At 39.6% G+C, this 957,663-nt stretch overlaps 10 protein-coding genes, 3 long non-coding RNA genes, 1 other non-coding gene and 4 pseudogenes across 44 annotated transcripts; 8 read left to right on the top strand and 10 right to left on the bottom strand.

Annotated features, from left to right (window-relative positions):
• Positions 1–80,358: 80,358 nt before the first annotated feature.
• Positions 80,359–84,243, top strand: INSL4 (insulin like 4). The gene is made up of 2 exons (XM_055294566.1): positions 80,359–80,659; positions 82,596–84,243. The coding sequence occupies exons 1-2, from the start codon at positions 80,464–80,466 to the stop codon at positions 82,820–82,822; spliced, it is 423 nt and encodes a 140-aa protein (XP_055150541.1). The 5' UTR covers positions 80,359–80,463; the 3' UTR covers positions 82,823–84,243.
• Positions 84,244–129,737: 45,494 nt separating this feature from the next.
• On the bottom strand, positions 129,738–155,856 carry LOC129490800 (prorelaxin H2). Of its 3 annotated transcripts, none has more exons than XM_063609213.1 (2): positions 155,770–155,856; positions 129,738–130,269 (listed from the first exon to the last, which is right to left on the bottom strand). In XM_063609213.1, exon 2 carries the CDS (start codon positions 130,223–130,225, stop codon positions 129,923–129,925), a length of 303 nt encoding a protein of 100 aa, XP_063465283.1. In that variant the 5' UTR covers positions 130,226–130,269; positions 155,770–155,856; the 3' UTR covers positions 129,738–129,922. The 3 variants fall into 3 exon arrangements, with proteins under 3 accessions (XP_063465283.1, XP_063465282.1, XP_063465284.1); XM_063609212.1 differs by lacking the exon at positions 155,770–155,856 and adding an exon at positions 134,190–134,400; XM_063609214.1 differs by lacking the exon at positions 155,770–155,856 and adding an exon at positions 133,777–133,931.
• LOC129490427 (non-histone chromosomal protein HMG-17-like) lies at positions 141,207–141,660 on the top strand (annotated as a pseudogene).
• On the bottom strand, positions 155,779–175,293 carry LOC129490426 (prorelaxin-like; annotated as a pseudogene).
• An 18,304-nt stretch (positions 175,294–193,597) lies between these two features.
• PLGRKT (plasminogen receptor with a C-terminal lysine) lies at positions 193,598–254,071 on the bottom strand. 4 transcript variants are annotated; one of them, XM_063609215.1, is made up of 6 exons: positions 253,647–254,071; positions 251,990–252,115; positions 250,183–250,269; positions 197,215–197,345; positions 196,535–196,644; positions 193,598–193,988 (listed from the first exon to the last, which is right to left on the bottom strand). In XM_063609215.1, the coding sequence occupies exons 3-6, from the start codon at positions 250,261–250,263 to the stop codon at positions 193,867–193,869; spliced, it is 444 nt and encodes a 147-aa protein (XP_063465285.1). In that variant the 5' UTR covers positions 250,264–250,269; positions 251,990–252,115; positions 253,647–254,071; the 3' UTR covers positions 193,598–193,866. The 4 variants fall into 4 exon arrangements, with proteins under 4 accessions (XP_063465285.1, XP_055150290.1, XP_063465286.1 ...); XM_055294315.2 differs by lacking the exon at positions 253,647–254,071 and adding an exon at positions 253,223–253,414; XM_063609216.1 differs by lacking the exon at positions 253,647–254,071 and adding an exon at positions 253,066–253,358.
• LOC129490422 (E3 ubiquitin-protein ligase RNF152-like) lies at positions 236,397–237,204 on the bottom strand (annotated as a pseudogene).
• LOC134731361 (uncharacterized) lies at positions 252,829–258,478 on the top strand. Its single transcript, XR_010113582.1, has 2 exons — positions 252,829–253,054; positions 253,665–258,478. It is a non-coding gene; the product is annotated as an uncharacterized lncRNA (long non-coding RNA).
• On the bottom strand, positions 254,561–463,736 carry LOC129490424 (uncharacterized). 2 transcript variants are annotated; one of them, XR_010113581.1, is made up of 5 exons: positions 461,610–463,736; positions 340,893–340,988; positions 331,981–332,131; positions 328,046–331,147; positions 326,607–327,034 (listed from the first exon to the last, which is right to left on the bottom strand). It is a non-coding gene; the product is annotated as an uncharacterized lncRNA (long non-coding RNA). The 2 variants fall into 2 exon arrangements; XR_010113580.1 differs by lacking the exons at positions 326,607–327,034; positions 328,046–331,147; positions 331,981–332,131 and adding an exon at positions 254,561–254,679 and having other exon boundaries at positions 461,610–463,728.
• Positions 265,071–286,089, top strand: CD274 (CD274 molecule). Of its 6 annotated transcripts, XM_055294310.2 has the most exons (9): positions 265,344–265,486; positions 265,644–265,879; positions 271,339–271,404; positions 272,347–272,688; positions 278,430–278,564; positions 278,671–278,717; positions 281,093–281,133; positions 282,376–282,435; positions 283,436–286,089. In XM_055294310.2, coding segments are annotated over exons 3-9 (678 nt in total). In that variant the 5' UTR covers positions 265,344–265,486; positions 265,644–265,879; positions 271,339–271,352; the 3' UTR covers positions 283,437–286,089. The 6 variants fall into 6 exon arrangements, 5 of the variants coding, with proteins under 5 accessions (XP_063465276.1, XP_055150285.1, XP_055150284.1 ...); XM_063609206.1 differs by having other exon boundaries at positions 265,071–265,486; positions 278,430–278,717; positions 281,093–281,200; XR_008660252.2 differs by lacking the exon at positions 283,436–286,089 and having other exon boundaries at positions 281,093–281,200; positions 282,376–282,438.
• On the top strand, positions 326,839–391,019 carry PDCD1LG2 (programmed cell death 1 ligand 2). 3 transcript variants are annotated; one of them, XM_055294312.2, is made up of 7 exons: positions 326,839–326,914; positions 338,888–338,956; positions 352,328–352,633; positions 368,784–369,053; positions 377,359–377,493; positions 382,890–382,943; positions 389,719–391,019. In XM_055294312.2, exons 2-7 carry the CDS (start codon positions 338,902–338,904, stop codon positions 389,748–389,750), a joined length of 852 nt encoding a protein of 283 aa, XP_055150287.1. In that variant the 5' UTR covers positions 326,839–326,914; positions 338,888–338,901; the 3' UTR covers positions 389,751–391,019. The 3 variants fall into 3 exon arrangements, with proteins under 3 accessions (XP_055150287.1, XP_063465272.1, XP_063465273.1); XM_063609202.1 differs by lacking the exon at positions 326,839–326,914 and adding an exon at positions 332,867–333,485; XM_063609203.1 differs by lacking the exon at positions 326,839–326,914 and adding an exon at positions 332,871–333,485 and having other exon boundaries at positions 382,890–382,939.
• On the top strand, positions 458,450–613,228 carry RIC1 (RIC1 homolog, RAB6A GEF complex partner 1). Of its 8 annotated transcripts, XR_008660246.2 has the most exons (28): positions 458,450–461,496; positions 492,452–492,559; positions 530,528–530,607; positions 548,842–548,949; positions 553,326–553,468; positions 553,758–553,894; positions 565,798–565,889; positions 571,911–571,999; positions 576,622–576,766; positions 577,444–577,492; positions 579,687–579,839; positions 581,062–581,265; positions 586,988–587,026; positions 587,327–587,437; positions 588,627–588,716; positions 589,967–590,127; positions 591,071–591,209; positions 596,274–596,393; positions 596,872–597,600; positions 599,448–599,606; positions 599,696–599,832; positions 603,285–603,571; positions 604,404–604,595; positions 606,865–607,042; positions 607,193–607,381; positions 608,562–608,964; positions 611,297–611,443; positions 612,900–613,228. XR_008660246.2 is itself a non-coding variant. In XM_063609175.1 (27 exons), exons 5-27 carry the CDS (start codon positions 548,855–548,857, stop codon positions 608,848–608,850), a joined length of 3,927 nt encoding a protein of 1,308 aa, XP_063465245.1. In that variant the 5' UTR covers positions 492,452–492,559; positions 501,830–502,108; positions 530,528–530,607; positions 545,384–545,442; positions 548,842–548,854; the 3' UTR covers positions 608,851–611,167. The 8 variants fall into 8 exon arrangements, 6 of the variants coding, with proteins under 6 accessions (XP_055150277.1, XP_055150276.1, XP_055150279.1 ...); XR_008660244.2 differs by lacking the exon at positions 612,900–613,228 and having other exon boundaries at positions 611,297–611,859; XM_063609175.1 differs by lacking the exons at positions 458,450–461,496; positions 611,297–611,443; positions 612,900–613,228 and adding exons at positions 501,830–502,108; positions 545,384–545,442 and having other exon boundaries at positions 608,562–611,167.
• Positions 613,229–619,145: 5,917 nt separating this feature from the next.
• Positions 619,146–668,062, bottom strand: ERMP1 (endoplasmic reticulum metallopeptidase 1). Of its 7 annotated transcripts, XR_008660250.2 has the most exons (16): positions 667,646–668,062; positions 665,656–665,957; positions 660,025–660,152; positions 658,854–658,959; positions 647,816–647,962; positions 647,066–647,158; positions 646,064–646,276; positions 644,970–645,190; positions 640,447–640,621; positions 639,867–640,057; positions 636,067–636,219; positions 633,711–633,913; positions 632,392–632,507; positions 625,840–625,888; positions 621,967–622,130; positions 621,641–621,845 (listed from the first exon to the last, which is right to left on the bottom strand). XR_008660250.2 is itself a non-coding variant. In XM_055294305.2 (15 exons), exons 1-15 carry the CDS (start codon positions 667,987–667,989, stop codon positions 621,681–621,683), a joined length of 2,721 nt encoding a protein of 906 aa, XP_055150280.1. In that variant the 5' UTR covers positions 667,990–668,062; the 3' UTR covers positions 619,146–621,680. The 7 variants fall into 7 exon arrangements, 6 of the variants coding, with proteins under 6 accessions (XP_055150280.1, XP_063465263.1, XP_055150283.1 ...); XM_055294305.2 differs by lacking the exon at positions 625,840–625,888 and having other exon boundaries at positions 619,146–621,845; XM_063609193.1 differs by lacking the exon at positions 625,840–625,888 and having other exon boundaries at positions 619,146–621,845; positions 644,970–645,103.
• Positions 668,063–690,351: 22,289 nt separating this feature from the next.
• Positions 690,352–692,698, bottom strand: LOC129490785 (adenylate kinase 4, mitochondrial-like; annotated as a pseudogene).
• Positions 692,699–704,662: 11,964 nt separating this feature from the next.
• LOC129490474 (uncharacterized) lies at positions 704,663–711,993 on the bottom strand. Its single transcript, XR_008660263.2, has 3 exons — positions 711,760–711,993; positions 709,075–709,130; positions 704,663–704,764 (listed from the first exon to the last, which is right to left on the bottom strand). It is a non-coding gene; the product is annotated as an uncharacterized lncRNA (long non-coding RNA).
• A 19,488-nt stretch (positions 711,994–731,481) lies between these two features.
• LOC129490920 (small nucleolar RNA U13) lies at positions 731,482–731,588 on the top strand. The gene has a single exon (XR_008660389.1). It is a non-coding gene; the product is annotated as a small nucleolar RNA U13 (small nucleolar RNA).
• Positions 731,589–733,219: 1,631 nt separating this feature from the next.
• Positions 733,220–755,926, top strand: MLANA (melan-A). The gene is made up of 4 exons (XM_055294300.2): positions 733,220–733,668; positions 738,657–738,753; positions 747,995–748,108; positions 749,748–755,926. Exons 1-4 carry the CDS (start codon positions 733,592–733,594, stop codon positions 749,814–749,816), a joined length of 357 nt encoding a protein of 118 aa, XP_055150275.1. The 5' UTR covers positions 733,220–733,591; the 3' UTR covers positions 749,817–755,926.
• Positions 755,927–760,081: 4,155 nt separating this feature from the next.
• Positions 760,082–847,779, bottom strand: BRD10 (bromodomain containing 10). Of its 3 annotated transcripts, XM_055294292.2 has the most exons (9): positions 846,489–847,779; positions 827,513–827,713; positions 808,682–810,099; positions 797,913–797,992; positions 786,517–786,606; positions 778,127–778,183; positions 770,023–770,138; positions 765,703–765,890; positions 760,082–764,352 (listed from the first exon to the last, which is right to left on the bottom strand). In XM_055294292.2, the coding sequence occupies exons 1-9, from the start codon at positions 847,079–847,081 to the stop codon at positions 760,733–760,735; spliced, it is 6,363 nt and encodes a 2,120-aa protein (XP_055150267.1). In that variant the 5' UTR covers positions 847,082–847,779; the 3' UTR covers positions 760,082–760,732. The 3 variants fall into 3 exon arrangements, with proteins under 3 accessions (XP_055150267.1, XP_055150268.1, XP_055150269.1); XM_055294293.2 differs by lacking the exon at positions 778,127–778,183 and having other exon boundaries at positions 846,489–847,778; XM_055294294.2 differs by lacking the exons at positions 778,127–778,183; positions 786,517–786,606 and having other exon boundaries at positions 846,489–847,778.
• A 2,537-nt stretch (positions 847,780–850,316) lies between these two features.
• On the bottom strand, positions 850,317–855,822 carry RANBP6 (RAN binding protein 6). 3 transcript variants are annotated; one of them, XM_055294299.2, is made up of 2 exons: positions 854,763–854,936; positions 850,317–853,647 (listed from the first exon to the last, which is right to left on the bottom strand). In XM_055294299.2, exons 1-2 carry the CDS (start codon positions 854,896–854,898, stop codon positions 853,577–853,579), a joined length of 207 nt encoding a protein of 68 aa, XP_055150274.1. In that variant the 5' UTR covers positions 854,899–854,936; the 3' UTR covers positions 850,317–853,576. The 3 variants fall into 3 exon arrangements, with proteins under 3 accessions (XP_055150274.1, XP_055150273.1, XP_055150272.1); XM_055294298.2 differs by having other exon boundaries at positions 854,704–854,927; XM_055294297.2 differs by having other exon boundaries at positions 850,317–855,822.
• Positions 855,823–957,663: the final 101,841 nt, after the last annotated feature.

Genomic DNA, 957,663 nt, shown 5'->3' with positions numbered 1-957,663 from the left:
CAAAACCTATAGTAGATATATAAAAGATAAAAAAAGAAGAAATCAAAGCATACCACTACAGGATATCATCTAATCACAAAGAGAGCAAGAGAAAAAGAAAAGAACAAAGGATCTACAAAATGACCACTAAACAATTAACAAAATGGCAGTAGTAAATTCTAACCCATCAATATCTACTTTGAATGTAAATGGATTATGTTCTTTCATTAAAACACAGGGCTGAATGGATAAAAAAACAAGACTCAACTATATACTGCCTACAAGAGACTCATCAAGAGACTTGAACTATACTTTAGAACAAGTGGAGATAACAGATATTTATGAGACATTCCATTCAACAGCAACAGAATACACATTCTTCTAAAATGCACAGAGAACATTCACCAGAATAGATCATATGTTATGCAACAAAGCAAGTCCTAATAAATTTAGGAGAATAAAATAATATCAGATATCTTTTCTGACCACAATGGAATGAAAGTAGAAATGAATAAAGGGAGGAACTTCTGAAAACTCGCAAATATGTGGAAATTAAATAACATGTCCCTAACTACCAATGGGTCAAAGAAGAAATGTAAAGGGAATTTTAAAAATATCTTGAGACAGGCTGGGCTCAGTGGCGCATGCCTGTAATCCCAGCGCTTTGGGAGGCTGAGGTGAGTAGATCACTTGAGGCCAAGAGCTCAAGACCAGCCTGGCCAACATGGTGAAACCCTGTCTCTACTAAAAATACAAAAAATTAGTCAGATGTGGTGGCAGGCACCTGTAATCCCTGCTGCTCAGGAGGCTGAGGCAGGAGAATGGCTTGAACCTGGGAAGCGGAGGTTGCAGTGAGCTGAGAGTGCATCACTGCACTCCAGCCCGTGTGACAGAGTGAGACTCCATCTCAAAAACTCCAGAATGGAAACACAACATACCAAAATTTATGGTATGCAGCAAACACAGTGCTGAGAGAGAAGTTTATAGTAATAAGCACCTACGTCAAAAAAGATCTCAAATAAACAATTTAACATTGTATTTCAAGGAACTAGAAGAACAAAATAAGCCCAAACTTAGCAGAAAGAAGGAAATAACAAAAGTCTGACAAAAAAAATTTTAAAAATAGAGGCTAGCAAAACAATAGAAAAGTTTAACAAAACTAAAGTTGGTTCTTTGAAAAGATGACCAGGATTAGGGACCCACTTAAATAAGCAATCTAGCTGCCCCTTGGCAGGGTGGGTGTGCTGCACTGGTGGGAATCCCCCTCGTCTGGGCTGCCCTTACTCTTCAGAACCAGCAGGCAGAAGACTAAGATCGCTGATCCACAATACCACAGCCACTTCTCCTACCAGGGGCTCCTCTCAGGGATATCAGAGCTCTGTCCATGAACCCCTGGCTGGGGATGCTGAGATTCCCATAGCGGGGGCCCCTGCCTGGTGAGGAGGAGTGGATCAGGATCCTGCTTAAAGAAGCAGTCTGGCTACAAACTGACCCAGCTGCTGTGCTGTGCTCTGGGGAATTGCTCCCAATTCAGACTGCTGAGTCTCATTGGCACCAGTGGCATGGGAAAACTGTGGACTGGAGCCATAGTGATGGCAGCACCCCCTCACCCCCAGGAACTCAGTCTTTTTAGGCAGTCTCTAGCCTGCCGTGCTGGCCAGAGAGGATTCTAAGCCAGTAGGTTTTAGCTTGTGGGGTTCCGTGGGAGCAAGACCTCTTGGCTCCCTGGCTTCAGCTCCCTTCCCATGGGAGTGGATGGATCTCCTGCATCGTGGGAGTTTCCAAAGCTGAAGTATGCAAATATTCCTGTGTCTCAGTGCCTGCTCTAGTGGCCACCCACCCCAGCCACCATTATGAGTCTGTACAGCTTTGTGCTTGTGATCCAAGGCCCTCGTGGCATGGACTCACAAGGGGACCTCCTGATCTGCAGGTTGCATTGATCCATGGGAAAAGTGTGGTTTTCAAGGTAGGGTAGCACAATCCATCACTGCCCGAGATGGCTGGGGGAGGGAGTTCCCTTTGCCCCATGCAGCTACCAGGTGGGCCCTCACTCTATGGTGCTTTTTCTCACCCTCCGTGGGTCACACCAACTACCTAGCCAGTCCCAGTGAGAGAATCTTGGTACCTCATTTGACAATGCAGAATTCACTCTCCATTTTCATCCTTCTAGGTAAGAGCTGCAGACTGGAGCTGTTTCTGTTTCGCCATCTTGGCAGCTCCTGGGTTCAAGGAATTTGCCTATCTTCTGTTTTATTTAGCTCCATTGTAGTCTTCATTTTTTTTTCTTCCTTCTTCTGGCTTGTTCTTTTTCTACCTACTTAAGGGGTACCTACTTAATACTGCTGATATGGTTTGGCTCTGTGTCCCCACCCAAATATCATCTTGAATTATAACTTTGCAGAGGAAGGGATGAGGGACATGGGCCAGGGACAGGCTCGATCTGGGAAGCTGCCTTTTACTTCTGGGGCAGCATGTTTGTCTTGTTCTAGCATTAACTTTGCTGGGCATTGTCCTCATCCTTTTGGATTGGAATCAGTATTTCAGACAGCACTCTCGCTGGCTTTACCCCACGTAGCTGATGGTGTCTGAGGTTCTGAAGCTCTTTTTTGAATTCTCTTGCTCATAGCCATCTATCTGTACCATCTTCCAGTCTCCACTTCATCCAGTCAGAGGTTCTTAGAGAAATTCATTTTGATTTAAGATCGTATCTGCCACTCCTTTAATTTCATGACCAATTTTTTACTAACAACTTCATATTTTCTGTGAATTCCTGTTTTGCCTGACTTGACAACAGCAAACAATTTACATCTAATCCCTAACAACTTCTAAAACTGAAGTTTCTGATTTTTAACAAACTAAATTTTAAATTTTGTGATAATTACAGATTCACACATGCCAATGTAATAAATAATTACTAGACCCTTTCCAGTTTCGCCAAAATGTAACAGCTATGAAACTACAGCATATATCAAAATGAGGATATTGACAGTTGAATAGTCATGATATAAATCTATTCCACCACCATAAGGATTCCTTAAAGTCATACCAACTTCCAACCTGCGCCCTAACCCAGTCCTTAAATTTTGAAAAAAAGATTTTCCATTTTTAAATTTTATCATTTTGTGAATGTTTTATAAATGAAATCATAAGCATGTAACTTTCTGGAGTTAGTGAAAAAACTCAGCCTGATCTCTGGATAGTCATGCGGCTTGATGCACTTGTCACTAGTTGGCTGTTTTTATTGTTGAACCTTATTCAATGGCGTGGATATACCACAGTTTGTGTAACTAACATGCATAAAGAACATTTTGTTTAGTTGCAGTGTTTGGCGATTAGAAATCAGTCTATATAAACATTCATGTGCAGAATTTACATAAATATTAATTTTAAATTTCTGGGAAAATATTCAAGAATATAATCTCTGGTTTGTAAGGTGGTTGCATGTTTAGTTTTTCTTAAAAAGTCACCAAAATATCTTCTGGGGTGGCTGTACCATTTTGTAGTCCCAGGAGAAAATTTTGCCTCTATGTCTTCTCAGAAGAATGGTTTATTTTTATTTCTGTGTATCAAGGGAGGGAAGAGAGGTAAATGAGTGTATTCTTCACCGCCCTGACTGTCCTGTCTGGATTTCTCCTCAGGCTCTGTTATGCATTGAATTGTGTCCGTGAAGTGATCCACTGAAACCATAAATACCTGTATTTCAGAATGGGACCTTTACAGACCCTAGCATGGCTACAGATGTAGTTAGTTAGGATGAGGTCCCTCTAGAGCTGGGCCCTATATTCAGTAGGAGGGATATCCTTACACAAAGATAATGTGAAGATAAAGGAACAGAGAGCACCGTGTGTCAAGAGGGACAACATTGAAGAGCTGCAGCTACAACCAAAGAATGCCAAACAGCAGCAGCAATCCATGCGAAGTTAGGAAGAAGAAAAGAAGATGCTCCCCAAAGGTTTCAGAACAACATTGGCACTGCCAACACCTGGATTTTAACTTGCAGCATTCAGAACCATGAGAAAAAAAAAATTCTTTTGTTTTAAACCAGTTTAGGTTCTTGGTTACATCTACCCTGGGAATCTCACAGTAGGGCCTTAGAGCTACTCTAGGAGTCTGTCCTTTTATTTCAGTTGTCACACTGATTTATAAAGAATATTAAAACTAAGAATAAAGCGAAATTTATATCTTCCACATGTCCTCCAGGAAGCAAAGCTTTGAACATTTCTTGGTTAACAGATTTCAAATTATATATACTAGTAAAATTATGAAACTTCATCTAGTATCATTTTCCGTCATATCTGGACTAATGCTGGGGAGAAGGAAAGGCTGAAAAGGTGAGTGATCAGTGTGTGTCTTAGGATAATTTCTTGAGATGTTATCCTGGCTTGGCATGATACTGTACTATTCCGCCTCGCATTTCCATTCCCCAGCCCAGTTCAAGCAGGCTGCCTGGGCCTTGGTTTTTGCCTGTCTAGCTTACTTTTGAAGGGCTATGCTAGAAAGGAGATGCCTAAAGCTGCACTTCCAATTGTTTATAAATGCCCAAAGACATGTAAAAAGTTATACAAGGAACCCTGATAGGACTTGAGCCAGAGAGAGAGAGAAATACAGAGACAGACACAGAAAAAGAGACAGAAGGGAGATAATATGATTATTTCCTTAAACTACCCGGAGGTTGAAACTTTCCTATCCAAGGGAAGAGATATCATCCTTGTCAGCATTCTTTCTGTCCCCAGTGAGGGACACAAGTACAGAGGTGAGAGGACCATGTGGGATTGCACTGAGTGTTGCAGTGGTAGCCATTGAGGATAGTGCAGCCCAAGGGTCTTAGTGGTTTGGTGCTAAGACCCTGGGTTCAGTGCACACCTTCATGGGTGTCCCCATTAGAACAATGTCTGATGTTGAATTCTCTACTAAGTGACAGAACTGGGATTGCTATTGATTTGGTAAAGAAGAAAGGTGGATAGTTTCTGCACATGAGAGACTGTGCCTTAAAATTGATACCTGTTGCACAAAAACAGTCTTTGGGAATAAAAAAGGTAGGGGTCATGACACATCTGGGGAAGTAGAGGGAAAAATGGAGAGAAAGATAGGCTAGTAGTAGGAGTATGCACTGGTGCAGACTGAGGCAACTACTTCAGTAGACAGTAGATAATAGTGACAGCCCTCAGTGTTATCAGTTAAGGACGAACTTGGAGAAAATGTGTTCTGGAATGGACAGCGAGCTGTGTGCTGCAGATAAGTAAGTTTGAATGCAAGAGTTACAAAGGTTCCACCATGAAAGCACAACTCTTAAAACATGTTGGCTTTCTCCCCAAACAGTTACATTCTGTCATTCTCTGCTCTCTCAATGAGAAGAAGCTCTCCAGGAGGGACTAGGAGAGGACATGATAAACCTTAGAGCCTTGGTTATGATTGACCATGTATGGAACTTTGGAATATAGGAACTTCTGTGTTAGTCTCCTATAATTCTGTTTTCAGACATTTGATTGAAGCAATTTACTTTTTCTAAAGTAAATTTTTTCTGAAGTCCATTTTCTCTGTAAAGGCTAGCTAAAATGTATGGATACAGAGGTTGAAGAAACTGACTAAATTTAAAAATGATACCATGATGCTTTACCAACTCTAAGAAATGCTCATATTATTTCATGGTTTGTTTTACTTATGTAAATGTTCTGTAAATTCTAAAATGGTAGACTTGAATCCATTTCCTTACTAGTTCTTTCTAAGCGAAAAAATGAGTTATTTATTCAGTTATCTATATGATGATATGTTTATTTAGAGGCATAAAAAACCTTACTAGAGAAACAGTTGAGTTCATTTGGGCACAAAAATCTGAATATATTTATTGTCAGTTGAGATTGTTTTCAAATAATATTTCACTAAGCCCCAAACCCTCCCATGTCCAATGAAGTAAAATATTGCAATGTTTGTGGTCTTGTGTTGATGTAGTATATGTGACAAAATTGATTAAATAAATGTATAACTGTTATATGTGGTTGGTGTCAGTTGTGTATAAAAAGTTATTATGTTGGTTAAAGTAATAAAGCTTTTATAATCATTATATAGTTAATAAGATTCAAAAGCAATTGATTTACATATACTATTAATAAAAAAGAAAAAGAGACTTTTTCAGCAGAAAAAAGATCAATTTCATAGAAGTACAATAGTGAAAAGACTATATTGTTACAGAGCAAGTAAACATGTAAGCATTAATAATGATTTCTCATATTCTAACAATCAGTGGTCACTGAATTGGACATCAGTGAATGTTTCACGGAGAATACATAGGAGGTTAGGTGAGAAGTTCACAATTACTTTACTTTGTGCATACTTTCAGAAAAGTCCCTTTGTCACAACATTCTTCACAGCATAGTTTACTGGCATCATCAGCTTCACTTCTCTTTTGTCAGGAAAGTAGTACCTTTCTCAGTGACAGCTGCCCCTCAGACAAAATTGCCTTCAGCTCCTGTGACAAATTAGGAATGAATCCCAACATCATATCTAAGGTCCCTGCATCTTTGTTAGTGGTGGATGACATCATCTCTGTGAAGTCAAAAAGGAGGGGTGAAAGGTGAGGAAAAACATTCACGTCAAAGAGGATTAGAAAAATTACAGAATTTTGCCTGGATCGCATTGTAACCATTGCCTCAATGTAATTAAACACCAAAGAGAATCAGCAAGTATCCTAACATCTAAACAACTTAGCTTACTTAGAGTTGGGCACCTTGAAGTACTCCAGTATTATTAAGGATCTGCTAACTTCACTCTCCTGTCTGTGGACTCTTTCCATGACAATCAAAATGCTTGCATCATGGCACTTTTGAGTCTCTCTAAGGCTATTTTGATTGATAACTTCCAATTGCATTATGGACTAGATAACACTAAGGAAATTTCTTTCATAATCACAAATTTTCCAATAGAAAGACTCACATATTTAAGTCTCTATTCACATATAACTGTACGTCTATATCTACATCCACCCCAACGCCAGACATTTAACATTGATTTTCTATGTGTGCTTTCCATTTTTCTTGTTAAATTCATCTACAGTTTTCAAAGGTTTTTAATGAGCATTTTCACTAATTTATTCAGAAAAAGTGAAAATTAAACACAAATTGTACTACAATCTACTCTTCCTTGGTTTGCATTAGTAATTTTCCTAAACTCCTTGTTATTTTTCCCTATTTTATAATAAAATCAACTCTGACCAACAATGTAGGAAAAGTAAATAACTTTGAAATCACGCTGTGAATCCTATAAAAAGGAAGCAAGTGTTTGCTGTACATGATGACTTTAAATGGGGTCATTTAGGGATTTAATATAGGTTATGCATATAGTCTACAAGACGTAATTTTGGAAGGCAGCCATGTGCACCACGATACCACCAATGCACTTACAAGATGTAATTTTGGATTCACACATTGCCCATTCAAAACCTGTTTCCTCTATATTAAATGTAAAACAATAATTAGTAATTTACCTTAGCTTTTCAGAATTTAATACGACCTATTAGACTGACTAGAGTAGCCTCTATAGCTTTAGAAAGCTGCCCTTGCTAATTCTAACTTAACTTGCAATTTATCTTTATGACTACCCTGTGACTTGGTAAAGTTTAAATACCATTCTGGTATTGAACTATGCTCAACTCTGAAATTTCACTTTTAAAATCCATTGCAGCTTCAAATGCTGAAAACATTAATCAGATCTTCAGCTATAATGGTCTGAAGGGGTAGCTTCCCTTGTCTCTGGTCCTCTCCAATTTCTCCTCTAATGATCCAGGCATCTTTCTCTTAACAACTCTTGTCTCTCAACACCCTATAAGACCCAATTAAAAAATATGCCAGGCAAGACTCTCTTGGAGTGCATTTAAAACCATTAAAACAAAGAGAGAGAGATTGGACGCTTTTAATTGCTTAGGCCACCGTCTAGCTTTTGGACAAAAGAAGAGTCATTAAATCTAAGGCCCTTCCTGTCTCCCATTCGAGGACCCTAACCGGTCTCAGAGTCCCTGTGCCTGTCTGGCATGTAAAGCAGCTTGATAATCAGTGCACCACCTCTCTGTTTGCCCACTTTTCTCTCAATTCGAAATTCGCTGTCCAGGTGCCTGTCCTCCTCACCCCCGGCACCTTCCTACACCCCCACCCAGGTCCTACCTCCTCCCAGCTGTCCCACGGAGACTCTTTCAATAAAAGTACATTATAAAGGAAAAGCCCAAAGTTCAGGTATCAACCTCTGTGGAGTAAGGACTGGGCAAGAGCAGCTACAGAGCTGTGGAGCCAGGCCTTGTAGGCCGCTGTTCCAATGGATCGGTTGCCCTAACGTAACCAATAGGAAGTGTAGGATGGCCAGGGATTGGGGGGCCATTTGCTTATGAGTGGTCCAGATACCTGCAGAAGCTCCTCCTGGATGCTGGAGATTCTGTCCTGGGGATCCTTGTACATTGTGGTCTCTTGGAATTCAGTGCCACTTAACTTCACCTTTTCCTCACTCACTCATTTTGTGGGGTTCTCTCTGAAGCTGACTTTGCAGTAGCCAGAATACTGGCAGACAGGACCAGAACAGTTGAGTATGCTGGAGCTGGTCTGTCCTGTTCTGGGCATTTCACTCTTTCTTTAGGGAGCATCAATGCTGTTGCCTAACAGCCTGTGCTTATGTGCCAATCTGGGCTTCAGACTACTTTCTATATGTCTTCCTAGAGCTATTACTCACCTTTTGAGTCAGTGGTCCAAGTTCTACCACTTTTCCACCTACCATAAAGAACTTTCTCCCTCAGCTCTTATTCACCCACCCTACCTCCACTCCTCATATCCCTTGTCATCTCCATGCTCCCAAGTTCTACTCTTTGCTCGATTTTAATTTAAATTTTCTACTTCTTTTTTCTTTCCTCCTCCATGAGTATTGTCATGTTTACTAAAATATTTGTAATTTTAAATGTCATTTGCTCATTTAAAGGCATGTCCTGGTCATTATGGAAAATTCAGATAAAATAAAAATAAAATTGAAATGTAAGCTCATCAGATAGAGACCGTCTCCATTAACACTTGCTGTATAACATTTACTATTCTTCCTAACTTCCCCCACATTTGTTTTCATTTCTTCTTCAAAGCAGTTAGAGATTATAATTAGATTGATTTCTATAGTGCCTTGTTTATTCATCCTCAGTATTCTGATGAGTGGATGGAGCAATTGCTCACAAAAGAAAGCTAACTGATGATATTTAAACCAAGTCCTGTGAACATTATTAAAATTTCAATAACATCACTTTAAGCTTTTATATAATAATATTTAAGATTTACAAGGCAATTTCCCATTCACAATTGTATAAACCTGAAATCTTTTTTTTCCCACTTTTATTTTGGATTCGGAGGGTACATGTGCATGTTTGTTACACAGGCATAGTGTGTGATGCTGAGGTTTGGGGTATGGATGATCCCATCACTCAGGTAGTGAGCATAGTACCCAAAAGGTAGTTTTTCAGCCCATGCCACCCTGCTTCTCTACCTCCTCTTGTAGTCCCCAGAGTCTATTGTTCCCATCTTTATGTCCATGTGTACTTAATGTTTAGCTCCCAATTACAAATGAGAACGTGTGGTATTTGGTTTTCTGTTCCTGTGTTAATTCACTTTGGATAATGGCCTCCAGCTGCATCCAAGTTGCTTCCAAGGACATTTTTGTTCTTTTTTGTGGCTGTATAGCATTCCGTGGTGTATGTTTGCCACGGTTTCTTTATCCAATTTATCACAGAGGGTCATCTAGGTTGATTCCATGTCTTTGCTACTGTAAATAATGCTGCAATGAACATAAAAGTGCATGTGTCTCTTTGGTAGAAGGATTTCTTTTCCTTTGGGTATATACCCAGTAATGGGATTGCTGGGTTGAATGGTAGCTCTGTTTTAATTTTGTTGAGAAATCTCTGAACTGCTTTCACAGTGGCTGAACTAATTAACATTCCCACCAACAATGAATAAGCATTCCCTTTTCTCTGCAGCCTCACCAGCACGTGTTGTATTTTGACTTTTTAATAATCATCATTTTGACTGGTTGAGATGGCATCTCACTGTGGACAAACTTTAAGATTTCAACTTACAGGGAATTTCAAAGATCCATACTTTCATCTGTCCTCTAGAAATCCTGTCAAGGCTGAGAAAACACAGAGATCATAGACACTTGACTGTTAAGTCTTGGGAGAGCACCTATGGAGGTCTTCTTAAAGTGGGGGAAAATTGGACTGTTTCTACCAATTTATTTATTTGAACTCTCTTGGGTGATTGGTGAATTGTTTTGGTTATCTAAATATTTTAATTTGATACTCTAATTATTACTGATACACATTTTCATGCACAAAAACCTATCTCTTTATGATTGATTTACTACATACTGTATGTGTGGTAATTTATGAACAGAAATTTTATTTTTTAAACTTAAAAACATTCAACACAGTTTTGGGACAATGGGCTTATTAGATAACTCTCAAAGTATTAGTAAATCTTAAATGCAAATAGTACCACTTGTTCATATTCATTGTTTGGAAAGAAAACCTAGTCAGACCAGATCTGTTCTATTCAAGTAAACCACAGGGACTGATGGACATTACGGTATTTTGGAAATAAATTAATAAATCCTCTTTCTTCTCAATAAAAAACATGATCTATGTTCCCCATATGGGAGGAAGTCCCAGTCATCACCCATCAAATGCTGATATTGTATAACTCTTCAAACAATAACTGCTAGGACTACACAATGATCAGAATAAGTGATTTTAGCTATGTTTTCACTAAGACAAGGTGCTTGGGAGAGGCTTCTCAAAACTGGTGTTTCACATTTCTTTACACAGATTGATGAACTTTGGAGAATACTCTGTGTGCAATGCTGTTCTACAACATAAGTGATTACATAAAAATGAATTTCTAGGTGTCTCCTCATATTATTCCTTTCTAAAAATTATTTTCTATTTTATATGTTCAGGATATTCAACCTTTCTTCAGGATATAATGTATGATTATTTTCCACCATTTTCTAAATTTTCATTTTACTCTTTGGTAGTATCCTTTGACACAAAAGTTTTAAATTTTGACACTGTCAAATATGTATGTTTTCTTTTATTTCCTGCTCTTTTGGTGTCATATTCATGAAATCATTGACAAATCCAATGTCAAGAAGATTTTCCTTTATGGATTCTTCTAAGAAGTTTATTTTTAGCTCTTACATTTTGTCTTTGATACAGTTTAAGTTAAACGTTATATATGGTGTGAGGTAAGGATCAAGTCCTTCTTTTGTGTGTGTATATCCAGTTTTCCCAGCACCACTTGTTGAAAAACTGTTATTTCCCCATGGAATGGTCTTGACATCCTTCTCTGAAATCATTTTACTAAATAGCAGCGACTAATTTCTATTCTCTCTGCTCTAGTCCATTGGTCTATATAATTGTCCTCATGACAATAGCTCATTCTTTTGACTACTGGATCTTTGTAGACAGTTTTGAAAACAGGAAGGGTGAGTACTCCAACTTTGTTCTTTTTTTATCAACATGGTTTTGATTCTTTAGGAGTCTCTTGAGATTGCATATTAATATTAGGAAGGGTTTTCCTATTTTTACAGAAAAACATCCCTGGGATTTTGATGTGGATAACATTGATTTTGTAAATTGCTTCAGGTAGTATTGACATCTTAACAATATTAAGTCATTTAATTCAGGAAAATCTGTGAACATATGTGTTCTCTGCTATTTATGACTTCTTTAGTATGTTCGAGCAATACCTTGTAGGTTCTCCTTAAGTATATTCCTAAGTATTTTATTGTTTTTAGTGCTATTAAAAATAAAATTGTTTTCTTAATTTTGTTTCTGGATGTTCATTGGCAATCAATTTTTGCATGCTGAGTTTTAATCTTGCTTCTTTACAGAAATTATTTATTAGTTCTAATATTTGTTTTCAAAGCCTTTGTTCTTTTTACATATAAGTTTATATCATCTGAAGGCAGACAATATTTTACTTTTTCTCTCTAATTTTCGTGCATTTTCTCCATGTTTTTCTTATCTGATTAATTGGTTAATTGGTTTGTCTAGCTAAGACTTCCAATACTATGTGAATAGAATTGGTTAAAGTGAACACCTTTGCCCTGTTTCTGATCTGAGAGGATAAGCTTTCAGTTCTTCATCATTGAGAGTTATGGTGACTGTGGGGTTTTATATGTGAAATAAATTAAGCTTATATGTATCAGTTTCTTGTGACAGTCTTAGGCATAGTTTAGTAGCACTTGAATTATATATTCTAAAGAGTGAATATGCTTCTCCTTTTTATGTCACAATTACTATCTCTCCAACTACCTCATATCTCCTATGAATTCCTACTATATTATGTGGCTGCCAACAGCAACTAACCAACACCTAATCCCAATGCCTCTTAGGACTTTGAGGAAGTTTTGAAATTAATTTTTGAATTTTAAGATAAGGTAGAATCACACATGTGAAGATCTGAAATAATGCAAAATAATCGTATGTATGCTTTACCTGGTTTTTGATAATGATAACTTACTACAATATAACAACTGGGATATTGACATTGATACAACCAAGATATAAAACCATCCTAATACCACAAGAATCTTCATAGTCACACTCACTTCATTCCCATGCTCCACCCTCTAGCCTTAACTCATGGAAAAATTGTTCTCTAATTCTAAAATGTTTTATTTGAATACTAGTTTGTAAAGCAATCATAAAATATGTAACCTTTGAGGACTGGCTTTTTTCACTCAGCCAAATTCTGTGTTGGTTCTCCCAAGTTGTGTGTATTAGTTGGTTAATTAATTGGTTACTTTTTTTTTTTTTATCACTGACTACTATTCCATGATACGGATATAACACAGTTTGTTGAATGACTCACCGGATTTTTGATCTACAATTATTTATTAGAAACAAAATAGTAAAGGCCATCCTGTGTATCTGGACACTCTTCCTCAGTGGTCCATTGTCCACCCTCCCACACTAAGCACTAATCCTGCCCAGGGGATTCTCCTGTGTTACAGCACATTAGATTCCCCTGGAAGCTTTTAATGAAATCTCATTGCCTTTGTTGTATGCTGAAATAATCAAATCATTATGTCCTGGTGTCAGAGTCAGATATCATTATTTTGAAAGATCCCCAGTTGTCTCCAGTACGCTGGAAGGCAAAAAGCCAATGCATAGCCACAGCCCAATGACCCTGTTGCAATGTATTAAGAGTACTTCAATTGCTTTTGTTGCCTATACATCTCTCAAGAATTGATAAAGTTACAACCTTTATACATACACCAATCATTAGCACAAACAGGCAAACTAACAGAGAGCAGTCAAAGGGAATCTTCTTAAAGCTACTCTTCCCATCATTTGCAAATACTTGATCAGCCAAAAGGTTATGCAAGTATGTCTAACAAGATATAAGATAAAGAGAGGAAGGGAGAGATCAGATAAAGGGATAGATTTTTCCATCTATATCAAGATTTTTCTATCTATATCATCTATATCTATCTATCTATCTATCTATCTATCTATCTATCTATCTCTAGTTCAGGTCTTGGTTTCTGCTGTATACTGCTCAGTGGTGGTGCCATCGAGAGTTGAAGACTCCAGGGTAGGAGATGTGTAGTACCCTAAGAATAGATGGCAACTTTTGGCAAAATTCCCCTGCAACCAGGAAGAGAGACAAGCCGCAAATGAGAGGACCATGCAGACTAGCCCTCAGTGTGTTGCAGTAGGAACCGTTGAGCACTATGGGCCCTGAGAGCTTTGATGCTTTGGTGCTAAGACCCCAGGATTCAAGATAAAGCTCAAATGGAATAATTGTAATAAAATAATCTCTGTGAATTAATTTCCCATTTAGTAGCAGAGTTTGATATCTGTTCATTTGTTAAAAATGAAGAAGTAGAATTTTTATTTTTTTGCACAGCAGAGACTGCTAATAAATTCATGATTATTACACAAAGAAATACTCTGTTAGGACTTATCAGTTTATCACTTAAAATGCATATTTGGATCTCTTAGAAGCATAAAAGATTTCAATTTTGACAAACAATCATGTTTACTTGGGCACAAAATCCAAAGGAAATAGGTTTTCTGTCCAATCTGATTGTTTGCAAAGACTATGTGAATAATACAATGTATACCCACTCTAACTCAGGTAGAAAATTGCAAGGTTTGTAGTTTTATGTCCATATGGTCTAAATTCAAAAGTTCCATGAAATAATTTTGTTCCGTTTTATGTACCTGGTGTTAGGTGTGTAAAGTTATATTGGTTTATAATTATTTTTAAGTAAATATAATTAAAAATGATTAATGCCACTGTACCATTTAATTAAAAAGATAAAACACTATAGCAAAAAGTGTTGATACAAATTACACTTTGGAGAAAACTGTTTCCTACAGAAAAATGAAAATGCAAACAGTAGGTTTGATTTTTCACATTTCTAATAACCTGCGGTGACTGACTTGGATGTCACGTAAGGTATAATAAAGATTGCAAGGGGAAATTGTACAAGAAATCAATAATTACTATGATCAATTATCATTACATAATTTATTTTTAAATTTTCTGACACAATTTACTGTACAGCAAATTAAACCAAATGGGAGAAGAAAAGGTAGAAATCCCCTTGAATATTACAGGTTCCTCAATAATAACTGATTGTCAGAAAGTATATTAATTACCTGTGGCAAATTAGGAATGAATTCCATCAAAATATTTATGGCTTCTGCATTTTTGTGGATGGAAGATTACAGGAATTCTGTAGGTTAAAAAAGTGAGGGGGAAATAGGTGTGAAAAAGGTATTAATGTCAAGGAGAGTCAGGAAAATTATGTTTTCATATTTAAAAATGACAGCATCCCCTCAATATAATGAAACATCAAAACAGTGCAGGACAGTAGAGTGCCTCCTGCAGGCCTTTGTATAGCATCATGTCTTCTGATGCTTTTCCATGCGCTCCACCCTGTTGTCCTGGCTGCTAAGTGGGAAGGGCCTGTCAAGCGAGGCTGTTTGCTATTTCTGCAGTGTTTTTTCTCTCTCTCTCTGATGACATTCTCAGTGAGACTCTTTCAATAAAAGTAAGCTACAGAGTAGGGAAAAATTGAAGGCCTTTCTTCTAAGATCTTGAATACCACAAGGCCCACTTTTACCACTGTTATTCAATATAGTAGTGGAAGTCCTAGCTAGAGCAATCAGACAAGAGAAAGAAATAAAGGACACCTAAATGGAAAAGAAAGCAGACAAATTATTTTTGTTTGCAATTCATATGATCTTATATTTGGAAGAACTTAAAGTCTCCACAAAGAAATCTATTAGAACTGATAAACGAGTTCAGTAAAGTTGCAGGACACAAAATCAACATACAAAAATCAGTAGCATTCCTTTATGCCAACAGTGAACGATCTGAAGACATTTTTTAATCCCATTTACAATAGCCACAAATAAAATTAAATACCTAGGAATTAACCAAATAAGTGAAAGATCTTCAAAGAAAACTATAAAACACTGATGAAGGAAATTGAAGAAGACAAAAAAAAAAAAGGAAAGATATTCCATGTTCATGGATTGGAAGAATCAACATTGTTAAAATGTACATATTACCCAAAGCAATCTACAGATTCAATGCAATAACATTCTTCACAGAAATAGAAAAAAATCCTAAAATTAATATAGAACCACAAAAGACCCAGAGTAGCCCAAACTGTCCTAAGCCAAAAAATAAAAACAAAAACAAAACAGAAGGAATCACATTACCTGACTTTAAATTATATTACAGAGCTATAGTAACCAAAAGAGCATGGTACTGGCATAAGAAAAGACACATAACCAGTGGAACAGAATAGAGAACCCAGAAAGAAATCCACACACTTACAGTGAACTCATTTTCGACAAAGATGCCAAGAATATATGTTGGGGAAAATACAGTCTCTTCAATAAATGGTGCTGAAAAGCTGGCTATCCATATGCAGAAGAAACTAGATCCCTCTTACCATATATAAAAATCAAATAAAAATGGGTTGAAGACTTAAATATAAGACCTCAAACTATTAAACTACTATAAGAAAACACGGGAGAAAATCTCCAGGACATTGGACTGAGCAAAAATTTCTTGAGTAGTACCCAATATGCACAGGCAACCAAAGCAAAAATGGACAAATGGGATCACATCAAATTAAAAAGCAAATGCACAACAAAGGAAACAATCAACAAAATGAAGAGACAACCCACAGAATGGGAGAAAATATTTGCAAATTAACCATCTGACAAGCGATTAATATATAAGGAGTTCAAATATAGATTTTTTCTATAGGAAAAATCGAATAATCTGATTTTAAAATGAGCAAAATAGTTGAATAGACATTTCTCTAAAGAAGACATACAAATGGCAAATAAGCATATGAAATAATGCTCAACATCATTGACCATCAGAGAAATGCACATCAAAATTACAATGAGATATTATCTCACCTCAGTTAAAATGCTCATATCTGAAAGATTGGCAATAACAAATACTGGCAAGGATGTGCAGAAACGGGAACCTTCATACACTGTTAATGAGAATGTAAATTAGTATAACCACTATGGAGAACAGTTTGGAGGTTCCTCAAAAAACTAAAAGTAGAGCTACCACGTGATCCAGCCATCCCACTGCTGGATATATTCCCAAAACAAAGGAGATCAGTATATCAAAGAGACATGTTTATTATAGCACTGTTCATAACAGCTATAATTTGGTTGGGAGGCCAAGGCAAGTGGATCACGAGGTCAGGAGAGGTCAGGGCAGATCATGAGGTCAGGAGATAGAGACCATCCTGGCCGACATGTTGAAACCGCGTCTCTACTAAAAATACAAAAATTAGCTGGGTGTGGTAGCACACGCCTGTAATCCCAGCTACTGGGGAGGCTGAGGCAGTAAAATCACTTGAACCCAGGAGGCGGAGATTGCAGTGAGCCAGGATCACCCCACTGCACTCCAGCCTAGCGAAAGAGCAAGAAGACTCCGTCTCTAAATAAATAAATAAATATATAAATAGCCAAAATTTGGAAGCAACCTAAGTGTCCATCAACTAATGAAAATATAACAAGAATTTGATGTTTATACACAATGGAGTACTATTTAGCCATAAAAAGGATGAGATACTGTCATTTGCAACAACATGGATGGAACTGGAGGTCATTATATTAAATGATATAAGCCAGATGCAGAAAGACGAGCATCACATGTTCTCACTTATTTGTGGGATCTAAAAATCAAAACAATTAAACTTATGAAGATAGAGAGTGGAAGGATGGTTATGACGGGCTGGGAAGGGTAGTAAGAAGGTGATGGGGGAGGTGGGGTTGGTTAATGGGTACAACAAAATAGTTAGAACGAATAAAACCTAGTATTTGATAGCGAAACAGGGTGACTATAGTCAATAATAGCTTAATGAAGTCACTAAAAGTATAACTGGATTGTTTGTAACACAAAGGATAAATGCTTGAAGGGATGGATACCCCATTTTACATGATGTGATTATTACACACTGTATGACTGTGTCAAAACATCTCAGGTACCCCATAAATATATACACCTACCAGGTACTCACAAAAATTCTTTTTTAAATGTTAAAGGCAAGTTACAAAGGAAAAGTCTTAACTTTTGGGCACCAGCCACAGCAGACTGGGAATTGAATGCTGGCAGCCAATGAGATATCTAGTTGGGCCTGTGAGCAGTGGTTCTGATGACAACCAGTGGGAAGTGCAGCATGACCTGGGAAGTGGGAGCTCTCATGTGAGAGTGGTACAGGTTCCAGCGAGAGTTTCTCCTGGACTTTGGAAATCCTCTTGACTTTCCTGCCGAGGGATTCTAGGCTACTGACAATTGAGTCATTAAATAAGCATTTAGGCTGACATTTTAGAGCTTGCTGAGGTCTCACTGGGTGGTGGCTCAGCAGCAGCGAGACTCCTAGCAGGTTGGACAAGAACAGGAGCTGCATCCTGGGCCTGGTCACTCCTGCTCCTGGCTTTTCAGCCTTTCTCTGGGGACTACTGCTGCTGTTGCCTACCAACCTGAGCCTGTGTGCCTATCCTGGACCTGAGGCTGCTTCCCCTACCCGGCTCAATGAGACTTATATATCCCTTGGGCTAGCGGTCATCTCCTGAGTCAATGGTCCCCTGCTCACCCCTTTCCCACCCACCTCCACAGAATTTTTTCCCTCAGCTCTATTTTCCCGCAGGACCCCAGTTTCACGTCCCATGTCCCTTCATCCTCCCAATGTTCCCCTACTCTTTGCTTGTATTTAAGTTTGAATTGCCTTCTTTTTCCAGGCCTTTCCCCCACTACAAATATTTTTATGATCACTCAAATATTTGCATCTTTTGGGATATTTGTTTTTTAATCTCAAAAGCATGACATTGTTATTATAGAAAATATAGGTGAACAAACAAATATAAATCTGACTTCCAAGCTCACTTCTAGAGTTTATCTTGGTTAATACCTACTGTATACACTTCTGTTTTTTTCCTTTGACTCTTCTTACATTTATTTATATTTCTTCTTCAAAATATTAAGAGATTATCGCCGGGCGCGGTGGCTCACGCCTGTAATTCCAGCACTTTGGGAGGCCGAGGCGGGTGGATCACAAGGTCAGGAGATCGAGACCATCCTGGCTAACACAGTGAGACCCTGTCTCTACTAAAAATACAAAAAACTAGCCAGGCGAGGTGGCGGGCGCCTGTAGTCCCAGCTACTCAGGAGGCTGAGGCAGGAGAATGGCGTGAACCCCGGGGGGCGGAGCCTGCAGTGAGCCGAGAACGCGCCACTGCACTCCAGCCTGGGCGACAGCGAGACTCCATCTTAAAAAAAAAAAAAAAAAAAAAAAAAACAGAGATTATCATTAAACTCCTATAGTGCCTGATGTATTCATTCATAATATTGAGTTGGGTGGACTGATAAATTTTTTACTAATGAAAGAAAACTGATGATGTTTGAATCACGCCCTGCAAAAAATATTAAAGTTCCCAATAACATCACTTTAGGGTCATATAATAATGTTTAAATTTACACCACACTGTCCCATTCACTACTGCAGAACTGGAATCTTAAGCTTAGTGGAAACTGTAAATGTTGGTACTTATATCTGCCCTGCAGAGATCCTGGCAAAGATGAGAAAACTCAGGGTCCTCTACGGTTGCTGCACACATCTTCAGAGAGCACTAACTATAGGTTTCTTACAGTGGTGGGATATCAGATTTTTTTCAGTTTCTACCAATTACTTACATTTCTTTCACTCCTCTGGATGAATGGCTGATTGTTAGCACATGAATATTTTAATTTGAGATTGTATGCTGTATCTCTAGAGACACAACACACACACACACACACACACACACAGTCATTGTAAAGGAAAAAGCAGTAGAATCCCACAATGTGCAGAGACTATATTGGTAACATATGTTCTTGCAAAATAATTAATACGTTTATAATCACTTTCCTGTATTCTTTGTGTGTTTTTTGTGTGCATGTGAGAATAAACTTTTATTGTTTAAACAATTTTAAACAAATTAATACAGGTTTCTAGGCAATGGTCCCTGTAGATAACTATGAAATTATGCACTGAACTTTTAATTGCAAATAAGATCACATGTTTATAACTTGATTTGTGTTCAAAATCTAGTCATATTTTTTCTGTTCCTTCAAGGAAGCCCTAGAAGTTGATGTAACTGAGCACTTTTGAAATAAACTAGTAAATACCTTAAGTTCCAAATGAAAATTATGACGTAGTTTCAGCAACTTGGAAGAGGGCCTTGTCGTCATTTGACAAAACCTGGGCCTCATGTAACTCTTCAAATTCCTGTCTTATCTAGGGGATGGTTGGAGTCAGTGCTTTTGGATGTTTTCCCTATTTGGAAGAGGGTCCTCAGAGTTGAGGTCTGGATGGTATTTATATGGAGTGACTAACTTTAAATAACAAACAATTGCGTATTTAAAAATGAATTTCCAAGTAAATCTCCATTTTATAATATAATTATTTTTTAAGAAATTCTTTTTGGAGATTTCCAGTGTTTGGTTTGGCATGTAAGGAGCTGGGAAGTCATCCTTCCATCCTTATAACAGGTAAAAAAAACAAAGAAATTGAAAAAGCAACTCCTCTTAGATCTGTCAGAGAACTGAGACTACAGAACAAATGGCTATCCCCCCGAACTGGAGAGACTGATAGGCAAATATAGAGATTAACATATTAACTACTTACTAACTAACTTACTAGAGGAGAAACCCATGAGCAGACACCTCCAGGGGAACCAGTGTCAGAGCAGGAAACTGCTTGAAGGGATGGATACCCCATTTTACATGATGTGATTATCACACATTGTATGACTGTGTCAAAACATCTCAGGTACCCTATAAATATATACACCTACCAGATACTCACAAATTTTTTTTTTAAATGTTAAAGGCAAGTTACAAAGGAAAAGTCTTAACTTTTGGGCACCAGCCACAGCAGACTGGGAATTGAATGCTGGCAGCCAATGAGATATCTAGTTGGGCCTGTGAGCAGTGGTTCTGATGACAACCAGTGGGAAGAACAGTATGATCTGGGAAGTGGGAGCTCTCATCTGAGTGTGGTACAGGTTCCAGCGAGAGTTTCTCCTGGACTTAATTGAAGAATTGCTGGAGATTCAGCATGCACAAATGTGAGAATTAAGAGCTCCAAGGGATCTTAGTTTTAGGGAGTACTGCACACTTTATACATCATTACTTCCAAGAGCTCAGCCAGGATTCCACTGTGAACACTGGTGAAAAATCTTGTGCTTTTGGCTGGAGGAGAGGAAATGTAGCCTTTTTTTTTTTTATTTTATTTTTATTTTTTATTTTTTATTATACTTTAGGTTTTAGGGAATGTAGCCTTTTTAAAATATGCCAGAACATTCTGTTCTCTTAACAAAGCCTGCTCTCAAGAGAAATTATAGTACAAGAGCCTAATCTATTGGGTTCCCCCCACCGAGAGTCTAATTGATCAGGGGGAAGGGAAATACCCAACTCCAGCCCATTCTATCCATCTGATCACACCTAAGAGGGAAGGAGGTAATTGAGCAGCACCTGTGAAGTTCACAGTCTAGAGGCACAGGCTTGCTAAGAGACTGAAACCTAATCATGGAACCATACAGTGCTTCCCCTTCCCAGACACCTTGCCACCACAATTCTTACTATTTACCATAGTTTCTTTTACCCAGTCTGACAATCCAGAAGAAATTACAAGACAAAAGGCAAAAACATAGTGGAAGTGACATAGCAACCATTAGAACTTGACCCAGATATGGCAGAAATGTTGGAATTAATAGACTGGAAGTTGAAAGTAACTATATTGTAGCAGGATGAGCTGCAGACAAAACTCCTTAGACACCAAGTTAAAGAAGCGAGGGGTTTATTCGGCCGTGAGCATCGGCAAGAATCCTGTCTCAAGAGCCGAGCTCCCCAAGTGAGCAATTCCTGTCCCTTTTAAGGGCTCACAACTCTAAGGGGGTCCACGTGAGAGGTTCGTGATTGATTGAGCAAGCAGGGGGTACGTGACTGGGAGCTGCACCCACTGGTAATCAGAATGAAACAGAACAGGACAGGGATTTTTACAATGCTTTTCCATACAATGTCTGGAATCTACAGATAATATAACCGGTTAGGTCAGGAGTCGATCTTTAACTACCAGGCCCAGGCCACAGCACCAGGCTGTCTGCCTGTGGATTTCATTTCTGCCTTTTAGTTTTTACTTCTTTCTTTGGAGGCAGAAATTGGGCATAAGACAATATGAGGGGTGGTCTCCTCCCTTAATATAAGCTTAAATTAAGCTGGAAAAAATTAAATAACCATGATTAACATGCCTGGCTCTAATAAATAAAGCACATAGGATTTTTGTTTTTCCAAGATGGCTGACTAGAAGCATTTCCAGCTGGCCTCATCAACTTAGAAGAACCAAAATAACATGCAGATAATCACACTTTAAATGTATTACCCAAGATGGAACACAGGAGTTCACAGAAAAGTGAAAGGAAACTTCAAATTCTGGGAGGGAGAAGGAAAACAAGCAGCACATGTGACCAAGACCAACCAAAAAGAAAACTGGGAGAGAATCCCCAACATAGAAGAGACTGCATGAGTGTCTTTTTGAGGTACACTTTTCCACTGGGGAATCACACAATCCAGGCCACAGGAGAGCACCTTGATTCTCACAAGTCCTGAATCTAACTTAGGGAGCAGCCTCAGAGTGTGAAAAAGAACCCCTCCAGGGAGTGTCCAATGCAGTCTCTCTGGTCTAAGCAGAAACACTAAGATGCCATTCTCAATCCTAGGTCCCAACAAACTGTGGGCAGTCCTGAAAACTAGCAGTGCCATTCTGGCCTTAGGGAGACTTGGGCTGCAGCTTGTGGAACTCGGGCGTGAGCAGGAGTGGGGCTCTGCAACCAGAACTAAGAAGCCAGCATAACATGCACTCCAGCCTCTGGCACTAGAACTGGACTCCCCTACCTGCTACCCCCACCCAGACCTCAGCAGTGTGGGGGATTGGTCAGAGTGGAGGGAAAAGCTATAAGGAAAGAAGCAGGCCTTTTGAAAGGTCAGAAGGCTCTGCAAAGCTTCGGGGGAGAATAAGCTGAAGGCAGCTGTTCACTTACCCTGAGGCAGAGGGCAAGGAGTAGGTACAAGGAAGGGGAATTTAGTGTAAACAGGCTTGTTTACTTATGTTAACCAGGAAAGCACCTTTGATCATCCGAGCAACTGCTCCCAGAAAGGGGGAACAATAATGTTACTTACCCACAGATTATGTTGGCTCCAGGCTTTTGGCATTACGTCTGTACTGAATAAAGGCAAGGAGCTCTAGCTTATGGAGACTGCTGCTCACTCTCCAGCAGTCGCCCTTGGAAGCTTGGGATCCAGGCCAGCAGTGTGAGCTGAGCACAGCCTGCCAGGCTGAGTGGGCACAACGAGCCCAGTGGGCCCGAGCAAAACTCAGGCAAAGACACCACTGGCCACAGGTTTCCGGCCAGAAAAGTGACATGTCAAGGTTCCTGCAACATTTGCACCCGTACATTTATACAAAGAAAAAAATTAAATAAATAGGGTTTTTAAACAGATTGGCAATGTAAGTACAGACATAGAAATTCTGGGAAAAAATTTAACAGAAATTCTATACATTAAATATAAAGAAATGAAAAATGTCTTTCACAGTTCATTAATAGACTAGACAGAGTTGGGAAAATTTTCTCTGAGCTTGAATATATCCCAATACAAACCTCCAAGTCTGAGGAACAAGGAGAAAAAAGATTGAAGAAAACAGAACATTATATGGAAGATCTCTGAGATAACTATAAAAGGTATTGTTTTTCATAATGGCTATATGAGAAGGAGAAGAATGAGAAAACAGAGCAGAAGAAATATTTGAAGCATGAATGACTGAGATTTTTCACAAATTAATGTCAGGTAACAAGCCATGGATCCAAGGAGCTCAGAGAATACCAAGCAGGATAAATGACAAAAAAACAAAACAAAACAAAACAAAAAAACTATACCTAAGCATATCATATTTTAATCATAGAAAATCATAGAAAAAATATGGGAAGTATCTAGTGGAAAAAAAACCAAAACACCTTATCATCTGGAGAAGCAAAGGTAAGAATTACATTAGACTTCTCTACAGATACCACAAAAGTAAGGAGAAGGTGGAAAAAAATACTTAAACGGTTGAGAGAATGAAACAATCCACGTAGAATTCTGTAACCTGTGAAGTTATTTTTCTTTTCTTTTTTTTTTGAGACAGAGTCTCGCTCTGTCGCCCAGGCTAGAGTGCAGTGGCGTGATCTCAGCTCACTGCAAGCTCTGCCTCCCGGGTTCACGCCATTCTCCTGCCTCAGCCTCCTGAGTAGCTGGGACTACAGGCACCTGCCACCACGCCCAGCTAATCTTTTGTATTTTTAGTAGAGACGGGGTTTCATCGTGTTAGCCAGAATGGTCTCAATTTCCTGACCTCATGATCTGCCCACCTCAGCCTCCCAAAGTGCTGTGATTACGGGTGTGAGCCACCACGCCCAGCTGTGAAGTTATTTTCCAAAATGAAGGATAAATAAAGACTTTCTCAAATGAACAATAAGTTGATGGCAATTATTACCAGCAGAACTGCCTTGCAAGAAATGTCAAATGAAACCTTCAGAAAGATGAATAATATAGATTGGAGACTCAGATCTCTATAAAGGAAGAGAAATGGAGAAAAAATAAGTGAAAATAAAATTAGCATTTTATTTTTCTCATTCTTAATCTAAGAGAAATAATAATAGAAAAAAATTTATTAAATTATGGATATATTCATGCTTAGATATGCTTACGTGTAAGTGAAATGAGTGACAATGATGATAAAAGAAATAGGAAGGAATGCTGAGAGTGTCTATATAGAAATCATGTCATCTGTGAACAAAGACAGTTTTAAATATTTCTTTCCAATCAATATATCTTTTATATTCTATTCTTGTCTTATTACATTAGGTATCATTTTCAGTATAATGTAGACAATGAATGATGACAGAGAACATCCTTGGTTTGTTCCTTGTCTTAGCAGGAAAATTTCTACTATCCCTCCATTAAGTATGATAGTATCTGTAGCTTTATGGTAGATATTCTTTATCAATTGAGGAAGTTTTCCTTTATTCTTAATTTGCTGAGTGTTTTTATTATTAATGAGTATTGGATTTGCTCAAAACATTCTTGTGCATCTACTGATATGATTATGTAATGTTTCTTCTCTAGCCTGTTGATATGAAAATTTGCATGAATTGATTTCCAAATGTTGAGTCAGACTCACATATCTTGGATAAATCTCTCTTAGTAGTGGTGTATAATTCTTTTTACATATTATTAAATTCAATCTGCTAATATTCGTTGAGAATTTTTATATCTACATTCATGAGATATTTTGGTCTGCAGCATTTTTCTTGTAATTTACTAATTCGGTTTTGATATTAGGGTATCAAAAGGTGGAGCCTTTAAGTGGTGATTGGATCATGAAGGCTCTTCTCTCCTGACTGGATTAACCGTTTCATGAATTAAAGGACTGGTGGATTATCATAGGGGTAAAATTTGTAACTTTATAATGAGAGGAAAAGGAACCTCAGCAAGCTTGTTAGCATGCTGTAGCCTTTGCCATGTGACATTCTGCACCACCTCAAGACCATGAAGAGAGTCCTCACTGGAAAGAAGTTCCTCAGGAGATGCCAGGACATGCCCTGGCACTTCCTAGCCTCCTAAATTGTAAGACATAAATTTATTTTCTTTATAAATTACCCAGTTTAAGGTGTTCTGTTATAAGCAACAGAAAATGAACTAAGACAATATTCTTTCAGAATATGCTCATTTAGAAAATAGTTGTTTACTCAGATGGACAGATTAGCATGTGAAGACTCACATCATGAACTTTTGCTCCACAGCTACTGCAGGAATATACCAGAAAAGCCAAGACAATCCACAGACCCTCTGAAGGAAATTGATTGCTCCTGTAGGATCCAAGGGACAGCCCAAATACTCCACCTCCATTGGTGCAGGTGCTGAATCCATGGCTGAGAGATCTAAAGATGGTTCACATCAGAGGACTCTGTAAAGACAACTCTTAGTACTAGCCTGGAGCCTACTAGCCTGGAGCCTGGTAGCCTTGCTGGGTGACTAGATCCAGAAGACAAATAATAATCACTACAACTCAGCTCTCAGGAAGCCACATGCCTAGGAAAAGGGGGAGAGTACTACATGAAGGGAACACCCTGTGAGACAAAAGAATCTGAATAGCAGTCTTGAGCCCCAGATCCTCCCTCTGCCATAGCCTACCCAAATGAGAAGGAACCAGAAAGACAATTCTGGTAATATGACAAAATAAGGTTATTTAACACTCACCCCCAAAATCACACTAGCACACCAGCAATAGATCCAAACCTAGAAGAAATCCCTGATTTACCTGAAAAAGAATTCAGAAGGTCGATTATTAAGCTAATCAAGGAGGCACCAGAAAAAGGTGAAGTTCAATTTCAAGAAATCAAAGAAATGAGGGAATAAATCTTCAATGAAATAGATAGCATAAATAAAAAACAATCACAACGTCAGGAATTAAAGGACACACTTAGAGAAATGCAAAATATTCTGGATAGCCTCAGCAATAGAATCAAACAAGAAGAAGAAAGAACCTCAGAGCTCAGAAACAAGGTTCTCGAATTAACTCAATCCAACAAAGACAAAGAAAAAGGAATTTCAAAAAATGAATAAAGTCTCCAAGAAGTTTGGGATTATGGTAAATGACAAAATCTAAGAATAATTGGCATTCCTGAGGAAGAAAAGGAATCTAAAAGTTTCGGAAATATATTTAAGGGAATAATTGAGGAAATCTTCACTGACCTTGCTAGAGATCTGGACATTCAAATACAGGAAGCTCAAATAACACCTGGGAAATTCATCATAAAAAGATCATTGCTTAGGCCCATTGTCTACAGGTTATCTAAAGTCAAGATGAAGGAAAGAATCATAAGAGGTCTGAGGCAAAAGCAACAGGTAACCTATAAAGAAAAACCTATCATATTAACAGAAGATTTCTCAGAAAAACCCTATCAGCTAGAATGGATTGGGGCCCTACCTTCAGCCTACTTAAACAAAACAATTATCAGCCAAGAATTTTGTATTCAGTGAAACTAAGCTTCATAAATGAAGGAAGGGTAGTCATTTTCAGACACACAAATGCTGAGAGAATTCACTGCTACCAAGCCAGCACTACAAAAACTGTGAAAAGGAGCTCTAAATCTTGAAGCAAATCCTGGAAATGCATCAAAACAGAAGCTCTTTAAAGCATAAATCTCACAGGACCTATAAAAAATACAAAAAAACCCAAAACAAAACCAAGTATACTGACAGCAAATAGCACAATGAATAGAATAGTACCTCACATCTTAATACTAACATTGAACGTAAATGGCCTAAATGCTCCACTTAAAAGACACAGAAGTGCAGAATGGATAAGAATTCACCACCAAGCATCTGTTGCCTTCAAGACACTCACCTAACACCTAAGGATTCACATAAACTCACATAAGGACTCACATAAAGGGGTGGAAAAAGACATGCCATTCAAATGGACACAAAAAGTGAGCAGGAGTAGCTATTCTTAGACAAAACAAACTTTAAAGCCAGAGCAGTTAAAAAAGATAAAGGGGCAAAATCGCCGAATATGAACAGCTCCAGTCTGCAGCTCCCAGTGTGATGGACACAGAAGATGGGTGATTTCTGCATTTCCAACTGAGGTAACTGGTTCATCTCACTGGGACTCGTCAGACAGTGGATGCAGCCCACAGAGGGTGAGCTGAAGCAGGGTGGGGCATCGCCTCACCTGGGAAGCACAAGGGGTTGGGAGATTCCCCTTTCCTAGCCAAGGGAAGCTGTGACAGACTGTACTGGGAAAATCAGGACACTGCCACCTAAATACTGCACTTTTCCAACAGTCTTAGCAAACGGCACACCAGGAGATTATAGCCCGTGCCTGTCTCAGTGGGTCCCACGCCCATGGAGCCTTGCTCCGAGATCAAACTGCGAGGCTGCAAGCCTGGATGGGGGAGGGGTGTCCGCCATTGCCCAGGCTTGAGGAGGTAAACAAAGCAGCCAGGAAACTTGAACTGGGTGGAGCCCACCACAGCTCAAGAGGCCCACCTGTCTCTGTAGACTCCACCTCCGGAGGCAGGGCATAGCTGAACAAAAGGCAGCAGAAACTTCTGCAGACTTAAACGTCCATGTCTGACAGCTTTGAAGAGAGCAGTGGTTCTCCCAGCACAGTGTTTGAGCTCTGAGAACACACAGACTGCCTCCTCAAGTGGGTCCCTCACCACCGTGTAGCCTAACTTGGAGACACCTCCCAGTAGGGGCCAACTGACACCTCATACAGCCAGGTGCCCCTCTGAGACAAAGCTTCCAGAGGAAGGATCAGGCAGCAATATTTGCTGTTCTGCAGCCTCCACTGGTGATACTGAGGCAAACAGGGTCTGGATTGGACCTCCAGCAAACTCCAACAGACCTGCAGTTGAGGGACCTGACTGTTAGAAGGAAAACTAACAAACAGAAAGGAATAGTATCAACATCAACAAAAAGGACATACACACCAAAACCCCATCTGTAGGTCACCATCATCAAAGACCAAAGTTAGATAAAACCACAAAGATGGGGAGAGACCAGAGCAGAAAAGCTGAAAATTCTAAAAACCAGAGCGCCCTTTCTCCTCCAAAGGATCGCAGCTCCTTGCCAACAATGGAACAAAGCTGGACAGAGAATGATTTTGATGAGTTGACAGAAGTAGGCTTCAGAAAGTCAGTAATAACAAACTTCCACGAGCTAAAGGAGGATGTTTGAACCCATCACAAGGAAGCTAAAATCCTCAAAAAAAAATTAGATGAATGTCTAACTAGAATAAACAGTATAGAGAAGACCTTAAATGACCTGATGGAGCTGAAAACCATGGCACGAGAACTACGTGATGCATGCACAAGCTTTGTAGCCGATTTGGTCAAGTAAAAGAAAGGATATCAGTGGTTGAAGATCAAATGAATGAAATGAAGCAAGAAGAGAAGTTTAGAGAAAAAAGAGTAAAAAGAAATGAAAAAAGCCTCCAAGAAATATGGGACTATGTGAAAAGACCAAATCTACGTCTGATTGGTATACCTGAAAGTGACAGGGAGAATGGAACCAAGCTGGAAAACACTCTTCAGGATATTATCCAGGAGAACTTCCCCAAACTAGCAAGGCAGGCCAACATTCACATTCAGGAAATACAGAGAATGCCACAAAGATACTCCTCAAGAAGAACAACCCCAAGACACATAATTATCAGATTCACCAAGGTTGAAATGAAGGAAAAAATGTTAAGGGCAGCCAGCAAGGTCAGGTTACCCACAAAGGGAAGCCCATCGGACTAACAGTGGATCTCTTGGCAGAAAGTCTACAAGCCAGAAGAGAGTGGGGGCCAATATTCAACATTCTTAAAGAAAAGAATTTTCAACCCAGAATTTCATATCCAGCCAAACTAAGCTTCATAAGTGAAGGAGAAATAAAATCCTTTACAGACAAGCAAATGCTGAGAGATTTTGTGACTACCAAGCCTGCCTTACAAGATCTCCTGAAGGAAGCACTAAAAATGGAAAGGAACAACCGGCACCAGACACTGCAAAAACATGCCAAATTGTAAAGACCATTGATGCTAGGAAGAAACTGCATCAACTAACGGGCAAAATAACCAGCTAACATCATAATGACAGGATCAAATTCACACATAACAATATTAACCTTAAATGTAAACGGACTAAATGCTCCAATTAAAAGACACAGACTGGCAAATTGGAAAAAGAGTCAAGAAACATCAGTGTGCTGTATTCAGGAGACCCATCTCATGTGCAGAGGCACCCATGGGCTCAAAATAAAAGGATGGAGGAAGAACTACCAAGAAAATGGAAAGCAAAAGAAAGCAGGGGTTGCAATCCTGGTCTCTGATAAAACAGACTGTAAGCCAACAAAGATCAAAAGAGACAAAGAAGGCCATTACATAATGGTAAAGGGATCAATTCAACAAGAAGAGCTAACTGTCCTAAATATATATGCATCCAATACAGGAGCATCCAGTTTCATAAAGCAAGTCCTTATAGACCCACAAAGAGACTTAGACTCCCACACAGTAATAATGGGACATTTTAATGCCCCATCATCAATATTAGACAGATCAATGAGACAGAAGGTTAACAAGGATATCCAGGACTTGAACTCAGCTCTGCATCAAGCAGACCTAATAGACATCTACAGAACCCTCCATCCCAAATCAACAGATTATACATTCTTCTCAGCACCACATCGCACTTATTCCAAGATTGACCACATAGTTGGAAGTAAAGCACTCCTCAGCAAATGTAAAAGAACAGAAATTATCACAAACTGTCTCTCAGACCACAGTGCAATCAAATTAGAACTCAGCATTAAGAAACTCACTCAAAACTGCACAACTATAGGGAAACTGAACAACCTGCTCCTGAATGACTACTGGGTACATAACGAAATGAAGGTAAAAATAAAGGTGTTCTTTGAAATCAATGAGAGCAAAGACACAATGTACCAGAATCTCTGGGGCACATTTAAAGCAGTGTGTAGAGGGAAATTTATAGCACTAAATGCCCACAAGAGAAAGCAGGAAAGATCTAAAATTGACACCCTAACATCACAATTAAAAGAACTAGAGAAGCAAGAGCAAACAAATTCAAAAGTTAGCAAAAGGCAAGAAATAACAAAGATCAGAGCAGAACTGAAGGAGATAGAGACACAAAAAACCCTTCATTAATCAATGAATCCAGAAGCTGGTTTTTTGAAAAGTTCAACAAAATAGATACACTGCTAGGAAGACTAATAAAGAAGAAAAGAGAGAAGAATCGAATAGACGCAATAAAAAATGATAAAGGGACATCACCACCGATCCCAAAGAAATATAAACTACCATCAGAGACATCTATAAACACCTCTATGCAAGTAAACTAGAAAATCTAAAAGAAATGAATAAATTCCTTGTCACATAAACCCTCCAAAGACTAAACCAGGAAGAAGCTGAATTGCTGAATAGACCAATAACAGGCTCTGAAATCGAGGCAATAATTAATAGCACACCAACCAAAAAAAGTCCAGGACCAGACGGATTCACAGCTGAATTCTACCCGAGGTACAAAGAGGAGCTGGTACCATTCCTTCTGAAACTATTCCAATCAATAGAAAAAGAGGGAATCCTCTTTTTCTATTTTGTGAGGCCAGCATCATCCTGATACCAAAGCCAGGCAGAGACACACAAAAAAAGAGAATTTTAGACCAATATCCCTGATGAACATCAATGTGAAAACCCTCAATAAAATACTGGCAAACCGAATCCAACAGCACATCAAAAAGCTTATCCACAAAGATCAAGTTGGCTTCATCCCTGGGATGCGAGGCTGGTTCAACATACACAAATGAATAAAAGTAATTCAACACATAAACAGAACCAAAGACAAAAACCACATGATTATCTCAATAGATGCACAAAAGGCTTTTGACAAAATTCAACAGCCCTTCATGCTAAAAACTCTCAATAAACTAGGTAACGATGGAACTTATCTCAAAATAATAAGAGCTATTTATGACAAATCCACAGACAGTATCACACCGAATGGGCAAACTTGGAAGCATTCCTTTTGAAAACTGGCAAAAGACGGGATGCCCTCTCTCACCACTCCTATTCAACACAGTGTTGGAAGTTCTGGCCAGGGCAATCAGGCAAGAGAAAGAAATAAAGGGTATTCAATTAGGAAAAGAGGATGTCAAATTGTCCATGTTTGCAGATGACATGATTGTATATCTAGAAAACCCATTGTCTCAGCTGAAAATCTCCTTAAGCTGATAAGCAACTTCACAAAGTCTCAGGATACAAAACCAATGTGCAAAAATCACAAGCATTCTTATACACCAATAACAGACAAACAGAGAGCCAAATCATGAGTGAAGTTCCATTCACAATTGCTTCAAAGAGAATAAAATACCTAGGAATCCAACTTACAAGGGATGTGAAGGACCTCTTCAAGGAGAACTGCAAACCACTGCTCAATGAAATAAAGGAGGACACAAACAAATGGAAGAACATTCCATGTTCATGGATAGGAAGAATCAATATCGTGAAAATGGCCATATTGCCCAAGGTAATTTATAGATTCAATGCCAACCCCATCAAGCTACCAATGACTTTCTTCACAGAATTGGAAAAAACTACTTTAAAGTTCATCTGGAACCAAAAAAGAACCCACATCGCCAAGACAATCCTAAGCCAAAAGAACAAAGTTGGAGGCATCATGCTACCTGACTTCAAACTATACTACAAGGCTACAGTAACCAAAACAGCATGATACTGCTATCAAGACAGAGAGATAGGCCAATGGAACAGAATGGAGACCTCAGAAATAACACCACACAACTACAACCATCTGATCTTTGACAAACCTGACAAAAACAAGAAATGGGGAAAGGATTCCCTATTTAATAAATGGTGCTGGGAAAACTGGCTAGTCATATGTAGAAAGGTGAACCTGGATCCTTTCCTTATGCCTTAAACAAAAATTAATTCAAGATGGACTAAAGACTTAAATGTTACAGGTAAAGCCATTAAAACCCTAGAAGAAAACCTAGGCAATACCATTCAGGACATAGGCATGGGCAAGGACTTCGTGACTAAAACACCAAAAGCAATGGCAACAAAAGCCAAAATGGACAGATGGGATCTAATTAAACTAAAGAGCTTCTGCACAGCAAAAGAAACTACCATCAGAGTGAACAGGCAACCTACAGAATGGGAGAAAATTTTTGCAATCTACCCATCTGACAAAGGGCTAATATCCAGAATCTACAATAAACTCAAACAAATTTACAAGAAAAAATCAACTCCATCAAAGGGTGGGCAAAGGATATGAACAGACACTTCTCAAAAGAAGACATTTATGCAATGAACAGACACATGAATAAATGCTCATCATCACTGGTCATCAGAGAAATACAAATCAAAACTACAATGAGATACCATCTCACACCAGTTAGAATGGCAATGATTAAAAAGTCAGGAAACAACAAGTCCTGGAGAGGATGTAGAGAAATAGGAACACTTTTACAGTGTTGGTGGGAGTGTAAACTAGTTCACCTATTGTGGAAGACAGTGTGGCAATTCCTCAAGGATCTAGAACTAGAAATACCATTTGACCCAGCCATCCCATTACTGGGTATATACCCAAAGGATTATAAACCATGCTACTATAGAGACACATGCACACATATGTTTATTGTGGCACTATTCACAATAGCAAAGACTTGGAACTAACCCAAATGTCCATCAGTGATAGACTGGATTAAGAAAATGTGGTACACATACACCATGGAATACTATGCAGCCATAAAAAACGATGAGTTCATGTCTTTTGTAGGGACATGGATGACGCTGGAAACCATTATTCTGAGCAAACTGTCGCAATGACAGAAAACCAAACACCGCATGTTCTCACTTATAGGTGGAAATTGAACAATGAGAACACTTGGATACAGGGAGCGTAACATCACACAAAGGGGCCTGCCATGGGGTGGGTACAGGGGGAGGGATAGCATTAGGAGAAATACCTAATGTAAATGATGAGTTAATGGGTGCAGCAAACCAACATGGCACATGTATACCTATGTAACAAAGCAGCACGTTGTACACACGTACCCTAGAACTTAAAGTATAATAATAATAAAAGACAAAGAGGGACATTATATAGCAATAAAAGACCTTGTCCAACAGAAAAATAGCACAATCCTAAATATATGTGCACCTAACACTGGAACTCCCAAATTTATAAAACAATTACTACTAGACCTAGGTAATGAGATAGCAACACAATAATATTGGGAGATTCACTACTCCACTGATGGCACTAGACAGGTCATCAAGACAGAAAGTCAACACAGAAACAATGGACTTAAACTGTACTCTGGAACAAATGGACTTAACAAATATTTACAGAATGTTCTACCCAACAACCGCAGAATATACATTCTATTCATCAGCACATAGAACTTTCTCCAAGATTTACCATATGATAGGCTACAAAACAAGTCTCAATAAATTTGAGAAAACTGAAGTTATATCAAGTACTCTCTCAAACCACAGTGGAAAAAAACTGGGAATTAACTCCAAAAGGAACCCAGAATACCATACAAATACATGGAAATTAAATAACCTGTCCCTGAATGATCTTTGGGTCAAAAATGAAATCAAGATAGAAATTTAAAAATTCTTTGAACTGAATAATAATAGTGACACAATCTATCAAAACCTCTGGGAAACAGCAAAGGCAGTGCTAAGAGGCAAGTTCATACTCTTAAATGCCTACATCAAAAGGTCTGGAAGAGAACAAATACACAATCTAAGGTCACACCACAAGAAACTAGAGAAAGAAGAACAAACCAAATCCGAACCCAGCAGAAGACAGGAAATAAACAATTCAGAGCAGAACTAAATGAAATTGAAACAAAAAATAAAAAGTTAAATGAAACAAAAAGCTGGTTCTTTGAAAATATAAACAAAATTGATAGACCATTAGCAAGATTAACCAAGAAAAGAAGAGAGAAAATCCAAATAAGCTCAATTAGAAACAAAATGAGAGATATTACAACAGACACCACAGAAACACAAAAGATCAATCAAGGCTACTATGAACACCTTTAAGCACATAAACTAGAAAACCTAGAGGAGATGGATAAATTCCTGGAAAGATAAAACCCTCCTACCTTAAATCAAGAAGAAGTAGAAACATTGAACAGGCCAATAATAAGCAACAAGATTGAAATGGTAATACAAAAATGACCAATTAAAAAAGTCCAGGACCAGATGCATTCATAGCTGAATTCTACCAGACATTCAAAGAATTGGTACCAATCCTACTGACACTATTACGAAAGATAAAGAAACAGGGAATCTTCCCAAAATCATTCTATGAAGGCAGTATCACCCTAATACCAAAACCAGGAAAGGACATAACAAAAAAAGAAAACTACAGACCAATATCCCTAATGCACATAGATGCAAAAATCCTCAACAAAATACTAGCAAACTGAATCCTACAGCATTTCAAAAAGATAATCCACCATGATCAAGTGGGTTTCATATCAGGGATGCAGGGGTGGTTTCACATACGCAAGTCAATAAATGTGATACACCACTTAAACAGAATTAAAAACAAAAATCACACGATCATCTCAATAAATGCAGAAAAATCATTTGACAAATTCCAGCATCGCTTTTTGATTAAAACCCTCCGCAAAATCAGCATACAAGGGACATACCTGAATGTAATAAAACCCATCTGTGATAAACCCACAGCCAACATAATACTGAATAAGGAAAAGTTGAAAGCATCCCCTCTGAGAACTGGAACAAGAAAACGATGCCCACTCTCACCACTTCTATTCAACATAGTACTGGAAGTCCTTGAGAAAGAAATCAAGACCATCCAAATTAGTAAAGAGGAAGTCCTATCACTGTTTGTTAATTATATGATCATATACCTAGAAAACCCTAAAGACTCATCCAAAAAGCTCCTAAAACTGGTACATGAATTCAGCAAAGTTTCAGGATACAAAATTAATGTACACAATTCATTAGCTCTGACAAAAAACAGCGACCATGCTAAGATTCAGATCAAGAACTCAACCCCTTTTGCAATAGCTGCAAAACAAAACAAAAACCACTTAGGAATACACCTAACCAAGGAGGTGAAAGATCTCTACAAGGAAAACTATGAAACACTGCTGAAAGAAATAAAAGACAACACAAACAAATGGAAATACATCCCATGCTCACAGATGGATAGAATCAGTATCGTGAAAATGATGATACTGCCAAAAGCAATCTTCAAATTCAATGCAATCCTCATCAAAATATTACCATCATTCTTCACAGAACTAGAAAACACAATCCTAAAATTCATATAGAACCAAAAAAGAGGTCGGGTGTGGTGGCTTATGCCTGTAATCCCAGCACTTTGGGAGGCTGAGGCGGGCAGATCACGAGGTCGGGAGTTCGAGACCAGCTTGACCAACATAGAGAAACCCACCTCTGCTAAAAATACAAAATTAGCGAGGCTTGGTGGTGCATGCCTGTAATCCCAGCTACTGGGGAGGCTGAGGCAGGAGAATTGCTTGAACCCAGGAGGCAGAGGTTGTGGTGAGCTGAGATCGTGCCATTGCACTCCAGCCTGGGCAACAAGAGCAAAACTTCCATCTCGAGAAAAAAAAAAAAAAAAAGAGCCTGCATAGCCAAAGCAAAACTAAGCACAAAATCTGGAGGCATCACATTACCTGACTTCGAAATATACTATAAGGTCATAGTCACCAAAACAGCATGGTACTGGTATAAAAATAGGTACACAGGGCCGGGCATGGTGGCTCATGCTTATAATCCTAGAACTTTGGGAGGCCAAGGCAGGTGGATCACCTGAGGTTAGGAATTTGAGACTAGCCTGACCAATATGGTGCATTTCTACTGAAAATACAAAAAAAAATTAAGTGGGTGTGGTGGCACACACCTGTGGTCCCAGCTACTCAGGAGGCTGAGACAAGAGAATCGCTTGAACCTGAAAGGTGGAGAATGCAGTAAGCTGAGATCACGCCACTGCATTCCAGCCTGGGCAACAGAATGAGACTCCATCTCAAAAAAAAAAAAAAAAAGAAAGAAAAAAGAAAAGAAAAGAAAAAAAGTGAAAGAAATGTATATACACCAATGGAACAGAATAGAGAACCCAGAAATGAAGGCAAATATTTAACAGCAACTGATCTTCAACAAAGCAAACAAAAACATAAAGTGGGGGAAAGGGCACCCTATTCAACAAATGGTGCTGGGATAATTGGCAAGCCACATGTAGGAGAATGAAACTGGATTCTCATCTCTCACCTTAAACAAAAATCAACTCAAGATAGATCAAGGGGTTAAATCTAAGACCTGAAACTATAAAAATTCTAGTAGATAACATGAAAAAAAAAAAAAAAACCTTCTATTCATTGGCTTAGGCAAAGATTTCCTGACCAAGAACCCAAAAGCAAATAGGTGGGACGTAATTAAACTAAGCAAAAACAAAGATAAATAGGTTTGACTTAATTAAACTAAAGAGCTTTTGCACAGCAAAAGGAACAGTCAACAGAATAAACAGACAACCCACAGAGTGGGAGAAAATCTTCACAATCTATACATCCCACAAAGGACTAAGATTCAGAATCTACAAGGTACTAAAACAAATTAGCAAGAAAAAAAACAAACAATCCCATAAAAATGCGTGCTAAGAACATGAGCAGACAATTCTGAAAAGAAGATATACAAATGGCCGACAAACATACGAAAAAACGCTCAACATCACTGGTGATCAGGGAAATGCAAATCAAAACCACAATGCAATACCACCTTACTCCCACAAAAATGGCCATTATCAAAAAGTAAAAAAAAATAGATGTTGGCATGCATGTGATGAAAAGACTTCAATACTGCTGGTGGGAATGTAAACTAGTACAACCACTATGGAAAACAGTGCGGAGATTCCTTAAATAACTAAATGTAGAACTACCATTTGATCCAGCAATCCCACTACTGGGGATCTACCCAGAGGAAAATAAGTCATTATACAAAAAAGATGGTTGCACACACATATTTATAGTAGCACAATTGGCAATTGCAAAAATATGGAACCAGCCCAAATGCCCACATATATATATATACGCATACACACATACACACACACGCATGTATATGCGTGTGTGTGTATATATATGTATATGTGTATATATATGTATATGTATATATATGGTGGAATACCACTTAGCCATAAAAAGGAATGAATTGATGGCATTTTCAGAAACTTGGATTGGATGGAGACCATTATTCTAAGTGAAGTAACTCAGGAATGGAAAACCAAATATCATATATTCTCACTCATAAGTGGGAGCTAAGCTGTGAGGATGCAAAGGCATAAGAATGATACAATGGAATTTGGGGACTCTGGGGGAAAGTGTGGGAAGGGATTGAGGGATAAAAGACTACACATTGGGTTCAGTGTATACTGTTCAGGTGATGGGTGCATGAAAATTTCACAAATCACCACTAAAGAACTTACTCATGTAACCAAATACCACCTGTTCCCTCAAAGTCTATGCAAATAAAAACTTTAAAAAATAATTATTGTAGAGGTAGTTAAGATGAAGTAATGCTTAGCCTGAGTGGACCCTTAAATCAAAATGACTAGTGTACTCATAAGAAGACAACGTGCACACATGAAGGGAGAACACACTATGTATGGAAAGTGCAGAGGCCTCCCTCCGTCCACCCTTTAGTAGTCTAGAGGGTCCATTGTTCCCACGTTTATGTCTGTGGGTGCTCAATGTTTAGCTCTCTCTCTTGTAAGTGAGAATGTGCAGTATTTTGTTTTATGTTCCTGCATTAATTCGATTAGGATTATGGCTTACAGCTCCATCCATGTTACTGCAAAGGACATGATTCTATTCCTTTTTATGGCTACTTAGTATTCCATGGTGTATATGTACCATATTTTCTTCATCCGATCAAGCATTGATGGGCACCTAGGTTCATTCCATTTCTTTGCTGTTGTGAATAGTGCTGTGACAAACATAAGTAAGTGCATGTGTCTTTTTGGTAGAATGATCTATTTTCCTTTGGGCATATACTCAGTAAAGGGATTGCTGAGTCAAATGGTAGGTCTGTTTTGAGTTCTTTGAGAAATTTCCAAATTGCTCTCCACAGAAGCTGAACTAATTTGCATTCCCTACAGCAATGTATAAGCATTCCCTTTCCTTCACAGCCCTGCCAGCATCTGTTGTTTTTTTGACTTTTTAATAATAGCCATCCTGACTGGTGTAATATGGTATCTTGTGGTTTTTATTTGCATTGCTCTGATGATTAGTGATGATGAGCATTTTTCATGTTTTTTGGCCATTTATAGGTCTTTTCTGAGAGGTGTCCGTTAATGTTCTTTATCCACTTTTTAATGGGGTTATTTGTTTTTTGCTTGTTGATTTGTTTTAGTTCCCTATAGATTCTGGATTTTAGATCTTTTTCAGATTCATAGCTTGCAAATATTTTCTCCCATTCTCTTGGTTGTTTGTTTACTTTATTAATGGTTTCTTTTGCTGTGCAGGAGCTCTTTAGTTTAACTAGGTCCCACTTGTCAATTTTTGTTTTTGTTGCAATTGCATTTGGAGAATTAGCCAAACATACTTTGCCAAGGCCAATGTCAAGAAGGGTATTTTTCAGATTTTCTTCTAGGACTTTTCAATTATAATCTTATAATGCTTTGAAGATATATATATGGAGAGAGAGAGAGAGAGAGAGAGCTGGATGAAAATTTTAAGTTTATACCACAAGACTAAACTGAGATGAACTCTGACAGTGAGCTTACAAGTCATATTTATGTTTGTTTTGCTCACTTCTCTTTTCTATCATGACAATGCCATGTTTTTGAATTAGAAAACAAACGTGAAAAACATTGCAAATATTTGAATAAGCACTGAACTTTAAAGTGAACAAAAAGTAGAACAATGGGAGGATGGACAAACATGGATGTGAGAAGGGGAGGCGGGGAGGGTAAACATGAGCTGAGAAAATTCCAGGGAGGTAGGTGGGGAAAGTGGTGGAGCTGGGACCATTGATTCAATAGCTGAGTCATAGCCCGAGGGACATAAAAGCCTGGTTGAGCCAGGTAGGGAAAGCAGCCTGAAGCCAAGGATAGGCACACAGGCCTGGGTCTGTAGGCCACAGCAGCCCAGTCCCCAGAGAAAGGCTGAGAAGCCCAGACCAGGCCCTGGATGCAAATCCTTTTCTTGTCCCATCCGCTAGGAGTCTGTCTGCTGCTGAGCCAGTTTCCCACTGAAACCACAGCAGGCTCCCGCATATCTCTGCCTAGCTGGTTATGTAAAAACACAGTTGTTGATAAGATTTTAAAGTTCTGCGAGAAATCAGGGAGAAGGAACTCCAATATCCAGGAGGAGCTTGCTATTGCCTATGGATCATTGTCAGGTGAGAGCCCACACACCTCACCCCTGGCCTCTCCCATGCCCATCCCTCCTCCACACCCCTTCTCCTTCCCTATTCCTAGAGCTCCACACTTCCCATTGGTTGTCAACCGGTTGCCGACCAATCGTAACTGTAGTCCACATGCTCTGCTTGAGAGCCCTTTGGCTGCCCACACTAAGGCCCCATTCGACTGTGGTGGTAAAAGATTGGACTTTTCTTTTGTTCATATTGGAAAGATCTCACTGAGAATCTCACCAAGGGAGAGAGGGAAAGCTTCGGGAATAGTAAGCTGCCTCACTGAGAGGATCTTGGTGCCCTTCCCACATGGCAGCTGGGGCAAAATGATGGAAAAGAGGGTGAAGCCTCTGGGAGGTGACACTGCCCAAAGATCCGCAGGAGGCGGGGTGCACTGCAGCACTGTCTTGACGTTATGTCATATTGAGGCAATACTCTCCTTTGTCACGATGAAAACTATTATAATTTTCTTGAATCCCCTTAACATGAATATTTGTTAACAACTACTCCTCTCCTACTTTTTTAACTTAACAGAATTCCTGTGGTTGTCCTTTCACAAAGATGCAGAAGCCTTAAATACTTTGGCGGACTTCATTTCTAATTTGCCACAGGAGATGAAGGCAATACTTTCTGATAGGCAGTAATTATTGGGGACACATCGGCGTTCAAGAAGCATAAAAGGTTTTTTTATTGAATTGGGTAAAAAGTGTTGTCAAACAAATTGTGTCACAAGAGCTCTTGAGAAATTTTGTAAATCATCAGAGTAATTATTGATATGTCATGTAATCTTCATTCCTAATCTCAAATACCCCTTCATGGATGTCCAAGTTAATCATCATTGATTATTACAAACATGAAAAATCATTGTTAGTGCTTGCATTTTTATTTTACTGTAAGAAAGAATCTTCCCAGGACTGTAATTTGTGCCAACACATAAAGCTTTTTGCTAAATAATGGAGTCATCTTTTTATTAATTGCATAATGTCATCAATTATTTTTAATCTTGTTGACCTTAAAATGATTAAGAAGTCTTTATCACATTAACAACATAATAACTTTTACACTGCCTAAATCCAGATACATAAAAGGCAACAAAATTGGTTCATGGAGCTTTTTCATTTAGGCCACATAAACATAAAACCACATTCTACTTGAGTCAAATTGGGCAGATTTTGTCTTATTGACATATTCTTGCAAACAATCAGATTGGACACAAAATCTATTTTATTGCAATTTTTGTGCCCAAATGAACTCAATTGCTTTGCAAATTAGGGTTCTTTCATACTTCTAAGAGATGCAAGTACTATCTTAAAATGACAAAATGGGTAGCTCAAAGAAATTGTTTCCGTGTGTAATAGGTGTGAATTTATAAGCACAGTCTCTGTTATGCAAACAATATCCTACTTCTTCATTTTTAATCATTGAATGGAAATCAAGCTGTCGCTGAGTGAGCAATTTACCCACAGACATTATTTTATTGTAATTTCCCCGTTGAGCTGTGTCTTGAGCCTTAGGGTCTTAGCACCAAAGCATCAAAGCTCTCAAGGCCTACCATGTTCAGTGGCTCCAGCCCCAACACACTCAGTGCTACTCTGAATGGTCCACTTGAAGTAGGAGGTAGAACTCGAAACACGACCAAAGTTACGACTTGCTAAAAGAGGTGAAATCACCTTTCCATAAGACATGCCCACAAGTGTACCATGTGAGTTTACCATTGCCATGGCAACAGCAGGAAGTTACCACCCCTTTCCATGACAATGACCCCAATGACCCAGAAGTTACCACTACTTTCCTAAAAATATCTGCATTATCTGCCCCTTAATTTGCATATAATTAAAAGTGGGTATAAATATGGCTGCAGGACTCCCTGTGAGCTGCTACTCTGGGCTCACTGCCTATGGTAGTACACCCCCACTACCTTTCCTAGCCTCTGGTAACCATCATTCTACTATCTCCATGAGTTCAATTTTGTTAATTTTTAGCTCCCAGAAATAAGTGAGAACATGCAAAGTTTGTCTTTGTGTGCCTGGTTTATTTCATTCAGCGTAATGATCTCCAGTTCCATCCATGACATTGCAAATGACAGGATCTCATTGTTCTTTATGGCTAAATAGTACTCCGTTGTGTATATGTACCATATTATCTTTATGTATTCATCTGTTGGTGGACATTTAGGTTGCTTCCAAGTCTTGGCTATTGTGAATAGTGCTGCAAAAGACGGGCGTGCAATATATCTTCAATATACTGATTTCCTTTCTTTTGGGTATGTATCTATGAGTAGGATTGCTAGAGTGTATGGTAGCTCTATTTCTAGTTTTTGGAGGGACTTCCAAACTGTTCTCCATAGTGGTTGTACTAATTTACATCCCCACCAACAGTTGATGAGGCTTTCCTTTTCTCCACATTCTTGCCAGTATTTGTTATTACCTGACTTTTGGATTAAAAACCATTTTAACTGAAGTGGGATGATGTCTCATTGCAGTTTTGACATGCATTTCTCTGATGATAATGATGTTTGGCACATTTCCATAGACCTGTTTGTCATTGGTATGTCCTCTTTTGAAAAGTATCTAATCAACTTTTACCTATTTTTAAATCAGATTACTAAATTTTTTCCTATAGAGTTGTTTGAACTCCTTATATATTTTGGTTATCAATCCCTTGTCAGAAGGGTAGTTCACAAATATTTTCTCCTTTCTATGGGTTGTCTCTTTACTCTTTTGAGTGTTTCCTTTGCTGTGCAGAGCATGTTAACTTGATGTGATCCCATTTGTCCATTTTTGCTTTGATTGTCTGTTTTTGGTGTATTACTCAAGAAATCTTTGCCCAATCCAATGTCCGTGACAGTTTTCCCAATGTTTTCTTGCAGCAGTTTCATAGTTTGAGGACTTAGATTTAAATTATTTATCCATTTTTATTTTACTTTTGTATATGGCTAGAGATAGGGGTATAGTTTTATTCTTCTGCATATGGATATCCAGTTCTCCAAGCACCATTTATTGAGGAGATTTTCTTTTCCCCAATATATGTTCTTGGCACATTTGTCAAAAATGAGTTCACTGTTGATTTATGGATTTGTTTCTGGGTTTTTCTATTCCATCCCATTGGTCTGTGTCTATTTCCATACCAGTACCATGCTGTTTTGGTTACTATAGCTTTGTGGTATAATTTGAATTCAGGTATTGTGATTCCTCCAGTTTTTTTCACTCAAGGTCTTTTGTAGTTCTACACAAATTTTAGGGTTGTTGTATTCTGTTTCTGCAAAGAATGTCATTGGTATTTTGATAGGGACTGCATTAAATCTGTAGATTGCTTTGGGTAGTATGGACATTTTAATAATGTTGATTCTTTCAGTCCATGACCATGAACTATCTTTCCATTTTTTTGTGTCCTCTTCAGTTTCTTGCATCAGTGTTTCATAGTTGTTATTGTAGAGATCTTTCACCTCTTTGGTTAAGGTAATTCCTAGGTATTTTAGTATATTTGTAGCTATTGTCAAGTGAATTTCTTTCTTGATTTCTTTCTCAGATTGTTTCTTCTTGTCATATAGAAATGCTGCTGATTTGTGTACGTTGATTTTGTATCCTGCACCCTTACTGAATTTGTTTATGAGTTCTCATTGTCTTTTGGTGAAGTCTTAAGGTTTTTCCAAATATAAGATCATATTATCAGCCAACAAGGATAACTTAATTTTTCCTGTGCAATTTGGATGTCCTTTATTTCTTTTTCTTGTCTGATTGCTCTAGCTAGGACTTCCATACTACGTTGAGTAACAGTAGTTAAAGTAGGCATCCTTGTTGTGTTCCAGATCTTAGAGGATAGGCTTTCAGTTTTTCCACATTCACTATGATACTAGCTATGGGTTTGATGTATATGGTTTTATTATGTTGAGATATATTTTTCATACTAAGTGTTTAAAGTGTTTTTGTTATGAAGGGATGCTGACTTTTATTAAATGCTCTTTCAGCATCAATTAAAATGAGTATATAGTATGATCCATGATGTATGACATTACTTGATTTGCATATGTTGAACCATCCTTGCATCCCAGGGATAAATCACACTTGGTCATGATGAATAATCTTTTTATTGAGTAGTTGAATTCAGTTAGCTAGTATTTTGTTGAGGATTTTTGTATCAATGTTCATCAGGGACTTGGCCTGTAGTTTTCTTTTTTGGATGTATTTTGTCTGGTTTTGTCTCATAGAATGAGCTTGGAAGTATTCCCTTCTTCTCTATTTTCCAGAATAGTCTGGGTAGGATTGGTTTTATTTCTTCTTTAAATATCTGGTAGAATTCAGCAGTGAAGGCATTGGGTCTTGGGCTTTTCTTTGCTGTGAGACTTTTATTATTAATTTTATCTTATTACTTGTTATTGTCCTGTTCAGATTTTTTATTTTTTCATGGTTCAATCTTGGTAGATTGTATGTGTCTAGAAATATATTTCTTTTAGATTTTCCAATTTTTTTGGCATGTTGTTGCTCACTGTAGCCTCTAATTATCCTCTGAATTTCTGTGGTATCACTTTTAATGTCTCCTTTTTATGTCTGATTTTATTTATTTGGGTCTTCTCTGTTTGGCTCTTACTCTGAAGAAATGTTTGTGAATTTTATCTCTTCAAAAATCACTTTTTGTTTGCATAATGAAACAAACAAGTAAAAATAAAACTAATAAAAACTCTACAATTTAACTTCATCTCTCCTGTTTTTAAACTTATTGTGTGTGTGTGTGTGTGTGTGTGTATGTGTGTGTATATATATATATATATATATATTTTTTTTTTTTGGAGACAGAGTCTCCCTCTGTTGCACAGGCTGGAGTGCAATGCTCTCAGCTCACTGCAACCTCCACCTCCCAGATTCAAAATATTCTCCTGCCTCAGCCTCCTGAGTAGCTGGGATTACAGACGTACACCACCATGTCCAGCTAATTTTTGTATTTTTAGTAGAGACAGGGTTTTGTCATGTTTGCCAGACTGGTCTCAAAATCATGACCTCATGTGATCCACCTACCTTGGCCTCCCAAAGTGCTGGGATTACAGGTGTGAGCCGCTGGGCCTGGTCTTCTATTTATATCTTCTTATACTGTCTATGTCTTGAAATGTTGTTGTAATTATTTTTAATTGGTTCATTGCTTTGTCTTTCTACTTAACATTAGTTTACACACCTCAGTTGTAGTGTTATAATATTCTGTGTTTTTCTGTGTACTTACTATTACTAATGAGTTTTGTACATTCTGATGATTTCTTATTGCTTATTAACATCCTTTTCTTTCTGATTGAAGTACTCCCTTTAGCATTTCTTGCAGGACAAGTCTGGTGTTGATGAAATTCCTTCATCTTTTGTTTGTCTGGATGTCTTAATTTCTCTTTCATGTTTGAAGAATATTTTCATAGGATATACTACTCTAGGGTAGAAGTTTTTTGTTTTTTCCTTTAGCACTTCAAATATGTCATGCCATTTCCTCCTGGCCTGTAAAGTTTCCACTAAGATGTCTGCTGCCAGACGTACTGGAGCTCCATTGTATGCTATTGGTTTCTTTTCTCTTGCTTCTGTTAAGATCCTTTATTTATCCTTGAACTTTGAGAGTGTGATTATTGAATGCCTTCAGGTAGTATTCTTTGGGTTATATCTTCTGGGTGTTATATGACCTTCCTGTACTTTGATATGTATATCTTTCTCTAGGTTTGGGAAGTTCTCTGTTATTCTCCCTTTGAAAAAACTTTCTAACTCATCTCTTTCTCTACCTTCTCTTTAAGGCCAGTAACTCTTAGATTTGCCTTTCTGTGACTATTTTCTAGATACTGTAGGCATGCTTCATTGTTTTTTAGTCTTTTCTCTTTTGTCTCCTTTGACTGTGTATGTTCAATAGCCTGTCTTTAAGCTCATGAATTCTTTGTTCTGCTTGATCCGTACTGCTATTTTAAAAACTCTGATGCTGCCGGGCATGGTGGCTCACGCCTGTAATCCCAGCAGTTTGGGAGGCCAAGGTGGGTGGATAACCTGAGGTCAGGAATTTGAGACCAGCCTGGACAACGTGGTGAAACCCCATCTCTACTAAAAATAAAAAAATTAGCCTGGCGTGGTGGCAGGCAGCTGTAATCCCAGCTACTCAGGAGGCTGAGGCAGGAGAATCACCTGAACCCCGGAGTTTGAGGTCGCAGTGAGCCAAAATTGCGCTGCTGCACTCCAGCCTTGGTGACAAGAGTGAGACTCTGTCTCAAAACAAACAAACAAACAAAAACAAAAAGAAACAAAACAAAACTCTGATGCATTCTTCAGCGTGTCCATTGCATTTTTCAACTCCAGAATTTTTACTTAATTCTTTTTAATTATTTTAATCTCTTTGTAAATTTATCTGATAGAATTTTGAATTCCTTCTCTGTGTGATCTTAAATTTACTAGAGTTTCCTTAAAGCAGCTCTTTTGAATTATCTGACTGAAAGTTCACACACTTTGTTTCTCCAGGATTGGTCCTTGGTGCTTTATTTAGTTCATTTGGTGAGGTCATGTTTTCCTGGATGCTGTTGGTGCTTGATGCTTATGGATGTTCATCTGTAGCTGGGCATTGAAGAGTTAGGTATTTATTGTAGTCTTTCAATCTGGGTTTGTTTGTACCTGTCTTTCTTGGGGAAGCTTTTCAAGTAGTACAGAGGACTTGTGTGTTGTGATCTAAGCCACACCTGCATTAGAGGGCACCCCAAGCCCAGTAATGCTGTGGTTCCAGCAGACTGGTAGAGGTACTACCTTGATGGTCTTGGATACGATCCAGAAAAATTCTCTGGATTACCAGGCAGAAACACTTGTTCTCTTCCCTTTCTCTCAAACAAGCAGAGTCTCTCTCTATTTTCTGAGCTGCCTGGAGGTAGGGGTGAGGTGACAACTGAAGACAGCCAAGCACTGGGTCTCACCAAAGGCCACCTGAAGGTGGTGTCCACCACCTCCTGGCTACTGCCTATGTTCATTCAAGGCCCTGGGATCTATAATAAGCAGGTGGTGAGGCACCCAGGCTAGTGTACCTCCCTTCAGGATGGGAAGTTCTCCAGGCCCTTGGCAGGTTCAGAGCTGCTGTCCAGGAGCCAGGGACTGGGGTCCAAAATCTTAGAAGTCTGCCAGATGTTCTATTGTACTTTGGCTGAGCTGGTACTCAAACCATGAGACTCAGTCCTTCCCATTCTTCCCTCCATTTTCCCCAGGCAAAGGAGCCTCACCTCATGGCCACCACCACATGCCCACTGGGAGTACTGTCAGGCTACAGCTGATGTTCCATTTTGGCCCAAGGGCTCTTTAGTCAGCTTGTGGTGAATACTGCCTGGCCTGGGGATCACCCTTCAGGGAAGTGGGCTCCCCTCTGGCCCAGGGCAGGTCCAGAAATGCCATCCAAGAGCTAAGGCCTGGAATCGGGCACCCTAAGAGCCCATATGGGGCTCTACCCTCCGTGGCCAAGCTGGTACTGAAGGTGCAAGACAAAGTCCCCTTTACTTTCCCCCTGACTTTTTCTCAAGCAGAAGGAGTCTCTTGCCATAACCCACCACAGCTTGGAATGTACTGAGTCTCATCTGAAGCCATCAAGTCCTTTTTACTCTTCTCTCTCCTGTCCTCAAGTGGAAGGAAGGGGTCTTTTTTGGAGATGCAAGCTGTGCAGCCTGGGGTTCGGGGAAGTGTTGTGCCAGCACTTCCTTAGCTACCCTGGCTGGTGTCTGAGTAGGTGTTTTGCCCACCCATAGTCCACTGGCTCTGAGCCCAGATCGGCACTAGGACTTGCTGACAAGTTGCAGTCCTTCTGGCCTAGACTGGCTTTCAAGTTTATTTATGGCCCCAGAGGCCTTTAGCCTGCCGTGGCAAGGCTTTCCAGATCTCTGGTTCTGACCACTAGGATGGGCAATTCCCCTCTGGCTAGTGCAGTATTAAATGCTCCTCTGTGGGCTAGCATTAGCTGAGTTCAGCTCGGCTTTAGTTTCTGCTATGACAGGACACCACTGAGTTCGATGCACTGTCTCACAATTGCTGTACTGTTCCTCTTTCAAGTGCACAGATTCTCTTTCTGCACACCGCATGGCTGCTGCCAGGGGATGGGGGAGGGGTGGTGTTGGTAATTCAAGCCTGGTCCTACCCTCCTCAGTGCCTCTTTCAGTGATATAAAGTTAAAACCAGGTACTATAGGTGCTCACCTGATTTTTGGTTCCTATGAAGGTAACATCTTTGTGTAGATAGTTGTTAAATTGGTGTACCTATGGGGGAGATAATTGGTGGAGGCTTCTATTTGTCCATCTTGTTCCACTCCTTTTATTATTTTCTTTCTAATATATAATCTTGGACCAAAAATCCAGTGAATCATTCTACAAACTGTGTTATAGCCATATTATGGAATAGTAGTCAGCAATAAAAAGTAGACAAGTATTAATACACACAACAACTTGGGACAATACAGAATTAGGCTGAATGAAAAAAGCCAATCCTAAAACGTTACATATTATGTGACTGCTTTTTAACTAGTATTCAAATAAAATGTTTTGGAACTGCAGAAACATTTTTCCATGGGTTAAGGCCAGTGGGTAGAGGATGGGAAAGATGTGAGTGCAACTATGAAGATTCTTGTGGTATAGAATGGTTTTATACCTTGGTTATATCAACGTTAATATCCTAGTTGTGTTATTGCAGTATAGTCTCCCAAGATGTTACCATTGGTGAAAACCAATTAAGGTGTAAATAGGATCTCTTGGCAATTTTTCAGGCTTTCACATAGGGAATTCTACATTTTCTCAAAATTCAAAAATTAATTTGAAAAATTCCTCAAAGTTCTAAGAGTCATTGGGACTAGGTGTTGGTTCATTGCTGTAAATGCAGTCACATAATAAAGTAGAAATTCATAGAAGATATGAGGTAGTTGGAGAGATACTGATTTTGACATATAAAAGAGGAAGCATATTCACTCTGTAGAATATATAATGCAAGTGCTACTAAACTATGCCTAAGACTATCATAAGAAACTGTTAAATGTAAGCATAATTTATTTCACCTATAAAAACTCACAGTTACCCCAACTCTCAATAATAAAGGACTGAAAGCTTACCCCTTCAGATCAGGAAAAACTGAAGGATGTGTTTTTTAATCACTTCTATTCGGAACAGTGTTGGAAATCCTAGTCAGGTCAAGCAGGAAAAAAGAACCAAAAAAAAAAAAAAGTATGAAATTTGGAAAGCAAGAAGTAAAATATTCTCTGCCTGTGGATGACATAAACTTATATGTCGAAAAACCTAGAATTTGAAAACAACTGTTAGAATTAATCAACAATTTTTGTTAAAGAGGCAAAATACAATGTCAACATGCAAAGATTAATTGCCAACGAACATCTAGAAATAATTTTTTTTCAAATTCAATTTTCAATAGCATCAAAAACACCACCATATTTGGGAATATACATAGGGAGAATCCTACAAAATATCATTTAAAGATTTTAAACAAGACATAAATAAATGGAAACACATATTGTATTCACAGATTTTACTAGAAAAAATATGAATATTGTTAAGATGTCAATGCTGTCAAAAGGGGTACACAGAGTCAATGTTATCCCTACGAAAATCACAATGATAGGTTTTTTGTTGTTGTTTTAGAAAAAGAAAAACCTTTCTTAATATGGAATATCAAGGGACCCAAAACAGCCAAAACCATCTTGATAAAAAAGAAAAAAAGTTGGAGGACTCACCCTTCCTGATTTCAAAAGTTTCTACAAAGCTACAATAGTCAAGAGTGAGCTACTGGCATGAGGACAATCAAATAGTCCAATGGGATTAGAATATAGAGCACATAAATAAACCTGTGATATTTTGGAAAATATTTTTTGAGAAGGGTGCAAGACCATTCCATAGGGAAAGGACAGTTTTTCAACAAGTAGTTCTGGGGAAACTGGATATACACATGCAAAAGAAGGACTTGAACTCTATCTCACACGATATATAAAATTTAACTTAAAATGTATCAAAGATAAAATATAAGAATTAAAAATGAAATTCTTAGAAGAATTCATACAAGAAAATCATTTTGACATTGGGTATGTCAATTATTTTATGGATATGACACAAAATTCATAGGAAACAAAAGAAAACGTAGATACTGGATTTCATAAAAATGTAATAGTTTTGTGAATCAAAATACACTACCAAAAGAGTGAAATAACTCACAAAATGAAAGAAAATGACTGCAAGTCATATACCAGATTAGGGTTTAATATCCAGAACATATAAAATAGAAAACAATTTTAAGAAAGGATTTTGTGCATGATATGAAGAGACAGCTGGGGAAAATTCATTTTAATATAAATTATGTTGTAGAACAGCATCGCACATGTGCTGTTTTCCAAAGTCTGTCACTCTGTATAAATATCTTCAAAACATCAGTTTTGAGAAGCTTCTTAAACACCTTATCTTAGTGAAAACACCTAAAATCACTGGCTCCTCCCATACTATAGTCCTATTTGAAGAGTTACACAATGCACAGCATTTGAAGAATGATAACTATGTCTTCCTCTAGTTATGAGGGGCATGGATCATATTTTTGGGGGGAAATAAGAAGCTTTGTTTATTTCCAAATTACCATAATATCCATCAAGCCCTCAGGCTTACTTGAGAGAAGTAGATTTGGTCTGGCTAGATTTTCTTCCCAAACAATTAAGGCTTATAAACAAGTGGTCCTATTTGCAGTTAAAATTTGTCAATACTTTGAGAGTCATTTGATCAGCCCATTGCCCCTAAAATGTGCTGACATGTTTTAAAATTTAAAAAGTAATAAAACTTCTATACATAAGTTACAACACATGTAGTACATAGTAAATCAATCATAATATAAAAAATTTTGTGCAGGAACATATGTTAACAGCACGTTCTCCCTGTGATTGTTGGATTCTACTGCTTCTTTATAGTCTTTGTTGGTGTTTGTGTGTGTGTGTGTGTGTGTTGAGTGTCTTCTTCAGACTCTAGAGACAGTAATTAAAATTTCAATTTAGAACATTCAGATTACTGCTAATAATTCACCAATCACCAGGGGAGTCCAAAGAAAAAAATTAATAGAAAGATATGGTCTGATTTCCCACCTTCAGTGGGTGCTCTCCAAAACTTAACAGTCAATTGCATAGGGTTCCTGTGTTTTCTTATTCTTGACAGGAACTCTGAAGGCCAATGTTAAGTACAGATCTTTGAAGTTCCCTGTAAGCTTAAGATTCCAGTTTTCTGCAGCTGTGAATGAGAAACTGCCTTGTAAACTTTCAACATTGTTAGGCAATCTTAACATAAGGTTATTGGAATTTTAATAATGTTCAGAGTACTTGGTTTAAATGTCATTTGCTTTCTTCCATCCATCCACTCATCACAATACTGTGGTTGGATACAACAAGGCCCTATAGAAATCAATCTAAATATATTATCCTACTGCTATGAAGAAGAAATACAAATAAATGTGGGGTAAGTTTGGAGGATTAAAAGGTAATATAGCAAGTGCTATCTGAGATAATGTCAAGCTAGTGAGCTTACAGATCAATTTTTTAAAATTTTACCTATATTTTCTAGGTAAATGACATTAAAAATTGCAAATATTTTTGAAAGTATAGAAAGAGTAGGGGAGGAAGAAAGGAAAGAAGTGAAAAATTCAAATTTAAAACAAGAAAAATGAAAAGAACTTGGGAGCAAGGAGGGACATGGAAAATGGGAGGGGAAGTAAGGAGGCTAAGCACTGAGGGAGAAAGTTCCTGGTGAGTGGGTGGGAAAGTGGTGGGCTGGGCAATAATTTAGGCAAATAGCCTAGAACCAGCAGTCCCCAACCTTTTTGGCACCAGGGACAAGTTTAGTGGAAGACAATTTTTTCACAGAGTGGGTGAATGGGATGAGGGGTGGGGGATGGGATGGTTTCAGGATTAAAGTGTTCCATCTCAGATCATCAGGCATTAGATTCTCATAAGGGGGGCACAACCTAGATCCCTCGCATGCCCACTTCACAATAGGGTTCGTGCTCCTATGAGAATCGAACGCAGCCACTGATCTGACAGTAGCAGAGCTCTGGCAGCAATCCTTGCTGGCCCTGTCACATACCAGTACCACCAGTCAGTGGCCAGGGGCTTGGGGACCCCTCGCCTAGGAGACTCAAGAGCTGAATAAATTCCTAGGGAAATAAAAGCCTGGTGGAGACATGCAGAAAGCAGTCTGAAGTCCAGATTGGAACACAGGCAGAGGAGTGTAGGTGAAAGCAGTGACAGTTCCTAGGGAAAGGCTGACATGCCCAGAACAAAAGGGACTTGTGTGCTCATCCTGTACGGGTCCCATTGCCAGTATTCTAGCTACTGCAGAGTCAACTTCCAAAGGAACCCTGCCAAGTAGGTGAGCAATGAAAAGATCAAGTTATGTGGCATCGAATCTAAAGAGACTGTTATGATCACGTGCAAAACCCTCAGGAGACAATCTCCAGCATCCTGGAGAAGCAGCTGCTGGAATCTGAACCGCTCACAGGTAAGAACTCCCGCCCCCGCTGCCTTCCTGCACTTCCCGTTGTTTGGCCCCGGGCTGCTGACCAATTGGAATGCAGCCTGCAAGTCAGGACCCGGATCTCTTTGGCTGCTGGTACTCAGCCCCTACTCCACTGTGGCTAAAGTTTGGGCTTTTCCTTCGCAATATGCTTTAACTGACAGCGCCTCACCAGGAATCTCATCCCCCCTGCAAAAAGAGAGAGAGAGAGAGAGCTGCAGGAATGGCAAACAGCGTCACCTGAGTCCTTGGTGCCCTTCCCACAAGGCAGCCAGAGCTGGAAAGGATGAGGGTGGAAAGGACGAGGAAGCCTCAGAGGAGGTGACGCTGGCCAGGGCACCCCACAGGAAAGCTGGGCGGCCAAGCAGCGGGCGTGCTGGTGGAGCACCCGGACAGGGCATCTCGGATTGTGAAGAAAGGGGGCAAACAGTGAGGCGGTGCGCTGGCTATCAAGACTGTTTGGACGCTTATGGGGACTGGGGAAGCAATCTGAGACTTCTGTTAGGATCCTGGAATGGGAGACAGGAAGGATCTTAGATTTAGTAACTGTCCTTTGTCAAAAAAGGGGCTTTTGGCCTAAGCAGCTAAAAAGTCCTCTTTTTATATTTTTTAATGTACCCCAAAAAGACGTCCTTGCTTCTCATGTCTTTGAACTGACTCTTTTATGTGTTGAGAGAGAGGCGATGGAAGAGGAAGCAAGGTGCCTGGGTGACCTAGAGGGGAAATGAAGGGGACCAAAGACAAGGGAAGGTCGCCCTTCACAGCATAGCTGAAGATCTGATTAATGCTTTAAACATGGAAGCGGCAATGAATTTTCGTTAAAAGCAAGATTTAAGAACTGAGGACAGTTCAATACCAGAACAGTTTTTAACCCTTTCCAAGTCATGGGGTCTTTACAAAGATAAATTGCAAACTAAGTTAAAAGTAGCAAGTAAAGCTTCCAAAAGAGATAGAGGTTATAGAGGTTATTCTTCTCAGTTTAATAGGTCCTATAAAATTCTGAAAAGCCAAGGTGGATTCCCAACTATTGTTTTACATTTGATGTAAATGGTACAAGTTTCATGTAGGAAGTAAGTGAATCCAGAACTGCTTCTTGTAAGCCATATGCACATCCTGCATTAAGTCACTGAACGACCCCATCTACAGTTATTGTGCTCAATAAACAAACTTTCATTTTATATGGTATATAATGATTTCAAAGTTATTTCCTTTTCCTACGTTGTTGGTCAGAGTTTGTTTTACTTTATTATAAAAATAAGTGAGGAATACAACAGAGTCAAAAAACTTTTCTAATGCAAATGAAGGACAAGCAATTGTACTACAATTTGTATTTAAACTTCACTCTTTCTTAGTAAATAAGTAAAGTGCTCATTTAAAGACTGAAAAATACAGATAAACTTAAGAAGAAAAAAAGAAGATACATATGAATAATCAATGCTAATGTTTGGTATACACCTATACATAGAGATGTACAGATTTCTTTAGACATGGATTTAAATATCTGAATATTTCTATGGTTAAAAATCATGATAATAAAAGAAATTTCCCTACTGCTACCCAGCGCATAATGCAACTGGAAGTTATAATATCAATAAACACAGTGTCAGAGAAAAGTTAAACGTGTCACAGTGCAAGCATTTAGAGGGTCATGAGAGGAGTTCACAGAGGGACCACTAGAGATAGCACAAATTCAATGATGTTCAACTCGATCACCACTGATTATTAGAACATGAGAGATTATTATAGTGCTTACATGTTTCACTTGCTCTGTATTAATATAGTCTCTCCACAATGGTATTTTCTTTCAAAAATTAACCATTTTTCCCTGCTAAAAAAAAAGTCTCTTTCTCTTTTTAATTGATGGCATAATTATATGAATTGCTTTGAATCTTATTAACTTTATAATTATTATAAAAGCTTTTCACTTTAACCAATATAATAATAACTTGTTTTATACACAAATGACACCAGGTACATATAACAGTGATAAATTAATTTAATCAACCTTGTCAACATATACTATATGAACACAAAACCACAAACATTGTAATTTTTTACTTCAATGGAAATGAGAGTTTTTTTGGTCTCAGATAAATATAATTTGAACACTGTCTGAATTGATAAATATATTGGGATTTTTGTGCCCAAATAACTGAACCGTTTATCTAGTAAGGCTTTCTTTTAATGGTTCTAAGATATTCAATAAATATTTTTTAAATGACATAAGTATATAATTTTACAGATAATTGAATGGATAACTCAGTTTTTTTTCTCTTAGAAAGAACTAATTGAGTAAGGAAATGTATTCAAGTTTACCATTTTAAAATTTACAGAATATTTATGTAAGCAAAATAAATCATGAAATGATATGAGCATTTCTTAGAGTGGTAAAGCTTCATGAGATCTTCCTTAAATTTAGTCAGTTTCTTTAACCTCTATACACATAGTTTTTAGCCAGCTTTTACAGAGAAAATACAATTACACGTTAATCTCTTTGATTGAATGAATGTCTGTGAAGATAATTATGGAAGATGAGCACAAACGTTCCTATATCTCAAAATTTCCACACATGGTTAATCATAACCAAGCCTCTGAGGTTTATCGTGTCTACCCCTCGGTCCTCCTGCACAGCTTCTTCCCATTGAGAGGGCAGAGATTAACAGAATGTAACTCTTCAGGAAGAAAGCCAATGTGTTTCAAGAGTTATGTTTTCATTGAGGGACCTTTGTTGCTGATGAAACTCTTTCATTTAGACTTAGTTATCTGCCACACATTGCTCACTTGGCAATTCCAGAATTCCATTCACTCCAAGGTCCCCCTCTTCCTTCTAGTCTTCATCTCATACTTAACTGATAATACTGAGGGCTGTCACTACCATCCACTGACTCAGTTACCTCCATCTTCATCAGTCGATACCCCTACTCTTAGCATATCTTTTCCTATTTTTTATATAAGAATTACCACCAGAAGGCCACTCCTCTACCTGCCCAGGTATGTTATGGCCCATGCGTTTCTTATTCCTGAAAGACTGTTTTTCTGTAACAGGTTATGAATTGGCAAGCACAGGTTCTGGTGTGCAGAAAATATCAACTTCTTCCACTTTAACCAATCAATAGAAATCCAATTTCTGTCATTTGCTACGGAATTCAGCATCAGAAATTGCTCTAATGGAGATACCCATGAAAGTGTGCACTAAACCCAAGATCTTATCACCAAAGCACAAATCTCCTCAGGCTGCACTGCTCTCAGCTGCTACCACTGCAACACTCAATGCAATCCTGCATGGTCCTCTCAGCTCTGTGCCTGCTTCTATCTCTGGGGACAGAAAGAATGTCAACAAAGTTGATATCTCTTCCCTTGGGCACAACATTGTCATTTATTCTGAGGTCTTCGCCTCTTTAGGCCATGGGTACTGAACGCTGCACAGCAAAACCAGGCTTTCTACCTCAGCAAAGTATAAAGAAATTATCATATTATCTCCCTTCAGTCTCATTTTCTGTCTCTCCCTGACTCTATTTCTTTCTCTTTGACTCAGGTCCTGTCAGGGACACGTGCATAACCTTTCACTTGTCATCAGGCATTTACAAACAATTCCAAATGCAGCTTTAAGCAACTCTTGTGTACAGCCCTTCAAAGATAGACTAGACAGGCAAAAACCACCAAGACCCAGATAGTCTGCTCAAAATGAGCTAGACAAATGCAGATGTGACAGAATTGTAAGATACAACAAGACCAAGCTAGGATAACTCAAGAAATTATACTAACACACGTGCCAATCACTAACCTTTTCAGCCTTTCCTTTTCTCTGGTTTTCCAATATTATTTTCAAAAACAAACACCAATCATTTTCCTACCACACTTCAAAGTATCTCTCTGAAGTTCTCCACATCTCATTACCTCTGGATCCCACTGTAGGTAAGCTTCCCTCTGACACTCTGGTCCTGTCAGATGCCACAATGGCCCCCAGTGCCCAAATCCAGTGGTGACTCTTGGCTCTTGTTCTCCTTTACTCCTCTTTCACATTTCATCCTGTGTTACTATGATTGGTGTATTAGTCAATTCTCACATTACTATAAGGAAGTATCTGAGACTGGGTAATTTATAAAGAAAAGAGTTTTAGTTGACTCATGGTTCTGCAGGCTGTACCGGAAGCATGATGCTGGTATCTGCTCAACTTCTGGGAAGTCCTCAAGAAACTTCCACTCATGGCAGAAGGTGAAGCAAGAGCAGAACTTCACATGGCTAGAGAAGAAGTAAGAAAGAGAGGGAGGGGGGACTACCCACCTTTAAAACACCAGATCTCATGAAAACTCACTCACTATCACAAAGGCAGTACCAAGAGGGGTTAGTACTAAACCATTCATGAGAAATTCACCCCCATGATCCAGTCACCTCCCACCAGGCCCCACCTCTAACACTGGGGATTACAATTCGACTTGAGATTTGGTGGGGAACATAGATCCAAACCGTAACAATTGGAGTATACAGTATAAAAACTTATAATAATATGTAATATGCAGGGATAAATAAGCAACAGATGCAATTGAATTACTCCTAAAAATCTTCCTGTAGGGTCTTTGGGGAATAGCTAGGTGATGTTTCCTGTATTTTTTTTTTTAGCACACTAGAAGCCATTGGGAATCTTTACAAATGCAGACGGCTGGCTCCACTGCCAGTCATAAGGACTTCATTGCCTCAGGGTGCAGCATAGCAGGTGGAGTTCTTAGAGATCGCCAGGTGATTCCAATGTGCTGCTATGTTGGAGAACCACTGGGCTGGGGTAAGGATGCAGGTTGCAGTGGGGGCCGGAACAACTGGCTGATCTGAGAATGATCAGGTGTCATTTTAAGGAAGAGATTCCAGGGTATAGGTGATTGGACTTTACTATAAAGTTAGTTTTCTCTAAGCAAGAGAAGCACAAGCTGTGTTGTTCCTAAATCATGTGGAAAACATGGCAGTCTTATTGTGAATGCAGGGAAGATATGCAGGGAAGAAGGTTAACAAACTACTGGAAAAGGCATTTGAAGTCCTACATATATTTACATACAGGCAGATCTGAATATTTCCCCCTTTCTCTTGGGTAGAAAACATGCAAGAACCGGAATAGCTACCTTCTTTGGTTTAATACTGCAACTAAAGAGTATGAAAAAGAACTAAAAAAGTGATTTGGTGGTAAGAAAGAACTAGGAATGATTACCTCAGGTTACCCCACAGGCAACTTTAAAGCCCTATTGCCCTGGACTTTTGCCTAATACAGACCCTCCACTTTCCTCTTGATCATCTTTACTCCAACTCACAATTCTCTGTGACTTCCTCTTTTACCCACAGCAACTACTTCAGTTCCTCTCTTCAAAGAGGTGAATCATCCTAGGATGGGTCCTCCTGTGGCATCCCTAACCTCATCTCTATGTATCACAGAATTATTAATCATACAGGCTTTGCCTTTTTTTAGTTCTACTAATTAGAGCACTTAGTACACTTTTCACTCTGCAGCCAGGTTCTATGGTTCCACCATCTTCCTACTCATTAGCCCCAGAAGCTGCAAATATCCCATGATCAAGTGCAATTTCTTTTAATTAACATGTGTTGAGCAGCTATCCCACAGTCAGCTCACAGGAGCTCACTGTCTAGTGTAAGAAGCTGATAAGTAACAGGGGAATAAGTGCTATGAGATCAGAAGAGCATAATTGGGAACATAATGAACCCATAGGGAATGGGGTCCTCTTCATTGCCATCACGGGAAGAAGGAAACCTAGAGGAAGCAACATAAGGGAAGAAAGTTTGCATGTCCGAAGACAACAGGAAATCTTTTAAAATACTGATGCCTGGTTCCCACACTAGGACACACTGATTAATTTTTGCAGCATTCCAGTTGATTCCATAGCAATTGATTCCAATATGCTACAAATTTGTAATACCAGTGGGATGGGTAAGGGCCCAGGTTTGAAATGGGAGCCATGGATGACTGGCTGATCTAAGAGGTCAGTCATATTACTGAGAAAGAGATTCCGGATAATAGGTTATGTGAGTATAATCGAACATTAATTTTATAAAAATGTAAATTGTGACATCAAAAAATAAAAATATTGGAGAAGGGAGTTAATTTATACAGAATTGAGGTTTTAATTTTTTTATTTCTTTCTTTTCTTTTATTGCAATCAAAGCTAACTTGGTATCAGTTTTAAATATTTGGCAATAACTATAGGATGATTTTGAAAGTCATATGGTAACTCAAAGCAAAAACTGATATAGATACTCTAAAAATAAACAGCAACAAATTCAAACATACTGTTAGAGAAAAAATCACTTAATCACAAACAAGTCTCAACAAATTAAAAAATGTCACTGTCATATCAAGTATCTTTTCTGTCCATAAGGGAATAAAACTAGAAATCAAGAAGAGGAAATTTGGAAATTTTTCAAATACATAATAATTAAACAACATTTTCCTGAATGACCAATTGTTAATGAAGAAACTAAAAATAAAACAAAAATTTCTTGAAACTAATGAAAATGGCAACAAAACATACCAAAACCTCTGGGATACAGCAAAAATGGTACTAAAAGAGATGTTTATAGCAACAAATGCCTACATTAAAGAATAAAAAGACTCCAAATAAACAACCTAACAATACACTTCAAGGAACTAGAAAAGTGAGAACAAATCAAATGCAAAATGAGTAGAAGGAAAGAAATAATAAAGATCAGAGTAGAATCAAACAAAAAAGAGACTAAAAAAATACAAAAGATCAACAAAATGGTTGGTTTTTTGAAATTATAAACAAAATTGTCAAACCTTTAGCTAGACAAACTAAGGAAAAAATAGATGACCTAAATAAATAAAATCAGATATAAAAAAAGAAAACATTGGCCGGGCACAGTGGATCACGCCTGTAATCCCAGCACTTTGGGAGGCTGAGGAGAGCAGACTACTTGTGGTCAGGAGTTTGAGACCAGCCTGGCCAACATGGTGAAACCCCGCCTCTACCAAAAAAACACAAAAATTAGCTGGGTGTGGAGGCACACACCTGTAATCCCAGCTATTCAGGAGGTTGAAGCAGGAGAATCACTTGAACCCGGGAGGCAGAGGTTGCAGTGGGCCGAGATGGAGCCACTGCAGTCCAGCCTGGGTGACAGAGTGAGACTCCATCTCAAAAAAAAAAAAAAAAAAAAAAAGGAAACATTATGGCTCACACCACAGAAATACAAAGGATAATTACAGATTATTACAAATAACTATACACCATCAAGTTGGAATACCTAGAAGAAATGAATACTTTTGAGAACACATACAACCTATCAAGAATGAACCAACCATGAAGAAACAGAAAACCTGAACAGACCATTAATGACTAACAAGCAGTAATAAAACCTCTGTTGTTAAAGAAAAGTGCTGGACCTGGTGGATAGTGCTGGACCTGGTGGAGTCACTGCTGAATTCTACCAAACATTTAATGAACAAATCATACCAATTCTACCCAAACTATTTCAAAAAATTGAATAAGGGTAAATACTTCCAAACTCATTCTACAAGGCTGGCATAGCTCTGTGACGAAAACCAGACAAAGACACATAACAGGAGGAAACTAAAGGCCAATATCCCTGATATGTTGCAAAAAATCCTTAACAAAATTCTAGCGAACAGAATTCAACAACACATTAAAAAGATCATTCACCATGGACGAGTGGGGATTCATCCCAGGGATGCAAGGATTTCAACATATGTGTATCAATAAATGTGATACATCACATCAACAGAAACAGGACAAAAACCACATGATCATTTTAATAGATGCTGAAAAAGTATTCAAGAAAATTTAACATTCCTTCATGATTAAAAATACACACATGACAAACTGGGTATAGAAGTTACATACCTCAAGATGATAAAGGCCATATGTAACAAATCCATAGCTAATATCATACTTAATGTGGAAAAATTAAAAGCTTTTCCACTAAGATCTGAAACAACACAAAGAGGGCCACTTTCCCCGCCTTTATACAGCATAATACTGGAAGTCCTGACCAGAGCAATTGGGCAAGAGAAATACATAAAGGGCCTCCATATTGGAAAGGAAAAAGTCAAATTATCCTTCTTTGCAGACAACATTACCTTGAAAAAAACTGAAGACCCCACCAAAAACCTCTTAGAACTGAAAAATAAATTTAGTAAAGTTGCAGAATGCAAAATCAACATAAAAAAATTAGTAGCATTTCTATACACTAACAGTAATCAATCTGAATAAGAAATCAAGGAAGCAATCCCATTTACAATGGCTACAGAAATAAATACATAAAATACCTAGGATTCAATTTAACCAAAGAAATGAAAGGTCTCTCCAAGGAGAATTATAAACCTCTGATGAAAGAAATTGAAGAGGACACAAAGCAATGGAAGGCTATCCCATGCTCATGGATTGAAAAAACTAATATTGTTAGAATGCCTACATTACCCAAAGTAATTTACATGTTCAATGCAAAGCCTATCAAAATACCATGACATTTTTTACAGAAATAGTAAAACAATTCTAAGATTCATATGGACCCACAAAAGGTCCCAAAGCTAAACCAATCCTGATAATGAAGAAAAAAGCTGGAGGCACCAAATTTCAAAATACAATGTAAAGCTATGGTAAACAAAACTGTGTGACATTGGCATAAAAACAAAAACATAGACCAATGGAACAGAATACAGAACCTAGAAATACATTCATGTACTCATTTTAAATGAAGGTGTTAAGAACATATACTAGGGAAAGGACAGTCTCTTTAATGAATGATGCTGGGAAAACTGGATATCTATATGCAGAAGAATGAAATTATTTCCTCATATTTCACTATATACAAATATCAAGTTTTATGTGGTTAAATTGATTCCTAGGTATTTAATTTATTTATCTATTGTAGCCATTGTAAATGGGATTACTTTCTTGATTTCTTTTTCAAATTGATCACTGTTTGTGTATAGAAAGGCTACTGATTAAGGACTTAAATGTAAGACATGAAACTATGAAAATATTAATAGAAAACATTGAGGAAATACTAGAGGACATTGGTCTGGGCAAAGATTTTTTGGTAAGACCTAGAAAGCACAGGCAACCAAAGCAAAAATAGACAAGCAGGATTACATGAAACTAAAAAGGTTTTGCACAGCAAAGGAAACAATTTAAAAAGTGAAGAGATAATTTACAGAGTAGGAGAAAATATGTGCAAACTATCCATTCCACAAGAGATTTATAACTAGAATATATAATGAAATCAAACAACTCAATAGCAAAAAGTCAAATAATTCTATTAAAAAGTGAGCAAAAGATCCAAATAGACATTCTTAAAAGAAGACATACAAATGACCGACAGGTATATGAAAAAATGCTCAGCATCACTAATCACTTAGGAAATGCAAGTCAAAACCACAATGAGACATCATGTCATCTCAATTAGAATGACCATTATAAAAAAGACAAAAAAGTAAAAAATGTGGGCAAGGATCCAGAGAAAGGGAAATGCTTGCACACTGTTGGTGGGAATATAAGTTAGTACAGCAGTTATGGAAAACAGTATGGAGGCTCCTCAAAAACCTAAAAAGAGAACTACCATATGATCCAACAATCCCACTGGTAGGTGTATACCTAAAAATATAGGTATATCAAAGAGATATCTCTACTCCCATATTTATTGCAGCAGTATTCACAATAGCCAAGACATGGGACAAACCTATGTGCCCAGCAACAGAATGGATGGAAAAAAAGTGGCATTATATGCCATGGAATGTCACTCAGCCATAAAAAAGAAAAAAATACTCTCATTCGCAGCAACATGGATAGAATAGGAGGTCATTATGTTCAGTGAAATAAGCCAAGCACAGAAAGAACAATATTGCATGTTCTCACTCATACAAGGGAACTAAAAGAGTAGATCTCATGTGGACAGAGAGTAGAATGGTGATTACTAGCGGATGGGAAGAAAAGGGAGGGAAATTAACAGATGTTGGTTAATGGGTCCAAAAACACAGTTAGACAGAAATAATAAAATATAGTATTTAATAGTATAGTAGGGAAACTATACTTAACAATAATTTATAGTGTATTTCAAAATAGCTAGAAGAGAAGAACTGTAATGACCCCAGTACAAAGAAAAGATGAATATTTGAGGTGATGGATACCTCAGTTACCCTGATTTGATTATTCCACATTGTATACATGTATCAAAATATCACATGTACAACAAAAATGTTACAACTATGATATACCAATAAAAGATTTACTAGAAATAAATTTTAAAACTTTTACACATAGAAGTATATACATTCACACACACACACTCAGGTCTGCATTTTTCCTCTTTTCACACTGGAAAGGATGCAATTGATAAAACATCTAACTGTCTCTACTTTATCATGAGGACATAGCAGGGAGAAAAAGCAGTGAAGGAAATAATTTGTGGGAGAGGCATTAGGCATGTTTGGTCCAGAGTAACCCCAGAAACTTCCCTAAAACTTTACCCAATGCATATCCTCCACCTTCCTCTCAGTGTGCTGTCTTAAGACCTTCAATAATTCTGTAAATTCCTCTTTTATCCCCAGGATTTCTCCATGTTCCCTCATCAAAGTGGTGAATCTGCAAAAATATCGGCCTCCTCCCTGTGTGTCTCTAAATCCTAAATCAAAGAGTAATTTTTTACTCCATCAGTGAGGCCCTACTAGTTGTGTTTGTTTGTTTGCAGGCCAACTGACACTGCTACTATCTCATTATCAGGTCCTATTAACTTACTTCAATTAACATGATTTGAGTAGCCCTCTGTGTCTGCCCACAAAGTGCTCTGAGTCTAGTTTGGGACATGGACAAGTAAAGGATGATAAGCGCAATGATACTTGTAGGTCATTATAGAGACTGTAATGATCCACAGGAATCAGGGTTGTGTTTAATGCCAACGTGGGAAGGAATAAATGTACAGAGAACAGTGTGGGTCAGAGGAAAGAGCAAAATTTCCCTGAGGAAACTGATGGCTGATCTGCATCTTGAAAGACATCTAAGCAGAAGGGAGTGCAAAAAGGGACAGGGAGAAGCCCAGGAAAAAGCACAAAGTCCTGGAAGCATAGCATGTGTGGGAACAGAGTCAGTAGGGCAGGAGGTAGTGTGGAGAAAAGGAATTGTCAAGATCTGATTGGAATAGAGACAGGAGAGAGGGTCTCAAATGATCCTACACAATACAGCTTAGGGGTATAGGCTGCATCCTGGAGTAAGGAAGAACTGCTCATGATCGTGATGCGTCTCTCATAAAGAACTTTTTCCCAGCAGTACTCTGTTGACAATGAAGAGGGATCATGGGAGTCACAGGGCAGAACTCATAGATTATACTGCACAGTCTGAACTGTACCACCTGGTTAGCCTAGGCTCCTCTAGGATATTCTCTGAGAACAAAGGGGAGGAGCACATAGTTGTATTTCTTGACACTAGCGATGATCAATCAATATTTTGGGTCTCTACATTATTCTTAATCAATGATTAAGTTTCTTCTATGTGCCATTCATTGTTCTGGGACCTTAGGATTCATGAGAGATAAAATAATAATAATGCTTACATTGAACTTCTACTTAGGCACCTGACTACATCTAAACTTCCCTTGATACCTGCATTCTATACATAATCCTGTTCTTTTAGTAAAAATAGGGGTGTGAGAAGGGGATAATAGAGAAAGCTCCATAATCTTATCTGGTGTCTATTATTGTCAGTCTCTTAACTAAGAAATATCCAAAGACTGCCTCCACGTGGATTTTTAGAAGATGCAAATGTTCCCTCATTCTTTGTGCTATTGTTTATAAAGCTGTATGACAGTCTAATTAATTTATGAATCCACAAATGTATTAATCCATTTATGAGGGCAGAGCCCTCATGATCCATTCACCTCTTAAAAGCTTCACCTTTCAAAACTGTCACATTGGGGAATCAGTTTCCAGTACATGAAATTTGGGAAAACATTCAAGCCACAACTGTTGACTGGGACTGCAGAATGTCTTTTACAGGAGTTAACTGAACCAATAAGACATCCAAAGGAGAATCTGAGACAGGACAGCAAAGGCGCTAAAAATAAGACACTCATTTACCTCTCCACCCTCCCTCTACAAGTTACTTAGAAATAAAAACAAACCATTCTGCAGAGGACATGGAACATATAAACATTTCTCCCAGGAGTACAAAATGGTACATGGAATCTATTTTCTTAAAAAAAACCCAGAACTAATATAAAATACTTTACAACACAGAAACTGTGGTAGATATTTACCAAATGTTTTAAAGCATATGTTCACACGAAATCCTATGCATCACTGTTCATAATATTTCATTTGCAGTAACAAAACCCTGGAAACACCTCGAATGCCCTTCATATAGGAAGATTAAGTAAAATCTGTACATTCATATCATAGAATACTGCTCATCAATTAAAATGAGCCAAGTATTAATACATATAACAACCTGAACAAATTTCCAAGGAACTAGGCTAAGTGAAAAAAACTAATCCCTAACGATTACATACTGTTGATTCCTTTTTATGAAATGTTCTTGAAGGAACGAAATTACAGAAAGAAAGAATAATTATTTCCAAGAATGAGGACAAGGAGTGGGAATTGAGTGCTGAGTGAGTATAATTATAAAAATTGCCTGTGGTGCTGAAATGGAGTCATATCTTTCTTGCATCAAGATCAATATTTTGGTTGTCATACGGTACTGTTGTTTGGCAAGATATTACCATTGAGAACAACTGAGTAGTGTGTACTCAGGATCTCTTTGAATTATTTCTTACAGGCACATATATGACCCTACAATTATCACAAAATTAAAGCTTTAGAAACAACAAGAAAACAAACAACCTAGATCAAAAATAAGGAAAGTACTTAAATATATATTTATATATATCCCTTATATATAGAAAATGAATGTGCTTAATACCCCTGAACTGTACACTTAACAGTGATTAAGATGATACATTTTATTTATGTGCATTTATTCAGAATTTTAAAATCATCAACATGGATGAAATTGGAGAACACTATTTGAAGGGAAATAATCCAGTCAGTCACAGTAGGACAAACAGTGCTTGAATTCACTTTTATGTGGAATCTAAAAAACTCAAAATTATAGCAGAAGAAAGTGGAATGCTGGTTAGCGTATTATTCAGTGGAGAGACGGATTTGGAAGATGTTGGTCAAAGAACACAAAATTTCAGATAGGAGAAAGATGTTCAAGAGACTTACTATATAATATAGTAACTCCAGTTAATAAGGTGTTGCATACTTGAAATTTGCTAAGAGAGTAGATTTTAAATGTTTTCACCATGAAAGACGGTAACTATGTGAGATAAACCATATGGAAATTAGCTCAACTAGTCATTCTACAAATTTTAAAACATCATGTTGTACACCATGAAATATACAGTTTATATTTGGAGAATGATGTCAGCAAGATAGTGGAATAGGAAGCTCCAACTCTTGATCTCCTACAGAAACCTAAGAAAACACCCAGAAACTACTGAACTAACTTTATAGGAGCTCCAGAAAAGTCAAAGACTTGCAGCAACCACATGAATGGCCAGTCAAGAAAAAACCAGTTTCAAAATGGTAGAACAGCTTTGCAACAATTTCCTGCCCTTCCCACTCCACCTCACTGGTGCAGCAATAACCTTGGTCTGGAAGTGGTGGCAGCCCAGTTGTTAGTTTCTTCTCCCAAAGTGAAGGGAGCAGAGTGAACCTCATTTTCAAATTCCTGTGTACAGCTGAAGGCTAACTGAATGACAGGACTGTGTTTCCCTAGTCTGAATGTTAGGCAGGAAAAGTAGTGAGCACTGTTCATAAAACCTGTGGGTAGAGAACAGGAATACACACACACACAGCTGTCTGGGCAAGAACTACAGATGAATACGTGCAAAAAACTATGGAGAAATGGTACAAAACTCGGTGGGAAATTAGACCATTCAAAAGCAGCTGCTCATACTGGTAAATGGAGAAAATAATACAAACTGCCCAGGCATCACACATGCTCAGACAAGACTCCAAAGACTTTAAATTTTCACTTGGCTTGGCCACTAGGTTCAGTATAAGCTCCATATTGAAGAACTGCATCAGTATAGGGTCAATCTGCAAAGACTAGGATAGGTGGCTGTTGATTCAAATGTCCTTTTTTTTTTTTTTTTTTTTTTTTTGAGACTGGGTCTCACTCTCTCACCCACACTGGAGTATACTGGCATGATCTTGGCTCACTGCAACCTCCACCTCCCAGCCTCAAGTGATTCTCCTGCCTCAGTTTCTCTAGTAGCTGGGATTACAGGTGCATGCCACCATCACCTGGCTAGTTTTTGCATTTTTAGTAGAGACGGGGATTCACCATGTTGGTCAGGCTGGTCTCGAACTCCTGACCTCAAATGATCCACTCACCTGTAGATCCACCACTCTAGAACAGTGCCGCTGAGGCCCCAGGCATTAGGCTTGCCCCATGCTGCAGACCAGCAACTACAGATTCCAGATCCAGGCCAACACCCGTCATCCAAGGCACCAATCTTTCCTCAGGTCCAGGCACACCCCAAGTTCCAGACTGGTCCCCATGGACACAAACTCCAGAGAAACCAGGATTTAGGCCAACTCCAATAGATTCCCATGCTGGGCCAAACACTATAGAGTTACGCTACAGGACCAACCATATAGACCCAACCTTCAGGTAGGTCCCCATGTTCTCATTACTCAGGCATGTCCGCAGACTCAGGTTTTATGCTTGCCCACTCACGGACCCAAGTATCAAGTCAGCCCACATGCAGACTCCTGCTAGAAGCATGCCCGTGGACTTCATCAGGTGGCTTGCCCAGAATCTCTGGATGGACTGACTGGTGAAGGGTTTTTCCTGCCAAATATAATCTGTTAAGACTGGAGAAGGTGCCTACTTCTTCAAATGCACATGTACCAACTCAAGATCAGAAGGATCATGACTGATTAGGAAAACATGACACTACCCTAAAACCATAAAAACTCTAGAAGAAAACCTAGGCAATACCATTTAGGACATAGGTGTGGGCAAAGACTTCATGACTAAAACACCAAAAGCAATGGCAACAAAAGCCAAAATTGACAAATGGGATCTAGTTAAACTAAAGAGTTTCTGCACAGCAAAAGAAACTATCATCAGAGTGAACAGGCAACCTACAGAATGGGAGAAAACTTTTGCAATCTATCCATCTGACAAAGGACTAATACCCAGAACCTACAAGTAAATTTACAAAAAAAAAAAACCGCATCAAAAAGTAGGTGAAGGATATGAACAGACACTTCTCAAAAGAAGACATTTATGCAGCCAACAAACATATGAAAAAATGCTCATCATCACTGGTCATTAGAGAAATGCAAATCAAAACCACAACAAGACACCCTCTCATGTCAGTCAGAATGTTGATCATGAAAAAGTTAGGAAACAACAGACGCTGGAGAGGATGTGGAGAAATAGGAATGCTTTTACACTGTTGGTTGGAATGTAAATTAGTTCAACCATTGTGTAAGACAGTGTGATGACTCCTCAAGGATCTAGAACCAGAAATACCATTTGACCCAGCAATCCCATTACTAGGTATATACCCAAAGGATTATAAATCATTCTACTATAAAGACACATGCACACATATGTTTATTGCAGCACTCTTCATAATAGCAAAGCCTTGGAACCAACCCAAATGCCCATCAGTGATAGACTGGATAAAGAAAATGTGGCACATATACACCATGGAATAGTATGCAGCCATAAAAAGGATGAGTTCATGTCCTTTGCGGGGATATGGATGAAGCTGGAAACCATCATTCTCAACAAACTAACAGAAGAACAGAAAACCAAAAACTGCACGTTCTCACTCATAAGTGGGAACTGATATCCCACTGATAAAAGCATCAGCTCTCATGAGACTTATTCAATATCATGAGAACAGTATGGGGGAAACTGCCCCAATGATTCAAATTATCTCCCACTAAGTCCCTCCCACAATATGTGGGAATTGTGGGAGTACAAGTCAAGATGAGATTTGGGTGGGGACACAGAGCCAAACCATATCAAGCTGGTACTGTGACCTGGAGGACTGTCAGGTTCCTACTCCTGACTATTTCTGTACTTTCTATTGGTTGCCCTCAAGCTACTGACCAATTGGAATCACTGCTCACAGGGCCCTGCTTGATATCTCATTAGCTGCCCACACTTAATCGTCACTCTGCTATTGCTGGTACCCAAAAGTTTGGACTTTTCCCTGTGACTTGCTGTTATTGAAAGGATCTCACCTGGAATCTGATCAGAGGGAGGGAAAATTGCAGAAACAGCAAACAGCCTTACCTAAGAGGCTCTTGGTGCCCTTTTCACCTGGCAGCCAGGGTGATGGGGTAGGGAGAATGGAGAAGCTCAGAGGAGGTGATACTATCCTAAGACCCCACAGGAGGAAAGGTGTTCTGCACTGTTTTGATATTTCATTATATTAAGGAAATGCTGTCCTTTTCAACTATAAAACCAGTTATAATTTTCTGACTCTACTTGGCATTAATATTTTTTTTTCACAAATACCTCTCCCAACTTTTTACTCTTGAGTCAGGGTCTCACTCTCTCACCTAGATTTGCGTGCAGTGGCATGATCATTCCTCACTACAGCCCCAAACTCTGGGCTCGAGCAATCCTCCTGCCTCAGCTTCCCAAGTAGCTGGGACTACAAGCATGTGCCACCACACCCAGCTAGTTTAAAAATTTTTTTTTGTTGAGATGGGGTCTTGCTATGTTGCCCAGGCTGGGCTAGTCTCAAGCTCCTGGCCTCAAATGATCCTTCCACCTAGGACTCCCAAAGTGTTGGGATTACAGGAATGAGCCACTGTGCGTGGCTACCACTTTTTTAACCTTACAGAATTCCTGTGATCCTCCATCCACAAAAATATGGAAGCCTTAAATATTTTGGTTGAATTCATTCCTAATTTGCCACAAGGTATGAATGCAACGTTTTCTGACAGAGAGTCATTACTGAAGGACCTACAACATTCAAGGAACTTGCTATCATTTCTTCTTCCTTTTGGTTTAATTTCCTGTACAGTAAATTGTGTCTGAAAAATTAAGAATAAATTATATGATAGATAATGGCAATTATTTATTTGTTATGTAATCTTTCTTTGCAATCTCTATTATACCTTTGCTGACGTCCAAGTCCGTCACCATGGGTTATTAGAACCATGCAAAATCAGACTTAATGTTTGCATTTTCATTTGTCCATAAGAAACAGTCTTCCCAAAACTTTGTGTCAACAGTTAATCCTTTTTGCTAAAGAAGTTGTTCTATCTTTTTATTAATGATATGAAGATATCAATAGTTTTTAAATCAAATTTACTTTAAATGAATCATAAAGTTTTTTTAAATTACATTAACAAATATAATAACTTTATCCTGCCCAACTCCAGGTGCATAAAGACAACAAAACTGTTCTATGTACTTTGTCAATTTAAATCATGTGAAAATAAAACCTCAAACCTTGCAATTTTCTGCTTGAGTCACAGTGGATGTACTGTGTATTATGGACATTTTATTTGGAAACAACCAGAATATTTCCCAAATCTATTTTATTTGGAGCCTTATACCCAAATAAATTTGATTGTTGTTCAAAATAGTGACCTTTTATGCTTCTAGGAGATCCAAGTCTGTATTGTTATATCAGAAAATCATTAGTCTTAAGAGATTGTTTCTGTGTGTAACAGTCATAAATTAATAAGTGTATTCTCTGATGTGTAAGAAATAGCCTACTTCTTGTTAATAAATGAAAGAAATTGAACTCTTCCACTGGGTGAAAAATTAATCCACAGACTTTCTTTAATGTTTTCTCTATTGAGTTGTGTCATGAACCCTGAGTCTTAGTACCAATGCATCCAATATCTCAGGGCCCACCATGTTCAGTAGCTCCTGCCTCAACACGCTCAGTGCTAATCTGAATGGACCCCTCTGTCAGTGATTTTCTCTCTGCATGGGTGCAAGAAAAGTTTGTCCAAAGTTGCTGTCTCTATCCTGGGGTCCTGCACATCTCCAACTCAAAGGTCTTCAACTCTCCATGGCTCTACCACTGAGCAGTGTACAGCAGAAACCAGGACTTGAACTAGATATAGATAAGAAATATTAATCTCTTTATCTGTATAATCTCTCACCTCCTTTCTTTGTCTTATATCTTGTGAGAGACCATTGCACAACATTCGGCTGAACAAGAATTTACAAATCATGGTAACTGTACCTTTAAGATTCCTTTTGACTTCCCTGTGATAGTTCACACATTTGTCCTACTGGTTGGTGCATATGGCAAGGTTGTAACTTTTCCAATTCTTGATGGATGTATAGGCAACAAAAGCAATTAAAATACTCTCAATATATTGCAACAGGGTCTTTGGGCTGTGGATTGGATTGGTTTCTCAACTTTGCAGCACACTAGATAAAACAGGGGGTCTTTCAAAATATTGATGCGCACCTCTGATACCAAGATATACTGATTTGATTGTTTCAAACAGGCAACATAGGCACTGGGAGTTTTATTAAAAACTTCCCCAGGAAATGAAATGTGCAGTAGGAATGGAAAATGACTGAGCAAGATTAGTGCCTAGTTTGAGTAGGAGAAGATAGACCATTGGCTGAGCTAAAGTCATGCTATTGAGGAAGGAGAGTTCAGATTAAAAAGGATAGTGTTATTATTCTTTCTGTGAACAAATGTGAACCTGAAAGAGCCAATCTTTCAAGATGTATCCTAAGTGGCTAATTGAGCCTAAATTTTAAAAGAGCTAAGCAGACATTTTCTGAATAGAGGTCCCACACATATGGCAACTTCTTTAAAAAACTGCACTTTTTAAACTTCGAAAGACTATCAGACCTCATCTCAACCAACAAATCAGAGTTCAGCTACCTCAACCAATAGGGACTCAGCTGTATCAACCAATCAGAACTCAACTATTTTGACTAATTAGAAGTAAGCACATTTGAATCCTTCATTTGAATAAACACATTTGATTGGAAATCTCAATGGGAACTTTTGCTATAAAACCCCAACCCTCTCTTTGTTCTCTGGAATCACCTTTCATTTTTACACAGGAGGCTGAGTCTTCCCAGTATGCAATTTATTTATTAGAATAAAGTATATTTTCTCCAAATTCCTTCACCAGACAACTTTGGTTTACATTTCTTATAATTCTGAATTCAAAACCCAGTGAGTTATTTAACAAATGGTGTTACATCCATATTATGAATAGTTGTCAGCAACAAGAAGCAACTAAGTATTAATACACCAAACAACTAAGGAGAATCACCACAGTTGTAGGCTGAGTGAAAATAGCCAGTCCTAAAAGGTTACATTCTGTATGATTGCGTTATAAAACATCTTGAAAAGACATAATTATAGAACGGGAGAACCATTTTACTATGGGTTAAGGCCAGTGGGGTAAAAAGTGGGAGGGAGGAGTGTGCGATTATGACAACTTTTGTGGTATTGGAATCATTTTATGTTTTGATAATATCATGTCAATATTCTGGTTCTGATATTGTGGTATAGTTTTTCAAGATGTTACCATTGATGAAAAGTGGATACAGTGTAGACAGAATATCTCTCCACTATTTCAGATCCTCACATGTGTGATGTGACATTATCTCAAAATTTAAAAATTAATTTCCAAAATTTATCAAAGTCCTATGTGTCATAGGTATTGGGTGTGGGATGGTTGATGTTGGCAACACATAAAAAAGTAGCTATTCTAGAAAATATAAGAAAGTAGGAATGAATCTGATTAAAACATGTAAAAGATAAGGAGATTCACTCAAGAATATATAATAGAAGTGCTACTAAAGTATGCCTAAAACTACCATGAGAAACTGATACATAAGCTTAATTTATTTTGTATATATAAATGCACAGTTACTATGACTCTAAACGACGACAAAAAACAAAGAACAAGGCAATAATGTTTGCTTCAACCACTTGTATTTTGCATAGTGGTGGAAGACTTAGCCAGACAAATCAGGTGAGAAAAAAACGCATGAAAACTGCAAAGGAAGAAATACATATTCTCTCTTTGCAGATGATATAATTATATATGTCGAAAAACTGAAAGATCTAAAAACAGCTATTAGAGCTAATGAACAATTTCCATTAAATGACAGGATACAAATTCAACATGCAAACATTGGTTTCAAATGAACATAAAAAATGAAATTATGAAAAAAACTCCATCTTCAATAGCATCAAAAACAATAAAATATTTTGTCATATATTTAGAAAAATATTGCTGAATGATATTAAATAAAACATAAATGTTGGGAACAGGCCTCCCAAAATCTGACCATAAACTGGCCCCAAAACTGGCCATAAACAAAATCTCTGCAGCCCTGTGACATGTTCATGATGGCCATAACGCCCACACTGGAAGGTTGTAGGTTTACTGGAATGAGGGCAAGGAACACCTGGCCCACCCAGGGTGGAAAACCGCTTAAAGGTGTTCTTAAACCACAAACAATAGCATGAGCGATCTGTGCCTTAAGGATATGCTCCTGCTACAGATAGCTAGCCCAACCCATCCCTTTATTTCAGCACATCCCTTTGTTTCCCATAAGGGATACTTTTAGTTAACCTAAAATCTATAGAAACAATGCTAATGACTGGCTTGCGGTAAATCTCTGTTCAGGGCTCTCAGCTCTGAAGGCTGTGAGACCCCTAGTTTCCCACTTCACACTTCTGTATTTCTGTGTGTGTGTCTTTAATTCCTCTAGTGCCACTGGGTTAGCGTCTCCCCGACTGAGCTGGTCTCGGCACATAAACAAATGGAAACACCTATCTTATTCATAGGTTTCCTGGATTAGTAGACTTAACATTGTTAAGATGTCAGTACTACCCAAAAGGGGTCCACAGGTTTGCTATTATCTCTATTTAAATTGCAAAGGTAGTTTCTTTTCTTTTCTTTTTCTTCTTTTCTTTTCCTTTGCAGAAATAGAAAAAAAAACTTCTTAATATTCATATGGAATCTCAAGAATTCCCAAATAACCAAAACTGTCTTTTAAAATGAACAAAATTGGAGACTCACACTTTCTGATTTTAAAACTTTCTAAAAAGCTACAGTCATCAAAAGATTGTGGTGTTGATATAAGAAGACTCATATGGACCAATGGAATTGAACAGAGAGAACAGAAACAAATCTCTGGTATTTTGTTAAGTGACGTTTGACAAAAGTACCAAGGCAATTTCCATGGGGAAAGAACAGTCTTTTCAACAAGTGATGCTGGAAAAACTGTATAGCTACAAGAAAAAGAAGAACTTGTACCATCACCTCACACCACATAGAATATTTAACCCAAAATATATGAAACACAAAATATAAGAAATAAACATAATGTTTCAGAAAAATCCTAGGGGAAATTTTCTTGACATTGGAAATTGTCAAGAAAAAATTTGTCAAGAAAAAATTGGAAATTGTCAAGAAAAAAATTTTCTTGACATTGGATTTTGTAAAGATTTTGCGGATATCACACCAAAATAACCCCATAAATATTCAACTTCACTGAAAACTTTTGTGCATAAAAGAACACTAATGGAGTGAAATAAAAACACAAAATTGGAGGAAATGATAGCAAATCATGTGCTAGAGAAGGATTAAATATCCAGAAAACATAAAATCGAAAACAATTTTTAGAAAGCATTTTTGCATGATATGTAGAGACACCTAGGAATTCATTTTTAAATAATCAATTACATTGTAGAACAGAATTACATATGGACTATTCTCTGAATTTTGTCAACCCATAAAAATACTTTCAAAACATCACTTTTGAGAAGCCTCTTCCAGATACTATGTCTTGGTGAAAACTCATCTAAATCACTGACTCTGACATTCCTGTAGCCCTAGACAGTTATTATTAGAAGAGTTACACATGCTCAATGTTTGACAAACGATGAGTGGGCCATCCTCAAGTTTATGAGGACCATAGATAATTTTTTATTGGGAACAAAAATTATTTATTTATTTATTTCAAGTAAGCCCTCCAGGTTATATGAGTAAAGCAGATCTGGTATGAATAAACTTCCTTCTGAAAGAAAACAGACTTATAAACAAGCAGTCCTATTTAGATATAAAATTTTTCTATACTTCGAGAGTCACCTGATGAGCCCATTGCCCCACAACTTTGCTGACTTGTTTAAAACTTTAAAATGCGATGAGGTAGCCACCATCTCTGTGGTTCCATATCAACTGTTCCAGCCTGCTGGCTGTGAAGAGTGCAGATGGCCCAGAGGAGTAGCTGTCCCCACCCCCACCACCCCATGGTGCAGTGCAACTAACTTTCCAGATCATGGCCAGACTGCTTCTATAACTGGGTCCTGACCCACTCCTCCTCACTGGGCAGGTCTTTGGTTCTGTGGACAGAGATTTGATCTCTCCCTAGAAGGGAGCTCCTGGAGTGAGGGGCAGCCCCCATTTCTATGGTTCCATAAACTCAGTCATTCCAGCCTGAGCTGTTCAACCCTGCCAGCTGTGAAGAATACAGGTGGTCCAGATGAAGAAGCCACCCCAACCCCACAATACACCTGCTCTACCAAGAAACAGCCAGACAGCTTCATTAGAAGGGTTCCTGATTCTGTCCCTCATGTCTGGGTGAGATCTCCCATTGAGGGTCGCCAGCCATCTCCTGCAGGTGCATATATGCCAAGAGCAGGTCAGTGCCCACCTAGAATGGAGGTGCCAGAGGGGAGAGTTGGCTGCCATCTTTGCTGTTTCACTGCCTTCACTGGTGATACCTCCAGATGTGGGAGAGCCAGGAGACTGGGGTCTGAAGTGGACCCCTAGAAAACCAAAGAAGCCCTACAGTAGAATGGCTTGACCGTTAAAAGAAAAACAGAGAACAACAAGAACAACATTAACAGAAATGACCCCACAAAAACCCCTTTCAAAGGTAAGCAACCTTAATGATCTAAGGTAGTTAAGCCCACAAAGATGAGAAAGAATCAATGCAGAAATACTGAAAAGTCAAAAAGGCAGAGTGCCTCTTCTCCTTCAAATGACTGCAACACTTCTGCAGCAAGGGCACAGAACTGGGTTGAGGCTGAGATGGCTGAATTGACAGAAATAGGCTTCAGAAGGTAGGTAATAATGAACTTCACTGAATTAAAGAAGAATGTTGTAACCCAATGCAAAGAAGCTAAGAATCAAGATAAAACAATACAGGAGCTGATAGCCAGAAAAGCAAATTTAGAGAGGAATATAACTGACCTGATGGAGCTGAAAAATACAACATGAGAAACTCACAATTCAATCATAAGTATCAATAGCAGAACAAACCAAGCAGAGGAAAGACTCTCAGAGCTGGAAGACCAACTTTCTGAAATAAAACAGGCAGACAAGAAGAGAGGAAAAAAGAATTTTTTTTAAAATAACAAAATATCCAAGAACTATGGGATTATGTAAAGAGACCAAACCTATGAATGACGGGGGTACCTGAAGGAGACAAGAAGAATGAAACCAAGTTGGAAAACATACTTTAGGATATCATTCAAGAGAACTTCCCCAACCTAGCAAGACAGGCCAACATTCAAATTCAGGAAATGCAGACAACCCAGTAAGATACGCCATGAGAAGATCAACCTTAAGACACATAATCCTCAGATTCTCCAAGGTCAAAATGAAAGAAAAAATGTTAAGGGCAGCTAGACATAAAGGCCTGGTCACCTACAAAGGAAAACCCATCGAGTAACAGCGAACCTTTCAGCAGAAACCCTGCAAATGAGAAGAAATTGGGGGCCAATATTCAACATACTTAAAGAAAAGAAATTCCGGCCGGGCGCGGTGGCTCATGCCAGTAATCCCAGCACTTTGGGAGGCCGAGGCGGGCGGATCACGAGGTCAGGATATCGAGACCATCCTGGCTAACACAGTGAAACCCCGTCTCTACTAAAAAATGAATACAAAAAAATTAGCCGCACGTGGTGGCGGGCGCCTGTAGTCCCAGCTACTCGGAGAGGCTGAGGCAGGAGAATGGCGTGAACCCGGGAGGCGGAGCTTGCAGTGAGCCGAGATCGCGCCACTGCACTCCAGCCTGGGGGACAGAGCGAGACTCCGTCTCAAAAAAAAAGAAAAGAAATTCCAACCCAGAATTTTATATGGAGAAAACAATAATAACAACATTACCAGCCACTACAAAACACATTGAAGTACACAGACCAGTGACACTATGAAGCAACTACACAAATAAGTCTGCAAAATAACCAGCTAGCATCAGGACAAGATCAAATTCACACATAACAATACTAACCTTAAATGTAGGTAGGCTAAATCCCCTAATTAAAAGATACAGAATGGCATACTGGATAAAGAGCAAACACCCATTGCTATGCTGTCTTCAAAAGACTCATCTCCATGGAAAGACACAATAAGCTCAAAATAAAGGGATGGAGGAAAATTTACCAAGTGAATCTATAACAGAAAAAAGCAAGGGTTTCAATCCTAGTTTCTGACCAAACAGACTTTAAACAAACAAAGATCAAAATAGAAGAACAAGGGCATTACATAACGGTAAAGCGTTCAATTCAAAAAGAAGAGCTAACTATCCTGAATACATGTGCACCCAACACAGAGCACCCAGATTCATAAAGCAAGTTCTTAGAGATGTACAATGAGACTTAGACTCCCACACAATAATAGTAGGAGACTTTAACACCCCTCTGTCAGTATTAGACAGATCATCGAGACAAAATTAACGAAGATAGTCAGGACCTGAACTCAGCTCTGGATCAAGTGGACCTGATAGATATGTACAGAACCCTCCACCCCAAAACATTCTCATCAACACACAACACTTACTCTAAAGTTGATCACATAATTGGAAGTAAAATATTCCTCAGCAAATGGAATAGAAATAAAGTCATAATTGTCTCAGACCACAGCACAATCAAATTAAAACTCAAGATTAAGAAACTCACTCAAAAGCACACAACCACATGGAAATTGAACCACCTGCTCCTGAATGACTCTTGAGTAAATAATAAAACTGAGGCAGAAATCAAGTTCTTTGAAACTAATGAGAACAGAGACAACATACAAGAATCTCTGGGATGCAGCTAAAGTAGTCTTAACAGAGAAATTTACAGCAATAAATGCACACATCAAAAAACTAGAAAGATCTCAAGTTAACAACCTTACATCTCAACTAAAAGAACTAGAGAATCAAGAGCAAACAAATCCCAAAGCTAGCAGAGGAACAGAACAACCAAGATCAGAGTCAAACTGAAGGAGATGTAGACATGAAAAACCCTTAAAAAAATCAAAAAATTCGGGAGCTGGTTTCCTGAAAAAAAAAATTAATGAAATAGATATATTGCTAGCTAGACTAATAAAGAAGAAAAGAGAGAAGAATCAAATAAACACAATCAGAAATGATAAGGGATATCACCACTGACCTCAAAGAAATACAAACAACCATCAGAGAATACTATAAACACCTCTATGCACATAAACTAGAACATCTAGAAGAAATGGATAATTTCCTGGACACATACACCCTCCCAAAAGTAAACCAGGAAGACACTGAATCCCTGAATAGACCAAAAATGTGTTCAGTAATAAATACTCTACCAACTGAATAAAGCCCAGAACCAGAAGAATTCAGAGCTGAAGTCTACCAGAGGTACAAAGAAGAGCTGGTACCATTTCTACTGAAACTATTCCAAAAAAATTGAGGAGGAGGGACTCCTCCATAACTCATTCTATGAGGCCAGAATCATCCTGATACCAAAACCTGGCAAAGATACAACAACAACAAAAAGAAAACTTCAGGCCATATCCTTGATGCACATTGATGCAAAAATCCTCAATAAAATACTGGTAAACCAAATCTAGCAGCCCATCAACAAGCTTATCCACCATGAGCAAGTTGGCTTCGTCCCTGGGATGCAAGGTTGGTTCAACATACACAAATCAATAGATGTGATTTATCACATAAACATAACTAAAGACAAAAACCACATGATTATCTCAAGACATGCAGAAAAGGTCTTTGATAAAATTCAACATCCCTTCATGTTAAAAACTCTCAGTAGACTAGGTATTGAAGGAAAATACCTCAAAATAATAAGAGCCATTTATGACAAACCCACAGCCAATATCACACAGAATGGGCAAAAGCTGGAAGCATTCCCCTTGAAAACCAGCACAAGACAAGGATACCCTCTCTCACCACTCCTATTCAACATAGTATTTGAAGTCCTGGCCAGGGCAATTAAGCAAGAGGAAGAAATGAAGGGTATTCAAATAGGAAGAAAGGAAGTCACATTATCTTTGTTTGCAGATGACATGGTTCTATACCTAGAAAACCCCGTAGTCTCAACCCCATAGCTTCTTAAGCTGATAAGCAACTTTAGCAAAGTCTTAGGATATAAAACTAATATTTATATTACAACCCAAAATTCCGTGTTTGTGACCTGGGTGCGAGGACAGGCTTTGTTGGCCTCATGTACCACTAATTACAATATATCTAATTTAAATATTACTAGTGTCATGGTATTAAGGAGACAATCTGAGGCATTCCTACCAGTCAATTTGACACACTATTGGCAAGGTTCCTCTTCCTTTGCCACCTTAGAATGTGCGCTATGCCAGGTCAGACCCAAAAGATTCATAGGCACACTTATAGCCTTTATAGCCTCAGCCACAGTCATCCTAGCAGCTGCTAGTGTGGCTATAGCATCTACTACTGAATCAGTGCGAACAGCTGCTTTTGTAGATAATTTGGCTGGAAATGTGTCTAACGAACTTCTCTTACAGCAGGGTATAGATCAAGAGATTCTTGCACGTCTGCAAGCCCTCAAGGCTGCCTTGGAATATGCAGGGGGAGCGACAAGATGCCCTAGCATTCTGATAGCAATTAAACTGTGACTGGGAGCATAAACATATCTGTGTCACTTTTTTACCTTGGATTCAATCAATATATAGTTGGGATGAGGTGAAACAACACCTCTGGGGAACCTTTCATGACAATTTAACAGCAGACGTAAAGCAACTTAAAACTAAAATTTTAGAATCCCTTCACATGATAGATCTACACACTCAACAGACAGCCATATGGAAGGGTGTGCAAGATCATTTCTCCTGCTTATACCCCTGATCCTGGGGGTCACTCTTTGACTGGAAAGGAATGCTACTAATTATACTCATGATTGTCTTATGTTATTTGCTAATTCTAGGACGCAAAGCCGGAATAAGAGCAATGACCACCTTGCCTGACAAACCTGTTGCTGCACACATCTGTACTCTTCAGTCAACAGAACCCGATGCAAAGAACAGAAAGGGGGGAGATGTGAGAGTTCAGTCAGGCTGACGGGAAAGTTTTTTAAGTTAGTTATAAGAAAAAGACGCAAACCTTTTTGAAACGCCGGAGGGGTTTGTATAAGCTCCAGTAATAGATCAGGCTGAAGGCAGCCTAATCCTTACCTTGAGTTAATAGCTTAAGGCACAGATACAAACGAATGTAGTTTATCTAGTTTGTTTACTCTTGTGGTCCTAAGACTAATCTTTGATCAACCGCGGGTGCATAATTGCTCTCTACTCGGGAGGTTGGCAATGTCAATTACCCTCTAGTGGTATTTACTCAAGACCTTTGTCATTTAATCCATACTGAAAAAATGTGAGCTTTGCTGGCTGATTGGGGCCATGGCTGCAACTCTTTACAGCACCCTCCTTGGTGTCTGTAGGTGGCCCAGACCCTCAGCTGGACTGACAGGCAAACTATCTGTGTCAGTGTATGTTATTCATCTGTCATTGGGTCAGGGTCTGTGGGACAGACCCCCGCAATTAAAAGCTTATATGCCAAATGTTAACTAAGATAATCTCTAGCCAATGAGCTTACAGGTCAGTTCTATTTTTATTTCATCTAAGCAAAGTACATTAAAAATTACCATTATTTTAGTAAGCATAAAAATAGTAATACAGGAGGAAAGTTAAGAAAAAGAAGTAGAAAAACCAAATTCAAAACAAGCAAAGTGCAGCAGCACATTGGGAGCAAAGAGGGTTATGAGAGTGTGGGTAGGGCAAGTAGGGAGACTAAATAAGAACTGAGGGAGAAAGTTCCACGTAGGTGGGTCGGAAAGGGGTGGAACTGACACCATTGACGCAAAAGCTGAGTAATAGCCCTAAGGAAATAAAAGCCTGGTGAAGGCATGCAGAAAGCAGTCTGGAGGCCAGAAGGCACACACTAGCACAGTCTGGTAGGCTACAGCAGCAAGTCTCTAAAGAAAGGCTGAGAACACCCAGAACAGGAGAGTCCAGGTCCAGGATGGCCAGCCTGTTCTGGTCCTATCTGCCAGCAATCTGGCTGCTACTGAGCCAACTCCTTAGAGAAAGCCTAGCAGCAGAGCTGAGGGGATGTGGTCCACGATTTGGAAAACACTTGCTGTCATATTGCCCCGTGCCTGAGAAGACATTCACCACCACCCCAGGAGGATGGCTGCTGGAATCTGGACGACCGACAGGTAAGAGCCCTGGACTACCAAACAATCAGAATGAGGCCTGAAAAAACAGGCTCCAGATCTCATTGACTGCCTGTAATCAACTCAGACTCTACTGTGGCTAGTGCCTAAAAGTTTGTGGTTTTTCATTGTAATGTGCTTTTATTAAAAGGGTCTCACCAGAAATCTCATGGGAAGTTGGGGGTAGAGGGGAAGCTGCAGGAAAAAACAGAAGAACAGCCTCACCTTGGAGGCTCTTGGTGCCTTTCCCACCTGGCGGCCAGAGATACAGGGTGGAGAAAACAGGGAATCCTCAGAGAAGGTGACTATTCTCAAACACCAGCAGGAGGTGAGCTGTACTCCCAGACCCCCAGGAAAGCTGGGCAGGCCAGAAAGCAGGTGTGATTGCAACGGGATGCCTGAGCCAGGCATCTTCAATTAAGAAGAAAGGGGACAAACAGTGAGGTGGTGAGCTGATTATCATTTCTGTTTGTGCACCTATTGGCCTGGGGGCAGCACACTGAGACCTCTGTTAGGTTCCTGGAATGTGAGATAAACGGGGCTTAGATTTAATAACTCTCCTCCTTTGTCATTACGTTGGGCAATGGTCTATGTCACCAAAAACGTCCTCTTACAAAAAAGTTTTTTTAATGCACACCAACAGAGCACCTTGCCTTCTATTTCTTTGAATCTACTTTTGTAGTGTGTTGAGAGAGATGAGATGAAGAGAAAGAAAGTTGCCTGGATGCCTAGAGCGGAAATTGAAGGGGACCAGAGATAAGGGAAGTTTAGTGTTAAGACCATCATAGCTGATTTGATTAGTGCTTTCGACATTTGAGGATGCAAATCATTTTCTTTAAAAGCAAGATTTCAGAATTAAGGAAAGTTCCATACCAGGATAGTTTTCAAACTTTACTAAGTAACAGGGTATTCATAAAGATAAATTGCAAGCTAAGTTAAAACTAGCAGGGGCAGTTTCCAAAAGAGATACAGGCTACTATATTCTGTCTAATAGGTCATATTAAGTTCTGAAAAGCTAAGTTAAAATACTAAACCTTGTTTCACATTTAATACAAATGACGTAGGTTTTGAACCAGCAATGTGTGACTCCAGAACTGCTTCTTGTAAACCATATGCATACACTTCATTAAATCATTAAATGACTCTGTTTAAAGTTATCGTGCACAGTGAATGCACCTGGATTTTGTGTGATTTATATAATGATTTCAAAGCTATTTCCTTTTTTTACATTATTAGTCAGAGCTTGTTTCATTTTACTATAAAATAAGGGAAGAACACCACAAAGTCAAAACAATTTCTAATGCAAACTGAGGAAGAGCATGCTGTACTATAATTTCTATTTAAATTTCACTTTTTTCTCAGTAAATAATTGAAAATCCTCATTTAAATACTTTGACAAATATATATATAAATTTAACAAGAAAAATGGAAAGTATTCATGGATAACAAATGTTAACATTTGGTGTCGATACATATAGATGTATGTTGCTTCTCAGCCTTTTAGCTAAGATCCAGTGTTATAGATGCATAGATTTATGTGGATTAGATTTAAATATCTGAATCTTTCTATTAGAATAACTTGTGATTTTAAAAAAATTCCTTATTGCTATCCAGTACATAATGCATTGAAGTTATCAATCAAAACAGCATCAAGGAGAGTCAAAAGCGGTATGGTATAGGCATTTAGAGGGTCATTAGAAGAGTGCATAGAGGGCACAGGATGAGGTGTTAGCATATCCTTAGTATTGTAGTATCTTAAAGTGCCCTACTCTAAGTAAGCTAAGTTGTTGAAATGTTAGGATACTTGCTGATTCTCTTTGGTGTTTAATTACATTGAGGCAATGGGTACATTGTAGTCTAGGAAAATTGTATAATTTTTCTGACCCTCTTTCACATGAATGTTTTTCCTCACCTTTCATTCCTCTCTTTTACTTCACAGAAATGGTGTCAACCTCCAACAACAAAGATGGACAAACCTTAGGTATGACATCAGAATTCATTCCTAATTTGCCACCAGAGCTGAAGAAACCACTGTCTGAAGGGCAGCCATCATTGAAGAAAATAATACTTTCCCGAAAAAAGAGAAGTGGACGTCACAGATTTGATCCATTCTGTTGTGAAGTAATTTGTGACGATGGAACTTCAGTTAAATTATGTACAAAGTAGAGTAATCATGGACTGGACATCTCATCCATTCTCATATGTATTCTCAATGACAAATTCACTGATGCCCAATTAAATGATTGCTGTTTATTAGAACATGAGAATCATTATTAGTATTCACGTTTCACTTGCTCTGTACTTATATAGTCTCTCCAAATGGAGGAAGTTAGATAGATGGAATAAGTTCTAGTAGTTGATAGTACAATGGGGAAATTATACTTAACAATAATTCACTATATATTCCAAAATAGCTAGAAGAGAATTGTAATGATTCCAACACAAAAAAGATGAATGTTAGTTTGGATGGATATCCCAATTACCCTGATTTGATCATTACACATTATATACATGTATCAAAATATGACATGTACTACAAAAATGTGTACAACTGTAATATGTGAATTACAAACTTACTGGAAATAAATTTTTAAAGTTTTACACACATAGGCACATATGTTCACACACACTCACTCAGGTCTCTTCATTTTTCCTCTTTTCACACTAGAAGAAATGTAACAGATAAAGGATCTAACCATCTCTAACATCAGCACATAGCACGGAGGAAAAGCAGTGAAGGAATGAACTGGTGGGAGAGGTATTAGGCATGTTCACCCTAGGGTAACCCCAGAGACCTCCTTAGAACTTTGCCCAATGCGTATCCCCCACCTGCCTCTCAGCACACTGCCTTTAGACCTTCAATCATTCTATAAATTCCTCTTTTGTCCCTGGCATTACTCCATGTCCCCTCATCAAAGTGGTGAATCGGCACAAATACTGGCCTTATTCTAGCTACACATACCTCCTCCCTGTGTGTCTCTAAATCCTAAATCAAAGAGTACATTTTACACTCTGTCAGTGAGGTCCTACTAGTTGTGTTTGTTTGTTTGCAGGCTAACTGAAGCTGCTACTAGCTCATTATCAGGTCCTATAAACTTAATTCAAGTAGCATGATTTGAGTAGCCCTCTGTGCCTGCCCATAAAGTGCTCTGAATCTAGTGTGGGACATGGAGAAGCAAAGGATAGTAAGTGCAATGATACTTGTAGGTCATCATAGACACTGTAATGATCCACAGGAATCAGGGTTGTGTTTAATGCCAACATGTGAAAGAATAAATATACAGGGAACAGTGTAGGTAAGTGGAGAGAGCAAAATTTCCCTAAGGAAACTGATGGCTGATCTGCATCTTGAAAGACATCTAAGCAGAAGAGAGTGCAAAAAGGGACAAGGAGAAGCCCAGGAAAAAGCACAAAGTCTTGGAAGCATAGCATGTGTGGAAACAGCCAGAGTCAGCAGGGCAGGAGGTGGTGTAGAGAAGAGGAATTGTCAAGATCTGGTTGGAACGGAGACAGGAGAGAGGATCTCAAACGATTCCACACAATGCAGCTATGGGGTTTAGGCTGCATCTGGAGTAAGGAAGAACTGCTCATGATCTTGATACATCTCTCATAAAGAACTTTTTCCTACCAATACTCTGTTGAAGATGAAGAGGGATCATGGCAGTCACAGGGCAGAACTCATAGATTACCCTGTACAGTCTGAACTGTACCACCTGGTTTGCCTAGGCTCCTCTAGATTGTTCTTTGAGAACAAAGGTGGGGGAGCGCATAAGGTGTATTTCTTGACAGTAGTGATGATCAATAAAATATCAGTATTTTGGGTCTCTATTCATAATCAATGATTGAGTTTATTCTATGTGCCTATCATTGTTCTAGGACTTTAGGATTCAGGAGAGAAAAAAATAATAATTATGCTTTCATGGAGCTTCTACCTGGTTACTTGACTGGCTCTGAACCTTCTCTTGGCACGTGCATTCTATACATAATTCTATTCTTTTAGTAAAAATAGAGGTATGAAAAGAGGATAATAGAGAAAGCTCCATAATTTTATCTGGTGTCTATCATTTCAATCTCTTAACCAGGAAATACCCAAAGACTGCTTCCAGGAGGATTTTTAGGAGATGGAAATATCTCTCATTCTTTGTCCTACTGCTTATAAACCTACATGACACCCTAAAGTGACAGCAGGACAGGCACCTAGAGCGGTTCCAAGGATGTATGAAGTCTTTCAGCTGCTTTAAGAAAGTATACAAACTGGTGGCTTAAGGCAATGGAAATACATTTTCTCCCAGTTCTGGAGGTTAGACATAGAAAGATGGTGCACTTTCCATAACCTGTAGAGTATAATCCTCACTGGCTTCTGGTGGTTTGCTGTCAATCTTCGGCATTCCTTGGCTTGCAGGTGCCAATCTTCAGCCTCCACACTGTCCATACATAGTGTGCTCTCCCTTCATGTGTGCACATTGTTTTCTTATGAGTATACTAGACATTTTGATTTAAGGGTCCACTCAGGCTAAGATGACTTCATCTTAACTAATTATATCTGCAACAGCGATTTTTATAAGCATATTCTGAAGGATTATTATCCTAGTCCATTTTCTGTTGCTAATAATAGAACACCTGAAATTGGGTAATTTATAAAGAAAATAAATTTATTTCTTACAATTAAGGAGTATAGGAAGTGCCAGAGCATGTCCTGGCATCTCATGAAGACCTTCTTTCTAATGGGAAATCTCTACTGGATCTTGATGTGTTGCAGAGTATCACACAGGAAGAGTCCAGAGCATGCTAACATACTTGCTTAGGTCCCTCTTCCTATTTTTACATAAGCTGCCATTTCACTCCTCTGATAATCCACCTTTAATTCATGAAAGCGTTAATCCCCTCATGAGAGCAGAGCTTTCATGATCCAATCACCACTTAAAGGCTCCAACTTTAATTTTGCCAAAATGGAGAGTAAGCTTCCAACACATGAAATTGTGGGACACATTCAAACCATGGCAAATATTGGTTATGACTACAGTGTGTCTTTTATGGTCCTTGTTGAACCAAAGATAATGAGGGAATACAGCAATTTACCTCTCCATTCTCCCTCTACAAGTTATTTAGAAATAAACCATTCCTCAGGGGACACAGAACACAAATATTTCTTCTAGTAAATATAAAATGGTACAGTGAAAATGGAAAACCATTTGACAGTTTTTTAAAAAAACAACGAAATACGAAAATACCTTATAATCCAAAACTTTCACTCCTAGACCTTTACCAAATGTTCACACAAGATTATTTATATGAATGTCCATAACAATGTTGGATTTTTTGTTAACACCTGGGCATTATGGAATGTCCATCATTATGTCTATAACATAATTATGAGTGTTGCTTTATAGTAATGAAACACTAGAAACACCCCAATGCCGTTCATATACGAAGATTTAACAAAGTCTGGTATATTCATACCATAGAACACTACTCATCTATTAAAATGAGCCAATTATTAATACACACAACAACCTGGACAAATTTCAAGAGAACTAGGCTGAGTATAAATCATCAGTCACAAAAAGTAACATTTCGTGATTCCTTTTTATAAAATGTTCTTGAATAAAATTATAGAAAGTAGGAATAATTTTTCAAGGTGAAGGCCAGGGAGTGGAGCATGAGTGGGTAGGGGGTGTGAGTATAAGGATTGCTTGAGGTGCTGAAATAGATTTACATCATGCTTCTATCAAGGCCAGTATTCTGGTTTTGACATGGTACTATTGTTTGAAAAGATATTGTCATTCAGGACAACTGGGTAAAATGCATTCAGAATCTCTGTAAATTATTCCTTACAGGCCATATATGACCCTACAATAATCACAAAATTAAAACTCTGGAAACAACAAGAAAACAAACAAGCTAGTTCAAAAATGGGAAAAGAACTTGAATATATATCTTGCATAAGAAGATATACAAATGACTTACAAGCACCTGAAAAGGCGCTCAATATTATTAATCATTAAGGAAATGCACACAAAAACCACAATTAGGTATCATTTCACATCCATTAGGATGGTCACTATAAAAAAAACACAAAAACACAATAGAAAACAACAAGTGTTGGCACATACGTGTAGAAATTGGAAATCTTGTGCACTGCTGTTGGGAATGTAAAATGGCACAGCCATTGTGAAAATAGTATGGTAGTTCTTCAAAACAGAAAATGGAATTATGATATAAGCAGCAATTCCATTTTCAGCTATATATCCAAAAGTATTGAAAGCAGGGCCTCAACTAGATGTTTGTAGACTCATGTTCAGAGCAGCATTATTCATATTACCTAAAAGGTGAAAGAAATACATGTATCCATTAAGGCGTGAATGCATATGCACAATTTGACATGTATGTACAATGAAATGCTTTTGGTCTTAAAAAGGAAAGAAATTCAGATACATGCTACAACATGGATGAACCATGAGGTTTTTATGCATACTTAAATATGCTAGTCACAGAAGAATGAATATTATATTATTTCACATATATAAGATATGTAGAATACTAATATTTATAGAGATAGAGCATGGAATGGTGTTTTCCAAAACAAAGAGGGAAAAGTGAACAGGGATTCATTGTTCAATGGGTATATAGTTTCAGTTTTGCTAAAAGAAAAACAATAAGAATGTAGTTAATATCCCTGAACTGGACATTTAACAGTGGTTTAGATAGTAAATTTTATGTTTTATGTTTCCAATGTATTCACAACTTAAAAACTCATCAACATAGATGAAATTGGAGGACATTATTTGAAGCGAAATAATCCGGTCACAGAAAGAAAAATACCGCATAAACTCACTTATAAGTGAGATCTAAAAAACTCAAACTTGTAGAAGGAGAAAGTAGAATACTGGTTAGCACATTATTCAGTGGAAACAGGAATTTAGAAGATGTTGGTCAAAGAATACAAAATTTCAGATAGGGGAATGATGTTCAAGAGACTTACTGTACAACAAGGTAACTAAAGTTAATAAGGTATTGCATATTTGAAATTTGCTAAGAGAGTAGATTTTAAGTGTTCTCATGACAAAAAAACTACGTGAGATAAACCATGTGGTAATTAGCTCAATTCAGTCATTGCACAATGTATACCTCTTTTAAAATATCAAGTTACAATTTTCATTTTTCAATTTAAAAATTTAGAGAAAGATGTGAGCAAGATGGTAGACCAGGAAGCTCCAACTCTTTTTCTCCTGCAGAAACATAAGAAAACATCCAGAAACTATGGAAATAACCTTATAGGAGCTCCAGAAAACAGTCAAAGACTTACAGCAACCAAATAAATTGTCACTCAAGAAGAAACCAGTTTCAAGGTGGTAGAACAATTTTGCAATAATTTCCTGCCCTTCCCACACCACTGGTGCAGCAATAATCTTGGTCTGGAAGTGATGGCAGCGCAGTTGTCAGTTTCCTCTCCCAAAGTGAAGGGAGCAGAGTAAACCTCATTTTCAAATTCTTGTGTACAGTTGAAGGCTAGCTGAATGACAGGACTGTGTTTCCCCTAGCTTGGATTTTAGGCAGAAAAATCAGTGAGCACTGATCATAAAACCTGTGGGGAGAGTACGGAATATACACACACACACAGCAGTCTGGGCAAGAATTACAGATGGATACAATGCAATAGACCATCTAAAGACCAAGGAGAAGTGGTACAAAACTCTGTGGGTAATTAAGGCATGCAAAAGCAGCTGTGCATACTGGGGAATCAAGAAAATAACACAAATTCCCAGGCATCACACATGCTCAGACAAGATCTCAGAAGGCTTTAAATTTTCACTTGGCATGATCACTAGGGTATGTATAAGTAAGCTCCGTATCAAATCAATGTACAAAGACTGGGATAGGCGGCTGTTTATTCAAATGTCCCATTTTTAATAAAAAAACAAAAGTTATACAAAGACACTGGAAATATGACACATCCAAATGTACAAAGGAATTGGACGAATACCACCCCTGATGAAGCCTAGTCATCAGATTCACTACTAAAAGTCTTTAAAACAACTGTCTTATATATACTAAAAAAGCCTAAGGAAAATGTGGACAAACAACTAAAAGAAATTAGGAAATTGATACATGAACAAAACAAGTACATCAACAAAGATAAAAATCATAGAAAGGAAACAAACAGAAATGCAGGAACTGCACATTATAGTAATGCATATAAAAAATTCACAAGAGTGGTTTCACAAAATATTCATAGAAGAATTAACAGAAACATTCTCAAACTCTTCCACAATTTTGAAGACATGGGATCACTATCTAACCAAATTTTATGAAGTCACCATTAATATCACACCAACCTCAGACAAAAACAGTTAAGAAAAAAAAACTACAGATAAATATCTGTTATGAATACTGATGCAAAAACTAATATTCAAATGAGAGCACATTGAATTCAGTAGCATTTTAAGGCTATTATATAGCAGGTTACATAGAATTTATTCCTGAAAGCATGAAGGTTCAACATGAAAAAAAATCAATATAAGATACCACATCTATAAAATTAAGGGAAATAACTACCTGATTGACTTCATTTACAAAAAAAATGGCAAAACCAACAGCCTTTCATAAAAAAATTCAATAATGTACCAACCAAATAAAATTTCTTCAACATGACAAAAGCATGAAAAACACACAGCCAACATCAAACTCAATAGTAAAATACTGAAATCTTTTCCTGTACATTAAAGGAGATCAGAATATTCATTTTTCCCTTCTACTCAATAGTTTTGGAAGTCTTAGACAGAGTAATAAGTTTGACAAAATTATAAAAACCATAAATCTTAAAAAAGGAAAAGTAAAATATTTTGGTTGCAGAAGACATGATCTTATATGCAGAAAATCTTAAATATTCAATGCAAAAAAAGTGTAATAAGTGAACTCAGCAAAGATGCATAATACAAAAATCAACATGAAAAAATTAATTACAGGTCACAGGCTGCTGGTCAGCCCTTCCAATCTCAAACTACAGGTCTGCTCCAGAACATGGCCAGCCCTACAGCTCCAGCTGGCAGGCCAGTCCACAAAGATTTGGAATCCTGTTACGTCTAGACTCTAGAACAGCCCCAGTGCTGCTAAGGCCCCAGGTGTTAGGCTTGCCCCAAGCTGCAGAACAGCAACTACAGATTTCAGATCTAGGCCAGCACCCATCATCCAAGGCACCAGTCTTTCCTCAGTTCCAGGCCCACTCCGGGTTCCAGATTGGTCCCCATAGACACAAGCTCCAGAGAAACCAAGATCCAGGTCAACCTCAGTGGATTCTAGTGCTGGGTCAACCATCATAGACTCAGGTTACAGAACCAACCCCGCAGACACAATCTCCAGGCAGATACCCATGTTCTCATTATTCAGGCCTGTCCACAGACTCAAGTTCTAGGCCTGCCCATTCACTGACCCAAGCATCAAGTCAGCCCACATGCAGACTCCTGCTACAAGTATGCCATGGACCTCCTCAGGTGGCCTGCCCAGAAACTCTGGATGGGCTGATTGATGAAGGGTTTTTCCTGCCAAGTCCAGCTGTAAAGACGGGAGGAGATGCTTACTTCTTCAAATGTACACACACCAACTAAAGGTCAGAAGGATCATGACTGATTAGGAAAATATGATACTACCAAAGGAACAAAATAAACCACCAGTAACCTGACCTATAGAAAGGGCTACCTATGAACTGCCTGAAAATGTTTTCAAAACAGTCATCTTAAATAAGCTCAATGAGATAAAAGAGAATACAGATAGATGACTGATCAAAACTAGGAAAACAATACATTAAGTAAACGAGAAACTCCACAAAGATATAGGAACCATAGAAGGGTGCCAAACAGAATGCTGCTGCTGAAGAACACAAGACTAATGTGAAAAATTTCATAGAGAACTTTAACAGCAGACTTGATAAAGTAGAAGAAATAATGAGTTAGCTCAAAGATAGGTCGTTTGAAATTACACAATAAGAAGAGCAAAAAGAAAAAAGAAAGGAAAAAGGTGATGAAAATCTATGAGACATATGGAACACCATCAAACACACCAAAATATAAATTATGAGAGTCTTAGAAGGAGCAGAGAAAGAGAAAGGAGCACAAAACCTACTTAGAGATTTGATGACAGAAAACTTCCCTAATCTGGAAAGAAACATTAACATTCAGATCCATTTAGTCCAGAGAACTCAAAGTAGATCAAATATAAATAGATGTCCACTGAGATACACAAAAAAGAAAATTCTCAAAAGTCAAGAAGAAAGAGAGGATTTTCAAAGTGGCAAGAGAAAAACAATTGATCATATACAAGGTAACCCACATTAGTTTAGCAGATTTCTTGGCAGAAAGCTTGCAGGCCAAGAGAGAGTGGGATGATATATTCAAAGTGGTGAAAGAAAGAACAGTCAACCAAGGATACTATATCAGGCAAGCCAGTCCTTGAGAAATAAAGGCAAGATAAAGATTGTGCCAGACAAACAATGCTGTGAGAATTCGTCACCACTAGATATGCTTTACAAAAAAAGCTAAAGGGATTTCTACAGCTTGTAACAAAGGTACTCTAACTACGGATGTGAAAACATATTGTAAAGGAAAGAATGTAGTCAAATTCAGAATACTCTAATACTATAATAGTATTGCATAAGTTTTTAGACTCTAATATAAAAGTTAAAAGTCAAGACTGTTAAAAATTTCAGTAGTTACAATAATAGTTAATGCATACAAGATATATAAAAGATGTAAATTGTGGCATTAATAGCATAAAATAGGTAGCAGGGGAAGAGAAGGTAAAGTGTAGAATTTTTGCATGCAGTTGAAGTTAAGTTGTATTCAGCTTAAAATAGATTACTGTAACTATAAGATAGTGTATATAAGCTATAAGCCTCATGGTGAAAAAAAAAAACACATGTAGTAGGAACACAAGAGACAAACAGAAAGGAATAAAAGCAAACAACCACAAAAATTTCATCAAATCACCCAGGAAGACAGCAGGAGAAGAACAGAACAAACAGAACGGCCAAATTTTCAGAAAGCAATGAACAAATTGGTAATAGTAAGTTCTTACCTATCAATAATTACCTTTAATGTAAACACATTAAATTCTTCAATAAAAAGGTATAGAGTGGCAGAATGAAGTTTTTAAAATTACACTTTAAGTTCTGTGATACATGTGCAGAACGTGTAGGTTTGTTACACAGGTGTACACGTGCCATGGTAGTTGGCTGCACCCATCAACCCATCATCTACATTAGGTATTTCTCCTAATGCTATCCCTCCTCTAGCCCCCAAACCCCCGACAGCCCCCGATGTGTGATGTTCCCCTCCTTGTGTCCAGGTATTCTCATTGTTCAACTCCCACTTATGAGTGAGAACATGCGGTGTTTGGTTTTCTTTTCCTGTGTTAGTTTGCTGAGAATAATGGTTTCCAGCTTCATCCATGTCCCTGCAAAGGACACGAACTCATCCTTTTTCATGGCTGCATAGTATTCCATGGTGTATATGTGCCACAGTTTCTTAATCCAGTCTATCATTGATGGGCATTTGGACTGGTTCCAAGTCTTTGCTGTTGTGAAGAGTATTGCAATAAACATACATGTGCATGTGTCTTTATAGTAGCATGATTTATAATTGGATATATACCTCATAATGGGATTGCTGGGTCAGATGGTATTTCTGGTTCTAGATCCTTGAGGTATTGCCACACTGTCTTTCACAATGGTTGAACTTATTTACATTCCCACCAACAGTGTAAAAACATTCCTATTTCTCCACATCCTCTCCAGCATCTGTTGTTTCCTGTCTTTTTAATGATTGCCATTCTAACTGGCGTGAGATGGTATCTCATTGTGGTTTTGATTTGCATTTCTCTAACAACCAGTGATGATGAGGTTTTTTTCATATGTTTGTTGGCCACATAAATGTCTTCTTTTGAAAACTATCTGTTCATATGCTTCACTCACTTTTTGATGAGGTTGTTTGCTTTTTTCTTGTAAATTTGTTTGAGTTCTTTGTAGATTCTGGATATTAGACCTTTGTCAGATGGATAGATTGCAAAAGTTTTCTCCCATTCTGTAGGTTGCCCATCCACTCTGATGATAGTTTCTTTGGTTGTGCAGAAGCTCTTTAGTTTAATTAGATCCCATAAAAATTAGGACCCAACTCTATGCTGCCTACAAGAGACTCCCTTTATCTTTAGTGACACACATTGGCTGAAAATGAAGAAATAGTAAATGATATTTCATGCAAATGGTAACCAAAAAAGAGCAGGGGTGGCTACACTTACATCAGACAAAACATACCCTAAGTCAACAACGGTCATAATTTAAAAATCATGAAATGTGAGGACAGAAGATGGCATATAGGAGGCAGGACTAGCTTGCTCCTCCTACTTGGATTGACAGAATAGTGTGTGGAGACTCACATTATAAACTTTTGCTTTAAAAACTACTGCAGGAACACACCAGAAAGCCAAGAGAATCCACAGATGCTTTGAAGGAACTGGATCACACCTGCAGGATCACACCAAAAAACTGTGAGTCTGCTTGCTTTCTCAGTGGGTAGGCTGGTGGTCTGGGTCAAGTTCTCAGCCCTAGTCACCAGCTGCCTGGAAACAGACTAGGTGCTGTTGTGCAGGTGGGGTGGGAGGTGGCACAGTGGAAGTGAGACTGGCCTTTAGTACTGTGGGCTGCATGGGAGCAAGGTGAGACCTGTGACTGCCAGCTTTCTCCCACTTCCTTAGTGACACATATGGCTCAGCAGAGGCAGCCATAATTCCAATTCCCCTGGGAATAGAACTCCATTGGACTGAGAACTCCATCTGCTATAGCAGCTGCAGCACGCCCCACCCAAGGAAGACTGAGCTCAGACACACCCATCCTTGCTCCCACCTGGTGGTCTTTCTTTATCCACCCTGGTAGCCAAAGACAAAGGTCATAATCTCTTGGGAGCTCTATGGCCCTGCCCACCACCTGAGAAACCTAAATACTTAACTAGGTGTCCCTAGGGCAAGTTTGCATCCTCCCTGCAGGATTGCAGCAGATGTGCTCTTGAAAGCACCACCTCTCAGCTGGAGGCAACCAACACAAAACCAGCACACTAAACAGAAACACAACCAAGGACCCACACAGATTCCACTTCACTCCCCTGCTACCTCTACCAGAGTACGTGCTGGTACCCACAGCTGCAAAGACCTGAAAATGGATCACAACACAGGACTCTTTGCAGACATTCCCCATACCAGCCCAGAGCCCATTAGCTCCACTGGGTGGCTATGGACTCAGAAGAACAAAAACAATCACCACAGTTCAGCTCTCAAGAAACCCCATTCCTAGGTGAAGGGGGAGAACACCACATCAAAGGAGCAACCCGTGGGATAAAAGAATCTGAAGGGCAGCCTTCGAACCTCTGATCTTCCCTCTGACATAATCTATCCAAATGAGAAGGAACCAGATAAACATTTCTGGTAGTATGGCAAAACAAGTTTCTTTAAAACCCCCAAAGGATTATCCCAGCTAACCAGCAATGGAACCAACACAAGGCAAAATCTCTGACTTGCCAGAAAAAGAATTCAGAAGGTCGATTATTAAGCTAATCAAGGAGGCACCAGAGAAAGGTGAAGCCCAACTTAAAGAAACCAAAAACATAATATAGGATATGAAAGGAAATTTCTTCACCAAAATAGACGGCAGAAATAATAAATAATCACAACTTCAGGAAATCAAAGACACACTTAAAGAAATGCAAAATGCACTGGAAAATCTCAGCAATAGAACCAAATGAACAGAAGAAAGAACCTCAGAGCCTGAAGACAAGGCTTTTGAATGATCCCAATCTGTCAAAGACAAAGAAAACAGAATTTAAAAAATGAATAAAGTCTCTAAGAAGTCTGGGAGCATGTTAAATATCCAAACCAAAGAAGAATTGGTGTTCCTGAGGAAGAAGAGAAATCTTAAAGTTTGGGAAATATATTTGAGGGAATAATCAAGGAAAACTTTCCTGGCCTTGCTAGAGATCTAGACATCCAAATACAAGAAGCTTGAAGAACACCTGAAAAATTCATCCCCAAAAGATCATTGCCTAGGCACATAGTCATCAGGTTATCTAAAGTCCAGATGAAGGAAAGAATCTTAAGAGATGTGAGGCAAAAGTATCAGGTAACCTGTAAAGGAAAACTTATCAGATTAACAGCAGGTTTCTCAGCAGAAACCATACAAGTTAATGGGATTGAGATCCTAAATTTTAGCCTCCTTAAAACAATTATCAGTCAAGAATTTTGTACCTAGCACAACTAAGCTTCAGAAATGAAGGAAAGATACAGTCTTTTCCAGACAAGCATATGCTGAGATAATTGACTGCTATCAAGCCAGCACTACAAGAACTGCTAAAAGGAGATCCAAATCTTGAAACAAATCCTCGAAATACACCAAAATGAACATCCTTAAAGAAAAAGACCTCTACAAGGAAAACTACAACACACTGCTGAAAGAAATCATAGATGACACTACAAATGGAAACACATCCCATGCTCATGAGTGGGTAGAATCAGTATTGTGAAAATGACCATACTGCCAAAAGCAATCTACAAATTTAATTCAATCCCAATTAAAATACCACCATCATTCTTCATAGAACTAGAAAATACAATTCTAAAATTCATATAGAACCAAAAAAGAGCCTGCATAGCCAAAGCAAAACTAAGTAAAAAGAACAAATCTGGAGGCATCACATTACCTGACTTCAAAGTATACTATAAGGCCATAGTCACAAAAACAGGATGGTACTGGTATAAAAATAGGCACATAGACCAATGGAACTGGATAGAGAACCCAGAAATAAAGCCAAATATTTACAGGCAACTGATCTTCAACAAAGCAAACAAAAACATGAAGAGGGGAAAAGACACCTTATTCAATCAATGGTGCTGGGATAATTGGCAAGCCACATGTAGATGAATGAAACTGGATTCTCATCTCTCACCTTATAAAAAATCAATTCAAGATGGATCAAAGACTTAAATCTACGACCTGAAACCATAAAGATTCTAGAAGGTACCATTGGAAAAACTCTTCTATTTGTTGGCTTAGGCAAAGATTTCATAACGAAGAACCTGAAAGCTAATGCAACAAAGGCAATAATAAATAAATAGGACTTAATTAAACTAAAAAGCTTCTGCATAGCAAAAGAAATACTCAGTAGAATTAACAGACAACTCACAGAGTGGGAGAAAATCTTCACAATCTATACAAAGGGCTAATATCCCGAATCTACAAGGAACTCAAACAAATTAACAAGAAAAAACAAAAAACATAAAACAATCCCATCAAAAGTGGGCTAAGGGCATGAATAGACAATTCTCAAAAGAAGATATCCAAATGGCCAACAAGCATATTGAAAAATGCTCATCATCACTAACTATCAGGGAAATGCATATCGAGACCACAATGCAAACCATGTCACTTCTGCAAGAATGGCCATAATAAAAAAATAAAAATAAATAGATGTTGGCACGGATTCAGTGAAAAGGTAATACTTTTACACTGTTGGAGAGAATGTAAACTAGTACAGCGACTATGGAAAACAGCGTGGAGATTCCTTAAAGAACTTAAAGTAGATCTACCGCTTGATCCAGCAATCCCTCTACTAAATATCTACCCAGAGGAAAAGAAGTCATTACATGAAAAAATACTTGCACAAACATGTTTGTAGCAGCACCATGGCACATGTAAAAATATAGAATCAGCCCTAATGCCCCAAGGAAAACGTGATACATACACATACACACACACACGCACCATAGAATACTATTCAGCCATAAAAAGAATAAAATAATGGCATTCAGAGCAACCCGAATAGAATTGGAGAATATTGTTCTAAGTGAAGTAACTCAGGAATGGAAAACCAAGCCATAGCTCTCACTCATATGTGGGAGCTAAACTATGAGGACACAAAGGCATAAGAATGATAGATTGAGCTTTGGAGGCAGGGAAAAAAGTGGGGGTGGCAAGATATAAGAATACACATTGGGTACAGTGTATGCTGCTCGGGTGATGGGTGCACCAAAATCTCAGAAATCACCACTAAAGAACTTATTCATGTAACCAAACACCACCTGTTCCCCAAAACCCTATTGAAATAAAACATTTAAAAATTAAAAAAATTAAAAAATCATTAAATAATGATTAAAGGGTCATTTCATCAAGAGGACATAACAATTGTAAAAATAAATGCACTCAACATCAGAGCAACTAAATATATAAAATAAATACTAACAGACCTTAACAGAGAAATAGACAGGAATACAATAATAATAAGTTACTTTAATAGTCCATTTTAAACAATGGATAGATTACTCAGACACAAAATCCATAAGGAAAGAGTACACTTGAATAATATAGACCAAATGGACCTACAGATATATACAGATCTTACCATCTGACAGCAGCAGAATACGCACTTTTTTCAACACACACAGAACATTCTCCAAGACAGATTGTATGTGAGGCAAAAAACCCAAGTGTTATCTAATTCAATAAGATCAAAATTCATATTAATTATTTTTTTCCAACCACATTGGTATGAAATTAGAAATCATAGGATGAATTTCAGAATATTCACAAATATGTAGAAATTAAACAACATGCTCCTGAAGAAAAATGGACCAAAGGAGAAATTAAAAGAAAAATTTTAAAATATCTTGAAACAAATGATTACGGACATACAACCTAACAAACTTATGGAATGCAGCTAAAGCAATCTTAAGAGGGAAGTTTACAGCAATAAACACCATAAGAAGAATATGGATCACAAATAAACAACCTAGTCTTTACATTTCAAGTAACCAGAACTCAATAATAAGGAAAATTGAAAAATTCACAAATATGTGGAAATTAAACAACATATTCCCAAACAACCATTAGGTCATGCAAGAAATCAAAAGAGAAATAGAAAGTTAACTTGTGACAATTAAAAATAGAAACACAACATACCAAAACTTATGGGATGTAGCAAACACATATCTAAAGAAAAGTTTATGGCATGGGCCTATGTCAAAAAAGAATGATACTAAAAAACAATGAAACTTTACTTCTAAAGAAACTAGAAAAAGAGGAACATAGTGAGTAGAAAGAAAAAGTGTGAAAGATCATAACAGAAATAAATAAAATAAAACTAGGACAATAGACAAGATCAATAAAATAAAGATTTTTTGTGGTATAAATTTAAGGGGTATATATGAAGTTTTGTTACATGGCTATATTGCATACTGGTGAAGTCAGGGCTTTTAGTGTAAACATCACCTGAATAGTATGCATTATACCCACCAAATAATATCTCATCCTTCACCCCGTCCCCCTCCAGCCTCCTACCCTTTCATCTCCAGTGTCTATTATGCCACACTCTATGTCCATGTGTACTCATTGTGTAGCTCCCACTTATAAGTGATAATATGCAGTTTTTGACTTTCAGCTTCTTAGTTGTTTCACTTAAGATAATGGCCTCCAGTTCCATCCATGTTGCTGAAAAAGGCACGATTTCAATCTTTTTATGGCTGAATAGTATTCCATTGTGTATATATGCCACATTTTCTTTATCCAATCATTTGCTGACAGACACCAAGGTAGATTCCATATTTTTGCTATTGTAAGTAATGCTACAACAAACATACAAGTGCAGGTATTTTTTTGATATAATAATTTATTTTCCTTTGAGTAGATACGCAATAGAGGGATTGCTGGATTGAATGGTAGTTCTATTTTCAGTCCTTTGAGAAATCTCCGTACTGTTTTCCACAGAAGTTGTGCTAATTTACAATCCTACCAAAAGTGTATTAGCATTCTCTTTCCTCCACATCCTTGTAAACATGTTATTTAAAAAAAATTTTAATAATAGCCATTCTGACTCATAAGACGATATCTCATTGTAGTTTTAAAATGCATTTCTCAGGTGATTAGTGATGTTGAGCATTGTTTCATATGCTTGTTAGCCATTTATATGCCTTCTTTAGAAAAATATCTATTGATTTCCTTCACTCACTTTTTAATGAGATTATTTGTTTTTGTTGTTGTTGTTGAGTTATTTGAATTTCTTATAAGTTATAGGTATTAGTCTCCTGTTGGTTGCATGGTTTCCAAGTATTTTCTCCCATTATGAAGTAGTATGTTAACTTTGTTGATTATTTATTTTGCTATGCAGATGTTTTTTATTTTAGTTAAGTGTTATTTATTTTCGTTTTTGTTGCCTGTGCTTTTGAAGTTGTAGTCATGAATTCTTTGCCGAGACCAATATCCAGTGGAGTTTTTCCTAGATTTTCATCTAGTATTTTTATAGTTTCAGGCCTTACATTTATGTCTTTAATCCATCTTGAGTTTATTTTTATATACAGTAAGAGATACGGTTCCATTTTCTTTCTTTTGTATGTAGTAATCCAATACTCCCAGCACCATTTATTGAATAGATTGTCCTTTACCCAGTGTGTTTTTGTCACCTGTGTCAAAGCTCAGTTTACTGTAGATATGTGTCTTTGTTTCAGGGTTTTCTGCTCTGTTCCTTTGGTCTATGTGTCTATTTTTATATCAGTACTATGCTGTTTTGGTTACTATAACCTTGTAGTATAATTTGAAATCAGGGAATGTGATACCTCTAGCTTTGTTCTTTTTGCTTAGGACCGCCTTGGCTGTTTGAACTCTTTTTTACTTCCATGTGAATTTTAGCATTGTTTTTTGTAAGTCTGTGAAAAATGTCATGTGGATCTTGATAGAGATTGCATTGAATCTGTAGATTTCTTTGGGCAGTATGATCATTTTAGTGATATTAATTCTTCTGATTTGTGTCCTCTACAATTTCTTTCATCAGTATTTTGTAGTTTTCCTTGCAAGGTTTTTTCAGAAGAATCTTTAGAGGTTTCTAGTATAAAATCATATCAGTGAACTGAGATAATTTGACTTCCTTTTTTTCTTTTTTAAAAATTGTACTTTAAGTTCTACGGTACATGTGCACAATGTGCAGGTTTGTTACATAGGTACACATGTGCCATGTGGGTTTGCTGCACCCATTAACTCGTCATTTACATTAGGTATTTCTCCTAATGCTATCCCTCCCGTTGCCCCCAATCCCACGACAGGCCCTGGGGTGTGATGTTCCCCGCCCTGTGTCCAAGTTCTCATTGTTCAATTCCCACCTATGAGTGAGAACATGCGGTGTTTGGTTTTCTGTCCTTGTGATAGATTGCTCAGAATGATGGTTTCCAGCGGCATCCATGTCCCTACAAAGGAGAAGAACTCATCCTATTTATGGCTGTGTAGAATTCCATGGTGTGTATGTGCCACAGTTTCTTAATCCAGTCTATCGTTGATGGACATTTGGATTGGTTCCAAGTCTTTGCTATTGTGAATAGTGCCACAATAAACATACGTGTGCATGTGTCTTTATAGTAGCATGATTTGTAATCCTTTGGGTATATACCCAGTAATGGGATTGCTGGGTCAAATGGTATTTCTAGTTCTAGATCCTTGAGGAATCACCACACTGTCTTCCACAATGGATGAATTAGTTTACACTCCCACCAACAGTGTAAAAGCATTCCTATTTCTCTACATCCTCTCCAGCATCTGTTGTTTCCTGTCTTTTTAATGATTGCCATTCTAACTGGTGTGAGATGGTATCTCATTGTAGTTTTTATTTGCATTTCTCTGATGACCAGTGATGATGAGCATTTTTTCATGTATCTGTTGGCTGCATAAATGTCTTCTTTTGAGAAGTGTCTGTTCATATCCTTTGCCCACCCTTTGATGGGGTTGTTTGTTTTTTTTCTTGTAAATTTGTTTAAGTTATTTGTAGATTCTGGATATTAGCCCTTTGTCTGGTGGGTAGATTGTGACAATTTTCTCCCATTCTGTAGGTTGCCTGTTCACTCTGATGATAGTTTCTTTTGCTGTGCAGAAGCTCTTTAGTTTAATTAGATCCCATTTGTCAATTTTGGCTTTTGTTGCCATTGCTTTTGGTGTTTGAGACATGAAGTCCTTGCCCATGCCAATGTCCTGAATGGTATTGCCTAGGTTTTCTTCTAGGGTTTTTATGGTTTTAGGTCTAACATGTAAGTCTTTAATCCATCTTGAATTAATTTTTGTATAAGGTGTACGGAAGGGATGCAGTTTCAGCTTTCTACCTATGGCTAGCCAGTTTTCCCAGTACCATTTATTAAATAGGGAATCCTTTCCCCATTTCTTGTTTTTGTCAGGTTTGTCAAAGATCAGATGGTTGTAGATGTGTGGTGTTATTTCTGAGGGCTCTGTTGTGTTCCATTGGTCTATATCTCTGTTTTGGTACCAGTACCATGCTGTTTTGGTTACTGTAGCCTTGTAGTATAGCTTGAGGTCAGGTAGCGTGATGCCTCCAGCTTTGTTCTTTTGGCTTAGGATTGTCTTGGTGATGCAGACTCTTTTTTGGTTCCATATGAACTTTAAAGTAGTTTTTTCCAATTCTGTGAAGAAAGTCATTAGTAGCTTGATGGGGGTGGCATTGAATCTATAAATTACCTTGGGCAGTGTGGCCATTTTCACGATATTGATTCTTCCCATCCATGAGCATGGAATGTTCTTCCATTTGTTTGTATCCTCTTTATTTCATTGAGCAGTGGTTTCTAGTTCTCCTTGAAGAGGTCCTTCACGTCCCTTGTAAGTTGGATTCCTAGGTATTTTATTTTCTTTGTAGCAATTGTGAATGGGAGTTTACTCATGATTTGGCTCTCTATCTGTTATTGGCGTATAGGAATGCTTGTGATTTTTGCACATTAATTTTGTATCCTGAGACTTTGCTGAAGTTGCTTATCAGCCTAAGGAGATTTTGGGCTGAGATGATGGAGTTTTCTAAATATACAATCATGTCATCTGCAAACAGGGACAATTTGACTTTGCCTTTTCCTAATCGAATACACTTTATTTCTTTCTCTTGAATTTGACTTTGCCTTTTCCTAATTGAATACACTTTATTTCTTTCTCTTGACTTCCTTTTTTTCTAATTTACATGCCTTTTATTTCTGTCTCTCGCCTGATTGCTCTGGCTAGGACTTCCACTATTATGCTGAATAGAAGTGGTGAAAGTGGGCATCCTTTTCTTGTTCCAGTTCTTAGGGAGAGTGCTTTCAATTTTTCCCTGTTCAGTATGATGTTGGCTGTGGGTTTGTCATAAATGGCCTTTATTAATTTGAGGTGTGCTCCTTCTGAGCCTGGTTTGTTGAGCTTTTATCATAGCTGTGGAATTTTAGGAAACACTTTTTCTACATCTCTTGATATGATAATTTTTTTGTCTTTAAATACGTTTATGTGATGAATCACATTTATTAATTTGCCTATGTTGAGCCATCCTTTCATGCACGGAATAAAACTCACTTAATTATGGTATATTTATCTTGTTGGTGTGCTATTAGACTTCATTTGCTAATATTTTGCTGAGGAATTCTGCATCTGTGTGAACCACAGATATTGGTCTTTAGTTTTCTTTTTTATTGTTCTTTTGTCTGGCTTTGGTAACAGGGTAACACTGGCTTTATAGAGTGCATTAGGAAGGATACCTTCCTGTCCGATTTTTTAAAAACAGTTTCAGGATGATTGATACCAGTTCTTTTTTGTATGTTTGATAGTTTGGCTGTGAATTCATCTGGTCCTGGGCTTTTTTGTTGCTGAAATATTTTTTTTTTATTGCTGATCCAATCTCACTACTTGTTTTGTTTTTTATTTCAGGATTTCTATTTCTCCTTGGTGCAATCTTGGGGAGGTTGTATATTTTGAGGAATTGATTCATTTCCTCTAGGTTTTCCAGTTTGTGAGTACAAAGATGTTTACGGTAGTCTCCGCTGATCTTTTTTATTTTTCTGGTGTCAGTTTTAATGTCTCCTTTTTCATTTCTGGTTGTGTTTTTAGGGTATTTTCTCTTCTTTTCTTGGTTAACCTAGCCAAGACTAGTTTATCTTTCAAATAACAAACTTTTCATTTTGTTGAACATTTGTCCCAATTATATTTAGTTCTGTTCTGATCTTTGTTATTTCTTTTCTTCTGCTAGCTTTGGTTTTTTTTTTTTTCTTTGCTCTTCTAGTTCCTTGAGGTGTAATGTTTAGGTTGTTAATTTATGATTTTTCTATTTTTTAAATGTAAGCAAGAAATGCTGTAAACTTCCCTCTTAACACCACTTTTGCTGTGGCCCAGAGTTTTTTGTATGCTGTATTTCCATTTTCATTTATTTCAAAAATTTTGTAAAATTTCAATTTTAATTGCACTATTGACTCAAAGATTATTCAAGAGAGTGTTGTTTAATTTCCATGTATTCATGTAATTTTGACAATTCTACTCAGTATTGGTTTCTAGTTTTATTCCATTTCATTCCACTGGGGCCTGAGAAGATACTTGACACTTGATATGATTCAAAATTTTAAATACTTATTGAGTCTTGTTTTGTGACCTAACATATGGTCTGTCTTGGAGAATGTTCTATGTGAATGAGCTAGATAAACTTAACTGCTTAACTAAGCAGTCTCTTCATTAATGCCCTACAGCTGAATTTTTATAATACCCAATATTTTTGCCATAGCCTCTAAGTGCAGCAGCTGCATGTATACTTTTCTGCTTAGCCATTTCTATTATTTAGCATAACTTTCACAAGAGAATTTAAAGTCTGCTGTGTAACTATAGCCTTTACAGTAGAATCCGTTATAGAACCTATTATGAGGGATACATCTCTAATCATTGCCTCTTTTATTCCAAACAATGGAAAAAAGACCTAACAAATGATGCCCTTCTATTATAGAAGAGTGAAGTCCTCCTGGCAATGTTCTCTTTAACTCATGATGTGGGTTAAGAAAAGTGAATCAATGTTCTGTTTCTGACTGATTATGAGGCAACATATATACCATTACAATTTCTCACCTATATTGGGCCTTCATATTTTACATACACATGGTTATCCATGTATAAGGCTGGCTGAAAAATCCTTCACAAATAAAAGTATACCTTGTGAGTGTATACAACAGATCCCCTTTCCATTTCTATTGCTCATAAAGGCATAAAGAAGAAAAATATTCAAAGACATGAGTCTCCTGATAGTAGAAGTCTTGATCTGTGATCTTGGGAAAAGCTGTTCACATCAAGGATGCCATCTTCTTCTGGGGAGAGACTTCCCTGTTTAGCTTTACCTTAAGTGTTCCAATGAGTGTATAGTTCCAAGAGTGTGGAGGAACCCTTCTCAGTTGTGAGATTATGAACCCAAAGTTCAAGTTTCCAAAGTTTTGCTGTAGTGTGGATGGCAAGGACAATCTTTCTCTGATGTTTTCAGAAGATCCAGTCTTTGGGTTCTAGATTGTGAAGGGGTTGATTGTCCTCAGGGAACCATAAAAAGCTTTCTTTACAGGGTGAAAATACACTGTGTCATAATAACTTAGTATTATAACATCAGCCCTCTTGCATGGGAGAGCAATTATACATCCAGAAAACTTGCATTGAAAATAATAATTGAATGAAATCCCTTTAGAAAATGCGTAAGTGGCCCATCAGGTGACCAAATGTACCCAAAGCTTTGACTGTTTTCCCAGGAATATGGAACAAAACATTGGTTATAAACTATTTTAGCAATTTATAAGTCACCACACCAATATATTCAATTTGGGTCACTTTATCTTTTCCATGATGCGTCATGGTGTTGCGGGAAGTCAGGGTCCCTGAACGGAGAGGGACCGGCTGAAGCCATGGCAGAAGAACATAAATTGTGAAGATTTCATGGACATTTATTAGTTCCCCAAATTAATAGTTTTATAATTTCTTACGCCTGCCTTTACTGCAATCTCTGAACATAAATTATGAAGATTTCATGGACATTTATCACTTCCCCAATCAATATTCTTGTGATTTCCTATGCCTGTCTTTACTTTAATCTCTTAATCCTGTCATCTTCATAAGCTGAGGATGTATGTCGACTCAGGACCCTGTGATGATTGTGCTAACTGCACAAATTGTTTAAACAATATGAAATCTGGGCACCCTGCAAAAAGAACAGGATAACAGCGATGTCCAGGGAACAAGGGAGATAACCATTAGGTCTGGCTGCCTGAGATCCGGGTGGAACAGAGCCATATTTCTCTTCTTTCAAAAGCAAATAGGAGAAATGTCACTGAATTCTTTTTCTCAGCAAGGAACAGCCCTGAGAAAGAGAATGCCTTCCTAGGCAGAGGTCTCTGAAATGGCCACTCTGGGGACATCTGTCTTTTACGGTTACAGATAAGGGATGAAATAAGCCCGAGTCTCCCATAGCGCACCCAGGCCTACTAGGATGAAGAAATTCCCACCTAATAAATTTTGATCAGACCAGTTGTCTGCTCTCAAACCCTGTCTCCTGATAAGATGTTATCAATGACAACGCATGCCCGAAACTTCATTAGCAATTTTAATTTCGCCCTGGTCCTGTGATCTCACCCTGCCTCCATTTGCCTTGTCATATTTTATTACCTTGTGAAGCATGTGATCTTGTGACCCACACCTTGTTCATACACTCCCTCCCCTTTTGAAAACCACTAATAAAAACTGGCTGGTTTTGCGGCGTGGGGGGCATCACAGACCTGCTGACATGTGATGTCTCCCCTGGACACCCAGCTTTAAAATTTCTCCCTTTTGTACTCTTTCCTTTTATTTCTCAGACTGGCCGACACTTAGGGAACATAGAAAAGGACCCATGTTGAATTATCAGGGGCGGGTTCCCCTGATATTATGGAATACAGAACTATTAATAACAAAAGCTTTAAGGACTCAAGAAGTACAAGGTGGCTATCCTGGTTCTCCATGAGACCATGCTTAATTAACATTAGACTTATATCCTCTTGAATACCAGTTGTTTCTTTAAATTAGGTGCATAGCATTGATAACAGATGAGTTATCACAGGTAATTTGACTTAGACCATGGAGTTCATTCAAACTGTATATCTAAAGAATTTTAGTATCAGCTGATTTAGCATGAAAATATGGCAACGTATTTTCTAGATATTTAATTAATTTTTGTTCCTACTTGGGTTAGCAGTTTTATAACACAATCAGTCTTTTCATTAAAATTGCAGGAATTCTTACCAAGTTCAAATGATATGATTCCAAAGTTATTAGAAACCTGTATTCAAGAGTGCTTTTTAGGGTACTTTCCATCCTTTCATAAACCTCATAAAAGACACCATATTCTAGGATTTTGCATGCTTGTGAAGTTTTTAGAAACTGCATCAGCAGTAAGCAAATAACAGTGGAAATGACTTTAGTTATAGTTAAAAATACAAGGAAATTTGGTTATTTCTGTGGTCTACAATAACTCAATAACCATAATTATGATTGACAGCATATACTCAGACATATTGGAATTTTACAAATCCCATACAATTTTGGAACATACATTAATATCATTCACTAAAATATAACAGGAAGAAGATTAAAATATTTTTATGAATCTTCCCATGTAACGAAACTGTCAAATAATTCTGCTTACCTCTCTTTTGGATGCTTCAGGGGCCCTCTGTAGCATGACCAAGTTAGAGGTCAGAAAAGATAATTTTGAAGCTGAAATTTGATTTTGGGAAGCCTATCAAATATGTTAAAGGTTTAAAACACTTGACATTATGAAACAGAATTCCAAGTTACCATAGTCATTCATTTAGCAAAAATGATGACTCAAAAATTTTTTAAATGGCAAAATCCTTTACTCATTGATAGAAGGAAGACTTAGATTTCCAAACAATCTGTCTCTTGTCTTTCCCTTCTTTTTTTCAGTAGTTTATTCAAAAGGCAAACAAAAATATTTCATTATCTTTTAATATTATATGAATATCTTGTTCAAGAGAAAAAGCCAAATTTCACCCTTGTATTAGTGTACTATTAATGTCAACCCCAATTTTTAATAAAACCTTATAGACAAATCTTTCTGATCTTAATCCGTTTGACCATAAGGTGAGATTCTCATAAACCTTTTATAACCTTTTACAAATCTTTGTTAAAGAGCAAATCAGTGCTTTAAGAAACTGGTTTGTTCTTTTATTTCAATGTTCACCTTACAGAAAACCCAAAAATACCCCTTTAAATTTAGTCAATATGTTCACACACATAATTACTTTTTTTAAAGATTAGTTTTTCACAAACCTTCCACAACTTACTTAAACCTTCAGCTTTACCCTAGCTTAAAACAATCCTTTAACTTTCTAAACTTAGGAAAGAAATCCACAGTCCCATGCCTTCTTTTACCAAAAACACATTTCACATTCTTTACTTTGCATGTAAAACTGTTTCTATTTCCCAAAGATTACTTTAGTCACACGAACTAAAAGCCATTACACTTTTAACTTTCTGACAAAGTATTTGATTTAAGCTCTTATTATTATTAAACTAATTAATAAAAGCTCTTTTGTATATAAGCATTACACACACAACACATACATAACCACACAGAGAGAAGATCCAGTAGTTATAAGATTTTTCATTTGCCAGTTTTTAAGTTCTTTTAAATTGGATTACTGGGTTTAGTCTAGAGTCCTTGGAAAACAGGGCCAGGAAAGCATGTATTTTCTAGGGCCTAATAGAATAAGCAGGCACAGCTGGAAGGCAAAACAGATTCCCAAAATTAAGGGTCCCATTTTTATACCAGATGTTGGTTCCCCCACCTCCAAAAAAAAAAAAAAAAAAAAAAAAAAAACAGAGGCTTAGATTTTGAGGGGATCTATCCATTTCCAATTCCTGGGGTTCTGTGAGGAAAACAGGATTTTTTCCAAAACGGGGGCTCTGGCACCTCCTCTTTTCAAGGAGTTCCAAGCTGCTAGAGCTTGAATATCCATTTTTAATTAAGCTGACTTTTAACTATAGTGTTCTTTTTAAAAAGTCCTTTTAAATCTTTTGTTATCCAACCTTGGCTAGGCCAAATGGCCAATATTTGCTCAGAGAAAGGAAAATTTAAGATGGCTCACGGAGGGGAGAAGAATCAACAAATGGTGTAAAGGTCACACAGGCATCAAATCAGAAAGTACTCATTCCCTAAGCTGGGACTTGAACCCTGAACCCAGGAAGCCACTGTGAAAAGAGAAAGCATGGCCACATGGTTACAAGGTTGAACTCTCAAGGACATGACTGACCAGTTTGCTGGGCTGTCTTGAAGAGCAGGCTTATGGGGTCCTAGGCATGTATTTTACCCCATGGTACCCCTCTTCATGGCGGAACAATACAGAAAAGACATACAAAGCACACCAGATTCACTACAGCTTAAGACCAGCCTCAGAATTCTTTTTTGTATTAATCAAAATTTAGAGGAGATAAACAGTGACTTTTGCCATTCAATTAACCAGTTTGCACAGAGAGAGACAGAGGCCAGAGTCTGACTTGTAAGAAATTATTACCCTTTTGCTGGAATGCCAGGCTTCTGGGTTCCCTTTCCCTGAGTGGCCCTTGTGACCCTGCTTGCCACACTATAGCCCTGGGGGCCAAGTTGCATCATAAAGAAAATTCTTCTTTTTTGTTTTGTTTTGTTTCATTTGACAGGCAAAGCCCTGTCAGTTTTGCAAGTTGCCACCCAAGGGGTTGCAAGGGGTAACCCAATTAACATTTTTCATTCTGGACAGAGCAAAATACATGTGACAAAACACAGACCTTAGCCACTCTGCTCAGCACTCAGTATTGAACTTGCAAGGCTCAAACTTGCCCCGGGTTGGGCCCTGTCATCTTTAATCCATTTTTAGCGATGAGGGACTTCACTCACGGGAGGGCCTCTAACCCAATCCCATCCTTTACTCTTGTAAAATGTACCTCATTACGTACCCAAAGTCAGCCAGTTGGTGCTGCAGTCTATTTCCTTTGGATTAGGACAGTAATTAAGCTGAAAGATTAGCAGACTTAATTTTGGGGAGCCCTCATTTTCAAATGCACTTCAATGTGTTGTGTTTTATTTAGAACATTCTGCTGTAAGTTACCTTTAGTAAGATTTTGCTATTTCTGTAAGACTTCGCTGCTTCTGTGCCAAACATGTAAGCTGAAGGAACTCAGTTTTTCAGAAATTAAGGATCCCATTTTTACCTAAAATATTGGCTTTGTTCTCAGGTTTCCTTGATTAATTTAGCCAACGATTTTTTTCCCTACCTAAGCATGCAAGAAAAATGAAACAAAGGGGGTAGAACACAAATTTCCTGTGAATTTTTAAAAGCCAAATTTTATACCTCTACTATATTATCATTTGCTACCAGTTTCTTTCTGACCCAGTCAGACGTTAAGAGGCCTCTAACTAGATCCAAGTCAATTAATTACCACATCAAATTCATTCCTGGACCCAGTCCAGTTTCTGTTGTGACTTCCAAACCCAGTTTGGATCAGAAATTTGCTCAAAGAAACTCAGAGGGCTCAAAACACAAATCTGCGAAGCTCTGAAATCCAAGAGAGAACTTACTCATGATCCCCAGCTGCTCTGAGATCAATGGACACAAGTGGGTCCTGAAGGTACCTTGCTTGTTCACTCAGCACTCCTGAAGGTTGTTAGAAGCTCTACTCCGGACCTCACTTCTGACCCCTTCCGGTAAAAGAAAAACTTCAGCTGAATTAAATTTAAAGGAGTTTAACTGAGCAAGGAATAACTCACAAATTGGGCAGCTCTCAGAGTCACAGCTGATTTAGAGAGACTCCAGGGGTGCCTCATGGTGAAAAAAATTTATACACAAAAATAGTAAAGTGACATACAGAAATCAGAAGTGAGGTACAGAAACAGCTAGATGGGTTACAGCTTGGCATTTGCCTTATTTGAACACAGTTTGAACACTCAGCAGTGTATGACTGGTTGAAGTATGGCTGCTGGGACTGGCCAAGACTCAGTGATTGTTACAGGCACACTCCTAAGTTAGGTTTTCAATCTTGCCTACCTATTAAGTTAGGTAATAACTTACTCAAATACAGAAGTACAGAGTCCTTCTCAGACCATCAAACTAAATATAGTTTGCTTTTACAATGCTCTGGTGTTGCGTGCATACATATTTAGGATGGTTATATCCCCTTGTTGAATGGACTCCTCTATCATTATATAATTACTTTCTTTGTCTTCTTTTTTGTTTTTTTTTTTTACTGTTTTGATATAAAATCTGCTTTATCTAATGTAAGTATAACTACTCCTGCTTGGTTTTGGTTTCTGTTTGTGTGAAGCATCTTTTACCACTCCTTCACCTTTCACCTGTAAGTGTCTTTACCACTAAGGTCAGTTTCTTGTAAGGAGAATATAGTTGTTTCATGTTTTTAAATCCATTTAGCCAATCTATATGTTTTAATTTATTTATATTAATTTACTTACAAATACTATTTTCATTTAATTTATTTACATTCAAGGTTAATATTTGTATTTGAGGTTTTATTCCTTCATAATGTTAATTGTTATCTAATTGTTTTGTAGATTTTTTTCCTTTTCCCCTTCCTATCTGTTTGTAGTTTAGTGGAGTTTTTTCATCTTACCGTTTGATTTCTTTCTCTTCCTCCTTTGTGTAATTGTTTTGTGAGACCTATGAGTTTTTACTTTCATGTGTTTTATGATGGTGAATAATGAACTTTCATTTCTATGTTTAGAACTCCTTTGAGCATTTCTGGTCTGGTAGTGAATTCCATCAGTGTTTGCTTATCTGGCAAATACTTTATTTCTTCATTTATGAACCTTATTTAGGCAGGACATAAAATTTGTAATTGACATGTTTTTCTTTAAGCGCTATGAAAATCCCAATCTCTTGAGGCTTGTAAAGTTTCTGCTAAGAAGTCTACTGTTAGTTTGATGGGGTTTTCTTTTTAGGTGACTAGATGCTTTTCTCTCACTGATTTTAGAATTTTTTTCTTCATATTGACTTTAGACAGTCTGATGAATATATATCATAAAGTCTATCTTGCAATGTGTATTTTTCTGGTGTTCTTTTGGCCTCTTGTACCTGGATGTCTAAATCTTTTGCTAAACTAGGCAAGTTTTTGTCAATTATTTTCCTAAACAGGTTTTTTAAACATTTTGCTTTATCTTCTCCCTCGGGCATACCAATGATTGGTAGGTTTGGTCACTTCATTTGGTCTCATTGATTGATTTTCTGATTTCTTTTTATTGGTTTTCAGATTTCTTTTGGATCTCACTGAGATTCTTTAAAAATAAGTTTTGCATTATTTACCTGGCATTTTGAATATTCCATTTTGGTTAGGATTCATTGCTAGATAATTATTCATTGCTAGATAATTCATTGCTAGATAATTTGGTTAGGATTCATTGCTAGATAATTCCTTTGAGGGTGTCAAGATACTCTGCTTTTTCATATTTCCAGTATTATTACACTGATTTCTTCACATCTAGAGAAACAGTTGCTTCTTCTTATATTTGAACTTACTATCATTAAAGTAGGACTTTTTTTTCACTTGGGTATGTGACTATGATATTCGTTAAGTAGTGTCATTTGGCTTTGCTTCTGGGCCTGTCTAGTGGTAAAGACCGTGTGACTTACTTGCTTATAGACAGTTTTGGGTGGTGACCTTCTCAAATGCTGGCTGTAATAGTGATGTACTGAGCAGGTGAGCAGGCTCACAGCCTCCTGGGTAGCCAGGGTAGCATGAGTGATGGTAGCAGCAGAGGTTGCAAGATGCTCATCTCCTTCCCAAGCACTATGCATTTATGTCAGCGATGTTGTAATGAGTCCTTCAGGTCAACCTCTGGGCCAGTAGATGGCACTTGCTGATGAAAGCCAGCTGCTGTGGCAGCAGTAGGGTTTACACTTGACCTTTGTTAACTAGGAGAAGCATGTGGGTGTCCCAGGGGATGGAATGGGCTGTGGAACTCTCAGTGGTCTGTGTTCTGCACTCTGCTTCTGAGGTAGGGAGGGCAAAGCTGGTCAAGGTGGGCCAGGTAAGTCCACACTCAGGCCCCCTAGAGGCAGGCATAAGCACTGGTCCCAAAGGGGTTTGTGGGGCAGTCCTCAGGCCTCCAGAGAAGCGCCCAGCAAGGAATGGAGCACTCACTGCTGTGCCAAAGACATAGGAAGGAGGTGCAGCTCCACCTGAACAGCCTAGAAAGTGGCAGTGTTCTCAAGCTTCAGGCCCAGCAGGTCTCCTTTGCTCATGGCTTGACCTCAGCAGCAAGTCTGGACAGTTAACCAAGTCAGATGTAGTTTGCTTTCAGTCAGCAAAACTACTGTCCCAGGCCATAAAACTCACTGCCTAGGCCAATACTATATCCCCTAGGCAAATCTCCGTCTGCTCTGGTCCCATTAAGGGGTGGAGAGTTTGCCCAATTGGAGTCTGTGCAGCTGGGGCCCATGCCACACCTGTTCTCAGTTCTGGCTATAGGTGACCCTCCCCTGCTCTAGACGAAACTGCCAAATCCCCTCCTGAGCCTCTCCAAACCTGTGACTGTTGCCCCTGCCAGCTGGAAGGCTCTTGTGAATCCCTGTATGAGCTATGTTCAGGAATGGCCTCCTTCTATTGGTGTGCATATCTGTGGCAGAATCTGAAGAGCACACCACAGGGCAATTCCTTCTCACAGTCTCCCAACTGCTCCCAAAGTCATAAACAGGGCCTGATAGGGTCAAGGACCTCTCTCATGGCCTGAATTTCCTGGCTTCTCAGTGAGCATGGGTATCAAGGACATACTGTCTCCCCATAGCATGCACTGGGAATTCACTCATAGTTTTCTACTGCACCCCACCATGTAGGCTTCTGCTTATCTTATTTTTCCCAGTATCTGAAGTTTTCTTTCATTTTCTGTTGAACTGACAAGCTCCTTCTTGTATAAAAGTTCACAGTGTGAACCCCTACAAACTATTTTCCTATTTCCAAGTGGGTATAGCAATCTGGCAAAGCCTGTCTGCTGCCATCTTGGAAAAAAACCTGAAGAATTTATTTTAATATTTAATTCAAGAAAGGTCTAATGGCAACAAATTCTCTCAATTTTTGTTATCTGAGAAAGTCTTTATTTTTCCTTCACTTTTGAAAGATAATTCCACAGGTTCCAGAATTCTAGATGGATGTTTTTTTCCTCTCAACACTTTTTATATTTCATTCCACTCTTCTTGCTAGCATGGCTTCTATGGATAAGTTGGATGTAATTCTTTTCTTTCCTCTTCCAGAAGGTAAAGTTTTATCCCTCCATCGGACATTTTCAAAAGTTGTTCTTTATCATTGTTTCTATAATTTAAATATAATGCCCCCAGGTGTAGCATTTTTTTCATTTATTTTGCATGTTGCTCTCTGAGTTCATTGGATCAATGGTTTGGTGTCTAACATTAATTTGGGGGAATTTTTAGTCTTTCTTGCGTCAAATATTTCTTCTGCTCCTTTTCTTTTATTTTGTCCTCTAATATTCTTATTAAGCAAAAGTTACACCTTTTACAGTTGTCACATAGTTCCTGGATATTCTGTTTCATTTCTTCAACTTTTTTCTCCTTGCTCTTCAGTCTTTAAAGTTTCTGTAAAGACATACTCAAGCTCACTTTTTTCAGCCATCTTCAGTCTACTGTGAGCCCACCCAAAACAATCTTCATTTCTTTTATAGTGTTTTTAATGCCTAGCATTTCATTCTGGTTTTTCTTAGAACTGCTATCTCTCTGCTTTCATTACCTATCTGTTATGCATGCTGTCTACTTTATTTATTAGCACCTGTAGAATATTAGTCAGAGTTACTTCAAATTCCCAGTTGTTCACATTCTGAGAAAATGGAGGTGAAATTTTTTAAAATTCCCCATTGTTAATTCCAATTTCTTGTCACACCGGGTTGAATTCTAATGGGTGCTATGTCTCTTCAACTAAGTATTTGACTTTTAGTGTGTCTTATAATTTTCTCTTGATAAGCATAATAAACTTGGTAAGAAGAACTATGGTAATTATTAAGAATTGTAGGCCGGGCACGGTGGCTCACGCCTGTAATCCCAGCACTTTGGGAGGCTGAGGCAGGTGGATCACGAGGTCGGGAGATCGAGACCACAGTGAAACCCCGTCTCTACTAAAAATACAAAATGTCAGCCGGGCGTGGTGGCGGGTGCCTGTAGTCCCAGCTACTCTGGAGGCTGAGGCAGGAGAATGGCGTGAACCTGGGAGGCGGAGCTTGCAGTGAGCCGAGATTGCGCCACTGCACTCCAGCCTGGGCGACAGAGTGAGACTCCATCTCAAAAAAAAAAAAAATAGAATTGTAATAAGATGTGAGGGGATTTGAGACTAGAGTTGGGAAGGTGAACAAGAGCTGAGTAAAAAATTCTAAGAAGGCAAGTGGGGAAAGAACTGGAGCTGGAACCACTGACTCAAGTTGAGTGACAGACCGAAGGATATAAAAGCCCAGTTGAGCCAGGAAGAGAGAGCAGCATTAGGCCCAGGATAGGCACACACACAGGTTGGTAGGCGACAACAGCAGTTCCCAGAAAAAGGCTGAAGGTTCAGAGCAAAAGAGTCTAGGCCCAGGAAGCTCAGTCTGTTCTTGTCCAACCTGCTAAGAGTCTGGGTGCTACTGAGCCAGTTAACCATTTAGATCAAAGCCAGCTCAATTAAATGTCTGCCTAAATGGTCATGTAACAACACAGTTGTGAGTGGCCTTGAGATCTTCCACAGGAGAACTTGATGGAGGATCTTCAATATCTAGGAGAAGCTGGTACTGGGACCTGGAGGACTGTCAGGCGAGAGTTCCTACTCCTGACTAGTTCTGTGGTTTCCATTGGTTGCCCTCAAGCTGCTGACCAATCACTGCTCCCAAGGCCCTACTTGAAATCTCATTGACTGCCCACAATCAGTCCTCACTCTGCCATTGCTGGTGCCCAAATGTGTAAACTTTTCCTTTGTAACTTGCTGTTATTGAAAGGATTTCACCTGGAATCTCATCAGAGGGAGGGAAAACTATGAAAATAGCAAACAGCCTTATCTGAGAGGCTCTTGGTGCCCTTTCCACCTGGCAGCCAGTGTGACTGGGTAGGGAGAATGGAGAAACTCAGAGGAGGTGATACTGTCCTAAGATTCCACAGGAGGAAGAGTGTTCTCCTGCACTGTTTTGATATTTCATTATATTGAGGGAATGCTGTCCTTTTTAACTATAAAAGCTGTTATAATTTTCTGACTCTGCTTGGCATTAACTTTTTTTTTTTCACAAATACCCCTCCCCAACTTTTTATTTTTGAGTCAGGGTCTCGCTCTCTCACCTACACTGGGGTGCAGTGGCATGATCATACCTCACTACAGCCTCACACTCTGGGCTCAAGCAATCCTCCTGCCTCAGCCTCCCAAGTAGCTGGGACTACAAGCATGTGCCACCACACCCAGCTAGTTTTTAAAATAGTTTTGTAGAGATGGGCTCTTGCTATGTTGCCCAGGCTGGTTTCAAGCTCCTGGCCTCAAATGATCCTCCCACCTAGGACTCCCAAATTGTCGGGATTACAGGAATGAGCCACTGTGCTGGCTACCACTTTTTTAACCTAACGTAATTCCCGTGATCGTCTACACACAAAAATACGGAAGCCTTAAATATTTTGGTTGAATTCATTCCTAATTTGCTACAAGATATAAATGCATAATTTTCTGGCAGAGAGTCATTATTGAAGAACCTACAACATTCCAAGGACTTGCTATCATTTCTCCTTCCATTTGATTTAATTTCCTGCACAGTAAATTGTGTCTGAAAGATTAAGAATAAATTATATGACAGATAATGGTAATTATTTATTTGTTACATAATCTTTCTTTGCAATCTCTATTATAGCTTTGCTGATGTCCAAGTCAGTCACCATGGGTTATTGGAGACATGCAGAATTTGACAGTATTTGAATTTTCATTTGTGCATAAGAAACTGTCTTCCCAAAACTGTAATTTGTGTCAACAGTTAATCCTTTTTCGCTAAAGAAGGTGCACTATCTTTTTTTATTGATGATATGAAGATATAAATTGCTTTTAAATCATATTGACTTTAAAATGATTATAAAGTTTTTATCACATTAACAAATATAATAACTTTATCCTGCCTAGCTCCAGGTACATAGAGACAACAAAATTGTTTTGTGTACCTTGTCAATTTAAATCATGTGAAGATAAAACCACAAACCTTGCAATTTCCTGCTTGAGTCAGAGTGGACATACTGTATATTATGGACATATTATTTGCAAACAACCCAATTATTCCCTAAGTCTATCTCATTTGGATTTTGTACCCAATTAAATTTGATTGTTGTTAAAAACCGTGGTGTTTCATGCTTCTAAGAGACCCAAGTCTGCATTGTTACATCAGAAAATCATTAGTCTGAAAAGATTGTTTCTGTGAGTAACAGTCATGAATTCATAAGCATAGTCTCTGATGTACAAGAAATATTCTACATCTTTTCAATAAATGAAAGAAATTGAACTCTCACTGGGTGAAAAATTTATCCAAAGACATTATTTTATTATGACTTCCCCTTTGAGCTGTGTCATGAGCAGTGAGGTCTTAGTACCAAAGCATCAAATATATCAGGGCCCACCGTGTTTAATGGCTTCTGCCTCAACACACTCAGTGTTAATCTGAATGGACCCCTCTCTCAGTGATTTTCTCTGCATGGGTGCAAGAAAACTTTGCCAAAAGTTGCTGTCTGTATCCTGGGGTCCTACACGTCTCTAGCTCAAAGGTCTTCAACTCTCCATGGCTCTCCCACTGAGCAGTGTACAGCAGAAACCAGGACTTGAACTAGATTTAGGTAAGAAATATTAATCTCTTTATCTGTATAATCTCTAACCTCCTTTCTTTGTCTTATTTCTTGTGAGAGACCATTGCATGACCTTTTGGCTGAACAAGAATTTACAAATCATGGTAACTGTACCTTTAAGATTCCCCTTGACTCCCCTCTGATAATTCACACATTTGTCCTAATGGTTGGTGTATATATTAAGGTTGTAACTTTTCCAATTCTTGATGGATGTATAAGCAACAAAAGCAATTGAAATACTCTCAATATATTGCAACAGGGTCTTTGGGCTGTGGATTGGATTGGTTTCTCAACTTTACAGCACACTAGATAAAACAGGGTGTCTTTCAAAATATTGATGCCCAGATCTGACACCAAGGTATACTGATTTGATTGTTTCAGCCTGCAACACAGGCATTGGGAGTTTTATTAAAATTTCCCCAGGGAATGTAATGTGCAGTAACAATGGAGAATAATTGAGCAACGTTAGTGTCTAGTTTGTGTAGGAGACCATAGACCAGTGGTTGAACTAAAGCACCAATCATTCTATTGAGGAAGAGTCCAGATTAAAGAGGATTGTGTTATTATTCTTTCTGTGAACAAACATGAGCCTGAAAGAGCCAGTCCTTCAGGAAGTATACCAAGTGGCTTAGCCTAAATTTTAAAAGCGCAAAGTAGCTATTTGCTGAATAGAGGTCCCACACATACTGCAAGTTCCCGCAAAACCTGCACTTTTTAAACTTTAGGACTTTCAGAGCTCACCTGAACCAACTAGAGCTCAGCTACTCAACCAATCAGGGCTTAGTTGTATCAACCAATCAGAACTCAATTATTTTGACCAACCAGAATTAAGCATTTGGGAAACATATTGTCAGGACCTCCTGAGGCTGTGTCATGGGGGAATCCTTAACCTTGGCAAAATAAGCTTTCTAAATTGACTGAGATCAGTCTCAGATATTTGGGTTCACAGTTTTGTAACCACAAAGGGATTCTGAGTGGAGGTGTCCTTGACCTTTGACAAATCTCCTATGAGTGCTTAGTACCAGCTTAAGCTATCTTTATGGCTCAAAGCAACAGGACAACTTGCCGAGGCCTGGGAGCCCTCCCGCCAGAGAATCCGTGATCTCCCAAAATTTGGTCGAGATCTAAGGTTATTTTGCTGTACAATTCCCTTTTTGGAGTTTTACTTGCCTCCAACAAGAAAGGCAAGTTTTCCTGCTTCCATGACGATGGAAAGCAGGTAACTCCCTTCTGGAGTTTGAGCACGCTTGCAACAAGGAAGGCAAGTTTGAGATTTCTCCTGTTTCTAGGATGATAGAGAACAGTCTTTAGTCTGAGACCCACTGCTAGGAAACCAAAGTCATGGTATTTGGAAGACCAGAGAGGCAAATTTCCCTCATTTGGCATCTCACTGGGCCTGACTTGTTGATTTCAAATGCCCTGCTGGTAAGACTATGCAAGCACCCTCCCTCTAGGCCTAGGGATTATTGTGGAAGAGGTGGGCATGTGAGATTGTAAGGGCCTGTTTTGAAGGATAGAATTAGGTCAGGTCAGAGCCTCCAAATCAAGGAAGGGTACAAAGATGCCTAAACAACAAATAAAACAAAGGACTTTGTCTTCCAAGCTATAATATGTCACCTTTGCATCCACCCAACCATAAAGAATTTCCTGCTTCCCTGTTGAATTAAAAGAAAATAATTACTGGTGGGATAAAGATACCTAAAGACAAAGCCTTCTGTGTGTAATACTCCCAGTTATAAGTTGTGCAGACAGACATATATTTAAAAAATTTTTTTTCAGAACAATTCTTGCGTTTTGTATAGCTAACTGCTGTAAGTTTGTAACTAAAACCAAGATTATAGTAGCTCAATACATAGAAGTTAAAAACAACTCAGTTCTATAACTTCACTTTTGGCTTTTTGTTTGTTGACTTTCCACTTAAACAAATAATAATAATTTAAGGGGAAATGAATGCCTGACCATGTCCATTCCTATTTGGACTAGAACAATTAATTGAACTCTAAGTCCCTCTGCCATAGGGAGTCCACCGAGGGACAGGATGGACCTGGGGCAGGCAGCCATGCCACCCCAGCAATGCTGTGGGACAACAGTAAAATTTGGTGGCCATTGATGTTGCCTCTGGCAAATCTTGGTCAGAAGGGAGAGAATGTAAACAAGAAACAAAATCTGAAGCCTCCCACACATCACAACCATCTGAATGGACTTCCTCCTTGTCCAGGGTACTCTAAAATTTAATCTGAAAGACTGGTTCTGGCCTTGAAGGCAAGTGAGGTTTGGACATGCTTTCACTATACCCCTCCAGCATTAACATCAATCATCAACACAAACCTTATGTCTGATAAGAAACATTTATAGTCTTCTCTCTAAAGCCTAATACTTGGAGGCTTCATCTGCATGACAAAATCTAGGTCTCCACAACCTCTTATCATAACCCAGACATTCCTTCCTACTGATAATAACTCAACCAATTGCCTATCAGAATATGTTTAAATCTACCTAAGACCTGGAAGCCCCTGTCACCCCCTCACCCCACTTCAAGTTGTCCTACCTTCCAGATGGAGCCAGTGTAAATCTTACATGTATTGATAGACGTATTATGTCTCCCTAAAATGTATGAAAGCAAACTGTACCATGACTACCTTGGGCACACGTCATCAGAACCTCCTGAGTCTGTGTCATGGGTGCATCTTTAACTTTGGCAAAATAAACTTTCTAAATTGGAAAAAAAAAAAAACACAAGCACATTTGAATCATTCATTTGCATCAACAGACTTGATTAGAAATCTCAATGGGAACTTTCGCTATAAAACCCTAAACCTCTCTTTGTTCTTTGGAATGACCTTTCATTTTTTATGGGAGGCTGTCTTCCCAGTCTGCAATCTGTTCACTAGAATAAAGTATCTTTCCTCCAAATTCCTTTGCCAAACAACTTTTGTTTACATTTCTAATAACTCTGAATTAAAAATTGAGTTATTTAACAAATGGTGTTACATCCGTATTATGGAATAGTTGTCAGCAACAAGAAGCCACTAAATATGATACACCAAACAACTAAGGAGAATCACCACAGGATTAGGCTGAGTGAAAATAGCCACTCCTAAAAGGTTACATTCGGTATGATTGCATTATAAAACATCTTGAAAGCACAAAATTTAGAATGGGAGAACCATTTTGCCATGGGTTGAGGCAAGGGGGTGAAAAGTGGAAGGGAAGAGTGTGTGATTGTGAGGAATCTTGTGGTCTCGGAATGGTTTTATGTTTTGATTGTATCAATGTCAATATTCTAGTTCTGATATTGTAACATAGTTTCCCAAGAGGTTACCATTGAAGAAAAGTAGATACAGTGTAAACAGGATCTCTCTCTGTTATTTCAGACCTTCACATGTGTGATTCTACATTTTCTCAAAATTTAAAAATTAATGTGAAAAATTGATCAAAGCCCTAAGAGTCATAGATATTAGGTTAGGTGTGAGTTGATGGATGTTGACAATAAATGAAAACTAGCTATTCTAGAAGATATGAGAAAGTTGGGGAGAATCTGGTTATTACATGTGAAAGAGAAGCAGATTCAGTCTTGAGAATATATAATTGAAGTGCTCTAAAATATGCCTAAGACTGTCACAAGAAACTGATATGTATATATAAGCTTAATTTATTTCCATATATCAAACCACAGTTACCATGACTCTCAATGATGAAGGACGGAAGCCTATTCCCTCAGGTCAGAAACAAGGTGAGAATGTTCACTTCTATTTGGCAGAGTAGTGGAAGATTTTGCCAGACCAGTCAGATAAGAAAAAGAGAAAAAAAAGCCATGAAGATTGAAAGGGAAGAAATACATATTGTCTGTTTGCAGATGATATGATTATATATGTAGAAAAACCTAAAGACCTGAAAACAACTATTAGAACTGATGAACAATTTCCATAAAAACACAGTATAGAAAATCAACATGCGAACATTGGTTGCCAATGAACATCAAAAAATGAAATTATAAAAACAATTCCATTTTCAATAGCATCAAAAACAATAAAATATTTGGTAATATATTGAGAAAAATATTGCTGAAAGATATTAAAAGAAAAGTGGAAACACCTATTTTATTCATAGGTTTCCTGGGTTAGTAGACTTGACATCGTTAAGATGTCAATACTACCCAAAGGGGTACACAGGTTCACTATAACATCTATGAATATCCCAAAGTTAGTTTCTTTTATTTTTTTGTAGAAATAGAAGAACCTTCCTAATATTAATATGGAATCTCAAGGGTTCCTAAATAACCAATACTGTTCTTTAAAAAAAAGAACAAAATTGGAGACTCACACTTCAGATTTTAAAACTTTTTACAAAGCTACAGTCATCAAAAGATTGGGGTACTGACATAAGAAGAGTCACATAGACCAGTGGAATTGAATAGAGAACAGAAACAAATCTCTGGTATTTGGTTAAATGATATTTGACAAAAGCATCAAGACAATTTCTAAGGGTAAAGAACAGTCTTTTCAACAAGTGGTGCTGGAAAAGCTGGATATCCATATGAAAAAGATCTAGAACCCCCATCTCATACCATATACAATATTTAACCCAAAATGTAAGAAACACTAAATATAAGAAATAAAAATAAAATTTTTTAAAAATCCATAGGGGAAAATTCTCTTGACATTGGATTTGGCAAAGACTTCATGGATATGACACCAAAAGAGCCACCATACTCAACTTCATCAAAATTGAGAACTTTTGTGCATCAAAGGACATACCAAGAAATTGAAATAAGAACTCACGATGAAATCTGATGGGCTTACCAGAGGTTTCCACATTCGCTTCTTTCTCATTTTCTCTTGTTGTTACCATGTAAGAAGTGCCTTTCACCCTCTGGCATGATTCTGAGGCCTCCCCAACCATGTGGAACTATGTCCCAGCAAGGTTAAAGAGGAAGAAAAGCAGATGGAAAGCAGCAGAAAAAAGGAATGGAGAATTGTTGCAACATTCTAACTGAAAACACGGACATTTCAGGCTCAGTGGGGGCACCGAGGCATTATGTCTAACTAACCTACCAGGTACAGCAAGCCTATAGACCTCTTAAATCTTAAAAGACTCGGTACACAGGCAGGGGTGGAGCCAAGATGGCCGAATAGGAACAGCTCCCGTCTCCAGCTCCCAGCCCCAGCGACACAGAAGACGGGTGATTTCTGCATTTCTGCTTGAGGTACCGGTTTCATCTCACTAGGGAGTGCCTAACAGTGGGTTCAGGACAGTCGGTGAAGCGCACTGTGCGCGAGCCAAAGCAGGGCGAGGCATTGCCTCACTCGGGAAGCGCAAGGGGTCAGGGAGTTCCCTTTCCTAGTCAAAGAAAGGGGAAACAGACGGCACCTGGAATATCGGGTCAGTCCCGTCCTAATTCTGTGCTTTTCCAACGGGCCTGGAAAACGGCACACTAGGAGATTGTGTCCCGCACCTGGCTCGGAGGGTCCTATGCCCACAGAGTCTTGCTGATTGCTAGCACAGCAGTCTGAGATCACGCTGCAAGGCGGCAACGAGGCTGGGGGAGGGGCGCCCGCCATTGCCCAGGCTTGCTTAGGTAAACAAAGCAGCCAGGAAGCTCGAACTGGGTGGAGCCCACCACAGCTCAAGGAGGCCTGCCTGCCTCTGTAGGCTCCACCTCTGGGGCCAGGGCACAGACAACCAAAAACTCAGCGAGAACCTCCACAGCCTTAAATGTCCCTGTCTGACTGACAGCTTTGAAGAGAGTAGTGGTTCTCCCAGCATGCAGCTGGAGATCTGAGAACGGACAGACTGCCTCCTAAAGTGGGTCCCTCACCCCTGAGCAGCCTAACTGGGAGGCACCCCCCCAGTAGGGACAGACTGACACCTCATTCAACCGGGTACTCCTCTGAGACAAAACTTTCAGAGGAACTATCAGACAGCTGAATTTGTGGTCTCACGAAAATCCGCTGTTCTGCAGCCACCGGTGCTGACACCCAGCCAAACAGGGTCTGGAGTGGACCTCTAGTAAACTCCAACAGACCTGCAGCTGAGGGTCTTGTCTGGTAGAAGGAAAATTAACAAACAGAAAGGACATCCACACCAAAAACCCATCTGTACATCACCATCATCGAAGACAAAAAGTAGACAAAACCACAAAGATGGGGAAAAAACAGACCAAAAAAACTGGAAACTCTAAAAAACAGAGCACCTCTCCTCCTCCAAAGGAACGCAGTTCCTCACCAGCAATGGAACAAAGCTGGATGGAGGATGACTTTGATGAGTTGAGAGAAGAAGGCTTCAGACGATCAAACTACTCTGAGCTACGAGAGGAAATTCAAAACAATAGCAAAGAAGTTAAAAACTTTGAAAAAAAATTAGAAGAATGGATAACTAGAATAACCAATGGAGAGAAGGGCTTAAAGGAGATGATGGAGCTGAAAGCCAAGTTTCGAGAACTACGTGAAGAATGCAGAAGCCTCAGTAGCAGATGCGATCAACTGGAAGAAAGGGTATCGCTGATAGAAGATGAAATGAATGAAATGAAGAGAGAAGGGAAGTTTAGAGAAAAAAGAATAAAAAGAAATGAACAAAGCCTCCAAGAAATTTGGGACTATGTGAAAAGACCAAACCTACGTCTGATTGGTGTACCTGAAAATGACGGGGAGAATGGAACCAAGTTGGAAAACACTCTGCAAGATATTATCCAGGAGAACTTCCCCAATCTAGCAAGGCAGGCCAGCATTCAGATTCAGGAAATACAGAGAACGCCACAAAGATACTCCTCGAGAAGGGCAACTCCAAGACACATAATTGTCAGATTCACCAAAGTTGAAATGAAGGAAAAAATGTTAAGGGCAGCCAGAGAGAAAGGTCAGGTTACCCACAAAGGGAAGCCCATCAGACTAACAGCTGATCTCTCAGCAGAAACTCTACAAGCCAGAAGAGAGTGGGGGCCGATATTCACCATTCTTAAAGAAAAGAATTTTCAACCCAGAATTTCCTATCCCGCCAAACTAAGCTTCATAAGTGAAGGAGAATTAAAATACTTTACAGACAAGCAAACGCTGAGTGATTTTGTCACCACCAGGCCTGCCCTAAAAGAGCTCCTGAAGGAAGCACTAAACATGGAAAGGAACAACCGGTACCAGCCCCTGCAAAAACATGCCAAACTGTAATGACCATCGAGGCTAGGAAGAAACTATAGCAACTAACGAGCAAAATAACCAACTAACATCATAATGACAGGATCAGATTCACACATAACAATATTCACGTTAAATGTAAATGGGCTAAATGCTCCAATCAAAAGACACAGACTGGCAAACTGGATAAGGAGTCAGGACCCATCAGTGTGCTGTATTCAGGAAACCCATCTCACGTGCAGAGACACACATAGACTCAAAATAAAGGGATGGAGGAAGATCTATCAAGCAACTGGAAAACAAAAAAAGGCAGGGGTTGCAATCCTAGTCTCTGATAAAATAGACTTTAAACCAACAAAGATCAAAAGAGACAAAGAAGGCCATTACATAATGGTAAAGGGATTAATTCAACAAGAAGAGCTAACTATCCTAAATATATATGCACCCAACACAGGAGCACCCAGATTCATAAAGCAAGTCCTCAGTGACCTACAAAGGGACTTAAACTCCCACACAATAATAATGGGAGATTTTAACACCCCACTGTCAGCATTAGACAGATCAACGAGACAGAAAGTTAACAAGGATATCCAGGAATTGAACTCAGCTCTACATAAAGTGGACCTAATAGACATCTACAGAACTCTCCACCCCAAATCAACAGAATATACATTTTTTTCAGCACCACACCACACCTATTCCAAAATTGACCACATAGTTGGAAGTAAAGCTCTTCTCAGCAAATGTAAAAGAACAGAGATTATAACAAACTGTCTCTCAGACCACAGTGCAATCAAACTAGAACTCAGGATTAAGAAACTCAGTCAAAACCGCTCAACTACATGGAAACTGAACAACCTGCTCCTGAATGACTATTGGGTACATAATGAAATGAAGGCAGAAATAAAGATGTTCTTTGAAACCAACGAGAACAAAGACACAACATACCAGAATCTCTGGGACACGTTCAAAGCAGTGTGTAGAGGAAAATTTATAGCACTAAATGCCCACAAGAGAAAGCAGGAAAGATCCAAAATTGACACCCTAACATCACAATTAAAAGAACTAGAAAAGCAAGAGCAAACACATTCAAAAGCTGGCAGAAGGCTAGAAATAACTAAAATCAGAGCAGAACTGAAGGAAATAGAGACACAAAAAACCCTTCAAAAAATTAATGAATCCAGGAGCTGGTTTTTTGAAAAGATCAACAAAATTGATGGACCGCTAGCAAGACTAATAAAGAAGAAAAGAGAGAAGAATCAAATAGATGCAATAAAAAACGAAAAAGGGGATATCACCACTGATCCCACAGAAATACAATCTACCATCAGAGAATACTACAAACACCTCTATGCAAATAAACTAGAAAATCTGGAAGAAATGGATAAATTCCTCGACAAATACGCCCTCCCAAGACTAAACCAGGAAGAAGTTGAATCTCTGAATAGACCAATAACAGGTTCTGAAATTGTGGCAATAATCAATAGCTTACCAACCAAAAAGAGTCCAGGACCTGATGGATTCACAGCTGAATTCTACCAGAGGTACAAGGAGGAACTGGTACCATTCCTTCTGAAACTATTCCAATCGATAGAAAAAGAGGGAATCCTCCCTAACACATTTTACGAAGCCAGCATCGTCCTGATACCAAAACCTGGCAGAGACATAACCAAAAAAGAGAATTTCAGACCAATATCCTTGATGAACATTGATGCAAAAATCCTCAATAAAATACTGGCAAACCGAATCCAGCAGCACATCAAAAAGCTTATCCACCATGATCAAGTGGGCTTCATCCCTGGGATGCAAGGCTGGTTCAACATACGCAAATCAATAAATGTAATCCAGCATATAAACAGAACCAAAGACAAAAACCACATGATTATCTCAATAGATGCAGAAAAGGCCTTTGACAAAATTCAACAGCCCTTCATGCTAAAAACTCTCAATAAATTAGGTATTGATGGGACGTATCTCAAAATAATAAGAGCTATCTATGACAAACCCACAGCCAATATCATACTGAATGGGCAAAAACTGGAAGCATTCCCTCTGAAAACTGGCACAAGACAGGGATGCCCTCTCTCACCGCTACTATTCAACATAGTGCTGGAAGTTCTGGCCAGAGCAATCAGGCAGGAGAAGGAAATAAAGGGTATTCAATTAGGAAAAGAGGAAGTCAAATTGTCCCTGTTTGCAGGTGACATGATTGTATATCTAGAAAACCCCATTGTCTCAGCCCAAAATCTCCTTAAGCTGATTAGCAACTTCAGCAAAGTCTCAGGATACAAAATTAATGTACAAAAATCACAAGCATTCTTGTACACCAATAACAGACAAACAGAGAGCCAAATCATGAGTGAACTCCCATTCACAATTGCTTCAAAGAGAATAAAATACCTAGGAATCCAACTTACAAGGGATGTGAAGGACCTCTTCAAGGAGAACTACAAACCACTGCTCAATGAAATAAAAGAGGATACAAACAAATGGAAGAACATTCCATGCTCATGGGTTGGAAGAATCAATATCGTGAAAATGGCCATACTGCCCAAGGTAATTTATAGATTCAATGCCATCCCCATCAAGCTACCAATGACTTTCTTCACAGAATTGGAAAAAACTACTTTAAAGTTCATATGGAACCAAAAAAGAGCCCGCATCGCCAAGTCAATCCTAAGCCAAAAGAACAAAGCTGGAGGCATCACGCTACCTGACTTTAAACTATACTACAAGGCTACAGTAACCAAAACAGCATGGTACTGGTACCACAACAGAGACATAGATCAATGGAACAGAACAGAGCCCTCAGAAATGATGCCGCATAGCTACAACTATCTGATCTTTGACAAACCTGACAAAAACAAGAAATGGGGAAAGGATTCCCTATTTAATAAATGGTGCTGGGAAAACTGGCTAGCCATATGTAGAAAGCTGCAACTGGATCCCTTCCTTACACCTTATACAAAAATTAATTCAAGATGGATTAAGGACTTATATGTTAGACCTAAAACCATTAAAATCCTACAAGAAAACCTAGGCAATACCATTCAGGACATAGGCGTGGGCAAGGACTTCATGTCTAAAACACCAAAAGCAATGGCAACAAAAGCCAAAATCGACAAATGGGATCTCATTAAACTAAAGAGCTTCTGCACAGCAAAAGAAACTATCATCAGAGTGAACAGGCAACCTACACAATGGGAGAAAATTTTTGCAACCTACTCATCTGACAAAGGGCTAATATCCAGAATCTACAATGAACTCAAACAAATTTACAAGAAAAAAACAAACAACCCCATCAAAAAGTGGGCAGAGGACATGAGCAGACACTTCTCAAAAGAAGACATTTATGCAGCCAAAAAACACATGAAGAAATGCTCCTCATCACTGGCCATCAGAGAAATGCAAATCAAAACCACAGTGAGATACCATCTCACACCAGTTAGAATGGCCATCATTAAAAAATCAGGAAACAACAGGTGCTGGAGAGGATGTGGAGAAATAGGAACACTTTTACACTGTTGGTGGGACTGTAAACCAGTTCAACCATTGTGGAAGTCAGTGTGGCGATTCCTCAGGGATCTAGAACTAGAAATACCATTTGACCCAGCCATCCCATTACTGGGTATATACCCAAAGGACTATAAATCATGCTGCTATAAAGACACATGCACACGTATGTTTATTGCGGCACTATTCACAATAGCAAAGAGTTGGAACCAACCCAAATGTCCAACAACGATAGACTGGATTAAGAAAATGTGGCACATATACACCATGGAATACTATGCAGCCATAAAAAATGATGAGTTCGTGTCCTTTGTAGGGACATGGATGAAACTGGAAAACATCATTCTCAGTAAACTATCGCAAGGACAAAAAACCAAACACCGCATGTTCTCACTCATAGGTGGGAATTGAACAATGAGAACTCATGGACACAGGAAGGGGAACATCACGCTCCGGGGACTGTTGTGGGGTGGGGGAAGGGGGGAGGGACAGCATTAGGCGATACACCTAATGCTAAATGACGAATTAATGGGTGCAGGAAATCAACATGGCACATGGATACATATGTAACAAACCTGCACATTGTGCACATGTACCCTAAAACCCTAAAGTATAATAAAAAAAAAAAAAAAAAAACTCACAGAATTAGAGGAAATGATTACAAATAATATAGCAGATAAAGATTTAATATCCAGAGCACATAAAATAGAAAGCAATTTTTAGAAAGGATTTTTGCATGATATGAAGAGGCACCTAGAAATTCACTTTATATAATCAATTACATTGTAGAACAGCACTGCACGTGGACTGTTTCCCAGATTTTGTCACCCATAAAAATACCTTTAAAACATCACTTTTGAGAAGGCTCTGCCAGAAACTGTCTTGTTGAAAACTCCTGTAAGTCACTGACTCTGACCATCCTGAAGCCCTAGACAGTTATTATTAGAAAAGTTACAAATGTTCGACATTTGACAGATGATGACTGGGCCATCCTCAAATATATGAGGGACATAGATCATATTTCTTATTGAGAATTAAAAGAATTTATTAGTTTATTTCAAGTAAGCCCTCAGGCTTATATGAGTGAAAAAGATCTGGTCTGAATAGATTTTTTTCCTGAAGAAATCAGGATTATAAACAAGGGTCCTATTTAAATATAAAATTTATCTATACTGTCAGAGTCATCTAATGAGTCCACTGCCCCAAAACCGTGCTGATTTGTTTAAAACTTTAAAATGTGAACAAACCCATTAAAAAGTAGGCAAAGGATATGAACAGACACTTCTCAAAAGAAGACATCTGTGCAGCCAACAGACACATGAAAAAATGCTCATCATCACTGATCAGAGAAATGGAAATCAAAACCACAATGAGATACCATCTCATGCCAGTTAAAATGGCGCTCATCAAAAAGTCAGGAAACAACAGGTGCTGGAGAGGATGTAGAGAAATAGGAACACTTTTACACTGTTGGTGGGACTGTAAACTAGTTCAACCATTGTGGAAGACAGTGTGGCAATTCCTCAAGGATCTAGAACTAGAAATACCATTTGACCCAGCAATCCCATTACTGGGTGTATACCCAAAGGATTATAAATCATTCTACAATAAAGACACATGCACATGTGTTTATTGCGGCACTATTCACAATAGCAAAGACTTGGAACCAACCCAAATGTCCATCAATGGTAGACTGGATTAACAAACTGTGGCACATATACACCATGGAATACTATGCAGCCATAAAAAAGGATGAGTTCATGTCCTTTGCAGGGTCATGGATGAAGCTGGAAACCATCATTCTCAGCAAACTATCACAAGATCGGAAAACCAAACACCACATGTTCTCACTCGTACGTGGGAGTTGAACAATGAGAACGCATGGACACAGGGAGGGGAACATCACACACCGTGGCCTGTTTGGGGGTGGGGGGCTAGAGGAGTGATAGCATTAGGAGAAATACCTACTGTAGGTGATGGGTTGATGGGTGAAGCAAACCACCACGGAACATGTATATCTATGTAACAAATCTGCACGTTCTGCACATGTAACCAAGAACTTAAAGTATAATTTTTAAAAAAGAAAAAAAGACAGAACCAGTAAAATCGACTCAGTTGATAACTATGTCAATTTACTTTTCTAACAGGTGTTCATACTATTTCAGTAATTTTGCTTACAGAAATAGTAAATTCTAAAGAAGTGAACATAAATTATGTTCCCTCATTATACTATTTCTTCTGTAATATATGATATAGACTTGTTTGTTCTGTTCAAATTATGTCTATTCCTTTTTCTCCTTAAAAAATAATTTACTTTTAAGTTTCTTAGACACTAGAACTGAGAACAGAACCCTAGCTTGAAAAGTACTTGAGTTCCCTTCAGACTATACTAGAAAAAAAAAGAAATTAAAAAGGGAAAAAAAGTGCTTGAGTTTATATGGCCTCAACTAAATTAAATTGGTTTAGTGTCCAATCCGATTATTTGCAATGAGTATTTCAATATGACAGAAGAACGTTTTGTAATCTATTAGGAAAGTTCAAGTTTTATGGCTTTATGTATATCCAATCTAAGAGTTAATATCAATAAACACATTTTGGTCCATTTCATGTATCTGGTGTTAGGTACTGTATTGTTACTATGTATGGTTAAAGTGGTAGAGGTTTTATTGTAATTTTAAGTTAACAGCATTAAAAACAATAACACAACATAATCATACTGTTAATAAAAAGGCAAAAAGAATTTTCAGCATAAAAAGTGTCATTTAATCATACAAAGAACATTTTCTTACACACCAAATAAAAAAATCTAAACATCAACAAAGGTTTCTTAGATATTCTAAGAATTGGTGGGACCTGACAGAAGCATCAGTGAAACTGTCATCAAGACTATGTGTGAATATTAGATGAGATGGGCACAATTAGCTTCATCTCAGCAAAAGGTAGCAAGGGATCTTTTGGTACAACCAACATGGCAACATTTGTTAGACAATGCACTGTAGAGTTGTCTCTTTTTTCGAGAATGAGTATCCAAGCCTAAGTATTTTAGTTCTGAAGGACTGCTGTCTGCGGCTTCACTTTGTCTATTGCGAATAATTTTCTTAAATTCTTCAAAGCTAAGATTGGAATCTTTTAATACAGGTACATGTTGTTGTAGCTGTGGTAATGCTGGCTGCATCTCAGACTGGGTTAACTTCAGCTCCTTTGGCAAATTAGCAACAAATTCTGACATCATATTTATGGTTTCTGTATCTTTGTTGATGAAGGATGGCACAATTTCTGTTAAATTTAAAAAAAAAGGTGTATGTGAGGGTATATTCATGTCAAAGAGCACTCAGAAAAACTGTGAATGTTTGCACAGACAAAAAAGAAAGCATTGCCTCAATCTAAGTTAAACGTTGAAACAAAATAAGTAAGCATCCTAATATCTAAACACTTAGCTTTCTTACAGTTGGACACCTTAAAGTACCATAATTTTACCAAGGCTCTGCTTTACCCCATTGGTGCTCACTCATCTCTCTTCATGATCCCCTCAGTGCTTTTATCATAGTACTTTTGACTCTCCCTGACATTACTCTGTCATCTTTCTGAAGTCATATAAGTTATTGAAAACAGTTTGGCCACAGATAGTGGTCATTTTCTTGGATTCTTTTTACTTAAGTCATTTTCTTCCATTGCTAAGCTGTGATTTATGATATTATCAGTTGTGATAGTAACCCTTGAAAAAGATATTACTTTAAGCTATTGAATGTTTCATGGTGGGAAGTTACTCCTGGAGGATAAAGTTAAAGAGGCAGAATTTCCAACACCTGTGATCTAATCAGCAGGAGAAAGAAGTCTCTGATGTTCCTCAACCATCTATTTAACAATTCGTCTTCACCAGAGTATTTACTCCAAATCAATAGTATTTTATATGAAAGAGAGAAGTGGGTTAAAAGAACACTAACCAAAAATCACTGATTTAAGAAGAGATTCATATCTGCTGTGGAGTATGTGTACTAATATTTTCTGTTTGAGGTTTGTTCCAAAGCTGCAGATCATGCACTATGCAAGATCTGTGTTTCCCCTAGGAAGGGAGCCTGTTCTTACACAACAACCCAGGCTGGCCAAATGTGAAGGCTGGGACTTGGGCTGGGAACCTGCTGGACACCCAGCTGACAATTCCCTCCATCTTTGTACCCATTCAGCTCAGATGAACATTCATTACCTGTTTCCATGTCTCTGGCACTGCCAGTTAAAAGATATAAATTTATTTAAATGTTTCTTGCACTCAAAAAGCTTACAGTGAGTTAAACCCTCTCCTAACCTTAGCTGTCCTAATTATACAACTGAATAGTTTTATTTCACAAAGAAATTAGAAACACTGATGATGTTTAAATTATAGTGTAAACCCAGATCAGGTCTTGCTGCTCTTCTTCCTGGACAGCAAAACTATCCAATACCAAGGCATTACTCTTGAAATAAGGAAAAGAAAGAGAAGAGGGGAGTAAATCTAAGTGCGGAAGGCAGACACCTGGTTAACCACTGATGCCTGCTGATCAGAGGAAACCACGACCCTTCACCTAGACAGCGGTAGTTCTGGGGCTGATCATTTCCTGAGTTTTGTGGCAAGAGACTCAGTTGTTCTCCTTTTAGCCAACAACAAAATTCAACAGTTGGAGTTTGACAGAGGAATAAAAAAAAACAACTGTAGTATTTCATCTTTCCTCCCAACACTCCCCCTCATTCATGTTCTAAACTGGAAATGACAGATGAGAATTTATATCGTTTTTGGTTAAATGAGAGGTTTTGGCACTTCCCCTCAGTAAGACATCCTAAGTTTAATTCGATTTCATCATAAGAACCTCTCTGATCCAACCTAAACTTTCTGTAGTTGGAGCCTTATTAAATGCTGAAAGAAGCTGATGGTAATTTTTTACATACTTAAAGCCAGTTAAATGAGTCAGCCAAAACAGTTATAGTTTGTATTAAGTTTATTCATAGGCTGTGTATTTTGTACTTTTACTAAAATTATATTTTTTAAACCTGTTTTGAAATATTTCATAATCCATAACACCTTTAGCTATGGAACCTAGGCTCAAAGAAAATATTCTGTCTGAATTCATACAAACACCCTTATTCACTGTATTTTGGATGTAAATCTCACTAAAATAGGCCTCTTCTGGTTTAAAGCGTATCTTATTTTTAAAAGGGATGCAGTGAATATTATTTTGGCACATATTGTAGGATGAAATGGATGGCTAACAACGTAATAATGTGAAAGCAAACAGCAACTACCTAACAGTAGAAGTCTGAAAACTCATATTAATCACAAATTACTGACATGTACTTCCAAAATGATTCCTACCTAGTAATGGTAAACATTTGTCTTAATCTCCACCTGCAGGCAATATTTCCTTTGGTTACTTTCAGTTAAATTATACTGCACAGCAATAAAGAAAATTCTTTAAAAATACTTTGTAATCTCATGTCTCTTCAAAGGAAACAAAAATGTAGCCATATCTATATACAAATGTGCTCAATGAACTATTTTCAGCAACAATTTAGAAATAAACTAAATATCCACCAAACAATCCTTAAGTATATGTGGCAGATTTATGACAAAAAATAGTACACAGGAATTTTAAATTGTGTTTTGGGATAATAACAATGTGAGAAACTGCTAAAAGTAAAATGGTGAGTGAAAATGCAAAAGATACACATGTACCTATCCAAATGTTAACATTTCTTTCCACTGACTTGTTTAACATAATTGCATTTTCTCATAAAATTCATATATACTTTTCAAAGTCTCTAATATCTATGAGTGCTTCTCATTTTTCACCCTGCATTAATGTACATTTGTCTTTAATATGAGCATTGCTACTTTTATAGTCAGAAAAAGTGGAATAATAAAGCAATTCTGGTCTTCTCTACTTTGAACCAGTAAATTTCTAGACTTTGCGGTACTTTTGTACTAATGTTACACAAAAGTCATGTAAAAACTGCCATTAAATAAATCAAACTCTAACAAACAATGTAGAAAAGTAAATAACTTTAGAAGCATACTTTAAATCTCATAAAAGAGAAGTAAATGTATTTCTGTTAGAGTCATTTATATATAGTATATGCACATAGCCTATAAAATTTAGTTGTGATTTATCATAAATTACATGTCATATTAATACAAAACACTTAGTATTTGCAAACTGCTGTTACTTTCTCTGAATTTAATATGATCCATTACACTTCTTAGACTAGTCTATACCTCTGTGAGTTTCCACTGCTACTTTATAAATACAAAAACATTTTTAAAGCCATTTCAGATTGAGCTTACTCAACTCTAAGATCTTGCTTTTAAGGCAAACCCACTGCAGCTTCCAAATGCTTGAAAGCATCAGTAGGGTCTTCAGCTATGATGGTCTGAAGGACCTGCTTCCCTTCTCTCTGGTCCTCTTGAGTTTCTCCTATAGGCATTCAAGCCTTTCCTTTCTCTTCCAACCCCTGTCTCACAAATGAACTTCAATACCCAGATCAAAGAAGTGGGGGGCCAGACTCTTTCCTTTGAGATTTTTTTGTTGTTTGTTTTAAAGAATGTTTCCCATGGCAAAGGCCACAGCCCAACTTTTGGACTAGGAGAGTCATTAAGTGTAAGGCCCTTCCTGTCTTCTCATTACGGGACCCTCACAGACACCTCAGAGTGTTGCCCCGTCCTACAGGCGCGCAAACAGGCTTGATAACCAGAGCACCGCCTCAGTGTTTGTCCCCTTTCCTCTCTATCCGAGATGCCCTGTCCAGGTGACCCACCAGCACGCCCGCTGTCTGGCCGCCTGGCTTTCCTGTGGGGTGCAGGAGTGCGCCCGGCCTCCTGCGGGTCTCCGGGCAGCGTCACCTCCTCTGAGGCTTCCCCTTCCTTTCCACCCCGTCGCTCTGGCTGCCTTGCGGAAAGGGCACCGAGGAACTCTCGGGTGAAGCAGCTTCCTATTCTCAGTGCTTTCCCTCCGTCCGGTGAGATTCCCAGTGAGACTTTGAATAAGATCACCTGGCAAAGGAAAAGCCCAAACTTTGGGGACCAGCCACAGCGGAGTAGGAGCTGAGCGCTGGCAGCCAATGAGATCTCGAGTGGGACGTGCAGGCCGCCGTTCCAATTGGACGGCCGCCCCAGAGTAACCAATGGGAAGTGCGGGAAGGCCGGGGGCGGGGCGGGGGCGAGCTCTCACCTGCCACTGGTCTAGGTTTCAGAGAAGCATCTTCCTGGCTCAGAGACCTTTTGCCCAAGGTGCTCATGCCGCAAATGGCAATCTGCGCGCGAACTAATTCACGGCCGCATAATTTAATAACGTCGTCCATCCATGAGTCCGCGACTGCTCTAGAAAATTGGTTCAATAGTAAACAGACTCCTAGCAGGTGGAACAAAAACAGGCGAGGCATCCTGGGCCTGGTCTCTCCTGGAGGTCTCGGTGTTATAGCCTTTCAGGACTGCAGCTGCTGTGGCCTACAGACCTGGGCCTGTGTGCCTGTCCCGGGCTTTAGGCTGCTTTCCCTACCTGGCTCAGCCAGTCTTTTGTATCCCTTGGGCTATCACTCAGCAATTAAGGCAAGGTTGCCAGCTCCACCCCTTTCCCACACTCCTCCACAGAATTTTCCCCCTCAGCTCTTGGTCTCCCTCTCCGCCTTTCCTTCATTTGCCCATCCCTCTGTCCTTGGCCCTTTTACAGTTGTTCTTCTCTTTCATTACCCTCAAACAATTTCGTATACTTAGGTAAAGTTATTTTAGATATGAAGCCTTTCCTTTTACACACACACAAATAAATTTGAGATGGCCCATATTCTTACAACCCAGTTTTCTAGAGTGAACATTTGCCAAAAAACCCTTCTAACCTAAATGAGGTTATAGATTATCTTATAAATTGGGTTAATTAGTATAGTGTTGGGTTTATCAATCCATAAAAATATAAAAATATAATGGATGAATAAATAAACTGTTGATGAGAGGGAAAACTGATGACTTTTAATCTGAATCCAGGTAAAAACATTAAAATCCCCACTAACATCATTTTAGGCTTGAGCAGTAATGTCTTTAATTTACAAAACAATTTCTCCATTGGACTTTCCTTCCACTCTTGGGGATAAATTTGATTGTAACTAGTTATCTGAACATTTTAATTTAAAATTCTAATCTACATCTCTAGAGACAGGAGAACACACCACACACACACACACACACACAGAGAGAGAGAAGAAAAAAAAGTAGTGGAAATCCCACAATCCCACAAAGAATATTTTGGTAACAAATTATGGCACAAAGATATGTTTGCTTGTTTACTGTATTTTGTGTTTGCTGCACCTGGTAAGAGGTGATTTTTTTTTTTTTTACCACCATCTAATTTAACGTTCTAAAGATCCACATAGTTCTAGATAATATGGTTAGTAGACAACCCTTCTACCTGTAAATTTTTAGTACAAGTAGGTTCATTTTTTAAAATAACTTACTTGCTTGTGTTCATAATACACTTGGATTAGTTCAGCTCCACCAGAAAAACTGGAGACATGCAGGAAGTTAGGGTAGCTTTGAAATAAAATAATAACAATCTCTTAGTTACAAACATAACTATGGAATCAAATAATTCTAATTTCTAGATTGCTGGTGATGTCAATAGGCCCACTTAGCATTGCTCAAATGCCAAGCAATGTGTAATTCTTCAAAAAATACCTGACCAAGCCTATGAGGTGGTCAGATGCAATGAATGCTTTTAAATGAGTTTTCATTAAAACACGCAGTTTGAGAGAGGCCTCTCAAAACTGAGGTTTGAAAACATTTTTGTGGGTTGACAGTCCTTGGAAAAATAATCCATGTGCAACGCTGTACTCCAAAGTAATTGGTCGTTAAAAATGTAAATTTCCAGGGATTTCTTTTTTTCATGTTGTTTTTTGTTTGTTTGTTTTTTTTACAGAGTTTGGCTCTTGTTGCCAGGCTGGAGTGCAATGGTGTAATCTCGGCTCACTGCAACCTCCACCTCCCAGGTTCAAGCAATTCTCCTGCCTCAGCCTCCCAAGTAGCTGGGATTACAGGTGTGCACCACCACAACCACACCTGGCTAATTTTTGTATTTTTAGTAGAGACTGGGTTTCACCATGTTGGACAGGCTGGTCTCGAACTCCTGACCTCAGGTGATCCACCCACCTTGGCCTCCCAAAGTGTCCAGGGATATTTTGATTTTTTATGTTGCCTACATGGTTTTATAGAGTCCTTAAAACTGTCCAGTACAATGGCCACTTTCCCATTTTACAGAAAGAAGAAACAGATTGAGAGTTGTCATGCACTTATTCAGGGTAATTTTGGCCAGCACATATGCCAGATGTGGGCTTACCCTACTACTAAGGATCACAGGCAAATGCAAGATTCACAGCCTTTACAGGCACAACTAAAAGGCATTTCATGTCCTTTAAATAAAAAGGAAATATTTTTAAGGAGAAACAATAAATATGTCCATGCATACAGCTGTCAATTGCTGGTGTTTGGGTTCCAACCCATGTCTATTGGATTCCAGCGCCCCCTTTCCTTCATTTCCCTGTATCCTAGACCCAGTTCCAGTTGTAGTTCATCTAAATAGTGAAGGTTAATATGTACAGAGTAATGTCTTTGAATGTAGGACAGCAGGAACACTCGAGGCTGTAAGTGCTAGACATGGTTTCCCAGTGTCTCTTACAAGTAGCAGTGTCTATGTGACACAGTTCTGTCTAATACAACCTAAGCACAAGTGTGGAGGTTTCTGGGAAAGCCTTTACTTCCTGATTCTAGCCCTAAGCCTTATTTCTCCTTTCTTTCCTTCCTAAAGCAGACATAGAAGGGAGGTGAAGTAGCCCTCTTGGGAACATGAGGAATGGAGCATAAAGAGGAAGGTCTATATGCTTAGACACAGCTGCCTGGGAGGTTGGGAGTAGCCTGCTGGCAACATTGAGGGGCTAAATGGAGTTGGATGCTTTTTCTCACAGGCTCTCATAAGTAACTTTTTAAGGTTTTTCTGTTATTTACTCTATCCAGAGATAGATAGATCATAGACAGATAGATAGATAGATAGATAGATAGATAGATAGATAGATAGATACATACATACATACATACATACATACATACATACATAGATAATGTGTGTGTGTGTGTATATATATATATGCAAAATATATTTTTATTAAGAAATAAACTTACAGTCATCAGTTTCCTATGAGAGTTTTAGGCATACTTTAGTAGCACTTGAATTAGATATTCTAAGGATTGAAGTGATTATTTAAGTGTTTATACTAGATGGTTTACCACAAGAAATCTTTGTACCACTGAAAGAGAAGTCATGTATTAAAAAGCAGTGAATACAGATTCTGGGTCCAGAAGCCCTGCCTCCACGGATTTTGTGGAGGACAGGATGAGGGACGTGGGTCAGGATGGGCTCTGCTGAGCTGCTTTCTGCATCTGGGGGTGCATCTTTGTCTTGTCCAAGTTGTAAGATTCCTGGGCATTGCCCTCGTCCTTCTGCATTGGAATCTCCATTTCATAGAGCACTCCTTTCAGCTTTGTCCCAGATGACATGTGGCCTCTGAGCTTCTACAGCCCCATATTGAATTCCTATGCTTGTGGCCTTCTACCTGCACCATCTTCCAGCGCCAACTTTGTCTATAGGGCTTGGCCAACAGTTGTAAGAGCAACTTATTTTTTAAATATATAAAACCCTGCTCTTTTATATTTTACCACCAATCTCTTTTTCTAGCTTTGTATTTTCTACCAAATTCTTATTGTTTTCCATGATCTGTCAGCAACAGGCAACTCATACCTGATCCCAGTGACAGTCGGTGCTACACTGGATCTGTTTTTTTTCTAATTATTATTTCACTGAGATTTGGAGAATAAGAAGAGGTAAACACTTTTATTCAAGCCTCCAGTGCTAACTCTCCCCAGGTGCCTTTGGAACTCCTCCAGATATTTATGCTTTCCTTTCAGGTTATCATGCTGCTTTATCCAGAAAAATCAAACAAGAAATGAAGGGCCATCGTGATCTTCAAAAAGTCTTCTTCTCAGCAAAATGCTGGAAATACCTTGGTTAAGAGATTAGGAAAGATAGATAACTTCATTAGTTTTTTTCCTCACTTCTTACTCCTACTCAAGTAGTAGCATATGTACTGAAAGAAAGTTCAGAAAGAATCATCTCTGGCCAGATCTGGTGGTCCCAGTAATCATCACCCAGGCCTCAGAGAAATTGAAAAACAAAAACAAAACAATAAGATGTCACTGTTTGCCTTTATTGTGGTTTGTGGTTTTACTGTTGTGCTGGGTACTGGCTCTCACGTGTGATCTGCAGCCTCTGACCATACAATCCAGCCATTGCCACGTCACATATGGAACATCACAAGGGACCCCAGAGCCCGGCTCTTCCATCTAAATTTAGGTTAAAATCAATGTCAAGGCATCAAGGGTTGATCTGTGCTGTAAGACCTAAAATTAATCCCAACATTTTGTGCTTCCCTGACATCTGGTAAAACTGGGATGGCCTCACATGGCCTGACCACAAGTTTCCTCCCTCACTCTGCTCCTGCAAACAACCCTCCACATCAAGACAGCCAGCCACAGTTCCTGCTTATTCCTGAATAGCAAGTTTCAGCTCTCTGCCAGCCCTGGAATTATTCAAAGAAGGCAGTCACATCCTTTCGTGGTAACCAGGGGTCACCTCAACCTTTTGATACTGCAAAGCCTGCCTCACATGGCCCCTCTTATTCAGTCTGTTCCCAACTGCAACCCCCACGTGGCCCTGCATGGCATTTAGTGTCCTTATCCTCCATCCTGTAAGTGTATGTAATTAATACATTTCTGTCAGTCTCATTAGGCCAGTATCATTTGTCATATGTTTAGCCATGTGCATAATCCTAAGGCAGGAATCCCTCCCACTCCAACAGGGTGAATAGGAAGTGATTAAAACAACCAACTACTACAACATAGCTCCTCTTCTTCTTTGTTCCTAGAGGGACAGAGGAGTCAGTTCAGACTGTATATAATGTCTTCTATGGTTCTCAGGATCTCTTTGCTACCTCTTCCCACATCCCTTCTCACTCTCTGCTCAGTGTTGATAGAAAATTAGTCTCTCTAATGCAGAAATCGTGATCCCTTTGTAACCCCTTCAGCTATTTCCCATTACCCCAGCATGTAGTCTAAACTTCACAGCTGGCTTCTACAAGGTTCTTTAAGATCCCCTCTTCCTGTCTTCTCTCCAGCAGCATTTTCCTTTCCCTCTTCCACAATCCAGTCCTCAGTCCAGTCACTCCCTGACAGTTCCCTACATTCCATGCTCTGGACCATCGGCCTTTCCCTGTCCCTCCTCCGCCTCTCTTTCTTTGCTTATTTTCTTTTCAAAAGCAGGTCAAGCATCAACTACACGGTGGATCTTTTGCTAACCATCTCTTCCACACTCAGCACCGCCCATCCCAGCTCCTCTACAGTCTGTTCCTTTTGTCACAGCACTCACAACTCCTTACTTGTAGGTCTTTCCTACTAGACTGTGAGCTCTTTGGGGGCAGTGGCAAGCACACAGTGGCTGCTCAACACATCTTGGTTGAAGGAAATTTATAGATCTCATAATGAGGTGTGCGCAGCTTCGCTAGGGGTTGTGGGTGGAGGCATGGGAGCACCTAGTAGGCCCTGGCTACAGCGTACAAAATGAACTGAGTCCCCAGATTACTAGAACTAGGGAAAGGAAGAGCCCCTGTAATTAAAGATCCTGTGACACACAGTGAGGAGATCCAGGCTGCCATAAGAGCACCAATCTTAGGGTGAGTCATATCTTTGAGGAGGGGAGGTGGAGTAGTTGTGATGGGTAAAAGAGGAATCCACAGGATTGTGGATGGGAGAGCAGGGTGCAGGAAGCAGGAGGAACATCTGTATTGGACTAAGGTCTAACGAAGCAGGGTTTTAGAGAGGGCTTGGGGTTATCCCAGGGCAATCATGCCTAATTCCTCCCTCCACCAATTTTTTGCACCCTATTTAGTTCTGGTCTTTAGGTGGAGAAGGTTAGGTGCTTTAGCTCTTGCATTCTTTCCACTCTAGAAAGAGAACAAAACCAGGAGATTCTTGTGTGTGAAGCTGTGTTTGTGTGTAGAACTTTTTGTTTTCAGCAATTTCATACCCTTCCTCCCTGTACCTCTCCCCTACACCCCTGCCCAAACTGCCAAGTTTCAAAGGATTTCGGATCTATACTTATTTCCTAAGAAAAAGCTAACATTCCAATGAATTCCCATTCCTATCATTTAGAGTCTCTTCCTCGCTAGGGTGACAGATCTTTCAGATCCCCCAGTGGTGCATGGCTCCCACTTCCAATAGTGCATAGCTTTAATCGAATCTTTAATATTATTATCTTTTCTCTCCTTTCTTAACGTACGTTATAACTCTTTTTGAACTATTTTTAGAGGTTGCCCAAGAATTTGCAATATACATTTACAATTAATCCAAGCCCACTTTCAAATAACACTATCTTAATTCACTGGAGTACAAGTGTTTTATAATAAAAAGTAATTCTAATTCCTCCCTTCCATCTCTTGTATCATTGCTGTCATTTATTTCACTTAAACAGAAACATACACTAAGATATATATAAGCATACATAATCTAATACATTGTTTCAACTATTATTTTGAACAAAGTATTCTATCAATTAAGAATAAGAAAAATAAAAATTTTTGTTTTACCTTCACTTATTCCTTCTCTGATATGCTTCCTTTCTTGATTTAGATCTGAGTGTTTGCTCTGGAAAGCCCTACTTGCAGAAACAAATATGGTTCTAGCAAGAGCTAGATCTCAGTCCAAGAGTTCACCATGAGCTCATCTGGCTGGAGAAAAAATGCACTCTAGGATGATAGGCCATCACCTGACTCAAATAACTGCTTCTTGACATACCCTAACTTGCAACAAAGTGAAATCTCTAAGGTTAGGAAAAACTGAAGATTGGGCCAACAACAGGAGTAACTGAAGGCCAAAACCAAGATATTTTGAAGAATTTATTTCACATGTACAAGATGAGAGTGGGGGGCGAGATATGTGTATGTGTGCATGTATATGTGTGCATGAGCAGGCATGTGATGGGAGGAAGGATATAAACCTCACTGGAACTAATGTAGCTGATAGGGAAAACAGCCGGCATTCTAACTGGACACATTCTTAATACAAGAATACAATTTTTAAGTGTGTCACCACCGCCAGCATGCCCAAGAAAAAGGCTGAAGGGGATGTTAAAGGAAATAAAGTCGTGATGAAGGATGAATCACAGAGAAGATCATGAGGTTATCTGCTAAACCTGCTCCTCCAAAGCCAGAGCTCAAGCCTAAAAAGGCCCATGCAAAGACAGGAGAGAAGATACCCATAGGGAAAAAGGGAAAAGCTGATGCTGGCAAGGAGGGGAATAACCCTGCAGAAAACGGAGATGCCAAAACAGACCAGGCACAGAAAGCTGAAGGTGCTGGAGATGCCAAGTGAAGTGTGTGCATTTTTGATAACTGTGTACTTCTGGTGACTGTAGAGTTTGAAATACGATTTTTTTTATCAAGTTTTATAAAAATGCAGAATTTTGTTTTACTTTTTTTTTTTAAGTTATGTTGTTAGCACACATAACACTTCATTGTTGTTTTGGGGGGAAGGGGCATATGTCACTAATAGAATGTCTCTGAAGCTGGATTGATGTGGGGAAACACCTTTCCCTTCTAGTTTTGAGGGACTTCCTCTTGGCTCCCAGAAGGAGGGATTCCCTGATTTTGACACAAATGACCACCTTGTCACAAAGCCTTGTGGTATGGAAAAACAAATTCGTTTTATGTCCTCTTCTCCCTTTCCGTCTTTCAGCGTAGACTTAACTTCCTTAAGCCTAGACATCTGTTGGGACCTGACTCCCAATCATTGGTTACAAGTGTGTGAAGCAATCTGGACTTTCCAGTGATGCCACTGAGATGGCACCTGTCAAAAGAGAAGTGGTTCAATTTCCAGATTGTGGATCTTCAGATAAATTCTGCCATTTTCTTTTCACTTCCAGAAAGTCAGGGTCGGCTTGTGAAAAGTTGTTAAACAGTATGCTAAATGTGAAATGTCAACCCTCACTCCAAACTTTCCCTGTTCAGAGCATAAGATGAATACTTCATTGGGTTTTATAGTGGCTTTCTGATTTTTGGTAGTCCATTGAAGAAGGGAGTATAAAAGTTATTGTATACTGTTAATGATTGTCTGCCCATGTCCTGCCTGAAATACCATGATTATTTATGGAAAGTATCTTTAATAAAGCTGGATACAGTTTGCTTGGGAAAAAAAAAAGAATTGCTTGTGCTGCATCCCATAAGTTTTGGTATGTTGCTTCTATTTTCATTTGTCTAAAAACATTTTTAATTTCCTTTTTATTTTCTTCTTTGACCCATTGTTTAGGAAGAGGTTGTCTAATTTCTATATATTTTTGAATGTTCTGCAATTCCTTCTCCAAATTAACAATTTGATTTCTAGTTTCATGACATTGTGGTATCAAAAAATACTTGATATGATTTCAATTTTCTTAAATTTGTTAAGACTTGTTTTCTGACCTAACGCATGATCTAGCGTGAAAAATGCTGTGTGTGTGCATGAAAAGAATGTGTATTCTGCTGCCGTTGAATGGAATGCTCTGTATATGTCTGTTAGGTTCATTTGACCCAAAGTGTAGTTCAAGTCCAAGTTTCCTTATTTTCTATCTAGATGATTTTTGTGTTGCTGAAAGTGAGATTCTGAAATCTTCTGCTATTATTATATTGCAATCTATCTCTTCTGATCTATTAATATTTGTGTTATGAATATATAGATTCTCTGATGTTGAACGCATATGTATTTACATTATATCTTCTTCATGAATTGACCTTTTTATTTCATTATATAATGACCTTCTTTATCTCATTTTAGTTTTTGACAATGTCTATTTTATCTGATTTAAGCATAGCTACCACCGATTTCTTTTGGTTTCCCTTTGCAGGAAGTATCTTTTTACAACCTTTCCCTTTCAATCTATGTGTATCCTTAAAGGAGAAGCAAGTCTCTTGCAGAGAGCATAGAGTTGGGTCTTGTTTTTTAATCCATTCAGCGACTCTATGTCTTTTAAAAACTTTTTATTTTATTTAATCAACAAATAATAATTACATATATATTTATTGGGTACAATGTGACAATTTGATACATGCATACATTGTGAAATGATCAAATCAGGTTCATTAATATATTCATCACCTAATATATTTATCGTTTATTTTTGTTGAGAGCATTTGAAATCCACTATTTTATGACATCAGTAAGATAACCTAACTAGAAGCTCCCAATACTCACCACCACCCTCCCAAAGATAGCCAAAACAATAAGTAAGCAACTACATTTAGATGAAAATAACTAAAGGAGGATGTTAGAATACATTAAAGGTGTACTAGAAACATTGTAGTGTGCAGAAACCCAGGATGGCCACATAGACAACAGAATGAAACACCTCACCTCCACCACCCTATCCCCACATCAGGATCAGTTGGAACAGGAGGAAATTCTCCTTGCAGGGAAAAGGTAAGGAGGGGACCACAGCAGCCCCCATCACCACCTTAGGCAGCTACAGACCTCACCTCTGGTGACCCCCGCAGTTCTCAAAGGCACTAAGCCCAGCTGAGGGAACTCCCTAGAATCCACACAGCTACACTCCCCACAGAGGAGGAGACAATATTCACCACTATGGCCCACGTGGCTACTGCATTTGAAATTAGAAACACTGTTGGAATGTGTCCTGTTCTGGGGGTAGGTAGCCACAGTACACTTCCATCCCTCCAGCTTTGTTGCTGTTGAACTGCCTCCACATTGTTGCGCACCATCCACAAGCTGAGCTGCTGCTACATCCTATTTCTTGGGGCCAAGCTGCAATGGAGATGCTCCACCCACCCCTCCAAGTTGCTTTTGGCCCTGCCCTGTTAAGGCTTGAGCTGAAATGGCACTCAGCCTCCTAAAGAATTCGTTCCTTGGCTGCTCAGAGCAGTCACGCACCCCCATTCCTGAATGGAAGCAGCACCTTGCCTCCAAGAAATCAGTGTCATGGCCAAGTGAAACCAGTTGCACATCTCAGGGATGAGATGACATGGTATTTTACATCTTAGCTAAACAGAGTACTGACTGAGCTGAGTCACCTTACCCTACAGGTTGAATAATTGTAGTACCCTGCTTTCCTGGAACTGGACTAGCCCATTAGAGTATGAGCTGCTGAGATACTCCCATCTCCAAGGAATGGAATCATTGCTGCACTGCTCCCTTCCTTCCAGGGCCCAAGTGACATCTGCCCTCTGCTATTCCAGGGTCCTTGCTGCTGTCACACCTGGCTTCACAGAATCTGGGATACTGCCATGTCCCACTATCCCCAAGTCCAGAATCCCCACTATGCATTCCCTCATGTCCTGGGGCCTAAGTTGCAATGGTGCCCTATTGGCTCTGTTTCCCAAATTGCAGCTGTACCCTCTTTCTGGGTCCTAACCTTTAGCTGGGCCAATGCTATGCCATGCCTTCCAGAGTCAAAGTCTTTCCCTACTAAAGGCACTCTCTAAAGTTTGGAAGAAGTGCTGTTCCACCAGATGCACAGACATCAATTCGAGGACATAAGAAATATTAAAAAGCAAGAAACACGACACCAATAAAATACAAGGTGCCAGTAACTGACCCCAAGGAAAAGGAAGTTTATGAGTTGCCTGAAAAGGAATTAAAAATAATAATCTTAAGGAAACTCAGATAGATCTGAGAGAATACAGATAGACAATTCAGCAAAATCAGGAAAGCAATTAATCATCTTAATGAGAAATTCAATAAAGAAGAAAACAGAAATCTTGGAGCTCAAGAACTGAGTGAAGAAAATAAAAAATATAATAGAAAGCTTCAACAGCAGACTAGATCAAGCACAAGGAAGAAATTCTGCACTTGAAGATAGGTCTTATGAAATTACCCAATGAGAAGGAAAAAAAAAAAAACAAAAAGTGTGAAGACAGCCAATGGGACATATGGGACATCATTAAGCAAACAAACTTTTGCATTATGGGAGCTCTACAGGGAGAAGAGACAAATGTGCAGAAAGCTTATATAATGAAATAATTGCTGAAAACTTCCCAAGTTTTGGAAGGGATATGAACATCCAGATCCAAGAAGCTCCAAAGTTCCTAAACAGATTGATCTCAAATAGGTCCTCTCCAAGTTGCATTACAACTAAACTGTCAAAAGCCGAAGACAAAGAGAATTTCAAAAGCATCAAGAGAACAGCATCAAATCATATATGAGAGGATTCCCATTAGACTATCAGCAAATTTCTCAGCAGAAAACTTGCAGGTCAGGACAGATGAGATGATACATTCAAAGTGCTGAAAGAAAAGAATTTTCAGGTGAGAACACTATACTCAACAAAGCTATCCTTTAGAGATGAAGGAGAAATAAAATCTTCCCCAGACAAACAAAAGAAGTTGAAGAAATTCATTACCACTATAGCTGCCTTACAAGAAATCCTTAAGAGAGTCTTCAAGTGAAAATAAAAGGACACTAGTGACTAATATGAAGATATAAGAAAGTATCAAATTCACTGGTAAAGGTAAATACATAGTCAAATCCAAAATACTCTAATATTATTATGGTTCTCTGTAAGTCATGTATATCTTTAGTATGAAGGTTAAAAGTCAAAAGAGTCAAAAATAATAACTATAATAAGTTGTTAAGAAACATAATTTTTGAGTACATATTTGTACATCTGTATTAATTACTTATCATTGACATATATATGTATATATGTGCAAATAACATCTTTAGTACTTTCTTCTTTTTTATTATTACTTTTTTTATTGTTTTCATTTCAGTGATTTCTTTTTTTTTAATTACACTTTAAGTTCTGGGATACATGTGCAGAACGTACAGGTTTGTTACATAGGTATACACATGCCATGGTGGTTTGCTGCACCATCAACCCGATATCTACATTAGGTATTTCTTCAAATGCTATCCTCCCACTAGCCCCTCACCCCCTGCAAGGCCCTGGTGTGTGATGTTCCCATCCCTGTGTCCATGTGTTCTCATTGTTCAATTCCCACTTATGAGTGAGAACATGTGGTGTTTGGTTTTCTGTTCCTGTGTTAGTTTGCCGAGAACGATGGTTTACAGCTTCATCCATATCCCTGCAAAGGACATGAGCTTATCCTTTTTTATGGCTGCATAGTATTCCATGGTGTATATGTGCCACATTTTCTTTATCCAGTCTATCACGGATGGGCATTTGGGTTGGTTCCAAGTCTTTGCTATTGTGAATAGTGCTGCGGTAAACACACATGTGCATGTGTCCTTATAGCAACATGATTTATAATCCTTTGGGTATATACCCAGTAATAGGATTCCTGGGTCAAATGGTATTTCTGGTTCTAGATCCTTGAGGAGTCACCACACTGTCTTCCACAATGGCTGAACTAATTTAGAAATACATAATTTAAAAATATGTAAATTGTGAAATCAAAAATATAAATGAGGAAGTTTAAAGTCTAGAGTTGTTGTATGGGATTGAAATTAAGTTGCTATCAACATAAAAGAGTCTTATAACTATAAGATGTTTTACGTAAGCCTCACAGTAACCAGAAAACAAAAGATAATAGCAGATACACAACTGATAAAGAGAAAGGAATCAAAACAGCACCACAGGAAATCATAAAATCACAAAGATAAACAACAAACAAAGGATCTATAAAACAACCAGAAAACAATTAACCAAATGGCAATAGTAAGTCCTTACCTATCAATTATTACTTTGAATGTAAATGGATTAAATTCTCCAATCAAAATACGTAAAGTGGCTGAATGGATAAAAAACCAAGATCCAACTATGTGCAGCTTACACAAAACACACTTTATCTTTAAGAACACACATAACCCAGGAGGCTGAAACAGGAGAATTGCTTGAACCCAGGAGGCAAAGGCTGCAATGAGCTGAGATTTCATCATTGCACTCCAGCCTGGGCAACAGAGTGAGACTCTGTCTTAAAAAATAAAAAATAAAAAAAATAGCTGGGCTACACTGAGAAAGAAGAGCTCTGAGGGAGAACTGGCCCTACTACATATTACACCCTATTTTAAAGCCTATATAAGTAAAGCAGTTGGTATTAGTACAAGAAAAAAAGTGCACACACATTGTAATCAGTCAAAAGATGGTATTAAATTGAAAGAAAACATTTGACGCAAATATTACAAATACAAACAATAGTTCTAACATACAAAGACCTTTTTAAAATTGAGAGGGAAAAGACCAAAATTCTAGAGAAAAATGGGTAAAAGACACCAATTAGGCAACTTGCAAAAGACATAAATTGGTCTATGAACATGTCAAAAATGCTCAGTTGTATTTATAATAAGAGAAATGCAAACTAAAACCACACTAAGATACCATTTCTTACTCATTAGAATAGCAAAAATTTTCAACTTAATACACTGTTGACAAAGTGTAGGAGAGACACTCATATATGCCAGTGGGCTGGTGGGAATGCAAAATCATACGACCCTTTTGGAGGAGAATTTCATAGTATTTAACAAAACTATATGTGTGTGTGTGTGTGTGCGTGTGTGTGTGTGTGTGTGTGTGTGTGTGTATACACACAGTTAGAAATAGTAGAGACAGGGTTTCACCATGTTGGCCAGGCTGGTCTCAAACTTCTGACCTCAGGTGATCCGCCTGCCTCGGCCTCCCAAAGTACTGGGATTACAGGCATGAGCCACCGCACCCAGCCAAAATTTCTGGATTTTAAAAACTATTTGCAACATTATAATAAGATGACTTCACCCTGCCATTTTTATTTTCTCCCTCAGTGAGTGAAGTCAGGATGAACAACATCCCTTTTTTGTTCCTCCTGTCATATACAAAATAACAAGAAATAGCTGTTTGGAAAAATGAACATCTCATAATAATATGAAATACATTTAAAAGCCTTCTATTTCCTACACCTCTTGTTGGTTTTTTTCTATGGTTACTGTGAAATATGTGGATTTTTAAAAATAGCTCTAGCAGTTAAATGATGCTGTAAAACCCCAATATGGTAAGTGTAAATAATTCTAACAGTAATTTCTTGTTACTATACCTCTCAAAGAAGTTTATTCTATAATTTAGTAAGGTCTCTCAACATTAGTCATTTTACTCAGCAACAAATATGGACCTTCTCAAAGAGAATCACAGAACAAGAGAGATAACAATCTTAATTTTTTTCTTACCTGTTGGTAAGAAAATGAGCTGTGCTGCTCATTTTCAATCTTTTGGATTCAGAAATTCTCTTACTAGTTTGTAGTTTTTGCTGAGGTTTCTATTTTTTTAAAATAAGCTGGGAACAGGATCAGCTAACTCAAGGAATGAAGTAATTTCTTTCTAACAATACTTAACCATTTGCTGATTTAAAGTCGAGCTACTATTTTTTCTGGGTTGATTCCAAAGAGAATAGATTTCTGTTTTAAAGATTTTTAAGATTGGCAATAAGAAAAAGGCCAACCAAATACAAATCTGTGCCCTCATGGAAATGAACACTGAAAACTATACCCAGATGTTTGACGATCTGGGAAGAAAAGCCTCTTACCTTATAGTAAGATACATTCTCCTTCGATTGGTGAGTCTCTAGAAATGACCATCTCCCTAGCCCAGCGTTCTATCTAGTGTTGCTATTTTATCATTAACACCAAGTTTCATACACATCCCTTTCCTAAGGAACTATAAACACGTTCGCTACAAGTAACCTTTGGGAAGTGAAAGTTTCAAAGGCAAAATGATCTAGATTTTTTGATGTTGTGGCTAAGATTTCTTTAATTCCTGGGAAGCAAAAACAGGAAGCCTACATGACTTCCTGATGAACTGAGGGTGAGCAGGGAAGGCAGAGGAGGCAGACATATTTACTGGTTTCTCACATAGCCATTGAGAAAAGAACAAGACGAATGGCTCGGGTGCAGGGAAATGAAGAACGAGGGAGAAAACATGAACTGAATGGAACTTCCCATGAGAATTTTTTATGAGAAGTTATTTTTTAATGTAACTTTTCGTTTAGGAAAAAGTTCAAATCTCAGATGCTATAAACAAAATTCACCATTCTCTAGTGGTAGTTAAGTTCATGCACAAATACATTAAGCTGACAAACTTTTACTAGGGTTTGGGTAAAGTTACTGATATATGCCATACATATATGAAACTATAAAATGAATCTTCTCTATGGGATCATTAGTCAGAGGCATGATGTTAGTTTATTTACAATAATTGGCAAGCAAGCAACTTACTGAATTACTGGTATTTCAATTCTGGACTTCAATTCAGAAGCCACTGAAATCCTGGACAGTAGTTCTGACCATCTCTCTGTGTAAATAACTTTGCAGAATTACGGAGCAAGACTAAGAATAACATTCTTTATGAAGTCAGAACATATGGATTCATGTAGTAGAAAATAATAGAAGAGCAGCTGAAAGAAGCACCTTTAAAGATGTTCTTAAACTTAATTTTTTTATTTGATCAGATACCATTAAGAAATGCATTAAGGTTCATCCTCTAAGATAACACTTTTTTTTTTTTAAGACACAGTATCACTCTGTCACCCAGACAAGAGTGAAGTGGCACCATCTCGGTTAACTGCAACCTCTGCCTCCCGGATTCAAGCCATTCACCTGCCTCAGCCTCCCAAGTAGTAAGGATTACAGGCGCCTGCCACCACATCCGGCTAATTTTTGTAGTTTTAGTAGAGATGGGGTTTCACTGTGTGGGCCAGTCTGGTCTAAAACTCCTGACATCAGCTGATCCACCCTCCTCGGCCTCCCAGTGAGCTGGGATTACAGGTGTGAGCCACCACACCCGGCAAACCTAACTCTTTTAATTAAATTTTACAGTTCTGAAAGAATCTCTCCAGTGAATTTTGGACACTAACAAGGACAAAACACAATGATTTATTTTTTAAATTTTTGACACAGGGTGTCACTCTGTCACCTAGGCTGGAGTGCAGTGTCACGATCTCGGCTCACTGCAACCTCCACCTCTCAGGTTCAAGTGATTCTCCTGCCTCAGCCTCCCAAGTAGCTGGAATGACAGGTGTGTACCACCATACGCGTCTACTTTTTGTATTTTTAGTAGAGATGGAGTTTCACCATGTGGGCCAGGCTGGTCTCGAACTCCTGACCTCAGGGGATCCGCCCACCTCAGCCTCCCAAAGTGCTAGGATTATAGGCATGAGCCACCATGCTCAGCCACACCAAAATAATTTAAATGAAATATTTTCACATATGAAAAGTTATTTTTAGTATTGCATTTAAAGACTCTTTATATCCAGAGGGCATTTAAAAATACTAAATAGAGACTTTTTGAAGAAGCACACAAACCTTGCAGAAAGATAGTTCTGTCTTCTAGCTAGTCTGTGCTGGAAGACTGGGTAGAAATGATGCATTTTATCATTATCATCTGAATGTGACAGATGGAAGCCAGCTATGGATAAATCTACAACTCCAACAAAGACTGGAATAATTTATCTCATCAAAATTAGGCAGCACTTCATTTTCAGTGAGTTGAAGAATCAACATGATTCTCATCTTAAAATTATAGACCTCAATGTGATTCATACTTCGCAGTAACAATAAAGGCAAACATAAGACTATTCTTCTACTAAAGCAGAATTTTTGAAAATCACAGTTTTAACCAAAAGTTTAAATTCCAATCTTACTTTCTCATATGAGTAAATTTTGATACTGGAAGCAAATATTTTAGTGGTAAGTATGAATGTGAAAGCTACAAAACAAAATTGTGGGCTTCCTACTAGTGGCAACAGATTGAACCAACCTATTAGAAAATGAGCTCATGGACTTTCTTCCAGGTAAGATCAAAGAAGTTAGCGTGCTTACTACCTCATCTTGCACATGGCTTTCCCCTCATTTTATTCACGTTTTTATTCAAATACTTATTTCCCAAAGACAGCTCTTCCCTGACTCTCCATCCATCCTTAGCTTTCATCATAGCACTTAGCTCGATTTACACTTTGTATTTCTTTAGATATTGTCTGTCATTTTTACTAAATGTAGGCTGTATGCGAGCAGTGACTGAGCTCAGTTCTGTGTCCCGATCACCTTAGATAAGTGTTAATCAAATATTTGTTGAAAAGAGGAATGAAATAAGGCAGGAAGGAAGGAGGGATGGAGGGAAGGAGAGAAAGAAGGGATGGAGGGTGGGGGGAAGAAATGGAGAAAAGAAGGAAGAAAAGGGAGGGAAGAGGGGAGAGAGGGAAGAAGGAAGGAAGCAAGTAAGCAAGCAATGGTCAATGGCTTAAGGTATCTGCCTAAACACATGCACTGTGGCTCAGGAAAAAGGAGAAAGCAAGAACACTGCAAGCAGCTGTCCCAGGTGCTGCCCTCAGGTCACTGAACTTACAGATCATAAAGATACAGGGGGCACTGGCTGCCCTTGGTGTCAGCTGTGCTCAGTACACTCGAGTTTGAGAGCTTGTTCCTCTTCTCTATCTCTAGCTTTGAGGCAGCCCTGAGAACACTGTCTCCTCCTTATTTCTTTTTATTTCAAAACTAGAACAAGAAGGTATAGAATTTTAAGGAGTACATAGCTGAGATCTGTGCAAATATGAACGTTGTAGCTTGGTGCCCAAATCCGAATGGTTGGGTACAGCAAAGCCTGAACCACACTGAGGACTAGAGCAGGTAGATTAGGATATCAGCGGATGGACAGCAAAACAGGAGCAGACAATGAATAAGGTCCCTTCCAAGTGGGAGCTTCTCTTTGTGACTCTGGGAAAGCTGATAGGGCAGCAGCTGCACTTACCACTCAGCAACCCCCAAAGGAGAAACATCAGGGGTGGGTTACCCTCCAGCAGTCCTTTGCTGCTCAGATTTAGGAAGGTGAGAAACCTGCTGCCCAGTCATAGGACTGCAGCATGCCAGGGACCCTCCAGAAGCAATATGTTTTTAATCACAGATGAAAAGTATTTAATAGTTACTGAACTACGTAAAAACAATGACAAACGATCCAAGGAGAGAAGTTAATTCTGTTAAGCCAACCAAGTGATACAAGGTTTTGCCTGGAGGAAGGAAAACAGAGAAGCAAGCTGTGATCTTCCCTTTCTGTAGCAAGTGCTTTGAATCTCCTTGGAGAAGGAAGTCCACAGAGAACAATTTGATTTCTAAATGAGTAATAATTAGATGCTCTAAGTTTTCAATTTGATAAAGCTGCAAACATCCTGGCATTTCTTCTCCACCGTACCCCAAACCACAATAGAATATGGGGGTATAAAGCCTTTGGGATCCTCTCACTGGAGAAGTCCATATCTGAGATACCTCATTTTACATCATAAAGCTTTGAGGAAATTATATCATGTTTAAAGACTTTTTGAAAGAAAGCGCCACATGATGTTACAATATTGGGTAGCATTTTACCACCAAGTAGTGATGGGGTCAGAACAAGTCATCCCAAAATATGCCACTTGGATGTATTATTTTGAGCTAAAAGAAACTGAGAACCAGTCAATGCAGAAAAAGCACTTTGCCTCCCCATCTGCTTAAAGTATAATTTCCCATTGGTAAAGGACATTTTTTATTAGTAAATGTATCTATCTTTGCCAAAAAGAGAGTTACTCATAGATAACTTTTTCTCACCGGAGAGACTTTTACCTGCATAGCAAGGTAACCTTTATTCACCACACATTTCCTCCTCCCGCCTTCCCACAATTCATCTCTACCACTCCCCAGTACCCCCAAATCCTTATTCCTATTCCTTACTCTAGCTTAAGATAGTATCTGTCTCAATCATCTGGCTGCTTCCTGGAGTCTTATATTTTGGTGGGACTCCTGTGCATATGTGAGTAATTAAATGTTTTTTCTCCTTTTAATCTGTCTAATGTCAATTTAATTCATAGACCAGCCAAAAAACCTCGAAGAGTACACAGAAGCAATTTTCCCTCTCCTACAGTAGTTTTTCTCCTAATAAAATATATGAAGAAAACAAATTCCTTGTCATCATCATTATTTCACCTTATATCACTTCTGTCTGAAGGTTACTTGTTCTGCCCTTTTATATGCTCAATAGGCAGATTTTTTCCCCTCTTCTTTAGAATTGTGCATTTTTGGGGTTTCCAGTCCTTGCAACTGACAGTTCTTGAATATGAAAGCTCTAATTGCTATACGTATTAAAGGTAAATGAATTAATTTTCAGAGCTTTTAAAATATCTAATCTAATAGAATTTCCCTTACTTGTGAGTATACTAATGTCTTTAAATACGCAAATGTTTAAATACTAAATATATAAGCAAAATATGGAATTAAAATACGCAGGCCAGGCACGGTGGCTCATGCCGGTAGCCCCAGCAGTTTGGGAGGCCGAGGTGGGTGGATTCACTTGAGGTCAGGAGTTCAAGGCCAACCTGGCCAACATGGCTAAACTGCATGTCTACTAAAAATACCAAAAGTTATCCAGGTGTGTTGATAGGTGCCTGTAGTCCCGGCTACTCAGGAGGCTGAGGAAGGAGAATCACTTGAACCCAAAGGCAGAGGTTGCAGTGAGCCAAGATCACACCACTGCACTCCAGTCTGGGCAACAGAGTAAACTCTGTCTCAAAATAAATAAATAAATAAAATATATAATTCCAATCAGCTCTTAAGGAGGTGGTAGTAATTTTTATTGTTATATGTGCCAAAGAAATCACTAATATTTGTGGGTAGATTAGCAGTTACTAATGTTAAGTGCAGGGTCTACAGCTGAAGTTCTCCTTGTGTTTTTTACTTGTTTATGTACATTAAAAAGAAAACATGCAATCACAGATTTTCCAAGAGAGGAAAATTATGCATAATCCCCACTCAATATAACTTCTAATACTCTGAGATCTTCATATTCAAAATTCCCTCAAAACAAATGTGGCTTCAAATTTTGGGGTGCATAACTGAAAATAATTATTTTACATTATAATTTGACATTTAAGTCATGTAAAATGATTTAAAAACCAGACCAAGTGTAAAATAAATTCCAATTCCAATGGCATAATCCTGTTACCATAATGAAATAAATCCCTAACCTGATGGTCCCTGTGTTTCTAATTTGTCTTTGGTAAATATACTTGAACTGAACCTAACCGGGAGTTTAACATCATAATCCTACCAAACAGATTCAAATATAACACAAAATTTGTGTTTACTGAACATCATCCAAATATTTCTTCTTCTAAGAAAAGCACTGAGTAAAATAATTTGAACCACCAGAACATATAAATATTATGAAAGTACTCAACCTTGTCTTTTCACCTTTATATCCTCCTTGAATAGTACAGAGGCTGGCATATTGTTATTGTTTAATAAGCATTGAATAAGTAAACCAGGATTATTCTCTTTGGGGTTCTATCCTTAACGTAAACAAATGTGAAGACACAAATAAAAAACTCAACATATTCAACCACACTGCTATTCAGCCATATGATGTAATTCTAACATATTTTTTCCAGAAACATTCTGAGGCGTTGCTTTGCAAATTCACGTCTAAGTGTAAGGATAAGTGTAGGAGAAGTGGGGTGTTGGGAAACTCTACTCTCAAAAACCCCAGAAACCAAGTTACATAAGATCTTAAGATAGTTGGCTTAAAACTAATAATATAACATTTTTAAAATTTTATTTTTTAAGGAAAAATAACTGCTATTGCTGGCCTTTATTATTACTATTATTATGCAGGGACAGGTGGCTGATAGGTGAATTTAAGGCTGTCATTTTTAAGTATACAAGCTTAGTGTTCCATTACCCAGTCTACACAAGACACGGGACTATAAGCTTAAGTCACAGAAACTATTGGAAGTCCATCAAAGACATAAAGAAATAAGAAAGGCAACAATAATTTTAAAAATAAGACGGGCTAGGAAAAAAACATAGATTATGCTTTTCTGGAAAACTGCGTTAATTTGTTCACATTAAAACTTTGTCTAATACTATTTTGTGTTGCATGGCACTCAGAAACAGGTAAATACACAATAGAACAAACAAGAAAGCTTAATAAAGCAATAGAGAGAATTTGTAATTAAGATTGTTAACCTCTAGCACAGTTCTATGGCCTGTAAAACAGAGAAAGATTAGAAATGACTACAATACACCAAATAAGCTTCACAGATGAACAGGAAGACTTTGTCTCAAAAAAATATTTTTTAAGCAGAGCCTTTCATCTAAAAACAATATATGCTACTTATAAATAAAATAAACCAGCATTATTCACTTTGGTTAGATGTAAATTTGTTAATCGTTATATGAGGAAAATGGGTATTCACAAGCCAATATCATCTTAATTTATGTTCTAGGTGAAAACAAGGGTTGTAGTTCTGTAACTTCTTTAAGGTTGCAATATCTATATCTGAAAGGTGACATCAATTTTTTTTTTAATTTTTCCTTCCCAAAGGCAGTATCAAGTGAACATCAATTCTACTGTGAAAGCAGCTTCTCTATTGTAAAATCCATGTAACACACTGGAAAGTTCTTTTCTCTTTAGTCAACAGACACTTGCCTCATTTCAAGTGTGGATTTTTTTAAATTACCACAGTTATAGTGAAGTCTGACCCAAAAATTTAATTTGTAACTATGGCATGTATTAAAGCAGTTTGGGAGCATCACATTCAATCTAAAATTGCTAGAAACCTTGTTACAGTTTAATAAACAATTATTTTAAAACGTACCTTTTTAGTGTTCCTTATAAATGCAGGTTTCTGTTAAATTTTTTAAAATTGTTTATAACAAAAACACAAACATACCATTATTTTGTTTGAGTAGTGTCAACGGTAACCTCAAGGGATGAAAAGGCACCCAGGGGCTGACAGTAGCAGGAAACCATGAACTCTTTTAGGCTAGAAGGGGAAGAAGGAAACAGTATTAACCAGATCCAGTGACAGGTGGAGCCATTGAAGTGGTAGTGCCTAAAAGGATTTGTGGCTTAGGAACCCACTGCCATAGCCAGACCACATACCTAAACTCACTGTCTCCCTACCCTCAAGACTCCTGCTGGTATCCACACTGGCTGATCTCCATCAGAAGCCAGAGTGAGGGAGCCTGGGAAATGCAGTGTGGAGGGTCAGACTCAGAGCATAGGGCAGTGATGGACAAGGAAGAGCAGGGCGTGATGGACAAGGAAGAGCAGGGTATGGAGGAGCCAGGTGGGGACAGTGGGGGAGGGCATCAAACAGAGAATGCCCAGGTCTCCACCTGATTTATGTCAAATAGTGATCTGAGTCAGCAGGACAGACTATTTTCAGCGTTCTTGTTTAAATCAGTTTCAAAATTTTTATAAAGCCCTTAAAGTTTTATAAAGTGTAAAAGGAGGACAGGAAAGTTAAGTCCTTAATGTTTTCTAAACTTAGGAAGAAATGATGGTTAGCACAAATCAGAATTAGTTGTAAAGTAAATACTAAGTATTGAAATAGAAGGCAAATGACAAGAAAAAATTGAAAACAGAAATGAGGAAGGGGCATTAAAAATATAAAATAAAAAACCGGTTGCTTCCAAATGGCCCAATGGGAACAGCTCTGGTCTGCAGCTCCCAGTGAGACTGATGCAGAAAACAGGTGATTTCTGCATTTCCAACTGAGGTACCTGGTTCATTTCACTGGAACTGGTTGAACAGTGGCTGCAGCCCACAGAGGGCAAGCTGAAGCAGGGTGAGGTGTCACCTCACCCGGAAAGTGCAAGGTTGGGGAGGATTTCCCTTTCGTAGCCAAGGGAAGCCATAACAGACCGTAGCTGGAGAAATGGTACACTCATGACCAAATATTGCACTTTTCCAACAGTCTTAGCAACCGCAGACCAGGAGATACCCTCCCTTGCCTGGCTAGGCGGGTCCCATGCTCATGGAGCCTTGCCCACTACCAGCGCAGCAGTCTGAGATCGACCAGCTACACTGCAGCTTGATGGGGGGAGGGGCATCCACCATTGCTGAGGCTTGAGTAGCTCACAGTGTAAACAAAGAGGCTAGGAAGCACAAACTGGGTGGAGCCCACCGCAGCTCAACAAGCCCCGCCAGCCTCTGTAGACTCCACCTCTAGGGGCAGGGCATAGTAGAAGAAAAGGCAGCAGACAACTTCTGCAGACTTAAACGTCCCTGTCTGACAGCTCTAAAGAGAGCAGTGGTTCTCTCAGCACGGCATTCGAGCTTCGAGAATGGACAGACTGCCTCCTCAAGCAGGTCCCTGACCCCTGTGTAGCCTGACTGGGAAACACCTCCCAGTAGGGGCTGACAGACACTTCAAACAGGAAGGTTCCCCTCTGGGATGAAGCTTCCAGAGGAAAGATCAGGCAGTAATATTTGCTGTTCTGCAGCCTCGGCTGGTGATACCCAGGCAAACAGGTTCTGGAGTGGACCTCCGGCAAACTCCAACAGACCTGCAGCTGAGGGGTCTGACTGTTAGAAGCAAAAATAACAAACAGAAAGGAATAGCATCAACATCAACAAAAAGGACATCCACACCAAAACCCCATCTGTAGGTCACCAACATCGAAGACCAAAGGTAGATAAAACCGCAAAGATAGGCAGAAACCAAAGCAGAAAAGCTGAAAATTCCAAAAAACAGAGCGCCACTTCTCCAAAGGATCACAGCTTCTCGGCAGCAAGGGAACAAAACTGGACAGAGAATGAGTTTGACAAGTTGACAGAAGCAGGGTTCAGAAGGTCGGTAATAACAAACTTCTCCGAGCTAAAGCAGCATGTTCTAACCCATTCCATATAAGTTAAAAACCTTGAAAAAAAGTTAGACGAATGGCTAACTAGAATAAACAGTGTAGAGAAGACCTTAAATGACCTGATGGAGCTGAAAACCAAGCCATGAGAACTTCGTGACGCATATACAAGCTTCAATTGCTGATTTGATCAAGTGGAAGAAAGGATATCAGTGATTGAAGATCAAATTAATGAAATGAAGCGAAAAGACAAGATTAGAGAAAAAAGAGCAAAAAGAAATGAACAAAGCCTCCAAGAAATATGAGACTACGTGAAAAGAACAAATATACGTTTGATTGGTGTACTGGAAGTGACGGGGAGAATGGAACCAAGTTAGAAAACACTCTTCAGGATATTATCCAGGAGAACTTCCCTAACCTAGCAAGGCAGGCCAACATTCAAATTCAGGAAACACAGAGAACACCACAAAGATACTCCTTGAGAAGAGCAACCCCAAGACACATAATTGTCAGATTCACCAAGGTTGAAATGAAGGAAAAAATGTTAACGGCAGCCAGAGAGAAAGGTTGGGTTATCCACAATGGGAAGCGCATCAGACTAACAGCAGCTCTCTCGGCAGAAACCCTACTTTAACCCTCTTAAAGAATAGAATTTTCAACCATCAGATAGAATTTTCAACAATCAGAATCTCATATCCAGCCAAACTAAGCTTCACAAGAGAAGGAGAAATAAAATCCTTTATAGACAAGAAAATGCTGAGAGATTTTGTAACCACCAGGGCTGCCTTACAAGATCTCCTGAAGGAAGCACTAAACATGGAAAGGAACAACCAGTACCAGCCACTGCAAAAACGTGCCAAATGGTAAAGACCATCAATGCTATGAAGAAACTGCATCAATTAACAGGCAAAATAACCAGCTAACATCATAATGATGGGATTAAATTCAAACATAACAATATTAACCTTAAATGTAAATGAGCTAAATACCCCAACTAAAAGAGACAGACTGGCAAATTGGATAAAGAGTCAAGACCCATTGGTGTGCTATATTCAGGAGACCCATCTCACGTGCAAAGACACACATAGGCTCATAACAAAGGGATGGAGGAAGATCTACCAAGGAAATGGAAAGCAAAAAAAAAAAAAAAAAAAAAAAAAAAAAAGCAGGAGTTGCAATCCTAGTCTCTGACAAAACAGACTTTAAACCAACAAAGATCAAAAGAGACAAACAAGGCCACCACATAATGGTAAAGGGATCAATTCACCAAGAAGAGCTCACTATCCTAAATATATATGTACCCAATACAGGAGCACCCAGATTCATAAAATAAGTCCTTAGAGATATACAAAGAGACTTAGACTCCCATACCATAATAACAGGAGACTTTAACACCCCACTGTCAATAATAGACGGATCAACGACACAGAAGGTTAACAAGGATATCCAGGACTTGAACTCAGCTCTGCATCAAGCAGACCTAATAGACATCTACAAAACTCTACACCCCAAATCAACAGAATATACATTCTTCTCAGCACCTCATTGCACTTATTATGAAATTGACCACGTAATTTGTAGTAAAACACTCCTCAGCAAATGCAAAAGAACAGAAATCACAACAAACTGTCTCTGAGACCACAGTGCAATCAAATTAGAACCCAGCATTAAGAAACTCACTCAAAACCGCACAACTACATGGAAACTGAACAACCTGCTCCTGAATGACTACTGGGTAAATAACGAAATGAAGGCAGAAATAAAGAAGTTCTTTGAAACCAATGAGAACAAAGACACAACGTACCAGAATCTCTGGGACATTTAAAGCAGTGTGTAGAAGGAAATTTATAGCACTAAATGCCCATAAGAGAAAGCAGGAGAGATCTAAAATCGACACTCTAACATCACAATTAAAAGAATTAGAGAGGCTGGGCATGGTGGCTCACGCCTGTAATCCCAGCACTTTGGGAGGCCGAGGCGGGCAGATCACGAAGTCAGGAGATCGAGACCATCCTGGCTAACATGGTGAAACCCCATCTCTACTAAAAATACAAAAAATTAGCCGGGCGTAGTGGCAGGGGCCTGTAGTCCCAGCTACTCTGGAGGCTGAGGCAGGAGAATGGCATGAACCGGGGAGGCGGAGCTTGCAGTGAGCCAAGATCGCACCACTGCACTCCAGCCTGGGCGACAAAGCAAGACTCCATATCAAAAAAAAAAGAATTAGAGAGGCAAGAGCAAACAAATTCAAAAGCTAGCTAGCAGAAGGCAAGAAATAACGAAGATCAGAACAGAACTGAAGGAGATAGATAGACAAAAAGAAACCTTCAAAAAATCAATAAATCCAGGAGCTGGTTTTTTGAAAAGATCAACAAAATAGACTGCTAGCAAGACTAATTAAGAAGAAAAGAGAGAAGAATCAAAGAGATGCAATGAAAAAATGATAAAGGGGATATCACCACTGATCCCACAGAAATACAAACTACCATCAGAGAATACTATAAACACCTCTACGCAAATAAACTAGAAAATCTAGAAGAAATGGATAAATTCCCGGACATGTATACCCTCCCAAGACTAAACCAGGAAGAAGTAGAATCTCTGAATAGACCAATAACACGCTCGGAAATTGAGGTAAAAATTAATAACCTACCAACCAAAAAATGTCCAGGACCAGATGGATTCACAGCCAAATTCTACCAGAGGTACAAAAAGGAGCTGGTACCATTCCTTCTGCAACTATTTCAATCAATAGAACAAGAGGGAATCCTCCCTAACTCATTTTATGGGGCTAGCATCATCCTGATACCAAAGTCTGGTAGAGAAACAATAAAAAAAGAGATTTTAGGCCAATATCCTTGATGAACATTGATGAGAAAATCCTCAATAAATCATGCTACTATAAAGACACATGCACACGTATGTTTATTGTGGCACTATTCACAATAGCAAAGACCAACCCAAAAGTCCATCAGTGATAGACTGGATTAAGAAGACGTGGCACATATACACCATGGAATACTATGCAGCCATAAAAAAGGATGAGTTCATGTCCTTTGCAGTGATACGGATGAAGCTGGAAACCATCATTCTAAGCAAACTCTCACAAGAAGAGAAAACCAATCACCGCATCTTCTCACCCATAGGTGGGAGTTGAACAACGAGAAGACATGGACACAGGGTGGGGAACATCACACACCGGGGCCTGTAGTGGGGTGGGGGGTTGTGGGAGGGTTAGCATTAGGAGAAATACCTAATACAAATGATGAGTTGATGGGTGCAGCAAACCAACATGGCACATGTATACCTATGTAACAAACCTGCACGTTGTGCACATGTACCCTAAAACTTAAAGTATAATAAACAAAGAAAGAAAAATAAATAAATAATTCGGTACAACCTTTTTGGAGGGCACAATTCTGCAGTATCTATTAATATGAAAAATGTATTTATCCTTGACTAAGTAATTGCCATTCTAGAAATGTGTATTGTGAAAATACTTGCACAGTATGCAAATGTATACAAGTATAAAGGTGTCCATTGTACTATTGTTTGCATTAATGAAAAAAATGGGATGAAGGCAAATGTCTATTATAAGAGATAGGATAAAAAATTTAGTGTATATTCATATATTGAAATAATATTAAGTCAATTAAAAAAACAAAACTAATCTACATGTGTGGAAATGAAATTATTTCCCAATTTAATTTGTTGAAATTTTAAAAAGTAAGACTCACAATGGTGTGCAGGTGTACTCCCTTTTTTATAAGGAAAGATGCATATATGTACATATGTTTGTATGTGCAGAAGTAGACTGGCTTTCATTTTCATATGCTTTTGTACTCTGAAGCTTTCTGTATGAAGTGCATGTATTACCTTTTCAATACAAAATCTAATCAATAAAAGATAAAAAAAAGAATAAAGAAATTTATAGGATACACCAAACCCTAGCAGAAAAAATAGTATTGTCCCCTAGATAATCGGTGCTGGAAGTCTGGGTAGAAATAAGGTTTATTTTGTTGAATTTGCATCATCATTGGTCTCAATGTAACAGATGGAAGGTGGCATTGGATAATTTTAAACAGACAGCGATTGGAACAATTTATTTCACCAATACTAGGTGCTTTGTTACAGAGCAAGTTGAAGGGTCACTGAATGTGCTTTTTTTTTTTTTTATGTGATACACTGTTTCGCTCTTGTTGCCCAAGCTGCACTGCAATGGTGCAATCTCAGTTTACTGCAACTCCCGGGTTCAAGCGATTCTCCTGCCTCAGCCTCCCGAGTAGCTGGGATTAAAGGTGCACACCACCATGCCTGGCTAATTTTCTGTATTTTTAGTAGAAACGGGGTTTCACCATGTTAGCCGGGCTGGTCTTGAACCCTTGACCTCAGGTGATCCACCTGCCTCGGCCTCCCAAAGTACTGGGATTTCAGTACCGCGCCCGGTCATGATTCTCATTCTTAATGGTGTACATTTTGAAGTGATTCATACATCACAGTAAGGATAAAGGCAATGATAAGATTGTTCTACTAAAACACAAGAAAACAAGATCACAGTATTAACCAGAAGTTTAAAATTTAATCTCATTCTGTGTTCTCTATTGAGTAAACTTCTATCCTGGAAGCAAATATTTTAGTGATGAGTATGAAAGGGAGGACTACAAAACAAAATGCTGGGCTTCTTATTAATGGTTACAGATAAATCAATCCATGAGAAAATGGGCTCATGCACTTTTCTTCACATAAGATGAGAGAAGGAAATACCATTTCTATGGCCTCTGCCTGTTCATAGGTTCCGCCTTAGCTTACAAGACTAATAAAGAAGAAAAAGGAGAAGATTCAAATAAACACAATTGAAATGATAAGGGGGATACCACCACTGAACCCACAGAAATACAAACAACCATCAGAGAATACTATAAACACCTCTATGCAAATAAACTGGAAAATCTAGAAGAAATGGGTACATTCCTGGATACATACAACCTCTCAAGACTGAACCAGGAAGAAGTTGAACCCCTGAATAGACAATGAGTTCTGAAATTGAGGCAGTAATCAACAACCTACTAACGAAAAACAGCCCAGATCCTGATGGATTTACAGCTGAATTCTACCAGAAGTACAAAGAAGAGCTGGTACCATTTCTTCTGAAATGATTCCAAACAACTGAAAAGGAGGGACCTCTCCCTAACTCATTCTACGGGGACAGCATCATCCTGATACCAAAACCTGGCAGAGATGCAACAAAAAAAAGAAAACTTCAGGCCATTATCCCTGATGAACATCGATGCAAAAATCCTCAATAAACACTGGCAAGCAAAATCCAGCAGCACATCAAAAAGCTTATCCACCCCAATCAAGATGGCTTTATCACCAGAATGCAAGGTTGGTACAACATACACATATCAATAAATGTGATTCATCGCATAAACAGAACTAAAAACAAAAACCATATGATTATCTTAATAGATGCACAAAACACCTTTGATAAAATTCAACATCCCTTCATGTTAAAAACTCTCAATAAACTAAGTATTGAAGGAACACACTTCAAAATAATAAGCCATTTATGACAAACCCACAGCCAATAGCATACTGAATGGGCAAAAGCTGGAAGCATTCCCCTTGAAAATCAGCACAAGACAAGGATGCCCTCTCTCACCACTCCTGTTTAACATAGTGTTGGAAGTTCTAGCCAGGGCAACCAGACAAGAGAAAGAAATAAAAGGTATTCAAATAGGAAGAGAGGAGGTCAAATTGTGTTTGTTTGCAGATGACATGGCCCTATTTCCAGAAAACCCAATTGACTTAGCCTGAAAGCTTCTTAAGTTGATATGCAACTTCAGCAAAGTCTCAGAATACAAAATCAAATTTACAGACATTTGATGGAGGAGATTAACTTGTCATTGAACTGTATTTCTTCTATAAATTCTGGGTAAAATGCATGTGTATATACATAGATGGAACCAGTAAAATACAAGTTGATAGCTATGTGAATTTACTTATCTAACAAGTGTTCATACCATTTCAGTAATTTTGCTTACAGAAATAGTAAATTCTAAAGAAGTGAACATAAGGTATGTCCCCTCATTATACTATTTCTTCTGTAATATATGATATGGATGTTTGTTCTCTTCTACATTATGTCTATACATTTTTCTCCTTAAAAAATTACAAGTTTTATGGACACTAGAACTGAGAACAGAACCATAGCCTGAAAAGTACTTGAGTTCCCTTCAGACTCTACTAGAAAAAGAAGAAATTAAAAAGGAAAAAAAAGTACTTGAGTTTATATGACTTCAACTAAATTAAATTGGTTTCGTGTCCAAACTGATTGTTTGCAATGAGTAGTTCAATATGAAACAAAAACCTTTTGAAATCTATTAGGAAAGTTCAAGTTTTATGGCTTTATGTATACCCAATCTAAGAGTTAACATCAATAAAAACATTTTGGTCCATTTCACGTAACTGGTGTTAGGTGCTGTATTGTTATTATGTGTAGTTAAAGTGGTAAAGGTTTTATTGTAATTTTAAGTTAACAGCATTAAAAAGAATAACACAGCATAGTCACATTGTTAATAAAAAGACAAAAAGACTTCAGCATAGAAAGTGTCATTTACAGAAAATACAATCATACAAAGAATATTTTCTTACACACCAAATGAAAAATCTAAAGATTAATAAAGATTTCTTATATTCTAATAATTAGTGGGACCTGACAGAAGCATCAGTGAAATGTCATCAAGACTATGTGTGAATATTAGACGAGATGTGCACAAGTAGCTTCATCTCAGCAATATTTAGCAAGAGATCTTTTGGTACAACCAATTAGGCAACATTTCCCAAACAGTGCCATGTAGGGTCGTCTCTTTTTTTGAGAATGAGTATCCAAGACTAAGTATTTTAATTCTGAAGAATTGCTCTCAGTGGCTTCAGTTTGTCTATTGTGAATAATTTTCTTAAATTCTTCAAAGCTAAGATTGGAATCCTTTAATGCAGGTACATATTGTTGTAGCTCTGGTAACAATGGTTGCCTCTCAGATAGGGCTGCCTTCAGTTCCGGGGGCAAATTAACAATGAATTCCAACATGATAATTATAGTTTCTGTATCTTTGTTGATGAAGGATGGCACAATTTCTGTTGATTTTTTTTTTTTTTTAAAAAAAGGTGTATGTGAAGGCGTATTCATGTCAAAGAGCATTCAGAAAAACTACGAATGTTTGCATAGACAAAAAAAAGAAAGCATTGCCTCAATATAAATTAAACATTGAAACAAAAAAAAGCATCCTAATATCTAAACAACATAGCTTTCTTACAGTTGGACACCTTAAAGTACCATAATTTTACCAAGGCTCTGCTTTACCCCATTGGTCCTCTTTCATCTCTCTTCATGATCGCCTCAGTGCTTTTATCATAGTACTTTTGACTCTCCCTGACATTAATCTGTCATCTTTCTCAAGTTATGAAGGTCATTGAAAACAGTTTGGCCATAGATAGTGGTCATTTTCTTGGATTCTTCTTACTTAAGTCGTTTTCCTCCATTGCTAAGCTATGATTTATGATATTATGAGTTGTAGTAACAACCTTGAATAAGATATTATTTTAAGCTACTGAATGTTTCATGGTGGGAAGTTACTCCTGGAGGATAAAGTTAAAGAGGCAGAATTTCCAACACCTGTGATCTAATCAGCAGGAGAAAGAAGTCTCTGATGTTCCTCAACCATCTATTTAACAATTTGTCTTCCCCAGAGTATTTACTCCAAATCAATAGTATTTTATATGAAAGAGAGAAGGGGGTTCAAAGAACACTAACCAAAAATCACTGATTTAAGAAGAGATTCATATCTGCTGTGGTGTAAGTGTACTGATTAATGTTTTCTGTTTGATGTTTGTTCCAAGGCTGCGGATCATGCCCTGTGCAAGATCTGTGTGATTCCTAGGAAGGGAGCCTGTTCTTCTTACACAGCAACCCAGGATGGCCAAATGTGAAGGCTGAGACTTGGGCTGGGAACCTGCTGGACACCCAGCTGACATCTTCCTCCATCTTTGTACCCATTCAGCTCAGATGAACATTCATTACCTGTTTTTGTGTCTCTGGCACTGCCAGTTAAAAGATATAAATTTTTAAAAATGTTTCTTGCTCTCAAAAAACTTACAATGAGCTAAATTCTCTCCTAACCTTAATTATCCTAATTACACAATTTAAGAGTTTTATTTCACAAAGAAATAAGAAACACTGATAATGTTTAAATTACAGTGTAAACCCAGATCAGGTCTTGCTGCTCTTCTTGGACAGCAAAACTATCCAATACCAAGGCATTACTCTTGAAATAATGAAAAGAAAGAGAAGAGAGGAGTAAATCTAAGTGCGGGAGGCAGACACCTGGTTAACTACTGATGCCTGCTGATCAGAGGAAACCACGACCCTTCACCTAGACAGCGGTAGTTCTGGGGCTGATCATTTCCTGAGTTTTGTGGCAAAAGATTCAGTTGTTCTCCTTTTAGCCAACAACAAAATTCAACAGTTGGAGTTTGACAGAGGAATAAAAAAAAATTTTAAAAAACCTGTAGTATTTTGTCTTTGCTCCTAACACTCTCCCTCATCCACATTCTAAACTGGAAATGACAGATGAGAATTTATATCGTTTTTGGTTAAATGAGAGGTTTTGGCATTTTTCCTCAGTAAGACATCCTAAGTTTAATTCAATTTCCTCATAAAAACGTCTCTGTGCTCCAACCTAAACTGTCTGTAGTTGCAGTCTTGTTAAATGGTGAAAAAAGCTGATGGTAATTTTCTATATACTTAAAGCCAGTTAAATGAATCAGCCAAAACAGTTATAGTTTGTAAGTTTGTATTCAGTTTATTCATAGGCTGTGTGTTTTGAACTTTTATTAAAATTATATTTTTAAACCTGTTTTGAAATATTTCATAATCCATAACACTTTTAGCTATGGAACCTAGGCTCAGAGAAAATATTCTGACTGAATTCATACAAATACCCTTAATTCACTGTATTTTGGATGCAAATCTTACTAAAATAGATCTCTGGTTTAAAGTGTATCTTATTTTTAAAAGGGGTGCAGTGAATACTATTTTGGCACACATAGTAGGATAAAATGGTTATCTAACAATGTAATAATGTGAAAGCAAGTAGCAATTACCTAACAGTAGAAGTCTGAAAACTCATATTAATCACAAATTACTGGCATGTACTTCCAAAGTGATTCCTACCTAGTAACGGTAAACATTTATCTTAATCCCCACGTGCAGGCAATGTTTTCTTAGGTTACTTTCAGTTAAATTATACTACATAGCAATAAAGAAAATTCTTTAAAAATGCTTTGAAATCTCATGTCTCTTCTAAGGAAATAAAAGTGTAGCGAAATATCTATATACAAATGTGCTTAATGAACTATTTTCAGTAACAATTTAGAAATAAACTAAATATCCACCAAAGAATCTTTAAGTTTATGTGGCAGATTTATAACAAAAATACTACACAGGAATTTCAAATTATGTTTTGGGATAATAACAATGTGAGAAACTGCTCAAAGTATAATGGTGAGTGAAAATGCAAAAGATATACATATACCTATCCAAATGTTAACATTTCTCTCCACTTACTTGTTTAATATATTTTCATTTTCTCATAAAATTCACATATACTTTTCAAAGTCTTTAATATCTACGAGTGCTTCTCATTTTCACCCTGCATTAATGTACATTTGTCTTTAATGTGAGCATTACTACTTTTATAGTCAGAAAATGTGGAATAATAGAGCAAATGCAATGCAATCTGGTCTTCTCTACTTTGAATCACGAAATTCCTAGACGTTGTGGTATTTTTGTAATACTGTTATACAAAAGTCATGTAAAAACTGCCATTAAATAAATCAAACTCAAGGTGGAGCCAAGATGGCCGAATAGGAACAGCTCCGGTCTACAGCTCCCAGCGTGAGCGGCACAGAAGCCAAGATGGCCGAATAGGAACAGCTCCGGTCTACAGCTCCCAGCGTGAGCGGCACAGAAGCCAAGATGGCCGAATAGGAACAGCTCCGGTCTACAGCTCCCAGCGTGAGCGGCACAGAAGACGGGTGATTTCTGCATTTCCGTTTGAGGTACCGGGTTCATCTCACTAGGGAGTGCCAAACAGCGGGTGCAGGACAGTTGGTGCAGGGTACTGTGCGCGAGCTGAAGCAGGGCGAGGCATTGCCTCACTCGGGAAGCGCAAGGGGTCAGGGAGTTCCCTTTCCTAGTCAAAGAAACGGGTAACAGACGGCACCTGGAAAATCGGGTCAGTCCCACCCTAATACTGCGCTTTTCCAATGGGCTTGGAAAATGGCACACCAGGAGATTGTGTCCCGCACCTAGCTCAGAGGGTCCTATGCCCACGGAATCTCACTGATTGCTAGCACAGCAGTCTCAGATCAAATTGCAAGGCGGCAGCAAGGCTGGGAGAGGGGCACCCGCCATTGCCCAGGCTTGCTTAGGTAAACAAAGCAGCCGGGAAGCTGGAACTGGGTGGAGCCCACCACAGCTCAAGGAGGCCTGCCTGCCTCTGTAGGCTCCACTTCTGGGGGCAGGGCACAGACAAACAAAAATTCAGCAGGAACCTCTGCAGATTTAAATGTCCCTGTCTGACAGCTTTGAAGAGAGTAGTAGTTCTCCCAGCATGCAGCTGGAGATCTGAGAACCAACAGACTGCCTCCTAAAGTGGGTCCCTGAACCCCAAGCAGCCTAACTGGGAGGCATCCCCCAGTAGGGACAGACTGACACCTCACTCGGCCAGGTACTCCTCTGAGACAAAATTTCCAGAGGAACTATCAGACAGCTGAATTTGTGGTCTCATGAAAATCCACTGTTATGCAGCCACCGCTGCTGACACTCAGCCAAACAGGGTCTGGAGTGGACCTCTAGCAAACTCCAACAGACCTGCAGCTGAGGGTCCTGTCTGGTAGAAGGAAAACTAACAAACAAAAAGGACATCCACACCAAAAACCCATCTGTACATCACCATCATCAAAGACAAAAAGTAGATAAAACCACAAAGATGGGGAAAAAACAGAGCAGAAAAAGTGGAAACTCTAAAAAGCAGAGCACCGCTCCTCCTCCAAAGGAACACAGCTCCTCACCAGCAACGGAACAAAGCTGGATGGAGAATGACTGTGACGAGTTGAGAGAAGAAGGCTTCAGACGATCAAACTACTCCAAGCTACGGGAGGAAATTCAAAACAATAGCAAAGAAGTTAAAAACTTTGAAAAAAAATTAGAAGAATGGATAACTAGAATAACCAATGGAGAGAAGGGCTTAAAGGAGCTGATGGAGCTGAAAGCCAAGTTTCAAGAACTACGCGAAGATTGCAGAAGCCTCGGGAGCCGATGCGATCAACTGGAAGAAAGGGTATCAGTGATGGAAGACGAAATGAATGAAATGAAGTAAGAAGGGAAGTTTAGAGAAAAAAGAATAAAAAGAAACGAACAAAGCCTCCAAGAAATTTGGGACTGTGTGAAAAGACCAAATCTACGTCTGATTGGTGTACCTGAAAATGACGGGGAGAATGGAACCAAGTTGGAAAACACTCTGCAGGATATTATCCAGGAGAACTTCCCCAATCTAGCAAGGCAGGCCAACATTCAGATTCAGGAAATACAGAGAACGCCACAGAGATACTCCCCAAGAAGAGCAACTCCAAGACATATAATTGTCAGATTCACCAAAGTTGAAATGAAGGAAAAAATGTTAAGGGCGGCCAGAGAGAAAGGTCGGGTTACCCACAAAGGGAAGCCCATCAGACTAACAGCTGATCTCTCGGCAGAAACTCTATAAGCCAGAAGAGAGTGGGGGCCAATATTCAACATTCTTAAAGAAAAGAATTTTCAACCCAGAATTTCATATCCAGCCAAACTAAGCTTCATAAGTGAAGGAGAAATAAAATACTTTACAGACAAGCAAACTCTAAGTGATTTTGTCACCACCAGGCCTGCCCTAAAAGAGTTCCTGAAGGAAGCACTAAACATGGAAAGGAACAACCGGTACCAGCCACTGCAAAAACATGCCAAATTGTAAAGACCATCGAGGCTAGGAAGAAACTGCATCAACTAATGAGCAAAATAACCAACTAACATCATAATGACAGGATCAGATTCACACATAACAATATTAACGTTAAATGTAAATGGGCTAAATGCTCCAATTAAAAGACACAGACTGGCAAACTGGATAAGGAGTCAGAACCCATCAGTGTGCTGTATTCAGGAAACCCATCTCACGTGCAGAGACACACATAGACTCAAAATAAAGGGATGGAGGAAGATCAAGCAAATGGAAAACAAAAAAAGGCAGAGGTTGCAATCCTAGTCTCTGATAAAACAGACTTTAAACCAACAAAGATCAAAAGAGACCAAGAAGGCCATTACATAATGGTAAAGGGATCAATTCAACAAGAAGAGCTAAATATCCTAAATATAAATGCACCCAACACAGGAGCACCCAGATTCATAAAGCAAGTCCTCAGTGACCTACAAAGGGACTTAAACCCCCACACGATAATAATGTGAGATTTTAATATCCCACTGTCAACATTAGACAGATCAATGAGACAGAAAGTTAACAAGGATATCCAGGAATTGAACTCAGCTCTGCAGAAAGTGGACCTAATAGACATCTACAGAACTCTCCACCCCAAATCAACAGAATATACATTTTTTTCAGCACCACACCACACCTATTCCAAAATTGACCACATAGTTGGAAGTAAAGCTCTCCTCAGCAAATGTAAAAGAACAGAAATTATAACAAACTGTCTCTCAGACCACAGTGCAATCAAACTAGAACTCAGGATTAAGAAATTCACTCAAAACCGCTCAACTACATGGAAACTGAACAACCTGCCCCTGAGTGATTACTGGGTACATAATGAAATGAAGGCAGAAATAAAGATATTCTTTGAAACCAACGAGAACAAAGACACAACATACCAGAATCTCTGGGACACGTTCAAAGCAGTGTGTAGAGGGAAATTTATAGCACTAAATGCCCACAAGAGAAAGCAGGAAAGATCCAAAATTGACACCCTAACATCACAATTAAAAGAACTAGAAAAGCAAGAGCAAGCACATTCAAAAGCTAGCAGAAGGCTAGAAATAACTAAAGTCAGAGCAGAACTGAAGGAAATAGAGACACAAAAAACCCTTCAAAATATTAATGAATCCAGGAGCTGGTTTCTTGAAAAGATCAACAAAATGATAGACTGCTAGCAAGACTAATAAAGAAGAAAAGAGAGAAGAATCAAATAGACGCAATAAAAAATGAAAAGGGGGTTGTCACCACCGATCCCACAGAAATACAATCTACCATCAAAGAATACTACGAACACCTCTACGCAAATAAACTAGAAAATCTAGAAGAAATGGATAAATTCCTCGACAAATACACCCTCCCAAGACTAAACCAGGAAGAAGTTGAATCTCTGAATAGACCAATAACAGGACCTGAAATTGTGGCAATAATCAATAGCTTACCAACCAAAAAGAGTACAGGACCTGATGGACTCACAGTCGAATTCTACCAGAGGTACAAGGAGGAACTGGTACCATTCCTTCTGAAACTATTCCAATCGATAGTAAAAGAGGGAATCCTCCCTAACATATTTTATGAGGCAGCACCATCCTGATACCAAAGCCTGGCAGACACATAACCAAAAAAGAGAATTTCAGACCAATATCCTTGATGAACATTAATGCAAAAATCCTCAATAAAATACTGGAAAACCGAATCCAGCAGCACATCAAAAAGCTTATACACCATGACCAAGTGGGCTTCATCCCTGGGATGCAAGGCTGGTTCAACATACACAAATCAATAAATGTAATCCAGCATATAAACAGAACCAAAGACAAAAACCACATGATTATTTCAATAGATGCAGAAAAGGCCTTTGACAAAATTCAACAACCCTTTATGTTAAAAACTCTCAATAAATTAGGTATTGATGGGACGTATCTCGAAATAATAAGAGCTATCTATGACAAACCCACAGCCAATATCATACTGAATGGGCAAAAACTGGAAGCATTCCCTTTGAAAGCTGGCACAAGACAGGGATGCCCTCTCTCACCACTCCTATTCAACATAGTGCTGGATGTTCTGGCCAGGGCAATCAGGCAGGAGAAGGAAATAAAGGGTATTCGATTAGGAAAAGAGGAAGTCAAATTGTCCCTGTTTGTAGATGACATGATTGTATATCTAGAAAACCCCACCGTCTCAGCCCAAAATCTCCTTAAGCTGATTAGCAACTTCAGCAAAGTCTCAGGATACAAAATCAATGTACAAAAATCACAAGCATTCTTGTACACCAATCACAGACAAACAGAGAGCCAAATCATGAGTGAACTCCCATTCACAATTGCTTCAAAGAGAATAAAATACCTAGAAATCCAACTTACAAGGGATGTGAAGGACCTCTTCAAGGAGAACTACAAACCACTGCTCAATGAAATAAAAGAGGATACAAACAAATGGAAGAACATTCCATGCTCATGGGTTGGAAGAGTCAATATCATGAAAATGGCCATACTGCCCAAGGTGATTTATAGATTCAATGCCATCCCCATCAAGCTACCAATGACTTTCTTCACAGAATTGGAAAAAACTACTTTAAAGTTCATATGGAACCAAAAAAGAGCCCACGTCGCCAAGTCAATCCTAAGCCAAAAGAACAAAGCTGGAGGCATCACGCTACCTGACTTCAAACTATACTATAAGGCTACAGTAACCAAAACAGCATGGTGCTGGTACCACAACAGAGACATAGATCAATGGAACAGAACAGAGCCCTCAGAAATAATGCGGCATATCTACAACTATCTGATCTTTGACAAACCTGACAAAAACAAGCAATGGGGAAAGGATTCCCTATTTAATAAATGGTGCTGGGAAAACTGGCTAGCCATATAGAGAAAGCTGAAACTGGATCCCTTCCTTACACCTTATACCAAAATTAATTCAAGATGGATTAAAGACTTACATGTTAGACCTAAAACCATAAAAACCCTAGAAGAAACCCTAGGCAATACCATTCAGGACATAGGCATGGGCAAGGACTTCATGTCTAAAACACCAAAAGCAATGGCAACAAAAGCCAAAATTGACAAATGGGATCTAATTAAACTAAAGAGCTTCTGCACAGCAAAAGAAACTACCATCAGAGTGAACAGGCAACCTACAGAATGGGAGAAAATTTTTGCAATCTACTCATCTGACAAAGGGCTAATATCCAGACTCTACAATGAACTCAAACAAATTTACAAGAAAAAAACAAACAACCCCATCAAAAAGTGGGTGAAGGACATGAACAGACATTTCTCAAAAGAAGACATTTATGCAGCCAAAAAACACATGAAAAAATGCTCATCATCACTGGCCATCAGAGAAATGCAAATCAAAACCACAATGAGATACCATCTCACACCAGTTAGAATGGCCATCATTAACAAGTCAGGAAACAACAGGTGCTGGAGAGGATGTGGAGAAATAGAAACACTTTTACACTGTTGGTGGGACTGTAAACTAGTTCAACCATTGTGGAAGTCAGTGTGGCCATTCCTCAGGGATCTAGAACTAGAAATACCATTTGATCCAGCCATCCCATTACTGGGTATATACCCAAAGGACTATAAATCATGCTGCTATAAAGACACATGCACATGTATGTTTATTGCGGCACTATTCACAATAGCAAAGACTTGGAACCAACCCAAATGCCCAGCAACGATAGACTGGATTAAGAAAATGTGGCACATATACACCATGGAATACTATGCAGCCATAAAAAATGATGAGTTCATGTCCTTTGTATGGACATGGATGAAACTGGAAAACATCATTCTCAGTAAACTATCACAAGGACAAAAAACCAAACACCACATGTTCTCACTCATAGGTGGGAATTGAACAATGAGAACTCATGGATACAGGAAGGGGAACATCACACTCCGGGGACTGTTGTGGGTTGGGGGGAGAGAGGAGGGACAGCATTAGGAGATATACCTAATGCTAAATGACGAGTTAATGGGTGCAGCAAACCAACACAGCACACGGATACATATGTAACAAACCTGCACATTGTGCACATGTACCCTAAAACCTAAAGTATAATAATTAAAAAAAAAGAAAGGAAATCAGAATATTTAAAAAAATAAATAAATGAAACAATGTAGAAAAGTAAATAACTTTAGAAGCATACTTTAAATCTCCTAAAAGAGAAGTAAATGTATTTCTGTTAGAGTCATTTATATATAGTATATGCATATAGCCTATAAATTTAGTTGTGGTTTATCATAAATTACATGTCATACTAATATAAAACACTTAGTATTTGCCAACTGAGGTTACCTCCTCTGAATTTAATATGATCCATTACACTTCTTAGACTAGTCTATACCTCCATGAGTTTCCACTGCTACTTTATAAATACAAAAATATTTTTTAAAGCCATTTCAGATTGAGCTTACTCAACTCTAAGATCTTGCTTTTAAGGCAAACCCACTGCAGCTTCCAAATGCTTGAAAGCATCAGTAGGGTCTTCAGCTATGATGGTCTGAAGGACCTGCTTCCCTTGTCTCTGGTCCTCTTGAGTTTCTCCTATAGGCATTCAAGCCTTTCCTTTCTCTTCCATCCCCCGTCTCACAAATGAACTTCAATACCCAGATCAAAGAAGTGGGGGGCCAGACTCTTTCCTTTGGGATTTTTTTGTTTGTTTGTTTATTTTAAAGAAAGTTTCCAATGGCAAAGGCCACAGCCCAACTTTTGGACTAGGAGAGTCATTAAGTGTAAGGCCCTTCCTGTCTTCTCATTACGGGACCCTCACAGACACCTCAGAGTGTTGCCCCGTCCTACAGGCGCGCAAACAGGCTTGATAACCAGAGCACCGCCTCAGTGTTTGTCCCCTTTCCTCTCTATCCGAGATGCCCTGTCCAGGTGACCCACCAGCACGCCCGCTGTCTGGCCGCCTGGCTTTCCTGTGGGGTGCAGGAGTGCGCCCGGCCTCCTGCGGGTCTCCGGGCAGCGTCACCTCCTCTGAGGCTTCCCCTTCCTTTCCACCCCGTCGCTCTGGCTGCCTTGCGGAAAGGGCACCGAGGAACTCTCGGGTGAAGCAGCTTCCTATTCTCAGTGCTTTCCCTCCGTCCGGTGAGATTCCCAGTGAGACTTTGAATAAAATCACCTGGCAAAGGAAAAGCCCAAACTTTAGGGACCAGCCACCGCGGAGTAGGAGCTGAGCGCTGGCAGCCAAAGAGATCTCGAATCGGACGTGCAGGCCGCCGTTCCAATTGGACGTCCGCCCCAGAGTAACCAATGGGAAGTGCGGGAAGGTTGGCGGGGCGGGAGCTCTCACCTGTCACTAGTTTAGGTTTCAGAGAAGCATCTTCCTGGCTCAGAGACCTTTTGCTCCAGGTGCTCGGTGCTCATGCCGCAAATGGCAATCTGCGCGCGAACTAATTCGCGGCCGCACAATTTAATAACGTCGTCCATCCATGAGTCCGCGACTGCTCCAGAAAATTGGTTCAGTAGTAAATAGACTCCTAGCAGGTGGAACAAAAACAGGCGAGGCATCCTGGGCCTGGTCTCTCCTGGAGGTCTGGGCGTTGCAGGCTTTCAGGACTGCAGCTGCTGTGGCCTACAGACCTGGGTCTGTGTGCCTGTCCCGGGCTTTAGGCTGCTTTTCCTACCTGGCTCAACCAGTCTTTAGTATAGGCTATCACTCAGCTCTTAAGGCAAGGGTGCCAGCTCCCCCCCTTTCCCACACCCCTCCACAGAATTTTCTCCTTCAGCTCTTGTTCTACCTCTCTGCCTTTCCTTCATTTGCCCATTCCTTTGTCCTTGGCCCTTTTACAGTTTTGTTTTTCGCTCTTTTGCTACCCTGAAACAACTTTGTATACTTAGGTAAATTTATTTTAGATATGAAGCTTTTCTTTTTACATACACAGAAATAAAATTGAGATCGCCAATATTCTTATAACCCAGTTTTCCAGAGTGAACATTTGCCAAAAACTCTTCTAATCTAAATAGGATTATAGATTATCTTATAAATTGGATTAATTAGTATAATGTTGGGCATATCAATCCATAAAAATAGAATGGATGAATAAATAAATTGTTGATGAGAGGGAAAACTGATGACTTTTAATCTGAATCCAGGTAAAAATATTAAAATCCCCAGTAACGTCATTTTAGACTTGTGCAGTAATATCTTTAATTTAAAACACAATTTTTTTCTCCACTGGACTTTCCTTCCACTCCTGTGGGAGAAGTTTGATTGTAACTAGTTGTCTAAATATTTTAATTTAAAATTCTAGTCTACGTCTCTAGAGACTGGAGAACACACCACACACACAGAGAGAGAGAAAGAGAGAGAGAAAAGAAGAAGAAAAAGAGGAAGAAGAAGGAAAAAAAAGCAGTGGAGATCCCACAATCCCAGACACAATATTTTGATAACAAATTACAGCACAAGGATATGTTCATTTGTTTACTGTATTTTGTGTTTGCTGCACCTGGTAAGAGGTGATTTTTTTTTTTTTACCACCATCTAATTTAACGTTCTAAAGATCCACATAGTTCTAGATAATATGGTTAGTAGACAACCCTTCTACCTGTAAATTTTTAGTACAAATAGGTTCATTTTTTAAAATAACTTACTTGCTTGTGTTCGTAATATACTCAGATTAGTTCAGCTCCATCAGATAAACTGGAGACATGCAGGAAGTTATGGTAGCTTTGAAATAAAATAATAACAATCTCTTAGTTACAAACATAACTATGGAATCAAATAATTCTAATTTCTAGATTGCTGGTGATTTCAGTAGGCCCACTTAGCATTGGTCAAATGCCAAGCAATGTGTAATTCTTCAAAAAATACCTGACCAAAGCTATGAGATGGTTAGAGGCAATTAATGATTTTAAATGGATTTTCACTAAAACACGCAGTTTGAGAGAGGCCTCTCAAAACTGCGGTTTGAAAATATTTTCGTGGGTTGACAGTCCTTGTAAAAACAATCCTTGTGCAAGGCTATACTCCAAATTAATTGTTCATTAAAGATGTACATTTCCAGGGTTTTTTGTTTGTTTTGGGGTGATTTTTTTGCGACAGAATTTGGCTCTTGTCACCCAGGCTGGAGTGCAATGCTGCAATTTTGGCTCACTGCAACCTCCACCTCCCAGGTTCAAGTGATTCTCCTGCCTCAGCTTCCCAAGTAGCTGGGATTACAGGCATGCACCACCACACCTGGCTAATTTTTGTATTTTTAGTAGAGACTGGGTTTCACCATGTTGGATAGGCTGGTCTCAAACTCCTGACCTCAGGTGATCCACCCGCCTCGGCCTCCCAAAGTGTCCAGGGATGTTTTGAAATTTTATGTTGCCTACATGGTTTTATAGAGTCCTTAAAACTGTCCTGTACAGTGGCCACTTTTCCATTTTACAGAAAGAAGAAACAGATTGAGAGTTGTTCAGGGTAATTTTGGTAAGCACATATGCCAGATGTGGGCTTACCCTACTGCTAAGGATCACAGGCAAATGCAAGATTCACAGTCTTTACAGGCACGACTAAAAGGCATTTCACGTCCTTTAAACAAAAAGGAAAACTTTTTAAGGAGAAACAACAATTATGTCCATGTATACAGCTGTCACATGCTGGAGGTGGGGTTCCAACGCATGTCTACTGGATTCCTCTACGATAATGATAGAGGACTTTAATACTCCACTCTCAACAACATACAGATCAAACAAACAGAAAATTAATAAAGAAATATTGAAACTGAATTGCACTGTAGACAAAATGGGCCTAACAGATATATACAGAACATTTTATCCAACAGCAGAATCCGCATTTTTCTCTAGGGCACATTCTCCAGGATAGACCATTTGGTAGGGCACAAAACAAGTCATAATAAATTTTAGATCAAAATCACATCAAATATTGTTCCTGACCAAGATGGTATGAAACTTAAATCAATAACAGGAAAAATAGGCCGGGCGCGGTGGCTCACGCTTGTAATCCCAGCACTTTGGGTGGCCGAGGCGGGCGGATCACGAGGTCAGGAGATCGAGACCACGGTGAAACCCCGTCTCTACTAAAAATACAAAAAAAAAAAAATTAGCCAGGCGTGGTGGCGGGCGCCTGTAGGCGAAAGAGCGAGACTCCGTCTCAAAAAAAAAAAAAAAAAAAAGGAGGAAAAATATATGGAAATTAAACAAAATGCTCTTGAATAACAAATGTGTCAAAACAGAAACAAAAAAAAGGAAATTACAGAATATCTTGAGACAAATAACATTGGAAACACAATATCCCAAGACCTATGGGATGCAGCAAAAGCAGTTTTAAAAGGGAAGTTTATATAATAACAATAAATGCCTACATTAAAAAAGACAAAAAGATCCCAAATATGTAGCCTAATATTACAGCTCAAGGAACTAGAAAAAGAAGATGAAACTAAACCCAACTTTAGAAGAAGGAAAAAAATAATGAAAATCAAAAAAAGAAACAGAGAAATCAATACAACTAAGAGTTTTTTTGTTGTTTTTTGTTTTTATTTTTTGAGACAGAGTCTCACTCCATCATCGAGGCTGGAGTGCAGTGGCACAAGCTTGGCTCACTGCAACCTCCACCTCATGAGTTCAAGCGATTCTTGTGCCTCAGCCTCCCGAGTAGTTGGAATTAGAGGCACGAGACACCATGTCTGGCTAATTTTTGTATTTTTAGTAGAGATGAGGCTTCGCCATGTTGGACAGGCGGGTCTCAAACTCCTGACCTCATGTACTCCACCCTCCTCGGCCTCCCAAAGTGCTGGGATTACAGACGTGAGCCACTGCACCTAGCCTAAGAGTGTTTTAAGTAAGCAAAACTGGCAAACACTTAACAAGGGTAAGAAAACAAAAGAGAGGACTCAACTATACAAAATAAAAAATAAAATTGGAGACAGTAGAACAGACACCTCAGAAATGGAAAAGATCATAACGAACTAGTTATGAATAATTATATGCAAAAAAATTGGTAATCTGAGGAGATGTATAAATTCCTAGAAAAATACAACCTACCAACATTGAATCAGGAAGCTGTAGTAAGCCTGAACAGATAATTAACAAAGAAATTGAAGTGGTGATTTAAAATCTCTCAACAAATAAAAGCTCAGGACCAGGCCGGGCACGGTGGCTCACGCTTGTAATCCCAGCACTTTGGGAGGCCGAGGCGGGCAGATCACGAGGTCAGGAGATCGAGACCACAGTGAAACCCCGTCTCTACTAAAAATACAAAAAATTAGCCAGGCGTGGTGGCGGGCGCCTGTAGTCTCAGCTACTCAGAGAAGCTGAGGCAGGAGAATGGCGTGAACCCGGGAGGCAGAGCTTGCAGTGAGCCGAGATCGCGCCATTGCACTCCAGCCTGGGCGACAGAGCAAGACTCCATCTCCAAAAAAAAAAAAAAAAACGCTCAGGACCAGATGGCCTTACAGCTGAATTATACCAAACTTTCACAGAAGAATTAATGCCAATATTTCTCAAGCCCTTACAAAAAGTAGAGCCAGAGGGAACACATTTTAACACATTTTATAAGGCCAATATTACCTTGATACCTAAGCCAGACAAAGACACAGCAAGAAAAGAGACCTACAGGCCAATATCTCTGAGGAGCATTGATAGAAACATTCCCAATAAAATATTAGCAAACCGAATTCAACAACATATTGAAAGATTATATGTCATTATCAGGTGGAATATATCCCTGGCATGCACAGCTGGTTTAACATACACAAATCAATCAGTGTGGGCTATATCACATGAACAGACTAAAAGATTAACCACATATGGAACTAGCCCCAATGCCCATCAGTCAACAAGTGGATAAAGAAAATGTGATATATATATATATACCATGGAATACAACGCAGCAATAAAAATGAACAAAATAATGGTATTCACAGCAACCTGGTTGGAACTGGAGACCATTACTCTAAGTAAAGTAACTCAGGAGTGAAAAATCAAACATCATATGTTCGTACTCATAAGTGCGAGCTAAGCTATAAGGGTGCAAAGGCATAAGAATAATACAATGAAATTTGAGGACTTGGGGGAAAGGGTGAGAAGGGGGTGAGGGATAAAAGACTACACATTGGGTACAGGTACACCGCTCAGGTGACGGGTGCTCCAAAATCTCACAAATCACCACTAAAGAACTTATTCATGTAACCAAACATCACCTCTTCTCCAAACTGACTGAAATAAAAAAAAAATTAGAGTAGTATCAAATTTTTTAAAAAAGAAAAAGATAAAAATTATCAAGGTCATCAAAAACAAGGAAAACTGCACAGCCAAGAGGAGCCTAAGGAGACATGAGCACCAAATATAGTGTGGTACCCTATGGGATCCTGAACAGAAAAAGGACTTTAGGGAAAAACTAAGGAAATATGAATAAAGTACAGATTTTAGTTAACAGTAATGTATCAACATTGGTTCATAGGTGTAATAAATGTACTATACTAATATAAGTATAGTGTTACTAATTAATGTTAACAGTAGGGAGAACTGTGTGTGAGATATATAAGAATTCTCTGTACTGTCTTCATAATTTTTCTGTAAATCTAAAACTGTCCTAAAATTAAAAGCCTATTAGCATAAAAAACCACATGATTATGTCATTTGACACAGGAATAAAAACACTGGAAAGAGTTCAACGGCTTTGTTTTCTTTTTTTCAAGTAGGTATATGACCTTAGGTAATTTATTTAATCTCTCTGAAACTCAGTTTCTCACCTATAAAATATATATCTTAACTGGATCAAATTCTGTAAAATTGTGTTGAAGGTTAGTTGAAATACTTTATCTAAAGCACTTAGCACAATTCTTAGCACTTAATAAAAGTTGCTACTCAATGAGAGGTACTTATAATCTACAAAATAATTTTATAACAGTTCTTTAAAACAAAGCTTCCAAGTTTTCACTCAGTAAAATATTTTTTACCTTCTAAAGAATAAGAAAAAGACATTAATAGAGATTTCTCAAAAAAGATATTCAAATGACCAACAGGTACATAAAAAAATATTCAACATCACTAGTCGTTGGGGAAATGCGAATCAAAACCACAATGAGATATCACCTCACTCCAGTTAGAATGGCTAAAATAAAAAAGACAAAAGAAAACAAAGGTTGAGGATGTAGAGCAAAGTGAATGCTTACATACTGTTGGTAGGACTGTAAATAAGTACATCCAGCATGAAAAACTCTATGGAAGTCCCTTAAAAAAAAAAAATTACAGTTCAGTAATCTTACTATTGGTTATATATTCAATGGAGGGGAAATCAGTATGTCAAAGAGACATCTTCACTCCCATGTTTATTGATGCACTATTTACAATAGCCAAGATAAAGAATCAATCCAACCCAAAAATGGATAGTTTAAAAAGTGTGATATATATATGAATACAATTTAGCCCTAAAAAAGAATTAAGTCCTATCGTTTGCAACAACATGGACAGACATAGAGGACTTCATGTTAAGTGAAATAAACTATACACAGAAAAACAAATACTACATGATCTCAATAATGTGGAATCAAAAAAAGTTGATATCATAGAATCAGAGAATAGAACAGTGGTTACTGGAGACTGGGGATAGGAAAAGGACAGGAGTATGAGGAGAAGATGGTCAATGAGCACAAAATTATAATTAGATAGAAGGAGTAAGTTCTGGTATTCTGTTGCACATTAAGGTGATGATGGTTAATAGTAAAATATAATATATTTCGAAAGACCTAGGAGAGAGACTTTTGAATGTCTTCACCATAAAGAAATGATAAATACATGAAGTGACAGTCATGCTATTTGATCATTATACATCATATATGTATTAAAACATCAAGTTTTACCCTATAAATATATATAATCACAATGTCAATTTTAAAAATAATAAAAATCTCAACATCCTTTCTTAATAAAAACTCAACAGTTTAGGAATAGAAGGAAATTCAACATAGCAAAAGCCATTTATGAAAAACTCATAGCTAATGTCATGATTATTGGAGTGAAACTGAAAGCTTTTTTCTCTAAGATCTGGTACAAAGCAAGGACGTTCCCTCTCAACACTTCTATTCAACATTGTACTGTAAGTACTATCAAGAGCAATTAGAAAAGACAAAGAAATAAGAGAATCCCGATTGAAAAGGAATAAGTAAAATTATTTCTATTTGCAGATAACATGATCCTACGTGTAGAAAACCCCCAGTTCACCAAAAAACTGTTAGACTTAACAAATGAATTCAGTAAAGTTGTAAGATAAAAAAAACATGTGAAAGTCTGTGGAATTTCTATGCACAAATAACAGCCTAGCTGAAAAAGAAATCATGAAAACAATCCTATTTATGATAGTATTAAAAAATAAAATATTTAGAAAAAATTTAACTAAAAGGAGAAACACCTGTACACTGAAAACTACAATAACATTGATAAGAGAAATTGAAGGAGTCACAAATAAATAGAAAGGTATTCCATGCTCATGGACTGAAATAATTAATATTGTTTAAATGTCTATACTACCTAAAGCAATATATAGACTCAATGCAATCCCTACCAAAATCGCAATAGGCTTCTTATAGAAATAGAGAAAAAGTTTTAAAATTTGCATGAAACCACAAAAGCTTCTAAACAGCCAAGCAATTCTGAGGGAAAAAAGTTGGAAGCATCACACATCCTGATTTAAAATTATATTACAAAGCTAAGATAATTGAAAGAGTATGGTACTGGCATAAAAACAGACTAATACACCAGTGGAACAGACTAAAGAGCCCAGAAATAAATCCAAACACATATGATAAACTAATTTTTGACAAGGGCCACAAAAAGACCCAATGAGAAAAGAATAGTTTCTTCAATAAATAGTGCTGGGAAAACTGGATCTCCACATGCAAAAGAATGAAATTGAGTTCTTATCTTATACCATATGCAAAAATCAGCTCAAGGTGGATAAAAGACCTAAACATAGACCTGAAACCATAAAACGCCTAAAAGGTGAAAACACAGGGGAAAGCTCCTTGATATTGGCCTTGGCAATGATTTATTGGGCATCACACCAAAAGCTCAAGCTACTAAAGCAAAAATAAATAAATGGGACTATATCAGACTAAAAAGCTTCTGCACAGTATAGGAAACATTCAACAAAATAAAGAGGCAAACTACAGATTGTGAAAAAATATTTGCAAACCATATCCAAGGGGTTAATATCCAAGATTTATAAGGAACTCATACAACTCAGATAAGAAGTTAATATCCATGATTTATAAAGAACTCATTCAACTAAATATAGCAATAAAACATATAACCTGATTGAAAAAATGGGCAGAGGACTTGAATAGTCATATTATAAAAGTTGACATAAAAATACCCAACGTACATGAAAAGGTGCTCAGCATTACTAATCATCAAAGAAATGCAAATCAAAACCATTGTGATAACTACCTCACACCTGTTAGGATAGCTATTATCAAAAAGATAAGAGATAAGTGTTGGCAAGGGTGTACAGAAAAGAGAACCTTGTACACTGTTGTTATAAATGTAGATTAGTGCAGCGATTATGGAAAACAGTGTGGTGATTCCTAACAAAATTAAAACAGAACTGCCATATGACCCAGCAACCCATCTTCTGGATATACAACCAAAGAAAATGAAATCACCACCCTGTTAAGATATCTGCCCTTCAACATTTATTGTAGTATTTTTCATAATAACCAAAATATGGAAACCACCTAGGTGTCCACCGATGGGCAAGTGGATAAAGAAACTGTGTGTGTGTGTGTGTGTGTCTGTGTGTGTGTGTGTGTTTGTGACAGAGAGAGAGAGAATATTATTCACTCTTCAAAAAGGAGGAGCTCTTGCCATTTGCTACAACTTGGATGGATCTGGGGAAATTTAATGCTAGGTAAAATAAGCCACACACAGAAAGAAAAACATCGCATGGTCTCATTTACATGTGAAATCTTTTAAAAAGAAGAAGAAGAAAGTCAGATATAAAGAAAAAAAAACAAAACAGTGGCCACCAGCATTGGGGTGAGGGGAGGAAATGAGGAGATGCAGGTCAGAGAATACAAAGTGGCAAATATGTAGGGTGGACAAGCCAAAAATCTAATGTACAATATGAGGACTATCACTAATAATAGTGTATTGTATTCAGGATTTTTGCTAAATGAGTACATTATAGTTGCTCTTGTCATGATGGAAAAATGGGTAACTATGCAAGGTCGTGTATATGTTGATTTTTTCCACTATAGTAACCATTTTACTATATACAGTTGGCCCTCCATGTCCATAAGTTCCGTATCCATGGGTTCTGCATCCATGGGTTCAACCAACAGCAGATCAAGCATATAGTATTTGCTGGTTGTGGGACCAGTAGATACGGAGGGCTGATATTTTTGCATTGATGATTCCACAGGACCTACAGTGAGACTTGAGTATCCATGAATTTTGGTATCCTCAGAGTCCTGGAGCCAAGCCCCAGTGGATACCAAGGGATGACAATATATGTATCTTATAACATGTTATATACCTTAAATGTACAAAGAAAAATTTATCTCTAAAAAATACACTCTTAGCAATTTTGAAATATATAAGATATTATTATGTCTTTTAGTTAGAAAATTTAATCCATTTAAATTTGGGTGTAATTGGGTTATATAAAACATACTTAAACTATTAAACTGATAAAAATTTAACTTCACATACAAAAACTACAATTTTACTCCATCTTCCATCTACCATTTTAATTTTTTGATGTCACATATTACCTCTTTTTATATTGGGTATCCTTTAACAAATTATTGTAGCTATTATTATTTTAATAGGACTGCCTTTTAACCTTTATACTAAAGATGTAAGTGATTTACACATCACCTTTACAGTGTCATAGATTCCAAATTTGCCTATGTATTTACTTTTACCAATGAGTATTATACTTTCATATTTTCATGTTACTATTTAGCACTCTTTCAGCTTGAAAAATTTCCTTTAATATTTCATATAAGACAGGTCTTGGCTGGGTCTGGTGGTTCACACCTGTAATCCCAGCTACTTAGGAGGTTGAGGCACAAGAATCGCTGGAACCCTGTAGGTGGAGGCTACAGTGAGTCAAGATCGTGCCATTGCACTCTAGCCTGGGCAACAGAGAGAAACTCTGTTTCAAAAAGAGAAAAAAAGACAGGTCTGGTAGTGATGAACTTCCTCAGCTTTTGTTTGGCTGGGAAAGTCTTTAATTTTCTTCATTTCAGAAGGACAGCTTTGCCAGGTACAGTGTTCTTGGTAGGCAGATTTTTCTTTAGCATTTGGAAAATATCCCACCCTCTCCTGGCCTGTAAGAGCTCTTCTGAGAAATTCTCTGCTACCCTTTGGGACTCCCTTATAAGTGCTTTATTCTTTCCTTTTACTGCTTTCAGAATTCTTTGTCTTTGATGTTTGATAGTTTGATTATAATATGTCTTGATGTCATTTTATTTGGATTGTATCTGATTAGAGACCTTTCACCTTGTTCCTGGGAATTTATATCTTTACTCAATTGTTAAGTTTTCAGCTTTTTTTTTTTTTTTTTTTTTTGAGACGGTGTCTTGCTCTTTCACCTGGGCTGGACTGCAGTGGCACTACCTCGGCTCACTGCAAGCTCCACCTCCCGGGATCATGCCATTCTCCTGCCTCAGCCTCCCGAGTTCCTGGGGCTACAGTCGCCCGCCACTGCACCCAGCTAATTTTTTGTATTTGGTTTCACGGTGTTAGCCAGGATGGTCTCGATCTCCTGACCTCGTGATCCGCCTGCCTCGGCCTCCCAAAGTGCTGGGATTACAGGCGTGAGCCACCACGCTCAGTTGTTTTCAGCTATTATTTTAAAAATAATCTTTCTGTCCCTTTGTCTCTCTTAAATTCCTATAATTTGAATATTTGCTTTTATGAGGCTGTCCCATAAATCCTGTGTGCTTTCTCTATTCCTTTTCATCTTTCTACTCCTCTGACTGTATATTTTCAAATACCTGTCTTCAAGTTCACAGATTCTTTCTTCTGATTAATCAATTCCCTGTTGATGCTTTCTATTGATTTTTTCATTTTTTATTGTATTTTTCAGGTCCAGATTTCTATTTGTTTTTTTAAATAATTTCAATTGCTCTATTAAAGTTTTCATTTTGTTTATTTTTCTGATTTCATTGAATTGTTTGTATTTTATTGAAGTTCACTGAGCTTTCTTAAAACAAATATTTTGATTTTTTTGTTAGAAAGTTCATATATTCCCATTTCTCTAGGGTCAGAAACTGAAAAACTATTGTGTTCTCTTGGTAGTGACAAGTCTTTTTGTTTTTTCATGTTTCTTCCTGCACTGCATTGAGTCTACACATTTGTTGAAACAGTTATCTCTTTCAGACATTTGGGCTAGTTTCACTGTGAAAAGGCCTTCCTCAACAGGGAGGAGTAAAGGCTCTGGATGGATGGAGTGCGGCTCCTTGGTAGTAGCCATGTAGTTCTGTCAGCTAAGGTCAGTGTTGTTGAAGATTACAGAATCCTCAGCAGCTAATGCTGTGAATGTCCACAGTAGCAGTGAGGTTTGTTAGGGTTTTCATGACAATGGCTGCTACGGTCCTCCCAATCTTTTTCTTCCTGCCAGGGAAGTTGTAGCTTGGGGCAGGTCCCTCTTGGCACTGGGACCAGATTTCAGGCCCTTTTGCAGTAATGGTGGCTCTGGTATCTGATGAGTGGCACCCATGGAGCAGCCACAGAGGTTAGTCCTAAGGCATAGGCACACATGCTGGCACTATAGCTCTGGGTTCTAGGCAGTAGTGGCACTGGTGCCCAGGGGGCAGGTACCCCCACTGCTGTATTGGTAATGGTATGTGTTGCACATATGCTTGTGAAACAGCTGGGGAGCTGAGAATGGCAGCACAGGTGTAAATAGAGTTATAGTACTTGGGAGTTGGGGTAAGATCTAGCTCTCTATGGCAGTTGAGCCTGGGGCATAGGCATGCTCTAAAGCCCAGAATGTGAACTAGCTTGTTATAGCAATGGATCCAGTGTCTAAGATGTGGTCAGGGCAGTTAAGCCACAGAACACAGCTCTAGAGTGTGGGCACTCATAAGGCAGCTGCTGCTTGGGAGTTGGGGCACACAGGGTTAAAAGAGGTGGCAGGGGGAGTGCAGCTATGTCTTCCTGAGTGGTAAGAATGGCTGTTGGGTACCTTAGTAGGAAAAGATGCTGGTGTCCTCTGCAGAGAATGCTGCTGGGGACCACAACATTTAATTTGGCTAATACCAAAAGCATCTGTCTTCCTTCTTTGTTCCTGTCTTCTGGAATCTCAGGTATACAAATCTCACCAGTGATCCTTTCTATGTGGATAGTTTCCATTTTATTTTGCTCTGCTGTGCTGCTGCAGATTCTTTAATGGCCCTTGAGCTGTCTCAGGGCTATAGCGGTTTGTGGAAATAGCTGTCGATGTTCGTGTGTGCGTGTGTGTGTGTGTGTGGAGGGGGGAGGACCGAAGGCTTATATCTCCTACTCCACCATCTCGATGATATCAATCTCTCAACTTCTACCATGATTTTAAACCTACTAAATGTATTCTGCATATTGTATTATTTCAATCAAGATTAAAGTTTTGATATCTATCTTTTTTAAATGCATGTAGTTTCAAAAGTCTAGCAAAATCAAGTTTGCAGACTGAACAATTTAGAAAGTACTTTGGCTTTTAAAAACTCTTTATTATGAAAAACTGTTTATTATGAAAATTTCAAATACGTACAAAGTAAACAAAATAGTATAAAGAATCCTCATGTCCTACGTTATACAACTGCAATGGCTATCATTATTTTTGTCATTCTCTTTTCACCTGTATCTCTCATTTATCACTATATACCTATATCTATCACTACATATATAACGTACCTTGAAATGCCTACATATTAGCTTTACAGTTTTGACAAATGAGTACACCGGAGTAAGCCTCATCTTTATTATGATATAAAACAATTCTCTCTTCCCAGATAACTTCCTCATATCTCTTTCTGATCAACCCTCAACACTTAGAGTAGGCAGTATTCTGATAAAATTAGATTTATTTTGCTTTAAACTTCATATAAATGAAATCATAATGCATTCACTTTTAATTTAAAGGAAAGTTTGCCAGGACTGGTCTTTCCTCATGAAATCAGATTAAAAAGTGACAACTGAGAATAAAAGTTGGACATTGAACAGTATTGAAGCAACTCAAGTTGTGTGTAATGAGTGTGTTTAGAAAAAGCTAGTCTAATTAAAATCATCACTGATGTATACTTGAGAACAGTAGGTAAGAGTGTAAATATGTAATATGCAAAGCTCTGAATTTATAGTTAGATTTCTGGCAGCATATGATGTTTAATTTAACAAAATAATTCAGCAGGAACATTATAATAGAATTTTATGAAGTTCTTCTTTGCTCTTAGATAATATCCACACTGATGGGAGGGATAAGAAACATTCAGATAAAGAAACACAATTCGACCTGCTAAAGTGGGCTTTATGCTTAGAAATGCAACAAAGTCACAGCAGTGAAAAATACATCTACTTCTTGGTCAGAAGACATTGTACTTTTTATTGAATGTATTGCAACTTAGAACTGTTCCTAACAGGTTTCCATGATGCTGTGCAAACGAGCAGCTAGAGTCAGGTTAAAAGAGATCGAGCATTTCCTGTGAGAGGTCCTTAGAAGCAGAGATTAAGGTGGGACCAGAGATGAGCTTGAAGCCAAGTTGTGTTTCCTGTGGGTCCGGCTTCCTGTCCCACCCCACCACACTTTTCCTCCAGCTGTGACCAACGAGCTACTTGAAATGTTTCCTTTTCCTAAAACCCCCCTACTCTAATAGGAAATTGATGCCTCTGTTTGAGAGACCATGTGAAAGTCTGAAACTGAGCAGAACCGCTTTGCTTACCTAGATTTTTAGGATGCTTCAGAGAGGTCAGGCTTTGCAAAAATTCACCTGTGACCTGTCCTAAGCTGTCAGTTCAGAAAAGGAAACTAGCTGCAAGGTCAATCCAGTGCCCTGTGTCTTCCACAGCTACTGAATTTGAGAGAAGCAACTATTCATCAGCACAAACTTTATTCCAACCCCAAGTGTCTTTTTATTATCACTAGTTTGAAATAGATAGCATCAGTTGGTCTGCTTCCAAAATTCTTATTTCTTTGAAGATGAAAAGAAAAACATTCCAGAAACCAAGTTTTCTCTGAAGTATTTTAAGGAAGTGTGAAACTGTTAAGTGCCTCAGAACCCATCTTGGGTTCCTAGCTTATCTTTCTTCAAAATCGCCTTAGTGGATAAAGTTGGTGCTACCTTCAAGTCAAGTCAAATGTTTATCAGCAGTAAATTAATGGTGTGGGAATGGTGGGAAGAGAAGGAAAAACAGTCACTCGTATTTTTCAAAGTCTGATCATATTATTTTAACATTATCCTGACAGCCTTTCACAGGTCTCCCTTATCACGCTTCAATATCTACCACTATCTCTAACCCATTGACTTTCACATACGTTCAATGGCCATTTACTTCCTTACTATTTTTTGAAACCTTCACCAAGCTACAGTCCTAGATTTCTGGTCCTTTCTACAACATGGACTCTGTTCTCCTAACACCAAATGGCATTCCTAAACTAACTCCAGGTCAGGGTCTACCTCCACCTCAAGTGCAGAGAAGAAAACACCCATGGAATGCTGCTGACCACAGATGGAGTCCTTCGAGAAAAAAAATAAACTAACTAAGGCTAACCCTCCATCATTCAATCCTTGACACTTGTGGACAGAGAAATTTTGAGCCAGAAATGTTATCCAAACCTCAGACTTAGTGATGCCACTGAGTTCTTATCAGTGGGATAGTTTCCAGTTGCTTTTATTCAGTGGTAATGATGAATTTGTGCTGCTCCAGCCACACTTCTGTCATTTGAGCAACCAGAGGAACAAGTTAACACAGCAAAATAAACTGGCCTGTGAGGGAATCCCATTGGTGGCTTTGGTCTTTGGATTGGGTTGGTGGGTTCAGCTCCCGCAACCAAGCCAGTAGCTGAACCCTAACAGGCATTCTTGGGCGGTCTACTGTTAGAGGCAGTTGAGTCAGCTCCATCCCATTCTTCCTTGGCTCCTTTCTTATTTTCCAGACTTTTCTCACTTCCCCTCCTTCCATTCTGCCTGTGTGTCTTAGTACATCTGCAGCCCAGATACTGCTCCAGACAGACTCAAGGTTATCATTAGAAAAATCAGTGGAGATGCTAAACAGCCAGTATTTTGAAAAAATACTAGAAACTGCTTTCTGAAAGCAGAAAGCAGACAGTTGATGGTAAGCAGGGTACTTCCTGAAATCTCCTGTGGGCATCCACAAGGCCAAATCTAACGAAGCATTTCCAATCCTCTCACAAAACAGACACACTCCAAGGTCAAGAGACACCACAATGCCTGAGCAATGTGCTTTATTTAATTATATTTTCTCAGTAACAATTTATTCCTTTCCAAGAATGGTGGGGCAGAAAAAGTATCAAGGTTCTGGCTCGTGTTTCTAGAATATCACACTTGAACACTCATATATTAAAACTGTGGAAGTCTATAAAATAAATTATCAATTTCAGATGGTTCATATTTAGGTCATATTGGTCAAAGATTATTTTTGCAATCTGTGTCTATTCCTTCCCAATTCTCTTCTAACCAATGCCCCTCTAACCCCACCCTAGGACAATTCATATGGCTCTGAGACTGAATGTGTGTGATAATCTTTTTAATTATATTTGATTTTGACTTTGACACTATTTTTTCTTGATCAGGCAGCATGTTGTGTTGAAAAGAATCCTGACAGGGATACCAAATACAAAGGTTTTATTGTAACTACCATTACTAGATGTAAAACTTTCGGTCAATCACAAAGGGCCTCAATTTTTTCAAAAAGTGTCTTGCCTTCTTTAAAATCCTTGATCATAACTTCACTATTTGTCATTAAAACAACTTTGGCTTACGGTAACTTTCTCACAGACTTTCCAAAGTGCAATGAGTACCACACCATAAAGGAAACTTCAACGCTACCCATAAACACAAATTCAGATTGGTTGAACACCATATAAGCTTGATTTATTTGTAAATTTTAGACCCTGATATATTATTTTTGTTTTAACTGGGAGAACAGTTCTCTCATGTAAATGTGAATATGAAACATTCAAAACACTTAGGTAATGCAATGTTATAAACTGCATTTTCACTGTTATACAGTGATTGTCAAGAACAGTCTTTCTGTTGCAAAGAATCTCTGGATCCATATTTATATCCCTTAACTATGACAGACTCCACATATACTTCGCAGTCTCTGCATTGCTTTGGCTGAGCCAAGAATGTCTTGGGAAGAACAGAACCACATGGAGTGTAGATAAGTTTTCCTCCAACTTTATTCCTAATAATTGACAAAGAGATCGAGTGAGGTTATCATTATTTTAATCTCTAAATCTTTGTTCATAATGAAACCTGTTTCTTATCCTTCTCCTAATTATACTTTCTCATATTTATTTCCTCATTCTTCTTGCAATATCACAAAAGTTTGTGATGATTATAAGCTAGTTTCTTAGAGAAGACCACGTAAGTTTCAGTATTTGGAAACATCAGATGTCTAGTTGGTAATTAGGGATTAATCATAAGCATAAACAAATATTTAATTAATATAAATGATGAAGAAATAGCTCAGGAGCATCATAGCAGAAATGTTTTTCCTTTCAACAAAAGGACAATGTAATAATGAGAGGAAAAGCTTTGGAAAATCAGCAGTTATAACACTGAAAAATGTTACAACATACTTGTGCTGCATGGTCATTTTTAATAGCTCCACTTTGATTTTTGGCTCACTATACTATTGGGAGCAAACAACAGTGTGAGTGTAAGTGTGTGCGTATGTTTCTCAACAGGACCTCCACTGAGGTAGAATTATTAATAAACTCGTTGTCAGTGCCAGAGGAAGAAGCCAATACAATTGAACAGCCTGGTGTTCTTAAGGGGGCCCAGGGCCTGGCCATGTTGCCAGCAATGAAAATCCCATATAAGGTCTTGAGCCGATCAGCCTTTGCAGAGGCATCAAACCTATTCTTGGTGAGCTCTGGCTAGACTATGTCAGGAACATTTGAATAGCATGATTGAATTGTGGGGAAAGAAATACAATTCCAGATTCTGGTGTGACCTACAACCAGCACTAGGTCTTAGGCATTCATGAGTCCACCAGGGTTCCTCCCAATAATTCTTCTTTCCCATGTTCTCTAGAGGCCTTAGATAATCCACACAGATTAAAAATGCAGGGAAAACAACTTCTCCCACTCTGTGACCTCAAACTGGTTTCCTGGTACTGCTATTCTCTATTTTCGTAATCTTGAGTCCATTCCCAAGGCTGTAGCCTTAATTCAGGCCACTGGTCAGCACTCACGTGGATCATTGCAGCTCCTCATTACTTGGGATCTGGGATCTTTCCCTTCTAATCTATGAATTTGAGTAAAAATCCCATTTTGCATTCTTTCACTGCTATCACCCTCAGGAAAGAGTCCAAATTCCTTGCTGTTACATCCAAGGCCCTTCAGGAATTGAATTGTACCTCCACCAGGATCATTTCTGAAAAAGTCCCCCACGAGGAACCCCTTGCAGCAGCCAAATTGAATGACCTGCAGCAATTCCTTGGATTTGGCTTGCACGGTCCTGCCTTTGTTCAAGCTGCTTCTCCTGCCTGGGGCACCCTTACTCTTCAACGTTTACCTTCATGGAGAACTTCTATGCATCCTTCAAGACTTGGCTCAAGGTTCTCTAAAACTAAAATTGTAACAAAACACATGTTGATATGTCGTCAGCTCCTTGAAGGTACGGACCACATCATATTCATGCTTGTTCCTACCTTAATATTTAATTTCCTATTATTCTTCCTGGGCTTCTATTATTTGGCCATGCCATGTCTCAGTTCAAATGTCACCTCTGCAAAGAGGCAGTGTCTGCAGTCCCGATCTAAAGCAGCACCACCTCATTAACCCAATCATTCTCTGATCACTCTGTTTCATTTCCACTGAAGCATTTGCCAGGATTAGAAATGATCTTGTTTATCTTGATGTTAATTTGTTGCCCGCCCCAATTCTCCCACCCCTCACTAGAACATATTCCTCTGCCCAGGATACAGGACATTGTCTACTTATTCACTGATGTAGCTCTAGTGTCTACAACAGTGCCTGGCACATACTAATATCAATAAATCTCTTTGGAATGAGCATATTATATGTAGGGTTCGCATCTGAAGAAATACTTATATATAGGAGTATATTACGAGGAGTTTTCCCAGTGAGTCTAAATAAAAAGGCAGTCATCCAAATCTACCTTTCTCTTGTTTCCACCTCTCTAGCAACTATGCCCTGAGTCATTATTTGAATGTTGTTACCTTTTCCCCTGTACAGCTTTTCTTTTCAGGTTAAGCATCAGTTAAGGCCTTGTCAAGGCCTTTTAGAGCACACCCACTGGAGCCAAACTTGTTCAAATCCAAGCCCTGGCCAAGTATGGCTTTGGCCCAGCCAAATTGGATGACCTGCAGCAACTTCTTGGATTTGGCTTGCATGCTTCTGCCTTTGTTCAAGCTGCTTATCTGTGCTTCAGTTTCCACATTTATGATTCCTGCTTCATAAAATTATTGGGATGATTACAAGAATTTGTACAAAACACTCAGAACAGTGCCAGTCATAGTAAATGCAGTATATATGTTAGTCAAACAATACTGTTTTCTGTCATGGAGGGGCAGGACACAATTGACAAATCCAAAATACAGAAGCACCTGTGGAAATGGAATGTGGTATGAGAAAGTATGTGTGACAGAGAAGTTAGAGCAGCTGGGCATTTGCTTCCAGGAATTCAAAACAATTTATTAATTTTATACTTACAGATTGGTAATGCACACAGAGAGAGGAAATCTGAAAGTTATTTAGAGCACCTCCATGATTTTGTGTTGAATGTTATAAATTTTGTTTTAAAATAGCTCAAAACTCATCTTGCATTTTAATATTTTAAAATAAAATCTATAATATCAAAATCTGGAGCATTTAAAAAACTGTAAAAACCATGATTCAAGTCAGTAATTCTGTGCTTTGAGATTTGATTGGTAAACACGATTTCATTTGTCTATGAAAAATTTACTCTGTTCCTTTCTGGCTTTTTCAATGCTTTCAAAAGTGATCATTCCTCTTGGCAGCTGCAGTTTACTCTTTTCTGTTTCCAGTATGTCCTCAGCTTCACCTTAAATAAAGTACAGAAATACTCAAGGTGACAAAGGGGTCATCAGCAATTTGTGACAAAGCCTGATTGCTACATTCCTTGACAGGCTCTAACACCGTATGAGCCAAGTCCCCAATCTCATATTTAAATATTTTCCTCAGGAGAAGTAATATACTTCCCAGAGGAAACACAGTGATGAATTCTGAGAACTCATAAATAAATCAGGAGCTACAGGTTGTATTTTTGACATGTACAAGAGAAAGAACATCAAGACAAGTAATTTTTTCCCTTGAACCAAAGTCAGGATTAGTATTAATTCTGTTTGTAGGGATTTGGGTAGAGAAACCACATATAGTCTTTCCCATTGTCCTTTAATATAAGTGACAAGAGAGAAAGTAAAGTTTACTACAAATTCTAATTTTTCAGAAAAGCTAATCTTCAACCTGACATTACTTGTAAACACTTAAAATTGTATTACAGTACATGTTTACATTTCATAAGCCTCCCTTGGGATTAAAAGGTAACACTTTCTGTGAGTACTCCTCTTTTAACACACTATTTTATTTTTTTGAGACAGTGTCTAGCTCTGTCGCCTAGGCTGGAGTGCAGTGGCACAATCTCAGCTCACTGCAGCCTCTGTCTCCTGGGTTCAAGTGATTCTTGTGCCTCAGCCTCCTGAGTAGCTGGGACTACAGGTGGTGTACACCGGCTAATTTTTTGTATTTTTCATAGAGACAGGATTTCACCATGTTGGACAGGCTGGTCTCAAACTCAAGTGATCTGCCTGCCTTGGCCTCCCAAAGTGCTGGGATTACAGGTGTGAGCCACTGCACCTGGCCTTCTTTTAACACACTATTAATTGTACTCCAAACAACAGAACAGACCATAGTTTTCAAATTATAAGAGCATTTCAATCATCTGCAAATATCTTATTTTTTCACATCTGTCTCAAATAGCAAGTAAAATTCATTATAAAATTATATGTAATTAGGTTGGCCATTGATGGCAGACTAGATGTTTGCCACGTGAGAGAGCCTTTCTTCCAGTTGGTAAATTTTCATCATGTGTTAAAAGAATGGCTGATGATAAACTCAGTCGAATAGGGATTGTATATTTTAGGGTCATCACTACTAACATGGAAAAAAAACTATAATCTACATTGTCTAATGTGATAACTTTTCTGATGAATTTGACTTTTTTTTAAACAGGAAATTCCCACAAAAATGTCCTATTAAATTCCTGTGCCAGCTGTGTCAAATTCTACTGCAATAAAAATCAGGATTCTGTGACAGCAGCAGTGTGCTGGTGAATATTTACCAACCAGTTCTCTGAAAATAAAATGTATATAAATGTATAATATGTATGTTTATTATACATGTTATACATGTTCATTATACATAAAAATATGTATCATAATCAAATGTACATGAAATTCCACATAGCAAATTGATTCTCACAGAATGCTTTCACTGATTTTTACGGAATGCTTGAATCTGTAGCCAGCCTACGTTGCAGCTGATGAGAGAGGATAATGGATGATGCTTGGTGTTTCCATTTACACTAATGAGCAGGACAAAAGTGAACCAACGAATCGTTTCCTTCAAGACAAATGTTGGGACTTCATTTATTTGAGAATGATGTAAACAACTTATTTGCTGTACTGGATAATAGTTTTTCAATACTAGAAGAATATTTCACCAACTTTTATGCTACTTACAATGTAATAGTTACAGACAAAGCACACTTTTAAGCTTCATCTGCATTATTAGCGTTTTCTTCATCAATTTTTAAAATCTAGACCATAGGTTGGCAAACTGTCTTAAAGGGCCAGACGGTAAATATTATAGGCTTGTGGACTGATATGTTTCTGTTTCAAGGATGGCTCTGTCATGGTAATGGGAAGGCAGCCACAGACAATACATAAATGAATGAGCATGGATGTGTTCCAATAAAACTTTATTTTTGAAAACAGGTGGCCAGCCTCAGGCCATCATTTTTCAACCCCTGGTCTAGACAATCAACAAAATAAGAAGTCAAGCCTTGATTTGGACCACAGATTTCCATTGTGTAAATATTCCCACCAACACCAACTTCAGGCTACCAATGGGATGTCACTGAAACTGGACTGTAGCTGTATTTTGTTTTGTCTGTGTATTACATCTGCATTTCTATCACATAGATACAATAGCTATAAATAATCAAAGAGTATGGACAATAGTAAATATTTAGAAACAGATGAGTTCTATTTATTACCTTTGTTTTAAACACAATTTAATATTATTTGGTGTACTTTATTTATTGCAAGTTTATATAAGTTTTAGTACATTAAGTGACTATGTTTAACAACCAGCTTACACAATCTCTGAAAATGTAGCGATTGGTTCTTGTGAGCTGGTATGAGCTGGCTCTAGGACACCACTGTGTGAAAGGGAGCAGAAATGTTGGTCATTGGAGGTTCAAAGAGAGAGTCTTGTCAGAATCCTTATAAGTCAAAGCTTCCTAAGGCAGGGATCCTTGAACTGGAAAATAAATCAGCAAATAGAAACTCTAGTTTATCAAAGACTTACCTTTCATTCTTTCTAAAAGGGTTCCATAGCCCAAGTCATACTGGTAGGTGAGGATAAAGCTTAATGGAACAATCGGGACCAGGAAGGCTGGCTTCTTTTTTTTAATGGCTCTGTTTCAAGAATTAAAAAAAGAACCAATATCGAAAAATAACCTGTAAAGACATATCTGTATACTTAAAGAAAAAAAAATACCTGCTTTTTGGAAGAATGCCTTTTCCTTCAGAAGTTACTTAATACATTTGATAATTCTATGGAAATGGGATTTCTTTACCCAATACCCCTAACCAGATTCTGCGGTTCTCAAGGGCAAGGTCTGTGACTTGCTCATCTTTATTTGACTTTGAAGCTCAGGTTCCTTGTTTTTAAAATGAGTAAGGATTGGTATCTACCACTAAGGGATTGTTGAGATAAACATACAGAGGCCTTCTTGGTGTCAAGTCGGTGCTCTCTCTCTCTAACTAATAAAGTAGAGAAAAAGACAGAAGCAACCTAGGAAACTAAATTAACTGTTACTGCCTTGCTTTCATAGAGTTACCCCCAAGGACTAAGGTTAATAGGTTACTCTGCTTACATACACTATTTGGACCAAATTCTTATTCTGGCCAACTTCATAATAAAATGGTAGCGGAAAACACAAAAAGAAGTAAATGATTGAAGAAAATGTTAAATAGCAAACATACCCAGCTGTTAAAGAGATGGCTGCAAGGCCAAAAAAAGTTCCAAAATATTTGAGGAATTCCCGAGACCATGCGATCTGCATGGCCATTTGTCTTTCTCTCATTTCACTCTGCATGATGAGCTGCCTTTCCAGCTGAGGACAAAACAAAAGACAAAGTAAAGTTACGCATCTTTGGAATCTGAACAAATAGTTAATGATCTGTTTTTCCAGTGGATTCATTCTTCAATTGCTTTAATTCATGTTTTTTCAAAAAAATCTCAACAGACTTTGACTAAAGTTCCTTTGGACAGCTCTCACCAACTGTCACCTTGGCAGTGAAATCTTCCTGGAATAAATACAGAATAAATATCAATATTCCATTTTTACACCCTGAGGTCTTGACTGCCTGTCGTCTGGAGCTTTACCCAAGCCTCAAATAAATGTCCAGCTTTTCCTATTGCATGTGTGGAAAGATCTATGGGTCTTTAAATGTAGATACATCTTATTGGCCTTTATATTTCCACTTGCATGGAAATCTGCCTTCCAAATCCACTCCAAATTGAAATTTATTTGGAGTATTTATTTGCTCCATATCACACCACAATATGATAGTAGATGGGTGTTGTTTTGAGACCTCTATAGAGATTTTTCTTTGCCACATTTTTCTCGCCTCAAGTTCTTCACCACTTTGTTCAGTGCCTTTCACTGCTTTGAACAGAAGGCAGATGGCTCAGAACACAGAAGGAAACTGAATTTCTAAATGGATTTTTAGAAAATACTCAGGAGAAGCAACTGTCTGTAAATCCAAGCCCATTATTTGAAGAGAGTTATATTCTTGACAGAGAAAAGTGTTGTTGGCGTTGTTGTTGTTGATGTTTTAATTCTAAAATCTTGGCACTACATGTCATTAGCCAAGCTAGAGGGCAATACACAGGGAGTTCATGATGCAAGGAAGAGGAGAGGAAGGAATAATAATGTGATTTAGTTTTCCCTCCATGCCCTCTTTCTACTGAGGGGAGTAGCTGGGAGGGGCAAATGATAGTTTAGATGTAAAGATGGGGCTTGGCTCCTTGGCCTGTTTGGAAGGTTAAGTCACCAGAAGATATGATAGAAGCCTCAGATGGGTTTGGGAATCCCTAAACAGAGAAGACTTGTGGCCTTGCTTCCTGCGGAGAATTCTGGCAGGGAGCAGCTACAGCAGAGCAGAAGTGGTTTCAGGGCAGACCTTGCACAGAGCACACCTAAGAGAGGCCACTTCCATCTCCCTCAGCAGCCAAGCGGTGTGGACGAAGTCTGCAAGATTCTCACACTGGCTGGAGAGGGGCACAGAAGGTAGCTATGGATTGAGAGCAGGGGGACTACCAACAAGTCCAAAACCCAGAGCCAGGGGACCCCATAACAGACACTTGGGGAGTGAACATAAGTCAGTGGCTGGGTGGGGAAGGCCACTGGATCCCAGAGGATCAGCAGCACCCGAGAATGGTTTTCTGCTTTGTTTTCTGTTCAATCAACCTGGACAGCGCCACATGATGTTCCCTAAGGGCATGTGACCATGTTCCAGGCTGGCGTAACCATCATCGCCATATTCTCAAGTGCTACTGATCCTCTGGGATCCAGTGGCCTTTCCCATTCAGCCACTGGCTTACATTCACTCCCAAGTGTGTGTTATGGGGTTCCCTGGCCCAAGGTTATGGACTCTGGTAGGCCACCTGCTCTCAATCTGCAGCTACCTTCTCCGGCCCTCTCCAGCTGATGTGAGAACCTTGCAGACTTTCTTCACACCCCTTGGCCGCTGAGGGAGATGGAAGTGGCCTCTCTTAGGCGTGCTCTCTGTGAGGTCTGCTCTGAAACCATTTATGCTCTGCAGTACCTGCTCCCTCCCAACATTCTCCATAGGAAGCAGGGCCATAATTCTCTGTCTGGGGATCCCCAAATGCATCTGGCTAGACGTGCCTTCCCTGATGCTGGTGCCACCTGAGATCACCTGGACCCAAGCCTAGGTCATACCAGGGAAAAGATGAACGGAGAAGGGCAGGAGGAAAGCTGAATTCAACTATTTTCTCCCAAAGAACCGAGTTTTAAACTAGAAGTAATTGAGTAACTTTGACTTGTCAAAATTAAATTTGCTGTCACCAAGAGAAATTGAGGTTCATTCTGAGTTCATTTAGAGATAAAAAATAGATGTGTTTTTGCACAAGATTATTTAGTGTGTGAAATTCATCCTTGCTACATTACTTATTTACAAAACTTACATACTGATTCATCATATCCCCCAAAGTGATGTAAATACAGCAATTAATTATTTGTGTTTTTATCAAAACGCAGCAAACAAGAAATAGAGGAGTCCTGAGTGGTTCTAAACCTTTGCTGCACAACTTAAGTATTTGGGGAGCTTTTCAAATGTCTAGTACCCAGATATACATCCCTGACCAACTAAACCAGGTGGGATCAATTAAGTCAGGATCTGGAGGTAAAATCAGGCATCCATATTTTCTAAAGGTTTCCAGATAGTTCTCACGTGCAGCCAGGACTGAGAACCATCGCCTGAAATGAAAGACTCATAGCTTATGTTTTTTTCCCACGAAAGATCAACCTGAGATATCAGTCTGAAAGAGATTACCTGGGAACTCTCAAAAGATTGTGAGCAGAGGGGCTTTCAGGGTGATAGAGTTAATCTGTATCGTACTATCCTGGTGGATACATGACACTCTGCATTTGTCAAAACTCATAAAACTTTACAGCACAGAGTGAACCTTAGTGCATACAAATTTTACAAGTCAGCCAAAAGGGCAAGGGATGCACAAGATGGAATGGGGACCATGACAAAATAATCTGACTGTACTACAAATGTGTGGCACAACGTCAATGAAGGGTTTGGGGAAAAGAACTGATCTATCTTTGGAAAGTGGTATTTTGACTAAAAACTGTAAAACTAAAGACCGAAAGAACTATACACAAACACTGTACTCTAGTGAGTAAAACTGTCTCTCACAAGTTACAGATTAACAATTCTGAAACTACTTTACATGTCTACTGGAGATGAGCAACAATTGACAGAAGATGGTGGAAGCCAGGTTTCTTATTATTAAACAGGGAAATCACAAACAAGTAAGAGGAAAAGACTAGAATGAACCATGTGGTACTGGATTAAAGCCAATGACATAAGTATGAACTCATGCTTGGTGCTTGATATAGAGATAGACAAGGATGAAATTATAGATATGCATATGTATATGCACGCATAGATTAGGCATTCATGGCTTACTGTAAGTACATACATTTTCTCAGCTCTGTCCACGGACAGAGCATAGAGGCAATAGCAACCCCTTGCAAACAAGCATACCTAACACCCAGAAACACCCACACATGATTTCTACTCTCCAAAAAAAAAAATAAATAAACCAGGGCTCCTTAGAGAAATAGCTGGCCTAGGACTGGGGCAAGAAATGTGTAAGAGGAGCCTACAGCATCTTATAGTGCCAGAAAGTCAAGAGATACTAAAATAATAATAATGATGATGGAGTATGTCAAAGAGACACAGGGGTCAGCCACAAAGTCACTGAAACAGAACAGTGACATGATCAGATTTGCATTTTAAATACCCTCTGGCCACCCTGTGAGGAATAGAGGGGAACAGGACTGAACACAGGCAGACCCACTAGGGAAGTGTCCACTTCAGACAGGCAGGTACTGATGTTGCCTTGAAGTAGGATGGCACAGAAAGAAGTAGATGGGCGCCAAAGGACATAGAATCAGTAAGAACTGTGGGAACCTGAATGTGGGTAGAGAAGGAAGGGAAGAGTAGGGGTTGACTTCCTACAGTGGGTTAAATGGTGACCCCTAAAAGGTAAGTCCACATCCTAACTCCAGAAACCTAAGAATGTGACCTTATTTGGAAGTCTTTGGGGATATAATTAAGGATATTAAGATGAGATCACTTTAGATTACCCAAGTAGGCTCTAAATCCAACGACAAATGTCCTTATAAAAGACACACAGAGTAGAGAGGCCAGGTGGAGAAGGCCGTGTAAAGATGTAGGCAGAGATTGGAGCAATGCAGCCACAAGCCAAGGAATGCCTGGAGCCATTGGAAGCTGCAACAGGCAAAGAAGGATTCTCCCCTAGAGCCTTCAGAGAGACAGTGGGCTTGCTGACACACCTCGATTCAGACTTCTGGCCTCTAGAACTGTGAAATAATCATCTTCAGTTGCTTAAAACTAGCACATTTGTTGAGGCAGCTCTAGGAAACAAACACGCTCCTCAGCTGCTAGCTGGATCAGCAAGCGCAGTGGTCCCCAACTTTTTTGGCACCAGGGACCAGTTTCATGGAAAACAATTTTTCCATGGACCAGGTTGGGGGATGGTTTCGGGATGATTCAAGTGCATTACACTTATGGTGTACTTTATTTCTATTATTATTACATGGTAACATATAATGAAATAATTATACAACTCGCCATAATGTAGAATCAGTGAGAGCTCTGAGCTTGTTTTCCTTCAACTAGACGGTCCCATCTGGGGGTGATGGGAGACAGTGACAGGTCATCAGGTATTAGATTCTCATAAGGAGCATGCAACCTAGATCCCTCACATGCACGGTTCACAACAGGGTTCACACTCCTATGAGAATCTAATGCTGCCCTTGATCTGGCAGGAGGTGCAGCTCAGGTGGTAATACTCACTCACTGCTGCTCACCTCCTGCTGGGCAGTCGGGTTCCTAATGGGCCACTGACCAGTACCAGTCCGTGGCCCAGGGGTTGGGGATCTTAGAGTTAGTGGATACAGGTGTGCCATTTATTGAGCCAGGGAATGGAGGAGAAGCAATTGAGCCAGGGAATGGAGGAGAAGCAATCATTTCCTTCTCAGTTTCCTTTCCCAGTGGCTCACATACTTGCCACTCTTCAGTACCTGTGTGTTTTGGAGAAAGTAAGGAAGAACAGGGTCTGCTGTGTGAAGTCTCATGAGTAAGGAGGAACCCCCAAGACAGAGAGGATGGTGGAAAGGAAAGGAAAGCAGCCAAAATTTGTGGTCTATCTCTGAGAGGCAATTCTCCATGGATCTCCCACATCCCTGTATGCCTTTCGAGCAAAGACACTGACAGTGGTTCCTCCAGAATATATTTCCTAGGATGTTTATATAGCAAAACCCTTGGAAGACAGAGATGGTGTCTCTCTCAAGAGAAAAGGAAAGGCATGCTTATTGCCCATTAGCATTATTTTAGTAAAAGCACACAGTTATGGGTCAATAAATGTTGGTTGTTTATATTTGGATTTGGATTCCGTATGTCAGACTTCATCTCATGTAATGCAATCCACTGCCATATCTAGTATCTCCTGGCCCTGATCACATAGCTCCTGTGGGACCTGAAGACAAAGAGAACAGATGCAAGAAAATGCGAATACACTGGATGTTACCATTGACGTCAGTAATAAGTCCTTTTTCTCTGACCCAGGAGTCATGTGTCTTCCACCAGCATCCGTGAAACTATGGCAGGCTGACTTGCTGGCCTGCATGCAGGGTAAAAATCTCAGACCACCAAAGCCCAGCAGTGGTCAAGAACTTAAGCACAGGTAATTCCCTGATACCTTTAGGATATTTTAGTCTCAAAGTAGTGGTTCTCAACCAGGCATGATTTTGCCTCCCAGGGGATATTTGGCAGTGTCTGGGGACACTTATGATTGGCACAATTGAAGTATGCTACTGGCATCTAGTGGGTAGAGGCCAAGGATGCTGCTGAACATCGTATGATATGCAGGCCCCCCCCCCAAACACACACAACAAAATAATTTTCACTTCCAAATGTCAATACTGTTGTGGTTGAGCAATTCTGGCCTCAATTAAAGAGGTCATATAATCAACACAGACACTATAGGGGCCAAAGAGAAATGTGACTCTGCTCCTGCCCCGGGGGAGCTCTCAACCTCACTCTGGCCTTCATCTTTTCCTTCTGACATCTGTTTCTGTTCATCCCACCTGCTCCCTTTCCCCCACCTCCCATCACTGCTACCTGCTGTTAGTCATCCCATGTCCATCACCCATAATTATCCTCTGAGTTCATTCATTATGGGCATAAAAAGTTAGAAACCATACCATAAAATTAAGGTCACACAGGAACCCTATGACTGGGTCAGGAGAGGAAACTGCTCACCAGGTCTTGCCCAGACAACCCCTCAAATATGAAATGCCTGGGGTGTTTAAGAAACAGCAAAGTGACCCATGTGGACAGCATGGAGTGAGCAAGGGAGAAAGTGGCAGAAGACAAGGTTGGAAGGGTGATGGCAAAGGGACAGACTGCCAAGGGCAGAGCTCCTCAAACTTTAACGTGCACGTGAATCACCTGGGGAATTTGCTCAAAGCAGGTTCTGATTATGTAGACCTAGGAGGGACAGGTGATTTGCTACTTCTAAGGAGCTCCAATGTCAATGCTTTTAGAAAGTGGACCATATTAGAATACAAGAGTATAGGGTCTCGTAGGCTTTTGCCAGAACTCTAGCTTTTACTCTGAAAAAGATGGAATGCTGCTGGAGGGTTTGGATCAAGCAATTATGAAATTTGACATTTCAACAGGACCATCTGACCTCTGTTTTAAGAATATTGAGTACCCAAGAGGAATGAACGTGTTTTCATTCATAGCAGCAATTGTCATAATAGACTCAAACTGGAATTAATCCACATGACCATCAACAGTAGAATGGATAATTATGGTGTATTCATATAATGGGATACTATAAAACATGGAAAAAATAATGTATTACTTCTACAAGCAACAGTGTAGATGAATTTCACAGATGTAATGTTGAATTAAGAAAACAGACATAATAAAGTACATACGATATAGTCCCATATATAAGGAGCGTTAAAATAGGCAAAATTAATTTACGGGGATAGAAGTCTAGAGAGTGGTGACATTTAGCACTGAGAGAGGTGGGAGGAAGCCTCCTGGGGGGCTGGGAATGATCTATCTTTTGATCTGGGTGTTAAGTACACAGGAATAAACATCTGTAGAAATCAAGCTGTACTCTTAAGATTTCTGCACATCACTATATCTATGTTAGACTTTAACATAAGAAGAAAGGACGGAGATATTGTAGAGGGGCAAGGGTAACAACAGGGAGAGCAGTTAGGAGGCTATAGCACCAATCCAGGCAACAAACAGGGGTCTGGGGTAGAGTGACACCAGTGAAAATGGTGAGAAGTGGTTGGATTCTAGATATATTTGGAATTGGAAGCTGAAATGATTTTCTGATGGACTGGATATAGGTGACATGATGTGTCAAGCAGGCAGTTTGGTATATCAGTCTGTAGTTATGGCCAAATTCTGGGTTAGAAATATTAATTTGAAGGCATCAGTTATGCAGGTGTTATTTGAAATTATGAGACTGGATGAGATGCCCCAGGAAGCGAGTACAGATGGTGAAAAGAAGACAATGGCAATCTGAGCCACAGCCACTCCAGGAACGTGTAACAGTCAGGGAGAAGAGGAGGCAAAGGAGACTGAGACAGCACAGTCAGGGAGACAGGGAGACAGCCTGCAAGTGTGGTTTCCCAGAAACAACTGAGGAATGTTTTTCAAGGAGGGAGAGATCAACTGTGTCAAAAGTTGCTGAGAAATTGGGTGAGATGAGCACTGAGATATCGCAAGCTTGTCATTCATTAGTAAACATCTAAAATTCTGCCTGTCACTCGATAAATATCATAGGATATATGCAGATGATACACAAAAATCTATATAAACTCACTGTTCTTGCCAAGAGATCATATTTCTGCATTGAAGAAAATAACAAGTCTTCACAAACTGGCCTACTCTTTCACTCTTTCCCCAGCCCTTGAGGTTTTGACTTAAAATGAGCAAGTAGAGAGGATCTTCTCCCCATTTGGAATAGCCCAAGGGCATGAGCCTAGCCCTCAGTCACCATGGTCCTAAAGGTCATGGAGAAATGAAGTGTTCTCTTGGCCTGTTCTGTAATTTCTGCTAGAACTTGTGATGAAATGTCCCTCTTTGGAGAAACAGGACTTCCACTTAATCTCTCTGTGCTTCAGTTTCCTCGTCTACAAAGTGGGAATAATAAGAGTGTCAATGTCATAATTTGTTACAAAGATTAAAGGTGTTAATACATGCAAAGAACTTACAACAGCATCTGGCACATGGCAAGTGCTAAATAAGTATTTGGTATTTTTGATATTGTCATGATACTGACAACGTCCTCCAGCTGAAGGTACCAGTAACATACCTACAGTTGATAAAGTTGGCTTATTGACTTGTGCAATGAAGAAGACATGTACCATGGGGGACTGTGGGGTGTCTCAGTAAGCGGGTATTAGAGAGGACTTAACATAGGACATGGACTTGTGTTAGATATTTGGGGGAAGGCTCAAAGATTATCTGGATTGGATGCTGTCAGGAAGTGGCCATAGTTCTGTGATGGGATATCTTAAGATTTACTTAGAAGCAGGAAGAAAAAAGCAGGCAACAGTGAAAAATAGTAAGGCTGCCACAGCACTGCTATTAATCAGCAGGGGAGATGCTTGGTCATTTGTGTGGTTTTGACAACGTTCATGTGGTTGTCAGTGTCCGGCATGATTACACAATGGTCTTGTTTTATGTCTTTGTTCATCACAGTCACAGCATGGTCTTGTCTGATGGTGCTGATCTATGAAATTGTTTATGTTCTGCAGGAGAACATGACGGTCTAGCTGATAGTGCCAGGTCAGCCCCACCTGTCAGGGTATGTAAAAAATGCCATGTGCTTTGAGGGGATCATTAAAATACTTTGGAAAGACTTTCCATTTCCTCCAGTACCCTCTGGATAATGAGTCATCAGAGAAAACCTGGGGAGGTGGGCAGAGAGGAGTAACTGATCTAGGAAGACCCCAATTGCTTAGTCCTAGACATGCTCATCTTCTCTGCTTTGCAAATCATTCACTGAAAGCTCTCAGAAGGGGTTGGGAATTTTCTAGGCGACCCAAAATAAGTTCAAGAAGAAAACAGGAAGAGACAGGAGTTTGTTGGCCTGCACTCCAGGATAAAATGGCATTCTCCCTAATGACTGAAGGCCATTATAAAGATAAAGTAGCGAAACCAGCTTCATAGTACATGAAACAGACCTTCATTGAAGGACAGCACCTGTGGGAACTCCCAGCCAGAAAGCACATCAGGAAACCTGAACTGCCAGGAGAAATATCAAGGAGGAGTGAGGAACAAGGGTATGATTTCCAGGGGCCTGAAATGAAGAATACCCAGGAAGGTTGGTACATCATGTCCAGAAGCACCAGGAAGATGCCACTGGGGTCAGACAGTCATTGAGGAAATCTAGTGGAGTCAGAGGAACCAATGCAGGCCATCTAGAAGGTTCTAAAATCCAGATACCAAACCTGATCTGCTTCAGGATGGGAGGGTATTTTTGCTTAAAATACCAGCAATTCTCAACTCTGTGACTAATTCAGTTCTTGTGTGTGAGTGTGTGTGTGTGTGTGCGTGTGTGCGTGTGTGTGTGTGTGTGTGTGTCTGTGTGTGTGTGTATTTGCCTTTCTCCATGTAAAATTAGGCCTGAAAAACCACAAAACTGCCAGAGGAAGACCTAGACATGTGACGCTTTTATCAGAATTTATCAAGGTAGCCTCAGGCTGGACCAGTTTCAAAATTTGAAAGATCACAGGAGAGGCCAGAGTGGTCTCAGGCAGAGAGAGTCAAAGAGGCAGGCTGTGGGGGCTGAAGACCCTTCCCGCCTTGGCTGTCCCCACAGGGTCCAAGGGCAGAATGCAAACACTATCACATCATTCTCACCTTTCCTCTACAAATGATGTTTATTCTCCTTGGCATTTGATAATTCAGCAAATCAAGTTGGGGTTAGTGGCTTTGGAGCCAGAGAGACCCAGATATTTAACTCCGGCTCCTTCAGGTAATCATTGCCTGATCTCAACCATGGCATTCCTCCAAACTGTAGCTTCCCCAATGTACCCAGTCACTCCTACCTTGCAAGGCTGTTGTGTGACTTACAGATAATATAGGTAAAAAGGCAAACCCAGGTGTAGCCAACAAAGAAAAACAATACCAAGTCAAGTTTACAGCTATGCTGCTTTTCATATCTCAAGTGGGGATTTTTTAAATGTCTTCAAAACACAAAATGACTAAATCTTCAAAAAGAAAAAAGTTGTATTTACTAACATAATTCTCAACTGTCAGAAAATTATAATAAGGGGGACATTAGTGGTTGGTTTTAGGTTTTCTTGTTTTTTTGTTTTGTTTCTTGTTTGTTTTTGCACTATTCGGTCTCTCCACCCTAAGTATCAAAGCAGCAGGATTTTCTAAGAACAATTAAAAGATACCTAGCACATCCCAATAGCCAGAAAAGTACTTTGCGGAATTGACGTTGGTCACGAGACTTTAAAAACTTGACTTAAATGGTTAAATGCATGTGTGTGCATAAAGCATCATTAACTTTATCTAAAAATCACTGATTTGAGGCAACTTTATATGATGGGATATGGTTTTGATTTGTGCTAAGTCAAAATAAGATTATTTATCTTTGAACCAATTGTAGTTTAAGGCATTTGGTTTCTTGGAGTGGAAAAGAAAACAGCCAACATGTCTTGAAAACATTGCCGGGGAAATAAAAGCTAAGATAAGAAAAGAAAGTCATCCTGCTGCAACACTAATTTCACCTAGATTATCGCAATATTTCTCCTGAGGATAGCATACTTTGATTTCATATCAGAAAATTCCATAAAATTAGTTTGTCATATGTAATGAGCTGTGCTTCTGGGTACAAAGATGACATCACATTGGCCACATCTTTGGCCTTTGGTCAGAAGCAGTGATAAACTGGTGTAGACCGAACTCTGCTTTCTCCATGTCACCCTGTAATCAGTGACACACATTTTGGAGACTGTCCTCCAGAGTAAAAGGCAGAGTTTGTGGCGTTGAGGCAAGAGTAAGGCTAGCTCTTCTCCATGGATGAACCAATAAACAAAGCAGGCAGCCCCACAGGTATCCTGATAGGTTCAGTCGTATTCATGCTTTGTCTAACTTAGCTGTCCTTAAACTTTTAGCAAGCCAAGACACCTCAAAGCTAGTGACTTACTAGGTTCTCTGTAGGAATTAGGGGAAAGAGTGTTGGCTGGGAAAGCCCTGCAGGTAATTTAGATGCACCTCCCCTCCCTCACCCTTCCATGCAGAAGTAGGGATGGGCATGTTCCTCTCAGTTGAACAATTCAAGGCTGATCTCCTTAGCTGCAAGGATGCACAGAGGGGAGAAGTTGGCCTGGCCAACACTAAACTCATCTCTTAGAGCTCTGACATATGTACCATGAGACCTAGAGGGGGAAAGTGTGTGAGGCAGCAACAAGGCTAAGCATGCTGAATACACTGGGACAAACTGAGTTTTCTGTGCCTTTGGGTTTTTTTCCACTTAAATCTCAGACATTGTAATAGCAGTTATATTATCTGGTCTCCTCAGGACTACTCCAGAGAGGTACTTTTAGGATAAATGGGTATTTGTCAAGTTGTTATAGATGTTCACAATAAAGATATGATCATAATTCTGATTAATTGCTTAGGGTTAGTATATTGATATAAATGAACTGCCATTGACAATCAGCCCCAGAGGAATGTATTCTTTATTCCCACAACTTATCTTTAATTGTATCTTAAAACTTCTACTAACACTTCCTATTCACTGTATCATTATTGTGCAATTATAATATGGTTATTCATAAAACAAATTGCTTAAGGCTAACTCACATTCTCACATTAGCATGTCTCAGCTTTTGCATATGTCTCATGAATATCTGAAGCAGGAGGAGATAAGCATTCCAATTCTGTAGTCAGTCTCCCTGGTTTGAATCTGAACTCCCCTATATACTAGCTTGTGACCTCAGGCAAGCTGCTTTTCATCACTGGGCTTCAGTTATCTCATTTATTAAAAAGAAATAAATAATTAGATCTCCTTACTGGGTGATCATAAAATAAGAGAATACATAAAATGTTCAGACTAGTAACTGGCATTTAATAAGCATTCAGTAAAAATTAACTATTATTAGTATTTTTGGCATGCCACTTTATTTAAATTTCTGGATTGACTTTTAATTTATTTCATTTTATTATTATTATTTATTTTTGAGACAGAGTCTCACTCTGTTGCCCAGGCTGGAGTGCAGTGGCGCAGTCTCAGCTCACTGCAACCTCCACCTCCTAGGTTCAAGTGATTCTCCTGCCTCAGCCTCCTGAGTAGCTGCGATTACAGGTGTGTGCCACCACGCCCGGCTACTTTTTTATTTTTATTAGAGACAGGATTTCACCATGTTGGCCAGGCTGGTCTCAAACTTCTGACCTCAGGTGATCCACCCGCCTCAGCCTCCCAAAGTACTGGGATTACAGGTATGAACCACCGCACTCAGCCAAAATTTCTGGATTTTAAAAACTATCTGCAACATTATAATAAGATGACTTCACCCTGCCATTTTTATTTTCTCCCTCAGTGAGTGAAGTCAGGATAAACATCCTTTTTTGTTCCTCCTACCATGTACACAATAACAAGAAATAGCTAGTTGGAAAAATGAACATCTCGTAATAATATGAAATACATTTAAAAGTCTTCTATTTCCTACACGTCTTGTTGGTTTTTTACTGTTTACTGTGAAATATGTGGGTTTCAAAAAATAGCTCTAGCAGTTAAATGATGCTGTAAAACCCCAATATGGTAAGTGCAAATAATTCTAACAGTAATTTCTTGTTACTATACCTTTCAAAGAAGTTTACTCTATAATTTAGTAAGGTCTCTCAACATTAGTCATTTTACTCAGCAACAAATATGGACCTTCTCAAAGAGAATCACAGAACAAGAGAAATAACAATCTTAATTTTTCTCTTACCTATTGGTAAGAAAATGAGCTGTGCTGCTCATTTTCAATCTTTTGGATTCAGAAATTCTCTTACTAGTTTGTAGTTTTTGCTGAGGTTTCTATTTTTTTAAAATAAGCTGGGAACAGGATCAGCTAACTCAAGGAATGAAGTAATTTCTTTCTAACAATATTTAACCATTTGCTGATTTAAAGTCGAGCTACTATTTTTTCTGGGTTGATTCCAAAGAGAATAGATTTCTGTTTTAAAGATTTTTAAGATTGGCAATAAGAAAAAGGCCAACCAAATACAAATCTGTGCCCTCATGGAAATGAACACTGAAAACTATACCCAGATGTTTGACGATCTGGGAAGAAAAGCCTCTTACCTTATAGTGAGATACATTCTCCTTCAGTTGGTGAATCTCTAGAAATGACCATCTCCCTAGCCCAGCGTTCTATCTAGTGTTGCTATTTTTATCATTAACACCAAGTTTCATACACATCCCTTTCCTAAGGAACTATAAACGCGTTCACTACAAGTAACCTTTGGGAAATGAAAGTTTCAAAGGCAAAATGATCTAGACTTTTTGATGTTGTGACTAAGATTTCTTTAATTCCTGGGAAGCAAAAGCAGGAAGCCTACATGACTTCCTGATGAACTGAGGGTGAGCAGGGAAGGCAGAGGAGGCAGACATATTTACTGGTTTCTAACATAGCCATTGAGAAACGAACAAGGCGAATGGCTCAGGTGCAAGGAAATGAAGAACGAGGGAGAAAATATGAACTGAATGGAACTTCCCATGAGGATTTTTTAATGAGAAGTTTTTTATTTGTTTGTTTGTTTGTTTTTCAGAAGGAGTCTCACTGTGTTGCCCAGGCTGGAGTGCAATGGCGCAATGTCAGCTCACTGCAACCTCCGCCTCCCGGGTTCAAGCAATTCTCCTGCCTCAGCCTCCCGAGTAGCTGGGATTACAGGCACCCATCACCATGCCCGGCTACTTTTTGTATTTTCAGTAGAGACAGAGTCTCACCATGTTGGTCAGGCTGGTCTCGACCTCCTGACCTCAGGTGATCCACCCGCCTCAGCCTCCCAAAGTGCTGGGATTACAGGCGTAAGCCACCGCGCGACAGAGAAGGTTTTTTTTTAAATGTAACTTTTCATTTAGGAAAAAGTTCAAATATTGGATGCTATAACAAAATTCACCATAGTTCTCTGTATCAGTGATTTAAACATGTCTGTTTTTTAATGAACTCTCTTCTTGCTGCCAGAGATAGACTATAGTGAATTATTTCCAAACAGCCAGCCACGGTGAAGCTGACTGCAACGGAGCCTCAGGGAAGGCAATGAGGGTGAGGGAAGTGGGCAGACGGGCCCCCATTCTGCAAGGCTTTGCAGCAAGGCTACCCAAGCTATCTTGAAAGATTCCAACTTTTTTGTTTTACATTTTATTAGAAGGCATTATGACAATGAAACATTACACTCAAAATACTACACTTAGATTTTCCTAGTGGTGAAAAGGCTTTGCAAAAAAAAAACAAACTTAAAGGTTATCTTCAAACAGATTATCTTCAAATAGGTGTAATATATAATTGGGGTTTTACAATTTTCAAGAGAAGTATTCAAGAACTAGTGGTAGTTAAGTTCATGCACAAATACATTAAGCTGACAACCTTTTATTTGAATTTGAGTAAAGTTACTGATATATGATGCAGATATATGAAACTATAAAATGAATCTTCTCTATGGAATCATTAGTCTGAGGCATGATATTAGTTTATTTACAATAATTGGCACGCAAGCAACTCAGTGAATTACTGGTACTTCAATTCTGGACTTCAATTCTGAAGTCACTGAAATCCTGGACAGTAGTTCTGACCATTTAGGTAAATAACTTTGCAGAATTATGGAGCAGGACTCATTAAGAAATAAGAGTAACATTCATTAGGAAATAAGAAAGTATTGACTCATGTAGTAGAAAGTAATATAAGAGCAGGTGAAAGAAGCATTAAACTTAACAACATCTTTAAACAGTGCAAATTCCTTTGTAAAATGATCTCTATTCACTACTTGATCTGGCATTTTCTTTTATCCTCTGAGCTTTAAGACAGCATAATAACTTGGAAGCCTATCTCTTGAAACAGGAAAAAGAACCAAATCAAGATGTAGTTTCTTAATCCTAATTTGCATAGTTTTCATTTTTCCAAGGCATTTTCATGGAAACATTGACAAAAAAAAAAAAAGGTGGATTTTTTTTTTTTATTTGATTGGATACCATTAAGAAATGCATTAGGGTTCATCCTCTAACCTAACACTTTTTTTTTTTCTGAGACAGAGTCTCACTCTGTTGCCCAGACTGGCGTGAGGTGGCACAATCTTGGTTCACTGCAACCTCCACCTCCCGGTTTCAAGCGATTCTCCTGCCTTAGCCTCCCAAGTAGCTGGGATTACAGGTGCCTGCCACCATGCCAGGCTAATTTTTGTAGTTTTAGTAGAGACGGGGTTTCACCATGTGGGCCAGGCTGGTCTCGAACTCCTGACCTGAGGTGATCAGCCCGCCTCAGCCTCCCAAAGTGCTGGGATTACAGGCATGAATCACCACACTCAGCAAACCTAACACTTTTAATTATACTTTACAATTCTGAAAGAATCTCTCAAGTGGATTTTGGACACTAACAAGAACACAACAAAATGATTTGTTTTTTATTTTTTTATTTTCTGAGAGAGGGTGTCACTCTGTCGCCCAGGCTGGAGTACAATGGTGTGATCTCGGCTCACTGCAACCTCAACCTCCCAGGTTCAAGTGATTCTCCTGCCTCAGCCTCCCGAGTAGCTGGCACTGCAGAAATGTACCACCACACATGACTAATTTTTGTATTTTTAGTATTTTTAATAGAGACGGGGTTTCACCATGTTAGCCAGCCTGGTCTCGAACTGCTAACCTCAGGTGATCTGCCCACATCAGCCTCGCACAGTGCTGGGATTAAAGGCGTGAGCCACTGTGTCCAGCCACAACAAAATAATTTAAATAAAACATTTTCACATATGGAAAGTTAGTTTTAGAACTGCATTTAATGACTCTTTATATCCAGAAGGCATTTAAAAATAATAAATAAAGACATTTCAAGAAGGGCAAAAACCTAGCAGAAAATAGTTTTGTCTTCTAGCAAGTCTGTGCCGGAAGCCTGGGTAGAAATGATGCATTTTATCATTATCATCTGAATGTAACAGATGGAAGCCAGCTATGGATAAATCTACAACTCCAACAAAGACTGGAACAATTTATCTCATCAAAATCAGGCACTTCATTTTCAGTGAGTTGAAGAATCAACGATTCTCATCTTAAAATTATACATTTCAATGTCATTCATACTTCACAGTAACAATAAAGGCAAACATAAGACTGTTCTTCTACTAAAGCAGAATTTTTGAAAATCACAGTTCTAACCAAAAGTTTAAATTAACTTCCAAACTTATTTTCTCTTATGAGTAAATTTTGATGCTGGGAGGAAATATTTTAGTGGTAAGTATGAATGTGAAGGCTACAAAACAAAATTGTAAGCTTCCTACTAGTGGCAACAGATTGTAGGCTACTCGTGCCTAGTAGTGGCAACCCATTAGGAAATGAGCTCATGGACTTTCTTCCAGGTAAGATCAAAGTCAGTGTGCTTACTACCCTCATCTTGCACATGGCTTTCCCCTCACTTTATTCACACTTCTATTCAAATACTTCTTTCCAAAGGCAGGTCTTCCCTGACCTCTACATCCAGCTTTAGTGTTCATCATAGCACTTAGCTCGATTTATACTTTCTATTTCTTTAAATACTGTATGTCATTTCTACTAAATGTAAGCTGTATATGAGCAGTGACTGAGTTCAATTCTGTATCCCAATCACCTTAGATAGGTGTTCATCAAATATTTGTTGAAAGAAGGAAGAAAAGAGGGCAGGAAGGAAGGAGGGAAGGAGGGAAAGAAAGAAAGAAGGGATGGAGGGTGGAGGAAATAAATGGAGAAAAGGAGGAAGAAAAGGGAGGGAAGATGGGAGAGAGGGAAGAAGGAAGGAAGCAAGTAAGCAAGCAATGGTTTGTGGCTTGAAGGCATCTGCCTAAACACATGCACTGTGGCTCAGGAAAAAGGAGAAAGCAAGAACACTGCAAGCAGCTGTCCCAGGTGCTGCCCTCAGGTCACTGAACTTACAGAGCATAAAGATACAGTGAGCACTGGCTGCCCTTGGTGTCAGCTGTGCTCAGCAGACTTTCGTTTTTGAGCTTGCTCCTCTTCTCTATTTCTAGCTTTGAGGCAGCCCTGAGAACGCTGGTCACTTTCTTCTTCTCCTTATTTCCTTTTATTTCAAAACTAGAACGGGGAGGCATAGAACTTGGAGTACATAGCCGAGATCTGTGCAAATGTGAACTCTGTAGCTTGGTGCCCACATCCAAACGGATGCGTAGAGCAAAGCCTGAACCACACTGAGGACTAGAGCAGGTAGATTAGGATATCAGTGGATGGACAGCAAAACAGGAGCAGACAATGAATAAGGTCCCTTCCAAGTGGGAGCTTCTCTTTGTGACTCTGGGAAAGCTGATAGGGCAGCAGCTGCACTTACCACTCAGCAACCCCCAAAGGAGAAACATCAGGGGTGGGTTACCCTCCAGCAGTGCTTTGCTGCTCAGATTTAGGAAGGTGAGAAACCTGCTGCCCAGTCATACGACTGCAGCATGCCAGGGACCCTCCAGAAGCAATATGTTTTTAATCACAGATGAAAAGTATTTAATAGTTACTGAACTACGTAAAAACAATGACAAGCGATCCAAGGAGAGAAGTTAATTCTGTTAAGCCAACCAAGTGATACAAGGTTTTGCCTGGAGGAAGGAAAACAGAGAAGCAAGCTGTGATCTTCCCTTTTTGTAGCAAGTGCTTTGAATCTCCTTGGAGAAGGAAGTCCACAGAGAACAATTTGATTTCTAAATGAGTAATAATTAGATGCTCTAAGTTTTCAATTTGATAAAGCTACAAACATCCTGGCATTTCTTCTCCACCGTACCCCAACCCACAATAGAATATGGGGGTATAAAGCCTTTGGGATCCTCTCACTGGAGAAGTCCATATCTGAGATACCTCATTTTACATCATAAAGCTTTGAGGAAATTATATCATGTTTAAAGACTTTTTAAAAGAAGGCACTACATGATGTTACAATATTGGGTAGCATTTTACCACCAAGTAGTGATGGGGTCAGAACAAGTCATCCCAAAATATGCCACTTGGATGTATTATTTTGAGCTAAAAGAAACCGAGAACCAGTCAATGCAGAAAAAGCACTTCGCCTCCCCATCTGCTTAAAGTATAATTTCCCATTGGTAAAGGACATTTTTATTAGTAAATGTATCTATCTTTGCCAGAAAGAGAGTTACTCACAGATAACTTTTTCTCACCAGAGAGACTTTTATCTGCATAGCAAGGTAACCTTTATTCACCACACATTTCCTCCTCCCGCCTTCCTACAATTCGTCTCTACCACTCCCCAGTACCCCCAAATCCTTATTCCTATTCCTTACTCTAGCTTAAGATAGTATCTGTATCAATCATCTGGCTGCTTCCTGGAGTCTCATATTTTGGTGGGACTCCTGTGCATATGCGAGTAATTAAATGTTTTTTCTCCTTTTAATCTGTCTAATATCAATTTAATTCATAGACCAGCCAAAAAACCTCGAAGGGTACACAGAAGCAATTTTCCCTCTCCTACAGTAGTTTTTCTCCTAATAAAATACATGAAGAAAACAAATCCTTGCCATCATTATTTCACCTTATATCACTTCTGTCTGAAGGTTACTTGTTCTTCCCTTTTATATGCTCAATACGCAGATTTTTTTCCCTTTTCTTTAGAGTTGTGCATTTTTAGATTGTCCGGTCCTTGCAAGTGACAGTTTGTGAATATGAAAGCTCTAATGTTATATTTATTAAAGGTACATAGCACCAAACTATTACTTAGAAATGAATTTTCAAAGGTTTTAAAATATCTAACCTAATAAAATTTCCCTTACTTGTAAGTATACTAATGTCTTTGAATACGCAAATGTTTAAATACTAAAAATATAAGCAAAATATGGAATTAAAATACGCAGGCCAGGCACTGTGGCTCATGCCTGTAATACCAGCTATTTGGGAGGCCAAGGTGGGTGGATTCACTGGAAGTCAGGAGTTTGAGAACAGCCTGGCCAACATGGCTAAACTGCGTCTCTACTAAAAATACCAAAAATTAGCCAGGCCTGGTGGTGCATGCCTGTCATCCCAGCTACTCAGGAGGCTGAGGAAGGAGAATCACTTGAACCCAAAGGCAGAGGTTGCAGTGAGCCAAGATCACACCACTGCACTCCAGTCTGGGCGACAGAGTGAGACTCTGTCTCAAAAAAATAGATGAAATAAATAAATAAATAAAGTGTTATTCTAATCAGCTCCTAAGGTGGTGGTAGTAATTTTTATTGTTATATGTGCAAAAAAAAATTCACCAAAATTTGTGGGTAGATTAATTACATTAGCAGTTACTAATGTTAAAGTGCAGGTTCTACAGTTGAAGTTCTCCTTGTGTTTTTTACTGGTTTATGTACATTAAAAAGAAAATATATAATCACAGATAGATTTTCCAAGAGAGGAAAACTACGCATAATCCCCACTCAATATAACTTCTAATACTCGGTGGTCTTCATATTCAAAATTCCCTCAAAACATATGTGGCTTCACGTTTTGGGGTGCATAACTGAAAATAATCATTTTACCTTATAATTTCACATTTAAGTCATGTAAAATGATTTAAAAATCAGACCAAGTGTAAAATAAATTCCATTTCCAAATGACATAATCCTATTACCATAATAAAATAAATCCCTAACCTGATGGTCCCTGTATTTCTAATTTGTCTTTGGTAAATATACTTGAACTGAACCTAACCGAGAATTTAACATCATAATCCTACCAAACAGGTTCAAAGATAACACAAAATTTGTGTTTACTGAATATCATCCAAATATTTCTTCTTCTAAGAAAAGCATTGTGTAAAATAATTTGAACCACCAGAACATATAAATATTATGAAAGTACTCCGTCTGGGAAGTGAGGAGCGCCTCTGCCCGGCCACCCACCGTCTGGGAAGTGAGGAGCGCCTCTGCCCGGCCGCCCCGTCTGGGAAGTGAGGAGCGCCTCTGCCCGGCCACCCATCGTCTGGGAAGTGAGGAGCGCCTCTGCCCGGCCACCCATCGTCTGGGAAGTGAGGAGCGCCTCTGCCCGGCCACCCTGTCTGGGAAGTGAGGAGCGCCTCTGCCCGGCCGCCCCGTCTGGGAAGTGAGGAGCGCCTCTGCCCGGCCACCCACCGTCTGGGAAGTGAGGAGCGCCTCTGCCCGGCCTCCCATCATCTGGGAGGTGAGGAGCGCCTCTGCCCGGCCGCCCCGTCCGGGAGGAAGTGAGGAGCGCCTCTGCCCGGCCGCCCCGTCCCGGAAGAAGTGAGGAGCGCCTCTGCCCGGCCACCCCGCCCGGGAAGAAGTGAGGAGCGCCTCTGCCCGGCCACCCATCGTCTGGGAAGTGAGGAGCGCCTCTGCCCGGCCACCCACCGTCTGGGAAGTGAGGAGCGCCTCTGCCCGGCAGCCCCGTCTGGGAAATGAGGAGCGCCTCTGCCCGGCCGCCCCGTCTGGGAAGTGAGCAGCGCCTCTGCCCGGCCGCCCCGTCCGGGAAGAAGTGAGGAGCGCCTCTGCCCGGCCGCCCCGTCCGGGAAGAAGTGAGGAGCGCCTCTGCCCGGCCGCCCCGTCCGGGAAGAAGTGAGGAGCGCCTCTGCCCGGCCGCCCCGTCCGGGAAGAAGTGAGGAGCGCCTCTGCCCGGCCGCCCCGTCCGGGAAGAAGTGAGGAGCGCCTCTGCCCGGCCGCCCCGTCCGGGAAGAAGTGAGGAGCGCCTGTGCCCGGCCGCCCCGGCCGGGAAGAAGTGAGGAGCGCCTCTGCCCGGCCGCCCCGTCCGGGAAGAAGTGAGGAGCGCCTCTGCCCGGCCGCCCCGTCCGGGAAGAAGTGAGGAGCGCCTCTGCCCGGCCACCCATCGTCTGGGAGGTGAGGAGCGCCTCTGCCCGGCCACCCATCGTCTGGAAAGTGAGGAGCGCCTCTGCCCGGCTGCCCCATCTGGGAAGTGAGGAGTGCCTCTGCCCGGCCACCCATCATCTGGGAGGTGAGGAGCGCCTCTGCCCGGCCGCCCATCGTCTGGGAAGTGGGGAGCGCCTCTGCCCGACCACCCATCGTCTGGGAAGTGAGGAGCGCCTCTGCCCGGCCACCTATCGTCTGGGAAGAAGTGAGGAGCGTCTCTGCCTGGCCGCCCCGTCTGGGAAGTGAGGAGCCCCTCTGCCCGGCCGCCCCGTGTCTGGGTAGAAGTGAGGAGCTCCTCTGCCTGGCCGCTCCGTCTGGGAGGTCTACCACGGAGGCCAGAAGCAATGTGGGGGCTGGACGTGGTGGCTCACGCCTGTGGTCCCGGCACTCTGGGGGGCGAGGCGGGTTGATCACTTCGGGCTAGGAGTTCGAGACCAGTCTGGCCAACTTGGCGAAACATGAAGAATACAACAGACAAACCAACCAACCAACTCAATGACAACAAAACAGGTCTACCCTGGAGTCATACTCTAATTTTTTCTATTTTCCTCCCTTTCTGATCCTTTATCCCACTTTCTTTTTCTTCCTCTTCCTTCTCCCTCTTCTTTGTCAAATAGAGGATTGAGTTATTATCACTGATCCATATAAAGTCCCTCTCTCATTTATTTTAACTCCCACCCCCATTTCTATTCCCCGACTTCCCATGTGCAACCTTCCTAATATGTTTGATACGCATCTTTTTGTTTGTATGTATTTTTAGAAAATGTTTATTGTTTTTGTATGCAAAAAAAATTAATAAAAAAAAAAGAAAAAAAAAAAAAAAGAAAGTACTCAACCTTGTCTTTTCATCTTTATATCCTCCTTGAATAGTACAGAGGCTGCCACATTGTTATTGTTTAATAAGCATTGAATAAGTAAACCAGTATTATTCTCTTTGGGGTTCTATCCTTAACATAAACAAATGTGAAGACGCAAATTGGAAAACCAACATATTCAATTACACTGCTATCCAGCCATATGATGTAATTCTAACATATTTTTTCCAGAAACATTCTGAGGCATTGCTTTGTAAATTCATGCCTAAGTGTAAGGATAAGTGTAGGAGAAGTGGGGTGTTGGGAAACTTTACCCTCAAAAACCCCAGAAACCAAGTTACATAAGATCTTAAGACAGTTGGCTTAAAAATAAAAACATAATATTTTTACTTCAAAATTTTAGTTTTTAAGGAAAAATAACTGCCATTGCTGGCCTTTATTATTACTATTATTATGCGGGGACAGGTGGCTGGTAGGAGAATTTAAGGCTGTCGTTTTCAAGTATACAAGCTTAGTGTTCCATTACCCAGTCTACACAAGACACAGGACTATAAGCTCAAGTCACAGAAACTATTGGAAGTCTATCAAAGACATAAAGAAATAAGAAAGGCGACAAAAAGTTTAAATATAGGACAGGCTAGAAGAAAATATGTAGAATAGGTTATGATTTTCTAGAAAATTGCATTAATTTGTTCACATTAAAACTTTGTCTAATACTGTTTTGTTTTGCATGGCATTTAGAATGAGGTAAATATACAATAGAACAAACAAGAAAGCTTAATAAAGCAATAAAGATAATTTGTAATTAAGACTGTTAACCTCTAGCAAACTTCTATGGCCTGTAACCCAGAGAAAGATTAGAAATGACTCCAGTATACCAAATAAGCTTCACAGATGAACAGGAAGACTTTGTCTCAAAAAAATATTTTTTAAGCAGAGCCTTCCATCTAAAAACAATATATACTACTTATAAATAAAATAAACCAGCATTTTTTACTTTGGTTTGATGTAAATTTGTTAATTGTTATATGAGGAAAATGGGTATTCAAAAGCCAGTATCACCTTAATTTATGTTCGAAGTGAAGATAAGAGTTGTAGATCTATAATTTCTCTAAGGTTGCAATATCTGTATCTGAAAGGTGACATCAATTTTTTTTATTTTATTTTTTCCTTCCCAAAGGCAGTGTCAAGGGGACATCAATTCTATTATGGAAGCAGCTTCTCTGCTGTAAAATCCATGTAACACACTGGAAAGTTCTTTTCTCTTTGGTCAACAGACACTTGCCTCATGTTTAGTGTGGATTTTTTTTCTAATTACCACAGTTACAGCAAAGTCTTACCCAAAAATTTAATTTGTAATTATGGCAGGTATCTAAAGCAGTTTGGGAGCAACAAATTCAATCTAAAATTGCTAGAAAACTTGTTACAGTTTAATAAACAATTACTTTAAATGTACATTTTTAGTGTTCCTGAATAATGCAGGTTTCTGTTAAATTTTAGAAAATCGTTTATAACAAAACCACAAACATACTATTATTTTGTTTGATTAGTGTCAACAGAAGGTAGAGATAGTATCCCCTCAAAAGAGTTTAACAGAGAAGAATGTAATGAAAGAACTCTGCACTCTCAGTGGACAGGGTTTAAGGTAGCCTCAAGGGATGAAAAGGCAACCAGGGGCTGACAATAGCAGGAAACCATGAACTCTTTTAGGCTAGAAGGGGAAGGGGAAGGAAACAGTATTAACCAGATCCAGCAACAGGTGAAGCTATTGAAGTGGTACTGCCTAAAAGGATTTGTGGCTTAGGAACCCACCGCCATAGCCAGACCATATACCTAAACTCACTGTCTCCCTACCCTCAAGACTTCTGCTAGGAACCACACTGGCTGATCTCCATCAGAAGCCAGAGGGCAAGGGAACCTGGGAAATGCAGTGTGGAGGGTCAGACTCAGAGCACAGGGCAGTGACGGACGAGGAAGAGCAGAGTATGGAAGAGCCAGGTGGGGATGTTGTGGTAGGGCATCAAACAGAGAATGTTCAGGTCTCCACCCAATTTATGTCAAATGGTGATCTGAATCAGCATGACAGACTATTTTTAGGGTTCTTGTTTAAATCAGTTTCAAAATTTTTATAAAGTGTAAAAGTAGGACAGCAAAATTAAGTCCTTAACATTTTTTAAATTTAGGAAGAAATGATGGTTAGCACAAATCAGAATTAGTTGTAAAGTAAATACTAAGTATTGAAATAGAAGGCAAATGTCTTGACAAGAAAAAATTGAAAACAGACATGAGCAACGGGCATTAAAAATATAAAATAAAGAAACTTATAGAACAGACCAAACTCTATCAGGAATAATAGTATTCTCCCCTGGATAATAGGTAGTGGAAGGCTGGGTAGAAATAAGGTTTATTTTGCTGCATTTAATCATTATTGGTCTCAATGTAACAGATGGAAGGTGGCATTAGATAATTTTAAACAGACAGCAGATTGGAACAATTTATTTCACCAATACTAGGTGCTTTGTTATACAGCGAGTTGAGGGGTTGCTAAATGATTCTTTTTTTTTTTTTTTTGAGACAGAGTTTTGCTCGTTGCCCAAGCTGGAGTACAATGGTGCGATCTCCGCTCACTGCAACCTCTGCCTCCTGGGTTTCAAGCGATTCTCCTACCTTAGCCTCTTGAGTAGCTGGGATTACAGGCGCACGCCACCACTCCTGGCTAATTTTCTGTATCTTTAGCAGAAACAGGGTTTCACCAAGTTAGCCAGACTCGTCTCGAACGCCTGACCTCAGGTGATCCACCTGCCTCGGCCTCTGAAAGTGCTGGGATTACAGGCGTGAGCCACCACGCCCGGCCATGATTCTCATTCTTAATGGTGTACATTTTGAAGTGATTCATACTTCGCAGTAAGGATAAAGGCAATGATAAGATTGTTCTACTAAAGCACAAGAAAACAATATCACAGTATTAACCAGAAGTTTAAAATTTAATCTCATTCTATGTTCTCTATTGAGTAAGCTATCCTGGAATCAAATATTTTAGTGATGAGTATGAAGGGGAGGACTACAAAACAAAATGATGTGCTTATTAATGGTTACAGATAAATCAACCCATGAGAAAATGGGCTCATGCACTTTTCTTCACATAAGATGAGAGAAGGAAATACCATTTCTATGGCCTCTGCCTGTTCATAGGTTCCCCCCAATCCTACAAGACTAATAAAGAAGAAAGCAGAAGATTCAAATAAACACAATCAGAAATGATAAGAATACCACCACTGAACCCACAGAAATACAAACAACCATCAGAGAACACTATAAACACCTCTATGAAAATAAACTGGAAAATCTAGAAGAAATGGGCACATTCCTGGACACATACACCCTTCTCAAGACTGAACCAGGAAGAAGTTGAACCCCTGAATAGACAATGAGTTCTGAAATTGAGGCAGTAATGAACAGCCTACCAACCAAAAACAGCCCAGATCCTGATGGATTTACAGCTGAATTCTACCAGAAGTACAAAGAAGAGCTGGTACCATTTCTTCTGAAATGATTCCAGGCAATTGAAAAGGAGGGACCCTTCCCTAACTCATTCTATGAGGACAGCATCATCCCAATACCAAAACCTGGCAGAGATGCAACAAAAAAAACTTCAGGCCAATATCCCTGATGAACATCAATGCAAAAATCCTCAATAAACACTGGCAAGCCAAAACCAGCAGCACATCAAAAAGCTTATCCACCCCAATCAAGATGGCTTTATCCCCAGGATGCAAGGATGGGTTCAACATACACAAATCAATTAATGTGATTCATTGCATAAACTGAACTAAAGACAAAAACCATATAATTATCTCAATAGATGCAAAAAACACCTTTGATAAAATTCAACATCCCTTCATGTTAAAAACTCTTAATAAACTAAATATTGAAGGAACACACTTCAAAATAATAAGAGCCATTTATGACAAACCCACAGCCAATAGCATACTGAATGGGCAAAAGCTGGAAGCATTCCCCTTGAAAACCAGCAGAAGACAAGGATGCCCTCTCTCACCACTCCTGTTCAACATAGGGTTGGAAGTTCTAGCCAGGTCAATCAGGCAAGAGAAAGAAATAAAGGATATTCAAATAGGAAGAGAGGAGATCAAATTGTCTTTGTTTGCAGATGACATGACCATATACCTAGAAAACCCCATTGACTCAGCCCAAAAGCTTAAGTTGATAAGCAACTTCAGCAAAGTCTGAGGATACAAAATCAATGGGCAGAAATCACAAGCATTCCTATATACCAACAATAGACAAGCAGAGAGCCAAATCATGAATGAACTCCCATTCACAACTGCCACAAAGAGAATAAAATGCCTAGGAATACAGCTAATAAGGAAAGTGAAGGACCTCTTCAATGAGAACTACAAACCTCTGCTCAAGGAAATCAGAGAGGACACAAGCAGATGGTTAGGAAAAATCAATATCGTAAAAATGGCCATACTGCCCAAAACAATTTATAGATTCAATGCTACTCCCATTAAATTACCATTGACATTCTTCACAGAATTAGAAAAAAGTATTTTAAAATTCGTATGAACTAAAAAAGAGCTCGCATAGCCAAGACAATCCTAAGCGAAAAGAACAAAGCTGGAGGCATCATGCTACCCGACTTCAAACTATACTACAAGCCTACAGTAATCAAAACAGCATGGTACTGGTATTTTAAAAATAGACACATAAACCAGTGGAACAGAATAGATAACTCAGAAATGAAACTCATATCTACAACCATCTAATCTTTGACAAACCTGACAAAAACAAGCAATGGGGAAAGGACTCCCTATTTAATAAATGGTGCTGAGAGAAATGGTTAGCTATATGTAGAAAATTGAAACTAGATCGTTTCCTTACACACTATATAAAAGTTAACTCAAGATGGATTAAAGACTTAAATGTAAAACCCAGAATTATAAAAACCCTAGAAGAAAATCTAGGCAATACCATTTAGGACATAGGCATAGGCAAAGATTTTATCATGAAATTGCCAAAGGCAACTGCAACAAAAGCAAAAATTGACAAATGGGATCTAATTAAACTAAAGAGCTTCTGCACAGCAAATGAAACTATCATCAGAGGAAACAGACAATCTACAGAATAGAAGAATATTTTTGCAATCTATCCATCTGACAAAGGTCTAATATCCAGAATCTACAAGGAACTTAAGAAAATTTACAAGAAAAAAACAAACAATCCCATCAAAAAGTGGGCAAAGGATATGAACAGACGCTTCTCAAAAAAAGACATACATGCAGCCAACAAACATATAAAAAAAAGCCCAACATCACTGATCACTAGAGAAATGCAAATCAAAACCACAATGGGATACCATCTCACACCAGTCAGAATGGAAATTATTAAAAAATCAAGAAACAACAGATGCTGGCAGTATTGAGGAGAAATGGGAAAGCTTTTATACTGTTGGTAGGAATTTAAATTAGTTCAACCTTTGTGGAAGACAGTAAGGCAATTTCTCAAAGATTTAGAACTGAAAATACCATTTGACCCAGCAATCCCATTACTGGGTATATACCCAAAGGATTATAAATCATTCTGTTATAAAGACATACACATACATATGTTCACTGCAGCACTATTCACAATAGGAAAGACATGGAATCAACCCAAATGCCCATCAATAACAGACTGGATAAAGAAAGTGTGGTACATATACACCATGGAATACTATGCAGCCATAAAAAGGAATAAGATCATGTCTTTTGCAGGGAAATGGATGAAGCTGGAAGCCATTACCCTTAACAAACTAACGCAGGAACAGAAAACCAAATACCACCATGTTCTCACTTATAAGTGGGAGGTGAACAATGAGAACACATGGAGACAGGGAGGGGAACGACATTCACTGGGGCCTGTTGGGGGAGGGTGGGCCAGGGTGAGAACATTAGGGAAAAGAGCTAATGCATGCTGGGCTTAATACCTAGGTGATGGGTTGACAGGTGCAGCAAACCACCATGGTACACGTTTGCCTATGTAACAAACATGCACATCCTGCACATATACTCTAGAACTAATAAAAACCTACATATTGGCTAAGACACACTAGTCAGGTTATGGGTGCATTAAAATCTCAGAATTCACCACTATAGAATTCATCCATGTAACCAAAAACCACTTGTACCCAAAAGCTATTGAAATTTTTAAAAATATTAAAAATAAAAATGAAGTTAAGGTATAAGGTCTACAGTTGCAGCTCTCACTGTGCGTTTTGTTTGTGTTTTATAGAATAAAATGTAATTTCAGAGTTTTTCAGGATAGAAAAATCACCCATAGTCCCTCACTTCTATATTGCTTTTAAAACTTTGAGGTCTTCATGTATAAAATTTTCTCAAAGTAAATATTTCTTCAAATTAATATTTTTACTTTGGAGTACATAATTTTATTCTATAATTTGGCACTAAAACAGGTACAATGATTGACAAATGAATGTTCCCATATATAACAAAAATTCAGATGCTAAATGACAAAATTATCTTACCATAATAAATAGATCCCTAACCCAATGGCCCCATATTGCTAATTTGTCTTCAGTAAATATACTTGAACTGAACCTACCCATGAACTTAAACTAACATCACTAATTTTCCATACACACAAAGAAAACACCAAATTTTTGTTTATTGAACATAATCTAAATAGTTCTTCTTCCAAGAAAAGCACTATGTGATATAATTTGAAACACTTCAGAACATTTAATTATTATAAAACTTCTCAACCTTGTGTTTTTATCTTTATATCCTTATTGACTAGCAGAGGGCCTGGCATATTGTCAGGCCTTTAAAAAGTGTTGAATAAATAAATTAGTATTACAATGTTCTATTTGGGGTTCTATCTGTAACATAAACATGTCTGATTACACCTCTAGGCAGCATGTTGTTCTTACATATTTTTCAAAAAAAAAAATTCTGAAGCATTGCTTTGCAAATCCACACCTAAAATGTTATCTCAAGAATAGAAGTGGAAAATTTGGAGACTTTACCCTAAAAACCCTAGGAACCAAGTTAGATAGGATCTTGAAATAATTGGCTTAAAAATAGTAACATTTGACCTTAAAACCATAATTTTAAAAGAAAAGCAAAATGCTTTTGCCACCTTAATTGCACCCGTAACTATTGTGTATGTGTGTCTGTGTGTGTATGACTGATACCAGCATTTAATGCTGCCATTTTCAAGTACTACAAAGGTTTAGTGTTTCATTGCCTAATCTGTATATAGACAACTCTATTACAAGCCCAGGACATGGAATTTAACAGAAGCCCACCAAAGACATGTAGAAATTTTCTCTGAGGGAATAACTGATCTAAATTTGGAGGGGCTAGAAAAAAAGTTTTATTTTAGATTATATTTTGCTATAAAACCACATTATCTTGTTCACACTGAAAGTGGCTTTCAAACTGTGTAATGGGCAGAGGTTGGAAGAGTGTGGAGGGCTTAGAGGAAGACAGGAGGATGAGGGAAAGTTGGATCTTCCTAAAGACTTGTTGAATGGTTGTGACCCAAATGCTGATAGTGATATGGACAGAGATGGCTAGGTGGATGAGGTCTCAGATGGAAATGAAAAACCTGTGGGAAGCGGAGCAGTCACTTTTGTTGAGCTTTAGCAAAGAGCCTGGCTGTACTGTGCCCCTGCCAAGGGATATGTGCAACTTCGAGCTTGAGAGTAATGTTTAGGGTATCTGGTGGAAGAAATTTCTAACCAGCAAAACATTCAAGATGTAGACTGGCTGCTTCTAGCAGCCTAGGCTCATATGTACAAGAAAAGAAATGACCTAAAACTGGAACTTATATTTAAAAGGGAGCATAAAAGTTTACAAATTTGTAGCATAGCCATGTGGTAGAAAAGAAAAGCCCATTTCTGGGTGAAGAATTCAAGCAGGCTGTAACAATTTGTGAAAGTAAAGAGGAGCCAAGTCTAATAGTCAAGACAATAAAGAAAAGGCCTTGAAGACATTTCAGAGACCTTTGCAGAAGCCCCTCCTATCACAGGCCCAGAGGCCTAAGAGGACAGAATGGTTTCCTGGGCCAGGCCCAGAGCTCCACTTCCCTGCACAGCCTCAGGACACTGTTTCCCACATCATAGTCACTCCAGCTCCAGCTTCAGGTCAGATACAGCTCAGATACAGATACAGCTCTGGTCACTGCTTCAGAGGGTGCAAGCTGTAAGTCTTGGCAGCTTCATGTGATGCTAAGCCTGTGAGTATGCAGGGGTTAAGAGTTGAGGCTTGGGAGCCTCTTCCTAGATTTTGGAGGATGTATGGAAAAGTCTGGATGTCCAGGCAGAAGCCTGCTGCAGGGGGAGATTCCTCATGGAGAATCTCTATTAGAGCAGTACAGAGGGGAAATATGGGGTTGAAGCCCCCACAAAGAATCCACTGGGGTACTGTGATGGTTAATACTGAGTGTCAACTTGATTAGATTGAAGGATGCAAAGTATTAATCCTGAGTATATCTGTGAGGGTGTTGCCAAAGGAGATTAACATTTCAGTCAGTGGGTTGGGGAAGGCAGATCCACCCTTAAACTGGATGGGCACCATCTAATCAGCTGCCAGTGAATATAAAGGAGGCAGAAAGATGTGAAAAGGTTAGACTGGCCTAGTCTCCTGGCATACATCTTTCTCCTGTGCTGGATGCTTCCTGACTTTGAACATCGGACTCTGAGTTTTTCACTTTTGGAACTCGGACTGGCTATCCTTGCTCCTTAGCCTGCAGACAGCCTATTGTGGGACCTTGTGATCATATGAGTTAATACTTAATAAACTCCCCTTTATATATATACCCAGAGTGGTAGATCCACTGACAGCTTAGACCCTGCTCCTGGAAAAGCCAGACACTCAACACTAGCCCATGAAAGCAGTTATGGGGGCTGAACCTTGCAAAGCCACAGGGATGGAGCTGCCCAAAGCCTTGGGAGCCCATCCCTCACACCAGTGTGCGCTGGATGTGGGACATGAAGTCCAAGAAGATTAGCTTGGAGCTTTAAGGTTTAATGACTGCCCTGCTGGGTTTTAGATGCATAGGGCCTGTAGCCCCTTTATTTTGGCCAAATTCTCCTATTTGGAATGAGAGTGCTTACCCAGTATATCTTGGAATACCTCCACTGTATCTTGGAATAATGAAATTCTAACTTTTTTTTCCAGAAACATTCTAAGGCATGGCTTTTCAAATTCTTATCTAAGAACAAGCATAGGAGAAGTGGGACCTGGAGAAATTTTTACCTTTAAAAACCCTAGAAACCAAGCATATAAGATGATAAAATGATTGCTTTTAAAATAATAACATAATATTTTGGCTTTAAAACTTTATTTTTAAAAGCAAGAAAAATTGCTATTACTGGCCTTAATTGTACCTATTCGTTTTTCTAGTTGTGACTGAAATAAGCATTTAAGGCGATCATTTTCAAGTATAAAAGTTTATGCTACATTACACAATCTGTGCAATCAACCTCACTATAAACTCAAGACATAGAAACTAACAGAAGTGGGTGGGCACAGTGGCTCATGCCTGTAATCCCAGCACTTTGGGAGGCTGAGTCAAGTGGATCACTTGAGGTCAGGAGTTTAAGACCAGCCTAGGCAACATGGTGAAGCCCCATCTCTACTAAAAAAAAAATTCAAAAATTAGCTGACATGCTCACTTGAACCCAGGAGGCAGACACTGCAGTGGGCAGTGGCCAAGATCATGCCACTGCACATCAGCCTGGGTAACAGAGCGAGACTCTGTCTCAAAAACAAAAGAAAAAAGAAAAAGAAATTAACAGAAGTCACCAAAATCATGTTGAAATCATAATTAAGGCAATACACAGTTTAAGCAGGCAGGGTTGGGAAAATTATGTTTTAGATTATGCTTCTCTATAAAAATGAATTAATTTGTTCATACTGAAACTTTGTCTAACACTATTGTCTGTTGCATAGCTCTTGGAATAAGCCAAATCCACAGTAGAAAATTAAAACATTTCATCTATAGTACAGGTTTATGGCCTGTACCACAGAGAAAGATTAGAAATGGCATCAGTATATCAAATAAGCATTTACAAATGAATAATAAAATTTTGTCTCCATTTTTTAAAGCACAGCCTTTTACCTTGAGACCAATACACAACACTCTAGATGAAATAAATCAGCATTATTTACTTCAGCTTGACATAATATTGTTAATTGTTATATGGCTAAATAAAATGGGTATTTGTATGACAATATTTAGCTTAACTTACTCTCTGGTTATGTATATAATGAAACTAGAGATGAAAGAAAAAATGGAGTAGTCATCATGAGCAAATAAGAGAAAAGAAAGCAGATAAGAAAAGACGGAAACAGGCCAGTTGCAGTGGCTTACTCCTGTAATCCCAACACTTTGGGAGGCTGAGGCAGGTGGACCACCTGAGGTCGGGAGTTTGAGATCAGCCTGGCCAATATGGTGAAACCCCGTCTCTACTAAAAACACAAAAACTAGCTGGGCCATGGTGGCACGCGTCTATAATCAATCCCAGCTACTCAGGAGGCTGAGGCAGGAGAATCACTTGAACCCGGGAGGCAGAGGTTGCAGTGAGCCAAGATCATGCCACTGCACTACAGCCTGGGAGACAGAGCAAGACCCTGTTTCAAAAAAAAAAAAAGAAAAAAAGAAAAGGAAAGAGGGAAACACTACTGAGCATCTACTCTGCTACATGAACCAATTCTTGAGTATCCTTCTCCCCATCTTAGAAATGAAGAAGCCAGACTCAGAGAGCCTGTGTCACTTATCCATGGTCACTGAATCAGTAAGTGATACAGTCAGGTTTGGACACAGGTATGTGTGACTCCAAAGCCTGTGAACCTCCAAGTGCACACAAAGAAGAATGAATCCACAGCCCTCAGTAGCCATACCATGACGTTAAGCCACTGCTGACACATCCTCTTGCTGGCTAGGTAAGAAATCCAACTACAAGAATATATTTCTAATTACTGACAAGATATTACAGTTTTAAATTTAACTTAAAATTTCATTTTTTCTTTGGTTTAGCCTACAGTTTATTTATAAGCTTCTGGAAGACATTAAAATAGACTTAAACAAATGGAAAAACATTTCCTATTCTTGAATAAAATGACTCAATAGTTCTTCATAAATAAACTTATAAGTTAATACAATCCCAACGAAAAATATCAACAAACTATTTTAAACTTGGACATGTTGACACTAAAATTTCTGTGGAAAATCAAACATGAAAGATTATCCAAGAAAACAATGAAAAAGAAAAACGACAACGGTATAGTAGCCTCAACAAGCATTAAACCATACTAAAAAGTGTCTATAATTAAAACATTACAATACTAGTATATGACTAGACAAACTGACCAGTGAATTTGAGTGTCCAGAAACAAATGCAAGTACATACAGAGACTTAGTATGTGATACAGGTAGTATCTCAACTCACTGGGGGTAAAGATAGACTTCTTAATAAGTGGTATAGGTACCACAAGGTAGCCATCTGAAAAAGATACAATTAGATCCCTATCTCATATCATATTAAGAATAAATCCCAAATGGATTTGGAACCTAAATGTCAATAAATGAAGCTACACAAGTTGCTATGGTTTGAATGTGTACCCCCAAAGTTCATGTGTTGGAAACTTAATCCTTTATCCTCATGAATAAATTAATGCTGGCTCTGCCCTCATGAATAAATTAATGTCCCTATCATGAGAGTAGGTTTGTTATCATGGCTTTGTTATAAAACCAAGCTTTCTTCGGCTTGCTTGCTCTGTCTCACCATGTGATGCTTCCCGCCATGTCCTGATGCAGAAGGAAACAGACTTCCAAGACTCTAGAACCATGAGCTAAATCAATCTCTATTCTTTATAAATTACCCAGTCTGTATATTGGATTATAGCAACAGAAAATGAGCGAAGACAAAAGTACCACAGGAAACAAGGATAACTGTGGTATAGGGAAAAGCTTTCTAAATCAAGAATCAAAATGCAGAGTAAATAAAATATTGGTAACTTGACCACATAAAATTAAACTTCTTTTCATGGTGTAAAAATTTTTAAACCACCGTAAACAGGTGACAATCTGAAATAAAATATTAGGAAGATATCTCCATAGACGAGAGACCAATACTCCTAATATTCAAAGAACCCTTGAGGGACAGTAGACAAAAGCCCAATAAACAGAAAATTCACAAAAAAACAAGATATATAAATGGCCCTCAAACGTGAGAAAATGTTCAAATTCACTCATAATTAAAGAAAAGCAAATTAAAGCAAGACTGAGATACCACTTCTTGCTTGTCAGGCTGGCAAAAACTAAAAAGCAAGACAACACACTTTGTTGGTGAGACTTTGGGAAAATAGCCACTTTCAAATTGATAAACCCTTCTGAAGAGAAACGTAGCAATATCTAACAAGCACTTGCCTTTAATTCAGCAATCTCAACTCTAAAAATCTACCCTGAAGATACACCTCCAACAATATAAAAATATGAAAGAACGAAGTTATTCATTGAAGCACTGTTTGTAATAGCAAAATATTGGAAATAACCTAAGTACCTGGGGTGGGCAGAATAATGGGCCCTCACAGAAGCCCATGTCTAATCCTCAGAACCTATGAATGCATCTCCTTACATGGCAAAAAAGGACTTTGTAGATGTGACTAAGCTCAGGGTTTTGAGATGGGAAGAGAAGAGTATCCTGTATTATCCAGGCCCAGTGTCCTAAAAGTGAAAGATGGAGGCAAGAGAGTCAGAATTAGAGAAAAATGAAGACATCATGCTGCTAGCTTAAATGTGGAGGAAGGGCCCATGAGCCAAGGAATGCAGGCAGCCTCCAGAAACTAAAAAAGGCAAGGAAAGAGGTTTTCTCCTAGACCCTCTAGAAGAAATGCAGCCCCCCTCACATCTTGATTTTTATCCACTGAGAACCATTTCAAACTTCCAGCCTTCAGAAATATAAGATAAAAAATTTTATGTTGTTTTAAATCACTAAGTTTGTGATAATTTGTTATAGCAATAGAAAACTAATACAGTGTACATACATCATTTGAATAAATTTTGATATAGCTACACAATAAAATTCTATGCAACCATTTTTTTAAATGATAAAGATCTCTATGAATTGATTTGGAGTGGTTTCCAGGATATACTGCTAAATGAAAAATGCAAAGTAAACAATGTATCAATGATATGCTATCCTTCACACATGAGAGAAGGGGGCATAAGAAAATACTCATACAGCTATTCACTGTACCAAATCAATGTAGGAAGGACAAACCAAAGATTTTTCTTAGTTAAGAGATTAAACACTTACAGAGGAAGGGTGGGAACAGAGTATTATAAAGAGGAGGGGGAATGGGAATGGGATAACAGGGAGAAAGACGAAGAACATTTCTTGGAGTGTATCTTTTTTGCTTAAGACGGAGTCTCACTCTGTCACCCAGGCTGGAGTGCAATGGTGCAATCTCGGCTCACTGCAACCTCCACTTCCCGGGTTCAAGCGATTCTGCTGCCTCAGCCTCCCAAGTAGCTGGTATTACAGGCACCCGCCACCACACTCAGCTAATTTTTGTATTTTTAGTAGAGACAGAGGTTTCACCATTTTGGCCAGGCTGGTCTCAAAGTCCTGACTTCAGGTGATCTGCCTACCTCGGCCTCCCAAAGTGCTGGGATTACAGGCATGAGCTACCGTGAATGTATCTTTTTACATAGCTTTGACTATTAGAACCATAGCAATGTTTCATATACTCCTCAGCCCTATAATTAATTAAAACCAACCAGATGTGGAGAGAATATAAAGTATAACAAGTAAATCCAACTGCATTACAAGTCAATAAACTAACACTGAAGGAGCCAGGAAAAACTAACCTTATTAACTTAGGAAAACAGTGTTTTGACTGTATACTGTGAAGACAAAAAGAACATGCAAATAATGTCCTCTAGTTATTGAATCTGTTTCTCACAGGGGTACGTATTGGCAATTCTAAAACTATTTTACATGTCTACTGGGATTGAAGTGAATATAGTGTAAGTCTCTCAGTACCTGAGGAAAAAAAACTTACAAATAAAGGGAAAGAGCTAGAATGAAATGTGTCACACTGGATTGGAATTAGAGGTGTCTGAACTTGTGGTTTAGAAAATATATACAGATAGGTAGATACAGAAATAAATACAGATGTGTATCTATGCATGGGTTCATATACATACATGTCTTTGCTGAGAGGACCTAGGGACAATCATCATAACAGTAAGCATACCCAGAACCCAGGTCTTGATTTCCAAATATCATTCTCTGACAAAAGGATCCAGGACTCCATGAAGAAGTCATTAATTCCAGGCCTGAAGCAGGAACAATATAAGATAAGCCTGGTATATATTGTGATCACAGAAAAGAAGCAAGCACTCAAAAAAGGATAGGTTCTATTAAAAAGATACAGAAAGCAAATGGAATTTGGTCAAAGTCAAGGCTGAAACAATCTGAGCCACAAAACATATAATGATGGTACTAGTTTATAACCCATAGAGTAAAATGTCCACGAAAACATATTGATATAAATATTTGGATAAATAAACACACAAAGAAAGGACAGCTCTTCCAATTAACAAATACAGATGAAATGAAGTAAATAAAAAAATCACTATTAGGCAAACCTAAGAGTAATAATTGTTGCATGTAAGATCCCACCAATGAAAGATGAGATCAGTGGGCAAAAGTTCAAAAAGAAGCAGGATATTAACAAAGTCTCAAAGTATCTCCTCAAAGATATTTATCAATTAGAAAGAAAAAATAGTAACTTTACAGTGTATATAAACTTGATGGATACAACCTTAACCAAGTGATCAAGGTTAACACCACTAGCAATAAGACATATCAACTTCATGTATCCTCTGATACAATGCAACAAGGAAGACACAAAAGCATTTTGCGGTTGAAGAAAAATAAGCAAAAACATTCACAATCTCAATCTAATCATGAGAAAATATTGAACAAACCCAAAGTAAGAAATTCTACTAAATAAATGACCAGTATTTCTCAAAAGTACTTAACATAAAAGCCAAGAAAAGAAAGAATAACTGTCACAGATGGGAGGAGATTAAGAAGACACCAATTAAATGTGATGGGAGATCTTGGGTTTGATCCTGGAACAGAAAAGGGACTTTAGGAAAAAACTGGTGAAATACCAAAAAAATAAAAAAAAAACATCAGTGGTTAATAGTATTATACCAATATTAATCTCTTGGTTTTGATCACTGTACAATGACTTTGTGAATTGTTAATATTAGAGAAAGCTGCATAAAGGATATACTTGAACTCTCCATGTTTTGCACCTTTTCTGCAAATCTAAAATTATTTCAAAATTAAACATTTTTTTAAAAATATGGATTCACTTTTATTCTGAATGTCATGAGTTTATTCAAGTCTAGTAATACTTCAGATTGTTTTCCTTAATACTCAACATTAAAGACACCTATGGAGGCTTTTTTTCTCTCTCTCTAGAAATCCTCCTCCTCTTGCTGCCCTAAATTCTTCATTATCATAAGGAACCAGGTAAAGTAGAAACAAGACACGTAGAAGTCTAAAGATTTTAATAGCAAGGTTACCTGAAATTCTGTTTGAAATATGGTAGGGTGACTAAGTGTCTGTCTGTGTACATATTATCAAAATGTATAAACAAGGCAAAAACAATTATTAAAGCTATAGGATCATTTTCAATCATTTTGCACCTGAAACCTTGCATATAGTAGGCATTCTGTAAATGCCTCACAGAATTAATAAATAATAAAGCAATCCACCCCCTTGTCCAAGCAATGAAGAACAAAAATTAATGAAAATGTGCTCTCTTCAGATTTATGAAAATAAAATTATAGCTTGAAGGAGGAAAACAAACAAACAAAAAGCTTTCTGATGGTTACTGGATTCATTGGTCTCACTTAAGTTTGTGAACAAATCTAAAAACTGTGTGTCTGCCCTGGAGAAGTGTCTGTCCTGGACCCACTGTTTGCATGGAAGGGCTAGGCAGCCAAGGATCAGCTTAGTGGCTTGACCTTTCTTTGCCACTTATCTGCCTCTGTAGAAAAGTGCCTGTGGCACTAATGACCTTTATTAACTGTTCTACTTTTACTTCCTACCATTTCTGGACATCAGAATATAGGAAATAATAAAAGTATTTTCATGAGCTCCCCAAGTGACTAAGGACATATTAATATCTGCCCCACATTTTAAGAGACTTGGTGGACATTTTTAGTAAGATCTTTGAAAGTTAAATAATGCATAATAGTATTTGCATTTAGATACAGTCCTTCATACTATAACTAAGCTAACTTATTTCCATTCATTCCAGCTTTGAAAGAGAAAGACACAGCAGGTTGCCACTCAAACTTTGAAGACCAGTAAAGGTCAAGATGCACTTTTCAAAGGGGCTGTGTGGGCAGAACCTGGTAAGCAGTTTCTTCATCTGAGCCGGTTAAAGACTTAGTATGTGACCCGTAATCTTTACTCTACAGTGTCTAGCTTCTGTATGCTCATAAAGAATGAACCTCATACCAAGACAGCTGGATATCCACATGCAAAAGGGTAAAGTTGGACCCTTACTTCATACCATACATAGAAATTAACTCAAAATGGAACAAAGACCTAAATTTAAGTGCTACAACTAGAAAACTTTTAGAAAAAAAACATAGGAGTAAATCCTTATGAAGCTGGATTTGGCAATGGTTTCTCTGATATGACACTAAGAACAACAAAAGAAAAATAAATTGGACTTCATAAAAATTGAAAATGTGTGTGTCAAGGGATACTGTCAAGAGAAAAAAAAAACACCTGCGAATGGGAGAAAATATTTACAAATCTTATATCCAGTAAAAATCTAGTATCCATAATATGTAAAGTACTCTTTTTTTCTCATGATTTCTCGGTTTATTGCTCCCCTATTGGGCTTTCAGTTTAATAAACACGTAGGAGCTCTAATTACAAGTGAAGAAAATGAAGGTTCATGACAAAACACAACACATTGGAGACACTTGTTAAAATATTTTCTCAAAAAAAAAAACGACTGTCCATTTTGACTTGTTTTGGTGCCATTCAAAATGTACAAAAAGCCTCAGCAACTAAATGAAGACTGAGTTTCAAGGAAAAAAAAAAAGTAAAGAAGCCAGCACTGCATGTCTTAACTGAATTTTTACACGGATTCGCAGGTTTAATTCTATTTGCATACATAGCATCTTTGTTCTCATCTAACGGATTTAGAGAAGATCACATTGTACGCACTTGTAGAGTTTAACTTCTAAGTAGAATATGTCTATCTCGTAACATGATTTTGAAAAATCAGAAATTACAGTCCATTGAATACATGATTATGAGGCTGCATGCAATCATCTTCAAAGCTGTTGCCATCAGTACTCAGAGCAAGTTGCCTGGTATCTTGTTAAGACCTCACCTTCTGCCCTTCATGTCTGTCTTGTGGTAAATCAAGAGGCAAACCAGAGGCCAGCTCTCAGCACCAAATGGTCAGTGTCGCCCCTCACCTTCTCACTGGGATCTCATCACCAGTGTGCTCAACCCCTAAGTTGGCACCCACAAGACACTTCCCTGCAGCCCTCTCTAGCCACAAGATGTCACAGTGAAGCGCTTAGAAATGCAGGACATGTTATGGAGCACGATGCTGAGGAGGAAGACCAAGACGCAAGCCACCAAGATGACAGTGCACACCCTCAACCAGATGGGGCTTTTCACCATGCCCCACCTGTCCTGCTCCTCCTCCGCCACCCCCTGGGGAGCCTTGCCTTGCAGAGGCTGCTGTCCAGCAGGGATGGTCACCACAGTGATGGACTTCTACAGGCTCCTGGGCAGCAGGCAGCAGCTCATATCTCCGGGCAGCAGTGCATGCTCCTTGGAGATGGGCAGAGGCAGCATGTAGCACCCATTGCCGAGAAGTCTGATGAAGACCGGCATGTGCTCCGAAGTGTGTGGAACGGTGATGACGGCCAGGACCTCGGGGTCGTGGAGAAGCTGCGACACCGAGAAGATGGGGGGCAGCCTGGTGACACCGTTGCACCAGGGGCATCGCACGTCCTTCTGGCTGGTTCTCATCTGCTGGAGGCAAACTGAACAGCAGGTGTGCTTGCAATCCAGCAACTTGGCCTTCACTAGCGGCTGTAGTAATTAAAACAGATCTGACATTCTAGCAGAGTCCTGGGACAGTGTCTCCATGGTGGACCCTGAGCAGGAAGGGCAAGGCTAAGAGGAAAGGGAGGGAGCTGGTCTTCAGAGGCCGCCGCTCTGCGTCTTTCCAGGGCAGGTGACGGGGAGCTCACAGACATCCAGCACTCACAGGTATGTTCATTTAGTCAAAGGCCAGGCTGACCTCAGCAACAGGCAGCTCAGAGCCAGCAGCGGGGTACATCTTCTCTCAAAACACTCAGGAATACAAGGCCAGCAGCAATGACAATTTTCAAAGAGCATGTCTTCTGGAAAAAGTGGTTCCCAAGGAAAACATTGCAATATGATTATTTATCCTCCAAACTGAATCTGTCACTGAGTCCCTTTCACACCATTCTGAGCATGATGACACCAAGTGGAAATGGTACGCATTTGGGAGGCAAGAGCCAGAGAGCACAATTGAGACCGAGCTTTCTTCAGCAGACCTTCCTCCGTGGCGACTTCGGGGGCTCGCTACAGAGGCCATGGAGGCTACAGCATCGCAGGGTGGTCCTTGGTGCCCGCCCAGCTGAGCCAGACACACCCTAGGGCCAGCGGCCACCGCGAGCCACAAAAAAGACACACAAAAGACTAGAACTGACATTTCGCCAAAGCAGATACACAAATGGCCATTAAGCCCACGAAAACATATTCAATGTTATTAGCCATTATGGAAATTCAACTCAACACCAGAATGAGATATATTTCAAAACTACCAGATGACTAGAATTTGGGAAAAAAAAAATAAGAGAGAGAGAGAGAGAGAAAATAAGATTTGGTGAGGACATAAAAAATGGTAACCCTTACACTTTACAGTGGGAATGTAAAAAACTGGCCATGGTGGAAAAGAGTTTGGTGGTTCCTCAATAAGCTAAGCATAAAATTACCATATGACTCCGCAACTCCATTACTAGGTATATACCCAAAAGAATGGAAAACAACTGTTCAAACAAAAACTGGTATAAGAATGTTCACAGCAGCACTATACACAATATCCAAAAGGTAGAAACAACCCAAATATCCACCAACAGATGACTAGGTAAACAAAATGTGGTATATCCATACAATGGACGATATTCAGCCATAAAAAGGAATGAGGTACTGATACATGTTACAACACGGATGAATCTTAGAAAGATTATGTTAATTGGAGGAAGCCAGACACAAAAGACTACATATTCTATGATTTCATTTACAGAAAATGCCCAAAATAGGCAAACCCATTGAGACAGAAAGCAGATGAGTGGTTGCAGAAAGCATATTAGTGGTTGCAAAGGGCTGAGGAAGGAGAGGAGGAATTGGAAGTGACTGATTAACAATTACAGGGTTTCCTTTTGGAGCGATGAAGTGTTACAGAATTAAATAGTGGTGACAGTTGCACAACACTGTACATGTACTAAACGTCACTGAATTGTGGTAGACTTTAAAATGGTGACATTTATATGATGTGTATTTTTTTCATAAGTGAAAAAAATTAACTTCAGAAGAAGGACTTCAGGTGAGGAACATGGGGAGACTACGGCAGGTAGTGGGGACAGGAGGTATGGGCAGAAATGAGTCCCAGAAGGATAAGCTAAATACGGTGTGGATCCAGGACTTAAGTCATGCATGTACACCCACTCCCTCAGCGAACTTGTGTTGGCCATGCCGCCCCTTTATGCAAGACACTTCCAGGTTAAGTCCGCTCACACTTCTAGGCTCTGGGCCAACTGCCACTCACTACCTGGTCTTTCTCCCTACAAAGATTGTGCTGCTTTCTTCTCTTCCACCTACTCTACATTCTGGTTCCTTGTCACCAAAAGCCTCTCTACAAAGCACACACTGCACTTTCTTGCTTTCCTCAGAACATAGGACCCTTCCCATTTCAAGATGTTGGTACAGCCTTCTCCTCAAAAAACAAGTAAAGAAAAAAACAGATGGGGGGGCACAAGTACAACAGATACTGGGAGTTATAAGGATTTCAGCAACTTTTAAATGTGCTCATAATAGTTATTTGCTGCTTTATTTTTATGTATTTGAGAAAGCATTTATTGAGCACACACTATATTTTATGTTGCAAAAACCATCAGGTCACATCACTACTCCTCTCAAAACCCTTTAACGGCTTCCCACGTCACTCAGAATACATTTCAAAACAGTTGTCCTAGGTACAAGGCTTGAGCGACCTCTGACCTCATCTCTATCCACTCTCCCCCATCCTTTCAGAGATCTGGCCATACCAGCCTCTTTGCTGTTCTTTCAACTCACCACGAGTTCTCCCAGCTCAGTGTCTCTGCATTCACTTTCCTTTTGCCTGAAACTCTTTCCCCGGCTATCTGCATGGCTCACTTTGTCATTTCCCTCAAGGCTCTGCTCAAAGGTGACCTTCTGAGACTTTCACTAACTACTCTACCAAAAATGGGATTTCCCACTCACCCACCCATGGTCTCCCATCATCATCCCCTACCCTGCTTTTTCCCCTCACAGAACTCATCATCACTAACATGCTGTGGTTGTTGGTTTATTGCATGTGTTCCCACTGGAGTGTAAGTTCCACAAGGGAAGGATTTTGTTCACTATTATGTCTCCCCAACTAAATATTACCCAGTATAGAGCAGGGGCTCCTCCATAAACATTTGGTGAGTGAATAAATGGCACATCTAATTAGAAAACTTTTGCTTTAATTAACTGACTTTGCTGAGTGCTTACATGGGGCAGATGCTGTGTGCTAAATTCTTGTATGTGGGACATCTCACTTAATCCTCAGAGTAACTCTACAAAGTATCATACTCCTTATTATTAAGCTATATACTCACATGTGGGAAATGAGACACAGGCAGGCTAAAGCAACCTCCCTACAATCAAGAATTAACTGGGTCTTATCTAAGGGACATAGGAGTCAACTTGAAAGAGCTTCCATTAACCAAAGACGGGATAACTTGAGCAAAAAGAATAATGACTACAACCGATTAAAGAGTTTATAGTCACAATATACAAATAAACAAAAATTATTTGGTAAATTTTGGAGACTTCTAGGGTATCAATTCACTATTCTGAAATTGCTAAATAAAAGGACAGAATCAAGCATTTGTTTCCTGTACAAACTATATTTCAGGATAACCAGGTAGTAAGAGAAAGTTCTTAATAAATTTCCAGACAACAAATGTCAAAGGAATGAGAGAATATTTTTAAATTGCCATTTTTTTCAAGCCCTAACGAAGTCACAGATGTTGGCAATGATCATGAGTGGATGGTAAGGCCAGTCGATCACAGGTTGATGGGGAAATTTATAATGGGTAGATCAGACTGATATGACTAAAGGTAAGAAAACCAGACCTCATGAGCCTTATGATGTGATGTATTAGGAATTACACAGTGCCACCTAGAAAAGATTCTTGCTAAAAGAACTGAACTGGAGTCTCATCAAACCTCTAGACTTACCACGTCATAGGAAGAATGAAGTACAGCAAAATATGCTCAGAAATACCATGAGGAGGCAATCAGCCAAATACAAGCTGTAGGACATTCCATAGAACAGATGAGCTGGTTTCTTCAACAAATAGTATGACAAGTAGAAAGGAAAGGATACTCTCACAAACTGAGAAAGACTTAGGAGTCATAATAATCAACTATAGTAGGAAAACTTTGCTTGGATCCCTATTTCAAACACAACTGTAAAAGACACTTGTGAAGCAACTGAAATTAGGTTGCATATGATAGGAAGAAATTATTGCTAATTTAGCTAAATATGGTTATATCCATATCTGTTAGAGAATCATATGGAGATAGTACAGGTAAATAGAAATTTGCCTTAAAGTATATTCCAACAAAAAGGGGCAAAAAGGCAAAGGAAGATGGAATAGAAGAAAAAAGATTACCAAAATGTTGGTTTTAAAGTTTTTTTTTAAAGTTTTCCTCTCCTCTACATGCACTTTAGCAAGTTAGATTTGCTGGTGGTCTTAGTATTTCTTTCTAAATTGACAAGATTATATCTTCAGTTAATTGTTTTCAAAACACCTGGCTGACTTATTTTCTTAATATTTGCATGTTTAAATTTTTCTTTTTATCAGCATGCATACAAAGTTTGGGGGTTTTTCTCTCAAAATTCTGAAGATATGGCTCCATAGTCTTCTGGCACTTAGAAGACATTTGAAGCCAGACCAATTTTGGCTCACAAAACACTCTAGAATTCTCAGTTCTTAATACAATATTGAAACTGTTTGTTGTCACGATCACACCACTACCCTGTTCAAGAGCCTGAGTTCCTTGAATGAGGGGATTGTGCTGTTTACCAAAGTAGCTCCTAATTCAACTGGCACATGATAGACACTCTATAAAGTGTACTAAATGTGTAAATGAAAGTTGTAATGCCAAAAGAATACCTCCCAGTATGTGTCTGGAAGTATATTTCTTTTTATAATTATATTTGGAACATACTGTATCTTTTACCTGCATGGTAAGATTTCACAGAAAACTAAGGGAGTCTATATACATTCTTCCTTCATTTTATCCTTATCTACACTCAGGCCTTTACAGACGTGTTTCTTCCCTCATATTCTACTGACATGGTTCCTCCCAGGCACTGACCTTTTTTAAAGGCCTTTGACTTCTCTGTAGCATTTGACACCGTTGAAAACACCTTCTTTCTTCTTGAAACACTCTATGAACAGATTGCCAGGCCCCAGGTACCTCAACTACAGCTCATTAAGAAATTCAGATGGGAAATTTCTTTTTTATTCTCCTTTTTTTTTTGAGACAAGGACTCACTCTGTCACGCAGGTTGTAGTGTAGTGGCATAATCACACCTCACTGCAACCCTGACCCTCCCAGGCTCAAGCAATCCTCCCACCTCAGACTCACGAGTAGCTGGAACTATAGGTACACATCATGTTGCCGAGCTAATATAGGCGTATAATACATAATATATATTATATATAATATACGTAATATATATGTAATATAGTCTATATTATCTTACATATATTACATGTAATATATTTTATATATAGTAACATATGTAATATGTATGTGTAATACATAATACATGTAATATGTTATATATATGTGTTTATGTCATATATTTATATAATATATAACTTATTACATATAATAAATTATATTATATAAATATACTATATACAATATATGTCATATATTATCTATAATATATATTATATATTAGCTGGGCAATCTGATGTGTACCTATACTATTATATATCATATATATTATTTATAATGTATAATATATAATAATATATAATATATATTATATATTATAATATATAATATATATTATATATAATAATATAATATATATTATATATAATAATATATAATATATATTATATATTATATACATTAATATTATATTATGTTTATATATTATATTATAATATAATATAACATATATAATAGTAATATATATTACTATATATATTATACATACAATATATAATATATACTATATATTACTATATATAATATATAATATATAGTAATATATTATATATTATATAGTAATATATAATATACAATATAATTATAATTAATTATAATAATGTATATTTATAATATATTATATATAATATATTATACATAATATATATTTATATATTATATAATAATATATATTATAATTATTATAATGTATATTATTATAATAATTATAATTATAATAATATATATTATAATAATTATAGTTATATATTATAACTATAATTAATTATAATAATATATTATGAATAATATATCATTTATTATATATTATATTATTAATATATTTACATTAATTATATATATTATATAATTATATGTTTTATATATATACACACAGAGAGGGGGAGAGAGGGAGAGGGAGAGAGAGAGAAAGAGACAGAGTTTTGTCATGTTTCCCAGGCTGGTCCCAAACTCCTGGGCTTAAGTGATCCTCTTCCCAAGTAGCAAGCCATCACGCCTGACTAATCTTTCGTCTTGTTTTGTAGAGATGGGGTTTCACCGTATTGACCAGGATTATAGGCGTGAGCTACCCCACCCAGCCTATACATGTTAATATTAAATAACTATATTTTTTGGTTTATAGCTATGCCTCATTTTCTTAACACCAAAATCTAACAACAGATATAAAGGTCAAAGTCTAGATCTCATGTATTTTTAAAAAAATCTTTAGTTTGTTACTTGAACATAATAAACAACAAATAAACATCTATTTACTGCCTAACTAATCTTTACATTGACCATAACTGCTTTGCCTACATAGCACTGTAGCACAGCATAGACCTATAGAATATGTTCTTCCCTCATTCTCAAAATGCTTTTCCAGCCACTCAGGTGATATAAAATTAGTTTAGGTGTGCCACCTAGTGGCATTTTACGGAAGTATTCATTTTTAGAGGAGTGACAGTTTACCACTCATCAACCATCCTAACACAGGCTAGAAAGAAACTGAAGTTTGTTGATAATCTGAAAATATCATTATAACTAGTAGCATGAATCCTCTCCATCACAATTTGAACCAAAGTCGTTAGTTAAAAAAAGAAAACCTTTTGATTTGAGGCCTTTTATAAATTTGGTTAACCAGACTCCAGTGATTGATTTAATTTCATTTCCTGATTGGCTTACTATTAATTGAAAACTTGCTTGGTTTCTATCTCCATTATAGATTATATTAAATCACTGACAATCACCAATTATAATTACGTAGCATCACAGAAAAAGAAGGGAAAAAATGGTTCTCACCCCAGGCCATTACATTGCATTACAGTCCCCTAGAGACATTAAAATAACAACTCTGTGAAGGTGTGAGGCGGGACCCAAACATTCAAAAGGCCCTAGATGAATCAAATATGCAGCCAGGATTGGGAGCCTGACCAGTGGTATAAGAGATGGGGTTGAATCATGAGTGGTCTTTTCCCCCAAAAGAAAAAACAGTAACACAAAATTACTGAGCTGTGATTCATCCTTTTTTAATCAAAAAATAAAGAACTAAAGAAACTCCAGTAGGATAAGATTTTAGTTATTAGGCTTTACTTTAATAAATGTTTTGCTTTATTTCTTCTATTTATCCTTTTCATAGAGATGCCATTAAATTTAAAAATAGCCAAAAGACTAAATCACAGGCTAAACATGTTATTTAGACATGGTATTTCAATCAGAATCTTTTTTAAAACTTCATCTTTGAAGACCCTAAAAAGACATCATCTTCTAGCCCAGTAGACAAGTCCATGCCATTTGCAGGGTCCTTTTCAACCCTAGGGACTTCTGGGATATGAGGTCAATTCCAGCCCAGCCTTAGCTATTTGGGTTCACTCAATACATAGGGAGGAGAACCCCCAGGAACTTCAGGAATATTGTCATAACATAATTCTTAAGTTTAGTGGGAGATTCGCTGGTGTTCATCTTACTATACTCCGTAACTTACATTTGATATAAATATATTCTGCGGTATATATAAAATATTTCATACTCTTAAAAAAGGAAAGAACAGCTCAAAACCCTAGAATGATGCTGGAAGTTTAATTCCTTCAAGGGTGACACATTCAAGGAACAACGTGATCTTCTGAAACTACTGTAGACGAGGATGTTTCTCTCTAGGCTGCCCCAGGTAGGATCAGAACTCAAGCATCTCCAGAGTTAGAATGCTGGTTCAACATGTTGGTCTATATTCCCCTGTTCAACCGTTCTTGAAATTAAGAAATAAATAATAAAGTGTATCTTGATCAACAGGAAAAACCTAGTCACCTTAAGCAACATATGTTGGGAGAATCCATCCACCATGGGCCAAGTCTTCCTGCACGATCTTGCTGGGTAGGATGAGGTCACAGGCCCTGACTGCTCTTTAGCTGGGCCATTTCCCAGAGTTGTGTTTGCAGTAAGCAACCTTGAGGGATGAGGTACCATCTCCTTCCAGTCAAAGAGCAGACTTGCTCATCACTCATGATGAAAGTGATAGAGTCCACAAGCTCAATGTTCCTCAGCTATGTCACAAACCCAAAGCATCCATCCCAGCATCCAATGAGGTTCTCCTTCATCTCCTCTATGGGACTTGGAGTGCGTGCTGCTTTCTGTGCTATGAGTAATAAAGTCTTCTGCCAGCATCCATGAAATAATAACAGGCTAATTTATTATAGCAGTCCCCTCTTATCTACAGTTTCATTTTTCACAGTTTGAGTTACCTATGGTCAACCTCAGTCTGAAAATATTAAATGGAAAATTTCAGAAATAAACAATTCATAATTTTTAAATTGCCCATCATTCTGAGTAATGTGGTAAAATCTCCCACCATTCCAGCTGGGAAATGAATCATCCCCTTGTCTAGTGTAGCCAAGCTGTACACACTACCTGCCTGTTAGTTACCTAATAGCCATCACAGTTATCAGATCAGCTGTCACAATATCACACTGGCTAGTGTTCAGCTAACCCTTGTTTTACTTAACCATAGCCCCAAAGTGCAAGAGTAGCAATGCTGGCAATTTGGATATACCAAAGAGAAGCAATAAAGTGCTTCCCTTAAGTGAAAGAGTGGAAGTCCTCAATAAGAAAAAAAAAAGTCATATGCCAAGGTTATTAAGATCCACAGTACCATAAGATATTTTGAGGAGAGAACATACACAAAACTTTTATTATAGTACGCTGTTATAATTACTCTATTTTTATTATTAATTATTGTTAATCTGTTACTGTGGCTAATTTATAAATTAAACTTTATCATAGGTATGTATGTACTGAGAAAACCATAGTATACATAGGCTTCAGTACAATCCATGCCTTCAGGTATCCACTGGGGATCTTGGACCCATATCCCCCACAGATAAGGAAGACTACTGTTGTTTGCAAGTAGCATAAAATCCCAGACATTTTACATGCCCTGATAGTTTTGGTGGCAAATGTGAGATGCTCATAGAGATATCTGACTTTCTGGAAAAGGAGGGACAAGGGCCCTGGTTGGCTGGGTTACAGGACATGAGAAGATTCCCGGAGATCTGGTAGTAAATGCTCTTGCCTAGATGGTGGTGAGGACGGGAAAGTGGAATAAGGGTTCCTCACTGTCCTATGTGTTAAGTGTGGTTGAACAACAAAAGGTAGGGTTGAAACAAGGTGTCCTAATGGTGCTTTGGCTGTGTCATGCTCCCTTCTGGGGTGGGAGAAGGGAGGATGTTATCATGACAATCGGGCAGCAAGTCCCATGCTCCAGCCAAAAAGCAAGGCGACGTGGCTATGGCTGCTGAATCCAGGGGTCCCCAAAGCTGAAATAAACGGTGTTAACAATGAGGGTAGAGAACTGTGGGTAGACTAAAAGCATCAGAAACTTGTTTGTTGAGCCCAGGGGCAGAGGCCACTTGAAACAAAGTAAATACAAAGCCTTGCTTACTGGCACTGAGCTGCCCTCTCCCTCCATTCCCCAACCCTCCCCTGCCTCTCCTCCAACTTCCTCTGCTGTAGGGAAGTACGCTGGGGAACTTCAGGGAAGGGAAGGACTCAAAATTTTACGGCTCTGTTGGACTGGACACGAGTGCCAAAGTCTACTTGGTCTCAGGGAAGGCAAGTATGCCAAGCACGGGGATGGCCCAGAGCTCCAAAGACTGCAAGGCCATGCAGTGGCACCAGCAAAGGCTGAAATAATGATGGCTGAGTGGCCATTCTCTCCAGAGGCCAGAGAACACAGGAGAGGAAGCAGCACCCATTCTGGGACGAGGAGCCAAAGGACAAAAAGCCCTCCCTGCCCCTCTCCCCTGGCTGGAGACAGCATAATCTCTTGAAACTATTACGACCACCCTTGAAGTACCTACGTTAACTCTTTGGTCTCTGTTCTTTTATTGTTATTGTTTTGGTTTTTTGAGATAGGGTCTCGCTCTGTCACCTCGCATACTGTCACCCAGGCTGGAGTACAGTGGCATGATCACAGCGCACTGCAGCCTTGACCTTCCTGGGCTCAAGCAATCCTCCCACCTCAGCGTCCTGTGTAGCTGGGACTATAGTTGTGTAACACCAAGCCTGGCTAATATTTTTAATTTTTTAAATGGAGATGGAGTCTCACTATATTGCCCGGGTGGTCTTGAATTCTTGGGCTCAAGCAATCCTCCTGCCTTGGTCTCCCGGTGTGCTGGGATTACAGGTGTGAGTCATCATGCTTGACCACATGTATGTTGGGACTAGGTGGGGGAAAGTAACTGAATTCAACTGATAGAGTGTGAGCAAACTTCAAGATGAGTAAAAAAAATTAAGGGGACCTTTATAGCCAATTCCAGATACTGTGATGTGTGTCAACACTATCCCTCCCCACTACATATAAATGTACAATGACATTGATGTACTACATGCTTGTATTATAAAACTCACAGTGACCAAAACAGACTCCCCAGTCAGGGATTCTCAGACCCCTTCCAGGTGGTCTAATAGAAACACAGAAGCCCAGGGAGAAAAAGAAAATCACTGTCAAGCTCCAATGAGGCCACTGCCCAGTGCAGCAACACCACCTGCTGGGCACAGGCACCAAATACATCCTGTATTAGTTTGCTGGGGCTGCCATAACAAAGGACCACAAACTGGACAGCTTAAGCAACAGAAATTTATTGTCTCTGTTCTGAAGGGGAGAAATCTAAACTCAAGGTGTCTGCAAGGTTTGTTCCTTACTAAGGCTGTGAGAGAAGCATCTGTTCCAGGCCCCTTCCTTAGCTTGTAAACAGTTGTCTTCATATTCACATTGTATGGTCCCGGTATGAATAGTCCAGTATGAATCGTATGGTCTTGCGTCCAAATTTCTTCTTCTCATAAAGCCATCAGTCACACTGAATTGGGGCCCATTCTAACGACCTCATTTTAACTTGATTACCTCTGTAAAGACCCTATCTCCAAACAAGATCACATTCTGAAGTACTAGAGGTTAAGGCTTCAACATATGAATTTGGAGAGAGGAGACACATTTCAACCCATAACACACCCCTTTCAAAAAGGGGAAGCAATCATTGGTCTGCTGCTGAGCTCTTGTTAAAAATGAACCCATGGAGGCTTGTAACTCCCAGGTCTGACATCTCCATTTTGGGGTGGGTCAACCAGGACACAACAACTACGAGGAAAGTAGCTCCCACCCTCTCCCCCTGCCACAACCCACCCCTTGCTCATGGCCCACTGTAAAAGCAGTAGGTTCCCTAAACTCAATGCTGCTCAACTGTGACACAAATCCACTGAGTGCATAGCACTCATTTCGCCCATGCCCATCTTTGTCACCTCAGTGAGTTTTGGAGGACATGGGGAATTAACACCACCACGCTCACGCTGTTTGCTGTGCTGTGAGTAACAAAGTCCTCTGACTCTGATGTGGCTGTCTCCAGTCTTCTGTAATAGGCTAACATGTTAGCTTGCAAGTAGGGTAAAATCCCAGACCCTTCACAGACCCTGATTTCATGGGGACCAGCATAAGAGTAAAAACCTTGTAGTTTCCAAAGGTCTTTGAGAAGCACATGCTAAGCATCGGACACCTGGCTGATTTGTAAACCTAATACTTGGTCTCGCCTAGGTCACTGTTCTGTTACAATAATTCAGTTGTCCATTGTTTCGCTCTCCCCAAAGAGACATTTATTCTGCATAAGACACTCTTGTCAGTCATTAAAAACAACAATAGTAACAACAGCAACAAATATTTATGAGGTGAGAAGCATTTTTCTAAAAACTTGAGGCATTGTTCTATATAATATATTTCATCTTTAATCTTTAAAACATCCCTCTGAAGGGGATATTATTACCTCCAGGGTACAGATCAGGAGACTGAGGCACAAGTCACACAGTTAGTCAAGGGTGGGACTGGGATTCAAACTCAGGCAGTCTGGCTTTAGTCTTCATTCTTAACCACTAGCTACGTGCCTTACAGGAGGACGTTCTACTCCCAGAGCCATAATGGGCCACAGAGGCCTAGACATCTTTGTCTGAAATCTTAGGAACATAATTCGGGTCAAACTTTTAAGACTTGATTTTTGCAACATTTGACTTGCAACATTTTAAAATTTTTTTACAACCTGTATTAGGCAATTAGATAATCTTCTGCAGTGCTTTGAACTTTTCTATCCAGCCATGTCTAAATCCAAGGTTAAGGTTTCACACTCCATGTTAGTTTCCTATTGCTGCAGTAACAAATTATTTGAAGTCCGTGGCTTAAAACAACACCAATCTATTATCTTACAGTTCTAAGTTCAGAAGTCCAAAATGGGCTGGCAGGACTGCATCCCTGTGGAGGCTCTAAAGAATAATCTGTTTCCTTGCCTCTTCCAGCCTCTAGGGGCTTCCTGAATTCCTTGACTCATGATCCTTAAACAATCTTCAAAGCCAGCAGTCTAGCATCTTCAAATCTCTCTTATACTGACTCTCATGCTTCCTTCTTTCTCTTATAAAGACCCTTGTGGGCCAGGCACCCATACCTGTAATTCCAGCAATTTGGGAGGCTGAGGCCAGTAGATCATTTGAGGCCAGGAGTTTGAGACCAGCCTGGCCAACATGGTGAAACCTTGTCTCTATCAAAAATACAAAAATTAGCCAGGAGTGGTGGTGCATGCCTGCAATCCCAGGTACTAGGGAGGCTGAGGCACAAGAATCACTTGAACCCAGGAGACAGAGGTTGCAGTGAGCCCAGATCATACCACTGCACTCCAGCCTGGGCAACATAGTGAGACTCTCTCAAAAAAAACACAGACCCTTGTGATGACAATGGGCTCATATGCATAATCCAGGATAATCTCCCCATCTCAAACATTATATTTGGGCGTGGGGGGCATTATTCTATGTACCACATACTCTAAGCAGTTATCTCTTCCTACAGAATGGAAATTTTTACACAAATTTATCTGGATTAGAGATTTAAATTAGCCCATTTACCAGATAATTAGTAATCCACTTTATCTTGGTTTTAGGGATGCAGCCCAAAGAACATTTTATTGTTGGGGGTCAAAGAGAATGTAGGGCTGGAGTACATGTGGTAGAAACTTTAAACACTGTAACAACGTAATAGCTTATTTTAAAACATACCTGAAGTCGAGCATTCATAAGCATGAACTCCTTTTGATTTTTCATGCTTTCATTCATAGATTTTGAAAATATAAACCCCATTTTGACCTAAAATGTAAAAAAAGCAAGGAGACTTAATATACTACATGCATTCTTGTATGCTCCACTTTGAGCTACCTTGGGCTTATGACAAAGTAAAAAAAAAAAAAAGTACAATTTCTGACCTAGGAGCACAGTGAGGATTCTAGTCGTTGCTCCTAACTAGCTGCCTGACCCCAGGCATACTTAACGAGTCTGGCCATCATTTTACTCACCTAACACCAACTGATTGAACTAGATAATTTCCTAAATCTTTCCCTGCTCTATAAGTATATGGCTGTTTCCTGATTTTTCTTCCCACCATAAATCTTGAAGAACTGAATTCTTGAAGAAAAAAACAACTCTCTTTTCTTGTGAGGGGAAGGGTGGATACCATCCATCTTCTTACCTCTGTACAATTAGGCAACAGAACCTTTGCATCTGAGGAGGGGTGATTAAGAAGATGCCTTGTGCGTCTGGAGAACATATTTCTTTGTGCTGTTTGCATTTGCGTTTTAAGAAGATTGAGCTGTCTCAAGGTCAGTAGACCAGTTATTCTTCCTGTCATCCCACCACAATCCCTGTCCCTCTCCTACATGCCCCTTATTTCCATCCACCCACTGCTGACTGCCTTAGCCATCCTCCTCCAGCTTCACTCTCATTCTTTCCAAGATAGCATGTACTAAAGTTCTCAAAAATGGAAAAACATACAGATACTTAAATGTCCTGGAAAATGTACTTTTTAGATGAATGCACAGTAGTGTCTATCTTAAGTAAGTTTTTAAGTGGGCTGTCAACTCTACAAGGGACAGAACTCCAATTTTTATTCTTAATCCAACTGGGTGGGTACAGCAGACCTTGAGCTAGTTGGCTGCATTTCAGAATACTGCAAAACTCAGGGGAAAGTTACAACTGCTCTACCCTTCTCAACAATGTTGCTGATACCTTTTCTCTTTAACAGGCTGTTGAGTAGGGTTGTGAACCTCAGGTAAGACTGACCAGTCTTAATTCATTATAGCCAGGATTCCCAAGTATTCCATGGGAAGCCCAGCTAATGGGGTTCCAGGTGAGTGGGAGCTGCAAGCAAGACTTCAGTGACTTCCTTGTATTCTGACCGAGGATACACCTGGAGTTTCAGGGCTCTGTGCTAGAGTTAGCTTCAAAGCTGAGCACAGGATACCAAACCACTTACCAGGATGAAGAGGCACAATGCTGAACAGGCCTGAGGTGGTGAGATTTCCCTCTCCCTCTGCCACTGTGCCACTCGAGCACCCTGTGACCAGAGTTAGACGCCACTCACTGAGAGCAGGGCGATTTGGCAGTTCTTTCCTTTCTCCAAACCCTAACAGTCCCATGTGACTCATCTCTAACAGCAGACCAGAACCTGCTTGAGGTTAGGAGCGAGATATAATCCATCTTGATAGTCTCCATCGTGTCTACTTCCCCTAGATGTTTGCACAAAGCATGAGAGATATAAGAAAAACTGTGCCTCAGGCCACTCGCCATTACTTATTTTTCTTCTGAACATAGGAGTGGATGACTAAATTTTTACACCTGCTGCAAACATTTATAAAGAAAACAACTGTACTCTAGTACTATTCCTCCATATACCCTGTATATCACAGAGCTGTGTGCTTTAAAGTGCTCCTGTTTGTAAGGGGTGAGGATCTCCCCTGAAAAGAGAGAATCCTCACGTCAATCATCTGGGAAAGAAACACTGTCTAGGAAGTTAGTATTTACACTTACTTACCTCTTTCTGGGCCTTGCTCTCTTGGGTCTGGACTTGTAGTTTGAATGTGTTAGAGGACACTCCCAGGTGGAAGGGTTAAAGGTGGAAGCCAAGCAGGAAGAAGAGCTTCCTTATGGGAAACCACACCTGAGAATAAATAAATGCATCACACCTTGTAAATTTCACCCTGGAGTTTAGTATTTTCAACATTCTCTCCTTTCCCAACTTCCCCATTCCTGACAAAGTCATTTCCCAAAGTCTGGGAATATTCCCTAGGGTGTCCAGAACACTTTCAGCTATCTCCTCTTGCTCATAAAATATGTATCAGAAAATAAGCAAAAGTTGACCTTGCAATAGAGATAACTTTGACTTCACTCACTTGTATAAGGAAGTCTTTTAAAAATTCTAACACTTTTTACCATGGGTAAAAAAAATGTCTTGCTACTTAAACAATTTTAAACATCACTGTGTCTCAGAGTGATGTTTTGCAGAGAATGCTGATTTCAATCCCTCTGTCTTCATTTTCCCTTTGATTCCTTCTGAGATATTGGAAGGGGTCTGTAATGCTTCAGCCCTGCCTCAGGTGAGCTATAGATTACTATGGGAAGGTGTATTTCTGTATTTCTGGGGAGGAGAAGTGGGGGCTGCAAGTTCCAGACAGCCTTTCTTCCGGTCACCCGTGAGTACCTGGATTTGATTTTACAAAAAGGGGGACAAAAAGGATTAACTGCATGAATTCTGTCATCGGGATTACTGCGCTGACTTATTTCCTGATCAGATGACACACTGCCTGAATGTATGACTGATCGTCTCACCACAATCATTTTCAATAAATATTTGCATCCCATTCAAACTAAGCCACATCCCCCTGCAAATTCCAGCCCAGAGCCCACAGCTTCCGGAGGTTTTCTGTAATTAACACCGCCCTTGCTCCCTTGGGGCAATTACTGTAATTTAGGTATTCCCCGCAATGGTGTGCTGATTTCTGTTGAGAACACTCTGCCTGTTTTTCTCAACTCTGTTTTAAAGCTACGGAGAGATCCGGAGTCCACGCCAGGCGACAAGAACGCGCTCTAATAGAACGAGGTTGGCAATACCTATCAGCACCAGGGGCAGTGCGAGAGCCAAGGGCAGGCACTCACGAGGAGCGGGCGCCCAGCGCTGCCTGGCAAGCCCGGAGCCCAGGAGATCGCGCTGACTGACATGGCCGGGCTGACCCTTCTCCCCACCCGCCTGCGGCCGGTGTTCACTCACTGGGCGGCGCTGGTGCCGGGACCAGGCGACCGGTACAGAGGCCTCCAGGCCCGGGCTCTTTTCGCCCGCTGCAGGGACCGGGCCTCGCTCCGCCCAGCCTCGGGATTGGCGCCCAGCCACAGTAGATGACGCACCTCAGCCAATTCGCGCAGCCCTCGGCCTCTTTAAAGAGCCAGCACTTCCGCCAGAAGCCGGGTGTGTCCTTCCGGGCCAGGCTCAGTGTTACCGGAGGTGGGAGGGGAAGGTCAAAAGAGGCAAATTCAAAACCGCGGCGACTCAGCTGCCAGATTTTTGAGATGAGGCAGAGGAAGCTGAGTGGAATTCTCAATTAAAGGCCCCTGTCCCCTCATCTGTTAAATTGGCACTATTAAAAAGTCATAAAGATAAGACAGAAACGAGAAAGAACAGAATTGACTGAAATTACCCATTCTTTTTTGATCAGGGCCGTCTTTCTCCCCTGCTGCTCTGAGAGATGTCAGTCTCGTCTCAACCTCACCAGCAATTTCTATCTTGAATAAGCCAAGTCTCTCTCCCAGCCTGAGAGAATGCTTGAATTGTTGGCACTCTGTTCTTTGCTACCAAATGGCTTGGAAAAATAGCATGAACGTCACCAGTCTCTGGCCTTCAGGAAAGTCCCTGCTAACCACCACAGCGGTGGAGAAGGCGTCTAACTTTCTCCAGGCTCAGCGTGTGAGTGAACACCGCCCTGACCTCCTGGGCGCGTCCTGATGCTCTCAACAGCAGCCCTCAGGATTCTGGACTGTGGGTCCCACATTCTAGATACCATTTGTTGAACGGCTGGATGAGGAAATTGCAACAGCACCCTCATTTCCAGTTGAGGGAATGGGCGGGTTACCAGGAGGTTTGACACTCTTTAAGGGAGGTTAACAACTGACGCAAGAAGTAAGGAATCGTGTTTGAGTGCACAGACTCTAGCATAAACACACCTACCTTCAATTTCTAGCTCTGTCACTGTCACTGTGACTTTATTACCTCTGCAATAGGACTGAAGCCATCTAATTTATTGGATTGTGAGGACTAAAAGATAATATATGTGGGCATGTAGCACAGTGTCTGGCACATAGTTCACCTTCCATAACCAGTAGTAACCAGTAACTAACTCTAGGGCTGAGGGGATGGGGGAAGGAAGCAGTTACTAAAACCAGGCGAGAGCGGTAGCTGTGGCTGTACGAGAGAGTAACCAACTGAAACTGTGTCGTTCAGCAGAGGAAAGCAAGCAATGCCAACTTTTCACCAAGTAAGGTGAGATTCTATAGTTGTAGCCAATGCTGAGACGTCAGCCCAAAGCAGGGACAGAGTGGTGAAGACCCACCTCTCTGTTCTCCCAGCTCTGATATCCAGCTGGGGTCTTCCACTGGCTGGATCCACCAGGAAGCCAGAAGACAATGGAGCTAGGTCTGTGTAGTCTGTAGAGGTCAGCCTCTTAGGCACAATGCCTGGAGGGATAAATAGAAAATATCCAGCACACCGTTTTTTTTTGTTTTGTTTTGTTTTTTATTATACTTTAAGTTCTAGGGTACATGTGCACAACGTGCAGGTTTGTTACATATGTATACATGTGCCATGTTGGTGTGCTGCACCCATTAACTCGTCATTTACACTAAGTATGTCTCCTAATGCTATCCCTCCCCCCTCCCCCCATCCCACAACAGGCCCCAGTGTGTGATGTCCCCCTTCCTGTGTCCAAGTGTTCTCATTGTTCAGTTCCCACCTATGAGTGAGAACATGCGATGTCTGGTTTTTTGTCCTTGCAATAGTTTGCTGAGAATGATGGTTTCTAGCTTCATCCATGTCCCTACAAAGGACATGAACTCATCATTTTTTATGGCTGCATAGTATTCCAGCACACCATTTCTACAACCTTGGGTTTATTGTGTTTGGAAGCCTAGATCCAAAGGAAGGAATGCTTCCACTAGAAGACCCAGTCACTGAATTGAATTGAATTTCAATTCATTGATTCGAAAGCTGAAACTGCCCTCTGGTCCTTTTGATTCGTCACAGTGATAGAATGGTATGATTGATCCCAAATACCAAAAGGAAATTGGGTTACATCTATATATTGAGGGCAAGAAGAACTATGCATGACACCTGGAGATTCACTGGGCACTTCTTAATACTGCCGTGTGCCATAATAATGATTATCAGATAACTGAAATAATGCAGAAATTTCAGATCATGGAGAAATGAAAGTATTGAAGCATACCAGATAAAAAATCCTGATCTACCTAGGTGTTGGCATAGGGCAGGGGAAACGTAAGTAAATGAGTAGGAAGATATGATTATTAATTTTAGCCTTGTAACAAGCTCTAGCTAGAGGCAGGGATTATAGTAGCTCTCCACTTAAAATGTTAATTACTTCTTCCCTGACTCTCTTTTCCTATTACCCTGCATAAAGAGTACTGGTGGAGATAAATATTACAATTTAATTTCTAGGTGAGAATGTACCTGAACTGACATCCCCTCAAGGCAATATGGCAGCTGATTGGGCTTGTTAAAGAAAATCAAACCTGGACAATAGTTGTAGCAGTAAAAATAGATTTTTATTCAGCAACTTTTGAAATAGGGGGAAAGAGACCTTGGTAAAGAACTGGGCTCAATTCTGAATACAGTAAGGATAAGTGGGGATTTATAGCCGAGGAGCAGGTTGTGTGGATGGGGGTGGGGTCTGTGGATGGAAAATTACTAAGAAGAGACATCAAGGGTAGGGGAAATCCTTGCTAAACTGACCTAACAGGATTCTTGCTAAAGGTAGGCCAGGGTAAGCAGACATCACCTGGGGGCTGGTGGGGGTAAGGAATTTGATCAGATATTGAGAGTGGTCAAATATTCAGGGTGGGAAGATCCTCTCTAAACTGACTTAGCAGGATTCTTGCTAACACTGACTCTGTAAGGATGAACACTGCATCCCAAGGTCAAGATCTAATCAAGGAGATGGCTTAGAGGAGCCTGACTAAAGTTTGGTCGAGGAGAAATCTTGTCAGATTCTGTTATTCTCATATGTAAGGGATGAGCTGCTCTTCATCTGAGCAAAGGAAAAGAATAAATTCTGGGTGACAAAACAATTAGACTGTCTAGGTTTTCTGTTTGCCTTCCATCATATTCATTCTCCTCACTTCCCTGCCCTGTTCTATACCCCAAAGCTGACCTCTTTGGACAGCACCACCTGGGCTCTCCTCAACTGGTTTCCATTTGAGTCTGGACAGCGGGAGGCATTCAGGGAGATGGGAAGCAGGAGGAAAAAGACATCAGGGTATATTTTCTCTGTTCTTTCTCTGTTTGGGGCTGAGTATCTGGTGGTGGTTGTGTTTCTCCACAACTGCAGCTCTTGGCAAGTGGTCCCTTCTCCATGGCTCCAGCTCCATGGGCTCTGGAAACACTTTTCTCCTTTGCTGTGTAGTCTAAAGAGAGTTCAGTCTTCCTGCTGTTGCTAGACTCTGGATGCCTCAACCGGATGGTTCTTAGTCATACTCCTTTAGGTAGTGTCTTCACTAATATCTCTTTAATCAAACCAACTGAGTAAAATTCTGATTCCTTATGGATACACCTTAAACTGAAAACACACATTATAAATATTCTTGTATGTATGATGTTGTTCATAATTTTAAAAATAAGTGAAAAAAGTGACCATAGAAAAATATGCCCCGGAAATTGAAAAAAAAGTCTTGGTATAGATATTGGACACATTTTATAAAATGTGGAGTAAGAGGGTTAAAGGAAATTTATTTCAGAATCAAATGGCTTATAACTTTAACTGGTATGTGAATTATTTTCAGTTGTATGAATTTGTGAATATATATGTGTATATTTTTATGCATATATATAAATGTGTTTTATATCATCTTGCATTGTAGCATAAGGATTTTTATCTTGCTACATTGCATTTATATTTACCATTTTTAACAGCTAAAGGATTTTCAATAAGTGTGTATGTAACAACTTCCATTGCTGGATATTTCTCAGTATGTATATATATGTATATATACATATGTGTGTATATGTATATGTACATACGTGTGTGTATATGTATATTTACATATGTGTATATATACATATGTATGTGTATGTATATGTATACATATGTATGTGTATATATACATACCTGTGTGTATATGTATATATACATGCATGTGTGTATACGTATATATACATACATGTGTATATGTATACATATGTGTATATATACGTATGTATATATAAACACATACATATATCTATATATGCACATGCATATGTACACACTGAGTTAAGTAGTACAAATATTTTAGAGAAAATTGATGTAAAATCCTCAACTCATTTGATGCTCCCTATCCCAGGACAGTAAAAATTGCTCCATATTTCCTTAGACCTCCATAAAAAAGCAGTTTTTCAAAAAATAAAGTGTTTGGAAGTTTAAGATGTGCGTAGCAGTATCTCCTTTTAACAGAGATGCTTTCACAAGGGTTTGAATTTCCCCATTGATCTGGGAACCAGGTTTAGCCAAGAACTTCAGTCTGTGAAGGACTGCAAATAGTTGCACAGTGTGGGGCTGCAGCTAGAACCTCCTTAATATTAAACAATTCTGGGATGGTGCTCCCCAAATTCTGGATTTTAACCTTCACTCCAATCCTGGGGCACCTCTGTAGCTTGGGCATGACCTGGACACAAGCTTTGTATAAGCCTTCTTTGGACTTCATCTATTCCTCAACGGTGACACCATGTGGCAGTGTAATATAATGGCATCAGTGGACTCATCCCGTTCTCTCCCTACCTAGAGATTTTTAAAATTGAGATATATAATTCACAACCATAATATGTACCACCTTAAAATGTACAATTTAATGGTTTTTCATACATTCAAAAAGTTGTACAACAATCACCACTATCTAATTCCATAACATTTTCTTCACCCTAGAAAGAAACCTCATACCTATTAGCAGCCACTCCCCATTCTCCCCTTTCCCCCAGTTTCTGGGGACCCCTAACCTACTTTTTGTTTTTATAGATTTGCCTATTCTGGACATTTTATATAAATGGAAGCCTACAATCTATGGCCTTTTGTGTCTGGCTCCTTTTACTTAGTATGATCAAGGTTCATCCAAGTTGTAACATGTACCAGTACTTCATTTCTTTTTATGTCTGATTAATGTTCCAATGTATGGATATACCACATTCTGTTTATCCATTCAAAATTGTGGGGCATTTGGATTGTTCCTATTTGTTTGCTGTTATAAATAATGCTGCTAAGTTTTTGTATGAGCGTATGTTTTCAATTCTCTTGGGTATATATGTAAAAGTGGAATTGCTGGGTCATATGGTAACTCTGCATTTAACTTTTTGGGGTTGAACAAATACACCATGCCAGCAGTGAATAAGGATGCTAATTTCACTACACCCTTGCACGACAGTTAAGAGCATAAACACTGGAGCCAGATGTCTGGGTTCGAATCCCAGCTGTGCTATCTCCTAGCTGTGTCATTTAGACAAGTTACTAAAGCTCTGTGCCTCAGTGTTCACATCTCTAAAATAGAGGCAATAATACTACCTTCCTTAGAGGATTGTTGTAAGATTTAAATGAGCTAATATGTGTAAATCACAAAAATAGGGTCTGACATTTTTTAAATAGTATATGTTTTACTTTTGCTGCTATTTTAATCTTTATTATAATTATTATGTTTTGTTAATTTGATAGTTTTAAAAGGTAATGATACAGTTTATTGATGTTTGTTATGAAAAGGACTAATTGGAGAAGATAAAAATGTAAGGGGTAATAAAGTCAAGAAAGCTTTTTTGAGCTGAAAATGATTATATTTCAGAGTGTAACCTGAATAAAACTGAGGCTTCACATGGCTCAGTCCATGCATGTAATAGCATTCTAAGAAAACATAAACTGAATAAAAATGTAAACTGTGAAGCACGAAGAATAATGAGGGTCTTCACCTTACACTTTCTTAAGGAGTCCCCGCAAATGCTTCCCACAGCATATTGAACAAGAAACTCCTAAAATCTTCTCTAGATATTTCTCTCTTTCCTATTTTTTCCCACTCACAGTAGCCCCTTATATCTATCCTCCTTCTCAACTGCAAGGTCACTACAGCACTATACTAAGCCCCTGTTAACTTCCTTCTCTTGAAACCCATGCAACTCACATGATCCTATTCTCAGCCTGTGAATCTCAGCCTCCTGCAATCCTGTGAAATTCAACTTGGTCTCCTACTCTGAATGTGGATAAAAATAACAGAGAATAGGTCCTGAACTCTGATGAGTAAAATGATCTACCTTATTATATATGGTATTATAATAAATATACATTTAGTTTCTTTCCCCATTTTCCAACACACAGCTCCTAAAAGACTTGCAAATTCCTAAGCGATAGGTATGCTAGGTATATTTTTTGTTCTATGTGATCTTCAACTCCAGTTCTTGACACAGAGCTCCTGATCCCTTGGAATTTCCTTAGTGATAGGAGCATCTTTTGTTCTCCTGAAGTAACTCTTGGTGGGCTTCTGGATGGGAGCTGGTCACAAGAATGACCAAGCCACGATTAGAAGCTTGGAACTTTCAGCTCCTACCCCATCTTGTGAAAAGGGGAGAGGGGCTGAAGATTGAGTTAACAATTGCTGATGTATACACGATGAAGTCCCCATAAAAATCCCTAAATGAAGGGATTTGGAGAGCTTCTGGAGGTGCTGAACATGGAGGTGCTTGGAGGGTGGCCTATCCAGTTCATCTCCAGAGTTCACACACTCACCTAAGTGCTGATGCCCCACCTCATGGCATTTCTCAGCCTCTGAGGCTTTCCTTCTTTGTACTTGGTCAAAAGAATGCTCTAATCCAGTCTATCATTGGTGGACATTTGGGTTGGTTCCAAGTCTTTGCTATTATGAATAGTGCCACAATAAACATGAGTGTGTACGTGTCTTTATAGCAGCATGATTTATAATCCTTTGGGTATATACCCAGTAATGGGATCGCTGGGTCAAATGGTATTTCTAGTTCTAGATCCTTGAGGAATCACCACACTGTCTTCCACAATGGTTGAACTAGTTTACAGTCCCACCAGCAGTGTAAAAGTGTTCCTATTTCTCCACATCCTCTCCAGCACCTGTTGTTTCCTGACTTTTTAATGATCGCCATTCTAACTGGTGTGAGATGGTATCTCACTGTGGTTTTGATTTGCATTTATCTGATGGCCAGTGATGATGAGCATTTTTTCACGTGTCTGTTGGCTACATAAATGTCCTCTTTTGAGAAATGTCTGTTCATATCCTTCGCCCACTTTCTGATAGGGTTGTTTTTCTCTTGTAAATTTGTTTAAGTTCTTTGTAGATTCTGCATATTAGCCTTTTGTCAGATGAATAGATAGATTAAGAAAATAGGGCACATATACACCATGGAATACTATGCAGCCATAAAAAAGGATGAGTTCATGTCTTTGTAAGGACATGGATGAAGCTGGAAACCATCATTCTCAGCAAACTATCTCAAGAACAAAAAACCAAACACCGCATGTTCTCACTCATAGGTGGGAATTGAATAATGAGAACCCTTCAACACATAGTGGGGAATATCACACACCAGGGCCTGTCGTGGAGTTGGGGGAGAGGGGAGGGAACGCATTAGGAGATATACCTAATGTAAATGACGAGTTAATTGGTGCAGCACACCAACATGGCACATGTATGCATATGTAACAAGCCTGTACATTGTGCACATGCACCCTAGAACTTAAAGTATAATTAAAAAAAAGAACTCTCTAATCCATGGAATAAGTGTTGAGTAATGATATTCTGATATTGTGTTTAATGATATACTGCACTATTCAGAATATTTGTACTTACCTTCGAGTCTATCTTCTAAAAGATGCCAAATCCCCTTACATGAAGTAGAAAACAACGTCAAATATCTAAATATTGTATCTTAATAATGTTCAAACATTAAATGTTTCAAATATTCCAATGTTTAGAATCATAAAAAAACATAAGAATTATTTTAAAAATGCTCTAAACTTAACCCACAGCCCTTCTTGTGAATTTCTCCAAAATAACTGGAGCCCAGTTAATAGCAAGCCTCAGGAGCATGGCTTTGAAATACTGTCAACATACTGCCACCAATTTCTCCATTTCCAGAAAAGATTGTAATTTTTTCTTTAGAAATCGTGACTTTCTTGATTGGTTTAGACTGGTTTCCAGTAGTTCATTTACCAGGAAAGTTTCTGTTTTGTTTTTAGACTTCCTTAATTTAGAGAATGCACATAATATTGAAACTGGCTATAGTATCCTACTCTGGAAAAGCATATTAAATAGATACAAATATATATTTAATGTATATAAATACAAATATATGTATTATATATAAATATATACAAATATATGTGTGCGTGAGTATGCATCTTCCTTGATTTCCTTTTATCCATTACTACTAATATCCCTCAATAAGTCCTATTGGTTCTACTTCCAAATTATATATTGAACATGGTCTACAGAAACAACTCCTAAAGATTTTCCAGCCTCCGTGAATGTAAGTCCTCTCCACATTCCATTCTTCATATCACAGCTAGAGTGGTATTTTTAGAACATTCATCAGGCAACTACCCTGCTCTAAACCATCTGGTGGCTTTTCATTGCAAGTAGAATCCAACCTCTCCCCTCGTCCTCAAGGCTCTTCATGATATGATTTGCCCCACCCCCCCCATCCCTCTTCCTTGCTCTCTACCCACAATTCTCTTCTTTTCATCCTTGGAACTTGCCAAGCTTGTTCCACCCTTATAGTCTTTGTACCTGTTTCTTCCCCTGGCCAAATATGCTTTTTTGGCAGATCTTTCCATGGTTGTCTTCATGATTCATTTCTCAGATATCACCTCTTATACGTTTCCTGACCACCATAACTAAAGGAACCTCACACCTGTGCACTATACCATATTGCTCTGACTTGTTCTCTTTTTTCTTTTATAGGACTTTTCAGTACCTGAAATTTTTATTTATTAATTTCTGTTTGGAACATATCTCTCTCAGAACAGAAAGGTCTTGCTGCCCATTCAAGGAAATGGTGGGGAAAAGAAAAAACTACTTCTCATTCTTTTATGATGAGCCTACAAAAATAAATGGATTAATTGGGTTCTTGATCCAGTTCACCTTAAGTGTGGTTACCAAAGGAAATGATTCACAAGGTGGCTATATCATTTGTGTGACACTTACTTATGTTATTAGTTCTAGGATATTAAATCAAGAAATATTTTCTAGGATCCCCTGAAAGAGTATCCCTCAATTGTAAACTTTATCTTTAGTGGCATTTTGTTGATTTATTGAGATTCCCTAGAATTAAAATATTTACCATCCAACTCCCACAGCATTTATCCAGGCCATAACTACTTATGTCTGGGTTTATGAACTTATTGTGGGTAGGGGAAATTGTTGGAGGCCTCATCTTTGTTTTAAAGTACCTGTGGCATGGGATCTGCCCTTTGAAGGCAAGAGCTCTTCACCTGCCCAGCTCTTCCCCAGCTTAGGATAGGAAGGAGAGAGACACAGTGTGAGTGAGAGAAGCATCTGATTTTGAGTGTCAGATGAGGACAGCTGCTACTCTCTGGTCACCCATACATGTTAATTACCCCTGTCATTTAAACCATTGTTTTGTGTAACTAGAACAAAGTATTCTATTCCACGAAGTCTGTTTGACACGAGACACATATAGGATGTGAGTCTATGACAAGGGTAGCGGCAACAAATGTGAGGGGTTGGATGGGAACAGAGGAAGAGAAACGAGCATTGCATAGGGCAGTGGTTTACAACCCTATACAATCAAAAACAGAACCTGGAGACAAATCTTGATGTTGTCTTTATACATAATAAAATGCATTTTAAAATATTCGATGCAAACAAAGCAGTTTGTCACGTCTTTTGTTTTGAGTCTCTTTAGTATACGCTGCTTTTGAAGATCAAGAACATTTACTGGAAATTGCTCCTTCACCAGGAATTTGCTCACATCTCTTCAAGTCCACTTATAAGACCTTGAAATCAGTCCTCCTAAGATCAGTACAAATGAGGATCATCTCTCCTGCTTTAGAAGCAAAAGTGGCAAGTAGGGTAGACAGAGTCAGAAGGAAGGGTGGTATTGATAAATCAGCCAAATTAGATGAAAGAAAGGGAGTTACAGCTGTACTTGCAAAGAACTCTTGGCTCATTTTTTCTCTTAAATATTAAATCACTAGTTTTCAAAAGTTCAATGTGAACATGACTCACCTGAGGACAATGTTAAAATGTTGACCTCCAAGACCCTGTCCCCAGGTTTGCATCCCAGGCAGAACCCTGGAATCTGTATTTTAAACATTAACCCCAAGTCCAGTGTAATGCAAGTAACCGTCAGAGACACTCTGAGAAACAGCACATTGGCAATGATGAATTTATATGTCTAAAAATGAATAGAGTAGGTGTTATATGAATGGGAAGTGGTGGTATTCAAGATGACCAGAGTATCTAGCTCTTCAGCCCTGGCTCCCCACTGCTCTTCTCCCATCTCAGCACTTCTCCATCCATTTCGTCCAAATAAAAAAATTTACACAGAGTTTCAGGACTTATCCCCCCCACTCATTAACCATCTGTTTTCTTTACATATTTTTCTGAGGTAATAAAATTTCTCTTTTTCTAAACACAGCCTGTTTCTCAATCTCCAGATGGTTGATCAATTGTATGGGAAAATGAATGGCTGAAGGGTAGAAACAGGTGGGAAAGTTGAACAAAAACACGAATCCTCACATTACTAATACGCAAATCACTGAGCAGCAAGCTGAGCAAATACTCTCAATTCCCATCAGCAACTTTAGAGAAAGGCAAATTCCATTTGCCTCATTGATCATTTAGGTAGACCCTGGACACTGCTTTCATAAAACAAACAAAAACAAAACACCCATCCCCAGTTTAAAAAATTATTCATAGATCATCCAGTCCGTCTAGTAGGATATGATTTAATCCTGGCTACTTAGTAAATTATTTGCCCAAGTTAGCTTAGCTAGTTAGTGGTAGATGGCTCTAAAGCCAGTTTTGTTTGTTTGTTTTTTGCAGACCTCAAGAGTCGTGATGAACTAGCAGATCATAAAGTTTATGCCCTGGGTCTTGACCATTTTTAGAAAAATAAAACATTAAATGAAAATATCAGAAGGCATTGCAGATAGTAGGTCTAAGTATTTTTTCATGAAACTTGTTTGTACGTGTGTGTGTCATACACAGACTATATATATGCAGTACCTGTAAACTGTATTGCCACATAATGTCTATATTTTCCTAGAGGTCACAGTCGCCAAAGTTGGGAAGTCACCCAAACTCACAGTCACCAAAATTGCTCTATTCTACTATGTGACCTCAAAAGTGATTTGAAAGAAGGAACATCTGAGCTGGGCCCAAACCCTATTGCAATTTTATTGAGGCGAAAGAGAACTCCACACTCCTGCCAAACCAAGGCAGTGTCAGCCTCAATAATTTCCAAGATAAAAATAAAAATCTGTGATATGATCAAAATGTGAAAATTTTTATTTGGGAAGCAAATGTCATAACCAATGCAAGAGCTATCTCAATATTCATTCATTATGCAGTATTTTGAACTGCAGTTGAAATGAATAAGAAGGAAAGGCAAACAATGAAGAGTTCAATTTCTCAATTTAGAAAAAGAGAAAAAAAAGAAAAGGGAGCACACAGGCACGGTGGCTCAAGCCTGTAATATCAGCACTTTGGCGGAGCACTTGGGGTCAGGAGTTCAAGAAAAGGGAGCACCTAGAAGCTCAGCGGGGGATAATACTTAAGTAAATTATGACACCATTGTCTATCATCTTGGGCCCATTCACTAACCCAAAGCTTTCAAAAGGGCTTTCTTAACCCTCACCTAGAATAGGCTTCCCCAGCCTTAATCCTTAGGGTAGCAGAATAGCAGGGACCCTGAGCATTCTTAAAAGATGTAGCTCGGGATGGGAAGTTCTTTTAATGACAAAGCAAATGAAGTTTCATTATGTCGAGGAAGTTTGAGGAAGTCACAGAGTTCATGATTTAAAAATATATTTCCTATTATACACCCATATACACATACACACCTACTTTCTGGAATAAAAACCAAAGCCATACGGGTCTGCTGTTGACTTTCTATATGTTGTAGAGTTATATCAAGTTATGTCAAGATGTTCAGTCACCTTGAAGAGGCTTTTATCAGAAAGGGGGAAACCTTTCTGATAAAGGTTAAGGGGTAACCTTAAGCTGTTACCCCTCTGAAGGTAAAATCAAGGTGCGTTCAGATGTTGGCTTGTTGTAAATTTATTTTTATATTAATAACATACTAAATGTGGATTTGTTTTAATCTTCGAAATTCTTCCCGGTGAAAACCTCATTTACAAGAAAACTGGACTGACATGTTTCACTTTCTGTTTCATTTCAATACATAGCTTTATTCCTAGGACACCAACACCGGTGACTACCCAAGCTGAAAGCTTCCACCGATTTCGACGAAGGTCGGGAAAGTCCAATACCCGGCAAACTGGATTTGCTGCCTTGGGCAGAGGTGGGCGGGTCCCCGCCTCTGGGCCTGGCGCAACGTTGAGCAGCTGGCGCGCCCCGCGCAGCCCCAGTCCTGCGCAGCTTCCCCAGACTCCGCACCAGCCGCGCTTCTCTCCGCCTGCAGGTAGGGAGCGTTGTTCCTCCGCGGGTGCCCGCGGCCCAGCATCTCTGGCTAGCTCGCTGGGCACTTTAGGACGGAGGGTCTCTACACCCTTTCTATGGGATGGAGAGAGGAGAAGGGAAAGGGAACGCGATGGTCTAGGGGCAGAAGAGCCAATCACCTGTTGGGGTTAATAAGAACAGGCAATGCATCTGGCCTTCCTCCAGGCGCGATTCAGTTTTGCTCTAAAAATAATTTATACCTCTAAAAATAAATAAGGTAGGTAGTATAGGATAGGTAGTCATTCTTATGCGACTGTGTGTTCAGAATATAGCTCTGATGCTAGGCTGGAGGTCTGGACACGGGTCCTAGCCCACCGTCAGCTGCTTGCTAGTAATATGACTTGTGTAAGTTATCCCAGCTGCAGCATCTAAGTAAGTCTCTTCCTGCGCTAAGCAGTTCCAGGACCCCTGAACGGAGTTTATTTGCTCTGTCCATTCTGAGAACCCAAAGGAGTCCTAAAAGAGGAATGGAGGAGCCTAAGAATAAAAACAGTATAATAAAACATTTCTAAGACACATTGACCTTGGCCTATGTCAAAGTTCAGTCTGGGTTTGTCTTATAACACAAGGAGTAAAAGTACCATTCTTCTACCTCTTTTTTTAATACTTGAAAAAAATTTACTGTGGATGCTTTTCTATGAATTAAATAACCTTCTAAAAAATGTTTTCATTGCTGCATTCGATTAGGTTGGGTAACTAAATGAAATTAATTCCTCACTGTTGCGTATAAAGGTTATTTACAGAAGTTTCGTCTTAGCTATTCACTGAACATCATTGCATATATATCTCTGGAATATTGCTGATTGTTTCCTTCAAGTCAACTTAGAAGTGTAACTACTTAGTCAAAGAGCCTGAATATTTTAAAGGCCTTTTGAAGAAAACTGAAAATGCTTTCTAGAAAGGATGTATCAGTTGACAGTGATGGTCGTCAACAGTATTTAAGGAGAACTATGATACTCTGAAGAAAAACTTAGCCTTTCTCAGTAGAAGCAGGTAGGCAGAGGCCACATGACAGCAGTTAGAGTGTGGTCTTCAAGGAAGTCACAGAAATACTGTAGGGAATTGAAACCCCACGTGGAAAATGTATAAGAGTGTCTCAGTGTGACTGAGAAGGAGGTTGGGCATGGGGTTTCATTGAGTTTAATAAAGTTTGGTCACTTAGTAGAGGTTTAATAAATCAACTCTCTTAATATTTGATTCTACTTAAGAATTTTTTTTTTTTTTTTTTTGTAGAGATAGCGCTCTTGTTATGTTGCCCAGGCTGTTCTCGAACTCCTTGCCTCAGGCGATCCTCCCTTCTCAGGATCCAGAAGTCCTGGGATTACTGGCGGGAGCCATCATGCAGGCCTCTTGCTCCTACTTTTGAGAAAGGAAGTTTAACCGTTTTTTTTGGTTGTCTTTTTTTTTTTTTTTTTGAGACAGAGTCTCACTCTGTTGCCCAAGCTGGAGTGCAGTGGTGCAATCTCAGATCACTGCAACATCTGCCTCCCGGGTTCAAGTGATTCCCCTGCCTCAGCCTCCCGAGTAGCTAGGACTACAGGCACCTGCCACCATGCTCGGCTAATTTTTGTATTTTTAGTAGAAATGGGGTTTCACCATATTGGCCAGGCTGATCTCAAACTCCTGACCTCAGGTGATCCGCCTGCCTCGGCCTCCCAAAGTGCTGGGATTACAGGCGTGAGCCACTGCTCCTGGCCGCTTAACTTTTTCTCTATCTCTTCCTCCTACCCATCCTACCCTTGGAAGATAGAGAAGTAGTATTAGTTCCATAGTGTTATACTGGGCTTCCCCCAGGGACAAACCCACTTCCCCAACCTGAATGAGCCATCACTTCTTCCCCAGTTTACATTTCATTGCTCTTTAAATGTCTCCATTCGGATATGGGAATTCACATTTGGTCATAATTCTTACCTGAAGAAGATGTCAGTCTTCTTCTCTTAGACCAACTGCCCTGATACGAAGTTTAGAGGTTAAAGAACATGTGTGTATTTACATGATCTTTGTATTCTGCCTTTTCGTCCCTCGCTAATGACAGCTGCACCCTGAGGAAATGCAGCTGTGGAGGAGAGGGTTTGATGAGAAATTAAGTAAATATTGGATCTAATCCATCACTCTCCAGGAAACCTTTATTACTCCTAAAAATTTCAACCAAATTCATTAAAGGACAAGAACTCCACCAGAGTAGGCCATAAACATTGGCAAAATTAATTGTAATTCATGACTGGATTTAATGTCCCTTAGTTTTATTCCCATATGGTTATAATGCTTTGCTTGGAATTAGGGGTATTTTAAGTTTTCTTCTGCCTAGTAAGTGAATTTGTGTTTATAATACAATAATTATAAAATATCACATTAATATTTTATAACTGTACAGTTAACTCTGGCCCAAGGAAAAGATAGTCCGATAGATGCTGCAGCCCCATTTTAGCAAACTTTGTGACCTCACAGGCCTGAATGCCATCGCTATTCCACATCCACAGGATAGACGGAAAGGAGAGAAATAAAAAATATGTACCTAACCCTGGCAAGAAGACGATGACTCATGTTATTTCACTTAACTTTTTTATCTTTTAACATGAAGGGCTCATGTAGGCTGATAAGAAACCAGTGACATAAACAGACCAAAAAATGATCAGATCTTTCAAATTAGCAAAAAAAAATATTTTTTAAACAATGGGTGAAAATACAGTGTAACAGTACCAATTATCAACACGTGTCGAGAACCAGAAAAATGTTCTTTTTCTTTGATCAGCAACACTATTTGGGGAAATCTATCCTCAGGGCCTAGCCTAGGGCCTGGCACACAGTAGGCACTCAACAAATATTTGCTGAACACACAAATACTTATGATATTTTAAAAATTGGCAACAATCTGATACCGAACAATAGAGGAATTAAATATTATGGAACTGTTAAATAAGATGCTTATGAATACCATGCAGTAAGATGGGCAATATTTATGTCATAAGCTTAAATGAAACAAACGGGTATTAAATGTATGATAAGGTTATAAATTGCTTTTTAGAAGATTACAGGGAAAAAGATTGAAATGTTTTTTGCTCACAGTGGTGACAAAGTGTCTCAGCCTTGGCACTGTTGGCATTTTAGGCTGTATGTCTTTGCCGTCGGAGGCTGGCCTGTGCACTGCAGGGTATATGGCAGCACTCTTGGCCTCTGCCCCTAGATAGCAGTAGCAATCCTCCCTCAACCAGCCCAATTTTGACAACCAAAAATGTTTCCAGGCATCACCAGATGCTCTCTGGGTGAGAGTGACGAAACAGTAGGGGATTTTCCCCTTCTTTTCTTATTTTCCGTAATTTCATTCTATTACTTTACTAATAAAGAAAAAAATATAAAAAATAAACTAATGTTATCATTCTACTTCAGTTTGGATGTTTGGACTCCATTTTAGGGTTCTTTCCATTTTATCACTTGGTCTGCTAAACATTCTACGGTTTGGCAAGGTGAAGTGATTCATGAAATTTTGTTTTTATTTTTTCCTGATACTAAAAGTAGAACATTCATTCACTTGAAAATTTGGACACAGAACACCAAAAAAAAATCCATAATCTCATCTCTCTTTTTCTGTCTTTTCCTTCCTTTTTTCCCTTTAAAAACAAGAAAGAGTGAAAACCTACCTGTTCTCCCTCTAATTTAATTCCTAAATATAATCACTGTCAATATCTTGGACACTTCCTGTGTCTAAACACACACACACACTTTTTTTTTCAGCAAAAGTGGATTTCTGCTACATGTAGTGTTCTGCAACTTACTTCCTATGTGTTTACAAAATCAGTACATTTACATATGCTGAATTCAGTCCTTAATGGTATTATATTTTGTGAATACACTAAAATTTATTTAACCACTTAGACAATCTAGGATATTCTCAGTTTGCTGTTATGAGCAATGCTCTTCCTTTACATATACATATATATATATATATATATATATATATATATATATATATATATATGTCTGTGTGTTTTTGTTTTAGTAGGATAGATTTCTAGGAGAGGGTGAAAGCTCATATGACATCCGCATTTGTGATTGTAATAGGAAGTATCAAAGAGCCCCCTAAAAAAAAAATTCCTCCCATTAGTGGGTAAGAAAGCCTATTTGTTCATATCTTCACAGACACTAAATATTAGAAATATTTACAATTGTGGTCAAGCTAATAAGTGAAAATGGTATTTCATATCCTATATTTTTTATTGTGAGATTGAACATCTTTCCTATGTTTACATGTCACCTGTATTTCTTATTCTTTGAACGATATATTATGACCTTTCACTTACTTTCCTCATGGGTTATGTGTAGTTTGTGTAGTTGTCTTATTTATTGTTAGGAGCTATTTATATATTAGGAACATTAATCTCCTGTCTTATATGTATGTGGCATTGATTAGTTGATCATTTGTGAGTTCATGTCTGTATACAAAGATTGGAGAGGCACTAAGAGGGAAAACTTACCTCTTTCTTATCAAAGTTTGTATATATAACAGAAGAGGGAGAAAATATTAATAAATGCACAGATTGGCTGAAATAGAGTATAAATCTTTTACTTCCCTACTTCAACATAAACTGCAAAAGGACAGTGACTTTTCTTTCGTGCTGACTTCCGTATTCCCCATGCTTAACATAGTGCCTAGCACAGAAGAGGTGCTCAATCAGTGTTTGCTAAATGAAATAATTGGTAACATTTCAAGCAGGATGACTAAATGAAGAATATAATCTAGGCAGATACTCTGGAAGAGTGGCTGTGAGTCACTCGTATCTTAGTATGAATTAGTCAAATCCAACTCTCTCCCCTTCCCACTCCCCACTGTTAGTAGAAGAATCTGTTTATTGAGAGAATAGATTTATAATTTAGAATAAGCGAGAGGGGCAGAAGAGGAGATTTTGAAGGGTGGCACCTGAAGGAGGACTAGCATGGCTGAGATAGTGAAGTTGAAGTCTTGAATAGCTAAAGGGTAAGATGAAAGTATTTAGCTGTGGGGGAAAAAGCATTGACAGGTTGGAAAAGTAAAAGTCAGATTCTCCTTGCTTTGGAATTTTGTACAGGGCAGATTCTACTAGGTATGTTACAATGCGGAAAAAACATGAAATAATTGAGAGGAATTTGGTGCAATATTATCTTCTTGGCTTCTTTTGAGTGGGCAGAATTTTTTCAGGGCCTGTAACTATAATAAATTTGAAACTTCTCATCTTTTAGTAACTTTTTTCACTTAAGTTTATGTGGCGTGGGCAATGGAATGATGATATTGAACTTCCAATTCCCTGTTGGGTTTCCACAGTTACAAGCCAATCATGACTGGTTATTAGAAGACTATTTCAGTTAGAGCCACCAAGTCCCATATTGTCATATTGTATGTTTAATTATTAAGTAAAGCAGTCTTCTTTTTGTGTTTTCCATAATTAGGGCATTCCAGAAAGATGAGGATATTTGCTGTCTTTATATTCATGACCTACTGGCATTTGCTGAATGGTAAGACACCAAATCCTTCCATTAGGTTCTATATTTTAAATATTTTAACCATGAGTTTAAAACTAAAATGATAATTTGAAATGCATGCAATTTTCTTATAGAGAGAACATTCTATTCTTTCTTCTACTTTACACAATGACAAAGTCTTCCTTCCACTTTACACAATGACAAAGTCTTCCTTCTACTTTACACAATGATAAAGTTACCTGTGTCATTGTGTAAAAATATAGAGAATATAGACAAATTGAAAGACACAAAATAATCTATTACCCATTTCCCAGGGTTAACTACTGAAAATATCTGGGGAAATGGCCTGTATGTATACATTTATTTGTTTGCTTTCAACAAGGCCAAGATCTTTCGATCTTTCAATCTTGGTTGCTCTGTGACATGCCTTTCTTGATGAGGATACTCTAAGGAAGAATTGTAGGATACATGGGAAATGTCAGGGTAACACAGTACTGGCATCACCGTGCGGTCTTTCCTGAACTCCATACCAATGTACTTCTTGCCAGAAAACTGATCAAAAGTTTAGGGAAGTAAAAAGAGATGACTGTTAGAATCTACCATTCCGTCTATGTAGGAAGCAAATACGTGTCCTGTCAAAGGACATTCTGGGGATGTCTACATGAAACCAAGTCTCCTTGGTTGTAAGGACTCCATCTCCATAAAATATTTATACAGTAATATATGTTTATAAATTGTGGGAGCAACTTGTTTAGCTAATTTTATTATTCTGCTATTGGGACACTGTGTCTCAGCATGAAATATAGTGTCCCAAAACATATTTCAAGCCCATTGGATAAAATATGTATTTAGCAAGTTCTTAAATATAATGATAACATAATCGACCAGATAAAGTGATTTACAAATGCTGTGCCAATTTTGTAAATGTTTCGAGGAATTTTCCCTTTTCTGAAGATTGTCCTTCTTTATTTTTAGCATTTACTGTCACGGTTCCCAAGGACCTATATGTGGTAGAGTATGGCAGCAATATGACAATTGAATGCAAATTCCCAGTAGAAAAACAATTAGACCTGGCTGCACTAATTGTCTATTGGGAAATGGAGGATAAGAACATTATTCAATTTGTGCATGGAGAGGAAGACCTGAAGGTTCAGCATAATAGCTACAGAGAGAGGGCCCGGCTGCTGAAGGACCAGCTCTCCCTGGGAAATGCTGCACTTCAGATCACAGATGTGAAATTGCAGGATGCAGGGGTTTACCGCTGCATGATCAGCTATGGTGGTGCCGACTACAAGCGGATTACTGTGAAAGTCAATGGTAAGAATTATTATAGATGAGAGGCCTGATCTTTATTGAAAACATATTCCAAGTGTTGAAGACTTTTCATTCTTGTAAGTCCATACTCATTTTCAAACAGAACAGCATAGTCTGTTCATTCATTCATTCAATTCATGAATTCATTCACATAATTATCCAATTAGCATTTCCTGAGCACCTATTTGATAGTCACTGGAAATCCAGAGACAAACAACACAGAGCCATGTTCTACAGTATGTACAGTTTTCCAAAAATAATTCCTAGTCTTTACTTTTTTATTATACATGGAATACATATACTTGCAAATAATTCAGATACTATGGAAGAGATCAAATGAATTGCAAAAATGTCCCTCCTCCCTTCACCACTATCTCCCATGGCATGCAGAGAGAGTAACCATTATTTGTGTGTCCTTCCAGAAATTTTTTTATTCAACTACTATTTTTTTATTTTATTAGGTCTGTCAGTTTTCCTTTTTTGAGCCTCTCTATATCAAATGCAAATAAATATATTCAGAACAAACCCCACTGTAAGGTTCACATTAAAAAAGACTTGAAGTCACCCTGTGAAGACAAAAAATAATCATATTAAGTGTAAAAGAACCTATTCTTCCAGTACAGTATAAGCTATACTTACTGGGCATATATTCATCTTGAAAATCGATACTGATGTTGTCTTGGAGAATTGAAGAGGAACTAGGAGTGTCAATTCCTCAGTATTGATCCACGGTTATGTTATCAGGTCACTTGAGTTCAAAGTTTTGTGTTGGCACTAGCTAAGTAAAGGAAAGAAAACACCTCTGCTTTCATTGTTGAGTTTCATAGAATTGAGAGCTGAAAGGATCCCAGGCAGGAGCAGCTAATCCAAACTCCCACAAAGAACAAAAATCCCCCAGAGGATCTTCTGTTCATATATTTCCTGCAATGGCATCCCTGTCATATCCCACAGTGGCATCCCTGCCATTTGGACTCCCTTTCCATATGCTGTTGAAATTACTCCCTAATAGTAAGCTGAAATCTGCCCCTCTAGTTGTAGTTTCAGGATTATTTCATTTACATGATGACCTTTTAATATTTGACTAGAATTAAATAATCTCCCCTTGGTCTTTCCATTCCTGGGCTAACTACCATCAATCTGAGGGCTAACAATACAAGTAGAAAAAGTTTACATTTGTCACTGATCACTGATCAATTATTAATCAGTGATGACTGATAACTATAAACTCAAAAACAAAATCATGTGGAGATTAAGAGAAATATATCAGTTTTATGTTGTATTTCTGGTCCCTGATTCTGGCTCAGGTAATGCCACTATTGTCAAGAAGATATCACTTGTAAAGTAGATTTAATTTTCATTATATTTTACCATATGCTTCTCCATTCACGACATCTCTTGAGATGTTGTGGTTTATACTTTCAGTTTTTCTCCAGTCCATCAGCAAATATCAGGCATCTACTGTGTTCCAAGATATTAAAGAAATCACCATGACTTAGCCTCATCAACAGCATTGCTAGACCTGGGATGGAAAGGAAGAGTATAATCCTGGCAGTCAGGAAGAAGGCAGCATAAAGTATAAGTTTCTGCTTCCAAAGAAGGTCTCTTATCAGCCTGTACGGAGTGTGTAGGGAACGGACAGCTGTCCTTGTAGTAGGGGAGGGTTTTATTCAGGTCATCTGGGCTCCATAATATCCCTTGTGTATCTGCAGTCTCCTTTGCCGTGGATCAACACAATAGGAAATCTTCCGGCACTGATGGTTCTTCATGGAGCAAAGCAAATGACCAGCCACGTTTGAGGACCTGATTTGTTTGACAGTTCCATTTTGTATTGTCAATTACTTAATTTGCATTCTAGTCCCAATCCACCTTGTCATTTGCATACAGTGGTTTTGGGATTGAGTTCAGCTATACCAAGAGTCTGAACCTTCTGCACTTAGAACAAGGCAACCACCAAGCTTCACTTGCACTGAGGCCGTGTCTCCAATGGAAATGAGGTAGCTGGCTTGCAGGAGCTTTGCAACTCAGGGAAGTAGAACTCCTGAGTCACCTCCATATGCAAATGATTTCACAGTAACGTTGTTGAACTTCACTTCCCATCACAGCAAATGTGTGGTAACATAGCTTCCCCACAGGAGTTTACTCACCATGGGATTTTAAAGGTGAAACATTTCAAAACTGAAATTTGAAAGAATTCAGTTTTGGATTCACTCAATTATCATCACTTTGGGTGTTGTTGCACCTATCATGTTTGTGAGTTTAAATGCCAGATTCTCAGGCCTCTAACTTTCAATTAAAAGTGTCTTTTTTTTTTTTTTGAGACAGAGTCTCGCTATGTCGCCCAGGCTGGAGTGCAGTGGCGCAATCTCGGCTCACTGCAAGCTCCGCCTCCCGGGTTCACGCCATTCTCCTGCCTCAGCCTCTCCGAGTAGCTGGGACTACAGGCGCCCGCCACCACGCCTGGCTAATTTTTTTGTATTTTTAGTAGAGACGGGGTTTCACCGTGGTCTCGATCTCCTGACCTCGTGATCCGCCCGCCTCGGCCTCCCAAAGTGCTGGGATTACAAGTGTGAGCCACCGCGCCCGGCCAAAAGTGTTTTTCTTTAATCGCTGAACCTAGCAGCAGGGAAAACAAAATGTTCATTCAGACTTTCAGGACCTTCAATGAGATTAGGCAGCTGAAAGATCAAAGTGTTGCATAGTTGTCCCGATAAAGCTATTTGGATCATATGGACCAGATCAACTGCTGTCATTCCCCACCAACCCCATCTCTCCCCAAAATTCCCAGCCCTGTTTAAGTGTTCTCTGTAGCATTTATCTCTACCTAGTATATTGTGTAGCATATCATATCATACTTTTCTATTTTGTTTATTTTCTCTCTCCTCCTAGAATATAAACTCCGCAAGCACAAAGATTTGGGCCTGTTTTATAATATTGTTGTATCCCCAGGGCTTGATGTACAGCAGAGTGGTGGTACGACAAGAGCACACAAAAAATATTTGTTGAGTCAATGAATGAATGACTTCCTCAAATAAGATCAGCCTAAAATTTTGGAAAGATGAACAGATTTGGATATGTGAAAATTTATTTCCAAGACTGTTCATTAGGAACTGTTAGCACCTTCTGAAGGGTACACTGAAGCAACAGTAGTAAAAGATGGAAGAGGAATAGCTCTGCTGCTACTACTATCGAGTACTACTACAATTAGCACTTGCTTATTCTGTGTGTTAGGCCCTGTACTGAATACTCTGCCTAAATTAGTTCATTTCCTCCTGGAAATGACTCTAGGGGGTAGGTGTTTCATCATGTAAGATGAGTATTTTTCACATTTTACTGTGTCTGAAATCTGAGTGTGTCTTTCAGTGATGGAATCTTTGATTCCATGATAAGTGGTATTATTCCCATTTTAAGGATGAGGAAACTGAGGTCCAACGAAATTAAGTAATTTGCCCAAATTCACCCAGCCTAGTAAATGATAAAGCTAGTTCTAAATCCAAGCAGATTAGCTCTGAAGTCTGGGTCCTTAATAATCACTTTTTATTGCCTATATTTGTGCCTCTGGTGTATATATCAAGTTATATTTTGACTTCAAAACTATCATGAGCTTTTCTTGGTTTTGACTGTCCAACATTAGTATAGTGTTCTAGATCAAGTAAACCAGGGGTCTGCAAAAAAGTTTGATTACTCACCTCATCTGTAAAACATTTTAAACTTGTGTGTTTGTGTATGCATATTTGTGTGTAATTATAAAACATTTACTTTCTATTAATATATAGGTTGTACCATAAGAAATTGCCATTTTTGAAGAGCAAAAAAGGTTGAATATTACCAGTTCCATCTGGTTCAACCTAATAGCCATTTGTACAAAAATAGACATTTTAAGAGGATGAAATAAAAATTTAATAAATAATATTTTCAATTTTTACTAATTGTGATGCTTCACTATTATTAGCTAATATGTCAAGGCATAATATACCTTAGGGTGAAATTTATCATTAACAAAGGTGGATGGTGCCAATAATCTTGAGGTTTGTGTTTTTTTATATAACACTGTGAGGTCTGATTGAGTACTTATTGTTTACCACCTCATACAGTGGCTGATAAAAGTGTCACTTCTGCTGTTTCCTCTGGGTTGTGCTTGAATTGTTAGTATTATCTTCAATCCTCAGTTTCTTTGTGGGAAACTTTTTAATTAGTTGTTAAATTTTGTAAGATGGTTAGTTTAGTCAAAATTAGATAAGAGAATGTGAAAATCCATAACTACCCCAAAGCAACCCACGCATAAGAACGATTATTTTTGTGTTTTGAAGTCATAATTTTATTGATTTCAAGTGTTTCCACTAGTAGTGGTTTCATTGATACAGGAGTACCAAAACATCACTCATTATTTATTTCAGTTTCGTTTGATCCTAGCTGTTCTGTGTTAACTCTCTGTGAAGAAACTACCTCACAAATCTATTGCTGTCCTTGGTAAAGGAATGGATAGTTAAGGCTCTAGATCATTACTGGTTACACTGTAGTATTAGGAGTAAAAAAAAGATTATACCAACAAAATAAGAACATGTTAATGTACTTGTAATGAATAAACATGAATAAAGCTCTTATGCTATATAGATGCACTAAACAATCTACTAGAATTGTCAGCAAACTACGTATCTTAATCCTAAAAGGGTCCCAAACCAATGATCTAAAATTGGATCAAACTTTCTTCCTTGAGCATAATTGCTTAAATGATTTATTAAAATAGCCAGCATTTAAAAGCTTAAAACATAAGTATTATAATGTGGTATCCTAGATAGCATCCCAGAACAGAAAAAGGATATTAGGGAAAAACTGGAGGAATGGAATAAATTATGCAGTTTAGTTATTAATAATGTACTAATGTCTTTAGTTATGACGATTGTACCATGGTAATGTAAGATACTAACAATAGCGGAAACTGGGTAAGTAGTATACAGTAACTCTATACTATCTTTGCAACTTTTTTGTAAATTTAAAACTTCTAAAATAAAGAACAAACTTAAACATTAAAAAGTATCATCAGGAACATGTATCACTGTTTACAGATGAAATACTATGTATTTTCATATCTAATTTCTGATCATTGACTTCAAACAGAAAAGTGAATGACACATCGAAATCAGGTTTTCTGTTTACTAAATAAAGTCTAAGAAAAGAAAGCATACCAGCTGGAGAGATTCATGTTTATAAAGACAGATTTATAACAACAAAAATAAAATATACAAGAATAAATTTAAGAAGAAATGCGGCCCTATGTAAAAAGTATAGCACTTTACTGAGAAACATATGAAAACCTGAATAAATGGAGAGGGATATTTTGTATTTGAATAGAAAGACTGCTGGTTTAAAGATAATTCTCTTTAAATTATTTTTTTGTAGAAATTTAAGGGGTACAAGAGCAGTTTTGTCACATGGATATATTACACAGTGCTGAAGTCTGGGGTTTTCGTGTAAATTAATCTTTACATTTTGTTTGAGCCCAATAAATGTACCAACATGATTTTTATAGCAAGATAGTCATTCCTATTAACACAAACTTGTCCCAACTTTGAACTGAATTGAGGCAGAGCTAGCAGGTGCTCCCCACGGCTGAGGCATCTGAACATTAAGCGTATCCCTCTGAGAACCAGCCTGCACTGATACTCTTTCTAATGTGGACAGCATCAAGCTATGCACGTAGTTCTGTGCTCAGCAAAAGCCCTGACTTCTTTTTGTTTATGTCCTAGCCCCATACAACAAAATCAACCAAAGAATTTTGGTTGTGGATCCAGTCACCTCTGAACATGAACTAACATGTCAGGCTGAGGGCTACCCCACGGCCGAAGTCATCTGGACAAGCAGTGACCATCAAGTCCTGAGTGGTAAGACCACCACCACCAATTCCAAGAGAGAGGAGAAGCTTTTCAATGTGACCAGCACACTGAGAATCAACACAACAACTAATGAGATTTTCTACTGCACTTTTAGGAGATCAGATCCTGACGAAAACCATACAGCTGAATTGGTCATCCCAGGTAATATTCTGAATATGTCCATTAAAATATGTCTAACACTGTCCCCTAGCACCTAGCATGATGTCTGCCTATCATAGTCACTCAGTGATTGTTGAATAAATGAATGAATGAATAACACTATATTTACAAAATGTATCCTGATTCCTCACTTCCATTCATCCAAACCATATTGTTACTTAATAAACATTCAGCAGATATTTATGGAATATACCTTTTTTTCCATGCATTGTAGTACTCATTGGATACACATAGAATAATAAGACTCAGTTCACACTCTTCAGGAAACAGATAAAAAACAAAGAAACAAAAAACAGGCAATCCAACACCATGTGGGAAATGCTTTCATAGCTGGGAAACCTGGGGGAATACCTGAGAGGAATACTCAATTCAGGCCATGTTTCAGGAATCCAAATCCTGGCAAATTAGAGCTGCTTCCCTCTTTCCAGGGTGGCAGGAAATAAATGGAACGTATTTTTCTATCTTATACCAAACATGAGGGACCCTTTTTCCCCTGTGCCTCTCCCAAGATAGTCTACAGTATTTCAACTCTAGCAGTCTGCTTAGTGCACAGAACTTGAGGTTGTGTGTCCCTGGGCAAATTACTAGACTTCTGTGTGCTTCACTTTCCCTGTAGGATTATAACCTACTGAGCAAGCTTGTTGTAGGGGTCAAATTAGCAACAGTGTATGAAAATGATTTGAGACCATTGTCCGCACAAATTCAACTATTTTTTTTTTATCTCACTACTCTACAGAAGTAGGTAGGGTGGGAGATAGAGTCTGATGAGAGGCTCAGAATATGAAAGAAAGTGAGGTGAGTGAGCATGGTATTTAATATAAACACAAAGATATGCTGAGAAGAGCTTCTCACTGCCCCCTCCCCCAATACATGTTGATAGGAAAATGCCGCGTACTTCAGCGAAAACAACTGAAAAATTAGATAGAAAAGTCAATCAATAGGAAAAGATAATCCAGGATGGTGTTGTGAACAGAAAGAGGGGGAAAAAAAGTTTAGAAAATGATGGGGATGCTCTTACTGGGGTATGAGTCCTCAGGTATTGAACTGACTTTCAGTAAAAGCTAGATTAGTGGGTTCCTGCCATTTAAAAGCTGTTTTATGACAACTTACTTGTTGGGTGGCCTACAGTAACTCACTTAACTGCGCTGAGTCTGTTTCCTCATCTGTAAATTGGGGATTTTTTTTAAATACCTGGCATGCCTAACTCATAAAGTTGTTCTGAAACTGAAATAAAACATATATGAACAGGCGTTGTAAACTGTAAGTTATGGGAAAAGCTGGCTGTTGTTGTGTCTTTAAAGCTTCACCTGGGTAGTCAAAGATGGATCATGGGTCTCAGTGGAGAGCTGAGCCAGGCAGGAGCTGACTAAGGGTGAGAGGTGGGAGTTAGCAGCCTCTGAACATCTGTGTGCCATGGGACCCCCTTTCCTCCTGCATGGTACCCCAGACAAGAAGCCTAGTAAGAGATACTAATGGCTTGTTGTCCAGAGATGTTCAAACTGCAGAGAAAGGTAAGACAACAAGCATTGGCCTCCAATCATGATGACAGATAGGAGGAGGTGGGAGCTCCTTAGCAGTGCTGGTTGGCCTTCCATGTTCTACTGTGGGCTGTTTCTGCCATGTACTGTAGGCTACTAGCTTCTATATTAAAGAATGCAAGAGGGGCCAGGAGTGGAGGCTCATGCCTGTAATCTCAGCACTTTGGGAGGCAGAGGTGGGCAGATCACTTGAGGTCCAGAGTTTGTGACCAGCCTGGCCAACATGGTGAAACTCTGCCTCTACTAAAAATATAAAAATTAGCCAGGTGTGGTGGCATGCACCTGTAATCCCAGCCACTCAGGAGGCTGAGGAACGAGAATTGCTTGAACCTGAGAGGTGGAAGTTGCAGTGAGCAAAGATTGCACCACTGCACTCCACCCTGGGCAACAAGAAAGACTCTGCCTCAAAAAAAAAAAAAAAAAAAGCAAGAGGAAGTGAAATAATCAAGGCCGCCATTTAATAGTGAGTAGCCACTCCATGTGGTACTGTGCTAAGCACATTATAAATTAGCCTCACAAGAAATGTATTAGCATTTGTATTTTGTACACTGGTTAAGTATCTTGCCCACGACCTCAAAACTGGTTAAGGGCAGCAGAATTTAGCCCTAGCACCACCTTTTCAAAGCCTGGGCTTCTCACACTTCTCCATGCTGTTCCCATTTTAACAGAGGTATCTCGCCATTCCAGCCACTCAAACTTTGGCATTTAAGAAAATTATCCTAAAGCCAAACTAAACTTCAAGGATGACTATTCTCCTGACCCCTTCCCATCAAAATTTTATCTTTAGTCAGTTTGTTTTTGTTTTGTTTTGTTTTTCAGAACTACCTCTGGCACATCCTCCAAATGAAAGGACTCACTTGGTAATTCTGGGAGCCATCTTATTATTCCTTGGTGTAGCACTGACATTCATCTTCTGTTTAAGAAAAGGTAGTATTTCCTTAATTGCGGTGGTCTCCACTGGGGATGAGGAGGGGGTGAGAATTTGATCATGGCTGCAAGGAAACCCGACTTAACCTCTGCAAGGTGGTGCAAAGGCATTCCACTGTTCAACAGCAATTATATTGAAGCTGAGTGGGATCACCGGGTGAAGATGAAGTGTAAGGGGTGAGGGGCAGAAGAATGGGTATGGATGGAGGTAGAAGATGCAGCGTCATACAGTTTTTTTCTATCATGAAAATAACCACAGACTTACAGAAGAGAAAGAGCTAAAATGCCTGTCATTTTCAGTTGCATTTTAGTCTTGCATTAGTTGCAACCAGTTGGTTTCTGAGTACCCTAAGTAATAAAAATAGTTCCGCTGTAGAACTGTAGTATTTTTACCATAGAGTATTTTGTAAAATTTTTGGTAGAGGATGTTAAATAATTTGCATGTGTTCATTTCTCCATTTACCTGTGGGAACAATTAAAATCCAGGAAAATGAGTATATTCAAATAATTTCCTCCCATTTAAGATGATTCAGAGTAAATAATTCCTCCAATACTTAGAGAAGTATACCAAGAGATCCAGTGATGGTAGAGAGTTGTCTATCCAGTTGTCTGATGTTAAATAGGGAAGTAGAATATGGAAGGGGATTCCAATAGTCGTTGAAAAATTCCCCATAACCCCTTACATGGGGGAAAGTCGTGTTAACTGAAAGAGCAGAGATAAGCTGTTTCCAAAAATTATATTCTTAACAGGACTGAGATAGCCAGAATATAAGGATCAAGTTTCAATGACAGTAAGATCCTGAGATAGAGTTGATTTGCACAAAGAAATAATTGTTGCCAGCTTGCATTTTGAATATTTCTCTGGAAAAAAAGATTAGTCGGCAGTAGAAGTGGATAGAAATCAATAGATATTAAAATACCTCAGAATTTGGTTCATCTCTGGGAAAAGATGAAAAATAGAAGTGTATACTCCTCAAGAAAATCTAGGATCAAAAGCATGTGCCCTACACTATTGAATTAATTAACCTCAGAAGTTGGGACCTGTGGAATAAGGATGTCCACCAGACCTCCTAGGGATTACAAATGTTTCATAGAACTTGAAATTTAAACTTGGGTCACTGTATGGGATGTGGAGCTATGCTATATGGAAATAAAAATGATTTCTTTTTCTCAAGGGAGAATGATGGATGTGAAAAAATGTGGCATCCGAGATACAAACTCAAAGAAGCAAAGTGGTAAGAATATCAGAAGGAATTGGGAAGTAAAAGGCAAAGGAAACAAAAAGCTAAAGCAATAACAAAGGGAAATCCATCAGTCATAATCTCGTCTCCTTTTAAAGAATGCTGGTTCCCCTTTGCCTCACAACGAATACAAGAACTCCTCCACCGTCTGAGGAGGTTTAGGAGCAGGGAAGGGGAAGGAGTCAGCTTCTCTTTGCTAATCTTCTGTTGCCCTGCACCCTAGCAGCTCCCTGCAGCAGGGGACAAGGATGACTTAGGTGGATGGATAATTAATTGATTCTAAAATATTGTGTGTCGGTATTGTAATACTATGTTAACTGCGCCATGCATGATATCTCATTTAATTCCCCACCCCTTGCTATTAACAAAAAGAGAGAGAGAGAAATACTAGAATTATCCTCATTTTACAGTAGAGAAAACAGAGGGTCAAGAAGATAATGTAAAGTGTCCAAGAACACACAGTTGATCACAAAAATCAAGCTTGGGGGCCATTAGCCTAACCACAGACCCTTACTCTTAACCCATCTGCTTCAATCCATTTTGCTACAAATGTTTACATTTATAAGCAGGGCAGAAAAGCCTCATCCAGTTTATTGAATTAAGAAGAAAATTACATTAAGGTTTCTAATTTTTTTAATGTACTTAGAAACCAAACTTAACAATGAGCCCAAGTTTAAAGCAGTCTAATTAACCTGGACAAGCTCAGGCAAGTTTCATTCTGTGGCCCATAGCATCATCTGTGTTGTAAAGCTAAGTAGCAAATGTTGTTTGGGTCATCCTGGGGGACAAGCCATCCCAATTTGCTCAGGACTGAGGGGTTTTTCAGGATATCATGTAAGGATAATTGGGTACAAATATAACCTGCTGCCTTCTCTCATTTCAAATTTATCATTTATCATATCAGCAACTATGAGTTATGTTTTTTATTAGATTTCTTGTTACTTTTTCCCCAGACTGCTCCCCATGGAATTAATATACTATTATCACTCTCCAGATACACAATTGGAGGAGACGTAATCCAGCATTGGAACTTCTGATCTTCAAGCAGGGATTCTCAACCTGTGGTTTGGGGGTTCATCAAGTCTGAGCATGACCAGAGGAATGAATGGGCCCGTGGGATGCAGGCAATGTAGGACTTAAAAGGCCTAAGCACTGAAAATGGAACCTGGCGAAAGCAGAGGAGGAGAATGAAGAAAGATGGAGTCAAACAGGGAGCCTGGAGGGAGACCCTGATACTTTCAAATGCCTGAGGGGCTCATCGACGCATGTGACAAGGAGAAAGGATACTTCTGAACAAGGAGCCTCCAAGCAAATCATCCATTGCTCATCCTAGGAAAACGGGTTGAGAATCCCTAATCTGAGGGTCAGTTCCTGCAGAAGTGCCCTTTGCCTCCACTCAATGCCTCAATTTGTTTTCTGCATGACTGAGAGTCCTAGTGTTGGAATGGGACAGTATTTATGTATGAGTTTTTCCTATTTATTTTGAGTCTGTGAGGTCTTCTTGTCATGTGAATGTGGTTGTGAATGGTTTCTTTTGAAGATATATTGTAGTAGATGTTACAATTTTGTTGCCAAACTAAACTTGCTGCTTAATGATTTGCTCACATCTAGTAAAACATGGAGTATTTGTAAGGTGCTTGGTCTCCTCTGTAACTACAAGTACACATTGGAAGCATAAAGATCAAACCGTTGGTTGTATAGGATGTCACCTTTATTTAACCCATTAATACTCTGGTTGACTTAATCTTATTCTCAGACCTCAAGTGTCTGTGCAGTATCTGTTCCACTTAAATATCAGCTTTACAATTGTGTGGTACCCTACACACATAATCTCATTTCATCGCTGTAACCACCCTGTTGTGATAACCACTATTATTTTACCCATTGTACAGCTGAGGAAGCAAACAGATTAAGTAACTTGCCCAAACCAGTAAATAGCAGACCTCAGACTGCCACCCACTGTTCTTTTATAATACAATTTACAGCTATATTTTACTTTAAGCAAATCATTTATTCAAAAAACATTTATTAAGTGCCCTTGCAGTATCAATCACTGTGCCAGGCATTGAATCTACAGATGTGAGCAAGACAAAGTACCTGTCCTCAAGGAGCTCATACTATAATGAGGAGATTAATAAGAAAATGTATTATTACAATTTAGTCCAGTGTCCCCATCGCATAAGGATGATGTGAGGAGAAAACCCGAACAGTGTTGCCAAGAGGAGGAAATAGGCCAATGTGGTCTGGGACAGTTGGATATACTTAAACATCTTAATAATCAAGTAATTTTCATTTACAAAGAGAGGTCGGTACTTAAAATAACCCTGAAAAATAACACTGGAATTCCTTTTCTAGCATTATATTTATTCCTGATTTGCCTTTGCCATATAATCTAATGCTTATTTATATAGTCTCTGGTATTGTTTAATAGTTCTGTCTTTTCTATTTAAATGCCATTAAATTTTAAATTCATACCTTTCCATGATTCAGAATTCAAAAGATCCCATGAGAGATGGTTGGAAAATCTCCACTTCATCCTCCAAGCCATTCAAGTTTCCTTTCCAGAAGCAAATGCTACTGCCTTTTATTCATATGTTCTTCTAAAGATAGTCTACATTTGGAAATGTATGTTAAAAGCACGTTATTTTTAAAATTTTTTTCCTAAATAGTAACACATTATATGTCTGCTGTGTACTTTGCTCTTTTTATTTATTGTAGTGTTTCTTATATAGCAGATGGAATGAATTTGAAGTTCCCAGGGCTCAGGACCAATGCCTTCTTTGTTTCTAAGTTATCTTTCCCATAACTGTTCATTATCTTTCATATGATTCAGTACATGTTAAATATGTGCTACATATACATTTATACAACCGGCATTTGTTAAGTATTTGCCCTAGGACTGAGTTTGATTTGTTTATGTTTGCTCAAAAGGAGACCCATGGGCTCTCCAGGGTGCGCTGAGTCAATCTAGTCCTAAAAAGCAATCTTATTATTAACTCTGTATGACAGAATCATATCTGGAACTTTTGTTTTCTGCTTTCTGTCAAGTATAAACTTCACCTTGATGATGTACTTGAAAAATCGCATTTTCTTTCTGGAAATTCCAGCAGTGTACCTTGACTGCTAGCTACCCTGTGCCAGAAAAGCCTCATCCGTTGTGCTTGAACCCTTGAATGCCACCAGCTGTCATCACTACACAGGCCTCCTAAGAGGCTTCCTGGAGGTTTTGAGATTCAGATGCCCTGGGAGATCCCAGAGTTTCCTTTCCCTCTTGGCCATATTCTGGTGTCAATGACAAGGAATACCTTGGCTTTGCCACATGTCAAGGCTGAAGAAACAGTGTCTCCAACAGAGCTCCTTCTGTTATCTGTTTGTACATGTGCATTTGTACAGTAATTGGTGTGACAGTGTTCTTTGTGTGAATTACAGGCAAGAATTGTGGCTGAGCAAGGCACACAGTCTACTCAGTCTACTCCTAAGTCCTAACTCCTCCTTGTGGTGTTAGATTTGTAAGGCACTTTATCCCTTTTGTCTCATGTTTCATCGTAAATGGCATAGACAGAGATGATACCTAATTCTGCATTTGATTGTCACTTTTTTACCTGCATTAATTTAATAAAATATTCTTATTTATTTTGTTACTTGGTACACCAGCATGTCCATTTTCTTGTTCATTTTGTGTTTCATAAAACGTTCAGTTTAACATCCCAGTGGAGAAAGTTACTTGGAATATTTGCAGCCTTCTTCCTAGTTCTTTTTTCATTGCTTATACAGCATGTGTTTATACAGCATGCTTTTGAATCCTGCACAATGAAAAAAGTATCAAAAGAATTTATTTTAAAAAAGAATATGTTGAAAATTTTCATTCTCTCTCATTCAGCAGCTTCCTTTAGGACCATACCAAGAAGAGTCAAAATCCTGTCATCTACATTGAAGATTAACGGAGAGAGGGTGGGAGAGAAGGAGTGGAACTCAATAGAACTATAGGGAAACAAAGGGACTTACCTCTAAGAAAGTACTTTTCCCAGATCTGTAAATGGGTATGCAATCCAGTGCATGGGAAGCTGGATGTATTGCAATCATCAAGTTTTGAAAATAAAGCGAGGAGGCCGGGCGCGGTGGCTCACGCTTGTAATCCCAGCACTTTGGGAGGCCGAGGTGGGCGGATCACGAGGTCAGGAGATCGAGACCATGGTGAAACCCCGTCTCTACTAAAAATACAAAAAAATTAGCCGGGCGTGGTGGCGGGCGCCTGTAGTCCCAGCTACTCGGAGAGGCTGAGGCAGGAGAATGGCGTGAGCCCGGGAGGCGGAGCTTGCAGTGAGCCGAGATCGCGCCACTGCACTCCAGCCTGGGCGACAGAGCAAGACTCTGTCTCAAAAAAAAAAAAAAAAAAAAAAAAAAAAAAAAAAAAAAAAAAAAAATAAAGCGAGGAACCTAGAACTAAGCCAAGTTGAGGATTAAGGGCTAGCAATGGTTAGGACCATAGATCTGTGGTTTTAAGCAAGCATGACAAAACTTATCATTCAAGGAAGTATAGACCTTTCAATGTGTCATTGGTGAGATTTTAGTCATGAAATTCCATTTTAAAAGTCTTTATCACTTGTTTGAATCAGATACTCTTAAAGGATTATAATGGCTATTTCTAAGAATATGTGTTTGACTCTAGATGCTTTTGTTTGTTTCTTTGTTTTTGAGACAGAGTTTTGCTCTTGTCACCCAGGCTGGAGTGCAATGGCACTATCTCAGCTGACTGCAACCTCTGCCTCCAGGTTCCAGTGATTCTCCTGCCTCAGCCCCTTGAGTAGCTGGGATTACAGGCACCTGCCACCACTCCTGGCTAATTTTTGTACTTTTAGTAGAGACAGGGTTTCACAGCGTTGGCCAGGCTGATCTCGAACCCCTGACCTCAGGTGATCCACCTATCTTGGCCTCCCAAAGTGCTGGGATTATAGGCATGAGCCACCATGCCTGGCCTCTAGATGTTTTCAGTAGTAATGATGATGCACTATTTATGCTAGCCCTTGGGCAGTCAAAGCAATAAAAATGGGTGCTAGACATCAAGATATCTGGCCTTCCTAATCAGGAAAGGATATGGAGAACTAGTCTTCCAGGCTTGCCTTGGTGGTATGGAAATTTTGTGACATTTGAGGGGTCTATATTATAGAAAAGTTAATATGAAAATGGTTCATAAGCTTTCATTAAACTTTTTTTCTAGTCCCTTTTACAAGCGTGTGCCTGTCTGCCACAAGTAGGCCTAATATATTTTTTAAGTTTTATTTTTAATTGATATATAATTGACTTTTTTATTATTATACCTTAAGTTGTAGTGTACATGTGCACAAAATGTAGGTTTGTTACATATGTATCCATGTGCCATGTTGGTGTGCTGCACCCATTAACTCGTCATGTACATTAGGTACATCTCCTAATGCTATCCCTCCCCCCTCCCCCACCCCACAACAGGCCCCAATGTGTGATGTTCCCCATCCTGTGTCCAAGTGTTCTCATTGTTCAATTCCCACCTATGAGTGAGAACATGCGGTGTTTGGTTTTTTGTCCTTGCGATAGTTTGCTGAGAATGGTTTCCAGCTTCATCCATGTCCCTACAAAGGACATGAACTCATCCTTTTTATGGCTGCACAGTATTCCATGGTGTATACGTGCCACATTTTCTTAGTCCAGTCTATCATTGATGGACATTTGGGTTGGTTCCAAGTGTTTGCTATTGTGAATAGTGCCACAATAAACATACGTGTGTATGTGTCTTTATAGTAGCAAGATTTATAATCCTTTGGGTATATACCCAGTAATGGGATGGCTGGGTCAAATGGTATTTCTAGTTCTAGATCCTTGAGGAATCGCCACACTGTCTTCTACAATGCTTGAACTATACCATCCCACCAACAGTGTAAAAGTGTTCCTATTTCTCCACATCCTCTCCAGCACCTGTTGTTTCCTGACTTTTTAATGATGGCCATTCTAACTGGTGTGAGATGGTATCTCACTGTGGTTTTGATTTGCATTTCTCTGACGGCCAGTGATGATGAGCTTTTCTTCATGCATCTGTTGGCTGCATAAATGTCTTCTTTTGAGAAGTGTCTGTTCATATCCTTCGCCCACTTTTTGATGGGGTTGTTTGATTTTTTTCTTGTAAATTTGTTTAAGTTCTTCGTAGATTCTGGATATTAGCCCTTTGTCAGATGGGTAGATTGTAAAAATATTCTCCCATTCTGTAGGTTGCCTGTTCACTCTGATGGTAGTTTCTTTTGCTGTGCAGAAGCTCTTTAGTTTAATTAGATCCCATTTGTCAATTTTGGCTTTTGTTGCCATTGCTTTCAGTGTTTTAGTCATGAAGTCCCTGCCCATGCCTATGCCCTGAATGGTATTGCCTAGGTTTTCTTCTAGGGTTTTTACGGTTTTAGGTCTAACATGTAAGTCTTTAATCCATCTTGAATTAATTTTTGTATAAGGTGTAAGGAAGGATCCAGTTTCAGCTTTCTACATATGGCTAGCCAGTTTTCCCAGCACCATTTATTAAATAGGGAATCCTTTCCCCATTGCTTGTTTTTGTCAGGTTTGTCAAAGATCAGATGGTTGTAGATGTGTGGTATTATTTCTGAGGGCTCTGTTCTGTTCCATTAGTCTAGATCTCTGTTTTGGTACCAGTACCATGCTGTTTTGGTTATTGTAGCCTTATAGTATAGTTTGAAGTCAGGTAGCATGATGCCTCCAGCTTTGTTCTTTTGGCTTAGGATTGTCTTGGCAATGCGGGCTCTTTTTTGGTTCCATAGGAACTTTTTCATATGTAGTTTTTTCCAATTCTGTGAAGAAAGTCATTGGTAGTTTGAAGGGGATCGCATTGAATCTATAAATTACCTTGGGCAGCATGGCCATTTTCATGATATTGATTCTTCCTATCCATGAGCACGGAATGTTCTTCCATTGGTTTGTGTCCTCTTTTATTTTGTTGAGCAGTGGTTTGTAGTACTCCTTGAAGAAGTCCTTCACATCCCTTATAAGTTGGATTCCTAGGTATTTTATTTTCTTTGAAGCAATTGTGAATGCGAGTTCACTCATAATTTGGCTCTCTGTCTGTTGTTGGTGTATAGGAATGCTTGTGATTTTTGCACATTGATTTTGTATCCTGAGACTTTGCTGAAGTTGCTTATCAGCTTAAGGAGATTTTGGGCTGAGACAATGGGGATTTCTAAATATACAATCATGTCATCTGCAAACAGGGACAATTTGACTTCCTCTTCTCCTAATTGAATACCCTTTATTTCTTTCTCTTGTCTGATCGCCGTGGCCAGAACTTCCAACACTGTGTTGAATAGGAGTGGTGAGAGAGGACATCCCTGTCTTGTGCCAGTTTTCAAAGGGAATGCTTCCAGTTTTTGCCCATTCAGTATGATATTGGCTGTGGGTTTGTCATAAATAGCCCTTCTTATTTTGAGATATGTCCCATCAATACCTAGTTTATTGAGACTTTTTAGCATGAAGGGTTGTTGAATTTTGTCAAAGGCCTTTTCTGCATCTATTGAGATAATCATGTGGTTTTTGTCTTTGGTTCTGTTTATATGCTGGATTACGATTATTGATTTGCGTGTGTTAAACCAGCCTTACATCCCAGGGATGAAGCCAACTTGATAGTGGTGGATAAGCTTTTTGATGTGCTGCTGGATTCAGTTTGCCAGTATTTTATCGAGGATTTTTGCATCAATGTTCATCAGGGATGTTGGTCTAAAATTCTCTTTTTTTGTTGTGTCTCTGCCAGGCATTGGTATCCAGATGATGCTGGCCTCATAAAATGAGTTAGGGAGGATTCCCTCTTTTTCTATTGATTAGAATAGTTTCAGAAGGAATGGTACCAGCTCCTCTTTGTACCTCCGGTAGAATTCAGCTGCAAATCCGTCTTGTCTTGGACTTTTTTTGGTTGGTAGGCTCTTAATTATTGCCTCAATTTCAGAGCATGTTATTGGTCTATTCAGGGATTCAACTTCTTCCTGGTTTAGTCATGGAAGGGTGTATGTGTCCAGGAATTTATCCATTTCTTCTAGATTTTCTAGTTTATTTGCATAGAGGTATTTATATTATTCTCTGATGGTAGTTTGTATTTCTGTGGATTGGTGGTGATATCCCCTTTATCGTTTTTTATTGCATCTATTTGATTTTTCTCTCTTTTCTTCTTTATTAGTCTTGGTAGCGGTCTATCAATTTTGTTGATCTTTTCAAAAAACCAGCTGCTGGAGTCATTGATTTTTTGAAGGGTTTTTTGTGTCTCTATTTCCTTCAGTTCTGTTCTGATCTTAGTTATTTCTTGCCTTCTGCTAGCTTATCAATGTGTTTGCTCTTGCTTCTCTAGTTCTTTTAATTGTGAGGTTAGGGTGTCAGTTTTAGATCTTTCCTGCTTTCTCTTGTGGGCATTTCTCTTGTGCTATAAATTTCCCTCTCCACACTGCTTTAAATGTGTCCCAGAGATTCTGGTATGTTGTGTCTTTGTTCTCATTGGTTTCAAAGAACCTCTTTATTTCTGCCTTTATTTCATTAGGTAACCAGTAGTCATTCAGGAGCAGGTTGTTCAGTTTCATATAGTTGAGTGGTTCTGAGTGAGTTTCTTAATCCTGAGTTCTAGTTTGATTGCACTGTGGTCTGAGAGACAGTTTGTTATAATTTCTGTTCTTTTACACTTGCTGAGGAGTGCTTTACTTCCAACTATGTGGTCAATTTTGGAATAAGTGCGATGTGGTGCTAAGAAGAATGTATATTCTGTTGATTTGGGGTGGAGAGTTCTGTAGATGTCTATTATATCCACTTGGTGCAGAGCTGAGTTCAATCCCTGGATATCCTTATTAACTTTCTGCCTCCCTGATCTGTCTAATGTTGACAGCGGTGTGTTAAAGTCTCCCATTATTATTGTGTGGGAGTCTAAGTCTCTTTGTAGGTCACTAAGGACTTGCTTTATGAATCTGGGTCCTCCTGTATTGGGTGCATATATATTTAGGATAGTTAGCTCTTCTTGTTGAATTGATCCTTTTACCATTATGTAATGGCCTTCTTTGTCTCTTTTGATCTTTGTTGGTTTAAAGTCTGTTTTATCAGAGACTAGGATTGCAACCCCTGCTTTTCTTTGTTTTCCATTTGCTTGGTAGATCTTCCTCCATCCCTTTATTTTGAGCCTATGTGTGTCTCTGCATGTGAGATGGGTCTCCTGAATACAGCACACTGATGGGTCTTGACCCTTTATCCAATTTGCCAGTCTGTGTTTTTTAATTGGAGCATTTAGCCCATTTACATTTAAGGTTAATATTGTTATGTGTGAATTTGATCCTGTCATTATGATGTTAGCTGGTTATTTTGCTCATTAGTTGATGCAGTTTCTTCCTAGCATCGATGGTCTTTACAATTTGGCATGTTTTGCAGTGGCTGGTACTGGTTGTTCCTTTCTATGTCTAGTGCTTTCTTCAGGAGCTCTTGTAAGGCAGGCCTGGTGGTGACAAAATCTCTCAGCATTTGCTTGTCTATAAAGGATTTTCTTTCTCTTTCACCTGTGAAGCTTAGTCTGGCTAGATATGAAATTCTGGGTTGAAAATTCTTTTCTTTAAGAATGTTGAATATTGGCCCCCACTATCTTCTGGCTTGTAGAGTTTCTGCTGAGAGATCCGCTGTTAGTCTGATGGGCTTCCCTTTGTGGGTAACCCAACCTTTCTCTCTGGCTGCCCTTAACATTTTTTCCTTCATTTCAACTTTGGTGAATTTGAAAATTATGTGTCTTGGAGTTGCTCTTCTCGAGGAGTATCTTTGTGGTGTTCTCTGTATTTCCTGAATTTGAATGTTGGCCTGCCTTGCTGGGTTGGAGAAGTTCTCCTGGATAATATCCTGCAGAGTGTTTTCCAACTTGGTTCCATTCTCCCCATCACTTCTAGGTACACCAATCAGACGTAGATTTGGTCTTTTCACATAGTCCCATATTTCTGGGAGGTTTTTTTCATTTCATTTTACTCTTTTTTCTCTAAACTTCTCTACTTGCTTGATTTCATTCATTTGATCTTCAATCACTGATACCCTTTATTCCACCTGATCAAATTGGCTACTGAAGCTTGTGCATGTGTCACGTAGTTCTCGTGCCATGGTTTTCAGCTCCATCTGGTTATTTAAGGTCTTCCCTGTGCTGTTTATTTTAGTTAGCCATTTATCTAATCTTTTTTCAAGGTTTTTAGCTTCTTTGCGATGGGTTCAAACATCCTCCTTTAGCTCAGAGAAGTTTGTTATTACCGATCGTCTGAAGCCTTCTTCTGTCAACTTGTCAAAGTCATTCTCCGTCTAGCTTTGTTCCATTTCTGGTCAGGAGCTGCGTTCCTTTGAAGAAAAGGTGCTCTGATTTTTAGAATTTTCAGCTTTTCTGCTCTGGTTTCTCCCCATCTTTTTGGTTTTATCTACCTTTGGTCTTTGATGATGGTGACGTACAGATGGGGTTTTGGTGTGGATGTCCTTTCTGTTTGTTAGTTTTCCTTCTAACAGTCAGGACCCTCAGCTGCAGGTGTGTTGGAGTTTGCTGGAGGTCCACTCCAGACCCTATTTTCCTGTGTATCACCAGTGGAGGCTTCAGAACAGCAAATATTGCAGAACAGCAGGTGCTGCTGCCTGATCCTTCCTCTGGAAGCCTCGTCTCAGAGGGGCACCCAGCTGTATGAGGTGTCAGTCGGCCCCTACTGGGAGTTGCCTCCCAGTTAGGATACTCAGGGGTCAGGAACCCACTTGAGGAGGCAGTCTGTCCGTTCTCAGATCTCAAACTCTGTGCTGGGAGAACCACTACTCTCTTCAAAGCTGTCAGTCAGACAGAGATGTTTAAGTCTGCAGAAGTTTCTGCTGTCTTCTGTTCAGCTATGCCCTGCCCCCAGAAGCGGAGTCTAAAGAGGCAGGCAGGCCTCATTGAGCTGCGGTGGGCTCCACGCTGCGGTTGGCTCCACGCTGCGGTTGGCTCCGTGCCGCTTTGTTTACCTACTCAAGCCTCAGCAATGGCGGATGCCCCTCCCCCAGCCTCGCTGCCACCTTGTAGTTCAATCCCAGTCTGCTGTGCTAGCAGTGAGCGAGGCTCCGTGGGCATGGGACCCTCCAAGCCAGGTGTGGGATATTATCTCCTGTTGTGCCTTTGCTAAAAACCACTGGAAAAGTGCAGTATTAGAGTGGGAGTGTCCCGGTTTTCCAGATACTGTCTGTCATGGCTTCCTTTGGCTAGGAAAGGGAATTCCCCGACCCCTTGCACTTCCTGGGTGAGACGATGCCCAGCCATGCTTCAGCTCACCCTCCATGGGCTGCACCCACTTTCTGTCAAGCCCCAGTGAAATGAACCCAGTACCTCAGCTGGAGATGCAGAAATCACCCGTCTTCTGCGTCACTCATGCTGGGAGCTGTAGACTGGAGCTGTTCCTATTCGGCCACCTTGGAATGGCCTACCCATTTTCCATAATTGACATATTTATAGGGTACAGTGTAATGTTTGATAGAGGTATATATTGTGTAATTATCAAATCAGGGTAATTAGCATATTCATCTCCTCAAATATTTATCATTTATTTGTGATAAGAACTTTCAAAATCTTCTCTCCTAGTTATTTTGAGTTATACAGTATAATACTGTTAACCACAGTCACCCTATGTATTAGTCCATTTTCACACTGTTATGAAGATACTACCTGAGACTAGGTAATTTATAAAGGAAAGAAGTTTAATTGACTCAAAGTTCTGCATGGTTGGGGAGGCCTCAGGAAACTCACAATCATGGTGGAAGGGGAAGCAGTCACCTTCTTCACAAGGCAGTAGGAGGAGAGACAGCGAAGAGGGAAGAGCCCTTTATGAAACTATCAGATCTTATGAGAATTAACTCACTATCATGAGAACAAGATGGGGGAATCACCCCCATGATACAATCATCTCCCTCCCTCAACATGTGGAGATTAGAGGTTTCTCCCACAACATGTGGGGATCACAATTCGAGATGAGATTTGTGTGAAGACAGAGCCAAACTATATCACCCTACTATGCAATAGAACACCAGAACTTATTCCTTCTATCTAAATATAAGTTTGTACCTGTTGACAGATCTCTACTAATCTTCCCTCCTCATGCCCCCAACCCTCTCCAGCCTCTGGTAACCACTATTCTACTTTCTACTTCTGTGATATCAACCTTTTAACATTCCACATATGAGTGAGATCATTTAGTATTTGTCTTTCTTTGCCTGGCTATTTCACTTAACATAATTATCCTCTAGTTTTATCCATGTTGCCACAAATGACAGGATTTCATTTGTTAAGGCTGAATACTATTCTATTTTGTGTGTGTGTGTGTGTGTTTGTGTACACCACATTTTCTTTCTTTTTTTTTTTTAAAGAGATGGAGCCTTGCTATATTGCCTAGGCTGGCCGTGAACTCCTATCGCCCCACCCACAGCCTCCAGGGTAGCTGGGAATATAGGCATGTGCCACTGCACCTGGCTTATATACCACCTTTTCCTTATCCATTCATCTGTTGATGGACACTTAAGTTGATTCCATAGCTTGACTATTGTGAATAGTGCTGCAATAAACCTAGCAGTGTAGATGTCTATTTATGTCTTTATTTATTTAACTATTTTATTTATTTATTCTTTATTTTACTATTTTAAAGCTGAGAAATTCAAAATTAACTTTTGTTCTATTGATATATTTGGCCAAGTTTGTTAAGACAGATACACCCCGTTTTTAGAATTTTTCCTATCCCAGGCTTCCAAAGTTTCAAGAAAATTGATAAAATAAACCAACTTACTCCTATTATAATTTAAACATTTCCAAAATTAGTTCCATTTTAAAAGAAGTTAACGTTTGACTAATGAAGCAATTGTCAATGGTGGGGTTTTATTATGAGTTTAATCATGATATTTACCATTTATTGAGCATGTACCTTATGCCAGGTCTTCACCTGTCAATCATCTCTTCTTTCTGCAAATAGAAGACTTAGCAAGCTTGGAGTAAGTTATGAATGCTAATATATATGAGATCAAATAGCCTCTTTCTAGGACACTGATGGTCTTTGGGGACTTAAAAACTCGATTACAATGATTCAGGCCTCTAGGAGAAAATTGCAACACACACACACACACACAACAGAAAAGAACTATTTGTACATGCTAGGAAACACTGCTCTAAGACTTGCTTTATTCTAGGTGACTGTGAAAGAAAAAAAAAAATCTAAGTATAGAGAAGTTAAAAAATGTACATATATTTGGGAAGAATAGTAAACTTCACGGAAGGCCTAGAGTCAGTCAAACCCAAGTTCCAGTCTTCTTAAGTGTAAGTTAACTTCATTGAACCTGTTTACTTTAAAAATTCCTGTTTTAATTAAAAATTTCAATTACTATTAAAATTATATTTTTAATTAAAAATACTTTAAAAGTTAAAGTGTATAGTTTTTCTATTTATCTTAAATATTCAAATAATTGTGAATTAAAGTTGTGCCAGCTTGAAGATCTAAATTGATAGGCTTAATAATTTTGGAACTGTTCTTAATGTCAAAGTTAACTAGAACTTCTTTTCTTTTTCAAATTACACATTTAAAATTCCGGCACCAGTTCCTTTTTGAGTCATCTAGGTCTCTCACATCAGTAAATACTGAGCTACTGTAAAGCTGAAGTTACTTACATAGTAACATAACTTACTTAGGGGGGATTTGTAAATGTTTATTTTGGATAAGCTATGTCTTATTTTGTTTTGCTTTTGAGAAAGATACTTCTCATTCTTTGCTAATTTCAAACAAACAGCTTTCTAGTAGAAAGCAATTATTTCTATAACTCAAGTTAAATAATTCTGTCTATTCTTTAGTCAAATTGAAAATAAGACATAACAAAACAATGACCCCCTTGCCTTGGTTTCCAACTTTTCAGAGGTGAACACAACCATAAATGGTAACTAACTTACAGTAGTGCCTACTGTATCCACTAAGCATTATGTAGAATACAGAGATGACCCAGACATGCACCCTGCCCTTAAAAAACACGAAGATTGAAACATATTATCATGATTTACAGGCATAGCTCCTCCTCCCCCAAAAACAAAACAATACAAAAGACACAAATAACCATGTTTGTCACAAATACAGACACCAAGTGTTAAAATGTCAGAAAATAGGGCAGCTTGAACTCAACCTTTGCACTCTCTAGCACTTGAATTATATTTTATCAAATCTTTGTTAAGTTAGTTCATGTATTTTGGTGCCTCAGTGGTTATAATCCAAGTATGGTATTTTTGTAGATCCATCTGTCCCAGTGCTGTATAACAGCACTAGGACACATGGAAGAGATTTAACAAATAGTATTAGCTATGATATGTATATATTAGTATATATTACATGTCAGGAAGTGTTCTGAGTTCTTTACGTGTACTAATTCATTTAGCCTTCCCAATAACCCTATGAGGAAAGTTATTATCATCTTCTCTTGACAGGTGAAGAAACCAAGCCTCAGGAAGTTTAGGTAACTTGGCCGAAGTCATGCGACTAATAAATTATGGCCCCAGTATGTGAGCACAGTTTGATTTCACAGTTTGCTCTTTTACCCTACACTAAAAGATTACCCTACCCCTAAATAATTATTCGAGTCACGTTAATGAGGGGATTTTAAAAACTTGACAGTATTGGAACAGTATATATAGTAAGCTGATACTTCCCTGGGTTGGACAACTCCAGAAGCAGTCTGATGTTTGTTTGCCTGTATATTTTTGTTTCTGTAGGCAATGGGGGCTAATCTCACTAGTACTTCTGTAGACAGTCTAGTATATGTCTTTCGATGAATCTTTGAACTCATTTTCTGTTTGATATATATCTGACGGTACAATTGCTGAATTCTTGGTATATACATAAGAATAGAATTTCTAGGTCATAGTACAGGATTGCTGGAAACTGTACCAATTTGCATTCCCACAAGCAGGGTATAGGAGTTCCAGTTGCCTTGCATTTTTCCCAATATTTTCTGCCTCTTTCATTTTAGGTGACTAGGCAGAGACATCACATTTTGGTTTTAATTTGCATGACTCTGATGACTAATGGAGTAGAACTCATTTTCATATATTTATTGGCCATTTGTCAATAAAGTTTTATGAGGTGTCTTTTCAAGTGGTTTGCCCATTTTTAAAATTACGTTGTCTGTCTTTTTGATTGTGTAGGAATTCTTACCATATTCTAGATACAAGCCCTTTGTCAGAGACATAAACTGAAACTCTCTTCTCCCATTCTGTAGGTTGTCTGTTCTCTCTTAATGGAGTCTTTTGAGGAAGTGAAGTTCTTACTTTACATAGTTCAATTTACCAGTTTTTTTCCTCATGGCTAGCACTTTTTCGTGTCCTGTGTAAGTAAACTTTTCCTACTCCAAGATCATGAAGATTTCTTCCATGTTTTCTTCTAAATCTCTATCGTTTTATTTTTCACATTTAGATCTGTAATCCTTCTGGAATTATTTTTTTGCATACGGTGTGAGATAGGAGTTAAAATACATTTTCATGTGGACATCCAATTGTCCCTACACCATTTACTGAAAATACCATCCTTTCCCCCACTATACTGCAGTGTCACCTTTCTCATAAACTAGTTGACTATATCTATACCTATGTCTCTATCTATGTCTATCTACCTACCTGTCTATATATGTTTATGGAGTCTATTCTATTACATTGATCAGCTCAATTGTTTTTTATGTCCAGAAAATTTTGCTAAAGCAGTATTAATGAGTTTGAATCTTGCCTCTTGGGGCTGTGACAACACTTCAGGTTGTGATTCTTCACCTGCAGCCCTAGCCATGCTATGGCAACCACCGAGGCATCCATCCTGTGGTTATCTATGCAATGCATAATAAAGACAACCTCAGCTGGCCTCGGCGGCTCATGCCTATAATCCCAGCACTTTGGGAGGCCAAGGCAGGCAGATCACTTGAGCCCAGGAGTTTGAGACTAGCCTGAGTAACATGGCAAAACCCCATCTCTACAAAAGATAAAAAAATTAGCTGAGCATGGTGGCATGCGCCTGTAATCCCAGCTACTCAGGAAGCAGAGGCAGGAGGACTTCTCGAGCCTGGGCTATCGAGGCTGCAGTGAGCCGAGATCGCGCTACTGCACTCCAGCCGGGATGACAGAGTGAGACTCTGTAGGAAAAAAAAAAAAAAAAAGATAACCTCTACCTCCCACTGCTTTCCCTTCCCACCCTCACCCCAAGTTTCTGTCATTTCTTTGAATTTGTTATTTGACTTTCCACAAGTATAAAAGTACGCTTGTATCATTTATTTTAGGTATTAGATATCTCCCCTTCCTTGTGTATTATTTTAAAAGCAGCTGAATAAAGAATTTACCTTGTTTTTTGTTGTTGTTGTTGTTGTTGTTTTGATTTTTTGTTTTTTGAAACGGGGTCTCACTCCATTGCCCAGGCTGGAGTGCAGTGACATGATCTCAGCTCACTGCAACCTCTGCCTCATGGGTTCAAGCGATTCTTCTGCCTCAGCCTCCTGAGTAGCTGGGACTACAGGTGCATGCCACCACGCTTGGCTAATTTTTTTTTTTTTTTGTATTTTTAGTAGAGACAGGGTTTAATGCAGCCTTCAAATAATTTTTTAACTATGAACTCAGTGGCTTTTGATTTTTCAAAAAGAGTCTCCATTCTTACCTAAAACTACAATGGGTATTTGAATTCTAGAAGGAGGTGATTTTATTCCAAACTGATAATCACTATAAAACATTATGTCTTTTCTACTGGAAATAGAAATACAGTGTATATAGATGTTTGTTAGACATCTCTAATAAAAAAATGAGTATTGCATATAACCGAGCCTTCCTAGAATGTTTGCCCACAGCCACAGTGTCGTAGCAGTTCATATTATGTTTCTCATGGTCACATGTTAGAAGTAGAGTCATGTAGCAGTATGCAAAGCAAATCCCCTGTTGGGATGCCTGCTGGCTTCAGATTAGCTCACTTACCAGGCAAAACATAGACTATGGGCAATGCCCAACATTTCCTCACTTCTGATAATGGCTTATCAAATTCCCAGTCACAAGAGCTAAAACCTTAGAACAATCTTTTACTCCTCCCTCTTCCCCATGGCACAGCTGTAACATTGACTGAATCTTCTTTTATAGAATCGTTTGTTCTGGTTCCTTTTTTGTGAATTTATTGTTACTATTCTCTCTCAAACTTCATATAGGATGTTGACAGTGACTTAAGCAATAAGCAAGATCATTATCACATAAAACAAAACAAAACACAACAAAACAAACAAACAACAGCAACAACAAAAATATATATATATATACACACACACACAGGTAGGATGGCCCTGTCCCTGCTTCTCTGCGATCCTCTTTGTTCTACCCTACTGGTGGATCTATACCCAAGCTGGCAGCAAGATAGCTTGGCAGTTCCAGGTTACACCTAGCAGACCACATCTCATGTCTCAGTGGCCAGAGTCAGGTCACATACCCATCTTTAAGACAGTTGTTGGCAAGGATTTACCCTGGAGCCAGGGATGAAACCATATTCCCGAGTCACATGGGAAAGGACACGTGAACAAAATCAGGATCTTGTCACCATAGGGAATGGGCTCTGAATGCTGGTGGGTAATCAACAGTGTCTGCTCCATACTCTAACCACTTCACTTAGAATAAGTGCAGCCACCTCTTAACTGTGGTCCCTGCCTCCAGTTTTTGGCTTCATTTTCTCAGCTTGTATAATGAAGCCAGTACAATTCTCCTTAAACACACTGCTGTCATGACAGCACTTTCTTGGTCAGGGGGCCTAGGTGGCTTCACTGTGACTGATGCACAAAATTCAAACACCTTGGCCTCACCATTCAAGATGTCCACAACCAGACTCCAACCTATCCCTTATCCTTCCTTCTCCCTAGTTCCTTACAAAAGGGGTGGTAGTATATCTATCACGCTTTGTGGACTGTGTGGTCTCTGTCACAATTACAGTAGTCTTCCCCTCATCTGTACAGTATAATAAGTTGTTCTGAGAAGAAGAAGGAGAAAGAGAGAGAGACCACATTCATATCATTTTTATTACAGTACATTGTTATAATTGTTCTTTTTTTTTTTTTTTTTTTAACTCTTGTCTCGCTATGTTGCCCAAGCTGGTCTTGAACTCCTGGGCTCAAGTAATCCACACACCTCGGCCTCCCAAAGGGCTGGAATTACAGGCATGAGCCACGGCACCTGGCCCAAATTGTTCTGTTTTATTAGTAGTAATTGTTGTTAATCTCTTATTGTGCCTAATGTATAAACTTTATCTTTTCTTTGAATTTGTTTATCTGTCCTTCCACAAGTATAAAAGTGTACTTTTACCATTTATTTTCTGTATTGGATATCTCTTTAAACAAATCACAGGTATGTATGTATAGGAAAAAACACAGTATGTGTAGGGTTCGGTACTATCCACAGTTTCAGGCATCCACTTGGAGATCTTGGAACATAACTCCTGCAGATAAGGAGGGGACTACTGTAGTCAATTCTTCCCTTGTAGTGCAAAAGCACCCATGCATGATACAATACAAATGAATGTGACTGTATTCCAATAAAACTTTATTTACGAAACAGGCAGTAAACTAGATTTGGCCCACAGGACACACTTTAACAATCCCTGCCTTACATGAAATCCCTTACTCCACTAGGCCCTAAGTTGATAAAATCAACACTCCATTGGAGCCACAAAGATGACAAGATAACGGTATGGGGAAGTCCTATCTACACAGGACATCTGGCAGGGTCCGGGCTTCATGTCTGACGTATCGTCAAGAGTTACATTGGCAATGAGACTAGTTTTCGTAAATTTATTCAGTTTGATCATTCAGCTGAGTCAAAGATCAAAAGATCCTCTAGGGCTGTGTTTTCTGACCTTTTTAAGGCTGTGGTACATGGATTTGTTAGGCTAACTGAAACAAATAAATGAGCTTTTCTCTTCACTATGCTGATAATACCTTGGCAAGTCATCAGTCAAGCTCTCTTTCTCACCCTTTCCCCCAGATCTACACCCTGCTCCTACAATCTTATCTCTTTCTCCTTCTCCCTTCTAAAAGAAACCTGATGAAACAAAAAGAAGAAACCCAGAGATAATAATACACCCAAGATCATACTGATAGAACTACATGTGCCAAACATTGGTTGAGAAATAATGTCTTGTGATCCACAATAATCAGTGCCAAAAATCCAAGTACTTCACACAGTCTTAGGAAACAAATATGTTGGAAAGGCTAAGGCTTGGCTTATTTAGTTAGCTTGTTGTTTTATACCTACATAAACAAAGAGTGTAAATAGTACCCTGATTAAAAATATGGACTTTACGGTTAGTTTATCTGGGTTTGAATTCTGGCTCTGCTGCTTCCTGTTTACTGACCTTTGGTAAGTTACTTAACTTCTTTGTGTCTCTATTTCTTCATCTACGTATCTGACCCAGAGAGTTGTTAGGATAATTATGTGAGTTAATATGTGTAAAAATTTAAAAATTGGGCCTATCACATTGTTAACAGCATATATGAGTTGGTAAAAGGATATATATATATGTTGTGTCTTAGGCATGGAGTAAAATTCATATAAACAAAAAAACAGAGTGAATATTCACTTAGGCAGGCAGTCTGCTCCATGTAGTCATTCAAGGATTCAGACAGACAATGGCTCTGCCATCTTCAACATGTGGTCTTCCAATTTTCCCTGGAGGTCTCCATACAGTTAAATAGACTAGAAGGGCACACAGAATCTCAGTGGGAGATTTTTATGGGCTAGATTTAGGAATGATGCACATAATTTCCTTTCACATTCCATTAGTTAGAGTTTAGTCACATGACCATAACCTAATCCCAAGGGAGACTGGAAAATGTAGTGTAGCTTCCCAGGGAGAAGAGGAGTATATAGATTTGATGGAAGACCTATTGGAATTGATTATAGCTGAGTATCTGGACAACACCATATTGGTACTGGTATCCTAGCAAGAAAAGTGTACATTGAATTGCAGTATCTATAGTGCCATTAGCCTTTCATGAAGTTATTTTAATAAAACAACTTTTTTGAAACTAGTTATTAAATATGGTCTAAAAATAATGATGAGGAACTCTTTATTTCACTACCTAGTGTGATTTCTAAAGAACACTAGGAAAAATTTCCCTTTGATCTTAATACAAACACACAAACAAAAAATAGTTGTGTTTCCCCAAGTGACAAGTTGTTTTTCTTTGCCCATGCTCCCCAAATCTTGGAAATATTATTAATTGTTTAACTGTCCAAGGTTGGCTTAGAAAGCTTAGAATCAATTTTATTCTTTCACTCAACTAATTTACTGAGCATTTACTACATGTCAAACTTCAAGCTAGACACTGAGGATTCAAGAGGGAACAAGACAGACATGGTTCTTGCCCTCATGGAATTCACATTCTAATAAGGGGTCAAGGAAGTGGATGTGTGGAAATATATAATGAATAAACAAATGACTATATAAATGCAGCAATACCAATCAATAAGGGACCAAGCTAAATAATTGCCAAATTGGGAAGCAATTTTAAATGGGATGGGTGGGACAGGGGCTTCTTCAAAAAGGTGGAATTTAAACTGAGCCAACCATACAAAAGGGCGTACCCCCAGCAGGAGATACAATGTGCACAGAAGCTTTGATGAGAGATTGCGTTAAGGAGTTCAAGGGCTAGAAAGGATGCCAGGGTGACTAGAGAGTGGAGAGCAGAGCAGCGAGGGGCACAAGATGAGACTGTGCATCATGCAGGCCCCTGACAGCCATGGTGAAAAGTCCAAATTCTGTTCTAAATGCAGTGGGAAGTGGTTGCAAGTTTTTGTTTGTTTTTGTTTTTGTTTTGAGACACGAGTCTCGCTCTGTCACCAGGCTGGAGTGTAGTGGTGCAATCTCGGCTCACTGCAACATCTGCCTCTCGAGTTCAAGCGATTCTCCTGCCTCAGCCTCCCAAGTGGGGAGCCCAGCTAATTTTTGTATTTTTAGTAGAGATGGGGTTTCATCATGTTGGCCAGGACGGTCTCGATCTCTCGACCTTGTCATCCACCCACCTCAGCCTCCCAAAGTGCTGGGATTACAGGTGTGAGCCACCGCACCCGGTCAGTTGCAAGTTTTAAGTAGGGGGAAATGATTGATCCAGCTTGTGTTATGAGATCATGTGGGCTGCAGTGTGGAGGAAGAACTAAAAGGACATGGAAGCAGGAGGACAGCCAGGTGATAGGTGTCATAAGCCTGGAAAATGTGATGGTAATACAAGCATGTCAAGCCCGCAGATCCTGACAGCAAGCATGCCTTCCTGACTTGTGCCCAGGGAGAGGAGGCGACAGTGATTCTGGCCTCTTCTTATTTCCCTCCCTTTCTAGCGCCACTTTTCTGGGCTTTTTTACTGTATGTTATGTATGCTGTATGCTGTATGCTGTATCTAACAGCCCTTGTAAACAGCCTTAAATCCTTTCTAAACATCCTGGATAGTCCTAGAATCCCAGAATATGGATTCTTTCTTGGTTTCAAAACTGATTTCATTATATTGCATGGAAAGAAGAAATGTCTTTATTGTAGAGGGTTGGTATTTCTGGGTAGGTTGATTCAAAGGATTAAGTTGTGAGGGCGGTTGGGACTTTCAAAGAGAGTGGATCTAGAAAATCTAAATTGTTACTAAGAAATATTGATGAATGTAGGTCACGGAGCTCAGAAAGAAGTTTCTCTTTGATATTTTTCCTAAACTATGTGAAAGGGAAATTTTGTGAACGGAGTCAGGAAAGCCTCAAGTTGGATGGCTAGGAACGGTGGAGGAGTTGCTATTAGGGAACCGAGGAGTGAATGTGGAGAGGGTGAAGTGAGACAGGAGGCTACTTCCTCAAAAGTCAGCACGGTTATGAGAATGCTCTGGTTTGAACTTCAAGATGTTACTGGAAATGAATAACTACAAATACATGCATGTTCATGCACACACACATACACAAACACACAAAGCTATCGAAAAGAATATGTAGCAAATATGTTTTGTAAGTGAGCTTGTATCTAGTTAAAGTACCATGATTATCTTTAAAATCTCTTGCTAGAAGAGGAATGTTGACTACCGGGAATGAATATCCTGGCTGTTGTACCCATAATTGAAATGCACCGTGCCTCATCTCCAGACCAGCCCTTACAGTAGTGCCAATCTCCTTCCTGTCCACTGCACAATAGCTTGCTGACTCTGCCTGCTCTTTGGTCAGTTTCCCGGATATCCTTGTCTCTTCATTCTTAGTACATCACATCATTACTCAGGCCTCTGGCCTGGGCCCCTGGCAGCTTTCGGTACCTCATTCAGCCCAACTGTTTTCCTGTTTTCTTGAGCAGTGAGGTTATAATTTCATGACCTTGGATATACACTGCATGAAGTAAAATGTTTATTAAGTCAGATGAATTAATAACATTTTTAGGAAGTTCATAATTGATGGAGACAAATTACATATGTACCATACATCAACACACACACATAGAACGTGCATATTCAGGAGAGATTAATAGTGTGTATGCTTATTAGACATAAAGCAGCTGTAGCCTATGAAGAAAAGACAGAAGAAACAGCAAGGGACAGGAACTAGAGTCGACAAAGAAGAAAAGCAAAGATGCCCACATACATCCTGCTTTTAATGCAAAGCTTGTCTCCGTTGGATAACACCACAAATCCCCCAACTAAAATCCCCAGTTGTTCTGTCCCTAAAGATATCTTTCTAGTTCTCAATCCCAGGCCAGGTGGGGCTCTATTTAACTCTCTTTTATTTAATCCACTTTTGATCACTCTTAGGAAGTTTCACTTTACTCAACAAGCTCAAGATTGATCACCCTTGACTTTATCTGTTTATTTTAGGAGTGTTTGGTTGAAGATAGAACCACAGATGCCCATTATTACTAGTACTATCATAACAATAAAGAGAAGCAATAGTGAATAAAGGAAACCCAGGGCCAGATTATGGGGACTTAAATCTGTTTTCCCACTTTTGTGATGATTGACCTTCAGCAAATTATCTACCTTCTCTGTGCCTCTGTTTCCCTATTCATAAAATGGAAACAATGTAAGTACCTACCTCCTAGGGTTTTTGTGAGAGTTAAATGGGTTCATACACATAAAGTACTTGGATCTGCCCTGGCAATATTTAGACCTCTGTGAATAGTAACTGTATTACTGCGTTTCAGTTAGGAATGACTAAATGTTGCAGCAAACTGCACATTCTGTTGACCCTTCCTTGTCACTACTCATCCATCCCAAACCTGTGTAATGCAATGTTCAGCTCTGAAACTGCATCTAAGGTGGCCAGGAAGGAAGGCTGGAGGGAAATGTGTAATAGACCAGCTGACCTCTATTTTAGGTTGATTTCCTCCCCTCTCTCTACCTGTGAGAGGAGCCAACCAGAGCTGGCCAAGCCATGATGCAGTCCCTCCTGTGGCCATTTCCTTCCCAGCCTCTATTCACCTTTTACCACTCTCTAGCGGCAGAAGCTAGTGGGTTGTGGTCACCACTCTTGTTTGTTGCCCCACAACCAGCTTCATTTTCTCAGGATCACTGCCAGGCAATAAGGAAAGTTTGGGGCCTGAAAAAATCTGCCCCAGGCCTGTGTGGAGCAAAATACCCTTAGACATTATACCCGCAGAAGGTTCCTCAAAATTATGGGACATTTTTCAGCTGATCGAACTTCCCTAACCTGACTTCCTGGAAAAGCCAAGAATTCAGAGAAAATATAGGGCACTGACGAACCAATGAAGAGGTCAGTAAATTCTCCCGGAGTCCCCACTCAGGTCTGAAAAATGTTGTGTGAAACCTGTGGGTAGGGATAGCCTTCAAACATTTGCCCTCCCACAAACTGTCCGTAGGCCTAGTTGCCCTACCATAGCTAGGTCCCAAATTGTTGCAAAAGCCATATCCATGTAGATCTTGCCAAACCAGCTAACTGGCCAATCTGTTTTCCCACAATATGAGTTACCTTACTGGGATGTGTGTCCTCAGGTATATGCATTTGGATCCAGTTACAGCAAGTTACCCCAAGGAAATAATCAGACAAGGGCACAGAGCTGATTGTGAAGGGCCATTCATGGTGCCCATGGTTTTGTACTAGCAACACTTACAAATTAGAAGCAACCTAAATTGCCAACACTAGAGGATGGCTTAAACAAATTATGGCATACCCATACAATAAAATACTTATCAATCTTTATAAATAATCATGGGGTCTGTAATTACCAACATGGAAAAATGCCCATGATACCCTTGAAAAGTGATGAAACAGTTCACTGAATTACATTCTTACATAATGATACTTATTAAAACTGCATTCATCAATGAGGAACACTTGGACACAGGAAGGGGGACATCACACACTGGGGCCTGTCGTGGGGTGGGTGGAGGGGGGAGGGATAGCAGTAGGAGATATACCTAATGTAAATGATGAGTTAACGGGTGCAGCACACCAACATGGCACATGTATACATATGTAACAAACCTGCACGTTGTGCACATGTACCCTAGAACTTAAAGTACAATAATAATAATTAATTAATTAACAAAATTGCATTCATATGAATGGTACCTATTAAAATTGCATTGATATGCAATTTTAATAAGTACTATTATATCAGAATGTGTCCAGGGATCTATAGAGAATTATGTTCACAAAAATACTGACAGCAATTGTCTCTGAGGTTGAGTATTTGGGTAATACTTACTTTTTTTTGGTATTTAAAAAATACTTAGCAATGATACAATGTGCTATCTGAAAAAAACTAAACTTTTTAAAATATAAATTTGAGGGGAAAATAAACTAAGTTAGTAATGTTTTGGGAATAAGATCTTGGGTTGGCCACACCAAGCAGGTAATGGCGTAAGGATAAGATAATTAACATTTATTAAGCACTTATTATATGCCAGCAGGCTCTGTTCTAAGCACTTTCCATGTATCAACTCATTTCATTTGCACAACTCCATAAAGCAAGCCTTTTATGGTGTCCATTTTACAGATAATGAAATGAAACAGGTAACAAGAGAGGAAGCCATTTGTTTGAAGTCTTACAGCTGGTAGGAGGTGAAACAGAGATTTAGACAGAGGTCTGCTTCCAAAATCTCTGATTGTGACCCCTGTGCTCCCCTGCCTAGGGCTAGCTTTCCTGCAGGGGAGGAGGAAAGGTGCTGAGGTCAGTGGAGGAGCAAAGAATGATGGAGGGAGTGGAGAGGGCAGAGGTGGCTGCTGATGATGGGGAGCAAGACACTGTCCTCTTCCCCTTGCAGTTCCTGAAGGATCTTCATTCTCCCACTGGCCACCTGTTTACCTGACCCCGCTAAAGCCTCAGTTTCCTCTTTTGTAAAGTGAGGGAGCCTTCTCAGGCCACTCACCTTAATTAGTTCCTCTCTATGCCATATAAAGTCCTAGAAGCCACTTCTACTGTGGCACATATACAGCCACCACCATCATCACCAGCATCCTTCTTCGGGCTGAGAGACACAGGCCCCAGTGTCTCCCAGTGCGCAAGCTGTCAGAGCAGGATGGAAGAGAATTGGGCATTCTCTGTCTCTGCTGTAGAATGACCACCCTGAAGGATAATTCTGCTCAGTTGTTATTCTCCTCACTGGACAGGAGCCCCTGGAAGCAGAGACAATATCTGATGCACCTCTGCATTCCCACTACCTGGAACATAAAGTCGCTCAATAAATAAACATCCTCTGTTGAAAGAATAACTGGAAAGTACAGCCATGTGGCCTTATGATTCCAGAGTAACAAGTAAGAAAAGCAACACTTGCATATTAATTTCTTTATTTTTTGTTTCTGTTTTCTGCATTATTTGGCACAGAGTTCAGAGTATGTACAGTCATTAAAGAAGTCACTAATTTTTAACATGCCACTTAAGCAAAAAGAGCCAGAAGGCCCTATTTATGTTAATCAACTAATTCAAGAAATTCTGGGCTTTTTTTTTCTTTTCTTTTCTTCTCTTTTTTTTTTTGAGACAGGGTTTCACTCCTGTTGCCCAAGCTGGAGTGCAATGGTGCGATCTTGGCTCACTGCAGCCTACCAGGCTCAAGAAATTCTCCTGCCTCAGCCTCCCGAGTAGCTGGGACTACAGGCACATGCCACTGCACCCGGCTAATTTTTCTATTTTTTGTAGAGATAGGGTTTCACCATGTTGCCCAGGCTGGTCTTGAACTCCTGAGCTCAAATGATCTACCCACCTTGGCCACCCAAAGTCCTGGGATTACAGGTGTGAGCCACCACACCCAGCCAAATTCTAGGCTTTCTATATAAATTATAAAATGTAATTTATAAAACTCTGTTCAGACATTTTATTGCCAAGGCAGACAGTGGTCAAACCACAGAGCTAGTAAGGAGCAGCACCAAATCCAGCTTCTCTGCCCTCGGTGTCAACTGCTCTTTCTACTTTCCACATAGCTCCACCCCTCCAGCCAGTCACAATGGTTTCTAAAAGTGGACCTGCCTTTCCAGTTATTCATTCAACAGAGGATGTTTATTTATTGAGCAACTTTATGTTTCAGACAGTGGGAATGCAGAGGTGCATCAGATATTGTCTCTGCTTCCAGGGTCTCCTGTCCAGTGAGGAGAATAACAAGTGAGCAGAATTATCCCTCAAGGTGGTCTTTCTACAGCAGACACCTGCCTTAATTCTGTTGCCTTAGGTGAGATCAACTTACATCTGCATGCTTCCATTTCTCCTCCCCCTTGGTAGATTGAGAATCATGGTATCAGCTCTTCTTAGTGAAAGAAAATCTAAGAAACATAGGCAGATGTCCACATCTTTAAGTAGCTGAAGTTTGTCTTTGGGTTCTCACCTTCCTTTTCTCCCTCTTGCTTACTTCCCTTCAAGGATTGCTGCCATCAGTGTCATCAAACCCAGGGATTCCCTAATGCTGATCCACCAACTAGAGCACGGCTGGTTACTACAGAACCACTGATGAGTTTCAAAAATGCAGATTTCTGGACCCCACCCTTGGAGATTTTGAATCAGGAGGTCTTGGGTAGTGCCCAGGCACCTCTATGTTTCAGGTTCCCCAGGGGATTCTAACCTGCAGCCATATTGGGGAACCACTGACCTAATACCAAAACATGAGTCAGTTGTCTCAACTGTATTGAAAGTGATGAATCATCATTTCACTTTAAAAAGAAAAAAATATGAGCTGAAACCAAAGTCATTGTGAGAACCTTTCATTTCCTTTACCTGAGTTTGAATTCAGGTTTCCTTTACGTGAGTTTGAGTTTGGAAGTCTTCTATTCTTGGTCCAAGCATTTTACGGAGATTCCCAAGGTCTTAAGGCAAACAGACTTAAGACCTGTCCTCAGTTTAGCCCTGGAAACATGCTGTAGCCCTGATCAGCCCTGGCTAGGGGGCCCCTGGGAAACTGGCTGGCTCTGGAGATCCTTCAGGCCAGAGTTGCTGGGGACCACACCGGGTTCATCTTACACCATGCCTAGGAGCTGGGGTCCAAGAGTCTTGTCTCCTCTGGCTTCCCAGAGCCAGAACTAGAAAGACGAGAAGGCTTTGAAATATGGCTGGCTTCCAGAGACTGAATCAGCTACTCATATTCTCAATTCCAAGGTGGGTAGGCCTGACACAGAAGGGTCAGGAGGCTGCTAGAATCTATGACGGGCCAGGAACAGCGCTGAGGCAGCAGAAACTCTGAGAAAGCAGAAGCCACCAGAAAGAGAAAAGAAGTTCAAAGTAGAGGGAAAGACTGAGGAAATCAGCAGTGCGAGTCGAAAAGATGAGATGTGCAGAGAGAAGCAGACATGAGCTGAGGGAGAGAGACTCAATGAACCACGAGAGGTGGGCAAAGAAAGCAGCCAGTCCTGAGGTTACCTTGTTTCTGACAGTTTGGGTCCTGCCCGTCCTTTTTTTTTTTTTTTAAGTGATTGATTGTTGGTTGTTTTTTTTTTATTATTATACTTTAAGTTTTAGGGTACATGTGCACAATGTGCAGGTTTGTTACATATGTATACATGTGCCATATTGGTGTGCTGCACCCATTAACTCGTCATTAAACATTAGGTGTATCTCCTCAGGCTATCCCTCCCCACTGTCCCCACCTCGCAACAGGCCCTGGTGTGTGATGTTCCCCTTCCTGTGTCCATGTGTTCTCATTGTTCAATTCCCACCTATGAGTGAGAACATGTGGTGTTAGGTTTTTTGTCCTTGCAATAGTTTGCTGAGAATGATGGTTTCCAGCTTCATCCATGTCCCTACAAAGGACATGAACTCATCCTTTTTTATGGCTGCATAGTATTCCATGGTGTATATGTGCCACATTTTCTTAATCCAGTCTATCGTTGTTGGACATTTGGGTTGGTTCCAACTCTTTGCTATTGTGAATAGTGCCACAATAAACATATATGTGCATGTGTCTTTATAGCAGCATGTTTTATAATCCTTTGGGTATATACCCAGTAATGGGATGGCTGGGTCAAATGGTATTTCTAGTTCTAGATCCCTGAGGAATCGCCACACTGACTTCCACAATGGTTGAACTAGTTTACAGTCCCACCAACAGTGTAAAAGTGTTCCTATTTCTCCACATCCTCTCCAGCACCTGCTGTTTCCTGACTTTTTAGTGATCGCCATTCTAACTGGTGCGAGATGGTATCTCATTGTGGTTTTGATTTGCATTTCTCTGATGGCCAGTGATGATGAGCATTTTTTCATGTGTCTTTTGGCTGCATAAATGTCTTCTTTTAAGAAGTGTCTGTTCATATCCTTCGCCCACTTTTTGATGGGGTTGTTTGTTTTTTTCTTGTAAATTTGTTTGAGTTCATTGTAGATTCTGGATATTAGCCCTTTGTCAGAGAGGTAGATTGCAAAAATTTTCTCCCATTCTGTAGGTTGCCTGTTCACTCTGATGGTAGTTTCTTTTGCTGTGCAGAAGCTCTTTAGTTTAATTAGATCCCATTTGTCAATTTTGGCTTTTGTTGCCATTGCTTTTGGCGTTTTAGACATGAAGTCCTTGCCCATGCCTATGTCCTGAATGGTATTGCCTAAGTTTTCTTCTAGGGTTTTTATGGTTTTAGGTCTAACATTTAAGTCTTTCATCCATCTTGAATTAATTTTTGTATAAGGTGTAAGGAAGGGATCCAGTTTCAGCTTTCTACATATGGCTAGCCAGTTTTCCCAGCACCATTTATTAAATAAGGAATCCTTTCCCCATTTCTTGTTTTTGTCAGGTTTGTCAAAGATCAGATAGTTGTAGATACGTGGCATTATTTCTGAGGGCTGCCCATCCTTATATCACCAATTCAATTGAGGAGACTCGAACAAATGTTTTATTTTTCTAATAACTGTTGCCAATAGTATTCTGGGAAATCCTTCTAGCCTGTTGGGCAGTGAGTGACCCTCATCATATATCAGTGCAATTTCATAATTTGTAGATCACTTATTATGACTCAGTCTAGTCCCATGTTTTCTAATAGCCTTTGGGATCTAATTCATATACCACGCAATTCACTCATTTAGAGCAGGGGTTCCCAAACCCTGGACTGTGAACCAGTACCCATCCACGGCCTGTTAGGAACTGGGCTGCACAGCAGGAGGTGAGCACCCAGAAAATGAGCATTACCACCTGAGCTCTACCTCCTGTCAGATCAGTGGCAGCAATAGATTCTCACAGCAGTGCAAACCCTGTTGTAAATTGAGCATGCGAGGGATCTATGTTGCTCTTCTTATGAGAACGTAACTAATGCCTGACGATGTCAGGTGGAACAGTTTCATCCCAAAACCATTTCCACCACCCTCCCCACAATGCATGGAAAAATTGTCTTCGACGAAACTGGTCCCTGGTGCCAAAAAGGTTGTGGATTGCTGATTTAAGAGCATACCTTTCAGTGGTTTTTACTATATGCACAGAGTTGTGCAACCAACAATATAATTAATTTTGAAATATTTTCATCATCCTAAAATGAAATCCCATCCCTCTAGCAGTCACCCCCTAGTTCCCCTCATTCCTCCCAGTCTTTAGTAATTATTTCCGGTCTCTATGGATTTGCCTATTCTGGACATTTCACCTAAATGGAATCATACAATATATACAATCTTTTGTGACAGGCTTCTTTCACATAGCATAATGTTTTCAAGGTTCACACACACTGTATCATGTATCAGGACTGCATTCCTTTCTAAAGCTGAGATATATTCCATTGTATGGACATATCATTTTTTAATGTCTCATTCATCAGTCCCTGGACATCTGGGTTGTTTCCAATTTTTTTATATTAAGAATAATGCTTCTATGAACATTCATGCAGACATTTTTGTGTGTACATTTCATTTCTTTTGAAATATACCTAGGAGTAGAACACTGGGTCACTATGTTTAACATTTTGAGGAAGTGACAGAGTTCATCTCATTTAAAATTCCAATCCCATATTTTACAAATATGAGATTTTTACAAATATCTCTCCTCCCAGAACAGGTGAAACTCACGACCTTGCAATCTTCAAGCTGGGCAGAGAAATGGCTCAGGTCTCAGGCTGTTGCAGTCTAAGGGTAGAGGCCTCTGATAATGGCTGGGGCCTCCCATGCCTTCGGCTTCCTTCTCTTCTGCATCACATGAAGCCATAGTAACTGTTGGGGTTTTTCGTCATTCCTGAGGACTCAGGAGCCTGGGATTTGAATGATACCCCCATTTTCTTCATTCCTGAAAATAAGTCTACAGCCATTTTCACTCCCCAGGCATGGGACACCCAGTGAACCTACCATTTTCAGAAACTTGAGGTAAGAAGCAGGTATTAATCTCTATACAAGGCACTCTCAAACTTTGGAGATACGTGTTTAGCACCCCTTTTCTCTCCCCAAGAATGAGAGGAGACTCGGATAATATACATCCACTCTAGGCTCTCAGAATCTTCTCCGTGTCTCTTAGTCTCCTTCTTACTTGTCTTTGTTAAAGGCCAGTGGCCAGTTTAATTTCTCTCCTCCTCCTCTCTTCTCTCCCCTCATTTCCTGCCCCCAACCCTTCACCTGAAAGACTCATTGAAGGAATTAGGCCTGACTTAATTTTTTTTTACCATATTAACAAAATGATATTTCTTTTTGAAAAATTTATTTTTATTATTTTTAAAGAGAGAGTCTTGCTGTGTCACCCTGGCTGGAGTGCAGTGGTGGAATCACAGTTCACTGCAACTTCAAACTCCTGGACTAAAATGATCCTCCCTCCTCAGCCTTTCAAGTAGCTGGGACTATAGGTGTGTGCCACCACTCCTGGCTTTTTAATTATTTTTTTAAATTGACACAAAAATAATTATATATATTTACGGAGTAGAGTGTGCTATTTCAACACATGTATACGATGTATTGTAATTAAATCATAGTAATTAGCATATCCATCATCTCAAACTTTTATTTCTTTGTGTTGGAAACATTCAAAATCCTCTCTTCTAGCTATTTGAAAATATAGAATATATTGTTGTTAACTGTAGTCACCCTACAGTGCTGTAGAGGCTTTACTTAAATTTGACCTTTGTGAGTTCAGTAACTTTTCCTCAACAAGAAGCCATCTACCCAGTTATTTCTTCACTATTCAGTAACATGAGCAGAAAAAAATACTTAATCAGTGCCCCACATCAACCTGTTACACTTATAATAAATCTCTTTTTATTTTGAAAAGTTCTTTTCTGTGAATGAGCCAAACCTAGACCTCTCTCCTTCTAAGAACAAACAAGTATTTCAGTTGCTCTGGTCAGAACTTCAATTCACACCTTTTCTTCTCTTACTCTGAGACCAGGCCTTTCTTAGCACACAAGGATCAGGTGGGATTGCAAGCCAAGCATGGACTCTGAGTATGACGACCAGTGACTCACCTCCAGTCCCTGGCTAACCATGACACAAGGGAGGCCAATTTTCGGGCTGGCCCCCATGTGGTCTCCCTCTTCCTCCTCTCTTCTCCCAGCTGCTCACGACCTGCCTGCCCCACCCCATGAATGCCTTGTCCCCATTTTCTTTTTTATTTGAGACAGAGTCTTGCTCTGTTGCCCAGGCTGGAGTGCAGTGGCACGATCTCAGCTCACTGCAACCTCCGCCTCCTGGGTTCAAGCGATTCTCCTGCCTCAGCCTCTCAAGTAGCTGGGACTACAGGCACCTGCCACCATGCCTGGCTAAGTTTTGTATTTTTTAGTAGGGACGGGGTTTCATCATATTGGCCAGGCTGGTCTTGAACTCCTGACCTCAGGTGATCTGCCCGCCTCGGCCTCCCAAAGTGCTGGGATTACAGGCATGAGGCACCGTGCCCGGCCCCCTCTCCTCATTTTCAAGAGATTAAGCTGCTCTTCACCTGCTTCCTTCACATTCCAGATAAACTCACAGCAGATCCCTTCTTCCTGACTTTGGAAAAGTTGCTAAAGCAGGTTCTAGATAAACTGCTGCCTCCTCATTTCTCACCCCTTCCTTAGCTCTTGCTCTTTGCCTGTTTTCCCAAAATTCAAGTGCATTTCTTTCTCATCCTCAAGCTATATTTTTTTCCCTTATGAAACCAAGCAGAGTGGGAAATACTGGACTTATTTTTTTGGACCTGAAAGCATTAACATTGATTTAGCACCTGCTGTATGACAAGCACTGTTCTAGGTGATTTACATGAATATTTACATCATGTCACATTACAATATATTACACTACATTGCATCACATCACATACATTGTATTGCATCATATTATATTGCATTGAACTACATTTGCATTACACTGCATTTGGAGGAAAATATCTTGGGAGGAAAGGATAGAAATGGTTATAGCATTTCTTACCTACTCTGCCCTACATTACAGGGTGATCTTGGTTAAGCTCCGTAATCTCTCTTTGTATTAACTTTCCCTTCTATAAGATAGAAGGGGCCTCATAGATTGGCTGGTGAGATAATTATTAAACTTATTATATTTTTATTATAGTCTAATAGTTTATGGCCAAAATTCTAATTTTCTATTTCCAAGTGACAAGGCAATGTTGAAGGGGGTGTCTAATTCTACGCACAGACACACAGACAAACACACACAGACACAGACACACAATTTAGCTATGCCTCTCAGGAATCTTCTATTAAAAAGAGGGCCAGGTGCGGTGGCTCACGCTTGTAATCCCAGCACTTTGGGAGACCGAGGCGGGCGGATCAGGAGGTCAGGAGATCGAGACTATCCTGGCTAACATGGTGAAACCCCATCTCTACTAAAAATACAAAAAATTACCCGGGCGTGGTGGCGGGCGCCTGTAGTCCCAGCTACTCGGGAGGCTGAGGCAGGAGAATGGCACAAACCTGGGAGGCGGAACTTGCAGTGAGCCGAGATCGCGCCACTGCACTCCAGCCTAGGCGACAGAGCGAGACTCCGTCTCAAAAAAAAAAAAAAAAAAAAAGAACAAAGCTAAATTAAATAAATTGCCAGCCAGGCATGATGGCTGACACCCATAATTCCAACAATTTGGGAGGCTGAGGTGGATGGATCACTTGAGCTCAGGAGTACGAGACTGTTAGGTTTTGAAGGGCAGGTGAGACTTAAAGAAAGACACACACACACATAAGAGGGAAGTTCAACAACAAATGCAGGCTTTATATCCAGCATAAAACCTACAGAAGTCAGGCACCAGCCTAATGCCAGTGCCCACTGCTGCTTATAGGCTGGGGCAATTTATAGGTATGGGCAGGAGGAGTCTGGGCAGTATGGCTTGCTGCCTGGCAGGAAATTGATAAGATGGTCCCATGATGAGGCAGTTCTGGTCCTTGTTCAGGCGGGATGTCATCATGGTGTTCCTTGGACCTTTGCCCAGAAGGTCTTTGCCTTCTAGTTTAGCATAAAAAGGAAGAGGGGCATTGCTAATTATCTGGCTGCTTCCTGCTAAATAGGGGCACTGCACTCAGGTTTTGGGTTTTCAAGCAGTGGGTGTCTGACTTTAGAGTTGTTTTCCTGGAGGTGCTGATACCAAACTTGGCAGAGAAGAACGGTATCAATGTGTTTCTATATAGCTGCTTGGACAAGGGAGTTCGGCCTTTGGGAGATAAAGCGGGATATGAAGGTGCATACACATGGGCCAGTTGTTAGTGTTGTGAGGGAGAAAATTAGGGGCCCTAAGACAGGGGTTACCCAACGTATCCACTTTAGGAGGGATGACCCCTGCCAACAGTGAATGACTTGTTGTTGGATTTCTGCAGCCCTATTATGGAGCCTGTGGGCTGCGTTGCAAACAATGCTGGATTCATTAACATAAAAACAGCATTCTTCTTGGATATATACACATGTGCCCCAAGACAAGAATGTTAGTCCAAACTGCATCATTTTGTAAGCTCCACGCTATTTTGCAGACCTTGGTAAAAGTGAAACATTTCATGGGTTTTCGGGCCGTGAGAAACATCCTGCCTAACCACTTGACCACAGGCCCACAAAGGCCCAACTAAAAAAATATCTCTACGTATCTTTCTGGGCAAAGGTCCAAGGAACACCACAATGACATCCCGCCTGAACAATGACCAGAACCGCCTCATGATGGGAACATCTTATCAATATCCTACCGGGCAGCAAGCCATACTGCCCAGACCCCTCCCGCCCCTACCTATAAATTACCCCAGCCTGTAAGCAGCGGCGGGCACTGGCTTTAGGCTGGTCCCCAACTTCTATAGTGTGCATATTTCTTTAACCCTCGCCTTCCCTTCAAAACCTAACAGAGATCAGCCTGGGCAATATGGCAAAACGCCATCTCTGCAAAAAAATACAAAAATTAGCTGGGTGTTGTGGCACACGCCTGTGGTTCCAGCTACTTGAGAGGCTGAAGTGGTAGGATCGCTTGAGCCCAGCAGGTTGAAGTTGCAGGGAGCCCTGATTATGCCACTGCACTCCAGCCTGAGTGACAGAGTCAGAGTCTGTCATAAATAAATAAATAAATAAATAAATAAATAAATTAATTAATTAGAAACACATACAGCCCTTTGTTGATTTCTTTAAATGTTTTCTACTTGTTATTTTTCAGTAATCTAACTATACTCTCCATTATTGCTTTTAAAAAATTATTTCTGTCTTTACAAAAGTAATTTGTGCTCATGGCAGACTATTTAAAAAATAAAATTAAGTCAAAGAAAGAAACTTAAAAATTACCTGCAGGGGAAGGAGGAAAGATAGCTAACTAGATGCAGCCAGGATAAACATCTTTCACAGAGCTCCTACCAGATTTTCAAAGGGAAAGCATCCAGAGTGGACAGAGGGAAGACACAGAGGCTGGGCTGAAGCAGGAGGAAGCTGGGAACCCTGCATGAGGCTACCGCACACTGGGACTTGTTCCTGGACCCCAACAACTCCTGCAGAAGGGACGAGTTGAACAGGCAATGAGAAACACGCTCTTGCCATGGGCCTCTGGAATTATGACAGGAGGAGACCCCTCAACCACTGTGGACACTTGAGCTGGCAGGGAAAGCTGCTTAGAGAATTGGTAGGGGCAGAGCTCCAGGTGATGTGGAGCCCAATAGGTTTGGTGCAGGAGTGTCTGTGGTGGAGTACAGCCAGGGATGTCCATCTCCCTAGGCTCAACTGGCTCCCATAGGAGACTTTAGCACCGGGGGAACTGTCGGTCCTAAATTCTGCAGGGTGGTGTTGCCCATGAGATAGGGCCGGTCTGACTTCAGCACCCTTTGGTCTGCTAGCCTTTCCCACGGCCCCAGGCTGGCCATGCCTGCTTGCAGTGCAGCCACCAGGTACCTCCTAGGAGAACACATCATGGTACCGGTGCTGGCAGATCAGACCAGACTGTCAGAGTGCTGCAGCAGAGTAGCCCCCGACACACACCAGCCCACCCAGCTCATCCCCTAACTGCAGCTTCCCCCATGCCACTTTGCCTGCACGCACTTGCCCACAGCCATCCTTTAAATCACTTTGCCAGTACATGTGTGCACAGGCAGACCTCACCTTCCCTTCCCCACCATCATACGTGTGAGTGTGCACCCTGCCATGCCACTGCTGCTGGTGTGAGTGTACCCTGACCCTCCTTCCCCTGCAGCACTGCCCACTGTGATGGCAATGGCATTGTCATCAGAGTGTTGTTGGGCATGGAGCTGCCAGCTCCGCCCCAGCCAGTCCCCAGCCCTGCCCCAGCCAGCGCCCTGCCCCTGTGTGAACACCGCCTATGGCATAAAACTAGGCACAAAAAAACAGCAGGCCCACCCCTGCCCTAAGCGGCCACTGCCACCCATGTGAATGTGCACAGGAGGCACACACAGCCCTACATTTACCAGCATCCTGCTCCCATGCTAATACCAACACTGGCACAAACATGTGTACAGTTGCTGGTGAGGGCCCCCCAACCTGCCTGAGCCATGCTGCCACTGCTGCTTCTATGAACACCTGCATGAAGGCTGGCACTCCAGCACCCACTAGCACCCTGCTGCAGCCAACAAGTGTGCACCCCACTGCACTGCTGCTGCCACTGTGACTGGCACATGCGACTGAGGATGGATCATGTTTTCACAGCCCTACAAAGCACTTTGGCTGGCACCATGCCCCAGAGAGTTGTGATCAGCTGTCCAGGAGCACCTCAGGCCCCTCCAACACAGCAGGTTCCTAACCTCAAGGGGCAGAGAACAAGGCCAGGGCCTGATACCAGTGCCCCAGAGTTCCAACACACAGTTTGGGAGTCCTGAGCTGAGACTTGGCCCCCTAAAATCTTCCAGAAATGAAGCCAGTCTACTGAACCCACCTTATACCACAATCAAACCCCGAAGGTCGTTAAATATGATATAAAAAGGGGGAAAAAACCAGAAACAGCAACATCAAAGATTGAAGGAACATCATTCTATGAGATGAGAAAGATGAGAAAGAACCAAGATAAGAACTCTAACAACTAAAAAGCCAGATGGTCTTCTTTCCTCTAAACAATCACACTAGTTCTCCAATAAGGGTTCTTAACCAGGCTGAGATAGCTGAAATGACAGAAATAGAATTCAGAATATGGATAGGAACAAAGATCATCACGATTCAGGAGAACATTGAAACCCAATTTAAGGAAGCTAAGAATCACAATAAAACAATATAGGAGCTGATAGACAAAATAGCCAGTATAGGAAAGAACGTAACTAAACTGATAGAGCTGAAAAATATACTACAAGAATTTCATAATGCAATTGCAAGTACTAATAGCAGAATAGAACAAGCTGAGGAAAGAATCTCAGAGCTTGAAGACTGACTTTTTGAAATAAGACAGACAAGAAGACAGTCAGACAAGAATAGAGAAAAAAAGAATAAAAAGGAACAAATAAAACCTCCAAGAAAAATGAGATTACATAAACAGACCAAACCTATGACTTATTGGTGTCCCTGAAAGACAGGGAAAATGGGAGCAACTTAGAAAACATCTTCCAGCATATCATTCATGAGAACTTCCCAATCTAGCTAGAGAGGCCAACATTCAAATTCAGGAAATGCAGAGAACCCCCACAAGATACTTCACAAGACTGTCCCCAAGACACATAATTATCAGATTCTCCAAGGTGGAAATGAAAGAAAAAAATGCTAAAGGCAGCTACACAGAAAGGAAAGGCCATCTACCAAGGGAAGCCCATCAGACTAACAGCAGACCTCTCAGCAGAAACCCTACAAGCCAGAAGAGATTGGAGGCCTATATTCAACATTATTAAAGAAAAGAAATTTCAACCAAGAATTTCATATCCAGCCAAACTAAGATTCACAAATGAAGAAGAAATAAGATCCTTTTCAGACAACTAAACGCTGAGGGAATACATTACCACCAGGCCTGCCTAACAAGAGTTCCTGAAAGAAGCACTAAATATAATAAGGAAAGACAGTTACCAGCCTCTGCAAAAATGCAGTTAAGTACATAGACCAGTGACAGTATAAAGAAACCACACAAACAATGTCCCCAATTAAAAGGCACAGAATGGCAAGCTGGATAAAGAAGCAAGACCCAATGGCATACTGTCTTCAAGGGACTCATATCACATGCAGTAACACACATAGGCTCAAAATAAAGGGATGGAAAAAAGTCTACCAAGAAAATAGAAAACAGAAAAAAGCAGGGGTTGCCATCCTAATTTCAGACAAAACAGACTTTAAACCAACAAAGACCAAAAAAGAAGAAGAAGGGCATTACATAATGATAAAGAGTTCAACAAGAAGATATAACTATCCTAAATATATGTGCACCCAACACAGGAGCACTCAGATTCATAAAGCAAGTTCTCAGAGACCTTCAAAGAGACTCAGACTCCCATACAACAATAGGGGGAGACTTCAACACCCCACTGACAATATTAGACAGATCATCAAGTCAGAAAATTAAAAAAGATATTCAGGACCTGAACTTAACACTGGACCAAATGGACCTGATAGACATCTACAGAACTCTCCACCGAAAAACAACAGAATATACATTCTTCTCACTGCCGCATGGCACATACTCCCAAATCAACCACACAATCAGACATAAAACAATCATCAGCAAATGCAAAAGACCAAAACCATACCAACCACTCTGTAGAACCACAGTGAAATAAAAACAGAAATCAAGACTAAAAAAAATTGCTCAGAACCATATAATTACATGGAAATTAAACAATCTGCTCCTGCATGATATTTGGGTAAATAATGAAATAAAGACAGATATCAATAAGTTTTTTTTAAACTAATGAGAACAAAGACACAACATACCAGAATCTCCAGGACACAGCTAAGGCAGCATTACAAGGGAAATTTATAGCACTAGGTGCCCACATCAAAAAGTTAGAAAGGTCTCAAATTAACAACCTAACATCACAACAAAAAGAACTAGAGAAGTAAGAGCAAACCAACCCCAAAGCCAGCAGAAGACGAGAAATAACCAAAATCAGAGCTGAAATGCAGGAGAATGAGACATGAAAAACCATTCACAAGATCAATGAATCCAGGAGCTGGTTTTCTGAAAAAATAAACAAGATAGGTAGACTGCTAGCTAGACTAATAAAGAAGAAAAGAGAGAAAATCCAAATAAACACAATCAGAAACAACAAAGGGAATATTACCACTCACCCTGTAGAAATACAAATAACCATCAGAGACTACTATGAACACTTCTATGCACACAAACTAGAAAATCTAGAAGAAATTTATAAATGCTTGGACACATACACCCTCAAGACTAAACCAGGAAGAAATTGAATCCCTGCACAGACGAATAATGAGCTCCATTATTGAATCAGTAATAAACAGCCTACCAACTACCGCCCAAAAAAAAATGCCCAGGACCTGATGGATTCGCAGTCAAATTCTACCAGATGTACAAACAAGAGCTGCTACCATTCCTAGAGAAATTATTCCAAAAAAAAATGAGGAGAAGGGGCTCCTCCCCAGGTCATTCTATGAGGCCAGCATAATCCTGATACCAAAACCTGGAAGAGACACAATAACATCCACAAAAAACTTCAGGCCAATATCCTTGATGAACATTGACGCAAGAATCCTTAACAAAATACTAACACACTGAATCCAGCAGCACATCAAAAAGCTAATCCACCATGTTCTAGTAGGCTTTATACCCAGGAGGCAAGGATGGTTCAACATACTCAAATCAATAAATGTGATTAATTACATAGACAGGACTAAAGACAAAAACCACATGATTATCTCAATAGATGTAGAAAGGATTTTTACAAAATTCAACATTTCTTTTTGTTAAAAATGCTCAACAAACTAGGTATTGAAAGAACACGCCTCAAAATAAGAGCCAACTAAGACGAACTCACAGCCAACATCATATTGAATAGGCAAAGGATGGAAGTATTCCCCTTGAAAACCAGCACAAGACAAAGATGCCCTCTCTCACCACACCTATTAACATAGTATTGGAAGTCCTGACCAGAGCACTCAGGCAAGAGAAAGAAAGAAAAGGCATCCAAACAGGAAGAAGGGAAGTTAAATGATCTCTGTTTGCAGATTGTATGATTCTATATCTAGAAAACCCCTAGTCTCAGCCCCAAAGCTCCTTAAGCTGATAAACAACTTCAGCAAAGTTTCAGGATACAAAATAAATGTACAAAAATCACTAGCATTCCTATATACCAGTAACAGACAAGCCGAGAGCCAAATCAGGAACACAATTCCATTTGCAATTTCCACAAAAAAACAAAATACCTATGAATACAGCTAAACAGAGAGGTGAAAGAGCTCTACAATGAGAATTACAAAATACTGCTAGAAGAAATTAGAGATTACACAAACAAATGGAAAAACATTCCATGCTCATGGATAGGAAGAATCAATATCATTAAAACGACCAAAGCAATTTAAAGATTCAATGCTGTTTTTACCAAACTACCAGTGATATTTTTCACTGAACTAGAAAAAAATATTTTAAAATTTATATGAACCAACAACGAGCCCAAATAGCCAAGGCAATCAAAGCAAAAAAAACAAAGCCAGAAGCATCATCCTACCAGACTTCAAACTATACTACAAGGGTACAGTAACCAAAACACCATGGTTCTGGTACAAAAACAGACAGACCAATGGAACAGAATAGAGAACACAGAAATAAGGCTGCACACATACAACTATCTGATCTTTGACAAAGTTGACAAAAACAAGCAACAGAGAAAGGACTTCCTACTCAATAAATGGGGCTGGGATAACTGGCTAGCCATATACAGAAGATGGAAACTAGACTCCTTCTTTACACCAGATACAAAAATCAACTTAAGATGGATTAACAACTTAAATGTAAAACCTAAAACTACAGAAAACCCTGGAAGACAACATAGGCAATACCATTCTGGACATAGAAGTGAGTGAAGATTTCATGACAAAGACACCAAAAGCAATTGCAACCAAAGCAAAAATTGACAAATGGGATCTAATTAAACTAAAGAGCTTCTACGCAGCAACAGAAACTATCAACAAAGTAAACAAACAACCTACAGAATGGGAGAAAATTTTTGCAAACTATGCAACTGACAAAGGTCTAATATCCAGTATCTATTAGGAACTTAAAAAAAATTACAAGAAAAAAACAACCCAATTAAAAAGTGGGCAAAGGACATGAAAGGCATTTTTCAAAAGAAGACATATACATGGCCAACAAGCATATAAAAAAGCTCAATATTACTGATCATTAAAGAAATGCAAACCAAAATCACAATGAGAGATCATCTCACACCAGTCAGAATGGCTATTACTAAAAAGTTAATAAGTTGGCCGGGTGCGGTGGCTCACACCTGTAATCCCAGCACTTTGGGAGGCTGAGGCAGGTGGATCACGAGGTCAGGAGATCCAGACCATCCAAGCTAACATGGTGAAACCCTGTCTCTGCTAAAAATACAAAAAAATTAGCCAGGCGTGGTGGCGGGCGCCTGTAGTCCCAGCTACTCGGGAGGCTGAGGCAGGAGAATGGCATGAACCTAGGAGGTGGAGCTTGCAGTGAGCTGAGATCTCACCACTGTACTCCAGCCTGGAAGACAGAGTGAGACTCCGTGTCAAAAAAAAAAAAGTTAATAAATAACATGCTGACAAGGTTATGGAGAAAAGGGAATGCTTATACACTATTGGTGGAGTGTAAATTAGTTCAACCATTGTGGAAAGCAGTGTGGCAATTCCTCAAAGAGCTAAAAACAGAACTACCATTCAATCCAGCAATCCCATTACTGGGTATATACCCAAAGGAATGTAAATCATAATATCACAAAGACACATGCACACACCTGTTCATCATAGCACTATTCACAATAGCAAAGACATGGAATCAACCTAAATGCCCATCAATGACAGACTGGATAAAGGAAATGTGGTACATATACACCAAGGAATACTATAGAGCCATAAAAAAGAGCATGTCCTTTGCAGGAACACGGATGGAGCTGGAAGTCATTATCCTTAGCAAATTAATGCAGGAACAGAAAACCAAATACTGCATGTTTTCACATATAAGTGGGAGCTAAGAGATAAGAACGCATGGACACAAAGAGGGGAACAACACACACTGGAGCCTAGCTGAGGGTGGAGGCCCCAGGGAGGAGGGAGATGAGCAAAAAAAAAAAAAAAAAAAAAAAAAATGACTGGGTTCTAGGCTTAGTATCTAGGTGACAAAATAATCTGTATGACAAACCTCCATGACACGAGTTTACCTATGTAAAATAAAAGTTTAACAAAAAACTAAAAAAGTTACCTATGTAAAACAAAAGTTTAACAAAAAACTAAAAAAAGTTACCTCCACCCAGAAATGCCTTTATTAACACTTTGGTTTGTACCCCTCCATTATTTTCTCTAGACATATAGATTTATGAGGCAGGCTAATGTGCTGAGATACTAGCTTGAGTTTTATTTGGCCTTGTTGTGGAAAATACCTGGGCCTTCCTTTGCTTCAGGGTGCCCTAAACTGCGGAGAAGCAGAGCTGAACTGCCCAAAAGAAAGCGTGAAGAGGAGACGCAGGCCAAGCCAGGAGAAAGGCTACCCAAGAGAGAGGAAAGGAAATAGTGGTGAGTGCACCTCACTCCTAAAGAAGGACAGGAACTCTGGTAGGTGAGGTGTGTTTTCCACAGATACTAAAACTCAAAGCCACACAGGGGACATATGTCCATTTCTCAGCCAGTCACTGTGGCCAGGAACAGAGTGTCAGGTAAGAGAAAGGCAACTCCTAAGGAAACCACGTGCCTGGAGCCGTGGGTGTAGAAGCAGGTCCCCAGAGGAAGCATGGGTCCCACAGACACAGTCCCAACTCTTGCGGTCTAGGCAGCCACTCCCATTTGTAGGTACTACACAGCTTTGTAGTACTTCTTAAAGTATTTCTTGTTCAAGCGATGGGGCGAAAAGAGGATGCAGGACAAGGAGGAGGAAAGGAGATCCTTGCTTTTGCAGAAGAAACAAGGAGGCAGGGAAGGCTTAGAGGACAGGCAAGGAGAGATGTTTTCTTAAAAACATCCTCTGTCTGAGTGTTCAGCCCCACATCTCTGCTGATCCTACCCCTATAAGCACAAGGAAAAGGGCGGGAGGCAGCAGGAGAAGGATTGATCATACAGGCCTATATTCAAGTTCGCCTTTTCTTGCCATGTGGTTTTAAACTCACCAATCACAAGCCTCAAGGTATAGTGGGGCCACTGAGGTCTGAATTCAAATTCAGCCATGCAACTAAGGAAACATTGTTTGATCTTGGTCCTGTTTTCTCATGTGTAAAATGGGTCTAACTCTAAACCACACATTGCACTGAGAATGAAATGAGGCACTATGAAATGAAGTGAGGTTAGTTGAATAATGTTCCCCCCAAATTCATGTCTACTGAGGACCTCAGAATGTGACTTTATTTGGAAATAGGGTCTGCACAGATGTAGTCTAAATGAGGTCATACTGCATTAGGGTGGGCACTAATCGAAAGGATGGTATCCTCATAAGAGGAGAGGAATATAGAGATACACACAGAAAAGAATGTCATTTGAAGATGGAGGCAGAGATTGGAGTGATACAACTACAAGTCAGGGAATGCCAAGGACTTGAGGTCATGTGTTACAGAAGCCCCGGGAAATGAGTAAATTTCCTGGCACAGCACTAAGACATGCTGGTATTCTTCACTCCATCCCTTTTCCCCTATTCCTAAATGTGCTCCAGGGACAATGGGGAAGCTGGAGCACATTTAAGAATAGGGGAAAGAGAGGGAATAAAAGGGTGTTAAAAACTCTCAAGGGATGTTAAAAAAAAAAAAACTCCCAACAAACTAGGTATTGAAGGAACATACCTCAAAATAAGAGCCATCTATGATGAACCCACAGCCAACATCACACTGAATAGGCAAAAGCTGGAAGCATGCCCCTTGAAAACCGGCACAAGACAAGGCTGCCCTCTCTCACCAATCCTATTCACCATACTATTGGAAGTCCTGGCCAGAGCAATCACGCAAGAGAAAGAAAGAAAAGGCACCCAAGAAGGAAGAGAGGAAGTCAAACTACCCATGTTTGCAGATAACATAATTTTATATCTAGAAAATCCCATAGTCTCAGCCCAAAACTCCTTAAGCTGATAAACTTCAGCGAAGTTTCAGGATCCCACATGAACATACAAAAATCACTAGTATTCCTAAACACCAACCATAGCTAAGCCGAAAGCCAAATCAGGAATGCAATCCCATTCACAGACAAACTGCTAAAAGCAAAACCAAAACTTTCCAAATAAGCCAGGCTTTCGTCAGTTCCTCAGTACTAGTTCTGGTTTGACTCACTCTCATGTTACAGCAAACCTTAAGCTGAATGAACAACTTTTCTTCTCTTGATGAATATATCTTAACGCCAAATTCTTAGTGCTTTTTTGTTACCATCCTCATACGTCCCAGCTAGAAAGATTCCTGGGGTGGAGCTACTGCATGTTGATGGTTTTGTTTTTCCTTTTGGCTGTTCATTTTGGTGGCTACTGTAAGGAAATCTAATACAAACAGCAATTGTTTTCTGTTGTTTTCTTTTGCATCTTTACCTGTGGAGCTGTGACAAGTCCTCATGTGAGTAACGAGTGGGTTGAGATACTCTCATACTGTTTATGTTGTGGACCATGATGAGGCTGCCAGGGTGGGGGAAGGGTGGCCTACCTTCTCTCCACACCATTTTAGGCAAGAGACATTCTGCCTCAGAAATTGTGCTGAGGGGCACAAATAAGCTAATGTCCTCGTGCTCCAGATTTCTGTCACTTGTCCCTATGCATATTGTTCTTGTTGCTCAGTTTTATAAGGTGAGATATTTTCTGCATCAAATATTGCACTGTAAAATAATATAACTGTTCTTAAGATTGTCTCTCAGCTTAGAGTTTTCGGAGGCTTAATGGTGAAGAACTTAAAAATCTGTTTTCCTATGACTGACATCTGTTTGTGATTATCCATTTAGCAGACAGTGATCACTCCAGGCTGGCCTTTGTTTACAAGCTATGACTAAGAGTCAGCTGTTGGTGGGGGGGGGCGGGGTGGGGCCGGGGGAACAAAAACAAAAAACCCAAAACTATTATCTTAATAACTTATAGAGGTAATCATTATTGAACAAAAGCATGATTTGGGGACTGTGGAAAGGCTTATTTTTTCCATATAAAATGATCAGAGAAAAGGTAGAAAAATTAAAGAGAACTGCAATAATTGCTCTTGATTGCCCACCGCCTGGGTGAACTGAGTAGAAGAGCAAAGGCAATGGGTTCATGTGGAGGGGATGCAGGTCGAGAGGCTAAGCATGAGTGGGATTACCAACTAATTAGGACTTTTCACCCTAAAATACTATGGCTCTGAGGGGCAGGGAATGAGACACCTAAATCGACAAAATGCAGAGTAAAAATATTCAGTGTGAGCAGTAATGAGACAGTTGTATCAGGGTCAAATACAAGCTTAGTCATAGCTTGTAAACAAAGGCCAGCCTGGAGTGATCACTGTCTGCTAAATGGATAATCACAAACAGATGTCAGTCATAGGAAAACAGATTTTTAAGTTCTTCACCATTAAGCCTCCGAAAACTCTAAGCTGAGAGACAATCTTAAGAACAGTTATATTATTTTACAGTGCAATATTTGATGCAGAAAATATCTCACCTTATAAAACTGAGCAACAAGAACAATATGCATAGGGACAAGTGACAGAAATCTGGAGCACGAGGACATTAGCTTATGTCTGGATGTCCTCCAAGCTCCTTTCCAAGCCTAAGATTCTGTGAGTGATGAACAATCCTGCTCCTGCTGCTCTTGCCACTGGAACCTGATCTATTTGCCTTCATTATTTGAGGTCTCCCCATCAGCAGGCTGTTTGTTGTGTGCTGCTTCAGGGTGTCTCCTCCCCAGATTTCTCCATTGAACTGGAGCTCCTCACAGGCAAGAAGCACACCTTTAAAGTTCTCTGAGTCCCAAGTTCCTAGTGCAGTACCTGGCAATACACATAGGTGCTTATTGGGTGCTTGCCGAATTGCTGAATGGATTTATTTGATGAAATGTCAGGAAAATCACCAGAAATGAAATGTTCATGTAATGGACAGGGGGAAGTTTGAGGTTGATTTGAAAAAGGAGATGGTAGAGACAGTATTATGGGTCATGCTTCAGAGTTTATTTGCTTTACAATATGTTGGACAGCAACCAATAGATTGTTGTGTGTCATTTTAATTCCACATGCTAACGTCCAAATATGTCATATGTCTTAATTGTTGCATACTTGGGTTACTCTGTAAAGGGGCAACTGTAGTATCACCTCCTCATGCCACACCCTGCTCCACTATAGCTGGGCTCGATAACCTTCAAATCAACTCACAGAATTCCAGGATAGACAAAAGCATCTGAAAGGTTATCTAGCCCCAGTCACCTCTGATGCCTTCCAGCTGTCTCTAACACACCTGTGGGCTGACTTCCAGTTCTTAGTCTTCACGGCTCCCTATGATGAACTGCCCCTGCTTTGAGGGATTTTCCTCCCTTGCCTCAGAAGTACTGCTCTGGGGGAGCTTCTGATGCTATTCTGACCACCTTGTCTCTGCCTTCTTCACTAGTCCTCTGTTCCTGCTCTCCAAATTTTGGGACGTTCCTGAGTTCAGATCTTTTCTTTATAATCTTTCTTTTTATATTCTCCCCATCAGATGGTTCATTCATTCCTCGATATTAACTAACATTTCCATATTAGAAATAACTTCCTTATCTTTAGCCCTAAATTTTGTCCCAAACTCTGGACCTATAATTTTTTGGAATGCTTATGCCTTGCCCAGACTAAAACCAAACTTACTGTCTTCCCTCTAAAATCAGCTCCCAATCTTCTATTTCTCCCTGCCACCCCTTCCTTCCCCATGGCTCCAATATTGTCTTGCTGGTCTGGCCTTAAAACCCCAGTCAATCTTGTTGCTTCTCTCTTTGTCTCTTGCGCATGGCTGATCAGTAGTCAATTGTTTTGTCAATTGTCTTATATGTTTCTTCTTCCTCTTCCTTGCTTCCTTTTTCTGACCTGAAGTTAGGGCCTTGTTACCAAACATCTAGATGAATACAGTGACCCCCTAATTGGGTGGCTGTCTGCCAATTCCACCCACCCTCAATTCTATACTGAAAAAAAAATTAGATTTAATCTTTTTCAGATACTCCTTTGGTATTGTCACTCAGTTTTTGAGTGACTGCCACTATCTCCTGATTGGCAGCTCTGCCTAGCATTAAGCTCTTGACATTCTCAACCTAAGTGTCCAGCCAAGTTACTCTGTTCATTGTCCCCTCAACACGCCTGTGCATTTGCACCTCTGAGACTGCTTCTGAATCAGCTATGCACCGCCCTTTAAAATAGCTTCAACTCCAAATCCTACTAGTGCTTCAAAGGCCCAGTTCAAATCCTACCCCTCTGGGAAGTCTCCCTTCCTCTAGTCCACTTCTAGGGCTTTTGCGATTTTATCACTTGTTTTACATCAGTTTTACTATTTTTCATGTGTGAGAGTTTTAACCTTCCAATTATGGTACAATGTCTTTAAGGGCAAGGGCCCTTTCTTAGAGGAAACCTTCTATGAATTCTCCAGTGATAAATTCTTCTATGAATTCTCACAACTTTCTAATATAAAGGCTTATAAAAAGTGGGAACTCATTGTTTATTGCTTAAAAAATTGAGATTTAATTTGAACTTAAGTGCTCTATTAAATTGAGTAGAATAGCATCTTAAGGCTACTGGTAGTCTATGCCACAGATGGTTTAGAGGTCGAATAATTACTCATATACCTATGACAGCAGAGTACTGGCTCTAAGATTCCCCCAAAACTCAAATACCTATTGGGTTTGGCAGGCAACAAAAATAAGTGAATCCAGCTAGGTCTAATACAATGGAGAATGGTAAGACCTGGGGCAAACTCTGCATAACTTGCCCAAAGGCATTCAAATTCAGATTATGTTCAGACATTGCTAATTACAATTAGTGTCTTAGACACTTGGCTTCAAAACAGTGGTTAGTTCAGGTATTTCAGATCAATTGGATATGTATTTATCTAGGTCTTCATGGATAGCCAGGCTCTACTAGACACTGGGAGAGGGAAGAGGCAAATGGGATAAGACTGGCAGTATTTAACAAAGAATGAAGTATTTTACAAACCTGATCTTTTAGGCTGGTTATTGTTACACAAAGGAATGATTTGCTAGGATTCTTGAGATATTTCCATAGAATGTCTATGCCTCACTTATTGCACAGACCAGAGAATTCCATAAAACCACTGGCTGTGTCTTATTCACCTTTGTATACTAGAGCTTGGCACACAGTAAATACCAAGTAAATGTTTTGAATAAAAGAAAGAGATAATTAAAGCTTCAGCACCACAATTATTTGTATTTCATCTATCAATTTGGAAATAGATCTCCACAGACAGTAGAAATGGCAAGAAACTAGGCCTATAGCAACCAAGAAGTGAAACTGCTAGAACCTACCATCATTTTGATCCTCTTGCAAATTTTGCTTGAAAAAAATTTCCTCATTTTCTGTTTACAAACTTATCCTCAGAATTTACAGATGTTTCCTTAATTTCTCTGGAAAGATACAACTTCCTAATGCAATTGAGTAAATTGATACTTCTTATGTAGAAATAAGCAGAATAAGCTGGGCAAGGTAGCCCACAATTATAGTCCCAGCTACTTGGGAGGCTGGGGCAGGAGAATCACTTGAAGCCAGAGTTTGCTTGAGGCCAGGGATTCAAGGCTGCAGTGCTCTATGATCACACCTGTGAATGGCCACTACACTCCAGGCTAGGCAATGAGTGAGACCTAGTCTCTAAAGAAAAAAAAAAAAAAAGACAAAATAAGATCAAAATTGAGTATGAACTAATAAATACAAGGCAGACAAGAAATATCCTGAGAGGTGCAATAGTTCTGCAGACATTTGCTTGGGAAGCTCAGGAGAGGATTTATGAAGGAGGTGGCCCTGAGTGAGTCTTAAAAAATGGGTAGACTTTTACCAGGCGAGAGCTTAGTGAAGTTAGTGGGAGGAGTGGTCATATAGGAATTCATGGGATTTTTAGACCAAAGATTACCACCCTTATAAGTGATAACGACGATGAATGTGAAGAATGTTTACCACTTGCAAAGTATTTTTCACATACCTTGTCCAAGTTCCCACAAGCATTTCTGTTCACTACCTGTGGTTTGGTCAAGAGACCCAGATATTAGAGAACTTGTTGATTTCTAGTTTCTAACTCCGCCCAATACTATTAAGATGAAAATGGATAGCCACATAGGAATAGACATCAATAAATGTATTTACAAAACACAAGTGAATTTTAAAAGGGGAGACTAAAGAAGTGGCATGGTTGTTTGAACATGTTCATTTTTGTCTCCTGGAGAAAAGTCAGCACAATGCTCATTCAGCTAAAGAAGTGTTTCTGTTACAGCTCTTTCAGTCCACCATTCGGCAGGTCCTGAGTTCTTGTCCCTTGTCCAGAAAAAATGAGGTATGTGGACAACTGGAGGGTGAGCAAGGCGGAGAGGAGCTTCATTGAGTGACAGAACAGCTTTCAGGAGACCCAAAGTGGGTAGCACCTTTCCATAGGCAGGAAATGAGTGTTCAGTTCTCAGCAGAGAGGAGACCCACAATGGATAGCTCCTTACCACAGGCAGGTCATCCCAGAGAGTTGAGGAGACCTGAGCCAGGAACGGTGGCTCACGCCTGTAATCCCAGCACTTTGGGAGGCCGAGGCGGGTGGATCACAAGGTCAGAGTTCGAGACCGGCTTGACCAAGATGGTGAAACTCCATCTGTACTAAAAATATGAAAAAATTAGCCAGGTGCAGCTGTGCACGCCTGTTGTCCCAGTTACTCAGGAGGCTGAGGCAGGAGAATCGCTTGAACCCAGGAGGCAGAGGATGCAGTGAGCCAAGATCACACAACTGCACTCCAGCCTGGGTGAGAGAGCAAGACTCCATCTCAAAAAAAAAAAGAAAAGAAAAGAAAGGAAGAAAGAGGAGACCTGAAGTGAGCAGCTCCTTCCCCCAGCTGGTAGTCCCAATGTGTGTTCAAGTCTGGCTGAGTCCAGGGTTTTGTTTGTTTGTTTTGTTTTTTTGAGATGGAGTCTCACTCTGTCACCAGGGCTGGAGTGCAGTGGCGCGATCTCAGCTCACTACAACCTCTGCCTCCCAGGTTCAAGCGATTCTCCTGCGTCAGCCTCCTGAGTAGCTGGGATTACAGGCGCCCACCACTACACCCAGCTAATTTTTTGTACTTTTAGTAGAGACGGGGTTTCGCCATGCTGGCCAGCCTAGTCTCAAACTCCTGACCTCGTGATTTGCCTGCCTCGGCCTCCCAAGTGCTGGGATTACAGGCATGAGCCACCGAGCCTGGCCGAGTCCAGGGTTTTTACAGGCTCAGAAGGAAGGAAGCGTGTGCTGATTGGCCCATGGGCAGCCATGGAAGGGCCCGGAAAAAGCACTGTTAAGTTCCTACCCCAGGCTGTGGACTCCACCCACAATTGGCAACCTGGCTCCCAGGCTTTGGGCCATCCCTGGCTTGAAGGTTGGGTTTCACCAGGGACCTAACCTCTTTCTGCCAAGGAACCTGTCTCCCTCTTGCCATCAACATGCTGTCCATGACGCCCAGGCTGTTCGTGCCGAGGGGTGCCTGCAGGCCCGCCCTGAGCCACCTTCAGCCCCTGCTCAGCCTCCCTCTGTGCTTGTCAGCACCCAACGTCTGGAAGAGGTCGAGGCAGCAGGGGGTTAGTGTGTCAGCACCACCCTGAGCACCCACATGCCTGGCTGGGTTGTGACAGCACCTAGGCTTGGCCACAACTTTGCTTCACCCAGTAGCAGGCGCCAGGAGTGGGGAGAGGCCAGGGAGTGGGAGCAGGCACCTTCAACCTTGTGGGAGCAGGGGACTTCCTGGGCCCCTGAGAGTACAGAGATGCCTAGGTCCAGAGCCACAGCTGGGCAGCTACAGGGGTGCCTGGGAGCATACGGCTTCCACCCTGCCAACTCAGTACGGGGCAGGACTCCCACCTGTTCTTGGCCTCCCTGGCCACACCTCCCCTGCTGCAGCTGCTCTAAACAGGCAGCTGCTGCCATCACTGTGAGCTATGATTGTGCCACTGACTCCAGCCTGGGCAACAGAGAGAGACCTATATGGTATGTTAAATGGTAATGACTGCTTTGGGGGAGAAAAGATGACTAAGGATTGTTGGGAATGCTGGGGTAGGGTTGGAGTGCTCTTGCAATTTTACATAAGACAGTCTCAGGAGAAAGAACAATGAAAGTGTCTGGGTAGGGGGACATGTACACTGGCAGCAAGGTCCTCCCTTAGGGATTGGATCTGTGGAAGAGGCCACACAGGCCTGGAAGCAGGCTTAAGGCAATTCAGGCTAGGAATTCCAGAGTTTCAAGGACAGACTGCGATGGATGGCAGTTGGTAGGTCAAAAGCTCCAGATGACACCTCTCAGCCCTGCAGACACCTTACCCTCAGGGAGAAGGATGGGCACGGTGGGGTCTTCTAAAGCATGGGGTCCAAGACAGAGGGCCCTCTTGTCTTGGCTGTTGAAAAAACTGGGTTTTACAGTGAGTGAAATGTTGAGCCATCAGAAGGTTTTAAGCAAATATGGTTTGACTTTTATTTTTTAAAACCCACTCTGGCTGCAGAATCAACTGCAGGAAGGCAAAACTGGAATCATAGAATCCAGTTGTCAGACTAATGCAGAAATCACCATGAGAAACGACAATGACTCTGACTGATATGGAAGCAGTGGAGGTAGTGAGAAATGGTCAGATTCTGGATATATTTGAAGGAAGGGCCAATAGGGTTTGTTAATGAATCAGATGTAGAATGAGAAAAGAAAGGACTCAAGATGACTCCAAGGTTTTTGTCCTTCACCTCAATAAGTGGAGGATGGAGCAGAGGAAGGCAAGACTAGAAGGTAAAAATAGCAGTGAGAAGGCTCTGCTATGGTATAAGAAGAAATGATAAGAAGCTGAATTAAGGTGATGGCAATGGGGTGGAAGAAAGGAGAGCCACCATGCAAAAAGTATCCAGGAGGGAGAATTAACAGGACTAGGGGATGGGCGATATTTGCAAGATGAGAAATGCAGAGGTCTAAGATTCTAGCTTAAGGTGGGTGTTGTTACTATTAGCATAATAGGAAAACAAGGCACAAAGACTTTTCAAAATTTGTCCAAGGTGTTAGAGGCTTACAATTTGTAAAACTAGGATTAAACCCAGATGTGTCTGATTTTAGAGCCTGAGCTCTTACCCATTGCATAAACCATATATTCCCTAGAGGAGGATTAGTAGGAAAGGAAGCTGTTGGTTGGAAAGTATCTTTATAACAGTGTCTGTTCCTCAGTTTGCTCAAGGAGACAGTGTGCCAGGAAAGTCCCCGTGGAAGGGCAAGGAAGAAGGGGAAGTTAAAGCCAGTGGCGGGTGATCCAGGAATCTTTTCTGTTGCTAGAGCTATGTTACGTGCCGTCCTTTCATGCTCTAAAAGTAAGAGTGCTGGCAAGTGCCAGGCCTGTTGGTGCACCTTAAGATGATACCTTTTTTGGATACATTTGCATTTTAATAAGGAAGGCTATCTTCTGGTCAAGCTAAGGTATGCCATGAGCATTTCCCTGTGGAAAGCACTTAATTCTGTTCCCAGTTGTTACCTGCTGTAAGATCTCCCTTTCTAAAATAAAAACAAGAATACAGCTCACTGAGGACCTTACATTTCCCTCTAGTTACTGACTCATTTCTCTTCTCCTTTTTATAGCACTCTTCTTGAGAGTGTTGCCTATATTTGTCACCACATCTTTACCCATTCTCTTTTGAACCTATTCAAGCTTTCATCTGTGCAAAACTCACTGATACTGTGCTTGTCAGGATCATCCATGACCTCCATACTGCTAAATGCAACTCTCAAGAGTATTTGGCTCTACTGATCACTCCTTTGTAGCACTGCGTTTGAAAATATAGGTTTTATTATTATTTAGGTATGGTGAGGCCAATATATCAGGAAATGACTGTCATTGAAAAAAGTATGTTATACTCACAGATCCCAAGAGAGGGGGGCACACCATGCCACAAGGGGCCACATGGGGAAGCACCAGGGTCAGCCAAGAGGCAGGTGGGGGGTGCGTAAGGTCTTTATTGTGGTTTCAACAGGAAGAAATGGGTGAAGCAGGGTGAGTGGATTTAGGGTTCATTGATATAAATAATTTCAGCAGGCTCTGGGACATAGGGGCTGTCCCTAGTCTTCTAGTACTTGGCCCTGGGGTGATTAGGGCAGGTGCATAGTGTTGGGAATGTGAAAGCCCCCAGCAAATCAGGCAGTTGTGGGTTTGGGCTCTGGAATGGGTTGGTTTGCATTTGAAAAGTGTGCCCATGGGCAAGTGGTTTACTCTCTCTTAGAGGTTAGAATTGGCTAACCCTGGGAGGGGCAGTCCCTTCAGGGTCAGCAAGGCCCCAAGTGTCAAAGCATCAGAATACAGAAAATAAAATGCATGGATAATACACACTGCCATTTGCCTTTGTACCCTTCCTCTCAATCTTCTCTGCTGGTGACCACTCTTCACAAAGATCTATAAATGTTGGAATACCCCATGTCTCAGTTCTTGGGCACTCTCTTTCCTATCTTTCTGTAGGTGATGTAATGCAGATATCCATGACTTTAAATCTAACACTTCTGCATTGATGACTCCTAAATTTACATCTCTACCCCAACTGCCTACTAAACACCTCCACTTGGATATCTAATAGGCATTTCAAACCAAATCTGCAACAAATGCAACTCTTTTTCCCCTCCCCTAATTTGCTTCTCCCTCAGGATTCTCTATTTTAATAAACAGCATCTCCATTGCCTTAGTGATTCCAGCCCCAAACTTAGGAATTTTCCTGGATTTCTCTCTTTTTCTCGAACTATATATCCAGCCTGTCAGTAGTTCCCTTCAGGTCGTTTTTCAAACTATAGAAGGCCTAAATAAAGGAAAGACATGCTGTATTCATGAATTGGAAGACTAAATATTATTCAGCTGGCTGTATTCCCCAAATTGATCTATGGATTCAATAAAATCCCTACCAAAATTCCAGCTTCCTTTGTCTGCAGAAATGAGCAAGTTGACCCTAAAATTCATTTGAAAATGTAAGGAAGCCAGAATAGCCCCCTAAAAAAAAATCTTGAAAAAGACTAACAAAGTTGGAGGACTCACACTTTCCAGTTTCAAAACTTACTACAAAGCTACAGTAACCAACACTGTGTGGTACTGACATAGGATAGACATATAGTTCAATAAAATAGAATTGAGAGTCCAGAAATACACCCTTATATATATGATCAATTGATGTTTTGCAAGGGTGCCAAGACAGTTCACTAGGGAAAGAATAATTTCCTCAACAAATTGTACAGGCACAACTGAATGCCCACAATCAATAGAACAAATTTAGAACTAAAGTTCTTATATTTAGGTTTTTGATCCATTTTGTTTAATTTTTGTATATGGTATGAGGTAAGGCTCCAAATTTGTTCTTTTGCATGTGGACATCCAGTTGTCCCTGTACAATTGCTCCATTTATACTTATCTTAGCAGAAAATACAGATGTAAATCTTTGTGACCTTGACTAGGCAATGGTTTCTTAGGTATGACACCTAAAGCACAAACAATAAAAGAAAAAAGTGGATAAATTGGATTTTGTTACTTAAAATCAATTTGTGTTTCAAAATTAAAATCAAAATTAAATTAAAACATTTATGCTTCACAGGATTCTATCAAGAAACCGAAAAGACAATGTGCAGAATGGGAGAAAATATTTCCAAATCATATATTTGATAAATAGTTTGGCAATTCCTCAAAAAGTTAAATATAGAGTTACCACTTAATTCAGCAATTCTACTCCTACATATGTACCCAAGATAATTAAAAGTATACATAGACAAAGACTTGTATATGAGTTTTCACAGCAACATTATTCATAATAGCCAACAAGCAGAAACAATCCAAATGACCATCAACTGATGAATGGGTAAGCAAAATGTGGTATACCATACAATGGAATATTATTTAGTCACAAAAAGGAATGCAGTACTGATATGTGCTACAATACAGATGAACCTTGAAAACATTATGTTCAGTGAAAAAAGCCAGCCACGAAAGTCTACATATTGCATGATTCCATTTTTATGAAATATCCAGAATAAGCAATTGATAGAGACAGAAACTAGATGAGTGGTTGCCAAGGGCCATAGGGAAAGGGAAGGGGAAATAGGAATTTTCTGCTAATGGGTAAGGGGTTCATTTTCAGGGTAATGAAAATGTTCTAAAATTGGATAATAGTGTTTGTTGCACCACTCTCTGAACATACTAAAAACCACAGAGTCATGCACTTTAAAAAAGTCTGTGTTTTAAATATATATACACACATACACATATATAACCCTTTTTTGCATATCGATTATACTTTAATAAAGCTGTTGAAATTTTTAAAATAAAATTTTAAAACAAAGAAAAAATATATAAACTCGCCAACAGACCACTTCTCACCCCTACTAGCCCCTCTACTCTAAGCAATCAGCATTTCTGCAAACACATTCCTAACTGATCTCACTGCTTGTAATCTTGCCAGCAACCTCTCTCTCCCAGCAATAGTCTTTTGCCTACACCAAAGCTTAGTTGTCTTTTAATGATGTAAATGAGGTTCTATCATTCTCCTGACCCAAACCCTTCACTGCTTTTCATCACACTCAGAGCAGCTCTGCTGTTACCTGATTTAGATGTATGGCTCCAACAGATTTCCCTTGAAGAAATGATTCCATGGCTGATAAAAGTTGGAAAGCCTCCTCAGTTTCAAACCATTATCAGATTAGCTGTGTGCTCTGTCCCTTTCCTCAACTATAAGAAGTCCATGGGTAAAGAAAGCTCAGAGCAAAGGAGAAAGCATGGGAGGTAGAGCAGGACCAAGGTGGGGCATTCGCAGCCCCCACTCTCATCAGAGCCAGTTCCCTACTCTCCCTGTCTAAACCTCTTAGTAAGAGGTAGTTCAACTGAGGGGCAAACTCAATTCCAGCACTCAAAAGCACTTGACTACTTTGCTCAGTCAACTAGCAAGTATTTATTGAGAATGTAGCTCTGTTCTATGGAGCCTTATTTTCAAATGTCAGACTCCCAGACATCCAGTCCAGGTAAAGAAGATGGTGTCCATTATTCGTTTGACAAACAAAGTTGGGGTTCAAGGGCCAGCTATTGAAAAAAGCTATGGAAAGCTTCATGAGACGTGCAGATAACTGCCAATATGTGTGGTTCACAAGGACTGGTTCATATTCAGAAATGACCATTAGAAAAGGAAGAACGTCTCATTTGGATTTATAAAGAGTGTCTTGTTTACTCTTAATTTATATCTTCTCTTCTCCAGAAAATCAACCTACAACTTCTCCTCCCAGCTCCACTCTACCACGGTCTGTCACCTTCCCCAAATGATTTGTTATTTCCTTGTTTTCAAAAGTGAACAAAGAACCAAAGACCCAGCAAAGTTTCATAAGGCCCTAAGACTTTCAATTGTCTATTTCAGATCAAATACAGAGCATGATCTTCCTCCTGCTAATGTTGAGCCTGGAATTGCAGCTTCACCAGATAGCAGGTAAGAAAGGACAAAGGGAGAGGCTTAAGAAAGAAGAGCAGGTGGTGGTTCCTAGCCAAAGCCAAAAATGAGAACGTGGTCCTCAGGCTGAGGGCTGTCTTTGAGAGGACGTATGATTTCTGGGCTATTCCAAGCACCACAAAAAAAAGAGTCCCCAAGGTGGCTTATACATGCCAATATCCCTATCTGACAGAAACGGGGACTGAGAATATTGCTCCATCTATCCCCACTATCCAGTGAGGGTAATGACAAGAAGACAGGATCACTCAGACCATGTAAATCTAAACTGATACAAGAGGGCAGGGGTTGAGTTCCCTTAAAGGTGAGATGCCAAGCAGCTGTCCCCTTCCTTTCTGGCAAGGAGAGTAAGGAGACAATGGCCAGGGAACACTGTTACTCTACAGATAATGTCTTAAAGACATTCTGCATATTATTAGTTGTTTCTGTGAGTTTCTCTTCTGAAAAGCAACAATAGCAGCTGTTGGTCATTCATACCTTAATGTGGTTTACTGAGTCTTCCTAAAACCCAAATGAACAATGAACCTTAAGGCTATCCCTTTGGACTTGAAGAAAGGACTTCTATTGGAGGATGAGGATGAGCAGAAAGAAAGGCAGTTTCACAGTTGGTTGTTCTCTTGGGGAAGGTACTTCAGACCATTCGAGGGTGTAGTTAGAACCATGAGTGCATTATTTTGGATGAACACCAGGAGGTAAGAGAGTAAGACAGAGGTGTGGACAGAGGATTAAGTCCTAAAGACACTAGCCCCAGCCCCATGGGAAATCATCTTTCTGCTCATGATTGAGAAATAATGGCTCCCTTGGCACTTAATAACCTTTCGAAGAGCTTTCTCCTCCCTACTAGCTGGTTCCAGATCACTCTTTACCCACTCACATTCCTCTCACTGCCTTGAGCTGCCCAGCCTGGTCTGGCACTAGAGACATGCACTTGGGGCCCTCCTCGAAGGAAGACCCTGAGATATTCTGCTTACTTCTACTCTGCTCCTGCCTGCAGGGCCAGCTAAAGGAACTTTTCATGTTTTCTTTGCAAGGAACCCTGCCTGGCTGGAATTTTAGAGACAAGCAAAAGGGGCAAACACTTCTATGCTACAAAACAGCTTCAAGTTTCCATAGAGTGATAAGGGAAATGAGGGCCAAAAGACATTGTTCCCCATCCTGTGGCAGGACTGGGGGCTTCAGGAGAAAACTTGGGGAATGTGTAACCTCTGTGGGTTTATAGCTTAAAAACACTGAGATCCTGGGTTTTCTGTCTTTTTTTTTTTTTTTTTTTTGCCTTTTCTCTTAGGAAAGGAGTGAGTTAGGGTGACAAGGGGCAACATTTTTTATCCCTCATTGGGTCTTTCTACAGAGGAAGGATCTTCTAAGATGATCAGCACAAGACAATGAAGATAGGCACTAGCTCCCAGTTAGGTATACTAATGGGGCAAAAGGAAGAGCATTTACATTTATTGAGGATTCACTAAATGCCAGATACTGTGCTAGGCAATTTACATACGGTATAGTTCATTTAATCTTCACAAGGATCATTTTGCAGGTCAGGGAACTAGAACTCGGAAAATATACTTAATTTCCCCAAGATTACATAGTTATTAGGTGACACAGGCAAGATTTCAACAAAGCTAATGTTCTTTCTACTTTACTGTGCTACTATGATGATGGTAATCAAAAATGGCAGGCAACCCATAAATCTTCCAACTTTGGAATAGGTTTTTGCACTGAAGTCTGAGTATGGATATGTATTGAATGTTTATTCTGGATATTCACAGAACCAAAAAATGTGTGTAATGAATTATGTTGCTGAATTAACTGAAAGGAAAGTAAAAACGTAGTGCTTTCTCACTTTCTTCACAAATTTGGAATTCTTTTCTGCTTTCCACTATGCAGATAACATCAGTTCAAACAAATATTAAATACCTACCTAAATTAGAATGCCTTCTCCTCATGGGATTTTTTTTTTAAATCTTGTCATTTCATGTCTCTTTAATTAAAGAGTTTTGATTTCAGAGGAGGGTACCTGAAAAAGAAAAGAACAAAAAAACTAAAGGATCTGAGAAATAATTAGAGTTTACTTCTGGGGAGGGGAGGAGGTCTGGGATGGGGGTAAAAAGGATAGTCTTATCTATTATGTATATTCAGGTTTTTTTTTTTTTTTACAAGAAGCATGTACTAGGTATTATTTGTATAATAAAATATAATTTTAAAAATACAAGAAATTTCTCATATACAAATATGAGAGTAATCAGACTGCAACACTCAGTGCCTGAGAGGGAGCTACAGCTATCAGTGTGGCCAGACAGACAGAAGATTACATTTTCTTCCTTGCTCCTTGTACAGCCCCAGACCTGCATGCTTCATTGAAAAGAAAAGAAGATACATGAATTGAATCAATGTGATGCTTACTACCCTATCAGTGCACATTTCTTTTCTATTTTTAAATTTTAAAAATAACACTTGGCCAGGCGCAGTGGCTCACGCCTATAATCCCAGCCCTTTGGGAGGCCGAGGCGGGTGGATCACCTCAGGTCAGGAGTTCGAGACCAGCCTGGCCAACATGGTGAAACCCCTCTCTACTAAAAATACAAAAAAATTAGCCGGGTATGGTGGCAGCCACCTATAATCCAAGCTACTCAGCTGAGGCAGAAAAATTGCTTGAAGCCGGGAGGCAGAGGTTGCAGTGAGCTAAGATCATGCCACTGTACTCCAGCCTGGGTGACAGAGTGAGATTCCATTTAAAAAGAAAAAAAGTAAAAAAAAAACACTTCTGGTGGTATTCTCAGTCATTACAAATAAATAAAAACAAGCCATATGAACTGGAGAATTTGATTCCAGGAGTAGGTCTAGAAGAACTTCAACTGGAGAATGGATAGAGAAATCATGGTATATTTGCAGAATATATATTATATATATAATATATAGCATGTGAATAAATTAATTACAAAAACATGACTACATCTATTATTATATAGAATGTAGATAAATTACAAAAACATGTGACTACATCTATGAATCTTAGAGCATAATGTTGAGTAAAAAATAAATAAACAAAAATTAAGCCCAGAAGATAACATATAGCACAATGTCCTTTTCATAAATAAATATATTGCTTAAGCATACCTTATATATAGAAGATAAAGCTTAAAAAGTAAAGAAAAGGCTGGGCATGTGGCTCACGCCTGTAATCCCAGCATTTTGGGAGGCCAAGGCGGGCAGATCATGAGGTCAGGAAACTGAGGCCATCCTGGACCGCATGGTGAAACCTCGTCTCTACAAAAAATACAAAAATTAGCTGGGCGTGGTGGCACATGCCTGTAATCCCAGCTACTCGGGAGGCTGAGGCAGGAGAATCACTTGAACCAGGGAGTCGGAGGTGGCGGTGAGCCAAGATCATGCCACTGCCCTCTAGCCTGGGCGACAGAGTGACACTTCGTCTCAAAGAAAAAAAAAAAAGTAAAGAAGAGATTGATAAGCCCAATATTCAGGATGCCAATTACCTCTGGTGCAGGCAGATATACATCATTAGTAATGTGCTAGTTCTTAGGGTAGGTGGTAGGTTCACAGATGTTCATTTTACTTAATTAAATATATTTTGAAAATTTATTTAAAGCTTTCTGTTGTACAATATATCCAGAGAAAACCACATGAAACAACTATAAAGCTTAACATTACTATAAGGTGATTACTTTTGTAACTACCACCCAGGTTAAGAAGGAGAACTTTGCCAGCTCCCCAGAAATGCTTCACCTACCCTAACCCAATAAAACCTCCTTTGCAAATACTCTTCATAGCGCTATCCGATATGCCCTTTATTTTTTACCTTTTTTAAATTAAAACAAAACTTTTTAGAGACAGGGTCTTGCTCTGTCATCCATGCTGGAGTGCAGTGGCCCAACCACAGCTCACTGCAGCCTCCAACTCCCAGGCTCAAGTGATTCTCCTGCCTCAATCTCCTGAGTAGCTAGGACTACAGGCATGTACCACCCTGTCTGGCTAATTTTTAAAATATTTTTAGTGATGGGGTCTTGCTATGTTACACAGGCTGGCCTCGAACACCTCGTCTCAAGCAATCCTCCTGCCCCAGCCTCCCAAAGCACTGAGATCACAGGTGTGAGCTACCACTCTCAGCCTGCCCTTTATTTTTTCATGAAAGAAATTGCTGAAGAGGACTAAAAGAAGTTTTAGCAAGCATTCAATAAATGTATGTTCTTTATAGTTTCCAAATCAGCAAATATAGACATCCTGCATTTTTAAGGGGATTTATATATTTTATTGGACATGCTAATTTATTTAACCAGTTCCCTATTGGTAGACATTACAATTATTTCCATTTTCTTCTGCTAGATTAATGCTTGAAAAAAATGTGTGCCTCCTAAAGACTGTGATGAAAGTTGCCTCTGAATAAAACTCAAACAAACCATTAATCATTAACTCTTTCCTTACTTGTATGCTCTTTGGATGCTTTACTGTATTATCTATAAAATAAAGTTTGAAGTGAAAAATTAGGGTAAAACATTTTATATCATTTTTAAAGGATGTATATATGGATGTACTTACATATGCATGTTTAAATTTATATACCATAATATTTATTCTTTTTTTTAAAAAGTCTTATGAATTTTAACAAATGCATAGTCCTATAACTACCACCACCACAGTGAACATCCAGGACAGTTCCATCCCTTGCCAAACAAACAAACAAAAAGCTTCACCCAAGTCTTAAGTCCAGGCACCTACTGATCTATTTTCTGTCCTTATAGTAATGACTTTTCCAGAATGTCATATAAATGGGATCATTCATTAGATATCCTTTTGTACCTGGCTTCTTTCACTTAACATGAAGCATTTGAAATTCATTCATATTGTTGTGTCAATCAATAATTTATACCTTTTTGCTGTTGAATATATTCTATTGTATGTATACTATATTTTGTTTATAAATTCCCCAGTTGGGGCACATTTAGATATTTCCAATTTTGGGTGATTACAAATAAAGTTATTATAAATATTTGCATATAGGTTTTTTTGTGTGAACCTAGGTTTTCATTTCACTTGGATAAATACCTAGAAGTGGGATTGCTAGGTCACACGGTTAAGTGTATGGTTTATTATAAGAAACTGCCAAACCTTTCCATAGTGGCTGTACCATTTTTTCATTCCCACCAGCAAGTGTACAAGAGTTCTAATTGTTCCTCATCCTTCCCAGCACTGGTGTTCTTTTCCATTTTTTCTTTTTTTTGAGACAGAGTTTCACTCTGTCACCCAGGCTAGAGTGCAATGCCGTGATCTTGGCTTACCGCAACCTCCGCCTCCCGGGTTCAGGCAATTCTCCTGCCTCAGCCTCCCAAGTAGCTGGGATTACAGGCACCCACCACCACGCCCTTCTATTTTTTTTGTATTTTTAACAGAGACGGGGTTTCACCATATTGACCAAGCTGGTCTTGAACTCCTGACCTCAGGTGGTCCACCACCTTCGCCTCCCAAAGTGCTGGGATTACAGGCATGAGCCACCATGCCCTGCTCTTTTCTTAAGTCATTCTAACAGGTGTGTAGAAGTGGTTCTGATGTGCATTTTCCTAATGACTAATGATATTAAGTATACATATATTTATATATTATTTTATGTATAATCTTATATATAATATACATATTTTATATATTATATATACATATGTTATATTATATATATACACATATATATTTTTTTCTTTTTTTGAGACAGGGTATCACTCCGTTGCCCAGATTGGAATACAGTGGTACAATCATAGCTCACTGCAGCCTTGACCTCTCAGGCTCAAGCGATTCTCCCACCTCAGACTCTGTAGTAACTGTGACTACAGGCTACGCCACCATGCCTGGCTAATTTTTTTTTTTTAATTTTGTAGAGATGGGGTCTCCTTGTATTTCCCAAGCCAGTCTCCAACTCCTGGACTCAAGCCATCTTCTTGCCTCAGCCTCCCAAAGTGCTGGGATTACAGGCATAAGCCACTGCATCTGGCCTTAGTTTTTATGTACTTATTGTATATCTTCATTGGTGACATTCAAATAATTTCATCCTTTGAAAATTGTATACTAAGGAATTAAACAATTGTTTAATTATTGTTTATTTCCTTATTGTAAGGTTTCAAAAATTCTCTATTTTTTTGAGACGCAGTCTCACTCAGTCTCCCAGGCTGGAGTTCAGTGTCCTGGCTCACTACAGCCTCTGCCTCCCAAGTTTAAGCGATTCTCCAGCCTCAGCCTCTTGAGTGGCTGGAATTACAGGCGTGTACCGCCATGCTTGGCTTATGTTTGTATTTTCAGTAGAGTCAGGGTTTCACCATGTTGGCCAGGCTGTCTCGAACTCCTGACCTCAAGTGGCCCACCCACCTTGGCCTCCCAAAGTACTGGGATTACAGGTGTGAGCCACTACCCTGACCTTAAGAGTTCTTTATTCCAGACACAAGTTCTTTATCAGATACTGATTTTAAAATATTCTTTTGAAGTCTGTAGCTTGTCTTTTCATTTTCTTAACTGTGTCTTTTGCAGAACAAAGATTTTAATTTTGATGAAGTTTGATTTATCAATATTTTCTTGTATGGATCATGCTTTTGGTATTATATCCAAAAACTCTTTACATAACCCAAGATGTAAAAGATTGTCTTCTGTATTTTCTTCTACACATTTTGTAGTTGTATATTCTATATGTAAGGTTTATAATCCATTTTAATTTTTATATAAGGTGTGATGTATAGGTTAAGCTCATTTTAGTTTTACATGTAGATGTTCAGTTGTTCCAGCCCCATTTGTTAAAAAAACCCATCGTTTCCCCATTCAATAGCCTTTGAATCTTCATCAAAATCAATTAGTCATATTTACGTGGGTCTATTTCTGGACTTTCTGTTCCATTAACCTGTGTGTTTATCCTTTTGCAAATATCACACTTATATTTGTTTTTTTTCTTACATATTTATTTCTAAATCTAAGGACATCTTATAACCCAGAAATATTTTTTTTTTATTATACTTTAGGTTTTAGGGTACATGTGCACAATGTGCAGGTTTGTTACATATGTATCCATGTGCCATGTTGATTTCCTGCACCCATTAACTCGTCATTTAGCATTAGGTATATCACCTAATGCTGTCCCTCCCACCTCCCCCCACCCCACAACAGTCCCCGGAGTGTGATGTTCCCCTTCCTGTGTCCATGAGTTCTCATTGTTCAATTCCCACCTATGAGTGAGAACATGTGGTGTTTGGTTTTTTGTCCTTGCGATAGTTTACTGAGAATGATGTTTTCCAGTTTCATCCATGTCCCTACAAAGGACACGAACTCATCATTTTTTATGGCTGCATAGTATTCCATGGTGTATATGTGCCACATTTTCTTAATCCAGTCTATGGTTGTTGGACATTTGGGTTGGTTCCAACTCTTTGCTATTGTGAATAGTGCCGCAATAAACATACGTGTGCATGTGTCTTTATAGCAGCATGATTTATAGTCCTTTGGGTATATACCCAGTAATGGGATGGCTGGGTCAAATGGTATTTCTAGTTCGAGATCCCTGAGGAATCGCCACACTGACTTCCACAATGGTTGAACTAGTTTACAGTCCCACCAACAGTGTAAAAGTGTTCCTATTTCTCCACATCCTCTCCAGCACCTGTTGTTTCCTGCTTTTTTAATGATGGCCATTCTAACTGGTGTGAGATGGTATCTCACTGTGGTTTTGATTTGCATTTCTCTGATGGCCAGTGATGATGAGCATTTCTTCATGTGTTTTTTGGCTGCATAAATGTCTTCTTTTGAGAAGTGTCTGTTCATGTCCTTTGCCCACTTTTTGATGGGGTTGTTTGTTTTTTTCTTGTAAATTTGTTTGAGTTCATTGTAGGAAAACTGGCTAGCCATATGTCGAAAGCTGAAACTGGATCCCTTCCTTACACCTTATACAAAAATTAATTCAAGATGGATTAAAGACTTAAATGTTAGACCTAAAACCATTAAAATCCTACAAGAAAACCTAGGCAATACCATTCAGGACATAGGCGTGGGCAAGGACTTCATGTCTAAAACACCAAAAGCAATGGCAACAAAAGCCAAAATTGACAAATGGAATCTAATTAAACTAAAGAGCTTCTGCACAGCAAAAGAAACTACCATCAGAGTGAACAGGCAACCTACAGAATGGGAGAAAATTTTTGCAACCTACTCATCTGACAAAGGGCTAATATCCAGAAATATTTTTTATACCTCGTCATGTCTTAGAGGAAAGAGCCACCCTGGTCTTTCTTTTTTCATTGATGTTTTTCTTCTCTCTTCGTACTCCAGAGGTAGATGAAAACCAGAGGGCCACAATGACCATGGTGATGCCTGAGGTGATTCTGGGGCACAGACCTCAGCCTAGGTTACTCCACTTGGCCTATCTTTAGATCCAAAACTACCCTGCTGACTGCTGAGATAAACAAAGGAGAATAATCAGGTTGGGGAAAGAATTTCTATGTGAAGACATGTCTCCATGCAGCCCTCCTACACTGAGCAGATCATGAGTCAGGTGCTTAGAGCAGGATTTTGTCCTAAACTAGGAACTTCAGGGTTTTCTGAAGAATGTGGCTATGTAAAGCATCCTCCACCCCACCCTTACTTCTCAAGTACATTATGTGGCAAGTCTGAAAAAACTTACACTTCTGTTGTTAAATGTGGGGGATAAAATATAAACTTAGCTTAAAGAGGAAGCTATCTTGGGAGGTAATGCAAATAATTTGTTGTGTGTTTCCTGAAGATGTGACAGGTGCTGACTACCATTGATGCCTCATTGCAATAAAATGCAAAGTTCCCCCAAGAATTTTTGAAATGCATCAAGCTAGGTGTTCTAATCTAGCAAAAGAACCTGCATGTATGAATTTTTCATGCTTTTGCCAAGTCTTTTGCCCTTTAGTTTAGTTAAGGGCCCCAAATGGATGGAAAGCCTGTGTTGTCAGCTTAATTTTGTAGTTGTGGAAACCTTCCAGTTTTCTCCTTTGTCTGATACCTTCAGGAGTTCAATGCTAGGTTGAAGCTTAATTTAATAACCATGTGGCATGTAAAGTAGAAAACAAAACACCTTTTCCTTAGCATACAGCAAAAAAAAAAAAAAAACCTCACTCATGGATGTAGTGTACACATGCCAGTGGATATATAGTCATAACTGCAGTCATTGGTAGCACAGAAATAAATGTGCATTGAAGACACAGAGATGAATTTGAATTCCGGTTCCATGAGCTACCATTCTTTGACCTTGGGCAAGTTGCGTCACTTCTTTGAGCCTCAGTTTCCCCATCTGTAAAATGTGGATGGCAACATCTACCTCGCAGAGTTGCTGGGAGCATCAGATGAAATGATGGGCTAGCCCAGTGTCTGACTTATTGTGTTTAACAAATATCAACTATTACTCTACTTCCCAGTGACAGTCCAAATGCAGACCAGTGTTATAACTCTACTTTTCAAACATTAATGTGCATGCAAATCACCGTAACCTTATTAAAATGCAGATCCTGATTCCCTAGGTCTGGGGCAGGCTTGAAATTCTACACTTGTACCTAGCTTCCAGGTGAAGCTGAGGACAACACTTTGAATGGCAAGGTGGTAAAAGATGTTTGCAAGTGCAAATGTTAATTTGTGTAACTAATGGTTCGCAATACTGTCTGCACATTAGAAGCTCCCAGGAAAATAAAATCTTTAATGATGCTGACCTCATCTCCAAAATTGTTTAACTTTAACAGATCCAAAGTAGTGCCTGGGCATTAGTGTGTTTTAAAAGCCTCCCAGGTGATTCCAATGTTAGCCAAGATTGAGGCCCTCTCCTTAGTGAATCTAATTTGCAGCTGGACTTGAGAAAAAACCTCGTCATAGAATTGTTTGCATCAGTGTCTTGATTGCCTCTGTAACTTAAAATAAGCAAGAATGTTTCAGGATTTCAAAAATCTTTTGCATTGCCTAAACCCCTTATTTTGTATAGAGTAATCAAGCTCAAAGTTTGCATGTCTTAGAAACTTTACTTGGGGCAAAATTAGACCAAATAACAATCAATCTTCTAGGTATTCTGAGCTATTCAGACACGATTCATGTTTGCTAATTGCTCTTTTCTCTCGTAAATATTAGCTGAAAAATGTCACCTGTCTGACGAGTAGCATATTTTATGCCTATCACTCCTGGCACATATTCTTACAAGGCAGACAGGAAAAACAGGAAGAAAATGGACTTTTATCAAAGGCCCAGACAGTAAAGAGTGGAGTTGTGCTGTAAGCTAAGGGGAGTTCCAGAGGAAGTTACAGGCGTTCCCTTTCTCATGACAAGAAAGCATAGTGCAGTAAATAAATTTGCTAAATAGAGTCTCTACCCGAAGTCATCTACTTCTTGTTGTTACACAGACTCAGCAACTAACCTTCCTTGTAAGCCCCATTTTCTTCCCTGTTTCCTGTTTATCATATGTAATTAAACAAGAGATTATAGAAGAGTAAAAGTAGTAGGTAATTCCTGAACTTGGCATATGATTACTACATATTTGATGAATAGTTGAATATTATTATTCAAAGACAGATTGGATTTGGTATCAGGTGGCTCTGCATTAAGTTATAAGGGACTTAATAACTCAAGTATTTAAGGATGGCTTCCATCATAAAGGGATCTGCCCTTAAGAGGGTCCCATTATGGAGATTCTGAGGTGAGAGCTATTCCAAGTGTGCAGTGGATTAAAATAAAAGAATCATACAGGAAATCTCTTTTTACATGCATTATTCCAGGGTCTTTGCAACCTGGCACAGCAAGTGCAGATATGATTAGCATTGTTTTACACACATACACTCACCTTATAGCCCTGCCCCTGTGCCCCTCCTGCACAAAAGAATGCTGGGCACATGTGAACTCCTCTCTGTAGAAAGGCACATTAATGTTCTAGCCATGGTTAAAACAGGAATAGAGGCAAGCCAAAAATGTCAGTCATTTGAAATAAACTTCAAGTTTGTGCATATCACTATCAAGTGTGCTGTGTGGCAATTAAGAATGCCAATTTGTGTGATCACAGGCAAATTGCAGTTTGATGAAAGGAAAGCAGAGGTGAATATATAACCAGGGTCATCCTTTCTTTCTCCCTCTCTCTCTTTCTGTCATTTATTTGCCAAGCTCTTAACTAGAACTTGGTATTTGCTAGGTACTGGATCTATCAAAGCAAACTCAGCCTGGTCTTTGCCTTCAAAGATTTGCAGGATAGTGGGAAGAAAAACTTGAATCAGAGGACAACTGCAGTGGGAATCATTCAAGCAGCAGAAAACCCAAAAGTTACTTATATTGTGAAATCTGATCAGAGAATGGACTGTCCTGGTTAGTAAAATATCCTGGAGGATAAAGATTGGCCATGCATTCCACATATGAATTGCCACTTTCCCAAGAATTAAAACATGGTACAAAAGAAAGGAACGAACATTTGCTGAGTGCCTACTGCCTGCCAGATCTAGGCACTTCACATCTAACACCTCCTCCAGCCTCCACCACAAATCTGAGAGGTAGAGTTCAACCTCATTTTATAGATAAAGAAGCTGAAGCTCATAGAGATTAAAGGACAGACTCACAGTCAAAGGACTCCTAATCCTGATAGTCAGCATTTGAACCCAGGCTCACCTGTCACTATATCCTATGCTCTTCCATGTCATATTTTATACTGAAACAACTTCTTGAATAGCTAATGCTTAGAAGAAGCCCCCAAATATTTGTTGAATGAATGATTTGATTGAATGAATGAATAAATGAATGAAGCAAGCTCTATTGGACATAATTTGATCTAATCTTCTGTGATTATTCAGAAATTACTTCAAGATTTTCCTATACCTCCATCATAATGAATACCCATTCATTAATGATGGAAGCAGCCTAATTTTGTTGTTTTTCACACTTTATTGATGTAAACACTACCTTTACTAGTTTGGCCACTCCTTATGCTTTTTTTATAGAACTATTTAGATCAATTCAACTTTTAAAAAATAAAACCATATACCCCTGTGGTAGATGAAAAACAAGTATCATTTTCACTGGTAAATAGAGAATAGGAAGAAAAATATATGCAGTGAAAATAAAGCAGTATTATCAAATCCTACCCAGATACTGTTATCTACCTGGAAGCTTCCTGTTTGGTTAAAAGGAAAAATAGCCAGTGTTAGAGGTGTGGAAGTCTAGCTGCAAATTATATACAATTGAAGGATTAAAATAGAATTGAAAAGGGAATAAATTCCTCTCTGAGTAATTTAACTCCATTTAGGCTTTGATTCTTCCTCATCTAAAATCATCTTACATACTTCTAGTGGTGTGTCCCTCACATTTTGGTAAACTCTGAGTGGAAACTATGGATTTTGTAGTCAAACATCTGACTGCCTCTGGATTTTAACTTTACTAACATATGTCCTGAAGTGAACTGCTTGGAGCCAGTTTCCTCAACTATATAACCATAATGACAAAACAGGTTTCACGGTCATGTTTTCAGTATTAAACAATATAGTTAAAAGTATCTAGCACAGTGCCTGGCATGGAACATACTAGATATACATTAAGTATCAGTTCCATTTTTCCTTTCCCTTTATTGTTAGAAAATAGAAAGCATCTACAGTGAGCTTGTATGATGTGGTGGTTAGAAATACCTGATCTGATTCTGGCTGTGCAATCTTGGGCAAGTTACTTAACCTTTTTGTGCCTCATTTTTGTTTTCTGAAAAAAAGGATAGAATATTATTACCTACCTTGCTGGCTTCTGGGAAGACTCAGCGAGACAATGTGTTAGCAGAGTGTCTGACAATTGTAAGCATTCAACAAGTAATAGTTATTATTACCATCACTGGTGAGATGAAGTGATATTTGGCACGAAAATATACAAATTAATCAATATGGATTGAGGGAAATGAACCTGGAGAATAGGATGTGAAGGTATTTAAGTAACATGAGCTCAGACCTTGATGGTAGGGAAGTCGAAAGGAAGCATTTTGTTCTTATATGACAGATGACCTGGAATGACTGCAGGGCTTGGGGGGTCAGGGAACGGAGGTGGGAGAGGCCTCTGAGAGCAAGCAGTGCTGTCCACCAGAAGCTCTTGCTGGGGTGCCCAGAGAGGAGCAAAGGGCAGTCAGCTGCACAGGAGGGAATGTTTGGAGGAGAAAGCCACCTCAGATCAGCGGGTCAAGAATCCCACTCTTGCCCAGATGGATGGGGCAAAGGAGAAAAAGGATTCGCTAAGGGAATGTCCAGATAAGACAGGTGACTTTTGGAAAATGGGGGTGAGATGGGTCTCAGTTTACACTTTGTAAGAACTGGAATATAAAGTAAAGGCAGGCAATGGTAAAATATCTTGTTTTCTTTTCAGCTCTATTCACAGTGACAGTCCCTAAGGAACTGTACATAATAGAGCATGGCAGCAATGTGACCCTGGAATGCAACTTTGACACTGGAAGTCATGTGAACCTTGGAGCAATAACAGCCAGTTTGCAAAAGGTGGAAAATGACACATCTCCACACCGTGAAAGAGCCACTTTGCTGGAGGAGCAGCTGCCCCTAGGGAAGGCCTTGTTCCACATACCTCAAGTCCAAGTGAGGGACGAAGGACAGTACCAATGCATAATCATCTATGGGGTCGCCTGGGACTACAAGTACCTGACTCTGAAAGTCAAAGGTGAGTGGTGTCAAGGACTAGAATCCATGGAAGCATCTCTCCAACAGAGGATCAGCAAGTCACAGAAACCCATTAAAGGTAGCTCAAGCGAAAACAAGCAGGCTGCTTTTAAGGAGACAGTTATTTCAGAGAAAACGAAAGCATCTGCTTGGAAATAATTTTTGACATCTGAGTACCAAGCAGCTGAAGTACAAGTGAAAGGGGGTAGGACCTACAGGAATAAAATGGGACTGGAGGAAGCCAGGAAAATTAGTCCTTGAAATGTGGGAGGGTATGAAAAATAGGCTTTGCCTAATTCACAATTCTCCCATGGAACATCCCTGACTTGATTATTAAGATAGTCTTTTTCAATAGTTTATACCCTGAATCCAGAGTTTTTAAAACCGTGGTTTGCCACCCATTCGTGGATTAAAATATCAATTTAGTGAGTAGCAACCAGATGCATGTTTCCCACCCTTTAAAAAATAATGAATAGAAGAGAATAGACAGAGTAGATCAGGAGACATCACAGAGTAGGACTGAGTACTGTAAAACTAATTTCTGAGAGGTGTGTGTGTGTGTGTGTGTGTGTGTGTTGGGTCATGGTATAAATTTTTTTTCTTACTTTGGATCATAAAAAGTTACAAGTTTGGAAAACACTGCTCAAATGCAAGCCCTATTTATTGCAGATGAAGTAGCTGAGATCCAGAGAAGGGAAGTGGGTAGCCCAAGAGAGTCCCATGAAGTCTATAGCTGTCCCTATTCCTCTGGATTCAGGGATCTCTCCACTCCAGCACAATTGAAAATCTAAATACAAAGAGAATCTTCACACTCTTGTTTGTTCTAGAAAAGGTGATTTGAGGAAAGACATATAACAACTATAAAAAATAGATTTTGCTTGTTCATTGGCTTATGGTCTCCAGGCTTGAGTGCTCTGAGATAAATGATGCCAATATTTCTCTGGCCTCTCCCCTCCCACGCACTGGACCTCAGATGGTCTGTACTGTCTTCTAGAGGGTCTGTGGGTTTTGGTCCCAAAAAACCATTAACCTTGGCAGAAAGTGTGTGACTTTATGATCTGGTACAAAGAAGGACAAAGTAGAGGGACTGGACATGAGGATGAATATTGTGTTCACCCTTGTCCTTGGGCAGGTTATTTTGCCTTTCACAACCTCACATTTTGCTTATTTGTAGAAGACGAACAATAGTAGTACCAACCACACAGGATTGTTGTCAACATTGAGAGAGATAATGAACATAAAGAACTGAGCATGGTACCCGGCATATAGTAAGTGTCCAGAGACTTGGTTAAAAGACCCTCAGTGGTTACAGAGACAGTGACCTCCTCACACCTCAACCATCAATGAGTCACCAGGAAAGCCATTAGCCTAGATGTAACTGTTTTCTATCTTTATTGCATTTCCTACATCCAGGCAGCAGCTGGGAGGAACTCTAGAACACTGAAGTTAGTCTGAGTTCCCTTAATGCAAGGCTGTACATTCTCAGGATGCCTTGATGTACTCGAATATCTGCAAGCCTAAATCACCACCTCTGTTTTTATTGATCTCTATCTGAACGCTGTATTAATGGGCCAGGCCTTCTGCGCATTCTCTCAAGCTGAGAACTGTCTCTCATTCCTGGGGAGGCACCCTGCCTACTCCTTACCTAGACCAGGGATTTCTCAGTTGTGGAGAGATTTGTTCCTTATAGTGTTGGTCATCAAACTGGGATATTTGGGGATTACAAAGACTTTTCAAGGGATGTATGGGCACAGGCAGTTTTAGGAAGTGAGTTTCTAGATCCTCATCTTCCCCAAATACTCGTTCCCAAAATTGACGAGCCTGAGAATGTGCATGCCAGGCAAGGCTCTTGGGGTTCCCCTAAAACACTTCCTCTTTTAAGCCTGCCACTCACTCATCATGAATAGAGTTCATTGTCCCAGGGTGTAAAACCCTCTATAGTGTTAAATAAAAGAATGATTGGGAACACCGACACCTGATGGAACTGTTATGACTGAAAACCCTTTTGCAAATAATGTGGTATCAAATTTTCTGCTTTCAACAAAATTGAAGGAGGCCCTTATAAAGTTAACAGCTGATAATCAAAAATGAGTAATTTTTGCCATGTAAATCAGGTCAAAGAATGAAATGAGATTGCTGTAACGAAACTGCTTCCATTCCCATTGATTTACTCATACGAACAAGATTCCTCAGCCTTTATAAGCTACAAAAAAATGAAAAATAGCAATAGAATTGAGGCTGAATTCTATCATATAGAATCATTCCAACCATGTCATATGCTTCTTCAGATTCATGAATAATTTGGAAAAGAGAGCCATATCCATCTTATTAAGAGACACATTTCCAATAAGTTTTCATCTTTCATGTTTAATAATTATCAATATTCATAACATTTTACATTGTGATCAAATATGTGTTAATAATAATAGAAATAAATGTCCAACAATGATAGACTGGATTAAGAAAATGTGGCACATATACACCATAGAATACTATGCAGCCATAAAAAATGATGAGTTCATGTCCTTTGTAGGGACATGGATGAAGCTGGAAACCATCATTCTCAGCAAACTATCGCAAGGACAAAAAACCAAACACCGCATGTTCTCACTCATAGGTGGGACCACATGGACACAGGGAGGGGAACATCACACACCGGGGCCTGTTGTGGGGTGTGGGGTGTGGGGAGTGGGGAGGGATAGCATTAGGAGATATACCTAATGTTTAATGGCGAGTTAATGGGTGCAGCACACCAACATGGCACATGTATACATATGTAACAAACCTGCACGTTGTGCACATGTAACCTAAAACTTACAGTATAATAAAAAAAAGGAAATTAGATCTCAATGCAGAAAACCTTGAACACTTAAAGCTTCATAGTCACAAGAGAAAAGTTTTAATTTCAATAGCTATAAATATTTTGTTGTTGTAAAGACATATAACGATAATCAATACAAAATCTGTCAAAACAAAAATATGTTACATTAAGATAGAATTCTGTAGGGAAGGTGAAATTGGAAGTGAGTTTCAGTGAATGAAAAGAAACAATTTAGACAGAGAAGAATTTTTTCATTTAATAATTTATTTATTTTTACTTAGAGGGAATTGAATAGATTAGGTTCCTTACCCAAAAAGCCTCTGTTATTTATATTTTATATTTTTAGAAATATTTATATTATTTATTATTATAAATAAAATATTATTTATTATTATAAAATATTATTTATTATTATATATAAATATAAATATTTATATTTTATATAAAATACATTTATATTTTATATTTTATATGAGATAAGGAGATATTTATAAATATCTCCTTATTTATTTATTCTCTTTTTTCCACATTCTCCAGTCTCATTCCCCTTTTTTAACACAGGAAATTATTCCAGCATGTTTCATACATATTCTTTTGTTTGTAAGAGCTTATTTAAAATATGTAATATTGTTTTAGATGCATATATTTTTTTTCTTGTGGAAACTATATTGTACTATGTATATATATTTTAGAAATTGACACATTAGGCTAGGTGCGGTGGCTCACGCCTGTAATCCCAGCACTTTGGGAAGCCGAGGCGGGTGGATCATGAGGTCAGGAGATCAAGACCATCCTGGCTAACATGGTGAAACCCTGTCTCTACTAAAAAATACAACAAAAATTAGGCAGGTGTGGTGGTGTGCGCCTGTAGTCCCAGCTACTGGGGAAGCTGAGGCAGGAGAATGGTGTGAACCCGGGAGGCAGAGCTTGTAGTAAGATGAGATCGCGCCACTGCACTCCAGCCTGGGCGACAGAGTGAGACTCAAAAAAAGAAATTGACACATTAACCAAGTTTATTGTGAAAACATGATTGCAAGCAATAACAGACATACAGCAGAAAAAATTCTGAAGTTATGTGCACCTTCTTTTGAGACCATTTTTTTGGGTATATGTGAAATGTATTTTATCTTTTTTTAATTGACAATAATTGTACCTATTTATGGGGTACACAGTGATGTTTCAATACATACAATGTGCAGTGATCAGATCGGGGTAATTAGCATATTCATCATCTGAAACATTTATTATTTCTTTGTGTTGAGAACATTCAGTGTACTCCTTCTAGCTATTTGAAGCTATATACTGTTGTTAAATATTTATATGTATTTTTCAAGGATGATGTTGTATATAAAAGATAACTTCTTTTATATTTAGACACCTTTGGATACATATGTAAGAGTAAAATAATTGTTTTACTAAAAAAACATAAGATGCTGAACATTATATGTTTTTCCAGTATAGAAACTTATGAAAAATTCTAAGAATCAACTTAATAGGTGAGAAGAGCATACTGCATCATACTTATTTTAGGAGGAATACAAGCAAAAAAAAAGTTGAAGACCATCACCTAAGAGTAGGCTACCCTGATCCAGGGTCTCTAAAAGAAGCAAGATAGATCTGAGGCCCCAGTGAGGGTTCCCAGGAATGAAGTAGGACTAGAAGAAGGACATGTTTTTATCTTAAAATGCCTGATCCATGGCATAAAGCTTGAAGATGGGTTTGTTTATGGCACCTTCGTTGATGTCTGGGCAGAAATTCTTATCAAATATAGTGAAAAGAGTTAATTTCAAAAGGACAGAACAAATTATGAGGTGGAATAACTGGAGATTCTAGAAGAGACAGTGATAAAGGACTGTGGTTTCTGAAAAGCCAGGTGGCACCTACATTACTGGGGGCAATCCATCTGAGGAAGGGGCAGGAGCATGGCCAAAGAACAGAGAGGCCCCAGAAGCCCAGCGGTCTCTCAGAGGAGCTGGGGTTGAGAACTGGTCTGTGCAAAGGTTTCCAGACAGGGTTGTGGAGGAGGCACTAAAAATAAGAACGCCAAGGGCCAAACCATCCTGAAGGCCTGGGCAGGGCAGGGGGATGGGAAGAGCCAACACCAGGAATGGGCTGAAGCTGACAGAAGTACTTCAAACCAGAAACAATGAATTTAAACTATGCCCTACCACAAATAGACTTAACAGATATTTACAGAACATTCTACCCAACAATTGCAGAATATACATTCTATTCATCAGCATATGGAACATTCTCCAAGATAGACTATATAGTAGGCCACAAAACAAGCCTCAGTAAATTTAAGAAAATCAAAATTTATCAAGTACTCTCTTAGATCACAGTAGAGTAAAACTGGATATCAACTCCAAAAGCAACCTTCAGTATCATGCAATTACACGGAAGTTAAATAATGAATGATCATTGGGTGAACAATGAAATCAAGATAGAAATTTAAAAACTCTTTGAACTGAACGATAATAGTGACACAACCTATCAAAACTCTGGGATACAGCAAAAGCAGTGCTAAGAGAAACATTCATAGCATTAAATACCTACATCAAAAAGTCTGAAAGAGCACAAATAGGCAATCTAAGGTCACACCTCTTGGAGCTGGAGAAACAAGAACAATCCAAACCCAAACCCAGCAGAAGAAAAGACATTACAAAGATCAGGGCAGAACTAAATGAAATTGAAACAAAAAAATACAAAAGAGAAATGAAACAAAAATCTGGTTATTTGAAAAGATAAATAAAATTGATAACCAAGAAAAGAAGAGAGAAGATTCAAATAATCTCAATTAGAAATGAAATGGAGATATTACTACTCATATCACAGAAATACAAAAGATTATTCAAGGCCACTCAGAACATCTTTACACATTCAAATTAGAAAAGCTAGAGGAGATGGATACATTCCTGGAAATATACAACCCTTCTAGATTAAACCAGGAAGATATAGGAACTATAAACAGATCAATAACAAGCAGCGAGATTGAATGGTAACTTTTAAAATTGTCAACAAAAAAAAGTCCAGGACCAGACAGATTCACAGCTGAATTCTATCAGACATTCAAAGAAGAATTGGTACCAATTCTACTGACACTATTCCACAGGATAGAGAAAGAGGGAATCCTCCCTAAATCATTCTACGAAGCCAGTAGCACCCTAATACGAAAACCAGGGAAGGACATAACAAAAAAAGAAAACTACAGGCCAGTATCTCTGATGAATATAGATGCAAAAATCCTCAACGAAATACTAGCTAACCAAATCCAACAGCATATCAAAAAGATAATCCACCATGATCAAGTGGGTTTTACACCAGGGATGCAGGGATGGTTTAACATCCACAAGTTAATAAATGTGATACACCACACAAACAGAATTAAAAACAAAAATCACATGATCATCTCAATAGATTCGGAAAAACCATTTGACAAAATCTAGCATCTTTTATGATTAAAACCCTCAGCAAAATTAGCACAGAAGGAACATATCTTAAGGTAATAAAAGCTATCTACGATAAACCCACAGTCAACATTATAATGAATGGGGAAAAGTTGAAAGCATTCTCCCTGAGAATTGGAACAAGACAAGAATACCCACTTTCACCACTTTTATTCAGCATAGTGCTGGAAGTCCTGGCCAGAGCACTCAAAGAGAAAGAAATAAAGGGCATCCAAATTGGTAAAGAGGAAGTCAAACTGTTGCTGTTTGCTGATGATATGATCATATACTTAGAAAACCCTAAGGATTCATCTTGAAAGCTCCTAGAACTGGTAAACAAATTCAGCAAAGTTTCAGGATACAAAATTAATGTACACAAATCAGTAGCTCTGCTGTACACCAACATCAACCAATAGCTGCAAAACTAAAATAAAATACTTAGGAATATACCTAACCAAGGACATGAAAGACCTCTACAAGGAAAACTACAAATCACTACTGAAAGAAATCATAGATGACACAAACAAATGGAAACACATCCCATGTTCATGAATAGGTACAATCAGTATTGTGAAAATGACCATACTGGTAAAAGCAACCTACAAAGTCAATGCAATCTCCATAAAATACTACCATCGTTCTTCACAAAAGTAGAAAAAGCAATCCTAAACTTCATATGGAACCAAAAGAGAGCCCACATAGCCAAATCAAGAAAGACTAAGCAAAAAGAACAAACCTGGAGGCCTCACATTGCCTAACTTCAAACCATACTATAACACCATAGTCACCAAAACAGCATAATACTAGTATAAAAATAGGCACACAGACCAATGGAACAAAATGGAGAACCTAGAAATAAAGCCAAATACTTATAGCCAACTGATCTTTGACAAAGCAAACAAAAACATACGGTGGGGAAAGTACACCCTATTCAACAAACGGTGCTGGGATAATTGGCTAGCCACATGCAGAAGAATAAACTGGATCCTCATATCTTACCTTATAAAAAATCAACTCAAGATGGATCAAAGACTTAAATCTAAGACCTGAAACCATAAAGATTCTAGAAGATAACATCAAAAAAGCCCTTCTAGACATTAGCTTAGGCAAAGACTTCGTGACCAAGAGCCCAAAAGCAAATGCAACAAAGACAAAGATAAATAGATAAATAGGGACTTAATTAAACTAAAAAGCTTCTGCACAGCAAAAGAAATAATCAGCAGAGTTAACAGACAACCCACAGAGTGGGAGAAAATCTTCACAATCTATACATCTGACAAAGGACTAATATCCAGAATCTACAAGGTATACAAATAAATCAGCAAGAAAAAAAAAAAAAAAAATCCCATCAAAAAACGGGCTAAGGACATGAATAGATAATTCTCAAAAGGAGATACACAAATGACCAAGAAGCATATGGAAAAATGCTCAACATCACTAATTCTCAGGGAAATGCAAATCAAAACCACACTGCGATACCACCTTACTCCTGCAGGAATGGCCATAATAAAAACATAATAGATGTTGGCATGGATGTGGTGATAAGAAACACTCTTACACTGTTGGTGAGAATCTAAACTAGTACAACCACTATGGAAAACAGTGTGGAGATTCCTTTAAAAACTAAAAGTAGATTTACCATTTGATCCAGCAATCCCACTACTAGGTATCTATCCAGAGGAAAAGAAGTCATTATACAAAAAAAGATACTTGCACATGCATTTTTATAGTGGCACAATTTGCAATTGCAAATATATGGAACCAGCCCAAATGCCCATCAATCAGTGAGTGCATAAAGAAAATGTGGTATATATATTATACATACATATATATGTATATATATATGTATGTATAATATATACATATATCCATATAATATATTATATAATGTATATATAATATATTATATACAATATGTTATATAATATATATAATATATTATATATATGTTATATATAATATATTATATATACATATATATTCTTCTACTTTTGTGAAGAACGATATATATATACAGCATGGAATACTACTTAGCTATGAAAAGGAATGAAATAATAGCATTTGCAGCAACCTGGATGGAATTGGGGACTATTATTCTAAGTGAAGTAACTCAGGAATGGAAAACCAAACATTGTATGCTCTCACTCATAAGTGCAAGCTAAGCTATGAGGATGCAAAGGCATAAGAATGATACAATGGACTTTCAGGACTTGGGGGAAAGGATGGGTGGGGGTGAGAGATTAAAAACTCCACATTTGGGCCAGGCGTGGTGGCTCACACCTGTAATCCCAGCACTTTGGGAGGCTGAGGCGGGCGGATCACGAGGTCAGGAGATCAAGATCATCCTGGCTAACACGGTGAAACCCCATCTCTGCTAAAAATACAAAAAATTAGCCAGGCGTGGTGGCAGGCGCCTGCATTTGCAGCTACTCGGGAGGCTGAGGCAGGAGAATGGCGTGAACCCGGGAGGCGGATTTTGCAGTGAGCAGAGATCGCACCACTGCACTCCAGCCTGGGCGACAGAACCAGACTCCATCTGAAAAAAAAAAAAAAAAAAAAAAAGAACACTCCACATTCGGTAAGGTGTATACTGCTTGGGTGATGGGCGCACCAAAATCTCAGAAATTACCACGAAAGAACTTATCCATGGCCAGGGGCAGTGGCTCATGCCTGTAATCCCAGCACTTTGGGGGGCCGAGGTGGGCAGATCACCTGAGGTCGGGAGTTTGAGACCAGCCTGGCCAACATGGTGAAACCCCATCTCTACTAATAATACAAAAATTAGCTGGGCGTAGTGACGCACGCCTGTAATCCCAGCTACTCTGGAGGCTGAGACAGGATAATTGCTTGAACCCGGGAGGCGGAGGTGGTAGTGAGCCGAGAGTGAGCCGAGATCGCACCATGCACTCCATCCAGCCTGGGTGACAGAGTGAGACTCCGTCTCCAAAAATTACAAAACAAAACAAAACTTATCCATGTAACCAAACACCACCTGTTCCCCAAAAACTTATTGAAATAAAAAATAAATTAGAAAAAAAAAAGGAGCGCTTCCAACCAACAAAAAATCCCAAGAATGACAAGAATTCAACTTCAGCAAGTACAGGAAGGAGGCAGCATGACCACCATTAAAAGGGCCTTCACCCTAAGAAGGAAAAGACCAAGGGCAGAGGAAGGAAACAGTCAAAGAGAAGCAAGGCAGGAGTGAAAAGACAACTGTACGTTTAAGCCTCTAAGGCCCAAGGAAAGCATTTGCTAAAAGAGCCAAGTCTCAGTGTCTTTTTTTCCCTTGGGGAAACAGAAGGGTGTAAGAAAATCCGAGTCAAGAAAACAACGTCCTGAGCTCCGCCTGCAGTAGCGGAAAGCCTAGGAGTAAAATAATACATTTTTTAAAAATAAAGAAAGAAATTATTTTAACAAAGAAAACAATGTCCTGAATTTCAACGGCGGGGGAAAAGCTCCTGGGAATTACAAACTCCTTAACCTGCTATTCCTTTTCAGGCAATTTAACAGATGAATTGAAAGCAGTCCTAAAAGATTTAACTGATTACTAGAAACTTGCATAGATCCTCTAAGACCAAGGCATGTAAAACTACATTTTTCCATTTATTTACTGTCATTATGACTATAAAACAGATACTACCATGTATACAGCTCACCTTTATTTCAGAAATTACAGCATTGCTTGTAACATATCTGTCAGACAGCCAGAACAAACCAGGGAAACAGAAACCATTTAAACCTGTGGAAATCTAAAGCAGAAAATAGTAATTCTTTTAATGAGGGAGACTGAGAAGCCAGAGAACAGGGAAGCAATTCAGAAATTAGCAATAGCAGAAAGCTGCTCCTACCACTAGGCTATAGTGAAAAGGGGGAAGGCAGGGTTAATGGAGCCCAGGGATTAAAGTCACTTGACAGACACTGGAACCCAATGGGCCTGTCCATTGGTATCTGGAGCCAGGGAAGAGATGCATCTTCTGCTGGAGAGGCCACAAAAGTATAGAGCATAGGGGAGAAATACCTTCCCTTCTCCCTCCCGTCCACCCTCTAGTGTTCCTGTCCTGCTTCCTGTTGGCTGTCACGTGCCTAGGCTATACAGGCCACAAGAGTCTGCCTTCCTGCAACACAGAGCAGAGAAGAAAAAGTGAGAGATGGATCTGAAGGCAAACAGACCCGGGACGCACAAAGCACACACCTTGTGTATCAGGTGGTAAAAGGTGGGATAATAATACAGTTGACTAGACCTATAACAGACTGAACAGCTAGTAGTTGTTGAGTCAGGGACAACGAAGGCTGGCTGATGGTCTTGAGTCAACTTGGAGACAATCTCCAAGCGCTAAGGGGTCTGTTATTCAGGTTGTAAGGATATGGCCAACCTAACTGAGCAGCAGATCATATATTTAGCAAAACTGATCTTATGACCTTAGTTTACATTAAAACCCTAGATATTTGTGCTGCTTAGATAATATCTAGAATATGCATTGTGTTAACAGTATCCTTTTTAAAGAACTTGGCAAAACTAAACTATACCCAAAGACTACTATCTGGAAATGGGTCTGAAGACTGTGTCTTATAAGATATAGTTAAAGGAGGTAGGCATGTTTTACTTAGGGTTGAAAAGATTAGATGGAGTCTTCCCAGTTATCTTCAAATACCAGAAGGGTTACCTGCAATAATAGCTAACACTAATTGAGTGTTTACTATGTTCTAGACACCTAACTAATTATTTAACACCCTTGTTAAGGATAAGTATTGCTGTATCCATTTCATAAACAAGAAAACCGAGGGTTTAAGAGGTCATATAACTAGCCCCTGGCTAAAGCCTACTCAAACTGCTTAGATTCTGAACTCATGTTTTTAACTGTGGTGCTTACCATATGTTGTGTTACTAAACTAGACAAATACCAATGGGTAGAAGCTACAAAGAAGCACAATTTTGCTTGGCATGAAGAAAACCTTTCCAATGGAAGTTGCTTATTATGTAATCGTGGCAAAGACTGCTTCTAGAGGAAGTAGGAGTTTCCATTCATAGATGTTTTCAGGCAAAAGTTATTTAGCAGTTTACTAATATCAGAAGATAAATATTACTAAAGATAACAAGGGACACTTCATAATGATAAAAGAGTGAGTTCTAAAGGAACACATAACAATCCTAAATGTGTGTCCATTTAACAGTATAGCTTCAAAATATTAAACAACAATTGGCAGACTTAGGAGAACTAGTCAAATCCACAATTACATTTGAGATTTCAACTAATCTCTATTACAACTGAGAGAACAAACAATTAAGAAAATAGAAAATCTGAACAACACAGTTAGCCATCTTGACCTAATTGACATATGATATATAGAACATACACCCAGCAACTGCAGAACACACATTGTTTTCAAGTGTATGTGGAACAATCATCAAAGCAATTATCTAGGAGAATTGCTGTAGAAGGTGGTTTTCATTGAGCAATAAGTCAGATGACTTGAATTTTTGGAGTACTTCCACCTCTTAAATTCTAAAATTTACTCATTTTTCCTAAGAATATCACTCTCAGTCCAGCTTCCCCATTGTGGGAAGCAATTCCTTTTCTGCCACCTCCCAAATAAGAAAGAGGCTGTGGAGACATTTCCGATACTGCAAAAATGTAGGATGTGGGCTCCTGTCCCTTCCCCAAACCTTGCTGATTCCTGTAGCCGAAGAGCTCTCTCTCTGTCTCCCTATTTGCTCCCTCATGTATCCCAGGTCAAAGCCTCAGCCAAGCCCCCGATTCCTGGCATCCCTACTTCTGAAATCACTTCTCAACCAGGACACCAAGATCAGCTTCTTGGTCCAAGCCACCTGCAATAGTGGGCTGGACCCTCACCCACAGTACTCTGCTCCCGTTCTTGTTCTACTTCATTCCCCAAAAGACTTGAGAGCTTACAGAAATAATCTACAGTATGATCATATAAAATGATTACAAAAGACATTGAACCAAGGGAAAATAAGTGTAGATAAATAATATAAAATGAGAGATAAAGTGAGTACTCGAAATGCACACTTCAGGTACTGTTTGATTGCGAAAGATAGGCCAAAGTTTTGGCTTCAAGGAGACTGGTGAGTCTAACAGGTCAAGTCCTTCAGCAGGCTGCTTCAGTGCCTGAATTGCCTTATCTTCTACTAGTGCTGGGTGCTCCTAAGAACCCCAGAGCATATTCCTCCACCTGCTTATGTTGCACCATCCCTAGACATCTGCAATTACACAGAGACACATCCTCTTATGGTGATTCCAATTAAGAATGCACTACAAAATAGTAATATGAATTTTACCTACCTCATAGGGTCTGCATATCATTTAAATGACATAATGTATTATATGTATTATGTATATTTATACATTAAGGGGAAAGATGTCAGAGCTTTTTGGGACATACCAGGAGGCCCAGCTGGGTGTGCTGACCACATGGAGACAAGAACTTCAAGGGAGAGCCAAAGTGCACACAGGTTCTGGTGGATGTTTCATTGTGCAGTGACCCTGCTCTCTAGTGAACCCAGATCTAGTGGGTGTTGTTTGCTATAATGAATGAAATTGTCAACTCTTAACATTGAGATCCACAACACAGGAGGGGAACAGAGGTGCAAAATTGTGAAGAAGGGCACGAACATTTCTTCTCTTCCATAGGATATAAAAGGACGTGGCACAAAGCTCAACACATAGAAAACAATAAGTAAATCATACATATCAGATGGTTTTCACATGATTGTTACCATTATTTTAATGTGAAATTGCTTTTCACAAAGTTTGTACCTATTTATACTTCCAACAATTTGGGAGAAAGAAGTTATATCACACCTCTGCCTTTACTTCAAGACTATCTTTACTTCAAAAATTGTATTGAAATTTAATTTCTTAAAAGAATATTTCCTACCTAATGGAAGCCAGTGCTCATTCTCTCTTCCTCTCACCAAAAATCAACAGGTGACTTTCCACACTGCCTGGTAACTGCATATGGTATTGATATTTGTTTATTTTTAGCTATTATCTAAGACCACTGGAAGGTTTGTTCTTGTGTCTTCTAGTCTCTTGGAAATTATGCCTATTTTATTTATTTTTAAAGTTTTTATAAGGTTATAATGTTTTAATGTTAAAATTTATTTTTAACTGGCAATAATATATATTTATGGGGTACAATATGATGTTTTGATCTATGTATAGATTATAGCAACAGTCAATCAAGCTGGGCACAGTGGCTCATGCCTGTAATCCTAGCATTTTGGGAGGCTGAGGCATTTTGGGAGGTGATCCACCTGAGGTGGATCACCTGAGGTCAGGAGTTCGAAACCAGCCTGACCAACATGGTGAAACCCCATCTCTACTAAAAGTAGAAAAAATTAGCCAGGCACAGTGGCAGGTGCCTGTAATCCCAGCTACTCAGGAGGCTGAGGCAGGAGAATCGCTTGAACCTGGGAGATGGAGGTTGCAGTGAGCCAAGATCATGCTGTTGCACTCCAGCCTGGGTGACAAGAGTGAAACTCTGTCTCAAAAAAAAAAAAAAAAAATGTCTTCTTTTGAGAAGTGTCTGTTCATGTCCTTCGCCCACTTTTTGATGGGGTTGTTTGTTTTTTTCTTGTAAATTTGTTTGAGTTCATTGTAGATTCTGGATATTAGCCCTTTGTCAGATGAGTAGGTTGCAAAAATTTTCTCCCATTGTGTAGGTTGCCTGTTCACTCTGATGATAGTTTCTTTTGCTGTGCAGAAGCTCTTTAGTTTAATCAGATCCCATTTGTCGATTTTGGCTTTTGTTGCCATTGCTTTTGGTGTTTTAGACATGAAGTCCTTGCCCACGCCTACGTCCTGAATGGTATTGCCTAGGTTTTCTTGTAGGATTTTAATGGTTTTAGGTCTAACATTTAAGTCTTTAATCCATCTTGAATTAATTTTTGTATAAGGTGTAAGGAAGGGATCCAGTTTCAGCTTTCTACATATGGCTAGCCAGTTTTCCCAGCACCATTTATTAAATAGGGAATCCTTTCCCCATTTCTTGTTTTTGTCAGGTTTGTCAAAGATCAGATAGTTGTAGCTATGCGGCATCATTTCTGAGGGCTCTGTTCTGTTCCATTGATCTATGTCTCTGTTGTGGTACCAGTACCATGCTGTTTTGGTTACTGTAGCCTTGTAGTATAGTTTAAAGTCAGGTAGCGTGATGCCTCCAGCTTTGTTCTTTTGGCTTAGGATTGACTTGGCGATGCGGGCTCTTTTTTGGTTCCATATGAACTTTAAAGTAGTTTTTTCCAATTCTGTGAAGAAACTCATGGACACAGGAAGGGGAACATCACGCTCCGGGGACTGTTGTGGGGTGGGGGGAGGGGGGAGGGACAGCATTAGGAGATACACCTAATGCTAAATGACGAGTTAATGGGTGCAGGAAATCAACATGGCACATGGATACATATGTAACAAACCTGCACATTGTGCACATGTACCCTAAAACCCTAAAGTATAATAAAAAAAAAAAAAAAAAAAAAGAAAGAATAAATCAAACTAGTTAACATATCAATCACATCACCAAGTTGTTTTTTTGTGGTCTTTATTTTTTTTTCTTCTTAATCTCAAAACAGAGAATGTAAAAAATTCATGCTTTTCGCAAATTTGAATACAGAATACATTATTATTAACTGTGGTCATCACACACGGCAATAGATCACTATAACATTTCCCCTACTCTGAGACTGAGCAACATCTTCCCCATCCCCAGCCTCTGATAACCACGTTTCTACTCTGTTTCTATGGGATCTACTTTTTTAGACTTCACAAATAAATGAGATCATACATTATCTGTCTTTTTGTGCCTGGCTTATTTAACTTAGCATAATACCCTTCAGTTCCATCCATGTTGTCATGAATGACAGATTTTACTTCTTTCTAAGGGCTGTATAGTATTCCATTGTGTATATATACCACATTTTCTTTATTCATTCTGTTGATGGACATTTAGGTTGGTTCCACATCTTGGTTATTGTGAATCATGCTGAAATGAACAAAGGAATACAGATGTCTCTTCAACATACTAATTTCAATTCCTTTGGATATATACCCAGAAGTAGGACTGCTGGATCATGTGGTAATTCTATTTTTAGTTTTTTGAGGACCTCTGTACTATTTTCCAAAATGACTATACTTACATCTCAGCTTTCTTGAGAGCAGGGAGGCATATCTGATTAATTCACTCAGCATATACTGCAAAGAAGCATGTGTGTGCATGAACTGTGTGTGTTTGTGTGTATGTATGTGCATGCGTTAGGGAGAAGTGCAGAATAAATATACCCAACTCTTGACTATGTATAGACATTATCTAGGTCTTTATTTGTTTTCTCTTCTTAATCTCAAAGAAAACAGAGGAAAGGAGGAAGTAAAAAGTAAATTTTTCACTGAAGATGTTTGGAAAAGTATCAAATAAAGTGAGATAGCGGGTAATCTAGTGATTTTTATTTTTCCGTCCTCTTTCTGGCCTCCAATTGCGAAATAATTTATAGCACTATAAGAAAGAAGCCACAAATTGTGGTAGCTTAGACCACTGTTGAGGTCTGGAATCAGAATTCCAATGTTCAAATATTGGTCCTACCAGTTATAAGCTCTATGACTATGAACAAAATACTCAACTTCTCTATCTTCAGTAACCCTCCACAAAAATTGGGAATATCAACAATGACATATTTATTGCATTGTAAGAATTAAATAATTCAACATATATGGAAAATAGCATGATATCAGGGATATAGAATGTGTTTACAAATGATAACCATTATTACTTAATATCAATAGTGATAATTTTATTCATTTCACATGGCATTAAGTACCAAGCTCTACAGGAATCAGAAAATAAAGTCTTATTTCTTTTTCTTCTCTATCATCCAGCTTCCTACAGGAAAATAAACACTCACATTCTAAAGGTTCCAGAAACAGATGAGGTAGAGCTCACCTGCCAGGCTACAGGTTATCCTCTGGCAGAAGTATCCTGGCCAAACGTCAGCGTTCCTGCCAACACCAGCCACTCCAGGACCCCTGAAGGCCTCTACCAGGTCACCAGTGTTCTGCGCCTAAAGCTATGCCCTGGCAGAAACTTCAGCTGTGTGTTCTGGAATACTCACGTGAGGGAACTTACTTCGGCCAGCATTGACCTTCAAAGTAAGAGCTGCCCACTTCCTAGGTCTATCAGTTACAGTTCAGATATGAAACAGATGGCATACTTGAGTGATTTGAGGAGAGTGTAATAAAGAGACTATTTACAAAGGTGTGATCACCATTTGGAGAAACTACAAAGGATAGTGCAGAACACTGGGGCTTCAATGTTGGGAGAGCAATTACCACTGTTGGAGAAGTTACTGGAATCAGAAGGGAGCTGTAGGGAAAGCCCCACTTCCCAGGAGCTGTAGCTACAGAATAGGGAAGCTGCCACATGCAGCAACTCCAAAGGGTGGAAACTGGATGAATGAATACCCCAACCTCATTCTCCTCCCACCCTCCAATCTCCTGCTAGCGCCTTCCGTTGGCTGAACCCAGCTAGAAGTCAGAGAATACAAGGGTCCACTGTTGTATTCCATAAAAGTCAACTTCTCAGGGCTCAGAGCAGTGTTGACGTGTACAGAATAGATCTGCAGAGGAAAAAGAAAATATCTAGTACAATAGCTAATCACTGTGATTCATGCGCAGTGTCATGAGCCAGCAGGATGAATATTCCTTTGCTGTATTTGCTGCCAGTCAGCTGGTTATGGGTTTTTCCAAGAAATTTGGTCTCTAACAAAATTCTTCAGAGCCTTTACTGACTATGCTGGATATTTTTGGAAGGGATCCCATACTATTGAACTTCATACACCAGCAGAATTTCAAACAATATTGGGAGAATAACAACTTTTATCTGCCCAGTAAGGACAACTAACACCTAGTATCACAATCATTTTGTAAGAGACAGGTAATTTCATCACCGAGTGCATATGTTTTCTAATGCTCTTATATCAAATTACCACAAGCTTCACAGTTAAAGCAACACAGATTTACTATCTGATACTTATGGAGGGCAGAAAGCCAGACTTGAGTTTCACTGGGCTCAAATCAAGGTGTCAGCAGGATTGCAGAGGCCCTAGGGGAAGATTCCACTTTCCTGTCCTTCCCAGCTGCTAGAGGCCACCTGCATTCATTGCCTCCTGGCCCCTCCCTCTATCTTCAGAGGCAGCAACCCTATCATTCAGCCTTCTGCTTCTGTCACCACATCTCTCTCTCTCTCTTTTTTTTTTTTTTTTTGAGATGGAGTCTTATTCTGCTGCCCAGGCTGGAATGCAGTGGCATGATCCCGGCTCACTGCAACCTCCGCCTCCCGGGTTCAAGCAATTCTCCTGTTTCAGCCTCCTGAGTAGCTGGGATTACAGGCGCGTGCCACCACGCCTGGCTAATTTTTGTATTCTTAGTAGAGATGGGGTTTCACCATGTTGGCCAGGCTGGTCTCAAACTCCTGACCTCAGGTGATCTGCCCACCTCGGCCTCTCAAAGTGCTGGGATTACAGGCGTGAGCCACCGTGATCAGCCACATCTCTTTCTCTAACTAGCTTGCTTCTCTTTGCCACCTCTTAAGGACCCTTGGGATTGCATTAGGTACTCCACCGCCCCCCCGGTTATTCGGGGTGATCTTCCCATCTCAAGGTCCATCTTCAAAATTCCTTCTGCCATGTAAGATGACATATTCACATGTTCCAGGGATTAGAATATGGACATCTTTGGGGAGAGCCATCATTTTATCTACCCTACTGAGAAGGGATATACTCTCAGAATAAAGGACAGTCCCTAGTACTGATTCAATCTGGCTTTATAGAAAATTCACTATATTGTCATTGTATTTCACATTTTGCCCTTTGTCTTAGCTGGTAAGACAGAGCCTATGATAAGGACTTGTGTGGCATGCAGGTATTTAATTGGCAACCCCAGAGGGCAGAAGCAAGAGATTTAGGAGTTTAAGAGAGGGTAATATAAGAATATATTATCAAAGTTGTTGTGTGGGCAACAGAAACTCAAATATTCAAGGACCAGCATGTAGATAGCCTCCTAAGATGTCTACTCAAACAAAGAATTTCAGGCGGAAGGACTTGTTCATCTGCTTCATGCCCATTGGTTGACAGGAATATGAACTCCATTCTGCTGCTGGGCTAGACATGCGTGTGGGCTGAGTGAGCTTTCCCCAGCATCCATAGCATCAGAAAAGTCTCAGGGCAGAAAGAAAAGTATCCAATTTGAGGTGAATTACTGACCTTGAAGTGAGTGTAAGCCCACCCAGAATTCTACCCCACCTGGCTGAAGTGAAAGGTGAGGCTGAGAGGAAATAAGGCAGGACTGCACAGTCCCCAATTGTACTGTTCAAATCCACTCATGCCCTACATTAAGTCAGCTCTGCCACTGAGCCTTCCAGCTGGGAGGCAGCCACAATCTCTGCAGAAGATTTAATATACATCAGTTTGTGGAACAAGCTGTAGTTCCTGCTGCTGCTGTTGATCCCAAGCCACAGTTGATATTTGTTGTCTCACTCATCCACCATACATTCCAGATTTCCCTCACCTAACACCCCAGATGGAATGGTTTCTTTGCCTGTTAGGGTGACCCAGACTTACGACCCAAAGAGATCTGAGCTTTTGATCAGCATGCCCTTAACAGACTGGGGTTGTTGCAAATATCTTTTCACTATCACTGGATATGGAAGTAAAAAGAACCAGTGAATCAGTGGACCCCTGAGTTCCAGACATACTCTTCCTTGTCTCCATTATGTAGCGGTGTTCAAGATTTTCATGATAATCAAGATTGATTACTCCACCAATATGGTAATTTTTTTCTTTGCCCACTGGTCTGCCTGTATTAAGAGCTCAAGGTGGCCAGGCCAGTAGCACAGCTTTAGATGCAGTAGAACAAGCACAGTATCCCCTGCTAGAATTCCCCATAGGAAGCCAGACCTTTGATCCAGCAGAGACTAAATGTGTGGGGTTGAGTGAACTTCTATAAGTGAGTCATTAGAAGTAATGGTGAGAGGGGGCCGGGCGCGGTGGCTCACGCTTGTAATCCCAGCACTTTGGGAGGCCGAGGCGGGCGGAAACGAGGTCAGGAGATCGAGACCACGGTGAAACCCCGTCTCTACTAAAAATATTAAAAAATTAGCCAAGCGTGGTGGCGAGCGCCTGTAGTCCCAGCTACTTGGAGAGCCTGAGGCAGGAGAATGGCGTGAACCTGGGAGGCGGAGCTTGCAGTGAGCCGAGATCGCGCCACTGCACTCCAGCCTGGGTGACAGAGCGAGATTCCGTCTTAAAAAAAAAAAAAAAAAAAGAAGTAATGGTGAGAGGGGCCAACCTGCAGCATTGGGATAGCCCTGGTACAGACATAGAACATGCTTGAGGAGGTTGTCAGGAGGAAGTGAGTTAGACCTTGCACAGAACTACCACCATCAAGTACAGCTGGGGTGAGGCAGACATGGTATGAGTTGAGGCATCAGAGATATCTGATGCTTTATCCCAAATTAAAATTAATTTTTTCATGGAGTGACACTGATCCACAGACCAGACTCTAAGAACTTTGCAGTGACTAAATACCCATCTCATCATTACTTTCCTGGTATTTTCTTCTGGAAAAAATTCTTCCCTGATACAGTTTTCAGAGGCAGCTAGATGCACTGTCATCTCTCCCCTCTTTCCACTTCTCTACCTATCCACAATTTACTACCCATTGCCAACACTAAAGTTAGCCCAACTTCCTTCTAACTAAATTACTAGTTTAGAAGGAAAGAGAGGAGTCATGCTAAGGACCTTAACTGAAATCAAAACATTAGAGGCTGGGCACGGTGGTTCATGTCTGTAATCCCAGCACTTTGGGAGGCCAAGGCAGGAGGATCACTTGAGCTCAGTAGATTGAGGTTACAGTGAGCTACAATTGTGCCATTGTACTCCACTCTAGCCTGGGCAACAGAGTGAGACTCTGTCTCCAAAAAAAAAAGGAAAGGGGAGAGGAAGGGAGAGGAGGTAGGGAGGGGAAAGAAAGAAACTAGAAATCCATCAATTTTAGGACCAACTTCAGGTAAAAAAATGAATTAGGCAAGTTGGTCTTTCAACATTCTCTACCTCTCTTTATATCATGGTTGAGACCACAGACTTCTCACCTCATGAAAGATGAAGTCTAACTAATTCATACTAAAGCTAAAGCCTCTAAAGAGGATTAAATATGAGCAATCCCACGAGAACTTTTTTTCCTTGTAATTGTTTATTCAACTGTCATTCGTTATGCGGAATTTCCTGCCTGGTTAAGTGTAGGCCAGTATTTTGGATGAATTGTAGTTTTCTAGAAAGAAGCTTCTTATATAAGAACCTCTCCAGGGAAATAGGGGCCTGTATAAGATGAATTGAGAAATAACTTTACACCACTGATTATGTCAGTGTTCTATTCTGCATGGTAGAGATGTGAAAGGGCAGACTGACCATTGCTCTGGAAGCCTTTACACTGTGAGAAGTTAACAGTGGAGTAAAATAGCCACCCCACTTTCTCCCTGGGAGCCGACATGGCTGAGTAAATAGTCAACAACCATGGGAGAGACCTGTGGGGTTTTCATCAGAGCTCAGGCTCTCCTAGGGTATCACTCATAAATACAGCCATCAGGGAGACGGAGAAATCTTTGTGCAGTGAGAAATTCTCAACCTGGTTTTACCCATCCTTCCCGGCTTTGTATTTGTCCTACTGTTCACTGACATGGATCCTCTGCTTCATTAACCATCCCTTCCTCACCACATGCTCTCTGAACTTGGCTGCACCTTTTCTACCTCCATGCCTTCTTTGCTCAGGTTTTTCCACATAAATATCATTATTTCTCTCTCTACTAGCTCCAAGCCCACCCTCTCTCTGGGGGAGGTCAGTCACTCCAGGGCACAAGGTGCTCTTTCCCTCATCCCACATTTTGAGACCTATTACCTGGACCATTTGTTTGCCTTGTAACTATGCTTGCCTTTTTAATTGCTATTTTATTTTCCATGTATTTTCATTGTTCACACAAGTCGTCTTTATTCCACACTAAGGCAAAAACAGAGTCCTGTGTTCATAATAAGTGCTCAACAAATGTTGGGTTGATTGGGTTGGAGACTCCATCTTAGATAATTGCAGTCCCATCAAACCAGCTACCAGACTGTGTGGACAGCCAGGTCAGAGCAGCCAAATGATATTCTAGCTTGTGGCACAAATACCAGCAACAAAATAACCAAAGTCACACATCCGCCTCTGAGTTCCTTGCTTCTATTTCTCAAGGGCATTTTTAAGTTGTCTTATGACTGTTCCCTTTCTACTCATTCTCATAAATTGAGCTGTGGACTGCTGTGACCCACAAACTTCTCCGGAAGTCAATGTATAAAACGAACACAGAAATGAAGAGTATGGTGGGTGGAGGGTACTCCAGTGACTCTAGAATGGATGACTGAACATTCCAAATTTCAAGCACAAGTTAGGGAGCAACAGATCATTTTCCTTTTGAAATAGGGTTTCTTCTGCTCAGCCAGTTGTTGTATTTTCATTAGGAAATGGAATGGGACTACAGCACAAAAAATAAATATAAAAGGACCCTTGTAGGGCTGGTAGAAAAGAGAATCCTTCCTAGGAGACCTAGAGGTGATTCCAGGCAGTGGTTGAGAGCATGGGCTCTGATGTCAGACAGGCTTAAATTTCAAACTCTCTCTCCTTTAGCTTGAGAACCTAAATATCCTACTTAGCCACTCTAGCACTCACTCTCATGTGTAGCATGAAGGTGAGTAGTGGTAGAAAGCTTATAGGGTTATCATGAGGATTAAATGAAACGTGCTTGTAAAGTGCTTAGTACTCAGAAAGTGTGCAAACAGTAAAAAAATATGGTATCTCTAGCAAGTTGCATGACTTACTTGTGAGTTCATGAAGTTGTGGCAAGGATTAGGCAAATATTTTTTGCCATTGCATCATTATATCATTGCTAAGAGTATGCCATTATTGGCCAGGCGCAGTGGCTCATGCCTGTAATCCTAGCACTTTGGGAGGCTGAGATGGGTGGATTGCTTGAGGCCAGGAGTTCAAAATCAGCCTGGCTAACATGGTGAAACCCCGTCTCTACTAAAAATACAAAAAATTAGCCAGGAGTGGTGGCAGGTGCCTGTAATCCCAGCTACTCAAGAGGCTGAGGCAGGAGAATCACTTGAACCCAGGAGGTGGAGGTTGCAGTGAGCCAAGATCATGCCACTGCACTACAGCCTGGGCAACAAGAGTGAAACTCCTTCTCAAATAAATAAATAAATAAAAATAAAATAAACGACAAAAGAGTATGCAAGAATTTTAAAACAACTTAGAGGAATATGTATTAGGATACAGGCTAAGCTACCATAATGAAGACACCTCAAAATACAGTGAGAAGCAAGACAGAAGTATATTTCTTTCCATGTAACACTCAGGTGGTTCAGAGCAGCTAAGTAGCTATGTTCCACAGAGTCATTCAGTGATCCAGATTCTTTTCATCTGTTGCTCTGCCATTCTCCAGGATGTTGTCCCTATAAAATTGTCAAAGCTCAGTCAGTGCCAAACCCATGTTTCAACCTTCAGAAAGTAAATGAGTGGTGGAAGACACATTCAATGTTTTAAGGCCAAGACATTGAAAACTCACTCTCTTAGCCTAAACTTAGATTATGTGGCTGGGCCCACTTAACTACAGGGGAGGCTTGGAAGCATAGTCTCTGAGAAGCCATGTGTCCAGCTAATTCCTTAATACTAAAGTTGAAAGAAAGAATGGATTAACCAGCAGTATACCACAAGATAACAAATGACTAGGAGGATCAGGCTAGGTGGACTAGAAAAGAGACAGTCAATTCTGTGCAACAATTCCATATTGACACTTTTCATGTAGCTGTTGCTTGGCTCTATCTAGAGAGGACTCAGAGGTAGTTTAGATAAGGCCTTTGCCCTCCAAACAGTCTAAGCAGACTGATTTCCTACTGGATGTTCAACTTTGGAGTCTTCAGGGATGAGTAGGGCGTCTGTACGTGGAAGAGACTATGAGGGAACCTGCACAGGACAAGGGTTTGCATAAAGACACTGAGGTAGGGACCTCTCCTGTTGTGGGGACAGTGAGAGGCCCAGTTCTCCTTGACTCACAAAGTGCTTACTAAGCACTTCCTAGAAATTAAGAAGCAGATTATAATCACTATGGGTTATCCAGTGTTTGGATGAGCAAGGCTCCTTATCTTTTCTTCCTTAATGTTAATCACACTTTTGGATGGAGACAAATATCTGTGGGGGCTGAGCTTTGGGTCAGATAGATCTGGGTTTGCAATCCTGGCACTGACTTTTACTTAGCAGTGATGACCTCAGATAGATTATTTAGCAACTCTGAGACTTACTTCCTCAACTCTAAAATGAGGGGCTCAGACTAAATAATGTCTAATCTCTTCTCCAGTAAAGCAATCCGTGGTTCTCAGATAGCACTGTCCTGGAGGTAGTGGGGTTTGAGGGCTGGGAAGTTGGGAGGACTGAGCCCTTCCTCCTGAGCAGTTTTGTCCAGTTTTTCCTGTACCAGCCTGTCATGTTTATTCCACGTGAATGACTCCAGAGGCAAAATTCAAGCTTTTGAATAGGGCACAAATTAACTTGGGTACCCTTTCATCTCCCTGTAGGTGAACACTCCTCCAGCCCTGCCTTTTGTCAGTCTGGAGCCCTTGTTCTAATCTGCACACACCAGGGGACTTTACAAGGCTTTCCCCAGCCTCCAGAATTATTGTTCTGATCCACCCCTCTACTAAACTCACTCTTTCCTCAGTGCCAGGACGTTGAAAAACTGAAACAAGGCCAATTGTAATAATTCACATTAAGGCATGAGTGGCTGGGTTTAGTATATTAACACTACCTAGGATATTTTATTTTTTCCAAAAGGATCCTGTTAATCCTTGAAATTTAACAAGGATAGATTCTAAGCACTGTGAGTACTTGTCAGTGGGGGAAAGACATTTTTGGGCTGAGAGACTTTGCCACTGGGAATAGAGAGAGGATGAGGAGGAGAAGGGGGATAGGGAGGAAAAAGAGAAAAAAGAAAGAAAGATGATTAGATGATAGATGGATGGATTGATGGATGGATGGAAAAAAATAATATGAGAGAGTGGTAAAAAGCACAGAATCTGGAACCAGACTGTATCTTAGCTGGGTCACTTACTGTGTAACTTAGGGAAAGCTTCCTAGTCTCTCTGTGCCTCACTTTCTTCACCAGTGAAATGGGGATCATAGCAGAGCCAACTTCACAGAGTGGTTGTGAGGAATGGATGAGCTGATAGGTGCAGAGCACTTAGAATAGGGCCTGGCATGGAGTAAATGCTCCACAGAGCTAGCCGTGTTGGCTGTCACCCACTCATGTGGCCAGCCTGTTGGTCTACCACTTAGCTGCCATGTAACAGGATTCTGGTGCTTTTCCTTCACCCAGGTCAGATGGAACCCAGGACCCGTCCAACTTGGCTGCTTCACATTTTCATCCCCTCCTGCATCATTGCTTTCATTTTCATAGCCACAGTGATAGCCCTAAGAAAACAACTCTGTCAAAAGCTGTATTCTTCAAAAGGTAAGTGAGTTTTATTCATGGTAACCAAATGGACTGGGTGTCTGCAGCATGAGCCACTGCTTTGCACTGTAGGCCTACGGCTTCCTGGTTTCATGCTAAACCCACTCAGAGCTTATGAACCACTCTGAGCTTGTCTTGATGATTGTTTTTCCCCAGAAGAAAATGGCTCTCGTCGTCAGTGAGCTGAACTTCTTCCACTGAGTCTTTTAAAGGGAATGTTTTGTTCTTATGTCTGAAAGAGTTTGTCTTATTCTTTGAGCCAAAAGCTTTCATCAGCCTCATGACAGCGATGTTATTTTGGCAATGCAGATAGCTACGTGCTCAGATTTTGCTGGTGGGAGGTTGCCAGGATCCTTTCTGAGGATTCCTTCCATTTTCACCCCTCTTTTCCCCAGTCTGGATATGAGCTGGGTTAAACCCACCCCCCTCTCCCAGGAATCTCAACCCCACGGTTGGGTAAGGAAAGGAGAAAGGTTTGTGAGGCCATTTGGGGATAAGGAAACAGCTGGTTGATGGTGCATTACCGTCTTTCAGCAGCTCCCTTCGAGTTTCTCCTTAGTCTGTTGTATTCCCCTGTTCTGTTGTACCAGCTGGGACAGAGCCCTGATTTCATTGCTTCATTGTTCACGTGTCTGTCTTTGGTTTCCTGGGTGGAGCCTGCCCACAAAACCCCCAGGATGTATGCAGGCCTGGCTGGTGCTTTCCTAAACGGCTCCCTTGTCTGCACTCAACGAACTTCTCCAAAGATCTCTACGTGGCCTCATCTATAGAAAAGGAAATGACATGTGGAAATAATTCAGCGGGAGTTTGCAGCAGCACTATCTGAGGACTAGGGGAATTTTAAGTGGTTGTTATCTTACATTTATATTCATAACTTCTATATTTTCATCTGCCATAAAATATTGTCATGTTCTATTTGTCCATTGCCCTATGTGTGTATGCATTCACTTGGGTGCTGACCACAATATTTCTAACTGTAGAATGCAAGGAATTGTTGCCAAAAGAAAAAGACAGAGGGAGGGAAGAAGATGGCGAGGGGAGTGAGGGAGAAAGAGAAAACAGGAGATGGAGAAGAAGAAAGAAAGAAAAATAAATGTGGGAGGGAAGAGAGCTTCATGGTAAAGGAGGAGGTATGTCCAACAGAACTTCGACTTTTAAATAGAACCACCTCAGAGTGTTGTGTCAGACGCACCTCAGTTGTCTTATCTTCTGCCATTCTTCTTTTACCTCCCACACCCATAGCTCTTGAAAACAGTCTTATACTAGGGTTCAAGGCCTGGGGCCTGAGGACTCCTTAATAACTTCAGAAATGAGCAGCTGAGTGTTCCATTCCAGCTGTCTTTGGGAGAATGGAATGGAGTCACACTCAAAGATAGAGTGGAAATAAATCCTCTCCTCATCCTTCAACCCAGTCTTAAGAGTGAGTGAGGATATCAGTAGCTCCGAGCTGGGAGGTAAAGCTCAAGTTCTAACTGTGATTAGGAGGCCTTTCTTACAAATAAGAATTAAGTGAATAAATGTGCAAACAATTTCTTTTATATTTTTAATGAACCAGAGAGAAATCATGGTTGCCTATATAACCCTTGTCTCTAACTCACTTGCATTCAGATCTGCTTTCTTACATGTGTCTGCCATGCACACAAACTTGTGTGCCATGGAAAAGGGTTGAGAACTGCTGGTGATGTAGACAGAGCTTTAAACCAGGGTCAGAGGGCTAGGCTGGGACCTGGTGCTGCCATTTATTGGCTCTCTGACCTTGTACAAATTGCCTATCTTCTTTGAGATGGTCTTTCTATCTGTAAAAGGGGAAGCAGCAAGAGAAGGAACATTTTACAGCTTATTGGCCGAACTTCACTGCCGCTAGTGTGGTTCAACTTGGACTAGAGAGGAATCTTCCTAACTGGTTTCCCTGTATTCACTCCTGCTACCTCCAACTTGGTCTGTTCTCACTTTTTGCTATAATAGGCTTTTAAAAATCATAAATCTACCACATGTCCTCTGTTCAGACCTTCTCCATGGCTTCTTATTGCTTACTGGATGAAGTTCCAACAAGCCCAGGATGGTTTGACTCATGTCTCCAGCTTTAACTGCATCACCATCACCTTCATTGTCTAAGCTCTAACCATACAGGATTTTCTAGTCCTCAGAGGCATGGAAGTCTTTCAATTCCGAGTTTTCTCATACAATATTGTCTCTTCTTAAAATACTTTCTTCTTGTTGTCCACCTGAGTTGGAGTCATCTTTTCAATCTCAGCTAAGCTTATACTTCATCAAGTCTTTCCTAATTCTACCCCCACGCACCACACCCATTACATTAAATCCCCTTATTATATGTTTCCATAGCACCTACTTCTTCTTTCAGTATACTCAGCACACAATCGCATATCTAGGCTCTGTTTTAATAGCTTGGGCTACCAATTAAATTGCATCCCTTTTAATTTTCCAATTAATTCCTCAAGTACCCCCATGCCCATCTTAGCAAGAAGTTCAATGTCTTCCTCTTATAGCATGTACTTCTCCACCTCCCACAAACTGCCAGAAAGCTTACTTAGCCCACAGGGCCAGTGCTAGGCAGCTAGGTTAGTCCTCCAGAGGGCCCTGGTTTTGAGCAGTTGCTGTCTACTGCTGCCATGCAGAATCTCGTCCTTCCAGATGTCTCCATCCACTGTGCAAAGGTAACCTTGCTGGTTCCGATCCCCACACAGACCCCAGTGCTACAAGATTACAGTTCTTATGGTTCCCCAACACATGCTCTGTCATTGGTCCCAAAGCAGGACCCCTATGGGTTGATGAGGTAGGAGGGGATCCCTGCCTTAGCCACAGCTGCACACAGCCAGCCTCTTCCCTTCTAGGCCCTCATGTTGAGCCTGGGACACCAGTCCTAACTTCCTTCTCTTCAGTTCCTCTTAGGGCCATTGGTATCCTGAACTTCTTAGTCCATTGCAAAGTTAAGTAAAGAGGCGGCAGTCTTAGTCCCTTTCCTTCCAGATGGCTCCTTAGCTCCTGAACAGATTTACCCACCTATACCTCAGTGACTAGCTCTGTGTACTAAAGTGTATTACGAGGGCAGCCATTATTGGTCCATAAAAGGTCCTGCTTACCATTTTCCCCTAAGAGGAACAATTCAACAGTTCAGGGCTCCAGCGTGACCTTCTGGACTCTAGAGAAGAAGCTGGCAACTTCTGTTGCAAAATAATATTAAATTCTGCTTCATCTGCTAGTCTTTATGTTTCAAGAGTACAGTAACTGTGTTTCTCTGATTCACCAATATATGCCCAGTGTCTAAAAAATTACCTGGCATATAATAAATGTTCAGTGAAATTTTAAACATTGAACCTACTATATGCAGGTTGAGTGTGCTAGATCTGCTCTGTCCAATATAATAGCCATCTGTGGCTCTTTTCAAGTTAAATAAAAATTCACTTCATCAGTCACATCTTAAGTATTCACACACTGTAAGTGCTCAATAGCCATGTACAGATAATTGCTCCTGTATTGGACAGTACAGATATACAACATTTCCATCATTGCAGAAAGTTCTACTGAAAACCACTGTGCTATAGACCCTTTACAAACTTCTCATTTAATTTCACAAAAATTGCTTGTGGCAAGGAGAAGTGTCTTTATGCTGGAGTTAAGAAAGTGAGGCTCAGAAAAGTTATATGACTTCCCAAAGTCATACAGCTGGGATTTGAATACAGGTCTGTTTGACTCCAAAACTTGTGGCCTATTTGTTGCAAAAGTTCTTAATACAAATTGGTTCAATCAATATTATTATCTTTGAGCAATGGAAGGAAAAAGTAAGCTTCAATCCAAAATAATTGAGTGACTTATACATTGACTTGCTGAGCCAATGGCAAAGTCAAGTTAGAATCCAGTAGGAGTCACCAGCTACAGAATCTAGATCTTTAGAACAGGTCTTCAGATCTTCAGAACAGTGTTTCTTAAACTCTCTTGTGAAGGAACAGTTATCATCATAGGCTGGTAACAGTTCACCTACCAGCACCAGCCCATGAACCAGACTCTGAGTGGCACAGCCCTAGAAGATTGAGCCAGAATTTTACAGGGGTTTAAAACCAAATATGCTGGTTTATGGTTACCTGTGGCCCACAAAGAATGGCAGCACTAACCTCAGGCATTATCGAGGTACCCACTGAAGCCAACATTCAAGAGCAATTCCTATGGGTTAACCATTGGGCTCCTTTCAAATGCAAACCCTCATGAAAGAGACTACAGTGCTGAATAGAGACCTCCAAATTCCAGGCCAAGCTCATGATAGTCATGAGGGAATTACTAAAAACCTGGTATATACGGGCAAAAGCAGAATTAGGAATGGACTGATTTCAGGAACCCAGGCAATGGCAGGAGTTGGGCATTAAATCTTAAAAGAGAATCAGAGTGGGAGGGAATATGTGAAATCAGAGGTTAAGAAAAAAGTGAAAACCTATTCAAGATTGCAAAGATATGAAACCAACCTAAGATACCACTGACGAATAAGTGGATAAAGAAAATGTGGTATATATACACCCTGGAATATTACTCAGCCATGAAAAAGAATGAGATAATGTGTTTTGCAACAATTTGGATAGAGCTGGAGGTCATTATTCCAAGTGAAGTAACTCAGGAATGGAAAACCAAATACCATATATTCTCACTTGTAAGTGGGAGCTAAGCTATGGGTATGCAAAGGCATACAGAGTGGTATAATGGGCATGGGAGACTCAGAAGGAGAGAGTAGGGAGTGGCAGTGAGGAATAAAAAACCTGCATATTGAGTTCAATGTACAGTACTTGGGTAACGGGTGCACTAAAATCTCAGACTTCACCAGTATACAATTCATCCACATAACCAAAAACCACTTGTACCCCTAAACCTATTGATATAAAAAAAATTAAAAGATGTGAAACCAAGGAAACTTACTGGTGAGCAGCATCCCATTATGTGAACTTGTGCTTCTGAACCAAGAACTTGAGTTACTTTGAGCTAGTATCAGTCACTTATACCTTAGTGCAAATTAATTGATCAGACCTTCTGATCTGGACCAGGAAAGGCAGGCAGAAGTGGCAGTCAAGACTAAAGCAGAAAAGGGAGAGCTAATTCTGCAGCCAGACATTTCCCGGATTGAATACCCAAATTAGTCTCTCAGCCTTTAAGTGCCTGAGGGCCAGGAGTACACAGAGGAATGGAAAGTGTGAGTCTTCTTTGTTCACACTCTTTGCCTACGGGCCAGATTTTGCTTTATGCATTACCATCCTGAAGTCCCAGGCCACAGTGAACATTTGGGCTTCGCTATGTGGATTTATTTAGATTTACTTTTTGTCCTGCCATATTTTAATCTATAAGCCAAACAGTTTTCTCATTAATCTTATTCCATTTCTGGAATTTTTCTTTTTCAGACACAACAAAAAGACCTGTCACCACAACAAAGAGGGAAGTGAACAGTGCTGTGAGTAAGCATGATTTTTGCTTTTCTTTCTTACCTTCTTTTCTCTCTCAGCTTGAATTTTAAAGTAACCACTGTTCTATTAATTCATGGAAGGCAACTGAATAGTTCCAGCTTATAAAATCTTCCTGTTTGGTAGCATTTCAGCAAAGCCTTGTTCTTAGCCCCAGAACAATCATGCCATCTTTTGCTCGGTCTATATTCCTAAGCACTCCTAGATGATACTGCACTGGACCTCTGGTCTCACATAGTTAGAAACAGAGTTAAAATCTAACAGCAAAGAGAAGATATTCAACTGCGATGCAATTGACAGTGGATGTTTTTGCAACAAACAATGATTAAGAAGTACATTGTTGTGGGCTGTGAGTCAACAGTAATACGGGAAAAACACAAGTCTCTTCATGAGGTTGACAAGTTTGGAGCTGGAATCTGTGGAGGAGGAAGGATATGATCTTGGGGTCAGAAGGAGTAGGTTGCTAAAATCATTAAGCCTGGTTGGATGAAAAGCTTAGACTCAGGAGAAGCAGCACATGATTGTGGGGGCTGGCAAGTTTGAAATGTGTAGGGCAGGCCAGCAGTCTGGAAACTCAGGCAGGATTTCTACGTTACAGTCTTGAGGCAGAATTCTGTCTTTTCTGGGAAACCTCAGTTTTTTGCTCTTAAGGCCCTCAACTGATTGAATGAAGCCAACCTACATCATGGGAGATAATCAGCTTTACTTCAAGTTAACTGATAGCAAATGATAATTACATCTACAAAATACTTTCACAGCAACATATAGACTACCATTTGACTAAGCAACTGAGCACCATGGCTTAGCCAAGATGACACATAAAATTAATCATCACAGGCACCAAGAGATGAGGGGGGCAGTCTTGGACATATATTTGGCTGAAGTAAGTCAATTTGTCATTCCTGCCTGAGCCTTCATAAACAGAAGTAAGTAACCAACTACTATCTGGTCATTGGAGTTGTCCAAGAGGCCAGGGTTCTGTCTAATACCTGCTCATGCATGAACATGCCAACCTAGATTGCATGCAGACTGCCAGTTTGGGGTTTTTGTTTAGTTCAGCAGGATTTTTTTCTCAGCTCACTGCCTCTCAAAATTTCAGCAACAAAAGGACATCTGTGATATCAAAATCTACCACTCTAAGTATTTGGATGCAATAGTAATGAATATCTGAGTAAATCTAGGTGGCGAGTGGGGGCACCCTGTAGCCAAAATGATTTAACAAAATCAAACCAAAGTTTTGGAAATGATGCCTTGGTACAATGAAGAGACTACTTGAGGTAGGTTTGACTTATCTAATACCTTACTTTCTTTGCCTTAGGTGGTATGGCCATTTTCTTTGCCAATACCTAATGAGGAATTTAAATATTTCTAGATAGCTTTGGAAAGGTCCCTTAAAAGGGCACCAACATACCACTGCCAGATCTAATCACCCCAGACACTGTTTTCATCATCATCATGTCATCTCTTGTCTCTATAGATCATATCAAATCCTTCCCAGAGTTTTTCAGGCCTTTTGACAACTAGCCACATTTCACTAAGCCAACTCACCTACCACTCCTCAACAAAACTTTTCCTCAAGTCGAGCTGCTCCACCAACACCTCTGCCATGAGCTCATTCCTGCTTCTGTGTCTTTGCTCATGTTGGTTATTCTTTTGGAATGTCCTCCCCATTCCTTCTTACTTGTCCAAATCCCAACTTTTGGCATGGTCTACTTTAAGACACAGTAATGATTAACTTTATTATTATAACACCAGGCTTCTCTTCCAAGACATTAGAAGTGTGTTTATACTAGCTCATTTAATCCTCACAGTAGCCCTCTGAAGTACTTACTCCCTGCTTCCCATTTTATAGGTGAGGAAGCAAAACATGAAGAGGTTAACTAACTTGCCCAAGGTATATGGCTAATAATATAAGGGCCAAAAAATTGATTCAGCAATCCAGGTGTCCAAGTCAAGAATCCACACCCATACACTACACTCTGCTTTTTTAAAATTTAATTTAATTTTTTTTCAGAGACAGGGTCTTGTTCTATCACCCAGGTTGGAGTGCAGTGGTATGACCGTGGCTCACTGCAGCCTCAACTTTTGGACTCAAGCGATCTTCCCACCTCAGCCTCCTGAGTAGCTGGGACTACAGGTGCATGCCACCGTACCTGGATTTTTAATTTTTATTTTGTGTAGAACTGGGGTCTCACTATGTTGCCCAGGATGGTCTCAAACTCCTGGGCTCAAGCAATCCTCCTGCCTTGGCCTCCCAAAGTGCTGGGATTCCAGGCGTGAGCCACTGTGCCCAGCCTACATACACTACACTCTCTTGCTTAATCTGTAAGACTCTCTCCCCCAACTCATACCTTTTTATTTTTCCGCTGCATTGTACACACAATCTATACCACTCTTAAGCACATGATTACAGCATTATTTTCTGGCTGCTTCTATGTGTCTATATTTTAGGTCCACCTGGTCAATATAATAAAGTGGGATATTAGTGTTAATGCAACTATATGGTATTTGATATTTGTCTTGCTGTCCGTTTATCAATGTTTCTTATAGTTTATTATATAATAAATTTAAAAGGTGTCTGATTTTGACCAAATCTGACTCAATACTAAAAAACAATATTAAAATAAATTTTGTTTAATTTTAGTTGAGTCTATCAACTCAAAAAAAGAATAACCTACAACAATAACAAGTTTCAGAATATTTTTTAAATTACTGATTTTTTATGAGTATAAAAATAAAAAATAAAAAAGTGTAAAGAAAACAAAAATAATTTAGAATCCATTGCCTAGAAATTGCCATGGTTAAGATTTTAATATTGCTCAGGCCCAGACAGCTCAGGGCTTTGACGTTCCCACACCCATTCTCTGCCATCCCAGTTCTATCTCACCCCAAAACCATCCATTATGAGGCGAGTGTACAGATCTAGGCTGCCCGGGAGCCATCCCGCACTCTCATATTGTGACTTGGCATCTTGGGAGATGGAGTCTTGGGACTTGGCCTGGACATGTCCCTTGCATGTACTTCTTACAAGACTTTTATTCAGATGAATATTTTCTCTTACAAATTAAGAAGCATAGGGCTTGCTGGTTTTGCTTCACTAACCAGCAACTGAAGCAAGACCTGACTTGTGAAAATGTCTAGTAGAGTTCAGTATTAGTGCTGTTTCACCATTTCCTGGATCTCTTGCCTTTGTGCACATGATAGAATTGCACTTCTCTGTAATTAATTTGTAGTTAAGTGTGGTCATGTAACTCACTTTGGTCAATTAAATGTAAGCATAAGTGATGCGTGTTATTTCTGGGTAGAAGATGTAAGAGTTGGCATATGCTTTGCCATATTTTCTTTATCCATCTGGCATGGTAACCAGTAACATTCTAGGTAGTAATTGTTCCATCAGTCTCAGTCTCTGAGTAACTAAAATTGACAGAGTACCCTGCTGACCCTCAGTGTACATGGAACATGAACAAGAATAAGTTTTGTTTTTTATATTGAGATTTTGGAGTTGTTTGTTCCTACAGCATTACCTAGTTTACTCTAATACAACATGGAAAAAACTGGAACCTATAATAAATAGACCCTACGTTGCCATTTAAACTTCTATTTCTGAGGAATAATAATGTGGGGAAATACTTTCTATATAATAAAAAAAATAGAAAAATTGCAAAATAAAAATATACTTATGTATCATTCATGTCCTATTAAAAATGTTATTTATAGACTCACCATATTCCCTTCCTCAAGAAAAACAGAAGTAAAAATATGAAAATGCCTGTAATCATGTTTTTGGATTATGGAACCAAGTATTGCTTTTTACTTTTATGTTTTCTGAATTTTTGTTGTACTTCACTACATTTTTGAGTGCCCTGATGTATTACTTTTAAGAAGAATAATAATACTTTCTGAAGCCATTTCAACCATCCCCACTCACCTCTCTAGATCCCAGTAGTCAAATACATTATATAGGACTCTTCATCAGTCCTTATCAACTTTAGGAAGGGCAATGCTATACCTTCTTTAAAGGACACCTACCAATGTCTTAGTCGCCTTTCATAGATTCCTAGCACAGCTAAATGTGATGGATACACTCTAAGGATGTAAGAGCTGAAGTGACTTGCGTAAGGTCATCTCATAACTTACCGTAAGAAATGGAGCTAGAACTCAGACCCACTGAGTCCTTGTCTGTGACACACTGCCCTTTCCATTTGTGGAAATTGTTCCTGTATCTAACTTTACCTGTGCTGCTATTTGGGCCTAGCCATTCTACCTCTTATGCAGACAAGCAGATAAACAGTAAAACTTTAGGAATGGATTATGATGCCATAGCTATATATCATCTATCCTTTACAAAATAGTTATTACAGTCATCAAGCCTTGGTTAGAGCTTACAGACCATGTATCCTAGCTACCTCATTTCACAGATTATGACATTGGGGGCTAAGAGATATTAAGTGACTTCCTTGAGTGAAACAGTAGCAGACCAAAAAAAGTCATGATTCCCAGCATAGTGCTACTCATTCATTTATTCATTCATTCACCCAGTTACAAACCTGTATTAAGTGTGTGCTATTTGCAAGACCCTGTCAGGCCATGTGGGAACTAGAAGGATGAATTTATCAGTCATCCAAGATTCTTACAATTAAGTTACAGATAAGGTACTCAAGAAACAGTTCTCATTCACATAATTTGGGTAAAAACAAAAAGAAGCCAGCTTTCTATATACTTTTGGTCCAGTCTTTATGTTTTTTTGTTTTGTTTTGTTTGTTTTCATGAGTATCCTGTCTTCCTTCTAAGAACTTCCACCTGAGAACTGACCACAGCGTCAGCATTCCACATGGGTGTGTTTCCTTTCCCCTTTCCCATTTCAATGGTTTCCAATTTCTTTTTCTTTTGCCACTATAAACCTTTTGCAAAGGAAATATTAGACAGAACTCCTACATGTCAAGCAAATTAAAATGGTGGTGAAATTAGAGTGGAGGGTATAATCACCCTCTCATATAGGCTATTTGTCCATATCATATTTGTCCCTACAAAGGCCTCTGAGGCAGAGGTCCCCAACCTCTGGGCCGCAGACCGGTACCAGTGACCTGTTAGGAACTGAGCCACACAGCAGGAGGTGAGCAGCAGGCGAGCGGGCACTACTACCTGAGCTCTACCTCCTGTGAGATTAGCAGCAGCATTAGATTCTCATAGGAGCGTGAACCCTATTGTGAACTGCACATACGAGGGATCTAGGTTGTGTGCTCCTTATGAAAATCTAATGTCTGATGATCTGAGGTGGAACAGGTTCATCCCGAAACTATAGCCTACCCCCACTCCTACACCCATTCCATGGAAAAATTGTCTTCCACGAAACCAGTCCCTGGTGCCAAAAAGGTTGGGGGCCACTGCTCTAAGATACCTTGTGCTTCTTGGAACATATTTGGAAAATCATGTAGCTCTCACGTTATCCCTATATCCTGAAGCCCACCTTACTTCTCAATCCTCAGAAATACCCAACCCATGTCAGGCAACTTCACACTTTCTTTATTCAGGCAGCACAGTTGTCTCAGGGAGGGAGGAGAGTGCTATTAGCAAGAGGAGTCACTAACAGCTTCACTCACCTGTGCCCATGAATTTTTAATGGTGTGAAAAGTCTGTGTATTTTTATGGTTCTCTATGGCTCATGTAAGAAGGACAAACAATACATGAAAGTTCAGATATGGGGACAAATATCACTTTAAGCTGGGGATAATCAGGGAAGAAGAAAGGTTTCATGGAGGAGGTGACTTTTGAATAAGGAAGAAATGGAAACAGCAAACTCTTCTAGTTAGAGGAGACACTAAGAGGAAAGGCAGAGAGGCAGGAAGGTGTGGGAAAGTGCACGTGACCCCATTCAGAGAGAAAGCCAGGTGTGAGATAAGGGGGAAAGACTGTTAGGGGATGTACTGTAAACCACTAATTCCAGGCAAAGGTTAGATTTTACTTACTAAGCAAGAGTGCTTCAGTTATATCCTAGCAGGAAATGGAGGGCATGCTTAGAAGAGGTAACTGAGGCAAGTTTAATTTACAAAGGTGTGTGCAGCATTAAGGGAAACCAGCAAGGGATACTGAGCATGCCAGGATGCAAGAGCAGGCAGGGAAGGTGACTATTCCTAGGTCTGAAGGAGAAACGGGAGGGAGCAGTTCCCAGAACCCTAGTAATAATGGCAATGAGAAAGGTCCACCTGGCAGGACCTGTGGCCTTTAACAGAGGGACAAAGTCAACCCACAACTTGTCTGGGAGGTTGCTGAGGAATAGATACCCCAACCTCACTCTCAACCCACTGCAACCCTCTTTTTCCCCTAGACTGAGCCCAGTCAAAGGCAGAGGGAGGAATCCAGTGATGCAGTCTACAGTGTCATCATCCTGGAGCATGAATAGAGCGCAGCAGGGTGAATAATGAGTCTGCAGGAATTAATAGAAATATCTGACACAATAGGGAACTATAAGAGGTTTTGAATAGGAGAGGCCCCTGAAATGTGCTCCAATATTACTGAGCTATGTGTGGCCCACAGAATGGAAGAGGAGCAGCTCTTGCAATAGGTCTGAGAAGAGAAGCTGAAGACTTGGACTAGGGCAATGGTAAAAACTGTGGAAAGAAGTTTTAAACGAAAAGTTTTAAACCACGCTGCTTCCAGCTAGATAAACTTTTTTTAAAAAAAAATTAGTTCCTCACTCAAATTTTGGGGAGGTTATATATTTTCTAATCATAAAAAATGATTTTTCTTATTTGTGGGCTTTTCTCCCCAGATCTGAACCTGTGGTCTTGGGAGCCAGGGTGACCTGATAATGACATCTGAAGAAGCTTCTGGACTCTGAACAAGAATTCAGTGGCCTGCAGAGCTTGCCATTTGCACTTTTCAAATGCCTTTGGATGACCCAGCACTTTAATCTGAAACCTGCAACAAGACTAGCCAACACCTGGCCATGAAACCTGCCCCTTCACTGATCTGGACTCACCTCCGGAGCCTATGGCTCTGAGCAAGCACTACTGCACTTTACAAAATTACTCCACTGGATCCTGGACCCACACAATTCCTTGAGGCTCCTTATTGCTGCCAGACTGAAAGCAAAAGGAATTATTTCCCCTCAAGTTTTCTAAGTGATTTCCAAAAGCAGAGATGTGTGGAAATTTCCAGTTACAGAAACAGATGGGTTGCCAATAGAGTTATTTTTTTATCTACAGCTTCTTCTGGGTACTAGAAGAGGCTATTGAGACTATGAGCTCACAGACAGGGCTTTGCACAAACTCAAATCATAATTGACATGTTTTATGGCTTACTGGAATCTTGATAGCATCTGAAGTTGTTCTAATTACAGAGAGCATTTAAATATACACTAAGTGCACAAATTGTGGAGTAAAGTCATCAAGCTCTGTTTTTGAGGTCTAAGTCACAAAGCATTTGTTTTAACCTGTAACAGCACCATGTTTAATGGTGGTCTGTTTTTTTTAATTACATCTTTCCTTTAAAAATTCTTGGTTTCTTTTTATTTGTTTTTTACCTTAGAAATCAATGATGTACAGTCAAAAATATTTGATATGCTCATACGTTGTATCTGCAGCAATTTCAGATAAGTAGCTAAAATGGCAAAAGCCCCAAACTAAGGTTCCTTTTCTGGCCCTCAGTATGACTTTAAACTTGACCTTTCAGTGCCTCAGTTTGCACATCTGTGATACAGCAATGCTAAGGAGTCAAGGCCTTTGATAATTGTCACTATGGAAATCCTGCAAGATCCCACTACATGTGTGGAGCAGAAGGGTAACTCGGCTACAGTAACAGCTTAATTTTGTTAAATTTGTTCTTTATACTGGAGCCATGAAGCTCAGAATATTGGCTGACCCTTGAACTATTCAAATGGGCACATTAGCTAGTATAACAGACTTAGGTAGGTGGGCCTAAAGCAAGCTCCTTAAATGAGCAAAATTTGGGGCTTATGGGAATGAAAGGTTGTGAAATTGACTAACAGACAAATCATACATCTCAGTTTCTCAATTCTCATGTAAATCAGAGAATGCCTTTAAAGAATAAAACTCAATTGTTATTCTTCAACGTTCTTCATATATTCTACTTTTGGGTAAGAGGTTTGCTCAGGGTCTTGCAAGTCAGTAAGTTTAATATCCTATTATGCCATTTGGCTCCCAAAGATTTGAAGGCCTTTGAGGCAAACTTGGATGCACTTTTCAGCAGGGTTGGGTCCTAGGGATGCTTGATCTGGGGCTCCTGCTGGAGGAGGAGCACTTCCTAACACCACAGAGAGCAGGGCAGGAGACAAGGCCTTCTTCCCTGGAAGCAAGCCCACCTGTGCTGCCCCTACCCCCACCCATGCCCCAGATACGTGATTGGCGTGCTGAATGCTTGGGTAGTTTTGTTTAACTCTGTTAGGAATCCAGTGGCATAATGGCTTCTGTCAAAATATTCCCATCTTTGTTCCTAGATTGGGGCTATCTCTTAGATTACCAAATAGGGAGGGAGCAACCTAGCTGTAGTATCCTGAAATCTGGGTTCTGTCAGGGGAGAAAATCATGAGGCATTGTGTCTTAGCTTCAGAAATTTTCTATACTACAGCATGCTATCTTAACACCTAACATTTATCAAGTACTTGCTATTGCCCAATATTGTTAAGCATTTTACACATACTATTGGAATGAATCATCCCCAAACTCTCTGAAAAAGACACTATTAATTACTCCATTTTACAGATGAGGAAAGGCACAGAGAGGTTAAGTAATTTGGTTAAGGCTGCTTGTTCAGTTTGAAAGGGATGGAATTAGAGCAACAAACCTATATTTTTTGTTACACACTACAATGTGCCCTGATTTCCTACCATATGGGGTTTAAAGTGCTATTTTTATACTGTGTGGTCTCTTTGCTGATCAATATAATTAATTTCAGAAACAACAGACGCTGGCGAGGGTGCAGAGAAATAGGAACACTTTTACACTGTTGGTGGGAGTGTAAATTAGTTCAACCCTTGTGGAAGACAGTGTGGTGATTCCTCAAGGGTCTAGAACCAGAAATACCATTTGACCCAGCAATCCCATTACTGAGTATATACCCAAAGGATTATAAATCATTCTACTATAAAGACACATGCACACGTATGTTTATTGCAGCACTATCCCAATAGCAAAAACTTGGAACCAACCCAAATGCCCATCAATGATAGACTGGATAAAGAAAACGTGGCACATACACAGCATGGAATACTATGCAGCCATAAAAAAAGAATGAGTTCATGTCCTTTGCAGGGACATGGATAAAGCTGGAAACCATAATCCTCAGCAAACTAACACAGGAACAGAAAACCAAACACCACATGTTCTCACTCATAAGTAGGAGTTGAACAATGAGAACACATGGACACAAGGAGGGGAACATCACGCACCAGGGCCTGTTGGGGTGGGGGGAAAGGGGAGGAGAGCATTAGGATAAATACCTAGATGACAGGTTGATAGATGCAGCAAACCACCATGGCACATGTATACCTATGTAACAAACCTGCACGTTCAGCACATGTATCCCAGAATTTTATTATAATAATTAATTTCACTCTTTTCCAGGGAAGTGCTACAGGAGTGTAGGTGGTGTGTGCGTTCTGGCATCAGAGATTAAAACCCCAGCTCAACTAGGTATGAGTTACACAACTTTGAATATACTGGTTGACCTCTAAGCATCAGTTTACTTCAATATAGTGAGACCTGGCCAGGCACAGTGGCTCACGACTGTAATCCTAGAACTTTGGGAGGTCAAGGTGGGTGAATCACTTAAAGCCAGAAGTTCCAGACCAGCCTGGCCATCATGGTGAAATCCCATCTCTACTAAAAATACAAAAATTAGCTGGGCATGGTGGCACGCACCTATAATCACAGCTACTCAGGAGACTGAGGCAGGAGAATCGCTTGAACCCAGGAGGTGGAGGTTGCAGTGAGCTGAGATCACACCACTGCACTCCAGCCTGGGCGACAGAGCCAGACTTTGTCTCAAAAAAAAAAAAAAAAAAAAAACACATGCATATATAAAGAGATATATAGAAAAAGTGATATAGTGATACTCCATCTCTGCAAAAAATTTTAAAAATAAAAATAAAAAAATTTAAAGGGGCCAGGTGCAGTGGCTCACACCTGTAATCCCAACACTTTGGGAGGCCAAGGCAGGTGGATCATGAGGTCAGGAGTTCAAGACCAGTCTGGCGAAGATGGTGAAACCCTGTCTCTACTAAAAATACAAAAATTAGCCGAGAGTGGCGGCGGGTGCCTGTAATCCCAGCTACTCAGGAGGCTGAGGCCGGAGAATCATGTGGGCCCGGGAGGCAGAGGTTGCAGTGAGCCAAGGTCACGCTACTGCACACTAGCCTGGGCAACAGGGCAAGACTCTGTCTCAAAAAAAAAAAAAAAAAAAGAAAAGAAAAAGAAAGCAGTTATCTTTCTCAGTTTATCATGAGGATTTTGAGCACAGGTTTTGTCATCCCCTTAGACTCCTAGAGAGCAGGGAAGGAGTGAGATTTTTGCCATGTACCTGGAACGTGATAGGTACCTCACGCATGGTCACCTCTGAGACTCATTATATATTGGGAGAATGGCTACTATTAACACTTCTACTTTTTTTTTTTTTTTTTTTAGATCGACTTTTGCTCTTGTTGCCCAGGCTGGAGTGCAATGGCACGATTTTGGCCCACAGCAACCTCTGCCCCCCACCCCAGGTTCAAGTGATTCTCCTGCCTCAGACTCCTAAGTAGCTGGAATTACAGACATGCACCACCACACCTAGCTAATTTTGTATTTTTAGTAGAGGTGGGGTTTCTCCATGTTGGTCAGGCTGGTCTCAAACTCCTGACCTCAGGTGATCCGCCCGCCTCAGCCTCCCAAAGTGCTAGGATTACAGGCGTGAACCACCACACCCAGCCAACACCTTTACTTTTTATGGGCTTGATATAATGGGCTAAAACATACATAATGACAATGCTTAAAAGACTTAGATGAATTCTAAGTCTGGAAAAAAAAGTACTTTTTACAAAAGGAGCAAAAATAGCATTCAGGAGAGTTTGAGGAATTGAGAAAGACCAAACAAACAAAAATCACCTATGATCTCATCATCCAAGCACAAACACTTTCATGTTTGCTGTTTGTTTCTGCTCTTTGTCCATTTATGTATTTAAGTTTGGCTATGGTTGCAACTTGTAATTTTCTATACTTTAAAAAATTTGGGGCTGGGCACAGTGGCTCACGCCTGTAATCCCAGCACTTTGGGAGGCCGAGGCGGGAAGATCACCTGAGGTGGGGAGTTCAAGACCAGCTTGAGCAACATGGAGAAACCCCGTCTCTACTAAAAACACACAATTAGCTGGGCATGGTGGTGCATGCCTATAATCCCAGCTACTCGGGAGGCTGAAGCAGGATAATAGCTTGAACACGGGAGGCGGAGTTTGCGGTGAGCTGAGACAGCACCATTGCACTCCAGCCTGGGCAACAAGAGCAAAACTCCGTCTCAAAAAAAAAAGAAAATTGTCATCTACCATAAGCTCACACTTATGTTGCTGACAAGTGTTCCCAATTATCATTTTTAATGGCTGCGTAATATTCTACTGAGTGGCTGTGACAAAATTTAATTAACTGTTCCCCTATTAATGGAAGATTACAGTTGCTTCTGGTTTTTTTTGCCACTTTAGTTACAAGCTTTTGTGCTGGATATCCTCCATTTGACCCTCCAGATCCACTCTCCAGCCTTCTCCTCCCTGCTTTGGGTCCTATGAAGCTGACTTGTATGGACTGTATCAATGGGCTCCATTGCTCTCTGGCTTTTTATTGGGTTCAGCCAATGGGGATCCTGGCAGGAGATCAGAGGATGGGAGAAGAGTAATGCTGGCGTATTTATTCCCCAGGCTCTCCCTCTCCAGGGTCACTGCTGGCTGGATAATTCTCTCAACTAAAGGTCACAGCTGTTGTTGAATGACCCTTTCTACATGGCTCCACCTGCCTGTGGGTTCCAGTAACTGCTCTCTCCAATCCCCTTTTCAGGTCTCGGTGCCTACGTGTCCCCTCACCCCCTGCAACACACACACACGTGCGAACACACACACACACACACCTGTTCCTGCTAGCCCTTGGGTACTGCACTATTCCTTAGAGCTCCCTACACCCGGCCCACACCTCTACAAAGAGTCTCTTTAATTAGTCCTCAAATTATACAGTTCAATGTCCTAACTGATATATCATGCTATTTCAGATAATGCATGTCTTTTTACATCTAATTTCATTAGGATGGATACCTAAAAAGGGAATTATGGAGTCAAAGAATGTGAACACTTCAGGCTCTTGAGTCATACTGTCAATTTACTTTTGAAAAGGATCTGTTGGCATTGCTACCAGTGCATCCTTCCAGAACTGGATATTTTTAAATATAATTTTGCTAAGTCAATAGGTTAAAAAATGGTACTTCATGGTAATTTAAGTTTTCATATCTTGGATTACCCTCAAGTTTGCTTATAAAACCTGGTTATTGCTGTGCACATTGTTATTTTGGAGTTTGTTTAAATGTTTCTCCCTTCCCTACTCATTCTCTAGTTGTATAATCTTTCCTTAATAAGTCAATTTTTTAAAAGATCAACTTTTTAAAGCCTCAATGTCTTCATCTATTTACAGATATCCTAACAATAACACCTCTCTCACAGAATTATTGTGAGAATTAAAATAAGTATGTAGCATATAAGAAGTATCCAAGAAACATGAATGCTTTCCTCCTTAATAATTATGCATGGAGTTTAACAAATTATGTCTATTTTTTGAAAAAATTGTGTCAGTTTTCTTTCAAGTATATATTGAAACTTACTTCATAAAATAATATTATAGATGAGCAGAACAATTCAGTATTATCCAGATTTGTTTTTATATATTATGTGACTTTAGAAAATTTGTAACCCTTTTAAGCCAAAATCTTCAAAAGCTGTATTTATTTTATTTTATTCTATTTTATTTTATTTTACTTTACTTTAATTTTGAGACAGGGTCTCACTCTGTCTCCCAGGCTGGAGTGCAGTGGTACAATCACGGCTCACTGTAGCCTTGACCTCCCTGGCTCAAGTGATCCTCCCACCTCAGCTTCCTGGGTAGCTGGGACTATAAGCACATATCACCATGCATGTGTTATCTCAGGTCTGGTTTCTATTATACAGATCAAGTGATGCTTTGGTAGGCTACACATCTATTATCTATTTAATTCTTTTTTTTTCTTTTGTGACGGAGTTTCACTCTTGTTGCCCAGGCTGGAGTGCAATGGCACAATCTCAGCTCACTGCAACCTCTGCCTCCCGGGTTCAAGCGACTCTCCTGCCTCAGCCTCCTGAGTAGCTAGGATTACAGGCATGTGCCACCATAAAAAAAAATTTTGTATTTTTAGTAGAGGCGGGGTTTCTCCATGTTGGTCAGGCTGGTCTTGAACTCCTGACCTTGGTGATCCACCCGCCTCAGCCTCCCAAAGTGCTGGGATTTCAAGCGTGAGCCACCGTGCCCGGCCCACATCTATTTAATTCTTAGAGCCAACCACCACCAAAGATTATTCCTGCTGGTAAGAAATGCTGATTGCTAATCTGGGATCTCATCATCTACATTGAAATCAGGCAGCTTTTCCCATCTCATCCTTGGCCTATAGAAAGCAGCTGCCTGAACATATTCAAGGGTGCTGGGGCTTCTCCCATTAAAGCATTTTTCAATGCTTTAGAGAAGAAACTATTCCTTAGGCTCTTTCAGGACCAAGTGTGGTCAGGGAAGAGGCACAGTTACATATAATAAATTACTCCCTTATTTCTATCTCCTTAGAGATTCTAATGGCTTAGGCCATTAGAATCTTCCTATACATTATTCCAGAGACATTCTGGCAACTCAACACTATTAAATGTAACCTACCAGTGAGTCCAAATTTCAGCCAATCAACTAAGCACATAGTGCCATTCACAGCTGCTCTAGCTAATACCTTTGTTTCAACTAGCTTTTGTTGTATAACAAACTATCCAAAACTTAGTGACTTAAAACAACTGTTTATGTTTTTATGATTTTATAGGATAACAATTTGGGCTGGGCTCAGTGGAGGCAACTCATTTGTGCTCTACGTAGTGTCAGTGGGATCATTGACGCATTTGCAGTCAGTTGGCAGTTTGGCTGCCAGATGGCTGGTCTCAGATGGCTTCATTCATATCTTCCTATTGGTGCTGGCTGTTGGTAAAACCATGTATCTTCAGTAGGTTAGTCCAGGCTTCTTCAACATAAAGGCTAATCCAAAAACAGCAAAAAAGAAAGAAAACCCCAATGTGCAAGTGCTTTCCAAGTCTCTGTTTGTATCACATTTGCTAATAATGTTCCACTATCCAAAGCAAGCACATAACCATGCCAAAAATCAATGTGTAAAGGAATTACATGAAGGCATGATACCATTACTGTAATCATCTACAACATTAAGTCCAAAACTATCTGGAAAGTGTAGTATATCAGGACTACCTTAATTTGGCCCCAGTTCAATGTTATCTTCTGTGCTCCTGGGTCTAATACTTTTAGAATTCATCCCCATACATATTAGCCTGGTTTCCTCTAATGTTAACAAAATCTTATGATTCTTTTGAAGTATAAGACTTTTCCTCCTGAGCTAGACTCTGCTCTTCCCACCTCCGTATATTCTGGGAACTGACTCTAAATAAGGGCCATGAGAGTTGGGAGCACTGGGGCTGAGAAAGAATAGGGATCTCCCTTGCAAGGCAAGTGCTTCATATGGGCTTATTACAGGCTTTCAAACAAGGAAAGGCTAATATCATCAGACAAGAAATGAGAGGCTTCTTCCACTATCGAGGGAAACTCAGGGATGCTTGGGGGTTTCAACATTCTCAGTTTCATCCACATCCACCAAAATGTCCCCATTCCTAGTCTCAGAGTCCTACTCCTTTCAAATTACTGAGAAAACTTTCACATATGAGACTTAGCCAGTCTGTGAATGATTGATTTGGGTTGAATTTTTCAGTCATGTCTTTCATGTCTAGTGATTCCTGTAATTAGAAGAAATAAGAGGTACTTTCAGGGCAGTCTTAGAAGTCCTCTGGTGCTCTGAATATGATTTGAGGTGAAAGCCCTAAACTTGTTAGTTTCTTCCCGTAAGCACCCTGGTGCAATCAGAAAAGCCATCCCACATTACATTCCTTATAATCATCTTTACTACAATAATGGTTAAATGCAACAGCTACTTGGCCTCCAGAAACCTGCCTTTCTTTGGTATTCAAACCTAGCAAGAATAGATGATAATTTAATCAATCGTGATGCCATTGCATGCCATAGATTACTAGTGGCAAAGAGTTCAGCTCTCAATTCAAACCAATCCAACACCACTAACAAATCAAATCAATCCCAGAATGTCAGAATTTGAGAATCTGTTTCCTAGGACCACACCTAGTATCAAGTACTAGTATCGGCCAGAGTCCGGTCATAAAAATAGAGTGTATTTAATATTAGGAACTTGTAATAAAGATATAAGAAGACTGAAAGAGCAAAAAAGTGGATGCCAAATATTAGAACTACAGAGAGCAGCTACCTTTCTGCTACATATTGCTACAGGCATGACACATTCAGGAACTAGAAACAGGAAATAATTCCCCCTCCCACCTTCCGGTCCCCAAGGGCTTCCCATTTACTGAACTTAACAGGAAGCTAGTTGGCAAGCAAGGCTGGCAAATGAAGTTTGTCAAAATTCCAGTCCTGGCACATCAGAGCAGAGGAGAGGAGGATGGACTTAGAGTTGAGAACAGGAAGTAAATAACTAACTTACTCCTCAATCAAAATCTATCTGGATGAAGTGGAGACATATCCATTAAGAGATAAAAAATAAAGACACTATAAATTCCAATTAGATTGTAGCACAAGGAATTGTCTTAAACTTTGTGGCATCTGACCCTGTAACAAGGGCCCAGTGTATATTTGTTGATTAGTTTTATGAGAAAAATAAAAATTAGGCATCTGCTTTGACCAAGAGCATAGGACAAAATAAACTTATTTATTTATTTATTTGTTTTCGAGACAGAGTCTCGCTCTGTCGCCCAGGCTGGAGTGCAGTGGCGAGATCTTGGCTAACTGCAAGCTCCGCCTCCCGGGTTCACGCCATTCTCCCGCCTCGGCCTCCCAAGTAGCTAGGACTACAGGTGTGTGCCGCCATGACCGGCTAATTTTTTGTATTTTTAGTAGAGACGGGGTTTCACCGTGTTAGCCAGGATGGTCTCAATCTCCTGACCTCGTGATCTGCCCGCCTCAGCCTCCCAAAGTGCTGGGATTACAGGCGTGGGCCACTGGGTCTGGCCTTTAAGTACATTTTGTAGAAGTTGTATCAAAATTCATTGGCTGCAAATGAGAGAAAACCTGATGCAAACTGGCTTAAATTTTTAAAAGATAACGTGTTGGCTTATGTAACTGAGCAGCTAAATGTGCAACTGGGTATAGGGGGTCTAACAAAGGTCTTCAGGATTCAAATTCTCTCTATCATTTCTTCAGTCTGTTTCCTTTTTGTTGATGCCATTCTCAGACAAGATATCTCCTCATAATTACAAGATGGATGCCAACGATTACTAAACCTTTCAGATTCAAATATTTTACAAGAAAAAAAAAGCCAGAGTATTTTTCTCAGCATTCTCAGCAAAATCCTGAGATTTGCACTGGAAAACTTATGTGATGTGCCCTCTCCAGAACCAGTCACTGAAAGAAAGAGTATGTAAGTGATATCTTAGGTCTGGAACTCCACCCAGACCACATGAATTGAAAGTGGAGAGTGAATCAAAGTGACATCTTTTGTGCTAAGATGTTGCAATTGCCCAAATGCATCTGTGGACTTCTCCTAGAATGTATAGCAAAAGGTGTTAGGTGTCTATTGTAAGAAAAATATCACTATCATATAACACCCCTGGGGGAAATATTTCTAAATTTCAGACAAAATATATTTTCAGTGCGTTGTCTTTCCTGATAATGTATTTCCTGCCTGTCATGGGATAGGTCTGTGTTAAAGTGCTGGGCAGGGTTTGGACTACATGTTCCCCCTTGTGCTGGGTTTGAAACAGTAGATTGCCAATGTCTCATTGCTGGTATCCAAAATGAGTTTTAATTAAGTTTGTCATTATAGCTAATCTCCATACCATGCACCAGACATTGCTCTAATAGCTTCACATGTATCATGTCATTTAAACTTCATAACTCTGTATTGTCTTGTCTATTTTACACGTGTATTAGTCCGTTCTTGCATTGCTATAAAGAACTACCTAAGACTGGGTAATTTATAAAGAAAAGAGGTTTCATTGACTCACAGTTCCACAGGCTATACAGGAAGCAAGGCTGGGGAAGCCTCAGGAAACTTACAATCATGGCAGAAGGTGCAGGGGAAGCAGGCAGGTCTTACATGGCCTGAGAAAAGAAGAGGGAGAGCACGGGGAGGTGCTACACACTTTTAAACAACCAGATCTCATGAGAACTCACTCATTATCATGAGAACAGAAAAGGGAAATTCCACTCCCATGATCCAGTCACCTTCCACCAGGCCCCTCCTCCAACACTGGGGATCACAATCTGACATGAGATTTGGGCAGGGACACAAATCCAAACCGTATCAACATGTAAGCAAACTAAGGCCCAGTGAAGTTAGATAAATTGCTCACATCACACAGCTACTAAGTGGCAAAGCTAGATCTTAAGATTTTGCAAGCCAGACATGACATCAAGCCAAATATCCTAGACCTGTACCAGTCAAGCCTTCATTATATAGTATTTTGTAATTATATATGTGTTCAGTTTTCTCCAACAGCCTTTGAGGTATTAGGAGCAGGACCTGGTATTTTATTCATTTTTATAGTCCCAGAACCCAGTACAAGGATTCGCACATAGAAGATACTTAACAAACATCATGGAATTGAATTGAAAGCAGTGTGCATGGAGTCGAGGCAACAGAGGCCAACGTGGAAAAATGTTTGGTGAATCTCCAGCATGTCCAATGGAGAAGGGTCTCTGTCCATCCAGCCCACACATTCCTATCACCTGTCAGATCTATTCCTCCTATGTGAATGCATCAGAGTCATGTAGCTTGTTGACACTAGCCATTAAAATCATTCTAGCCACCACTACCATCCTTCAACCCATCTATGGTCTATGCTTACTGAGAAACCTGATTATAATTTGACTTCTTATATAGGGTTTTCTATAGCAATCGACTTTTTAAAGCAACTTCTGATATGCACGTCAATGGCATTTCTTATAATAGAAAAATCCCTTAGGAGTTTGGTTAGTATGATCCAGTTTTTTAGTCTAATTCTGCGTTTACTCACAGAATCAATTTTCTAGACCTTTGAATAAGACCTGGTGATGTCAACAAGAATACCATTTGACCCAGCAGAAATACCACTTGACTCAGCAACCCCATTACTGGGTATATACCCAAAGGAACACAAATCCTTTTGTTATAAAGATACATGCACACGTATGTTCGTTGCAGCACTATTCACAATAGCAAAGATATAAAATCAACCTAAATGCCCATCAATGATAGACTGGACAAAGAAAATGTAGTGTAAATACACCATAGAATACTATGCAGCCATAAATCATGTCCTTTGCAGAGACATGGATGGAGTTGAAAGCCATTCTCCTCAGCAAACTAACGCGGGAACAGAAAACCAAACACTGCATGTTCTCACTTACAAGTGGGAGCTGAATGATGGGAACACATGAGCACATGGGGGGAACAAAACACACTGGGGCCTGTCAGAAGCGGGAGTAGGAGGAGGGAGACCATCAGGAAAAATAGCTAATGGATGCTGGGCATTAGGTGATGGGATGATCTGTGCAGCAAACCACCATGGCACACGTTTACCTATGTAACAAACCTGCACATCCTGCACATGTACCCCTGAACTTAAAGTTAAAAAAAATTAGAATGGGAAAAAAGTACAGAAGGAAGTATGCTAAAATATGAATAAGATTTTGTTAAAGTGTTGGGGTTGTATGTAATTTCTTTCTTTTCTCTGTTTTACAAGATTTTTTGTAATGTAGTATACCAACTTTCATAAAATGTTATTTTAAGTAGTTTCCCTCTGTGACATGGAAATGAGAGCTCTGTAAAGCTTACTGAAGAAACAGCAGGGTGTTCAGAAACAGCAATGGTACTCCTGGCAATATGTGTTATTAGGAATATGAGTATCTGTCAATTGTTTACAAAATTTGGGGGGATCCCTCTAAGGAGTTTTTTCTTAAAGTTGAGAAAAAAAACCCTAAAAGCTCATTTTCTTTCTTTTCTTCCTCTCCTTTGTTTTCTCAACTATAAAATTAGAATGGCAATAACAGTGGCTTTGTCAATGACATGAGATTATGGGTAATTTTTTTCTTTATATTCTTCTTGTATTTGAAAAGCTTAAAAAATAAACATTTTAAATTCAAAAAATAAATCTTTAAGCAATTCTTTAAAAATACTTTGAAATTTTAGAATTTCAGTGTCTGCTTATTATAAATCAAAAGGTCACAAAATGGCAAATATAATGTTTCTGGGGCAAAATTTTTAGATGCACAACTTGTGTTTTTTCCCTATGTCAAGTGCAAACTTTCACCTGCGTTTTTATGAGAATCTAAAGAGAAACTACAAGAAAAGTGTACTAAGTGAAAGTTTGAAAAGGCACTGGATTTGCCAGCATCCTGACTGCCTAATCAAACATCATGCAGCCCCAGCACAGAACGCATGACTGAGCTGCAGCAGAACATGTGAGGTTCATGTGATTGAAGGAGCTGCCGAGCATCTTTCCACTAGTGCTCTGGGGAATTGTCTTCAAGAACTAATGTCCTGAAGGCAGAAAACTCAAGGGTGGGGAGTGAAAGGGGTCTTTCCAAAATATAAAAACTTTTCTGAGTGTTCTCAAAATGAAGACAAGGAAAGAACAGCTTCTGTGTGTGAGTGTGTTATAGTGGAATGTGACATTTGAAAGCTGTTAGGGAAAATGCCAGTCTGGCAGGCTACAGCTGTATCCCCTAAGAAGCAAAATGGAAAGTTTAAATCCAGGTTGAACAGAGCCTCTACTTTCTTACATTCATCAATGAGACAGGGTGATTCACTGGACTACCCTGACAGAGTCCCCTCCGTTTCAGGGCTGTTTGGCATAAAGGCAGCTCATCTAGTCCCCATGGTGTTTCAGACTCTGTCTTGGGACTCTGAAACCCCCAGTCAGCATTGTGTACTTGTGAGAAATACAAAGTGCATATTAGATATGCTCTACCTTGAGTTTGAGGAATGTATAGTGAGCTGAAGAAATACACCACAAAAAACAAAGCTGCATGCAATCAAGTGACTGATAAGTGGGAACAGACCATAAGACCCAAAGGAATTCAGGGTGGGTGGGAGCTCCCCATGGGCAGCAGTAGCCCAAGAGAGCAGGGAGGGAAAGAAAAATGCAATTTGGGAGGCCCAGGCTGGTGGATCACTTGAGGTCAGGAGTTTGAGACCAGCCTTGCAAACAGGGTGAAACCCCGTCTCTACTAAAAATACAAAAATTAGCCAGGCATGGTGATGAGTGCCCACCAGTTACTTGGGAGGCTGACGCAGAAGAATTGCTTGAGCCCGGAAGGCAGAACTTCCAGTGAGCTGAGATCACGCCACTGCACTCCAGCCTGGGCGACAGAGCAAGACTCCATCTCAAAAAGAATTTTTTTTTAAGTTTACAAAGCATTTTCAAATGTCTTGTTATACTAGTTGAGCCTTACTACCACCTGGTAAAGGGAGTAGAACAAATATTCACATTTTATGGGTGAGGAAACGTGGGCTTATAGAAGTTAAGTAATTTGCCTAATTTATCCCATTTCTTTTTCAATAAAGTTACCAGTTTGGGCTGGGCATGGTGGCTTACACTTGTAATCCCAGCACTTTGGGAGGCTAAGGCAGGCAGATGGCTTGAGCTCAGGAGTTCAAGACCAGCCTGGGCAACATGGCAAAACCCTATCTCTACAAAAAATACAAAAATTACCCAGGTGTGATGGTGCATGCCTGTAGTCCCAGCTACTGGGGAGGCTGAGGTGGGAGGATCGACTGAGCCCAGGAGGTCGAGGCTGCAGTAAGTTGTGAATACACCACCACACTCTAGCCTAGGAAACAGAATGAGACCCTGTCTCCAAAAAAAAAAAAAAAAAGTTACTAGTTTGGTAGCTTAGGGGGTTACAACTTTGGTAGCTCATGGAGTTGCCATAGACATAGAATATATTGATTTTTAATCACAGCACACAAGATGTACATTTATATTCCTGGGAATAAGTGAATATGCTTGAGAGAAGAGGTTAGGTTGACAAAGCAACTACTAAAAAAATTGTCTTTCTTTTTCCTTCTGTCTTATGGGTAATTTGGATGAAAACATAGAAGATGAGCTTATAATATATGATGATTAATAAAGTAGGGAGAGAGAGTCAGTTGGATAGAAGAGTTTCTATTTTAAAATCCCAGGTTGCCACAGTGGCTCACACCTGTAATCCCAGCATTTTGGGAGGCTGAGGTGGGCAGATCACTTGAGGTCAGGAGTTCAATACCAGCCTGGGCAACATAGCAAAACTCCATCTCTACAAAAAATGCAAAAATTAGCCAGGTGTGGTGGTGTGTGCCTGTGATCCCTGCTAATTGGGAGGCTGAGGTGGGAGGATCGCTTGAGCCCGGGAGGTTGAGGCTGCAGTGAGCCAAGATTGTACCACTGCACTCCAGCCTGGACAAGAGAGTGAGACCCCACATCAAAAAATAAAAATAAAAAATAAAAACATTAAGCCCCAGGTTGAATCACTAGGTCAAAACCAAAGAGGTAGAATGTAAGGTCCTGCTTTTGATCCACACAACTAAGATGGAAGAGCAGTTTGTTAGCAGTTAATATGAAAAAGTTCTGGGGATTTAATAGAAAAGAATCTAAACAGTATCATACGCATAAACTACAAATGTGCCACAACTACAAATGCAGGTTGAATTGAAATCCAATTGCTTAAAAACTAACGAGGTTGGGCGTGGTGGCTCATGCCTATAATCCCAGCCCGTTAAGAGGCCAAGGCAGGTGGATCACTTGAGCCCAGGAGTTTGAGATCAGCCTGGGCAACATGGAGAAACTGCATCTCTATAAAAAATACAATAATTACCTGGGCGTGATGGCACCCACTTGTAGTCCCACATACTAGGGGAGGCTTAGGTAGGAGGATTACCTGAGCCCAAGGAGATCAAAGCTGCAAGGGACCATGATCTCACCACTGCACTCCAGCCTAGGCAACAAAGTGAGATCCTGTCTCAAAACAAAACAAAACAAAACAAAACAAAAACACTAAGGAGAACTTCAGCAGTATTGACAGGACACTGTTTGGAACTGGGAACAAATAGTCCTATGGAACCTACTATGTCTAGGCCAGCCTACCTCTAGAATATTTTGTCCTATTCTGGGCCCGACTTGTTAATTGGGACATGAATAAATGAGAGTAGATCTGGAGGGAAGCACCCAAGATGGCAATCAGGCTTCAAGCCACCCTTAGATTAGGAATACCGGAAAAAGCTGGGTGCATTTCTCCTGGAGAAGAATTATCAAGGGAAGACATGAGAGCCAAGATCAATGGGTGCAAGTTACATTGAAGCAGAATTTGGCCCAGAAATGGAAATAATTCACTAACAACTAGAGCTGTTCATCAAAGGTTAACCTCCTGGTTCCTAGATATATCTACATAGCCTGGAGCGACCATTTTTCAGGATACTCTGGAAAGTATTCTTCCCTTAGGTGATGAATTACAAATCTTCTTACTGTAAGATCCCATAATTCTTCAAATTAGACACTTAACTCCTATAAGCCTCAGTTCCCTGAGAAGACTTAAATGAAATGGCTTGTAAATCCCCTTCCAGCTCTACCTTTCTATGAAGTACTTGGTCCTAAAGGGTACCCTCGTTTATGTTTCACAGAGATACCAAAAACAGGAATCTTTTATCTTCAACTTGACTCTCAAGATGTTATCCTCAAGTGAACTTTTTTCTACCTGCTGCAATATGTCCTTAAAATCTTTGAGTCAATGAATCATGAAATGAGCCAGGTTTTCAAATCTCATTTGTAGAGTTCCTTAAGGACTATGTCCACTTGCCACATTCTTTTCTGAATATTATTCTTTTTTTTCTTCAACCCTGTTTTTTAACCCAAACATCCTGTTTTCAACCCTCTTTGTATCTAAGGATGGAACGAGGCTGATGACACAGACAACAAACTTGTAAAACATAGCAAGTATCTGCCTTTTATCTGGTGAATAATGTCAGGACTACAGAAGGGCTGATGTGAAATTCTAGGCTGGGCTTTAAGGCTTTAAGGCATAGTTTTGCCTCAAAGAATTGCCTCCAGACAGGACACGTCACTGTAAGCAAAGTGTGTGGCTGCATCTTGGCATGATAGGAGGCGAGCTGGGAAGCCCCGCCCTTTCCCTGCACATGCACTTCCATTTCTCCATCTTTCTACCTCAACACTTCACCTTCAGAAATTCTTTTAGGCCTCAAAGCATTTTTAGACTTTTAAGTTCTTCTGTTGCTATTTATTAGCTCAACCAGGGCCATGTACCACAACTTGGGGGAAAGAGCCATTTCTATGGAAATGGAGATAGGTTCCAGGCCTATCCTGAGAAAGTGCAACCATGAGGAGACCTTCCTGTTCTTTTTCATGTATTTTATCATTCATCTGGCACTAAGCACTGTACTAGGCACCAAGATAGAGAGATAGTAAAAAAAACCCTTTGAGGGTTTTTTTTAAAAAATCTCAAAAAACCCTTTGAGCCTTGTCCTCAAAGGGTTTGCAGATCACAGAAGCCCTCTCTCTCTCTCATCTTTTACATAGGTGTTATCCTATATAACAAGAAGAGATGTGACAGGATGACTAAAACAGGCAAAGCAGCTGGAATATGTGTGTGGCTGGGGCAGCCCATGGCAGGGCCTTAACCCTAGTAATGATGCTGACAGCTTTAGTCACTGAGGGGAGTGGCCAGTACCTGCTGGTTTGGTCAATGGGGGACAACAATCAAGGGAGGGAAAAGTGATCTTATAAGGACTGGAGGGAAGTCAACAGAACATCTCAGCCAAGTGCCGTACATTTTTTCTATAGAGTTCTATATTTTCTATAACTCATATACAGAATTAAGTAAGAGTCACCCTGGGCTATATTGGTAAGGGCAAAGAGCTGGAATTTCTTAAAACTTTCTTTTGAAGCCTCAAGCAGCAGAAGGCAGATGGAAGAAGTAACATGTTGTGGTAGTTCTCAGACTTTTTACCACCCCCTAAACACTGAAGATAATTCCTCACTCTCCAGTCAGTAACAACCACTGACTTCTGCAAAGATTCATAGCCATTTGGGGTACATATCAGAATATCAGGGAGAAGCAGGAAGTGGGGAGAAATTTCATAAAGCTTCCTGCTTGAGTCTAATATAACCCTTTCCCACCTGCCCTGACATGTACAGGTAGCTTGCCTGAGTTGAATCCAGCTCTGCCATTAACCAGCTGCATGACTACAGACAAGTCATTCTCTTTGAACCTTAATTTCCTCATATATAAAATAATGAACCTTACCTGGCAGTGTTATTGAGAGGAACTACAGAACCTATCACAGTTAGTATATAGCAATATAGCCAGATCTTTTTTTTTTTTTTTTTTTGAGACAGAGTCTCTCGCTGTGTTGCCCAGGCTGGAGCGCAGTGGCACGATCTCGGCTCACTGCAACCTCTACCTCCCAGGCTCAAGTGATTTTCTTGCCTCAGCCTCCCAAGTAGCTGGGATAAAGACACCCACCACCACGCCCAGCTAATTTTTGTATTTTTAGTAGAGTTTCACAATGTTGGCCAGCCTGGTCTCAAACTCCTGATCTCAAGTGATCCGCCTGCCTCACCCTCCCAAAATGCTGGGATTATAGGCATGAGCCACTGAGCCTAGCCCATAAAGTCGGATCTTAATGAGCAATTAACTACTAGTATAATAATTTGTTTTAAAAGCTATATTATAGGAAAACAGAGTCTACGCAGTCAGCCTTTATGCAAAAGTGAAAATCTTGAGTTTCTCAGAAATATGCTCTCAACAGTAAATGCCCTATGTAATGAGGTACACCAGCTTAGGCTGGGGCCATTGGGCCCATAAAATCTTAATTGTTAAAATTAAGAAGTTGGGTGCAAGGACAGAGAAAAGCTACTATTTCCAAGTTGCCAAATTAAAAAAATTACCTATCTGGAAGGTAAATTTTTTTTTACCCCTTAACAGATCTTTAAGTATATAATAGAAGGGAGATCCAAAATTTACATTTCAAACTGATTATTTGAGGGGAAAAAATCTAAATAAAAATTTTAACAATCACATAAATATAAAGCCAAGATCTTAATCTGGAATGGGAAGGTTAAGACCATTCATTAATTCAACAAATATTTACTGAGCAGCCCTGAGACTGTTTTCCTTGGGGTCTGGGAAGGGGAGCCATGGTCAATGGACTCTTGTTATCTGTAGGAAGATTGATCCCTACCACAAGGTAGAGGGACGGGGAATAAAGGGGAGATACTCCTCCTATGTGATAAGGGTAGGGGATGTTCTAGAGGGCCCAGTTTGATATTTTTCTTTTCTGCCTTGTTATTTCTTCTCATGATTTTCTTTCAGTAAAATCTCTTTCCCACATCTCTTTCAGTAAAATGTTGTTAAATGATAGTCTTGTTCTCTGTTTTGGGGAATTACAAGATGGACTCTTAATGGGGCTCTGTTAGTAGATGGTAAGAATTCCTGGGAATTTCCAGAAATTCTTTGGGAAAAGTCAGAGACTAACCTTCTCGCACTTACATAAGGGGATGAAGCTCAAAGTTATTTGGGTATTAATTAGCAGTGTGGCCCGTTGAAGGCTGGTGAAATCTGGACACCTCTGCTATACATGGTCCTTGTGGATGGTTTGAATGATCTTCCCAAATTGGCTGGGCACATTCGCATGATATCAGGCTGATGGGCATTAAAAATGCAAATTAGTTCACATGCTGGGGTACAATGCCCTGAACCAGCTGACTTTAATGGACTGCAGATTGCCAATCTAAGGCTATGTTCTTTCATTCCTTTCCTTGCCTTACTTATCATTCATCCTTCCCCTAAGTTCTCTTGGGCCTATTGCCCAAATAAAAGTGAAGAAGAAATTAACACATATGGAAGTGTCCTATGCTAAATACCATGTGGGGTATTTTGCATGAATTATTTTACTTAACCCCTTACAACACCTTGGCAAGATAGGCAGGATTATCCCCATTTTACTGATGAGAAATGAAAGCTGAGAGTCCTATCTCCCAAGTAACACAGCCAGGTATTATAACAGTCCTGGAGTCCAAATACAGGCTTATATAACTCCAAAGTTCTTCACCTCATACCACCAAGAAAAATGTATTTTAGGATTCATCTGATCAAAACATAATTAAGAAGAAAAATGTATTGGGAGAGATGCTTACTGTTTCTAAGCAAACATATGTGATTGCCTATCAGTGAACACTGACCTCAAGCTGTAACTCAAACCGGAGCTGCAAGGGTCTCAGATTCAAACACTTCCTCTCCACTTACAAAACTGCCACAAAGGAAACTGAAATGGTAAAAGGCAGTTTAAACTTTCTTGGTCAATGGGAGTAGAAGGGGTGATATTTCTCTGTCCTGAGGAATCAAAAAGTTGCCTACCAGGTTAATACAAATCTGACATTTCAAACACAAGTTGTTTTACATATCTGGGCTCAACAGTTTAAGTTTACAAAATATCCCCACCCATCCAAAATCACGTGTCCATATAAAGGCACATCTGCGGTATACAGTTGGATAATTCGCAGCCCTCTTATCTAGCACTGGTCATTAGAAAAACAGGGCGGCTGTTACACAACCATGCAGATGGTGCCCCCTAGTGTTGCACAATGACAAAGCCCTGAAAGCAACCACCTGAAAGCACAATCTAGACTGGTGCTTCTCAAACGGACTGTGGTAAAGAATTGTTGTTACTTTGTTTTTTTCAATCTCCAATCCCTCACAAACCAATATTTTTATAAGCTATAATAAAAATAATTTAGCAGAAAAATTAAGTAAAGATATTACAAATAGAAGACTTAATCTTTTTAATCATTAGATTCAATAGACTTAAAATTGTTCTATGAAATTGCTCTAAAGTTTCTACACTCAGTTCCTTTGCAGACCAGGAACAAGTTTGTGGATGGGCACGAATGCACAGATCACACTTTGACAAATACTACAAACACTAATACTGCTTCACTTTCTTTTTCTTTTTTTTTTTTTTTTGAGACAAAGTCTCACTCTGTTGCCCAGGCTGGAATGCAGCGGCGCGATCTTGGCTCATTGCAACCTCCGCCTCCCAGGTTCAAGCCATTCTCCTGCATCAGCCTCCCAAGTAGCTGGAATTACAGGTGTGCGCCACCACGCCCAGCTAATTTAGTATATTTAGTAGAGACGGGGTTTCACCATGTTAGCCAGGCTGATCTCAAACTCCTGAGCTCAGGTGATCCACCTGCCTCAGCCTCCCAAAGTGCTGGGATTACAAGCATGAGCCACTGCACCTGGCCCATTGCTTCACTTTCAGTTACAAAGACCTACCATGGGTTCCTTCTAAGGTACACTGAACCACTTGACTCTCAATGTGGTGTACACCTATCAATTAACTACAAATTCTTTCTTCCCTCCTTTCTTTTTTTTTTTTTAACTCAAGCAACCCACAGGCCAGCTTAAAGTGGTCTTTAATTACTAAAGACTTTCCCTTATTTAAAGAAATAGGGGAAACTTGGAGGTCTAGATTAGATTTCTTTCCAATGGTTGCTATGTAACTTTGGGTAAGATATTTGAAAGATTAAAGTTGCTTCTGACGGCACTGCAGTAGAACCTCAATATTTGCATGTTTCTTCCTTAAATTTCCCCTTTCTCTGACACTGTAAATACACTTTCTAAAATTTATTTTTTACTTTTTACTTTTCAATTTTTTAAGGAAATAGAGATGGGGTTTCACCATGTTGCCCAGGCTGGTCTTAAACTCCTGGGCTCAAGCAACCCACTCGCCCCAGTCTCCCAAAGTGACTGGCCCCTGTATGTATGCTGTTAAAAGAATCAGATACCAGTAGGAAAGAGGTAAAAAGAGAATATGTAAGCAGAGATACCAGTTTGTGGTAAGCATTCAAATTGGTTCTTGTGTAGTCCTACTGTGGAATTTGATTTAAAAGCCAAAACAGACACCACTGTATCTCCCCTTTTTATCTTTCCTTTATCATCTTTGTTTTGTGGTAATATGCTTCTCTATCATCCATTGATGATACAATTACAACATTATGGGTTTTCTATGCTGATTTATCAGAAATAGATTGGGGTAATGGTGTTATTTCTCTTCTGTTTTCCCTCCCACAAAGGTTCCCTCTGTGCACCTCAAACTTACTCTTTAACATAATCTTCTTTTGAGAGAAATTACTCAATGGTTTTTAGGGATTCAACTGAGCTCTGACCTTAGGGATTCACCCAAATCAGCCAGCCCTTCACTCAGTCAAGTTCAATAATTATTTTCCACAGATGCTAAAACCCCAGTTGAACCTGGATATTTTCCCCCTTAATATCTCCTTTAGAGAAAAAGAATCAGAGAATCCCACATGTAGAAGAGTGAGCAGATAACAGAAACCCTAAAGCCTTCCAGATTTAAGTGTTCCTGCTGTTCTGATGAGCCACCTGAGGCCACAGCGGGAGAAGATTTAACACAGGAAAGACAGTGGGTTTTACGGGCTTTGGAGAAGGGCCAGGGTCTCATGGAAGATCAGAAAGTGTGTAGAAAGCCCTGTAGTTACTAGGAAAATGCAGATATCAGTGCCTGACAGACAGTAGGTGCTCAATATATACATTATATAACTGAATGGTACAGTGAATGGGCAAAAGAAAAAAAGCAGAAAAGATGAAAGTGAAGCTAGGACAGGTAGAGATGGGATTACCTTTCTTTCCTCCTAGCATCTTTTTTCAGGGTTCTTTTTATTTTCCAGCTGCCCCAGGGTGATTTTCAGTCACTACCTCCAGGCTGAAGGCTTCTTGATTATTCCTTTTTCCAACCTTAGTGATTGCTAGCCTAGGAATGCTACAACTCTCAGGTGGAGATTCAGGTTAAGCAAGACTGTGTCATAAGAAAAAAGATAGAGAGAAAAGGAAAGGGAAGCAGAGGGGTCTGCATTCTGCATTCTCTTCCTTCCGTTTTAATTTGCCAGTTGTTATGGGCAAGTTAAATTCTTCTCATGTCTCTGTTTTTCATAACTGGGAATTATAGTTAATATAACTGAGGCACAACTGATAGTAGATCTGTGAAAGCATAAAGGGAAATATAGTGTTCAGCAATATCTAAGGAATATGCTTCAAAGCAAACTTTTGCTTCTTATCAGGTGTCACCTAAACCAGTGCTACTCAAACTTTGATGTGCAACATAATACACCTAGAGATTCCATTAACATGCAGGTACTGACTCAGTAGGTCTTGGATGGGGCCCAAGATTCTGCAATTCTAACAAGTTGCCTGGTGATATGGTTTGGATGTTTGTCCCCTCCAAATCTCATGTTGAGATGTAATCCCCCGTGTTTGAAGTGGGGCCTGGGTGTGAGGTGTTTGGATCATAGGAGTAGATCTCTCATGAATGCCTTAGTGCCATCCTCTCAGTGGTGAGTGAGTTCTTGCTCTGAGTTCACCCATAAAAATCCCTAAACTATGTACGAGGCTTGGAGAACTTCTGGGTTGGTGAACACATTCTCATGCCAGGAGGGTGATGCACTCCAACTCCAAGGGGAGTTGGGGCCCTTCTGGACCTTGCTCTGTGTACTTGTTCATCTGCTTGTTCATCTGTATCCTTTACAATAAACCAGTACACGTAAGTTAAAGCATCTGAGTTCTATGAGCCATTATAGCAAATTATTGAATGTAAGGAAGGGGTCTTGGGAATGCCCAATTTGTAGCCAAGTTTGACAGAAGCGTGAGTAACCTGGGACTCACCATTTGTGACTGACTTCTGAAGTGGGAGAAGTCTTGTGGAACAGAGCCCTTAACCTGTGGGTTCTGATGCCGATCCCAGATAGACAGTGTCAGAAGTGAGTGAATTGAATTGAAGGACATCCAGCTGGTGTCTGGAGAGTTGGAGAACAGGTTGTTGGTGTGGAAAAACAACATACGTTTGGTATCAGCAGTATTGTGGGTAGAGTCATACAGTTTTTGTTTTAGGCTGAATTTGGAAACCCAGATGGATAGGCAATCTTGATACAATCTTTTAAATGGGGCTGATTTGATTGCTTTTTTTTTCTTTTTTTGAGACAAGGCCTCACTATATAGCCCAGGCTGGCCTCGAACTCCTGGACTCAAGCAATCCTTCTGCCTCAGCCTCCCAAAGTGCTGGGACTACAGGCGTGAGCCACAGTGCCCAGCCCTGATCTGCTTTTCAAGAATTCCTCAGTTGTTTCCACGCAACTGTCTCTCTGACAAGACTGTAAGCTTCCAGGAGTCGGGATCAAGACTTAGCCACTTACACCTCTCTGGGACTGTGGGATGCCGTGTGAAATGTAGTAGGCACTGGATTTGCAGGGAGTTTTCAGCTGTCAAGGGCCTTGATAAAATAAGGAAGTGCAAGGGGCTAATAATTCTTGGCTAAAATATCCAGAATTTCACTTTGGGACTGTAAAAGAGATTCCTCTGAGAAACTTGCTAATATCTTGCAAAACCTCAATCCAGGTTTTGTCTTCTTACATCACCTTGTTCTCATTTAGGTCAGTTTCTGAAGATGCAACTGTGGTTTTGCAGTAAGGGGAACTGAGAATCTTGAATACTGCATGTTATCACGTGACTTCAGGATGAAATGTCATTCAAAACAAAACATAAATTAAATATATTCACACAGAGAGAAAAAGCAAAGCCTAAATTAAATACATTCACACATAGAGAAAACAGAGTATGGTAAGATATCCAAGTTTCCAAATTTCCATTTTTCTCTTTGAAGAATTTAATCCCAGATCTCCATAGCCTCAGGTCCAGTATAGCGAACAGCTGGGAAGCTGTTTGACAGCACTTTGGGCCTAGTATCTTGGATCTTCTCATCTAAGAGATTGTCTACTTATCTAGGACCAGACTTGCTCAGAGTGATGTGGAATCATTTTCGAAAAGAATAGAGATAAGGTCTTTCTCACACATCATGAAATTTAACACTGATGACCACCCAAGGACCTATGCTAGAGTCAAGATTTGAGGCCAGGCATGGTGACTCATGCTTGTAATCCCAGCACTTTGGGAGGCCGAGGCACGAGGATCACTTGAGCCCAAGGGTTCAAGACTACCCTGGACAACACAGTGAGACACTCATCTCTAAAAAGATAAAAATTAGCCAGCATGGTGGTCACACCTGTAGCCCCTGCTACTCAGGAGGCTGAGGCAGAAAGATTGCTTGAGCCTGGGTGGTTAAGGCTGCAGTGAGCCATGATCACACTACTGTACTCCAGCCTGGGCAACAGAGTGAAACCCTGTGTGGGGGGAAAAAAAAAACAAAATTGGGTAATTGCAAAATTTCTTCTTTTTAAGGCAATAAAAAAATACTGACTTCATGTATTTATTCCCTGGGTTATTTCTGGAAGGCAGTCAAGCTAGTTAATTTATTTTCTTTAAAGAAAATCAGCCAAAATAAACAATCCAAAAGAAAAAGAAAAAGAATATAAGCCAAATAGCAAACATAAACTTTTTTCAGATTTCAATTGTTTAAAATGCATGTTCATTTTTGAAAAATTTAGAAAGCATAAGAGAGTTCAAAAAAGAAGGATCCCTCTAAATGTCACCAACTGGGCACAATCTTACAAATAATCTTGCTACAGTTTTTCAAATCACAGAGGAAAGCAACACATGAAAAACTGTGTTCATATATTCACCAGGTGAACCAAATGCAAGCTATACTCTTATACTCTGTGGACCAGTGGAACAAGACAAGTAAAAAAATCCAGAAATCCTACATGTCAAAATAAAAATTAAGGATACATGTAAAAATTGGTAATTACTTCAAATGAATGGGAGTTCAGACTTCATAATCTCACATGACTAGATTTTTAAAAATAGGTTGAAAAGTTTTGATGAACTTGTTAGATGTTTCTACATCCTGGAGGAAAACTGAAAGCACTTGATACTCATGGACACACACCTACACCAATCCACCTGGGGAAGTTAAGAGAAACCCCAGAACATGACTTATCAAGTAATTCAGTATCATTTTTTTCAAAAGCATTGGCTGGAAAATTTATTACTTACAATACCAGTTATAAGACATTTCTTCTGGCTGTCCACAACATTTTTCTTCTTACATAGCTCCTCTTTCTTAACCTCTTCACCTGATTCTCAGAAGAAATCTGCAGTGATCTAACTAACTCTGATAACCACACAATGGGCAGGTGAATTTATTACCATATGATATGGAACTGCTTTAAAGCTGAGTTCTGAAGTTTGATTTAAATATCAAAGTTTGAGTCAATATGTGTGCCTTGGCATGTAAAAATAACAGCAACAACAACAAACACTTTTTATAAAGTTCTTACCATGTGTCAGGCACTATTCTATGTGCTTTATAAATACTAACTTATTTAATCTTTATAACATAATCCTCCTGTGAGCTAGATACCATTATTGTCCCCAGTTTACATATAAAGCACAGAGAGTAATTTGCCCAAAGTCACAGAGCTTGTAAGTAGCAAAGCCAGGCTAAGAGCCCAGCAGTCTGTCTCCAGAGTCCGTACCTCTAATATACTTGACTGTCTCATCCAGCAATCTATTTCTCCGGTTGAAAAATTACATTGATTCCTCCTACTCACCCTCCTCCCTCAAAATACCTACTTCTGTAATTAAATGCCACATTCAATAAAGCATATTCTCTAACAACCCCCTTAGGTCCATGGAAGAAGCTGGCTATTTGCCAGTGAAGCCTTGTTCACTCCCCATCTGGAGGGGCGTAGTGGCAAGTAAGATTCATGTTACTAAAGGGAGGAATGGGAGTTTTCCTGTTCATTTAGCATAAAGAGTCTCTTAAGTCAAAAAATTTCCTTCCCCCTCCTTCCAATGTCACCAGTCACAGGCAAGAAAGTCATCTCGGTATCAATTTCACATGATCTGCCTCAAACAAAGACAGGTCATGTGCTCTTGATATAACATTTCTTGCTTCGACTTTACTGCCAACTGCATGTTTCATCTACAGGGAGAGTTTACAGAAATTAGCATGAATTATACAAACTCTGATACTTGGTGATGTAGATAGATCTCATCAGCTTTCATTTTCTTTGCTGGGAGTGTAATCAACATGATTAAAGCAAAGAAAGAAACTCTCAAGTCACTGTATTAACTATTCTGTTCTCTGGATGAGATAACATAAAACCTTGGGATAGTAGAGCTGGAACAGAAATCCAACATCATCCCCCACATTTCACAGACAAGGAAACAGAGTCCCAGAGGGGATGTGTGATGTACATGATAACTAATTTGTGACTTTAAAAAAACTCCTTTTTTTTTAAAAAAAAAAAAGAATAGAAATTAACTAGCCATGTAGAAATAGCTTATGGAATAAGGTTCATGTGGAGCCATCATTTTTTATTGTCTTACACAGAGGTAACTGCAATTATTACCCCCCACCATACTCACCCAGTAGCAGGCCAACTAGGGTCCTAGGGCTTACACAGCCCCATGAAAAGGGAGGAGGGCCTGGTCTTTGGTCCCTTAGGTCAATAGGCTGGTCCTTTGGAATTTGATAGGCCCTACTGCTCTTGGCAGATCACAGAGATGCTCCCACAAAGTTCTCTCTTTTGACCACAGGTCCTCCACAAGGAATTCTTGCCACTGCTTTGGGGGCCAGAGCACTCAGTCCAGGCCACCACAGGCATCTACCTACGCCTCTCCCACTGAAAGTGTCATAGTCTTTGGAAAAGTATGCAAAAGTGTGATAACATCCCAAAGCCTTATAGAACCTACTGCAAACCTGTTCCTCCAATTCCCTATCCAGGACTCTCAGGCATTCTCCTTTTCTTTAGGGTCAGGCCACTTCCTTTCCTCTTCCCCTCCAAACTCCAGTTCTTACCATCACAGAGACTTTCTAACGCAAAGGTTGTGATGCATTTCTGAGACTATGAAGCCCTCACCACCCAGACATAAAGCCTGAGCTAATAATCTCTTTGTTTCAGGGAGAGACTATAGCAGAAAACAGAGATTCCTGTTATCCTGAACCAATTATTTGTATAACTGTATGTTTAATACCTGATTCTCTTTGGAGTAAAAATTTCATGAATTGAGGATTAGGATTACGTTAAGGTTGCAGTTGGCTTTAGGATCCCTCTGTCTTATTCACTTTTGCATCCCTGTTCCAGTTCAAGGTCTGATAAATAATAGCCAATACATATTTGCAGAGCAAAGAGGAAGAGAGGGAGGGGAGGGAGAGACAGTGGGAAAAGACTAACCAAAGTTCTGCAATGGCCCACAGAAATACGAGTGTGATTTAAGGCAATCTCAAAGGAGATTGAGAAAAAGGGATGGGAATGAAGTTGAAAACTATTAAGAATAAACAATTTACAGGGCTTGATAACAAATTTGATGTGAATGATGTGGAAGAGATTAGTCAAGGATAATTCTGAGATGTGTTAATTGATCCATCTGAATGTGATGTGGGCTGGTGAGAGGACGACGGGGTTTGGTTTTGTTGGTAAAGGATGGTGAATGGTGGAGGGGTTATGGACAGTGAATCCAGTTCAGGAATTATTTGTGGGTCTCACTGTTGTAAGTACATGTGAACAGGAATATCAGAATGAAACTGTGAAGTGGGTAAAGTTATCTTCGGAAACTCCCTTCTCATTTAGGCCCCATTTCACATATCAAGGGATATCACATATCCCTAATTATCTGCCCTAATTTCCTGTCAAGAAGTGATCTGATGATCTCACTTACATAAAAGGTAAACTATTGATGAAATAGGAGATAGCTCTCAGGCTGTGTTTTAATGTTAATAATGGGGCACAGCCACAAGCCAAAAGAATGATAAGAGCACTACTAATAAGAGTCAGTGCTTATATGGCCCTTAACATGTGGCAGGCACTTAATGCCCTTAGCAACACCATGAGGAACTATTTTATATACGAGGAAAGTGAGGCACTGAAAGGCTGTGACTTGTCCAAAGTCAACAGCTATTAAGTAATGGAGTGGAAAATACAACCTAGCATTGTGGTTATACAATCCATGCTTTTAACCATGATGCTAGGAAATAAATGTGTAAGGGTGAAAAATTTAAGAAGAGTGGAAATGTGCAGTAAATTTTTTGGGGGTCCCTCAGCAAGATTCAGATCACTCTGGTCTCATAATGAAGACTATACAGGTCACTCAAGTCTCACTCTACTAACAGATAACTACAATGACATAGACTCTGCCAATGACTGACTTTAGACAGCTTAATCTCTTTCTGTTTCATTTTCCTCATACATAAAATAAGGAGAAATAACCTACATACAAGGTTATTCCTTAAAGCAACATTTGTAAAAGTAAGTGACTGGAAACAACCTAAATGTCTGTTGATAGGAGGCTGGCTAAAATTGTACACCTATAAAATGGAATATAATGCAGCCATAAAAAGTAATAAGATTAAATTATTTCAAACAAAACAACAGCCTGAAAAAATCAAATTACAGGCACAGATAAGGGAAGTTGCTCAAGAGATAAGGGGGCTTGCCTAAGACATCCCCTCAGCTGCACAGATAAGAAAGACTATACAGGAGACTTGCCCAGACATACCTGCAATGGAAAATTCTGTCCCCTGACACATGCGCAGTAACGGAAACAAAGCAACATGGAGTAACTCAAGCTAAGAGCCCACATCCACACTAGGAGGATGGGGTGGAATTACCAGAAATGCACACCTTATGCAAATGAGATGCCCAGCCACCTATCAGTTTCTTATAAAAGCCTCTGTATCCAAACTGTGAATTGGCAACCTATCTTTCCAGGATCCCTCTCTGTAGCAGAGAGCTATTCTCGTTCTTTCACCTATTAAATTTCTGCTCTAAACCTGAAAAAAAAAAGGTAATAAGAAAGACCCCTATATACTGCTATAGAATGATCTCTAGGATATACTATTATGTGGGATAAAAAACAACTGCAGCGCAGAACAGGACATATACTACAATTTGCATAAGTAAGGATAAAAGGAATAGATATATTCCTTTATGCTCATATTGCATAAATATAGGAAACTTCTAAAATTGGTTGCTTCAGGAGGAGAACTGAATTGGCGTCGGACAGAGAAGTGAGGAAGGAGAATGTACCAGTTAGGATCTCAGCAGGAAATATATGGCATATTCAAAAGGCGTCATCAAGGAGAGTTGAGTGACAGAATTATTTACAAAGTTGTGGACAGGGCTAAGGCACCCAACAAAGGATGCCGACACTTGCCAATGGGCAACCTACAGAGGGGAATCATTATCATACCTAAGTCCTAAGGATGAAGAAGGGCAGTAAGTGGTTACTTGAATCCAAAGAGAGAGAGCTATAGTTATAAAAGGGGCTACGGGACAGAAGCCATAGCCCTTTCCCAGATAAAGTCAGCCACTGTTCATCCATAGCCCAGCAGGGAAGGCGCTGGGGGAATAAACAGCCTCACCACACTCTCCTTCTGCACTTGGATCTCTGGACATCCTCAGGGATGAGCCTCTTGGGGCTCAAGGCAGAGTGGAGAGTAGATCTGAAGGCATACAGAGGGAATATCCACGCACAGACCGTACAGCATTTTTACTTCGTAAATTTAGAGCTATATAAATATGTAACTTATTTGAAAAGTAGAAAATGGCCGGGCCCAGTGGCTCAAAGTGCTAGCTTATAATCCTAGCACTTTGGGAAGCCGAGGCGGGCAGATCATCTGAGGTCAGGAGTGCAAGACAAACATGGTGAAACCCCATCTCTACTAAAGATACAAAATAGCCAGGAGGGGTGGCAGGCGCCTGTAATTCCAGTTACTCGGGAGACTGAGGCAGAAGAATCGCGTGAACCCGGCAGGCGGAGGTTGCAGTGAGCCGGATGGCGCCATTGCACTCCAGCCCGGTCAACAAAAGCGAAACTCCGGAAAAAAAAAAAAAGAGAGAGAGAAAGAAAAAAAGAAAAGAAAGGAAAAGACAAGACAAGAAAAGAGCAGAGAAGAGAAGAAGAAAATTTTGCAAACACAAAAGAGAAATTAAAAAGTAAAACAGAAATGAGGGACCAGAGCATACGCTCTCCAAGTCTCCTCCCCTCTTCAAATTCTACCTCTGTTTCTTTGGAGCGGCAGTTTTTCAACTAATCACAGTCCATGGCTCCACCTAGTGTCAAGGCGACGCTTCACCAAGCTCTGAGAACCATCTAATTCTAGGGGAATTCTGGGGCAGCCGGGCGGCCTCTGCCTCAAATCACTGATATGTAAGCAGTTTTCACTGTGAATTACACCCACCTGGTAAATGATCGTACCCCCTGAAAAGAAAAAAATACATAATCATCATCATCATCATCATCATCATTATTATTATTATTTGAGATGGAGTCTCGCTCTGTTGCCCAGGCTGAAGTGGTGCGATCTCAGCTCACTGCAACCTGCACCTCCCTGGTTCAAGCAATTCTCCTGCCTCGGCCTTCCGCGTAGCTGGGATTACAGGTGCCTGCCACCACGCCCAGCTAATTTTTGTATTTTTAATAGAGACGGGGTTTCACCATGTTGGCCAGGCTGGTCTCGAACTCCTGACCTCAAGTGATCCACCCACCTTGGCCTCTCAGGGTGCTGGGATTACAGGAGTGAGCCACCACGCCCAGCCAAAATTGATTATTCTGAGACATAGAATAGTTATCATTTTAAACTATAGTGGAAATTTAAATTAAATTTTGAACTAAGTATCTTTTTCCCATATTTCAAATTATTAAATAAATTTAGAGGTAAACAGCATGTGATCTACAACTCTAAATCTTCTGTAAGCCCACTTTTGAGCTTTCTACTCCCTAGTCCATTTGTCCTTAATGCAGTGATTCTCAGCCCTGGCTACAAAATAATGTCCCCTGGGGAGAAAGCTCCTACTGGAGACTCTAATATAATCTGTCTGGGGAGGGACTTAACATCAATATATATTTTTTAACCTCCCAGTTGTTGTAATGGGCAATCAAGGCTAGAAGCCCCTACTTAAGTGATTCCTTGCTGCCTACTAGGTAGATTTTGATTCCTAGTGCATTTCTTGTCACTACTCAGGATGTGCTCACTCTGCTTTAGACAAACTAGGTTACTTGTAAAACAATTTCCCACCCTCTGTGCCCTTACATACCACACTCTCCGCCTTGAACACTTTGCCACCTGCCTCCATCTCAACTGTCATAGTTCTACATATTATTACAGGGCCTGCTTAAAGGCTACCTCCTTTGAGAATTTCCCTGCCCCTCATTCCCAAACAGATGTTTCTACCTCCTTTGAACCCCCGAAGATTTTTAAAATAACTCTTATGATCAATCTTCTTTTCTTAATAGAAAATAAACACAGTGATTGACTATTCTTTTTAACTTATCAAATGAACAATAACAACAAAGTAAGCCATTTCTGTGAGAAAAATGAGCACTCCCTGCATTAACAAGGGAATAAGTTGGTGTTATGGCTTTTAAAAACCTAATCTGGCACTAAATGTCAAAATACATTCTGTTTGGCCCAACGTTTTCACTCCTAGGAATTTATCCTATGGATATAATCACATGTGTGGGCAAAAATACCCATAATGGAATGCTCATTGCAGCATTGATCATAAAAGCAAAAGATGGGAAACAACTGAAATGTCTCATTAATACAAGACAAGTTAAATAAATTATGGCACATAATATAGACGGAATGCTGCATTGTCATTTTAGAAATGAGATATATCTGTATTTGTGACCATAGAACAATTCTGAGACATAGCATTAAGTACAAAAAAAAAAAGATCCAATACAGTGTCATAGAATGCTTCTACTGTGTTCTGTATAAAAGCACAAATATACATTTGTCTATGCTTCCAAAGCACTGGGTATCTCTGGATGGATATACAAGCAACTGTCAACAACAATTGACTCTAGGGAAGCAAACTAGCAGGTTTGAGATAACAACATTACAAAATAAAAACCATGACCCCATCACCAAATATAAGAATTAGAATACTACCAATACCTTTACATATACCCAGAGTCATAGGTAGCCCATCCAGAGCCTCTGTGCAAATCAGAAAAAAAGCTCCTCTTCTTTGGGTTGGACACAACTCTAAACCAAGGTGCACTGCTTGCCAAACGGAACACAGGCTACATTAATTACATGACCCACTTCTGCCCTGGTGTGCTTTCAGACTTATGTAAATGGAATTGTACTGTATATATTATCCTACAAATTATCCTTTTTACTTAACATTATGTTTGTAAGATATATCAATATTGTTACATGTAGTACTCCATTTTCACTGCTGTATAATATTTCATTGCATGTTTACGTGCTAAAAGAATTAACTCTATATCTCACTATTTCAGTTATGGGGTATCTATTGAAGGGTGAATATGACTAAACTAAAAGAGAAATGAAGATCACCTAAAGATGGATAGAGGAACTCTGGACCTTATTTTGAGTCAGGGAAAGCCAGTGTGCTTTCATTTGATAAGAAATAATTGCATTATATTAGGCAAGAGTGAGCTGGTAAAGGAGTGAGCACAACAGTAAATGTCTGGTGTCCATGCAGTGAATATTTTATGTTCACTTATTTTCTCTATGGCATTTTCTGTCCTTTAATAAGCTTTTTCACTTTAATAATATGGAAAATACAGTAATAGTGAAAATCCATGCCTATTTAAGTAATGGGAGCACGAGATGTAAGCTTATTAGACAACAGCTATGACTGCAATGGACTCTACATCTTTTCATGTGGACTTATATGCAATTTCAATGTCTTTGCTAGCACATGAATGTAAATTCATTGCAGTAGGTTTTTTATTCAGATACAGAATATTCGGTGCAATTTTTCTAAGTCGTTATAGTCAATTTTCAGATAACAAAAAGTCCAATAACTTCTAAAATAGAAGAAAGAGAAATGGAAAAAGAAAACAAACTTACAAACAAAAGCCCAACCCCAATCAACTGACAAGAGAGCAATAAAGGAAGAGGGGGAAAGCAAAATAAAAGGTGGACAAATAAAAATTAAAAGTGGGGTGGTAGAAAATGTCTAGATATATTAATAATTACAATAAATATAAATCTAAACCTTATAGTGAAAGACAAATTGGGGAACAAACAAACAAAAAACCTCTAACTACATGCTCTTTCAAAAGACAAACCTAAAACTTAAGACACAAAATGGTTGAAAGATGTAACAGGAAAACAGTAACCAAAAAAACTGAAGTGTATATTAAAAATCATACAAAATAGACTTTAAGAAAATAAGTATCATTAGAGTTAGAAAGGGGCCACTACTTGATTTTTATAAAGGTTCCAATTGTCAGTGATATAATAACTTCAAAGTTTTACACCTAGAAAAATTGTTTCAAATATATAAAGCAAATATTTACTGAACTACAAAGAGAAATTGCCAATGAGAGCTTTCAATATATCTCTCTCAATTACCAACAGACCATCCAAAGCAAAGATATTAAAAATATGGAAGATCTGAACAACACAATTAATAACACAACCAAATAGACAGATAAAAATTCTGCATCCAACAGTTGGCAAATGCGCTTATTTTTCTTAAATATCATAATGCAATTACAAAAATTGTCCATTTATTAGACCACATGGTAAGTCCCACGAAATTATAACACAGTCCTCATTCTCTGTGCACAAAGTAATTAAGTTAGAGACAATAACAAAAGATAAATCTGTAAAAGTTCTTATACATTGAAAAATGTGAAAACATACTTGTAGGTAATTCATGTGACAAAGAAAAAATTATGGAAGAAATGTAAAAATACTAAAAGCTGAATGATAATGAAAATATCACCTACCATGTTCGGTAAAACAGTCAAAGTCATTCTCTAAGGACAATTTATTAATTTGAAGGCTTGTTTTAGACAAGAAGAAAGGTTAAAAATTAATGAGCTTTGTGTTTAACTCAAGAAATTAGGAGGAAAAATAGAAAAACAATCAAAGTAGGAGGAAGTAGATAACAGAGATAAAAACAGAGGGTCAGAAAAAAGTAAACAAAGCTACAAAAAAAGAATCCACAAAATTAAAAGTTTTATTTTATAAACAGAGCAATCTCTGCTGAGATTGAGCGAGAAAAAAAAAAGAAGGCCCAAATAAGCAATATTAGAATAAAAAGAGACCTAATCCCAGACAAGGCAAAGATTTTTTTTAGATGAGCTACTCTGAATCAATTAGGTCACATATTCAAAAACTTAGGTGAAATGGGCAAATTCCTAGAAAACTATAATTTACCAAAACTTACTCAAAAATAGAGAACCTGAATTGTTTTATATCTACCAAGAAATGCAATCAATATTTTTAAATCTTACCACAAAGAAAATATTTAGTTCAGATATGTTTACAAATTACTTACACCAAGGTTTCAAGAAAGAGATCATTCCAATCTTTAAAAATGTCCTATAAAACAGAAAAAGAGGGACTATGACACAACTCACTCAATGATATTAATGTAACCTTCATAGCAAAACCAAATAAGGACAGGACAATAAAGAAACCTTTTGGACCAATCTCACTCATAAACATAGCTACAAATTCAAATAAAATACTAATGAAACAAGCTTAGGAGTTTATTTCAAACAGATAATACATCATAAACAAGTTGAGTTTAACCAGAAATGCAAGCGCAGTTAAACATTAGGAAATAAAAAATATGGCTAGGCACGGTGGCTCACACCTGTACCCCCAGTGCCTTGAGAGGCCAAGGTGGGTGAATTACTTGAGCCCAAGAGTTAGAGACCAACCGGGGCAACATGGTAAAACCCCGTCTCTATCAAAAAAAATACAAAATTAGCCAGGCGTGGTAGCACATGCCTGTAGTCCCAGCTACTTGGGAGGCTGAGGTGAGAGAACTGCTTGAGCCTGGGAAGTGAAGGTTACAGTGAGCCAAGATGGCACCACTGCCCTCCAGCCTGGGCAACAGAGCAAGACCCTGTCTCAATAATAATAATAATAATAATAAAGAAAAGAAAATATAAAAATATAATTCACTGGCCAGGCACAGCGGCTCACACCTGAAATCCCAGCACTTTGGGAGGCCAAGGCAGGTACATCACCTGAGGTCAGGAGTTTGAGACCAGCCTGACCAACATGGTGAAACCCTTTCTCTGCTAAAAATACAAAAATTAGCCAGGTGTGGTGGCACATGCCTGTAATCCCAGCTACTTGGGAGGCTGAGGCAGGAGAATCGCTTGAATCCAGGTGGCAGAGTTTGCAGCGAGCTGAGATCGCACCATTGCACTCCAGCCTAGGCAACAAGAGAGAAACACCATCTCAAAAAAAAAATACATATATATATATATATATATATATAATTTACCACATTAACAGATTAAAGGGGAAAATATGATAATCTCAAAAGATGCAGCAGATAATGAGAAGCAGACTTTTTAAAATCAGGAACAAGACTTAGAAGTCCTATTTACTTCTACTCAACATCATAGTGGATTTTCTAAGTGCATTAAGACAAGAAAAAGAAGCAATGAAGTACAAAGATTGGGAAAAGCAATAAAAGGTAGGAGTATTGGAATATACTTCATTCATAAAGATATAATTCTCTACACAGAAAGTCCCACAAAATCTACAGGCAAATTCTTGGTAATAATAACAGAGCTGGCCGGGTGCAGTGGCTCACACCTGTAATCCCAGCACTTTCGGAGGTTGAGGAGGGCAGATCACCTGAAGTCAGGAGTTCGAGACCAGCCTGATCAACATGGAGAAACCCCATCTCCACTAAAAATACAAAATTAGCTGGGTGTGGTGGCACTTGCCTATAATTCCAGCTACTCAGAAGGCTGAGACAGAAGAATCACTTGAACCCGGGAGGCAGGGGTTGCGGTGAGCCGAGATCACGCCATTGCACTTCCAGCCTGAGCAACAAGAGCAAAACTCTGTCTCAAAAAGAAATAAAATAAATAATAATAGCAATAACAGAGATAACCAACATGGCTGAATAGAAGACCAATACGCACAACCAAATATATTTCTAAGCATTGGCAACAAACAGAAAATTTAAAAAATAAAAAAGCAGTTTACCTTATGATATGGTTTGGCTGTGTCCTCACCCACATCTCATCTTGAACTGTAACTCCCATCATTTCCACATGTCTTGGGAGGGCCTCAGTGGGAGGTAACTGAATCATGGGGGTGGGTCTTTTCTGTGCTGTTCTTGTGAGAGTAAATATCACGAGATCTGATGGTTTTATAAGGGGTAATTCCTCTACACAAGCTTTCCTTACCTGCTGCCATATAAGACATGACTTTGCTACTCCTTTGCCTTCTGCCATGATTGTGAAGCCTCCCCAGCCACGTGGAACTGTGAGTCCATTAAACCTCTTGTTCTTTATCAATTACCCAATCTCTGGTATGTCTTTATTGGCAGCATGAGAAAAGACTAATACACCATAACAACAAAAAAGTATAAATTACATCTAATGAAGTTATAGGAGACCTATATGGAATAAATTCTAAAACTCTATTTGATAAACATCAAAGAAGATCTACTATAGAAATAAATGGGGGGGCGGAGCCAAGATGGCCAAATAGGAACAGTTCCGGTCTGCAGCTCCCAACGTGAGCGATGCAGAAGATGGGTGATTTCTGCATTTCCATCTGAGGTACCGGGTTCATCTCACTAGGGAGTGCCAGATAGTGGGTGCAGGACAGTGGGTGCAGCACACCATATGCTAGCCGAAGCAGGGCAAAGCACTGCCTCACTCAGGAAGCACAAGGGGTCAGGGAGTTCCCTTTCCTAGTCGAAGAAAGGAGTGACAGATGGCACCTGGAAAATTGGGTCACTCCCACCCTAATACTGCACTTTTCCAACAGGCTTAAAAAACGGCATACCAGGAGATTATATCCTGCACCTGGCTCAGAGGGTCCTACGCCCACAGAGTCTTGCTGATTGCTAGCACAGCATTCCGAGATCAAACTGCAAGGTGGCAGCAAGGCTGGGGGAGGGGCACCTGCCATTGCCCAGGTGTGATTAGGTAAACAAAGCAGCCCGGAAGCTCGAACCGGGTGGAGCGCACCACAGCTCAAGGAGGCCTGCCTGCCTCTGTAGGCTCCACCTCTGGGGGCATGACACAGACAAAAAAAGAGCAGTAACCCCTGCAGACTTAAATGTCCCTGTATGACAGCTTTGAAGAGAGTAGTAGTTCTCCCAGCACGCAGCTGGAGATCTGAGAACGGGCAGACTGCCTCCACAAGTGGGTCCCTAACCCCCAAGCAGCCTAACTGGGAGGCACCCCCCAGTAGGGGTAGACTGACACTTTACATGGCCAGGTATTCCTCTGAGACAAAACTTCCAGAGGAACGATCAGGCAGCAGCATTTGCATTTCACCAAGATCCGCTGTTCTACTGCCACCGCTGTTCTGCAGGCACTGCTGCTGATACTCAGGCAAACAGGGTCCGGAGTGGACCTCTAGCAAACTCCAACAGACCTGCAGCTGAGGGTCCTGTCTGGTAGAAGGAAAACTAACAAACAGAAAGGACATCCACACCAAAAACCCTTCTGTACGTCACCATCATCAAAGACCAAAAGTAGATAAAACCACAAAGATGGGGAAAAAACAGAGCAGAAAAACTGGAAACTCTAAAAGGCAGAGCGCCTCTCCTCCTCCAAAGGAACGCAGCTCCTCACCAGCAACGGAACAAAGCTGGACTGAGAATGACCTTGACGAGCTGGGAGAAGAAGGCTTCAGACGATCAAACTACTCTGAGCTACAGGAGGAAATTCAAACCAATGGCAAAGAAGTTAAAAACTGTGAAAAAAACATAGATGAATGGATAACTAGAATAACCAATGCAGAGAAGTCCTTAAAGGAGCTGATGGAGCTGAAAGCCAAGGCTTGAGAACTATGTGAAGAATGCAGAAGCCTCAGGAGCTGATGCGATCAACTGGAAGAAAGGGTATCAATGATGGAAGACGAAATGAATGCAATGAAGTGAGAAGGGAAGTTTAGAGAAAAAAGAATAAAAAGAAATGAACAAAGCCTTCAAGAAATATGGGACTATGTGAAAAGACCAAATCTACGTCTAATTGGTGGACCTGAAAGTGACAGGGAGAATGGAACCAAGTTGGAAACCACCTGCAGGATATTATCCAAGAGAACTTCCCCAATCTAGCAAGGCAGGCCAACATTCAGATTCAGGAAATACAGAGAACGCCACAAAGATACTCCTTGAGAAGAGCAACTCTAAGACACATAATTGTCAGATTCACCAAAGTTGACATAAAGGAAAAAATGTTAAGGGCAGCCGAGAGAAAGGTCGGGTTACCCACAAAGGGAAGCCCATCAGACTAACAGCGGATCTCTCGGCAGAAACTCTACAAGCCAGAAGAGAATGGGGGCCAATATTCAACATTCATAAAGAAAACAATTTTCAACCCAGAATTTCATATCCAGCCAAACTAAGCTTCATAAGTGAAGGAGAAATAAAATCCTTTACAGACAAGCAAATGCTGAGAGATTTTGTCACCACCAGGCCTGCCCTAAAAGAGCTCCTGAAGGAAGCACTAAACTTGGAAAGGAACAACCAGTACCAGCCACTGCAAAAACAAGCCAAAATGTAAAGACCATCAAGGCTAGGAAGAAACTGCATCAACTAACACACAAAATAACCAGCTAACATCATAATGACAGGACCAAATTCACACATAACAATATTAACTTTAAATGTAAATGGGATAAATGCTCCAATTAAAAGACACAGACTGGCAAATTGGATAAAGAGTCAAGAACCATCAGTGTGCTGTATTCAGGAAACCCATCTCACGTGCAGAGACACACATAGGCTCAAAATAAAGAGAAAGAGGAAGATCTACCAAGCAAATGGAAAATAAAAAAAGGCAGGGATTGCAATCCTAGTTTCTAATAAAACAGACTTTAAACCAACAAAGATCAAAAGAGACAAAGAAGGCCATTACATAATGGTAAAGGGATCAATTCAACAAGAAGAGCTAACTTCCTAAATATATGCACCCAATACAGGAGCACCCAGATTCATAAAGCAAGTCCTTAGTGACCTACAAAGAGACTTAGACTCCCACACAATAATAATGGGAGACTTTAACAACCCACTGTCAACATTAGACAGATCAACAAGACAGAAAGTTAACAAGGGTATCCAGGAATTGAACTCAGCTCTGCACCAAGCAGACCTAATAGACATCTACAGAACTCTCCACCCCAAATCAACAGAATATACATTTTTTTCAGCACCACACCACACCTATTCCAAAACTGACCACATAGTTGGAAGTAAAGCACTCCTCAGCAAATGTAAAAGAACACAAATTATCACAAACTGTCTCTCAGACCACAGTGCAATCAAACTAGAACTCAGGATTAAGAAATTCACTCAAAACTGCTCAACTACATGGAAACTGAACAACCTGATCCTGAGTGACTACTGGGTACATAACGAAATGAAAGCAGAAATAAAGATGTTCTTTGAAACCAACGAGAACAAAGACACAACATACCAGAATCTCTGGAACACCTTCAAAGCAGTGTGTAGAGGGAAATTTATAGCACTAAATGCCCACAAGAGAAAGCAGGAAAGATCCAAAATTGACACCCTAACATCACAATTAAAAGAACTAGAAAAGCAAGAGCAAACACATTCAAAAGCTAGCAGAAGGCAAGAAATAACTAAAATCAGAGCAGAACTGAAGGAAATAGAGACACAAAAAACCCTTCAAAAAATTAATGAATCCAGGAGCTGGTTTTTTGAAAAGATCAACAAAATTCATAGACTGCTAGCAAGACTAATAAAGAAGAAAAGAGAGAAGAATCAAATAGATGCAATAAAAAAAGAAAAAGGGGTTATCACCACCGATCCCACAGAAATACAATCTACCATCAGAGAATACTACAAACACCTCTACGCAAATAAACTAGAAAATCTAGAAGAAATGGATAAATTCCTTGACACATACACCCTCCCAAGACTAAACCAGGAAGAAGTTGAATCTCTGAATAGACCAATAACAGGCTCTGAAATTGTGGCAATAATCAATAGCTTACCAACCAAAAAGAGTCCAGGACCTGATGGATTCACAGCCGAATTCTACCAGAGGTACAAGGAGGAGCTGGTACCATTCCTTCTGAAACTATTCCAATCAATAGAAAAACAGGGAATCCTCCCTAACCCATTTTATGAGGCCTGCACCATCCTGATACCAAAGCCTGGCAGAGACACACCAAAAAAGAGAATTTTAGACCAATATCCTTGATGAACATTGATGCAAAAATCCTCAATAAAATACTGGCAAACCGAATCCAGCAGCACATCGAAAAGCTTATCCACCATGATCAAGTGGGCTTCATCCCTGGGATGCAAGGCTGGTTCAACATACACAAATTGATAAACATAATCCAGCATATAAACAGAACCAATGACAAAAACCACCGATTATCTCAATAGATGCAGAAAAGGCCTTAGACAAAATTCAACAACCTTCATGCTAAAAACTCTCAATAAATTAGGTGCTGATGGGACGTATCTCAAAATAATAAGAGCTACCTATGACAAACCCACAGCCAATATCATACTGAATGGGCAAAAACTGGAAGCATTCCCTTGGAAAACTGGCACAAGACAGGGATACCCTCTCTCACCACTCCTATTCAACACAGTGTTAGAAGTTCTGGCCAGGGCAATCAGGCAGCGGAAGGAAATAAAGAGTATTCAATTTGGAAAAGAGGAAGTCAAATTGTCCCTGTTTGCAGATGACATGATTGTATATCTAGAAAACCCCATGGTCTCAGCCCAAAATCTCCTTTAGCTGATAGGAAACTTCAGGGAAGTCTCAGGATACAAAATCAATGTGCAAAAATCACAAGCATTCTTATACACCAATAACAGACAAACAGAGAGCCAAATCATGAGTGAACTCCCATTCACAATTGCTTCAAAGAGAATAAAATACCTAGGAATCCAACTTACAAGGCATGTGAAGGACCTCTTCAAGGAGAACTACAAACCACTGCTCAATGAAATAAAAGAGGACACAAACAAATGGAAGAACATTCCATGCTCATGGGTTGGAAGAATTAATATCATGAAAATGGCCATACTGCCCAAGGTAATTTATAGATTCAATGCCATCCCCATCAAGCTGCCAATGACTTTCTTCACAGAATTGGAAAAAACTACTTTAAAGTTCATATGCAACCAAAAAAGAGCCCGCATCACCAAATCAATCCTGAGCCAAAACAACAAAGCTGGAGGCATCACGCTACCTGACTTTAAACTATACTACAAGGCTACAGTAACCAAAACAGCATGGTACTGGTACCAAAACAGAGATATAGATCAATGGAACAGAACAGAGCCCTCAGAAATGATGCCGCATATCTACAACTATCTGATCTTTGACAAACCTGACAAAAACAAGAAATGGGGAAAGGATTCCCTATTTAATAAATGGTGCTGGGAAAACTGGCTAGCCATATGGAGAAAGCTGCAACTGGATCCCTTCCTTACGCCTTATACAAAAATTAATTCAAGATGGATGAAAGACTTAAATGTTAGACCTAAAACCATAAAAACCCTAGAAGAAAACCTAGGCAATACCATTCAGGACATAGGCATGGGCAAGGACTTCATGTCTAAAACACCAAAAGCAATGGCAACAAAAGCCAAAATTGACAAATGGGATCTCATTAAACTAAAGAGCTTCTGCACAGCAAAAGAAACTACCATCAGAGTGAACAGGCAACCTACAGAATGAGAGAAAATTTTCGCAACCTACTCATCTGACAAAGGGCTAATATCCAGAATCAACAATGAACTCAAACAAATTTACAAGAAAAAAACAAACAACCCCATCAAAAAGTGGGCAAAGGATATGAACAGACACTTCTCAAAAGAAGACATTTATGCAGCCAAAAAACACATGAAAAAATGCTCATCATCACTGGCCATCAGAGAAATGCAAATCAAAACCACAATGAGATACCATCTCACACCAGTTAGAATGACGATCATTAAAAAGTCAGGAAACAACAGGTGCTGGAGAGGATGTGGAGAAATAGGAACACTTTTACACTGTTGGTGGGACTGTAAACTAGTTCAACCATTGTAGAAGTCAGTGTGGCGATTCCTCAGGGATCTAGAACTAGAAATACCATTTGACCCAGCCATCCCATTACTGTTTATATACCCAAGGGATTATAAATCATGCTGCTATAAAGACACATGCACACGTATCTTTATTGTGGCACTATTCACAATAGCAAAGACTTGGAACCAACCCAAATGTCCAACAACGATAGACTGGATTAAGAAAATGTGGCACATATACACCATGGAATACTATGCAGCCATAAAAAATGAAGAGTTCATGTCCTTTGTAGGGACATGGATGAAACTGGAAACCATCATTCTCAGGAAACTATCGCAAGGACAAAAAACCAAACACCGCATGTTCTCACTCATAGGCGGGAATTGAACAATGAGAACACATGGACACAGGAAGGGGAACATCACACTCCGAGGACTATTGTGGGGTGGGGGGAAGGGGGAGGGATAGCATTAGGAGATATACCTAATCCTAAATGACGAGTTAATGGGTGCGGCACACCAACATGGCACATGTATACATATGTAAAAAACCTACACATGGTGCACATGTACCCTAAAACTTAAAGTATAATAATAATAAAATTTAAAAATAAATAAATAAAACAAGACATTCAAAAGGAAGACTTTCTATTGTCAAGTTACCAGTTTTTCCCAATTTGACCTAAAGATTCAACGTAATTTAATGCCAATCACGCTGTTTTTTTTCCCAAGAAATTAAGCTGATTCTAAAATTTATATGGATGAACAAAGGTCCAAAATATAACAAAGACTCTTTTGGAGAAGAATAAGGTAGGAGGTATGCTCTATCCTATTTGAGGACTTTGATTACAAAGTTAATTAAGAGAGAGGTATTAATGCTGCAATACACAAATGGGTTAATGGAATAGTAGAGATTTGGGAAACAGATCCACATGTATTTGGACATCATATATAACAGAGGTGGTATTGTATATAATCAAGAAAGGGAGAATTAGTCAATAAGCGGTGCTGGGAGAATATGGGGAAAAATGAAATTGGATTCCTACCCAACATGATACCTAAGTCAATTCTAGATGCATCCAAGACTTGGATGTGAAAGCTGATATTTTAAACATCTATAGGATAATGTCTTTAGTTTCCTGGGGTAGAGAAAACACATACAAAAAAAAAGCCTTCTCTGAAACTGAAAACACGAAACACCCCAAAAAAGCTTATCTAAAACTGAAGAGATGAACAAATTTGACTTTGTTTTTCAAAATACTCCAAACAAGAATTTGTAGACAAGCCACAAGCCAGTAGTAGATATTTGCTAGATATAACTAGTGGTATGCCAATACATGTTTTAAAAACCTAGCTTTGCAGAGAGGAAAAAAGCCATGATTTGTTGGGTTTGATTCTTTTCAAGGTGGAAAAGTTTATTTCAAGCCACCAACATGATGTTGCTAAACATGAAGTTAGGAAGAGATACACAAAATCTCTGATGAGACTATACAAGCCAGCTCCAGCACACCACTGCATATAACACTAAAGGATTTGTTTCCAGAATGCATGAAGAATTCTTTCTATTTATCGATAATTAAATGACAAGCAATGCCACAAAAAAGGGAGGCATGAATAGTCATTTTGCAAAAGAGGAAATATGAATGAAGAAAAAATATATGAAAAGATTCTCTACTTCATAGTGATCATATAAATGTAAATTAAGACTATAATGAGTAAACATATTATACTCTTCTGACGAACTAAAGTTAAGTATTACTGCTGGGTGCAGTGGTGGATGTCTGTAGTCCCAGTTACTTAGGAGGCTGAAGTAGGAGAATCACTTGAGCCCAGGAGTTTGACTCTAACCTGAGCAACTTAGTGAGACCCTGTCTCTAAAAAAAAATTTAAAAAGAAATATTACTATATTAATTTTTCCCAAAGACAGATCAACGGGAACTCTTAAACAATGCTAGTGTGAACATAAATTGGTACAACCACCCTGGAATACGATTTGGCATTGTCTTACAAAGTTAAGTACTATACATTCTACAATCCAGCAATATGTAAACTCAGGTATACATTGTAGAGGAATTCTTGCACAAGTGCACCATTAAATATGAACATGAATATGCACAGTAGCACTTTTTGTTAAAAACATAACAACCCAAATGCAATCTGTCAAGGTTTGTTCATAGAAGTAGAACTACTAAGATAAATTGACAAAACGGATTTATTTTTATTGTAGAGACTTGACCGTATGCAATTGTGGGAGCTGATTATACTCTCTATGGGAGGCTGTTGTTTCTGTGTCTAGTGCTGGAGCTGAAGTTCACAGGACCAGTGGTCAGGAGATAGAGAGCAGGAAGTGAGGACAAACTGGAATCCACGAGGATGGACTGGAATCTGCATTGGTCTCTCACCACCTCCAAACCTCTGGTGCCATTTACCATGGAGTTAAACACACCTCTGACCCAAGAGTTAGAGAAGCTGAAGCATAAGATCCAGAGGAGCTGGAGGAGCTATGGGCCCTGCACCTAACTCCTGAGTGTTAGGAAATACAGCTAATTTCTTCACTTTCACCTTCCACGTCAGGCAGAAAATGTCTCTCCAGATTCATCTAGTCTATTTTCATATGAGAAGTTTAAGAGGCCCAGAGAAGTGAAGTGACTTGTTACCTAGAAGCCTGTTTAAAAAAAAACAAACAAACAAAAAAAGTCTTATGCATCTGAAACTCTTCGTAAGAGAGTGCATGTCAGTATTTTGGATCTAGGTACAGGCTCTCCGAGGGATATTCTTGACTCATGTTCTTTTGCCAATTGCCTCTGATTATATCACATAAGAGGGCTTAGGTAGCTTTGCAACAATAGTTCTACTAATTATTCTCCAAAGGAAATTCCTCATTCCACTGCAAATACATGTGATCTTAAGACTGATTTCCCGGGAGGGTGGAGCCAAGATGGCTGAATAGGAACAGCTCCGGTCTCCAGCTCCCAGCCCCAGCGACACAGAAGACGGGTGATTTCTGCATTTCTGCTTGAGGTACCGCTTTCATCTCACTAGGGAGTGCCTAAAAGTGGGTTCAGGACAGTCGGTGAAGCGCACTGTGCGCGAGCCGAAGCAGGGCGAGGCATTGCCTCACTCGGGAAGCGCAAGGGGTCAGGGAGTTCCCTTTCCTAGTCAAAGAAAGGGGAAACAGACGGCACCTGGAATATCGGGTCAGTCCCGTCCTAATACTGCGCTTTTCCAACGGGCCTGGAAAACGGCACACTAGGAGATTGTGTCCCGCACCTGGCTCGGAGGGTCCTATGCCCACAGAGTTTCGCTGATTGCTAGCGCAGCAGTCTGAGATCACGCTGCAAGGCGGCAACGAGGCTGGGGGAGGGGCGCCCGCCATTGCCCAGGCTTGCTTAGATAAACAAAGCAGCCAGGAAGCTCGAACTGGGTGGAGCCCACCACAGCTCAAGGAGGCCTGCCTGCCTCTGTAGGCTCCACCTCTGGGGGCAGGGCACAGACAACCAAAAACAGCGAGAACCTCCACAGCCTTAAATGTCCCTGTCTGACTGACAGCTTTGAAGAGAGTAGTGGTTCTCCCAGCACGCAGCTGGAGATCTGAGAACTGACAGACTGCCTCCTAAAGTGGGTCCCTCACCCCTGAGCAGCCTAACTGGGAGGCACCCCCCCAGTAGGGACAGACTGACACCTCATTCAACCGGGTACTCCTCTGAGACAAAACTTTCAGAGGAACTATCAGACAGCTGAATTTGTGGTCTCACGAAAATCCGCTGTTCTGCAGCCACCGGTGCTGACACCCAGCCAAACAGGGTCTTGAGTGGACCTCTAGTAAACTCCAACAGACCTGCAGCTGAGGGTCTTGTCTGGTAGAAGGAAAATTAACAAACAGAAAGGACATCCACACCAAAAACCCATCTGTACATCACCATCATCGAAGACAAAAAGTAGACAAAACCACAAAGATGGGAAAAAACAGACCAAAAAAACTGGAAACTCTAAAAAACAGAGCACCTCTCCTCCTCCAAAGGAACGCAGTTCCTCACCAGCAACGGAACAAAGCTGGATGGAGGATAACTTTGATGAGTTGAGAGAAGAAGGCTTCAGACGATCAAACTACTCTGAGCTACGAGAGGAAATTCAAAACAATAGCAAAGAAGTTAAAAACTTTGAAAAAAAATTAGAAGAATGGATAACTAGAATAACCAATGGAGAGAAGGGCTTAAAGGAGATGATGGAGCTGAAAGCCAAGTTTCGAGAACTACGCGAAGAATGCAGAAGCCTCAGTAGCAGATGCGATCAACTGGAAGAAAGGGTATCGCTGATAGAAGATGAAATGAATGAAATGAAGAGAGAAGGGAAGTTTAGAGAAAAAAGAATAAAAAGAAATGAACAAAGCCTCCAAGAAATTTGGGACTATGTGAAAAGACCAAACCTACGTCTGATTGGTGTACCTGAAAATGATGGGGAGAATGGAACCAAGTTGGAAAACACTCTGCAAGATATTATCCAGGAGAACTTCCCCAGTCTAGCAAGGCAGGCCAGCATTCAGATTCAGGAAATACAGAGAACGCCACAAAGATACTCCTCGAGAAGGGCAACTCCAAGACACATAATTGTCAGATTCACCAAAGTTGAAATGAAGGAAAAAATGTTAAGGGCAGCCAGAGAGAAAGGTCGGGTTACCCACAAAGGGAAGCCCATCAGACTAACAGCTGATCTCTCAGCAGAAACTCTACAAGCCAGAAGAGAGTGGGGGCCGATATTCAACATTCTTAAAGAAAAGAATTTTCAACCCAGAATTTCCTATCCCGCCAAACTAAGCTTCATAAGTGAAGGAGAAATAAAATACTTTACAGACAAGCAAACGCTGAGTGATTTTGTCACCACCAGGCCTGCCCTAAAAGAGCTCCTGAAGGAAGCACTAAACATGGAAAGGAACAACCGGTACCAGCCCCTGCAAAAACATGCCAAATTGTAAAGACCATCGAGGCTAGGAAGAAACTATAGCAACTAACGAGCAAAATAACCAACTAACATCATAATGACAGGATCAGATTCACACATAACAATATTCACGTTAAATGTAAATGGGCTAAATGCTCCAATCAAAAGACACAGGCTGGCAAACTGGATAAGGAGTCAGGACCCATCAGTGTGCTGTATTCAGGAAACCCATCTCACGTGCAGAGACACACATAGACTCAAAATAAAAGGATGGAGGAAGATCTATCAAGCAACTGGAAAACAAAAAAAGGCAGGGGTTGCAATCCTAGTCTCTGATAAAATAGACTTTAAACCAACAAAGATCAAAAGAGACAAAGAAGGCCATTACATAATGGTAAAGGGATCAATTCAACAAGAAGAGCTAACTATCCTAAATATATATGCACCCAACACAGGAGCACCCAGATTCATAAAGCAAGTCCTCAGTGACCTACAAAGGGACTTAAACTCCCACACAATAATAATGGGAGATTTTAACACCCCACTGTCAGCATTAGACAGATCAACGAGACAGAAAGTTAACAAGGATATCCAGGAATTGAACTCAGCTCTACATAAAGTGGACCTAATAGACATCTACAGAACTCTCCACCCCAAATCAACAGAATATACATTTTTTTCAGCACCACACCACACCTATTCCAAAATTGACCACATAGTTGGAAGTAAAGCTCTTCTCAGCAAATGTAAAAGAACAGAGATTATAACAAACTGTCTCTCAGACCACAGTGCAATCAAACTAGAACTCAGGATTAAGAAACTCAGTCAAAACCGCTCAACTACATGGAAACTGAACAACCTGCTCCTGAATGACTATTGGGTACATAATGAAATGAAGGCAGAAATAAAGATGTTCTTTGAAACCAACGAGAACAAAGACACAACATACCAGAATCTCTGGGACACGTTCAAAGCAGTGTGTAGAGGGAAATTTATAGCACTAAATGCCCACAAGAGAAAGCAGGAAAGATCCAAAATTGACACCCTAACATCACAATTAAAAGAACTAGAAAAGCAAGAGCAAACACATTCAAAAGCTAGCAGAAGGCAAGAAATAACTAAAATCAGAGCAGAACTGAAGGAAATAGAGACACAAAAAACCCTTCAAAAAATTAATGAATCCAGGAGCTGGTTTTTTGAAAAGATCAACAAAATTGATGGACCGCTAGCAAGACTAATAAAGAAGAAAAGAGAGAAGAATCAAATAGATGCAATAAAAAATGAAAAAGGGGATATCACCACCGATCCCACAGAAATACAATCTACCATCAGAGAATACTACAAACACCTCTATGCAAATAAACTAGAAAATCTAGAAGAAATGGATAAATTCCTCAACAAATACACCCTCCCAAGACTAAACCAGGAAGAAGTTGAATCCCTGAATAGACCAATAACAGGTTCTGAAATTGTGGCAATAATCAATAGCTTACCAACCAAAAAGAGTCCAGGACCTGATGGATTCACAGCTGAATTCTACCAGAGGTACAAGGAGGAACTGGTACCATTCCTTCTGAAACTATTCCAATCGATAGAAAAAGAGGGAATCCTCCCTAACACATTTTACGAAGCCAGCATCGTCCTGATACCAAAACCTGGCAGAGACATAACCAAAAAAGAGAATTTCAGACCAATATCCTTGATGAACATTGATGCAAAAATCCTCAATAAAATACTGGCAAACCGAATCCAGCAGCACATCAAAAAGCTTATCCACCATGATCAAGTGGGCTTCATCCCTAGGATGCAAGGCTGGTTCAACATACGCAAATCAATAAATGTAATCCAGCATATAAACAGAACCAAAGACAAAAACCACATGATTATCTCAATAGATGCAGAAAAGGCCTTTGACAAAATTCAACAACCCTTCATGCTAAAAACTCTCAATAAATTAGGTATTGATGGGACGTATCTCAAAATAATAAGAGCTATCTACGACAAACCCACAGCCAATATCATACTGAATGGGCAAAAACTGGAAGCATTCCCTCTGAAAACTGGCACAAGACAGGGATGCCCTCTCTCACCGCTCCTATTCAACATAGTGCTGGAAGTTCTGGCCAGAGCAATCAGGCAGGAGAAGGAAATAAAGGGTATTCAATTAGGAAAAGAGGAAGTCAAATTGTCCCTGTTTGCAGATGACATGATTGTATATCTAGAAAACCCCATTGTCTCAGCCCAAAATCTCCTTAAGCTGATTAGCAACTTCAGCAAAGTCTCAGGATACAAAATTAATGTACAAAAATCACAAGCATTCTTGTACACCAATAACAGACAAACAGAGAGCCAAATCATGAGTGAACTCCCATTCACAATTGCTTCAAAGAGAATAAAATACCTAGGAATCCAACTTACAAGGGATGTGAAGGACCTCTTCAAGGAGAACTACAAACCACTGCTCAATGAAATAAAAGAGGATACAAACAAATGGAAGAACATTCCATGCTCATGGGTTGGAAGAATCAATATCGTGAAAATGGCCATACTGCCCAAGGTAATTTATAGATTCAATGCCATCCCCATCAAGCTACCAATGACTTTCTTCACAGAATTGGAAAAAACTACTTTAAAGTTCATATGGAACCAAAAAAGAGCCCGCATCGCCAAGTCAATCCTAAGCCAAAAGAACAAAGCTGGAGGCATCATGCTACCTGACTTTAAACTATACTACAAGGCTACAGTAACCAAAACAGCATGGTACTGGTGCCACAACAGAGACATAGATCAATGGAACAGAACAGAGCCCTCAGAAATGATGCCGCATAGCTACAACTATCTGATCTTTGACAAACCTGACAAAAACAAGAAATGGGGAAAGGATTCCCTATTTAATAAATGGTGCTGGGAAAACTGGCTAGCCATATGGAGAAAGCTGCAACTGGATCCCTTCCTTACACCTTATACAAAAATTAATTCAAGATGGATTAAAGACTTATATGTTACACCTAAAACCATTAAAATCCTACAAGAAAACCTAGGCAATACCATTCAGGACATAGGCGTGGGCAAGGACTTCATGTCTAAAACACCAAAAGCAATGGCAACAAAAGCCAAAATCGACAAATGGGATCTCATTAAACTAAAGAGCTTCTGCACAGCAAAAGAAACCATCATCAGAGTGAACAGGCAACCTACACAATGGGAGAAAATTTTTGCAACCTACTCATCTGACAAAGGGCTAATATCCAGAATCTACAATGAACTCAAACAAATTTACAAGAAAAAAACAAACAACCCCATCAAAAAGTGGGCAGAGGACATGAACAGACACTTCTCAAAAGAAGACATTTATGCAGCCAAAAAACACATGAAGAAATGCTCCTCATCACTGGCCATCAGAGAAATGCAAATCAAAACCACAGTGAGATACCATCTCACACCAGTAAAATGGCCATCATTAAAAAGTCAGGAAACAACAGGTGCTGGAGAGGATGTGGAGAAATAGGAACACTTTTACACTGTTGGTGGGACTGTAAACTAGTTCAACCATTGTGGAAGTCAGTGTGGCGATTCCTCAGGGATCTAGAACTAGAAATACCATTTGACCCAGCCATCCCATTACTGGGTATATACCCAAAGGACTATAAATCATGCTGCTATAAAGACACATGCACACGTATGTTTATTGCGGCACTATTCACAATAGCAAAGAGTTGGAACCAACCCAAATGTCCAACAACGATAGACTGGATTAAGAAAATGTGGCACATATACACCATGGAATACTATGCAGCCATAAAAAATGATGAGTTCGTGTCCTTTGTAGGGACATGGATGAAACTGGAAAACATCATTCTCAGTAAACTATCGCAAGGACAAAAAACCAAACACCGCATGTTCTCACTCATAGGTGGGAATTGAACAATGAGAACTCATGGACACAGGAAGGGGAACATCACGCTCTGGGGACTGTTGTGGGGTGGGGGGAGGGGGGAGGGACAGCATTAGGAGATACACCTAATGCTAAATGACGAGTTAATGGGTGCAGGAAATCAACATGGCACATGGATACATATGTAACAAACCTGCACATTGTGCACATGTACCCTAAAACCCTAAAGTATAATTTAAAAAAAAAAAAAAAAAACTGTACCTTGAAAAAAAAAAAAAAAAAAAAAAAAAAACACTGATTTCCCCCAGAATCACTACAATATAATCTTATCTAAATTTGAGCACAGCACCTAAATATTCATTTTATTTAAATGTGAATTGCTGCATTCGAGCTAAGGCTGAGTTCTCCATACAAGATTCAAATTTGGTACCAATTTGGTAACCATAATCCATGGTTACCCTGTGACTACTAATCTGGGGGAAAAAGAAAACACTCTTTGGCAGAAGAGGATAAGTACATTCCTAATTTTTCACTTCCAGATTCTTGGCCACTCATCCAGGATGAATGTTAAAACCATTATCAAAACATAGCCTTAGAAATAAAATTCTGTTAGGGAGATAATAATAACTCTTTGTCAATGAATTTATTTTGAGCAATAATAATACAACAAAGTTCTAGTACTGCGAAAAAGTTTGGCTAATCTCAAGAACATTATAGCAAATGCAACTTGTAGTAATTTCTTTATCTAAAAATATTGGGCCAAAAGAAACTAATTAGAGTTTAAAGTAATTTTATATTAAGTGTTTTGCTGTGGTTTTTAGATTTTCAATAATACTTTATTTTAAATCATCTCAGTGATTTAAAAGAGTATCACTTTTAAATGACAAACAAATTTTAATCATTTATCATTTTAAATGATATAAATAAATTTTGAGTGGGAAACTTTTTGTAAAGAAAATTTTTTTATCATTTTTAGTTTCACAAAATAACAAATTGGAAGGTAATGATGTAAATTTGTAAGTTTTTCTCTGCAAAAACTATGTCATAAAAATCTTTAGATGGTGCATTTCATTACTGACTTTAAAATAAAATTTAATATAAAAATATGATTCATAGCTAACTTTTTCTGAAATGTGTTTTTTTTACAAAGTGAGATGCATCAGTACTTCTTTCGTTTCTATGCAATAATATTGTCACTCTCCCTTTTCTTTCTTATTAACCGATTTGGACTCTATTTCTAAGATAGTGTATAACAAAATGCCCCCACAACCCACAATTTTATGGATATTGTACCTATTGGGTTATATTCCAATATGGTTACCATGTAGAAACCTCAAAAGAAAGAGGCTGACTTCCTCCTGTAAAGGAGTGATCATTAACACCACCAATCAATTGAACAAAGCCACTTCAATACACAGTCAATAAGCTGCCTTGACTTTTTCTTGTTCTTACTCTTCTGGGTCTAGACTTGGGGAGTTAAAGTGTTAAGGTGTATGTACTTTGGCCATGGGTAACTGCCACAAATTGGGTTCTCAGTGAAGCAGAGCCTGGACAGAGATTGGGGTGAAGGAATTTTATTAGGGAGTGTTCTTGGGATCAAACCAGTCCACTGCCTGGTCTTAGACCAATAGTAAAGAGGGGAATAGCACCCTCTCCCACAGGCCAAGGGAAGACAAAATTAGCAGGATATAAGATCTAGCTATTCTTCCCCATGCGGAGATCCTCCTTCCAGTGGACACTTTGGAGAACCGTTTATTTTTAGTAAGAAAGGCAGCATTTTTTTTGACATGTACAAAGCACTTTCCTATATTTTTATTTTTTAATTTTTGATCTCCATAGGTTTTTGGGGAACAGGTGGTGTTTGGTTACATGAGTAAGTTCTTTAGTGGTGATTTGTGAGACTCTGGTGCATCCATCTCCTGAGCAGTATACACTGAACCCAATTTGTAGTCTTTTATCCCTCACCCCCTTCCCACTCTTCCTCTGAGTCCCCAAAGTCCATTGTGTCATTCTTATGCCTTTGCATCCCCATAGCTTATCTCCCACTTATGAGTGAGAACATACGATGTTTGGTTTTCCAAGGGAAGGCAATATTTTTATTAGGGGTCTATAAATCTTAGTGGCTAAGTGTTTTTTAAAATTTGGTATTTCAACTGTAGACTTCACGATCAGTGATTTCGAAAAATACCATATTGTACTGAAATAAATTTGCTATATATTTATTTCAGATACTATACTAAAAATTGAAAAATTAGTGTTTTCTGCTGTTTGGAAAATACGGTAAATTTTCTTCTCTAAGTTTCCTTTTGCTAGAGTTTTTATGTGGTGTCATGGGCCTCTCCACGCCCTTTGCATTCTCTTCCAAAAACCTGTTCTTGCTGTCAGTTAAGTGGAAATGGTTAGCAACAAAGCAAAATCAAAGTGGACCCACCCAGCTTTTATATCCTGCATGGCTGAACTTTAATGAAAGTTTGAGTTTTTCCAAAAGTCTGGTCTTTACTGACTGGGAATGAAAAACATTTGGAAAAAAATGCCTTGAGCATGTGAACCATGTAATTTCATTTGAACTAAGGAATTCCAAAAATACTTTGCTTATTGAAAGGGCAGTTACATTGCTGTGTTAGAACTTGATATTGAGAAGGATAAGTACTAGTTCTTTTCTCCCTTTTTCTCATAAACATTAAAAAAAATTAAAGACTGTCTGAGTGGCTGGGTAGGAAAATAGTGTGAAGAGGCTAAGTTGGACCACCAGGTGGGCTTGCTCTAGAATCTATTCCTTCCTTAAGAGATCCATCTACTCTTCCGGGTTCCACAGAGCCCCATGCAGCTTGAAGCAACCCACTCTGCACTGATGATAATTCAGGGCTTCATCTGGCCATGTCTTGATGACTACTTAACTGAGGCCCAGTCCTTTAGTCAGTTCTGCTGACACCAGTGCAAATGCTATGCCAGTAGCGAAACTGGAATTGCTGGGTCCCTGCTGGGCAATCTGGCCAAAGTAGGTCCTGTTCAGTTTTATGTCTCCATGAGGGGATCAGGTGTTAATATTATTAACTAGCATTTTTGGGAATATGTACTATGTGCTAGTCACAATACTGGATATTTTTACATGGATTACATTATGCAATCCTCATAACAATCCTCTATGGAATTTCGAAGCTTAGAAAGGTTAAGAAATCAGGTTTTGAAACCAATCAGTCTGACTCCAGAGCCTTTGATCTTCTTTCCTATTTTGTAATCCCTAGCTTTTAATCATGGGTCTTAGTGTACTAGATTGGGATCTCAGATAGCAGTGTAGCAGATACAGTTGGTGCCCTGCCCATGTCTCCTGAGCCTTACCAAGTGCCAGCAGCTGGACCATCTTGCTTAATGGCCTTCTCTAGTGGCTGGAGCTCCATGTGTGAGCATGAGGAGATGTAATGCTTTAAGTGCAGCCTTTAACTAATGATTGATAGGAGTTGGGGTGTAAATACTTCAGCTCCTTTGCTACTCTGGTAGAATAACTCAGAGGCATGAATTTTACACTGGTACCCAAAATTCTCCAGAGGGATTAAGTCCATTATCTACAGTACTAACCCACTTGAAAACATGCCCTTTTTATTGATTGCCTTCCCTCTTTGTCTCACTTCCCTTGCCCATATTTCCTGAGATCACTACCCAAGTAAGCTACTTGTGTACATACTAATGCCTTAGGATCTGGCTTCTGGGCGAACCAAAACTAAGACAAAGAGCAAAGAAAAGGTGGACCTATGAAGAAGGAGGATCCAGTTGGAGTGGATGGAGCAATGTTGGAAGGAAAGCATGGGGTTGCAGTCTCTAGGAGGAAGACTCTGATGATGTTTTCCTGTTCTTGAACCTGACAGTGTCATTGTGAGACAGGAGACAAAGGTTTTGGGAGATTACTGAATATTGACACACTGGATGGTTCTTTGATTGCTTCATTGGATGGAATTTCTTTCAGAAGTTCTCTCTTGCTCTGTTCTTTTCAAATGTATTCTATATTTGCCCAAGTTTAATAAGAAGTAAGAGATTCCAGAAAATGCAACCATTAATAACTGGAATAATGAAACAAAGAAAATGCTAATGTGTTAAAAATAAAACATTGAGTAAATGGTCACAAATAAATGAAAGACAAATGTATATATATAATTTTGGAGGATGTATAATTTACTCACATGGCCTGAATGTAGTAATACTATGTATCATATTTCATGCAAACTTAAACTGAATGAGGCTCTTCTTTTTTTGTTTTTTTTTTAGACAAAGTCTCCCTTGTCACTTAGGCTGGAGTGCAGTGGGGCGATCTCGGCTCACTGCAACCTCCGTCTCCCAGGTTCAAGCAATTCTCCTGCCTCAGCCTCCCGAGTAGGTGGGACTACAGGCGCGCACCACCATGCCTGGCTAATTTTTGTATTTTTAGTAGAGACGGGGTTTCACCATATTGGCCAGGCTGGTCTCAAACTCCTGACCTCGTGATCCGCCGACCTCGTGATCCGCCCACCTCGGCCTCCCAAAATGCTGGGATTACAGGCATGAGCCACCATGCCCGGTCAATGAGGCTCTTTTATACCACTTTTACTACACTTAAAGGATCATTTCTCAACTTGTGACTCTATCGTCTTTACTGATTAACTGGACATCCAGTGGTGCCCAAATTTTCAGGGAATAACATGGGCATGGGCAAAATCTTGCCTTATTAAGGTTAATGGTACTGTAAATTGTTAACTATTGCATTTAGGCCAGGCATGGTGGTTCATCCCTGTAATCCCAGCACTTCGGGTGGCCAAGGTGGGCAGATCACTTGAGGTCAGGAGCTTGAGACCAGCCTGGTCAATATGGTGAAACCTATCTCTACTGAAAATACAAAAATTAGCCAGGCATGGTGGCAGGTGCCTGTAATCCCAGCTACTCCAGAGGCTGAGGCACAAGAATCACTTGAACCCAGGAGGTGGAGGTTGCAGATTGTGCCACTGCAGTCCAGCCTGGGCGACAGAGTGAGACTGGAAAAAAAAATGAATTGCATTTACACATTTTAATATGTCATTAATTTTATATATTCAACTTCATGTCTGCATTAACCAAGTTTTGCCTGAGACATAAACTTTATATGGTTGTTATAATAATCTGAAACAAACTGGTTTTTGAAGCATTCTCTTGGGGTATTGTTATTAATGCATTCATGAAGAGCAAACTTAGGAATGCCCATTATTTTTTATAAAATCTGTAGATTCAGAGAGGAAAATAAAGTTGTTCAGTAGACATTTCTTCTTCTGAATACTCCAACCACAAGAAGGAACTGTATGAGCAATAACAGAATATTTTGAGATAATCTTTATAGAGTATCTAAGCACTCAATCCCCATTCATTGAGTCATGAAGACACCCAATACGCTCACCACACTCCAGTCAAACAGCACTTTCACCAGAGATTTCAGTTACAGAGCGGGATAACCCCTCACTGCTTTTTTTTTTTTTTTTTTTTTCTTTAGATGGGGAGTCTCGCTCTGTGACCTAGGCTGGATTACAGTGGTGCGATCTCGGCTTACTGTAACCTCTGCCTCCTGGGTTCAAGCAATTCTCCTGGCTCAGCCTCCCGAATAGCTGGGATTACAGGCATGCACCACCATGCCCGGTTAATTTTTGTATTTTTAGTAGAGATAGGGTTTCACCATGTTGGCCAGGCTGGTCTTAACTCATGACCTCAAGTGATCCGCCCACGTCGGCCTCCCAAAATGCTGGGATTACAGGCATGAGCCACCACGCCCGGCCACCCCTCACTGCTTTTTAACAAATACTAACAGGTAAACTGTTTATCTGCTTGATCATGGAAGAACATGGACTCAATGATGAAGTATATATAGGCAATGGCCAACTTTGTTTTCTAATCCACGCATACAGCTGATTTAAACCCATATTTTCACTTACTGGTAAGATAAAAACCTGGAGAGAGTCTTACCATTCATGCAAACATTTTTGTCTTACCACAGAGGAATCCTCAGAAAACCTCTGAGAACAGTATGTTTGCTTGGAGTTAGAGAGGTGTCCAGTTAGGGGAGATGTTGGGACACTTTGCTTCCTTACAAGTCCTACAGAAGAAGATTCTCCTCTAATGGAAAGCAGCACGTAGTGGCAGCATAAGGTAAGAAAACAATCAACTCCTACGAAACTGTGGAGGACTGTAAGAGCCTGTAGCGCATTACAATGGGCATCCTGAGAAAGTGACTAGGGTACAGGGAGATTCTGCCTTTGGTGTATTATATATTAAATGATGTGGATGGATTAATGTTGTTAAAATATGGAGACTTCTTCCCCATCCCTTACTCTTCATCCCCAGTCCCTCCCCTCCTTCAAAAAAGAAAGAAAGAAAATGGTGTTAGAAAATGATCCTATTGTTAAATGTTAACTCTTTGATTCATTTATAGCCTTCAACATCATACCGGGGTGATGTGATTCCTTCTTCCCTCTCTTACTTTTACACCCATGGATGTATGCCACAGAAAGATCTACAGCACTGCTTATTTTCAAGAATTCACATGACCCTTTAGATAAATTGTTTTCATTTTTGCCTAAGATATTTTTGCCACAAGATATTATTCTCCAAGTAAATGTGAAAATACTGATTTCCTTCATTTCTTCAGCAAAGTAATTTTATGCATGAAGGATTGAGTAAAAACAAATACCTTAGAGGTTAATAAAATTGTACTTAATAAGACAGCCTGACATAAATTATTATATACATTTAGTTGGTGAGAAAATAAGTTTGTGGAAAGAGATGGTATAGTGAAGGTGATGAACTTGGGGATTCTGGGTTCAAGTTTTGACTCCATCACTTCCCAGCTCTGTGAGCCTTGAGCTTCTCTAAGCCCCAATTTCCTCATCTGTAAAAGGGGGATAATATCTATCTCATGTGATTGTTGAAAGGATAAAAATTAAATAATGTAAAATGCTTAGAGCAGTTATCTAGTACATAAGAGCAGAATAAATGCTAGTTACTGTTATTATTTATGTAACAGTACCAATCATTAGACACAAAGTTCTTTGTGACTAATCCACAATATACTAGTAAAGGCACAGATTAATGCGAGCGCCTGGTTTCTAGCACTTAAAAAAATAACAACCTGGTATGACAGGTACTAACATTTCTACCTGCAGGTAAAAAAACGGTTAAAGCTAACTTAGGACTAGCGGGGCAATATGAAGGCGATAAGCAGGGGCCAGGTGGTCAGGCTTAACTTGCCCATAATTGCTACTGAATGACCCAAGGTCACTTCCACTACTTGGTCTTATCTGGGTTTCACAGCACGATTTTTACATCCTTAGACAGCTCTCTCATTAGGAAATCAAGAAAATTCAGATCTGCTGGAGAAGGGATCATGGCCGTATCTCCCAGGAATCCAGTGCACTTTTTGCCTTGTTTACAAACTAATAGAAGGTTGAGTATAGAGATTCCAGACCATATTCAAAGTACACACGGGACACTTTTTTTTTCCTCCTAATGAAATGTCAACCTTATTAATATTCATGAGACTCATCTTGGATATTTGTTAAAAATGCTAATTCTTGGGCCATACCATCAAAGACTCCTGATTCAGAAAGCCTGGGACTTGGCCAAGGAATCTGTATTTTAAATATATCTCTAGACAATTCTGATCCAGATGACTGGAACGCACTTTGGGAAAACCGATCTCCTTGATAACAAATTAACAAATTTGTTATCTCCTTGATAACAACTAACAAATTTTAAAAATAGTACTTACTATTTTTTGATGATAAAAGAAAAATTAGTGCTAAGAACAGAAAAAAAATTCATAATTATATTTTCAGGAGATAATGACTGCAAATATAGCTGTCCTTCTAATTTTTTTAAAATAAAGGACAATAAAGACAATAATTAATGTATTTTGGGGGACATTTGGTAGCCATTTTTCCATATCTCTTTTCAAGTTCTTACATTCAAGTGTATTTGTTGTTCAGTTTCACAGGTATATTCCTTTTATACCAACTCTTAATGGTTTTTATAAATGATTTCTATGTTTGAAATATATATAAATTTATGAAATCCACTTACATTCTTGTTGGATCAGGAGATTGGACTGGATGTGTTTAAGGCCCATTCTGACTAAGACGTCATACTTGTAAGATTCTTATAACTCTTTTAAGTATAAGGAATAACCACATTCAAACTTGACAGATAATTTAAAATTATATCCCCCAAAGTTAAAGATTTCCTCTTGGGCTTTGACCTTTTATGCAGATCTCCTGATGTGACAGTATATCAAAGGCAGTAACATTTCTCCAAAAATGATATACAAATGGCCAGTAAGTATATGAAAAAACGCTCAACATCACTAATCATCAGAGAATTGCAAACCAAAACCACACCCATTAGGATAGCTATCATTTAAAAACAAAAACAAAAACAAAGCCTGAATATAACAAGTGTTAGCAAGAATATGGAAAAATTGGAACCCATGTGCACTGTTGGTGGGATGGTAAAATGGTGCAACCACTATGAAAAAGAGTATGGAGGTCCCTAAAAAATTTGAAAAATATTAGTACCATATGATTCAGCAATCCCACTTCTGGGTATATATCCCAAAGACTTGAAAGTAGGGTCTCTAAAAGATATTTGCACACCCATGTTCGTAACATCAGTATTTACAATAGCCAAGAGGTGGAAGCAACTCAAATGTCGATGGACGGATGAATGGATTAACAAAATGTGGTATACACATGCAATGAAATGTTATTCAGTCTTAAAAAGGAAAGATATCCTGTCACATGCTACAACACTGACAGACCTTCAGGGCATTATGCTAAGTGAAACAGGCCAAGCACAAAAAGACAAATACTGTATGATTCTACTTATATATGATATCTAAAGTAGTCAAATTCATAGAAACAGAAAGCAGAATGATGGTTATTAGGGTCTGGGGAGAAGGAGGAAAGGGAAGTTGATGTTTCATGGGTATAGAGTTTCAGTTCTGCTAGATGAAAAACTTTGTAATGATTGGGTAATGAATTTGACTCTAAGTTCACTGATACATACAGGAGTTAATGGACTGACACAATGAATATGAAATTTTGGCCAAATTATTGAAGGCATATTTGTCTGAATAGAGAGTAGGGTGGGAATCTCAGAATTACAGGGTTAAAAATGTTTTCTTCCAACTCCTCTTGCCATTCTAGTAAAGAAAACACACTGAAAATGCAGGTATGACTTTTTTTTTATACTAGAGATGTGATAGGGACATGGTCAAACATAATTGTTACTGTTGGCTAATTTATGTAGAATCAATTCTGTTTCCAATCAGTTTTCATTTCTAAAATGACTAAAGTGAAGAGCAAAAATAGTCACCCTTCCCATTTTGCTTGGTTAGCAAGAGTAGGCTGTTTGGCTTTATTTTCCAGTTTGTGCTAATGCTCCAGCCCAGAAAGTCTCACTTAGATCTATTAAGGCTTATTAACAATAAGCCGTCCTGCCCTTAAGGTTAATTAAATGATTTGAACTAATATTTAACACTGTGAACTGTGAGGAGAATTGTGGACAAAGTAGACTGGTTAGTCACATATGACCAGTTACTGACATGTTCTTTTCAATTTAAATGTTTACACTTTTCATTATTTAAAACGTCAACCATACACGAAAGTGGAGCAGATAACACAGTGAATTCCCAAGTACAGTCACACGTTGCCTAATGACAAGGATATGTTTTGAGAAATGCATTGTTAGACAATTTTGTCACTGTGTGAACAAACAGTCTACACCAAACTAGATGTTGTGGTCTGCTACATACCTAGACAATGTAACATATTGCTACTAGACTACATACCTGTACAGCATGTTACTGTACTGAATACTATAGGCAATTATAACACAATAAGTATCTGCATATCTAAACAAAGAAAAGTTACAGTAAAAATACGGTATAAAAGATTTTTAAAAAATGATACACCCATACAAGGCACTTACTATAAATGGAGCTTGCAGGACTGGAAGTTGCTCCGGGTGTCAGTGAATGAGTAGTGAGTGAATATGAAGGCCCAGGACATTCCTGTACACCACTGTAGACTTTATAAACACTGTACACTTAGGCTACAATAAATTTACAAATTTCTCTTCAATAATAAATTAACCTTAGCTTACTGTAATTTTTTACTTTATAAACTTTAGTTTTTTAAACTTTTAAACTCTTGTAATAACACTTAGCTTAAAACACAAATATGTCGTGCAGCTGTACAAAAAAAATTTTCTTTCTTTACATTCTTATTCCATAATCTCTTACCATTTTTATTTTATTATTTATTTGAGTTGGAGTCTCGCTCTGTTGCCCAGACTGGAGTGCAATGGCGCTATCTCGGCTCACCGCAACCTCCGCCTCGCAGGTTCAAGCAATTCTCCTGCCTCAGCCTCCCAAGTAGCTGGGATTACAGGCGCCCACCACCATGCCTGGTTAATTTTTGTATTTTTAGTAGAGACAGCGTTTCACCACGTTGGCCAGGCTGGTCTCAAACTCCTGACCTTGTGATCCACCTGCCTCAGCCTCCCAAAGTGCTGGGATTACAGATGTGAGCCACCACGCCTGGCCCATTTTTATTTTTATTTTTTTTGAGACACAGTCTCGCTCTGTCGCCTAGGCTGGAGGGTAGTGGTGGAATCCAGCTCATTACAACCTCTACCTCTCAGGCTCAAGAGATTCTCGTGCCTCAGCCTCCTGAGTATCTGGGATTACAGGTGCACACCACCACGCCTGGCTAATTCTTGTTTTTTTTAAATTTTTTGTAGAAATAGGGTTTCGCTATGTTGGCCAGGCTGGTCTCGAACTCCTGGCCAAGTGATCCACCCACCTTGGCCTCCCAAAGTGCTGGGATTACAGCCATGAGCTACCATGCCCGGCCTATTGTTAAAAAATTTAATTTTTAAAAACTTTTAAAACACTTTTGTTAAAAACTAAGACACAACTACGTAAGCCTAGGATTACACGGGGTCAGGTCATCAATATTAGTGTCTTACACCTCCACATCTTGCTCCACTGTAAGTTTTTTTTTTTTTTTTTTGACAGGGTCTCACTCTATCACACACACTGGAGTGCAGTGGCGTGATTAAAGCTCACTGCAACCTGGAACTCCTGGGATCAAGTAAGACTCCTGCCTCAATCTTCCAAGTAGCTAGGACTACAGGCATGTGTCACCATGCCTGGCTAGTTTTTTAAAAAATTGATTAGTAGAGACAGGGTCTTGCTACCTTGCCCAGGCTGGTCTTGAACTCCTGCCCCAAGGGATCCTCCCACCTTGGCCTCCGAAAGGGCAGGGTTTACAGGTATGAGCCACCACATGGGCCTCCCACTGAAAGTGGTTTAGGGGCAATAACACACACAGAGGTGTCATATCGTATAACAATGCCTTATTTTGGAATACCTCCCTGAAGGACCTGCCTAAAGTTGTTTTACAGTTAAGTTTATTTTTTAAGTAGAAAGCATACACTTTAAAATAATGAAAAATAGCAGAGTAAATACATAAACTAGTGACATGGTCACTTGTTATTAAGTATCTTGTACTATATATAATTGTATGTGTTATACTCTTAATATAACTGGCAGTGCAATAGGTTTGTTTACATAGGCATCACCACAAATACATGAGTAATACATTGTGTCATGACAGTATGACAGTATCATGTCACCAGGTGATAGGAATTTTTCAGCTGCATTATAACCTTATGGACCACCATTCTAAATGCAGGCTGTCACTGACTGAAACATCATTATATGGTACAGGACTGTACTCATCACTCAGCTTTAAAGAAAAACAACTCATGGTCAATTTTGTTTCATATACATTTCACTCACCCCCAGATTATTTTGAAGCAAAACCCAGACATCGTATCAATTCAGCTGAGATATTACTTACTTTCAGAAGGGACAAATGATAACTAAGAGGCTAGCCCAGTCCAGGCACGGTGGCTCACGCCTGTAATCCTAGCACTTTGGGAGGCCTAGGTGGGTTGATCACCTGAGGTCAGGAGTTCAAGACCAGCCTGGCCAACTTGGTGAAACCCCCATCTCTACTAAAAATACAAAAATTAGCTGGGCGTGGTAGCTTATGCCTGTAATCCCAGCTACGCAGGAGGCTAAGGCAGGAGAATCGCTGGAACCCAGGAGGCGGAGGCTGCAGTGAGCTGAGATGTTACCACTGAAGTCCAAGCAGGGCAACAGAACAACTCTCCATCTCAGAAAAAAAAGCCACCCAAGAAGCAAATACATCAGTTTATACGATAAAAGTGTAATCAGGTAGAATGTTAAAAATACATTAAAGTCACAAATGAAAGTAGTACCATTTTCAATGGATATTATCATAGGTTCTTACGGAGGTCTCCAAATACTGAGAGTGGTATGCTCAGACCCAAAATCCAGCCACAGCTCCATCATCAGAAGCCTGTGAATATGTGCAAGAGTACACAGGGCCTACTTTTAGTCTGGTGACTCAGGGTACCTTTCCTCTTAATCTTCTTCTCACTAGGCTTGGGACTGAGCCAGAAGCTACACATTACTCCCTTTGACTTGCCAGTTCTGCAAGATCCTACTTAAAGCAGAACAAACAGGGCATTACTAATCATAAGCAATTTAACTTTTTAAAATAACTTTATTCTTATCACAAAAGTAACATGAATTCATTACAATTTGGCAAATCCAAAATCCCAAAGAAGAACATAAAAAGTACCTATAATTGCATTTTCCCCATTTTTTATTAGGCACATATGTAATTTTTTTCATAAACATGAGATTATATTTTACATACTGTATTTAATCTGTTTTTCATTACTTCCTAATATATACTGAATACACTTCCAAGTGATTAAATATTCTTCCTCAACATAAGCTTTTATTTTTGCAAAATACTCAGGTGTAAGGAAGGACAGTAATTAATGTCTTTTTGGAGACATTTAGATTATTCCCACTTAGATACACCTTTAGATTTAAGGCTAAAATTCTGTATATATCAATGTTTATTTCCTTAGAAAATAATCATGCATACTTCAGAGATATTGTAGGCTAGGTTCCAGACCAACCCAATAAAGTGTATATTGCAATAAGATGAGTCACACAAATTTTTTGGTTTGCCAGTGGTTATAAAAGTTATGTTTAGACTGTTCTGTCATCTATTAAGTGTGTAATAGCATTTTGTCTAAAAAATGTGTATACCTTAATTTAGAAAATACTTAATTGCAACCGAGCATGGTGGCTCATGCCTATAATCCCAGTACTTTGGGAGGCCGAGGCGGGCAGATTACCTGAGGTCAGGAGTTCAAGACCAGACTGGCCAACATGGTGAAACTCCATCTCTACTAAAAATACAAAAATTAGCCAGGCATGGTGGCACATGCCTGTAATCCCAGATACTCCGGAGCCTGAGGCAGGAGAATCGCTTGAACCTGGGAGGCGGAGGTTGCAGTCAACCAAGATTGTACCACTGCACTCCAGCCTGGGTGACAGAGCGACACTCCATCTCAAAATATATATATATGTTATTGCTAACAAAATGCTAATGATCTTCAGAGCTTCCAGCAAATAGTAATCTCTTTGCTGTTGGAGGGTCTCGTCCCATGTTGATGGCTGCAGACTCATCAGGGTGGTGGTTGCTGAAGGCTGTAGTGACTGTTGCAAGTTCTCTTTTTTTTTTTTTTTTTTTGAGATGGAGTCTTCCTCTGTTGCCAGGCTGGAGTGCAGTGGCACGATCTCGGCTCACTGCAACCTCCACCTCACAGGTTCAAGCAATTCTCCTGCCTCAGCCTCCCGAGTAGCTGGGACTACAGGCGGATGCCACCATGTCCAGCTAATTATTATATTTTTAGTAGAGACGGGGTTTCACCATGTTGGCTAGGATGGTCTCGATCTCTTGACCTCGTGATCTGCCTGCCTCGGCCTCCCAAAGTGCTGGGATTACAGGTGTGAGCCACCGCACCTGGCCCCTTTCCAGAAGGTTTTAGATTTACTTTGCTCAGATCCATCAGAGGAATCACTATGTACAGCAGATCCACTAGGTATAGCTGCATTTCATAGCAGCTCTAGCCTTATGAAATGTATTTCTTAAATAATAAGACTTAAAAGTCAAAATTATTCCTTGGTCCACAGCTACAGAATGGATATTGCATTAGCAGGCAAGGAAACAGTATTAATGTCCTTGTATGTCTCCATTAGAATTCTAGGATGGCTAGATGCACTGTCCATGAACAGTGAAAGTTTGAACTATGTATAGCAGATTCACTATGTATAGCTGCATTTCATAGCAGCTCTAGCCTTATGAAATATACTTCTTAAATAATAAGACTTAAAAGTCAAAATTACCCCTTGGTCCATGGGCTACAGAATGGATATTGCATTAGCAGGCAAGGAAACAGCATTAATCTCCTTGTATGTCTCCATCAATACTCTAAGATGGCTAGATGCACTGTCCATGAACAGTGAAAATCTGAAAGGACTCTTTCATTCCAAGTAGTAGTTCTCAACAAGAGATTAAAATATTCAATAAACCATACTGGAAAAGGATGTGCTGTCATCCATGCTTTGCTGTTCCATTTATAGAGCACAGGAAGAGTAGACTTGACATAATTCTTAAGGGCCTTAGGACTCTAGGAATGGTAAATGAGCACTGGCTTCCACCAAAAAAGCCACCAGCATTATTAGCTGCTAACAAGAGAGTCAGCCTGTCCTTTGAAGCTTTGAAGCCAAGCACTGACTTTTCCTCTCTAACTATGAAAGTCCTAGATGGCACCTTATTCCAACAGATGGCTGTTTTGTCTACACTGAAGATCGGTTGTTTAATGTAGCCACCTTTATCAAAGATCTTAGCTAGATCTTCTGGATAACTTGCTGTAGCTTCTACGTCAGCACTTGCCACTTCACCTTGCACTTTTATGTTACGGACACAGCTTCTTTCGGTAAACCTCATGAACCAACCTCTGCTAGCTTCAAATGTTTCTTCTGCAGTTTCCTTGCCTCCCTTAGGCTTCACAGAATTGAAGAGAGCTAGGGCATTGCTCTGGCCTAGGCTTTGGCTTAAGGGAATGCTTTTTAAAAACTGGTTTTTGCTTCATTTTAGAGACAGGGTCTCACTCTGTCACCCAGGTTAGAGTGCAGCGGAGCAGATAGCTCATTGTAATCTGGAACTCCTGGGCTCAAGTGATCCCCCTATCTCAGCCTCCCAAGTAGCTAGGCCTACAGGTGCACACCACCATACCTGCCTACTTAAAACATTTTTTTTTAAGAAATGGGGTCTTGCTATATTGCCCAGGCTGGTCTCGAGGTCTTAGGCTCAAGTGATCCTCCTGTCTCAGCCTCCCACAGTGCTGGGATTACAGGCATGAGGCACTGCGTCTGGTTTAAGGTACTGTTGTAGCTTGATTGCTCTTCTATCCAGACCATTAAAACTTTCTCCAGGTCAGCAACAAGGCTGTTTTATCATTCCTATGTTCTCCAGAGTGGTACTTTTACTTTCCTTTAAGAACTTTTTTTCCTTTGCATTCATAACTTGGGTAACTGGTACAAGAGGCCTAGCTTTTAGCCTATCTTCGCTTTCAATATGCCTTCCTCACTTAGTTTAATCATTTCTAGCTTTTTACATAAAGTGAGAGACAGGGGATTCTTCCTTTCACTTGAACACTTAGAGGCTACTGTTGGGTTACTAACAGGCCTAATTTCGATATTGTTACATCTCAGGGGATAGGGAGGCCCAAAGAAAGGGAGAGAGACAGAGGAACTGCCAGTTGATGGAACAGTCAGAACACACACAACATTTATCGCTTAAGTTCTCCATCTTACATGGATGTGGTACATGACACCCCAAAACAATTACAATAGTTACAACAAAGACCACTGACCACAAACCATCATAACAGATAGACTAAAAATGAAAAAGTTTCAAATATTTAAAGAATTACCAAAATGTGATAAGAGCCACGAAGTGAGCATATGCTATTAGAAAAAATGGTGCCAACAGACTTGCTCAACACAGGGTTACCACAAACCTTATATTAAAAAAAAATTGCACCAAATTATACTTCCGTCAAGAGTGTATAAATGTATCCCCGTTTCTTATGTGTACTCTTACCAACATTATTTCTTGTAATTTAAAAAGTGTTTAATAGATGAAAACATGCACCTAGTAACTATTTTTTTTTTTTTGAGACAGGATTTCATTCCTGTCACTTAGGTGGGAGTGCAATAGCACTATCTTGGCTCACTGTTACCTCCCAGGCTCAAGCAATTCTCCTGCCTTAGCTGCCTAAGGGGCTGGGACCACAGGTGTATGCCACAGTGCCGGCTAATTTTTTGTAGAGACAGGGTTTCACCATGTTGCCCAGGCTGGTCTCAAACTCCTGGGCTCAAGTGATCTGCCCACCTCGGCCTCCGAAAGTGCTGGGATTACAGGCGTGATTACCCTGCCTGGCCCACTATTAACTTTTATCATAAGCTTAATCTTAGAACAGAGTCCAAAAATTTTGACAAGAGTGGCGGGGGAAACTAGTAGAAAAAGGAGGAGAAGGAAGACCTAAGGCATGAGAACTATATTTTACAAAATAAAGTTAAAATATGATATTTGAAAGTTGAAGCCAGGCACGGCAGTTCACACCTGTTATCCCAGCACTTTGGGAGGCCGAAGCTGGTGGATCATTTGAGGCTAGGAGTTGCAGACTAGCCTGGCACATGATGAAACTCCATCTCTACTAAAAACACAAAAAATAGACAGGCCGTGGTGGTGCATGCCTGTAGTCGCAGCTACTCAGGAGGCTGACACACAAGAATCACTTGAATCCGGGAGGCGGAGGTTGCAGTGAGCCAAGATTGCACCACTGCACTCCAGCCTGTGCCACAAAGCAATGTTCTATCTCAAAAAAAAAAAAAAAGAGAGAAAGAAATAAAGTTGAAAAATCCAGCCAATAACATTTTTGTCACAATGGAGGAACTCTCAAGTATGGCGTTTTGGAGAGTCAGATATTTCCTTTTCTCTCTGCCAGGGAGAAAGACCTAGAGGTTTTCCCCCTCTCCCTCTCACTGTCCAGAGCAATTACCACAATTTAGTTCAGCCTAAAGAGCATATGCTGTTGGAAAAACAGCACCAACAGACTTACTTGATGCAGGGTTGCCATAAGCCTTATCTTTTGTTTTTTGAGACAAAGTCTCACTCTGTCACCCAGGCTGGAGTGCAGTGGAGCGATCTCGGCTCACCGCAACCTCTGCCTCCCAGGTTCAAGTAATTCTCCTGCCTTATCCTCCAGAGTAGCTGGGATGACAGGTGCATACCACCATGCCCAGCTAATTTTTGTTTTTTTTTTTCTAGTAGAAAGACAAGGTTTCACCATATTGGCCAGGCTGGTCCCGAACTCCCGACCTCATGATCCGCCTGCCTTGGCTTCCCAAAGTTTTGGGATTACAGGTGTGAGCCACCGTGCCCAGCCAAACCTTAAATTTTTTAAAAAATCACACTGGAGGCTGGGCACGGTGGCTCACGCCTGTAATCCCAACACTTTGGGAGGCCGAGGTGAGCAGATCACGTGAGGTCAGGAGTTCCAGATCAGCCTAACCAACATGGAGAAACCTCGTCTCTACTAAAAATACAAAATCAGCCAGGCATGGTGGTGCATGCCTGTAATCCCAACTACTCTGGAGGCTGAGGCAGAATTGCTTGAACCCAGGAGGTGGAGGCTGCAGTGAGCTGAGATGGCACCATTGCACGCCAGCCTGGGCAACAAGAGTGAAACTCCATCTCGAAAAAAAAAAAGAAAAAAAGAAATCACACTGGATTTGTAGAAGAACATCAGTTGTTTTCAGGCCACGTGACTTCAGGCACACCTACCACACTTGTCCTGCTTCCTCACTTAAGAAAGTGAGAATAACAACATCACACCAATGTCACCCTCCTCGAATGTTTACTATGAATTAAATCAAGACAAGCATTTGGAATTATTTTGTGAATCTTAAGTGCTACACAGGAGTGTGGCAGAGGAATTAGCTTCTAAAGTCAGCAAGGTTAAAATTGAGTGCAATAAAAATTGCTTAGAAGTTCCTTAAATTGCCCATGAGCACAGTATGACAAACTTGAGAGACATATGAGAACAAAGACTCTCTGAGAGACAGCTGGGACAAACATTCAGTAACACTGCCAGCAAAATTGCTGCACTAGAACATTTTCATTTCCTCTTTCTGCCAAGTGCATAACTGATTCTAAGATGAAAGCATGATGCAACTTTGTTATTCTACAATTTTAAATGGGCAAATTAAGAAACCTCTCTGGGCCTCTTTGTCTAATGGTGTAGCTCAGCTGGATCAGGGTTTCCTCCACGGTTTGTCTGACAAATATTGCCAGCTTACTATGCTTACTATGTTCCAGGTTGCTGTGTTGGACTGGGGGAGGGTAGACGCCAAGGAGACAATCTGATCACAACAGGCTAGTGAGTGGTGAGGCAGTTTCAACCTTCATTTGAGGAATCCAGGATTCTATAATCACCTTCCAGGGAATGCAGTGAATGTTCAGAAAAATTACAGAAAGTTACATATTTGGTTACGAATACCAGCTACAATGTATATCTAATATGAATTAAGTTCCTTTGTTTCCTTTTTTCTGTTTATGTTGCTACTTTTTTTTTTTTTTTTTTGAGACAGTCTCACTTTGTTGCCCAGGCTGGAGGGCAGTGGAGGGATCTTGGCTCACTGCAACTTCCGCCTCCCAGGTTCAAGCGATTCTCCTGCCTTAGGCTCCCGAGGAACTGGGATTACAGGCACCTGCCACCACGCCCAGCTAATTTTTGTATTTTCAGTAAGACGGGGTTTCACGATGTTGGCCAGGCTGGTCTCGAACTGCTTACCTCAAGTGATCTGCCCTCCTCGGCTTCCCAAAATGCTGGGATTACAGGCGTGAGCCGCCGCACCCCGCCTACGTTGCTACTTTTTAGTGTGGGTTCATTTTTTAAACCTGGCTTTTTAATTGAAAAAGTAATACAAACAAATGGAAAAATTCAAACTGTACTAAAAAAGGTAGACAATGAGAAGCAAATCTTTCTTCTATTTCAGACTCCTCCTTCCCCCATTCCACACCATATCCCCTCAACCCTCCTTCTATTCAGACGTTACCACTGGGTTAATCCGTGGAAAGTTACAGTTAAGGTGATACCTGGGGTCCAAAAGCTAAATATGGACCTACGCTATCACCAGTCCCTTCCAGTTCTAAAACTAAGTCCAAGCCTTTTGCAGCACGAAAGAGATAGCCTCCTCTCATCTAAAGTTATGGCTGGTAAGACTAAGACGAATGGAAACGGTTTCAAAGACACAGATTTAGAACTCCTGAAAGGCAGAAGACAGAACTCAATACTTTCATGGTGAGCGGTTTGTTTACTGATAAAATAAACGCTCCCTTAGGGACGTAAGCTCCATACGGGCAGGAGCTTCATCACCAGCTCTCACTACAGACCCCGGCATTAAAAAAGCTCACACGGTAAGAGCCCTCACCGCCCACCATAGCCACAGCGGCCGGCAGCCCAAAGTGGGAAACGGCGCAGGGCGTCACGTGACTCCAGTTACCCCCGGCATCCGGCCCGCCCCCACCGAGACCCCGCCAATCCGGAAGGGAGGTCCAGTTTGGCCAGTCCAGGGCGTGTCCCACGGGCCCAGTAGCCTTGCTGCTGCGTTATCCCTAGACTTGCCCCACTTGCCTCGGAGTCTCAGGCGGTTGCCCAGGTCCTCCCGGTAAAACCCTGGAGATTGCTAGGGAGAGGAGCAAGGGAGGGGCCGGCGCGCAGAAGTGCCAACGCAACCCGGCTGCCGGGCGAGGCTTAGGCGGAGCTTCTGGAAACAGCTAGGGAGACGGCAGGAGGCTCAAGAGCGCGCGCGCCGGCCCTCCCCAGCTCGACCCACGCGGCGCGGCGTGGTGACGCCTGCGCGGCCTGAGGAAGGGGCGGGGCCGGGGCGGGCCTCCGCGCTCCTCCCGCCCTCTCTCTGTCCCTACTCTCCCTCCCCTTCCCTCCCCCACACTCGCCCCGTCAGCTTGGGGGTGCTTTCGTCGCGCAGCCTCGCGTCGGCCCGGCCCGGCCAGGCCAGCGGGCAGATGCCCCGAGCTGCCGCCGCCGCCGCCGCCGACTCAGCCGGTGGCGGTGTGGGAGGCGGGCGACCAGCCCGGGGCCGCTGAGTGTGACGGACGCAACTGGGGGCGCCGGGGGCCCGGGGCCCCGGCGTCGGTGGCTCCGTACGGACCATGTATTTTCTGACCGGCTGGCCCAAGAGGCTGCTGTGCCCTCTGGGGAGCCCGGCCGAGGCGCCTTTCCACGTTCAGTCTGACCCGCAGAGGGCTTTCTTCGCCGTGCTGGCCGCGGCCCGCCTCAGCATCTGGTACAGCCGAGTAAGTAGAGCCGCCCGCCGCCTTTCGCCGCTGCCTCCCCGGCCTCCCGGCGCCGTCCCACCCCCAACTTCCACCCAGAGCCTGGGACCCCTGCCCCTTAGTGCCAGACCTACCTGCCTTCGCGGTCCGCGTCCTCGTTCCACCGAATTGGCCGCACATGCCCGCCGGCTCCAGGCACGTCCTCCAGCCGGCGGTCCGGGGTGGATGAAGTCGCTGCTGCCGAAAATCCCTGAGCCTCCGCGCGTTGGACCGACGGCTGCGCCGTGCAGACTCCGCACGCTGCACGGCCGAGCCCAGACTTGTTCTTCCCTCCCTTCCCCCATTCCCCGAGGAATAAATTTGTTTAAACTTTCCACAATTAGAAATCCGGCCGCTGTGGTGCCCCAACCCTCTAAGGTCGTCGTTTTGGAGTTAGGGAAAGCATCTTGGGCTTTACCCAGCGCCAGACTTTACAGGCCTGTAATAACTTATTTCTAGAAACTGCAGCCTGAATTCTTTATTCTTCACTAAAGGTCTGGTTATTTAACTCCCCTCTTTAACCCCAACATCCCTTCCCCACTTTCGAGTTGGTCTTTTTATTAGCTGCTGCTCTTGGACTCTTCGGAATAGGGGATTAAAGGAGCGGAAGTAGAACTCAAATCTGGCCGCACAACTCCCAGTTATAACACCTGGAAATAATAAGACCGGGGTAGCATGGAACTGAATTCTGTTTTTGCTTTAAGTCCTGGTTATCTTTTTCTTTCTTGTATTGGATTACTCAGTAGATATGAGAAAGAAATAAGTGGTGGATGGGATACTCCCTACTCTCTGCAAATACTGCTATAACTTTGTCTATGAGAACGACAGAGTTCAGAGTATAAAAATGCTTTTTTTCCTCCCCAAAGAAAGCAGGACCAATCGATGTCAGAGTGAAGTTTTTCTCCTTTCCACGTTAATTTGACCATGTGGGGATAGGTTGTGACCTTGTCCTTATTAGGTCTTCGTGAAATACTGGTTTTAGTTTGTTAAAATCCCCAAATCTTTGTGTGTTACTATTCCATTGCCTGTAATGCCCTTGACAGTCCTCACCCACATCCCTGGTAATACTGGTGATGGGATTTAGTGACAGGTAATTCTGGTGTCTCCTTTGACTGTCATAGTTGGGCTGTAAATCAGACTATTTGCCATCAAGTTTTGGCTGACCTAATTTTCAAATGCAAATCAGAACAAAACAAACTTATAAAATCGTAATACCAACAATATGACTATTTTGTCTAGTGCTTGATTGTATTTTGGATATGTATGTATGTATGTGTGTGTATATATATATATAAGCATGTGTAAATATATATAAAGTATCATCTGGTTCCTAAATGAGATACTCGTTTACAATGTAATGCCAGTTGAATAATTTTTAATTTGTTTAGGTGTGTATAACTCTTAACTTCAAAGCACATGCAGAAAAAATAGAACTTGAATTTAAATTGTCTTTTGAATTTAGTACATAATTCCTTTTGAATGTAACAAATTTAGACTTTACGTCTAAAATTTAAATTCTCTTACCTTTAAAAAGGCAGACCTAAGTTAATTTTAAATAAAAGTAAACAGCACGACGTATGAATTGACCAGAAGCCTGTAAACCACTTTATTCTCCCATAAGAGAAGCATAAAAATTTGCTTTAATTTAGGGACATTGTGAATATTCTTAAGAATGTCTATTGTTTGGTTTTGGAGTTAGATACGTCATCTAGAAATCCAAGGCAGTTCTGGAATTTAAACTATTCATACTCTTCTTTCAAATTCCCACCTCACATGCAGCTTCCTTTTTCCACAGAAGTCCAGGGACCCCTACTATTAAGTTATATTGTGCAAAAGTTAGGCTGCAGGGAACCCATGGGTTTAGAGGTCTGGAGTGAAATGAAATGCAGGGATACCTTAGAGGAGGCTGTATAGTACTGTAGTATGAGTGGTTAACCTTGGTCTCTGGGCACCAGCTTTGTTGGCTCTTAAAAAAATCAGGTATTCGCGACGTCGAGAGATCGAGACCATCCTGGCCAACATGGTGAAATCCCGTCTCTACTAAAAATACAAAAAATCAGCTGGGCGTGCTAGTGCACGCCTGTAGTCCCAGCTACTCTGGAGGCTGAGGCAGGAGAATCGCTTGAACCCAAGAGGCAGAGGTTGCAGTGAGCCAAGATCCCACCACTGCACTCCAGCCTGGCGACAGAGCAAGACTCTGTCTCAAAAAAAAAAAAAAAAAAAAAAAAAATCAGATATTGAACCAAGTGATTATAAGGTGTATGGTTACATGCCTGGATGAGTGGGATACATATGCTAGACTCCAGCTTCCAATCTTCTCTTCCTGGGATATGCCCTTTCTTACTGTGTATGAACGTTTTCATGTTGATTTTCTAATTTCTAAACTTACTGAAAGTAAGTTAATTAGGTTAACAAACTTCATTTAAAAGTGAAAATGCCTTTAGGTAAATTAAAGGGCTGTCAGTTATACTTCCATAATTTAGAGTGAATTGGTTTAAAAAGTTCTCACGGAGCTGCTAAAAGCTTTGATTTTTGAGAGGCTGTAGATGCAAGTAATTTTATAATAATATTTGAAGATCTACAGGATTTTACAGAGTTGAAGTCTTACAGCTGCTTGAGGGCATTTGAAGGCAGGGAGACATGCTCGTAGAGATGATAAAGCAAGATTTGCTTACCTGAAATTTTGTTAGGGCTCACTTAGTAAATCAAGCTCTCTTAGGAGTGATATATTTTAAAAAGAGAACTAGCCTTGTGGAAGGGACAGTCGTTTAGTAGTCTAAGCTGGTTGTTTCAGTGTTCAAAAGAATTGTGGAAACTGTATGTGTACAATGATAATTCATAAGACTATGAATCTCTATGAAAATCTCTAACTGTACATTATATGGGTCTTCTAGTGAACTTCTATGTACTAATACCTACTGTCCTCTATTCTAAGTAGGTATTTGGAATTCCACTGTTTAGACTCATTTCTTTTCAGAATTATTTCCTACCCCAAATTTGAGAAATGCAGTATAGTGTTGTTTATGAACAAAAGAGCCTCTAGATAATCCCTTAGCTTTTTTATATTGGAGCCCCAATATTATATTTTGGAGCCCCCCAAAAGGTGTTAAAAAAGGCTCAGTATGTGTAGGCTAGATTGGGGTGGTAGAGGTAGAACTTGACTGGGGGCAGTTGGTACATTTCTGCTAAGGTTATTGTAAAAGGACTAGTTTCAGCTTTGAGGATGAAACATATAAGGTAGGTTATGATTTATGATTGACATAGGTGGTGTGAGTTGAATTACATTTTGTACTGTACTGAGGACCCAGAATTATTCCTTTAATATACTAACTGTGAATATGAAAGTCTATATATGTGAACATCAGAATGATATCTTTGAATTTAGCCATTCTAAATTAGATGTATAGTCATATCTCATTTTTCAGGTCACTGACTTTAAACATTTAAATTACCTTCAGAAGTATTTTTGAACACCAACTGTAAAACACAGATGGGTATAAAAGGGATGAAGAGACATGTTACATGTTAGTGTGTTAGTGTGTTAGATGTTAGTGTGTTAATATGATAAATCTTGTGAGTTATCACTGTTGTAGGTAGCTAATAAAAAGCTGAAATGGACAAATAATTACTAGGCTTATAAAATAAATTATATGTCGTTTAGTAATCCTGAGCAAAAACTTAGTTCCCATTGGTATGTACTAATCATGGAAAAAAACAATGAGATGTCAAAATAACCAAGCTTTGGATCAGGTATGTGATTAACTGTGTTGACCTCAGGAAGACCATTTTATTTGTATTTTCCCAGCATTCCCATTTCTCACCTTTTAACTCTATTACTCACTTTCTCCAGAGAGCCTTCTTTATAAATTCACTGCTCTGAAGTCTTCTAGGGTTCGCTGTTGATGAAAGAATGGAGTTCAAACTCCTTAGTTTGATATCACAGACACTCCCTTCTTGGAATGCTCTCTTGCCTCATTTCTGCCTGTCAGAGTATTACCCATCCTTTAACTGCTGTTGAAATCCTTTCTTTATGAGTCATTCTTTACCTACGATAACCATAAGTGTTCATTTTTCTGATGAACTACTGCTTCCCCCCTACTGCCAGCTTTGTTGAGGTATAATTGACAAATAAAAATTGTATATATTTAAGGTATGCTGTGCGATACTTGGATCTACCCTGTGAGTTGATAACCACAATCAGTCTAATAGATCCACCATCTCACACAGTTACCTGTTTTTTTGTATGTGGGATGAGAACGCTTAAGACCTATTATTTCAAGTATACAATATGGGTTAGTTATGGAAATAAATATCATTAACAATAGTTACCATGCCATACATTAGGTCCCCAGAACGTATTCATCTTATACCTGAAAATTTGTACCTTTGACCGAAATACTCCCATTTCGCCCACCTCCCACCCCCGGTAATCATTGTTCTACTCTCTGTTCCTATGAATTTGATGTCTTTATAGTTCATATATGAGATCATGCAGTTGTTTTTTGTCTTGCTTACTTAGTGTAGTGTCCTTAAGTTTCGTCCATGTTGTTGCAGATGGCAGGATTTCCTTGTTTTTTAAAGGCTGAATAATATTTCATCTGTGTATGTGTATGTGTTACATTTTCTTTATCCATTCATCTATTGACAGACACTTAGGTTGTTTCCGTATCTTGGCTACTTTGAATAATGCTGCAATGAATATGAGAGTGCAGATACCTCTTTGAGATAACTGATTTCAATTCCTTTGGGTATATACCTAGAAGTGGGATTGTTGGATCCTGTGGTAATCCTGTTTTTAGTTTGAGGAACTTCTGTTTTCCATAATGACTGTACCATTTTGCAGTCCCATCAATAGTGTACAGGGAGGGGATCCCTTTTCTCCACATCTTTGCCGACCTTGTTATGATTTGACTTCTTGATAATAGATATCCTAACAGGTGTGAGATATCTTACGGTTTTGATTTGCATCTCCCTGATGATTAGTGTATTGAGCACCTATTGGCCATTGGTTGTTTTTTGGGAAAACATCTGTTCAGATCTCTTGTCCATTTTTAGGTTGTTTTGTTTTTTTCTTGCTACTGAGTTGTGTGAGTTCCTGACATGTCTTGGATATTAGCCCCCTTTTAGATGTATGGTTTCAAATATTTTCTCCTATTCCATAGGTTGCTTTTTTATCTTGTTGATTGTTTTCTTTACAATAACTTAATTTCATATAATCCTACTTGTTTATTTTTGCTTTTGTCACCTGTGCTTTCCATGTCATCCAAAATACCATCGTGAAAACAGATGTCAGGGTGTTTTTCCCCTGTTTTCTTCTAGGATTTGCATGGTTTCAGGTTTTACATTTAAGTCTTTGATCCTTCTTCTTCTTTTAATTTTTGTGGGTACATAGTAGGTCTGTGTATTTATTGGGTGTATGGGATATTTTGTTACAGGACTGTAGTCACCCTATTGTGCTATCAAGTACTAGATTTTATTCGTCATCATCATCATTATTATTTTCAGACAGGGTCTCACTGTGTCACTCTGGAGTACAGTGTCATGATCATGGCTTACTGCAGCCTCGACCTCTTGGGCTCAAGCAATTCTCCCACCTTATCATCCTGAGTAGGTGGGACTACAGATGCTTGCCACCATGCCTAGTTAATTTTTTGTAGAGATGGGGTCTTGCTATGTTGCCCAGGCAGGTCTCAGACTCCTGGACACAAGTGATCTGCCCCACCTCAGCCTCCTAAAGTGCTAGGATTACAAACGTGGGCCACTACACCCAGTCCTTATTCATTCTTTCTATTTTTTGTGCCCATTAACCATCCTTCCTTCCCCCTCTGTCTTTAATCCTTCTTGAGTTGATAGTGTAAGATAAGGGTCCAGTTTCCTTCCTTTGCATGTGGATATCCAGTTTTCCTAACACTATTGTGTTGAAAAGTCAGTGTTGGAAGACGTGTTTTCTCCATTCTTAGCACTTTGTGAAAGATTAATTGACCATATGTGCATGTGTGGTTTTATTTCTAGACTCCATTCTGTCACAGTGGTCTGTGTATCTCTTTTTATGTCAGTACCATACAATTTTGATTACTATAGCTTTATAATATACTTTGAAATCAGGTTGATATGGTTTGGCTCTGTTTCCCCACCCAAATTTCATCTCTAATTGTAATCCTCATAATCCCCATGTATGGAGGGCAGGACGTGGTAGGGGGTTATTAGATCATAGCGGCAGTTTTCCTTGTGCTGTTCTTGTGATAGTAAGTTCTCACGAGATCTGATGGTTTTATAAGTGTTTGACTGTTCCTTCTACACACACTGTCTCTCTCTTCCCTGCCCATGTAACAAGTGCCTGCTTCCCCTTCTGCCATGATTGTAAGTTTCCTGAGGCCTCACCAGCCATTACAGAACTGAATCTATTCAACCTCTTTCTTTATAAGTTACCAAATCTCAGGGAAGTTTGTTATAACAGTGTGAAAACGGACTAACACACAGGTAATGTGACACTTCCAGCTTTGTTGTTCTTTCTCAAGATGGCCTTGGCTATTCATGGGCTATCGTGGTTCTGTATAAATTTCAGGATTGTTTTTCTATTTATGTGAAAATATCATTGGAATTCTGATAGAGATTGCATTGAATCCATAGATTGGTTTGGATAGTAGGGACATTTTAACAATATTAATTCTTCCAATCGATGAACATAAGATATCCAGCCATTTATTTGTGCCTCATTCAGTTTCTTTCATCAGCGTTTTATGGTGTTTAGTGTCGGTTAAATGTATTCTAAGTACTTAGTTTTTTTGATGCTACTGAAAATAGTATTGTTTTCTTTTTCTGCTTTTTTAGACAAAGTCTCGCTCTTGTCACTGAGGCTGGAGTGCAATGGAGCCATCTCAACTCACTGCAGCCTCTGCCACCCGGGTTCAAGCAATTCTCCTGCCCCAGCCTCCCGAGTAGCTGGGATTACACGTGCCTGCCACCATACCTGGCTAATTTTTGTATTTTTAGTAGAGGCAGAGTTTCACCATGTTGGCCAGGCTGGTCTCGATTCCTGACCTCAGGTGATCTGCCTGCCTCAGCCTCCCAAAGTGCTGGGATTATAGGTGTGAGCCACCACGCCCAGCCATGTTTTCTTAATTTATTTTTTGGATACTCATTGTTTTTATGTAGAAACACAACTTATTTTTGTATGTTGATTTTATATCTTGCAACTTTACTAAATTCATTTCTTAGTTATAAATTTTTTTGGTGGTTTTTAGGTTTTCTAAATTTAAGATTGTCATCTTCAGAGACAATTTTGCTTTTTCCTTTGAACTACTGCTTTATATCGTAAGTTTTGCACTTATGCTTTATTTCTCCAACTAGATTATAAGTTTCTGGAGCACAGAAACTATCTTAATTTGTATGATCTGTAGTGCCTTGTACAAAGAAGATGTTTCATAAACATTTTTAATATTAGTGAATTTAAGGTATTTGTCATACATGTGGCACAGCAATTTTTTTTTTAAGTTTTAGTGTTTTGATTTTTGTGAGAACACAGTAGGTATATATATTTATGATTTTTTTGTTTGTTTGTTTTTGAGACAGGGTTTCACTTCAGTTGCCCAGGTTGGAGTGCAGTGGCACAATCTCAGCTCACTGCAATCTCTGCCTACTGGGCTCAAGCAGCTGTCCTGCTTCAGCCTCCCAAGTAGCTGGGACTACAGGTGTGCCCCACTGTACTTTTCTAATTTTTTTTCTTTAATTTTTTATAGAGATGGGATTTCACCATGTTGCCCAGACTGGTCTTGAACTCCTGAGCTCAAGTGATCCATCCACCTCGGGCTCCCAAAGTGGTGGGATTACAGGCATGAGCCACTGCACCCAGCCATGAGATATTTTGTTACTAGCATGCAATTTGCAACGATCAATTCATGAAGCATTTAACCTTCATGTTACAAATAATCCATATGTACTCATAGTTATTTTAAAATATACAATTAAATTATTTTGACTGTAGTCACCCTGTTGTGCTATCAAATACTAGGTCATACTCATTCTCTTTTTTTTTTTGTACCCATTAGCCGTTCCTACCTCCCTTCCTATCCCCCTAGTTACCTTTCTCAGCCTCTGGTAACCATCTTTCTACTCTATCACCATGAGTTCAATTGTTTTGATTTTTAGATCCCACAAATAAGTGAGAACATGCGATGTTTGTCTCTCTGTGCCTTGCTTATTGCACTTAACATAATGACCTCTAGTTCCATCCGTGTTGTTGTAAATGACTGGATCTCATTTTTTTTTTATAACTGAATAGTACTTCATTATGTACAAGTACCACGTTTTCTTTATCCATCCATCTGTTGATGGACACTTTCAGTACTGTGTTGAATAACAATAGTGAAGGTGGGCATCTTTGTCATGTTCCTGATCTTAGAGGAAAGGCTTTCGGTTTTTACATACTCAGTATAATACTAGCTATGGGTCTGTTATATATGGCTTTTATTGTATTGAGGTGTGTTCCTTCTATACCCAGTTTTTGAGGGTTTTTATGAAGGGATGTTGAATTTTTATGAAAGGCTTTTTCAGCATCAGTTGAAATGATCATATAGTGTTTGTCCTTCATTCTGTTGATATGATGTATCACATTGATTGATTTGCATATGTTGAAACATCCTTGCATCCCTGGGATAAATCCCACTTGTTCATGATGAATGATCTTTTTAATATATTGTTGAATCCTGTTAACTTGTATTTTGTTGAGGATTTTCACATCAATGTTCATCAGAAATATTGACCTGTAGTTTTCTTTATTGATACGTCTTTGTCTGGGTTTGGTATGAGGGTAATCTTGGCCTCGTAGAATGAGTTTAGAAATACTCACTCCTCCTGTATTTTTCAGAACAGTTTCAGTAGTATTGGTGATCTTCTTTAAATGTTTGTTGGAATTGAGCAGTGAAACCTCTAGGCCTTGGGCTTTTCTTTACTGGGAGACTTTTTATTACAGGTTCAATCTCGTTGTTGGCCTGTTCAGGTTTTGAATTTCTTCATGATTCAATCTTGGTAGGTTGTATATGCTAGGGATTTATCCATTTCCTCTAGATTTTCCAGTTTATTGGCATGTAGTTGCTCATAGTAGTTTGTGATGATCCTTTGAATTTTTGCGGTATCAATTGTAATGTCTCCTTTCTTTTCTCTGATTTTATTTATTTGGGTTTTCTCTTTTAAGGTTTGTCAATTTTGTTTATCTCTTCTAAAAAGCAACTTTTTGTTTCTTTGGTCTTTTGGATTATTTTCTTCATTTCAAGTTAATTTATTTCTGCTCCATCTTTATTTATTACTAATTTTGGGTTGTTTGCTCTTGCTTTTCTAGTTGTTTAAGAGGCATCATTAGGTTATTTATTTGAAGTTTTTCTTCTTTTCTGAGGCAGGGTCTCACTTCATTCTCCAGGCTAGAGTGCAGTGGTGCAATCTCATCTCTGTAGCCTCAACCTCCCAAGTTCATGTGATCCTCCCACCTCAGCCTCCCAAATAGTTGGGACTACAGTTGCATGCCACCGTGCCCAGCTAATTTTTGTAGAGATGGGATTTCACCATGTTTCCCAGGCTGTTCTCGAATTCCTGAGCTCAAGCAATCTGACCACCTCGGCTCCCAAAGTACTAGGATTCAGGCATGAGCCACTATACCTGGCCATTTTTCTTCTTTTATGATGTAGGTACTTATAGCTAGAAATTTCTCTGTTAGTACTGCTTTTGCTGTATCCTGTAACTTTTGATATGTTGTGTTTCCATTATCATTTGTTTCAATAAAGTTTTCAGCTTGCTTCTTAATTTCTGCACTGACCCATTGGTGATTCAGGAACATATTGTTTAATTTCCAAGTGTTTATATGATTTCCAGAATTGTTCTTATTGATTTCTGGTTTAACTCTATTATCAGAGAAGATGCTTGATATTATTTCAATTTTTTTGAATGTTTTAAGATTTGTGACCTATATGAGTAGTCCTTAAGTGATCCATGTACTGAGGGAAAGAATGTGTGTTCTGCACCCTTTGGATGAAATGTTCTATAAATGTCTGTTAGGTCCATTTGTTCTATAGTGCAGATTAAGTCCAATGTTTCTTTGTTGAGTTTCTGTCTGGGCGTTGGGTTCAGTGCTGAAAGTGAGGTGTTGAAGTCTCCAGCTATTATATTGAGGTCTAGCTCTCTCTTGAGCCATAATAATATTTGCTTTATATATCTGGGTGTGTTGGGTACATATATACGTATGATTGTTATATTCTGTTGCTGGATTTACTCTTGTCTCAGTATATAATGACATTCTTTCTCACAATTTTTGTCTTGAAATCTATTTTGTTGATATTTATATAATTACTCCTGCTCTTTTGGTTTCCATTGGCATGTAATATGTTCTGCATCCCCTTATTTTCAGTCTATGCATACCTTTTTATGTGAAGTGTGTTTCTTGTGGGCAGCAGATCAGTGGATCTTGTTTTTTCATCCATTCACCCACTCTCTGTCTTTTGATTGGAGAGTTTGGTCCATTTATATTCAGTGCTATTATTGATAAGTAGGGACTTCTGCCATTTTGATATATATTTTCTGGTTGTTTTGTGGTCTTCTTTCTTTACTTGCTGTGTTCCTTTTAGTGAAGGTGGTTTTCTCTGGTGCTATGATTTAATTTCTTGCTTTTTATGTTTTGTGTATCTGTTGAGTGTTTTTTGATTTGAGTTTACTGTGAGACTTGCAAATACTATCTTATAACCCATTATTTTAAACTCATGACAACTTAACATTGATTGTATAAGCAGACAGACACACAAAAAGTGTTTAAAGTGTAATTAAAACTCTACACTTTAACTTCATCCCTCTGCTTTTTAACTTTTTTGTTCGTTGTTTCTCCTTGTACTATGTCTTGAAAAGTTGTAGGTATTTTTTATTGGTTCGTTTCATCAGTCTTTCTACTTAAGAGTAGTTCACACACTACAATAACACTCTTATAAAATAAGAGACGTCATTAGGTTATTTGAAGTTACAAAATAAGAGTGTAATTGTGGTGTGTAAACTACTCAAGTAGAAGGTGTTATACTCTGCTTGGCGTTCTGTAACCTTCTCATACTTGAATGCTGATATCTTTCTCTAGGTTTGGGAAGTTCTCTCTTATCCCTTTGAATGCACTTTCTACTCTGGTCTCTTTCTCTACTTCCTCTTGAAGGCCAATACCTCTTAGATTTGCCCTTTTGATGCTGTTTTTTAGGCATGCTTCACTGTTTTTTGTTCTTTTTTCTTTTGTGGTCTCCTCTGACTATATTTTCAAGTAGCCTGTCTTCAAGCCCACTAATTCTTCTGCTTGATCAATTCTGCTTTTAAGAGACTCTGATGCTTTCTTCAGTTTGTTGATTGCATTTTTCAACTTTAGAATTGCTGCTTGATTTTTAAAAATTTAAATTTCTTTGTTTAAAATGTGATAGAATTCTGAGGTCCTTCTCTGTGTTATCTTCAATTTCTTTGACTTTCCTCAACATAGCTATTTTGAATTCCTGCCTGAAAGGTCACATATCTATCTATCTTTTTCCAGGATTAGTCCCTGCCTTACTTAGTTTGCTTGGTGGGGTCATGTTTTCCTGGATGATCTTGATTTGATGCTTGTAGATGTTCATTGGTGTCTAGGCATCAAAGAGGTAGGTATTTATTGTAGTCTTCGCAGTCTGGGCTCGTTTGTACCTGTCCTTTTTGAGAAGTCTTTCCAGTTATTCGAAGGGACTTGGGCCCCAAGCCCAATAATGCTGTGGTTTTTGCAGACTCAAAGGTACTGCCTTGGTGGTCTTGGATAAAATCTGGAAGAATTATTTGGATTACCAGGTAGAGACTCTTGTTCTTTTCTGTTACTTTCTTCCAAACAAATGGAGTCTCTCTCTGTGCTGAGTCTCCTGGAACTAGGGATGTGTTGATGCGCTGATGCAAGCACCCCTGTTGCCACCACCACTGAAACTAAGCTGGGTTAGACGTGAAGCCAGCAGAGCACTGGGTCTCATCCAAGGCCTGCTGTCACCACCGCCTGACTACCACCTATGTTCACTCAAGGCCCTAAGGCTCTACCATCAGCAGGTGGTGAAGCCAGCCAGGTTTGTGTCCTTCCGTTCAGAGTGGCTCATTCACCAAACCCCAGGCCAGTCCAGAAATGCTGTCTGGAAGCCAGGGATTGGAGTCAAAATTCTTAGCAATTTGTCTGATATTCTGTTCTGTTGTGGCTAAGCTGGCAGTCAAACCGTAACACAAAATTCCTCCCACTTTTTCCCCTGTCCACAGGCAGAGGATAATCTGCCTCTGTGGCCACCACTACCACAGGGCCATAGTGGGTTCTGCCTGGCAACTGCCGGACAGTCGTCTTCAGGTGTTTATGAATCATTAACATAATCCATATTATAGTTAAATATTTATTTGGAGTTTAATGTGGACTAGATGTTTTACATCATAGTAAGCAAAGTTTCTCAAATTTAAGTTCTTTTTATTTCTCATTCATGACTTTTGCCCTGTTCTCATACTACCTATTCATTGTAACTTTTAAACTTGAAAGTCCCTTTCAAAATAAATGAATTTATACTTTTACCATAAATGGAAATCTAGTACCATTTGTATGAATAGAAGGTATTATGAAGGAATACAATAAAAACAATTTTATAAGGCTGGGCACAGTGGCTCACACTTGTAACCTCAGCACTTTTGGGGCCCTAGGTAGGAGGATCACTTGAGCCAGGAGTTCAAGACCAGTCTGGACAGTATAGCGAGACCCCCATCTCTATAAAAAATAAAAATAAAAAAATCAGCTGGCCATGGTGGTGCATGCCTGTGGTCTCAGCTAATCTGGTGGCTCAAGTGGGAGAATTGTTTGAGCCTGGGATGTCTTGATTCATAAACACATGAAGATGACCAAAATCTCCTTTTAAATTTGATACTGCTTTTTCTTCTATGGCTTTCTTTTTTTCATAGATCATGTCAACATAAACACATACTGGGAACCAGGATTTTGACTGATTCTATATGAATGACTGTATACTATTTAAATTTTGATGAACTACAGAGTAGTTTGAGCCTAGGAGGTTGAGGTTGCAGTGAGCCATGATTGCACTATGGCAACCCAGCCTGGATGACAGGGTGAAACCCTTTCTCAAAAAAAAAAAGTTATGAAAAATATGGTTTCCTGCCAAACTCGTAATTACTCCTTTGTTAAAAAGGGCAATTAGCCCTTTTTATGCAAGGTGCTTAAAAATAAACTAGCACCTCATTCAGATATTCTCCTTACGTAAATAAAAAAGATTGAAGAGGAGTTGAAAAAAGTTTTTTTTCGTATGTGATTATTTACTTCAGTATTTGTATGTCATCTAAAATGGTGATACAGGACCTGCATTAAAGTGTTCCACCTGTATTAGTTTCTTAGGCAATTTATTTAATCAGAAAAAATAAAATAAATTTACAATTTAAAAATATTTTGGAATTTACACCTGCCACAAAATGAGACAGTTTCTTCATTCAAATTTCTTACTCATGAGCAGGCATCAATTGGTTGGAATCAGAGAGGTTTCTTACCTTTAAGTTACAATGGCTTTCCTTTGAGTTGCTGTCACAAATCTACTGTCCCCCAAGTGGTTTACCTTATTTAAACCATAAATCATACATAAATTTACCTATGAAAATTTGGATATTATTGTAGATAATACTGTAGAATTTGCTATGGTTTAAATTTTTAAGAGCTTTGAGGTGCATAAAAATACATCTAAGTGTACATTGATTTTTAGTACATTTATAGTGTTGTGCATCCATAATTACAATCTAGTTTTAGAACATTTATTATCAGCCTTAAAAAGTACTATGCCCATTTGTCATCAGCCTTTTCTCCCATTCCATCCTCAGAAAACCTTAGCCTACTTTTTGTCCATTCGGATTTAGCTTTCCTGGAATTTTCATGTCAATGGAATCATATGGTATATGGTCATTTGTGTTTGGTTTTTATTTAGCATAGTGTTTTTGAGGTGCATCCAGGTCTTAATATTTCTTTTTTCAAAATGTGTGTAAACTAAGGGGTACAAGTACAGTTTTTTTACATGGACATATTGCACAGTGGTAAAGTCTGGGCTTTTAGTGTAATCATCAGCTAAAAATGTGCATTGTACACATAAGTACCTTCTTATCCTTTATCCTCTTCTCATCCTTCTGAGTCTGATATCTATTATTCTACACTCTATGTCCGTGTGGTAGTATTCCTTTTTGTTGCCGAATATTTTTCCATTATTTGGATGTGCCACATTTCTATCTCCATTCACCAGTTGACAGGTATTTGAGTAATTGTTAATAATACTCTCATTTTGAATCATTGTGAGTAATACTGCTGTAAACATTTGTATACATGTCTTTGTGTGGACAAATGTTATTCTTCCAGAGAGATACCTAGGAGTGCAACTACTAAGTCATATGGCAAGTTTAACTTTTTGGTAAAGTGCAAAACTTTGTTCCAAAGTGACTGTAGCATTTTACAACCCCACCAATAATGTATGGAAGTTTCTGTTTCTCCACACCCATTCTAGAGGGTTTGTAGTGGTGTCTTATTTGTGGCTTTAATTTGGTGTTTTTCTGATGACTAAAAAATGTTTGGCATGGTTTCATGTACTTATTAGCTATTTATATATCTTATTCCATTTATATATCTTATTAGCCATTTCGTTATACCTATGTAGTTAATTATCTATTCAAATCCTTTGTCCATTTAAAAAAAAATACAGTGATCTGTCCTTGGGTCACTGCGGCCTCGAACTCTTGGGGTCAAGTGATCCTTCCACCCCAGCCTCCCTAGTAGCTGGGACTACAGATGCACAACAACATGCCTCACTTATTTGAAAATTTTGTAGAGACAGGGTCTCCGTAAGTTGCCGAGGCTGGTCTTAAACTCCCATTGTCAGGCTATCCTCCCAAAGTGTTGGGATTACAAGTATGAGGCATGATGCCCAGACCATTTTTGTTTAAGTGGAATATTTCTCTTATTATTGAGTTGTAAGAGTTCGTTATATGTCTTGATACAAATTATTTAGCAGATATATACTTTGCAAAGTTCTGCAGTGTTAAGTACATTCACATTGTCATGTAACCATTACCACCATCAGTATCCAGAACTTTCATTTTCATTTTCCCAAACTGAAACTTCATACCCTGTAAACAGTAATTCCTGGTTTTCTCGTCCCATCAGTCCCTGGAAACTACTACTGTATTTTCTGTCTTTATGAATTTGATTAGTGTAGGTACCTCAGACAAGTGGAGCCACACACTATTTGTCTTTTTGTGATTGACTTATTGCACTCAGCAGGTCTTAAGTTTTATCCATGCTGTAGCATGTACCAAAATTTCCTTCCTTCTTAAGGCTGAATGATACTCCACTGTATATGTACGTACTGCATTTCGTTTTATTCATTTATCTGTTGATGGACACATGGGCTTCTTTTACCTCTTGGATATTGTGAATAATGCTGCTGTGAACATGGGTAGACAAATATCCAGATCCCTGCTTTACTTGTTTTGGGTACATACCCAGAAGTGGACCTGCTGTTTCATTTGGTTATTCTATAGGTTTTTTTTTTTTTTTGAGAAATTTTGCTTTTTTTATTTTATTTTAAGAAATTGCCATATACTGTGTTTCCACAGTGCTACATCATTTTACATTCTTACCAGCAATACACTGGTTCCAATTTCTTCACATCCTTACTAGCACTTGTTTTCTGTTGTTTTGATGATTTGTCATTCCATTGGGTCCAACGTGGTATCTCGTGGTTTTGGTTTGCATTTCCCTAATGATTATTAATGTCGAGCATCTTTTATGTACTTGTAAGTCATGTGTATGCCTTCTTTGAAAGCGTCCGTTGAAGTTCTTTGCCCATTGTTTTTCCTGGGTTATTTTTTGTTAAGTTGTAATGCTTCATGTATTCTGGGTATAATCCTTTATCAGGTATGTGGCTTCTAATATAGTTATGCTCCACGTAATGGCATTTTGAGATGTTTCTGTCAACAGACTGCATTATATGATGGTGGCCCTATAAAATTCTAATGGAGCTGAAAAATTCTTCTTGCCTAGCGACAATAGAAATTTTATATAGTGTAATGCATTACTTTTTCTATGTTTAGATGTATTTAGATATAGAAATATTTACCATTGTGGCACAATTGCTTATGTATTCAGTACAGTAATATGCTATACAGGCTTGTATCCTAGGAGCAATAGGGTATACCATATAGCCAAGGTGTGTAGTAGGCCATAACATCTAGGTTTGTGTTAAGTACACACTGTGATGTTCACATGATGACAAAATTGCCTAGTGATGCATTTCTTGGAACTTATCCACTCTTGTTAAAGTGACACATGACTGTATTTTCTTCTACTTCAAGGGTTACATTTTTACTCCCTTGGTAGTAGCCATTGATGCACAGCATTTTCAATTTTGATGAAGTCTGTCTTACCTATTTTTTTTTTTGTCGCCTGTGCTTTCAGTATCATATCCAAGAAACTGTTGTCAATTCCAAAGTCATGAAGTTTTTGGCTTGTGCTTTCTTCTAAGAGTTTTATAGAGTGAGGTCTTCTGTTTAGAGTTTTGATCATTTTGAGACAATTTTTGTATATGGTATAAGATAAGGGGCCAGCTTTATTTTTTTACACGTGGACATCCAGTTTTCCTAACGCCATTTGTTGAAAAGACTTTCTTTCCTTTTCCCCTTTGAATGGTCTAGGTAGCCTTGTGGAAAGTAATTTGACTATTTATGCAAAAGTGTATTTCTGGACTCTCTTTTATTCTGTTGGTCTATACCTGTATCCTTGTGCCAGTACGACAGTATTTTGATTGCTGTAGCCTTCTAGTAAGTTTTGATGTCAGGAAATGTGAGACGTCCAACTTTGTTATTTTCAAGTTTGTTTTGTCTATTCGAGGTCTCTTGGGAATCCATATGAATTTTAGGATGGATTTTTCTGTTTCTGCTAAAAATGCTGTTAGGATTTTGAAAGGACTTACATTGACTATGTAGATTGCTTTGGGTAGTATTGACATCTTAACTATTAAATTTTCTAATCCAGGAACAGAGGATATCTTTTCATTTATTTGTGTCTAATTTCTTTCAGTGATATTTTGCAGTTTTCACTATAGAAGTCTTTTGCCTGCTTGGTTAGGTTTAGTCCTAAGTACTTTATTCTTTTTGATGTTATGGTTTGCTGATTTTTCTGTGTTGATTTTGTATTCTGCAGTTTTCCTGAATTCATTCAAACAGGTTTTTTGTTGTTGTTGAGGAATCTTTAGAGTCTTTACATATAAGATGATGACATCTTCAAACATATAATTTTACTTATTCATTTCCAAGTTAGATTTCTTTTATTTCATTTCCTTGCTGATTGCCCTGGCTAGGGCTTTAGGTATTACGTTGAATGGAGGTGGTAAGAATGGGCATCTTTGTCTTAATTCTGACCTTAGAGGAAAATCTGTCCATCTTTTCACCATTGAGTTTGATGCTGGTTACAAGTTGTTGTTTTGTTTTTTTGTTTGTTTGTTTTTTGTTTTTTGTTTGTGTGTGTGTGGTGGTGGGGGGGGTTGTTGTTGGTTTTTTCCTGCACTGTTGCCCAGGCCGGAGTGCAATGGTGTGATCTCGGCTTACTGCAACTGCCACCTTCCAGGTTCAAGCAATTCTTCTGCCCCAGCCTCCCAAGTAGCTGGGATTACAGGTGCCTGCCACCATGCCTGACTAATTTTTTGTATTTTTAATAGAAACAGTTTTTGCCATGTTGTTCAGACTGGTCTCGAACTCCTGACCTCAGGTAGATCCACCTGTCTCGGCCTCCCAAAGTACTGGGATTACCAGTGTGAGCTATCACGCCTAGTCAGGTATAGGTTTTTTATATATGGCCTTATCTTGAGATAGTTTGCTTCTATTCATAGTTTTTTGAGTATTTTTAGCATGAAAGGATATTGAGTTTTGTCAGATGTTTTTTCTGACTCAATTGAAATGATTATCTGTTGTTGGACACTTAGGTTGATTCCATATCTTTGCTAATGTTAACAGTATGGCTATGAACTTGGGGGTGCAAATATCCCTTTGATGTATTTATTTTGTTTCTTTTGGATAAATACCCAACAGTGGGATTGCTGGATCATATGGTAGTTCTATTTTTACTTTTTGAGAAATCTTCATACTGTTTTTGGTAATGGCTGTACTAATTTATATTTCCACCACAGTGAGTTCCCTTTTCTCTGCATTCTCATCAGCGTCTGTTGTCTTTTTAATAATTGCTATTCTAACTGTGTTAAGATGATAACTTGTGGTTTTGATTTTCATTTTCCTGATGATTAGTGATGTTGAGCCTCTTTTGATGTACCTGTTGGCCATCCATATGTCCTTTGAAAAAATGTTTATGTCTTTTGCCCACTTTTTAATGGGAATGTTTTGTTTTAACTGTTGAGTTGTTTGAGTTCCTTGTATATTCTGGTTTTTAATTTCTTGTCAGATGAATAGTTTGCAAATATTGTCTACCATTCAAAAGGAAGGTTATTTCTTTACTCTTTTGGGTTGTGTCCTTTGCTATGCAGAAATTTTTTAGTTTAATACAGTCCCATTTGTTCTTTTTGTTTTTTTAGTATCTGGAATGTTTCCCCTCTGTTTTCTTGTAGTTGTTTTATACTTTTGGTTCTTTCGTTCAGGTCTTAAATCTGTTTTCAGTTGATTTTTGTATATGGGGAGAGGCAGTCATCTATTTTCATCCTTTTGCAAATGGATATTGTTTTTCCAGCACCATTTGTTGAAGAAGGTGTTTGCTCCCCAATGTATGTTCTTCGTGACTTTGTTGAAAATCCATTGGCTGTAATTTCTGAGTTGTCTATTTTGTTGAGAATATTGGTCTATGTGTCTGTTTTTATATTGTTTGGCTCATATAATATAGCCTTGATATGTTTTGAAGTCAGGTAGTGAGATGCCTCCAGCTTTATTCTTTTTGATCAGGATTGCTTTGGCTTTTCGGGCTCTCTTGGTTCCATGAGAATATTAGAATTGTTTTTTCTATTTCTTTGAAAAATGAAGTTGATATTTTGATAGGTATTGCATTGAATCTGTATATGACTTTGACTAGCTTGATCATTGTATGTAATTCCTCAGATCCATGAGTATGGACTGTCCATTTGTTTCCTCTTCAGTTTTTTCATCACTGTTCTGTAGTTTTCCTTATAGAGGTCTTCTACCTTCTTGGTTAAATTTATTCTAGTTTATTTTTTGTAGCTACTATAAGTAGGATTGCCGTCTTGATTTCTTTTTCAGCTAGTTCATTATTGATGTATAGAAATGGTACACATTTTTGTATGTTGATTTTGTGTCCTTCAGCTTTACTGAGTTTGCTTATAAGATCTAAGAGATTTTTTTTTTTTTTTTAAGACAGAGTCTTACTCTGTTGCCCAGGCTGGAGTGCAGTAGCGTGATCTTGGCTCACTGCAACCTGTGCCTCCTGGGTTCAAGCGGTTCTCCTGCCTCAGCCTTCTAAGTAGCTGGGACTACAGCCACCTGGCACCATGCCCAGCTAATTTTTGTATTTTTAGTAGAGACAGGGTTTCACCACATTGGCCAGGCTGGTCTCAAACTCCTGACCTTGTGATACATCTGCTTAGCCTCCCAAAGTGCTGGGATTACAGGCATGAGCCACCATGCCCAGCAGATCTATGAGTTTTTTGGTGGAGTTGTTAGCTTTTGCTAAATATAAGATCACGTCATCTGCAAAGAGGGACAATTTGACTGAATTTTTCCAGGTAGGATGCCTTTTATTTCCTTTTCTTACCTGATTGCTCTGGCTAGGACTTCCAATACTGTGTTGAATAGGACTGGTCAAAGTGGCATCCTTGTCTTTTTCAGTTCTTAGTGGAAAGGCTTTCAGCTTTTTCACATTCAGTGTGATGTTAGCTGTGGATTTGTCATATATGGCCTGTATCACATTGAGGTATGTTCTTTCTATACCTGATTTGTTGAGTTTTTATCATGAAATGATGTTGAATTTTATTAAATGCTTTTTCTGTATTTATTGGTCATATGTTTTTGTGCTTGACCCTGTTGATGTGATGTGTCTTTTGTTGATTTGTATATGTTGAACCATGTATTAGTGCATTTTTACCTGCTATAAAGAATATTCGAGACTGGCTAATTTCTGAAGGAAAGAGGTTTATTGATTCACAGTTCTGCAAGGATGGGGAGGCCTCAGGAAACTTAAAATTATGGTGGAAGGCAATAATTTAAAAAGCGGAAGCAAGGACCTTCTTCACATGGCAGCAGCAGAGAGAGGGAGCAGGGGAAACTGCGACTTACAAAACCATCAGATCGCATGAGAACTCACTGTCACAAGAACAACATGGGGGGGAACCATCCCTATGATCTAATCACCTCCCTCCCTCAACACGTGGGGATTATAGATTCTTCCTTCTACATGTGTGGATTACGATTCGAGACAAGATTTAGGTGGGGGACACAGAGCCAAACCGTATCAAACCATCCTTGCATCCCTGGGATAAATCTTATCAACATACCTTTTTGATATGTGGTTGGATTTGGTTTTCTAGTATTTTGTTGAGGATTTTTGCATTTACCTGCATCAGGGATATTGGCCTGTGGCTTTCTTTTTATGTTGCATTCTTGTCTGGCTTTGGTATAAGAATAGTGCAGGTATTGTAGAATGAGGTGGGGAGAATTCCCTCCTCTTCAATTTTATGGAAAAGCGTAAGGAGAAGTTGTGTTGTCAGTTTGGTTGAATTTGGCGGTAAAGTCATCTGGTCCTGGGTTTCTGTTTTTTGGGAGACTTTTTATTACTGATTCAATTTCATTACTTGTTTTTGGTCTGTTTGGGTTTTCTGTCTTCATGATTTAATCTTGGTAGGTTGTTATATGTTCAGGAATTTGCCCTTTTTCTCTACGTTTTCTAGTTTTTTAGTGAGTAGTTTATAATAGTCTGTGATCTTTTGTATTTCTGTGGTATCATTTGCAGTGTCTTTTTCATTTCCAATTTTGTTTTTTGGATCTTTTTTTTCTTGTTTAGCAGTTTATCAATTTTTAAAATCTTTTCAAGACACCAACTTTTCATATTGTTGATCTTTTGTATTTTCTTAGTGTCCTTCATTTTGTTCTGGTATGTATAAATGTATATGTATGTATATGCATACTTTTTTTTATACAGCAGAAATATATATATATTTTAATAGTAAAGGAGGCCACGTCCCGGGGCTGCCCTGCTGCTCCAGCCTGACCCTCTGATCTTTATTATTTCTTCCTTTCTGCTAATTTTGGATTTGGTTTGTTCTTTCTTTTCTAGTTCCTTGAGGTCCATTGTTAGATTGTTTATTTGAAATCTTCCCACTTTTTTGATGCAGATGTTTATTGCTATAAACATCTCTCTTAACCCTGCTTTTGCTGTGTCTCATAGGTTTTGGCATGTTGTGTTTCCATTTTCATTTGTTTCAATAATTTTTTAAAATTTCCTTCTTAATTTATTCATTGGCCCAATGGACATTCAGGAGTATTCTATGTAATTCCCATTTATTTAGACAGTTTTCTAAGTTCCTCTTGGTATTAATTTCTAGTTTGAGGATTATACTGTGATCTAAGAAGACACTTGATATAGTTTTGAGTTTAATTTTTTTTTCTTTTTTAAGATAGGGTGTATCTCTGTTGCCAGGCTGGAGTGAAGTGGCACAGTCATAGCTCATTGCAGCCTTTACCTCCCTGGCTCAAATGATCCTCCCACTTCAGCCTCCCAGAGTCTTAAATTTTTTGAGACTTGTTTTGTGGCCTATCATATGGTCTGCACTGGAGAATGTTTCATGTGCTGACAAGAATGTGTTTCCGTAGCTGTTAGATAAAATTTTTCTGTAAATGTCTGTTAGGTTCGTTTCATCTAAAATGCAGTTTAAATCCAGTGTTTGTTAATTTTCTGTCTCGATGGTCTAATGCTGATAGTGGGGTGTTGAAGTTCCCAACTATTATTTTATTTTATTATTATTAGAGACAGGTCTCACTCTATCACCCAGGCTAGAATGCGGTGGTGTGATATAGGCTCACTGCAACCTCCACCTCCTGGGTTGAAGCCATTCTCATGCGTCAGCCACCTAAGTAGCTGGGATTACAGGTGTGTGCCACCACACCCACCTAAGTTTTGTATTTTTAATAGAGACACGGTTTCACCATGTTGGCCAGGCCGATCTTGAACTCCTGGCCTCAAGTGATCTGTCTACCTCAGCCTCTCAAAATGCTGGGATTACAGGCATAAGCCACCTTGCCTTGCCCTAATTTTTATTGTATTGGAGTCTACTTCTCTTTTTGGGTCTAATAATATCTTTATATATTTGGGTACTCTGATGTTGGTGCATATACATTTAGAATTGTTATATCCTCCTGCTGAATTGATCTCTTTATCATTATATAATGATTTTCTTTGTCTCTTTTTACTGCTTTTGACTTAAAAGTCTGTTTTATCTGATGTAGTTATTGCCACTTCTCACTTTTTGTTCTGTTTGCATGAAATTCCTTTTTCCATCTCTACTTTCAGTCTGTGTGTCTTTCAAGATGAGTTTTTGTAGGTAGCATATAGTTGGGTCATGTTTTTAAATCCATTCATCCAGTCTGTATCTTTTAAGTGGAAAAGGTGATTATTGATATTACTGTGTGTGTGTGTGTGTGTGTATATATATATATATATATATGATTTTTTTTAAATGTAGATAGATATGTGAGGTCATACTCCTGTCCTTTTCTTAATTGTTTTCTGGTAGTTTTGTATATTCTTTGCTGTTTTCTTTCTCTTACTAGCATTGCAGGTTGGTGGTTTTCTGCAGTGGTAACATTTGAATCCCTTCTCTTCTCACTTACGTGTTTGCTGTACCAGAGAGTTTTATACTTTTGTGTTTTCATGATGGTAGACATAGTCCTTTTGCTTCCAAGTGTAGGACACCTTTAAGCATTTTTTGTAGGGCTGATGTAATTGTGATGAATTATCTCAGTTTTTGCTCATCTGGGAAAGACTCATTCCTTTATGAAGAATAACTTTGCTGGGTGTAGTGTTCTTGACAGGCAAGTTTCTTTTGTTTTGGTTTGGTTTGGTTTTTTTCTCAGCTCCTCAAATCATCTCATTCTCTCCTGTCCTGTGAGGTTTTTGCTGAGAAATTCACTGTTAGTCGATGGAGGTTTTCTTTAAGTGACTACGTTCTTTTCCTTTGCTGCTTTTAGAATTCTCTCCTTTGAGCAGTGTGATTATAATGTGCCATGAGGACCTTTTGAGTTGTATCTCTTTAAGAATATGTGAGCTTCCTGTTTCTGTATGATTAAATCTCTTGCTACATGTGGGAAATTTTCAGCTATTATTTTGTTAAATAGTTCTTTTTCTGCTCCTTTGATCTTCTCTTTGCCTTCTGTAACACCAAAAATTCAAATAGATCATTTTATGGTGTCCCATATGTCATGTAGGCTTTGTTCATTCTTATTTATTCTCGTTTTGTTTTCTGAGTTATTTCAAAAATCTGAAATTCATTCTTCTGCTTGATATCATCCATTGCTGAAGCACTCGAATGTATTTTTTATTCCACTTAGTGAATTCTTCAGTTTGAGGATTTCTGTTTGGTTCGTTTTTTTATATTTATCTATCTCTTTGGTGAATTTTTCATTCATATCTTGAATTGTTTTTCTAATTTCTTTGTATTTTTGTGTTCTCTATCTCACTGAGTGTCTTAAGTATTATTTTGAATCCTGTTTCTGGCATTTCATAAATTTCTTTTTTATTAGAATCTGTTGCTGGAGAATTATTGTGTTCCTTTGGAGATGTCATAATTTCTTGGTTTTTTTCACACTACTTGTATACTTACAAGTTGATGTCTGTACCTCTGGTGTAACAGATGCTTCTTCCAGTTTTTTAGATTGGCTTTCAGAGAGGTAGACTTTTTCCTGAAGATCTGTCCGTGGTGTTGGTTGGGTAGGGCACCTTGTCTTTGATTCTGGGTGTGTGCAGTAGTATATTTTTCATATGACCTTTTTAGCCATATATAGCATTAGTGGTGTCTGTGACTTCCTCAGTGGTTTAGGGTGCAATTGTTAGCACAGGCTGAGGTGAAGTTCTCCTGGGCAGTGGAATGCTAGGTAGGCCAGTCCTTGGGCACGAGTGGTGGCAGCAGCAGGCTGTGTGCCTGTCCTTTGGCCCCAGGGTACACAGGCATGGTGTTAGCAGGTTTAATTGGGTTGATTCTTAGGCCTCCATATGGCTTGCTCAGGTGCTGGTGGTTGCAGTGGATGACCAGGGGAGTGGGTAGATCCTTGGATCCCCCCTGGGTAGTGCGTGTGGTATGGGCTATGGCAGTAGTTGTGATGGTAGCATCAGGCTGGGTGGGCTGACTCTCAGGCTTCCCTGTAGGAGTGCGTATGTGTGAGTGGCAGACAGGGTGGGGCAATCTATGCTCCAATCTCAATGCTTGGGCCCTTGGGGGTGTGTGGTGCCAGGCCAGGTGGGCCTGTCTTCAGGACCCCTGGTAGAGTGCTCAGGTAGCAACAGTGGATAGAGAGAGCCTTTCCTCAGGGCATGTGCATGTCCACTGTGGCCCCTGCTGCTGGAGGGGATAGGGTTGGTGTTGGTGTCAGTAGCCTCACACCAGAGGCTGGGGTGGGGCAGGTATGATGTGCTTTGCTCCAAGCAGTGTCAGGAGCATTGACACTGGCATGCTGGGAGATTCTGTCCTCAGGACATGTTCAGGTGTGCTGTGGTCTTGCTGTTTGTGGAGATGGGGTTGCTGTCAGTGACAGCAACCCCAGGCTGGCAGGGTTGAGGCTCTCAGAAGTGTACGCTTTGGCTCTTTTCGTCCTTGTGATAGCCTCCCCAGTATACCCTCCCCAGTGCATTGCACTTGCCCGTTTTCCACAGTGTAGGATTCTATATATGCTTTAATACCAGGGACTCTGCCACTCTGCTGGGTCCAAGTGGCATTGCATCACTGTAGGCCCCCAGGCGGATGCAGGGAATGTTAGTAGGGCTTTACTAATGTGGAAATGCAGGGACTCTTGTGCTCAAGGGCAGGATGCAGCCTGATAAGAGCTGGACTGAAAATGACACCATGCTGTAGCTGTTTAGGTCTCATGCAGGTGGTATAGGACCCAGTGTGAGCTCTCTCTCTGGAGCAGTGTCATCATGTGGTGTCTAAGAAGTTCTCTATGCTAGTCTCTGGACCCCCTCTCTGTAAGCTAGGGTTGCAGGAGTCTGTGGTGGGAATGTGGGCCACTGGGTATCTCTCATTTACCTTTCCCCCACACTGGAGATCTACTCTGTTCTCCAGGTCGATAAAGGCCAAGCAGACAACCTTGCTTGCCTCTCCTTCCTTGCTTTAGGTGTTTCCCGTCACTTCTCTGCTAAATTCCAGTGTTGTGTCTTAGATGTTCTGTTGAACGTGTGACTACTCCCTGTTTGGTTTTTTTTTTTTTTTTTTTTTGCGAAGGAGGCAAGGGCTGATGTCTCTAGTCAGCCATCTTGAAGCCCCTCCTCTATTTTTGCTGTTGTTGCCTGTGTTTTTCAGGTCTTATCCAAAAAATTCCTTGCTCAGACCAATATAATGAATCATTTCCTTTATGTTTTCTTCCAGTAGTTTCATAGTTTTGGGTCTTACATTTAAGTCTTTAATCTTTTTTTTTTTATTGTGACAGAGTCTCACCCTGTCTTTCATTCTTGAGTGCAGTGGTGTGATCTCAGCTCACTTCAACCTCCACCTCCTGGGTTCGTGATTGTCCTGCGTCAGCCTCCTGAGTAGCTGAGATTAGAGGTGCATGCCACCATGCCCAGCTAATTTTTGTATTTTTTTTATTAGAGATGGGGTTTTGCCATGTTGGCCAGGTTGGTCTTGAACCCCTGATCTCAAGTGATCTGCCTACCTCGGCCTCGCAAAGCGCTGGGATTATAGGCATGAGCCACCGCACCCAGCCTCTTTAATCTATTTTGAAATGAGTTTTGTGTATAGTAAGATAAGGGTCTAATTTCATTCTTTTGCATGTGGCTATCCAGGTTGCCCATCACCATTTATTAGATTATCCTTTCTCCAGTGTGTGCTCTTGGCACCTGTTTTTTGAAAATCAGTTGGCTGTAAAAGCATGGATTTATTTCTGGGCTATTTTGTTCCATTGTTTTATTTGCTTTTATTGCCAGTACCATGGTGTTTTGGTTAATATAGCTTTGTAGTATATTTTGAAGTCAGGTAGTGTAATTCCACTAACTTTGTTATTTTTGCTCAAGATTGTTTTGGCTATTTGAGGTCCTCTGTGGTTCAGTATGAATTTTAGGCTTGTGTTTTCCACTGCTGTGAGGCATATCATTGGTATTTTGGTAGGGATTGCATTGGATCTGTAGATCACTTTGGGTCATATGGACAATTTAACAGTATTAATTTTTCCAGTCTATAAACATGGGATATCTTTCCATGTATTTGTGTTTTCTTCGTTTCATTACTGTTTTATAGTTTTCATTGTGGGGATCTTTTACTTCTTTAATTAAATTTTTTATTCTTTGGTATTTTTATAGCTATTAATAAATGGGGGCTGGGCGTGGTGGCTCATGCTTGTAATCCCAGCACTTTGGGAGGCCAAGGTGGGCGGATCATGAGGTCAGGAGATTGAGACCACGGTGAAACCCCATCTCTACTAAAAATACAAAAAATTAGCCGGGCATGGTGGCGGGCGCCTGTAGTCCCAGCTACTCGGAGAGGCTGAGGCAGGAGAATGGCGTGAACCCGGGAGGCGGAGCTTGCAGTCAGCTGAGATGGCGCCTCTGCACTCCAGCCTAGGTGACAGAGTGAGACTCCGTCTCAAAAAAAATAAAAATAAAAATAAAAATAAATGGGATTGTTTTATTGATTTCTTTTTTCAGCTAATTCACTATTAGTGTATAGAGACATTACTGGTTTTTGTATATTGATTTTGTATTCTACAACTTTACTGAATTATTTTGTTCTACCACTTTTTTGGTGGCCTCTTTAGGGTTTCTATATGTAAGATTGTGTTACCTGCAAATAGGGCTAATTTGACTTCTCCTTTCCAATTAATTTGGATACTTTTTATTCTTTTTTTTCTTGCCTAATTGCTCTGGCTAGGATTTTCAGTTCTGTGTTGAATAAAAATGGTGAAAGATAGTATCCTTGTCTTATTGCAGATTAGAGGAAAAGATTTCAACTTTTTCTTATTCAGTAGTGTTAGCTATGGGTTTGTCATATATGGCTTTTATTGTGTTGAGTTACATTCTTTCTATTCTTAATTTGTTAAGAGTTGTTGTCAAGAATAGATGTTGAGTTTTGTCAGATGCTTTTTCTGCCTCTACTGAAATGATCATGGGGTTTTTGCCTTTTATTCTGTTAATGTGATATATCACATTTATTGATTTGTCTTTGTTGAACCATCCTTGCATTCCTGGGACCAGTCCTACTTGATCATGGTGAATTGTTGAATTTGGTTTGCTAGTATTTTGTTGAGGACTTTTGCATCTGTGTTCATCAGGTATTTATTTTTGTGAATGTTGACATCCAGTTGTTTGAATACTATTCGTTGCAAAGACTGTCTTTTCTCTATTGTACTTCCTTTCCTCCTTTGTTAAAGATCAGTTGGCATATATTTGTGTGTGTCTATTTCTGGGCTCTCTATTCTGTTCCATTGATTGATTTGTTTATTATTTTGTTAATACCACACTTTCTTGACTACTTTAGCTTTATAGTAAGTCTTGAAGCCAGGTAGTGCCGGTCTTCCAACATTGTCTTCTCCAGTATTAAGTTGCTAGTCTTGGTCTTTGCCTCTCTATATCAACTTTAGAGTGAGTTTGTTGATACCCAGAAAATAAATTGCTGAGAATTTGACTGAGATTGTATTAAATCTGTATATCAAGTTGGGAAGAACTGACATATTGACAGTATTGAGTCTTTGTATTCATCGACATGGAATATGTCTGCATTTATTTTTTTCTTTCTTTTTTTGAGACGGAGTTTCACTCTGTCACCCAGGCTGGAGTGCAATGGCGCAGTCTTGGCTCACTGCAGCCGCCATCTCCTGGGTTCAAGTGATTCTCCTGCCTCAGCCTCCTGAGTAGCTGTGACCACAGGTGGACACCACTACGCCCGCCTAATTTTTGTATTTTTAGTAGAGATGGGATTTAACTGTGTTGGCCAGGTTGGTCTCAAACTTTTGACCTGGTGATCTGCCTGCCTCAGCCTCCCAAAGTGCTGGGATTATAGGCGTGCGCAACCGCGCCCAGCCTGTCTCCATTTATTTAGCTCTTCTTTGGTATCTTTCATTAGTGTTTTGTAACTTTTTTCTATAGATATACGTATTCCTTTACGTAGTTTTTTAAAAATGCTTTTTACATTTTTTGTGTTTTTGAGACAGCATCTTACTCTGCCACTCAGGCTGGAGTGCAGTGACGTGATCTCAGCTCACTGCAACCTCTGCCTTCCAGGCTCAAGCAACCTCCCACTTCAGCCTCCTGGGTAGCTGGGACTACAGGTGTGTGCCACTATGCCCAGCTAATTTTTGTATTGTTTTGTTTTGTTCGTAGAGACAACATGTTGCCCAGGCTGCAAGTGTGTGTTTTTTGTTTTTGTTTGTTTGGTTTCTTTTTTTTGGAGATAGAGTCTCACTCTTGCTACCCAGGCTGGAGTGCAATGGTGTGGTCTTGACTCTGCAACCTCTGCCTCCCAGGTTCAAGTGATTCTCCTGCCACATTCTCCGGAGTAGCTGGGATTACAGGTGCCTGCCACCATGTCCAGCTAATTTTTGTAATTTTTTAGTAGAGACAGGGTTTCACCATGTTGGCGGGCTGGTCTTGAACTCCTGACCTCAGGTGATTTGTCTGTCCTGGCCTCCCAAAGTTTTGGGATTACAGGTGTGAGCCACCATGCCCAGCCTTGTTTTTGTTTTTGAGATGGAGTTTCTGTTCCTAGGCTAGAGTGTGGTAGCATAGTCTCAGCTCACTGCAACCTGTACCTCCCTGGTTCAAGCAGTTCTTCTGCCTCAGCCTCCTGAGTAGCTGGGACTAATTTTTGTATTTTTGGTAGAGATGTGACCACACCTGGCTAATTTTTGTATTTTTAGTACAGATGGGTTTCACCATGCTGGCCAGGCTGGTCTTGAACTCCTGACCTTAAGTGATCTGCCCACCTTGGCCTTTCAAAGTGTAGGGATTACAGGCATGAGCCACTGTGCCTGGCCTGCAAATGTGTTTATAATGACAAATTCCACTTTTTTATTGCTGGTATATAGAAAATTTATTGACTTTTGTATATTAATCTTGGATCCTGTAACCTTGCTATAGTTACTTATTCTAGGAGGATTTTTGAGTCAATTCTGTCAAATTTTCTACGTAGATGATCATGTTATCTATGAATAAAGACAGTTTTATTTTTTCCTTCCCAATCTCTTTACCTTTTATTCCTTTTTGTGGTCTTATTGAATTAGCTGGGACTTCTACTATTCTGTTGAAAAGCTGCTGTGAGTGGAGACATCCTTCCCTTGTTCCTGATCTTAGCAGGAAAGCTTTGAGCTGTAGGTTTCTCATAGATGTTCTTTATCACTTCGAAAAAATTTTTCTATTCTTGAGAGCTTTTTTTAAAATCATGAATGAGTGTTGTTCTGTAGTTTGCTCAGTGTTTTTTGTTCGTTTGTTTTGTTTTATGGAGACCAACTCTTGCTGTTTTGCCCAGGCTGGAGTGCAGTCTCGCAATCTCAGCTCACTGCAACCTCCACCTCCCAGGTTCAAGTGATTCTCCTGCCTCAGCCTCCCGAATACCTGGGATTATAGGCGCCTGCCATCATATCCAGCTAATTTTTATATTTTTAGTAGAGACAGGGTTTCACCATATTGGCCAGGCTGGTCGCAAACTCCTGACCTCAGGTGATCCGCCAGCCTCAGCCTCCCAAAGTGCTGGGATTACAGGCATGAGCCATGGCGCCCAGCCTTGCTCAGCGTTTTTATCTTGGTTGTTAGATTTGTTAAGTGCTTTTTCTGCATTTATTGAAATAATCATGTGATTTTTCTGTAGCCTGTTGATGTTGTGGATTTTATTAATTGAGTTTTGAATGTTGAACCAGGCTTGCATACCTGGGGTATGTCGTATTTGGTTATGGTGTTTAATTTTTTTTAATACCTTGTTGGATTTGATTTGCTAATATTTTGTTGAGAGGTTTTATATCTGTGTTCATAAGAGATGTTGATCTGTAGTGGTTTTTTTTTTTTTTTTTTTTTTTGAGACAGAGTCTTGCTTTGTCACCCAGGCTGGCGTGCAGTGTCATGATCTCCGCTCACTGCAAGCTCCACCTCCCAGGTTCACGCCATTCTCCTGCCTCAGCCTCCCAAGTAGCTGGGACTACAGGTGCCTGCCACCACGCCTGGCTAATTTTTTTGTATTTTTAGTAGAAACGGGGTTTCACTGTGTGAGCCAGGATGGTCTCCATCTCCTGACCTCGTGATCTACTCACTGTGGCCTCCTAGAGTGCTGGGATTACAGGCGTGAGCCACCGAGCCTGGCCTGTAGTTTTCTTTTCATGTAATATCCTTTTCTGATTTTGGTATTAAGGGAATGCTGGACTCAAAATTAGGAAGACTCCTGCTTCTATCTTGTGGAAGGCTTTGTGTAATTTCTCCCTTAAATGTTCATTAGACTTCACCTATGAACACATTTAGTCCTGGTTCTTTCTGTTTTGGGTGATTATTATTAATTCAGTTTCTTTAATAATACAGGCCTAGGTTTGGGTCTTTGTTTTGGTTGATATGCTTGGAATGTTGAAAGCCAATAGTTTAATATCAATGTTGTCTTTTATTTTACTCTAAAAATACTTTGAATACTGTATATGTTATCTTAAATTTTATTTGTATGTATTTTTATGAGATATTGATAAAAAATACAACTTTTTTTTTTTAATCACACAGCCTAGTGTGTTAATTGTAACCTACAAGGAGCCTGCAAAATCATCTACTCAGTTTGGATCCTACAAGCAAGCTGAATGGAGGCCAGATAGTACCATGATAGCTGTATCAGTAAGTAGATTTTACTGCCAAATAGTGTTTTCTTATGAAATCATTACATCGCATTTAAATTTGATTCTCTTAGATGACTTTCTTTCAGGCTTTTACACTCATAAGCATTTATTTTATTCTGAGAAGAATTGCTCTACTGATTATTCTGTGTGGATTACTCCTACGATAGCTTCTCTTTTGACTCTGCTACTTCCTTAACAAAGCACCTGTATTCCTAAACATGGCACCTGTATCCTTTTCTGTTTGTTGTTCTCACTTTACTGTTTTGCCCTTGAAGTCTAACTGCTTTACTAATTATTCTGTGCGTGTTACTCCTACTATAGCTTGTTTTGACTCTGCTGCTTCCTTCCATCCCTAAACATAGCACCTATATCCTTTTCTGTTTGTTGTTCACACTTTACTGTTTTGTCCTTGAAGTCTTACCTAGTTTTTTAAAACATATTCACATGGTATTCTTGAATTTATATTTAAAGTCCTCCCTTCCATTCCAAAAGATATTCCAGAAAATAATAAGCCTTATGTGCATATGTCATACTAAAATTTTCATATCCATTTGGATCTGTTTCTCCTTTTTTCTTTTGTTCTATTAAACGTGCCTAGATATGTTTAATTTTACCTTTTCAGTTCGTGTTTTATCACTGTCTAAGGCTGTCATTATGACTTAATGTGCATTAGCAGTAATATATGTGGTTAATTAACATTATTGAGCACCTCCTATCTTATGAGTACAATTGTGATCAGTTTACATGGATCATCCCATTTAATCTTTAGATAAGTGCTTTGAAGTAGATATTATTCTTCATAATGGATGTGTAAATTGAGGATCTGAAAAATTGTCTTATCCAAGGTTACATGGGTAGTGTATATTAGAGAGATAAGGTATAAACTTAGCTACTCAGCTTCCGTTTACTGTATCCTTATAGCTAACTTATCTCTTTGCGTTGGTCCCTTTCTAGTCCATACTTATATAACACTGACTAGGTTAATAATCTGAAATGTTCCATATGATCAAAAATACTGTTCTATGCTTCCTATAGCAGGAGTTTGCAGATGACTGACCATGTACCAAATATGCCCTGGTGCCTGTTTGTACACAGACCATAATGTAAGAGGATAGTTTTTACATATTTAAATAATCAAAACAAGTCAAAGAAGAATATTTGCTACAGTTGAAAATTATGTGATACTTCAATTTCAGTGTCCGTAACTAAAATTTTACTGGGTCATGAAAATCCTCACTGATTTACATATTGTCTGTAATTTCTTTCAAGCCACAATAGCAGATTGAGTTGAAGTTCTTACAGCAAGTGTATGTGGTGCTCTCATTGCTTTGCTCTTCTGTTCAATTTGCTGTATAGTAACACAGTTAAAACTTCATAACATTTCAAGTGTACACATATTCCATTCTGTGACATTTTATATTATTTTTTTTCTAGTACGTACTCATGTCAAAAGAACCAAAGAAGAGAAAAAGACTTCGTTTTGTTTTTAAAGCACACTGGAGTGTGGTTTATTTTATTATTGAATTAGATGGCAAAATATTGTATTTCTTATTCAATGGCACTATAGCTATGCCAAAAGAATATAAGCTGACATCACTAGACTAAGCACTTATCGGAATGTACTGAAGGTTAAGTTAGAAGAATTAAAAGATTTAGCACAGAACAGTTCACCACAAAATGCCTTCACAAAAGTAAAATATGAAAATGAAAGTGCAGTAAAAGTAGGTTTGCTTGGTTTTTGATGAATTGACAGATGTTATAATACTGCTCAGTTGTAAATTTCAGTGGTCCATGTGAAGTATGAATTGACTAAGAATTACTCTGAATGGCCTGCGGAACAATTCCAGATGAAAACATTTCTCAAAGGAGTTGAGAAAATACTAATTCAGTACAACCCAAAGTAGAATCTACAAAGTTGTATTAATTGATAGTAGTAAAAATCCACATGGAGCAGCAAAAGACTTAGTTGGACAGATTGACAAAGTTTGTGAAAATATAAGGCTTTTAAAACCTATGGTTAGTGTAAGTTTTTTTCAGAGATGGAAGCAGGAATATCTTGAATTGCCCTACTCCACAGCTGTTATGGCTTGGATAGTGATAAAGGTTTATTGGAAACTTTTTTTTACTGAGACTGACTTTTTTTTTTTCCTTTATTTGAAGGACCAGCCTCTACCACTTAACAGACACTAAATAACTTTGGAAAATAGCTTTTGCTGTATTAGAAAACGTTTTCAAATATGAAATATGTAAAATCTCATTAAGGACCAGCATTAATAGATGAAAATTTGCACTCAGTTTTGATGATAGAGAAAAGTACTTTAAACCCCAGTTTACCAAAAATGTTATTTCCACAAAAAGAATCTAATTCTCGTTAGTGGATGTGTATTACCAAAAAAAGTTGTACTTTATGTTAAATGTTACAGTACAGTATGTTAAAGAACTATTCTTTTCCCATTGAATGGTCTTGGTACTCTTGTTGAAAATCAATTGGCCATTGGTATTTGGGGTTATTTCTGGATGCTCCATTCTGTTTCATTGTTCTGTATGTCTGTCCTTATTCCAGTACCACAGTTTTTAAATTACTGTGGCTTTGTAGTAACTTTTGAAATTAGGAAGTGGAATCCTCCAATTTTATTGTTGTATTGCAGGATATAAGTCATGTCAACTCATTGTCAACCCCTTGTAAGTTGAAAATACCATAAGTCAAAAATTTAACAGCCCCAAACATCCATCATAATGTCGTAAGTTGAACCATCATAAGTTCAGTATCATCTATAGTTTTGACTATTCTGAGCCAGTCCCTAAGATGCTATATGACTTTTTGAATTGGTTTTCTATTTCTGTAAAAAATACCATTGGGAATTTGGTAGAGACTGTGTTGAATCTGTAGTTCTCTTTGGGAAGCATTAATTTAAGTCTTCCAACCCATGAACATGCAATGTCTTATCAATTCTTTAGACCTTTAATTTCTGTAAGCAGTGTTTTCTGGTGTTCAGTATGGAAGTCTTTTTCCTGCTTCATTTAATTTATTCTTAAGTTTTAAATTTCTTTTTGATGCTATTGTAAATGGAATTGTTTTTAAGTTTCCTTTTCGGTTGTTCATTGTAAGTGTGTAGACATATATCTGATTTTTTTTTCCAACTTTTTAACTTCAGGATACGTGTGTAGGGTGTGCGGGTTTGTTACATAGGTAAACGTGTGCTATGGTGGTTTCCTTGCGCAGATTATGCCATCACCTAGGTATTAAGCCCAGCATCCATTAGCTATTCTTCCTGATGCTCTCCCTCATCCTGTGCCCTGCCCCTCCGTCCTCCAGCAGGCCCCATTGTATGTTGTTTCCCCCATGTGTCCATATGTTCTCATCATTCAGCTCCCACTTATAAGCGAAAACGTAGTATTTGATTTTCTGTTCCTGCGTTAGTTTGCTGAGGATAATGGTTTCCAGCTCCAACCATGTCCCTGCAAAGGACATGATCTTGTTCCTTTTTATGGCTGCATAGTATTCCGTGGTGTATATGTACCACATTTCTTTTATTCAGTCTATCATCGGTGGGCATTCAGCTTGATTCGATGTCTTTGCTATTGTGAATAGTGCTGCAGTGAATATATGCATGCATGAATGTTTGTAATAGAATGATTTATATTTTGGGGGGTATACCCAGTAATGAGATTGTTGGGTCAAATAGTATTTCTGCGTCTAGGTCTTTGAGGAATTGCCTACTGTCTTCCATAATGGTTGAACTAATTTCCACTCCCACCAACAGTGTAAAAGCATTCCTTTTTCTCTACAACCTAACCAGCATCTGTTGTTTTATGATTTTTTAGTAATAGCCATTCTGGCTTGTGTGAGATGGTATCTCACTGTGGTTTTGATTTGAATTTCTCTAATAATCAGTGATGTTGAGCTTTTTAAAATATATTTATTGGACACATTTATGTCTTCTTTTGAGAAGTGTGTGTTCATGTCCTTTGCCCACTTCTTAATGGGATTTTTTTTTTTCTTGTAAGTTATTAAGTTCATTGTAGATGCTGGATGTTAGAACTTTGTCAGATTGATAGATTCCAAAAATTTGCTTCCATTCTGTAGGTTATCTGTTGACTCCGATGATAGCTTCTGTTGCTGTGCAGAAGCTCTTCAGTTTGGTTAGATCTCATTTGTCAATTTTTGCTTTTATTGCAATTGCTTTTGTCATCCTTGTTGTGAAATCTTTGCCTGTGCCTGTGTCCCAGATGGTATTGTCTAGATTTTCTTCCTGGGTTTTACATTAAATCTTTAATCAACCTTGAGTTGATTTTTCTTTAGGGTGTAAGGAAGGGGTCCAGTTTCAATTTTCTGCATATAGCTAGCCAGTACTCCCAGCACCATATATTACATGGGGAATCCTTTCCCCATTGCTTGTGTTTGTCAGGTTTGTGAAGATCAGATGGTGTAGGTGTGTGTTCTTGTTTCTGGGTTCTCTTTTCTGTTACAATGGTCTATGTGTTTATTCTTGTGCCAGTACCATGCTGTTTTGGTTACTGCAGCCCTGTATTACAGTTTTAAGTCGGGTAGCATTATGCCTCTGGCCTTGTTCCTTTTGCTTTGATTGCCTTGGCTATTCGGACTCTTTGTTGGTTCCATATGAATTTTAAAATAGTTTTTTTCTAATTCCATGAAGAATGTCAGTGGTAGTTTAATGGAAATAGCATTGAATCTGTAAATTACTTTGGGCAGTATAACCATTTTCACAATATTGACTCTTCCTAGCCATGAACATGGAATGTTTTTCCATTTGTTCGTGTCATCTCTCATTTGTTTGAACGTTGATTTGTAGTTCCCCTTGAAGAGGTTCTTCACCTCCCTTGTTAGCTGTATTGCTAGGTGTTTTATTCATTTGTGACAATTGTGAATGGGAGTTCATTCATAATTTGGCTGTCTGCTTGCCTGTTGATGTATAAGAATGCTAATGATTTTTGCGCATTAATTTTCTATCCTTAGACTTTGCTGAAGTTGTTTATCAGCTTACGAAGCTTTTGGGCTGAGGCGATGGGGTTTTCTAATATAGGATCATGTCATCTGCAAACAAAGATAGTTTAATTGTCTCTCTTCCTATTTGAATACCGTTCATTTCTTTCTCTTGCCTGATTGCTCTGGCCAGAACTGCCAATACTATGTTGAATAGGACTGGTGAGAGAGGGCATTCTTGTCTTGTGCCTTTTTTCAAGGCGAATGCTTCCAGCTTTTGTCCATTCATTATGATATTGGCTGTGGGTTTGTCATATATGGCTCTTATTATTTTGAAGTATGTTCCTTCAATATCTGGTTTATTGAGAGTTTTTAACCTGAAGGGATGTTGAATTTCATCAAAGACCTTTTCCGCATCTATTGAGATAATCATGTGGTTTTTGTGTTTAGTTCTGTTTATGTGATGAATCACATTTATTGAATTGTATATGTTGAGCCAGTCTTGCATTCCAGGAATGAAGTCTCCTTGGACATGATGGATAAACTTTTTGAGGCTGCTGGATATTTGCTAGTATTTTGTGGAGAATTTTTGCATTGATGTTCATCAAGCATATTGGCCTGAAGTTTTCTTTTTTTTGTTTCGTCTCTGCCAGGTTTTGGTATCAAGATGATGCTGGCCTCATACAATGAATTAAGGGGGAATCCCTTCTTTTTCAATTGTTTTGGAATAGTTTCAGTAGAAATGGTACCAGCTCTTCTTTGTACCTCTGGTAGAATTCAGCTGTGAATCTGTCCTGGGCTTCTTTTTTTTGGTTGCTAGGCTCTTTATTACTTCTCAATTTCAGGACTCATTATTGGTCTATTCAGAGATTCAGTTTCTTCCTGGTTCAGTCTTAGGGAGGGTGTATGTGTCCAGGAATGTATCAATTTCTTCTAGATTTTCTGTTTAATGTGCATTGATGTGTTTATAGTATTTTCCGATGATTGTTTGTATTTCTGTGGGGTCAGGATGATATCCCGTTTATCATTTCTGATTGTGTTTATTTAAATCTTCTCTTTTCTTCTCTATTAATCTAGCTGGCGGTCTATCTATTTTATTAATTTTTTCAAATACCCAGCTCTTGTATTCATTGATCGTTTGAATGGTTTTTCATGTCTCTATCTCCTTCAATTCTGCTGTGATCTTGGTTATTTCTTGTCTTCTGCTAGCTTTTGGGTTTGTTCTTGTTTCTCTAGTTCTCTTAGTTGTGGTGTTAGGTTGTTAACTTGAGATCTTTGTAGCTTTTTGATGTGGGCATGTAGTGCTATAAATTTCCCTCTTAACACTGCTTTAGCTGCATCCCAGAGATTCTGGTACATTTTCTCTTTGTTCTCATTAGTTTCAAAGGACTTCTTGATTTCTGCCTTCATTTCATTATTTACTCAAGTCACTCAGGAGCAGGCTGTTCAATTTCCATGTAGTTGTGTGGTTTTGAGTGACTTTCTTAATTCTTTTGAGTGAATTTTTTTGAGTGTTGTGGTCTGAGAGACTGTTATCATTTCAGTTCTTTTGCATTTGCCGAAGAGTGTTTTACTTCCACTTATGTGATCAATTTTAGAGTAAGTGCCGTGTGATGATGAGAATAATTATTTTCTGTTGTTTTAGGTGGAGAGTTCTGTAGATATCTATCAGGTCCACTTGATCTAGAGCTAAGTTCAGATCATGAATATCTTTGTTAATTTTCTGTCTTGGTGATGTGCCTAATATTGTCAATGGTGTGTTAAGTCTGCTACTATTATTGTGTGGGAGTCTAAGTCTTTTTGAAGGTCTCTAAGAACTTGCTTTATGAATCTGGGTGTTCCTATACTGTGTGTGTATATATTGAGGATATTTGGCTCTTGTTAAATTGAACTCTTTATGTAATGCCCTTTGCCTTTTTTATCTTTTTTCATTTAAAGTCTGTTTTGTGAGAAACTGGGATTGTAATCCGTGGTTCTTTCTGTTTTCCATTTGCTTGGTAAATTTTCCTCCATCCCTTTATTTTGGGATGTGTGTCTTTGCACATGATATGGGTCTTTTGAAGACAGCATACTGCTGGGTCTTGGTTCTTTCTTTAGCTTGCCATTCTGTGTCTTTTAATTGGAGCATTTAGCCCATTTACATTTAAGGTTAGTATTGTTATGTTTGGATTTGATCCTGTCATCAAGGTACTAGTTGGTTATTTTGCAGACTCATGTGGTTGCTTCATAGTGTCACTGATCTGTTTACTTCAGTGTGTTTTTGTAGTGGCTGGTAATGGTTTTTCCTTTCCATATTTAGTGCTTCCTTCAGAAGCTCTTGCAAAGCAGGTCTGATGGTTACGAATTCCCTCAGCATTTGCTTCTCTAAACAGGATCTTATTTCTCCTTTGCTTATGAAGCTTAATTTTGCCAGAAATGAAATTCTGGGTTAGAAATTCTTTTCTTTAAGAATGGTTTTTTTTTTTTTTTTGAGATAGAGTCTTGCTCTGTAGCCCAGGCTGGAGTACAGTGGGGCAATCTCGGCTCACTGCAAGCTCTGCCTCCCGGGTTCAGGCCATTCTCCTGCCTCAGCCTCCCGAGTAGCTGGAGCTACAGGCGCCTGCCACCATGCCCGGCTCATTTTTTGTACTTCTAGTAGAAACGGGGTTTCACTGTGTTAGCCAGGATGGTCTCGATCTCCTGACCTCATGATCTGCCCGCCTCGGCCTCCCAAAGTGCTAGGATTACAGGCGTGAGCCACCGTGCCCGGCTCTTTAAGAATGTTTAATATCGGCCAGGCACGGTGGCTCACACCTGTAATCCCAGCACTTTGGGAGGCTGAGGCGGGCGGATCACGAGGTCAAAAGATCGAGACCGTCCTGGCCAACATTGTGAAAAACCCCGTCTTTACTAAAAATACAAAAATAATTAGCTGAGTGTTGTGGCGTGCACCTGTAGTTCCAGCTACTTGGGAGACTGAGGCAGGAGAATCACTTAAACCCAGAAGGCAGAGATTGCAGTGAGCTGAGATCGCACCACTGCACTCCAGCCTGGCAACAAAGCGAGACTCTGTCAAAAAAAAAAAAATGTTTAATATTGGCCCCAATCTCTTCTGGCTTTTAGGGTTTTCACTGAGAGGTCTACTGTTAGTCTGATGGGCCTCCCCTTTGTAGGTGACCTGGTCTTTCTGTCTGACTGCCCTCAACATTTTTCTTTCATTTCGACCTTGCGGAATCTGATGTTTATGTGTCTTGGGGTTGATCTTCTCAGGGAATATCTTACTGAGGTTCTCTGCATTTCCTGAATTTGAATGTTGGCCTGTCTTCCTAGGTTGGGGAAGTTCTCCTGGATCATATCCTGAAATATGTTTTCCAGCTTGGTTCCATTCTCTCCATCTCTTTCAGGTACCCCAATCGGTCGTAGGTTTAGTTTATTTACATAATCCCACATTTCTCGGAGGTTTTGTTCATTTTCATTCTTTTTTCTCTATTCTTGTCCGCCTATCTTATTTCAGCAAGATAGTCTTCAAGCTCTGAGATTCCTTTGTCCACTTGGTCTATTCTGCTATTAATACTTGTGATTGCATTGTGAAGTTCTTGTAGTGTGTTTCTGAGCTCTAACAGGTCGGTTGTGTTCCTGTCTAAACTGGCTCCTCCTGGTATTGTCAGTGGTGTGTTAAAGTCTCCCACTATTATTGCGTGGGAGTCTAAGTCTCTCTCAGGTCCCTAAGAACTTGCTTTGTGAATCTGGGTGTTCCTATATTGGGAGCATATATATTTAGGACATTTAGCTCTTCTTGTTGAATTGAACCCTTTATCATTATGTAATGACCTTTGTCTTTGTTGATCTTGTAGTGTGTTTCTCAGCTCTGATAGGTCGGTTACGTTCCTCTCTCAACTGGCTCCTCATCTCTCACATTGTCAGTGGTGTGTTAAAGTCTCCCATTATTATTGTGTGGGAGTCTAAGTCTCTTTGAAGGTCTCTAAGAACTTGGCACGTCCTGTATTGTTTTGTCATGTTTCTTAGCTTCTTTGCATTGGGTTACAACTTGCTCCTTTAGCTCAGCGAAGTTCGTTGTTACCCACCTTCCGAAGCCTACTTCTGTCATTCAGCTTTCTCAGCCTCAGCCCAGTTCTGAGCCCTTGCTGGAGAGGTGTTGTGGTCACTTGGAGGAGAATAGGCACTCTGGTTTTTTGAGTTTTTAGCGTTTTTGCATTGATTTATTCCTCATCTTTGTGGGCTTATCTACCTTTGATCTTTGAGGTTGGTGACCTTTGAATGGGGTTTTTTTGTAGGGTCTTTTTTGTTGATGTTGTTGTTTTCTGTTTGTTTTTCTTTTAACAGGCCACTCTTCCATAGAACTGCTGCCATTTGTGGGGGTCCACTCCAGACCCTGGTTGCCTCGATTTTTCCTGTACCTGGAGGTATCACCAGGGAGGGCTGCAAAACAGCAAAGATGGCAGCCTCCTTCTTCCTTGGAAGCTCCTTCACAGGGGGGTACTGACCTGTTGCTGGCTCAGATGTGCCTGGAGGAGGTAGCTGGAGACCTCTGTTGGGAGATGTCGCCCAGTCAGGAGGAACGGGATCAGGGACCCACTTAAAGAAGCAGTGTGGCTGCAGCAGGTGTGCTGTGTTGGGGATTCCTTCAGCCCCCATTCGGTATGGGCTCTCCAGGACCCACAGGCTGGACTGATTGAGAAGCCTGAACGCCAGTGTGGCAGCCTACCCCCCTACTTGGGTACACTCCGTCCTGGGGGGAAATTAGAGCTCTGTCTAATTGGGGGTGGCTCAAGACCCCAGCTGGGAAGACCCACTACCCCATGAGGACGAGTGGATTGAAGTCTCACGTAAAGAAGCAGTCTGGCCACGATCTGGCAATGTGGCTGTGCTACACTGCAGGAAACCTTTCTCATGCATGCTATATGGATATATGTGATTTTTGTGTATTGATTTTATATCGTACAACTTTGCTAACTTCATTAGCTCTAATAATTTTTGTGTGCATTATTTATACATCTTCTCTGTGGCCTGATTTGGATGCCTTTATCTCATTTTCTTGTTTAATTGCTCTTGGGGGAACTTTCAATACTATGTTGAATTAAGTGGTAAAAGTGGGTATCCTTATCTTGTTCTTGTTCTAGTGGGAAGGCTTTCAGTCTGTCACCATTGAGTATAATGTTGGCTTTAGGTTTTTCATATATGGTTTTTATTATGTTGAGGTTATTTACTTCTGTCTTGGTTTCTGGCATGCTTTTATTGTTAAAGGGTGTTAAATTTTGTCAAATGCTCCCTTTGCATCAATTGAGAATCGTGGATTTTTTCTTCATCCTGTTAATGTAGTGTATTTCATTGATTGATTTTCCTGTATTGAATCATCCTTGCATTCAGTGAATGAATCCCACTTTGTCACGATGTATGAAGTATTTGCCGAGGACTTTTGCATCCATAGTCATACAATATATTGATTTATAGTTCTCAGGTCAGTTTTGGTAGATTGTATGTTTTTAGAACTTTGTCAGTTTCATCCGGCTTGTCTAATTTGTTGGAATACAACTCTTTATTGTATTCTCATAATCTCTGTTATTTATGCAAAATTACTAGTAATGTTCTTTCTGATTTTTGTGATTTGCATCATCTCCCTTTTTTCTTAACTTACCTAGAGGTTTATCAGTTTTGTTGATTTTTCAAAGAGTCAACTTTTGGCTGGATGTGATGGCTCATGTCTGTAATCCCAGCACTTTGGGAAGCTGAGGCGGGAGAATTGCTTGAGGCAGGGAGTTACAGGGGAGCCTGGGTGACATAGTGAAATGCCATCACTACAAAAAATAAATTAAACTTAGCCAGGTGAGTTGGCACATGATTGTAGTCCTAGCTGCTCAGGAGGGTGAGTCAGGAGGATCACCTGTGCCCAGGAGTTCAAGGTTACCATGAGCTTTGATCTTGTCACAGCACTCCAGCCTGGGCAATAGAGCAAGACTCCATATCAGGAAAAAACAATTTTTGTTTAATCGTATTTTCTTTATTGTTTTTCCATTCTCTTTTTATTTTGCTCTTTTATTATTTCCTTTCTTCTGCTAGCTTCGGGATTACTTTGCTCTTTGTTATTTAGTTATTTTATGTGCACATTTAGGTTATTGATTTGAAATGTCCCTCCACCCCCACCTTTTTTTTTTTTTTTTTTTTTTTTTTTGAGACAGATTCCTGTTTTGTTTCCCAGGCTGAAATGCAGTGGCATGATCATGACTCACTGCAGTCTTGATTTCCTGGGCTTAAGTGATCCTCTGCCTCAGCCTCCCTAGTAGCTGGGACTATAGGCACGCACCACCATGCCCGGCTGATTTTGTTTAATTTTTGTAGAGATGTGATCTCACTGCGTTGGCCAGGCTGGTCTCAAACCCCTAGGCTCAGGCGGTCATCCTGACTTGGCTTCTCAAGTGCTGGGATTACAGGCATGAGCTGCCACACTGGGCCTGAGATGTGCCTTTTTAAGTGTGTGTCTACTGTTCCAACCTCTGCCAGTTACCCAGCTCCAAAGTTGCTTCTACATTTTTGGGTATCTTTATAGCAGCACCCTACTCTCTGCAGTACCAATTTACTGTATTAGTTCATTCTCATGCTGCTATAAAGAACTGCCCAAGACTGGGTAATTTATAAAGGAAAGTGGTTTAATTGACTCACAGTTCTACATGGCTGGGGAGGCCTCAGGAAAATTACAGTCATGGCAGCAGGGAAAACAAACATGTCCTTCTTCACATGGTGGCAGGACAGAAGTGCTGAGCAAAGGGAGAAAAGCCACCTATTAAAATACCATCAGATCTCATAAGAACTCATTATCACGAGAACCCCATGAGGGTACCACCTCTGTGATTCAGTTACCTCCCACCAGGTCCCTCCCACGACACACGGGGATTATGGGAACTACAATTCAAGATGAAATTTGGTTGGGGACATAGCCAAACCATGTCATTGAGGAACCCTTATATTTGATAAGCTGCTTCTCTGTTAATGTTTTCAAAATTCTTTTGGTTTCAGCAGTTTGATTCTAGCGTGTCTCAGTGTGGGTCTCTGAGTTTATCCTTTTTGGAGTTTCTTGGATTTGTATATTCACAGATTTTGTTAAGGCTCCTGACACTTTCAACCATTTCTCTTTCCTCCATACTTCTATTCCTATATTATGTATGTTGGCGTGATTGATGGTGCCCCACAGGTCCCCCAGACTCTGTTTTTTTTTCTTTATTCTTTCTTCTTTTTGCTCCTTAGATTGCATAATTTCAAATGTCTTATTTTCAAGTACATTTATCTTTTCTTCTGTCTGCTCAAATTTGCTGTTGAATTTCTGTAGTGAATTTTTTGTTTTAGTTACTGTACTTTTTATCTTCAGAATTTTTTCAGTTCCTTTAAAAAAATTTTTCCTTTTTATTGATATTCTCATTTTGTTTAGACATTGTTTTCTTGGTTTTCTTTAGCTTTTTGCCCATGGTCTCCTTTAGCTCATTGAACATATTTAAGAGTGTTGATTTATTGTCTCAGACTAATAATTCAAATGTCTGGGCTTCCTTAGGGATGGTTTCTGCCATATTCTTTATTTTCTATGACTGGGCCATACTTTTCTGTTTCTTTTTATGTGTTGTAATTTTTCATTGAGAACTGGACTGTCTGAATATTATGTTGTGGTGACCTTGGAAATCTAATTCTCCTAGCCCTCAGAGATTGCTGGGGTTTTGCTCCTTGATTACTGAAGAGTTCCTTTTATGATTTTTCAAAACTATTTTTGCATAGTATGTATTTCTTCTGATGGGTGGTCTCTGAAGTTTCTCTTTTGTTTTCTCTGTTGTCAGCCAATCATGTAAGATTTCCTTATCCTACTCCCAAGAGAGGGGAGATTTTGGTGCACCCATCTCCCAGGTGGTGTACACTGTGTACCCAATGTGTAGTCTTTTATCCCTCACTGCCTCCCACCCTTTTCCCTGAGTCCCCAAAGTCCATTGTGTCATTCTTATGTCTTTGTGTTCTCATAGCTTAGCTCCCAATTATGAGTGAGAACATAGGATGTTTGGTTTTCCATTCCTGAGTTACTTCACTTAGAATAATAGTCTTCAATTCCATCTAGGTTGCTGCAAATGCCATTATTTTGCTCCTTTTTGTGACTAATATTCGATGGTGTATATATATACCACGTTTTCTTTATCCACTTGTTGATTGATGGGCATTTGATTATCATCTTGCCCATATGACATCAAAATTCAGCAGATGTCTTGAGGGTAACATTGGTGTTAAAGAAAAAATTATCGAATAATACTTGTTGAAACACAGTAAGGAAAACTTTCTTTGGGACTATCGCAGTATATATAGGGAACACTGCAGTGGGTTCTTGCAGTGGGAAAGAGAGATTAGGCTCAATTCTTCAGCATGGGCAAGTGGGAATTTATAGCCAAGGAGCAGTGTGGGAGTCAATGGACAGAAAACTACTAAGAGGAAACATCGGGGTAATGGGGATTCTGGCTAAAACAACAGGATTCTTGCTGAAGACAGACCAGGGTGATCAGACATCACTTAGGGGAGATTGGAGGATGAGCTACCTAATCAGATATCTAATGTAGGGGTCTTGCTAAACTGGATTTTACAAGGAAATGCACAGATGGACCTAAGAGAAGAAGGTTCAGGAGCCTGACTAAAGTTTGACTAAGCACAGAATCTTTGTCACTGGCTATGTGTGTGAGGCACATCAGGTCTCCAATTAGTATGGATACCTGTGCATCTCACAAATGCAGGAAATTTTACTTTGCCTTTATGAAGTTTGCTTTCGAGCCCTTGAGCCCCTTCTGCAGCTTCTAAGTTCAGTAAATGTCTTGTGGGAAAAATTGGCTGTGGAGTTGAGGCATTTCAAGTCTGATTATTTCTTCAACCCTATGTAACTGCCAAGAGCTTTGCTGATTTTTCTTAGATCCAGCAGGCGTCTGCCTAAACTAAGTCTGCTGCTTTCTTAGCCTGTGGCCAGAATTGGTGAATGCTCTTAGGGGAAAAAAAATCAGCTTACCTCTGAACAGCCCTCCTACTATGAATTTTAATCAGTCTAGGCCTTATTGATTCCATAGTTGCCTGATGCCTTTAAAAATATAATTTTTTATGTTTTCTGCCTTTTTCTAGCTGTTGGGAGAGTTAGTCTGCCATGACCTACTTACTGTATACTACTGTGCAGTAGAATTCTTAACCACGTAATATAAAATTGCCTTAATACTTCTTTTACGATTTTTTGAGTCATTTCATTTTTTTTTTTTTTTTTGCATACAAAAACAATAAACATTTTCTAAAAATACATACAAACAAAAAGATGCGTATCAAACATATTAGGAAGGTTGCACATGGGAAGTCGGGGAATAGAAATGGGGGTGGGAGTTAAATGAGAGAGGGACTTTATATGGATCAGTGATAATAACTCAATCCTCTATTTGACAAAGAAGAGGGAGAAGGAAGAGGAAGAAAAAGAAAGTGGGATAAAGGATCAGAAAGGGAGGAAAATAGAAAAAATTAGAGTATGACTCCAGGGTAGACCTGTTTTGTTGTCATTGAGTTGGTTGGTTGGTTTGTCTGTTGTATTCTTCATGTTTCGCCAAGTTGGCCAGACTGGTCTCGAACTCCTAGCCCGAAGTGATCAACCCACCTCGCCCCCCAGAGTGCCGGGACCACAGGCGTGAGCCACCACGTCCAGCCCCCACATTGCTTCTGGCCTCCGTGGTAGACCTCCCAGACGGAGCGGCCAGGCAGAGGAGCTCCTCACTTCTACCCAGACACGGGGCGGCCGGGCAGAGGGGCTCCTCACTTCCCAGACGGGGCGGCCAGGCAGAGACGCTCCTCACTTCTTCCCAGACGATAGGTGGCCGGACAGAGGCGCTCCTCACTTCCCAGACGATGGGCGGCCGGGCAGAGGCGCTCCTCACCTCCCAGACGATGGGTGTCTGGGCAGAGGCGCTCCTCACTTCCCAGATGGGGCAGCCGGGCAGAGGCGCTCCTCACTTTCCAGACGATGGGTGGCCGGGCAGAGGCGCTCCTCACCTCCCAGACGATGGGTGGCCAGGCAGAGGCGCTCCTCACCTCCCAGACGATGGGTGGCCGGGCAGAGGCGCTCCTCACCTCCCAGACGGGGCGGCCAGGCAGAGGCGCTCCTCACTTCTTCCCGGACGGGGCGGCCGGGCAGAGGCGCTCCTCACTTCTTCCCGACAGGGCGGCCGGGCAGAGGTGCTCCTCACTTCTTCCCGGACGGGGCGGCCGGGCAGAGGCGCTCCTCACTTCCCGGACGGGGCGGCCGGGCAGAGGCGCTCCTCACTTCTTCCCGGACGGGGCGGCCGGGCAGAGGCACTCCTCACTTCTTCCCGGACGGGGCGGCCGGGCAGAGGCGCTCCTGACTTCCCAGGCGGTGGGTGGCCGGGCAGAGGCGCTCCTCACTTCCCAGGTGATGGGTGGCTGTGCAGAGGCGCTCCTCACTTCTTCCCGGATGGGGCGCCCGGGCAGAGGCGCTCCTCATTTCTTCCCGGACGGGGCGGCCGGGCAGAGGCGCTCCTCACTTCCCAGACGGGGCGGCCGGGCAGAGGCGCACCTCACTTCTTCCCGGACGGGGCGGCCGGGCAGAGGCGCTCCTCACTTCTTCCCGGACGGGGCGGCCGGGCAGAGGCGCTCCTCACTTCTTCCCGGACGGGGCGGCCGGGCAGAGGCGCTCCTCACTTCCTCCCGGACGGGGCGGCCGGGCAGAGGCGCTCATCACTTCCTCCCGGACGGGGCGGCCGGGCAGAGGCGCTCCTCACCTCCCAGACGATGGGAGGCCGGGCAGAGGCGCTCCTCACTTCCCAGACGGGGCGGCCGGGCAGAGGCGCTCCTCACTTCCCAGACAGGGTGGCCGGGCAGAGGCGCTCCTCACTTCCCAGACGGGGCGGCCGGGCAGAGGCGCTCCTCACTTCCCAGACGGTGGGTGGCCGGGCAGAGGCGCTCCTCACTTCCCAGACGGTGGGTGGCCGGGCAGAGGCGCTCCTCACTTCCCAGACGGTGGGTGGCCGGGCAGAGGCGCTCCTCACTTCCCAGACGGTGGGTGGCCGGGCAGAGGCGCTCCTCACTTCCCAGACGGTGGGTGGCCGGGCAGAGGCGCTCCTCACTTCCCAGATGGGGCGGCCGGGCAGAGGCGCTCCTCACTTCTTCCCGGACGGGGCGCCCGGGCAGAGGCGCTCCTCATTTCTTCCCGGACGGGGCGGCCGGGCAGAGGCGCTCCTCACTTCCCAGACGGGGCAGCCGGGCAGAGGCGCTCCTCACTTCTTCCCGGACGGGGCGCCCGGGCAGAGGCGCTCCTCATTTCTTCCCGGACGGGGCGGCCGGGCAGAGGCGCTCCTCACTTCCCAGACGGGGCGGCCGGGCAGAGGCGCTCCTCACTTCTTCCCGGACGGGGCGGCCGGGCAGAGGCGCTCCTCACTTCTTCCTGGACGGGGCGGCCGGGCAGAGGCGCTCCTCACTTCTTCCCGGGCGGGGCGGCCGGGCAGAGGCGCTCCTCACTTCTTCCCGGACGGGGCGGCCGGGCAGAGGCGCTCCTCACTTCTTCCCGGATGGGGTGGCCTGGCAGAGGCGCTGCTCACTTCCCAGATGGGGCGGCCGGGCAGAGGCACTCCTCACTTCCCAGACGGGGCGGCCGGGCAGAGGAGCTCCTCACTTCCCAGACGGGGCGGCCGGGCAGAGGCGCTCCTCACTTCCCAGACGGTGGGTGGCCGGGCAGAGGCGCTCCTCACTTCCCAGACGATGGGTGGCCGGGCAGAGGCACTCCTCACTTCTTCCCGGATGGGGCGGCCGGGCAGAGGCGCTCCTCACTTCTTCCCGGATGGGGCGCCCGGGCAGAGGCGCTCCTCATTTCTTCCCGGACGGGGCGGCCGGGCAGAGGCGCTCCTCACTTCCCAGACAGGGCGGCCGGGCAGAGGCGCTCCTCACTTCTTCCCAGACGGGGGCGGCCGGGCAGAGGCGCTCCTCACTTCTTCCCGGACGGGGCGGCCGGGCAGAGGCGCTCCTCACTTCTTCCCGGACGGGGCGGCCGGGCAGAGGCGCTGTTCTCTTCTTCCCAGGCGGGGCGGCCGGGCAGAGGCGCTCCTCACTTCTTCCCGGACGGGGCGGCCGGGCAGAGGCGCTCCTCACTTCCTCCCGGACGGAGCGGCCGGGCAGAGGTGCTCCTCACCTCCCAGACGATGGGAGGCCGGGCAGAGGTGCTCCTCACTTCCCAGACAATGGGTGGCCGGGCAGAGGCGCTCCTCACTTCCCAGACGGGGCGGCCGGGCAGAGGCGCTCCTCACTTCCCAGACAGGGCGGCCGGGCAGAGGCACTCCTCACTTCCCAGACGATGGGTGGCCGGGCAGAGGCGCTCCTCACTTCCCAACGGGGCGGCCAGGCAGAGGCGCTCCTCACTTCCCAGACGGTGGGTGGCCGGGCAGAGGCGCTCCTCACTTCCCAGACGGGGCGGCCGGGCAGAGGCGCTCCTCACTTCCCAGACGGTGGGTGGCCGGGCAGAGGCGCTCCTCACTTCCCAGACGGGGCGGCCGGGCAGAGGCGCTCCTCACTTCTTCCCGGACGGGGCGCCCGGGCAGAGGCGCTCCTCATTTCTTCCCGGACGGGGCGGCCTGGCAGAGGCGCTCCTCACTTCCCAGACGGGGCGGCCGGGCAGAGGCGCTCCTCACTTCTTCCCGGACGGGGCGGCCGGGCAGAGGCGCTCCTCACTTCTTCCCGGACGGGGCGGCCGGGCAGAGGCGCTCCTCACTTCTTCCCGGGCGGGGCGGCCGGGCAGAGGCGCTCCTCACTTCTTCCCGGACGGGGCGGCCGGGCAGAGGCGCTCCTCACTTCTTCCCGGAGGGGGTGGCCTGGCAGAGGCGCTGCTCACTTCCCAGACGGGGCGGCCGGGCAGAGGCACTCCTCACTTCCCAGACGGGGCGGCCGGGCAGAGGAGCTCCTCACTTCCCAGACGGGGCGGCCGGGCAGAGGCGCTCCTCACTTCCCAGACGGTGGGTGGCCGGGCAGAGGCGCTCCTCACTTCCCAGACGATGGGTGGCCGGGCAGAGGCACTCCTCACTTCTTCCCGGATGGGGCGGCCGGGCAGAGGCGCTCCTCACTTCTTCCCGGATGGGGCGCCCGGGCAGAGGCGCTCCTCATTTCTTCCCGGACGGGGCGGCCGGGCAGAGGCGCTCCTCACTTCCCAGACAGGGCGGCCGGGCAGAGGCGCTCCTCACTTCTTCCCAGACGGGGGCGGCCGGGCAGAGGCGCTCCTCACTTCTTCCCGGACGGGGCGGCCGGGCAGAGGCGCTCCTCACTTCTTCCCGGACGGGGCGGCCGGGCAGAGGCGCTGTTCTCTTCTTCCCAGGCGGGGCGGCCGGGCAGAGGCGCTCCTCACTTCTTCCCGGACGGGGCGGCCGGGCAGAGGCGCTCCTCACTTCTTCCCGGACGGGGCGGCCGGGCAGAGGCGCTCCTCACTTCCTCCCGGACGGAGCGGCCGGGCAGAGGTGCTCCTCACCTCCCAGACGATGGGAGGCCGGGCAGAGGCGCTCCTCACTTCCCAGACAATGGGTGGCCGGGCAGAGGCGCTCCTCACTTCCCAGACGGGGCGGCCGGGCAGAGGCGCTCCTCACTTCCCAGACAGGGCGGCCGGGCAGAGGCACTCCTCACTTCCCAGACGATGGGTGGCCGGGCAGAGGCGCTCCTCACTTCCCAACGGGGCGGCCAGGCAGAGGCGCTCCTCACTTCCCAGACGGTGGGTGGCCGGGCAGAGGCGCTCCTCACTTCCCAGACGGGGCGGCCGGGCAGAGGCGCTCCTCACTTCCCAGACGGTGGGTGGCCGGGCAGAGGCGCTCCTCACTTCCCAGACGGGGCGGCCGGGCAGAGGCGCTCCTCACTTCTTCCCGGACGGGGCGCCCGGGCAGAGGCGCTCCTCATTTCTTCCCGGACGGGGCGGCCTGGCAGAGGCGCTCCTCACTTCCCAGACGGGGCGGCCGGGCAGAGGCGCTTCTCACTTCTTCCCGGACGGGGCGGCCGGGCAGAGGCGCTCCTCACTTCTTCCCGGACGGGGCGGCCGGGCAGAGGCGCTCCTCACTTCTTCCCGGGCGGGGCGGCCGGGCAGAGGCGCTCCTCACTTCTTCCCGGACGGGGCGGCCGGGCAGAGGCGCTCCTCACTTCTTCCCGGATGGGGTGGCCTGGCAGAGGCGCTGCTCACTTCCCAGACGGGGCGGCCGGGCAGAGGCACTCCTCACTTCCCAGACGGGGCGGCCGGGCAGAGGAGCTCCTCACTTCCCAGACGGGGCGGCCGGGCAGAGGCGCTCCTCACTTCCCAGACGGTGGGTGGCCGGGCAGAGGCGCTCCTCACTTCCCAGACGATGGGTGGCCGGGCAGAGGCACTCCTCACTTCTTCCCGGATGGGGCGGCCGGGCAGAGGCGCTCCTCACTTCTTCCCGGATGGGGCGCCCGGGCAGAGGCGCTCCTCATTTCTTCCCGGACGGGGCGGCCGGGCAGAGGCGCTCCTCACTTCCCAGACAGGGCGGCCGGGCAGAGGCGCTCCTCACTTCTTCCCAGACGGGGGCGGCCGGGCAGAGGCGCTCCTCACTTCTTCCCGGACGGGGCGGCCGGGCAGAGGCGCTCCTCACTTCTTCCCGGACGGGGTGGCCGGGCAGAGGCGCTGTTCACTTCTTCCCAGGCGGGGCGGCCGGGCAGAGGCGCTCCTCACTTCTTCCCGGACGGGGCGGCCGGGCAGAGGCGCTCCTCACTTCCTCCCGGACGGAGCGGCCGGGCAGAGGTGCTCCTCACCTCCCAGACGATGGGAGGCCGGGCAGAGGTGCTCCTCACTTCCCAGACAATGGGTGGCCGGGCAGAGGCGCTCCTCACTTCCCAGACGGGGCGGCCGGGCAGAGGCGCTCCTCACTTCCCAGACAGGGCGGCCGGGCAGAGGCACTCCTCACTTCCCAGACGATGGGTGGCCGGGCAGAGGCGCTCCTCACTTCCCAACGGGGCGGCCAGGCAGAGGCGCTCCTCACTTCCCAGACGGTAGGTGGCCGGGCAGAGGCGCTCCTCACTTCCCAGACGGGGCGGCCGGGCAGAGGCACTCCTCACTTCCCAGACGGGGCGGCCAGGCAGAGGTGCTCCTCACCTCCCAGACGGGGCGGCCGGGCAGAGGCGCTCCCCACCTTCCAGATGGGGCGGCGGCCGGGCAGGGGCTGCAATCCCAGCACCCTGGCAGGCCAAGGCAGGCGGCCGGGGGGTAGAGGCTGCCGCGAGGCCAGACCACGCCACCGCCCTCCAGCCCAGGCAACACCCGGCACTGGGTGAGTGAGACTCCGTCTGTAGTCCCAGTACCTCGGGAGGCTGAGGCGGGCAGAGCACTCGGCGTCAGGAGCTGGCGACCAGCGTGGCGAAGATGGCGAACGCGTGCCTGCATCCAAAGGAGAAAAGGCAGGCAGCGGTGGCGGGCACCGGCAGTCCCAGGCAGTCCGCGGTGGGGGCAGCAGCAAGCCGAGTAGATTGTAGCCTGGGCCAGAGAGGGGAAAGAAAGAGGAAGGAAGGAAGGAAGGAAGGAAGGAGGGAGGGAGGGAGGGAGGGAAGGAAGGAACGAACGAATTTCATTTTTATATATAAAATCCTGAAGGAAGGAAGGAAGGAAGGGGGTAATTTCATTTTTATATATAAAATCCTAAGCATTATATAAAGGTGGAATGAGCCCAGATATATCTATTAAAACTATTGTAACTGCCCAACAGTTTTGTTTTGCCTGTTGCCTGGATACAGTTGATTTATCAAGACAGAGGAATTGCAATAGAGAAAGTTTAAATCATGAAGAGCTGGCTGAACAGAAGTGCCATAGTTTTATTATTCAAATCAGTCTTCCCCAAAATTTGGAGGCTAGGATTTTTCAAGGATAGTTTGCTGGGGCAGGGAATGGGTGCTGCTGATTGGTTAGGGAGGCAATCAGAGGTGTGGAAAATGGTCTTCATGTTGAGTCCACTTCTGAGTAGGACCGCAGGACCAGGACCAGTTGGTGGGTCCACGTGGAGCCCTCAGCTGTCAGAAATGCAAAAACCTGAAAAGATATCTGAAAAGGCCAATCTTAGGTTCTACCACAGTGATGTTACCTGCAGGAGTAATTGGGGAAGTTGCAAATCTTGTGACCTCTGGAATAATGGCTGGTTATTGTTTACATTTACACTTTAGCAGAATTCAGGCTCCTCTCATCCTCCTAATGTCTTGCTAAACAGATGATACAAAAATATCAGTGACCTTTCTAAACTATTACCAAATAATTAATGGCTTTCTGAATTTTATTATTATTATTATTATTATTATTTGAGGTGGCATTATTATTATTATTATTATTATTATTATTATTATTATTATTATTTGAGGCGGCATCTTGCTCTGTCATCCAGACTGGAATGGAGTGGTGCGGCACAATCTCGGCTCACTGCAACCTCTGCCTCCCAGGTTCAAGCAGTTCTCCCTGCCTTACCCTCCCAGGTAGTTGGGATTACAGGTGCTCGCCACCAGGCCGGACTAATTTTTGTATTCTTAGGAGCGACAGGGTTTTGCCATGTCGGCCAGGCTGGTCTCTAACTCCTCACCTCAGGTGACCTGGCTGCCTTGGCCTCCCAAAGTGTTGGGATTACGGGCATGAGTCACTGCACCCAGCCTGTATTATTTTATATCATAATGAAAGAAATGAAAATAAAAAAGAACCTGTTCTGCAGGCAGAGGCTAAAAACAAAAACATTGAACAACTAGTAGAAATGGTTTAAGTTAATTTCTAAATTCTGAGAAGATAGAAGGACTAAGCCCCCATTCCTAACTCCTCTTCTCCTCTCAGGAGTATAAACATGAGCCTAAAGTCAGAATCATCAAGATATCAAGTTCTTTAGGGAAAGAATAGGTGCTGAAGGACCAGGCAGAGGGAAAGGTTTGCTTTGCCACTCCTTAAGGCACTGAGACAGGATCTGAGATTTCATAGTTCTCTAAGTGAGCTTAAAAAAGTGGAATCCTGTGGTTTCGCTTCAGAAAAGGGATGAATGTGTCTGCTCCTGGAAGTGGACATTAGCAGGGCTTCCCATAAAACTCTCTTAACTGCTGCGGGCTTAGAGTAGAGGTTGCATGGGTGAACTCAGTTGCTGCCACACCTCATGGTCTGAGGAAGCTGGCCCTTCTACTCGGAGACAGTGCCTGAGAGGAGACTGCTGAAGCCTCAGCTCAGCAGTGTGTGAGCTTGTCTGCCTCTGCAAACTGTCACTTTATCCAGCATCCGTAGGCATTGCCAGATACCCACATCAAAGCGTAACCTCTACAGGTGGCTAATGGGACACAGCAAAGAAAAAAACCACTAAGGGAGCTCATTAACTTTATGATGTAAGACCAAACTAAACAAGTAAAATATGTGGCTCCTATTGATGAGCCACAGGGATGAGACAGAAGAATGTAGTAAATTAAGAAAAAAATTACTAAGAACTTTCAGAAAATGTAATTAGAACATAATCAGGACTTTTCAGAGCTAAAAATTTCCTCAGAGAAAAATTCAACAGATGAGCTGATAAATAACTCCATGTGAGAGCTGAATCTTTTGTTCCAGAAGATCAAATAGAAACAATGTCATGATGTAAGGCATATAGAAATAACATTGTTTTTGGAAAGATAAGAGACCTGCAGGAGCAAATTCAAGAGGTTTGCGAATGAGTGTTAATAGAAAGAAAGAAAAAGAAAGAAAACAAGACAGAACAAGTATTAGTTTAGGAAATAATAGAAGAAATTTCCCTAGTTTAGAAACATTTAAGGTTGTCAGATTGAAAAGGCTGAGACTTAGATACATTTGATTGCGGGTGGGGCTGTGTGGAAAAAGTTTAATGACAAAACATACATATCTAGAGATAATGTGCAGAAATAACTGAATTTCAGTCATGAGAAAAATCATTCAGAGAAAAGGGAAATAGAATCACATTAACAATAGACTTCTCACTACTAACCCTAGAAACTTAAGGGAACATTAGAACGCCATCTCATAGCCACGAAAAAAGAATCTCTAACAATCCTGTACCTAGACAGGATGTCCTTTATCTCGGTTAAGTAATGGTATGTTTGGATAATTTATTTCATTTAATATGGGAATGCCTTGGTATTGGAGCTACAGTGAACAGAACAAGCAAGTGGACATGTAACTAATTCCTAGGTTAGTGAGAGATAGATGATAAACAAGTTTAGACAAGAAAATGAAATGTGATGACCATACCATCCATGTTAGGTGTTTGCAATGCTTAGGGACAATTATTATCTGTATTAATATTCATATTAATATTAATAAAAACTTCCTATGGAAGACCATCCTATTGAAAAATGGACAGACAAGGCAACTTGCAGAAGGAGAAGTATAAAGAGCCAATAAAAATGAAAAGATAAGCATCACTAGCAAGGAAACAAATGGAAATTAAAATAAGACCATTTTTCACCAATCTAATGTAGGCATAAACAGGAATTCTAAGAACAATTAGAGTGATACCGGGAATTAATGTAATTTTTTGGATAAATTTGGCAATACTTATTAAAATGAATGTACATATATGCACTTTGACTTGGCAATCCTACCTAAGGGAAAGTACCCCACAAAATATATATGCACCAAAACATAAGGGGAGATATATATATATATATATATATATATAAAAATGTTTATTGCAGCATTGTCTGTAGTTGCCAAAGGTCCATCAAGAAAAGAATAGCAAAGTAAATAAGAAACTTCCGTACTTCGGAATATCACACAAATACTAAAAATAGTAGTAAGTGTATCTATGAATGTGGAAGAACAGTCAGAAAACACTAAGAAAAAAATCAAATCGCATGGTAATATGTAAATTAAGATTCCAATTTTGTGTGAAAATTATAAAAGTTCCCGTGTATATTTATCAATTTAAAAAATTACTCATTTCTGAGTTAGAATCTAATGCAGACATTTAAAATCAAGTTACAGAAGAATGTTAAGTTTATACATTTGTGATAAAATAATGTCATAAAAAAAATAAATAAAAATAAAATAAAATAATGTCATAAAAGCAGATTATAAAACTGTGTGATAGCTTTATATAAAGAAAAAATATATTTTAGAGAACCCTCTACTTAAACTAACAGATTTATCAACTGTGGTCCTCATCAACCAGTTACGTTAGCAGTCATTTACAGTATCATCAGTTTGGATTTAAAAACAGACAGACTTCAGCAGAAGTCTAATATGCTGTAAAATATAAGAGTTTCTGCAAATGTCCCTGGAAAAGACATAAGGACTACATAAAAATTAATAATGATTATCTGTGAATGGTGAAACTGTTGGCAGTTTATTTTTGTTACTTTCTCTGTTTTTCGGGTTTTCTTCATTGAACATGGAGAAATTTGTCAATCATAACAAAAAACATGTAACAAAAATTCATTTATGATCCTGTATGAATTTTAAAATTCATATAAGCTAAAATGTTAATTCATGTTATAAATAACCCAAGTAAGGATGAATTAAATCACTAGAAGCAGGTCAGCATTTACTCAATATATTTAATATAAGCCAGATTACTATGACTAATATTATATTTATCTTAACATCTCCGCAAAGTTCTAGAAATAAGATGGTGGTGAAAGGATAGTAAAAACTCGACTCCAATTCATCATTCCAAAAGGGAAAAAATAAGCTGAAAACCCAGTCATGCAAGAAACTGCCTTTCCTTTTGTTCCTGAGCTGATAACTACAGATAAAAGGTTAGGTTAGCTACTCCACAAGTAGATGTTTATGTTCACCATATCTTATGTAAAGTGCCTGTTTAATGATGCCAGATGAATACATAATTGACTATTCCCCTACCTGCTCTTTTCTCTTGGAACTTGTGGATTACCATACCCTCCTTCTCTCCCCTCCAGCCCACTTTTCCCCTTTAAAGATTGAAGCCCTCAAATTCATCTTTGGAGAAAGGCACAGATCACAGACTGTCACTGTGATTCTGTGTTTTTTTCTTCCGGGCATATCCTTAACCTTGGCAAAATAAACTTCTAAATTGATTGAGACCTGTCTCAGATACTTTTTGGTTTACACCTATGTTATAAATAAAGTGTTGGTGCCACAAAAGAAACAGCACTCAAATATAAAATTTTCTTTTTAATTCTCAGCAAGGCAATATAGTTCTATAGAGGAGTGCGCCCTTAAAGATGGAGCAATGGTGAGCGCACACTTGGACAAGGGAGGGGAAGGGGTTCTTATCCCTCACGCACGTGGCCCCTGCTGCCGTGTCCTTCCCCTGTTGGCTAGGGGTAGACCGCACAAACTAAACTAATTCTGATTGGCTAATTTAAAGAGAGTGACTGAGTGAGTGGTTTGACGGGAAAAATGGTTATGGCAGAGCAGTTAATCGGAATGAGTCAGGATGGAGTAGGTAATCGGAATGAGTCAGGGTGGAGCAGGTAATCAAAAAAGATTGCTTTATGAGGAAGTTAAGTTTAAAAGTAGAAGGCAAAGAATTGAACATACTGACATATTGATTCTTTGAAGAGAAATTTAGAACTCATATGTAACAACTATAAGTAATAAATAAGTGAAATAAAAATTAGATTTTTGGTAGCCAAAAACATTAAATTATTTTGTTACTCTTGTATGTACTTTATTTCTTCAAGTTATGGCAAGTATAATTTCTTCTCACTTCTTTGTTGTCTTAATATTTAGCGTAATATAAAAGGTAGTCACTTAATAAATTAATGTGAAATTATTTCTGATGTAAGAAGCTATCAGACTGTTCCCTCCTTACTGTCTAGTGGGAATTTTAGGGGGGAAAAATGTGCATACAAAATGGCCTACAAATAAGATGGAGTAATCATATGTAAAAACTAATGTACCAGTTGCTTAAACTTTCACTAAACTCTTCTTCCTTTGAAAAATGAGGAAGAGTTTTAATTATATACTGAATATAAAAATTGTGCTATTAATAATTTGCATACAGCACATTTTCATTCAGTGGTAAATTATTGATCTTGAAACCACCTTTGCAAAAATAACAATGAGAAAATTATGACTGTAAAAGAAATCTAATCTAACCCCCATCTTGCCTTTAACCTCTCAAATGCCCTTAGTCATTCCTGGGCCTGGGCCATGCTAACTTTAGGAGAAGTTTGTAGTTTAAATGATAATGGCCCTTCCCCGTAACTGAACCACTTTTGTAAAGCTAATGAAAGACAAGGTCTTGCCCTGTTGTCCAGGCTGGTCTCAATCTCCTGGACTTAAGTGATAAGCCCACCTCAGACTCCGAAAGTGCCGGGATTACAGGTGTGAGCCACTGCACCTGGCCTGGATAAGCGAACTTTCTAGGTAACCAAAGTTTTACTGGATTCTGAAACTTTACTAATTTAATGATTCTTTTCCTCAAATGTATTCTTTAGTTTTTTATCCTTGTATGAAATACATTGAATATGAATTAACTATGTACTTGAAGATTAAATTGTATAATTATAGTAGTAAATTTTGGGAGGTGTCTATGTTCTAGGCACTATTGTAAGTGCTTTATGTGTATTAAAATTAATTTATTATTCATAACGATCCTCTCAAGGTGGATACTTTTATATTCCCATCAAACAGTTGAGCAAACTAGGGTACAGAGAGGTTAAGTAATCTGGCTCAAGAATACATGGCTAATAATGAAATGTTAGTAATATTTTGAAAGCTCTATTTCTGCATCATTAATAGAGCCATAGCCATCTCCTTATAAATTTGTATCTTAAAAAGAAATCTCACTGACACTTTTTTAATGGGGTATAAAGAAAAAAATTGCTCTGTTTTAAAAATCCTCACCTCTCTCAAAACCAACGACCGATCTGCATTCTGTCACTGCCAATTACTTTGTGTTTTCTAGTTTTATATAAATTAAGTCATACATATACTTATTTTTTCTAGTTTCTCTCAGCATATTTTGAGATTCATCCATTTTGTCGTGAATCAGTAATTCATTATGAGTATTAGTTTACAGATTTCTCACAGTTGGTTTATCCATTCGTCTGTTGATGGGCAGTTTGAGTTGTTCCCAGTTTGGGGCTGTAACAAAACTACATGAACATTGATGTACAAGTCTTTGTATGGATGCATATTTCCTTTTCTGTTAGGTAAATATCCATGAGTGGAACAGCTACATTATAAGATAGAAGTATATTTGACTTTTAAAGGAAGTGCGAAACTTTTCTGAAGTAGTTACACCATTTTACATTCCTGCCAGGCAGTGTATGAGAGTTTCTATTTTCCTCTACCTTGGCCAACATGTGGTAGGGTATGCCTTTTTAATTTTAGCCATTCTGGTAGTGGTGTAGTATATCTCATTATAGTTCTAACTTGGATTTTTCTAATAACTAATGATGTTGAACATTTTTCTCATTTGTTTATTTGTTATGTGTGTGTCTTATTTGGTAAAATGTGCATTCAAATCTTTTGCCCATTTTTTTAGATGGGTTCCTTGATTTCTTATTGTTAAGTTCATATTTTGCATCTTGATATCTGTTGCAGTACAATTAGTTGAAAAGGTTATCCCTTCTACACAGCATATCTTTTGCACTTTTGTCAAAAATCAGTTGTCTACATATGTGTGGGTTTATTTTTATATACTTTATTCTGTTCCATGATCTATTTGTATATATTTAACATCATTTTCATTACTCTAGACATATAATAATTTTTGAAATCACACAGTGTTAGATCTCCAGCTTTGTTCATTTTCAAAGTTGCTTTTGCTACTGTAGGCCTTTGTATTTCCATACTGATTTTATGTTCATCTCATCAATTCTTTTTGTAAACATTAAAACACAGAAAAAGAATTAGAGCATAGATATAAGGGTTATTTTTACTTATAGCTTTATATGTAAATTAAAACTACATTGTTTTGAAAAAACTTCCATTGAACAAACATTTTTCTCACCATGTTTACTTTTTTTAAAATTTTATTATTATTATACTTTAAGTTTTAGGGTACATGTGCACAATGTGCAGGTTTGTTGCATATGTATCCATGCGCCATGTTGGTGTGCTGCACCCATTAACTCGTCATTTAGCATTAGGTATATCTCCTAATGCTATCCCTCCCCCTTCCCCCCATCCCACAACAGTCCCTGGTGTGTGATGTTCCCCTTCCTGTGTCCATGTGTTCTCATTGTTCAATTCCCACCTATGAGTGAGAACATGTGGTGTTTGGTTTTTTGTCCTTGCAATAGTTTGCTGAGAATGATGGTTTCCAGCTTCATCCATGTCCCTACAAAGGACAGGAACTCATCATTTTTTATGGCTGCATAGTATTCCATGGTGTATATGTGCCACATTTTCTTAATCTAGTCTGTCATTGTTGGACATTTGGCTTGGTTCCAAGTCTTTGCTACTGTGACTAGGGCTGCAGTAAACATACGTGTGCATATAGCAGCATGATTTATAATCCTTTGGGTATATAAACAGTAATGGGATGGCTGGGTCAAATGGTATTTCTAGTTCTAGATCCCTGAGTAATCACCACACTGACTTCCACAATGGTTGAACTAGTCCCACCAACAGTGTAAAAGTGTTCCTATTTCTCCACATCCTCTCCAGCACGTTGTTTCCTGACTTTTTAATGATCGCCATTCTAACTGGTGTGAGATGGTATCTCATTGTGGTTTTGATTTGCATTTCTCTGATGGCCAGTGATGATGAGCATTTTTTCATGTGTCTTTTGGCTGCATAAATGTCTTCTTTTGAGAAATGTCTGTTCATATCCTTCACCCACTTTTTCATGGGGTGGTTTGTTTTTTTCTTGTAAACTTGTTTGAGTTCATTGTAGATCCTGGATATTAGCCCTTTGTCAGATGAGTAGGTTGCGAAAATTTTCTCCCATTCTGTAGGTTGCCTGTTCACTCTGATGGTAGTTTCTTTTGCTGTGCAGAAGCTCTTTAGTTTAATGAGATCCCATTTGTCAATTTTGGCTTTTGTTGCCATTGCTTTTGGTGTTTTAGACATGAAGTCCTTGCCCGTGCCTATGTCCTGAATGGTATTGCCTAGGTTTTCTTCTAGGGTTTTTATGGTTTTAGGTCTAACCTGTAAGTCTCTAACCCATCTTGAATTAATTTTTGTATAAGGTGTAAGGAAGGGATCCAGTTTCAGCTTTCTCCATATGGCTAGCCAGTTTTCCCAGCACCATTTATTAAATAGGGAATCCTTTCCCCATTTCTTGTTTCTGTCAGATTTGTCAAAGATCAGATAGTTGTAGATACACGGCATTATTTATGAGGGCTCTGTTCTGTTGCATTGGTCTATGTCTCTGTTTTGGTACCAGTACCATGCTGTTTGGTTACTGTAGCCTTGTAGTATATTTTGAAGTCAGGTAGCGTGATGCCTCCAGCTTTGTTCTTTTGGCTTAGGATTGACTTGGCGATGCGGGCTCTTTTTTGGTTCCATATGAACTTTAAAGTAGTTTTTTCCAATTCTGTGAAGAAAGTCATTGGTAGCTTGATGGGGATGGTGGCATTGAATCTATAAATTACCTTGGGCAGTATGGCCATTTTCACGATACTGATTCTTCCTAACCATGAGCATGGAATGTTCTTCCGTTTGTCTGTATCCTCTTTTATTTCATTGAGCAGTGGTTTGTAGTTCTCCTCGAAGAGGTCCTTCACATCCCTGCTAAGTTGGATTTCTAGGTATTTTATTCTCTTTGAAGCAATTGTGAATACGAGTTCACTCATGATTTGGCTCTCTGTCTGTTATTAGCGTATAAGAATGCTTGTGATTTTTGCACATTGATTTTGTATCCTGAGACTTTGCTGAAGTTGCTTATCAGCTTAAGGAGATTTTGGGCTGAGACCATGGGGTTTTCTAGATATACAATCATATCATCTGCAAACAGGGACAATTTGACTTCCTCTTTTCCTAATTGAGTACCCTTTATTTCCTTCCCCTGCCTGATTGCCCTGGCCAGAACTTCTAACACTATGTTGAATAGGAGTGGTGAGAGAGGGCATCCCTGTCTTATGCCGGTTTTCAAAGGGAATGCTTCCAGTTTTTGCCCATTCAGTATGATATTGTCTGTGGGTGTGTCATAAATAACTCTTATTATTTTGAGATACATCCCATCAATACCTAATTTATTGAGAGTTTTTAGCATGAGGGGTTGTTGAATTTTGTCAAAGGCCTTTTCTGCATCTATTGAGATAATCATGTGGTTTTTGTCTTTGGTTCTGTTTATATGCTGGATTACATTTATTGATTTGCGTATGTTGAACCAGCCATGCATCCGAGAGATGAAGCCCACTTGATCATGGTGGATAAGCTTTTTGATGTGCTGCTGGATTCGGTTTGCCAGTATTTTATTGAGGATTTTTGCATCAATGTTCATCAAGGATATTGGTCTAAAATTCTCTTTTTTGGTTGTGTCTCTGCCAGGCTTTGGTATCAGGATGATGCAGGCCTCATAAAATGAGTTAGGGAGGATTCCCTGTTTTTCTATTGATTGGTATAGGTTCAGAAGGAATGATGCCAGTTCCTCCTTGTACCTCTGGTAGAATTCAGCTGTGAATCCATCTGGTCCTGGACTTTTTTTGTTTGGTAAGCTATTAATTATTGCCTCAATTTCAGAGCCTGTTATTGGTCTATTCAGAGATTCAACTTCTTCCTGGTTTAGTTTCGGGAGGGTGTATGTGTCGAGGAATTTATCCATTTCTTCTAGATTTTCTAGTTTATTTGCATAGAGGTGTTTATAGTATTCTCTGATGGTAGTTTGTATTTCTGTGGGATCGATGGTGATATCCCCTGTATCATTTTTTATTCCGTCTATTTGATTCTTTTCTCTTTTTTCTTTATTAGTCTTGCTAGCGGTCTATCAATTTTGTTGGTCTTTTCAAAAAACCAGCTCCTGGATTCATGAATTTTTTGAAGGGTTTTTTGTGTCTGCATTTCCTTCAGTTCTGCTCTGATCTTATTTATTTCTTGCCTTCTGTTAGCTTTTGAATGTGTTTGCTCTTGCTTTTCTAGTTCTTTAAATTGCGATGTTAGGGTGTCAATTTTGGATCTTTCCTGCTTTCTCTTGTGGGCATTTAGTGCTATAAATTTCCCTCTACACACTGCTTTGAATGTGTCCCAGAGATTCTGGTATGTTGTGTCTTTGTTCTTGTTGGTTTCAAAGAACATCTTTATTTCTGCCTCCATTTCTTTATGTACCCAGTAGTCACTCAGGAGCAGGTTGTTCAGTTTCCATGTAGTTGAGTGGTTTTGAGTGAGTTTCTTAATCCTGAGTTCTAGTTTGATTGCACTGTGGTCTGAGAGACAGTTTGTGATAATTTCTGTTCTTTTACATTTGCTGAGGAGTGCTTTACTTCCAATTATGTGGTCAAATTTTGGAATAGGTGTGGTGTGGTGCTGAAAAGAATGTATATTCTGTTGATTTGGGATGGAGAGTTCTGTAGATGTCTATTAGGTCCACTTGGTGCAGAGCTGAGTTCAATTCCTGGATATCCTTGTTAACTTTCTGTCTCATTGATCTGTCTAATGTTGACAGTGGGGTGTTAAAGTCTCCCATTATTGTGTGGGAATCATAAGTCTTTTTGTAGGTCACTCAGGACTTGCATTATGAATCTGGGTGCTCCTGTATTGGGTGCATATATATTTAGGATAGTTAGCTCTTCTTGTTGAATTGTTCCCTTTACCATTATGTAATGGCCTTCTTTGTCTCTTTTGATCTTTGTTGGTTTAAAGTCTGTTTTATCAGAAACTAGGATTGCAACCCCTGCCTTTTTTTTGTTTTCCATTTGCGTGGTAGATCTTCCTCCATCCCTTTATTTTGAGTCTATGTGTGTCTCTGCACGTGAGATGGGTTTCCTGAATACAGCACACTGATGGGTCTTGACTCTTTATCCAAGTTGCCAGTCTGTGTCTTTTAATTGGAGCATTTAGCCCATTTACATTGAAGGTTAATATTGTTATGTGTGAATTTGATCCTGTCATTATGATGTTAGCTGGTTGTTTTGCTTGTTAGTTGATGCAGTTTCTTCCTAGCATCGGTGGTCTTTACAATTTGCATGTTTTTGCAGTGGCTGGTACCGATTATTCCTTTCCAAGTTTAGTGCTTCCTTCAGGAGCTCTTGTAAGGCAGGCCTGGTGGTGACAAAATCAGCATTTGCTTATTTGTAAAGGGTTTTATTTCTCCTTCATTTATGAAGCTTAGTTTGGCTGGATATGAAATTCTGGGTTGAATCTTCTTTTCTTTAAGAATGTTGAATATTGGCCCCCATTCTCTTCTGGCTTGTAGAGTTTCTGCTGAGAGATCCCCTGTTAGTCTGATGGGCTCCCCTTTGTGGGTAACCCAACCTTTCTCTCTGGCTGCCCTTAACATTTTTCCTTCATTTCAACTTTGGTGAATCTGACAATTATGTGTCTTGGAGTTGCTCTTCTCGAGGAGTATCTTTGTGGCATTCTCTGTATTTCCTGAATCTGAATGTTGGCCTGCCTTGCTAGATTGGGGAGGTTTTCCTGGACAATATCCTGCAGAGTGTTTTCCAACTTGGTTCCATTCTCCCCATCACTTTCAGGTCCACCAATCAGACGTAGATTTGGTCTTTTCACATAGTCCCATATTTCTTGGAGGCTTTGTTCGTTTCTTTTTATTGTTTTTTCTCTAAACTTCTCTTCTCGCTTCATTTCATTCATTTCGTCTTCCATCACTGATACCCTTTCTTCCAATTGATTGCATCGGCTACTGAGGCTTGTGCATTCGTCATGTAGTTCTCGTGCCATGGTTTTCAGCTCCATCAGCTCCTTTAAGGACTTCTCTGCGTTGATTATTCTAGTTAGCCATTTGTCTAATTTTTTTTCAAGGTTTTTAACATCTTTGCCATTGGTTCGAACTTCCTCCTTTAGCTCGGAGTAGTTTGATCTTCTGAAGCCGCCTTCTCTCAACTCGTCAAAGTCATTCTCCGTCTAGCTTTGTTCCATTGCTCGTGAGGAGCTGCGTTCCTTTGGAGGAAGAGAGGCGCTCTGATTTTTAGAGTTTCCAGTTTTTCTGCTCTGTTTTTTCCCCATCTTTGTGGTTTTATCTACCTTTAGTCTTTGATGATGGTGACGTACAGATGGGTTTTTGGTGTGGATGTCCTTTCTGTTTGTTAGTTTTCCTTCTAACAGTGAGGACCCTCAGCTGCAGGTCTGTTGGAGTTTGCTAGAGGTCTACTCCAGACCCTGTTTGCCTGGGTATCAGCAGCTGTGGCTGCAGAACAGCGGATATTGGTGAACTGCAAATGCTGCTGCCCGATCGTTCCTCTGGAAGTTTTGTCTCAGAGGAGTACCCGACCGTGCGAGGTGCCAGTCCACCCCTACTCAGGGATGCCTCCCAGTTAGGTTACTCCGGGGTCAGGGACCCACTTGAGGAGGCAGTCTGCCTGTTCTCAGATCTCCAGCTGCATGCTGGGAGAACCACTGCTCTCTTCAAAGCTGTCAGACAGGGACATTTAAGTCTGCAGAGGTTACTGCTGCCTTTTGTTTGTCTGTGCCCTGCCCCCAGAGGTGGAGCCTACAGAGAGGCAGGCAGGCCTCCTTGAGCTGTGGTGGGCTCCACCCAGTTCGGGCTTCCTGGCCACTGTGTTTACCTACTCAAGCCTCAGCAATGGCGGGTGTCCCTCCGCCAGCCTCGCTGCCACCTTGCAGTTTGATCTGAGACTGCTGTGCTAGCAATAAGTGAGGCTCCGTGGGCGTAGGACCCTCTGAGCTAGGTGCGGGATATAATCTCCTGGTGTGCCGTTTGTGAAGCCATTTACAAAAGCGCAGTATTAGGATGGAAGTAACCCGATTTTCCAGGTGCTGTCTGTCACCCGTTTCTTTGACTAGGAAAGGGAATTCCTGACCCCTTGAGCTTCCTGGGTGAGGTGATGGCTCGCCCTGCTTCGGCTCATGCGCGGTGCACTCTACCCACTGTCCTTCACCCACTGTTCAGCACGCCCCGGTGAGATGAACCTGGTACCTCAGTTGGAAATGCAGAAATCACCGGTCTTGTGCATCGGTCACGCTGGGAGCTGTAGACTGGAGCTCTTCCTATTCGGCCATATTGGCTCCACCCCCCATCTCATCAGTTTATACAGAAATGCCTGCTGGGAGTTTGATTGGGATTACATTGAATCTTTGGATCCATTTGGGGAGAGTTGCTATCTTAGCAATATAAACAAGATGTATTTCTCCGTTTAAGTATTTTTACTTTCAGCAATGTTTTGTAGTTATCAGTGTACAAGTATTTAATCTCTTTTGCCAGATTTATCCCTAAGTATTTTACGACTTTAATGTTACTGATTTTTTTCATTTTCTAATTGTTATTATTATTATGTAAAAATGCAATTGATTTTTCTGTATTCGTCTTGTGTCCAGCAGTCATACTAAACTAACTTATTATAGTTAATTCCATTGGGATTCCTATGGAAATGACCATATCAAAAACAGTTACTTTTTCTCCCCAATTTATATACCTTTTCTTTTTCTTGTCTGAATTTACTGCCTAGAGTCTAGACAGTGTTGAATATGATGAAGGCATTCAGTCTTTCACCATTAAGAATGATGTTCTAAATATTTCATAAATCTCTTTCATCAAGTTATGGAAGTTTCCCATTTCTTCCTAATTTACTGAGAATTTTTAATCAGGAATGGATGTTGAATTTTGTCTGATGCTTTTAATGTGATGTATTCAGACTGTCATGGTTTTCCTTTTTTAGTTTGTTAATAAGGTAAATTACATTTATTGATTTTTGTTAAACCAGCCCTGCATTCTTGGATAAACCCCATTTGGTCGTGATGTATTTTTTTATAATGTTGAATTTAATTTGCTATAATTTGTTTAGAATATGTTAATGAGGGATCTTGGCCTGTAGTTATAATGTCTTTGTCTCTTTTGTTATGAGGGTAATGCTAGCCTCATAAAATGAGATAGGAAGTGGTTCCTTCTCTTTGGTTTTCTGGAAGAGTTTGTATTCAACTGATATTATTTATTTCTTAAAGAATTGGTAGAATTTACCAGTGATGCTGTCTCAGCCTAGAGTTTTCTTTGTGGAAAGGATTTGAATTGGAATTATAATTTCTTTAACAGACATTGGCTTTTCAGGGTACAGATTTCTTTTCAGTGAACTTTGTTGGTTTGTGTTTGTCAAGGAATTTGTCCATCTCATCCAACTTGTTAAAATTATTGTCATATTAATAATGTGACCTCATTATTCTTTTAATAACTCTAGAATTTGTAGTGATGTCACCTCTTTGATTTCTGTTAGTGGCTCTTTTTTGCCTGATCAGTATGACCAGAAATGTGTCAATTTTAGTGATCTTCTAAAACAATAACAAAAGAACCCCAGATTTTTATTCATTGATTTTATTTTTCTGTTTTCTATTTGATTGATTACCACTCTGATCTCTGTTATTTGCATGCTTCCCCACGCTCCACCACTTGCTTTGGATTTCGTTTGCTCTAGTTTAATTTGTTTCTAGTTTAAGGTAGAAGCTTGTCATTGATTTGAGATTTTCGTTTTTTTCTAATATAAGTATGTTAAGGCTGTAAATTTCCTCTTTAGTATTCCTTTAGCAGCATCCCACAAATTTTGGTATGATGTATTTTTAAAATTTCCTTTTTTGTCCTTTGATTCATGGGTTATTTAGAAGTATGGAGTTTAGCTTCAAAATATTTGTGGGCTTTCCAGAATTTTTTTTTATTTGTTTCTAGTTCTGTTGGGATCAGGAAACATATATTATACACATTTTATTTTTATACATGGTATAAACCCCAGCATATACTGCTATTATTCTTGTTTTAAAGCCTATTATCTTTTAAAGAAATTTAAGTGAAGCAAATGAAATTTGAATTTAATTAAATATTTTTTTTCTGACTCCTACCTCTGTCATTTGGGGACTCTGTTTATACGGATGTTGGGCTACATGAATTTGTCCCTCAATTCGCTGATTCTGTTTCTGTTTTATTTTGGTTTTTTTTTGTGTGTGTGTTTCATTGTGGATGATTTTTATTGCTGTGCTTTTCTGATCAATGTCTAACCTGTCATTCATCCAGCCAATGTCTTTTTCATCTCAGATATTTTAGTATTTCTGCTTCTGGAGTTTTGTTTGAGTTTTCTATATCGCCTCAGCTTTGGAACATATGGAATATAGTTCACATATGGAACATTATGAAATATAGCAAAAGGTTTTAATGTCCTTTTGTGCTAATTTTAACATCTGATTGAGTTATTCATTGTTTTGATTGGTTGATTTTTCATTATGTCTCGTGTTTGTCTTACTCTTCCTGGACTCTTCAGCTTCTTCTCAACTCTGGAAGTCTGCCATACTTTGTCTTAGTGCCCCTTTTAAGTGTGCTGACCCAGAAATTCTCACAAGGCAGTAAGCTGGGTAAGAGTAGGAGGGTTCACTTCATTTGTTTCTCATCTCTCAAGGATGACTGGCCTTCATTGTTTGATGCCAGTGTTTTGAAAAGTGTTTCATAGATTTTGTCTGTTTCTGTTGTTTTGTTGTTGTTGTTCTTGTTTTTTTATGTGTGAAACCTTTGTTATGATTTGATTTGAAGCCATTTTCCTTTCGCTTCCATGCTCTCCATATTGCAAGAACATAAAATTGCACATAAAGAATTAGAAAGATGATCTTATCTGAAGAATTTTCACCCTTTTTCTTTTGTATCTTACAGTGTTGAAACTCTAGTTTCAAATACATTATAAAATAGTAAAGTTAATGGTCAAAAAGAAAGCAAACCACCTGGTTTTGCTGAAGAAACTAAATATTTTCTTGGTCATTCCGTTGAAAAACAGGAAGCCAGAAGTAGAAAGAAATTTGAAACCTTGGATTATTTCTTTGGTTTTCTTTGGTTCTACTTTGAGTACATGCCCACCTTCCTCTAAAATGATAGGAATTCAGTATTACTGTAAAGTAGTTTGGGCAAAACACTGCCACTTCACTCTGTTATGCCTAAAAATGTTTGGCCAGAAACAGCTAAATGTAATATTTTATACTTACAGAAATGTAAAATGGTTATTTGAACTTCACAAATGTATGTCATGACACAGATGTATGTCATGATCATGTAACAGCACTTTTTAATACAATTTCTTTTTTTTTTTTTTTTGAGACGGAGTCTCGCTCTGTTGCACAGGCTGGAGTGCAGTGGCGTGATCTCAGCTCACTGCAAGCTCCGCCTTCCGGGTTCACGCTATTCTCCTGCCTCAGCCTCCTGAGTAGCTGAGACTACAGTCGCCTGCCACCACGCCCGGCTAATTTTTTTGTATTTTTTTTTAGTAGAGACAGGGTTTCATCATGTTAGCCAGAATGGTCTCGATCTCCTGACCTCATGATCCGCCCGCCTCTGCCTCCCAAAGTACTGGGATTACAAGTGTGAGCCACTGTGCCCGGCCTACAATTTGTTTTTAAAAAATATTTTGTTAACTTAGAAAAATGAACTAGCTGATATTCATATTTTGGAAATTAAAGGTTTGCTCTGTTTTATGTCTGTATCTTGGGCTATATTTTGTAGTAAATCAGAGACCAAAAGATTGTTTTTGAAATATATAAATATGCTGTTCTGAAGTTAATACTGTGTAAACTTTGAGTAGAGTAAGTGTTTTGTCTTAAAGGTGTAGTAAAGCCATAAAGTGGCACTGTTGCTTTATAAACTTAGAATAATATTTTGCCATATTAGTGCAGAGTTCAAAAAGTACTATATATTTTGCAAAATAATCACTCATTATTGAATAATGCAGTTATTTGAGAGTATTCATGTCTAGAATACTTTATGAAGTACTGATTTTACTGACATACTTTGAAATATTTTGAAATCTGTAAAAACCCTTTTTTTCCAACGTGGGTTATATTAAAAAGTCACTTTTATTTGCATAATTAGGCTATAATTCTCCAAGGGAGGGTATTGGAGAATAAAATTTTTTTCAAAGTAAGAATTTATAAAATTAAAATTCAGGGTTACAGTTATAGCCTTACTCTTTAATTCATGGTTAATAAAATTTCTCTTTCAGACGGCAAATGGATACATCTTGTTTTTTCATATTACATCTACAAGAGGGGACAAGTACCTTTATGAACCAGTGTATCCCAAGTAAGTTTGTTGCCTTTCATTCTTTTAATATGTGATTTGCATACTTTATATTCAGAAAAACATTACAGTTTTGAGTTGTCTGTAGTGATTAGAATAAAACTAAGCCAGCATTTCCCAAATAGTGTTTAAAAAATTACCAGGTCTTTGAACTGTCGTATCTTGAATAAAGAATTCTTTAAGTCTAGGAATCTTGGTGATAAACTATATCCAGACTATTTTCTTGGGCATTCAGAATTACTGTTAATATATTCCAGGTCTAGCATTTCTCAGTCCTTATTAGGGAAGAGCTAAGAGATCATAAGAGGAAGAGTTGAAATGTTGGTAAGTTACAGGTACTTTTGCATGTGCTTTTGTATATGCATAGAAAAAAAAACCTCAGACAGTTGTTACCTCTTGGTTTAAATTTGGGAAAAACATGGACTTTTGCCCTTTACACTGTGTAGTTATGTATATTTTGCATTCTTTTCCTTATAGCAGACCTTAACTTTTGAAATAAAAGAACATACAATTGTAAAGCATTCCATCTTTTTTTTTTTTAAATCAAGCCATAAAGCCAGATAAAAATATAAGAGCATTTATCACATTTCTAGATGGTGGAAGACGTCCAAAGTTTAATAGGTATATAAGAAATCTAAGAGAAAGATTTTATTGTGTGAAAAGTTTAAATTTTTGAATATTAACAGAAAAAAAAGAAAAACATTAACAGCAAGTAACTTGGGAAAAATATTTGTGGTAAGTAGGGCCAAGTCTTACTACTTTTATATAAAAGAGATATACAAATTGCCAATAGGCACACAGAGATTCCAGTAGATAAATAGGGAAAGTAGTCTCATAAAAGGAAATACTGTAACTAACAAACTCAAGACAAAGTATTTAGACCCAGTAGTAACCCAAATAAAATAAACATTAAATATAACCATTTTTTCAACCCACACATTTCAATATATTAAAATTTTTTTAAAAAATTATTACTCATTGCTTGCAGAGGTATAATAAAACTTGTGTTGCACACTTCTGATACACAAAGGTATGATAATAGGGAGCTGGTTAACAAGTTAACTGTGGTACATCCCTTCTCTTACAGTGATATGTAGTCATGTCTCAGAAAAATTTATAAACTTAAGAACCTGACCATATTATAATGCCAAGTGAAGAAACAAGTCACACAAAATTATATATGTAATATGACCATGACTGTATAAAACAAAACAACGCAAGTCATCTAAAGACAAAATCTAGAGCAATACAGTACAAATATTTATAGTAATTGTTCCTGAATGGTAGAACTGTAGTAATTCTTCTGCTTTTCAACTCTTAAATTTTCAGCTAGTTAGATTTTCTTGATGCTATAGCCACTTGTTTTTGTAACAAATATAGTGCTAACTGAGGTATTCAGTGTCGGAAATCTTTAAAGTACAAACTTTTTTGATGATGGGATTCAATTTAATTTGTTTATTTTTCAATAAAAAAATTTAGTGCAAAAATTTTTGACACATACAGTGCAAAATGATAGGAACATCATGATGTATTTAGAAATTTTAAATTCAGTTTTATGTGTAAAACTGAAAAAAAACGAATTTTTTTTTGCATTTCAAGTGATAATTTTGTGATACTTTTGAAGAACTGTTGTAATCAATGTCTAAAATTAGATTTAGTTGTGCATTTTGAACTACTATATTTGTTTTATTGCTTAATTTAGACATGTTCCCATAAATAAAAAGCAATAATCAGAAACAATTTAACTCCATTAATTTATGTTCCTGTGGGCATGGTAGAGAAATAACTTCTCTTGAAACAGTGAAAATTCTATTTTCTTTATTTCAGTTCACTAATACCACTACATGTTTATAGTGTTTTGGAATGGTATTTTTAGACCCACTTTTTGTGTTCCAGAAAAGTTTTAAGAAACAGTTTCTTTCTTTTCTGATTCTAAAACTGCAAGAGACATCAGTTGACTAAGTAGTCCTGACAATGCATGAACTTTGCTGTGTTTGACTCTATGTGTTAAGGCAGAGAACTAAATAAAAAACATACTCTCTTTCTCAATTTGGGCATTCTTTTACTATATTGAAAGTTTTAGGTTTCAGTGGCTGGCCTCAATAAAATGTGCATTGCTTTAGAGCAGCTCGAATAATAGTTAAAGATACAGGCTTTGGTGTCAGATAGACTTGGAATTAAATGTTTGCTGCGCCACTTTTCAGCTATATGACTTCTTTCAAGTTATTTAATACCACCAAAAACTTTCCCCATCTGTAGAGTAGGATAACAGTAGTAATCATCTCATAAGATTAAATGAGATCATTCATATTTTATGCTTAGGTAAGCACCTAGCTTATGGGATAATTAATAAAGGACAACTGTTATTATCAGTATGTTTTTTCACCAGGTGTTTACTTCATTTCTAAGCTTTTAAGTAATTTTTTAAATATATATATATATTTCTACTTGATATTTTACTTCTTTGACAGTCTAACTTCTAGTAACTGCTACCTAAAATCTCTTATATGAAAATAGTTCTGCAGATTAAAGTCAGCCTGTTGTGTATTTGTGTGCTAGACTGTTCTAGTTGTTACTTAGTCTAGTAAGTTTCTTGGTTTTTCTGCAGAACCCATTTGTACAATGGGAATAAAAATAACTTCTTTCATTGTTAAGAGGATTATGTGAATTCATATTCTTAAAATCTGAAAAATAGTAGTTATAGAAGGTTTTGAGAAAAGTTTGGTTTTGACAGTGGTATCTTCATTGTCATCTGTGCCATTGTAAACCCTTGTGTAGTTTGAGACACCGTTCTAAGCACTTTTTAATACTTATTTAATCCCTGTAGCAACCATATGAGGTAGTTAGGCATAACTGTTATACAAACTGCTGCACAGAGAGGCAGAGTAACTCACCCATAGTCACACACTAATAAGTTGTACAGCCGGGATTCAGACGTAAGTGTTGCAGCTCTAAAGTCTGTGCTATTAATCAGTAATATACTGTCTCAACCCTGTTTATGCTCCATCCAGCTACTACTTTGGGGTTTATCTGGGAGTAGAGAATGGAAAAAGGAGAAATGATCTGGAGTGGTTTCTAATAGTCCTGAAGAATAGAGGCAGTATAATTACTGAGGCCAGTGGTTAATCGTCCTCTTCTTACTTAGTTATAGAAGTACTATTGTCTCTCATTTCTCTTCTGTAAATCTTACGAGTTCATCACAGGAGTATTTCTAGAGTATCTTAACTTCCCTGTATTACGTGACAGCATCTTAACCTCAGACTGCATATCCTTTTCCACTATGCTCCATCTGAGGACGCAGTTCAGATGCCTCATGATCTTTCCTAGTTTCCACGTAGTGTTGTTTCTAGCATCCTTCTATAGATGTTGGGAGTCAGTCTTCAACAATGGTGGCAGTCTTATTAAGTGACTCTATACCTCAAAGATAATTTATGCTTTGATGAATGAATTTTCCCTTTTAGAAATCTTAGATTCCATTGTATATTACAGTATCTCTTCATATTAGTTACACAGACCAGTGGACCAGACTAGTTGAAGGTTGTCTGGACATTTTATTTTATGGCTTGGAAATTTTAGTGAAATTAATGAAGGAAACTTCCAGGGATAAGTCAGAAATAATTTGTGTTTAGCTTTAAAATGTGTTCATACGCTTATGTTTAAATAGAAGTTTAGTAGATCTCTAAATTGCACATCATGTTTAATTTCAGCATAATGAAAATAATTTAAACAAATATGTCATCATCATGTATACTTTGTTGAGAGCAGAGATTTTTTTCCCCCTTCTTCCTATCCTTTCACTGCTACTATTACCCTCTTTTTTGTTAGAGACTAGCATTATTGAGGCTGAGTTTCTTAAAAAAAAAAAAAAAAAGTTTCTGTACTGAAATTCAGTACATTTAGTTATTATATAGTAAAGATACTGATCTTTTTCACTGAAGAAAAAAAATCACTCCAAAATATAATCAAATCTCCTTCTCCTCTTCCCCCTCCACCCTCCCAACATAATTTCATCAGTTGGTGATACTTCTTACCAGCTCACTGCTAATGAATTAGTGCCAGCTGGAAAGGAAGAAGAGCATAGCTACCTGAGGTTAGCAATTTTTAACTTCAACACAACTTGCCCCTTCTAAAATCCAGGTTTTTGCAGAAGAAACCTACAGTAAGGGACAGAAGCATCTAAATCATATCAAATTTAGAGGTGACAAGAGATCTGAATTAGTTACAGACTCATGAAAGTTTCCCTCACTGTATGTTTATTTTTGCTAATATGTTCTGAGTGTTCGTTTTCTAGAGAGGAACTTTAGCCACTTTTTCCCCGTATTTCTAATAATAAACCTTGTTCTACATTCAGTTTATAAAGTTGACAAAGTATGTTAGTGATCTTGATGTTTTTTGTTCTGCTTGAGCCTCTGAAAACATCCCATGTCTAGTTTGATTTCAGTGTGTTTATATTCTGTAAATGTACATGGGTGACGTTTTACTATTGAACTTTGCATATTACATGCATCCATCACTTCACATAGTTGCATGAGCACTTATTAATAGGATTGGTAACAGTGTTATTATATAAGTTCTGGGTAGTGAAAACTCCCTTATTGGCCACACTTCCAAGGATGGCACCTGAATCCAAAGAATAATAGGACTGCCCAATTCAGAGAGTGCTGCACATTGTTTCTGTCAGACTGGAGGCTGTCTCAGTGTGTGATAATGTAAATGATAAGCAGTTTTGTTTTTTGGTGGGTTTTTTTTTTTTGGTTCTATAAAAAGTCTGGTGAAAGGGTACTACCTCTTTCAAAAAACTCTTCTGAAAATTATTTTCATCCATCTGTCTATCCATTTAAAAAGTATTTTGTCCAGCTCTAGGCACTGTTGTAGATACTAGAGATCTAACAGTGGAAAAAAAACAACAAAACAAAAAGCCCTGCTGATAGAGCTTGTTATTCTTCTAGTAGAGGGTGATAAGTAAAATACATTATGAGTTAGGTGATCCACTCTATGGAGAAAAATAAAGCAGGATAAGGGAATACAGAGTGGAATATGACTTAAAATAGTGGTCAGTGTCTTCACTGAGAAGATGACATATAAAAGGATCTCAAAGATGATGAAGTAACAAAACATATATCCAGAGGAAGACCATTCTGGATTGGTGAGATTTAGCAGGTATGAAAATTCATAAGAATATACTGTGAATAAATTTTAGGTCCTATAATAATTTATAGTTAGTAAGAAATGATGAATTTTTTATTAGCTGTAAAAATGAAAATACAGTCTGATTTTTAGGTAACTGAATCCTGGGAAAGTCAAGAGCGCCCCCCCCCCCTCTTTTTTTTTTCTTCCAGTAACTGGCACCACCATGTTTTTGAGTTCATTCATTCTTCCTGCCCACTAACATCAATAGCCAGTCTATATCTAGTCCAGTATATTCTACTTTGTATGTCATTTCTTTTCCCTCCTCGTAATTCCCAATGACACTAGTTAAGTTTAGGTCTTGTCATTTTTCTCCTGGATTATTATTATATCCTTTTTTTTTTTTTTTTTTTTTTTTTTGAGACAGAGTCTCGCTCTGTCACCTGGGCTGGAGTGCAGTGGCGTGATCTTGGCTCCCTGCAACCTCTGCCTTCCGGGTTCAAGCGATTCTCACGTCTCAATCCTGAGTAGCTGGGACTACAGGCATGCACCACTACGCCTAGCTAATTTTTGTATTTTTAGTAGACAGGGTTTCACCATGTTGGCCAGGATGGTCTTGAACTCCTGACCTCAAGTGATCTGCCTGCCTCGGCCTCCCAAAGTGCTGGGATTACAGGCGTGAGCCACTGCATCTGGCCTATTATGTCTTCTTAATCTCAAATTCATGTCTAAACTTCACTCACTTACCCCCTACCAAGCCAAACATGCTATTGCTTTGCTAAACTTTATTGCAGTTACCATCATCTTTTGTACATTGTATGAGGTAGAAAACCTTTAATTCTTTGTTTCTTCCTCTGGATTGTTTCTTCACTTTGCATATTTGTTCAGTCATCAAATTTTATTGATTGATTACAGTTTTCCAGTGCCTCTGGAATTCATTTAACTCTATTTTACTGTCATTGGTCTTTTTAGGGGCCCTCATGTCCTCCTCGTCTATTAAAAAAGCTTATTCACTAACTCATTTCTCTTCCCTTAGTCTCTTTCACCTACATAATGAAGTTTATCAGTTGCATTGATAACAATTTTTTTTTTCCCAAACAATGTCCAATCTTGTGGCCTGGCATTTAGAACCTACTTTCTCCATATCTTGAACACATCGAACCCACAATTCCTATTTAATGCCTCTGTTGCTTTGTTATTTGCTCTATTCGGTATGACTCCCCTGCTGTCTTTTTTTATGTAAGAAATTTATCTGACTTGGTTTTCAAGCTCAGGTCAGACATCTGTTGTACTCTATAAACCTTCTGCCCCAAACTCTCCTATATCCTCCCGTGTACCCAGTAAATAACTGATCTGGCATGTGCATTCCCATAGTATGTTTTAAAAATTTACACTACTAATTCATGAATACCTTCTTATTTTAAAAAATCCAACAATGAGAGATCTATAAAGATAAAAAGTAAAAAAATGTGAACTTTGCTTTTTTAGATTCTAATCTCATTTCACTCTCCAGTTGTCCTGTATCTCTTGAGTAAATAAATACCTAGGAATAGAATTGCTGGGTCATATCACATGTCTAGTAATTTCAGATTGGATGTTAGATATTGTATTACATTATCCATTGTCTGATTTTTGTCCTTTTCCTTTAAAAAGTATTGAAGGTTGTTTTGGGTGGCAGTTAAGCTGCTTGGAGATCTTACAGGTCTTTTGAGGCTTTTTATATGTTTTTTAGGATGGATTTAACTGTTAAGCTAGCTTAGCCCTTCTGAAGTCCACTGAATGTCCTGGGTCTTTAACAAGGTCTCTCCATTCTGGCTAGTCAGAACTGAAGTGTCTCCCAGTCCTATATGAACTGGGTAGCCAAAAACCCTAGTAGTCATTCTTTGCCTGTATTTGTGGAGTGTCACTATGTATTTGCATAGTATTCAGTAAGACTCAGGGGAAACCCCTGCAGGTTTCTAGAGCTTTTCTCTGTGTGACTCCCACATCACTGGTGCTGTACTTCACAAATAGCTGCTTCTGCTTCTCTGAACTTTAATCTTTTTCTCCTCAGCTTAACAAGGCTGCTATATTATGCTTGGGTTCTCTCACTCTACATGGTGGACAAAACCTTAAGAGGTTAGAGGGTGACTTCTCCCAGAAAACGTGTTTGTTTTCCTTCCCTCATGATATCAGTCCTGTGCTGCCTGCTGTCTCATTTCTAAATATGGTTGGTTGATCTATTTTGTCCAGTTCTCTTGTTTCTGGGCATTGGTTTGGTACCAGGTACTCTATTAGTAGAATAATAAAATGACCATCTATGTGTCCATCAGTCAGTTTGAACAATTTTCAGTCTTTTTCCACTGGAGTATATTTAAGCACATCCAAGATATCATTATTTCATTTCATCCAGAAATACTTTTTATTATTGTAAGCATTCCAGTAAACAACGATGAATGCAAATGATGAAATACGAGGCCTGGAGTTTTGGGAAAAGAAATAGTTCTGAGCCTTTCCAGAATTATGGTTGGAGAACTAAAGCCTCTTAGTCCCGGAATTTACATAGGACTGCCAGAACTTTCTAGATCAAGCCTTGCACATTTCAGAATCATCTCAAATGGATTCATCCTCATTTGTTGTATGCCTGTCTGTAAAACCGTTCACCACTGCTGAAGATGCTAATGAATAATTGTTTAAAGTTAATGGCAGTATAAAATAACAGATTGTCAGGTAAATATCTTGAAAAGTCATAATAGCATTTCAGGGTAAAGTGATTAGTTGTCAAGGGAAGTTTTGTAGATAAGGAGACTTGAGTTCTGTACTTGGGAGAAAAGTCAGGACTTAGGTAAGTTATGTTGCAAGGAAAAACACTATAATTAATTGCGTTCTTGAAGTTTCTGTTCCCCCACACCCCAAATCTATTGGGTTATTTGCCACATTATTCTTTTCTTTAGCTGGCCCTTAAAGCATTTGATATCTCCTGCACAAAAGAATTTGCTCAAAGAAATGGCTGTTGAATTTGTGAGTCAGTTTTCTCTATCACCTGATCTAGCCCTCAAAGCATACTTGACTTGCTTTAAAAGCAGTCTTCTTTTCTTTTAAGACTTCTGTGTAGTTTTATGCTACACTTGTTGGTATTGTGGTTTGCTTTTTGGTTTTTACCAATTTGATGAGGAATTACTCCCCCCTCAATGTCCTGGGAAGTTTGACTAGTGGTTGACCCATCCCATAGAAACATTTTATTTTTTTCACGGCCCTTTAAGGGCCACTCATTAACATGAATGCCTTATCATTCATTGGAATAGAAAACTGGGAGGCTTTACTTTTAGTTACAAAAGTTAATGTATGTGAAATACATTAATAAAACAAAACTGGCTTAGCTTCATTTTTCCTACTTTCTTGTGATATTTTTCTTAGACTTGCTATTGATACCTCAAATAAATACCCAGCAGTTTAGAGATGTGGAAAAAAATATGGCAGTTGGAATCAGAGAGGCCCAGGTTCCAGTTCAGATTCTACTTTTTCCCAAGACTTTGGAAAAGCCATTTTCTAAAGTTGCTTTCTGTGCTGTGTGTCTACAAAATGAGAAAAATGAGTGATAAGATTCTTAATAAGTTGTAACTGGTATTGTTGTCTAGGTTGCCTTTTGAATTATGTAAATATAATCTGCCTCCATTGCATATTTAAGACAATTTATATGTGTTTAGAAAAGAAGGGAATTCTAGTTCATTAACTGTGAGGTTTTAGAGTGAATTAGAATTTGAAGAATGACAAAACTTTAAGAGATTGCCAAAAAATACAGGTATACTTGTTCAAAACTAAGTCTCAGATTGAGTCATGTATCAAATGTAAGCAGTAACAGACTTGACTCCTCTGGGGAACTTTGGCAGAGTATTCATTTATACAATACTTGAAAATTCCAAGTATTTACAAAGATAGCTTCTTTAATATAGTGAGAAACTCCTTACATCATATCCTTGAATAATGTCATAACATCAATGAGGGAAAAAAATTGATCCTTGGCCAGGGCCACTGTTAATATGGAATTTTCATATTCTCCCTATGTCTGTGTAGTACTGTAGTTTCCTCCCGCATCCCAAAGATGTACACTTTAGGTGAATCAGCATCTGCATGGCCCCAGTCTGAGTGAGTATGGGGTATGTGTGTGAGTGCGCCCTCCAGTGGAATGACATCAGGTCCAAGGTGGGCTTCAGCTTTGGCCCCAAGCTGCTGGGATGGGCCCTGGCCATCTGCAATTCTGAACTGGAATTAGTGGGTAAATGTTTTTATTCATCTTTCTTAAATGTAAGTATAGCTTACATTTATTTCAGTGTCTTTTTTTTTCCAAAAAACTGTTTGTATATTGCATATATAAATAAAATATAAAAGTAACATTTTATAAAACTTTCTAGACAGACAAATTCCACACAAGTGGTAAGGGCAACCTAGTGTCTCTAGATTTGTTCTGTTTCATAAATTGGATTTTAACAAATCCTATGTAAATCAATTTTTGTAAATAAAATGTAATTGTTGAATTTTTCACATCTTAGATTTTTGCAATAATCTGAGATTTACAACACTTTTTGATGTCTGTTCACTCTGATTCTGAAACTAAATTGTATTATTGGATTTCATATACAGTATTAAAATTAGTGGCGATTTACCAAGATTAACTTTAAAGCATATCTGAAAGTTGTCTATCTGTAAATAAGACAAATTATCTACAGAACTAGTTTTATATAGCCAGTGATGTGTAAACCTCTTGGCTTTAAGAACCACAACTTAGAATACATTAAGAAAACTTTCACACGATTGATCCGAAACTGCATTAAGAAAAAAATTCCTACTTTTTTTTTTTTTTTTTTTTTTTCCTTTTACTGGTTTCTTGTCTCTCAGGGTCATAGTTCCCATGGGCTGTCCCCACCCCACCCCACCAAGTTTCCTTCCTTGACATTTCTGTTCTTTCCTTCACAAATTCTGCCATGGCTTGTAGGGAGACCGCTTGATTAAACTAACCAATACTGAGCTGGGAATGACTGACAGTTTTTAGCTAGTTCTATAAATTTTGTTAATTTGTTTTTTGTTAGCCCCAGTTAATCTCAAATAGATAGAAATTTAGAACATTATTGAGGGGATTATAGTGGGATTAATCCCTTTTGCCTATCCCGTAATGTATTCGGCTGTTTCATTTCTTTTTGTTCATATGTGATTTTGTGTTTTCAAAGTAAAAAATCTGAATATTAATTTAGAGTTTACTTTGGATTAAAAATATTCAATTTATTAAAGCTTCAAAATAATAACTGTAGCTCAAACTTTTAAATTCCATCTACAAATCTTAAAAGTCTATTTGTAAATCTGGCAAATTTCAACACTTTTAGAGGGGAATCTTATAAATTAAATTCTCATGTATGTTAATGTATATTTATAAATATGCCTTATAAATATATAATAAATTATATATTTTGTTTCTTTTTAAAATACTTGAATTGTCTATCAAGCTTTGTACCATTTCATGAGCAGGTATTTTTGCCAAAGCATGATACATGCATTGTGTAAACACCTTCATTCTGCACAATTGCACACTAAAAACAAAGCTTGTGGAAAAATCGTTGGAACAGATCACTTAAAACTTCCTATAACTTTGAACTAGAGGAGTCACAAATAATCTTAATAAAAGTTAGAAAATAATTAAATTTTTTCTTTTCCATGCAGTTTCACTCCACAGAGCAAGACTCTGTCTCAAAAAAAAGGAATGAATTAGAAAGTGTTCCCTCTTCTTACCTATTTTTTTTTAATAACATCTTGAGAAGGATGAATGTTCATTCTTATTTAAATACTGTATAAGTCACTAATTAAGCCATCTGGTTTTGGGCTCTTCTTTATTGGGAGGTTTTTGATTACTGACTCAATTTTGTTACTTATAGGTCTATTCATATGTTTTATTTCCTCTTGAGTCAGTTGGGAAATTTGTGTTTCTAGGAATTTGTCCATTTAACATAGGTTATCTAACTTGTTAGCATTCAATTGTTTACAATATTCTCTTATAACCCATACTATTTTTTTGTATGGTCAGTAATAATATTCCCATTTTCATTTCAGACTTATAGTCTTCTTTTTCCTTAGGTTTTTCAATTGTATTGATGTTTTCAAACAACCAACTCTTGCTTTAATTGATTTTTCTCTGTTTTTCTATTCTCGATTTCATGTATAGCCACTCTAATTTTTATCACATCCATCCTTCTGCTAGCTCTTTTACTAGTTCCATAAGGTATAAAGTGAGGTTATTGATTTGAAATCTTTTTTTTTAATGGAGGCATTTTAGCTATAAATTTCCCTCTGAGGACTTCATTCACTGTATCCCATAATGTTGCATTTTTGTTTTCATTAGTTTCAGAGTATTTCCTAATTTCCCTTTTGGTTCTTCTTTGAGTCATTGATTGTTTTAGAGTGTATTTTGGATTTCCACATATTTGAATTTTCTAGTTTTTCTTTTACTGATTTTTAGTTATATTCCATTTGGTTAGAGAAGATACTTTATATGCTTTCAGTCTTTTAAAATTTATTATGACTTTTTTGTGGTTTAATATCCATTTTGTCTTGGAGAATGTTCCATGTGCATTTGGGAATAATATGTATTCTGCTGTTGGGTGGCATATTCAGTATGTGTCTTAGGTCTAAGTGGTTTGTATAGTGTTATTTAAATGCTCTATTTCCTTATTTTCTGTCCAGTTCTATCCATTATTGAAAGTGGGGTATTGAAGTCTCTAACATTATTACATATCTATTTTTCCCTTCAGTTGTGTGTTCTTTCTTCATATATTAATATTTTGTGGCTCTGATGTTATATTTGTATCTATTCATAGGTGTGGTATCTTCTTGCTAGATTGACTGTTTTATCATTATAAAAATCCTTCTTTGTCTCTTGTGATAGTTCTTAAAGTCTTTTTTGTTTGTTTGTTTGTTTGTTTGTGATTTTTACCACAGCCACCCTACTATTCGCATGGAATTTATTTTTCCTTCCTTCCACCTTCAACTTGTTTCCTTGGATCTAAAGTAATTCTCTTGCAGACAGCTTATAAGTGGAGTCATTTGGTTTATTTGAATCCGTTCTGACAATGCTTGCCTTTTAATGAATGCTTTTAATCCATTTACATTTAAAGTACTTACTGATAAAGAAGGATTTCTGCCGTTTTGCTGTTTGTTTTCTATTATGTCTGTATCTTTTTTGTTCCTGGGTTCCTCCACTACTGCCTTTTTGTTGTTGTTGGTTTGATTTTTTGCAGTGTACCATTTTGACTCCTTTCTCATTTCCTTTTTTGTACATGTTTTAGTTATTAATGGTTACCTTGGGGATTAAATTAATATCTTGCATGTACAACAGCCTAGTTTGAAGTAATACCAACTTAGCTTCAATAATATCTCAAAACTATGTTCCTGTACATCTCCCTCTCTCCCTTTTTATGTTGTTGTTATCACAAATTACATCTTTATACACTGTGTAACTGTTAACATAGATGTATAATTACTGTTTTATGCACTTGTCTTTTGAGTCATGTAGGAAAGAAAAGGCAGATATCTGAAACAAAAATACTGCTGGCTTTTATATTTACCTGTGTAATTACTTTTATCAGTGTTCTTTATTTTCTCACATGGCTTTGAGTTATTGCTTCTTGTTTTTTCAGGCTGAAGAACTTCCTTTAGCATTTCTTGTAGTTCAGGTCTACTTGTGACAAATTCTCTCAACTTTTTGTTTATCTGGAAATTCATTAATTTCTTTTTTGTTTTTGAAGGATAATTTTTCTAGATATTTCAGCACTTGAAATATGTCATCCCACTGTTTTCTGGCCTCCATGGTTTCCTATGAAAAGTTGGCTGTCAGTCTTATTTGGGATTTCTTGTATGTGCAGAGTCACATACATCTCTTGCTGCTTTCAAGATTCTCTTTGTTTTTTTGACAGTTTGAACATAGTGTGTCTCTGTGTGCATCTTTTAAAATTTATCCTACTTGGAGTTTCTTAGAAGAAAGACTCTTGGCTTTCTCAGATTTGGAAAGTTTGTAACCATGATTTCTTCATATATTCTCTTTTCTCTCTCCTTGTCTTTGGACTTACATCATACAGACAGGAATTGGTATTTATGAGGTTGTTCCCATAAGTCTTTAAACTGGGTCTATTTTTTTTTTCATTCTTTTTTCCTGTTTCTCAGATTGCATAGTTAATAAAATCACTCATGTTGAATAGTCACAAACTTAATTTGTTGAGTTTTACAGGACAAAAATCTAACAATTGTCAGTTACTTGATTTTGTATACTACGTTATTCAGCATAGGTTAAGTTACCACAGTAGAGGATTAAAAACAGAACACGTACCAAGTGTTGGCTCTTAAATCTTCTGTTCAGAAGTGACACAAATCACTTCCCCTCATATTTTATAGGCCAAAGTAAATCATGTGGCCACACCCAATTTTAAGAAGGCAGGAAACGGCAGTTCTGCTGTCTGTCCAGATATGAAAAACATTAACATTTACAGTGTGTGTTCCCTTCCCTACTCCATCCCCAATCCATTCTTTAGCATTCATTCCATTATTTTGATGTGCAGACAGAGGTTACTGTGTTAGTCTCTAACTCTAATTTTCAGTTGCATAGAGCCTTAAATATTAGAGTTTGATTATCAGCTCCCTTACTTTCTTAGCTTTGTGACCAAGAGCAAAGTTCTCAATATTTGTAAGTTTCAGTTTTCTCTCTGAAAAAGTGGAGATAATTCCTGTCTCAAAAGATTACAAATGATCGGTTGAGGTGATGTGTATAGAACGTTTTGTACACTATCTCGTACATAGTAAATGCTCTATTGCTATTCTCCTGGCATTCAGTGCTCTCATAATCTGGCTTTAACTTATTCTTCTAGACTCATCTTCTATGACTCTCTTCCAATCATCTAATGCTGTACCTTATCAAATTATAGTTGAATTCTAAGTAATAATATTTTTTATGAGAAAGTCAGAATTTTTTTGTTACTGTAATTTTTTAAAGTTTGCTCTATTTTAGTATGTTTGGAAGACAGGATGGAAACTTTCCTGCCAGATGTATCTCTAATTTTATAATGGAAGTCATGAAGAAATTAGGATTTACTTAAATTTGCTTTAAAGTTCTTACAATACTTTAGTTGTAATAAATGAGAATATTCATATAAAGAAAAATACAGTTTCCAGTTTTAAGATAGGTAATGTGGTTTCCATTCTTTCTCTTGGTAATCACTAACAGAAAAAAAGCTGAAATAAAATGTCCATCTTTAATCAAAACTAGAGGTATCTCCAACCCTTGAGCTAAAAATCCGAAGGAAAAGAGTAAATAACTAAGGAAGACCATCAAACTTGAGCGCTTAAGAACCTACAGGATACTGATAAAAAGCACCTTGTTTTACCTGCAAACTCAGAAAGGCTCAGAGATTAGAAGGACTAGTACTACAGAATATAGGAGTGAGGCAGGGGCCATCAACACAGAGATTGCTTGAAAACTCTGAATAAGGATTCCTATGTTCCCACCTCACAGGAAATATACTGTCTGGTTTAACAATATGTATTATATTTAACAAAAGAGTGAGATGCTAAAGTTGTCATAGTGCCTCCTTACCCTGCTTGGCTCCAGACTTCTGTCTTTCACGCTTTGATATCCCAGGCAGGTTTGAGGGATCCTTCCTGGAGAAATGGAACCACTGAAGAAAAACTGCTCAACAGGTACTAGTATTTGAAGACCCCAACAAAAAAGCTGGCTGACCACTACCCTGCTGAAGTCCACCAGTTGACAGCCTGCAGACACATAGTCACCTTTTTATTGTTAACCTCTAAAGTAAAAACAAAGGACTAAACATTGTTAGCCATCTTAGGAAAGTTTCCAATGTAACTTAGAAACACATACCAGAAAAAAGGAACTTAAAGTAAACAGATACTTGAAGGAATGAAAACACCTCGAGGAAATAATGAACAACCTTAGACAGATTTTGGCTAATCAAACAAAGCAGGATGGTTTAAGAAAACAAGTGGAGTGGATGAGAAAATTCTCCTAATGAAAAGTACAATAGTAGAAACATATTCAGTAAAAGCATTGAAAGAAACAGTTGAGGAACTTTCCCTGGGTATAGAATAGAAAAACAAGAATAAGAGAGAACAGAGAAAATTAGAGTTTAATATGAGGTTTAATATCTGACTAGGAGTTGTAGAAAGAGAGAACAGGGAATGGAGAAGCTTATTATTATATTAAGGAAAAACATGTAAATTTCCTAGAGTTTAAACTAAATATATCAGTAGATTGAACAAGTGCTCAATGCAATGATAAACATTCACATACTTGTAGAAAAATTAATTATTCTGAAATTTCAGAACCCATCGGATATATAAAAAGAAGATCCTAGGTACTTCAGAGGAAAAAGAGCTAGTCTGTGAATAGGAATGTCATTGAACTCCACAGCCACACCTGAGAATCTAAAAGGACATGTACCCAATGTACTTGTCTTCCAGATTCAAAAGCTGTCAGCATCCCCCTCTCCCCATGCATGCATACTTTTTAAATATTAAAGCAACTTCCATATACTAAATCATTCAACCCTAAATGCTTCTGTTTTATCTGTAACAGGTAGACATTTTAAGGAAACCAAACCACAGTGTTATTACACCCAATAGAATTAATAGTTTATTAATTCATCAAATACTTAGTCTGTGTTCAGTTTTCCCATTTTAACTCAGAGCTGTTATTTTAGGAGTTGGTCTGTTCAAATCAGGACATATATCTTGTTTGTTTGTTTTCCCTTTTTATATATATGTATATATATATATTTTTATTATACTTTTAAGTTTTAGGGTACATGTGCACAACGTACAGGTTTGTTACATATGTATACATGTGCCGTGTTGGTAAGCTGCACCCATTAACTCGTCATTTACATTAGGTATATCTCCTAATACTATCCCTCCCCCCTCCCCCCAACCCCACAACAGGACCTGATGTGTGATGTTCCCTTTCCTGTGTCCAAGTGTTCTCATTGTTCAATTCCCACCTGTGAGTGAGAACATGCAGTGTTTGGTTTTTTGTCCTTGCGATAGTTTGCTGAGAATGATGGTTTCCACCTTCATCCATGTCCCTACAAAGGGCATGAACTCGTGATTTTTTATGGCTGCATAGTTTCCATGGTGTATATGTGCCACATTTTCTTAATCCAGTCTATCATTGTTGAACATTTGGGTTGGTTCCAAGTCTTTGCTATTGTGAATAGTGCCACAATAAACATACGTGTGCATGTGTCTTGATAGCAGCATGATTAATAATCCTTTGGGTATATACCCAGTAATGGGATGGCTGGGTCAAATGGTATTTCTAGTTCTAGATGCCTGAGGAATTGCCACACTGTCTTCCACAATGGTTGAACTAGTTTACAGTCCCATCAACAGTGTAAAAGTGTTCCTATTTCTTCATATCCTCTCCAGCACCTGGTTGATTCCTGACTTTTTAATGATCGCCATTCTAACCAGTGTGAGATGATATCTCATTGTGGTTTTGATTTGCATTTCTCTGATGGCCAGTGATGATGAGCATTTTTTCATGTGTCTGTTAAAGAGCTTCTGCACAGCAAAAGAAACTACCATCAGAGTGAACAGGCAACCTACAGAATGGGAGAAAATTTTTGCAATCTACTCATCTGACAAAGGATTTTAATATCCAGCATCTACAAAAGACTCAAACAAATTTACAAGAAAAAAACAACCCCATCAAAAAGTGGGCTGAAGGATATGAACAGACACTTCTCAAAAGAAGACATATGTCTTTTTCAGTTTCCACTAAAAGGAGTCTACCTCTGTGTTGTTTTCTGTCTTAAGCTTTCTAGCCCTATTTGAATTTTAACTTCTGTGTATATATTACTTTGGAAAATAAAATGTAACTTTAAAACTAGATAAAGACATCTCAGTAAATCATCACAGACTGTGTGTTCAGAAGTTTAAATGTGACTCCTGTAAACTAATTACTTTCATGTCCTTTTTACAAGCTGTCACATCAGACATGTTAGTTGAACATGAACCTGTATGGTTAAACATTAGCTAGTTTAGTCATTTAGACTTAGAAGGAATTAAGTACTCCAGTTCATAGTAGTAGCAGAATAGAATGGTAATAAATCACCACAAAACTTATAAGAAAAATAGTCTGTAACTAAAAAATAAGCAACAATAAGCAAGAAAGAAAACTAAAAAAATGAGCATGAAAATATATTTCACAAAGCCAGGAACTTTGAAAGCTATTGGACTTGTTTGCCTCTTTGTGCATATTTTAATAGTATTGACAAATTAATTTATAGGACTGTACTTGACTGGAAAGGGAGAGATGACATCAGCAGGCTAATTGTTGCCACAAGTGATAGCTGACGGTGAGAGACAGATAACTGTTAAATTCCAACACAGGCACTGAAGAAGATACTGGTCTACTATGCTGTGTGAAGATAAAGAATACAAAACAGCTTGTAGTCCTTTAAAGGGTAGTGTGTGACAGTTCAGTTAAGTTGGCATTGATCCAGCACTCTACTGCAGCTATTTAATGCCAGGGTTTTAAAATTTTAGGTATTTTGCTATTTATTACTAAATAACTTGTGAAACATCTCCTAATTGCACCCTTGAATTTCACCTTAATTCTGATACATACCCAAAGAATAGGAATCAAGGATAAGGTGTGGAGTAAGTAAAGATGAAGCTACACGATTTGGATCACCGGGACAGATACTATATAGAATGATACTTTTTTTTCCATAGTTGCCCACCTTAGAAAGGGCCCTCAGTAATTTTAAACAAAATGCCTGTTGGTTCTCTTTAGAGTTGGTTCACTTTTATTTCAAGTGGGTTTTTTTCTCAGATTCTCTTCTCTTCTCCTTCCCACCCTCCTAACACAAATTACATTAGTCAAACATTTATTTCCAATTGATAAGTAGATATTGTCTGCTATAATAGAATTTAAGTCTGTTTTTCATTTGAGAATCTGAGGGATGAATACCTGATTTGTAAGTTTGATTTTATTTTCTTTATTTGAATGGATGTGTATTAGCCACAGAATGGAGGCAAATTCAGTATCTTTCTTTAACTCTATGCTGTTTCTTTTAGAGGAAGTCCACAAATGAAGGGGACACCCCATTTCAAGGAAGAACATTGTGCTCCAGCATTAAATTTAGAGATGAGGAAAATACTGGATTTACAAGCACCCATCATGAGGTACAGTACTTCGGTTAAATTTGACATTGTGTGATGACAGTAGACAATGTAGTTCGTAAATCCCATGACCAACAGGAAAGTTAGTTTAATTTCTTTTAATTCAAGATAACTTCTTAGTTCTGGAAATGCTTGATTAACCCTTTAAGACATTGGAAGTTTTACAGATGGCACATTATACTTAAATTATTATAATAAAGCTCATAAATTGAATATACCAACTATAATCTTATTTTGAAATTTATATTTTATAAGGTCTAGAATTGTTTGATTGAGTGATAACAGTCCATATTTCCCAAAACAATACTGATGAAAACACACAAGTTGAGGAAAAGAGAAAGTGCCTTTGTTTCCAAAGTTGCCTTAAGCTTCTGGGAAGTTTATATACACTTGGACGAAAGTTACGCTTTTTCATCCAAGTATGAATAAAGGTTTTATGACAAAGTGGCCAGAAATACCAGAATGCCAAAAATCTATTTTATACCCATTGGTAGAAAAAATCAGGAATCTTACCTACAATTTGGCTTTATTTCTTTGTTGTTCCACTATTGATGTTTTAGTTGTCACTTAGTTTAGCTGCATATCTTTTCCATTGTGTAGATGTAAGAAAATTTATTTAAATGATACGCAGCTGTAAAAACATCGAGGACATTCTTTACGGAAAAAAAACTTTCCAAATATGTTGTTGGGTGAAAAAAGCAAAATGCTTATGTTGCTAATGTTTGTTTTTAAAAGGGAGATGAGGTATCTCCATCTTGTTTAAAAGAGAGAACATGTATTTTTCTAGAAGAATACGTAAGAAACTTGGGATGAGAACTGAGTAGCTATGGGACAGGTTTGGGGGAAAAGCTTTTTATTGTGTACTCTTTTTTAATATTGAACTATGTAAATGTATTGAATTATATGAATGTAATGCTAATTTTAAAAAAATCACTCTGACTCAACAGTTCTAAGAAAAGGTTTATTTCACCATTTCTCTTGTTAGAGTACTGTACAGAATGATGCTGAAACATTAAATAAAACTATGCAAGTGGCTGGGTGTTGTCTTGCCTTGTTTGGTCCATCCCCTTCGTATCTTATTCTCATAGAAAAGAACACAATTATTATTTGCTTAAATGTAATCAGTGTTACAAAAGATTGAGTTCAGAGTTACTCGTCGCCTTGGTCAGAAGGTTATTCATCACTTCACATTTTATTTATTTCAGCATGGGAATCGTTTTCAAGAAAGTAACTTGATATATAAGGAATTCTGAGTGTCTGTAGGTACCAAAAAAGGTGAAACTGTACAGGCTTGGCTTTCTGTCTCCACCTGGTGGGAAACCTTGTATGGTGCATGGAAATAGAATAGAAAAAGAGCCAAAAAGAAAAAAAAAAAAAGAAAAATTTCTGCCATCTTGTCCAGGTTTAACCTGTCAGGTGCTAGGTTTTAATCTATGAATTTCAGTGGTTGGAAATCTGTAAGGTTTCTCTCAAAACTCCAGTGAAATAATTGCATTTCAGAACAAAGTTATCAGCACCAGAAACACATAACTGCTGGAAATTTGAAATTTCCTATAGATTTTGAGTTGAGTGAGAAGATATGAAACTTAGATTTTTGTAACCAATTATTTTCCCTCCTGTCACCACAAATATAAGTCAGATAAGGCTAGGATATTGGTTATGCTGTAGCTTATGGGGTAAGAGTACTATCTCATCTTTTATTTTTGATTGAAGAAAAAATATGATTAATGTTAAGCATCTAACTTTTGTTAATTGAGGATAGAGAATGTTTAGAAGGTAAAAACATAATTTTAATAAGAGTTTCCCCTCCCCTTCCCTCCCCTCCCTTCCCTCTCTCCCCACTCCTCCGACAGGGTCTCACCTTGTCACCCAGGCTGAAGTGCAGTGGCACAATCACAGCTCATTGCAGTGGCATGATCACAGCTCACTGCAGTCTCAGCCTCCTGGGCTCCAGTGATCTCACCTCAGCCTATCAAGTAGCTGGGACTACAGGCACACGTCACTACACCACACTAATTTTTTGTACTTTATTGTAGAGACAAGGTTTCACCATGTTGTTGAGGCTGGTCTCAAACTCCTAAGCTCAGGTGATTTCCCCTCCTTGGCCTCTCAAAGTGCTGAGATTACAGGCGTTGAGCCAGCACACCCAGCCAAGATCCTAAATTTAAACATAGATTTAACACACACGCACACCTGGGATACCACATAGCTCTCATAAAATTAATGAAGTCAATGATTGAAGAGGCTCTCTAAGGATATAACTTAGAGTGTATTTACATAAATTTTTAAGTGTACTCATTAACAGTTGTGATATTAAAAATATTTCAGAACCAGGCTGGGCACAGTGGCTCATGCCTATAATCCCAGCACTTTGGGAGCCAAGGCGGGCAGAAGGGCAGATCATGAGGTCAGGAGTTTGAGACCAGCCTAGCCAACATAGTGAAACCCTGTCTCTACTAAAAATACAAAAAATTAGCTGGGCGTGGTGGCACTCCTGTGTTCCCAGCTACTCAGGAGGCTGAGGCACAAGAACTACTTGAACCTGGGAGGCAGAGGTTGCAGTGAGCTGAGATTGCGCCACTGCCCTCCAGCCTGGGCAACAGAGACTGTGTCTCAAAAAAAAACAAAAATTTAATAACCAATACAGCATGAAAAGACATGGGTTATTGGTTATCGAACAGGGTTCTGACATCGCCCTACTACGCCAATAATGAATCCTTCAGTTGGCCAGATTTTTCTGAGGGAGGGGAGTCAGTTGTAGCAAACACTTAGGTGACTTGGGGCAAGGTCTATTTACCAACCTTTATGGAATTATTAGTATTTTAACAACTGACACCAGCTTTTTTATTTCTAAAACATAAACTTTTTATACTCTACCCACCAAATGATACACATAGATTTTATCACTGAAATATAAATTTGAAATTAATATATAATGCTTTAAAACTGAAATGTCTAAAAACTGGGAATTGTAATTGATTACAAATGGCTGTGAAGTTCAAGAAATAGAGCTGGGTAAAGAAACATCTGTTTCTGATGTTTTTCAGTACTTTTATAGTTGGGGACAAAACAGCAAATTCTACATTAGCTGAAATCTTTGGAGTATGAGTAATTGAAGTCAACTTTCCAAAGAATTAAAGGTTTAGTTTAAGAATTAAAATACTAAAAGACATTTTTTCATCATTATGGATTAAAATATTTCTGAAATATGCTCTTAAGTATGAAAAGGAATTTAATAGTATTTAATAGGGTATATATAATATACACATAACATTTTTTGTTTTTCCTTATATAGTATTTGATACTTTGAACACTCTTTCTTAAATCCATCTTACTTCCTTGGCTTTCTTGATACCAGTTTCTACTGGTTTCCCTGGTTGTCTTTTTCTTTGTGCCAGTACCTTTGCAGTCTCATTTATGGGTTCGTCTTTCCTCTAACCCTTTCCCTCTTCTTGCCTCCTTTGCACGAATATTTAGTGACAGATTTAACTAACACTGCCCTTGGGGCTGTGCATACAGAGGTGAGCAAAACAGGCTATTTCCCCATTAAAGAAGTAAATGCTGAATATCTTCACAAATATTGATAAGTGTTGAGATCATGCTATGTAACTATTTTTGATTTCTTGCCTGAGAAGTCCTCTGAAGACGGAGAATATTTTATTCACCGTCGAATATCCAACACAGAGTATAGCACCTGTCACAGAGGATAGGCTCAGTAAATGTTTGTAGAAGGAATGAACAATGTGAGACTTGCTAATACCTAAGAAATATATATTGGCCTGGAACTATACTCCAATACACTAGCCACTAGTCACACATGAATTTATTTAAATTTACATTAATGAAAAGTAAATAAAATTTCAGTTATTTTATTGCACTAGCCATATTTCAAGTGTATAGTCACCACATATAGCTCATAGCTACTGTTTACAGATAGCATAGATATAGAACATTTCCATCATTATTCAAAGTTTTATTGGACAAGTGCCGGAGCATTGTTACCTCTACACTTAATGGCTCTAGATTGTCGTACTGTTATTAGTTGGGTCTATTCATTTTATGGTTTCTCTACCTCCTTTTCTTTCTTCCTGCTATCACTTCTGTTTCCATCTTCTAATTTGCTGTTTCAGTATTTGTAGTTTTTAACTAGTTTTATCAGTTATCAAGTTTGTGACTGTGGCTGCCCATAGGCTTTCATTTCTTCCAGGATTTCTGATTCTAGATTGAAATATACATAGATAAAGTTGCAGACAAATGGAGATGTTTTGTAAATGGTTTCATGATCATTTTTGCATGAGTATTCTCTAAAGCAGTTTTAATATTCGTACACATTGCTTTCCCAGTATGCTCTCTTAAAAATTAATTGATTCTACCTACAGTTTGCAGTCTGTGTTGGAAGATCTCCTGGTTGCTACTGCTGATGGACTTCTTCATCTTATCCACTGGGAAGGAATGACAAATGGAAGGAAAGCCATTAATCTTTGCACAGTACCCTTTTCAGCAGACCTGCAGTCATCTAGAGGTAGCTGCACTTTCTACATGAGGTTGAACCAGTTGTTTAATGTTTGATATCTAGTTAGATATCTGCTATGGATGAACACTTCTTTGGAATTACTTATGCAAGGGGAGAGGTGGGGAGAGTATGAGAGGCGGGGTGAGAGAGGCATTTAGTAGGAAAGGACAGTTTAATTGTTTAGGGTTGTTAGGTCATTATTTTTACCCTTTTAAACTTACAGGTTTTTCTGGCAAAAGGTGAGAGAGTAATTTATTATATTCTTAATCCTATTTCATGTGCTTATTTTTTTCATCAGTAGGTTCATTCCTGGGCTTCACAGATGTACATATCAGAGACATGGAATACTGTGCCACACTTGATGGGTTTGCTGTTGTATTTAATGATGGTAAAGTTGGATTTATTACACCAGTGTCAAGTAGATTTACTGCAGAGGTATGACTTATTTACTATGAAGGGTTTTTTGTTATTGTGTACTTATTTTATTCTTTGTTATCAAATTCTTCTCTATTTTCATCATTCATATAAGATTTTAAGGGTTGTTAATTTTTTAATCAAACCAAACATGTAAATAGTATAAGTAGACAATATTCTCTTGGACATGTTAAAGAAAAATAATGATTCCTGTTCTCCTCCCTGCTCTCCTCATGCCTAATTTTCCACTTTTGGAGGCAACTACTTTTTATTCCTTTACTGGTTATTTTGATTTTTAATCTCCACTACTCTGAATATTTCCTTTAATTTTTAGTTTTTAGGCTGTGTTTATTGACTTCTTACTGTGGAAAGTGACCATTTACTTCTCTCTTCCCTGCTTCCACCATACTTATATTCTTCTCATGTTCCCATTATAGTTATTGTGATTTTGATTAGGTTACTATTAACTGTTTATATTTTTATCAATATGTAAGCCCCATTGGTACCTAAACCATGTAGTACTGATGCAGACGTTTTTGCTCCTTAGTTTAGCTAAAAGCATGTTCTTGTCACACAGCCAGGAAAGATTAGGCATGCAGACATACTGAAAGGTGAGGAGAGCAGAATGTATTAAAAGAAAGCTCTCAGCAAAAAAAGAAGAGGTCCTGCTAACAGGCTCCCACTTCACAGATTGATTACCAAGCCCCAGCACACACACACACACATACACACACACACACGCGCTGAAGCGCCCAGGGTCCGACCCGCTGAACAAGGCGTGAACTTCCCGTGGCCCAACCCCATTCTCCTAGTGCACTTGTGGGCATTATTCAGAAAGAATCACTCAGGAAAGGGCAAACAGGGGCAGTTACCCCTCTGGATCACCAGTTTCATCTGGGACAAGGAGTCCCATCTTTCACCCTTCAGACTCTTTTTGGGCTTGAAGGTTGGGTTTCGCTGGGGACCCTTGGCCGTTTCCTGTCTCTGTCAGTATGTTATAATTATTTTTCCTTTACTGCGGATTTTTCCTCCTGCTAGGAATTAATGATTGCCTTGTTCTTTACATTTGCTTAATTTTTGTGTACTTATCTCTTACTCAACCCAAACTGTCAGTTGTGTAAATATCCTCCCATCTTTTTCAAACATATTAGGTGTTGTGTTCATTTCATCTTTTTTGCTTTTTTTTTTTTTTTTTTGGGAAGGAATTTTGCACTTGTTGTCCAGGCTGGAGTGCAGTGGCACGATCTCGGCTCACCACAACCTCTGCCTCTCAGGTTCAAGCGATTCTCCTGCCTCAGCCTCCCGAGTTGCTGGGATTACAGGCATGCACCACCATGCCCTGCTAATTTTGTATTTTTAGTAGAGATGGGGTTTCTCCCTGTTGGTCAGGCTGGTCTTGACCTCCTGACCTCAGGTGATCCACCCACCTCAGCCTCCCAATGTGCTGGGATTACAGGCGTCAGCCATGGTGCCCAGCCCATTTCATCATCTTCTTTTTTTTTTTTTTTTTCCACAGTACCACAAAACATTTTAATGGAGGAAGAGATGTTTTTTTTTTTTTTTTACCCCGAGGAACTATATCACTTAAGGATGGCTTACAGAAGAAATGAGCTTGCAAAAAACGAGTGTGTGTCTGTGTGTGTGTGTGTGTGCATACCTATGCAGTGTAAGTGTGGGTCTGTAGGTAGGTATCACATGTCCACATGCATGTTCATAGCCTCCATGCACGTGTAAATAATTCTTCATAAAAACTTCTCTGACTTTAATACTAGAAAGAACTTACACTGGTTTTCTGAAGCCCACTGTGATATCAGAGATCCCTTTCTAAATGCATCTTTTTTTTTTTTTAAGTTCTAGGGTACATGTGCACAGCATGCAGGTTTGTTACATATGTATATATTTGCCATGTTGGTGTGCTGCACCCATTAACTTGTCATTTCATTAGGTATATCTCCTAATGCTATCCCTCCCCGCTCCGCCGACCCCACGACAGGCCCTGGTGTGTGATGTTCCCTACCCTGCGTCCAAATGTTCTCATTGTTCAATTCCCACCTATGAGTGAGAACATACGGTGTTTGGTTTTCTGTCCTTGCAATAGTTTGCTCAGAATGATGGTTTCCAGCTTCATCCATGTGCCTACAAAGGACATGAACTCATCCTTTTTTATGGCTGCATAGTAATCCATGGTGTATATGTGCTGCATTTTCTTTATCCAGTCTGTCATTCATGGACATTTGGGTTGGTTCCAAGTCTTTGCTATTTGAATAGTGCTGCAATAAACATACATGTGCATGTGTCTTTATAGCAGCATGATTTATAATCCTTTGGGTATATACCCAGTAATGGGATGGCTGGGTCAAATGGTATTTCTAGTTCTAGATCCTTGAAGAATCACCACACTGTCTTCCACAATGGTTGAACTAGTTTACAGTCCCACCAACAGTGTAAAAGTGTTCCTCTTTCTCCACATCCTCTCCAGGACCTGTTGTTTCCTAACTTTTTATTTTTTTATTTTTTATTTTTTATTTTTTTTTGAGACGGAGTCTCGCTCTGTCGCCCAGGCTGGAGTGCAGTGGCGCAATCTCGGCTCACTGCAAGCTCCGCCTCCCGGGTTCACGCCATTCTCCTGCCTCAGCCTCTCCGAGTAGCTGGGACTACAGGCGCCCGCCACCACGCCCGGCTAATTTTTTGTATTTTTAGTAGAGACGGGGTTTCACCGTGGTCTCGATCTCCTGACCTCGTGATCCGCCCGTCTTGGCCTCCCAAAGTGCTGGGATTACAAGCGTGAGCCACCGCGCCCGGCCCCTAACTTTTTAATGATCACCATTTTAACTGGTGTGAGATAGTATCTCATTGTGGTTTTGATTTGCATTTCTTTGACGGCCAGTGATGATGAGCGTTTTTTCATATGTCTCTTGGCTGCATAAATGTCTTCTTTTGAGAAGTGTCTGTTCATAGCCTTCGCCCACTTTTTGATGGGGTTGTTTGATTTTTTTCTTGTAAATTTGTTTAAGTTCTTTGTAGATTCTGGATATTAGCCCTTTGTCAGATGAGTAGATTGTAAAAATTTTTTCCCATTCTGTAGGTTGCCTGTTCACTCTGATGGCAGTTTCTTTTGCTGTGCAGAAGCTCTTTAGTTTAATTAGATCCCATTTGTCAATTTTGTCTTTTGTTGCCATTGCTTTTGGTGTTTTAGTCATGAAGTCCCTGCCCATGCCTATGGCCTGAATGGAATTGTCTAGGTTTTCTTCTAGGGTTTTTATGGTTTTAGGTCTAACATTTAAGTCTTTCATCCATCTTGAATTAATTTTTGTATAAGGTGTAAGGAAGGGATGCAGTTTCAGCTTTCTACATATGGCTAGCCCGTTTTCCCAGCACCATTTATTAAATAGGGAATCCTTTCCCCATTGCTTGTTTTTGTCAGGTTTGTCAAAGATCAGATGGTTGTAGATGTGTAGTATTATTTCTGAGGGCTCTGTTCTGTTCCATTGGTCTATATCTTTGTTTTGGTAGCAGTACCATGCTGTTTTGGTTACTGTAGCCTTATAGGATAGTTTGAAGTCAGGTAGCATGATGCCTCCAGCTTTGTTCTTTTGGCTTAGGATTGTCTTGGCAATGTGGGCTCTTTTTTGGTTCCACATGAACTTGAAAGTAGTTTTTTCCAATTCTGTGAAGAAAGTCATTGGTAGCTTGTTGGGGATGGCATTGAATCTATAAATTACCTTGGGCAGTATGGCCATTTTCATGATATTGATTCTTCCTACCCATGAGCATGGAATGTTCTTCCATTTGTTTGTGTCCTCTTTTATTTCTTTGAGCAGTGGTTTCTAGTTCTCCTTGAAGAGCTCCTTCACATGCCTTGTAAGTTGGATTCCTAGGTATTTTATTCTCTTTGAATCAATTGTGAATGGGAGTTCACTCATGATTTGGCTCTTTGTCTGTTATTGGTGTATAGGAATGCTTGTGATTTTTTGCACATTGATTTTGTATCCTGAGACTTTGGTGAAGTTGCCTATCAGCTTAAGGAGATTTTGGGCTGAGACTATGGAGTTTTCTAGATGTACAATCATGTCATCTGCAAACAGGGACAATTTGACTTCCTGTTTTCCTAATTGAATACCCTTTATTTCTTTCTCCTGCCTGATTGCCCTGGCCAGAACTTCCAACACTATGTTGAATAGGAGTGGTGAGAGAGGGCATCCCTGCCTTGTGCCAGTTTTCAAAGGGAATGCTTCCAGTTTTCGCACATTCAGTATGATACTCGTGGGTTTGTCATAAATAGCTCTTATTATTTTGAGGTATGTCCCATCAATACCTAGTTTATTGAGACTTTTTAGCATGAAGAGCTGTTGAATTTTGTCAGAGGCCTTTTCGGCATCTATTGAGATAATCACGTGGTTTTCGTCTTTGGTTCTGTTTATATGTTGGATTACGATTATTGATTTGCATATGTTGAACCAGCCTTGCAGCCCAGGGATGAAGCCAACTTGATAGTGGTCGATAAGCTTTTTGATGTGCTGCTGGATTCGGTTTGCCAGTATTTTATTGAGGGTTTTTGTATCGACGTTCATCAAGGATATTGGTCTAAAATTCTCTTCTCTTGTTTTGTCTCTGCCAGGCTTTGGATCAGGATGATGCAGGTCTCATAAAATGAGTTAGGGAGGATTCCCTCTTTTTCTATTTATTGGAATAGTTTCAGAAGGAATGGTACCAGCTCCTCTTTGTACCTACCTGTGGTAGAATTTGGCTGTGAATCTGTCTTGTCCTGGACTTTTTTTGGTTGGGAGGCTATTAATTATTGCTTCAATTTCAGAGCCTGTTATTGGTCTATTCAGGGATTCAACTTCTTCTTGGTTTAGTCTTGGGAGGGTGTACGTGTCCAGGAATTTATCCATTTCTTCTAGATTTTCTAGTTTATTTGCGTAGAGGTGTTTATAGTATTCTCTGATGGTGGTTTGTATTTCTGTGGGATTGGTGGTGATATCCCCTTTATCATTTTTTATTGTGTCTATTTGATTCTTCTCTCTTTACTTCTTTATTAGTCTTGCTAGCGGTCTATCAATTTTGTTGATCTTTTCAAAAAACCAGCTCCTGGATTCATTGATTTTTTTGAAGGTTTTTTTGTGTCTCTATTTCCTTCAGTTCTGCTCTGATCTTAGTTATTTCTTCCTTCTGCTAGCTTTTGAATGTGTTTGCTCTTGCTTCTCTAGTTCTTTTAATTGTGATGTTAGGGTGTCAATTTTAGATCTTTCCTGCTTTCTCTTGTGGGCATTTAATACTATAAATTTCCCTCTACACACTGCTTTAAATATGTCCCAGAGATTCTGGTATGTTGTGTCTTTGTTCTCGTTGGTTTCAAAGAACATCTTTATTTCTGCCTTCATTTCGTTATGTACCCAGTAGTCATTTGGGAGCAGATTGTTCAGTTTCCATGTAGTTGAGTGGTTCTGAGTGAGTTTCTTAATCCTGAGTTCTAGTTTGATTGCACTGTGGTCTGAGAGACAGTTTGTTAAAATTTCTGTTTTTTTACATTTGCTGAGGAGTGTTTCCAACTATGCGGTCAATTTTGGAATAAGTGCAATGTGGTGCTGAGAAGAATGTATATTCTGTTGATATGGGGTGGAGAGTTCTGTAGATGTCTATTAGGACCACTTGGTGCAGAGCTGAGTTCAATTCCTGGATACCCTTGTTAACTTTCTGTCTCGTTGATCTGTCTAATGTTGACAGTGGGGTGTTAAAGTCTCCCATTATTATTGTGTGGGAGTCTAAGCCTCTTTGTAGGTCTCTAAGGGCTGGGTGCTCCTGTACTGGGTGCATATATATTTAGGATAGTTAGCTCTTCTTGTTGAATTGATCCCTTTACCATTATGTAATGGCCTTCTTTGTCTCTTTTGATCTTTGTTGGTTTAAAGTCTGTTTTATCAGAGACTAGGATTGCAACCCCTGCTTTTTTTGTTGTTTTCCATTTGCTTCGTAGATCTTCCTCCATCCCTTTATTTTGAGCCTATTTGTGTCTCTGCATGTGAGATAGGTCTCCAGAATACAGCACAATGATGGGTCTTGACACTTTATCCAATTTGCCAGTCTGTGTCTTTTAATTGGAGCATTTAGTCCATTTACATTTAAGGTTAATATTGTTATGTGTGAATTTGATCCTGTCATTATGATGTTAGCTGGTTATTTTGTGCGTTAGTTGATGCATTTTATTCCTAGCATCGGTGGTATTTACAATTTGGCATGTTTTTGCAGTGGCTGGTACCAGTTGTTCCTTTCCATGTTTAGTGCTTCCTTCAGGAGCTCTTGTAAGGCAAGCCTGGTGGTGACAAAATCTCTCAGCATTTGCTTGTTTGTAAAGGATTTTATTTCTCCTTCATTTATGAAGCTTAGTTTGGCTGGATATGAAATTCTGGGTTGAAAATTCTTTTCTTTAAGAATGTTGAATATTGGCCCCCACTCTCTTCTGGCTTGTAGAGTTTCTGCCAAGAGATCTGCTGTTAGTCTGATGGGCTTCCCTTTGTGGGTAACCCGACCTTTCTCTCTGGCTGCCCTTAACATTTTTTCCTTCATTTCAACTTTGGTGAATCTGAGAATTATGTGTCTTGGAGTTGCTCTTCTTGAGGAGTATCTTTGTGGTGTTCCCTGTATTTCCTGAATTTGAATGTTGGCCTGCCTTGCTAGATTGGGGAAGTTCTCCTGGATAATATCCTGCAGAGTGTTTTCCAACTTGGTTCCATTCTCCCCGTCACTTTCAGGTCCACCAATCAGACGTAGATTTGGTCTTTTCATGTAGTCCCATTTTTCTGGGAGGCTTTGTTCATTTCTTTTTGCTCTTTTTTTGCTAAACTTCTCTTCTTGCTTCGTTTCATTCATTTGATCTTCAATCATTTGATCAAATCGGCTACTGAAGCTTGTGCATGCATCACGTAGTTCTCGTGCCATGGTTTTCAGCTCCATCACGTCATTTCAGGTCCTCTCTACGCTGTTTGTTCTAGTTAGCCATTTGTCTAATCTTTTTTCAAGGTTTTTTGCTTCTTTGCAATGAGTTCGAATATCCTTCTTTAGCTTGGAGAAGTTTGTTATTACTGATCGTCTGAAGCCTTCTTCTCTCAACTCATCAAAGTCATTCTCCATCTAGCTTTGTTCCATTGCTGGCAAGGAGCTGTGTTCCTTTGGAGGAGAAGAGGCCTTCTGATTTTTAGAATTTTCAGCTTTTCTGCTCTGGTTTCTCCCCATCTTTGTGGTTTTTATCTACCTTTGGTCTTTCATCATGGTGACATACAAATGGTATTTTGGTGTGGATGTCCTTTCTATTTGTTAGTTTTCCATCTAACAGTCAGGACCCTCAGCTGCAGGTCTGTTGGAGTTTGCTAGAGGTCCACTCCAGACCCTGTTTGCCTGGGTATCACCAGTGGAGGCTGCAGAGCAGCAAATATTGCAGAACGGCAAATGTTGCTGCCTGATCCTTCCTCTGGAAGCTTCGTCTCAGAGGGGCACCCGGCTGGATGAGCTGTCAGTTGTCCCCTAATGGGAGGTGTCACTGAGTTAGGGTACTCAGGGGTCAGGGACCCACTTGAGGAGGCAGTCTGTCTGTTTTCAGACCTCAGACTCCGTGCTGGGCGAACCACTACTCTCTTCAAAGCTGTTAGACAGGGACATTTACGTCTGCAGAAGTGTCTGCTGCCTTTTGTTCAGCTATACTCTGCCCCCAGGGGTGGAGTCTACAGAGGCAGGCAAGCCTCCTTGAGCTGCGGTGGGCTCCACCCAGTTGGAGCCTCCCTGCGGCTTTGTTTACCTACTCAAGCCTTAGCAATGGCCGACGCCCCTACCCCAGCTTCGCTGCCGTCTTGCAGTTCCATCTCAGACGCTGTGCTAGCAGTGAGTGAGGCTCCGTGGGCATGGGACCCTCCAAGCCAGGCACAGGATATAATCTCCTGGTGTGCCATTTGCTAAGACCGTTGGAAAAGCGCAGTATTAGGGTGGGAGTGTCCCGATTTTCCAGGTACCATCTGTCACGGCTTCTTTTGGCTAGGAAAGGGAATTCCCCGACCCCTTGCACTTCCTGGGTGAGGCAATGCCCCGTCCTGCTTCAGCTCACACTCCATGGGCTGCCCCCACTTTCCGACAAGCCCCAGTGAGATGAACCTGGTACTTCAGTTGGAAATGCAGAAATCACCCATCCTCTGCATCGCTCACGCTGGGAGCTGTAGACTGGAGCCGTTCCTACTTGGCCGTCTTGGAACCTCCCATTTCGTCTTCGAAAAGAATTTTTCTTGGAGCCTTCTGGCCTGCTCCAAATTAGACTGCTTGCTTACTGTAATCTTTAACACACCTGTTTTTTGGCCTTCTGTCATAATTATCCTGAGATTCCCTTTACTCTTATTTGTGTGGGATCTTTTAGTAGCTAATAGCTAATTAATGTATGGATTTGGCTGCTGTGACAGAGACCTAAAATTAAAATGATTTATTGAAAACTGTGAATTTTGGTTGGTTTGGTTTACTATGTCCTTTACCACAGGATTTGCTGACTGAGTTATTTCCTTGGGGGTCCTCCTACCTTTAGAGTCATGCCCTTCCCGCTCTCCCTCCCTTCTGCTCCCCTCTCCTTCCCTCTCTGTCTCCAGTATTCCTTGGAGAAGAATCCTGCAGTCCTTTCTAGAGGATATATACTTGGCTACCCCAATATTCTGGGATTTGAGTTACAGAAGAGTTAAGCTAGAGGGTCCAAATTCAAGATGTGAACCTTTATTTTCAATCCCTGTTTTCAGTGTGGTCCATAGGCCTCTGGTGGAGGGGGTACGGATGGGGGTGTTTTGTTTTGTTTTTCTCCAGAGAAAAATATCCAGTTTTCCGTAGGAGTGGAGGTGGGGTATTTATTGGCTGCTCAGGCTTGGGGAAGTGCTCTGGGAGGACCTAGTTGCTTCTTTAAGTAGGTTTTGAACCACCTCTACAACATTTAGTTTAGCCTTTCAAAGACACCTGAATTCCCAAGGCTTTCATGTACCCTACAACTTAGATGTTTCTCAGCATTCTTCCCTGCCAGTTAAGGATTCTACTCATTGATATGCTTTCCAGCTTCTAAAATTTTCTAATGCCACCTGCTATTATTTTTGTCTTTGCTGCTTTATGTTTTTTTAAAAACTCTTTTCTCTTGTAGAAGTTACAGTTTTAGGAGTCCAAGAAGCTAAATATTTATATTCAGTCATCTCTCTTTAACTGGAAAGGAATTTAAGTTTTTAATGGCCTTTTTAAATTGTTGTCATTCTGTTTAGTATCAACTTTAATATTCCTATCTAGTATCTTCCGTTATCAACTTTATTCAGATAGTAAGGTACTAAATAATATATTTGTGATCACCTGTGTCAGTATATAAATAAGAATAAAAATAAACTTTTGATGAATTAGAAAAAAAAATCTCCTTTTTTTTCATATAAGGTACATATATATTTGTAATTATCTTTGGGACTTAAATGTTTAGACTGGAAATAAAAATATTAGAGTTGAAAAAGTGATTGACTCTTTTCCAAGTAATTTAGAGTTAGTATAAAATATATTCTCAGTGTTTATTAGTGTGTAATTAAATATTTTTTTCTAATAAGTTAAGGATTTAAAAACTAATGAAAAGCAGATGGGCATTACTAAATAAGGTATAGATAGAAAATACAAATTACAAGAAAACAATACATATGTATTACTGGTAATAGGGAAATAACTAAATGACATTTAACAGATGTGTTAAAATATGATTATGTCAGTCCTCTGTGGAGACTCATTCAGTAGGACTAGATTATTAGGACAGAACCTGCTGAGGACTAAAAGAGCTGGAGAAAAAATATATTTTTTAATATGCTTGAAGGCCTTGGAGAGCAAACAAGACAGTAGAGAGTTGCCAGACTAAGGGAGGCCGGCAATCCAGTGAGCTGAGCCCAATATTTAAGCCTACAATGAACATGAACAAACTAGGCTGTATGCAACAACACAGAGATCTTACAGACATGGTAAGCAAAAACAGCTAGACACAAAAGAATGCATGCTATGATTCCATTTTAGATAAAAATTAAAGGGCAAATAATGTAGGCAGTTCTAAATTAGAGTATATATGGGTGCATGTTTAAGTGGTAATGAGTTAAAAGAAAGAAGGAGGTGATTACCATGTAAATGTGGATTTTTTTGTTGTAGGGGTGTGAGGATACAGTGATTGGGAAGGGCACTATTGGGAGACTTTTGGGTACTCAAGATTCTTGGCCTGAGTAGCAATTCCACAAGTGTTTGCTTTGTGATATTAATGGAGATGTACGTTTCATTTTCATGTATTCTTTATTATAATTCATGACAGACAAGGTTTAAAAATTTTAATATTCTTCTTCTATATAACTTGAAGAAAAAGCCACAATTCTTATGGTGGCCTTCAGAGCCCTAAATATCTGACCTCCTGTTACATCTCTTACCACATATACTACTTTCCTTTCACAACCCATCCACTTCAGTCTATCCACACAGGCGTCTTTGCTGGTCTTTGAGCATGCCAGAAATGCTACTACAATAGGGCTTTTATACTTGTTTTATGTCTTTGAGGACTTTCCTCAAAAGGCATCCTTATAGGGAAACCTGTTTAATATTACACCCTTCCCCTGTACTCCCTCTACACCACCATTGCTTAATTTTTTTTGTATAGTATTTTTTAACCTCCAATATTCAGTATACTTTTCTAACTTGTCTGTCTCTTGACTCAAATGTAAAGCAAGGATACAAGTAGAGATTTTGGTGTGCTAGTATAGCCTCAGCACCTGGAGCAGTGCCTGGTGAATGGTAACCACCTAGAAAATACTTACGGTAGGATTGAATTTCAGTCTAAGCAGCAGTTCAGAGAAATAATGCTCACTGCTGTCTTCACCATTTGTGACATAAAATGTCCAGTTTTATTATTAAAATTAAAAGATAAAATTCCTACTAAAGCAAAGATTCCATGTTTACATAGTAGATTGTATAGCTGATTGTGGAATTAAATGAAATCTGTAGGATTCTAGTTCAAATAGCTGTGATTATATTGTATTTTTAATGTTTACTATTAGGATCATCCAAAAATAAAGTGCTGTATTACAGTGTGCCACTTTTTGTGCTAACTGAACTAATGATTATGACCTTTGCCTTGGAATTTATCATCTAAAATGTCTGTGATTTGACAAATAAGAGCAAACAACTGAGCTGAATCTATTCTCTATATGGAGATAGCATATGGAAAAAGCATATACGCTTACTAATAATGTCATTTATTTATTGAATGCTTGTTGAATGGTAGGCATTGTCCTAAATAGTTTACATGTGTATCTTCATTTAATCTTTGAAACACCTAAGAGGTAAATACGATAAGAAAACTGAAGCTTAAAAAAGATCAAATAATTATTTTGAGGAGTGAAAGCAGACCTGAGCTGTCAGGCTTCCAGATACCATGCTATTAACCATTACATTATAAAGAAGGGAACTGTAGAGAATAGTAAGCAGTTTTGCTTCTAACGAATAAACCAAACAGAATGTACTACTTTTCACTGACTGAGAAGTTAAATACTATGTGCTAGGTGATGAGAATAATTACAGTGAGCAAGTTAGATGCTGTTTCTGCTGTCAAAGTGTTTACATTCTAACAAGAAAGTCATCTTTATTTGAGTTTGGAGATGAATTTCCATATTTTAGTGTTTTTTAAATAAATTAACTAGCACTGGACTGAGCTGAGTATTTATCAGACCAATTCATGAGAAGTTTGAGGTTTTAAGGGAGACGATTGTGGTAGTCCTGGTGGGATATTTTCCTCTGCAGATGAAACCAAATAAAGCATTATGAAATTGTATGTTTATTGAAGGAGAATTATACTGACTACAGTAAGTTTGGAGAAACACTTTTTAAGCCTTAACTATTTTTCTTTATTATAGCAGCTTCATGGAGTTTGGCCACAAGATGTTGTTGATGGAACGTGTGTAGCAGTAAATAACAAGTATCGACTAATGGCATTTGGCTGTGTGAGGTATAATTGATGTAGACTTTTGCATTTTTAAGAGTTGTTGCAAAAAATACCGTTTTTTTTTTTTTTTTGGAAACATAAGATGTTCCTAACACACTTATAAACTGTATCATGATATCATAATTTGTCAGTCAACCTTAATATGAAACGTGAAAGTATTTTATTAGATTGAAACAAACAAAAGTAAAGGGCAGATTTTGGAGGTTGAGCATGTTAATTTGTAAAAGTTAGCTTTTTCTTCAGTGGTAGAAAATTGAGTTACAAGTTAAACAGAATAAATCAGTTAAAGGTTAGGTTCTTTATTGTTTAAAAGAGGATTTGGAAGATTTTTTTTAAATAATCTTAATTTTTAAGACATCAGCATTCATGATGCCTTCAAATTAGTGGGTGTGCTTTAGTTAACAAGCAAATTTAAAGTGCACATATAAAACCAGTTTCTTGCTTTAGTTCATTAGAGATTTTAGAAATAAAATTGAATGAAATTATTTATTCAACAAGTATCTGTGTGCCTATCACATACCAGCCATAGTTCTAAGCACTTGATACGTTAGAAAACAGAGGTACTAAACTTGGTTGAGCTTAAATTTTAGCTCATAAATTTTAGCTAAAATAAAAAGATTATATTAGTTGTTATAATGCCTTGCAATGTATATAGTGCTTTTTAGTTTTCTAAACTCTTTCTTAAATATAAAATCCTATGTTGCCCTCAAAATGAGACTTGGTTGTTCTATAGAACATAATATCTAGTATAGTCTCCAGCCATATCACCACCACCCAATTTAAGTATCAAAGATTTTTTTTTTTTTTTTTTTTGAGATGGAGTCTTGCTCTGTCGCCCAGGCTGGAGTGCAGTGGCGCAATCTCAGCTCACTGCAAGCTCCGCCTCCTGGGTTCAAGCCGTTCTCCTGCCTCAGCCTCCCGAGTAGCTGGGACTACAGGCACCCGCCACCATGCCCAGCTTACTTTTTTTGTATTTTTTTTAGTAGAGACGGCATTTTACCATGTTTGCCAGGATGGTCTTGATCTCCTGACCTCGTGGTCTGCCTCGCCCTCCCAAAGTGCCGGGATTACAGGCGTGAGCCACCATGCCCAGCCAGATTTTTTTATTAGTATAAATAATTCATATATTATAAGTCACCTTTATTACACTCTTAATAAACTCTTTGTAAAGTAGGGAATCCTCATCCTCAACTTTTTCTCAACACATTGATCCTCATTGAGCAGTTAAATGTAGAAATACAAGTAAGTTTAACTTGAAGAGAGAAGGAAAAGCTTTTTTTTAATGTTTGTGGATTGGATTCAGTCATATTTTGTTTAGAATTTTAAAATATATGTTCATGAATGCATTTCACCTATAATTTTCCTCTTTACTCTTCCCAGTAAGGGTATGGCTGTCTCATAAAGCAAGTTAAGGAGGGATTCCCTTCTTTATCTTCTCTATTCATCTTTGAATGTTTGGCAGAATTTGCCAGTGAGAAGCCATCTAGACTTAGAATTTTCTTATTGGGGATTTTTTTGGACTACTGATTCTATTTAGGTTTTTAAAAATACATATATATTATGTATATATTTTAGATATATATTATATATTATAAATATATGTAATATATATTTTAAATGTATATTTATATATAAATGTATATTTTTATATATTATATATATTTTAAATATATATATATATTTATTTTATTTTTTTGAGACAGTCTCGCTCTGTCACCCTGGCTAGAGTGCAACGGCGTGATCTTGGCTCACCGCAACCTCTGCCTCCTGGGTTCAAGTGATTTTCCTGCCTTGGCATCCTGAGTAGCTCGGATTGCAGGCATGCACCACCACGCCCGGCTAATTTTTGTGTTTTTAGTAGAACGGGGTTTCACTGTGTTGGTCAGGCTGGTCTCAAACTCCTGACCTCGTGATCCATCCACCTCGGCCTCCCAAAGTGCTGTGATTACAGGTGTGAGCCACCGGGCCCGGCCCAGTTTTAAAAATAGATTTAAGAAGATTTAGATTTTGTATCTCTTCCTACGTCATTTTGGCAAGTTGCATTTTTTCCAGGAGTTGGTTTCTTTCTTATACACATTCAAACTTACTGGCATAAAGTTTATAATACCCTTTTTATTTCACATTGTGAAACAAAAATATACATACAAAATAGTACATAATCCAGATATTCATAGTTTAACGTTGTAGTACAAACACCCATCTCTTCACAACTGGATCAGTAAATAGAACATTACTGGTCTCCAGTCACAAACTGCCTCTGCTACTTCCTAGTCACAACTCTTATTCCCTCCTTGACTCACTTAGTAACCGATCAACGTTGTGAGATTCATCCATGTCATTTACCAGTAGTTGTAATCATTTTTTAAATTGGTTTATAAATAACGTTCCATTGTCTGAATATAGCATAATTTATCCACTTTGCTGTTGACATACATTTGCCTTATTTCTTGGTTTCTAAAAAAGGAGATGTTCTCTTGTATAAATGGAATATCTTTATCACATGAGATAATTAATGATAAATCCCTAATAGGATCTAATACCCAATTTATATGCAAATTAACCCAATTGCCACCAGCTAAATTTCTTCTATACTTCCTTTGTTCCAACCAGAATCAATCAAGATTCATTAATTTTATTTGGTTATTATTTTTCTTTAGTTACCTTTTAACTACAATAATCCTTATACCACTTTTCTTATTTTCATGACATTGACTTTTTTTGAGTCCGAGTCAATTCTTTATAGAATATCCTGCATCCTAGATTTGCCTCAGTGTTTCCTCATGGTGGCATTTTAACTAGTTTATCTGACACCTGTCATGACTAACCTGGAAGCTAGTTCTTGTTGAGCAATACAGTCAAGTGACTAGAAAGCCCACACATCAGGCATGGAAAAGCACTTAGAGAAAATACACAGAGACAGAAGCACTGGCAAGTGTGCAGTTCCATTTACTGCATTTGGGGCTAGCACAAGGCTGGGTATTAGAATCCAGAAGAAGTACTCCTCTCTAGGCTATGGGCTTATAAGCTACATGATTGAGAAGTACTAGCCCTCCCCAGGATAATGAAGGTAGACTCTTGGCTTATAGCTTTTCAGTCACCTCAGTTTTCATCAGCTGGGAGACTACCAGCTCTTTTCTAGCGTGCCCATGGGTTAGGGTTAAAGTTCTGTGATTCTAGCTGTGTGACATAACAAACCAGTGTCTGCTAGTCCAGATCTGCCAACACTTTTCAGGACTAATTGCCTTGAACACTAAGTGGTAGCTGGTGTCCTTAGAGTTGTGTAAGAAGCCAGCTTCCTTTTAGGATGCCAGTTTGCAGCAGATCAGTATTTTAACAACCTTCCTGTTAACCTAAATATTTAAAGGTATTACTAGATTCTGGTTAGACCTTTTGTCATGGGTGATAATATATACTTCCTATGGTATCGTTTAGTAATAATGTCAAGTTGTTTCAGTATTAATGACACTAAATTTGATCACTTATGGTGACAATAGCCATATCTCTCTTAATAGAGATTTGCGTTGGAGTTAGTAAGTCCTGTCTTTTTAATGAAAATATATTTTTCTGTTACACTGGGCTGGTGAAAAATGGAAGGAAAAGTAGTTCAAAGAATACAGACACTATAGAATACCTAAAAGATTGTCAGACTTTTATTAGTAGTAACTTAGCACCTACTTCTTATATTTAAAATATGGTCTCCTCACTAACATTTTAAAGCTCAGCAACCCAGGGTTAGCAGTTGACAGTTGTCAGATGCAAAGCAAAAACAAACACCTGCTACCTACTTAGTGCTGTCTCCCAGCAAGAGATGATATATTTAGGCAGATAGTCTGGAGAGAAATCTTTTTCAGATATTTGGCTTCTGGGTATGATTGAATGACAGATCACATTTTCCCTCCCACCTGATACAGCCAAGAAAATGGACAAAAATATGAAAGAGCTGTTTTGAATTCAAAACACGAACATAAGATAACAAGGGACAGTGATTTCTGAAAGATGAGAAACAAAATTATCTCTCTGTAACTGCCCTTAGTTTTTATTATTATGAGTGTTTGTAGGCTGCAGCACAGGATTGGGGAGGTACATCCTGAGCTGAGATAAGCACATGGAAATCAGAGAATCTGGGAAAACCAAGGCAGCTAGAGTTCATAATATAGACACCAAAGAGGTGGCACAAAGAGATAACTTCAGAGAGCTGTAGAGGGTCTCTCTTGAATATTAAACTGAGACATGGAAGATACTAGAAAAAGACTGAAATTAAACTTCTAGAGTTGAAAACTATGATGTCTGAGATGAAAAATATACTGTATGGAACTAACAACAGATTAGACATTGCAGAAGGGAAGATTAATGAACTTGAAAAACAGAAATCCAAAATGGAACACAGAAAGAAAAAAAAAACAACAACAGAGTATCAGTAAGCTGTGGGACAACTTTAAGGAGCCTACCATCGCAGGTCTTTTAGTTAGTCCCAGTTCTAATCCTTGAGAAGAGGTAGGACCTGGATAGAAATGGATCAAAGCTGCTGCGAAGAAACCATCTGATTTCTCCTACCACAAAAAAAACAATTTGGCAGTCATAAACCAGTGTTATCCTATTATGTGCAAAAGCATTCTTAGATTAAAAAGTATCTTTAAGAACAACATTTGTTTCTGTTTCTCACTATAAGTGTTGCCTAAGTAATTTAAAGCAGGAGCCACATTTTCAAATGCTGAATGTGCATTAAATTTTTGAACTGAGAATATACCATAAGCAGAAATGAGACTTTTCTGTTATTATTGTAGTTCAATTTTGAAATGTAGCTTAGAAGTATTATAGAGATTTTGCTTTTGGCTTCAGGCCCTTCATAAATTTGACCCTTGTGAAGATGTTTTAAATTAAGTAATTATATATACCATATACACAAAAAAGCATATATATTTTTAAAATAAAATATTTATAAATTACCATCCAACGTAAGAAATAACACATCACCAGTGCTGATGAAGCCTCCTGTTTACCCCCTCTTCTTTGATACTCCCCCTTCTTCACCAGAGTATCACTAATCTGAAATTTGTATACATTAACTCTTTGTTGTATTTTTACCACAAATATATTTACTATTAATACTGTATATCTACTATATATATATCAAATATGTATGTTTATATTTGCTATGCTTTTACACACACACTTATGTGTGTGTATATATATATATTTTATATCTTAGATGTATATACTGTTGACCATTGAACAGCCCAGGGGTTAGAGGTACCAACCCCCCAACACAGTTGAAAAATTTATGTGTAACTTTTGACTCGCCCAAGACTTTTAACTACTAATAGCATGACTGGAAACCTTACTGGCAATATAGTCAATTAACACATACTTTTTATGTTACATATATTAATATTATATATTGTATTCCTACAATAAAGTAAGCTAGAGAAAAGATTATTAAGAAATAATGTATTTACTATTGATTAAGTGGAAGTGGATCATCTTAAAAGTCTTCATTGTCACTATGTTCATGTTGAGTAGGCTTGAGGAAGAGGAAAAGGAGGTATGTCAGGGGTGGCAGAGGCAGAAGAAAATACATGTATAAGTGGGCCCATGCTGTTCAGATCCATGTTGTTCAAGGGTTAACTATATTCGCTATCCATGTGGCTAAAGTTCATTCATTTTCAGTGCTATGTGGTATAGTATTATATTGCTACACCATATGTACTATAGCCAAATAAAAGTTCATTTTTTTCCTCATGTTGCTAGATAGGCTATTTCCTTTTTTAAAAATTATCACAATAGTACAGTGGACATTGTACATATTTCTAGTAAACACTAGACAATAATTTCTGGGATCTATCTGGAAGTGAAATTGCTAGATTAGAATATGCCTCTGTTCAAATTTATGAGATGACTGTAACTTATTGACAGAATGGTTTTGTTTTAGTTTACACTCCTACCAGCAGAACATGAGTTCTATAATGCTTTTTCTATTTGTATTTGTCTTTTTTCACTAAAAGTTTTTCATTGTTGTTTTCACAGTGGTTCTGTGCAGGTCTATACAATAGATAACAGCACTGGAGCCATGCTGCTATCTCATAAATTAGAGCTAACAGCAAAACAGTATCCTGGTGAGTCCTTTTTTTTTTTTTTAAACATTTTTAATGTGCTGGTAATGCCATGTGTAGCAGATGCTGATTTTAAGTTAAACAATACATGTCATGCTATAGGTCAAATATTGGGGCTCTGGGTGTGTAAACTGGCTCAAGTCTGGAAATTGATTGAGGGGCCATGATTCTGTTGTAATAATTCAAGTTAGTGTTTTGTCCATTCGACCTAGAAGTTTTCTGCTTGTATAAATTAAGTGGGAATGCAGTAGGCTTCCTTCCAGGAACACCATAATTAATTAGCCAATGCCCGAGTTCCACACAAGTCAGACTATTCTGATTGCCGCTTTGCTTCTGCTGTCCATTACAGTAGCTACACCCACCTTGCCTTTGATAGTTGAGTGCCGCCACTTGGCCCCTGCTGCCCCGGGATCCAGTTATTCCTGTTGTATTTAAATTTTGTAGTTGAGTGACTGAGGTTCCCACTTTTAGATCTGACATACAGAGAAGTGCAATTATAGGGTTCTTCAAAGATGTAGCTGCTGCCCTTAAAAATCTGTTTTGCAAGGCATCAGTCAAGGGTATATCTTCTGGACCCTCCCAGCTGGGATGAGTAGGTCTAAAGTGACTAATCCACTCCACCTTCTGAATCTCCCTAAGCCTTTGGATCCCTTCCTCTACATTAAACCAAGGGAGATCAGGCATTTGCAGCTCACTCACAGTGGGCCATCTTTTAATCCATATTTCAGCTAACCACAAAAATAAACTATTAGAACCTTTTTTAACTCCCCGAGCTGCAGCTTTAAATGCGGAGTCCCTACTTAGTGGGCCCAAATCAATAAATTAAGCCTGATCCAACTCTGTGTTCCTTCCATCATTATGCCACACCCTTAATATCCATTCTGATGCCTGTTCTCCAGATTTCTGTTTATATAAATTAGAAAACTCAAGCAGTTCCCATAGTGCACCTCCTCATGGGTCATACTCTCAACCCCACCTCTAGAGGCCTGCCAGGACTTTATTTATAGGTCTAGAAGCAAACAGAGGTGTTGGGGGTGGCTCCTGAGGAGAATCAACATTATCTTGCCTGGCAACTGCTTCAGGGGAGGGCATCACTCTTGCCTCATGCAGCACAGGGTTTATCTCCTCAGATAAAGGTGGAAGGGCTAATGGCAGCATGGGTCCAGGAGGGGATGTTGCCACTATTGGGGATGGGGAAAGCTGTTTCTTCTGGCAAAAAAAAGGTTCACCGGAGTTTACAAACTCAGTGAATCTAGCTTCATCAGGGTCCTCCCACACATCCCCTTTCCCAGTTGCAGGGTCCCATCCTTTTCCAATCAATGCCTTCACTTTAACAGTAGACACCTGGTGAGGCTGTGCATGCACCTTTTGTTGCAGATCAGCCACTCAAATGATAAGAGCTTGTCTCTGTGTTTCCACAATTTTAGCTCTGTATCTATAGGAGATAAAACCCTCACTCAGGGCAATCTTAGCAGATCTGAGGCTCAGTATCTGCTTCTGAGGGATAGAATCCCTGTGTTCATCATTTTCTTTCATCACCTTGTTCACTGAACTTAGGAGCAACCAACTAGCTTCATTATGTTCCTTGGTTCTCCACATATGGTCAGAGGTGTTATGTATAGAGTCACTAAACTCCTTGCCTCTCACAAGCAATGAATCAGGAGTGCCAAATGCATTTCTTTTGCGTAACTCTATATGAACAGTTCATGTCAAGGACTATCAATGTTCTCCGGACTATTAGAAATAGAGTCCTTAGCATTTTGGAGTCTAATGATATTAGGCAGCCAACTCTAGAAACCCCAAAACCAATAAAGGAACTCCATCCTTAATATTCTGTTCCTCCAGAATCACTCCTCGTACCAATATCTGTGTTAGTAAGGGTCCTCTAGGGGACAGAACTAATAGAATAGATACATACATATTTATAAAGGGGAGTTTATTAAGTATTAATAAATGATCACATGATTACAAGGTCCCACAATAGGCCATCTGCAGCCTGAGGAGCAAGGGGAGCCAGTCCAAGTTCCAAAACTGAAGAACTTGGAGTCTGATATTTGAGGGCAGGAAGCATCCAGCACACGAGAAAGATGTAGGCTGGGGGGCTAGTCCCATCTCTATATTCACATTTTTCTGCCTGCTTATATTCTAGCCGCACTGGCAGCTGATTAGATTGTGCCCACCCAGATTAAGGGTGGGTCTGCCTTTTCCAGCCCACTGACTCAAATGTTAATCTCTTTTGGCAGCACCCTCACAGACACACCCAGGATTAATACTTTGTATCCTTCAATTCAGACAAGTTGACACTCAGTGTTAACCATCACAATTAGGATATTTAACTATTCATGTTGACTTAGTGTTACTCACATTTATACAAGTATTTTTACCCACCATATCTTTTTTTTTTTTTTTTTTTTTTTGAGATGGAGTCTCGCTGTCGCCCAGGTTGGAGTGCAGTGGCGCGATTTCAGCTCACTGCAGGCTCCGCCCCCCAGGGTTCACGCCATTCTCCTGCCTCAGCCTCCCGAGTAGCTGGGACTACAGGCGCCTGCCACCTCGCCCAGCTAATTTTTTGTATTTTTAGTAGAGACGGGGTTTCACCGTGTTAGCCAGGATGGTCTCGATCTCCTGACCTCGTGATCCACCCGCCTCGGCCTCCGAAGTGCTGGGATTACAGGCATGAGCCACCGCACCCGGCCTTGCCCACCATATATTTTACCAACTCATACCTTCTTCTTGAGACCATTTTCTGCCTGAAAAACCTCCCATACATCCCTTGGAATTTCTTTTAATGAAGTTTTTTGAAGGTAAACTCTACTTTGGGGGAGTCTGAAATGTACTTATTTTGCCCCTGTGATTTAATTGTAGTTTAACTTGGTATGCTGTTTTGGATTGGCAGTTATTTTCTTTTTATACGTTGAAGAATTTGTTCTAGTGTCATTGGATTTCCATTGCAGCTATTGGGAGGTCATCTGTCAAGTTGTCTTCTCTTTTCAAGAGATTGGTCTTTATAGCTACCTTTCAGATCTTGTCTTTGTTTTTGCCTTTCTGCAGTTTCACTGTGATGTGGAAGGTGAAGAATTTTGTTTGTTTTTCAAATCCTGCTTGAGACTCAGGCTTGCTGGATGAAGATTTATGTCTTTGAACTATTTCTGGAAAATTCTCAACCAATCTTTCTAAATATTGCCTCTCCCCTAATCTCTTTTTCTGGAAGTCAGTTACACGTTATACTTTTTTCCATGTTTCTTAACCTAACTTTAAATTTTTTTTAATTTTGTTTCTCTAGACTGCGTTCTAGAAATTTTTTCTCCATCTGGGTTTGCTGTTCCTCTCCAGTTATGCCTAATATGTTGTTTGATCTGTCCATCAAGTTCTTAATTTCAGTTATTGTATTTTTTATTATTTAAAGGCTTATTTAGCTCTTTTTCCAATCTGTATGCATCCTGCTCCTTGTTTGAGTCTTCTCCTTTATTTCGTTGGCTATAAAAAGTAGTTATTTTGTATTCTGTGTCTGTTAATCCCAAAATCTGAAGCCTTTCTGAGTCTTTCTGCCATTTCTTGATTCTTTGGGTTCTTGCTCATTTGTGTATGTATTTTAGGATTTTTGACGGAGAGCCAATTGTTTTCCTTGAAGCGTATTTTTTTGTGTGTAGCGCTTTGAGAACTGGATAACATTTGAGTTTTTCCAGAGAGGATTTAAATGTCTTTGCTTCCGCTGTTCACTTGGGAGCACTTCATCAATCTGTAACCCTTTGCATTGTATTCTCTGTTTGAACCACATTAAATTGCACAAATTACAAATCACAGTGAGGGTTTGTGGCTTCAGATTATCAAGGGAGTGTTATTTTCCATTCAGTTCCACTGATGAAACATGAAAGTGTTCCTTGCTAATTCTTTTCCTACATGGCAGAGGCTTTTTTCTCATTCTCTCTTATACCATGGATATAGTCCATTGTAGTCCCAGCTTTACATGGGTATCTTTTGTTAGATTACCTGTCTTGGGCAAGCTCTGAGCTTATCTCCTGTTCCTAACATGCTGTGAGTCATCAGAGGTAGAAGTCAGGGTCTCCAGGGTTTGGCAGAAAAATTCAGGGAACAAGCACTTTGTCTCAGTATTTTTGATTGTTTTGAGGATTTAAGTATTCTATTCAACATCTTAGTTTTTTCAGTGTGGAAGTCATTCAGGGTGTCATTTGCTGTACTTCCAGAAATAGAAATTTGCTCCTTACGTTTTTTTAATCATTCTTACTGTGTAGCTTTTTTTAAGGCCTGCATACTTTTTTTTCTAAAGACAGCTTTTACTGTAACCTTATCCCTGTTTTACAGAAACTGATTTATACAAAGCCAAAGACTTTTAAGATTACACAGTTATAAGTTAATCAAGCTGATAGTGACTAGAAACAGTTTTCACTTTTTACCAATCACCTGTGCACTGAGTTTGTTCTGCTTAGATCAGGACAAAACTAATGGCGTTACTAATTTTAAGTAGTCCTAAATGAGCAGGATTTATTTTTTGAAGCAGTCATACCTTTCTACTCATTTAGATTTGAAAATAGAGATTGTATTTAAAAAAAAAGTATTTCTGAAGCAACTATGTATTTTTAACTCTTCTCACTATTTCCTAACAGACATTTGGAATAAAACAGGAGCTGTTAAATTGATGAGATGGTCTCCTGACAATAGTGTTGTAATAGTGACCTGGGAATATGGAGGCCTTTCTTTATGGAGTGTGTTTGGAGCACAGCTGATTTGTACACTTGGAGGAGATTTTGCGTAAGTCAAAAAAGACAATTTTTAGATAAAATAACTCCATTATTTCTCACAGTGCATGCATACAAAAACCTTGTGTCAGAACTTCCCTTTTTGCCTTGACTCTTACCTTAAAACAATTTGCAAAGTTCATACTCTGTTCGAATATACTGATTCTCTGAACACTCATTTTTTTAAAAATGTACATCTCATTCCATAAAAATGTATTTATTTATTGAACCCCTCTTGTATATCGGACAGCATGTTAGACACAAAGCAGAATCAGACATGGTTCTGCTTTTAGGTAGTTTATAATGTAATGAGGGTGGTAAGGCATGTACATAAATAGTAGAAAGTTACGTTATCTCATTGGGTTAATGTAGGTTAGCCCAGTGATTGATTGGAGTAGGTTGGTATCTCTGCCCACTTCATATACTACCCTGAACCTCAGTTCTGATGAAATGAGCACACCTTTAAAAGCTGCATAAAACTCTGGCAACAAGTCACTTGGACCTCGGAAAATGTGGCTGAGAGATATATACACCTAGGTGTATTAACCCACAGTTTTGTGTTTCATGCATTATTATGTATTTCTATTTTGAAGGAGCAAAATCCGTTTGACTTTTTAAAAAACACTAAATTTTATGTGTATTATATGTAATTGGAAGGCTGTATTATATTTAGTTTCTATTCTGTTTCAGTTATAGGTCTGATGGCACCAAAAAAGATCCCCTTAAGATCAACTCTATGGTAAGTACTTTCTATAAAAAATTGGCATGGTATTAAAAAAACTTGGATTTTTCTTCCTTTTTTTCACTCATTTTTATTTATTTAATTTTTTGAGACAGGGTCTTGCGCTGTCACCCAGGTTGGAGAGCAGTGGCAGATCATAGCTCACCGCAGCCTCTCTAAGCAATCCTCCTGCCTCAAGCTTCCAAGTAGCTGAGACTCTAGGCACGCCACTATCCACACCCGGTTTAATTTTTTTGATTTTTAGTAGAGACAGGGTCTTGCCATGTTGCCCAGGCTGGCCCCCTTTTTTCACTCATGTTGATCTGATAAATCACAAAACTATTTTAGTCTCAGCAGACTCTTCCTTATACAGTTCTTGCTTGATGAAAGTCTTTTTTTTTTTTTTTTTTAATTGGAAGGCTGCCTGATTTTTAGTATTTGCGTTTTGTTTAGATGTGGCCAGCAAACCCCTGTCATCTTTATGATGATAATGACTGTTCAGATGAGGCCTTTTTTGTATGTGTCTTCTCATGGCCTGCTTGCTTTTAACATGAGGTGAAATGCTCATTGGGCATTTTTCCTGGAGGACATGCACTTGTGCATTACTTGAGGAGATCTGTATCTATGTATCTATATATATGTATACAGTGCCTTGAGCATATTTTTAAAACTTTACATAGATGTATGTCAAAGAGGATTATAGTCACTGTTGTAAACAATACAGGTTGAGTATCCCTTAACCAAAGTGCTTGGAACCAGAAGTGTTTCAGATTTTGGAACTTTTTGGATTTTGGAATATTTGCAAATACATTCTCGGGGATGGGACTCAAGTCTAAACACAGAATTCACTTATGTTTTATATATACCTTATGCACATAGACTGAAGCTAATGCAATGAATTTGTAATAATTTTGTACATAAAACACAATTTTGACTGCAGCTCATCACATGAAGTCAGGTGTGGAATTTTTTACTGTGGTGTCATATCAGCCCTCAAAAAGTTTCAGCTATTGGAGCATTTCAGATTTTTGGATTAGGGAGGCTCAACCTGTATTTTTGTTTTTTACCTATTTTCAAGAGTTTCTGTAGAAAACAGAGATAAAACCCCTGTCTTTACATACAAGTTTTTCTTGCTATAGACCCTCTGCATACCATCCTTTTTAAATTAGTGACTATGCGGCTTGTCGCTTCTCTTCTCTCTTGCTCCACAGAGGAAGACATTCTTCTGATCTTGAGTTTCTTGTAGAATTAAAACCACCATGGTTGCCTAGGATAGTGGTTCCCAACCTTTCACCACCAAGGACCCCTTCTGATGTCTTTTCCCATCTCCATAGTTTAAAATAAGTTTTCAGCCACACATTTCTATAAATACCAATCAGTGCTTCTGAATGGCATGCAAGAACCAGTGTTATCTGTCTCACTAAGTTGATATTTTAACCACAAACTAAGAATCTAAGCATTTTAGTTAAAACTTAGGCAGCTTTATCATAGGAAAACATAAAAGTTCTATTAAACTTTAGAAATTTTGCAACAATTCATGGGCTACCCCTGCCCCTTTACCATTTTCTTGGCTTGAAGATTGAGAATCACTAATCTTTAAAAATACTATCATGGAGTCTAGTTACAGAATATTAAAACTGAATGGTTCTGGAGAAAATTTATTTGAACCTTCTCATTTTACAGAGGAAGAAACTTATATCCTGAGAAACCAGACAGCTTGGCCAAGGTAATATATATAAAAAGCCAAGCTATAATGAAAACTCTAGTCTCACAGCTTCCAATCCAATGTTTTTTGCTCCATACAAAACTGCATCTGTTGTAGGGGCTTCTTTGCCAGGCTTCTACTGGGTAACCTGGGATGTCTTCTGTAAGGAATTTCTTTGTATTTGAGAGGCAGCTAAATTAAAGCAATGGAGAAGTTACAGAGCACCATAGGTATTTTTAGGATTAAGACCCTGAAATTGGCATTAAGAATGGTAGGTAATGTTTTCACTTTTGTAGATAGAGAGCAGTGATGGTGGTTTCCTCTGGAGTTAGTTAAGAGGTAACTGAAGGTGTGATTCTTGTCTGTGTTATCACGGTTTCTCCAACCTTCAGAAATCATTAATAATGCTATCATTGGCTATTTCAGAATTTGAATAATTGAAGCTAGAAAGGGATACAAAAGCCTTTTATTGCTCTGACTTTTTTTCTCCCTCTTCTTCTCTCTAAGAGCTGGGGTGCAGAAGGCTATCACCTATGGGTTATCAGCGGATTTGGTTCTCAAAACACTGAAATTGAGTCTGACCTCAGGAGTGTAGTTAAACAGCCCAGCATCCTGTTATTTCAGTTTATTAAGAGTGTACTCACTGTAAACCCTTGTATGGTAAGTATATTTAAAGCTCTGATTTTTTAGTGTCTTTTATGTTAGAAGTTCAGACCCTTCTTTATGACATATGTATGGTGTATACTTCTAAAATTGGCATATTATCTTCTTTTCTATGATTCTTGTGTTTCTTTTTAATTTATATTAAATTTATGCCAAAATTTTATTTCTCAACGGGTTGTGTTTCTTTGGTCTTATTTTTTTAAAAGGGTCATAAGCAATTTGACAGAAAGCAATGTTTATATATTTATTTAAATAATTTGAGTAATTTAGTCTTTATCTGAATAGCATTTCCCAAAGTGTGCTCCTCCAGGCACTACTTATGAGAGATATTAGTAGCAGTTCCACAGGATTTTTTAAAAGTTTTGTTTCCATATAAGTGTCAAATATTTAAGGTAAATCAAAATTGTAGAGATTTATTGTAGGGCTCCAGAGTCTTAAATATGCTAATGTGCATCATGAAAATCCAGGAGGTGGTATATAAAAAACAGTGTTCCCCATGCTTATTTAACTGTGAATTTTTAAGAAACAGCTTGAAGAAAGTATGTCTGAGGACTTGCTTTTAGAAACACCGCCCCAAACACTGCCTCTTGTATTTTTATCTGAAGTAGTGTATACTAATATTATTATATATTGCTAGTATACAGTAATGGTATATATTACATGTTAGAAATGTGTATCTTAATACCTACCATCAGTGGCTTTTTAATGGATATTTGGTACAACAAATTTCTAACTAAAATTTACAACACATCCAGAAAAAATCTGAAAATAGCCTAAATCTCAAATCCATTATTCCACTTGAAGATTAAGGATCCCCAGAAAAGAAGAAAGCATTTCTCCCTCCCCTTCCCCATCCCAAATAATTATTTAAAAGCACCCTTGAGTTTTATGTCAAGCCAGCATTTGGACTAAAATGGAAAGGTGACAAGGGTAGGGTACTACTTTGTCTGATTTCAATAGTTAATGAGTCTACTCACCTTTGAGAACACTGGCTTTCTAGATGAAATCTCGTAGTCACTAAGAGCAGTATTCTTTCTAATTGTAACAGTGCATGAGATTATTGTGTAGTCTTTGTCCTCTGTGAAGAAAATCAACATCAAGATACATGTATATTTCCTATAATAAAACTAAATCGATGTGTTATTTTCTCCTGAGTAATATTGAGTTGTTTTTATTTGTTTTCCTCCTTTGCCCTTCTGTTCCTCTTTCCCTCATTTAGAGTAACCAAGAGCAGGTGTTGCTTCAGGGCGAGGATCGCTTGTACTTGAACTGTGGAGAGGCTTCACAAACCCAGAATCCCAGGAGTTCTTCAACACACTCTGAGCATAAGCCCAGTCGAGAAAAGAGCCCATTTGCAGATGGAGGTTTAGAGTCTCAGGGATTAAGCACTTTACTTGGACATCGGCATTGGCATGTTGTACAGGTAAATCTTTAGTTACTGATTACGAGAGACTTATTGTTTGGTAGGATATCACCTGGAACAGATTATTAAATATTTCATCTGTTAACTTCAGGCAACTGAGAATCCTTTTAACCATTTTGTCATGTCCCTCTTCTGCTTTTCTGTGTTCTTGTCCTCTTGTCTTCTCCCTCCTTTCTTTCCACTTGGCGTAGAGTATATCCCCACCTGCTTCAAGTCCATTAATAATGTCAAGAACTAGAAGTTTATGTTTTGCCTTCTCATTGAGAACTATTTATTTTACTTTCAGCCTCTTTTTTTATATAAATTTAGCTCTACGGATTTGCACAGGCAAAGCAAAGTGTAATAATCTCGTGGAAAGTGGCAACATCAGCTAGTACTCTGTACAGCTGACTTTACAGCCCTAATGGGGCCACGTTGAGGTTGATCACGTGACTTTGGACCCAAATTGCAGACTTGTGATCAGTAGAGAGCTTTATTGTTAATACTTTTATTAGCTAAACTTATTCCAAATTATTTATTCATTCTGATATCACTTTTAAATTAACAGTGTCTTACAGTAATTCTGATAAACTGACATTTAACATGGAAATTAATTCTGAATTTTGATACCAAGTAAAATTATTTTGGGGAAACCACTCAGTTGAAGTTTCTTAAAAGAAACTTGCATACATAATTTCAGTCTTCCGAGTGTTTTCTTTCCCTTTTTGATAGGAAAATATTTTATGTACATCAAAGCCCACTCTTACTTTCTTTTAGTCAGTTTCTATTTTCTTTGCCTTACTTTGACTCTCTATATGTTTACCCTACTAGCCTACTTCAGCTCCCATGTTATTTTCAGTTGACCTTGAATGAAGATAATGAGAGACAAAAAAATGGTCATGTGAAAGGTTGAAGGATTATCTCCTACATTGACATGTGGTATACACTAAAAGAAAATGTACTTAACTTACATTAATAAATTCATAGAATCAAACAATATACATACCATTTTATAATTAGTAACAATTTTTAAATAAAACTGCACTAGCTACTTCCTTGACTAAAATTTTCCACTGCTCCCTTCTCTCCTATAGCCATTTCTCTGCTATTTTCATTTCCCCATACTTTGAACTATTCATTCTACACTGACCTAGCGTCAATGCCAGTTCTGCCTAGCCAGGTCTGTGTTACCAGAGAGCCAAGTAGAGCAGAGGATCAAAGAAGGTAGGTCTGGAACTAAAAAATCGATCAGGCAATAACAAAAATTGAATTTCCTTCCAGCTCAAAAACTCAGTGATTCTGTGATTCTCAAGCACCTATGAAGTATCCCGTATAAGAGAAACATTTTAACACTGATTTTAGGACTTTGGGTACTAGCAAGATTCCAGTGTTACTCTGTTCTTTAGATAGCTAAAGATATTTAGACAGATGAACTTTTAAAACTTGAGTTTACCTAGTTTATCAGTTTCCTTAAAAATAACATAAATAATGCCACATTAATTGTTTTGTACTGCTGAAACAATTATAATGGGCTCATAGAATTTTTCAAGCTGGAAGGACCTTAGAGATCATAAAGTCCAACTGGATTTGATGCATGAGGAAACTGAGGATCAGAGAAGTTATATGACTTGTCCAGTTCACCCAGCAGGGTAGTGGCAGACTTATCTTTATCATGACTCTACGTTAAAGTAAAAATCTAATGTATTTTAAAACCGAGGTACTGAGTATTAAATCACATAATACACTACTGACCTTGAGCTAACACTTAGAATTTGCCTATTTGGCGGTTTGTACTTGGAGTTGCGCTATATTTTGCTGGCACTCAAGCTATGTGATCCAGTGCAGTTGTGGTGGTGTATTGGGCAGTATGCAGTGTCTGTATAATGTTAAACTTTTACATTCTAGGCTATTTAGCCATTTATGATGACTCCCTGAAGAAACATAGTTGCCTGGTTTAATTCACCCTACAATAGTATCCGTTTTTCTAAGACAAGTGACCACATCCTCTGTCAAAGTTGATTTTGTTTGCGTGATTTATTCTTTGTATACTTCTTGTATAGCTTAGATAAACTCCAACTAATTCTGCTGCTTGTCCTGTTTCTCATTTAGAGTACTAGTTTTTTGTTTGTTTGTTTGTTTGTTTGTTTGTTTAAACCTGCTACCTTATACTCCTTAGCTTCCAGATTGGAAGATTCTATGTTACTTATGATTTTTCTTTAACTAAAACAAAACAAATACATACTTGTCAGAAGCAGGATTGGTAGCTGGCAGTAAAGGTGGTGCTTTTTTTTTTTTTTTCTTTGAGATCGAGTTTTGTTCTTTGTTGCTCAGGCTGGAGTGCAGTGGCGTGATCTCAGCTCACTGCAACCTCCAGCTCCAGGGTTCAAGTGATTCTGCTGTCTCAGCCTCCCGAGTAGCTGGGATTACAGACACCTGCCACTATGCCCGGCTAATTTTTGTATTTTTAGTAGAGATGGGGTTTCACCGTGTTGGCCAGGCTGGTCTCGAACTCCTGACCTCGTGATCCACCTGCCTCAGCCTCCCAAAGTACTGGGATTACTGGCTTGAGCCACTGCACCCAGCCAAAGCAAGCACCAGCAAGCACCAGCCAAGGTGCTTTTTAAAAAGTTTTTTCTTACCTATAAGTTTTAAAACTTTTGAAGTCAATTGTTGACATATGGAGCACAAACTATTGAAATTTTACAAAACACAAACCTTCTAGTTTTAGGCCGTGTTCCTTCTAAGACTGCCATTTATTTTAATACTCAGTATTTTGTATGATGTAAACATTTACTTCGGAAAGGTACATAAATCTATTATCCAGTGTTCTGAGGGTGTTGGTTTGATGGTTAGCTTGGCTATTTAGAAAGAATAAGCTTCACAAAATGTGGGAGATAAGCACCTACAGGGTATCAGGCACTATGTTAGGGATTTCAACAGAGTATTTAAAGGCTCTTTCATTCATAAATTATTTGCTGTCTTCCTACAGTATGTATCAAGTGTAACAGGTATTTGGCACAGAACAAATCTGCTAGGAGGATGGCTCCCACAGTCTCACTAGTTATGGACAAAACTAATCTAGGCAGGAGACAGAGTTTTAGCAGAGTTACTTTAAAATTTAAAAATCATAATAACAAATGAGGGCAGATTCAGTTTCTTTAAGAGAAACTGAAACATTCTAAGATAAGGGTAGAGTTTCTGTACCTTAGCAGTCAGTTTTCCAGTGATGTGGCATGACTTTAGTGCCCTGAGTGTGCTTTCATGACCTATTTTTTTTCTCACTGATTAGCTGCCTCTTCCTTACTTCTGCCATTCCCTGTTGTCAAGTATTAGAGGTAGAGCTCAGAGTTCAGATGACACATAGATCAATAAAGTTGACCTACTGGAGAAAATACCTAGTATCTTTAGACACAAAACTGCATGAAAAATAAAGCTTCATTCTAAACTTAACACCTTAAGTTTTTAAAATAAATCATTTGTGGCACTTCATAGATTTTTATAGAATAAAGAATAAATTGTTTTATAGATATTGATCATAGTGTGATCATTTGATAAGATTTAACTTTGGTTCCCAGTATTAGAAACTCTTTGTGTTAGAATCCACTTTTGCAGTAAGATCCCAGCCCCTCCATTACCCACCCACACATTTCATAAGTACTCATGAGACACCAAGGTTTGAGGGAGGTAAGGATTCCTTTTAGTGCAATGGGTGATTGGCACAGTTATACTCAGGTACATCCTCCTGCTGTGAGTGACTGCTGAAAAAAGTTGAAAATGCTTTCAACTTTTATTTCACCACCCAATCATTACCTTAAGTGTACCATTATTCTGAACTGATTTTACCCATCATAGTGATTTTTTTGGGGGTCGGGGGGCAGGGAGACAGAGTCTCGCTCTGTTGCCCAGGCTGGAGTGCAGTGGCGCAATCTCGGCTCACTGCAACCTCCGCCTCCTGGGTTCAAGTGATTCTCCTGCCTCAGCTTCCCGAGTAGCTGGGATTGCAGGCACCTGCCATCAGGCCCGGCTGATTTTTGTATTTTTAGTAGAGACGGGGTTTCACCATGCTGGCCGGGCTGGTCTCGAACTCCTGACCTCAGGCAGTCTGCCCGCCTCAGCCTCCCAAAGTGCTGGGATTACAGGCATGAGCCACGGTGCCTGGCCCATAGTGAGTTTTATTAATTTATTAAGCTATTGATTTAGTTGTATTTTAAGTTGACTTAAGTCAACTTAATAAGTATAACCAATAATTAGTAAGTAAAGCACTTGATAATAAGTGAAGTGTAACAAATAGTTTTATCAGATTTTATCAAGGTTAATACAGATGTTTAGAGCATATTACTTTTACTTAATTTTTATTCTGTCTTCACATTACACAAACAATCTTACTGGGTTTGATTGCTGTTGACTTAGCTTTTTAATTTGGCATTTAGGTTTTAAATATGTGACAACTTTTCTTAAAGTAAAATGAAAAATAAATTTGAACAAATCGAAGCTTTTCTTATTCCAAGAACAGAAGACTCCTTTTTTGTTCGGTTCTGTTAATTCTCGCCCCACTCCAACGTGTTCATGAAAAGTAATCAGCAGGCTAGAGAGATCAGTCTCGTTAAAACGAAAATTTACTTTATCTACATTGATATCCCATGTCAATTATTTAAATTGAAAGGTGTTGTTAGGGTGATAGAAAGACACCATGTTCAAAGATATAAGACAGACAACGTGGAAAAATTAACCCCTTTTCTTGCAGATAGAGTATTTGTAATATATTAAAAGTTCTTGTAGATAAGTAAGACAAATACCCCAATAGAAAAATAATAGCTTACATACACTCTTTCATGTGTGTGTGTGTATATATATATATATATATATATATATGTTTGTTCAGAGATAGAATAAAAGCTAACCAGTGGTTGTACCTGAGTAACAGAGAATTTCATTTTGTCAATTTTTACATTGTGTAATTTCATAAGCTTTTTTTTTTTTTTTTTTTTTTTTTGGGGAAACGGAGTGTCGCTCTTGTTACCCAGGCTGGAGTGCAGTGGCGCAATCCTGGCTCACTGCAACCTCTGCCTCCTGGGTTCAAGCGATTGTCCTGCCTTAGTCTCCCATGTAGTTGGGACTACAGGCATGCACCACCATGCACAGTTTCGTATTTTTAGTAGAGACGGGATTTCACCACGTTGGTCAGGCTGGTCACAAACTCCTGATCTCAGGTGATCCACCTGCCTTGGCCTCCCAGAGTGCTGGGATTATAGGCGTGAGCAACCGCACCTGGCCTAAGCATTGCTGTTTTAATCAGAAAAGTGTAAAAGTAATAAAAATATTTCCATTAAAAAACAACGTTTTCTGAGGCTGTAATTGTATTAGATTAGGTTGTTTTGGAATGGTTTATATCAGCAAACCCAGACTGTTCATCTGCACAATTCATGGCTGCGCTCACGGGTGCCTTCTCTGAAAATCTCTTGTCAGTCTGTATTTATTGAATTCAATATTTAAAACAAACAGAAACATCATAAGGGGCAAGGGGCAGGGAGAGGAAAGCCTGGTGCCTAGAAACATCAAATAACAGACATAAGATGTAAAACATTGATTCATATACAAATGGTAAATTCCAAGTGCTCTGCTACTAACTAGGGGGCACCTTAAACATTGTTCGGGAAGATGAATCTCATATTGTGATAACTTAGTGCTTTAAGTTTAAATATATTTCATAAGTTTTACCAAACTGATGTGTTATTTTCTATAGATTTCCAGCACCTATCTAGAGAGCAATTGGCCTATACGGGTGAGTTGTTATTTTGTTGGTGTTAACTTTTGTTGACTAGCATTTGCTGCAAGAGGCATTCTGGGAAGAGCCCTTCAGTGGGTGTACTGAGAAAAATAAAACTCTTGATCTATTGTAACATTGCTAGTATATTAACATCTATAATTTTGTCAGATATAACTGTGAATATTTGAACTTTAAAATATTTAATTAGTAAACATTTATTAATAGTCTATTTGCCTGACACAATACTAAGCTCTTTATGCCTAATAAAGTATATAGGTTTGCAAGGAAAAGTTCTTATTTTTTTTTTCTAAACAGTTTTCAGCTATTGATAAGCTTGGACAGAATATTGCTGTGGTTGGCAAGTTTGGTTTTGCACATTACTCTTTACTCACCAAAAAATGGAAACTTTTTGGAAACATTACCCAGGTTAGTCTTTTTTGAGATTAAAAACCTATTTCTCAAAGTATAAGAGAACTACAATATGAAATAGCTATAAAGTTTATCACTAAGTAATTTTGGTTACTTATTAAAAATAAAGAAAATCAGATATAAAAAGTGATATTGAATAATGTCTAAGATTTGATTCTGATAAAATACTTGATATTTGATAAAGGATCTTGTGTTGAAATAGTTGGTTTATTTTTAATTCTTGTTAAGATCGGTAACTGTAATGCCTTAGCCTGAGGATTTATTCTTACATTCCAGCTTGAGTTTATCTAATGTGATCAGAATAGATTTCCACAGAATTTGAGATCATTCCCTGCCTATTCTGTGTGTGATGTATATGGGATAGTGAGTGTGCGTGTGTGTATGTGTATGTGTGTGTACATATGCGCATGCAGTTGGAAGAGAAGGAAATCAGTACTTATTAGGTGCCTATTGTGTGTTAGGCATTTTAAGGCACTTTCATATATGTTATCTTACTCATCTGCATAGCAACCCAGGGAAGGCACTACTGTTACTCATCTTTTGATGTAAACACACACACACACACAAACTAGGATTCAGTTACTCATCTGATAAGTGATTAAGCCAGAATTTACACTAAGCCCTAATGGGTGTTAGAATGATGGTGCTATATAGCTCCCAGTTATTTTTAATGGTATATTTGCCTTCTTAAAGAAATACTTATTTTTATAAATAGGATATGGATCATTATTAATAAAGGCTCTAGAGTTATCATTGGAGAGAGGGGGAGTAGAGCAGAAATAATTTGATCTTTGGCTGGGCGCGGTGGCTTACGCCTATAATCCCAGCACTTTGGGAGGCTGAAGCAGGTGGATCACTTGAGGCCGGGAGTCCAAGACCAGCCTGGCCAACATGGCGAAACCCCATCCCTACAAAACACACAAAATTAGCTAAGTGTATTGGTGCATGCTTGTAATCCCAGCTACTTGGGAGGCAGCTGAGACATGAGAATTGCTTGAACCCAGGAGGCAGAGGTTGCAGGGAGCTGAGATCGAGCCACTGCATTCCAGCATGGGTGACAGAGTGAGACTGTCTCAAAAAATAATAATAATTTGAGCTTTGTCTGGGTAAGAATTTTTATAAATATATTACTTTGTTATAACTTCTGGTAGCATAAGGTAAATTTTTTAAAAATTTTTATTTTAAGGAGCAAAATATGATCGTGACAGGTGGCTTAGCCTGGTGGAATGATTTTATGGTCCTTGCATGTTATAACATAAATGACCGTCAAGAAGAGGTAAGTTTTTTCTCTCAGAAATAACACATTTTTATATTTTAAAGCTATTAAGCATGATTTAATTTTATATAGAAAATAGTCTATTGAAAACTGAACAAAACATTTTATTTTTTAATCAAGAATGTAGCTTCTTTTAGCTAGTGAGACTTTCTTTTCAGGTTATTACTTTAAAAAATTCTTGTGACAATTGAGACTTCTAAGATAATCTTTTCTAAGGATTTCAGCTGTCAGACATTCTCCATGGAGTGTGAAAATAAAGAGTTAAAAGCAAAAAATTTCATGATATAAGAATGGCTGTCCTCAGAGATAGATTTATTTAGTTACTGATTTACAGTAACCCCTCCTTAACTATGGGGGATACATTCCAAGACCATCAGTGGATTCCTGAAACTGTTAATGGTACTGAACCCTATGTAGCACTATCGTTTTTGCTATACATACATACCTATGATAAAGTTTAATTTGTAAGATTAATAATGACTAATAATAAAACAATTATGACAGTATATTGTAATAAAAGTTATTATGAATGTGGTCTCTCAGAATATCTTAGTATACTGTACTCACCTATTTTCAGACCATGGTTGACTGTAGATAACTAAAACTGGAGAGCAAAGCCATGGATAAGAGAGACTACTGTGTCTGGTTTTTTGTTTTGAGAAACAGCTGGTCTCATTATGTATCAGGTCTAAATCTGCAGGTCTAGGCCAGGTGCGGTGGCTCATGCCTGTAATCCAAGCACTTTGGGAGGCTGAGGCGGGTGGATCACCTGAGGTCAGGAGTTCAAGACCAGCCTGGCCAACATAGTGAAACCCCATCTCTACTAAAAATGCAAAAATTAGCCAGGTGTGGTGGCACACCCCTGTAATCCCAGCTACTTGGGAAGCTGAGGTGGCAGAATTGCTTGAACCCGGAAGGCAGAGGGTGCAGTGAGCCGAGTTCATGCCACTGCACTCCAGCCTGGGCAACAGAGTGAGACCCCGTCTTTAAATAAAGCGGCTCTCAAAGGAATATTTTACAATAGTACATTGAGTTTTGATCACTTCATTTTTTGCTTACTCATAGAATGAGCCTAGTCTGCAAAAATATGTAAACATAATCCATTTATTGTTAAAGCTTAGATAGTTCTTTTAACTCCTGTTACTGAAAAAAAAAAAAAGTCAGAAGATAAAAACAGCATGTTTAAAGTATTTGGTCATCCCTAGTAGTTACCTTGTTTTTATAATTTTCTTTATTTTTGTTTTCTTCAGCTTAGAGTATACCTGCGAACATCAAATCTGGACAATGCCTTTGCTCATGTCACCAAAGCACAAGCAGAAACATTACTGCTTAGTGTCTTCCAGGACATGGTAATAGTATTTAGAGCAGACTGTTCAATATGCCTTTACAGTATTGAAAGAAAATCTGATGGGTAAGTATCCGGCATATGAGAAGTCACTTTTTGCTCCTATTTAATCATGTTTCTCTTTTGTAGTTTTTGTTTTCTCAAAACAGTTATTCCACTTTTATATTCAATCTTGTTTTTGTTAGAAGTAAAAAAAGCAAGGAGTTTTAATTAGTGATATTGATATAATAGCTAAGGAAAAAGAAATATCCTACACTAACTTCTTTAGCTTATCTTCCTGGAGTCATTTGAAAAAAATCGAGTTTGGGATGAGGTAAACCCTTAGATACTAAATTTTTTTCACAACCTTGAAAATAAATGGTTACTGACTCTCCTAGTGCCCTCGATACTTGGTAGGAATTTGAAGGAGTTCTACAACTTTAAGACTGTAGGAAGCATGTCCTTAGCAAACTGACTTATATTTCCACTGAGCTAGATGGCTGTAGTCTGGGGCAGTAAAAAATCAGCAGTGTTGTTGCTGCTGCACATTGCCTTATATTTGTCTTGGCATCTAGTCTACTTGCAACATATTTAGACCACACCTCTTGAGTTCTATTTTTATTCTCGGAGGTTAATTGAAGTATGTATTTACTGAAACAGTACAGTGATTGAGGAGTAATGCAAGATAAAAATTAAGACATCTCACTAGCCTCAGTGATTGAACCATCATTCTTTCTCAACCAACTAGTTTTTTCCACTTAAATATTTGTATTCTTATGGCTTCTTCCCTAGTTTTCGTCTTCCCTCCTATTTGTTACTCCCTTTCTTTCTCTCTCATCCCCATGTATGTTCTCTGGTTCCCCTCAACCTTGCCCACTTCCTGATCGAAGGATATATGGGGAGAAGATGATAGGTAGTAAGACATCTGAGTCTTCCATAAGCATGAAATCTAATACTATTACTAGTGGAAAAGAAAGAAAATCTTATTAGCATTGTTGTTGATGTATATGGGTTTCTTTTGTTTTTACAGTCCAAATACTACTGCTGGTATTCAAGTTCTTCAGGAGGTTTCCATGTCACGCTACATTCCTCACCCTTTCCTGGTGGTATCTGTCACTCTGACATCAGTGAGTACAGAGAATGGAATCACCTTGAAAATGCCACAGCAGGTACCATTCCATTATCAAAAGTCTTTGGAGTTTACATCTCTGTTTTTAGTATTTGAGTCCATATTAGGAAGTATTTGTTCAGCAAATAAATACTAAGTGTCTAAAATGTACCTTATATGAGAATGCTGGGAGGCAGTGGCAAATTAAAAAGACATGGTTTCTGCTCAGGCATTAAATTAAATAATTACATACATAATGAATTGTTCCTCTTATGTGTACCAAAAAGTAGTATACATTACTCTGAGAGCATATAACAAAAATCTATTATAGTCTAAATAATCAGAGATTTCTGTATCATTTAAATTAAAACCAGGAGAATAAGCAGAGATTATCTAAGTTAAGAGGGGATGGATTTTCAGGTGGAAGGAACAGTAGTGCAAAGGCCAATAGACAAGGCAGAACATGACACACTCAGGGAATTGGAAGAATTTTAGAGGGACTGGGACATGGAAAGTGAAAGAGGATATGAGTCTTGTAGATAACATTGATAATTTTAGACTTTAAGTCTGAAGTGTTTTAAGGTAGGTATTATTAGATCTAAGCTTTATAATGTTTACTGTAAGGAGGAAAATGAACTGGAGTAAGACAAAACTACTGTAGGGAGAGCAACTGGGAGGTCATTGTAATGATCTAGGTCAGTGGTGTTCATAGTCTGAACTTGGGCAGTGAAAAAGGATATGGAAAGAAGTAGAATGAGTATAGAATAGCAAGGGCTTTATAATTAGTTAATTATGAGGAAAGAGAAAGTATAATCCCATAGTTTCTGGGTAAAGTAACAGGGTAAGAAGTAGGGCGACCAGGACCCACGTTGCACAACTTTCTATTTCAGTGGTTTCTAAACTTCATGTCAACTGGGAACCTACTGTCAGAGGAAAATTCTATGTAGATTTATTTGTCATCCCTGTTTGGGCAGTGTGTCTTTTACTTCCTATCGAGGCATTTCCATCAAACCTCAACATTCCATAAAATAATTAGAAAACAGACTAGACTAGACTATCCAGTTATGGGGAATTTAATATTACTCATGAATCTAAAATCGATTTTGTTACCTTCTATCCCAGTTATCTATTCTTTGTAAGAAGACATTGTAAAAGCTAACCCCTCTTCCACATGATGACCCCTAAAATAACTGCAGACAGTTATCATTCCTTGGCTTCTCCTTCTCTCCTCAAACCTCTCTGTCTTCTTATCTGCATGCTAAATACTTCCATATCTCCAACTATTTCATGTGATGTTTGTTCTAGACCCCTTAAGCATCTTGGTCTCCCTTTTTTTTTTTTTTCTTCTTTTTTTTGAGATGGAGTCTCACTCTGTCGCCAGGCTGGAGTGCAGTGGTGCAATCTCGGCTCACTGCAACCTCTGCCTCCCAGGTTCAAGCGATTCTCCCGCCTCAGCCTCCCAAGTAGGTGGGACTACAGGTGTACGCCACCACGCCCAGCTAATTTTTGTATATTTAATAGAGACAGGGTTTCATCATGTTGGCCAAGATGGTCTCAATCTCTTGACCTCATGATCTGCCCACCTCGGCCTCCCAAAGTGCTGGGATTACAGGCATGAGTCACCGTGCTTCGCCTTGGTCTCCCTTCTATAGGTAAAATTGGTTTTCTCCTTTAAAATACAGCTCCCATTTCCTCTGCAAACCATATTTAATGGTAACCAGTTATTCCTAATTGATAAGGGAATATACTGTTTTACAGAAGCTTAGATAAAAGGTGAGAAAAAAAGTGACAATTTAAAAATCATTTTGCAGTCCTGAGGAACTAATCAATCTTATCACTAAAAATGGGAAAACCAGATATGGTATGCTTCTTGAGATGATATAACATGAAGTTCACAAGAATTATTGCCAAAAATCTTGAACCCAAATCAAATCAAGTGTAGAGAGTCATCTTCCCCACCACAAGGAAGCAGAATACAAGACATTCTGTTGGACAGCTACAAGTCACTAACATGGGGGAAAAAGGAGTGCGTCTTCTAGATTAAATAAGACTTTGAAGCCATAAAAACCAAATGCAGTGGGTAAAACTCATTTGTGAGGCGAATGTGATAATCACTACCCTGCAGAACCAAGTCAGTAAGCTCATTTGTATCTTCATTCAAACCAGCTGTGAAAAGACACTGTTGAAACAATTAGGGATATTTAAATACTAATGGAGAGAGAAAGTAGGGAATAATTGTAAATTTTATTGGATGTGATACTAGCATTGTAGCTATGTAAGCAGATGCTCATATATTTTAGGAATGCATATTAAACATGTAGAAGCAAAATGGGTAGCGTATCTTACTTGAAAATACTCTGACAAAACTGGAAAAAAAAATAAGGGATGGATGGAGCACATAAGGCAAAATCTTGATAATTGTGACTCTGGATAATGGCAGTGTGAAAGTTCATTATACTATTCTCCATACTTTTAATCATGTTTAAAGTTTTCATATTTAAAAAAGGACACTTATATATCCCAGATAGAGTAGGCAACCAGTGGCATTAGTAGTCGTGGATACCATATTTTGAGAGGGCCTTTCACAAAGAGAAGGTGCTTAATTTGGCTAGAGCAATTCAGAAGTTAAAATTGACTGATTACCATAGAGGGAAGACAAAGAATGCTAGAGCAAAGTAAGTTTTCATTTAATAATAAAGTTTTCAAAAAAAAAATCGTAACAGTGAAAACTCTTCAACAGCAAGATAGTCTCTCCATGAGAGTGAGCTCCTTGTTACTGAAACTCTCATAGAGAATCATCTGCCAGGGGTTTTTTTAGGGTAAGAGATTGAGTTTGGGGTTCCTTCAAATTTAGGATTTTGGGCATACAGGTAGCCCTTGCTTTTTCTGAAAGCTTTATTAAAGTTGCCTGAGAGTGCTGTTGCAGTCATCTTTAACATCAGAAAGTGTTGAATACTAAGATCAGATACTGATAATACCCACTCACTGAAGAAAAGAGAAGTGTACTTTTTTAATGAATTAGTATGAAATGTGGTGAAATCTACCATCTTAAAACTTACGGTAGTCATTATAAACATTACTCATATTGTGGTGAATTACAGTAAATGCCTTTCAGGTCTTTTGAAGTGTTTTAGTGTATGCAATCCCCAGTCATGCTGTTTTGCTGCAAGTGTTTGTGTCTTTTTCTTTTTCCTCTGCCATCTAGCTACATTTTACTGTTATCCAGGTGTCTGACTCTTCTAGTTCCCACACACCTAAATTCCATGTTCGCTTCTCATACCTCCAAATTACTTTCTGGATAGATACCCAATTTTTTTATTTAGTCATTTCTTTATACACAATCCCCTGTAGAATCTGAAAGCAGTAAGCAAAAATAGTTTGTATAGCCAAGTGTTTTGCACCTAGAATATATAGGGTGGCTGCTGTTTTCTTGATGAACCCTAAATGATAATTGGTAGCTTAAATTCAGCCAGCCAGCATGCAGCAAAGCCTGGGACACAATCCCACAAGTTTTGAATAGTCACTCTTTCCTCCCCGAAATTCTTTCCTTCTGTTTATATAGCATATATAGCATTGTGCTTCCCTATTTCTCTTTTGTCTTCCAAAAGCTCAGGTGATGGCCCACTGCTCTTTTTTCCCTGGCTACTGTGCCTGAGAGACATCTGTCTCCTTCAGTTTACCAGCCTCACCTTTTTTTTTTTTTTTTTTGAGACGGAGTCTTGCTCTGTCACCCAGGCTAGAGTGCAGTGGCTCAATCTTGGCTCACTGCAACCTCCGTCTCCCAGGTTCAAGTGATTCTCCTGCCTCAGCCTCCCAAGTAGCTGGGATTACAGGCGCCTGCCACCACGCCTGGCTTATTTTTGTATTTTTAGTAGAGACGGGGTTTCACCATTTTCACCAGGTTGGTCTCGAACTCCTGACCTCCTGATCCACCCACCTCAGCCTCCCAAAATGCTGGGATTACAGGTGTGAGCCACCGTGCCCAGCCTGGCCCAGCCTCACCTTTAAGCTGATGCTGGTACAGCCATCTCTGATTTAGTCATTGCTCACATTTTTACTTGGAAGTCTTAAGATTTTTTTTTTTTTTTTTTTCCAAATTAAATGAGCCGGAAAGAAAAAAGGAAACTCTTTGGTTTTCCCTTCCCTAATTTCGCTTCCTATCTTCTATCAGTGATGATAACTTCAACTTCTCTAGCACCTCAGCTAACCAGGAAATCGTCTTTGGTTCATCTCTTTTCCTACCTTTCATGTCTATAGCAGTAAGTTCTGTTTTTTTTTAACCAAAATGTTCCTTCCTCTTTACAGATGGAAATGACTTGATATCTGAGATTCCTTTTAAAACAGGGCTGCTCAAAGTTTAATGTGCATAATGGTTTAAGTTGGGTGATAGGGCTCAATAGGAAATCATTATACTAGGCTCTTGGAGGTTTGATTGAAATGTTTCATTATAAAAAGGCAGACTATTTCGTCATTTCTGAAGTCAACACCCATGAAATCTGCCTCTCCTCAGTAACCTATCCTGATTAACTCTGATTTTTTAAGTAACTGTCTTATTCAAGAATCATAAGTAGCGGCTTCTTTCCTGCTGCTCTTTTACCTGGCTCTCTGAATCCTCCTTGAAGGTCTGTTACCATCCAGCTTTGTTTTCATAATGTCCCTAGTCTAGCCAGACTGCTCTCACTTTCCCAATAGTTCCATGTCTTCGTTTTCATTGCACGCTTCCATCAGAGTACCAACCCTTACTCCCACTCGTGTATGTCTTCCTCATCTGTCAGGTTCACTGCCTCCTTTTAAACTTTCTGTTGTTATGGCAGCTAGATCACTGAAGTGATCTCGCATTTTTATAAACTTCTAAAGTTCTCTTAGTTTTTTCAGGATAATTCAACTCTGCCTTCAGTCTTATGTCACTGGTGGCGTTCATTAATTGCATTATGTGTTAGGCTTTGTACCATCCTAGCCAGAAAGCTCCTTATATTCCCACAGAGCCTAGCAGAATGGCTATACGTAGTACAACCTCAATAAATATTGTAGATTGTTTAACCTGTAAACTTTATGGATTGGGGGGAGATGCGGAAAGCATACCGATACAGAAGTATGAATTTAGCTGCTTTTTCTTAAATTTCAGGCTCGGGGTGCAGAGAGCATTATGTTAAACCTGGCAGGACAGCTCATCATGATGCAGAGGGACAGGTCAGGCCCACAGATCCGGGAGAAGGACAGTAACCCTAATAACCAAAGGAAACTTGTGAGTAAAGTGCAAGTCATTTCTTTTCAAACATTAAAAAGGTACGGGATGAGGATGAAGGAATGAAAGAATTTAAGAGAAGAGTATTTTATGATTTGGAAAGGAGAAATTAAGTCCATAAAATTAGTCTTAAGCCTCTGGCTGTAAGACTGACTGACTGGAGGATAAGGTCCCAAAATGATCATGAAATGTTCCATACTCCATATGTTACTGCTTAGGCATCATTCATTGCTAATTCTAATGGAAAAAATAGGGATAGACTGGTGAAGTTCATGGGGTGTTTTGTTTTCAGATTTAAGTGTATATACTTTAAAAGGCCAGGATACTTTTATTAACTCTAATTCTAATTAGATCTCTTTGCTTTTCCCAAAAAGTTACCGTACTATCATTTGAAAGACTTAGTAAACTAGTACCTAGGAACTTAACAACCTGCAGATTTAATAGGAAAACAACTTGATTCTTGTCTCTCCTTCTCCAGCTGCCATTCTGTCCTCCTGTTGTACTAGCCCAGTCTGTTGAAAATGTCTGGACAACGTGTCGAGCAAATAAACAGAAACGTCACCTCCTGGAGGCCCTCTGGCTGAGCTGTGGTGGTGCAGGGATGAAAGTTTGGCTCCCTCTCTTCCCTAGGGATCACCGCAAGCCCCATTCCTTCTTGTCCCAGCGGATCATGCTGCCTTTCCACATCAACATTTACCCGCTAGCTGTTCTTTTTGAAGATGCTTTAGTCCTTGGTGCTGTCAATGACACTTTGCTCTATGATTCTTTGTATACTCGGAACAATGCTAGAGAACAGCTGGAGGTGCTCTTCCCTTTCTGTGTTGTGGAGAGAACCTCTCAGATCTACCTCCACCACATTCTACGTCAACTTCTGGTCAGAAACCTTGGGGAGCAAGCCTTGCTCTTGGCCCAGTCCTGTGCCACATTACCTTACTTCCCTCATGTGCTGGAGCTCATGCTCCACGAAGTACTGGAAGAAGAAGCTACCTCACGGGAGCCCATTCCCGACCCACTGCTTCCCACTGTGGCAAAATTTATCACCGAGTTCCCCCTCTTCCTGCAGACAGTTGTCCATTGTGCCAGGAAGACCGAATATGCTCTGTGGAATTACCTTTTTGCAGCTGTTGGAAACCCTAAGGACTTGTTTGAGGAATGTTTGATGGCTCAGGATTTGGACACAGCTGCCTCTTACCTTATTATCTTACAGGTAACAATTCTCTTCTTATAAAGGGGCAAGAATGAATGAGCTTAAACTTAGAAAAATAGAAATGTCCTGTTTTGACACCATGATTGTGTTTAAGGAATTCATAGTCAAATTTTCTGTTTATATCTTTAATTTGGAAGAATTCAGATTCCTTTGAATGTCATAAAGTAACATTGCAGAGATATTTTTTCCATTGTCCATAAATAGGCCTAACACAGATTAATGAGTTCAGAGTAGTATTTTGAAAATTTAATATATTGAAGAAATTTAATATGTAAATTAGAATACATGTAATAGGAACATGTAAGAAATATTACATAGGATTATTGAAATATTACATAAGAAACATAGCAAAGAAAGTATTATTTGAGATATTAGTGAGTTTGTCTGAGCTTCCCACAACAGTAGCTTTGTTTCCTTTCAGTGTGGGTTGCTGAGGGGACGCTTATTAGAGCATGGTCATAACAGAGCACCTTGAGCTAGTCTTACCCAAAGCAAGCTGAGAAGGCTCAGACCTGCCACAGCAAAGACCCTCATAGCACACAGTTTTTATCAAAATAATGGCTTCTTTGCAACTCCTGAAAATTGATTTCATTAGATATTTGACAAAAAGGCTTGACAGTTGGTTATTTGATAGGCTACACTTAAAGATTCTTTCCAGTTACTGCAAAGTTGTTTTCATTGATATAAGAAGCTAACCATAAACCTGGTTTGAATCTCTGCCTGAAGCAGATTTCCTGTCAGCTTCTTTGCTTCATGACAATGGACTGAAACCAGAGGAGACACTCAAGCAGAGGCCAGGTGGCCTTGAAGTATGATTCCATGGCTAACCCTAAAGAAAAAGATAGGGTTTTAAAAATAGAATCAAAGTAAATGCAGCTGTTTGTTGGTTCTGGGTCACTCCCTGCAACTTCACTGATCTCCCTGACAATGTAATTTTTTCTGCAACAGAATTCCTAAGTTGCTATGGATTGGCAGATAATAACTACAATTACAGTTGTCTATTAGGCACCTTTCCATAAAGACCAAGATAGGCAGGTTAAATTTGTGAAAGAAAAATGGAGGATTCTGAATGTGCAGCAGAACTTTACTACTTGCTATTGCCCAAAGCAAAGATTTTAGTCACATCCTTAGAAAACTCAGCAACAGGAGACAGACCTGACCTTTTTTGGAGTCGGGCAAACCTCCCTTTTTTTTCTTCCTTTTCTGCTGATCTTCAACAATTTACTTAACTCAGTTTCCTCACTTGTAAAATACAAATGATATGCCTATCTGCAGAGTCACTGGGAGAAATGAAATAATGACTTAAAGTATATGTACAGTATCTGGAATGTAGTGGGAGTTTAATAAATTATAGTTTACATACACCAGAAGAGTACTTGCCTCGCTTTTCCTTGTACGGTACTTTTTTTTTTTTTTTTTTTTTTTTGAGACGGAGTCTCGCTCTGTCACCCAGGCTGGAGTGCAGTGGCGCAATCTTGGCTCACTGCAAGCTGCGCTTCCCGGGTTCACGCCATTCTCCTGCCTCAGCCTCTCCATGCAGCTGGGACTACAGGCGCCCGCCACCACGCCCGGCTAATTTTTTGTACTTTTAGTAGAGACGGGGTTTCACCGTGGTCTCGATCTCCTGACCTCGTGATCCGCCCGCCTTGGCCTCCCAAAGTGCTGGGATTACAAGCGTGAGCCACCGCGCCCAGCCTATATGGTACTTTTTAATCTTACTATTAAACTAACCCCTGTGGTGGTGTGGCTACATTCTTTGAGTTTAGAAAGTGGAGATAAAGAATTGCTCATATCTTCCCAAATTGTGTACTATAAAAAGAATGCTGTCTTGGTTGTTTTTTTTGTAGAATATGGAAGTCCCTGCAGTAAGTAGGCAACATGCTACCCTTCTATTCAACACAGCACTAGAACAAGGCAAGTGGGACCTTTGTCGACACATGATTCGATTTCTTAAAGCCATTGGCTCTGGAGAATCTGAGACACCTCCATCCACACCCACAGCTCAGGTTAGTTGCAAAAGTTATACATCTTCTCTAGGCCATACACCCATGTAGCATCTTTCTCTAATGGTACTGCATATTGTGTGTAATCCTAGGAACCCAGTTCAAGTGGTGGATTTGAGTTCTTCAGGAATCGAAGCATCAGTTTATCCCAGTCAGCTGAAAATGTTCCTCCCAGTAAATTCAGTTTACAGAAAACACTAAGTATGCCATCTGGTCCCTCTGGAAAAAGGTAAAATAATAAAGAGCCATTACTGCTTTTTGGGCATTCATGACACATTGCATTTCAAGGCATTTACAAAATTAGGTCTTAATGGAAACAACTATTTAATCCAATTGCAGTTTCTTTTTCCATTCCCAAAAAGCAGAGGCCACACAGAAGGCTTCCCTTTTTTCTTCCTCCCAAGTTCACTTCAGTACCCTTTGAATAGTTTCTGCCCCTTTTTCTGGAACAGATCTTGATGCACCTGTTCTGAATGTAACAAACTTGTTTGTTTAAGACAGAGTCTCACTCTGTCGCCCAGGCTGGAATGCAGTGGCACCATCTCGGCTCACTGCAACCTCCGCCTCACAGGTCCAAGCGATTCTCCTGCCTCAGCCACCCGAGTAGCTGGGTTTACAGGCATGTGCCACCACACCTGGCTAATTTTCGCATTTTTAGTAGAGACGGGGTTTCAACATGTTGCCCAGGCTAGTCTCGAGCTCCTGGCCTCAAGGATCCACCTGCCTCTGCTTCCCAAAGGGCCGGGATTACAAGCATGAGCCACCCTACCTGGCCAGATGCTACAAACTTTTTTTTCCCATCAGTTACCGGGGTCCAGGTGGTATGTGGTTACATTAATAAGTTATTTAGTGGTGATTTGTGAGATTTTGGTGCACCCATCACCCGAGCAGTATACACTGGACCAGATTTGTTGTCTTTTATCCCTCGCCCCCTCCCAGCCTTTCCCCCAAGTCCCCAAAGTCCATTGTATCATTCTTATGCCTTTGCGTCCTCATGGTTTAGCTCCCACATATCAGTGAGAACATACTGAGTTACTTCACTTAGAATAATACTCTCCGATCTCATCAGGTCATTGCAAATGCTGTTAATTCATTCCTTTTTATGGCTGAGTAGTATTCCATCATACATACGTATATACGACAGTTTCTTTATCCACTCGTTGATTGTTGGGCATTTGGGTTGGTTCCACGATTTTGCAGTTTTGAATTGTGCTGCTATAAATGTGCGTGCAAGTATCTTTTTTGAATAATGACTTCTTTTCCTCTGGGTAGATCCCCAGTAGTGGGATTGCTGGATCAAATGGTAGTTCTACTTTTGGTTCTTGAAGGAATCTCCACCCTGTTTTCGATAGCAGCTGTACTAGTTTACATTCCCACCAGCAGTGTAGAAGTGTTCACTGATGGCCACATCCATGCCAACATCTACTGTTTTTTGATTATGGTCAGTCTTGCAGGAGTAAGGTGGCATCACGTTGTGGTTTTGATTTGAAAATGCAACAAACTTTTAAATTACCTCTGATGATAGAGGACCAAAAGGAAGATAAATAAATCTGTAGGTAATCCAAAAGCCTTCTTAAAGTCAGTAATTTTACCTTTCCTTCTAATTATACCTTTTGATAAAAATTTAGTGCTAATGCATTTGACACTCCTGTTACCTATTGATTAGAGAAGTTATTACACAGTGGGGGAGCCAAATGAATTGTATGCTGGAGACTGAAACAACTATCATCCATAGATTTGATATTGTCTTCTGAGAGATGACAGTGAATTCACACTAACGTTATAAAATCATGAGAATTTCCTCTGGTTTGTGAAGCCTGGGTATTCCTTCCTATGTTCTTGTCTCATTTTTTTCCTTACCTAATCCTTTGTTTTATATTGTTCATATTCTCTTTTTTTTCCCCAGGACAACATGAACGTATGTTTATATTCTTACTACCGTGCTTGGGCACATAGTGAGAGCTCATTGAATGTTTGTTATTGTCATGTTTTACTGGGGTTTTTTGTTTTTTTGTTTTTTGAGATGGAGTTTCGCTCTTGTTGCCCAGGCTGGAGTGCAATGGCTCAATATCGGCTCACTGAAACCTCTGCCTACCAGGTTCAAGCGATTCTCCTGCCTCAGCCTCCCAAGTAGCTGGGATTACAGGCATGCACCACCACGCCTGGCTCATTTTGTATTTTTAGTAGAGATGGGGTTTCTCCATATTGGTCAGGCTAGTCTCAAACTCCCGACCTCGGGTGATCCGCCTGCCTCCGCCTCCCGAAGTGCTGGGATTACAGGCATGAGCCACCACGCCTCGCCTGTTTTACTGTTTTTTAACAAGTGCTTACTACATGCCCGGCCTTATTCTAAGCATTTACCTACATAGGTCCTATTTTAAACAACTCTGTGGCCGGGCGCGGTGGCTCACGCTTGTAATCCCAGCACTTTGGGAGGCCGAGGCGGGCGGATCACGAGGTCAGGAGATCGAGACCACGGTGAAACCCCGTCTCTACTAAAAATACAAAAAATTAGCCGGGCGTGGTGGCGGGCGCCTGTAGTCCCAGCTACTCGGAGAGGCTGAGGCAGGAGAATGGCGTGAACCCGGGAGGCGGAGCTTGCAGTGAGCCGAGATTGCGCCACTGCACTCCAGCCTGGGTGACAGAGCGAGACTCCGTCTCAAAAAAAAAAAAAAAAAAAAAAAAAACTGTGAGGGTTATCCACATTGTATAGGTGAAGAAACAGAGGCCTAGGAAAATCAACTTAGTTATGTTCACACAACAAATGAGTGGCAGAGCCAAGATCCGAATCCAGGCAGTACTGCACCAGAGACTAGGCTCTTTACCCCACCACTAAACTGCCTCTCAAAGCACCACATTATCCAGTTACCAAACCAGTTCCCCCACATTAGCTCATGTGAGTCAGGAATGAGAGACTATACTTAGTCAAGTTGTAATTTTTAAAAATCGGTTTCAGGACTGGCAAGGTGGCTCACACCTGTAATTCCAGCACTTTGGGAGGCCAAGGTGGGAGGATTGCTTGAGACCAGGAGTTCAAGATGAGCCTGGGCAACACAGCAAGATCCCATCCCTGCAAAAATAAAAATACGTTGGCTAGGCATGGTGGCAAGTACCTGTAGTCCCAGCTACTTGGGAGGCTGAGGTGGGGAAGATAGCTTCAGCCAAGGAGTTTGAGGTTGCAGTGACCTATGATCACACCACTGCACTCCAGACTGGGTGACATTGTGAAACCTTGTCATTTAAGAAAAAAAAAGTTGGTTTTCTTTTCATATGTCTGCATGACTCACACTGAGAAATTCAATTTCACTTTGCCTCTCTATCCTTAGTTTCTTTGATGTGTCCTCCTCCTCTCTTTTCATTGGGCTTTTCAAATACAGCATAGAGGTTTGCTGCCTTTCTTTCCGTCAGCCACCCATCACCTGCTTCCTGGTCTGACTTCTTCCATCCCCCTTTTCCTGTTCCCTGTATTCATTCTACAAATGTGTCTTAAAAGCCTACTGTGTTCCGAGGGTTGTGGTGTAACACGGAGGAGAAGCGTTGATACTGTATCTTCATTGTCAGTCAGAATTAGATCATGGATCTCTTATCTCCTTGTCAGCTTTATCAGTACCTCTGCGTAATAAGTATGTGAAATCCTCCAGTAAAGATTATTCTGTAGCTTTCTTGTGTTTCCACTTACAGATGGAGCAAAGACAGTGACTGTGCTGAGAACATGTATATTGACATGATGCTCTGGAGACATGCTCGGCGCCTCTTAGAAGATGTGAGGTTAAAGGACCTTGGCTGCTTTGCAGCCCAGCTGGGCTTTGAACTAATTAGTTGGCTATGCAAGGAACGTACCCGAGCCGCCCGGGTAGACAACTTTGTAATAGCCCTGAAGAGACTCCACAAAGATTTCCTGTGGCCACTTCCAATCATCCCAGCCTCTTCTATCAGTTCTCCTTTCAAAAATGGAAAATACCGAACTGGTAATGTAGACTTCATGTCACTTGTACAAGGAGAATTGTATTTTACTCCATATATTTACACATTTTGCTATTAGTTGATATTCAAGGAATTATTTTCATTCCAAACTTAGGAATGGATAAAAGCCAACTTTTTGTACATGAGTTGGAATGCCCACTGTTTGACCAAAGATGTAAATAAAGTAGAACCTATGTCTCTAAGTCTTGTGACCTTGAAGTCTAATTCAAAAATCTAATCATTCTTGGATTATAAAGAAGTTGAGAACTGCCTGAATATAAAAGCTACTATGCTTGTGTTATTGTGGGAAGGAGTTCTGGAATCAGATAGACATGGACCTCAAAGTAAACTGACAAAACTCATTCCAGGGGAACAGTAAGGCCACCTTCTAAACTAGAAGAGGACAAACTGAAAGTGTATATTTTGCTGAAATAAAAATTTAAAGTTTTCTAATTCAGGTCTTTTTATGAAGACTCTTCTAATTATTATTATTTATGAATATTGAAACCAAAACTTTTAACTTTGGCATTTGGAAACTTCATGTTATCTTAAGAGCCAAAGCAAATCACTTAGAAGATCAACATAATAAAGTTTTGCCTAGCTCCAGTAAGAGACAGGATGATATAACTGTTAGGTGGTATTGTATGGTCAGTCCATTGTTACACAATCCCACGTCTCTAGTTTTGGGGTGGCTGATAGAGTATAGGACAGTAATTGCCTTTGAACTGTTCTTATTGGGTAGGCAGGTGGGGGAAGCTAAAAGAGCTGAATTGAAAATGTCAGTGTGTGCATCTTCAATTTCTTCCTCCATTGTTTGTTTTCGGACCCACTCTGCAGTGGGAGAGCAGCTGTTAAAGTCTCAATCACCTGACCCATTTTTAAACCTTGAGATGGATGCTGGCATCTCCAACATCCAGCAAAGTCAGAGCTGGCTCAGCAACATTGGCCCCACCCATCATGAGATAGACACAGCTTCATCCCATGGACCACAAATGCAAGATGCCTTCTTGTCACCTTTATCTAATAAAGGTAAATGTCATTTTAAATCCTAGCTCTTCTTCAGTTCCTTTGAAGAAAGTTTATGTGCTACAGCACTTCAGAGATAGAGCGTCACTCTTTTTCTGTCGTGATGCAGGATTAACCATTTGTATCCACTGGAGAGGTAGAAAGTTTGTAGAACAAGGCCAGATTGGCCTTGACTGTACTTTGCCATATTTATTTTACGTGAACAAAATAAATAGTACAGATCAACATTAATAGATGAATCGTTGTAAATCAATTTTGATGATAAGGAAGCACTAACTTTGAGCCCCAAGTAAGCAAAATGTTATCCTCATATAAAGAATTCCATTTTTATCATAATTAGATGTGGATCATAACAAATTTTACTCCATTACCATTTTTATGTTTTTTATTTTTTTCTTTTGGAATATGTGAGGAGGTAATGTTTTTTATTTCATCAATAAAAATTGTGGACATTTGCTTTTTCTCTTGCTATGTAAGTTCCTACATAATATCCTTGATTTTGCCTCTTGGCCTTAAAAGCTTGTAATATTTACTATCTGGCCCTTTTACAAAAAAATGTACACCAACCTCTGCTCTATAGTAATGGGTAAACTACAAACTGAAGAGGTTTTGAAGCAATTTGTGTTGGCATAGGGTTATACAGTATAGGAACTTAAAGAACAATTTGTCTGAGTTTGCAGTTTTTTTAGTGGCCAGGCGTTTTTCTAATGTTTGATTATCAGTCTGTCATCACTATTACCTGAGCTTCTGCTATGTGAGGAGGCTTACAGATCTCATTAGTTTTATTTTAAATTGTGGTAGAATATACAATTTAACAGCTTAACCATTTTTAAGCAGTTTGTAGTGTTAATTATGCCCACATTGTTCTGCAATCAACCTCCAGAATGCACTTCATCTTGAAAACGAAAACTCTGTATATGTTATTTAATAACAACAGCTCCCCATCCCTTCTTCCCCCAGCCACTGGCAACCACCATTTTATTTTTTCTCTCTGAATTTGATTATTCTAGGCACTTCATAAGTGTTTGTCTTTTTCTGAGCAGCTTATTTCACTTAGCATAATGTCCTCATGTTCATCCTTGTTGGAGCATGTTTTATTCCTTTGTATGCAGATACCAAGTTTTGTGTATTCTTCTGATGATGGACACTTGGGTTGCTTTTACTTTTGGCTATTGTGAATTATGCTGCTATGAACGTGGGTATATAATATTTCTGTGAGACTCTGTTTTCAGTTATTTTGCGTATATATAACCAGAAATGGTACTGCTGGGTCATAATTCTACTTGCATTTTTTTTGAGGAACTGCCATGTTTCCCATAGCAATTGCACCATTTTAAATTATCAGCAGTGGACAAGGGTTCTATTTTCTCCACATCTCACCAACAGTCACTTTCAGTTTTTTGATAGTAGTCATCCTAATGGGTGTGAGATGGTGCCATTACTTTAGAAAACTTTTTTAAAGAGATAATTTCAAATATATTAAAAAGTACAGTTAATAATATAGTGGGTTCCCCTCCCTCCCCCATGTGGCCGTCACTCAGCTTACATCACTAATGGCCACATATGTTTGGTGTACCTCCCCACTCTTGTATTAACTGAAGAAAATCCATGACATATTATTTATAAATATTTCAGTATTTTTCCTACAAGGACTCTTTAAGAATTATGACCAAAATACCATTAGCATCCCTATAAAAATTGGATAATTCCTTGGTACCATCAAATACCCATTTAAGTATTCAGATTTCTAATTGTTTCATAGACATCATAATTTTGTATAGGTTAAGATTTAAATAAGGTTCACATATTGTGATCGTGTTCTTAATTCTCTTTTTAAGTGGATGTTCCCCCACCATCTCCTTTTCCCTTCCTTGCAGTTTATTCATGGAAGAAATTTGGTTTTATGGATTTTCTCACAATAATGATTTTGCTATCACATCTTCATGGTTTAATTTAACAGTTTCCTCTGTATTTCCTGTAGTAGCTGAATGTAAAGACTTGGTCAAACTCTAGCTAGATTTTATTGAGGGAGGTGGGGAAGACTGCTTCATAGGTGGAGGTAGTATATTTTTCCATCTAAAGGTTAATGTCGGTTATCTAATTCTTTCTTTAAATGTCTTCTATCTTCACATGGTAATTTTAGCCATGGATTTCATGTTTTAGTTTCAAGATCCTTAGAAATCAACATCTGAGGAACAGCTAATATTTAAAATTAAAGGAAAATGTATTTTCTCCAAGAAGCTGGTTGTAACTTTTGGCAATTCTCCATCAGGTGATGAATGCAGTATTGGTTCAGCCACAGACTTGACTGAAAGTAGCTCCATGGTGGATGGAGACTGGACAATGGTGGATGAAAATTTCTCTACACTCAGTTTAACTCAGTCAGAGCTGGAGCACATTTCCATGGAGTTGGCCAGTAAAGGGCCTCATAAATCCCAGGTCCAGCTTCGGTGAGTTTCTTGGCTATTTGAAATCACATAATGCCTACTCAGAGTATTTGGGCAAATAGGTATGGGGCTACTTTCCTAATAATCGTTGCACTTCTGTACATCTTATAGATCTTCCTTAGCATAAATCATTTTGTTACTGCTTATATTTAGGTATTTGCTACACATTTTCATGGAGGCAGGGTGCCTGGACTGGTGCATCGTTATAGGCCTGATTCTTAGAGAATCCTCAATAATCAATCAGATTTTGGTTATTACACAGTCTTCAGAGGTAGATGGAGAGATGTTACAGAACATAAAGACAGGGCTCCATGCAGTGGACCGATGGGCCTCTACAGACTGGTAAGTGCTGCTTTCCTTAGGCTTGGTGTCCTTCCATGTCTTTTGGTGAATCCTGTCCTTTCACATTAAGGCTGTTATGGTTCATGTATTATATTTATTATATATTATTTATTATATGTTCATTTTTAAGCTACTTTCTTTAGTAATCATTCTATACCCAGCTGTTTACATGGATAATATCCATCGAGTAAAGTTACACTGTTGGTCAGTGTATAAATTATAGTGTGAATGTATATCACTGACATAAGATTGATGCAGTGCACATGAGCTTAGAATTAGACTGGAACTTCAGATTTGCAGCCCTGTGGAATTGAAAGCAGTAGTCTACAAATATCTACTTGAAAAGATTCAAAGTTAAGGTCCATGTGAATTTAACATTCCATGGCAGTTAAAAGCAAATCCAAATTAAGAGTTGTGGTTGCAGTTAAGAGCCTTGGACTCTAGCCTTGTCTTTATTACCAGTTATGTGTGTATTTGGAGCTAGTTACTTCCCTTACTTGGATCTGGTTTTCCTTAATTGCCAAATGCATTTAGGTTAAATGTTGTCTGAGGCCGGGCGCGGTGGCTCAAGCCTGTAATCCCAGCACTTTGGGAGGCCGAGGCGGGCGGATCACGAGGTCAGGAGATCGAGACCATCCTGGCTAACACAGTGAAACCCCGTCTCTACTAAAAATACAAAAAATTAGCCGGGCGAGGTGGCAGGCGCCTGTAGTCCCAGCTACGCGGGAGGCTGAGGCAGGAGAATGGCGTGAACCCCGGGGGGCGGAGCCTGCAGTGAGCCGAGATCGCGCCACTGCACTCCAGCCTGGGTGAAAGAGCGAGACTCCGTCTCAAAAAAAAAAAAAAAAAAAAAATGTTGTCTGAAGGTTCTTTTTCAAGTCTAAGCTCCTGTTGGCCTTTCAATTGTAAAATATAATTTTTAGTTCTAATACTGGTTCTAAAACATCAGCCTTTGCCCCTAATGCTTAGAAACTGAAGCCTCAGGCTTATGCAATGTGCAACCCCCTCTGCTGGGCAGGACACCCAAGAAGCCTTTCCTCCCTACCTTCTTTGCCTCCTCTCTCCCCTCCTAATCTATCATTGGCCTTATCATATCAATGTTCAGTAGCAGTTCACCCATAACATTCTACCCAACCTTTTGAATTATGGCATATCAGCTAATGTTTTTTTCTCTACATAGTCCTGGATATAAGCCATTTTTAAACATCATTAAGCCACAACTGCAGAAGCTCAGTGAGATAACAGAAGAGCAGGTCCAGCCAGATGCCTTCCAACCAATAACTGTGGGTAAGACTCTGGAACAGACTAGCCCCCGGGCAGAGGAAAGCAGGGGCTCCTCCAGCCATGGAAGCATCCCCCAGGGTGAAGTTGGAAGCAGCAGTATGATCACCCGGAAAGAGGAGGATACAGCCCAAGCAGAGGAGGAAGAAACTTTTCAGGATGGGACTTATGACTGTTCTGTGTCCTAACAACAGTGAGGTTCCGTCACAAAGGGGCAGTATTAATTAGCAGCAGCGTGCAACTCAGAACGTTGTAACATAGTTGGATGATTTAACAGGAGAACTCAGTTCAGAGACTCTTTGGTAAGTATTATTAGATTTTAACGAATTCTTTCTTGTCTAAGAAATCTTTTTGACTCCATAAAAATGTGATATAAAGCATCTTTCATAAAAAAATTTTAAGCTACAGTGAAAAGTAAATATTGTACAGATGTACATGAGAATATTTTGGTTTTACTCAAAGGTTGGTAGCTCTTAAACCACAGGAATTGTTTTGCCCCAGGTGAGCTTACTTTTTCACTACTTACATCTTCTCACATTTCCCAGTTCTGCATTATGTCCAGACTGCTTTTTAAAAAATAAATGCTAAGGTGCTTGCTGTAGTCTATCAGGTACTTGAGCTACCTGTTTGCTCCCTTGGATAGAGCTGGACTCTTTAATCAGTCCTCCTGAATAGATTGCTACCCTGGGGCACAATATGTGCCAGTGTGATGGAAACATTCTCCTTGGATTTACTAGCCAGTTAAATCCCAGTCCAGAATTGATGGGAGCTATTTACCTGTGAGTTAATGTGCTTGTTTTAGCAAGCTTGATTCCCATTAGATCAGTGTGGGCAGAGGTCTGAGGGGGTTCTTCTCAATTATGCTTTTAGATACCACTAAACTATTTTGTATTAAAGAACAGTATCTTTTTGTGAATACTCTTGTGTAAATATACTCAAAGGCACTGTTCATATTTTTAGGGCTTATATTATAATTTGTAAGGTTTTAATGCTGGATTCTGCATGTCTACACATACAAAGACAGGGCTTGCTCCTCTGCAAAACTGAGGAAGACAGGTTTATTGGCTTGGTCATGAAGTAACAGAAATGGTCACACTGATCATGAAATGCAGCAGGTTTTGTGCAAATTAACGTGGTCTCTTATTTATTGCTTTTGTAAATTGAATAAAGATGGACTTCTATGTAAACAGACTGCTGAATCCCGTATTATCACGGCTACTAAAAATTAGTATGTAAAGAATGCATTCTTCATTGTAAACTTAAAATATTTTATATACTTCTATAAATGACTTAAATTTGTTTTCATACATTATGAAAACAACTGCTTACTCCTTAATTGCTTTAGATTAAACACCCATCCACTGTATGTAATTCTAATTACCTTATAACAGTATTAAGACAGCTTGTTTGTACTGTGCAATTTGAACAAGGAATGCAATGTTATTTTTTACAAAAAACAAACTTGTTTATTTTTATAATAACGATGTATTTGATGTGGGCCAAATTCGTACCACTATCTAAAATAGCCTCTTTTCTCATAGTGCAGTTATAGTTTAGAAACAAAACTTGGTCCTCTCTCCTTGCTTTTTAAAGTAAATGGCTAGATTTAGTTGTCTTAGCCAGGTTTCCTTTGAAGAGAAACTCAAAACCATTTTGAAACTGCTTAGTTCAGAATACATCAAAGTATTTAAAATTACTGAGTTGGGTAATTCACTATCATTTACTTTTTACATTACAAGTGCAATAATATTTCACAAAATGAAACTCCCGAATGGGTGGAGTATGTGATTATTGGTACCTGGTCCTTCTGGTGCTATTTTTATTTAAGTCTTTGTTTCAAACCACCTTTCCCTGAATCTTAAGATAATGTTTTGCATGTGACTACATGCAGCCCAGCAAGAAATTAAACTGAACTCTCTTCTCCTATCCTAGTCCATTAAGGAGAAGAACCAGCATTGCTTTTGTGTGTGGTGTGAATATTCAGTCAATAAAAATGATTTACCATTATAAAGAGCTGTAATCTTTTCAAGTATCTGAAATAAAACACTGTGCTGCTGAGTTCATCTCACATTCTTGAGAGCAGGGCACCAGTAAGTTAACTGTATTCCTGTGGGTTAGGCCGTGAATGAATCCTTTCTTTTATACATTATTCTTTTACAACTAACAGAGATAGGAGGCCCCAAGGCAAGAAGTTTGGCAGGTTTACAGAAAATTTGGTAATTTATTTGTTATATATTTTAATTTTTAAAAACCCATTGTTATTATGTTGTTTGGTTCACATATCAACTGTTTAAGCCATAATTTTAGCCAATGAATTTAAATATTCAGTATAGCTATTTGAGGTTTACTAGATGCATTTATTAATAAATTATTTGCTGAAACCAAAACAAGAAGTCATTGGGGTGTGGGAATAAAATCAACCTTTGCTTGTAATTGAAGTTGCTGCTATTTCTGTAATGTGCATTTTTCTCCCCTTGGTAAAGGGCAATAAAACCATTACACAAACTTTGGTTTATTCATCATCTGAGGTTAACAAAAGCCACAAAAATCATCTTTTCATTATATAATTCTGCTTCTTAGAATTTTCCTTATGAAATTCAGACAGATTTATTTAAAATATTTATTTATATGTAGATTTAGAATGAGAGCATCAGGAGGACAGTAAAATACTGGAGGAAACAGCCCATGTCGATGACATGGAAAATGTTCAAAATACAATGAAGGAATGACAGAAAATTATGTATACCTTAAGATACCTATCAAGCAAACAAAATTTTACATGTAAGTAAGTATAGAGGAACCTAGGCGTCATTTCTAGTAAGTGGGATTAGAAAGTACTTTGACTTTTCCCCTTTTTCCTAAATATGCTTTCAGTCTCCATGGATTTGCCTATTCTGGACATTTCATATAAATGGAAACATATAGTATGTGGACTTTTCTATCTCACTTCTTGGCACCAAAACATGTTGTTGTTTTGGCTGTAGCCATCCAAGTTGTATATGAAGTATTATCTCATCATAGTTTAGATTTTCATTTACCTAATGGTTAATGTACATCTTCTCGTAGGATTATTAGCCATTTGTCTATTTTTGAAGAAAAATGTCTGTTTAATTAGGTCATTTCATCGTTGATTTGCTGGAGTTCTTTATTCTGGATACTACTCTTTTATGTACATATAAATGGCAAATATTTCTTCATTCTGTGGGCTTTTCACTTTTTTAGCTTTCAATATTCAAGTTTTTTTTTTTTTTAAGTAATGTTAATTACAGCATTTGAAGGGGAGGATTTAATTCCACACAAAATGGAAGACTCTAAAATGTACCCATTAAATACTGCTAAAAAAAAAAAAAAAATTGAGTGGTGAGAATACAACAGAAATCTGTAGATTAAGTGTTGTCACCATGTGATTACAATCACACACTCTCAGTCATTTCACTTTCTTCATAATGTCCTTTGAAACACTGTTTTTCATTTTAAGTCCAACTTATTTTTTCTTTGGTTGCTTGTGCCTAATCCAGGGTTATGAATATTTACAACTAAGTTTTAAGAATTTTATAGTTATATCTCCTACATTTAGGTCTTTGATCCATTTTGAGTTAATCTTCGTATATGATATGAAAGAGATCTGACTTCATTTTTCTAACGTGGCTATTCAATTGTCAGAGCACCATTTATGGAAAGGATTTTTTTCCCATTGTCAAAAATCAACTATAGATGTATGGGTTTATTTATAGACTCCTCTTAATTGTATTATAATGATCTATAATATCTTCTTATGCCAATACCACACTGCCTTGATTTCTGTTGCTCTGTAGGAAATTTTGAAAGTGAGAGTCCTACGTTTGTTTTTTTCTAGGCTGTTTTGGCTATTCTAGGTCCCTTGTATTTCCTTATGAATTTCAGGATCAGTTTGTCAATTTCTATACTAAAAAAAGGCAGTTGGGATTTTCCTAAGCGTTGTATTCATGACATAAAGCAATGTGGAGAATATTGCCATATTAAGCCTTCCAGTCCAAGAACATGTCTTTCCGTTTATTGGGTTTTTAATGTCTTTTAACAATGGATTATAATTTTTGCTAAGTCACATACTTTTGTTAGATTTATTTCTAAGTATTACTGCAATTGTAAAAAAAAATGGGATTTTCTGTTTTTGGATTGTTTGTGTATATAAACAGCTTGTGTAGATTGACATTGCATCATGCAACATCAAACTTTTTCTTTTTTGTGGATTCCTTAGGATTTTCTACATTGAAGGTCATGTTGTTTGCAACCAGAGATAGTTTGAACTCTTCCTTTTCAATCTGGATGCCTTTTTTCTTTCTTTCTCCTGCCACTGTCCTGGCTAGAGCCACCAGTGCAATGCTTATTAAGTGGCAATAGTGGATATCCTTGTCTTCTGATCTTAGGGAGAAGCCTTCTCTCATCACTAATTATGACACTAGCTGTGGGTTTTTTATAGATAACCTTTATCTGGTTGAGGATGTTTCCTTCTGTATAGCTTGTCTTTTACAAAATCCAAAACCCTTCCATGATAAAAACTCAACAAACAAACATACATTCCATCTATTGAAGTAGTCATGTGGGTTTTGTCCTTTATTCTATTAATATGGTACATTATATTAATATGGTACATTACAGTGATTTTCAAATGTTTTTAAGACAGAGTTTTGCTCTGTCACCCATGCTGGAAGGAAGTGGAAGTGGCGCAGTCATGGCTTGCTGCAGCCTCAACCTCCTGAGCTCAAGCCAACCTCCTGAGCTCAAGCCATCCTCCTCCCTCAGTTTCTATAGTAGCTGGGCCCACAAGCACACACCACCATGCCCTGCTAATTTTTGTGTTTTTAGTAGAGTCAGGGTTTTGCCATGTGGTCAAGGCCAGTCTCAAACTGCTGGGCTTAAGCAGTCCACCCACCTCTGCCTCCCAAAGTGCTGAGATTAAGCATGTGCCACCACACCTGGCCAACTTTCTGTTAAGCCAACCTTGCATTCCTAGCATAAATTCCATTTGGTCATGGTATAGAGCCAAGCTGGAGAAAAAAGAAATTATTACCAACATGTTATGTTTTTACAAATCAAATATGGAAGTAGAAGTGTCAAAAAATACACTGATATACCCCAAAAATCCCTACGTATTTCAACTAAAAACAGACATGAAGAGCCGTAAATGGGATTGCTGGCAAGATGGCTGAATAGGAACAGCTCCAGTCTGCAGCTCCCAGCGAGGTCAACAAAGAAGGCGGGTGATTTCTGCATTTCCAGCTGAGATACCTGGTTCATCTCACTGGGACTGGTTGGACAATGGGTGCAGCCCTGTGAGGGTAAGCCAAAGCAAGGTGGTTTGTTGCCTCACCTGGGAAGCGCAGGGGGTTGGGGAAGTCTTTCTCCCAGCCAAGGGCAGCCACTAGGGACTGTATCTTGCAATCCAGCCCAGATACTGTGCTTTTCCCACAATCTTCGCAACCAGCAGACCAGGAGATTCCCTCCAGTGCCCACACCACCAGGGCCCTGGGTTTCCAGTGCAAAACTGGGCGGCTGTTTTGGGCAGACATGGAGCTAGCCGCAGTTTTTTTTTTTTTTTTTCATACCCCAGTGTCACCTGGAATACCAGTCAGAACCATTCACTCCCCTGGAAAGGGGGCTGAAGCCAGGGTGCCAAGTGGTCTGGTTCGCCGGGTCCCACCCTGACGGAGCCCAGCAAGCTAAAATCCACTGGCTTGAAATTCTCACTGCTGGCACAGCAGTCTGAGCTTGACCTGGGATGCTCCAGTGTCGGGGGAGGGGCGTCCACCACTGCTGAGGCTTGAGTAGGCAGTTTTACCCTCACAGTGTAAACAAAGCCACTGGGAAGTTCAAACTGGGGGGAGCCCACTGCAGCTCAGCAAGGCCACTGCAGCCACACTGCCTCTCTAGATTCCCTCCTCTCGGCCGGGCAACTCTTTTAAAAAGGCAGCAGCCCCAGTCAGGGACTAACATAAAACCCCCACCTCCCTGGGACAGAGCACTTTGGAGAAAGGGCGGTTGTGGGTGCAGCTTCAGCAGACTTAAAACGTCCCTGCCTGGCAGCTCTGAAGAAAGCAGTGGATCTCCCAGCACAGCATTTGAGCTCTGATAAAGGACAGATTAACTCCTCAAGTGGGTCCTCCCAGTAGGTGCCAACAGACACCTCATACAGGAGAGCTCTAGCTGGCATCTGGTGGGTACCCCTGTAGGATGAAGCTTCCAGAGGAAGGAACAGGCAGCAATCTTTGCTGTTCTGCAGCCTTTGCCAGTGATACCCAGGCAAACAGGGTCTGGACTGGACCTCAAGTCAACTCCAGCCAACCTGCAGCAGAGGGCCTGAATCTAAGAAGGAAAACCACCAAACAGAAAGGAATAGTATCAACATCAACAAAAAGGATGTCCACTCCAGAGATCCCAGCTGAAGGTCACCAACTTCAAAGGTAGATAAATCCATAAAGATGGGGAGAAAACAGCACAAAAAGGCTGAAAATTCCAAAAAGCAGATCACCTCTTCTCCTCCAAAGGATCACAACTCCTTGCCAGCAAGGGAACAGAACTGGACAGACAATGAGTTTGACGAATTGACAGAAGTAAGCTTCAGAAGGTGCGTAATAACAAACTCCTCCAAGCTAAAGGAGCATGTTCTAACCCAATGGAAGGAAGCTAAGAACCTTGAAAAAAGGTTAGACAAATTGCTAACTAGAATAACCAGTTTAGAGAAGAATATAAATGACCTGACAGAGCTGAAAAAAACAGCACGAGAACTTCATGAAGCATACACAGGTATCAATAGCGGAATTGATCAATTGGAAGAAAGGATATCAGAGACTGAAGATCAACTCAATGAAATAAAGCAAGAAGACAAGATTAGAGAAAAAAGAGTGAAAAGAAACAAAGCCTCCAAGAAATATGGGACTACGTGAAAAGGCCATATCTGTTTGATTGGTGTACCTGAAAGCAACAGGGAGAATGGAACCAAGTTGGAAAACACTCTTCAGGATATTATTTAGGAGAACTTCCCCAACCTAGGCCAACATTCAATTCAGGAAATACAGAGACCACCACAAAGATACTCCTCAAGAAGAGCAACCCCAAGACACATAATCATCAGATTCACCAAGGTTGAAATGAAGGAAAAAATACTAAGGGCAGCCAGAGAGAAAGGTCGGGTTACCCACAAAGGGGAGCCCATCAGACTAACAGCAGATCTCTCAGTAGAAACTCTACAAGCCAGAAGAGAGTGGGGACCCATATTCAACATTCTTAAAGAATTTTCAACCCAGAATTTCATATGCCGCCAAACCAAGCTTCATAAGCAAAGGAGAAATACAGTCCTTTACAGACAAGCAAATGCTATTTGTCACCACCAGGCCTGCCTTACAAGAGCTCCTGAAGGAAGCACTAAACATGGAAATTAACAAACAGTACCAGCCATTGCAAAAACATACCAAATTGTAAAGGCCATTGACAGTATGAAGAAACTGCATCAACTAACGGGCAAAATAACCAGCTAGCATCATAATGGCAGGATCAAATTCACACATAACAACATTAACCTTAAATATAAATGGGCTAAATGCCCCAATTAAAAGACATAGACTAGCAAACTGGACAAAGAGTCAAGACCCATCAGTGTGGTGTATTCAGGAGATGCATCTCACATGCAAAGACACACACAGGCTCAAAATAAAGGGATGGAGGAATATTTACCAAGCAAATGGAAAGCAAAAATAAAAGCAGGGGTTGCAATCCTAGTTTCTGATAAAACAGACTTTAAACCAACAAAGATCAAAAGGGATAAAGAAGGCCATTACATAATGGTAAAGGGATCAATGCAACAAGAAGAGCTAACTATCCTAAATACGTATGTACCCGATACAGGAGCACCCAGATTTATAAAGTTCTTAGAGACCTACAAAGAGACTTAGAGTCCCACACAATAATGGTGGGAGACTTTAACACCCCACTGTCAATATTAGATCAACATGATTGTATATTTAGAAAACCCCATAGTCTCAGCCCAAAATCTCCTTAAGCTGATAAGCAACTTCAGCAAAGTCTCAGGATACAAAATCAATGTGCAAAAATCACAAGCATTCCTCTACACCAATAACAGAGAGCCAAATCATAAGTGAACTCCCATTCACAACTGCTACAAAGACAATAAAATACCTAGGAATACGACTTACAGAGGATGTGAAGGACCTCTTCAAGGAGAACTACAAACCACTGATCAAGGAAATAAGAAAGGACACACACAAATGGAATAACATTCTATGCTCATGGATAGGAAGAATCAATATCATGAAAATGGCCATACTGCCCAAAGTAATTTATAAATTCAATGCTATCCCCATTAAGCTATCACTGACTTTCTTCATAGAATTGGAAATAACTAAAGTTCATATGGAACCAGAAAAGAGCCCACATAGCCAAGACAATCCTAAGCAAAAAGAACAGAGCTGGAGGCATCATGCTACCTGACTTCAAACTATACCATAAGGCTACAGTAACAAAAACAGCATGGAACTGGTACCAAAACAGATATATAGACCAATGGAACAGAACAGAGACCTCAGAAATAATACCACACATCTACAACCATCTGATCTTTGACAAACCTGATAAAAACAAGCAATGGGGAAGGGATTCCCTATTTAATAAATGGTGTTGGGAAAACCAGCTAGCCATATGCAGAAAGCTGAAACTGGATCCCTTCCTTACACCTTATACAAAAATTAACTCAAGATGGATTAAAGACTTAAACGTAAGACATAAAAACCCTAGAAGAAAACCTAGGCAATACCATTCAGGACATAGGCAGGGGCAAGGACTTCATGTCTAAAACACCAAAAGCAATGGCAACAAAAGCCAAAATTGACAAATGGGATCTCATTAAACTAAAGAGCTTCTGCACAGCAAAAGAAACTACCATCAGAGTGAACAGGCAACTTCCAGAATGGGAGAAAATTTTTGCAATCTAGCCATCTGACAAAGGGCTAATATCCAGAATCTACAAAGAACTTAAACTTACAAGAAAAAAAAAAAAACATCAAAAAGTGGGCAAAGGATATGAATAGACACTTCTCAAATGCAGCCAACAAACATGAAAAAAAAAGCTCATCATCACTGGTCAGAGAAATGCAAATCAAAACCACAATGAGATACCATCTCATGCCAGTTAGAATGGCAGTCATTAAAAAGTCAGGAAACAACAGATGCTGGAGAGGATGTGGAGAAATAGGAACTGTTTTACATTGTTGGTGGGAGTGTAAATTAGTCCAACCATTGTGGAAGACAGTGTGGCGATTCCTCAAGGATCTAGAACTAGAAATATCATTTGACCCAGCAATCCCATTACTGGGTATATACCCAAAGGATTATAAATCATTCCACTACAAAGACACATGCACACGTATGTTTACTGCAGCATTGTTCACAATAGCAAAGACTCAGAACCAACCCAAATGCCCATCAATGATAGACTGGATAAAGAAAATGTGGCACATATACACCATGGAATACTATGCAGCCCTAAAAATGGTAGAGTTCATGTCCTTTGCAGGGACATGGATGAAGCTGGAAGCCATCGTTCTCAGCAAACTAACACAAGAACAGAAAGCCAAACACCGCATGTGCTCACTCATAAGTGGGAGATGAACAATGAGAACACATGGACACAGGGAGGGGAACATGACACACCAGGGCCTGTCAGAGGGTGGGGGGCTAGGGGAGGGAAAGCATTAGGAGAAATACCTAATGTAGATGACGGGTTGATGGGTGCAGCAAACTGCCATGGCACACGTATACATATGTAACAAACCTGTACGTTCCGCACATGTACCCCAGAACTTAAAGTATAATTTTAAAAAATCTAAAAAGAGTCGTAACTGCATCTTGGCTAAAAACAAATGTAAATAGCCATAACTGCATCTTGGCTTCATTGGCCCTAAAAGAAGAGGAGTGTTAGGTTAGAAGTTGTTCAGCTGCTTCACCTTGTACTGAACTGTTCTGAGAGAATTCACTCAAAGCTTAAATAACTTGCACAGAGATCTTTGAACTCAAAGTTCATGCTCTATTTTGGTGAGTGGTGGTGCCCTTTCCTTCTGTGGAGATTAGAATAAGCAATGGGTCACTCTAGCTGAAAGGCAACTTCCTCCCTCCCTCCTATCCTTACTCCCAAATGAAACAACGCCCTTCACCCTTTGCTATTTTTTTGCCAATGGGGATGATTTTAAACTCATACATAGGTGAAGCTCAACATTTACCTAATAATTTCTGTGGAATTCAGAAGTACCATTTCATTCTAAGGTAAAGGATTCTAACTGAAGTAAACATTTTCATGTTGAGTTCTTTGCTCACATGAGCCATCTAGGTCTTTTTAACAGCAATTAAAAGGCTCTGTGGACATGGAATAACCCTTGAAAATATGGGGATACAGAAGAACACAGATCTGTTTTTCAGTTAAAAAGATACCAACCAGTATATTAAACAGTTTATTTCAGTAACATTGTAAGGCAACAATTAATCCTCAGTAAGTCAGCAAACCAGTGACAAGAAATTGACAAACACTCCTTCTACAGCTTCCTGAGACAGCAGGCTGGCTTGTGGCCCCCTCGGTGCTAACATCTTAAGGAATCCTATCGTGTTTGTTGATATATGCTAAACTGTAAAAACACTTCATGCGACAATCATTCTTAGGTCAAACACAAGAACGAACTACTTTGAAATCATAATTCTTCACACTTTTTCCCTGAATATGCAGTACTGTACTAACATTTAATTCTGTAGAAAATAATGCATTTGTTAGTGACTTTGTTAGAGCTTGAAAAGACCCTTTTAGAAATTATTTAAATGATCACTCCTTAAAAAATTTTTTTTAATCTCAGAACCTACTAACGTGACAGAGAAACGGTGTGCTTAACAGAGTCATAGATACTGTGTATAACGGCTTGACCATTTCTGGCATTTAAATGACCTCCCAGAATATTACACAAGCCCTGAGACTAGTGAGCATCTTATTACTGACCTTGTACAACACCAAAGCTTCATAATGCTAAAGAAAACCAAAACAAAAGACAATGGTTTACACAGGGAAACAACCCTAAGGCAGTACGGAAACAGTCATAATTTATTACCGATGAAGAGTAAAGGCATCCTTCCCAAAGTGGAGGGGAAATCACAGGGAACACTAATTATATCATTAACCACGGGGATAGAAAACAGGCCCATTTTTAAAATTCACTGAGAAATTATTACTTTTTCTCCACAACTATGATTCTATACAAGATATAAACCCTGCAAACCTTATGTGCTACCTGACAGATAAAAGTAGCAGGAGCCAGACTCTTGAAGCACTTGAGACTTATTCCAGTGTGTAGTGCTGATGCATGTGACAGCCTAACATGTTATTCAGCTCTAGTTGCTGCCCTATCTACATGGGCCCAGTTAGCTTTTAGGGAGTCACAGATTAGGCAGGCAATGAGGAACATGATTTAAAAAGCACATCATACACATAAGACAAGCAGCTTCAAGGACGTTTTCTCCTGCGATGCACACTTACTGTGCTCTTTCTATTCGGATAGATCCACAGACCACCTTTCAAGAGCATTCCTCTCTCATTTTCTCCATCACCCAAGATAAATCTAGCTACCCTTTTTTGTTAACTGTGCCTTTTCTTTCAACTTTTTGTCCTTTTGTTAAAACTCAAAATTTGTCCAACGTTTCACATTTCCTAATGATAAAAAGAAAGCTTGCACAGTTTACCACTGATCTCACCAATGCCCTCACTGCTGGAACCAAAAAGCCATGAGAGGTACTGCTGTGATACACCTTACAAGCTACATAGCCATCTTCAAAATGAAAACCACCTTTAAGTCCTCATGCTGCCATTATGCAGGATCTGAACCACCTGCACGTACAGTGGTCTCATTCCAGTATAAGCCACAACCTCAAGTCTCAGGAAAGCCAGCCTGCTGGACAGTAAGTTACTGAGAAAAACTAATCTATTCAACTGGCTGGAAAACAAAAAGATAGGCCCAGTGCATCAATAAGATTATACCATAAAGGATTAACCTTGTATAACAGAAGACTTCTATGAAACAAGAAAAGAATAAATATTTATAAAATGCCCACTACTGCCAGCCTTCCTTCTACCCCAGAATAGCCCAGATGGCAGCTCAGTGCTCTGAGGAAGGAAGTTAAGGTCATGTACTGGCACAAACAATATTCTGAACCAAAAGAACCTACGAAAACGAGGGATGTGTGGCCAAATATTCCCCTTTTCAACTTGGTAAGATGGAGAACGGTCACAGAAATGTTTCAGATGAAAACAGGCATAGAAAACCACATCAGGAAAGCAGCACAGCAGTAGATCTGACTGTCCACTTGTCAGGACAGTGAGTCACCAGCTCAGCACAGGGTCCAGGCCTCAGCACAGAGACACAAAACACATTTGAGAGGCTGCCTGAAGAAACAGCTTGACACAGGCTACAGCCTCAAGAGTGCAATGCTTCTCTCCCAGCCCTATGGCAATCACTTTCCAGTGACCTACACAGAGTTATATTCTCAAGGGGAATCATTACCCCAGTGAATGATATTTTACCCACCATCCACTAATACAACAAATGGTTTTGGGGCTTAAACTGGAAATAACTTGTGTCTCATTAACAATGGTCTGACACTGTACATCTTTCTTGATCTTAAAGGGGCAGCTACTGAAGTGGTTTGTTGGCTTTTGTCCTTAAGGTCATATAAAATGATGTGTATGTAGTGGCAGTACCCACATGTGCTTAAGTGCCAAAAGACGGGCATTTTCAAGTGTCAACAGGCCATGCATCATTGTGCCACAGCTAAACCCTTATAGTGCTTGGCCCTGAAAAGTGTTAACCCAGAGAGCTCTTTGAACATATGATCATTAAAATTCATTGACTTACGTTACAAACATCCACGTAACATGGGGAGAAACCATGTCACACAGAGTATCCACTGGGCATGTACTTAGAGTTCATCCACAAGATTAAAATACAAAGAGATCGTAGGTGCACACCCAGGCAGAGGGAAATGTCCAATCTGGGAACTTTTCCTTCAGAGCATCCAGTTGAGGGGATCTCTTGTCTTCCCCAGATAGATAGTGGGCAGCAATGGCCACGGTGACCATTCCTTCAGGATGTTCTTCTGAAACCTGCCAGAGAAAATCAATTAGTTCTCCAGTTCTCGGAAGCCAGAATACTGAACCCAAGGTTCTTGCTAAATACCACCTGGGAACCTAATCAATGAAACAGGCAATGCTGGGAAATTGGCACCTGCACTTCTATCCAGAACTGCCATGCAGAGGCCTGGAGTCCATGGGAGTAAAAGACAAAGTAGTCTCCTCCTTTACTTGTGACTGGGGTGCCATTGCCAAGAGACCACTGAGAAAGTGTTGACCCTTTGTGGGCTCGAACATAGAAGGACATATGGCTTGGTCCTGTAAGGTAAAAGGAAGAAAGAACAGTTAATCTTTTTAAAAGGATCAAAAAAATAACCCACAATCCAAACCAGACTTCATAAAGGTTCATGCCTGTATGACTTTAAATATACTTACTATAAACCTAATGGAGGTTTACCGGTTTGGACACTTAAGTGTGAATCAACAAGGTTAAATAATGTACAGGAGAAAAGGCACAGACTCTAAACGAGAAAGCCTGTGTTAAGTTGGTCCTATCACTTAGCTGCTGCATGACATCAGGAATTTAATCTATGTCACAATTTCTTGAGGGGATTATATTAGAAAAAGCATATGAAAGTTGGCAAAACTGCAAAGTGCTATAACAGTACTGAATAGGACTGTCATTATGAATGGAGTTGTAATTTTCAGAGTTGATCATGTAACACCTTAAAATATGTTTTACTTGTTTTTCCCTTCAAGCTGGAAAATATCAGCTGAGTTCTGAAAATTTAGTCATCACTGGGAACTTCCAAGGAAACTGATGACAGTAGCAGTCAAACTAAAACTAAAATAGATTAAACAAAAACACACCCTCAACCTAACTTAAAGACAGAGAATACCCACATTTGAAATAACCGTAAATTTTTAAATCTCAGGGAGCAATCTCACACACTTGTGCCCACCCTGCTTCTGCTGCAAGGCTTTGTGGCAAACGCAGACCAAGTAAGTCCACGCTAAATCTGAAAATACTACTATAGTGTCCAGTCAAAGAAAGGTTTACAGGGCAGGGACTTAAAAGTATATTATTGAAGTAACAGTCTTCAAAACCAAAGCTTCTCAGGGAAAAATAAACCAAAAAAGAAGGAAGAGGCATCCTTTGGTATTTGGCTGGTGAAGATGAAAAGAAGCAAAAGAAAATTCAGGGTCCTGCAAGAAAAATCCAGTCAAAAAAGCTGAAGGAGATATATATTATTCATCCACACCAACACAAACTTACTAAAGAATCTAGACTTTATTACACTGACAGAAAAGGAAGCCATTGCTAGAAATCTTACAAAATAGCACAAAAATGAGGAAGAAAAGGATAAACAGATCCATACAGTTATTACCAAAAAAAAGTATCAGAAAATTCCTCTTGGAAAAAAAAAGAAACAACCATGAAGCAGAAGAAAATGTTATGATCACACTCCAACTACAGATATAACCATACAAACATTTGGGGATATTTAAAACCCCACTGTGAATGAGAAATTCTTACTAGAAGGAAGAATTAAAAGGACTGACTAGACTCAGAAAAGAAATAGAGGAAAAAGGCAAAATTACCTTAGAAATGAAGACAATTACAAGATGCCCAACAGAATAGATTCAAAGGAAAATTTAATAACAGGCATAAAGACAGGAGAAATGCTAAGAAAATTAAAAGGGGAAAAAGCAAAGTAAAAAAGGTTAGCGACAGTGGTAAAAATGGAAGGCAGGTCAACAAGAAATATTCATTTGGGACCCCAGAAGAAAACCAAACAACAAAACAGAACTAATATTTAAAACTGTAATCCAAGAAACATTCCAGAAATAAAAGGAGAGCTGAGTCTACACATTGAAAGAGACTACCAGGCACCTTAGAATATTAACACAGAACAAACAACTTCAAGACATAACCTAGTAAAACTATTAGATTTCAAAGAAAAAAAAAAATCTTCAATCAAGGTCTTCAGTAAAAAGTTTGATCAAGTATCTTACAAAAAAAAATTACATTGGTATCAGACCCCAAAAACAATATATAAAACAAGGCAACAATGGAACAAGAATTTTTTTAAACTCAATATTGGAAAATGTGAACCAAAGATTTTATGTCCACCAACTTGTCCTTCAACTATCAAGATTATAGAAAACCAATTTTAACCACACAGAAACAGAGCACTCATGAGCCCTTCTTCAGAAACAGTCTAGAGAATAAGAAACAGTCTAGAGAATAAGCTTCATCCAACCAAGAAATAACTGTACAAATTCAGCAAAAGAACTTTTTCTTGAGACAGGGTCTTGCTCTATCACCTAGGTTCGAGTGCAGTGGCGTGAACACAGCCCACTGCTCTATCACCTAGGCTGGAATGCAGTGGCATGAACAGCCCACTGCCAGCCCACTGCTCTACCACCTAGGCTGGAGTGCAGTGGCGTGAACACAGCCCACTGTTCTGTCACCTAGGGTCGAGTGCGGTGGCGTGAACACAGCCCACTGCTCTATCACCTAGGGTCGAGTGCAGTGGGGTGAACACAGCCTACTGCAGCCTTGACTTCCTTGGCTTGAGCAATCCTATTGCCTCAGCCTCCCAAGTAGCTGGGACTACAGATGCATGCTACAAACCTGGCATTTTTTTTTTTTTTTTTTTGGTAGAGATGGGGTCTCCCCGTGTTGCCCAGGCTGGTCTTGAGCTCCTGGGCTCAAGCCATTCTCCTGCCTCAACCTCCCAAAGCACCCCCAAAGTGAGCCACCACACCTGGCCAAAAGAACTTATTATACTGAGGATTTTAATATATCCAAATGTATTACAAAAACACTAAGGTGAAGGTATAAGATAAATATACAAATGTTACATGTTGTAACAAAAATTGGATGGAAAATGGGAGAGAGAAAGAGGAAAGTAGAATAAGCATGCTGTTGTATAGGTTAATTGATGGGAGTTAAAACAATACCTTTTTTTTTTTTTTTTCTGAGATGGAGTCTCGCTCTGTGGCCCAGGCTGGAGTGCAGTGGCGCAATTTCAGCTCACTGCAACCTCTGCCTCCCGAGTTCAAGTAAAATAATAGAGAATTAAAACAAATATAAACATTCATAAATGCCAGAAAATAAATGTTTTAAAGAGCACAGAAGACACCTCATAGAAAAAAGGAATATAACAAATAAAACAACACATGTAATTATAAAATACTGTGACAACTGAGGCCAAATGTATGAGTAATAAAAATTAATGTAAATAAACCTAACTTACCCACTAAAAGAAAAACAATTTCAACTTGGCTTACAAAACCAAGCCCAATCACATATTGTATGTTTCCTGAATACAGAGAGATACAGAAAGGGTAAATAAAGGTATGAACAAAGGTATTTCAGGCAAGTGGAAATTGTTTAAAAGTCCTATCTTCTCAAAACACAGAATTCAAGGCAAAAGCATTAAATATAAAAGGGGCACTTTTTAATACTAAAAGTCACAATTCACAACGAAGACATAAAATTGTGAATATCTATGCATCAGATAACATAGCAACCACTTTATAAAGAAAACTACAGGAGACGTATAGAAGATATATACATATACACACACAAATAAGAGACTCCAATATTCCACTCAGTACAAGACACGTCAATTGAGCTTTGTGGGGTGATGGAAATCTTTTATATCTTCATAGAGATGAGGGTTACATGGGTATATATCTGCTTTTACCAAAACTAACTGAACTGTGTAAGATCTTTACATTTCATTGTATGTAAATTTGGCCTTGAAAAAAATTAAGTAGGCAAGGGGAAAAGTTATATTTAAAAATACTTTTCAGTCATGAAAATCCCAGACAACTTTCTATCAGGGGAAGAGTACTCAGAAAAAAAAGTATAGCGTGAACAGTTGTAGGAACAGTTGAAGTGAACTTCCTATATTAGCATTCTCCAGAGAAACCAACAGGATGTGTACGGAGACACGAGAGAGAAGAAAGAGAGAGAGAGAGAGAGATTGAGATTTATTTTAAGGAACTGGCTTACATGATTGTTGAGGCTGGCAAGTCCAAAATCTGAAGGATAGGCAGGCAGGCTGAAGAAAAAAGTCACAGTATGAGACTGAAGGCAGTCTGCTAGCAGAATTCCCCATTCCCTCTCCTTGGGGAAGGTCAGCCTTTTTCTTAAGGCCTTCACTGACGGGATGAGGCTCACTTGCTTATGGAGGGCAATCTGCTTTACTCGAAGTCCAGTGATTTGCATGTTAATCTTACCCAGAAAATATTTTCACAGAAACATCTAGGATAGCATTTGACCAAATACCTGGGTGCTGTGGTCTATCCAAGTTGACACATAAAATAACCATCGTACTTCCCAAAAAGACATTAGAAAGGGAGAGACCATCCTGGTTTGCTCACTTTTTAAAACACTTCACAAGCAAGCAAACTCTTTACAGCTTTTGAAGATGACAAAATGTCATTATGTCTTGACATTTCTCCTCCTCCTTTCTCAAGCATCTGTCTCCCTAACTAAGCCCAAGTAGACTGCTTTAAAAGAAAAACAATTGCTAAATTTAACAATTCAACACATGTCTTGAGTACCCATCAAGTGCCAGTGATTATACTGGATGCCAAGAATACAGAGATAAATGAAAACCCATTCATGTCTGCCTCCCTTTAAAGGAAAACAAAGACATAAACTACATAATCGTGATACAAGATGGTCAGTGTTACAACAGATATATACAAAGGGAGGAAGAAGTGGGAGGATGGCAGTTGCTCACTTAATTGGAAATGTCAGGATAGGAGGGCAGAGAAGTCTTCATATTTTGCCAAGAAGAGAAGGGTAGAGTCTGGGTAGGAGGTGGTATCAGTACCAGAAGTAAGAGCGTGTATTGGGCACAAATAAGGGTTGGATGTGGCTATGTAGTGCAAGGGGAGTGCTGAAAAAAATCCTGAAATATACACAAAGTCCGGACTACTGAAGACCTGATATGCTTTGCCAAGGAATTTGAACTTACTCTCCAGGCAATAGGAAATCCATCAAAAGTTTTTTAATAGGGAAGTGACATAATGAAATCGATATTTGAAAGACAAACTGGCAGCACCATAAAGAATATCCTAGAAAGAAGTTTTACAGGCCAAAACTAAGTTAAGAAGCTGGAAGACCTAACTACTAGTTTTAAAGATGGAAAAGGGAATAAAATGTACCAAAAAAGATAAAGTCATAATGCCAGGCCAAATGCTACTGGATCTGACAATGAACCAATATCTGACACGAAAAGTTTTTCAGTAAATCTTCTTAAAAATCATAACCAGTCTCAACTTCTTTGAGAAACAATGTAAGGCTCCTAAATTGCTGGTCAATTTAAGACTTAAACTTTAGGGTAAGAAAAAACATATGCAACTTATTAAAAGGTTTAAGAAGTGAAGGAGCAGGAAAAAAAGACGGTCATATGACTTACCTATTGTTTAAAAGGTCAACTTTATAGAATCCCAGGGAGGGATGAATTGAGAATATTATGTTATAAGGTATCTGTACTACCATGAAGCAGTACAATGTTATCGGAGAGCAGACTTACTGCAAGCTCCACAGCAACCACTAAAATAAGTATAATTGATATGGTAAGAATATAAAAAAATAGAGCAATATACAATGCTCAATTAAAACCTGAGAAGACAAGTACAACACAGGTCAGAAACTCAGATTTTCATATAACAAAAGAAAGCACACTAGAGAGGGAATGAGGTAAAATAAAAACTCATTTTTCCTATTCTTAATTGATCTAACAGATAACAGTTTTTCAAAATAATAGCAACAATGTATGTGGTTATGTATACTTATATGTGTGCATTGTGTGTACATACTGCATATGTGCACACACGCTTCTGTATAAGTGAGATAAATGCTAGCAATGTTACAAGAGACTGGACGGAGAAATTAGGATTATTTTGATATTATTAAGTTAGTCATACTCTCTGATGCAGAATAGTATTATTTAAAAGTGGGCTTGCACAGTTGTAAATGTATATTGCAAACGACAGGGCAGCTACTAAAAAAGGTTAAAAAAAAAGTAGTGTAACTGACATGCTAAGAAAGGAGAGAAAACCAAATGATATAAAATGTCCAATTAAAACTGCTAAAGGCAGAAAAAGAGTGGAAGACAAAAACAGGAACAAAGAACAAGGGCAACAAATAGAAAATAGTTAACTAATATGGTAGCTATTAATTCAACTATATTAATAATCACTTTGAATGTCAATGTCTAAACATACAAATTAAAAGACAGAGTGTCAGGGTGGATCAAAAAACAAGACCCCACTATGTGTTGTCTACAGAAAACCCATTTTAACTATGAAGGCACATAGATTAAGAGTCAATGGATGGAGAGCATTATACCATGCTAATACTAATCAAAAGAAAGTAGGAGAGCAATATTAATTTTAGACAAAGCTGACTTTTAAAGCAAGGAAAATTAGCAGGGATAAAGAGAGGCAGTACATAATGATAAAGGGTCAATTCTCTTAAGAAGACATAACAATCTTTAATTTGTATGTAGCTAAGAATAAAGTGTCAAAATAGTTGACAAACTCATACAACTAAAGGAGAAAGACAAATTCACAATTACAGTCAGAGACTTCAACACCCCTCTGTCATGGAAAAATTCAAAAGGCAGAAAGTCAGTAAAAATATAATTGAACTGAACATCATCATCAATTGACTAGATCTAAGTGACATTCATAAAGCCTTCTTCCAACAGCAACAGTATGCACATTATTTTCAAGCATACTGCTTGAAATGGAACATTCATCAAGAGAGATCACATCCTGTATCATAAAGCACACCTTAACAGATTCAGAATAGAATTCATACAAAGTATGCTCTCAGACCACAATGAAATTAAACTAGAAATCAATTATCAGAAAAATAGCTGAAAAATCAAATTATTTGGAGATTAAAGAACACATTTCTATGTAACAAATGGGTCAAAAAAGAAGTCTCAAGAAAAATTTTTAAATACTTGAAACTAAATTAAAATGAAAATTCAACTTAAAATTTGTGGCATGGAACATAAGCAGTGCTTAGAAGGAAACTTATAGCAATGAATGCATATATTAGAAAAGATGATTTAAAATCAATAATCTAAGCTTCCACCTTAATAAACTAAAAAAGGAAGAACAAATTAAATCCAAAGTAAACAGAAGAAATAACTAGAACAGAACTCAATAGAGAAAATCAACTATAATCAAAAGCTAGTTCTTAGAAAAGATCAATAAAATTGATAAGCCTTCAGCCAGGCAGAGAAAAAAAGAAAAGATGTAAATCACTAATATGAGAAATGAAAGAGGGGACATCACTATAGATACCATGAACATTAAAAGGATAATTAAGGAATATTATAGACAAATTATATTCCCATAAATCTGATAACCTAGATAAAATGAACCAATTCTTTAAAAGACACAATCTGCCAAAGTTCACACCATAAGAAATAGACAACCTGAACAGGCCTGTATCTATTAAAGAGTGAATCAATAATTAATAACCTTCCAACATAGAACCTACCAAGCCTACAGGGGTTCATAGCTGAATTCTACCAAACATTTAAGGAAGGAATTACACTAATTCTCTACAAAGCTTTTCAGAAGACAGAAGCAGAGGGAATACTTCTTAACCCATTCTATGAGTCCATTATCCTAATACCAAAGCTAGACGACAACAACACAAGAAAACTATAAACCAGTATCTCTCATGAACATAGATGCAAAAATCCTTAACAAAAATATTAGTAAATGAAATCAACGATGCATAAAAGGTTTTATACACCATAACTAGGATTTATCTCAGGTATGCAAAGCAGTCCAACACTTGAAAATCAATTAATGTCATCTATTACATCAAAAGGCTAAAAAAGAAAAATCACATGCCCATATTAATATATGCAGGAAAAGCAACTGACCAAATCCAAGACCCATTCATGATAAAAATTCTCGGTGAACTAGGAATAGAGGGAACTTCCTCAGTCTCATAAAAAACATCTACCAAAAAACGTATAGCTAACAACATACTCAGTGGTAAGAAACTAGAAGCTTGTGCAGATCAGGAACAAGGCAAAGATGTCTCCTCTCACGATGCCTTGTAAAAATCAAACTAGAAGTCCCAGATGCTGTAACAAGTCAAGAAATGGAAATAAAAATTATAGATATTGGGAAGGAAGAAATAAAACTGTCTGCAGATGATAAGATCGTCTATTTAGAAAATCTTAAAGAATAGGCTGGACGTGGTGGCTCACGCCTATAATCCCAGCTCTTTGGGAAACTAAGGCAGGCGGATCACAAGGTCAGGAGTTTGAGACCACCCTGGCCAACATGGTGAAACCCCGTCTCTACTAAAAATGCAAAAATTAGCCAGGTGTGGTGGCGTGTGCCTGTAATCCCAGCTACTTGGGAGGCTGAGGCAGGAGAATCACTTGAACCCAGGAGGCGGAGGTTGCAGTGAGCCGAGATCGTACCACTGCACTCCAGCCTAGGTGACAGAATGAGACTCCATCTCAAAAAAAAAAAAAAAAAAAAACAAAAAAAAAAAAAAAAAGGAGAAAAAAGAAAATCTTAAAGAATCAACCAAAAAAAAAAACAAAAACAAAACTAAATCTCCTAGATCTAACAAGTGATTATAGCAAGGTTGCAGGATACAAAGTTAATAACATGAAAGTCAGTTGCTTTCCTATATACCATCAATGAACAATACCATTTATTAATACATTGGCACCCCCAAAAAAAACTACTTAAAAATAAATCTAACAAAATATATATAAGGATTACATAAGGAAAACTACAAAACTGATGAAAGAAATCAAACAACATAAAAATAAATGGAGGGATATTCCAACATGGATAGGAAAAGCCATTATTGTTAAAATACCATTTCTTCCCAACTTGATCTACAGACTCAATACAATCCCAATCGGAACCCCAACAAGTTATTTTGTGAATATTGACAAGCTGATTCTAAAGTTTACATGGAAAGGCAAAAGACAAAACACAATACTGGAGAAGAAGAATTGGAAGACTGACACTACCCAACTTCAAAACTTACTATGTAATTACAGTGATCATGACAGTTGTGGTATGGGCAAAAGAACAGAGAAATTAGTCAATGTAAAGAACAGTTTGGCAGTTTCTTACAAAGCTAAACATAGGCTTACCATATATAATATCAGCAATCACACTCCTAAGCATTTACCCAAATGAGTTCAAAAACCTGCCCAGGAATCTTTATAGCAGCCTTATTCAAATACAGTTAACTGCTGTACATCTACACAACGGATTATTCAGCAATAAAAAGAAATGCCCTATCAAGTCACAAAACATATGGAGGATCCCTTAAATGCATACTTCTAAGTGAAAGAAGTCAGTCAAAATAGGCTACATACTCTATGATTCCAGCTATATGATACCTGGAAAAGGCAAAGCTACGGAGATAATAAAAAGACCAATGGTTGCTAGGGAGAGTGGGAAGAAAAGAGAGATAAACAGGTGAAGCGCAGGGCATTTCTAGATGGTGAATATATTCTGTATGATACTGTAATGGTAGATACATGGCATCACGCATTTTTCTATGCCCATAGAACTACACAACACGAAGAATGAACCCAAGTGGGAACAAGAGGCTTCAATTAATAATAATATATCAATGTTAAAACTGGCGCATCAGTTTTAACAAATGCACCATACTAATGCAAGACATTAATAAGGGAAAATCGGGGTCAGGATATGAGAACTCCATAATTTCTGCTTAATTTTTCTGTAAACCTAACATTGTTCCAAAAAACAAAAATAATTTTCATTTTTGAGACAGGGTCTTGCTCTGTCACCCAGGTTGGAATGCAGTGGTGCTATCATTCTTGACCTCCTGGGCTCAAGTGATTCTCCCAGCTCAGCCTCTCAAGTTCTCAAGTAGCTGGGACTACAGGCATGCACCACCATGCCCAGCTAATTTTTTTTTTTTTAATTTTGTAGAGACGGGATGTCACTATGTTGCCCTGGCTGGTCTTAACTCTTGGGCTTAAGCAATCCTCCTACCTCAGCCTCCTGAGTAGCAAGCATGAGCCACCATGCCTGGCCTATTAAATTTTTGTTAAGAAGTCATAACCAGCTTCGGCCAGGCGTGGTGGCTCATACCTGTAATCCCAGCACTTCGGGAGGCCAAGGTGGGCAGACCATGAGGTCAGTTCAGGACAGCCTGACCAACATGGTGAAACCCCGTCTCTACTAAAAATACAAAAATTAGCCAGGCATGGTGGCACACACCTTTAATCCCAAATACTCAGGAAGCTGAGGCAGGAGAATCACTTGAACCCAGGAGGCAGAGGTTGCAGTGAGCTGAGATCATACCACTGCACTCTAGCCTGGGCGACAGAGCAAGTCTCCGTCTCAAAAAAAAAAAGAAGTCATAACCAGCTTCAGTTGATTTTAGAAACATCACAGGCTCTTCCTAAGTTGCTGGTTCCTGTGATATATCTAAGGGAAAAACATACATGCCACTTATTAACAAGTTTAAGAAGTAAAGGAGGGAAGAAAAAACTATTATATGACTTACCTGTTGCTTCGAAAGTCAATTTTATAGAATCCCAAGGTGTCTGTTCTTTGGATATGAGTCGGAAATGAGCAGGATTTCTTGGAGAAACTTCTGGGGCAGGAAGATACCAGTTTTTCCTATTTAGAAAGGAAGCTTCAATATTTAGGGTGCTTTATTATTTGATAGCTATCTGTAACTCACAGAACTGTTCAGCATATATGAACACATTTTGGGGTATGAAAATAAACTGACAGACATGATAAGCAATGCCAACTCCAATAAACTCAGGTTATTTTGTAATAAAACCTTCCCAATGTTAAGAACAAAGGAGTAACCTAGGTGATCTTGATTCCACCACCCATCCTATTTCTTCTCATCCAGTCCTTCACTGCCACGCTATAAAATCTTCCCAGAGAAAACAATTTTTTTATTTTTTTTATTTATTCTTTTTTTTGGTGAGACGGAGTCTCGCTGTCGCCCAGGCTGGAGAGCAGTGGTGCGATTTTGGCTCACTGGAGACTCCGCCCCCTGGGGTTCACGCCATTCTCCTGCCTCAGCCTCCCGAGCACCTGGGACTACAGGCGCCCGCCACCTCGCCCGGCTAATTTTTTGTATTTTTAGTAGAGACGGGGTTTCACCATGTTAGCCAGGATGGTCTCGATCTCCTGACCTCGTGATCCACCCGCCTCGGCCTCCCAAAGTGCTGGGATTACAGGCGTGAGCCACCGCGCCTGGCCAATTTTTTTTTTTTTTTGAGAGACAGAGTTTTGCTTTTGTTGCCCAGGCTGGAGTGCAATGGTGCGACATCGGCTCGCCACAACCTCCACCTCCCAGGTTCAACCAATTCCCCTGCCTCAGCCTCCCTAGTAGATGGGATTACAGGCATGCACCACCATGCCCGGCTAATTTTGTATTTTTAGTAGAGACACGGTTTCTCCAGGTTTGTCAGGCTGGTCTCGAACTCCCGACCTCAGGTGATCCACCTGCCTCAGCCTCCCAAAGTGCTGGGATTACAGGCATGAGCCGCTGTGCCCGGCCACAGTTTTTGAGATAGATGCTTACTGGCTATTATATTAGTTAGAAGGGCCACCTTTTCTAACCACTCAGGTTTCTAGAGAAAAGATTTTTAAAATGTGAAAAAGCAAAACTACTCTTCTGAGTGCTTTATTCCACTAAAAAAAAAAAAAAAAAAAAAGTTTCATCATGATAGAAAAAACAGTACCAACAGCACTGAACTTGTATATTAAAGGATGACAGTTTAAATGATAAGAGTACTGATATGGTGACAAGACTTGAGAACAAACTAACCTCCAACTTAAGCAGAAAAATAATGAACCAACCTGATCAGAAAGTGCACTGGAAGATACCAAGGAAAACCACAAAGAGGTGCATTCTCCTCACAGTGAGCTCGGATGCTATCATTGATCTCAGGAATGTGAGGGGTTATGTGAGAAATTCCAGTATAATCAAACCCATTGATCCATATTCCAGAGTCCCGTTTAACTGCATTTCCTTCCAAGTCATGGAATGTTCTAGTCATATGCTGAAAAAAAAAACAAGACTAGTGAAAAAACTGTTTCAACTAGTACACCCACATTCCCACCCCAGATTACAAAAATGACAATACCAAGAAATGATGTGGATATGGAGCAAGTGAATAAGACACTGAAGGTTTCTAAGGTACTGCTAGGGTTCTTTATTTTAAACTGGAAAATAGATATATAGATTATTGTCTTATTGAATCTTCCAAATATATTTAGGTTTCCTATAAAATTTTTTGAAACTTACTATTTCACACTTAAAAGACGTGAATGTTAGAGCTCCTTTTAGATAAGGATTTAAAACAAATACATCCTAAGCACATAAATACACACTCATTTCCCTATTAGTGTTTTATGAAGCTAATTCATGTGCGGAGAAAAGTGGGAATTGCAGCTCACCACTAGATGACAGCCTTGTGCCTAACAGAATTCTATGAAAAGGCACCGTGCTCCATTTGAAATAACTTTATTCACGGCAGAAACCAGCCTGAAGAATACCAATCAGGGAAAAAAAAAAAAATACTGCATAAGGCAGGGGCCGGCAAACTGCAGCCAACAAGGCAAACCGTCCACTGACTGTTTTTATATATACGAACCGTTATTTGAACATGACCACACTCATTTCTTTGGGTATACTCTATTGCTGCTTTCGCTCTGTTTCACTGCAAGAGACTGTATTGCTGACAAAGCCCAAAATATTATCTTGTCCTTTATAGGAAAAGTTTGCCAACTTCTGGCACAGTGGAAGAGAATCCCCAAACAAATCAGAAAATGACTTTTTAAAAATAAAAATCTGGCTTTTCCTAAGTATTACTGACATAATTATAAAACTTAATACATCATGAAAAACATACTGAACCTCCTAAAAAAAAATCTGTTCTTAAGGTTTTACAAATTGTAAAATCTCACATCAGGTTTATCACGGTGTCCTTCAGGACTATAACAAGGAATTGCTATTTGGCCCCTTTTCAAAACCGCCTAAGTTCAAGTATTTTTAATTTTTTAAGTCCTTGAATAATTATCTAGGTATAATTCCTCTGGCATTTCTATTTGGCTAGATTAGGTTAGATATGACTCTTGCCCTTAAGGATATATGTTATCTTGAAGCAGGATCTTTCACTTAGGATAAAATACAAATAAGAATTATGCAAAATACACAATATATTAGTATGTGTTCACAAACATGAGAAAGGGATGGGTATAAGGCATAAGATAATTTGTGTAGTATGAAAATTTTTAAAAACAATTTAGAAAAACTAACAATTTAGCCATCTCTAACAGAGATGACTAGAATTGAGGCTGACTGCTTTATAGTACCAGGTCTAAAAAATTTGAAGAAAAAGGTGAGATCTAAAATAAGTCCTCAAACTGGCCAGGCGTGGTGGCTCACACCTGTAGTCCCAAGCACTTTGGGAGGCCAAGGTGGGCGGATCACCTGAGGTCAGGAATTCAAGAACAGCCTGGCCAACATAGTGAAACCCTGTCTCCACTAAAAATACAAAAATTAGCCAGGTGTGGTGGCGAGCACCTGTAATACCAGCCACTTGGGAGTCTGAGACAGAAGAGTCACTTGAACTGAGGAGGCAGAGGTTGCAGTGAGCCAAGATCATTCCACTGCACTCCAGCCTGGGCAACAGACCAAGACTCCATTTTAAAAAAAAGAAAAAAGAAAGTAAGTCCTAAAATTCACTTTATTAAACCCTTTCTAAGTTATAGTTTCACTATCACATATCACTTTGAATGTTACTTAAGATTAATTTTACTAGCATTTCTAAATATCAGTTTTGCCTGTTGACAGTTTAGATTTTACTCAGCCTGTATACATTTTTACAAGCTATATTTCTAAAAACTCATTATTCCATAATAAATATTTGCTCCTGTTTTTCCAAATAGATGCAGTTTTATAATTTGAATAGTAATAAAAACAAGCAAACATTTCCAAGTCAGTCTCCTGGGAGATACCTGTCTAGCTGATAAGAATATGCCTCTTGACAGTCAGTCTTCTCCTCACTAGTGGCCTTACACACAAAAAAGGTGAGTATGACTAAATAGGTCAACAGCAGAAAAGTCAGTTGCGCTTGCTATTCACTATTGAAGCTCAAAACACACAAGGCTTCCTTTCCAGATCTCAAATAGCTCATGCAAAACTGCTCACCTGAAGAAACACTCTTTTTGGCTTCGGATTAGCAGGATTGGAGCTATATGGAAAAAATGTTCCACTGCAAACAAGGAGGAATGTAATTGCGCATACCAAAGTTAAAGTTAGCATGGTTTTTTTTGTGCTCTTGGCAAGGTAGATGAAGTTAATCTAAAACACAAACCACAAACATAGAAATATTACAAATTCATACTAGTGGTGGAAAGGTGTTTTTAACTAACTTTATTTTTAACAATATTACGTAACAGACCCTGAAGAAAATTTATCAGCAGTTGCTAGCATACTCTAACATCTAATAAACAAAGCACTAACTCTACGAGATTTCCATTACAGGTGAGAACCTAGAAAATGATAGATGCCTCCAATCTGCCATGATGGTGCCACCTTTTTGGCACATAGCCATAAACCAACAAGGAAAAAGGAAACTCAGGACTGTCGCTGTCCTTAATGTGCAAAAAGAACAGAAATGTAGATGTAATGGATTATTCATTAAATAACCAGAGATAAGGTTTAAGCTTAGGCAGATCTGTTTGGACAAAACTCAAATTCCACTCATAATGCTTTAAAATATGTCAAAATACTAAATTCATCTCAACTGGCATAGAGATGTACCTTCAAGACTTTGCCAGTGGACCTGCATAAGAGGAAAAACTGCATTACAAAGTAATATTATCTCTCTAAGTGACAAAGTAACCAATGCCAACACAATCAAAACAACAAATCTAGGCAGTAAATGTAAATCACTCAGTCTCGAGGCTGGCATCTAGAAAATCCTAAATATTTTTAATCGTAATGAAATCACTGAACTAAAAACTGTAAAGGACACACATGACTCACAGAGTATGTCCACAGATCCCTTACAGGGTCTGAAGATGCCATTTGGGGAAACTTTTGTGTGAAATTTGAAATTGTTCTAAGAAGCCACATTTTAGATACTGTGAATACTGAGAGAAAGACGGACAGAGAGGGTGACACATTTTGTTTTGCTAACTCAGCCTCAAGTCCTCAGGTACTCTGTCTTATTTCTGTACTCACAGTATACAAATGTGAGATGTGTGACCTAAGGCTAGTACTGTTTTGTTGCAGATGCCTCTGGATGGAATACTGGTATACTATAGACATGAAATCTAAACCCAGCTCCCCTTTGTGCCTTCTTCATTTTATTTCTCTACTTATTTCCATAAGTAGAAAAATAACATGAATGTGAAATTTTATTTATTTTTCTGGAGACAGAGTCTCGCTCTGTCACCCAGGCTGGAGTGCAGAGGCACAATCTCAGCTCACTGCAACCTCCAACACTCAGGTTCAAGCGATTCTTGTGCCTCAGCCTCCTGAGTAGCTGAAATTACAAGTGTGCACCACCATGCTCAGCTAATTTTTTGTGTTTTTAGTAGAGACAGGGTTTCACCATGTTGGCCAGGCTGGTCTTGAACTGCTGACCTTAAGTCATCCGCCCGCCTCAGCCTCCCAAAGTGCTGGGATTACAAGCGTGAGCCACCATGCCCAGCAAGCAATCAGTTAATAGTGTCCTTAAGTTACTCTCTGCTGGGCCTTCATGGTTATACGTATATTGATTGAATGACAGCTGAAATGGGGACTGCTAATACAAGTGGGGTCAGGAGGAGAAGACTCAGAAACAGCTCAGTCATCAGCACACAATGGACATTTCAGAGTCCCTTTTCATGCTTCTCTTCATTTTATTTTGCACCCATCTCAGAACCTAGAGTGACATAGGATGCAATATTTCAGGAAGGCCGAGGCACAAGAATTGCTTGAACCCAGGAGGCGGTGGTTGCAGGGAGCCGAGATCACACCACTGCACTCCAGCCTGAGTGAGAATGAGACTCTGTCTCAAAAAACAAAAAAAAACCCGACTGCTTGACAAGACTTTAATTGCTTTCTAGCAGATATATTTAATAAATCCCCAAGGACTGAAGGGAAAGCTGTCTGAAATACGCACTGTGGTTCAATTCTCCATTACCCAAAGAAAACAGTCTTACTCTATTAATAAGCGACTATCATTAACACTGCTACACATAAGTAAGAAAATAATTAAAAGAGTGATAACTCATGGCATCAAAGTGCAGTGGGGCTATTTCACATTATAATGAAAAACAAGTGAGCTTTCTAAAGTATTCCAAGAGGCAGTCTTCTCTCCAAAAGCTTTCCCAATAAAATATAATTTAGAAGATAAGACACTTTAATCCTCTTTCTTCTGGTTTCCAAGATTTCCGTGCTTTGGGGACATTTTCCATTTCCACAATGAACATCTCCAGGGTTCATTTTGCCCCCTTTCATATTATCAATGGGACAGAATTTAAATGTCCCCTGAGTCAGCTTTTGTGGACATCCATAGCTCCCACTCATGACATAATTTAACAAATACACGGGGGTGTGGGGGCATTCAGTTCATAACTAGCTGACTTTAGATTAGATTAGAACCTAATCTATAGATAACAAAACTCCACTGTCTCCTTCAATTCTTACAACAGCAAACCTATCAAAAATACAGATGATATAAGGGTTACTATTAAACTCAAAAGCAGCAAACCCTACAGGCAGCAAAGAACATTTTAGAACTTTCCATACATTCCTACGAATACCAGTAAGGATTATCCTTATCCTTTTATTATCCTTAATAATTATCCTATAAGTAAAATGGTTGGAAGGCTCAGATCTCTTTTAAGACTAGTACAACCAACCTCAAACAATAATATGCATAAGAAATACTCTACAGGACTATATACACAAAGTCACATTACAGAGCTTTACTGGCTATAAAGGACTTCCACGGATGATGCTGACCATGTCTGTAGTATTTTCCTTACCTGCTGTCTTTAGAACCTAACTTCCACAAAGTAAAGGGGTAACGAATGCCCTTTACTGTATCAGTATGAAAAGGCTCACTATCATCTACATGAAGAAAAGAACTATAATAAAGTCACACCTCCTTTTCCTATTTGGTTCCCTATCCTCAAATTTCAAGGTGCACCTATGAGTGTTCAAAAGAGCCACAAAACAGACCTGCATTCTCTGGAGGGGCCCATCTTGGATCCTGGAGGTGAACATCAAACCAAAGCAAAACCTTGCTTGGGGCTTACTCTACCCAAGGGGGGTGTGGTCTTAAACTCTGCATCACTGTCTTTTCTTCCCTCTGGGAATCCCAAGGGAAGAAAAAAAGGGATGGCAAACACAGGACTCTCTTTACTAGGGCAGGACACTGATATGGCAAAATGAGGACTGACAAGGCCTGTGATCATTTCATTATCTGGTAAATGAAGGCACGTTTGGGTGTCATAACAGACTCAATTAACAAACTTTCATGTGCTAGCAACAAGGTAGTGGAATGATAATGAAAAAGGCTTCATCAGAATTAGTCTTCCTTCACTAGCTCTAACAGCACTAATAAAACCACCCGTGTATTTATTAACATGTGCCTCTAATTAGTAATTTCAAAATATACTATTAGGATCATTCACCACAGGCAATCTCTAACAATTCATACTTGGTAAACGCTCTACAAATTCACACTCAAGTATCTGACAGGCTATCTGAAAAGAGGCGAATCAGAGAATTTGGAAGGACAGGGAGGCAAAAAATTTTTAAACGGCAACAACAAACTCTATACTACAGTTTCTTACGATACCAAATTTACAAGATGCACGGCCATTCACCATTTCTTCTGCTTCAGATTTTCTCAATAAAGTACACGTAACACTATTTCACAGAATCTAGTATGGCTAAATTCATGTTCATATAAAAAATGAAGAAAAAGAAAAAAACGTATTTTCTCTTACAAAATAGGAAGAGAGAATCATTGTACAACCAGCCAAAATGGATGCTAGCACAACATCAGGTGGGATTTCCGAACCACTTCTCCCGAGGATAGGGGTAAACATCTCAAATACTGCCCAGATGAGGTACAATGCATAAATATAAGGAACAAACATCCCCAAAAGGTAAAAAGCAATAAATTTTCCTTGAGCACCTAGGGAAAAAGAGAAAAAAAGTACACATCTATGAAATCCTACAGTGAGATACAAATTTTTATAGTACTGGTGTGCCTTGGTACCCTAACAGAAATTAGGTTAGATGTGACTCTTGCCCTTAAAGGTATATGTTATCTTGGAGTAGGATCTTTCACTCAGGATAAAATACAAATAAGAATTAAGCAAAATACACAAGTAATATATTGGTATGTGTTCACAAACATGAGAAAGGGATGGAGTATAAGGCATAAGATAATTTGTGTGGTATGAAAACTTTTAAAAACTAACAATTTAGAAAGCCTACTAAATCAAACCAAAAAAGAGTCCCTGAAAGCCTTAAGTATTTTAAGGTATTCTCCCATGTATATCAAAATCAAAAATACCCTACCATGCTGCTTGAAGTCCTTATGCACACAGAGCTTTGTGAGCAATGGGAATGCTACCCAGACAGCACTAATAAACGCTGAGCAAAGTCCTTGGTAAGTGAGAGTAACAAGAAAACAGCAATGGACAAACAGCGAAATGTCAAAAAATACTTCTCCCAGATACTGGTCATTGGCATTCTGAAAGAAAGAAAAATACACAAGTAGTCTCATTCACGGGTCATTCATAAAGAGCTTTTATTATAGTAACACACTTTCCATCACTCAGGAAAGCTACATTTTGTTTTAAACACAGTCTGCTCTTTAAACTGATTTAAAGTAAACACTAACAAAGCTACCTCCCCCATCATTAAGTAGTAAATTCAAATGAAGCACAAGAAAGGGCATTTTAACAATATAGAGTATAAATGCTCCATGTAATCTATGCTTTTCTTCTACTAGGCTAAAAGTAGAAATATTCCAAAATAAAAGAGAGGACTCTCCTAAAAAACATTCATCTCTGTAAGCTTTTCAGTTCATGCCAATTCCAAACAACGTTTCAAGCAAACTAGAGAAATGACCTGTGAAGGAACATTACGAACTGCTGCAGCACCACCAATAACCCACACCTGGAAAACTTCAGAACCTTTAAAGCAATCTGGAGTTTGGCTTATTTTCATGAGTTTTTTCTGTCTCCAGTTGGTCTTGTACTGCACCTTTGGCCCCTTCTTGTATTCCTCATGCTTTCCTATTATAAAATTTGATCTTATAGTTTTTGAGATTTAAAGTCCAAGAGTTCCTATGTAGCACCTTGCACTCTTCAAAATACAGCTGCCGTATAAACTTTTTTTTTTTTTTTTGAGACAGGTTCTCGCTCTGTCACCTAGGCCGGGGTCCAGTGGTGCGATCTCGGCTCACTGCAGTCTCAGCCTCCTGGGCTCAAGTGATTCTTCTGCCTCAGCCTCCTGAAGTAACTGGGACTATAGGCACACACCACTACACCCAGCTAAATTTAAAAAAAAATTTTTTTTTTTTTTTGGCAGAGACAGGGTCTTGCCATGTTGCTCAGCCTGGTCTCAAACACCTGGCCTGAAGCAGTCTTCCCACCTCAGCCTCCCAAAGCACTGGGATTACAGGTGTGAGCCACTGCCTGGCCTAATATGAACTTAATAGATTTTAACATCTGCATGAGTAGTTCTATTCACACAAACATGAAAGTTTTAATTACGGTGCATAAATACAAAGATGGAAATGGAGAAATAGATATATTAAAGTTTCTCCTTCTTCTACCTTCCCATTTCTGTATGGCTCAGGGCATGTTTGTTCTAATGGATCCTACTTCAAGGGCTCAAGAGTTTCTGTGACATGTTTTCAAAACAAGTTACAGTTCATGTAACAACCCCTCCCCGCTCCCAACAATGAAAGATAGGCTACAGCTGCTAAATACTTAAGTTATTAACACAGTGTTGATCAAGAGGCTTGGTCTTTAAAAATAAGAAAATAATTATTATAATTCAATTTGAAACTGAATGCCACTCAGATATTTAAAAACAAAGATCTCATTTCAAGTGCCCAAACTGTACCAAAGATAAAACATCCCTCGAATCTATTTTCCTCCTCACCTCTATTTATCCCTTGCCCATTCCTGTTCCATTCCAATCCACTTTATACATTGTTATCAGCTTTCTTACAAAATCACAAATTCTCTCACTGACCTGCTCAAAACATTTTAATAGTGGCCCCACTGATTTTTAGAATCATGCTCCCACTTCACCCTGGCCTCCTTTTCCAGTTATTGGACTACCTCCTTGTCTTCACCACACTGGACTGTCCACTAACTGACACAGATGCATTTTATACATTCCCACCTTAAACTGCTCATCAATCTGTTCCCTACCTGGTAAATTTTAACACATGCTTCAAAAACCCCCATTCAGGCCAGGTGCAGTGGCTCATGCCTATAATCCCAACACTTTGGGAGGCCGAGGTGGGAGGATCACTTGAGGCCAGGAGTTGGGAGACCAGCCTGGCCAACATGGTAAAACCCTGTCTCTACTAAAAATACAAAAATTAGCTGGGCATGGTGGCACACATCTGTAGTCCCAGGTACTTGGGAGGCTGAGGCACAAGAACAGCTAGAACCCAAGAGGCAGAGGTTGCAGTGAGCCAAAATCACACCACTGCACTCCAACCTGGGCAACAGAGCAAGACTTTGTCTCCAAAAAAAAAAAAAAAAAAAAAAAAAACGCAAACAATTCAAATGTTGCCATCTCAACCACCCTGACTTCCACAAGCAAAATTCATCTCGCCTCCCCTATATTCTTACAGCACAGTTATATGTCAGTCTCACTTCATCCCACAATACATTGCAATTATTGTCATTCCCACAACTTCCCAAATGAAACTGAGAGCTCCTCAAAGAAAGAGATCACATTCTTATGGCTCTCTTATGGCATCATTCTTGTTTTTTTTTTAAAAAAATAATAATAATAGAGATGTGGTCTCACTTATATTGCCCAGGCTGGTCTCAAACTCCTGGCCTCAAGCAGTCTTCCTGCCTTGGCCTCCCAATGTTGGGATTACAGGTATGAGCCACCGTGCCCAGTCTCTTATGGTATCGTTCTTCTGCTACCATGTTCACTGGGCACTTAAAGAATATTTGTGAAAAGAAAATGAAACACATCACTCTTTCTATTGTGCTTTTACCCTAAAGTGTTACGATCAGACAACTGAAATTAGTAAAAGTAAATGAATTTTATTACGCATTTCTATCCTACTCCTGCCCCAATCAACAATAGTCAGCCACACTCTGGTTACATACAATTACAATAAGAACAAGCATATGAAAATGAGCCCCATGGTGTAATTCTTTTGGGAACTGAAGCCATTAAGACAAAAATATGAGCTCAACCATAAGCAGATAGCTAACCTCAAAAAACCTTTCTTCAGCAGGGGCTGCTAACATGGAAGGGTTCCACAGAACATATCCCAACATTAAGTGAAACTGAGACCAAGGTTCAGATACCAAAGACATACCTGTGGAAGGATATTGGGTTACAATCATCCATGTCTCATTCTAATCCTTATCAGGATAAACTGAAAACAGTAGGCTTACATGGAGCTAAGAAAGATCTTCCTCTTTAATTCACATAAACAATCTGAAACCATGACTCTTCAACTGTAATTGATTTTTAGACCTATTATTTTACAGCTTAAATTTTTATTTTTTTTTTTTTGTTTATTTATTTGAGATAGGGTCTCACTCTGTCCCCGAGGCTGGAGTGCAGTGGTACAATCACAGCTCACTGCAGCCTTGATCTCATGGGCTCAGGTAATCCTCCTACCTCAGCCACCCAGATAGCTGGGACTACAGGCACACACCACCATGCCTGGCTAATTTTTTGTATTTTCTGCGGAAACAGGGTTTCACCATGTTGCCCAGGCTGGTCTTGAACTCCCAGGCTAAAGCGATCCGCCTGCCTCAGCCTCCCAAAGTGTTGGGATTACAGGCATGAGCCACCACACCCAGCCCATAGCCCTAATTTCTTTCCATTTTCTTTTTTTTTTTTTTTTTTGAGACAGAATCTTTCTGTCGCCCCGGCTGGAGTGCAGTGGCTCGATCTCAGCTCACTGCAGGCTCCGCCTCCCAGGTTCACGCCATTCTCCTGCCTCAGCCTCCTGAGTAGCTGGGACTACAGGCGCCCGCCACCTCACCCAGCTAATTTTTTTGTATTTTTAGTAGAGATGGGGTTTCACCATGTTAGCCAGGATGGTCTCGATCTCCTGACCCCGTGATCCACCCGCCTCGGCCTCCCGAAGTGCTGGGATTACAGGCATGAGCCACCACGCCCGGCCAGCCCTAATTTCTAATTTTATTTTTGCCAAACAAATTTATGCATTTGAAACCATAATAATATAACAATATTCTCAGTATAAATCATTTGGAACCCTATTTCCCTTCCCTCTGTTTTCCTTAGCAATGTGTCTTTTAACTCCAGTGACATACATGCATGCAGAATCTGAATCAACAATATACAGTTAAAAAGAAAAAATAGTGAGGGAAAAACTGAAGAGAAAACTTTAAGTACAACACTCTTTTAGGCAACAAATACTTGCTGTGTGTTAATGCTGTGTGTTAGACACTACCTAAGCACAGAGGATACAGAAATAAATAAAACAATCCCTATCCTGAAGAAGCTTACACTCCAGTGGAGAACAGATACTCAAATAACATAAATAAGTGGGTGAGCCCAGGACATAGTTACAAACACTGCAGCAAATTCAATAGAAGGCTGTGCTAACAAGCCTTCCAGTCACCATCACCCTAACACTGTTTACAGCCCGCCTTTCTAACCTCATTTGAATTTTGTGACATTACCCTCAGAATAAGAAATCTTTCAGAAAATTAACACACTGTGGGTGCATTCTCTATAACCATGCTGGACAAATTTTTAGCACTCAAAAGGCCAAATACAATGAATCCCACTTAAGTTCATCTTTAGACTTTGGAGGCAACCTAAAGAAATCAACAAATACACCAAACACTTACCATGTAATAAAATCTTTTCGCAAGAGTATGCATAAATATTATTTTGGCTACAGTTGCAGTTCCATACAGACAAACGGAGACATAGAAGTGGTTATACCATGAGAGAGACTGTCCAATAAGAGAGATGAACACTGCTATAATGAGAACGGTAACAAGGCTAGTGAACCAGCTAATCAGAGTGATGCCAAGTCCACACAAGAAGTCCTTCTTGTAGTTACCAGCTAATGAAGAGAAAACAAAAAGTTGAAATAACCGTCTTCATCAAATCAGTTATATAACCAGTCAGTAGAGCTAAATGGGCAAACATTAGAACAAAAAACTCCCCACTGTACTTGAAAAGTACGAAAATGTCCTAGTGTTGAGATTGGCTAAAGACAAGAACAAGGGAGGTATCAAATAATAATACTCAGGTAACATTTATTAAGAGTCTCTAGATACTAAACACTCAAAAAGATAAATCTTCTAGGAATAGTTCAGGTATATTCCTTATGAAGGAAGAGGGTAGTCTTAATCTTCTTCACTTTTGGTATGCTTTGTGTATCAAAATATTAGCAAGAACGGAAGGCAAAGTTCCATATAAAATGTTGTTAAAATAAGGTAACATAAGAAGATAAGGAGCGTGGGGAAAATAAGTGTTGATAAAGACAAACTGCTGCTAAATATTTTATCTCGTAACAGCACACAGCAACTTAGACTCTGAAACACTTCAAGCAGAAATATTTCAAATAAAAGAAACAATTTAATCACAAGCAGTTCATTCATACTTCGTGACACTGGTCCATACTAGCTATTGGTCTGCAGTGTGGACTTTTTAATGGGACTTTTCATTAGAAGTCAATCTGTACAAACCATTTTTCAATAGCTTCTATGTGGTACTTTTATGGAGTGCCTAAATACATAAAAACTGACTGCTTCACCAAGACTAAAAGTAAAATAAGCATATTAATGTAGTATTTAAAAATTACTTACAATATAAAGCAAATATTGTCTTAAGATTTTTAGCTTTCTGGGAAGATATAAACAAACTGACTGAAAAACTTCAAGCACATTCTACAGCAATGCCAGTATTTGTAGTTTTAGAGGAAAATACTTACTCTTATGTTTGGGCTGCAACAATTTTTTGCCCAGGTACAAAACAACACCCATTACCACCATGTAGTTTATGATTGAGCCAATACGAGAGGGGTAGGCAATGACAAACAGGCCCAGCACATCAAAGAAGACCATGTTTCCATGTCGATACTTAGAAGCAGCAGCCAGCATATCAGATGTAGCTAGATGCTTAAGAACTGCTAAAATATTGTCACCTATTAGTAAAAACAAAAAAAAAAAGGAAAAAGATAAAAAGGCTGAATAAACTATTTGTGATTTACACATACAACTATTTAAAGCAGAAATAAACCACCTACTGTTTGAATGAAGAAATGATTAGAAAGAATGTGAATAGAAATCGCTTTCCACCATCCTACTGCTCTTCCTCACTTTTCTTACTAAATTTCTCAACTAAGGTCCATTCTCCCCACCTTCTCCATTTCCTCTCCACTCAGACGCTCAGCCAACTGGCCTGTATCTTTTCCCTTCTATTAGAACTATTCTCTGTGATCAATTGTACCTTCATTGTCGACAAATCCAATGGCTGTTTCTTGGTACCCATTCATTTAATAATATATATTAACTGTACTAGACACTCTTCTAGATATCAGAAATTCAGTGGTGAACCAAGAGACAAAGGCCTTTCACGAAGCTCAGAGATGCTGAACAAGCTGTCACATATGTGTTAAAAATTGAGGATCGCTAGCAGAGTTCCATAGAAAAACATCATGGGAGACTAACAGAGCTACATTCTTACCGCTCAGCAATCCTCCCAACCCTGAGCCAACTCCTTTTTCATTTCCTCACAATGAATATTCCTGACCTTAAATGCTACACTAGACGACAAGACTAAAATTCAAGATCTCATCTCTCTGACTCCAAAGCCCTAGCTCATTCACATTGCATACTGCCTAACACACAGGCCACAGAATATTTACAAGTTTATATATTATCCCTAATATTCCATCTCAGTGTATATCAAAAGTCTAAATTGGAATACCAACCTGCTCTCTGAATGGAATCTGTTAGAATTCTGTCCGCTGTGTCATACTTGGTGTGATAAATGTATCCATTCTCAATAAAAGCTAAGTCTATTCCTAAAACATATATATAGGAAAAAAAAAGTCATTTTGCTTTAAAGATCAACCTTGCTTTCGGCCTATTTGTTTCATAAATTCCTAAAAGACAAAATGTCAAAGCAGTGGCACGAATGCTTTGTCACATTTACAAATTCTCTTCCAAATTCTTACACAGTCTGTAGCTTTGGTACATAATTCGATACATAATGAATGAAGTAGTATATTACTCCACAGGTAGGCATTACAAGTCACACAGCAACGATAGGAACATTGAGTGTGGGAGGTCATGAAAATTTTGCCACCTACATTCTTGCCAGGCCGGAGCCTAATTTTAATTTCAAATAAGTTGTACATACAAGTTGCCAAGGGAGTTGGCAAAGCAAGACAACAACGAAAGACCCCTGAAGGATCTGTTACCATCTTTCGGGAATGAGGTGCTAAACAGTTCACCCCTGTTCTTCTATGGGGGAAGATGACATATTTTAGAGGAGGCAAGCATTTAAATTAGTACGGAGTTTAAAAAAGGAAACGAACTCTGTTTTAGTGAGTCCATGTATATTTCTCACATAAAGAATTTGCTCTCAGAAATGCTGTTTACTCACAAACTTTCAAGATTTAAAATTCGCTTTTGATAAATAAATGTTGCACAGTAGGCCATAACCATTGACAGTATACCTGGAATGTTCCCAAAATCCCTGTAGATACGAAAGTCAGTATCTGAAGGAATGATTCCACTCTGAAAAACCTCCTGAGCCACCACAGAAGCAAAAGGGTGTTTAGCTGCTGAAACGTAAGCTTGAACCAACCAAGGATTTTCAGGACCTAAAATGAAAGGTGACAACACAATAGAAGGTATTCTGGCAATTTTTTTTAACATACTAATGTTTTTCAACACATAGAAAACAGTAAAAGTGGTGGTTTTGGGAGACGGGTCCAATATGTACCTTTTCATCCCTTTTTCTGTAGTTTCCAATGTTTCTCTGATGTATGTGTTTGACTTTTAGAATAAAAACCTCTTGTGAAAATAAAAGTATAAAATAACAGCAATGCAAAAGTCTGTCTGAAAATGAAAGATCATTCATAAGTCTATCATCCTAAAATGCCTATTATCAATTGTATATCTTTAATTTTCTTACTAACGTAGGATTGTGTGTATATAGCTGTACTCAATGAAGATATATATACTTTGTACATTTTTTTCACTTAACATTATATTAAATGCATTTTCCTATGTTGCTAGATACAAATTGGGTATACCTTACCTGAAATGCTTGGGATCAGAAGTATTTTGGATTTCTGACTTTTTTGGATTTTGGAATATCTGCATTATACTAGTAAGCATCCCTAATCCTAAAATCCCAAATCAGAAATGCTCCAATGAACATTTTTGAGCACCATGTCAGTGCTCAAAAAGTTTTGAATTGTGGAGCATTATGGATTTCAAATTTTCAGATTAGGGATGCTCAATCTGTATTACAATAATCATTTTGATAACTGCTTAACATTTCACTGAATATGCCATAAAGTTCCTTGCTACTTTTTATAATTTATCATTATTAACAATTTTCCATCTGTATCTCATACATCTACAGCTTTTTTAAATGGGAGTTTTTCCTGTAGGATAGTGGGATACATTGTTTTATAATGTATATAATTATAATTATATAATTATATGTATAATTGTATAATTATTCACTCTTCCCTCGCTGAAAATGGATTATACATTGCTACTCTTGCCACATACCTTGTAATGCCTGCCTGGGGAACGAGTACATACTCTTCTGTACCTATTAACTGCAGGCATGGCTACATGACTTGCTCTAGCCAACAGACAGTAAGGAGGAATGACATGACCCTCAACTGGGCAGAGTTTTCAAAGGCATTAACATCATTCATACTTATCCTTAACTTTGATTTGTGAGATCAATACATCCCTAATAGGGGCTTCTCCTTCAGCCTGGATCCCAGAATGAATAAGACACATGGACCATAATAACCATGGACCATAACTGCAGTTATTCAGAAACCAAAATGCAACGCGAGCAAGAAATAAGCCTTTGCTGTTGTAAACCACCAAGATTTTGGGGTTGTTACCACAAAACTTAGCAACATACTGACTGATGTAAACAGACCAAGTAACTGTCAGGGAATCCAAGAATATTGTTTTCGTAACTTCACAGATTATAAAATTGCTTTCCTACATTTTAAAAAATGACCAAGGCTGGGTGCAGTGGCTCATGCATATAATTCCAGCACTTTAGGAGGCCGAGGTGGGCAGAGCACCAGAGGTCAGGCATTCGAGACCAGCCTGGCCAACATGGCAAAACCCCACCTCTACCAAAAATACAAAAATAAGCCGGGCATGGTAATCCCAGCTGCTCAGGAGGCTGAGGCAGGAGAATTGCTTAAACCTGGGAGGTGAAGGCTGCAATGAGCCAAGATTGTGCCACTGCACTCCAGCCTGGGTGACAGAGTGAGACTCCATCTCAAAAAATAAAAATTAAAAATTAAAAATGACCCAAAAAAGCAGAGGGACACTATAGAAATAGACACACAGGTAATCCAGATACTAGAGTTACCAGACACAGATTTTAAAATAATTATGATTAATATGTTTTAAAAAACACAGATATCACTAATTTCACCAGACAAGTATAATCTATTTAAAAGAGTCCTACAAATGGAAATCCTATAATGAAAAAACATAACTGATGTTGAGAATTTTAATAAATGGGCTTAACACAAAGTTTAATACAGCAGAAAAAAGGATTAAAGCATAAAAAGAAAAAAGGTTAGAAAATACACAAATGTGAGTAATTGGAGTCCCAAAAGAACAGAAGATAGAATGGAAAAGATAAATGTTTAAAGATTTAATGGCCAAGAATCTTCCAAAACTCATAGAATTCAAGCCATGAATTCAAAAAGGTCTACAAACCCCAAACAAGATAAACATAAAGAAAAACTGTATCTGGCATCATTTACTTTTGAATACTATTCCCCACCAAAAGAAAATAAGCCTCCTTAGAGAAATGGCTGATTCCAGGTCTGGGACTAGCAAAGTACAAGGTAAGTTGAAACATCTGTGCCAGAAAGTAAGAAAGTGCTCAAAGAGACATGTCAAAGGGGCTCAGGCACTGGTTTGAAATAGACACCACTGGCCTAAACCCGGACAATTCATGTAACAAAATAAATAATAGTAACAGAATATATAATCTATAGAGTAAAATTAAAATACATGAAGTACTGAAAAAGCAAACCAAAAAAAGGAAAACGGAAAGCCTTCCTTCTCGCAGAATTCCAACTATGACCTACAGGCAGAATGATGGAACCAGAAACTCAGCATTAGCATTTGGTAAACATTCTAATAAAAATGCTTGGGGACAAGAGTCATCAATGATTGCTAAAACTAGGATCAAAGTTTTATGACAAACAGGATATTTACCTAAAGTATCTATCACTAAGGGGAAATCAGTAACTTGTACAAAGAAAGAAATAGTAGAAAAACCTGGCAAATAAATACCTTAATCAAACGATGAAAATGTAATATCATTAATAATGAGACAAACAGATACTACATGCATCCTGATGTGATGCCCTGAGGACACAAATACAAAAGGAAAAAGAAATACGATGATGGGGAAATACATAGATTATAAGACCTTATCATACTAAAATACTATTATTAAAATAGTATTACTATTTGATATTAATAAATTTATACTAAAAATACCATGAAAACCACACTGAAAAACAGATAAACCCAAACTATCATTAATTATCTTAAAAATTAGGATAATAGTTCCTCTTAGATGGGAGGGAGTTGTATTTGAGAAGAGAGGTAAAAAAAAAAAAAAAATGCCTAGACAGGCAAGGCAATCCACCCTCTTCCACGAGGCAGAGTTAAAAAGATTTTCACCTTACAATAATTAAGTTTTCAACTTGATAATTAAATGCTATATTTGATCCTGGGTAGGAACCCAGATTTTTTTTTAAATGGTTAGGACATTAATGGAACAACTGGAAAAATCTGAATATGCATTATTATAGTTTAATATTAATATTTCTTGAGTGTCATCAATGTTGTTTTACAGAAGAGCATGTCCCTGTTTCTTTATCTGAGATGATCATCCTGAGATTATCAATTGACATGATTTTTCTCTTTATTCTGATAATGTAGTGAATTACACAGATCGATTTTCAAACATTAAACCATCCTGTTGATCAACTTGGTTGGAAAGAATTATCTTTTGTATATATATATTCCTGCATTCAGTTTGCTAATACTTAATTTAGGACTTTTGCATCTAAATTTGGTATTACCTACCCAAAATATCTACCAAAGCTGAACATATGCACATCTTATGACTCAGCGATTCCACTCAGAAATATGCATACACATACATGTGTACCAAAAGACATTTACAAGAATGTTCACAGCAGCACCATTCATAGCAAAAACCTGGAAACATAACAGCACCAACGGAATGGATCAATTGTTGTAGAATTGACTAGTGTTCGGCAAGAAAAAAGAATGAACTAGAGATGAGGAACTGAAGCTTGGAGTGGTCACGTGACCTGTCCAAGGTTCCAGGTGCAGAATGTGCTATAGCTAAAGTTTTGAGGTTTGACCTTAGATCATCTAACTACAGAGCCTATGCTCTTTTTTTTTTTTGTGACAGAGTCTCCCTCTGTCGCCCAGGCTGGAGTACAGCAGCTCAATCTCGGCTCACTGCAAGCTCCGCCTCCCGGGTTCACGCCATTCTCCTGCCTCAGCCTCCCACGTAGCTGGGACTACAGGTGCCTGCCACCACGCCCAGGTAATTTTTTGTATTTTTAGTAGAGATGGGGTTTCACCATGTTATCCAGGATGGTCTCAATCTCCTGACCTTGTGGTCCACCCACCTTGGCCTCCCAAAGTGCTGGGATTACAGGCATGAGCCACCGTGCCCAGACTTTTTTTTTTTTTGAGACAGAGTCTCTTGCTCTGTCATCCAGGCTGGAATGCAATGGCGTGATCTCAGCTCACTGTAACCTATGCCTCCTGGGTTCAAGCAATTCTCCTGCCTCAGCCTCCCAAGCAGCTGGGATTACAGGCGCCTGCCACCATGCCTGGCTAATTTTTGTACTTTTAGTAGACGCAGGGTTTCACTATGTTGGCCAGACTGGTCTCGAACTTCTGACCTCAGGTGATCCGCCCACCTTGGCCTCCCAAAGTGCTGGGATTACAGGCGTGAGCCACCACACCCGGCCAGAGCCTATGCTCTTAATCAGTACCCTATCCTACCTCCACGCAAAACCTTTTAGTTATCTTATAGAGTAAGGTGGCAGGCAGATACAGAAACATTTTCAATTTACATTCTTTCTCCTGCCATCATCTAAATCCTACGATGCTTCCAGTTTCTTCTGTGTTCATGTCTTAAGAATGAGCCCCATCTTTCTTAATGCAAAGAGTATGGGCATGCGTAATGTTCACAGGAGGTAGGCCTCAGTGCCAAGAACATTAAGTCAAAGTTCTCTAGAAGTCCAGGGAAAACAGACCCAGCTTAGCAGACCCAGAGCATCCTTCCACTGCTTTACTTCCTTGCATCTCTAGTTGTGGCATCAATGCACAAAAGGAAAAAAAAAAAGGAGGAACTAAGAAAAGAGACTGAGAAACAGTGGTAAATATTATGATGGAAGCCAAGTAACATGAGGCCTGAAAACTGACTGAATTTGCCAATGTGACCTTTACAAGAACAGATGTGGTGAAGTGGGGAGTCTAAAGCTGACTAGAACTGGTTCAAGAATAGATCACATGGTGGATCTATCAATTTTGGTCGATCTCGGTCTATCAAGGTGGATCACTTGAGCCCAGGAGTTGGAGAACTGTGAGCCACGATTGCATCACTGCATTCCAGCCTAGGTGACAAAGCAAGATCCTATCTCAAAAAAAAAAAAAAAAAAGCAGTTATTCAAGACTAAGACTACAGACCATTCTTCTGAGGAATTCTGCAGTAGAGGGTCACAGAAATAAGACTAGCTAGCAGGTGTTGATAAAAGTGGTTTTCTTTAAAATGGAAGAAAAGGTATGTTTGCATGCAAATGGAAATGATCCTATAGAGACAGAAAAATTAATGATGGAAGAGAGAAAAACATTGTCATCACCAGTCTCCTACTCATACACTAAAAGTATTTCCAATTTTCTACTCTTATAGAAAAGCCAAGGCTGGACATGATGCCTCATGCCTGTAATCCCAGCACTTTGGGAGGCCAAGGAAGGAAGACTGCTTAAGTCCAGAAGTTTGAGACCAGCCCGGGCAACACAGTGAGACCCTGTCTCTACAAAAAGTAAAAAACTGGCTGGGCATGGTGGCACGTGCCTGTCATCCCAGCTACTCAGGAGGCTGAGGCAGGCGGATCACTTGAGCCCAGGAGCTGGAAACCAGTGAGCCATGACTGCTCCACCACATTCCAGCCTGGGCAACAAAGCAAGATCCTATCTCAAAAAAAAAAAAAAAAGAAAAGAAAAGAAAAGAAAAGAAAACCCAGGATGACTTAGATCTATGTCAACTATTTCTGCAGGTTAAATTCCCACAAATGGGTCTGCTGAACTGAAGAGCCTACACATTTAAAAAAGTAATACATGTTGCCAAAATGCACCAATCTACATTCCCATTAACAGTGTATGAAAATGACTGCTTATACTCATCAGCACTGGGCATTATCATTTTACTTACTTTTTGCTGATCTAATACTTTAAAAATCCTTACTGTTATACGTATTTGCATTTATTCTCAAATAAAACTGTTTAATTTGGCAGTTTCTTAAAAAGCTATGCATAAATTTACTATTCATCCCAGGAATTCCATTCCTAGGTATCCAAAAGAAATGAAAATATATGTTTACACAAAGACTTACACATGAATGTATACTCTGGCATTATTGTAAAAGTCTAAAAGTGGAAACAATCCAAATATCCATCGATGGATGAATAGATAAACGAAACGTAATACATCCATACAATGGGTTACTCAGCCATTAAAAAAAAAGAAGTACTAATACATGCGACAATATGGATGAATCTTGTGAAAGCCGTCAGAATCAAAACAGAGTCACTTGTATTAAAAACTCCGATAACGGAGCCAGGGAAGGCCATGAAGGGAGGGTTCTCATGCACAAATGCCTGATAACAAGAATTATCACAAAAGACTCTTCAAAAACCACAGCCTTGCACAAAGGCCATTGCAACCTCATATCAAACAAAAAACTTCAGCAAGGACATCAGCCCAGCAACTGCCTGTCCAATCTCAGACTGGTGCCACCCTTGTTATTGATCCTTGTAGCCAAGGATAATTATCTCGAAAAAATTATGTAATCCCCTTCATTTTTCCTATAAAAACTTTTGTCTTCCTTTACTGCCCTAGTTTACTGTGGTACATAGTTTCACAGTTTACTATGGCACACGTATTCCTACTGCAACGCCCATTACTAAATAAATACCATCTTCTTTGAGAGTCTCCCTCTGTCTGTTATTTAGATTAACAATCTGAAATACATTACACTAAGTAAAAAAAACCAACAACCACGTGTTGTATGATTACAAACAACAAATATGCAAAGACGCAAACAACCATGTGTTGAATGATTACATTTATATGAAATGTCTACAACAGGCAAATCTATAGAGACACAAAGTAGACAGGCAGTTGCCTAGGGATGGGGGAAAATGGGAGTGACTGCTAATGAGTTTCCTATTTGGGATGATAAAAACATTCTAAAATTGATTATGATGATGATTGCACAACTGAGAATTATATATCTCAATAAAGCCATAATTTTAAAAAAAGAATTCATTCTAACGAAGGCTACAGGCCGGGCGTGGTGGCTCACACCTGTAATCCCACCACTTTGGGAAACCGAGTGGGCAGATCACCTGAGGTCAGGAGTTCGAGACCAGCCTGGCCAACATGGTGAAACCCCGTCTCTACTAAAAATACAAAAATTAGCCAGGCATGTTGTCACACACCTGTAATCCCAGCTACATGGCAGACTGAGGCAGGAGAATCACTTGAACCCGGGAGGCAGAGGGTGCAGTGAGCCGACATCGCGTCACTGCACTCCAGTCTGGGTGACAGAGCAAGACTCCATCTCAAAAAGAAAAGGCGGCTATAAGGTAGCAGATAGAATATGATTCTATTTTTGCAAGAAATATATATACACATATATAAATGTGTATTAATGTTTGCATTTAGAAAAAATTCCAGAAGAGTACAGACTAAACTATTACACTAGTTTGCTCTGGATGGTAGAATTTACAGGGGCATGAATATTCTCCCAAGAGGAAAAAAGATTCTGTGACCCTTTTGTACTCAAGCCTCTCTCACTCATGAAATGAGGTCACTGGTCTGATAAAATCAAGTCATTCTTTCTGGCCCTTCTTGAAAATTAGGTAGTAATGATTATTCTAGTCACTAAAAACTCCCCAAATGAATGTTGCTCTCAGAAGTGACACGGGAGTTCCAGAGCACAAACTGTTTTAACCAAAAAGTTTCCAGGGCGGGACAAATATTATCACACAGAAAAAGAAGTATGGTTTAAAAAGCTGAGGACAGCACAATCTGGCATATACTCTCAAGCACAACTCCAAACCCAGGAGGGCCTTTATCCTCTTTTAGTCCAACATGAAAATAACACTAACTAGCTTTTCGAAAGCCATGCCCACAAGAAGCGTAGTCTTTTGTAGGCAGTGGCATTGAAAGTGAGAGAGATGCTGGGAAAGGTATTAGAATGTCAGACAGCACCCAGAAAGCTTTCAGGTATGCAGTTTAGCCGTAATAATGAGCTCCAAAACCTAGAGGGGGAAAAAATCATGTAAAATTTCAGAGTAAGGAGGGAAATAATCCCTTTAAATCTTTTGTATGACACCCCTCCAAAAAAATTAATTTTGAAACATGGGGATTTCAGAACAAGTAAAACATTTAAATTTTATGTTTATACTAATCAGTCATAAATCTGTTTTTTGTTTTATTATTCAAGTGATCACATAGCTTGCAAAAATTTAAATACATAAAATTATAAAAAGTAATGCATTAATGACAATCAATTCTGGTCTTAAATTCATGAAGCAACAGAGAATTTAAACTGTTGCTTTACCTTTAACCTAGTCCTCCATTCCAGTCACACTTAGCCCAGTTCTACCAGCAACTGCTCACCATCTAGCTAGGACCATTATTAACAGTTTGTTTACACCCTTTCAGATAATGTAATTATTTTTAGAATTTATGCAGCTGCAGAATTTTTGTCTAAAACCATAAGCGTTTAATAAAAAGAATAAGGACGCTGGGCTGCCCAGGCCTACCAAAAATGAGTACTTAATAAATGTAAATAAGTAATGTTAGTCAGTCTGGACCTGACTAGCCCTTGGTAAGTGTTTTAACCTCTCTGGACTACACATATGTAAAATATGTTAACATATGTACATAAAATACTTATGCATTAATATATATGTACATAGAAAAAAATCTAGGAAGGGTGCAGATTAAACCATAAGGCTGGTTTTTCTCTGGATAGGAGGAGTATAGGGGCAAGGTGCTGTGCTAATAAGTTAAAAGCATGGCGATGAAGGCACTTAACACATAGTATATTTCAACACGGAAAATATACAGACACACTCCTGCTAACATGGAGCCCTGACATTTTTCACAAGAGGAAAGAAGACTGAGTGTCCTCTCTGCTTCCAGAATTTTCTTTTGCTGCTTTTTGATCTGGTGGTTGTTACATGTATGGGTTCCTCCTATCCTGACTGGCATCCAAGAAATAGAAAGAGGCCGGGCGTGGTGGCTCATGCCTGTAATCCCAGCTCTTTGGGAGGCTGAAGCAGGAGGATTGCTTGACCTCAAGAGTTTGAGACCAGCCTCGGCAACATGGCCAAACCCCATCTCTACAAAAAAAGGAAATTAGCCAGGCATGGTGGTATACACCTGTAGTCCCAGCTACTTGGGAAGCTGAGCTGGGAGGATGTCTTGAGCCCTCAAGGCAGAGGCTGCAGTGAGCCGAGATCATACCACTACACTCCAGCCTGGGTGACAGAGTGAGACCCTGCTTCAAAATAAATAAATAAATAGATGGATAGATAGATAGATAGATAGATAGACAGATAATAATGTACCTACTTACTCTTGTAGATATTAGATCCCAGCTTCTTCTCATTAAAGAGTAAGAATAAAGCAGAAAGGTTTGAGAATTAAAAACAGAACCTTGCTGCTTCTGACATCATGACCTTCAGAATCTCAAACGCTTAGCTAAAGTAAAATATACACACATTTTGAAAGATAAAAGTTTAAAATAAGTTTGATGGAGACTATTAAAATACAGTATTGTTTAGGTTATGAAGACATACTTAGCATAGTTTCATAATTTAAATAAAATCGGGTCTTAAAAGGGTGCTACAAAACAAGTTCCCACATCATCTTACTTCCCCTAGCCCATCTCAGCACACAACACACTCTTCAATATTAAAACATCTAGCAAATGCTACATCTCTGGATAAAATGCATTACCCAAATTTCTAACAGGGCAGGGAAATGGAATGGAACTTCCAATGTCAAATTTTAGTATGCCCTGACTAAACAAATCTATGAGCTCTGAATTTTGTTAATAAAGACAATTAAGACCTATTTATGCCTGAGGTGGCAATTTTTTTAATTTTTGCATGTGTGAAAAATCAGACCTTGGCGATGAGGCTTGAGCAGTAGGATATAAATAACTCCTACATGCTTAGCATTCCAATAATGGAACACTAGGCACAAATCGGCTAAGTTGATATCCTTAGAAAAGTTTAATCATAAAACTAAAACTATTTCTCTGGGCCAGGCTTGGTGGTTCATGCTTGTAATCCCAGCACTTTGGGAGGCCAAGGCAGGAGGACCACTTGAGCCTAGGAGTTTGAGACCAGCCTGGGAAACATAATGGGAGCCTGTCTCTACAAAAAAATTTTTAAATTAGCCAGGCGTGATAGCAAGCACCTGTAGTCCCAGCAACTCAGGAAACTGAGACAGGAGAACCACTTGAACACAGGAGGTCAAGGCTGCATGATGGCACCAATGCACTCGAGCCTGGGGTGACAGAGCATGGCTCTGTCTCTAAAAAAAAATAAAATAAAAATTATTCTGGCTGATTAAATATTACTAAATTTTTTTAACATTCCACTAAATCAATGATAAATTTAAATCTGTTACACTACAGGTAAATTTTCTCATTTTAACTCATTAAATGATTGACATTTAAAATTATTTATATCATAACCACCCATAGTGGCTAAAAGTTCACTACCTATATAACAATCCAATTAGAGGTTAAGAACAAAGTCTCTGGACCTGGACTGTCTAGGTTCAAATCACACTCCAGCATTAAACAACTGTGAAACCTTAGGCAAGTTATAATCTCTCCGGACTCAGTTTCATCTCTAAAATGGAAGTAACAGTACTTATCTTACATGTTGTTTGGAGGATTCAATGACTTAATATATACGAAATGGTTTGAACAACACTTGGCATATAATAAGCACTATACAAGTGTTAGATGCTATATTATTTTGTTCAAAATTTTTAACAAAGACAAGCTAACACCACCTCATGCCTTAAAAAGAATGCTCATTCAAGATATTACTTATAAACTTTCTACTTTTATAAAAACTACAATTGCATTAAAATATACAATGCACAGTCTCACATACCTGTTTGGAATACAAGTTCTTTCCCTCCTACACCTGCTGCCTCTAGGTTAATGAATGCACGAATCAAGCTAGCCCAGGGGTGCTGAGTAATGAAACCATGACTGGCCTTAATGAGAAGGAAAGAAAACAAATAATTGTTAAACAATCTTAAATTATCAGCCTTGATTTTGCTTAAACACAGAGAGACTATTTTGATGAGGTAAGGAATATGAAAGCAAAATAATCACTCTTCAAAGGCAGTATCCAAAGACATCTTCTGCTTCTTTTCCTATGCATAATGGCCATGCACATCAGGGTTCAGAAAGTCACCCATCACAGAAGGCAGCCTGGTTACCATCAGCGGTGCCAAACAACATCCCTGGTAAGTACAAGGGTGTGCAAAAGAAAAGGCAAAGAGGGCCAGGCACGGTGGCTCACGCCTGTAATCCCAAAACTTTGGGAGGCCATGGTGGGAAGATCACCCAAGCTCCAGGGTTCGAGACCAGCCTGGACAACATAGCGAGACCCCCTCTGTTTGTTCATTTTTGAGACAGAGCCTGTGGCCCTGGCTGGAGTGCAATGGCGCAATCTCGGATCACTGCAATCTCCACTTTCCAGATTCAAATGATTCTCCTGCCTCAACCTCCCGAATAGCTGGCATTACAGGCACCCACCACCACGCATGGCTAATTTTTGTAATTTCAGTAGAGACAGGGTTTCACCATGTTGGCCAGGCTGGTTTCAAACTCCTGACCTCGTGATCTGCCTGCCTCGGCCTCCCAAAGTGCTGGGATTATAGGCATGAGCCAGCATGGGTGGCCCCGATCTCTTTTTAAAAAGAAAGAAAAAGAGAACAGGAGAAGAGATGATCCATATGGCTGGGCATTTATTTGTGCCTGTCTCAGAACATCTCTGAAACTTCAATGTCAAAGAAAACCTGAGGAGAGTAATTATGCCAGCAAGAGCCCTTCTCTCAATCAAATCCAGCCACAATAATCTGCTAAGTGGAGTTTTCTAAATATTAAACATCTCTACATAAGTGGTTGTGAATTTTTTTAAGTTCTGCTCATATAGTATTTTTCTGCATATTATTTTATACTACCCACAGGAGTCATAAAAAATGCATTTACGTGTTAGCTATTATTATTCTCATCCTTATTCAAGCCTAATATTTAAAACAGTAAAATCTCACTTGCAAGACATTTTCCTCAGCACCATTAAAGAGAAATATGACAGCATGATGCAAGGCTTCTGAAGATGTTGACAAGACGTGAAGGACTTCCAGCATCACTGAGCAGCTAACTGCATCATCACTGGCACCTTCAAATCAGAAAAACAGATTTGCTGCTCAGATTTTAAAATGTTTACAATATGAACCATTAGGACTAGGAATGGAGCTTTCTCCTCAGAGAAGCATCACAATAGCTGCATGACCAGAAGCATAGCTCTGTCATCATCAGGTGACAATCACACCCACCAGCAGTAAGTTCCATGAAGGGATCTTTGTCTGGTTTGCTCACTGACTTACTCTCAATGCCTACAACCATGCCTGATCCACCAGAGTCACTCAAATAGTGTCTGCTAAATAAAGTAACCTGAGGGGACCTAAAGTCATACTGGAAACTGGTATTCTCAGCAAACCAAGGAAATCTGTTCTTTTCTTTACCCGCATTCCACATCCTCTGTAATAGTCTCACTTCTGGTGCTCACAGCTTCCTGCAACATCTCCCACTGCACTCACTCCTTTCTTGCTTGTTTTCCTGCCAAAATCATAACAGCTGCACAGAGAGGTCACTTTGGATGGTGTAACATTCCTTTAAGGTTTCTCCAAGGGGATTATGTGATGAAAAACTAAAAAGAAGATACCTAATCTAGTAAGACACAGGAAAGGAGACTAATGACCTAAGTAGTATCCTAGGTCCCAGAACACACACTCAGTTGAATCTCTGAACCTCTTCTTGATTGAGAAATTTTGTATGCTAATTAAAATTAAGTATAAAGATGACTTAACTGTCTTGCTTTTTTAAAGCACTGTAAGAGACAGTTAAAGGAATTGATTGGATATTTGATGATACCAAGGAATTACTGTTGGGTTTTTTTAGGTGAGGCAATTGGTGGTATCAGAAAGGGCGCTTATCTTCCAGCAACACAGAGAGAAATACTTTTAGAAAGGAACTGATATAGCTAAGATCTGCTTCAAAATAATCAAGAAGTTGGGAGGGTAGTGTGGTAGGAAAGAAACAAGATCAGACTGCTGAAGCTGGGAGATAAGTCCATTAGGGTTCATCAAACAGTTCTGCTTTTGAATATATTTGAAATTTTCCGTATCAGAAAAGTTAAAGAGTAATCAAAGTAAATAAGAGCTAACGTAACTCAGGCAGTAACATTTCTGGGTTTACACATTTGAAGCAGGGTGCCAAAGAGTTTGGCGTGGATTTGAGAGCAAGAAGACTTGGAAGTAAATTTGAGCTCTGTCACTTTACTCCACTATTTCCTGGTTTAAAGAGCAAGCTAATGACACCTACCTCACAGGTTTATTGTAAGAGTCACACAAGATAATGCCCAGTGCCTAGCACCTGGTAGGCATTCAATGTTCATTTCTCCTTCTCTTTGCAAATCTGAAGAAGGCTCTGTAGCTAAAATTAAAATGCTTATTTGGGCTCTGTTAAATTTCAGACCCCATTTCTACTTAAGAAGAAACTATCTATTAACCAGACTTGTCTTGGTGGTGATTACTGGTTTGTATTTCAATCGAAGTGAAACAAAATAATAATCATTTAATTACTATCAAATAGAAAATGCTGCTATTAGCAAAAAGTGTCACTTCCAAAAACCTAATGAAATAAACCCTTTTTTTAAATTTGACACTGTGAGTTACTTTAAAATAGAAAGCAAACAATAAAATGTTTCTTTATTCAAAAAGAAGGGGAAATCCAAAGGTATCTATACAGGGTTGATTAAAAAGTTAAATTGTCCATTCAGCTTCCCTTATTTTAATGGTTCTGGTGCATTAAAAGAGAACTACAGAAGGGTCAAATATCTTTAAGAAAGGGAAGGAAAGTTAAGAGGACAGTATCTACAAGGGCTAGGTGGTTAACTGACATCCCTTTCCATTTAGAATTAACCTTGAAATTGAAGCCACCCCCAAAATAACTCAATGCCTCTTCTACCAACGACTTGGAACCACACAGCAAACTCAAGAAGATAATTAAGACTTTTCTGTGGATAACATTACTCCTAACTGGTATCAATTCCTGAGTCCTAGATACACAGATGAGAACTTAAAAAGAAAAAAGTGCTTCAATTAGGCCATCCACTAAAAGGATTTAGGTGATAGTCTATTTCAGGGGTGTCCAATCTTTTGGCTTCCATGGGCCACATTAAGAGAAGAATTGTCTTGGGCCACATATAAAAGCGCTAACACTAACAATCACTGATGAGTTAAAAAATAAAATAAAATAAAAATTGAAAAAAATATATCATGTTTTGAGAAAGTTTATGAATTTGTATTGGGCCACATTCAAAGCTACCCAGGACTGCAGGTTGGACAAGCTTGGTCTATTTGATGAATGTGTGAAACACTATTTTTAACAATTTATTATTGACAGAAATTCCCTTGAGATTGTTGCTAAGGGTATTCCTATAAAATTTTAGTTAAAAGTAGATTCTAGGGCCAGGCGCAGTGGCTCACGCCTGTAATCCCAGCATTTGGGAGGCCAAGACAGGTGGATCACGAGGTCAGGAGATTGAGACCATCCTGGCTAACACGGTGAAACCCCAACTCTATTAAGAAAAAAATTAGCGAGGCTGAGGCAGGAGAATGGTGTGAACCCGGGAGGCGGAGGTTGCAGTGAGGAGAGATAGCGCCACTTCAGTCTGGCCTGGGCGAGAGTGAGACTCCATCTCAAAAAAAAAAAAAAAAAAAAAAAATTCGCAAGGCGTGGTGGTGGGCGTCGGTAGTCCCAACTACTCGGGAGGCTGAGGCAAGAGAATGGCGTGAAACCGGGAGGCAGAGCTTGCAGTGAGCTGAGATCGCGCCACTGCACTCTAGCCTGGGCGACAGAGTGAGACTCCGTCTCATAAATAAATGAATACATGAATGAATGAATGAATGTAGGTTCTAGGCCAGGCACAGTGGCTCCCACCTGTAATCCCAGCACTTTGGGAGAATGAGGTAGAATAATCACTTAAGGAGTTCAAGACCAGCCTGGGCAACAAAGTGAAAACCTGCCTCTATTATTTAAAACATAATAATAAAAAGTGGGTTCTAATGGCTCACAAAAATGCTGGCCTTTAATTATTAGACTCCACATATATAATTTGTAACATTTAGCACTATGTTTGTAAAGAGTAACTGAATATGCACTCCAAAATATGTCACTTTGACATACGGATTATTTTGAGCTGAAGGCAACTGAGAAGCAGGTACTATACAGAAAAGCTCTCTGCCCTCCCCTTGTTTGCCTAAAAGCAGGATATACATTTACCAAGGTGTCCCCACTTCCCCTCTCCACCAGGAAGTACAAACGCTGATCACGAAAGACAACTGTAAACTTCTGGTGGCCTGGCGACAGCACAAAAGGAATCTATACAACACTTTACTCACTAACCTTTCTCTACCATTTATTTGCCTTCCTACAATTTGCCACTCCTCGAGACTCAAGGTCCTTTTCCTTTCTTTTGTCACGTCTCTAAAAATGTATTGTTTGGTTGAAGATGCTACATAAGCCAGATTTCTAAGCCACCTCTTTGACATGTACTCGTTTTCCTTGAGTATCTCCCATGTACATGAAGTGCAAGTGTCAATAAACTTCTATTTGGTTTTTCTCTTTTTAGCCTGTCTTTTGTTACAGGGGTACACTCAGCTAAGAACTAAGAAGGACAGAGGGGAAACTTTTTTCTTTTGTCCCTATATTTGCTGCTAATTCTTGTATATACAGCCTTCTTATATAATGTTCTTAAGCAACCATGGTGTTTATTTGCCCCTTCCCAGAATTCAAGCATCATAATAGTGGACAAAGAGTAACATTTATTACTGCTTTGAAACGGACATAAAAAAAACCACTGGTGGCCAGGCATAGTGGCTCACACCCATAATCTCAGAAATTTGGGAGACTGAGGCAGGCGGATCACTTGAAGTCAGGAGTTCAAGACCAGCCTGGCCAACATGGTGAAACCCTGTCGCTGCCAAAAATACAAAAAAAATCAGCCGAGTGTGGTGGCACAGCAGGAGAATCGCTTGAACCCGGGAAGCAGAGGATGCAGTGAGCCAAGATTGTGCCACGGCATGCCAGCCTGGTGACAGAGTGACACTTGGCCCCCCACCCAAAAAAAAAAAAAAAACAAAAAACACTAAACCACTGGTTACCCCAGCAGCACATGAAGGTACTTCTGGCTTATTTAACAAATGTGTGTATACTGATTTTTGAAAATGCAAGTTACATTCTAAATGCAATTGTCAAGCTTTCTAAATGAAGATATTCTAATATGAATCATTTTATCAAGCAAAGAAATTTTACTTAAATTTTGTATAACTCTAGATGTTCAAATTTGGCCTGCTGTAAGTTCGAGTAATCCAGAAGTGTTAATATTACATAAGAGTTAATAGAAACTTTTAAAAATCACTTTCCATGCCAGGTACTATTTTAGTGTTTTACCTTTTTTTAATCCTCCAAGCAACACTATTAGGAAAGTATTATTATTTCCTCCATTACACAGATGAGAAACTAAGAAGTTAAACAATTTGCAAAAGGGAGTATTAATTACACCCTAATATTCTTTTTCCTTCCAAACGTAGCTGAAAGAACTGACTGGCCAGGAAATCCAGCATCTTATCCTAGTTTTGTCTCTTATCAGTGATGACCAGATAAATTTACTCCTGTATCAAATGAGGGGTTGAGCCAGATGCCATCTCAGGTCTCGTCTACCACTAAAATGCTATGCTATTATAAATGCTATTTTCTATCCCTATTTACAATCCCTTTAACCATTGAATACAATTTTCTGAAGAATAAATATTTTAATAAATGGAAGTTCAATTTAGGGGATTCCCATTCATTTGACAAATATTCACTGCGTCAGGCACTGTCCTAAATGCAAGTATTCTTATTTTGCCAAATTATTTTCAGAGAAAGATTTACACATTAACTAGGTACTTAGTATGGCACCCTCAGTGAAGCAAAATTCTCACTTTATAGGTCAACAGAATCTACTAGAAGAGATAGCTGCCAACCCGCAGCCCAGGACAGCTTTGAATGCAGCCCAATACAAATTTGTAAACTTTCTTAAAACATGAGATTTTGTTTTAAGCTCATCAGCCATCATTAGTGTATATTATGTGTGGCCCATGACAATTCTTCTTTCAGTGTGGCCCAGGGCAGCCAAAAGATTGGACAACCCTGCTCTAAAACCATGCAGCAACCCTTGAAGGCAGGGACTTTCCTTATCTGGTATCCCCAAAGCCTAGTATAACACCCAGCTGAGTAAAACACTTTTTAAGTGTCAGAACCTAACTCCAGGACACAAGGACACACACACTGGTAACACTGAGAAAGCTGCTTCAGTCTACCAGAAACATTCCAAGTCTTATCACTGGGCTGCTGGCATTAATACCAAAAAATAATATTAATAAAGCACTTAAGAGAAGACAGAATGGTTAGATCCTAAAGTAAATGACACTATCCTAATTATCCTGCTTTCCATCACAAAGAAAAAAGGTTTGCCCAAGAAAATGGTCCCCACAATTGCCCAAGTAGCTTGGGGTTATGTTAATAAACTTTCTGGGCTGTGACAACTTCCAAATGACCAAAAAACAGGTACATACCTGGTGAGTTTGCTACCGAGTCAAAATGACAATTAGCCAAGACAGCATGCTGGGCTCCATCTCTGGGTTCCAGCTTTACCACAACATTGGTGATGTTGTCATAATAGCTTGTAAAACCTCCCAAGAAATCAATGCTAAAAGAGCCTGTGGGCCGTTGTACATCTACTGATATCTTATGCAGGCTATTGCTTTGCACTTCAATCAGTTTAATCTGTTCCAAAAGGTAGTGCACGGTCAGAATTTCATTTTCTGGACTTCCTGTAGTCCTGGGGCCAATGGAGGTTATGTGTTCAAGATAATCCCTGGAAGTGACCAAAAGAATAACAAAGGTTTGTAGTTAAAATTGACACTTAGCATGGGTAACTTTTCCACTACACACCCCTTCCTCCCCAAAAAAGTTTAGTTCTTTGGCCTACATAAAAAGGACCGCCTTTCATTATTTCAGACACCAAGTAAACATCACTTATAAAGTTTCATACTTTTATTTTTGCCTCCCACGAGTTGACCCCTTCAGTTTTCTCCACCATCCCACTCCCAACTTCTCCCCATATCAAACCAATACAAGGACTAGGATGTATTAAAAATGTGTGCCCACTGGCAAGGCACGGTGGCTCACGCCTGTAATCCCAGGACTTTCAGAGGCTGAGGCCGGTGGATTGCTTGAGCTCAGGAGATTGAGACCAGCCTGGGCAACGTGGTGAAACCCCATCTCTTCTAAAAATACAAAAAGTAGCCAGATGTAGACTACTATCCGCCTGTAGTCCCAGCTACTCAGGAGGCTGAAGTGGGAGGACTGCTTGAACCTGGGAGGTGGAGGCTACAGACCCGAGATGGAGCCACTGCACTCCAGCCTGGGCGACAAAGCCAGGCCCTGTCTCAAAAAAAAAAGAAAAAAAAAAAAGCTAAGGACTAAGCAGGATAGAATATAACGTCACTGTGCACACTCCTGAAGGTTACAGATTCTGGGTGAATGACTGTAAGTAGCAGAAACCAATGAGCAAAAATAATCAAGTCAAGAGATTAAATAAGGGGAGGAAAAAAAACTTTTGATGGACCCAGCCCTCTTAGCATACACCCAAGGTCTAATGACTTCAGTTCAGGCCAAAACCAACTGTACCCCTAATTAAAACAAAACTTTTTTTGTCTTTTCACTGCATTCCAAGTGGGGAAGCTGGAAGTGGGGGTAGGAAGCGTTTCAGAAAGTCCTTAATAAGCTTGCAACACTTTGCATTCTAGGAAAAACTTTTTAGAACACAGCAGCTGTTGAAAACTTGACGCCAGCTTAACATTTCATGAGCTTTGACACACCTGGGTTACAACATCTTTGACTTAGACACACCTGGGTTACATCATCTTTGACTTAATCACCTTTCCTAGCATTCTTAAAGGTCTTAAAAAAAAAGTCAAATCTTACACAGTCACTAATCCAATGGGGCTAAAGACAAACTGCAGGGATCTGAGAACTTAGCAGACTGCATACCAAACTTTCACTGGGCGGTGTTCCAGAAAGAGCTTCTGTAGCCTTCAGATTTGGGAGCTGTAACCCTCAGAAAGTTAGAACAGTGCACAAGCGCCTTCCAACACTCCCCGCCCCCAAAGCGAATTTATACAACAGTCTAGGTACGCAAATTTCCATCTGGAAAGCAGAAGAGTTAAGCAAGGTAAAAAGTGGAAGCTGTTCCAGAATATGGGGAGATGACTCACAACCAACCATCTGCACGAAGGACAGACAGTGGGAAGCAGGTTCAATCTACGTGGCAACCCCAATCTGTACCACGAGCTTAACGGGGGACAGGCAAGCCCCAAGTCCCGGCAATTCAGACCCCAGAAGAAGGACAAGCAGGGTCACCCCACCCCACGTGCAGCCTGGAAGGGGTCAGCGAGTCCCGGCGGTCCGGCAGGGGCGGGTGCACACAGGTGCGGTGCCCCGGGGCCTGGGCAGAAGCCGCAAACGGACGCGCGGGCCGTGCCAGGAGGGAGCGGCCGGTACCTGGCTTGGAGCGCGTCGAACTCCCCGCGGTGTCCAGGGGCCCCGCGTAGCACGAGCTGCTGCAGCGAGAGCTGCACCAGTGTCCGCAGCGCGAGGAGGTAGAACGCGAGCCCCAGCGCGGCACGCGCCTCAGACAGCCCGGTCCCCGCGCCCCTGCTCGCGCCGCCGCTACCCCCGGGGCTCCTCTTCCGCGTCCTGCCGCCGCCGCCGCCGCCGCACCCATCCACCAGAGGCTCCTGCGCTCGGGCCTCCCTCTCCGGCGGTGGTGCGGCCGCCGGTCCCTCCCGACGCTCTCCTCCGACGCGGTGCCGCCTCACAGCAGCCGACTCGGAACCCCACTCCATGGCCACGCGCCTCAGCTGCCAGCTCAACCGCCCCAGCGCGCTACAGCCCCGGCCGCCGACGCCGCCGTCGCTGCCGCAGCGCCTCCTAGTGAGCGGACGGAAACTGCAGAGGGCCAAACTTCTTCTGATTGGCCCGTCCCGCCGCGCCAAGACCCAGTTTCTTTGGCAGTTCTCGGGTGCGCACAGCTGCAGGGCCCACCCAGCAGCGGGTGGTGGATATGCCGTCTCCCGCAGGGCTTTTCCAGCCCTCTGTAGGACAGCGATTGCCAAATGTAAAGACACCTAAAAACCCGAAACGAGAAAAATGAGAGATCGCTTTTGAAAGAACACACAAGGCTCTTACGGTGCACCAGGCAGATGAAAAAAGCAATGGCCTGGCTTTCGTAAGGAAGCAATATTAGAACATGAGGCTCCAAAAAAGTGGGTTCCGGGCTCTTAAAATTAGAAATAAGACTACGCAGAGGAGGCCCGGCCTACTGCTTTCACATGCATAATCTAATCAGATCTTCATAACTCAGCAACTTAATCTGTGCTACTACTGTCTCCATTTAACAGATAAAGAAAAATAACGGCTATTATTTATTGAATACCTGCTATGAGCTAGGCGCTAGGCCAAGTCCTTTAACACATTATCTTATTTAATTATCTTTAACAATACTTAAAAGGAAATATCTTCGTTCCCATCTAATACCTGAGAAACGTAGAGATAACAGATGAAGAATGTAAATCTAATTTCATGGGCTCCCAAAACAGCATTCTGTTCCACTACTACATTAGCACTCTGCAAGTGAAGGTTCAGAAAGGCCATTCTTCACTTGACGACTCTCTGTGGCGGTTAAGCAGCAGAGCCTTGGTTTCAGTGCAGATCCTAGTGATTATCTAGTCTTCTTCCGGCTTGCCGTTACCATGAGCCTCTCTGCTCCAAGGTTTTTTGTCCCCAGCTTGGAGTTGCTACATTAGCATGAGCATTAACCTAGAGACCAACTGGGAGAGCACACTGCCGGATTTTCACTTAGCACATATGTCAGATTTCATACAATGCCCTATGGGCCTGCTCTTGCCCACCTCTCAGGCTCCTCTGACACCAGGATGCTTCTTATTTCCAGCTCTCCAGCCACACTGGCCTCTTTCAAAGACTTCCTGCACACATCTTTCCTTCTACAATGGGATCTTCTCACACGCTGTTTGAACTACCTGTAGTGTTCTTCCCTCTCCTCATTGTCTTTTTAACTCCTAGTTATCCTTTAAATCTCAGATTAAGTGGTACTTCCTCAAGCAAGAATCTACTTTAATTAATCTTGCTTCCCCTATTTGTAGGATCTCACAGCACCATGTTTGCATGTGATTATTTCATATCTCCCTCATTAGACTGTAAGCTCCATGAAGGCAGGAATCAGGTCTGGTTTTACTCACCATTTTATTCCTTGCTCTTAACACAAAGCATGACACATAGTATGTAGTCAATAGATATTTCTTCAGTGAATGAAAAAATGAAAACATACCACTTTTGGGTCAGCAAGCATAATTTTAGCTCTATAAGATCCCTTTCAGTCTGTAAGCACTATGAGACTAAAGACAGTGTCTATCTTATTTAATCATCACTGTATCCACTGTGCTTAGCTCTGGATAAGAGTCTAGCCCATGGTCATAACTATATGTATATATATGTATGTGTGTGTGTGTTTGTGTGTATATATATATATATCTGACAATATCCCATGGTACCATAATAGGGAAATGCCTGGCTGTTGGGGACGAGTAGATCTGAGTTCCTGGATCTGGTACCTTTAGTACACATGGCATTATTCAAGTTACAACCTCACAGAGTCCATGTGTATTTATCTGTGGTAATGCAGATGATACCTGCCTTAAGGGGCTTCAGTGAGGATTAGATAGATAGATAGATAGATAGATAGATAGATAGATAGATGATAGATAATAGATAGATGGATAGACAGATGTGTGTGTGTGTGTGTGTGAAAGATCCTCACATAAGATTCTTATTAAAAACTATTTTTCAGAATTTTCCTTCTCATGAAATCCTTTGTAGATTAGATTAAAAGCTACTTTCCTATCATGATAATCATAGAGGTCTAGGTGGTAGAAGTTAAGTTACAGCTGAGTTCCTGAAAGGCAGTTTTTCTCTAGACTTGTATAGTCTATGGTATTCACATTTGAATATTTTTAGCTACTAGTTGTTGGATATCTACTTGTGTCAGATACTGATCAAGGTGGAGAAAGAGAGAGAAGAACAAATCAATGTTTCCACCTTCAGAGAGCTTACATTCTAACAGAGACAAATGTGTGCGCGTGTGTGTGTGTGTGTGTAAAATGTCAGAGAGTTAAGTGCCATAAAGAAAAATAAAGCAGGGAAATTGAGACTGACAAAAGCTGCTGTTTTATTAGGGTGATCAGAGATGGTCTCACAGTCTCTCTGAGAAGATGACATTTGAGGTGACCTGAATGAAGTGAGGAACAGGGCCACATAAGCCTGGGGAGAGAATGTTCCAGCAGAGGAAAGTGAGCTGGGATGTTCAGAGGCAACGTTGAATAAGGCATGCACTAAAGCAGACTGAGCCAGGAGCCCTGGTAGATGTGAGGTGACAGAAGTGGGTAGGAGCCAGTGCAAGGAAGGCCTCCTGGCCCTGGTGAGGACTTTGGGGTGGTTTTGAGCAGTGAAAGGTCATGCTTTAGGTGATGTTTTATAAGACCACTCAGAGTCTCCATCCGAGGCAGAGCAGCGCAGTGACCACATCTAGAACATATAGGCTAATAAAACACTTTGATAATGTCTGGCCTTTGAAGTGTTCAAAGCCAGTTTGATCTATTATTTTATTTGTGTTAAAAGTAGACCACAGTGAATTGGAACACATGCTCTAGTTCTTACATATCGAATCTCTGATAAGGATGAGGAACAGATAATGTGAAAGGTTTTGGCTGCCCCATCTGGTGAGCTATTGATCATGGGGTTGAGTCACCTCATCTGGCTTGGCAGGCAATTATGCTTTTTTGTGTCTCCCTTTATGACAAAGTAAGAGCTAAACTGACTGACAGACATAGAGATGTCCCATGTCCCTTCTGTCTTGCCATCTTTTCCGTATTTCCTAGTAGTTTGGCCAAGGTAAGTGGAAGGACATATGAGCTGTCAGGATTCAGGTGAACTGCCAGCTTCTGTCTTCCCCACAGGTCATTCCATAGCCAATTTGCCGTAGAAGAAAACCATAGCCTGTATACTTGCTTCCTTGGAAGAGAGGCTACCAGTTCATCTGGTGAAGTTCTCTGAGGCTCAGGCTAGCAGAAGGATGCCTTTTACATGATGTTACAGTGACATTCAAATCAGGTGAGGTACCAAGCCAAGAGGTGAGAAGTGAGCCCAAACCAGTTGCAGAAAAAAGAAGCAGCTGTCAAAAGCTGACAGGCAGAGCAAGTCAAAAGATTACAAAACCAAGTGCAAGGATTCCAAACGTGGAAGAGTTTATGGGTAAATGCAGCCAGGTTCTGTTGCGGACAGCTTGGTTTTCTGTGCTCACTGAGGTGGTATGAGAGTGAACCAGCTTTGTTTAAAGGTTCAGGGTACACCATTAGTTTTTTTAGGATTTTTGTTTGTTTGTTTGTTTAGATCCCTTAAGGCTAAAGCTTGGGCCTCAGGGTGCTGTTGGACAATTGATCTTTCCAACTTTGAAGCTCTGAAATGGAACATTCAGGAACTGGTGACAATGGTCAGCTCCAGGGATCACCTCCAACAAGCCAGGAAACCTGGGGGCTGGCAGTGCTGGCAAGAAAGGGCATTCTAAGAGGCACATGGGCCAGATCTGTAAATCTTCAGAGCTTTTCTACCCCCATGAGCTTAACCGGCCTTGGAGCCTAGGAAGAGGGTAATTGCACTCTACTCTTAAGCCCCCCTCAAATTCTGGGCTGGTCACCTGTGTTCTCTAGGTCCCTGTAGCTAGGTGGGCACACAGAAGTTAGAGAACAAGCCTGGCTGCATTGCTAGCTGAAGCCACTATGTCAGGTTACCTTTCTTCCATGGCCTAGTAGAAAAGAGATTATCTGATTTTGGAATAATCTATATTCATCTTAAAAGCCTTTCCAAAACAAATGGGGTTTAGACAATTGGTTATTTTCTCTTTTTTTAGAGACAGGTTCTAACTATGTTGCCTAGGCTGGACTTGAACTCCTGACCTCAAGCAATACTGCTGCCTTAGCCTCCCAAGTAGCTGGTACTATAGGTGTGCCACTGCACCCGGCCAATTGGTTCTTTTGGGGAAAAAAATCAAATTAGAACCTCATACCGTATTACACACACATCCACACACACCCACAATATTCAAGTACAGTTCAGAATCAAATATCAACAACTTTTTAACTAGTACAAAAATAAGATGAATATAATTAAATATTTATAATAATTAAGACTCAAAAGTACAAGGACTCTTTAATCAAAAGACAAGTGGAAGATATCATAAAGGGAAAAATCACATACTGGCTACACAAAATTGAAAACTTCTATACATCAAAAACAGTCACCAAAAAGATGAAAAGTCAAATGACAAATGGAGGACATGATTTTCAAAAAGCTTTTTTTAAAAAGGGGATAATATGTGTTATATATATTATTCTTTCTCACTCTTTCTCTTCTTGTGTGAGTGTGTATATGCATGTGTGCACAAAAATCAGTAAGAAAAATATCAACACCTCAATAGAAAAATATGTAAACCATTCACTTTTAGTAGCAAAGGAATGCATGTGAAAATGTGGACCATTTTTATGACATTGAAAAAGCATTTTTTCACTGGGCACAGTAGCTCAGCCTATAATCCCAGCACTTTGGGAGGCTGAGGCAGGCAGATAACCTGAGGCCAGCAATTCGAGAGCAGCCTGGGAAACATGGTAAAACCCCATCTCTACTAAAAATATTAGCTGAGCGTGGTGGCATGCACCTGTACTCGGGAGGCTGAGGTGGGGGGCAAGAAAGGGCATTCCAAAAGGCACATGGGCCAGGACTTGCAGTGAGCCAACATTACGCACTGCCCTCCAGCCTGGATTACAGAACGAGACTGTGTCTCCAAAAAAAAAAAAAAAAAAGCTATTTTTTAAAACTATAATATGCACTGCTGGCAAACACTTTATTTCTAGGCACTTTTATGTGATGCTGGAGGAATACATATTGAAAAGACCTTTCTGGAAAGCAATTATGGAAGATGTACCAGGAGCCTTAAAAGAATTCACAGGCAGGGTGCAGTGGCTCATGCCTATAACTCCAGCACTTTGGAAGGTCAAGGTGGGTGAATCACTTGAGTCCAGGAGTTTGAGACCAGCCTGGGCAACATAGCAAGACCCCATCTCTACAAAATATACCAAAAAAATTAGCTGGGTGTGGTGGTGCATGTCTATACTCCCGTCTACTTGGGAGACTGAGGTGAGAGGATCGCTTCCAGGAGGTCAAGGCTGCCGTAGCGCCACTGCACTCCAGCCTGGGCGACAGGGCAAGACCCTGTATGAAAAAAAAAAGAAGAATTCATGGTTTTTGATGTAGCAATTTCATATGTAGACATCTATCAAAGGTGTGATTTCAAAAAATGCAAAAGGATGCCTTATTTTGCATGCCTTATTCAACGTTGCCTCTGAACATCCCAGCTCACTTTCCTCTGCTGGAACATTCTCTCCCCAGGCTTATGTGGCCCTGTTCCTCACTTCATTCAGGTCACCTCAAATGTCATCTTCTCAGAGAGACTGTGAGACCATCTCTGATCACCCTAATAAAACAGCAGCTTTTCTCAGTCTCAATTTCCCTGCTTTATAAAAATCAAATATATGGAAATGACTTAAGCATATAAAAATAAGAGTTAACTAAATTATAGTACATTCAGAGTTTGGAACGTCATATATTATTAAACACAACATTACCAAAGTCTGTTTAATAACGTGAGGGAAATGCTCACATTATAAATATTAAGAGAAACAAAAAAAAATAAAGATACAAAATGGAAATAGATAAGAATATACCAGTGAATAGTAAATAAATGAAAGGAAAGAATACTGAAGCAATAACGGTGGTTATCTCTGGGTGATGTTCCCCCTCTACTCATTTCTCTACTTTCCACCATGTCTGCCCTTTAAGGGAACATTTCAGTGTTCCCTTTAAGAGCCTTGGGCCTGGAGTCAGTCTCTAGCAACCCTGTGCCTAGGAAGGCACTTGTCTGTAGATGACCATCATTTTAAGCCTTAGGAAGGCAGTTTATAAATTGATTCCAACATGGACGTGATCCAGGAGGGGAATGCAATGTCAAAAAGCTGATCTCCAGCCTGTGTTCCTCAAGCACATTTCTAGACAAAAATGCTTAGGGTCAAGATTCAGTAATTAATCAATTGCTGAACCAATTAAAAAAAAACTTGAGAGAATTTTCACTTAATCATTGTTCTTTAAATTCAGCCTGTGACCTGGGAGAAGAATTGGTGCATATACTTTTCAATGGCTTTGGATTTTGAATTTACTTTTCCCTCCTTCATAGCACATTCCTCATACCATAGGAGAAGAACCCACGAACCCGGAAGTCTCAGGGATTTATTCTATGGTCACACACCCAGGGCTCTGTTTGACTTTCTCCACTGGGCTGCAGGGACAGGTGAGTTAAGACACAGGAGGTGGTGACTCAGCAGTTTGGGAATGGGCGTCACTGACTCATGTGAATTTGCTCCATGCTGAAACTCGATTGTTTTAGTGAACTAAAACATTAATGAGAGTTTACATTGCCAGAGCTCAGCACATCTAGGTGTGCGCACCTGGAGACCCCCAGCACTTCCTGAGCCCCCCTCTAAGTAGCTATCTCCTCCTACAGCCCCCAGAAGCCCTCTTGCAGGCTGTGTCCTGGAACGGTTTTACTTGGCGTTCGGGCTGCCTGACCTTCTTCAGGTCTTTACTGGCCTAAAATAGCCTCTGCAGATGCTGCTTTCCAAGATGCCCAAAGAAGAAAAGAGACAACAATGGATCTTGTATGAAAATGGCAAATATCTCTCAAAGTGTGGTTTGAGGACCATGTAATATGAGAATCACGTGAGGACTTGCTAAAAAAATCATCTTCCTGTGTCCTACCCACCTACTTGGTACATTAGCAATCCATAAGCAGAAAGTCTAGGCCGGGCACGGTGGCTCACGCCTGTAATCTCAGCACTTTGGGAGGCCGAGGCAGGCGGATCACTTGAGGTCAAGAGTTTGTGACCAACATGGTGAAACCCTGTCTCTACTAAAAATACAAAAATTAACCAGGCGTGGTGGCGCATGCCTGTAATTCCAGCTACTCAAGAGGCTGAGGCAGGAGAATCACTCAAACCTGGGAAACTGAGATTGCAGCAAGCTGTGATCACGCCACTGCATTCCAGCCTGGGTGACAGAGTGAGACTTCGTCAAAAAAGAAAGAGAGAGAGAAGAGAGAAAGGAAGGAAGGGAGGGAGGGAGGTTGGGAGGGAGGGAGAGTCTACTGCATCCAACTCTAGAGGTAGAATCCTGTAATCTGTGATTCCTACATAAGCTAAAATGGTAAACCATGCCATAGCCAAGGGTTCACATGTCCAAGAGGGATGTAGGCCAACTGTGATGATCCTGGGCCAGATAACCCCTCCTGCAGCTTTACGAATGTCAGGTCTGCATTGCCATCTTCTCCCTCCCTACCCATGCCCACTGCCCCTCCCCGTCCCCCAGGGCCAGAAGGACTGTGTAGCACCTTGCTACACCACATTGGAAAATAGGGATGCAAGAGGCAGTACGATGCCGCAGTTCAGAGCATGGGTGCTGCACTGAAAGCACTCCTGTATGTTCTTCTGTAACCTGCGGCATATCCTCCAATGAATGACTTAATTTTGTTATGCCTGTTTCTTCATCTAAGAAGTGGGGTTAATAGGGTTGTCATGACACCCTAGATCAGGAGATCTGTGCCAGCTGTTGCTATTATTCTGTGGTTGGAACCTTCATTTGCATGGCATTAAAACCTTCATTTGCATGGCATTACAGAGGCCAATCACTCCTCTACTCTGTAGTTGGCTAGATGGATGAAAGGCAATAGAAAATGCTTAGCCAAGTTCTTTCATAGCAACCTAATTTAAAGTTGATGAAAGGCAACTTGTCACATGAGCCTGAGGTGAACTTGATTTATATTTTACTTAAAGGGCAACTTTTTAATTGTTAAGTGTCACTGTTCTGCTCTCCTTACCCCTAGGTATGTAACATTCATACCCTCACAGGTATGTACCTCTTTATTAGTTCCTTCTTGGTGAAAGGCGGTGTAAAAAAACCTGTTATCCTTTCTCATCTCAAGTCTTTAGTTCCCCTTGGTACATTAGCAATCCATAAACAGAAAGCCAGAAGTACGAAGAATAGGTTCTCTATTTTTAAAAAATTATAAAAACTTGTTCACAATATGATTCAGCTATAAAAAGGAATGAAGTACTGATACATACTACAATGGGATGAGCCTTGAAAACATTGTGCTAAGTGGAAGACACCAGATACAGCAGGTCACATATTATCTGATTCCACTCATTTAAAATATCCAGAATAGGTAACTCCATAGAGGCAGAACACAGGTTGGTGGTTACCACAGACAGGGCAGAGGGGAGAATGTAATCAACTGCTTAAAAGATATGGGGTTTCCTTTCTGGGTGAAGAAAATGTTTTGGGGCCAGGTGTGGTGGCTCATGCCTGTAATCCCAACACTTTGGGAGGCTGAGGCCAGTGGATCACTTGAGGTCAGGAGTTCGAGAGCAGACTGGCCAACATAGTGAAACCCGTCTCCACTAAAACATGCAAAAAATTAGCTGGGCATGGTGGCATGTGCCTGTAATCCCAGCTACTCAGGAGGCTGAGGCACAAGAATCACTTGAACCCGGGAGGCAGAGGCTGCAGTGAGCCAAGATTGTGCCAATGTGTGCCCGGAATTGGTTCCTTCAGGTGAGTTCTTGGTCTTGCTGACTTCAAGAATGAAGCCGCGGACCCTCGCGGTGAGTGTGACAGTTCTTAAAGATGGTGTGTCTGGAGTTTCTTCCTTGTGGTGGGTTTGTGGTCTTGCTTGACTTCAGGAGTGAAACCACAGATCTTCGCAGTGAGTGTTACAGCTCTTAAAGGTAGCGCGTCCAAAGTTGTTTGTTCCTCCCAGTGGGTTCATGGTCTCGCTGACTATAGGAGTGAAGCAGCAGATGCAGACCTTCACAAGTGAGCGTTACACCTTATAAAGGTAGTGCGGACCCAAAGAGTGAGCAGCAGCAAGATTTATTGTGAAAAGAGAAAGAACAAAGCCTCCACAGCATGCAAGGGGACCAGAGCAGGTTGCAGCTGCTGGCTAGGGTGGCCAACTTTTATTCCCTTACTTGGCCCTGCCCACGTCCTGCTGATTGGTCCATTTTACAGAGTGCTGATTGGTCTGTTTTTACAGAGTGATGATTGGTGCATTTACAAATCTTTAGCTAGACACAGAGCACTGATTGGTGTGTTTACAATCCTTTAGCTAGACAGAGAAGTTCTCCAAGTCCCCACCGGACCCAGAAGCCCAGCCGGCTTCACCTCTCAACTGCACTCCAGCCTGGGCGACAGAACGAGACTCTGTCTCAAAAAAAAAAAAAAAAGAAAAAAGAAAAAAAGAAAAGTTTTTGGAACTAGATAGCTGTGGTTTGCACAACATTGTAAAGTACTAAATGCCACAAAGTTGTTCGCTTTTAAAACAATTTTATATCATGTAAATTTCACCTCAATCAGAAACAAACTTATTAATTGTATACTATTCACAGCTGACTGTAGCAAGTAGACCATAAAAAGAAGTCTTAATTCCAGAGACAAATGCCTCCCCAAGTTCACGTTCAGTAAGCCATTTGCTACTCTGTTGCTGTTATAAATTGTGATGATAATAAGTGCCTTGGATTTCAGTAGCCTCTTACTTCCAAGCAATTCAAAGTACTAAATCAGGATTGCTGATCTCCGTTTTTTAAAGAAAATCAATAAACAGATCTGTAGCAGAGATGCTGATTCTTTAGAAAAGGCTAAGGAAATCGCTTAATTCATAGCCTAAAGTTTTAAAAGCCGTTTGCCTCTCAGATTCCTTCATGATTCTAATATCCTAGCCAGAGATAAGGCTAATCTTTAAGAAGATCCACAAAGTTGGGAGCCCAAATTAAGAGATTCAGATACAAAAAGCCAAGTGACAAATACACTTGTTATTCAAAAGTGCTATTATGTCAGCACGGTAATTGGAACTCATTTAGGGAACAGAAAAGAGCATTTACAAACCATTTCCTGACGTGGGCAGATAAGGTGATGGAATAAAATGGGTCAGGTTAAGGTTAGAAGGAGTGGTAAGGACTGGCGAGAACTAGAACCCTGGCTCCACCTAAATCAGTAACAGTAACCATAGCTCTGCAGAATTTGGGGCTCAGCACAGCCAAATCTGCTATTTTCTCAAGAAATGACAGAAACTCAGATATTTATGTGAAGCCTTCTGCTCTGTTAATGTTGGAAATAAATTTAAAAAGAGAAGACCATTTTGTGTGCCAAAGAAAATAGGTGTGTAAACTGGATTCCACCCACCAGCTGCCAGTTTGAAACCTCTGAGCCCTCACCTTTAAGCCCTCAAGGACATACTTGATTAAAGATAAAATATTTCCTGAGTGGGGATCAGGTTATTCGTGGGATTCTTATCTCCAGATTTAGGGGAAAGTTTATAGTGCTAGAATGTATCAGACGTAGCTAGCTAGCCAAGTCTCTTTCTTCTCTCCTTCTTCGTTGAGAGGTCAGTCTTGTCAAATGCCCCCGTCTCCACTTCTAGCCACACTGCTCTGTTTATTTTGCAGGAACAATGAATAAGTAGCAGAACACTTTCTGAAGTTTTTGCTGATGCAGAGCCAAAGATCTCTGCTACAACAAATGTTCTGAAACGGATTCTTCTCTCTCATCCCCATCCCCTACCACGGACAGTGTTGAACACACTGGCGTTGTAAAACGCAAAGGCAGAGTTACAGCCCTCCTAGATTTTAGACCAAGCCTGGGGATATGCAGCTGTATTTACTCTTCTTGTGTGTCCTGGGGGGAGGAAGGATGGGAAGAGCAGTGCATCCTGGAACCGTGGCTATGGAAAATAACGAGCACTCCTCCATCCCCTGGCCAACACCGGCACAGACTTAATTTGAGGGGTAATGTTCTGTGAAGTATGATGGCATTTCCAGGAGAAGAATCTCAGTCAGACCTACAATCAAACATACATTTCCTTACCAGGGGTAAGGAAAAAAAATCTTTCCTCTTAAAATTAGACATCCCGTCCTGGAAAACACTAACATTATACATCTTGAGACTTCCTTCCTGCAGCCTTCCAGCTCTTTCTGCCCAGACTCAGATATAAGTGACCAAGTAGCCACAGGCTGCCTAGCAGAGGAGATTTTTTTTTTTTTTTTTTTTTAGACAGAGTCTTGCTCTGTCACCCCAGAGTGTAGTGCAGTGATGCGATTTCGGTTCACTGCAACCTCTGTCTCCCAGGTTCAAGCGATTCTTGTGCCTCAGCCTTCTGAGTAGCTCTGATTACAGGCATGTACCACCATGCCTGGCTAATTTTTGTATTTTTAGTAGAGATGGTGTTTTGCCATGTTTCCAGGCTGGTCTCAAACCCCCAGGCTCAAGTGATCCACCCTCCTTGGCCTCCCAAAGTGCTGGGATTACAGGCGTGAGCCACCACGCCTGGCCCTAGCAGAGAAGATTGCAGTCAATCTTTGTGAGAGCTAAAGAGAAACTTCTGCTGTCACCTTTGCGGAGAGCTGTCAAGGAGTTGCTTGGTCAGCAGAGCAGGAACTCCTCTGGAAGAAGCCTGGGCATACCTCCTGCACCCCTCCTCAGCCCCTTTTTGTTTATATATGGGTGGATTTTTCAACTTTATCAGCCTTGCAGGAAACCATAAATATATTTCCAGTTGACAGTCAAATTTTCTGGTTGTGAACCTCATGTCTTCCAAAGTCACCATCTGCTACAGAAACAAAAGTCAGCAAGTATCACATTCTTCCCAACTGGTCTACCATAAATTATGGCTGCTTTGAGCATGTCAGCCTTGTAGTTTTCTTCAGAGGGCAGGATGTGTCCTGGCCCCTCTGGTGGTTTAGCTTGGTTTCCTGCCAAGGCAAACAGGGGAATATGTCCCCCCACCCCCGCTGGCTCTTCCTTGGGGCAGCGTAGGGCCTTTGAAACTTAAACTTGCACTTGTCGACCTTAAAACTTGAATCATCGTGTTTTATTTGTTTTTGTTTGCATCAGAAAACTTTCAGTGTTTTTTTTTGTTGTGGTGGTGGTGGTTTAATTTTTTTATAAATCATTGTTTCTTCTTAAACTTTTAATGCACCTGACCTGTGACTTTGAGAGGATTTGACAAATTATCTGTGCTCTTAAAAGGAAGTTTCTTGTCCGGTGTTTTTGCTTGTGCCTCTAATCCCAGCTACTTGGGAGGCCAAGGCAGGAGGATCACTTGAAACCAGGACTCCAAGACCAGTCTGGGCAACATAGCAAGACCCCATTTCAAAATAATAATAATATTAAAAGTAACTTTCTTAAAGTTTGAGGGAGTGGGAAGGAGGATGAAGAGAGAGAGAGTAACTTATTCAAGCTGTCTTCTCTTTTTCTCTCACAAAACTAACTCCGGATTGATTGATTGATCGATTGACTGATTGATCGACAGATTATCGGGAGTTCTTCCAGCCTGTGGATTAATCGCACTCCATCTCATCACTCCCTTCCATTTGCTGCCAGTGTCTTTTGTTATTTCTGCCACAGATTCTCCAGTGAAGAAAAGAAAACACTCAAATTGGTTCTCCTTGATTACACCAAAGAGAGGTTGTAGGGTACCCTCTTAGAGCAGACAGTGGAGTCAGCTCTTGCCTCAGGAGAGCACGCCTTGCTGAGGGCTCTTTGGGCATTTTTGTGAGGAGACTGAGGAGAACTGAGTAGGCCTGAGCAGTATTTTTGAGGCCACAGAACAATGGGCAGGTTTAAGGGGAAGTTCTAGGAGGGAGGCAATTAGTGTAACTGTTGTTCAGGCCCTCGGAGTGTTTGGGTCAGGGAGAAGGACAGAAAAGAAGCCACTCTGGAGTGTCAGGCAGTCCTGGATGGGCAAATGTGGCCGGTCAGTGCTTCTTGAACTTGTCTGTGCTTAGGCGCTACCTGGGGATCTGGGTCTGGAGAGGTTGGGTGGGGTGGATTCTGCACCCCTAACACACCCCCTGCTCATGTTCGTGCTGTGCTTTACCTCACTAGGTAACCACACTTTGTGAAGCAAGATGGTAGAATATTCTGGGAGCTAGGGACAGCTTAAAGGTAAGGCCAGGGACAGCAAGCAAAAGCAGCCTGCATCCATGTCACTATTAAGGCAACAGATGGACAGTCTTACCGGAAGGCTGCCAAAAGTAGAGCATGACCCCTTCCCCGCCACCCACCCAGTGGCCCACAGATCTGCGCTCAAATCCTGGCTCTGCTACTAATTTGCTGTGTGTCCTTAAGGAAGTCATTTCATCCCTCTGAGCCTCAGTTTCCTCATCTGTAAAAACAGAGATATTAAAACCTCCCTTGGCCATTTCACAGGGTTACCCTGAAAATTAAATGATATAAGTATGGGGAAGCTGTTTGTAGCTGCCAAAGTACTTTGCAGTGTAACCTGTGATTATGTCAGATAGATTCCTCTTGGGAACCTTGCATGGTTTGACTCATGTATGTGTGATTATCACATCTAACTACATTTCCCAAAGGACTGGGCAAGGACTTGCTCCCGTGGGTGTGGAGGGGAAGACTTCATATTTATTTCATCATGGTTCAAAGCCTTTGCAACTGGTCCATAGCTCAGGTACTTTGCTATCCCTGTAGTTCCACATTAATCACTTGTTTTATGGGGTTGTTATTCCTGTCCGAAAGGATGGAGGACTTGTTTCTGTTCATAGACATTTCCCCGTTCTATTTGAGTTATATCACATTCCGTCTTGACCCAAGCAGAATAGTTGATTTTCCTGTTCAGCATGGAACTGGAGGCCCTTTAATTAGGAAACTCCGAATGGGTATGCTGTGGAGATGCAGGGCAAACAGAGACCATTTCCTTCAAGTTTCCCACAGGGGTGCAATGGCCTCCCCCAACCAGATTCAGTATATTCTCTCCTGCATCCTCTCAGCACCAATGCTCAGCAGCCCGTAGGCAGCCCTCAGCTACAAAGAATGCCCAGGGGATGGAGGGAAGAGACGCCGATAAATTGAATTCGCTGTTTAACTCACTGTTAGATCTAGAAAATATGGGCTTTGTTTTTTTCAATTCTTACAATTACTCAATGTTTTTTGAAGATTAGAATTTTGCATCTATGTTATCAACCTGAATATCATCACTGACTATGATGCTCAATGTGGATGACTATAAACAGGCCCAGCCTCATTCTGTTGCCCAGGCTGTAGTGCAGTCTGCTCCTCTACCTCCCGGGCTCAAACGATCCTCCCGCCTCAGCCCTCCAAGTAGCCAGGACCACAGGGACGTGTCACCACACTCAGCTAATTTTTGTATTTTTAGTAGAGAAGGGGTTTTACCATGTTGCCCAGGCTGGTCTTGACCTCCTGAGCTCAAGTGATCACCTGCCTTGGCCTCCCAAAGTGCTGGGATTACAGGCGTGAGCTACTGCACCCAACCCCCAGATGGCTTTTTCACTAAAACCCCGATTTTGTTCCTTGTCTTAAGAATAACATGTATTGAGTGTGTGCCATGTACCAGGCAGGCAGTATTTCCCTTATTTAATCCTCAACAAAACAAAACAAAATCGGCCGGGCATGGTGGCTCACACCTGTAATCCCTGCACTTTGGGAGGCCGAGGTGGGTGGATCACGAGGTCAAGAGATCGAGACCATCCTGGCTAACACGGTGAAACCCCATCTCTACTAAAAATACAAAAAATTAGCTGTGCCTGGTGGCAGGTGCCTGTAGTCCCAGCTACTTGGGAGGCTGAGGCAGGAGAATGGCGTGAACCCAGGAGGCGGGGCTTGCAGTGAGTCGAGATGGCACCGCTGTACTCCAGCCTTTTAGACAGAGCGAGACTCTGTCTAAAAAAAAAAAAAGAAAGAAAGAAAGAAAGAAAAAAAAAACCCAAATCAAAAAAATCAGAACAAAACAAACCCTGTAAGATGGGTTTATTATTATTCTGGTTTTATCAATGAAAAACTCAGGCTCAGAGAAAGTATATCATTTACTGAAGGTCACACAGACACTAAATGGCTGAGGTGGGATCTGAAGATGAGTCTGTGTGGTAGGCAGAAAAACAGCCCCCTCAAGATGTCCACATCCTAATCCACAGGACCTTTGAACGTATTCCTTTACTTGGCAAAAGGGACTTTCAAATGTGATTAACTTAAGGACCTTGAGATGGGGAGATTATCCCAGATTATCTGGGTGGGCCTGATGTAAACACATGGACCCTTATGAAGGAAAGCAGGAAGTAGGAGAGTAAGAGAAGGAGACAAGATAATGGAAGAAGAGGTTGGAGTGGCCACGAGATGCAGACAGCCTCCTGCAGCTGGAAAAAGCAGGGACGTGGATCTGCCCCTAGAACCCTCCGAACAAACACAGCTCTGCCGAGCCATTTTAGACTTCCAAACTCCAGAACTGTCAGATAATATATTTGTATTGTTTTAGGTCCCTAAGTTTGCAACGATTTCTTAGAGCAGCCATAGGAAGCTAATACACATCCAGATACAAGGAGTGGCAGAAAGAAAAGAAGTCTCAGTGGTTTTGTCAATAATTCATTTATAGGTCATTGCTAGCCATTTCTGGTTTTCTACAAGGATTTAGGGAACTAATTATTTTTTAATGTTCAGAGCTTGAATGCTTACCACTGAGCTAAATGACCTCTCTCTACCTCCACTCTGAAAAATGTCTCTTGTTTGAAGGTTGTTTGTAGCTAGAATTTGGGTTTCATCGGGACTGCAACATAAAGACTGCAAAGTTTATTTGTGCTGGAAATTATTGTGAGGCTAGTTGAATATCACCTTTCTAAAAGAGTGAGTGGGTGAGGACTGGTTCACAGGGGTGTTGGTTTGAGTGCAGGTGCCTACTTGAAAGAGGAGGGACCTATGTGGCTTACTATGGTTAGATGCGGGTTCTGACCTAGCTGAGGAAACCAAGTGGAGAAGCCACTTCATGCTTTAGTTTTACAGTTAGTTTGATTTTTTTTTTATTTTTATTTATTTATTTTTTTAGATGGAGTCTTGCTCTGTCGCCAGGCTGGAGTGCAGTGGCACGATCTTGGCTCACTGCAACCTCTGCCTCCTGAGTTCAAGCAAGTCTCCTGCCTGGGCCTCCCGAGTAGCTGGGACTATAGGCATGTGCCACCACGCCCAGCTAATTTTTGTATTTTTAGTAGAGACGGGGTTTCACCATTTGGCCAGGAGGGTCTCAATCTCTTCACCTCATGATCTGCCCAACTTGGCCTCCTAAAGTGCTGGGATTACATGCATGAGCCACTGCGTCCAGCCCAGTTAGTCTGATTTTTACAGCCTGTAGGGGAGAGAAGGGATCCTACAGATACTAATCTAGCACCTTCATTTTACAGATAAGCAAACTGGTCCGGGGGAGGAGAAGTGACTTAGCCAAAGCAGACAGGGGGTCCTGGCCAGGACTAGAGCCCGAACCCAACCCCAGCTCCTTGATATGCCCACTTCCTTCATCTCTCTTCCCACACCACTCGGTGTGGTTCTGTGTACACTAATTGGACATTTCCCATAAACAAGGTCACGGTTTGGTCACTGTTCAGAAGGTGGTATTTGTAGAATCAGATCACCAAGTGATATCTTCATTTCAATAAGTTGTCCTATGATTCTTGGTTAATAAAACCCATGCTGTTATAACAAGTTTATTTCAGAGCCACATGTGCTATTAAAATAAATTACTCTGTTCTAGCACATTTTGGGCATGTTTGGTTCTTACAGAAGAGCCTGTGCTAGCAATGATAAGTTTAGCTACCTACCAGTTGGATCACATATAAATCCACCCAAATTTTGACACAAGACAGTAAAATCTAGGCCAAAGGGCACTCTTCCACCCATGCCCCAAACTCACACATGCCTTATTGCTCTTAGCAAGCAGACTTGAAATTAATGAACACAGAATCATATCCATTGTGTTTCGGGGGACCTGCCCTGAAAATCACGTAGGTTCTTTTCTATTTTCCTAAGCGTCGCCTGGCTTGAGAAATAAAGGGACAGAGTACAAAAGAGAGAAATTTTAAAGCTGGGCATCCAGGGGAGACATCACACGTTGGTAGGATCCGTGATACCCCACAAGCCACAAAAACCAGCAAGTTTTTATTAGGGAGTTTCAAAAGGGGAGGGAGTATACAAATAGGTGTGGGTGACAGACATCAAGTACTTAACAGGGTAATAGAATATCACAAGGCCAGTGGAGGCAGGACGAGATCACAGGACCACAGGACCGAGGCGAAATTAAAATTGCTAATGAAGTTTCAGGCACCACTGTCATTGATAACATCTTATCAGGAGACAGGGTTTTGAGATCAACTGGTCTGACCAAAATTTATTAGGTGGGAATTTCCTCTTCCTAATAAGCCTGGGAGTGCTATGGGAGACTGGAGTATATTTCAACTCCGCAATCTCGACCATAAGAGACAGGTATGCCCAGGGGTGCCAGTTCAGACACCTACCCCTAAGTGCGCATTCTCTTTCTCAGGGACGTTCCATGCTGAGAAAAAGAATTCAGCAATATTTCTCCCATTTGCTTTTGAAAGAAGAGAAATATGGCTCTGTTCTCCCGGCTGACTGGCAGTCAGAGTTTAAGGTTATCTCTCTTACTCCTTGAACAATTGCTGTTATCCTGTTCTTTTTTCAAGGTGCCCACATTTCATATTGCTCAAACACACATGCTGTACAATTTGTGCAGTTAATGCAATTATCACGTAGTCCTGAGGCGACATACATCCTCCTCAGCTGACAGGATTAAGAGATTAAAGTAAAGACAGGCATAGGAAATCACAAGGGTATTGATTGGGGAAGTGATAAGTGTCCATGAAATCTTTACAATTTATGTTTAGAGATTGCAGTAAAGACAGGCATAAGAAATTACAAAAGTATTAATTTGGGGAACTAATAAATGTCCAGAAAATCTTCACAATCCACATTCTTCTGCCATGGTTTCAGCCAGTCCCTCTGTTTGGGGTCCTTGACTTCCCACAACAATGGTGGGATTGTGGATTTCAATCCAGGCCTTGCAGTGTAGGTAGGCACCACAGGTTATTTCTTACCAATGAGGAAACAAACCTAGAGTGTTTAAGGAATAGGCCCAAAAGGTCACACAGCCTGCTGTTATCAGAGCAGGCCAGGGCCCATGTCTCTCCCCTAACTGTGTGGACTAGTGTGACTCTGTGGATCATCGGCATCAGAATTACCCTGAGTGCCTCGTTAGAAATAGAGAATTCCCCGAGACCAGCCTGGCCAACATGGTGAAACCCCATCTCTACAAAAAATACAAAAATTAGTTGGGCGTGGTGGCAGGCACCCATAATCCTAGCTATTTGGGAGGCTGAGGCAGGAGAACTGCTTGAACCTGGGAGGTGAAGGTTGCAGTGAGCCAAGATCACACCATTGCACTCCAGCCTCGGTGACAAGAATGAAACTCTGTCTCAAAGAAAAAAAGAAGAAGAAAGAAAGAAATAGAAAATTCCCTGGCCTTCTGGGGTGGTTGGGGGAATTGGGAGGGAGCGTGTGGCTGAGGAAACTGAATGTTTAACAAGTTCCTCCTGTGACTGAGATACCGTCAAGTTCGTAAACCTCTGAAAATGCTCACTGTCGGTGGTTCTCTACTCTCACTCTACACAAGAACTAGATGAAGCATCAAAAATACCCAAAAACAACAACAACAAAAAAATCCTGGGCCCCATCCCAGTATTCAGTTAATTTGGATGTTGCCAGGCTATTGTATAATTTTGGAAAATGGCTCAAATGATTCTAATGTGTAGTCAGAGTTGGAAACCCATGGCCATTGTGAACAGTGCTACCAAATGCTATACCTGAAAGGGCAGCCGCCCTGTAATTCCACCCTAGCCTTCTGGCCATGTCCTAGCTTGCAGGCTCTGAGGAGGTAGGGCAGGACTCTGAAGAATACAGAATGAATGAGGAACAAGGTTGCATCCTTTGAAAACTCTAGAGCTTTGATCAGTTGCCTCACCCTCAAATCAATCCCCCATCCAGGAACTGCCCATGCCCTGACATCCCCCCTTGACTTATTCCCAAAGATCTCACACTGTCTTCCCTCTTTTAGGCCCTTCAGAACAACATCTGAAGATGTTAGCCCTTTTAGGCCCAACATCTCTATGCTGTGCTGGTATCAAGCAAAGCCTCCGAGATGTCTCCAATTTGTGAACATAGTGCATCTTGTAATTGATTTGTTCTTCTCTTTTCTCTATCTACTAGGAAGCTCAGAGCCAAATCTGAGGTACACCTTTAGCAATCATACAGCACCTTATGGCATACACTTTGCTATATCTTATTTTCCTGTCATAGCTTTTCTTTCATTTGTTTCTGTTTACCTATTTTTTACAGAGAAATATCCTTTTTTGATTTATTCTGACATGCTATAAATGAATTAATTACACTATTTAAAGACTTTTCATCAATACATTTCTCTTTCTCTTGGGTCAGACAGAGAAAAAGAAAAGAGCATGCAAGAAAGATGGAGAGAAGAAACACATGCACACAGATAATATACAGAAGTGGGAGGAGGCAAGGGAAGGTTCATGATCATATCAGCCTTACACAGGGTGGTGCTCTCCAAGGGGCAAGAGTCAAACTGCTTATTATAACCATTTCACAAGGATCTTAAAGGAACTTCCTTCTATGGTCAAACCCTTTTGTTCTTACTCAGAATCAGTCTAGCTGTTAAGTCTCTGGCAGCTGGAGCTACAAAACCAAGGCCTGAAAGTTGCAAAACTAGGTACTGTGACTGTGAGTCACCTTTCCCCTTCACACACATACACCCCACAAAATTGATTTTAACACACACAAAAATTGAGAAAACACTATAATACTAAATCTAAGATGATTTACAAAGGAATATTACTTAACGAATGGCCTGAAGTAGTTTTTTAAAAACTTGGAGAGATTTTGATTTCATAATGAGTCAACAAGTCATTTTTTCTGCCATTAAAAAATCTTATTTCTTAACAAAAACACTTAGTTTTTCATGACCTTATAAACAAAAAAGCTCCCATTTCAAAGTAAAAATGAAATCTAAGATTATATAGAGGTTTATGTCATTACTTTTATCTAAGCAACATAATACATGCTCAAGTAAAGTAAAAGGTTAAGTAAATTTCTGCAATAAATAGGCTGCTTTTGAAATGCAAAGAACACTATAAAGAATGTAGAATCTTAAGGGTAATCAAGCAGTCATTAAGTTTTTCTTAAGTCTTCACTTTAGATGTTGCTATTTCTGGCACAGGTAAGCAGCAGAGTATTTTTTTGTTTTTCTTTTTTTTTTTCAGACAGGGTCTCATTCTGTCATCTAGGCTGGAGTGAAATGGCATGATCAAGGCTCACTGCAGCCTTGACCTCCCCAGGCTCAGGTGATCTCCCTCCTCAGCCTCCCTCATAGCTGGGACTACAGGCATTGCCACCAGCTAATTTTTGTATTTTTTGTAGAGATGGTCTTTTGCCATGTTGTAAGCTGGTCTCGAACTCCTGGGCTCAAATAATCCAGCTGCCTCAGCCTTTGAAAATGCTGGGATTACAGGTGTGAACCACTGTACCCCGCCATAGCAGCAGAATTTTTTATGTGCTCAAATACTGGAATCTTTGGTTACTGCCATATCAGCAAAGAAGCCAACCATTTTAAGAATGTTTTAAGTGAACACCTTGCAAATCCTAAGGATAGCTATCTATTTTTTTAACGTTGTATGTATTTTAATAAGCTGCCTCAAACATGCTTTTTGAAATCAGGGAAGATATAGAAAAATTAATAACAGCAACTGGTAGGATTCAGTTCACCACACTGAAACATGTTTTTGTAAATGAGATAAAAATCCTTTCCTGACTACAGGGTCATCTCACCTGTTAGTTCTTTCCACTACAGGGGAGAAAACAAACAAACAAGCAAAAACCTTTTCCTCTACCCTCTTAGGTTCAGTGTCTGGGGCCTGAGAATTAAACTGGCAAAAGACAGATTAACAGGGGAAAAGGCATCTATTTTATGGACAAAGGAAAGGGGTTTGGGCTTCCGGGGGTGAAAAATTGTAGGAAAGTGACTAGGAAGTATATAGGGAAAGTAATGGAAAGCAAGGGTTGCTTCAGTAAGGTATCTTTATGCCAACTCATCTCAGTGCCAGCTTTCTGTCTCTAGTGATAGGTCACTTTCTTCATTCTGGTACAGGAGAGGGGTGGAAATTTATGCCACCTTCACAAAGGGAAATTTATGTCCTGCTTCTAGGCAGAAAAGGAAAAGGCAGAGAGCTCTTCTTAAACTGCTATTTCTCCATTGCTTTCGGCCCAAAATAATCATATGCCAAGGTGGCATACTTTGGGGTGCTATAACCTGATCCCCTTCACCATGTCACTTGTCTTCTCTCTTGCCCTGTTGCTGTGCTCAGAGATGCCTGGGGTTTCAGTGTTGATCTCCCAGAACAGCCATACGTGTCCTGTAAGAAACTATGATCTGTTGGTTAAGAAACAGCCACCTAGATAAAGTTCAAAGAATTCTGCACTCCAGATTGTGTGTGTTCCTAAACGTGGTTTGGCCTGGAGAAACAAGGACCAGGAAATCATGGAAAGCCAGGCAGATGGGAGTTAGAGAGCCTGGCAAGGGTCCTAAACAAGTGCTCCGTGCCCACCCTCCCACTACCCCCCGCCCATCTCTCCAGGAAGTGGTACTCAAACTCGAGCATGTGTTACAATCACCCAGAAGGATTATGAAAACAGATCCCAGGTCTTTGCCCACAGAATTTCAGATTTAGTAGATCTAGAATGCCCAGTAATTTGCAATTCTAACAAGCTCTCTAGATGTAGCCTTGCTTCTGGTCAGGGACACCCTGAGTAGCACTGTCCTAGGGTGGTGAGACTATCTGTCTTCCAGACAGGCTTTAAACTGACAAAAGACAGATGAACAGAGGAAAAGGCATTCATTTTATGGATGTTAATATTTTTACATAAATGGGGACTTCACAGAAAAGAAGTGAACAGCCAAATAAGCAGTTAGACATGGAGCTTATATACCATTTTAACAAAGGGGGATAAATTGTGGCCAGGTGATTAGATAAAAGAAAGGGGTTTGGGCTCCCCACTCTTTCTCCAGTGGGGAGAAAGAAGCTGCTGTGGGTGAAGTTTTACTGGGGATCTGGAGGAGGAGAAGGGGCCGTGCTCATATCTGTATCTAGGTGCTAGAAAGAGAACAGCTGAGATTTCCCATAAACTGTCAGTACTAGTCAGGATGAATCAGAGTGAATCTTTGGAATAGAAAAAAAATAAAGATTTTGCTTTCTCACCATCATAACACTCTTCTATTCAGTCTAGGCATAGCTAATGCAACCTTTTGCTCCACCCAACCAGCTCCATTCCCTTTACCAATTATTTATAATATGCTTCGGTCACTCATGGGAGAAAAACACTGTCAGCATCAAGAGGTAGCAGCATTTTCAAAATACATTTTGCTGTCTTGAACAAAAACCTTAACTATTTATTAGTCGGTAGTTTCATATGGTCTTATACTTTTTTTTGAGTCACAGTCTTACTCTGTCGCCCAGGCTGGAGTGCAGTGGTGTGATCTTCACTCACTGTAACCTTCGCCTCCTGGTTTAAGTAATTCTTGTGCCTCAGCCTGTAGCTGGGACTACAGGCGTGTGTCACCATGCCCGGCTAATCTTTCATATTTTTGGTAGATATGGGGTTTTGCCATGTTGCCCAGGCTGGTCTAGAACTCCTCACCTCAGGTAATCCGCTCTCTTCAGCCTCCCAAAGTGCTGGGATTACAGGTGTGAGCCACCACACCCGGCCTGGTCTTATTACTTCTATACATAAGACAGTATCTTTCAACATTTATGTAGGTTAATATTTCCCATGTTTTTTGAGGATTCCCAAAAGACTTTGGGGATTGCCAAAAAACTTTTAGGGGTTGAATCTTTTCACAGTAACAGAAAGGGGAAGCATCAATCCATGAAAGTTCAGACCAGCAGTTTAATAACACCCACTATCATAGCTCAGTTCCCAGTGCATGAAGAGATTCAAAGCAATCTTCTTGTTCTCAGTTCTTAGAAAAATTTGGGAGAGATAAAAGCAGTAATTATCTGTATTATTTAATAATTTAAATGTAATAGCCTAAGAAAAAACAGATGTCAAAAATATATAGTCTAAAATAATAGAAGCCAAATCCTTTCCTCCTAGGATGTCTGAAAAGGAGAGACTCTATGGAGTATGGATGAGGAAAAAAAAGGAGAGATTCCTACTATGATAGATGAACTGTGGACACAGTCACTCGAGACCACTGAGAGCAATTAGCCAATTTCATTGTCACCAGGAGGGCACATACCAGAGAATCTGGGAGAAAGCCTGGGCTAGAGCCTTTAGCATTCTCAGGCTTAATGGTGCTGTGATTCAACAGCCTTTGAGGGGATGAGGAGAACCAAAAACCACCATCATCACTTGTAAAAAGGATACTATAGCAACAACACAACTGTCAAAAATCAGCTAGAGCTTAGACTCTATGCTGTTTGAAATCCAGCCTGAGTTGCTTTCTTGTGGAGGGATTGAGACATGTGCAGATATACCTTAAATATGTGCAGGGGGCCCTTCTTTTTAAAGGGCATTTCATGAGCTCTTTCTACTCATTAGTTTTCCTAAGAGTTCACCATTTACGCTAGAAAGATGCTGCAAGCTATCTCAGCTAGCTTCTAACTTGGACGTAGCACCAATACTACGCACACAATTGAACAAGTGACCATATCTTCCTGATTCTTCTTTGGACTGAACAGGTGTGATCTTGTTAAGAAAAATATGTAGATGTAGGGCCAGATTTTATCAGTCTCCATTCCAGAAAAATGGTGGAGCACGCCTGGGCTCTTGCATAATTAAATGACTGGCTTTGCCACAACCTTGTACCGTCTTATCCTGGCAGCAACTGCTTCGAGTTTATCATCTTCCTGCTGGACTAATGGTTCCCCAGAGATGTCATCAATCCCATGTACACCAGGTGGATGGAAGCCCAGGTTATATACCCTGCTGCAAGGAGGGTGAATCCAACGTCGGCTGAGACAATTTTTAAGTGTTTCGAATGGAATCTTCAAACAGATCACTAAATCCACTTCATACATTTTGTCTTCAAATCAGGGCTTCAGTTTGTCCTAAAGTCCTCAGAAAACCATCTGGGAGCCAGTGCTGGGCATACCTGTTCTCCAACTCTGATACCATTAGGTGTGTGATCACATGGTCTGGAACAGAAAGACTGTTCCCTGTTTATTGTTTTGCCATGTCACTAACTTCGGTGTTGGCCTTGGTGTTCTCTCTCTTTTTTTTTTTTTTTTTAATTTTTTTTTTTTTTTTTGAGATGGAGTCTGGCTCTGTCGCCCAGGCTGGAGTGCAGTGGCGCAATCTCGGCTCACTGCAAGCTCCGCCTCCCGGGTTCACGCCATTCTCCTGCCTCAGCCTCTCCGAGTAGCTGGGACTACAGGCGCCCGCCACCACACACGGCTAATTTTTTGTATTTTTAGTAGAGACGGGGTTTCACCGTGGTCTCGATCTCCTGACCTCGTGATCCGCCCGCCTCGGCCTCCCAAAGTGCTGGGATTACAAGCGTGAGCCACCGCGCCCGGCCCAGGCCTTGGTGTTCTCCCACAAGAAATGGCCATTGGAGAGATGCTGGAGACCAAACTTCTGGGCCGAGAGCGGCGGCCGGAGGATGACCATGTGCAGGAGTTTGGAAGCCATTGCCTTTGCGAGGAGTGGGGTGGCCAAAGGCGCAGCCAAGACGACTGGAGGGAGCCCCGAGAACTTTGTTTCTTGGCCCCAACCTCTGGCACCCTCTGCTGGCTGTGGTACTCTGGTTACTCTCCCACTCAGGGAAGGAGAGATTTTTAAGACAACCCCTCCCCTTAGCCCTGTGCAGGGACTCACTCAGCCCTGTGCCAGTAGTTACCTTCCATAAAGTCACTGTAAACACTGAATTAGCAAATACTGAACCATTGCTCCTACAGGAAATACAGGGTTAGGTCTGGCGAGTCTCTGGTCACATTTTCACCAATCAATACATAACCTTGTTTTATGTGTGTTTCTGATTTGGGGACACTTTATTTAATATATATTGTTGATTCATTAATTTTGAACTTACACCCAACAGCATTGTAACTCATGCCTGAAGAAAACTTATACATGGAATTTTCTTTGCAAGGCACATTACAGCCTTCTTGGGCTTAAGGACACTTCAGTAACTTTATGACCACTCTCAGGGGCCATTTTAAACATTGAAATCATCAATGAAAACCATGTGGAAAACATGACATTAAATGGACCATGACTTTTTTTTCTTTTTTTTCATTTGGAGACAGGGTCTTACTCTGTCACCCAAGCTGGAGTGCAGTGGCACAATGATAGCTCATCACAGCCTTGATTTCCCTGGGCTCAAGCCATCCTCCCACCTCAGACTCCCAAGTAGCCGAGACTACAGACCTGTGCAATCATGCCTGGCTAATTTTTGTATTTTTTGTAGCGATGGGGTTTTGCTGTGTTGCCCAGGCTGGTCTCGAACTCCTGAGCTCAAGGGATCCTCCTGCCTTGGCCTCCCAAAGTGCTGGGATTACAGGCATGAGCCACTGCGCGTGGCCGAAATTTTTTTCAATATGAGAGCTGAAATAAGAAGGCAGAGTCTGTGTCACCTTGTTTGCCTCGGCTGGGGATGTGCACATCCAGTGACTCAAAATTTTTACCACTCTGCGTGTGTCTCAATGACCATGAAAGTGTCACGAAAATTGATTTGGGGATTACAAATAGATTTTAGTGAGTAGACAAATTTGCAAATACAGAATCTGCAAATGATGAGGATCTACTATACCTAGACTTCACTCTTCTCCCTACTTACAATCTATTGGTACATCCCATTGACTGAACCCAACCAGAGGTCAAAATAACCTGTCAATACCATCTTATAAAGGTCAAGTTCCTGAGTACCAAACAGGGTAAGCAAGGGTGGACAATGGATCTGCAGGGGATCTAGAAAATATTCAGCTTATCATCCCACATTATCTGTAGCCTTGACTGGGATCCCTAGGGATCTGCCCATTTTATAAGACATTCGTTCACTCATTCTTTTGTTCATCAAGCGTTTACTAAGCACCTAGCAATAAGCTATGTTCTGTGAGGTGTCTAGTAGAGGCTTAAAAATATTAGAAGATGTCGACTCCATTCTCTAAGGGCTCACAGTACAGAAAGAAGAGCTGATAGTCAACTGATACATATTTGAGCACCTCCTATATTCCAGACTCTTTTTTAGGTGCCCAGGATATGGCAGGTCCCAAGACAAATCTTTGTCCTGGCATAACTTACAGACCAGAGCAGAAGAAAGGCAAGTGGTTGAAAGACCTCACGGAAGGAGGGTTAGTGCTCTCATAGGAGCATTCACTCATCAGTGGAACAAGTAGGGCAGTGAGTGTGGCCACAGAATAGTCAGCAAGAGCTTTCTGGAGGCAAGAGAGTATGGTTTGAAGGGCTCTGAGTCAGCGCCAGAACTTGGCAATTACTAGGGCACTAGTTACGCAAGTTCAGGTCAGAGCATCACAACCATATAAATGTCAATACATTATTATTGGCTATAACTCCTACACCAGCAGCGGGAGTGCTGCTTAATCACAATTATGTTCTATAAAGCCTTTAGGACAGCTGGTGTTGTACCGTAATAAGAAAGTTTCCTTTCAAATATATTCTCTAGATTGGGTCTTTACCTTTAGATAATATCTTTAATAATGTCCTTTTTCATTCTGATGGCATTAGTTTAAACACATAAACTCTATGAATGTAAATCATACTATAGAAATATTACTTTGTGGTAATCGTTAATCTGAATATAGCCGTTTTTCAAAAATGGAAATAATCTGAGTAGAAATGTAATACACTTTAAAATTCTTTTTAATGTTTTTGCCTCTGTGAATATTTTCCTATATGTTTTGTAGTTCAGTTATTCTCAATGTATTGCAAATGTTTCAACTCTTTACTTGGATTTTAAAATAAATCTTGTTTTCTCATAAAAAAAAAAAAAATGATGAGAGATGAAGGCATGTCTTTGCAAAAATACGATTATATTGCTAGTCCCAGTGCTGAGAAGTTCCAAAGAGAGGGACAGTTTAAAGCACTGCATGAGCTCACAGGAGGGTAAGACCATGTTGAACAGACCCTACAAAGACAAGCAAGACTTGGGCATGCAAAGAGGAGCCAGACAAAATATTCCAGAGGTCCTGGCTCACTGTAATAACTTTCTCAAAGACAGGGGCTCCTATCATCCCTCCCCAGCCTCTGTGCTGCACACAGTGCCCTGCATACCTCCACTCAGTGGCATGCATTCTGCTAGCCCATAGCTGTCCTTAATTGTCCAGGGAGGCCCACCTCCTCCTCCAGAGCACAGGAGTCAGAGTGGTAAAGAGAAGTTCTCCAAAGAGAGACTCAAAAGATTAAGGTAAAATTGTGGGGCAAGTGGGATCCTGGGGGTACTCCTCAAATCACATCATGCACGGCCCCCTTTTCCCTCATGGTGGTTCTGAGGTCAGAGAAATGTTCAACAACAATGCACACACTCTCCCAGTTCAGCATCAAGTAGTCATGCTCCACAGAAGTTGGAAGGATGGATGGATGGGAACACAGCAAAACCTAATTCTCTATACTGTGTGGGACCAGGCAGGCTTCACGCAGTGGTTCCTTCCCCTCACTGAGGCTGGGAGTTCACCAAGTCCCTATAAGCCTGGGTCTGCCCTAGTCCCTCTCGCAGACATGAACTCATTTCATACCTCCAATAACCTTGAGAGGTGACTATTGTTTGCTCCATGTAATGCATGGTAGCTTAGTCACCTATTCCGAACATCATGGCTAGCAAGAGGTGAATTTACACTTGACTCTAATGCCTCTGACTCCAAGTCACGTCCTCTCTGTGTGTTCCTTTTCCTAATTATTTGGCAGGAAGTCCTTTTGAAACGGGATCTTCTCTGTTCTAAACAGTAAGACTTAATGGAATACTCTCCTTGGCAAAGACACTTTCATTTCTGTGAATTATGGGAGTTCTTGCTACTCTCTTGGGAGTGACTTGTTTTTTTAACCTTTCAAAGCACTTCCCCACCTCTCATAACATTTAAACCTTACAAGAACCATATAGGATAATTAGGTAAAGTTATGATCCGTAGTTTCAGATAAGTAAACACAGGCTCTGAGGAATTTAATAACTAATCTGAAAGTCATGCAGCCTTACCCTGAGACAAAACAAGAAAAGACTCTCCAGACTTCCAATCTCTTCCTCCTGGCCTAGAAATGGCAAGTGGGCAACATCTTTTACAGAGAGAAGTTCCGAGGCGAAGTTCAGGGAATGAGAAAGACCTGTGATCAGTTGACAATGCCTGTCATGGGTAAGAAAAAGGAAAATAGAGGCACATGTGCTTGGTATTTGCTATCCCAACTTACCCATAACTATTTCAAAGCCTTAAGTTGTTTCTCACCTTAATGAGGAATTATGTTAATTCTCTTACAAGTAAGGCCTGGCACATAGTTGATGCTTACTACAGAGACGTACTATAATTTACTGAGTGACTGCTATTCCTCAGGCACTGTGCCAGGCTACATACCTACATTCAAGTTTATCATTACTAAGTATTTAGATTTACTAAATTTAAACACAGCCTTAGATATAATTTGAAAGAAACCACACCCCTGTATTACACAGGTCTTAGTATCAGAATTTTTAATATCTTAATAAAGAATTCTTACATGCTAAAGAAGCTCAACTTAAGTTTATTAAGAAAGCATTCGTCAGGCACAGTGGCTCATGTCTATAATTTCAGCACTTTGAGAGGCTAAGACTGGAGGATTGCTTGAGCCCAGTTCAAGACCAGTCTGGGCAATATAGTGAGACCTTGTCACTACAAAAAAAAATTTTTTTAATTAGCCAGGTGTGGTAGTGCATGCCTGTAGTCCCAGCTACTTGGGAGGCTGAGTCAGGAGGATTGCTCGAGCCCAGGAAGCAGAGGTTGCAGTAAGCTGTAATTGTGCCACTGTCTGCAGCCAGACCCTGTCTCCAAAGAAAAAAAGAAGGAAGGAAGCATTTATATTTAAAACTGGGATAAATGCACTGTCAGTATTTTAGGGATGAAGTTTACTGCCAGCAAGCACACTGAGGGCAGGAGCTCTGTTCCGTTCATCTTTATGTCTCCAGTGTCTGGCCAGCTGTACATTAATATAAGAATGGATGGATAAGTGAGTAAATGAATGAAGCTCAGAGCCATTTGCTGATAACGTAACCAGTGACATACTACATGTCCTCTCTCTAGTGGCCATGAAAATTGCAAGGACAATTTTATCAACTTCGGTCCACAATTTTTTTTTTTTTGTAGAGATGGGGGTCTCACTCTGTTGCCCAGGCTGGCCTTGAACTCCTGGCCTCAAGCAATCCTCCTGCCTCAACATCCCAAAGTGCTGAGAATACAGGCATAAGCAACCATATCTGACCTCATTGAAAAAAAATTGTAGAGACAGAGTATCCCTGTGTTGCCCAGGCTGGTCTCAAACTCCTGGTCTCAAGTGATCTTCCTGCCTCAGCCTCCCAGTAATCATGATAATGGATTATTATGGTGGTTGGTTCCCTATAAAAGGGTCATTTCACTGCCCCACCACCACCCTCTCTCACTCTCTCTCCTTCTGTCATGTGATGATGTAGCAAGAAGGCCCTCACCAGATGCCAGCACTTTGATATTGGAGTTCCAGCCTCCAGTACTATGAGCCCATAAATTTCTGTTCATTGTAATTTCCCAGTCTGTGGTATTCTGTTACAGCCACACAAAATGGACTGAGACAGGGACCTAGTAAGAAGCTATGCTCTCTGTCAAAATGTTTCTGCATTTCTGAGAGGCACTGAACCCACAATGGCTTAGGATGTGTGTGTGTGTGTGTGTGTGTGTGTGTGTGTGTGTGTGTGTGTATAAAAGCTAAGAAAAAGTAAAGTACTGGAGAGCGAAAAAAAATCAGTAACTCAAAGTATTATCCCAGGATGCCATCATTGGCCTTAGCTGTGCTGAATTTCAGAGAAAAAAAAGTAAGATTTATGGAAATATATTCTACAGTCTTTCTACTCAAGGTACAGGGTTGAGTTTTCAAAATCATACTTGCTGCGCTTTTTTTTTTTTTTTTACTATTTTGTTGAGGTATTCAGTACCACCTTTACCAAGGAGAAAGCAGGAGCCATGTGTGTCAATCTTGATTAAAGACCTATTTGTCTTCTTTTAGAGATGGCACTAAAAGCAGATTCCTTTCTCACTAAGAAATGGACAGGTAACTGGAGCAGATCCACAAGACACGGCCTCTGGAGACGTGGCAAGAGAAGGAGATGGAAAGTAGTAAGCCAGTAAGGGACCCTAGGGCTACACTCTCTTCCCAGTGCCGGCAGAGCTCTAGTGTTGACCCCAGAGAAGAGAGGAAGGGTTTTGTTTTTGTTTTTTTTTTTTTTTTGGTCTGCCCAGAAAAAGAATAGTCCAAGGTCAAAGGATCTCAGCAGGTGCAACAGCAACATCAGGGGAGGGGGACTGCTCATTCTGTTTCTCCAGGCCACCCTGGGGAGATGGCTCCGGGCCCTTCTCTTTTCATGGGGCCAGTTGAGTGTAGTCCCTCCTGTTACCAAAAGTGGTCAGATAATCAGGGGCTGTCCCTTTAGACACAATCCAACCACTAGTCCTTTAAAAGTTAGAGTTTTTTAAAAATCACATTTTAATTTTTTTTTTAAAGTATGTATGTATATATTTATTTATTTATTGAGATACGGTCTCCTTCTGTCACCCCAGCTGGAGTGCAGTGACACAGTCCTGGCTCACTGTGGCCTCTACCTCCTGGGCCCAAGTGATCCTCCCACCTCAGCCTCCCAAGTAGCTGGGACCACAGGTGTGTGACACCATGCCTGGTTAATTTTCAAATTATTTTTGTAGAGATGGGATCCCCCTATGTTGTCCAGGCTGGTCTTGAACTCCTGGCCTCAGGTGATCCTCCTGCCTCAGGCTCTCAAAGTGCTGGGATTACAGACATGAGCCACGATGCCTGGCCTACTTAATTATTTATTTTAGAGACAGGGTCTCACTCTGTCATCCACACTGGAGTGCAGTGGTGCGATCATAGCTTATTGCAGCCTCAAACTCCTGGATTAAAGAGATCCTCTCGCCTCAGACTCCCAAGTAGCTAGGACTACAAGTGTGTGCCACCATGCCCAGCTAATTTTTTAATTTTTTGTACTTTTTATTTTTGGTAGAGATGGAGTCTCTGTGTTGCCAAGGCTGGTCTTAAAGTCCTGGCCTCAGGCTATCCTTTTGCCTAAGCCTCTTAACATGCTGGGATTACAGGCATGAGCCACTGTGTCAGGCTAAAAATCACATTTCTTATACATAACATTGGTGCCTAAACTGAAACCCTTGTATTATCATCAAGGGTCATCCTTGATTAACCAGCTTAATCCTTAAGGCCCACAACTGATCACCAAGGTGAGTTCTCATTCCAAAGGAGTGTCTACTTGTTGGGGCCATGGGTTGGTTCTCAGGTCCTATAAATGGACTTGCCCCAGGAGCCCCAACCAAGGCTGTGTGACAATCCAATAAAATGCAATAAGAAAGCCAGAATCCAATGCTCTCTTAAACGAGGCAGTGTTAATGGAGCAGACAGAGATTTATGTGCAAGAGGAAGAGACTAAAACATCTGTTTGTGGTAGTGCAAAAATTCAGAGAAAGTTTCTTTGGAGCCCATTTTTGCTTTGAGTTTGGAAACCCAGCTCCTGGGGCAATGGAAACACCCCTGGTATCCAATAATTATGGCAGCAAGAAACCTTGTCTTCATAGGGAAAGGACCAAGACCCTGCTATCTTAGACTAGTACTGCCAGTTTAAAGGCCTCATTAGACATGTAATGTTAGAAATGTTACATTTCCAATGACGGGCAGCTTCAGTGCCTTTGCACTTTGCAACAGAGTTTAAAGGCAATACTTTCAAAGCAGGAGTTTCTGCAATGTTGCCAATGACTTTAAAGTACACGATGCCAGCACCTGGGATTTGGCATATCCCAAGGACTCCCTTTCCATCACCAGAACATTCTTACGACTAAACCATAGGAAAGACAGTTTCCCATTACTCCTTACATCAAGGCTACTGTTGTTTTACTGAGGTAAGAAAATGAAAACGATTAAGAACCAGAGGGCAAAGCCTGCCCTACCCAGTGGTGACAATAATGAGGGTGCGTCCAGCCGGGGAGAGGGCAGAGTCCCCAGATGACCTTGTTTGGGGCTGGCACAGGTCCTCCTTCCCTGTCTGGGTGCAGTTACGTATCAACAAGTGTTACTGTTGATATATTATGTAAAGATCAGAGGGAAGGTCAAAAGCTTGCCTGCCCTTGGGAAGCTGGGTGGAGTTTCTTGGAGCCTTCAAAAACTAATTTTAAAAGACAATTTCCTATTATAGAAGCTATATGTATTCGTCGTCAAAATTTAGCAGACATATGTGTATCTTTTATTATTATAATTGACAAAAATGGGATCATTCTATTTTATAACTGGTTTCTTTCACATAATAATACAGTATGGGCATTTTCTGGTGTCAATAAATATTTACCTATATCATTTTTAGTGACTGAATAATAGTTCAGTAGTATAGATCTACTGTACTTTATTTGAAATCTCTTATTAGGTATGTGGATCATTTCCAATTTTTTACTTCTATAAACATCACCATACTGGACATCCTTGTAAAATACATTTCTGTTGTCTATGCCCATTTTTAAAAAGCTTATGATAGATATTGCCAAACTGCCCTCCAGAATTGCACATTTTCACTAGTCGTGAAGTAGCATGTCAATTTGACTGTTGGAAATTGGTAGCTGAATGTGGTTTTAATTTACATTTCATTGATCAATGAAGTTGAACATTTTCCTCATAGACTTGTTGCTTGAGGCCATTTTCAAAAGGAAATAGGATCTCTGGGTGAGGAGTGTTCTGTTCCTCTAGCCTCCCTATCAGTGCAAGCCATTGTTTACTCAGTAAGGGAAAGGGCCAACGTGGAGAAACATCATTAAGCAGGCAAGACTCCTCACTAAGAACCCATCCTCCCAGATGAGATTCCAGTACCCCCACTCACCCTGCAAAACCCACCATCAAGGAAGAACTGAAAGCTCATTTATACTAGAGTAGAAGTAATTAATAGCACTTTTGCTGACCTATCCTTCCTAGGCTATTTAACCCCTCCCCCGTGGGGAGGGGGGGAGTGGGTATTTAACCCTCCTACAAGCCTCAAGCGAAGGGAACAAAGCTGTCAAAATGACAGGCTTTCCTCAGGGGGTAGCAGAGATGTTTGGGGCAGGTGGAAAAAGCAAGGTTTTCCAGATCTGTAAGAATTCTAGCACCTTCCTTACCAGGATGTAGGCAGGCCTCGAGAAGAAGAGGTTGATCACTGGACAGGAGGCTTGTGTTTCAGCATTAACCCCTGTATTCCCTGAGGCTCCATTCTGAACTTTAGTTAGGAGGTATCTTGCAGGGTTCTTTGCAACTCTTGGTGCCTAATGTGTGTGGATGGTGAGTTCCAGTGTGGTGGCATGATATTAAAATAAACGAACTAACACCTTTTCTGCAACATATCAGGCTGCTTCAGATATAACATGAGATCCTAACTTGTGACTCAATAATATTTCTTTGGAGAGTTGTTTCATGGAAAAAAAAATTACTGAAGGAAAAATCCTGTCTCATTGAAGATGTTTGTTGCAACACAATTGGCCAAACATTTAGAAATGGGTAGTAAATTATGGTCCAATTGCTAGACTAAAAATTACACAATCATTAAAAATGATCATCAGGACATAGGAAAATATTCCCTCATATAAAAGTAAATGAAAAATTTATACATATACATATGTATATATAAAAAATTATGCCCAATCATACTTCAAAATTTATATGTAGGCCGGGCGCAGTGGCTCACGCCTGTAATCCCAGCACTTTGGGAGGCTGAGGCGGGTGGATCACGAGGTCAGGAGATCAAGACCATCCTGGATAACACGGTGAAACCCCGTCTCTACTAAAAATACAAAAAAATTAGCCGAGCGCGGTGGCAGGCGCCTGTCGTCCCACCTACTCGGGAGGCTGAGGCAGGAGAATGGCGTGAGCCCGGGAGGTGGAGCTTGCAGTGAGCCAAGATCGCGTCACTGTGCTCCAGCCTGGGCGACAGAGCGAGACTCCGTCTCAAAAAAAAAAAAAAAAAAAAAAAAAAAAAAAATTTATATGCAGGCCGGGTGCAGTGGCTCATGCCTGGAGTTTGAGACCACCCTGGCCAACATGGTAAAACCTGGTATCTACTAAAATACAAAAATTAGCTGGGCATGGTGGCGCACGCCTGTAATCCCAGCTACTAGGGAGGCTGAGGCATGAGAATGGCTGGAACCCAGGAGGAGGAGGTTGCAGTGAGCCGAGATTGTGCCACTGCACTCCAGCCTGGGCAACAGGGTGAGGCTGTGTCTCAAAAAAAAAAAAGATAATATAAATAAACAAATAAAATAAAAAATATATAAAATGAGTTCAGAAGAAAATATAGCTAAAAGTTAGCAGGGTTTATATCTGGGTTCTGACATTAATAGTAATTTAAATTTTCTTCCTCATTCTTTTTGCGTTTTCCAAGTTTTTGGCAGTAAGTATGTGTTACTTTTAATAATAATTTTTAAATCAAATAATTGTGAACACTTTTATCATTATATGATTGTTGTATGGTAGAATATAAATGAATAAAAGCAGATTTTAAACATGTAGGTGTGCTGTTACACATATTACACTTCCATTTTGGGGGGTAAATTGCAGATGAGCCTCTCTCTTACGCCAGTTTCCATTGGTGTTGGGACTATATTGTTTGTAGAACTATGACTAGTTACCTCTGTGATTTCTAGATCGGACAGGATATATTGTTTGGACAATATTTCTTCCGTTTTGGGGAACAGAACCAATATTATCCAAACAATAGGATCCAGCAATAGTGGGGAGAGGACAAGTAAGCAGAGGATTGTTGGATCCTTATATACAAACAGAGCTGCTCCTCCACACAGCCTGGGGGCTGTGCGAGAATGCTATTAATATGCAGATTATGACAAACAGCCCAGAATGGGTAGCTCACTTGATGCTTTTGAAATCACTTGTACACAGATTATCTCACCTCTCTCTCAACCACTCCAAAAGACTAATTTAGGTCAAGGACAGATGAACTTGTAATTTCATAGAACTGGAGGCAGGGGAAACCAAGGAAACCTGTAATCAAATTTGAACAGAAGATCTTCAAACCCAAAGTACTTGATTTGAACTAATAGTATTATAAAAGTTTTTTCAAAAATCTGAGGGGCGATGAGAGGGTCAGATGATGACCCAGCTATGGGAAGAGAGGGTGGGGATGGGCAAAGAGCAAGGTATGTATATTAGTGCTGGGCTTCCTGTTCCTTTTCTATTCGTGAGCCCTCAGGCAAGTTACACGAGCTCCCTGAGCCTCATTGGCCTCATCTTTAAAATGGGACTGGTAATAAGAACGGGTTGTTTGAGGCCAGGTGCAGTGGCTCATGCCTATAATCCCAGCACTTTGGGAGGCTGAGGCAGTAGGATTGCTTGAACCCAGGAGTTTGAGCAACATGGTAAGACCCCATCTCTACAAGAAAATTTAAAAATTACCTGAGCATGGTGGCACACACCTATAGTGCCGGCTACTTGGCAGGCTGACACAGGAGGATCACTTGAGCCGAGGAGGTGAAGGCTGCAGTGGGCCATGATTACACCACTGCACTCCAGCCTGGGCAACAGAGCAAGACCCTGTCTTGGAAAAACGGGGGCGGGGGGGTGTTGTTTGAAAACCAAATGAGTTAATTTGTATGTATAACATGTGCAGAGTATGCTCATTAAATGAGTATTATATTTCTTATTTTCTGAAAAACCAGGAAAACAGTACTTTCTTACTTCTTCTTCAGAAGCTGGGGCCAAGATGGTGGGGAAGCCCACAGCCATTGTCTTGTCTTAGTAGGTCTAGGAGGCAGGGGGAGGGCCTCTGCCATCCTTGCATAGTTGGGAAGAAGTAGAATTATACAGCAGTGACCCCAAAGGCCGACCTTGAGCAGCTGGAGGATAGGGGAGGTGGACATCACTCACTTTGCAGTTTTGCCAGTGTGTCACTGTGGCTGACTGACCACCTCTGGCCAAGTTTGAAATAAAGACAGGGTGAGCTGAAATTCACATGACTGAGAGGCAGTGGAGCAGAGTGGTTCATGGTGTAGATTTCAGAGCCAGTTCAGCTGGGTTGGAATCCCTATCTCTCCACATCCCGGCTGTGTGTACCTGACCATGTTACTGAGTCCCCCTTTGCCTAAGTTTCCTCATCTGATGAAAAAGGAATGATGATGATGATGATGATAACAGTACCAACCTCTCAGTGTTGTTTTGAAGATTAAATGAGTCCATTTGTATGAAGCGTTTAGAACTGCATCTGGCATGTGGCAGGGGTTTGCTCTTATTATTAGGCACACTCTATGGAATGAATAGGAGAGACAATTTAGGTCAGAAAAGGTGTCTGAGATATTGTTTCCCTGGATCACAGTTTACACTTGTAGACAGGTGGCAGAGAGCTTCAGAAAGGCTTGTTCAAGCTCAGATAGTCAGATGGCAGGAGGGAGGCTGAGAAATTTGGCTCCTCAACCCTTGGTCTCTGTGCTCCCTGTGTAGCCACACTTGTGAATCCAGGCAAAGTTGTGTCATGAATATGAGATATCACCAGCTCTCTCATTGCTGTGTCACCTCTGTGGGACCCCAGGAATCTATAGGCTCCCCGCCTTAGCTGGAACAAAAGCTAGAATAAAGCAGGTAACAGGGTCAGCAGAGTTACCCCAAGTTGTTTGGGACTGCAGACAAGTTCATGGGAAAGGAAAGTTACTTGTTTGGTACCAAAAGCCACCAGCCAGCTAAAGAAACAACCCTGCCCTGGGGGTTGGAATGTCAGCCCCCGCTGAGGCAACTGGCCCAGCATTCCAGGGATTCAGACAACCCGAGAGCACGTACTCTGGAGGGACGGAGTATCGTGGCAGAAAACGGGGCCTCACGGTTACTGCTGGTCACATGACCCTCTGGTAAAGGCTAAGCGCAAACAGCAGAGAAGGAAATCTGATTTTTCCGTAGGAATACGTGCTCTAATAAGGTTCTGATTTTTTCAATATCATTCATTACTTAATATAAAATATTATGCCAAAACATAATATGAAATAAATACCAAAGTAAACCATGCTAATCATAAACAATTAGAAAACACAGAAAACATAACGAAGAAAGTAGAATTATCATTTTTGTCTGGTTCTTTTTGGCTCTTTATGTATATATAATATATAACTTGACACAATTTAGGTTATAAAGTACGTTAAATTGTATATTCTGAATTTGGTATATTATTTCTTTTGTTTATTATTTATTTATTCTGGAGACAGGGTCTCACTCTGACACCAAGGCTGCAGTGCAGCTGTATGATCATGGCTCACTGCCTTGACCTCCTGGGCTTGAGCAATCCTCCCACCTCAGCCTCCTGAGTAGCACAGATAACAGGTGTGTGCCATCATGCTTGGCTAATTTTTGAAATTTTTTGTAGAGCTAAGATCTCACTATCTTGCCCAGGCTGATCTTGAACTTCTGGGCACAAGCACTCCTCCTGCCTTGGCCTCCCAAAGTGCTGGAATTACAAGGGTGAGCCACTGTTCCTGGCCCGCTTTTGGTATATTATATCATAAGCATTTTTCCATGTCATTAAATATTCCTTAAAAATATTTTTAACAGCTGCAAAGCATTCTGTTGGATGGATGGACCATAATTCTTTGAAATATTATTATGTTATTTTCAATTGTTTTTACAGCTACAGGAATGCAGCCCTAGATCACTTGTACTTCAATATGTGTGTACACCTCTGATTATGTCCTGAGGTTGAAATCCTAACATGGACTGGCTACTGAGGTTTTGCTTCTGCCTTAGGAAGGACTCAAAGCTCCCCTTTCAGGGCCCCTTGGGAATGAGGAGGAGAAGGGGTGAAGATAGTGGAACAGATGCAAAATCATTCTCAGGACATGGTGGTAAAAGGTGAGGGTGTCAGTGATGGTAGGTTGGAAACACTAGTGTCCACATGGGGGCCTCTCTCTCCAGCTTCCCACTTTTGGGGATTCTGTTTAGCCTCCTGACCTGCCATCTTAGAAACCTGTCTCAAATGACTTTAGCAAAAGGGAGAGTCAATTGGAAGAATCCTGAAATATCTTCTGTAATCAAAAGAAGGGCATTTGACCAAACCATGGGAAGGGCAGGGATACAGCTGGCCCTGGATCAACCAAATAACCCCCGGGAGGGCAGGTTCTCAAAGAATATGAAACTTCCACTTTGACCTCAAGGAGTTGGGGCAGGACAGTGCTCTCAGAAAAAGGAGATACGAGTTCCTGGAGGAAGCGAAGGCTCATGGCCTTTTGGGTGTTGTTTTCTAGGAAGCTGAGGTGGCAAGATGGACCTGGGGCTGCTGCCTCCCACTAGGGGCGCTACCTGCCCATGCGTGGAAGAGTCTAGGCGTGGGAGCCTTTGTTCTGGTTTTGCTCGAGGACTTAGGGAGGAACATTCTTTTAGATTGTCTCTCTGTTTCTTCTTGCTTTCAGGTTGCTGAGTCCTCTAGGACAAAGAGATTCAAGTATGGACCTTGGGGACAAGGGTGAAGGCAGCCAGTAGAAGGTCTAAGCCTCCGCTCAGAAGTATACAATTAGCACTGTGAGCTTCCATAAGGTGCAGCCCAGCTCAACAATGTGAAGCTTTCACACAGAGATGTGGGGCCAAAATGAGTCAATAACAAATGCTGTGCTTTTGCCTAGAGCGTCCCTAGTGCCTATCTTCCTCCTGTACCTGTGGTAGAAGAAGGCTGGGAGTCCTAGCCAAATATCTGTCCAACTCTTCATCATTCTTCATCACTATCCAGAATGGCTGTTGAGACACATTGCCAAATTGCTGTGTTAAAAATGGAATATTTTGGGATCAAGCGAGAAGTCCAAACCGGGGGATCTTGCCAGTCCTGGGCATGTCATCCTCTCAATCAGCTTTAAGTAGCGTGCCAGCATTCTGCACAGGATAGAGTTCTCCTTAGAATCAGTTGATCAGACATGACAGTCACAATCATACCAATGCTATTTGACAAAATATTGCATTGTTTTCTTCAGTATAATGCTCTTATATCATTTTAAAAAACAGCTCCTGCTTTTTTTTAAGTAAAAAAAGTTGCTAGGGGAATGGAGTACTTTCAAACAGTGTTGAATTCAGAAGAGCTTCGTTGGGACACCGTTTTGCTGTGCTTTTTGTTGCCACGGAAGTTTCCTTCTTGAGCACAGGCATTAGGGTTCAGGTTGTAGGCTCTCTGCTTTCTCAGGGGTTGGTATTGTTTTGAAGACTGGCCAAACATGGATGAACACTTCATTGCAAGGACTGCCTACCATGACCTCTGTAAGCAACAACATGCTGTGATTGGCAGTGGGCCAGGAGGGCATGTGACAGGCTCACACCAGTAGCCACAGACTGGTATTAGCTGAAACGTCAAACCCTGTGTGGTTGTTGTATAGTTGCATGATTGAATCAAAGAATATTAGAGCTGGAAGGACCCTTGGAGACCATAGATTTCAACCCTTTCCACCAGATCTACCCACCTTACAAATAAAGGAGCTGAGACCGAGGGAGAGGAAAAGGCTTGTCCATGGTTACACATGAAGAATAATCAGAATCAAGAATAAGGTGAGGCCAGGCGTGGTGGCTCACGCCTGTAATCCCAGCACTTTGGGAGACTGATGTGAGTAGATCATCTGAGGTCAGGAGTTTGAGACCAGCTGGTCAACATGGTGAAACCCCATCTCTACTAAAAATACAAAAATCAGCTGGGCATGGTGGTGGGTGCCTGTAATCCCAGCTACTTGGGAGGCTGAGGCAGGAGAATTGCTTGAACTCGGGAAGCAGAGGTTGCAGTGAGCCGAGATCATGCCATTGTGCTCCAGCCTGGGCAACAGAGTGAGACTATGTCTCAAAAAAAAAAAAAAAGGAATAGGCTGGGTGTGGTGGCTCACGCCTGTAATCCCAGCACTTTGGGAGGCCAAGGCAGGTGGATCACCTGAGGTCAGGTGTTCGAGACCAGCCTGGCCAACATGGCAAAATCTCGTCTCTACTAAAAGTACAAAAATTAGCTGGGCGTGGTGGCAGGTGCCTGTAGTCCCAGCTACTCAGGAGGCTGAGGCAGGAGAATTGCTTGAACCTGGGAGGCAGAGGTTACAGTGAGCCGAGATTGTGCCACTGCACTCCAACCTGGGTGACAAGAGCGAGACTCCGTCTCAAAAAAAAAAAAAAAGAAGAATAAGGTGAAATTTTTACAGTGTTAAAAAACAAGAACCATCAGCCTAGGATCCTGTACCGAGTGAAATTATCCTTCCAAAGAGCAGAAGAGGCTTCCAGTTTTCAGTCTGGCATGTAAAGGGCATGGAAGTCATCACTTCATCCTGGCAACAAGTAAAAAGCTAAACAAACTGAAAAAATAACTCGTCCTAGATCTGTCAAGGAAGTGAGGTCACAGGACAAACTACTGCCCCCCAAATTAGAGACAGACAGGCAGATAATGAGAATCCAAACTTACTGGAGCAGAAACCCACAAGCAGAAACCTCTGAGAGCCAGTGTCACTGCAGGAATAACCTGCTCTATGATTAACGAATGAATGGCTGGAGGTTTGGCAATGACAAGTCTGAGAGTTAAGAGCCCCAGGGACCCAGTTATAGCTAAAACACTTTTGTGAGTTTACCTTCTGGAGCTCTACTAGGTTCTCAGAGTGAAGACAGGGAAAATCCCTTTATGTTCCTGGAGGAGGAAAGGAAAAGGAACCATTTTGAAATATACCAGAGCATTCTGGTCCCGCTTAACAAGGCCTGCCCCAAGAGAAACTATTTTACCAGGATCTACCCTATCGGGGTTTACTTAGAGCAGACCCAGGGAAGGGAAATATCCAGCTCCAGCCTCTTTTCCCATTCTGTCTCATGTAAGGGGTGGAGGGGAAACTGAGGAGCCCTTATAAAGTTCTCAGCCCTGATGCACAGGCCCCCTAAAAGACTGTGACCCAATCATAGGACTATAGAATGCCACCCCCACACCTCACATCACACCACTAAAGGCCTGTCTACCTAGTGCATCATGCCTGCCTTTCAATAAAAAATTACAAGACATAAATTACGAGGCAAAAAGTTACAAGGTAAAAAATACTGTTCAAAGGGAGAGAGCAAGCATCAAAACCAGACTCAGATATGGCAAAAATGCTGAAATTATCAGACAACATTATTACATCAGGAACATTATCAGGCCAGGAATTTAGAACATTGTGAGGCCAGGAATTTAAAACAACTATGACGAATATGCTAAGAGCTCGAATGGAATAAGTAAACAACATGCAAGAGCAGATGGGTGCTGTAAGAAGAGAGATGGAAAATCTAAGAAAGAATAAAAAAAAAATGCTAGGTTCAAAAACACTGCAACAGAAATGAAGAATGCCTGTGATAGGCTGGGCATGGCTGAAGAAAGAATCTCTGAGCTTGACAATTACGTCCACAGAAGCGCCTAAAACTGAAAAGCAAAGAGAGAAAGGACGGAAGAAACAAAACAAAAACAAAAACCCAGGACAGAATAGTGGGACAACTACAAAACATATAACATTCATTTAATGGGAATCCCAGAAGAAAAGGAAACGAAGAAAGGAAGAGGAGAAATATTTCAAACAACAATAACTGAGACCAGGCATGATGGCTTACGCCTGTAATCCCAGCAATTCAGGAGGCTGAGGCGGGTGGATCACTTGAAGTCAGGAGTTCAAGAGCAGCCTGGCCAGCATGGCGAAACCCCATCTCTACTAAAAATACAAAAACAATTAGCTGGGCGTGGTGACGCATGCCTGCAATCCCAGCCACTTCGGTGGCTGAGGCACGAGAGAGAGTTGCTTGATCCCGAGAGGCAGAGGTTGCAGTGAGCTGAGATCACGCCATTACACTCCAGCATGGGCAACGGAGAAAGACCCTGTTTAGAAAAACAAAACAAAACCAAAAACAAACAAACAAAAGATAATAACTGATAATTTCCCTCAAATTAATACCAGACACCAAACCACAGATCCAGGAAGCTCAGAGAACATCAAGCAAGATAAATGCCAAGAAACTCCCACATTTAGCATATTATATTCAAACTGTAGATAATAAAAGATAAAGAAAAAATCTTGAAAGAAGCCAGAGGAGAAAACAACTTAGTACATGGAGGAGCAAAGATAAGAATTACATCTGACTTCTCTTAGACAGCATGCAATTGGCCAGGTGTGGTGGCTCATGCCTGTATTCCCAGCACTTTGGGAGGCTGAGGTGGGAGGATCACTTGAGCCAAGGAGTTTGAGACTGGCCTAGCCAACATAGTGAGACACCGTCACTACAAAAAATTTAAAAATTAGCTGGGCTTGGTGGTGCATACCTGTAGTCCCAGCTAATCTGGAAGCTGAGGTGGGAGGATTGCATAAGCCCCAGAGTTCAAGGCTGCAGTGAGCTATGATGGTGCCACTGCACTCCAGCTTGGGTGACACTGTGAGACCCTGTCTCTAAAAAAGTAGGAAAAAAAAGAAAAGAAACCATTCAATTAATAAGAGAATGGCTTGAAACAGTGTTGAGTTGAGAGGAGGAAGAAAAAAACCCAACACCAACCTAGAAGTCTATATAACCTGTGAAATTATCCTTTGAAAGTAAAGGAGAAAAAAAGACTTTTTCAGACAAACAAAAATTCAGGGAGTTTGTCGCCTTGCAAGAAATGTTAGAAGAAGTTCTTCTGAGAGAGGAAATGACATGGGTAAGTGTGATATTATGATAGATATATATTGGTCTTCGTCCACAGTTCCTGGTGCATAACTCCCATAGCCCTTGTTACAATCTTTTGTTATAATGTTGGGACACTTTAGGTCTCCGAAGCAGGCCTCAGGAAACAGAATCTCTCTCTCTGACCTTTTCCTGCCCTCCCTTCATCCGCCAGAGAGGGTCCTGTCCCCTACCCTGGAGGAAGGAATGCTACACAGACAGGCCAAAAATAATCTGGACAGGCCTTGCTTAGTTTCCCCACTCAGTCTATTCCTATGAGATCCTACCCTTTTGGTCCAATCACATTTCTACATGGTGGTCAATCATGCCTTTCCAGTGATGTCTCCATAGAAGGCCCAAGAGAAGCTGTGTGCTTGGCATGCATCTGTAATCCCAGCTACGTGGGAGCTTGGGTGGCTGAGACAGTAGTTCAAGGCCAGCCTGGGTAACATAGCAAGACCCCCCTCTCTAAAAAAAGCAAAACCAAAACCAAAACAAAATGCCCAAGAGGACAAGGTTTGGGGAGCTTCCTAGTAGCTGAAGACCTGGAGATTCCTGGAGGGCAGTGGGCCCAGGGAGGGCAGGGAGGGTCCACGCTCCTTTTTCCATACCTCACCCTACGCATCTCTTCATCTGTAATATCCTTTATAATCAGCTGGTGTCCAGCAGCGGTGGGGGCCAGCCTTGGGGACAGAGCCGTCAACCTGTGGGATCTGTCGCTATCTCCAGGTAGATAGTGTTGGAGGTGAATTGGAGCCACCCAGTGGGTGTCCACCGCAGACTTGATTGCTTGCTTGGTGGTGGAGAGAAACACTTCTTACACGTGGTCACAGAAGTCTTCTGTGTTGACGACTGCTGTTTTGAGCGAGAGAATAGAAAAAAGCACGTTGAGGGTTAAACATAAACACACACACACACACACACACTCTCACACTAAGGTATGCAGATCCACATGAAGAAAAGAATAGCATAAAATGAAAAATTTCCCATCTCTGCAGTAAAACACCCAAACAAAATAAATAAATTCCCAAAACATCTGCTTCTGGACTGAGTGTATATAGTTGGAAGAGGGAAAGGAAAGATGACCCAGAGTCTTTGGGGGAAAGACATTGCCTTGAAGGAAAAGGGAAGGAAGGAGTCCCCAAGGCTAAAGGAAGGGGCTCAGTGACTTGGTCGAGCCTGGACTGGTGGAGGTTACTTCTGCTTGAGAGTGGGGCCTGGAACACCCCTACCCCAGGTGGGGAGAGGAGTTAGAGGAGGGCAAAACCTGCTCGGGGAGGTCTGTGATGAGAAAAGGCCCATGAAATGACGTCTCATCTAGCCACAAGCCAAGTATGGATCTCAGGAAAGGGCTGGGCACATGGCTCATGCCTGTGATTCCAACACTTTGAGAGACCAAGACAAGAGGGTTGCTTGAGGCAAAGGAGTTTGAGACCAGTCTGGACAACATAGCAAGATCCCCTCTCTGCAAAATTTTTATAAAACAGTAGGCCCAGCATGGTGGTGCATACCTGTAGTCACAGAGACTCAGCAGGCTGAGGCCGGAGGATTGCTTGAGCCCACAAGTTTGAGGTTGCAGTGAGCTATGATCACATCACTGCACTCCAGCCTGGGTGACAGAGTGAGACTTATCTCTAAAAATTTTTAAATTAAAAAACAGATCTCAGGGAGGGTGTTAGGTGACGCAAGGCGCCAAAAGATGGCGCTGGTTCCGGGTTCTTCTTCACCCAGCACTACGTCGGCCTGCCAAATGAGACCCAATAAAAGAAGGCACCTCCTACTCCTCCCTTCAGGCCTGCCCCCTATCCAATCATCAGTGCCCATATAGCCCTGGGGGCTATAAATTACTCCACCCAACAGCTCTCTCTCTCTCTCTCCCCTGTGCGACCTGACCTCAACCTCTCCAAGAAAGATCTCTTGGCCGTACTCGGTGTGGCTTGAGTTTGCCGGCATCCCTTTCAGAGGGAGGCTTACTGTCAACTGGAGGAAAGGAAAAAGCAAGAGAGGCCATGAGCAAGGGAGCAGCGAGTCTGTGGCAGCAAGCAGTGGCTGCTCAGAGGGGCCATGGGCCGGGGGAGCAGAAGCCCTGGGTGTGGGATCTTTCTCATGTCTTCGCTGGGAAGCTGTGGGTGAGCTTCCCAGTTGGGATTCACTTTTCAGGGACTTTTCTCTATCAGCTTGTACTTCTGTCCAGGTCGGAGACTGCATGGTTTTCAATCTTTAGCTTGTGTTGGAATTACCTGCAGAGCTTGTGAAAATACTGATGGTTGAGTTTCTGATTCAGTAGGTCCGGGGTGGGGCCTGAGGGTGTTTTTCTAACCAGTCCCTAGGGGCTGTTGCTGCTGCCTATCGAGGACTACATTTTGAGACCCATTGAACAGGAAGACAATTTTATGTGACACCATGGTAGGCATGTGTAGCCTCTCATGTAACACTCACCATGGCTCTGCTGGAGAGGTGACGGACAGTTTGTGAACCTCTGTTATGGGTTGAATTGTGTCCATCAAAATATGTTGATGTCCTAACCCCCTGGACGTCAGAATGTGACCTTATTTGGAACTAGGGTAGTTGTAGGTGTAATTAAGATGGGGTCCTACTGGAGTAAGGTAATCTGATATGACTGGTGTCATTATAACAAGATACAGAAACACAGAGAGTGAAGAATGCCATGTGAGGACAGAAACAGGGAGAAGACAGCCACTTGACAACAGAGGTGGAAATTCAAGTGATGCACCCACAAGCCATAGAATGCTCAGGACTGCCAGCTACCAGCAGAAGCCAGGAGAGAAGGAAGGATTCTCCCCTACAGGTTTCAGAGACAGCATGGCCCTGCTGACACCATGCTGTGGCCTTCTAGCCTCCAGAAGTGTGAGACAGTAAATGTGTGTTGTTTTAAGCCACCCAGTTTGTGTTACTTTGTTAGAGCAGCCACAGGAAACTAATACACCCTCAAAGCCAAACTGGCCTTAGGCTGTTCTCTCCAGGTGACTCAGCTGTTCTTTGAGTGCTGTGACTGCAACTGGTGGGACCTGGGATCCCTTCCTGAGTCAAAGAGAGCTATGGGCATGAGGTGACCTGGTGCAGAAACATTGCCCAGTGGGGGCACTCTTTCCCAGACAGTGACGATTGGCCTAGTCAGCTCCTTTGACTGTGTGCGAGTGATAAAGAGGTAACAAGATGAATCAGAAGGAGAAAGCAGGGGGCATCTTGCCATTCCAGCCACAGTCATCTCCTTAATGAAGAGAGGGCTTGTCCCAGGTCTCCAGGAAGCAGTTATGAAATTGTACTGTTCTTCCTAATAATTAACTTATCTACCTCACCTGAGCGACGATTTGTGTGCCTCTCTTCTTTGCAATCTGGAAGGACCTAAAAAAATAAGAAGAATTCTAAATTAAAAATTACGATCTTCATTTCTCAGTTGAGCAAACTGAGGCTCAGAATGGTTAGGTAACTTATCCAGGGTCAGCTGGCTAATAAACCGCAGAGACTGATCCTGAACCCCTGGCTTCTATTTTACCATCGCATTCAAGTTATCTCTCAGGGGACAGGCCCACGCAGAGTCTCTTGGTGTGAGATGGGTTCTACTGTGAGCACCCCACATTTCAGTCTGTGTCCCCTGCAGAATGCACAATGGCTACACCATGGGCGTGGGCAGGCTCTTGCAAGCAGTTTCCTCAACGAGCTACTAAGAAAAAGGTAGCTGCTCCCTCTCTGTCTTTGGGGCCCAGAGCTTGCCTCATTCTTGCCTCATGCATGTCTGCATCATTCATTCAATAAGCACTTATTAAATACCTTCTATGCTTCCCAGCCTTTGAGTGTTAAGCGTTCATGCAGTTCTTTAATTTGAGCAGTTATCCTTCTCACCCTTAACCACTAACTCAGTATCCCCCTCCCTAAGCAATCAATATGATTTTTACTATAGAGGAATTCACACACGAAAGGGATTTATGCCTAAGGCTGTCCATGTATCGTCTGAAGAAGGCCTGCCTTCGAAAACATGTGTTCATGTGAGGTAGAATATTAGAGGTTCAGAAAGGGAAACAGCAACTCAACAAGTTTTGCTGACTACTGAATCCAGTCCTTGGCATATCACAGGAGCTCAAGAAATCTTATGCACTAGTTGAAAGGATCTGGGCAATGCCTCTGTTAGAAATTATTTTTCACCAGGACCAGTTATAAATCAGTGTCTTCATTTATTTATTTATTTTTATTCATTCAAGAAATATCTATTGAGTCCCTACTATGTGCCAGAAACTGATAATGGAAAGGTGAATGAGTCAGTCCCTGCCCCTGAGAACATTAACAAATAATCAACATGGAGAGTCCCTGGAACCAATGTTGCTAAATAAATAACCGGCCTTGGGGAAGAGTAACCATACTTAAAAGGTATCTTATGCTGGACTGTGTTTAGTTCCTGAGAAGTGTCTCCCTCAGGGAGGCACCATGTATAAGAATGGGAGTTGGGCCATTTGCCAGTTACTACTTATGTAATCCTAAATTATCTAAACTCATGACCCTCAGTCTCCTCTGTAAAAGGGGTATAATAATCACACCTGATAGCGCTGCTGTGAGGATTTGAAAATTAAATAATCCATGTTAATAATCACTTTGCTCAGTTTCTGGCACTCAGTAAGAATACATGCATTTAGTAGATATTTATGGGCTGAGTTACTTGTGGAAAGGGATTATATTTTAGTCTTTTTGTTAACTACTTCGAGGAATAGGCCAATCAGTCACACAAGAGTTGGGATCTATAATGACTCTTCATAATGATGTGGCCCAAAGAGTGTTTCTTAGAGCACCAAAGCCAACAAACTCTTTCTTCATAATTAAATAGTTCAAGAAACTCTGCTGGCAATGCAATTGTCTTCTCTTGAAGATTCTTAAGGTATATCAGTAGATTCAGGATGTTAGAAGAGTTTGTAATGAAGAAACCTGTTTAACTTTGTTTAGTTCAGTGTTTTCCAATCTTATTGGACCAATAATATACCCTGGAAGAACCCAAACTCCTGAAGCTTCAACTTGGAAGGAAATCCTGGGCGGAGAGATGGTTGATGCCAGAGCTCCTGCCTCTCCTGATGGTTTCTCCTTCCCCATGGAGTTCCCACTTTACTCTCTGCTGTTGCCATCTATTTACTTCCAGAGTTGTTCTGACGCCTCATTAAAAGTCACAGTAGAGCTGATGCTGGCTGAAATATTACAAAGACATTGCTAAACATCAGAGGGAGTTCCAGAAAAATACAAAAAAGCATCAAGAAACACAGCAGGCTGGGTGCGGTGGCTCACGCCTGTAATCCCAGCACTTTAGGAGGCCGAGGTGGGCAGATCAGTTTAGGTCAGGAGTTCGAGACCAGCCTGGCCAACATGGCGAAACCTCATCTCTACTAAAAATAAAAAAATTAGCCGGGTGTGATGGTGCACTCCAGCCTGGGAAGGGCAACAGAGCAAGACTCTTTCTCAACAAAGAAGGCCATTACATAATGGTACAGGGATCAATTCAACAAGAGGAGCTAAATATCCTAAATATAAATGCACCCAACACAGGAGCACCCAGATTCATAAAGCAAGTCCTGAGTGACCTACAAATGGACTTAAACTCCCACACAATAATAATGAGAGATTTTAACACCCCACTGTCAACATTAGACAGATCAACGAGACAGAAAGTTAACAAGGATATCCAGGAATTGAACTCAGCTCAGCACAAAGTGGACATAACAGAACTCTCCACCCCAAGTCAACAGAATATACATTCTTTTCACCACCACACCACACCTATTCCAAAATTGACCACATAGTTGGAAGTAAAGCTCTCCTCAGCAAATGTAAAAGAACGGAAATTATAACAAACTGTCTCTCAGACCACAGTGCAATCAAACTAGAACTCAGGATTAAGAAACTCACTCAAAACCGCTCAACTACACGGAAACTGAACAACCTGTTCCTGAATGACTACTGGGTACATAACGAAATGAAGGCAGAAATAAAGATGTTCTTTGAAACCAACGAGAACAAAGACACAACACACCAAAATCTCTGGGACACATTCAAAGCAGTGTGTAGAGGGAAATTTATAGCACTAAATGCCCACAAGAGAAAGGAGGAAAGATCCAAAATTGACACCCTAACATCACAATTAAAAGAACTAGAAAAGCAAGAGCAAACACATTCAAAAGCTAGCAGAAGGCTAGAAATAACTAAAATCAGAGCAGAACTGAAGGAAGTAGAGACACAAAAAACCCCTCAAAAAATTAATGAATCCAGGAGCTGGTTTTTTGAAAAGATCAACAAAATTGATAGACCACTAGCAAGACTAATAAAGAAGAAAAGAGAGAAGAATCAAATAGATACAATAAAAAATGAAAAAGGGGTTATCACTACCGATCTCACAGAAACACAATCTACCATCAGAGAATACTACAAACACCTCTACGCAAATAAACTAGAAAACCTAGAAGAAATGGATAAATTCCTCGACACATGCACCCTCCCAAGACTAAACCAGGAAGAAGTTGAATCTCTGAATAGACCAATAACAGGCTCTGAAATTGTGCCAGTAATCAATAGCTTACCAATCAAAAAGAGTTCAGGACCTGATGGATGCACAGCCGAATTCTACCAGAGGTACAAGGAGGATCTGGTACCATTCCTTCTGAAACTATTCCAATCGATAGAAAAAGAGGGAATCCTCCCCAACACATTTTATGAGGCCAGCATTGTCCTGATACCAAAGCCTGGCAGAGACATAACCAAAAAAGAGAATTTCAGACCAATATCCTTGATGAACATTGATGCAAAAATCCTCAATAAAATACTGGCAAACTGAATCCAGCAGCACATCAAAAAGCTTATCCACCATGATCAAGTGGGCTTCATCCCGGGGATGCAAGGCTGGTTCAACATACACAAATCAATAAATGTAATCCAGCATATAAACAGAACCAAAGACAAAAACCACATGATTATCTCAATAGATGCAGAAAAGGCCTTTGACAAAATTCAACAACACTTCACGCCAAAAACTCTCAATAAATTAGGTATTGATGGGACGTATCTCAAAATCATAAGAGCTATCTATGACAAACCCACAGCCAATATCATACTGAATGGGCAAAAACTGGAAGCATTCCCTTTGAAAACTGGCACAAGACAGGGATGCCCTTTCTCACCACTCCTATTCAATATAGTGCTGGAAGTTCCGGCCAGAGCAATCAGGCAGGAGAAGGAAATAAAGGGTATTCAGTTAGGAAAAGAGGAAGTCAAATTGTCCCTGTTTGCAGATGACATGATTGTATATCTAGAAAACCCCATTGTCTCAGCCCAAAATCCCTTTAAGCTGATTAGCAACTTCAGCAAAGTCTCAGGATACAAAATCAATGTACAAAAATCACAAGCATTCTTGTACACCAATCACAGACAGAGAGCCAAATCATGAGTGAACTCCCATTCACAATTGCTTCAAAAAGAATAAAATACCTACGGATCCAACTTACAAGGGATATGAAGGACCTCTTCAAGGAGAACTACAAATCACTGCTCAATGAAATAAAAGAGGATACAAACAAATGGAAGAACATTCCATGCTCATGGGTTAGAAGAATCAATATCGTGAAAATGGCCATACTGCCCAAGGTAATTTATAGATTCAATGCCATCCCCATCAAGCTACCAATGACTTTCTTCACAGAATTAGAAAAAACTACTTTCAAGTTCATACGGAACCAAAAAAGAGCCCGCATCGCCAAGTCAATCCTAAGCCAAAAGAACAAAGCTGGAGGCATCACACTACCTGACTTCAAACTATACTACAAGGCTACAGTAACCAAAGCAGCATGGTACTGGTACCACAACAGAGACATAGATCAATGGAACAGAACAGAGCCCTCAGAAATAATGCCGCATATCTACAACTATCTGATCTTTGACAAACCTAACAAAAACAAGCAATGGGGAAAGGATTCTCTATTTAATAAATGGTGCTAGGAAAACTGGCTAGCCATATGTAGAAAGCTGAAACTGGATCCCTTCCTTACACCTTATACAAAAATTAATTCAAGATGGATTAAAGACTTACATGTTAGACCTAAAACCATAAAAACTCTAGAAGAAATCCTAGGCAATACCATTCAGGACATAGACGTGGGCAAGGACTTCATGTCTAAAACACCAAAAGCAATGGCAACAAAAGCCAAAATTGACAAATGGGATCTCATTAAACTAAAGAGCTTCTGCACAGCAAAAGAAACTACCATCAGAGTGAACAGGCAACCTACAGAATGGGAGAAAATTTTTGCAACCTACTCATCTGACAAAGGGCTAATATCCAGAATCTACAATGAACTCAAACAAATTTACAAGAAAAAAACAAACAACCCCATCAAAAAGTGGGCAAAGGACATGAACAGACACTTCTCAAAAGAAGACATTTATGCAGCCAAAAAACACATGCAAAAATGCTCATCATCACTGGCCATCAGAGAAATGCAAATCAAAACCACAATGAGACACCATCTCACACCAGTTAGAATGGTGATCATTAAAAAGTCAGGAAACAACAGGTGCTGGAGAGGATGTGGAGAAATAGGAACACTTTTACACTGTTGGTGGGACTGTAAACTAGTTCAACCATTGTGGAAGTCAGTGTGGCGATTCCTCAGGGATCTAGAACTAGAAATACCATTTGACCCAGCCATCCCATTACTGGGTATATACCCAAAGGACTATAAATCATGCTGCTATAAAGACACATGCACATGTATGTTTGTTGTGGCACTATTCACAATAGCAAAGACTTGGAACCAACCCAAATGTCCAACAATGATAGACTGGATTAAGAAAATGTGGCACATACACACCATGGAATACTATGCAGCCATAAAAAATGATGAGTTCATGTCCTTTGTAGGGACATGGATGAAACTGGAAAACATCATTCTCAGCAAACTATGGCAAGGACAAAAAACCAAACACCGCATGTTCTCACTCATAGGTGGGAATTGAACAATGAGAACTCATGGACACAGGAAGGGGAACATCACACTCCGGGGACTGTTGTGGGGTGGGGGGAGGGGGGAGGGATAGCATTAGGAGATATACCTAATGCTAAATGACGAGTTAATGGGTGCAGCACACCAACATGGCACATGGATACATATGTAACAAACCTGCACATTGTGCACATGTACCCTAAAACCTAAAGTATAATAATAAAAAAATAAAATAAAAATTAAAAATAAAAAAAGACTGTCTCCAAAAAAAAAAAAAGAAAAAAAAAGAAAGAAAGAAAGAGAAAAAAGAAACACATCAAAGCCTGATGGGAGCTGCGGCCCCCGCACAGCCGGCAGGTGGCAGGCATTGTCCCCTTGAGACCTTGCCTCCTTTCCATCCCTAAAGGGCTGGTTGACCTATGATCAACCCAATCCCAATCCCCAATGCCAGCAGCCCCAAAGGAACCTGTCCCTTGATGACCACCCACACTGTTCTGGCGGCCACCGCTGGCTCTTTAAGAAATCATGCTGGGGCCCATGAAGCTTCTCTTAATTAACTAACAAGCAGACACTGGGCTGGAACAATTAAATGAGCTCAGGGATGACTCACTGCAAGGAAATGCAGAGATACCGAACGAGATAATCTGATTCACATGGTCAGCCTCTCTAGGTTCTAGCTTATTTACCTGCAGAATGTCAGAGATAATGGATTTATCCAACCTCCGACTGTAATTCTAAAAAATCCCATAGCTTGGGTCTCCCTGTCAGTTAATAAGTCAGCTCTACTGGATTATTTTTTAATGTAACAAGATAAAAATGCTACGTAGAACTTACTTCTTTTTGAGACGGAATCTCGCTGTCTCCCAAGCTGGAGTACAGTGGTACGATCTCAGCTCACTGCAACCTCCGCCTCCTGGGTTCCAGGGATTCTCCAACTTCAGCCTCCCAAGTAGCTGGGATTACAGGCACGCATCACCATGCCCAGCTTACATTTTTTTTTTTTTTTTAGTAGAGACAGGGTTTCACCATGTTGGCCAGGCTGGTCTCACTCCTGACCTCAAGAGATCTGTCCACCTAGGCCTCCCAAAGTGCTGGGATTACAGGTGTGAGCCATCACACCCCGCCAGAACTTTCTTTAAAAACAAACGAACAAACAAAAAAACAAGCCAAATCCCAGCACTTTGGGAGGCTGAGGTGGGTGGATCACAAGGTGAAGAGTTAGAAACCAGCCTGACCAACATGGTGAAACCCTGTCTCTACTAAAAACACAAAAATTAGCTGGGCGTCATGGCGCACAGCTGTAATCCCAGCTACTCAGGAGGCTGAGGCAGGAGAGAATTGCTTCAACCTGGGAGATGGAGGTTGCAGTGAGCCGAGATCCTGCCACTGCACTCGAGCCTGGGTGACAGAGCGAGACTCTGTCTCAAACAAACAAAAACAACAAACAAACAAACAAAACTGAAGTTCTTTAGCTCTTAAAAAGTCTGAATTAGTTTTCCCCACACAGACATGGTCAGGAAGAAATTAGGAAACATGACCCTGACCTTGGGCAGTTTCAGTTTCTACCTGATCCCTGTCCTCCAACATTACTCTTTTTTTTTTTTTTTCCCAACATGAAGTCTCGCTCTGTCGCCCAGGCTGGAGTGCAGTGGTGCCATCTCAGCTCACTCCAACCTCTGCTTCCCAGGCTCAAGCAATTCTCCTGCCTCAGCCTCCTGAGTAGCTAGGATTACAGGCGTGCGCCACCAAGCCCAGCTAATTTCTGTATTTTTAGTAGAGACGGGGTTTCACCATGTTGACCGGGCTGGTCTCGAACCCCTGACCTCATGATCCACCCGCCTCGGCCTCCCAAAGTGCTGGGATTACAGGCGTGAACCACCACGCTCGGCCCATTACTCTTAAAATTATAAGATCTCACCCAAGGTGGAGGAAATCACCTAACTCATCCAGGGATAAGAAGTTCTGTCAAAGGGTTGGTTTATTCCTTCACACGCTTCACACATACACAATCCTTCCCCCCTGACACCCTTTTCAACTACTTACGGTCTGGGGGTTACTTCCGGGTATTTTTGGGTACCAGCAGGGAGATAGAAATGAGCAGGATTTATGGGAGAGTCAAATGCCCCTTTCAAAACAGTTAAAGGCCTTCCTTATAAATGGCCTCTCTCTGTAAATAGAAAAACTAACTATAAGAATCTCAAACGGTCAGCCCTAAGAAACCAGGTCTTGTGGGATTGTAGAGTTGGCCGCTATGAAGGGAAGACTGGAAAAAGTGCCTCCAGAGACACAGGGGAGGTCCACAGCCTAATAGTTAAAATGCTCATCACTTTGAACAACTTTCCTAACCCCTTTAGTTCTTTGATGCTAAGCAGGGAAGAGGGAGGCTTGGAGACCAGGGATGTCCTCCCAGGTTGTGCTGGGGCCTGGGTAACCCTCAGGAGCCTTCTGCCCCTTGAACACCATGCTTGGTAGGAGTTATCGAAGGGCTGTGTACAGTGGGTAAGCCCTTTCCTATCAGTAAACCTTCATCAAGTCTTCAGCGCAATACCTGTCAAGAAGGATATGATACTTAGGGTGATGGTGACTGGGTAGGGAAAGGCTGATTTCTTTCAAAATTGGAAACAGAAAAATATACTGAAACAGACGATTGTTCTTAGTGTTGAAATATCATCCTGATTTCTCTGATGGTGCTACTTCCTAGGAAGTCACTAGAGATGAGATCTGAGTGACAGTTTAGTTCACTGAGGCTCTACCATGTGGCAGGCTCTGTGCCAGGCAATGGAGATTCAGAAAGATGTAATCCCCACTCTCACAGAGCCCAGGAACCAGCGGATGTGTCAGACATGAACAGGTGATGTCACTGTCATGCAGTAAGTGGTAGGATGAGAATATGAACGGGGAGCTCCTGGCAGCCTTCCGCAGTCTCCTGCAGGATTTTTAGATGTGCCACCCCATTCCTCTCACAGTGCTTATTAGGAAACAGCAAAGACTAGGAAGACTTCTCAGGGACAAATCCTAGCTCAGGCCGGGCGCGGTGGCTCACGCTTGTAATCCCAGCACTTTGGGAGGCCGAGGCGGGCAGATCATGAGGTCAGGAGATCGAGACCACGGTGAAACCCCGTCTCTACTAAAAATACAAAAAATGAGCCGGGCATGGTGGCGGGCGCCTGTAGTCCCAGCTACTCGGAGAGGCTGAGGCAGGAGAATGGCGTGAACCCGGGAGGCGGAGCTTGCAGCGAGCCGAGATCGCGCCACTGCACTCCAGCCTGGGCGACAGAGCGAGACTCCGCCTCAAAAAAAAAAAAAAAAAAAAAAAAGTCCTAGCTCAATGAACCCAGTACTATGTAACTGTGATGGTCACCATTTGCCAAATGTTGTAGAGGGCATCTCTGTCTTTGTCTCTGTGGGATCCCTTACTTCTTAATTTTGTGACAGCAATCTAGATTCTTCCTGAAGAATTACTCCTTCCCTGTTGCCTTAGCCTTGATGGGGTGTTAAATACCACCCCTTACACTTACCACCTCCAGCCACTTTATGCCTGAGCAAGGATTTTGCATGAGACCCAAGCTAGCCAAACAAGTGTGAAAGTAGTCAGAATCAAAAAGGAGTCGCTAATGTTAAGAAAACCCTGACAAATTGAACCCTGACAAATGAAAGAGGCTTCTCATGCTTGTATGCCTGGTAACAAAAGACTGCAAAACCACAGCCTTGCACAAAGGCCATCACAACCTTACACAAAAAATACTGCAAGGACAACTGCCTAATTACTGCCTGTCCATTCTCACAATGAAGTCACCCATGTTATTGATCTTTCTAGCCCAAAATAATTATGTCAAGACAAGTATGTAATCCTCTTCACTTTTCCTTTAAAAACCCTTGTCTTCCTCAGTGTGGTGATTCCTCAAGGATCTACAACTAGAAATACCATTTGACCCAGCCATCCCATTACTGGGTATATACCCAAAGGTGTATATGTGTCACATACACACCGTGGAATACTATGCAGCCATAAAAAAGGATAAGTTCATGTCCTTTGTAGGGACATGGATGAAGCTGGAAACCATCATTCTCAGCAAACTATCGCAAGGACAAAAAACCAAACACCTCATGTTCTCACTCATAGGTGGGAATTGAACAATGAGAACACTTGGACACAGGAAGGGGAACGTCACACACTGGGGCCTGTAGTGGGGTGGGGGTGGGGGGGAGGGATAGCATTAGGAGATACACCTAATGTAAATGATGAGTTAACGGGTGCAGCACACCAACATGGCACATGTATACATATGTAACAAACCTGCACGTTGTGCACGTGTACCCTAGAACTTAAAGTATTAAAAAAAAAAAAAAAAAAACACTTGTCTTCCTTTACTTCCCCAAATACGCACATAGTTTGCTATGGCACATTACCATTGCAATGCTTTATTCCTAAATAAACATCTTTTGTTTTAGAGAACGTCTCTCTGTGTATTATTTAGTTCGATGCAAGATTCTCCAAGGAGGCTGAACTTGTACACAGACAAAGATGAACATGAACAAAGCTGATTTCATTCTGGTGGCAGCAACCTGGAAGGTCATCCATTAATTCTCGCTACCTATATCCCGCAAAACAACTTCATCCAATTCCTTCTTCTTCTTTTTTTTCTGAGACAGGGTCTTGCTCTTTCACACAGGCTGGAGTGTAGTGGTGCAATCATAGCTCACTACAGCCTCATTCTTGTGGGCTCAAGTGATCCTCTCACCTCAGCCTCTTGAGTACCTGTGACCACAGGTGCGCACCAACATGCCTAGCTAATTTTATTTTTTTTTGTACAGACAGGTTCTCACTCTCTCTGACCAAGCCCAGGCTGGTTTTGAACTGCTGGACTCAAGCAATCCTTTCACTTCGGCTTCCCAAAGTGCTGGGATTACAGGCATGAGCCACTGCACCCACCTGCTATTCGTTCTTAAGGACAGACTTGCTCATATTTTTCTATAGTTTTGGGGACACCTTCATAACCTCCATTAATTTTTTTAAGTAGCCAGAGTTTCTGTTGTTCACAACCAAAGAACCTGGACTGACACAAGGGTTTGCTCCATGCCAGACACACTAGGCCTCACCCTCCCTGAGAGAAAGAATTACTAGGTTTCCATTTTGCAGATAAAGAGACTGATGTTGACAGTCTTACACACCACAAACACATGGCCAGTCAATGCTGGAGCAAGCATTTAAATCAAAATGAGAACCCAGAGTGCAAGCTCTCTCCTTTTTGCACTTTCATATCACCAATCCAGAGACCTGCCATTCAGGTATAAGCTGCTTCTTCTAGATCTCACATTGGTATGATTTACAGTTTACACAATGTTTTCACGCACAATAACACAGGTAATCCTCACGGCCACCTGGGAGGTAAATATCTTCATGACACAGGAAAATAGATTTACTGCAAGTCTGGTCAATTCGCTTTTTTCCCTGCTTGAAACCGTTCTGTGACTCAACACAGCCTGCAAGATCAGTCCAAAGGCTCAGCGTGGTATTCCAGGCCCTGTGGCGCCCAGGACTGGGGTCTCAGGCCTGCCACTCCCTTTCTTGCACTTGGAGCTCCAGCCATATGGAACGACTCACAATTCCCTGAAGCTCACCAGACCGTTCTGGAGCCCTGAGCCCTAACCCACTGGGATGTCACCTTCCCGTCCTCACCCCAAGTTACGGTTGGTGAATGCTTACTTAACCTCCACTGGACTGGCCTTTATCTCATGCCTATGAAGGTGACCCCTACTTACCTTCCAGACACAAACACAGCCCAACTTCCTCTCAAGTCTCTTCTGTACCAATACCCCCATTGTACCCTAGACAAGAATCTGGGGTGGCTCTAGCATTATTGGATATTGTAGTGAGCCCTGGTGTTGACTCTTCAATATTTTTCCACCCCAAAGGTCATTTAATCCGTTCCTGTAATCTCAACCTTCCTGTGACTAGTCACAAATGGCCGTGGGATTTACCACGTTTCTGATTTACTGGTGCTCTTCTCTGCTCACCTGTGAGCCTTGGGCCATGTTCTCAACACTTCAGCCAGCTCTGTGCCCGTGTTCACCTGGAACCCCTTTCCTAATAGAGCCGGAGAACTGATGGAGCCTCCTTTGCTGCTTCCCGAGAGGGAGCCACACTCACGGCCAGCCCGAGGCCAGCAGGCCACAGCTCTCACTCTCGGGTGTCTGAGGGAGGAGGAAGCCCCTGTGGTCCTCCAGTTCCTCCACCCTCCTGGCTGCTGGGGCTTCCCCTTTCGACCCCTGCCTCGCCATGCCTCGATTCTATTCCCTTCTCTACCTCGCCGCTATCCCCTCACCATCAGAACCTCTCTGTCCTGGGTCTCTTTACATCACAGCAAGCGCTTGTTAGCTGATTAACAATTAGCCATGGCCATGAGTTCATAGGCTCACCCCAAGGACTGGGCACCCCCTCTGAGCTGTTTGTACATCCACAGGTAATTCGCAGAAGCACTAGCCTTTCTCAATGAACAACTTGCCAGGCACTGTGCTAGATGAGTTGACATACGTTATCTCATTTTTTTTTTTTTCAGTTTCACTCTTGTTGCCCAGGCTGCAGTGCAATGGCTCGATCTCAGCTCACTGCAACCTTCGCTTCTCGGGTTCAAGTGATTCTCCTACCTCAGCTTCCTGAGTAGCTGGGATTACAGGCATGCGGCACCATGCCTGGCTAATTTTTTGTATTTTTAGTAGAGACGGGTTTTCTCCATTTTGGTCAGGCTAGTCTTGAACTCCTGACCTCAGGTGATCTGCCCACCTCGGCCTCCCAAAGTGCTGAGATTACAGGCATTTAGCCACCACGCCCGGCCCATGTGTTATCTCATTTAATTCTCACAGCAGTTCTGTAATTATTCTCTATTCCTGTGTTGCAGGTGAAGACAGAATAGCTCAGAAAGGTTAATTAACTTGCTCAAGGTCTCACAGATAATAATGAGTGCTGGGATTCAAGGCACCTGTGAGGCATAGGGAGTGAGGACTCAGTAGTGACCGGGATGTGGCCTTGCCTTCTCTGCGTTCTCAAGAGCCAGTTCTGTTTGTTCAGCTCCTCCCATGAAAGGGCAACAGGACTTTCTGGGATTTTCAGGCATAACCCTGAGAGTTCAGGTAGAAGTTGCTTTCCCCAAATCTATTGAGCCAAGGGCTTGTAGCCTTCCCAAAAGGGAACATAGTGGATGTTCCCCTAGTGGGGACCGAAAGGGGAAGCCCGAGCAGCTGGATATCAACCCTCGTTTATAGCAATACCTCTGCGGGGTGTGTGAGAGAGCAAAAGCTCACAATGTTGTAGGGAGCACTGTAGAGGGCCTAAGCCCCAAGCAGGATGAGTCAAGAGGATTCTGGCTCCTGAGCACTGTAAGCAGATGCCAAAGAGGCATCTCTGGCCCCTTCATGAGGTGGGCCTGCGGTGCCAGGAGACCAAGCCCACTAGGTGGCAGCAGAGAACCAGTCAGTGGCCAGTGAGGTGCAGCAGGTACAAATCCTAACCCTGGGGCTGGTGTGGGGGCCGGGGCAGGGGCCATGCCATCTGAGCTGCCTCACAGTAACAGTTCACACTATTGTTGCTAGGCATATTCTGTGCCAGGTGCTGTACCAAGCACTTCCAACAGGATCTCGTTTAACTCTCACCATGAACCTATGAAGCAGATGCTGCTATTATCACTTTCATTTCAGATGCATGCACTGGGGCTTTCGGAGGTTTGCGACTTGCCCGAGGTCACACACACTGAAGAGATGAAGTGCAGGTGGTGTGGACTGTAGAGCTCCTGCTGTTAGTTTGGGACTATATTGCCAGGGGAGAAAAGGAAGCTACTTGGAAGTGTTGAAAGTGAAGGCAGGTAGGGCCTGGCTTGGGCTGGTTTGGTGTGGACTCTGAGGCCCGAGGCCAGCTCAAGAACAGAGACTAAGAGCCGACTTAGAGGAACCTTCTAGGGGGCTTCCAGGAAACAGGATGTGGTAGGATTTTCAAGTTGAGATGCCCAGGGAACCCTTATTTGAAGAAGCAATAGCCAGCTTATCCTGTTCACATAACCCTGAAAGGGCCAGGCACCTCAGAAGCTGCAAACCACTCAAAGACCCAAAGGGATGCCTGTGAAAGAGCCGGTCAGGTCTCCCTCGTTGAGCTCAAAAAGCAAACAAGGGCCAGGTGCGGTGGCTCACGTCTGTAATCCCAGCACTTTGGGAGGCAAAGGTGGGCGGACCGCTTGAGGTCAGGGGTTCGAGACCAGCCTGGCCAATGTAGCAAAATCCCGTCTCTACTAAAAATACAAAAACTAGCTGGGCATGGTGGTGCATACCTGTGGTCCCAGCTACTTAGGAGGCTGAGGCAGGAGAATCGCTTGAACCCAGGAGGTGGAGGTTGCAGTGACCCGAGATCACACCACTGCATTCCTGCCTGGGCAACAGAACGAAACTGTCCCGCAATCCACCCACCAAGAAAAACCTCAAACACGCTGGAGAGCATGTTCCCAGACTGGCCATTGTGTGCCCAACGTGCTGAGTGTGGTCCTATAGCACCCTCTGGGGGAGGGGATGATGCCAGCTGCCTGTCATCTCCACCCTGGAAGAATACCAGGGCACACTCAATCCCCGAGTCAGCTCACATCACCAGAGAACTTGAATGAGACCTGGGAACTTCACCTTGCCCTGAGATCGAGGTCAGTACTCCCTCCTCTGTGGTCTTGCCACCAGTCATCCCTGGGCCAGGCTATCGTAGAGCCCAGCTCAGTGCAATGGACTTTTCAGCTCAGAACCGCATCCCTCTTTGTAGACTAGTATTCACCACTAGGACTTTCTGGGATTTTCAGGCATCACCCTGAAATTTGGGTTGAAGTTGCTCTCCCCAAATCTATTGATGCCAGGGGCTTATATCCTTCCCAATTTTCGTGCAGAATTCCCTGAGGTAGCCTCCACTCTGGGAACTCAGTCTAAGTCATGCTCTATTGTTCTGCCTCAAGGTCTCCAACTGGTTGTTCTTTCTGAAATACTCTCTCTCCATCTTTTCATGGCTGACTCCTCCTTATCATTTAGGTCTCAGTTTAAATTTTCCCTCCTTTACAGATAGGCTCTCCCTGTCTTGCCTAATAAACATCAACCCTTCTTTGTTTTCTTTCTCCCTTACCATTTTCAGTGGTGACTATCCAGTATCCGGTGGGTTGGTACTGCCCTTACACTGGACAGTTTTTGTCCATAGCTCACAGTGGAAACCAGAAAAATCATAGGATCTGAAAGGAATGGGTCCTCAGGTATTATGGGAAAGAGGACCTTAGAGGTCATTTAATCTAAGTCTTGAGCTGCTAGGACTGTCATATTCGGGTGGGTTTTTTTTTTTCTTTGTTTTGTTTGTTCACAATGGCTGTGGAGAGCTGGTTAGCAAAGGTGACTGTTGTGTCCCGCTGAAATGCTTCTGGGCTATCCAAGATAGATCATGATGTTAGGTAGAATCAGCTCTGGGATCAATTATTAGGTGAGTGCAAAAGTAACTGTGATTTTTGCACTGTCGGACTTTGCTGTTTGATATTAAATACACTCTTAAATAAATGTGGTTATGTTATACATCATTTTAATGGGCATTTCTCGCTTTATGTATTTTTGCTAATGACTTATCACTCGTTCTTTGCTGTATGTTTATTTTGGACTATGCAAATGTTAGACAAAAAGCAAATTCGAGTGATGTTCTTATTCGAGTTCAAAATGAGTCATAAAGCAGCAGAAACAACTTGCAACATCGACAACGCATTTGGCCCTGGAACTGCTAACGAATGTACAGGGCAGTGGTGGTTCAAGAAGTTTTGCAAAGGAGACAAGAGTCTGGAAGATGAGGAGCATAGTGGCTGGCCATTGGAAGTTGACAGCGACCAGTTGAGAACACTCATCGAAGCTAATTCTCTTTCGACTACACTAGAAATTGCCGAAGAACTCAACGTAGATCGTTCTACAGTTGTTCAGCATTTGAAGCAACCTGGAAATGTGAAAAAGCTCATTTAGTGGTTGCTTCATGGGCTGAGCAAAAATTTTAAAAATGGTCTTTTTGAAATGTTGTCTTCTCTTATTCTACACAACAAGAAGGAACAATTTCTCAATCGAGTTGTGATGTATAATAAAAAGTGGATTTTATATGATAACTGGCAATGACCAGCTCAGTGGTTGGTCTGAGAAGAAGCTCCAAAGCACTTCCCAAAGCCAAACTTGCACCGAAAAAAGGTAATGGTCACTGTTTGGTGGTCTCTGCTGGTCTGATCCACTACAGCTTTCTGAATCCCAGTATAACCATTATATCTGAGAAGTATGCTCAGCAAATCAATGAGTTGCACCGAATAGTACAACACCTGCAGCTGGCATTCATCAACAGAAAAAGCCCAATTGTCCATGACAACACCTGACCACATGTCACACAACCAATGCTTCAAAAGTTGGAATAAATTGGGCTACGAACTTTTGCCTCATCTGCCATATTCACCTGACCTCTCATCAACCGACTACCACTTCTTCAATCATCTTAACTTTTGCAGGGAAAATGCTTCCACAACCATCAGGATGCAGAAAATGCTTTCCAAGAGTTCATCAAATCCTGAAGCGTGAATGTGTATGCTACAGGAATAAACAAACTTATTTTTCATTGGCAAAAATGTCTTCATTGTAATGGTTCCTATTTTGATTAATAAAGATGTGTTTGAGGCTGGGTGCGGTGGCTCATGCCTGTAATCCCAGCACTTTGGGAGCCTGAGGCGGGTGGATTATGAGGTCAGGAGATCGAGACCATCCTGGCCAACATGGTGAAACCCTGTCTGTACTAAAAATACAAAAATTTGCCAGGTGTGGTGGCATGCACCTGTAGTCCCAGCTACTCAGGAGGCTGAGGCAGGACAATTGCTTGAACCTGAGAGGCGGAGGTTGCAGTGAGCTGAGAGCCCGCCACTGCACTCCAGCCTGGGCGACAGAGTAAGACTCCATCTGAGAAAAAAAAAAAAAATGTGTTTGAGCCTAGTTATAATGATTTAAATTTAATGTTCCGAAACCACAATTACTTTTGCACCAACCTAATTGATGTCTAAGTAGGTCATATTCCACCTGCAAAAAGAAAATTTCATCTATCCCTTGCAGATGCATGGAAACCCACTATCTCCAGTGGACAGTTAACTCCAAAGGCATCACAGAGAACTCATGGAGCTCAGCTGAGGAGGTTTCAGGGATTTTTCTATTTCCTTTTCTTGATTATGAGAGTCTGGGACTAGACGCTCTCCAGACCTGAGCCTAAAGACTCTTCAACCCTTTGAGATGGTGATGAGGGAGGGAATAGGGAACCCAGTTTAATTTGGATTTCAGATCCTTTTGTGGTTCATAAGTGTGATGATTGGGTTTCCATGTTCACGTGTGAGATGTGCCTCCCTCAAACGTTGTTACAATGACATGGGCACCTTACCTATCTGACATGAGAAAAACAAACGTGGATTTCAGATAAACAAAAAATAACTTTTTTTAGTGTGTGTTCCATAGAATATGTGGACATATTTATCCTAAAAATATTGTATGGGACATAATTGTATTAAGAAACTGTTCGTTGTTTATCTGAAGTTCAAATTTAACTGGGCATCCTATATTTCATGTGATGTGGCAATCCTATGGAGGAGGGACCAACATTTAAAATAAATGGCTTCCCTAGGATAGAGAGCACTGGGACTGGGGAAAACAGAGGCCACAGTCAGCTGTGACTGTTTGAAGGAAGGAATAAAGTTAGTTTCTTTCATGCCAATTTAGCAATTACAGACGACTCCGTCAGAAATCTAAACCCATGACTATCACGGGACTCAAAACCAGGAAAAAAAATAAGTCAAAAAGATTAAGAGCCAGAGAAGCAGTCTTCATATACGCGGCCAGCCAGCGGACAGAGGACTCTCTCATTAAGGAAGGTAAGAGCGTTGCCTTCTCGCCATAATCATAGTCCTCTTCTCCCAGAATAGGACTTGGGAAATTCTGGCTAAGTACTCTGCCTACCCTCATTGCCCCGCTGATGTGTGACATCAACAGCATTTCTCCACAACGTCTGACAGTCTCCAACTTCAGAGGGCTCACAAACCCTCCTCCTGAATTCTCTCTCAGTCCTCTAAGACTACCAAGAAGAAAAGCAATTATTCAGGATGGCAGCTTGCTGGGGAGAAGCAGCTTCCCTGAGGTAGATGTGTTCTCTTGTCACTTAAAGAACCACTTCTCCTGGTCTGAGTAGAGGCGCATTTGCTGTTGCTGCACTTGCCAAGGCTCTGAGTTTGTCGTATGGGATGTATGAAACAATTTAATGAAGAATTAAGATTCCATTCTGTCATTTTGAACACAGGGTTCACTCCTATATTATTCACTTGAAAGGATTGGTGAGTTTGACTTTAATTTCTTTTTTACAACTGGGAAGGGCAAATTACACATAAAATGTCCCAGTGGAAAGGGGTCATGTGGTGAAATCCCCACTCTTCTCTCTCACCTCTCCCTGTTGTTTTAAACTGGAGCTCATTAATATAATTCTATGGGGATCAGACCTTTGAAATTCATGAGGACAGTAAGAGAGCAGAAAAATACACAATAATAAGGAAAGGAGCTTCCATTATTGGTTTTTAAAAAGCGTACTTGAATTACAGCCCTGCAGTTTATGGACATTTTTTGTTGTTGTTCATTTGTATGTGTTATAGTTAAAAAAAAAATCCTAGCCAAGGGACTTGAACCAGAGAGAAGCAGAAATTGACTTAAGTAGGAAGGGAAACACGTCGTTAGATAAAATCAGGTCCTGGGCTTCCTCGGCTTGTTTTGGGTGGAGTGCCTGAGGACAGGCTGAAGCCCCTGTGTGAGGTGGTTTCCTTTGCTGAAAAGCTGGGCTGGAAGATGCTGTGCTCAGCCCTCAACCTCATGCACCCTCGCGAGGCACAGGCAACGGGTGCTCTGGGAAATGCACGTTATGTATCATAGCCTCTGTTTGTCTGTGGATTGATATCCAATAATAACTTTGGAGAAAAATAACTCCTCCTATTTTGTTAGCCACAGCCCTGGACCAGGGAAGGTAGAGAATCAGTAAAAATGCATTTTGTTTCTTTCTCTAGAAGTTTATGGTGCAGAGTCAAATTGAAGGCATATGAGGAATATTTTTTCACCAAATAATAACTCAACTTGAAAGTCTTGTTGCTTTCATTTGTAGTTTCTTCTTTGAATTTAATTTTCAGTCAGTAGGAGGGGTTAGAAACCTGAGCTATTGCTAAAGCCCTTGACATCAGTGAAAGAAGCAGGTGCAAATCCCCTCACAGAGAGAAACCAAAGGGTCCTGGCTATGGATATTGGTCACCTAGTGAGGATGCTGTTGTGGGTCTTTATGAGATGATGAATAGGGTGGCTTTGGATGCATTAATGATGCCCACATGCTCCTTCTGTTAGGTGTCCTGTGCCCTGACCCTACAAGATGCCAAGAGAAGACGCTCACTTCATCTATGATTACCCCAAGAAGAGGCACGGCCACTCTTACATCACAGCTGAAGAGTAAGTTCAAAACCAGACCCAGCAGGGCTTCCAGTTTGCCGTTTGCTGACACAGACTGCTGACTTCCACCAGCACATGTCTGCTTGTAATTCTCCCTAGTGTTTATCTCCCCAGACAGTAACATCCCTGGCAACAAGGGGAGGAGATTCTGTGCTTCTATAAGGGTCTCAGTCAAGCTTCTCTGAGGCCAAACAGGCAGGAAGCTGGGAATGGCGTAAGGTTGGATCTTGCCATTTTTGGGCACACTTTTGACTATCGGGCCTTATCTGTAGGTTCCCAAGTGGAAAAACATCTGTTCAAGATCACAATGCCTCTTTCCTCAATCCTTGTTCTGTCTCCTCCACTCAAGCTCCTGAAGGTGGTTTGCAGACAGAATAAAAGTGAGTTGCCAAGGAGCCAGTAAGGATGATGGGCAGGTGTGTGTGACTCAGCCCACAGCCAGACTCGAGAGGAAGATGGAGGTCACAGCCTTTGCAGTATACCTTTATCCTAAGGAAAGGCTTTGGGTATTATGAGTGAATTAAAAATAAGTATTTATATGATTAAGCATTTCTAAATGCTAAGCATTGTATACTGGCCTGAGACACTGTTTTCATCTTTGAAAAAACTCACAACCTAGTGGGAGAGTTAGGCATGAGATTAATTTCAGCAAATGTAAGTGCGGTAATGAAAACCCAGAGGCTGCAGGGACATACTCTGTACGTGCTGGGAGTGGGAAACGGACATACTCTGTACGTGCTGGGTGTCGGGGGCAGGGGAGGCCCCACCCTCTGCGTGGGACTCTAACAGGACAACACGTTATGTGTTGTGTGGTCTGTCCGGAACTCCCTGTGAACCTGCTCTTTCTTTGGAAAGAGCTGTTGAACAATCTTTGTTAACAGTCAACCGCAGGGACCAGCAAGATGTAAAGCCCAACAAAGGCACTGAGGAAGAGTTCAGGCAGACAGCATTTCCTCAGAAGACCCTGGTATAGGATCCTCTAATATCCCTGGCCAATTGGAGATGAGGGCGGCGGTATCTTCTCAGAAAATGTCCTGAGAGCAAAAATGTACTCTTTGAGGGAGGGGAGCCCATTGCCCGTGGCATTAGTTAGGGTATTGTTTCAGCTTGTGTATAATCCCTCAACAGACTCTTCTTTAAAATATACTTTTATGTCTCGTGTAAAAATTCAAGAGTAAAGAGTTCAAGGCCTGTTCGTTTTCTTCTTGCTGGTTACTCCCCTGGGATGCCGCTTTTGTCCCCATGGCTGAAGATGTTGTGCCATCACCTCCACATCTTGCCAACAGAAAGCAGGAGGTAAAGGAGAGGCTAGGACCGTTCTTTTCAAGGGACACATGTCACTTATGCTTATTGCCCCACCGCCTGCCCTCTGCCCCGTGGTACCCACCCTGGTGGGTATCATTCTTGCTGTGTTGTAAATGAAGAAAGGTTTAGAGAAATTAGGAAATGTGTGGCCAGACACGGTGGCACTGGGATTTAAATCCAGGTCTGTTTGCCTCCAGAGTCCATGCTCTTAAGTGTTATGCTGCAGGCCAGCAGAGGCAAATATTTGCACAATCCCATCCGACGAGAGGCTAGGGCAGAGGTCAGTATCTCTCAGTGTGAAGCTGGAGGCTGATGCTAGTCAGCTCAGTAGGCTGAAAGCAGAGTTGTCCTTTGCCATGTAGGGCCATCATGCCCAGCTGGGGAACCTCATAGCCAGGTGTACCCACAACCTGAACAAGGTAACTTTCAGCATCTAGTCAGGAAGAAACCAACTAGATGGTTCAACATAGAGACTTTAATATAAGAAGCTGGTTAAACAGGCATGGGACTGAGAGTGAGGAGGTAAAGAAGGCATGGGGTAACCAAGGCTGTACCCACAGAATGCTGCTTCTACCCCTGTGTCAGGGGGAACAAAGGGAAGGGTGAGGCCATCAGGACCTAGAGTTGGGAGGAGGGACCCCATAGAAATGGGACCCAGATCTCTAAGGAGAGATTTCTGTTTGGCTGGTTCTGGTGTCTCAAGAGCTTAGAAGTGAAGGGCATGAATCAAATACTCAGGACTCTGAGGTCAGCCAGTGCTCTGCTGGGGCATATTGAAGCTGGCTCTGAGAATGCCAGAAAACGAGCTGGTGCTTGGCATATACAGACAACATGAGCATTGCTGGGGTGATGCTGACAGAAGCAGGAAGCACATTGGAAGGAGCTGCTCCTTCTTGACGCCCGAGGTTTGTAGGCACCCTCTAGAGTACTCTAATGGGAGCCAAGAGGCAAAGGAGAAGTGGCATTTGCAGAGTCCAGTCCCAGCATCACAGAGCAGAGCATAGAAAGGTAGGTTTGGAGTTGAGGGACAATGGCTTAATAAAGGGCAAAGGGGGTTATGACCACTATCATGTGAAGGAACCCCTTCACTGAAGGCACAAGCTTTCTGTGTCTTGCAACCTGAATGACGTGCATAAGCAGCGTCAGGTGGGTTATCTGACATTTTCCTTGAGAACAGGAGGGAGCCTCTGGATTCCAGCACAAAAGAAAAATACCCACTCAACCCGTATGCGTGGGAGCTATCCTATAAAGAGAAAGTAAATTCCTTTTGACATTTTGCTGTCTGTAGAAGGGTCAGATGGCCAAAGCTTCCAGCACAATGAAACACTTAACTTCAGTCTGAGTGTAGGAACCCCTGAATACGTGGAACATCATGATCTTGTGCAGGTACTGAAGGAGATCGGTCCAGAAAATAAGTAACTGCACATGGCCACCAATGTCAAAACTCATTCCTCTCATGAAAAGTCCCTGTCCCCACTGCTGTTTAAACAGGTGGGATGGAGGTAGGGGAATGGGGCCATCTTCTTTTTTTTTTTTTTTAATTTTTTTGCATAAAATCCAGATCCTGCACAATGGGGCAATCTTCATTAAAGCAATGCATCCCTAAGATCTGAGAATATTTATCCTTCTCACAATTGTGCCAGCAGGTGGAATGAGGAAGAATGATGCAAAATAAGTTCCCACATCCAGCCAAGAAGGACTACTTACCTGCTTTGGGAATTATGTATCTCTTTGAAACCTCAGTGGAGAGCAGTTCTCACAGTTGGGTGGACACAAGTCATCCATGGAACTTGTTAAAATGCAGATTCCTAGGTGCTGCCACCTAACCGGCTGATTGGGTAGGCCAGGGGTGGAGTCCTATGATCTGCACCTTAACGTGCATCTCAGGTGATTCTGCTGCAGGTGGTATTTGGAAGACACTCTGAGGTGCCCTGCCAAGCTGGGCAGTGGGTTCTTCCAATGTGTCTGGCATACCCTGGTGCTTTTCGCTCTCAGTCACTTGGGCATGTTGTGAGTATCACGTGACCACGCATAAAGTGCTGGAACAGAGCTCTGTCTATGTCAAGATGTTCAAGCAGACGCCACAGGGTAAAATGAGAGCACAGGCATTTTGGGAGTTGAATCAGCTGCCTTCAGTCACGAGAACACACTGAACACTCCTTGTGACAGCTTCAGTTCAGGAAAGAGTGACCCTGCAGGAAACGCACTGGCCTGGGAGACCTGGATCTGGCCCAAATTCTGGTGCTCACTTGCTTGGTCTCCAGTGCCAGTTGCTGTGAATGTTGGTTCTGCCACTTACTGGTTGTGCAGCCCTGGGCATTTGACCAGCATAATGTCAGCTGTAAAATGAACATCATTCCTAACTCCGAGGACTGTGGTTAGGATGAAATAAAAGCATATATGTGGGGGTGCCTAGCCCAGTGCCTGGCACAAATTGGTGCTCAATGAATGGTAGTCACTATGGTTATGGTAATGTTGATGAATCTTCATAGGTCTTAGCTTCCTGATCTATAAAGTGGGTAGACTGACCTACATAAGTCAGAGTTTCCATCTAGCACTGTCATCCCACGGTTCTCTCCATCCTGTTTGGAGACGGACAGGATAAGCTTGATGTCTCCTCAGCCTTGAGACAGAAGTTGTCCAGTAGATGGTACTGAGCAAAAGTCTCTCCAGGAGAAGCCTTAGTTAAACCTTGCTTCTCCTGTAGCTGCTCAGTCTCTTAGAAGTCACTCAGCTCTGCAGAAACTTTCTTAGTGAGTTGACAACCACAGATAACAGGGTCAGTTCTGTCAATTTTGATCATGCTGTGATCAGGCAGATGTTAGCTAATTGATGATGCTTGCCCAGAGTGAACAGCTCCAGGCCCTGTTTCCAGGGTCTTTGTGGTAACTGTAATGATTCCCAGGGGTCACTGAACACAGGGCTCAAGAGGCTGGTGTAGACCCCCAGATTGGCATCCTGCTGCTTAGACAAGATCCTTCTCAATAAGTAATGCCACAGCTTTGCTGTAGGTTCAGCCCAGACACTTCTCCCTAGGGCTACAAGGAGCAAAGTGGGGAGTTTAGGGAAGGGAGGGCACGAACATAATTGAGATGGATTCAGGTTCAAATCCAACTTCTGTTTTGTGCTAGCTCTGTGTGATCACCAGCGAGTCATGTATCCTCTGCCTTTTATTTCCTCTTCTGTGAAAATAGGGGATGATAAATTGTGTCTACCTTCCAATGTTGATGTGAGAATTGAATAAGCTAATGAATGTTTAGCACAGCACCTGGCTTTTAGTAGATGAGTCAGTGTTAATTTTTATTTTCTCTCTGTGGGCTGAATTGGAGAAAATGTTTTAAAACAGCTTGATGAGATGAAAATTTAGCCCCAATAAATACATTGTCCACATAAAGACCAGTTACTATGGCACATCTTGTACCTGGAACTTGGGTGACTGGGCCATGCCAATTAGCAGCGTTTCTGTGGGCACACACTTGAGAGGCTCCTAAAGACCTGCGTTAGATCCAGGTGCTGGAGGCCTGGTGGGGTGCCCAGTGTGGGAGGTGGGAAACTACTTGGACACTGGGAGATGCTGCTCTGGGCAGTCAAAGTCCATATGAAGAGGAAGATTGATTTATGCTTCATCATAATGTACAACAATGTTTCAATGACGAAGTGGATTTTTCTATCTCTTGGGCCAGGGCCGCTGGGATCGGCATCCTGACAGTGATCCTGGGAGTCTTACTGCTCATTGGCTGTTGGTATTGTAGAAGACGAAATGGATACAGAGCCTTGATGGTTGGTAAATTTCCCACTGCTGAAATCCCTCCAGGTCCAGGGTCCTCTTTCCAGTTCTTTCCTCTGAATCTCTGGAGAGTCAGATAATTGCCTTATTATAACCTTCAGCTCTGATTCCGGCTTCTGATGCCTCTTTTGCTACATTGTACTTCGGCAACTCTACCTTTGCCTCTGCTCAGGCATGAACCTCAACCAGGAACTTGCCCTGTGTCTTAGTCTGTGACTATAACAGAATACCAGAGACTGTAATTTATAAATAAATGAAATTCATTTGGGTTACAGTTGTGGAGGCTGGGAACTCCAAGATCTAGGGGCCACACCTGGTGAGGTCTTCTTGCTGTGTCATATCATAGTGAAAGGCATCACATGGGCAAGACAGTGAGAGAGCAAGAGGGAGCTGAACTCATTTTTTTTTCTTGAAACAGGAAATCCTGGGATGGAGCGCAGTGGTGATCACGAGTCACTGTAGCCTTGACCTCCTGGGCTCAAGCCATCCTCCTGTCTCAGCCTCCAGAGTAGCTGGGACCACAGGCATGTGGCCATCACACTGGCTAATTAAAAAAAACACTTTTTTCTGTAGAGACGAGGTCCCACTATGTTGCCCAGGCTGGTCTCAAACTCCTGGGCTAAAGTGATCCTGCCTCGGCCTCCCCAAGTGTTGGGACTACAAGTGTGAAACACTCCACACATGGCCCAAACTCACTTTCATAACAAACCTACTCTTGCAATAACACACGCACTCCTGCAATAACAACATTAATCCATTCATGAGGACAGAGCACTCATAACTTAATCACCTCTTAAAAGTCCTACCTCTCACGATTGTTGCACTGGGAATTAAGTTTCCAATACAAGAATTTTGGGGGGACACATTCAAACTATAGCACCTGTCTCTTTGGTTCTACTCATAGCAGACTTGGGTACTTGGATGTTGTGTGTAGCAAAGCACTGACGGTTTATAGGGCACAGGGGAAGGGGTTTGAGGTTCCCTTATAGCAAACGGGAGTATATTAGACACCTCAGGTTTTACCACTTCTGGGAATTCTTGCTGGTTCTGTTACTCCACTTTGTGACCTGCTCTTCCTACCTTTCTTCTTCACCCCTTTCTTCACTGGTTACCTGTGAATTCCAAGTTCTTCTGACTCTACACTAAGCATCCCAGGATATCATCAGTGCAATGAGGAAACCATCCTCCCTGCATCAGCACAAAGGGTCACTTGTGTGTTTTTTATCAGGCTGCATCCTTCTTAGATGGCCAAAGGTTTTAATAGTATTTTTTTCTTCTTTACCCAAATATGCAGGAAGCTAACACAATTACACAATCCAGTCTTCTGGTACCAGTATCCTCCATGAATGGGAAACATCAACTGAGTTTATAAGCTATAAAAACTACAGGTTTCAGCAATCTTGCTTAAAGCCAGGTAGCACTTCAGCACCCAAAGGCATTCTCCATAGATCTCGCTCTCTTTCTTGTTATTAGAGATCTGAAAGCTTTTCAGGTTGATGCATAATGGAAAAAAAATATCTTTCCAAAAGATGTTGGAAAGTCCCATTCCTCATTCAGCAACACTTCATTTAGAGGAAAAGGTCCTGTGAAAGAGAGGAGGGTTGGTGTGGGTTGGGGATTGAAGCTTGGCAAGCTGATGAGAAGAAGGTGAGAAATGCAACTCTGGATTCTTTCCCTCTTTGCCAAGAAACTTGGGCAGTCTCATGTCTCCTGTTGCCCAATGTCTGTCTTTCCAGAGCATAAATACAAATACAAACCATGAAAGGCAAGTCAAGTTGGGAGCTGACACACCCACCGAGCATAGCCCTCTAGTGTGCTGACATCTAGTTGGAAGGAGGAGGAGTTGATGAATCTGAACAAGACTCCAACACTGGAGGAAATACTTGAGGAAAGCCTTGGGTTAGAAAGTTAGGGATAGAATTCCTGCTCATATGGCTGTCCACAACAGGTTAGTAGGGGAGGACTTTAATCTCTGCCTTAGAACTCCATTTGTAACTCTAGCATGGGGTTATGACATTGCCTTGTAACTGGCTATTTACTTTTTGCCTCTTCCACCCCTCCACTTTCCCCTATGTAAGAATCAGAACAGAGAATATTTCTCACTCATCTTCATATCTCCAGTGCCTAGCACAGTGCCTGGCACATGGTAGTCACTCCATTGTGTTGCATTAGGACTTGGTCCCATTGTCTGCCATTGAGTTGCTTGGAGACTAGAATTCAACTTCTCTAAGATTCACTAGCTCTATATTGATCTACAGATTTCCAGACATGTTGGAAATCTGTGATGTAACACAATGTATATCCATTTTTATTTAATACATATTTTCTTCTATATTTTGATTTCATTATATATTTGTATATCAAAAACATAACGTTTAGTCTTTCAGGAAGTAAAACTGTACAAACTCAATATGTTGGTACTTATTTCCTAACTAACTATAATTATTAGCTTGATCCTACTGAACACAAATGCAGTAATTTTTCTTTTCTGCTTCAATGCTCTCATCTTAAATTCATTTAACTGAAAAATAACAGAGAGTCTTAATGTCATGTGCTCAGACACTGTGAACATTTTGCTTGGTAAGTTCCAAATTCAAACTCTATGCCTCCATTCCTCTAGGATTAGATCAGTGGTTTGTAGTTTCTGAGACTTTTTATTGAAAGGGAATTGTGTTTAAATTTCCTGGTTTATTTAATTTCCATATTTATTTCTTTAAATTAATATTAAAATCTTATTTTGAGATTTTCATATATCTAGAAAAGCCAGTTTGGAGATCAGCAGTCTAAGAAGTTTAGGCAAAATTATGTAAAATAGTGCATTAAGTATTGCATTTAATTACATAATTACCTCCCTTTCTGTCTTCAGTGATTCTATTTTCATTTTAAAGCAGAGGGATATAAATGACATTAAATATAAGCTTTGGGCATGTGAATTACTCCACCTTTAACAATCTTCATTAAGCTTGAAATGTCTACTTTTCAACTTCCATTTGACCACAGAATAGTAGAGAGGCTGGTTGGAATTTAGATCTCTTAAAATTTCTCCCTTGGTTAACAATTCCCCTGAGCCCTGGAAAACATCTTTTGAAAGGAAAGACTGCTTTTTGTAGCAACCTGTTTCTGCAAGAGGAAGTGGGAAATGATTTGTAATAAACTGAACAGTGGTTTTTATATTAACCAGTTTTACATCTTCACTTGAAAGTTCAGGACAAAATACTTTTGATTCTTGGAGAATTTCATGGCCCTTGCTCTCAGCTCAGTTTACACTCATGTGTCAAGGCACTGTGTTTTTCAATGCATGGTCAGTGGTCACCTGCACTGGAATACTTTGGGGTTATTGCTAAAAGGCAGATTCTGGGATCATCTCTGGTGGTGGGATTCAGGAATCTGTATTTTAAAATGTACACCCAATTTTAATGTAATTACAGAGAACTGGCAATGAACTGGTAGAGTGGATCATACTCTTATCCTATGGTGAGTGAGAGGCTTAAAAAAAAAAGAAAAAGAAAAAAATGGTAATTGACAAGGGCAGTTTTATTTTTTTTCTTCCCAATCAGTACACCTTTTATATCCTTTTCCAGTTTATTGCATTGGTTATTTGCAACTTCCAGTATGATGTTGAAAAGGAGTGGTGAGACAGGACATCTTTGCCTTGTTCCTGATCTTAGCAGAAAAGCTTCAAGTATGATGTTAACTGTTGATTTTTTGTACCTAGATATTCTTCAGCAAACTTGAGTAAGTTTCCCTTTATCCCTAGTTTATTGAGAGTTTTAAATTATGAATGGGTGTTTGATTTTGTCAAATGCTTTTTCTACATCTATTGATACAATCTTGCAAATTTCTTCTTTTTTTTTTTTTGAGATGGGGTATCATTCTGTCACCCAGGCTGGAGTGCAGTGGCACAAACTCAGCTTATTGCAACCTTCACCTCCCAGGCTCACGTGATCCTCCCACCCCAGCCTTCCAAGTAGCTGGGACCACAGGTGCAAGCCACCATGCCTGGCTAAATTTTTTTGTATTTTCGGTGGAGATGGGGTTTCACCATGTTGCCCAGGCTGGTCTCAAACTCCTGAGCACAAGCAGTCCACCTGCCTCAGTCTCCCAAAGTGCTGGGATTACAGGTGTGAGCCACCACACCTGGCCCGATTTCTCAATATTGAACCAGGTTTGCACACCTGGGATAAATCCCACTTTGTCATGGTGTGTAATTCCTTTTATACATTGTTAGTTTGACTTGCTAATATTTTGTTGAGATTTTTTGCATCTCTATTCATGAGAGATATTGAGCTGTAGTTTTCTCTTTTTGCAATATCTGTCTGGTATTAGGGTAACGCTGGCCTTATAGCAATGAGTTACAAAGTATATCCTTTGCTTCTGTCTTCTGAAAGAGGTTATAGAGAATTGGTATAATTTCTTTCTTAAATGTTTGGTAGAACTTGCCACTGAACTCATCTGGGTCTGGTGCTTTCTGTTTTGGAAAGTTATTATTGATTCAATTTTTATAATAGATAATAAATCTCTTCATATGGTCTCGTTCTTCTTGCGTGGATTTTGACAGATTGTGTCTTTCAAAGAATTGTTACATTCACCTAGGTTTTCAAGTTTGTGAGCATAGTTCATAGTATTCCTTGCTTATCCTTTTCATGTCCATTATTATTTCTGATAATAGTAGTTTGTGCCTTCTTTTTTTTCTTAGCCTGGCTAAAGGCTTATCAATTTTATTGATCTTTTCCCAGAATCAGCATTTGGTTTCATTGACTTACTCTACTGACTTTTTGTTTCTTTCTTTTTCTTTTTTTTTCTAGAGACAGGGTCTCGTTCTGTCACCCAGACTGGAGTGCAGTGGCACAATCATAGCTCACTGTTACCTTGAACTCCTGGGCTCAAGCAATCCTCCTGGCTCAGAATCCTGAGTAGCTAGGACTACAGATAGCTACCATAGTAGCTAGGATTATAGCATGTGCCACCAGGTCTGACTAATTTTCTTTTTTTTTTTTTTTTTTTTTTTAATTTGTAGAGACAGAGTCTCACTATGTTGCTCTGGTTGGTCTCAAACTCCTGGCTTCAAGCAGTCCTCCTGCCTTGCCCTTCCAAAGTGCTGGCATTATAGGCATGAGCCATTGTGCTCTGCTAATTTCTTGTTTTCAATTTCATTGATTTCTGCTCTAATTTTTATTTTTCCGCTTACTTTGGATTTAATTTGCTGTCCTTTTTATTTTTCTAAGGTGAAAGCTTAGATGACTGATTTTAGATCTTTCTTCTTCTCTAATATACACATTCAATGTCATACATTTCCCTCTAAATACTGCTTGCACTGCTAAGCAGTATCCCACAAATTCTGATATCATATTTTAATTTCATTTAATTCAAAATATATTTAAATTTCTCCTGAGATTTCTCCATTGACCCATGTGTTATGTAGAAGTGTGTTGTTTAATCTCCAAGTGTTGGGAATTTTTCAGTTATCTTTCTGTATTGATTTCTACTTTAATTCTATTATAGTGTAAGTGCAAACATTGTATAATTTCTATTCTTTTAAATTTATTAAGATGTGTTTTGTGGCCCAGTTTGTGGTTTATCCTGGTGAATGTTCTGAGCTTGAGAAGAAAGTGTATTCTGTTGTCGTTGGATGAAGTAGCCTACAGATGTCTCTTATATCTAGTTAATCAAAGATTTTGTTGAGTTCCACTTTGTCACAGTATGTAATTCCTTTTATATACTGTTAGATTTGATTGGCTAATATTTTGTTGAGTTTTTTTGCATCTATATTTATAAGAGATAATGAATTGTAGTTTTCTTTTCTTGTAATATCTTTGTTTTTGATATTAGGGTAATGCTGGCCTCATACAATGAGTTAATCCTTACTGATTTTTTACCTGCTGGCTTTGTGTTATTTCTGATAGAGAGATGTTGAAGCCTCCAACTGTAACTCCAACTTCATAGTGGACGCAACTATTTTTCCTTGCAGTTCTCTCAGTTTTTATCTCATGTATTTTGACGCTGTGTTCTTAGGTACATGCAATGTTAGGTGTTGTTATGCCTTCTTGGAGAATGAACACCTTTATCGTTATGCAATATCCCTCTTTATCCCTGACAACTTTCCTTGAAATCTTCTCCTTCTGAAACTAATATGGGAACTCCTACTTTGTTTTCATTAGTGTTAGCATGGTATATCTTTTTCTATGCACTTTTTTTTTTTTTTTTTTTGAGACAGAGTCTCGCTGTGTCACCTAGACTGGAGTGCAGTGGTGTGATCTCGGCTCACTGCAACATCCACTTCCTGGGTTCAAGTGATTCTCTTGCCTCAGCCTCCCAAGTAGCTGGGATTACAGGTGTGCACCACCAAGCGTGGCTAATTTTTGTATTTTTAGTAGAGATGGGGTTTCACCATGTTGGCCAGGCTGGTCTCGAACTCCTGAGCTCAGGCAATCCGCCTGCCTTGGCCTCCCAAAGTGCTTGGGATTACAGGTGTGAGCCACCGTGCCTGGCCTCTATACACTTACCTTTAATGTACATGTATGTGTCTTTATATTTAAAGAGGGTTTCTTGTAGAGAACACATAGTTGGGTCTTCTTTGTTGATCCACTCTGACAATCTATCTTTTAATTGGTGCATTTAGACCATTGATATTCAAAGTGGTTATTGATATAGTTGGATTAATATCTACCATATTGTTACTGTTTTCTACCTGTTGCCTCTGTTCTTTGTTTCTGTTTTTGTCTTTACTCTTTTTCTGCCTTTTGTGATTTTCGTTGGACATTTTATATGATTCCATTTTCTCTCCTTTCTTGGCATATCAGTTATACTTCTTTTTTCTTTTTGAGACGGAGTCTCACTCACTCTGTCACCCAGGCTGGAGTGCAGTGGCACGATCTCAGCTCACTGCCACCTGTGCCTCCCAGGTTCAAGTGATTCTCCTGTCTCAGCCTCCTGAGTAGCTGAGATTAAAGGTGCATACTACTATGCTCAGCTAATTTTTGTATTTTTAGTAGAGATGGGGTTTCATCATGTTGGCCAGGCTGGAACTTGACCTCAAGTGATCCACCTACTTGGCCTCCCAAAGTGCTGGGATTACAGGGGTGAGCCACCAAGCCCAGTCCAGTTATACTTCTTTTTTTTTTTTTTTTTTTGAGACGGAGTCTCACTCTGTTGCCCAGGCTGGAGTGCAGTGGCACGATCTCGGCTCACTGCAAGCTCTGCCTCCTGGGTTCATGCCATTCTCCTGAGTCAGCCTCCTGAGTAGCTGGGACTACAGGTGCCTGCCACCACGCCTGGCTAGTTTTTTGTATTTTTATTGGAGACAGGGTTTCACTGTGTTAGCCAGGATTGTCTCAATCTCCTGACCTCCTGATCCACCCGCCTTGGCCTCCCAAAGTGCTGGGATTACAGGTGTGAGCCACCGCGCCCGACCTTATACTTCTTTTTTACTTTTTTTCAGTGGTTTCCCTAGAGTTTGCAATATACATTTACAACTAATTCAAACCCACTTTCAAATAATACTATACCATTTCATAGGCATTACGAGTATCTTAAAATAAAATAATCCTAATTCCTTCCTCCTGTAAACTGAGAACAAAATCCTAAATCCTCCAACCAACTGAATGGACCCCCTCTTCACAAAGGGGACCCCAGGGAAACCTGAAAAACTGAGTCTTGGCCATGACGGGAAGGGAGGTGAGAGATGCCTCATTATACTCCCTCCCTTTTAGAGTTTTAGGTACAACTGACCAGCACCGATTTTAAAACAGAGATTACAGGACTGACAGAATGAACTCTTTGTGGCAATATCAATTTAGGAACAAGACAATGCAAGGAAAGTGTTAAATCATGCCCTTCAAACCATAAAATGTTTTTTGTTTTTTTTTTAATTAACCCCATATAATGTGGTTTACTTTCCAAACTGACTCTGGTATAGCATCACATGACAGATTGCAGACTCCCTTATCTTAAGCATTCCTTTATACTGACTTCAAGTCTTAAGACAGAGCTGAACTCTTTCAACCAACTGCTAACTAAAGAATACCTAAAACCCACCTGTGACTTGTAAGTCTCTGCTTTGAGATGTCCTGCCTTTTCAGGCTGACCCAATGTATACCTTCCGTGTACTGATTTATGATTTTTACCTACAATTCCTGTCTTCCTGAAATGTACAAAACCAAATCATAACCCAACCACCCCAGGCACACTTTCTCAGGACTTCTTGAGACTGTTCTCCCAGCCATGGTCATTCATATTGGCACAGAATAAACTTCTTTAAAATATTTCACAGTTTTTGTCTTTCTGTTAACATTCCTTTCCCTTGTATCATTGCTGTTATTAATTTCAACTGTATATAAGCATACATAATTAAATAAATTGTTGCTATTATTCATTTTTGAACAAACTATTATCTGTTAAATCAACTAAGAGTAAGATAAATATGTTGGGTGCAGTGGTGCATGCCTATAGTCTCAGATACTCAGAGGCTGAGGCAGGAGGATTGCTTGAGCTCAGGAGTTTAAGACCAGCCTGGGCAACTTAGCAAGATCATGTCTCTTAAAAAAAAAAAAAAGAAAGAAAGAAAAACAAAGTTTTAGGAGGCTGAGGCAGGAATATCACTTGAATCTAGGAGGCAGAGGTTGCAGTGAGCCGAGATTGTGCCATTATACTCCAGCCTGGGCAACAGAGTGAGACTCTGTCTCAAAAAAAAAAAAAAAAAAAAAAGAAAAGAAAAAAGAAAAAAAAGATTTTATTTTACCTTCACTTATTCCTTCTTGGATGTTCTTCCTTTATGTAGGTACAAGGTTCTGACCTATGTTATTTTCTTTTTCTCTAAAGAACTTCAAATGTTTCTTGCAAGGCAGGTCTACTGGCAATGAATTCCCTCAATTTTTGTTTGACAAAGTCTTTATTTCTGCCTCACTATTGGTGGATAATTTCACAAGAGTGTTCCTTTTGTAGATTCACTCTTCTTATCCTTCCCTTCAGAAATATTCTTTGACCAACTATTGGGTCCCAGGCACTGCACTAGAGCTTTACTTCTAGTTAATTCCCACAATTCTGAGAGGTAGGTGGGTATTATCTTCCTAGATGCAAACTCAGAATTCAGAAGGTAAAGTGATGAAACTGAGGGCACACAGCAAGTAAGTGGCAGAACCTAGATTACAACTCATTCTTAAAACTTCGGCTTCCTTCTCTTTTAATGGATTCAGTTATTTCTTCTCACCCACTCACCTTTATCAATTCACATTTCAGGATAAAAGTCTTCATGTTGGCACTCAATGCGACTTAACAAGAAGATGCCCACAAGAAGGGTTTGATCATCGGGACAGCAAACTGTCTCTTCAAGAGAAAAACTGTGAACCTGTGGTAGGTTAAGATCCTTCATAAGGGTATTTTCACGAATGGCTGTTTTTAACCCAAGTGAATGCAATTATTGCCATTTGAAAAGCAAGGACAATGTGAATGTACTCATTGCCACTAAATTATATACACCTAAAAATGGTTAAAATGGCAACTTTTTTGTGTATTTTATGAGAATAAAAAAATAATAATAAAAACAAAAAACAAGGGAAGTACAGATATTTTCTTAATTGTGTTGTCACATACCCAGTGTTTCCAGGGTCAATAATGAGACCCCTACATGTAAGATTCAAAGGAAGAACTTAGTCCTGGATACAATATTCTTTTATGTTTTTAGTTATATTTGCCTTTTTAATGGATGTAGATATATACAGAGGGGAGGGATAAAGTACCTATTATTTATTGTATAGAGTCGGGCGTGGCTTAGCCACTAGTCACATGGTGCTATTTAACACTTAAAATATAGGAGTTTGAAATAAGATGTATTATAATACGTACCATATTTCAAAAATATTAGTATGTAGAAAAGAAGATAAATGGCTCATTAATGATTTTTATATTGATTCATCTTGAAATAAATATTTTGATAATATTAGGTTAAATAAAATATTTTAAGATTAATTTTACATGTTTCTTACTTTAAATGTAGCTACTAGAAATTTTAAAATTACATATGGCTGGGCATGGTGGCTCACACCTGTAATCCCAGCGCTTTAGGAGGCCGAGGCGGGTGGATCACCTGATCTCAGGAGCTCGAGACCAGCCTGGCAAACATGGTGAAATCCTGTCTTTATTAAAAATACAAAAATTAGCCAAGCGTGGTGGTGCATGCCTGTAATCCCAGCTACTTGGGAGGCTGAGGCAGGAGAATCAATTGAACCTGGGAGGTGGAGGTTGCAGTGAGCCAAGATAGTGCCACTGCACTCCAGTCTGGGAGACAAGAGTGAAACTCCATCTCAAAAATAAACAAATAAAATAAAATAAAATTACATAAGTGGCTTGTACCATATTTCTATTGGACAGCACCAGTACATATACAACATAGCATAATGGTTGAGAGCACTGACTCTGGAGCCAAATTACTGTGTTTGATTCTTAGCTCCACAACTTACTAGTTGTGTGACCACGGGCAAGTGAGTTAACTTCTCTGTGCCCCAGTTTCCCATTCTGTAACATGAAAATAATAAAAACACTCCCAGAATTGTTGTGAGCATTAAATGAAGGCCTGACACATTTGTTCTGGAAACAATATCCTCTTGTTTTATATTTGGTAGTGTCAATGTGCCTTTAGACACAATTACAAGGATCTCTGTGGTAAAGATGCAATGTATATAGTGTCTGTAAATAGCATTCAGTGATTCATTAGGGCTTGAGATTTTTACTGTCATGGAAAATCCAGGTATAGCTAAGCTTTTGAGATTTTGAGAACTCCTTAACCCTATTTTTCTCTACTCTTACCCCCAACAATCAGCCTATATACTTGTGAAATTTAACAATTACTTCATTGGGCAGAAATTATATGTGAACAGTTAGAAATTTCAGTCCACAGGGAAAGTACAAATATGTTAACCATTTTAACTTAATCCCTTCCTAGAAACACATACACTGTTGCCAAGCCCATATTCTCCCTTTCTTGTTCTCACAGGTTCCCAATGCTCCACCTGCTTATGAGAAACTCTCTGCAGAACAGTCACCACCACCTTATTCACCTTAAGAGCCAGCGAGACACCTGAGACATGCTGAAATTATTTCTCTCACACTTTTGCTTGAATTTAATACAGACATCTAACGTTCTCCTTTGGAATGGTGTAGGAAAAATGCACGCCATCTCTAATAATAAGTCAGTGTTAAAATTTTAGTAGGTCAGCTAGCAGTACTAATCATGTGAGGAAATGATGAGAAATATTAAACTGGGAAAACTCCATCAATAAATGTTGCAATGCATGACACTATCTGTGCCAGAGGTAATGTTAGTAAATCCATGGTGTTATTTTCTGAGAGAAAGAATTCAAGTGGGTATTCTGAGGCCATCCAATTTCTCTTTACTTGAAATTTGGCTAATAACAAACTAGTCAGGTTTTCATACTTGACCGGCATGAACTGTACACAGAATTGTTCCGTACTATGGAAGGCTCACAAAGGATACTTTTACAGGTTTAAGACGAAGGGCTGACTGGCCTATTTTATCTGATCAAGAACACGTCAGCAGTGTCTCTTTGTGCTCTAAAATTCTATTATACTACAATAATATATTGTAAAGATCCTATAGCTTTTTTTTTTTTTTTTTTTTTTTTTGAGATGGAGTTTCGCTCTTGCTGCCCAGGCTGGAGTGCAATGGCACGATCTCGGCTCACCATAACCTCTGCCTCCCAGGTTCAAGCAATTCTCCTGCCTTAGCCTCCTGAGTAGCCGGGATTACAGGCATGCGCCACCACGCCCGACTACTTTTGTAGTTTTAGTAGAGATGGGGTTTCTCCATGTTGGTCAGGCTAGTCTCAAACTCCTGACCTCAGGTGATCTGCCGGCCTCAGCCTCCCAAAGTGCTGGGATTACAGGCGTGAGCCACCACGCCTGGCTGGATCCTATATCTTAGGTAAGACATATAATGCAGTCTTACATTTCACTTCAAGGCTCAATGCTATGCTAACTAATGACAAGTGTTTTCTATTAAACCAGAAATTGGTGGAAGGATTTAAATAAGTAAAAACTACTATGTACTGCCTTAGTACTGATGCCTGTGTACTGCCTTAAATGTACCTATGGCAATTTAGCTCTCTTGGGTTCCCAAATCCCTCTCACAAGAACGTGCAGAAGAAATCATAAAGGATCAGAGATTCTGGAATGGTGTCATTATTTGCATAGCAACATTGCAATTTGTTTTCCTTTGGCTACATCAACATATCACCTACACTATTATTTATCTAATATTTCTCTTCCAGGCAGCTCATTGAAACTTTTTTTGGCTTTAATTTCTATTGCCATCCTAAGTGGAAAACCAATATCATTTTCCATAGTAGAGGATAACTATAAAAACGAAGAAAATGAAAGTAATTTTTTTAACCTAGGAAAATACTAATGGTCACAGAAGGCTATGAACCTGAGACCTGCCTCTCTTTGTCAAACAGAGATTAACAAGGATCAGAGAAAAGTTAAAGGCTGTCTTTGACATAATCGGAAGGCTTACAAGAGTTTTAAAGAAATTACTTTCTCACTATATGATTCATTGTTATTTAACGGTGAGTCAGTAAACCACCTAAAAATCATCTTGGGTCATCAGGAACACTAGTGTAACATAACTGCATCATTTTCTACTAAAGACAAAATTTCACCAAAGGGGAAAAAGAAAACACAGGATAAAGAGATGTATTACACACATCGAAAAAAACAACATTTAACAAAATATTAAAATCTTTCCCCACTCTTCTGATACTGTCAAGTCTTACTACTTAAAATAAGGCTTCCACCTCTCCTACTTCAAACAAATAAATAAATTCTAAACCAAGGAAACTTCATCAGGCATTTGGGTACCTCCTCCCCTCATCACGAGGTCTCGCTGAACCTCAATCCTGTACACTGAGGAAACTGTGGCTTGAACAGTACATCCCTCCAAAACCCCCAGACTGTCACTCACTGAGGTTGCTCTCATTTCTCTGTGGAAAAGGCTCTCCTCACAGAGTTCCTCAGACAGTGTCCCAGGTGATGGACACAGAGACTTGGGCTGAGTCTGCCAGAAAGAAATTAGAAAAGTGAGATATTTTTGAAAGGAACAGAAAGTGCCAGATTCAGAAAGATTTACTCCCCGCTTCACAGAGGCACCCACACCTCTGAAGATGACTCCTTGGATTAGAAACCAATTGCAGGGCAACCCTGGGAGCCATGTGTTAAGGATGGAAGGTCACATGATGCAAGGAGCCTGGGTCATTACATCACACTGAGAGCTCCTTATATATTCCGGTTATTAATCCCTTGTCAGATGGGTAGTTTGCTGCTATTTTCTCCTATTCGTGGGTTGTCTCTTTACTTTGTTGATTGTTTCCTTTGCTGTGCAGAAGCTTCTTAACTTGATGTGATCTTATTTGTCCATTTTGGCTTTGGATGCCTGTGCTATGTAGGCTATTACCCAAGAAATCTTTGCTCACTCCAATGTCCTGGAGAGTTTCTCCAATGCTTTCTTTTAGCAGTTTCATAATTTAAGGTCTTAGATTTAAGTCTTTAATCCATTTTTACTTGATTTTTGTATATGGCAAGGGATACGGGTCTTGTTTCATTCTTCTGCATACAGTTATCCAGTTTTTCCAGCACCATTTTTTGAAGAGACTGTCCTTTTCCCAACGTATGTTCTTGGCACCTTTGTTGAAAATGAGCTCACTGTAATATATGGATTTGTTTCTGAGTTCTCTATTGTGTTTCATTGGTCTATGTGTCTTTTTCTTTTTTTTTTTAATGCCATTACCAAGATGTTTTGGTTACTATAACTTTGTAGTATAATTTGAAGTCACATAATGTGATCCTTCCAGTTTTGTTCTTTTTGCTTAGGTCTTTTTGAGATTGTCTCTCTCTGTTGCCCAGGCAGAGTGCAGCAGCACATTCTCAGCTCACTGCAACCTCCACCTCCCAGGTTCAAGCTCTTCTTGTGCCTCAGCCTCCCGAGTAACTGGGATTACAGGTGTGTGCCCCCATGCCCAGCTAATTTTTGTATTTTTAGTAGAGATGGGGTTTCACTATGTTGGCCAGGCTGGTCTTGAACTCCTGACCTCAAGTGATCTGCCTACCTCAGCCTCCCAAAGTGCTGGGATTACAGGCATGGACCACCACGCCCAGCCTCTAGGTCTTTTGTGGGCTATTCTCTTTGGCTTTTCTGGGTCTTTGTGATTCTATATAAATTTTAGGATTATTTTTCTATTTCTATGAAGAATGTCATTGTTACTTTGATAGGGATTGCACTGAATCTGCAGATTGCTTTGGGTAGCATGGACGTTTTAACAATAATTGAGTCTTTCAATCTGTAAACATTGAATATCTTTGTTTTTCTGTGTTCTCTTTGATTTCTTTCTTCAATGTTTTAGTTTTCATTTTAGAGATCTTTCACTTCTTAATTCCTAGATATTTTATTTGCACCTATTGTAAATGGGATTACTTTCTTGATTTCTTTTTCAAGTTGTTCCCTGTTGGCATACAGAAATGATACTGATCTTTTTATGTTGATTTTGTACCCTGCAACTTTACTGAATTTATCAGTTTGAATAGTTTTTTGGTGGAGTCTTTAGGTTTTTCCAAATATAACATCATATAATCAGCAAACAAGAATAATTTGGCCTTCTTTCTTCCTAATTTGAATGCCCTGTCTCTTGTCTGATTGATTTAGCTAGGACTTCTATTATGTCACCACTGAAGGTGACTCTAATCCATCTAAGAACACTTGGATTATGTGGGGGGGGGGGGGGGGAGGTCGAAAACTGGCCTTGAAGAAAATTCATGAAATATTAAGACATTGCCCTTCTGATATTGACATCCAGGGCTGTTACTTTATATATTTGTTGAGACCCTTCAGTGTTCTCTAACAGCCTGGACTGACTTAACACAAATGAGTAGAGGAGCCTTCAGGAAAGGGAGATCCCTGTGACCTTTGTAGATAGATAGGATGAGGCTTCCCTGCTGCTGAAGGAAACCTGAACTCAGGAAAATGAGCCTCACCCATAAGCATGGGCACAGGAGTCCTCTACTGCAGCGTGCCGTTCCTTTTTGCCCTGACATACCTGTGGGCTGAGAATGGGTAATAGCATGGCACTGCTTTGATCCCCTAAGCTTCCTGCAGGCCAGGGTAGGGACTAGAGTGACCAGAGCTCGTGGCTGGTCTCCTCCGGCTGCAATAAGCATTTTCCACTTGCCCATATTCACCGTACAAATAATAGTATTTTTATTTGCGTGGTGAGCAAAGTTAGAGAGCACTGTTTTATAGAACCTGGGGTTCCCCTTCCTGTCCAGCCCTCAGTGGTGGTGACTGATGCTTAAGACAAGGCTCAAGTCTCTATGCATTTCCCTGCGAGATTCTGATATGGTCTCTCTGATTGTTTTTATAGTAAAGAGCAGGCATACTTTGAGGGAAAAAGAGCTAGCCAAAGGATTTTCTGCCCAGGTTAAAGTCAGTGAAAATTTACACGGATTATACAAATTAATGAAGCCTTCAAGTTATCTCCACTGGAGACCAGTCCTCTGAAGTTACAAATGTTAAGTTTAGCATTTAGTAAATATCTGGACAGGTTTACTTGTCACTTGAGAATATCGTAGACCTTCTCAAAAAAAGAACAGAAGGGAGTCTCTAAACTTTCATTTCATGGTTCAACAGTTACTTGATGGTGCATCAAAATCCGTCAATCTCAAGTAACCGGTGCCAAAAACATCTTTAAAGTATTTCAAAAGAACTTTCAGAAGGAAATAATGGGTCGTTTGGATGAAAACACTCATTTTTAGGAAAATCTAAAAGCGCTATCCCAAGAAGCTGTGAAATGGAATAAAAAGTGTGAGAAATGGAGAAAAAAAATGCCTGACAACTTGAAAACATAAAGAGAGCCCTTTAAAATCTCTTAAATCATATGGAAGGTGATACACTTGCTGTCTCCTTTAGCAAAAATTACATGGATGATGGCAACTTGAAATCAGACAAACACAAATCAGAAAATTGAGAACTTCTAGGTAAATCAAAAAGCAATTTGAAGAAATACATTGACGCTGTTAAATGTTTCCTTAAAAAGGCTTGAAGGAGAAGAACAAGGACTATTAAAAAGAAAATCAAATAAATCACTTACAGTTCAAAGAAATGGTCTCCCACCTGAATAAGCATCTTTGTAGTCTAAAAATGTAGCTCATACGAAAACATCAGCTGTGTAACATCAGAAGCATGACGCCTACAGGAAGATGGCCTCCAGAAAGTCTTGGAAAGAAGCACTTTCTACTATCAAAACTTGATCATTTCCCATGAGAAAAAATGCTCAAGAAAGTTAGATGGCAGCTTGGCACACTTAAGAGAAAGCTCACTGAACTAAGAAAAGGAAAATGATCACAACAAAGTTGACTAAAGCAGTTTAAATTTCAGGTTTTCCCAAGTGGTTCCTGCTGTTCCATGTGCAGGGGATCCCATGCATCATCATGTCTGCAAGGAAGGTTAAAACTGTAAGGGCTTACACATTTGGGTCACTAGGTTTGATTCAGCTTTACAACAAACAACTCCTAAATATATACTGGAGGACACCTGACCGTGTTTTCTTTACTTAATAATTTAATCTCTTTTTATTGTTTTTTCTTAGTTGATGCTACATTTGCTTAAATTCAAGTTTGAAAGAATTTTTTTTTTTTTTTTTTTTTGAGACAGAGTCTCGTTCTGTCGCCCAGGCTGGAGTGCAGTGGTGCAATGTCGGCTCACTGCAAGCTTCGCCTCCCGGCTTCACGCCATTCGCCTGCCTCAGCCTCCCGAGTAGCTGGGACTACAGGCGCCCACCACCACGCCTGGCTAATCTTTTGTATTTTTAGTAGAGACGGGGTTTCACCGCATTAGCCAGGATGGTCTCAATCTCCTGACCTCGTGATCCACCTGCCTCGGCCTCCCAAAGTGCTGGGATTACAGGTGTGAGACACCGCGCCCGGCCAAATCTGGATGGTTTTAATAAAATTCTTGACTATTAGACCATTCCATGAGACTCCCAGAATTAGATCCATTTAAGTACTATATTTAGGCTGAATTAAATGGTTCACTATTATGTAAACCATAAGTGAATTTTGTACGATCATGGAGAGACACAAATCAATAAAGGCCATTTATATATGCTATGAACTGTTACAAAAAATGTGAATAACAATATTTACCTCAATAAATTTAGGTTTAATAGAACCCCACCAAACGAAAGAACAAAACAACAACACCCCCCAACTAAATTTATTAGTATTTTTATTAGTTTAGGAATAAATTCATAGATTTAGGGGAGGTAACACTTTGTTCATGATACTATTTGCTGTTTAAATGTTTCTAAATTTTATACAGTCAAAAATAAAAGCTTTCCCTTAAAAAATATCTTTCTTTATCCTTCTCAATCTCAACAGTTTCTGTCTCATCTCTAGCATTACTAGATACCTGATTATGCCAAATATCAGGTCCTCACACCACTTTTCTGGCCCACCTAATATCCTGACTGGTCTCCCTCTCTTTAGTCAGGTGAATGATGGCAGCTACTATTTAAGTATTTACTACGTGGTAGGCACCGGGCTAAGTACTTTAGGTAAATTATCTCATCTAACCTCACAGCAATCCTGCAAGGTAATTGTCCCCATCTTATGTTTGACTATTACTACCTTTGCTTCAAAAGCTTCAATAGTTCCCCCATATACTTTCAGAATATTTTTCAGTCCTCTATCAGCTAGCTCAACCTATTTTTCTAATTATTCCCTATGGGTCCTCTTAACCTACAGCATTTCATTCAAATTCAACTGCTGTGTTCCCTACATGCTCCTTGTGCTCTTCTGAGACTCAGTCTCTGTGGGCCCAGTTACAAACATACTTGTAGTCATAGCACAAATGCCACCTCTTACATGAAACCTTCTCTGGAAACTCCCTGCTAAATTCTTATAGTTCTTTATTCCTCTGATTTATTATTATTTTACTATTTTTTGTATTGAGGACAGGATGGAATCCTACTCATCTATATCGTTCCTGCAACATCTTCTACATTATATGGTTCTCAATAAGTGTGTAGAATACATTTACAACTCTGGTAGATGCCTTGAATTTGTTTGATAATTACTTTAAGAATGTTTTACATGCATCACTCTTAAAGTAATTAAGATGATTACATACATCATTTGATTTTCTAATACTGCTTCATACATTTTTAACTGTATGTTTCTCACATTCACATTTTCTCTCCAAGTTATAAGAACCTTCTAAACTATGCTATACCCTTCAACTTTTCTAAGCATCAAGCACCATGCTGTGGATAGTAAATACTTGCTGAATAAATGTGTAAGATAACTGGGGCAGGTGACAGCTTTACAGTAACAGTAAGCCAATAAGCTCAGATGATGGCAAAACTACTTCTGGAATGACTTCAGGTAAACTGTTTATTATTTCCAAGTTTTAGTAATTTTGGCTAACTAAAATCCCTATCAAATTTCTTAGATCTCTTTCAGAATTTGCCACTTTCTCAAGCTGTTAATGTTAAAAAATTCTAAATTTAAGTTGATCTACTGGATCAAGCAAACATTTCCACTGATTTTAGTGTACATATTCTAGTTATCAATACTTTAATCGTAAAACTATTTCAATTATTAAATACGCCAATAAAATTGGAGACTTGGGACGTGAGCAGGACTTCAAACAGCTATTTAGTATTACACATGTATGTGTGTATATATATGTATGTGTATATATACATATGTGTGTGTATATATGTATATATAAAACTAATCACATATATAAAACTTATATAAAAAACATATATAAAAACATATATATAAATATATATATAAAACATATATATAAAACTAATCACAAAGGAAAAACTTTTTGTGGGGGCAGGAAAATCCAGAGGAAATGAGAAGAAAGGGAAGTGCTAATACACCAGAAGGAGGCAGGCTATTTCAGCATCCTTTACCCTAGTATTTTAGGTGATACAAAACACAGATATGCAAATGGCTTAATTCTACACTAAGTATAAAAACACGACTCTCCAGTATCACGAATCTTTTCAGGTGGCACTGTGGTGACGTTTCTTCCTTTACATGTATGCCTTTACAGACGCCCTTTACAGAACCCTTAATAACACGAAACACAATGAATTCAGGAATTTAACTTTGTACTCTAGCCACGATCTCAGAAATCCACATGACCTACAAAACTGGAGGCAAAGGAATTTGGGTTTTTGAAGATATAAATCCATTAATCAAATTTCTAGTTTAAAAAATGGAGCATTAGTTTTCAAAAGTAAACTAGACCTTAAATAAGAGGTTATCTAGATTTGTCACCCACCTACTCAACAAGTATACATTGAATACAGTGTGCCAGATGCTGGCACAATAATGATGATGATTAGTAAGATTCCTGAAATTAAATAATTTCAAACAAGTAATTATAGTTTTGAAGAAGTGCTATGTTGTTCTCAGTCTGAGTGACTGCACAATATAATGATGCTGGCTGAGGTATGACAAGGATAGGGAGTTACGTAACACTTAATAAGAACCTATAATGGAACATTAGGTCAAAGAGGACATCTGGGAAGACCTTCAAGTGTCTTGAATTTTCTAGAAACTAAAACAAAATTAAGAGTACAGTGAACAAGAGGGAGAACAGGTTGAAATGAAGCTGGAGAGGTAGGCGGGAACAGACTGAAGAGCTTTCTAAACTTTAAGTTGGGACTTCAGTATGAAGGTTCACCAGATCACACAGAGCTTTGAAGATCATATTAGAATTTTGGATTTAGGAGTTAGAAGAGATTTAGTGGCTGGGTGCAGTGGCTCACACCTGTAATCCCAGCACTTTGGGAGGCCAAGGTGGGCAGATCACCTGAGGTGGGCGGATCACCTGAGGTGGGCGGATCACCTGAGGTCAGGAGTTCGAGACCAGCCTGACCAATATGGTGAAACCCCATCTCTACTAAAAATACAAAAATAATATGGGCTATGGTGGTGCGCACCTGTAATCCCAGCTACTCAGGAGGCTGAGGTGGGAGGATGGCTTGAATCCAGGAGGCAGAGGTTGCAGTGAGCTGAGATAGCACCACGGCACTCCAGCCTGGACAACAGAGAAGACCCTGTCTCAAAAAAAAAAAAAAAAAAAAAAGAGAGAGAGAGTTAGTGGTTAATTAGTTTAGGTCCTTCACTGGGATTAAAGTTGGGTCATAGGTAATTCAGTAAATTAGTTTCTTAAAATGGCTTAGAGAATTCTTCTGAGACAAAAGGCAAACAGTTTTGGGTCATTGTTTTAAAAGCTGAGTAGGTAAATACATTCATTTATTGAGCACCATCTATGTGCAATGCAATGCACTTGAAACATCACCCACTTCCCCAGGGCTTTTCTTAACTGACAGAAAAAGGGGGAGCGTGACTGAGTAGAGCATAAACATGACTAGGAAAAGTACTTAGAGCATAAATAGCGGTTTTTGAGGGCCTTTAGTGCCTTTCTAGGAATATTTTCACTACCCTCTCCACTTTGATAACAAATACACTTTGATGTAGTCTCAAAGGAAATCTTTAGGCCTATGCTTCCATATCATTTCCAACCCCCAACAATAACTTCACGTGATGAAGTTTAACATTATAAATGGAAGGATGAGTATATAGTTCAGTAGCTCAAGATAATGGATATAAAGATCCAATAAATATAAAAGCTGCCTTTTATTTAAAACGAGGCATATTCTTGGGTGCGGTGGCTCATGCCTATAATACCAGCACTCTGGGAGGCCAAGGTAGGTGGACCTCTCGAGACCAGGAGTTCAAGACCAGCCTGACAACATGGTGAAACCATCTCTACAAAAAATTAAAAAATTAGTCAGGCATGGTGGCCCATGCCCGTGGTCCCAGCTATTAGGTTAGTGAGAAAGTAATTGTGGTTTTTTGCTGTTAGTGGCTTTTTTTTTTTTGCCATTAGTGGCATTAGTGGCAAAAAACCACAATTACTTACACACCAACCTAATACTTGAGAGGCTGAGGTGGGAGGATGGCTTGAGCTCAGGAGGTGGAGGTTGCAATGAGCCGAGACTGCACCACTACACTCCAGCCTGGGCAACAGGTGAGTCAAAAAACAAAAAGCATTTTCTGAAATACAAGATTTAAGTGAAAGTAGTATTTGTAAGCTGGAAAGCCATGTACAAATGCTAGCTCTAATTCAAATTTCCCAGCCTTAATTCTTTCTTGTAAAGGACTGTCTTCAATTACATCCTGTATTCTTTCAATGGAACAAGAACACACGTTAAAAATGGTATTCAAACAAAGAAATACAGCAACTCAGTTTATTACATGCAGATTCTTCTGCATTGTTGCTAACAGTTCACTGGTCCAAAATTACTAAAATACTTAAAAAACTATACATTATGTAAACAAAACATAAATAAGACAGCATAGTTCTTTGTACATATATTTAGTACAGGCTGTTAGGGATTCTGGAATATGTACAATTTTACATCATGGACTGCATTTTGCACAATGCATAAATATATATATATATTTTTTTACAGAAACAAAATTAAGATTTCACTAATGACACTGAATACCATATCATAGATATGCTGCAACAGTCCAAATTCAAGAAGAAACATGTCAATGAAAATGTGCAAAAGGCTAGCTTACTCTAAACTATTCACTTTGTTCACTTTATGTTCTACAGACAGGTAAATCCTGACTTTAAACACAGAACCTTGAAACCCTCCTCAGAACAGTAAGTGAAATGGAACAGATTTTTCCCTCCCCAAGAAAACAAAGCCTTGTTGCAAGCTAATGAAAAGATACATTAAAACACACACACACACACACACACACACACACACAACTATGTATAGTATGCTTTCAACAGTATAATAAACATTTAAAATTTTTATGGGAGTCAAAACAATGCCCCATTATTTAAAAACTGGCTCTTTTAGTCTAAATTCAAGATGCAGCTCTGTCAGGCTTCTCTAAGCCCGATGACTGAAAAGCAGGGAAGACAGACGCAGGATTTCGACTGGCAGATACAACAATTTGAGAGAGAGATGGAGAGAGTGAAGAAACCTTAGATGCTGGAGTATTTATGGTATTCAAAATGGCTCCTTCTGGGCTAACCAACAATTTTTTGACAGGTGTGTCCAAATGAAACACTGAAGTGCTACTTGGCAGTGGAGGATTACTGGGGCAAATGGCAGAAACCAAAGATGTCTTAGCCAAGAGAGTAGCTGGAGACTTAATTACTGAAGTCAGTGATACTGTTGGTACAGGAGGTGGAACAGGAACTTTAGCAGTTGTGTTTATGAGTTGTGGTGATGTATGTACTGTGGGTATAGAACTTGCATTCCCAAAAGAGTTTATAAATTTTGCAGGGCTTCTTAGAGGATGTTCTAGAGGTTGCCCACTTAAAGAATTATTTGATGCTAGTGTGATCTTCTGGGCAGAGTTATCTATTGGTGTAGACTGAATGCCTTGGCCACTGTTAAGAACTAAGGGGGCTCCATATTTTGGATTAGTAGATATAAGGAGAACATGGCTGCCAGCTCCAAGACCTTGTGGTGGAACAATAAAGCGGGTTCCGTTAATCATAATCTGAGTACCAGGTGCCAAAGGTGTACTGGTATTGATGACTATTTTTTGCTGAATACAAGGTTCACTGAACTGACTCCCGACTAGACTAGTTACATTGGATGGTGCCGAAGCCGTGTGAATGGTAGCGACACCTGGAGCAGAACTGTAACTGGGGGTTTTTACTAAAGCTTGCTGATTTGGCAGAGAAGCAAAATTGGAAATATTAATTATTTTACCTGGACTTGGTGAAAGGGACGACAATTCAGTTTGAGGTTTATTTGTGTTTAAATTTGTTGGCACTGTAGTTGAAATCCCTGGTGACTGAAACTGGAGTGAATTCCGAGACTGTCTTTTAGAAAGAGATACAGAACGTGTGGCTCCTGGTACTGCTGCCGAATGTGGAACTGTGTTTATTATTTTAGGGGATGTAGTCGCAGGTGTAGGTAAGGCAACTGTAACAGGAATTTGCAAAGCTGATGTTAAACATTTAGGAGACACTACTGGTTGTGTGGTTGAAATCAGAACAGACGATGCAAGGTGTCCTGTTTTCACAGTTGATATAGCCACAGTGTTTCCGAGACTTGATGAGCAAAGTCTATTTGACAAAATAGGCATAATTCTTGAAGAGGTATCATTTCCACTGACTAAAACAGGAGGTCGTGCCCCAGCTGAAGCAGAGGCTGAGGTCACTGAAAGGGAACCCAAAGATAAATTTGCTCCGGTAACTGAAAGCATGTTTACTGCTCTTGCTGCAGAAACCACTGATTCATTAACAGGGGTAATATTCTGACTCACAAAATTTGAGCTTACTGGAACTGAATTACCACTTGTTGACAATGGCAAAATATAGCCCTTGCTACTTTTGTCTTCTCCTTTTGGGGTTACATTTTGTAAAATGTTAATTGATGGTATAGCTGGCACAGTGCCTGAAGTATTTACAATCGCTTGACCTATGTTTAGTCCAATTTTCACATCTTTTATCTGAGACACAGCTGGTGATGAATTTATTTTTATTGGTGTGCCCACTGTAGATGGAATCAGTACTATTTGGGGTTGCTCTGGAGTCTTAACATATGCTTTATTCAATGGAGGAGGAAGAGTTTGTTTTAATGATTCTGCAACAAGAGTTGGGGTTGATGTACCACTGGGAAGTGGGGCATTAATAAAAACTAATTTCTGGGCAGAAACACCTGGAGATGTCAGTGCAGGTGTCATATTAATTGCAGTTCCATTGCCAGAAGAAAGAACAGATGGAGCTGATACCAGCCTAAGTTTCTGAACTGGAGTCCCACTGATTACATCTCCATTTGTTGTTGCTGTTGCTTCTGACCTTGTAACAGGGTAACTTTTTGTGATATAATCTACTTGTTGCTGTTTAGTTGGAGTATGAATAATATTTGCATTGTTTTGTCCAAAATTTGCTGCTGATATACTAATTACGCTTACTGAACTACTTGTTGTGGATGGTAGTAGAGTACTAGAACAAACAGAGGACTTCAAGGGAGAAGAGGGCATGTGTGAAGTTTTATCTATCATGTGGCCCAAATCACCACTGCTAGTGGGGTGGCCTAATGTAAGTTTGAGATTTTTCCCCATGGATGGAGCAAAGCCAGCTGGAATGGAAACAGAAGTCGGTGTCTGGCTAAAAGGTGAAAGACTAGATGTAGTAGTTGTTCCAGCTACAGGCGAAAAAGCAGAGGAAGTAGTTGTTGATTTTGGCACCAGAAATGCCTGAAGCTGAGGAGCAAAAGTGAAAACTGAACTTGAAGATACAGTATTGGGTGAATTTTGATCTAGGTTGGTCTGTACTTTTACAACTCCAGTGTTCCCACCTCGTGTCCTAACAAGAATTGACTGTGAATCTCTTATGCACACAGTTTTCAGCTCTTGCTTTGCTTCAGAAGAATCAGAAGTCTGTTGTGCAAAACAGTTGAAGGAACTACCAGGATTTATAGACCCATTTAGTGTTGTTGTTGATAACAGAGGCTGACCTGTGGAGGACATGGTGGGTGAAGCACTGGACAAGGAGAAAGTGGCTGCTGAAACTGCATTCTTGGCTTTTCCTGCCTCACTCTGGCTAGTCTTAACTGATGGTGTTAATTTACTTACGGAGGTTACAGGCGACAAAGGCTGTGGTCTAGCACTACTTATATTTGATAAAGGTGTAATTGTTTTGTTGAAAACTGTATTTGGTAGTTGGGTAGAAACACTTCCCGGTGAGTTGACAAAAACTGATGCTAAAGAAGAATTTATATTTGTTGTCTGTGGGAAAGATGAACAATGTTGTTCTGTACCTTTCTGTTGAAGTGGTGGCATTTCTTTTGCAACTGCTTTTCCTTCTTTATGTTGAATCACAAAATTCTTAGGCAGAATAAGAACTTGCTGCATGATTTTTTCTCCTGTTTTAGGATCCACCACAGGCTGCATCTGAATCTTTACAGAGCTATTTTGAAGATCTATTGGCAACCACTGGCCACAGGGCATTTTGTATACCATTTGTAAAGGACCTTTTGTATTGGTGTGGCAGGTCAATGCTGGCTTTGTCGGGCTTGCTTCTGGAGGAGATAAAACTGGTTTTTCCATAGCAGGAGCATTTCTACCTGTGGAAGGAGGCAGTTGATTTGTTAAGGTCACTTTGTTCCCAATATTCTTTGCAAGCAAAGCCTGAATGGGTTTGGTCCCTTTCTGGAGAGTAGTCACTGGTACTGAATCCAATGCAAATGACTCTGGAAATGATGGCTCTGTATGCTTTGATTCACTGAAACAGTCAATGTGCACATCACTTTCTAGATTCTCAACTGTTGTCTCATTTGTGCTTAACTTTGCCTTCTTCCTTGGAGAAAGCTCTTTTGTGCTGTCATCCACATAACCAGTTTGTTTGGACTGTCGTTTAAGTGTTTTAAGCAGTGTCTTCGGTAAGTCTTTCGAAGGCAATTCCTTTTTCAACAGCTTGCTTCTAGCCACAGGAAAATCTATTTCTGACAACTTCATATCATCTGAAAATTATAAAAACAGGCATTTTGTTTATATAAAACAGCAACTAAATAGTAATAACATCAACTGTAAAAAAGAAAGTCAGTCTTTGAGCTGGCAATGTATTAAGAAATCTACTGCAGGGTGATTCAAAAGCCTTAGCACCACTGATGAAGACAAAGGTAAGGTCATCTTTGATATGACAATCTAGATATCATAACCATGCCCAAGAATAACCTATTAATGAGAAAGTTTTTTTGGTCAAAATTTTTGGTCAAGAATTCTGCTAATTCTTCTGCCAGTGTAAGTGCAAAAAACTGTTTCATTAGAAATACCCAAGTCAACAATGAGGGCTCAGAATTTAATCTGGAAAGGAATCTAGTTCTCTTTTTCTAGCTAGGAACATTTTGATACCATAGAGAGATGGTTCTCCAATCTATTCTATTTCTAGAGACTCTAAAGGACAAAAAATATCCAGCTTTTTCTGATGTTCATCCTTATAGTGAAAAAATTTATGTTCATATTCAGTCAAACTACGTTTATAAGACATTACTCTTAATTTGCCAAAGATGGAAAACAATAAGTTAATGCACTTCTAACCACTCTGTTGCCCATATTAACCTCTACATAACCAAAGAAAGTCATTAAGCTAGATTTCCATAATGTAATCTGATAAAGTGAAATGAATTACAGGTAATCTAATCCAGCCCTTTATCCTTATTAAAATGATGTGTTCATTCTGGTCTCATTAGGCCATCAACCGTGGTAATTCCTGAGAAAATAATCTTCACAATATTAAGAACTTGTCAAATTCTATTTCTAAAGTAAATTTCAGATAGAGTGCTTCAAAAATACTACTAATAAAAAGAAGAGCATGAACCAATTTCAAAGGGATTATAGATCAAGGGTGTGTGGTTTGTAATGGGCAATGACAGGCCTATAGTTTGGAGTCAAGCACTGGCTCCTGAAACTCCTAGAAATGTAATAATGACTCCAAGAAATTTTTTTTTTTTTTTTTTGAGACAGCATTTTGCTCTGTTGCCCAGTCTAGAAAGCAGTGGACAGCTCACTGTAACCTTAAATTCCTGGCCTCAAGTGATCCTCCTATCTCCACCTCTTGAATAGCTGGGCCTACAGGGATGCAACCACCATGCCTGGCTAATTTTGTTGTTGTTGTTGTTGAGATGGGGTCTCGCTATGTTGCCTAGGCTAGTAGAAACTTCTTATAAGGATGTGGACAGTACTTCTTCAAAACATAACAGATTTCCCTAATCAATATATTTCATTAACCATATTATCTTTTGCCTTCACAGCAAACAAAAACTTCTCTTTGTGCCTTCAGTGTTGATTTAAAAAAAAAGTTTAATGCTTACCTGAATCAAAGTGATCTTTCTCCAGGATATCCAGAGGTTCTGTTGAGTCTATAGACTTGCTGATTTCTCCCTTAGGAGAGTCTTTTCCAAGATCTCCTTCACCTTCATCAGTAGTCCATAGTTCTCTAGTAAATTTATCATGATCAGGTTGTCTTCTGAAATCATCATAGTCTTTCTTTAGGCGGCTCCTGAAATAAAACGCCCAGCATAACAAAAAATACATATGTATTAAATTCTTGGAATCTAACTTTTAACATTTTAAACTACATATGGAAATTTTTATTAAGTCACTAGAAATTATGCTTTAATCTTAAGTGTCTCTAAGATACTTAGTTCAGTCTTGCCAATGCTCAGGAAGACAGAACCTATGGTATAGGCATAAGAAACTTGAAACTTAAAAAATTATATGTATCCGGCCAGGCATGGTGGCTCATGCCTATAATCCCAGCACTTTGGGAGGCCGAGGTAGGCGGACCTCTTGAGCCCAGGAATTTGAGACCATCCTGGCCAACATGGTGAAGCCCTGTCTCTACTAAAAATACAAAAATTAGCCAGGCGTGGTGGTGGGCACCTGTAATCCCAGCTATTCGGGAGGCTGAGGGACGAGACCTGCTTCAACCCAGGAGGTGGAGGTTGCAGTGAGCTAAGATCATGCCACTGCACTCCAGCCTGGGCGACAGAGCGAGACTCCATCTCAAAAAAAAAAAAAAAGAAAGAAAAGAAAAAATATATATATATCTGCAAATTTCAGAATGAAGATTTGAACATACCATCTGATCATCTTTATAAAGGTTGCTGTTAGACCAATTAAATGAGACAACAGTAATTTTTTTCTAGCTACACTGACAGATTAGTCTTAAAATTACTGACTATAACACATCTTAAAAGGTCATTTAAAAAAGTTTAAGCCAGAAATTCTAAGCACCAGTATCTATTTTTGTGACTATTATACAGACAGTAACAAATCTATCACTTAATCCTGGGAGTAATTGTAACTAAACCTTTCAGTCTTAATAGAAGTATTTAAAAAAATTAAGCCTAGGAAAACAAAGCTGAAAAGTAATCTTTCACAGAGATCTTTTTCATATAAAAACATAATAGCTTTATTTCTGAGAAACTAGAGATGGAAACATGGTATTTTAGAGGTCCTTTATTATTCCTTTTGTTTTCAACTAAGTTTTCTACCTTATCCTCAACTTTTACCCTTAGTGTTGTTTATTCAAAAAATAAACATGAACATATGTTCTCCATTTCCTTCTTTCTTTCCTTTCCTTTCATTTCCTCCTTCGTCTGGCTCTGTCACCCAGACTGGAGTGCAGTGGCACGATCTTGGCTCACTGCAACCTCTGCCTCCCAGGTTCAAGCAGTTCTCCTGCCTCAGCCTCCTGAGTAGCTGGGATTACAGACGCGCGCCATCACACCTGGCTCATTTTTTAGTAGAGACGGGGTTTCACCATGTTGGCCAAGCTGGTCTCAAATTCGTGACCTCGTGATCTGCCCACCCTGGCCTCCTAAACTGCTGGGATTACAGGCGTCAACCACTGCACCTGGCCATGCTCTCCAATTTATTTTTGCTACACATCCTACCTCTGTCACTTACTAGTTGTAAGACTTTCAATTTTAACTTAGTTTTTTGAGACAGGATCTTGCTTTGTCACCAGGCTGGAGTACAAGTGGCACAATCTTGGCTCACTGTAACCTCCACCTCCCAGGATCAAGCAATGCGCCCACCTCAGCCTCCTGAGTAGCTGGGACCACAGGCATGCACCACCATACCTGGCTAATGTTTGTATTTTTTGTACAGACACAGTTTCACCATATTGCCCAGGCTTTAAATTTTTTTTTTTTTTTTTTTGAGATGGCGTCTCACTCTGTTGCCCAGGCTGGAGTGCAGTGGCACGATCACAGCTCACTGCAAGATCTGCCTGCCTCCTGGGTTCACGCCATTCTCCTGCTTCAGCCTCCTGAGTAGCTGGGACTACAGGCGCCCGCCACCACGCCCGGCTAATTTCTTGTGTTTTTAGTAGAGACAGGGTTTCACCGTGTTAGCCAGGACGGCCTTGATTTCCTGACCTCGTGATCCGCCCACCTCGGCCTCCCAAAGTGGCTTTTAATTTTTAAAACATTAAAATTCCTCAATTTTCTAAGCATCAGTTTACTTACTACAAATGAGAATAATAATAGTACTTACCTCTCAGTATGTGTGACACATAAATATTAAACAAATGTTAGTTAATAATTGCTTTCAATTTATGTATGTTTTCAATTATTGTTAAGGGTTTTATGGAAGCACATGAGGGCTGTTAAAGGTATTAGAATGGGTTACCAAATGATAATCATAAAATGAATCTCCCTTTCAATCTATAAGATTGGAATGAAAAAATATCTATGTGGGGATAGTATAAAGTTCTCCTCCCTTCTCACTCTCAGTAACCTTCTCGGTCTCAGTTAATGGCTTTACTTCTTATTTCAAGAAAAATGGAGGCAATCAGAAGAGAACTTTCACATGCTCATACCTCATCTGCAACTCACCTTAATGTATATTCCTATTCTCCATCTCCCTACCTAAGCTAACACCTCCATTTAAATGCATACTCTTACCTCATCAAGGATAACACTCTACCAAATGTCCTTTCCTTTACCTGAATCCATTTTTTGTCTACTAAATCATTTCCATCAGTACACAAACATGTTATTCTATAACACAAACAACAACAACAAAACACACTCTCTTAACCTCTTTTCCTTCCAGATACTGCTCCATTTCTCTATTCCACCTTATAGCAAAACTCCATGAAAGAGGACTCTTCCATTTCCCTCCCCTAATTCTCCTGAATAGACTTCTAAGACTTTTATCCACTTTTCTACTACCACAGCTCACCAAGGTCATTAATATGATCCTCATGTTGCCAAATTAAATAATAAATTCTTATTTCTCATTTCCTCAACCCATCATGAGCAGCCCTCCTTTATGAAACATTTTCTTTACCTGGTTTCCAAAACACTTCTCTTCCTTGACTATCTTCCTGTTTTACTGAACACTCCTTCAAAGTCTCTCCTACTCAGTCCCACTCATCTTGGCCACTTCTACATGCTGGAAGATCTAGTGCTCGCTTTTCTTTTCTTCTCTATCTATGCTCATATACTAAGTGATTTCTACCAGCCTTATGTCTTTAAATACAATCAAGATGCTGACAGCTCCCAAATCTGTACCCCCAGACTCCCTTCAACTCAGACTCCTATACTGAACTGCCTATTCAGTAACACCAATTAGATGTCTAAAGAGCATATCAAAGTTAATATGCTCAAATCTAACTCTTCAATCCCCTCTACCTCTCAAATTTGCTACTCCTTGAGTTTCCCCTATCTCAGTTAATGGCAATTCCATTATTCCAGTTGTTTAGACCAAAAATAGTGGGTATCATCTTTTTCATTCCTTTCTCTCATACTCCATATATCCAATCCTTAAGCAAATTCTACCAATCCCACTTTCAAGGTATATCCAGAATCCAGCCACTCCTTGGTATCTGCACTGCTACTATCCTGGTCCAAGTCTCTACCATTTTTCTCCTGGATTACTGCTATAGTATACTGGTTTCCCTGCTTTCATCTTTGTCCCATTACATTTACCTCCACCCAACAGACTGATTGCTTTAAAACATAAATCAAATCATGTCCCTTCCCTGCTTAAAACCCTTCAATGGCTTCTCATCTCACTCAGTGTAAAAACTCAAATTCTTAAAGATCTACATGATCTGGCTTCCTTCCTCCTTACCTCTCTTACTCTTGCCTGTTACCACATTTCTCTTCACTCGCTCTGCTCTGGTTATGCTTGCCTCTTTGCATCTCCACTAAACGCCAAACATGCTATCAACTTTAGGGCTTTAGTACTTCTATTCCCTCTGCTTTCCCCTCAGAAATACACACAGCTCCCTTCCTCATTTCTTTAAGGTCTGTTCAAACACCAACTCATCAGGGAACCTTTCCCTGACACCTGATTAAAGAGTAAACTTCATCCCGCCCAAATCAGCCATTTCTTAACCCCCTTACCTTGCTTTATTTTTCTTCACAGCACTTTTTTTGCCATCTGACATTTGAGTGTGTTTTTTTCCATGAGAATGTAAGTCACAGAGTGGAGGATTTGTTTAGTCAACAATACTTTCTCAGGGCTTAGAAAGTGCCTTGCACACAGCGGGCAGTCAAAAATATCTGCCGAATTACAAATGACTGGAAAACTACTAAATGATTCCAGGACATCATCCAAAAATCATAAATTAAGGACTATAAAATAAGTAAAACAGATTATAACATTTGAATTACCTGTTTCTTTGGAAAGCCTTCATTAACTTTGGTTCCCATGGCAGCAATTCATTTAAAAGACGTATCAATGTACTATGTAATTCTTTTACAGCTTGCCTCCGATGATACCATTTTCCCTGAAAACAATGTTTAAAGTAAATCCCTTAGATTTATTCTAAAAGTAAATGTCAAAACTTAAGTCCTGAGTAAAATACAAAAACGCCAATACTCCATAAAAATGTATTTCTTCTTCAGAAGCTTGCAGAAAGGGGGAACACATCCTGTAATAAATTTTATTCAATATATGTAACAATTCTCAATTCTACCAGAGAAATCTGAAACCTGTTTCATCCAAATGGAAGACAAAAATTTAAAAAATGTTTTAAAATTGCATGAATTGTAAATGTTTTAATAAATCATTTGTTAAATATATGTAAAAATACAAACATTTATATAAATTCATTAAATAAGTATGACACAGGTCATTTCAGTAAAGTTACTGTAACTTTCCCAAGGAGTGGGGAAAAGGGAGAGAAAAGGTAGGTTTGTTATCATGTCTAAAAGCAGTCTTTTTAACAAACTTCCTAGGCAATTTTACAATTATTTAATTTTACAATGTTTCTAGCCCAGAAAAGCAACCACGTAGTTACTGTTTTCAATACTCGAATGCTATACTAAGACTTAATAGTTACTGATGTCCTCTCAATTTGCTAAGTATTAACCTAGGTATTTCACATATATATATATATATATATCTAGAGAGAGCTCTAGCATTTACAAAAAGCATTCTGAGATGTGGGCATTGTTATGTTCACTTTACAAATGATGAAAATAAGGCTCATAGAGATTAAATTACTTGCTTAAGGTCCTGTAACTTAAACCCATATCTGCCTGATTCTGAAGTCCAAGCTCTGAGAACCACATCACTACCTCTTAAAAAGTATATCACATGAATTCAATCTGACACAGGCTATAAAAACCTCTAGAAGATACACCTCACCTGTATATATAAAATTATTTGAATAACACAGGAACAATAAATTTATAGCTGCTAAGCCACAGTATATACCTATTATTACCATCACCTACTGTTATATAATCATTTTGGGTTTTTTTTTTGTAATGGCTTTAAGATATAATTCACACATCACACAATCCACGTGTTTTCTTTCTAACATAAGATACATAATTATATACGTTATGGGTCACATTTAACATGCATAAACTTAGATTTTGTCCTATAGCAACTGTTGAGTCTATTTGCATATAAGTAGAACACTAAGGCGGAAAAATTACCACTATCTAGAGCAAAAACTATTACAAACGTGCATAAATTTCCCAATATATATAAGGATATATACATATATGACCTTCAAATTTCAGTCATGAAAATTTTAGTTACATACAAACCTGTGTGATGAACGGTATAGTTTTACAAAAAATATTCTGTGCTTTAAACCAGCAGAATGTTTATGCACATAAACAGGTAAATTTCTACCTCTGAGGTTTTTATATCTTAGAAGAGGAATTGCTTACTAGAAGAGTAAGAAGATATAAGATTATATATGTGCATGTGCACATAATGAATATGGAACCTAGGCTCATGACTAATTCGTGTTTCTTAATGGTATGATGAATCAAAGAATTAAGAAAAAAAATTCAAGAAAAGTAATTTTTATTTCATATATTAATCTAGATAGCCCTCTTTCTTGTTAAATGTGTTCTAAAGTACACAAAGGACCCAACTTAAAAATGAGCTACACTTTACAAGTTTATTTTTCTCAAAGAAATGTTATAAAAGTGCTTATTTTAAGCCATGAAAACAAAACTATTAAACTGATACACAATAAAGTTGAACAAAAAATAACTTTCATTTAGAAAAAGTGAACTTAAAATAGAAAATAGGTAGACTTTTCCCTTTAATAAGGCATGTACACCTTGAAAGTTTTTCTCAAAGAAGTGCTTATTCTAAGCCGTGAACACAAAACTATTAAATGATACATTATAAAATTGAACAGGAAGTAACTTTCACCTAGAAAAAGTGAACTTAAAATGGAAAATAGGCAGACTTTTCCCTTTAATAAGGTATGTACACCTTGAAAGTTTTTCTCAAAGAAATGTTATAAGATAGTAAGAAGTGTTTATGTTAAGCATGAACACAAAACTATTAAATGACACATTATAAAACTGAACAGGAAGTAACTTTCATCTAGAAAAAGTGAACTTAAAATAGAAATTAGGTAGACTTGTAACCAACATTCTTCCACTTCTCAACTATCTGGCTTCAAAAAGTGAATTGGTGAGAGTGGAAGTAAATCTTTCGTAAGTTAAAGAGAGAAGAAAGAGGAAAGATATGATGGTAGGGAGACTATACTCTTTGTGGCAGAATTAGCTGGAAAACTGTTCAAAGGCTAGGGAACACCAGGCATGCTGAATTCCTCACCGGGAGTTACAGGAGAAAAATGACAGTTGCAGAGTTACTCTGGGCAGTATGACTGCTGCCTGGATTAGCACGTGGTAGTGTGGTGGGGGATGCAGAAGGACTAGCAGTATTGTGGCACAGAAGATCTTACTTAGGTCTAGGTAGATGACGCACAGGATGGGGAGACTGGGTAGCTGGGATATTGTTATTTCAAGACATTTGTCAACTGTATTTCTGCCTCTGTTGAATTACAATATTAATTTCTGTAGAAAACAGTTTTTAAAAGATTAGAAAGTTTTTACCTTTTAATTTTATTACTAATCTTAGAAATTTAATCCAACATGGAGAAATATACTACTGAACTAGAAGACTGTATATAAGGAAGGAAGCTTAAATATTATGATCAGAGAACAGACTTCTTTCATACAACTCTGTCTTACCAACTAATCTGTTTCGAAATGTCTGTTATCTTTTAACATTATATGTTTTGTGGCCTTCTTCTCTTTCTTTATATATTTTCAGTCTGGGGTAGTGGTGGTATAGTATTTCATTCATAATTTGAAAATGCTTATTAAATCATTCTATATTTGGAAAACAAACCCAAAAGTTTATTATTTTCATAATACAAATTATAGGAAAGTAAAGACTGATAAAATGCTTTGTCTAGCAGATACATAAGAATATAATGACCACAACAAAGGGCACCCCTATACCCTGCCGTGGAGAATGTGAGTCAAGTTTTTATGTTGCTCAAAAGCATGCAGAGGTTTAAAAAAGTTGAAAATTAACTGTTCTGGGATTGCTATTTGAGGTAAGGTGCTTTAATTACTGAGAGTAAAAGGGAAACTCACACTGCCTGTTTTACGTATCATCTTCTTTGGTCAAAACATGGTGCTTATAAACCCAATCAAATTAAAATAATGACACTGTCCCTTTCTACTTAGTAGTGGTCTCAGAGTTTCATGGTATACAATGAAATTAATGTAAAGAGAAGAAAAGTTATATAAAAGAAATTAGAGATGATAATCTGCCTTATCTTGGGTCTAATATAAAAATCTACTTAAAAATCAAACAAGTATTTATTGAACTTTAAATTAGGTCATTAACTAAAAGCTACTAATAGCTTTTCTGATTGATCAACTTTATTCATATACACGGACAAGGGAAAAACAAAGAACAATGATCATGTTTCATCTAGTATGAAATTATTAAAGTTGAAAGGAAACTAAAAGGGCATTTATTTTCTAGAAGAAAATGGTCTAAAGTTATACAGGGAAGTACAGTTGACCCTATGTATCCAACCACAGATATAAAATATTTGGAAGAAAAAAAATGAATGGTTGTGTCTACACTGAACACATACAGACTTTTCTTTCTTGTCATTATTTCCTAGACAATACAGTATAACCACTATTTAAATCACATTTACATTGTAGTAGATATTATAATACAGAGATGATTTAAAGTCTACAGGAGGATGTGTGTAGGTTATACATAAATGGTTATATATATACCATTTTATATAAGGCACTTGAACATACATGGATTTTGGTATGAAGGTGGGGTCCTGGAACCAATCTCCCAAGGATACTGAGACACAACTGTATTTGCAGATAGAAGCAGCCATTAGACTAGAATTCTATACTCTAAATACTAACGTCTAATATCCTTCCGCTATACAATGCTGTATCTCTTGGACCCCACAAAGACAATTCCTAAAGAAGAAATAGATTATATTGTGAAAGTACCTATATTTACATGTAGGTATCTCTGTATTGTAAGAATTAAAATCCCTAAGACTTATTTTAACTTTTAAAATTACAATAATAATTAAAATTATAATGACCTAAAGTTAAGAGTGAATTAAAAGCAAAACAGCAAGTTCTTCTGTGTTCAAACACAAAGACAGAATGTGGATGTAATAAAAATCAGAAAGGCCCTTAAGACTCTTTCTCTATACTGATTAATACAGAAACAAAGATAAAAATGGCAGACAGATAATTTAGTAAAAGATCATTTGTGGAGCAGTGCTATGACTTTCTCTAATAAAAATATATTTAATAAGCTTTATGCATCTAATTTTAGTTCTGACTTTCCTTTATAAACAAGTATGTGAATATAGGGATAAATCAACTGTTTCCATGTTAGAATTTTCACTATTTTCATAGGCAAACAATACTTTCTAAGAGAATCTCAATGCATTATATGAATTTAATAATTCAAATATTTACTGAAGGTCACTTTATAAAGGGACAAGTAGTATTTTTCTTTTATGAATCAACAAAAGTATGAATTTCAAGTGTACATTATGGAACCAAAGACATACAATATAATTTAAATTTGAAGCTTACCTTTCATGCTTTCTCATCCAATGTCCACAGCAGCTACAGATTGCCAGCTCCCTTTCCATAAGATGGCCCAACTACAAAACACTGGAGGTTTTATGACCCCATAGGGATTGCTACAAAAAGGAACTGGTCTATGGTCACAAGATTAAGTCCTTCATTATATTAGGCAGTTTTATAAGTCTTTGAGTGTAACAGATTAATAACTTAAGGAATCATAAAGGAAAATAAAAAATAACTTACAAAACTACACAATATTGTAAAAAGAAAAGTTGCATCTCTATGTATGTGAAATGAGTGGGGAGGGAAACGTACCTCACAACTAAAGAACAACTGCATTCTGCTACAGTAATCTGGGATGGGTATGACAGCACCAGCATAACACTGGCCGGGGTGTGGCAAGGAGAGGGAGTTGGCAATCTACTGATGCTGGGGATACTGGATACTTAAAAAGGAAAAAAAGAGGGACATAAATAAATTCTAGATTAAATGTCTCATTACAACAAATATATTTTGCACACTTTAATTTAGATGCTTTGTACATTAAACTTAGGTGAAAGTCACTTGTTTATACAAGCCATACAGTTACTTACATAGATTTTTCTTGTAATATTATATCTAAACAAAACAGGTATTGGCAGTCATATGAAGAAAAAATTAAAATCATATAAAAATATACAAAGAATGCTTTTTTAAATGGAGATGGTATTATTGTGGAGATAACATTTTTATTAAAAAGAACAGTACAAAACATATACAACGAAAGTATGAATGCTTTTTGCCTATATGCTTTTATTTACAAATAAATATGTTGTTAGATCACAGACACATGAAGCACAAAACATTTTTTGTTACAAGTTTAATTCTTGTCACAGACTTAAATTATGTGGTAGAGAAGGTATTAAATATCAATATATTACAATATATTATGCTTTTCTTTTCTTTTCTTTTTTTTTTGGAGACAGGGTCTTGCTCTGTTGCCCAGGCTGGAGTGCAGAGGTGCGATGTCGGCTCACGGCAACCTCCACCTCCCGGGTTGAAGCAATTCTCCTGCCTCAGTCTCCCTAGTAGCTAGGATTACAGACGCCTGCCACCGCGCCCAACTAATTTTAAATTTTTGTTTTTTCAGTAGAGATGAGGCTTCACCATATTGACCAGGCTGGTCTTGAACTCCTGACCTCAAGTGACCCACCCGCCTTGGCCTCCTGAAGTAGTGGGATTACAGGCACGAGCCACTGCGCCCGGCCGTATTATGTTTTTTAATTAAAATGCAAATACCTTTTAGAAAAGCTAAATGGATCCCTACAAAAAGAAGTCTTATTTAAGGTCTCGTGCACTACTGACTGAGTGAGCTGGGCACTAAAAGATGTCTCATTTAAAATCACTAACTATATCCAAAGGTATAATCTAAACTCACATGTATAAAAACAGAATATATATAATAAACTGTAACTAAGTATTTTAATAAACTAATTATCTGACATTCTCCTTAGTCTAAGTACTATTAAATGAAAAGGTAATACTATATTCAATAAGTATTCACTTATTTTTCTTACTGCTTACCTACAGAAACTACCACCATATTAACATATTCCTGCATATTCACAGTTTTGGGGGTAAAACATCATGTTAATCATGTTGGTACACAGTCCCTGAAAAAGTGCTATTTTGACAGTATAATCCATATAAATATGAAAAAAGTTAATAAGTATTTTAACACTGACAGAAGCTCTAACATGAACTATTATATATGCTATTATTTTCTCTTGATACTCTTACCAATTTTTACTTAAGACTAGGAGAAAAGGAACGCGTTTGTACTTTAAAGGCATCCCACACTGAATACATCGAATAGTATATCCAACATTTCCAAATTAGTATTTAAACAGAAAGCATGAAGGCAAACTACAACAATAATAATGATAACATTGCAAGTTTCTCTGTCTTCCGGCTTTGCAGAGGGGGAAAAACTGGGTGACAGGTCACATTCCTGGTAAGGTAGTTCACTATCACTGGGGAAGAAAATCTAACAATATACATTTAAGAGACAATGTGCTATCATTTTCATTTACAAAGAATGAACCGTGGACTAGAAATTAACCACTGGTTGAGTATCTGAATTTGACTGTTTTCAATAAATTGATGTTAGCCAACAAACTGATGATATTTTAACAGATCTATATATGCTATCAGAAAGATGGGTTCTCAAACAATTCACAGCACAATCTAAACCACAAAGTAATGGCATGTTTATTTGGCATAAGACGGGCATAAAAAGTTCCACGTAAGTGAAATTAAGACGGGAAATATTTGAAAAGCAGGGACAGTATCCTACTTACTTTTATTTTTTCATATTCTCTCACAACGCCTAACTCTGACAGAAAAGGCCCACAGTAAGTGTTCCACTACATAAGCACATTTCTCATGTAACTGAGGTTTCTTCCTTAGATACAAAAGGTTATTTAAACATTGATTAAAATGTTCCTAAAATATAAGTCTTTCAGATTTTCTGACAATATAATGAATACAATCTAACTCTTGATGACTTGGGTCATCATTATAAACAAGTTATTCTGTTAGTTTTAAACTCCTAAGACCTGCTTTTACATATTTTTTTCAATTGTTTTTTAAAAAAATTATTCATTAGCTGGGCATGGGGGCTCATGCCTATAGTCGCAGCATTTTGGGAGGCCGAGGCAGGTAAATCACTTAAGCCCAAGAGTTCGAGACTAGTCTGAGAAACATGGCAAAACCCTGTCTCTACAAAATATCCAAAGATTAGCCGGCCATGGTAGCATGCACCTGTAGTCCCAGCTACTGGGGAGGCTGAGGTGGGAGGATTGCTTGGGCCTGGGAGGTAGAGGTTGCAGTGAGCCAAAATCCCACTACTGCACTCTTGCCTGCGTGACAGAGTGAGACCCTGTCTCAAAGATAAATAAATAAGTAATTTATCAGTGTTTCATGCTGTCAGTAAATCTGCCTTAAACAGCTCCTGTCCTAATTAAAAGTAGCTGCTACTACTTATTAGAATTACATCTTAAAGAACTGGTTTCCCATAAGGTCTTTCTATTTTAAAGTAGTGGAACATCCACATGTGTACTCTGTGCTCTCTATTTAGGCTCCTTTGTGCTCTCTGCTGGATTCTGGGTTAATCTTCCTTCAATATATAATGTACAATTTTTTTCTTTTTCTACAGAGTCTAGTAAGATGCTAAGAAAGTTTTATTAATATTCAGTCCATTGAGTTTTGACATAATTTCCCAACTCACAAGAGGCACTGAATTGAAGTCTTTCCAAAGACTTTTATACCTTCTATAATACAAAAACACAGAATGATGTAAAGCTCATTTTTTTTTTACCTTAACCTTCATAGATTTCAATTCAATTTTCCAGAACCATGGAAGGTAGTAATCAAACTGTTAAACAGAAGACAATACAAATTGATTGGGACTTTGAAAAATGTTTGACATTTAAAATGTTACTTATATTTGAATAAGGGTATGTGATACGTGATTGAAAAAGGTTTAGGCCAGGTGCGGTGGCACTCATGCCTGTAATCCCAGCACTTTGGGAGGCTGAGGTGGGTGGATCACAAGGTCAAGAGTTTGACACCAGCCTGGCAAATACGGCGAACTCCGTCTCTATTAAAAATACAAAAATCAGCTGGGTGTGGTGGCACGTGCCTGTAGTTCCAGCTGCTCAGGAGGGTGAGGCAGGAGAATCACTTTAACCCGGGAGGCGCAGGTTGCAGTGGGCCGAGATCGTGCCACTGCACTCTAGCCTGGGTGATAGAGCAAGACTCTGTCTCAAAGAAAAAAAAAAAAAAGTGTTTAAAGCAAATTATAAAAGACACACTAGCCTGTAATCCCAGCACTCTGGGAGGCCGAGGCAGGTGGATCACCTGAGGTCAGGGGTTCGAGACCAGCCCGGCCAATATGGTGAAACCGTCTCTACTGAAAGTACAAAAATTAGCTGGGCGTGGTGGAACATGCCTGTAATCCCAGCTACTCAGGAGGCTGAGGCAGGAGAATCGCTTGAACCTGGGAGGCAGAGGTTGCAGTGAGCCGAGATCACACCACTGCACTCCAGCCTAGGCAAAAGAACAAGACTCCATTTCCAAAAAAAAAAAAAAAAAAGAAGAGAAAAGAAAAGAAAAAGAAAAAGAAAAAGAAACACTAGAAAGCTCTTGACTACAGAAGGATCTGTATCTAGGTCAACTCCTTTGAAACTCAACTCTGTGCTGGGATATATGGAATATACAGCATTAACTCCCTGCCTGATGTAGAAACAATGTACAATCTTTTTACCTTTTAACGGGAACTTTCTTTGGAAGAAAGAGGTTTTCAAACATTGTTTTCATGCAAGTTTCCCTGATGGGATTCAAACCATCAAGCCAAACTGCAGTAAGTAGAAACAGTGAGCACTGTAAACAAAAGTTAAAATCTAGTTCTTAGTTGTGCAGAGCAGGATATGAATGAAGATAATGCATTCTCAAATAATTCAGTGACTACAGTCAACTGAAGCTTTGTTTGCCTTACCAGTCATATATGTCTGGTTCACATTTCCTATCATCTAGGTCCCCTTTTTCATTATTATTCTGAACATGTCAGTTAACATTTGATTCTCCATAAAATTCATGTTATTTGCCCTTCTACCCTACTCTCAAACAACATATTATATTAAACATGTAATTAAGGGAAGTGAACAAATGTCTATGGTGTCTGGTGACTTATGAATAAACACAGCTTGAAAATAAAAGATTAAATATTTTATAAAACGACAGGGGCTAGCCCAACCAACCCTAATTAAAAATAAAAATTTTAGCACTTTGGGAGGCTAAGGCAGAAGGATCGATTGAGCCCAGGAGTTTGAGACCAGCCTGGGAAACACAGCAAGACCTTATCTCTACCAAAATATACAAAAATTTGCCAGGTGTGGTGGTTTGAGCCTCTAGTCCCAGCTTCTCTCAAAGCTGAGGTGGGAGGATCACTTGAGCCCAGAAGGTCAAGGCTGCAGTGAGCTAGCTATGATCGTGCCATTGCACTCCAGCCTGGTTGACAGAGCAAGGAGCCCCTATCTTAAAAATAATAAAAATAAATTAAAATAAATAAATATTTTAACCCACAGGTTGAGGATAAAATCTTACTCTGTAAGTGAATTCCTTGACGATAGGAACTTAGTTTTAATCTCTGGATTCCTACCAAGTTCCTGGTACTATACACAGCACATAGAAGACATTCAGAAAATAGTTACCTAGTAAATAAGGCTAGAATCTGTAACTAAGCAGGTAAAAAGCACATTTTATCTGTTGTGCAACATTTCCAAAAGGTCATTTTAATTTTTAAAAGATTTAGTGTAACTATTTAAAGGTAAATTGATTTTCTCCCACAGCTGAGATAGTTTTCAGTTTTGTTAACCATTAACGAGTTTGCCAGAAGACCTAGAAAAACATATTGTACACATGATGTGACTGTTAAAACCCTAAATAAAACTAATTTTAAGAATAATTTAGAGATTATTACAACCAAAGCCATGAAGTAAAGTAATCAGGGCTTACTGAGAACTGTGAATGTACTTAAAGCTCCTTATACTGTAGTACAATAGATTTTGTATTCTAAACAGCTGGCTATAATATTAAAAATATTGATACCTCACTGAGAAAATGGGACATGAAATGGAGAGAAGAGGGAAAATTCCATTATCCTTCAATATAATAGAATAAAATTTATTTTTTACAGGTGTTAGAAAACAAGATTAATGCACAATAATTTCTTTGCCTTATATCAGTATTCATACAGTGAAAGCCGTTATTAATGTTATAAAACCACTTATTACACGTAGTTTTATAACATAATTAACACACTACCATTACATGTGTAATAAGTGGTTTTATAACATTATATGTAGTTTTATAACATTATTTTATAACATTACTTGTCAATATTTTTCCATTTACTTATGTTATCATTCCTTACAATATCTTCAGTTAAGAACATACACATCATATTTCTAAAACTGAATAAAGAAAATACATATATAACTATATTGTTTGTAACTTATTTCCTATACTAAGGGAAGCCAAGGTCAAGAATCTTTCTTAATCATCGATGGAATCATGAAGGGTAAAGGTTAACACAGACAATCACAAGTTCTATCAAGTACAAGTCTTAATTAGAAGTATATTATGTAATAGAATTCTCTCTATGATGGGATCTGGTATTATGATTTCACTGATTTCTACCTAACTTTCAAAACATCAACTTGTTTTCTCTCCAAGTAAGTTGGCAGCAGTGGATAGAATGAAACAATAAGGCCCTTAGCAAATACAGGCTTTTACCAGGGTTTTACAACCTCAGCACAACTGACATTTGGGACAAGACAGTTCTTTGTTGTGGAGGAATGTCTGTGCATTGTAGAATCATTACAATGTAGGATGTTCAGCAGCATCATTGGCCTCTATCCATTAAATGCCAGTGCCACTTCTTGAACTATGATAATCAATGTCTCCTAGGGAAGTGGAGCAAAATCATTCCTGATTGATAATCACTGGCTTATACAGAACTCTGTGACCAAAAAACTGGGGGGGTTAGCATCTCTGATCTAAGCTTCTGACTTCTCTAATATTCAGTCTAGCTAATGTACACCCTTTGGTTAGGTAAGAGAAGTATTATTATTGTATTCTGAATTTACATTAAGAACATAATAAAGATTAATTTTATCCATTACTTGAAATTTCTTTAATTCTTTTTAACATACCTTTTTACATACTGTAATCATTATGTACATATTATTTTGTATGTCTTTTTGTTTTGAGATAGTCTTGCTCTGTCGCCCAGGCTGGAGTGCAGTGGTACAATCTCTAGCGCAGTGGTGCAATCTTGGCTCACTGCAGCCTCTGCCTCCCTAGTTCAAGCAATTCTCCTGCCTCAGCCTCCCGAGTAGCTGGGATTACAGGCACGTGCCACTACAGCCAGGCTAATTTTTGTATTTTTAGTAGAGACAGGGTTTCACCATGTTAGCCAGACTGGTCTCCAACTCCCAACCTCATGATCCGCCCACCTCGGCCTCCCAAAGTGCTGGGATTACAGGCATGAGCCACCGTGCCTGGCCCATTGTGTATGTTCTTAAAACTTAACATTTCACAAATATTTCCGTGTTGTAACAATGATCTACCAATTTTACTAGCTATATAACAGTGTGTTAATATTGTTTGGTTGGTCATCTCGCTACTGCTGGACATATGGATGGTTTACAAATTTCCACTACTAGGGGTGGTCTGCTAAATACACCATTGTGTATATTACTTTTGGGGGTAGGGAGAAGAAATGGGGAGAACAAAAGTTAAATTCCAAATAGCATTACAGGATCAAAGCACACATGCGGTTGTGCTCAATATGTATAGCTTTCCTTACATATTGATTATAAAATTTAGAAATAAAATCTTAGATCTTATTCAATGTTGAGGGGCTTATCTAAGATGTATTAGAAAAGATGTGGTCTTACATTTAAAATTTAATTATCGATATTTATAAGACTTTCATTTATCATCACATAACCCAGAAGAGGTTTTTTTCCTTATAAATAACATATTTATTGCAAAATTTTCACTTTTCCTCATGCCCAATCTCTGCAAGGGTCTTTCCTTAATTGAAAAAGACGGAAAATTCTTTGAAAATCAGAACTATGAGACAGAACATAAACGGCATTAAACAAATATGAGGGAAAAGGGGATTATACGAAATATACATTATTAGAAATATAAGTTTGGCGAAATCTTCCAATTTTTATGATTTAGAAAGCAATACTGGCTAACAAATTTCAAGTACAATAAGATCAGGTAATGTTATCAGTATCTTAGCTCTATTTTTCAGGAAAACTAATAAATTTCCTACATTAAAACAGGTATTTTTTAAATAATTAAGCAAAATGCAAATTTTATCTGCTAACTAAAGCCACAAAAATAAAAACAAAATGTTCCGATTTCTTCTCTAGATCATGAAAGACTGCTATCACGTAAATAATGATGAGAAAGAAAAAACTAAAGGACTTTGTCAAACTACGTATTTATCTCAACCAGAGGTCTCACTTTTAACAAATCTCTGGTAGATAAAAATTAAGTTCAGTACCACAGGATCTAAAGGATGATGAGGACTTTTTGGACTAAACCCCTAAATGGAGTGATGGGATCCAGTGAACTAAGTTTAAATTTCAGAAAATTAAAGCATTTTTCTCTTCACATTAACCATAAACAAAATTAGTTGTTTTGCAAGAATGAGTAAACAATCTAAATTTTAAAACACTAAGTCTTCCAGTACAATGAGTAGTTCAATGACAAAACCTCTAAAAGGTTAAAAAGACCTTGTTATGTAAACATAAAGCTGCTCTAAAAAATAAAGTTTATTAATTAAAAACAAAAAAACTTAAAATGGAATGTTTACCTGAGTGAAAAAATGGGACCATTCTTCCCTGCTGCTTTTCTACTTTGGTAGGAAATACTACCTGGAAAGTCCCTGCAGAGAAGCCTCCTGAAGCAGCTAGGTGTTTGTATTATATGAATCCATGTTAGATCCTTTATCACATGTGTAATTTCTATCTTTAGTAATGACATTTATAATTTATAAAAAGAAATATTTATAATGGAATATATCTTGTTACTGGAGCCATTATCATAGATATGAATGTTGATAATAAAAGAATTGTTTTGACTCCACATACTTAGTTTTGACAATGATATACTCTTATGAAGATCAGTATTAATACTTCATTTGTCTGACAATAGTGAAGGAAGGCCACAAGACAAGGAATCAGTCAAAAGAGTTGTCACTATTACCAAGTTTATACACTTCATTATTAAGAAAATCCTTCAGGTCCTCACTATGAACTCAGTTCTAGTAAGTATGGTTACCTGCTTTCTTAATCCACAATATATCAGCTAGGGCAAGTATATGGACACACACAAGAAATGACAGGTGACAGACAGCCTGGCAATGAAAAAAAGACAGAACAAAAGCAAAAATACAAACAAAATCCTTCAGAATATATTAACCTAAAAGCCTTTTGGTGAATGTTTAATCAGAGCTACTAATACCAACAGATTTTTAGAGAAACAATATTGTTATTCATAATGATGACCCTCAAGTCATAAAGAAAAGGTTAAATTGTGTTTAGGACAAGGAGTCAGGGAAGTTTTTCCATTAAAATTGTTTTAGTATCAAAGGTTTACATTTCAGTTATCTAGAAATTCAGTTAAGTGAAACACCTTACTCCCAAAAGATGCTAAACTGGCAGTACACATACATAACATAAAACATAACATAACGTAACATAACATAACATACATTACATAACATAAACATTCAATAAAGTTAATTCCTAGAACATCTATCACAATCAATATTAGCTTTTGTAAAAAATAAGGAACAATAGATGCAAACTTTTATTGTCTATTTGCTTTATGCTGTGTGGCTGTTTCATTGGTTAAGATAATCTGTTCATGTAAACAATCTTTTAAACAGTTTAAATTAAGGAGAAAGAGCTCTTATGTTAGTAATCTCAGTAAGATTATCCCTGCTAAGTACAGTTCCAAGAATTTCTACTTTTTGAAGGGTGGAAAACGTACTTTAAAACTAATATGCAAACATCGGGGGCATGGACAAGTTAAAAGTTTAGAGATACAAATCAACTAAACCCTAGGTAATCTAAAATTTTCTGATTAACATGCCCTCAAGGAATACAATGTCAAATATTTGTAGTTTATGTTTTCTTCTTCTGTTTTTTTGATTCAGGCTCTGGTTCTGTTGCCCAGGATGGAATGCAGTGGCATGATCACAGCTCACTGCAGCCTCGACCTCCTGGGCACAAGTGATCCTCCTTCCTCAGCCTCCTGAGAAGCTGGGACTACAGGCATGCACCACCACGCTGAGCTAATTTTTTATTTTTTGTAGAGACGGGGTCTAGCTATTTTGTCCAAGTTGGTCTCGAGCTCCTGGGCTCAAGAAATCCTCCCACCTCAGCCTCTCAAAGTGCTAAGTTTACAGGCCTGAGCCACTATGCCTGGCTGTGGTTTATGTTTTCTTTTATTCTTCTTCTAGACAGTACCAATGGAAATGAGGTGAATGGCTTTACAGAAGCCTCTAGAACGCTTGCAGAAGTCTTTTTCTCCTATAATATATGCCATAAGTACATAATTCAACTATGCTTAAAACTATGCATTAAAAAACCCTCTAATTTATAATGTGGGAATAAATAAAAGTTACGTTTAACTGTAGCATAAAAAATTGGCAAATTTAACAGAATGTTTAGAATGAAATATGGACACCTCCCTAAAAACAACTTCCACAAAAAACAGTAACACTCTGATATTTTAAAAAGACTATTCCTTCCTATTAACGAACAGAATTAGTCCTTTCTGAGCGTAAAACATAAAAAAAAAAAAAACCCTCTGGCTACAGAGTAAATAACATTTACGTAACATAAATATTTGAGGAATATATCACAGCAGTAAATTTTAATGAAACACATGGTCTTCCACATCAAGAGACTGCCTATACACCTAAAGTGTATACGTATAAAAATATAAGAATCTAAACCATTTTTAATGAAAATATTTCCAAAATATGCAGTTTTCCACATTCTCAAGTTAATTATTGAACATAATGTTTTCTTGCTAATTGATGACTATCATCATGAGCATTTATTCTCTCTCTTAAATTACCGTGATACTCTCAGGGTTATCTGTCACACATGAGACTTCTGAAATGCTTAAGGCTGTTTCACCCTAGTACTAAGTAACTTCAGAAGGTTGTACTTTTATGGTACTGCAATCTCCTCCTTTCAGAGTGCTACCAACACGTCTTTCCTAACAACATATAAAATGACTAATACAAATCTGCCGATATCAAACTTGCTGAATCACTAACCATATTTTATACATATTTATATTAACAGGTTCTGAGCATAGATCTAAAAGTGGCTTCATGATATTCCTAAGGCGGAAAACAAAAGGTTTTAAAAAAATGATTTTCTTCAGGTTTAAACCGTTTCCCATTTATTTATTGGTATGTAATTGTGTTTAAAATCTGTGCATAGTCCAACTATAAATGCTAGTTAAATAAGTGTTATTGATTTAATAAATAGCACAATTGAGTGTTTTACCAAGTATCAGGTGAATAAATATATGCCCTTAAACTCTAGTCTCTCAAGAACAATAAAAATATTAGAATATGAAAGTAAAGATTAATTATAATTTAGAGGAAATAATGAAAGTTAAAAAAACTTTCAGTAGATAAAGGTTCTTAAAAAAGTCATATTGTTAAGTACGTATCAAAATTATCTGGGGCAGTATTAAACAATTTACATCTGTTTTTCTGTTACACTGAATTAAAATTTTATGTTACTAAGCAATAAACTTCCATTAAAAGCATATAATTATTAAGAATATTTGCAAGGCAAACATTACCCAAAAAACTACCAGTCAGAAAACAACCAGCCAGTATACTGGGAAATATCTACAACTACACCTGATACAAACCAGGCAAACAAAATTAATTTAACTGCCCCGGCACGATTTCTGTCTATTAAAAATGAAAACTAGACCACACAGGAGAAATAAAAGAAACAATGTTTCTATCTTTCCTTGTAAATTTTCATGTAATCCAGGAAAACAAGATTTCAAAAAGGCTTTAGGAAAAAGCAGGAAATAAATTTTAATGCTGACAATAATAGATAGAACTTTTGGATCAACACCTACCGATTTTTTTCTACTGTTTTCCAGATCTTTGAGTTCATTCTCGATTTTTGTGATTAATTCCCTGAGTTCATCAAGATTAGTGCAAATAAGCTAAAATAAAACACAAAAACACAGCTTGATAACACATAATATAAAACACCCAAAATGTGGTAACAGAAGTTGTTTTAACACACACTGAATTCACAATTATTTTTCTCTGTAATAGTAAAAAGCAAGAAAAGCTCTGCAGTTTATATTTTCAAATACATTTACTTGCTATGATGTATGAACTTCAGGCTTAGTATAAAAGAAGCTGAAATTTCAACATTGGTGGTTTCATCCCACATCCCCACCTTTCAGTTTGCTTTATAATTCGGGTACTTTCTTAACATTATTAACTTTCAGCCCAGAATGACAAAGATCTGGAAACTCACCCTAGATTTCACAGGTTGTCAAATCACCTTTAAGAAATGTTTCATCAGGCAGTCTCCCAGCAGGTGAATAAACACACTCCTGGAGAACTGTTACACCTTTGCCTTGGTTTGCTAACTATACGATGTAACAAACCTTAGTTATTGCTGGTGGGATTGCTAAAAGGACTGCAACTATATGTAATACATTCAAAGACCTAAACAAAATGAAGTACATATTCTTAATATCAGTTTAGTAGTCTTTAATCAAACCATCTCCACAGATAGCATCTATTTCCTTTCATAATTGTGTGGCTCATTTCATTTCACCTGGTAACACTGGCAAATGGCCAAAATAATTATTAATTACTAACAACTAAACTAGCTTGGTTTAATTACTAAAGTTTTAGTGAACTGTCAGCAACAGCAACAAAAATATTAGTAACTACATCTTAGTTTTTGTAAAAGTATACTGAATTTCTCCAATTCGTTCAATATACTCTTTTCCTAAAATAATTTAAGCTATTTTAAAAAAAATACTGTGAAAAAGATTTCTGAAACAAAACTGCAACCAAATAGAGAGGAAAAATCTCAGATTAATGAAAAGTCTTGTTGTAATGTTTATACCATGTGATAATTTAAAAATATACTGTACTTACAAATTACTAATTCACCATTAGCTTTTATCAGCCCCACGTTTGTTACATTAATTAATTTCAGTGTAAGGGGATTGTTTTCCTAAAGGGCACTTTCTTTTGTTAGAAGAGCAAACAAAAACAATAAAAGCAAAAGTGGGTTACAACAAGATAATTCCTTGTGGCTACTAAGTGACAAAAACAAGACAGAGACCCTTAAATTTCTTTTATTAGGTTAAACCATATGAAATTGCTGATAAGCTTTTTATCTACAAAAATGGCAAGACAGTTCAACCTAAGAGATTAAGAAAAAATGATCACAGATAATTTGTATTAACAATTACATAGTAGGAATATCTATATAATTTCAAACTCATAGAATTGACCAAGTAGGGAAAATATGTATTTAAATAATCCAGATTAAACAATTTGAGAGTAGAAACAATACAGTGGTGTAGTGGGACAGTGTAGCTGATATTTATTAGAAACTACACATTCCAATTTGCCAAATTTACTTATGAAAGAAATGCTGATGGTCAAGCAGTGGACTGGCCAACCAGGTAAGTGGGTCTAGAACTAGAGAGCTTCTTCAACTTCTATTGCAACTATGAAGACTTGGAACAATGTTGTCCCTACAGTGGATTTTTATTAAGTATTCAGCGAGGACTAAACTTTTCATAGTATAATCTGCTATTATGATGACTGTGTCAAATTTGCCCCAGAGCTTGCAGATGGATGGCTATACCTCTTTTCACCGAACTTGGTTGTACCTGTTAATACCAAATCATAGATTTCTTTATTTTATTTTATTTTATTTTTTTTTATTTATTTATTTTTATTATACTTTAGGGTTTTAGGGTACATGTGCACAATGTGCCGGTTTGTTACATATGTATCCATGTGCCATGTTGATTTCCTGCACCCATTAACTCGTCATTTAGCATTAGGTGTATCTCCTAATGCTGTCCCTCCCCTCTCCCCCCACCCCACAACAGTCCCCGGAGCGTGATGTTCCCCTTCCTGTGTCCATGAGTTCTCATTGTTCAATTCCCACCTATGAGTGAGAACATGCGGTGTTTGGTTTTTTGTCCTTGCGATAGTTTACTGAGAATGATGTTTTCCAGTTTCATCCATGTCCCTACAAAGGACACAAACTCATCATTTTTTATGGCTGCATAGTATTCCATGGTGTATATGTGCCACATTTTCTTAATCCAGTCTATCGTTGTTGGACATTTGGGTTGGTTCCAACTCTTTGCTATTGTGAATAGTGCCGCAATAAACATACGTGTGCGTGTGTCTTTATAGCAGCATGATTTATAGTCCTTTGGGTATATACCCAGTAATGGGATGGCTGGGTCAAATGGTATTTCTAGTTCTAGATCCCTGAGGAATCGCCACACTGACTTCCACAATGGTTGAACTAGTTTACAGTCCCACCAACAGTGTAAAAGTGTTCCTATTTCTCCACATCCTCTCCAGCACCTGTTGTTTCCTGATTTTTTAATGATGGCCATTCTAACTGGTGTGAGATGGTATCTCACTGTGGTTTTGATTTGCATTTCTCTGATGGCCAGTGATGAGGAGCATTTCTTCATGTGTTTTTTGGCTGCATAAATGTCTTCTTTTGAGAAGTGTCTGTTCATGTCCTCTGCCCACTTTTTGATGGGGTTGTTTGTTTTTTTCTTGTAAATTTGTTTGAGTTCATTGTAGATTCTGGATATTAGCCCTTTGTCAGATGAGTAGGTTGCAAAAATTTTCTCCCATTGTGTAGGTTGCCTGTTCACTCTGATGATAGTTTCTTTTGCTGTGCAGAAGCTCTTTAGTTTAATGAGATCCCATTTGTTGATTTTGGCTTTTGTTGCCATTGCTTTTGGTGTATCAGGCAGGAGAAGGAAATAAAGGGTATTCAATTAGGAAAAGAGGAAGTCAAATTGTCCCTGTTTGCAGATGACATGATTGTATATCTAGAAAACCCCATTGTCTCAGCCCAAAATCTCCTTAAGCTGATTAGCAACTTCAGCAAAGTCTCAGGATACAAAATTAATGTACAAAAATCACAAGCATTCTTGTACACCAATAACAGACAAACAGAGAGCCAAATCATGAGTCAACTCCCATTCACAATTGCTTCAAAGAGAATAAAATACCTAGGAATCCAACTTACAAGGGATGTGAAGGACCTCTTCAAGAACTACAAACCACTGCTCAATGAAATAAAAGAGGATACAAACAAATGGAAGAGCATTCCATGCTCATGGGTTGGAAGAATCAATATCGTGAAAATGGCCGTACTGCCCAAGGTAATTTATAGATTCAATGCCATCCCCATCAAGCTACCAATGACTTTCTTCACAGAATTGGAAAAAACTACTTTAAAATTCATATGGAACCAAAAAAGAGCCCGCATCGCCAAGTCAATCCTAAGCCAAAAGAACAAAGCTGGAGGCATCACGCTACCTGACTTTAAACTATACTACAAGGCTACAGTAACCAAAACAGCATGGTACTGGTACCACAACAGAGACATAGATCAATGGAACAGAACAGAGCCCTCAGAAATGATGCCGCATAGCTACAACTATCTGATCTTTGACAAACCTGACAAAAACGAGAAATGGGGAAAGGATTCCCTATTTAATAAATGGTGCTGGGAAAACTGGCTAGCCATATGTAGAAAGCTGCAACTGGATCCCTTCCTTACACCTTATACAAAAATTAATTCAAGATGGATTAAAGACTTATATGTTAGACCTAAAACCATTAAAATCCTACAAGAAAACCTAGGCAATACCATTCAAATCATAGATTTCTTATTTGCACATATGGCAAACCACAGAGGAATTTTTACTTGCATCTCAGTTGTCTCACTACACAAGGAATAGGGTATATTTTGCATGCAGTTTGTAGAAATTTACAGGAACAATGAAGACATATACCCTTACAACTAAATGAAGACATATACCCCTACAACTAAACATGCCCTAAAACACTTTGAGATCTTTTAATTACCAATCAGTTATGAAGTCAACAGATATTTATGTTCCATTTAAAGGAAGAGATAACACAGTTATCTCTTCATAGAAACTTACAGGAACAATGAAGACATATACCCCTACAGCTAAACATGCCCTAAAACATTTTGAGATCTTTTAATTATCAATTAGTTATGAAGTCAACAGATATTTATGTTCCATTTACGGCAAGAGATAACACAGTTCTGAAGCCAAACCATGAATGAAATCATACAGCTAAGAGCTACATAAAATAACACTTTCAAGTGGCTGTATCTAGTTAGTAAACTGTACTAAATTAGTACTTCTCAAACTTTAATGTGCATAAGAATTGCATGGGGATCTTAATAAAACAGTTTTTTGTTTAGTAGGTCTGAGGTGAGACCTTGGATTCTGCATTTCTAGCAAGTTCCCAGGTATTGTCTGCAAATAACATTTTTGAGTAGTAAGGTACTGACAATGAATTGTAAATCAACATGGCCACTGGAACATTCTGGTACCATGGAGCCAATGAGTATGCAAATATAAGAAGATTAATTTCCAAATAGGGAATGGCATATTGAATTAAATGTACAATGATAAGACAACTGTTTCTTAAAATATTTTTAGCTATAATATTTATTCTGAGGTTATATTAAAATGATGTTAATAGCTACATAACAATTTATACTTTATATATTAAAACTTATATTCTCTCTATATATATTTAATGTATACCTAATATATATACCCAATATATACCATCAAATTAACCTTTTATAAAACTGAATAGGAACACAATTAGTTTGACTTATGCCAATTCAACGTCATATACAACTCTACTGCCTCTCTTCTGCCTCCGAAATAAGGCATATATGTGGCCATTACATTCAACTCAACTTCATATGATGTTTTTAAAAACAGAATCAACCCAATAAATAAAGTTCAACTTAAAAAAGGAGAACATAGATTTTTTTTTGAACAAAGCAAAACACCTTATTAAAACCTCCTTCTCATTATCTTGCATTTGAAAAACATATCTGAGGCACAGGGCCTGCAGGGGTGAACATGAAACTCCATAGCAGTTCAGATTACAGTCAGGTCGCATTGCTAACACTTACGAGAGGAGGTTTTCAGTCAAGCCGCAGAGGTTACAAGAAGAGTTTTACCTCCCAGGAAGAACCTCTCCAAGGCTGTCACACTCCCTCAAGTTAACCTCTCATTTAATACAATCCATGGCAGAGCTACAAAATCACAGACCTCAGAGCTGAAAGGGACTAAAAATGTGTAATTTGTCCAAGCCTTATCCTAGGCTAAAGAGACCTATCTCCAATTCATATAAAAGCTAATTAAACTAACAGAGGTAAAGTGACCTAAGATGACACACTGATAGAGGAAACCACAGAACCCAGGACTTCTACTATATTATATTCTTTTTAAAAGGGTCTTTATAACAAAACAAAATAAAGAAATCTAACAACTGAACTTGTATTATAGTTTTAGGATTTAGTTTATATCTAAGCTTTCATTTTTATTAAATGGTAATATTAAAAGTTCCTCTCTTCAACTCAAGAAACAGCAATGTATGTATGTGGTGGGAGTGGGGAGGCCTGTAGAGATAAAAAAAAAAACTCCATGACCATATCTTAGAACTACATAATAAATCATTCCTTACTTTACTGATACTTCAAACTAGAAATTATGTCCTTTGGGTAGAAATTCAATAGGTCTGAAAGATATTTACTTGCTCCAAAAAAGGACATAAGGTAACATTAAAAAAATACAAACAATATGGTAGATTATATTAAAAAGCAAAGCAAAAGGAAAACAATGTAGAAAAGTAAAAATGAATAGGTCCAGACAAAAGGGATCACATTCACTCCCATTCTAATAAAAAGATCCTGTAATTTATTATAAAAATTATAAGTGAAATACTAAATGCATGGTATAAATTCAAAATTTATATTGTATTTAAACTAAAATTATAACAGCATCTGCTAAAACTATGCAGATGGGAAAATTCATTTTTATTTCTTATCATCACCATATCAGCAATAAGGACTACTTAAAAACTTGCAAATAAGGATATCACTTGTGACATGAAAGCCAAATTAGTCTGACAAACAACCATGTGATTAAACACAGATGTTTCTCTCAATGAACAATATATATTTTTAAGGGAGAACTATATTAATTTTAAGGGAGAAGAACTTCTGCTGTTAAAGGTGAAACAAAAAGCTGAGGTTAAAAATATTCATTTTAAGAGGGAGCAATTCAAAATAATGATATAATCAAAACGTCTTAATAAAGTGAAGCAGTTAAAAAGCTGATTAAACTAACAGAGGTAAAATGACCTAAGATGACACAATGATAGAGGAAACCACAGAGAATCGCTTGAACCAGGAAGTCAGAGATTGCAGTAAGCCAGGATCGTGCCACTGCACTCCAGTCTGGCGGCAGAGTGAGACTCCGTCTCAAAACAAACAAACAAACAAACAACAACAACAACAACACCCTAATTTTAATTTTGGTTACAATTTGTTACGTTGAAGTACTTTATTTCTTATTCCTTAGTTTCTCCACTGGTTAGACGGAGAAGTACAGTTTTTTCAGAGGTATGTTAAGGATCAGTGAGTTTTTGCTTATGTTTGAAAACAATGTAGTATAAGTCTTAGCAGCTGGATTCTGGAGTTCTTCTGCAAAGCAGCCTTTAAAATCAATCATGCATACGAAATGGGAGCAAGTGCACACTGCATGAAAGATTTTTTTTTGGTTATTGTTGAAAAGCAGACTTAGGGTAACTAAGGCTGTTAAATTATTTTTAAAGCTTATGTTACTGTGACTCAACACATTAGTTTTTAAAAATACTTCCTGTAACTTTCTGTCGTAATTATGTACAAAAGTTAAGTCACATAACATTAGATTTCTCTCTAAAATGTTAAATGAAAAGACTTTTTAGGAAAAAGTAACTATTAGGAAAACTGATATTCACTTTTCAGTCTAATAGTCTTTCTTTTATTACAAAACAGATAAGGGAAAAAGAATTTTACCAATTTAACAAAGTCATAAGTAAATGTTAAAGTTGATATAAAAGCTTAAATCACCAATATTCTACAATTATCACTAAAAAAACCAGCAATTTCCCCTACATGCCAAATATATAATGCATCATAACAATAAAATAGGGATAAACATAAGTTTTCACTCTCATCAAACATAATGATGCAAATACTATTACTTGGTTTTCCACTTCTCAAATTCTTGTAGGCTTAATCATGTGCCACTTTCATTAAGACCAAATCCAAGATTTATTTCAAGGTTTTAAGTAAATGGAAAGAGTGCTAAGGGTCAATAATACATGTTTTTATGCCATTTTTAATAGATTTTCCTATTCAAAATTCAGCGTTTTTCATCAGAAGTGATTGACCTGCTTATTTGAAAACAATAAAAATGGCTAAAACAGTAAGCTGTATCATTCAATCCTCACAACTCTACAAGGAAGGTACTATTATTACCCCATTGTACAAATGAGAAACTGGAATCATGGAGAAGTTAAATAACTTACCCCACAGAGTTAATCAGTGGTAGAGCTGGCATTCAAACCCAAGTAGGTAGCCTGGCTGCAGAACCCTTGTGTTTAACCACTATGCAGATTACTGGTACCCACTGAATCAAGGTCTTTTGGAGGATGAAACCAACAATCTTCATTTTAAATAAAGGTATCACATTATTTTTACACTATATAAAGTTTGAGAACCCCTGACATAGCTCTTAGGAAAAAGTGGCACACATTTGGTTAGCCCCTTTACAATATACAGTCGTCCCTCGGTATCCGTGGGGTACTGGTTCCAGGACTCACCCCTGAACCCTGTGGATACCAAAATCCAAGGATGCTTAAGACCTTGATACAAAGTGGTATAGTATCTGCATATAACACATCCTCCCATATACTTTAGGTCATCTCTACATTACTTATAATACCTAATACAATGTAGCTGTGATATAAATTGTTGTTAAATCATATTGTTTAGGGAATAATGACAAGAAAAAAATCAGTACATGTTTAGTACAGACACATTTAATAAAATATTTTCAATCCAAGGTTGAATGCACAGATGCAGAACCTACAGATACAGAGGGCCGACTGTACACACACACACCTACCCCCACCCCACCCTGCCACACATACAAATCCAATCTACCATGTGAATGTTCACAGTGTATACTCTAAATACGAGTGGGATGATTATTTTCTAAACCTGGGTGCAGATATTAGGTGTGTATATAAACATGGATTCTTTCTGAAGCAAATAGGGGGACAAGTTCAAGTTCTAGCTTTAAAAAATGTCGACAAAAACACTGTCAAACTAAAAAGCAGCTGAGGTCAAAACATTTTTAAAAACTCATTAGGACTTAAAAAAAAATTCACAATTTAACCCTTTCATTTATCTCTATCTAAGCATGCTTTCTGTCAATTTAAAGAAGACTGGTCCTTTGGCAAATCGGTCAGGTTTTACAAAAGGGATCTATTATCTATCCAAAAACAGGTTCATTATTTTCAGAAGCAAGATATTTCAGAATGAATAATATGAAGATCTTCTGGCTAAATATTTCTGTATTTTTATGTTTAACGCTAGAAATGTGATATTTAAAATACCTTGGACAAAACAAATAATTTACAGAATCTGAGGTGCTAAATACCATGTCGCTAGAACTTTTGGGCAGGGAATAAATTCACTTTATTACATAATAGTCTTCTTACATGTTGAAGACTCAAAGTAACACACTACATAAAATTATTTTGAGAGACAAAACTAAGTTTTGCATTTAACAGCAAAGTTTACTAGTGACTAGCACTATCTCCTATTTTATTAATGTGCATATTTGAAGCAAATGATCTACTTTCCTGTGAGACAGTTGCCAAGTTTCCTTTTTTTTTTTTTTTTTTTTGAGACAGAGTCTCGCTCTGTCGCCCAGGCTGGAGTTCAGTGGCTCAATCTCGGCTCACTGCAAGCTCCATCTCCCGGGTTCACGCCATTCTCCTGCCTCAGCCTCTCCGAGTAGCTGGGACTACAGGCGCCCGCCACCACGCCCGGCTAATTTTTTATATTTTTAGTAGAGACGGGGTTTCACCGTGGTCTCGATCTCCTGACCTCGTGATCTGCCTGCCTCGGCCTCCCAAAGTGCTGGGATTACAAGCGTGAGCCACCGCGCCTGGCCGCCAAGTTTCTTTATGAGTAATGCTGTGGTATTCATATTGTAAACTAGGCATAAGAACCGCTGTTTTCATGAGACTATTACTCCTCTCTATCCTCTCTCTCTCTCTTTCCCTCTCTGTTTTCTCTCCCTCTAGGATACCTTGAGAACCAGGAAGAGACTTATTTATTTATTTATTCATTCATTCATTCATTCATTCATTCAGAGTTTCCCTTGTTGCCCAGGCTGGAGTGCAATGGCGCGATGTTGGCTCACTGCAACCTCTGCCTCCCAGATTCAAGCGATTCTCCTCTCTCAGCCTCACGGGTAGATGGGATTACAGGCACATGCCACCACACCCGGCTAATTTTTTTGGTATTTTTAGTAGAGACGGGGTTTCATATTGGTCAGGCTGGTCTCGAACTCCTGACCTCAGGTGATCCGCCTGCCTCGGCCTCCCTAAGTGCTGGGATTACAGGTGTGAGCCACTGGGCCCAGCCAAGACTATTTTAAACACCTCAATCTAGCAAAATATTTTGACCATGACCCATGGTCAGTGACACATTTTACAATGCATATCCTTGTGTACACACATACAATTGAAACCAAAGTTTCACAAAACACTATATTGGAGTGTACATATTCACATTGCTATATGTAGCACACTTACTATATGTAATTGTGCTGATTTCTTTTCCAGTTTAATTTTGTTAGCTTAAAAAAGAAACACTGGTCATGCAATCTACTAAAATGATTTCATGCCTCACTAATGAATACCACTGCAATTTTAAAAACCACTGGCTACGCAGCCTGTGCTACTTAATATATGGAAAAGTCTATTCACTAAGATGGGTATAGAGGAAATATTAACAATGGGCCAGATGTGCTCTAACATCTATATTCCCAGGGCTGATGCTTTGAGGATTGAGAAAAACATAAGTGGGAGAAATAGTAAACACAGGTGTGACAGCAGTGGATGCATGATGATGTAATACTAAAGCATTAAAAAATATGTCACAAGAAGTGGTATAAAGGCCTCTAAGCAAACAGTAAAATTGTTATTTTTTTTATTAACTACTCTGCAACCAAGGTTATATAATATATAAAAGGATTTTGTAGAAATGTTTGTAATTCATCCTAAGAATATCATTAAAAATATTCTATTCTAAAGTACTAAGAGAAAAACATGTCTATTTTAACTGTTGATTTAAAAATGTTAAATTTTTACCAGTTAGTAACTTCCATAAAAACACTCTCCAAAATAGAATTTTTACTGAAAATGAATGTGTCCACATTTTTAGATATATCTAACTATTACATTATATATTATCAATATTTTCATAGCTATTGTCCCTTTATTTTCATCTCTACTTGACTTGAGACTCACAAATTCATTTGAACATCACTTTTATCTTTTGGTCATTAGGTATGAGTTTATAAAACTTTTGAAAATTGACTAGACACATGAATACAAAGACGTTTTTAAAGAAAGTGTTTATTGAAGAAAATACATCTTTTATAAAATAGAAAATAAAAGCATTAATTAGGGTGAGATTCTCTGCTTAGTATAGCTACAAATAAAAAACTCTTCACTTCATCATATGGCAGTACATATAATTACTTTTTGTTCCACAGAAATGTTTAAAGACCATTTCAATTAACCTTTACTTAATATTCTCTCTGAAGATCATATACAGCTAAGAGTTGAAAGATTTGTTTTCCAAGTTAATAAATCTACCATTTATTTCTACAGTGCCCAAATAAATGAAAACGAACTATCTAGGCAATATTACCATCTCCAAATTACGATTTGTTCTTGGAAGAGTTTCATTCACACATTTGCTTTTATGTATGCTATACATATATATATACACACACACACACATACTATATAGTATATATATATTATTTCTATGAAACCGCTTCTAGGAAATGTAGTAGAGATTAAGATATAAAAAAGGGTTTTTACTATTAAAAGACAAAAATAGAGGTAAAAATTATCAAATACTAGCAGATTAAATCTTGGTTACATCTGCACTTGCAGGGGGAAAAGTCATTGTCAGAAACATTTCATTACAAGTATGTGTGCTACAGTTTCTTGGAATTCAGCCAAACTCTCGAGGAATGATATGAACACTGAAACAAAAAATTAAAAAATTTCGAGACAAAGTTGAAACATTTACCTGAAACTCTGGTACAGTAGGTGACTTTGTGACAGTTTTCCTCTTCTTTGTGATTGCTTTTTTAGAGACGGATTTTTTTCCTTTCAAGATTAAAAGAGAAAAGCTTCATAATGCTGTTTATAGCACTTTATTAACAAAAAACAAATTACGCAGATCCTTGAAAGTTAAATTGTAACTAACAGATGGCTGCTAGTGAGTCAAATAAAAATGATGAATCAAAACAAGCCCCAGTAAAAGCAAACATTAAACTATTAACTACCTGTTAACAGACGTATTAACAAATGCTGTTTTATGTTTATATGAACTGAACTATTGCCATCTCCAATGTGTTATACGGCAGAATCTACTGAAAGATTAGGCAAAAAAGTCACATTACTACTGCTTAATTAAAATCTACATTTGCAACTTAAAATGAGACTACATAGGGAAAAAAACCTTACCTTTAACATTGACTTCGCAGTCAGGAATTTGCATAAGAACTACAGCTGAAGACTATGGTCTCTAGCCAGCCTAATGTGAAAATCCCCTTAGTGGCTTAGGTAACAAAGTTTTTCTACTCCTTTAGCTCTGCACTCACCTAATAGGCTGCCCTTGGTGGTAACAACACCCAAAGTTTTAAAAGAAGATAAACATCTCCCTTTAAAGTGCACCTAGTTATTTGTGGAATCAGAAACCACTGGGAAAAATAAACCTCTTATACTTAAAGCCAATTCACAGTATACACTGAAATATATGTACTTTTTGTATTTAACTTGACAAAAAAATATACTTCTATTTTTAGACCAGGCGCAGTGGCTCACACCTGTAATCCCAGCACTTTGGGAGGCCAAGGCAGGTGGATCACCTGAGGTCAGTTCAAGACCAGCCTGGTTAACATGGCGAAACCCCGTCTCTACTAAAAATACAAAAATTAGCCGGTTGTGGTGGTGCGTGCCTGTAATCCCAGCTACTTGGGAGCCTGAGACAGGAGAATCGTGTGAACCTGGGAGATGGAGGTTGTAGTGAGCCGAGATCGCACCACTGCACTCCAGCCTGGGCAACAATAGTGAAACTCTGTCTCAAAAAAAAAAAAAAAGAAAATTCTATTTTTAGTTAGAAACACATTAAACGTTTTCCCCCAATTTGTAATTAGCAAAATCAATTAACAAACTGTTAATTACTCAACAAATATTGGATATAGGACACTGTACAAATTACGGGGACAACAAGGAATTAAAAAATTATAAAGAAGAAAAATCCTATCCTCTAGGAGCTTACAATCTACACAAGGGCACAAAAAAAATTCAGAAATACTTTTCTGTCATTTTTAGTTCACAATCATTTGCAGACTAAAATCCGCTTAAAAGTCAATATTTTTTTCAAAAGGGAAAATGAGTGAGTACATAAAGTAACTTTGCTGTACATAATCCTAATGCTCCTTTCCAAACATCTTCCTATATAAATATGATCTTGCAAGAAATATGTCAACTCGACACAATTCCAGTTTATAATTTGTTTTTTTGTATTACTTTTTAATCATATTGCAGAACTGTAATTTATAAAATTTCTAACTTTTAGCTCAAAAAAATCCATGTATACTATGACCGAACTGCAAATTTTGAGTTTCTGAGGTTCACAGGGGTTTAACTGTCTTATTTTAATAAGTATTGACGGGTGTCATTTGACATTTGCTTTCAGTTAAATTAAAATAACCCAACATATATTTCTTTATTCACCATTGTTATTTTCTGTGCTTACACAGTACCTTATAACAGAAGTAAACTCCTACAAAGACAGGTAAGTGGATGGACTGCTTAAATAAGCAATACTCAGGGAGAAGTGATTAAATTCTTGGTATCTCTATAATACAGCTAGTAATTGATTTCTAAACTGAGTGCCGTAAGTATTGCTGAAGGGGGCTCGTGAATTTGAATGCCAAGATGCCTTTCCTCTATACACTGCCTTTACCATTTTTTAAAGTTCACAAGAAAAAACTGAATGATCTTGCTGACGTATGTATGGGAAGGTTTTATAAAAACAGTAATTTGGAGGAAATAAAATTCTTCCTCAACCTCTCCCCACCAGCCCTACTCTGATTAGCTTAAAAAAAAAAAAAAAAGCCATTTGATTTTGTATTTATTTATAAGCACAACAGAGGTCACCCCTGATAGTCCCGTGAATTTCATCTTATTGTTACACAGGCACTAAACACAGGTACTAAATTCTCAGTTAATTCTAGCAGCTACTCTATTTGAATGGATTGAGAAGCTAAGGTGGTTACTTGGTATTTCAGTTCACCATGTCATTAGGATGCTTAAATGTTATTAGGAAATTGGAGGTAATGTTACATATTGGTTATGAGCTTGAGTTTTAGAACTAAACTACCTGGGTTTGAATACCTGCTACAACCACCTACTATTATAGAGGTCATGTATAATAGCTACTACATACAAGACCTTGAGCAAACTGCTTTATTTCTTTGTGCAGTTTCTTCATCTGAAAAACAGGGATAATAGTATTACCTACTGTCTGAGAATGAAATGGGTTATAACATCCCAAAAGCTTATACTACTGCTAGGCACATGGTAGGTAATCAATAAATGTTAGCTATTGCTTTGGCTAAGCTATGGAGAGAAAAGCCTAAACAGAAAATCTTTTAACTTTCTTTAAATTCTTTTTACTTACTCCATCTCAGGTCTTCTTACACATATGTCCTCTAAACTACCACTCTACTTTGTACACAAATCAATGAATGTAATGCTTAACTTAGAGTATTGTAATTGTCTGTTCTTATGTTTGTCATCCTTACTATACTGTAAATTATTGGTGACAGAAATCACATGATTCACTTTGTATTTACAGCATTTAGCACACATAAGTTCTAAGACGTGATCCCTAAATACAAGAATCCTACTTTTTTCAGAAATGTCACCAACAGTCTAGGCGGTAGGAAAAGGGATGCAGGTAATTGTTTACAATTATGAGGGTCCATTTAAGTCTATTTTATAGTGAAGAAAACATTGACAATGATTTTAAATAATTTAAACAATTCACCAAAGAGTTTCAACATGACCTAGTAGTGGTAGTAAGAAGATTAACATTTATTGAGAACCTACTGTGTGTCAGATACTTAGTAAAGTGGTCTGTATAAATTAACTTATTTATTTCTCAATATAACCCTCCCAGGTAGGTAATAACTCTATTGTAATACGGGATAACTGAAGATCAAAAAGATTAATTAACTTACTCATGTGTTACACAGTAAGTAAGCACCACAGTCAGGGATTCTAACTACAAAGTCCAAGCTCCTTCCGTTATGTAATTCTACTGCACAAATATCTTAAGTTACCATTTATTGATTCCTACCATGTGCCAGGCTCCAAGTGACATACTATGCATTTGCTATTCTAATTAATCTTAACAATACAGCCGAGTAGGTATTACCTCACTTATCACAGATAAAGAAACAGGCTATAAACAGGTAAAGAAACTGATGGAGGAGCTGTAGCTAATATGCACTAGGAGCATACATGTGAAATTAGGTCTGTCTCACTTCAAAGCTGTACTCTTTTTATGGTAAAATACTGCATTCTTTCAAATTTTTGAAAGGGATGTAATCTGCTTCTGTTTGGCTCAGAGCATTCCTTTTGATTAGGGTTGGATGATTTGTACATTTACTGTTTTTTAATACCTTTGGTGTATATCCTCAAAAAAAATTTTCAGTATAAATTTTCCGGTATTCTTCAGTAAAAAATCAGCACTTCAAAAAAATTAAATATTATTTTAAAAATCAAGCATGAGATACTACAAAACCACGCCTTTATTTGGTAACCTGTTTTTGCTTCAGGACAAAATATATACAGGGCGAGTTACATACTGCCCCCCAGTGGGCTTCCCTTCCCTTATCACTCAACTTGATCATATCCCAGGCCTTTTACTTCCACTGCCCTAAGTTACCTGGTCATACAAAATAGAATAAAATTATCAAACCTAAAATTATGCTGAAGTCAGAAGTCAAATTAAAACACACACAGAATTTCAATACCATTCCTGAGCCTAAAACAAAAAGTGTCAACCTGTACCTGGAAAATGCATAAGGAAACATTAATAAACCTTAATAATAAACCTTAGTAATTACTGTTACAAAAGTATACCCTAATGAAGCTTTCTAAAACACTATGCTTAGAACAACTTAAGAATGCCCAACCTGAGAGGAAAATTATAACTAAAGATATATTTTATACTGTAACTGAGGCATAACACTCTAGTTTTCTAGAACCTGGAAATATGCCTTTTATAAAAGAAATGGCATATTTCTTTACACAAGAAGGTGATTATCATCCCCCTTTCAGTTCCCCTTTCTCAGTTTCTTATTCCTCATTCTTTACCCCTCTCCTTCACCTGGTTTTCCTGTCTTCACTCCTCAGACCACTGGGCTACTCATAATCAGACTTCCACTTTAAGCCAAGTGTGGTGGTGCATGCCTGTGATCCCAGCTCGCCTGTGGTCCCAGCTACTTGGGAGGCCGAGGTGAGAGGATGGCTTGCGCCCCGGAGTTCGAGGCCAGCTGGGCAACATAGCGAGATCCTGTCTCTCAGGGAGGGATAGGAGGAAGAAAAAGAAAAGAAAAAAAAAGGTACTTCAATGCTTTCCTAGATTTAGCCTTTCCATGTTTTAAAATTATCCCAACACATTCACTCCTCCCTCTGTACTTTCATCTTAGGAATCTTAATAAATAAATGAATACTAAGATATTAATCATTGTTGCAAGTAAAAACTCAAGGGTATTTGTATTATTAAACAGTGAATTTGCAAAGTGCCTGGGATGTAAAGTCACAGAACTAGAGCCTAAACTTGTCTTTTATTTACTAAATGTGCATGTCTTGAGCTAACTATATTCTAGGAGTTTCTGGAGTGTTCTATCTCAAGTAAGCAATTTGACCTTAACAAAACAGTTTATTTTCCTTTTATTCTCCTTACCTATAAGCAAATTTCTTATCATACTGGTAATTCTTTAACCCTATCACATAATTCAATAACTCCTGAACACCCATTTCTTCTTACCCTTTAACTTAGAATATTGAATCAGTTGCCAAATTCTGCTACTTATTGCAGCATCTCTCTCAAAATAGAATTTTCTTCTATCATTGCGATAGAAAAGTCACATATTCAATCCTTACATGGATTTAGCATTTTCTCTTGTTAAAGTTATCATCTACCCCTTCATCTTACCCCTGCCAACTTCTTTTCATAGCTCTTTAATGGTATCCTAATTATCTTGCAAGATCCTTTCTCCTAATCCTGCCACTTACTAGCTCTAGCTGTGTGACCTTGGACAAGTAAATCTCTATCTCAATTTTTAAAAATCTCTAAAATCTGTAATAACGGGGAATAATAGTAATATTTATTTTTTGAAGTTTTCATGAAGATTAAATGAGATAATATGTATAAAGGCTTAGAACAGCGCCTGGTATACAATAAGCACTCAATGAGTACTAGGTTTTTTAGACAAAAACTAGAAGGATTGAAAAAATAAAAGGACAAGGAGTATAGTAAATCCTTTCACTCTCTTTATATTTTGCAATCTTCAGCTGGTATGCTAAAACTTTTCTCCCTAAGACACACATAGTTAGGGTCTCTAGTGCCATCACTACAGAACTATATAATAACCTATTCACAAATATGGGCCTGGAAATAATCAAACACTGTAGATTACATTACCTTCTCAGTCATTTCCTATAAAGCAGCTCATTACTTTTTACATAGCTGATATATCTCATTTCAAGCTCAATTCCTTGCACTGGACTCTTGATTCAATTATTTAACATAGTACCACATGCCTAGAAAGATCACCCAAAAATGACACCCTTCTATCATTTGAACAGCTTCTAAAACCTCAACTTTTCCACAAGTCTTCTTGTATTGTGCTTCTTCCAGTGACACCTCACTTAATTATACCTCTATGCTTTTGCTCGTGTTATTCAACATTTTCCACCTATCCAATTCCCATTATTCTTCAAAGTCCTTCATCCCTTGTAAAACCTTCCCAGACAAGCATAGCATACTGTTTTTTTCTCTACTTGACCTTTTATTGTGTTGTCTTTATCTGTACTTGACTATTATTCACTTGAGGTCACTGACCACTTTTTAACTTAGTTTTTTCACCTTTAAGAGAATAAGACCACTTGTCTTATTCATTTTAGTCAGTTTAGAGGTGCTACCATAAAATGATTTGGGTGACAATAATGACTATTGGCCGGGCGTGGTGCCTCGCGCCTGTAATCCCAGAACTTTGAGAGGCCGAGGTGGGCGGATCACCTGAGGTCAGGAGTTCGAGACCAGCCTGGCCATCATGGTGAAATCTCATCTCTACTAAAAATACAAAAATTAGCCGGACATGGTGGCACACGCCTGTAGTCCCAGCTACTCGGGAGGCTGAGACAGGAGAATCGCTTGAACCCAGGAGGCGGAGGTTGCAGTGAGCAGAGATCACGCCAGTGCACTCCAGCCTGGGCAACAAGAGTGAGACTCTGTCTCAAAAAAAAAAAAAAAAAAAGAAAAGAAAAGAAAAGAATGACTATTTGAGGGGGGAAAACTTTCCAAACAAAACTGGTTGAAAGTATCTTAAAACACCTTAAGCTTTTTGTAACTGTTAATGCATCTGCAATCTTTTTTGTGTTTTTTCAGATTTTATAAAAAGTCCCCTAATTTTTAGAATTTCTAATTCATTTTAGCCAACTCTACTTGCTCTACACAATCTATAATAGTATATTATTGAAAACAACCAAAATGTCCAATAAGGAGACTGGTTAAATTAACTGCAAAATACAACAGGATCATACACAGCCTTTTAAAATGATGCTGCAGGGACCTATTTATTGCACAAAGATGTTCATGGTATACTGATATGTAGGGGAAAAAAAAGCAGATTGTTAAAATGGTATGTATAGTATAATCCTATTCAAAAATACAGTCTTTGAAAAAGTGTTGAAAGATACATATCAAGGAGTTAGTTTTAGTTACATCTAGGTGAATCATATTAAATGTGTTCATTTATTTGTTCAGTATATTCCCACACAATGCATCAAGCAATCTGCTAAAGTGCCAGGGATGCAAAACCAGAAATAATCCTTCTGTCCCTAAGAATGTTATAGAATAGAGAGGAGACAATCCTCAAAATAACCTAGAAGTAAATGCAACTATAATAAGTATTATGAAGCAGAAGTGTTTGGTGCTATAAACATGAACAACAGGGAAAATTTTAACAAGTCAAAAGATAATGGGAGGCTTCCTTAAGGAAGTGATAAAAGAATAAACATTTACTAGGTAATGAGGAAAGGGCTATTCTTTTTGCTTGTCTCTATATTCTTTAAAGAAAATGTACTGCTTTTATAATAAGAAAAAACAATGAAAGAAAACCAAATGATCTGAATTTTTTTGCTGAGTTTTTTTTTTACTCTTAAATAATTATTTTTAATTTATGCACAGCTAATCTTGCCTGTCTTGCTTAAATGACAAAGTTTTCAGAAACGTTTAAATTTTGAAAACAGGTCACCAAGGAAAAATTTCTGATCGCCAGGACATATTTTTCTTTTCTATGATTGAATAAAAACATAAGATCAAGCATGAGATAATGGACATTATATTGTTTCCATTGTCTTCTATTTATTCTATAATGTTTCCAATAGTAAGGAACAGGCCTAAATGAATAAAAATGAATTCAAAATTTAAAAAGGAGGAAAGAAACCCCAATTCTGAAAAGTAGATTAAAATGCTTAAATATTACCCAAACTGCCTCAAACTATGCTGAAATTATCAAATCATTTTCAACCAAATTGTCTTTGTGCCTTCTACTAAAAATCACCTGCCAACACAGTTAAGAAGGCTTACTAAATTTGGAGATACTACCAAAAATTAAAGCCTGTATTATGCAACATAAAACAGACCAGATTAACCACATGTAGAACTTAGTCCACCCTAAGTGAAGGTTCATACCTCAGTCATGAATGACACAGCTCATCCCAAAGTGTATTCTACAGAATACGCAGGTCACTGGTAACCATTACTTGAAAAAAAGCTGTGTTACAATAAATTTGAAAAAAATACTATGTTAAAGAAAATTAAGCAGTTTTCTTTTCTTCAAGACCTTCCAGAGTCTTTAATAAACAGGACCAGAATAACTTAACAATTTAGAAGTTCAGAAGGTTTTGAAAACTAAAAGTCTCAAATATAATTTATACGGTAACAAAACCTGACTTCAACTTAAGGTTTTCTAGTCTTTGTTTTATTTAGTCTAATTCATACATTTTTCTGTAGAGATTATATGTTTGATTACAGGAGTAATTCCCACTGGGGATATTACTTAACCTAAGCCCCACTGGGGATGACTGAAACATTATATACACCATAATGCCCTTCTAAAATCTGAAGATTTCTGAATTTCAAAACGAATCTATGATCAGTTTTGTGAAGTGAACTGTGAACCTCTACTAAAGCACAATGTGAATCTTTAAGAGGAGTACTTTCCCAACCTATGATGACGGAGCTCACTTTTAAAAAGAGTGAGAAAGTAAAGACAGGATTAAGGTATGCCCCAAACTGACTATGAAAGGCCACGATGTCTCACACTTAATAAAGAAGAACAGGGTAAAGCCTCAGATAGACAAGTGGACTTAAAATTACATAAAACAAATATTTAGTTGTTATTATAACAGTTTATGTAACATTGTTATATCAATAAGGAATTCAATAACTGATGAAAAAAGGGAATTGGCCAATGTTTACCCAGTATTAACTAGGTAAGCAGACAAAACTGCACCTACCAGATCCAAACATTTTTGTCACTTAAGACCTGACTTCCTAAAATTTGCTCTGAGAATAAAATAAGTATACAAACAAGTGTATTATTTTCTTCTATTTCACGCATGTAAGTCTTCTCTCCTCAATTAAGGCTTAGAGTACTTGCTGAATACAATTTGTAAATTTGCCTTCCAAGTGTTTCTATTCATTTTTCTAGAACTGGATACAAAACTCCTCCCCCCAATTTTCTCTCTGATCTACAGCAGTGTCTATTTTATAAACCACTTGATTGCCTTTGAGCACATGAATAGTAGCGTAATAAACAATAAAGGGTTCTGGGTTACAATTATATTAATAGTATACTATATACTTGAGTTGGGAAGTAGTTCTAACTTTAAAATATTATTTAATATTTTAGAGACTAACATTTCCTTTTTTTTTTTTTTCTGAGACGGAGTCTTGCTCTGTTGATGAGGCTGGAGTGCAGTGGCATGATCCCTGCTCACTGCAACCTCTGCCTCCCGGGTTGAAGCAATTCTCCTGCCTCAGCCTCCAGAGTAGCTGGGACTATAGGCGCATACCACCATGCCCAGCTAATTTTTGTATTTTTATTAAAGACAGGGTTTCACCATATTGGCCAGGCTGGTCTCCAACTCCTGACCTCATGATCTGCCCCCCTCGGCCTCCCAAAATGCTGGGATTACAGGTGTGAGCCATCGTGCCCGGCCTAGAGACTAACATTTCAAAGTGAACTTGCCAAATTCATCAAACTAAATTTATAAAAAACAAATGGATCGCTTATAAAATTTACAAGGCTTATTTCTAAAAGTAACTTTTAAAAATCGTGGTTTTTCACCACCAGGATCAATGTGGACCATTTTGAAATTTTCGGTCCATTAAATTAAGGCTGTTTTTGGTAATATATTTTATACTACTTTATCAATGACACATTATATACACGTTTTAAAACACATTCAATTGTATTTAGTGATTTAAACAACTAAAACATAACACTAATTAGCTAAATAAAAGATTCATTCCCTTATTTTCCAATTCATTGCCAAATTTTTGCCAAATCTTACTTTTGCTACTGAAGAAAGAAAGAAAAAACTGAAATCCACAAACAATGATGATGAAGAACCACCAGATTTTAATGTTAATTCCACTTTTTTTTTTCCAATCAAGCAACTTCTTATTAGGGTTAATAAAGCTGATCATCTGCTTTTATCTCACTTATCTGCTTGATAAATGAGACATAAACTGATTTAAAAGACAGACAACAAAGAAAGCAAAAGCACCTAAGAAATTCAAAAACAGAGCAATCAGCCACTGAAGAGTTCATAGAATTTTTTTTTGTTTAAATAGGCTGGTGACAAATATATAGGGAATATAAATTTGGTGAAAGACAAATTTACAAATCCTTTTACAGAAATATGCTTCATGTCTGATTAATTGATGTAATTTTCTTATATTCCACATATTTTCTTGATATAAAAATATATACTGAAAACAGAGTTCTGAAAAATAGATGATGTGGGAAAAAACAGACCCAGGAAAATAATCTGACTACCCTTGGTTTAAGTAGCTAGTTGCTATGAACTTTAGTCCTGGGAATGTTACTTCCTGAAATCAGTGCTTTTCCTACTACACTGTACTGCCCTTGGCCTGGAAAAAAAAAAAACAAACAAACCACATTTCATAAGCGAAGGGAAAGAAATTGGTCCAGAGAGAGGTAAAAACATAATGTCCAAACATGTTCAACTGAAAATTAAATTCAAACATATTGCATCAGTACTTTTTTTGTTGTAAGTATATAAAATGTCATCTGCTCTGGCTTTTTAACGCATGGAATATGAAATAAAATTTGACCCTCAAATATACACGCATGCATACATGTGCATTTTAGTCTCTCAAAGCATCCATGATGCAAAATTGAAAAAACAATTTGAATTATACTTAAATATAACTCCCATCCATTTGTGTTAGCTTACCAGATTTGTGCTTCTTGTGTTTTGCTTTTTTTTTGATGATCAATAACTTATTCTGGATCTCAGGTTTGTAAGACTTGAATGCAAGAGAATGAAGACCTTCACGCTTTCTCTGTAAGTTTTCATTCAAAACATCTTTCAATTTCTTTTTTTTCTTTTTCTTCTTTTTTGCCCTCATTTTAGTTACTTTGAGATTCTTGTGGCTCTGTAGTGACTGCTCTAATAGAATATCCCTTACAACTTTGTGGCAGTTAATTTCTGGATGATCACTGTGACTTCCATTTACATGTATTTGGCAAGATTTTAGAGTATTTTCTTTTAATGGACTGGGTTCAATCTTTATTCTGGAAGCTTCACCGTATTTTTCCTGATTTTCTATAAACCTTATTTCACCTGGACTGAGAGGCTCTCCAAAGCCAGTAACTTCCCCTGGACTCCCAGGTTTCTCTAAATTTTCTTTACAACAATCAGTTTTTTTAATTTCACAAGGCCTGCGAATTCTAATTTCATAGCTGGATTTTACTTCCATTTCAACAGAGATGTCATGATTATCCAAGATCATTTTAGCAGGACAGCAAGCTGGATCAAAATTATTTTCCTGCTCTTTCTTGAAGGAAGAGGGCAGGCTGTCTCTACTACATCTATGTTCTCCATTACTTGTACTAACACAGTCACACTTCAATTTCTCCAATTTAATCCGAGGTACTCTTTGTATTTTAATGGGTGGAACTGGAAATTCTGGGGCGTGAAAGGGTCTCTGTTTATAAATCCGTACATCTGCACCACAGAACTGTGGAAAATGTACATAAGCATTCTCCAAATAATCATAACCAAGAATAACTTCCCTGCATTCATGGATAGGCTGTCCAAGTACAGCATCTTGAACTTCCTTTTGTGTTTCATATACAAAGTCACAAAGACCCTTAAGCAGCCATACTTTTTGGTAAAAAGGTAGTTCATGAAAAGGTTTTTCTTCCAATGGATTAACTTCTCCAAGAACTTTAAAAAACTGAGGACACAACCCCAGTTTTTCAGCACAGTTATCAGGATTTTCAGTCTGCCCTACAGCAGTGTACCACTGTTGTACTTTCTGCCTCAGTGCTGCTTCCCAGGTCCTATAAGGCAAAGTAGGTCTTCGATGTAAGGTAGGTCTGCGATGGGGAGGACTTAATAGAGAAGTCATTATTTTCGATAGAAAAGCGTTACACTGAGGCATCAGAAGACAACGTTCCAATTCGTAAAAGACTATTTCTGGCAAATTTAGAATTTGTTGAGCTAAACAAAGGAAATGCCCAATAGCTGGAATTTCCCACATGGTCTCCATACAAGTTGGAGCTGCTTGAGCTAGAAGTTTTCTTTCCCATTCTTCTATTTCCTTTTGACTAGCTTCTTCTGCTTCTTTTCTTTCCTGCTCCCGAAGCCTAAAGAAATTTAACAAAGTATACTATTATTATTTAGGGGGTAACATAAAATGATAAATTTTAAGTATATTTATCTTTAGTCAAAAAGGCAATCAACTGTCCCAGTTTTATTTATTTATTTATTTGAGACAGAGTCTCGCTCTGCCCCCCAGGCTGGAGTGCAGTGGTGCAATCTCAGCTCACTGCAACCTCTGCCTCGTGGGTTCAAGCAATTCTCCTGCCTCAGCCTCCCAAGTAGCAGGGATTACAGGCGCCTGCCACCACACCCAGCTAACGTTTTGCATTTTTTAGTAGAGACGGGGTTTCACCACGTTGGCCAGGCTGGTCTCAAACTCCTGACCCTCAGGTGATCCGCCTGCCTCGGCCTCCCAAAGTGTTGAGATTACAGGCATGGGCTACCATGCCCAGCATGTCCTAGTTTTAAATATCAGTACAAAGTGTCTCATAAAAGTACCATTTTGTTTTTTTCAGATGAAGAAATATACATATCACTTCAGTCTGAATTTGATGGAGGATTGCTGACATAATTATCCTCAAGATAAATTCTTCAATTTATAATGTATATCAACTTCATTTACTAAATGAAAGCACAGTAGAATTTGATTACAACAATTTCTAGAAGTAATATGACTTCATATAAGAGCTGTAAAGATATTTATATCCTTTGACCCCATAATTCCATTCCTAGAAAGTTATACTAAGAAAATAATTCAACAGAAGCAAAAAATTATGTACTTACCAATGTTAACTGGAGTTTTATCATATAAGAAAAACAAAACTATGAAAAAATTGTTTTAAAATTGGGAAATAAACTGGGAATATTATGTAGTCTTAAAAATTAAAATTATTAATATCATGTATAAATACAGAAAATGTCAGAATACAACATAGTACTTAATAGTCATAATGAAAATAAGTATATATTGAGCAGGGAGGTGACAGTATTGCAAAAGTAAATAATTTCTAGGTTAATGGGAATATGAGTGCTTTTTTCCCCTTAAGATTTTTATTAGCACTACTATAAAAACTTAATAAAAAAATGAAATTGATGCAAAGATAGGCATTTAAGTCTTCGTGACCTCAGATTAGCCAATGGTTTCTTAGATCTGACACCCAAAAAATAAGCAACAAGAGAAAAATAGATAAACTGGGTATCATCAAAACTAGAAAATTTTGTGCTTTTAAAAGACATTATCAAGAAAGTAAAGACAACTCACAGAATGGGAGGATGTTTTTGTAAATTATATACTTAATAGGAGAATTGTATATGGAATATATAATGAATACTTACAACTCAATAATGAAAGGACAAATAGCCCAGTTAAAAAATGGACAGGCTGGGCGCAGTGGCTCATGCCTGTAATCCCAGCATTTTGGGAGGCTGAGGCGGGTGGATCATCTGAGGTCAGGAATTTTGAGACCAGCCTGGCCAACATGGTGAAACCCCTTCTCTTCTAAAAACACAAAAATTAGCTGGGCATGGTGGCACATGCCTATAATCCCAGCTACTAGGGAGGCTGAGGCATGAGACTCGCCTGAACCTGGGAGGCAGTGGTTACAGTGAGCCGAGATTGCACCATTGTACTCCAGCCTGGGCAACAAGAGCTAAGCTCTGTCTCAAAAAAAAAAAAAAACAACAAAAAAAAAAAACAAAGAGAAAGAAACTTGAACCTGAATAGATATTTCTTTAAAGATGCGAACAACAAACTGAACAACAAAAGCACATGAAAAGATGCTCAGCCTCATTATCAATTAGATAAATGCAAATCAAAACCAGAATGAGATACTACGCCAAACCTACTTGGATGGTTATTACACAAAAGACAGATAGTAACAAGTATTGGTGAAAAAGTGAAGAAACTAGAAACCTCATACACTGTAGGTAGTATAATTGCTTTTGAAAACGTTACTATGTGATCTAGCAATTCTACTTCTAGGTATATACCCAACAGAAATAAAAACACTTGTCCACATGAAAGCTTGTATATAAATGTTCTTAGCAGTATTATTTACAACAGCCAAAAATGGGAACAAATCAATGTCTGACATTGGCTATTTTTCTATAAATCAGATTGCAATCCAGTAAGATAAATATACAGATAGTAACAACACTACTTTGGCAAATATCACAACTTGCTCTTTTATAGAACAGCCTACTTTTATAATTTTGGTTGAAATGTCATACTATAACTGTCATTAGTGATTTGGTATTTATATATATTACATTTGAGTACCTAAAAAATATTAAATATTCTTAATAAAATTCAACTTTTTTCAAATGTGCTTAGAGTTTTATGGAGTTTTATTTTTTACTGAATGAGGATGGTAGTGGGCAGGTAGAATTTGGCTTCCTCTGTACAGAGCTAGGACTCCAAAAGCACACACACTCAGTAGAGGGGCATACTAGAAAAAAGTCCCTTCCTTCCCCTCATCCTCAACTAGAGGACTGCAAGAAAATTTTTTTGTCTTCACAATAGGAGTGGTGAAGGGAAAAAAAAAAATCCTAAGAATTTGTAACTATAAGCTGACTCATATGGATTTATTGCCCAAATTCACATTTCCTGAGTGCTCAGAAAAACATCACACTAAGAAATGAGTTTAATGTGGTTTCATTCCAATATTGCTGTCAGGTACATGAACAACAACAACAAAATCAAATCTCTAAGGGAATGCACCTTAAGTCTAGACTTCAAGGAACTCCTACTACTATAGTGATAAGAAATGAGTTCACAGTCAAAGATAAAACATAAAAGGAATTAAGATATTAGGAGGGATAGGAAGAAAGAATCTGGCCCCGAGATAATAGATGTAAGAATTATAGGACACAAGGAATACAATGTTCAGTGAAAAGAAACTGAAAACATGAGCAAAGAGAAGGAGATTATAAAAAATGACAAAGCAGTTTTGAATACGAATTAAAAAGAACTTCTAGAAATGAAAAATACAGAAATTAAAATAAAAACAGAGATAACTCCTTGATATAGTTTGGATATTTGCACCCTCCAATTCTCATGCTGAAATTTGATTTCCAATGCTGAAAGCGCGGCCTAGTTACAGGTGTTTCAGTTATGGGGGTAGATCCCTCATGAATAGCTTGGTGCCATTCTCACTGCAGTGAGTAAGTTCTCACTCTACTAGTTGTCACAAGAACTAATTGTTAAAAAGCGCCTGGCACCTTCCTCCTCTCTCTCGTTCTCTTTCTCACCACATGATATGTTGGCTCCCCTTCACCTTTTGCTAGGAGCAGAAGCAGTCTGAGGCGTTCTCCTGATGCAGATGCTGGCCCCATGCTTCCTGTACAACTTACAGAACCATGAGCCAAATAACCCTCTTTTCTTTATAAATTACTCAGCCTCAGGTATTCCTTCACAGCAATGCAAAATGGACTAAGACACTCTTCAACAGCAATAACAGAAGCCAGCACACAATGGAGTATCCTTAATATACTCAGAAAATAAGTGCCAACAGAAATTGCCATTCAGAGTAAAAATATCTCTCAAAAATATAGACAAAAATATTTTCAGACCAAAAAAATGTGATATTTGTGACTAAAAAACACAATCTAAAGGAAATGCTGAAGAATGTGCTTCCAGTGGAAGAACAGTGACCCGTAACTAAAGCACAAAGATAGGAAAAAAAAAAGTGGTAATACATAGGTTAATTTACATAGATATGGCATAAATAATGATTAAAATGCTCTATGGAGTTTAAAAAGAAGACAAAATAGAATTCAATTACATGACAACAACAGCTGGGCCCTGTGGCTCGTGCCTGTAATCCCAGCACTTTGGGAGGCTGAGGTGGGTGGATCACTTGACGTGAGGAGTTCGAGACCAACCTGACCAACATGGTGAAACCCTGTCTCTACTAAAAAAAATACAAAATTAGCTGGGCGTGGTGGTGCATGCCTGTAATCCCAACTACTTGGGAGGCTGAAGCAGGAGAATCGCTTGAACCTCGGAGGTGGAGGCTGCAGTGAGCCAAGATCACACCATTGCACTCCAGCCTGGGCAACAAGAGTGAAACTCCATCACAATTAAAAAAAAAAAAAAAAAAAAAGAATTAGCAATAAGGTCATTAAAGTAGTTACTGAAACTATATTATTCCATTTGGTCAAAAACTTAAGTAGAGACATGAGAGATATAAAAAAGACCCAAACTACACTTTTGGAGATAAAAACTACAATGTCTGAGATGAAAATACACAGAATGCGATTTATGACAGATTAGACACAGCAGAAGAAAAGATTAGTGAACTTGAAGACAGAGATAGAAACTGTCCAAATTGAAATATACAGAAAACATACTTCTACAGTATATACTTAGAAGAAAAGAGATGATTACCGAAAGAAGTTCTAAAATGTGAGAAGAATTGGGAACAAATAAACTGTTAATCATGGGTAAATATGAATAAAAAATAAATTATAAAAACAGTAATAATGTTTAGTTTATGGGTTAAAAATGAGACAGCACTAAATTATTAATCAACAATAATATATGAGATGGACGAGGCAGAAGAGAACAAAATTAAGAAGAGGAATAGAGCTTCCCTATCAGTGGAAGTAGGTGTAAAGAATTCCACAGATAAATAGCAACAGATAATGCCAAATGGAAAAATCAAGAAATAGCAACATAGCATTTATTTAGAAATGTGAACATGATTACCAGAAGAAATAGCTAAAAGTTAAAGGTAGCTGATTCTGAGTCATGGGCTTGAAGTTCAGTTGGGTAAGACTGCTGCCTTTTAGTAGCCTTAAAGATACTCTGTGACTTTTAAATTAGAGAGCGTGTAAAATAAAATAAGTCTTACAGCAATTTTTCAAAGCTAAAAAAAAAAATCAAATGATTTAATCATGTTTATGTTAAATTTACAGATACTGTGTACTTCACCATGAAATTGAGTTTCTCTACACTTTATGTACTGAGAAGGGTAGAATATTTTTCTTCAATATACCGTTATTAACAACAGGCAGAGTTTTCAAGTTATTTCCCATAAAATTTAATTCAGTTTGTTTAAAAGTTTGTAATAGGATACTGTACCTTAGAATCAACCATCAGAAACTGGGTTTGTTTATTACTATTCTTGGCAGAGAAAACTGATTTTGGTTAATCTTGTCATAATTAATCCTGACTATGAGCTCACTATAAAATCACTTATTAGTTACAAAACATCTCAGACTGTAAGTCTAGAAATTCTCCCTTTTTGGTTATACATACATGTAAAATATAATGTTGTTTATGGCAGATTTCTATTTTCAAAATTAAATGTGACACGTTGTTTTTTTCCAAAGGAAAGAAGATAAAGGAATTAGGAAGCGCCAAATAGTAGAATAGATGTGAAGAGTCAACACCAAGTAGGGAAAGGACAGCTAAAAAAAAAAAAAAAAAAAAAAATCTGGGAATCCTGAAGGCAGTGCATACATGACTAACATCAATGAAATACATTTTGTTCTGATAGAGAAGAGTGTTACATGTTCTGCAGTAGTGAAAGAGTGACAACTAGTGCTTGGGGAAGAAAATGAAAGGGAAAGTTGGAGCAGATGAAAAAACTTTTATGGACTTGCTTTGCCTAAAGCAGTGAAAAGCAACTTTTGGCCAATATAAAGATTGGCGATAAGGTAATTTCACAAATTATTTACCTGCTGTGAATATTAAGGACATACAGAAGGGTGAAATAACTTCCCCCAGGTTTTCCTAGCACGTCAGCATAAGAGACAGAAACACAGTTTGCCTGGTAGGCCAAAGTTAGCACAACTGGCTTGCTCCTAGAATAGGAAGAAAATTCATGACACAGTTGAAGTGTGATAATGCCATCTGTGTGCACTATCTGAAGTTAATCAAGGGCTGCTACTCACACTGCTGCTGTTCCTCATACACTGTACCTTTCAGGGGAGGATTACGGAATCTAGCCTCAGACTATGAATACTAAAGAGATGTGAGGAAGGACAAAAAAGTACACGGCTGGTATAGGCCAGCATAAGGCAGAATAGCCCTTTACCTTTAGAAATACAACTATGGAGTCTCTTTCCTGATCCTCAGTAGTGTAGTAAATAGGGAATGGGAGCCTGCTGAAGATCTCTAGAGTTAATATATATAATCAGCCATTTTTAAAAAACTTTAACACTTATAGTTAAAAATTAAAAACAGTATCTTAAAAATGCTAAAGTGGCTGGGTGCGGTGGCTCACGCCTGTAATCCCAGCACTTTGGGAGGCCAAGGCGGACAGATCACGAGGTCAGGAGATTGAGACCATGGTGAAACCCCGTCTCTACTAAAAATACAAAAAATTAGCCGGGCATGGTGGCAGGCACTGGTAGTCCCAGCTACTCGGGAGGCTGAGGCAGGAGAATGGTGTGAACCCGGGAGGCAGAGCTTGCACTGAACCGAGATCGCGTCACTGCACTCCAGCCTGGGCAACAGAGCAAGACTCCGTATCAAAAAAGAAAAAAAAATGCTGAAGTACATCACATTTTGCTGGCAAGGCAGACAAAAAGCCACCTTCCAGAATTATTCTCATTTTAAAAATTTATCCAAAAGTACAGTACTAAAGGCAGATAAAGCAGTGCATGTTTCTAAAATACTAGCTCAAAAAATTAAGCCTTCAATGTTGGGAAAATACCAAAAGACTACCTAAGGATAGTTGCAAAAATAACATTTGCTATTTTTAAAAAGAGGGTACATAAACAATGCTGAATAAACAAGAAAATTGGTTCAATTTTTTTTTTTTTTTTCTGGATCAGCTCTCATTTTTGATGTTGCTCCTTACTGGGTTGTGGCACGTTTGCCTGTAACTCTGTGAAATACTAATCGAAGCTGTGCCTAAGGTTACTTCAGCCATGCAGGATTTGGCAAAAACACTAGGTTTCCAAAAGAAAATTAAGTTTTAAAGTATCCTAACTTTACTATTACAGTTTTATAAACTTTTATTGAATGCTCACCATGTGTGACGACACAAAGAGGTGAGAAAACATGGACCTCACTCTCAAAGACATTACAATTTAGTAAAAAAAAAAAAAAAAAAAAGGAGCTTTAAGAAACAATACAATGTACACAAATTCATGGCATGAAAAAGGGAAGCAAGATATTTATTTATATTTTCTAAGATGAATAACACATATTATATTTTAGAAAAATTAACCATTCATATCAAGTCCATCAGTCAACCTTCTTATTTATCTGCCAACAACAGAATCTCCTCTGGCTAGTTGAAGCAGAAAAGGAATTTATTTAAGGATTAGTAGGGAGCTTATAGAAGCTCTGTTAAGAGTCAGAGAGCCAAACTTAGATGACAAAAAGCCAGAAAACAAGCCCAACCACACTTAGGAGGTTCTCCAGGAAAAACTACACAGTCAGCACTAGTTGGCACCTTTGATACCAAGAACCTGGAACAACCAGAAACTCCTATTACTACCTTTATCAAAAAATAAACCCTCTCACTCAAGATTGCTACCTGATGTTGTTCCCATACAATATCAAGCAAGAAGTATATACCTGCTCATATACCTCTACCCTACCTGGGAGGGGGTTTGAGAATATAAATTTTCTGCTCATATACCTCTACCTTACCTGGGAGGGGGTTTGAGAATATAAATTTTCTGCTCATATACCTCTACCTTACCTGGGAGGGGGTTTGAGAATATAAATTTTCTGCTCATATACCTCTACCTTACCTGGGAGGGGGTTTGAGAATACAAATTTTCTGGCATCTATCCCTGGGAAGTTAAAAATTGTACTACAGGAAATTACCAAAATGTAAGAAAGCTATTTAAAAATGCTGGGTGGCCACAAATGATGAATATATATTTAATTAAGTCATTGCTACTTTGTGTTATAGAGAATACGAAAATAAATCACTTAATTATAAAATCATAGTATTTATTTTACAAAAATAATCACTGGAGTTTAAAAATCTGTTTCAATTCCAGTGATTTCCAAATCAGTAAAATACCAGTAAGTTTGTACAAGTACATGAAATAAAGAGTACTAACAAAATACACACTGGCTGGGCATGGTGGCTCATGCCTGTAATCCCAACACTTTGGAAGGCCAAGGCAGGAGGATGGCTTGAGCCCAGGAGTTCAAGACCAGCCTGGGAAATATAGTGAGACCTCGTCTTTACAAAAAAATGTAAAAATTTGTCAAGTGTAGTGGTCATGCCTGTAATCCCAGCTACTTGGGAGGCTGAGGTGGGAGGATAACTTGAGCCTGGGAGGTGGAGTCTGCAGTGAGTCGTGATCACACCACCCCAGCCTGGGAGACAGAGTGAGAACCTGTCTCAAAAAAAACCCACAAACAAAAAAAAAAATCCACTATTTCTGAAAATCCAAATAGTTTTGCAAAAAAGGAACAGTGAACAGATCTAGTATTTTTAAGACAACTAAAGTAGACTTAAATTATCAAAACTGCTACCTAATAATGTCATATTCCAGATTAATAGAAATTTACTTGAGGAGAACCAACTGCCAATTTTCATCGATTTTATTTTTTAAGTATCTAAAATGGCTGGTATGGTGGCTCACACCTATAATTCCAGCACTTTGGGAGGCCGAGGAGGGCAGATCACCTGAGGTCAGGAGTTCGACACCAGCCTGGGCAACATGGTGAAATCCCATCTCTACTAAAAATACAAAAATTTGCTGGGCATAGTGGCAGCACCTGTAGCCCTAGCTACTCAGGAGGTTGAGGTGGGAGAATCACTTGAACCCGGGAGGCGGAGGCTGCAGTAAGCCAAGACTGTACCACTGCACTACAGCCTGGGCAACAAAGCAAGACTCCATCTCAAAAAAAAAAAAAAAAAAAAAAGAAGTTATCTAAAATGTGTTATCTACTTTCCTGTTTAGTAAACAAGGTATACAAAATATTATTTAATCATTCCTTAATGGCTTTAGGTCATCATTATAAACAGAATGTGGTGGTGGTTGTGATTAGCTGAAAGACTATTTCAGCAATAAATTAATCAGCTCTTTCACTCAATTTTCTCAGACTTTCACTTAGAGGGCTGCTGTCTCCTAAATCAACAGGGTCTCTCTACACCAGTTTCCCCAAGACTGCCTGTTGTCCTATTAGCATTTTCTTGAAGATGGCCAGACTACCAAGCCTTTCTCAGTATTTATTCCTCTCTGTTCAACAGGCCATCACTCGCCATCTCCTTTATACTGGTGTCCAGTGCTGTCCAAACTAATAAAGACAGCAATAGAGGAATGCCAGGATTTTAAATCTGGCAATCTAAGAAGCCATTATTTTGATAGCATATACTGCACAAGGAAGGTAATCAGCCTACCGTATAAAAATTAAAATATAGAGTGGGGAGCTTCCTTCCTTTAAATGGAATAGGTAACAAATTAGAAACCAAATTGTTACATTTAAAGATTGTAAAAAATTTGTGTAGACCAGGGCTGATTTAAAAAAAACTTCACACACACACACACACACAGTGTGTATATATATATATATACACAGAGAGAGACAGAGAGAGAGAGAGAGTAAAAATTTAAAAATAATCCACTTTTGAGTTTGTGTCTACCCAGATGATCAGCTGTAAATTATCAGATGTCCATCAGATACCAGATAAAGTATTACCATATTAAAATATATACTAAATTTTCAGGCTGCTGCTATCTTGATCTCAAACTTCTGATATAACAGGTGTTTTAACCTACTTAACAAAATGAGAACTGTTTTCCCCACTTCTTATGCCAAAGGTTTTAATTAAAACAACAATAACAACAACAAAACACCTTCCCCTGTCTTCTAACATGACCGTCCTATGATTTCAAAGTCCTTTCCCTATCTAAATTTATAAAATCTATACTCTCAGCTAGTCTCTGACTAACTCTTGACATGGTATTAGATTGACAGATTAGATTGTTTGCCTCTAGATCCATTCTCCATCCTTCACTGTAAGGTTTATCTGTATCAATAGGCATCTCATTCTCAGTCTTGCCTTGGGTTCATCCATGGAGGGACCTGGGAGGTAATCAGAAAGATAAAAGAAAGTGGGATGAAGCATTTATTTCCCTGGCTCCCTCCTCTTGAGGTTGCCTTGGGCTTTGTCCTTCAATAGAAGTATCTTCTCAAAACAGTCTCTTCTCTATAACTGTTTCCTGGGTACCAGTTACTCTCTCTGCTTGCCCTGGTTACAGCCTTATTTCTTAAGATTCTGCTACATTGTAACCCCTTTGAAAATAAACCCTCTTTGAAATATCCTAATTTGAATGTGCCACATGTTTCCTGGCAGAGGAGAGACACTGATACCAACACTGACAGATGCGACATCCAGAGAAGATATTAAGCAGGCAATTCGGTCTGAAACTTAAAGGAGAGATCTGATCGATCGATCTATCTATCTATCTATCTATCTATCTATCTATCTATCCATCCATCCATTCATCTATCCAATCTGTTTATCATCAATTAATCTATCTATCTATCTATCTATCTATCTAATCTGTCTATCTATCTAATTTAATCTATCCATCTCTGTGTCCATCCTCAAGGGAGACACAAGCATGTTTACTATAGCATTCTATAATAATGAAACAACAGAAATACTTCAAAATGTCCATCTCTTCTGGAAAATGGATACACTGAAATACAGTCACATGATGTAATACTATTATATAGTTATTATATAAGGCTTGAAATAAACTAGAACAAAACAGTTCAACATGAATAAAGCTCAGATACGTAAATAAATGGAAACAGAAAGTTGTAAGGGATAAAAGACTATACTTTGGGTAAAGTGTACACTGCTCGGGTGACGGGTGCACCAGAATCTCAGAAATCACCACTAAAGAACTTATTCATGAAACCAAACACCACCTGTTCCCCAAAAACCTATTGAAATTGTATGTATGTATGTATGTATGTATGTGTGTGTATATATTTTTTTTAAGTTGCCAATTATATGAAGGTTAACGACATGCAAAAGTGTTATACATTATCTACAAATATATACCTATGTAATTAAAACGTTAAAAATGCATGGAAATGACCACTTTTTGTGGTCATGATGAAGTAACTGAACCAAACTTACCCTCCTACTGTAAGCAGCTACAAACTGAACACAATATACAAAACATACATTTTCAGACACTGGACAAACAGTGCAGGACTGTGGTCACCAAGAGAAGTGAAACAAATGAGATGATCCCTACAATTGCCCAGTGCTAGGACAGTTGGTTTGAATAGTTGTCCCCTCCAAAACTCGTGCTGAAATTTAATCCACAATGTGGCAGTACTGAGAGGTGGGGCCTTCAAGAGGTTATTGGGTCATGAGGGTTCTGCCCAAATGAGTGGATTAATGAGTTATCATGGGAATGGGGCTGACGGCTTTATAAGAAGAAGTTAGACTTGAGCTAGCACACTCAGCCCCCTCACCATGTGATGCCCTGTGCAGTTTCGGGACTCTGCAGAGAGTTGCCACCAGCAAGACGACTACCAGATGTACTCCCTGACCTTGGACTTCACATCCTCTATAACTCTAAAAAATAAATTACTTCTCTTCATAAATTATCCAGTTTCCAGTATCCTGTTATAAGCAACAGAAAATAAACTAAGACATCCAGTTTTCTGACTGAAGGCAGTTTTTAGACTATGAGAACAGAAAGTCGGGAACAGGGAGTCCAGTGGAGTGGAGTTGAGGGGATAGAGATTGGCATCTGGGGAGGATGAAGCACCTGGAAGTTGTGTGATAATTCCAAAAAGAAGGAAGTTATACAGAACAGAAATCTATATTGTATTTTAAATTTTGAATTTTTTAAATTGTAGTATTGTTATTTTTATTGTTTTTTCCCCAAACATGGGAAATATTTGGGAAATATGCAGTTGGTTGAATCAGTGCATGTGGAACCTGCTGACACGGACAGCCGACTGTCCTGGCTGTGACTTCCTAGAGTTAAACTCCAAAAAGTTAAATCTGACCAGAATATTATAAGGTAGCAATTCGGACAGCCACACAAACTGAGGAAGTAACTGAGTTCTGACCAGCTGAAGCAGAAAGTCCTCAGTCACCACTTGGGGGCATTTAGCAGAGGTCTGAGAGGGATTATGCTGTTGTAGGGCTGAACTGGAGTGAAGGCTATTTCAGACACACCGTAAAACAGCCTAAAACCTGGACTTTTCAAACTGTTCTACAAGAAATTTAACTGCTTGCCAGAACAAAGCCTAATCCTCTTCAAAGGAAGTAAATAAAACTCCAGACTCAACAAAGCAATGTTCCCAATGTCTAATTTCCAATAAAAATTACTGGACATGCCAAGAAGCATAAAAATATAACCAGGAGAAAAACAATACAAAGACTTAGAAAGCACAAAGATGATGAAGTTAGAGATTAGAAATTAAAACATGAAGATAATGACAGAAATGAAGATATATAAAAAACAGAACTAAATGTAACTTTTAGAGATAAAAAAATTATATTCAGTAAACAGTTCACTAGATTAAACACTGCAGAAGAAAATATAAGCAACCTTGAAAAGAGCACAGAGAAGACTGAAAGTCTATGGATCAAAGAAGCGAAATGAACCTCAAGCAAGATAAACACAAACACACACACATAAGCTCACACCAAATGCACATGACAAACTGCTGAAAGCTAATTATAAAGAGAAAAACTTAAAGGCAGTTAGAGAAATAAGATCGACCACCCATATAGGAACAAAGATAAGGAAGTCAGCAGGCTTCTTTTAAAAAACTATGCATAGTAAAACATGTCACACTTAAAGTGCTGATAGGAAAAAACCTGTCAATACAGAGTCACATATGTATATGCATTACACACACATGCACACACACACACACACACACACACCCCTCTCCATCCTTCAAGATGTAAGGAAAAATAAAAACTTTTTCAGACAAGAAAAAACTCAGAATTCATTGTTGGCAGACCTGTATTACAAGAAATGCTAAAAGAGCTCTTTAGACAGTAGAAAAATGATATCAGATGGTATCATGGATCAATATAAAGGAAGGCAGAATGTTGGGAAGGGTAAATGCATGGATTAAATATAAAATACTTCTTTTTTCATTCTTTAATTTCTTCAAAACACAACTATTTAAAGCGCATACAATAACAGTGTATTGGGGGTTTAAAACACTTGTAGAAGGCAGGCATATGACAACAGCACAAAGAATGAAAAATGGTATATAGAGGCATACTGTCAAGCGGTACAGCATTATTTGAAACTGACCATGTTAAATTAAAGCACATCCTGTAAATTCTACAAAAACTACTTTGAAAAAATAAAACAATGAGGCAGAGCATTATAATAGGCCAACACTGGAGATAAAATGGAATATTAAAGAATGTAAGAAATATTACCAGGGATAAAAAGGGACATAATAAGAAAGAAGTCAATACATCAAAAAACATAAAAGCCATAAATATCTATGCATCTAATAGCACAGTTTCAAATTACATGAAGCAAAACCTGACAAAACTCAGAGAGACAAAAGGTTACTGTACTAAAGTCTGTACTTCTAGATATATTAGCAATAAATAACTGTAAATTAAATTTTAAAATGACTTACAATTACATAAAAACCATGAAATATGTAGGGAAAAAGGTAACCAAATACGTAAAAAATGTGCACACCAAAAACTACAAAATACAGCTAAGAAAAAAAGAAAACAAAACAATTATCCAGAAATTGATAACTTCCATGTAATCTCAATCAACCTTTCCAGGCTTTTTCTGTAGAAATTAACAATATGATTTCAAAATTACACAAAAAGTGAAGGTCCTAGTATAGACAAACGAATTTGAAAAAAAAACCCATAAAGTTGGAAGACATGCTATTTAATTTCAAGACTTACTGTAAAGTTATAGTAATCAAATCAATATAGTGCTAACATAAAGATACACCTATAGCTAAATGAAACAGAACACAGTTCAGAAAGACTCACAAATAATACGTTCAATTGCTTTTCAACAAAGATGCAAAGGTAATTCAGTGGTGAAAGAACAGTTTTTTTTTCAACAAATGATACTGAAGGAACTGGCAATCCATATGGAAAAAAGCAAAGTTTTTCCTTACTTCATATCACACACAAAAATTAACTTCAAAAGAATAAACATAACCAGAAAAACCAAAACATAAAAAATTCTAGAACAAAAATTTCCATAACCTTGGGTACGCTAAGATTCCTTAGGTAGGTCCACAAAAACATTAAAAAAAAGGATGATTCGAACTTCCAAGACAAAAAACTTTTCCAAAAACACTGAAAATGAAGGCCATGGACTGAGAAACACTTGAGAACACATATATCTGACAAAGGGCTTATATCCAGAATACATAAAGAATTCTTGGCCGGGCGCGGTGGCTCATGCCTGTAATCCCAGCACTGTGGAAGGCCGAGGTGGGCAGATCACCTGACCAACATGGAGAAACCCCATCTCTACTAAAAATACAGAATTAGCCGAGTGTGGTGGTGCTTGCCTGTAATCCCAGCTACTCAGGAGGCTGAGGCAGGAGAATCGCTTGAACCTGGGAGGCGGAGGTTGTGGTCAGCCAAGATTGCGCCACTGCACTCCAGCCTGGGCAACAACGGCAAAACTCCGTCTCAAAAAAAAAAAAAAGAAAAGAATTCTTACAGTTCAATAATAAAATGCATGGGAATGAGAAACAAAAAAGTTAAGATGGGGTATCTTCTATACCAGAAGTACAAGGAAACTAGATCGCATTTATGGCTAATTCTTTTTTTTTTTTTTTTTTTTTTGAGACGGAGTCTCGCCCTGTCACCCAGGCTGGAGTGCAGTGGCGCGATCTCGGCTCACTGCAAGCTCCGCCTCCCGGGTTCACACCATTCTCCTGCCTCAGCCTCTCTGAGTAGCTGGGACTACAGGCACCCGCCACCACGCCCGGCTCATTTTTTTGTATTTTTAGTAGAGACGGAGTTTCACCATGGTCTCGATCTCCTGACCTCGTGATCTGCCCGCCTCCACCTCCCAAAGTGCTGGGATTATAAGTGTGAGCCACCGCGCCCCGCATATGGCTAATTCTTAAAAAAAAAAAAATTGTTGGGTTGTGGGCACATAGGCTTTTTTAAAATTATTATTATTTTAAGGTCCAGGATACAAGTGCAGGACGTGCAGCTTTGTTACACAGGTAAACACGTGCCATGGTGGTTTGCTGCACCTATCAACCCATCACCTAGGTATTAAGTTCAGCATGCATTAGCTATTTATTCTGATGCTCTCCCTCCCCCAACCCCCCTTACAGGCCCCAGTGTGTGTTGTTCCCCTCCCTGTGTCCATGTGTTCTCACTGTTCAGCTCCCACTTATAAGTGAGAACATGTGGTGTTTAGTTTTCTGTTCCTGTGTTAGTTTGCTGAGGATAATGACTTCCAGCTTCATCCATGTCCCTGCAAATGACATGATCTAACTCCTTTCTATGGCTGCATAGTATTCCATGGTCTGTATTTACCACATTTTCTTTATCCAGTCTATCATTGCTGAGCATTTGGGTTGATTCCATGTCTTTGCTATTGTGAATAGTGCTGCAATGAATACAGGTGTGCATGTACCTTTATAACAGAATGATTTATATTCCTTTGGGTTATATACCCAGTAATGGAATTGCTGGGTCAAATGGTTCTAGATCTTTGAGGAATCATCATACTGTCTTCCACAATGGCTGAACTAATTTACATTCCCACCAACATTGTAAAAGCCTTCCTACTTCTCCACAACACAGGCTTTAATTTTATTTATTCTTTGTTCTATGCTTAAAATATTTTATAATTTAAAACATTAACACTAAAAGAGATAGCTTAATTCATATAACTCCATTAAATTATCATAGTGACTATGACATTTAACAGAGGGTTTTCCTCCCGTGGCTTATTCTCTTATGTTTATTTGATGTCAGGGCACACACAGATTGATTCATATTCAGTTTCCTACTACCCATTCCTGCTTGGATATGTAAATGTTTTCATTATCATATTAAACAATTTATTCAAAACAAATTCACTGCTTTTTCCCCTACCTGGACTCACATTTTCAAGCTCTTCTATTTTCTTTGCTAGTTTTATCATTTTACAAATCAAAAAATGGTATACTGCTTAGGAGCACAAGCTCTAGAGACAGACTGATTGGGCTCCAATCTTGAGTTCACTACTCAAAAACTGTTATGACCTTGGGCAAGTTACTTAATCACTCTGGGCCTCAGGATAAATGCTGAATACAAGGAAGGTGCTTAGAGCTAAACCTGGCAAATACTCATGCTCAATAAACATTAGCCATTCTTTTTTTAATCTTATTGTTTATATCACTACTACTATTACAACTACTCTGACTTATCTTTCTCTCTTCCTTTGTTCTCCCTATATCAAGGAAGATACTAAGTCCTGTTAATTGTTCTCAGGACAACCTGATTTCTTCCAATTTCTGGTGACCAGTATTGGAGGTGGTGACCAGTAGTGGAGATGTAGACTACTACAGCCCTCTTCGTACAAGCCTTCCTTTTCTTCAGTTCTCCCCATTCCAATCTACAGTACACTATTGTCAAGTTAATCTTTACCCCTTTCCATAAGCCCTCCTTTCCTATAGTAGGAGTGGTTCTGCAAAGCTCTGCACAAGGAAAAAAAAAATACAGCAGGTTTCCAAATTAATTACTGCTGGAAAAAGTATGTGGTAGAAAGTCTCAAGGCTGAGTTTTAATCCTACAAATTTCAAAGCAAGTTACATTTATTATTATTCGAAGAGCAACAAAATATTATAAATTGCCTCTGACCAGCATTAACAAGTCCTTATAACATTAGTAATCACTCCTAACATAGTTTGCAATTTGACTTAGTACTATAAAAATAACTAGTCTTTTTTTTGTTTGCCAGTATAGAAACATCAGTGTCACTTACCTCTCTGGGCCCTGGTTCTCTTTTTATAAATTAAAAAGTTATACAAATGCCTTCCCTCTTACGCTCCTAGACCCTAGAAGCTACCATTAATTGTGCACAACACTTTTTCCTGATGAGCCCAGAGTAAGCAGTTATCCAGGATATTAATTCCAATGGAGGAACAGGCAGAGGTGAATTTATGTCATGCTTGAACTACATAATCTCTGGAGTTTCTCCTGATTTTAAAGGTCTGTGATTCTGTTCTAAAACTACAAACCTATAGAAAATTCCTCTAATTTAAAACTTATAATTCACTTGAGAATGACTACTACTAGAAATCTAGAAAGCACTCTGAAATATTCTGTAGAAATTATTTTTGTACAGCTTCAAGATAAGTGGTTTTAAATTTTAAAATTATATTTTAAACAAATTTTATTGTGATATTTCATTATGAATTCATACTTTTGTAATAATGCATTTTGGAACACTACTAAAATGGGCCCAGAAATCTGATAATGGGCACATAAAAATTATGCAGCTAAAATTATGAAATTTTTTTTTAACGTTTACCTTTTTTCTTCTTTTGCTCTCAGCTGTTCTTCCTGTCTCAAAACTTGAACCATTATAGATTCAAAAACTCCACTTGTCAAGCCTGCCAAACTTCGCGGTGTTGACCGACGCCTTGTTGAGGTACATGCAGTTCCCTTCTCATCCTCCAATCCATAATAGCCTCTAGATGTAACTGCTATCGTTGTCTTTTCTCTCAAGTGCCTTGGAGAAGAATAAGTCAATTCAGAAGGTCAAATCTTCTGGATAAGCAATAAACCCCCTTAGCCAGCAACTTAAGAATCCCTTTTGCTAAATACATAAAAGTATTTAAACCTTACTTACTTAGCTTTGTTCTAAATTTTTATCCTCCCTTCACAATTTCTCATACTCCTTATGCCATAAAATCAGAGTGATAGTCCCTTCCCTACATTAAAAAAAAAATCTGAGACTGAAGCATTTAAAATATTGACTAAAGCACTATCACTTTAATAGAAAACAAAGTTTATTGTTTGCAATATATTTCATACTATCTATTATTGGTATGAGAAAATGTACAATAATACAGAAACATTTGGAAAAAGAAAATGTAAAATGATACATAAACACTTTGAAAAAATTATAAACAGCCGGGTGCGGTGGCTCATGGCTGCAATCTCAGCAATTTGGGAGGCCGAGGCGGGTGGATTATCTGACGTCGGGAGTTTGAGACCAGCCTGACCAACATGGAGAAGCCCTGGCTCTACTAAAAATACAAAATTAGCCGGGCATGGTGGCACATGCCTGTAATTCCAGCTACTCGGCAGGCTGAGGCAGGAGAATCACTTGAACCAGGAGGAGGCAGAGGTTGTGGCGAGCAGAGATCGCGTCATTGCACTGCAGCCTGGGCAACAAGAGAGAAACTCTTTCTCATTTAAAAAAAGAAAAAAAAAACACAAAAATTAGTCAGGCATGGTGGTGAGCGCCTGTAGACCCAATTATTAATATATTAATACTTCGGAGGCTAAGGTGGGAGGACTGATGCTTGGGAGGTTGAGGCTGCAGTGAGCTGAGATCGTACCACTCCACTCCAGCCTGGGTGACAGAGATCCTACCTCAAAAAAAAAAAAAATTATATAAATTAAAAGTTGACCCTATAGTTATATTTCCCTGCTTTCCTACAGGCTTTAACATAAAATAGGCTAAAGGTTCATTAAAATGTAAATCTTTTATTTTTTTTTTGAGACAGAGACTCTGTCACCCAGGATGGGGTGCAGTGGCGTGATCCTGCAGCTTCAACCTCCCTGGGCTCAGGTGATCCTCCTACCTCAGCCTCCTCAGTAGCTGGGACCACAGGCATGTGCCACCACACCTGGCTAACTTTTGTAATTTTGTAGAGACAGGGTTTCACCATGTTGCCCAGGCTGGTCTTGAACGCCTGGTCTCAAGTGATCAGCCCACCTTGGCCTCCCAAAGTGCTGGGATTACAGGCATGAGCCACCCCACCCAGCCAAACATAAATCTTTATGGCATAAAATATAATAATTGAAGTCCTGTCCTCCTCGGACTATGTCCAGAGTGATTTATTACACTAAATTAGAATAACTTTGTAACAACCTTACCCTCAGTGCCATCTAGGTCCCATGAACAGTATGAGTGTAGGATTCTACCAAACTGTAGCACCATTATGTGTTTTCTCTGTTATAAGGAGATAACACTATAACTAATTCAGCTTTAATTAGGGCATGAATGTTAAATTGGTTTTCTAAAAATACTGAAGAATTTGGGCTAATCTAGCATACCATTTTAGGCTGGGATCCTTCAGTATACAATGGCATACATCTGTATGACAGCTAATTGGGCCGGGAGTAAGGAATTGTGGACCCAGGGAAGATAGCTAACTGGCAACAACAGATACTGAATGGGTGTACTTTATTTTAGTATAATATTTTTAGTAGGTGAATTAATTAGCTATGTAATTTTAACTACTTCTTCAATACTGATGAAAGAACATTAATGGACAATATTGCATTGAAAAATAATGACATCTCAGAGGTCACAGCAGGTACGTAAAGCATTGAGGATAAAAATTCACTAAGTACACAGAAGACTGGGGATAAGGAAAACTGAGAAAAATGGCAAGTTACGTGGCTAAATTGCTATATAAGGTCAAAAACTGTATTTTACTCTTTAATTTCAGTTTTATAAGTAGATAAGATGAAGGTATAAACTTTCTAAATCAGTATTTTCTCAGAACAAAGACCAAAGAGAAAGTAATATCCTTTATTACTCATCAGAAATTAAAATTTATAAGCTTTGATATTTATTACTCATAATTAAAAGAAAATCCAACCAACCATGGTGCTGTTTCTCTCTCACCAACATGTAAAGATAAAAAAGACTAATATTACTCAGTGTTGGAAAGGATGTAAGGAAGGAAAAATTCTTAAACAACATTAGTAGAAGTGTAAACTGGCAGTCTTTCTAGCAGTCAATTTAGTAATAATCATTAAAGTTTAACATGAACATATCCTTTGACCCATCATGCTTCTCAGAATTTATCCTACAGATGTAATTCAACAACTACGACCAAGAACACTCAGAATATTGCCTGTTATTTTTTAAAAACATTGGAAAGATAAATGTTTTTCAATATGAGACAGATTAAATAATGTACTGAACACTACAACATGGAATAGCATACATCCATTAAAAGGAATCAAGTATATGTATATATATTCGCTGTTAAAGATGTCCATATTACACTGCTAAATGTAAAAAAGAAGTTTCTGAACAAAATATATTTTTTAACCCAAAAAGAATTATATATGTGCACGTGTGTTTTTTTGTGTATATTATATATATATATCATGCATGTACAGACACACTACTAGATGCCATATGTGTATTAGTTTTCATATGATATGTACACATACATCTAGTAGTGTATCTGTACATGCATCTAGTAGTGTGTCTGTACACGCGTGAGTTCAAACTCTCATCTAGACAACTGCAGTTGCTTTGTGACAGGCCTCCTGGCTTCTGCTCTGATATTCCTGGAGTCTATTCATATAGCAACGCAGGTAATCCTTTTAAAAAGCAAACCAGGGCCACGTGCGGTGGCTCACGCCTATAATCCCAGCACATTGGGAGGCCAAGAAGGGTGGATCACCTGAGGTCAGGAGTTCCAGACCAGCTTGGCCAATATGGTAAAACCCCATCTCTACTAAAAATACAAAAATTAGCTGGGCCTGACGGCATGTGCACCAGTAGTCCAAGGTACTCAGGAGGCTGAGGCAGGAGAATCATTTGAACCTAGGGGGCAGAGGTTGCAGTGAGCCAAGATCATGCCTTTGCATTTCAGCCTGGGCGACAGAGAAACTCTGTCTCAAAAAAAAAAAAAAAGAAAAGCAAATCAGATGCCATTACCTTGCTTTGTCTCCTCCAAAGTCTTTCAGTTAGAATAATCTGAAGTTCTTATGACCTCCAAGACCTAGCATGATATGGCCTTCGCCTACCTCTCCAGGCCTAATTTTCTGCCATTCTGACCTTAGCTCTTTGTATTCCAGCCACAAAATTCTCCATTTTATTCTCAGTCATACCAACACATCTGCTTCCATGCATCTTTGCACTTGATCTCTCTCCTTTAAGACACTCTTCCTCCAGATACTCATATGGCTACACTCTATCAGTTCATTCAAGTCTCTGTTCAAATGCCACAACATCTGAAAGACCTTCCCTAAGTTATTTAATAAACGATACCCTATCACTCTCTATTCTTACACTAGTTTCTTTTTCATGTCACTTATCACTACATTGCATTATATAATTACTATTTATTTGGTAATTATCTATCTAATAAAATGAAAGCTACAGGAGGATAGGAACTTTGTTTTGTTAATTACTGTCATCATGCCCTAAAATTGTGCCCTATATATCTATATGTGCATAGAAAGTATTTGGAAGAACACAAGCCAAGTTATTTATTTTCCATTTTAAATTCACGCACATAACTAAGGTTTAAAAATTCCAGTCATCTATATTGTCCATAGTAGAAGAATCCTGATTAAACATGTTACTATCTACTTGAGTTCCATTAATCAGTGAATAAAATAAGATAAACAAATTTTACCTTTCAAATAGGATTGTCAAATAATCAATGGCCAAATAAATACACTAAAATAGCTCTCCCATTGCAAAAATTCAAGCTTTTTTTCTGTCTATTAGGGAAATCATTTCATGAAATCTGACAATAGTTTGAAAATAATAATATACTGCCATCCATAAGCAAACACTAACCAATAATTATGGTTACTTAATGAGTTTTACATTTACTTTCTTTCCTCCCCCTCCCTTTTTTTTTTAACACAAAGCATGTACAGTCTTTTCTGTGTTAATACATTCCAAATTTCAGAATTCAGAGGCTTGATTCTGTTTAAAATTATTACAATAAGTCTTAACAAGAAAGTGAAATGGTATTAAGCTTTATAGTTAATATACAAACTGACACCTACTCCCCTACTAAAAACAGATGTTTGAACACTTTTGCATTATGTGATTTTCTTTTGCTACCAAAAACAATGTACATGTGTCACCTATAAAAATTCTATCAGGGTTATCTAATCTGCTTAAAAATATTCTAAATGAAGCCGGGCGCAGTGGCTCCCGCCTGTAATCCCAGCACTTTGGGAGGCCAAGGCGGGTGGATCAAATGAGGTCAGGAGTTTGAGACCAGCCTGAGCAACATGGTGAAACCCCATCTCTACTAATAATAAAAAATTAGCTGGGCATGGTGGCATGCGTCTGTAGTCCCAGCTACTCGGGAGGCTGAGGCAGGAGACTCGCTGGAATCTGGGAGGCGGAGGCTGCAGTGAGCCGAGATCTCACCACTGCACTCCAGCCCGGGTGACAGAGTGAGACTCCGTTTAAAAAAAAAAAAAAAAAGACTAAATGAAGAGTTTCAATCACTTAGTTCACCTATCCATTTAAAAATATTAAAATGCAACTTTAGCCCTAAGGGTCCTGGCAAGAAATAGATAATATATAAAAAGATGTGATGTTTATTTAATGAAGGGACTATTTACAAATGTGCAGGCAAGGTTGAGAGAAAATAAGACAGGACAGTGAAGCACTCCACTGCTAGCCACAGCAGAGAACTATTTTACCACTCTAAGCCCAATAGGGGGAGGAGAGTTAATAGTTACTGGAACCCAGAGAGCAATGACTGTAGGAGAAGGCTATAATGATGGAGCACAGTTACTGACAACTTGCAACCCAGCAAAAAGGAAGCTGTAGGAATAAATATGTCTGTCCTCTCTGTCCTCCTGTCAGTCCCTCCTGTTGGCTGAACACAACCAGAAGTCAGAGCTCAAGGCATACCAGTTTGATCCTTATAAATCAGCCTTCTGGGGCATACAGCACAGTGCACAAGGGTAGAAAATGCATTTACAGGGGCAAATGGAGATTAACAGCACAGCACACCTTAGTAATAGTTTTCAAGAGCAACTAATTAAATTAGGAAAGACAGAAAATTTTACTGGGGAATTTTGACAAAAAAATTTGCATATTTGATAGATAAGCATCATCGATCTAAGCTGCTGTCTACATTTACATATCTTTACAAGCTCTGTGCTACAACCGCCATTAAAACCAAGTATCAAAATAAACCTAACTTAAAACAAGCCTTTCAAATAGCTCTACAGCCAAGTATGAAACCAAGATTCTCAAAACTAATAAACTACCACAATGCCCTCACCAAAAACAACTTTTTATACCATCAATAATGTTAAAAAAATTTTTAAATGTTTATTTACTCTCTCATTTTAAGTATCTAGCTTAGCTTATGTTTTATAATATATAAAACATAATAGTAAAGTATCCATATATGATTTATAAATAAATATGCATAATCGAAGGTACATATTCAAAATGGTTTGCTGCTTGAGAAGCCAGATCATGAAAGTCTGGAGACCACTGCCCTTATCTGCAGCTATAAGCTACCTGATACACAAAAAGGTTTTCAGGAAAAGAAGAAGTCTTCATACCCACAAAAAAGCATTTATCAAAGACCATTAAACTTAACTTTCTACTTGATTTTTACCTTCTATTTTCCCAGTCATTAACTTATTCCCCCTGAATTTCTTTTTCGTCTTCCTTCAGACCTCCAGTCCCTTGTCTGACTCTCATTTGCCGTAAATAATTCAACTTCTTTTAGCTATTCACATAGATAACCAGTTGAGACCCATAATACATGACTAACCTCTTCTCTTATCTCCCTGGACCAATTAAACTTCTGTCTCAGGCATGTGGCCTCTCTCTTACATCTCGGCCAAAAGCCCCTTCACTCCTATACTTCTACTGAGCAGGGTAGGAAAAAATAATCCCCCTGTAGTCTGTTGTCTAACTATAACCTCAGCTGGGCTCAACTGTACCTAATATGACTTCTTTGAAGGTGGTCAACTCCCTCTTTCTCCGTAACAGCAACTTCAAATGCTATCATTATTCATTTTTTTTTTCTTTTGAGACGGAGTTTCACTCTTGTTGCACAGGCTGGAGTGCAACGGCACCATCTCAGCTCACTGCAACCTCCGCCTCCCTGGTTCAAGCAATTCTCCTGCCTCAGGCTCCTGAGTAGCTGGGATTACAGGCACACGCCACCATGCCCGGCTAATTTTCAGTATTTTCAATAGAAACGGGGTTTCTCCATGTTGGCCAGGCTGGTCTCGAACTCTTGACCTCAGTCGATCCACCCAACTTGGCCTCCCAAATTGCTGGGATTAGAGGCGTGAGCCACCACGCCAGCCCAAATGCTATCACTATTCAAAAGCTTCATTCCATCACCTCGCAGGTGACTTTGCCCACAACTTATTTCAGAGAAAATGGCAGTTTTTAAGTAAGAGTTTCATTAACTTCCTGCTTCTCAAAAACCAAAATTATCTAAGTCCAGGCCCATCCTTACTTTATGTTTCAGTGAAAAATGTGCCTCCAATCCTCTGATGAAAAATGAATCACTATACAGGTCTTCAGAATTTGTATTTCATTAATTATCTTCTGAGTCTTCAAACTCTCTTTCTCTATCTGTTAGTTGCTTTAGCATATAAACAAGTCCAAGTTTCCCTGAGGAACATCTAAACTGCTGATCCAATTCATCTTTCATTCACATCTCAATCTACAATGTGGCATCTGCTTGGAGCTACTCCACTGAAATCCCTCTTCCCAAAGATCTCCTAGTTAGGAAATGCAAAGGATATTTTCCAGTTCTTATTTTAGTCAACCTTTCTATACCATCTGGTCACTCTTTTGTTAAGAACCTGAATTGGACTTTGCAGAAAGAACAGTTTTAGACAGATAGGAAAGAGTGGAGAAAGAATACTAAATAAAGACAAAAATATTCATTCATATTATTCAAATACATTCATCAAAATATTTACTGAGCAACAGGGATTTAGCAAAGAACACGCTAACAATTTGTACATATGGAATTAAAAGTATAAACATCAAAAATGACTGATATATTCAGGCTGAAACAATGATAACACCACTAACAAAAATATGAAAAGTCAAAAAGAAAAACAGGAAAACTGGGAAGGAGATTTGGGTTAGAAATATACTCAGTTTTTAACATTTTGAGATAACAATTGCACAACCAACTGGAAAAGTTCTATGGACAAAAATATGAAACTAAAACTAAAGGCGGGGGGTTCAAGATACTGATTTAGGAGCCCTCAGTGGTAAGTAAAGCCATTAAACAACAAAAATAAATAAATACATATATAAAAATAAATATATTCCTTCCTCTCCAGAGGAGAGGAACACAAAACCTTCCAAAGCCATTATTCATTTCTGCAACAGCAACAGGTAAATGACATAATGCCCCAAAGAACAACCGAAGACCATGTAACTTGTTGTTTTTGTTGTTGTTGTTTTTGAGACAGCATCTTACTCTGTCACCCAAACTGGAGTGCAATGGCACAATCTCAGCTCACTGTAACCTTTGCCTCCTGGGTTCAAGCAATTCTTGTGCCTCAGTCACCCAAGTAGCTAAGATTACAAGCATATGCCACTATGCCTGGCTAATTTTTGTATGTTTAGTAGAGTCGGGATTTCACAGGGTCTCTCACCACATTGGCCGGGCTGGTCTCAAACTCCTGACCTCAGGTTATCTGCCCACCTCGGCCTCCCAAACTGTTGGGATTATAGGCATGAGCTACCATGCCTATAACATGAGTTACCATGTAACTAATTTTTATAAAATCGTTTTGCTTAGAATATATTTCTTCTGTTTTTCTGAATTTAGGAAAGGCACAAAGGCAAATGCAAAGTTTTTATTGACAGAGAAATAGTATTTGAAAAGTGACTTATCAACCTTGACAAGTTTGATAAGCATTTTTAGTAAGTTAGGGCTGCTCTGCTGAACATACTACTACTGCTAAAGCTATTCCTACTTCTCAGGAGTTCTCAATGCAGGCAGAACAGAAGCCCTCTAGGTCACTAACTCTCATACTGTTTCAATATGCTAATGTTCCCTAGAAGATGCTAAAAATGTAATGAGTCTGCAAAGTACACAGGTAAATACTTGGCTTCCTGCCCCTGGCCAACTCTTCTATTTATCTCCTAAGCATTGATGAGGCTTTAAAGTAGCTGATTGTAAATTTAGGACACTTTCAGATTCAGACAACGGCACAAGGAAGAAAGGCAGGAAAGCTAGAGCAAGTCTTAGCACCTGCCTACCTGAAATAACAGGTCTTAACAAAGAGATATAGGGACTTGGCAAGAGCTAAGGACATAATTAAAATTAGAAGAATGTGGCGCAGATCACGAAGTCAGGAGATCGAGACCACGGTGAAACCTCGTCTCTACTAAAAATACAAAAAAATTAGCCGGGCGTGGTGGCGGGCGTCTGTAGTCCCAGCTACTCGGAGAGGCTGAGGCAGGAGAATGGCGTGAACCCAGGAGGTGGAGCTTGCAGTGAGCCGAGATCGCGCCACTGCACTCCAGCCTGGGTGACAGAGCGAGACTACGTCTCAAAAAAAAAAAAAGAAGAATGTGGCAAGTTGCTATTACAGTGTCCACAGAAAATAAGTAATGCTATCAACTTTTCATCTTTCACTTCATGAATGAGAAGAATATCATTCTTATTCCCCACAAACTAGTGATTTCTATTGTTTTCTTGCATATTTCTTATGCGAAGTGAACAAAACGTGGGTGATGTAAATGTTGCTTCTGCTATACTTATTTAAAAGCTATATATCTAATGGAAAAATAAATACATGAAAAAATGGTTTTTTTTTTTTGATGGAGGACTCACTCTACCAAATATATTAAAATAAATTCTAAAGTCACAGTAATAAAGTTTAATATCAGAAGATGAATAGTTAGATCAACAGCACACCAGAGAATGTTAGATTCAAATACACCAGAGACATATGATAAAGAAAAATAGATCCAAATACACCAATAACATATCATAAACATGGTAATTCAAAATAATGGAGAAAGTTGATGTTGCGACAACTGGCTGGGTATTTGAGAAAGAAATAAAGCTGGATTTCAACCTCACTTCTTCACCAAAACAAATTTCAGGCAGATCTATCCATCCATTCATTCATTCCTTCATTCAATATTAACTAAGCACTTACAGGTAGTGGGGTAGGTTTGGCAACAACACAGGCAACATTCCTGTCTGCTCTGAGCTTACATGGATAGTAAAGAAAATACACAAAAAGTAAGCAAACACAATACATAATAAATAAGTTCAAACTATAAGTTACATACTATACGTTTTGTAAAGGACAGTCAAGAACATTTAAGTGGTAACAGTAGAAAGAAATAGGCAAGATTTAAAATATACTTTAGAAGTAGGAAGAATCAATGAAAAATGCTATTTTTTTGGCTAGAGCAACTTGGTGGATGGTCAAATCTCTAAGACTAAACTTAGTAAAAATAAACAAAAAAACCAAAAGTTCTGTTTTGAACATGTTAAAGTTTGAGATGGCTATTGGACACTCAACTCGATAAAAGAAACTATTAACAGTAGGATTGGCCACTTAACAGTAGGAGACCTGGAGACTGGTGAAAGAGGGAGATTTTCTCTTGTACTGTTCTATTATTGCCCCTAGATGTACACATTTTAAATTAATAAACTATTACGAATATAAACACTAATCACTGGATTGCTAAAAAGTCTACATATATTAGTTACAATTCAACTATTTTCTTTAGATATCCATAACATGTATACACATATTTTAATAATCTATATTGCAAATACTGTCCATCCTACCACCATAGGTATCTATGTGGTACCTTATCAACCTCGTAAAGCACCCTACTCCTTGAAATCTTTTACGATCCTTTTCTCTCCAGTCTCTCTCTCAGGAGAAAAGACTCCTTTCTCTCAATCCTTACAGCTTTTGTTCATAAGCAACCAAGCATGATGATTAAGCACTACATAGCAAATTCAAACTTTGCATTTAATTTTTTTGTGTAAGTAAATAATACGTGTATATTTGAGATAAAAAAGGGTTTAAATTGTTAATAAAAAATTAAGAGATTTCGGTTATCCTATAATTTATGTACTCTTCTCATGAAACTTTTAAAATAAGTCTTGGATATGATTAAGAGCCTTTGACTTAAATATTACTATCAATCAAATTCCCTAGCCTGGAATTAATAACTAGTAGAAATCACTAGTGTACTAGAATTGTACCAAGGATTTAGATAAACTTACGAATATAAATGGTTCTCATACTTGTCGGTAGTCTGTGGAATACCTTGAAATACTATCATATTTAATAGTTTTTAAATACCTTCTACTAGCAATGTTGTATTTTTTAAGGATTATGTTCTTATAAGTATTAAACTGTTACAAATATGAATTTGTGTCTATAAAAACTAAGCTGTCAAATTAAGCATATTGATATTGTCAGTATAATTTATTAATTATATTTGCCATAATTCTTTTTTGGTTATTGGCAAAGTTGCTAAAAACAACTTGATAGATAGACTAACTTAAATTGATAAAATTCTGTATTTAACATATTTTTTCCCTGAGAACAGAGAGAAGATTGAAATTATTCAAAGAAACAAAACAACTAAGTCTAACAAATTATTTAGAGATGTAAATCTAGCATATTATCTCAATTTGGCAAAATTTCTCTTATACCTAGCACTGCTCTAGGATTTCTACTATATATAAAACTAATTTTTCCGATACATTTATATATATATAATCACCAGACCTAAAAGAAACAAAGTCAAACGCAATTCTTTAAACTTGGAAGTCAAGAATAAGCAAAGCTGAAAATTAAAGGATGAGAAAAGATCAAATCGAGTCTAGTTCTCTCCTTCTCTAATTCATTTCATCTATGTATCCCTTGTAATTCCCTAGCTTAAAATCCTTCATACAACTCCCTAATATTAGCACAGCATATTAGGCCCTCTGTGATCTGGCTACATAATCTGGCCCTCACCGTCACACCTGTCACTACTTTTCTATATATAATTACACTCTAGCCAAACTAAACTACCGGCCATTCCCTAGCTACACACAGCTCTTTTTGCCTTTGCACTTTTAGATATGCTATTCTTATTGCCTGGAATAACCTCTACACCAACTTAAGTTTATCAACTCGTGTCTTTCTATATCCATCTTTGAATCTCCCTATAGTGCCTATCAAATAATAAGCACTGTAAATATATGCTAAAAATAATGAACTGAACTTGTCTTACCACATTAACCACATGCTACCTTCTTTTATGCTTTTGAACACCGTGTCCATCCCTTAAGGGAGGGTATGCTGTCTGTGTTCAATTTTTAACTTATACGGTTTATTCAGAATTGTAAATATTAACTTCCTTTCAATAAAATACATTTTTAATATAAAAGTAATATGCTTATTGTAGAAAATCTAGGACATATAGAAAAGTTAAAAGAAGAAAATGAAAACCAGGATCTTTCTAGTTAACAATAACAACTATTAACATTTTCTTGGTTTTCCTGAATCTTTTTTCAAAGTGTACATACTTAATATTCTGATTGTAATGCATGCTTATTTCTGGAACATTCTTGGTCTCAGGTGGAAGACGATATAACAAAGGGTTTGGTGACAGATACCACCACTGGGGCTTATTAGCCTTTCCCAGTTAAAAAAAAAAAACTTCTGGTAACTTACCATGAATTTTAAGATTCATATTATTATACAAGTTCCTGGAAAATGAAAATAGCTATTATTTGTTCTGGGCAATTCTCATCTTACAGAGATAGCCTAATGATGATCTGAAAGCTAAAATAAAACTATGAAAGGGATGACATTTTCTCTCCAAGATATGATTTTTCTTCCCTGCTCTAGTGTTCTTCTGGGAAATAAAAATAAATACAAAGGCACATATACCAGGAGAAACAAACTATAAGGCAAAATACATTAGAATCTGTTAGGACATTTTTATTGTCTTAATTCTAAATCATTCTCAAATTAGTATTTTCAAATGGAAGAACAATCCTTTTAAATAATAGTCTGTAAATTCAGCATATTTCAAATAATACCTTTTTACTTATTCCAGACTAAATTCTTTTCAGCTTCATTAACTACCTTTTCTAAATTACGCATTTCAGCTTTTAATATACATTACACATATTTTAATCACAACCCTAATCTTTTTTCTTTTCAGTTTGAAGACATTCAATCGTCACACAAAGTTCTGCCATTGGCTCCCTTGTATTTTTACTAGACTCTATCCTGGGCAATTTCATTTACTCTATTTCTTTATCATCCTTCAGCAAGTTACCCTCTAATTAAACATCTCTAGCCCTTGTCACTATGCTGGACTCCACATGCACTCTTATAATTCTCAGCTGGATATCTTCAAATGAATGCCTCCTCTCAGGTCCCCTAGGCATCACCATCAGCTGGGCTCAAATGCTCCTATTCATTTTGGACATCATCTGCTCTTTCACACTCCACATTCAACAGTTTGCCATTTACCACTGATACCTGTTGAATTTACCTCTTTGGCATCCCCATCCACCTTTCTATACCTACTGTTTATTATCTCTTGATGGAATTAACTCAATAATCTTTTAATTGGTTTTCTTCCCTCACTGTCCTTTCACTTCTGCCTTCAAACCTCAAAATACTACTAGCAAAATCTTCACGTTACTCCCCTAGTCGCAACCTGTGATGGATCTACAATGCCTAGATTCTAAATTCCCTAGCAAGCACTCACGGTACTTTATAATTGGCCCCAGACTATCTTTCTAGACTTAGCTGCCACTACACATCCTCATCATCCTATACTCTAACCACTGGGTATAAACTGTTCCTCTAGCCTACTCTGTACTCTCTTGCCTCCATACTTTAACTTTTAATTATGCCTCCAAACACCTACCTTCTAATTATGTGTTTGTTTACCTACCACCTTGAAGGGACAAGGTCATGTTTGTCATTCTATCTACAAGGCTTTACATATTATCTAGCACATAATAGTTCAAATAATTGTTCAATGAACTACACATCTTCACCTATCATTATTCTACCCACTCTTCAAAACCTAGCTCAAAAACCATAATCTCTTGAATAAAATCTAATAAAATATTTTTAATCCCAGCTACCCACTCCCAATAGTTATCCCTCCTCTGCACACTATAATATAGCTCATCACAGTAGTATACATCCTCAAAGTATGCTCCTTGGAACATGATCATTCATGAGCTAAACCAAGATTTATCACCTAAAATCTGAAAGGGATTATGTTTTCCCAATTTGTAGGGGGAAAAAACTAAGATACTACATAGAATTTCTTCAATTAAAGGTTCCCCCCCATTATTTGTTTTAAACCTTTTAGATGTCCTAGCAAAAAAATCATGATATAATTAAAAACATATTTCAGGATGTTGTGCAAATAGTACCATGACTTCTAAGTGTTCTGACAACGGAACAAGTTTCAGACTCATGGTTTAAACATACTTTGCCTTCTACTATGCCTGTATATGTGTTTCTTCCTACCATCTTTTAAACCCGTTGGGGGCGGGGACTGCCCCCCAAACCCTAGAACAGAGCAGGTGCTCAATAAATGTCTTGTTAATCGAACTCTTTCATACTTCTGTTACTGCACTTAAAACATTTTCTGAACCTTCTTGAAATAACACTATTTTTTAAAGAATGGCTACTATAATAAATACAACTACATGGACTATCAAGCTCTAACATTCTATAGGTTCTGAACATGAGGCAAATCCAAATTCTATTACCAAAGATCCCCAATTTGTAAAGATTCATATAAAAAAAGAATTACAGAATCCAGTGGTAGGTAGGATGGGTTAGACTTACTGAGGAGAAATAAACATTCTGTTAAAATTCCCACTTTATAGGTTTTGATCTTAACTGAGGATAAGCAAGCCAGTACGAATTCAAATTTAACTTAGGAAAAGATTAAAATAAAAATTCATTTTTAATTTGATTACTACTTGTATTTGGAAACCTCTATTTTCAAATTTTTGAGGCTTCATGAGGATGCTGTACTTTTTTTTTTTTCCCCCACTCTTATCACCCAGGCTGGAGTGCAGCGGCACCATCTCGGCTCACTGCAATCTCCATCTTCCAGGTTTGAGCGATTCTCGTGCCTCAGACTCCCAAGTAGCTGGGATTACAGATGTGTGCCACCACACCTGGCTAATTTTGTTTGTTTGTTTGTTTAAGTAAAGATGGGGTTTCATCCTGTTGGCCAAGCTAGTCTCAAACTCTGGGCCTCAAGTGAACGACCCGCCTTGGCCTCCCTAAGTACCGGGATTACAGGTGTGAGCTGCCACACTCGGCCAAGGATGCTGTACTCTTACCCCAATCCAAAAAATATTCTGCCAACTAAAAAGCAATTACAAAACCAAATAATCTTCAGCTATATTTTAAGAAAGCCTTTTATCCCATACATGTACCATTTTTTAACAGTAACAATATGGAAATCAAGAATAATTTTAACAAAGACATATATAAGCTTATTTTCACCAAGATATTATCTTAAATGGCAAAATTGAAAATTTAAATTTAGCTCTATTAGTGTCACTGGCGATGCATCTTTTTTAATGACAGCCTTTCAAAACTAGAAAAAGCCATCTTAGGCTACATGGCAATATTCTTAAAGTTTTCAAAAATATCATCATTTAAAAATCAGTTTTGGAAGAGGTAAAAATTCATACTAATATTTGACGTTTTCTAAAGTTCTTTTCATAATTTCCTATTAAGTATTTTCTATTCCTTTCCACTTAGATGATCTTCTCCCTGTTTCTACTGTTAATTGCTATTTCTCACAGTTGCCTCAAATGGATGAATGACATCCCTTCTAAAATATAACTTTCTTGAGAACAGATATGTTATCTAACAAAGAAAATAGTATCTATAGCAACGCCTGGTCAAAACTGTATTTTTGATACTAAAAATTTAAAAATCTGTGTTGGGACTTTCAAAATATGTTATTGCCTGTGAAAAACAAAATATACACACCAGTAGCTCAATTTGGAATTCATTCTGAGAATTAATCAGCTTTTGGAAACTGAAAGAGCAGGCCTGAATTTTAGTCCTACTTCTCTTGAAAATATATATAGATAATATAAAAATCATAAATACTTATAAATTATTTATAGATTATATACATGCATTGCTGCTTTAAACATCACAAAAAGCAAACAAAAAGATATTTCAAAAGGTAAAATAATAACAGAACATACTTAAGTTCTAATATTTTCTTCTCTCACCCCAGTGGGTCATCCTGTCTACTTCCTGAGGTGCTGAGACTACTCTGGAAACTACAGTGAAGCATACAGAATTATTTGTAGTTTCCAGAAATACTATACTGTCTCACGCCTTGCACTCACTGTAGTTCAGCATTCTGGAATGCCCCAGTTAAACCTTCCCAAAAAGTTCAGTAGTAATATTCAAGTCCTTCAAGAATCAATTCAAATATAAACACCTCTATGATAGACTAGTCTCTTTCTCTTCCTTACCTCTTCTCACTTGTCATCCCCACATTCACCCCTTCTGCTTCAGATTTATGTCATCTTCCTTTAAATTCCTCTTGTACTTTGTTCATATATCCATTACAGAATTATTCTATTTTTAAGTATCTGTTTCCCTACTCAACTACAAACCACTTAAGGGCAGGGAACTTATCTTTTGATCTTAGGGACATGAATGCCTAATTCTAGAAGATACTTAATACTTGCACAATTATTCTACCCTAACACCCTCATTATACAGATAAGGAAACTGAGATTCAAGTAATATGTTGTGTCCAAGGTACTAATGCTATTGGGCTGCTCTCTAATGAGAATGTGGTATCCTCTTTACCTAATGTACCTCACTTACTGCTCACTAGAAAGCTCAGCAGTATAGGGAACGGCTTTAAAGTCTCTTTACACTTTGAAAATAAGTTCCTTTAGTGTCTTATAAATATATTCCAGAAGACAGCAGAAAATTTAAATAATATCTAAGTGATTCATTGGTTTCATTTCTAAAATACCATATACCACTTTGAGATATTTACAAATAAGATATGAGTCATCTATATGCTGAAAATCACACTCCCGTGAACACTCTATAGAATACTGTTTTGAAACATCCATATATCTTAGTTGCATTCCAAACAGCTGTGACCTATGCTTTTCTCAAAGTTGTGCCCACTGGAAGCAGTTAGTAATGACTCAGATTTTAGGCTAGAAGAACTGATGTCCTAGTATCCACAAGTGTGGTCTCGCAAACCTGACATGTTTGCATACATCAAATACAAAAAAGTGAGGGACTCCAACTTTAATTAACTATTTGAGGTCATACTACTTTTTGCTACTAAAATAGCAAGAATTTTATCTCTACTGGCCTAAGTGTCAGAAATACATATTTATAAACTATAAAATAAGTTTAATTTCTAAATATGGATACTATTAGATCACATGGGAATATAAGTATTCTGAGCATTAACGACTGAGAATGATGATTCTAAGCATTTAGAAATTTACCTTTATGTAGTTTCTTAGTCTGCTCTTTTTTAAGACTAAGAAATGTTTATTACAAGCCGGGCGCAGTGGCTAGGGCCTGTAATCCCAGCACCTTGGGAGGCCAAGGCGGGCGGATCACCTGAGGTCAGGAGCTTGAGACCAGCCTGGCCAGCATGGTGAAACTCCATCTCTACCAAAAATACGAAAATTAGCTGGGCGCAGTGACAGCTAATGCCAGCTACTCGGGAGGCTGAGGCAGGAGTATTGCTTGAACCCGGGAGGCGGAGGTTGCAGTGAGCTGAGATCGTGCCACTGGACTCCAGCCTGGGCTATAGAGCGAGACTCGGAGAAAAGAAAGAAAGAAAGAAATGTTTATTACACACAGAGCTTTTGAAAACACCAGTAATTCAAACCCACATGCTATCTCTTAGCACTTTCATTCAGTCATTCTCTTGCCTTATCCTAAATCCCTATTCCCACATCTGATAGATTAAATGAACTCTAAGTTTCTTCCAGGTCTAAAATCTTGTGACATCAATCAGGAGGATACTTTATAACTTCAAAATAATAACGTGAATGGATTGTTTTTTATGTGAGTCACAGCAATAATGCACTGTGGAGACAAGGGTAACAAACATACTACAGAAATACAAAATTACTAAAGTATTAAAAGTAATTTACAAAGCAAATATGTGAATAATTATTCTATTACTAAATAATCCTACTCTATGAAAGGATTCAAGAAGAGGTTCCTTAAAAAGAGTTCACTTAACGAAGACAGGCACTATGTCAACTGTTTTTGGTGAAAAAAATCACTGTTAGTCTTGAAAACAGCATATGGGAAGCCAATGACAAAGGTTACTTTTAAATTACAGTGACAAATCAAGAACCAAAAAATTAACACAATTTCTAGAAGCTATTCTGTAAAAGCACAAGTATAATGCCCAGTTTCAGATATGAAGTACACACTCATATTATTCAACGACTGCTACTACTTACATTGAAATGCCTAACACTTATACTGGGTTAACTACGGGACCAGCACTGTTGATTTCACATTTATTAACTCATTAAATTCTCAGAGCAACTCTATGAGAGAAGTACTATTATTATCCCCGCTTGATAGATGAGGAAACAGAGGCCAAAAAGGTTAAGTGACTTGCTCAACTTAAATTCATTCTAATAGTAAACAGTCAAACTACTATTCCACTTCAACTACGAATACCAAAAACATTGAACTTTTCCACTCCCGAAAAATTTAAACTTTAGAAATTAACTTGGCTGACATAGACTATACAATTATTATAAAACAATACATTCATTTTAGTATCCTCCTCTTGTGTTAAATAAATGGATATATGGGTGGCAGATACCAAGAGCACAGTGTCATCTGACTTGCCTATGATTTCTGGTAGAACAAACATAAATGTATAAACTTTAAAAAATGTGTGTTGATGCATTCCCTATTATTGCAAAAATTGGGCGTCCTCAGATGAAACGGAGAGAAAAGATCAGTAGTATGCAAGAGTAACCATTAACTTTAGTAACACTCCATAAATCTTCGATGACCGACATGGGTAGTAAATGTTAAAATTATTTTTTAATGGTTTTAGACACCTTTTTACATAAGCCAAAATTATTTTTCTAGAGATATTTCATCCTAAACGCTGTTTTAAATGTCATGCTAAAACTGTCTAAAAGTTGCAGGTCCAACTTCCATCCCACAAAAACTGTTCCTTTGCCTACACGTGCAATTCTTCCTACGGGACCCATTCCGTTTTACATCTGCAAACTTCACCCCGCACTTCAGCGCTGCAGACCCGGGTTTCCCGCTCAGTGTACGCGAACACCGGGTTCGGCCCACACCCACCACACCTCTCCGGTCCCCGCCCAGCGCCGCTCCTCCTCCCGGGCTTCTCCAGCACCGACTCAGCACCTATCAGCGCCGCCCCCAGGCCCCTGGCCCAGCCCATCCTCGGGCACGTGTGAGGGTGTGTTTGTGTCAGTCTGTCAGTCCCACCGGGGACCAGGCTCGCTTACCGAGAGAGAAGCGCTAACTTCTGCTCCAGCATCATCTCCAGCTTCTGGCCCTGTTTGGAGATCCAGTGGTCCACTCCGTGCAGGCGGTAGCACGTCTCCAGCATCAACCTGAAGTCTGCCACGAACTCGGTGATGCCCCCGTACTGGCCGCTGGCGAACTTCTCCTCCATCTTCAGGAGACACATGCCCTGCCCAGGCTGCTGCGGGAAGGCGCGACCGCCCCGGCCCCCGCTGTGCGGCCCTTCCGCCACCTCCTCCTCCGCGGTGGCAACGCCCCCCAAGGGCTGCAGAAAAGGGGCGGTGAGGCCCCGGTGCTTCTCCTGCAGGAATTCGCCCAGGATGCGGTAGCCCTGCTGTAGCTCATAGGTCAGCTCCTGCTCCTTGCAGCCACCGCCTCCGATCACCATCGCCTCCATCTCTTCCTCCTGATCGTCCGCGTCCTCCAGCGAGGAGGCACTCCTTCCGTGGGCCGGCCCTAAGGCCGGGGCCACCGCTGCCACCTCCTCCTCGTCGTCCTCTCCTTCGGCCGCCGGTGGCGGCCGCTCTTCCTCCCCGGCCGGCTCCATCGCTCCCGGCGTCCCGGGCACGCTCATGCCCCAGCAGGCCTAGGCTGGGCGGTGTGGAACAGCCGCTTGAGATGCTGGGGGACGCGTGAACGCGAGCCGCTTCCTCACAGCTCGGCCGCGGCGCGTAGCCCCTGCCACATCGGGCCTGGCTCTCCTCAGCCGCCAGCTCGGCTCGGTGCGCGCGGGGGTCTCGAGCTCACCGCCGGCGGGGCGGGGTTACATGGCGCGCGGGGAGGGGGGAGAGGAGAGCCTAGGTGCCCTCCTCTCCCCTCCCCCCGGCGGCGGCGCGCGCACGGCCCTCGCCGGTCTCACCCCTCCGCACCCCGCCCGCCTGCTCTTCACCGGCCAGGCCCCGCCGGGTCGCCGCGGCCTCGGCGCCCCACCCCCTCCCGGGCCAGCGGGGGGCTGGGAGGGGGCGAGGAAGAAGGGGGCTGTCCTCTCCCGTCCCCAGAGGGGGCCGCAGCGGCGGCTCCGGCTCCTCCTCTCCCTCACACCCCCTCCCGCCCCCCTCTACCTGCGGGGGACACGGGCAGAAGGAGGCGGTGCGCGGACGGGGCCCGGCGACAACTGTCAGTTAGAAGCACGGCTGGGCGCTGGGGGGGGAGAAAGGGGAGGGGCAGGGAGAGAAGGGGGAGGGCACTCAGCCCCCAGGCTGGGAAGAGCTGTGGAGAGAAGCAAAGAAAGACGCCCTGTCGCCATCCCCGGTGCGCATGCGTAGTAGAACAATTTTTCTTCCCCCACGTCCCGCCACCGTCATGCCCCGCCCCGCTACGCAAAAGGAAGAGCTTCGGCTCAGCTACAGGCCCAGAAGCCTGCTAGGGCTGCGCGGACCAATGATGTAATCAATCGTAGGCCAATCTAAGAGGCTGATGCAGGGGGAAGCAAGGCGCCTGCGCAGCTTAATTCACCACCTCCTGGGAAGGTGGCCAAAAGGCTTTTTTTTTTTTTTTAAAGCAAGTGCTGCAAGAGGAAACTTCTTTTGCAAGACCCGTGTTAGTCCCCCAAACTAAAATTAAAGTTGCTAGATAACCTTTGTTAATGGCAAATGAATAGTGAGAAAGAGTAAAATGTAAATCTTCTCTACTATAAAATTTACATTCTATTCCCACCCTTTCTCCCTTGTGACTGCGGGTCTTTCATATATAACCAGAATTTTGAGAAGTTTAGAAAGAAAGTTTAAGGACTCGACCATACGTTCACATGCTGAAGAAAAGGAGGTGATTTTTAGAAGCCCAGCTCTTAACACCAGTTCATATTTTGGAACTAATTCCATGTTTTCAGTTAAAAATTTCCACCCTCCCGATTCTTGAGATCTGTTAAGAATAAGGAGAATGGAACCTCATTTAAACAAATTCTTCGGACTGAAAACAGTCAAAATAGTTCATGTCTGAGTTGTACAGCATTAAACAGTTGTTTGCATGGGCTGACAATCTCGCTACATTTTACAATTACTGTTTAATGACTAAAAAGTGGACTCATCATTCACACTGGTTTACATGTTACTTAAAATTAGTTGGGAGGTAGGAATTCATGGTTCCGTAAAGCAAATGCTACTATTTTCTCATGTTGTATTTGAAAGACGCACATATTATTTTTTCTAGGTACACAGAACCCTCGTTTGAAACCTAGAATTACCTAAACACAAAAACAAAATTACAGAAATCATGCATTTTAAAAGTAAAATATGTATAACTAAATGATTAGGATACTCTGACTCTTGCAATTGTTTACTTCTCATTAATGTGAACTTTAAAGCAGTGATAAAAGTTTTTTTAACCTCAAAGCTGTTTTTTGTCCAGTAAGTATCACTCTTAAGTAAAATAGTGAAGCGGGAACGCTTTTTTAGTTAGGGTATTGACATTGTCCTCCACACATACCTTTTATCTAGTATTCAAGGTCTCCTCTCATCAGACATTTGTAATATATAACGCATTTACAGGGTTCTCTCCCCTCAGAGAAGAGTCTGTGGACTCTGAAGAGGCCACAGAAGAACCTCAGCTCACAGAAAAAAATGCAGGGATCAGTCTTCCTTCAGCACCTGGCAACCAAAAAGTGTGTCTGACCAGACATTCCTCCTTTCTTTTGACAAAGCCCAGGAGTCTGAAGCCCAACGTACCCAAGCAAACATCCTCTACTCCTCTTTAGTCATCAGCCCTATTTCATGACTCTTGGACAATATTAGCTTACACTATTGAACCCTGTGCCACTAACCACTTTATATTCATTGTCTCCTTTAATTCTCACAACAAGCCTATCAGTTAGATATTAATCTTATTTTTCAGATGAGGAAACTGCCTCTTAGTTTAAGAAAGTTGTTAACCAAAATTAAAATCTAGGTCTGTCATACTTCAAAAACTCCAGGTGCCTAATTCCAAGTCATCTGGCAGAATTTCTAATTCCTCATACATAAAAGTGTAGGGAATTGCTAGAAATGTTGATAAAGGGTTTCTTAATTAAGATTATATAAAAGAGAAAGGTGTGGGTGAGTAGAAGGAACCTCAACTCTAGGTTATGAAGAGATCCAGATGATAGCAACTTCACTATAATGAAAGTAGGATCGGGTCCTTGATCTTAAAAAAGAAACTTTATTACACAAGAAATATGGGCTGGGCACGGTGGCTGCCTGTAATCCCAGCACTTTGGGAGGCTGAGGTGGACAGATCACCTGAGGTCAGGAGTTCTAGACCAGCCTGGCTAACATGGTGAAACCCCGTTTCTACTAGGAATACAAAAAATTAGCTGGGAGTGGTGGTGCACACCTATAATCCCAGCTACTCGGGAGGCTGAGGCAGGAGAATTGCTTGAACCTGGGAGGCAGAGGTTGCAGTGAGCCGAGATCGTGCCATTGCACTCCAGCTTGGGCAACAAGAGCAAAACTCCATCTCAAAACAAACAAAACAAGAAATATGTTGGTTGTAGGTATGTAGGTAAATTAGAAAATATAGGTAAGTGAGAAGAAAATTTGCCACTTAATCCTACCACCTAGAGAAAACCTCTATTAATACTTTGAGGTGGGATTTTTCTATTCATTCATCTATATTTATCTTAAATATACTAAAAATTTTGATCATACTATACATAATGTCCTTAATTTTCCTTTTTCCCCCATTAGTAATAATTATATGGAATGGACAGAATTGCATATCTAAAATCTCAACTTTATATTCTCGTCAACAATAGCCTAAATAGCCTGCCAATATGAATGAGTAGGGAATGGATTGGGAAAATTCTAAAGTAAAAGAAGTTCCAGACACAATACAGGTACAAACAACAACAGCAATAACAGCTACAATTTATTGAGCACTTACTAGGTCTTAAATATTTGCTAAATACATACACAGTACTCACAATAGCCCCAGGAAATTATAGATGTATTTAAGTTTTGGATCAGTGATTAACTATTAGCTGAGTAGAAAGCTCTTTTCTACCCTACAACAAGCTCGACATTAAAGACCAACATTCCAATTAATATAATTCACCCTGGACTTATAGAACTGTTTTCTCATAATAATGCACATCTACTGCTAAATGACTACTCTCAAAGTTGCTTTCTTTTTCATGTTCAAAGAAAATTACATTTCCTTCCTCTCACTTTTCCAATAGAATACTCTTCAGTTCTACTCCAGAATCTATTAGGAAATTGTTTGAAATAGAAATCAATTTAAGCCCTATAACTAGAGCTTTTTCTTTTGTTGAGCTGCTTTGCAGGGGGAAAATGGCATACATATAAAAAATAATACTCTGCTGAAACACATAACACTGACTCCCAAGAATACTGCTTACTTACTCTTTGTCAAACACTGTTACATGCTACCAATATTAGATGTATCAGGACTCCCTTTTCAGTAACTATGGTTCTTGGAGTCCTGGATAACTTAAAAAAATAGAGACCTGTCTGGCCAAAGAAATTTAAAAGTTCTCTAACTCTCAACCAGACACCTTTGCAACTACAATATGGATATGTCCCACCCAGTTCCCAGGAGTACATTATGAAAAAGTTCATATACATCCCACATCCACTGCAATATCTCAAAACTCTCCTAGTAACAGCATCCTCCGATCACCACGAATACCAAGAGTATTAATCAAAGAGGGACAAGCCTGCCACTATATCCTTCACTCACAATTCCAAAGATGTCTGTCCTGGAAACTCTATCTTATTTTTGTGAGCTCTTAGCATATTGTGATAGCATGACATCTTCACATCAAGTATACTGCTTGGCTAGCATCAATAATAGTTCAAACAATAGCAACAATTTATATACTTTACATCAACTAGGGGAAAGGTGACAAACATTGTTTAAGACAGTTTGAAGCATAGGTTATCACCAAGGTCTGTGTTTGGAAGATAAAACATGCGAGATAAACAGAGGACTAACACTGACTAATTCTGGAGAAACATGGGGAAGAACTATAAACTGCTTAGCAGGGAGAAAACAGTTCTCTGATTTATAATAAAATCCATTCACAACACTTATTTGTAGTTACTTTTATAGTAGATAACATTCAAGTTATATTAAAGTGCTTCAAGCAAAATTTAGCAACTCCTGTAAGGCTTCCTGCTGTTCATCATCAAGTTGCGATACACATTCCAACCATAAATCTTCAGAAGTCTGTACCTGACGCACGACATTAGCTAGGCGTTTGGCACAAGGATCTTCATAATTAATAGTCTCATTAATTTTTCCTTCTGCAATTATACTGATTATTTTGGGAAGATTGGAATTATTTGGACCAATTACAACTGGGTGGTTACTTTCAATTAGGTCACAGAGAAAACTCAAAGTCTGAATAGCTTCCTCTTTATCTTCATGCAATGGAAGCCATGATAACCAGTGTGGAAGAACTTCATCTACATTTACACAGTTAGGCTTAAATTTCAAAATCTTCCCTATTGCTGAAATACAGTTCTCTGTAGCAATGACATTTTTTTTGGTTTTGGAATTTGCACACTTAATAACTTTTACCAGCAGTGGAACAGCTTCTGAACATAAAGAACGATAATCATCTCCACCAAACTGTGCCATGACACCCAGGCCATAAGCAGCAGCTTGCCTGACTTCAGGGTTGTTATCTCGCATATTTAGTAGCATTGGCCACCGAAAATATTCTACATATTTAAACGAAGTTGGACTGCAGTGCTCTATGATGTCATCAAATATGCACAATCCCCACTGTCTGTCTGGCCACGGCCTACTTGAACAAATTAGATTTACAATTAATGGAAGTAGTTGTTCAAACCATGGTAAAATCTTTTCCTTATAAGTACTAAATAATGAGTGCAAAATATCTGATACTTTGGTCAGAATATAAACATCACATTCATCCTCATCTTGTAGAGACATCTCAACCTGTTGATCATAGTTTTCTTCCTGTCTTTTCACCTGTCTCAATTCTTGGTTTTTAAAGTGCCCTTCAAGTTTTGCTTTCAGTATTCCTCCCAGTTCTTCCAAGTGTTCATCATTAAGGCAACCGTCTCCCATAACTTCTATGGACTTTGCAAAAGAATTCATTATTTCCGAGAGCACATCTGTATCCGGTTCAGTACCAATAGCCTTGATTAAGGGGTCACATATGAATTGCCACATCTGTGCAAGATACTCTGGGCCACGAATTCTTGCACATTCCAGGAGAAAAGGCATGGACTCTGCTGCTGCCACTCGAACATTGTCATGGAAATAAAATTTCAGTAAAGGAACCATCAGCTTCACAACTTGTTCTGTATATTCCACAAACCCTTCCCTTAACTCCTTAGCATAGTAAACCAACATTTGGCATGCAGCTGCTTTTGCTTCAAGTCCTGAAGTTTTAATTCCAAAACTCTGCTGGTCTCCAAGATTTACAAATTGCCAGCCATCATCATCACTCATATTCTCCACATCCTGTGTGTCTAAGAGAGCAACATCAGGTTTAGCTGAAGCAGTCTTAATAAGAGGCTCGATAACCAGTGGAAGGTACTGTTGAAAATCTTTTCCAAGAATTTTACACATTCTAGCCCATGCTGAAACCATGTAAGAGGTCTGAGAGTCATCATCTTCCATATTATTTAAGTCTGATTTTGTCTTCAACAACAGCTGCATCACATTTGATGCATCTTGCATAAATTTTTCCTTCCCAACAGCAAGACCAATATGGCTAATGCACTCAATAGTTTTTCCTCTCAGAAGCTTGAGTTCCTTCTGAACAGCAAGCTCAACAATGTGCTTTAGCGAGGGCATGAATATATCATAATATGGGATAAATTTTTCTTCTATTGCATCTGCAACTGATGCAATGGTTGTCACAAGTTGTTCCAAAGCCAACTTAGTTCCATTCCGAATCAACTCTTGAAGTTTAATCACCAAGATGGAATGTAGATTTTTCACCATACTATCCACATATAGAACTAGCAATGATTTGGGGCAGTCTTCAATAAAAATAATAAGAGCAGAAGCTGCATGTGATTGCACACGCTGATTACCTTGATTTTCCATGGTACGTAACAGAGCTGCAATCACTGTTTCATGAAATTTCTTTTGGAAATTAGGTGCAAAATCTGTAGCCATCTGTCCAAGTGTAGTACAGGCTGCAGCCCTCACCCTTGGATGAGGATCCTGAAGAAAAAGCAAAACGGAGTTAACTGTTTCATCTAGAATTGATTCCATTTGTTGATGGCATCCTTCTCCAATGGCAGATAAGGCCATTAATCCAGCATGTCGATACTTCCAGTCAGGGCTCTGAAGCATCTGCATGATATGCTCCTTGGTCATTGGTAAAACAACTTTTCCACCAAGCCCACAAGCCAGTCTGTCTAGTGCACTCTCCGCAGCAACTGCGTTGCTGTCAAAATCATCTTCTTCCATTTCATCAGCATTTACCCAGTCCTCATCATCTTGTAGATCAACCATCATTGCTAATATATGAGGAACTGCCTGTGCAATAATATTTGTATGTTTTTTCAACATCGGAGTGGCAGTTTCAGACAAGGTCACTATAACTTCGAGGGCCAGCTGGCGCTGCAGATTACTAAGCCTAGAGTCTCCACATAACTTCAAACTCAACTGTAGAGTATCTTCTAAATAAGGACCCAAGTACTTAGGTACGGTATCTGCAATCTCAACAAGGGATTCTAGCACTGAATCATCATCCTGGTAGCATGAGTCATTCACAGCCTGTAAGATTCCAGGAAGCAAGTCTGCAAAGTCTTTGAAAAGAGCAATATTATTCTCATTAGCAAGTACAAAAGCAGCTGCAGCTCTAGCGGATAATGTTCTGATTGCTGGATGTTCTTGATCTTGAATACACTGGTCCAACAACCGTTTGATGATATCCAAATCATGCCGCTCTTGGGTCCCAAAAATCCCAGGAAAGTGCCAGAAAACGTGAAGTGCAACTTCCCATAGAACCACATTTTTGGAGTAGATTGAATCAATAAGAAACTTCAGACCTTCCGGCCAGTGGTTAGTGCCATCCTCATCTATCAAATTCCTGGCCAGCACTGCAAAAATATCACAAAGTTTTTTCCTCATGCTGGCATGTGTTTCTAACTTAACAGCCAGAATCAGTTCAATCTTGACATCCCTCTGAACATCGGCAGGCAGATTTGGATAAACCTCCTCAAACCCAGAGGACAAAAGCCGTCGTAGCAGTGCGGCAGCCATTTGTCTCACCTCATAACCTGCTCTTCTATTTCTGACGGCATCTAAGAGGAAGGTAGTCTTACACAGACCTGGGATATTTTCATAGATTTCCTCTGCTTGCCTCCGCACCATACAGCTTGGATTGATCAGGTTCTTCAGAAGCTGGTAAAACTCCTGCTTTTCTGACACGGTCGCCGGCACCCCTGCAGACGCGGTCGCCGCCATTGCGCTCTGTCAAAGCTACCGCGACCGGGAAGGAGGGAGGGGGTCTGCGGCTCGAAGCAGTGACGTAGGCGAGGCGCCGGCAGGGATGGGCGGGGTGCTTCTCCCTCCTCTGCCCAGAAACTCTGCGCTCTGGCAGGCTGCGAGCTAGGTTTTGGAGAGAGGTGAGAGCCGTGTGGAGGCCAATGGCATCCTCCATTTGTTTTTCAATAAGATAAACGTGCACTTGCAGAAAAGAGAAGAAAAGCATTGATTAGAATGGGATCATGACTGATTTTTTTTTTTGATAGAAAGTCTTGCTCTGTCACCTAGGCTGGAGTACGGCGGCGCGATCCCTGCTCACTGCAGCCTCAACCTCCTGGGCTCAAGCGATCCTCCCCGCCTCAGTTCCCCCAGTAGCTGGGACCACAGGCGCGCGCCACCACGCCCGGCTAATTGTGTTTTTTATAGAGACAGGGTTTCGCCATACTGCCTAGGCTGGTCTCCAACTCCTAGGCTCAAGTGATCCGCCCGCCTCGGCCTCCCAAAGTACTGGGAATACAGGTGTGAGCCACTGCTTCTGGTCAGATTATGAATGATTTTTTTCTTTTATTTCTAAACTATATTGTTACTTTGATAATTTTAAAACAATAAGTCTATCTTGAAAACATGCCAAGTGAAAGAAACCAGTCACGACCACATATTGTATGATTCCATTCGTATGAAAGGTACCAAACCGGCAAATTGTATAACAGAAATTAGTCGTTGCCAGAGGTTGGGGGGAAGGGAGGATGGAGAATGACTGCTATCAAATAGGGTGTTTCTTTTTGAGTGATGAAATGTTCTAAAATTACTTGTGATGGTTGCACAATTCCGTGATTATACTAAAAACCATTGAGTTGTACAATTTAAATTGGTGAATTGTATAGCATATAAATAATAAAGCTGTTTATAAAATAGTAAGTGTGATAATAAAATAATAATTACTTCCCCACTACCACATCTAATGCAGTGGAGTGGTAGCTCAAAATCTGGTGTGTGTCAGAATCACCTAGCCTGTGGGTTATAATAAAGAATGGGAAAGACAACTGAGTAAAGTATGGTAGAAAGTGATCTGAACTAATAATCAGAAGACAGACTTGCATCCTGGCCTTGTCACTAAATTAATTTTGTATCCTAGGACAAGTTACTCGAGATTTTCCTTGCATCTTGTCTAAACTGAAATATGAAGGGATACAGCTACTAGAATCCTAACTACCCATTAGTGGGAAGCTGCTGAGGTTATTCCAAGAAACAAATGTTGATGAAACTAAATTTGTTTCTTTTTTTTTTTTTTTTGAGATGGAGTCTCGCTCTGTCGCCAGGCTGGAGTGCAGTGGTGTGATCTCAACTCACTGCAACCTCTGCCTCCTGGGTTCAAGCAATTCTCCTGCTTCAGCCTCCTCAGTAGCTGGGACTATGGGCGCACGCCACCACGCCCAGCTAATTTTTGTATTTCAGTAGAGACGGGGTTTCACTATGTTTGGCCGGGATGGTCTTGATCTCTTGACTTAGTGATCCACCAGCCTCGGCCTCCCACAGTGCTAGGATTACAGGTGTAAGCCACCGCACCTGGCCAATTTGTTTCTTTAATTCAGGCAGGTGTGTCAATCAAAAACAAGTTTCAATCCTATAACAATGATTAGGTCTTTCTTTTGTATTAGCACTTGCCACACTCATTTTGACCCTTATACAGAATTGAGAGATTGCTAGGATAGGTATAATACTAAATTTATGTGAGAAGTGGAAACTAAGAGAAGTTACAGGATTTGCCTAGGATGACACACCTGAGTCTCAATTCTACCTCTTCTGAAAGTGACAGTGATACTCTTTTCACCATATTGCTTCCCCATTAACTACTCTTGGTTTTGCAGCATGATCAGAGGCTTCACTTACTGCAAATTCTGTCTTAAAATTTTCCAAGCAGTCTTAATTTTATTTTTGTAAAGTGATGCCGCATACACCCACAAAAATTAGAAAGTCGTAGCTTTTACGTGAACCAGATGATAGACAAAGTAGGTAGTCTCATAAATTACATTGTAGGCTGGGCATGGTGGCTCACACCTGTAATCCCAGCACTTTGGGAGGCTGAGGCAGGCAGATCACGAGATCAAGGGATCCAGACCATTCTGGCCAACATGGTGAAAGCCCGTCTCTACTAAAAGTACCAAAATTAGCTGGGTGTGATGACACATGCCCGTAATCCCAGCTACTTGGGAGGCTGAGGCAAGAGAATCACTTGAACCTGGGAGGCAGAGGTTGCAGTGAGCCGAGATTGCATCACTGCAGTCCAGCCTGGCAACACAGCGAGACTCCGTCTCAAAAAAAAAAAAAAAATTACACTGTAATATGAAACAGAGCTATTCTCTAAAATAGCATTTCTCATTCTGTAGACTGCAAACCAACTGCATTAGAATTGCTTGGGATACCTATATTAAAATATAGATGTTAGGGCCCAAGCTCCTATTAACCCAGAATTTTGGGGGGACTGAGGACTAAGGATGTACAATTTCAACCAGCACACTGGGTTTTTATATAAATACCAACATTTGAGAATCACTGATGAGATCGATTCTGGTTCTAAGATTGTGACTACAGTTGTGTATTCATTGGTTTTCTTTCTTTTTTTTTTTTTTTTTAGATGGAGTCTCGCTCTGTCACCTAGGCTGGAGGGCAGTGGCACGATCTCAGCTCACTGCAACCTCTGCCTCCTGGGTTCAAGCAATTCTACTGCCTCAGCCTCCTGAGTAGCTGGGATTACAGGCATGCACCACCACGCCCAGCTAATTTTTATATTTTTAGTAGAGACAGGGTTTCACCATGTTGGCCAGGCTGGTCTCAAACTTCTGACCTCAAGTGATCCACCTGCCTCAGCCTCCTAAAGTACTAGGATTACAGGCATGAGCCACCACACCTGGACCATTCATTAGTTTTCTTACTGTTCCTTCAAAAAGTCTAACTGGAGAGCCTTTGCATTTGCTGTTTCAGGAAATGTTAATAATAATTAATTAATTACTTAATACTATATCCATTAGCATATGAAAGACATTGAAAAACACCACAGTGATACACCAGCCACCACAGAGCAGCACAATGCTTTAAGTTTAAAAGTCTGACAAAGCCAAGGGTTGCTGAGGATATGCAACAACGGGAAACTCAGTTATATTTTTGTTGAGAGTATAGGTAAATTGATACAACCTCTTTGAAAAAAATGTTTGAGCTGGGCGCAGTGGCTCATGCCTGTAATTCTAGCACTTTGGGAGGCTAAGTTGGGCAGATCACCTGAGGTCAAGAGTTCAAGACCAGCCTGGCCAACATGGTGAAACCTCGTCTCTACTAAAAATACAAAAAAAATTAGCTGGACGTGGTGGTGTGCACATGTAGTCCCAGCTACTCAGGGAGGCTGAGGCAGGAAAATTGCTTGAACCCAGGAGGTGGAGATTGCAGTAAGCCAAGATCACACCACTGCACTCCAGCCTGGGTGACAGAGGGAGACTCCATCTCAAAAAAAAAGAAAAAAATGTTTAAAAATTCTGAGTTAAGATTATGCAATTATTCGGGTGGGTGCAGTGGCTCATGCCTGTAATCCCAGCACTTTGGGAGGCCAAGTTGGGCAGATCACGAGGTCAGGAGATTGAGACCATCCTGGCCAACACGGTGAAACCCCATCTCTACTAAAAATACAAAAATTAGGTGGGCATGGTGGCACATGCCTATAGTCCCAGCTACTTGGGAGGCTGAGGCAAGAGAATTGCTTGAACCAGGGGGGCAGAGGTTGCAGTGAGCCGAGATCGTACGACTGCACTCCAGCCTGGTGACAGAGTGAGACTGTGTCTCAAAAGAAAAAAAAAGATTATGCAATTATTCATTTATTCTCTCAGCAAGCCTTCATTGAGGGTACACTCAAGCATGGTGCTGAGTTGCTGGTATTAAAGATTAAATTCGTGAAGATATGTGAATCTCATAGTAAACAGAGATAGTAAATGTCACATAGCATAGTGATCACCGTAGTAATGATAAGCCTGCCATGGAGCCATATGGGGTTATGGAGGCAGCTATTTTACTCGGTATGGGGTTGATCAAGTAAGGCTTCCCAGAGGAGGTATCAGAGTTGACTCTTTTTTTTTTTTTGAGAAGGAGTCTGGCTCTGTCGCCCAGGCTGGAGTGCAGTGGCACAATCTCGGCTCACTGCAATTTCCGCCTCCCAGGTTCACGCCATTCTCCTGCCTCAGCCTCCTGAGTAGCTGGGACTACAGGCACCCACCACCGCACCGGCTAATTGTTTTTTGTATTTTTAGTAGAGACGGGGTTTCACCGTGGTCTCTATCTCCTGACCTCATGATCCGCCCACCTCAGCCTCCCAAAGTGCTGGGATTGTAGGCTTGAGCCACCGCACCCGGCAGAGTTGACTTTTGAAGGATGAGTGCTCATTAACCATTTGAAAAGAGAGAAAGTTGTTCTAAGTAAAGGGTACAGCTTTTTCCGACACAGAGAGGCATTCAGAGGTACTGTGATGAGAGTTCTGCCAGTGTTTCAGTGATGCTGGGGCAGTGAGCATGGGATTTGAGGGGGTCTGGGGATGATACAGGAAGCTGGAAGGAGGAAGACAGAAAGTTAAATAAAGGCCAGATCATGAAGGGTATCATATCTGTCAGGCCTCTGAGCCCAAGCTAAGCCATCATATCCCCTGTGACCTGTACGTATACATCCAGATAGCCTGAAGTAACTGAAGAATCACAAAAGAAGTGAAAATGGCCTGTTCCTGACTTAACTGATGACATTCCACCACAAAAGAAGTGAGAATGGCCTGTTCCTGCCTTAACTGATGACATTACCTTGTGAAATTCCTTCTCCTGGCTCATGCTGGCTCTAAAGCTCCCCAACGGAGCACCTTGTGACCCCCACCCCTGTCAGCCAGAGAACAACCCCCTTTGACTGTAATTTTCCTTTACCTACCCAAATCCTATAAAATGGCCCCACCCCTATCTCCCTTCGCTGACTCTCTTTTCGGACTCAGCCTTTCTGTGAAATACTCAGCCTTTCTGTGAAATAAACAGCCTTGTTGCTCACACAAAGCCTGTTTGGTGGTCTCTTCACATGGACACAAGTGAAATTTGGTGCCGTGACTCGGATCGGGGGACCTCCCTTGGGAGATCAATCCCCTGTCCTCCTGCTCTTTGCTCCGTGAGAAAGATCCACTTAACGACCTCTGGTCCTCACACCAACCAGCCCAAGGAACATCTCACCAATTTTAAATCGAGTAAGTGGCCTCTTTTTACTGTCTTCTCCAACCTCTCTCACTATCCCTCAACCTCTTTCTCCTTTCAATCTTGGCACCATCTTTCAATCTCTCCCTTCTCTTAATTTCAGTTCCTTCCCTTTTCTGGTGGAGGCAGGAGACATGTTTTATCCATGAGCCCAAAACTCCGGTGCCGGTCACGGACTTGGGAAGACAGTCTTCCCTTGGTGTTTAATCACGCAGGGACGCCTGCTTGATTATTCACCCACATTTCAGAGGTGTCTGACCACACAGGGACACCTGCCTTGGTCCTTCACCTTTAGCAGCAAGCACTGCTTTTCTGGGGGTCAAGCACCCCCCCACCCCTTCTCTCCATGTCCCTACTCCTTTTCCACTTTCCTGGGGGGCAAGCACCCCCCACCCCTTCTCTCTGTGTCCCCACCCCTTCTCCACTTTCCTGGGGGGCAAGCACCCCCCACCCCTTCTCCCCTTCTTTCTGTGTCTCTACCCTGTCTTTTCTCTCCACTTTCCTTGGGGGTAAGCACCCCCCGACCCCTTCTCTCCATGTCTCTACCCTCTCTTTTCTCTGGACTTGCATCCTTCACTATAGGCAACCTTCCACCCTCCATTCCTCCTTCTTCTCCCTTAGCCTGTGCTCTCAAGAACTTGAAACCTCTTCAACTCTCACCTGACCTAAAATCTAGCATCTTATTTTCTTCTGCAACACCGCTTGACCCCAATACAAGCTCGACAGTTGTTCCAAATAGCCAGAAAACGACACTTTTGATTTTTCCATCCTACAAGATCTAGATAATTCTTGTCATAAAATGGGCAAACGGTCTGAGGTGCTGGACATCCAGGCATTCTTTTACACATCAGTCCCTCCCTAGTCTCTCTTCCCAATGCAACTAATCCCAAATCTTCCTTCTTTCCCTCCCACCTGTTCCCTCAGTCCCAACCCCAGGCATCGCTGAGTCTTTCCAATCTTCCTTTTCTATGGACCCATATGACCTCTCCCCTCCTCCCCAGGCTGCTCCTAGCCAGGCCAAGCCAGGTCCCAATTCTTCCTCAGCCTCCACTCCCCCACCCTATAATCCTTTTATTACCTCCCCTTCTCACACCTGGTCTGGCTTACAAGTGTGAGAAGGGGAGGTCATTCCACAACTAGCCCTCCCCCACCTGCCCAGCAATTTCCTCTTAAAAAGGTGACTGGAGCTAAAGGCTCCTTTTAACCTCCTTTCAAGGTTAATGCTCCTTTTTCTTTATCTGACCTCTCCCACATTTATATTTGATGAAAAAGAGCGTTTAGGATCTTTTTCATCAAATATAAAAATCCAGCCCAGTTCATGGCCCATTTGGCAGCAACCCTGAGATGCTGTACAGCCCTAGACCCTGAAAGGTCAGAAGGCTGTCTTATTCTCAGTATGCATTTTGTTTTATTACCCAATCTGCTCCCGACATTAAATAAAGCTCTGAAAATTAAATTCCGGCCCTCAAACCGCACAACAGGACTTAACCTCGCCGTCAAGGTGTACAATAATAGAGGCAGCCAAGTAGCAACATATTTCTGAATTACAATTCCTTGCTTCCACTGTGAGACAAACCCTAGCCACATCTCCAGCACACAAATATAACTTTCATAGGAGTGTAAAAATAAAAACTCAAGTGTGAAGACTGGAGGCATTTATGAGGCCGATAACCTACTTCAGTTAAGCTGGAAGTCTAAACCATACTAGTGGTGGAGGGAAAGAAAAGAGGGCATGATTGGAAAGATTTTAAGGAGTAGAATTGATAGCACTCAATGGACCAGGAGAAGCCTAGGAAATCTCCCCAAGTTCTGGCCTGGGTATCTGGTTGGAGGTGCTGCTATTTACCTATTTATGTACCTATATATAAAGAAAGAACAGTGTTAATGCAGATCAAAAGACTACTAACTCTTCTGGAGGAAAAAGAGACTTCAGTGAGTCCCAGGGTCCATATTTTGTTCTCTAGTTGCTCTCAAGTGCTATAGTGATGGTTATCATCTCAGCAGTAGGAGCTAAACTGCATGGACTTTAGGAAAATTACTTATGATCTTGTACTTCAGAAAAACATAAACTGATTCAAAATCTTAAATTGCTTCCTTTTTAGATTACATAATTCTTTTTGCATTGTCATTTTTCCCCTCCTAAGGAACACATGTAATACCCAAGATTCAAGACTGGACTTGCAGATTTGGTTAGAGTTGAACAACTATATTAAAGTTTGTAATTAAAATTGGCTTTGTTTGCACTGGTGAGAGACCATCTCAAGAATGTTCCCACAAAGGGGCTCAATACCAGACAATTCAGGTGTTTATTAGCAGCTTACCAGGTAGACAAAGTTCATTGTAAGTTGCAAATATCTTCCAGGATCTGAGAGATTTAGAGTCAAATGAGAGGGATAGTATTAAATTGGACATAGTTGACATTTTTTAAAAGAATAATTCAGAACCAAAAAACAAAACCAGAAAACAAAAAACACCATGAAAGCTCCCACTGAGCAAAGATGGGACAATCTGAATATAAAACAGAATAATGCCTGCAATGGATTAAAAAATATCAAATATATAAACAAAAGTGATGAGTATCTAATACGAAAAAAGGTTGCTCACTCATTGATCATCTCTGGAGATTGCTAGGTCATTGACTCTGATTTTTTTATTTTTTATTTTTTAGGGATGGGGTCTCACTCTGTCACCCAGGCTGGAGGGCGGTGGCACGGTTCACTGCAGCCTTGACTTCCTTGGCTCAAGGGATCCTACTGCCTCAGCCTCCCCAGTAGCTGGAACTACAGGCACATGTCACTATACCCAGCTAATTTATTTTTAATTTTTTTTTATTTTTAGTAGAGATGAGGTCTCACTATGTTGAACACGCTGTCTCGAACTCCTGGGCTCAAGCCATTCTCCCACCTCAACCTCCTAAGGTGCTAGGATTACAGGTATGAGCCACTGTACCCAACCCAACTCTGAAATTTGATAAAGAGAAATAATCAAGATTTTTCCTGCCTTTCCTGTACAAACTGTATTTCAAAATAACCAAATAGTTGATGAGGGAATGTTCTTCTTTATAGAATTTCAGCTAATAAATGCATAAAGGATATTAAAATCAAGAAATTTCTGTGTTGTGGCCACTAACGAAATAATAAATTATCTAGGTAACAGTAACCAATGGATGTTAAAACCATTAGATGAAACACTGAGAATTTAATAATGGACGGATTAGGCTAAAGTCACCTAAAATCACTGATTAATCTTTATATGAGTAAAGGTAGGATTAAACCAGAGTTGTCATTTACCTGTCAACTTTTAGCTCCACTTCCACACTTTCTATAATTTATTCTCTGATGCTGAGGTTAGGCCCTGGAAACAAAATTTCTCCTTTCATAGCTGGGTCACTGTTAGGTTCTATCAACAGAAGCCACTAGTGATTGAAGGATAAAAAGGGGACAGAAAAGGAATTAATCCTTCCTGTTTTTCCTGTTCTTGACTGGATTGCTCCAATAGTGGCCCTTCCTCCTGATGGCAGCAGTTTCTTGCTTCTTGCAGGACTCTTAGAAACAAAAACAGCAAAACCCAGTCATGTCCCACGTCTGCAGAGGTACCAAGAGTAGCCTGGGGTCAAGCCTTCCTCAATGGTTTTATCTACAGCTCTGGCAAGCCCCTCCATGGAGTTCAAAAGTGCCAGTTTCACTTTGTTCCCTCAGCTTTAGGGGTGGTAACAGGTACTGCAAGTTCTCATCTTTCAGTTACATTTTGTATTAGTGCTCTTTGATCGTTGAGCTCTCTTACACCTGTATAACCAATCCCCTAAATTAAATCTCCTCTGGAAGTACATAATGTGGTTTCTGCTTTTCTGATTGGACCTTGACTTAAATGTCATTGAACGATGCATAGGTAGTACACAGAACCACCTAAAAAGAATTTTTATTTTATTCAGATTTGTTGAGGTATAATTTATATGCAATAAAGTTCACCAATTGCAAGTGTATAATTGATAAGATGGATTTTGACAGCGAAGTTATCATTACTATAATCATATATAGACCATTTTCATGACCTTGAAAGTTCCTTTGGGTCCCTTTCCTGCCCCTGGCTCCAGGCAACCACTGATCTGATTTCTGTTGCTATAGCTTTGTTTTTTCTAGATTTTCATATAAATAGAATTATTCAGCATGTGGCTTTTTGTATCTGGCTGCTTTCATTTAGCACAATGCACTGAAATTCATCCAGGTTAGTGCATGTTTGTTCCTTTATATTCATATATGATATGAATATCGTGTTATTTCATCATATGAATATACTACAATTTGTTTATGTATTCATCAATCAATAGACATTTGGGTTGTTCCCAGTTTTAAGATATGAATAAAGCTCCCATGAACGTGTGAGTACAAGTTTTTGTGTGAAAATATGTTTTCATTTCTCTTGATAAATACCTAGGAGTGGAATGCCTTAGTCATATGTTAAAGGTAGTTTTATAAGAAACTGCCAAATGCTTCCCAAAATGGTTGCACCATTTTTCATTCCTAACAGCAGTTATGGGAGTGCCAGTTGCTCCACATTCTTGACAATACTTGGTATTGTCTTTTAAATTTTAGTCACCCCAGTGAATATTTTGCGGTATCGGATTCTGATTTTAGTTTGCCTTTCCCTAAGGAATGATGGTTTTGCACATCTTTTCATATGCTTATTTTCCATTTATATATCTTTGGTGGAGTGTTTATTCAAATCTTTTGTGTATTTAAAAAAAATCTAGCTTTTTGTCCTCTTAGTATTGCATTTTAAGGATTCTTTATACATTCTGAACACAAATTTTTATCAGATATATGTTTTCAAATATTTTTCTCCTTTTTTCCTTAACTGTCTCTTTTGAAAATCAATAAATTTTAATTTTCAGGAAGTTTAGGTTATTAATTGAAAAATTTTAAGGTTTGTGCTTTTTATGGCCTATTTAAGAAATCGTTACTCAATTGAAGGTCACAAATATTTTCTCCAATGCTTGCTTCTATAGATTTTGAAGTTTTGCTGGGCGTGGTGGCTCACACCTGTAATCCTAGCACTTTGGTAGGCCAAGGCAGGTGGATCACTTGAGGTCAGGGGTTTGAAACCAGTCTGGCCAACATGGTAAAACCCTGTCTCTACTAAAAATACAAAAAAATTAACCAGGCGTGGTGGCACATGCCTGTAATCCCAGCTACTTGGGAGGCTGAAGCAGGAGAATTGCTTGAACCCGTGAGGCAGAGGTGAAATCACACCACTGTGCTCCAGCCTGGGCAACAGAGTGAGACTCCGTCTTCCGTCTTAAAAAAAAACAAACGAAAAAATTGGAGTTTTAGGTTTTACATTTAGATCTATGATCTACATCAAGCTGGTTTTTTGTATATGGCATGAGGTATGGATTGAGGTTCATTTCTTTTTGCATATGCATTTACACTTCTTCCACTTTTCCTCCACTGAATTACTTTGGCATCTTTGTTGACTATCAATTGAACTATCAATTCTGAACCTTCTATTCTGTTCCAGTAATCTATTAATCTATGTCTGTCCTTTATCTAATACCACACTGTCTTGATTTCTATTCCTTTACAGTAAATCTTGAACCCATGTATAGTTTCCATCATTTCACTTCTTTGAAAATGATCTAGTTTCTCATCCAAAAAGGGAAGGATAATTGTTGTAGAATAAAAGAGATAGATATAAGACACAAAATATGCACCGCTCCACTCCCCCATTGAAAATATAAATTTGGGAAAATGTCTGGCAAAAATATTCATTGTTTGTTCATTTATTCATTCATTCTAATAATGTCTCTTTTTGTTATGATCACATTTCTTTTAAAGTTTCTAATTCTGGCTTTAGCGTAAATAGGAAATATCCATAACCCAATACGTTAACTTAGATCTTTTTTCTAGCTTTATTGTGAAGAATAATTATTAAATAAAATTCTAAAAATCATTGAACACTGTAATTTTTAGGAAGTACTTTCTAGGCTACAATAAATTGAACATACTTTTAAGCTACCTAAAGTCCACACAATTTGTAAAATTTGTATACCTGTAGGAACTTTTTGCAATCTATACTCACTGCATCTTGAAAGATTAAATATTAAGCTAGATAAAACTAAAATTCCTTAATTCTTTTCATTGTGAACTTATTGATTTAGAATAATATCTCAACTTCTTCACCCCACCCAGATCTTCTGCAAAAAATAGCTGAGGACAAAGATATTCCTGACATCTGAGACTACAACCTTAAGCAGCTTGTGTTTTAACTTAAAATAGTTACGTAAATATGATGTTATAATTGCTGATATTTTCAACTTTTTAAATATAAAACTGCTATCTCTCTAAGCCTTTCACTTCATTAATTTATTCAGCAAATAGTCATTGAGTACCTACCATATGTCAGGCACTGAGCTGGGGCATTGGGGATGCAATGCTGAATAAAACAGAATGTCTGTCTTCATAAAGTTTACAATCTAGTCTGGAACTCCTTAGCTCGTGCCAGGAAGAACAGCCATGTTGAACCTGTGGTTACCTCTTACCTCTCGGTGTTTGAGAAACACAGTAGTAAAACACTATCATCACCTTTAAGAATTGTGTGGCAATTCGGAATATGCAAAGTTGAATAAAAATGCAAAACTGTACATGAATACTCAATTGGATTATTCTCCAGATGGTTGAGAATACTTACATAGTACTTGCAGGTATTAATTGATTTAATTCTTGTAACAAATTTTTTAAAGGGTAGAAACAGGCATTGGAAAAAATTTTAAATACAGATTTAATAACTGACTCAGAGGAAAGTTATAAGAGTGATGGAGGATATCTGCCACCCAGACATTTGATGCTCATTTTGTTCTCCTAAAATAAGAATGTTTGGGCTGGGCCTGGTGGCTCACGCCTGTAATCCCAGCACTTTGGGAGGCCAAGGCAGGCAGATCACCTGAGGTCAGGAGTTCAAGACCAGCCTAGCCAGCATGGTGAAACCCTGTCTCTACTAAAAATACAAAAATTACCTGGGTGTGGTGGCACACGCCTGTAGTCTCAGCTACTCAGGAGGCTGAGGATGGAGAATCTCTTGAATCCGGCAGGTGGAGATTGCAGTGAGCCGAGACTGCGCCACTGCACGACAGAGCGAGACTCCATCTCAAAAAAAAAAAAAAAAAAAAAGGAATGCTTTGCTCCTCCCAGGGCTACAGAATGCCCAGTAGAAGCAATGCTTAGGGGGAGGGATAGTGGAAAATGAGGAAAGAACCAAAGTAGAAATCAGATGGACATTTATTAGACATTTTATTAGCTACAAATTTAAGGAAAAATACACTCAGAAAAAAAACTCACACTACAGACATATTAAACTGTATTGTAAAAATAAAGCACTCAGAAAAATATCTCTATAATAATACTAGTAGGGTTACAAAAGTGAAAATGTATCTGATTGATTAGACCTACTGTTTTGGACAGTTTCTTGTGTAACAGAAAAAATAAAAATTATACAAAGGACCTGCCCAGTTGGGTAGTGTACTTGCTAGAAAGATCTTAAGAAGCCAAAACATTTGTATCTGCATCTTCAGCTGGCATGAGAAATAATTCCAGGCATGGTGGCTCTCGCTTGTAATCCCAGCACTTTGGGAGGCCGAGGTGGGTGGATCTCCTGAGGTCAGGAGTTCTAGACCAGCCTGGCCAACATGGAGAAAACCCATCTCTACCAAAAATACAAAAATTAGCTGGGTGTGGTGGCACGCACCTGCAATCCCAGCTAGTTGGGAGGCTAAGGCAGGAGAATTGCTTGAACCAAAGAGGTGGAGGTTGCAGTGAGCCAAGATCGCGCCACTGCACGCCAGCCTGGCGACAGAGCAAGACTCCGTCTCACCAAAAAAAAAAAAAAAAAAATCCTAGCTAACACAGTAGAACCCTGTCTCTACTAAAAATACAAAAAATTAGCTGAGCGTGGTGGCAGGTGCCTGTAGTCCCAGCTACTCAGGAGGCTGAGGCAGGAGAATGGCGTGAATCTGGGAGACAGAGCTTGCAGTGAGCCGAGATCACACCACTGCACTCCAGCCTGGGCGACAGAGTGAGACTCCATCTCCTAAAAAAATAAAATAAAAAAAAGAAATTGTTTAGCCATGGAATTAGAAGTCCTGTTAGTATAAAACTGCCATTAGTGTACTGATCTGTTTGCAGCCATTGTATCGTGATATGTCTAATGTATTATTGTATGTATACTTTTCAAGAGCTTGTGAAAATCTGATATATTAGAACTGTGACAAGTGTAATTGGTTACAAGTGTAATCGGTTGAACTTGGCCACCATGTAGGCCAAACGAATTACTTGCAAATAAAGGGTGCTCAGGACCACGGTTTCTTGATGGAGGACTTTTAGTCCTGGGAGAGTCCTAGGCAAAGGGGGACCCTAACTTTTCCCTAACTTTCATCAACTTTTAAGTGTCAGAAAAATATTTGTTGTAAAAAGATTTTAACTATAAAGGTTAAACCAAATTCAAGTTAAACATTTTTAACAAGAATCCTTTATAAGTGATGCTTTGTAATTCATATGCATTATATCACAATGAACATAATATTTGGTTGTCCTTTGATTATTGTTGCTAAGCTTTAAGTGGTGACTGCCTGATCTTTCTATTTTGTTTTTCTCCTCGAGATCAATAGCTTATTTTAGGGTGTTGATACTTTGACAAACTTCAGATTGTCCTTGTCTGAATCAATTATTTCATCAGGAGTGGGGACAAAGGTGATTGTTTTTCTAATTCCATATTTTTTCCTATATTTATAAGCTGCTGTTATTCTGTAAAGAGGAGCTCTCCTTCATTTTCTAAGGCTAATTGGCCACTGTGAAGGAGTGCTTAATTCTTACTCTTTAATTACAATTTGCAGAGTAAGGAGTTAGTATAATAGCCACCTCCAGTGGTGACAAATACGGTTGTTTTGTTATGTTTTGTTTGATTTTCTTTTTTGTTGATTCATCAGGAACTGTGAAGGGTCAGATTTTACCCTACTTCAAAGTGAACAAGCTGGCCTTCCAGTTATGTTTTTTATCTCTGACGCAGGAGTCTCGTGTCTTTTACCAGCGCTGGCAAAAGATACGAGACTCCTGCATCAGAGATAAAAAAAGTAATAATTTATTACTCACAGCAAGAACAGTAGTCAGAGTACCAGCATTTTTTCCCCTCCAGTTCCCAACCCCCAATTCATACAGAATGATGCAAAGAGAATGACAGCTGTACGCACTGTGGGTTGTGTACAGGAGATAAATGCAGAGCTCAGAGTACCGGAATCTTTTATAATGAAAAAGCCTGACTTTTCCAAAAGCTTGACTGCTTTTGCTCCAAAGGAGGACATTGTCTTTTCATTCTAGACAGTAGCCATGCCTACCCTTTGCTCCAGAGGGAGACATTTCCATCTTCCAAGGCTGTTCACTATTCAAACATCCTCAAAAAGATAGTTCAGAATGTCTTCTCTCACAAGACATGCATAAGTGTGAGAGACCATGAGTATCATTATGTGCTAGTTGTTTTCCATCCCGGCATAAACCAATGGCAGTCAGGCTTCCTTGCTGTCTGGCTTCTGGTTGGATTAGCCAGAGAGGCATCAGCAAGGGACTGGAAAGTGGGCTAGGGTATTTATTCCTACCTCTCCACCCCATTCTCTCCCACCTTGCTGCAGTTCTGGTTCTGGCTGCAGTCTATAGTTACCTTTCTTATAAGAGGACCCTCTTTCAGGCTACACACTCTTTCTAGGCTCATTCTCTCCCATATCTCCTCTATGCTTATAGGTGGTAAAAGTATATCATTGTTGCCAGATTCTGTCCCTTATTGTGTTCTCATAACCTTGCCTATATCTCTGTAAATAATCCCTTCAGTACACTTTCTTCAGTAACGCTTTCTAAATATACTTTCTGTTTCTTGCCAGGATCCTGACAGGAACTTACAGATTTAGTTACGTTTCAAAAGAGAAAAACTAGAAATTAATAGAGCCAAGAGTTAGAAAGATAGTAGTTTAACAAAAAATGATTTTAGAATATAGAAATATTATCCCAATATGCTAATTTGTGCTAATATATTTTCTAATCAAGGCTTATAATTTATAATCTAAGGTCAGTAAAATATAAAGAAAGGTAATAATGTAATTTATTACATTAGCAGGAAAAATAGTAAGAATCATGTAACATAGCAATAGATACCAAAAAGGATTTAATCAAATTAAAAGTCAATGAAAATGAAATATAAAGGGTGTTTTATAAATGAAGAGTCTTAGAATGAATTGTAAAATTCATTTAAAATACTTTCTTTAAAAATAAATTTCTAAAATTCCTGTATTTAAAACCAAACCATCATAAATAATAGAAAAACACTGCAGCACTGTTGTTTGAAGTCTGATCCCCTGACCACCTGAAACAGGATCACCTAGAATATTTGTTGAAAATGCAAATCTCTAGCTTCCACCCTGAGCTACTGAACAAATTTTTGAATCTGAATTTTTAACGAGCATCTCAGGTTCTCAGGTGATTCTTAGAACCACTGTAGTATAGTCATTCTTTTTTTTTTTTAAAAGATGGGATTGCCTAGGCTGGTCTTGAACTCTTGGACTCAAGCAATCTACCCACCTTGGCCTCCCAAAGGGCTGGGATTACAGGCGTGAGCCACCATGCCCGGCCATTCTTTTATAATACTTTTACATTTTGAAAATTAAAGTAACAGTGAGCATGTTAAAAATCAAATAGTACAGCACAGAATGTAATAAAAAGCAGTAGTTCCTGGTTCCATATCTTCCAACCCTGAGTCCTGCTCCTCAAAATCAGCTGCTTTTAAACTTTTCTGTTTTTACATTTTCTGGTGGTTATTTCCATAACTCTGATTAATAGTCATTGTCTTTTAAAACAGTAACAAAATGAGACACACTCCTGTTACCATTCTAGGAAAGACTGTGCTAGAAGTGCTGTCAAAAGTTCTTTAGATAGAACAGAGAAGGAGACAGTCTAATCACAGGAAAATAAAAATCACTGTCACTTTTTTTAAATTTTAATTTTTTTTTTTTTTTTTTGAGATGGAGTTTTACTTTTGTTGCCCAGGCTGGAGTGCAATGGCATGATCTTGGCTCAGTGCAGCCTCTGCCTCCCAGGTTCAAGGATTCTCCTGCCTCAGCCTCCCTAGTAGCTGGGATTACAGGCGCCTGGCCACCATGCCCGGCTAATTTTTGTATTTTTATTAGAGTTGGAGTTGCACCAGGTTGGCCAGGCTGGTCTGTAACTCCTGATCTCGTGATCTGCCCATCTTGGCATCCCAAAGTGCTGGGATTACAGGCGTGAGCCACCACACCTGGCCTTGTTGTCACTTTTTAATGTGACATGTATGTTTAGCTAAAAGCACTAGAGATAATAGTTAGATAAAAATATAGAGGATAAGGGCCGGGCACGGTGGCTCACGCATATAATCCTAGCACTTTGGAGGCCAAAGTGGGCAGATCATGAGGTCAGGAGATGGAGACCATCCTCGCTAACACGGTGAAACCTCGTCTCTACTAAAAATACAAAAAAAAAAAAAAAAAATTAGCCGGGTGTGGTGGTGGGTGCCTGTAGTCCCAGCTATTTGGGAGGCTGAGGCAGGAGAATGGCGTGAACCCAGGAGGTGGAGCTTGCAGTGAGCCGAGATTGCGCCACTGCACTCCAGCCTGGGCGACAGAGCAAGACTCTGTCTCAAAAAAAAGAAAAAAAAAATATATATATATATAGATAGAGAGAGGATAAGGTAAATACTCAAAAATCGATAACATTTCCTATTTTCTATTGACTCAGGCTTAGGGAATACAATAATTTTTTGTTGTTGTTGTTCCACTCTGTCGCCAGGCTGGAGTGCAGTGGCGCGATCTTGGCTCACTGCAACCTCCTCCTCCCAGGTTCAAGCTATTCTCTTGCCTCAGCCTCCCGAGTAGCTGGGACCACAGGTGCACACCACCATGCCCAGCTAATTTTTGTATTTTTAGTAGAGGTGGGGTTTCATTATGTTGGCCAGGGTGGTCTCAATCTCTTGTCCTTCTGATCCACCGGCCTTGGCCTCCCAAAGTAAAATAATTTTATGAAGTACAATGAAACAAATACTTGGATAACTAACTTTGGGGGAAAAAAAGTTTATTTTGAAATTTTAGGAAGAAAATAAATGAGTAAAAGAGTCATAATTTCCTTCTAATGTTAAAGGCTAAATGCAATAGAAATAACAATTTTCATATTAATGTACCAGTTAAAGCACTATCTTTAATAAAAAGAACCTTTTATTAAAGGCTCTTTAGGATTTTATAGAAGTTGATGACACATTGATAAAGAAATTACTTTGAAAAATAAAAGGTCAGATACCAAAAACATTAATGTGTTTATTTTATTTTATTTATTTATTTTTAAAGACAGTCTTACTCTATTCCCCAGGCTGCAGTGCAATGGCACAATCAGAGCTCACTGCAGCTTCCAACTCTGGGCTCAAACAGTCCTCCCACTTCAGCCTCCTGAGTAGCTGAGACTGCAGGCATGCACCACCACACTCGGCTAAATTATGTTTAATTTTTATGCTAGAGTACTGTTTTACAAAATGGAAACAATCCAAATCAGTTGCTATTAAATCAAATCCATGGAGAATATAATAAAATAGATTTCAAAAATAAATCCCAACTATCATAAGAATTTAGTATGTGACGAGTCAAAAGCAAAACAATTGCTAGTCCTGGCATGAAGGATTTGGATGAGATGGAAGTCTGAGATATCTCTCTTGATGTCAGTTGTATTCCATCAGGTGACAGGTGTCCTATGTAATCTGGGAGATGTGTCACAAGTGGCAATTACAGATATATATTTTGGCATTTGGAGACATCTAGTGTTTCGTGGTTACTAATAAAAAATAATTAAAGTAGTAATATTAAAATGTGAAGTTCACTGATAAAGGCCAAGTCAAACATTGGGAAGAACAAAAGTAAATCAGAGACAAAGTAGCAAGTGAGTCACAGGACAACTCAGACTATCCAGTCAGTTTTGACCAATCTTTCTTGCAAGTTACTTTGGATACATTTTATTCACATGTTCATATATGAGTGAATTTCATCTGAGGATGTTTTAAAAGCACCAATTGGCTTGGCCTGGGTGCACCGGCTAATGTCTATAATTCCAGCACTTTGGGGGCCAAGGCGGGTGGATCACCTGAGGTCAGGAGTTCAAGACCAGCCTGACCAACACGGTGAAACCTCTGTCTCAACTAAAAATTCAAATATTAGCCAGGTTTAGTATGATTACCGGTGTGCACCTGTAATCACAGCTACTTGGCAGGCTGAGGCAGGAGAATCACTTGAACCTGGGAGGCAGAGGTTGCAGTGAGCCAAGATCGTGCCACTGCATTCCAGCCTGGGCAATACAGTGAGACTGTGTCTCAAAAAAAAAAAAAAAAAAAAAAAAAAAAAAAAAAAAAAAACTTATTGACTTCTGACAAAAAACAATTAACATTTAAGAAATATTTTGGCACTATAAACTTTCCTCTTAGCACTGCTTCTGCCGTATCCCACAAGTTTTGATAACTCATATCACTACTGTCATTCATTTAAAGAATTATAAAATTCCCATCTTGATTTAATTGTTCACCCAGAAATCATTCAGGAGAAGGTTGTTTAATTTCCATATATTTGTATAGTTTTGAGGGTTCCTTTTGGAGTTGATCTCTAGTTTTATTCCACTGTGGTCTGAGAAGATACCTGATATAATTCTAATTTTTAAAAGTTTATTGTTTTGCGGCCTATCATATGGCCTATCTTGGAGAATGTTCCATGTGCTGATGAAAAGAACATACATTCTGCAGTTCCTGTGTAGAATGTTCCATAAATATCTGTTAGGCCCATTTGTTTTAGAGTGAACTTTAATTCCAGTGTTTATTTTTTATTTTCTGCCTCAATGATCTATCCAGTGCTGTCAGTGTAGTGTTGAAGTCCCCTACTATTATTGTATTGCTGTTGCGCTCTTTTCTTAGGTCTAATAGTAATTGTTTTATGAATCTGGGAGCTCAAGAGTTAGGTGCATATACATTTAGGACTGTAATACATTTTTATTGGATTGATTATATTATTACTGTACAATGACCTTCTGCAGTCATTGTACAATAATAGCTACTCCTGCTTGCTTTTGGTTTCCATTTGCATGGAATATCTTTTTTCACCCCTTTACCTTGAGTCTATATGAATCCTATGCATTAGGTGAGTCTCTTGAAGACAGCAGATATTTGGTTTGTGATTTTTTAAAATCCATTCTGCCAATCTGAATCTTTTAAGTGGAGCATTTAGAACATTTGAATTCAATGTTAATAATGACATGTGAGATACTGTTCCAGTCATCATGTTGATTATTACCTAGGTACTTTGGTTTCTAGTATTTCTGGTATAGTTCATTGTGTTATTGTTTTATAGGCCTTGTGACTTTAATGCTTTGAAAAGGTTCTATTCTGGTGCACACTGACCTTTTGTTTCAAGATTTAGAACTCATTTTAGCATTTCTTGTAGGGCTAGTCTGGTAGTGACAAACTCCCTCAGCATTTGCTTGTCTGAAAAAGACAACTTCTTTTTCTTTTATGACACTTTTGCTGGATTGAAAATTCTTGACTAACAGCCATTCTGTTTAAAGAGGCTAAAGATAGGACCCTAATCCCTCCTGGCCAGTAAGGTTTCTTTTTTTTCTTTTTTTTTTTTGAGATGGAGTCTGTCTCTGTCGCCCAGGCTGGAGTGCAGTGGGGCGATCTCGGCTCACTGCAAGCTCCGCCTCCTGGGTTCACGCCATTCTCCTGCCTTAGCCTCCCAAGTAGCTGGGATTACAGGTGCCCGCCACTACACCTGGCTAATTTGTTTGTATTTTTAGTAGAGACGGGATTTCACCGTGTTAGCCAGGATGGTCTCGATCTCCTGACCTCGTGATCTGCCCATCTCAGCCTCCCAAAGTGCTGGGATTACAGGCGTGAGCCACCGCGCCTGGCCCTAAGGTTTCTGCTGAGAAGTCTGCTGTTAGTCTGAAAGGTTATCTTTTGTAGGTTACCTCATGCTTTTGTATCACTGTTCTTAGAATTTTTCATTCATGTTGGCTTTAGACAGCCTGACGATTGTATGCATTGGTGATGTCCTTTTTGCAGTGAATCTCCAAGGATTTCTTTGCGCTTCTTGTATTTGGATGTCTAAATCTTTAGCAAGGCCAGGGAAGTTTTCCTCAACTATTCCCTCAAATAAGTTTTCCAAACTTTTGGGTTTTTCTTTTCCCTCAGGAATACCAAGGATTCTTAGGTTTGGCCATTGTACATAATCCCGTATTTCTTGGAGACTTTGTTCATTTCTTTTAATTCTTTTTTTCTTTATTTTTTTCTGTTGGGTTAATTCAAAAGTCTTGTCTTTGAGCTCTGAAATTCTTGTACTTGGTCTAGCCTGTTGTTAAAACTTTCCTCTGCATTTTGTAATCCCCTAAATGTGCCTTTCATTTCCAGAAGTTCTGAGTGGCTTTTCTTTAAAATATATATCTGTTTAGAAAATTTTTCATTCATATCCTGAATGGTTTTTAAAATTTCTTTATGTTGGTTTTCACATTTCTCTTGTATCTTCTTGAGTAACTTAATAATCAAGCTTTTGAATTCTTTATCTGGTATTTCAGATTTCTTTCTTTTTTTTTTTTTTTTTTTTTTTTTGAGATGGAGTCTCACTCTGTTACCTAGGCTGGAGTGCGGTAGCACGATTTTGGCTCACTGCAACCTCTGTCTCCCAAGCAATTCTCCTGCCTCAACCTTCCAAGTAGCTGGGATTACAGGTGTCCACCACCACACCAAGCTAATTTTTGTATTTTTAGTACAGACAGAGTTTCACCATGTTGTTCAGACTGGTCTTGAAATACTGACCTCAGGTAATCTGCTCACCTTGGCCTCCCAAAGTGTTAGGATTACAGGCATGAGCCATTGCGCCCAGCCTAGATTTCATCTTGGTTTGGATCCATTACTGGATAGCTAGTGTGATCTTCTGGGGATATTACAGAACCCTGTTTTGTCATATTGCCAGATTTATTTTTCTGGTTCCTTCTCATTTGAGTATACTATTTCTTCTAATTATTTTTGAATTTATTTTTTATTCAACTGTGTTTATTTTCTAATTTCTTTTTTTCTCCCTTGAGGATGTGACTTTAATGATTACAGTTTTTTTTTAAAATAACCTAATTCAGCTCTGAATGCTTTCAGGGTTAAACATTCTTTACGAGTTTCTTAGTTATAGAGAGTCTTTTTATGATGGCTTTCTCAGATGCTGGGTGTAGTAGCAATATGCATGGTGTGTGAGCAGATTTACTGTCTCCTGTGGGAATGGCAGAGGCCTCTTTAAGCTTATCTCACTCCCCAGTGGTGTGCATTTTTTATTTATTTATTTTTCCCCCAGTATTTCCTTTACTGGGTTGAACAGTTCAGGCTTCAGGCTAGTAGAGCAGGTGTCCATGGTTAAACATTGGTTGTGGCTAAAGCAGTTGGGTAAATGCAATACCCAATGGTGAGCAGAGGTCCCAGCCTTGACAAATGGCTGGGGGAGCTCTCAGTGAAACACACTGAGGTCTTATCAGGAGGAAAAGTGGGAGCCACCTCAGCTTCCCTGCCAGTCCAGCAGGAAAGCTGTCCACTTTCCAGTCACACTCTGGACCCAGTGTTCTGGCTATTCAGATCAGACAGGCACCTCTTTTCATTTGCAAGAATGTCGATATTCGACGTAGAGAGGGATGGTGATCTCTACTCCTCATGCAAGTCTGAACCTGGGGGGTACTCCTTCTGTGGGGATGCAGTCACCCTAAAGTGTTCCCAAAAGGGTGTCTATTGTTTGCACTCATGCTCAGCTCCTATGGGAGAAGCCCCAGCTGTGTCTGCAGTGCTGGGTGAGGGGAAGAAGAAATCCCCTTCTCCAAGACCCTTCATGAGCACCAGGGCTGCCTGTTGGGTAGAGTCATAGACTTTCCCCCACTGGGCTCAGCACTGCATCTGTACCTTTGCTGAAATAAACTTCCCACAAGAAGCAAGTCCTGGGACTCAAGGCTTGCCACCTGGATTCTTTTGTCCCATGGGGATACTCCCTTCATGTGGTGTACCCCCCTTTCCCCAGGAGTAGGAGTCCCTGAAGGCCAGACTACTGTGAATGCTGCTGCTCCTCTGTGTCTAGCTGTCCAGTTGGGCTGCCATCCTCCAGGCTGGTGCTAGGGAATGTCTGCAAGGGATCCAATGATGTGACCTGTCCTCAAGTCTCCCAGCAGTGGTACTAGCACCAGATCAGATAGAGGTGGCTGGGGAGTGATGTAGACTCTGTGAAATTCCTAGGTTATAAATAGCCTTGGTGTGTTGGCTTTCCCAAATGCCAGCTGTAGTAGTAATGAACTGGTCACATGGACAGACTTAGGACCTCCTGGTTAGTTAGGGTAATGAAAGCAATTGTGATAGCCGAGGTCATGCACAAGTTTTCGCCTTCCTGAGCACTGTGTTATTCTGCCTGAAGATGCTGTAGTGGCTGTATCAGCTGGCCTCCATCTTTGATCCTTTCATCACATCACTTCCTAAAAAATGTGCTCATGTGCCAAGCTACCTCTCTTCCTTCATTCAAGTATTTCCTGAAATGTGACCTTCATTTGTGCTTGCCTTCTGTTACCCAGGGGAAGTACTCTGGTATCTCAGGCAATGAGCAGGGCCATAGGGCTCCCAAAAGTTTCTGTCCTTTGTGTTAGGTGATCAGCGTTGGTGGAGGGGCAAAGTCAGGTAGGGGCTGGCTCAGGCAAGTCCATGTTCTGGTTCTCGGTGTGCAGACACAAGCAGTGGCCCCAGTGGGGATTGGAGGGCAGTCCTCTGGCTGCTGGAGTAATGTTCCATGGGGGAGTACGGCTGCTTCTGCTGAACAGAAGAGTCTACAAGGGGATTGGGGAGCAGCAGGTGGCAGTAAGCCGCACCGAGTTTCCATGCACTTGGAAAGGCAGGTCTCACACCTGGAATGTTCCACTAGCAGCAGCTCACTGGGTTCAAGGCAGCCTATGCTCAGAACTCAAAACTGCCGCAGACCATAAGCCTTCCCCATGGAGGCAGATATTGAGGCTTTCAGGCCACACTCCTCCTGGTCTGCCCAAGAAGCAGGGGTACCCAGCTCCTGCTTAATCTCCACTGGGAGCTTCTCTCGTCCTGTGACTGCTGCCTGAATTAGCTGGCTGACTTCTAAAGTGAAGTACCGTGTGAGGCAGGATCAAGAACGGCTTCCCTCTGTCCCCACTGGAGACTGGGAGCGCACAATCAGCATGTCCCAATGCTACTCCTTCTCATATGCTCCCCACCGTTCACTATATTAGCTCTAGCACTGGGTAGGGTTAAAATCTTCCCTTGCGGCCTGGATTGCCAGGTTCTCCAGTGGAAATGTATATACCAGAGACAACTTCTCCCCGCTCACACTCTGGGGATTTTCAGGTTTACGCCTGGCTCATGGTGTAGGCTGCAGCCTGCTGCTTCTTTCAAAGGGTCTGGTTTCCATCAGTTTTTCTGTTAAGTTCCTGTGTTGCTTCTTGAAATAAAGTTCGCAGTGTGAATCTCTGCACACTATTTTGTCTTTCCAACTGGGAGAGGCATGCTAACGATCCCTCCAATCCGCCATCTTGGAAAAACACCCACGATACTTTAAGACACGTTGAAATGTTTATATGGAAAAAAGAGGATACACAATATGTACACACTATATATACTTTGTATAAAAATATGGCTTTAGGTTCATTGGTTTCTTTTTGTTTTCCTATAAAGTTTCTTAAGAGCGTTGATTTGTTTTAAAGATGTTGCTTTTATTTACATAACAATTTAGTGCAATATTCTAAGCTTGTGGCAGTTACTCGATCTTTACCTTTTTTTTTTTTAATGGAGAAAATGATGTATCATTAAAAATAAAGAAAATGTGATAGAAAGAGATGTCATAATGGCTGGACCAGTGAATATGCTCCTTCTCATATACTCCCCACCGCTCACTAAATTAGCTCCAGCACTGGATAGGGTTAATACCTTCTTAACTCTTTGAGAATAATAAAAGACCTTTTTGATTAGCATCATCACAAGTGATTCATTGACTATGGGTCAGAAAATTTCCTACTCTCAAAGAAGTTAACTTGTCTGAAGTCACACAATTAGAAAGCAGCAGCAGAAGACTGCAACTTAGCCTTTCTGGCTCTCAAGCTGTCCCTGGTGTGGGAACGGGATGCAAAATACAAATGGAAAGGATAGATCATGAAGGAAAAGATGGACACGCTTTTACTCAAAAGGGAGAGATCCTGGATGAGATGCATGTGAGGTAAGTTTGCAGTTGAAGTGGTAGGTAGGCAGTAATTGAAGGAATTTTTTAAAACTAATGATCAGGCCGAGGTGGGCGGATCACCTGAGGTCAGGAGATCGAGACCATCCTGGCTAACACAGTGAAACCCCGTCTCTACTAAAAATACAAAAAATTAGCCAGGCGTGGTGGCAGGCGCCTGTAATCCCAGCTACTCGGGAGGCTGAGGGGGGAGAATGGCATGAAACCAGGAGGCAGAGCTTGCAGTGAGCCGAGATCACGCCACTGCACTCCAGCCTGAGAGACAGAGTGAGACTTGGTCTCAAAAAAAAAAAAAGAACAGAAAAGAAAAGAATGTCAACCTTTGTCCAGTTGAGATTAGAAACCAGGTATTTACAGTGGTGAAAATCCACCAATTCATACTCTAAAGTGAAAAAGGCATATCATTGGTTTGATTCCATTTTATAAAAAAACAAAACCTGTAGTGTGTAGAACACAAGTGTATGAAAATGTGTCCCTCCTAGGGAAGAGAGTGCTTTGTTTCTAGAAGGGGAGTGCTTTTGAGATTAGGAGAAAGGACTGTCACTTTTACTCTCTATTCTTCTGTATGGTTTGAATTTTTTATGATAGAAATGTATTTTTTCCAGTACTTGTGTAAAACATGCAGAATGTGAAATGATGGTCTAGTAAGGGTTCCTGAGCTGGGTGCATGTCTCTGTCTCCACAGAGATCACTTAGGATCTATTCTACAGTAACTTGAAGCTTCAGAGCAAGCAAAAGTCCCACCTGGCTCCTTCTAGCACAGCTTGCACCTCAGCCTCCCGAGTAGCTGGGACTACAGGCACCCGCCACCATGCCTGGCTAATTTTGTTTTTGTATTTTTAGTAGAGATGGGGTTTCACTGTGTTAGGATGGTCTATGATCTCCTGACCTCGTGATCCACCCGCCTCAGCCTCCCAAAGTGCTGGGATTACAGGCGTGAGCCACCGGTCCCGGCCAGGAACAGCTTTTAACAAACAGATGCAAGCACTATGGCTAGCTGAAACCTCCTACCCCAGCAGCAGTGGGATCAGGTATCACTAATCTTCCATAGCCGGCTCTGTTTTAGGCCACAGGTGCAAGCTGTGCTAGGAGCCAGGCGGGACTTTTGCTGGCTCTGAAGCTTCAAGTTACTGTAGAATAGGTTCTAAATGTTCTCTGTGGAGACAGAGACATGCATCCACCTCAGGAACCCTTTTTGTGATATTAATTCATATGGGTTTTTTTCTTTTTCTTTTTTTCTCTTTCCCATTTCCAAGAAGATCCATTATGTACCCTTTCCTTGGGGATTATCTAGTAGGAGAAAAGCAGTTGATAAAAGACAAAGATTTCTCTTGCGTTTTGTGAAAGCTTCAATTCATCAAGGAGATTGTATTAGGTAGGGAGGGTGGCAAGGAGGAGGAGAAGGTGGGAGTCCTTGCATGGAAAGATATAGAAACAGAAAGTGGATATTTCTGCCAACTTTATGGAAGAGATGAAAGATGTTCCGTGAGAATTGGGAGCTACTGTTCTGGTGTCTAGATTTCCGCAGGTGTGGGCTATATAGGTGAGACTGGATGGTAATACCAAGGCTCCCAGCCCTGGACAATATGACTGTGCCCAAAAGGAAGTGGTATGTTAACTACATATTTCCAGGGGACTAGTGGGCTTGGATAATGAACATCTCAGTAGTGCCTTACATGGATCAAAGCCTGGAGAGGGTTTTCTATTTATTTTTCTCTTGCTAAGACCCATGGGAACTTTTGTATTAATCAGTTGGATATTCCCTCGAAGTCACACTTTGAGGTAAAGGCTTGGATGCAGGTAATTTACTTAGGAATTAATCCAATGGAACAACAGCATGAGACAGAAAATAAGGGAAAGTTAACACGAGGTTGCATTATTTAGTTGGTTACTGCTATGGGCTCAAAAATTGTTCACCTGAAGGGTCAAGGAACAAGCAAGAGAAGCATTCATTCATCTGCTCCTGCCCCCTACTGGTTGGGCCACAACCTCTCTGGTTTGTGTGTATGGTAAGTGCCGAGTAGGCACCTATGGGCACGCATAGCAAGGACTCAGAGAAGCCATGAAGCAGGAAGTCAGAAAAACATAGGTTAAGTCTGAGGTGAGATACTGTCAGTGCAAAGAGGTGGAACCTTTCAGAGACCATTTTGTCAGAGCTGGAATCTGAGCTGACGCTTAGAGGATGTCAACTGGGGCTGATACACGTTCCCTGTGGTGTCTGATACAGGGAAAGGGGCTCAGTAATGACTAAGCAATATGGGGCATAGAGACTTAAACATTTTTTTCTCCTGATTAAAAAAGTAATACAGGCTGGGTGCGGTGGTTCACACCTGCAATCCCAGCACCTTAGGAGGCTGAGGTGGGAGGATCACTTGAAGCCAGGAGTTTGAGACCAGCCTGAACAACATACTAAGACTCTGTCTCTACAAAAAAGTTTCTTAAAAAATAACTGGGCATGGTGGCACATGCTTGTAATTCTAGCTACATGGGAGGTTGATGCAGAAGGATCACTTGAGCCCAGGAATTTGAGGTTGCAGTGAGCTGTGATTGTACCACTGCACTCCAGCCTGGGCAACAGAATGAGACCCTCCCAATTCTAAAAAATGTAATATATATATTTTTGGAGTCAAAATGAATTTAATTTGATTAAATGCAAATGTAATCTTTCTGATTTACCCTTGTTTTTGGTCTAAGGTTTATTCCTGTTATTGTAACACAATACCTAATATAATAGGAATGTCTTAGTCTGTTTTTGGTTGCTATAACAGAATACCTGAGACTGGATAATCTATAAAGAAAAGAGGTTTGCAGTCAGAATGGCTATAATTAAAAAGTCAAAAAATAACAGGAGCTGGCAAGGAGAAAAAGGAATGCTTATACACTGTTGGTGGGAGGGTAAATTAGTTCAACCATTGTGGAAAGCAGTGTGGTGATTCCTCAAATTGCTAAAAACAGAACTACTGTTCAACCCAGCAATCCCATTACTGGGCATATACCCAAAGGAATATAAATCATTCTATCATAAACGCACATGCACGTATATGTTCACTGCACCACTATTCACAATAGTGAATACATGGAATCAACCTAAACATCCATTGATAATAGACTGGATAAAGAAAATGTGAGAGAGAGATATATATATATATATATAATGTATATATAATATATATATAATGTATATACAATGTAAATATATAATGTATATATAATGTAAATATATATAATGTATATATAATGTACATGTAATGTATATATAATGTATATATCATATATATCATGTATATATATCATGTATACATATATCGTGTGTATATATATATATCATGTATATATATCATGTATATATATATCATGGAATACTAGGCAGCCATAAAAAAGAATGAGATCATGTCCTTTGCAGGATCATGGATGGAGCTGGAGGCCATTACCCTTAGCAAACTAATACAGGAACAGAAAACCAAATATCGCATATTCTCACTTATAAGTGGGAGCTAAATATTGAGAACACATGCACACATGGAGGGAAACAACATAAGCTGGGGCCTATTGGAGGGTGGAGTGTGGGAGCAGGGAGAGAATCAGAAAAAATAACTAATGAGTATTAGGCTTAATACCTGGGTGACAAAATAATCTGTACAACAAACCCCCATGACATGAGGTTACCTATATGACAAACCTGCACCTGTACCCCTTAACTTAATAAAAAAGAAGAATAAGAAGAAAGAGGAGGAAGAAGAAGAGGAGGAGGAGGAAGAAGAAGAGGAGGAGGAAGAAGAAGAAGAGGAGGAAGAACAAGAGGAGGAAGAACAAGAGGAGGAGGAAGAGGAGGAGGAAGAGGGGGAGGAGGAGGAGGAAGAGGAGGAGGAGGAGGAAGAGGAGGAGGAGGAGGAAGAGGAGGAGGAGGAGGAAGAGGAGGAGGAGGAGGAAGAGGAGGAGGAGGAGAAGAGAAGGGAAGAGATATACATACTTGTCTAAAAAATATGAGGAATAATTCTTAGGAAGTTCTGTGATTCCATTGTGAGTTTGTACTGGTGTCATGTCAGCATTTGGCTCTGAATTTTCAAGAAACTGACCTGGGATCTCTTTGCTTCCCAAAATAGTTGTTTTGGGATTTGGCATATATCTCCATTCATTATTCTGTAAAGAATCCCTGTAAAGATGGCTCCATTTAGAGTACAGCTTCTCAAACTTTAATGTGCACACAAATCACTCACACTGATGCTTATCTACTATCTCTGCTATGTGTTTCTCTTTAGCACTTATCTTCTAACATACTACATATATAACCTACTCATCCTGTTTATTGTTTGCCTCCTCCACTAGAATGTAGACTTAATGAAGGCTGACATTTTGTCTATGTCTCTGGTGCCTTGCTCACAGTAAGCACTCAGTGTCAGCACTCCAATACATATTTGTGGAATAAATGAATAAATATGTAAATTCATCAAAGTGAGTTGCATTTGAAAGTATAATGAGTATTTGCTAGATATTAAGCATTGTGGGAGGCAGTTTGTGGAATCCCAAGATAAAATAACACTGGAAATACTTGGAGTCTGAAAACATGCTCAGACTAGATGCCTCTGCTATGTGACCTCTCCTGGCTCTCAGTGAATTTAAACAGGTTTGGTGCTGTCAGTCATGCTTTTATATCATGAGAGCAGCTTACCTAGAAGCTTTGTACTCTTATACCTGAAATAAGGTCAGCTGAGGAGGGTAGGGTTTTACTAGTACTGTTATTAAATTTTAGGAAAAAAAATGTAAGCTCTCAATTCAGCCTTTCTTATTAAAAATAAATCCAAACCCTGCCCCCCAACACCCCCCCACAAAAAAAAAAACACTGGGCAAAAACCAAAAACAAAACACTGGGCCCCTCCCTTCAGGAGTTGACAGGTTAGTGGGGAAGACAGACATGCATAAATAAATGTAATAAAGACAGAATTATCAAAACTCTGGTACAGATAGAAGCTGAATACTGTAAGAGCCCAAGGAATCAAGTCTGAATTGTGACTTGGGACAGCAAGGGGGGACGACATGGAGGTGGAAAGATTTGAGTGATGGTAGAATTTTTACCGATGGGGGTGAGGAAGAAATTTCAGGGAAAGGGAACAACTGGAGCAGAGGCCTGGGGACAGAAATATATTCTTAATGTTTTATTCAAGCGATAACAATCTCCATTGTAAATGACCTGTGGAGTACTGTGTGGACAATAAGTGAGAAAAGGTTAACTAGGACCTGATAGTATAGAAACATGAAAATCAGAGTCTTTCATATTAGGGTCTTCCACTATAGCCACATATGAAAAAAAATTCTTGCTCAGGCCCTGCATGAATTGTGCATGTGTATTTGAAAAGCTCCCTAGGTGGTCCTGGTGGGAGCTAAGATTATGACTTAAAAGATAACGTGGAGGCAGTGTGAGAAGTGAGATGACTGGAGGAGGGAGGAACTGGAGGCAAGGGATCTGGGTGGAAGATTTGCAAAACCAGGGGAGAGTTTGTGGAGAAAGAAGACAAATCCAGTTCAAGTTAGTGGAGAGACTGGCAGCACTCTTATCTGCTAAATATTGAGGGTGACTCAAGATCCATAGGCTAGAAGCTAGCTTCAGTGATCCTTTCTCTTGCATTTCTGGCTCCATGAATTTCTCCTTTCTTTATTGGGAACATGTAACACAGATTCTAACTGGTCTTGGTATGTAGTATAACATAGTAATTAAGAAGCATAAGGTCAAAGGACTTACCTTGCTCCATGACCTTGGGTAAGTCCTTACAGTTTCTAAGCCTCAATTCTCTCATCTGAAAAAAGGAAAAAAATAAATATATTGAGAGGATTGAACATGCAAATACTGGTTGAGTACCTAGCTGTGATACTATGCTCTCCTGCAGTAAACATTAATCCCCAAACGCCTGTGGTTTTAGATGAGATTTATTTTTGAATCATGTTACTTGTCCACTGTGGATCAGCAGGGGGACTCTGCCCATTGTAGTTACTCAGGGACCCAGGCTGACAGAGTAGCTACCATCTTGAATATTGTTAGTACTTATGTCAAGGGGAAAGAGAACTCTGGAGAGTCTGGCACCAACAATTCAATGCTTGGTGCAGAACAGATACATGTCTGTAATCCCAGTATTCTGGAAGGCCTAAGTGGGAGGACTGCTTGAGGCCAGGAGTTCAAGATTAGCCTTGGAAACATAGTGAGACCCTGTCTCTACAAAGTTTAAAAAAGAAGAAGGAGGAGAAGAAGAGGGAGGAGAAGGAGGAGAAAAGACATACATACCATCCCTGCTGACAACTTATTGGCTATTGGCCAGGGCCAATCATACAGTCCTACCCACTACAGGAGGATTAAGAAGTGCAATCCTACCATGTGCTCAGTAGATGGGGGAGCCTGAAAGATTTGGTAAGCCTTTATTGCTACTATTTACTTATAACCTAAGATCTGCAATGTTAACTATCTTCCTTCCTGCACCTTGAGTCCTCTCCTTCCTGCCTCTTCCTCGAGTCCCCATTCCAGGGGGCCGCCATCCAATAGCTCCCCTCACCTAACTGGCAACAGAGTCCTCACAGTGCCCTCTAGTAGCACCTAGAGCTACTTCATTAGCCCTCGGAAGGAACTTAATTCTGAGGCATCTGGTGCAGAATTTACCCAGCAGGACTGAATAACATTAATTGTCGAGTTTGCTTTACTTTGTAAGCCTCATAAAAGCATTCAGGATAAGCCATTATGCCTTGAGACTACTCTTTCAGGAGCACTCTGTGGAATCTATCCTTCCTTTTTGGCAATAATATCTAATCTTCAATAACTTAAAGGACCTAGATACAAAACCAAACATGTTTTCACTATGTAGATGCTTTCTATTGTATAAACTCCCCTTCTGTCTCCAACAATCTTTCCTTTCTTATGAACCATACAAATACTTATAGAGATAGAGCCAAAACCATTATGTAATTCCTGAAAGCCTATCTGCAAACTCAACTAGAATAATAATCCTTAATTATGAGAATAGAGAGGAGTTGCTTCTGAAGGAACCAAAATATCATGTTCCCAGTCTCCTATTATGGCTTACTAACTAGAGTCCCTGGACACCTGACCACAACAGTATTTTCATATAATTGATTTCCTTTGTAATTCCATGTATTGTATTTTATACATTTAAAAACATTAATCTGAGAAGAGGCCCAAAACTTCACTAGTCCGCTAGAATCACTTGGCATCTTAACGTTGTAAGATCGAAGTTGTATTTGCCAGGGTGAGGAAACATTTTAAATCTTGCCACAGGGTGGTGCTATTGCTTCAAGGGTAAGAAAGAGTAAGTCAGCAGGTTGAACAAGAATCTATTACCTCCAAGAAGATTGAGAAACAGAGTGGTGATGTGGTCACAGAAACTTTGCAATAGTCTTAGTCTTAAGTGGCAGTTAAAAATTCCTAGCAGATAAAATGCAAATCCGTTAACTAAGACATTTTGGTCTAGAAATAAGATGTGGTTGGTAATGGGTTTTCCTATTTTAAAGTAGTACATAATACAAAAACTATATACCCCTCAAGGTTTTGAGGAGCTGTTAGCCAACCAATTACCTAAACATTCATTCTACACAAGATTAAAGATTTTCTTCAACACACAGGTGGGTGACTGTGGTATCATTTCTCTCAACCATGTTGTCAGAGTTTTATTTTTCCCGTTGGCTCCATTCTGGGTTTTTGTATGTAGACATCATACTTCACATGTACTGAATTCCAGCAAGGTGTAATCAGGATGAGATGCACATGGCAAGTTCAAAAGTAGAAGACACAACTCTTGAATAGGAACTGATAAATCAAATGATGAAAATTGCACAAAGAACCCAAGGAACAAACATAAAACAGAGTTGGTTATACTGGCAAAAGCAACATATACTTACAGACAAGACAACTTACTTCAAAACAATCTAGCGGAGAAGGTATAGTCAAAATAAGATGATTATGTGATAATTGTTAAAGCAGGGAGATAGGTAATTGGGAGTTCCTTATACAATCTGTTTTTTTTACACATTTGAAGTTTTTCATTAAAATAATTAATATATCCATAAAATAATATAATGTTAAAGGGTTGAATTTTTGGTGATCAGTGAGTATATACAAAGCCACAGAATTATTGGAAGGGAAGGAAGGATGAACACTGATGCAGAAGAGGTTGTAAGTCACAGAAAATGGATAAACTTCAGGAAGGTGTGATACTGAGTTGTGGTACTCAATCCCTATTTAGATTAGATTTTTTTTTGAGAAAAAGATTTTGTAACTTTTTTCTTTTTTCTTTTTTTTAATTATACTTTAAGTTCTAGGGTACATGTGCGCAACGTGCAGGTTTGTTACATATGTATACCTGTGCCATGTTGGTGTGCTGCACCCATTAACTCGTCATTTACATTAAGTATATCTCCTAATGCTATCCCTCCCCCCTCCCCCCACCCCACATCAGGCCCCGGTGTATGATGTTCCCCACCCTGTGTCCAAGTGTTCTCATTGTTCAATTCCCACCTATGAGTGGGAACATGTGGTGTTTGGTTTTCTGTCCTTGCAATAGTTTGCTCAGAATAATGATTTCCAGCTTCATCCATGTCCCTACAAAGGACATGAACTCATCCTTTTTTATGGCGCATAGTATTCCATGGTGTATATGTGCCACATTTTCTTAATCCAGTCTATCATTGATGGGCATTTGGGTTGGTTCCAAGTGTTTGATACTGTGAATAGTGCCGCAATAAACATACGTGTGCGTGTGTTTTTATAGCAGCATGATTTATAATCCTTTGGGTATATACCCAGTAATGGGATAGCTGGGTCAAATGGTATTTCTAGTTCTAGATCCTTACAGAATCGCAACACTGTCTTCCACAATGGTTGAACTAGTTTACAGTCCCACCAACAGTGTAAAAGTGTTCCTATTTCTCCACATCCTCTCCAGCACCTGTTACTTCCTGGCTATTTGATGATTGCCATTCTAACCGGTGTGAGATGGTATCTCAATGTGGTTTTGATTTGCATTTTTCTGATGGCCAGTGATGATGAGCATTTTTTCATGTGTATCTTGGCTGCATAAATGTCTTCTTCTGAGAAGTGTCTGTTCATATCCTTTGCCCACTTTTTGATGGGGTTGTTTGAGTTTTTCTTGTAAATTTGTTTAAGTTCTTTGTAGATTCTGGATATTAGCTGTTTGTCAGATGAGTAGATTGCAAAAATTTTCTCCCATTCTGTAGGTTGCCTGTTCACTCTGATGGTAGTTTCTTTTGCTGTGCAGAAGCTCTTTAGTTTAATTAGATCCCGTTTGTCTATTTTGGCTTATGTTGCCATTGCTTTTGGTGTTTTAGTCATGAAGTCCTTGCCCATGCCTATGTCCTGAATGGTATTGCCTAGATTTTCTTCTAGGGTTTTCATGGTTTTAGGTCTAACATGTAAGTCTTTAATCCATCTTGAATTAATTTTTGTATAAGGTGTAAGGAAGGGATCCAATTTCAGCTTTCTACCTATGGCTAGCCAGTTTTCCCATCACCATTTATTAAATAGGGAATCGTTTCCCCATTTCTTGTTTTTGTCAGGTTTGTCAAAGATCAGATGGTTGTAGATGTATGGTATTATTTCTGAGGGCTCTGTTCTGTTCCATTGGTCTATATCTCTGTTTTGGTACCAGTACCATGCTGTTTTGGTGACTGTAGCCTTGTAGTATAGTTTGAAGTCAGGTAGCATGATGCCTCTAGCTTTGTTCTTTTGGCTTAGGATTGTCTTGGCAATGCGGGCTTTTTTTTGGTTCCATATGAACTTGAAAGTAGTTTTTTCCAATTATGTGAAGAAAGTCATTGGTAGCTTGATGGGGATGGCATTGAATCTACAAATTACCTTGGGCAGTATGGCCATTTTCAGGATATTGATTCTTCCCATCCATGAGCATGGAATGTTCTTCCATTCGTTTGTGTCCTCTTTTATTTCGCTGAGCAGCGGTTTGAAGTTCTCCTTGAAGAAGTCCTTCACATTCCTTGTAAGTTGGATTCCTAGGTATTTTATTCTCTTTGTAGTAATTGTGAATGGGAGTTCAGTCATGATTTGGCTCTCTGTTTGTCTGTTATTGGTGTAGAGGAATGCTTGTGATTTTTGCACATTGATTTTGTATCCTGAGACTTTGCTGAAGTTGCTTATCAGCTTAAGGAGATTCTGGGCTGAGACGATGGGGTTTTCTAGATATACAATCGTGTCATCTGCAAAAAGGGACAATTTGACTTCCTTTTTTCCTAATTGAAGACCCTTTATTTCTTTCTCCTGCCTGATTGCCCTAGCCAGAACTTCCAACACTATGTTGAATAGGAGTGGTGAGAGAGGGCATCCCTGTCTTGTGCCAGTTTTCAAAGGGAATGCTTCCAGTTTTTGCCCATTCAGTATGATATTGGCTGTGGGTTTGTCATAAATAGCTCTTATTATTTTGAGATACGTCCCGTCAATACCTAGTTTATTGAGACTTTTTAGCATGAAGGGCTGTTGAATTTTGTCAAAGGCCTTTTCTGCATCTGTTGAGATAATCATGTGGTTTTTGTCTTTGGTTCTGTTTATATGACGGATTACGTTTATTGATTCATGTATGTTGAACCAGCCTTGCATCCCAGGGATGAAGCCCACTTGATCATGGTGGATGAGCTGTTTGATGTGCTGCTGGATTCGGTTCGCCAGTATTTTATTGAGGATTTTCGCATTGATGTTCATCAGGGATATTGATCTAAAATTCTCTTTTTTGGTTGTGTCTCTGCCAGGCTTTGTTATCAGGATGATGCTGGCCTCATAAAATGAGTTAGGGAGGATTCCCTCTTTTTCTGTTGGTTGGAATAGTTTCAGAAGAAATGGTACCAGCTCCTCTTTGTGCCTCTGGTAGAATTCGGCTGTGAATCCATCTGGTCCTGGACTTTTTTTAGTTGGTAGGCTATTAATTATTGCCTCAATTTCAGAGCCTATTGTTGGTCTATTCAGGGATTCAACTTCTTCCTGGTTTAGTCTTGGGAGGGTGTATTTGTCCAGGAATTTATCCATTTCTTCTAGATTTTCTACTTTATTTGCATAGAGGTGTTTATAGTATTTTCTGACGGTAGTTTGTATTTCTGTGGGATCAGTGGTGATATCCCCTTTATTATTTTTTATTGCATCTATTTGATTCTTCTCTCTTTTCTTCTTTATTAGTCTTGCTAGTGGTCTATCAATTTTGTTCATCTTTTCAAAATACCAGCTCCTGGATTCATTGATTTTTTGAACGGTTTTTTGTGTCTCTGTCTCCTTCAGTTCTGCTCTGATCTTAGTTATTTCTTGCCTTCTGCTAGCTTTTGAATGTGTTTGCTCTTGTTTCTCTAGTTCTTTTAATTGTGATGTTAGGGTGTCAATTTTAGATCTTTCCTGCTTTCTCTTGTGGGCATTTAGTGCTATAAAATTTCCCGCTACACACTGCTTTACATGTGTCCTAGAGATTCTGGTATATTGTGTCTTTGTTCTCTTTGGTTTCAGAGAACATCTGTGTTTCTGCCTTCTTTTTGTTATGTACCCAGTAGTCATTCGGGAGCAGGTTGTTCAGTTTCCATGTAGTTGAGTGGTTTTGAGTGAGTTTCTTAAACCTGAGTTCTAGTTTGATTGCACTGTGGTCTAAGAGACAGTTTGTTATAATTTCTGTTGTTTGCATTTGCTGAGGAGTGCTTTACTTCCAACTATGTGGTCAATTTTGGAATAAGTGCGATGTGGTGCTAAGAAGAATGTACATTCTGTTGTTATGGGGTGGAGAGTTCTGTAGATGTCTATTAGGTCTGCTTAGTGCAGAGCTGAGTTCAATTCCTGGATATCCTGGTTAACTTTCTGTCTCGTTGATCTGTCTAATGTTGACAGTGGGGTGTTAAAGTCTCCCATTATTATTGTGTGGGAGTCTAAGTCTCTTTGTAGGTCTCTAAGGACTTGCTTTATGAATCTGGGTGCTCCTGTATTGGGTGCACATATATTTAGGATAGTTAGCTCTTCTTGTTGAATTGATTCCTTTACCATTATGTACTGGCCTTCTTTGTCTCTTTTGATCTTTGTTGGTTTAAAGTGTGTTTCATCAGAGACTAGGATTGCAACCCCTGCTTCTTTCTGTTTTCCATTTGCTTGATAGATCTTCCTCCATCCCTTTATTTTAAGCCTATATATGTCTCTGCACCTGAGATGGGTTTCCTGAATACAGCACACTGATGGGTCTTGACTCTTTATCCAATTTGCCAGTCTGTGTCTTTTAATTGGAGCATTTAGCCCGTTTACATTTAAGGTTAATATTGTTATGTGTGAATTTGATCCTGTCATTATGATGTTAGCTGGTTATTTTGCTCGTTAGTTGATGCAGTTTCTTCCTAGCATCGATGGGCTTTACAATTTGGCATGTTTTTGCAGTGGCTGGTAACGGTTGTTCCTTTCCACATTTAGTGCTTCCTGCAGGAGCTCTTGTAAGGCAGGCTTGGTGGTGACAAAATCTCTCAGCATTTGCTTGTCTGTAAAGGATTTTATTTCTCCTTCACTTATGAAGCTTAGTTTGGCTGGATAGGAAATTCTGGGTTGAAAATTATTTTCTTTAAGAATGTTGGATACTGGCCCCCACTCTCTTCTGGCTTGTAGAGTTTCTGCCAAGAGATCAGCTGTTAGTCTGATGGGCTTCCCTTTGTGGGTAACCCGACCTTTCTTTCTGGCTGCCCTTAACATCTTTTCCTTCATTTCAACTTTGGTGAATCTGACAATTATGTGTCTTGGAGTTGCTCTTCTTGAGGAGTATCTTTGTTGCGTTCTCTGTATTTCCTGAATTTGAATGTTGGCCTGCCTTGCTAGGTTCAGGAAGTTCTCCTGGAAAATATCCTGAAGAGTGTTTTCCAACTTGGTTCCATTCTCCCCGTCACTTTCAGGTACACCAATCAGACGTAGATTTGGTCTTTTCACGAAGTCCCGCATTTCTTGGAAGCTTTGTTCATTTCTTTTTACTCTTTTTTCTCTAAACTCCTCACTTCATTTCATTCATTTGATCTTCAATCACTGATACCCTTCTTTCCAGTTGATCGAATCGACTACTGAAGCTTGTGCATGTGTCACGTAGTTCTCGTGCCATGGTTTTCAGCTCCACCAGGTCATTTAAGGTCTTCTCTATGCTGTTTATTCTACTTAGCCATTTGTCTAATCTTTTTTCAAGGTTTTTAGCTTCTTTGCGATGGGTTCAAACATCCTCCTTTATCTCGGATAAGTTTGTTATTACCGATTGTCTGAAGCCTTCTTCTCTCAACTCGTCATTCTCCATCCAGCTTTGTTCCATTGCTGGCTAGGAGCTGCGTTCCTTTGGAGGAGAAGAGACGCTCTGATTTTTAGAATTTTCAGCTTTTCTGCTCTGGTTTCTCCCCATCTTTGTGGTTTTATCTACCTTTGGTCTTTGATGATGGTGACATACAGACGGGGTTTTGGTGTGGATGTCATTTCTGTTTGTTAGTTTTCCTTCTAATAGTCAGGACCTTCAGCTGCAGGTCTGTTGGAGTTTGCTGGAGGTCTACTCCAGACCCTGTTTGCCTGGGTATCACCAGCAGAGGCTGCAGAACATCAAATAGCGTAGAATAGCAAATGTTGCTGCCTGATCCTTCCTCTGGAAGCTTCATCTCAGAGGGGCACCCGGCTGTATGAGGTGTTAGTTGGCCCCTTCTGGGAAGTGCCTCCCAATTAAGCTACTCGTTGGTCAGGGACCCACTTGTGAAGGCAGTCTGTCAGTTGTCCAATCTCAAACTTGGTGCTAGGAGAACCACTACTCTCTTCAAAGCTGTCAGACAGGGACGTTTAAGTCTGCAGAAGTTTCTGCTGCCTTTTGTCCAGCTATGCCCTGCCCCCAGAGGTGGAGTCTACAGAGGCAGGCAGGCATCCTTGAGCTGTGGTGGGCTCCACCCAGTTAGAGCTTCCCGGCCGCTTTGTTTACGTACTCAAGCCCCAGCAATGGTGGACGCCCCTCCCCCAGCCTTGCTGCTTCCTTGTAGTTTGATCTCAGACTGCTGTGCTAGCAGTGAGTGAGGCTCTTTGGGCATGGGACCCTCTGAGCCACGCAGGGGATATAATCTCCTGGTGTGCCATTTGCTAAGACCGTTGGAAAAGTGCAGTATTAGGGTGGGAGTGTCCTGATTTTCCAGGTACTGTCTGTCACAGCTTCCCTTGGCTAAGAAAGGGAATTCCCCAACCCCTTGCACTTCTTGGGTGAGGGGATGCCCCGCCCTGCTTCAGCTCATGCTCCGTGGGCTGCATCCACTGTCCAACAAGCCCCAGTGAGATGAACCCGGTATCTCAGTTGGAAATGCAGAAATCACCCATCTTCTGCATCACTCACGCTAGGAGCTGTAGACTGGGGCTGTTCCTATTTGGCCATTATGGAATCTCTTTTTTCTGTCAGATCTAAAAATTAGTTTTTATGAAACTTTAAGTCTCTTGGACCTTTGTTTGGGAATAGGTGAGTTTGGAGTAAGGGAATTGGTGACCGTCAGCAAAAACCAGGTATTAGAAAAGACAGGATACTCTCTCTCCAGCATTTTTAGGCAAAAGGGTCAGGAAGAAAGCTGGTCTTTCCTATTATCCTTGTAAATTCTTCATGGTTTTAAAAACAGAAGCCTTAATTAGTTTATTTTTATTAACTATGATCCACTTGAAGATATTTGTTTTGAGAAATCTATTATATGTTCACTGACAAAAGAACTTTCCAGGTTGTTATAAATACATGTCCGTGGAATTTAGTATTTTTGAAAAGGTCAGATAGAAAGGCTTTTTTATCCACGAATGCCTCCATATCTGCTTTAACCATGAGAGAAAAAAAACGCCTTTAAACTGACCCTTCTTAGCATTCAGAAAACCCCTCATTTTTTACTTTTAGCAAGATAACTAAGGAAGACCTTTCTATTTTTAGTTTTACAAGGACAAGTAGGAATTGCAATTTACTCTCTATCAATACAAGAGTAGTACTTTATCCTCTTGTATAAAATAAGCAATTTATTAATGGTAATGCACTACATTTTTATTTAAACCAAAAATACCTATAACCCAATTAGTAATGCAGTCATTTAAAAATCATCTAATTGGTAAGCTGATTTTTTTTTTCTCCCATATCTTGTCTACCATAAAGATTCCACCATGAGGTTGGAGTCTGCAAGAAGAGGATGTGACTTAGCGGAAGTGGAAAGCATGAATGTTGCCCCTTCGTGTTCCAGGGGATTGTGGGGGAGAAGGGAAACAGATCGAAGAGAGATGAAGGGTGAGGATCAAGTGGCCTAGTCTCCACTCTCTGAGCTTTGACCAGCATGAGAGCATCCACGTTGAGGGGTATTGCCTTGTTCCACATTTGGGGCTCCAGAGGGAGCTTCTATACCAACTGGGGACAGCCACAGCACAGATCTCTGTGGCACAGCCTGATTGCACAGGGTATGGGCCTGAGTTAAGTTTTCCTGAGTTGTCCTTTGTTTCTAGGTGGCAAAGATGAAAAGTCTCTGTATATTGCTGAAGGGGCATGAGGAAGGTGGGCCTGCTATGGGGTCTGCTACGGTAAAAATGGCACAGCTTAGGTAGGGATCATAGGTCAGAGCTGGATAGGGAAAAGGCAGTGTCTTAGAGGAGTCTTCAGCATCAGTTGAAAGCCAAGGCAAGGCTGAGCCATCTGGAAGAGCATAACGTGGTTCTGATGAAGCTGAGAGATGAAACCACCATGAGGTACCACATTGCACTTCAGCAGCACTGGCCAGGAGAAGGTACAGGGATGGGACCAGTCACCCTTGAGCACTCACCAGGGAGCAATGTGGAATAGCCCCACAATGGCAAAGACAAGCAGTGGTCCAGATGCCATAACAAGGATTTGAGGACTTCATGTCACCTCTGCTGTCATTGAACATCCAGCTATTGCCCTTTTTCTATGAACCCAGATGACAAAAAGGAGAGGCTCTGGAGGAAGGTGGTGAAAATTTGAGAGATTAAACTACTAAAAGAGATTTAGTGCTTATCTAAAGAGGCTATTTAAATTATTTCAGTAGATTAAGTTTATTGGAGTGGCATAACAGTTAGTGGTTCCCCTTCCCCACGATACCCGACAAGTGGAAGCACATGAAGAGAATCTGATTCATTACACACCAAAAAAGATATTACTGTACATATTCTCTACACATCTAAGTATAGTATAAGTATTTCTGAATCCTTATTTATACAACTGCTATAAATAAATACAAGTATTTTATGTATAGAAACTAAAGACCTTTAAAAAATCATAACCCTGTATAATGAAAAGATTAATGAAAACTCCTTTAGTGGTCTCTTCATAGTTTAAGTTTGTGATTGATACTGCCTCTACTTCAGAAAAGAAGTAGAGGTAGTTAACAACACAATAAGAATAGCTAATGCTGACTGAGTGGTTCTTCTTTCTGCTAGGCACTGTTTTAGATGTTGTAAAGTACATTGTTGAATCTACAAGGTAGCAGCATTGTATTATACCTATTTGATAAATGAGAGAAATGAGACTCAGAAGGGTGGAGCAACTGGCCCAAGTTTTCATAGCTAGGAACTGGGAGAGATGGGCTACAAACCTACTTAGCTTTCAAAGCCTGTGTTTTCAACCACTATGCTACCAAAATAAAAACTTAAATATCTCAGGGAAAGAGGCAGCAATTATATCCAAAGAAGGCTAGCAGAGTCTTCATAACCAAACATTAAATTTACCTTACCAAACATCCAGAGCAACTAAAACTTATTTTGTTTGTCAGATGTCCAGGAACTAAACTCAAAAGGAAATTATGAAAAGTAACATTGGACATTCTGCTCAATGAAGTTTACAAAAATTTTGACAAAGAGCTCAAGAAAATAAGCATATCTGCTAACTAAGAAAATAAAGGTAGTTTGCACTCATTGCAATGTGTCAGATATTATGCCAGATCCTTCACATGAATTATCTTCTCTAATGCTCACAGTAAATGCTCTGAAGGTCGGACTTTATTGTTCTTATTTTACAGATAAGGAAACTGAGGCTCAGGCAAAGCTTCTTGAGACCCTGCAGTTAGTAAAGGATAGAGTTAGGATTTGATCTTGCATGCTTGACCATCACATCATACTGCCTCCTGCTACTACAGTACACCACGATGTTCATCAGATGGTCACTGCCAGGACCAAGATGCTGCTAATGTATACTGGAAGAGCCCCATCGTTTACCTGTGATTGGCATCCATCCTGACTGGTCTGTGCCTATGCTCTCACTTGTTATACATTTTAAATATCATCTCTGTCAACTTCCAGTGAAAAGGTTTGGGAGTCAAGATATGTCCTCAACCAGTGAGAGCAATCCCTGCTTTGAAAGCACTTTTGCATAAATGAAATAGAAATATATAAATAAATAAATTCCAAAAATGTAAAGCCATTATTTCAAATGATTTTAAATGGCCAAACTGAATGTTTTGGCAGCTGGGTGACTTTATGGAAAAAAAATAAATTGCTGATGAATCAGCAATTTGGTTAAAGTCCTTTTTTTGGGGAGTGGCAATCAATAAAATGGGAGGATTGGAAAAGAGCAATTTATAATCGTTAGGTTTGCGTAGGTCACATTTTGTTTCTGATGTATGGTATCAAGGGATGTTGGTGGTGAATTTAAGTGCTAGGCATAACCCTGGGGCCAAGCAAATGGTGGGCAGGTATAGGAAACAGGAATTTGGCTCAGGCAGAATGAGTGGGAACTGAGGGGAGCCACTCTAGTAAGCGTAAGTTCAGTGAGGATGTCAAAGCAGGTCCAAGTATGGCCTGACTATCAGAAGGCAAAGAAAACAAAAACAATTGAAGACATAGTAAATGCCTGCTGAAGATTTTTTTTTTTTTTTTTTTGAGACAGAGTCTCGCTGTCGCCTAGGCTGGAGTGCAGTGGCGCGATCTCGGCTCACTGCAGGCTCCGTCCACCGGGGTTCACGCCATTCTCCTGCCTCAGCCTCCCTAGTAGCTGGGACTACAGGCGCCCGCCATCTCGCCCGGCTAATTTTTTGTATTTTTAGTAGAGACGGGGTTTCACTGTGTTAGCCAGGATGGTCTCAATCTCCTGACCTCGTGATCTGCCCGCCTCGGCCTCCCAAAGTGCTGGGATTACAGGTATGAGCAACCATGCCCACACCTGAACCAGCCCTGAACTGTTCTTAACCTTCAAAATAGTGAGCAACGACCACTTCTAGCCTGACACCCAGTCCACAGGGAGACTCATGACTCTCTGCTCTCTTATTACTTAACAGCGATTGATTTTGAGATTGGGCAATGTGTACGGGGATTGACTTATTGAGAATATTTTCTGAAGTTTTCTTTTTTTGGAACTGCTTTAGAAGTTATAATGTGAACATTCTCCAATGACACATGATTTTGCTGCTGCAATTATACAAGCGCAAAGAACTGTAGCACTTGGATGTGCCCAGGACCTACAGTCTTCCTCTTTGTGCATGATAGGTGGGAGCTCAGGCATGGAGAAAAATATCAGAAAATCAAAGTTCTGACGGGCTTTGAGAGGTCCAGGTTAATATATTTTTAGTTTTACTTCTGTTAAGATTAGGTTAAAAGTTCCATATTATCATCATCTTTAAGTGCTAATTATTTACCAGATTTTCAATGACGAATTCTAATAGGAGAATCCGTATTTAAGATCTGCAGTAGACTGAATCAAAGGTCTAAATTCTTCATCTTTTCCTGTATCCATGCCATTTGCCACCTAACTTTTCAGTTTCTCCCTCTAAAGCAGGGTTTCTTAATCTCAGCACTATTGACATTGGGGCTGGGTAATTCTTTGCTGTGGAGAGCTGTACTGGGCATTGTAGGATGTTTAACTGCATCCATGGCTTCTGCCTAATGGATGTCAGTATAATTACTCACCACCTGCGATTGTGACAACCAAAAATGCCTCTAGACTTTGCCAATGCCCACCCATGGGGGACAGAATCTCCTCTAGCTGGGAACCACCACTCTAAAGGTGGGTAGTTCTCACACTGACTTCGGACTCAAGCAATTAACTTTCTGTGTCAAAGAAAAACTTGAAATATATTTGTGTAGCGAAGCTTGCTCTCTTGTGCCTCTTATATCACCATGAGTAGAATGTCTCCAGGGAAGCTGCTCTGTCTTCATCCTGAGCCATAGAATGAAGCATCTGGGGCACAGCCACCTTGGCGGATCCAAGAGTGTGTATCCAAAGAAGTGTGATCCAAAGAAGTAGGACCACCCCAGCTACCAAGTCCTGAAGTAGAGTTGTTTCATCCAACCTCAGACATGTGAGAAATAGATGGACATTGTATGCCACTGAGATTTTGTGGTTGTTTGTTATGCAGCAAAAGCTGACTGATACAGACCGCTTAGCCAAAGAAAAGTATATCCAACTCTTAGTCATATTGTATTGGATATTTTAGTTGCTTACTATGTCTTGAGACTCTCTCTCACTCCTGTTTCCTTCCCTGATTGTAGCTAATCCTCTCTGTCAAGGATGCTTCTGCTTCAAACTAATCCTTCCAGCTCTCTTTACAGAGATACCTGCAACCACTTGACCACCTACTTGATGTGAATTTAGGCAATGAAACTGGATTGTTTGTCCTTTTAGTACTGAATTTTATAGGGATTCTTTATATATTCTGGATACAAATCCTTTGCCAGATATATAAATTGCAAATATTTTCCCCAATCTGTTGCATTTTTTCAGTTTAATAGCATCTTTTGATGAGCAAAAAATAAAAGTAATTTTGATGAATCTGAACTATCTTTTTTTGTCTTTTCTTGTTAGAGCATTTTTTGTTCTAAGAAAGCTTTGCCTAGATTGCAAAGATATTCTCTATCTTTTCTTCTTTATAGTTGTAGCTTTAGTGTTTAGCTTTTATAGGTTAGCTTCATAGTCTTAGCTTTTGTATTAGGGCTATGAGCTACCTTGAATTAATTTTTGTGAATTGTGTGAGTTGTAGGTCAAGATTAATTTTCATTCATGTAAATACCAGTTTTAGTAAATTTTAATATAATATGTTATTGAAAAAAGCAAGATGTAAAATATATACTGTAGAGTCAGAATCATTTTTAATCTTATTTAAAGAAATAGGAAATAAATGCAATCAGATTAATAGATGTCATTGGTAGGACTTTGGGTGAGTTTTTTCTTCTTCCTACTTTTCTGTATTTTCCAGTTTTCTATGCTAAAGTTATATTAACTTAATAATTTGGAGAAAAGCTCTAGTTTTCTTTTCTTTTCTTTTTTTTTTTTGAGACAGAGTTTTGCTCTTTCACCCAGGCTGGAGTGCAATGGCACAATCTCGGCTCACTGCAACTTCCGCATCCCAAATTCAAGGAATTCTCCTGCCTCAGCCTCCTGAGTAGCTGGAATTGCAGGTGTGCACCACCAGGTCCGACTAATTTTTGTATTTGTAGTAGAGATGGGGTTTCACCATATTGGTCAGGCTGGCTTTGAACTCCTGACCTCAGGTGATCCGCTCACCTCAGCCTCCCAAAGTGCTGGGATTACAGGCATGAGCCACCATGCCTGGCCGAAATTGCAAGAACCTTTAAGGTGATCCCCCACAAACTGGAGCTAGGATTAAGGTGGTCCTCAGGCCTTTGTTCTGCCTACAATGTTCATGAGAGTTGCTTTCTAGATTTGATTACTGCTCAAACATTCAAAATCTGAAATAGCAAAGAAAAAAAAAGAGGTAATCTATTCCAAAGCAGCTACTGTAACTGAAAGTTGAATGCATGCTGGGAAACAGTATTATAATTTGATATAATTTGATATTTCAGCCATATTTATTCTGAATTCCTAAAGCTTTGTAGGTATCCAATGCATTATGAAAAAATATTGTTTACCTAGAAGCCTAGGGTGCCAAAGTGTATACCTTCTGTGTTTCATTTGGCCTGTGGACAGGGGAAATATTAACAGGGGAAATACTACATAATTCTGTAACTAAGGCCATCTCTCTGCAACTTCTCCATAGCATTCTGTGTCCTTGACCTTTACATAGTGGGTTGTGCTGTCCCTGTCACAATGCTTGTGCATTATTCTTCTCTCAACCAGACCTCCTTATTTACTCCTAAGTAGCTAACTCTTATATTAATATACTATCTCTAAACCCCATTCACTCCACCCAGACCTTTGCCCCTTCCTTTCCTCCTAGACCACATGGTTAGTTATTTCTAGTAGATTTGTTCTACTACCACAACTGCCTTTCCTCCTATAGTTTCCTCCTTGACAGTGCTAGCTTCCAGAAAACATTTTGCTACACAGCCTTGTAACATTGTCACCTGTCATATTACAACTGATACTGGAGTGCTGAGAAGGGAAGAGCATCGTCCCTTTAAATGATACAGAAGCGGAAGCGGGGAAGGGAAGTGCTGGGTAGAGTAGGGTGTGGTCCCTGGCTAGGGCTCCACCCCCAAGGACATAGCGGAGGACAGGCACTCCTGCCTTACAGCCTAAATGTTGCATTTCCCAAGACCACCCTGGCCTGCCATGCCCCATCCTGTGCCTATAAAAACCTGAGACCCTAGCAGGCACACACACACAAGTGGCTGGACAGAAGAAGACACAAATAGCTGGTCATGGAGAGCACACCGCGGAAGAGCATGCTGACAGGCACCAGCAGGCCATCAACCAGCAGAAGACGAAGTTTGGCCAGAGCGGTTGGAGAAGGGTCCAGTGGCAGGACTCCAGGGAAAAACCATCTCCCATCTGACTTCCCGATCTGCTGAGAGCTACTTTCACTCAATAAAACCTTGCACTCATTCTCCAAGCCCACATGTGATCTGATTCTTCCGGTACACCAAGGCAAAAACCCCAGGGATACAGAAATCCCTCTGTCCTTGTGATAAGGAAAGGGGTGTAATTGAGCTGGTTAACACAATCCGCCTATAGACGGCAAACTAAGAGAGTGCCCTGTAACACACGCCCACTGGGGCGTCAGCTGTAAACATTCACCCTTAGACACTGCCATGGGGTCAGAGCCCCACAGCCTTCCTGTCCGTATGTTCTCCTAGAGGTTTGAGCAATGGGGCGCTAAAGAAGTGAGCCACACCCCCACTGCATGCCCTGCGAGGGGGACAAGGGAAACTTTCCTGTTTCACAACCAGAAAACAAATGGCACTGGAGGTAACATGGGAAGAATTAGTAAATAAAAATCAACGGGGGTGGAGCCAAGATGGCCGAATAGGAACAGCTCCCGTCTCCAGCTCCCAGCCCCAGCGACACAGAAGACGGGTGATTTCTGCAATTCTGCTTGAGGTACCGGTTTCATCTCACTAGGGAGTGCCTAACAGTGGGTGCAGGACAGTCGGTGAAGCGCACTGTGCGCCAGCCGAAGCAGGGCGAGGCATTGCCTCACTCGGGAAGCGCAAGGGGTCAGGGAGTTCCCTTTCCTAGTCAAAGAAAGGGGAAACAGACGGCACCTGGAATATCCGGTCAGTCCCATCCTAATACTGCGCTTTTCCAACGGGCCTGGAAAACGGCACACTAGGAGATTGTGTCCCGCACCTGGCTCGGAGGGTCCTATGCCCACGGAGTCTGGCTGATTGCTAGCACAGCAGTCTGAGATCAAGCTGCAAGGCGGCAGCGAGGCTGGGGGAGGGGCGCCCGCCATTGCCCAGTCTTGCTTAGGTAAACAAAGCAGCCAGGAAGCTCGAACTGGGTGGAGCCCACCACAGCTCAAGGAGGCCTGCCTGCCTCTGTAGGCTCCACCTCTGGGGGCAGGGCACAGACAAACAAAAACTCAGCAAGAACCTCCACAGCCTTAAATGTCCCTGTCTGACTGACAGCTTTGAAGAGAGTAGTGGTTCCCCCAGCATGCAGCTGGAGATCTGAGAACGGACAGACTGCCTCCTAAAGTGGGTCCCTCACCCCTGAGCAGCCTAACTGGGAGGCACCCCCCCAGTAGGGACAGACTGACACCTCATTCAACCGGGTACTCCTCTGAGACAAAACTTTCAGAGGAACTATCAGACAGCTGAATTTGTGGTCTCACGAAAATCCGCTGCTCTGCAGCCACCGCTGCTGACACCCAGCCAAACAGGGTCTGGAGTGGACCTCTAGTAAACTCCAACAGACCTGCAGCTGAGGGTCCTGTCTGGTAGAAGGAAAACTAACAAACAGAAAGGACATCCACACCAAAAACCCATCTGTACATCACCATCATCAAAGAGAAAAAGTAGATAAAACCACAAAGATGGGGAAAAAACAGAGCACAAAAACTGGAAACTCTAAAAAACAGAGCACCTCTCGTCCTCCAAAAGAATGCAGTTCCTCACCAGCAACGGAACAAAGCTGGATGGAGGATGACTTTGATGAGTTGAGAGAAGAAGGCTTCAGACGATCAAACTACTCTGAGCTACGAGAGGAAATTCAAAAAAATAGCAAAGAAGTTAAAAACTTTGAAAAAAAATTAGAAGAATGGATAACTAGAATAACCAATGGAGAGAAGGGCTTCAAGGAGCTGATGGAGCTGAAAGCCAAGTTTCGAGAACTACGCGAAGATTGCAGAAGCCTCAGTAGCAGATGCGATCAACTGGAAGAAAGGGTATCGCTGATGGAAGATGAAATGAATGAAATGAAGAGAGAAGGGAAGTTTAGAGAAAAAAGAATAAAAAGAAATGAACAAAGCCTCCAAGAAATTTGGGACTATGTGAAAAGACCAAACCTACGTCTGATTGGTGTACCTGAAAATGATGGGGAGAATGGAACCAAGTTGGAAAACACTCTGCAAGATATTATCCAGGAGAACTTCCCCAATCTAGCAAGGCAGGCCAGCATTCAGATTCAGGAAATACAGAGAACGCCACAAAGATACTCCTCGAGAAGGGCAACTCCAAGACACATAATTGTCAGATTCACCAAAGTTGAAATGAAGGAAAAAATGTTAAGGGCAGCCAGAGAGACAGGTCGGGTTACCCACAAAGGGAAGCCCATCAGACTAACAGCTGATCTCTCGGCAGAAACTCTACAAGCAAGAAGAGAGTGGGGGCCGATATTCACCATTCTTAAAGAAAAGAATTTTCAACCCAGAATCTCCTATCCCGCCAAACTAAGCTTCATAAGTGAAGGAGAAATAAAATACTTTACAGACAAGCAAAGGCTGAGTGATTTTGTTACCACCAGGCCTGCCCTAAAAGAGCTCCTGAAGGAAGCACTAAACATGGAAAGGAACAACCGGTACCAGCCCCTGCAAAAACATGCCAAATTGTAAAGACCATCGAGGCTAGGAAGAAACTATAGCAACTAACGAGCAAAATAACCAACTAACATCATAATGACAGGATCAGATTCACACATAACAATATTAATGTTAAATGTAAATGGGCTAAATGCTCCAATCAAAAGACACAGACTGGCAAACTGGATAAGGAGTCAGGACCCATCAGTGTGCTGTATTCAGGAAACCCATCTCACGTGCAGAGACACACATAGACTCAAAATAAAGGGATGGAGGAAGATCTATCAAGCAACTGGAAAACAAAAAAAGGCAGGGGTTGCAATCCTAGTCTCTGATAAAATAGACTTTAAACCAACAAAGATCAAAAGAGACAAAGAAGGCCATTACATAACGGTAAAGGGATCAATTCAACAAGAAGAGCTAACTATCCTAAATATATATGCACCCAATACAGGAGCACCCAGATTCATAAAGCAAGTCCTCAGTGACCTACAAAGGGACTTAAACTCCCACACAATAATAATGGGAGATTTTAACACCCCACTGTCAGCATTAGACAGATCAACGAGACAGAAAGTTAACAAGGATATCCAGGAATTGAACTCAGCTCTACATAAAGTGGACCTAATAGACATCTACAGAACTCTCCACCCCAAGTCAACAGAATATACATTTTTTTCAGCACCACACCACACCTATTCCAAAATTGACCACATAGTTGGAAGTAAAGCTCTCCTCAGCAAATGTAAAAGAACAGAAATTATAACAAACTGTCTCTCAGACCACAGTGCAATCAAACTAGAACTCAGGATTAAGAAACTCAGTCAAAACCGCTCATCTACATGGAAACTGAACAACCTGCTCCTGAATGACTATTGGGTACATAATGAAATGAAGGCAGAAATAAAGATGTTCTTTGAAACCAACGAGAACAAAGACACAACATATCAGAATCTCTGGGACACATTGAAAGCAGTGTGTAGAGGGAAATTTATAGCACTAAATGCCCACAAGAGAAAGCAGGAAAGATCCAAAATTGACACCCTAACATCACAATTAAAAGAACTAGAAAAGCAAGAGCAAACACATTCAAAAGCTAGCAGAAGGCTAGAAATAACTAAAATCAGAGCAGAACTGAAGGAAATAGAGACACAAAAAACCCTTCAAAAAATTAATGAATCCAGGAGCTGGTTTTTTGAAAAGATCAACAAAATTGATGGACCACTAGCAAGACTAATAAAGAAGAAAAGAGAGCAGAATCAAATAGATGCAATAAAAAACGAAAAAGGGGATATCACCACCGATCCCACAGAAATACAATCTACCGTCAGAGAATACTACAAACACCTCTATGCAAATAAACTAGAAAATCTAGAAGAAATGGATAAATTCCTCGACAAATACACCCTCCCAAGACTAAACCAGGAAGAAGTTGAATCTCTGAATAGACCAATAACAGGTTCTGAAATTGTGGCAATAATCAATAGCTTACCAACCAAAAAGAGTCCAGGACCTGATGGATTCACAGCCAAATTCTACCAGAGGTACAAGGAGGAACTGGTACCATTCCTTCTGAAACTATTCCAATCGATAGAAAAAGAGGGAATCCTCCCTAACACATTTTACGAAGCCAGCATCGTCCTGATACCAAAACCTGGCAGAGACATAACCAAAAAAGAGAATTTCAGACCAATATCCTTGATGAACATTGATGCAAAAATCCTCAATAAAATACTGGCAAACCGAATCCAGCAGCACAACAAAAAGCTTATCCACCATGATCAAGTGGGCTTCATCCCTGGGATGCAAGGCTGGTTCAACATATGCAAATCAATAAATGTAATCCAGCATATAAACAGAACCAAAGACAAAAACCACATGATTATCTCAATAGATGCAGAAAAGGCCTTTGACAAAATTCAACAACGCTTCATGCTAAAAACTCTCAATAAATTAGGTATTGATGGGACGTATCTCAAAATAATAACAGCTATCTATGACAAACCCACAGCCAATATCATACTGAATGGGCAAAAACTGGAAGCATTCCCTCTGAAAACTGGCACAAGACAGGGATGCCCTCTCTCACCGCTCCTATTCAACATAGTGCTGGAAGTTCTGGCCAGAGCAATCAGGCAAGAGAAGGAAATAAAGGGTATTCAATTAGGAAAAGAGGAAGTCAAATTGTCCCTGTTTGCAGATGACATGATTGTATATCTAGAAAACCCCATTGTCTCAGCCCAAAATCTCCTTAAGCTGATTAGCAACTTCAGCAAAGTCTCAGGATACAAAATTAATGTACAAAAATCACAAGTATTCTTGTACACCAATAACAGACAAACAGAGAGCCAAATCATGAGTGAACTCCCATTCACAATTGCTTCAAAGAGAATAAAATACCTAGGAATCCAACTTACAAGGGATGTGAAAGACCTCTTCAAGGAGAACTACAAACCACTGCTCAATGAAATAAAAGAGGATACAAACAAATGGAAGAACATTCCATGCTCATGGGTTGGAAGAATCAATATCGTGAAAATGGCCATACTGCCCAAGGTAATTTATAGATTCAATGCCATCCCCATCAAGCTACCAATGACTTTCTTCACAGAATTGGAAAAAACTACTTTAAAGTTCATATGGAACCAAAAAAGAGCCCGCATCGCCAAGTCAATCCTAAGCCAAAAGAACAAAGCTGGAGGCATCACTCTACCTGACTTTAAACTCTACTACAAGGCTACAGTAACCAAAACAGCATGGTACTGGTACCACAACAGAGACATAGATCAATGGAACAGAACAGAGCCCTCAGAAATGATGCCGCATAGCTACAACTATCTGATCTTTGACAAACCTGACAAAAACAAGAAATGGGGAAAGGATTCCCTATTTAATAAATGGTGCTGGGAAAACTGGCTAGCCATATGTAGAAAGCTGAAACTGGATCCCTTCCTTACACCTTATACAAAAATTAATTCAAGATGGATTAAAGACTTATATGTTAGACCTAAAACCATTAAAATCCTACAAGAAAACCTAGGCAATACCATTCAGGACATAGGCGTGGGCAAGGACTTCATGTCTAAAACACCAAAAGCAATGGCAACAAAAGCCAAAATCGACAAATGGGATCTCATTAAACTAAAGAGCTTCTGCACAGCAAAAGAAACTATCATCAGAGTGAACAGGCAACCTAAAGAATGGGAGAAAATTTTTGCAATCTACTCATCTGACAAAGGGCTAATATCCAGAATCTACAATGAACTCAAACAAATTTACAAGAAAAAAACAAACAACCCCATCAAAAAGTGGGCAGAGGACATGAACAGACACTTCTCAAAAGAAGACATTTATGCAGCCAAAAAACACATGAAGAAATGCTCATCATCACTGGCCATCAGAGAAATGCAAATCAAAACCACAGTGAGATACTATCTCACACCAGTTAGAATGGCCATCATTAAAAAATCAGGAAACAACAGGTGCTGGAGAGGATGTGGAGAAATAGGAACACTTTTACACTGTTGGTGGGACTGTAAACTAGTTCAACCATTGTGGAAGTCAGTGTGGCGATTCCTCAGGGATCTAGAACTAGAAATACCATTTGACCCAGCCATCCCATTACTGGGTATATACCCAAAGGACTATAAATCATGCTGCTATAAAGACACATGCACACGTATGTTTATTGTGGCACTATTCACAATAGCAAAGAGTTGGAACCAACCCAAATGTCCAACAACGATAGACTGGATTAAGAAAATGTGGCACATATACACCATGGAATACTATGCAGCCATAAAAAATGATGAGTTCGTGTCCTTTGTAGGGACATGGATGAAACTGGAAAATATCATTCTCAGTAAACTATCGCAAGGACAAAAAACCAAACACCACATGTTCTCACTCATAGGTGGGAATCGAACAATGAGAACTCATGGACACAGGAAGGGGAACATCACACTCCGGGGACTTTTGTGGGGTGGGGGGAGGGGGGAGGGACAGCATTAGGAGATACACCTAATGCTAAATGACGAGTTAATGGGTACAGGAAATCAACATGGCACATGGATACATATGTAACAAACCTTCACATTGTGCACATGTACCCAAAACCCTAAAGTATAATAAAAAAAAAAAAAAAAAAAAATCAACGGAACTGCAATTCTATAGAGAATCTGACTAACCAGGGTAGACTGTTTCCAGAAAGCATCAAATTTCAGAAATATGTAATCTGGGCAATGAGAACAAAGACAGCTTTAAAAATATAAGGCAGGAAAAGTAGGATATCATATGAAGGTGTGTCATGTAGGGAAAATTTGGAAAAGACTGCAATGTCCGAGTGTCTTCAGTGGAAAATTAGGCCTCATTTAAAAAATAACCTCCAGGTTATCTGATTCTGTGAGGTTTGTGCCTTTCATTATCTTTGAGCCATTTTATAACTGTAAATTTAGACAATGACTAGCGATGCAAATTATTCTTGTTCCTGTTGTGCAAATGAGTTCTGTCTAGTGGAGTGACAATTGTTTTCCCTACCCCTGTCCCCTGTGGAATAAGCCAGTTTTACTTTATTTGATAATTCATTTCGGTACTCTTAAGTGTCTGTATATATGTGTGTGTGTGTATGGCTCTTAGAATTCTCCTTTGAACTGGTTGTCATGACTTACTAGTCCCTTGGTTAAGAGTAAAATAAGGCTGGGCACAGTGGCTCATGCCTCTAATCCCAGCACTTTGGGAGGCTAGGATCACTTGAGGCTAGGAGTTCAAGACCAGCCTGGGCAACAGAGCAAGACCCCGTCCCTACAAAAAAAAATTTGGCTGTGTGCAGCAGCACCTACCTGTAGTCCTAGCTACTTGGAAGGCTGAGGCAGAAGGATTGCTTGAGCACAGGAGGTCGCGGCTGCAGTGACCCTTGATTACGCCACTGCACTCTAGGCTCAGCAACAGTGTCAGAGCTTGTCTCAAAAAAACAAAAAAAAAAGTAAGTAAAATTTTGACAACGTTTATTCTATATTTGTATGAGTCATTATTCTGCCTTTAAAAATTATCTTTTAACAATAATTTAAAGACATTAGTTAAAAAATAAATCTAGGAACTGTGACAATAGGGTCTTCCTTGCACAAATGGGCCTAGCAGCAATTATGGCAAAATGCAAGTCCCAGTTTGAATCTGGGAACTTCGTTTCCACTCCAATTAGGTGCCAGAACCCTGAGTTAGTGGAGAAATACCATGTACTCAAGAACTCAGATTTGGGGGCATTATGTGGGACACCTGGCCACTCCACTTTGCATTTAAGAGGTTTACCACCTGGTGGCATTCCCCAAAACTTGGGGCTTCTGTCATCATACAAGGAGCAGCTATGGTTATTTATAAACCTTGTCATTTTGTAGGTGAGTATTATGGCTGTTAGGTTTGGCTAGCTGCTTCTTGTTTCAGTACAAAGTGGTGCAGCCCCAGAGAACTGCACCTGGAATGGAGTTGTGTCAGTATAGGGATCCACTCATTTTTTTCTAAAGTCCAATCCTGGATTGTAGTGCTATTCTCTTCCTCTGTTCCTGTTCCTGTGTTTCAGAGTTCAGAATGTTCCTAAAAGAAATTTCAGAATGAAGCAGACTGAAATAAGAAAATTCACTATTTTTTCCAGTCTACCATGCTACTCTAATCTAATTGACTTCCTGGTTATACTTTCCTTTCCTCTCTACCTCCCTCCTCCAGGCTCTCTTTTCTTCCGTTTCAGCTAACAGGCTTATTAGGCACAACCTCTTTACGTACAGTTTCCTGCCTCCATTCTTTTACTTTTCTTCTCCTTACTCTTGATCAGCCTGAATAATTCCATCAAACCACCAAACACCTCAACCATTACACTGGCACGGCATAAAAGGGGAGTGTTCACCTCACCCAAATTCAAAGACATAGACCTGAACTACTCTCTTCCATCTTTTCTTTCAGAGGCGGGCTTACTCTGTCACCCAGGCTGGTCTCAAGCCATTCCCCCACCCACCTCAGCCTCCCAAAGTGTTGGGATTCCAGGCATGAGCCACTGTGCCCGGCCTCCTCAATATATTTTTTACTCTTATTGCTTTCTACTTTCTGATTCTTCTGGCTAATGATTTGATTGCCATATTGACCTATACTTTGGACTGATGCTGGATATGATTTATTTTTAGCTTTATTAGTTTTTCTTAGCAATTATGATTTTCTGCTTTGCATGTATTGCCTTCAAACTGTCTTGAATAAACACTTTCTCAATTTATCTTAGTCCTAAAATCCTTCCCCTCTTGTTCTGCATCCAATGGCAAAGCTTCCTACCAGCTCACTCAGGGCTTCATTAGAAAATGGTCATTTCCGGCCGGGTGTGATGGTTCACACCTGTAATCCCAGCACTTTGGGAGGCCAGGGCAGACAGATCACGAGGTCAGGAGTTTGAGACCAGTCTGGGCAACATGGTGAAACCCTGTCTCTACTGAAATACAAAAAAAAAAAAAAAAAATTAACCAGGCATGGTGGCATGCACCTGTAGTCCCAACTACTTGGGAGGCTGAGGCAAGAGAACTGCTTGAACCTGGGAGGTGGAGCTTGCAGTGAGTTGAGATTGTGCCACTGCACTCCAGCCTGGTGACAGAGCGAGACTCCGTCTCAAAAACAAAACAAAACAAAACAAAACAAAACAGAAAGTGGTCATTTCCTTTCCATCTCAGAAGAGTCATCTAATCCAGTGTAGTCTATATAGTAGTTACTCAACAATGTGAATGTCAATGATGGCTGCTAGGAGTTTCCAAGTAGAAGAAGAATGGCTCAAATTTTCTGTTATTTGCCTCATTTTCTACAGCCACATTCCGTTAGTTTCACCCTAATGGCCCTCCTCCTGGAACCATAATCTACCCTTAGAAATACACACTCACCAGGCCAGGGGTGGTGGCTCACACCTATAATCCCAGCACTTTGGGAGGCTGAGGCAGGCTGATCGTGAGGTCAGGAGATTGAAACCATCCTGGCTAACATGGTGAAACCCCGTCTCCCCTAAAAATACAAAAAATTCTCTGGGCGTGGTCGCGGGCGCCTGTAGTCCCAGTTACTCCAGAGGCTGAGGCAGGAGAATGGCGTGAACCCAGAGGCAGAGCTTGCGGTGAGCCAAGATCATGCCACTGCACTCCAGCCTGGGCGACAGAGTGAGACTCCGTTTCAAAAAAAAAAAAAAAAAGAAAAAGAAAAGAAATATACACTCATCAAACAGGACAATGGTTTCCCAGCAATCCTAGTTACGGTTAAATTATTGTCAACCTATCCTTTTCTGAAAAATGCTGCATTTCCTCTCGATTCCACCCACATAATATGACTCTTCAACTTACAGAAAGCAATGCATTATTTCTATTTTTTTCTTCTCAGAAACATTAGTCATCTTAAAGACTTCCTCTTCCAAGCTTCCCATCATACGCATAGTTGCCCAAACCTGAAGCCTTTGTTGTCATCTTCCAATCCTCTTTCTCTCCCAGCTTCACCTCTTCTTCTCTCAACCGAATCAATCCCACTTCATCCCCTCCTTTGTACTAAGACTCAGACTGTTTGAGTTCAGACACTCATTACTCCTTCCTGGTGTTAACACAGTGTCTTCATATCACTCTCTAGAGGTTAAGATACCGTCCTAGAGATTATCTCTGTCCTTTCTTTGCTCTTGCTTTTTCAATGATGCCTTCAGAGACATTTTTCTTCTTTCCTTTTTTTTTTTTTTTTTGGCAGGGGGTGTTATAGCAGCAATAGGACAGAGACATTTTTCAAAGGATGTGCCAAGGAACAGTTATATCAGGGCTTGTTAATTATTATTTGTAAAAACAATTTATAGGCTCAAATAACTGAGGAATATTGAGTTAAACAAAGATGATATGGTTTCTTCACTTAAGACTTTCGGGCCAGGTGTGGTGGCTCACGCTTCTAATCTCAGCACTTTGGGAAGCTGAGGAGGGAGGATCACCTGAGGTCAGGAGTTTGAGACCAGCCTGGCCAACATAGCAAAACCCCGTCTCTACTAAAAATACAAAATTTAGCCGGGCATGGTGGCAGAAGCCTGTAATCCAAGCTACTCAGGTGGCTGAGACAGGAGAATCGCTTGAACCTGGGAGGCAGAGTTTGCAGTGAGCCAAGATTGTGCCACTGCACTCCAGCTTGGGTGACAGAATGAGACTCCGTCTCAAAAAGTAAAAAAAAAAAATACTTTCAAAGCCTGTAACATGATACTCGTTATGAATTACTAAGGGAATATGGGCTCCAACCTATTATTCAAGTATTATCTCATTGTAGATTCTGAACAAAATATAAATTCTATTATACTTTTAGCTTCAGTGAGGAAAATCAAAAAAGCAGTTTGAAAGGTTAGTTTCCGGAATTTAAGATACAAGTATTCAATTGCAAATGCTTTATATTCTAAAGTTTCATTAGAACAGGAATTAATAAATGAGATATATGAATGGGATTTCTTTGCAGCCCAGAAGAAATTCAGAAGGGGCCATTGGGCAAAAACACCTTTAAATGTCTGAGCCTCCAGGCTTTGACGGAGAGAAGAAGATTAATTTCAAACGTACTTATTATATCACAATTGTGCAATCCAATGGATACTTTTCAGTGCTTGCCTTACTTGTGTCCCTGTGGTCTTTCTGTCTTGGAATTCTTTCCTCTGTCAACTTCCATTACTCCATCCTACTATTTTTCCTTCTACTTTTGAGACTGTTCTTTCTTAGCTTCCTTTCTGTATTTTTTTACATAGTAATATCCCTAAAGAGTCCTTCTTACTCTGGCTCCTCTTTTCATTCTCTGTACTCTCCTTCAACTGTACTACTTGTCCTGATAACTCAACTGCCCACCAAATATCTCTGCAAAGGCCACACATCCACTGTGAACTCAATGTGTACAAACCTAAACTCACCACTCATCCTAAACCACTAAATTCTCTAGATTCCAAGTCAGAAAAGTCTTGTCTCCTCCGTTTTAGTAAATGATATCACCAGCCCTCTATAGCTTTTTAGGTGTGGGAATATGATGAAGTTTCTCTTCAAATAGCCTGATCAATCCTTTATTCTTTAATTCATGGTACCCCCCCACCCGTTTTTCCTTTCTTTTTTCTTCCTTTCTGCCTTTGTTACATACCCAGACATGCCACAGTACCAGGCATTATCAGTACCAGCTCACATTCCTTTCCTTATTTGGAAAGAAGACTAGCTCTCTAGCTCATTGCAGACACCCCTACTCCTTTCCCCTATCTCCCTTATGTGCCCACCTTATCTAAAAAAAGTTCAAATGTTTAGCCAAATGGGACTAGTTTAGATTGTAGGGCTTGACCCCGGCCATTGGGGAAAGAGTACAGGGTCAGGACTTGCATTAGGAATAAAGGCTCTCATGCCCCTTTGTTCAGGTGTGCTCTCATGGTGACTGGCCAAGGAGAAGCAACCTTCTGAGCAAAAGTAAAATTGCTTGGTTAAGAATCCTTTGTTTGAGTGTTTAATTTCCTTAGGATTTTGAGCGTTATTCCCAACAATTCTGGTGCCCAAACGTGGGGCTCAAATATTCTCCTTTGGGAAGGGGGTCTTTGGTCATCCCACCCAGGGGTCCCACAGTCTTGTTACAGTGGCCAGAGGGTGAGGGGGATCAGGGCCCACCCGTTGTGATGAATAAATCTGGGTTCTCAGCAAAGTGGGGAGGAGAGGCTTGCAAGACCATGGCAATAAGAGGACCAGGTAATTCTTGTGCATGGAATAAGGGAGGAGACTTCACAAAGGTGACAAATTATTTCCTTGGTGTTCAGGATAATTTGGAGTTTGACAGTGTGTGAATGGGGCTAAGCATTATGGTTGTGTGGAGTGAGTGAGTCTTCTCTGTGGTTTCGTGTTGCCATCTATCGACTAGGGGCAGGAACAGTCAGAGTAGACAAAGAGAAAGAAGGGTGAAAGGAGCCTCCAGAGGGGTGAGCTATAGGATATGCAGGAAACCCTTAACGGGAGAAGCTAAGCCTCCAGAAAGGGGGCGGTAGGACATCTCTAACACAAGAGGTTGAACCCCCTCTTAAAGCCTCATTGAGCCTCTAGAAACATGGGGAATGTTTCATGTAAGACAGGAAAACTAAAGAGTCAAGAGAGCAATGAAATTCCTTCTGATAGCCCCTTGGGGCTTATGCTAAAGTATTGGAAAGATAATGAGACGACCAAGTATAAACGAAAACAGCAGATGATACAATATTGTTGTTTTATTTAGGCTCAAGAACCCATCCTGAAACCCTCACTTTTCTGGCCAAAATTTGGGTCAAATGAGGAGAGGATTTGTCAGCTCTTAATTGAGCATGTAAATGATAAGAGCCCTGTTTCCCAGGAAGAAATTGATTACATCCTCTATTGGTGGCAGGGACCTGTCCTCCTTTACCCTTTAGACTCCGGAGGGAGAAAGCCAGAAGCCAGCCCCTCTGGAAGGGAAAGAGTTCCCATGTCTAGACAACCCACACCCACTAACACGTGGGACCCTCTAGATCATCTTCCTCTATTCAGTGCCCCCATCCCACTCCTCCAGTTCCTGTTTCAGGTCCCTCCCCTGCTTGTGTCACTCTTCCAGCTGCCCCCAATCCCGCCCCTCCGGTTCCCGTTTCAGGTCCCTCCCCTGCTTGCGTCACTCTTCTGGAGGCCCCTGATCCCGCCCCTCTGGTTCTCATTTCCGTTTCAGGTCCCTCCCCTGTTTGCATCATTCTTCTGGTTGCCCCCAATCCCGCCCCTCCAGCTCCCCTTTCCATTTCGGGTCCCTCCCCTGCTTGTGTCACTCTTCCAGTTGTCCCCGATCCCGCTCCTCCGGTTTCCGTCCATCTGGCTGCGGTTTTGGGTTACTCCCCAGCTGTTTCAGGCCGCTCCCTCACCTGTGTCACTTGCCCGTGTTCCATTCCCCCAGTTGCTGCTGCAGATCCCTCCCCAACTTGTGGTGCCTCCCCAGCTGTTTCAGGCCGCTCCCTCACCTGTGTCACTTGCCCGTGTTCCATTCCCCCAGTTGCTGCTGCAGATCCCTCCCCAACTTGTGGTGCCTATACTCATATATTCATATTGCTCCTCCTCCCTCTAATCCTCACTTTGCAGAATCACCATCTTGTGAGCCTGCCCCACCCCTACCACCAAACTATTAACTATCCCTCTTTAAAGGGGCTTCAATGTGAGATAGAGCAATGTAAAAAAGATATTCAAAACTTTCCATTTCCCTCCACACCTAAAGAGCCAGGTTCAACTTTCTTTGCTCTAAGAGTGGTACCACAAGGACAGGGGGTGGCTATTGGCTTTGTAAACGCTCCCTTGACCAGTTCAGAAGTCCAGAATTTTAAAAAGGAGCTTAAGCCATTACTGGATGACCCTTATGGAGTAGCAGATCAAACTGATCAATTTCTAGGGCCTCAGATATACACTGGGCTGAGTTAATGTCCATTTTGGGTGTCCTCTTTTCAGGGAAAGAACGAAGTATGATTCGGAGGGCTGCTATGGTGGTTTGGGAACGTCAGCACCCTTCTGCTCAAAATGTTCCTCCTGCAGACCATAAATTTCCCACCCAAGACCCCCAGTGGGACAATAACAATGCAAATCACCGGGAAAACATGCAGGACATAAGGAAGATGATAATAAAAGGAATTCGACAATCAGTACCCCGAACTCAAAATCTTTCTAAAGCATTTGATATTCAACAGGAAAAAGATGAGGGACTTGCTAGATTCTTAAATAGATTGAGGGAGCAAATGAGACAATATGCAGGCCTTGATTTGGAAAACCCCCTTGGACAACGAATGTTAAAACTTCACTTTGTTACTAAAAGTTGGCCAAACATTTCAAGAAAATTACAAAAGATAGAAAGTTGGGAGGATCATCCTCTGAGTGAACTGCTCAGGGAGGCTCAAAAAGTATGTGTGAGAAGAGATGAGGAAAAAAACAAAAACAAAAGACAAAACTTATGTTTTCTGCCTTCCAACAGATGGCTCCAAATCCATATATCTCTAAGCAGGGCTTTCAAGGGGCCAGAGATTATACGGGGCCTAAACCCTCCTTTACAGGACCAAAGCCTCCATCTGGAGGGTCAAGGTCCTCATTTAATAAGCCCCCTAAGGGGTATAGGGGAGCAAGGGCTGAGAATGCTAAGACTGAGATGGAAGAAGGACAAGATAGATGCTACAGATGTGGAAGAACAGGCCACTTTAAGAGGGAATGTCCTGAACTAAAGGGAGAGAGAGAAATTTTTACACTCATGACTTCTGAAGAACAATAGGGGAGTCAGGGGATCTGCCTCTTTTATTTTGAGTCCCACCAGGAGCCCTTGATAAATTTGGAGGTGGGACCTAAACGTGGATTTATCACCTTTTTAGTTGATTCAGGGGCTTCACACTCCTCTGTTTGTTTCCTTCCACCTGGTCTTACCTGCTCTTCAGAAGAATTTTTAGTCACCGGGGTAAAAGTAGAAGGATTTAAGGCAAAAATTTTAGAAAGCACAGAAGTCAGATATCAAGATCGATTTACTCATATTCAATTTTTATTAATTCCTGAAGTGGGAACTAATCTATTAGGAAGGGACTTAATGGTAAGGCTAGGTATAGGTCTTCAAGTGGGCCCTAAAGGATTCCTCACTTCACTACATTTACTCACTGCTGTAGATGAGAAATATATTCATCCTGATGTCTGGTCAAAGGAAAGAAATACAGGGAAACTCCGAATCTCTCCAATACATATCAAACTAAAAACTTCTGGGGAAATAGTAAGGAGAAAGCAGTACCCCATTCCTTTAGAGGGCAGAGTAGGGCTAAAGCCTGTAATTAAGGATCTCATTAAAGATGGGCTTCTTGAACCCTGTATGTCTCCTTACAATACCCCAATCATGCCTGTCAAGAAATCAGACGGGTCCTATCGATTAGTGCAAGACCTTAGAGCTATTAATCAAGTAGTCCAGACTACTCACCCCATTGTTCCTAACCCTTACACCATTCTTAGCAAAATTCTGTACAATCATCCGTTGTTTACAGTGATAGCTTTAAAGGATGCCTTCTGGCATGCCCCTTGGCTAAGGATAGCTGAGATATATTTGCTTTTGAGTGGAAAGACCCCCATTCAGGGCTGAGACAACAATATCGACGGACAGTCTTGCCCCAGTGGTTCACAGACTCCCCCAACCTCTTTGGTCAGATCCCAGAACAAGTACTAGAGAAAGTCATAGTCCCTAAGCAAATATGCCTGCTTCAGTACATAGATGATCTTCTTATATCTGGTAAAGATATAAAGGGAGTAGGCAACTTCTCTACACATATTCTCAATCACTTGCAATGTGAGGGGTTGTGGGTCTCAAAAGGGAAACTTCAGTATGTAGAATCTGAAGTTAAATACTTAGGTCACCTAGTCAGTGCAGGTAAACGAAGAATAGGACCTGAAAGAGTGGAGGGAATTGTTTCTCTACCACTGCCTCAAAATAAACAAGAACTCAGGAAATTTTTAGGACTAATTAGATATTGCTGTTTATGGATTGACTCGTATGCATTAAAAAGTAAACTTCTATATGAGAAACTTGCCCAGTGCAAGCCTGATTGTCTCTTGTGGACTTCTGAGGAAATCCAGCAAATTGAGGAATTAAAAGAGATGCTCATAACTGCCCTTATTCTAGCTCTACACTCCCTGGAGTTTTTGTTAACGTAAATAATGGGGTAGCTCTAGGAGTTCTTACCCAAGGGCATGGAGGCAATCAACAGCCTGTGGACTTCTTGTTAAAGGTCTCAGACCCAGTCACTTTTGAGTGGCCCCAGTGTATCCAATCCATCACGGCTACAGCAGTATTAGTTGAAGAAAGTAGGAATTTAACCTTTGGAGGAAAGTTAACAGTAAGCACACCCCACCAAGTTAGAACTATTTTAAATCAGAAAGCAGGAAGGTGGATCACTGACTAAAGGATTTTAAAATATGAGACTATCCTACTGGAAAAAGATGATTTAATATTAACTACTGATAATTCACTTAATCCAAAAGCCTTTCTGACAGGGGATCCAAACTTAAAAAGAGAGCACGCATGTTTAGATCTGATTGATTACCATACAAACGTTTGACCAGACTTAGGATAAACTCCCTTCAAGACGGGGGGCACTTATTCATAGATGGCTCCTCCTGGGTAATTGAAGGGAAAAGACATCATGGGTATTCAGTGATTGATGGAGAAACGCTTGAAGAAGTAGAATCAGGAAGACTGCCAAATAATTGGTCTGCCCAGACGTGTGAACTGTTGGCACTCAGCCAAGCTTTAGAACATTTACAAAACCAAGAAGGAACTATCTATACTGACTCTAAGTATGCCTTTGGGGTGGCACACACATTTGGAAAAATTTGGATGGAGAGGGGTCTTATCAATAGTAGAGGCCAAGATTTAGTTCACAGAGAACTAATTGCTTGTGTCCTCCATAATCTCCAATTGCCAGAAGAGATAGCTATTTCACATGTCCCAGGGCATCAAAGGGACTTGTCTTTCACAAGTTGGGGAAATAATCTCGCAGATCAGATAGCACAGCAAGCTGCTGTTTCTTCTGAAATGCCTGTTTTTCATTTAACTCCATGCCTTCCTTCTCCTACTGCAACCCCCATTTTCTCTTCCATTGAAAAAGAGAAGTTAATAAGAATAGGAGCTAAAGAGAACACAGAAGGGAAATGGATATTACCAGACCAAAGGGAGATGTTGTCAATACCTCTCACGAGGGAGGTCTCATCTCAATTACATCAGGGGACCTATTGGGGACCGCAGGCAATGTATGATGCAGTTCTCCGGGTTTATGGGTGTATAGGAATTTACACCCTGGCCAAACAAGTTATAGATAGTTGTTTAATATGTAAAAAAGACTAATAAGCAGATTCTAAGGAAATTGTCCCTTGGAGGAAGGAATCCAGGGCTGAGACCATTTCAAAGTGTTCAGATTGATTATACTGAAATGCCCCCAGTCGGTTGTTTAAAATACTTATTAGTAACAATAGACCACTTTACCCACTGGGTAGAGGCTATCCCATTCTCAAGTGCAACGGCCAATAATGTAGTTAAAGCATTAATTGAAAACATCGTACCCAGATTTGGACTAGTAGAAAATATTGATTCAGATAATGGAACCCATTTCACTGCACATGTCATTAAGAAGGTAGCCCAGTTACTAGATATAAATTGGGAATATCATACCCCTTGGAATCCATCCTCCTCAGGAAGAGTAGAGCAGATGAATCAGACTCTAAAAAACCACTTAAGTTAGTTTTAGAACCCGATTGCCATGGACTAAATGTCTTCCTATTGCTTTGTTAAGAATCCAGACTGCCCCTTGGAGAGATATTGGCCTTTCCCCTTATGAAATGCTCTATGGATTGCTCTACTTACACTCTACTGCTGACATCCCTACATTTGAAACAAAAGATCATTTCCTCAAAATTTATACACTTGGTCTATCCTCTATCTTCTCCTGCCTTAAGAGTAAAGGTCTCCTAGCACAGGCGCCACCCCTGGAGTTTCCAGCACATCAGCATCAGCCTAGAGACCATGTCCTCATCAAAGGGTGGAAGGAAGGGAAACTCGAACCAGCTTGGGAAAGACCCTACCTAGTGCTCCTAACTACTGAGACTGCAGTCTGGACAGCGGAAAGAGGATGGACTTATCACACCCAAGTCAAAAAGATGCTGCCACCTTCAGAATCATGGACTGTCACTCCAGGGCTCACCCCCACAAAACTAACTCTAAAAAGAGCTTAATAATCACTTACTTATTTTCTTTTCAACAGAAGGTCATCTTGTCATCAATGTAACTCAGGCTAGCCATCCTTTAACCCTTCTCTTCGACGTCTGTTCAGTCATCCCGTGCGGAGATGAGCAAGCTCAAAGGAAGGTATCCCATGTTGATAAGTATCTATGTCCATACTGCAAAGAGTCAACCAAGTATAAGTATGGAACTTTAAAAGGTCCCTGTAGTCACTGGGCAGATGTTTGATGGACCACTAAGTACAAAGGGTGGACAGCCAGGCTGCCTGCTTCAAATAGGTTACGGAGATTAAGACAAAAACTCCAACTAGTCCGTGGTCACACCCCACCAAATTGTAAGCTATTGCACTGTAACCACTTGCTGCTGATTATAAATCATCCCCGGACAATAGCCCAAGAACCCTCTATATTCGAATGGTATGGGTTAGAAGCAGATGTTTCAGGATAAGACCCTATAGAAATCTTCTCCCTAAGGTTAGTTAAACCACTGGTTAACAATAATAAAGGAATTCAGGCCCAGAGTCCAGGAGACATGTGGAACCCAATGCTCTCCCCAAGTATAGCGAGTCCAACGTCCTCTTCCCATCTCCAAAATGACCCAACCAAGGTAACAGTTGTGGAGGTAGAAAACTTAAGGCAAACTATAGCTCTAGAAACAGGATATCAAGATGCAAATGCTCAGCTGGAAAAGATGAAATATTCCGTCTGCACTTTAAACAAAAGTGAATGTTACACTTGTGTGCACAGTAAGACCAGAAGCCCAGATTGTCCCCGTTCCACTTAGATGGTCTTCCTGCTGACCGGGCATGAGCTGTATGGTAGCTCTCTTCCAAAATCCCTCAGCCTGGGGCAATAAATCATGCCGTGCTCTTTCTCTGCTGTTCCCTGAAGTTTGACACCCTGTGGGTCGGCCCCCAAGGGCCATTCAGCATCCATCTCCCAACGCCAATTTTACTTCATGTCTCTCATGACAGGGAGAAAACTGGGCATTCCTGGAAGCCTTAACGGGATGCAGTAAGCTTAAGTCCTTCCAAGAGCTTACCCATCAGTCTGCCCTTAGCTATCCTCGAGAGGATATGTGGTGGTATTGTGGTAGACCAATACTGGACACTCTGCCAAGTAACTGGAGCGGAATTTGTGCTCTAATTTAATTGGCCATCCGTTTCACCCTGACATTTCATCAACCAGAAAGGATAGGAACCAAACAAATATCATCGAACAAAAGAGGCCCCACCATGGGCCCTTCAATTCTCATGTTTATATAGATGCCATTGGGGTCCCAAGAGGAGTGCCAAATGAATTTAAGGCCCAAAATCAAATAACTGCCGGATTTCAATCTATGTTCTTCTGGTGGTTAACTGTAAATAAAAATGTGAATTGGATAAATTACATTTATCACAATCAACAATGATTTATTAATTATACTAGAGATGCTAGTAAAGGGATGGCTGAACAACTAGGACGCACCAGTCAAATGGCCTGGGGAAACAGGGTAGCATTAGACATGGTATTAGCAAAGGAGGGTGGAGTAGTGAGCATAGTACCCAATAGTTAGTTTTACAGCCCATGCCCCTCCCTTCCCTCCCATTTCTAGTAGTCCCCAGTGTCTGTTGTTCCCATCTTTATGTCTGTGTGTACCCGATGTTTAGCTCCCAGTTATTTTTATTTTTTTAATTTTATTATTATACTTTAAGTTTTAGGGTACATGTGAACAATGTGCAGGTTTGTTACATATGTATACATGTGCCATGTTGGTGTGCTGCACCCATTAACTCATCATTTACATTAGGTATACCTCCTAATGCTATACCTCCCCCCTTCCCCCACCCCAAACAGTCCCCAGAGTGTGATGATCCCCTTCCTGTGTCCATGTGTTCTCATTTTTCAATTCTCACCTATGAGTGAGAACATGCGGTGTTTGGTTTTTTGTCCTTGAGATAGTTTGCTGAGAATGATGGTTTCCAGTTTCACCCATGTCCCTACAAAGGACATGAACTCATCACTTTTTATGGCTGCATAGTATTCCATGGTGTATATGTGCCACATTTTCTTAATCCAGTCTATTGTTGTTGGACATTTGGGTTGGTTCCAAGTCTTTGCTATTGTGAATAGTGCCACAACAAACATACGTGTGCATGTGTCTTTATAGCAGCATGATTTACAGTCCTTTGGGTATATACCCAGTAATGGGATGGCTTGGTCAAATGGTATTTCTAGTTCTAGATCCCTGAGGAATCGCCACACTGACTTCCACATGGTTGAACTAGTTTACAGTCCCACCAACAGTGTAAAAGTGTTCCTATTTCTCCACATCCTCTCCAGCACCTGTTGTTTCCTGACTTTTTAATGATGGCCATTCTAACTGGTGTGAGATGGTATCTCATTGTGGTTTTTGATTTGCATTTCTCTGATGGCCAGTGATGGTGAGCATTTTTTCATGTGTTTTTTAGCTGCATAAATGTCTTCTTTTGAGAAGTGTCTGTTCATGTCCTTTGCCCACTTTTTGATGGGGTTGTTTGTTTTTTTCTTGTAAATTTGTTTCAGTTCATTGTAGATTCTGGATACTAGCCCTTTGTCAGGTGAGTAGGTTGCAAAAATTTTCTCCCATTCCGTAGGTTGCCTGTTCACTGTGATGGTAGTTTCTTTTGCTGTGCAGAAGCTCTTTAGTTAATTAGATCCCATTTGTAAATTTTGGCTTTTGTTGCCATTGCTTTTGGTGTTTTAGACATGAAGGCCTTGCCCATGCCTCTCTGGCTGCCCTTAACATTTTTTCCTTCATTTCAACTTTGGTGAATCTGACAATTATGTGTCTTGGAGTTGCTCTTCTCAAGGAGTACCTTTGTGGTGTTCTCTGTATTTCCTGAATTTGAATGTTGGCCTGCCTTGCTAGATTGGGGAAGTTCTCCTGGATAATATCTTGCAGAGTGTTTTCCAACTTGATTCCATTCTCCCCGTCATTTTCAGGTACACCAATCAGACGTAGATTTGGTCTTTTCACATAGTCCCAAATTTCTTGGAGGCTTTGTTCCTTTCTTTTTATTCTTTTATCTCTAAACTTCCCTTCTCGCTTCATTTTATTCATTTCATCTTCCATCACTGATACCCTTTCTTCCAGTTGATCGCATCAGCTCCCGAGGCTTCTGCAATCTTCGCGTAGTTCTCGAAAGTTGGCTTTCAGCTCCATCAGCTCCTTTAAGCCCTTCTCTCCATTGGTTATTCTAGTTATCCATTCTTCTAATTTGTAATTGAATACACTTTATTTCCTTCTCCTGCCTAATTGCCCTGGCCAGAACTTCCAACACTATGTTGAATAGGAGTGGTGAGAGAGGGCATCCGTATCTTGTGCCGGTTTTCAAAGGGAATGCTTTCAGTTTTTGCCCATTCAGTATATTGGCTGTGGGTTTGTCACAGATAGCTCTTATTATTTTGAGATACGTCCCATCAATACCTAATTTATTGAGAGTTTTTAGCATGAAGGGTTGTTGAATTTTGTCAAAGGCCTTTTCTGCATGTATTGGGATAATTATATGGTTTTTGTCTTTGGTTCTGTTTATATGCTGGATTTCATTTATTGATTTGTGTATGTTGAACCAGTCTTGCATCTGAATAGGGAGTTCTTTCCCCATTGCTTATTTTTGTCAGCTTTGTTGAAGATCACATGGTTGTAGGTGTGCAGCTTTATTTCCGGGTTTTCTGTTGTGTTTCATTGGTCTATGTGTCTATTTTTCTGCCAGTATCATGCTGTTTTGATTTCTGTAACCTTATGGTACAGTTTGAAGTTGGGTAATGTGATGCCTCCAACTTTTTTTCCGTTTACTTAGGATTGCTTTGGCTATTCAGGCTCTTTTATGGTTTGATATACATTTTAGAATAGTTTTTTTCTATTCTGATAGGAATAATGTTGAATCTGTAAATTGCTTTGGGCAGCATGGCCATTTTAATGATATTGATTCTTCTAACCCATGAGCATGGAATATTTTTCTATTTATCTGTGCTGTCTCTGATTTCTTTTAGCAGTGTTTTGTAGTTCTCCTTGTATTGCTCTTTCACCTCCTGGGTTAGGTGCATACCTAGGTATTTCTTTATTTTTGTGTGGTTATGGTAAACAGGATTGTGTTCTTGATTTGGCTCTCAGCTAGCATTTTATTGGTATGCAGAAATACTACTGATTTTTGTACATTGATTTTATATCCTTAAACTTTACTGAAGTCATTTATCAGTTCTAGGACTCTTTTGGCAGAGTCTTTACTGTTTTCTAAGTATAGAATCAAATAATCAGCAAACAGAGATAGTTTTACTTCTTCTTTTCCAATTTGGATGCCTTTTATTTCTTTCTCTTGGTTGATTGCTCTGGCTAGGACTTCTAGCACTATGTTGAATAGGAGTGGGCATCCTTGTCTTGCACCAATTCACAGGTGGAATGGTTCTAGCTATAGCCTGTTCAGTATGATGTGGGTTTGTTATAGATGGCTTTTATTATTTTGAGGTACATTCCTTCAATGCCTAGCCTATTGAGGGTTTTTATCATGAAAAGACGTTGGATTTTGATATGGTTTGTCTGTGTTTCTACACAAATCTCATTTTGAATTGTAGCTCCCATAATCCCTTATGTTGTGAGAGGGAGCCAGTGAGAGATAAATGAATCATGGGGGCAGTTTCCCTATACTGTTCTGGTGGTAGTGAATAAGTCTCATGAGATCTGATGATTTTATAAGGGGAAACCCCTTTTATTGGCTCTCATTCTTTCTTGTCTGCTGCCATGTAAGACGTGCATTTCACCTTCTGCCATAACTGTGAGGCCTCCCCAGCCAGGTAGAACTGTGAGTCCATTAAGCCTCTTTTTCTTTATAAATTACCCAGTCTTGGGTATGTTTATATCGGCAACGTGAAAATGGACTAATACAGATTTTATGAAAAATTTTTTCTCCATGTATTGAGATGATCATATGGTTTTTATGGTTTTTATTTTTTTTTTCTGTTTATGTGGTGAGTCACATTTATTGATTTCTATTTGTTTAACCAACCTTGCATTGCAGGAAGAAAGCCTAGTTGATCATGGTCAATTAACTTTTTGATGTGCTGTTGGATTCCATTTGCCAGTATTTTGTTGAGGACTTTTGTGTCTACATTCATCACAGATATTGGCCTGAAGTTTTTTTTCCATTGTGTCTCTGCCAGATTTTGGTATCAGGATCATGCTTGTTTTGTAACACAAGCAAGGGAGAAGCCCCTTCTCCTTTATTTTTTAGAACAATTTCAGTAGGATTGGTACCAATTCTCCTTTGTACGTGTGGTAGAATTCAGCTGTGACTCCATCTGGTCCAGAGCTTTTTTTGGTTGGTAGGTTTTGTTTTGTTTTGTTTTGTTTTTGAGATGGAGTCTCGCTCTGTCTCCCAGGCTGGAGTCCAGTGGCGTGATCTCGGCTCACTGCAAGCTCCGTCTCCCAGGTTCACGCCATTCTCCTGCCTCAGCCTCCCCAGCAGCTGAGACTACAGGCACCTATCACCCCGCCCGGCTAATTTTTTGCATTTTTAGAAGAGATGGGGTTTCTCCACGTTAGCCAGGTTGGTCTCGATCTCCTGACCTTGTGATCCGCCCACTTCAGCCTCCCAAAGTGTTGGGATTACAGGCGTGAGCCACTGCACCCGGCCGGTAGGTTTCTTAAATTACTAATTCAATTTAAGAATTTGTTGGCCAGGCGCGGTGGCTCACGCCTGTAATCCCAGCACTTTGGGAGGCCAAGATGGGAGGATCACGAAGTCAGGAGATTGAGACCATCCTGGCTAAACAGTGAAACCCCGTCTCTACTAAAATTACCAAAAAAAAAATTAGCCGGGTGTGCTGGTGGGCGCTTGTAGTCCCAGCTACTCAGGAGGCTAAGGCAGGAGAATGGTGTGAACCTGGGTGGTGGAGCTTGCAGTGAGCTGAGATCACACCACTACAGTCCAGCCTGGGTGACAGAGCGAGACTCCATCTCAAAAAAAAAAAAAAAAGAATTTGTTATTGGTCTCTTCAGGTTTCACTTTCTTCCTGGTTCAACTGTGGGAGGTTGTGTGTTTCGAGGAATGTATCAATTTCTTCAGATTTTCTAATTTGTGTGCATAGGGATGTTCATAAATCTCTAAGGATATTTTGTATTTCTGTGGGATAAGTTTTAATGTCATCTTTGTCATTTCTGACTGTGCTTATTTGGATCTTTTTTTGTTGTTTCTTTGTTCTCCCAGCCCTAGTGTTGATAGCTTCTTTCTTCAATATCCATATCCAGGATGCCTTTAGTGTTGTCTGTTTGTCTTGCCACTTCTCCAGTGCCTGTTAACAATTTTTTTATATTAAATAGGTAATAAAATATCACGTAAGTAATCATCAGTAAACTTTCAGGCCATCTGTCCATTTATCAATTATCTATCTTTACCTCTGTTTACCTATTTTTCTTTCTATTGATCTAGCCAATGCATTTTTATCAGAAAATTTCCATGTTTTTTGTCTGTTTGTTTGTTTTTTTGAGACAGAGTCTTGCTCTGTCACCAGGCTGGAGTGCTGTGGTGTGACCTCGGTTCACTACAACCTCTGCCTCCCAGGTTCAAGTGATTCCCCTGCCTCAGCCTCCCAAATAGCTGGGACTACAGGCATGTGCCACCATGCCCAGCTAATTTTTGTATTTTTAGTAGAGATGGGGTTTCACCATGTTGGCCAGGATGGTCTCAATCTCTTGACCTCGTGATCTGCCCACCTCAGCCTCCCAAAGTGCTGGGATTACAGGCGTGAACCACCACGCCCTGCCAAAATTTCCATGTTTTGTGGAGACCACTTGACAGTTTGACTTGATGTAAATAATTATCTTCAGAGTAGAGTTTGAAGTATACCTCTGGTTCCAGCACATCTCCCTCACTGCCTGTTTCCTACCAAAACTTCCACCATTAGCGGAATCATCCTCTTGGGATAAATTTTCTATCTCTGAAGATTCTCTTAAAATGCAAATGTAATCACCTGATGAGTTCTTCCTGCCTGCATCACAGACAAAACCAGCTCACTGAGACGATGGTATTGCAGTAGAGAAAGAATTTGATTAATGCAAAGCCAGCCACATGGAAGATGGAGTTATTACTCAAATCTGTCTCCTTGAAGCCTTGAAGGTTAGGGTTTTTCAAGGATTGCTTGGGGGCAGGAGGTAGAGAACGGGGCAATCAACCAATGTTGATTGGTTGGGGATGCAATAATTTGGGTGTGGAAAAGAGTCCTCCTGAACTGAGTCAGCCTCTGAGTGGGGGCCACAGACTGGCTGAATCATGGGTTGTGTATTCTGACCAGGATCCATGACCCATATTTCAACCAGTCTGTGGCCCCCACCCAGAGGCAGCCAGTCAGCCAGTTATCAGAAATACAAAAGTATGAAACAAAATCTCAAAAGGCCAATCTTAGTTTCTACAATAGTGATGTTATTCACATGAGTAACCAGGGAAGTTACAAATCTTGTGACCTCTGTAACAATGGCTGGTAATCGTTTAACTATGCTTACATCTTAGCAGAATTCAGGACCCAGTGGATGGTGGCAGGAGGCAGCCAAATGCCTAGGCAGATAGGGGTGGGTCCCCAGTGAAACCCCACCTCCAAGCCAAAAACAGCCTGAAGGCTGAAAAACCAGACTGCTTGTCCCAGATGAAACCCGCAACCCAGAGGGAGAGCTTCTGTTCCTGTTTGCCTGCACTTTCCTGATTGATTCTTTCTGAATAATGCCTTTTAACCAATCAATGTTGCCTTTTCCAATACTACCTAGGCCTGCCTCTTCCCCATTCTGAGCCCATAAAAAGCCCCCAGATGCAGCCATATTGAGGGGGTTTTCCCACCTTTGAAGAGGGGAACCACCCCCACATCCTCTCTCTGCAAAAGCTGTTTCATCACTCAATAAAACTCCGTATCTTGCTCACTCTTTGAATGTCAGTGCATCCTCATTCTTCTTGGGTGCAGGACAATAACTTGGGAACCTGTGTATAAGCCAGACTCGGCCTGGGTGGGTTGAGTAGGCAGGCCATCTCCAGCAGCAGGTAGTGTGGCTGAGTGAGGCCCAGGTGGTGCATCACCAGCCAGAGGTTCCTGGCTTGCAAAGTGACCAAGAAGAAAATTTTGTGTTACTGTCATAATCCTAACCTTGGCCTTTTGTTAGTTTTACAAAGGGGGTTTAGTTTTGGGAAGGGCTATTATTATTCTTGCTTTAAGGTTAAACTATAATTTAAACTCCTCCCAGAGTTAGCTTAGCCTACGTCCACGTATGACCAAGGACAGCTTGGAGGTTAGAAGCAAGATGATGTCAACTATGTCAGATTTCTCTTACTGACATAATTTTGCATAGGTGGTTTCACAGATATTCCTCAGCATGTAGAGTATGGTGTCATTCATATCATAACATAGATTAGCAGATCATATTGTTTACTCACCTGTCAGAGCAATGGCAAAAAGGAGCACAGAGCATTTTAAGTTTTCATAACTTGACCATGAGCCCTTGTTTTCCTATATCCTTGGGATTTTCTTGGTGACTTGTATACGTTATACTCTGAATGAGTATGTGTCAATAGCATGAGGCAGTTGATGTGAGAGAAAATGAAACAGAAGATGGAGTGTGGCACAGGAGGCAATGTTAGAGTGTGGCAACTTCTCAGCCAGGAGGTGTTCTCAGAGCCATGGCCACCTGAAAATGAGAAAGGAGCAGAGAAATGGCAGGAAGGAGTGCTGAGGGTAAACTTTGCTTATTTCAAAAGTCCTGTCTCAGACTGGCCCCCTGATGCAGAGATTGTGCTTAAGGGAAATTAAATTGGCAACAAATAATCTTTTCCGAAAACAGTGATAAGAAATTATTGCTTGCACCATAGCACTGGCCTTCCTTTCCTGTACTGTCATTCTATATCAGTGTAAAGTTGGTCATAAGATCATGTTTATGGAGAGTCCTTGACCCAGGCAAACTCAGGATGTGGAATAATCTGTAGATTGAGAAACTGTATTTCTTCTCTTATTTGGAAAGACTAGTTTCCCTTAAGCAGCTATGGGATGGGAAACTGATAAAGACTTACTCATTTAGGCTCTGTTATTTACAACTCTTTTTCATTCCTGCTTACAAGGTTTTCAGCACTGACACTTTTTATCAGCCTTGCACTTTTCTCTTCCTCTCCAAAATTTGTCAGAGAAATGTTTATCTATGTCAATATCTATGTCCAAATCTATATTTCTTTATTTTTTTCTCAGCAGAGCTTCCCTTACAGAGGCCTTCTTCATATGATAAGCAGCATTACAGAAGTACCAGAAAACCACAAAAAGATGGATCACTCTCACTATACAGGTATTTGATTGCTCTTAGGTTTTCAGAGAGATTTTATGGTCTGGAGCCTGATGTCCTGATTGCAGGCTGTGAGCGGAAAAGAGGAGAAAGGAAACTAATGTGGTAAATAGAACAATTGGACTTCCACTCATGTAGGCAGAGTGATGGGTTAATACCGAGTGTCAACTTGATTAGATTGAAGAATACAAAGTACTGATCCTGTGTGTGTCTGTGAGGGTGTTGCCAAAGGAGATTAACATTTGAGTCAGTGGGCTGGGAAAGGCAGACCCACCTTTGATTTGGGTGGGCACAATCTAATCAGCTGTCAGCATGGCTAGAATATAAGCAGGCAGGAAAATGTTAAGAATATTAGGAATGGAGATGTTTCATTGTTTTGGGGTTTTCTGGAGTTGGCTGCTTAATATGATTAGACCCTAAAATGCTAAGGACTCTACTTCTAATAGTACAGAGAACATTGATAGTCCTTGATGTGAACTGTAGAGAGTTATGCAAAATAAATGCATGTGTCACTCCTGATTCATCACGCATGAGAGGCAAGGAGTTTAGCGACTCTGTACATAACACTTTTGACCATATGTGGAGAACCAAGGAACATAATGAAGCTGGTTGGTTGTTCCTAAGTTCAGTGGACAAAGTGATGAAAGAAAATTATGAACTCAGGGATTCTGTCTTCTGGCTTCAGAAGATGATACTGAGCCTCAAATCTGCTAAGATTGCCCTGACTGAGAGTCTTATCTCCTGTAAAGAAAGAGTTGAAATTGTGGAAAAACAGAGACAAGCTCTTATCATGCAAGTGGCTGACCTGCAAGGAAAGGTGCATGCACAGCCTCACCATGTGTCTATTGTTAAAACGAGGGCATTGATTGGAAAAGAGTGGGAGCCTACAACTTGGAATGGGGATGGTGGGAGGGCTCTGATGAAGCTGGGGACACTGAGTTAGTAAACTCTGATGAACCTTTTTTGCCAGAAGAAACAGCTCCCCCATCCCCAGTAATGGCAACATCCCCTCCCCATCCTATGCTGCCATCAGCCTTTACACCTTTGTCTGAGGAGATAAACCCTGCCTTGCCTGAGGCAACAATGATGGCCTCCCCTGATGGGCAGTTGCCTGGCAAGATAATGTTAATTCTCCTCAGTACTCACTACTAACACCCCTGTTTTGCTTCTAGACCTATAACTAGACTAAAGTCCTGGTGGGCCCCTAAAGGTGAGGTTGAGATTGTGACCCATAAGGAGGTGCCCTACATTCGAAAAGAACTACTTGGGTTTTCTAATTTACATAAACAGAAATCTGGAGAACAGGCATAGGAATGGATATTAAGGGTGTGAAATAATGGTGGAAAGAACATAGAGTTGGATCAGGATGAATTTATTGATTTGGGCCCACTAAGTAGGGACTCTGCATTTAACGTTGCAGCTCAGGGAGTTAAAAAAGGTTCTAATAATTTCTTTGCTTGGTTAGCTGAAATATGGATAAAAAGATGGCCCACTGTGAGTGAGCTGGAAAATCCTGATCTCCCTCGGTTTAATGCAGAGGAAGGGACCCAAAGGGTTAGGGAGATTGGGATGGTAGAGTGGATTAGTCACTTTAGACCTACTCATCCCAGCTGGGAGGGTCCAGAAGATATACCCTTGACAAATGCCTTGTGAAATAGATTTGTGAGGGCAGTACCTACATCTTTGAAGAACCCTGAATTGCTTTTCTCTATATGTCAGATCTAACAGTGGGAACCATAGTCGCTCAACTACAAAATTTAAATACAATGGGAATAATTGGATCCCGAGGTGGCAAGGGCCAAGTGGCAGTACCCAACCGTCAAAGGCAAGTTGGGCGTAGCTACCATAATGGACGGCAGAAACAAAGGGGCAATCAGAATAGTTTGACTGGTGTAGAGCTCTGGCGTTGGCTAATGAATCATGGTGTTCCTGGAAGTGAAATTGATAGGAAGCCTACTGCATTCCTACTTAATTTATATTAGCAGAAAACTTCTAGGTCAAATGGACAAAAGACTTATTTGAATTTGAATTATAAAAAAACAGAGAATCATGGCCCCTCAATTTCCAGACTTAAGTCAGTTTACAGACCCAGAACCCCTTGAATGAAGAGGAGGCCATGTCCCCTTGAGGAAGGACCCCAATACATTACCGACAATTTATGCATTAAATCATTCTCCCATCCTTCCCCAAGGAGACCTCTGGCCTTTTTCGAAGGTAACTGTGCACTGGGGAAACGGAAATAATCAGATACTTCAGGGACTACTGGACACTGGCTCTGAGCTGACGTTGATTCCAGGGGACCCAAAACGTCATTGTGATCCTCCAGTTAAAGTAGGGGCTAATAGAGGCCAGGTAATTAATGAAGTTTTAGCTCAGGTCTTACTTACAGTGGGTCCAGTGGGCTCCTGGACTCATCCTGTGGTCATTTCCCTAGTGCCAGAATGCATAATTGGCATAGACATACTTAGCAGCTGGCAGAACCCCCACATTGGCTCCCTGACTAGTAGGGTGAGAGCTATTATAGGGCAAAGGTCAAATGGAAGTCATTAGAGCTGCCTCTACCTAGAAAAACAGTAAATCAAAAACAATATCACATCCCTGGAGGGATTGTGGAAATTAGTGCCACCATCAAGGACTTGAAAGATGCAGAGGTGGTGATTCCCACCATATCCTTGTTCAACTCTCCCATTTGGCCTGTACAGAAGACAGATAGATCTTTGAGAATGACAGTGGATTATCTTAAGCTTAACCAAGTGGTGACTCCAATTGCAGCTGTTGTACCAGATGTGTTTTCATTGCTTGAGCAAATTAACACATCTCCTGGTACCTGGTATGCAGCCACTAATGTAGCAAATGCCTTTTTCTCCATTCCTGTTCATAAGGCCAGTTTGCCTTCAGCTGTCAAGGTTCGCAATATACCTTTACTGTCCTACCTCAGGGGTGTATCAACTCTCTGGCTTTGTGTCATAATCTTACTTGGAGAGATCTTGATCGCTTTTTGCTTCCACAAGATATCACACTGGTCCATTACATTGATGACATGCTGACTAGATCCAGTGAGTAAGAAGTAGCAAACACACTGGAATCATTGGTGAGACATTTGCATGCCAGAGGATGGGAAATAAATCTGACTTTCAGGGACCTTCTACCTTGGCAAAGTTTCTAGGGGTCCAGTGGTGTGGGGCCCGTTGAGATATTCCGTCTAAGGTGAAGGATAAGTTGAGGCATTTGGCCCCTCCTACAACCAAGAAAGAGGTACAAAGCCTAGTGTGTCTCATTGGATTTTGGAGGCAACACATTCCTCCTTTGGGTGTGTTACTCCAGGCTATTTATCAAGTGACCTGAAAGGCTGCCAGTTTTGAGTGGGGTCCAGGAGAAGGCTCGGCAATAGGTCCTGTCTGCTGTGCAAGCTGCTCTGCCACTTGGGCCATATGACTCAGCAGATCAGATGGTACTTGAGGTGTCAGTGGCAGATAGGGATGTTGTTTGGAGCCTTTGGCAGGCTCCCATAGGTGAGTCACAGTGGAGGCCTCTAGGATTTTGGAGCAAGGCCCTGCCATCTTCTGCAGATAACTACTCTCCTTTTGAGAGACAGCTCTTGGTCTATTACTGGGCTTTGGTGGAAACTGAATGTTTGACTACGGGTCATCAAGTCACCATGCATCCTAAACTGCCTATCATGAACTGGGTGCTTTCTGACTCATCTAGTCATCATAAAGTGGGTCATGCACAGCAGCATTCCATCATCAAATGAAAGTGGTAAATACATGATCGGGTTTGAGCATGTCCTGAAGGCACAAATAAGTTACATGAGGAAGTGACTCAAATGCCCATGGTCTCCTTTCCTGCCACCCTACCTTCTCTCCCCGAGCCTGCACCAATAGCCTCATGGGGAGTTGCCTATGATCAGTTGACAGAGGAAGAGAAGACTAGGGCCCAGTTCACAGATGGTTCTGCACGATATGCAGGCACCACCCAAAAGACGACAGCTGCAGCATTACAGCCCCTTTCTAGGACATCTCTGAAGGACAGCAGTGAAGGGAAATCTTCCCAGTGGGCAGAATTTTGAGCAGTGCACCTGGTTGTGCACTTTGCATGGAAGAAGAAATGGCCACTTGTGTGATTATATACTGATTCATGGGCCATAGCCAATGGTTTGGCTGGATGGTCAGGGACTTGGAAGAAGCATGATTGGAAAATTGGTGACAAAGAAATTTGGGGAAGAGGTATGTGACTGGACCTCTTTGAGTGGTCAAAAACTGTAAAGATATTTGTATCCCATCTGAGTGCTCACCAACAGGCGACCTCAGCAGAGGAGGATTTTAATAATCAAGAGGATAAGATGACCCATGCTGTGGACACCACTCAGCCTCTTTCCCCAGCCACCCCATCATCACCCAATGGGCCCATGAACAAAGTGGCCATGGTGGCAGGGAAGGAGGTTATGCATGTGCTCAGCAACATTCCACTCCCTAAGGCTGCCCTGGCTATGGCCATTATTGAGTGCCCAATTTGCCAGCGGCAGAGACCAACACCGAGCCCTCGATATGGCACCATTCCTTGGGGTGATCAGCCAGCTACCTGGTGGCAGGTTGATTATATTGGACCTCTTACATCATGGAAAGGGCAAAGGTTTGTCCTCACTGAAATAGACACTTACCCTGGATATAGGATTTCCTATCTTGCATGCAATCCTTCTGCCAAGACTACCATCTGTGGACTCATAGAATGCCTTATCCACCATCATGGTATTCCACACAGCATTGCCTCTGACCAAGGCACTCACTTTTTGGCTAAAGAAATGCAGCAGTGGTCTTATGCTCATGGAAGTCACTAATCCTACCATGTTGCCCATCATCCTGAAGCAGCTGGATTGATAGAACGGTGAAATAGCCTTTTGAAGTCATAATTACAAGGCCAACTAGGCGGCAATACTTTGCAGGGCTAGGGCAAAGTTCTCCAAAAGGCTGTGTATCCTCTGAATCAATGCCCAATATATGGTACTGTTTCTCCTATAGCCAAGATTCACGGGTCCAGGAATCAAGGTGTGGAAGTCGAAGTGACACCACTCACCATCACCCTTAGTGAGTCACTAGCAACATTTTAGCTTCCTGTTCCCACAACATTATGTTCTGCTGGCCTTAGTTCCAGAGGGAGAAACTCTGCCACCAGGAGACACAACAACAATTCCATTAAACTGGAAGTTAAGATTGCCACCTGGACACTTTGGGCTCCTCTTACCTTTAAGTCAACAGGCTAAGAAGGGAGTTATAGTGTTGGCTGGGGTGATTGACCCAGACTATCAAGATGAAATCAGTCTCCTACTCCACAATGGAGGTAAGGAAGAGTATGCATGAAATACAGGAGATCATTAGGGCATCTCTTAGTATTACCATGCCCTGTGATTAAGGTCTTCCATCATGGAAAGGGCAGAGGTTTGTCATCACTGGAATAGACACTTACTCTAGATATGGGTTTGCCTATTCTGCATGCAATGCTTCTGCCAAGACTACCATCCGTGAACTCACAGAATGCCTTATCCACTGTCATGGTATTCCACACAGCATGGGAAATTACAACAGCCCAATCCAGGCAGGACTACAAATGATCCAGACCCTTCAGGAATGAAGGTTTGGGTCACTCCACCAGGTAAAAAAAACACAACCTGTTGAGGTGCTTGCTGAAGGCAAAGGGAATAAAGAATGGGTAGTAGAAGAAGGTAGTCATCAATACCAGCTATGACCACGCGACCAGCTGCAGAAACGAGGGCTGTAATTGTCATGAGTATTTCCTCCTTCTTTTGTTAAAAACATGTTTGTGCATGTATACATTTGTATTAAAAAAATTCATTTTATTTCCTTTCTCCTTTATCATGTGACATAGATTTGTTGACCTCACATCAGCATTTAAGTATTAACTTTATGTAATAGTATTTGGTTTGGGGATTGGGGTGTTTCCGGTTGTATGAAGGATAGTTGTATTATGTTAGGCATAATTATGACTTTATTATCATCTTTATTTGAAGATTATGTATGACCTCAGGAGATGTGTAAGGTTTCAAGTTGACAAGGTGTGGACTTGTTATAGCTAATACTGAGTGTCAACTTGAATGGATTGAAGGATACAAAGTATTGATCCTGGGTGTGTCTGTGAGGGTGTTGCCAAAGAAGATTAACGTTTGTGTCAGTGGGCTGGGAAAGGCAGACCCACCCCTAATCCGGGTGGGCACCGTCTAATCAGCTGCCAGCGTGGCTAGAATATAAGCAGGCAGAAAAATGTGGAAAGAGAAACTGACCTAGCTCCCCCAAGGCTACATCTTTCTCCCATGCTGAATGCTTCCTGCCCTCAAATAGCAGACTCCAAGTTCTTCAGATTTGGAACTGGGACTGGCTCTCCTTGCTCCTCAGCCTACAGATGGCCTGTTGTTGGACCTTGTGACTGCGTGAGTTAATACTTAATAAACTCCCCTTTATATATGTATCTATTCCATTAGCTCTGTCCCTTAGAGAACCCTGACTAATACAGGCAGCAAATACATAACTGTTCACAGCATTTCACTTCATTCCCAGAATTGACAGGCAAGCAGTCATATGTCCTTCCTTTATGCTCATGGGTCCTATGGATGCAAGGTAGTGTTTTCTAAAAAAAATAAAATAAATAAAAAATAAAAAAGATAAGAAAATTTGAAGGTAGCAGGGCTGGTGTTGCATTCTGGCTCTGCTCTGACGCTTATTCCACACCCCAGAACAAGTTATTTAATCCCTGTAAGTCTCACTGTGCTCATCTGTGAGATGGGAATATCAATCCCTACAATGTTGGGTTGCTGGAAAAGATACATGAGATAGCACCTGGAACACAGCAAGTACTTCATAAAAGTTGGTTCTTAGCCCTAGCCCTTTATGCCTCCATTTCCTGCCCTTGATCATCATCGGTGTGAACTTTTCTGCCTACTGAATAATAGAGAAATGCTTTGTGATGACAAGAACATAGCAAAGAATGAAGTGTGTAAATTCTGGGGCAGAGAAAATTCTCTGGACTAAACACACTTTAGCATACATGAACATCCCTCCAAATTTTATCAGGCTGGTGCCTATATGTTTCAGCTTAAAATATACTTCCTGATAAGCAGAAAGACAATTTTAAGTAATAGATAAATAATGTGTACACATGGACATACAGTGTGGAGTGATAGGCATTGGAGATTTGGAATGTGGGAAGAAAGTGTGGGGTAAGAAATTACTTGATGAGTAAAATGTATATTATTCTGGCAGTGAATACACTAAAAATTCAGGCTTTACCACCACTCAATATATCCATGTAACAAAATTGCACTTGTACTCCCTAAATTTATACAAATAAAAATTAACTTCTCTCTCTCTCTCTCTTCCTGGAGGAAAAGAACTAGTAGGTTTCTTTTGGGTTGGATAGGACTTACTTGCTTTTCAACACCCAAAGAATAACTTTGAAAATGTTATTTTCAAAATAAATTGCGTGTTCCCTGGAAGTTGCTGTATTTTTTTAATTAGTTATTTTGGAGTAGCCTAGAAGACATCCCTACAATTATTGTTTAAGCCTTAAAATAAACCCTTTAGTATACAAATTTGAAAAAATTAACGCTTTCTTGAAAATAGATTTATATATACTCTATCAGAGTCCAAGCAGGAAACAGAAACTACACCAGTTACTTGAACATAGAGACTTTAAGGAAGGGTTGGTAACTAGGTAACCGAAAGGATTAAATTAAAAAACAAACAAACAAAAAAACAACAATGAAAGTAACATGTAGGTATCAATTGCAGGAAGCAGCTACCACTCCTGGGGCTGGGGGTAGCAGAGGGAAGTGCTTGGATTTATTGAAAATTAGAAACTTTGAGAAAGGACCCCACAACTTGCACTGTCTGTGAGCTGGGATAAGCGGCCCTGTGGGCCTGCCACGGAAACCTTTGAGGACAGGGCACTATTTATAGCTCACTTGTGTCTATGAAGTGGGGGTATGATGAAGCTGTTTTTGCAAAAGTTGGAAAAACTGCAAACTGGATTCAGCTGCTGCTATGGAACGGCATGGGTGAAGAAGCAATGCCGGAGTGATCTTACAGAAATCACAAGCTGACAAGCCTATAGGGAACAAACTGAAAGGAACCTGTCCTTTCTCTCTCCTCCAGCCTGGCTGTCTCCCTCTGTAACACCCTCTAGTGACAGAGCCTAACTGGAGCAGCTGGCAAAGCTAAAAATGGTGTTTTGAGTCCCAGGCCTGCATTGCATAAGTGTATAGAGAAGGGTAGCTGAGAGGCAATAACTTAACGTAAAACTTGTTTGAAAATAGACCTCTAATGCAAAGGAAAGACATGCTGAGGAATTGATATCCTCTCATTCCTTTTTCTTCCCAACTCCTAATTCAAAGCTAAGAGAATGTTCCAAACTGTAATGGTATTTGGAGGATGATACGAGATGAAATGTGACCCAACATTGCTTTTTCACCTTGCCATGACTTCAGTGGCTCCAAGACATTTGTGTTCCACAGACTGGTAAAATTTTCTCTTTGTGGCAACTGACTTAGAGTTGATTGCTTTTTATTTTGTCTAGTGATAGCATTAAGTACGCACTAGCATTTCATTAAAGAAAGAATATTTCAACCACCAAAACTCAGAAAGAACATAATCTCAGAGTAACGAGTAGTTCTTACTTGGATGATTTTGCTTTTTTGAAAAACCCACTGTTAAAATGCAAATACTGAGGGAGAGAAAAAAATTAATATTTTTTTCTTTTTGTTCCTTAAAAAGCTTTATCTCATTTATTTGTTTTTATTTTATTTATTTTTTTTTTGAGGCGGAGTCTCCCTCTGTCGCCCAGGCTGGAGTGCAGTGGCGTGATCTCGGTTTACTGCAAGCTTTGTCTCCCGGGTTCACGCCATTTTCCTGCCTCAGCATCCCAAGTAGCTGGGACTACAGGCGCCTGCCACCATGCCCAGCTAATTTTTTTTGTACTTTTAGTAGAGACGGGATTTCACCGTGTTAGCCAGGATGGTCTCGATCTCCTGACCTCGTGGTCCGCCCGCCTCAGCCTCCCAAAGTGCTGGGATTACAGGCGTGAGCCACCATGCTCGGCCTCTTTTGAGACATGGTCTTGCTCTGGCACCCAGGCTGGAGTGCAGTGGTGTAAATACAGCTCACTGCAGACTCAAATCACCTGGGCTTAAGCAATCCTCCCACCTCAGCCTCTTGAGTAGCTGGGACTACAGCCACCACACCTGGCTAATTTTTAAAAATGTTTTGTAGAGATGGGGTCTTGCCAAGTTCCCTAGGCTGGTGTTGAAATCCTGGGCTCAAGCAATCCTCCTGCCAAAGTGCTAGGATTGCAGGCATGGGCCACCATGCCCAGCTGAACAATCTTGATATTCATACATTTGCATGGGTTTTACAGTTACAGTAATTGTAATAATAATCTGTAATTATTGAGAGCTTACTATGAACTAGGGTTATCATGAGCACTATATATATGATTTAATCTTCCTCGTAAGTCTCCCAAGTGGGTCCCATTATCATCCCCATTACACATTAAGGAAAATGAGAATTGGTGAAGATGTGTGCCTAAGGTTACATGGCTAAGTGGTAGATGCCTAGAAGCCAGATCTTCTGACAACAAAGTCTGGCTGGGCTGCCTGGCTACCCATACCTCTCTGTCTGGAATCCGTTTTACATATTCCCTACTTTGATTCCTACTGAAGGTATGGGCCATGGGCCCAGGCACCACTGACTTTATCATATGGCCCTGCCCTCCTGGGCAAAGCTTGTTCTAACTTTCAAGATAAACATTATATGACTTTCAACTACAGCCTGGCTACATGTTGTTCCCTGCCCTTGTATTATTTGAGTTGTTTTCTTAAAATGAACAAACTTCTCTTGGCTTGAAATACTTATGTTACCATTCCTTGCATTCTTTCTGTTTTTATATTCTTTGCAAATAATCCTTGTTTGAAGTGTTCAAAATCTCCCCCCAGATGGGCACCCCTGGTAGACTCAGAAAGCCTGAGCTGCTGCTGTGCAGTCCAATATCTACTCACACTGTTGAGGCTGGAGAAGGGGAGATGCAAATGGTGCTCATAGCCTTCCGGCTTTGTCTGGTTCAGTGGCTCAGCGGCTGTTTGCAGATGGAGTTTTCGGCTGGGGCTCAAGCCCTCAGGTTGGAATACTAGCTTCCCTGACTCCGTGTTTCCTGCTCCTTCTCTCACTGTTCTGAGTAGTGGTTCTGTACCATCTGCTTAATGCAAATAATGCAGTATTTTATCCCTCTTTAATGAACGTAGACACTTGTGATGGAAAGACACATAACAGATAGCATGCACAGGGAGGGGATTTATGAGTTCTGACCCAAAGTCGGGGCAGTGAACGCAACCTCTTACACAGAAATTCATTAGAAAGTCTCCAATGTCAACATATGCACTTTTTACTCAGTACTGTCAGGTAGCTTTTATTTCATCCCTTTACTCGTGAAAAAACAGGCTCAGATGCATTTGCCACAGGTATCATAACTAGCTAGCTACTGGCAGAATCATGATTACAATGGAAGGATTTTGATTCCTGTTCCAAGACTACACTACCTTTTGGCAAAATAAAAGCATTCGTTCATTCTTCATTTATTCAGCACGTATTTTTCTAGTAGCTTTTCTGTGCTAGGATTTGGGGAATTCCAAAAGGAGCAGAATATGATCACTGAGGTCATGGTGAATACAGTTCTGTGTCAGATCAGACATGAGTCAGATAATCATATAAATAAAAACTTACTAATTTTTGTTTAGAAGTAAGGGAGTGATAGGTAGCCCCAAGAGAACAGATGACAAAAATGAGGTAACAATTCATGTAAGATGGGTTAATCATATTTAAAAAGCAAGAATTTAAATAAACACCAAGCAAAAAATGTTTCTTTTCTGAAATCATCAATGATCAAGAAATCACCACTACACAATATATCCATGTAACAAAACTGCATTTGTACTCCTTAAATTTATACAAATTTAAAAAGAAGTCTTAGATGTGTCAGTGTTTGAAGAAATTCACATCTTTTTCATCTGTGATGCCACCAATCAGATCACAGCTGATCTGATTAGAGGCTAGATTGCTAACAGCTGCTAGCTCCTTTGGGCCGCAGAGCTGGTGGTTAAATTTGGTACTTAGGAACATAAATTTTTAAAAATAAATTGCTTATTCTGGTTTCTTTTAGCAGAGAAATTTTCCTCTCTCGTCACCAGGCAAGTCTACTTGGATTATTCCCTATGGTTAGAGTAAGAAAACCTTCTCTTTTCCTTGCCCTTTAGCTGGGCCTAGACTCAGTGGAAGCTAAAAGACATGAAGACACAGGCCTATGAGCCCTCAAACCATCTCTTCCACATAGAACACATCCCCTCTGGCCTTTTCACTTCTGGAAAGTTGCTTTGCTGTCTCCCCTCCCAGTCCCAGAAGTCTACATATTCATCTAGCAGCCTGTTTCCTTTGTGGCCTCATGCAGATGAAGTGCTAGGTAACATTTTGTGTTTCTCTCTTTACAAAAGTAATACAGGTGTCCTATAAAAAACATAGAAATGTGAGATGTCACCACTCATTGTTATCAAGTTTCTATTGTTTCTCTTTGTTTTTCAAAATTGAGAAAGAATGGAATTATAGACTCCTAAATTTCCTTTTGCTTTTAAAAGCTATTTCATAAAATAATTGCCCCCAACCTAACTTTTCTGGTTCTTTTAGGCTTTTAGACAAAGCAGATCAACTGAAAACCCCAGTTACAGTGGATTGTAGGGTGCGGGGGTGAGAAGAGAGGGGAGGCGGTGGGTTTTAATCTTGCTTTTACTCTATATTATACGTTGTGGTCTCTGTCAATGTGAAAAAGACTTGGGCATTCCATCACTGTTGGTGTAATTGTCTTAGACCTCCAGAGCCACTACTTTTACATGTGGTAGTCTTGAGTTGTGCAGTGCACAATGTGCACAGTGGTACCCTTACTCACTCTTTCTGCTCTGTTCCAGGTCTATTCAACTTCTCTAGCCTTTCTCTTGGTCTCTTATTTCCTGTTCAGCACCCCTTAGCCTGAAACATTATGAGTAAATTTGGCCTTCCAAGTTTGGCCCTTTTATATACAAATTGTCCTTATCAGTGTGGCTAGATTTAGCAAATAAAATATAGGACACCTGTTTACATTTTGGGGACACATTTATACTAAAAATTATTCACTGCTTGACTGCAATTAAGATTTATTATAGTTGGGCATCTTATATTTTATCTGGCAACTCTTATCCTGACCCTAGCTCTTTTAGGACTTGGATGTGTTTGCCGATCCCTCTGCCTGCTCAGGTCTCTTCAACCCTACCCTGGGGAATGTTCATGTCCTCTAGGGGACAATCGATTTTCTCACAGGAGGTGTAAGAAGCAAAGTTCTTCTGATTGAGGAGCATGGAGGAACACGATCTAGCTAAAATAAACGAATCTTGCCTCACAGTTGTCTACCACTAACAATTTCCTATGTGTTTATATTATATCTGTTACATTGCAAGTTCCTGGAAGACAGGGACTTGATTTTTTTCTTTACTGTCACAGTAGGTTTTATTAGGATCAGAGAGATTCAATTACAATCAAATCAATGAAGCCTTAATATATTGGCTAATAGACTTCTAAGAAAACCAAGCTTCCCTGAAAAAAAAGAACAATTAAATATTTTTTAAGTTCAATTTATCATGCAAGTGTCTGAGTAATTTACTTTTGTTTGTTCAATTCTCACATAGCTCAATTTATAAGTATTGGTGTGGAGGCTATAGGTTTAAGAAACATATTTGTGTAAAGTTGCTGACCCACATAGTATTTACCACCATACTATGTTGTTTATCTTGAGAGGCTGAATGTACAAATAAACACTGGCCAGACCATATATGACAAAACAACTCTGACCATAGTCTCTGCAGCAACCAGCCCAGGAAGCCCAACCACAACCTTTGTAGCCATTGGCCCAAATTGGTCAGAACCTGGTCAGTGACTCTCAGCTTTCCTAATGTTTGCCCTCACTTCTAACCCAGAACCAACCAGAGCAAGAAAATATGCTCCCCAAACCAATCATAGAGGATGCCGGCTTCTACATAGCCCACATCCAGCTTCCCCAGGCCAACATTTTTTGATCAGGGCACACTTGAAGCTTTTCCTTTTTTTTCTGCTATAAAGCTTTCCCACTCCTCTGTCTGTCTGTGAGTCTCTGCCAAACAAAAGTGATGGTACCTGACTTCCTTGCAAGCTCTGGATGAATAACATCTACCTCTTCTAGATCAGATTGTCTTTGTCTATTTCCACAGTGTTTACTAGGATCTCTACACAGAATCTCTTCAATGGCAAGATTAACCCTGCCCAGGTTTAGGAAATCATTTAGGGCCACTGAATATCAAATATGATGCCAGAAAAAGTGTTGACACTAGTTCAAACTTGGGTCAAGAGTCCTTTGATCTAGCTCAAATCTGTGATTATTTGATATTACTCAATCCTCTTTCCAGTTCATCTCAGCAAATGTCTCACTGCTTGTGAGTGTCCTGCATACAGTCTGATTTGGGTGGTTGTTTTCTTTGTGGAACTGATCAGAGGTCATATGACATTTACCTCTGGATAGTTCAAATTGACTCTATTTCCTTAGGTCTATGTTGCCCTATTCACTGAGAAATGTATGGTCTCTGATATTAAATTGTTTCAATTCGAATTCCACCAATATCTTTTATTCATCTTGTGAGTTTGGAAAAGTATATGGACTTACTTAAGTCTTAAATTGCTTATTTAAAAATTGTTATAGTGACATTAGTACCTACCTTATAGGGTTGTTTGAGAATTAAGCATAATTTCTGTAAGACAATTACCAAAGTCCTAACGTGTAATAGTTATTCAACAAGTAATAGTGATCATTATTACTATTATTACATCGAAATAGTGCTTATATTTCCAAATTAACAATCTTTTGCACTTTTGATGCGACAATATGTGCATTAAGTGGTACAAAGAATTAAGGCACTGTCTTCATAATTAGGTGATAGCAACTTTCTTCTTTATTAGAAATCAAGCATCTCAGAACCTTCATGATTGGCTATTAGGCTTTTTGACCTCAGCATTGTCAATGGCTTTTACTGGTAGGGCAAGTTACAGCTAGTAACTTGGTCAAGGTTTTTGGATATGAACTTTACTTTTTAGAGTTTGGACCAATGTACATTTAAAATATGATACTCCAGAGGCACAGAAAGGTACATGACACAGCCAACTGAAGAGGTAGCATGTCCTAAAATATTTTCTCTATTCTTTTTTGAACTCTATTATAATCAAAGAAATCTTCATGGTGAAATGCTCATTTTGCAGACATGCCATGTGTTTTAATTTCAAAATTGAATAAAGGAAAAATCCCTGGGCATTTTATGTGCATTTTTGTTAATGTGATCACAGATACAAAGTTAGTCATTCAATCCCAAATGAAACATGATGTCACTGGGAGGGAAAGGACACGTCAGTCACACTGCCCATGCACTCCTCTCTCCTCACTGATGTCAGGGATTTGTTCTGGGAAGTCCCTAGCAAACATTTTTGGAACAGATATTTTGTGAGAATCTCACCGTTTTTGTCACAAAAGTCATTCAGTGGTCTAACTGGAACCAAGAATGGAATGAATTACCTTATTAAAAATTTTAAATCAAAAAGTGTTTATTTTGTTTGGTGGGTTTCAGAAGAAATTAGAGGAGCAGGTCATGATGGAGAAGCAGGAGATCTATCAGGAGCACCAGGAATGCTTTTTCAAAATATATATATCCTATTAGATTAAATGTTACTAAGAACAGGCCCTCAACACAGCCCCATATAGCATATTTTTCCACTTTTCTACAGTGACTATTTCAAATATTTTCCATTCTCTTCAAATCTCTACTCCTGTCTCCTTTATCAACTACCCCTAATGATGGCAGAAGTGGGCCATCTGGAGTGGCCACCACCAACATGCTGGCTGCAGTAGGGAGGCGTGGCCAGGGCTGCACACTCTGTGGAGCCAGTGGGAGCTGGGGACAACCAGTAGCCCCACCTCTTTCGATTTGGGGTGGGAGCTCCCTGGGTGCTGCTGCAGCTGCCCAAACTTCAGCTGCAGACCTGGGCCTCCTGCTCCACAGAGCAGGCAGGAGCCCCGCCCCCTCACCCCCCAGGCACAGTTGCAGCCACCCAAACTGCAGAGGCTGTGGACCCAGGCATCCTTGCACTTTTGGGGGCCTGGGAAGGCCCCCGCTACCATTGCAGGCTCAGAAATGCCTGCTCCCACTGACTGGCTTCTCCCTGCTGTTGGCAGCCACTCTGATCTTGGAGCAAAGTCAGGGCCAAGCCTGACCACCGTCACAGCCCAGCTGGGTGTGCACATGCTTGGGTAAGTGCTGAAATGCCAGCCCCCTGCCACCTTGGCCCCCTCTGGACTTTGGGCACTGACAAGCATAGGAGGGAAGCTGATGGAGGGCTGAGGGCAGCTCAGTGCTTGTCTGCAGGTGCCCCTTGGCACCTACAGCCTGGACGCCATGAATGGCAGCAGGAGCCAGACACGTTCCTTGGAGGAAGGGGGTGGCCTGAAGGCTGGAGGCCAGGCTGCCAGTCCCATGAACTGGCATGGGAACTTGCGATACCTTTTCTGGGCCCACCCATGGCTGCCCATGGACCAACTAGTGTGTGCACTTCCTCCCCTCTGAGGCACATAGCCCAGGGCTCAGCCAGAACTGAGCAGATATCAGGATGACTGGTTGCAGAGAGGAGCTACCCACTCCAGGGCCTCCTCTCTGCTGACAGCTGCAGAGACAACAGGACAACCTACCTGCAGAGAGGAACTACTCACTCTAGGGCAACCTCTGAGCTACTATGGCTCAATAAAGCTCCTCTTCATCTTGCTTGCCCTCCATTTGTCTGTGTACCTCATTCTTCCTGGGTGCAGGACAAGAACTTGGGACCCACTGAATGAGGCTAAAAGAGCTATAACACAGTCAGGGGTAAGACATGTCCCTTGCTTGCCATATTGTGGGTGAAGAGAAGAAAAGAAGAGCTGAAACTCTTTGGGGAGCTTAGACTTGGGAGCTCCCTGAGCCAGGGCTGTGACTCCCTCTTTGGGGCCCTGTGGTTCCTGGCATCTCCAAGCTTCTGGGTGCCACTGTGTTCCCAGTGCTAGCTGTGGAAGCTGTTTGCAGTGTGCCTGGTCCAGCTGCAGCCTCACAGAGAGCTGGCACGTGGGCTGGCACCTGGAGCTGCCTGCCCCACTGCAGCAGCTAGCATGTCTGACTATGCAGTGGCTGGACCCCATGCTTGCTCACACACCTCTTACTGCTCCATGCAGTCTCCCTTGGCAGGTGTGGGATCCAGACCAGTAGTGTGAGCTGAGTGCAGTCTGTCAGGCAAAGTGGGCAGAATGAGCCCAGTGGGCCCAAGCAAAACTCAGGCAAAGGTGCCACCAGCCACAGGTTTCTGACCAGAAAAGCGACACCCTAAAGATCCTGTAACACTATTTAAAAGGAAAAATACAATCACAAACTTCTTGTCTCCCAACCCATATACCTAATTGCATCTGTACCAATTCTTTCCTTGGAAAAAGACTTGACTCTCTCACATCCCTCTACTCTGCTTCACCTCCTTTACTTTCCCTTTCCTCCATTATGAATTTCTAATTTTTAAAATTTAAAAATTTTTTATTTCAATAGGTTTTTGGGGAACAGGTGGTATGTGGGTACATGAATAAGTTCTTTAGAGGTGATTTCTGAGATTTTGGTGCACCCATCACCTGAGCACTGTACTCCATACCCAATGTGTAGTCTTTTATCCCTCACCACCCCTCACGCTTTTCTCTGAGTTCCCAAAGTGTCATTCTTATGCCTTTGCATCTTCATACCTTAGCTCCCACATATAAGTGAGAACATATGATGTTTGGTTTTCCATTCCTGAGTGACTTCACTTAAAATAATAGTCTCCAGGCTGAGCATGGTGGCTCACGCCTGTAATCCCAGCACTTTGGGAGGCTGAGGCAGGAGGATCACCTGAGGTCAGGAGTTCAAGACCAGCCTGGCCAACATGGTGAAACCCTGTCTCTACTAAAAATACAAAAAACTAGCTGGGTGTCGTGGTAGGTGCCTGTAATCCCAGTTACTTGAGAGGCTCAGGCAGGAGAATCCCTTTGAACCCGGGAGGCAGAGGTTGCAGTGAGCTGAGATCATACCACTGCACTCCAGCCTGGGCAACAAGAGTAAAACTCCATCTCAAATAATAATAATAATAATAATAATAATAATAATAATAATAATAGTCTTTAATCCCATGCAGGTTGCCATGAATGCCATTATTTCATTCCTTTTTTTTTTTTTTTGAGACAGAGTCTCACTCTGTCGCCCAGGCTGGAGTGCAGTGGTGCGATCTCTGCTCACTGCAAGCTCCACCTCCTGGGTTCACGCCATTCTCCTGCCTCAGCCTCCAGATTAGCTGGGACTACAGGTGCCTGCCACCACGCCCGGCTAATTTTTTGTATTTTTAGTAGAGAGGGGTTTCACTATGTTAGCCAGGATGGTCTTGATCTCCTGACCTCGTGATCCACCCACCTCAGCCTCCCAAAATGCTGGGATTACAGGTGTGAGCCACTGCGCCTGGCCCTATTTCAATCCTTTTTATAACTGAGTAGTATTCCATGGTGTATATATACCACATTAGACACACAATGATTGATGGGCATTTAAGCTGGTTCCATCTGTTTGCAAATGCAAATTGTGCTGCTATAAACATGCATGTACAAGTATCTTTTTCGTACATTGACTTCTTTTCCTCTTGGTAGATACCTAGTAGTGAGACTGCTGAATCAAACAGTAGATCTAGTTTTATTTCTTTAAGGAATCTCCACACTGTTTTCCATAGTGGTTGTCCTAGTTTACATTCCCACCAGCAGTGTAGAAGTGTTCCTTTTTCACTGCATCCACACCAACATCTATTATTTTTGGATTTTTTGATTATGGCCATTCTTGCGTGAGTGAAGTGGTTTTGTGGCACTGTGGTTTTGATTTTTAATTTCCCTGATAATTAGCGATGGTGATCATTTTTTCATGTTTCTTGGCCATTTGTATATCTTCTTTTGAGATTTGTCTATTCATGTCTTTAGCCCACTTTTGATGGGATTGTTTGATTTTTTCTTGCCGATTTGTTTGAGTTCTTTGTAGATTCTGGATATTAGTCCTTTGTTGGATGTATAGATTGTGAAGATTTTCTCCCACTCTGTGGGTTGTCAACTCTGCTGATTATTTCTTTTGCTGTGCAGAAGCTTCTTAGTTTAATTAAGTCCCATCTATTTATCTTTGATTTTGTTGCATTTGCTTTTAGTTTCTTGGTCATGAAGTCTTTGCCTAAGCCTATGGATAGAAAGTTTTTTCCAATGCTATCTTTTAGAATTTTTATGGTTTCAGATCTCAGATTCAAGTCTTTGATCCATCTTGAGTTGATTTTTGTATAAGGTGAGAGATGAGGATACAGTTTTATTCTCCTACATGTGGGTTGCCAATGATCCCAGCAACATTTGTTGAATAGGGTGTCCTCTTCCCCACTTTATGTTTTTGTTTGCTTTGTTGAAGATCAGTTGGCAGTATTTGGATTTATTTCTGGGTTCTCTATTCTGTTCCATTGGTCTATATGCCTATTTTCATACTGATACTATGCTGTTTTGATGACTATGGCCTTATAGTATAATTTGAAATTATGTAATGTGATGTGTCCAGATTTGTTCTTTTTGCTTAGTCTTGTTGTGGCTATGTGGGCTCTTTTTGGTTCCATGCGAATTTTAGGATTGTTTCTTTCCAGTTCTGTGAAGAATAATGAGGTATTTTGATGGGAATTGCATTGAATTTGTAGATTGCTTTTGGCAGTATGGTCATTTTCACAATATTTATCCTACCCATCCATGAGCACAGAATGTGTTTCCATTTGTTTTGTCATCAATGATTTCTTCAGCAGTGTTTTGTAGTTTTCCTTGTGGAGATCTTTCACCTCCTTGGTTAGGCATGTTCCTAAGTATTTTATTTGTTTTTGCAGCTATTGTGAAGGTGATTGAGCTCTTCATTTGATTCTCAGATTGGTTGCTGTTGGTGTATAGCAGAGCTACTGATTTGTGTACATTGATGTTGTATCCTGAAACTTTGCTGAATTCATTTACCAATTGTAGAAGCTTTTTTGGATGAGTCTTTGGGGTTTTCTAGGTATACGATCATATCATCAGCAAACAGCGACAGTTTGACTTCCTCTTTACTGATTTGGATGCCCTTTATTTCTTTCTTTTGTCTGAATGCTCTGGCTAGGACTTCCAGTACTATACTGAATACAAGTGGTGAAAGTGGGCATCCTTGTCTTGTTCCAGTTTTCAGGGGAAATCCTTTCCACCTTTCCCCATTCAGTATCATGTTGGCTGTAATTCTGTCATAGATGGCTTTTATTACCTTACAGTATGTCCCTATGCTGATTTTGCTAAGTATTTTAATCATAAAGGAATGCTGGATTTTGTCAAATGCTTTTTCTGTGTCTATTGAAATGATCATGTGATTTTTGTTTTTAATTCTGTTTATGTGGTGTATCACATTTATTGACTTATGTATGTTAAACCATCCCTTCATCCCTGATATGAAACCCACTTGATCATGGCGGATTATCATTCTGATATGCTGTTGGATTCAGTTCACTAGAATTTTGTTGAGGATTTTTGCATCTATGTTCATCAGGGATACATTGGTCTGTAGCTTTCTCTTTTTGTTATGTCTTTCTCTGGTTTTGGTATTAGGGTGATACTGGCTTCACAGAAATTATTCAGAGAGGATTCCCTCTTTCTGTATCTTTTGGAATAGTGTCAATAGGATTAGTACCAATTCTTCCTTGAATGTCTGACAGAATTTCATCGTACATCAGTCTGGTCCTGGACTTTTTTTGTTGGCAATTTTTTTATTACCATTTCAATCTTGCTGCTTGTTATTGGTCTGTTCAGAGATTCTGTATCTTCCTGGTTTAATCTAGGAAGGTTCTATATTCTATATCTATATGTAGAATCTAGGAGGTTTCTATATTTCCAGGAATTTATCCATCTTCTCTGTTTTTTCTAGTTCATATGTGTAAAGGTGTTTATAGTAGCCTCAAATAATCTTTTGTATTTCTGTGTTGTTGGTTGTAATATCTCCTGTTTTGTTTCTAATTGAGGTAGTTTGGATCTTCTCTCTTCTTCGTTAATCTTGCTAATGGCCTATCAATTTTATTGATCTTTTCAAAGAAACAGGCTTTTGTTTCATTTATCTCTTGTGTGTTTTTTGTTTCAATTTCATTTAGTTCTGCTCTGAGCTTGGTTATTTCTTTTCTTCTGCTGAGTTTCATATGGAACAAAAAAAGAGCCTGTACAGCCAAGACAATCCTAAGCAAAAACAACAAAGCTGGAGGCATCATGCTACTTGACTTCAAACTATACTACAAGGCTACAATAACCAAAACAGCATGGTACTGGTACCAAAACATACAGACCAGTGGAACAGAACAGAGATTTCAGAAATAACTCCACACATCTACAACCATCTGATTTTCAAAAAACCCAAAAAAAAACAAGCAATGGAGAAAGGATTCCCTATTTAATAAATGGTGTTAGGAGAACTGGCTAGCCATATGCAGAAAACTGTAACTGGACCCCTTCCTTACACTTTATACAAAAATTAACTCAAGATGGATTAAAGACTTAAATGTAAAACCCAAAACCATAAAAACCCTACAATAAAACCTAGGTAATACCATTCAGGACATAGGCATGGGCAAAACCTTCATGACTAAAACACCAAAAGCAATTGCCACAAAATCAAAAATTGATAAATGGGATCTAATTATACTAAAGAGCTTCTGCAGAGCAAAAGAAACTATCATCAGAGTAAACAGACAACCTACAGAATGGAAGAAAATTTTTGCAATCTACCCATCTGACAAAGGTCTAATATCCAGAATCTACAAAGAGCTTAAACAAATTTACAATTAAAAAAAAAACCATCAAAAAGTGGGTAAAGGAAATGAACAGACACTTCTCAAAAAAAGACATTTATATAGCCAACAAACATGAAAAGAAGCTCATCATCACTGGTCATTAGAGAAATGCAAATCAAAACCACAGTGAGATTCCATCTCATGCCAGTCAGAATGGCTATTATTTTATTTTATTTTTTTGAGATAGAGTCTCACTCTGTCACGAGGCTGGAGTGCAGTGGCATGATCTCAGCTCACTGCAACCTCCGCCTCCCAGGTTCAAGTGATTCTCCTGCCTCAGCCTCCCAAGTAGCTGGGACTACAGGCGCACACCACCACACCTGGCTAATTTTTGTATTTTTAGTAGAGATGGGGTTTCACCGTGTTAGCCAGGATGGTCTCGATCTCCTAACCTCATGACCACCCACCTCAGCCTTCTAAAGTGCTGGGATTACACAGAATGGCTATTATTAAGAAGTCAGGAAACAACAGATGCTGGTGAGGATGTGGAGGAATAGGAATGCTTTTACACTGTTGGTGGGAGTGTAAATTAGTTCAATCATTGTGGAAGATGGTGTGGCAATTCCTCAAGGATCTAGAACCAGAAATACCATTTGACCCAGTAATCACATTACTGGGTATATATCCAAAGGATTATAAATCTTCTACTATAAAGACACATGCACATGTATGTTTATTGCAGCACTATTTACAATAGCAAAGACTTGAAACCAACCCAAATGCCCATCAATAATAGACTGGATAAAGAAAATATGGCACATGTACACCATGGAATACTATGCAGCCATAAAAAAGAATGAGTTTATGCCATTTGCAGAGACATGGATGAAGCTGGAAGCCATCATTCTCAGCAAACTAACACAGGAACAGGAAACCAAACACTACATATTCTCACTCACAAGTGAGAGTTGAACAATGAGAACACATGGACATGGGGAGGGGAATATCACATGCTGGGGCCTGTCAGGGAGTGGGGGGCAAGGGAAGGGAGAGCATTAGGACAAATACCTAATGCATGCAGGGCTTAAAACCTAGATGATGGGTTGATAGGTGCAGCAAACCACCATGGCACATGTATACCATATAATAAACCTGTACATTCTGCACATGTATCTCAGAACTTAAAGTAAAATAAAAAATAAATAAATAAAATAATTAAAAAATACGTTTTATTGTGTGTACTTAACATATACGACATGACAGCTTTATTGAAATATAATTTACATGTTGTGCAATTTATCCATTTAAAGTATACAATTCAAACATTTTTAGTATATTCCTAGAGTATGTGTAGGCATCAGGAAACTAATCTTTCTATCTCCATAGATTCGCCTATGCTGGATATTTCATATAAATAGATTCATACAATATGTGGTCTTTTGTGACTGACTTCTTTCACTTAGCATGATGCTTTCTTTTTTTTATTTTTGTTGTTTGTTGTTTTTTATTTTTAAAATTTTTCTTTTTAGCATTATGTTTTCAATGTTCATCCATTTTGTAGCATGTATCAGTACTTCAGTTTTTTTGTTGTTGTTGTTGTTGTTGCTGTTGTTGTTGTTTTGAGACAGTGTCTCGCTCTGTTGCCAAGGCTAGAGTGCAGTGGCATGATCTTGGCTCACTGCAACCTCTGCCTCCCGAGTTCAAGAAATTCTCCTGTCTCAGCCTCCAGAGTAGCTGGGACTACAGGCACATGCCTCCATGCCTGGCTAATTTTTGTATTTTTAATAGAGATGGGGTTTCACCATATTGGCCGGGGTGCTCTCAAACTCCTGACCTCAGGTGATCCACCCACCTAGGCCTCCCAAATGCTGGCATTACAGGCATGACACCATGCCCGGCCAGTACTTCAGTTTTTTAATTACATAATTATATTACATTGCTTGGATATACTATATTTTATTTCTCCACTCATCAGTTGGTATACATTTGGGGTGTTTCTGCTTTTTGGCCATTATGAATAGTGGGTAAGAACATTCATGTACAGGACTTTATGTGGACATATGTTTTCATTTCTCTTGGGTATATAACTAGGAGTGAAACTGCTGGGTTGTACATAAGTCTATGTTTGACCTTTAGAGGAACTGACAGACTATTGCGTATTACATTCCTACCAGCAGTACATGAGCAGTATATGAGAACCTCACTCTAGAGTGTTAACTAGTTTTTCCCTCTCTCCCTCTTTTCCTTCCTTCCTTTCCTTCTTCCTCCTTTTTCTTTCTTTTTATTATAGGTATCCTAGTGGATGTGAAGTAGTGTCTTATTGTGGTTTTTATTTGCAATTTCCTGGTAGCTAATGATGTTGAGTATCTTTTCACATGATTTTTGGACACTTGCATGTCTTCTTATATTTTTTTTTCTTTTGAAGAAATGTATACCCAAATCCTTGACCCATTTTTAAATTACTTTTTTTTATTGTTGAGTATAAGAATTCTTTATATATGCTGGATGCCAGTCCCTTATCACATATGATTTGCCAATATTTCCCTAATTCTGTGAATTGTCTCTTTATTTTCTTGACGGTATCCTTTGAAACAGAAAAGTTTTAAATTTTGATGAAGTCCAATTTATCTAATTTTTTTATTGTTTGTACTTTTGGTGTTATAGTTAAGAAACCACTGCCTAATCCAATATCAGGAAAATTTAACCTTATGTTTTCTTCTAATAGTGTTATGTTTTAGCCATTACACTTAGGCATTAGATCCACTTCTAGTTAATTTTTCTACATGGTTTACAAAAGGGAAGATCAAACAAGGGATTTTATGGCCAGGACTGAAAATGTAACGCATGAGTTCTTCTCATGTTCTAGTGGCCATGACCCAGTCACATAGTAACTACAGTGGAGATAAGAAAATGTAGCCTTCCTGTTTATTCAGGAAAAAGAAATTGGATTGGTAAGCATCTAGCCAATTTATGTTACAAGAGGGTTTTTGTTGTGTTTCTGTTTCAATTTTTTTCATAATAGAAAAAGTACCTGGCATCCTGGCAGTCTGGATTTTTCAGCTGGAGGCCAACATTTTCACATGTAAAATAGATTCTTACAGCGGTGTTTCTTTTTAGCCACGGAGGTCTTAAGAAATCAGGTGCCACCTTGAGAGGAGGCTTATGGGAGAGGTCTTTTCGCCGCTGATCTTCATTTCTACCACAACACATCTGTTTTAAAATTATTCTTAAGTTTGAGGGTTCTATGTAGAGTGTTGTTAAAAAACATTTCTATTACTAAAAATACATTTTTTCAAAACCACTTAACTAGATGATCAGTAAGCTTACTTTCAGCTCTGATACTTGCAATACAGAATTGGGGTTAATTCATACATGAATTCAACAACCTACCTTGTATTATAAACTGGACTACGTGGTGAGGACATCTCTATAAAGCATATACTGTAGCTAACAAAACAAGGAATTCATACCTTTTGTAAGGGTTACTTGTATCTGTGCTTTCTGGCTCTCCACAAAACCAATTTTTCTCCAAATACAAATCTCTTCAATAAATGTTTACCTGAGTTATACTGAAAGGAAAAATGAGGTTTTGTTAAATTCTGATTATTTTCACCTCTTTATCATTGTATTCAATCACTCTTTCAATTTTTTTGTTTTCTTTTATCTACAGAAGTGATATAAGAAAATTATTTTTCATTTTTATCAAAGCAATATGTACACATAGTTTTGAAGGTCACATAATATATTAAATGGCTTGAAATAAAAATCAGTAGTCCCCATCTCATTTTTCTCCACTTTTGGTTCCTGTTTCACAAATTGCTTCCTTTCTTCACTTTTTATTTCCTGATCTACAAATATTTAAAATATTTTAATGTACTTTTCAGGGTTTATTTCCATGTATAATATACTTCTTGATTTGTAAGATTCTGGCATTACGTACAAGGTTTATTTTATGGTAGTGGGTTGAATAGTATCTCCCCCAAAATTTAATGCCTGCCCGGAACCTCAGAATGTCACTTTATTTGGAAGTAGAATCTTTGCAGATGTGATTAGTTAAGGCTCTTGAGGTGAAATTCTGCTGGATTTAATCACTGGTGTCCTTATAAGAACAGGAGAAGATACCTAGACACGGAAAGAAGTCCATGTGAAGACAGAGACAGAGATTGGAGTTATGTTGCCACAGGCCAAGGAATTCCTGGGGCTACCAGAAAGTAGGAAGAGGCAAAGAAGGAATCTTTGCTAGAGCTTTCAGAGAGAGCATGACCCTGTTGAGATTCCAGACTTTTGGCTTCATGACTGGTGATCATATACATTTCTATTGTTTTAATTCACCTAGTTTGTGGTACTTTGTTACAGCAGCCCTTGAAAACTATTAAAGTAAAAGAGGAATTGGCTTACCCACCCCTGCCCTGTCTTAGCCCATTCCTTTCATTCCCATGCCCAGTCTTCTATTCCCAGAAGTTTCATGAAATTTTTTGGTTAAACCAATATTTACATTATTATGTTCACATACATATTGTTTCCTGCTAAGCAAAGTAAACTATGTGATATGGTTTGGCTCTGTGTCCCCACTCAAATCTCATGTTGAACTGTAATCCCCACATGTCGGGGGAAGGACCTGGTGGGAGGTAATCAGATCATGGGGGTGAATTTCCCTCTTGCTGTTCTCATGATAGTGAGTTCTCACAAGAGCTGATTGTTTAAAAGTGTGTGGCAACTCCCCCTTCGCACTTTCTCTCTCTGTCTCTCTCTCTCTCCTGCTTTGCTGTGGTAAGACATGCTTGCTTCCCTTTCTCATCTTTGGTCACGATTGTAAGTTTCTTGAGGCCTCCTAACCATGCTTCCTGTAGAAGCTTCCTAGCCTGTGGAACTGTGAGTCAACTAAACCTCTTTTCCTCATAAATTCCCAGTCTCAGGTAGTTCTTTATAGCAGTGTGAAAACAGACTATTACACTATGATTTATTTCCTTCATTGATAATGACCTCCCATACCTTTTCTTCTTTATTGCTTAATTTTCTACAGATCTATTACAATTCTTCCACACTGCACAATAAACTGCCAACACATTTCCCACATTAAATACTGTATCAGTGTTTTTGTTGTTGGTGTTGTTGTTATTTTTGCCTAGAGTCCTCTGGCTCTGGTCTAAGTTGGTGCTCTCTGCTACTGCTACATAGCTATCAACCTAAATCTTGCTTTGCCATCATTCTGAGTAACTGCATTGTCTCTCTGTTGTCTTGGATTACTGATTTCCTGGATCCTGTGCCTTTCACTTTTTTGCTTATTCTCTTATTTGGTGAAACACATTCCCCATGGCTTCCTGAAAAAAAGATATTTGGAGGTAAATTTATTGATACAATATGCATCTAAAATGTCTTGATTCTGCCTTTGTAAGTGTGGCTAGGATGAAAATAATTTTCCCACAGAATTTTAAAGAAATTTCTCAATGCATTCTATATCTAGTGTTGGAAAGTTAGATGCTTTTCTGATTTCTGTTCCATTGTGTATGACTCCCCTCTGCCTCAGAAAGCTTTTAGCATCTGGTATTTACTTGAAACATGAAATATCATTATGATGTATCTTTGCATGGGTGTTTTTTAATCTTTTGTTTACATCGAACACTAGCAGGCAACCCTTTAAGTCTGGAAACTGACATCTCTCATGTTTTATATTCTTTAATAATTTCCATATGCCTTCCCCTGGGTTTGTGAAATTCTTGTTAGTTGGTGGGTATTGGACTTCCTGGATTTATGCCATATTTTTCTTTACTTTTCTTCTCCATTTTTAAAAAAACTTATTTTAGAATAGTGTTATATTTATTAAAAAGTTGTGAAGATAGAACAGAGTTCCCATATACTCTACATCCAGTTTCCCTGATTATTAACATATTAGTATGGTACTTTTGTTACAATGAACATGTATTGATACATAGTATTAAGTAATGTCTGTACTTTATCAGATTTTCTTAGTTTTTACCTAACGTATTTTTTTTCTGTTCCAAGATCCCATCCGGGATACCACATTATATTTAGCCATCATATCTTAGGCTCTTCTTGGCTAGACAGTTTCTCAGATTTTCCTCATTTTAGATGACCTTGAAATTAAAGAACTACTAATCAGATATTTTGTAGAATGTTCCTCAGTTGAGATTTGCCAGATATTTTTTCTTGTGAATCGATTGGGATTATGGGTCTTTTTTTTTTTTTTTGGAGTAAGACCATGTAGCTAAAGTGTTATTCTCATCATATCATATGAAAGGCACACAACGTCAATATATTTACCACTGTTGATGCTAACTTTGATTACCTGGTAGTGATTGTCAGGTTTTTCCACTATAAGGTTACTCTTCATTCCCCCTTTTCATACTGTACTCTTTGAAAGGAAGTCATTGTGAACAACCTACACTTAAGAAGTGGAGAGTTATGTTCCACTTCCTTAAAGGCAGACTGTATATAGAAATTATTTAGAATTCTTCTGCATGGGTGATATTCTTTTGCATGAGAGATTTGTCTATTCTCCCCCATTTATTTACTTGATAAATAATCTATATCAATATGGACTCATAGATATTTATTTTGTAATTTTCCATGTAATTCAATACTATTTTATATACTTCGTTGCTCAAATTGTTCCAGCTTTGGCCAGCTCTTTTGTTGCTCAAATTGTTCCAGCTCTTTCAGGTGGTTACTGTGTCACTTTGACATATTCCAATTATTGTGTTTTGTTTGGTTTTTATGCTTTGGCACTTCCTTACTTCTGGCACTACTAGATGTTCCAGACAGCCAACACACATATGAAAAAATGCTTACCATCACAAATCATCAGAGAAATGCAAATCAAAACCACAATGAGATACCACCTCACACTGATCAGAATGGCTTCTATTAAACAGTCAAAAAACAACAGATGCTGACAAGGGTGCAGAGAAAAAGGAACACGTATACACTGTTGGAAGGAATGTAAATTAGTCCAGCTACTGTGGAAAGCAGCTTGGAGATTTCTCAAAGAACTTAAAACAGAACTACCATTCAACCTAGCAATCCCATTAATGAGTATATATCCAGAAGAAAACAAATCATTCTACCAAAAAACACATGTACTTGTATGTTCATTGCAGTACTATTCACAATAGCAAAGACACAGAGTCACCCTAGGTGCCTATAAACAGTGGACTGGATAAAGAATGTGGTACATATACACTGTGGAATAGTATGCAGACATAAAAAGAACAGAATCATGTCCTTTGCAGCAACATGGATGCAGTTGAAGGCCATTATCCTAAGCACATTAATGCAGGAACAGAAAACTGTATAACCACATCGTTCCCACTTATAAGTGGGAGCTAAATATTGGGTACTCATGGACATAAAGATGGCAACAATAGATACTGTGGAGTACTAGAAGGAGGAGGGAGGGAGTGGGGCAAGGATTGAAAAACTAAGTTTTGGGTACTATGCTCACTACCTTGGTCATGGGTCCATTTGTATCCCAAACTTCAGCATCATGCAATATACTCATGTAACAACCTGAACATGTACCCCAAATCTGAAATAAAAGTTGAAATTATTTTTTTGAAGAAAAAAATCACAGATATATATTGGGGAAGTGCCCTCATAAAGCCCAATGGTGGCCCATTCTCCAAGGAAAAAATAAACATACACAACTTGGCTAAAAATAATAATTTAAAAAAGATGCTCCAGGTTTATCTTGTATATTCCCTGCCCCAGTCCTAAATTTAGCCATTTCTTCAATGAGTCCTGGTTCCTTTTATTGGAGAATGGTATTAACACCAATATCTGGGTGCTAGATGTGCTCATTGACACTCATGTGCTGTGACTTCTAGGCCCTTTCAGCTAACAGAGCAAG

The sequence above is a fragment of the Symphalangus syndactylus genome, chromosome 9 (assembly GCF_028878055.3).
Source record: "Symphalangus syndactylus isolate Jambi chromosome 9, NHGRI_mSymSyn1-v2.1_pri, whole genome shotgun sequence".
NCBI lineage: Eukaryota > Metazoa > Chordata > Mammalia > Primates > Hylobatidae > Symphalangus > Symphalangus syndactylus.
This window is presented reverse-complemented; position numbering and strand designations above follow the sequence as displayed.

Coding starts and splice junctions, on each gene's coding strand:
- INSL4 (XM_055294566.1), top strand. CDS start 80,464: ATGGCCAGCCTGTTCTGGTCCTATCTGCCAGCAATCTGGCTGCTACTG. Junction 80,660..82,595: donor GGAATCTGGACGACCGACAG/GTAAGAGCCCTG, acceptor TTTACTTCACAG/AAATGGTGTCAACCTCCAAC.
- LOC129490800 (XM_063609212.1), bottom strand. CDS start 134,400: ATGCCTCGCCTGTTTTTGTTCCACCTGCTAGGAGTCTGTTTACTATTG. Junction 130,270..134,189: donor GAAACCTAGACCAGTGGCAG/GTGAGAGCTCGC, acceptor TAAATTTAACAG/AAATTGTGCCATCCTTCATC.
- PLGRKT (XM_063609215.1), bottom strand. CDS start 250,263: ATGGGGTTTATATTTTCAAAATCTATGAATGAAAGCATGAAAAATCAA. Junction 197,346..250,182: donor TTATGAATGCTCGACTTCAG/GTATGTTTTAAA, acceptor TTTTGTCCTCAG/CTGGAAAGGCAGCTCATCAT. Junction 196,645..197,214: donor GCCATCTCTTTAACAGCTGG/GTATGTTTGCTA, acceptor TTCTTGAAACAG/AGCCATTAAAAAAAAGAAGC.
- CD274 (XM_063609205.1), top strand. CDS start 271,353: ATGAGGATATTTGCTGTCTTTATATTCATGACCTACTGGCATTTGCTG. Junction 272,689..278,429: donor GATTACTGTGAAAGTCAATG/GTAAGAATTATT, acceptor TTTATGTCCTAG/CCCCATACAACAAAATCAAC. Junction 278,718..281,092: donor AGCTGAATTGGTCATCCCAG/GTAATATTCTGA, acceptor TTTGTTTTTCAG/AACTACCTCTGGCACATCCT.
- PDCD1LG2 (XM_063609202.1), top strand. CDS start 333,437: ATGATTGTGCCACTGACTCCAGCCTGGGCAACAGAGAGAGACCTATAT. Junction 369,054..377,358: donor GGCCAGCATTGACCTTCAAA/GTAAGAGCTGCC, acceptor TCCTTCACCCAG/GTCAGATGGAACCCAGGACC. Junction 382,944..389,718: donor GGAAGTGAACAGTGCTGTGA/GTAAGCATGATT, acceptor TTTTCTCCCCAG/ATCTGAACCTGTGGTCTTGG.
- RIC1 (XM_055294301.2), top strand. CDS start 461,353: ATGTATTTTCTGACCGGCTGGCCCAAGAGGCTGCTGTGCCCTCTGGGG. Junction 572,000..576,621: donor AACAGCAAAACAGTATCCTG/GTGAGTCCTTTT, acceptor ATTTCCTAACAG/ACATTTGGAATAAAACAGGA. Junction 607,382..608,561: donor CGATGGGCCTCTACAGACTG/GTAAGTGCTGCT, acceptor TTCTCTACATAG/TCCTGGATATAAGCCATTTT.
- ERMP1 (XM_055294305.2), bottom strand. CDS start 667,989: ATGGAGTGGGGTTCCGAGTCGGCTGCTGTGAGGCGGCACCGCGTCGGA. Junction 640,622..644,969: donor CGAAAAGATTTTATTACATG/GTAAGTGTTTGG, acceptor TCTTTCTTTCAG/AATGCCAATGACCAGTATCT. Junction 640,058..640,446: donor TAAGGACTTCAAGCAGCATG/GTAGGGTATTTT, acceptor CTTTTTCCCTAG/GTGCTCAAGGAAAATTTATT.
- MLANA (XM_055294300.2), top strand. CDS start 733,592: ATGCCAAGAGAAGACGCTCACTTCATCTATGATTACCCCAAGAAGAGG. Junction 733,669..738,656: donor TCTTACATCACAGCTGAAGA/GTAAGTTCAAAA, acceptor CTCTTGGGCCAG/GGCCGCTGGGATCGGCATCC. Junction 738,754..747,994: donor ATGGATACAGAGCCTTGATG/GTTGGTAAATTT, acceptor TTCACATTTCAG/GATAAAAGTCTTCATGTTGG.
- BRD10 (XM_055294292.2), bottom strand. CDS start 847,081: ATGAGCGTGCCCGGGACGCCGGGAGCGATGGAGCCGGCCGGGGAGGAA. Junction 827,714..846,488: donor AAGTTAGCGCTTCTCTCTCG/GTAAGCGAGCCT, acceptor TTCTTCTCCAAG/GCACTTGAGAGAAAAGACAA. Junction 765,891..770,022: donor AAGGCTTTCCAAAGAAACAG/GTAATTCAAATG, acceptor GTTTTATTTCAG/GAGCCGCCTAAAGAAAGACT.
- RANBP6 (XM_055294297.2), bottom strand. CDS start 854,898: ATGGCGGCGACCGCGTCTGCAGGGGTGCCGGCGACCGTGTCAGAAAAG.